The 1,048,332-nt window shown below is 40.4% G+C and overlaps 8 protein-coding genes and 3 pseudogenes across 18 annotated transcripts; 5 read left to right on the top strand and 6 right to left on the bottom strand.

The window, feature by feature from the left end:
• Positions 1–46,019: 46,019 nt before the first annotated feature.
• On the top strand, positions 46,020–47,203 carry LOC309799137 (very-long-chain (3R)-3-hydroxyacyl-CoA dehydratase 1-like; annotated as a pseudogene). The gene has a single exon. The product of its transcript is annotated as a very-long-chain (3R)-3-hydroxyacyl-CoA dehydratase 1-like (transcript).
• A 200,679-nt stretch (positions 47,204–247,882) lies between these two features.
• On the bottom strand, positions 247,883–296,395 carry UBE2U (ubiquitin conjugating enzyme E2 U; the record flags this gene model as incomplete). The annotated part of the gene is given in 10 exon segments (XM_082613676.1): positions 247,883–247,968; positions 255,363–255,408; positions 255,412–255,451; positions 262,775–262,823; positions 270,220–270,340; positions 275,343–275,366; positions 275,370–275,440; positions 293,634–293,726; positions 294,730–294,811; positions 296,330–296,395. Coding segments are annotated over 10 exon segments (678 nt in total).
• A 9,273-nt stretch (positions 296,396–305,668) lies between these two features.
• On the bottom strand, positions 305,669–731,292 carry ROR1 (receptor tyrosine kinase like orphan receptor 1; the record flags this gene model as incomplete). Of its 5 annotated transcripts, none has more annotated exons than XM_082613671.1 (9): positions 305,669–310,181; positions 325,062–325,273; positions 340,301–340,546; positions 341,828–342,145; positions 344,253–344,380; positions 436,471–436,501; positions 437,185–437,472; positions 495,202–495,273; positions 731,067–731,292. In XM_082613671.1, 9 exons carry the CDS (start codon positions 731,155–731,157, stop codon positions 308,754–308,756), a joined length of 2,814 nt encoding a protein of 937 aa, XP_082469797.1. In that variant the 3' UTR covers positions 305,669–308,753. The 5 variants fall into 5 exon arrangements, with proteins under 5 accessions (XP_082469797.1, XP_082469795.1, XP_082469796.1 ...); XM_082613669.1 differs by lacking the exon at positions 731,067–731,292 and adding an exon at positions 603,355–603,383; XM_082613670.1 differs by lacking the exon at positions 731,067–731,292 and adding an exon at positions 603,355–603,383 and having other exon boundaries at positions 495,217–495,273.
• On the top strand, positions 356,906–360,935 carry LOC309799942 (ESF1 homolog). 2 transcript variants are annotated; one of them, XM_082613675.1, is made up of 2 exons: positions 356,906–359,569; positions 360,113–360,935. In XM_082613675.1, the coding sequence occupies exon 1, from the start codon at positions 356,988–356,990 to the stop codon at positions 359,565–359,567; it is 2,580 nt and encodes an 859-aa protein (XP_082469801.1). In that variant the 5' UTR covers positions 356,906–356,987; the 3' UTR covers positions 359,568–359,569; positions 360,113–360,935. The 2 variants fall into 2 exon arrangements, with proteins under 2 accessions (XP_082469801.1, XP_082469800.1); XM_082613674.1 differs by having other exon boundaries at positions 360,086–360,935.
• A 96,389-nt stretch (positions 731,293–827,681) lies between the features above and the next one.
• On the bottom strand, positions 827,682–884,393 carry PGM1 (phosphoglucomutase 1). The gene is made up of 11 exons (XM_082614904.1): positions 883,936–884,393; positions 854,514–854,676; positions 854,023–854,169; positions 852,306–852,431; positions 849,754–849,944; positions 848,327–848,481; positions 845,789–845,904; positions 836,289–836,424; positions 833,311–833,494; positions 830,734–830,868; positions 827,682–828,359 (listed from the first exon to the last, which is right to left on the bottom strand). Exons 1-11 carry the CDS (start codon positions 884,179–884,181, stop codon positions 828,270–828,272), a joined length of 1,689 nt encoding a protein of 562 aa, XP_082471030.1. The 5' UTR covers positions 884,182–884,393; the 3' UTR covers positions 827,682–828,269.
• A 23,646-nt stretch (positions 884,394–908,039) lies between these two features.
• Positions 908,040–909,187, bottom strand: LOC309799136 (glycerophosphodiester phosphodiesterase 1-like; annotated as a pseudogene). The gene is made up of 2 exons: positions 909,184–909,187; positions 908,040–909,069 (listed from the first exon to the last, which is right to left on the bottom strand). The product of its transcript is annotated as a glycerophosphodiester phosphodiesterase 1-like (transcript).
• Positions 909,188–909,614: 427 nt separating this feature from the next.
• Positions 909,615–959,321, bottom strand: EFCAB7 (EF-hand calcium binding domain 7; the record flags this gene model as incomplete). 3 transcript variants are annotated; one of them, XM_082615153.1, is made up of 14 exons in its annotated part: positions 959,213–959,321; positions 957,121–957,308; positions 949,389–949,600; positions 948,662–948,748; positions 947,891–948,086; positions 947,359–947,477; positions 936,910–937,051; positions 933,102–933,211; positions 930,655–930,812; positions 929,655–929,788; positions 927,204–927,352; positions 913,113–913,322; positions 910,863–910,970; positions 909,615–909,838 (listed from the first exon to the last, which is right to left on the bottom strand). In XM_082615153.1, exons 2-14 carry the CDS (start codon positions 957,305–957,307, stop codon positions 909,764–909,766), a joined length of 1,887 nt encoding a protein of 628 aa, XP_082471279.1. In that variant the 5' UTR covers position 957,308; positions 959,213–959,321. The 3 variants fall into 3 exon arrangements, with proteins under 3 accessions (XP_082471279.1, XP_082471277.1, XP_082471278.1); XM_082615151.1 differs by lacking the exon at positions 909,615–909,838 and having other exon boundaries at positions 910,776–910,970; XM_082615152.1 differs by lacking the exons at positions 909,615–909,838; positions 959,213–959,321 and adding an exon at positions 959,013–959,195 and having other exon boundaries at positions 910,776–910,970.
• A 265-nt stretch (positions 959,322–959,586) lies between these two features.
• Positions 959,587–1,045,770, top strand: ITGB3BP (integrin subunit beta 3 binding protein). The gene is made up of 8 exons (XM_082614906.1): positions 959,587–959,724; positions 978,219–978,261; positions 992,529–992,664; positions 1,012,136–1,012,205; positions 1,032,663–1,032,741; positions 1,033,146–1,033,239; positions 1,033,572–1,033,631; positions 1,045,439–1,045,770. The coding sequence occupies exons 1-8, from the start codon at positions 959,720–959,722 to the stop codon at positions 1,045,444–1,045,446; spliced, it is 495 nt and encodes a 164-aa protein (XP_082471032.1). The 5' UTR covers positions 959,587–959,719; the 3' UTR covers positions 1,045,447–1,045,770.
• Positions 993,370–994,492, top strand: LOC309800658 (peroxiredoxin-1-like). Its single transcript, XM_082614905.1, has 2 exons — positions 993,370–993,467; positions 993,697–994,492. The coding sequence occupies exons 1-2, from the start codon at positions 993,386–993,388 to the stop codon at positions 994,212–994,214; spliced, it is 600 nt and encodes a 199-aa protein (XP_082471031.1). The 5' UTR covers positions 993,370–993,385; the 3' UTR covers positions 994,215–994,492.
• On the top strand, positions 995,994–996,555 carry LOC309800660 (heat shock factor-binding protein 1-like). The gene has a single exon (XM_082614907.1). It carries the CDS (start codon positions 996,028–996,030, stop codon positions 996,256–996,258), a length of 231 nt encoding a protein of 76 aa, XP_082471033.1. The 5' UTR covers positions 995,994–996,027; the 3' UTR covers positions 996,259–996,555.
• On the bottom strand, positions 1,002,697–1,004,502 carry LOC309800657 (keratin, type II cytoskeletal 8-like; annotated as a pseudogene). Its single transcript has one exon. The product of its transcript is annotated as a keratin, type II cytoskeletal 8-like (transcript).
• Positions 1,045,771–1,048,332: the final 2,562 nt, after the last annotated feature.

The following is a 1,048,332-nucleotide window of genomic DNA, read 5'->3' as shown; positions in this document are numbered from 1 at the left end:
CTCCCGGTCGCCCCTCCCCTCTCTCTCCCGCTCCCGCCTCAGAACCGGCCCCTCGAGACGCCACGGGCCCGAGAGCAGGCTCTCGGCTCGGGTACCAGCCCTGCCGGGGGTGGGGTCCCTGGGACCTTCTGGTTGCTGGGGACAGCTGCCCACCCCAGCTCTCACCGCCTCCGCCCTCGCTAGGGACTCCGGGGTCCCACCCATCGAAAGTCCCTTTAAGTTCTAGGACGCTGGCTTTCTGCCTGGCGGAGATTCGGGAGGGAGGGGACTGCTGTTTGTGCGTCCACTGCTCTCCTTCGATGTTATTAATAAAAATAGCTAGCATTCGTTGGATCAACGGATTCCTTTTTTTTTCTTTTTTTTTTTTTTTCGACCAACGACTGTGTGCCCGGCCCAGTGCTCTGGGGTTTGTATACATTATCCTTTAATCCCCACCACATCCCTGTGAGGTACTATCTTTATCCCAAAATTTTAGGTAACAAAGACCGCGGCTTAGAGAGGTGGAATGAATTGCCGAAGGTCACCCAGGGGATAAGAGGCAAATCCAGAATTTAAGCAGATCCGAGACTCTTGCTCTTAAATAGGACATAATTCTTTCTGCCTCTCTTTGGAAATGAACTATCTGATCCCGTCAAAAGCAATAAACAAAACAAAACAAACCCCACAAAACTACTGAGCGGGAATTCGCCCCACAACAACTAATTTCTCTGAAGCCTGGGGAGGCAGTGTGCTTCCTTCCTTCCTGCTGCTGACTCCTGGCTCAGGCCCTCTGAGAGATCACCTGTTGGAAGCACCTGGAACAAATGGATGAAGGTTGTGGTGGGGGCCGTTCTTAGAAGCCTCAGAAGGTTCCTGCTTGTAGGTTCCTAGAGGAGAGAGCCGTGCCCCGGAAGATGAAGGCTGCCTAGCAGAGGCGGTAGCAGGACTAGAACTCGGCGTTGGTGGTCTCTTCACTTTACAGCAAAACCTTATGTTTTACTTCTTTGACTATATTGTATTAAAACCCCATTTTGGGGCTTCCCTGGTGGCGCAGTGGTTAAGGATCCGCCTGCCAGTGCAGGGGACACGGGTTCGAGCCCTGGTCCGGGTAGATCCCACATGCCATGGAGCAACTAAGCCCGTGCACCACAACTACTGAGCCCGTGTGCCACAACTACTGAAGCCCGCGCGCCTAGAGGCCGTGCTCCGCAACAAGAGAAGCCACCGCAATGAGAAGCCCGCGCACCGCAACAAAGAGTAGCCCCTGCGAACCGCATCTAAAGAAAAGCCCACGCACAGCAACAAAGACCCAACGTAGACAAAAATTAAATAAATAAATAAATCCCATTTTGCCTCGCAGCTGTTTCTCAGTTCTGAATTCCCCAATCAGTGTTATCTCTGCTATACTCTATGTTTTCATTTTGTGACACTCCCCATTCTGTGCCCCCTTGAGAGAGGCACATGGGACTCTTGGAACACCATTATTTATTATGTGCGATGCTTGTTTTGCATAACACGTCCTGGAACTATGGTAATCTCATTGAGGGCAGGGACCAATCCATCTCTCCATCATCCACACTTAGCTCAGTACCAAGCACAAAGTAGATACTGTAAAAACGATTCTTGAATTAATGATGGGATTAAAAAAAAATCTGTTGTCTTTTATCCCCAAAGTTGACTTGACCTTTGGTAGCAAGATGATCTTATAACTTCCGTTTTTCATTGTTATACCATTGCATATGATTGGTAATCAGTGATACAAAACTGATGTCAGTCCCTGTGGTAAGTGGAAGAGAAAAATAATGATAAAGGGCAGCTAGCATTAATTTTTTTGTCTTAGATTCTTCAAGGTTACTGTCATCAAAATTGTCACACATCTCTAAACTACCCTTCTGAAACTCTTTCAAATGGCTTCTCCATCTTTTCCCAGCCTTTGTGTCTTGCTATTTCTTGGGGTCCTATTTCTTGAAGTTATAATACTATGTCCCCCTTTTTTTACTTTAAGTTTTTTTTTTGAGAACTCTCATGTTACACCCACACCTTCAATTACCACCAAGACAGCAGTGTTTTGCAAATTTCTAAACAAAGCTCAATCTCCCTTTTCAGTAGGATTTCCAAAATTCCGACTGTTTACTGGTGTCTCTACTAGATACACTTGAACTAAAACTCATTCCTGCTTTCTCCCACTCTCCACTTAAATCTATACCCTACTGCATATGTGGGTGGATATCACGCATGCTCCAAACCAGGTACCTCACTCGCCACATCCATCCCCTGCTCTCCATCTGTACCCCACTGGCTGCCTTCAGCTTCTCATCACAGCTCACCTGTGATCATGACCACAGTCTCCTCTCAGGTCTCCATGGAGTCCACCTCACCTCCATCCTTCTGTTCTCCACGGTAAAACCAAAATCACCTTTCTAAAAGTCAAATCCGGACTTGTCTCTCACTAACCTAATCATTTCTGGTGCCCCATCACAGAGAAAGAAACTTAACACAACAAACAAGACTTTCTGGGCTTCCATAAGCCACTCTGCCTCTCAAATCCTCACAAACCCCAGGAAACACTTTTGCTGGTGGTGTTGAAAGCCCTACCCTTTTCCCCACCTGACAAGCCCCTACTGAGCTGAGATGTCACCTCTGTGAAGTCTTCTCTGACACCAAACCCCACAGAACTGATTGCTCCTCCTTTGGGTCCCTCTAAGTCTTGTTTCTTCTCTTAGCACCGATTATCCATTGGACAGTCATGTTTTCTCCACCCTAATGCTTCTCATTAGGTCCACCAACCACCTGTAGCTTTAGGAGACAATAAACTGCAAATCCTGTGGTCCATCTCAGGTCCACTGAAGCAGAATCTCTGGAGGTGGGCTAGGTCCCGGAATATGCCTTTTACAGACCCCCCTTCCCCGCCCCACCATGAGTCTTATGAACTGCTGAGAGACTGCAAACAAGCTCCCCAGGATGGAAACTCACTCATCCGGGAGCTCTGGCGCTTCGTCCAGTGCCTACACTCTATAGGGTCTCAATACCGAGAAAGGACCACTAACAAGTAAAAGTCTCAGAAATAGTCAGTTGCCTAACAACTTTTAAACGGTGGTGGCAGCGTGCAAACCCGGGTCTTCAAATGGCAAGCTCTGAGCTACTAGTCTGGGGTTAGAGAAAAGGTTTACACACATATGTGCTGGCACGTGATAGACCAATAAAAGCCTGTTGCCCGATAAACTAGTAATCCTTAATGTCTCCAGCGCATTTAAGTAAAATTGCCCTACCATCAGCCCCTCTCATCAAGAGTGGATTGTTCTCTGAGGGGCAGCTGATTAGACCTGGGTGGGCTTATAACATCAAGTAGCCAATCTATCACACCCAAGGCCTGGCAAAAAATTAGCTGGGTCAAGCAACTTTTCATTCTCAAAAAGTTTAGGGAAAATAAGAGGAAAAAGCAATTAGAAGTGGCAGTTGAAACAAAAAAAAACATGATTAGAAGTCAGAGGGGACATGAGTCCCATAAGACATACTACAGGAAATGTATAGCTATAAATACATATACAGATATTTATATTTATATATAAATATGTTTACACATACATACAAAGATGTATATGTAACCATATATGTGTATGTGTGCATGTGTGCTTATACAGCTATATAGCATGGTAGCTAAGAGCAGGGTTTTTAGAATTAGAAAACCTGGGTTCAGATCCCAAGGTCAGTACTTATTAGTTGTGTCATCTCTGTAAACCTTAACTTCTCTTAGCTTCAGTTTCATCGTCTGTACTTTATAAACACTAACACCCAAAGTTTTTGAGAAAAGGCACATAAAACACTTCACATAGCACCTGGTACGTAGAAGCACCCAATAAATAGTGGGGATGGCTGCAAGCTGAAGTTATGAGGGAGCAAACATCACAAAGGAGCTAAGAAAGCCAAGCAGAGAGAAGAGAGAGTGGAGTACACACAACATGTGGCCTGAGAGACGCCATCCCCCAGACTCAGAACTAACTTGATTTCAGAACTTTCCAGTTATAGTCCAAGTCTACATGTTCTATTAATAACAGACTCTTCTTTTCTCCCCTCTGTCTTGATGTAATTCTAAGGATCAAGTTCAATCATCCATTCTTACAGAGAGGACACTATTGACTATGGAACTGTTTGAATACAAAATGAGGAAAAGACTGGTAAGTGGGCCACCATTGTCCAGAAGTCCAGAGACCACCATGAAAGCTGTCTGATAGATTAAGCTTCTCCCTAGAGTGTCCTGTACTCCTTGCTTGTGACCGAGTTGGACACCTGTTCATTATGTTTCCTCTTCATAAGCCCTAGCACTTAACATGCAGCCTTGTAAATGTCCATTTATAAGTCTGTTTTCTCCATCGTACTGTTTCTCAAACTGTGGCCTACAGGCTTCTACAGCAGAATCACCCATCAGGGACTGTAACTGTCTTATTCATTTGCCACATTGTCAAGCACAACTCTAGATCCAGAGTGGAAGCCCAGTAAATGTTGGACCAAAGAACTGGGGAAAAATTAAGAAAATCCATGAGTCATCAACTCTGTGCAAAGAGTAGCACTAACGATATTGTTCCTTGACTGCTAAAGAAGAATGGACCGAGATTCCTCATCAGACTGGCTGCTCTTCCCTATTTTGGAAGATGCAAAGCCCCTTCAGTGAGAGACAACCTCATGGTACTCACTGGCCAAGCTTCTCACCACAGAAAACCTGTAGGTCAAACGGTTTTGAGGAATTCTTGGTCAGATTTCCAAAAATGTGGTGTGGAGTTTCCAAGCCACCACGATTCCCCTTTGCATGCTCTGAGGTGGAAACAGGGCCAAGTTAACAACAAATCCTCAGCCTAATGTTGCTGGCAGGCTTCCCATTCAAAACAATAACTGGCTGCAAACTATATTGAATCTGTGAACTCAGGGAGCTCAGGAGAATAGAATCAGTAACTTCAAGGGCAGAAATTAGCATTTGCTCATTAACTTCTACAAGACTTCAGATCTCAGCAAGTGTGTTTCTTGTTAAATAGATGGAAAGAGCTACCGGTCTAGAGCATCTAGAACATAGAGCTTCCCTGGTTTCCATATCCCTCCTGCTGATTTTAAAAATCATCAGGTTTCCCACTTCCCTTCAGATTGGGAGCTAGCAATGATAGAAGAACAATAATTGATATAAGTAACCGAGACCCTACCAAGGGTAGGATAGCATCTATGGCACACAACTTATCATTTCTTGAACTCAGTGTGTTTCCTATGTTCTATCATTTAAGCATCAAAACAGAGAAGACAAGATTATTATTAAGATTTCATACACAGGGGAACTGAGGCTTGGAAAAGTTAAACAACTTGCCCAAGATTATAGGCTGGTAAGCAGCAAACCTGGGCTGGAAATCCAGGTTTGTATGACTCCAAACTCAATTCTTTTGCTGCTCTATTGTGTGCCTGTCTGAATGCAAAAAGAAAGGAAAAAGAAAGGAAATAATAATTATTGACACCCATAGATCTCTGCCTGAGAAACATCCTTATTTCTAAGGCAACAACTTTTTTTTCCTGTTAATTTCAACAAGCATCTATTGAGCATTTGCCATGAACCAATAATTTTACTGGGTCTTAGGGATACACAGATGAATAAGATTGGCTGTCCTTAAGAACTTTCCTGTTACTGGGAAAGTCAGAGAATTTTAAGACAGGTAATAACACACACAACAACTGCCTCAGGGCCTTTGCACTTGCCATTCCCTGTGTCTTGAATGCTCTTCTTCCAGATATCTGCATATCACTGTCAAGAACTGTGAAGTCTATGTCTTTACCCTACTTGCAAACCAACAAGTCAGCCTACCACAGCCTCACGGCTGCTGGCAGAAGACATGAGCCTCCAGGGTTAGAGACAAAGGACTTTATGACTCCATTACTCACATCAATAGTAGTAGCCTGAGTGTCAGCATTTGTGCCAGTTCTCTAAGCCCTAATTCTCACTGGCAACCTGAAGAGGGTCACTAACACCTGCACACATCAAGTACCATGGAAGAAGAGGAACCCCCAAGCTTAGATAACCCAAATCTTATTTATAATAAAATGCAAAAAAAAAAACACCTGCCCTTTGCTCCAGAGGGAGATATCTTTAATATACTGGGCAGAAAGCAAGTTTTCCCTAGGCTCTGAAGAAAGACACTGTCTCTACCTGCCAAGATTGTTCACTAAACAAACATCCTTGAAAATATAGTGTAGAACAATAGGGTAGATAGTACCTTGCTCACAAGACAGGTAAAAGTGCAAGAAACCCATGGAGAATTATCTCCCCACAATGCCTTTCTCTAGTCTGGACTCAAATATGAGGGGAGGCCTTCCCTCACCATTCCATTTAAGACTGTAACCCCTATAACCCCCTCTCTGGAAATTCCCTGTATCTTCTCTCTCTGTTGTACTTATACCATCTAGCAACATATATATTTACTTACTTATTTTGTTTATTGTAAACTCGATGGAGGCAATGATTTTGATGTGTTTTCTCAACATATCCTCAGTGTCTGAAATAGTACCTGGCACATAGTAAGTATTCGAGAAATAGTTGTTGAATGAATGGATATAATATGGAATGCTCTAGAGAAGGAGCTTATGCATCAGGTACAATGGGAGGGGCAGTTAATCTAAGCTAGGTCAGAGAAAGTTCCCTAGAGAAGATGTCACCTGAGGAGGGTCACCAAGGACAGGCAGGTGTCACTCAGGCATAAAAAAACAGCCTGGGTAGAGAAAAGCATTAAAATGTGCAAAGACCAAAACAAAACAATGTGAAGAAAGGAGCTGTAAGTTTGGGATTTCTACAGCCTTAAGTGGGAAGGGGCAGTGGACGAGGCTGTTGGTGAAAACAGAGGCCTTGGTCCTTAGCCAAGGGACTTGGAGTTTCTTCCATGATAGATGGGGAGCCACAGAGGGTTTTAAGCAGGAGAGTGACATTTTAGAAAGATCACACTATATATAGTTCTTTGGGGGATGGATTTAAGGCAGGGACTCTTGACACAGACCGGTTGACTGAACTAAATAGCAACTCAAAATATCTAAATATTTCCAATTAGGATGTTGAAATTTCTAAGGAAAAATTATGACATAGGATTTCAGTTTAAAAAACCAAAACAAGACAAAAATTGAAAATACTCAGGGCTTTAGCAAGATTCCTCATGATTTTTAATAAACATAATAGTAATAAGTTAAACATCGCTAGAGAGTCTTAGAAAGCAAACATAACTTAGGGAGTCTTAGAAAGCAAAGAGTTAGAATTAACCCTCAGCTAGTTATACTGAAATCAGATGACACTTTCTTTCCATGGGCTTGATTGGACATAATAAGCAGTATAGTTCTTTCCATCTTACCAGACGGTTAAAATTTTTCTAAAAACTATTTAAGAGTACTAGAATTATCAATAAACCAAATCAAACCAACTATAGGGTGAGCATTTGCTATGTGCAGGAAACTGTGCTGCTTGCTTTGAGTTTATACTTTGGCTAGGGAGGCAAGACTAGAAATATACAAAGTGAAATAGCAATGAGAGATTCAAACCACAGATCAAGGCTGCAATAGGAGAGATGGACAAAGCAAATGAAGTACACAAACAGTGGTTTGCATAGTGAAAAGATGACTATATATGGAAAAAATATTGATAGTCAATGCCTTCTGAGTGCTTACTAGGTTCTAGGCATGATGCTATGGGTTTTATATTGAATTATCTCCTTTAATCCCTAGAATTCTATGAGTCGCAATCACAATAATAGCTAACATTTGTTTAGCTCTCACTAGGTTCCAGACAGTATACTAAGTGTTTTAAATGGATTATGGATTATTTTATTTTATCCTTGCAAAGACCCTATTTAGTAGGTATAGTCATCTCCATTTACAGACCAGGAAACCATTGAGTTCTTTGCCCAAGTTTTCACAAGTAACATACTATGGTGTCATTATTTAAATCCACTCTTAATTACAGTGCTCGCCTGCTTTATACTAACAAGCAGGTATTATTATCAAGTCTATTTTCCAATGGAGAAAAGTAATGCTCAGAAAAGTGGGGTCATGAACACATGTCTGAGTGAAAGCCAAAACATAGGAACCTAACCACAAAACATCTTGACGCATCAGAAACAGAAATGGCATAGAGTTTATATTTTATCAGTGTCATCCAGCTGACTTGAACTGAGTTCAAGTTGACTATGAGGAACTTAGTGGGGCACACAGGATTCGGATTTTAAAATCTTCATCACTTACTTACACCAGGGACTTTGCCCTATGCTAGGGAGCACTGTTGTGCAGGCATACTGCACAGGCTTAGACAAGGACAGATACTGACCTAGTAACTGCAAACACACGTAATTGGAAGTGAGGAATTTTACAAAAGGCAGACACTTTCAGATCAGTGCTCTTTTTGTTCTGATGACTCCATGATGTCAGAGAATTCTAGAAGTCCTACTGCAGTGGATATGTGTGCCGAGCATTGTGATCTCACCCTACAGCTCCAGGGGTCAAGAAAAGGAAAAGGAAAGGAACATGCTTATTTGTGTTTCCTATTTGTACCTCCTACCCCCACCAACTCTTAAACGCCCAAGCAAACCTTGCTAGTGTTATACTAAAAACCTGCAACAAAGCCTCTAAAACAAATTAGAAGACCTCTTTTTCACCTGCCATTCATCACTCCAGATTTCCCTGGCCCACTAAGTTCACACTTAAACCCAGATTTTCACCTTCAGCGTCCCTGGGTTTGATGAGCCCCATTGGACCCACTACTTCAGTATGTCACCTCGGACACACTTGGATTATTCACTGTCTGGCACTAGGCATCTTAATGTTGGGTGTCCTTGCCCTGAACTCACAGCACAGACTGGGCAGAGTTGCTTCCTGCCTGACCTCAGGGGAGGGCATCACACAAGTGCAACCTGAGGGCGTCAAGATTGAAATTAGAGAGTCATTCTTGAAGTCCCATTTTTAAAAAATCTGGTTAAATAATTTCATTTCCCCAACATTTATTTATCAAGGAGCCCACATAAGCCTCAGGATGAAATGGAAATTCTTAGCACACAAGGACTTGCATGATCTGGACCCAAGCACATCTCTCCACTCCCCCGACTCCCCTCCCCCCCAGCACACACCTACATCACCAGCCAAAACCAGTCACTTGAATCTCTGACTACAGTCCTTCATTGCTCTACCTTGTTCCTTCCCTGTCTTTGCTCTTTGGATTTCATCTGCTTGGAATGTCTTCCCTCACCTTTCCACCTGGCTAAGGCATTCTTATTTTTGGAGATTCAGGTAGAATCACTTCCCTCTAGGAGACCTTTCCTGACCACTGCCCTCTCCCCCACGTAGAGGTAGAAGCCTCTTCTCCATGTTCCCTCAGCCTGTTCCAGGCATCACATTTATCACTCTGCATAGCAACCGTTACCTCTTGACTGTTTTTCTCAGAGGGCAGTCACTTCCTTTAGGAGAAAAGCAACTTGTTTTTGGCCTTTAAATATCTTACTTCTCCGCAGCAAATGACATATAGTGGAGACTTAATAAACATTCATTCAATTAATGAACCCTTGAATCTATTACTTCCTACTTAGCCTTCTTACTGATCTGGAGACTATTTGGTATTTGTAGAAATATCACATTCAAATGCTTACCAGGACCAGGCAGTAATGTAAAGGCATTAAACTGGCCATGTGGGACATTAGTCCTGTCTAGAGTGACCTCTGCTTTGGGCACATGATGTTCTTTGGAGATGAAGAAGGAACCTGGGAAAATCATCTACTTTGTCCTTCTGCCAGTAGATGAAGACTTATCTTTTTTTCCCCATACATAAAGAGGTTTCCAACTTTCCCTGAAAGTACTATGCCAATAAGATTAATATTAAAACATCAAATTCCCTTTCATCCTTCTCACTGAGTTTTCTGCCAAGTTTCTCTGCCCGTCACCATGAGAGCAGAAACACTATTGCTCACATGTTCTGATTACCACTTAGCACATGGTGGGTGTTTAATTCATGTTAAAAGAGTAACCATAATATGCAGAAGGTGAAAGAAAAAGTTAGGTATTTTTAATGAAAGAGTGTGACAATTATTTTCCTTTTGAAAATGTATTCAACCTAAACGTGATTTCTTGTTTATATGACCTGGTCTTTTTCCATGCTACATCAGCAACAGGAGAAAAAATTAGGTTTATATCATAGTCAACAAGCTAATTAGCTCACATCTTCTCTATTTTGGTCATTCACTCATTCAGTCATCCAACAAATAATCTAGGCCTACTATGTGCCAGGCACTGTGGTTATTACTCAGATTCTACTTGAACCCTGGGAGTTGCTTTTGGTTCACCCCTCATTTTTCTTCTGAGAGGAACGAATGATAGCTGTCTGCCAGAATGCTGCTCTGAGTAAGGAGGACAAACTTGGACAGTTGCAGAAACACAAGATCTGGATGAAGGGCTTCCCTAAACCAGGTCTTGAAGCCCTTCGTAGAGGATTCCAAGTACAAAAATTGGAGCCCCTTTTTGTAGGTAACAATCTGCTGCTGGTCAGTGACTAGCCCAAGGTCAAGTTCCAAGATCGTTCCGGATAGTTCTGATGTTCTGCACTGTTCCTCATTGCTGACTGATATCCCATTCCTGGCCCCAGTTCATCTGCTGCTATGAACCAAAGGTCATTTACCATGAATTTAGCAACTGCTTCAGAATCAACGTTGGCTGGAAACAGTGTCCCACCACACTGGTGCCCTCCCACATACTCTGCCTCTGGGCTCCAATGCTGATGTCTACACCCAACATTCCTGAGCTCTTTGTAGGCATCATGTGCTCTACTAAACAATTGACTTTCATCCTTATTCAATCCTTCCAAAAACTTGATGAGAGAGACATCAAGACTGCCAGACTGTGTGGGTTCTGGCACCAAATGGGTCATCACTGTTAAACTACAAAGAATCACCCTCGGAGTGAGACGGCTCTTTCAGTCAATAATAACATTCAACGGTAAAAAATAATAACGATGATTCTGTATGGGGTAGGGACTCCTAGTTGCCCTTGACTATTCTTTGTTTTATAGTAGTAAAATCCTTAGTTTAGCCAGGCAAATGGCTGCCTATAAAAAGAATACATTTCCCAGCCCTTCTTGAAATTCTCTATAGCCATGTGACTAAGGTCTGGCCAGTAGGATGATACAGAAGTGGAGCATTTCCAGGGACTTTATAACAATTGCTTTGAACTCTTTTGATAGCATCCTACATACGAAATGCATTTTATATTATGTTGCGTATATTAGAGGCCCATATATATTTCTGAAACAAAAGTTTTAAGTAGAAATACTTACCTTTACTGTGTGGTAAACACTCTGATATTGTCTATTCCATTCTATTTCATTTTTAAAAGTTCCCCATTCTATTGACTTTAGGACCCACTAGCGAGTCATGACCCACACTTCAAAAAGCATTGTTCTACCAGAAACATTATACGTACTCTTCTTTTTTTCTTTGTCCATGCTACCGTCTCAATGCCTGAAACAAATACCTTCACTTTGGACCATGAGATCAAGGCCACATACAAAGGAGTATCAAGATGGAAGCTACCTGGGTCTCTGATAATATAATACATCATAATAACTGTAAATTACCTACCTGGGCTTTTACATGAGAGAGATACAAGTTTCTATCTAATTTAAGCCGCTGTTATATTGAATTTTCTGTCCCTCATGGGCCAAACGAATACTAACTAATTGTGCTAATGAATTGTGTGTTTCCTTTCAGATCCATTTCTCTCTATTTTCCCGCTTTGCTTTTTATTGGGTTGGCCAAAAATTTCGTTTGGGTTTTTCCATAACAGCTTATGGAAAACCTGAACGACCTTTTTGGCCAACCCTATATTACAAAGGGGCTGAGCCCTGTGTTCTGACAGTGGGGGTAGTCGTAGGAGACAGGAGGGCAGAGGAAAAGGAAGCCAAGGTATTTCTCCTCGGCTCTCTGCCTTGGATGGTGGCTTCACCAACAGCAGCTGTGTCTCCTCCATGGCTCCAATCCCCGCTGGACATGGTTTCATCTTCTGTTGGGTGACCTCAGCTCTTGCTATCTGGTAACACTAGCCTCTCTCTTGATCTCTTTAGCACAGGAATGGTCATAGCTTCCTGTTAGGGCTGATCTCTGGATCTCCTCACCTTCCCTCTTTGGCTTTGAGTTCTTTGATCCCCCATTTAACCAAGTCCCCATATTACATTTCCTCTGTTCCAAATACTTAAAGTAGTTGCAGTTTTCCTGACCAGCCTCTGACTCACACTAAAATATCATAGAAAACACTTCAGGTAAAATTTCTTGTTTCCTCCTCATCCTATAAGATAGGCACTATTCTTTGCTGTCCCCCTCCCCTTACAAATGATGAAACTGAGGCCCAGAAACATTACATGACCAGCCCTGGTCACGTGGTAAGTGTAGGGGTGTCCAACTCCAAAGCTACTAACAACAGCCTAACTTTCAGAGAGCTTGACCTTCTTTTGGATTTTTCTGACTTTCAAAAAGTAATCATTTTTTATCATTAACATTTTTATCATTAACAGTAAATAACAATCATTTATTGTTATTTTGCAAAGGTCTAGACACAAAAACTGTTGGTATGACATCACTTCATGTAACCCAAGTAGGTGGTCTCCATCCTCTAAGTACCTCCCCGAAGCAGCCAATGTCCTTTAACCTCTGCCTTACAAAAAGTTTCCAGTCCCTTCCCACCCTGAGTGAGGAGGGTGCTTTCTGTCCCTTTACATCAAAGTCTTAATTATTCTTCCAGGGCTGCATTTACTCATTCATAAAATGTTTACTGAGTGCTTAGTATGTGCCCAAGGGCTAGGGTCTGGGGCCGAGCAAACATGAATGTGACTCAGCTCCTGCACTTAAAGAGCTCATTGTCTGGGAGGAGAGATTGGTATATAAAATAATGAAAGCACACAGAGAAGGCATTCTTTGGTGAAATCCAGCACAATAACAGCATAGTGAAAGTGTGGATCTTGAGCTGGTTCTTGAAGAATAAGTAGGAGTTGGGAGGCAAAGGGGATTGGAGGAACATTTCAAACTGAAGGAACCAAGATATGCAAAGGTTCAAAGGCATAAACCATTTCATTTGCATCAAATGTGGGTATGTAGCTTACACACCAATATGAACCTCAGTACTTTTATATTTACCCAAGAGTATGTATATCTGTACGTATGTATATGTATCTGTGTATTTATATGTATGTATACATAATGTTTATGTATATATATTTATTTTTACATGCGCTTCATACATATATACACACACACTTCTAAATACATACCTATATTTTATATAGACATTACATATACTATGCATTTGCATATAAATATACACATATATACATATAAAATTATATTTATATTATATATATAAATATAGACATACATATCTTCTTTGGTTCTTTATTTTCCTTTTTGACATTACATTGATCTAACTTACTGAATAAAAGAATAAAGATGAACAGAAGAATTAATGTATTATTAAAGTAAGAAAATCTAAATGCTGGGATCTGTGACTGTACTCACCACACTAACAAATACCCAGGGGAAAATTATTGAAACATAAGCCATAGACACATAGCTTTGTACAAGGACATTCCTTCATAGGGGAAAGCCTAAATGCTTCTTGCAGGCTCAAGTTCCCTTCTGGAAAACTATTAAAGAATATGCCCCGTCCTTGTTATGTTTCAGCTGAAAGTAAAATGTGAATAACAAAGGAGATTTTCCACTAGGCTGGAATTAGTTCACATTTATCAGTTTGCAAAATGATAGTTTGTCCAAAATTCCATTTGCTCAGGGCAGTATGACTCTGGGAGAAAAAAGGAATTAAAACTTGCTGCCCAGAGTTCTCTAAAGGCCTTTTGCTAACCTACTGAATCCCCACCCAATGTTCTCCGTGTCATCCATTATGTCAGTATTTAGGGAGGGGGGGCTTCCTAGGTTGCCCTCCACCTCAGCTCTACCAGCTGAACCCACCTCTGGATGGATTATAACATCTGCAACACCGGGGTAGCTTTTGCATTGCTTCACGTTTTACGTATTGTCTTACCTCTCCAATTAGCGTATAGAGTCCCTGAGGACAAACAACCTCTCATATGCTCAGTTCTTTGAAACAATTACACTGTTTTCTAAAAAAATATCTCCCAATGGGTTTCCCTTCTTGGTTTTCCAGTTTTCTTTTGCCATTCTGCCCTCAGAAAAGGGCACATATAAGTTGCCTTGGGGAGGAGGAGAAAATGATGTAGAGGAAGAAAAAGAAAAGATAGTCCTTTTGACACCAAGAAGTAGGGCCTCGGAGGAAAGGAGAGAAGACTAAGGCAGGGAGGGAAGACGTATACCAGGCTGTCTTCTCTGGCCTGAAACCCCAGTGGGTGAGGGGGAAGGAGAAACTTGAAAACAAGCAGATATGTTTGATACAGGTGGCCCTGCAGTGATCACAGTGCCACCACGCTGTGACTCAGAGATGGCAGAGAGGCATAGCAATGTAGAAGACAGATCTCCCCTGCTTTCTCAAGGAGCCCGGGTTGGCAAGGAGAGGATTCCTAGGTTTGCTGTCTCCCTAGAGAAGGCTGTGGAGGACGCAGGGGCATGAGCCATGTCCATCAGTCCCCCAAGAGGTTGTGGTAGGGACCTGCCACTAGGAATCAGAGGGCCCAAGTTTCTGCCTCTGTAGAATTCCTAAAACCTACAAGTTGGGGAGGAAAGTCCCAAAAGGGCACTAGAAAATGGGCCACCTGATAGAGCTGGCAGCAAGATGCCATCAGCACTGGAGACATGAACATATGAGGATATCAGCAGCTGGAGCCATCACTGAATAGACCAGATGTTTCTTTGGCTAAAAACTATAGCAGTGGGTGCCAGCTAGGGATGAGAGCAGGGCAGCCACACTGCATCAGAGGCTGACCAGGACCCAGAAGACAGGATGCGGGGCAGGCGCCCTTCTATCACTAGGAGAATAGGCAAGTTATCCTCCAATAAAACTAACCCTGGGAGAAGAGGGAAAGGAGGGCACCCTGAAAAGGGAGTTGTTACCCTAAAGAGAGCAAGTTTAAACTAAATAGACAAATTGAACTGAAAGAGATATTGTTGATGAATGCATTTAAGTATATTTTTCCTTTTACCAATGGGATGGAGCCTATTGAGGAACTTTAAATTCATCAGAAAAAAATTTTTAAAGTTACAAGTTTCTCCCATATTCTGAATTTTATGCTATGAAATATTTGACTGGTCTATATTTACTAGTAAGGATTGGCTCAGAGAAACTTACGTGTAGTAGGCATGAAATAATATTTTAGGAAATAGGAACCCATAATTCCCTTTGCCCACTTAATTGCTAGATGGATTATCAAATTCCCTATCCACAGCTAATGGAAGTTTCTATGACTTTATAATTAACCAAAATTTAATGTCTGAAGATTGTGATTATTGATTAAGTTTATACTTGAACCTACATATGTACAAATTCTGCATTTACTGATGCATCAGTTCCATTTCAAAGATCTGCCTGACTTGTGTTTACTGCACTTGTCAACCACTCTTAGCTACTTCCTAATAAGGCACAGAGACTTGGACCAGAGGGGGAAAAACAAATTGTTTTTGCAGCCTTAGTGTGTTCTTAAGATTTGCCTCTGTTACTGTCTGCCTGTCATCACCTGACTCTCTTTATCTACCACCCATTCACTTATCTATACCAACAAGTCTTAAGAATTAAGGTTAAGTACTTTTTACCCCAATGATAAGTTGTAACAAAATTCTCATATGTATGCCACTTTACAGTTCACAGAATTTTTCTAACATTTCATCTCTTAACTACCCCAGGTCTCTCTATAACCCATTCTAATCAAGCCTTTGTAGCTACTACTCCATTGATAGTGGCTCTTGTCAAGGTCATCAGTGACCTCCATCTTGCAAAATCCAGTGGTGAACATTGAGTCATTATCTTACTGACCTCTCAACACCACTCAAAACACTTTCTGAAAACATTTTCTTCACTTTGTTTTCAGTCATCTATTGCTTATATTTTTAAAACTTAGGGTCTTCTCCTATCCTTTTTTCTCTGAAAAGAAATGTTGAAGGGACCCACGTTTCAGTCCCTGGCTTCTCTATTTTCACGTTCTAGGGGATCTTAGTCAGCATTACACCTTCTGGTACTTTGCTAAGTCCTCAATTCATTTCTCCAGTTCCAGCCTCTTTAGTCTTGAATATTCAAGTCCACGTGGCTTTTCTGCTTGTGTGTTCTAGAGGCATCGCAAACCTAACATGTTCACCTCAGCCAGACTCCCCAAATGCATGTTTTTCCGGTCCCCACCTATCTTTCTAGTTTTTGGTCTAATGACTACCTTGACCCTACTTCTTTTATATGCCCTCATTGTGGCTTAACCACGTGTTTGACTCTAACCTTAAATTGCCCACATAGGGTCTTGTCCTCACTTCAACCTGCTCTAGACCTGTAGTTCTGCTTTCCCCATTGGCTTCCAGGTTCTGCCCCTATTTTCTCCTTTTTTCATGGTAAGTAGCTCCAGCTTTCCTCAACAACAGCAGCTCTTTGTCCTATATCCCAGATTCTGGTTGCCTGTGACTCTGGTGTTAATATCTACCTAACAGCTTACTTTAAACGAAAACCTAGTGCCTTTTAATAACCAGTAAATCCTGGTTCCTTGATACTTTCTTCTTTAACAAGGACTGTATAGAGTACACATCATCAGAGCATCATCAGACAAGGTTTATCAAGCATTCAATTGCATATTGCCTTGTTCTTGCCTTTTAGGTGATCATCACCACCATTGGCTGAGAGGTTCATCTCCATTACCACTTCCAGTTGATTGGTATTAGCTGCGTGGAGTGCATTTGGGAAGGATTTGAAGTCAGTAAACTCAGCAGAAAAGAATGCTATGATCAAAGGGTAATGCTTACCATCTACACTGCACAAGGGAAACTTATTCTATGCATTTGCCATCCATATATAATCTAAGATATTCTTTCTCAAATTCTTTTTCTGTCGTATACCAATAGAAAAATTCACTAACATAATTAATTCTTCATTAGTAATTATAAATAAAACAAATACTATTATTTAGTAGTAGCAATAGCACTGCTAATAATAGATACCATTTCTAGCATACTTCACCCTTTGCCTAACAATATACCAAGAATTTTGCTCAACTGACTCATTTAATCCTTACAGTTACCCTGTGTGAACAATACTATTATCTCTTCTCACACATAAGGAAACCAAGACTTAGAGATATAAAGTAATGGCTACAAGTTCTGTTCACTGGTAAGTGGTAGAATTATTCAAACCAAAATTTGTCTGGCTTCAAAGTCATGCTCCTAAAGACTTTGTTAGTCTGTCAATAAGAAGTTTGTTTAAAAAATTTTAAGAATTTGATGAGTAGTATACATGAAGTGCCCAAATCTTTTTTCCCCTGTATTATTGAGATATAATTGACATACATCACTGTATAGGTTTAAGGTATACAGCATAATGATTTGACTTACATATACTGTGAAATGATTACCACAATCAGTTTATTTAACATCTATCATCCATCATCTCCATCATTTCATTTGGATACAAAAAGAAGAAAGAGAAAAAATATTTTTTCCTTGTGATAAGAGCCCTTAGGATTTACTCTCCAAATAACTTTCATATAAATCATACAGCAGTGTTAACTATAATCATCATGTTGTACACTACATCCCTAGTACTTATTTATCTTATAACTGGAAGTTTGTACCTTTTGACCACCTTCATCCAATTTGCCTCTGGCAACTGTAAATTTGATCTCTTTTTCTATGTGGTTTGGTTTTGTTTTGTTTTGGTTTCCACATATAAGTGAGATCATGCAGTATTTGTCTTTCTCTGATTTATTTCACTTAGCATAAGGCCCTCAAGGTCTACCATGTTGTCACAAATGGCAGATTTCCTCCTTTATCATGGCTGAATAATATTCCACTGTGTACACATACCACAACTTCTTTATTCATCTGTCAATGGACGCTTAGGTTGTTTCCTTGTCTTAGCTATTGTAAATAATGTTGTTATGAACATGAGGGTGAGATATCTCTTTGACATAATCTGTTTGTTTCCTTTGGATATATTCCCAGAAGTGGAATTGCTGGATCATATGGTAGTTCTATCTTTAATTTTTTGAGGAACATCCATACAAAGTGCCCAAATCTTAAGTGTATAGCTCAATGAATTTTTACAAACACTAACACTCATGCACCCACCATTCAAGTCAAGATCTAAAACATTCCCAACACCCCAGAAGACTCCCTCATGTTCTTTCCCAGTTTCTACTCCTCCCTAGTAGTAGAAATTCTGACTTCTATCACATAACTTAGTTTTGCTTGCCTTTGAATTTCACATAAAGGGAATCATACTGTCTATGGTCTCTGTGGCTGTTTTCGATTGCTAATCATTATGCTCATGAGTGTCATCTGTGGTGCACAGATCCTAAGGTGACTCCCAGTAATTCCGACCTACATCCTGTGCCAAAGGGATTACTAAATGGCAGAGATCACCTCAGCTGACACCGTCAGAGAAGTGACACTGAAGTTCAGTCTTGAATACTAAGAAAGGTTTGGAGGTGCAGATCAGAGCAGGAGAACTGATTTGGGCAAGGCAGGCCAGCTGACCAAGCCACCAAACAGTCACAGTTCTGGCTGAGGTGCAGAAAGCAGCAGACAAACCTGGAGATGCATTCCCTCAGCCCTAGAGATGTGGCTAATGATATACTATAGGAAGCAGGACTGCTTAGTATTCCATAAAGAGCCTCTTCTCCTCCAGCTACTTCAGTGATTCCAGTGTCTGGTTTTCAGAACCCAGCCTATTTTTATCATTAATTTTTATTTGCGAGATTTTTAGGGTGATTTTGGTGAATGTCTTAATTGTATTTATTTTCTCCCTGTCCTTATACTCCAGAACACAATGTTTTCTTAGAAACTGTCATTATTCTAGTATCCACTAAAGAAGTATTCCAGTCACAGCCAGCCAAGAAGGAAGCAAATGTTCTCATAAGCATAATCTCTGCCTCTATTGTTTCCCTGTACTCTCAGCCTCCTGCCTTCACAAGTTTCCTCCTGAATTCATTTATTTCTGATGGATACGCACAGTTGTCAACAAATGTTGTATTAAAAATAGATTTCTGTATTTCCTAGGAGTGCCTTGGGACTAGAAAGGCAGCATCAAACAAATGTTTTCTACACAGTCTGCTACTGAGAGAACTATTATGCACACCAAGCTTTTCAGAAATCTGAAAAAAAAATTGTTTCCAATGGCAAAACTGACTTATAATAACAGAAATAATATAAAATGCTCTGAGTAGTAGTCTTGCATTCACCAACAGATTAACCAACTATCTTCTGATTTATCCTAGCCCTGAGGTTATCAGAATGCTCAAATCAGGTCAAATGGAGAACTGGATTGAGGTGGCAAATTCTAACTTTTGGGAGAAAGAAAATTTTAGAAAAAATAGCAACTAAGTTAGAAGGGGCTAGAACTAAGTTTTCTGGCCCAAATATGATGTATCAGACCCCATTCTCAGCATTTTTGTACATGTTCTGTGGCCTGACCTTTCCGTGCATTGTAGATATCTGCTGCCTTACTTGTGTACGTGTACCTGCAGTCATGTCCTAGCAAGTGGTTCACATATAGGCCTCTCCAGGCTATGGCTCCTTCCTGTTCTCCTGCCTACACCACTCCCTTCAGGGGTAGCTCCTTTACCCCTGACAGTCTGTCCTTGGATCTTAAATCCCTCCTCCCACAACCTGCCTCATGCAAGCTGTGTTCACTAATCCCTCCTTCCTTCCCTGCTTCCCTCCTGGCTTCATTTAACCGAAACCAGGCTCCTAGAAGGAATTTGCATATCTGTTAGCTTCAGTGTGCATTACCCGTTCTTGCTTCAGGCCAGGACTTATCTGGGTAGGGTAAGAGTTTAACTTGAAGGGGGAGTTTACTTTTCCTCTTGAAATGTAGACAGGCAGACTGACTTAAAGACCCATTTCCATCAGTTGTACTATCAGTTGGAGAAAGTTAAAAGAAAAATAATTAGGAAGAAAATAAATGTTAAAAAACAGCTAAAGCATGTAGATGGCATTCATCTTTGTATATTATAGCCCTAGTTGAATTGTCAGCAATCCACTGTCTTTAGGTCACCCCATCCCAACTTCCCAGCCATCCTAGGGTCCATATCGCATGGGCAGACTCTCAAGCTCTTTACCTCACTTTTTATAATGGAACGAAAAATATTTCTATCTTGTCATCAGTCTTCTGCTACAGCCACTGTCTCCTGAATAGTTGTGCATGTTCCAACTCTGTGTTTTTACTCACGGCTTCCTGGAATTCCCTTTCCCTCTTCTCCATCTCTCTAAATCCTTTCCATTTTAAGAAACTTGTTTGAATCCAAGTCCTCTACAAATTCAACCCTCACCACTCAGTGAAAATGAGCTCTTCCTCCACTCATACTGCTGGTGTCATTCGGCAATTAAAATTTTTCAGTGCAATAAATATTTATTGTTTACCATGTGCAAATTACCATCTAAGATACTCCAAGATAAATAAAACACTTTTAACCTAAGTAGAGTATAAAATAAGTACTCATAATTATAACCAAAAGCAAAACATGCTATGTACCAGGAGGCATGGTAGACAGAGCTGTAGGGGTTTGGAGAAGGAAGGGGAGAAAGGAGCTCACATTTATGGAATGGGCATTACAGGTTAGACTGAAAATGCTTGATACTTTATATTGTTATTTAACCCTCACAACAGCTTTTTTTTTTTTTTTTTTTTTGGCTGTGTTGGGTTTTCGTTTCTGTGCGTGGGCTTTCTCTAGTTGCGGCGAGCGAGGGCCACTCTTCATCGCGGTGCGCGGGCCTCTCACTGTCGCGGCCTCTCTTGTTGCGGAGCACAGGCTCCAGACGCGCAGGCTCAGTAGTTGTGGCTCACGGGCCCAGTCGCTCCGCGGCATGTGGGATCCTCCCAGACCACGGCTTGAACCCGTGTCCCCTGCATTGGCAGGCAGACTCTCAACCACTGCGCCACCAGGGAAGCCCCACAACAACTTATTTTATAAGGTTGGAAGTTAGGGTAAAAAAAAATGTTTAGAAAAAAAGGAACCAAGATTGCATACCTGATTAAGTGGTAGCATAGAATTTAAATCTAGCTCTGTTTGGCTTCAAAGTCCCATTCTTTCTGCTTCTCTTATCTAGTTATAAATTACAAAAAGTTTTCATGAAGAAGGAGGCATTTGAGATGAGGCTTGAATCATGAGTAAGATGAAATACATTAGAGAGAGAGAATACAGGCATGTCTCACTTTATTGCGCTTCGCAGATAATTGTGTTCTTTACAAGCTGAAGATTTGTGGCAACCCTGAGTCAAACAAGTCTATTGGCACCATTTTTTTCCAACAACATTTGCTCACTTCATGTCTCTGTGTCACGTTTTGGTAATTCTTGCAATATTTTAAACTTTTTCATTATTATTATCTTTGTTATGGTGATCTGTGATTAGTGATCTTTGATGTTAATACTATGACTTGCTGAAGGCTCGAATGATGTTTAGCATTTTTAGCAATAAGGTATTTTTATTATTTTTAATTGATATTTTTATTGAATAAAAGATTCTTTAAATTCTATAGTGCTTTGCAATTTTCAAAAGTTTCACACACATGATTTCACATAATCCCATAATGACCCTTTTTTCCCCTATCCCTATATTGGCCCTCCCCCTTCCCTATACTCACTGGCGGCAACTAGTTTGTTCTGTATATCTGTGAGTCTGCTTCTTTTTTGTTTTATTATTTTTAAAAATATTTATTTGGCTGCGCCAGGTCTTATTTGTGGCGCGTGGGCTCTTCGTTGCCACGTGCAGGATCTTCTTTTTTTTTAGTTGCGGCATGCGAGATCTTTAGCTGCCGCATACGGGATCTAGTTCCCTACCAGGGATGGAACCCGGCCCCCTGCATTGGGAGTGCAGAGTCTTAACTCCTGGACCACCAGGGAAGTCCCTTTTTTTTTGTTTTAGCAACAAAGTATTTTAAAATTTAGGTATGTACATTTTTTTTAGACGTAGTGATATTGCACACCTAATAGACTACAGTATAGCGAAAACATAACTATTATATGCACTGGGAAACAAAAAAATTCATGTGACTCACTTTATTGTGATATTCGCTTTATCGCAGTGGTCTAGAACCAAATTCACAATATCTGTGAAGTATGCCTGTACATTCCCCAGTGCTTAAAATTCATAAGTAAAGTACAGAGATAAGAAATAGGATGAGTTTAGGTAACAGTGGATAGTCAAGTTAGACTGGCCCATATACTATGTGGAATGGGCCAATAATAGAGTAATAACTGTCTTTTATTGTGTGAGACACCATTTCATGTGTAGAGTCTCATTCAACATTCCTAGCAACTCTATGAGATATCAGTTAACTTTTCTGCTTAACACACCACCCCAAAACACAGTGGTTTCAATTAGCTCACAGTTCTGTGGGTTGGCATTTTGGACTGGGCTCAACTGGGTGGAGGGGGGCGGGGTTCTTTGGCTAGTCTTGCCTGGACTCACTCCTGCAGCTTATAGTCAGCTGGTGGATGAGCTGGAGCTTGATGGTCCAAGACGGCCTCAATTACGTCTAGTGGTTGGCAGTCAGTTGGCAGTCAAGCTGGGGAGCTGCGGTTCTCCTCCACATGACTGCTCCAGAAGGCTACCTTGAGTTCATTCTCCAGAGAGTCTTTGGTTTTCAAGCTCAAAGAGTGGAGTCCTTAAGGCATCTTGAGGCTAAAGCTCATAAATATAGCAAAAGGTCTCTTCCACGTATTTATTTAGGGAATGTCAATGCCAGAATTTGAACCCAAGCCTGCCTCAGTGTAGAGCCTAAGCTGAAAAGGTATGTAGTAGCTATATAACACAGTCTAATGTGACTGACAAGGTGATGAGTTTTCATGTAATTTAAAAAGGTAATAAACTGCCATTGATAGGTTTTTAGTAGGAAAATGAAAAAAATAGTTATGCTTTAGGAGAGTTTCTTTGGAAAGGGATAGATTGATGAAGGAAAGTCTAGATGGGGGTGATGCCATGACAGGAACTCATATAACGGTAAAGTGAGACAAAAATGTGTGTCAGAAATAGAGTGGCTGCTACTCGAATGGTAAAGATGAGAATAAATGTGTCTCCTCCTGGTAAAGAGGGAATGAATTCAAGAGACACTGTGGAGTTAGAATTTACTGAATTTGGCAATTGATTGATATAATGGAGGAAGAAGTGTGAAGAGAAAAAGGTGCCTCCAAAGTTACAATCCTAAATGTCAGGGGGGAAAGTGATGCTATTAATAGAGTCAAGGAAGTCAGAAGAAAGAACGGGGTTGGGGATTATTGAAGAGTCTGGCCTGGGACTTGTTCAGGTAAAGTATCAGCAGAAAAGCCACATGAAAGTGCTTAACAGGAAACTGGTAGGGGGATAAGAGCTGGGAAGAGAGACTATTTCTGCAGGGCAAGTTTAGAAGCCATCTTCAAAGAGGTGAGATTAGGAGCTGTAAAAGTAGATGAATTTGCCATAGGGAGAGATGGTCAAGGGAAAAGATAGTTGGAGTAAAAAGATTTTAATGTTAGCTGCTTTCAGAGGCTATCCAGAGAAAACAAGACCAGATATAGAGATAGAAGAATGGTCAAAGAAGTAGATGGAGGATGAAAGTAAAGGAAAAAGAGAGTTTCAAGACATCAAGGAAAGACAGAATGTCAAATGGAACAGGTGATTGGCATACAGATACTACCAAAAACTCTGATTGATTACATTTCTGGGGCAAAGAACCTGTATTATGAAGATCAGAGCTGAAGGAATGGTGGGTTAGAGAAGTGATGGGTTATTGAATCTAGGGTAGAAATTCTTAATATTTTTGGCTTGGAGATACCTTTGAGAATCTGATTGAAGCTATCCTTCTCCCAAGGAAATATATTTCCAGAAAATACTGCACATTCAACTTCAGGAGGTTTATAAATTCACACACAATTTCAGGCAGTGTATAAAGTCAATGGGCTACAATGAGCAAGAAATGGATTTCAGATTTTGAACGCCTGTTCTAAGGGTAAACAGTGTTACTCATCAGAGGGAATAGAACACTAACTGGTTGATGTGAGGAAATACTGGAGATAAATATAGTGCCTATCTTTTCTATACACACACATTTCCAAGTTTAAAAAGGGCATAAGTGAGGAGAGACGGAGAGACAGAGAAAGAGAAGGAGGGAGGAAGGGGATTAATCATAGTCAAATTAAGAATACTAATAACTACAATTTATTAATGCTCTGTACATCAGGTATTTTATATATAATGTTTAGTTTAAAACTTACAAAAATCTTTTAAGGCGGGCATTATTATCCAGATGAAAAAATTGAGATTTAGATCAGCTAAATGACAAACTCAATGGGGTCATTGGCTGAAATAGGATTCAGTGTGAGATCTTTCTGGCTTCAAACCCATGCATTTCCTAATATGCCATACTACTTCTCAGGGACAGGAATTACAAGCAAACAAATAACAAATACTCCCAGCTAAAATGTTAGCAACAGAAAATAACTTATTTTAGGCATTATCTAATACAACCACATGGTGAAAGCAAGGTTAAAATACCAAAGGAAAACACTAGCCAATAGAATGTTAACTGAAACTACCCCAAGAATCAAATAAGAACTTCAACGTAGCTGAAAAGTCATCCAGTAAACTTTACTCTTTATTCTTGATGAAAACTTTTTAAAAGTTGGTTTGGAAAGTTAATTACAGAGGTTATGCAATCACTATGACGAACAACTCCCAAATGCAGTGGCTTAACACAACTTTATTGCTCGTTCACATCACACATGGCATAGTATGCATGTGGTGTGGTGGGAAGGGGAGTGGGCAGGGCTCTGTTCCACTTAGGCATTGGGAGGAGGGGGGAAACTTCTATCCAGTGGTACACTTTCCTTAGGGCCTCAGATTCCTCTGCTGGATCTTTTGTATCCAGCCAGCTGCCAAGCCGAGGGAGAGAACATGGAGGATCACACTAGACCTGTCCACATCCCATTGGCTGGAGTGAGTCACATGGGTCCACCCACCAGGAAGGTGCTGGGAAATGTAGTTTAGTCATGCACCAAGAAAAAGGAAACTGATTTAGAACGTCTGTGCCATTGAGTTTCTTATTATATTTAATAAGATATATGATATATATATTTAAAACTTTATATATATATATATATATATATTTGCATGATATATATTTAAAACTGAGGTCAACATTTATAGTTAATGGAGACCTGACAGAATTATTTCCTCAAGAATGGCAACAGGAACAAATTCTATTTCTAGTCCTAATCAACCTACAATGAGACACTGATAATCGTTTTTTGAGAAGAAAAAGAAATGAAAACAAACAAAAAAACATTTACATCTATGGATGCCATTTTAAAAATCCTTGGATATCAAATAAAATTATGGTAAATTAAAAATAATTCACAAATAATCTCAACATAATTTAGAGTATAAGCTACATATCTGTGTCAGATCAAATCTTGTGCACGTCCTCAGATGCCCTGGATGATTATGCCACCTGCTTCCCAGCCTGTGCCAACTTTGCTGAACTAAGTTTACTAGAATCAAGTTGTAGCTCTGACTTGCCTGTGCCATACATCCATACAATGTATTACTGCCTTTAGTCTCCACTTCCAGACTTGGATGTAACGCTCTGTAGTGTGCATTTTAATTTCCTGGGCTCCCATCACAGGGCTGGATGACGCAGTTCAGAAGTGCAGGAGAGTTACTTTCCTGTGGAGTAAACCTTGACCAATAGGGAATGGGAGACTGAAGAGATCTGTGCAAGTAACTTTCTCTTGTTATCCTCCTGGAGACCATCCAGAGGTATGGTTCCTTCTTGCCTTTCTGGAAAGATCCTGAGTAGTAAGCTACACCCTTTGTAGCCCATTGTGAAGTGGCTCATTGCATTGCATTACCTCTTCCTTTGCTTCATTTACCCTTTTCTTCTTTAGTTTTTGGACTTGTGCCTCCCCAAATTTCAGCATTTTATCCTTATCTAAGACTCTGCTTCCTATTGGATGGTGTCAAAGTTTATGTTTGCTCACAAATAAATTACATTACTATATGCTAGTGACCTAACTAAAAAACAGAATGAAAAATCAATTTCTTTCAAAATAATAATTAAATATTATTTTGGCTCAGGTAGATTTACTTAAAAGAAATTATGGGGATTTCCCTGGTGGTGCAGTGGTTAAGAATCTGCCTGCCAATGCAGGGGACATAGGTTCAATTCCTGGTCCAGAGAGATCCCACATGCCATGGAGCAACTAAGCCCGTGCACCACAACTACTGAGCCTGCGCTCTAGAGCCCACGCGTCACAACTACTGAGTCTGCGTGCCACAACTACTGAGTCCGTGTGCCACTACTACTGAAGCCCATGCACCTAGAGCCTGTGCTCTGCAACAAGAGAAGCCACAGCAATGAGAAGCCCTCACACAGCCACGAAGACCCAATGCAGCCAAAAAAAAAAAAAAAGTTAGGTAAAATTAAAAAAAAAATTATGAAAACATTCTGGGAGAAACAAATGAAAAAATAATAAATAGATATATAAGCTATGGCTCTTATTTGGGACCCTGGGAAAATGAAATATTATTAAGATAAGAATTCTTTCTAAAGTAATGTACATTTAATGAAACACCACTTCACAACTTCCTATGAGATACTTTATATAGCAAGATAAACTGATTGTGAAAATTCCTTTGGAAAAATGAAAAGTCAAGAATACATATTTATTTAAATGATGATAAAATCTATTAGATTAAAAACCACCATATCAGTATGATGATAAAATAATTTTTGGTACGTTACAGTTTATAATGTACTTTCACATACAATTTTCTCATTTATTCATCATCATAGCACTATTAGATTTATCAGAGATGAATTAGTGTTAACAGCACTTTAAAGATTATTTATTTATTTTTTGGATTTAGTTATAGATGGCCTCTTTCCAATAAAGGCTTGAGGTGCTTCATCTCACAGTTGAGAAATCTGAAGTTTGGAGAGCTCACAATTAAAGGGTTAGTAAAGGTATACCAGGACTCCTATACGAACATTTTACCTCCAGAGCCCATGTTTTTTCCCACTGTACTTTACTGTCTTCTCTTATGAAATGAAAATGAATCAAAATACATGGATTTAGTTTAAAGACAGAAGGTTTTTAATGGAATGGAGTAGATTCCAGAAAGAAACTGTTGTAAGAATTCAGAATAGTTATTTTCATGGTCCTATGTGTTCATGTCTTATAAAATTACTTCAAATTATTTTGAGAAGTGGGAAGGATATAAATGAAGAGTTTTAAAAATAAATGAATGGGGCTTCCCTGGTGGCGCAGTGGTTGAGAGTCCGCCTGCTGATGCAGGGGACATGGGTTCGTGCCCCGGTCCGGGAAGATCCCACATGCCACGGAACGACTAGGCCTGTGAGCCATGGCCGCTGAGCCTGCGCATCCGGAGTCTGTACTCCGCAACGGGAGAGGCTACAACAGTGAGAGGCCCGTGTACCACAAAAAAAAAAAAAGAAAAAAAAAAGAATGAATGAAGTAAATTAATTAATATATTCCAAACTTGAAACAATATAATAATTAGGGGAAAAATACTTAGATACATTTTGTTGGGATAATCAATCATAGTACAGTATTGAAAGTTAACTCAGTCACCCATATTTCACACTCAGTATTGCAGGCTTTTTCCAGGAAAGTTAAAGTATTATCTTGGCTCATAGTAGGCTCTCAAGAAATATTCATTAACTGAATGAAATCTAAAAATAATTTAGAGGCCCCAGATGGGTTCACAGGTGAATTCTACCAAACACTTAAGGAAGAAATTAAACTGATTCTCTAAAATCTTTTTCAGAAGACAGAGCAGAGGAAATACTTCCTAACTCATTCTGTAAGGCCAGCATTACCTTAATACTAAAACAGACAAAGACATTACAAGAAAAGAAAGCCACAAACCAATATCTATCATGAATATAGATGCAAAAATTCTCAAAAAAATATTAGTAAATCAAATCCAACAATATATAAAAAGAACTATATATCATAACCAAGTGAGATTTATCCCAGGGATGCAAGGCTGCTTCAACATTCAAAAATCAATTAATGTAATCCATCATATTAACAGGCTAAAGAAGAAAAACCATGTGATTATATCAATAGATACAGAAAAGACATTTGACAAAATCCAACATCCATTCATGATAAAAACTCTCAGTAAACTAGGAATAGAGGAGAATTTCCTCAATTTGATAACAAATAGCTACAAAAAACCTAATATCATACTTAATGGTGAGAAACTTGAAGCTTTCCCACTATGATCAGGAACAAGGAAAGGATGTTCCTTCTCACCATTACTTTTCAACATTGTACTGGCTAATGCAGTAAGACAAGAAAAGAAAATAAGAGCTATACCGATTGGGAAGGAAGAAATAGAATTGTCTTTGATCTCAAATAATATGATCATCTATGTAGAAAATCCAAAATAATTGACAAAAACACCTCCTGGAACTAAAAAGCAATTATAGCAAAGTTGCAGGATACAATGTTAACATATAAAAGTTAATTACTTTCCTATATATCAGCAATGAACAAGTGGAATTTGAAATTAAAAGCACAGGGGCTTCCCTGGTGGCGAAGTGGTTGAGAGTCCGCCTGCCAATGCAGGGGACACAGGTTCGTGCCCCAGTCTGGGAGGATCCCACATGCCGCGGAGCAGCTGGGCCCGTGAGCCATGGCCGCTAAGCCTGCGTGTCTGGAGCCTGTGCTCCGCAACGGGAGAGGCCACAACAGTGAGAGGCCCATGTACCGCAAAAAAAAAAAAAAAAATTAAAAGCACAAATTTACATTAGCAAAAATGAAATATTTAGGTACAAATCTAACAAAGTATGTACAAGACAAATATGAGGAAAACCACAAAACTCTGATGAGAGATATCAAGGAAGAACTAAATAAATGGAGAGACCGTCCATGTTTATGGATAGGAAGAGGATTTTTAAGGCAATGAAACTACTCTGTAAGATTCTATAATGGTGGATACAAATCATTATAAATTTTTCCAAACCCATAGAATGTGCAATACCAAGAGTCAATCCTAATATAAACTATGGACTTTGGGTGATAATAATGTGTTGATGTAGGTTCACCAACTATAACAAATATACCACTCTTGTAGGGGATATTGATAAAGGGGGAGGTTGTGGGTGTGAAGGCAGGGGGTATATAGGAAATCTGTGTACATTTGCTCAATTTTGCTGTAAACCTAAAAGTGCTCTAAAACATTCAAATTAAAATTTTAAAAATAATAGTTTTAAAAATTACAGGCTTAAAAAAAAAAAAGGGGCTTCCCTGGTGGCGCAGTGGTTGGGAGTCCGCCTGCCGATGCAGGGGACACGGGTTCGTGCCCCGGTCCGGGAGGATCCCACATGCCGCGAAGCGGCTAGGCCCGTGAGCCGTGGCCGCTGAAGCCTGTGCGTCCGGAGCCTGCACTCCGCAGCGGGAGAGGCCACAGCAGTGAGAGGCCCTCGTACCGCAAAAAAAAAAAAAAAAGATAATAAATAAAAAAATAAATAAAAATAAAAATTACAGGCTTCCCTGGTGGCGCAGTGGTTGAGAGTCCGCCTGCCGATGCACGGGACGCGGGTTCGTGCCCCGGTCCGGGAAGATCCCACGTGCCACGGAGCAGCTGGGCATGTGAGCCATGGCCGCTGAGCCTGCGCGTCCGGAGCCTGTGCTCCGCAACGGGAGAGGCCACAACAGTGAGAGGCCCACGTACTGCAAAAAAAAAAAATTACTAGAAGGGGGGCTTCCCTGATGGCACAGTGGTTAAGAATCCGCCTGCCAATGCAGGGACATGGGTTCAATCCCTGGTCTGGGAAGATCCCACATGCTGCGGAGCATCTAAGCCTGTGCATGACAACTACTAAGCCTGCACTCTAGAGCCTGAGAGCCTCAACTACTAAGCCTGCATGCCACAACTGCTGAAGCCTGTGCACCTAGAGCCCTTGCTCCATGATGAGAGAAGCCACCACAATGAGAAGCCTGCACACTGCAACCAAGAGTAGCCCCCACTTGCCGCAACCAGAGAAAGCCCATGTGCAGCAACAAAGAGCCAAAGCAGCCAAAAATAAATAAATAAATGCATAAAAAAAATACTAGAAGGAAAGGAAGCTATACATCAGAGGTCCCCAACTCCTGGGCCACAGACCGGTAATGGTCCGTGGCCTGTTAGGAACCAGGCTGAACAGCAGGAGGTGAGCAGCAGGAGAGCGAGTGAAGCTTCATCTGTATTTACAGCTGCTCCCCATCGCTGGCATTACCGCCTGAGCTCCGCCTCCTGTCAGATCAGTGGTGGCATTAGATTCTCACAGGGGCACGAACCCTAACGTGAGCTGCGCATGCGAGGGATCTAGGTTGCGCGCTCCTTATGAGAATCTAATGCCTGATGATCTGAGGTGGAGCTGAGGCCGTGATGCTAGCGCTGGGGAGCGGCTGTAAATACAGATTATCATCAGCAGAGAGGTTTGACTGCACAGAGATCATAATACATCTATTGCTTGCAGACTCTTATCAAAACCCTATCAGTGAGCGGCAAGTGAAAACAAGCTCAGGGCTCCCACTGATTCTGCATTATGGTGAGCTGTATAATTATTTCATTATATATTACAATGTAATAATAATAGAAATAAAGTGCACAATAAATGTAACGTGCTTGAATCATCCTGAAACCATCCTCCCACACACATCGTTGGAAAAATCGTCTTCCACGAAATTAGTCCCTGGTACCATAAAGGTTGGGGACTGCTGCTATACATAAATACCAAATGTGGAAGAGAGACTCATGGATGCTATCAGAGACAACATGGATTGAACATATGTGCATCTTAAACATTTGCGCAACAAAAAGTCCTCAGACTTTACCGCCACCACCACCATCTCCGCCCTTTACTACATCCTCTCCAATGGTGGAAGAGTTGCTACTCTGATTGGTTAGATTCCCGGATAGGCACTGGTCATGTTTACCATTACAGGAGGTTACTGTGTACACCAGCAGTCATACTTCCAGCACTTGCTTCCAACCCTCTTTTCCTCATTTTCTTTGAGATATATATATATATATATATTGTTGGTACGCGGGCTTCTCACTGTTGTGGCCTCTCCCGTTGCGGAGCACAAGCTCCGGGCGCTCAGGCCCAGCGGCCATGGCTCACGGGCCCAGCCGCTCCACGGCATGTGGGATCTTCCTGGACCAGGGCACGAACCCGTGTCCCCTGCATCGGCAGGCGGACTCTCAACCACTGCGCCACCAGGGAAGCCCTCTTTGATATATTTTTATGTTATAGGAGGGCCTATCTTTACTGGACACACCAGGAACTTCTCCTCCAGCTTGCTGTATCTATATGCTAAGCTTTCACTCTCATACTGCGCCCTTGTTTGAAACTCACTGTGGCAGAGCCTAGTCCTCAGTGACAGGACTAGCCATTTCCTTCTGTCACTTCCTGCTTTTAAGACTGTATAAGGTACATGGACTCTTTTTCCTTTTGTTGAGGAGCTGTGGCTACATCTCTTCTGCCTTCTCTTCTCCCAGGTGGAAGCTAAGGCTCGGCTCTGATTGTTATGCAGCTGTGCAGACACTTCTTCACAAATCGATGTAGGAAGACAGGTTCTTCTTGTAGAGACTGCCTCAGCAGCCTCATCTGTTCTACACAGGTACTCTGGCAACAGACCTTCTCCCTGGCCAATGGGGTGGGCACACAACTCACACTTGAACAATTATATGCACTGGGCACTGCTCTAGGTGCTTTACACAAATCAACTCATTCAATCTTCAAAATAACTCTATGAGATAACTACTCCTCTAAAGATAAGTGTACTGTGATATACAGAGATTAAGTATTTCCCCCATGTGACACAACTAGTAAGTGAATAAATGTTTTAGGGTTCAAACCCAGGCAGCTTGGTTCTCAACTCTTCCTGGCCTCAATGTTCCAAGCTGGACCATTCAGAGTTCTTTCCTAGGATTTTTCCAAGTTGTCATGAGGCAGGTAATACTGTCACATCCCCAAGATGTTAAGATGTGAATCTAAGGGCATCAGCAACCACATTCCTCACCATGTGTCTGCCATAGGGGAGAATGAATTTGACAGTTGGAGACAATCAGAATTGCTTGACTGGTTCCTAGAAACTTCAAGATACAGCTTCAATTGCCTTCAGCCTTTCTCAGTTTCATTAGTACATGAAGTACAACAATTCACTTTTTTGCTTGTGTTTTTTCAAACTGTGTTTCTGTCTGTTGCAACCAAAAGAGTTCTGACTATGAGAGAAATTGGCGCCCAGATTGGCTAAGCTCATATGGCAAAGTAAGCATGGTCATTAAAATAGGGAATAATGTGGGCTCAGTAGTCCCTGTTAGAGAGACTGCTAAAGGAATATCTCAGATAAGCTTAATTAATCATAGGTTCACAGAAATAATTTTAACAAGTGACCCACCAAAGTCTTGATTTGTATAACCCAAAACATATCAGGTCTGGTAAACAGAGACTTAATATGAGCCATTGTGCTATAGGGTCACGTGCTCTTATCCATTTGCAGACCTGAGTAATCTTCAAGACCTAGAACCCTTGAATGAAGAGAAGACAGAATAAGGTCAAGTAAGAGGAAACAGGTAAGGATCCTATTATAACACACCACGTGCCTACTATGCATCTCCTTTCCCCAAAGGAACTTACAGTCTATGTGACTATTCACTCAGGAAGAATATATCCAAATTAAGGAGTGGGAAGGAGCACTATCGGATCTGGGTTTCAAACCCATACTTGTTCATGGCTACCTACAAATACTACTTGGGTGTTATGGGAACAGATGGTCTGAAGCTGAGTTCCAATCTGAATTCATGTCATAGAAGGTTCAGTGGAACCTAAATCCATTTCTATGGTTATTTCCTTAGTCTTTGATCTCAAATGAATATCTCTGGCAATTCCCTGCCACACTGGATCCCTGTCCCATGAAATGACCACAATCATGGGAGGAAGAGCCAAGTGGAAGATATTGGAGGTCCTCCTCTTTATAAAAGTAGTTAATCAAAGCAGTGTGCTTCCCCTGGGGAGTTGCAAAGGATAGAGACATATTAAAAGAAAAAGTTGGCCCTTTGTCACTGGGCTGAAAGTTGATTACATGTTTTAGTTTCTCTACAGTCATTCACTCATTTTCTTACTTAGACCCTGAGTTTTGAAACCACACTAATTTCTCTTCACTTGTATTTTATGTTGTTTTAGTGTGTTACTTATGTCTGATATTTGTTTATGAGTTAAGGTTTTAAGATTTATTCCTCATTTAAACTATATTTAAAAGACTAAACATGCAAGATGAAATCTTCCTGCTCCAGCATATAAAGAGAAGCTGGCCAAAGAGAAAATGTTACCATCTCTGACTAAGGGAAAATGATTTTGGTAAATGTTTACTAACACAAGTCTATAGAGATAATGAGAACTGGCTCATGGGACTGAAGCAGCACAGATTTATTTCCTCAGTTGTATACTAGTGAACTCTGCCGGCTAGTCGTTTCCATTTTGAGGACTGTTTATAAACGAATTTTAGAAATAAGTGCTTAATAGAGAATTTGAAGAAGGAGGTAACATTGTGTCAAAGGTTTCAGGTTTTGGAAAATCTTACTCATGTACTTAGATTTCTCTCCTTGACAGATAAACTAAGCATTTCAGAGATGTCACTTATTTTTCCAAATGATCTTGTGGATTTTATAAAATTTTAACCAAAATTGTACTTCTTAAGAACTTACCCAAATAATTCTAGAAAATGTCTGGAAAAAGGAAGAGACAAGAATAACTAAGCAGTTACTGAGAAAGATCACTATTGGTGGAAAATTGTTCACTAACAATTAAATTGAGATAAGTAGTACTGATTCAAAATAGATAGAAAATCAATTAAATAGATTTAAAGCCCAGAAGCTGACACAGGTATATATAAAAACTTAATACATAAAGAGTAAGGAAACAAAGGTGTTATAGAAATTGGATACTCTGAAAAAATGAATTAACATTCTTACCACATGCTATTTATTAAAATAAATTAAACAAATTAATTTAATAATTTTAAAAACCATAGAGACAGAGAGAGTTCAAGATGGTGGTGTAGGAAGTTCCATCTTCCCTCCTCCCACAGACAGAATAAGTCTATAGCTACATATGGAATAATTCCCTCAGAAAGTGACCTGAAAGCTGGAGGAACAGAACCTCCCCAGCAAAGGGTAAAAGGACAGCATCCAGACAGGTAGAAGAGGCAGAGACAGTCTCAGCACGGGAGATACCACACTCCAGCCACAACAATCCACAAACAGGAAGGATCACAAAAGGTAGGGATCTTTTCCCTAATGAATGACGGATTTGAGCTCCGCATCAGACATATCAACTCCTTGATCCTGCACAGGAAAGATGAGCCCCCAAAACACTTGGCTTTGAAAACCAATGAGGAATATATCCAGTAAAGCTATAGAACTGCAGGAAATGAAAAACTCCTTCCTAAAGGGCTCATGCAGATTCACTTGACCTGAAAGCCAGTGCAAAAACACCAGATTGAAAAGTGCATGGACCATAGGTGAAGGGGACCCATTTATTAATCTTGAAGCATCTGGCAGAGAGGCAGAAACCAAGTGGGACGCTCCCCAGGGACTGATACACTGGCAGAAGACATTTTTGAGATCTCAGGCTACCATAATACTGGTGCTGGTGGGTGTCATTTTGGAATTCTCCCTCTAACCTATTAGTGCCTGTAGGTGTGCCCTACTGAGAGCCCCACCCATTCCTGATCCTTGACCAAGTATCACAGCCTGGAGCAATAGGCCAGCCACAGGTACACTGCAGTAGCCACAGGCAGGTCTCGAAGCTTAGCTGGGAGCCAGCCCCATCCACCAATGCCACACAGCAGCCATAGCCAGGACCTGCAGTTGATTTAGGAAATGGCCCCACCCACCGTTACACTGCAGCAGCTGTGGCCAGGTCCCATAGCCACTCCAGGGGCTAGCCTTGTCTACGAGTGAACTGCAGTAGTAGCTGCAGCCACCACAAAGGAAGGATGAATCCAGCCCACATAGGGGACACCTCGTGAGTACCTGGCTCTAATGGCCAGGCATAATTGAACTTCTGGGCCCCACAGGACATCTCCTTAATAAGGCCACTCCTTTAAGACTGGGAGAGATGGCTGATTTACTCAATACATAGAAACAAACACAGAGAATTAGGTAAAATGAGGAAACAGAGAATATGTTCCAATCAAGAGAATAAGACAAAACCTCAGAAAAAGAACTAAACAAAATGGAAATAAAAAATCAACCTGATAAAGAGTTCAAAGTAATTGTCATAAACATGTTCATAGAATTCCGGGGAACTTCAACAAAGAGATAGAAAATGTAAGAAAGTACCAAAGAGAAGTTACAACTCAACTGAAAAATACACTAGAGGGATTCAACAGCAGACTGGATGAGGTAGAAGGATGAGTAAGTGAGCTGAAAGACAAAATAATGAACTATCTTGGACACAGAAGCAAAGTGAAAAAAGAATTTTAAAAAATGAAGATACCTTATGAGACATTCGGGGCAACATCAAGCAGAATAACATTCACATTATAGGAGTCCCAGAAGGAGAAGAGAGAGAGAAAAGGCCAGAAAAATTACTTGGCCAAATAGTGGCTGAAAACATTCCAATTCTGGGGAAGAAAACAGGCATCCAGGGCCAGGAAGCCCAGAGAGTTCCATATAAGATGAACCCAAAAGGACACACAGCAAGACATATTATAGTTAAAATAGTAAAAGTTAAGGAAAAAGAGAGAATCCTAAAAGCAGTAAGAGAAAAACAACTTGTTATATACAAGGGAAACCGCATAAGGCTATCAGCAGATTTTTCAGCAGAAACTTTACAGGCCAGAAGGGAGTAGCATGACACATTCAAAGTGCTGAAAGGAAAAAACTTCCAACCAAGAATTCTCTACCCAGGAAGGTTATCATTCAGATTTAAAGAAGAGATCAAGAGTTTCCCAGGTAAGCAAGAGCTAAAGGAGTTCATCACCACTAAACTATCCCTACAAGAAATATTAAAGGCACTTCTTTAGAGCTGAAAAGAAATGGCACTAATTAATAATAAGAAAACATACAAAAGTAAAAAATTCACAGGAAAAGGTAAATATATAATAAAGGTAGTGTATCAATCACTTATAAAACAAGCATGAAGGTTAAGAGACAAAAGTAGTAAAATTAAAATTACAATAATTAGCTAAGATATGCATAAAATAAAAAGATGTGAAATGTATCATTTAAAGATAAAACATGGCCAACTTAAACTTTTACCAACTTAAAACAGGCTACTATTTACATAGAATGTTATATGTGAAACTCACGGTAGCCACAAGGAAAAAACTTATAGTAAATACACAAAAGAAAATAAGAAATATAAACATAACACTAAAGAAAACCACTAAAACTCAGGAAAGAGGAAAAGAGAAGAACAGAAACTGCCAGAAAATTATTAACAGAATGGCAATAAGTACATACCAGTCAATAATTACTTTAAACGAAAATGGGCTAAATTTGACAATCAAAAGACATAGAATGGGGCTTCCCTGGTGGTGCAGTGGTTGAGAGTCCGCCTGCCAATGCAGGGGACATGGGTTCGTGCCCCGGTCTGGGAAGATCCCACATGCCGCGGAGCGGCTGGGCCTGTGAGCCATGGCCGCTGAGCCTGTGCGTCCAGAGCCTGTGCTCCGCAATGAGAGAGGCCACAACAGTGAAAGGCCCGCATACCGCAAAAAAAAAAAAAAAAGACATAGAATGGTGGAATTAATTTTTTTTTTTAAAGACCTATCTATATGCTACCTACAAGAGGCTCACTACAGAAATGAAACACACAGACTGAAAGTTAAGGACTGGAAAAAGATATTCCATGCAATGGAAATGAAAAGAAAGATGGAGTAGCTATATTCATATCAGATAAAATACACTTTAAAGCAAAGACTAATAAACGACAAAGAAGGGCATTACATAATGATAAAGGGGTCAATCCAACAAGAAGATATAACATTTGTAAATGTATATGTACTCAACAAAGGAGCACCAAGATACATAAAGTGTATATTAACAGACTTAAAGAAGTTGAAAGCAGTACAATATAGTAGAGGGCTTTAATACCCCCTCTCACATTAATGGAAAAAATTATCCATACAGAAAATCCATAAGAAAATATTGCAGTTAAATGACATGTTAGACCAAATGGATTAATAGATAAATATAGAACATTCCATCCAAAAGTAGCAGATTACACATTCTTCTCAAGTGCACATGGAACATCCTCTAGGAAAGACTACATGTTAGGTCACAAAACAAGTCCTAATACATTCAAGAAGACTGAAATTATATCAAGCATTTTCTTGGACCACAGTGATATGAAACCAGAAATCAATCATAAGAAATAAATAAGAAAAACCACAAATATGTGGAGATTAAACAACATGCTACTGAACAATCAATGGATCATCAAAGAAATCAAAGGAGAAATTTAAAAATACCTAGGGACAAATGAAAACAGAAATACAACATACTAAAATCTATGGGATGCAGCAAAAGCAGTTTTAAGAAGGAAGTTCAGAGCAATATAGGTCTACCTCAAGAAGTAAGAGAAATCCCAAATAAACTATCTAAATTTACACCTAAAGGAACTAGAAAAAGATGCACAAATGAAGTCCAAAATTAGTAGAAGGAAGGAAATAATAAAGATCAGAGTGGGAATAAATGAAATGCAGCCTAAAAATGATTGAAAATATCAATGAAACTAAGAGCTGATTCTTTAAAAAGTTAAACAAAATTGACAAACTTTAAACTAGACAGATCAGAAGAATAAAGAGAGAGGACTCAAATAAATGACATTAGAAATGAAAAAAGAAATGCAAGTGATACCACAGAAATACAAAGGATTGTAAGAGACTACTACAAACACTCATATGCCAACAAATTGGACAACCTAGAAAGAAAGGATAAATTCCTAGGAACATACAATTTTCCAAAAATGAATTATGAAACATAAAAAAATTTGAACAGATTGAAACAGTATTGAAAAATCTCCCAGCAAACAAAAACCCAGGCCTAGATGACTTTGCTGGTAAATTCTACAAAATATTTAAGGAAGATTTAATACCTATCCTTGTGAAATTCTTTCAAAATATTGAAGAGGATGTAAACCTTAAAAACATACTGTATGAAGCCAGCATTATCCTGATACCAAAGCCAGACAAGGACAGCACAAATAAAAAAAAATTACAGGCCAATACCCTTGATGAACATAGATGAAAAAATCCTCAACAAAATATTAGCAAACCAAATCCAACAATACATTAAAAGGATCATACATCATGATCAAGCAGAATTTATTCCAGGGATAAAAGGATAGTAGTTCATCTGCAAATCAATCAACTTGATACATCACTTTAACCAAATGAAGAATAAAAATCATATGATCAACTCAATAGATGCAGAAAAAGCATTTGACAAAATTCAGTATCCATTTATGATAAAAACTCTCAACAGTGGCTGTAGAGAGAATGTAACTCAACATCAGAAAGCCCATATATGACAAGCCCACAGCTAATATCATAGTCAATGATGAAAAGCTGAAAGCATTTCCTCTAAGATCAGGAACAAGACAAGGATGCCCACTCCAGCCACTTTTATTCAATATAGTATTGGAAGTCCTAGCCACAGCTATTAGGTAGGAAAAAAATTAAAGGCATCCAAATTGAAAAGGAAGAAGTAAAAGTGCCATGATTTGCAGATGATATGATATTGTATATAGAGAATCCTAAAGACTCTACCAAGAAAGTGCTAATAAAGAATTCAGTAATGTTGAAGCATACAAAATCAATACACAAAACTCCATGGCATTCTATACACTAATAACCAACTATCTAAATGAGAAATTAAGAAAACAATCTCATTTACAATTGCATCAAAAAGAATATAATACCTAGGCATAAATTTAACCAAGGAATTTAAAGACCTATACACTGAAAACTACAAGAAATGATGAAAGAAATTGAAGAAGACACAAGTAAATTAAAAGATATTCCATGTTCACTGATTGGAAGAATTAATATTATTCAAATGTCCATATTACCCAAAGCAATTGACAGATTTAATGAAATCCCTATCAAAATTCCAATGCTGTATTTCACAAAAGTAAAAGAATTCTAAAATTTGTATGGGACCACAAAAGATCCTGAATAACCAAAACAATCCTGAGGAAAAAGAACAAAGCTGGAGGTATCACACGCCCTGATTTCAAACTACACTACAAAACAATAGTAATCAAACAGTATGGCACTGGCACAAAAACAGACATATAAATTAATGAAACAGAATTGAGAGCCTAGAAATATACACACACACATATGAACAATTAGTTTACTGCAAACAAGTAAAGAACATACAATGGAGAAACAACAGTTTCCTCAATAAATGTTGGGAAAACTGGAGATCCATATGAGAAAAATGAAACTATACCACTATTTTATACCACACACAAAAATTAACTGAAAGTGGATTAAAGACTTGAATGTAGGACCTGAAATCATAAAATTCCTAAAAGAAAACATCAGTGATAACCTTACTGACATTGGTTTTTGTGGTATTTTTGTACATCTGAATCCAAAGGGAATGGAAACAAAAGCAAAATTAAACCAATGGGACTACATCAAACTGAGAAGCCTCTGCACAGCAGAGGAAGCCACCTACAAAATTAAAAGGCCATCTACTGAATGAGTAAAGATATTTGCAAATCCTAACTCCAATAAAGGGTTAATATCCAAAATATATAAAGAACTCATGCAACTCAACAACAACAAAAACAAACAACCTGATTAAAAAATAGGAAAAAGTTCTGAACAGACGTTTTTTTTAAAGAAAGCATATGGTTGACCAACAAGCCCCTGAAAAGATGTTCAACATCACTAATTACTAGGGAAGCGTAAATCAAAAGCACAACAAGATATCTCTCACACCTGTTAGAATGGCTATTACTGAAAAGACAAGAAATAAATGTTGGAGAGTTTGTGGAGAAAAGGGAACACTTGTACACTGTTGGTGGGACTGTAAATTGATGCAGTCACTATGAAAAATACTATGGAGATTCCTCAAAATACTAAGAATAGAACTACCATATGACACAGGTATTCCACTTCTGGGTTTTTATTCAAAGAACATGAAAACACTAATTCAAAAAGTTATATTCATCCCTGTGTTCACTGCAGCATTATTTATGATAGCCAAGACATGGAAGCAACCTAAGTGTCCACTGATGGATGAATGGATAAAGAAAGATATATACAAAATGGAATATTATTCAGCCATAAAAAGGAAACAATCCTGTCATCATGACAACATGGATGTATCTAGACGGTATTACTCTAAGCGGAACAAATCAGATGGAGAAAGACAAATACAGTATGAGTTCACTCATATGCAGAACGCTAAAAAAACCAAAAGGAATTGTAAAATAAAATAAAACAAAAACAAACTCATAGACACAGAGATCAGATTAGTGTTTACCAGAGGGGAAGGGGGTTGGGGGGAGGTGAAATGGGTGAAGGGGTCAACTTTATGGTGATGGATGATAACTAGATATATGGTGCTGATCACTTTGTAGTGTATAAAGATATCAAATTATAATTTTGAACACTAGAAACTTATAAAAACCTACAAATAAAAACCTGTAGGCACATTTTAATATATAGTTTTTTGATCTCTGAAAAAAAATAGAATATACTCAACTTAAAAACAAGGAAGAATAAAAATTGCAAAGCAAAAGATTTGATATGATGTTTATATTGTAAACCAAAAGCAACCATAAAATTTAATTAAGAAACTAATAAAAGGGGGAGCAAATTTTCAAAAACATGACAAGTAAAAATCAATGTACATTGATATAGAGAGCTCATAGATGCTAATGAGAAAATGCATGAGTTCCCATTCGAAAGATGGGTCGGGAACTTCAATGGTAAGTTCATATACCTTTATACATACACACAAGGAAAAGAAAAAAGAAAAGACAATGGTTTACAGTATTAAAATATTTAATGCTATGAATTATGGCAGAGATGGCTAACAGACTTCCAAAATTTATGGTCCTTCTTTATAACAGGTTTTTATTTTATTTTATTTTATTTATTTTATTTATTTATTTTTGGCTGCATTGTGTCTTTGTAGCTGTGAGCGGGCTTTCTCTAGTTGCGGCGAGCTGGGGCTACTCTTCCTTGTGGTGTGTGTGCTTCTCACTGTGGTGGCTTCTCTTGTTGCGGAGCATGAGCTCTAGGTGTGTGGGCTCAGTAGTTGTGGCATGCAGGATCTAGAACACAGGCTCAGTAGTTGTGGCACATGGATTTAGTTGCTCCGCGGTATGTGGGATCTTCCCAGACCAAGGCTCAAACCTGTGTCCCCTGCATTAACAGGCAGATTCTTAACCACCACGCCACCTGGGAAGTCCCTATAGCAGCTTTTTAGTTAGAAACTGCCTTTCTCAGACACCCTTTCTCTAGGTGGTTCATATGACTGGTCTCTATCAATGGAATGTGAGTGAAAAGTGATGTCTATTTCTCTTAGAGCAAGGCTTTTAAGAATTGGGTTGTACCTTTTTTCACATTCTCTGTTCTTCCACCTTCTGTATGCAATTAACTATGATGTTCTAGCAAATGTTTATGACTTAGCTGCAATTATTTGGCATTTTCAGCTCTTATAAAATGAAGTGGTCTCTTTTCTCCTATGAAGATTAATAAAGTAGGAAATTCTCTAAACATAGAAAGGTTTAGAAAGTGGCTATAAAACAAATAATCAACGCTACAACAATATAGTGTAGGACTATACTCAGAAAAGCAAGGAAGAAGAAGACATAGGATTATGGAAACTGTGAATCCATATCAGATAGAATTAGGTTTGCTGCATGTAACAGACAAAATAAATGAGTAATTTAAACAGGATAGAGTTGTATTACTTTCTCACATAAAAGAAAGGCAATGTAGAACTGATGCGATATCTACCCATTATCATTTTGTATCTAGGGACTTATCTTTCTGTTCCACCACCTAAGCATTTTGCTCCTACATTCAGCATCATATAATGTTGAAAAATGGATAGTGGAATGCCAGCTGTCATAGTTATAGGCTTGAGAAAGAAGAAAATGCAGAAGGCAAAAAAACTGCAGAGTCAGGTTCCTTTAAAAGTATTGTGAGGAGTCCTACACTACACTTCTGTTTCCACCTCATTGGCCAGAACTGCCATACGGTCATACCAAACTGAGGAAGGCTGGGAAATGTGTTTTATATCAGGTGGCAATATGCCCAGTTAAAATTTGGAGTTTTTTCCAAAGAGAAATGATGAAGATGATAGGCAACTGGACCATAGGACCCCTCCTACATAGTGGTGAAGAGAAGTTCTAGGATGAGCATTGCCAGCCGCTGTAGGAAAAGCCACGCCACATTAAAGGAAGAAGGAGGTCTTTGGGACAAAGTTCCCTGGGGGAAAATTTGGGACTCCATGCTTTAGATGATATGACTGAGAGGGCAGGACAACTTGAATATCTGACAAGGACATTTTTTTTTAATGAAAGAGAAAATAATAGCAATTAAAACTCCAGGAAAAACAAAAGCTCTACAATAAAATCATGTTTGAGATATGTAACAAAATAAAATAATGGTGTAAGAAAATAGAGTTCATTAAATATTTTTAATAAGTATATTCTCTTTTAAGTGGCCAAGAGATCAGATAGTGACCACGTAAAGAAAGATGTAATCCTAGCGCACTTCTTGAACCAATGGGAGAAAAATATTTACATAGGTATAAATATGAAAATAGTATGTACTAGTTTTTAATGTTTAGAGTCAGCCTTCAGACAAGATATGGATTTGTTGTTGCTGAGAAACAACTAATGTGAAAGTGTAACTGACAGAAGATGGAAAGTGGGAGGCAGGGGAGGAACATAAAGAAAAGGGTAGAACTCACTTTTCATCTTACAGAGTTGAGTCAGGATACTAATATTGATAGAAAGAGAATTTTAAATATTATTTAAAGTTATACAGATAATCAGTAAAAGAAGTAAAAATAATATATTGGAGGCTTGGCCAAGATGGTGTAGTAAGAAGACCCTGAGCTCACCTCCTCTCTTGGGCATACCAAAATTACAACTATTTACAGAGCAACTATTGATGAGAAAGACTGGAATCTACCAGAATAGATCATCTACAACTAAAGATATAAAGAAGGAACCACAACAAGACAGGTGGGGGGGTGGAATCGCGGTATAGTAAAGACTTATACCCCCAGGTGGGCAACCTTTAATCAGGAGAATAATTACAATTGCAGAGGTTCTCCCCAAGGTACGAGGGGCCTAAGCTTCACATTGGGTTCCCCAGCATAGGGGTCCTACACCAGGAAGACAAGCCTCCAGAATGTTTAGCTTTGAAGTCCAGAGGGGCTTACTTTTGGTAGACACAGAGGACCGTGGGAAATAGAGACTCCACATTTAAAGAGCACACACAAAATCTCACATGCTCTGGGACTCAGGGCAGAAGCAATAATTTGAAAGGAGCTTGGGTCAGAGCCACCTGCTGATCTTGGAGAGTCTCCCAGAGAGGGAAGAGGCAACTAGACCTCATTCTGGGGACACAGACACCAGCAGCAGACATTTTGGAGCACTCATTCTACCATGTGGACACTGGTGCTGGCAAGCACCAATGTGGAATCCTTCCTTGAGCTCATCAGCCTTTGGACCCAGCCCAGCCCCTGCCCACCAGCCTGTAGGTTCCAGGAGTCGGATGTCTTAGGCCAAGCAACTAGCTGGGAAGGGACGCAGCCCCACCCACCAGCAGGCAGGCTGCTTTAAGACTCTGTGAGCTTAGAGCTGTCCCTGGACATGGCCCTGTCCACCAGAGGGCTCAAGACATGTGTGTGCAGGCACTAGAACTGAGACCCCCCCAGGGCCCTGCAGCCAGAGACACTGGGACCCAGCTCCACTCCCAATGGGAGGTATCAGCACCAGGACCACCTGGGCCCTGGCCCCACCAAGCAGCAGGCGGACACCAGCCCCAGGACTATTGCAGCCCCTCAGCCTGCCATGGCAGGAAACAGCTCACCCACCAGCAGGCTGGTACCAGCCCTGGGACATGATGGGCCCCAGCCCTGCCCACCAGCAGGCCAAAACCAGATCTGAAAAACCTTGGTCCCCTCCAGCCACCATGGGGTCAGGCCCCACTCAACAGCGGGACAACACAAGCTTCTTGACACCCTGGGCCCCTCAGCCACCTGTGTCAGGAACTGACCCCACACACCAGTGGTCTGATAATAGCTCTGGGTACCCTGGGCCCTGCAGACAGAGACACCAGGACTTGGCTCTGCCTGCCAGTGGGCTGGCACTAGCCCCAGGATATGGCTACAACTAGAAGCATGAAAATTACAAAAGGAAAAAACACATTGGTAAAGGCAAGTATTCAGTCAAGGTAGTAAATCATCTATATCTACAATAAGCAGTTAAGGGATACACAAAACAATTACATGTAAGATATGATGTCAAAACAGTAATTGTGAGGGAAGGAGAATAAAAGTGCAGTGTTGTTAAAATGTGTTTGAAATTAAGAAATCAGCAACTTAAATAATCATATATATGTGTATATATATATATATATATATATGTTTTTTTTGCTATATGTAAACCTCATGATAATCACAAACCAAAAATCTATAACAGATACATACCCAAAACCCAGAAAGGAATCCAAATATAACACTAATTACAATCATCAAATCACAAGAGAAGAGAACAAAAGACAAAGAAAGGAATAAAAAAGAACTACTAAAACAACTTGGAATAATTAACAAAATGGCAATAAGTACATGCCTATCAATAATTACTTTATATGTAAATGGTCTAAATGCTCCAATCAAAAGACAAAGAATGTCTAAATGGATACTAAAACTATATATATATATATATATATATATATATATGCTGCCACAAGACCTATATATATGCTGCCTATAAGAGACTGACTTCAGATCTAAAGACACACACAGACTAAAAGTGAGGGAGTGGAAAAAGATATTCCATGCAAATGGAAATTAAAAGGAAGCCAGATAGCAGTACTTATATCAGCCAAAATAGACTTTAAAATAAAGACTGTAACAAGAAACAAAGAAGGACATTACATAAAGATCAAGGGAATTAATCAAAGAAGAAGATATAACAATTGTAAATATATATGGACCCAACATGGGAGTTCCTAAATACATAAAGTTAAATACATATTAACAGACATAAAGGGAGAAATTGACAGTAACCCAATAACAGTAGGGCATGTGGACAGAAAATCAATAAAGAAACACAACCCTTAAACAACACGTTAGACCAGATAGTATATATATGTGTGTGTATGCACATGTGTGTGTGTATATACATATATACATACATACATACACACACATATATATGTATATATATATAATATTCCACTGAAAAGCAGCAGAATATGCATTCTTTTCAAATACACATGGAACATGTGCACATGGATGAACATGGAGCATGTGCACATGGATGCACATGGAACATACTAGGCTACCAAGCAGGTCTCAGTAAATTTACGAAAACTGAAATCATATCAACCATCATTTCTGACCACAATGCTATGAGACTAGAAATCAACTATAGAAAAAAAGACTTCAAAATACACAAACACATGGAGGCTAATCAATATGCTACTAAACAACGAAGAAATAAAAAAATCTGGAAACAAATGAACATGAAAACACAATAATTCAAAATCTATGGGGGCTGGGGGTGCCCGCTCCTCCCCCAGTGGGTGGCTGGGCTGGCAGTGCTGAGCTCCCTGTGTGTGGCACAGGGGGCGCCTGATGGATGCAGTGCCAGTGGGCGATGGCGCTTCAGCAGTGTGCTCAGCTGAGCCCCCTCCCACTCCCCTGCTCCTCTCATCCACGTCCCCCCAGCTGTGCGGCCACCATGGCGTCTGGTGAGGAGGACAGTACCAATGGCAGTGCCTCGGAGGCCATGGGCAAGAGGAGGTGCCTAGGCTTCTTGGCCACCGCCTGGCTCACCTTCTACAGCATCACCACGACTGCAGGGTGGCTGGTACTGGCTACTACATGTACTGTAGTAAAAATGTACTGGCTGGTACATTTTTATGTGGGAAAAGGAATACACAAAGGTTTATATAAAAGTATTTAGAAGACACTTAAATTTTTCCAGACATTTGCATTGCTTGCAGAATTGTACCTACTTCTGTGCTTGTGGCTGGGGTCCAAGTGAGTTCAAGAATCTTTATGGTGTGGCTCTTTACTCACATTATAAAACCAATATAATTTTTTTTATCATTTATATCCTGTCAGAGTTGCTGGTGAACTTCTTACGATATATGCTGCCTTATCATATGTGAAGAAAAAAGGAATGTTCTCAATAAGACTTCTGAATAAATACAATGCTTCTTTTGACTATTATTATTTTCTTCTTATAACCATGGCCTCATATATACCATTGTTTCCACAATCTACTTTCATATGTTACGTCAGAGAAGAAAGGTGCTTCATGGAGAGGTGATCGTTGAAAGGGATGGTGAAATGATCCCTACAACAAGGTGTTTTTTCCAGAATAACCAGGATTACTTGAGTCTAAGGGTTAATAACAGGAATAAACAGCTTCATGAAAAAAAAATCTATGGGATGTAGCAAAATCAGTTCTAAGAGGGAAGTTGAGTGAGTGATAAAGTCTACCTCTGGAAACAAGAAAAATCTCAAAATTTCAAACCTTACACCTAAAGGAATTAGAAAAAGAAGAACAAACAAAACCCCAGAAGAAGCAGAAGAAAAGAGATCATAAAGATCAGAGCAAAAATAATTGAAAAGAGATCATAAAGATCAGAAGTAGTAGTAGAAGAAATGAGATCATAAAGATCAGAGCAAAAATAAATGAAATAGAGACAAAAAAGAAAAAAGAAAAGATCAATGTAACTAAGAGCTTGTTCTTTGAAAAGATAAATAAAATTGATAAGGCTTTAACCAGACTCACCAAGAAAAATAGAGTGATGGCTCAAATCAATAAAATCAGAAATGAAAAAGGAGACTTTGCAATTGACATCACAGAAATACAAAGATTCATGAGAGTACTACAAGCAACTACATGCCACGGAAATGGACAATTCAGAAAAAATGGGCAAATTCTGAGAAATCTACAGTCTCCCATGACTGAACCAGGTTTAAATAGAAAATATGAACAGACCAATTACCAGCAATGAAATTGAATCAGTAATTTTAAAAACTTCACAAAAACAAATGTCCAGCACCAGATGGCTTCACAGGTGAATTCTACAAAACATTTAAAGAAGAGTTAACACCTATCATTTTCAAACTATTTCAAAAAATTGCAGGGTAAGGAGCACGTCCAAACTCATTCTACAAGGCCAGCATCACCATCACACCAAAACTAAACAAAAATACCATCACAAAAAAGAAAATTAGAGGCCAGGGTCACTGACAAACATATATGGAAAAATCCTCAAAAAATATTAGCAAACTGAATCTAACAATACATTAAAAGGATCATACACCATGATCAAGTGGGATTTATCCCAGGGATGCAAGGCTGGTTCAATATCTGCAAACCAATCAGTGTGATACATTACATTAACGATTTGAAGAATAAAAATCATATGATCTCCATACTGGCTGTATCAATTTACATTCCCACCAACAGTACAAGCAGTTTCCCTTTTCCCCACACCCTCCCAGCATTTATTGTCTATAGATTTTTTGATGATGGCCATTCTGACTGCTGTGAGGTGATACCTCACTGTAGTTTTGATTTGCATTTCTCTAATGATTAGTGATACTGAGCATCTTTTCATGTGTTTGTTGGCAATCTGTATATCTTCTTTGGAGAAATGTCTGCTTAGGCCTTCTGCCCATTTTTGGATTGGACTGTTTATTTTTTTGATATTGAGCTGCATGAGCTGCTTCTATATTTTGGAGATTAATCCTTTGTCAGTTGCTTCATTTGCAAATATTTTCTACCATTCTGAGGGTTGTCTCTTCATCTTTTTAACAGTTTCCTTTGCTGTGCAAATGCTTTTAAGTTTCATTAGGTCCCATTTGTTTATTTTTGTTTTTATTTCCATTTCTCTAGGAGGTGGGTCAAAAAGGATCTTGCTGTGATTTATGTCATAGAGTGTTCTGCCTATGTTTTCCCCTAAGAGTTTGATAGTGTCTGGTCTTACATTTAGGTCTTTAATCCATTTTGAGTTTATTTTTGTGTATGGTGTTAGGGAGTGTTCTAATTTCATTCTTTTACATGTAGCTGTCCAGTTTCCCCAGCACCACTTAATGAAGAGGCTGTCTTTTCTCCATTAGGTAGTCTTGCCTCCTTTATCAAAGATAAGGTGACCATATGTGCATGGGTCTCTCTCTGGGCTTTCTATCCTATTCCATTGATCTATATTTCTGTTTTTGTTCCAGTACCATACTGTCTTGATTACTGTAGCTTTGTAGTATAGTCTGAAGACAGGGACCCTGATTCCTCCACCTCCTCTTTTCTTTCTCAAGACTGCTTTGGTTATATGGGTTTTTCTGTGTTTCCATACAAATTGCGAAATTTTTTGTTCTAGTTCTGTGAAAAATGCCAGTGGTAGTTTGATAGGGATTGCATTGAATCTGTAGATTGCTTTGGGTAGTAGAGTCATTTTCACAATGTTGATTCTTCCAATCCAAGAATATGATACATCTCTCCATCTGTTTATATCATCTTTAATTTCTTTTATCAGTGTCTTACAGTTTTCTGCATACAGGTCTTTCGTCTCCTTAGGTAGGTTTATTCCTAGGTACTTTATTCTTTTTGTTGCCGTGGTAAATGAGAGTGTTTCCTGAATTTCCCTTTTAGATTTTTCATCATTAGTGTATAGAAATGCAAGAAATTTCTGTGCATTAATTTTGTATCCTGCTACTCTACTGAATTCATTGATTAGCTCTAGTAGTTTCCTGGTAGCATCTTTAGGATTCTCTGTGTGTAGTATCATGTCATCTGCAAATAGTGACAGTTTTACTTCTTCTTTTATGGTTTGGATTCCTTTTATTTCTTTTTCTTCTCTGATTGCTGTGGCTAAAACTTCCAAAACTATGTTGAATAATAGTGGTGAGAGTGGGCAACCTTGTCTTGTTCCTGACCTTAGAGGAAATGGTTTCAGTTTTTCACCATTGAGGACGATGTTGGCTGTGGGTTTGTCATATATGGACTTCATTATGTTGAGGTAAGTTCCCTCTATGCCTACGTTCTGGAGAGTTTTATCATAAATGGGTGTTGAATTTTGTCAAAAGCTTTTTCTGCATCAATTGAGATTATCACATGGTTTTTAGCCTTCAGTTTGTTAATATGGTGTATCACATTGTTTGATTTGTGTATATTGAAGAATGCTTGCATTCCTGGGATAAACCCCACTTGATCATGGTGTATGATCCTTTTAATGTGCTGTTGGATTCTGTTTGCTACTATTTTGTTGAGGATTTTTGCATCTATGTTCATCAGAGATATTGGCCTGTATGGAGGTTCCTTAAAAAATTAAAAATAGAACTACCATATGACCCAGCAATCCCACTACTGGGCACATACCCTGAGAAAACCATAATTCAAAAAGAGTCATGTACCACAATGTTCATTGCAGCACTCTTTTTTTTTTTTTTTTTTTTTTTTTTTTTTTTGCGGTACGCGGGCCTCTCACTGTTGTGGCCTCTCCCGTTGTGGAGCACAGGCTCCGGACGCGCAGGCTCAGCGGCCATGGCTCACGGGCCCAGCCGCTCCACAGGATGTGGGATCTTCCCGGACCGGGGCACGAACCCGTGTCCCCTGCATCGGCAGGCGGACTCTCAACCACTACGCCACCAGGGAAGCCCCATTGCAGCACTCTTTACAATAGTCAGGACGTGGAAGCAACCTAATTGTTCATCGACAGAGAATGGATAAAGAAGATGTGGCACATATATACAATGGAATATTACTCAGCCATAAAAAGAAATGAAATTGAGTTATTTGCAGTGAGGTGGATGGACCTAGAGTCTGTCATACAGAATGAAGTAAGTCAGAAAGAGAAAAACTAATATGCTAACCCATATATATGGAGTCTAAAAAAAAATGCTTCTGAAGAACCTAGGGGCAGGACAGGAATAAAGACACAGATGTAGAGAATGGATTGAGGACACGGGGAGGGGGAAGGATAAGCTGGGATGAAGTGCGAGAGTAAAATTGACATACATACACTACCAAATGTAAAATAGATAGCTAGTGGGAAGCAGCTGCATGGCACAGGGAGATCAGCTTGGTGCTTTGTGACCACCTAGAGGGGTGGGATAAGGAGGGTGGGAGGGAAATGCAAGAGGGAGGGGATATGAGGATATACATATACATATAGCTGATTCACTTTTTTATACAGAAGAAACTAACACAGCACTCTAAAGCAATTATACTCCAATAAAGATGTTAAAAAAATCATATGATCTTCTCAATAGAGCAGAAAAAGCTTTTGACAAAATTCAACATTAATTTATGTTGATAAACATGCTTATAACATACTTTGTAAAAAGTCTCCAGAAAGTGGGTATAGAAGGAACATACTTCAACATAATAAAGGCATGTGAGCCTTTAGGCACAGAGCTAACATCATACTCAATGGTGAAAAGCTGAAAGCATTTCCTCTAAGTTTAGGAATAAGACAAGGATGCCTACTCTAGCCACTTTTATTCAACATATTATGAGAAGTGCTAGCCACTCCAATCTGGCAAGAAAAAGAAGTAAAAAGAATCCGAATTGGAAAGGAAGAAGTTAAACTGTCACTGTTTGCTGATGACAATACTATACACAGAAAATATAAAGATGCCACCAAAAATCTACTAGAGCTCATCAATGAATTTAGTGAAGTTGCAGGATACAAAATTAATATACAGAAATCTGTTGCACTTCTATAACAACAAAGTATCAGAAAGAGAAATTAAGGAAACAATCCCTTTTGCAATCATATCAAAAGAATAAAATACCTAGGAATAAATCTAACATAGGTGGTTAAAGATCTGTACTTGGAAAACTATAAGACACTGATGAAAGACATTGAAGACAACACAAACAGATGGAAAGATATTCCATGTCATGATTTGGAAGAACTGATATTGTTAAAATGACCATACCACTGAACGCAACCTAAAGGTTCAATGCAATGCCTATCAATATACTAATGGCATTTTCCACAGAACTAGAACAAATAATTTTTAAATTTGTATCAAAACACAGAAGACCCTGAATAGCTAAAACAATCTTGAGAAAGAATAACAGAGCTGGAGGTATCATGTTCCATGACTTCATACTATACTACAAAGCTGCAGTAATCAAAACAGTATGGTACTGGCACAAAAAGAGATATGTAGATCAATGGAATAGAGAATCCAGAAACGAACTCACACTTATGTGGTCAATTTATAACAAAGGAGGCAAGAATATACAAAGGCAAAAAAGCCTCTTTGAGAAATGGTGTTGGGAAAACTGGACAGCTACATGCAAAAGAATCAAACTGTACTGCTTTCTCACACCATTACAAAAATAAACTCAAAATGGATTAATGGCTTACCATCAATAAATTCACACCATTACAAAAATAAACTCAAAATGGATTAATGGCTTAAATGTAAGTCATGAAGCCATAAAAATTCTAGAAGAAAACATAGGCAGAGCACTCTTTGACATAAATTGTAGCAATATTTTTTGTATCTGTCTCCTATGGCAAAGGGAACAAAGTAAAAATAAACAAAGCGGACCTAATTCAACTTAAAAGCTTTTGCATAGCAAAGGAAACCAATGGCAAAAAAAAAACCCAACCTACTGAATGGGAGAACATATTCTCAAATGATATGACCAATAAGGGGTTAATATCCAAAATCTATAAACATCTCATACAACTCAGAATCACAAAAACATACAACTTGATTAAAAAATCGGCAAGAGACCTGAAGAGACATTTTTTCAAAGAAGACATACAGATGGCCAACAGGTCCATGAAAATATATTCAACATTGCTAAACATCAGAGAAATGTAAATCAAAACCACAATGAGATATCACCTCACACCTGTCAGACTGTCTATCGTCAAAATGACCACAGATAACAAATGCTGGTGCAGATGTGGAGAAAAGGGAACACTTGTACACTGTTGGTGGGAATGTAAATTTTTGCAGCCACTATGGAAAACAATATGAAAGTTCCTCAAAAAACTAAAAATAGAGCTATCTGCAATTCCACCCCTGGGTATGTATTTGAAAAAACTGAAAATACTAATTCAAAAAATATACAAGCACCCTGATATTTATAACAGCATTATTTACAATAGCCAAGATATGGAAGTGTCCATCAGAAGATGAATGGATAAAGAAGAAGTGGTATATATATATACAGTGGAATACTACTCAGCCATAAAAAAGAATGAAATTTTGTTATTTGCAGCAATGTGGATGATCCTGGAGGGTATTATGCTTAGTGAAATAAGTCAGACAGAGAAAGACAACTACTATATGTTATCACTTATATATGAAATCTAAAAAATAAAGCAAATGAATATAAATAAACAGAAGCAGCTTCACAGATATAGAGAACAATCTAGTGGTTACCAGTGGGGAGAAAGAAGGTGGGGGCAAGATGGAGGTAGGAGATTAAGAGGTACAAACTACTATATATAAAATAAATAAGCTACAAGGATATATTGTACAGCAGAAGAAACATAACCAACATTTTATAATAACTTTAAATGGAGTATAATCTATAAAATTGTAAATCACTATGTTGTACGCCTGAAATTAATATAATATTGTAGCTATCTAGGAAAAGAGAGACCTTAAATAAAAAGTCATACAATTAATGTACAGTTATGAAATCGGCTTAGAGAGTTTTAGGTGAGAATTAAAGGGAATTCATCTCATGTCCGCAGGTTTGGAATTCTGGATCTAATCTTTATAGTTTAGAAAAGCCAGTTTAAAAAAAGCAGGATCGGGGACTTCCTTTGTGGGGCAGTGGTTAAGAATCCGCCTGCCAATGCAAGGGACATGGGTTCGAGCCCTGGTCCAGGAAGATCCTACATGCTGCGGAGCGACTAAGCCTATGTGCCACAACTACTGAGCCTGAGCTCTAGAGCTGACAAGCCACAACTACTGAGCCCGTGGGCCACAACTACTGAAGCCCACGTGCCTAGAACCCGTGCTCCACAACAAGAGAAGCCACCACAATGAGAAGCCTGTGCACCGCAAAGAAGAGTAGCACCCTCTCACCACAACTAGAGAAAGCCCGTGCGCAGCAACAAAGATTCAATGCAGCCAAAAATAAAATAAATAAATAAATAAATAAATAAATAAATAAATAAATAGCAGGTACACAGACTGGCTTTTTAAATTTTATTTTATTTTATTTTTTTGCTTTATAACAAATTTAATCAGTTATACATATATATATGTTTCCATATCCCCTCCCTTTTGCGTCTCCCTCCCACCCTCCCTATCCCACCCCTCCAGGCAGTTACAAAGTACCGAGCTGATCTCCCTGTGCTATGCGGCTGCTTCCCACTAGCTATCTACCTCACGTTTGGTAGTGTATATATGTCCATGCCGCTCTTTCACTTTGTCACAGCTTACCCTTCCCCCTCCCCATATCCTCAAGTCCATTCTCTAGTAGGTCTGTGTCTTTATTCCTGTCTTACCCCTATGTTCTTCATGACATTTTTTTTTCTTAAATTCCATATATATGTGTTAGCATACAGTATTTGTCTTTCTCTTTCTGACTTACTTCACTCTGTATGACAGACTCTAGGTCTATCCACCTCATTACAAATAGCTCAATTTCATTTCTTTTTATGGCTGAGTAATATTCCATTGTATATATGTGCCACATCTTCTTTATCCATTCATCCGATGATGGACACTTAGGTTGTTTCCACCTCCGGGCTATTGTAAATAGGGCTGCTATGAACATTTTGGTACATGACTCGTTTTGAATTATGGTTTTCTCAGGGTATATGCCCAGTAGTGGGATTGCTGGCAGACTGGCTTTTTAAAATAAAAGCATGATAGTGTTCAGGAGGTAACAGATACCGATTATCCACATGTTTTTTTCATCTTTTCTATATTAATTCTTCTATTTATACCCACTCAATATGTAAAATGCAGCTGCCTGTGCAGTTCTCCTAGTTGTAAATGACACAACAAAGTCTTAGCTTAATTAAAAGACTATAAACGGTTGGGGGGAAATCCCAGCTTCTTTCCCTTTTCTTCTGCTATCAATGGGATTAGGATAGCTCTTCATCCAACGTTGCCTTCTGATGCCTATCACAGGCATTCTCAGAACCACCAGATAATGAGAGGTATTACCAAGTCAGGGAGAGGGAGAAAGAGGCTTATTTTCCAATTATGAATGTACTGATTCATTAACACTGACTTGAGCATTCATTTTAGATTCAGGTTGTCATGGACTTGCATTTAAACAATAGTGGCATGTTGATCTCTGCTATCTTTCAACAATCTTGCACAGGATGCCATTTAAGAAACAGCAGAAAGAGGAGCTGAAAAGGAGTAAAATATTCATGGCCAAAGTCAAAATTATATAAGCTGGCTGAGGAACACATTCTTTTTACTCATCTTTGGCAAATCTCAAAATGTAGTACAATAATGGATTATTGTACAAACTTTAAACTAGACACTAAGAAATCCAAAGTAGAGAGCTCATTACCTCATCCAAAATCTACCTAAAGTCATAGAAAAGTTAATGGTAGTATTAGTTAAAGCATCAAGTTACAAGAGTTTAAATATTTACTGTTATATTTATTTTTCAATATTTATGAATGTACCCAATATTTCTATAAGACTATACCTCGTTAGTGATGCAGCACCAAAAATATAGTCAATTTCCATAGAAAGCATCATATTACTTTAATTAATATTTATTGTTCAAGTAACCATCTCAAACTATTTTTCTTAATCTAAATTTGCTTTGGATTTAGGAGAATATTTTATATCTTTGTCATATATCAGTGGCTTAGATACCACTTTCAAAATTTTTGTCCATCTCCAGGCATCAACTTTATTTTCTTCATATTTTTGTTTAAATTGACTAATTTTATTTTAATTAACTCGACAAGTAATAATATGATTAAAATCAAGGGATTGGTATGATAGCTGTAATTTTTCAAATAACCATTAAAATAAACCCAGAGTGTAGAGTCCATAATTGTTATTACTTGGACTGTTAGTTCAAGGCAAGCTATAACTCTTGTTGCTTTTAAGCTGCTGAAAACTGTGATTTTCTGCTTTTTATTACAGAATAACTTAGCCTATCCTGAATGATGAGGTAGAAAATTTTTATATTAATGGTTGTGCACCACCCCTCAAATTTTGCATTCAAAATTTCCTAAAATCCTTTAGTGGCTGCAAAAGTAAAAACTCACAAAGTGAGAACACAAGAAGGCCAGCAAAAAGTGGCTAGGAGGAAGAAATTTTAATAGCTGCATGGAGCTGGGGAGAAAGAGTTCAAAGTTCACATTCTGTCAAGTTAGAAGGGTTTGGTGAACATCTCAGACTTTTCACTAAAACCTCAGAAAAGCCATACCTTATAAGAAGCCCAGGACTACAGGCTCCAGTCTAGAATTAAATGCAAAATGAAAATAAACCCATTATAACAGAACTTAAAGCAAGCTTCCACTTATGATTAACGTGATTCATATGTGTGGTTAGTAGAGCCTGAGAGTGGGAGGAGGGAGAATTGGAGCAAGGTCGTCAAAAGGTACAAATTTCCACTAAAAAGACAAATAAGTAATAGAGGCACAATGTAGAACATGATGACTATATTTAACACTGCTTGATACACAGGAAAGTTGTTAAGCGTAAATCCTAAGAGTTCTCATCACAAGCAGAATTTCCCCCCTCCTTTTCCCCTTTCTTCTTTTCTTTATATTATATCTATATGAGATAATGGATTCTACCTTAACCTATTGTGATAATCATTTCACGATATATGTAAATCAAACTATCATGCTGTATGCCTTAAACTTATCTGGTGATGTATGCCAATTGTTTCTCAATAAAACTGAAAAAAAAAGATTAATGTGATCCACCAATAGCTTAACTCTCTGTTAGTACAAATTCAACTTTCTTTCAAAAATACGGTATCTCTATAATGTATCATCCATACTGTCCAGGATAAAATAAGGTATTACTAGAAATTTGGAGAAACAGGAACATATAAGCAAACAATCAAAGAGAAAACATAGTCAAGAGAAGCAAATCCATAGATGACTTTTATGTTAGCATTGAGACAGGAATTTAAAAATAGGTTTTATAAATATGTTAATGGATTAAAAAGAAAAGATGAGCTGGACTTCCCTGGTGTCGCAGTGGTTAAGAATCTGCCTGCCAATACAGGGGAGATGGGTTCGATCCCTGGTCCAGGAAGACCCCACATGCTGCGGAGCAACTAAGCCTGTGTGCCGCAACTACTGAGCTCACATGCTGCAACTAGTGAAGCCCATGGGCTCTAGGGCCCGTGTGTTGCAACTACAGAAGCCTGTGAGCCTAGAGCCTGTACTCCACAATAAGAGAAGCCACCACAATGAGAAGCCTGCAGGCTGCAATGAAGAGTAACCCCTGCTAGCCTCAAATAGGGAAAGCCTGTGTGCAGCAATGAAGAACCAATGCAGCCAAAAAAAAAAAAAAAAAAAAAAGATGAGCAAAATGGGTGAAAGACAGGGAATCCCAAAAACGAAATAAAAATTATAAAAGAACCAACTTGAAATTCTAGAGCTGAAAAAATACAATATCAAAAAAGAAAACATTGGGACTTCCCTGGTGGTGCAATGGTTAAGAATCCATCTGCCAATGCAGGGGACACAGGTTTGATCCCTGGTCTGGGAAGATCCCACATGCCGTGGAGCAACTAAGCCTGTGTGCCACAACTACTGAGCCTGAACGTCACAACTACTGAAGCCAGTGTGCTCTAGGGCCTGCATGCTGCAACTAATGAGCCCATATGCTGCAACTACTAAAGTCTGCACACCTATAACCTGTGCTCCGCAACAAGAGAAGCCACTGCAATGAGAAGCCTGCACAGTGCAATGAAGAGTAGCGCCAAATTGCTGCAACTAGAGAAAGCCCATGTGCAGCAACGAAGACCCAACACAGCCAAAAACAAAAAAAAAAGAAAAAGAAAAAATTAATCGATAGAATTTAAAAGATTGGATACTGCAGAAAAATGGACAAATCAATTTAAAGACAAGAGAACAGAAATTATACAAACTGAAGAATAGAGAGAAAATAATTGAAAAAGTTAGCCAAACTGCAGTGACTTGTGGGACAACAAACTGATTGACACATGGGTAATTGGAGTGCCAGAAAAAAAGGAGAGAGTATGGGGTAGAAATTTTGTTCGTAAGAAATAAGATAAAACATTTCCTTAACTTAGTGGAAATACATCAACCCACAAATCCAAATAGCTCAGAGAACTCCTAAAAGGATAAATATAAAGAACACCACATCCAAGCAAATGACAGTCCAACTGCTAAGACCCATAGATAAAAAGAAAAATTTTTAAACAGAAAAATATATAAGAATGATATCTTATTTTTTATCATAAAATAATGGAGTTAAACAAAATAGAATGACATCTTTAAAGTGTTGAAATGAAAAACTATCAACTTAGCATTCTATAGCAGTAAAAATATCTTTCAACAATGAAGAAGAATAGAGATTTTTCAGATAAAAGAATGGTGAGATGATTTATGTTCTGCAGAAATTCATGAAAAGAAATGTTAGAAGAAATTCTTGTGTCTGAAAGGAAATGATACCAGGTGGAAATCTGGATCTAGAGGAAGGATTCTGGAACAGCAAAATGGTAAATATGTGGCTACATATAGATTACTATTTTTTCTTCACTTAATTTCTCTTCGGATGATTAAACTTTTAAAGCAAAAATAATAACAGTGTATTATGGAAGTTTATAATATATAATAGCAAAATATATAACAATAATTGCACAAGCAATAATTACACAGGAGAGGAAGTGAATGAGTTCATACTGTTGTAAGGTACATTATACATAAAAAGGTCATAGGAAGAGTTATAGCTAAAAAACTAATAAATAAGATAAAATACAATAAAGATATTCAACCCAACAGAAGATAGAAAAGGAGGAAAAATAAAAACAGACAGGATGAATAGAAAACAAAAAGCAAAATATGTCAGAATATAAAGAAAAATAGATAAAAATCATAATCATAGCTGAAGATTTTAATACCCCCTTCTCAGTAATTGATAAAACAAGTAGTAGAAAAAATCAATAAGACTATGGTAAGACAACCAACATGACTTAACTGACCACTATACAGAGCATCTGCAGTGTATACATTCTTTTCAAGTGCACATTTACCAAGACAGACCATATATTAACCTGTAAAAAAAAAAAAAAACTCAATAGATTTCAAAAGTTAGATATCATAAAGAGTATGTTGTCTGACCTCAATAAAATTAAATCAGAATTTAATAATGCAAAATATCTAGAATATTATAAATATTTAGAAATTGGGTAAAACATTTCTAAATAAATTATGGGTCAAGAAAAAGTCACAAAGAAAATAGAAATTACTTGGAGCTAAATGCTAATGAGAACACTACTTTAAAAATTTGTGGGATACAGCTAAAGAAGTGATTAGAGAAACATTTATAGCTTTAAATGAATATATTGAAAAAGAAGACAGTTTTAGAAGCAATGATCTAAGATTTTCACATAAATGTTAGAAAAAGAACATCAAATTAAACACAAAGTACATAGAAGAAGGAAATAGAAAAGAGTGAAAATAAAAGAGAAAATAGACAAGCAAAAAAACTAACAGAGCCAATAGTTAATATTTTGAAAAGATTAACAAAATAAATAAATCCTACCAATACTAGTCAAAAGGAAAAAGAATAAAAACACAAATTATTAATATCAAGAATGAAAAAGATGGAATCACTTGAGATCCTACAGACATTAAAAGGAAATAAGAGAATACTATTAAGAATTTTATGCTAATAAATTCAACAACTGTTAAGAAATGGACAAATTTCTCAAAAATCACCACTTACCAAAACTTACAAAATAAGAAATAGAAAATCTGAAGGGTCCTACATCTATTCAGAAAATGAGTATGTAATAAAAACTTTCCTACAGAGAAAACTTTGGCCCACATGGCTGTACTCATGAACTCAGTCGTGCATTTAAGGAATAAATAATATCAGTTTCACACAAATTACTCCTGAAAATAGAGAATGGTAGAACTTTTTCCAACTTATTTTATGGGGCCAGTAAATCCTAATCCCAAAACCTGACAAAGAGAGTACTAAAATAGAAAATAAAATTAATATCCTTCATGTAGCGTAGATGTAAAAATCCTTCACAAGATATTAACAAATGAACTCTTGCAATATATAAAAAAGGTAATACATTATGAGCAAGGGAGTTGATCCCAAGGAATGCAAGGTTGGTTTCACACTTAAAAACCGGTTATTTTGATTCACCACATTACTTAAATAAAAGATGAAAATAATATAATCATCTTTCTGGATGCAGAAAAAACATTTGAAAAAATACATCTTTTTTTTTGACAACTTTATTGGAGTAAAATTGCTTTACAATGTTGTGTTACTTTCTGCTGTATAACAAAGTGAATCAGCTATATGTATACATATATCCCCATATCCCCTCCCCCTTGCATCTCCCTCCCAGCCTCCCTATCCCACCCCTCTTGGTGGACATAAAGGACAGAACTGATCTCCCTGTGCTATGCAGCTGCTTCCCACTAGCTAACTATATATCTCTCCATCTGTTTGTATCATCTTTAATTTGTTTCATCAGTGTCTTATAGTTTTCTGCATACAGGTCTTTTGCCTCCTAGGTAGGTTTATTCCTACCTATTTTATTCTTTTTGTTGCAATGGTAAATGGGAGTGTTTCCTTAATTTCTCTTTCAGATTTTTCATCATTAGCGTATAGAAATGCAAGAAATTTCTGTGCATTAATTTTGTATCCCGCTATTCTACCAAATTCATTGATTAGCTCTAGTAGTTTTCTGGTAGCATCTTTAGGATTCTCTGCGTATAGTATTATGTCATCTGCAAATAGTGACAATTTTACTTCTTCTTTTATGGTTTGGATTCCTTTTATTTCTTTTTCTTCTCTGATTGCTGTGGCTAAAACTTCCAAAACTATGTTGAATAATAGTGGTGAGAGTGGGCAACCTTGTCTTGTTCCTGACCTTAGAGGAAATGGTTTCAGTTTTTCACCATTGAGGACGATGTTGGCTGTGGGTTTGTCATATATGGACTTTATTATGTTGAGGTAAGTTCCCTCTATGCCTACGTTCTGGAGGGGTTTTATCATAAATGGGTGTTGAATTTTGTCAAAAGCTTTTTCTGCATCAATTGAGATTATCATATGGTTTTTATCCTTCAGTTTGTTAATATGGTGTATCACATTGATTGATTTGCATATATTGAAGAATCTTTGCATTCCTGGGATAAACCCCACTTGATCATGGTGTATAATCCTTTTAATGTGCTGTTGGATTCTGTTTGCTAGTATTTTGTTGAGGATTTTTACATCTATGTTCATCAGTGATATTGGCCTGTAGTTTTCTTTTTTTTGTGACATCTTTGTCTGGTTTTGGTATCAGGGTGATGGTGCCCTCGTAGAATGAGTTTGGGTGTGTTCCTACTTCTGCTATATTTTGGAAGAGTTTGAGAAGGATAGGTGTTAGCTCTTCTCTGAATGCTTGATAGAATTCTCCTGTGAAGCCAGCTGGTCCTGGGCTTTTGTTTGTTGGAAGATTTTTAATCACAGTTCCAATTTCAGTGCTTGTGATTGGTCTGTTTATATTTTCTATTTCTTCCTGGTTCAGTTTCAGAAGGTTGTGCTTTTCTAAGAATTTGTCCATTTCTTCCAGGTTGTTCATTTTATTGGCATAGAGTTGCTTGTAGTAATCTCTCATGATCCTTTGTATTTCTGCAGTGTCAGTTGTTACTTCTCCTTTTTCATTTCTAATTATGTTGATTTGTCTTTTCCCTTTTTTTCTTGATGAGCCTGGCTAATGGTTTATCAATTTTATTCATCTTAAAGAAGCAGCTTTTAGTTTTATTGATCTTTGCTACTGTTTCCTTCATTTCTTTTTCATTTATTTCTGATCTGATTTTTATGATTTGCTTCCTTCTGCTAACTGGGGTTTTTTGTTGTTCTCCTCTCTCTAATTGCTTCAGGTGTAAGGTTAGATTGTTTATTTGAGATTTTTCCTGTTTCTTGAGGTAGGATTGTATTGCTATAAACTTCCCTCTTAGAACTGCTTTTGCTGCATCTCATAGGTTTTGGGTCATCACGTTTTCTTTCTCATTTGTTTCTAGGTATTTTTTGATTGCCTCTTTGATTTCTTCAGTTATCTCTCGGCTATTTAGTAGTGCATTGTTTAGCCTCCATGTGTTTGTATTTTTTACAGTTTTTTTTTCCTGTAATTGATATCTAGTTTCATACCGTTGTGGTCAGAAAAGATACTTGATACAGTTTCAATTTTCTTAAATTTACCAAGGCTAGATTTATGACCCAAGACATGATCTATCCTGGAGAATGTTCTATGAGCACTTGAGAAGAAACTGCATTTTTTTTTTTTGGATGTAATGTCCTATAAATATCAGTTAAGTCCACCTTGTTTAATGTGTCATTTAAAGCTTGTGTTTCCTTATTTATTTTCATTTTGGATGATCTGTCCATTAGTGAAAGTGGGGTGTTATAGTTCCCTACTATGATTGTGTTACTGTCGATTTCCCCTTTTATGACTGTTAGCATTTGCCTTATGTATAGAGGTGTTCCTATGGTGGGTGCATAAATATTTACAATTTTATATCTTCTTCTTGGATTGATCCCTTGATCATTATGTAGTGTCCTTCTTTGTCCCTTGTAATAGTTTTTAAAGTCTATTTTGTCTGATATGAGAATTGATACTCCAGCTTTCTTTTGATTTCCATTTGCGTGGAATATCTTTTTCCATTCCCTCACTTTCCGTCTGTATGTGTCCCTAGGCCTTAAGTGGGTCTCTTGTAGACAGCAGATACATGGGTCTTGTTTTTGTATCCATTCAGCAAGCCTATGTCTTTTGGCTGGAGCATTTAATCCATTTACATTTAAGGCTGTTATCGATATGTATGTTCCTGTTACCATTTTCTTAATTGTTTTGGGTTTGTTATTGTAGGTCTTTCCCTTCTCTTATGTTTCCTGCCTAGAGAAGTTCCTTTAGCATTTGTTGTAAAGCTGGTTTGGTGATGCTGAATTCTCTTAGCTTTTGCTTCTCTGTAAAGGTTTTAATTTCTCCATCAAATCTGAATGAGATCCTTGCTGGGTAGAGTAATCTTGGTTGCAGGTTTTGCCCTTTCATCACTTTAAATATGTCCTGCCACTCCCTTTTGGCTTGCAGAGTTTCTGCTGAAAGATCAGCACTTAATCTTATAGGGATTCCCTTGTATGTTATTTGCTGCTTTTCCCTTGTTGTTTTTAATATTTTTTCTTTGCATTTAATTTTTGATACTTTGATTATTAGGTGTCTTGGTGTGTTTCTCCTTGGATTTATCCTGTATGGGACTCTCTGCACTTCCTGGACTTGATTGACTATTTCCTTTCCCATATCAGGGAAGTTTTCAACTATAATCTCTTCAAATATTTTCTCAGGGCTTCCCTGGTGGTGCAGTGGTTGAGAGTCCGCCTGCCGATGCAGGGGACACGGGTTCGTGCCCCAGTCTGGGAAGATTGCACATGCTGTGGAATGGCTGGATCCGTGAGCCATGGCCACTGAGCCTGCGTGTCCGGAGCCTGTGGTCCACAACACGAGTGGCCACAACAGTGAGAGGCCTGCATACTGAAAAAAAAAAAAAAAAAAAAAGATTCTCAGTCCCTTTCTTTTCCTCTTCTTCTTCTGGGACCCCTATAATTTGAATGTTGATGCATTTAATGTTGTCCCAGAGGCCTCAGGCTGTCCTCAAGTTTTTTCATTATTTTTTCTTTATTCTGCTCTGTGGTAGTTATTTCCACTATTTTATCTTTCAGGTCACTTATCCGTTTTTCTTCCTCAGTTATTCTGCTTTTGATTCCTTCTAGACAATTTTTAATTTCATCTATTGTGTTCTTCATCATTGCTTGTTTGCTCTTTAGTTCTTCTAGGTCCTTGTTAAACGTTTCTTTTATTTTCTCCATTCTATATCCAAGATTTTGGATCATCTTTACTATCATTACTCTGAATTCTTTTTCTGGTAGACTGCCTATATCCTCTTCACTTGTTTGGTCTGGTGGGTTTTTACTTCATTCCTTCATCTGTTGCATATCTCTCTGTCTTCTCATTTTGCTTACCTTACTGTGTTTGGAGTCTCCTTTTTGCAGGCTGCAGGTTCGTAGTTCCTGCTGTTTTTGGTGTCTGCCCCCAGTGGGTGAAGCTGGTTCAGTGGGTTGTGTAGGCTTCCTGGTGGAGGGGACTGGTGCCTGTGTTCTGGTGGATGAGGCTGGATCTTGTCTTTCTGGTAGGCAGGGCTGCATCCAGTGGTGAGCTTTGGGGTGTCTGTGAACTTATTATGATTTTAGGCAGCCTCTCTGCTAATGGGTGGGGTTGTGTTCCTGTCTTGCTAGTTTTTTGACATAGGGTATCCAGCACTAGAGCTTGCTGGTCGTTGAGTGGTGCTGGGTCTTAGCATTGAGATGAAGATCTCTGGGAGAATTCTTACCAATCGATATTACGTGGGGCCGGGAGGCCTCTGGTGGTCCAATGTCCTGAACTTGGCTCTCCCACCTCAGAGGCTGAGGCCGGACACCCAGCCAGAGCACCAAGACCCTGTTAGCCACACAGCTGCTAGTGTTGGAAGGTCTCCTGAAGAGGTAGGGTGTGACTATGGCTCACCACGGGGACAAGGACACTGGCGGCGGAAGTTCTGGGAAGTACCTCACCATATTTTCTTGTTAAGAGTCTCAGAAAAGTAGGACTATAAGGGAACTTCCTCAATCTAATAAAGTACGTCTCTAAAAGAGTTCAGAATTTCTAAGGAAGTCTTGAAAAACAATTCCATTAACAGATATCACTATCTATTAGAAAACTATAGCAAATAATTAAAGCAGTATGATATTGATGCAAGGATAGATAACTGACCAATAGAACAGAACAGATAGAGTCCACGTATGTCATACCTAGTTTATATAACAAACGCAATACTGCAGGGAAAATGTAGTTTTCTGTGTAAACAGTGTTGAGTGAATTGGAGATATACATGAATTTTTTTTCCCCTGATCTGTACCCAACACTATACATTGGGCTATGTTAAAATTAATAACATCTGGTCATCAAAATATCTTAAAAGAGTAAAAATGCAACCCAGATTGAGAGAAGATATTCACAATACATATATCTGACAAAGGACTCATACCAAACCTCTATAATGAACTCCTACAAAGTAATTTAAAAAAAGAGAAATAATCCATTTAGGGGAAAAAGGACAAAAACTCGAACAGTCACCTCATAAAGGAGGGTAGAAAAATGGTCAATAAACATATGAAAAAGTGCTCAATTTTATTAGTCTATAGGAAAAAGCAAACTAAAACCACCATGAAATACCACTGCTCCCATCTGAATGGATAAAGTAAAAAGGTAGGAAAATTCCAAGTGTTGATGTGACTGTGGAGTAATAGAACTCATATGTGCTGGTGGTGTGAGTGGAAATTGATACAACCATTTTTTTCAACATCTACTCAAGCTAAATATATGCATAGTCTATGGGCCAGCAATTCTACTTCTGGGTGTATAATCAGAAATAAAGACATACTAGAACATTTACAACAATGCTATTTAAATGCCCACTTGCAGAAGTATGGATAAATAAAGTTTGTTATAGTCATACAAAGGGATGCTACAGAGCAATGAAAATAAAAGATCTATGACAACAGAGAACAATGTGGATGAATCCCACAGACAGAATGTTGACAAAACAAGCCACAAAAGAGCACACAGCATCCTTACAGTGCATGATTCTATTTACCTCAAGTACAAAACAACCAAAACTCATCTAGGCTGTTAGAAGTCAGGACAGTGGTTACCCTGGGGGAGGAGTACTGATTGAAAGGGATCCCAAGGGGGTTTTCTGGGGTATTAGAGCTTGAGCTGGGTCCTGGGTACATTGATGTGCTCAACTTGTGAAAGTATATCAAGCTATAAACTTATGAGATGTACACTTTCTGTAAGTATATTTTAATAAAAACTTAAAAAATAATCTTTTCCTTCCCTCTTGTCCTCAGCTAGAAGAACTATAACTGCTTTTATCGAATGAACTGTCACTAGATAGATGCAACCAAACAGCAACATTTTTGTTTTTCTACTGTTGCTTGGTTTAAACCCTCCCTAGATGAAATATTGGGCAGGTCTCAATACTGGGATATATTGGGCAATATCCCAATATGGCTTTTCCAGTCACACTTAGGTAATGAATACATAGTCCCTTTGTTTTGGCATTAAAAAGCCCACTCTTGCCTCATAATCACATAACTTCAGCCTGGTCCAGGGTAACCATCAAAACTTTAAACTTTTATCCAATATAAAGCTTTTCCCTTCCTGCAGCAGGGTCCTGACCTGGGCCTGGAAGCCCACAGAGGAGGCAGAGTGTTCCTGTTTGTCTTCTTCCTTTGTTCCCAGCCCATCCTTCTGTTCACTCACTGCTGGCTTGTCTAAGCCCTTAGAGTTGGGCCAAGGCAGAGGGGATTAGGGGAAATGGCATCGGTTCATATGGCCAGAACAGCTGTGGTGATCTATCGGTTCCCCCTGGATGCTGGCTTTCATGAAGTGCTTTTGTGGGTTTTCTGGAGAGCCTCCCAGTGAGACCTCAGATGGCAGTCTCCCCAATGTACACAATGCTTGTCTCTGGCAGCTGTTGATGAGCAGATTCCAGGCCTGGGCTTTCAAACACCCTACACAGACCCTTTCTGTTGGGATCCTTTCACCCTGTTGGGGAATCATCTTGAGTATGTTCTATTTTGAGAAGACTCCAGATCAGCTCCTTCTCATGGAATCTACATCTTTCCTTCCAAGAACACGTGAATCTTTGTCCTGCTGTTTGTGGAGCTGCAGCTTGCTCCCAATACATTCTCCTCTCTTCAGCTGATGGTGGTTGTTCACCTTTAAACCACCAGAGTAGGTTAAGATACAAGTCCTCACATTCCCCAAGCTTCTGACATGCCCTTAGAAGCCCCTCACTTGGCTTGAGATGAAGGACAGCAACTCCTTTGTTCCCCAACTCCTTTTCTTCCACCCAGAGGACCAGTGAGAGGGGAATGCACAGCACACTGATCATTCTGTCCAAAGAAATCCCCCGGTCTGGCCTCTGGTACATCACCTCTTCCATGCCTTGAGGTGGGTCTCCCAGCATTCCATGGGTATACGGTCTGGCCCTTTGCTCTAGGGCAGTGGAGTCACTGTGAGGAACTTGGCACCTATCTGATTCTCAAAGTGAGACAGCAAAGTCTCATTGTAACATCCTCCTACATAATTAATCTCCTTCCTCTTCTCATCTATCAGAGTTTTTCTCTATTGGCTTTTGTCACTTTCAACCTTGTGTTCCAGTTATTGACATGCATATCAAATTCCACCTTCCAGACTATAGGTTTCTGGAGAATAGGAGTCTAGTCTGATTTATCTTTATCTCCCACAGAACCTAGCAGAGTGCTGGTACAGGGTTGGGGCTTAACATATGACAAGGGAATGAACAGGTGAATAATTAGAGCTGCCCTCTGCAGGAGTGGTCACTCAGGGCAGGCATCAACCTGACCTTTTGTTAAATACCCCAGGATTTCCTGATTCTGTAGCCCATGTTTAAAACTCAATCATTTGCTATTCACTCAAAATTATTTTTTGCGAAGTTATTATATGCCAGGCACTGCGTAAGTGATTGGAAAGAAAGGACATAGCCTCTACCCTTTTGGAGTTTAGAATTGAACTGTTGTGAGTTTGACACTGAGAGATGAGTAAGCTTTGGCTAAGTGTATAGGAAGAAGAAGAGCCAATCTCTGCAGGGAAATGACTGCCAAGTACTCTTGACTCAGAAGTGAGAATGTGTGGATATATCCAGAGAGAGAGGGTAGATGAGCCAAGTTGTAACAGAGCAGCCTGGAACAAGCACATGGTCCAGGCTTGAAGATTAGTGTTCTTGTGGAGGGTGAAGTGATTCTAAGGAACAGATACAGACAGGCTTGGGCAGACAAGAACAAGTGTCCTTGAGGGCAGCTTTGGAATCTGGTTTACTTCAGCATCGGAAGTCATATTATTTAAAAATATGATTTACAACATCCTCTAAATCTTTTGTAAACATACTCATCTCAGTTAATGAAAATAAGCACTGAGATATCTTTTTGAAGTTTGTGATGGTACCTGTCTCTCAATTACTAATCTTGTCAATTTTCTAAGACATTTAAATGTTCTTGCCCCATAATGTCACTGAAAGAGGGACTTGTAATCTCCTCTCAACTCTCCCCACCACATTCACACACACACACACACACACACACACACACACACACACACGTACATGCTCACATACACTTGCCCCAAGAAACTGACTCTGTTTGGCTACTCTGAAGTCAGGTACTTATTTACTTTTCATTAAACTGATTGACAAAGAATTTGAAAAGTGACCTTGGGGAAAGAATATGGGTTATCCCAACTGAACCTTTATAACGAAACCATGCCAAGTTTGCCTGAGGGAACAAAAGAGTTTTCAAAATAGGCTGAGTTGGGCACATTTTGTCACCATGAGAATATCATGCACCATCATCTCAGCAGCAAAACTCAAAGCCACATGAAGAACCAAGTGTGTGTGGTCTGGAATATTAACAATGCACTTTAATTTGAAGGCACTTCTGCCTGTAGGGCTTTGCGAGCTTAAACGGAAAATATAACTAAAAACAAAAGAAGATGAAGTAAAATGACAGGCCAATGATAATCTCTGGTCTATAAGCAGAGAGCCACCATGACTCCTAATAACATGTGAATAAGCAAAGTTTAAGGAGTGTTGTATAACAGATAAAAGATATTAAAAATATAGAAGGAACAAGTTGTCATAATGCCATTGCTTATTGGTACAAAATGACTGTGAGATATCCACTGACTAATGCTATATAACCTGCAAACCGCAGGGGACTCAAAAGGACCCACACACTAATATTGAGCCTTAGCACTCAAGGTGTACTCCTGTAGCGGGGTTGATCTTTTATGTGGCAAGAGAAATCCTTCCAATATTTTGTGGTCCTGATAAGCATCAGTAGTCAATGTTACCTCCTAGCTGTGGGCAATGCTACAGGTGAGGGTCAAGGACACGGCTAGAATAAGCTTCTACAGGGAAGCTGGAAGGGATGAATAAGGAAGTAGAAGCAAGAGGCCACTAGTAGCTGAGTGTAGGTGGATAAGAATAGGAGCATATTATTAGGGGGAGGAAGTGGAGTTCTCCCAAAACACAGTGCAGGATCCAAGTCTAACAGCCAGAAAGAGAATGGATTTTGGGAAATAACAGCAGCACCAAAGGCCAAAGTACAGAGTGCAATGGACATAGCAAATCATAAAGGTTGAAAGCCAAGGGAGGCAAGGGAAGACATGAAGGCTAAAGGCCAAGGAACAGGGCTGGGTTGGAGTTATCCTGGGAGAAAAAGTAGGGAAGAAGGCAGGGAGGTCTGTGATTGCTCAGAGTGGTCAGACAAAAGACTTTGTGGCAAGGAACATCTCTTTCAGATGTGACAGAGCTATTCCAACTGACTCATAAAAAATCAACACCAGATGGCTCCAAAAGAGATGCTTCTCTTGGATTTGCTGGGTTTTTCTACCTCAGGAGGAAGAAAATTGAGCAATAAAGCAATGTGTACTCTCCAACATGATTTACAAGTCTGTTTCATGGAACACTTCTTGTAAGATGCTTAACAAAAAGTACTCTGTGGTCAAATACATTTGAAAAAATGCTACATATTATCTTCTTCTTTATGATTTACAATGTACATTAGTATAGTGAAGGTTCTGAAAAGTCCTGCAGTAAAGAGGCCTGTTTAACTTTATTATCCTCATTTAATGCAGTGTTACTCAAAATTGCTGGACTATGGAACACTTTTCTTACATTACACCTCTTAATTTCCCGAGGTTCTTTTGTTCTGAGCAGTGTGCTTTGAGAAATGCTTTTCTAGAACTTCTGTTACATTTGTCCTGTGGACTCAGTTATAAAGACAAAATCCACCTCAACTCAATGCTAAGGAGATCAGACTTGCTTTCATAGTATAAGTGAATTAACACCAGGTGTGGACACAATATTACCCAGAGAAAGCCTTTGTTGTTTATTTTAAATATCTATTTCCAAAAAGGACTTGAAATGGTGTGTGTGTACTTGTGTGTGTGTTGTTGTTGTTTATTGTCATCGGAGCCTGGAGAGAGATGGCCAGGACAATTATTCAGTTACACTGACTTCTGTTTTTGAAGTGGGAATGACATGAGCAGTCATGATAAACCAGGCAATGGGTACAAAGTACTTTAAGGATAAACTGTGTCATTCTTCAAGTCTGCCCATTAGAAGTAGGGTAATGAAGCAACATGGTGGCTGCTCAAACAAAAGTAGGTAGATTTTCTGATGGCAAATCTATCAAATTCAGCATCTGAAAATGGAAATCATAATTTTGGTGTCCAGCCATCTCTGTATTGCAAACAATTCATTCAGAGCTTGATTGTTGTGACAGAAGCTAGGTATGGAACCAGCAGTTCTTAAAGAGTTTTGGAGATGGAACTGACCTCAACACACAATGTTTAAGTAAATCAAAGGAGTCAGTATGGGATCTTGGCTAGGCTTTGGGTAGCCTGGCATGTATTACATTCTTCTACAACTTTTCAATAAAAACATTCTCTGCTTGAAGCAGGTAATTCAGGCTGATATGGAGGACCACATGCCCCCTCCATCTCCCACCTCTTTAGAGAGAAGCTCTAATTGGTGAACAAAGAATAAGAACAATATGCTATTTTTGACTGACCTACCTCTTCCTCAAGATCAGGGTCATATCCTTTGTGTGGAGGACTAAGGGATTTTGTATGGGTGTGCCTTTTCCAGAGAGGTGCCAGGGTGGCCCTGAGGGCAAGACAGCTAATGAGCTTGCTCAGGTCTGACTGAAGATTGAGCTTTAGCCCTGTGATAGAATAAGGTTTTTTAACTTCCAACTCCCTTTCTGGAGCTTTGTATTTCCAATTATATTTAGATAGAAGTGGATTTTTTTAATGCTACTGCAGGTTGTAAAGGATACATTCTGTAGCATAAAAATAAGGGGAGAAAGGGATTAAGACATAGGGAAGAGAGAGAAGTTCTAACAGTTAGAAGTTCTAACTTCTCTAACATATGGAAAAGTTCTCTAATTGGAGTTTCAGGAGGATATAATAAAGAGAATGTGGAAGAAGCAATCATTTAGGAGATAATGGCCAAAAGTTTCTAGAACTTAAAAAAACCCACAACTGATCCTCAGATTTGGAACTCCAAAAAATCCTAGGCAAAGATAAATAAAAAGAAATTCTCATTTATATGTAAATCACAGTGAAACTACAAAGCATCAAAGGCAAGGAGAAGACTTGGAGAGCAACTAGAGAGTCAAGACTTTCTACAAGGCATTGCAAATAGCCTGATGGAGTAATTTTTGTACAATAATGAAAACTAGAAGACAATGAGTGGTATCCTTAAAGTGCTGAGTGAAAATAATTGTCAACCAACAATGAAATATGTGGTGAAATGATGGTTCAAGAGAGGAGGGAAAGAAAAACATATCCACGCTAGAAGAAAACAAGATAACAGAATTTACTACCAGCAGATTCAGGTAAAAGTACTACCAAATGGAAAGTCTCAGATACAGAAAGGAATTACCAGCAAAGACTTCTATATGTATGTAGGTAAATCTAAACAAATGCTGACTGTATAAAGTAATAATGTCTATTTTGTCAAATTAAAAAATATAAACCAAATACTGGACAACAATAGCATATAATTTGAGAAGTTTGATTAGATATGAAGCACTAGTGTCTTTGTTTTGGGAAAGAAATAGAAAGATATTGATTAACATTTGACTTTTTAAAGTGTGCATGTTAAAATACCTGGAGTAACTACTAAAAGAATGGATATGGAAAATATAACCTTAAAACTCATAGAAGACAAAAGACAAAAGGTGGGGAGGGGGAAAATAAGCTAGCAAGAGGTTAATCTCAGTATAAGAGGCATTTACATTTTAAAAAAAGATATTTCAAATAAAGCCCAGGTCATTATTAGGATTCTCTGTTGTCATTTCTTCAGATCTCCATTTCTTCATCTTCCTATATTCATCAGCAGCATCTGAAAGAGAAGATGACTCAGAGGCAGGACACTAGAGGAGGCAGGATTCTGGTGCAAAGGAGCAGGAATTGGGCTTCCCTGGTGGCGCAGTGGTTGAGAGTCCGCCTGCCGATGCAGGGGACACGGGTTCGTGCCCTGGTCCGGGATGACCCCACATGCCGTGGAGCGGCTGGGCCCGTGAGCCATGGCCGCTGAGCTTGCACATCCGGAGCCTGTGCTCCGCAACGGGAGAGGCCACAACAGTGAGAGTCCCGCGCACCGCAAAAAAAAAAAAAAAAAAAAAAAAAGGAGCAGGCATTAAAAGGACCAACCATAAAAAAGAATGAAGTAATGCCATTTGCAGCAACATGGATGGACCTAGAGACCGTCATAATGAGTGAAGTAAGTTAGACCAAGAAAGACCAATTATCATATGATATCGCTTACATGTGGAATCTAAAAATATGGTACAAATGAACTTATTTACAAAACAGAAATAGAGTCACAGATGTAGAAAACAAACTTATGGTTACCAAGGGGAAAAGGAGAGGGGAGGGATAAATTAAGAGATTGGGATTGACATATACACACTACTATACATAAAACAGATAACTAATAAGGACCTATTGTATAGCACAGGAAACTCTACTCGATACTCTGTAATGACCTATAGGGGAAAAGAATCTTAAAAAGAGTGGATATATGTATATGTATAACTGATTCACTTTGCTGTACAGCAGAAACTAACAGCATTGTAAATCAACTGTACTCCAATAAAAATTAATAAAAAATACAAAAAGGACCAAGGAACTATGGAAGGTCTAAGGGAGGGAGGCTGAGGGAAGGGATGCAGGGAGAAGGTCTATTCTGACTGACGGGTTGGCCACTTGCTGTGATCTAAGAACATATAGGTGTGATCAGCAGTTCAAAGACATGGGACAAAGAGGTTTCCTGATACTGAGACTGCCTGAGGAAAAGTGTTTTAAGGGAGTCTGGGATCTATGGCAGTGAAAGAATCAAGTCAATGCCAAAAATAGCTACCTAAGCCATTGAACAAGATAAATCCTAAGCATCGAAAGGAATCCAGGTCTGCAGGGAGGTGGCATGGGGTAGGTAGTTTTCTCTTTTATGTTTCCATTTAACACTTCTTTGCTGAGAGACAGCCTAGTCTGTATACAACCCCACACAAACACGACATCCCCATGATCATTTGACAGCCTCTGCTCTCTTGAGGTGAGAAGATTCAAGTACATAAAAGATAGAAGACAAGATAGTGAAGAAAAGGGTGTTTATAGAAAAGGAAGTGGAGGTGGAAGAATTGGTGGAATGGGTACTTGGGATGGACACAAGCACTGAGTGTGAGTTGCATGTGGAACGGATCAGCTACAAGTGTGCAAAGCTGACCACTGATGTTAGCATCATAATGGATATTTTTTTAGTTGTGCTCTAGCAAGTTTAGTGTCAACAATTGTAAAGATGCATTAAATACACACACACACACACACAAACACACACACATTACAAAGACACAGTTTTTTGTGGGGTCATGGAACTTCTTACTTCTGCGATAACAATGCAGTGGACATTTGTCATTCTTTTTGGCCTCCTAGTGTCACCTCCTTCTGATGTTTGGGAATTTCTTACATTATAAGTTATAGCCCATATGTCCCATAGACATTAAGATAGCAGACATTTTTTCCCCAGCCTCAATTGTAGCTAGGGCCTTGGTCACATGGCCTAGGCTCTGCCAAACAGATTATTGAATTGAAGGCTGATAATGTGAATAAGTGGTGTCTGCCCAGGATCCATTCAGGCAGCAGCAGTGGCCGTGGTGTAGTGGGAGTGGCCATGGCAGTGAGGACAGGGTCTAGGGATGCTAACTGGGCAGTGGAGTCTATGGAGGGAGTAATGATGATGTGGTGGAGGCAGTCATGCAGCAGGTACAGCTTTCTGGAGGCAGCAGGGACACTGGTTCTAGTAGCCCTAGTGCCTAGTGTCTAGTGATGCTGGCATTTGGTGGCATTGCCAGCTGTGGCATTGGGCGCCCAGAGGTAGCAGCAGTTTTGCACTGTGATTTGGGCATTGTGCTTGGCATTGTAACCTCCAGACCTGGTTCTCTGGTTTTCTGGAAGACACTGCAAGCTATTCAATATCTTTTTCTGCTTAAATTAGCTGAAATAAGTTTCTGTTGTTTACAAGTTATAATCCTGCCTGATACATAGAGCAAGGTCTGTGTTTTTAAAATATGTGAGTGTAATTCCACAAGATACCACTCCTGTGTACCAAGCCAATAATGCCTCTGAGTTAGTTTTTTACTCATTCACTGAATATTTATTGGCCTCTACTTTGTGCCAGACATTGTGGCAGACACTCTGGATACAGCAGTGACCAACATAGATACTGTCCTTGTCATTATGGAGCTTACAGCTTAGCAGAAAATACAGATATTACATAAATAATGAAAAGCTAGTGATGGAGTTCTATAAAATGGTAACTTGCAGTTATGTGCTATGGGAAGCCTGACAAATAGGGAAGCTTAACCTAGTTTCGGATCCCAGGAAAAGCAGACAGTGAGACATGAGTGATTTGTAGGAGTTAGCAAGGTAAAGGAAAGTAGAGTGAGAGAAGGCATTTCAGATCTGGGAACAAAGTTTTTGAAGACCCAGAGGTGAGAAACGCAGTGGGGTTTTGAGAATCTAAAAGAACTCTTGTATAACTAGAGGAGAGAAAGTGAAGTATGGGGAAAACTGAAAGAAGACATTGAAGAAATTAGTGAAAGTTTATGAAGGGCTTTATAAGCCATGAAAATTAGATTTCTAGATCCTTCACCCATTGCATAATTGCCATAATTTGTATTCATCTGCCCCAGAGAAAAGAGGATAAAAAGGAGCCTAAAGAAAACTTAGAAGTCAACTGAGTTTCTAAATAGATTATTTTGTATTGTGGGTTGAATTTTGTCTCCCTCCCCCACCATCCCCCTCCTCTGCCAAGTTCATATATTAACGTCCTAACCCCCAGTACATCAAAATGTGACTGTATTTGGAGATAGCACCTTTAAAGAGAATTCGGCTAAAATGAGGTCATATGGGTGGGCCTTAATCCAATATGACTAGTGTTTTTATAAGGAGAGGAGATTGGGACATAGAAAACACACAGACAAAGGGAGACCATGTGAGGACACAGCAAGAAGGTGGCTGTCTGCAAACCAAGGAGAGAGGCCTCAGGAAAAGCCAACCTTGCCAACACCATGATCTTAGACTTCTAGCATTCAGAACTGTGAGAAAATAAACTTTTGTTATTTAAGTCACCCAGTCTGTGGTATTTGATAGGGCAGCCCTAACTAAAATTAACACATTTTGAAACCTAAACAGAGGTAATAGTCTTGAAAATCAGAGCTTTTGATTTGTAAGATCTGGGATTCTTTAAAGAGAAAAGATTTTCCACATGCTCAGAGCCTGATTTTAAAAATCCAGAGACAAATGGTCTAAGAGTTGGTACATAAATTTAATACCATAAATAAAGAAGTTGGATTTTTAAAGGTAATAATAATTATCTCTAAGACGAAATAAATGTGTAGGAGGTAGTATAGAATAAACAGGAAATAGACATCAGAAACTGTCTCACAGAAGGGATCCTGTGCTCCTATTCTGCTCTGGGCCAGTGGAAACACCAGAGATATTTGATAGTAGCTCAAAAAACAGGGAACCTAGTCTTCATCTCCTAGCATGTGGTTTGGAAGAGTCAGGCTAAACACTAGAGCAGCAGTGGCCGATTGAAGTAACTCTGCAGATGGGTCTAAGGGCAATTTCATAAGCACACAGTGTGAAACATGGAACCAGCTCTTTGTTGATGAAAGGGGTGTGGATTTTCTAAAAGGAGCCAGTAGACTCAAAGGAGCCTTGAGATTGGGATAAGGAGTACAAGGACCTGTCAGGTGGAGGCCATGGTAAGACAAGGGTAATCTTACCAGATGCAGGTGGACATAAAGGACCAAAAAATGCTGGGGAAGAAATGCACCTTATCAGACACCAGCAGAAGACAAAGGATGACTATGGACCAGAAGCCTCCCCATATTAGAGCAACCAGACAAATGTAAGGCCTTCCAAACAGACAGAAAATAGAGGGATAAAACAGAAAAACAACACTGAATTTGACTGAGAAAAAAAAAATAATTTGATTCAGAGTAATAAATTACATTGAGATATGTAAAGTAAAGGAAGGGGACTTCCCTGGTTGTCCAGTGGTAAAGAATCCGCCTTACAATGCAGGGGACAAGTGTTCGATCCCTGGTCAGGGAACTAAGATCCCACGTGCCTCAGGACAACTGAGCCTGCGAGCCACAACTACTGAGTTCGTGGGCCTCAACTAGAGCCCACGTACTGCAAACTACAGAGCCCACATGCCCTGGAACCTGCGCACCACAACTAGAGAAGAGAAAAACCGCACGTCACAACTAGAGAGAAGCAGGCGCACCACAATGAAGAGCCCATGTGCTGCAACTAAGATCCAATGCAGCCAAAAATAAAATAATAAATACATCTTTAAAAAAAAATAAAATGAAATAAAATAAAATAAAGGAAGTTTGCACAGACTACAACCACTTATTCTAAGGACCTGTCTTAAGGGGGTGACTTCAACTCCACATAGTTCTTCTTCCATAGAGCCAATTAAATGACTCAGCAATAGCTCTTTGCCATGCAAGAAGAACATGGTATATATTAAATAGCCCTAGAAAGGTTTGAGAAACTGATTTGGTTGGATTAAACCATTATGTGTTACAAATACCTTGTGTTTAGAAGGACGGATACTAAAAATATTGATGCAATAGCCTTGAAAGGTCTCGGTAGCCCTGAATTCACATTTCAAGTTTTTTCCACGTGGATATCTGGCTGCAAAACAATCTGATTGTAGGAAGTTTTTCTGTAAGTTTACCTCTTATTGATTCCTAGAACACAATGTCCCAGAAACATAGAACTATACTGGGGAATCCAGAAACAAAAATCTCCTCAAAGCACTGAAAAATTCCAGTGTGATACAAACTAAGAACTAAAAAGGTGAGGAGGTATTTAGACATTGTGATGAGTCGTTAAGATTGGAATTTGCCAAATTTTGCAAAGCAAGTTCAGTAAGTTGCTGATTTGTAGCAAATACTAGAAAAAGTTCCATATTAATAGTTTTTCAGTGATTTCTCAGAAGTCTCATTTTGGTATTACAGAATTGGCATGATTTTGTTTAAAATATTATGAAGGTTTAAGCTCTACTTCTGTTGTTTTCTTTAGCATCAAAGGTACATTTCAGGCTTTCAAGTAAATTTGAATCCAGAAAAAGACACCCCTTTCTTCGGACAGACATAACCCTGCATTAGGGTGTAGGGCTCAGATCTCTCTACTGGGTTTATCGGTATGGCCAACAACCTGTACAACTTTCCATCATGACTGTGTCTGGGGGAATTTTGTTGATTTTTTGTGTGTGTGTGGTTTTGTAAACTAATGAGATGAAGACCTCAGACACTGATTCCTAATGGCGCGAATCACTTTCATCCTAGGAGGCTTGAGATAGACAGTCCCCAATGATTCCCAGTTCCTGGTATTTATGTGTTTACATAGTCCCTTCTTGCACTGAATAGGGCTGACTTTGTAACCAATAGAATATCACAGGAATAACAGACTTTTAAGCCTAGGCCATAAAAGACATCGCAACTTCTTTTTTGCTCTCCTGGATCACTTGTTCACTCTGAGGGAAATGAGTTGTCATGTCATGAAGCCTCTCAAGAAGCCCCCAAAAGGGCTCCTACCAAGAGCCGTGTGAGTCATCTGAAAGCAGATCCTCTAACCACAGTCAGGTCTCCAGATGGTTTCAGCCATGACCAACATTTTGATACACCCTCATGAGAGTTCCTAAGCCAGAGCCACCCACTTAAGCCACTTCCCAAAGGCCTGGCCCACAGAAGCTACGTGATTGATATATATTTATTGTAAGCTGCTAAGTTTTGGAGTAATTTATTGCACAGTAATAGATAAATAATACAGTGTTTGTACTATCTTATCTTTTACCTTTAGTGAAACTCTGAGACATTGACAAGCTTTTTGCTTGTGGTACTTTGGAGCAGCTGAGGAATTACAGTCATTTACAGTGTGGGTTGAAGTGGGCTTGTGAGAGAATGACAAAGGCAGTAATGGAGAATGTTAGGAGTGGTTAGTAGTGGGAAAGAGGGCTGTAGTACATATTGACAGGGAAATCACGAATGCCTTGAAAAATTCAGGTTAAGGAGAACTTTGCTTTTTATATAGAATGGGGACTTTTGCATCTTATTTAGATTTATAAGAGTACTGAAAATATTCTTTTTGTAAAAGAGAATAAATCAGTTATTTTTGGTATGTAAGAATTAACTCCAAAACTTAGTAGCTTAAAACAAAAATGAGTTATTGTGTCTCATAAGTCTGTGATTGACTAGGATGTTCTACTATTTCTGCTTGGGCTCACTCATGCAGCTGTAGTCATCTGGCAATTCAGGTGGGATGAATTGGTCTAACATGGCCTCACTCACAGGCCAAGGGCCTCATCTAGGATGGTTGGAACAGCTGGGATTGCTGGGACTGTATCTTCATGTGGTCTTACATCTTGGGCTTCTTTGCAGCATGCTTGTCTCAGGGTTCCAAGAGGATAAGCATGGAAATCTCAATATATTGCTTCTGTTGAGTCCCATTGGTCAATGCCAGCCACAAGTCAAGCTCAGGTACCAGGGGTGGGAGATAGACTTCATTTCCTGATGAGAAGACTGGCAAAGAATTTTAATCCACTCCAGTGATGATCGCTTCTTGAAAATTCAAGCAATACAGGAGTGAAAGAAGAAAGCTATATATCACCTAAAATTTCACCATCCATAAATAAGTAATGTTAACAGTTGTGGAACACCATTAAAAATATGTCTATATGTAAGATGATGGATGGATGGATGGAATGATGGATGACTGAATGGTGGATAGCCAGAAAGAAATAATCTCTAAGAGGTGAGAATCATTTATTTTTATACCTACATGTTAACTTTAAGAAAGATGAGGAAATCAGCTTTCTTATAATTCTTCTCACCTCTCCTCCTTTACTTACAGACTTATTTTGATTTGGTCAGTGTCTATAAATTTATTTATTTATTTTGTAGTCATAATCCTTTTGTTTGTTTAAACACAGTTCTACATTTAAATGGATGCAATGATCACAGGTGCTCCTTTTACTGTGGCTCCTTAACTTTGGCAGGTTGTTGAATAGTGTGCTATATTCCCTGAGGACTTTCATGTCATAGGTTGTCTGTCATTTGCATTTATCTTTGAATCATCATTTGAATGAGTATAATATTTTTCTTTCCCTCAGAACATTAGAGACACTGTTCCACTGTCTTCTGGCATTCAGTGTTTTTAACAGTGAATGAGGATAATAGCCTGATTTATTTTCCTCTTTTTTTTTTTTGTCTAGAATCCCAGAGAATTCTAGAATTTTAATGATTTCACTAGAAAATATTTTTACATAACTTGTTTTTATCAGTTTCTTGGAATTCAGTCTGTAAATTTAGTTCTTCCTTTAGAGCAAGAAACATTTCTTGCACTATATTCCTGCATATTTTAATGCTTTATTTGATTGGTTCTATCATATGATCCTAGTTATTCTTATGTTGGATCTTCTTTATCTTCCACACCTATCATCTTCTTTTAGTTACCTTAATCTCTTTGCCTTTTTCTTTTGCATTCATGTTGATTATCTGAAGCTTTTTACTATTACATTAATTTTCTTTTTACTGTTTCTACTGTTGGGTCTATAATGGTTGCTTTGATTTCCTAATCTGTTTACTTATCTTTGCATTCTCTCCATTCATTTTTTCTTATTGTATATTATATTGCCATTGATCTCTTCCTTTACTGAATTAAGAGCTTTATTAAATCCTTTACTGGCCTAAAGTGCTCACAGGACATATATATATATATATATATATATATATATATATATAGTTTGTGTTATGTGTTTTTATGAATGCTACATTATTTTTTCTTTTGCATGATATATTCTTTTCTTCTTACTTTAATCTTTTTTTTTGTAACATCCTATGTTGACATATTTACCATGCCCTTTCTTTCCATCTGTCATGTGTCACCCTTTCCATCTTCTCTGATGTCAGTTTGCTTTCATTTCTCTGAGCTATAGTTTGAGAACTAAGTGTTGCTTTCCATCCACTTTGCTAAGGCCTAAGGACTCAGGGGAGTAGGAGTAGTAGATTTTAGTGGAGACTAAAGCCTCTCTGTGGGATCTAAGCTCTCCTTTTTTCTGGAATCGCATTATTTATTCTGTAATAGGGCTCCCTTTTCTCTGCCAGAGATGTATCTCACTTCAGTGTCCTTTGGCTCAATTCCCCAAAGATAGCACAGTTTCTAAAAGATAAAATCCTGATGGAGTTGCCTAACCCATTAAAGACCCAATGTCATGTTAAGATGGTGAAAATAGAATAATATAAACCCTTGTTTTGAGAAGGAAAATGTTAAATCATAAATAAAATGTCTCTCTTCAAGAATAAAATCAGCTTTAACTGAAGGAAAGCTCTGTAGCAAATCTCTTATATGAAAAATACTTGTCAAAGTACTGTGCTATGAAATGTCTTTGCTGCACTGATAAGAAAGCTCAAAAATATAGAATATTTAATATCCAAGTTGCCAAACAAAACAACTCAAATGCTGACTAGTCAGATCAAGGTAAAGCTCTAAGTAAGATTAAAATTGACTGTGTCTTTACTTTCATCACAAGTAAAAAAGACTCTCCATTGATTTTCTTGATATTCAATATAAAGTGATAAGGCCTTTTTGTTGACAAGTTTTTTTTCCATTGATTTTCTCATTACTCATCTGACATGTAACCCTTTAGTCTCAATGTTTGAAGAGACTTTAATATTTTAAGAATGTTTTAATAACTGCATGAAGTCATAAAATATGGCTGGTGAAAAAGGTAATGACTGTTCACAAAATATACATATTATTAATAATTTCAGATGTAAATAAACTTGTAATGAATTCACTATACTTTGCTCCCCTTTCTCTTTTTTCGGTAGCTCTCATGGTCTTTGTTTTCAAACACTATAATAATCATAGAATATTTTCTTTTGTGGAGACATAATTTACTCAGCTGATTCTCTTGGAGTAGTGGTTTATAACAAGCTTGTTAAAAGTATTTTTGACAATTTCTAAACCTAACCCTAACATGAAGCCTAGATGGATTCAAACAGATGTAGTGTTTGAAAAGAGAAAGAATGTCACATAAAAGATAACTATGGGGACTTCCCTGGTGGTCCAGTGGTTAAGACTTCATCTTCCAATGCAGGGGATGTGGGTTTGATCCCTGGTGAGGGAGCTAAGATCCCACATGCCTTGGGGCCAAAAAACCAAAACATAAAGCAGAAGCAATATTGTAACAAATTCAATAAAGACTTTAAAAATGGTCCACATCAAAAAAATTTTTTTAAAAAGATAACTTTGATTTTTCTACAATTAAATGGTGCTATGGGTTGGGCTAAACACACACTATCCTACCACAGCTTAAACTCCAGTCTGAAACTGATCTGATCTCTTGTGCTGCAAAATCAGTCAGAACCTATTATTTGAAAAAAAGAAATACATAGATGGTATTGGTTAAGGAATAGCTAATTTTGTGTCAACAAATAAGCTCACCTATGCTTGAGATAATTAAGCCACGTAAAATTTGTTCTTCTCTCATAAAATGTGTGGGTATTCTCATAGAAATGGATTTTTAATCAGATTAAATTTTGTCTGAACAGGTACAGTCAATGTGTGAATTCCCTACCCCCACCCCTTTTTCTTCCGATAATGAAGATTTGGTGTCAGTCACTCAGGGTCTGTGTTCCTGCTAGGCAGTTATGAGTGGTATGATCTTGGACAAGCTACTTACCTCTTTTGAGTGTTGGTGTCCTCTATTGTAAAATGGGATGCAGTGTGAAATAAAAGGGAAAAATATTTAATAAAAATGCTAGAAATAATTTGTAATATGTGATTACTAATACTACCAAGTTTTTTATTTCTAGCATACTTTGAAGATATGGGTAATGATTAGAATTTGTCAAGGATGGGGCCTGCACAAATAAATAAGACATGGGCCCTGCTTCAGTAAGCATACCATCTGATAGGAGAGGGAACAGTGATGACTAACAGGTAAGAGAACATATGACTGTCAACTATAAATATGTCAAACTTGTCTACCTGAATCAATGGCCTTCTACCTTTGACTAAAATGTCTGCCTAAATAATAAGGATTCTCCTTTCTATGAATAATTTACATAATGATAAAAGATTGCTAGACGTGAGAGAATGGTAATAGAAGAGGGTGAGTACAAAGAACAAATATGGAGAGCCTAGTGTGTGGTAGAAAAAGCCAAATTATTGACATCAACTGAATGAATCTTGACTTCACTCTTTGCAGAGCATATTTGTGAGACTTTGGGCAAATGAAATTCTCTTTGGCCCTCAGCTTTCTAAAATAAAAAGCACTCAAGCTTTTATTAATGCTTATTTCATGCCAAGCACAGTGATAAGAGTTTTCCATACATTAAAAAAAAAATCCTCACAGCTGCTTTATTTGGAAAGTATTATTATTTTCTCTATTTTACAATTGAGAAAACTGAGGCTCAGGAAGTTTAAGTAACCTGCCTGAGATCACATAGCCACTAAATAGTTTCACTGTTATTTTCATGGAAGTGGCATGACTCCAGAATCTGTGCTCCTAATCCAAATAATGTAAACTTAAAAATTTCTTTCCCTCTAAATTTCATGTTTATGAATAAGCTTAAAATGCAATTGGCTCCAGAATTTTAAAAGCAAAACTATTGGGAAAGTTTTGTTGACTAAATTTAGGTCAACAACAGTTGGATCTGAACAGTGGAATGTTCCAATCAGAGCTCCCTCTCCTGGTTTCTGTCCTCTCTAAACTTGAAACCACATTATTACTATTTTCGTATTGAGTATTTATCTTGCCAGCCAGATACTGCATTAACAGTTTTACAGGTTTATGTTTTCTCATTTAATTCTAACAAAAGTTTTATAAAGGAGATCTTATGCCCCCCACCCCCCCCAACAGTATGGCAAGAAAACAGGATGTCTAGAGATGGAAGTGTTTCACCTAAAGCTACAGTGGTAAGAAGTGAATACAACTCATCCTCATTTCTGTGTGCTTGCACAGCATATGCACTTAACCACGACTGCATTTTATTCAGATCTGTTACCAATGTAGTCCACACACTATATATCGGTTACATTTATGCATAAACACAGGTAGGACATACTGAAAGAAAGATCTGTGTAAATTTTGAAATCATTCCCATTATTTTATAGTGGCGCCTCATATATTAGTGATAGATACATACTGAATCTCTAAATTTCTTTCTATTATTGGGGATATTTTCAAAGAGTTCAGGGAACAATTACAACAGCAAGATACATACAATATGGAGCAAAAATTTAGATACTTGATAACTAGGAAATAACTCAAATCTCCCAAGAATATGCCATCCATTTTCTTATAAGCAACAATTCACAGTGTAGCAAACTTATGAAAAAAGTGCTCATAATGTTTAAAGTGAAGAGATTCCTGGAGAAACAAGGCATGTATTTAGAATATCTATTCTAAAACATATTTAAGTTTTGTTTTGTCCTGCATATATTACTCTTTTGGGGAAAAAGAAAAGAAGCCATAGAGGATCACAGGGAAGGGAGAACAATGGGTGGGTGAGGGAAGCTTACGGGTGAGCAAGGGGAAAGTGGAAAAATACATTCTACATTCAAAGTCTCTGTTGAAACCACATTATTGCCAGGATGGGATCTCAGCATGGGGAACTTTGCCCTCAGGTACTTTAAACAATGAGATGTGGTAATTATGCTCATCTGTATTCTCCTAGGCACTAAATTACTCCCATAAGAAAAATGTACTTTCGTTTTAAGGTTATTGAATAACTCACTAGTTCCCTGGCACAAAAACTTACTGACTGATACCCAGGTGACTTTCTAGTCACATCTAATTATTTTGCTCACCATTAATAAAATGTTTTTTCCTAGACAGTATTTTGATAATCTTCAGAAGAGTCCCATTGAGGAAGGAAGTATTGTTAATATTGTCCTTATTTTCAAATGAGGGAACTGAGGCCCAGGGAAGCTGAGTAGCAAAGATGACTAAAGACAACTCATCCCCAAGGAAATTTACATTTCATGAAAATATTTAAGTATTGTCACTAGACTTTCAGTCAAGGTAACTACTTTATCTCACTCCTTCTACCATGAGCCCTCACTACTGCTGGCCGTATTCAGTGGTATTAGAAGTATAGTTATATCTGTGACATCCTATCTGATAGCTTTTCCATAAACGTGAAGGGAGTGTGTAAGTGATGCAAACTCCCACATACACCTACTCACAAAACAACAACAACAACAACAAAAAGGACATTTAGGTGAGGAAGTAGGGAAATTCAGTTAAGAATTTAATGAGGAAAAAAATTCAAACTATTCAACTCCCTAAAGGCCAAATAGAATAGGCAATGGGTTAAACTATTTTCACTTTCAATTGGTTGTTTGGACTTTTTATAGATAGCTAAAGTCTCATGAAAACATAAAATGAGTTTATTGCACTTTTTTTTAGTCTATCAGACTTCCTTCATGCTCTAGGCACATGCTAATGATTGGGATAAAACTGATTTTGAATGGAGTTCCTGCTAAACGAATGAATGGTGGAGACTGGAATGTTACATGAAAGACAGCCAACTCTTCTGGAAAACCGCACAGCAATACACAAAGCCACAATGGTAAAAATTGCATGCATCTGGGAGGAAGGTATAAACTAGTATGTTGTAGGGAAATCAAGGGGGCTGAAGAAAGGGAGGAGGGTCAGAGATTAAAAGAACTCAAAGGATGGAGACAGAACACTTAAAGAAACCAAAGAAAAAATAAAAGCAAATTCTAAACAGCTCCCCTTACAAATGACTTTCATATGCATGGTAAGAAGTGAACTGAAAGAAAACAAATACCAAGAGATATAATAGACACATTATGTAACAAGGATTACTAAGGAGAGGCTAAAACCAGAAACAGATTCGGAATAATTTTGAGATGGAAAGTTTATATAAGAGATAGACACAACAGGCGAGGGGGAATTATGCCAACATGGGTCAAGGAGGATATTGTGTCTGAAGGGGGAAAGAATGTCACATAATAAATAAGTTGGCAGTGGGACGAAATATATTTGGATGGAAATAAAAGATAAAAGGAATATAGAACTAATCATAGGCAATTATGGTAGACCATCTGGGTCAGATAAAAAGGCAGCTCAGAATGTTTATGCAGATAAGGATGCCCAAGGAAAACAAGAGTATGGTCTGGGATGGCTGTACTAGAATTGTATTACAGCAGAGTGATGTTCTGGTTACATCCCTGGAGAAGACAATGGATTCGATTAGAGCCCAGTTTTTGCATGTCATTTGGAAGCCAGAAACCTAGAAAATAGCTAATAGACAAGGATCCAGAACAATCTGGGGCAAGCTATCACCTGACGGACATCTATCCCTTCATTTGTAATATTCGTGGTGTCTGTGAAGACTTGGTGATCTCACCCTTCCTGTCACCCCACCACCCTGGTGACCTGCTATAATTTGACACTGTCTTTGTGAACCCTCTGCCCCATGAATCTCTTCACAGACTTCCTGCTGTGGCTACACTTGCCCCTAAGCCATTCAAGTCCAGCTCCTAAATTCATGCAGCTGGGTGCCCTGATAAAAATGTAACTGGCCTACCCCAGTAGCCTCTGACCATTTACCTGGTCAGAGGGCTTTGCCCTGGGGGTTGTAGCCAGGCAGCCTTGGAGAAGGGGAACACAAAAAAAAGAGCCAACAGCTGGGATTCCAGCCCACTTACGCTTGAACCCTCTAATTGCAGTAACAACAGCGTCAAAGAAACTCTGTTGCTTTGTGTGCAGTGATAACCCTGCTGACTTCCTGATAACATGGCTAGAATTTTGAGGACTTTAACAGCAGGGCTGAGAGATTTTCACTTCTTCATTTAACCTTCTCTTCTGGGCTCCAAGGCCTCTTCTCTGACAGCACGTATCATGCTGTATTATAAGTGAATAGAGCTGCTTTCCACAATAGACGTGAATTCCCCAAGGTCAGAGACTGAATCTCTCATCTCCCACTTGCCAGAGATTAGCAACCTGTCTAGTAATTCTGGATGCTCAGTTATCATGCAGAATGAATGGAATAATAAGGAGTGACTCAAAGGAATTAATTCGTAAGTAAAAGATTTTAAACAGTTACAGAGGCAGTAGGGAGGTAATTTGCCAAAGCGCTGGTTGGGTGGGAGAGGATAAGAAGGGATGGTACCTACCTGATGTCCTTAAGTTTGTTCCTCAACCTGGAATTCTCTCCTCTGCACACATAAAGGCCAGCCTTGGGTATCCCTTTCTGATCTAACAATTAAAAGTTCAGTTTTGGGCTTCCCTGGTGGCGCAGTGGTTGAGAGTCCGCCTGCCGATGCAGGGGACACGGGTTCGTGCCCCGGTCCGGGAACGTCCCACATGCCGCGGAGCGGCTGGGACCGTGAGCCATGGCCGCTGGGCCTGCGCGTCCGGAGCCTGTGCTCCACAACGGGAGAGGCCACAACAGTGAGAGGCCCGCGTACCGCAAAAAAAAAAAAAGTTCAGTTTTGAAAAGCTCAGCGATCCTAACGTAGATGCTCCTTATGTATTTTTCTCATCACTTCCACATGAATGTCAAGTTACTTATAAATCAACTCCTTTGGGTCCCCAGCAACACCCAATGGTCTTGCCTAGAATTCTGTAGAATATTTATGTCTTGTAGAAAATGAGTGTATATTTGCAATGATCTCAACCTTGTTAACAACATGTTTTAGCCTAGTAGCTCCCAAAAGGTTGTATCAGGGGCACCAAGGGAATTAAAAAAACCAAAAAGAGAAAAACCCCGGATTCCTGGTTCCAGGCCTGGCCTTACAGAGTCATACTCCCTGTATAAGGGTATAAAAGAATCTGCATTTTCAATCCCCAAGTGTTTATAAAGCACAGTTTGATTTAGGAATTATTGCTTTGACTAAATGCATTTATTAAACAAATAAAAAGCCACTTATTTGGTTTAAAAATATCCCTAGTTAACTTCTGTACCATTTTTAGAAACACCAAAAAAATCACCAATGATAGGTAGAATTAGTTTTAGTTTAGACCAAGGTGTAATAACCTCTGCTCAGTGGGACCGTTGAAGGAGTAATGAGCCTAATTAGTAACTACAGTTCTTTTAAATGATAATTTTGTCTCTTATGTGGGCAATTACTGAATAAAATTCATTAATATTTAGCTGCATCTTCAGTCATCCTGTATAATGCTAATGACCCATTAGTTCATTTTTCAATAGTGCCTATGGGTAGGGAGGAAGTGCATAGGACAGTATGCCGAACAAGTTACTCTCAATAGTAGTTGTCTATTCTTTATGCTGTCTGCTTAAGGGATCTCTGGATGTGACTGGGCTGTGACTGAGGAAAGCGAGAAATAAAGGGAACAGAGGAGCTGCATCAAGGTTTCAGGATATTCAGAGAGGAGAAGAATATGGCCAGTTTGGGAGGTGGCTCTGACTGAGACCAATTGCCTGCCATTGAGTGACCTTCACTATATTTTATGAGTAAATAATTGTAGTACAGAAAGGGGGGCATAAGAAAAAGAAGATTTAAATATATCCAACTTGAAGGAGCTTTTTGTTTCTTCAGGGGGATAGCTATGTAGCCATAATTTAAGGTAAAATATGGTTGGTGCTATAGCAGAGGTTAAAACCAAACGTATTCCAAAAAGGTGAAATTAGTTTAGAGCCATACAAAAAAGACTAATGACATAGACTTGCTCCACCAGATATTAAAACACATTATGAAATTATAGCAAATCAGTATATGTGGTACAGGTGCAAAAATTAGACAGAACAGAAAGAGAAAGCCCAGAAAAAGACTATCATATATCATCATTTAACAATGAAGGAGCTAAAGTAAATCAGTGGTAAAGGGAAAGTTTATTCAACAAATAGTTCTTAAAACATTGCAAAGCACATTTGGATCAAAAGGCATTAGATCCTTCTCTCATATCACCACTAAGATCAAATTATTAAAAGTGCTAGCAAGGCTGTGGTAAGATGGATACTGTTTTACACAGCTAGGAGGGGCACAAACTAGACCAACCTTTTTGGAAAGCATTTTGTAATATGAATTAACAGATTTTAAAATGTTCATAGTATTCTGATTCAGTAATTCTACTTCAAGATAAACATAGACACACACAGATATAGAAATATATATACACTCATCTTTAAGAATAAAACTTCAGTTAAAATTTATTTATAATGCTGGAGAGGGAGTTGAGAAAACGGAACCCTCGTGCACTATTGGTGGGAATGTAAATTGATACAGTCACTATGGAGAACAGTATGGAGGTTCCTTAAAAAACTAAAACTAGAATTACCATATGATGCAGCAATCCCACTACTGGGCATATACCCTGAGAAAACCATAATTCAAAAAGATACATGTGAGAAACTTCCGGGGAAGATGGCGGAAGAGTAAGACGCGGAGATCACCTTCCTCCCCACAGATACACCAGAAATACAGCTACACGTGGAACAACTCCTACAGAACACCTACTGAACGCTGGCAGAAGACCTCAGACCTCCCAAAAGGCAAGAAACTCCCCACGTACCTGGGTAGGGCAAAGCAGAGATTCCCACACAGGTGCCGACCGGCACTCACCAGCCCGAGAGGCTTGTCTGCTTGGCCGCCGGAGGGGGGTGGGGCTGGGAGCTGAGGCTCAGGCTTCGGTCACAGCGCAGAGAGAGGACTGGGGTTGGCGGCGTGAACACAGCCTGAAGGGGCTAATGCGCCACAGCTAGTCGGGAGGGAGTCCGGGGAAAAGTCTGGACCTGCCAAAGAGGCAAGAGACTTTTTCTTCCCTCTTTGTTTCCTGGTGTGCGAGGAGAGGGGATTAAGAGCGCTGCTTAAAGGAGCTCCAGAGATGGGCGCGAGCCGCGGCTAAAAGCGCGGACCCCAGAGATGGCGTGGGACACTGGGGCTACTGCTGCCACCGCCGCCAAGAGGCCTGTGTGCGAGCGCAGGTCACTGTCCACGCCCCCCTTCTGGGGAGCCTGTGCAGCCCGCCACTGCCAGGGTCCCGTGATCCAGGGACAACTTCCCCGGGAGAACGCACGGCGCGCCTCTGGCTGGTGCAACGTCACGCTGGCCTCTGCCGCCGCAGGCTCGCCCCGCACTCCGTACCCGTCCCTCCCCCCGGCCTGAGTGAGCCAGAGTCCCCTAAGCGGCTGCTCCTTTAACCCCGTCCTGTCTGAGCGAAGAACAGACGCCCTCTGGCGACCTACACGCAGAGGCGAGGCCACATCCAAAGCTGAGACCCGAGAGCTGTGAGAACAAAGAAGCTAAAGGGAAATCTCTCCCAGCAGCCTCAGAAGCAGCGGATTAAAGCTCCACAATCAACTTGATGTACCCTGCATCTGTGGAATACATGAATAGAAACGAATCATCCCAAATTGAGGAGGTGGACTTGGAGAGCAAGATTTATGATTTTTTCCCCTTTTCCACTTTTTGTGAGTGTGTCTGTGTATGCTTCTGTGTGAGATTTTGTCTGTACAGCTTTGCTTCCACCATTTGTCCTAGGGTTCTATCCGTCCGTTTATTTTTAATTTTTTTCCTTCATAATTATTTTTTATTTTAATAACTTTATTTTATTTTATCTTACTTTATTTTATTTTACTTTATCTTCTTTCTTTCGTTCTTTCTTTCTTTCCTTCCTTCCTTCCTTCCTTCTTTCCTTCCTTCCTTTCCTCCTTTAGACAACGAATCATCCCAAATTAAGGAGTTGGACTTTGAGAGCAAGATTTATGATTTTTTCCCCTTTTCCTCTTTTTGTGAGTGTGTATGTGTGTGCTCCTGTGTGAGATTTTGTCTGTATAGCTTTGCTTCCACCATTTGTCCTAGGGTTCTATCCATCTGTTTTTTTTTCTTTGTTTGTTTTTTCTTAATATTTTTATTTTAATAACTTTATTATATTTATCATACTTTATTTTATTTTACTTTATCTTCTTTCTTTCTTTCTTTCTTTCTTTTTACTTCTACTAATTCTTTCTTTCTACTTTTTCTCCCTTTAATTCTGAGCCGTGTGGATGAAAGGCTCTTGGTGCTGCAGCCAGGAGTCAGTGCTGTGACTCTGAGGTGGGAGAGCCAACTTCAGGACACTGGTCCACAAGAGAGCTCCCAGCTCCACATAATATCAAATGGCGAAAATCTCCCGGAGATCTCCATCTCAACACCAGCACCCAGCTTCACTCAATGACCAGCAAGCTACAGTGCAGGACACCCTATGCCAAACAACTAGCAAGGCAGGAACACAACCCCACCCATTAGCAGAGAGGCTTCCCAAAATTATAATAGGTCCACAGACACCCCAAAACACACCACCAGACTTGGACCTGCCCACCAGAAAGACAAGATCCAGCCTCATCCACCAGAACACAGGCACTAGTCCCCTCCACCAGGAAGCCTACACGACCCACTGAACCAACCTTAGCCACTGGGGACAGACACCAAAACAACGGGAACTACGAACCTGCAGCCTGCAAAAAGGAGACCCCAAACACAGTAAGATAAGCAAAATGAGAAGACAGAAAAACAGCAAGTGAAGGAGCGAGATAAAACCCCCCCAGACCTAACAAATGAAGAGGAAATAGGCAGTCTACCTGAAAAAGAATTCAGAATAATGATAGTAAAGAGAATACAAAATCTTGGAAATAGAATAGACAAAATGCAAGAAATATTTAACAAGGACCTAGAAGAACTAAAGAGAAAACAAGCAATGATGAACAACACAATAAATGAAATTAAAAATACTCTAGATGGGATCAATAGCAGAATAACTGAGGCAGATGAACGGATAAGTGACATGGAAGATAAAATAGTGGAAATAACTACTGCAGAGCAGAATAAAGAAAAAAGAATGAAAAGAACTGAGGACTGTCTCAGAGACCTCTGGGACATTAAACGCACCAACATTCTAATTATAGGGGTTCCAGAAGAAGAAGAGAAAAAGAAAGGGACTGAGAAAATATTTGAAGAGATTATAGTTGAAAACTTCCCTAATATGGGAAAGGAAATAGTTAATCAAGTCCAGGAGGCACAGAGAGTCCCATATAGAATAAAGCCAAGGAGAAATACACCAAGACACATATTAATCAAACTGTCAAAAATTAAATACAAAGAAAACATATTAAAAGCAGCAAGGGAAAAAAAACAAATAACACACAAGGGAATCCCCATAAGGTTAACAACTGATCTTTAAGCAGAAACTCTGCAAGCCAGAAGGGACTGGCAGGACATATTTAAAGTGATGAAGGAGAAAAACCTGCAACCAAGATTACTCTACCCAGCAAGGATCTCATTCAGATTTGATGGAGAAATTAAAACCTTTACAGACAAGCAAGAGCTGAGAGAGTTCAGCACCACCAAACCAGCTTTACAACTTCTCTAGGAAAGAAACACAACAGAAGGAAAAGATCTACAATAACGAACCCAAAACAATTAAGAAAATGGGAATAGGAACATACATATCGATAATTACCTTAAATGTAAATGGACTAAATGCTCCCACCAAAAGACACAGAGTGGCTGAATGGATACAAAACCAAGACCCATATATATGCTGTCTACAAGAGACCCACTTCAGACCTAGAGACACATACAGACTGAAAGTAAGAGGATGGAAAAAGATATTCCATGCAAATGGAAAGCAAAAGAAAGCTGGAGTAGCAATTCTCATATCAGACAAAATAGACTTTAAAATAAAGACTATTACAGGAGACAAAGAAGGACACTACATAATGATAAAGGGATTGATCCAAGAAAAAGATATAACAATTGTAAATATTTATGCACCCAACATAGTAGCACCTCAATACATAAGGCAAATACTAACAGCCATAAAAGGGGAAATCAACAGTAACACATTCATACTAGGGGACTTTAACACCCCACTTTCACCAATGGACAGATCATCCAAAATGAAAATAAATAAGGAAACACAAGCTTTAAATGATACATTAAACAAGATGGACTTACTTGATATTTATAGGACATTCCATCCAAAAACAACAGAATACACATTTTTCTCAAGTGCTCATGGAACATTCTCCAGGATAGATCATACCTTGGCTCACAAATCTAGCCTTGGTAAATTTAAGAAAATTGAAGTCGTACCAAGTATCTTTTCCAACCACAGCGCTATGAGATTAGATATCAATTTCAGGAAAAGATCTGTAAAAAATACAAACACATGGAGGCTAAACAATACACTACTTAATAACGAAGTGATCACTGAAGAAATCAAAGAGGAAATCAAAAAATACCTAGAAACAAGACAATGGAGACACGACAACCCAAAACCTATGGGATGCAGCAAAAGCAGTTCTAAGAGGGAAGTTTATAGCAATACAATCCCACCCTAAGAAACAGGAAACATCTCGAATAAACATCCTGACCTTGCACCTAAAGTAATTAGAGAAAGAAGAACAAAAAACCCCCAAAGTTATCAGAAGGAAAGAAATCATAAAAATCAGATTAGAAATAAATGAAAAAGAAATGAAGGAAACGATATCAAAGATCAATAAAACTAAAAGCTGGTTGTTTGAGAAGATAAACAAAATTGATAAACCATTAGCCAGACTCATCAACAAAAAAGGGGAGAAGAGTCAAATCAACAGAATTAGAAATGAGAAAGGAGAAGTAACAACTGACACTGCAGAAATACAAAAGATCATGAGAGATTACTACAAGCAACTCTATGCCAATAAAATGGACAACCTGGAAGAAATGGACAAATTCTTAGAAATGCACAAGCTTCCGAGACTGAACCAGGAAGAAATAGAAAATATGAACAGACCAATCACAAGCACTGAAATTGAAACTGTGATTTAAAATCTTCCAACAAACAAAAGCCCAGGACCAGATGGCTTCACAGGTGAATTCTATCAAACATTTAGAGAAGAGCTAATACTTATCCTTCTCAAACTCTTCCAAAATATAGCAAAGGGAGGAACACTCCCAAACTCATTCTACAAGGCCACCATCACCTTGATACCAAAGCCAGACAAGGATGTCACAAAGAAAACTACAGGCTAATATCACTGATGAACATAGATGCAAAAATCCTCAACAAAACACTAGCAAACAGAATCCAACAGCCCATTAAAAGGATCATACACTATGATCAAGTGGAGTTTATTCCAGGAATGCAAGGATTCTTCAATATACACAAATCAATCAACGTGATACACCATATTAACAAATCGAAGGATAAAAACCATATGATCATCTCAATAGATGCAGAGAAAGATTTTGACAAAATTCAACACCCATTTATGATAAAAACTCTGCAGAAAGTAGGCATAGAGGGAACTTTCCTCAACATAATAAAGGCCATATATGACAAACCCACAGCCAACATCATCCTCAATGGTGAAAAACTGAAACCATTTCCACTAAGATCAGGAACAAGACATGGTTGCCCACTCTCACCACTCTTATTCAACATAATTTTGGAAGTTTTAGCCACAGCGATCAGAGAAGAAAAGGAAATAAAAGGAATCCAAAATGGAAAAGAAGAAGTAAAGCTGTCACTGTTTGCAGATGACATGATACTATACATAGAGAATCCTAAAGATGCTACCAGAAAACTACTAGAGCTAATCAATGAATTTGGTAAAGGAGCAGGATACAAAATTAATGCACAGAAATCTCTGGCATTCCTATACACTAATGATGAAAAATCTGAAAGTGAAATCAAGAAAACACTCCCATTTACCATCGCAACAAAAAGAATAAAATATCTAGGAATAAACCTACCTAAGGAGACAAAAGACCTGTATGCAGAAAATTATAAGACACTGATGAAAGAAATGAAAGAAATTAAAGATGATACAAATAGATGGAGAGATGTACCATGTTCTTGGATTGGAAGAATCAACATTGTGAAAATGACTCTACTACCCAAAGCAATCTACAGATTCAATGCAATCCCTATCAAACTACCACTGGCATTTTTCACAGAACTAGAACAAAAAATTTCACAATTTGTATGGAAACACAAAAGACCCGAATAGCCAAAGCAATCTTGAGAACGAAAAATGGAGCTGGAGGAATCAGGCTCCCTGTCTTCAGACTATACTACAAAGCTACAGTAATCAAGACAGTATGGTACTGGCACAAAAACAGGAAGCTAGATCAATGGAACAGGATAGAAAGCCCAGAGCTAAACCCATGCATATATGGTCACCTTATCTTTGATAAAGGAGGCAGGAATGTACAGTGGAGAAAGGACAGTCTCTTCAATAAGTGGTGCTGGGAAAACTGGACAGGTACATGTAAAAGTATGAGATTAGATCACTCCCTAACACCATACACAAAAATAAGCTCAAAATGGATTAAAGACCTAAATGTAAGGCCAGACACTATCAAACTCTTAGAGGAAAACATAGGCAGAACACTCTATGACATAAATCACAGCAAGATCCTTTTTGACCCACCTCCTAGAGAAATGGAAACAAAAACAAAAATAAACAAATGAGACCTAATGAAACTTGAAAGCTTTTGCACAGCAAAGGAAACCATAAACAAGACCAAAAGACAACCCTCAGAATGGGAGAAAATATTTGCAAATGAAGCAACTGACAGAGGATTAATCTCCAAAATTTATAAGCAGCTCAATAACAAAAAAACAAACAACCCAATCCAAAAATGGGCAGAAGACCTAAATAGACATTTCTCTACAGAAGATATACAGACTGCCAACAAACACATGAAAGAATGCTCAACATCATTAATCATTAGAGAAATGCAAATCAAAACTACAATGAGATATCATCTCACACCAGTCAGACTGGCCATCATCAAAAAATCTAGAAACAATAAATGCTGGAGAGGGTGTGGAGAAAAGGGAACACTCTTTCACTGTTGGTGGGAATGTGAATTGGTACAGCCACTATGGAGAACAGTATGGAGGTTCCTTAAAAAACTACAAATAGAACTACCATATGACCCAGTAATCCCTCTACTGGGCATATACCCTGAGAAAACCATAATTCAAAAAGAGTCATGTACCAAATTTTTCATTGCAGCTCTATTTACAATAGCCCGGAGATGGAAACTACCTAGGTGTCCATCGACAGATGAATGGATAAAGAAGATGTGGCACATAGATACAATGGAATATTACTCAGCCATAAAAAGAAACAAAATTGAGCTATTTGTAATGAGGTGGATAGACCTAGAGTCTGTCATACAGAGTGAAGCAAGTCAGAAAGAGAAAGACAAATACCGTACGCTAACACATATATATGGAATTTAAGGGGGAAAAATGTCATGGAGAACCTAAGTGTAAAACAGGAATAAAGACACAGACCTACTTGAGAATGGACTTGAGGATATGGGGAGGGGGAAGGGTAAGCTGTGACAAAGCGAGAGAGAGGCATGGACATATATACACTACCAAACGTAAGGTAGACAGCTAGTAGGAAGCAGCCGCATAGCACAGGGAGATCAGATGGGTGCTTTGTGACCGCCTGGAGGGGTGGGATAGGGAGGGTGCGAGGAAGGGAGACACAAGAGGGAAGGGATATGGGAACAGATGTATATGTATAACTGATACACTTTGTTATAAAACAGAAACTAATACACCATTGTGAAGCAATTATACTCCAATAAAGTTATAAAAAAAAAGATACATGTACCACAATGTTCATTGCAGTACTATTTACAATAGCCAGGACATGGAAGCAACTTAAGTGTCCATCAACAGATGAATGGATAAAGAAGATATGGCACATATATACAATGGAATATTACTCAGCCATAAAAGGAAATAAAACTGAGTTATTTTAGTGAGGTGGATGGACCTAGAGTCTGTCATACAGGGTGAAGTAAGTCAAAAAGAGAAAAACAGATACGGTGTACTAACACATATATATGGAATCTAAAAACAAAATGCTTCTGATGAACCTATGGTCAGGACAGGAATAAAGATGCAGACATAGAGAATAGACTTGAGGACACGGGGAGGGGGAAGGTTAAGCTGGTACAAAGTGAGAGAGTAGCATTGACATATACACTACTAAATGTAAAATAGATAGCTAGTGGGAAGCAGCTGCATAGCACAGGGAGATCAGCTTGGTGCTTTGTGACCACCTAGAGGGTTGGAATAGGGAGGGTGGGAGGGAGACACAAGAGGGAGGGGATATGGGGATATATGTATACATATAGCTGATTCACTTTGTTGTACAGTAGAAACTAACACAACCTTGTAAAGCAATTATACTCCAATAAAGACGTTAAAAAATTTATTTATAAAACGTTCATGACAGTGTTTTTATAATAATAATGAAACTGGAAAAATAATGGATAATTAGGAGATTATTAAGTAAATTATGTTACAAAATTATGTTACTCTAATGTAATAGAATAGAATGCATTTGTTAAAATACGTTTATTGGAAGTTTTATTAATTGGTATGGGAACTTGCCTTCCAAATGTTAGAGGAAAAAGTAGGGCGCTGTTCATTTCAATTAGATTTAAAACACAGGAAAAGGACTGGAAATATATATTCTGAAATGTTAATTTTGTTATTTGGGGCTAATAAAAGTATGGATATGCTCCTCCCTGTTAGTGTATTTCCTTTTCAAATTTTCTACAATTGGTATAATTTAGAGTAGATTCTTGACATGCACAGGGGACATAACCTAAAACAGTTGCTAATCTTTAAAATGCAAAGACCTTCACTTTCTTAGACTTTAATTTCTCTTTATTGCCATCATTAGCACTATCAGTTGGATTTCTTCTCACAAAGAACAGTTTCTGTTATGTCCCCAGAGTTACTATATACTTGATAATGAGAAGAGAACAAAAAAGCCACATTGAGCTCTGGATTCTGGGTGGTCTGCTAGCAGTAATAGCAGCAAGGAGTAAACTCTCCCCTCTGCTTTCTAAAAATCCCCTTCCACGACACCTAATTAATAATAGTAATAATAATAGGGTTCTTTGATATGGACAATTGACATTCTCTGATTCTCATATAAAGAGTGAATAAATGCATCTTTAGAAAGTGTTGTTATTTTTCTTGATCAAAGTTAAGGTCATGTTGGCCAAGCAAGCTCTCCAAATAGATTGCAGCCCCTAAGCTCCTCCTAGAGTAAAATTTGGGAGCTACCACTTTGCAAAGCTTACTTACCAAGCCTTTTTTTTTTTTTTTTTTTTTTTTTTTTTTTGCCCGTTAGCGGGCCTCTCACTGTCGTGGCCTCTCCCATTGCGGAGCACAGGCTCCGGACGCGCAGGCTCAGCGGCCATGGCTCACGGGCCCAGCCACTCCACGGCATGTGGGATCTTCCCGGACTGGGGCACGAACCCGTGTCCCCTGCATCCGCAGGCGGACTCTCAACCGCTGCGCTACCAGGGAAGCCCCCTCACTAAGCCATTTTGATCTCACACCATCTTCAAAGCACTCATGATTAAAATTCACATCAGAGAAAAATGACCAACTACCAGGTTACAGAACTTGGGTATTTTTCTTGAGTGAATAAACCCAGGAACAATGAATTATCAAATGCCAAGACTATGTTAAAAATGGAGGGTGGGGAAAAGCCATAGAAACAAAGAGAAGGAAGAGATTAATTTGATGTGGAGTGGGGGAAGTATGATTTTCATTGAGTATTCACAGGTGCCAAATGTAATAGTCTTTATTTCTCTGTGACTGAAAATAACTATGTCCTCAGTCTCCCTCACCTCCGGCCCTACAAATTCCTTCATCTGATGATAAAACTCTCAATGTTACCAGCTGAAAGTGTGTGTTTTCTATAGCCATGTAAAAAATCACCACAAATTTATCAGCTTAAAACACCACACATTTATTAGCTCACAGTCTCTGTGGGTCAGGAGCCTGGGCATGGTTTAGCTAAGTCCTTAGTCGGGCTGCAGTCCAGGTGTTAGCCAGGGCTTGGTTCTCATCTGGAGGCTCAACTGGTGATGCGTCTACCTCCTAGTTTACTCTGGTTGTTGGCAGAATTAATTTTCTTGCAGTTGTAAGGCTGAGAACCCCAGCTTCCTGCTGGCTGTCACTCAGCTTGCAGAGGTCACCCACAGCCATGTGGCCCTCTCCATAAGCTTTCTTATAACTTAGCCACTTACTTCTTCAAAACCAGCAAGAGAGAAAGAGTGAGTCTACAAGCAAGACAGAGTCTTGTATAAATAACATAATCACAGAAGTAACATGCCATTGCCTTTGCTATATTCTGTTGGTTACAAGAAAGTCACAGATGATTTCCACACTCAAAGGGCAGACATTATACAAAGGCATGAATACCAGGATGTAGGGACCATGGGGGCCATGGTAAGACTTGTTTGACACATAAGGTAACTAAATTGTACCAGTTTTAACTCAGTCTCTTGGTTAACTTTTCAGTCAAATTCAGATTCTTTCTTCTATTCACCCAAGGGTTTATATAAATGGTACTATGGCTTGAATTGTGTCTCCCTCTTCCAAATCATATGTTGAAATCCTACCATCCAATACCTCAAAAGGTAATTTGGTTCTTTACAGAGGTAATCAAGTTAAAATGGTCATTAGGGTGGGCCCTAATCCAATGTGAATGGTGTCCTTATAAAAATTGGAAATTTGGAGATAGACATGTATGCAGAGAGAATTCCACGTGAAGGTGAACACAGAGGTATGGGGTGATGCTTCCAAAAGCCAAGGAATGCCAAAGATTGCCAGTAAGTCACCAGAAGTCAGGGAGGGAACACAGCTCTTGGAAGGAACCAACCATGCTAACACCGTGATCTAAGATATCTAGCTTCCCAAACTGTGAGACAAGAAATTTCTCTTGTTTAAGCCATTCAATTTGTGATACTTTGTTTTCATCCCTAGCAAACTAATATATAGAGCATTGGGAGAGGGGCATCTGGGGTCATATGACATTGCTGGACACCTCTGAGATCTAGGTTTCTTGTCTGGTCTTTGAATGTTGTCCTCTCTTGCATGTCCACTGTTACTGGTCTATGAGGTCCCACCAGGTTCCTTCAATCTGGATGATCCACATATAACCTATTGACTGGGTCACCAGTGGTGTCTGGGAAGCCCCTTTCCTCCTCTAGTCCTCTCTGCCTCTTAGGACATGGGACAATTTGGCTGCACATTGTACCACTCAGGAGTACCCTGGAATCTCTGAGAATGTCTACATCCATCCTATAGCCATTGCATGCTGGCTCAGGAACTTCTCCAAGAGGCTTGAGGCCTCTTTATGGAGGTGAGGTACAAGACCCCTGCTCTGATATCTCCCCAGAGTTATCTGTGGTTGGTGATACAGACACTGCAAAATTGATCCTCCAAAGGATAAGGGACCAGAGCCCTCTCTCACCACTAAGCTCACATCTGTCCCCCTACTTCTGCCTCCCAGCAGCACTCCCAATCCCTAGCCCAGAAAGCATTCTTATATCCTGTCTATGATCTTATGTCACCATACAATCTATTCATCTCTCAATTTATAATATAAACTATATCATCTGAATTCTTCAGGTTTACTTTTGATATTTTGGAACTCAAAGTCAAGATTTTAACTCTTTGTTCTTGCTCAGACAATAAATTTAGTCTAAAAGTAGAGTTTTAATAGTGGAAGTTCTGGAAGATGAAAAAAAATTACTGAGAGGACAAAAACTTGAGTCAATATATCAAGATATCATCTGGATATATGTAGTGGTTGACAATGACTTATTGAAGAATTACTGATTTTGTTGGTGTGAAAAAGATGGGCATGATTTCAACACATTATTTAAAACCCATCACAGTCACATTTTCTCTGCTTACTCTAACTTATTTTTCTTCATAGGATATATTGCTGCCTGAAACTGTATTGTTTCTTGATTGTCTCTCTCTCCTAATAAAGTGTAATATAAGAACCATCCTCCAATGCCTATAATAATGCCTGCCATATAAGTCCTCAATAAATGGATATTTAATGGATGAATAAGTGTGTAATGAAAGATAAGATATATTCAAAGGGCAAGAAACATTATAAATAAAGACAGATAAATAAAACCACGGGAAGACTGGTTTAGTTAGAACTGAGATAAGTGTAATTTCTCTCTCTGTGTTAAACAAAACATGAACCATGTGCACTTCTTAGCCCCTATGATAGACAATACTAAGATCAGTCAAAATAACTTAGCTACCTGCTCTGGAAAATACTTGCCTCTGGAAGATAACACTGTGAACTAACTAACGTAGTCACTTTAAGGCCCTCATCTCACTGTGGATTGGTATTCAAAGCTTTTATATTAAAAACTCTGCCCAATCCCAACTAGCTTCCTATATTAAAAGACTTCTTAAAATCACCTAATCCAGCTCTAAAAGCTTATATTGCTCCTTCTCTGACTTCCCCTCTGAGATGTTACTGGGACTCTAGCAAGTGTTCTCTCTTCTTGCAGTAAGCCTAATAAACTTAGATTTGCTTGGTCAAAGTTGCCCACTGATGGTCTTTTTCATATGACTTAGGTGAGGAGGGAGCAAATAGAGTGTGACTAGAGCATATGACATGTGAGTCAGGGTGAGAGGTAGTGTCTGATTCTAGTGGTAAGAAGGAGATAATACTGGAAAGGTTTGTTGGGGTCTGTATTAATCAGAGTCCAAGTCAAGAAAACAGAAACCTCTGTAGCTATTTCAAATAGGAGGAATTTAACACAGGGAATTGGTTACATGAGTAATGGAATGTCAGAGAAAGATAGAGAGAGAGAATGCAAAGGGGATGGCTACAGTTTAAGTAACTACATGAAGCAACTATAATCACTATGGCTGGTGACAAAAGGATGAAGATGATGTTACCAGAGTCCAGATGTGCAGAGTAGAAGGGCTCTGTGGTTATGCTGGAACCATGGCTAAGAGGCCTCCTGGCTGATGCTGCCACTATAGAGAAGGTAGGGATTGCAAGAGGGATGCAGCCACTTCCAAGATGGTGCTAGAAGCAGAGAAGGAGGAGGGAGAATAACTTCTCCATTTTCTTACTTTCTATGTCCTGTCAGTGACCCCTACTAGAAGAAAAATAACAGGAAGCCAGTTGTCAAGGAGTCCTGGGGAAAGTAGTATGCAGACCCTCAGGTTCAGAATTATAGAGCCAAATAGAGAAAAAAAGTTATGGGCTGAAAGGTGACAGGTAAACTGAGCACAGGACCAAACTGAGAAATGTAGACAAGGAACTTGGAATTTTAGAGAGGTTATAAGGACCTGTAATAAGTGGAATTATATGAACAAGGTCTTGGGAAAGAAGTAGGCTACCTGTCTCAGTTCTACATGAAACTACACCACGCCATCCCACCCAACCCCCCAAGCTATGAGCTTTCCTATTTCTCTACACACCTTTACTGGGGAGAACATAGCTTTCTGCTACCTACACCCATAACTCTCTCCATGGTTAGAGAAGAAATCTAGGGACTAGGAATAAGAAATTTTTATCATGGCACTATTCATTGTCAGTGAATGTTAGAAAGATTTGTAATGGAATCCAGGACGCAGGGGGAGTGGAGGGGAAATGCATCAATTTTAGCATAATAATAGCCAGGATTATTATTTCACAAGAAATAAGATCAGTATCCTTAATATTAGTAATATGAATTTCTCATGGTTGTTAGATTGTGTCATCAAAAAATAAAGAATATTTGTCATTGGGTATTGCACTGGTTTTAGCTTTTTTTTTTTTTTGGAGAAAATCAGTTGCAGCCTAATGAAAGCCTCATTGTTTTGCCATTCTTCCTATGGGTCGCGTTTCTGAGATTAATTGAATCTCTTTCCCTTTGTCCCTGAAAGGTCAGGAAGTTATTACAATGAATCACCTTGTTAACCCTTCTTGTTGCTACCTATGCTTTTTTCCCCAGAGAAATTACTTATTGTTTTTTAAATATGTATATGTATTCCAGGTGTATAGCATTATAACTTGACCTTTGTATACCTACAAAGTGATCATCACCACTAGTCTAGTTACCAGCCATCACCATACAGTTGACCCTCTTCACCCATTTTGCCCGTCCCTTATTGGATATATGACTTACAAATACCTTCTCCTATTCAGGCTGCCTTTAATTTTGATAATGGTTTCCTTCACTGTGCAGAAGCTTTTCAGTTGGATGTAGTACTGTTTGTTTAATTTTGCTTTTGTTTCCCTTGCCTTTTGATTCAAATCCAAAAAATATCACTAAGACCAATGTCAGTGAGGTTACTGCCTATGTTTTCTTCTAGGAATTTAATGGTGTCAGGTCTTACATTCAACTGTTTAATTCATTTTGAGTTAATTTTTTTGTATGATATAAGATAATGATCTAGTTTCATCCTTTTGTATGATGTTGTCCAGTTTTCCCAACACCATCTATTGAAGAGACTATCCTTTCTCATAAACAAGATTGAAAAACCTCTGGCCAGGCTCACCAAGAAGAAAAGAGAGAGAACACAAATAAATAAATAAGAAGTGGAAAAGGAGACATAACAACCGATATCACAGAAACACAAAAATCCATAAAGGAATACTGTGATCAATTATATGCCAACAAATTTGAAGAAATGGACAAGTTTCTAGAAACATACAGCCCAACAAAATCGAATCAAGAAGAAATAGATAATTTGAACAGACAAATCACTAGAAGTGAAATAGAATCTGTAATTTCAAAACTCCCTATAAACAAAAGTTCAGGACCAGATGGCTTCATAGTTGAAACCTACCAAACATACAAAGAAGAACTTATACCAGTCCTTCTCAAACTCTTCCCAAAAATTGAAGAGGAGGGAACGTTCCCAAAGACATTCTATGAAGCCACTATCACCCTGATACCAAAACCATACAAAGATACCACCAAAAATGAAAATTACAGGCCAATATCGTTGATGAATACTGATGCAAAAATTCTCAACAAATTATTAACAAAATGAATCCAACAACACATAAAAAGATCATACACCATGACTAAGTGGGATTCATCCCAATTCACAAGGATGGTTCAACATATGTAAATCAATCAATGTGATACACCACATCAACAACAAAAAAGACAAAAACCATATGATCATCTCAACAGATGCAGAAAAAGCATATGACAAAATTCAACATCCATTCATGACAAAAACTCTTACAAAAGTGGGTATAGAAGGAACATATCTCAAGATAATAAAAGCTATTTATGACAAACCCACAGCTAATATAATACTCAATGGGGAAAAGCTGAAATCCTTCCTGTTAAAATCTGGAACAAGAAAAGGACTCCCACTCTCACCTCTTCTATTCAACACAGTATTGGAAGTCCTAGCCACAACTATTAGACAAGAAAAAGAAATAAAATGTATCCAGATTGGAAGAGAAGAGGTAAAATTGTCATATATGCAGATGGTATGATACTATATATAGAAAACCCTAAAGACTCCATACGAAAACTACTAGAACTGATAAATGAATTTAGTAAGGTAGCAGGATACAAGATTAACATACAGAAATCAGTTGTATTTCTTTACACCAACAATAAAATATCAGAAAGGGAATGTAAAAAAAAATCCCGTTTAAAATTGCACCCCAAAAATAAAACACTTAGGAATAAATCTGACCAAGGATGTACAGCAATCCCACTCCAGGGCATATATTCAGACAAAACTGTAATTCAAAAAGATACACCCCTGGGCTTCCCTGGTGGCGCAGTGGTTGGGAGTCCGCCTGCCGATGCAGGGGACACGGGTTCGTGCCCCGGTCCCGGAAGATCCCGCATGCCGCGGAGCGGCTGGGCCCGCGAGCCATGGCCGCGGAGCCTGTGTGTCCGGAGCCTGTGCTCCGCAACGGGAGAGGCCACAGCAGTGAGAGGCCCGCGTACAGCAAAAAAAAAAAAAAAAAAAAAAAGATACACCCCTATGTACCTAGCAGCACTATTCACAATAGCCAAGACATGGAAATAACCTAAATGTTCATCAACAGATGAATGGATAAAGAAGATGTAGTATATATATATATATATACTGTATATATATATATATACTACATATACTGTATATATACTACATCTTCATATATATTTATATGAATACTACTCATCCATAAAAAAGGAGAAAATAATACCATTTGCAGCAACAAGGATGCAACTAGAGATTATCATACTCAGTGAAGTAAGAAAGAGAACAAGAAAGAGAATGAGAAATACCATCTAATATTACTTATATGTGGAACTAAAATATGACACAGATGAACCTATCTATGAAACAGAAACAGAATCATGGACATAGAGAACAGACTGGTGGTTGTCGAGGGGGAGGGGGTTGGGGGAGGTATGAAGTGGGAGTTTGGGGTTAGCAGATGTAAGCTTTCATATATAGAATGGATAAACAACAAGGTCTTACTGTATAGCACAGAGAACTATATTCAGTACCCTATGATCAACCATAATGGAAAAGGATATATCAAAAAAAAGAATGTATATATATGTATAACTGAATTACTTTGCTGTACAGCTGAAATTAACACAACATTGTAAATCAACTATACTTCAATTTAAAAAAAAGTGAAGGGATTATCCTTTCGCCATTGTATGTTCTTTGTTCTTTTTTCATAAATTGTCACTTTGCTGTACAGCAGAAATTAACACACCATAGTAAATCAACTATACTTCAATTAAAAAAAGTGAAGGGTCTATTGTTTCTCCATTGTATGTTCTTTGCTCTTTTTTCATAAATTAATAGTCCATATATGTATGGGATTATTTTGGGGCTCTCAGTTCTGTTTCACTGATCTGTGTCTGTTTTTGTACAGTACATATTTCAATTAGGTTTGATGTTTGAAATCAGGAAGTGTAATACCTCCAGTTTGTCTTCTTTCTTGAGATTATTTTAGATATTCAAGGTCTCTGTGTTTACATACAAATTTTAGAATTATTTCTTCTAGTTCTGTGAAATATGTCATTGGAATTTTGACAGGGATTGCATTAAATCTGTCAACTGCTTTAAGTCGTATGGACATTTTAACAATATTAATTCTTCCAATCCATGAACACAGAATATCTTTCCACTTATTTAAATCTTCTTCAATTTCTTTCAAGAGAGTCATAATTTTCAGTGTACAGGTCTTTACCTCCTTGGTTAAATTCATTCCAAGGTATTTTATTCTGTTTGTTTCTAAATGGTATTGTTTTCTTAATTTCTGTTTCTGTTAATTCATTATTGGTGTATAGAAATGACAGAGATTTCTGTGTGTTGATTTTGTAACCTACAAATATACTGAATTTACATATTAGTTCTAAGAGTTTTTTGATGGAGTCTTTAAATTTCTCTCTATATAGTATCATGTTACCTAAAAATAGTGGTGGTTTTACTTTTTTCTTTCTGATTTGGGTGCTTTATTTTTCCTGTCTGATTGCTGTGGCTAGGACTTCTGAGAGTATGTTGAAAAAAAGTGGCAAGAGTGGACATCCTTGTCTTGTTCCTGATCTTAGAGGAAAAGCTTTCATCTTTTCACCATTGACTATGATGTAAGCTGTGAGTTTGTCATACATATCCTTTATTATGTTGTTACATTCCCTCTAGAGCCACTCTGTTGAGTGTTGTTTTTTTTTTTGTTTGTCTCTTTTTTTTTTTTTTTTGCTTTTTTGGGGCAATGCTGCACTGCTTACAGGATCTTAGTTCCACAGCCAGGGATTGAACCTGCAACCCCTGCAGTGGAAGCGTGGAGTCAACCACTGGACTGGGAAGTTCTTACTGGGTGTTTTTTTTCATCATAGATGGATGTTGAATTTTGTCAGATGTTTTTTCTGCATCTATTGAGATGATAATATGATTTTTATCCTTCATTTGGTTAATGTGATATATCATGTTGATTTCTTTGCAGATAAACCATTCTTTTATCCTTGGAATAAATCCCACTTGATCATGATGTATGATCCTTTAATGTGTTGTTGGATTTGGTTTGAAAACATTTTTTTGAGGATTTTTGCATCTATGTTCATTAAAGATATTGGCCTTTAATTTTCTTTTCTTGTGGTGTCCTTGTCTGGTTTTGGTATCAGGATAATGTTGGTTTTGTAAAATGTGTTTGGAAGGTTTCCCTCCTCTTCAATTTTTTTGAAAAAAATTGACAAGAATAAGTATTAAGTCCTCTTTGAATGTTTTGTAGAATTTGTTAGTGAAGTCATCTGGTCTTGGGCTTTTGTTTGTTGGTAGATTTTGTATTACTGTTTCAATCTCCTTACGAGTAATCAGTCTATGAAGTCTCTTATGATCTTTTGTATTTCTATGACATCAGTTGTAACTTCTCCTCTTTCATTTCTGATTTTATTTATTTGAACCCTCTCTTTTTTTCTTGGTTAGTCTAGCTAAAGCTTTGTCAATTTTGTTTATCTTTGACAGAGATACACTTTTAGTTTCACTGATCTTTCTTTTCTTTTTTTGTCTCTATTTCATTTATTTCCACTCTGATCTTTACTATTTCCTTCCATCTACTAATTTGGGGCTTCATTTGTTCTTCTTTTTCTAGCTCCTTTAGGTGTAAATTTAGATTGTTTATTAGGGATTTTTCTTGTTTCTTGAGGTAGGCCTATATTGCTATGCACTTTCCTCTTAGAACTGCTTTTGCAGTATCCCATAAATTTTGGTATGTTGTATTGATTTTCATTTGTCTCTTCATACTTTTTGATTTCTTCTTCAATTTCTTTGATGACCCATTGGTTGTTCAATAGCATGTTATTTAATCTCTATATTTCCGTGTTCTTTTTCTTTTTTTTTCTTGTCATTGATTTCTAGTTTCATATCACTGTGGTCAGAGATGCTTAATATGATTTCAATCTTCTTAAATTTATTGAGGCTTGTTTTGTGCCCTAGTGTGTGATTTATCCTAGAGAATGTTCCATATGCACCTGAGATGAATGTGTATTCTGCTGCTGTCAATGAAATGTTCTGCATATATCTATTAAGTCTATGTGATCTAATGTGTCATTTAAGTCAAATCTTTCCTTATTGATTTTTTGTCTAGATGATCTATCCATTGATGTAAGTGGGGTTTTAAAGTCCCCTACTATTATTGTATTGTTTTCACTTTTTCCCTTTAAATCCATTAATATTTGCTTTATCTTGGTGCTCCTTTTTTGGATGTGTATACATTTATAAATATTATATTTTCTTGCTGGATTGATCCCTTTATCATTATGTAATACCCTTCTTTGTCTTTTACTAACATTTTTGATTAAAATATATTTTAAAATTATTTTTATTGAAATATAGTTGATGTACAACATTATGTTTGTTGCAGCTGTACAACATAGTGATTGAAAACTTATATACATTGTGAAATGTTCACCATGATAAGTCTAGTAAACACTTGTCCCCATAGAATGCTATTAGAGTACCACTGACACTATTTCCCATACTATACAACATCCCTGTAACTTTTAAATGTTGCATTTGGAAGTTTTAACCTCTTAATACCCTTCACCTATTTTGCCCATCCCCCCATTGCTCCCCTCCGGCAACTACCTATTTGTTCTCTCTATGAGTCTGTTTTTGTTTTGTTTTGTTTGTTGCATTTTTTAGATTCCACATATAAGTGAGATTATATGATATTTGTCTTTCTCTTTCTGACTTATTTCACTTAGTGTAATACCCTCTAAGTCCATCCATGTTGTTGCAAATGGCAAGATTTCATTCTTTTTTATGGCTGAATAACATTATCTTTTATATATATGTATATGCACGCACACACACACACACACACACACACACAATTCCTAAAAGAAAACACAGGGGAAAAGCTTAACAATATTGGACTTGGCAATGAGTTCTTGACTCTTACACCAAAAGCACAAGTAATAAAAGCAAAAATAGACATATGAGACTCCATCAAACTTAAAAACTTTTGTGCATCAAAGGACACAATCAACAGAGTGAAAAGGCAATCTACAGAATGGGAGAAAATATTTCAAATCATACATCTGATAAGAGGTTAATATTCAGAATACATGAAGAGCTCCTACAACTCAACAACAAAAATATCAAATAACCTCCAATTTAAAAATGGGGAAATGGGGCTGCCCTGGTGGCGCAGTGGTTGAGAGTTCGCCTGCCGATGCAGGGGACACGGGTTCGTGCCCTGTTCCGGGAAGATCCCACATGCCGTGGAGCAGCGGGGCCTGTGAGCCATGGCCGCTAAGCCTGCACGTCCAGAGTCTGTGCTCCGCAATGGGAGAGGCCACAACAGTGAGAGGCTTGCGTACTGCAAAAAAAAAAAAAACAAACAAAAAAACAAAAAGGGGAAATGGCTTGAATAGACATTTCTCCAAAGATGGTATACAAATGGCCAATAAACATATGAAAAGCTCAACATCACTAATCATCAGAGAAATACAACTCAAAACCACAATGAGATATCACCTCACATCCCTTAGGATGGCTAGTATTTAAAAAAAAAAACAGAAAATAACAAGTGTTGCTGAGGATGCAGAGAAATTGAAATACTTATACACCATTGGTGGGATTGCAAAGTGGTGCGACTGCTATGGAAACAGTATGGCAGTTTCTCAAAAAACAAAAAAATAGAACTATCATATGATCCAGCAATCCTACTCCTGTATATACCCAAAATAATTTAAAGCAGGATATTGAAGAAATATTTTCACATCCATGTTCATAGAAGCACTATTCACAACAGCCAAGAAGGGGAAGCAACTTAAATGTCCATCAATGGATGAATGGATAAAGAAAATATGGTATATACATAGAGTGGAATATTATTCAGCCTTAAAAAAGAAAGAGGTCCTCTCACATATTACATCATGCAGAAATCTTTGGGACATTATGCTAAGTGAAATAAACTTGATACAAAAAGACAAATACTGTATGATTCCACTTATATGAAGTATCTAAAGTAGTCACATTCGTGGTAACAGAAAGTAGAATGGTGGTTACCAGATAGGGGGAGGGGAAAAGGAGACTTGTTGAATGGGTATAGAGTTTCAGATTTGCAAGATGAAAAAATTCTAGAGATCTGTTTCACAACAATGTGAATATACTTAACACTTCTGAACTGTACACTCAAAATGATTAAGATGGTAAATTTTATGTATGTATTTTTTACCAAAATAATAATTTTTTTAAAAGTGCTTTTTCCTCCTCCCACACATTCAGAATAGACTGTTTTTCAAATCAGATTATAGCTAGAAATATTGTCAACTATGGGACTTCATACTAAAATCTTCCTTCTCCACCTCAGGGGCCATCAAATCCAGCCTACAGAAAAATCCCTTTTTATTACCGTGGGTTAAATAGGGACTACACATATACAAAGGCTACTCCTTCAGGGCTGGCATCTGTGGCTCCCATTTAAAAGCCCAAACTTCCAAACACATATATAGTAACTTTCCTTCAGGAGATAGATAGGGTTATATGGAGATTGAACCGGAAAAAAGTGATAGACCTCGTCTGGCCCATTCCCATCATTTTACAGACAATGAAATTTAAGAGGATGAATTATTGAGTTAAGGCCACATAACTAGAGAAAAAGCTGGTCTGGTGTTTAGGCATCCTGAGATAATATACTAGCCCATGAAGGAAGACAACTGAATTCTAGTCCTTGGTTTGATATGTAGGGAAGTTTACTTCTCTCTCTCAGCCTTGGTTTTCTCATCTGTTAACTGGGCAGTGAGGTGTTCAGGTGGGTAGACTAGATGATTGCTGTTCTTTCCAGGACTAAAAGTGGCTGGCACATAGTAGGTGCTTGAGTATTTGTTGAATGAATGAGACATAGATTTTGTGGTTCTATGGCATCTATCAATTTATTATTCATTTAGTATAAGCTCATTCTATCTCATTGTGAGATTTGTCCTGTCTGAATACTCATTTATCTGCTAATGGTCAAACCTGGAGGCAGTTAGTTATGAAATTACTTATTTGATTTACTAACCAAGTAACACCAAATATGCCTTTTAACAATCTGAAGATTAAGGAAAGGGAATGCAAACAAATTCAACTTGATATTGATGACCACTGAGGGCCATGTGACCTGGCACATATCTGTCCTCAAAAATGTATCTTCCTTCATCATCTCCCCATTAAGGAGTAGTTTTGATTACCCAGAGATTTAAAGGAGATTTCCTTCTAAGTCCAATCAATCAATCTGTCAGCAAGTGTTTATCAAACACCTACCCCATGTCTCTCTAGGTGGTCTAGGAGTGACAGAAAAGTTAACACAAGGTCCCTACTCTCTGGTAAGTCAGCTAGGACTGCTGGGCTTATGAAACCAGGGAATGATCTATGTGGTCTTTCTTCTTCAAGGAGGCTAGATTCAGTTTCTTCATATGGTGGTGGCAGAATTTCAAGAGGGCAAGTCCCACTATTTCCTCAATCTCTGCTAATGTCCCATTGGTCAAAGCAATACTCATGGTCAAGCCCAGAGTCTATACAAGGGCATGGATACTGGAGGCTTGATTCCTTGGGCGAAGGGGAGTCATTAAAGTAAGGGTCTAAGCTATTTAGAGAGACAGAAGAGTCTGACAACATTAATTAAGCTCTTGAATTTAGTCATAACTAAGGCCAAATCTACCCCTGGGCTTCCTAGTTATGTAAATCAATAAATTCTCCACCCCTCAGTCTGTTTATTTATTTTTTAAAATAAGGTAGTTACAGTCCTAACTCACATGAAAGTCTTACCTACTGCAAAAAGTTATAGAGAAACTAAATTAGGACCTAGGGGTCCTAATATCTGTGTAAATGAAATATTAGGTTGACTCCAACTTTTCATGCCTCTACTTTGAAACTAATTTGATGTCTGACAAAAATCATTGCTCATTAGTGTATATCCTCTGCCAGCAGCCACCTAAGGATTAATTGGTACAAGCCAATTACAATATAAAGAGAATGGTTTCCTAAGCTGAATTGTATAGCCCCAAATTTTCTTGCACATAAAACAGTTTCATTGCAGTCTAGTTACACTTCTAGATATCCACAAATAATGTGACAAACATAAGATGCTGCCATGCAGGTAAGTGTAAGGTGGCTGTCTTTCCTTGAGCTCTGCATAAGCAGACCGAGACTCAAAGATTTGTGTTTATTTGGGAGGTAATCTGAGGAAGTTTCATTAGAGGCACAAGAAAGTGAGACAGGGAAAAAAGGAAGCTAATACAGGGCACATTATAAAACCATTAACCACTGGGGGCAAATACCTTTGGAGAACCCTGGGAGACAATGTAGAACATGCTTCAGAGTTATCCATCTATTGATTTATTACTGCAGTAACCTAGTATGTTCTGACTAACACAGATAGAACAATATTTGCTGCTTTTTTTTTTTTTTTTTTTTTTTTGTGGTACGCGGGCCTCTCACTGCTGTGGCCTCTCCCGCTGCAGAGCACAGGCTCTGGACGCGCAGGCCCAGCAGTCATGGCTCGCGGGCCCAGTCACTCCGCGGCATGTGGGATCCTCCCAGACCGGGGCATGAACCCGTGTCCCCTGCATCGGCAGGCGGACTCTCAACCACTGCGCCACCAGGGAAGCCCAATATTTGCTGCTTTTAAAATGCAAGTTAACATGGCAAGAGTTCTACATGGGCTATGAAATATTCCTGAGATTCTAATTTTAAGTGGCAACAGGTCTCCATAGGCCTGCTTTAGATCAGCTGTTCCAAACTCCATTCTGCTACCAAAGTTAAGTTGGGAACTATGGGGGGGGCAGGTGGACAGCTATCTTCTACAAGTTCAAGGTCATCCCCTATCACGTGGTTTCAAGCAGTTTGGCACTAGTGAGTTAATCTGAAGGAAAATCTTGCCCTATAGGCAATATTTGGGGCCCGTCTAAACCTATATGCTGGGTAATAGGCTCTTGGCTGCAAATCACAAAACATTCCCAAAAGACTTTTTCCCCCTGAGACTATTTCCATTCCCTAACTTTTATTCTTTTGCTACTAATCTCAAACTTTCAAAGGAGGGAGATATACTAGACCAGAGACAAAAAGAAAAAAAAAAATTGTCCTATGAATCCCATCTGGATTGGTTGCCAACACTTAATTACTTATCAATATTTGATTAGTTGCCCATGACTCCCCCCTGAATTAGCTGTCAACATTTGAAAAGCATTTTTACCACCAAAAAAGAAAGAAAGAAATTCAACGTCTGCATTTTCTGCTTTTCTTGAAACACTGGATCTTGTAGGGCAGAGACTGATCAGAAGTAAACAGCAACCACCTCCTTTTGACAATTCTCACCCTCCCCCAGTCAGCAACACTCTCCACCTGACCATTACACTTATTTCTGTGACCAGAAAAGTCTCTGAAAAAATAAGAACACATTTCTGGGAGGCCATGTAGAGCATCAACATTGTGGAGTCTAATTAAAGAGAAGTTTGCACATAGTCTAGCCATGATGGCTTTAAAAGCCAGAGTTCAGGGACAGACATGGAGCAGATATAAACTTATTTTTCTATGCCAGGATTTGAATTGACAAGCAATATACCACCAATTCGCTGGGAAATAGACTATGAAGTTCAAGACCAGCTATAACTTTGGGGAAAGAAAATTATGCCAGTCACTCTCTGAGATTTGTTATTTAAAAACAAACAAATGCACAACAGCCTGAAAAGTCAGTAGGGACAAGGAAATAGCTTCAACAAGCTCAAGGAAGATTTTTTTTTGGTAAACAGCAATACCATATAACATTTATTGAGCATTTACTATGTACTAGGCATCGTTCTAAGTGATTCATGTGAATCTTCACATTTAACACACACAGCACTTAATGAGGTAGACAAAATTCTTGTTCCCAGTTTATACATGAAGAAACTGAAGCTCAGAGGGGTTAAGTAACTTGCCCAACCAAGGTCACCCAAATAGTGCGTGTGGAGTCAAGGTTTGAATCTAGACTAGTTGGGCTGCAGAGGCCACTACCACCCTGTAAATGCTCTACAGTTTTATAACCTATTTTGCAGCCCTAACCAGCTTGGTATAGTTTCTGAACTTACCTGGTGCTCTTAAATTCCCCAGTACATTGATGAGATTAGCTCTTAGAATGAAGGCAACTAGAATGTGGATAAAATGTGACTGATGTTCAATTTGGGGCTCACTGAACATTAAGATGTAGTGATCAGAACCAACCCCTGAGACAAAACACTTTACATGGCAGCATTGTGGGTAGGAGCCCAGCTCTGCCCTCACTAGCCACATCTCCTCAGGCAAGTCAGGCTCAGTTCCCTCGTCTGCAAAACAGGCATAATAATATTTGTCTTCCGAGGTCATTTTGAGGAATAAATGAGTTAACATTTGTGGGCACCTGGTAGGCTATGGACAGTCCAAAAATACTAACCCCTTGCACTGCCCTGACCTATTAAAAATTGTAATTTTGTCACTAAAAAATGTATTTGGTGGTATATATGCATTTTTCTCTTGGACAAACTGCCTGATGGGTTCTGGAAGCAATTGTCACCAAGTTTCAACCTGTTTGACATGAATGTTTAAGGATGCCTTATTTGGCTTCTAATAACCTCCCCTGGTACATTTCCAGTGGGTGGTGAAGATGGCAAATGATACTCCTTAATGCCTCTATTTGAGGGGCAATGCCTTGTCATGGCACATTGGACTTGACATGTGGGTACTTGGAGAGAGATTAGAGTGATTGAACTCGCTCTAAAAGTATAACATCATTTCACTCCCTAAGGAATAGGGGTCTTGTCTGATTTGGGGTTGAAGTCTGTTTTGTTCATCTGTGTTAAGAGAACAGAGTGATACACATCCATCAGTCTTCTCAGGCCCCAGGCTGCCTAATATTAAGTATGGGGTTTTTCTCAATGATACCAATTTGCCTGTAATTGTTTTTTTTTTTTAATTTTTCTGCAGGCCCAGCTCTGTAATTTCCTATGTTTTTTGTTTTTTTCTCTTGCAAGCAAAGATCAAGCTTAAAATGAACAGTAACCTAACTGTTCATTTGTCCTAAATCCACCTTCCACAGACAGTCTCATTAAATTGTAATTTTAGACTTAGGGAGGACTAATTCTGAGACCCAGCAGTTAACTGCTTTGCCTCTTATCTCTCCACTAACCTGGTCTCCTGTCTTCTGTCTAGTACTCTTTGCACTTCACCCACTACAAACAAAAAGTGTTGGGCTTCCCTGGTGGCACAGTGGTTGAGAGTCCGTTCGTGCCCTGGTCCGGGAAGATCCCACATGCCTCGGAGCAGCTAGGCCCATGAGCCATGGCCGCTGAGCCTGAACGTCCGGAGCCTGTGCTGGCCACAACAGTGAAAGGCCTGCATACCACAAAAAAAAAAAAAAAAAAAAAAGTGTTTTGAGGAAGCCCTGCTGATGAAGAGACTGATGCACCAGTGTCCTTCTCTGGAAAGTCAAGGAGGTTGACTTCTCATTACCGCCATTGGCAACCACCAGCACCCTCAACCCCAACATCTCTTAACTGGCCCTCCTGTGCCCAACCTTGCCTTTCCTACTAATCTTTTCTTCACACAGAAGCCAGAGGAACATATTAAAATATCAGTTACATCATGGCACTGCTGGGTTCAAAACCCTGTTATGACTCTCCACTTCCGAGTAAAAGCCCAAATTCCTGAAATGGCTGATGAACCCTACATCTTCTCCTCCCCATTCTCCACATACATTTTGTTCCACATATGATGGTGCCCTTGCTGTTCCTTGAACAGCATGCTCCCAGTGCACTGACACTCTTTCCCATATTTGCCGCCTCACTCCTGTACCTCCCATAAGCTTTACTCAGCTGTCACCTCTGTGAGGCCTACACTGACCACCCAGTTTAAAGCTGCAAACCCATTCCCAGCACTGCCCTGTTTTCTTTCTCTCCATGGCACTTATCACCATATATAAGTCATCTCAGGCCTGCCATAACAAAATACCACAGACTGGGCAGCTTAAACAACAGAAAGGTATTTTCTCACAGTTCTGGAGGCTAGAAGTCATGATCAAGGTGCCAACAAATTCTGTTTCTGTATCTAGTGAGGTCTCTCTTCCTGGCTGTAGACAGCTGCCTCTCCCTCTGTCCTCACATGGCTTTTCCTGGGTGCTTGTACACAGAGGGGGATGGAGGACAGAGAGTGCAAGGCTAATCCTATTGGATCAGGGCCCCACCATTTTCACCTCATTTAACCTTATTACTTCTTAGAGGCCCCATCTCCAAATTCAGCAACACTGGTGGTTAAGGATTCAACATGTGAATTTGGAGTGGGGCAGAACACCAGAACGAGGGCAGGAATTTTTGTCTGTTCTGTTTACTGCCTACAACAGTTCTTGGCGTATAGTAGGTCCTCAGTAAATAATTGTTAAATGAATGAATGAAATACCTAGCCCACATGAGGTAGGCAGCCTCTAAAATGATTCCTGATTCCTGGTATTCACACTCTTGTGTAATCCCCTCCCCTTGAGTATGGGTTATACCTAGCAACTTCCTTCTAGTGTATAACAATAGTGCAAAAAAAGTGAAAGGATGTCACTTCCAAGATCAGGTTATGAAAGGACTCTGGCTTCAGGCTTTGCCCTCTCTTGCTCTCTCACTTGCTGACTCTGGTGGAAGACAGCTGCCATGTTGTGAGCTGTCCCATGGAGAGGCCCACATGTCAAGGAACTGAGGGAGGCCTGTAAAAACCTCAGTCTTGCTGACAACCATGTGGTGAGCTTGGAAGAAGATCTTCCCTTGGTCAAACTTTCAGATGAGACCACAGCCCCAGGTGATATTTAGATTGCAGCCTTGTGAGAGACCTTGAAGCTGAGTCACCCAAAGCCAGGCCCAGATTCCTCACCCATAGAAACTATGAAATAACATTTGCCATTTTAAGCTATAAATTATGGGGTAAATTTTTAATGTAGCATTGCATAACGAATACACCTAATAACATAAGGATGATGACCATGTCTTAAGAAACAGAAATCTGAACACTTTATCTGGGAATGATCCTTTGAAAGTGGGGCTGTCCTTATAATTTGGGACCATTCAAGTCAATAGGCTTAGACTATGGCAATTCAGATGCTTTCTTTATTCAATGTTCTAAAGCAGGCATTAGCAAACTACAGCTCACAGGCCAGCTCGCTGTTTTTTGTGAATAAATTTTATGGAACACAGACACACTCATTTACTTAAAACATTGTCTATGGCTACTTTTGCAGAATTGAGTAGTGGTGATAGGGACCATCTGGCCAGCAAGCCTCAAGTTTTTACTATCTTGCCCTTTAAGAAAAAGTTTGTTACAACCCAATCCAAAAATGGGCGGAAGACCTAAATAGACGTTTCTCCAAAGAAGACATACAGATGGTCAACAAACACATGAAAAGATGCTCAACATCACTAATCATTAGAGAAATGCAAATCAAAATCACAATGAGGTTTCACCTCACACCAGTCAGAATGGCCATCATAAAAAAATCTAAAACAATAAATGCTGGAAAAAGTTTGGAGAAAAGGGAGCCCTCTTGCACTGTTGGTAGGAATGTAAATTGATACAGTCACTATGGAGAACAGTATGGAGGTTCCTTAACAAACTAAAAATAGAACTACCATACAACCCAGCAATCCCATTACTGGGCATATACCCTGAGAAAACCATAATTCAAAAAGATACATATACTACAATGTTCATTGCAGCACTATTTACAATAACCAGGACATGGAAGCAACCTAAATGTGCATCAACAGATGAATGGATAAAGAAGATGAGGCACATACATACAATGGAATATTGCTCAGCCATAAAAGGGAATGAAATTGAGTTATTTTTAGTGAGGTGGATGGACCTAGAATCTGTCATACAGAGTGAAGTAAGGCAGAAGGAGAAGAACAAATACCATATGCTAATGCATATGTATGGAATTTTAAAAAGCTGTACTGATGAACCTAGGGGCAGGACAGGAATAAAGACGCAGACATAGAGAATGGACTTGAGGGTATGGGAGGGAAGGGGAATCTGGGATGAAGTGAGAGAGTAACATTGACATATATACACTACCATATGTAAAATGGATGGCTAGTGGGAAGCTGCTGCATAGCACAGGGTGATCAGGTCAGCGCTTTGTGATGACCTAGAGGGATGGGATAGGGAGGATGGGAGGATGTTCAAGAGGGAGGGGATATGGGGATATATGTATACATATAGCTGATTCACTTTGCTATACAGCAGAAACTAACACAACACTGTAAAGCATATATACTCCGATAAAGATGTGGAAAAAAAAATAAAGCAAGTGGCCCACAAGAAAAAAAAAAGAAAAAATTTGTTGACTCAAGAGGCAAAAACTAATAAAGAGTTCTTGATATCTCTATCTTCAGTGCTGTCTAAGAGGTCCACCCTTTGCTCTCTCTCCACAAATCTTTAGAAGCCCAGTAAGAGGGTCGAACACCTCCCAACTACACATGGAGGCAGGATTACTGACTGGTTTAGAGCAGTGGTCTTTAAACTTTTCTGATGCTAATCCATAGTAAGAAATCAATTTTAGGGACTTCCCTGGTGGTCCAGTGGTTAAAACTCTGCCTTCCAATGCAGGGGATGCAGGTTCGATCCCTGGTGGGGGAACTAAGATTCCCACATGCTGTGGGGCAACTAAGTCCGTGTGCTGCAACTACTGAGCCCAGGCACCACAACTAGAGAGCCCACGTGCTGCAACTACAGAGCCCATGTGCCACGGTTAGAGAAGCCCGCACGCTGCAATGAAAGATCCTGAGAGCCACAACAAAGACCCAATGCAGACAAAAATAAATAAAAGAAATAATAAAATTTTTTAAAAAGAAATCAATTTTATATCACTACCAAGGACACCATGAATATATATGTAAAATTAAAACAAATGTAACACAAACCAATCCTTACCCTTTATATAAGATGTCCTCCGTTGTTTTCTATTTCATTTCATGTTACTACAAGGTGCTGGTTTCTCCCACTAAATTGATCTTCCTAATAGGACCGCTGAATGGATATGGCCTGCTGGGTGACCATCCCTGGTCAGGGGCTGGGTGTGGTGTCAGGCTGACCTGTCTTCTAATCTCGACTCTGACTCTCACCAGCTGTGGGATCTTGGGCAGGGGATCTGATCCTCTGAGCCTCTCTCTTCTCACTGGCAAGTGGGAGGATTACCTATCTTGGGGGTTGTTGTGTGGGTGATCATGAGAAGGTCCATGTAAAGCACCATGCACTTGGCATATGGTAATATTTTCATAAAAATAACAACAAATCAGCAAATGCCCTTGTCCCGGTTGCATATTAAATTAGTTTCTGGTCTTTCCAAACTTGTTGAGGGAAAGAGACAACCCCCAAAGTGACTCCTAACAGAGGACTGACAAAGTCTATGGAGTCATTGTTCCTTTTCTGAGATTCAGATGAGTTATGTTGGCAAACCAAAAGGCTGTGTATCAACTGGCATGAAATGCCCATAGGCCTGTAAACAACCATCTTTGCCAGTTGGATTTAAGGAAACTCCCTTCCTTTTATTCAATCTCACAGCCATTATATTTGCCAGTCATTGAATTCCGAGGGAAGGTGAGTACCATACGTAGACTATCGCAGCTAGAAACAGTATTTCTTCTTACCCACCCCCTTTTAGGAAGGAAAATCTGGTCTTACTGTTCAAAGTCTTTCACATCTTTCTCCCCAGTTGCTTCTAATTCTCTTTCAGTGCCTTAGACTGCTGCTTTGTTTACATCTTAAAGCTTATTTCTGTCAAGAGAGGTTCAGAGGCACTTTTTAGGAGGCAGGTAAGCCTGAATAAAAAAGAATTACGTTCAGTCTGCCTTTGCCCCATTGCTGCCTTTCCCCCCAGTCCTTTAAATGCACCCAAGGCCTTGGTTTCAAGTCCCCAGGGGCTCCCTGAGAGAGCTTCACCTTACCGTCGTGGGCCTCAATGTTCTCATAAAGTAAGATGATTAGATTAGTTTAAGTAGAGACTCATTGGCAACTCCAGTTACTTGGTAATGGCTGCTGGGGGACTTGTGTAGAAAACAACTGCTGGGCCACATTTAGGATGATAATTAATTAATGATGTTTGCTACAGATGGAAGGTGAGGGGCAGCTGTATCACCAATCATATCTGCCATCTTTAAGCTAAATGCTCTACTAATTATTCCCAATTTTAGATTCCTTTGATTCTAGAATCTTATACAACTGCTATCGAGATCTATCTCAATTTAATCTACATGTTTCAAGTATTTGCCTTTGTGCCAATGGGAATGAAGGGAAGGAACAGAAAAAAATTAGTCCTCCAAAAGATTGGTCCTCCTGCCCTTTGAGTAATGAAAACCCAGACAGAAATCTGGACTACTGCTTCTCTTTGAACCAAAACATTTTAATTAGCTGCAGAAACTGGAGAAGATGGATTCTTTTGTTAGACATAGCCTTTGTTTTCCTTGTCCTAAAATGTAGAAAATAATGCTTAGCTCCATTTCATGCACCAGGCCATTATGGACAAAATTCTGACTTAAAGAATGACCCTCAGGGCTTCCCTGGTGGCGCAGTGGTTGACAGTCCGCCTGCCGATGCAGGGGACACGGGTTCGTGCCCCGGTCTGGGAAGATCCCACATGCCGTGGAGCGGCTGGGCCCGTGAGCCATGGCCGCTGAGCCTGCGCGTCCGGAGACTGTGCTCCGCAACGGGAGAGGCCACAACAGTGAGAGGTCCGCATACCACACACACACACAAAAGAATGACCCTCAAATGTTAATTTAATAAAAATGAAATTAAAAAACGATCTAAAGATTCTCATTTTGAAATGAGTACAATGGAGAAACTAAAACTATGTAAACTTTTCAGGTCCTGTGCCTGAGGAGAGTGGTTGAGAGGGATGAACACCTAAATAGAAATAAAATAAACACCCACCTACCAAAAGTGGTAGAAAAAAGGGTAAATAGTTTAACTGATAGTTTACATGTCATGCATGAATTACTAATTTTCAAAAATTTGGAATATGAGAGTATAATTGACATGAAAACTATTCAGAATAAAATTTAATCTTGCTCTGGTGGTTTGAATACACTCCAAGATTTTACAGTGCCTCTGGGCTATTAAGTCAAACACCAGCAATCCCTACCCTCTAACAGAAGGTGTAGGTGGTCGGCCTGAATCTTTCCTGACTCCGTATCCCGATATACAATTGGAGAAATAAGGGACATTTTATTTGTCAGTTTTCAAAAAAGTAGCATGCAGGAAATAGAGATAGATTTGAAGCTTTTTAGATTCCTTATAACAAGTTTATTGTACCTTTTATTAACAGAATGCCCATATTTTCAATTCAATTTTTTCAGGGACTGTCCTTTATAAAAAATCTCCTATCATAGCAATTTAGAGGTGCATCACATCCAAACAATGAGTGCACATTACTTTGCCATCATGTGAACGAGGTATTTGCCCCATTTTGCCTCTCTAAAAATGACCCACAAAGGCATGAATGTTCTCTAGCTGTGTAATATAGGCTCAGAGACTGGAGCAGAATTAGCTTTTCAGGGCCTGGAAGATGGGAACTTTCCCTGAGGGACTCTTTGTCACATAATTCATTGCCTGCCTTTATTGACATCTTTAGCCTGGACGCTTCTCTGAGCTCTAGAACTTCCCATCTACTACGTGATGATTTAACATAATTTTATGTTATTCATATTTATGAGCCGGGCATATGTCAGAAATTAGGGGTGCCAAAATAAATAAGATAGTGAATGAGATGGACATATAATTGGACAATTAAACTAGTTGGTTAGAGAGAGGTAAACACACAGTATGGTAGGGAGCAGAGAGGAGGGGTAGCCAATCTGTAGACTTCAAGGACTGTAACTATGTCTCAACTGAACTCATTAACTCTGTCCCCACCCAAAGTCATACTTCAAGAAACTAAAAGCCGTTGATTTGCAAACTATGAGGACCTGACAAGATCTGTGAGAACCTAAGTTCCTTCAAGGCAATCCTATATTATATAGTCCCTGCAGGTCCCTCAGAAGGCCAGGTGAAGTGGGAAGGCTATGGAGAAGTTGAGAAAAACTATAATTTTAGTTTTGACTCTGCCTCTAATTGTATAACCTTAGGCAAGTCACTTCACCTGTTTTTCTGTAAAATGAGAACTTGGAAGGAAAAAAATGGGGGGTGGTCACCTAGGAAATAAAAGTAGAGTCTCTGAGGCAGATATTGGCAGTACTCAACCACTATTCAGAGAGGGGACCTTCACCAAAGGACATCTGCAAGATAGTCTCTAGACTTGTGATACATCAGCTTACACTACCCCAGTGGTTCACAGCCTGGGTTGTACATTAAAGTCACCTGAGCAGTTTTTGAAGCTACACCTATGTCCAGGGTGAAACCAGAACAATTAAACTCTCCCAGGCTTGGGAAACACTGAGGTAGCCTGAATGCCTGACTTCTGATTTCATGTTCACTAAGCAGTCTTCTCTGATTAATATTTGGCTACCTACAAATATTTAACAGGGAAGAAAATGTGCTGGTCAAAATGACTGGATATTTTTGGTCCTGTGGCATTTATAAATCTCACCGTGAATTCCTGAATTGGTCTGCTCTTTTCCCTATATCCATCCTGTGAATAGAGTTAATGTGAGTCAGCTCCTGAGAGCTGGCCTGCTGTCAGTGTGGGAACACATCACATGTCTAAGCTGGTAAGGCTGGGGCCAGAGGCTGGCTCTTTGAAGATCACACGAAGCTGATGAATGCCAAACAGTCAGGCCCCTTGGGAGGCTACCTGTTCCCACGAGAAAAGTGTGTGTGTCCATGAATTGCTTCATGTGTGGGCAAAGCTAGTGAATGTGCCCTGCCCTTCCCATACCTTCAGACAGGATTTCTCTTTTTATCCTTCTTCCTATATAAATAATCTTTTCTTTTAAAAAAGGAGGAGGGCTTCCCTGGTGGCGCAGTGGTTGAGAGTCTGCCTGCCGATGCAGGGGACACGGGTTCGTGCCCCGGTCCGGGAAGATCCCACATGCCACGGAGAGGCTAGGCCTGTGAGCCATGGCCACTGAGCCTGCGCGTCCGGAGCCTGTGCTCCGCAACGGGAGAGGCCACAACAGTGAGAGGCCCCAACAGTGAGAGGCCCGCATACCGCAAAAAATATAAAATAAAAATAAATAAAATAAAAATAAAAAAGGAGGACTTGGGCTATTTAATCTATTAGATTCCCCTCTGGCCATCATAATCTATGATTTGTTTTAGTATTTCTAAAGAGTATTCTCACCCACTCCTATAAAGAATCTGATTTTCTGCAGAATTTCCCTGTCACTTTACGATCTTGTTTAGTAAACACTATCTTTTTAAAAAGAAAATAAATATTCTACCTTGTTCTCAACCTGGGCACCCACTATCCTACCTAGTCACAATAGAACTCATTAAATGCAGTTAAATTAATTTTGCAAAGGCATAATTCACATAATTCTCAGGAACAGATATATCTGGGGAAATTGGGTCCCAAGGTAACACTCAAATTTCTCATTATTATCAGAATTTGTTCTTGTCCAGGAGTGGTGATAGCCTGAGCAGGTTTTCCTTTCCAGATGATAACGTTATCTTTCTAGAAAAAAACCATGGTAAAATAGACATACCATAAAATTTGCCATTTAAATTATTTTTAAATGTTCTGTTCAGTGGCATTAAGTACATTCACATTGTTGTGCAACCATCGCCACCATCCATCTCCAAATTTTTTCACCTTCCTAAACTGAAACTTTGTACCAAATAAATAATAACTGTCCATTCCCATCTTCCCACAGCCCCTGGCAATCACCATTCTACTTTCTGTCTTTATGAATTTTATTAATCTAGGTACCTCATATAAGAGAAATCATACACTATTTGCCCTTTTGTGACTGGCTTATTTCACTTTGCATAATGTCCTCAAGTTTCATCCATGTTGTATCATTTGTCAGAATTTCCCTCCTTTTTAGAGCCAAATGATATTCCACTGTGTGTGTGTGTGTGTGTGTGTGTGTGTGTGTGTGTGTGTGTGTACACTCACCCCACATTCTCTTTATCCATTCATCCAATGTTGGACTTTTGGGTTGTTTCCACCCAATTTGTTTACTGTGAGAAATTCTGTATGAACATGGGTGTACAAATATCTGTTCAAGTTCCTGCTATCAATAATTTTGGATATATATCCAGAAGTGGAATTACTGGACCATATAGTTATTATATGTTTAGATTTTTCAGGAACTCTCATACTGTTTTCCACAGTGGCTGCACCATTTTACATTCCCACCAGCAATGCACAGGGCTCCAATTTCTCCACATGCTTGGCAACAATTGTTATTTTATGTTTTCTGGTCATAGCCATTCTAAAAGGTGTGAAGTACTATCTATTATGGTTTTGATTTGCATTTTCCTTCCTGGTTATTGATGTTGAGCATCTTTTCATATGCTTATTGGCCCGTTGCATGTCTTCTTCAGAGAAATGTCTGTTCAAGTCCTTTGCCCATTTTTAAATCTATTTACTTGGTTTTCTTGATGTTAAGTTGTAGAAGTTCTTTGTATAGTTTGGATATTAATCCCTTACCAGATACATGCTTTGCAAATGTGTTTTTCCATTCTTGTGAGTAGCCTTTTCACTCTGTTGATAGTGTTCTTTGATGCATAATAATTTTTAATTTTGATGATATCCAATTTATCTATTTTTTCTTTTGCTGCCTGTTTTTGGCATCATATTTAAGAAATCATTGCCAAATCCGATGTTATGAAGATTTTCCCTTCTATCTTCTTCTTAGAATTTTATAGTTTTAGTTTTTATGTTGATCTTTAATCCATTTTGAGCTAATATTTGTATATGGCATAGGTATGGGTGCAACTTCATTTTTTTGCATGTGGATATTCAGTTTTCCCAACACAATTTGTTGAAAAGACTGTCCTTTCCCCACTGAATGATCTTGGCACCCTTGTTAAAAATCATTTGATCATATATGCAAGGGTGTATTTCTGGATGCTCTATTCTATTCAATTTGTCTATATGTCTGTCTTTATGCCAGTACACACTGTTTTGATTACTGTAGCTTTGCAGTTAGTATTGAAATCAGGGGTGTGAGACCACCAATATTCTTCTTTTTCAGGATTATTTTGGTTATTTGGAGTCACTTGAGAATCCATATGAATTTTAGGATGGATTTTTTATTTCTGTAAAAAAATGTCATTGGGATTTTGATATGACTTGCACTGAATCTTTACATCCCTTTGGGTAGTATGGACATCTTAAGAATATTAAGTCTTCCAATCCATGAACACAGCTGTCTTCATTTATTGGTGTCTCTTTCATTTCTTTTGGTAATGTTTTGTTGTTTTCAGTGTACAAGTCTCTCGCCTCCTTCATTAAGTTTATTCCTAAGTATTTTATTCTTAAAATATCTGCCTGGGTTAGGCCAAGAGAACAGTCTCAGAGTTGGAATGGAAGAGGGCAGCTACCATGATGCAAACCAGGGAAATAGGGAAGAGTAATAGTGTAAGCAGCAAAAAGGTGGAAGGTCTTATATCAAATGGAAATGGCTTGTTCCCAGAAAAGTCACTGGCTTCAGACTAAAATGCTCTTGACACAAAACATGATAGCAGCTGGGAGGCAAATGTGTTACTATTTGGCATCCCTAGTGATGAAGAAATAGATAGATAATTGATCTTGGCCAGGTTTCTAGATGGTTCTTTAACTGCAAGCTTTTATTTGATATTCATAACAATTGGTGTCCATGACTGTTAGGTAGGGTCCATCCTGGAATCCAGACTTTACTCCTACTAGATAGGAGATTACACAAGTTTTTCATGTCTGGATACCTTAGTGGTTTTGGTTTTAGTTTTGGATTTTTCTGCTATTACAATGCCAAGCCTTTCAAAGATGCCTGATTAGTTTTGCAGAGGGAAGAATCCACTGTTATTACCTTTTCATGTCCTGCATTTAATATGCTCCCTATAGCTCAAGCTTTCCTGTCACATATCACAGATCATAATGTGAGATATGAGTCCCCAGTTGAAAATTGTAGTGTGTAACTGCATCATGGTCCATTTCCAACCTGTAGACCCAATCTCTAAGGAGGCAACTGAAAAATGTCCTTATGGATTTCAGTATAATATAGTGTTGATATTTTTCCTCTTAGAGCTGACAGCAACTAAAGATTACATTGAAACTTTAAAGGAAAAGAGCAGTAAAAAGTGGGCAGACAGTTCCCCAGCAGGCTTCTGACAGCACTTGGAACTTCTGATTTATTTTCATAGTGACGGTGATGTAATGGGAGGAGGGGAGAGAGAAATCATTAAGTACAGACTCAAAGAAGACCTTGGGAAAGATACTGCATGTAGGTAGCTTTAAACTTGACTTATGTTTATCACTGCATTCCTTGGCAACATTGTTACCCATATTATAAATAATACCAAAGAAATGGTAATAAATACTGGAGGGCCAGCTCACCTGGCAGAAAGATGTCAGTTTAGTTTGGACTCATCTGCATAATGAAAACTGTAAAACGATTAACTCACATGATGTCTTTTCTGTTCTTACTGATAAAAAATGGTTTTATTAGGGCACTGACTATATTTTAAGGGGTAAGGAATGATGGATGGACTGATTAATACTGAATACTGGATTCTGTGACATAGCATCTACTGTTACAAAATGACAACTGCTTTGCGTACGTGTATGTGTCTTCCCTGGTAGGTTGTGAATTTGTTGAGTTTTGAACCCTTTTTCATTCATCTTTATATGGCAAGGACTTGCATTTAGTAAGCACAAAATATACTTATTTATTCAACAGGTTTTTTTTTTTTTTTTTTTTTTTTGAGGCCTGCTATATACCAGATGCTAATACAGAGCTCTTTATCCTGGAGAAGCTCTGAGTTAGTAGGGGAGACAAGCATCTATTATAAACTATAAGCCAACAATAAAAATACAGTTTCAGTCATAAATGCTAATAAAATAGAGAGCTGGTGTTGATGAATATAAGTAGAATGCACAGTGGCTAATGCAGCTTAGTTTACAATTCTTTGCGTTTGGAGGTGAGGATGCTGGGCAGAGGTCAGATCTGTGTCTTCCCACTGGCACACCTAGTTAGAAACCTCACCGTGCCCTCACTCTCCTTGAAAGAGTTCCAGGAGGAAAGAAAGGCCCAAGAAATAGTTCAGTTTTTTGCTATGTGAAAGCCCTACAAGCTGTGGAAAGTCTCATCTTGACCTCTCAGATCTCCCCACACTGGGCTGGAGGACTGTTACCAGGTCCCTGGCTCTAGGAGCTTGCTCTGAAAAGTTTTGCTCTCCACTCTCCTGCCAGCTTGCAAGGTAGAGATGTCTCCTGCTAAAAATAGGAGGAGAAAGAGGTTCGAAAGCAGCAGGCAGAAAGGGGCTAATGGAGCCAAGGGGGAAAGGAAGGGAGGGACGGAGCGGGGAGGGAGGGAGGAAAGCAACTCCCTTCTGTTTATGGTGTCCTTCCTCCCCTAGGAGTTTCCACGTGCTGTTACTTCGCTTAATCACCTCGACAACAGTGCGAGATATGCACTATTATTTCCTATTTTACATAGCCAATCATTCATTCATTCAATAAATATTCCTCCTCCTCTCTGTGAGGCCCTGTGGGGGGCCAGGAGACATTGCTGAGGTTCTGATGGGAAAACCGAGGCCCAGGGAGGCAGGCACTGGGCTCAAGGCTACTGCTTCCCAGTGGGTTTTCCACATGTGGTGTTGGACCCCATCCTCCCCTGGTTCAGGCTAGGGGACCCCATCCTCCCCCGGTTCAGATGGGGAAAGTGTCAGTGTAACGATGAGAATGCGTTCACTCTCGTCTCCGAGGCGGCTGGCCAGGGTGGGGAGGGCCAGGCTCCCTGGAAGGAAGAATTTCTCTCCAGCTTGTGAAATTGCTCTGATTGCAGCCACGGAGGAGATTTACAACCTACTGAGGTCTGACACTTGAATACCCATGGAGAGGCATATGAAAAGGAAAGGAAGTCGAACAGATTCTGTGAGATTTTATGATTTCATTAGCATTTCAAAGCTCTGTGAAGGGTTGGATGGGGGAGAGGGCAGCAGTCCCCAGGAAGGCCCCTCCCCCCTAGTCCACAGCGGGAAGTGAGTGCCTCAGTGGGGGGCGAGAGGGGGAGTTGGAGGGGGCGAGGAGCTGGACCCAGAGAGAGCTGGGGGGGGTGACTTCAGGATTTTCTTTTGGAAACTGAGTTGGAAAGACAAAACAAAAGTAAGCTAAGCCCAGCAAATCTCCCCACTGTATTGGGTATTAAAAATGAGTAGGGGGCTTCCCTGGTGGCGCAGTGGTTGAGAGTCCACCTGCCGATACAGGGCACACGGGTTCGTGACCCGGTCCGGGAAGATCCCACATGCCGCGGAGCAGCTGGGCCCGTGAGCCATGGCCGCTGAGCCTGCACATCCGGAGCCTGTGCTCCGCGACGGGAGAGGCCACAACAGTGAGAGGCCCGCGTATCGCAAAAAAAAAAAAAAAAAAAAAAAAAAATGAGTAGGTACAGGCATAGAAAGGGTGGTAAAAATGTGGTAAAAAGGAACTGATAAGAGTTTAGAGCTGTTGGTGACTATGCCAGTCTGGGCTCAAATATGAGACAGATCTGGCTCTGAGTTCCAGTTATGACACTTCTAGAAAAGTTTGGGTGACTCAATTCACTTCTCTGAGCCTGTTTCCTATGGCAACGAGCATAATAATACCTATCACAGAGGATGTTACATATATTTAAATGTCTCTCTTTTGCTTGCCATTCTTTAAAACTTAAATTAGATCATGACACCCATGCTTAAAGCCTCAAATGTTCCTTCACCACACTTGGGATAAAAAAATGTTAAAAAGTTTAACAAGACCCTGACCCTTCCAACACCAATACAGACCACCCCCATGCTCAATAGTCTGCACACCATACCCTGCTCTATCTCTTCATAGAATTTTCATTATTTGTGATTATACAGGTGTTTATTTGTTCTCTTAGTTATTGTTTGCCTCTCCTATAAAAGTGCAGTCTCTCGGAGAGCAGGGATTGCTACCAATTTTGTTCTTGATCCACTGTATACTCACATAATGCCTGGAACTTAGGTTCAAGCAATATTTTTCAAATGAATTAATGAATAAATGATGGATGAATGAAACGTATCTGGTACAGAGTAATCTGTCAATAAATGGCACCTTTTCTTATTCCTATTATTAGTAGCAATGAGGAGTGTTTATAATTTGTGGGGGAGGCAGACCCCCTGTACATGAAACAGCTGGAGTGCTGAGCAGCTTTACTGTTCAAAAAGTGCTTTTGCTAGTGGTATCTCATTGTCATCCTCACACCAGTCTTTTTTTTTTTTTTTTAATCTTTTTTTTTTTTTTTTTGCGGTACGCGGGCCTCTCACTGTTGTGGCCTCTCCCATTGCGGAGCACAGGCTCCGGACGTGCAAGCTCAGCGGCCTTGGCTCACGGGCCCAGCCGCTCCGCGGCACGTGGGATCTTCCCGGACCGGGGCATGAACCCATGTCCCCTGCATCGCCAGGCGGACTCTCAACCACTGCGCCACCAGGGAAGCCCTCACACCAGTCTTAAGAGGGAGGCAGGCCAGGTGTCCTAACCCACATTTTACCAACGAGGAAACTGAACTAGAATAATGGAAAATGCTCAGCTTCCAAGTCCCACAGCCAGCTAAGCAGGATCAAAGTGCAGATGCTCGAATGTTCCTGTTTGTGTGGCGGAGAGGAACAGCAGAGCTGTCTTCAGCACAATGCCAGGTGGAATAATCTCCCGCCTTCCTTCCAATTTGGGGGAAAGGAGAGGTGTGGTCTTCAAGGTGACAAGGGATACTTAGGACTTAAGGAAGTATCCTTCTAACCACCTTCTCTGTAAAAATGTAAAAAAAAAAAAAAAATTCAAAAACACTAAAGCAGGAACTGCCAAATGCTCTCCCACATTGTTCAAGCTCCAGAGCCTCTGCCTAGAGATGGCCCAGAAGCACACACAGACACATGTTGTCAGTGTAGGCAGCAGGTCAGCAGAGGCGGGTGAAGACACCCTGAGATGCGATTGGAGTCGTGAAGCGAAGCCCTCTGCCCTGCACCCTCAAATCTCCTCAGTCCACTGGCTCTGACCCTTTAGAGTCCTCCTCCTTTTGAAAGCAGCATCCTTTGGTGGTTCTATTACTGTCCTATGGCTGCTGTACCAAATGAACACAAGCTTGGTGACTTAAAACAACACATTTGTTCTTATACAGTTCTGGAGGGAAGAAGTCCAAAGTCAGTTGAGGTCTAAGTGTCGGCAGGTGTTGGCTTCCTCTGCAGGCTCTAGGAGATAAACCTCTTCCTTGCCTCTTCCAGCTTCTGGAGGCTGCCTGCATTCCTTGGCTTTTGGCCACCCCACTCCAATCTCTGCCTCTGTGATCACATTACCTTCTCCTTTTCTGCAGTCAAATCTCCCTTTGACTGTCCCTTATAAAGACACTTGACTGCATTTAGGGCCCACCTAGATAATCCAGGGTAATCGTCACATCTCAAGATCCTTAAGTTAATTACAGCAGCAAAGTCCCTTTTGCCATACAGGGTTGCATTCACAGGTTCTAGGAATTAGGGTTTTTTGATCTTTGGGGGGCATTATTCAGCCTTCCACAGTGATTAAGAACCTGGAGTCTGATGATCTGAGTCAAATCCTGGCTTTGCTCATGTCAGCCAGGGACAAGTCACTTTACATTCAATGACTCAGTTTCCTCATCTGTGAAATGGAAGTATGGATGATAAAGTCACTATCTCATGGGATTGCTGAGTGGGTTAAAAATTAATGCGTGTAGAACACTTGACCCACCTTAATACTCAATAAATATTAACTATTATTACTTGAACTGAATAAATATCTAGCTTCCTTCTTCTTTTCTTTTTTCCCTTCCCTTTGCAGTAGAAGTCCTTTTTCAACAACCTTTAACACAAAACCTAATATATAAAGCAGATCAAGGTTGAGCCGCCCTGGTTGAAGAAATGAGAAGAGAGGGGCTGGTCCTGTCACCCCAGGTCCTTGGCCATTGCTGAGGCACCACTGAGAATCTTGGGGTTCTTAGGACACAGATCAAGTTAGACAATCTGTCCAAATCAATTCATTCAGTTGAAATCTGTTTCCTGCTCTGTATCAGGCCTGGGGTATAGACGCTAAGAGCATGAGTGCCATTGGATTGCCTGAGAAAAAGCCTGGCTCCGCTCCTGCTTGTGTGGCTTTGCACAGGTTATTCTGTGCCTGGGACTTTCCCATCTGTAAAATGGTAATGAAAATAAGACCCGACTCCTGGAATTGCTGCAAAGAATAAATGAGTTTCGTCGTGCAAAGTCCTTAGAATAAGGTCTGGCATGTGGCACGTGGTAGCTATTTTTGTTATGTGCTGGGGACACTGAGAGCAGTGTCCTAGGGGGCCTAATAGGGTGCCAGGGATGGCAGGAGAGGGACCCTCCAAGGCAAGGCTTGTGTGTGAATGTAGGGGTGAGGGGCAGTGGTCAAGGGAAGGGAAGGGAATTGTGGATCAATGTTGAAGAAGAGAGGCGAAGCTGCAGAAGCCTGTTGGCTTTGATGGGGTGGGTGACTGTGGGGTGAGAGAAGTGCTCTCGGGAGCTGGAATCGAATCGGCGAAAGGCTTGCAGATGACTATGGCCGGTGGGCAGCTGTGGCTGAATGTAGGATTCGGGGGTGGGTGTGGGGGGCGTGCCTGGCATGAGCCAGAGGACGCAGGGACCAAGGGTCTTAGGTGATCCAGGGAAGAGTTTCCCCTTATACTGGAAATCATACAAGGTGGAGAGAGAGGAGGTGCAAGTGAAGGGAAGATCACTTCCTTTTCCCATCTCCCTTTTTCTTGAAGACCAAGGTTCTTGGGATTCTCTGGAGGGCTAAGAGCTCTTGCTGTCTCTGGAGTATTTTCCGCTGAAAACAGGCTCAGTGGGGGCCATTGGGAGGGATTGAGTCTTGTCCTCTTTTTTTTTTTCCCTCCTTTTGTTAAATTATGGTAGCTTTATTGACCTTTCACTGTTCAAATCTGGGGCAATATGAGCATGAGAACAGAAAATGATTGTGTTGACTGAAAAAAGCATACAACATGAGGGCTATGAGTTCAGTTTTATATGGGGACTCACTGAGGACTATCACCTGGGAGATAGCCTCTCACACAGCTCTGAGGAACTGCTGCAAAGGGCGGGGGGTGGCGGTCAGCGTATATATGATTTTGGTGAAGGGGGTCCATGCCATCAAGCATACATCTCGGTAGAAGGCTGCTCCTAGTCACAAGGTATAGATGTCTCTGTTAATGATTTTAGTGTTTTTCTAGGTATAAGATGCAAGAAATTGGGTTCATAAAATTTTCTTCTGAAAATAGCTAACTATCTGAAGGCCTGTTCTGCCAGTTTTTCCCAGAGCACAGAGTGCCTCATTCCTGATCTCCACCCTGAACTCCTTTCAGGGTGTGTTAAAGGTCGGCGACTGCAGTGGCTAATGACCTAACCTTTGTAGAGCCGGATGGCAAGTGTCATTCTTTAGATGACAATTGTATCAGAACGCATCCCATTGAACCATATAGGAATTTAGAAGAATATTTTTTTTGTTTTTTTGAGTCCTATCCTCTTGGGGCTTACCTGGGAAGTAAGACACAGGGATTCTGGGGCTGATCTCGCAGTTGCTGGGCCACCCCATGCAGGCCAAACTGACCTTGAGGTGCTCATGAGCTATGGGGACAAAGGTGGTAGAATTCTGGCTGTATGCAACTGTTGGATGAAAAGTGTGACCCTAATACAAAGAAATGTAATCATCTTTGGTTCATCAAACACAACCCAGCAGCCCATAGCTTATACGAGACCTAGAACCTTAGAGCCGGAAAAGCCCAAAGTTAGGTGGTTTTCAAACTGGTTCCTCAGGGTTTTAGGATTCTACACAGACAGCTTTGGAACTGTTTTTGGCCTAAGAGGAAGGCTAGGCAAGTGGGGCCTATGTCCCTCATTGCTCTTTAACTAGTGCTTTATTTTATTTACTGGAGTTCTGTACAAGATTTTGATAAGAATAAGAGTTTTAGGTTAAAACAAAACATTGGAAATCACTTTCTTAGCCAGCCTCCTTGTTTAACAGTTGAAAAAACAGTCCCAGAGAGGAGAAAGTCATAGGACAGATACAGAAAATGCTGCATTTAAGAAGTTGGGCTTTGATATCTATCTGTCTAGCTAGCTAGCTCTCTCTCTCTATCTATACAATGGAATATTATTCAGCCATAAAAAAGAATGAAATATTGCCATTTGCAGCAACATGGATGGAACTAGATAAGATCATACTAAGTGAAGTAAGTCAGACAGAGAAAGACAAATATTGTATGATATCACTTATATGTGGAACCTAAAAAACAATACAAATGAATCTATATACAAAACAGAAACAGACTCCCATAGAAAACAAACTTATGGTTATCAAAGGGGAAAGGGGTTGTCAGAGGGTTAAATTAGAAGTATGGGATTAACAGATACAAACTACTATATATAAAATAGATAAGCAACAAGGATTTTCTGTACAATACAGGAAACAGTATTCAATATTTTATAACAACATATAATGGAAAATAATCAGAAAAAATATATGTATATACACATAACTGAATCACTTTGCTGTACACCTAAAAGTAACACAATATTGTAAATCAGCTATACTAAAATTTTCTAAATAATTAAATAAAAAAGAAGCTGGGCTTTTCACTACACCATACAATTGTGATTCTAGAAAAGTCATTAAAAAGGGGAGGGCTGGGAGTAGGCTGATGATATATGCAACACATTATCAGTTCATTTGGAAATGTTTTATTTCTGAAGAGAGGTGGGGCAATCAACGACTTCCCCAGAATATTTTCTGGAATTTTCCAAAGACAGGAATATGTATTAACCTACTTTTCTCCCCCCATGGTGGGTAATTAGTTTGGGCTCTTGAAATCCTATACAGTGGTCTACTTTGGAGAAGCAGCTAAAAGCAGCTCTACCTCAAACCTATTCCCTGACATTCACATATGTACATGCACGCGCGCGCACACACACACACACACACACACACTCACACTCACACTACCAGCATGCCTGGGGACTGTCCTATGTTCCCTATAGTTTCCCTTCCTGTGAGCAGGAAGGTGAAGGCCTCACACCCGTTGGTCTGGGGGCTGCTGCAGAGCAGAGAGGAGGCCTGGCCATGGACTATTTCTGCTGTCTCTCATCTCAGGACCCAAAATGCATTGGTTTAGAGCCAGGGACAGAAGTCTTCCCATTTCATGTTTCTCTCCCTGTATCTGTGATACCACATCTCCCCCTTTCCGTTATTTATTTATTTATAATTTTTACTGGAGTATAGTTGATTTACAGTGTTGTCTTAGTTTCTGCTGTATAGTGAAGTGAATCAGTTATACATATATCCACTCTTTTTTAGATTCTTTTCCATATAGGTCATTCCCTTTTTATTTATTAAAGGTTTCTCTGACAAGTAGATGGAGCACTGCACCCTTCAAAGTCCCTATCCGTCTCCAGGGCCTCACTTTCTTGCTTCCTGAGGAAATGACTGAGTCACATAGAAAGGTGCTGCCGTGTGTGCAGACAGAGCCCACAGGGAGGTGGTCTACTTTCCCTCCCTCCTAGGAGGCAGCCAGGAGGGAGGGAAAGTGGACCACCTGCACACCCCCCCCTCCCAATACAACCACAGCCGCATACATATGCACAGCCCACAAAGCATGCCAGAAACACACTCCATACACGTAGGCTTGGTGGGAACTCCTAGTTCTAGAATTCAGTGGAAGAAAACGCACTGCAATGTCTGTCCTGTCTCTATCATTGTCCATGTTACTGCACCCCTCCCTGTCCTAGACTTTGCCCCCACTCCCCGCAGAGCTGTAGAGCCGGCCAGGTGAGCAGCCCCTGTTCCAGGCATTTTGCCCAAGACCACCTCCTCCTTTATTTATCCAGCCTGTCATCCCCATTTTCTTAATTTTGTATTTGGCCTCTTGATACACAGTTTTGGTCCTCCTTAGCTTATGTCTTTTTTTTTTTTTTTTGAGACATAATATATCACGTTGAAGTGTAATAATGTAAACATGATACAAGGTATATAGTATATGTAATACACAAAACATAATAAAATAAATGTATCCTATGCTACATTGTGGGCAAAAAGGCATAATCCATATTCAATATTTGAAATTCTTGTAATAGCATCCTTTTGTTGTTTCATTTTGCAGATTGCATTTATCTTATTCCCGGGGCGGTGGGGGGGGGGGGAGATGAGAACTCCCTGTGTTTGTCTAACAGATCATTTCCTCCAGCAGCTCTGCTTCTCCTTGTCGGTGAGGCTCTTGGAGTCCTCGGTTTCTTTTCGCCATTTTAAGGTATTCAACGAATGACTGCATGAACACTTTGTCTTCCACAGTTGTTTTGAAAATTGTTTTGTTGGCTTTGTAAAGTTGGAGGTGTTTGTGTTCACAGATTGAAGATTTGAATTGTTGCACACGCAGGTACAGGTACACATGCACACACGTGTGTGCACTCACACACACGGACATACGTTGATGGTAATCCTCTAGTCTTGGCTTATGTCTTAGTTTGAGTTTTTCCAGAAGCAGAGCCTGAGCTAGTAGTTTATGTGGGAGATGCAGGACCTTGGTAGGAAGGGAAGACAGACAGCAAAGTGCCTTATGTCACTCCAGAAGGCAACTGGATCACTGTCCTGTGGGGAAGCTCTGGGAAACAGTGCAAACCACATACCTCAGAATTATCCTCCCCAAGGAGCAAGGGAGCTGGAGATTTATACATCAATTCCAGATAGTCTTTGGTTGAGGACTATTTCTGGGGACTGAGAATTCCCCAGAGCTTCTGGCCTGCCACTCATGGACACAGAGCAGCTTTATGTGGTACTGGGAAATGAAGCCCTCAGGCACAGGGATGCAGATGCTGGCAGTTGGAAGGCGAAGGGTTTGAGAGATCCAGGTGGGCACTGATGGTGTCTGCCATAGGTTGCCACGTCTGGCTCCTTCCTCAGCTTTCCACACCTGACTCGAAACAGGCCAGTCGCACGCCTTCCTTGATATTCTAGAACTTGGAAATGAAGAGGCAGAGTGAGTGTCCGTTCTTCTCTGGTTATGAGGCGCACTGTCCCTCACTGTTTGAATAAATCCAGGCTGCTATGGGAGAAATTGAGGCCGACACACCAAGAGAAGTGAACATGAGTGGAGGAGAGCATTCTATTGGGTTCTAATCCACGATTCCAGCAGCCTTGAGATCCAGCTAAACCCCCACTCTGAGCCTTTAAGGAATTCTCTCCCCTCTGCTTAAGCTATTTGAGCTGGGTTTTATTCACCTGAACTCAAATGAGTTCTGACTAACGTACTCCTGTATGGTCTTGGGTTGCCTCTCCCCTGCCACTATCCATAAATAATAATAAAGATGGTGATAGTAATAAATATTGCACAGCTACAATGGGTCAGATATTTTCTAGACCCTTGGGGGTAAAGGGGAGAGTGATTATCTTATGAACAGAGTCTGCCTGCCCATGATCCTAGATATTCCTTCTTGGTTTTCTCTACGTTCTCTAACGGCCCTTATTTGAGCCCCAGTACTCCCCATTGGACAATGTGTTTCATATGCACATTTCCTACTCAGCCCTTGGGTCTTGCTTAATGCTATTTCTTTAAGATAGATTTCTTCTCTCAGCCAGTGTGAAATACCTGGTGGCCTCCCAGTATATATCTCCATTTTAAAAATAACTTCTATAGTCCCCCTAAAATTTAAATTTCTTTTGGTAAAGAGAATAGACCTCCATTAGAAAAAAGTTGAAAAAAATTTCATGTATGGTAGTCAGGAGGCTTTCAGTTGCAAAAGGAGGATTTATTGGCTCATACAGCAAAAATTTCAAGACTAATCAGCTTCAGGTACAGCTTGACCTAGGAGTTCAAGTAATGCCATTGTTACTTAGTGCTGGTGTATCTCGATCAGTTTTCCTTGGTGCTGGCTTCATTCTTCAAGTTAACTGTAGCCACAGGGTAACCACTCTCTTCATGCCCAGCAGCTTTAGGATGACATCCTATAAGCAAAAGTCCTAATGCTAATGTTCATTAGCTCTCATTGGCCAGGTTGGGTCTTGTACCAGCCCCTTGACTTATCACTGTGGCCAAAGCCATGTGGTACTCTTATTGGTCATGTCTGAGTAATGTGTCCACATTTGAATTCAGGGGGGTAAGTGAGGTTTCCCTGACCCATGTGGCCTGGGGTTGAGGAGAAGTGGGTCTCTAATGGAAAACAGGGAAATTCTTCCCAGAGAAGTCGAAGTGGATGCAGGGCCCACAGAAACACTAAGCCCCTATACCATCCAAACACCCAGCTGAGAGAACACCTGCATGCGGGTGAGTTTCAGGCGCATTTCCTGCCAGTCAATAACATACTGTAATGTTTAATTGCAAATCCTTCTCTGTTCTTCTGGAGAAAGAGGATGCAGACAGCAAGAAGATAGAAGGACCTGACGTGTGGTGAGGGTTTCCTTGTGTCATGGAGAAAGAAAGATTTAAAAAAAGGGGGCAAAGGATACTCAGATGTACTTCAAAGACAGAAGGATTCTGTCTAAGCTGGTTGTATTTTCCTTCAACTAGGTGGGTGATATGAGTGGTACTCAAGATGTGTGTGTGTGTGTGTGTGTGTGTGTGTGTGTGTCTGAGCGCACCCATGTCTCCTGACTTTGTATAAAGGAGCTTTTCCTTTGGGACCTTTTAACTGGAAGACTGCTCTACAAACACATTTGGCAAGATCCCATGGGATGAACAAGCTAAGTGAGGGGGAGTGGGGGAGCTCAGACAGGTACTGCATTAACCCACGCTGACCATCAGGAGACTTGAGGGGCATTGGACAACCACTATCATCCTGCATTTTCCAGAGCTCGAAAATTTCAGTATAGATTCTGGTTACTTGCCCAGAAGCACTGATACTATTGTATTCCCTTTCCCTCTAATAATTCAATTTAATCAAAGTATGGATTATTGTGGGAGGGAGACTAGCTCAGACTTCAAGCAAGTCATGATCCATTGAATCCTGGAGCAGGTCACTATGCAGATGTCAGATGACACTGTCTGCCTGAGACCAGAAGAGTCACTGTCCACAAAATAATGACTAGTATTTACTGAGGACTTAGTAAGAGCTTACTAAATGAGTATTAACTCATTTAATCATTATGACAATTCTGCATGCTGGGTTCTATTACTATCACAAATAAGGAGACTAAGGCTCCACAAGTAAAAAATTTTCCTAGGATTACAGAGCTAGTAAAGTGACAGAGTTGGGATTAGAACCCAACCTGCCTGCCTCCAAAGCCCATGATCTGACTGTTACCCTGTCCTCCAAAATCAACCTTGGCAGACTTTACCTTTGGAAGGCATATGAATCATACCTAGTCCCACCTTTCACGAGTGCAGAAATTTCTGATGGAGAAACTGCCATCCAACCTTACTAGTTGAATCCCTCCAGGGATGGGGGGCTCACTACCTATCAAGGGAATCACTTAGATAGTTGGTGAGCTATAATGATTATGGTTTTTTTTTCCCTTTACTGGGCTCCAACTACCCTCCTTGTAGCTCCCTGATATGAGTGATGGTGGCCCTGTACTGAACAAGTATTATGTGCCTAACTCTGTGCTAAGCATTCTCTTATTACCCTTGTTTCATCTTCAAACTCTTATTTAGAAGTTCAGGGGAAGAGACTCAGAGAGATTGGGTAATTTGCCCAGTATCACACAGAAGAGATCAGGATTAGAATTCTAGTCTGTCTGACTCCAAAATTATCCCAATAAGCAACAAATGTCTCCCAGAAGCAGAATCTTTGCTTTTGAAGTATTTCATTTCATTACTATTAGGCTTTGCTTACTAAGCCACTGCCATGGTTTTGGGGGTGGGGTGGGGGGAAGCTAGGCTTTGGGGACTCATGCAAAGATGTATATAAGACAGAGCGACGGTGCTTTGTGACTGACTGGAGGGGTGGGATAGTGAGGGTGGGAGGGAGGGAGACGAAAGAGGGAAGGGATATAGGAACAGATGTATATGTATAACTGATTCACTTTGTTATAAAGCAGAAACTAAAAAAAAAAAAAAAAAAAAAGACAGAGCGAGTACTTCCCAGGAGTTCCCTATCTAAAAAATACATAGAAGAATATGTCCATGGTCCAAGGCCCAGCCAGGATCTAACTTCACAGGGAGGAAGCCTTAGGCTGGGAGTCAGATGGAGCAGCTGGGGGAACACGGTCTACTGACCACCTCTTCTGTGGGTCTCATGGACTGATCATGGGTATCTTCAGCATCTTTCCTTCCACTTCCTCCAAAGTCTTTTTTTCAGAATGCTGGCACTTTGGGAAAAGGAGCTCTCCACTTAGACCTGCTCCCGGCCTCCATGCTGAACGGGAGAAAGAACTGAATGCACAAGCTGAAGCAAGCACTGGGTGGGGCAGCAACTAACGTTTGAAGATAGTTCTCGCTACTTTTCTAAAATACAATACTGTGTTCTCAAACAGAAAGCCAGTGAAATCTTCCCTAGTGCCCTTGAGCAGAGTTAGTCACTTAGCATCCTATGCACACCCTTCTCTCTGACTCATTTAAGCACATTGTATTATAATTGTGTTTATATTCCGTTTTCCTTCACTAGAATGCCAGCTCCCAGGACTACTGCATCCTACCTTACAAATCTCTCCACTCACCCCTTGGAACACCACCTAGAAAGTGCTTTGCCAGGCACTGATCACAAGCTACTATACTATACATTTCACTTATTTATTTTGTCCATTGTCTTTCTCCCCTCCGACTGAAATACAGACTCCTGAGTGCAGGTACTTTAACTGTTTTGTATAGAAATGTGTCCTCAGCACCTAGGACAGTGCCCAGCATGGTGTGGGCTCTTGGTAAGTATTTGTTAGTTGAAAGACCATCCCTGAGACTGAAGGTGGGTGGGGGGAGGACCAGAAAGGGGCTTGGTGCCAGATGCCGGATAGGAACTAGCAAGTGTCCTCTATCACAGTGGGTTAGAATGTGAGTCATCTTCATTCTTATTGTCATTTTTAAAGTATCTGTTTAACAGTGATCTCTCTTTGAAACAATAACCTACTATTTTGATGAAGCAATGAATTAGAAAAGAGACCATAAACGCAATGTTGAAAAAATTTAAATACCACTTATTAAAAAAAAAAAAAAACACTTCATTGTATATGTTAACAGGATGTTAAATGAGACTGCTCCTGCTTTCTTGGGAGTTAGAGAACCAAGAGGCCAAGAACACCCACACATCCTAAAGAAGTGTTAGAAAGCTGTGCCTGACTTGCTAAGAGGTTCTCCTAGCACTAGCTCATAACCGAGGTCATAGGAAGGACCATTTTGGAGAAAACTGTAGGTATACTAATTTTCTTCTTTCCCTTTACCTTGAACCATGTGAAGAGAGGGTTTTGAGAGAATCATTCAGAGAGACTGACATGTGTACCTGGAATTTTGAGGACCCAGCAACTCTCAAGGGAGAAATCTAAAGGCTGCTGCATGTGGCAGAGCAAACTGCAGAAAGCGCTGTCCCAGCGGCTGTACCACCACCTACGGCAAGCCAAGTGGGGTGTTTCTTGTGGACTAGATAAAGGCCTCATGGAAGGGCCAGTCTGGGGTCATCTTAAAAGGGAGCCTTCCCAAGAAAACTACCTGAAGTGGTGCTGTGACTCGACAGAGGGATGGACCACCCTATAGCCAGCTGGAAGAGGTGATGCCTGTCCCAGGAGAACTTTAGAAAGGAGGTCTAGCAAGGAATCTCCAAGGGACCCGTTAACGTGCTCACAGGAGAAAGAGCCAGCAATCGTGCCTCTGCCGTATAAAGAAAGCCCAAAGCCAGAGCACAACAGTAGTAGTAAAGTAAGACTCCTCGTATCCCTAAGTTCTTTCTTCCTTCTTTCTGAGCCTTCAGGGCCCAAAGCAGCCACCAACTAGAGGGGAAAGAAGTAGAGTGAGGAGAGAGGGAAGCAGCAGCCATGCCCCTGTCTCCTGTACAGGCCTCCACGTCTAGGGCAGGGGAGAAGTTTACAGGGGATGCGTCTGGAGTTTTGATTATATCCTGGACTAGATTGGGCTGGACTTTGTGTCACCTCAGAAAGAGCTGAAAAGCCATCAGATAAGATGGTGGTTTCATCCATTCCCCCTGAATCACAGCCCCACTGGACTGGTTGTCTTTGCACATGCTGTTCCTGAAGCCTGGAGTACTCTGTACCCCATCTGAGTGACTGTGTCCCACTTCTCCTTCAGGACACAGCTGGAGAGACACTTCTTCAGAGACTCCTTCCCTGGCACTCTCACACTGCGGAAGGCACCTTTCACCTGTGTTCCAGTGATATCCTCACGTATCTGGTGGAGACGGTTAGTTGCTCACAGCATCTCTTTTCTCCTTCCTCTATGACAGTAGGGCGGTATCTGGACATGTGGTACCTGACATCAGAAACTGCATGGCCCAGCCTTGCAGCAGTTAGGTGTGTTTATATGACTAAGTATATGTTAAGGTCATGTCATTGATATGTGCATGTCATTCTTGGGCTTTAAAATGTGTCACTCATGCTCCTTCCTAATCTTTTCCTCCCTGCTAGTGGGAGTACAGACGTGCTGCCACCCAGCTTCAGCCATGCACATGAGGACAATACCACAGGGGGGCTGTAGAATGATAGAATGGAAGGAACCTAGATCCTGAATGACAGTGTGGGGCAGAAAATAGCTTCCTTCCTGGGACTATTACATAAGAGAGAAACACACTTCTTTCTTCCTTAAGCCACTGTTTTGTTGGCTCTTTGTTTGAGATATTTAGACTTTCACCATAACTAATCCAATGTATGGTTCTAAACTATACTGTAACTTCCTGTTTACTTGTCCATCTTCCTCAGAAGACTCAGAGTTTCCTTGGGGAGTGGAACCAGGACCTACTGAATTTTGTTTCCCCAGAACCTAGGACAGGGTCTGTGCCTAGTAGATGTTCAATACATATCTACAAAATGAAAGAGAGCCAGTGAACTAAAAAAAACAAAACAAAACAAAACAAAACACAGTGTCCTGTGAAATACCAAAAGCATGGAACAGCTCTCAAATGGATTGCTTTTGACTACTGAAGCAAAATATTCTCCTACTGTCTCTGCTACCACTTCACCCTGATAGAGCCCTGATGGATGGGCATGTTTCAGTCACTGAGTGATTTTTAATGGACGTGTTTAAGTATGAAGGCTGAGGCTTCCATTTCTCTATTGTTAATGGTAGAGACATAGAGTGTTGAGTGGTCTGTGGATGGGTGATAAATGGTTTTCACTTGCCAAAATTATTCCCAGTTCTTCTTCCCTAAAAGCAAGTGCTTTGGCTCTCTGGGTGGCAAGGGTGTGGAGGAGGGAGATCTTCCAACAATAAAGTTCACAGTTAATTCTGCCTGCCTAGTAGAAACTCCTCATTTAGGAACATAAAAATTCCCACTTCCTACTGGAATTAACCATTTCTTTTCACCCAGAGTTGAAAAGCATAAAGAGCACCCACTGGATGCTTGTACAACTCTAAACCGTTAAAGTCAAATAACTAAGAACATGCAAGCATTCTGCACAGGCCAAAGTTCATTTGTAGATCATAGAAAGTTCTGGTAGAATACAATGTTTCTCTCTTCCATTCATTCATTCAGTTATTCATTGACAAGTATTTATTGAGCAGCTACTATATTTCTTGTGCTCTGTTGAGCATTAGGGATTCAGTAATGAGGAATGTTATTCACACATCCAAATTATCCCCTATTTTTCTCAGTTGCTTAGAGTCTAACAGGGAAGATCAGCAGACATCCAAAAGTAATTTGAATGTGAGGAGGGTGTTATGGACTAAATGTTTGTGTCCCCCCAAAATTCATACATTAAAGCCCTAATCCTTAATAATAATACCAATGTGATGGTTTTGGAGGTGGGGCCTTCGGAAGGTGATTAGGTTGAGATGAGGTCATGAGGGTGGGGCCCCCATGATGGGATTAGGGTCCTCTAAGAATTAAAAGAGAGACTAGAGCTTGCTTGCTTTCTCCCTCTCTCTCTGTCTCCTTCTTCCTCTCTCCCCCTTACTCTCCCTCTCTCTGTGTCTCGCCTCCTACTCCATGCCATGTGAGGATATAATAAGAAAGTGGCTGTCTGCAAGCCAGGAAGAGGACTTTCACCAGGAACTGGATGAGCCAGGACCTTGATCTTGCACTTCTCAGCCTCCAGAACTGTGAGAAATAATATCTGTTACTTAAGGCACCAGTGTACGGTATTTCTATTATGGTAGCCCAAGCAGACTAATACAGTCTGTTAAGAAAGGGATGTCAGGAGCTCTGGGGACATATAAAAGGGAGGCTGAATCTAGCCTCAGTCATGAACGCCCTCCCTGAGAAAATGACACTTCCGTTGACACAAGTGGCTCTGGTCCGGAAAAGAGTCCCTTTAAGCACTACAGGAATACGGGGTTTAATGTAGGAATTAGAGTTCTGTGAATGTGGAAGAAGCTGGGGGAGTGAAGGTCTGGAAGAGGACTCAGAGCACTGGAGGAGCAGGTACTAATCACTTTAGCCTGAAGCAATGGTGTGGGTGAAGAAGCTGCAGTTGGCAGGGAAATCTGAGTTGTGTCCATCTGGCTGCCAAAGTCAAACTGTGAGGCAGGAGATGTGACGAGGTCCGAGAAGCCTGTCCATCCACTGCCCTGACCTAGCTCTCTGTCTGACCATCGTTAAACTGCCATCACTTTTGGCTGCCATGACTTGGGGCGAATAAAGGAATGCTTCATCTCCACTTTCCCAATCTCACGTGAATTCCCCTCATTGCCAGTGGGAAAGGGAACTCTACGAGTGTAGTTCCTAATCTTAGCCAGACACGGCTGTACCATGTTGACCACAGATAACCTCGCTCAACAGTTGCTGGGGGAGAAGGTTCTAAGCTGATGACACAGCATGCACAGAGATGGGGAGGTTAGAGTGGGCATGGTGTGACTAAGGAAGTGAAAGGTAACTAAGAAACTCTCAGGGTGAGGTAGGAGTTCAGGTTGCAGAAAGCCCTGGGAGCTTTTTATGGATATTCAACATTTTTTTAAGAGCAATGGGAAGCCAGGAAAGGATTTCAAGCATGGAGGATTCAAACTTATTTCCATCTTGGAGAGGTCACTTCTCTCTTCTTGTGGAGAGTGGATTGGAGGGGACAGGAGTGGTGACAGGGGATGATTTAGGAGTTCATAGACACCATCCAGGTAGGAGATGGCATTGATATAGGCTAGGATGATGGTAATAAGGATGAAGAAAAGTGGAATGGTAGGAAACACATTTTGGAGGTAGAGCCAAGCTCCCTAGCTGTAGCTTTTAAAAAGCAGCTGCTTGTTGCTAATTGGTTGAGCCACATGAAATTGCCATTTCACAGGTCAAAAATGAGCAAATATTGGCAATTTCATATGATACAAGCTAATAATTTCTCTAACGTTCTATGCCAATCATGCTGCTGTGATTTTCCTTAATGGTCAGAATTGGGAGCCAGAAGGAACCTTCCACCTATATAAATGCTTGCAAAGCAATATTCAACCTAGGAGGCCTTCAACTGCAAGCAAGAGGAAATCTAATTCAAACCAATTTAACATTAAATGGTACTTATAGGCACACATAATTGAAAGATGTGGTGTGGAAGACTTTAGGTATGGTTTGTTCAGGGATTTGGTTTCATTTCGCTGTATCATTTCTCAACTCTGGACTGCTCTTCATCTTCAAGCTTCCCTTAAGGTATGAAGATGGCTGACAGCATCTCCTGGAGCTGCATGTTTCCTTGTTCATAGTCGGGGGAGAGAAACACTCTTCTAAATATTCAAAGAAAAACCCAAGCTTCTCTGGGCCAAGTTAGGTCACATGTCCACTCCTGAACCACAGTAGCAAGGGCCATGAGATGACTCTGGAGGCTTGGACCCCCAGAGCTGGATGGGGTTAAGTCCATCCAAATAGCATGGCTGCAACATCATGGGTGTGTGTTTGTGTGGAATGGATACTGTGGAGGCAAATACCTGTTCAGTATAGTAGGGGATTGAATCTGATCCTTCCCAGAGACAGGTCCCTTCTGATCCAGTAATATCAAGGGAAAATCCCCAGGGTCAAGTTTTGTAATCCCTTGTCAAGCTGGAGGTACCTGTTGAGAAAGACCAAGTATACTTCCCGGTGGTGGGTCCCTAAGGACATACAACCTCACGGGTTCATAAGAAAGCCTATTTCCTCCCAGACTACACAAGGAGTCAGGCAGCTTTTCCCCTAAAGCTTGCAGGTTTAAAAAAGAAGAGCCTCACTGAGGTCTAAAGAATCTCATCTGGTCATCACATCATCTAAAGGATTTCTTATGGCGAAAGCGAGCCTGGTACTGCTGACCACAGGGCACGTGCTCTTGGGTCCTGGCACTCTGTCACCCCAATGCTGAGGTGGCAGCAGGGAAGATTCCAGCTTGAACTCATTTCCTGAAATTTCTTTTGGCACACAATAAAGAAAAAGAGAGTCAGCTTTTCAACTTGGGGCAACAATCCATCTCCTATTAATTACATTAAGATGGTTCCTCAAATGCTCTGTCTCCACCATCTCTTTGAAATGCATTACAGGTATGGGACTAGAAGAAAGCTGAGTGCTGTCTGCAAAGAGCTTCTAAAAAGTTTCTGTTGGGGCTTCCCTGGTGGCGCAATGGTTAAGAATCTGCTTGCTGATACAGGGGACATGGGCTTGAGCCCTGGTCCAGGAAGATCCCACGTGCTGAGGAGCAACGAAGCCCGTGCGCCACAACTACTGAGCCTGTGTTCTAGAGCCACGAGCCACAACTACTGAGCCCACGTGTCACAACTACTGAAGCCCGCACGCCTAGAGCCCGTGCTCCCCAACAAGAGAAGCCACTGCAATGAGAAGCCCGTGCACCGCAACAAAGAGAAAGCCCGCACAGAGCAACGAAAGCCCAACGCAGCCAAAAATAAATAAATCAAATAAATTTATTTTTAAAAAAAGTTTCCATTGTTATACATGCAGAAAGGGAATATGCTAGACATTAGCTTTATGTGGCAGTCCAGCTCTTCTAAGAATGGTCTCCTTGTAAAGAACTCTCATTCATCATGGACGATACTTTTAAACATTTTGATTCTCTTAGAAGTTGCTACTGAACTCAATAATCGTATCTTAGGGTGATGACTTTCGCTGGAAAACATTGCTGTCCAAGGTCCATTCTTGATATTCCTAAAGTGACCATGCATCCAGGTTTCCCCAGGACAGGTCATCCCTGTTCTAGTTTAGCATTTATCTCAGACAAAACATCCTGATTTTGATAACAAATTATATGGTCATCCTAGTGGTTATCTACTTATTTTATGCTGCAAAGCATACTGGGAGATGGAGAAAAAGGTGGAAACAGATGGGGCCGACCTTAATATAGCACAGCAATTTCTAGTATTTACTGTATATCAGGCCCTGTACTAACTGCTTCATGTTCTGTATCTCCTTTAATCCTCATAACAATCCTTCAAGGGCAACAGTACTACTATGTTTACAGACGAGGAAACAGAAATAAAATTAAACAAATTGGGGCTTCCCTGGTGGTGCAGTGGTTGAGAGTCTGCCTGCCGATGCAGGGGACACGGGTTCGTGCCCCGGTCCAGGAAGATCCCACATGCCGTGGAGCAGCTGGGCCCGTGAGCCATGGCCGTTGAGCCTGCATGTCTGGAGCCTGTGCTCCACAACGGGAGAGGCCACAACAGTGAGAGGCCAGCGTACCGCAAAAAAAAAAAAAAAAAAAAAAAAAAATTAAGCAAATTGCTCAAGCAACTTTGCCTAGCTATTAAATGGAAGAGATGGAATCCAAACTCAGACTCCAGAACTAGAGATTTTAATTACTATATTATATTGATGCTGAGGTTACCAACCAGAAAACATAGTGGCCTTTATGCTAGACACAGTCTAGAGGCCAAATGACAGTGCACAACAACACCGGTATTAGTATCTGTATCACTGAAGATGCTTTTATCCTTGGGCAGCAGAAAATCCAACTCAAAATGGCTTAAACAGTGTTAGCTGACAGAGGAGGAGCCCTGAGGCAGGGAGGCTTCGGGTAGGGTGAGCAAGAGGTTCAGTGGCCTTGGCGAGGACCCAGTACATGCTCTTAGGTCCACAGTGTTGGCTTCATCCCAAGGATGGGGTCCCTCTTCCTTGTAGGGTTCCCGTCACTAGCAATCAAGGGTACATGCTTCCTTATTTTCACTCAGTATGAAAGAGAGAGGTTGGCTTCCTGTGATTTTCTCTTAAGACTGAAGACATGATTTTCCCAAAATCTCCCAGTGAATTTCTCCTCCTGTATCATTGGCTCAAAATGGCTTAGACCTGTCCCTCCCTGGACCAGTCAGTGGTAATGTGGTTACTCTTGCATGCTTGGAATGGAGCGGAATTGCCTCTGGGGCCTCAACTAGTGTCCACTCACACAACCAAGGCAGAACTTGCAATCTAGTGACAGGAGATTCTGGGCAGTATTAACATTTGGAGCCTTGGTTCTGGAGTTAGAGTGACATGGCCTTAACATTCCATTTTGTCACTTCCCAGCAAGGGACTTGGGTAAGTTTCTTAACCTGTCTAAACCTTTATTTTCTCCACTATAAAAAGAGGATTAATAATAGTATCTGCTACATGGGATTGCTCTGAGGATTACTTTAAACTATTTAAAATAGGTGAGAATAGGAAGCTCAATGCCTAATCCATAGTAGGCTCCTAAGAAACATAAATTCCTTCCCCCTTCATGTCAGACTAGTATAAAAGACCATCTCAACCCCTACCACAATGCAAACTCTATAGTGTATATGTGTAGTACAGCTTTTGTATAGCACTGATATTTCTGCATTTTATTTAGATGTGGTTTTTCTGTTTAGGGCCTAGGTAACACTACCCCCTGTGGGTGTATGAGGAGGCATATCTTATATAATTTTGGGGTAGAGACAGAGCATGGTACAGGAAATCAGAACTGAGAAGGTAGGCCTGTAAGCTGTTAGGAAGATAAGAAATGAGAATGGTTGATTCTCTTTGGTTCTTACTCTCAAAGATCTGGATGTCAAAGAGCTTAGAAGTGGTGAGGGAGAGGGTTTCTGCTCCAAGGAGCATGCTGAGAGCCAGGCAGAGGTGTGCTGTAGGGGTTCTTAACTGTGAAGAATGGACCACGTGTTGTAAGTCAGGCTATAAAGCTATATGCCAGGCTCTGTTTTGATTTCTCTTTTGTTCTTACCAGTCATAAGGAAAAGTGTCCTTGAATGTGCCAGCCTTGGCTAGTGAGACTTATGGGACAACTCCTGCTGGGGCCCACATTGGAGTTGCAGTATCAAAGGGGCAGCAATACCCAGTGTGATCAATGTGGTTATGGCAGTGGTATTTAATAGAAAATATCTCCAAAGGGAAGAAGATCAGCCAACAGTGATTAGCCTCCTTATTTGTGATTAACAGTCACTTGGTTGGAGCATGGCCCATGGCTGGAGAGTTCAGTATCCAACAGGAGATGGGCTAGAGAGCAGAGCTTGAGCAAATGGTCTAAAGGTCAGCATAGGACTCCAGTTCTAGGAAGCAGATGGCACACCAACCACAAATCAGAGGGGAGAGGCACAGATTGTTGGAAGTGGCAGAAAGGATGGGGGCAAGGTTTCAACTCAACAGCTTCATGCAGAACATTCTAGAAAATCATTTGCCAATTCTAGACTCTACCTTCTAGTGGGAACAAAGCTGACAGCTCCTCTTTACAGTCAGTGGAAGCTGCATAAGTTTCCTCCCTCCAACTCTTAGTGTTCTGAGAAGTTACATTCCAAAGGTGATGTGGGGCAGTAGTTTTCTGAGACATAGAGCCCCTGGGAATTATGAAGATATCTCAGGGATCAAGAACAGGTGGGGATGAAGATGAGAAGACAAATAAATAGGCAGGTTTCAGGGATTCATCACCTTGACTCCAAGAAGTTCCACTGTTATGATCAGTGCCTTGAAGAGAGTCTGGCAGAAATAGGCACTCAGTAAATAAATGAATTCATGTTTTAGATATCGCAGTTATCCATAAGTTTTAATTTGATTGAAGGATTCCACCAATAAAATTATAAGTATGAAAGCTACTGCTTTAGAATATTCTTAGAAGAAGATATCAATCCCATATAGATAGATGGGCTAGAACTAAGACTTGTTTGGGGGGGAGTGGTTTCCTCCACTTAGGCTTGAAAGCCAACTTGGTTTCGAGGTTTAAAAAAAGTCATCAGAGATACAGATGGCCAATAGGCACATGAAAAGATGCTCAACATCACTAATTATTAGAGAAATGCAAATCAAAACTACAGTGAGGGGCTTCCCTGATGGCACAGTGGTTAAGAATCTGCCTGCCAGTGCAGGGGACACAGGTTCAAGCCCTGGTCCGGGAAGATCCCACATGCCGCGGAGCAACTAAGCCCGTGTGCCACAACTACTGAGCCTGCACTCTAGTGCCCACGAGCCACATCTACTGAGCCTGCACCCCACAACTACTGAAGCCTGCTCACCTAGAGCCCGTGCTCCGCAACAAGAGAAGGCACCTCAATGAGAAGCCCACACAGCACAACGAAGAGTAGCCCCCCACTCGCTGCAACTAGAGAAAGACCACATGCAACAACGAAGACCCGATGCAGCCAAAAAAAAAAAAAAAAACTACAATGAGGTACCACCTCACACCAGTTAGAATGGCCATCATTAAAATGTCTACAGATAACAAATGCTGGAGAGGGTGTGGAGAGAAGGAAACCCTCCTATTCTGTTGGTAGGAATGTAAATTGGTGCAGTCACTATGGAAAACAGTATGGGGATTCCTCAAAAAACTAAAAATAGAGTTGCCATATCATCCAGCAATCCCACTCCTGGGCATATATCCAGAGAAAACTCTAATTCAAAAGATACAGGCACCTCAATGTTCATAGCAGCACTATTTACAATAGCCAAGGCATGGAAGCAACCTAAATGTCCATCAACAGATGAATGGATAAAGAAGATATATATATATATATATATATATATATATATATATATATATATATATATATATGAGTGGTATATATATACAATGGAATACTACTCAGCCATAAAAAAGAATAAAATAATGCCATGTGCAACAACGTGGATGGATTTAGAAATTATCATACTAAATGAAGTAAGTCAGAAAGAGAAAGACAAATACTGTATGATATCACTTATATGCAGAATCTCAAATATGACACAAATGAACCTATCTACAAAACAGAAACAGACTCAAAGACATAGAGAACAGACTTGTGCTTGACAAGGGGGAGAGGGGTGGGGGAGGGATGGATTGGGAGTTTGGGATTAGCAGATGCAAACTATTATATATAGAATGGGTAAGCAATAAGGTCCTGCTGTATAGCACAGGGAACTATATTCAATATCCTACAATAAACCATAATGGAAAAGAATATATCTATATATCTATATACCTATATATATAAAATAATTGGATCAGTTTGCTATATACCAGAAACTAACAAAAGATTGTAAATCAACCATATTTCCAAAAAAATTTTTTTTAAGTCATCAGAGGTGGCTACGTATTTTAACTCTCCCCTGTTGCCCTTTCCAGACTGTGATGACGGTCAGAGAATAGCATGTTATCAGAGAGATTGATTGGCATTCTTGGTGTATTTTTTTATTTTTTGGAGAAACAAAAGCTTCTGATTCCTCCATAGTAGTTCTATATTTCCACAAAGGACAAGAATAAAAATAACAACCTCCATGACTACACTTGAAGTGGCTGCTATGAGCCAGGTACTTTCACACATTATGCCATGCAATCATACTAGAACCTTCAGAGGTGGCTATTATTATTCTCTTTGTTTTTTAAGTGAGGCACAGAAAGATAAAGTACCTTACCAATGATCACACAAGGAGGTAAACACAGGACTTGCACTTGCATCTGCTTGACCCTAGCAGGCATGATCTTTTATATTGGCTTTCATTGCAGCAAGAGTGATTTTGGATATATATAAGAGTAAAATCATTTTGTAGGACTGCAGAGAACTGAGATCTATTACTAAAGTAGGTTACATAATCCCCTCCCCTAATACTTTTTCATTAAATAAGTGGGGCACTTAACTGCTTATAGTGCTTAAAGGTGAAGCAGGCCTGGAGATACAAGTGGGGATTGCTCATCTCTTGCCCCACCTATTCATTAGTAATTTTGTGGCAGCACACCTGGGTCCACACCCATGAGAAAACATCAGGCAAGATTCCAATGACTTTTTTGCAGAAGTAGAAAAACACTCCTAAAATTTATATGGAACCACAAAAGACCCTGAATAACAAAAGAAATCCTGAGAAAGGAGAACAAAGAAGGAGGTATCACACTTCCTAATTTCAAGCTATACTATAAAGCTGTATTCATCAACACAGTATGGTACTGGCATAAAAACAAACAAGTAGAACAATGGAACAGAATCAAGAGCCCAGAAATAAATTCAAGCACAGATGGTCAATTAATATTTGACAGGGGAGCCAAGAATACTCAGTGAAGAAATGACAATCTCTTCAATAAATAGTGCTGGGATAATTGGATATTCACATTTAAAAGAATGAAAACTGGGCCCCTATCTTACACCACTCACAAAAATTAAGTTGAAATTGACTAAAGACTTAAATGTAATATCTGAAGCCATAAAACTCCTAGAAGAAAATGTAGGAATAAATTTCTTTGACATGGGTCTTCATAACGAATTTTTTGAAAATCACACTTAAAGCTCAAGCAACAAAGCAAAAACTAAACAAGTGAAACAGCAAACTTAAAAGCTTTTGTACTGCAAAAGAAACCATTAACAAGGCCGGATACTGTAAAACTCTTAGAGGAAAACATAGGCAGAACACTTTGACATAAATCACAGCAAGATTTTTTTTGACCCATTGCCTAGAGTAATGAAAACAAAACCAAAAATAAACAAATGGGACCTAATTAAACTTAAAGCATTTGCACAGCAAAGGAAACCATAAACAAAATGAAAAGACAACCCTCAGGGCTTCCCTGGTGGCGCAGTGGTTGAGAGTCCGCCTGCCGATGCAGGGGACACGGGTTCGTGCCCCACTCCGTTAGGATCCCACGTGCCACAGAGCAGCTGGGCCCGTGAGCCATGGCCGCTGAGCCTGTGCATCCGGAGCCTGTGCTCCACAACGGAAGAGGCCACAACAGTGAGAGGCCTGTGTATTGCCCCCCCCCCAAAAAAAAGGACAGAAGATCTAAATAGATATTTCTCCAAAGAAGACATACATATGGCCAAAAAAAAACACATGAAAAGATGCTCAACATCACTAATTATTAGAGAAATGCAAATCAAAACTACAATGAGGTATCACCTCATACCATTCAGAATGGCCATCATCAAAAAACTACAAAGAATAAATGCTGGAGAGGGTGCAGAGAAAAGGGAACCCTCCTACACTGTTGGTGGGAATGTAAATTGGTACAACCACTACGGAGAACACTATGGAGGTTCCTTAAAAAACTAAAAGTAGATCTACCATATGATCCAGCAACCCCACTCCTGGGCATATATACAGAGAAAACCATAATTCGAAATGGTGTATGCACCCCAATGTTCATTGCAGCATTATTTACAATAGCCAGGACATGGAAGCAACTTAAATGTCCATCAGCAGAGGAATAGATAAGGAAGATGTGGTACATATTTACAATGGAATATTACTCAGCCATAAAAAGGGATGAAATAATGCCATTTGCAGTGACATGGATGGACCTAGGGATTGTCATACAGAGTGAAGTCCGAAAGAGAAAGACAAATATCATATAATATGGCTTATATGTGGAACTAGAAAAATGATACAGATGAACTTATTTGCAAAGCAGAAATAGAGTTACAGATAGAAAAGAAACTTATGGTTACCAAGCAGGGATGGGGGGAGGGATGAACTGAGAGATTGGGATTGACATATATACACTACTTTATATAAAATGGATAATGAGAACCTACTGTATAGCACAGGGAACTCTACTCACTGTTCTGTGGTGACATAAATGGGAAGGGAATCTAAAGAAAGAGTGGATATATGTATATGTATAGCTGATCACTTTGCTATACAGCAGAAACTAACACAACATTGTAAAGCAACTATACTCCAATAAAATTAATAATAAAAAAAGAAACCATTAATAAAGTGAAGATATATGCAAGCCATACATCTGATAAGGGGTTAATATCCAAATATATAAAGAACTCATATAACTCAATAGCAAAGAGTCAAATAACCCAATTTAAAAATGGTAAGGAGGGCTTCCCTGGTCGCACAGTGGTTGAGAGTGTGCCTGCCGATGCAGGGGACACAGGTTCGTGCCCCGGTCCGGGAAGATCCCACATGCCACGGAGCAGCTGGGCCCATGAGCCATGGCCACTGAGCCTGCGCATCCGGAGCCTGTGCTCCGCAATGGGAGAGGCCACAACAGTGAGAGGCCCGCGTACCGCAAAAAAAAAAAAAAAAAAAAAAAATGGCAAGGAACAGAATAGATATTTTTCCAGAGAAGATATACAAAAGGCTAACAGGTACACGAAAAGATGCTCAACATCACTAGTCATTAGGAAAATGCAAATTAAAACCACAATAAGATATCACCTCAGCCTGTTAGAATGGCCACCAACAAAAAGACAAGAGACAACAAATGCTGGAGTAGATGTAGAGAAAAGGGAACACTTGTGCACTGTTGGTGAAATTGTAAATTGGTGCAGCCACTATGGAAAACAATACAGAGGTTTCTCAAAAAGTTGAAAATAGAACTATCATATGATCCAGCAATTTCCCTTCTGGGAATATATCTGAAGGAAATGAAAACACTATGTTGAAGAGATACCGAACCCCCATGTACATAGCAGCATTATTTATAATAGCCAAGACATGGAAACAACCTAAGTGTCCATCAATGGATGAATGGATAAAGAATTTATATTATATATACAATGGAATATTATTCAGCCATAAAAAGGTGAGGAAATCCTACCATTTGCACCAACATGGATAGACCTTGAAGGCATTATGCTAAGTGTAGTAAGTCAGACAGAGAAAGACAAATACTGTATGAGCTCACTTATATATGGAAACAGGAAAAAAGTAAACTCATAAAAAAAGAGATCAGACATGTGGTTACCAGAGGTAGAGAGTGGGGGAAGAAGGAATTGAAAGAAGGCGGTCAAAAGGTACAAACTTCCAGCTATAAGACAAATAAGTCCTAGGGGTGTCGTGTACAACATGATAAAGATAATGAACATGGCTGTACATTATACATGAAAGTTGTTAAGAGGGGAAATCCTAAGAGTCCTCATCACAAGGAGAACATTTTTTTCCTTTCTTTTTATTGTATCTACGTTAAGATGATGGATGTTAGCTGAACCTATTGTGATAATCATTTCACAGCATATGTAAATCAAACCACTATACTGTACACCTTAATCTTATACAGTGATGTATGTCAACTATTTCTCAATAAAATTGGAATAAAAAATTACCTAGTTAGAGGAAACAGGATGTTCTTGGATACTCTGTTAAAAAAGTTTTCAACGAGAATTCCAGAGCAGACATGATGTTAAACAGATGTATTATTTTCTAGACTTAACATAAGAAGGAAAAGTCATTGTACATATATACAAAATACTTTATCTTAATATTGCCTTCCCCAGCAACATGGATGGACCTAAAGATTGTCATACTGAGTGAAGTAAGTCAAAGACAAATATCATATGATATCACTTATATGTGGAATCTAAAACATGGTACAAATGAACTTACATACAAAACAAACTTATGGTTACCAGGGAGGAAAGAGGGGGAGGGATAAATTGGGAGATTGGGATTGACACACTACCATATATAAAAGAGATAACTAATAAGGACCTACCGTATAGCACAGGGAATTCTGCTCAATACTCTGTAATGACCTATATGGGAAAAGAATCTAAAAAAGAGTTGATATATGTGTATGTATAACTGATTCACTTTGCTGTACACCTGAAACTGACACAACATTGTAAATCAACTATAATACAAATTTAAAAAAAAAGAATATATCACAAAATATTTATCCATTCTCTTAATAATTGACATTTGGGTTAGCTCAGGTGTGGGGTATTATGAATAAATATTTTTGAATATTTTTAAAAATATTGTTTTCCCAATAAAAATATAAATTTTTAAAAAAGAATAGGGAGATAAGGAAACCCATGGAACAGAAGGGTGAGAGCAAAGAGAATGGGGCACTGACTCTCTTCCTTTGTCAGGCAGGACCAGCCAGCAGGGGAAACGCTGGCTTTGAGGGGCAGGGAGAGAATCTTCTGCCTTCAGAGACTCTTGGTTTCCCATTGTTGAGTCAACTCCAGGGAGAGTAGAGTGGAGAAGACTGAGTTAAAATCCTAGCTCCCTTCAACCACGGATGTCCTTAGGCAAATTAGTTAATCTGTCCAAGCATCAGTTTTATCTTCTATAAAATGAGAACAACTTCTATTACAGTTATTGTGATTATTGTGAGGTTTACATAATAAATTAACATATATGGCATAAAATAGGTATTCTCTGAGTAGTTTTCTTTCTCTTTCCTTCCTTCCTTTGTCCCCCTAAGTACCCTTCTCCACCACAATCCCCCACCTCAAATACTGGCTATAAGGCTGCTTCTAGCTCTATAATTTCAGGGTTTTAATTTCTAGAAAGCTATCTGCGAGGGACCTTTCTGCTTGCCCTCAGTAGTGTTCAACTATATACAAAGGAAGTGGTGATGGAAATTTGAGTCAGCAAAATATGGCAGAGAATCAAACTTAGAACTCCTTTATATCAAAAAAGGAATTGTGATAGGGATGGGGCTGGGGAAGGTCTATCATAAATGACTGGTGGAAGAACTGAAAACATGACAGTAAGAATAGAGATTCATCTGGATCTCAATCAAATGCTGTCAGGACTCTTGTCCTCCATATTTTATTTCCATTTTTCTGCATATTGAGTCGTTACCTTTCACCACAGATGGGTTTTCTTTGCTTGGTGGAGATCCTGGCTATAGTTTCCAAGTTTCATAGCTTGTGGTTTCTTTTCACCACCTGAGAAAGACTGATCCACCCTCTCTCACTGGTGTCAAGAATAAAACCAGGGGACTCAGCTTGAGCGATTTGCTTGCCCTTGGTCTATTCAATTGTGACTTGAAATGGGGTTTGCAAGAACACGGTGATGTCCACTCAGAATAAGTGGATGGAGTTGGGATAAGAGGATTTCCCAGGAAAAAGGGAATTCTGTTTCTAGACTAAAACAGAAGGGTGCCAGACAGGTAAAGCAATAGATGTCTTCTATAGGAAGTATAAATTCCACCAACAGTATGCTAGACTGATCACACTCAAGCTAGGATTTCTCAAACCAGTCTACACTCTGCAGGTAAGATGTCCTATCTGAATATTCATGGACTATCCTATAGGTAAATCTAAATTCCTGTGGTGGAATGTTCTAGGGATGTGTGTTATTTCCCTGGAGAGTGCTAGTCTAATCTAAGTGATGACTGAAGTAGATATATGTGAGACAGCCTGCCCTTGTGAGCCACATGGTTTTTTCTCACCAAAGCTGAATGGACCAGGGGCGGTGAGCTGACCTGAGACTGGGCAACCTGTTATCTCATCAGTGGTCTGTGAATTCATTCATTCATCGATCTATCAATTCAACAAATACTTATCAAGTGACAGGCACTGTTCTAGGCACCAGGTATATAGTATCCCTGCCGTCATGGACCTGACATTCAAATGGGAAGAGAGATAATAAATAAATAGATGTTATGTCATAAGGAATGTAAAGCAAGGTAAGAGATGAAAGAGTGATTTGTATAACCAGACTCTGGAAGAAAAGATGAGTGATCAGATTTTTGGAATTGTGCACTGGGATGCTGAGTAAGTAAGCCGTGAAACCTTTGGTGGCCTTAAGATCTGAAGCCTCCAGCCTGGGCCACGTGTGTCAGAAGTAAACAGAAAAACTCTTTAGGGAAAGGATGTGGAGAAAAGCAGAAGTGAGAGGGACAGGCAGCTCCCCAGACATGGAGAGCTTCAGTTCCTGATTTCTCTGTCTCCAGCTCAGTTCCCAGGAAGCTGGCCGGATGTCCACCAGAAGTGGCTCTGTGCTGGCACTGGTTTGTGAGAGCTCTTGTGTGTATCTCTTCCCAACTCTGCATTCAGGGACATGACAATGTAGCTTGGAATTTACCACAGTGGGAATATTTACACCATGGAAATCGGCAAATGCTACAGAAGTGAGCTTCGTAGCTGCACTCCCATCACCCAGCACAGAGCCTGGCGCACAATAGCCTTGGCAAGTATTCATATTTAGAATGTGTATATTTAATTATTGAATGATTCAGTTGTTACCTGTAGATTGCTCATAGCTAACACCACAAGCTGTATGCTTATGTGCCAGGCATTGTGCTAAGCACAATGAAAATACATCTTCTCATTTAATCATATAACAACCCTGTGAGGTACAACTACTATGCTTGCTGTATAGATAAGGAAGCAGAGGCACAGAGAGGTCAAATAAGTTGCTGAAGGCCATGAGCTAGTAAGTGGCAGGACAGGGATGAATGAGTACTATGAACAGTACCTTGTAGGCAGTCAACAACCTGTCCCAGCAGTGAACGGTAAAGAAGGGGGTCATGGGGCATTATGTGGCTCCGGTTCTCTGTGTGTGTATGATTCTAGCTGGGTCTGAGTGTTCCTAAATTGGCAGCCCCAGGGGAGCCTGGCTACCGGCACCTCAGGCCTAACCTTGGGCTACCGGGTTTCTGAGGGTTCTGGGTCTCCTCCCACCCCTGAGCCCCATGATGTGGATGCTGCTCATCAAAGAGTTGTTCTTATTTGGATGCAGCTACAACTTCCAGAGGCATTTGCCGGGGCTGGTCTGAGGTCTGGCAAGGGATTGTATGTGGCCAGACTTGAAAGCTGAGCAAACCTCAAAAACCCAGTGGTTGGTAACCCCTTGGAACTGGGAGCAGGAAACCATCAGGCCTGGTCTGGCGTGGGGCTCTAACCCAGCAGAAGTCAGGAATGGAAGCTTTCACCTCCTTAATGTAGTGAGTTCTCTCTCAGCAACCTGAGGTGCCCACAGTCCTGACAAGCACCCACACACCTGTCTTGTTTTCCTAGCTCAGCAAGAAGGCAGGCTGAGCCCGACAAGACTGGCAATGCCCCCAGAGACCCAGACTGCTATGTGTGGACCCAGCCCATGCAGGGCCATATGGGAGGTGGTGGTGGGCAGGATGGAATTGTTCTGAGCCAGGGCAAGGGCTATGGCATCAGTCAGGCCTGAGTACAAATCTTGCTAGCTGTGGGGTTACAGCGCCGAACGTCAGGTCTCCACGCCTCAGTCTTACTTCCCCCCAGCCCTCGCAAAGTGGGGAGAAGCAAACTTACCTCCCAGAGTGACTCTGAGACTATGTGAGATAATACTCATATCAGAACCACACAAGTGTTATTATCATAACAGATCAGGTTCCATCACAGATTAAGGCGTGGACTCTAGGAAATCACAGACTCCTAGAGAGTTAGTATATGGTGGCACCTTAGAAATGGCTCAGCTCAGCTTTCACATTTTAGGGAGAAGGAAATTGAGGCCCAGAAAGGTTACACAGCTTATTAGACCAGTGTTGCAGCTGAAATCTAGCATCCCTGGGCTTTTTCACTCATCCAGGCATCATTCTCAGTTGGTGATAAGGCCTCAGCCGGGACTGAGCATTTACACACTTTGGAGACGGTTCTGTGTTGGGGCAGGGGGTAGGGGTGGGTCTAGTGACCAGAACATCACCAGAGATGGAGCTCTCCATCCCTCCACATTCCTGGTGACAGCAGGGGCTCAATTATATGTTGGTTTAATTGAATCAATAACTTTGTATGCCCCTAAGAAAAAGCACGGCTTTCAGCAGTAAACACAGCAATGCTTCAAACTGAGCCTTCCCTCTTTCTTTTTCATGGGCACGCCCCATGACTGAAGAATATATGCTCAGGCAGGCACTTAGGGTACAAAAGCACTTCTGCTGAAGGCAGCATGGAAAATTAGAAATGGCACTGGACTAGGCCCAGATGATCCAGGTTCAAAAAGTGGCTTTGTTACTGTCTAGCTGGTTGAAATCAACCAAGTCACTGACTTTCTCTGAGCACCAGTTTTCTAATCTGCAAAGTGAACAATAATCCCTGCCTTGCCTACTTTACAGGAAAGGTCTCAAGATTCCATGAGATTCCTTCCTTCCCTCCAACAACCAGCACGATTGGCAACCAGTGTGTAGTGGAGGCAAGCCTGAACTAGAGCCAGACCCCCTGGGTTCAAATCTAGTTCAAATGCTTACCTACTAGCTGCATGACCTTGGGCGTTACTTAGACTCTCTTGCCTCACTTTCCTCATCTGTAAAATGGGGATGATATTATTACCCCATAAGATGATGACTTAAGACTACAAGAATTCACGTGATATGTTTAGAACAGTGCCCAAGAGTAAGTGCTCAATCCAATGTCAGCCAGCTAGCTTAGAGAGTAAGTTTTTCCCAACTTAAATTCTCACATACACTTATTTGTTGTTTCCCTCATGGGTCCTTCCTAACCTGTGCTCTCCCACCTGACTCTCAGTCCATTGCCCAGTGAGCTCAGAATGTCTCCAGACCAGCTGCTTCCAAATGCCCAGCAGAGACAGTAAGCAAGAGAATCCGATCAGGCCTTAGTTGCTCATACTTCTCACCCTCACCTTGCTGCCTGGTCTTGCACTGTCACTCAGATGCTCATCCGCCCCAGGAATACCTTTGCCACTGGGACCCTTGCCAACACACCAGTAGTGCCCCTTCTTTTGGCTCCAAAATTTTACTCTCTTAGTTCACACTCGTAGCTTCTCAAATCAGAACCCCCTGTTGGGAGGCTGGGTCTAAAGTCCTCCAGCCTCAGGTCCAGGGGATGCAAGGTTGAGCCCTCCTGGTGAGAACCCTCGCTGTGCCCTTCTGCTGTGGTAACCTTGATCAGGCTCTAACTTCCATCCTTCACACCCTGGGACTCTCAGGGATACAGGTTTGGGTTCATAGCAGCTTCCTTCCCCTCAACCCAGCAGCCAAAGTCTGGCAGGGAGGGGTGGCCTTGCTGTGCATTTCCCCAAGGCAAGCAGTGCCGGCTCCCCTTACTTCTGCAAGTCCAAGAGGACCCAGTGGTTCCTGCCAGAGCAGAGGTAGCCTCCTCTGAGGCCATGCTTGGCATGGTGGGTGGAATGGTGACCCACCCAACAAATATGCCCACCCAACATATATGTCTACCTGGGACCTGTGAAAGTGTCCTTATTTGGAAAAAGGGTCTTTGTAGCTGTAATTAATTTAAGAATCTTGCAACAACATCGCCCTGGATTACCCAAGTAGACTCTAAATCCAATGACAAGTGTTTTATAGGAGACAGACAGGAAGAAGATGCAGACACACAGAGGCAGTGGTCATGTGAAGATGGATGCAGAGACTGAAGTGGTGCCGCCACAGCCAAGAAACACCTGGACCCCCAGAAGGTGGAAGAGGTGAGGAGGAGTCTCCTTTAGAGCCTCTGGAGAAATGGTGGCTGTGTGGACACCTTGATTTCAGACTTCTAGCCTCCAGACTCTGAGAGAATAATTTTTGTTGTTTTAAGCTACCCAGTTGGCAGTAATATTACAGCCAGCCTAGGACACTAATACCTGGTATCCACCCATACTAAGAAAAGGCCAGCAGGTTCCTGCATCCTGTTGTGGGGACATTTATTAAAAGTCTGTTCCCCAGTTCTGGACTAGGGATGCTGGAAAAGGACAAAGCATGCCTTGTGAAACACAGGGTGCTCCACGTACAAATGTACAGCATTCGCTGTTCTGATGATTGATTTTACAGAATCTGACTCTTAAAGTTGGGCTGGGATTTTAGAAGTTGTTGGAGCTTAACCCTGAATTTCCCAAGTTCAGGCAGTGATAATACTTAGCTTTAAATTGAGCCTTTTGTGTCAGGCCCTGGTGTCTCTATTTTACAATCGTTATTTCATGTAACCCTCATAACAACCAGAGGTACCTACCACTAAGATCCTTATGTAGGTGATGAGGAATTCAAGTGCAGAGAAATCAGATAACTTGCCCCAAATTCCACAGTGAGTAAGTGCAGGAACCAGGCATCAAATCTGGGCCCCCTTGCCTAACCATTTGGCCATCTGAACACAATACCTCACCAGTCATTTAGCAAGAGCTTAGATACTAATAGTGGAGCTAAGTGCTGGGGCCACAGGGATGAATACAATATAGTCCCTGTCCAGAAAACAGTGGGAGAGATTAAAATGTATACAAAGTTTAATAATAGGATTGTCCAAGTTCTACATGGATTAAAGGTAAGAAATGAATCTAGAAACTGGGAGAAACTGATGTGGGCAAGCATTAAAGAGTTAAAAAGTTTATTCCGTAGGCAAGCAGGGCCAGAGAAGTCTTTAGGTAGGGCTATAAGGTACCAGGGGGAGGTGCCTTCAAGGAGAGCTGGGAGGAAGGAGTCCAGAGAGAATCTTCTTTGACTCCGCCTGACTTGGTTCATCAGGATGGTCAGGGGTTAATAGTTCTTGGCTCAGGACATGGAAGCAACCTAAATGTCCATCAGCAGAGGAATAAAGAAGATGTGGTACATATATACAATGGAATATTAGCCATAAAAAGGAATGAAATAATGCTATTTGCAGCAACATGGATGGACCTAGAGACTGTCATACTGAATGAAGTAAGTCAGAGAGAGAAAGACAAATATCATATGATATCGCTTATATGTGGAATCTAAATAAAGGCTACAAATGAACTTACCTACAAAACAGAAATAGAGTTACAGATGTAGAAAATAAACTTATGGTCACAGGGGTGGGATAAGGGGGAGAAGGGATAAATTGGGAGATTGATATATATATACACACTACTGTATATAAAAGAGATAACTAATAAGGACCTACTGTATAGCACAGGGAACTCTACTCAATACTCTGTAGTGGCCTATATGGGAAAATAATCTAAAATAGAGTGGATATAGGTATATGTATAACTGATTCACTTTGCTGTACACCTGAAACTAACACAACATTGTAAATCAACTATACAGCAATAAAAATTAAAAAAAAAAAAAGAGTTCTTGGCTCTTCCTTCATGACCTGGTCGCTCACACTTCCTGCACTCTGGGCCTAGGGAACCCACTGGGCTTTCTCTCTAGGCTCCTCCCAGTGTCCCAGCAAGTCCATAACTCATCAGTTTTTCTTTTGGCCAGCCCCTTAATTCAACTCTTTTCTAATTGACCTGGTCTCTCAAATGGCATTCTCTTTGATGACTCGCTTTACAGTTCCTTCAACCTGGACCAAATGAGCATTCTTTCCAGTCTCCCATTTCCTATTCTCTTCTTTTTCTTGGTAACCAACTCTCAGCTGCTGTGCAGCTGCACTTAAGAAGTCATGAAATAGTTCACCGATTTTTATTGCCCACTCTTGATATGCAGGGCTCTGAGCTAGATACCATAGAGGAAGAGCAGATGTGGCTGTCTCCTCCATCTGACAAGGACCTTATCTTCTTCTTGTGTTAGCGCAGCACCTGGCTTTTGGAAGCTGCTCAGTATTTGTCAAATGAATGAGTAAATAGTTTCTACCTTTAACGAGCTTGTCATCTAGTCAGGCAGAGAGGTACAGCAATGTCTTTCTCATCTGACATCACTGGGGAATAAAAAATCCTAGATAAATAAATTTCCAGATAAATGAAGCACATGCCTTTGAATACAAAATTATACTTACCTTAAACATTTTAGATGAGAATATTTAACTTCTTCTGTTCTTCTTCTTTTTTAAAATTAATTATATTAATTAATTAATTTGTGGCTGCATTGGGTCTTCGTTGCTGCACGCGGGCTTTCTCTAGTTGCGGTGAACTGGGGCTACTCTTCTTTGTGGTGTGCAGGCTTCTCGTGGTAGCTTCTCTTGCTGTGGAGCACGGGCTCTAGGCATGCGGGTTTCAGTAGTGTGGCACGTGGTCTCAGTAGTTGTAGCTCGTGGGCTCTAGAGCCCATGCTCAGTAGTTGTGGCACACTGGCTTAGTTGCTCTGCAGCATGTGGGATCTTCCCGGATTAGGGCTTGAACCCGTGTCCCCTGCATTGGCAAGTGGATTCTTAACCACTGTGCCACCCTGGAAGTCCCTGTTCTTTTCTTCTTGTAGCAGGTAGGACTCTTTATGTTGCCAGTATTATAATTTAACTTGGCTTTAATAATAAAAAGTATTTTCCTATCTGAATACCAGGGGCTACACTTTTAGGTGTGGCTTGATCCAGGGTGCAGACAATGTGATCAAGACATAGGTTTTTTTCTTTTTTTTTTTACTCTCTCCATTTCTGGTCTCTGTCTCCTAAACATTTGTTTCATTCTCAGACAGATTTTCCCTTTGAAGTAAAAGAGGGTGCCAGCAGCCCCCAGGGGTACACTCTTCCTTATTCATTCATTCCTTATTCCTTATTCATATCAATCAGGAAGAGAGAAGTGTCTCTGGTACCTCTTACAGAAGGAGGCTTGTCTTTCCCTGAAGACTCAGAAAATGTCTCTGACTGGGTTATATACCCATATCTGAACCCATCTGTAGCCAGAGACTTGGAATACTGTGATTTCTTTGGGTCATTCAGGCCCACTCTTCAGGGTGGGGTCAATCACACCTTGACACCAGGACTGAGAACAGGGGAAGGTTATTCCCTCACAGGAAGTCAGAGAAGTGGGAAATGGATGCTGAGGACTGACCAATCAACATCTACTGCCTCTTTCCCTTCTTTCCCTTCTCTTTCTTTCTCATCTTCTTTCCTTCTCTCTTCTATGGCTGCAAACATGAGAACACATTCCCTGCCCTTGAGGCCCTTCAGGGTGGGCAGGGAGTGTCATGAGAGCAATAATTATAGCAATGGATGGATGCCAAAAAGAGGTTGAAGGGCACAGAGAAGAAGAAAGTAGTTGCCCCAGGGAGGACACAGAAGGCTTTCCAGAACAGTTACAACTTGAGCTGATTTCGTAGATTGAGTAAGAGGTCACCAAATATTTCAGAAGAGATATGGCATTCCTATCAGAGGGAACATAAAATGCTAATGCAAATAGAAGTGAAGGATTGAGGTGACCCCCAAGAGGATCTGTGTGGCTAGAAGAGAGGTGAAGTGGGGCATGAAGAGAAAGGAGGGAACTAAGATAGACTGGATGGTCATTTGTCATCCACTGAACTGGGCATTGTCATGTATCACCTTATTTAATTCATAACCCAATGCATTATGTGATGGGATAAACTTATTTACGGCCATCCCTTCTCTTTTGCTCACTTAGCATCTTTCTCCATTCCTCCTTCTCCTCATCTCTGAGAATAGAAAAGATAAACATGACAGAGACAGGTTTTTTAGGAGAAAAGGCAATGAGAACAGGAGAAAGATGACTCCTGAGAGGCTGTTTTCTGTGGCTGTCGTGAGGAGAAAGGGGGGTAGGTATAACTTGATGGAATAGGGAATGCTGGTGAGAAGTTTCTGTTAAAGTAGGGGGTAGGTATAACTTGATGGAATAGGGAATGCTGGTGAGAAGTTTCTGTTAAAGTAGGGGGTAGGTATAACTTGATGGAATAGGGAATGCTGGTGAGAAGTTTCTGTTAAAGTAGAGGGTAAGAGACTTCCAGGAGTCTGGAGTGCTAGAGGAGAGGAGAGGAGAGGGCAAGGGATTGATGCACTTCTGTGAGTGAATTTTTGAGCCCTGTATCGGTTATTGACTGCTGTGTAACTTAACAAACTTCCTCAAAACTTAGTGGCCTAAAACAACAAGAAACATTTATCTCACAGAATTTCAGTAGGTCAGGAATTTGGGAGTGGTTTAGCAGGGTGGCTCTGGCTCCAGGTCCATCATGAGGTGGCAGTCAAGGTGTTGGCTGGGCTGCATCCTCTGAAAGCATGAAGCCCAGAAGAGTCACTTTCATGATGACCCATTCACATGGCTATGGGCAGGAGCCCTCCGTTCCTCACCACATGGACTTTTCCACTGAGTCTGACATGGTAACTGGCTTCCCCGAGTGGGTGACCCCACAGAGAGAAGATGGACACTGCAGTGTCAGAAGTCACAGTCCTTTCAGCAGTATCCAATCAGTTACACAGGTCAGCCCTATTTGGTGTGGGGAGAACATATGCAAGGACATGAACACTAGGAAATGAGAATCACTGGGTCCATCTTGGGGGCCAGCTACCAAGAGACACTCTTAAATGTTGGAGGAAGACAGGAAGAAAGATTTTTTAAAAAGCCCACTCTGGGCTACATCCACTAAATGTTTTGCTTCTCAGGAAGGGAGAATTTTGAGTCCTGGTTTATGTGCTCGTTTTGGTACTTTAAAAACTCATTTTATGGATGGAAAATATTACCCTAGGTCAACAGCCATCAAGGATGGGCTACTCTTGGGAACCCTCCTATACTGTTGGTGGAAATGTAAATTAGTGCAGCCACTAAGGAGAACAGTATGGACGTTCCTTGAAAAACTAAAAACAGAACTACCATATGATCCTGCAATCTCACTCCTGGGCATATATCTGGAAAAAAACATGGTTCTAAAGGATACATGTGCCCCAATGTTCATAGCAGCACTATTTACAATAGCCAAGACCTGGAAGCAACCTAAATGTCCACTGACAGATGAATGGATAAAGAAGATGTGGTACAAATATACAATGGAATATTACTCAGCCAAAAAGATATGAAATAATGCCATTGTGGGCAACATGGATGGACCTGGAGATTATCATACTAAGTGAAGTAAGTCAGACAGAGAAAGACAAATATCATATGATATCACTTATATGATACAAATGAACTTATTTATAAAACAGAAACAGACTCACAGACTTAGAGAAGGAACTTATGGTTACCGGGGGAAGAGTCGGGGGGAGGGATAGATTTGGAGTTTGGGATTGACATGTATACACTGCCACATTTAAAATAGATAACCAATAAGGACCTACTGTATAGCACAGGGAACACTGCTCAATACTCTGTAATAACCTAAATGGGAAAATAATTTGAAAAAGAATAGATACATGTACATGTATAACTGAAACACTTTGCTGTACACCTGAAACTAACATAACATTGTTAATCAACTATACTCCAGTATAAAATAAAAAGTTTAAAAAAAAGGATTGGCTGCTCTTGGTCTACTCAAATCCCAAACCTATGTGGCTTCCACAGGGTGAAACTAAAATTAGGAAAATGTATTAAGAGGCTCTGCAATGATGGTTAACAATTAAACAGTAAGTGGATTGCAGAACCCAAGTGTATCTTGCCCTCAAGTCCAAACTCATTCTATTGTTCTGTCTATACTATTGTTTCTAAATTTCTATTTTTCTTGTTGTTTGTATTCATTCATTCAATGAATATTTACAAAATATAACAGCATAAATTTTTCAAGGGAAAGAATTATTTCTTATTTATGCTGTCCCAACATCAAAAAACAATGTCTTGAACATAGTAGGTAATCAATATGTATTTGTTTATTAATTGCTTTAATTTTATTAGTAACAGTTCATTACCTATTAAGGGTTACAAACAGGTTATGGTTAGTGGGAGGTATATCCTCAGTGTTCTGTCAGGAAAACAGAAGCTACTCTAGGTATTTCAGGGTGGAAAAGAATTTAATCTAGGGAGATAGAGGCTACAAAGCCATTGGAAGGGCTGGGGGCAAGGATAGGGGAGGCTGGTGCTCACTGTCAAGGAATCTGTAAGTAAGTGTAGGAATCCCAGTCAGTCAACACTTTCATGATCATGGCTGATCTTCAGGGAACTTGCATTTGCTTATTATCATGCAATATTCTTTGGAGGGCTAACAACTCAAGTGATAGATAGCTAAAGTCTGAAAAAGAATTATTAGTCTTCTCTTCAAAAATATTAACTATTTTTAGCAGTCATTGTTATTCATAATGATAGTAATAGCAGAGTCATTCTGATTATGGGTTTCAGAATTCTAAAAACCTAGGTGTGAATACCTGGTCTGTGACCTCAAGGAAGCTATTTAATTTCTCTACTTCTCAATTTCTCATCCGTAGGATGGGGATCATAGACTGGCCCTCACAGGCTTCTTGTGAAGATTAAATGAAGTCAAACATGTAAACTACTCAGCACAAGGCTGGGGACTCAATAAATACTTAAGAAGTGGAAACTACTGGTATCCAATATTGTGTTTGTGTGTGTGTGAAGTTGTGTATTTTATTCATCACCTGGGCAATTTGAAATTGCCATTTCCCTCACTACCCCCACCATTCATTTCAAGGTGACATGAAGACTGGTGATAAGTCTAAACTGTTTTACCTCTTAATTGCCACATTATAGACTACAGTTGCCAAATAGAAAATACCAAACCATCTGATAAAGAAAACGGAGGTCACATGATTTCAGATCACTTCTTCACCAGATAGTTGGTTCGTTGCCCTCATCATGGCAGGGGAGCCATATGGCAGGTGATTAAGTCATCCCATTTTAGACTCTTTTCTCAGGAATGCTCTCAGCCAGTACGGTCTGCATTTTGATCACCCCTTCTAGGTGCTCATGCCATTATCAGCTGTCAGATACTTTGAGTATCAACCTCTAATTCCTTCAAACCATGGCAGTACCAACACAGTGCCTTAACAATACAGTCCCCTCTGGTTATGGTTCATGGCATCATTTCTTTAAAAACTGCCCTTTCAGAGATAATTGTCTTAAATGATGGGGTTCTCAAAAGTACAGCACTCTTGCACAGCAAGGTTATAATCAGCATCCTTCCCATCTTAATAGGTACTGGCCACTATCATCAACCGGCCTCTCTTGCTCCATGGCTCACCCCATGAATTCTGGATAAGCCAGTAGTCAGTCTCAGTGCTGACACCCAACCCAGCCATGGAAATAATGTGGTTTATGTAGGGCTTGTCACACGACTGCCATTTACAAACACCTCAGCACACATGACCTCATATGACACGTCCAGCTAGGAAGGGACATGGGATAAAGAAGAGAAGGGGGAAGAGTGGGAGACATGAGTTTGGGAGAGGGTCCAAAAGGCAACAGGAAAACCCCAGAGGCAGGAACCACAATCAAGGACTGGGGTGGGATGTGGCCAGTTGGCTCCTGGGTGATCGCCCAGCCAGAGCTGGCACACCCACCGTCTTGTCAACAGTCTCCCTTTGGTGATTGTTTAAACCAGAGAATAGGAAACACAAACAAGCACTAAACATCTATAAAGACTCTGAATGCTCATATCTGAATGATGAGCATGGATTTAGATACTCTTTTTTGCCAAATATTAAAACAGAAAATGTAAACACTGAAACTTTTCTTCGGCCTCAGCTCTAGCTGCAGAGGGTTCTGGGGCGCCATTTTTTATAACTAACAGATGAAGAGCAGAGACTGTGGGCTTTGCTGGGTCCCTTAACTTAGTGTAATTATTTGGGGAATTTTTTAAATATTCCCATATATTAAACACAGATTAACTATTTCAACTGATTTTATGATGTTTCCCTTTGCTTATTCCGCAAGAAACAGGCTCAGACCTTCACTGTTCCTGTCTTTCCCTTTGGGGACAGCAGCTCCATCAGGCACATGTCAGGTAGGCATGGGACACTGTGCTGCCCCAAGGAGAGCAGGGATTCATGGCCACACTCCTGAAAGGGCTATATGTAGGTCATCAGCACCCCAAAGCCACCACCTTGCATGTCCTTAGTTTTTGATATGGGCACTTGATCTTTTCTCAATCTTCTATAAAAATTATGCATTTGTAGATTTTTTTTGCTATTTCTATTAATATGTAAAACAGTCTAACTTAAAGTAATGTGTTTGTTATGCAAACTTAAATTTAAATCAAGTTCACAAGCACCCTTTCATAGTCAGGCTGCAACCCCTAACCCTGAATAGAAGTTGCGGAGCTGGTACTATTAACCACAGCTTTGTCTCTTGTTAACTGTGTACTTGCGTTCTCTTCGACACTCTGTCAAGCTCAGTTTCTTCTTCTGTGGGCATAGAATAACCATCCCTACTTCCTGGAGTTCTTGTGAATATTAAATAGATCACATATAAAGCACATAATATGGTATTGGGTACATCATGAATGCTCAGTAAATAATTAGTCATTATCATGAACTAAAGGCAGAGTCAAGATTTGACCCCAGATAAACTTAAAAAGCCCTCTGCTTTTTCCACTCTAGAACTTTGCCTCCCAGCTGAGTATGAGATTCAGGATGTGGTTTTTCCCTGACAGGACAGGTAGGGAGACAAATGAAGCATCAAAGAGCAATGAAAGGAAGTATGGGCTAAGTGCCCAAATAAGAGTAGAAGAAGGAAGTACTAGAGGCACGTAGAGATGAGGGGAGGTGTCAGTTGGGCTTAAATTGAGATTTGACAAGCAGAGGAGGGAGAAGGGGCCTGCCTTCTTGTTTGCATTTATCTTCTTGGTTGACTGACAGCCTGGAGTCAGGTCTTCCTCTCAAATGAGGAGTTCAGATTCGGTTGAAGTCCTGGCTCTACACCCATCAGCTGTGTGAGCTTGGGGACATGACCGTGACCTGGGTCTCAGTCTCCAGTTCTGTGAAACGAGGGCATGAGACTGTAAGGCTCCCTCAATGCCACCTTGTCCTGGGAGAATGCTCTCTTCTCAGGTGCCCGGGACAGTACGTGCAGTGACCTTGTTTTACTTTGGCTTGTTGATTTTAAGTAAGAGAAACCCAATCAAAACTAATTTAGAAAGGAGAAGGGAAGGTAGGGAGGGGTATAATACAAGAATATTGTATTTTACCCAAGAGGACCTCACTTTTACCCACGAGTGGAATGTATTCAGGCCTCATACCTGGAGAGACCCAAAGGGGGTTCTCTCAATCTTTCTTTCACCTGCTCTTTTGTCTCTTTTTCTTGCTACGCATCTGCTCCCGTCTCTTATTTCTCTTTGCAGACAAGTTCTCTGCTTGCTCTTCAGCATACAAAGCCCCCCAATATGCAGCCCTCACCAAAATGCCTCCTTTGGCTCCCAAGTTTACGGATTTCACAGCACAGTTCCTAAAGCCCAGTAATTCAATTCGTGCCCAATTCCAAAATCTTGGGAAGGAAATCTGATTGTCCCACCTATGGTCACATGTCCTCCTTGGTCTTAGCAGCTGTGAGTAATGATCCTACAGTGGAGACCAGTCCCTTTCCTAGGCAGGGGTGTGGTAAGGGCAGGATGGGAAAGCCACTCTGGTACTCATCCTTTCTGGCATTTTGTCAAATTAGTTACATGTCTCCCACACCAGACTGGTAGTTCCTTGTCCATCTTTGCATCTCCTGTGCTGAACAAAGTATCTTAAGGATTCACAGTATTCATGGAACTGAGATGATACACAATAAAAACAACATCTAATGTCCATCTAGATCTTTATAGTTTACATTGTAGTTTTCCCACATGTGATCTCATTTGACCCTCAGGACAACTGTAAGCAAGAAGTATTATTATTTCTTCCATTTTATGGTTGAGGAAAATGAGGCTAGCCCAAGGTCATGTTGCTATTAAGTGGTGGAATCAGGATTCAAATTTAAATACCCTGGCTTGAAATTCCAGCATCCAACTGACTGATTGCTAAGGATCCTTCTGGTCCTAATATTAACCAGTCCAAGGAGATTAATATCTCTATGTTTTCAAAAACTCCCATATCCCTGTGCTTCCTGGTAATTATTTCCATCTCCTTCCCAATTTTAGCTTTGTATCACGATACGGCAAATAAGATGTTGCATTTTAAAAAGTCAGAACACATAGGGTCTCATTTTATTCATTGAAAATACATTTCATTTGAAAGCAGGAAGAGTGGAGAGGAGCTAGGAATTTCACAGTGAAAAGAGGAAGGCTCATAAAGTGCCGACTGGCTGTGTTTTTAATGAGAAGCATTAGATGCCGCTCTTGAGGCCATCTGGGATGGGGTCTGAGAATCTGGCTGAGGTTTCCAGTATAATTCTAGTTACAGGCTGCCGCAGGCACCTGCATGAGCCGCCCTCTGTTGTTGAAATGTCAGGAATGCCTTTTATTTCTTTTACTGGCATAGGACATTCTTTTGGTGGACTTGTTAGTGTTTGTGTACATCCCCACCTAGGCATTCAGCTTTCATCCCTGGGGAGCCAACTCCTGGGGAACGACATCTTTAGAGATGCCTTCTTGGAAGAACAATAAACATATTATCACTTATGGATTACCCTACCATGCATCAGGCAGGTAGTAAGCAGTTTACATAATAAGATTCATTTAATTCACCCAGAAACCCTATGAGATAAGTAATATAATCCCCATTTTATAGATACAGCTACTGAGGCTCAGAAAAGTAAAGAAAGATCCCACAGTTAATAAATAGCAGAACTGGCTTTTACCCCAGAGCTGGGTGGCTGCAAAGTGCCTGCTCTTAACCACTGGGTTCAGGGTCTTCTAAGCCTGGGTTGGATGCGGAGAGACAATATGCTAGACATGAGCTCAATTCTGCCTTATTCCAAAGCCTGTGCTTCAAAGAGAACACTCTGATTTTACATACTTTGTATATTTGGGTTCTAAGTAATATAGTATTTTTTAAAAATCTCCAGTACTAAAAATATAATAACAATCATGATAACTCTGATACTGTCTCAACTCCATTGTCATTCAGAACTTCCTCCAATTGCCTCTCACCTCCACACCCGCCCATTTCCCCTTCCTCCTGGGCACCCAGCTAGTTCACCTCCCCAGGCCCTCCATGCATGGCCGTGTGACTGAGTTCCGGCCAACATATATATTTTTCATTATTTCACACTTGGCTTCACCTTAAATATTTTGGAAGTCTCAGCAAAGAGTCTTATAGCCATATCTAGATTTGTTCTTCGCTCTGAGCCATTTCTTACTTTGAAACTCTTTGGCCCTCTGGAGAGACTAAAAATGTGAAACTTTTATTTTCCAACCTAGCAAGTCCTGGTTTCTCTAAATTTCCTTTGAATTCTGCTTGTGAACAGAACAGGTCTTTCTTCAGCTCATCTCTTTGTTACAGCTGAAAGCACCCAACTTACATTTTCACCATCTAGTTGGATGTCTCTTTAGCCAGACCCGCTGATTAGTAATTTTCTATCTTTCAGGTTACCGTAGGCAACAGTGTTTCAATGGTTTTGTTAGGGCATAACATGGGTCATCATTTTTCCAGCCTGCTGTACTAGTTCCCTCGATGGTTTTCCAGCCTCCGCTAATGATGTGCTCATCATTTTCCCAGTTTTTGCTAACAGCTTCCTCACCACATTTCCAGCTTCTCACTAGCCAGTCCCATTGCCAATGTCTTTGTTTTAGGTTTCTGTTATAGCTACATCCCACTTCCATAGGCATCAGTTATCTATTATTGTGTAACAAACCAGAAAACTTACTGGCTTTAAAAAAAATAATGCTTTTTAAAAAATTTCTTAAGATGCTATGGCTGGGCTGAGTGAGTTTTCTGACCTGGGGTGGCAGGACTGGGGCTGGAGGATCACTGATGCCCAGTCACATATCTGGTGATAAGCTAGAACAACAGGACATCTGCAGCATCCAGCATGCTAGCCCAGGCTTCTAAACATGTAGGCTGGGTTCCAAAAGCAGCAACATCAATGTCATTAATTATCAGAGAAATGCAAGTCAAAACTACAGTGAGGTATCACCTCACACCAGTCAGAATGGCCATCATCAAAAAGTCTACAAACAATAAATGCTGGAAAGGGTGTGGAGAAAACAGAACCCTCTTACACTGTTGGTGAGAATGTAAATTGGTACAACCACTATGGAGAACAGTATGGGGTTCCTTAAAAAAACTAAAAATAGAGCTACCATATGATCCAGCAATCCCAATCCTGGGCATATATCCGGAGAAAAACCATGATTAGAAAAGATACATGCACCCTAGTGTTCATTAAATTACTATTTACAATAGCCAAGGCATGGAAGCAACCTAAATGTCCATCAAGAGAGAATGGATAAGGAAGATGTGGTACATATACACAGTGGAATATTACTCAGCCATAAAAAAGAATGAAATAATGCCATTTGCAGCAACACAGATGGACCTAGAGATTATCATACTAAGTGAAGTAAGTCAGACAGAGAAAGATAAATATATGATATCACTGATATGTGGAATCTAATTTTTTAAATGATGCAAATGAACTTATTTACAAAACAGAAACAGACTTACAGATATCAAAAACAATCTTATGTTTACCAAAGGGAAAACATGGGGGGAAGGGATAAATCAGGAGCTTAGGATTAACATACACACTCTACTATATATAAGATAGATAACCAACAAGGACCTACATACAGCACAGGGAACTCTACTTAATATTCTGTGATAACCTGTATGAGAAAAGAATCTGAAAAAGAATGTATATGTATAACTGAATTTCTTTGCTGTACACCTAAAACTAACACAACATTGTAAATCAACTATACTCCAATAAAATTTAAAAAAAAAAAAAAGCAGCAACAGAGGGCAAGCACTTTTCCATTATCTGTTTGCAGTTCATTTGTTAATTCCCAAATGGCCAAAGCAAGTCATGTAACCAAACCCAGATTCAAGCAGTGGAGAAATGAACTTGATGGTAAGGTCTGCAAAATATGTGGCCATTCTAAAAATGTATAATATAAGGTAAGCATTGTTTTGTGGAACTTTTATTTCTTGCATGTTTGAGGGAATGCTGGTTGTCTACTATGACAGATAATTTTATGTGTGAGCTTGACTGGGCCACAGATTGGCCAGATATTTGGTCAAACATTATTCTGGACATGTCTGTGAGGTTGTATCTGGATGAGATTAACATTTGAATGGTAAACTGAGTAAAGCAGATTGCCTTCTGTGATGGGCCTCATCCCATCTACTGAAGATCTAAATAGAAAAAAAGGCTAAGAGGCCTTCTGCCTGATTGCCTTGAGACTAGAACTTACTCCATTGGCTCTCCTGGTTCTCAGGCCTTTGGATTCAGACTGGAACTACACTACCAGCTCTCCTTGGTCTCAAGCGTGCCAACTGTAGATTTGGGGACTTCTTAGCCTTCATAATTGCATGAGCCAATTCCTTACAATTAATCAATCTCCTTATAAATAAAAATGTATATATGTATCCTATTGGTTCAGTTCCTCTGGAGTACCCTGGCTAATGCACCTAGTATTCCTGGAGTAGTGGGCTGGGTAGAGGGAATCATCGCAACACAGATCAAGTTATTGTTATACCCCAGGCACTGTTCTAAGTGCTTCACTTCTACTAACTCACTTAATTAACATATCAATCCTATGAAGTAAGCATTTTAAATTATATCTGTTTATAAAAAATGAATTGGAGATACAGGTAAGGTAAGTAACTTACCCAAGGACACACAGCCAACAATGACAGAACTGGATTTGCACCCAGGGAGTCTGGCTATAGAACTGGTAATCTAATGACTACACTTTACTGACTTTCTAAGAAGAGGAGGAAGTCGTGGAAGAAGAAGCAAGAGACGGACAAGTGGCAAAAGGAAAGGAGTTAAGAGACAATGTAAGAAAGGTCAACAGGGCCCAGATCAGAATGAATCTTGTGTGCTGAAGTGGGCACTCTGGGGGGTGTCTGTACAGGTCACATAACCTCTTTAAGTGCTTCCTCCAACTATACGCTCTCAGGAGCTATGTATACACACTTTACCCCTTTCCCCTGATCCCCTTGGTTGAACTGGATCCAATCTGGGCCACTAATGGTCTTTCAGGAGTTTGGAATTGGGAGCGAGAGATTGCAGATTGGTCCAGACTGGAAGAAATAAACTCAGGAGCTGTGAGGGCCCAAGTCCTGCCCACCGTGTGGCCTTGAGAGACTGAGAAAAAGGATGTATAGATGCAAAGGAGAGCAGAGAAGATGGAAGGCAGGTCTCCAAGATGCTCTCTGTTCTCGGTCCCAGCAGCTCCCCAGATTCTTGCTCTTTGAGTCGATGAGTTTCCCCTGTTTCCACCATTTCCTGCTTATGTTAGGGCCCGTCAACTTGTGGTCCTTATAACCCAAAGTCTGAGGGATTCTGTACACCCAGAAAAAGAGTTTAAACTTGATATGAAGGTGATGGAAGCCCTCAGAACGATGAAAAAACAGGGAAGGTGAGTGGGGGGAGTTAAAACTGTTTTGTCTGGACCGAAGTGTGGAGGTTAGAGGGAGGCCGATTTGAGCTCAGACGAATGATGAACGTCCTAACACTATCCAAAAACAGAACCATTGGAACCCTAAATTGGGGGTCCCCTGGCCTGTGGGTGGCACACGCCCAGAATAATCAACCACATGACAGAGGGACTTCAAACTTCAGGAGGAGCAGGAGTTGGACGAGGTGATGACTTTCTGGGGATGCTTCCACCCTGCGGTTGTGTGAGTCTGTGACTCCGCATTGGGACCCCAGACATTTTTCAGGCAGGACTTTGTTTCTGGTGAGGAAACAAAGTACCGTCCACCTAGAGGAACGTTGGTTTCAGTGGGAGAGGCTCTGTGGGGAGACAGCTGGCTTCCTAGGCCTCTGCACTGTGAGGGCTGACACAGGAGCCAGGTCTTTCTTGTCTCAGTAAAAGAGATTTCTTCCCCCACTCCCCCCAGCCCCGACCTGCCATGATGGGCTAGCCAGTTCCCTGGACATGTTAATGAGCTTCTCGCCAGGCGTGATCCCCTCAAGGGCAACTAAGCCTCTGAAAGTCTGGGGACTGGCTGCTGCTCCACGTACATTTGTCTGCACCTCCTTCCTCTTCCCACCCCCTCCAGGAATAGAACTGGTGTTTCAGGTTCTGAAAATAGTAATTACTTATTAATAGTAATATTAATTATTACATTAATATAATATTATATTAATAATATATTAATTAATTATATCAATGTTATATTAATTAATATTAATATAATATTAATTATATTATTCTAATTAATATTATAATTATATCAATGTAATTAATTAATTAATTATGTCAATGTTATATTAATTATATCGATGTTATATTAATATTAATTATATTATTATAATTAATATTATAATTATATCAATGTAATTAATTAAATCAATGTTATATCAATGGTATCAGTTATATTAATATTAATTAATATAATATTAATTATATTGTTAATATCATTAAGCTAATATTAATATCATATTAACTTATTATTAATAGTAAAGAAATCCAGAAAGCCTAAAAAACCTAGAAATTATTTAAAATCCTACCACTCAGAAATAAACCCCACTCATTTTTTGGGTGAATGTCTCTCAAATCTCTCTCTCACACACACATGCTATAATTTAATAATCTCACCCTTGGAACTGTTCTGTAAGCTGCTTTTTCACTTAATCACATCTCCTGGACATGTTTTCATGTCGATCAACACAGACAGACCTGACTAGGCCCCCTCTTCTCCCTTCCTGATGGTTTTCCTGCTTCACTTGGATTGTGTCAGCCCTCCTAGCCCAGCCAGCCCACCGCTTCCCTCCCCAGACATCAATAATTGAACAAAAGCTTCTGCAGACTCGGGGCTGGGCGCCACAGCGGCTGTCCATGGCCCAGAGGCTGCTCTGCCCTCTTCATCCACAACCTCCCTGCTGAGGCTTTGGAAGGAGAAGTTGCTGGGGAAATCACAGTGAAGGAAAAGTGACAACAGAATTTTCTTTTTGCTCCTTGGCTGGCTTGTCTCTTTCCTTCTTTACGGAATTCTTGGTTTGTCCCTAATTATCTAGCACCCAGAGCTTCAGAGCAAAGCTGTGGCTGAGAGGATGCTATGCTTCACACAATTTGTCAAGGGAGTTTAGGATCTTTGGCACAAAAGACACTATAGAAAAAGGAATGAATGTGGCTTTGGACACACAGACTATTGCCAAATGAGAGTTGTGGCTTCTCAGGCAACAGGGATAATGCCTGATGGGTGGGCCTGCCATCGGCATCCCCACCGGAGTGTTTGTCCTGATGGGGGCCTGACCCCCTCCTCGGTGGCTTACACTAAAACAACAGTCAAAGCTTCCAAACCCATGCTTCATTTGGGGATTTTTGTTTTTCCACTAGTTGGAGACAATAAATATGGAACATGGCTTCTCAGCCTCTGCACTATTGACATTTGGGCTGGATAATGCTTTGTCGTGAGGGGCAGTTGCACACATGATAGGATACTTAGAAGCATCCCTGGTGTCTACACACTAGATGCTGGTAGCATTTCCCTCAGTTGTGACAGCCACAAATATTTCCAGATATTATCAGATGCTCCTGGAGGCAAAACTGCCCCAGATTGAGAATGACTGGTGCAGAGGTTAAAAGGGTAAGCATTGCAGCCCGGCCAACTGGGATTCAAGTCCTGGCATTGAACCCCATTTGTCACCTTATGAAAGTTATTTTTAACATTTTTGGTCCTCGGTTTTCTCATCTTTATAATGCAGAAAACAACAGTACCTACTACTAGGGGTTAGTGAGATGATTACCTAATATGAAGGAAATATACTGGTTAGCAAAGGGTTCCGTGAATTTTTCTTTTCCACAGTTATTCTTCAGAGTAGTTAATAACAGTAAACCCATTCTTCAGAAAAAATTGAGACTGAGGGATGTTGGGCAACGTCCTTGATTAGTAAGTGTCCTAGGCTGTTAATCCTAGAGCAAAGGAACTTCTCAGCCATGCCTGGAATAGGTTACTGATATGCTGAGATCCCAGTTCCCTTAAACCAGGGCAGCAGAGTCTGGGGTGCCCAAACTCATGAACTAGTTGTCTTGGTTTACCTCAATGTGCTTCAGAGATGCAATCATTTTCTCTGTGTGCCAGGTTGTACGTGAAGGCCCTTTTATAACTCCAAGCCATTATTCCAAGGAAAGTAGTTATTATTATACAGAACGTATCCCGGTGAGGATATAAATGTCCAAGGAAGAAGTTTATTTACTCTGTAGGAGTTGGACATTACTGACCTATAAAATCCCTTTCACTGCTGAAGATTTTATGGAACCCACAACTTATGAATACAGATGCTGAGAACTAGTGTTGATGGTGAGAAAAACAAGGAAGAATGTCCGAGAGCAGCTAGAACTGAGGAGCTGGGAAGGGAATAAGACCCCAGACAAACAAGTCATTGGGGCAGATTGCATTGCACAGTGAGACTAGAGGCTGCTTCCTCTCTGAGGCTAGCCCTCTCCTCTTCTCCATCCTGAACTTCCAGAATCAAGACTCAATCATGAGTGAATACAGGGATGAATAGATAACTGATAAGCAAGTATAGCAAAATGTTAATGATAAAATCTAGGTGGTGGGTGTATGCGTGTTCATTGTAAAATTATTTCACTTTGCTGCATATTTGAAATTTTTCATAATAAAAAGTACTTCATCTCTGAAAGAATGAATGATGGAGTAAACAAGAGATACATCCTAAGGCCAGAGATTCTGGCTGCAGGTACGGACGGGCTCAAGGCCTCCTCTTCTCATTCTGACCCATTGGAAACCTCAGTTGGGCAGATGTTACCGGGCTGTGGCCATTCCCACTTCAGCACAGTGTCTGTGGACCTGGGGCATGGGGGTGTTCTGGATAGGGGTAAGGGAAGGACAGAGGCATGACTCACTGGGTCACACTCCCAAAGGCTGCAATTTGATTTCTGTGCTGTCCCATTTCTCCTTCCCCTGTCTCATACATGCAGAAGTCCCCTGGAAGAAGCACCCGCCCTCACCATGATCCCCTGCTCTGGGGACCTTCCTTCACCTCCTACTTTATCTGTGGCCTCATGGGGCTCCAGGCCTTCAGCAGCCCCATCCCAGCTTCTGATGCTGATAGTGAGTTACCAGAATAGCCAGATGGTAGTAGTCTATTACGGTTTCTGCTGAGTGTACCTATTACCCATTTCCCAAATGTATTTATAGTTTTACTGGGAACACAGTAGAACAGATTTCTTTCCTTTTGAATTTTAAACTTAAAAATACGTTAAAATTTTTAAAAAGTTTTCCTAAGAAGCAAAACAGTTCCCATAATTCCTTCATTCTACCTGTTATTTTGTCAGAAGTAGTTACTGGTTGAGATCACAGTCTCAGGATAGCCATGGGTTTGAATCCCAGTTCTGCCAGCTATATGACCATGGCCAGTTCCACAGCCTCTCTAAGCCTCATTTTCCTCACATAAAAGGTAACAATTCTGCTTAATGTTATTTTGTTTTTTGTTTTTTTTTTTTAATTAAATAAATAAATAAATTTATTTATTTTTAAAAAATCACCCATAATTCTGCCATCCAAATAAATCACTGTCAACTTTCTGCTTGCATTTTCTCCAAGTATTCTGTTCCATGTAAATATAACACAATATTGGGATTGTATTTTATGACTCTTTGGTATCCTAATTTTCTAAAAACAGCATTATTTGATGGCATTAATATTCCCTGAAAAATATTTAATAATTACATAATAGTTCATGGTATATAGTCCCTATAGATCAGTATTTAGGCTGTTTCCAAATGTTTCCTTATAATTAAAAATTCAATAATTATTGAGCCTAGCACAGTGCATGGTACCTAATAGACATTTCTGTGTATTTTATGAATGAGCAAATCAATCTTTGCACATTTCTGATCGTTTCTTTTGAACAAATTTCCAAAAGTGAAAGTTATTAGATCAAGTTATGTAAATATTGCCAGACTCTTGATATATATTACCGAATTGTTTTCTAAAGGGGCAGTACCAATTTCCAGTATATGACAGGCACTCATAAATTCTGGAACCTGTTTTTTTTTAAAGGATAACTTAGTTACTAATATGTTTGTACTTATCTTCCTTACTGTCATATATTGAATTAAACATGGTTACCAAGACTCATTCCTGAGACATTCCCTGTTTAGTGGGGGAAAAAGAAAAGAAAAAAAATATATATATGCACGTGTGCACTTAATGTTATTTTGAAAGTGACAATATAATATGTGTAAAGGTGTTCATGTGATGCCTGGCACAGGGTACGTTTTCAGTTAATGGTAGCTATTAATGTCTTTGTTATTATTATATTCCCCTATTATCTTTTAGCTCTTGTTTATAGGCATCCAAATTTTTATATAGTTGAAGGAATAGTTTACTTACATATAGAATTTTTGACTGAACTTTTGATACCAGGAGGCACTGGCTGGCTGGCTGCCAAGTACCAGGTTTGTATTATCAGCCTCTCAGGAATTTATTCATATTAATCAAATTCATAGAAGGCTGAAATATAAATCCAAATACCAATCTGTTGATTTATTGAGAGAAATGTGACTGCCTCAATTGTTGAAAAAAAAAAAAAAGGAGAAAATTTAGACCAAGGGTCTAAGGTCTTTGTTAATGACTGGAAGAGCTTACCTGATTTATATACTGATGGGTTGGTTTAACAAAAGACTGGATGGTAGATTTGCAATTTAAGTGAACAAATTCTCATTCCTACAACAAACATGCTAGAGGTTAAATGAACAATAAGATATTTATAAGCTTTTGTGGTCAATCCATGTTCTACAGTTGGAGGTTACATTCCTGTGAGATTAAACAGAAAGCCTGAATTGAACAGTCCTGGAAGAATTTTTTAAAACCTTGACTATCACAAGAAGCTTCTTGCTACTTCTCAATAACATAATAAGATTTTAAAACATCTGTATTTATTTAAATGTATTATTTTTTATCTCTCTATTATTTATTATGTAGGTAGCAGAGGCAGATGGTTAAAAACTCAGAAAGCATAATGGTGTAATAGTGAAGAGACTTCCCACCCACATCTCACAATCTCCCACTTCCCTTCCTTAGGGAAATCCACTATTGTTAGTTTCTTATCCCATTCTTTCAGAGGTATTTTATGCATATGTGAGCAAATAGGATATGTTACAGTTCAATTGCCCTTTTCCCCCACCTGTCTAGACTCTTTGGTCCTTGTGCTTCTGAGGGCACAGAAATGTAAATGTTTCCAGCTTCCTTTCCTTATCTCATGAGGAAGGTAATGTGTAGCCCAGTGCTTTGAAATGTCAAAGGACATGTCAACAAGATTATTTCCTCTCAAAGACTTCTGATTAAATATTATTGTGCTTTAAGGTTTACATTTTAATTTAATTGTAATGAAGGCTGAAACAAAGTTTTTAGTTTATAATTTCTGTTTCCACACACTGAGCAATAACAACAAAAGCATATCAGTATGGTACTAACCATTAGAAATAAAATGCTGGAGAGTATGGATCAGAATGCTTCCAATGGACATGATGAGGTAATTTCTCTCTGTAGATAAACCAGTTAGGAATTCAAACCTATTCTAAAAGTTCTCAGTAAGAAAGCACAAAGAAATAATAAATAACTATGACTAGAGAAAGACATAAATTTCTCTATGTAAAAAACTAAAACCCAAAACAAAAAATCAGTAAGATCAAAAGGGAAAAGACAAACTTAGGAAAAGTCTTTGAAAAATATAAGGCAGAAAAATGATTAAGATCTTTATACTATATGATCCAGCAATTCCACTCCTAGATATATACCCAAGAGTAATGAAATCTATGTTCACACAAGTTGTTGTACATGAATGTTCATGTCAGCATTATTCATAATAGCCCCAATGTGGAAACAACAAATATGTCTACGAGATGATGAGTAAATAAACAAAATGTGGTATATCCATACAGTGGAATACTATTTGGTCACTAAAAGGAATGAAGTACTGATACATGCTACAACATGGATGAACATTGAAAACATTAGGCTAAATGAAAGAAGCCAGTTACAAAAGATCCATATTATACAATTCTATTTATATGAAATGTTCAGAATAGGCTAATCCATTGAGACAGAAAGTAGATCAGTGGTTGTCAGGGGCTGAGGGGAAGGAAAAATGGGGAGTGACTGCTAATGTGATGGGGCTTCTTTGGGGGTGATTAAAATGTTCCAAAACTAGATAGATGGCTACACAACTCAGTGTATATACTAAAAATCACTGAATTGTACACTTTAAGAGGGTGAATTTTATGGTGTGTGAATTACATCTCAATAAAAATGCTGTTTAAAAAAAAAAGATCTTAAGTCTATACAATGAACATCTGCATTCACAGTCATGGGTGCCATCATATTTTGAATAACTTTTTTACAATTCAGAATTCCTAAGTTATGAGTCCAGCCTCCCCAGTGTTGAAGTCAAACCTCAAATTCCCGGGTTTCCTTGTATTCAACAGCTAGACATCAGGTACAACAACATGAGACTCTGGTCCTGAAGAGAGCGAAGAAAAAAATCAGGCTTTCACAGAGCTTCCATTATACTGGTGCTAGGTCAAATTCCTAATAGAGAAGGGGCAGTGATGAAGATGTGCTGCCCTTACAGTCTAATTCTTAGAGGATATAAGTTTTTTTTTTTTAAGAGTATGGCTTAGTTAATTCCAAGTACTTCCTGTATGATTTTAATATATATATAATGGTTAATGTTTTAATCTTCTAACTTTTGAAATAGTTTATTTCATGCCAATAGTAACTTGGACAAGGAGCTTTGGGGAACATTACAATTTGACAAAATATTCAACTAATACCGTGTCTTCTATGGGTGAGGCACTGTATAAAGTTCTGGGGATTATAGCAAAGAGTCAACAAGATTCCTATTTTCAAGAAGTTTATAGATCACTTAATGGAAGCCAACGTGCAAATAAATATAAATACTACCAAGTGATTTGGGTACTGTGATAGCAGTAGGTGTGGAATAATGTTGGAGGCATAAAATAGAGATGGTAAATGGTTATGTTACTCATGATTCTAGAGATATTGCCACCTGCTCTTTCTTCTAACCCTTTGCCTTTGACCTGGTAATGCTGACTAAATAGGAATAACAGACATCCATGATTCATTCTTAATCTCAGAGTAAAAGCCTTAAATATTGTAGGGGGTAGTTTTCTCTTTGTTTTGCAAATACTACATCAGATTAAGGCAACTCCCTTCTATTCCTCTCTCTCTCTCTCTCTCTCTCTCTCTATATATATATATATATATATATATATATATACACACACACTTAATCTTGAATGGATATGAAATTTTGTCAAATGCTTTTTCTTTATTTATGGATATAATATGATTTTCCTCCTTTACTCTGTTAATATAATGAATTACAATGAATGATTTTCTATACTAAACTACCTTTGCAATCCTGGAATAAATCCAATTTGGTAATGATATATCATCTTTTAAACATATTACTAGATTTGATTTGCTAATACTTTTAAGATTTTTTGTATTTATGTTAATGGGAGAGATTGGCCTGAATTTTCATATCTTATAGTGCAATGTTCTTGTCAGTTTTTTATCTCAAACCTATGCTAGAATTAAAAATATATATACTGATATATATGGGAGAGTTTGTGCAAGATTGGTGTATTTCTTCCTAAAATGATTAGAGAATTTATCAGTGAAACCATGTGGGTCTGGAGATTTCCTTGTAGGAAGGTTTCTAATAACAAAATTAACTTCTTTATTAGGAAAAAGACTATTTGGATTTTTTATTTCCTCTTGTATCAGTTTGTTAAGCTGTGTGTTTCAAAGACTTTTGTCGTTTTACTTACAATTTCAAATTTATTGGCATCACATTACTTATAGTGTCTGTTCCTCAAGTCCTAGCATCTGAGTTGGGGTTGTTTTTCCACTTAGTAAAATTTTACCATGCCACATGTCTCCTAAGTTCTTTTCTGCATTTCCCACACTTTTTGCTCTCCATGCTTCAGTTTGAATATTTTCTATTGACCTATGTTCCAAGTCACTTAGCTTTCTTTAGCTCTGTCTAATCTGCTGTTAAGTCCATCCACTGAGTTTTTAATTTCACTTATTGTATTTACCTGAACTAGAAAAGCCTTTTTTTTTTTAAATCGAACATATTTTTTAAATGAAATTCTCTATCTTGATGTCAATTTCTTGGACCAAAATAATTAGCAATGTAAATATCTTTGTCTGTGAAGAAATTATGGCTGAAAACTTTCCAAACCTAAAGAAGGAAACAGATATCCAGATACAGGAAGCACAGAAGTTTCCAAACAAGATGAACCCAAACAGACCTACACCAAGACATATTTTAATTAAAATGGCAAAATTTAAAGAGAGGATTCTAAAGGTATCAAGAAAAAAAAACAAAGAGTTAATTATAAGGGAACCCCCATAAGGCTATATCAGCTGGTTTCTCTACAGAAATGTTGCAGGCCAGAAGGGAGTGGCAAGATATAGTTAAAGTCCTGAAAAGGAAAAACCTGCAACCTAGGATACTCTACCCAGCAAGATTATCATTTAGAATAGAAAGAGAGAGAATTTCTCAGACAAGCAAAAACTAAAAGAATACAGCAATACTAAACCTATCCTAAAATAAATATTGAAAGGTCTTCTCTAAAAGAAGCAAGAATGTATAGGAAAGAGAAAATCATAATTGGAAAGTAAATCACTTAAATAAGCCAGTACACAGATTAAAAAAAATATTAAAAAAAATTTTGTGAGAGTGATGATAACTACAAAGAACAGCAAAAAGATCAACATGAAGATATAAAAGAGGACATCTAAATCATAAAATGTTGGGGAAAAGAGTAAGAAAATGTAGATTTTTTTCAGAATGTGTTTGACCAGTCTAAAGCAAATAGATATAGTAATGGATTAACATACTTAAAAGCACGGTAACCATAAAGCAAAAACATACAATAGATTCACAAAAACCAAAAAGAAGAGAACACAAGCATAATACAAAAGAAAAGCATCAAGTCATAGAAGGAAAAACAGAAACAAAAAGAAAGAAAGAAGAAATACAAAATCAAGTGAAAAACAAGGTTTAAAATGACAATAAATACATATCTATCAGTAATTACCTTAAATGTCAATGGACTAAATGCTCCAATCAAAAGACACAGAGCAGCAGATTTGACCAAAAAGCAAGAGCCTACAATATGCTGCCTACAAGAGACTCACTTTAGGGTGAAGGACACACATAGATTGAAAGTGAGGGGATGGAAAAAGATGACCAGAAAGCAGGGTAACTATACTCATATCAGACAAAATAGACTTTAAAACAAAGGCCATAACGAAAGATAAAGAGGGACACTATATAATGATAAAAGGATTGATACAAGAAGAGGACATAACACTCATTAACATATATGCACCCAATATAGGAACACCTAAATACATAAAACAAATACTAACAGACATAAAGGGAGAAATTGATGAGAAAAAAATAATAGTATGAGACTTTAATACCCCACTCACATCAATGGACAGATCTTCCAGATGGAAAATCAGTGAGGCAACAGAGATCCTAAATGACACAACAGAAGAGTTAGATTTGATTGACATTTTCAGGAAAACACATCCCCAAAAAACCAGAATACACACATTTTAAAAATAAATAAATTTATTTATTTATTTATTTTTGGCTGTATTGGGTCTATCTTGCTGCGCACAGGCTTTTTCTAGCTGCAGCGAGCAGGTGCTACTCTTTATTGTGGTGTGCGGGCTTCTCATTGCAGTGACTTCTCTTGTTGTGGAGCATGGGCTCTAGGCATGCAACTTCAGTAGTTGTGACTTGTGGGCTCTAGAGCGCAGGCTCAGTAGTTGTGGCGCATGGGCTTAGTTGCTCTGTGGCATGTGGGATCTTCCTGAAGCAGGGCTCAAACCCATGTCAGCTGCATTGGCAGGCAGATTCTTAAACACTGCACCACCAGGGAAGTCCTCAGAATACACATTCTTTTCAAGCACACATGCAACAATCTCTAGGATTGACCACATACTAGGACACAAAAGAAGCCTCAACAAATTCAAGATGATAGAAATCATTTCAAGCATCTTTTCTGACTACAATGGCATGAAATTAGAAATCAACCACAGAAAAAGAAATGAGAAAAGAATGATTACATGGAGACTAAACAACAGGCTACTAAAAACCAATGGGTCAATGATAAAATCAAAGAGGAAATTTAAAAATATATTGAGACAAATGAAAATGAAAACACAACCACACAAAATCTATGGGATATAGCAAAGGCAGTTCTTAGAGGGAAGTTCATAGTGATACAAGCCTTCCTCAAATTGAGAAAAATCTCAAATAAACAACCTAACTTACCACCTAAAAGAATTAGAAAAAGAAGAATGAACAAAATCTAGAGTCAGAAGGAAGGAAATAATAAAGATCAGAGAGGAAGTAAATAAAATTGAGATTAAACAAACAATAGAAAAAAATCAATAAAACCAAGAGCTGTTTGTTGAATCCAGCAATAAACCAACTTTGTTCAAAAAAAAAAAAAAAAAAAAAACAACACCAAGAGCTGATTCTTTGAAAGGGTAAACAAAATAGACAAACCTCTGGCCAGGCTCACCAAGAAGAAAAGAGAGTGTACCCAAATAAACAAAATAAGAAAGATGAGAAATCAAAACTGATACTGCCTGAAGAGACTATAGGCAAAACATTCTCCGACATAAATCATACCAATGTTTTTAGGTCAGTCTGCCATGACAATAGAAATAAAAAAATAAATAAACAAATGGGACCTAATCAAAGTTATAAACTTTTGCACAGCAAAGGAAGCCATAAACAAAAATGAAAAGACAACCTATGGACTGGGAGAAAATATTTTCAAACAATGTGATTGAAAGGGGATTCATTTCTAAAAGATGCAATCAGCTAATACAACTCAATAACAAAAAAAAAAACAAACAACCCACTCAAAAAATGGGCAGGAGACCTAAATAGACATTTCTCCAAAGAAGAAATACAGATGGCCAATAGGCACATGCAAAGTTGCTCAACATCACTAATTATTAGAGAAATGCAAGTCAAAACTACAATGAGGTACCACTTCACACCAGGTAGAATGGCCATTATTAAAATGTTTACAGATAGCAAATGCTGGAGAGGGTGTGGAAAGAAGGAAACCCTCCCACATACTGTTGGTGGGAATATAAATTGGTGCAGTCACTGTGGAAAACAGTATGGAGGTTCCTTAAAAAACTAAAAATAGAGTTGCCATATGATCCAGCAATCCCACTCCTGGGCATATATCCAGAGAAAACTCTAACTTAAAAAGATACATGCACCCCAATGTTCATAGCAGCACTATTTACAATAGCCAAGGTGTGGAAGAAACCTAAATGTCCATCAACAGATGAATTGATAAATAAGATGTGGTATATATATACAATGGAATATTAGCCATAAAATGAATGAATTAATGCCATTTGCAGCAACACGGATGGACCTAGAGATTATCATACTAAGCAAAGTGAGTCAGAAAGAGAAAGACAAATATCATATGATATCACTTATATGTGGAATCTAAAATATGACACAAATGAACTTATTCATGAAACAGTAATGTTTCCTTCTCTCTAGAATCTTGATCCCTCACATCCTAGCTGCCTCTGTGTCTCTATAGTTTCCTGCAGATTTTTTTTTTTTTGCTTGTTTTTGTTTTTAATCTAGATTTCCTACTTATCTGGTTGGGGTTTTTTTTTGTTTGTTTTTTATCTAGCTTTTCTGCTTATTTGTTTGTTCTGCTACAAGTTACTCCATCATAGCCACTGTTAATTTAATTTTAAAAGTAGAAAAGATTCCACATACAGGAATCATACATTTTCTCATAAAGTCATATATTAGTTCTGCTTTACAATAAAACCTCAGTTATACATATAAAAAAATCTTAAATTCTTAGGTTATTATAATGAACTTGGACATAACCACAAAGGCTCAAAGAACTAAGCCCCATAAGTGGAAACTAAGATGGGAAGTCTACTGATGCTATAGTATCAAAAATGGCTCTATTTTAGTACAAATTCTTTAGAAATTCATAAGGAGTAAATTTTTACCCATGTAAATTAAATTTCTCACTTTGCAGAACAATAAGTGAAAGAAAGAGAATTAGCCCATTGCCTGACACATGTGCACCGGAAAATATTTATAAAATAAATAAAGGAAAATGGGTTGAAACTGACTAGGTTGTAAAGAGGATTCTGATATAGAAAAAAGCCTAATGCTTGAGCTCTGCCAAAATAAAAAAATAAAATGATAAAAACTGTGAAGATGATGACTCTTTTGACTGAAGGGACAAGCTACTTTGATCTTTCATACAATGAATAAATTCATAGAAAGATGGTCATATTACTTTTTTTAGGAGGTCACGCAACTGAAATTGTTTCTCTCTATTTTCATGAGAAAAAAGAAAAATGACTAGGTGGCAACCAGATGGTAAGGAAAACAGGTTTAAAACTTTCAGGTTAGCACTTAAATAACTTAGAATATAGGTTCAGTTGTTCGGACGGACCTAAAATAGCATGCTTTCAATTATATAAATCAGGAGTGAGAAAACCATGGCCTTGGGGCCAGATCTGGCCCACCACCTGTTTTTGTAAATAAAGTTTTATTAGAACATACCCACACCCATTTATTTATGAATCATCTATAGCTGCTTTTGTGCTATGACAGCAGAGTCAGTAGTCGCAACACCAATCATATGGCTTGCAAAGCTGAAAATATTTACCGCATGATCCTTTATAGAAAAAAATTGCCAACCCCTGGTATAGTCATTTTTCTTTTCTGTAAACATATAAGCACTCATGGTAACTCTGCTTTGTGAAGTCTTCTGGGGCTCAGAATCTTTCTATCTTGTCACTTGACCTTCCTTAAGATGTTGATCCTGTCCGTATGGTACAAAATGGCCCACCGTGGGGTCTGCATCACAGCCAATGGGGAAGGGGTCATGTAAGTTGCAGTCAACCTACACCTACAGCATAATAAGTGAATTATTATATAATAGTCCTTTATTTTTAAAAAAGGGTTAATCTACGTTCAGCATATCCTGATTTTTAAGGTAGCAAAACAACATATTCTAGAAACATTTCCATTTAAGATTTTCTGTGCCTAAGGGGAAAACTTTAGTTATCTTGTATACCTCTCCTCCCAAGCATGAGGGATAAAAGAGCTATTTCAGTATAAACGCTGTACGGTGAAGTGGATGTTTTTTGAAGTCAGACTGAGGTCAGACAGACTCTGTCCCTAACTAACTTGAGCAAGTTCTTTACCCCTCAGTTTCTTCATCTCAAAAACAGGTTGTTGAGCAAGTAGTTGTGAAGAGTGGGTTAGATGTAAATGCTGTGCTGACAACTAGTAGGTGCTCCATAGCTGTTGGCTTGTTTTCCTTTCCGTGGATTTTCTAGTTCTGTCAATAGGAACTTGATTCTTAGAAGAGTTAAGCAAACTGGAACCTCATTGTTTCCCTTCCATAGAAATTACCAGGCCCTACACACATTATTTGTCTCATAACAACTTTGTGTAGTTAAGTCCCATTTATGTTTAAATAATTTGTGAAGAGCCTAGTAGGAACCACATCTTCTTTCTGCAGATACTGACATTCAGGAGGCCTATGACCATTCTTGGGTAGTGGGGGCATTTGGTTTGAAGAGCATCTTTATATACTCTGCCTCTGAGGACTGTAACTGATGCCTTAAACTACAGTTTATAATTTAGGGCAACAACTTCTTTTGTATTAATAAGAAGTTACTCAGTAATTCATCTTCTAGTTCTCTCACTGTAAATTATGATAAACTAATGTGGTTTTAATGAGGTTGTAATATGTTTTTACAAGGGAATTCTGCAGTGCTGTAACAACGTACCATGATTTTAAGGCACCGTTGCCTCAAGAGTGGGCGCAGCTCAATACCAAAGAGATGCCAATATCAAGGGCCAGTGACAGGAAGTTCACCAAGACACTTTCCACACAGTTGTAGTGGAATATGGAGATTAAATTGATCAGCACTTGAAACAAAAAAATCTGAGGTGCTGGCATGTGAGATGAAACAATGGCTTTCTTCCCCTCCCTGAAAACTACTGTCCACTATGGAAAAAAGATGTAGACATAGAGAATGGACTTGAAGACACAGGGGTGAGGGGGAAGCTGGAGCAAAGTGAGAGTAGCATCAACACATATACACTACCAAGTGTAAAATGGATGGCTAGTGGGAAGAAGCAGCATAGCACAGGGAGATCAGCTCAGTGTTTTGCGATGACCTAGAGGGGTGGGATAGGGAGGGTGGGAGGGAGGCTCAAGAGGGAGGGGATATGGAGATATATGTATGCACATGGATGATTCACTTTGTTGTACAGCAGAAACTAATACAACATTGTAAAGCAATTATACTCCAATAAAGATCTATTAAAAAATAAAAAAACAGAAACACTGATGCTTTCAGCACTAATGGTCTTAAATGCAGTAACTAACCCATTCCATGTGCCTGATAATATTCCTCTACTCTTTGAATTCCTTTGTTCATTTTAATGTGATTAATTTTGTTTTTGATGTTCATCATCCCTTAACATTTTGTTTAATTGTGCAAGATGCCTCATACGTTTTTGATAGGAGGGAGAGAATTAATTCTAAACAGAAAGCCAAATGAACAAATGCATAAGACTTGTTTTCCCTGGAAACATCTGAGAACTGTTGTATATACTACTTAGACTCACTCTTCTATGCTCTAGGTGTTACGTTATAAAATTTAGCAACAAGGAAGATAAGTGACCACCAACATCAATTCAATTCAATAAACATTGTTTAAGCACCTACACAGTCAATATCAAACAAGATGCAACACATTATAAGGGCATACGGATGAATAAGTGCTTCTAGGCTCTTGTAGTATAATAAAGACAAATAGCATACACAAATAACATTGATATATGGGATTGCATGAAAACTGCTACTATAGAGTACTGTGTATTAAGGAAGTACAGTAACTTTCATTTGAATTGTACTTTTACCACTTACAAAAGGACTTTATGTGCATTATTGTTCATTTGGATCTCACAAAAATTCCATGAAGTATATGAAGATTATTATCCCAGTTTTACAGATGAGGAAATTGTGGTTCAGAGTTGTTGACTAGCCCAAGTTCACATGGCAAATAGGAAGAGGAATCAGGCTCCAAGTCCTTCAGTTGATCTGCAGTATTATTCTGCTTTGCTTATATAGTATGAAAGGGCAGAGCATTAGTGAGTTCTCTTTAAATAATGTTAAGTCCAATAATATTATATGTGCATTTGCCCTGTCTGGGGAAGGCTGACCTGCCCATGTCACTTAGGAGACAACTAAATAAAGACAGCCTGAAATGTTGAAAAAAGTGAATTACGCTTTTATTAAAAGAGAATAGTAATATTATAAAAAGTTTCACTCAAAGATGCTTTATTCCTAGAAGCAGATAATTAGAGGTAGATGGAACCCAAAAGATTGTCTTAAAGTTTGATGATCTCACACGTACCCACACTCACACACAGAGTTGAACTTCGCTACTTATGCAAATGATGCATATGACGAAGAGAGAAATCCCACTACTACATTTCTCTTCTCCAGTTACTCTTCCACTCTCCCAGATGGCCAGTTAGTATCGTCTCCTTTTATTGTTCCCTGCTTCCTTAAGAAAGTGGTGTTGTACTGATAGCATCTGGAACCCTGACCTTGCTGATGGGGGCACTGGGAGCCACCCATCCCAGCTAGCTCATCACCAGGCAACTCAGAGGGAACCTCTGGGGGTCATCTGGCTGGCCATCTAGTTGGTCTCTTCACAGACTCACCATGACCAAAACTAAACTCTTGATTTCTCCCCCAACCCCAAACCTGCTCTTCCCACAACTGCCCCTATCTCAGGAAATGGCAATTATATTTTTTTAGTTGCTCAGGCCAAAAACCCGGGGGGCATTCTTGACGTACCTATTTTTCCCACACCCTACATCCAAACCATCAGCAAATCCTGTAAACTCTACATTCAAAATTATCTGACCTTGCCTTCTCCTTGCCTTCCCTGTTACTACCGTGGGCTAAGCCACCACCACACTTCCCTTAGATTTTTGCATCATGTCCTCACTCATCTCATAGCCACCCCCTTTGCCTGGATGGTCTATTCACCACCCAGGAGCCAGGGCAATCCTTTAAAATGTGCCTTGCCTTGGCTCAAAACACTCCAAAAGTTTTCTTTTCATTTGGAGTTAAAACCAAAGACTTTTACATGACCCTTACCCTCACTCGGCCTGCTCACTTGACCCTAGCCATACTCCCTTTTCACCATTCTCAAAGAATCCAAGTGGGCTCTTGCCCCAGGGGCTTTGGTAGCGCTTTCTCTGCTCTGAGCCAGGAAGTTTCCTCCCTTTGGCAAAGGCTTGGCTCAGTCCCTTACTTCATTCTGGTGTCTGCTCAAGTGTCTCTGATGAGAGAGGGCTTCCCTGTGCACACTCTACTAAATTCTAACCCTCTCTCCCTCACTCCTTATCACCCTTACACAGTTGTATTTTTCTCCACAACACTTAACACCCCTTGACCTATTATGTACCCAGTATATATTTGTTATTACATTTATTACCCCTTTCACCTCTAAAACAGAGTTAATCTTTGTGTGGACAGAGACATTGTGTTTTACACTAAAGTATCTCCAGGAACTAGAATGGTATCTGGCATATGGTAGGCACTCAGTACATTTGTGTTGATGGAATGAATGAATGGAAGAGTCAGTGAATGAACACCTCACTTATCACACTGGAAAATTTAAAAAGATTAGTAATACTTTGTGGTGGTGAGGATATGAGGCAATAGCATCATACTCTGCTGGTGGAAGGATAAATTGAGACAAAGAGAGCTATTTAGAGAGCTATTTGGCACTTGGAAATATCCATCAAAATAAAAGATAAATATTCCTTTTGCTCCAGCAACTCAATTTCTAGGAAGTTCCCCCATAACAGTACTAGTTCACAAAGATATATGGCCCAAAATAAAGAAGTATTTTTTAAAGAACAAAATAAATCACAACACAATGATTAACCACTAATCTAAAAATTAAAATATACAAATGAACTTATTTACAAAACAGAAATAGAATCACAGACATAGAAGACAAACTGATGGTTACCAACGAGGAAGGGGGGGAGATAAATTAGGAGTTTGGGATGAACAGATACACACTACTATATATAAAACAGATAATCAACAAGGACCTACTGTATAGCACAGAGAATTATACTCAATATTTTGTAATAACCTATAAGGGAAAAGAATCTGAAAAAGAATATATATATGTGTATGTATCATTGAATCACTGTGCTGTACACCTGAAACTGACATGATATTGTAAATCAACTATACTTCAACTAAAGGAGGGTAAAAGAAATCAAAACAAGCTTCATGCTCATTAGTAAGGAATTGGTTAAATAGGTTTCAGTGCCTTGGAACATAACTTTAAAGGTCAGCAAGGCTGATCTATATGTTAAAGCTACCTGGGATGTGTTGTTGAGGGGAAAAATAGCAGGTTACAGAATTGTATGAATAGAATGAGCCTTCTTACTTTTTCAAAGAAGACATGATGCAGATTTACATGTGCAGATTTACATGTGTGCATGCTTATGTGCATTGGACGGTACCTGGTAGGATGTCATCATACTGGAGCAGTGATTATCTCTGAGGGGGAGTGGAGAGGTGACTTTGCTTCCTGATTCAAGCACTTCTGTGCTATTTGAATTTTTCCATCAACACCTACTTTATTTAAAAATTATTTTCAAGGGGCTTCCCTGGTGGCACAGTGGTTGGGAATCCACCTGCCAATGCAGGGGACATGGGTTCGAGCCCTGGTCCGGGAAGATCCCACATGCTGAGGAGCAACGAAGCCCGTGCACCACAACTACTGAGCCTGCGCTCTAGAGCCTGCGAGCCACAACTACTGAAGCCCACGTGCCTAGAGCCCACGCTCTAGGGCCATCGCAATGAGAAGCCCGCTCCCCTCAACCAGAGAAAGCCCACGCACATCAACGAAGACCCAACACAGCCAAAAATATAAATAAATAAAATTTATATTAAAAAAATTATTTTCAAGTGCCGTATTTCCCAGAAAAGCCTAAAAGAGCAATGAAGATAGATACGAAGACTTGTCTGAACATTGGCTCTGCAACTTACTAGCTTGTGACCTTCAGCAGTCAATGTAACCTCTCCAGAAATCAAATCCGTTCCTTGACAAGGAAGCAGACAGCGTATGACTCCCCCCTGGCTGTACGAAGGGGGACCTTCTTGGACAGTGAACCGCACTGAGGGGCATTAGATAACGGACTAGATGGGATTTGGGGAGAGGGTTAGCATAGTGCTGTTTCATGTCATTGGATATTGACATTAATAGGCTCCATAAAGCTCTTCCCCTTTTTACCCAGGATGTGAACCAGACGTCTTTAAGATTGCAGCAGTTAATTTTATCCATCTAGGCTTCCCAATCGATGCTTTTACTTGGAAGATATTTATGTTTAGGATGCTGAAAATCTTCCCCCTCCACAGTCAGGTCCCCAGGGCATTCTAATACCACTTTCTAGAGTTAAGTGCTGAGACCTTGGATCCTTGATGTGAGAAACAATAAATAATAATGACTGCAGCGCCTGGCAAATATAAAGCTTTGTGCAAAGTTGTAGAAAGAATGCTCAAGCACGTGGAATGAACACGAGAAACAGAATCTAATGCTCCCAGCTCTTGATCCTAGCAATTAGAAGTGAAAACAGCCTCTATAATTTTTGAATGTTGGACCGTCCGCTTCCAAGCATTTTGTGTATCAATTGTCACTGCTTATTAGGGTGTGTTTCCTTTTCTCTTCAGTCCCTGTCCCCCTGTTCTTCCTTTCCTCACCAATCTCCTTATGCTTAAGGTTCAGTTTACTCTTAAAATACTGCAGATGACTCAGCTTTCTCTCTCTCAGGGCCCCCAATTTCCCATCTTATCCAGAATATTCAACTTTTCATAACATATTTTCAACATGTCCATCTTCTGCTTAAATGCTTCCTACTACGTGCACGAGTCAGTCTAACTTTCTTAAAACTGGCACTCAGGGCTTCCCTGGTAGCGCAGTAGTTGAAAGTCCGCCTGCCGATGCAGGGGACATAGGTTCGTGCCCCGGTCTGGGAAGATCCCACATGCCGCGAAGTGGCTGGACCCGTGAGCCATGGCCGCTGAGCCTGCGCGTCCAGATCCTGTGCTCCGCAACAGGAGAGGCCACAACAGTGAGAGGCCCGCGTACCGCAAAACAAAAACAAAAACAAAAAACAACAACAACAAAAAACTGGCACTCAAGGACTCCTCTGTAACCTGAATACCTCAGTTTGCCATAAGAGAAAGAGTAGATTATGCCGTGTTAAGAGACTTGGGTTCAAGTTAAAGCCGATTAGGTTGTTTGGATTTCTTGACCTCTTTTAGCTTCAATTTTCTCATTTGTAAAGGGGGATTAATAATAATATCTACCTCTCAAGATTATTGTGAGGAGCAAATGAATTCGTGCTGGTGAAAGCACTCTGTAAGCAGCAAACATTGTAAAATATAATAATAGCAGTAATATTTATTGAGCACTTGAATGAAATGCTAGGTGGTGTACTTCCTTACTAAATCCCACAACAACCTAGGACGCCTATTACTGTTTCCACTTTGCCAGTAAGATAACCAGGTACACGCGGGTTCTAATGCATCCTAGGGACACAGCGACAGTGGCTGAGCTGAGGGTCCAGCACAGCCTCCAGTCCTCGAGCCCACGCTTTCGCCACTCTGCGGCTGTCACAAAGAGACAGCCATTCAGGTAGCGCTCCCTTCTCAGAGTTTCAGAACTTTGCCACACTCATCCCTACCTCTCGTCCATGTGACCTCTTCTTCCTTCCTTTCCACAGAGCCAAATCCTTCACAGCCCAGTTCAGCTCTCAGCCTTTTCAACAAATCTCCCTTGACCACAGTCCCTATTAAAACCTCCATTCATCCCTAGCCCAGCACTTCATTGCACTTACCTTGTATTTGTCTTCTCTGTGGGCTCCTGCAGGCCAGAAGGATTGAATTCCTCTGTTTTCCCAGCATTCAGCACAACAGAAGGTGCTCAATGAGCAGTTCTTGAATAAATAAGTATTAACTAACTTGGTATTCTTCAACTTTACACATTTATATAAATTAAATGGAGCAATCGTTAGAAACAACATTTCTGTGCCCTCAGCCAGGCCTGCTGAATCAGCAACTCTGGAGGTGGGTGGAGCCAGGGAATCTACGCTTAACAAGCAAAGCAGGTGATTCTCATGATCAGGTAAGACTGAGAAGGGCTGGTCTAATTCAATGGCTGTTAACCAGGGTACACACCTGAATGTCTTGGGAAGATTTTCACACCAGGCAAGCCCATTTTCAACTCCACCCATCTCAGAGATTCTGATTCATGAAATCTAGAATATGTTTTGAAGAAGCTTCTTAGATGATTTCTATGCTTTCCTTTCCAACTCATGCCTCAGTTAAGAACCCATTTCTTTTTTTTTTTTTTTTTTTTGCGGTACGCAGGCCTCCCACCGCTGTGGCCTCTCCCGTTGAGGAGCACAGGCTCCGGACGCACAGGCTCAGCGGCCATGGCTCACGGGCCCAGCCGCTCCACGGCATGTGGGATCTTCCCGGACTGGGGCACGAACCCGCGTCCCCTGCATCTGCAGGTGGACTCTCAACGACTGCGCCACCAGGGAAGCCCAAGAACCCATTTCTAATTGGGTTATGCACTATGATGTGCAATCCTTCACCCCCATCCCAAAAGAGACTAAAATATTGATGATAAGTATCATGACCCATAATTTTGAATCCAACACAATGCCAAGGGCATAATGGTGTTCCATAGGAAATTGTTTAGTTGAATTAGAAGTTCTATTCCATTCCCTTATCCATACTCCATTTCCCACCTAACTAGCTGTTGACCCTACCATGTATCCTAACCTATTTCTGGTTTAATTTACTTGTGTCTTTTCATTTGCCTGCTTAGCTATCTCTCTACACTGGAATCCATGGTAAGTGACTTCAAAACCTACCCTCATTAGAGTCCTACATCCTATCAATCAGTACATTCTGATCTATTCAGACTATTGACGTAAGCCCTGCATCACATTTGAAGCGTGCCCTGGCTGCCAGCAAACCTCTGCCCTGCCCTTGGTAATGATATATACCCAACAATTTCAATTCTACTGTAAATGAATCCTGGGTCTCCCTGTGATAGGACTGATTGGACATAGGAGGAGGACTGCTCACCAAGAAAAATTCTCCCCAACAGACCTGCCCGGGTGCCTAGAATTTCTAATAGAACAACTATACATTTTCTTACCTTCAGAACAATGTAAACATAACATGGAGCATATTAACATCCATAAACGCTCACTAGTTTCTCCAGTAATTTCAGAAGTAGGTCATGAGGATAGAACATGGGTCTGGTCAGCTTTGTTAGATGGCAGAAGAGAAGGCTGGTCTGTCCAGCACTGGAGGGCAGGGACTCAGACAAGACACCCTGAAATACTTGTATGTGTGACCACCCAAGACGGGTGTAGAAAAGGGCAGAGATATCTGATGAAGCTGGGAAAGGGAGCCCCAAAGCATAGCTCACGTGCAACACTTTTTCTGAGAACACAGGAATGAAATAGGACACTTTCTGACCATTCAGTTTATATAATTTCTAACTTCATGTTCTCCCTCAACCCAGTAATTTCAATATGCTGATACTTGTTATGCATCTGTGTTTTTCATCCTCTCCTTGGCCCTCTCAGACCCACTCTCCTTTCACTGCCTTGTCTCTAAGATCCTTTAAACATGCTACTGCCCCTCAGGCCTTGATTTTCACTCCTTCAACTCTCCTTGGATGTGAGATGTGTTGGTTAAGAAGAAAAAGACAGGAAAAAAGGCATCAACTTAGAATCCATCATTTGCCTGTTCTATAGGTGATGTGTGTGTGTGTGTGTGCGTGTGTGTGTGTGTGTGTGTGTGAGAGAGTGAGAGAGAGAGAGAGACAGGCTAATGATTCTGTATTTTCCTTAAAGAGAATTGGGACCTCACTGTATTATGAAATTATAAAAGAGGTTTGGATATTTTTCTTTCCTTTCACTTTTTTCTTTCTTTGCTTTCCCTCCCTCTCTTTTCCTTACGTTGCTCTGGATTATAATAAAGGCTAAACAATGTACCATTGTATACAGGGTGCCCACGAGCTGCCAAGCTGGCTGCCGGTTTTAGTCCTGATGTGATCAAGAATGGTTGAGTTACAAAGCCACTGAAAAAACCGGTTTTCTACAGGAAATAGAAATTTATTAAAATCAGGCCTCCTCAAATGCCCTGGCTGTTAGGCTGGCCGCCTGCCAGATAAGCCTGGCTGGGAGTGGAGGAGGAAGCCAGCAGATGTGATCCTCCTGCCAGGATGGGGGGCACTGCAGGGGCTGGAGAGGCAGCTGTCATCGTGCAGATAAAAGAATCTCCCTGCAGCTTCTCCTAGGACACCAGAATTACTCTTTTTAATTCCCAGGTTTTCTAGGGAGTGCCATTTGTGGATTGTGGCTATTGGTGGGCTCCCAACCTATATTTTAACTTATCTGTGATCTACTCGCAGCTTTTCCCCAACAGAATAAAATGTTACTAAGACCTTCGTGGAGTCTTGGGTTCTAATCCCAATAGAGTTCTTGAACTTCCAATACCCACCCCCCATGAATTGTGAACGGAAATGAAATAACACCTAATAACTGACAAGTATTGCTGTTGTTATCACCCCAGAAGCGGGGTACCCAGGACCACTGGCCTCTTTTATTACCCATGGGTTTGGACACTGCTCCGTTCAGGACCTAAGGACCTCAGGAGGCACTGGCCTGGCATGCTAGTCTTTCTGCTGGCCCTGTAATGATGGCTAACATTTTCTGAAGGTGTACTTGGACCAGCAATTGTTCTACCCACTTTGAATCCTCACAGATCCCCTCTGAGGTGATTACTACTCTCGTCTTTACCTTACAGGTTAGGAAGACAGGGCACAGCGGGGTTGTCACTTGACCAAAGCCAGTGTTGGATGGTAATCAGAAGGGGGTCCGGGTTGGGTTTCAGGGCCAGATGCATAAGGGCAGTGCCACAGGACCTGTGCTCTTTCTTGTCGAAGGAAGTTTTTAATATGTAATTTCAGAATATAAGCATCTATTGCGGTGCTGGGAATTTGGGAAACAGATGAAAGACAACTACTGAGGAACAATAAGGGGCAGAAAGAAGCAGGTCGGAATGTGTTTCTGGGGCAGGGAGCAAAGGCATCTATGGTCAGCCTCTCACTGGGATGAAGTGTGTCAACCGAGATTAAGACAATGGTCTAGGCCTGTGTCCACTACATTTCCTCAGACCCTGTGTTTCCTTCTCCTCCAGGCTCCTGCCTGGCTGACTCCTCCGGATTTTCTGAAGAGCCTCTGGGTCTAGATTTCTTCCTTTCTCTTTCTACCACTTCCAACACAAGAATTGTCGTTAGCGTTTACAGAACTCAACACTGTGTGAAGCACTGTGTATACGATTTATTATTTGACTGCAACTCTATGAAATATGCACTATTATTTTCTCCAGTATATGATGAGCGAGATGAGGCTCAAAGAGGTTAAGAGATTTGCCCAAGGTCACATCTGTAGCCCACAGGCAGGGGAGCACAGGTTTGAGTTGAGTCTGGCTTCCTTCAGAACCCAGTTTTATCCATTTGAGATCAGATTAAAATGGATATTAAGTTTGACCTTGGAAGGAAAAAACAAAGTGAGGAAACCTGTGGGGATTATTAGCAACATTCCAGCCCAAATTTCTTAATCCCCCATCTCAGTAAATGACCCCACTATGCCTCAGGCCATCCAGAAACCCTGAGCCCTCCATCCTCAAGTGTCATTCATCATCCACTCTTGTCAATTCAGCCTCCTATGTAACCCCTGAATCCACCCACTTCTTCATCTGCTCTCTGCTCTGGTCAGGTCATCAGCACTTCTCACCTGACCTGCTGCTTCCTGCATGACCTGGCCTCTGCCTCTTTCTCTTGCCTCTTTTCTTACCTCTTGCCCATCTACTCTATGAGACAGTTATACTGAACCACTTCGAGGTCTTCTCAGATGTTGTGTCCTGTCACCTGTCTCATGCAGGTCTCTAGATAAACTGTTCCCGCTGCCCATGCACTTTCTCACAGTTCTCCTTGTTGCCTGGCTAACCCCACTAATTTTTCAGGGCTCAGTTTAGATGTTACTTCCTCTGAGAAGCTTTTGCTTAGTCCCCCAAGTCTCAGTGAAGGGTTCCTGTAACACCCACCTAGTTTGAACTTCACCCATTGTTTATATTTGCCCTTAAATGAAAAGCTCAATGACGGCAGGGTTCATCACTATCCCCAGTACTTAACGCAATAGATATTTGTTGAATGAATGAATATATACATGTATTAGGATTCTCTAGAGAAACAGAACCAATAGGATGTATATAGAGAGAAATACATTTATTATGAGGAACTGGCTTACATGATTATGGAGGCTTTCATGTCCCTAAATCTACAGGGTGAGTCAGCAAGCTGGAAACCCAGAGAGCTGATGGTGTGGTTCCAGTTGAAGACCAGCAGGCTTAAGACCCAGGAAGAGCTGATATCTCAGTTCAAGTCCACAGATGGGAATAATTCTCTTAGTCAGGGGAAGGTCAGCCTTTTTGAGCTATTCAGGTCTTCAACTGATTGGGTAAGGCCCACCACATTAGGGATTTACTTTGCTTCACTCAGTCTACTGATTTATATATTAATCTCATCCAAAAACACCCTCACAGAAACATCCAGAATGTTTGACTAAATATATGGGCACCCTGTGACCCAGTCAAGTTGACACATAAAATTAACCATCACAATACATGAGTGAGTGAATGAATAAATGAATAAATAAAAGAATGAGCAAATGGTCCCAGTATTCTCTACTGGTCCCCAGCTAACTGTATGCAACTCCTTTGTTCTCTCCCTCCAAAGTCACTGCTATTGGTCAGCAGTGGGGAAGGTAAGATCTAGACTTTTAGTAGCTGAAGAATAAAAATGGAGTGTATGCTCTTCTGGTAGTTCTCTGCTTTGATTGCCCTATTCTCTTTCATCTGCAAACATGCTGATTCAAATTCCAAAAAAGTATGAGGTCAACCCCCAACTCCCATCTCAATCCCACTCCCCTTCCAACCATACCTGGGAATGATGATTACTGCACCAGTTGGCAACATCTACTCTACTACACTTCCCTCCTGTTAAATACCAAAAGAAAAGGTTAAATATGCAACAAAAAAACCCCAGAGATACCTATGTACACCAGTGAGAACACCCAGAGTGATTTTGTCCCCAGCACAAAAGCACCATTGTTATCTGCCTTCTTCTGTCCTTCTGTTCACATAGTTATATTACCAAGAGAGTTTATTTATTTTTTAACATCTTTATTGGGGTATAATTGCTTTACAATGGTGCGTTAGTTTCTGCTTTATAACAAAGTGAATCAGCTATACATATACATATATCCCCATTACCTCCTCCCCCTACCAAGAGACTTTAAATCAACATTCAAACACTTACTGAGCATCTACTATGTGGCAGGCACTGATCAAGGCCTGAGTGATACAGCAGGGAAGAACATAGACAAAATCCAAGTCTTTATGGAACATATAGGGAAGGTAAATCTCCAGATCTGATTATTCTGATTTTTTAAAAAATCAATCTATTTACATTATAGCATGCTAGTGCTTACTTTCTACCAAAGAAACTGCTCTTGGCATAAAAACTTGGGGCAAACAACTTCCACTTACCTAGCTCAGGCTTATCTTTCCATACTTCACATGGCATAGTATAACTACTAGATATCTCCTGCAAAATCTCTATTACACAGCACGATGCCTGGCACATGAATGAACAAATGAAGACTTCTTGTTCTAGTAGTAGAAAGGCTTGTATTGATTTATCTACCCTTTCTGTAGTAGATTGCACAAATGACCACAATTCCTCACTCCTCCCTGTATTCACGTCCTGTTCAGTGTGGCTTCACAGCCCTTCCCATTAAGAGATGGAGTCAATTTGTCCTCCCCTCAAATCTGGGCTGAACTTGTGACCTGTTTTGTCTAATAAAACTCAGTGGAAGTAATGGTGTGCCAGTTCGGAACCCAGGTGACAAGAGACCTTGAACATTTCCACTCTCTCTGGAAACCTGTCCAGCTGCTGTGTAAACAAGACTGTGCCAGTCAACTAAGGATGAAAGACCAAAAAGAACAAGACAAGCTATCCCAGCTGGGGTCCTGTAGATTAGACAGACCTCAGCTAAGCTGGATGCTGACTGCAGATACACATGAGTGAGCCCCAATGCTATGAGAAGAACTGAGAAGCTAAGCCCAACCCAAACTGCTATGAAGAATTGTGAGCTAAATAAATGGCTGTTGGTTTGAGCCACAGAGTTTTAAGGTAGTTTGTTACACAGCAGAAGCTAACTGATACACTATTTGGTTCCTTCCTCTTGTGAGCAACAAATCAACTACCATACTCTTACAGATGTTAGGATAACTACAATGGGGATACTATCTGTATGCAAAAATAGATAACCCTGGTCCATAGAAAGACTGTACTGATAACTTGACTTCAGAACAAATGGAACTAACAGATTTCGGCAAAATCACGAGCTGCTGTTTTAAAGTGCAGAAATTCATATTTTTCTTTAAATTCACATATCTCTTTTTAAATTGGAAGACAAATTGAATTTGGAAGACTGTATCTATTTGGATCCACATTTCCCAAGCTTCTTGATGAAATTCAGCCTTTTTATTCTCATTCCTAAATCCTTTACTTTAATAGTAATTGTGTTTACTTATTTATTTTTGCCAGAGATAGGATATCTTTTAAGTGCTCTGACCAAAACAAGATAGCACATTCCTTGAGTTTACTTCTTTGTAAGTTAAGCAAAAGTTCACTTCCATTTAGCTATCTGGAGAGTCTCAACATTCTTTAGATTTTTTTGATAAGATTCTCTTTTAATTTTTGGCCAAATTATATTCAATTCCAAGTTAAAGATAAAGAAGAATTCTTGAGCTCTTCTAGTTCTCTCTTTGTACAAATCAGACTTTTTTTTCTAATATGGAACAACGGCACTGGACTTATTTGCTCACTAAAGTAATCAACTGAAGGCCCAAAGCTGGAGGGGTTGGATATCTAAGTGTCAGAATGCTTTTATTTATAGAATGAAATCAGTTCTGCATGTCAATGTCTTAAGTGCTGAATCCTACTCTTCTCCACTCCTCCATCAATTCCCCAGCTCCAGGACATTGTAATTTACTGCTCTTAGATAACTATCTAAATTTCTCTTGATCACCAGTACGTTGTTCTCCCTGGGCCCTGTCTAGGTCTCTTGAATTCTAGACTGCAGTTTATAGTGGATGCTGATATAGTCACCTCTTTCTGGGGCCACCCTGGACCTGACCATTCCTAACTGCTGTTACATGTGTTGCAGTGTGCCAAGTTCTAAGCACACCCTAGTTTATGAGATGTCAATGGACTGTCTACATCATCGGAAATACAGAATGGGCCTAATCATCTCACGATCCCTTCATTCCAAGCTATTTTATGACTGAGAAGAAATTACTTCAAGGAGGACCCAGTATTAGGACTCTTTTTATATCTGCTGGTTTCACAGAAAATGTTAAAAGCTCCTGTCCTAGGCCACCCAGGGTATTTGGTTACCCAACCAAGATATAAACGCCTAGATTTTCTGCAGTGTCAATTGCCAGTCTCTCATCTGCTTCAAAGTGAGAAGGACATTTTTGCAAGTACAAAAATATAAAAATAAAAAATACAAATCAATATATAGAATCAACCATTTCCTTCCTTATCAATTTATGCATTTTAAAATGTGGCAAAAGATACTGTGAACTACCTATTGAATCAACCATGAATGAAAAAGGGAAGGTATAGATAAATTGTTTTATTAACAGAACTGACTGTAAACTTGCCAGCAGTTTTATTTTCTAGCATTGAAGACACTGAGTCATCTTGACGTAGCCCTTTGCTCTGGAACAGAGGTAGCAGCCAGCATCACTCCCCTTTCTTTTCCTCCCCTTCTTCCTCTCTTAAACACAGAGATGCAGTCTGGAGCTTTACCAGCCATCGTCTAATCATGAAACAAAAAGTTTGGAGACAAATGCCAACACTAAAAATGGCAGGGAGGGAATATAGAAAAAGCGTGGTCTTGGATGGCATCATTGCACAACTAACTGGACCACTGCCAGCAACTTCCCACCTCAGGATTCCTTGTTTTGTGAGAAAAATGAACTCTATTTCTTTAATCCTCTGTTAGGTCTTCTGTTATTTGCAGCTGAACATAGGGAAATTTTTACTTCTAGTGGTCACACAATGTTAGGAATCAGTTATAATTTGAACATTTTTGAACATTAAAGTGGTATTTTATTAATAACCCTCACTGGTGACATAGACTGAGGTTTATTTTAGACATATTATAAATTAATTATTATACATACACTTAACCAGAACAATACCTTAATTATGTAGCCTGACCTCAACATGTATAACAACTTTTGAACACATCTATTATATATGATTTTCTCCTCTACAGGAAACATTTTTCTCTATCAGTAATGCACTATTAACATGATCTAGTTGTTGAGACATGCAAAAAAGCCTCAAGAGATCAGATTGGATGTTGTCATTGTTTTTGTTGAAACGGAATTCAACTTGTAAATATAATTAGCCTTGGGTGTTAGAGCGATCACTTTTCATTTGAATTCTAGTCGTGTCTCTAGAACTTAAAAGGGAAATGAAGAGTCTGAGGCAGGGTTTGGACATTCAGGTCATGACAAAAAGCAAAAAGGGCTGGGGTTGGTTAGTACAGATAGTAGATGAGTGTGGAACACTTAAAATTAGCCTTCAGATCTATTAAGGGATATTGTTCAGAAAATGAGAGTCAGCTGTTCTCTGTCTTTTATGATGAAAACCCCCTATCAAGTGGGCTTATGTTTTTGCATCTGGAATTCAGAGTAGCCAAAAAGTACTCCCTCTTGGAAGGTGAATATTGAATATTCCTCTTGGAATTGAATATTTAGATAAGATTTGGATCTTACTCTCTGGAGATAGTGGCTTAAATTTAATTGATTCTCCAAAAAAAGAAAAAACCAATTAAATTCTGGGTCTCCTTATACCTTTTATTAATAAACAAGTAGGGCTTCCCTGGTGGCACAGTGGTTGAGAGTCCGCCTGCCGATGCAGGGGAAACGGGTTCGTGCCCCGGTCTGGGAAGATCCCACATGCCGCGGAGCAGCTGGGCCGGTGAGCCATGGCCGCTGAGCCTACGCGTCCGGAGCCTGTTCTCCACAATGGGAGAGGCCACAACAGTGAGAGGCCCGCGTATCGCAAAAAAAAAAAAAAAAAAGTAAACAGGGATTCACAGGATAGGGTCTCCCATGACCCCCGTCACATGCAAAAATGCTGAGCATTTATTCTTTAGGGACATCCAGGGTCTGTAAGTAAGAAGCAAGGAGGCAAAGGTCATCTAGGTGGGAGACAGGCCTTGAAGCCTCTTGGCTCTCTGCCAGCCCCTAGAGAACTGCCCCTTTCCTCAGGTAGGAGGTAAAGCAGCTCTCAGTGGATACACTGGTGTCTGAAGTCATTAAACAAAACCCTGAGCTTCTCTAGTTCTCCCTCTGCACTCACTCTCATCTCTGAGAGGGTGGTGTCTGTGTGGTCCTGCCTGAAGGCATTGGTCAGAACTGACTGATTTCTCCAGGATGGTTCTATGATTTTATCAACATGCATAATTTGTAAGCTCTGGGTTACTTTCCTCTTAGTAAACCTTTCCTAGTACTGAGTAAACATCTTCCTGGGGAGGGAAAGCAAAATATTCCCACTCTCAAATTATGTTCATGTGCTATGCAAATCTTTAAAGTCTCAAGGAAGGCTGGGTGCCTGACTTCCAGGGAAAATGTCAGTGCACCTTGACTTGAGTACATAAAATAGCAGTTAACTGGCGCCATCTGGAGGGAAAGAGGAGTCTAAACAATAAAGAAGATTTGAAAAACTTAACTAAAAATAGGACATAGAGACATACCTCGGAGATATTGCAGGTTCCAGACCACCGCAATAAAGCGAGTGATGCAATACAGCGAGTCACATGAATTTTTTGGTTTCTCAGTATATATAAAAGTTATGTTTACACTGTAGCCTATTAAGTGTGCAATAGCATTATGTCTGAGAAAGCAATGTACATAATTAATTAAAAATACTTTATATGGTAACTAGACTTATCATGATGATTATTTTGAAATGTACAGAAATACTGAATCACTATATTGTGTACTAGGAACTAACACAGTGTTGTAGGTCAATTATACCACAAAAAGAAACAAACACACTCATAAGAGATCAGATTTGTGGTTACCAGAGGTGGGGAGTCGGGGGAGGAGGAAGTGGATGAAGGTGATCAAATGGTACAAGCTTCTAGTTATAAGATAAATAAGTACTAGGGATATAATGTACAACACGATAAAGATAATTAACACTGCTGTACATTATATCTGAAAGTTAAGAGAGTAAATCTTGAGTTCTCATCGCAAGGAAAATTTTTTTTCTACTTCTTTAATTTTGTATCTGTATGATATGATGGATGTTCACTAAACTTATTATGGTAATCATTCATGATGTATGTTAATCAAATCATTATGCTGTACACCTTAAACTTATACAATGCTGTGTCAATTATATCTCAATAAAACTAGAAGAAAAAAATTTTTAATAAAGAAAGAACTGCCAGAGATTTAAAAAAAACTTTGTTGCTAAGAAGTACTAACCATCATCTGACAATGCAGGGTTGCCACAAACCTTCAGTTTGTTTTAAAAAAAATTATCTGTGAAGTGTAATAAAGCAAAGCACAATAAAATGATTCATGCTTGTAAGTCCAAACATTATAGGAAAAAAATTTTTTTTTTTAGGAAAACAAATTTTAAGAGAATTTCCTGCTTTTCTCCTTCCTTCTCTGAATGCACCTGTGCCAGTCACAAGGGGGCTAGGGGACCTCAACATTAAACTAGATATCTTTCTCCAAATCAGGCTCTGCACTCAGTCATGGGGCTTCATCACACACTGTGACACTCCCATTACCAACCGATACCACTTGTTATGCCCTGTTAGTCATATTTGAAATAAATCTTGGAATTATACTGTCTCAAAGTGTCATCCACTGATAATTTCCATCAGAATCACCTGGAGTATTTAATAAAATTGCAGATTCATGGGCTTCAGTTTAGGCCTTCTGAATATGAATTTCTTTCATACTTTATTAGAATGATCAGTGGAAGGAGTAAAGTTTGTTTTCTTATTTTATCAAACATTTATATAGAGAGCACTTGTTATGGGTTTGGCACTGTTCTGAGCACTTTACAAATATTGATGTATCAGTGCATGAGGTCTTCTCAACAACTGTAGGAATCTAGGTGCTATTATTATCCATCCCTGACTGATGGGAAAACCAAGATGCAGGAAGGTTAAGTAACTTCCCCAAGGTCACATGGCTAGTAAGCACATAGGGGATCCATTCAGGCATTCTGGCTCCAGAATATAAGCCCCTCACTACCATCCCAGGCTGCCTCACTTAGGCTAAATAGTAGGAAATATTCTCATTTGGATTTTTTTAAACACTTCTATTTTGGCCTTCACATATTTTTAGTATATTTTTTCTATTTGCATCTAAAAATAGAAAATATAAATACAACTGTAGCCAAGTAATGAAAACATACTGATATGTTAGGGACTGTTCTCATTGCCTTGAATATAGTGATGAGAAATAGCAATTGGTTATAGTAATTAACATACACTGAATATTCACCATGTTTTATGTTCTGTTGTAAGCAATTTATTTTTTAAAATTTTTATCCCCTCCCCTTGAGTGTGGGCTGGATCTAGTGACTTGCTTCTAACCAATAGAATATGGAGAAGGGAAAGGACATCTGTAAGTAATTTATTTAATTTTTTTTGAGTGTTCTAGAGATAGATACTATTGTAATAGATAGGTTAAAAGTAATAGAATAGAAAAAGATATACCATGTTAATACTAAACACAAGAAAACTGGAGTGGCTATGTGATTATCAGACAAAAGAGATTTCAAAGCAAAGGTCACTTCATAATGATAAATGGGCCCACTCATCAAGAAGACACAATAATCCTAAATGTTTACAAACCTAATAACAAAGCTACAAAACACATGAAGCAACAGCTGATAGAACTGATGGAAGAAATAGATTAACCCACAGTTATAGTCAGAGGGTTCAACATGTCTCTCAATAAATGATAAAACAAGCAGACAGAAAATCAGTGAAGATATAGAAAACTTGAACAACACAATCAACCAACTTGACCTAATTGACATTCGTAGAACTATCTACTCAACAGTAGCAGAATATACATGTTTTTCAAATGTACAGGGAACATTTGCCAAGATAGATCATACTATGAGCCATAAACAAGTATCAATAAATTTAAAGGGATTCATATCATACACAAGCATGTTCTCTTTCCACATGGAATTACAGTAGAAGTCAACAGGAGAAAGATCTCTGGAAAATCTCCAAATATATGGAAAGTAAATAAAATACTTTTAAATAATATATGGATCAAAGAAAAATCAAAAAGGAAGTTAGAAGTATTTTCAACTGAATGAAAATGAAAATGTAACACATAAAAACTAATGGGAAGCTGCCAAAGCAGTACTTAGAGGGAAATGCATGGTATGAAATTTCTATATTAGAAAAGAAGATCTCAAATCAATGACCTCCATTTCCATCTTAACAAATTAAAGGGGGAAAAAAGAGTAAATTAAACCCAAAGTAAGCAGAAGACAGGAAATAATAAATATTATAATGGAAATCAGTAAAATAGAAAACAGAAAACAATAGAGTACATAAATTAGACCAAAAGCTAGTTCTTTGAGATCAATAAAACTGATAACTCTCTAGCGAGACTGATAGGGAAAAAAGAGAGAAGATATAAGTGACATAATGACAGAGTTTACAGATATTAAAAGGACAATAAGGGAATATTATTAATTACTTTATGCTAAGAAAATTGGACCCCTTTGATGAAATGGATAAATTACATGAAAGATGCAAACTACCAAAGGTCACTCAAGAAGAAATGGATAACCTAAAGAGCCATAAAGCCATTAAAAAAATTAATTGTAATTAAATGACATCCCACAAAGAAAACTCCAGGCCCAAATGGCAACACTGGTGAATTATACCAAACATACAAGGAAGAAATAATACCAATTCTTCAAAAATGCTTCCAGAAAGTTAAAAAGAAGGGAATTCTCCCCAGTTCATTCTATGAGGCAAGCATTACTCTGATACCAAATCTAGACAAAGATATTTGAAGAAAACTACAGCTGATTCTCCTCATGAACATAGATATAAAAATTCTAAATGAAATGTTAACAAATCAAATTAACAACATATAAAAGGATAACATACCATGACCAAGTGGAGTTTACCCTAGAAATGCAAACTTGGTGCAATATTTTAAAAAATAAATCAATGTAATTTACCATACTAATAAAATAAAGAAAAATCATATGCTTATCTCAATAGACACAGGAAAATCGTCTTACAAAATCTAACTTCCATATTCAACACATTGACCCATAGAGTCACTTCAAACCCAATAAAAATCTTCACATGATTTTTTTGGTAGAAATTGATGGGTTTATTCTAAAAATAAGAATATTTTTATTCTTATCGAACATGAACTTATTTTAAGACAAGAAATTAAAACTATAGTATAATCAAGACAATACGGTATTGATGTAAAGATACACAGGTCAGTAGATCACAGAGTCCAGAAATAGACCCACATATATTTGATTAACTGATTTCTGACAAAGGTACTAAAATAATTCAGTGGAGAAAGGATAGTGTTTTGAACAAATGGTGAAAGAAACAAAGAAGAAAGAAAGAAAGAAAAAGAAAGAAAGAAAGAAAGAAAGGGAAAGAAAGGTAGAAGGGAAGGAGGGAAGGAAGGAAGGAAGGAAGGAAGAAAAGAGGTAGGGAGGAAGGAGGAAGGAACAGACACACAACATTGTACCTTGTACCTTGTACCATATACAAAAGTTAACTCAAAATGCATCATAGACCTAAACGTAAAACCTAAAACTGTAAAATTTCTACAAGAAATAATAAGAGAAAATCTTTGTGACCTTGGGTTAGGCAAGAGTTTTTTAGACACAACACCAAAAGCACAATCTATGAAAGAAAAAAAATATATGTTGGACTTTATCAAAATTAAAAACGTCTGCTGTTTGAAGACCCTGTTAAGATAATGAAAAAACAAGTGGCAGACTAGTTACTAGTTTGTTAATGATAAATCTGTAATTTATCTGATAAAGAATTTGTATGCAGAATACATAAAGGACTCCCAAAATGTAATAACAGGAAAAAAAAACAATAAAAAATGGGTAAAATATTTGAACAGATACTTCATCAGAGAAGATATAAGGATGGCAAATAAGCACACGAAAAGATACTTATCATCATAGTCTTTAGGGAAGTGCAAATTAAAACAACAATGAGATACCAATACACACCTTTTGGAATGACTAACATTCGAAAGACGGGGCATACCAAGAGTTGACCAGGATGTAGAGGAACTAGAACTCTCATACACTGCTGGTGAAAATGTAAAATAGTAAAATCCTTTTGAAAAATAGTTGGCCATTTCTCAAAAACTTATACACCATATGACCCAGCCATTTCAATTCGAGGTATTTACCCAAGAGAAAATAAAGCATGTGTCCATATAAGGATACATAAGTGTTTCTATAGGCTATATTAATCTTCTATTGCTGCATGACAAATGCCCACAAATTTTAGTAGCTTAAAAACAACATACACTTAACTCAGTTTCCATGAGTCAGGAGTCCAGTCATGGCTTAGCTGGATGCTCAGGATCTCACAAAGCTGCAAGCAAGGTGTTGGTCATGCTGCAGTCCTTTCTGGAACTCAGGTATTTTTCGTAACTCACATGGTTGTTGACAGATTCAATTTCTTGTGGTTATAAGGCCAAGGTCACTATTTTATTGCTGGCTGTCACCCAGAGGCTACTCTCAGCTCCTAGAAGCAGTGAGCAGTTCCTGGCCATGCAGCCTTCTTATTCTTACAACATGGCAGCTTACTTCCTCAAAGCCAGCAGGAGAATCTCTCTCCAGTCTGCTAAAATGGAGTCCTATATAATGTAACATAATTGACAAAGGTGACTATCCAATCACCTTTGTCATATTCTATTGGCTAGAAAAAAGTCACAGGTTCTGTTCACACTCAAGGAGAAGGGACTATACAAGAGCATGACTCACTGTGTCATTTTAGGGTGAAATTCCACAGCAGTTTTTATATTTGTAACAGTCTCCAGTTGGAAACAACTCAAATGTCCCTTAACAGGTGAATGGATAAACAAATTGTGGTATATCTATATAGTAGAATACTACTCAACAGTAAAGAAGAATGATATACACAAAACATGAATCAATCTCAAAATAATTGTGTTGAGTGAAAGAAGCTAGAAAAAAACAAGTATTTACAGTGTGATTCCATTTACATAAAAATCTGAAAAACACACACTAATCTATAATGACAGAAAGCAGATCAGGGATCATCCAGGAATGAGAATCAAGGGCAGGAAGTGCCCAGACAGGAGAGAGACATTACAAAGAGGAAGGGGGAAACTTTTGGGGGTGACAGATATATTCACAACCTGAAGAGTAGTGATGATTACATGGCTGTATCATATATCAAAACTTATCAAACTGTACACTTGATCCCGCATGCAGCAACTGAAATAAAAGATCCCACACACTGCTACTAAGCAAGCGGCAATGAAGATCCCAGGTGCCGCAGCTAAGACTCAGCTAGCCAAATAAATAAATATTAAATAGTTCAATTAATTGTATGTCAACCATACCTTACTGAAGCTGTTTAAAAAACAAAACAAAAAAAACTCTAACATCTTCTTCCAGAATCAATTCTCTCAAGATATTCCTGCTTGCTAATAAAAGCTTCCCTTTTTGTCACTTTTAAATTACCAATTTGCTAACTTTTCCAAATTTATTTTTTACAGCATATTCTAAGACAGTGAAACAGGAGCTTTTGTTTGAGGTGGAAAAATTGTGGCAACTGTTGCTATGTGGGTCTTATGAGATATCTGAAAATGGAGCCTATCTGGTTGGCTTACACTTTGAAGGTTTAGTGGGAGAGTCAGATGTGCAAATGGACAATTTCAATATAACTGCACACACCTACACACACTCTATGGAGAGCCTGGGGTGGGTATGTGGTGTGCAGAGAAGACTTTGTGGAGACAGCGTCTGAATTAAGTTTCAGGGGATGAATGGGAGTTGGCCAAGTGAAGAAGGGAAAAGGCATTCCATGTAGAGAAAATGGCATAAGCAACAGCAAGGAAGCAGGAAAGAGCATGTTACACGTGGGAAAGCAGAAGGCACAAGGTGGGGAGTTGTGGTGGATGAGGTTGGAGAGGGTGGGCGATGGCTGACATGACGGACATTATGATTTGGACATTACCTTTCAGGCAGAAAATTTCAGCACTCTGAAGAATTTTAGGCAGGTAAATGATATCACCAAAGAAAAGAATAATCTCATCTGTGGATGAAAAGGACTTCGTAATACACAGTGATTGTAAGGACCGGAATGAGAAGATGGATTTAAGACATCTAAAGGGCTTATAATATTTTGGATTTAAGACATCTAAAGGGCTTACATTTTGTAAGCCCTCGTGATCAACTGGCCATAAGTGAAGCAGAGAAGTCTATAGTGATCCCCAAGGTTTTATCTTGGGGTCCTTCCATTAACTGAAAAGAGGAGTACAAGAGGCAGAAGGAGGTCTTCTGGGGTGGGATGAAGAGAAAGAAATGAGTTTAAGCTGGGCTTATTGAGTTTCAGATGCGTCGGGAAGTTGAGGCAAAGATGCCTTTTAAGGCAGGTAGAAAAAGGTCAGAGAATGAGTACGCGTGGGTGGTACAACTCTCATGGTGGCGGGACTGTCCCAGAAAAATGTGTAGAGAAGAGCATTGGACTAGAGCCCAAAAAACCTTCCACTAAGGGCTAGGGGTAGCAGGGAAATCCCTACTGAAGACCCCCAATGAACAGCCAGAGATAGAGTGAAGGTAACTAAATTAACTATCCTGTTCTGTTAACTAATGTCTCCATTCCAAAGACTTGTTCTCTCCCTACCTCCCCCCACCACGCACTTTTGCTCCCAGTCTTCTGGTTGCAGGAAAAGTCAGCAACAAATGGAACTTCTTTGTCCTGAAAGAAAAGATTAAATAGACAAGACAAAATACAATATGAGGCAGCTGATATCACGGAAATATTTTTCGTTGACTGTTCTGGTCTTTTCGGGTTTGATTCCTCAGTGACTGCTGTTTATCTGTTGACATTCCGCATGCTTGTCCTCCTAGAAAACCACCAGAGGAGTCAGAGGCCCAGCCTCTCTTGTTGTGACCATCAGCAAGATGCATCTTTGAGCTACAGTCTATAGTTTCACTGAGGTACAAGACAGGCCATTCACAGTGGCTCTTTTATTGGATGTAGAAAGAACTGTAACTGTTACCGAGCTAGGTGGGGGTTGTGAAATTGGCTCTTGACTGTACTTTGACTCTGATAAAAGGAGGGGGAGATCCAAGATGGCGGCCGGAGTTTTGTGGTCCTGGTTGGGGAGGATAACAACTGTCTGGCACTACAACCTGCTAAGGCCTTATTTTCTGAACTACCACAGGCAGACTTGGAAATATCTACCGGCCAGGGAAGTGCCCAGACATCAAAGTACATATAACAGAGCTTTTTTTTTTTTTTTCATAAATACTAAAATCAGTTTCTCTAGAAATGAGGGACAGACCTATTTAATACCTAGATCCAAGGTTGGATGGATGGATAGATAGATAGATAAATTTGTGGTGTTTGTAGGGAGAACTGCGTGTGTAGGTAGGTAAGCCTCAAAAATAAGTCTCTCTTAAGGCAAGGCCATAAACATTAAAAAAGAGAGAGAAAAGTGATCAGTAATATCCAATATAGCCTAGAGGCCCAGTAAGATAAGGTATTAGTTGAACTGGGGCAATATGGAAGTTTTTGGTGATCATAGTGAATTTTAACCTAGTAGTATAAGCAGAAGATAGATTTTATTGTGCATTGGGTGCAAACATGAAGTGAACTACAGAAATAGAGAGCAAATGATAGATTACTATTAATCTGAGAAATTATGAATGATATAGTGTTGAAGGAAGTAGAAATGCAGGGTCAAAGGTAGAGACACAGTTTAGAATAGGAGAGAACCGAGTATATTTGCAGATTGGGGTTACACAGCAAAAAAGAGAGAGAGAAAATAAAGATATGAGAATTGGAGGCGATGGTTAGTTAAGGTCGAAGAGAAAATAGAGCATGGACTCTGGGAGAAAACAGAAGAGGAACACTGGTGGACTGGACAGGTGACATCTTGTCCCTTGAATACAGAGGAAACAAGACACTAAACCAGACACATGGAGATCAATGTATAGATCCCCTACTTGGGTTAATGTCCAGCCTCTGAAGCTCCTGAGTGCTCCCCTCCAATACCAGCCTCTTCCTCACCCAAGTTCTGCCTGCAAAAATGTGTGTCCAGTAGCCTAACAATGCTGGGTATAACACCACTGATTGGAAAACCACAATGAACACTGCTGCTTGGCTAACTTAGGGTCAAACAATGAAGGAGAGCTCAAAAAATCTAAAACAATATATTCGTTGATTTGCACTTATATTTCTAATTTGTTCTTGCAGTGATAGGATGAGACCAACTTGAAGAAAAAATGGAATCCAAGTTGTGAGAGCCTTCCAAAGTTGCTCCATGAAGTTGAGCTGTGGTTGAGGCTGTTAACTTTTTAAATCCTTGAGCATTAGGCTTAGTCTTCCAAAGCATCTGTATCAAGAGTGTTGGTCCAGGCAACCAGATCTTCCACTTCTTCTTCCCATGGCTCATTTGTGCTAACATCATCTGGTAAAACTTTTCTCTTCCATCGCTCCTTTGTTTCATCCATCTTTGTGATGATATCTGTTTCAGTTTGTGAATCAGGAAAAGTTTGAACTATAATGGGAAATACAAAAAACAGCAATTTAATAGACACGGCAGGAAAAACAATAAAAAGAAAGTGTCCCTGCATTTGTAGCATAATGCCTAAGATCATCTAAATGAATGCAAGTAACCTTTTTAAAGTTTCTAAATTTCACATTTTGCAATGAACTTATTTGTCATGAATCATTCTTTCCCTTTTGGTCAATCTTTCTATGCTCATACATGTACTGAGCCCCTGCTAAGTGCCAGTAGATGTATAAGGGAAAAGGTGTCCATGAGTGATTCCGCAGCATAAGGATGGAATCACCATGTCTAAGTGAAAACAGACTTGGACTTTGACAGGGAAGGAGAAATTTGCTAAACAGAGAGGGGCAGAGAAGGGAGATGGGAGCACTTTAGATAAAGGACACAGCACAGACCAAGGCACAAAGGCATGAGAGAACCTGACAGCTTTGGAAGTATACAGAGTTGACTCTTCAGTATTTATGCTCTGCCAGGTGCTGCGCTAAGCATGTGCTACATGTAAAATATAACTTAGACACAATGCTTATGATGGGCGGTATTATTTCCTTTATTTTAAAGATGAGGAAATTGATACTGAGTAGCCTGCAGTAACTTGCCCAAGGACGTCCAGCTAATAATAGTTAATTCTACATCCATTGGATCCAAAATCACTGTGTTATAGTGTGTGGACAGTTCAGTGGAGCTGGCTAGTCAGGCTGAGCCCAGGTTAGGAAAGCCTCATGTGTCACACAAAGAAGTTTTATCTTTCCTGCATGGGTCTTGTAAATAGGGAAATAAATTGATTATATTTTAAAAGAAGAATATAGATATAGTATTTATATTTCTCAATACTTCCACTCAGCGAGGGGAACTTGCTTTCTAGGGGTGAACCCTAGTTGGTGCTATTTATGTTCTGCTACCCCTAAAACCCCACTGTACTCTCCTCTCCCTGCATAGTTATTGCCACCTAATTCATTGCCCAGCATGCGGTCCAGGACAAATTCTGTTGGTTTCATATGTTTATTTCCCCAATTATGTACCAAATGAACCTTGTAATATCCATTGTCTTCCAGTTGTACTATAGACAAGGGTTATGAATGAATTGTTCTCTTTGGTTTATGGAAAGAGTTATAGACGGATTTGAGCTTAGACAGCTGCCATCATCCTATAAGAGGTCTGAGGTACCTAAAGATTGAGTTCTTATTTTTATATTTTAATATTAATATCTAGTTATTATTTTTTGTTAGTTTCTGCTTTATAACAAAGTGACTCAGTTATACATATACATATGTTCCCATATTTCTTCCCTCTTGTGTCTCCCTCCCTCCCACCCTCCCTATCCCACCCCTCTAGGTGGTCACAAACCACCTAGCTGATCTCCCTGTGCTATGCGGCTGTTTCCCACTAGCTATCTATTTTACATTTGGTAGTGTATATATGTCCATGCCACTCTCTCACTTTGTCATAGCTTACCCTTCCCCCGCCCCATACCCTCAACTCCATGCTCTAGTAGGTCTGTGTCTTTATTCCCGTCTTACCCCTCGGTTCTTCATGACTTTTTTTTTCTTAGATTCCATATATATGTGTTAGCATACGGTATTTGTTTTTCTCTTTCTGACTTACTTCACTCTGTATGACAGACTAGGTCTATCCACCTCACTACAAATAACTCAATTTCGTTTCTTTTTAGGGCTGAGTAATAGTCCATTGTATATATGTGCCACATCTTCTTTACCCATTCATCTGTTGATGGACACTTAGGTTGCTTCCATGTCCTGGCTATTGTAAATAGAGCTGCAATGAACATTTTGGTACATGACTCTTTTTGAATTATGGTTTTCTCAGGGTATATGCCCAGTAGCAGGATTGCTGGGTCGTATGGTAGTTCTATTTGTAGTTTTTAAAGGAACCTCCATAATGTTCTCCATAGTAAATGTATCAATTTACATTCCCACCAACAGTGCAAGAGGGTTCCCTTTTCTCCACACCCTCTCCAGCATTTATTGTTTCTAGATTTTTTGATGATGGCCATTCTAACTGGTGTGAGATGATATCTGATTGTAGTTTAGACTTGCATTTCTCTAATGATTAATGATGTTGAGCATTCTTTCATGTGTTTGTTGGCAATCTGTATATCTTCTTTGGAGAAATGTCTATTTAGGTCTTCTGCCCATTTTTGGATTGGGTTGTTTGTTTTTTTGTTATTGAGCTGCATGAGCTGCTTATAAATTTTGGAGATTAATCCTTTGTCAGTTGCTTCATTTGCAAATATTTTCTCCCATCCTGAGCTTTGTCTTTTGGTCTTCTTTATGGTTTCCTTTGCTGTGCAAAAGCTTTCAAGTTTCATTAGGTCCCATTTGTTTATTTTTATTTTTATTTCCATTTCTCTAGGAGGTGGGTCAAAAAGGATCTTGCTGTGATTTATGTCATACAGTGTTCTGCCTATGTTTTCCTCTAAGAGGTTGATAGTGTCTGGACTTACATTTAGGTCTTTAATCCATTTTGAGTTTATTTTTGTGTATGGTGTTTGGGAGTGTTCTAATTTCATACTTTTACATGTCCCTGTCCAGTTTTCCCAGCACCACTTATTGAAGAGGCTGTCTTTTCTCCACTGTATGTTCTTGCCTCCTTTATAAAAGATAAGGTGACCATATGTGCATGGGTTTATCGCTGGGCTTTCTATCCTGTTCCATTGATCTATCTTTCTGTTTTTGTGCCAGTACCATACTGTCTTGATTACTGTAGCTTTGTAGTATAGTCTGAAGTCAGGGAGCCTGATTCCTCCAGCTCCATTTTTCATTCTCAAGATTGCATTGGCTATTCGGGGTCTTTTGTGTTTCCATACAAATTGTGAAACTTTTTGCTCTAGTTCTGTGAAAAATGCCAGTGGTAGTTTGATAGGGATTGCATTGAATCTGTAGATTGCTTTGGGTAGTAGAGTCATTTTCACAATGTTGATTCTTCCAATCCAAGAACATGGTATATCTCTCCATCTATCTGTATCATCTTTAATTTCTTTCATCAGTCTTATAATTTTCTGCATACAGGTCTTTTGTCTCCTTAGGTAGGTTTATTCCTAGATATTTTATTCTTTTTGTTGCAATGGTAAATGGGAGTGTTTCCTTGATTTCACTTTCAGATTTTTCATCATTAGTATATAGGAATGCCAGAGATTTCTGTGCATTAATTTTGTATCCTGCTACTTTACCAAATTCATTGATTAGCTCTAGTAGTTTTCTGGTAGCATCTTTAGGATTCTCTATGTATAGTATCATGTCATCTGCAAACAGTGACAGCTTTACTTCTTCTTTTCCGATTTGGATTCCTTTTATTTCTTTTGCTTCTCTGATTGCTGTGGCTAGAACTTCCAAAACTAGGTTGAATAATAGTGGGGAGAGTGGGCCACCTTGTCTTGTTCCTGTTCTTAGTGGAAATGGTTTCAGTTTTTCACCATTGCGGATGATGTTGGCTGTGGGTTTGTCATGTATGGCCTTTATTATGTTGAGGAAAGTATGCTCTATGCCTACTTTCTGCAGGGTTTTTAGCATAAATGAGTGTTGACTTTTGTTGAAAGCTTTCTCTGCATCTATTGAGATGATCATATGGTTTTTCTCCTTCAATTTGTTAATATAGTGTATCACATTGATTGATTTATGAATATTGAAGAATCCTTGCATTCCTGGAATAAACCCCACTTGATCATTTTGTATGATCCTTTTAATGTGCTGTTGGATTCTGTTTGCTAGTATTTTGTTGAGGATTTTTGCATCTATGTTCGTCAGTGATATTGGCCTGTAGTTTTCTTTCTTTGTGACATCTTTGTCTGGTTTTGGTATCAGGGTGATGGTGGCCTCATAGAATGAGTTTGGGAGTGTTCCTCCCTCTGCTATATTTTGGAAGAGTTTGAGAAGGATAGGTGTTAGCTCTTCTCTAAATGTTTGATAGAATTCGCCTGTGAAGTCACCTGGTCCTGGGCTTTTGTTTGTTGGAAGATATTTAATCACAGTTTCAATTTCAGTGCTTGTGATTGGTCTGTTTATATTTTCTGTTTCTTCCTGATTCAGTCTCGGAAGGTTGTGCATTTCTAAGAATTTTTCCATTTCTTCCAGGTTGTCCATTTACTGGCATAGAGTTGCTTGTAGTAATCTCTCATGATCTTTTGCATTTCTGCAGTGTCTGTTGTTATTTCTCCTTTCTCATTTCTAATTCTGTTGATTTGAGTCTTCTCCCTTTTTTTCTTGATGAGTCTGGCTAAGGGTTTATCAATTTTGTTTACCTTCTCAAAGAACCAGTTTTTAGTTTTATTGATCTTTGCTATCATTTCCTTCACTTCTTTTTCATTTATTTCTGGTCTGATCTTTATAATTTCTTTCCTTCTGCTAAACTTGAGGGTTTTTTGTTCTTCTTTCTCTAATTGCTTTAGGTGCAAGGTTAAGTTGTTTATTTGAGATGTTTCCTGTTTCTTAAGGTAGGATTGTATTGCTATAAACTTCCCTCTTAGAACTGCTTTTGCTGTTCAAAATCCCATATAACAAAATCAAAATCCTATATAACATAATCAAAATCCCATAGGTTTTGGGTCGTCGTGTTTCCATAGTCACTTGTTTCTAGGTATTTTTTGATTTCCTCTTTGATTTCTTCAGTGATCACTTTGTTATTAAGTAGTGTATTGTTTAGCCTCCATGTGTTTGTATTTTTAACAGATCTTTTCCTGTAATTGATATCTAGTCTCATAGCGTTGTGGTCAGAAAAGATACTTGGTACGACTTCAATTTTCTTAAATTTACCAAGGCTAGATTTGTGACCCAAGATATGATCTATCCTGGAGAATGTTCCATAAGCACTTGAGAAAAATATGTATTCTGTTGTTTTTGGATGGAATGTCCTATAAATATCAGTTAAGTCCATCTTGTTTAATGCATCATTTAAAGCTTGTGTTTCCTAATTTATTTTCATTTTGGATGATCTGTCCATTGGTGAAAGTGGGGTGTTAAAGTCCCTTACTATGATTGCGTTACTGTTGATTTTCCCTTTTATGGCCGTTAGTATTTGCCTTATGTATTGAGGTGCTACTATGTTGGGTGCATAAATATTTACAATTGTTATACCTTCTTCTTGGATTGATCCCTTCATCATTATGTAGTGTCCTTCTTTGTCTCCTGTAATAGTCTTTATTTTAAAGTCTATTTTGTCTGATATGAGAATTGCTACTCCAGCTTTCTTTTGATTTCCATTTTCATGGAATATCTTTTTCCATCCCCTCACTTTCAGTCTGTATGTGTGCCTTCGTCTGAAGTGGGTTTCTTGTAGACAGCATATATAAAGGCCTTGTTTTTGTATCCATTCAGCCAGTCTGTGTCTTTTGGTGGGAGCGCTTAATCCATTTACATTTAAGGTAATTATCGATATGTATGTTCCTATTCCCATTTACTTAATTGTTTTGGATTTGTTATCGTAGGTCTTTTCCTTCTCTTGTGTTTCTTGTCTAGAGAAGTTCCTTTAGCATTTGTTGTAAAGCTGGTTTGGTGGTGCTGAACTCTCTCAGCTTTTGCTTGTCTGTAAAGGTTTTAATTTCTCCATCAAATCTGAATGAGATCCTTGCTGGCTAGAGTAATCTTGGTTCTAGGTTTTTCTCCTTCCTCACTTTAAATATGTCCTGCCACTCCCTTCTGGCTTGCAGAGTTTCTGCTGAAAGATCAGCTGTTAACCTTATGGGGATTCCCTTGTGCATTATTTGTTGTTTTTCCCTTGTTGCTTTTAATATGTTTTCTTTGTATTTAATTTTTGATAGTTTGATTAATATGTGTCTTGGCGTGTTTCTCCTTGGATTTATCCTGTATGGGACTCTCTGTGCTTCCTGGACTTGATTAACTATTTCCTTTCGCTTATTAGGGAAGTTTTCAACTATAATCTCTTCAAATATTTTCTCAGTCCCTTTCTTTTTCTCTTCTTCTTCTGGGACCCCCATAATTCGAATGTTGGTGCATTTAATGGTGTCCCAGAAGTCTCTGAGACTGTCCTCAGTTCTTTTCATTCTTTTTTCTTTATTCTGCTCTGCAGTAGTTATTTCCACTATTTTATCTTCCAGGTCATTTATCCCTTCTTCTGCTTCAGTTATTCTGCTATTGATCCCTTCTAGAGTATTTTTAATTTCATTTATTGTGTTGTTCATCATTGCTTGTTTCCTCTTTAGTCCTTCTAGGTCCTTGTTAAATGTTTCTTGTATTTTCTCTATTCTATTTCCAAGATTTTGGATCCTCTTTACTATCATTATTCTGAATTCTTTTTCAGGTAGACTGCCTATTACCTCCTCATTTGTTAGGTCTGGTGGGTTTTTACCTTGCTCCTTCCTCTGCTGTGTGTTTTTCTATCTTCCCATTTTGCTTATCTTATTGTGTTGGGGGTCTCCTTTTTGCAGGCTGCAGGTTCATAGTTCCCGTTGTTTTTGGTGTCTGTCCCCAGTGGCTAAGGTTGGTTCAGTGGGTTTTGTAGGTTTCCTGGTGGAGGGGACTACTGCCTGTGTTCTGGTGGATGAGGCTGGATCTTGTCTTTCTGGTGGGCCAGTCCACGTCTGGTGGTGTGTTTTGGGGTGTCTGTAGCCTTATTATGATTTTAGACAGCCTCTATGTTAATGGATGGGGCTGTGTTCCTGTCTTGCTAGTTGTTTGGCATAGGGTGTCTGGCACTGTAGCTTGCTGGTCGTTGAGTGAAGCTGGGTCTTGGTGTTGAGATGGAGATCTCTGGGAGATTTTCACCGTTTGATATTACGTGGAGCTGGGAAGTCTCTTGTGGACCAGTGTCCTGAAGTTGGCTCTCCCACCTCAGTGGCACAGCCCTGATGCCTGGCTGGAGCACCAAAAGCCTGTCCTCCACATGGCTCAGAATAAAAGGGAAAAAGGAAGGAAGGAAGGAAGGAAGGGAGGGAGGAAGGAAGGAAGGAAAGAAAGAGAAAGAAAGGAAGGAAGGAAGGAAGGAAGGAAGAGGATAATATAAAACAAAGTAAGATAAAATAAAATAAAGTTATTAAGATAAAAAATAATTATTAAGGAAAAAAAATTAAAAAGTAAAAAAAAAAGAAAAGAAAAAACCCGCAGACCATCAGAACCCTAGGACAAATGGTGAAAGCAAAGCTATACAGACAAAATCTCACACAGAAGCATATACATACACACTCACAAAAGGAGGAAAAGGGGAAAAAATAATATATCTTCTAGCTATTATTAATTTAAAATTAAATTTTGTCTTTCCCTTGATAAAATATTCTCTATGAACGTATCATTGATGGAATAATGGTACTTCTTTCTAACCATGTTTGAGCTGTTCTAAATTCATATGCTTTTGGTCACAAGAAATACAGAGCCCAATTCAAACCAGTTTAAACAAGAGAGAAATGTCTTATCTCACAGAAGAAGATCAGAGGTAGGGCAAGACTGAATAATACAGTGACTCAACAATGTCATTCAGGACAAGTTCTTTCCACTACTCTGCTTTACCATCTCTGGCATTGTCTTCATCTTCAGAGTCACAGCAAGAGGTATGTGGCCATTCTAGTACTCATATCAGACACAGCAACATCCAGAGGAATAAAGGGGTCTTTTCTCCAGGGTCTCATTTTTAAGAGTAGGAAAACTACCCCTGGAAGGACCTAGTATATTTCCTCTCAGGCTGGGTTGTGTCACACCCTACTCCTAAACCAGTCACTGGCAAGGGAAATGGGATTACCATGATTGGGTAGTCAGTTGTTGGAGTGGAATGAATGTTGGGAGTCAATGACCTTGACCATTGCCCTCTTAGTTTCTGTGCTTTTAAAAAAAACAAAACAAAACAACACTCCCAGGAAGCATAAAAAGAAATCCTAGCTAGATTAGCAGATCATAATGCAAAACAAACATAAAAATGTTTCCTCATGATACAGAAGAAGTAAACATTATTTTGAACCTTTTTCCTCCAGAAAATCTTAAGCATTACAAATCTCTCTGAGAAACCTTGGATTTACTGATTGGAATCAATAACAATAACTTTGTTACTATGTTAAAATAAGTTACAGAAACACAAATTCTAATTGCCTTACGGTTTGCATGCCTTTCTTGGGATGGATCCTCAAAACCCTGCTTCTTAAAATTTTTTCTAATCCTAAAATAATTTAGTTAGTGAAGGTGCTAAGTTCTGTTCTGATTGGTGGGCTCTGATTATTGCCCAATGGTTTATTTCCATTCACTTCTGTATCAGTTTGAGTTCAGTTAGAAAAACAAAGCCCTGGAGGGCAGAGTCAAGATGGTGGACTAGGAGGATGCGGAATTCGTGTCTCTGCACAACTAGGGCACCTACCAGTCACTGGTGGGGGACCACAGACACCTAAGGGGATGGGAGGAACCCCAAACAACCAGTTGTTTCAATTATATTTTTATTTTTCCTAATATATTTTTTATCTTTCTAATTTTATTTTGTTTTTTATTCTTTGTTATTGTACTGCTCCTTTTTTGCCTTTTTTTTTTTTTTTTTTTTTTTTTGCCTCACCACACGGCTTGCAGGATCTTGGTTCCCAGGCTGGAGGTCGGGCCTGAGCTCCTGTGGTGGGAGCTCTGAGTCCAAACTGCTGGACTAACAGAGAACCTCAGACCCCAGGGAATATTAATTGGAGTGAGGCCTCCCAGAGGTCCTCATCTTGGCACCAAGACCTGGCTCTGTCCAACTGTCTGCAAACACCACTGCTGGACTCCTCAGGCCAAACAACCAGTAAGACAGGAATATAGCACCACCCATCAAAAAAAAAAAAAAAAAAAAAAAAGAAATGCCAAAAAAGTACGTTACAGCTGAAGGAGCAAGGTAACAACCTACAAGACCAAATAAATGAAGAAGAAATAGACAACCTACTTGAAAAAGAATTCAGAGTAATGATAGTAAAAACGATCCAAAATCTCGGAAACAGAATGAAGAAAATACGACAACTATTTAACAAGGATCTAGAAGAACTAAAGAGCAAACAAACAGTGATGAACAACACAATAACTGAAATGAAAAATACTGTAGAAGGAATCAACAGCAGAATAACTGAGGCAGAAGAACGGATAAGTGACCTGGAAGATAAAATGGTGGAAATAACAGCCAGGGAGCAAAATAAAGACAAAAGAATGAAAAGAATTGAGGACAGTCTCAGAGACTTTGGGGACAACATTAAACACACCAACATTCGAATTATAGGGGTCCAGAAGAAGAAGAAAAAAGAAAAGGTGTGAGAAAATATTTGAAGAGATTATAGCCAAAAACTTCCCTAACATGGGAGAGGAAAGAGTCAATCAAGTCCAGGAAGTGCAGAGAGTCCCATACAGGATAAACCCAAAGAGAAACATGCCGAGACACATATTAATCAAACTATCAAAAATTAAATACAAAGAAAAAATATTAAAAGCAGCAAGGGAAAAGTAACAAATAACATACAAGGGAATCCCCATGAGGTTAACAGCTGATCTTTCAGCAGAAACTCTGCAAGCCAGAAGGGAGTGGCAGGACATATTTAAAGTGATGAAAGGGAAAAACCTAGAACCAAGATTACTCTTCCCAGCAAGGATCTCATTCAGATTGGATGGAAAAATAAAAAGTTTTACAGACAAGCAAATGCTACGAGAATTCAGCACCATCAAACCAGCTTTACAACAAATGCTAAAGGAACTTCTCTAAGTGGGAAACACAAGAGAAGAAAAAGACGCACAAAAACAAACCCAAATCAATTAAGAAAATGGTAATAGGAGCATACATATCGATAATCACCTTGAACATAAATGGATTAAATGCTCCAACCAAAAGACACAGACTGGCTGAATGGATACCAAAACAAGGCCTTTATATATGCTGTCTACAAGAAACCCACTTCAGACCTAGGCACACATACAGACTGAAAGTGAGGGGATGGAAAAAGCCATTCCATGCAAATGGAAATCACAAGAAAGCTGGAGTAGCAACACTCATATCAGATAAAATAGACTTTAAAATAAAGACTGTTACAAGAGATAAGGAAGGACACTACATAATGATCAAGGGATCAATCCAAGAAGAAAACATAACAATTATAAATATTTATGCACCCAACATAGAAGCACCTCAACACATAAGGCAAATGCTAACAGCCATAAAAGGAGAAGTCGACAGTAACACAGTAATAGTGAGGGACTTTAACACCCCACTTATACCAACAGAGAGATAATCCAGACAGAAAATAAATAAGGAAACACAAGCTTTAAATGACACAATAGATCTGATAGACTTAATTGATATTTTTAGGACAATCCACCCGAAAGTGGAAAAAAACACTTTCTTCTCAAGTGCACAAGGAACTTTCTCCAGAATAGAGCACATATTGGGTCACAGATCAAACCTTGGAAAATTTAAGAAAACTGAAATCGTATCAAGCATCTTTTCCAACTACAACGTTATGAGATTAGAAATCAATTACAGGGAAAAAAACAGTAAAAAACACAAATACATAAAGGCTAAACAGTGCTCTGCTAAATAATCAAGAGACCACTGAAGAACTCAAAGAGGAAATAAAAAAATACCTAGAAACAAATGACAACAAAAACACGATGATCCAAAGCCTACGGGATGCAGCAAAAGCAGTTCTAAGAGGGAAGTTCATAGCAATTAAGCTCACCTCAAGAAACAAGAAAAATCTCAAATAAACAAACTAACCTTACACCTAAAGCAACTAGAAAAAGAACAAAGAAAACCCAAAATTAGTAGAAGGAAAGAAATAAAAAAGATCGGAGCAGAAATAAATGAAATAGAAACAAAGAAAACAATAGCAAAGATCAATAAAACTAAAAGCTGGTTCTTTGAGAAGATAAACAAAACTGATAAACCTTTAGCCAGACTCATCAAGAAAAAAAGGGAAAGGACTCATATCAATAAAATTAGCAATGAAAAAGGAGAGAATACAACTGACACCATAGAAATACAAAAAGCCATAAGAGACTACTACAAGCAACTGTATGCCAATAAAATGGACAACCTGGAAGAAATGGACAAATTCTTGGAAAAGTACAAGCTTCCAAGATTAAACCAGGAAGAATTAGAAAATATAAACAAACAAATCACAGGCAATGAAATTGAAACTGTGATTAAAAATCTTCCAACAAACAAAAGTCCAGGACCAGATGGCCTCACAGGCGAATTCTATCAAACATTTAGAGAAGAGTTAACACCTAACCTTCTTAAACTCTTCCAAAAAACTGGTGGGAGGAACACTCCCAAACTCGTTCTATGAGGCCACAATCACCCTGATACCAAAGCCAGACAAAAATATCACAAAAAAAGAAAATTATAGACCAGTATCACTGATGAACATAGACACAAAAATCCTTAACAAAATACTAGCAAACAGAATCCAACAGCACATTAAAAGGATAATACACCATGATCAAGTGGGATTTATCCCAGGGATTCTTCAATATACACAAATCAATCAGTGTGATATACCATATTAACAAGTTAACAAATTTGTTTTACAATTATTATACAATTAACAAAGTGAAGAATTAAAACCACATGATCATCTCACTATATGCAGAAAAAGCCTTTGACAAAATTCAGCACCCATTTATGAAAAGAACCCTCCAGAAAGTGGGCAGAGAGGGAACCTACCTCAATATAATAAAAGCCATATGTGACAAACCACAGCAAACAACATTCTCAATGGTGAAAAGCTGAAAGCATTTCCTCTAAGATCAGGAACAACAGAAGGATGTCCACTCTCGCCACTATTATTCAACATAGTATTGGAAGTCCTAGCCATAGCAACCAGAGAAGAAAAAGAAAGGGAATACAAATTGGAAAAGAAGAAGTAAAACTGTCACTGTTTGCAGATGATATGATACTATACATAGAAAATCCTAAAGATGCCACCAGAAAGCTACTAGAGCTAATCAATGAATTTGGTAAGGTTGCAGGATACAAAATTAATGCACAGAAATCTCTTGCATTCCTATACACCAACAACGAAAGATCAGAAAGAGAAATTAAGGAAACACTCCCATTTACCATTGCAACAAAAAGAATAAAATACCTAGGAATAAACCTACCTAAGGAGGCAAAAGACCTGTATTCAGAAAACTATAAAACACTGATGAAAGAAATCAAAGGTAACATAAATAGATGGAGAGATATATCATGCTCCTGGATTGGAAGAATCAATATTGTGGAAATGACTATACTACCCAAAGCAATCTACAGGTTCAATGCAATCCCTATCAAATTACCAATGGCATTTTTCACAGAACTAGAACAAGAAATTTTACAATTTGTATGGAAACACAAAAGATCCCGAATAACCAAAGCAATCTTGAGAAAGAAAATCAGACCTGGAGGAATCAGACTCCCTGACTTCAGATTATACTACAAAGCTACAGTATGGTACTGGCATGAAAACAGAAATATAGATCAATGGAACAGGATAGAAAGCCCAGAGGTAAACCCACGCACCTATGGTCAACTAATGTATGACAAAGGTGGCAAGGATATACAATGGAGAAAGACAGTCTCTTCAATAAGTGGTGTGGGGAAAACTGGACAGCTACATGTAAAAGAATGAAATTAGAACACACCCTAACACCATATACAAAAATAAACTCAAAATGGATTAAAGACCTAAATGTAAGGCCAGACACTATAAAACTCTTAGAGGAAATCATAGTCAGAACACTCTATGACATAAATCACAGCAAGATCCTTTTTGACCCACCTCCTAGAGTAAGGGAAATAAAAACAAAAATAAACAAATGGGACCTAATGAAACTTCAAAGCTTTTGCACAGCAAAGGAAACCATAAACAAGACCAAAAGAATGGGAGAAAATATTTGCAAACGAAGCAATGGACAAAGGATTAATCACCAAAATATACAAGCAGCTCATGCAGCTCAATATCACAAAAACAAACAACCCTAACCAAAAATGGGCAGAAGACCTAAATAGACATTTCTCCAAAGAAGATATACAGATGGCCAACAAATGCATGAAAAGATGCTCAACATCACTAATTATTAGAGAAATGCAAATCAAAACCACAATGAGGTATCACCTCACATGGGTCAGAATGGCCATCATCAAAAAATCTACAGAGAATAAATGCTGGAGAAGGTGTGGAGAAAAGGGAACCCTCCTGCACTGTTGGTGGGAATATAAATTGATACAGCCACTATGGAGAACAGTATGGAGCTTTGCCATGTGACTTAAAAAACTAAAAATAGAACTACCATATGATCCAGCAATCCCACTACTGGGCATATACCCTGAGAAAACCATAATTCAAGAAGAGTCATGTACCACAGTGTTCACTGCAGCACTATTTACAATAGCCAGGACATGGAAGCAACCTAAGTGTCCATCGACAGATGAATGGATAAAGAAGATGTGGCACATATATACAATGGACTATTACTTGGCCATAAAAAGAAATGAAATTGAGTTATTTGTAGTGAGGTGGATGGACCTAGAATCTGTCACACAGAGTGAAGTAAGTCAGAAAGAGAAAAACAAATACCATATGCTAACGCATATATATGGAATGTTTAAAAGCGGTACTGATGAACCTAGTGGCGGGGCAGGAATAAAGTCACAGACGTAGAGAACAGACTTGAGGGCATGGGGGGGGGAAGGGGAAGCTGGGGTGAAGTGAGAGAGTAGCATTGATATATATACACTACCAAATGTAAAATGGATGGCTAGTGGGAAGCTGCTGCATAGCACAGGGAGATCAGCTCGGTGCTTTGTGATGACCTAGAGGGATGGGATAGGGAGCGTGGGAGGGAGGCTCAAGAGGGAGGGGATATGGGGATATATGTATACATATAGCTGATTCACTTTGTTGTACAGTAGAAACTAACACAGCATTTTAAGGCATTGATACTCCAATAAAGATGTGAAGAAAAAAAAAGAAAAAGAAAAAGAAAAACAGAGCCCTTACAAGTAATACAAGAATGAAGGGTTCAATATATGAAACAAGGATTATACAGGTGTGGGAAGACCTGGAGCAGTGAGGTCTGGAAGGCCATAGCTGGAGAACCAGAGGAATATGACTGCCTATGTTAGCCTGATGCACTGACATGAGTGGGAAAACCAGCACAAGATGCTGCACACATCTAACCATCCCAAGTGGGACAAACATTGTGAGCTCATGGAGATGTGAAGCCATCACATCTGTAAAGTGAGTTTGTGAAGAGTTGCATGAATCTGTTGTGTCTGAGGAAGCTGCCATGTATAATACACACTTCTCAAGAATGACAGCCTTTTCTCCACTCCCACTTCCAAAATCTCAGATGAATTTTTTCACATTGGCAAACTATGACATGCTAACCCTCTCTGCAAAAGGGAAGCACAGAGTTCATTCCTTTTCCAGCTGAGTCATATTTTCCTTTGGTATCCTGTACAAGTTCCCTCTTGCTATATAATAAACAATCACAAGATCTCAGTGACATCGGACAGCAAGCATTTGTTTAGGTCACGCACCTGCAGGTCAGCTGTGGGTTAGCTTCTGTGGGCTGGGGATGGCTGGGAAGCTTGGGTGGGAAGCTTGGTGACCAGAGGGCTAGTCCAGGCATATTCTTGTGATGATGGCAGGAGTGAAAAAGAGCAAGTCAAATTGCACAAACCCTTCCCAAACCCTGAGCACATCATACCCACTAATATTCCATAGGTCAAAACAGTCATATGGCAAAGCTCAAAGTCAAGGGTCAAGGGAGTACATTTTGCCCATGGTGGTGGAACAGGATAGGGAGTGAATATTTCTGAACACTAATCTAATTGGCCACAACCTCTTAGGTACAGTCTCTTCTCTCAGCAGTAAGATTAGACACAAAGGAGAGTCTATTCCAATTTCAAAGAGGACATGACTCAGAACTAGAAATCAAATGAGTTTCTGGACATTCCTTAAAATGTTCTCTCTTCCAGCTCACTTTTCTTACTTTTTCTCATTCATCATGAGTTTATCCCCCCTTTTTCCAAAACCACAGGGTTTCTGAAACAGTGACAACTCTACTCCATTCTATCATTCATTCACTCATTTGTTCATGAGCATTGAATGACTACTACATGCCAAGCACCATGCTGAGAGGTAAGCAGCCCCTTCCCTCAAGGAGGTCACGTTCTTTTAAAGGAGACTGGCAGTAAAGAGACCACTATAACATAGCACGTGTGGTGGACAGACTCTTAGCTGGCCTGTCATGATCCCCATATTCTGGTGTTCACACCTTTGTGTAATCTCCTCCCTTTTGAATGTGGGTAGGACTTGCTACTTGCTTCTAATCAATCGAATATGACAAAGGTAATGGAACCTCACTCCCATGATTATGTTATATCATATAAGTTTCTACCTTACTATCAGACTTGTTCTAAAGAATTTCCTTGCTGGCTGGCTGAAGTAGGAGGCTACGCTGGGAAAGCCCACAAGGCGATGAACTGCAGGAAGCCTTAAGAGCAGAGCGAGGCCTCCAGCATACAGCCAGCAAGAAGCTGGGCCCTCGGTCCTAAAGACAAAAGGAAGTGAATTTTGTCAGCAACTTCAGTGAGCTTAAAGCAAGCAAATTCTTCCCTGTTCCAGCCGCCAGATGAGAATGCAGCCCAACTGACGCCTTGATCACAGCCTTATGAGATCCCAAGCAGAGGATCCTGCTACATCGTGCCTTGACTGTGGGCACATATAAACTGTGAAATAACAAGTATGTGTTGTTTTAAGCCATTTAGTGTGTGGTAACTTATTACATAGCAATAGAAAACTAATAGAGCATGATAAGACATGATAGAGTGCTATGATGGCTCACAGGGAAAGTTTCCTAGAGAAGGTAATACCTGAGCTGAATCTCAGGATGAGTAGCTACTAGAAAGGAAGAAAAAGGAGGGAATGATGTTGGGAACTTGGGGGCGGGTATATGAGAAAACACAGAGCACCTCTCAAATTTTTTTGAAATGAAGGAGGGAATAAATAACCATGACCTACTAGGTCAGTGTGGTGTTTAGGGTGTAAATAGGGCAAAGAATTTTAGATTCGCTTAAAACATAAGCAGATTTGAGCTATAGAAAGCAGTCTGACAAAGCATGGACAGAAATTGTTGTAATCATCAACTTAATGAAATGATCTCTTCCACTGGTGAAAATGGGGGTGGGGAGATGTTGGAGGAGAGAACTGCAGAGAGGAGTAGAGAATTGATGGAGGAAGCAGAGAGTAAGGCTGGAGAAAGCAACATTTCTTACCAATTCTTCCAGGTACCTTGAATCTGGAATAAGGCACAGTTGAATGGAGAAGACTGAGGCTGGTAATTTAGAGGATGAATCTGCATGACACACCAAAACAAGTAGGAGCAAGAGAAGTAGATACTGAGCTGGGGAAAAGAAAGAGATGGGGGGCAGGACCTTGAACAATCATTGAATGAAGGTATTGCCTGTGTCTGGCATTTGTAGGCTGTTGTGTTTCAAGGACAGGCAACAGCAAAAGCAGCAGCGAATAGTTTAGAGGACTTCCCAGTTCACAAAGAATTTTTACCTCCATGGAGTCATTTAGTCACAAGAATCCTCTGACGTAGGGAAGGATATTAGAAACAAATATTTACTGAACATCTTCCATGTACCCAGTACTAGCTGAGGATGAAGAAACTGAAGCTCAGAGGTTAAGAGACTCTCCTATAATTACATAGATGTGGTATCTAAACCCAAGTTCTCTGACCCCGAATGTTTTGCTTTCCCTTCTATAGTAGCTGATTTCCATAAGTTACCAGCTCTCTCTTCCTGCTCAAGACCTACCCCCAATCTGTACCAAATGTTTCTTTGAAAAAATATTAATTCTAAAAATAGTACCTGAAACATCTCAACTAATATTATTCCTTTCTTTTCAACCATATTGCATGTATCTCTGAATTTAAAATGAGTTCTAGGAATCAGTTTATTTAGTGTTTTGCTTATTTTTGCTGCTTTTATACATTTGAAACTTAGCCTTAGATTTTCAAATTGTGTATTCACCTATCAAAGGCTACAAAACTTGAAAGTATAACCAATTCATTTTTTTCAAAGCTCCAATTCTTATGTAAGTAACTTACTGAATTTATTTTGTTAGAAAGAGTTAAAGCAGCTTTAAAAAGGGAACACAAGATTAGGCCTCACATATCTAAAACTTATTTGAAGTGAATAAAAATTTAAATTTATTATTATGACTAGTATTTCACTTCTAAAAACGAAGTAAAACAAATAGATTGAACTCAGTTTACCCGGAGTTGTACAGAGATAGCTACTTTCAGTTGGATAATTGGTTTTGTGAGGCTTTTTATTTTCTCTAGCAATCCGAGCCATGGCAGCAGCATACCTAGATTAACAAAAAGAAGAAATTATCACCTATGAATATAAATGGAAAGGCCAAACACAATTTTTAGAAAAATAATATAAAAAATCACATCATTGTTAAGTTTTGATGTCAATGTGTTGAATGAGTTAGTGAGCTTTTCTCCCTGTTTTCTCAAAGAGTATGTATAAGGTTTGAATGACCCATTGTTGAAAGTTAGGTAGAAAACACCTATTAAAAACATTTGTACTTAGTAAAGAAGAAGAAGAAGAAGAAGAAGAACAAGAGGAAGAGGAAGAAGAAGGAGGAGAAGGAGAAGCGGAAGAAGAAGAATGAATTTTGGGAAGTGTATATTACTTTTGAGAAAAATAAGACAAATCAAACAAAACAGACAAGCAGAGCAATGGGCTTTGACAATGGTGCCATGCTAAGTATTGACTAATGCAATGGTAAACTGAAATTATTCCAATATGTGTTTTCCAACACAATAGTACTTAGAAAAGTAAACAAATATGGTGTTAGATTAATATTTTAAGAGTAATAAAAACATCATTTGGTATAGCAAGGTATGTTAGCTTCCTGGGAGTGCCATAACAAATTACCACAAACATGGCGACTTAAAATAACAGAAATTTAATCTCTCCCAGTTTCGGAGGCTAAAGTCTAGACCCACGGCGTTGGCAGGACCATGCTTCCCCTGGAGGCTTTAGGGGAGAACCCTTCTTTGACTCTTCCTAGCTTCTACTGGCTCCCAGCAACCCTAGGTGCCCCTTGGTTTGCAGCTTCGTCACTCTATTCTTGGCCTCCATTGCCACATGGCCTTCTTCCTGGTGTCTCCCTGCCCTCCTCTTCTTAGAAGGACAGCAGTTACTGGACTTAGGGCCCAACTTAATCTGCTATAGATCATCTTAACTAATCACATCTCCAAAGATCCTATTTCAAAATAAGGTCATAATCTGAGGTTCTGGGTGGACATGAGTTTTGGGGGAACACTGCAACCCTTACACAAGGGAAAAATTCTACCAGAAAAATTCATGACATATCCTGGGAAAAAACCACCACCTGGTAGGAGATATCAAGGAGCCCAAGTCAAGCTACAAAAGCATTTCCTTAGAGAAGGAGTTCATATATGGAAATGAAAATTTTTACAAAAATTTCTTTTGGGGATGACTAAATTTTTTAATATATTATGACAAGAAAACTTTTGGTGAAACTATTGTTTATTGTAATTGAAATTAAGTGGAATAGAAATGCTTTTGTCTCACAGGTGTGCCTCACTTACACAATACTTCTGAAAAGTTCATTCATTTGAAAAATATTCATTGAGCACATACCTTGTGCCAGGCACTGTTCTAGGAGCTAATGATACGGGAAGAACAAGACAGACAAGGTCCCTGTCCCCATTGAGAGGAGAAAAAAATAAGCGAATGTGAAAATCAAGATTCATCAGTAGTGATATGCACTATGATGAAAATAAAACCTCCAATAACATGCTGTGTGGAGGTGCTGAAAGCAGACATCCTTGCATTGCTCCTGACATTAGGGTCAAAACATTCAGTCTTTTACTATTACGCGTGTTGGCTGTAGTATTTTCATAGATGTGCTTTAGAAGGTTGAGGAAGTTCTTTCCTATTCTTAATTTACTGAGAGTTTTTTTTTTTTTTAAATCAGGATTTGGTGTTGAAATTTTCTTCACCTACTGAGACAATCATAAGGTTCTTCTTTCTTATTCTATTTTACATTGCTTGAATTTTAAAAATATTAAACCAAGGTTACACTCCTAGCATAAACCTCACTTGGTCATGTATAATCATTATAATTATTTATTATAATTAATTGTGACCAAGTGGGCTTACACAAGGAATGTAACCTTGATTTAACATTTTTAAAAACTCAATATTTAAAATGTTTAAACCATGTTTAAAATGTATATATTTACATTCAGTTTGCTAAACTGTTTTCATCTATGTATAGAAGGTGTATTGATTTTTCAGTTTTCTTCATTTGTTTTTGCTTTTCTTATAGTGCCTTTGGTTTTGTTATTGAGGTAATGCTGACTTTATAACATGTATTAGGAAGTACTCCCTTCTCTTCCGTTTTCTGAAAGAGTTTGTGTACATTGGTATTATGTTTTCCTTAAATGTCTGGAAAATACTCCAGTGAAGCCATCTGGCCTTGGACTTGTCTTTGTGTGAAGGCTATTAGCTATCAATTCTATTTCCTTATTAGACACAGGATTATTTAGGTTATCTATTTCTTTTTAAGTGAGCATTGGTAGATGTCAAGAAATTTGTTCACCTATGTGGTTGAATTTATTGGTATGAAAAAGTCTTTATCTTTGTTTTAGAGACATTTTCACAGAGTATAAAACTCTAGGTTAACCATCTCTTTTATTTATTTATTTAACCATGGAAGAATGATGGCCTTTATTTTCTTCAGAAATAATTTCAAACTTACAAGCACGTTGCAAGAATACTACCAACTCCCATATGCCCTTCACCCAGATTCCCCAATTGTTCTTTCTTTTAAGCACTTTAAAGTTGCCATCCATTATCTCCTGGCTTCCAAGTTTTCTGACATGAAGTTATTGGTTGTTCTTATCTTTGTTCCTCTACATGCAATGTGTGTGTGTTTTTATCCTTTATTGCTTTTGAGATTTTTCTCTTTATCACTGAGTTACAGCAATTTGATTCCGATGTGCCTTGGAATGGTTTCTTTGTACTTCTGCTTCTTGGGACTTATTGAGCTTCTTGGTCTCTGAGTTTATATTTTTTATCAAATTTGGAAATTTTTCAACCATAATTATTTCTTCATATATTTTTTTCTGTAAGTTTCTTTGGAACACCAATTACAGGTATCTCACACCACTAAACTATGTCCCACAGCTCACTGAGGCTATTTTTCTTAGTCTTTTTTCTCTCTACGTTTATTTTCAAGAGTTTATATTGCTACATTATCAAGTTCATGAGTTATTTCTTCTTCAGTATCTAACTTACTGTTCTTTCCATACACTGTGTATTTAAAACATTTTTTATTTATTTTATCTCTAGATGTTCCATCGGTCCTTTGTATATCTTCCATTACTTTTCATCACATTCATGACTTTCTTTAGATCCTTGAGTATATTTTATAAGATGTATAAAAGCTGCATTAAGGTCCATATCTACTAATTCTATCATCTCTATTATTTATGAGTCTATTTATATTGATATATTTTCTTTTGGTTATGGATTATATTTTCCTGTTTTTTTGTATGACTTGTCATTTTTGATGGGGTGATGGACAATGTAAATTTTATGTTGCTGGGTGCTGAATTTTGTTATTTTCCTTTATATATAGTTGTCCATTGTTCTGGCATGAAGTTCAGTATCTTACAAATCAGTTTAGTACTGCAAGGTTTGTGTTTAGCCTTCCATATGGGTCTAAAATAGCCTTTATTTGGAGACAAATACAGCCCTACTCCTAAGGCATGACTCTTCTGAAGTCTCCATCCAATGCCCTTTGAATTAAGAGTTCTTGCTACTCTAACTAGCAGGAACACAAACTATTTCTAGCCTCTGTGAGCCTTGTGTGAATTCCAAAACAAACAAAATCATTAGAATCTTATTTTCCTCAAGGCAAACATGACTTTAGTTAGAAAACAATATTACTTGATCTATGCCTTTTCTCCAATGATAACTCTTTGTCCTCAAAAAACTACATACTATTGATATTTCCTTTTCATTCAAACATTTGCCTTTTTCTAACTGAAAACATAAATTATAAAAACAAAACTGTTTATTGTCACAATTTTTAAATTGCAATTAAAATGACTATAAGGGAAGGTGCCATAATTATTAAGTTAAAAAGTAAAAGAGAAAACCCTAATGCTTGTTCATATTAAATTCTCATATCATTTTGGTGGCTCTGTAAACTGCTACACGTTCTTGAGAAGTCATTCTATGAACATAACAAGAATCATAAAACTTATTGCATCTAGTAACCAGACTTTTGGTAACATGTTCTAAGGGAATTCTTGGCCTCCTTTTTATTCTTCCCTTCAGGTAAAATATAATCTAATATGCCTATAGGGAACCTTAGCTCTCCTCACTCTCAGCCCTGCTCAGACCAAGGCCTAAGCCGATCCATGTATCACATTTCTGTGGCCACGAGGAGTGGGAGGTATCAGGGGAAATGGGGGGAATGGGGTAGGTTGTTGCAGGGGTCGGCAAGGGGGAGAGGGAGAGAGAGCAAGAGACAGAGAGACCCCTCCCTCAAAAGAGTATTCTACGTGGGAGCAGAGCCAAAGAAGTGATTGCCTTGGTGGGGGAAGCCCAGTACGTGTTTTTGACTCAAAACCCCTCATTCTGAAGAGAGATGTAAGGGGACTCAGGCTTAAGCCATGCTGTTGGTAATAAAGGAGGATCCAGCAGATTCTGTACTGCAACCAGAAACCCATGGTGAAATGTGAGGGCAACATTCTGAGAGAAAAATTGATTAAATGAATCATATCCATAAGAGGGAAACAATAAAGAGTATTAAATTCATTGAAAAAAAATAGTTGAGAGAACTGGGTGTGTTTATTCCAAAAATAGAAAACTTACGAGCAGGTGGGAGAAAGACATGATGGCTATTTTCTGAGACTTAAAGGGCAAGTCCACAAAACAGAAGAGCCTTATTTGTGTTGTTTTCCAGGACAAGTGGCAGTACTTTCTTTTCTGCCACAGCAGCATCCCTTGAATCATGTCTTCTACCCATATCCAGAGCCAAGCCTGGATCCTCAGTGTCTGAGCTGATTCTGGATCTAATCAAACAAAGCATTCGTTGTAGCATCTGGTAGGCCTGGATTTGAATTTCAGCTCTGTCACTTGTTGAGTGTGTGACCTTAGGGAGTTTGTTTTTTAATTTTTTCTGTTAAAATATTCTTTATCAAATGGAGATAATTTCTCATTTTCTGGATGGTTTTGCAGACAAATGTAAAAGCACATGGTAGGTGTTCAAGAAATTCTGTTAAATGAATGAAAGAAATCTGGAATGGTTGAATATCACAAGGTGCTAGATTTAAGCTAGAAATAAGGAAGATTAGAGCTATTTGAATGTTCCTGAAGTACTGAGCTTCCTGTCTCTAAAAACATCTAAGCAGAGATTAAGCAAAATTATTTTTTAAAAGGAATTTTCCTCTTTGTCTAATTTTTTCCATGTCTTTTATTATTTATTTATTTATTTATATTTTTTTAACATCTTTGAGTATAATTGCTTTACAATGGTGTGTTAGTTTCTGCTTTATAACAAAGTGAATCAGCTATACATATACATATATCCCCATATCCCCTTCTTCTTGCATCTCCCTCCCACCCTCCCTATCCCCCCCCAGGTGGTACAAAGCACCAAGCTGATCTCCCTGTGCTATGCAGCTGCTTCCCACTAGCTACCTATTTTACATTTGGTAATGTATATATGTCCATGCCACTCTCTCACTTCGTCCCAGCTTACCTTTTCTACTTCCTGTGTCCTCAATTCCATTCTCTACGTCTGCGTCTTTATTCCTGTCCTGCCCCTAGGTTCTTCAGAACCTTTTTTTTCTTTAGATTCCATATATATGTATTAGCATACGGTATTTGTTTTTCTCTTTCTGACTTACTTCACTCTGTATGCATGTCTTTATTTTATTTTATTTATTTTTTTGTTGTTGTTGCTTTTTTTTTTAGCATTTTTTTTATTAAATCAGTTATACATATACATATGTTCCCATATCTCCTCCCTTTTGCGTCTCCCTCCCACCCTCCCTATCCCACCCCTCCAGGTGTTCACAAAGCACCGAGCTGATCTCCCTGTGCTATGCGGCTGCTTCCCACTAGCTATCTACCTTACGTTTGGTAGTGTATATATGTCCATGCCGCTCTTTCACTTTGTCACAGCTTACCCTTCCCCCTCCCCATATCCTCAAGTCCATTCTTTAGTAGGTCTGTGTCTTTATTCCTGTCTTACCCCATGTTCTTCATGACATTCTTTTTCTTAAATTCCATATATATGTGTCAGCATACAGTATTTGTCTTTCTCTTTCTGACTTACTTCACTCTGTATGACAGACTCTAGGTCCATCCACCTCATTACAAATAGCTCAATTTCGTTTCTTTTTATGGCTGAGTAATATTCCATTGTATATATGTGCCACATCTTCTTTACCCATTCATCCGATGATGGACACTTAGGTTGTTTCCATCTCCGGGCTACTGTAAATAGGGCTGCTATGAACATTTTGGTACATGTCTCTTTTTGAATTATGGTTTTCTCAGGGTATATGCCCAGTAGTGGGATTGCTGGGTCATATGGTAGTTCTATTTTTAGTTTTTTAAGGAACCTCCATACCGTTCTCCATAGTGGCTGTACCAATTCACATTCCCACCAGCAGTGCAAGAGTGTTCCCTTTTTTCCACACCCTCTCCAGCATTTATTGTTTCTAGATTTCTTGATGATGGCCATTCTGACTGGTGTGAGATGATATCTCATTGTAGTTTTGATTTGCATTTCTCTAATGAGTAAAGATGTTGAGCATCCTTTCATGTGTTTGTTGGCAGTCTGTATATCTTCTGTGGAGAAATGTCTATTTAGGTCTTCTGCCCATTTTTGGATTGGGTTGTTTGTTTTTTTGTTATTGAGCTGCATGAGCTGCTTATAAATTTTGGAGATTAATCCTTTGTCAGTTGCTTCATTGGCAAATATTTTCTCCCATTCTGAGGGTTGTCTTTTGGTCTTCATTATGGTTTCCTTTGCTGTGCAAAAGCTTTTAAGTTTCATTAGGTCCCATGTGTTTACTTTTGTCTTTATTTCCATTTCTCTAGGAGGTGGGTCAAAAAGGATCTTGCTGTGATTTATGTCATAGAGTGTTCTGCCTATGTTTTCCTCTAAGAGTTTGATAGTGTCTGGCCTTACATTTAGGTCTTTAATCCATTTTGAGCTTATTTTTGTGTATGGTGTTAGGGAGTGATCTAATCTCATACTTTTACATGTCCCTATCCAGTTTTCCCAGCACCACTTATTGAAGAGACTGTCCTTTCTCCACTGTACATTCCTGCCTCCTTTATCAAAGATAAGGTGACCATATGTCCGTGGGTTTATCTCTGGGCTTTCTATCCTGTTCCATTGATCTATCTTTCTGTTTTTATGCCAGTACCATACTGTCTTGATTACTGTAGCTTTGTAGTATAGTCTGAAGTCAGGGAACCTGATTCCTCCAGCTCCATTTTTCGTTCTCAAGATTGCTTTGGCTATTCTGGGTCTTTTGTGTTTCCATACAAATTGTGAAATTTTTTGCTCTAGTTCTGTGAAAAATGCCAGTGGTAGTTTGATAGGGATTGCATTGAATCTGTAGATTGCTTTGGGTAGTAGAGTCATTTTCACAATGTTGATTCTTCCAATCCAAGAACATGGTGTATCTCTCCATCTATTTGTATCATCTTTAATTTCTTTCATCAGTGTCTTATAATTTTCTGCATACAGGTCTTTTGTCTCCTTAGGTAGGTTTATTCCTAGATATTTTATTCTTTTTGTTGCAATGGTAAATGGGAGTGTTTCCTTGATTTCACTTTCAGATTTTTCATCATTAGTATATAGGAATGCCAGAGATTTCTGTGCATTAATTTTGTATCCTGCTACTTTACCAAATTCATTGATTAGCTCTAGTAGTTTTCTGGTAGCATCTTTAGGATTCTCTATGTATAGTATCATGTCATCTGCAAACAGTGACAGCTTTACTTCTTCTTTTCCGATTTGGATTCCTTTTATTTCCTTTTCTTCTCTGATTGCTGTGGCTAAAACTTCCAAAACTAGGTTGAATAAGAGTGGTGAGAGTGGGCAACCTTGTCTTGTTCCTGATCTTAGTGGAAATGGTTTCAGTTTTTCACCATTGAGGACAATGCTGGCTGTGGGTTTGTCATATATGGCCTTTATTATGTTGAGGAAAGTATGCTCTATGCCTACTTTCTGCAGGGTTTTTATCATAAATGGGTGTTGAATTTTGTCGAAAGCCTTCTCTGCATCTATTGAGATGATCATATGGTTTTTCTCCTTCAATTTGTTAATATGGTGTATCACGTTGATTGATTTGCGTATATTGAAGAATCCTTGCATTCCTGGAATAAACCCCACTTGATCATGGTGTATGATCCTTTTAATGTGCTGTTGGATTCTGTTTGCTAGTATTTTGTTGAGGATTTTTGCATCTATGTTCATCAGTGATATTGGCCTGTAGTTTTCTTTCTTTGTGACATCCATGTCTGGTTTTGGTATCAAGGTGATGGTGGCCTCGTAGAATGAGTTTGGGAGTGTTCCCCCCTCTGCTATATTTTGGAAGAGTTTGAGAAGGATAGGTGTTAGCTCTTCTCTAAATGCTTGATAGAATTCACCTGTGAAGCCATCTGGTCCTGGGCTTTTGTTTGTTGGCAGATTTTTTATCACAGTTTCAATTTCAGTGCTTGTGATTGGTCTGTTCATATTTTCTATTTCTTCCTGATTCAGTCTTGGCAGGTTGTGCATTTCTAAGAATTTGTCCATTTCTTCCAGGTTGTCCATTTTATTGGCATAGAGTTGCTTGTAGTAATCTCTCATGATCTTTTGTATTTCTGCAGTGTCAGTTGTTACTTCTCCTTTTTCATTTCTAATTCTATTGATTTGAGTCTTCTCCCTTTTTTTCTTGATGAGTCTGGCTAATGGTTTATCAATTTTGTTTATCTTCTCAAACAACCAGCTTTTAGTTTTATTGATCTTTGATATTGTTTCCTTCATTTCTTTTTCATTTATTTCTGATCTGATTTTTATGATTTCTTTCCTTCTGCTAACTTTGGGATGTTTTTGTTCTTCTTTCTCTAATTGCTTTAGGTGCAAGGTTAGGTTGTTTATTTGAGATGTTTCCTGTTTCTTAAGGTGGGATTGTATTGCTATAAACTTCCCTCTTAGAACTGCTTTTGCTGCATCCCATAGGTTTTGGGTCGTCGTGTCTCCATTGTCATTTGTTTCTAGGTATTTTTTAATTTCCTCTTTGATTTCTTCAGTGATCACTTCGTTATTAAGTAGTGTATTGTTTAGCCTCCATGTGTTTGTATTTTTTACAGCTCTTTTCCTGTAATTGATATCTAGTCTCATAGCACTGTGGTCAGAAAAGATACTTGATACAATTTCAATTTTCTTAAATTTACCAAGGCTTGATTTGTGACCCAAGATATGATCTATCCGGGAGAATGTTCCATGAGCACTTGAGAAAAATGTGTATTCTGTTGTTTTTGGATGGAATGTCCTATAAATATCAAGTAAGTCCATCTTGTTTAATGTATCATTTAAAGCTTGTGTTTCCTTATTTATTTTCATTTTGGATGATCTGTCCATTGGTGAAAGTGGGGTGTTAAAGTCCCCTACTATGATTGTGTTACTGTCGATTTCTCCTTTTATGGCTGTTAGTATTTGCCTTATGTATTGAGGTGCTCCTATGTTTGGTGCATAAATATTTACAATTGTTATATCTTCTTCTTGGATCGATCCCTTGATCATTAGGTAGTGTCCTTCTTTGTCTCTTCTAGTAGTCTTTATTTTAAAGTCTATTTTGTCTGATATGAGAATTGCTACTCCAGCTTTCTTTTGGTTTCCATTTCCATGGAGTATCTTTTTCCATCCCCTTACTTTCAGTCTGTATGTGTCTCTAGGTCTGAAGTGGGTCTCTTGTAGACAGCATATATATGGGTCTTGTTTTTGTATCCATTCAGCCAATCTGTGTCTTTTGGTGGGAGCATTTAGTCCATTTACATTTAAGGTAATTATCGATATGTATGTTCCTATTCCCATTTTCTTAATTGTTTTGGGTTCGTTATTGTAGGTCTTTTCCTTCTGTTGTGTTTCTTGCCTAGAGAAGTTCCTTTAGCATTTGTTGTAAAGCTGGTTTGGTGGTGCTGAACTCTCTCAGCTTTTGCTTGTCTGTAAACGTTTTAATTTCTCCATCAAATCTGAATGAGATCCTTGCTGGGTAGAGTAATCTTGGTTGCAGGTTTTTCTCCTTCATTAAAGGACACTTTAATTATGTCCTGCCACTCCCTTCTGGCTTGTAGAGTTTCTGCTGAGAGATCAGCTGTTATCCTGATGGGGATTCCCTTGTGTGTTATTTGTTGTTTTTGCCTTGCTGCTTTTAATAGGATTTCTTTGTGTTTAATTTTTGACAGTTTGATTAATATGTGTCTTGGCGTATTTCTCCTTGGATTTATTCTGTATGGGACTCTCTGTGCCTCCTGGACTTGATTAACTATTTCCTTTCCCATATTGGGGAAGTTTTCAACTATAATCTCTTCAAATATTTTCTCAGTCCCTTTCTTTTTCTCTTCTTCTTCTGGAACCCCTATAATTCGAATGTTGGTGCGTTTAATGTTGTCCCAGAGGTCTCTGAGACTGTCCTCTGTTCTTTTCATTCTTTTTTCTTTATTTTGCTCTGCATCAGTTATTTCCACTATTTTATCTTCCACCTCACTTATCCGTTCTTCTGCCTCAGTTATTCTGCTATTGATCCCATCTAGAGTATTTTTTATTTCATTTATTGTGTTTTTAATCGATGCTTGATTCATCTTTAGTTCTTCTAGGTCCTTGTTAACTGTTTCTTGCATTTTGTCTATTCTATTTCCAAGATTTTGGATCTGGGAAATAGAATCTTGGATCATCTTTACCATCATTATTCTGAATTCTTTTTCAGGTAGACTGCCTATTACCTCTTCATTTGTTAGGTCTGGTGGGTTTTTATCTTGCTCCTTCTCCTGCTGTGTGTTTTTCTGTCTTCTCATTTTGCTTATGTTACTGTGTTTGGGGTCTCCTTTTTGCAGGCTGCAGGTTCGTAGTTCCCGTTGTTTTTGGTGTCTGTCCCCAGTGGCTAAGGTTGGTTTAGTGGGTTGTGTAGGCTTCCAGGTGGAGGTGACTAGTGCCTGTGTTCTGGTGGATGAGGCTGGATCTTGTCTTTCTGGTGGGCAGGTCCACGTCTGGTGGTGTGTTTTGGGCTGTCTGCGGACTTTTTATGATTTTTGGCCACCTCTCTGCTAATGGGTGGCGTTGTGTTCCTGTCTTGTTAGTTGTTTGGCATAGGGTGTCCAGCACTGTAGCTTGCTGGTCGTTGAGTGAAACTGGGTGCTGGTGTTGAGATGGAGATCTCTGGAAGATTTTCGCCGTTTGATATTATGTGGAGCTGGGAGGTCTCTTGTGGACCAGTGTCCTGAAGTTGGCTCTCCCACCTCAGAGGCCCAGCACTGACTCCTGGCTCCTCAATTTGGGATGATTTGTTGTCTTTTCATGTATTCCACAGATGCAGGGTACATCAAGTTGATTGTGGAGCTTTAATCCGCTGCTTCTGAGGCTGCTGGGAGAGGTTTCCCTTTCTCTTCTTTGTTCTCACAGCTCCTGGGTCTCAGCTTTGGGTTTGGCCCCGCCTCTGCGTGTAGGTCGCCGGAGGGCGTCTGTTCTTCGCTCAGACAGGACAGGGTTAAAGGATCAGCCGCTTCGGGGACTCTGGCTCACTCAGGCCTTGGGGGAGGGAGGGGCACGGAGTGCGGGGCGAGCCTGCAGCGGCAGAGTTTGGCGTGACGTTGCACCAGCCCGAGGCGCGCCGTGCGTTCTCCCAGGGAAGCCGCCCCTGGATCCCGGGACCCCGGCAGTGGCGGGCTGCACAGGCTCCCGGCAGGGCGGTGTGGACAGTGACCTGTGCTCGCACACAGGCCTCCCGGCGGCGGCAGCAGCAGCAGCCCCAGCGTCCCACGCCCGTCACTGGGCTCCGCGCTTTCAGTCGCGACTCGCGCCCGTCTGTGGAGCCCCTTTAAGCAGCGCTCTTAATCCCCTCTCCTCGCGCACCAGGAAACCAAGAGGGAAGAAAAAGTCTCTTGCCTCTTCGGCAGCTCCAGAGTTTTCCCGGACTCCCTGCCGGCTAGCTGTGGCACACCAGCCCCCTTCAGTCTGAGTTCTCGCCGCCAGCCCCAGTCCTCTCCCTGCGCTCCGACCGAAGCCCGAGCCTCAGCTTCCAGCGCCGCCCGCCCTGGCGGGCGAGCAGACAAGCCTCTCGGGCTGGTGAGTGCCGCTCGGCACCGCTCCTCTGTGCGGGAATCTCTCCGCTTTGCCCTACCCAGGTATGTGGGGAGTTTCTTGCCTTTTGGGAGGTCTGGGGTCTTCTGCCAGCATTCAGTAGGTGTTCTGTAGGAGTTGTTCCACGTGTAGCTGTATTTCTGGTGTATCCGTGGGGAGGAAGGTGATCTCCGCGTCTTACTCTTCCGCCATCTTACCCGGAACTATCCATGTCTTTATTTTAAAAGGGACATTTCTTATGCTCATTCTAATGCCAATTCTCTCTTTAACCACTAGATGGCATTCAAGGTTTAATCTTTGGGGAATGAAAAACTAGCATTTCTCCTTAAAAATGCATTAAATATATAATTATGTAAACCTACAAAAACAATGTTTAACTTCAATATCCCTGAAAGGATAGCATAAGCATACATTAAGTTAATGTACTCAGCATAAATATTTTCTATATAATTGGAGAAATTGGAATCAAACATAGCTATGCTAGAGGAAGATCACATATTTTTGTGAGTTAAAACACACACTCAAAAATCAGACACTACAGGAACTTAGAAATAATATATATTAACTCCTTAATTTAAAACACAGTACAACTAAGAGTTTATTTTATAAATATAAGAATGTTTTATGTTGGTAGTTGATATAACACATGCTAATTATTTTATATAGAAGGAAAAAGGAACTAACATTGTTTAATAATAGAATTTAAGATTGACTGAAAAACTGCAAAACTTTTCCACAAAAGCAGACTTTGTGCTAGCAACTGGGTGGGCAATATTTTTACATTTACCTGAAAAACTTAAGCTTTTAATAAGCACATTTTAATGGCAGATAGGAAATAAAGTTTTAGTTTTCAAAAACAATATGTGTTTGTCAATAACTGGGCAAGTTGGTTAATCTCTTTGTGCCTCATGTTTCTCTCATTAGTAAACTACAGATAGAGCTACCTCTAGTTTTCCACGATTTCTGTACAGAAACCTAGGGGTGACAATCCAGTTGAAAAGGGAGTCTAGGAAACTTCTCTTGAAGCTATGTCTGTATAATAAGGGAAGTGGTCTGACTTGGAGTGTAGGTTGATTTGTTGTGTCTTTGAAGAAGGCTGATAGTCTCCTGGGTTACACTTAGAGGCATGTGCTTACACTTAGAAGTATAACTGTCCACTCCACGGTGTGGCCAGTATTACATTAGGAAATGAAGGGAGAATGCCTGGCACACAGTAGGTGCTTCGCCATATTAGTTCCGGTTTCCTTTGTATAGATATTTCAAAGTAGGGTCAAGGGCAATATTCTTTCCTGAAGCTACATAGAATGTAAAACTTCTCCAAATTGATAACTTTTATTTAGATAACTTGCTGCCTGACAAAGCTTAGACGACTGGCATTGTTCTTTCCATGATCATATTAGCAATAACTGGTTATAGAGTATGATGTAAAAGTAGTGTTATATGCACTTAAGTAAGGATAGTCAAAAGAATAGCTTCCACTGTTTTCTGACTTTGTATCTTTCACTTTCTCCTGAGAAAATAAATATGAACTATTGATTAGATTCTAGATTCATATTCTTTCCCATGTCTTGGTAGAAATAAAGTATTTGCATGAATAGCCAAAAGACCGGCAAGGCAATAGGAAAGAAAAAAAGGCCTTAGAAATGAACGCCAAACCAAATGATCAGTTAATGAATATTTATGAGTTGCTTATAATGCCAATGAGTTCCTATTAATACTAACTAAAAACATGTGTAAAACTTAAGAATTTGCATAAAATATTCATGACAGTCATTTATATTTCCAGTTTTCAATCACTGTTCTATGACTATACCCTTAGAATACCCAAAATATAACCATAATCTCTACATTAGAATGGGCACCTTCATTTTACTTTTCCTAAAAGTAACTACCTTCACTTTTAATCCTCCTATTAAGTGGGGAAACAGGGTTAAGTATGCATCATTCAAGAAACACTAATTGAGTGCCAGGTACCAGGTTAAGTGCAGAGAATACAAAGCTACAAGAACAGTCCTGCTCTGGTCACTCTGCATGAACAGATGAATCTCCCCACCACAGGTGCTGAAAGAGACAGGAACAGACTGTTACAGAAGGAGAGGATGGGGGGACATGGGAGCCTGAATCATGGACCATTCCACAAACACAATGGAGTTGGATCTTCATGCCATCCTTGTGGAGCACTTTGCCAGGCTGAAAAGATGACAGGACGGAGAAGGGAAAAGAACCAAGGGCATAATGGGGCTAAAATAAATGTGGTTATGATAGGTGTTGTTTTCTGGTTTCTAGACTGAGAAAATTTCACAATTTTTACATTTCTATTTTTATTCTCTGAAAACGTTGGGGGACATGGGCTTTTGTCACCCCCCTCCTTGGGAACTAATATTTATTGAATGTCCACGTGCCAACACTATGTGGTTTATATATATATATGATCTCATTCAAGAGATCAAATGCAAAACAAGTTTGCAAGGTAGGTAATACCTCCTTTGAACAGATAAGGAGACAAGTTCAGAGAGGGTAAGAATTTCTCCAAGATCTATCTGACACTACAGCCCATGCCCTTTCCCATGCTGCCTCCAAAGAAAGATTTTCCATGTGAGAACTGAAGGAAAAGCATGAATAATAGCGAACCTCGAGTACTGTGTATGTATTGGTGTATTTAATCCTCACAATCTCCTTGGGAGGTGGGTAGAGTTATTACTGCCATTTAACAGATAAGGAAACTGAGGGACAAAGCAGTCAGATAACATGCCCGAGGTCACAGAGTTGGTAATTGGCAGAGCCAGGATTCAGATGCAAAGAGTCTGGCTCCTGTGTCCCTGCATTTAAGCGCCCCATGTTCCACCTTTTAACTCAGACTGAATCCTAACTTGAGACCCTGCTGGGAAAGATATCCCAGACAGAAAGCACAAAGTGGTGAGAAGATCTTATGTTCCCAAACAATAGTGGAGGAAAAAAAAAAAAGAATTTAGGGTAGCTTAAGAATCGGGTCTTGATTGATGAGGGGATGGGAGGACAGTAGGAGGAGGGGTATGAGGTCAGAGAGATATGTCTCTCTTTTTCCTGAAGGCTCTGCAGATGAAAGGCTCTCAATTTGCATTTTCTGGGTTTTTTTAAAGGGGACATTTCAGCGCGAGGAAAGTTTTCTCTGTTTTCAAATATTAAAAACAGAGAGATGCAAAAGGTATTATATTGCATGTACACATAGACCAATTACTCACTTGCATAGATTCCCAAACATTTCCTACTTGAAACTCTGAATTGACCAATTTGCTATACCTCATGTATTTTGATGAACATGAGACTTTTAATAATTATTTAAAAAGAAGTTGATTTCACCATACTTTATATTTTTGCATGCTCAAATATTTATGCTGTAATAAAATTATGTAGATAAATGTAATATCTTTTAGACACTTTATTTAAATAATGTTTAAATTAATGTTTTGTTATAATCTGATCTAAATATATTCTCATCAACCACCAGATGGCATAAGGTGTGAGAGTTTTATTCTGACAGGGTCACCACGCACATGATAATTTGACCTATAACTTCAAAATAATGTATTTAGGAAAATGTTCTAGCATTCAAACAGTTCACAGTTATTTCAGCCATATGGAGAAGTGGGTGGATAAGTTGAAAATGACATGGTTCTACTTTTTCTACATTTTGGGGTTCTGTGGGATGCTGGCCTTACATAATGAATCAATAATCAAACAAATAAAACAAAGCAGTTCTGTTAAAGGAAATCAAAAAGGAAGTCATGTCACAGCAAAATTAACCTTATATTCTAAGTAGATTTCTTTAAACGAAACTTGAAACATGCCTTCAAGAAAAAAACCATGCTGACACTTCTTCAACTTCTCCTTCATAAAAACTTTTCTACTGCTTATAATTTACTCTGAAAGCAGAAAAGTTTCTAATGCAAAAGCTCTCCTCCCCTTTGGCTTGAAGGAAAGTTGCTGCAGAAATCAACTGAAAAAAGAATATCTAACCAAAAAACCCAATCTGAACTATGATATTAAAGGATAGGAAAGTCTATTTTAAGAGCCTTGATTTCTACACAAATTCAAAATACAGCACATTGTTTTTATTAATCCTATTATTTTCATCTAGAAAAGAGGTCACAATGCTAACAAGGAGCTAATAAAAATGATGTAAATACAAAAAACAGGAACTTTAATTCCCCTAGCTTTGTGGTAGCACATTCACTGAATGCTTTGTAATAAGCCCTCCAGAATAAATGACCACTGCAACACAGCCAGTACGACAGAGTTGAGATGGAATCTGTGCTCTAACATGATGAAGCAGAAAAACTGCCTTTAGGAGTCAAGAGACTGAAGATGAGATTAAGGTCCCTTCCTTAATGTGGTCCAAGAGTCAATCATTCCAAAAGATATTGTAATAATTTATCTTTGTATTTAATTACAGACTTCCTCACTAGATTTAATATATTTGGTTCCTGAGTGAGAAATCAATCTGTGAAGGAGGAAAAGGTGTTTGGAACCATGAGAAGAATGAAATACTAACTGGTGATATGTAAACAGGTTGGTTTTTCTTTTTTCCTGTTTCTAAGTTCTATTTTGATAAGGTTAAGAATGGAAATAAGAAGATTAATAGGAAAGGTATTGTGGGATTCCTTCACTGTGGTTCATGTTCTATCCGCACCTTTGGCAGCTGGTAGATAGCAAAGCTGTTTCCCACCTGGGTTCATGGGAAAGGACAAAATGATACTTCTTATTTTTGTTCTTATGTTTAAAAGAAATCCAATGGGTTTCTTCTGATAGTTCAGTTAGTAGAAAGTGAATAATAGATATTTCAAGTTCATAGGATAATATTCTAGACAGTTAAAATTACTTACTTTAAACCCCATTCTTTAGGTCGTCTTAGCTCATTTTTCTTCCATTTGTAATACTCTCCAATGAAATTTGGATCTTCAAGCACTGAAATTAGAATATTTTTAAAAGGAGCTATGCATACATTCTTTAATAATAGTTTAAAGTTTACAATAATTTATTTCTCCTTAAGTTAGTATGTGGCAATAACACATACTATTATCGTTCAAGTCACATTACGATCCTCAGACACTCTCCAAATTTCTTCTTTTAATTTAAACTTTGTGATACTGGATATTGCTTGAAACAGATTGTGACTTTGTAACTTATCATGATAATGATATTTGTTTATATATCATTTATAGAAACGAGGATAGTTTAAAAATAACCCATACAGAAACTGATACCATAGTTTAACAAAATTCTAATGCAGCACTTCAAGTGAAAAAATAAAATCCTGGAGTTTGAAACTGACATTACAGATCTTGATCTTCTACAAAGCAAGAATCTGCAACAGATGATCATCCAGCCTCTAAATGAATCCCTTGTCTCTCTCTCTCTCTCTCTCTTTTTTTTTTTTTTTTGCGGTACGCGGGCCTCTCACTGTTGTGGCCTCTCCCGCTGCAGAGCACAGGCTCCGGACGGCTCACGGGACCAGCCGCTCCGCGGCATGTGGGATCTTCCCAGACCGGGGCACGAACCCGTGTCCCCCGCATAGGCAGGCAGACTCTCAACCACTGCGCCACCAGGGAAGCCCCCTTGTCTCTTTGTTATTGGGAGACTGCCAGTTTCATTGACAGTTACTGAGGTCACAATGTCCTTCCTTAATCTGAGGGCTGTGAGATTCCACTGCTCCTCCTTCTGACCTCCTCAGCAATTCTGAGTAAATTTATCCCTCCCCTATGGAAAGGATCCCTCTAATATTTGAAGATAGCTCTCAGGGCAGCCTCAGTTCCTTCAACTTTTTCTTAAGTCATGATTTTCTAGAGACCTAACCATCCTCATCCTGGTGGTGAACCTTGTTGATATTCCTATTAAAGTTTTCATCCAGAACTGGCTCAGAATCTTGATTTTATATCAATAGCAAGATGCAGGTGGGATTGCTACCTCCCTCGATCTGTGTGCTGGACTTCTCTCAATTTAGCTCAGATATGCATTAGTATTTTCTGGAAATCACATTATACCACTGGCTCATATGTTTGTGGTTAATTATAAGCCTTATGCCTTCAATCAAATTCACATAAAATTTACAGAAAACCTACTATGCTTAAGCACTGGTAGTTTTTACACAAAATACTATCAATCCAGATCATTCACACACGCACATATATATCCTTCCTTTTCTCCCCGCTCCCTCCCCCTGCTCGCTTGTGTGCTTTCTCTCTCTCTTTCTTGCTCTCTCTTCTCCTTCTAATTGTCCTGGGTTTATAGTCCTGATCTATTTAACCAACCAGATGCTCCCCACCAGTCCTGTCCTTATCTGGAGCTTACTTCTTAACAATGATAAATTAACCCCTTCCAGCTTGATGAAAATTGTCATTGATAGAGAAAACATTTAAACTGAATAATTCTCCTTTTCTTCTATTAATATTACATGATTTTCACCAGCAATGTTCCAATCTATTCTTTATCTTCTTCAAACACACACAAACACACATACATACATATTCTTATAGACTTCATTAATACTCTTTACTGTTATTTGGAATATATTCCTTCCTTCCTTTAAGGAAGCAAATCTGTACTCCCCAGAGTTCTTAGTAGGATTCATTATTTCCTTTAGATGATTATAATAATATTAATAGAATTCTTACTATATATGGGGGTACTTGTAAAGTAGATATGCAGTGCTTACCATTATAATACCCACTTCACAGATGAACAGACAGACACAGAAAGGTTGAGTAATGTGTTCTCACATGTACTATTCATTACTACCTAAACAAAATTTAAAATTTATTTGATGTTAAGTTCCCTGACCAGGTATTGAACCCAGGCCATAGCAGTGAAAGAGCCAAATCCTAACCACTAGGCCACCAGGGAACTCCTGAAATTTACTTGATGTTTCTATTCAAGGATAGTCCATGTCTTTCCTTAATTTTTTGGAATTGCCTTTCCTACACTTTCTATTTGAATATGTATGGCAGTCTCTTCCTTATATATTATGAAACCCCAAATGGCATGATTATCTTTCCTGAATACAGTAAGTTCCCTACATACGAACCTTCAAGTTGGGAACTTTCAAAGATGCGAACATGCATTCGCATGTCCGATCACGTAAGTTAGTTCATGTGTCTGGTGTACACTGTCACATGCGTGCATACTCTACAAGTGGTTGTGCTTTTGTGTATTTTTTGTGTACTTTTGGCGTAGAGTACAGTAATACAGTATCTTTATTTCAAGCCCAGAATGTCTGGAGACAAGCATAAAACCAGCAGTATGTAGCTGATTGTGTTAGTTGGGTACCTAGGCTAAATTTGTTGGACTTATGAACAAATTGGACTTACGAACACGCTCTCAGAACGGAACTGGTTCATATGTAGGGGACTTACTGTATTCTCATTTCTTTTATATTATTGACTCATTTTCTCCAACGCTTTCTCTATTATCCAAGAGATGAAAGATGCCACGGTATCTGTACAAACTTTTAACACTTCCTATTTTATCCCCATAATTTTTTCACTCATCTGTCTCCTACCATCTGACTGTAAATGCCTCAAAAAGCTTATCATAATACTTATGTTCTTGTCTTCAACAAAGCCCATTGATAGACATAGAAGATGCTCAGTGGATGATGTTGATGGGAGGGAAATAATGAAGAAATGAGGACCAGTGAAATTTTGTCAGAACTTCTTGAAGTTAAAATCCCCCCATCACTATCATACCTTGCCCTTGTGGCAGTTTTGTAATCTGTGTAGAAAAGCATCCTCTACTGCCTCCGTAGTATATTTCTTCCTTCCTTTCCTTCTGAGGATTACTGGACATTGCTTCTACTCTGCTTTTTCTATGACACACCTATTGTCCAACATCTGTATAGGTTGATCTGAAAAATTTTTTTTCACTCTGGGACTGTTGTGTCCAAAGAAATATATAAGCACTAACTTACCTTGGCATGTTTTATTTTCACATATACTATCTTATGCTAACCATAGAGGAACTTAAAATAGAGTAGAATATTTTTGTCAATGAATAGAAATGAAAAATGAGGTACAGAGACTAACCTAAATTAGGTTAAATGACTAACCTAAATTCACTTAACTGTGTCTGCAAAACTAGTATAAGGCTAGGAGTCTCTAATTTCTGATATCAGGTTCTTCCCACTAGGGCTTTTCCATTGGCTTGCACACTGTAACCACCTGGGCAGCTGTAAAAACTACTACCCCCTGGTCCTGCTCCCAAAGATCCTACTGTAATTGGTCTGGGGGTACACCCTTTACACGGGAATGTGCATGAGCTCCTCTGGTGGCTCTAAGGAGCAGTCAAGACTGAGACCACTGCATTAGAAGTTGACGATACTGCTTCTTGCATCTAAATGCATTTCTGGAGACATTTGCCCTCACTGCTGGCTCAAAGACTCAAGGAATGAAAGTATCCTAAGGTGAAAGCAAACATTCCCATGATGCTTCAGGCTGTTTGGTCTGTCCTGATGACAGCAAACAAACAACAGGAAACCTCCGCTCACTATTACAGGGTACACTGGCCTGAAGGAATTCTTTTCGTATAACATAAACATTTCCTTATGGGGATCATATTCTGTCATTAAGGTGCTGTTGCCCACAGCCAGATGTATTGGTTTGTTCCCTGCCAAACTTTTAATTTGCCATCCTTTAGTGATGGACAGAGAATAGTGGATCATCAGTACATTTTCCCATATGATTGTCTATGATTATGAGCAAATCATTGTAATTACTGAAAACGTACTGCACATACTTCAGAGTTTGAATTTAAATCTCAAATTATACAGAAATTACAATTTTATATCATATTATGGAGGCAATATAATATAAAGGAAAGAACAAATATGGAGTCAGAGGACTTGGTTCAAGTCTTTGGGCCACAGCCCACTTGTACTAATAAATATTAGCCACACTTACTGAGCACTCACTATGCACTAGGCACTATTATAGTGCTTTAACGTTATGATGTATGTTCTGTGATTATTCTCATTTTACAGATGAGAGAACTGGGACATAGAGAGGTTAAGAAACTTATCCAAGGTCACACAGCTAGTAAATTGCAGAGCCAAGATTAAACCCTGGCAATATGCATCCAGAATTTACACTCTTACCAATATATGATATTCCATGTGTGACCTTAGGTAAATTACTTAGCTTCCTTTGGTCTTGGTTTTCTCATGTGTAAAACAGAGTAATAATAATGCCGAGCTCATTGGGTTGATATACAACTCTGCATGACATATACTAGGTGTTCAATAAATATTGGTTGATAAGTGAATAAAAGGACAATAAGATTGGGATGATTAAAAAATACAGATTAAGAGGTACAAACTACTATGCATAAAATAAATAAGCTACAAGGATATACTGTATAGCACAGGGAATATAGCCAATATTTTATAATAACTATAAATGGACCGTAACCTTTAAGAATTGTGTATCACTATGTTGTATGCCTGGAACCTACATAAGATTGTACATCAACTATACCTCAATTAAAAATAAACAAGAAAAACAATACGGAGTATACTCTGTAAACTGTGTTATACAAGAATAAACTTACTAGTATTATGGCATACATGACTATGTATAGATTTGTGGCACAAAGATATGCAATAGAGTTAATACTCAAAATCATAACATAATCTTACTCATCACTATTTGTAAAATAAAAAGCTTTTAAAAATATGCAAAAGAGGGCTTCCCTGGTGGCGCAGTCGTTGAGAGTCCACCTGCCGATGCAGGGGACACGGGTTCGTGCCCCGGTCCGGGAAGATCCCACATGCCGCGGAGTGGCTGGGCCCGTGAGCCATGGCCTCTGAGCCTGCGCGTCGGGGGCCTGTGCTCCGCAACGGGAGAGGCCACAGCAGTGAGAGGCCCGCGTACTGCAAAAACAAAAATAAAAATAAAAAATATGCAAAAGAGTTTAATAATCTTTCCAGTGATAAAAATATAACTGTAGAAAATGAAGTTATTAGAAGTTCCCCCTTTATTTCTGAGTAGTTAAAGACGCATTCTGTAATCTAACAGCTTCATCTTGCTTATTGCCAGGAAATTAAGCCATTAAAAAAGATAGTATTGGATCTCATCCAGCTGAACTATCCAAAGACAAAATGGCCAGCAGCACATGTAAGGTTTACATTTACTTTTTTTAAATTAAGTGCTGGTTATTATTGAAGGAAAGCTTTTGAAACATTCTTATGACAAATCTCTGTAGGAAAGAGAGGCAGAGTGATTGTGAAATCTTGCACCAAGGGCTAGAATCAAAGTCTCTGAAATTCTTCTGGGCTAGAGGTAACCATTTCCAGCTATTGCCTTCACAAAGAGAAATGAATTACATACTAGGTTAGTGACAGATGTAGAAACAAGAACCAACTTAAATATTTTGGTGTCAAACTCTTTTGAAGAAGAAATTACAGCCAGTGATACTTCATTATTACTTCCATTTTAAAATTATTCTTTATTATAAGACAATCATTTCTAAATTTCTTTGTTTGGGCATGTGCTTCTGTTTTTTTCCTAGCAGTGTGGAGTTTCCAAGAGCCTTCATATATTTACACGTTATTCCATAAAGCACCATCCTATAACAATCTGTTTGTTTTCTGGTTGAAGGAGTTGGACTCTGAATCATTCCCTGGAGCATGCCAACTGCCTCCTGACACCACATCTGTTAAGGGTTATCACCTCCTGGAACCCATCTGAGCTCCTCAGAGCCTCTTACATAGCAAGTACTCAAGATGTGTTTGCTGAATTGACTAAGAAGCACTCAATCAAAATCTTTTAAATGAAGTAAACTTTCATGTAATCTGGTATCAAAATCAATAAAACTCTTTTACACTGATAGTGTTGTTAAAGACTACTTCTTAAAGCACCTTGAACAAGTTATTTTTCTTAATCACTAATCTATGAGTCAGTGAGGAAGATAATGTGTAATCACAAAATAACTAATAACCAACATCCTGAAAGAACAAGTAATTTCTTAGAAATTATTGACCTCATATTTTTATATTTATTAAGCTTAGTACTCCTTTTTGCTCTAATTTGTGTCTTAAAACTAGGTATGATTTTTTTTTCTGGGTGATATTTTGTTCTCTTAAAACCAAGCAGTAGACTATCACAATGATGAGATGAAACACGATGAGACCACAAATTAAGGCAGTGGTCATGGAGGTGTAGTAGAGGGGAAACATTTGTAATGTTGCAGGAGATAAAATCAATAAGGCTTAATAAGGGAGATAAAGAGGACTAGGAAATGTCTATGATTCTGGCTTGGCAAGTAAATGCAAGAATGGTGATCTACACTAACCAAGAGAGGTAATGAAAGAGGGAGAATAGTAGGTTTTGGAGCAACATAATGAATTCACTTTGGGACAGCTTGGGTATGAGGTGCCTTATTACACAGTTGTAAATATGCATTCAGAATTCAGAAGAGAGCCTGGCTAGAGATGAGGCTTTAGGAATTACTGGCATGTGGGCTAATGAAAATCACAGTGATGGATGAGGTCTCTCAAAGAGAGCTGGGCAGAGAATACTGAATGAAGAAGTTATTGCTAAGGAAAGAGGCAGAGGAGTGCTTAGGAAGGTAAGAGGAAAACCATGGATACGTGGTGTCTTCTAACTCAAGGAGAGCATAGCCAATAGGATTTCAAGTAAGATAAGGACTAAAAAAATGTAATCACTGAATCTGGGAATTCAGAAGTCACTGATAACTTCAGAATGTACCATTTTGCAGGACAGCTGAAGCAAAGTCGTATTTCAGTAAATGTGTGCAGACTGGCTAACCTACTTTGATACAAATAATGAAACAGTACTCTAAAGATTAGATTAAATGGGACCAAAAAGTTGTCCAGCTCTCCTATTCCATCTTTCTAGTTCTTAATGTATGATGGTAACAGATGATTTTTCCTTCGACTGATATAATTGAGCATCCCCAGGTTTTCTTGCTGTCTTTCTATTTAATAATATCTCTGGCTTTGGGGATAATTGTGTTTAGAACCAAAAAGTTTCCTCCTGCTATGAAGGTTTCCTTCTGGGGTAAAGGGAGTAAAGTAAACCTCAAAAGACAGAGAACTTTGTCTTTTATTCGTCCAATTGCCTATCTTTCCTTTGGGCTTTTAATCAGACTTCAGTCCAGGACTCTTTACAAAAGAGGGACTAAATGAACAGTTGTTGAATGATTAGTATATAGAGCCAACAAAGAAGTTTATCACCCTTAGATTCCAAATATGTGTCAATTAGTCTTTGAAAGCAAGACAAGCTGAGAATGTTGAGATTAATATACCATCCCACTCCCCGCAAAAATAAGACAAGGTTAGATCACCTTACATGGAGTTCTGTAATATTCTGTGGCTTTTGATGTGGCTATTCCAGATCATGTCTTGTAGTAATCATTAAATGAGACTGATTTAATTGATCTGAAAATACAAAATAAGATCAGACAGTGAGTAGCATGAAAGTTTGCTTTTTAAAATTATTTTTATCAGAGTGGACTCTTTCAGATACCTTGTCTCAAGACATTAGGCTGATCTGCAAATTCTCACATAGTTATTTCTAACAAATGAATCTAACATAATTTTCCACTAATACATGCAAATCACAAAAAAAGGTCCGTCCAAACCAGTTTTCTATAATAAGTATAAATGTGCATCCATGTGTATATTATAAAAAGGAAAATATAGGTTTAAGATAACTGTGCCTTTCGTGACTAACATTGAAAAGAACTTTAAATAAAACATCATAGCTGTACATTTTCTCTTTCTACGGTAAACAACTTTCTTAAATTTCTATGCCAAATTTTAGTAAAATCACCTTTATTTTCTTTTTATTATGAGGAGAAATGAAACACCAGAATTGAGATTAGTTTAATTTTTACACAGAATCTGGCCACTTTCAATGAGGGAAAATAAACAACTCTTTTCTAATATTACTGCCAGCACATTTCCTCCCCTGTGCTAATATTACCAAATCCTAATGGGAGAGAAAAGACTGTTACAAAGTATTAAACGGGACCTATGAAACAGTCTCTTACTTTTAAATAACTGCATTTCCAATTTTTTTCTTACAATCTTCTTGGATGCAGAGATTCTCAACACTCCACAAACAAAACATTACTTTCAGATATTTTTCAGACATGGGAAATCATCTGTTAACTGACTTAAACAGATGCTTAAACATCAAATGTAAAAGACTTTATCTCTGTTTTAATTTTAAATTCCTAGCTCTTTGGAGGAAGAAGCACATTTTCAGTTATAATAGGTTATTAGCATTAATTTTTATAGGTAAATCATAGATGCCTTAATATCTGGCTCAATTTTGAAATTAATGGGGGCAATATCTAAATGGGTTAATGCATTCATTTATTTAAATGATAATTATGGACACCTAATTTTAAGACTAACATTTTTCAAGTGTGTTATTGCTTTTGTAATCACACTTAAGTAGAAATCTGAAACTTGGTAAAGATAAATTAATCACTACTATTATTGCTTCCAGAGCTACATGCGTGCTTTATACTACTAAATGATATACTAAACTAACATTAATTTGCCAATGAAATGTTTCAGCATTTGGCAACGGAGGTAACAAAATGAAAGGTTGCATTATATCTTCTGCATGAAAAAGCTTGTGATCAATTTGCTGTCACAGATCGTTTAGCAGACAACAATGACCCAAGAGGAAGGAAACTGTCAACATACTGTCTCGTGAAAAAAAAATACACCATCTTCAGGCACAATCGTCTCCATTGTTTTTTGTCTATTTGACGACGACCCATGACCCTCTCCCTTCCCAACAGTGTCCTGTTCAATTTCAAGCTGTTAGCCTTCAGGGGCTTTCTTTTTTTCCCCTAGAATAATTAAAAATATTACCCTAAAAGGTATAACTTTAGTATAGTTTGAATATACAAAACAGAATGCCTCAAACATTTGGGAATATCTGCACTTTCAATTCTATAAAGGAAATAGCCTCTTAAAATAAGAGAACAGTAACTATTATTCAGATAAACTATGAAGGGATGTATACAGCATAAAAAATACATGTGTTTATAGTTTCAACCAATAACAGGAATTTATTGAGTATTATTGTTGGCATTATGAATATGAAAAAGTAGAAGACATAATTTTAAACTGAACCTCACAGCTTATTATTATCCTGTTGGGAAAATAAGATATATATCTGAACTAGTAAATAGAATAGCTTTATATATTAACATAATAAACTTACATCATTTAACATAGACATTTAGAGACTACAATGACAGATACTTCTTCGGCAGTGGCAATAAGCAAAAAAAATTTGGAGGAGGGAGCTATAATTTTGTTTTGGAGCCATTAGGGAAAGAGTCCCTGGATATGGACCTGGGACAAAGGAAGGAGGCATTTTAGGCCAGGGAAGCAGTATTAGCAATAGCTTAGATGGCAAGGAGCATGGTGTGTGCAGGCCTACATACAGAGGATGTTGGGGGAAGAGGTGAGAGTAACAAGATAATTGACTAGAGTAGAGAGTTCCAATTTCAGAGGAATTGGAATTTGATAAAAATAGGTGAAACTAGGCAATGCTGGGTCTTCAAATTTAGGCAGAGAATGGATTAGAGTCGATTCAGTAACCCTGATATATTAGGTGATAGACAGTGATCAGAAGTTCTCAAGTAAGGCAAGTAAAGTATGAAATCAGTGATTGAGTAAGAGTTTTCTCTGGCATTAGCACGCAGAGAGGATTATATGAGAGATTAAATGTAGGGGGACCAGTTAGGAAATAAATTCAGTAACGCAGGCAAGAGATTCTGAGAGCTAATACTAGGGTGGGAGCAAAGATCAGGAAGGGGAGGAGATGAATCTACGAGAATGCTAAAGAACTGACTGAACCAGTTGCCTGATAGGGTGTGAAAAGTGAAGGAATTTGAGGGTCAAATATTCTCCTAAAACCCAGAAGACCACTTAGTTTTGCTATTAATAGAAAGCGCCTAGAGAAACCGAAGTAAAATATGAGTTTAATTTTAAACATGGGTTGTAGGTGGTGACCTTTAGGAGTGTGACTGAGAAATTGGGACTGGAAATAAGAAATTTAGGTCAAATCAACACAAAGGTTGATAGATGATGCCATTAGGGAAAACAAACTCCAAAAGAGTAAGTTAGTGTTTAGAAAAGAGTGAGCAGAAACCAATTCACAGTTAAGGGGGGCCTGTGAAAGAAACCAAAAGGATCATTAAGGGAAGAAGAGAATCATGGCAGTGCTAGTTCATGGAAGCAACATCCCAACCATCGCCAAAGCCTAATGACTAAATTCTTAAATATCTCTGGATATTTAGTCACGTATTCAACAGTATCATGACTAAGAGTACAGGCTCTGGAATCAGCTGGCCTGGGTTAAAACACTCTGGCACCATTTCTTATTAGCTGTGTAACTCTGGGCAAGTAGCCTAACCTCTCCACGTTTCCAGAGATAGAACTTTCTCCAGTGGTGGTTGTGAACATGCATAAAAACAGCCAAGGAATGGTTTAGCATCCCTCAGCACTCAGTGTCAGCTGGTCTCCTCAACTGCCTTAGATAAGTACCTCATCATTTTTCTCCTGTAAACTCTAAACAGCTTCCTAATTGTTCATCTACCTCAGTCTCTCCCTATTCCAGGTTATCATGCCTCTGTTTGAAGGCCACAGTTGGTAAATATTTCTATAGGATGACATATAAACAACTTTTAAATAGAACTTGAGGTTCTTCATCATCTGGCCATTTCCAATCTTTTCTTCCGTCATTCTTCTCCACATCCAGAGGCTCCATCACATGGAACTTCCTGGTGATCCTGACTGTACCACAATATTACATTTCCATGTCTGTGCAAGCAGTTCTATTAGAGAGTCTTTTGCCCTCTGTGCCTGTCAAAGTCTTTCTTATTAAGGTTCAGGTACAATAAAAATAATACAGACATGAAGGTTGTCACAGTGGATATTGTGGTTGCCTCCCCGACAGCTGTTCCATTCTTCTCCCATTCTGTACATGCCCTGTGGTCTGAAGGGACTGACCCCATCCCTGGCTCTAAGTCAGTTGAGTGATAACTAGTTTAGGGACAGGAATCTGGCCTAAATAGCTCCAATCAGAGTGAAACTTATTCTAGCTTTCTAATACATCTTGATCTCTGAGAGTGTTGATCCTCTTTGTTCTTCTTCAAGATTGCCTTGTTATTCTAAACCCTTTGCATTTCTAGATACATTTTAGACCACCTTGTCAGTTTTCAGAAAAAAATAAGGCTGCTGAGATTTTGACTGAGACTGAATTGAATCTATAATCTGGGAAGAGTTAACACTATAAGAATACTGAGTCTTTCCCAAGCCACAAACTTTGTATATCTCTATTTCTTTATGTCTTTTAAAATTTCTCTCAGATATATTTTGTGATTTTTCAGTATGGATGCCTTATTCATCTTTTGTTACATTTTGATGCTGTTGTAATGGTATTTTTAAAATTTCATTTTCTATGTGTTGATTGCTAGATATAAAAATATAGTTGATTTTTAAATATTCATCTTGTATCCAGGATCCTTGCTAAATTTACTTATTAATTTTCAAACTTTCAAGCTTTGTATATTCATTTGGATTTTACTATGTATATAGTTGTGTTGTCTGTGAATAAAGATGGTTTACTTTACCCTTTCCACATTTTATAACTTGTTTTTTTTCCTTCCCTCATTGCACTGGCTAGAACTCCAGTACAATGTCAGATAGAAATGGTGATAATTAGCATATTTGTATTGTTCCTAAACTCAGGAGAAAAGCACTCAACATTTCACATTTAAGTGTGAGGTTAGCTGTTGGATTTCTGTAGACTCCTTTTATTGAAATAAGGAAATTCTCTTCTATTCTTAGTTTGCTGAGAATTTTTATCATGAATGGGTATTAAATGTGTCTCCTGGATTCACCTAGATAAGTCTATGGTTTTTTTCCCTTTATTTGGTTAACTAGGTGAGTTACAAGGATTGATTTTCAAATTTTAAACCAACCTGGTTTTCCTGAAATAAAGCCCACTTAGTCATGATGTATTATCTCTTTTTATGTATCAGTGGGTTCAATTTGCTAACATTTTGGTTAGGATTTATACATTTCAGATTTAAGAGGTACTGACCTATAATTTTCCTTTCTTGTAATGATCTCTGATTATGGAATCAGAGTTTGGAAGTTTGGTAGCATACTCACTGTCTCTATTTACTGGAAGAGTTTGAATGCCTTTTTAAAAAAGATTTTATTTGAAGTAAATTTAGATTTCTAAAAGAGTTGTAAAGTTAGTTGGATACCTTCAAAAATCAACTTTGTTAATGTTTAATTTACATTCAATAAAATGCATAGATTGAGTACAGATTGATGAGTTTTAATAAAAGCAGACCCCTGCATAACCATAAGCCCAAACAAGATATAGAATATTTTCATAAGTCCTGAAAGTTCCCTACTGCCCCTTCCCAGTCAATCTCCCTTGACACTTTGGGTAATCACTGATCCAATCTCTATCACCATAGATTAGTTTTGCCTGTCCTAGAACTTCATATACATTGAATTGTACAGCACGTACTCTTTTATAACTCTGGGGTTTTTTTTCTCAACATAATGTCTGCATTATTATTCCATGTTGTTGCATGTATCAACAGTTCTGTTGCTGAGAGTATTCAATTTATAACTATAACACAATATATTTATATATTCGACTGTTGAATATATAATGTTGATTATTGATGGACATTTTTATTGTTTTCAGTTTGGGATATTATGAATAAAGCTCCTATGAACATTTGTGTGCAAGTCTTTTGGTGAATATATACTTTCATTTCTCTAAGATAAATGCTTTAGGAGTGGGTTAGAGGGCAGGCGAATGTTTGACATTATAAGAAACTGCTAAACTGTGTTCCAGACTGGCTGTGGGCATGTCAAATGGTACAACAATGTACACAGCAATGCAGGAGAGCTACAGTGCAATCACAGCCTCATCAATAACTGGGATTGTTAGTTTCAGCAAGTGGTGTGATCTTCCAATCTCTCCCATCTCAGTAAGTCACCGCAGTACCCATCCAGTTCAAACTACAATCTAGTAATAACCCTTGGTTCCACTTTCTCTCATTCCCCACATCAATCAAACTAAGCCTTGAATCCATCCAATTCATCCACTTATCTCCCTCTCCATATCTATGCCCTCAGCCCTAGCTCATACCACCCCACCTCTCCCCTGGTCTACTAAAATAACCCAATAATTCTTCTCCTTGCTTCCACCTTAGATCCTTCACAATTGATTCCCCACATCGAAGCTAAAGTAGTCCTTTTAAAATGTAAATCTGATTATGTCTTTCCCTTTCTTAAAAGCTGTCCAGCTGTGTCCCGATTCCCATTGCAAGGTTAATGAAATGCAAATTCCTTACCTGGTTTATAAAGCTCTAAGTGATCTGGCCCTGTCTACATCTCTTACTCTATCTCCTATCCATCTCTCCTTTCCCCCTTGCTGTGTTCCAGCTGCAGTGGCCTTCTTTCTGAGCCTCTAACACACCACTCTCACATCCAATTTAGGATCAATACCCTAGTTACTCCCTCTGCCCAGAATCTCACTGTACCTGTTAAGACATCACTCTCTCCCAACTTTTCACCCCCCTTTTTTTCCTTTCATTGTCACGAATCTTGATTTTTCAAGATAACACCATTTACAAGTTTATCTCACCATGGCTCTCGAGTTGTTTCTGACTAAAGTTATAGTTAAAGTCTTTCTCCCAGACCCCAGATTTTATAGGCCTGTGATCAGTGCTGGATCCTTATGGTGCCGTCTGGTTACCTTGCTGCCTGTCTGATGAGGGACTCATTGCCCCAAAGAACCAAAGGGCCAAAGTTTTCTCCCTGTAATGGGGTTTGCCCTTCCTCCTGATGCTGCCTGAGACAGACCCCACCACTGTTACTGGCTGGTCTTCATCTGAGTGCTAGGGGACAGACAAGGTCAACGTTCTTCCTGTCAGGTCCCAATTAATCATTCTGTCGGTTTTTCTGGGTCTTCTAATTCTGAGCTTCTAACACTTCCAGGCACAGAGCCCCTTGACATAACATTGTCTCACATTCTGGGACAGAGCCCCAATCTGAGGGCTCCTTTTGATTTCAGTCCTTTGGAAACATTTTACTATTATTAATCCACTAAGAGGATCCTTGTTTTGGAGCATGTATAGTATAAAACCAAGATAGATCAAGTATTATGTCAACAGTAGTAAGCTGGCTGTTTTCTGCATCTGATTAACTATCAAAATAAGGCTGATGGAAATGCCAGAGAAGCTGCAGAACCTACACCTTGTCCAGGTGTTCAAGGCTGAATTGATGTCACATTGTCAGGTGGTCTCCCAAGTGTACAATGGCTTTAGCCCTAACTCTCACCATTTTCCTCCAGGACTTTATCTTCTCCTAAATTGCTTGGATTTTTGTGATCTACGATGGTTGGATCTATAATGTAGACAACATTTTTTTTCCTTTTCAGAAATAAAAACTAAAAGAATAGGCAACTAACATAGTTACATCAATTTTAATTCAATAGACTAGAAAGAATTCAAAATTCTCCATATTCTTCCTGAAAACATCATTTTTAAAAGGTATTGGAAGGGAAAATATATTTAAATGAAAAATAATTTTTCTAAGTTAAAAAAATGAAGATACAATTATGATAGAAAAGACAGTTTAAATCAATAGTTCTTTTAGTGTATAAATTGGCAAAAAATTGTATAAAGAAAAACTTACCTGTTAAATTTATCTGGCTCTTTAGGTGACTCAGAACTGTCATCTTTTGCTGTAAAGAAAAATATGAAAAGATTCTAGTTTACTTGGAAGACTGAATATATGGCCTTATGTGCATTCTTTCCAAAGCCTCAAAAAGACGGTAAGAAAGGAATAAAAATAAGGTATAAAACCTCAAGGAGAGCAAAAGAAAGATGGCAAGAAAAATTTTCAAGATGGAAAGCAGATGTCAAGTGGTAACTATCTTAACAGGCCATAGAAATTTGAAACCTAACGACCTGATGAGGGGAGGCCAATAAAAAGCAATCAGATTTACACTTCAGAACTTGAGAAACACTCAGGAATTGGAGGTACCAGATACCTCTGAAAACTGACAGGTATAGCATGGACACCAAAGACATAGCCTTCATCCTATGCAACCAGAAGACCACCACTGCCCAGGCAGGAGGGAGTATGTCTAATTCTGGAGAAACTGAACCAGAGAGATTCAGGAGATAGCAGAACAAGAGTATGGTAAGGGACTGAAGGCAGGGAATAAATCAAATAAATCGTATTGGATAAGAAAGATTCCTTATTCTCGCTCTTTGTCCAGCTCCTAGAGTGTAAGTAGTTAACATCTCTCTCTTCAGGCATAAGACTGGAGGATCTGTCTCAGAAAAAATAGTCAAGCTTAGCAAAAGGTAAGGTCAGGTCCCCACTGAATAACCCTATAATGAAACAAAACCATCAACAAGTCCAATCTGTATCCAAAATTTCCAACCTTTTCAATGAATGATTTTCATTCATCGTGTGTCCATCATACAGATGCATAGTCAAAGATCAGTAGATATCTGAGTAAAGTCATTATCATGAATGATGACAACCAAAACAAATAAGCAGGAAGAAAACAGGAACTAGGAACATACTTTTCTGGACATTTTCCAGAATACAGAACAGAAAAACAAAGAGATGGATAATAGGAGAAAATAGATTTTAAAAAATCAGAGTAACAGATCAGTAGATCCCACGTCTAAATCTCTGGAGATTTAGAAGAGAGAACAGGGAAGCTGGATGGGGACAGGTATTATAAAAGAAATCATATAAGAAAAAAGTCCAGAACTAAAGAATTAGAGTTTGAGATTTAAAACAGCCTATGAAATGCCCTACATGATGAATGAGGAGGAAAAAAATTTTCAGACTAAAGTTTAACCAAATTATGAACATATGAGAGTGGAAAAAATACATTTTTAGTCATGTGAAGTAATAAAAGATTTAGCTCTCATGTACTTGGAAGCTCCTGGAGGAAGTTTTCCAACAAAATGAAGGAGCAAACCAACCAAGAGGAAAAGGAGGGATCAAGCAAGAGCTCCAGTCCAAGAGGCAGACCAAAAGGTCACCCCAGGATCCCTACGGGAGAACTGCCAATTCAGAAAAGGATGCCTCAGCAAAGACGTCTTCCAGGGGAAAAAATGAAACTGACTGAATAACTGGTGGTGTGTTTTGTTTGTTTGTCTTTACAGCTTTGTCAGAAAGTTAAGGGGAAAAATAAATGGTAGATATTTTTTAAAAATCCAAAAAACAAAAACAAGGGAATGAAAAAACAGGCCATTTGTACAAGAAAAATAATCATTTGTGGCTCACCTATGATGAATATTTACTAAGTCATATCAATGTAAACAAACAATACTAGGAGAATGGGGGAGAGAAAACATAAGTGGAAATGGCACATAAAAGCTAAATCTTTATCTTTCAGAAGAAGCCCATAAGTAATACCTAAACTGAAAATCCCAGAAATTTCGTACTGAATAAACTTAGAAATACAGTGGTGAATTCCAAAAGAAACAGATAAACGTGTTGAAAGCTGTTGGTACCTTGTTGGGGTGGGGACGGCTCTCAGCCATGGAAGGTGTGGCTTCCAAGGTCTGCTATATTTCCTTAAAAACTGATTGGTGTTATCTGTCCTTTAAAGCTATGCACAAATATTTCTTTGATAGAAAATAAATACTTAACATCTTTAGTTAAAACAACTTAGAGACTTTGCTGAAAAGTTCCTGGAACATCTGGTGCAGTGAAATACATAAAAGGACAAAAGAGGTCTGTAACTCCAGCAAACAGATCCATACAGGCCATCCTGTTAAAGTCAGGTTTCCACATCTCCTGACATCTGTAGATAGCAGAATATCTGGAGTAATACTGTAATCATCAACAACAAAACTGGCTCTGAATGATGGTGCTAAGGCTCATGTTCTTTAATGAGAAGCTACTGGACTAAATTTCTCTTTCTCCTGACATCAAGAAAGAATATTTTCCAAAGGAAAGGGTATTCCTATACCTAACAACCAGTACTCCCTTTAAGAGAAAAAAAACCCAACACCTGAAATCCTATGAGACATCACCTGCTTCAATTGCAGAAACAAGTTCCTCTAAAATTGTTCTATATTTAAGAGAACTTAAAAAAAAAGTGAACAAATTGAGAACTTAAATTGAAGAAGAATCAAATGCTTATCACAACATCTTCCTAATTGCAAGCAGGATGGGATGGATTTGCACAATCATCAGGGTTTTTTTTAAAGTACCTAATATGAATTAGTTGTATAATCTCCCTAATATTTTTAGAATTCTTCTCTATTCTTGTATTTTGACTGTCATAATATCTGTCAGTAATTATATTATAGTTTTATTTAGATAAGAATCTGAAACTTAGTAGAATGATTCTTCTTTAACAAAAGCTATAGGAATACACACATGGCTAAGAGAAAAATTATTATCTTAGGCTTGGCTACCATTATTCAGTTTCGTTATTTTTATATTCTTGTATTTTCTTTCAACCAAAGTTTTTAAAATTATGTGAATCCTATGTTTTAAATATCAAAACAAACATGATAAACAGAAAATAATATAATTTGACCATATAACCATATAGAAATAAAAATTCACTAGGACAAACTGGAAAAAAGAAAAGACGTATGAGTTTACAGTAGTTCCCCCAGCCTCCCAGTGGGTGCCTAAAACCACATAGAGTACCAAAGCCTACATATACTATGTTTTTTTTCCTATACGTATATACCTATGATGAAGTTTAATTTGTAACTTAGGCACAGTTAAGGGATTAACAACAATAACTAATAATAAAATAGAACAATTTTCACAACATACTGTCATAAAAGTTATGGGAATGTGGTCTCTTTCTCTCTCAAAACATCTTGTACAAATTCAATGTCTTTTCCATCTTAACTAAGCGCTTATGTATTGTGGCCATATCTTTTGCAGTTTGAGGTACAAAAGCAAAACTAGCACAAATTTCTTTTTCTTCACAGTTTCATGGATAGAAGATTCGTTCTTACAACCTCAGGTATTATTTTTTTCTTTCCTTATTTAGTTGAGAACTTTCACCTTTTCACTTAAAGGAAGAACTTGTGACTTCTCATTGGCATATCTGAACGGCCAGTGGCACCGCTCTTGTGCTTTGTGGTCATGATTAAGTAAGATAAGGGTCACTTGAACACAAGCACTGCAATACTTCAGATATCAGACAGTTTATTTGATAACCCAGATGGCTACTAAGTGACTAACAAGCAGGAGATGTTGGACAAAGAGATGATTCACACGCCGGGCAGGATGAAGCTGGATCGCAAGAGATTCTACCACACCACGCAGAATGGTGCACAACTTAAAACTCATGAATTGTTTATTTCTGGAATTTTCCACTTAATGCTTTCAGACCATGGTTGATCACAAGTAACTGAAAACTTGTAAAGTAAAACTGCAGTTAAGAGGGTACATGAAATCCCTTTGTAACAAATTAGGAAGTAGCAATACTCAGAATCTAGGAGGCAAAACAGTTGTTATGCACTGTCTCCTCCCAGACCTCCAAGTTTTCATAAACAGATTGAAGTATAACTTGGAAGGCACTTGAAAGATCCCCTTGTCCAACTCCCAACACTGGGCAAAAAGTTCTTTGACAACATCCCTGAACAAGTCATTAAGCTCTGCCAAATGAACACTAGTTATGAAAGCACACCTTTAGTGACAGGGTGTTTACTACCTGCCAATGTGGCCTTGCCCATTCTTAAGCGACTTGAATTGTTGGAAAATCCTTTCTCATGTTTGGTCAGCTGGGACCTTGATGGACTTTACCATTAGTGATGCTGCAACTACGGTGGCATTTGCTTCTAGAAAAGATCAGTTACCCCAACTGACTATATAATTTATTGTCCAAACTGGAACACAGAATGAACGGGAAATAATTGTATCAGGACTGTCCCAGGCAGTCTGGTATGTGTGAGCACCCAAACTATAAGTAAGGGAGTCAGGGTCCAGGCCACAAGGAGAAGAGGCTTGCAGGACATGGGAAGGTCATCAGGACCTCCACCAATCGTTTTTTTGGCTGTGTCGGGTCTTCACTGCTGCACACAGGGTTCCTCTAGTTGTGGTGAGCAGGGGCTTATTCTTTGTTGCAGTGCATGGGCTTCTCATTGTGGTGGCTTCTCTTGTTGTGGAGCATGGGCTCTAGGAGTGTGGGCTTCAGTAGTTGTGGCACGTGGGCTCAGTAGTTGTGGCTCGTGGGCTCTAGAGTGCAGGCTCAGTAGTTGTGGCACATGGGCTTAGCTGCTCTGCTGCATGTGGGATCTTCCTGAACCAGGGATCGAACCCATGTCCCCTGCATTGGCTGGTGGATTCTTAACCACCGTGCCACTAGGGAAGTCCCCACCAATCGGGATTGAACTCAGAGTTTGTGCATTCTTGTCAACACGCCAAGGAAAAGGCTGGTATTCCAGAGAAGGGCCCACCAAACCAGAGTCGGGCAAGTTATAATTTTGCACATGCTTGGTAGAAGGGCACTTGCTTTTCACATTAAGCTTGTGTTCAAATAGCTTCCTAAGAATTTTTCATAGACTAAAGGTCTGCTATGAAGTCAGGTCTCTTCTCTTCTGTACTTGGAAATTTTAATTCTTTGATCCCAAATGAATGACTTTATGTTCACCTCATTAAATTGGAGGCACGGGGCGGGGTGGGGGGGGGGAAGGGGGAATGCCCAGGGTGGATCTCTGGCCCTGCAGCTTGCTGTGTGTGACCTTGGGCTAATCCCTTCATCACTGATCCTCAGCTGCCTCAGGGGAAGAGGCTAAGGATCAGATGAATAAGTGTATGTGAAAGCATTTTGTAAACTATGAAGTAAAATCAGGATCTAAATTTATGTGTATTTTTTCATTCATTCAATCTACAAATTTTTATTCAATACTTATAGCCAGAGACTGCTACCTGGGCACTGAGGATATTGCTGTAGCTGAAAATTAATGCCTATGGATATGATACAATTACCTGCCTCTTGAGTTTCTCATGTATACAAGTAACTATCTGTTCCACTTTTGTGTTATCCAAAAATGGGATAATTTCTCCTTTGCATTTTCCAGACCTTTTTATTAATATATTAAATGTATATGAAAGCTGATTCTTGCAGCACTGTAGTGGAGACTTTTTTTTCAAAGTTGTTACAGGAAATTAATTATCATTGGATGCAGTTTTTCACAGAAAACCACATGGTACTATGCTACCATCTAATTTAGAGTGAACGCAGTTTTCTGCACTTCATTTCCCACCACAGCAGCTGCCTCTGCTGTATCACGGCACTCTTTCCCTATGAAGCTGCAGAAAATCATTTTCTTCCTGGCACTATAGGTACCACTCCAGTCCTGCTGTGATGGCAGGCAAGCTGAAAACTATTTGCTGTCTTGGATTCCCACATATTTCACCAACACAAATAAAGCATATAGTGAAAACCTACCAAAGCTTCTCTCTGCAGGGCAAAACCAAAGTCATTTACCATAGAAAATTCTTTAAAACCAGTTTTTAAATTTCCATTCACCAGAATATGGACAAAGCTTTGTACAGAATATTTCTGTGTAATGACAGTATTGTAGTGCATGACAAAAGGGATACGTATCATTCATTTGCTCATTCCACAAACACTTCCTGAGTGCAAAGGATACGGGGTGGGGGGGATGCTACAGTATTCTGGTTGGTCAGAAATATGATCAGAGTGAAGCGGTACCGTTCCTCTGTGGACAAACCAGCCTCAAAACTGTCAGGGAATTTTGAGGAACTCTGCGACGATCATGACATATTTGAAGATACTGGAAAAGATGCCTGATCAATATTACATCTGACCAGATGGCCTGTGGAGGAGGACTTGAACTTGGCCACAAATTGTACAGACCTGACTAATGGGCTGGCAGGTCCTAGAAGGGGATGGAAGAAGAGATCGTGGACATCTAATGGAGAGAAAAAGCACAAGAGACATCAGTTTGGCAGAGTGAGTCTGGACAGCAAGGCCTGCTGATTGGGGAGCTGATAATGCCAGTTACTGTGTGAGGCTGCTGTGCACTGCTGAAAGGAGGGGCAGGATGTAAAGGAAAGAGCTACGTCACTAGGATCCCAACCTTCACTTGGGTGTAAGGGACCAACAGCATTGCTCTGCTAACTGCAGAGAGAGCACAGGAGCAGTAGAGGCGATGGAATTGAGTCAAGAAAAGGTTGCTGGCAGGATGAGAGTGAGCAGACCAAGGGTATCAGGAAAACATTGGTCAATAGAGCAGAAAGACTGAAAAGGCTCAGATGTCATTTCCACATGGATTCTTTGAAGGAATACCTGGAGGAAGAACTCTCCAGAAAGAAAAATGCTGAAAGCTTTCCTAATCAAGGGGAAAGGAGTCCCAGATCAGTAAGATCTGGGGGACGCTAAAGGTGATGTCAGAGAAATATCCATTACAGATCAGAGAGTTAAAACTGATGTCATATCTTTATGATGGGTAGACTACTTTTGATCAGCACCATTCACCCATATGACCATTACTTTTAAAGATACTAAGCCTATGATTTTTGGTAATCTTTTAAAAAGGACCACACTAAACCAGCCAGAGAAAGACAAATATCTTATGATATTGCTTATATGTTGAATCTAAAAAAAATTATAGAAATGAACTTACATACAAAACAGAAATAGACCCACAGACATAGAAAACAAACTTATGGTTACCAAAGGGGAAAGGGGGCAGGCAGGGGTAAATTAGGAGTTTGGGATTAATATGTACACACTACTATATATAAAATAGACAACAAGGACCTACTGTATAGCACAGGGAACTCTACTCAATATTTTATAATAACCTATAAGGGAAAAGAATCTGAAAAAATAGATATATAAAATATATATATGTATGTATAACTGAATCACTTTGCTGTACACCTGAAACTAACACAACATTGTAAATCAACTATTCTTCAAGTAGGAAAAAAAAGGGATCACACTGATGGATTTGAAAAAGAGGTACAGTAGGAGAGAGCGTAGTATGATTTCATTACTGAAAATGGATACAGAAAATATTGCTGTATACAAGTTACTTGCTAGATCATTTACGTGCTATAAATAATTAATAACTGGCAAATAACAATAAGTAGGCACTTCTTACATTGTAATGGCTGGTGGAAAAGTCTTAGAATTATTTGCCTGTACAGAGTTTCATCTTTAATCAGTATATGGGCTGCTTCCAAATTCACTGGATTTTCTAGCACTGGATTGGAAAGCATAACCTATAGGAAAACATATAGAACATAGAGTTTTTAAAGTAACTTTTTTCTTAGAGCAAAAAGACAAACCAATACATAAAACATTCAAGAAGGATTCATTAAATGCCTACAATGTATCCACCTGGAGATAGAGACAAAGACAAAAGAGACATGGTCCCTACTCTCAGGAAACACTTGATCTATCTTGGTTTTATACTGTACATTCATGAGCCAAACATTAGGATCAAAGCAAGTTACAAGTTCCTTCCTGTAACTCATTTCTTCCTATCACATAAATTTAAACTGATTTTTTTGTGTAAAGGGAAGTAAACATTAGAAAACATTGAAACATTTCCATTAAAAAATACAGATCATATTTAGAACATGAATAAACAAACACATGTATTAAAAAGTTGTATGCAATTCAATATCCCTCCAGATCACTGAATGCTTAACTTGGTATCTGTAGTAGTTTTCTATTGCTGCTATAACAAATTACCACGCAAATTTAGCAACTAAATCAGCACAAATTTATTATCTCACATTTCTACAAGTAGGAAGTCAGGGTTTATTGAGCTGGTTTTTCTTTTCTAGACTGAACAAGACTGAAATCAAGTCATCAGTTGGCTGGGCTCTTACCAGAAGCTCTGGGAAGAACATGCCTCCCACTCATTCAGGCTGTCTGTTAGCTGAATTCAGTTCCTGACTTCAGTATTTGTAGGACTGAGTTTCCCGTTTCTTTCCTGGTGATTAACTGGGGGCTACCCTCAACCCTGAGATGTCTCTTGCCAGTCCTTACACTTGGACCCCTACATGTCAGTGGCAAAGGTGTGAAAAATCCTTCTCGTGTTTGCTCCCCTCCTGTCATATCCTTTCTCCGTCTTTACTGCATTTCTGAGTGACTCTTCTGTCTTCCTTTTCTGTTGTTAAGGGCTCATATGATTACTTTGGGCCCCCCTGCATATTGCAGGAATAACCTTTCTATTTTAAGGTGAGCTGATTAGTAACCATAGTTCCATCTACAAAGTTCCTTCACACCTAGATTAGTGTTTGATTGAGTAACCAGAGAATGGGAGTCTTGGGGGACATCTTCAAAATTCTGCCTACAATAGTATTTGCACATCTGGATGAAATAGGTGACCAGTAGTAACTAAAACTTAATAGTTCTGCTAGACCATGATGTTGTTTATCTGGCAACTCAAAATTAATATTAGCCCAAATTTGAAAAATTTATTCAATAATTCAGTATATTGAATCTTACATTATAACATACAAATTAGATAATAAAATATACCCAAAAGAGTAACTACCAGAATGTCTTAAGTGTAGATACAAGTCAGAGTGGATTACTGTGGCTTAAGAGTCATGGAAATGATAGCAATCTTTCACTAATAAAAGCAGTAATCTGACATCTGATATTTCAAAACCAACAAGAATTTTCTACTTTTTTTTTCCTATTTGGAAAACACATTGGGCTATATTTTCCAGAATATTATAATTGCTTAAATAAGGATTGCACTATATCTTTCAAAGTGGGTGGGAAGCAGATGAAACTTTTCTTCAAGAGCAAGCTTTTGCTCTTTGGCTGGAGAGATAATCTTACTCAGAGAGGCACATCTGGTAAAGTTTATTCAATAGTCTTTGCATTGACCACTGTGCCTAAGACCTTTTCATATAATATATACACAAGCTATTAAGTATATTTAATGATTTTTTTAAGAACTAGAATGTAAGGAATAATTAAAATATACAAATCAGACACCCTGCTAAAATAGTAAAAAAATAAAATAACAGTACAACTTTTAAAGTCACCATGTGTTAGTATGAAATAATATAAAAAGCCATCTGGAGGGTAAATACAAAAATCTGAAGCATCAATAAACAACTGTACCAGTGGGTACATTTTGTAATATCCAATTAGTTATAGCCCATGAAATTGGAATTTCTTCTGTGGATGAGTGTTGGTACTTACTTTTTCACTGTATATGGAAGTACAAGTTTTCAAAGAAATCAAGGTTATAAAAATTTTAGGAGGAGATGATTAGCATATTCAGACTTTAAAATATTTTAAACACCATTTCAAGTAACACCCCCTTGTATAACAATGTGATCATTATAAATGTGTCTCACCTGTTAGTCAAAAGGTAGTAGTCAGAAAGCAATCTAAATTTAAATTACTTAAATAAAATGAAAAACTCAGTTCCTCAGTTACAGTAGCCACATTTCAAGTGCTCAGTAGAACATGAGACTAGAGGCTACGATATCGGACAGTGCAGATATTGAACATTTCCATAAGCACGGAAAGTTCTATTGGGCAGCACTGACCTTCAAAGTACTATTAAATAGCCATTAAAATATTAATTGTAGCAATCTGGAAATTACTTGAGATAAAATGTTAAGTGAAAAAGAAATAGGCTATATAATTTGAACATATATACCATCTTGCAACGATGTAAAAATTCAGATTTGTTGCTTCAATCATGTTATGTAGTACCTATCACACAAATTAGACTTGTTTCCTGACCTCAGGGAGCTTATAGTCCAACAGGGGAAGACAGATAAGGAAACAGTATATGCATTAGAGCATTATAGTGTTCTTATAGAGATGTGCTTAGGGTACCACTTTGCAAAGAAAACCTCCTTCCCTCCAAAACCAAAGCCATCAATTTCACCTAGGAAAGGAAATCAGGAAAGGCATTGCAGAGGAGGGCTCTTTTGACCCAGCTCTTACAATATGAGCAGCTTCTTGCTGAACAGACTGAGAAAGAGGGAATAAAATGGGTTGCTAGTCAGATGGGGAACTGGACTGAACACTTTTTAAAGTGCAAGACTGATTTGGGTTTGTAACTTTAGAGTTTAGAACTCTATAAATGCTTTTTAACCTGAATTGAACAAAGCACTGTGAGTGAAAAAAAAAAAAAAAAAAAAAAAAAAGAAGAAGATATCAATAGGAGCAGGATCCCACAGTGTGTTTGGGAGAGTTAAAGCCGAGGTGTGAGAAGCAGATCATCATTGGTCAGGCAACAGAATTTGGGCTTGACCCTGCAGGAAATGTGGAACTGAAGATTTAAAACTGAAACACAGGAGACAAAATTAGAAGAAAATGCTAATAACAATAGGGTAAGGAATTTTCTTTATGATTACCAGTGATTTTCTTTTCCTTTCCACTATCTTAAAAATCTTCTCTAATGTGGACATTTTTTTTTTTTTTTTTTGCGGTACATGCACTTCTCACTGTCGTGGCCTCTCCCGTTGCAGAGCACAGGCTCCGGACGCGCAGGCTCAGTGGCCATGGCTCACGGGTCCAGCCACTCCGCAGCATGTGGGATCCTCCCACAGCAGGGCACGAACCTGTGTCCCCTGCATCAGCAGGTGGACTCTCAACCACTGAGCCACCAGGAAAGCCCTCTAATGTGGGCATATTTGTTTTATAAATCTATTTGAAAAATGAAAACAACTGTGTAATCTACTGACTTTCCATAATATATTTGGCAACATTTTGTTGTCATTTTGTATTACAGGTTAAAACTAAGAACAATCAAAATATTAACTAGGTTTTATTGAATTCTTTTTTTGGACAACTCATGGTTCTAAGTACTTTACATGTTATTTATTCATTTAGTCCTCACAAGTTATATGAGGTAGCTACTAACAGCCCCATTTTACTGATGAAGAAACTGAGGCAATGAGAAGTGAAGAAACTTGTCCAACAGTGCAAAGGTATTAAGTGGCAGAACCAAGATGTGAAGCCAAGCTATCTAAACTTACAGCCCCCAATGTACCTTTTATTAAATTATTCTGCTATTCAAAATTTTCACCATTTCACTCTGGTTTGCCCTCACTCATTACATTCCTGAGAACATTCATTTTTACTATTTTTAAGGCCAATCCTATTTAGGTGGAAGAGATAGGATGACTCAGTTTGAAGGAATCCAAAAGATCAACCACAAATCTCTGCACAACACGCTCACTTACTTCCTCAAAGTTTTTGCTCCAATCTCTCTCCCAGAACATGGCCTGGCACTGCTATATATGCTCAACACATACTTGTAGAATGAATGAATAAATAAACTGAACATTGAATTTTTTAAAATATTAAAGTTTACTCAGCATACTAAGATGCCTAGACAGAAAATTAATGATTAGTTTTATATTATTTTCAAAAACAAGAAATGGGAGAGATGAAATTTGTGTTGTAATTCTATATTACAGAGAAAATTCAATTAAGCCAGAATACTTTATTCTTCAGGTATTCCAGATGATCAAAATTTAATAGTTTATCTCCACATATTATCAATGATAAATAGACAGTATATCATGGACAGAATCTAGTGGATAGCATCTCGCTGAGCCAGATGTAAGTGGTCAAAGCAAGTGCCACTCAAATCATTTATCTTAGCATTTCAGGATGAGAAGGGAGGCTCTTTGAGGGTCGGGAATAACACAACACTGAAGCATGCTTCTAAAACCCATGGATCTAGGAGGTGAAGGGTGCATTCTAGAAATAGGCATCTACTAAGGAGAGGAGGAAATTCCTGGTTTAATTGTTCACTGGGTTTGATATGAAAGCTTATAAAAGCAGGTCTCTAGTACTGTCAGAAACAAAGGATAAAGCTGAACATTTTACATTGTAGTCACTTGATTCACCTCTCGGAGGAAGGCAAGGTTCATGAATGCGGAAGATCCAAAAGGCCTGTTCAACATTATAAAGTGAAGTTAGGAGCCAAAAGCAAACCTAAGGCTGTATTTCCAGAGTTGAAACCATCCAAACAGTTCTTTTCTTCTTTTATAAAATACATATTCTTTGGTTGGGAAGGGCTTAATCTATTCATTTCACTTTAAAAATAATAGTTTTTATAATTCAAGTTCCATTTTACAGTCTTGATGTAGAAATGTTATTGATTTATATAAGCTTACTCAAATCCTTTAAACATTTAACTATGCATTTTACATTTTATTCGTTATACTTTGAGTAATTGGGGTAATTAAAAGTATTAAAGACAGCATTATATTAATCTGTTCTTACCTGGAGGGTAAGTAAGATGCTGCTCTATGTATAGCTTCTATTCCACTTATGAGTGTTGTCCAAAAAATCTATACAGGGACGGCCAGTATGTGGGTCTACTGTATTAAAATAATACATTAATATTATTACATAAAATTATTATTTAAAACTTACGAACATCAACAGGTCATAGCAAAGTTAGAAAGCAAATGACAAAGCAGGAAAATTATTTGCATTGAATGTGACAGACACTTAATACAGAGCAGCTGTTAGAGCATGGACTTTGGTGTCAGACACACAGATCTGACAGTTGACCACTCCACTTATTTGCTGTGTGATGTTGAGCAATTAACTTTACCTCTCTAGGTCTCACTTGCTTAGTATATGAAATGGGGATATGATTGAAGTACCTACTTTCACTGAAAAGAATTTAAAAAATAAAGCCCTTAATAGAGTACCTGGCACACAGTGGATCCTCAAAAAATTATAGCTATCATTATTAATAATACTTTTATTAATGTATAAATAATTTTTGTAAATGAATAAGAAAAACATTTATATTCCAATAGAAAAACCTTGCAATAAAAAGGTAAGACCTGGGAAGAAAATTTTGAAAAGGTGAAAAGAGGGGTGTTTGATTTGGTACACTGTATTGTAAACTACAATAATAGTAACGGTGCAATGGACACAAGATTTCAGTGAATAATGTGATAAAAGAATTTAGAAACAAATCCTAGTTGGTATTAAAACTGTTATAAGTTACAAGTGAAATTATGACTCAGTGGTGAAAGAAAAGATGATGGTATAAAAAGTTTTGTGCACACTATTCATGGTCCTCCAGTATTTGCTCTTCCTTTCCTCCATTTCTTCTCTCTATAATAAGAAACTTGATGCCTGCCCCGTCCCCATTCCCCCATGCGGTTTTAGATGAATACATAGTTGCCCACATTTTCCCAGCCTTTCCTCTAACAAGATGTGGCCGTGTGACTAAGTCTTAATCATGAGGCATCGGCAGAAGTAAAGTGTGCACCTTCTGGATCATATTTTCTTAAGGAAGTTGTTCTGCCCTTTTCTCTTTTTCTCTCCCTTTACCACTGGCTGGAAATAGTGACAGAGTAAATGTCTTAGGTCCAGAAATGGAACCCACACACTGAGAATGGCAAAACCTCCCTGCCAGCTTTGTTCCATTATATCAGTATATAAATTGGAAAGATATATGAAAGGTTGGCCTATGCCCTAACACAGTTAGTTAACTAAGTCAGTATTTGGAAACACACACACACACACACACACACACACACACACACGTGTGTGTGTGTGTGTAGTTTTGGGTTTTTTTTATTAAATAGAATTATATTTTACATTTTATTCTTCAAAGTATTTTTTCATTTAATAGTAAATTGTCAACATATTTCTGGACATGTTTATTCAAAAAATATTTAAGCACTAACAATATGCCAGGTAGTGAAGATTCTAGGGCACAAGAATGACCAAAGAGTAAAGTCTTCATATGTCTTCCTTGATATGTTTAAAAGCAATGTATATAGCTGTAAGATATTTTACTTAAAAATTCCTATATTAATGGACATTGGAGTTATTTCTCTTTTCCTTATTTCCAACATTGTTACTGGAAACAAAATCTTTATTAATTAAATATTAATAAGAATATTAAGCATATTCTTTATATAGATCCCTAAAGTCTCCACCCCAAAACTATTAGAACTAGTAAATGAATTCGGCAAGGTTGCAGGATAAAAGATTATTATACAGAAATCTAGGGCTTCCCTGGTGGTGCAGTGGTTGAGAGTCCGCCTGCCAATGCAGGGGATGCGGGTTCGTGCCCCGGTCTGGGAAGATCCCACATGCCGCGGGGCGGCTGGCCCGTGAGCCATGGCCGCTGAGCCTGCGCCTCCGGAGCCTGTGCTCTGCAACGGGAGAGGGCACAACAGTGAGAGGCCCGCGTACTGAAAAAAAAAAAAGAAATCTATTGCATTTCTATACACTGATGATGAAATATCAGAAAGAGAAAGTAAAAAGGAAAAAAAATCCCATTTAAAATAGCAGCAAGAAAAACCCCTAGAAATAAATTTAACCAAAGAGGTGAAGGATCAATACCCTGAAAACTATGAAACATTGACGAAGGAAAATGAAGATGATTCAAAGAATTGGAACAATATCCTATGCCCTTGGATTGGAAGAATTAATATTGTTAAAATGGCCATACTACCCAAAGCAATCTACAGATTTAATGCAATCCCTATCAAAATACCCTGGACATTTTTCACAGAACTAGAACAAATAACCCTAAAATTCATATGGAGCCACAAAGCAATCTTGAGAAAAAAGAACAAAGCTGGAAGTATAACCCTCCCAGACTTTAGACCATACTAGAAAGCTACAGTAATCAAAACATCATGGTATTGACACAAAATCAGACACATAAATCAATGGAACAGAACAGACAGCCCAAAAATAAATCTGTGCACTATGGTCAGTTCATCTACAACAAAGGAGGCAAGAATATACAATGGAGAAAAGACAGTTTCTTCAACAAGTAGTGCTGGGAAAACTGGGTAGCCACATGCAAAACAATGAGATTAGAACATTCACTCACACCATATACAAATTAAATTCAAGATGGTTTAAAGAGCTAAATGTAAGACCAGAAACCATAAAACTCCTAGAAGAGAACATAGGTGGAATACTCTTTGAAATAAATTATAGCAATGTTTTCTTGGATTGGTCTCCTAAGGCAAAAGAAATAAGAGCAAAAATAAACAAATGGGGCCTAATTAAACTTAAAAGCTTTTGCATAGCAAAGGAAACCACTGACAAAATGAAAAGACAACCTACGGAATCAGAGAAAATATTTGCAAATGATGCTACCAACAAGGGGTCAATACCTACAATATACAAACAGTTCACACAGTTCAATATCAAAAACAAATAAACCAATCAAAACATGGGCAGAAGACCTGAACAGACATCTTTTCAAAGAAGACATACAAATGGCTAACAGGCACATGAAAAGATGTTCAAACCACTAATTATTAGAGAAATGCAAATCAAAACAACGAGATATCACCTCACATCTGTCAGAATGGTTATCATCAAGTCTAAAAATCACAAATGTTGGCAAGGATGTGGAGAAAAGGGAACCCTTATACACTGTTGGTGGGAATGTAAATTGGTACAGCCACTATGGAAAACAGTACGAAGGTTCGTCACAAAACTAAAAGCAGAGCTACCATATGATCCAGCAATTCTACTCCTGGGTATATATCCAGAAAAAATGAAAACACTAATTTAAAAAGATACACGCACCCCAATATTCACAGCAGCACTATTTACAATAGCCAAGATACAGAAGCAATCCAAGTGTCCATCAACAGCCTCACCCACCAGGGGGTGGACACCAGAAATGAGAAAACAATGATCCGGCAGCCTGCGGAACTAAGTCCACAAATGCAAGTCAGAAACTACCCTGGGACCAGCTGGTCCCTGGCCCTTGGAAGACAAGAGGGGAGTGTACTTCTGGGACACAGAGGACATCCCTTACAGAGGGCCACTTCTCCAAGGTTGAGAAACATAACCAACCTTCCACATACATAAAATTAGAAATAGAAATTTAGACAAAATGAGACAGCAGAGGAAGAGGTTCCAGATGAAAGCAAAAGATAAAATCCCAGAAGAAGAATTAAGTGACATGGAAATAGGCAATCTACACAAGGAAGAGTTCAGAGTAATGATCACAAAGATGATCCAAGAGCTCAGGAAAAGAATGGATGCACAGAGTGAGAAGTTACAGGAAGGTGTTAACAAAGAATTAGAAAATATAAAGAACAACCAAGAAGAATACAATGTTGTATTGAAGAATATAATAACTGAAATGGAAAATACACTAGAAGGAGTCAATAGCAGAATAAATAAGGCAGAAGAACAGATAAGTGAGCTGGAAGACAGAGTGGTGGAAATCACTGCCGCAGAACAGAATAAAGAAAAAAGAATGAAAAGAAATAAGGACAGTTTAAGAGACCTCTAGGACAATGTCAAATGCACCAACATTCACATTATAGGGGTCACAGAAGAAGAGAGAGAATAAGGGACTGAGAAAATATTTGAAGAGATAACAACTGAAAACTTCCCTAATATGGGAAAAGAAACAGCACCCAAGTCCAGGAAGCGCAGAGGCCCATACAGGATTAACTCAAGGAGAAATACACCAAGACACATAGTAATCAAACTGGCCAAAATTAAAGATAAAGAGAAAATATTAAAAGCAACAAGGGAATCCCCATAAGGTTATGAGCTGACTTTTCAGCAGAAACTCTGAAGGCCAGAAGGGAGTGGCATAATATATTTAAAGTGATGAAAGGGGAAAACCTACAACCAAGAATACTCTACCCAGCAAGGCTCTTGTTCAGATTTGACTGAGAAATCAAAAGCTTTACGGACAAGCAAAAGCTAAAAGAATTCAGTACCACCAAACCAGGTTTAAAACAAATCCTAAAGAAACTTCTCTAGGTGGAAAAGAAAAGACCACAACTAGAAATAAGAAAATTACAAAATGGGAAAGCTCACCCATAAAGGCAAACATACAGTAAAGATAGGAAATCATCCACACACAAATATGATATCTAAACTAGTAATCATGAGAGAAGAAGAGTACAAATGCAAGACATTTGAAATGCATCTGAAATTAGGAGATCAGCAACTTAAAATAATCATGTATACATATAGAATGCTATATCGAAACCTCATGGAACCACAAACCAAAAATCTGTAATATATATATATATGAAAAATAAGATAACCAAACATAACACTAAAGATAATCAAATCACAAGAGAAGAGAACAAAAGAAGAAAGAAAATAAAGAACAAGGTCCTATTGTATAGCACTGGGAACTACATTCAATATCCTGTGATAAACCATAAGAGAAAACAGTAAGCAAAAGAATATATAAATGCATAACTGAATAACTTTGCTGTACAGCAGAAATTAACAACATTTAAATCAACTATACTTCAATAAAATATTTTTAAAAAAGAGGAAAGGAAGAAGGAAGACCTATAAAAACAAATGCAAAACAATTAACAAAATGACAATAAGAACATACATACTGATAATTACCTTAAATGTAAATGGATTAAATGCTCCAGCCAAAAGACACAGACTGGCTGAATGGGTACAAAAACAAGACTCAAATATATGCTGTCTGTAAGAGACTCACTTCAGATCTAGAGACTCATACAGACTGAAAATGAGGGGATGGAAAAAGGTATTCCAGGCAAATGGAAATCAAAAGAAAGCTGGAGTTGCAATACTTACATCAGACAAAATAGACTTTAAAATAAAGACTGTTGGGGGCCCGGAGGAAGATGGCGGAAGAGTAAGACGCGGAGATCACCTTCCTCCCCACAGATACATCAGAAATTCATCTACACGTGGAACAACTCCTACAGAACACCTACTGGACGCTGACAGAAGACCTCAGACCCCCCAAAAGGCAAGAAACTCCCCACATACCTGGGTAGGGCAAAAGAAAAAAAAGAATAAACAGAGACAATAGGATAGGGACGGGACCTGCACCAGTGGGAGGGAGCCGTGAAGGAGGGAAGGTTTCTACACACTACAAGCCCCTTCGTGGGCGGAGACTGCAGGTGGCAGAGGGGGAAAGCTTCGGAGTAGCGGAGGAGAGCACAGCAACAGGGGTGTGGAGGGCAAAGCGGAGAGATTACGGCACAGAGGATCGGTGCCCTCAGGCACTCACCAGCCCAAGAGGCTTGTCTGCTCGGCCGCCCTGGCGGGGGGGCTGGGAGCTGAGGCTCGGGTATCGGCTTTCAGTCAGAGCGCAGGGAGAGGACTGGGGCTGGCAGCAAGAAGAGAGCCTGAAGGGGTTAGTGCACCACGGCTAGCCCGGAGGGAGTCCGGGGAAAGGGTCTGGAGCTGCTGAAGAGGCAAGAGACTTTTTTCCCTTTTGTTTCCTGGTGCGCGAGGAGAGGGCATTAAGAGGGCTGCTTGGGGAAGCGCCGGAGACAGGCGTGAGCCGCGGGTAAGGCGCGGACCTCGGAGACGGGCGTGGGCCACCGGCGCCGCCGCCACCCGCCGCCGCCTGCCGCCCAACGCCGCCGCCGCCGCCGCCACTGCCACCGCGGCCCGCCGCCGACGCCGCCGCCATCGCCGCGGCCCGCCGCCGCCGACGCCGCCCACCGCCGACGCCGCCGCCCGCCGCCGCCGCCGCCGCCGCCGCCGCCGCCGCGGGGCCTGTGTGCGAGCGCGGGTCACTGTCCGCCCCGCCTTCCGGGGGGCCTGTGCACCCCGCCACTGCCGGGGTCCCGAGACCCGGGGACGGCTTTCCCGGGAAAGCGCACGGAGCGCCACGGGCCGCTGCAACGTCACGCCAGCCTCTGCCGCTGCAGGCCCGCCCCACACTGCGCGCCCCTCCCTCCCCTCTGCCTGAGTGAGCCAGAGCCCCCGAATCAGCGGCTCCTTTAAACCCGTCCTGTCTGAGCGAAGAACGGACGCCCTCCGGCGACCTACGCGCAAAGGCGGGGCCAGGTCCAAGGCTGAGACCCGGGAGCTGTGAGAGCAGAGACAGGGAAATCTCTCTGTGCAGCCTCGGAGGCAGCGGATTAAAGCTCCACGGTCCATTTGATGTGCCCTGCGTCTGTGGAGTGCATGAATGAACAGCGAATCATCCCAAATTGAGGAAGTGGACTTTGAGGACAAGATTTAAGACTGTCCCCCCTTTTCCTCTTTATACAACGAATTATTCCAAATTAAGGAAGTGGACTTAGAGAGCAAGATTTCAGACTTCTCGCCCCTTTCCTCTTTTTACAACGAATTATCCCAAATTGAGGAGGTGGACTTGGAGAGCAAGATTTTTGATTTTTCCCCCTGCTCTCTTTTTGTGAATGTGTATGTGTAATCTTCTGTGTAAGATTCTCTCTGTATAGCTTTGCTTCCACCATATGTCCCAGGGTTCTATCGGTCCGTTTTTTTTTTTCCAATAATTACTTTCTAATTTTAATAACGCTACTATATTTCATACTTTATTCTATTTTACTTTACCTGCTCTTTCTTTTTTTCCTACCTTCCCTTCCTCCCTCCCTCCGCTCCTCCTTTCCTTCTTTTTCTTTCCTCCCTCCCTCCCACCCTTCTTCTTTCCACTTTCTTTTTCTTTCCTTCCTCCCTCCCTCCCTCCCTCCTGTCTTTCTTTCTTTCTTTCCTTCCTCCCTCCCTCCCTCCCTCCCTTCTTCCATTCACTCTTCCTTTTGCTTTTATTCCTCCCTCCCCCCCTCCTTTCTTTCCTTCTCTCTTTCCATCCTTCCTCGCTCCCTCCCTCCTTCCTTTCTTTCTTTCTTCCTTCCTTCCCCTCTTCCCTTCTTCCTTTCTTTCCCTCTCTCTTTCTTTCTTCTACTAATTCTTTCTTTCTGCTTTTTCTCCCTGTTATTCTGAGCCGGGTGGATGAAAGGCTCTTGGTGCTGCAGCCAGGAGTCAGTGCTGTGCCTCTGAAGTGGGAGAGCCAACTTCAGGACACGGGTCCACAAGAGACCTCCCAGCTCCACATAATATCAAGCAGCGAAAATTTCCCAGAGATCTCCATCTCAACACCAGCACCCAGCTTCAGTCAACGACCAGCAAGCTACAGTGCTGGGCACCCTATGCCAAGCAACTAGCAAGGCAGGAACACAACCCCACCCATTAGCAGAGAGGCTACCTAAAAACATAATAAGGCCATAGGCACCCCAAAACACACCACCAGACGTGGACCTGTCCACCAGAAAGACAAGATCGAGCCTCAACCACCAGAACACAGGCATTAGTCCCCCCCACCAGGAAGCCTACACAACCTACTGAAACAACCTTAGCCACTGGGGTCAGACACCAAAAACAACGGGAACTACGAATCTGCAGCCTGCAAAAAGGAGACCCCAAACACAGTAACATAAGCAAAATGAGAAGACAGAAAAACACACAGCAGGTGAAGGAGCAAGATAAAAACCTACCAGACCTAACAAATGAAGAGGTAATAGGCAGTCTACCTGAAAAAGAATTCAGAATAATGATAGTAAAGCTGATCCAAGATTCTATTTCCAAGATCCATAATCTTGGAAATAGAATAGACAAAATGCAAGAAACAGTTAACAAGGACCTAGAAGAACTAAAGATGAATCATGCATCGATTAAAAACACAATAAATGAAATGAAAAATACTCTAGATGGGATCAATAGCAGAATAACTGAGGCAGAAGAACGGATAAGTGAGGTGGAAGATAAAATAGTGGAAATGACTGATGCAGAGCAAAATAAAGAAAAAAGAATGAAAAGAACAGAGGACAGTCTCAGAGACCTCTGGGACAACATTAAACGCACCAACATTCGAATTATAGGGGTTCCAGAAGAAGAAGAGAAAAAGAAAGGGACTGAGAAAATATTTGAAGAGATTATAGTTGAAAACTTCCCCAATATGGGAAAGGAAATAGTTAATCAAGTCCAGGAGGCACAGAGAGTCCCATACAGAATAAATCCAAGGAGAAATACACCAAGATACATATTAATCAAACTGTCAAAAATTAAACACAAAGAAATCATATTAAAAGCAGCAAGGGAAAAACAACAAATAACACACAAGGGAATCCCCATCAGGTTAACAGCTGATCTCTCAGCAGAAACTCTACAAGCCAGAAGGGAGTGGCAGGACATAATTAAAGTGATGAAGGAGAGAAACCTGCAACCAAGATTACTCTACCCAGCAAGGATCTCATTCAGATTTGATGGAGAAATTAAAACGTTTACAGACAAGCAAAAGCTGAGAGAGTTCAGCACCACCAAACCAGCTTTACAACAAATGCTAAAGGAACTTCTCTAGGCAAGAAGCACAACAGAAGGAATATACCTACAATAACGAACCCAAAGCAATTAAGGAAATGGGAATAGGAACATACATATCAATAATTACCTTAAATGTAAATGGACTAAATGCTCCCACCAAAAGACACAGAGTGGCTGAATGGATACAAAAACAAGACCCATATATATGCTGTCTACAAGAGACCCACTTCAGACCTAGAGACACATACAGATTGAAAGTAAGGGGATGGAAAAAGATATTCCATGCAAATGGAAATCAAAAGAAAGCAGGAGTAGCAATTCTTATATCAGACAAAATAGACTTTAAAATAAAGACTATTAGAAGAGACAAAGAAGGACACTACATAATGATAAAGGGATCGACCCAAGAAGAAGATATAACAATTGTAAATATTTATGCACCCAACATAGGAGCACCTCAATACATAAGGCAAATACTAACAGCCATAAAAGGGGAAATAGACAGTAACACAATCATAGTAGGGGACTTTAACACCCCACTTTCACCAATGGACAGATCATCCAAAATGAAAATAAATAAGGAAACACAAGCTTTAAATGATACATTAAACAAGATGGACTTAGTTGATATTTATAGGACATTCCATCCAAAAACAACAGAATACACATTCTTCTCAAGTGCTCACGGAACATTCTCCAGGATAGATCATACCTTGGGTCACAAATCAAGCCTTGGTAAATTTAAGAAAATTGAAATTGTATCAAGTATCTTTTCCGACCACAATGCTACGAGACTAGACATCAATTACAGGAAAAGATCTGTAAAAAATACAAACACATGGAGGCTAAACAATACACTACTCAATAACGAAGTGATCACTGAAGAAATCAAAGAGGAAATTAAAAAATACCTAGAAACAAATGACAATGGAGACACGACGACCCAAAACCTATGGGACGCAGCAAAAGCAGTTCTAAGGGGGAAGTTTATAGCAATACAATCTCACCTTAAGAAACAGGAAACATTTCAAGTACACAACCTGACCCTGCACCTAAAGCAATTAGAGAAAGAAGGACAAAAAACCCCCAAAGCTAGCAGAAGGAAAGAAATCATAAAGATCAGATCAGAAATAAATGAAAAAGAAATGAAGGAAACGATAGCAAAGATCAACCAAACTAAAAGCTGGTTCTTTGAGAAGATAAACAAAATTGACAAACCATTAGCCAGACTCATCAAGAAAAGAAGGGAGAAGACTCAAATCAATAGAATTAGAAATGAAAAAGGAGAAGTAACAACTGACACTGCAGAAATACAAAAGATCATGAGAGATTACTATAAGCAACTCTATGCCAATAAAATGGACAACCTGGAAGAAATGGACAAATTCTTAGAAATGCACAACCTGCCAAGACTAACTCAGGAAGAAATAGAAAATATGAATAGACCAATCACAAGCACTGAAATTGAAACTGTGATTAAAAATCTTCCATCAAACAAAAGCCCAGGACCCGATGGCTTCACAGGCGAATTCTATCAAACATTTAGAGAAGAGCTAACACCCATCCTTCTCAAACTCTTCCAAACAATATCAGAGGAAGGAACACTCCCAAACTCATTCTACGAGGCCACCATCACCTTGATATCAAAACCAGGTAAGGATGTCCCAAAGAAAGAAAACTACAGGCCAATATCACTGATGAACATAGACGCAAAAATCCTCAACAAAATACTAGCAAACAGAATCCAACAGCACATTAAAAGGATCATACACCATGATCAAGTGGGGTTTATTCCAGGAATGCAAGGATTCTTCAATATACGCAAATCAATCAATGTGATACACCATATTAACAAGTTGAAGGAGAAAAACCATATGATCATCTCAATAGATGCAGAGAAAGCTTTCGACAAAATTCAACACCCATTTATGATAAAAACCCTGCAGAAAGTAGGCATAGAGGGATCTTTCCTCAACATAATAAAGGCCATATATGACAAACCCACAGCCAACATTGTCCTCAATGGTGAAAAACTGAAACCATTTCCACTAAGATCAGGAACAAGACAAGGATGTCCACTCTCACCACTCTTATTCAACATAGTTTTGGAAGTTTTAGCCACAGCAATCAGTGAAGAAAAGGAAATAAAAGGAATCCAAATCGGAAAAGAAGAAGTAAAGCTGTCACTCTTTGCAGATGACATGATACTATACATAGAGAATCCTAAAGATGCTACCAGAAAACTACTAGAGCTAATCAATGAATTTGGTAAAGTAGCAGGATACAAAATTAATGTACAGAAATCTCTGGCATTCCTGTACACTAATGATGAAAAATCTGAAAATGAAATCAAGAAAACAGTCCCATTTACCATTGCAACAAAAAGAATAAAATATCTAGGAATAAACCTACCAAAGGAGACAAAAGACCTGTATGCAGAAAATTATAAGACACTGATGAAAGAAATTAAAGACGATACAAATAGATGGAGAGATATACCATGCTCCTGGATTGGAAGAATCAATATTGTGAAAATGACTCTACTACCCAAAGCAATCTACAGATTCAATGCAATCCCTATCAAACTACCACTGGCATTTTTCACAGAACTAGAACAAAAAATTTCAAAATTTGTTTGGAAAAACAAAAGACCCCGAATAGCCAAAGCAATCTTGAGAACGAAAAACGGAGCTGGAGGAATCAGGCTCCCTGACTTCAGACTATACTACAAAGCTACAGTAATTAAGGCAGTGTGGTACTGGCATAAAAACAGAAAGATAGATCAGTGGATCAGGATAGAAAGCCCAGAGATAAACCCACGCACATATGGCCAACTTATCTTTGATAAAGGAGGCAGGAATGTACAGTGGAGAAAGGACAGCCTCTTCAATAAGTGGTGCTGGGAAAACTGGACAGGGACATGTAAAAGTTTGAGATTAGATCATTCCCTAACACCATACACAAAAATAAGCTCAAAATGGATTAAAGACTTAAATGTAAGGCCAGAAACTATCAAACTCTTAGAGGAAAACATAGGTAGAACACTCTATGACATAAATCACAGCAAGATCCTTTTGGACCCACCTCCTAGAGAAATGGAAATAAAAACACAGATAAACAAATGGGACCTAATGAAACTTCAAAGCTTTTGCACAGCAAAGGAAACCATAAACAAGACCAAAAGACAACCGTCAGAATGGGAGAAAATATTTGCAAATGAAGCAACTGACAAAGGATTAATCTCCAAAATTTATAAGCAGCTCATGCAGCTCAATAGCAAAAAAAGAAACAACCCAATCCAAAAATGGGCAGAAGACTTAAATAGGCATTTCTCTAAAGAAGATATACAGACTGCCAACAAACACATGAAAGAATGCTCAACATCATTAATCATTAGAGAAATGCAAATCAAAACTACAATGAGATATCATCTCACACCAGTCAGAATGGCCATCATCAAGAAATCTAGAAACAATAAATGCTGGAGAGGGTGTGGAAAAAAGGGAACACTCTTGCACTGCTGGTGGGAATGTGAATTGGTACAGCCACTATGGAGAACGGTATGGAGGTTCCTTAAAAAACTACAAATAGAACTACCATATGACCCAGCAATCCCACTACTGGGCATATACCCTGAGAAAACCATAATTCAAAAAGAGTCATGTACCAAAATGTTCATCGCAGCTCTATTCACAATAGCCCGGAGATGGAAACAACCTAAGTGTCCATCATCGGATGAATGGATAAAGAAGATGTGGCACATATATACAATGGAATATTACTCAGCCATAAAAAGAAATGAAACTGAGCTATTTGTAATGAGGTGGATAGACCTAGAGTCTGTCATACAGAGTGAAGTAAGTCAGAAAGAGAAAGACAAATACCGTATGCCAACACATATATACGGAATTAAAAAAAAAATGTCATGAAGAACCTAGGGGTAAAACGGGAATAAAGACACAGACCTACTTGAGAATTGACTTGAGGATATGGGGAGGGGGAAGGGTAAGCTGCGACAAAGCGAAAGAGAGGCACGGACATATATACACTACCAAACGTAAGGTAGATAGATAGTGGGAAGCAGCCGCAGAGCACAGGGAGATCAGCTCGGTGCTTTGTGACCGCCTGGAGGGGTGGGATGGGGAGGGTGGGAGGGAGGGAGATGCATGAGGGAAGGGATATGGGAACAGATGTATATGTATGACTGATTCACTTTGTTATAAAGCAGAAACTAATAAAAAAAAAAAAAAGAAAAAAAAATAAATCCTTGCACTGCCTCTAAATAACTGTGTGAAGGTGGGCAAGTGGCTTAAAAATAAAATAAAATAAAATAAAGACTGTTATAAGAGACAAAGAAGGACAGTACATAATGACCAAAGGAACAATCCAAGAAGAAGATATAACAATTGTATATATATATATGCATCCAACACAGGACCACCTCAATATATAACCAAATGTTAACAGACATAAAAGGAGAACTTGACAGTAACATAATAATAGTGGGAGAGCTTAACACCCCACTTACATAAATGGACAGATCATCCAGACAGAAAATCAATAAGGAAACACAGGTCTTAAATGACACATTAGACCGGATGGACTTAATTGGTATTTATAGAACATTCCATCTGAAAGCAGCAGAATACACAGTCTTTTCAAGTACACATGGAACCATCTCCAGGATAGACCACTTGCTGGGGCACAAAGCAAGTCTCTGTAAATTTAAGAAAACTGAAATCATATCAAGCATCTTTTTCAACCACAAGACTATGAGATTAGAAATCAACTACAAGAAAATAACTTCAAAAAAACATAAAAATGTGGAGGCTAAACAGTATTCTACTAAACAACCAATGGATCACTGAAGAAATCAAAGAGGAAATCAAAAAAGTACCTAGAGACAAATGAAAATGAAAACACAATGATCCAAAACCTACGGAATGTAGCAAAAACAGTGCTAAGAGGGAAATTTACAGTGATAAAACCTGAGCTCAGGAAACAAGAAAAATCTCAAATAAACAACCTAAACTTACACCTAGAGCAACTAAAGAAAGAAGAACAAACAAAACCTGAAGTTAGCAGAAGGAAAGAAATCATAAAGATCAGAGCAGAAATAAATGGAATAGTAACTACGAAAACAATAGAAAAGATCAATGAAACTAAAATCTGGTTCTTAGAAAAGATAAACAAAATGGATAAACCTTTAGTTAGACTCATCAAGAAAAAAGGGAGAGGGCCCAAATCAATAAAATCAGAAATGAAAAAGGAGAAGTTACAACCAACACCACAGCAATACAAAGGACCATAAGAGACTACTACAAGCAACAATACGCCAATAAAATGGGCAACCTAGAAGAAATGAACAAATCTTAGAAAGGTACAATCTCCCAAGACTGAACCAGGAAGAAATAGAAAATATTAACAGACCAATTACAAGTACTGAAATTGAAACTGTGACTTAAAAACTCCCAACAAACAAAAGTCCAGGACCAGAAGGCTTCACAGGCAAACTCTATTAAACAGTTACAGAAGAGTTAACACGTTTCCTTTTGAAACTATTCCAAAAATTGCAGAGGAAGGAACAGTTCCAAACTCATTCTATGAGGCCACCATCACTGTGACACAAAAACCAGGCAAAGATTTCACAAAAAAAGAAAATTACAGGCCAATATCACTGATGAACCTAGACGCAAAACTCCTTAACAAAATACTGGCAAATTGAATCCAACAATACATTAAAAAGATCATACACCAGATCAAGTGGGATTTATCCCAGGGATGCAAGGATTTTTCAATATCCACAAATCATTCAGTGTGATACACCACATCAACAAATTGAAGAATAAAAACCATATACTCATATCAATAGATACAGAAAAAGCTTTTGATAAAATTCAACATCGAATTATGATAAAAACTCTCCAGGGCTTCCCTGGTGGCGCAGTGGTTGAGAGTCCGCTTTCCGATGCAGGGGACACGGGTTCAGGCCCCGGTCCGGGAAGATCCCACACGCCGCGGAGCGGCTAGGCCCGTGAGCCATGGCCACTGAGCCTGCAAGTCCGGAGCCTGTGCTCTGCAATGGGAGAGGCCACAACAGTGAGAGGCCCGCGTACTGCAAAAAAAAAAAAAAAAAAAAAAAAACTCTCCATAAAGTGGGCATAGAGGGAACCTACCTCAACATAATAGTGGCCATATATAACAAACCCACAGCTAACATCATACTCAGCAGTGAAAAGCTGAAAGCATTTCCTCTGAGATCAGGAACAAGACAAAGATGTCCACTCTCGCCACTTTTATTCAACATAGTTTTGGAAGTTCTAGCCATGACAATCAGAGAAGAAAAGGAAATAAAAGGAATACAAATTGGATGGGCTTCCCTGGTGGTGCAGTGGTTGAGAGTCCACCTGCCTATGCAGGGGACACGGGTTCGTGCCCCAGTCCGGGAAGATCCCACATGCCGCGGAGTGGCTGGGCCTGTGAGCCATGGCCACTGAGCCTGCGCGTCCGGAGCCTGTGCTCCGCAATGGGAGAGGCCACAACAGTGAGAGGCCTGCGTACTGCAAAAAAAAAAAAAAAAAGGAATACAAATTGGAAAAGAAGTAAAACTTTCACTGTTTGCAGATGACATGATGCTATACATAAAAAATCCTAAAGACACTACCAGAAAACTACTAGAGCTCATCAATGAATTCAGTAAAGTTGCAGGATACAAAATGTATACACGGAAATATGTTGCATTTCTATTCACTAACAACGAAAAATCAGAGAGAAACTAAGGAAATAATCCCATTTACCATCACATCAAAAAGGATAAAATACCTAGGAATAAACCTATCTAAGGAAGCAAAAGACCTGTACTCTGAAAACTATAAGACGCTGATGAAAGAAATTGAAGATGACACAAACAGATGTGTTCTTGGACTGGAAGAATCAATACTGTCAAAATGACTATAGTACCCAAGGCAGTCTACAGATTTAATGCAATCCCTATCAAATTACTAATGGCATTTTTCACAGAACTAGAACAAAAAATTTTTAAATTTGTATGGAAACACAAGAGACCTGAAATAGCCAAAGCCATCTTGAGAAAGAAAAACAGAGGTGGAGGAATCAGACTCCCTGACTTCAGACTATACTACAAAACTACAATCAACAAAACAGTATCAGACTGGCACAAAAACAGAAATACAGATCAGTGGAACAGGATAGAAAGCCCAGAAATAAACCCACACACATATGGTCAATTAATCTATGACAAAGGAGTCAAGAATGTACAATGGAGTAAAGACAGTCTCTTCAATAAGTGGTGCTTGGAAAACTGGACAGCTACATGTAAAAGAATCAAATCAGAACACTCTCTAACACATACACAAAAATAAAGTCAAAATGGATTAAAGACCTAATATAAAATTGGATACTCTAAAACTCCTAGAGGAAAACATAAGGCAGAATAGTCTTTGACATAAATCACAGCAATATCTTTTTGGATCTGTCTTCTAGAGTAATGGAAATAAAAACAAAAATAAACAAATGGGACCTAATTAAACTTAAAGGCTTTTGTACAGCAAAGGAAACCATAAGCAAAACAAAAAAAGAACCTACAGAATGGGAGAAAATTTTGCAAATGATGTGAGCAAAAAGGGATTAATCGTACAAGTATACAAACAGCTCTACAGTTCAACATTAAAAAACAACAACCCAATCAAAAAATGGGCATGAGATCTAAATAGACAGTTCTCCAAAGAAGACTTATATATGGCCAACACACACATGAAAACTGCTCCACATTGCTAATTATTAGAGAAATGCAAATCAAAGCTACGTTGAGGTATCACCACACACCAGTCAGAATGACCATCATGAAAAAGCGTACAAACGATAAATGCTGGAGAAGGTGTGGAGAAAAAGGAACCCTCCTACACTGTTGTTGGGAATGTACATTGGTACAGCAACTATGGAGAAATGTATGCTGCTTCCTTAAAAAACTAAAAATAGAGCTACCATATGATCCTGTAATCCCACTCCTGGGCATATACCCAGAGAAAACTATAATTCAAAAAGATACATGTACCCCAATGTTCACTGCAGCACTATTTACAATAGCCAAGACATGGAAGTAACCTAAATGTCCATCAAGAGATGAATGGATAAAGAAGATGTGGCATACATATACAATAGAATACTACTCAGCCATTAAAAAAGAGTGAAATAATGCCATTTGCAGCAACATGGATGGACCTAGAGATTATCATACTAAGTGAAGTAAGCAAGACAGAGAAAGACAAATATCATATGATATCACTTATATGTGGAATCTTAAAAAAAATGGTACAAATGAGCTTATATTCAAAACAGAAATAGACCCATAGATATAGAAAACAAATTTACAGTTACTAAAAGGGAAAGCAGGGGGAGGGACAAATTAGGCATTTGGGTTTAACATATACACACTACTGTATTTAAAACAGATAACTAACAAGGACTTACCATATAGTGCAGAGAAATATACTCGATATTTTGTAATAACATATAAGGGAAAAGAATCTTGAAAAGACTACATATATAACAGAATCACTTTACGGTACACCTGAAACTAACACAACATTGTAAATCAACTATACTTCAATACAAAAAAAAAAACCACACTAAAAAAAAAAAAACGCTTGTTTATAACCTTTGCCCATTTTTCTGTTGCTCTCTGTTTTTTCTTACTGATCCATAAGTGGTCTTTACATATTATAAATATTCTGTTTTATGCATTGAAAATATTTTCCCTCAGTTTGCAAAAGTCAGTGTATTTTTATCTCTGTTTATAATGTCGTTAGCTATAGAGAAGTCTTAAGAAGTTTATGTAGTTTAATGTGTCATGCTTTTCTCATGGTTTCTAGGATTTGTTGTTTTTAGAAAAGCCTTTCTCACCACACCCATAAAAGTTCTATTAGATTTTCTTTTTAGCATTAAAATTTTTTGCATTTGTAATCGATCAAGAATTTACTTCACATATGACTTGAGGTAGCAATCTAACTTATTCCTTTCTAAAATGTTAATTTGTCCGTGCATTATTTTTATAGTAAAAAATTAGATCCAACTAAAATATTGAACAATACAGGAATTAAGTTTATTATTCAGTCATTAAAAATTATATTTTGAAGAATGTTTAATATTGCAGAAATAAATGTATTATGTCATTTTAAGTAAAAATATATAAAACTTTGTGTAATAACTCAACTATGTAGATAAAATGCATACATAGAAGAAGGAAATAAATTTGGTTAAATATAGAGAATAGTATCTCTCTGAATTAGGATTCAGGTGATAATTTTTTTCCGCCTTTTAATATTTTCCCCAATAAGCATGCTTACTTTTATAATCGTAACAAAGTGATTAAAAAGAAACATTATTAAACACTAACAAAGAACAAGGTTAATGGGGACAGAACCTGTGATGATAAAAATTTCATTTGTTCCTTACCATTTGGATGAAAAGGAATTGTTCTAAATTTCACAACCGGAGGGACAAAATTATACTCCAATGTAAAATTTATTCTCAGTTGGAAGAATGATCCTGTGATACAAAAAGAAACATTTTTACTAAAGTGTCATGTTGAACTGATTAACTGTAACCTAACACTGAAGTTTATTCCTACAGTTTAGCCTCCCCAAGGTCCCTAGAGTTTTATTATATTAATAAGTAAATTGGATTATAGGATGCCTAGACTCCTCTAGATGGTGTAATAGACTCCTCACAATCTAATTCCATGTTTTCAGCCACATTCCCACCAGTCCTTTCTACCCACTGACCCTGTCCCCCTAACACCCGGCCCCTTCACTGTGTAACTCATCTTTACTGAACTCACTGCTCCAGAACCCTCTCCTGCCACCTCATGTCAGGCTGTTTACTCTGCCTGGATTTCCTTCTGATTCTAAACCTGGTGAATTCTCACACATTCTTTAGGACCCAACTCAAGTGACACTTCCTTGGGAAGCCGTTCCTGACTCTACAAGGCAAAATTAACTAATCACTGTCTCCTCGGTTTTCCATTCAAAATCCATAATAGAACATGTTATATTTTATTGTAATTGTCCACTTACATGTTTTTCTCCCCCACCTCACTAAACAAATAATCTTGTTAATCTGCAACTGTAAGAGTGCATGGTCATTAAAGCTTATAGTGGTCTAGTTTGCTTGAGAATTTGATTTATGGAAATTTGTGGGAAAATCATAGAGGAAAAAAATGAGACATAATTGTGGGATTTTTCTGCCAATAGGCATTTTGTTAGCTATTCTCTGATTTCATGGAAGACTGTTAGATGATATTCTCAATTGATATGCTTTCCTGTGTGTGCTTCTTAAAAACATGATAACATTAAGATTGGGCATAAAGAAAAATTCAAACCTGAAATTTCCATCCATGTTGACAAATGGCAAAAAATTAAGCCATATAATGAAAAAAATAACATGTAAATACTTTAGGAATTCTAGAAAATTTATACAATGCAACCTTAAAGAAAATAGGCTAATAATACAAAGACTTTTAAAGAAGTAAATTAGTTTTGAAAGCACAAACCATGCCAAACTGTATTCTGTAGACCATCAATATCAACTTCCCATTGCATCATACCTTCACTTACAGGAAAGCCAGTAATACCCTTTAAGTAAGAAAAATTAAAGCAGAAAAAAGATTAAATATTTATTGCAGCTTGGAAAATCAGATATTAGATTACAATGAATTCCAAAAGCTCTACGTTTTCTTTCTCTGATAAATTTTTTTTTGATTTTGGGAAGGTGTTATATATCGCCTTATTACAGAGAAGTTAAGATAGATTCCAGGAAACACATGCAATAGCAAATTTTAAATAAATCAGTAGTGTAGTGTGCAAATCACAAGTGGGACAGTAAGGTCAAGACTAGAATGTGTGGCTTATGTAAGACAACAGATAATTTAAGACTCAAATTCAAAATGAAAGAAATAGTTGGAAAGCTTGCATTTCTTCAAAGATTTTAAAAAACATATGGATGCTATATAAGGCATGAAGTAAGAAAATTTTCATTAAGAAAAACACAACTCTAAAATTATGCTCATATATAAAAATAAAATTTTCCTACACTTGAGGTATTATTCCAATGGAGGGACAAAAATGTATTTCATAGAATAAGGTTATTGGTTATGCTGAGGAATACACTTAAATATAGTCAATAAATACTTCTGAGCAACCACATAGTTATTAGGTATGTTAAGTGCTAGTCTGGATAACCATTACATCTCTATTATCTACATTATCTATATTTACCTGACACTTCTCCCTTCAACAGATTTTCTTTCAACAGAAAGCCACAAAATTCAGGTGGAGCAGAAACAATATCAAATGTTACTTTCATACCTCTCAGATGTTTGTTGTTGAACTCAATAATTGTTCCCGACATCTCCTCTTAAGGCAATACTTCTATGGCAGGAGCGGAAAGACAGCAATGCCATTGAACTACACCCTATGCAGCTGTTGGTAAGCATGCTACACCCTCTTTCTATGCACGGCTTTCTATTCTTTCTAAGTACACCCTCGTCCCTTCCATTTTTAAATTCTCCATATTGTATGTGATGAAACAGCCTATGGCAACCACTGAACAGCCTATGAACACTGAAACCTCATTGGTGGCATTCGGGGCAAAGCCTTCCTCTGTGTTAAAATTATAAGGGAAAGGCGCTTCTGTGTTATATGTGACAGAAGTTGGCAAAAAGTGCACTAGACAGGAAGTAGTAGAAAACCCTGTGATGGAATCCTGCGGCCAAATATTTACTGACCCTTTCTGAGGCTTAGGTTTCTGGTAGGTAAAACAAAACACTACAAACTTATTTTGTAGTACTGTAATTAATGAGTGCAACCCTGGACCTACTAGTCACTTACTACCTGATAGACCCTGATATTCAGGGCTTAAATGCCCATAAATTACTCAGCATAGTGTGCTCAATATTGTTAACTATTATTATGAAGTACAAATAGTTGTTATTATTATGAAGTAGATTATTATACTGAAATAGGTTCATTAAACAAGTCTGTAGTGGCAAATTATGTTTAACTAAATTATACCTTATAGGATAAACACAGATTAAACTGCTTTTAAAAATTGGTACTCCAGTGAAACACACCCTCCAGGTCTCCAGTACTCACCTCATAATTGTTTTTCTTCAACTCTTGGAATTCTCTTTGCAGCAAGATGTAGGCTCTGCTGTACATGATAAGGCAGCAGAGTCTGGCACTTGTCCCCGCACTCCTAGGGTTCGCTCTGAGGCAGGTGTCTGAGGTTATGGGTCACCTTCCCGCACCTAGTTAACTGACATAAGTTACTTGCTTTCTCGACCGAGCCTCAGAACGCTGTGTGCTCCCAAGATAAGTGGCTCTAAGTTGGACATATAACAGTGACTTTTTTTGTCCTCTGACTCTTCTGAAGGAGGACTTCAGAAGGAAGACTTGAGCACTTTCTCAACTGCGGTGTGTCACTTCAGGGCCAGCCCACAGCCCATCTGAAGGCAAACTTGGACGAGCTTCTGGGACCACCCGTGTTGCTTGTGCGTGAAGCGGGCGTGAGAGGCGTAAGCGTAGGGCGGTCGTAGCCGGTTGTTGTCTCCGCTTTACAGGTGTAACTAACTGGGCGCCAGCTCTGCCGGAGGATGCCAATCGGTTGCCAAGCAACTGGACTGAGGGGGGACTAGAGTGAAGGAGGTGGGAGCTTCGCCGCTCCTCATCCAATCAGCGACGGGGGGCGGCCTCTGGAAACCTCCTCAGCCAATCATCCAACCAGTTCAGTTTGAAAGGCCAATGAGAGCCGTTGTTGAGGCCCCCTCCACCCCCGCGCCCCGTGAGCCCGCGAGATCCACCAACTTTGGATTCTACCCAGCTGGGGTGGCGGGGAGGAGGGGTGAAGTCAGAGGATCTAGCTAATAAGTCTTAAGTCAGAGAAGCCTTCACTCGAAATCCTTCTCCGAAATAATCTTTTCTTTTTCTTTGAATATCAGAAACCATCAGGTAATAAGTGACCAGTATTACAGGTCTGCGCTTATTTATAATAACTTATATGGCACGTTAGCGTTCACGATATGTTCGCATACCTTATTATGTCATCGAATCCTAGTTACTCTGGGAAAATGCTCCACAACAGGGAGCTACGTGAAATTCTCAGATTCCCATCTCTTGCCGGAGAGTTTTGCACCTGCTGTCCCTTCTGTCTAGACACTTACCACGTTCCTTCCATCCTTCCTCCCCACATTTTTCCTTCACTCATCCGTCAGATTTACCTTTGCCTATGATTCCTTATGGAATCCCCTAAGACAAGATTAGGCTCCTTTCTTGTGATCCTAGAGGACCCTGTTAGTATTTATCAGGCTGTATCACAATTGCCCATTGCATTCTCCATCCAGCCCACTGTGAGCTACTTAAAGGCTTTAATCTGACGGTGTCAACTACAGAAACTGGCATCCTTGCTCAGAGTGCTTTTTTTTCCTTACTATTTATTTACTAATTTTATGGAAACAGGGCATCAGGTCAATTAGTTCATTCATTCCACAAATATTTATTTAGCACTTCTCATGTGCTATGGAACAATAAAGATGAAGTGATGCCCTTTTGGCTCCAGTATTCAGTAAGTAAATATACAAAACCAAAACAAGTGTACAAAACAAAAATCATAATTTCAGATCACAAGTGTATATAGACAATAAAACAGTAATGTGATAGAGAGTAGGTAGTTAAGGGTTAGAAATGGTCAGGGAAGGCCTTGGTCAGGAGTGGACTTTGAGGTGACACATGAAAGATAAGATGAGAAGGAGCCAGCTATAAGAAATGTTGAGGGCAAAGAGTTCTGGGAAGAGGAAAACACAATAGTTCTCAGTCAGGGAAAAGCTAGGCTTCAAAAGGGAACCAGGGAGGGCCTGAGAGAACATGGCGGAGATGTGATTAGGATGGAGCCCTACACGGTGCGAAGTTTGGGTTTTATTTGAATAGAAATGGGAATCATTGAATGGCTTTAAGCATGAGAGTGTCATGCTCTGCTTTACATTTACAAAGTTACTCTGGCTGCCTTGTGGAGAATGGATTGTGCAGGAGACCATTTAGAAGGCTCCCATGGTCAATTTCATGTCCAGGTAGGGTAGCTTAGAAATTCCCAACAACATCTTAACTTTACTGACATTTGGCACAATAAAATGATTTGATTCTGTGTTTCATAGAACTGAATACAAAGGATTTTTTTCTATTAAAATATCAACTAGGACCTGAGATTGAATTTTGGGGGGCTCTCCTTCAGATGCCACCAGATTTTCACTTGGGTTTATGTAGGACTGGCAATGTATGGTGAAAGTGAAGAAAGGGCTGCTTCTGTGAGAAAGTAATGGACCCAATTTGGGGATATTAACTAGGTTTCTTGATGATACTGTGGTGGCCCTGTGGTCCTTCCTTCTACTCTGATAGGGGGAAACTGTGATAATAAATGCAGACCCCTTTGTTTTTTGTGTAAAATGTTACTCTAGGAGAAAATTATGTTAAAGTAAGAGAGAAAGATAAAATTAAAGCATTCTTTGTTCTGAAGTTTTAGAAATTGGTATACATATGGTACATTAGTGCAGTGAAAATCAAGCTGGTATATTCTCCTACGACCCCTCAAATCTATTGCTAGCCTTGCCCTCTCCTTGGGACTTCATAGTATACCCAGCTGCCTGGTTCTCACCAGGCTGTCTCAAGGACATTTCAAACTCAAAATATCCAAAAATAAACTCATTACCTTCCATCCTCTCAAGCAGCCTTCTATCCTGTTTGTTTTACCCAGTTTCTCAAGCTGGAAACTTGAAGTGTGCTCTGACTCCTCCTCTTCCTCATGACTTACATTTAATCACTTACCAAGACCTGCTGCTTTTCTAGCTTCTTCTCACACCTTATCACCAGTGCCCAAGCGCACAGCCTTGCGATCTCTTGCTAGAACACAGAACATCTTTATACTATATTCCCTGTCTCCACACTTTCCTGTCATAATACTTGACAGTAATTATTTAAACTAAACATGTGATCATGTAATTCTCTGCTTAAAATACTTCAAGGAATCCCCTTCATCTCTCCAGCTTATTCTGCCTCCATCTACAGAGTTTTAAATGTGGATTGACTTCTCGGGGTGTGGGTAGGGTGGCTGGAATTGTGGACAACTTTGTATGTGTCTGTATATCTATGTGTATGTGTGTGCACATAGACTTTTTTTTTTTTTTGGTAGAACAGGGGCCATGGAATTCATTAATTTTAATAATAGCCTGTGATGTAAAAAGCTTAAGAAACTATGCACTAACAGTACAAAGGATTGAAAAGAGAAATGTTGCATTATATTTCTTATGGTAGGCAGAATTCTAAGATGACCTCCAAGAGCTCCACCCCCTGCATAATCCTCAGCACTGTGAATAAGATAGATTTTTCTCCTGTGATTAAGTTGACTTATGTGGCATAGTTGACTTTAAGAAAGGGAGATTATCTTGGGTGAGCCTGACCTAATCTGGTGAGCCCTTAAATGGGACTGGGCTCTTCCTAAGGCGAGTAATTGAAAGCATGAGAGGGATTCCACGTGAGGGAGATCCTCTGTTGACACTTTTGAAAATGGAAGGGGCCAGGAGGCAAGGAATTTAGGCAGCCTCTAGGAGCTGAGAGTGGCTGCTGGCTGACAACCAGCAAGAGAATCAGGGCCCCAGTCCTACAACCATAGCAACTGAATTGTGGGACAAACACATGAGCTTGGAAGAGGACCTGAACTTCAAATTAGAACATAACCTGGCCAATACTTGTGAGACCCTGAGCAGACAATTCAGGCGTGCCATACCGAGATATGACCGAGAGAGCTGTGGGCTAATAAATGGTATTGTTTTAAGATATTAAGTCTGTGGTATTTTGTTATGCAGCAATAGCTAACTTATACTACTTCTTACCCAGAGTGCACAGCTACTGACCAAGACAAGCTTTGTGGCACAAGGTCAGTCACTTACTGAGCTGGATTTACCTGATTTAGTGTGGAAAGAACTTGGGACCAGTTGATAGACATTAACATATGGCTTTAGACAGGGTTAGGGGATAACATGGGTATGGCATCCTGAAAAATGAAGTGAACCAAGGCTCATGCACAAGTTTTCATCATCCTCGGTGAGCAAGGCACCTGACAGTCTATTTTATTAAACATTTGCAAAGTTACTGAGGCCATCTCCAGCTTTAACAACCAAGAATCCCCTCCCCCTCTTTTTAAAAACAATTCTTTCCCTCAGGAGTGGAACAGATGTTTTCGTTTTACTTAAACTAAAAGACTGTTTTTCTCATCCACCAGGAATATGTACCCGTACAAAGTGTTAACCTCATTTGGATTTGAACCCCCATCCTCAAGAGCAAAAGAAGGCTGAGGATCGCCAAATGTCAGCTCAGCTGTGAGAAGCGTTTTAAATCATATTTTGACGTATGTTACACTGTTAACTAGAAAATGAAGTGCAGCACACATGCTTCTAGTAACTCTGGTTTCAAATCATATGATCCCTTCTTTGTCTTGAAGACCTTTTGATGTGTGTTCCCAATATTGAGTTTCTCTGCTTTTAATAATCTTATATTCCTTCCTCAATATAAATGTCATGAAAAATACTGAATGCTAATCTTCAAAGATCAAACAGGAAGAAAGAGGTAGGCAGCATAGTTCAGTGACTTGAATTCCTGAAATTTCTCATTTAAAGATTTTATTTTAGCTTATAAAAGTCTAGGCTCAAAGAAACGCTTGGTTCCCCTTTGTAAGGTTGAAGTTGCAGACTCCCCCAAATTTCAGAATTGTGTTAGCTGTAAAATAATTTGGTCTCTCCCTGTCAGGTACCTGAGATGCAGGGGCCCCTTGATCACTATTTATATCTATATTTGTGTCTACCTAACAGAGGGGGACTCAAAATCAATACATGCTGGCTTTTATTTCACCTTCTTTGCTTTAGCTAGGGCGACCCAGAGTCCAGGTTTGCCTGGGACTGGGGGAACTCATAGGAAAAAGGACTTTGAGGGCTAAAACTGGCATAATCCCTGGTAAACTGGCATCACTGGCTATCCTAGCTTGGGCTTCAAGAACCTTTTTAGGGTGGTAGTTGTATAGACAATTTGGTAACAGCTGTTTGTTTTTGGAGTTGGTGTTTAAAGGTTTGTGTCTATTTGTTTTTCATGGCAGGCTGGTGCCCAGACCTCGTAATCATAGTTCTGAAACATCATGCCCAGAATTACATCAGGAGAGGATTTTAGCGATGCCTGTGATGAAGGAATGCTTTGCCTGCTTGGGTACTTTACTTGCGCTGAAGTGTTTTAGGAGAATCATGTCTCCTTTCACTTTGTTCCCAAAATGGGAACACCAATCACTGAGAGATAATGCATTTCATAATATCTAAGTACGACTGTGACTGTTAAGTGCGTGTGTGTGTGTGTGTGTGTGTGTGTGTGTGTTGGGGGCAGGGGGACTGGTTAAAGGATATAATTATTCTAGGCTTCTTTCACATATATATCTACAAAGGCGGACCAAGCTTTTAATATACCTTTGCATAGTGCTCTCATTTGCCCCCTGGGGAGTTCCAGAATTTCAACATGGGAGAAGCTTTGAGTTGGCAATCAGCTTGGAGGGGGTGTAAGGGATGACATATGGTTTACGGATAGCTTAGCGATGTGTCTTGAAGCTGTTTTTACTTAGTGTGTGTTTATTAGGGGTGGTTTGAAGGGAGATGATGAAACATTCATGGGTTAAGCCCACTCCCACTTCACTGGCACCAGTATGGAGTGTTCTACGTTATGGCATGTGCATGAATAATTAAGTAGGATATTTGTGCTCTAAATATTGTACCACATTAGAAAATAATGTATTGCTTTATAAAAATTGTTTAAAACACATTGAATAATGATAGCAACATTGTCACTTTTTGAGCACCTCCTTTGAGCCAGATACTTCTCATATATTTGTATATGTTCTCATTAAATGCTTATATCAACTCTGAAAGACAGGTATTAGAGAAAACTGATAAAATTGTATATACTATGTTTTTGAGAACTTTTGTGTCAGGCACTCTTCTCTGCAACTCATTTACGTTACTTAGCTTCAATTCTATGAAGTGGATACATTTTCAGATGAAGAAACAGCAGTTCAGTAACTTGTGTAAATTCACATGGTTACCAAAAGGTGAAGGCGAGATTTATACCCAGGCTGTCTGACATTAGAACCTTTACTCTCAACCTCTATGCTACATTTATACCATTTTACGGATAAGGAAGTAGAGATTGCTTTACTTACTCAAGGTCATCCGGATCACGGGCAGGAGCAGTTGAAAAGTACATGTGCCTGCGCCATTCTCCTCATCCAGGGTCCATGAAGGGGGGGCAGGCGGTGGACATATAGTGTCAGATGCTATGTCTGAGGAATTTATAGATTTTATGGTCACTTTTATGGCACATTCTGGGGTGGTCTTGAGAACTTAGAATTTTAAAAATCTCCCCAGACAATTGTGATAATGACCGGGTTTGGCAACTATTGCCCTATTGTAGGGCTGGCTAATAAGTTTCATCCCTGGTGCTATTCTTGACTGATTAGTAGGTTATCTAGAGCAATATGTTGAAACTGTTAAGGCTAAATCTGAGCTCAGCTGGGAAGAGCACCAGTTAGTGATTAGCCACAAACACAGGAAAGAAGGGCGCTGGTGCCCTGGGTTTGCTATACTGACTCTATGTACTCAGGGCTTCAGCTGGGCTGGGGATTGTGTTATTGTCCCCAACTATTCACCTCCTTCCCTGGAAGAAGGTTCTGCCTCCTTGCCCGTGACTGGGACGGTGTGGCTTGCAGTGCCTCTCAGTAGGTCAAGATTCATCCATGTCCTACGGTCAGCTTTGGCCTCAGAATTTGTGTTGACCAAGAGAACGTGAGAGGTGGACGTGATATACAGCATGTCTGAGTGCAGGTTTTATGAGTGACTGTTTCAGTTCTGCCTCTTGCTCTTTTCCCTGTGCCATGAGAACAGTGTGTCCTGCAGGGACCTGGGAGCAGCTACAGCAGCTGACCCACCTCTGCTGACTGACATGAGTGAGAAATGAACATTGGCTCCTGCAAGGCAAGCTGCTGAGATTTTGCAGTTATTACTGCAGCCAGGCTGACCAATACGACTAATACACTCCATTTCCAGAGTGACTGGAAGTACAATTCAGTCCTAAACTGTCATTTGCCTTAATATTAGTTTTAGTCTTATCAGGTTGACTCTTAGTAAACTACCGAGATCATGCCATTGGGGAGTTTCAGCTCCCTTCAAGTGATTCTAAGGGGCAGAGACTCAAAAGAAACCTTTCAGGGAACTGTGCTAGGATGGACCCCAATGATAACTGGAATTACATCCCTAATGCCCAAGGGCTGCAATGGCTGAGGAGCCCCGTCATAGAATGGAGCCTGATCTCCACCTATTTCTGATGCAAATTACATGTGCCTCTACGGCCATGGAGAGCTTGAGCATTAATCTATGTCTTTGTGCAGCCAGTTCTGTAGTTTCGTGTGTGTCTTTGAATTTACATCCAAGAACATAGGTCCATGAAGATTGACCTTTAGAACCACTTTTCTGCAAATTGAATATCCCCTTATTTCAGCATGTTGACCTCTTGAGATATTGACCTTTTAACAAGTGTAAGTACAGTAATGCCCTATCTGATCTTAGGAGTCGTTCTCCTAATTTAACCATTTGGGGATAAGAATAGCTACTAACCTGGTCAGTTGGGTGAGGATCAGTGTCACGTCGGGCCTGGTCAGCAAATGTCATAGTCCTCGTGTGAATAAGCAAGTCATAGGTGCCTAGGATTCAAGTAGTCATAAATAGGCAAGCAGACCTTCTCCCTGTACGTCTCTGTTGTGAAGCCTTCCCAGCCGAATTTCCCAGAGGATTACGCCGACCTTGGGTGCTTTGATGGTTTGTAAGGCTCTCCTTCCTCTGAGTTAACAGCTTCCTAACACTCTTGGCATTTACGGTAACAAACTTCAGGTGCAGGCATCTTGTAGCTGCAAAACTTTTCCTCTTATGTGTGTGCTCCCTCGTTCCTTCTGCTCCTCTAATATAGCATTTCCTCCTTGGCGTTTGAACTCTTGGTTGAAAAAAAGGCTCTATAAATGAAGAGTCTGAGCTTCACCTCTCGTACCTCCCCCAGAGCTTTCCGTCCTCCGGAGGCAGAGGGGAGCACAGTGGAGCACAGGAGCACCCAAGGCCAGCCAGTGGGGACTGACAGACTGCAGCTGGCAAAGGAACACAGTGGGACCAGCCACAGGTGACTGCATGCAGCCAACTGGGTCAGGTTGTCACAGGAAGCTTGGGAGAGGCGGGCAGCCTCTGCAGCTGCTTCTGCTTGATGCTTACTGGGAGCTGGGACTTCCCCCCTCCCAAGAAAGACTAGCCTATCCTTGACCTCAAGTTGCAAAGCAGAGGAGAGTTCCTTTAGTTGTGTTAATCAGCAATGCAAGGAGTCAAAAAAAAGGTACCCTAAGAGACCAACTCTTTTGTGCTTGTCCATATGAAAGAAAAAGCTTTTGGTCACCTTCCAAGAATGTGGTCTTGAGTGAACTAGACAAGGAGTATATTGTTGGCAAATCTAGGTGCTGTTACTTTTCTATCCAAGTGAACAACTACAGAAAATATAACCAATTGCCAAATGGTTAATGCAAAAGTTTTTAGTGTTGAATTTTTGATGAAGTAAAACTTGACTACCTTTAAGGGGACTAAAGTGGCTGAAATGTTCTTAAATGTTTATATACACATTGCTGAGGATGTAAATGACCATCCTCCCACTTTCCACCCCCAGGCCTTTAGGCTGGCCTGTAATTCTCACTTATTGCTGGATCCCACCCCAGAATTTCTGATTCACAGTACCTTGAAGTGAGGCCTGAGAACCTGCATGTCTAACAAGTTCCAAATCTGCTGGTCTGAGGACCATACTTTGAGAACCCCTGAGATAGGTAACCATCTTTGAAGGTGCGTAGATAATAGAGCCCGTCTTTAATCAGTATTGAGTGGTTTGTAGGAGGTATGATCCGAGGTGGTGCTGTGAGCCTGCAGATGTTGGTGATTAAGGAATTAAGGGTGAGGCCCCAATCACAGAGTTGAAGGAATTGGGGATGGTGGGAGGGGAAGAGCCTGGAGACATAAGAAGGAAATGGGAGTGAAGGGCAGATTGAGGAATTCAAGTGAGAGGGAGAACCCCAGCCTGACACGGATCTCACTGCCATGTGAAGCGATTGCTTTATTGAGTTTGATTGCTGAGGCGGTGACAAGAGCTGTACCTAAAACAGATGGATAAGGCCCTGAAGGTTTTATTGTATCCCCTTCTGTATTAAATAGCAGAAATGGACAAGTTCTTTGAACTTTCATAATGATACTCATTTTCCTTGACAGTGTGTATTAATCACCAGATGGGGAGCTCTTTCTTTTGGGCAAATAAGGTCATAAAGATAAGCTGTGACAATTAAATGGCCACATTTCTTTTATTTTATCAATATGGTTGGAGTCTAAGTTGAACATAAGATGTACACAGCTTTTTCTTCTTCAGAATTCTCAGATGATTTTTGATGTCTAAGTTCACATGGAAACATCAAGGCAGAAAAAGATGCAACTTTAAAAACCAGTTTTCACATTACATTTGATTGTCAAGTAATTATTCAATATATTATTTTGATTTTAAAAATTAGAATTTTGCCATATATAGGTGGGTGATATATGGTCATAAAGTCATAGGGATTCTGCCTTCCACCTATGGTCACTAGCAAAAGAATGTCCAAGTCTATTTTAAAAGCTTACTTAAAAATAATCATTTCAATGAAATAGCAGTAAATAGGAATTATGATTCCTCTTTCTTTGAAATGTCAAACATTAGGAGAGATAATATTAAAGTTCCCAAATACCTCCATGATATCAATATTCAGGAAATAATATTTTATGGTAAACATTTTTAATAAACAGCAGCATAAAATAATCAGTGTTTAATATCATCTCTGGTGTGTGAAATACAAATGCATATATCCCCAATATAAAATAAGCTTCTTGTCATTACAATTTCATGCTTGTCTATTTGAAATGCCCATAATAACAAATCAAACATTAAGTAATACAGTGATTAAATGCATGCAGTGAAAATAAGGAAAGATATGATAGGGCGAGATATCTGAATACTGCCATTATATATTTGAAGAAAATCTATACCGAGTTAAAAACAAACAAAGGAAACAAGGAAACAGACCAGATATAAAAATGCAGAGATATATTTCACTTCTGTGATACAAACAATAAACATAGTTTTGTGCAAAAAAGAAAAAAGATCTGAAAATAAAGTCATCTTACAAAACATTGCCCACAAAGCAAAAGGTATTTTTCAGTCTGTGAAAAAAATACTATTTTAATAGAAAAGGGACTGTGTTATGTAGTATCACAGTGCTATTATAAAATACATTATTACAAGTGGTTTTGAAAATTTAGTTTGCTCACCTTAATGACTTCAGTAATTATAAAATGTTTAAAATAAATGTTATAGTTCTTTATAAAAAACTAATTTGAATTTATTTTTTACCCATAGTAATGTTTTTCCAGAGTAGATATCTTACTGGCTCATGGAATGCTACTTTCCCTTTAAGGGACTCCTAGAAAAACTCAGGTTCACTGAAATTGTGTTTACTTAAAATAATAAATATTCTTGGAAAACAATTGATTGTCGTATGATATACAAAACTGTGGTTTGAATCTTCATCATTAAACAGTTGCATAGCAACAAAAGGATACAAATATTCTCCTCTACCTAAAGTTAAGAAATGTAACTTCTGAATCAGCTTATTTATGCCATAAAAATATGTCTTAATTTATTTCTGAATAAATCTGAATATAGCCAATTCTTTGTGTTCACAGTACCTATAAGTCCACATTTGTTGTCTGAAGATTCAGTGTTTGGGAAAATTGCAACACATTTTGGTAAACATATTTCTTTGATTTCTCATCCTAATTGAATTTTTTGTTTTACAAAATTGAAATGTCAACGTGCTTCTAAGTCTCTTACATTCTCCTCATGAAATATCATTTCCAGGAATTACTTTATATCCTGTAAGTCTCTTTATAAGTCTCTTCAGCTGTAAAATAAAAAAATGAGACTTTGAGACATTGCTCTTAGAATAAATGACTTATTCTCTGAACAAGAGAAAAATCAATCATAACATTCCTTTCTATATAGAACTTGAAACCCATAAGAATGCTAAACTTGGCAGAAGATGGCTAGCAGGTAAGGCATGAGATGCACATTTGATACCTTCCTTCCTCTAACTAAGGCAAAAATGATCACGTTGTTTCTAGTTACCAGCTTAAAAATTTCAGTTCATGGTTATCTTTGAAGTGAGAACTCAGTACTTGTTTTTTAAAAATACTATAATATTTTGCAAATAGAATTCAGTCTTTGGATTCCAACTAACACTATGAATACATTGTCATAACTCTTGGTGCTAGAATAAAATCTGTGAACATTTCCAGATCAGAAAAAAAAAAAAAAGTGAGAGAAACTTTAAATTAACTAGATATTGGTGTCAGAGAGTTTCCTCCTTCCCCAGAGTCCACTAATCATATGCACCCCCATACCTTAGACAGCTCATATGCAGGAGGATGCAAGCATGGATGGGCTGGTCTGTAGCCACGCCTCTATTCTTCAATGTTATTGGTCCAGGGAAGCTCCTGTGAGGCTGTCCCCATGGGAACCCTTGTTCCTTTCCCATGGATGCTGATCTAGGCCAAGGGACCATTTTCCTGACTGTGCTGCCTTTGGTGCCTCATTTCTAATGCAACACAGTGAACTATCAACCGGCGGTCAATTTCAGCATCCACATCTAGCCTTATGATCTGATGCCCTGTGTTATTTCAAGGGCTTGTGTAAACACACTGTGGAAAAAGCCTTCATGATCAACAGAGGAGACTCACAAAGAGGCACACTTTTCACGTTCCCAAAGAAGCCCCACTCTGTAGAAGGCTTCAGGGAAACTTACACTTATGGCTCGTTTCCATCTGGGATTTTAAATCTGGCCTAAAGTTTCCTCACTGATTCTGAACATCACTTCCATACAAACATGCATAGAGTCTAAACTGAATCAACATAATTCCTGAACATCTGTCCTGAAGAAAAGACAGCAGGTAGACAAATGCTATGGTATATACATTTTGGGGAGAGAACAGTCATGGCAGCCAAAGGTGAATACACAAAGCACCGTTTGACTTTCCTTTTTGGTTTGATACTTAGTCATAAGGTTCGTTTCCTCTTCACTGGTTTGCAGTTTTCAGTACTTGAAACCAGATGTACCAATCCCAGTGGCATGGCCTACACCCTGATGGAGTGTTAATCCCACAATGTTTTTTTTCTGGCTGGTGTTTGCCCTGGTTGGTAAGACACAGTTAAACTTCACAGAAGATACTTGTTGCAATGTCTGCTAAATGAGAACCTTACTTTAATAAAAACATTTGAATATAAATCTTTTCTACGACTTTCTAGTTTTTCCTGTATACCACATTTACAAAAGTTGTGCATTTTACAGTTCTGCAGAAATCATAGATTCGGTGTGTCCATGAATGTTGGAGTCTCCTAGCAAAGATGGTTGCTTTGAGTCTATTTTGTAGGGTTTTTGGGATTTGTTGCCAAAAACGGTGATACCCATTCCACCGGGATGATTCGGAATCGACATGTGTGGTAGTAAGGGAATATTTGCTTCCTGATTTGATCCTGATGAAGGCAGGCTGGTCACATGACCAGTACTAGTTGACCCACTGGCACTGCTCGGGGACCGACTCTTGGGAGGTGGGCAGTGCTGAATCACTCTGGGAGGACCTGTTGGCTGATAGTGGGCAGCTGGAAACGCTGCATATCCAGGAGGTATTGGGTATCCATTGATGGGGATGAATCGCTGGTTCTGAGGTATTGGTGGGCTGATGAAACCAGCAATCTGGCCCTGTGGTGTAATACCCTGGCTCGGGAACATGTAATTGGGATATCTGGGGTTACTGAGATTACTCACTGGGCTGGCACTAAGGGAGGTTGTCTGCGTGGTGGCATTTCCGCCGGAAGGAGTAGTAGAGCTGGTATGACTTGAGAGCCCCTCCCAGGACCGAAGCCGGACGTGAATATCTTTAAATCTTGGTCTCCTGGAAGGAATCTCATTCCAACACTCTGTCATGAGGCTGTACATTCTGGGGGGGCAGTCTTCGGAGCATGGTAACAGCTGTCGTTTTCTCACCATTTCGATCACTTCCTGGTTACTAAATCCATAATATGGCTGGAGTCCAAAACTGAAAATCTCCCACAAGACAACCCCAAAAGACCAGATATCTGAATCAGAAGAGAATTTGCCATACATGATGGCTTCAGGGGGCATCCAGCGAATGGGCAGCAAAGACTTACTCTGCACCCTGTAGTAATCAGCGGAGTATATTTCTCTGGAAAGCCCAAGGTCTGAAATCTTTACGTGAAGTTGCTCTCCGATTAAAATATTGCGAGCTGCAAGGTCCTTATGGACAAAGAAGTGACTAGACAGGTATTCCATGCCGGCTGCAATCTGAATTGCAATGTGTAGAAAATCTCCATGATCCAGGCTGGATTTTACAGTCCCATCTTCATCACTGCTACAGCCAACATCTGAATGTGGGGACCGCATGATGAGGAACTCATGGAGATCCCCCTGATTCATATACTCAAAAAGCATACACACAGGTTGTTCCTGAGTGACAGCCCCTAGAAGGCAGACAATATTGGGGTGGTGTAGTTCGGCCATCAGGGAGGCTTCCTGTTGAAATTCTGTCCATTGCTGGGGGTTGTTATAGTCTTTCAAGGTCTTTATAGCAACTAACTGAGCATGGTCCATGCCTGGGAGATAGAGATGGCCCTTATAGATCTTTCCAAAGGCACATTCACCCAATTCTTCCATAAAACGTACAGCAGAAAGAGGCAGCTCTTTAGCCTTGCTCTGTATGAGAGAAAGGGAAAGTGTGGTTTAAAACATTTTCTAAGGCAAGACATCCTGGCATCTGAAAGGAGGGGTGAGGCATATTGAGAAAGGTTCTGTACATCAAATTAATTACAACATTGTACATCTAGAAGTCTTTAGAATTGTTGGCTGCAACTCAGGCATAGGCAGATTTTTGTCCATCACTCCCCTATCCCTCCATCCACACCCCCTGCTCCAACAATGGTTTCCTGCTGTTACCTAGAATCTTGCTACTCAAAGAGTGGTCTTGGGAAGAGCAACATCAGCATCACTTGAAGCTCACTGCAAATGCAGACTCTTGGACCCACCTCGGACCTACGGAATGAGGATGTGCATTTAACAAGACCCCGGGTGATTCTGTTGAATGTTAGAGTGTGAGAAGCACTGCTGCTGAGGATACAGCCTTAATCCTTAGCCTGGCACTTAAGAGTATTTGTGATCTGGTCTTACCCTTGCTACACCTCTACATGATGGCATCACTTTAGTTGAATAGGTCTCCTCATAGTCCACATGCAAATGTCATGCATGTTCTTGCCTAATACCTTTGTTCTTCCAATGCTCTCCTATTTCTAAGGTATATATTGAGCTAAAAGCCAGAGAAACCAAAACAAAAGACTGTTCTGAGGTGCTCATAGTGGAGGTGGGGAGGTTTGGAATGTGCTTCTCTCTACTTATCGAATCCTTGCTGTCAAACTCTCCCCGACCACTCTGATCTTTGCCTCCTCTGGAATCCCTCTGGCTTTACCGTCTGAATGCCACTACGTGCAGGATGCAGTGAGGTGACTGGCTACACGCTGACCTCCGCAGCCACAGTTTGAATTGGAATTCTGCCCTCTCCACTTACGAGCTGTGTGACCCTGGGTACAATATTTAACCACTCTGTGCTTCAATTCCCTCATCTATAAAATGGGATGATAATCGTACTTATCTCGTAGGGTTCTTGTGAACTTTTAGTAAGCTAACATTTGTCAAGTGTTCAGCATGATGTCTGGCACATGGTAAGGGCTATTTAACTTTTAGCTATTATTACCTTGCTATTGCTGCTCTTTTTATGAATATACTTTGTCCTCTCAATCAGATTTCAAGTTTTTTTTTTTTTTTTTTTTTTTTTTGGCTGCACTGTGTGGCATGCGGTATCTCAGTTCCCCAACCAGGGATTGAACCCATGCCCCCTGCATTGGGAGCGTGAAGTCTTAACCACTGGACCTCCAGGAAGTCCCCCAGATTTCAGTTTTTTGAAGGGAGCTATTGACTTTCGAACCAACTGATTATCTCTATGGCTTTGCAAGCGGGTTATTTACTGATTGACCTGAAAACAGACAGGAGAAAGCATCTAGCTCACAATGAAAATAAATATTAAATTGTGACATTTGATCTTGACAGTAAATGTCTATTATGTCATGTGTTTTTACTATTTTTGAAATTCACCTCCGATCTATCCTGACATTTAATCTAATTTGTTAGGGAAAAAGTCATAAAAGCAATGCATTTGTACCTAAATGGATTTTTTAAATAATCCCTTTAAATGTACTTTAAATCCTTATTTTTTAGAAAAAAGTACTGCTGTGAGTATCCCAATTGAAGCTGATGATTTTGCAAATACATATGGAATTCAGAGCTCTCTGTACACAGTTTAAATCAACAGTTTAGAAAATTAACTAAAAATTTTCTCTAACCCAAACTCTACTAATCTAGAATTCATGATGATTAGCTCTGTTCTAGGCTAATTTTTGCAGGGCAAAATGCCCATTAACCTAATTATAAGTGTAAATAAACTTGCAGCAAAATACCCACTTAAGACGACAAAATAGAACTGAGAATTTTGAAACATTAATTCCTCCATGCAAATAATATTTCTTATCATCTATAGGTCTCACTAATTTGTTAAAGCAGATTTTATGGGGGTTGTATTTATAAATGTCTTACAGTAAAGTTACTTCTGCTGAAAGTAATGGCAACTTCTTGCTTTAAACATTTAGGCAATTGAAACTTATTAATACAGTCCTATTAATTATAGTATTGTTTGTAACAGATTAGAAATAACCTAAATGTCTACTTAATGGAAACATTAAATTAATTGTGGTGGAGCTAGTAAAAAGAATATTATACATTTGTGAGAATATTATACAGTTGTAAGAACAAATGAGGACACTTTCTATGTACTGATATCCAAAATCCTACTACTAAGTTAAAAATCAAAAGCAGAAGAACAGTTAATGCTGTATGCTGCTTTTGTGTGAAAGAGGAGGAGAAAAAGAATAAATATATTCATATTTCTGCCCACAGGCATAAAGAAACTCTGAAAGGATACTCAAGAAACAGCAGTGGTTATTGGCAGGATATAGAGGTGGGAACTAGGAGGAGGGGGGCAGAGGTGGGAGATTTTTCACTTTATGCTTTTTTATACTTTTTTTTTTTTGCGGTACGCGGGCCTCTCACTGTTGTGGCCTCTCCCGTTGCGGAGCACAGGCTCCGGACGCGCAGGCTCAGCGGCCATGGCTCACGGGCCCAGCCGCTCCGCGGCATGTGGGATCTTCCCAGACCGGGGCACGAACCCGTGTCCCCTGAATCGGCAGGCGGACTCTCAACCACTGTGCCACCAGGGAAGCCCTGCTTTTTTATACTTTTGAATTTATGAACCAGGTGAATGTATTATCAATTCAAAAAAGTGAATAATTTAAAAACATATGACCCATCTTTCTATCTGACTGAATCCAGGAAATTTATTCTGCAATCACAATTCCTTCACTGTTTTTCCTTTTGCTTCTGTGGTCAGGATTCTGTGGTTGCTATGGAGTTCCTTTGAGAGAACAGAATGTAGGTGGTGGGAAGAGTAACCAAGCCTACTTTTTAACTCTTGCAGCCCTCAGCTTGATTGTGCTTTCGTGGCCAGAGTAATCCAAAGTGAATTTTTCCCACATGACATTACGACAGGGATTTCCATCAGAACTTTACCTAATGATGTTATTGAATCCAATTTATGTGAAAGTCCCTTGAATGGCATGGTAGGTATTACTTACTTTTTGACCTAAACAGGATCCCCCATGCTTTTGGTGATAGAGAAGGGTATGGGACTGAGTAATAAACTATTTTTGAGGGAAAGTGGGAATGAGGAACTAAACCCAAGGAATATTAGACTGATCTAATGAGGCGTTAGGACTCTTCCCCCTTCCCCTGCTGAAGCTTAACCCACAGGCAGTGTGGGGTAATTCAAACCATGTAACCTTTGAACTCATACAAATCTGAATTTGCATCTTGGACCTGCCGCTTTCTATTATTAATAGTTAATATTTATATAGCACTTACTATGCGCCAGACACTGTTCTGAGCACCTGACAATTATCAACTCATTTACTATAAAAACCCCATGGGATAAGTCCTATATATTAGGTGGCTGACCTTGGGTGAGTTTCTTAACTTTTCTGAACCTCTTTTTCCATATCTATAAAATAATATAATATCCAGCTTCCATAATTACAGTAGGGATTAAATGCAACAATGTATGAAAGTAATTTCCACCTAATAAGTGCTCTTTAAATCAATTTTATTATCCTTCTTAGGGAAGTAATCCAGAAAGTGGAGTCAATGCAAATGATTTAGATCTATTTACAGTCTTAAATAGATCTAGATAGCCATCTATAATTCTATGTTTAAAAAACGAAAGTTTAAATTTCTTCTTGTTAATCTTTCTCTGTTCTCCTGTAGTTGCTGGTTTTTAAAAAAATTCTTTAAAAATGACAGAGACTCTGTTTTGGAACCCGAGGGCGGGTAAGAATTTGAGTGGTCTGTGGTCTGCTCCTCTGAGGATTCTGGAAGATGCGGATGGAGGTGGAGGGAGCAAAGACCCACGTGGAAGAGTGGATGGTGGCAGATGGGAAAGGAAGCAAGCAGGCCAAACTGGTGGGGACTGGAAGAGAAGAGGAGGTGGACGGGACCTTGGCGCTGGCCTGACACACGGCCCCTGGGGCTTCATGGCTAAGAAAGCCGGCTGCATTCCCATACACTGAGGTAAGAAAATTAGTCCTCTGGTATTCAGCTTTGGAAGAAGAACTCTTACTCTTGCCATTTTACAGATGGAGAAGGAGGCTTAGAAAAGTCTCAAGAATTTTTAGGAGGGCCAAAATTGCTGCCCTTGTGTGTACAAGGCCTTCTGTTTGAAACCAGAGAAGCTGGCTGGCCGGCAACCCCAGTTGGACACAGCATGTCTCTGGAGGCTCAGCCTGGGGCCTGACACCTTGCAGGGCTGTGAGGTCAGCCTTCAGTGTGTGGTCACTCTGTGGAACGATAATTGTTCTTCTTTCTCTCTGTTCAGACACGTGAAAAAGTATGTTTTGACCCAAAGTGGGTCTTGTCATAGCTCACCAAAACCTGGTGGGCCAGACGGCATAGAGTCCCACATCATCTCCAGCTGACAGAAGGAAGGAATAGATCATCAGAGCTAGTCAGAACCAAATTTGGGGATTTGCTTTGGGAAAAAAGCATGGAAAGTAACCAAAATGACCAATTTCACAAAACCGTTCCTTGGAACACCTGTGCAGCAGCCAGCATAGAAATACCCAGAAAAAAAACTGCTCAGGGCTTGGTTTCAGGGGAACACTTTACACAGTGATTTGCAGTTTTTAAATGCTCAAGTTATTTGGTACAAATGAGTCTTAACTATAGACTCATTTTCAAATTTTACATAAATCCTGACCTAGTTAAAAAATCATAAAAACCCTTAAAGAAGCAGTCAGTAGACTGTACGGTGACGGCAGGAAATTAGCTGTATTGTTGAGGAACAGATGGTTTACATTATACAGACCCTTTAGGCTAAACTTGTTTAGGTCTGGCATATTGTAAATTATATTTTGGTAATGAAAGTGAAATGACCTCTGCTTGACCTCAAGTGGAGTTTGTCTGCTTGAACCAATGTAGTGGAAAACTATGAAAGAAAATGAAGTCATAAAGTTTTGGCAGTTCAATTTTGGCTCATTTCAAGTTAAGGGGTTATAAATCTGTTTAGTTTTTGTTTGACAAGTATTTATCATACAGGGATGTACAAAATGTAAAGAAGTGTAAAATACACATGAGGCACGATGCCAAAGTAAACCAAGTACAAAGGAAAACTGGAATGAATAGGGTCCTGGGCTCCTATCTCTTTATCACTCCCTCCATTAGTTGAATGACAAGATGGGCTCCGTTTATTATATGCTGTAAGGCAATTAAGTACCTTAAAACTGAAACAGGCTTTCAGTTTAAATGTTAACATTTTTACTTCTCAAAGTAAACACACATCTGCCTCAGTGCGGTTTAAAAAATTATATAATTTTTCTGGGGGGAGAAAAATCAAAGTTGATGTAGAAGTTGATACATTATTCTAAAATCCAGTTGTGCTTCTTCCCCTAGAAATGTTTGAAGCACAACTGTATTCAGGTTTAAATGAGCTCTTCACGGAAGGAAAATGAAGGGAGAACATTTTAGATGTGAGTCCTTAGATGTGAGTCGATGTGAGTAGTGCAGTCCTGTCTAAACAGCTGCTAGAGAGGCCAGGCGGATGTTGGTGGCTTCTGTAACCTGAGTGATGAATACTAAGAGGGGCCGTGTGCCCCTTTTAGATCCATTAACTTTAGGTATGAAAGCAATGAACCATGGGTAGTTTAAAAAAATTGTAATTATGTAGATGGCAGATGGATTAGGTGGACAGACTCAGTGACTTTATCTCTTTTCACCTCTGGGAAGTTACACCTTAGGTGATGATATACTTGAAATGACTCCTCTGGAGGACACTGCTTGCGACTAAGCTGCCATTTCCTGCTCACTTTTCCTAAGTGACTACCACAAGAAGTGAGATGCGTATTCTGTGATGGCCATCAACATTGGCGTGCAGCACGGATCCCGCTCTGTGACCTTTCACCTCTAACCTGAACAGGGCATGACTGATGGCTCTACTTCTGAGTCCAATTTGAAGTAGACACACAGATGAAAAGCCGAGCCACATGAGGGTGGAGGGAACCAGAGCTCAGGGCGGTGCTCTGGGACAGGAAGGTGGCTCCAGCAGCAGGTGCTGGAAAAGGACTGAAGTTCATGTTCCTACAATGGACCCAAACCTCCTCCTATAGTCCTTGCAGCCCCTATACTTGTTCCTTTCCCATCCCTCACATCCCAAGACTGCTGCCCTTTTACAAATCTCTTTTGCTATACACATTTGCCGATTCTAGCTGTATACAAGTATCTGTAGGAGAAGAGTGGGTCCCACACAGTGACATCTGTCCTCACCGTATTAGAGGAATAATGAAGCAGGCCCTATTGAAGTTAGGGGGTAATTTTGGGTAATAGGAGGGCATGACCAGGTCTGTTTCTCTTTGAAAGCACAGTTTTCTCTGAGAACTGTATGCCTGATGGACTTACTCTCTGAATCTCAAGTTGATCAGCAGAGTCTACACCAGAGCAGGCACTGGAATCCCCCAGAGGGCCTGTTAAAACACAGATTGCTAGGCCTCACTCCTAGAGTTTCTAATTCTGTAAGTCAGATTCTGCAGTTCTGACAAGTTGCCAGGTGATGAGGATGCTCTGGGACTGGAATAAATGAGAGAACCACTGGAATAAATGAATATGACTTTCAAAAAAAAAGAGAAAAGAATACAACTTTCTGGATCAGACAGTTACTGAGTGTCTGGTCCCTGCTCCCGGCATGATGAATGACCACTGTGTGTCTGTAGAACCTGATTGAATGATTCTGACTTACACGAGACAGAGACTATACACCCTGCTTCGGAAGATGCTTTGGAAATGCCAGCTAGAGAAAAATGTAAGAGCCATCGACTGGTATTTCACTGGGCTATATTCTGCATGGCTACTGTCAGAGAGATTCAAGGTTTTGAAATAGAAATCACGTTATAGCTTGGGCCATGTCATCGGTTTATTATATTTTCATGTGCAGCCAATTGTGTGGGATATATTTTCATAGCTGGTTACCTCACTCAGTCAATTGATACTATATATACTATGTACCAAAGAGTATACACACAGAATAGTATATGAGAAACCATTTAAGAACCATGAGGAGAGAGGACACAACTCCTATCTTAGATGTTTGTAATCTGAGCTTAGTAATAACTACCATGTATTGAATACTTGCCATGTACCAGACTCTGAGATCATAATAATGGCTACGATTTGGGGAGGGGGGGCTGTTTATGTGTTGGGCTATAAGTGCTTTATACATATTAATTCTTTTCATCCTCACAATAATGCTATGAAATTGGTCACTATGACTATTATCCCCATTTTACAGATGGAGAACCTGAGGAGCAGTGGTTAAGTGATCCCACAACTAGTAGGTTGTAAATTCAGACTCCAGGGTCTGTCTTCCTCATGACTACACTACACTCCCTTGTGGGGTCTCTCAGTGTTCAATGCATCAACTCATTTAACCCTCATCACAAATCCGTGAGATTCATACTATGATTTCCCCACTCTATGGATCAAGAAATTAAGGCCTTCAATGAAATTAAAGCCTTCAAATTAAGGCCTAAGTAGCTTGCCTATGGAAGCACAACTATTAGGTAGTGATGTCAAGATTCAGCTCCAGCTGTGTCTGGCTCCAAAGATGAAGCACTTTTCTGGGAAGAAGAGGTAGTTTTCATTTGATCCTCAGAGGGCTCCACAATTTTAAAAGCATGAGGCCCACTGGTATAAAAGTGGAATGTCAAGGTGTAATTACTCTCTGGCCTCTGATGACCTAGACCTTACTCTGGCTGATCCTTTGTTGCTCCCATTAGTTGACTGGGGTAAGTGAACAAAACCATTCAACAGCAGGCTTTACCTGAGTTGGGCACAAGAGCCCTGGAGAGTATGTGAAATTGAGATTTTTTAGTATCTGGCCTTGGCTGTTGACAGGAATCTGCTTGACTCTAAAGCCTATTTTCCTTTCCTGTGCATTTTACTGGTTCTTAGGTAAACAGTGTTAGAATTGTGAAACAACTGACTCCACTCATAAATGGAAATGATTACATTCTAAAAGCTTAAAGGCCACAACCATTTGATTTTGGGAGATTATGGACATTTTCAAAGACTCCAGCTGAACTAAGTGCCTTCTGGTTTATGCAATCAAATTCTAGAGGGAGTTCCAACCAATAGTTTGCCATATTTGTTCAGAGTTCAGCTGCACTTCTCTGGAAGTGATTTAACTTCAGAAACAGTTCTTTTCTCTATAATGTTAACTTTCTGATAGTTAGTTTGAATGTTTGGTGGTGACCAGGATTGATTCTGTGGTGGAGTTACTTTATAATGTCAACAGGAGATGTTCTATTCTGCCTGGAAACAGGTAGAACAGATGCCAGTCATTTTAATGTCAGCGTGAGCTACCACGTGCTCATAACTTGGGCTTGTGTGCTTCAGTCAGCCTGAAAATTACGGCAGTAGAGTGAAATAGGGCAGGGGTCCCCAACCACCGGGCTGCGGACGGGTACTGGTCCGTGGCCTGTTAGGAAGGGGGCTGCACAGCAGGAGGTGAGCAGTGGGCAAGTGAGTGAAGCTTCATCTGCCGCTCCCCATGGCTCACATTAACGTCTGAACCATCCCCCCGCTCCCCGTTTGTGGAAAAATTGTCTTCCATGAAACCAGTCCCTGGTGCCCAAAAGGTTGGGTACTGCTGGAATAGGGAACACTTGGGCTCTGGACCTGGACAGACCTGGGTTTGAGTTTTGGCTCTGCCACTCACTAACTGTGTGACTTTGGGCAGACTCTTAATCTCAAGCTTCAGTTTTCTCACTGCCCCAAATCAGGCTCAAATTAGTACCAACTTCAGAGGGTTACTGTAAAGACTGTATTGAGATAATGCATGTGAAGTACTTCAGCTTATTCCTAATATCCATTCATAATACTCATTCTCCCTAGAAGTAAAACTTCTAAAGACATAGTTTGAAGCTGATCTCTGTACTGGACAGTCCCCCAGTCCGCACTGTCAGACCCTCTCTGCCCTGAGGGATTTTATCCAGGGTGTGAACAGGGTGTGAGGCAGAGGATTTATGCTCACTGGATGGGTACAGGAATACCAGAGCTATCTAAAGAGCTACCTCTATAATCTTTGCTCTAATTGCCTTGTCCTCACCCTAGTTAATGCTGTGGGTTGCTGAATCCTATAGCTTCCTCCCCAGCCCACAGTATCCTGTACACAGCATTTGGTGGTTGATTTAAAAGGTTTGTGATTGTTCATATCATCACTGTAACAAAAAAGTAATAGTAACTTCTAGCTGTTGAGGACCTGTGAGGTGCCAGACACGCTATCTTGAAGTGTCAGAAACAGCTTGTTTAGAATAGATTGGTGGCTGCTAGTGGCGGAGAGTGGGGAGGGAAGGGGTGGGCAAAACAGGTAAAGGAGTCAAAAGGTACAAACTTCCAGTTATAAAATAAGTAAGTTATGGGGATGTGCAGCATGGCCAATATAGTTCATAATACTGATTGTATATTTGAAAGTTGTTAAGAGAATAAATCTTAAACCTTCTCATCACAAGAAAAAAATTTTGTAACAATGTATGATGGCAGATGTTAGCTAGGCTTATCGTGATGATCATTTTGCACTATATAAAAATATTGAATCATTACGTTATACACCTGAAACTAATGTAATGTGTGTGAATTATACTGCAATAAAAATACATTTAAAAATCTCTTTTAAGTACTATTTGTATCCTTGTTTTATAAATGAGAAAACAAAGATCTCATGGCCAGTAAACAATGGAGGCAAGATTTGTAATCATATCTCTCGGCCTCTAAATCCTTGATCTTTGAAGTATATTATACTACCTCTTAGAAATAAACTAAGAACAAATGTGGCTGGAAAGGTAACTTAGGCCCAGAGACTGTGGACTCCTATGTACTGGGAGGAAGAATTTTATAACTGAGATTTGGTCCTTCCAGATTGGGGAATCATTATGTCAAGTGGGAGCTAAAGCAATGCCAGAGGATGAAATCAGCATGAGAGAGAGAAAGAGGAAAGAGAACAGACAAACATCAGAGGAGGCTCCCATTTGGGGAGTTAAAAAGAAGAAGAGCTAGTGAAGAAAAGAAGAGGAGATAGTAGGAGAGCCAAGAGAAAAAGTGTTTCAACATGGTGGTTAAGAATATCGAATGCTCCAGAGAAATTAAAGAGGATGAAGACTTGGGAAAGGCCATCGGATTAAATTACATCCCTGGTGATTCCCCATAGGCCATGTGAATAGAATGATGAGCTCAGAAGCCTTGGAGACAATGGCTTTAAGGAGTGAGTGGAAAAGTTATTGAGGACGTTTTAGCACTAAGTGTAGTGACAGTGGATAAGAACAGGGATTTCAAAGGGATGGCCCTACCACAGCAGGGATTTTTAGATGGAAGTATGTTGCTAGCAAAAGGGACAGGCCCAGGGAACATAATTAAGTGTCAGTACATTCAGCAATGGCTGAATACCTTGGCTGGAAAGGAAAAGGAGAGAGGAATAGCCTGGAAGTAGAGAAACAGAGAAGTGGGCAAGAGATGAGGGTTAGTTGAGAAATAAAATACAGCCACCAGTTTCAGAACTGACCTATAGGCCAATTTTGCTTTCCCCGCAATCTTCCTTATATCAGCCAGGAGCTGCAGGAGTTTGACCCGAAGGCTTATTTAGGTTTCCTGACCCTCATTCTCAAATTCCTCCACCCTTAACCTCTTTGAGGGTCTAAATCCCACATAGGTGGGTCACATAGGGAAGGACAGAACTGGCTCACCCTGTGCTTGACTGAGAGGCTCCGCTCCCCTTCTAAGTCCCCAGGAGGCAAGCTCCACAGCTTCCCTCCCTCAGCGAGACTGCTCAGTGTTTCCGATGTGACAGCTTGAGGGGAGGGGGAGGGGGGGAGGCAGAGGGAAAGAATCGGAGAGATGGCAAGTTAGAGTTTCCAGGCTTCTTGGAGAAGGTTCATTTTCCACAGTACTTAAAAAAAAAAACAAACCCTTACTCAGATTGTAAAATTTGTAATGCAAGATAGAAAAACCCTACGTAGTTCCTGCATCACCAGAGTACTGTCAGAAGATTTTAAAGATGGAAAAGATAGGAGATTAACTAATCCAACTGAATAGCTTGAAATCTTTTGCTGAGCAAAATAAAAGAAAAATAAACAAACCATCCTTTGCATGAACACAGTCGACCTCTTTCTCTGAACAGCCGAGAAAATTGAGACACAGAGAGGCTAAGTGGCTACTCAGGGTCACAGGGCAGTTAGAGGTGGAGCCAGGGGAGCATCTCCATTTCCTGACTGTTCAAGGCTCAGACGTAAGATGCCTGTCTGGTCCACTGGCTTCCTTTCCCCACAGATCAGAAGGAGACTCATGCCTCCTCAAAAGTTTTAACTTCCAACTGTACCGTTCACCTCTCTGGGGACTCAAGCCAGATCCCGTCAGCCAGTCTGTCTGCAGCTGCCTATTGTCACCTCTGAAGGGTATGGATTTCTAATCTCCCAGAGGAGCCTCTTCTTAATACAAACACTTGGGGTTGGTGGGGCAGCAGGGGGCGGGCACGGTGCGTAAGATCAGCTCAGCAAGTGGAGAGAGATGGACAGAGATAGTTTAAACCCTGAAGGGCACATTCATTTGGATAAATAAGAATGAGGCCAGGGCAGACCAGCTTCTACACTTCATTCCTTTTTCATCCCAACCTCCAAATATCCTTTTGATTTTACCCTGGTAGGGTGTTTTTTTCCCAAGACTTTTTTTGTTTTGTTTTTTTCTCTTTCTTTCTTATGTGTGTCCCTTCCTTTTAGATTTTATAGGTACGTGTAATATTTATGTGTCAGTGACCTCTCAAAGCAGTTTTAGAGATTGACTGTTTACATTTGGGAATTTTCTTTAAGGTCTACAAAGTTCTTTGTGCTTTTTCCAGGAAAGGCACTCAGTAAGAACCAAAACAAACAGCTGAATAAGTCAAATTTGATCGGAGCCAAATTTCTTAGGAGAGTAAGAAAAAAAAAGTTAGCATTTGTTTTTGTTGTTTCCTTTCCCCTCCTCGACCCAGTCACATATTCTTGAGCCATTCCTACTTCTAGTCTGATTCAGAATTGCTTGTGAGCTGTTTAAGGCTAAACTCTAAGCCTTGTGTTGGAGAAATCTTGACACTGGGAGATTTCGCAAGGCACATTTCGGAAACGGTCCAGAAATGATGAAAACAATGTTTTGATTCACCAAGTCTTAGGAAAAAGTTATCCCTGTATATTTTACATTTGTCTCCATGACCATGCAGGATGGAGGACTATTGTTGCTCTGGCCAAATTTCACATGTCCCTGGCAGGACTGGGGCTATGTACCTCAAGCTTACAACTGTTATCCAGGCCTCTTCAGGAGGTCTGCCAGAGCCAGGTGAATCCTGTGGTTAGTGTTCAGCCCAGACTGACAAATGGAGTGTCATATTTAATTATTTGCCTGCCCCCATAACCCCTTCCCAGCATGATCTGTCCTGTGGAAAAGTTATCATGGCATGGGCAAGTTCAAGGGCTTTCCCTAGAGTTGAAAAATCTCTATTCACATTTTATCTCTTCCAATTACTAGCTCTTTGACCTTAGGCAAGTTACTTAACTGGTTTGGAGTCTCAGTTACTCTGGTTGTATGAGAGTGATAATAATACCTACCTTATATAATAGGTGTGAGGATTAAATGAGATAATGAATGTAAAACTCCTGGAATAGTTCCTGATAATGTGTATCATTCAGTATATATTAGTTTTCTCTATTTGTGCCACGGAGCCCCCTGAGATCTTTATTTGAAAGACAACATAAATCCAAAACACCGTGCCTGTTGGACATATCATGTGTTGCAAAATAAACCTCCACTTAGAATGGAATTGAATTGCAGATTGAGGCTGACCTACAACACAGGTAATTTTTTCAAATGGAAATGATTCTTCCTATAATTCCTGCCACAGCAACGAGGAGCCCACCTTCCCAGGATGGTGGCTGCTGCACAGTGACTACTAGAACCAAACTGATCTGGCTCTCTCTCCCACCCAGAGCTCTAGCATTTGTAAGGCTTCTCAGAATTTAATAACAGAAATGACAGGGAAAGATTCTCACAGAACAAAGACTATTGCACTAGAAGTTTGAAGTCATGGAATATGTAAACGGTCAACTAGGTGTGACTACATGAATGTGCAATAATGTTAACCCTTCTATTTTCTCCTATTACATTTATAAGGATTAACCGTGCTATTATGTAACACGCTGTAATGTATGTAAGTTGGCTAGCTAGCAGCTAGGATATCACGAGTTAAACCTCCACTGCCACCCATTCCCCAAGCCACCAAGTGAACTCAGTGGTTAAGAATCCACCTGCCAATGCATGGGACACAGGTTTGAGCCCTGGTCCAGGAAGTTCCCATATGCCGTGGAGCAACGAAGCCCATGCATCACAACTACTGAGCCTGAGCTCTAGAGCCTGCGAGCCACAACTACTGAAGCCCGTGTGCCTAGAGCCCATGCTCCGCAACAAGAGAAGCCAACGCAATAGAAGCCTGCACACCACAACAAAGAGCAGCCCCTGCTCGCCACAATTAGAGAAAGCCCACACGCAGCAACGAAGACCCAACACAGCCAAAAATAAACAAATAAAATAAATAAATTAGAAAAAAAGAGAGAGAACAGTGGTTTTGCTTGGAACAGAATACTTAAAAAATGATTTCTTTTAGCATTTAAGAAACCCCAAAACCTTACCAACAAGTATGACTTTGCAATAGAAAAATATTTTAAGACTTTTTAAATTAAAAAAAAAATTCCACAGCAAAGCAAAATAAAATCAAATGAGGACTATGTGTCAGGCCCAATTATGCTACTTTTCTTATTGGGTAAAAGGATTGATTTGAGTGTGAAGGCAACTTTTTTCCTAAAATTGTATAAAAAGTGATGCATCTCCTCTTTATGAGGGTCAAAGGAATAATATGGTCACTAACCCACAGAGAAGATAAATATTTGTTGAATGAATGTTCCTATGGAGTTGGAACACAATGAAAAGGCAGGCTTCTGTGGATGCAAGGATCTTAAATTATTTAAATGAAATCTCTTTCTCGAGAGGCCTGGGATTGGGGTGCTGGCTTTCCAGAGAGAAAGCCTCTGTTGTATTTCAGCCTCAAGATGTGGTGTGTGCTCCATTTAAGGAAAGGGCCAGTGACCCTGGGTTCCTTGCCAGGACCCTGAGCAACCCAAATGTTGAAAGATGTTGAGGAAAAACTAAAAGGAAGTGGGTTGATTTAGCAAAGAGAGGAGAAGGCTAAGGTGGGCTATTATAAAACAGCATTCAAAGATTGTGGGAAGGACAACACTTCTCTTAAAATATGTTTAAACCAAAGAGAAAGGGATTAAGGTTAGGCATGAAAAGGATTTTTTAAATTGTGGTAAAAAACACATAACATAAAATTGACCATTTTAAGTGTACAGTACAGTAGTATTAATACCTGCACATTGTTGTGCAAGCAAAAGGATTTTTTGAAAGTGAAGTTAGTAAACAATGTCTGATCTCTCTCTCTCTGTTCATCTCTTTCAGTTTGATTGGGAGAGAATGGAATTTCCTTCTTTAAAATGTGGAAAAATAGTCCACATTCTGAGTCCCCCGGGACTGGAAGAGATGATCTCATAAGAATTCCTTCTAGCCCAAACTCTACGTAAGGTAGTGCTAGGACGGGCCCAGCACCGAATTGGTCACACTGATGAAAGTATACACAAGCTGCCTTGGACAAAGTTAGAAATGCATGGCTATGCTGAAAATGAACTCTAGCACTGATAAAATTTCTGATTCTATATCATTTGATTTCTAAGCTTGGGTAGGTTATAAGTGTTGCTTTAACTTGAAGTCTATAGAATAAGCGCAGCTCAGGACTGCTAGTTTTACCTTGGGTTTATATGCATTCAACATTGACATCTCCACATTTTGACCTCTGACGTGTTTTGGCTGCCTCTGGACAGGCGGTGACGATGACTTCTGGTTATTGCGACAGACACAAATGAAGAAGAAAAGCAAAGCAATGGCCAGGGGAATGGCAACACTAGGCACCAGTATGTACAGGATTTCCATTTTATTCTTCTCCTTGGAATCCTTTGAATCTGGGTGTAGAAAATGGAAAAGAGCAAAAGTTATACTAGTTCAAATAACATGGAATAATATTACATGGCAGAGCTTAAAATGTCCTCCTATTCCTCTATACACACAAATCTACTGTGAGAAAAAAGAACCCTTGCTTATTATAATTTGTTTCCATCAAACCTTCAGTGTAGTTTATCAAAGTTGAAAAGTTTAAAGTTCAAACGTTTAAAAATTGCAGAGGGACACTGTGAAGACTTCACGTGTGTGTGGGTCCCCCCTCTGATGTCCTCAGCAGCAGACCTGCATTTCTCCAACACTTTAAAAGTTAAACGCCACATGGATGGACTGTATACATCTAAGAGCATTAATGTGGACCCCAGGGGTCTCTTCTTCCATTGGCTGCCAGCCCAAATCAACCACCACAACATGGTGTTCCAGAAATCATGTCCTTGTCTTGGCTGGCTTGGACATATAGGGCCAGTCCTGTATCTTCCAGAAGCAATATCACCAAAGAATCCTGGCCCAGGGTCCACAAAGCCACTGGCCTGAGAATATGGGGACCTGAAGTCAGGGCCAGCTCAGTCCCTGATGAGCTGTATGACTTTGAACAAATCATCCACCTCTTTGTGTCTCACTTTTTCTCATCCACAAAAGTGAAGTATCTGTTTTGGATGGTGTCTACAATTCCCTCTTGCACAGCATCAGTGTATAACTTGACACTTTTTTGAAACCCAAGAATTCTTCTTAAATGGTTTCATATGAACTCAATAATTATGAGTGCTAACCCTCTGAAGTATATTTTTTTTTACGTGGGCCTCTCACTGTTGTGGCCTCTCCCATTGCGGAGCACAGTCTCTGGACGCGCAGGCTCAGCGGCCATGGCTCACGGGCCCAGCTGCTCCGCGTCATGTGGGATCTTCCCCGACCGGGGCACAAACCCGTGTCCCCTGCATCGGCAGGCAGACTCTCAAACACTGTGCCACCAGGGAAGCCCTGAAGTATATTTTTGAAATCTTATACATCCACTGTTACCATTGCTTGGAAAAGAATATAACATGTATAGAAGGACACAAGGACACATACTTTTCTTTTTTTGGTTTGAGTCTGACCATTAAACTAAATACCCTGGGCATATACTAAAATTAATGAATTATTTGACTGGTAAAACAATGCAAGCATTATGGGACAGTAATTAGAGGGGATGCATAATGACATGTCCTGATCACCAGTAACCTCATCAGCTATCTAGCCTTAAGAAAATCCAAAGTGTGAAAATTCAGATTGACACAAAATTCAGAGATGATTATTTACTTAAAAGAATTAACCATGCATCCATTCCCTCATCCCCCCATTTGTTTCAGTCAGTCAATAAACAAACAGCTACTACTGCCAAGCACTCCACTAGGTACTGGGAATATAAAATGAAATAAGACATGTCCCTTGCCCTTAAGGACCTCGTGATCTGCTAAGGAAAACAGAGAAAAGATAATTACAATATGCTATTGGAAATACTACAAGGGAAGTATGGATAGAGTGGTGAAGAGAGCCCAGAAGTCCCTCGAAACAGTCCCTCTTCCCTGACACAGCATACAAAGTGGGGAGTTCAAAAGCCGCATACCCAGCAAAGCTTGGTAAGTGAGAATATACTTGTACATAGTCTTTACTTGCACACACCTTCTTTGGGAACCTGTTCAGTGAGATATGGCAGTAATTAATCACACTCCCCACAGAAACAGACTCAACACAAGAAATTAGGAAGGGGCACAGAAACCTGGGTGTTGGGACTGTGATCTGTGGGTTAACCCTCAGACGGGCTGGGGAAGGGTAAAATCTGCTTACTGAGTATAATAAAAATGATAGTTTTAATATTTCTTGAGTGTTTTCTACCACCAGAAAATCATGTTAGCTGTTATTATTAATATGGGCTAAGTATTCTAGTATTCTAAGTAGAATATATTAGTATTCTAACTTAGATATACTAGTATTCTAGTATATCTAAGTATTAATATGGGCTAAGTATTCTAAGCACTTTTCAAAACTCATTCATTTTATCCTTACAAGCAACCCCATGAGGTAGGCGCCATCCTTGTCCCCATTTTTACCGGTGAGGAAGCTGAGGGGCAGAGTGGTTAATTTACTTGCCCAAGGACCTGCAGCTAGTAATTCAGCAGCTTGGATTCCTCTCCTGTTGGTCTTGCTTCACACCTCCTGTTCCAGCTACTACACTAGACCGCCAGTACTTTGAGAGTGGCTTTTGTTTTGCATCTATTTTCTCATGGTAGGATTTTTCGTTTCACACAGGTAGGAAGAATGAAGGAGGTCTGAAAGGTAGGGAATAACACAAAAGCTTTGCCAGGTACGCTGCTTTTGAACTCCCCACTTTGTACGCTGTGGCAGGTAGACATATAACCCAGGCATCTCTGGAGGCTACTCTAATCATCCTAGTCATTAGGAACTGGGTCTCGGGTGTTTTAGTAACAATTGTGTCTGCATGTCTGTGGGTGGGTGGACAGATAGAGAGAGAGAGATTGCTATATCTCTATATAGACAATGTAGCAGAATAAAGGAAGATTATGTTTTAGAGTGAGAAACCTCTGAAGACTGCCTTTGTCATTATCTTTGTAACCTTGAGTAGGCACTTGGCCACTCTGAGCAAACTCATCTGTAAAATGGGATTATTTCATAGAACTGTTGTAAACCATAAGTGAAGTAACATAGAAACTATTCTAGTACCTGTTACAACTCAATCACCCAAAGTTTACCCCCCACCCTTAGAGTAGGAAAAGATTCAGGAAATAAAAGTTTGGGGCAGGAAATTCTAAATAACCTTAAGCAAGAGTCACCTCACTGACCTCCATCTCCTCAGTTATTCAAGGAGGATAATGGTACCTGCTCTGCCCATCTTGTTTAGTCCACGTGAGAGAGGATGTTCACAAAAGAACCTCGGAAAATCTAAAACTGCTGCATAGTTGTTGGATGTTATGCTTAGTGTTAACATTATAAAATACTTTCAAATTTCTCAGGACCCTAGCTGGGTAAGTTCTTCTTGTTATTCTTGGATTTTCAGTGAAATCATTATGAGGGTAAGATTACAAAAGGAACGAAGCTAATTTAGTACGAATGTAATGCTAGTCATTTCTCTGGCCGACATTTTTAGCAACAAGAGAAAGTAGGGCTCTCACCTGTCTGGCAAACAAAGGAGTCTATTCTGTACTTAGTCCGTATCAGATTATTCACAGAATGCCTTTGACTGTAAACGGGAGGTCTGGGACAAATCCCCCTGTAGGTCTGCAGGAGAACAAACTTCAAGAAGCTAAATCCTTTAAACGTCGTCAAACTTGGCTCCTTCCGATTACAGTGAGGATATGCAAAACTAGCACAATGTCTTCTTGCCAAGTGAAATAATCAAGCAGAACACTATGTGGTCATGTTGGAAGTGACAGAAAACAAATTCAGGCCTATTGTAAGTCTTACTGATGACACGCTTCCTTTCCCACACAGCTCTCTGCATTTGGCCAGGAGGGGAGTCGGTGTCTGGCTCAAAAAACTTCATATAAAAACATTCCATAGGGGCTTCCCTGGTGGTGCTGTGGTTAAGAATCCACCTGCCAACACAGGGGACACGGGTTTGAGCCCTGGTCCGGGAAGATCCCACATGTTGCGGAGCAACTAAGCCTGTGTGCCACAACTACTGAGCCTGAGCTCTAGAGCCCGTGAGCCACAATTACTAAGCCCATGTGCCACAACTACTGAAGCCCGTGTGCCTAGAGCCCGTGCTCTGCAATGAGAGGCCACTGCAATGAGCAGCCTGTGCAGTGCAATGAAGAGTAGCCCCTGCTCACCGCAACTAAAGAAAGCCTGCGCTCAGCAACAAAGACCCAACGCAGCCATAAATAAATAAATAAATAAATTAAAAAAAATACTAAAACCCCCCCAAAAACAAAACATTCCACAGAACAACTAACCTTACTCATGGAAAATTAGAAAACTAACATTTGACCAACTCCTTTTTAATATCCTAGCATTTTTATTCTTCATTTTAACCCAGCACTTTGGGTTATCTTGAGTTCACAAACAGAGAAACTGAGGCTGAGAAAGGATAAATTTGCCAAAGCTAGGAAGTGGTGGAGTCAGGGCTGGAATGCGAGTCTGTCTTCGATGGCTCTGTGCTTTTTAAATTATACGGCTAATAAAAGTTAAAATACTATATGGAATTGTTTTTCATCATTCTCCTTAAGATTCCAAGATTCCTTCTCAGTAAGGACTAATATCTAGTGGGAACTATACTATTAAAAAGAATCACATAAGAACAATAGACATTATCCTTACTATTCACTTTAAAGGGTAATGGACACTTCCGAGGCACTGCAAAGAAAATTGGCTGAAAATTAGAATGGGGAAGATTTTTAATACTTTGGAATAACTGTTTAAAAGTTAAATGCACATATTTAGTTACATCAAGTTAAATACTTAGGATTTTTTGAAACCAACAATTTAGTCCAGACCACATGATTAATTTCCTTTTAAAAATCAACAATTTGGTATCACAGTTCACATCTGACATTCCTATTTTATTTTTACAATGATATTCAATACTTTGATTAGTAATTAAATATAATGGAGAAAAAATACTTCTTTCTTCTCCTGGGGCTTAAAGCAAGGTAAACACAATTTCTCATTCAAGAGGTACTCTTATGAAGTGAAACATATCTGGGATATTACTTTGAGTTAAAACACGAAAGTGCTCAGACCTTAAATCTGGCAAAGGTGGGAAGGAGTCTTACAGAACCTTAGAATTCAAATGAAATTAAACAAGTTGAATTATGATCTTGTCTGAAAAAAATTTTAAAACCATAGAAAACAAACAGGAATAGCCACCATTTATTATCTGAAAACTACAAAATAAGCAGGTCTGTGGCAGATAGGGGCCTGCATTGGTGATATTTAGGCGTATACCTGGAAGCCGAAGGAGAAAAGGTGGTAATTAGCCCTTCAGTTGGCATGCTGGGCCCAGCCATTCCCTCTCTTGACTTAATAATGGAAATACTAAGTAGATGATCTATTGCCTTATGTATTCTCAAACTTCTTTAAAAGACTCTGAATAGCCCATATACAGTGATTAACATTTTTCTCTTTGGAAAATGTTTTAACCACATTAAGTTAGGAGCAGTAACTCATTTGTGAGCTCTTGAGAAAAAACCTTAGCAACTAGAATCCACACGAGTTCACTAAAAGTTTCTTTAAATCTCAGGGCCTCAGTTTTCTCCTCTATAAAAGGAAAGAGTTGGGCTAAACTTTTCTTTTTAATCAAAAACAAATTTTTAATTATGGTAAAAAACACATAACAAAATTTAACATCCTAACCATTTTTAAGTGTACATTTCAGTAGTGTGAAGTATAGTCACACTGTTGTACAGATCTCCAGAAGTTTTTCATTTTGCAAAACTGAAACTCCATACTCATTGAACAGTAACTCTCCATTTCCCCCTCCACCAAGACCCTGGCAACCACCATTCTACTTTTTGGTTCTAGGAATTTGACTACTTTAGATACCTCATATAAGTGGAATCATAGTATTTGTCTTTTTGTTGGCTTGTTTCACTCAGTATAATCTCCTCAAGGTTCATCCATGTTGTTACATGTGACAAGACTTCCTTCTTTTTTAAGGCTGAATAATGCTCCATTGTACGTGTACACCACATTTTTTTTAATCCATTCGTCCACTGGTGGGCATGTGGCTTGCTTCCTACTCTCGGCTATTGTGAATAATGCTGCAATGAACGTGGGTGTGCAAATATCTTTTTGAGATCCTGCTTTCAATTCTTTTAGTTGTACACCCAGAAGTGGGATTGCTGGATCATATGGTAATTCTATTTTTTACTTTTTGAGAAATATCCATACTGTTTTCTATAGTAGCTACAACGTTTTGCCTTCCTACCTACAGTGCAAAATGGTTCTAATTTCTCCACATCTTTGCTAACATTTGCTATGTTCTATTTTTTGATAGTGGCCATCTTAATGGGTATGAGGTGAGATCTTATTGTAGCTTTGATTTCTTTAATTACTTTAATCTTTATAAGTGATGTTGAGCATATTCTTATATGCTTGTTGTCCATTTGTATATCATCTTTGGAGGAATGTCTATTTAAGTCCTTTGCCCACTTTTCAGTTGAGCTAATTTTTTAAGTTCCAAAATCCAATAAGTTTTATAAAATTAAATATCTTTCATCTTTGATAGGATTATTTTGGAGTGGTAGACCAAGCACAGTTAAACTTTAGCAAAGCATTTGACCAGGTGATGCATGATATCCTTATGGACAAAAGATGGAGGGCTAGATAATAATATCAATAGATGTTTGTACTTCACCACATGGCTGTACCCTAACAGTATTAATCAGCAAAACAACATCAAATTATAGAAGGCTATCCTTGAGAGAACCTGCCTGTTCAACATTGTCATCAACTACTTGATGGTGATATGTTTATCAAACTTGAAAATGGCCTGAACTAGGAAAGATACCTAATTGACTATAGAAATAAAATTTTAGAGATTCATACACAACAGGCTAAAATAATGACCCTTAAACCAACAGCTGAAATTTTACAAATAAATATGATAGCTTGGAGTTAGGTTAAAGACCTTGCTTAGAGAAGTCCATGATTCAGCAAATCTACTAAATAATTTTTGAGGTAACCAAATTAAAGACAAATGAACAAACAAAAGAAGACTAATAAGTTTTAGTGAAGACTTGAAGGCTCAGTTGGACCCAACAACAGCATGATGAAATTGCTCAAAAAATTTTCATAGATGGCATTATAGCAATGGAATACCCTTCATTGGCAGGACCGAGTCATGGTCAAGAACATCATGGTCCTCTTCTGGACAGTTCTGGTTAAAAGACATCAAAAGTTTTCTACTCTAAGAGTCATGTTTTTAAGAAGGACTTTGAAGGAGCAAGACACATCCAGAGGAGGAGGAGGAGGAGGAGGATGGGTAAGGAAAGGTGGGAAGAGCTACAAGCTCTTTAGACCAAAGAAAAAAATCGAATGAAGGATGCAACAGATGTCTTCAAATTTGGATGAGAAATGACACAAGAGGCTAAAAACCAGATCTAGTAAATACACTTGTTCCTTACTAGGCTTTTCCCCCGCAGTCTGAATTAGTGGCTCACATTAAAAAAAAAAATTCAGGAGATTTCACATACAAGTTTTAGTTTCTGGCATACAAAGGCAGATTTTGAGCGTGGGGAGCCACCCCATAATCACTTTGGTGTAGAGAGACATCCCTGTCTCTGGAGGTCTCTGGCATGTTCAAGCAGAGGCTGGTTGACTTCTACGTTCCTCTCAAGGTTCTCTGATCTTATAAACTGAATTGACTGACATACCTTATTTAGACCCCTACTGAACTTCGGACTCTCTTACGAAGCAATTGATTTAAAGCCAGTGATGAATATTTTCCCTGAGTGTCCTCAGCTCACCAGATCCAGTCTTAGTCCTTTTTTATCCAGCTCTATGCTGAGGCTGACCTCTATGTACAGGAGTAATGGACTCTGGCTTCCAGTTAGGTCCAGCTGATAGGAGGCATTGGTATGATAAGAAGAACCCCAGGACAAGAAGAGAGAGTAGGGTTGGTGTGTTCTGCATCCCTCCACCAAAGGTCACAGCACACACTGGGCAGCCCTCTCTTCAGCCTCAGCTGTACTCTATGGGGAGGGGTAACCGATCATTCCCTTGACTCTCCAGGCCTAGAATGGTAATGCTTCCCACTCCTGCTAGCCCCAGGTCCTGTACCTCATTGGTTTATCCCAACTCTGCCAACACCTTTAAAAACAATCTCTTTATAAAATTCTTAGTCTATTTGCCTGTGCCTTTTGTTTCCTGCCAGAATCTTCACTGATGCAAAGCCAGTAACAACAATCATTGTGGTGTTATAGCAGAATTCTGTCACCAAAAGTCCAAGATGACGAGGAGCACTTCCTATTGGCGTGGTAGTGGGCCCAAAGAGTTAAGGGCTTCCAAAAGCTTATTGCTAGAGTAGCTGACACACTGTGTAAATGACTCAATGCATACTGGGGACAATAAAAAAACTTTTGAGAGAAAATTATTTCATGGTGAAAAGTTTGTGGAACATGACTCAGTTATAAGTTTTTGGTAACTATTGTTCTTTACTTTGTCGAAAATACATAAAGACTGGAGACCAAAGTACATCTTGAAAATCTCTGTAGCACAAAAATAACTCTTTCGGAAAACTTCAGACTATACAAAGCAGTACTCTATTCCTTCCTCCTACCTCCTTCCCCCCTCCCCACCATCCAATTCACTGTAATGTTCAATTTTGGTTTGAAGAAATGGCTGAAAGACAAATTGCCTTACAACAGGTCTTCTGTGAAATATGGGAGAAGGCTGCTGACAGAGTGAGTTAAAAACTGCAATGTTCGCAATCTGGAAAACATCTGCCTTGCCCCAAACTGTAAACCACCACGTTAGAGAAAATGGTTTGTGACAAAGCAGAACCCAGGGCGGGTGTTTGTAAGGTTATGGGACAAGTCAGGGCTATTCAGGCACAGAACTGGGCAACGTGCCCTTTGGCAAACCGTTGCAAGGCAGGGACTTAAAAGGAAATACAAAAGCAACAGGCCAGGTATGAAAACTCCAAATTGAGCCAAATGGTTCACCACTTTCTTATCAATGGGTACTCTTCAGTGAAGCTGGTTTAGGTGTAAAAACAACACAGTAAGTCCCCTACATACGAACGTGTTCCGTTCTGAGAGCACGTTCTTAAGTCCAATTTGTACATAAGTCCAACCAAGTTAGCTTAGGTACCCAACCAACACAATTGGCTATATAGTACTGTACTGTAGTAGGTTTATAATACTTTTCACACAAATAATATATTAAAAACAAACACAGAAAATAAAGAAAACAGTTTTAATCTTACAGTACCTTGAAAAGTACAGTAGTACAGTTCAACAGCTGGCATCCAGGGGCTGGCATCGAGTGAACAGGCAAGAAGAGTTACTGACTGGAGGAGGGAGAGGAGGTGGGAGATGGTAGAGCTGAAGGATCGTCAGCGATAGGAGACGGAGGGCAAGCTGCAATTTCACTCACGCCTGACGCTGATGGAACGCGAGTTTGCATCTTTGAAAGTTCGCAACCTGAAGGTTCGTATGTAAGGGACTTACTCTACTGCTGTTTGGAAGATCTGGTTGTTTGGTAGATGGAGAAACCTTTAATTAGAGGTGAATCAGACATGCTGGCCTGGCTAGTGGAAGAACTGTGGCTCAGGACTTATCTAGAGTGAAATAAAGGGCCAAGGTTTGAATATGAAAACAGGAATGTAATCAAGGTTCCGCCTCCCCATACAATTCAAGAAAGAAACAAATAGGGCATCTCAATTAGTTGGGGAGACAGACAGAATATAAGCTATGTGGTAGAATACGGACAAGGGCAAATGGCTAGGTCATTGCAAAAGGAGCTCCCAAAGAAACAGATATTTTCCACGGTTCTCCACTCAGGGCTGCACAGAAAAGCAATGATAAGGGCTACAGTGAAGCTGTGAAGCTGGGAGGTGTGCCTAGGTGCCAGCTGGAAAGAAGACAGGCAAATGTTTCTTTTTCAACTTTGTTTCCACCCAGCCCAGCCCACAGTATTTGGCTTGGGAGGTGGCCACAGTGACTAGAGGTGACAGCATAGTGAATGAAGGTTTGCAGGCAGGATCTCAGAGAAGATGGCCAACTCTGAGGACTGGGGACCTGGGGCTGCCAGGAAGGGAGGAGAACTAGGACTTAATGGGAAAAGGACAAACGCTGTGAGGCCTGGGTGGAGCTGCCGGGGGACCTAGTCCCTAACAGGCTGAGGCTAAGTAGAGCACCCTGGGGTCTCAGAGTAGTTGTCTTGTGGCTGGGGGCTCCATTCCTGCATCTGTGCAGCTTCAGATAAGAAAATCAAAGACCTAGAGAGCTCATAAGGATCGAAGGGAAGAGGAAAATTATAAAGGAACGTTTATTCCTCTGAATAAGCTAGAATGTGTCCTTTAAGTAGTTGTAGCATGGTGGACAGAGGCCGGACCTTGAGTCCTGTGGATCTGATCTTGGCTTTAGTAAAAATAACATTGTCTCAGCTTCTCCATCAGTAAAATGGAGGAGATACCTTTAACATGTGGTTATTATGAGGGTTAGCTCAGCACATTTTAATGAGCATCAGCTAAGTCATAGGCCAGATGCTGCTGTAAAGAACTTAGCACTGTGTTCAACCAACAGCAGACATCATGGCACAAACAGAAAAGCACATAACAGCACATATTAACGCTGGGAACTGTAAGACAGTGCTTAATGTGATTTGTACTTTTTTCATCTGATTCTTCCACTAGATTGTAAGCTACACGAGGGCGTGGCTTGTTAGCAAAATCTAAAGTGTAGTAGAAGTTCAACACATATTGGTTTCAGTAAGTGAATGAATAAATAATAACCATTCTAATTGCTGGATGCCTGGGATAGGAAAGAAAAGACAGGGAATATGAGAGGTCAAGTCTGGCTCAAACTATCTTTTGTTCTTTAGCTTTTCCCAGGCACTGCCTGGGCACATGCACACAGCCCTCGCTGAGCCAATCCCCAGAATTCCCAGCAGACATATTTGGTTGTGTTTAATTTTATGTTCTGTCTTAGAGTAAAAGTTCACAGATAAAACAATCTGGGGCAGACTGTTCTCAAGTGCCTTTATTCTAGAAAGTACAACAAATGCTCACATTCTGCATTTAATTAGGTCTATACTTCTTTTAGCCTTACTTAGTTGAAATGAAAACAAAAGATATCAGTAGGAAAATGAGAAACCCCATGGAGATTTTGAAACCTCCTTAACTTTGACTTAACAAAGAATGCAGGAACATTCCCATGAGACTCCATCCCATTTGAGAGGAAGGAGGAAAAGAACTCATTTCAGACATGCCCCACAGCTTACACCTCATTATAAGATGCAAACTTATCCTCAGTATCTCTATCAATCTATTTATCATCTATCTATCCATCCATCTACCTACCTACCTATTTGTATATATAAACACACAAATACTCACACACATATATAAATCATAGAATTTACAAGACTGGCTATAGCTCTGAGTCCTGGGTCTACTTCTTATTAACCATGTGGCCTTGGACAAGTTCTTTAACCTATGTCTCCATTTTTCTCTTCTTGGGTAGGATAAAACTCAACTCATACAGTTATAGAACTATTATATATGAGATAATGCATAAAAAACTCTTTGCATAGTGGCTTTTTGTAAGCACTCAGCAAATGTTAACTGTGTTGAATATTGTTATTCTATAGTCTAAACTGTATAATTTATACAGTATATACAATATGCTATACTCTACAGTCTAAATTGTATAATTCTTATTCAGTCTCAGGGTTCCCCAAACCTGGCACTACTGGGGCTCTGGGCTGGATAATTCTTTGTGAGGGCTGTTCCGTGCACTCTGGGATGTTTAGCAGCATCCCTGGCCTCTACACAATAGATGCCAGTAGCATCCCCCAACCCCACCCAGCTGCGATGACCAAAATATCTCTAGATATTGCCAAATGCACCCTGGAAGGCAAAACTTTCCCTGTTTGAGAACCACTGGTACAGAACAAACAGCAGTGAGTGGCCCTAGGGATAGGAGACCTGGTTTCTGTTAAGTAATTTGTGTTCTCGGGTCAGTCCTACCACTTCCCTGGGCCTTGGTTGTCTCATATGTTAAAGCAGGGCAGGAAATTCCTGCTTTATCTTTTATGATTTTTGTAAGGATGAAATGAGAAAAAAAATCAAATGCTCTAATGAAATGTTATAAAAGTAGGATTCTAGTATGATTATTTTGTTAGAGATGGGCTATCAAGGGGCAATTACAAGAAGCCTTGCCTTGGAGCAACAGTTGATGCCGACCTGCCCTCTTCTTTATTTCATACCCTGGGGAGCCGCTGGCCTCTCAGCAGCTTCTTATTGATCACATGTCAAGGATTCCCTGTTCCTTTAATGGATGTACTTGTGGCTTGGCCTGAAGAATTCAAAAGGAACTGTTTTCTTTCCAAATGAAATGAAATTTTCTTTTTAAAAAAAGTATTATTGTAAGTGGTGAAAACTGGCTTGTTATCTGCAGATTTAACTTTCATCTAAACTTATCCCTCATATGACTAGAATTAACCAGTCCTCAGAATTATGCAGATTGATATTCAGAAAGAAATATCTTAGGGTTTCCAACATCACTGTACTGATTAATACTATAATAATATACTGAGCAATACTATGATGGAATTCTTCATCAGCAAGGGAACATATTTAGATGTCGTATCATGTTATGGGACTCAGTATACTGAAATCCAGAGGTTGAGCCTATTGTCACTCTTTTATTTATTTCTGAAAAATCTTTAAATGGGAAACAGCAGAGTGTCTGGGGAAAGAGTGCAAGCTTTGAGTTTGGTCAGAGCTATGTGCAAATAGACGAGGGTTCAAGGTCCAATCCCATGAGTTGTCTCATTTAGACTAGTCCTTTAACCCTTCTGAACCTTGGTGGAATATGTTAATAACATCTATCCCATAGCGTGGTGATGAGTTTTAAATGGAGACGAAGATGTAAAGCACAAAGCACCGTGCAGGCACATGGTAGGTAATATGGGTGGTCATTCTTTCTGTGTCCACAGTCCGAAAGACTGTTCAAGGGTTTCTTTCATCTTTTGGAGAGTGTGTTTGTCTGATTGCTTTAGGAACACCATTGAAATGGAAAGCAATACTTTTTTTAGGTATCATTTCGAATCTTGACTTAAACTCATTATAATAAAGCTTGAATCCGATTATCAACAAATCTTCCAGTTTATGAGCAAATTATCTCCCTACTTCTTTATTTTTTATTTAATTTTATTTTTAAAAATTGCTTTCAAGCATAGTTGATTTACAATGTTGTGTTAATTTCTGCTCTATAGCAAAGTGACTCAGATATACATATCTTGGTATACATTCTTTTTCATAGGGCATTGAATATAGTTCCCGGTGCTACAGAGTAGGACCTTGTTGTTTATCCAACCCTATGTATACTAGTTTGCATCTGCTAATCCCGAACTCCCAATTCTTCCCCCCCATTCCCCTCCTCCTTGGCAACCACAAGTCTGTTCTCTATGTCTGATTATCTCCCTACTTCTGATGAGGATTATAGTTGGAAATTAAGGGTCGGAAGTCACCTAAAGGACAACGGTGTTCACCCAGAGTCGAGTAAACAATGTGTTTCTTCCTTAAAATAATTCATTTGGTTTCCTTAAGGATACACATCAGTCTCCTGAGACAGCACAGTGAAGTAGCAGGAAGATGAGTTTGGAGTGACTAGCGGGGTGACTCTGTTGCTCTCTGAGCCTCTGTTTCTTCCCTGGCAGCATAGGGTTAAGAATACCTGTCACAACGTGAGGGTATTCTTAACCCTCTTAACCCCCTTATCATAAATAAAGCCTCTGAAACTCTAAGAATGATGCCTGGCACATGGGATATGCTCAGTAAGTATTGCTTTTATCCCTGGCTCTCTTGCAAATCTTCACACCTACCTGGTGTAGGAGAAGGGATGGGGCAACTAAGTAAATGATTATAAATCTACATTTTATTTTATTCCCTTCCTATTAATGTTGAATATAGCATGTGGGAAAAGTCATAAATTTTAAGTGCAAACCATTTAAAAAATACAGGATAATTTGCTTTGATGTTTCCAATGGTGGCTCTGGAAGAGTTAACTTCATAATTTGTTCTTTATGCTGCATATGAAGGCATTTTAAAGCCCAGCGACACAAAAAGGGTCTGTTTACCTCTTTCTCAAACTGAGTATGTTTAACCATCTATAAAACCATTTTGCAGGAAAAGATACCATGGTAACAGGTAACATGTAAGAATGAAACTGTAGTATAATAGTTTCCAAAATTTTTATCTCTAAGGGTTCTTTTAATATTTTTATTACTTTTTCCTAATGACCTCTGTAGTATGTTTTAGCTTCCTCTTCTTTACTCCACAGCATTTGTGCTAACTTCTACCATATCACACATACTGCATTGCGATTGTAACATGAATCGTATTTTCTTCCTTTTTCACCCTCCCGACTCCATAGTGGGCTCAAACAATATTTGCTAAACTGAGAGCAAGCATTCCTCTATATGTGAAGACTACATACTAATTATAATAAATTCCTCTTTATATATTGACTATATAATAATTACACTAGAAAATATTTATTAAACATTTATTATCTTCCAGACATTGTAGAGTTTTCCAGGTATCAACTCATTTATTCTCTCAAAAAACCCTGGATGTATATCATTATTAGCTCCATTTTACTTGGTGTGGCTTTCCTGTGACATCCTGACTCTCCCACTATGCCTGGGAAACTCAGGTGACATTATAGGTAGAACTAGGATCAGGAAGTTGAATCAGTTCCAGAATAGTCTGAAACTCCAGGTATCAGCAGCATGTGCATTCTCTTTCTCCTACCTTCCAAACATTTTCTAGAAAAAGGAACAAACTGATTCAGAAACTTCATTTTCTTTCTATACTTCTGCAGTATAAAAGGATGACACAAAGGACACAGTTTATCCACAGGTTGCCTTGGATCACTGAGTAATGGCTATAGATTCATCCTCCCTTGTGGGTGTTCTCAAGGACACAGGGAAAACAGTTCTCTTTCTGCTTCCAATACACCTGTTGTGCTAAAAAAGGCACCCTTGGACACGGACCATCTTGGGTAACACATTTCACTACATGAATGATGGTGATAAGCTATACTTCTGGAGAGACGGTGCCTGTTAGACTCACTAACACAATGGCTGCCGGGATAGAAGCAGTTTCCTCCTTGAGAGTGTGCTTTGGTACCCTAAAACGTGTTTTATGTCAATGCAGCAAGGTTTATCTATCCTAGAAACAGTTTGAGATCAAACAAACACTATCAATCTCCTTTGCCCCCTTACACGATTCTCCTAAGGGAAGGGGCATGGAGTGGGGATCTTTTAAAGTGACTGAACCCTTTAAAGGCAATGACGGTATTTACCACATGCTGGGATGTCGCACAGGTCAGACTTATAGTTTTCATCCAAGGTGAAGCACCAGGGAGCTTCCTTCTGATTCCCTGGGTTGCGGCAGTAGGAGTGCCCTCCGTTCAGCTCTGGGAAGCGGAGGGCGGTGAAGGTGTGTGTGTGTGGGTACTGGGAATTCCACGGCTGGCACTGGCGCCCTGATTTGGTCACACTGACAGTTCCCCGGTAGTCCACACCTGTGCTGTTATAGCACTTGTGATCTGAAATACACAGAAGAAGAGCCCAAACTGTGAGAGAGAAGCAGAGGAGGTGCTGGAGCTCCTGGCCAGCAGTTTCTGGAGGGAGGACGTGCGATTACCCTCACGGCCGAGGCTTCCCTGATGGGACACAGAGCCGGCCTTGCAGTGACACTCCTGGGAGGATTTACAGCTTATGCTTCAGGAAGAAAACCAGTCCTCCACAAGTATTTTTGATATTGAACACAGAAAAGAATCAGAACTGGGGTGGGACCTGGGGGCACAGGAGTCATTTCCTAGTGAATGGTGCAGGGACTGTTTTTTTCCATTTCTGCACATGAGTCCTGTAATAAAGAATCTAGTTCTCAGAAAATGTTAGTTAGCAGCAGGGCACTATGGATTTCTGACAGGGGTTAGGGCCATGGCCATGCCAGCGCACATGGGAAATGCACAGAAGAACGGTCTTTTGTTTCATGGAGGTGAGACAAAGGAGGATGGAGGTAAGCCTCCACATACATATTTTTTAAATTGTGGCACAATACACATATCATACAATTTACCATTAGTGCATTTAGAACATTCAAAATATTGTGCAACCTTCACCTCTATCTCATCCTAGAACACTTATGTTATCCCCCAAAGAAACTCTATGCTCCTTAAGCAGTCACTGCCCACTCTCCCCTTCCCCCTGCCCCTGGCAACCATTAATCTGCTTTCTATCTCTCTGGAGATGTCTACTCTGGATATTTCATATAAATGGACTCATACAATGGTGTCTGGCTTCTTTCTATGACAGTATTTTCAAGGTTCATGCCATGTTATAGCATGTAACAGGATTTTACTCCTTTTCATGGATGAATAATATTTCATTATGTGGATATACCACAATGTATTTATCTACTCACCTACTGATGGACATCTGGGCTGTTTCCACCTTTTAGCTGTGGTGAATAGAGCTGTTATGAACCTTTCTGTACAAGTTTTTGTTTGAACACCTGTTTTCAATTCTTTCAGGTATATAGTCAGGAGTGGCATTGCTGGGATGAAACTGTGGCAAACTATGGCAATTCTATTTTTAAGTTATTAAGGAACCAGAAACCATATTTTAAAATTATCATCGTCATGCAACTCCTTGAAGATAGGCACTGCATCTAATCCACCGCTGAATGCTCAGCCCCACACAGTATTTGGCCCATTGGAAGGTAATCTGACTATCAACACGAATCATTACCAGGGATCAAGATCCAGTTTTCATGGGGTTGCTGGCCCCCGAGGCAGCACAGAAGGTCAGGGGCTACCACTTACTTTTATTTATAGGATCCGCCATGGGAATTCCAATCCGGATACAATTTGCAGCTTCGGGGCTCTCTGGCTGGGGGAGATCTTCACAGTTTGGCAGTTTCAGCCTCATTAGAATCATGGGATTTGATCTCGCAAAAATGTATTCTGTTTGACACAGGACATTTTCCAGGATTTCACATTCATCGCGACACAAGTCCCGGGGCTTTGGGACAGATGAGGTTTCATCACAGTACGGGAAGGCGTAGTGGCACAGGGAAGGAATGGCGAACTGAGAACACTTATCAGACAAGTGACTGGAGGTGCCGATCATGGTGAAGGCAGCTGGAAAACAAACACAATTATTAACTCCCAGGGGCAGGGTTTATCTCTCCCGGTTATCGAGTCAACAGATATCAGATGTAAACACACACTGGAAAGAATCTGCTGTGCTCAAACAGACAAGGCCAAGAGAAGGAGATTCATTTCAGATGTCTAAGCAGCTTACTTTCACTGGCTTGAAAAAAATAATTTTGACTACAAAGTTAAAAAAACAGGATTAAGTTACATATGTACCGTTTCCTAATAAAAAGAATTAATTAGGTTAAAGTACAATATATTTTTCATTTTTACTACAAAGCAACAGAACTTTGTGTTTCATCCGGTACTTTTTATTAGTTTTGTGAGGCTTCTAAAACATTTGACAGCTGCAGGGCAGAACTTGCTTTATGCAGTGACTGAGCCCGATCACAGGATTTAGTTCTGTGTCTTGCCTCTGAGTTGCTGGATGACTTTGGGTAACTTGTTTAACTTCTTTGTGGCTTGAATACTTTCTATTCCATCTTCTGAAAATGAGGCAACTCATCTGGAAGTTCTCAAAGCGCACAACTCAGTTGTTCCAGTGTGTATTATAGAATATTAGTGGTCACTTAGCCTAACCACTTACCCCTGTACAAAAAGAGCACTAGCCTTTGCATAACTCTACTGACAAGGAGCTTATACTCACAAGGCAGCCTAAGAGGTTGTTAGTACACTGTTTCACAAAGTATGTTCCTCAGAACATTAATTCTGTAGGATGTTAAAAGTGTTTGAGAAGTTGGGGTTCCTTAACAAAACAAGTTTGGGAAATGCTGTGTTAAAAAAGTTAAATGGATTTTTAAAAAATGTTAATACTTTCCAGTAAGCTGATGTCCATTGAAAATGTCCAAGAGAGGATTAATATAATTGGGTGACCAAATATTTATATCAGAACTCCCAGTTATTTTTGTGAATACTTAGTAAAAAATATGTTCAAATGTTCTTTTACTAGGTTGAAATGTTTCTTCAATAGCCCCTCCCCAACAGTCCTGCTTCTGCTCTGGAATTTCACAGAGACTTTCATCTTGAAAGCCTGAAGCCTTTCGCAATGGGCAAATACATCTTCCTACAGTTGCTTCTTCGGGTTAAATAGCTCCCCTGGCCCTCTCTTAGCTCCTTCAAAGTCCTCACGGGACATAGTTTCTGGACTGTTGGCTGTTCTGTGTGCCTACCTTGGGTTTGTTCTTGCCTCTCTTAGATCCTAGAGTTGCCAGATAAACTACAAAGGACCCAGTTACACGTGAATTTCAGATAAACATTTGGGACATACTCATACTAAAAAATTATCAAATGTAACTGGGTGTCTTGTATTTTTCCGTGCTAAAGCTGGCAACCTTATTAGAATTTCAGAAAGGCCATTTTAATGTGTTGCCAGGGTACAGGGCACAGAGACATAATAACTACACTAATGGGAGAGGCACAGGCGGCCGCAACCACCAGAACTAGGTGTACGAAATCGTGCAAGGTGGCCGACACTATGTACCTCACGTGCGCTAGGTAGTGCTTCACTATTAGATTTCCATGAAAAAGATACTTTCAATTCAGGAAAGTGAAGGGTAAAATAGAGAAAGCTAGAGCAGGAATAGACCTATGATCATCCTGCCTCTTCGCTCACTTCACAGGGAAAGAAAGAGATTTCCATGGAGAGTAAGAGACTTTCCCCAAAGTCACAGTAATGGCGATATTGGGATTAGCATCCAGAATTCTGAACTCTAAATTCATCTGCTTTCAGTCGACACAACGTTGCTTCCAAACAGTAAGCTCTGTGAGGGCAGAAACGTACCTGGCTGATTCCCCACAGCCTCACATCCCCAGTGCCCAGCCCAGGTCCTGGTATGCCAAAGGCACCCAATAATATTTATTGAGTGTTTGAATGAATGTGAGACTTCTCAAAGCCTCCTTTTCCTCTAAGGGCAAACTTCAATAAATTATTCTAATGTAAATTCCAGAGCAGAGATTGCATCTCCTGCTTCTTTATGGCCCTGCTCCTAACCCCTATGCTTAGCCTAATCCTTTGTCAAGAGAAGAGCTCAATGAAACTTCTGGTGAGAAAAATTGTTATGCAAGGTATGAATATAATTTCATTGCTACCTACCTGTGATCTGATTTTCTATTTCCCCTTGCATATGCAGAGACTCCATATAGACAGTGCGGTTGCCAATAAATCTTGCACACGCAATCCCTCTGTACGGCTGACAGAATCCATCTTCTTCGTACTCATCTCTAAAAACAGAGCGCAGACATTAGAGGGTGCAGTACACACTTGCAGTTGGCTCTGACTGCGCAATGCCCCAGACAGTCACTAGGGGGCGCAGTCGGGCACAGTATCCTAAAGACTGGGCTAAGGAATCCGACTTCTTCCTCAGTTCTCTCCATCGTTTAAAACATCTGCTGGTCACGTCGGTCAAGTTTCCTTCACCCCGAGAAAAATCATCCTGAAGCACAAAATCATCCTTAAATATGGGAGAAAACACTTTTATTTTCGCAGCTGGTGGTGGGCTGGAAGATGATGTACTTGTAAGAGTAAAGAGGGAATGAGTTGGAAATCTGGGCACATGTTCTACAGTTTTTTGTTTTTTTAAGCACAGAGTATTTCCTCTTCATTTGCTACAAAGGCGTGGGCGCGTTATCCCCAGTCTACACTCGGACTGCTATGTCAGTTAGGAGACTCCATGGGGTGAGAAGCTGGGGGCAGCTGGAAAGAAACCAGAGGGCAGTCCAGTTATGTGGCTCCTGCTTGAGACCTATTCTCTCCACCGTGCAGAGAGAGGTCCATGGCAAACCATGGACCGGACAATTTCAAATGAGTCACTAAATCCCAGGAAATCCAGAGCAAATGCCAATGGATACTTGCTTTCATAATCCCCTAAAACTTAAAAAAATAATCTTTAAAAATTTTTTGCTGCCTCAAATGACAATAATAAAAGGGAGGGCAGAGATTTTATTCTGAAGACAAGGGGATACCAGAAAGTGATGTGATTAGTGACAGTCTGGCAAATGGCTGGAGATTAGGACCCAAAATGGCAGGTTCAGCTTGAAAGGACAGAGGCCAAAACCTCCCACAAGGGCCTATGATAAGCTCAAGACACCAGAGTACAGAATATCAATCCGCTTCTGAAAGGCAGACCACAGCCAAGCAGAAGGCTAGCTGCCAGGCTTATGGGCGGACTTCTAGCCTGGATGCTCCTCCTCCATTAACCTGGCTGCAATCAACACATCATCTGAACAAAGCATCACTTTTCTTCTTTGGTTTCTTCTAAGTTAAAGTACTTTAGAGCAAAAATCAGGAGAACAAAATTCTCCTTCTACATTTAACATTTGCATATCCTTAGGCAACCTCCCAAGTGCTCTGAGCTATGGTTTTCTTATCTATAAGATGAAGCTAATAAGTCACAGTCATGAGGATCCTATCAAGTTGTGTAAAACCTTTAAAAAATTGCTACACTGAGGTAACATACAATTATTATTAAAGTATTTACAGTTACCAAAGAAGACATTTATTGAAAGGAGAATTATTTACTAAGCGTCTACTTTGTAAAATCGACTGTGGTCAGTGCTGTGACCCTGGACTTCCACACCTGAGGGTTCAGTGAGGGAGTCTAGAAAGCCCACTAGAATAGGAAACCAGGTGAAAAAAATCTGACAGAGCTGATCCTTAAAAGACACTGGTTTTCAGTTGCTTTCTACTCCCTATTCACTAAAACAGTCATTTTGAAGGTGGAGATGGGAGCAGTATCTTCAGTGTAGTTCTCCAAATAGTTTGCAGTGCAAAGCTCTTAAAAACGTAACCTTTAAGTACACGTACAAACGAATATATCATATACCTGACATAAAGACACTGAAATTTTAATGTTGCAAAATCCTGCAAGCACTCTAAATGTTTACTTTCATAAATCCTAGAGTAATGTTGATGAAGCCTTTTTGGCTTAAATTTTACTTGGGTTGTAAAATTACCCCCACTTTTATTGGGTAGCTAATACCATAAACCTATGGGGAGAAAGAAGTTTCTTGATGACCCAGCCTTGGATCTTGGAGACTGAAGTCCGGAGACCAGAATGCACCTCCCTACTCCCACCCCCACTATTACAGACGATGCTTTTCTATCCCTAGGCATTAGTAGAGTTCTGGATTTTTAAGGTGTCATTATGAGAACACTTCTTCCTCCCCCGCATTAAACCCTCAAGGCCTCAATTTATATCTCTTGGGAGGACAAAATCCTGGAATTACCCCCAGATATAAATCCCTGACCTACTGGGAGTTTTCATATTTTATGTGTGAGGCTTAGGCTAAACTTCTTACCACCTTTCCAGTTCAAGATTCTAAAAAGACCCTTTGAATACTGTTTCTTGGAATAAAATGGAATGCAATTCCTTGGCTGCATATCTCTTATCAAGGGCTTAGAGCTGCAGGTGTATTAAATTTTTGACTGTGCCCAGAATTCTTGATATTCTGGCTAGTCTTTTGGGGACAGATATAAAAAACAAAACAAACAAAATAAAAAAAAACAGTATGTAATGTCACCTGCTAGGGAGTAGTTCTCAGTCCTGTTTGCTTATACAATCTCCTTAGGAAGCTTTTGAAAATACCAGTGCCCAAACCCCACCTCGGACCTATTAAGTCAGTCTCTGGGGATGCAGCTTAGGTATTCAAGCGTTTTAAAAAGGTCTCAGGTGATTTGAATGCGGTGGAGAACCACAGCACTAGAAAAATAAACATGTATTAAGTGTCTGCCACTCTTTGTGCTGAGTACTATGCTAAGTGCTTTCATCAAAGTAGCCCCTTATGCGGTGTTATTATCCTTATTTATCAGAGGGAGAAACTCAAGTTCAGAGAAGTTAAGTAACTGGCTCAGATTCACAAAGCCAGTAAGTTGTGGAGCTAGGATTTAAACTCAAAATTCAAACTGAAGCTTGAATACCAGGCTGTTGGATCTGTAATGATGTTCTACTTTTCAATACTACTTTAAATTAAATCAGCCTAATAATAAATAAGAGGCTTTGTAATGAGCCTTTACTCTGTGCCAGGCACTGTTAAATTTCATTTATGTATAAAATCAATATTAAGTCATTTAATCCTGACAACAGTCTTATACAGAAGGTGAAGGTGTAATTATTCTTATTTTACAGATGAGAAAACTATAGGGTCAGAAAGAGAAAAGAACTTGTCTAATGTGACACAGCAAGCAGAAGAACTAGATTTGCCCCAGACTGGCACTTGTGACCATGGTATACAGCTTCCTTCCAAAAGGTTGGTTATAGAAGTTTTTGCATTGCTTACAGGGGCCTTCCACTGTGAAGATGTTTTGGTATCTGCTGGGTGGCAAAAAGATTTTCTTTTAAACATCAAGTCGCAATCGCCTTTCATCCTTTCCATTTTCCCTGCTGGCTGTGGCTGGAGGGGAACAAACGCTCCTCCAACATTAATCAGCTTTACGCTTTTCTCCAGCTCACACTTCTTTCATCGTTGATGCCCTCCATGCTCAGCAAATTAAAAACATGAAGCAGCAAGGCAGAAAGAGTGCAAGGGCACTTGCTGCGAGCGTGCCCGAGGCTGCATTCTAGGGAGAAGAAAAGTGCACTAGGAGAGGGCAAACGGAATTCTGGCCATTCATCACAGCAGCTGGCACAAACATGTGCCAGCTACCTCATCGTGATGTCAGGATGCCCGGGCGCTTTGTGATAGGCACTCCTGTTTCTCATAAAGGTAATTTAGTTACTGTGTTACCAGCCCCTCAACCTTCCGAAGTCGCTGTCATATGATAGGGAAAAGCAAACACAGTTTTGCCCTCCACCTCTGGGGTCTCCCCCTTCCCCAGAGCAAGGAGCTTACAAGGGATGGTCACGCGAGCTGGCAGCAATGATGACCAACGTGGCAGCGGTAGGAGTATCCACTCAGGAAGCACCACGGATCGAGAATGGGGAAACACTGCCCACGGGAGTTTGACAGTGACAGTGGGAGTCAATAGCTACACATTCCTTGGCAAACCTCTCAGGTCTGGAACAAGGCTCTCGAGAGCTCTCCGAAAATGAAAACAACGCATTGTGTAGTGTGGGGTCTGGGAAGCCCACGATGTAGCTTTTTGAGAGTGGGGAGCAGGAAAGGAGGAGAAAGGATGGGTGGGTAGGTGGGGTATGGGGAGTAAAAGGACGCAGAATAGCCCAAATGGATGCCAAAATGGAGATGTGCCTAGTTTGGATCATCAGAGGTCTGTTGGCGCTCTCTTTAGTGTTTCCAGGGAGAACGGGGTTTCTGAAGCGTGCCTCAATTTAAGGCAGACAAGAGAGCAAACTCAACTGTTGTCTTAGACACACGATTTCCAAAGAAACCCTTAATATTCGTAGAAAAACTGGTGAAAATGGAATGAAGTCTGTAGATTAGTTAGTAGTGTTGTACCAATGTTCATTTCTTACTTTTGATAACAGTACGATGTTGATGCAAGACATTAACATTAGGGGTAATGGGATAAGAGCATATGGAAACTCTGTACTACTTGTGCCACCTTTCTTAAATATAAATATTTCAAAATAAAAAGAAAAGAAAAAAAAAAGAAAGTGTTACAGGATGGCGGGGGGTGGGGGTGGGAACCTTACTGTATACAGATGAGCAGGAGGGGCTATGGCGTGAGGGTATTGGGAAGGCCCTCAAATGACCTCATTTAATCTTCCAAACAACTTTATCAGAATCTATCTGGGCCTATCCCTGGGTGGCTGAATTCCCATCATGAACAGTTCACTCATTTGTTTGAGCTTGGCCTACTTCTAAATTCAAATACTTCCAGGAGAGATGACATACTTGGTCAGGAAGAGCTCAGTATAGATGGATTTTTTATTAACTGCTGTTGGCACTTTCATCTTTGTAGAAAGTTGTATGCAAGGAGGGTGGGACAATTGATGAGAGATCCGTGTGTGAAGAGGAAGGCAATCTTTCTGGCTTTGCACTTCAGTCCAGGGCCAGCCTACGGCCAGTGAGATGACAGAGAAGGCAGACCAGGAGGGAGGGTATGGGAGACTGGTTCATCAGTCACTTGTTACAAAGGGATCTTTTCAAAACACAGACTTGATCAGGTCATTTCCTGCCTAAAATTCATCCTAGTTTCTGACTCACCAGTTTCTTGACTGTAATACACAAGGCTTTTCCCTAGTTCCTGACCATTTTTCCAGCCTGGTTCCTGGCCTGATGAGCCTGTGAACTTAATGAGACTAGCCGTGCTGTTGACCTTGCTAGTCTCCAAACAAGGAATGCACTTTGCTGCTCTCCTGGCTTTGCCTGTTCTCTTCCTGAGACCCAGCGCTCCCTCCATCCTCTTTCTCACCTTGTGGTTGCCTTTATGTCTTTAAGAACCCAATGCTCCAACTCCCCCAGGAAAGTTAGTCACTGCCCACTCCACTCCCCCCCCGCCCCCTGTCCAGCACCTTTATCACACCACTCCTATGCATTTCTGACTTCATATTATGTTTGTCTGTTTAGTGCCCACTTCACCACTACTCTAAGGCAAGGACCATGTCTGATTTGGCTTTGTAACTCCAGGGCCCAGCATAGTGCACAGCTCAGTAAATAAGAGCTGAATGAGGGAGAGGGTGCTGCTGAGAGCTGTTTCTACCCCCACCCCACTGTGCACAGACTGACCAACAGAACTGTAATAGACATAACAGACATGGAGATGACCTAGGCTAGCTCTCAGACATGGACCCTCTCCAAACCAGAAGGACCCTCCAAACTGGAAACCACTTTCTTCTGCACCAGATTTTACACTGGGGCCTGACAGGCTTAGTCAAGTGCAAGTGATTCTTACTGATGAGTGAGGCCCTAACATGTTCCCCTTTGGGGTAATACGACTAGTTAAAATGCATGCTCCTTCTTACTAGGAAGAGAATGGACATAAAGGGACTTGGCTAACTATAAAATCTCACTCAAACAAAAGAATCTCAGAGACTCAAACAAATACTTGTACACAAATGTTCATAGCAGCACTATTCACGATAGTAGAAACCACCCCAAAGGCTCATCAACAGTTGAATGGATAGACAAAATGTGGTAGATCCATACGGTGGAATATTATTTGCCACGAAAAAGGGACAAAGTATTGAAACATGTTACACTGTGGAAGAATCTCCAAACCATTATGGTAAATGAAGTAAACCAGATGAGAAAGGCCACATAGTATATGCTTCCATTGACATGAATGAGTAAATCCATAAAGACAGGAAGCAGACTGGTGGTAACCAGGAGCTGTAGGAAGGGAGGAATAGGGAATAACGACTCAATGGGTATAGAGTTTTGTTTCGTTGTGATAAAAATGTTTTGGAACTAGAGAGAGAGGGTGGTTGCACAGCATTGTAAATGTATTAACTGCTATGGAATCGCTCACTTTTAAATAGTTAATTTTAAGTTATGTGAATTTCACCTCAATTTTTATGAAAAATCTCATTTATACACAAGGGGCAAGGTAGAGGGAGCAATAGAGAGGAGCAATAAGTGGGAATATTAAGCTTCAGAGCTGGGGAGAGATTTTGGGGGGTGTTTTCAAGCACACTCATGGGCCAAAAGCGCTGGCAATTTACACAGTCCCAGCAGGTTTTTTTGTTCTGATTCTCATGGTTCTTCAGCTGGAATGCTAGAGACAGTGCTCCGCAAGCCCACAACTTGGCAGCCTCGTGGGGGACTGACCGCCTTGAGTGGCATCTTCCAACACTTCTGAATTTACCCCACTCGGTGCCTCTTACAAGCCCCATTTTGAGCCATGGAGATGAAATCCCATCAAGATGCCTGTCCCCGAGCCCTGAATCTTGGTTTGAAGGAAATCCATCATGCAGTTCAAAGAGATGTAGTATCCCTAGGTGTGCTCCAGTTAGCAATTTAGCAAAGTTCGGGTTATTTCCTCTCATGTGGGAAGTAATTTCACTTAACCAATGCAAATATAACTTGTAAGTTACATTTGCTTCCCCAAAGACCATCATGGACATAAATGATGGAAGGTATCCCTTTTTAAATTTGTAAATCAGGCCACATATTACCCTGATCTGGTTAGAGCACAGCCACGGCAGATCCACACCCACGGTGCTTCCCAGGGCTGGCACTAGTAAGCTTGGGGCTGGGTGCAAAGCTTCCCACCTCATAGGCAGGTTCTCCCTTGGGAGGTGAAGTCAGATCTCTTAAAGGTGAAAATCAGCTCTGTCTTTTCATTAAAAAGGGGGATACATGATAAAATTAAGAATTTGCATAAAGGATGCAGAATTACCCAATATGGATAAACACTCAGAGACACAGAAATTTTAAGAACAGAATATAATCTGGTGTGGTCTAAAAAAGTTACCACCTCTCCAAAGCCACCACCTTCCTTTTCCTGAAACAGCTTTGAGCCTTGAAGCATCCTTGGTTAGCTGCCAACCAGGAGGAGGGAAAAGTTTAAGTCATACCAGCTTGGAAGAAAAGGCCCTTGGAGAAGAGGTATCAGGATAAACATAGGTGGAGACATGGAAAGAGCTGGCTGGAGTGAAAGAGAGAAGGTGGGCATCTTAGAAGGAGAGCTGTCGGGGGCACCGAAAGTATACTTTGCCTCAGGCTGCCTGCGGTGGAGAGATTACAGGTTTAATATGGGATCCCCACGTTATCGTCCAAACTCTGTTTTTAAAGACCAACCTGAAAGTGGGCATCAAAGAGGGTAACATGTAAACACACTTGACCTTTAAGATCAGCTTTCAGAGTGACCCAATCAAGGCACATCAACCCAGAGAGGTGATGACTCACAGAGAAGACTTCAATCTACAAGGCTGAGAAATCAGCCCATCCTAATAGCCCTTCTCTTCCTGGAATGCCTTTGTGAGCACTAGCAATTGTGAGGCAACTGTGTCAAGTATCATGTGCTGTTTCTCACCCCTGGACCCTGACAATTGTTAACATTTATTTCCTCAGCAAAAGAGTCCGCTCTCTCACACCACTTTTTTGCTTTGAAAAATCAAATTAAAATTTTAAAGTTTTTTTTTTCCCCTTGGCTGTGAACCATTAAAACAAACAGATGAATAACGTTCTGTCATAGTTTCCAGAGCAGCACGTAATAGTTACTTGTGTCTAACTTAGAAATGGGAAGGTACTGGCTTTACTTCATAGCAATGTTTAGGAACACAAGGGTTTTATTTCACTTTGGAAAAGGAGAATTACCTGGGCTTGTATCTCACAAATGTAATTTAAGGGGAAATTACGTGTGTGATAGATTTTATTCCTATTTAGACATGCGTTTGGAATGATAGGACTGTACACGACAATATTTGTAAGAATATGGAAGGTCACTAATAAAAAGGATGAGTGACTTTTGCCCCCTCCTATGTACTGAGGTTTTCGTGGTGGAGTAGCCTTGTACCTTCTAAGAAGCCCTGGGGCGTTTTGACTTTTCCTCCTATGAAGGGCCTACTTTGCTCCTAAGCTTAGGCTGGCACTGGGAATGCACAGATGGGTCTTGGAGCCCCCAAGTTTGGGGCCCCAAGTTCTCATTAGAAACCCTTTGGATGTTCTCCGGCAGTTCTTCAAATATCAGGCATTCAAATTACCCCCTAAATTTGCCCATTGAGAATAATGGAAGTTTAGAATAATATGACGTGCACACACACCAATCTGCTCAGAGTTTTTACCACAAGTGTTACCAGGATTGCTTTGATATGTTTTTCACTTTCCTTTTATGCCTATGGCCATGGATTGAAAAAAGAGGGGGTTTGTGGAAAGAGTGGTAAAGGGAACTTAGGGACCTCTTAGGAGGGTTTTGATTTCATCTTACTACTCAGAAATGGGGTGAAACCCAATCCCCCATTTTGCTTTTCTGTTTCATCTCAGCTTTGTTTCCCATTCCTTCTGCTGAGGGCAGTTAGGAAAGACTACTAGCCTCCATAAAAAGCAGTGGTGAGTATAATGCCTCCCCCAACCCCCAGCCCCAAATAAGGCAACAGAGAAGTGCCCATGTCAAACATAAAAAAAAGTACACATTAAAAAAGAAATGTAAAGAGGCAGAAATTCCCACTAAAATAAGGTTTGATTTGTGAAGCACCAAATGGGAAGATTGTAACTGGACAAGCAGTACCTGTTAGACAGGGGGTCTCTGGGACAGAGCTGTGAAATCCAGTGGACTCTTTACGGAGAAATGAGGGTGGATTTGTGGGGCTGCTTTAACTAGAATGGGAAAGTGCAGAGCAGAGAAAGGGGAGGCCTTATGTTCTTGGCATTGGGATACCAACGATATGATCCCTGTTCACTAGGACTTTACATTCTATGGGGGAGAAAGGTGAGTGTGATAAACATCACCTCTGTTACCCTTTCCCTCCTTCTCTCCTTCTCCCCATTCCTTTTTCTTTTCAACCAAGTTTGCTGAAGCCTTGTGCTGAGAATAAAAGAAAACACATCCAACTGAGGCTGGGAAGGCTTCTGGAGGAGGTGATAGCTTCAAAAAGGAATAAGTCAACAGATCATGGATTCAGTGGTATGCTACCAAGATACGTGGAGTTGAAGACAGAGTGAGGGTTCATGGAGTAATGGGGGGAGTGGGGCAGGACAGGCCCAAGGGGACTTCTCTGTGGACTCAAATCCTACTTTCATGTTCCTTTAAAGTCTTTTTAACATAGTCTTATTTCAATCTGCTACCTCAAAATTATAAGAGTAGGAAAAAATGGGGAGGGAAGGGATTTTATAGTGAAGACAAGGGGACACCAGAAAGTGATGTGATTAGTGACAGTCTGGCAAATGGCTGGAGAGCTAGGGCTGGGGATTAGAGCCCAAGATGGCAGGTTCAACTTGTCTACAACCTGGCACAAGGGCAATACATGCAAGACACAGAGTAGAGAACATCCAGCTGTTTCATGGAGACAGCTGAGTCTATGTCAGAGCTGGCAGAAAATGGTAAGGGGCCCACTAGCAGAACTGGTGTGTGTGGAAGGGGACTATGAACTCAGGGCAGGCACCTGGGTCTGTTTATTGTCTAATGGAGTCATTCCGTTGGAACGGGACTTTTCCGACCTCTGGTCCAACCCCTTCTAAGGCTGAAAGAACCAAGAGTGAGTGGCTATATGACTTGACCAAGTTCACCAAGTAGTTGGATGGTCAAAGTGCAGTGTCTGGGCAAGACCTGGGCTTTGGAGACCCACAGAACTGGGTGCAGTCCTGACAGCTGCCTTCCAGCTGTGCGTGGCCTTGGGCTAGGTGTGTAATCTCCTCATCTGTAAAACTAGTGTGTTAAATAAGATCATGTATACAAACTATTCAATCATGGTCGTTGTTTATGAAGTATAAGTTCCTTTTTTGCTCTATGTATTCTAGAAATAGGTGTACCGATTTACCAGGTACTATTGTAGGCACTGGAGAGAAGAAAGCAGACAAAAATCCCCACCCTTGTAGTGCTGACATTAGCTTAGACTTCTAGCTGGAAGCTCTTTCTCTCACTCCTTTTTTTTTTTTTTTTTTTTTTTTTTTTTTTTTTTTTGCTGTACGCGGGCCTCTCACTGTTGTGGCCTCTCCCGTTGCGGAGCACAGGCTCCGGACGCACAGGCTCAGCGGCCATGGCTCACGGGCCCAGCCGCTCCGCGGCATATGGGATCCTCCCAGACCGGGGCACGAACCCGTATCCCCTGCATCGGCAGGCGGACTCTCAACCACTGCGCCACCAGGGAGGCCCTCTCACTCCTTTTTTTATAATTTGCAGCTTGCAGTTCCTTCTCATTGGACCAAAGATAAGTCATACATAAAATCATGCATGTGTGTGAATTCTGAACATGCTGGGGACAGAAGTGGGTATGGCTTATGAATCAGAAAGGCCAAGACTTAGGGATTAGCCTTTAAGAAGAGAAGTTTGATTAAACCACCCCTCCTTGGTCTGCTCCATAGACTCTGCCTGCTTTCCCATTACTGTGGGTAGACGCTCTGTGCTCCACTTTAAGGCCCAACAACCATCAACTTGAGCACATGGACCCCACCCCCTCTCACCTATCCATGGATATTGCTCTGGCAATTGTCCCTTTTCTCTTCTATATTGCCATTTCCCCCCATCTCTACTGGATCATTCCCATCAATACATCAATGTACTATAATACCTCCCACCGTAAATTCTCTTCGGACTGTGTCCCCATTCAGCTACCTCCACGTTTCTGTACTCCCTTTTATAGGAATACTCCTCTCAAGGATGTCTGTACCTGCTTTCTCCAGTTCCCCCATTGGCTCTTGGACCCACCCCAATCAGGCCTTTGCCTTGCCATTCCACTGAAAGAGCTCATGTCAAGGTCAGTGGTCTCCATTACTAAATCCAACAGTGAATGTCCAGTCTTTATCGTTATTGACCTAGCAGCAGCATCTGACACAGCTCTTGAAATACTTTTTTCACTCAGCTTCCAGGACAGTGTTTCTCTCTTGGTTTTCCTTTTACTTCTTTGGCTGTGCTTTCTTATTCTCCTGCGCTAGTTCAAAATTTTAGTCATTGAGAGCCCTAAGTCTCAGTCCTCAGACCTCTTCCTTGTACTCTCTCTCCCTACCTGATCTTCCTGCCTCCTAAGCTTTAAATTACCATTTCTGTACTGAAGACTCCCACACTCTTATCCCCAGCTGAGACAACTCTGAACTTCAGCCTTCATATCTCCACTTGGGTATGTAAAAGGAATTCAAACTCAACATGTCTAAAATTGAAATCTTTCTTTCCCTCCAAGACCATTCTGGAACTCTTCCACCATCCCAGTAAATACCAATTCCTTCACCTGCTCACAACGAAAACTTTTGCGTTCTCCTTGATTTTACACTTTCTCTCACAACCATATGCAAACCAGCAGCCCATGCGTCCACCTCCTCCTTCAAAACCGATCCCAGACCTACTTTTACTGCTACCCTCTGGTTCAGGCCACCATTATCTCCTCATGATTTTTTTTTCCAGTAGCCTTACAACTGGTCTTCCCACTTCCACTCTTGGCCACCTTCCCCAGTCTATTCTCAGTGCAGCAGGTGGAGGAATCCCTGTAGGACCTAAATCAGTTTATGTCCCTCCCCGGCTCAAACTCCTCCAAAGACTTCCCTTCTTGTGTTAAGGAGATACTGGAGTCCTTACAACGTCCTTACATAGACTTCTGCTGCTCCCACCACCTCTTTGACCTCATGCCTACCACTGTTCCCTTGCCCTTATCTAACTGATTATTACCTATTCCATTTAGTATCATCAGATATACTCTGTATTGATACATTTAATTGTTTATTGCTTATATACAAACTTCATGGGGACAGGAACTTTGGTTTGGTCACAGCTGTGTCCCCATTGCCTAGAACAGTGCCTAGTGAGTATCAAGCTGTTGACACTTAGTACATACATATATACATACATGTTTAATGAGTGAATTAAATCTCTCCCACTTTTTACTTTAACTTCTGTGTGGTGGCAGCAAAGAGGGAACCTGAGTTCATCTCACAGCCTGAAATTTACAATTTCTCCCCTTGCCCAGACCAGACACTCAAGCTCCCCATGCACTTAGTTTGCTGAATGGAAGAAACGAAGATGGGAAGAAGAGAAGGGGCGACCTTTAAGAGGAGCAACAGCTTAACTTGAAAACTAAATTGGCTTCCAAAGCACTGCTTGAATTTGACCTCTCCTCCCTCCAGGCTCAGCCCATCACCGCCCCCCCCCCAGGTGACGACTCCCCTAACTGGGAGACCGGCCTTCAGTCTTCTTTTCTTTCAAACCCACCCTTCATGAAGCTGCCAAAGGGCCATCTAAAATGGAAATCTGGGATTGTGGGAGTCGGCGGCCTACGTGAGGCTTGGAGAGGTCTCGGAGTTGTGTTTGTTTTCTTCAAGCATTTGTCCAGTCAGACATTTAAAAATGGCATCCAAACAAGAAATAATGAGTGACCAGCGGTTTAGGCGGGTTGCAAAGGACCCGAGATTTTGGGAAATGCCAGAAAAGGATCGAAAAATCAAAATTGACAAGAGATTTCGAGCAATGTTTCATGACAAAAAGTTCAAGTTGAATTATGCTGTGGATAAAAGAGGACGCCCCATCAACCATAGCACTACAGAGGACTTGAAGCGTTTTTATGACCTTTCAGATTCTGATTCGGATCTCTCTGATGAAGATAATAAAGCATTGAACCAAAAGAAAATGAAGAAGAAAAAAACCCAGACTAAAACCGAAAAAGAATCAAAAAATCTTGTTGAGGAGAAAAAGAAAGAAACCAAAAAAATTAATCAAAAGGATTCTGGAAATAAGAATGATTTAGATAACTCCGAGAGAATTCAGAAAATGAAAACCTCGTGCAAATCTAAGAAGATAGAGTCAATAAGTCCCAAGAACGATAGCAAAGAATTTATACAAAAAAGTACAAAAGGGAAAAAAACCATTGTTCAACATAATACAGACTTGTTTCCCAAAGGAAAATTAAGAACAGTAGACTCAGGCACCTCTGAAACTGCACATTCTCCCAAACTCAAGTATTCTGAGACAGGAAGAGAAATGCAATCAGTGGTTCCATTCATAATGGCAAGAGACAGTGATGGTCGTGAAAACTCAGCAAGTGGTAAAATGTTTGACAAAGAAGCTCTGGAGGAAGATTCAGAAAGTGCTAATGAAATAGGAGGTGATGAAGAATCTGAAGATGAATTTACAGGCATTTGTAGAGCTGTTGCTGCTGATCTTCATGATGATGATGATGATGATGATGATGATGGAGGGAATGAAGATGATGAGGAGGAAGATGAAGATGAGGATAGTGAGGATGATGATGAAAGTGACAGTGGCCCCGATCTTGCAAGGGGCAAAGGAAATATAGAAAGTAGTTCCGAAGATGAAGAGGATATGGCATATTTACTTCCAGAGGAATCTGGATTTGAGCATGCTTGGAGAGAATTAGATAAAGATGCTCCTCGGGCTGATGAGATTACACATCGATTAGCAGTTTGCAACATGGACTGGGATAGATTGAAGGCAAAAGATTTGCTGGCTTTGTTCAATTCATTTAAACCTAAAGGAGGTGTTATATTTTCTGTAAAGATATATCCTTCAGAATTTGGAAAGGAGAGGATGAAGGAAGAGCAAGTTCAAGGACCAGTAGAGTTATTAAGCATTCCTGAAGATGCCCCTGAAAAGGACTGGACCTGTAGAGAAAAACTGAGAGATTACCAGTTCAAACGACTGAAGTACTATTATGCAGTAGTAGACTGCGATTCTCTTGAAACAGCTGCTAAAATTTATGAGGATTGTGATGGCCTGGAATTCGAAAGTAGTTGCTCGTTCGTCGATCTCCGGTTTATACCAGATGATATAACTTTTGATGATGAGCCCACGGATGTAGCCTCAGAAGTGGATTTAACAGCATATAAGCCAAGATATTTCACATCTGCTGCAATGGGAACATCAACGGTGGAGATCACTTGGGATGAGACAGATCATGAAAGAATTACAACACTCAACAGGAAATTTAAAAAGGAAGAGCTTTTGGACATGGATTTTCAAGCCTACTTAGCTTCCTCTAGTGAAGATGAAGAAGAGATAGAAGAGGAGCTACAAGGTGATGATGGAGTCAGTGTAGAAGAAGGTGGGAAAACAAAAAGAAGCCAGAAGGATGATGAAGAACAAATTGCTAAATATAGGCAGCTCTTGCAAGTTATTCAAGAAAAAGAAAAGAAAGGCAAAGAAAATGATATGGAAATGGAAATTAAGTGGGTTCCAGGCCTTAAAGAAAGTGCAGAAGAGATGGTCAAAAACAAATTGGAAGGAAAGGATAAACTGACCCCGTGGGAACAATTTTTAGAGAAGAAGAAAGAGAAAAAAAGACTGAAAAAGAAACAAAAGGCTCTTGCTGAAGAGGCCAGTGAAGATGAAGTTCCCTCTGATGTTGATATGAATGACCCATACTTTGCCGAAGAAGCTAAAAAAATAGGTATAAAAGAAAAGAAGAAATCAACAAAATCTGCAGAAGATGGCACATCTCCAGAGGAACAAGCTGAACTAGAAAGACAAAAGGCTGAAATGGCTTTGCTCGTGATGGATGAGGAGGAAGAGAGCAAGAAACACTTCAATTATAACAAGATTGTGGAGCACCAGAATCTGAGCAAAAAGAAGAAAAAACAGCTTATGAAGAAGAAGGAATTATTGGAGGATGACTTTGAGGTCAATGTTAAGGATGCACGGTTTCAGGCAATGTATACTTCCCACTTGTTCAATTTGGATCCTTCAGATCCTAATTTCAAGAAAACAAAAGCTATGGAAAAAATCCTTGAGGAGAAAGCCCGTCAGAGAAAACAAAAAGAACAAGAACTTACTCAGGCAATAAAGAAAAAAGAGAGTGAAGTTCAGAAGGAATCACACAAGAGATCCATTGATCCTGCCTTGTCAATGTTGATTAAATCTGTAAAAAACAAAACAGAGCAGTTTCAAGCAAGAAAAAAGCAAAAAGTCAAATAGGTGTAAGTTGTTTCTTTTTGGATTGAGAATGTATAAAGTATACAGAAGTGATGGAAGGAATACTTATTGGGAACAGTGCTGTACCTTTCAAGAATATGAATAAAAACTGACCGTTGTAAAATTTTTTTTCCGTATATAACAATTAGACCTAATTGTGTATGATTGATAGATTCGTACTGTGTATTTCCACAGATTAATCATAATCCAGATTATAGGATTTATAAAATTTTTATATTTATTACTCTTCTAGCTTTTTTTAAAGACTGTTTACAATTCTATTTAAAAAATAGAGGAGTGCCCTAGTCTTAAGTCTGAATAAGAGTTAGGAACAAGTTGAAAATATGTATATGCAATACATTAATTTATCTGGAAGCAGGAGGCAGATTTAGATACTTGTTTAAATAATTTATATTTCTAGCCATAATGAATAGAAGCCAATAACTTTCTTTGTTGTTTGGTCATGTTTTTTATAGTTTGTTTATTAATTTGTAAATAAAAATTTTTATTATTTTGTATAGCACTGAATTCATTTTATTCACCTCCAGTAAACTACTCTCTGGAAAAATATCTGAAAAACTGACTAACTCTTTAAGAGGACAACTCCATGGAAAGGCAATTCCAGGTTTGCATTGTTCATAATTATATTTGAAATGTTCATGAGCTCTGCAATGATTTTTATGTTTGTAGTAACAGAAAATTCTTCTGTCTGCCCTTCAGAGTTTTGGAATGCTTGGAAGGATGAGTATGCTGCTATAGAGTTTAAGGAATCTTAATTCTTTTTAAAATTAAAGTAAAACACACCTTCAAAGCCTTAGTACTCCTGGATTTCATCTGGTCTAGGTTTTGTAAACTCTTAACTGACCACTTAGAAGAATTAGGTGTGCTGTATAAATAAATGAAAATAAAAACCAAAATAGTCACTTGGAATGAATGATAAATATGGTAGCTTCTGAAAGGCAGTAGGAGTTTGGCCAGGTTTGTGGTTAATAGTAAACTTGACATTATTGGTACAAAAATTCAAGCGTGCCAACGTAGTATGTTTTCAAGAATAAAAGGATGTAAGACTCAGAATGATATCAAGATAATAAGGGCGTATAAACAGTCTATGTAAGGGGAAGGAAAAAAGAGGATATCTAAAATAGCTCATAATAACAGAAAAATGCAGAGTATTGTGCAGGGAATGGTGGTTTTTTTTTATTTTAACATCTTTATTGGAGTATAATAGCTTTACAATGGTGTGTTAGTTTCTGCTTTATAACAAAGTGAATCAGTTATACATATGTTCCCATATCTCTTCCCTCTTGCGTGTTCTTATCATAAAGTGCTAATAACATTGTTAGGTAATTCAGCCAAATAAAGCAGTATTTATGTACTTATCAAAAAAAAAAAAAAATAAAATGGAAATCTGTGTCATCCCTGTGGTTGGCGCAGTCCATAGACCATGCTGCCATCGTCAGGTACACAATAAATACTGGTTACTTCAATGTTTATAAGATGAGAAGGCCACAAACTTTTGTTAATTTAATTTTCAAGTTCAAGTGGTTTCCTCTTCTCTTCCTCATTTCTTCCACATACCTTCACAAGTTATCAAGATTGTACTCTTTCCTCAACAAGATTCTCAGCATTGAGGTAGATTAAAAAAAGAAGCATGCCCTTTGACTTTTAGCTATGGGTATCATTTGTAACCATACCAAGATGTTTATGAAAATAGTATATTGCCCCAGAAACAACCCCCAAAAAGGCAGGAAGGGAGGATGGATGCTTTCTGTACACTGACTATGTGCCAGGAACCGTCAAGGTAGTAGTATTACCTGCATTTCCTAGTTGAAGAAATTGAGGTTCAGAGACTGAGTCTCTTGCCCAAAACCTTGGGCCTCACTCCAAATTTCCTGCTGTTTCCACTATAAGAAATACTACAAAGCTAATATAAATATATGAAAATATGTACACACATGATTTAATGAAAAAGAAACACTGAAGAGTATTTGCACATATGACGCTGCTATGGGGTTAGGGTTATATAAAATGATGCTGCTATGTAAAATGGTTATATGTACATAGACAAGGAAGGAGTTTAGATGGAAATAGTCAGTCTTGATTTTATTGAACCACGTGCCCTCCAAATTGTCCCAGTGCTTAGCAGTGATATAGTAGTTAGAGGAACACTGAGAAAACAAGCTCGAGAAAAAGTGCTCAATTGTGTGTATACTTCTTAGACTTAGCAGAGGGGAGAGAATTTCATAAGGAGTATTTGGTTTTCTGGAGGAGGAGAGGAAGGAGGCAAATATTAAGGAGACGTCTAAAGCCAGAGAGGAGGAAGATGAACAGAAAAGATCCCTCCCAGGTGGTCTGGCTTGATACAGGTTCTCTCTATTCAGCAAGGACTGTTCCCACTTCCTAGAAATTGATAGGAAAAATGCTGGCCAAGTAAGTTTCAAATTTCTCTAGGGCATTACCTAACAAGCAGGATGCTGGGACTGATCTTGGCACTGCTGAATGGAAAAGTCACTGGGCTGGAAATCAGAGGACCAGGGTCCTTGGTGCTGATTTGGCTGCCAACAAGCTTATTTCTATGTAACTTGGAGAGGTCACTTACCCTCTTTTTTCCTCAATTATTCCATTTGTATAATATAGAAGTTGAACTATCTGATATGTTCTTTCCAATTCTAACCTTTTATGGTTGTTCTAGTCTTAGCTCTCATCCTGTCCCACCAAGACTATTGCAGTATCCTCCTAACTGGTCTCTTGACCTCCATCCTTGATGCTGTAAATTGATATTTCACACTGCTGCAGAATGAGCTATCTGATAGCTAGATCAGATCATCTCTTTCTTATAACTGCAGTTACTCTCCACTGCATAAAGTCCCCTGGTGACCGTCCTATCACATTAACAGAGGTCACAAGGCCCCTGAATGTCCAGCCCCATACATCTCTTCAGCCCCATCTCCTACCATTGCCCTTCTCGAACTCCAGGCCCTAGTAATAAAGAACAGCTCGTAGTTTCTGAACACACCACACTATTACTGACATTTATGCCTTGGCTATTTCCTTCCAAGAAATCCATTCTTACCTTTCTCCACCTGGCTCACTGTCCTTTATCCTTCCAGTTCTAGTTCATTCTTAGCTCTCTTAAGATACTTTCCTGAAACCCCCAGATTAGTCCACGAGTAGGTTTGCTCTCTCCACCCTCCTGCACTTACTTCATTAGTCTAGGATTCTTTATTGAGATATCTGTTCCTCTACCAGGCAGAAGGTTCCTAAAATGTAGCAGCTTTTCTTATTTTTCTTTGTAGTCTCTGAGTGAGGTCCCCAATCTGACTCCCAGCAGAGCCCAGTCCATTTAACCTGGTTTGCAGAAGGTGCCCAAGAAATGTTTACGGAATTGCACAGACTTCCTTCAGCCTTCAACCAGCAGCCTTCCACAAGCACTCCTTGGAATACAATCCCAAAGGTGGACCAAGGTTCCATCCCTAATTCTTAAGTGCACTTAGCTAGCTCCCCCAGAGCCTTGCCCAGATCTGTGAGTTTCAGAGTTGGCAGTCAAAGGCAGGATCACCCCCCCACCAATTTCTCTAAGCAGAAACAAAAAGACGTCCAGGTGCCAGGCATCCGGGTTGCTGTTCCACAGGGCTCGTAGGACAGAATCGTATCTGCTGCCATGAGGGTATTATTTTAAGCATTACTAAACACCCCTAACCTATCAACTCCTGGCTTTGTAGTCATTTCCAGTTGGAATGTCTTTAGGCTGAAAAAAGACAGGTTTGTGAGAAGACATAAACATCTTTGGTGAGAGGTGACATATGTTTTCTCCTAGTGAAAGCAAGCCACTCCCGTAGACTCTGCAGTTTTCTGGACACTGCATAAAATACATCTCTTAGGCAATTAATTTCCTGGCAGGCTTCGAGTGAAGCAATTACTCCCTGTTTTTCTTTGTCATTGTTCAAAAGTCTAACAGTGCATCTATCTACTTTATTCGTGTCTGGAAGGCCAAAGACTGCCTTGAAACCTCTGCGGCAAACATATGTAAAAACACTTAGTGTTCACACGTTTGATTTAAATATTGACAAATTTTTTCATTAGTACATTAAATCCTCAGCTTTATTCATGTTAAATGCTTTCCGGGAGAGTGACTCCCGCCATTAGCATGACTCCCAGTAACTCAACACAAACTTTGCAAGTGGGTGAACCATGGAACCTGGTAGACTACTGTGCTCCTATTCTGTGGTGAGGCAGCTGGAACTGGTTATGAACCAGTACTGGAAATAGTATTGGGAGATTTCTTGGCAGATTTCTTACATCGTTATTCAATATGAACTGCCAATCATATGTTCGTAGTTATGAAAATGTCAGGAAACTCCTAGTGTTCATGCTTTGCTTGACAAAGCTATTTTCGAGTCGTGTTGGAAGGCAGGGGCATCCAACATTTGGGATGGAGAAGAAAAGAGCAACCCTGCCCCCAACCTTCCCAGCAGTGTTTGAGAAGTTGGTAATTCAGTCCTAGATGACAAGAGCTCAACTCTGAACTGAGAGACATCCATTTCACACAGTCTCAATTAGTCCAGGATGTGTGTCAGGGCTACTAGAGTTCTGAAAGGAAATGCAAGAAACTTGTTCATTTCTTGCTCAGTTTGGATCAACTGAGCTTCAGATCAGGGTCAGCAAGTGTTTGACCCTTGCTCTTAGAGGCAGTGGAGCAATGCCCACGAGACAGGAAAGTAAGGCAGAGCCTAGAGAGAAGGGAGAGAGTGAAAGGGAAGGAAAGTAAAGGCTTTGGCAGAGAGATGGAGGGAGGACAAAAAAGAAGTGTGAAAGAAATGCAAAATAGGGGATTAATACAACATCTCATGATGATGAAATAAATTCATATGACCTTTCAACACACATATTATAACTTAAGTTTAGAGTCTTATCACGTTCTTGTAAGGTATGTAAGGGCATTCTTAATCTACCCTTGAAAAAGCAATGGTTGTTGTGGAAATTTTGAAAAATGGAAGCACAAAGAAGAAAATTAAAATCACCATACATCCAGGACCTACAGATAATCACTCTTAACAAATATTTGCCTGCATACCTATAAACACACGAATGAATTCTTTTTACAGCTTGGAATTATACTAGACTTAATTTCTTCTTTTGAATGGAATATGTATTTTCCCCATCATTATTCTTCTAAAACATGGTTTTTAGTGATTGCAGTGAAACATTCAGGTTGTATCCAACTTTTTGTTATTTATAAATTGTTGAGATGAATATCCTTGTGTATGAATCTTTATATACATCTATGATATTTCTCTAGGCTACAAACAATGAGAGGAATTATTTTCTAAGTCAAAGGTATGCAGCTCTTTAAGGCTTTTTACATATATTTCCAAATAGTCTTCTAAGCAAATTGTTCTAATTAATATTTCTACCATCAGTACAGAATGGTGTCTATTTCTCTGCACTTGCTGCTAACAAATACCTGCTAAGGTACCTACTAGGTATTATACCTTTTTAAGATCATATCTCATTTTTATCCATACTGAAGTTAAACATATTTTTCATATGCTCACATGTTTGTAAAACATTTGTACTAGTAATGTAAAACATTTGCATATTTTATGCATTTTCTCTGTCCATTCTACTGTTGGTATTAGTATTCTTATTAGATGAAGAGATTGAGATTTTGAGAGACAACTTGTTCAAGATCACATAGTTAAGTGGCAAATTTGGTTTTTAAGTTGGCTTCAAGTCATGCTAAACACGGTATTCTTTTATAAATCCCAAGGATAATAATATCCTAAGTCCAACACAGCAAAACAAAATCCACTGAAACCACAATAAATAAAATCAAGAAAATCCACAACGGTACAACAAGGTGCAGAGCCCCTCATGAGGAGTTATTGAATATCTCTTTGGTCTTTAATTACAGTCGCTGAGTTGTGTGCTTAGAATATTTGCAGAGAAATAGCAATAGCCTAAGAACCATGTTTATAATGTGTTTTATTTGAATGAACTCTTCCCTCCAGGTTGGTAGACTTAAAGTAAACCTGTAGGCAGAGATGTGAGGAGAGATGCTGAGGAAGGTGACAGTGTATTGGTGTGTATGGTGTATATGGGGATGGTGTATTGGTTGATGGTCTATTCCACTGGTCAGAGGGGGAGGGAAGGTAGCTACCAAAAAAGCTGGTTGATGGTAGGGGCACTTGTGACTAGGAGCATGCTCTCTGAAATCAGAGAGGGACGTGCAAGTGGCTGAGTGCAGGCTAGTGCAGCCCAGGGGGCAGCCTTCAATGAACGTTATTGGTTCCTTCAACCAACCAGCATCAGCTGAGCTCCTGGTCCAACTTCACCTGGAGCATCAGGCTTTACTCTGGGCACCAGAGTTCAAAAGGGAAGCATTCATGGGAAGCAAAGATACTAGATTGATGAAGAGAACTAAAATCATGTCACGAGAGCAATGGCTGAAGGAGCTAGAGTGGGGAGCCTGGAGAGGAGAAGACTTGAGGGAACACAAGAATAGTCTTCAAATGCTTCAAGGACACTCTACATCCTTTACTGGACACGTGTGTTCCTCAGCTTCCCTCTTCATTGCCTCATCTCCAGTGTCCTGGCACACGGTGCTCAGTCAGAAAACATATTTATTGACAGGTGCCAGGCACTGTCCCCACCCTTGGGGATCCAGCAGTGGACAGAGCCCCTGCCTTAAAGGAGCATACTTTCTCAAGGTATCCAGTACGTGGCTGCTGAGGATGAGCGGATACATAAGTGAATGCGTCAAAGATTGTACTCATCAAAATGGAGAGCAGAGGAGGAACATTTGGACAGAGATGGTAAATGAGGGATGACCTCTGAAGTGGCTGAAGATAACTAGGAAACGCCAGTGCCTGCAAAGCTGAAGTCAGAGGTCTGAGGAGTAAAGGCCAACTAGTTCCCTCTTCTCCATCCTCACATCACTAAATCACATCTCTACTTAAAGCCCCAACCGGTTAAACCACGTTGATGGTTCCCTATTGCTTTTAGGAAAAAGTGCAAATTCCATAACCGGATGCATAAGTTGGCTCACAGATGGGAGCCTGTCTCTCTTTCCAGTCTTATGCTCTGTTGTTCTGACAAAAGGAAGAGAATCGGATAGAAAACTCCTGCCTGGGGTTGGCTCAGTGCAGGCTAGGGGCAGCCCAGGGAGGCAACCTTCAATGAATGTCATTGGTTCCTTCAACCAACCAGCACCAGCTGAGTGCCAGCCACGGTGTGGGAGTGGGTGCAGGTTCTGGTGCTCGAGGAGTTCACAGTTTAAAGAAACTGTGGCGACATGTCATAAGGGCTATGACCTGGTGAGGAGGAAATGGCAGGAATGGAGGCAGCGGTACTTCCATTCATTCATTCTGCAGATACCGAGTGCCCGCTGCATGCCCGCCACTATTCTAGATGTCAGGGCTCGGTGCCGAACCAAGGGTAGGTCAGGGGAGCAGTCTACTCGGTGCGGCCAATACAGGGTGTAGGGTCTGCGGAGAATTTTAAAACAATCATGAAACCAACTCTCTGTTAGTCTGCTGTTATTACCATACTGTGTCTGCGATTCAAACAACGTCCTATGAAATACTCCTATCCACCAGGGAGATGCTCCCACTGCCCTGTCCTTCGTAAACCACTGCTGGGGCTACGATCGTGAACAAAACATCCCCCAGTCACTGCCCTCATGGAGCTGACATGCCAGTGGGGGAGGGTGGTGGCTCCTCTCTCCTTTAGTAATAGAGCTGCCTATATCAGCTGGCCACCGGCTCACTTAGCAGGAGACCTCAGCTAGAGGTGGCATGTGGCTATGTTCTGGCTAAAGAGATGTGAGCAGAAGTGAAGTGTACTACCGCTGGGTCAGACCCTGCAGAGAGAAAGAAAGGGACAGAGAGGGAGGGAGAGGGGACAGAGAGGGAGGGAGGGAGGGCAGAAGGAAGGAAGGAAGGAAGGAAGGAAGGAAGGGGGGAAAGGAGGAAGGAAGGGATGAAGAAAGGAAGAAGAGAGGGCTGTGTCCTTAGAAAAGAAAAGATAGAATGTGCTTGCTATATTTAAAAAGAATAACCAACAAGGACCTACTGTATAGCACAGGGAACTCTGCTCAATATTATGCAGCAGTTTGGATGGGAGGGGAGTCTGGGGGAGAATGGATACATGTATATGTATGGCTGAGTTGCTTTGCCGTGCACCTGAAACTATCACAAAATTGTTAATTGGCTATACTCCACTATAAAATAAAAAGTTAAAAAAAATAAAGATTGTTGTTTCTTCAGATGAAAAAAAAAAAAAGAAAGAATGTGTGCCTGACTGGAGTGTGGCCGTGAAGATGCTGAAGAAACCATCTAGAACAAGATAGATGACACATGTTGGGGCTGGCAGAAGAGTAATACAGACTGAGCTTGGGTCTCAGGGTGAGCATGGGGAACAGACCTACCTTTCCAGCTCTGAGCAGCCTCCTCAGGACTGAGGAGAAATCAATTTCTATCTTGTCTAAGCCACTGTATCTTCATCTATCTATCTATCTATCTATCTATGTATCTATCTATCTACGTAACTATCTATCTATGTATCTATCTATCTACTCACTTATTACACCAGCCTGCACTGTATCCTAAGGAATACCGAGAGATAGACTATAAACAAAGAAAGGAAATGCATAGTTTGTCCAGTGATAACTGGTATGCAGAAAAATAAAGCAGGGGGTGGGAGAGTGAGGGCTGGCAGGTGAGGGAGGCTGCAATGTCAGTGTTGCTGGTAGACCCCCATGCTCCAAGGCAGTTGTCACTAGCCACACGTGCTTGTTTTGAGCACTTGAATGCGGACAGCTGAGATGTGTAAAATACACTCTGGGTCTCAGTCTTAAAACAAACAAACAAAATACATGTAAAATATCTCATTAATATTTGTATATTGCTTACATGTCAAAATGATAATACTTTAGATCTACTGGGTTAAATAAAACATACCGTTAAAATATAATATACTAAAATGTAAACAGTTGAAATTAATTTCACTGTTCTTACTTTTTAAAATGTGGCCCCTAGAAAATTTAAAATTACACATGTGGCTCGTAGTCGTGGCTCACATGATATTTCTACTGGCTGGTGCTGCTTTACCGCCTACCAGTTACCCCTCATATTCCTCCCACCCAGGTCTCCCCTGAGCCTGCTGACTCTGCCGTGTCATTGCTTCCCCAGGACCTCCAGTCCCAGCTTTCCAGGGTCCTGTTCATGGGGCAGAGTCCTGCTCTCTGGGTGTTAGGATTTATCAAGAATTATCGTGATTATTCTGTGGGATCCTTTAAAGACTCAGGAATGGAGGCCCTTACATGTGGGCAGAGTACCCAGCGTCCTCTTTGGGGAGCATTCGAGAAGGCCCCAAAGGCTTTCTTTTGCCTTTCAAAAGAACACACCCTTTCCCAACTGGACCTCCACAGTACACAAACTTCCCCCATGAAAGGCTGGCCTTGAAGTTCAAAGTGTTTGTTTCTAGAAGGCCCTTGTTAAAGAAAGTGGCATTTGAAAAACTCTAAAGCTGTAATATACAAGAGCAAGGGCTTTGGAGTCAGATAAACCAGGTTCACATCCTAGCTCTGCCCTTGCCTAGCCATGTGGCCTTTGAATAATTATTGAACCATTTCACGCATCCATTTCTTCATCTCTGAAGCCAGGATACCATTACCCACACCTCACACCATGGTTCCACCTACAACACACGTGCCATAGATGCAGGCCAACTCATGGATGATAGACCCCAGGCCCCCAGCCATCCCTTTTAAGGAGCTGTTCAGAATTAGGAAGAAAGGTAAAAAAAATATGAATCACCTTTGCTTCATTGCCTCACGGAAAAATTCTGCCATTGGGGAGAGGGCTGGGAAAGGCAATAAAAGGAGAACCACGTTCCCACTGAGTGCACACAATATACGTCAAAATTCCCATCATGCACGTACAGAGTTCTACCTGGAGGCTAAGGGGTCAGGCCTATGCATGAAAAAAATTAATTGAAATAGTTCTTAAAGAAGAAAGAAAAACAAAGCAACCTGGTGTGTCCTTGGTGAAATGTCCTTTTCACATTGGCCCTCGGGTTACGTCAGCCAGAGATTGCCTGTCAAGGTGATGCTGCCTGATGCACGATGAAGTGTTTCATTAACACTGTCTAAGCATGACAGCATTTACGGGTTCAGATGCTGCGCCTTTCACGTGTTGCTCAGACATAAACCTGACCTTACTTCACAGAGCTGGGAGCAGTTGAAATCCCAGCAGCTTTCTTCCCTGAGCCACACAGGGGAGTAAGGGCTTTGTGTGCGTTCTCACCGCAACGCTGGGAGCTGGGTATTGTTAACCCGAATTCACCGAGGTCCAGAGAGGCTTCTCAATGTGCCCCTGATCCAGCGAGTATCAGAACGAGGGCTAGAATCAGCTCCAGCTAATTCTTAACAAGGCTGCCATGCTGCTACCAATACAGAAAGGCCAGGAACACGATGTTTACATTCATTATGCAATATCAAAGACTTATTAATTGGGTGGAATTTTAGCTTGAATGTCGTAATTATTTTGTTTTATTTATCTAGTTTTTTGGCTGCGTCGGGTCTTAGTTGCGGCACGCGGAATCTTCGTTGAGGCGTGCGGGATCCTTCACCGTGGTGTGGGCTCTTCATTGCGGCGCTTGGGTTTCTCTCTAGTTGTGGCACACGGGCTTAGTTGCCCCGCGGCATGTGGGATCCCAGCTCCCCCGACCAGGGATGGAACCTGCGTCCACTGCATTGGAAGGTGGATTCTTTACCACTGGACCACTGGGGAAGTCCCTTAATTATTTTTATGGAGACAAATGCTAGGGAACCAGTCTCCCTGGCTAGGATGCACATGTAACCATGCTGGTGATTGAAAAGGCCTTGGGTAGGATGTGTGCACTGCAGAGCCGAGGTGGTATCATGGGAAGAGGGCAGAACCGGGAGGAAGGCAAGCCTTCAAGACCCCTCCGGTGACGTGGGGGAATTTTGTAAGGCTCCTGGAGTCTCACTTTGCTTATTAAACGGGAAGACTTACCTCTGAATGGCCTGGATCACAGGATTTTTGTATGACAATGCATGTGAAAATGCTTTTGTGAGCTACAAAACCCTACATGAATGTACCAGGCTAATCAATGGACGCAGTGGGTGGCTTGGTGTGACAAAAGGGCAAAGATTAGGGAGATCTGACTTTTCTGTAAGACTTCTCTGTAATTTTGGAAAATGTGATTTTTATCACTTCTTGCCTCCCTCATTGGTTTGAGGAAAGAAAATTATCCATTTTAAAAAACCCAAACCAAATTGTAAATTGAATTAAAAAATAACATTGCAAAGTGGGTTCCTGCTTACAAAGCATTTTCCATGTATTGTCTCATTTGATCCTCCAAGTCACTCTATGAGGTGGATATTTTAAAGATGAGAAATATGAGATTGAAGAGATCGAGCAGCTTCTGTCTGATCCTTGGTTATTAACTAGCAAGATGGGACTTGATACCAGGTCTTGATGTTGAATCAAATGTCCTTTCTTCTTCATTCAGTATCCTCTGAGCCCAACCTCCATCCTACTGTTTCCCTCTATTCCCTGCCAAAAAATGTTTAGCAGAATAGAATTTAACCTCACTGATCAGTCACTGGTCTTGGTTAATCAGGTGTTAGCTGAGGAGAATATTTACTTTCCAGCACTGTCCTTTATCTCAGAGAGTTCAAAAGACGTGGTCTCTACCCCCAGGGAGCATGTAAACTTTCTAGACAGATAAGATATCAAATGTTGAAACAAGTACGGAGAAAGTGCATTAAATCTTATAGTACAGAATCTAAGTGTAATAGTTTCAGTGCAGGAGAATGCCCCTGGAAGCTGGGTGGTCAGGGAAGACTTCCTGGAGTAGGTAGAATTTGAGCTTCCTCTCGTAGTCATGGCAGAATGGAGGCCAGAGGCCAGACCCTGAGTCTCAGACAAGTATTCTTCTTACTATGAAGATTGGCACCAAAGGGAAGAGTAGATCTTATTGTTTTTTTTAGATCTTACATTAAAAATGCCCTTTGACTTTAAACACACACACATATGCAAACACACTCATGTGTTACTTGGTTGGGGGATATAAGCTGTGGCAAGCAGATAGTCTATTTGTGAATGTTTGTGGTCTAAGATGTTGATTCATCTGTTAGTCAACATGACCATCACAATATCAGTAAAATCAATTGAGGGCAGTGCTCAGAGTGGCATACTGCTTTTGTGAAAGAGCTATACCTTCTGAGGTAATACTCATTAAAAAAAAAAAAAAAAAAGAAAAAAAAAGGCATTCTTTCTTGTGGCTTTCCCAAAAATGCAGCCTGGCAATGTAAAAGCCCAAGTAGTAAAGCTGCCCTCTTTGAAACCTCCTTTATGTCTACCATGTGCAGATCCACCAGGCATGGCATTTAAAAAATTGTGACACAAAACACAAAATGGCTGCACTATCAAGTCTGATGTAGCCAGTTTAATATTAGACATCACTGTTCATAGAAATACTTTTTGATCTGAGGAGATATGAAACCCAGCCATCCCGTAGCTGGAATGTAAGGATTCTGCAGAAGAGCGTGGATTAATTTGAAAGTGCGAGGGAAATGGGATGGCCTTGTTTCCTTAGTGACCGAGAGTTCACGAGAAACTCCCTACTTGTTCCAACACATTGTAAATCTGTGTCCCCAGTGCCAAACTCTGTGTCTGGCACAGAGTAAGTACGTAAGAAGTAAATGGTGAATGGATGAAGAGATGCTTTCTTTGATGATTTTGTACTTTATAGCGCTTTGAGAGTCCTTGTTAAAAACATTGTAACATCGACAATTTGCAGGCACGTGGACGACTCAGCACTTTAGAAAGATGACCTTATTCACACCATATAACAAACAAGAGAGGCAGATATTACTACTCTCATTTGATAGACAGGAGACTGAGGCTTAGGGAAATGAAGCAGTTTGGCCAAGTTCATAGCCAGGCCCACATGATACCAGCCTCTGTTTACAAAGCCACTCAACCTTGATGTGTGTATCAGGTGGGAATAGAGAGATAGCAAAAGCAGAGAACAAAAGCAGTAGTATTAAAACTAGCTAATATTTATCAAGTATGTATACTTTGTAAGTGATCAGGCTCTATCTCTTCTAATCATCATTATAACTCTTAAGAGGTCAGTTCTATTTATCCCCTCATACAGATGAGTAAAATGAGACAGATTCAAGCATTTAAGAAACTTATCCAAGGTCACCTAGTTAGTAAGTAGTGGCGCAAAGCCCCAGACATGAAACTGTACATTACTTAAAATTACTTTTCTCAAAAAAAAAAAAAAAAAAATCCCAACCATCTTGTTTTTGCCTAATTTACCCTTCCTTAACAAAAGCTGGACCATAACAAAATAAAAGGCAAACAACTCTTTTTAAAAATTCATTTAGCTTTTTGCTGAAATGTTCCTGTGAATGGAGAATTTATCACTTATCTCATGATGTCTCACTCGTGCAAAGAGATGGATCTAAATAAAGATGGTTCATGGTCCCTGCCCGGAATTCCCTGGGATGACTCTCTGATCCCCTCATCGCTCATCTCTTCTCAATGGGACTGAAAGGCAGTTGATGCCTTTTTGAATCTTGTCAATCAGAAAAGTCAATGTGCCAGTGTTGTTAATGCCACCTTAAACCACTTCTCAGTTGATCTGTCAACACCGTTGATACCCTGGGCCCTTGTTGTACAGCAGAAAAGACTACCCAAGCTTGTCTCTCCCACCCTTTCTCTAAAGGAGCTTCAAGGCCATGGGGCCAGGCTTTCTTTCAGTACTAACCTCCCAAGGAAGCCAGCTTTGTGTTCACACCTGCCACAGGCACCTTTGCTCTCTCAATGGCCGGGCCCCTCCCCACTTCAGTCACTCCTCTGGAAACCATTCTCTCCCCTTTTGCTTCTCAATGTTTCATAGGCAGTATCCAATGGGTGCTAACTGTCTTAACAAGTGGCCTACTAGGCTGAGGAATTCTGCTGGTCTGACTCAGCTGTGTGTCAGTCATTTGCAAGTTGCAGATGGTCTTGAGCTGCTAAAACACTGTGACAAATGAGCGAGCAAGAAGCAGCTGACATTTCCCAGTTCCATCTTGTGCTTCAGTCCTTAGTTTGTTCTTTTCTTCTCTTTCCTCCCAGTAGGTGAGACTCATCTTGGGCCCAAGTTCACTGGGTAGGGTCGCACATGTAGAAAGAATTAAAGGCACAGAGGCATAATTCAGAGGATGAAGAAGAGGATGGGTTGGGTTCCCCATGCCAGGAGCCATGCCAAGCACTTTAAAACTTCCCCCTTTGAATCTGCACATGTCTCCATGAGCCAGAGTGTTATTATCTTCATTTTATAGATGGGTGGGGGAGGGTAAGGATGAAGAGAACGTTGTTAAATGTTCAAGCTGGATCTCCAATCCAGATCTGTCTGATTTCAAAAGAAAAATCCTTGGATATTTTTAACTTCATGCTTTTCTTATCAGAGACTAAATCCTGGAACTCCCCAGAATAACTGGTACTTGGGTCTCCTCTGAAGTGAGCTACTCTTAGGAGCTTTAAATGGGGGTTCTTGAAAGACATATGGAACTTGGGTAAGTGGCTGTGACATCTCAGGTACTAAGCTGGACAAATGTGTAAGTCCAAACTTGTCCGCAGTGCAAGTTTTCCCCCCAAACTTCTCTTTTCCTTGTCCCTCATTATTCCTGATTACATGGAGGAGAAGTCATGATGAGGGGTTAATCCGTCTTCCAATTTAGGCCAGCTTGGTGCCTTCTGACCAGTGAGATCCTGGACCAGTAATACTACATTGACCTTTAGCTTCTTCATCTGTAAAATGGGGCTTGTGACTCAACCACCTCCCTTCTTAACCTACTGTGGAATTTTCACAAAGGTATATGTGAAAGCCCTCTGTCAACTGCAAAGTGCTAGATCCACTTTTACTAACTGATTCATTCTTTCGATAAATATTAAGTGCTTCTTTGTGAAAAGCACATTGTCAGGCTATTTGGTGGATACAAATGAATAAAATATGATTTCTGTCCTTAAAGTATGTACATTCTTGAAAAGAAAAGATGTTTACATGAATAACTATAGCAGAATGTAGGGGAAAAAAATAGGCACCAGAACAAAGAGAAACATAAGAAGCTAGGGGCCTGAGAGAAGGATACTCGAGGGGGCTTTAGGAAAATGGAAGAAGCCAGCATATTAAGAGCAATCTGGAAGATAAAATCTATGAAACTCGTCTCATTAACTTATGCATTTATTCATCCACTAAACATTTAGCACATGCTTATCTTGTGCTGGTTACCGTGTAAGTTACTGGGGCAATGTAGACAGGCTGAATGAGAAATGCTGGCAGGCTGTCTATGGGGAAATGTCCAATGGGAAGTTGGAAATGCCGGTCTTCAGTTCATCAGAGTCGGGGTTGATTGACAAACTTCAGTCATCCTTCTAGAGCTGGCAACTGAAGCTATAGGAACTGGTGAGCTCATCCAGGTATACAGGTGAGATTAGATGGTGGAGGAAGGAGGAAGGGCAGGGAGAGAAACTTGGGTGGTGGTCCACAAATATGGGGTTGAAAGGAAAAGAGGAATTAGCAGAGCCGACTAAAAAGATAGTCTCAGAGAGTGGAGAGAAGGGTGAAAAAATACTAGAGAAGAAAGTGTAATCAGCCACAGCCACAGACCGTTCCACGAAGACGATGTACATTGGCAACTGAGATGGAACCACTGGACTTTTCAATTAGGAGATTTTTGGTGCTCCTGGGTCAGCACACAGGTCTCCCACATCCAGGACAAGTTACTGTAATCATCTGATTCCTGGCCACTAGTAACCACGATGGAGTGCCTGGATTTGAATCCCAGCTCTGACACTTATTAGCTGTGTGATTTGGACAACTTAATCTTTCTTTCTGTGCCTGGGTTGGGGCCAACACCTTTCCTCGATTGCTGTGATTATTATGAGGACTCAATAAACACAACAGCGTTTAGAACAATTCTTGCCACACGGTAAGCAATCAGTGGGTGTTTGTTATTACACACAGGCCAATCCGCCCATTTCTCAAAAGCTCATGGCTTCTGAACTGAGAGGCCACAGATCAGATCAACCTCTCCATCCCCCTGGTAGGCCCCCACTCATGCAGGACACCCATTGCTTTGTGATGGAACTCAAGGCTCTGGGGTGGAATTCTCGGGAAGGCACATTATGTGAACTATGCCGTTTTCTGGGACTGTTGCTGTCAAGCTGACCAGGGTTTGGAAATGTGAGGACTTTCTATTGATGAGCCTTGGGTAAACCACTGTAAACAAGTCTGAAAAACCATCACATTTGACTGGTTTGTAAGTTGCGGAAAGTGAACCCAGATCTAACACGTGGTAACAACGGAAAAAAAATAGGAAGATTTTGTTACTTTTAATCATAGGCTTTTATTACACAGGTTTCCTGTTAATGGGTTCAAAGAATGTGATCTGCTTTTTCCCTTCTATGTGGCACCTCATCTGTCACCAGTGTTTCACAGAAATGTGAAATGACTAGCCGAAAGCTATCGTCTCTCAGCCCACTCCCAGGCCCGCCCTGCAGTGTGTAATTGTGGGGTCATGGATGTGTGCCATGGCTGTGAGTGTCACCAGCTTAAAGAACATCTCCCCAAGGCTTTGCAATGGACCAGGAGACAGTGACCAGAACGTTGAGGACATGTGCTCCTGTGTGTTCTTGAGAAATGTGGGAAAACTACTAAAGTTGCCTTTGCAATCAGTTTAGATGGTGGAAATAGGAATCTGGGGAGGCTAAATTTAGTTATAAGCCAACTGGATTAGCACTAAAGTAATTTTCCTTGTGTAAACCCAATTTTAGGGTAATGCATGAGCTAAATTTGGAGCAGGGGGCCAAGACACAGATTTCCCGTGCTGTAGAGCTCTTGCAGATTTCAGCAGATAACAAAGCTATTATCCCGGCAGAGATGGAAGCATCCTCAAATCCTGTCAGATGGCAGCACTGACAAAAATTACAACCAAATGTATTTTTACACCGATTTGCTTTCTTAAGTCTGGCTCTTAAAAGCAAAGCATTCTCTTATAGGAGGAGTTTAGTAAGAACACAAGAATGCGGCTGTGAAGGAAATCTCCTGGGAATGCCAGGGACTAACAGCAGAGGATTTCTGATAGAAGAAAGAGACAAGGATTTGGAACAAGTTTCTGAATGGCATCATTGTCCTTTCTTCTCTTTCTCCCCGCTCCCCCTGAGTCCCCACCTCGAGTTTCCTAGCACTTATTTTGTGGAAAAGGATTTGGATCAGAGACTCAGATACTACCTGGGCTTATAATAAACATATGGTGTGAAAGTATATATATATATATATATATTTTTTTTTTTTTTTTTTTCTTTTTGCGGTATGCGGGCCTCTCACTGTTGTGGCCTCCCCCGTTGCGGAGCACAGGCTCCGGACGCGCAGGCCCAGCGGCCATGGCTCACGGGCCCAGCCGCTCCGCGGCATATGGGATCCTCCCAGACCGGGGCACGAACCCGTATCCCCTGCATCGGCAGGCGGACTCTCAACCACTTGCGCCACCAGGGAGGCCCAAGTATATATATTTTTAATGGTGTCAAGTTAAAGGTCTTTATCCCACTTCTCCTAACATATTCCCTTAATCCTTATCTACTCTTGGCCCCTCCAGTGCTACCCTGTATTCTGTTTTCAAGCTATATAAGCCTTCTGAGGAGCTTGTGAGAGTGTTAAACTTCCTTGCCTTCATTTCTCATCTGGTAAAATAAGAGAGACCAGAGCTTAACCCTTGCAAGGAGATGAAGGAATATGTAGCCAATGAGTACCATATGATTTTCCATTAAGATATCCTTGAACTATATTGAGTACTAACCTAGAAATTATTAAAACAAAAACAACCCTCAGTAGTTATTATTTTTTTTCATGCAGGAATCAAGTAGAATAAAGAGAATGGGAATCAGAAGACCTGAGTTCTAATCCCAGCTGTGATACTAGCTGTCTGTCCTTGGGGTGGTTTGAAATGAGACAGATTTGGATTCAAATCCCAGCTCTATACCTGATAGGCTGTGTGACCTTGGGAAAGTCACTTGCTGTCTCTGACCTTCAGTTTCCTCAATGTCAAATGCAGGAAGTAGAACTTGCCTCTAGTAGTCTCTCTTCCCACATTACCACGTATTTACGCACACAAAATCTGACAATATAGATAAGAGAAGGATGGTTGGATTTTAGAACAGGCATAGGAGGAAAGTGAGCTGCCTTCATGATTTTGGACATTAGAAGGATTTACCCACTGATTCTAATTCCACTTACTCAGTCATTCATTCATTCCACAAATACTTAGTTAAGTGTTTGTGGGTGCCTGTTGTATATATGGAGAATACTTAGCCTCAGAAGACAGTCAGACAGTCCCATATGGAGGCCATAAAGACAGGGAGCCTGGGGAGTACAGAGGAGGGCATGTGACCTTGGACTGGGGGCTGTAGGGAAGGCTCCCCAGAGGAAGTGATGTCTAAACAGAGCTGAAGGGAAAGAGCAGGAGTGAGAAAGTTCCACATGGAAAGAACAGCATATGCAAACACTGTTGAGCGAGAAAGAACTAGAGTAGTTCAGGATTAGTGTAGAGAGAGATTAGGGTTGGGGATTAGGGCAGAAGAGGCTAGAGTGGTGGAGAAGGACAGAACAGATTAGGAATGGCTTTCTAAATCAAGGAAAGGAGTCTGTACTTCATCCTGAGTGCAAAAGAAAAACACAGGAAGATTTTAAACACGATCATTTTGCAGATGAGAGTGACTTTAAGGTCTAGAGCTCATGGCAACTGGTTTGGTCTCTCCTCTTAACCCAAGGGCAACCCATAGAATGCAGGTCTGTAGTGATTATGATTCAATCTTATGATCCAATAACATGAGGGAAATAGGTGTCTTAGTACAGTATGGCTCAGACCTACAAGTGATAAGTAAGTGCTTACAATAATTACTTCCAGTGTTTAAAATTGAACAAATCCTTTTGACCCTTTGGCCCTGCCCAGCTCAAAGGCACTAATGATTTGCTAACTGCAGCTCATATTCTAAATGCTATTCAGAGATATTATTTAGTGGTAGCAAACGGAAACATGTTTCAAGTATGTACATGTGAGAGATCTGTTGGGTTATCTCTGGTCTGAGTTATATCTGCTCAAAGGCCAGAGTAAGACCCTTGGATGTCAGAAGCCCAAAAAAGACAATGTATTCCTTGCCCATCTCACCCCACTATAGAATGAATGAATGAATGAATGAAAGGGAGGGAGGAATAAAGGAAGGAAGGAAGGAAGGGAGGGAGGGAGGGAGAAATGCCAGCAAGTTCCACAAAGGTCTACTTTCTCCCATGATGATCACTGTAATGTTTTAAAAATATCACATTCTTTCCCAATGATTATCTTTAATGCTCCTCCTGTACTGCTATTTCCCTAAGGAAGTACTTTGTCTACTGGGAAGTCTGGGACCAGCTGCAGAGATTCTGGATGGGAAGAAGTTTCCCTCTTGCTCCGGACGCGCAGGCTCAGCGGCCAGGGCTCACGGGCCTAGCCGCTCCGTGGCATGTGGGATCTTCCCAGACCGGGGCATGAACCCGTGTCCCCTGCATCGGCAGGCGGACTCTCAACCACTGCGCCACCAGGGAAGCCCGAAGTTTCCCTCTTTAGAAATTACTTTCATTCAGTACCACACATCCCCAAAGCTTAAACAGTTGGTCTCTTCTTGGGTGTAGTGACAGTTCTAGTGACCTTTGTATGCCTGGGGTCTACTACAGTGCTTGGCACACAGGAGGTGTTGCAAACTATTGGTTGTCAACTGAATGGAATATTCTAGTTTATTATATTTTCTAGTAGGAAGTGAAAGTTATATTGAATCCTTTAGGTTGAATTTTTTCTAAAATGTTTAAGTCTACTTTCCATTTGACTGTGACCTCCTTGAGGACAGGAAATAATATCTTTTCATCAATGTTGGGACCCTTCCTGAACCTCTTCTTCCCACTGGGCTGTAGTACAATGAGTGGCATAAAGTGAAGAATGAAATTTGTTGCCCTATCCATGGGCTTTTCTTCTTGCTTTGGTAATAGGGTCATTGAATATAACAGAATCATCTTTGCTAGCTGTGGATCTTATACAACCTATGACTGTGTTTCTGCATGGGAAGTAAGCACCAGATGTCAGTGCCAATATCAGATTTATCAATGGTGCACCATACAACCCTGAATAAAGAACTTAATCTCTTAGTGATAGCACTTTACTATTTTAAGTGGAGATAATACCTGCGTAGCCTATCTTACAGGGATCTTCTATAGCTCAAAGGAGGTCTTGTGTGTGAAAGTACAGTTATAAGCACTGTGTACAAAATCATTAATGTAGGGAATGGAGTTTAGGACTTGAGTCAAAAAGATGTTTAGGGCCACTGCTCAGAGTGTGTGATGATGAGCCTGGAGAAGGCACTTATCTTCTCGGAACCTCATTTTCTTCGTATAATTCCAGGTACAGCAGCCTGTTCGGACTTTGAGTACCAAAAGAAATAGGAAATGTGCAAGTGCTGTGTAGACTGTAATAAAGGCTGTTTTCACATCAGTGTTGTTCATTGGAGCCGACCTACAAAGTGTAGGAGTTTAGGCTGCCCCTGTTCTGATAAAAGTCAGAACAATCCTTGGTGCAGTGCTACGAAAACTGGGGTGTCCATAAGATTCACCTAAGAGGGTACGCTAAAGATGCAGACGTCCAGGAGCCACCCCCAGAGGTCTGACTCAAAAGGGATCCAGGAATGTACACTTTTAACAAACTGCATGTGGACTGCCCACCAGACCTTGAGAAACATTAGGGAGGAAGGTGCCACCCTCCCAAACAGAGTTAAGGAAGAGAGGGACCCCGAGGTTCCTCTAAAGCAGGGGTTTATATCAGAACTATCTGTGCAGCTTCATCCACAGTTCTGTACCCTGGCCTCCGCCTTAGAGTCTGATTCAGTAGGTCTGGAGTGGGTCCCAGATTCCTGAGGCCCTTTAAAAAATTCATTTCCCCTAGTTCTTCTAGAGATTTGGATTTAGTATGACCCCTAAACATTATTTTTAACAGTTCCCCCAAGGGATACGAATGATCTTGTAATGGTGACCCGTATAACAGAAGCTTATTGAAACTAGTTGCCAAACAACTTCCTCCCATCCTTCTCTGTGCATAAACGCCGGGACACAGGACATCCCTGGGAGACTTCTTCTCCCTGATTCTTTCCTTCAAAACTGTCATTAGTGATCAGCATCACTAATATCACTAATATTCACTTTTTTATTTTAAAATGTTATATTGGGTGTGTGTGTGTGTGTGTGTGTGGTGGGTACAGTGGAGGCTCACACAACATAACTTGCCCAGGGTTCAGGAGCCCCATAGCAATTGCCATTGCCAGCTTCTGCCCACGTCGCTTACCTCTTTAGCTTAGAAGTGGAGAGCTGCAAACATGGGGTTATTTGAAAGTTCTGGTTATTTGAGATTTTGCTAGCCTGCAGTGACCTCATGTTTTATGACTTAGAACTAAAAAGTGGTTAAAAAAGAAAAACAGATGGCAAAAATGTGATGCTCAAATCAAACCCCCAATTTATACAACTGTATAATACAATGAAACATGTCACTTATTTGCCATTAAAATGATTATGATTTAGCACAGGGCCAAACTTTGGCCACCGATGCTGAATATTTATGGCTGGCTCCCTCAGGACACAGAGGGGGCTACAGAAATATGCTTTTTCTCTACCCGACCTCCACTTGATGAATGATTATTTTACTTAGTAATATAGTGAGTGAGACCAAATTTGAAAATACGTCAGAGGTGAGGCCCAGTACAATTACATTTATAAATAAGGGTTATTGTAATCAGCTCTAAGTGGAGGGCTTAAAATAGAAATCTAAAAAGTGAATTGATGAAAAAAAATTTGTACAAATCAAGAACAGCATTTAATTTGCTGGCACTTTAAAATGTGTTTTGAAAACTTATTAACAAAGCCAGATTTTTTTTTTTAAAAAAAGGCCCCTAGTTTCCCTATTTAAAGTTGGGAAAACACAAAAGTGAAATATAATAGGCCCCTTACAAAGGTCATCTCAGTGATAAAACTAGAAGAGGAATTGGTTGTGATTGCTCTGTGGAGAGCCTCTGGCATTCACAACGGCTTTCTAATCACCTCAACTAGCTATCATTACCCCTAATGGTTCTCACATCTGTGTAATCCTTGACAGAGGGCTTTGTGGTTAAGAGAGCCTGGGCCTTACAACTAGACATCCCAAGTTCAAATGCTGGCTGTGTTATTGACTCACAGTGTGTGCTCGAGCCAACTACATAACCTCTCTGTGCTTCAGCTCTGCTTGTAAAGGTTATTCTAAAAATTAAATGAGATGATACATGTAAAGCACTTAATATAATATCTAGTACATACACGCATGTAATAAATGGCTCCTCTATTATTATTCTCACATCATTTCAACGACCGCATGAGAAAAGTGTCATTGTCCCTGTTTCAAATGAGAAAACGGGAGTTCATTAGGCAGCATGATTTGTCACCTGCCTGCTCCACCTCCGTGGCAGGGGGGAGGCTCTGGGAAGATGGACTGATGGAGGGCAAAGCCTTCCAGACTCTTGGCACGTGCACAAAGGCGAGAGGCAGAACAAAAACGGCACATTTAGGAAACAGAAGAAAACAGAGTGGAACAAAGGACCACAACTGTGCACCAAGAACTGATTATCTGTGAGGGAATAAGACATATGGAGCTATGTTGCCTAGTACAGCACTGGCCACAAGCTCTGTGATTTTTCTTTTCTGACTTATCAGCATCCTCCTTGCAAAGCCCCATCACACGTGGCTTTAAGTAAAAATAATAACCATAATAAATTAAAACCTACCTTCAGGAGGGCAGCTGGCTATAGTAGAGATGACTGACCACAGGATCCAGGTGGAGATGAACCCTGACTCCCGCATTTACTAGTTTTAGGATCTTGAGCAAGTTATATCACCCCTCTGAGCCTCCGTTTCTTCATCTAGGTTAATGATTCAAAGGACGTCGTAAGGCATGTTAGAAGGATTATACGAGATAACATAGATAACTAGTCCAGGATTTCTCAATGTCAGTGCTATATTCTGGGCTGGATAATTCTTTGCTGTCGGGGGCTGCCCTGTGCATTGTGAGATGTTAAGTGGCATCCCTGGCCTCTGCCCACTGGATGCCTGCAGTACCCCTCCAGGTGTGATAACCAAAAATATCTCTAGACATTGACAAATGTCCCCTGGAGGGCAAAAATCGCCCCTGGTTGAGAACCACCGGCCTAGTCCAGTGCCTGGAATATAATAAATGTTAATTCTTTCCCTCCTTTTGGATAAAGCCTCATATTTTTTGGGTGAGATGAGACCCAACTAATTTGGAATCTGTGTTCATTTAAATAATGGCAGAACTGAAGCCCATAGTTTCAGTAACATGAAAAAAGTTAGCAGTGTCCATAATAATCCAGAGGACACTGAATTCACTCATGAAAACATACTGTTTATAAACACTCACGGGAAAGCCATTTACATTCAATTTCTATATTAAATACAAACAATGCTTAGACATTTATCAAAAAACCCCACATCTACTGCCAACAATTTTCAAGCAAATTTAAACTGATAACTACACTTAAAAGAACTGAAATGGGAATATTTTTTAAAACAACTTGTTTTCTGACTGTCCTCTAATGCAGATTAAGCTTCCCTTTTAATAAGCAGGTTAATGAGGTTTTGTTTCACTCACATACCTAAAGTCAAGGATATTTTATAACTATTACATTGAGGTTTCCTAAGTACTTACTGACTTTTAAAGCAGGGAATTCTTTTGCATAGCTAACCTAACGTCTTCCTGCTGCTTCTTTAAGGCTGTTTTCCATTGTTCAAGCTTCAGTGGAACATGAGACCAGCTGTTTATCAGAAGAGATTCATTCCTTTATACCTGGAGATTCTAAGTAACTTCAGGCCTGGCCTGGGACTTCCACTTCCGGACCAGTGTTTCTCAATAGGGGCCAAGTTTGCACCCCGGGGCACATCTGGCAATGTCTGGAGATATTTTTGGTTTTTGTTGCAACTGGGGGCTAAGGGGCTACTGGCATCTAGTGGACAGAGGCCAGAGTCACTGCTAAACATCCTATAATGTCCAGGGCAGCCAACCCGCAGCAAAGAACTATCCAGCCCCAAATGTCAGTAGTGTCGAGGCTGAGAAATCCCATTCTATACCACAGCTCTGAGATGGTTTTAGCAGATGAACAATGAATAAACTGTTAAAAAAAAAAAAAAAGAAACAAAGTCAATCAAATCCTGATTGTCTGGCTTTGAGATACATGTTGCCTTCTTCAGGGAGTCTTTTCTAATCTGATATTTGGAAGCCCCCCTCTGGACACCATGGGCCTGTGTACATCCCCCATCATAGCACTTAGCACAATGCTGGCCGATGGTGGACGTGAAATAAAAGACGGTTGCATAAATGCACAGCTATGGGATCCAACAATGGGTCCTTGAGTTCTTGGGGCTCTCAGAGTTCACCTGACGTCCCCTCTGGCACATCTACTGTAAGCTCTGAGAGCCTCTGAGGGGCTGCTCTTGGTAACATGAAGGCGGAGAGGGTGTGAAGGAGCTGGGTTTGCTTGTGTCACTCTTCCCTTGTCTACACCAGGAGTTGGGATTTATTTTCCTTCTCTGCCTCACACTGACAGGAATATAGATTTGGTTTCATTTAACATTTCACTTAATCGTCTGAAATGTAAAAACTGAACAAACAGATCTGATTCCACACTTTCCACACTCCTTGGTGTGGTGCTGCTAAGTAGAGCTGTTAAAACAAACAGGAGGAATGTGGGAGTCAGGGCTCTGCTACTTGAAGTCTCGTTAGCCATTTATGCCTCAGCCTCCCGTTCTCCCCAACCTCTCCCCAGCCCAACACTGCGCTTCTCGAGGCCACTGTCTTCTTCTCCTCATTGCCTGAATATCGGAGGTGCTACAGTTATTGATGGGCTCCAGCTTTTCATGTCTGACCGATAACTATGCAGCATATAGAAGTTTCCAAAAGGTTGATAAAAAGATGACAGTTGATCTTCAAGTTGTATTCAATCGACTTCTAAGGTTCTTTGCTACTTCTTGATTAGGCCAAGCACACTTCTGTCAAGAAGCCTTTACGCTGGCTGTCCCCTTTGTCTGGAATGCTCTTCGTTCAGATAGGCTAATGAAGGCTCACTCTTTCATTCAGGCATTTGCCCCAATTTGTCACCTGATTAGAAAGGCCTTCGCTAGCCAACCTAAGTAAGGTAGCAGCCCTCGACCACATCACTTGATTTCCTCTACTCTGCTTTCTATTTCTTCTTAAGCAGTCATCCCTTCCTCACATCGTTGGCTCCCCCGTCAAGAATGTAAGCAAGCTCCATAAGAGAAAGAGCAGAATCTCTGCCTATTTCTTCCGCTGTTTTATCCGTAGTTCTTAGAGCAGTCGCTGGCTCATACAGCTGCTCAGTGAATATCTGTGGAGTATGGGAAAGTCTACTGGCCAGTCTTGGTCAGGAACTTGTACCATGACCACTTCCACCTTTCCCCCACTCCACCAGCATGTGAAGGGTTATTTAGTGCATTAGTTAAACCCTCGTCTCTAAATCAATTCCACACACTCCAGCTGGTTATTATTTAGTGTTTATCAAAACAGCTTAACTAAGGGCTCCTGAAGACTCCTTAGGAAGGAGACAGGCTCACGGTGAGCAGAGACTCCCTATCCCCTGTCCCTCCCCACCCCCCATGGCACTGACACCCTCTCCACACCCTTAGGCACAGAGTCCCTTGAAGTCCTGGTTTCAAGGTCTTTATCATACTCTGGGCATAACTTAAAACTCTTTCCTACTTTACTTTTCATAAAGTTCAGCTGAACTGTTTTTCTCAGAACCACCATAGAAGGTAAAAATAAAGGAGACTTTCTACCCATAAAACTGTAAAACATCTCATGGTTTCATCTGTGACCCCAAACCTTTCTTTTTTTCAACCCCCTTTTATTTTTGTAAAAGAATGCACTATGTGCAGGCATCTGGCTTGTAAAAATAAATACAGCGACTGGTTTTCCCAAATAACTTGGCCTAATCACTGAGCGCCCCTGAAAAGACTTGTCTCTTGAGATGTGGCAATCTTATGAAGCGATCTATTCCACGGTCCAGGCACAGAGAGGGCACCTACCTAGGTTGAATTACAGGCCCCAGGGTGTCTGGATTTTGACTCTGGGCTAACTCTGGACTCCACAGAATTAGATGTTTTCTTGTGGAGGGTGGATCACTAGTGTTCATGATACCCTTAAAACAGATTTGTTTTGACTCAGATATGTGTAGCCTTGATCACTGGAGGGCATCCACCAGCAGGGGTTTTGATATTTGTCCAGCTTTATTTTACAACTGGACTTAAAAACAGAATGGATGTTTGGAGTATTTATTAAAATTAAGTAATGCTGATATGAAATCACTGGAAAGCAGCTATCTCTAAATCAAGGTATCGATGTTAGTATTTTGGGACATTACTGATAGACATTTTAAAAAATCACTTTAAATTATTTTTAAAAATCAAAAGATTCAGTTGAATTCAATTTAGTTCAAGATACAGTTATTAAGTATCTACTGTGGTAACATTTTAAAACATTTTTCAGAAATCTTTTTCCAATTTTTAAAATATTCGGTTCAGTAAACACCTAATTTATTTGCAACAATAAACCCGCAAACTTCTTTTAGCAAAAATGGGCATGTGTTGCTTGAAATTCTAATTATCTTAATTATTTAATTCAGGGAAAAAATATTAGCCTATATGCAAACTTTAAAACATTGGGTCAGGCAACTAATTTGTTTTTATCATTATTTCTCGATTTACGATCCACTAGAACATATAAACACTTTATTTCTGCTTTTACAGTTTTCGGTTAGAATGCAAATGCTCCAGAGCAGAATGTTCCTTCAGTGGCCTCTGATGAGTTCAGATGCTCAAATGAGTTTCCCCAACCTTCTCATGCTACAATAACAATTATAATGGCAACTGACATTGAGCACTTAGTAGCCATGAACATTTACAGAGAGCTTCCTAAGGGCCAAGCACTGTGCGTCACAACAAACCAATGCACTGAAAGGACCACTGGGGTTTAAGGCAGATCTAACACACAAATGTGTGGGGCTTTGGCAAGACTATTAACCACCCTGAGATTTAGTTTCTTCATCCTTGTGATGGATGTAAGACTCTGCCTGCCTCATGGAGTTAGAGCTTAGTGCTGGAGGTAGACTCTGATATTCAGGATCATAGGTCCATTCCTCAGCAAACTCACCGCATAATTCCAGAAGTGTATAAGTCTCCTGTGAGCATAAACTATGCCTCACTTCCTGATGTATCCATAGCACTGGGGCCCCACCCATAAACATTTCTTGAGTAAGTGGATAATATATGTGAAAGTGCTTTAGGAACGGTAAAACATGCAAGATTCCATTATTATTATTTATAACGTTAATTCTCTTCCGCAACCTATTTCACCCAGAGCCCTAATATTTATTTCTCATGGTTCTTGAGGAAATGATTTACTTACAACTAAGAGAAAACTATTCTAGGCTGATGAAATCCTGAAGTCAAACGGGGTCTGCTTTAGCTCTGTAACAACCTTACAAAACTTATTCTGCCCCACATACAGCTGGGATGAAAGAATCAGGCACACAGCACATTTGTGAACAGAGATCCCCTCTGGCTGGACCCTGCAGGAGGGGTGCTGAAGAATCACGGAACCTGAGATCGCATCGTCAAAAACACTGAGGGGCGATCGCTGGGAAGAAACCTGAACAAGTTACAGAGAGTGATGATAAAGCCAGGCCTGCACTAATAAAGTGTTTTCACTTCCAGTTGTGCTGTTTTTGTTTAGCCTGGAGTCCCAGTTTGTCCCACGGCTCAGCACACCTGAGAATACTGGCCTGAGGAGGAATGGTAGAGGTGAGCCAGCGGCATCACTGTAAGAGACCTCGAGCTAAGAGAAGGGCCAGGAACATCACTTTTCTATTTACCCCTGAGAGAGTGAAGACGTTGAGCTGCTTGAATTGCACAACCTGACCCCTTCTCCTACCATTTCAGAGGGGGTTTGGGGAATGAGCTCGCAGGGTGGCTGCCTCTGCACAGAAGCACAGCACATCTAAAAACCTAAATGCTTGTGATAAGAGTCTTTCTCCCTGACCACACTGTGTGGACTTCTCACCCACTGTGCATGCCTTTGGGTCCAGTCAATTGGCAGCTTTCACTCAATTTCAACACTGCCTTGGGGCCTCCCCCAATTACCTGGAACAAACCTGCAAGGGCTGAAGTTTCCCTAGAGCCAGAGAAATATTGCTTTGTGATCAGCACGTGACTTGGGCTGAGTTAAATATAAGAAACAGGGAGGCAGATGTTAAGCCTTGTAGATGAGTAGCAATTGTGTATAGATTGAATGAGAATGCCCTCTCTTTCCAAAAATTTGTCCATCAAGTAGCAATTACTATGCAGCCTTCACACCTCAAATGCTTCAAACTGTCCACCATGGCTCAAGAGGTTCTGGAGCTTGAAGGAACCAAGAGATGGATTCAGAGTACCACTTGTCACTGAATAAGGACACAAGTAATGAGTTTGGGAATCTGGCTTCTTCTAGTGCTGATTCTGCCTTAACCAGCTGCAGAAATGTAGGCAATTCACTTCGATTCTCTCTCTCTTTTTTTTCTTGGTAAAATCAGAATAATCGGGGACTTCCCTGGTGGTGCAGAGGTTAAGAATCCGCCTGCCAATGCAGGGGACACGGATTCAATCCCTGGTCCGGGAAGATCCCACATGCCGTGGAGCAACTAAGCCCGTGCGCCACAACTACTGAGCCTGCGTGCCATAACTACTGAGGCCTGTGCACCTAGAGCCCGTGCTCTGCAACAAGAGAAGCCACCGCAACGAGAAGCCCGCGCACCACAACGAAGAGTAGCCCCCGCTCACCGCAACTAGAGAGAGAAAAAAAAAAAGCCCCTGCACAGCAACGAAGACCCAACGCACCCAAAAATAAAGGGGAAGAAAAAGAGAATAATCGTACCCAGAGCAGAATAACTTGGTTTTAGGCAAGGCATCGTTTTGAGACTTAAAAAAGAAAAAAGATGCAAAAGTGTTTGGAAAATGCACAAATACAATCCTACCTGTGGTAGACAGAATAATGCCCTCCTCTCCCCCCAGCCCCGCCTTGCCAAATATTCATATCCTAATCCCCAGAACTTTGGAATACATTACAGTTACATGGCAAGGGGAAACTAAGGTTGCAGATGGAATTAAGATCAGTAATCAACTGACCTTAAAGAGATTATCCTGGATTATCTGGGTGGGTCCAATGTAATCAGAAGCATCCTTTAAATGTGTAAGAAGGAGGCAGAAAAGTCAGTGTTAGGGTAATGCAGTGTAAGAAAGATTCTACTGCCTATTGCTGGGTTTGGAGATACAAGGGACCAGGAGCCAGGGAAGGCAGGCACCCTCTAAAAGCTGGAAAAGGCAAAGAAATGCATTCTCCTTTAGAGCCTCTAGAAGGAACCTTGATTTTAGCCCAATGAGACTTACTTCAGACTTCTGACCTCCAGAACTGCAAGGTAATACATGTGTGCTGCTTTAAGCCAACAAGTTTGTGGTCATTTGTCAGAGCAGCAATTAGGAAAGTAAGTGAGCAAATTAGAAAACGGATCCATGTTGACATTGCCATCACCCTTGACATCGTCATCACCCTTGACATCATCTTCATTATCATCATCAAGGCTTTATTTCAAGTATGAGCCTGGGAATGAGATTTCTAGCAATATATAATTTTGGCAAAATTCTCAGAGACGAAACCAGATGGCTATCTCAAGAGGGGGTTGCAGAAGGATTTTATCTTTAGGAATGCTATCATATTGTTTCTATGCAAACACTGATAGCATTTTCCACATTATTTATTTATTTTACAAACCCTCTGTTGCCAATACAAAAGTACACTTCAGAGTGGATTGATTTTAGCATATTATTCTTTAAGAAGTTTATCTGGAATATCTTTGTTAACATAGCTAAAAGATCTAAGCCTTAAATTTAGCTCCGTGAATTATAAGCTGTAAAATTTATAGCCTATCACTTCACTTCTTTGGCCCTGGTCTCTCTTCTGGTAAAATACTTGATGAGTGAACTAGATAAGTCTTTCTTAGATCTCTGCCAGGTTTAAGAATGCTGAGTCTAACTTCTATTTTATATAATGTGAGACCAAGACCTAATAGAAGTAAGTTTTGTGCCCGAATTCTAATAATTCAGACTTTTGGGGGAATAAGCTTTTAAACTTGAAGTATAATATACATACAGAAATCTACACAAATCATAAATATAGAGCCTAGTGAATTTTCACAAAGTGAATACACCCACATAACTACCATCTAAGTAAGATATAGAACTTTACAGAACCCAGAAACTTCCCCTACGGCTCTCTTGGTCATTTCCCACAAAAGTAACCATTGTTCAGACTTCTATCACCTTATGTTAGTTTTTCATCTTTTTGAACTTTAGAGCAACTTAATTATATAATTTCTACTTCTTTGCACTCGACTTTCTTTCAACATGTCTGTGGGATTCATCCATGTTGTTGCCTGTAGCTATAACTCATTATTTCTTGCTGCTATGCAGTAATTTTCTTTTTGCTGTTATCCAACATGCTATGACTATATCACACCATACTTTATCTATTCTATTGTTCATGGAAATTTGGGCTATTTCCATTTGTACACTATAATAACTTTGATTTTGCTTCTCAAGTTAATCTGTTTGTAGAATAGAAAGCATTTTATTCTACTTTTAATTTATTTTGAACACACATATTTTCCATATTCTGTCCAGCAGAGAGACCTCTAAGAGACAAAGTCAGTTGGGCCAGAGCAAGATCAACTTTCTCTGGATATTGCACCTTACCTCTCTGAAAAGAGATTTTACAGACTCACTTGTTTCTCTGTAGACAAAGAGGAATGAAACAGCTGATTGCTGAGGCCTCTAATAATGCCAGCACTGGATGGTTTGTATGTACAATAAGCGTGACTACAATAGGAAGGTAGTCTGAACCCACCTGAAGAATTTTCAGACCCCTGGACTTGATATAGTCAATAGGACTGCTTTGTTTTGTGTAATAGAAACCACAGCTTCAGAAAGGAATGACAGACTCCATTACATGGTGAGAAGGGTGTCTCACTGAACTGAAGCACAGAAATAGAACCAAGATATAAGCCACCACAGGATGTCTTTCCATTTCTCTCTGGTTTTCTTTCCAACGTTCAATACACATGGCAAGTAAGCCTCTTGATTTTCCATGCTGACTCTCTCTTGGTCCTCGTTCCTAGCTTGGCCCACTCAAGACCTGACTTGAATCAAACATTAAAATTATGGCTTCTGGAAGCCCCAATTTCTGGATGGTGTGAGTTCGAGGAATGACAGGGAATGTTTCCTAGAGAAGGGGTGTTGTTGGCTAAGGTTTGGGAAAACACCCTCCAAGGTGCTTACAGTAGACACACAAACTTTGGAGAGGGGCAGCCAACAGTAGTTATTTAAGAAGAGCTACAGGGACTTCCCTGGAGGCCCAGTGGTTGGGACCTTCGCCTTCCAATGCAGGGGTTGTGGGTTGGATCCCTAGTAGGAGAGCTTAGGTCTCACATGCCTTAAGGGCAAAAAGCCAAAACGAAAAACAGAAGCAATATTGTAACAAATTCAATAAAAACTTTAAAAATGGTCCACATCAAAAAAAAAAAAAAAAAAAAAAAAAAAAGAAGAGCTACAAAGTAGCTCATGAAATTGAGTCCAGCTTTATTACCTAAACTTGCCATATTAAGAAAGGGCTTTATTCTGGCCAAGCCCTAGTCTGCATTCTTTATCCTGTGGTGTAGGAGAAAGAGCAGCTTTTGAAATCAGATAGGACTAGCTTCAGTCCAAGTTCACCACTTCTGGCTGAGTTTCATTGGATAAGTTACTTAACCTCTATTTGTCCATGTCCCCCATCGGTAAAATGGGAATAATAATAATGCCCACCTCATGAAGTTACTCTGAGAATTAAAGACAGATGTATAAGTATCAAGCACGCTGCCTGGTCCATAAATCTTTTTCCCTACTCTTTTCCAGTGTTAAAGGTGAGGTGGCATATAGTAAAGTCGAGGCAGTGGTAGGAATTGGGGCGGGGAGATTGAACTAGAATCAGAAGCACTGTAATCTGACCCTGGCATCTATAGCTGTGGGGTCTTAGACAAGTCATTAAAACTCACTGGGTCTCATTTTCTTGACAAATGAAAAAGGGGTTTAGGACAGGGCTGTATCAGTGAAGTTATAACTGCTTCTAGAAGTCGGAGGGTTCCCCAAGTGCTTAGGTGTTGCTGAGTGTGGGAGAGGGCAAATAGCAAGGGAAGTGCAGTTTGGTAGAACTCCCCTACTTCCATCCCCTTCTTTTATCTGTTTTATAAATTGAGGTTTTGCATCAGATTTGTTTGGGGGGGAAAAGTGAGCTGCTTAAAAAATTTAAAAGCATCTTGAAAAACACCAGATGACATGCCCTCTGGAGTCTTTCCTGTTCGAAAACATAGAAGCTCTGCTAAATGCCTTCCATTGTTGGAGCCCAGCTACCTCCAGAGCCAGAAGCAGCCTGGACATTTTCAGCAACCCATTAAGGTGTCTGTCTTGGGACAGCAGGAAAAACAAACCCTACAAAGGGCCATGGCTGAAATAGAGAGAGACTCATCCAACTTGTCCAGAAAACAAACCAAACACCCCCTCTCAAAACGCATTATTAATATAGTAAAGGAAATGTCAGCAGGACCATAAAGATGTCTCTTTCAAAGTGGATGAACAACCTGGGCTCTGCTTTGATGATGGCTTGTGACTTCCCAGCTAACAGAGGACAGCTCAAGAGTGCAAAGCCGTCCTACATGGTCATTCTTACCTAAACAGTTGGCCCCGTGTGGCAACTGTGAAAACACACAAGTATTTCACAAACCCGCCATTGACAGACGTGTCTACGTAGAAGGTATTCCACAGGGGATAATGGATCTAGCTTGTGCATTTTGTGCTGTATTGAGCCAGGTAGGAAGCAGGATGAAAAGGAGATTATTCTTGTGATAAGAAATTCATTCTTCGAGCAACAATCACAGGAGGAAAAGTCTCCATTCTTTCTGTAAATGAAGACCATAAGCAGATAATTTATATATTGAAATCAGATATTAATCTATGGCAGTAGTTTTCAAACTCTTTTGGAATAGATTTTCTAGCAGAAGCTCAAAAATGTGATGGGAGTTGAAAACAGTTTAACAAGAACATTTATTCTGATTGAAGTAGAGATGAGGGGTAGGGAGGGATAAGCCTGCCTATTCTCTACAACCTTCTGCTTCTCTATGCCAGTATCCCTCTTGAGTCAAACCCCAAGGCACCTCCCTGAATACCTGAGGGCTCCCAGGAACAGTTTGAAAAATCACTCACTAGTCCTACCTTCCCTATTTATAGATGACAAAACTAGGCACAGAGAGGCCAAGTGACTTGCTCAGAATTCAGGGCGTAATGAAAGGGAAGACTAGGGCTACATCTAGGCCTCTTGATATCCAGCCCAGTGTTCTTGCTATTATGTAACATGGAGTCATTCTAACAAGGTGTCTGAAACCATCTGCAGTTCACTCCATAGGAGTCACACAGTCAGATACAAACTGTTTAAATTCTCAATGAAGTTTTTTTTCTTCGCTTGTCTAAATGATACTTGGCAGGAAAGAAAGGAGAGAGGAAAAGAGGGAGGTAGGGAAAGAGAGAATTAAATTTCAACATTAAAAGCACCGGCAACTACCCTACCCTTCCTAGAGTCCCAATCAAAACTGTGGATAAGTAATTTGCAAGGGGAGAAAATATGATATCAAAATGATTCTTTACTTACTAAATTCAATGGCTTCAATGAGCCTTGAAGGAACTAAATGGTCCAAGGCCCCATTCCTCCATTGCCTCATCCATCCAACTCATAGACTCTTTACAGAGATATCACTTGCGGCTGGGATTTGGGGAGTGAATGACCCCAGACTTCAAGAAACTCAGTTTTGAGGAGAAGAGGCATGGCTTGATGCTAAATCTTGTGATGGGAATAGGATGGGGAAAAGAAAGAGACGGAGAGGAAGGGAGAGAGCGGCAGGGGAAGAGAGAAGAGGAGAGGCAAGAATATTATGGTGGTCAGTGGTTGGGGATGAGAAGGAAGAATCCCAGGTAGGCATTAATGTGGGAGGACGGAGCTTAAAAGAGAGTATTTCCGGGGCTTCCCTGGTGGCGCAGTGGTTGAGAGTCTGCCTGCCGATGCAGGGGACACGGGTTCGTGCCCCGGTCCGGGAAGATCCCACATGCCGCGGAGCGGCTGGGCCCGTGAGCCATGGCCGCTGAGCCTGCGCGTCCGGAGCCTGTGCTCCGCAACGGGAGAGGCCACAACAGTGAGAGGCCCGCGTACCACAAAAAAAAAAAAAAAAAAAAGAGAGAGAGTATTTCCAGGGTCCCACAGGCCCAGAGTGGGACGTGTGCCCTGGACTACCAAAGATCAGACTGGCAGCCAGCAGGCTGAGAGGATGCTCTTCCGGATCCCAGGACACAAAGGGATCAAAGTTTGTCATTTTCCTTTCCTCCCAGCGACCTCATCTATAAAATGCGATTACAAATACGCTGAAATTTAATACTTTATAAGGAGTTTATTGATCTCTTCACAGTCTATAATGCTAGTATTACGGTCTCTGGTCAGCTGTCTAGGTGTGCTAATGCAAAATGTGAAAGGAACATGTTTCCGGGTTTGTTCAGTGGCAGGGCCCAATCTGTATTTCATACTCTAGTCAGACCTTTCACAAACTTATACCACTATGCTAACGTGTGCCTGTCTGGGGTGTGGAGGAAGCACCCCCCAGCTCATCCTTGATAACTTCTGAAGCATTCATGAGTCAGAAGCAGCAACCCTGCATACATGGGAGTGAACTGCATGTTTCAATAGGTTTAGTGTTAAGACATGGGCTTCAGACTCAGACAGACGGGTATTCAAATCCTAGCTGCCTCTAACCATCTACAGGATCTCTGGACAAGTATTTAACTTTTCTGAGTCCCAGTGGGGATGAGAACAAATGTATCAAACTAATAGGGTTGCTCTGAAAATTACTTGAATTAATACATAAAATGGCCATTATTACAACAGGCCCATATAAGTGTGAGAAATTCATGTTAGAGCCCCTGGATAGAACTAAGCTATACAATCAGAAAAAGGATGTTCACCAGGGAAAAAAGGGAACTTTAATGATATTGGTGAGCTAAATAGCATGCCTTCTCCCACTCCCTCACCTTTTTCTAGGCCTGGGGGTAAGACTTCACGTTGATTTCCAGTGAGGAAAACCACCCAACTGTTTGCTTCTCACCAGGACAACATATTTTTTCCTTCCTCCTCTGTATAGTCAAGTGCAAATAAAATCCAGATTCTAGTCTGTAACAATCGCCATATGGGGTAGGAACTGATTTCCTCTTGGAAAGCAATTCTAGAACATCGAGCTTTTGGGTCATTTCCTTGCACTCTGATGACATCATATCCCAACTTGTTTATTTATTCATCTTTAATTATTGCTCTATGTACATTCAACAGCAATTGGAGGTACTTATGTACTAACTAAACAGAGCATCAGAGAGTTTTTACTAAGGCAGCTTAAGGTGCATGAGATATTTTACATAATTAATGTTTCAATGAATCAACTAAAGTTCATCCAAATGTGACTTCTGAGATCCTCTGCTCTTTTGAATAGATACTTATGAACATGGTTCTGTTTCTCCCCAAAGGCCTGTAATGTGACCCACCATGGGTGTTCCTTGAATGAGCCATGAGACATACCTAAACGTGGGATAAATGCAATTGATCTGGACGTGGAGAATACAACAGGCACTTTCTCTTCAATGTGCAGAAGAGTTGTACATTTCCCTTATTCCACTGTGAATATCAAATATTTTCCTGCCTCCAAAAACTATAAGTTGTGGCCAGATTTTCACATATTTTTTTCTCATTTATGAAAAGTATAGCTATAGACATAGAAATGTACCCCATTCATTGTTAACATTTTCAAAGAAGAAAAATGAGTTTGATGTGTACATTCCAGTCTGTTTATTCTCTGGTTAATATCCCTCAACAGAGTCTGTCCATACTCATACTTCTTAACCTACTGGTTTGATTATTTAGTTATTATTATCAAGGCCAGCTAAAATGGTAAGCATTAACTTGGGAAATAAAACAGTGTACCAAAGGTGAAATGTATCGTAATTTTGAGTACAATAATTTCTTTTCACTTTTGGAGTAATCCTCCTGAAAAATACCAATAACAGTATTTAGTCACAATGGAAATATATTTTAAAACATAGTAAAAAAAAATGTTCTTGAAAACCTGTATCCAGAACAAATGAGATCTGTCATTTTTAAGCTCTGTTCTCTCAGTTCTACAGAAAACATTGTAGAGATTGGTCCTCTTGACAAGATATATATTCTGCAGCCTGTATTTCTCCTCAAAGGTTTCAAACTAGCCCTTAATGTCTTAAAGTGTACTGTCTTTTGCATATGCATTCTCCTTATTTCATGTAATGTAAGGCTTGCCTGAATGCTTTTCCCAATTATCAGGTTACTAAAGATCATATTTCTCTGGGGCTGATCTTTCTAGTCATTTGTATCTCTCAGGACTCTTGGTTGAAAATGACAGAATCCCAACCTGATCTACTTTAAGCAATAAAAGAATATTTACTGGCTCACTAGCCAATGTCTAGGAAGAGCAGGGGTGGAGCTGGCTCAGGAAAGACTGGATCCAAGGAATCAGATACTCCTATCTGTCTCTCATCTTAACTTTCTGGTTTTATAGCCACAGGCAAATCCAAATTTATACTGCAATAACACATCTAGAAACACAAGAGAGCTTTTTTGTCTGCTCCATATTAGAAAAATTTTGTGGAAGGATGAGGATTGGCCTGGCTTGTGTCATCTGCCCATCCTTGGACCAGTCTCTGTGGTCTGAGTGTGAAGCACTCTGGCGGGCATGCCCATAAGACTCATATTGTTAGTAAGAAGAGACAGATTTCCTCCAAATTAAGAGGAGCAATTTTGGACATACAAAACAATACATGCCCATGATCATTTCATGTGAGGGCATAATACTAATAGATCACTCCTTTCTGGATCATTCCTTATATTATCTTATGCTCAATAATATTGAGAAGCAATAATTACTGTCACGTTCTTTTAAGGAGACTGAATTGAATTGTGTCTACATGAAAAAGACTGCGGATTTTCAGTTGGGGGCACAATTTAAAATCATTATCTCAAAACCACAACTAGCAAAAATGCAGCTTGGCAAGGTATCACTCTTCCAGCAAGCCCCAGTGAAAACAGTAGCCTTTCATTAAATAAACACAGCATTCACAGGAGACCCAGTCTCCTAGCCTGCCGATTTCTGACTGTCCTCACCAATGGAGTCATTATCCACATGCAGAAACCAAACAAAACCTAGTTACACATGTAACTCATTTGTTATCCAAATCTTCACATTCAGCAATTATCAGTTACTTGTTGACAGACTGATTGATAAAAGTTCCAAAAGGATTAGCATTCATTTCTTTCAGGTTGTTTTGTTTTGTTTTGTTTTTATTTTAATAAACTCTGTCATGCAGCAGAGCTCTCTCCTCACTGCATTTTTGTGTCTTTACGTCCAGATCCTGGAAACTGCAGGCAGTTTCAGGGAGCCCTGCTTTACATCATTACTGCTTATCACAAAACAATAACAAATACATTTCTGTGTAGATCAGAGAATGTAAATGAACATTAAGCCCACATTACTTAAGGTGGAAACTATGCCATCAAAACTGAAAAGAAAGGGTCAGCCTTCACGTAGTGTCCAGGATCCCAGTAGTATTAGCACAACGAATGGGGTCTGAACCACCATAGTACATTAGCAGTTGGCATCCATTCGGAGAAAAGATGATGGGACAAAGCCAGGGCATGAGCCAACTACTATGAAACAGAACCCAGCTGGAGCCACTGGGGATCCCAGCTCTGCTTCTTATTGATAATGAAATCTTGAGCAAGTTTCTTAGCCTTCATAAGCCACAATTTGCTCAGTTGAAAATGGTACTTATAGTTGGCTTGTTCCAGCATTAATATGACAATGTAAGTATCACATTTAGCAAAGTGCTCAATCACCGAAGTGGCAATAGTTAAGCCCTAAATAAAGCCCCAAATGATATTAAGATCAGAGTAATAAGGAATTTCTGCAGCAGAGAACAAGCCACATGCCCTTTATCTAATGGTCTGTACAGGATGGAGTGTGAAAAAGAGAAGCATTAGATAATAGCCCTGCCCTCAGAGGGTTTATTGTCTAGATGGGGGGGTCAAAGGGAATACACACACATGAAATAACAACAGAACAATACTCAACAGCAAAAAGTATAAAATTACAGATGCTGACTGTGCATATGAAAGTAGTTTAGAACAGAGGGTGGGTCTTGAAAGCTGGGATAATGGCTTCTAAAATATAGACACTGCAATGGCACAGATGCTGTCAGTTTTGTCCACTGTTCTATCCATAGCACCTAGACCAGTGCCTGGCTCTTAGTGGGCAGTCAGTAAATACCTATCTAGTGAATAGATGAATGAATTGTTTAAGTAATTAGTGGGAACGCTCTGGACTTGGAATACGAAGACCTGGTTGGGATCCCTGCTCAATAGCTCTGTATTACTGGAGAACTTCCTTAACCTCTCTGAACCTCAGTTGCCTTATCTGTAAAATGGCTAGCTAATCCCCATCCACTACGTGGGTTTGTCATACAAATAAATAACACATTTTCTGTGAAAGGCACTGATCCACAGTGGGCACTTGACAAATGGCAGTAAAAATGTAGTTGTAACGAGGAACTGGAACCTTAAGGATGGGGCACAAATTCGGATAAGTAGAAAGAAAGCAATTTTAATGCTGCTTTTACCCCTATGTCCCTTAACTTGGGCTCCAAAACCAGTAAGGGTGTCCACAGAATAACAGGATGGAAGACTGTTTTTCTTTCCCTCCATGGTAACCAACAGCACATGCTTCGTTGCTGTTAACAAGATCAATAAACTTGGCACATTCAGAAATCGACAATTAACCCTTTTTACAACAACACTTAAAGTCACAGGCCTCTCTATTTTATATGGCTAAGCAGGCTGCTGAGCACGTGGTTTTTATTATTGCCCTCCCCACCTTAAAAAGAAACAAAATGACTACTAATAATTTAACACCTAATAGAACCTGTCCCTCTCTTAATGATTTTGCAGGGAAGCCCTGTGCACTGCAGCTGTCTTTGCAAGGGCCACCTCCACGTCCATGCTGCTTGGGGGAACTATATTATCTTTGGTCCTGCTTACCTTTCTAAATGTTTTATGGTTTACAGCTGTGGTGAAAAGCATTCTGGGGTCAGCAGAGATTTATTCTCCTTTTTAATGTTTTTACTAGGCTGAATAAACACATTCTCGAGGAATGAAACCTCTGGCCATGTTGGGAATATGGAAACCTGGGCTCCACTCCATAATGGCAGCTCTTTTGTGACTGACACTTGCTTGTAACAACGGGTGCCACTGTCAGGTTTGAATGGGACGGCGGTCAGGAGCCCTCAGTGGGTTCCAGAGCACCCACCGCATGAGCGTCTGTGTCACAACCCTACCTGAAATCGCCTTCCTTTTTGCAGGATCCCATTAACACCTGTAGGAAAACGCTGCGCTTTAAGGGCTCTGGAGAGTCTGGAAGGTTGAGAATGCATAACTGATACTATTTCTTTGGCGATTTTATATCCAGCATGTGCTCATTTAAATATTTTTGGCAAATGAACCTAGATAAAGTGAGTCTTTTCCCCAAATTCAAACGAACCCTTAATTTTTATGAGGTTTGTAAAACTTTAGCAAAACAATTTCTTTAAAAGGAAAAAGGAAGTATTTCCTTAAGCTTGCTCATTCCATTGATTTTGGCTAAGACTGTTCACAGAATTACTCGTATGCTCTGAGAAAGATTATTCATATAGTGATTTGGAGCTGGGTGGAATCAGAAAGTATTATAAATCTCTTCACATGACATTCCTGCAAACTTTGCCAGGCTGACACTAAAATAGGCTTGGAAGCCAACAGGCAGCACCTGCACAGCCCACTACAAGGCAAACGCTGGCTTATCATTTGACCTTCTCAAGGTGTCTCCAACTTTGGCTTCAAAGTCAGACGAATAAAGAGCTTTGTCTTGTTGCAGGGCTTTGGGTGTAATTAGAAAGCATAAGTCATCCTTGCAGACATACCAGTTGGCAGCTTTGGAGAAACTGACATGCCTGGCTCATTTCTTTGTTTTGCATTGCTTTTCTCTTGGTAAGAACAGTGTAAAGGCCTCTCCATGAACTGGCTCTTAGAGCCACATCTGGCTCATACTAATGAGAGTTGCTGTGGATGCTGCCGCTCAGATGATTTCAGGCTACTGTTCTGGGCTCTGCTCTGCCCTAAATGTATAGTCATGTTCCTAAGATATCACAAGTTTGCAGATATTATGTTATTGAAACAATTATTTCAATAGAAAAAATACTTGGGAGTTAGGCACTTTCACACTTAACAACAGTGATTTTTTTCCTTGTAGGAATGTCAATAATAAAGGTTTCCTTTATAGCCCAAGGAGTTGAGGGACCAGGATACAGCTATAAAGGCTAAACACCATGCAAATCCAGGCTGATGATATAGAGCTTTTGCTCAGGAGACCAACATTTCTTCTTTGATCATACTAGGTCTCACATAGAGCACGGTGCTTCTCAGTCATTCTCATCATCTTTATCATCCATTGTTATGAATAATAAAGTACAATGCCACCCAAACAAAGCAAATGGGTATCTACGGACTAGTTCTTTTTCTACCCATGTCGATAATTACAATAGTAGATCTCATAGTGTGAGTCCCTTTCCCTGAACACTCAAGTTACATCTGAGTTGGGAACACTCAGACTCTAAGAGAAATGTCAGTACTTCTTTGTCCTTTCTTGCCAATTAGAGTCACAGCCCTTTGGTCCAGTACTTTTACAGAGACTGAGCTTCATGCATCTAAGGCAAAAATTTCCCTTGGGAATTCCCTGGCGGTCCAGGGTTAGGACTCCATGCTTTCACTGCCAAGGGCACAGGTTCCATCCCTGGTCAGGGAGCTAAGATTCTACAAGCCATGTGGGGCGGCCAAAAAACAAGAATTTTCTTCACCCCATCACATTTCTCGAGGGATAACTTAGTGAGTGTGCACATTAGCTGTTCCTGACTTCTCCCGCCTTTAAATAGTTTCCGCAACCGATTCCCTTAATTTCAGAGGCTTTCCTGGTCATTTCAGTTATTGGAAGACATAGTATGACGTTCCTCATTCTCACCCATTATTCTCCTCCATCTCTCTGTCATTCCAGCCATGTTCTCTTTCTTCCCTCCAGGTTCCAGAGAAGAAGTTTCTCTCTCCCTATTGACATCTAACCCCTCTACCTCTCCTGGGTAGCTTTTCTCTTCCCATTATCTCCAGGATTTTAACCCCACAGTGGTTGTTTTTGCCTCTTAGTGTCTTCAAAGACCTCTTCCAGAAATGGTCAGATCTTCCTAAAGACACACACAGTCTCTCCTGAGCCCAATTTTCCTCCTTTCACTCACAAACATTTTAAATGTGAGGTCTACTGTCATTACCTCCAGTAACTTCTCACTGTGTTTCTTTCTTTCCTTTTCTTTTTTAAAAAAGTTTTGGCCACATCACACAGTTTGCAGGATCTCAGCTCCCATCAGGGATTGAACCCGGGCCACGGCAGTGAAAGCGCTGAGTCCTAACCACTAGACCACCAGGGAACTCCCGGTGTTTCTTCTTGATTACTGTACATAAGGCACCATTCTTTCTCTGAAGCGATCTCTCGATGGCCAACCACAATTTCGGTTTCTAAATGCACAATCTTAGGCCCCACTCATTTTCCTTCGAAACACTCTGTTTATCCCCTACTCCCCAAAAGCTCTCTCTCTCCTCTATGGTTTCTATGATCTTGTACTTTCCTGGTTTTTCTTCTAAATCTCTAATAACTTTTCCCCTCCCATACTGATCTCCTATACCCCGTCCCAATGATGAGTGTCACTTAACGCTCAAACCTTGCTCTTCCATTCCTCCTTCTGGTCATGCTGTTGGGAAGGTCCTTGGAATTCACTTATCTCTCAATTTGATTGTCTTCAAGACCCATCCTATTTTCCCTCCAGCATAATTGCATTTGGATGTACAAACCATCACATGGGTCAGTTCCAGTCCTCAGGAAGCAGATGCTAAGATGGAGTTAAAAGTACAAGAGATTTATTGGGGGTGTTGTTTGTGGATGAAAAAGGGGAAAAGAGTAAAACACACAGAGAGAGGCTTCAGACTGTGATGCAGTCCTGACATCTTAGTAAAGAGAGGGGGAGGGAAGGAGGGTTTAGGAAGGAAGAGCATCAGACCAAGGTGCAGCTCTGAGTCTGGGCCAGCCCAGTGGAGAGCCCCAGAGCACTGACCGCCTATCAGAGGAGGCCAACGTGGGACAGAAAGGCTCAGCTCTATCACCCCTTCGGAGCTTAGTCACTGGTTGATTGTGAGCTGCCTGGGGAGAGTGTGACCTTGCTTGTGTGCTATGGCAGATGCCCAAGGCGCTGGAGCTGGAGGCTGTCAGCTAACTGCAATTCTTACAGCAGGCTCTCTCTCAAAAGGAGATCTCAAACACAATCCATGCAAAACTAAGCTTTTCCTTCCTCTTCTCCCACCTTATACGCTTTCAGATGATCTCATCTCTGCCTTTGGTATCAGCATTCTTCCATCTTCCAAACCAGATAACTTCAAGTGATCTTTGGTTTTTCCAATACCCTTATTGCTTATATCCAATTTGGAACTCTGAAATTCTTCTAAAATGCTTCTCAGCATTATCATTCCATCTTTCGTCTCAGTGCCACTATTCCGTAAAGACTGCATATTGCATATTGATTAAACTTGCTTATTGTTCTCCTTGGCTCATCTTTCTCACTCACTCCCTAAATGTTGTGGTTTCCCAGGATTCAGTCCTTAACGCTTGTCTCCTATCACACAACAGGCTCATCCTCGATGACTTTATCCATTAATCAACCTCTACTGAAATACCCATGACCCCAAAATTTTTTATCTCCAGGCCCAGTTCTGTCCAGAACTCTAAATCAATGTTTCTCAGACTCGAGTGTTATATGCTTGCTTTCAAAAGGAAAAAAAATTATTGTATACCCTAGCATTAAATTATTTTATTAAACGTGATATATGTGCTAACATAAAACTAAGTATAAACTTTTGGTAATAGTTTGGTTTCCTTCCAGACTTCTTTCTACACATATTTTACATAGTTGAGATCATATTATATGTGTGTATGTGTATGTTGTATCTTGTTTCTGATTCTTGACATTAGAGCACAAGCATTTTCTTAGTCAATAAAAGTCTTCATGCACATTATTTTTTCATTGGCACATTTCATTCTGTAGATGTGTCACAATTAATCTATTTTATAATGATGTCTAATGTTAAATAATAAAGCAATAAATCACTCTGTACGTAAAGTTTCATCCAAATTAAAGAGTATTTCCTCAGAATGGATTTCCAGAAATGGGAAAGTATATATCTTCATTTCAGTGATGAGAAAACCTAGGTTCTAGGAATTTGAATAATTTCCCCAAGGCCATCCAGCCTGTAAAAGGTAAGGGATGAAAAGGGAAATCTCAGCCCTAAGTTATTTGTATTGGGTCAGGTACCCCTGCAGGGTCATGAAGTGATGCTGTCCTAGGATTCTTTAGGGGGTAGAAGGCCTGGGAGCTACAAAGGGATAACTTGCAACCTAATTCCCTTAAAACTTCAGCGTGATCTGGGATTCAGATGTGTAGGTACAGGTAGCATGAGAATCAGAAGATTAGGAGTAACCTACTATTTTCTCAGGGTGTATTTGTGCTGTAGTTACATTTGCATCAGTATTACTGTCTTGGTCTTGTCCGGGCTTGGAAAGGCTGCAGGGGTCCTTATGACTGAGCTCTAATACCCAGTCTTTTAAAAAGGATATGAGCTCTTACTTAAAGTTAAACAAATGGTGCCATGCAACTGTATCTGTAGCTTGTCCTCCATCCGTACCCTTGGTCCAGAGCTGCTGCAGTTAGGAGATATCTGATGCTCTTACCCCAAAAGTCATGGCATCCCTGCCTTTATCCAGGGAGAGATCTGTTTCTTGTTTGGACCCTAACCAAGAAGTGACTTTTCTGGCCAAAGAGAGTTAAAAATGCCCCTCTTTTTGCTACAACATGAAGAAAGGAATGGGTGGGGTGTGCAGTTCACAGAGACAGAACATTCAGCCATGCAACAATTCTTAAATTAGAAAATAAAAGGAGGCATCTAGGGTTTTACAGAATGTGATGATAGCAAGTGATTTAGAAGAAAATTTAAAAATAAACCAGGGTTTCTCAGCCTCTGCACTACTGACATTTTGAGCTGGACAATTCTTTATTGTGGGGCTGTCCTGTGCATTGTAGTGGTTTAGCAGCATTCCTGCACTCTACCCACCAGATGCCACTAGCACCGCTCTCCAGTCATGACGATCAAAACTGTCTCCGGACAATGTCAATGTCTTCTGAGGGTTAAAATCACCCCTGCTGAGAATCACTGAAATAAACTAATAGTTTCCAAAAAAGAAAGCAGCCAATCCCAATGTGGGGGGCAAACAAAAAGTTATTTGACATGGAAGATGTACAAAACATCTTTTGAGCAGAGGACTTCAAATCAGATAAGAACAGAAGGCCCTCCTTTAGTCACCCCAGCTAAGGGTCTTCTCCAGAGCACGGCTTCTGCCAATCTTAACAAAAATCCTCCTGGAATTAACAAAAATCCAAGATTGTTTCTATAATTATTGAACTGCATAAACCCTATTGAACATCACAATCAAGATTCTCATGCTCAGAAAGTGAGACAATCTGCAAGGATGCTAGACTGGCTTCCCTCTATTTTAATACTTTACTTGCTACATTACCATAAAATCTTAGTATTGAAAGGATCTAAGAAGCTATTTAATTAAGCTTACCAAATTTCCTGCCCAAATCCTTGACAGATGATTGAAACCTTTCACAAGGTAGGTTATTCCATCATTGGACAGCACTACTTACTTACCAGTTTTCATGTTGGGGGTTACAATCTGCATCCGAGAAATGACAATTTGTTGGAATAAGTCCACTCCCTCATTGAGATGTCTGAAAGTAGACCCTGAAGTTACCTATTAGGTCTTTTCTTCAACGTCTCTTCTCCACTCCAGTCAACCATTCCCAGTACATTCAACTGTTTTTCACATGCCATCATCACCTGTCTCACCACCAGTCACTCTCTTCTTCCTCCTCTGACCACTGATTCCTTCCTCAGGATCCAAAGGGGTCTCACCAGCACCTCATAATCGCAGTCAACAATGATGCTAAACTCTCACTCCTGTCATCAAGGCCCTCTCGTTCCCCTCAGAAGACTTGTCTTTGGTCTCACAGACAGAACAGGCATCGTATAGATACAACTCTCAAGATCATACATCCTTTCCTTCTGCCTCCTACCTGGGTCCTCCCTCCCAGACTTATTCTTACCAACTTACCTATGTCTTTAGGTCTCTTCTTATTTCTCCTCCAACCTGAGGATAAAGATCTGTCTCCACCAATCATTCTTCCTATTCTGTGTTTTTAGTTTTTCCCTCTCATTCTCCCCTTCTCACAGCCTACCTATATGTGTAGGCTTTCCCTTTCAAAACCAACCAACAAACAAACATGGTCATTCCTCCCTGTAACTAGAGCACCACAGTACGGAGCCACCTTCCTCTACATCTGGGCTCTGCTAAGGGTCATCCATATCTGAAGCCTTATCTCATTTATTTCTTACTTCACTACAATTAGCATCCTCATATCAGAATACTCCCTTTGCTCCACACATACCAAGGGATCTGAAAACCATTTTGTTTTCTGTGCCTGGAATGATATCTCCCTTGTCCAGTTAGCAAACTCATTTTTTTTTTAAGACCCTCAGATGCCATCTCCTTTGCATGGCCTTCCCTAGAGAGGTAGAAAGATAATCAGACCACCACATAGTCAGTTTTATAGGTGTGTTTTAAGAATTAAATAAAATAGAGCTTCTCTCGTGGTGCAGTGGTTAAGAATCCGCCTGCCAACGCAGGGGACACGGGTTCGATCCCTGGTCCGGGAAGATCCCACGTGCCGCGGAGAAACTAAGCCCATGTGCCACAAATACTGAGCCTGTGCTCTAGAGCCCACGAGCCACAACTACTGAAGCCTGTGTGCCTAGAGCCCGTGCTCAGCAACAAGAGAAGCCACCGTAATAAGAAGCCCGCACACCACAACGAAGAGTAGCCCCCGCTGACCGCAACTAGAGAAAGCCCGTGCACAGCAACGAAGACCCAATGCAGCCAAAAATAAATAAATTTTTAAAAAAGAATGAAAATAATATATACCAAGTGCTTGGTGCAGTGATTGGCACAGGATAAATGCTCGATAAATTGCAGCTATTATTATTAGCCTCTTAGGCAGGTTCCGTTTCCTTTTCTCTAGGTATCCCTTATCTTCTCCAGGACATTACGTTGTATTTGTCTAAGCGCGTGACAAATTCTCCACCAGTCCGCAAATCTAAGGGCAGGGACACCATTTTTTCATCTATATGTACCTAACACTGAGCATAATGCTTAGTACCTGGTAGGAACTCAATATCTGATGGATGAGTGAATGACAATTCACTTGCATGAGTACAAGGCAATTATCATGTCTTATAATTAACAAGGGTATACTGGTTCTGGGCTAATGGTTCTGGCCTTTTCAGCAGTGATATCACATTTCAAAACTGCAATTTACGTCCATGAAGTTTGGAATGGATTTGAATGCCAAAGAGCGAGTTAGCGTTCCCTGAGACCGATTCCCTAGTGGGGGGAACCACCGTGCTGGATCTTGGGGGCCAAATGAACTCTTGGTCCTGGCTGGCGCTGTCTACCCTTGGAGAGTCAGGGTTGCCCTAACAGCCAGCTTCTCCAGGTTCAGCTGCGGGCAAAACACTGAAGGTGGAACAAAAGTGGCATTGCTGGGACAAAGTGAGAGAGTGGCATGGACATATATACACTACCAAATGTAAAATAGATACCTAGTGGGAAGCAGCCGCGTAGCACAGGCAGATCAGCTCGGTGTTTTGTGACCACCTAGAGGGGTGGGATAGGGAGGGTGGGAGGGAGACGTAAGAGGGAGGAGACATGGGGATATATGTATAGGTATAGCTGATTCACTTTGTTATACAGCAGAAACTAACACACCATTGTAGAGCAATTATACTCCAAAAAAGATGTTAAAAAAAAAATAGTGGCATTGTTGCCACCGCTCAAAGCGGGATCTTGGGCAACGATCAGAGGACTTGCTTGTCAGCTTCTCTCTTCCAGACACAGCACTCGGTTCCACCTCTGCCTTCAGGAACTGGGTAATGGCAGCCACCAAGTACAGGGAGAAAAGGTATGTTTATGCCAGGTGTGAAAGCACTTGAAGGAATGTTGCTTGGTGGCTACCAAGTGGAGATGAATTTTACTGGACGTTTCATTCTGGTCATGGTGAGGCTAGTTGTTTTATTTAAGTATACAACACTAGTCAGAGCCAAAGAGCTGTCCTCTTAATTTTTTCACCACCATAAGACTCCTTTTTAAATTTTACATCCGCCTGCCCCCAAAGACCTATGCTTTAAATATTTTTGTTGAATATAAAAATTTGCAGTTTTTATGGGGAAAATATTTATATATTGAACCCTTAGTGTGTGCCAGGTACTTTGCCTCTGTACTATGCACATATTGTCTTTTATTCCTTATAATAACCCTATGGGGAGAGTCTATTATTTCTATTTTATAAATGAGGAAACTGAGGCTCAGGTAGTTTAAGTAACTCGTTCAGGTCCACACACCTTATAAAAGATCTTATTTGTAGTCAGTTTGTCTAAGGACACAGTTTTTTAAACGATCTCAATTAACTAACAGCTAATTAAGTAAAAAAGTAACTGTTCCCCTTACTGTTACTAAAATAAGTATCTTTGTAAAATACAAAAATAATTAACCAAAATGTATTAAAATACAACATATAAATACAGTAAGTATATAAAAATACTACTTCCAATTAAAGCCTCTAATTAGCATGAGAATGCAAATGTTTTTTCATTTAATTGATCTAATTTGAGACGAATAAGCTTCTGGCTCTAGTTATCCTGTGCTGTTTAAAAAAGTAATAATAATAATATACAACAGTAGGACTTTTGAAATTTCACAAATAGTTCTTGGACTTTATGACTCACTCCAAGTGTCTGTGGGGTCTGCGACTTCTAGGATGGTGTCACTGCTCTAGGGTATTATTTTCTGCTGCTTGCCCTTTGAAAATGACTTCTCAATGTACTGCATAAATGCTGAATGCCATTTTTGTTCTTGGTGGCCTTTTCTAAACTTAGGCAAGATTCTGTCCAACGGGAAGGCATGCAAAGGTCTTTCCTTTGACCTGAATGCTTATCTGGAGAAAACACAATTTTAGGATTTCCTCAAGCTGTTTGCATGATCCCTGAAGGTACAGATCATAAAGATTTCAAAGGAATTTTAGGACCTGGGGAAGAAATGAAAAGCTCACCTTTGCCCTTAACTTTGTGTGTCCATCAGCCGGGGGATCTGGGGGCCAGGCTTACTGGTGACTCCAGGTGTAAGCAGGAGGGTCCGATTTCAAAGTCCTTAGGAAATTCTTACTCCAGGACCCAAATAAGGGGTTGAGGCTTTGATTTGCAACAGAAAGACAGCTTCGAATTGTTTTGCAGAGTCCATTCTACTCCAAGAAACAAGATTCAGAGAGACCAGGGTAATAACTTCCAGCTAAAAGATGTTGGGATTCCTTTTGCTCTGTCAGCAAGAAAGGCAGAGAGACTGAGCTGACACTCAGACCCATAATAAAACCTCCTTAAAGATGAGGCACAGAATATCACACTGCAGGGAATTCACTGATGGAAAAATAATGACAATTCTATCTTCTGGTGGCGGTCCATCAAACCAGCATAATCCACAATTTGTCAAAGGTCTTTGCTAACATGGGTGTGACTCTTACCACTTTCTGAAAACGTATGGACAGACTCATGGTCTGAGTTCAAAGAAACAGTGGTTTGAGACTTAAACCTTTACAAAGAGCCACTTGTGTAAGATGTGAGGTGCAGCATTATTTATAAATGTTTAAAAAAGGGGGAACAAGTTGACAAATGGCAGTGATTTTAGTCAGGAGAACATACACATTAGTGATGAGAGATAGGGAGATCAAGTCACTACGTGGAAAATATCTAAGGTACAATGTTAAGTGGGAAAAAAAAGATGGAAGCAATTGTCCATATATGGCTATTGCAATCATATGAAAGGCGTATGGGGAAAATGACCCAAAGGTACTGATAACATTTATTGAGTGTGTATTATGTGCCAGGGGCCCAATAAAGCATGAATAATCTCATTTCATCCTTACCAAAAAATTCTATGAGGAAGCTTCTATCAAGATGCTTCTTGATAGGATGAGAAAACAGGCTGAGGGAAGTTAAAATAACTCGCCTAAGATCGCGCTGCGGTTAATTGTTGGAAGCAGATACTCTTAACCTCTCTCTATTAGGAAATTACAGTTTTATTGTAGGTACGGGAGCTATGTATACATTTTTTTCTTTTAACCTATTTTCCAAATGTTCTGTAGTGTGATTATATTAAATTTAAAACATTTAAAAACGTGTATTAAATTAGAACTCATAACTTCCGAGAATGTTCAGATAATATACTCATTTCCCATTGGACAGTGAATTTGCACTCTGATAAGGCTTACTGTTTGATGAAGCACAGAAATGAAAATGTTACCCCAAATCAGATTCAGCAGACATTCTTTGAGCCCTGGCTATAGAGAGGAGTACATGAAATAAGGTAGGTCAGGTGCTTAACACAGTGTCAGGGGGACAATAGTAAACACTCAACAGATATTATCTGCTGTTATTATCATGTGCCAGGTACTGTCCTAAGTGCCCTTCACAAACTCCCTGAGTGTTTAGTTATTATTATCTTCATTTTGCAGATGAGGAAATTGAGATTCAGAAAGGTTAAGGAACTCACCCATTGTTCCTCAGTTACTAAGTGGTACAGCCAAGCCCAGTGGTGCTCCCCCTCCCCTGTACCAGCTTCTCTCCAGCACAGGTGAAATATACATGGTGCCATACACTTGCCTAAACCGGAAGCCCAAACCAGTGTGGATTTCCCCTACTTGTACATAAGCCCACAACAGAGAAATATCCAGGGATTCCAAGTCCTCTGGTATCTGCCCTGACTATGTGTCAAAATCCATTTCCATTTCTTATCCGCAAAGGAACTTCCTTCTGAGTTCTCCCAGCACCTCCTGCAGGGCACTGCATTCTCATGGTCTCACCTAATCCTCTCCATCCTTTAGGACCCAGTTCAGATTCAGCCTCTGCCAGGAAGCCCACATGCCCTCATCAATTTCTCCCTCTCTTGACTTCCCACAGAACATATTTTTTGGTCATTTAATTATATTCCACACTGTTCAATCCTTTAAATAGTTAATGTATCTAAGACTTGACTCTTTGAAGTTAGTGGTTCCTAAGAGTACGACAGTTTTTTTTTTTTTTTTTTTTTTTTTTGCGGTACGCGGGCCTCTCACTCTTGTGGCCTCTCCCGCTGCAGAGCACAGGCTCCGGACGTGCAGGCTCAGCGGCCATGGCTCACGGGCCCAGCCGCTCCGCGGCATGTGGGATCCTCCCGGACCGGGGCACGAACCCGTGTCCCCTGCATCGGCAGGCGGACTCTCAACCACTGCGCCACCAGGGAAGCCCAAGACAGTTTTATATATATTTCTTTTTCTGTCCCTTCAGAGCGCCTAGTACAGTACAAGTTCCTTTAGCATTTGTATTACTCAGGACTCTCAGTTGCAAATAACAGAAAACTTAACTCCACCTGGCAGAAGCTAAAAACAAAGTGAGGGTAGAGGGAAGAGGTGTTTATAGGTTCATGTAACTGACAAGTCCCATGGCTTGGTGCATGGTTGGATTCTCCAATATACCAATTGATCTGGCTCGGGCATGTGGTTACCCCACTTGGAGACTGGGCTAGCTCCATCCAGACTGATAGTGGACATGAGACAGTCTTCCCCAAAGGAAAAGCAAGCTGCTCTTGTCAAAAAGGATGAACGGATACTGGGCAGGCAAGAACAGCAGAGGTCCCTTACCTTATTGAATCAAATTCCTCGGCACTTTAATACCAATAATAATAACTGTTCTTCTCTGGTCAGGCACCAGACTGTAATCCCATTTGGAACTGGCAGGCAGCGACAGAGGTCTTATTAACCTGATCTCAACTGAAGTGAGCCAGGCCTAGGGGCAGAGCTACAAAGGAGAGCTTACAAATCTCTGACACAGCATTTTAATACCACAGGGGATTTTTTTCCTTTCCCACAAATTGTGTTAACCCTTCGGGGACAGGGGGAAACCCTGTGTAGAGCTCATTAGTGGCTTTCCTTTAGAGCTCTTCAAAGAGGCTCCGTCATTTGCCAACGTGATTTTTCTTAATATTGTGCAGACGGCAGGCTAATCCATCTTCAAATGATCTAATTGACTCTAACTTTCTCTTAAGAAACGCTGCATGGAGTTGCAAAGTCTTAATTGAGGGGTGTATGCTGAATGTCTCCAAGATTACAGAGCCAAGCACTCAAACCAAAGCTGGGGAATGTCCAGTGGAAACTTTCAGGGGAAGAAAATGGAAGGTACAGAGTGGCCAAGTGGGGAGCTTCAAGTCCACTTCTTGGGCCCTAGTGTTCCTAAAATTGAAGAGATTCCTCAACTGACAGCCTAAGAATTTCCACTCACGGAGGTTGCCCTTGTGGCGTCAAAGCCTCACGCTTCCATTTATGATGGAGGAAATGAGTAGAATAAAGGGGCAGGCAGAGCAGTAGCTGGCATCTTCCCACTGGCTGGGCAAGAATAAGGACCCCAAGTGGCCAATCTTTTCTTAGAGGTTTCCCTGGCCTTCTGCTTTCTTAGCCCAGCAACATTTATACATCTTGCAACGGGTCTGATGAAATAAAACAGATTTATGGAGAGGAGATAAGCTAAGCAGAGTGGGGGAAGGGTGGGGAGGGGGAGGCTGGAGACGGAGGCTGGAACTGCGATGCTTCCTGTGGTGGCGGGAGACGGGCACACGGGGCCCCGGTGAGGTTAATGCAAATACCAGAGGCTCTCTTTAATTTAGCATTTCTCTTAAACTTTGTGGACCTTATTTATCTTGTTTATTCATCACAACTACTCTGTGAGGGTTCAACCGTTTTCTGAATTTCTATCAGGGTGAACCGAGGCTCCCAGCTGAAGCCTTGGCTGTAGCTGGTGCCTAGCAGAGCTGGGATCCAGACTTCTGATTCCAAGGTGAGTACCATTTGCTGAGCCCCTGCCCCAGACGTGCCAAGAGGGTTGCTGGGGGGATGGGTCAGGGTCACATGCAGGTTGCCCCTCCCCCCCAAGGTTCCTGGCATGTGTAAGTACAGATAACCCAGCTCTCCCATTCCCTTGCAAGGCCTGGGGGAGCTATCATTTTTACTAGGATGAAGTCATATATTAACAATAACATGGTTTCTGTCAACATCAGGCCCTCAGGCCTTTGTTCTGCCCTCCCCCACAAATATATTTATATTGGCCCCAGCTAAAAATATCCCACTTTCCATTTGCATTTGCAATCCCTTATGTCTCATCTGGTAGACAACATGCAGGAAATCAGGCTGTAAAGGAACCGGCGGTAAACCTACGGCACTTTATTAATTCCACTTTCACGCCTCCCGGGGCCAGTGAGAATAGGAGAGCATGGTCAGGCTCCTGCACCAGAGCCCTGCTTTCCTAGAGACTGGCCCATATTCCCCACTTAATTCAGGGCCCCAAAGAGAGTCTCCATGGGCCATTTACATTCAACAACCCTAATGAAGAATCCACAGAAAGCAGACCCTTAATAACTGGGATAATAGCAAACTTCCATTGAGGGTTTGTTATGTGCCAGGCACTGTGTGCAATGAATCACACACATTGTCACACTTAATCTGCAAAATCCTTTGAGTAGATGCTATTACGATCCCCATTTTTATGGAAGAGAAAACCTCACAGGTTATTCTGCATCCCCAGAAGTTTCTCTGCTCTGAGCCAGGCAGTGTCGGAGTGTCTGTGACTCCCCAGTTGATTGTTTAGATATTCATCAAATGCCCTCTCTGTGCCAGTGGTAGAGGACATGAAGATGATTTTCCCGTGAAAGCCAGAGACACATCCATGTCGCTTTCCCTGCAGTCACCACTCATCCCTGATAGTGGAAAAATCCAGGTAAGGATGAGGCCCATAATATACTTCATCAAGGAGCCACCAAGTTTGGGTTTCCCTGGTGGCGCAGTGATTAAGAATCCGCCTGTCAATGCAGGGGACATGGGTTCAAGCCCTGGTCTGGGAAGATCCCACATGCCGTGTAGCAACTAAGCCCGTGCGCCACAACTACTGAGCCTGTGCTCTAGAGCCCGCAAGCCACAACTACTGAAGCCCGCGCACTTAGAGCCCGTGCTCCGCAACAAGAGAAGCCATTCCAATGAGAAGCCCATACACCTCAATGAAGAGTAGCCCCCGCTCGCCACAACTAGAGAAAGCCCTCACACAGCATCGAAGACTCAATGTAGCCCCCCACCCCCCCAAAAAAAAGAGCCACCAAAGTTTATGAGTATGTGCATGGGGGGTGTGAAGGTGGGGTGGGGTGGGGTGGGGAAGGGGGCATGAGTTAAATACCAGCACTGTCCTAGACACTGTTTGGCATTTTGCATGCATTTTCTCATTTGATTTCATTCAGTTTACTTTTATTTATTGAACTTAATCTTTTACACTTCCCTCTTCTCTAGGCCATCTCAGATCTTTTTAGTTCTTTACAACTTACCTACTTCCATCCTAGACCAAGTCACCAAACCACCTATTTTTCCCATAGGGACTAATACAGCAGCCTCCTTACTAGCCTTCTGGCTCCTGCTCGTACCTGCCTCAGCCTCCACACGGCTGCCAGGGTACTCCTCTGATTATAAGTTAGAACATGCCACTCCTTCAGCTAAAGCCTCCCATGGCTTCAATCACTCTTGGATTTAGATGTCCACGTCGCACTGCAAGACGCAGCTCCTAATACCTTTCCAACCTCACGTCACTCCTTCCACCCCTACTCACCCAATTTCAGTCACATTGACCTTCTTTCCATTCCATAATTGTGCCAAATCCTTTCCCACTCCAGGGCCTTTGCTCTTGCTGTGCTTTTGCTTAGGATAGTCTCTCTTTCCCCAACTCTTCTCAAGGCTGGCTCGTCCCAGTCATTAGATGTCAGCTCAAAAGCCAACTCCTTGGGGGAAAACTTTTGCTCACCAAGCTGTGAAAGCAGCCCCTTTCCTACCCCCAGAAAATTGCATATCACTCAATATTCTTCCTATTTAACTTATTTGTTTCTGTGTTTGTTGTCAGCCTCCCACTAGAACCAAGTTCCATTAGGACAAAGAACTTGCCTGGTACTGCTTGCCAATGCGCTCCCAAAGCCTTAGCCTGGCACACAGTAGTTGCTCCATTAATATTTGCTGAATTAGCAATATTAACAAACAAACCCTCCCAAGGACTCCCAAGGCGGACATCTCAGGACATTCTTATTCTGTAGCTCAAGAAACCGAAGCTCAGGGCAGGCCTGGGATTCAAACCCAGGTCTGCACAGCTCCCATGCCAGGCCTCTTGTAACTATGCCAGGTAGTCTCCCAAGGCCATTAAAATACAAGATGCAGGCTACACCATGGATGAACCTTGAAAACATGCTTAAATGAAAGAAGACAGACAGAAAAGGCTTCAGCCTGCATGATTCCATTTATATAAAATGTCCAGAAGAGGCAAACCCAGGGAGACAGAAAGCAGACTAGTGGTTGTCAGAGGCTAAGGACAGGGGGAGACGGAGAGTGACTGCTTAATGGGTACAGAGTACCCCTTTGGGGTGATGAAAATGTTCCGTAATTAGATAGCAGCAATGATCGCCCAACACTGTGAATATACTAAGTGCCACTGAACTGTACACTTAAAAATGGTTAAAATGGGGCTTCCCAAAATGGCGCAGTGGTTGAGAGTCCGCCGGCCGATGCAGGGGACATGGGTTCGTGTCCCGCTCTGGGAAGATCCCACATGCTGCGGAGCCTCTAGGCCCGTGTGCCATGGCCGCTGAGCCTGCGTGTCTGGAGCCTGTGCTCCGCAATGGGAGAGGCCACAACAGCGAGAGGCCCGTGTACGGCAAAAAAAAAAAAAAAGGGTTAAAATGGTAAATTTAGTGTTATATATATTTTGTAATAATAATAATAATAAAAGCAAGGAAGATTCCCCAGGAGAGCCAGGTACCCACAGCCATTTGGAAGTTGAGCCAGGAACCCACTCCAAGCCGTGGTCCCCTCGGCCCCCCCGTGGTGCTGGCTGCAGATGTCATTGTCCTGACCTTCTGCAGGATCTGCCTGCCAGCGAGGTGGGCTGTTTCACAATTAACCCTAATCTAAAAGAATAACATTTTACTTTGCGACTTCATAGTGCTTCTCTTTGTAATTTACCCTTTCTCTTTAATCACGATGATCACCCAAACAATCATATATATATATATAAATATATATATAAATATAATTTGTTTTTAATCCAAGAGACAATGTAGCCTGCGGAATGCTGATTTGAAATCCTGTCCGACTGTTGCTCTCAATATTTGAGTTTCTATTTTTAGCCCAAAACAGAAAACTGACTCAAACAAATATTACCCTGGAGAAGTGGTGAGTTCTGTAGTGTTTTTACCAAGGAAAGTCTCTCTCAAACAGAACTGAGAGGGGAAGGGGATGCAGTGGGGACTGGGGTGGTGCTCTGTGCTGGAAGATGCCTCAAACATCTTTCTAACCTCAAAGCTGGAACATTATCCAGTCCCCAAGTTTAACAGAACGCTTCTCATTTTGCTCCTAAATATCAAATCTCCTCATGCTCTAACCATCAGGGTGCTTTATCAGGGTTAGAAATACTGACTTCTTGATTTTTCCCCTGAATTCTATGAAATAGGCTGGACAACACTAGTAAGATGGTGTTTTCAGGACTGTTTGGAATGAGGCCACGGTATGATTGTTCACTGCCTTTTTGGGTCACCTGGGCAGAGTAGGCTTAGAGAGACTGCCTGGGTCCAGGTCACTGGTAAATGAATGAGTAAAGGGCGCATCCTTTATTCAATCAGCACTTCATCAAATGCCTACTAAGTGCCAGTCACTGTGCTAAACCCGTTATTTCATTTTAATGGAACAAGTTATTCCTCAACTCCTACTGTGCACTGGGAATAAAGAGTGAACAAGGTAAACAAGTTTGCTGCTGCCAGAGTTGATGATCTGTGTAGACTCTAGAGCGGCACTGTCCGATATGGTGGCCACAAAACACATGTGGTCATTGAACAGTTAAAATATGGTTAATGCAGTTGAGAAAATGGAATTTTAATTGTATTCAATTTTAATTAATTTTAATTAAAAACTGAAGCAGTGTAAAATATTTTTCTGTTAAACACAACTTTATTTGTTCTGGTAGGACTACATTTTACTTTAACTGCTGTATCACCTAAGATTTTATTCTTTTACTATGTTTCATGTGTCAAGCAAGTACATTGCTTCCAACATTACATATTAACACATCACCAATCTATAAGGTAAAAACAGAGTAATTTCAGATGATTTTTTTCTGTACCCTATGTAACAATGTAATTTGCTTGTTTTGAGTATTTTATGCAGAGAGCATGAATTATGGTGAGACCTATGTAAATCATAGTTGGTAACTAATTTCAAATACTATTATTTTCATTATAGTTAATTTATTTTTCTAGTTAAAAAATAACTATGGACAACTTTTGAAGTTTAAAATGAAGGCATTTTACTGATGCAGAATTGAGTAGTGATTTGGAAGATAGGACTAAGACCAGAACAGTAATGGGGAAAAGAGACTGGAATAAGGTATGTTGCAAATTTCATGATGAATGCCAACTGTGCAGAGCCAAACAAAAAAGTTGTTTATTGTGTTAAAAAATTAAAGATAATAAACTAGACGTTATTAATGAGGCATTTTCAGCAATTACACAGTGATTTTGATTTTAAAATAGGTCCCTCTCAACAGTCAAAAAAGAATCAATGAGGGCTTCCCTGGTGGCACAGTGGTTGGGAGTCCGCCTGCCGATGCAGGGGACGTGGGTTCGTGCCCTGGTCCGGGAGGATCCCGCATGCCGCGGAGCGGCTGGACCTGTGACGCTGGGCCCGTGAGCCATGGTCGCTGAGCCTGCGCGTCTGGAGCCTGTGCTCCGCAACGGGAGAGGCCACAACGGTGAGAGGCCCGCGTATCGCAAAAAAAAAAAAAAAAAAAGAAAAAGAATCAATGAAACTGGTCACCTGAAGTCAGAATTAAATGTTGTACAAACGTTTTTTTTACACAGTTTTAACAGAATCTGAGTTGTGACTTTGACCAAATTATGAAACCACTTTTGAGATGGAGAGAGTATAAAACCACTTTGTTTTAGTTATGGGTAGGCTATAGAATGTGAAACTTTTCTAACAAAGTCAAAAACAAATTGATTCATAACTTGAAAAATTGTAGGAACTTTTCTTTTGCTTTAGATGAGTCGAAAGTTATAAAACTGGCCAATTAATACTTCGGGTGCATTTTACTTTAAATGACTTCCATATTCACAAAGAAATATCAATTTGTAGCCCATAAAATGGAACTCCTGGAGTAGGTAGTTTTTAATCTTTTACATTTGTCAAAGAATTTTAGCTATGTATGAAGAAATTAGTTTCTCCCACGATGGATGGTATTCCAGCTGTTAGGTCAAAGATTTAGACTTAGTGGAATCTTAAAATGACTGATGGTTTCCTTATTGCTTAGTTCTGTATGAAACATATTGAAAATATCTGTGCTCAGTTTTATTAAGCAGACTCCATGAAAAGCATCATCATACAGTTGTTAAAATTGTTTCATATATACATGCAAATGGAATCATTGCCAGTTTACAGAAATGGTGAAAGAAATTAAAGGCAATCAATGTAATGATCTTGTGTTCATTGCCAGTGCTTGTTGATTGAATTTTGGAAGAATTTTACAAAGATTTACTTTGCTGTTAACTCCAATTCAAGACTTTCTTGAAATTTAAGGGATGCTTGCCAAATACTCAATAATCAAAGACAAGAAAATGGCAGAATGATTTACATTTTTTGCCGATGCCACATTGGATGTGAACAAGCTAAACTTGCATCTCCAAGGAAAGGAAAAGCTTATTGCAACCTAAGTAGTCAAGTATGAGAATGCATGTTGTAAATGAGACTTTTCATAATACAAATCAACAATCATGATTTTTATATATTTAACATGAATTGATATGCAGAAGATTTTAATTGTAATTGACAGTTTTATAAATTTACTGCAAAAACTACAAGAAAAATTTGAAGAATGCTTTGTTAGTATTGATAAATTTAGAGTTCCATAACTATACCTTTGAATTCAATATTATTAATACTGAGCTGATATAAGATTTAGTGAATTTACTTAATGTGGATAGACATAGTTTAGAAACTGATATCCTTATGGTTCAAAGTCAAATCACTTCTTCTAAAAATGATAAACCAGTTTTGTAATGTGGATGTGAATATTAAGGAAAAGTGATTTTTTTGGTTATTGGATTCGATTTGGTTATTGGTTATTAAATTTGGTTATTGGAAAACTGAGCATATTTGGAACAACTTGGGAATGTGAATCTATGATTTTAATTGTTAATTTTATAAAGCATAAACTTGCAGGATCTTAGTTCCTCAACCAGGGATTGAACCCATGCCCTTGGCAGTGAAAGCATGGAGTCTTAACCACTGGATGGCAGGGAATTCCCCAGATCAAGTATTTCTGATGAAAATTTAGTATCCAAATTAAGATAGGTTGCAAATATAAGTTACACACTAGATTTTGAAAATTTAGAAAAAAGAATGCAAAATATTTCATTAATGACTTTTATACTGATTTCATGTTGAAATTACAATATTTTGGACATGTTGGATGAGTAACATTTATTAAATTTAATTTCATTTGTTTCTTTTAAATGTTTTTTTAAATGTGGCTACTAGTAAGTTTAAAATTACATATATAACTTGCATTATGTTTCTGATGGGCAGCATTGCTCTAGAGACACAGATAAATATCACAGCACTCATCATATTATATTCTAATGGCCTTGAGACAAAGCTAGGGTTTCATTCAAGCACACAGAACGGCTACCTGGTACAGTCTTGGAATACTTAGCAAAGGGTAGGGACATTAGAAGTTGGCTACAGAAATACTAGGCCATCTGCTGAAGTAACAGATGTTTGTAAGAACTGACCAATGATGGCTTTTCCATTCTCTATAGAATAATTCCCATCCCAATGGCAAGCATTCACATTTAGGTTACTTCACCATTGTCCAAGTTGTAGGAGTAGGTTCCTGACTTATGCACTAAGCAAAGCCAAGAGGGTTGAAGAGCATGGGTTAATGTCAGCTGGTCTGAATTGATCTCGGCTAATCTTCTAAAGCTACCCACCACTGGCAATCACTATGGAATGTATTTACTAAAGATAAATGATGGTCTGTAACCATGAGTTCAACTTAGGGCAGGGTATATTGGCCTGTCAGCATCATTTAGTAAAAATAATTGGATTTATGATTTGCACCTGGTTTCAGTGGGGTCTTGGGGTTTCATCGGTTGAGTTGTGTCACGTGGCTGGAATGTGCCTATGTGACCAGCTCACTAAGAAAGGCCCTCCACGATGAGCTGATTTTGGGCTTCTTGGTACCCAGGTGCTTCACATGCAGGCCAGTAGAGGTTTGAGACCTTGAGACAAAGGGTGTCCTGTGCAACCAGTTGTAAGACAAAGCTTATGCCTGAGATCTCTGGACCCCCTGCATTGCATATCCACGTGCTGCTGTTGTTGTGCTGTATCCCTTGCCTGTAATAAGACTGTTTCATGAGGGTAAACTGAGTGCCAGGAGTCCTTTTAGCAGTCAGACATGTCAGGTAGCTAATGTGTGATTCATGTAAGAGTTCATCAACTGATTGTCTCCCCACAGAGGAGTCATACAGTTGACTGGCTAAAGCCTGAGCCCTGGGGTCCACTTGCCTGGGCTCAGAGTGAGGCTTCATCCTGTGCTAGCTGTGTCTCCTTGAGTGAGTGCATTGCCTAAATGTTTGCATCCTGGCAAAATTCGTGTGTTGGAATCTAACCTCCAAAGGAATGTTATTAGAAGGTAAGGCTTTGGGGAGGTAATTAAGCCATGAAAGTGAAGCCCTCATGAATAGAATTAGTGCCCTTACAAAAGGGACCCCAGAGAACTCTCTTGTTCTCTTTCCACCATAGGAGGGTACAACGAGAAGACAGAAGTCTTCAACCTGCAAAAGAGCTCTCAACGGAACCCGACCACGTTAGCAACTATCAATAGATCTCGGACTTCCAGCCTCCAGAGCTGTAAGAAATAGACTTCTGTTGCTTAAAGACCACCCAGTCTATGGTACTTTGTTACATCATCCTGGACTGACTAAGACACAGTGAGTTACTTAATCTGTATAATGGGGAACTAATAATGCCTACACCAAAGGATTTGATAAGCGCATCCTCATGCAAGGTTTTAGAAAGATGCCTGGCACAGAATAGCACTCTTTTTTTTGCTGTTGTTGGTTTTGTTTTGTTTTTGTTTAACTGAAAAAAATTCTTTATACCCTCTTCAGAGACCTAAGTGTCAATGTTCAGAAGTCAGTAAATCATGAGAAGGATGTTGTAAGTTCAGAAAAGTTTAGTCAGAGCAATAGTTTCTTCAACAGAATAGCACTCAGTACGTGTTTATCCCAGGTATTAGCAAATTCTGTCTGTAGAGTCCCAAGAAGCAAATTTCTAGAAGTTTTCTGTCTTTGTTTTTAGCCTCCAAGAGTTCATAAACATTGAGGTCTAGACTCTGAGCACCTCTCTACACAATTTAAAAGAATTTACTATGATAAGAAAAAGCACATACATGATCATTTTTCAATTTGTCTATATTTCTAGGCAGGAAAGGAGAGCACCAGGCTATGCTGTCAAAGCTACTGGATGGCTGTAAGGTCAAAAGACATAGGAAAAAAGGTTCTGAAAATTACAGTCATACAAATGTAAGGGGTCTTCTTATTCTTGTTCCTTTTTACAATCTCTCTTGGGAATTTCACCCCCTGCAAAGGCTTTGCCCATCAACTTAGGAAAAATGACTACCATGCCTACCCCATCAGTCCTGATTTCTATCCCAGGTCCCAGTTCCACAACCTGAAATGTCCACTGGATGGTTCCACCCAAAAATCAAGCAGGGACAGCAACTTTGAATATGCTATCTTTGACTCACAGTTGCCTCCCAGCCTGCCTCCACCCCAGCTTTCTATTGGCATGGAAATCAATCTGGGGTATTAATGTTGGTGCTATGTACCCTCAGATTCATTCCTCGCCCTTCCCCTGCTCAGCTCAGCATGCACAAGGGAGGCGACCTCTGCAGGCTGCAATTCTCAGGCTTCCTGTGTCAGCTGGCTTCTTGTAGAGTTCCCCTAATGGGAGGCACTGGAAGTGCCTGGAAGTGGGGAGGAAGGGAGAAGCCAAGTTGCCTTCCCCCTTCTTTCTGCCCTGGGAGATCAGGGGGAGCCCCAGTGCCCACGGGACAGGCTTGCCAATATCCCGACCTTCACAGATGACCCCATTCCTGGGCTCCGGTAAAACTGTCTCTACCCTTTGTCCTGCCAGTCTAGGCATGGCTGCAGCTTCTATCTGTTGCTGATCGTTGAGTAGCATCATCAACCTTTAGCAGAGTCAAGATTATTCATCACATTTCATTTATTGTGTTTGTTGTAAGATTTGGTTGTTTCTCTTGTAAAGCTCTATGAGTATATGAATCAGTAATGACCCTGTATTCACAAGTCACACATGCAAACCAGTGTCCTTATTTTCCTATGAGCCTTCAGGGCCTGCCAGTTAGGCAACAAGGTCATCTGATCAGTGCTTTAAAAATGCCCACCTGGGGCTTCCCTGGTGGCACAGTGGTTGAGAGTCCGCCTGCCGATGCAGGGGACACGGGTTCGTGCCCCAGTCCGGGAGGATCCCACATGCTGCGGAGTGGCTGGGCCCGTGAGCCATGGCCGCTGAGCCTGCGCGTCCGGAGCCTGTGCTCTGCAACAGGAGAGGCCGCAACAGTGAGAGGCCCGCGTACCGCAAAAAAAAAAAAATGCCCACGTGAAGACACCAGAGGGTTGTCTCCAATACTACATCACACTGTTTCCTGCTGTGATCCCCTTGCTTAACTTTAAGCAGAGGAACTCAGCCCTCAAGGCAGAAGCCTAGTGAAGAAATATGGCAGGAAAATGCTTCTCAATTTAACCGAGGTGAGCAGAGCCTGCTACTGACCAGCAGAACGAATAATTATTTCCTCTTCACCCAGAAGGGCACAATATCACACCACTGCAGAATCTGGTCTTGGTGATGGTGAGGGTTCCTATGTGGAAGTTCTCTGCAAAATCATTCTCACTGATTGATCTAACTATACACCATCATGATTGGAATGGGCAGGATGGATGTACATGACAGATAAAAAGAGGACAATTAACACCTCAAAGCAGAGAAAGAGAACGCAAGGGCAAATTGCATGAAATTCCGAACTCGAAGAGATCTTACTATAATAAAGGAAACAGCAAATTGAGTCAATGAGCCTTAAAATTAAGAGTTAGAAGAACTCTTGGGTCACATTGAACTCAGGTTCTTCAGTTTGCAAATAAAGAAACTGAGGCCCAAAGGAGGTAAGCATTCTGTCTAGGGTCACTGGTTAGTGAATGACACAGAAAGGACTAGAATCCAGACAGCTGCCTTTTCTCTAGACCCTTGCTTCTCAAAGTTTGTGGACCAGCAGCACCAGAACCTGTACCTGCTAGGAGCCTGCTAGCCATGCAGAAACTCAGGCCCCACCCCAGACCTACACCTTTTTTTTTTTTTTGGCGGTACACGGGCCTCTCACTGTTGTGGCCTCTCCTGTTGCGGAGCACAGGCTCCGGGCACGCAGGCTCAGTGGCCATGGCTCATGGGCCCAGCCGCTCCGCGGCCTGTGGGATCTTCCCAGACCGGGGCACGAACCCGTGTTCCCTGCATCGGCAGGCGGACTCTCAACCACTGAACCACCAGGGAAGCCCCTGTACCTACACCTTTTGAATCTGCATTTTAACAAGACCCCAGGTGACTTACATGTACATTACATTAATTTAAGAAGTAAATTAATTTAGGAATTTACATTAAATTAAAGTACATTAATTTAAGAAGTAGTGCTCAAAACCACACTCTGATTCCTCTGGGGCTTCTTGTTCACTCACAGCCAGAATTGGGGTAGAGATGTTTACTATTTCTTGAGAAAAGTACTGGCTCTGTAACTTATAGCAGAAGCTGACATCAGAGCTCATAAATACAGGAAAGGAAAGTATAAATCATGTTGAATGAGGACTTTTAGATTGGTTTTGTTGCCTGGCATCCACTTGTATGACTTAAAAACAGCTTCTAAGAATCAGAAGCCTGGAACATAGAAGGAACTAGATAAAAATGTGTCAAGCAGATTAATAAAACCTTGTCATATGTGGAGAAAGTATTTCACAACAGAGACTCTTAGATATTCAATTTAATACACATTTGTTGAGCACCTACTATGTGCTAGGTGCTGTGTTAGGTGTGCGGATACATTTATGACTAACCCATAGACTGAGAAGCTCATTTCAGAGCATGTGCTCCAAAAAGCAAGGACTTGTCTTCCCTCTTCTCCCGTTAAATGTGCCCTGCACACACAGATACACTTTGCCAATATTCACAAGTATCGTTCTAATTGGAAGCTTTCCACACCTTAGCCATACAGTGGGAATTGTTGAGTGATGGGGGTGGATTGGGATATAAGAGCTTGGCTTCTCAACCTCTGTACTTTTGGATCCATCCCCCAGTGGGATTGGTAAATCCTTCTTATCTAATCTCTCCACATTCCCTCTCTCTGCCCCTTCTCTGCAGGGCACTGTGTCTCAAGCGGTTTGATGAAGAGATGGAGGTTAGCTACTTCACTTGGAGCCGTGGCCCCCTGTGTCCTGGGCCAGCTGCTGAGGGACTTCCCTGTCTCCCCTCTGCAGGGCATTTCCACCCTTGAACTGCCTGAGTAACTGTGTTGAAAGTTAGCCTGAAGTTTATCTTGAATTGAAAATTACATTATCACTTCCTGGGCTGGGCCGGCACCCAGCTACACTTCTTCACTGTGGCTGAGATAAGAGAAGGAAAAAATTCATCAAAAGCTGGTCACTTTGTCCTTCTACAGAAAGGGACTTAAACCAAAGGCCCACGAGAGGAAAGGGAATAAAGGCTTCAAGGTCCCTGGTTGGTGTTCACAGCAGGATATATCATCCAGAAGGACTCTAGCTGGAAAGAAGGATAGCCTCTTTGCTAAAATAGCAGTGATGATGATGGTGACATCAGTCAATATTAGGAAGCTTCTAATATGTGCCAGGTACAGTGCTACCTACTTTACACGCATCATCTTTTTATTTAACCTTTACAAAAACTCTATGAGATACTTTTTTTAAAATCATGATCTTTCTACAGACTGATTCTGCAGGAGACCTGACAGGACTAAAGAAAAGAAATACAACTTAAATTCATTGCACTTTAATTATCTACCAGGCCCCATGCTGGGACTTTTCATGTGTCAGAAGATAGTGGAACAGTGTAGTCAGTCAGTCAACAAATATTATCTCACTCATTGGAGGAATACTTATTGAGTTCTACTAGGTGTTAAGTACTCCATAGTCATAGCCTCATTACTGCCAATGGCAATCCTATAGGATAGGTACTGTTATGCCATCTTGCAGAAAAGGATGCTTAAATGTTGTTTTTCTCCCCCTACCCCCCTTTTTTTTTTCAGTGACTATTTACTGAATGCTGGCTATGTTCTAGGACTGGGATAGACTGGTATATGAAGCAGCCAGTGCCCTGACCTCATGAAGCTTAGTTTGCAGACAAACAAATAAATAAAAAAAGAAAATGCTAGGTAGTGATAAAAACTCTGATATAAATGAAGCAGGGTTATATGATAGAAAGTGCCTGGGGCTACTTTAGATTCAGGGGTCATTTCTGAGGAGGTGACATTTTAGATGAGCACTGAATGACAAGAAGGAGTGAGTCATGCCAAGATCTTGGAACAAAGCCTTCCAGGTAGAGAGAAGGGGTAACACAGAAATCCTAGGGCCTGCAGAACAAGCTGGAGAGTCCAAGGAACAGAACCACAGCCAGCGTGGCTGGAGATGAATGTCAGAGGTGGGAGGCCACAGAGGGAGGCAGGGAGCCTTACACATCAGGGCAAGAAGTTGGGAATCAATCCAAATGGGAAGTCCTGTGGGGTGAGGGGCCTAACAGGGCAGAAGTTATTTTTAAAAGCTACTCTGGTTTCTGTGATGAGAAATCGCCTGTAGGAGACAAGGGTGGAAGAAGGTTAAGCGGCCTTAGTATGAATTTCAAATGGGATATGAGAGTGGCCGAGAGGAGGGTGGCAGGGGAGATGGCGAAGAGGGGCTGGAGGGGTCAGAAGCGCTTGCTGAGGCAGTGGGAGGCCCCAGCCCACTGGGTAAGCAGTTGTAGGGAAAAGCTTGGTCTTTGTAGTTTCCACAGAGCTTGGACAAGAGCCTGGCATTTTGTGGGTGACTGATAACTATTTGTTGGACTGAACTGATGCTTAGTGTTTGCTGTATTGGATCTGTTTGCCTGTTAGAAGCCTCAAGATATATACCAGGAGACCTTAGGCAAACATGAGTGATATAGTATTGGTGTTCCCCAGGTCTCACTGGGGTCAACTAATAAATTTAATGATCCCAAAAGATTAAAACTGAAGAAGTCGAATATGAACTAGGTCGAATTAAAGCCATTTAACTTTTGTGAGCCTTTTCAATAATATGGGGGTCAAACATCTTCCCTGGAGAGCTGTTTTGGAGCAGAGAGGTGATGTATGTTAAAAAAATCCCATCCGTTGACTTACTGGGGGAAGAAATTCAACAAAGGGAAGCTGTCATCAAATGGAACATACCCTGGGGCCTCACTGGCCTCCTAAGACAGCACCCACCCTGTATTGTCCGTGACATCAATAAGATGCCCAGGTGAAGGCAGGAAATATGGAATGACAGAGTAAGGACCTCCAAAAATCTGTTCCTCCATAAAAGCATCAATAGTAGCAAAAAAAAATTGTGAAAATCAACATTTTCATAACTCTGGAAATTAGCCAAAGGCTTGTAATACTCCGAGGAGCATTTATTCAAGAAAAAACACTTAAATTTGGTAAGATCAGAGTCCTATGGAATTTTAACTTGCCCTATTCTCATCTCCCTCTTCTGAGTTCCGCAGTAGCCTTGAAAAGCATCAGCTTACCCCCAACAGCAGCTGTGAATGCCCGCAGCCTAGCAATCACTGGAGGAGGCAGACGGGTTGGAGCGCCTCAAAAGCCATATCTCCAGAGAACCGGCATGACTTGCCCTGTCCAGCAGCATTCTGGAAAAGCCCCATTCACAGGGCTTGATTATTTCTTTTGACTGGACTCAGAGCTTCTCGGTGGAAAAGCCCTAGCTCCAGGACATTTGTTGAAAAAAACTCATAGTTGTCTGGGGTAACAATACCAGTTGAGGAAAAGAAGAGCCTGGCCAAAAAGCTCAAAGGGAGGATCTAAGGAATGAGATGTTTATAGGCAGGCTTTGAAAACCTCTGACATACTCCTGGGGATGTAGAACGATGCACTCATGTGAGGGGTTGTGTGCATGCCCAGGAAAGACCTGAGAAAGCCCTGGCTAACTTTGAGGCCATGCTCAAGCAGGAAATGAAAGCAAAGGCAGAATTATAAACTGCTGGAGTGCTAAGGGTAATCCCCCAAAACACACATGGAGCCCCTCGGCAAAGGATGGGAGACATTGGTTTAAAGAAATCTCTGTCCAATTGTTAGCTGATCACTGAGCTAACTGAGCAGAGACTTCAGTAGCCACACATGATGGGGTAATATAGACTATTCAGAATTATTGCAGGAAAGTCATTAAACAAACAGGAACAACAACAACACACAGCAACATCAGAAGGGAGGTGATCTGATTTCTAGAGTTGCCACATTACATTAGTTAAATGCTCAGCTTTCAACAAAAGGTAGTTTTTTGAAAAGATTGATAAAATTGACAAACCTTTAGCTAGACTAGCTAGTTCCACCGAGAAAAAAAAGAAAAAGAAAATACAAGTTACTAAAATTCGGTATGAAAGGAGCAAAATCACAACTGATATTACAGAAATTTTAAAAAACATAAGAGAAACTATAAACAACTATATGCCAACAACTTAGATAATCTAGATGAAATGGACAAATTCCTAGAAAGACACAAACCACTAAAACTGACTCATAAAGAAATAGAAAACCTGAACAGACCTATAACAAGTAAAGAAGTTGAATCAGTAATTTTGAAACTTCCCACAAAGAAAAGTTCAGGCCCAAATGGCTTTACTGGTGAATTTTAACCAAACACTTAAGGAAGAATTTTCATAAACTCTTCCTCAAAAATAGAAGAGAATAATTCTCATTCTAAGAGGTCAGTATTATCCTGACATCAAAATTAGACAAAGACATCATACAAAAAGAAAACTACAGACCAATACCTTTTATAAACATAGATGCAAATATTCTCAAAAACATTACTAGCAAACTGAATCCAGCAACATATAAAAAGGAATTATACATCATGACTAACTGGAAATTATTCCAGGAATGTAAGCTTGGTTTAACATTAAAAATTAATCAATGTAGTATACCACACTAATATATAATAAAGGACCAAAAAATTGTGATCATCTCAATAGACACAGAAAAAGCATTTGACAAAATCCAACACCCTTTCATAATAAAAAATACTCAACAAAATAGGAAAAGTACAGAACTTCCTCAGCCTGATAAAAGGTATCTACAAAAAACCCACTGCTAGCATCATGAAAGATTTTCCCTTAAGATCAGGGAAAAGACAATGTCTGTTCTCATGAATTCTATTTAACATCGTACAGGAGGCTCTAGTCACAGCAGTTAGACAAGAAAAAGAAATAAAAGGCATCTAGATTGAAAAGAAAGAACTAAAACAGTTTCTATTTGCAGATGACATGATCATATGATAGAAAATACTAAGGAAGCTACACACACACACATATACACAGAGAGCTAATAAATGAGTTTAGCAAGGGTATAAGATATAAAATCGACTTACAAAAATCAGTTGTACCTTTACAGAGTAGCAATGAATAATCTGAAAACTAAATTAAGAGAACAATTCCATATATAGCAAGAAAAATAATAAAATATTTAGGAATAAATTTAACATAAAAGAGTAAAACTTGTACACTGAAATCTACAAAACATTATTGAAAGAAATTAAGTAGAAAGACACCTCATGTTCATGCACTGGAAGATTCAATATTCTTTAGATGACAATACTCTCCGAATTGATCTATAGAGTCAATGCTATCCATATCAAAAACCCAACTGGCCTCTTGGCAGAAATTAACAAGCTGTCCCTAAAATTCATATGGAAATGCAAGGGAACTCAGAATAGGGGAAAAAAATCTTTAAAAAGAAGAACAATTTTAGAGGATGTGATGGTCAGTTTTATGTGTCAACTTGGCAAGGTATAGTTCCCAGTTATTCAAACACTAGTCTAGGTGTTGCTGTGAAGGTACTTGGTAGATGTGATTAACATCTACAGTCAGCTGACTAACTGTAGGAGATCACCCTCCATAAGTGAGTGAGCTCGAGCCAATCAGTTGAAAGACCTTTAGCACAGAAGTAAGGCTTCCTTGATGAAGAGGAAATTATATCCATGGATTGCAGCATGAGTACCTGGCGAGGAGAGTCTAGCCTGCTCCTCCTGACACCCTACCCTACCTTACGGATTTCAGACCTGGCTATCAAGCCCACACAATCACATAAGCCAACTCCTTGCAATAAATCTCTGGCTCTGTTTTTCCAGTAGAACACTGACTGAAAGAGAGGACTCACATTTCCTGATTTCAAAACTTACTACAAAACTGCAGTAATCAAGACTGTGTGGAACTGGCATAAAGAATACTGACATTGATCAATGGAGTAGAATTGAGAGTCCAGAAATAAAACATACATTTATGGTCAATTGATTCTTAACAGGGTGCCAAGACAACTCAATAGGTAAAGAATAGTCTTTTCCACAAATGGTGTTGAGAAGACTGGATTTCCATGTGCAAAAGAATGAATCTGGATTCCTACCTCATACCACAGACAAAATTTAACTCCAAATGAACCAAAAACCTAAATATAAGAACTAAAACTAAGAAGAAAAGATAGGAATAAATCTTTATGCTCTTTTATCAGGCAATGGTTTCTCAAAAGCACAAGCAACCAACTAAAAATAATAATAAATTGAACTTCATCAAAATTTAAAACTTTTTTGTTTCAAAGAACACTATTAAGAAAATGAAAAGATTTTCATTCCTTTTACCCATACAGTGGGAGAAAATACTGGCAAGTCATATATCTGATAAGTGTACAGTATCCAAAATATGTGAAGAACTCTTACAACTCAAGAATAAAAAGGCAAAAAACCCAATTTAAAAATGGGCAAAGACCTATTTACAATAGCCCAGAGATGGAAACAACCTAAGTGTCCATCATCGGATGAATGGATAAAGAAGATGTGGTTCATATATACAATGGAATATTACTCAGCCATAAAAAGAAATGAAATTGAGCTATTTGTAATGAGGTGGATGGGCCTAGAGTCTGTCATACAGAGTGAAGTAAGTCAGAAAGAGAAAGACAAATACTGTATGCTGACACATATATATGGAATTTAAGAAAAAAAATGTCATGAAGAACATAGGGGTAAGACAGGAATAAAGACACAGACCTACTAGAGAATGGACTTGAGGATATGGGGAGGGGGAAGGGTAAGCTGTGACAAAGCAAAAGAGCGGCATGGACATATATACACTACCAAACTTAAGGTAGATAGCTAGTGGGAAGCAGCCGCATAGCACAGGGAGATCAGCTCGGGGCTTTGTGACCACCTGGAGGGGTGGGATAGGGAGGGTGGGAGGGAGACGCAAAAGGGAGGGGATATGGGAACATATGTATATGTATAACTGATTAAATTTGTTATAAAGCAGAAAAATAAATAAATAAATAAAATGGGCAAAGAATCTGAACAGCCATTTCTCCAAAGAAGACATACAAATGGCTAATGAGCATATGAAAAGATGTTCAACATCATTAGGCATTAGAAAAATGCAAATCAAAATCACAATGAAAAAAATAACAGCTGCACATCCACTAGGATGGCTATAATAATTAAAAATAAATAGAAGGAAAATAGGAGAAATTGGAACCTTCAAACATTCTTTGTAGGAGTATAAAATGGTACATAAAATGGTACAGCCCTTTGGAAAAGAGTTTTGCAGTTCCTCAAAAAGTTAAACATAGAAATACCATATGCCCCTGGAATTCCATTCTTAGGTATACATTCAAGAGAACAGAAAACACACACCCCACGAAAACTTGTACATGAACATTGCAGCATTATTCAGAATAGGCAAAAGTGGCAGTAACCCAAAAGTCCACCAAGAGATGAATGGATAAACAAAACATAGAATACAATGGAACATTATTCAGCCATAAAAAAGGATGGAGTACTGACACAGGCTATAATGTGGATGAACCCTGAAACCAGTATGCTAGATAAAAGAAGCCAGACACAAAAGGACAAATATTGTATGATTCTACTTATATGAAATATCTAGACCAGGTAAATTCATAGAGACAGAAAGCAGACTAGAGGTTATCAGGGACTGGGAGGAGATTCTTTATGAGATGGTGAAAATATCCTAAAATAAGATAGTAGTAAAGGTTACACCACACTGTGAATATATTAGAAACACTGAATTTTATACTTCAAAATCGTGAATTTTATGGCATGTGAACTATATCTCAGTAAAATTGTTATTAAAAAGAAAAAGAAGAAGAATGCCCCTGTCCCAGGCCCACATACAAAAAGTACATAGAAAATAAATTGAATAAGTGTAGAGTACACATGGGACTCTCTGCCTCTTGGGATCTGGCACTTAGTGCTGGCACAGTGATCCAAGCCTTAAACATCCATTCCCGTGACCGACTAACACTGTTCTGGTCCTAGGGATCCCTTCTCTAACATCTCTTACCCTATGTCCTTGAAACAGAAGACAACCATGATTGAAAACTGTGAAGGTTTGTGAGTTGTGCCACTGCCAGTGGAAGTGATGGACAGTGTTTGGACAGCAGGGAGGATTGCAGTGGCAAAAGCACTTCAGGTCACCTTATCTTCGATAAAGGAGGCAAAAATATACAGTGGAGAAAAGACGGCCTCTTCAATAAGTGGTGCTGGGAAAACTGGACAGCTACATGTAAAAGTATGAAATTAGAACACTCCCTAACACCATACACAAAAATAAACTCAAAATGGATTAAAGACCTAAATGTAAGGCCAGACACTATCAAACTCTTAGAGGAAAACATAGGCAGAACACTCTATGACATAAATCACAGCAAGATCCTTTTTGACCCACCTCCTAGAGAAATGGATATAAAAACAAAAATAAACAAATGGGACCTAATGAAACTTAAAAGCTTTTGCACAGCAAAGGAAGCCATAAACAAGGCCAAAAGACAACCCTCAGAATGGGAGAAAATATTTGCAAATGAAGCAACTGACAAAGGATTAATCTCCAAAATTTACAAGCAGCTCATGCAGCTCAATATCAAAAAAACAAACAACCCAATCCAAAAATGGGCAGAAGACATAAATAGACATTTCTCCAAAGAAGATATACAGATTGCCAACAAACACATGAAAGAATGCTCAGCATCATTAATCATTAGAGAAATACAAATCAAAACTACAATGAGATATTATCTCACACCAGTCAGAATGACCATCATCAAAAAACTACAAACAATAAATGCTGGAGAGGGTGTGGAGAAAAGGGAACACTCTTGCACTGTTCGTGGGAATGTAAATTGATACAGCCACTATGGAGAACAGTATGGAGGTTCCTTAAAAAACTACAAATAGAACTACCATATGACCCAGCAATCCCACTACTGGGCATATACCCTGAGAAAACCATAATTCAAAAAGAGTCATGTACCAAAATGTTCACTGTAGCTCTATTTACAATAGCCAGGACATGGAAGCAACCTAAGTGTCCATCAACAGATGAATGGATAAAGAAGATGTGGTACATATATACAATGGAATATTACTCAGCCATAAAAAGAAATGAAATTGAGTTATTTGTAGTGAGGTGGATGGACCTAGAGTCTGTCATACAGAGTGAAGTAAGTCACAAAGAGAAAAACAAATACTGTATGCTAACACATATATATGGAATCTAAGAAAAAAAAAGGTCATGAAGAAACTAGGGGCAAGATGGGAATAAAGACACAGACCTACTAGAGAATGGACTTGAGGATATGGGAAGGGGGAAGGGGGAAGGGTAAGCTGGGACAAAGTGAGAGAGTGGCATGGACATATATACACTACCAAATGTAAAATAGATAGCTAGTGGGAAGCAGCCGCATAGCACAGGGAGATCAGCTTGGTGATTTGTGACCACCTAGAGGGGTGGGATAGGGAGGGTGGGAGGGAGGGAGACGCAAGAGGGAAGAGATATGGGAACATATGTATGTGTATAACTGATACACTTTGTTATAAAGCAGAAACTAATACAGCATTGTAAAGCAATTATACTCCAATAAAGATGTTAAAAAAAATTAGTAGCTTAAACGAAAAAAAAAGCACTTCAGTAAGAGAAAAGATAAATTAATCAACTTGTCCAATTCTTCTTCCCAGTCTGAATGCAATAGATTCTTGTACAACAAACTATCATTCCCAGTATAACCGAGCATCCATTTTCCTGTTTTGCTTTGTATTCCAATCAGTGCTTCTGAAAGTTCTCACAAATGAGAGTTTATCTGCAACAGTTTCACATGGCTAAGAAAAATTTTGTAATATTACATGTTATGAGTCAAATTGTGTGCCCTTAAATTCACACGTTGAAGTCATAATCCCCAACAGCTCAGAATGTGATCTTATTTGGAGACAGGGTACCTTGATTACAGAGGTAATCTGTTACCCCTGTAATCATGGTTAAAAGGGGTCACTGGGATGGGTCCAAATACAATATGACTGGTGTCCTTATGGAAAGAGGAAATTTGGAGACACACACAGGGAGAATGCCATGCGAGTATCAAAGCAGAAAATGGGGTGATGCACCTACAAGCCAAAGAATGTCAAAAGAATACACACTATGTGAAAATCTTGTTTAGAACATTAGGTATTCATTCTGCTGAAATGAAGGCAATAAAAAAAGTTTTAATGGAACTAATATATAACAATCTATGAATTACATATAATATCTCTGGCCCCATTTACAGAATATCCAGACATGAAGAAGAATGATTTAAGTAGTCATTTTTGATAGCACCTGGCTTCCAGTCATATACAAACCATAATTTTGCATGCATTTTTAACTTTTGTCATTATGAAGGTGTATGTGTCAATGTGAGAGGGCAGAACATATTTCACTGAGCAGTTTGCTAGCTTGATTTACAACACTTCAATATGTAGGTGTGTGGTATGTGGGCCTCCACTTGCGCTCATGCCCCAGGTCCGATAATTGTTAGAGGGGGGCAGGACCCAGCAATGACAGAAGAAAGCTAGCCTGCAGCTATGAACAGAAGCCAAACCAACAGCTCTAACTTGCTCCTACTACAAACTGAAATGCCATCCTGGAAGCTTCATGTGAGGACCTGATGCAGTCCCTAGAGGGAGTGGTGAGTGCCTCACATGCTTTGCCTTCCTGGGTCCTAGTCCCCAGGGCCCTACAAGCCCATCCCAGTCCAGGGGTATATAGCCCTGTGGCCTCAGTGGGCACTCAGCTCTCACCAGGTTTCATACACCTAATATATGTCACTGTTCCCAATGTCAGGGTGCATCATGAACTTGCATTTGGTTTCCTTGCAGTAACTCTTGCGGTGCCACCTTCAAGTAAACAGAGTAATCTTATAACTGCACTTCACTCCTGCATTGGGAAAGGACTGTGCAGTTTGACAAAAGGCCTTCAGAGCACTCCTCAAGGCGGTGATATTGCCCATGGCTATTATTTTTTTACATCCTGCCTGTCCCTGTGTAGGGAGGTTTGGCTGCTTGTTGAGGGCTATGAGGATAGAGAAGGGAACTAGCATTCCATATGGGGGTAAGTCTTAGGAAGAAAGGAACTCTTAGAGATAGGGTAAGTGGTGGCAGCTGAGAAAGGAGAAAAAAGCAGGATACATCGCCAGTTTCTAAGGGAATGAGAGAAAAGGGTATCAAAATGCCAAACTGAGGATAAAGATTGAGCTGCAGAAGGCCCTGTAGGATTTCCAACTTTGATTGTATATTTTTTGCAGCTCCCTCAAAGCAAACATGGCAACTGTACATTTCATGCTATTGCCGATTAACATGATGGATAAATGGACAGCTAACATAAAACAGAGTGCCTGACATCAAAGGATACTTTTTTGCTATGGTTGAGCATCCTTAAGGAACTTCAATACCCTTTCCATAGATAGCAGCTCAGAAAAGCAGAATACTATCTTTGTATGAAATTAAAAACCATGAAAGACAGACTGGGTTCATCAGAACGGTAGCAGCAAAGAATGAAAACTTCAAGTAAGGACATAAACGGGTTTAAAAATAATTTTGATACTAAAAAAAGGAAGGCTGATGCACATACAGCAGGTAGAAAGTCAACAGCCCAGTGCTTAATAGCAAAGGCAGACTAGTGAACCACATTAATCAACCTAGGATACAGATTATCAACAACGTTTGAAACTCAGATTAACAGGAACAAATAAGGTACCAGAGTGGGAAGCATTTTTACAGCCAGTAACAAAAGTTTTCATCTTTGCTTAAATAAGACTTCAAAAGGATTCCACATATCAACCAATAAGTGAGTTCATCAAAAAAAAAAAAAAAAAATATATATATATATATATTAACTTTAAGAAATGCAAGGCAGGGCTTCCCTGGTGGAGCAGTGGTTAGGAGTCTGCCTGCCAATGCAGGGGACACGGGTGCGTGCCCTGGTCCGGGAAGATCCCACATGCCGCGGAGAAACTGGGCCCTTGTGCCACGACTACGGAGTTTCCACTCTAGAGCCCACGAGCCACAACTACTGAGCCTACGTGCCACGACTACTGAAGCCCGCGAAACTAGAGCCTGTGCTCCGCAACAAGATAAGCCACCGTAATGAGAGGACTGTGCACCGCAACTAAGAGTAGCCCCCGCTCGCCACAACTAAAAAGAAAGCCCGCGCACAGCAACGAAGACCCAACACAGCCAAAAATAAATAAATAAATAAATAAATAAATAAATTTATTTTTTTAAAAAGAGAAAGAAATGCAAGGCACAGTGACCACACTTCTGATCTGTTTTAAGATGAATCAGCATTTTCTACCTGAGCAAGTAGAAGGCAGTTAGCACTTGGGTGATTTTAAAGACTCTTTAACAGTTGCCTTTAATTGGCTGATGAAATAGCAGAACAGTGTGGCTGAAAGCCAATGTTTATTTTTACCCATTACCTGTTTTATTAATGGCATTGTGGGCTACTGGGCCTCCAGGAACACACAAATATATTAAAATGTCCCACACTGTAATTAAGAGGCACAGAGAGGATTAGAGCAAATGAAGCGGCGGTTGTACTTGCCATTGGTTTAGTCAAGGCCAGGCATTTTGATGCTCTCATGGCAGAACCCGGCAAGTTTTACTTCAGAAATCTACAAAATATGGAATATATTTTCTTGCAGAGCAAGGGTTTTAATAAATGGGTCTCCCCCCCAAATAAAAATTATACATAAAGAAAAACATCCCAAGTGAATGATCCTACAATGAAAGAAGGGATTCCCTTAGCCAGAAAAGGAAAAATGTTATCAACAATAGCATCAGTTAAAGAAACTGGATCTTGAGACTCTATTAATAAGGGACTCAAAATGAATCAAACTTCCATGGAACTCTCATCCAGACACAGGGCTTTCTTCTCCTAGGTGAGTCAGAACTTCTGCCTGAGTTTTTAAAAGGGAATAAAAATAAAGTGATCACCCAACAGATGACCTGTTCAATAACTAAGGCATCAGAAATGTTTGCAGAAACGGAGAACAGATCCTTTTAAGCAAAGACTAGAGTATAGGTTCCTAAGCCAGCACTGTTTCATTTTTTTGGGTTGATTTTACCAAATCCATTGTAACTAAATGTTAGCTTAATTTTAAAATAGTACATGTAAGTAGGTTTTTTGCTTTGATTGCTCAGAATCAACATTACCATGCTTGAGATTACTGCCAGTGCTGGTCTCCTATGAATCTTCATATCAAAGAAAAAGCAACATGGAATGAGGGCAGGGCAAAATGGAATGAAATCTGGAAACACAGTGTTTTGACCTAAGCAGAGGACAACATTGCCTTTGCCCTAGCAACTCTGGAGAAGCGCTTAAAAAAGACAAGAAAGAAGATATAAGTACTTACGAGGACCCTGGACTTGCAGTGGGAGGAGGGCCTGAAGAAATGAAAGAAAAACAAAAGAAACAGTCAGTCTGGGTTATTGGAGGGTGAACATCAGGACAGTCAAACCATTACAGACTAAAGTTCTCAGCCACCCCTAAGTAATATTTATTTTTCTGGAATTTATTATTTTACTCCAGCTCCCCCAACCACCTCTATGAAAAAACATACCAGTGAGACTGTGTCTATATCCCACAGTTCAGAGCCTGAAAAATGCTAAGACAAGGGCTAAAAAATGAGTCAGAGTAGGCATCCTCACGAGATGCAGTGAGTTTCAGTGGGAGGCTGAATGAGCATGAGGACATTGATTGCAACAGCAGGCAGGGGTCTTTGATGGCAGCTGGACAGAAAAGAGGCCTGCGTGCTGGAAATCTTCCCAACTTCTCTGGACAAGGAACATTCTTGCTGAGAAGAGTTCACTGATGTGATGACTTAGAATTGGGGCTGAGGTCAGACCTATCTGGACTCTGCTCCTGCTCTGCAGTTTACTGGCTGGGTGACCCTGAGCACAGTACTTAACTGCTGGGCCTTGGTTTACTTATTTCTAAAATGGGTACAAGAGGACCAGCTTCTGTGTTGCTGGGCACACCCAGTACCTCCTCACCCCCGTGGAGGCCAAAGGCCATCCGAAAGGCCATCCAAAGGGCAAAAGGCCATCCCTGCTAGGAAGCTGCTTACCGAACTTGACAAACAAGACTCCAGTGGTAGAAACCACCTTCTTGCCGTTCGTCGCCACGCACTGGAAGTAGCCCGTGTCTGTGGTGTCGAGGTTTCTAATCCGCAGCCGAGAGCCATAGTTGGTTGCCCGAAAGGAGATCCTCCGGGGCTCCTGTACCACAGGTGCATCATTTTTGAACCAGCGGATAGTGGGAGGCGGATTCCCAGAGACTTTGCAGTGCAGTTCTGCTGTCTGCCCCAGGGACGTGGTGATATTATTCATCGGTTCATCGAGGGTCAGGTAAGACTCTGCAGAGGGAGAAGCAGGCGGGTGAGAGGGGCAGACTGCTGGAGAGTGCCTCCAAGCAACCCAAGCTCACTCTGTGTGACCCAGACCACAGAGAGACTGAACAGGAGCAGCATGGTGGAGACAGATAAGGGATGGTTGAAATCATCCCTTTACCGAGACCCTGTGACTACTAAACAATCACCCATAGAGTCTGCTGCTTGGAAGGAAATTTGTTACTAACCATGGTATAAAACCCAAAGTTTTCAAATGACTATGTGGTACCCATGGATAAATGTACTTTCTCGGCCAAGATAAGATGAGCTTTTGTGTTTCAGAGTATAAAAAAAAATACATGCTCCTTGTTACAAACTCAAACAATACAGTGAAAAAGAAAAAGAAGTAAAATTTAACTCATCCCGAAATGACATCCCTCTTAGCATTCTGGCAAAGATCCTACCAGTTTGTCCACTTTTGATAAGAGAGAAAGTATGAAAAACTGGAAAAGTAGGAGCAATATATTTATATCCACATGGCCCAAGATTGGGAAGGATGCTGAAAATCTTCCTGTCAGTGATGATATAATAAAGGTTATGGAGGCCAGGTTGCTGGCAGACAAAGTGGTGAGGCAATGAAATTATTTCCATAATGTTACTCATGTCAACCGCAACACATTACAATATATTATTCTATGCATTCAATTTTTAATTGAGATATAATTTATATTCTATGAAATGTATCAGTCTTAATTACACAGCCCCACGAGTCTTGACAAATGCATGTACCCATGTAACCAATGCCCCTATCAAGATATAGAACAACAGAACATCATCAATATCCCAGAAAGTACCCCCAAGATCCTTAGTAGTGAATCCCTGCTCCACCCCCTCTACCTGGCAAAACTGTGAGAGGATTAAAATTAAATCAGGCAAGGCATGGGAAGCATTTAAACTAGTATATGGCGAAAAGTAAGCACTCAAAAGTATTAATGTGTTCTATTATTTTTATAATAATAACAACTTCTGTGTAATGCCTTTTACTCTGTCTCCTGTTATCCTCTAATAACCCCGTGAGGTAGGAAAGGCACAGGAAGTATCATGATGCCCAGGTGCAGAGGAGATGTCTCAGAGATTAGCTGACTTGCCCTGTGGTCACACAGTAAGATGTACATTGTGCCCAAAGCTTCTAGCACTAACGACTTCGTGTCCTCAGGCCCAGCCAAGCACCTAAACAAAGTTCAACTGAGCCAAGCTGGTTAGTACAGTAGTAAGAACAGACAGACTCTAAGTCCTGCCATATGCCAGGGGCTTTACTTTAGTATTTACCTGCCCAATAACCCCACAAGGGAGGAGGAATTGTCATCGCTGCTCAACAATGAGGAGACCTAGGATCAGAGAGGTTAAGTGACTTGTCAAAGGCCACACAGCTGAGCCAAGGGCTGGTTCAGCTCCCTCTGGCTCCAAAACCTAGCTCTTTCCACCCCATCAGATTGCTTTGGTAGCCTGAGTCACACTGAGGAGTGGAGATAGAATTCAAACTTCTTCCTTAAGGAAGAGCTGGGGTTTACACATATCCACACACCCACAGGGCTGTGATCTTCCCCTAACTCCAGCCAGGACTGTCTGGTTAATGGGTCTAACCTTTAGCTATGTGTTCTGGCTGGTTTCCCTCCAGAAGCCAGGTACCTCACTGACCTGATATCCTCTGATAGGCCCTTCTCCTTGAGACTACATCCTGTTTCCTGTCCTTTCTGTAGCAGGGGTCCAGCTTTGAGTTGGAGGTGAAACAGGAGGGAAGGGGGCAGGGCACAACCTTTAAAAGAATGACATAGCCATAGGACATGACAAAAACTGGTTAGAAACAACTAGGTCCAAGATGGCAGAAGATTCGACTTCCAGTGGATCTTGAGCCTCATTATACACTCATTGTAATATATTAGCATCTAAATGACACACCCACCAGTGCCATGACAGTTCTGAGGCTAACCATAAAAGGCCAAAAAATGGGCAGTGGCCCAATTCCTGGAAATCCCTGCCCCTTCCCCGAAAATAGTTGGAATAATCCTCCCACTCAATAGCATATGAAATTACCCAGCCCATAAAAACTAACCGCCCCATGTATCGGGTCCTCTCACCTTCTGAGATGGCCCACACTCTGTCTGTGAAGTCTCTTTCTCTCTAAATAAATCCACTTCTCACCTATCACTTTGTCTCTCACTGAAGTCTTTCTGCGACAAGACATCAAAAACCTGAGCTTCATTAAGTCCTGGCACCAGGTGTGTGATCTCAATTAAAAGACTGTGGGTTTCAAGTCCCAACCTGGGTTTGGCCGGGTTCGAGTCCTGGTGCGTGGGTTCGAGTCCCAATATGCGTTTAGGCTGGGTTCGAGTCCCAATCTGAGTTGCACGGTTTCAGAGGGGTCTCCACAGTGGCAAGAGGTACCATCACCCAGGTACTCCCACAGCCTGGCTCCCTCTCCCAGATTTCTACCTTCTTTAAATATCAAAGCCAGCCAACATCAACCACACTCCCCAGAGGCCAGGACGACAGTGTCTAGGTGTGCATCTCAGGGGTTAACAAGACTGTTGAGTTTTAGTCAAGAAAACAAAAGTCAATTCTACTTTATTTCTTTGGTTCTTCCCCCATAGGAAGTTGCTACTGAAATCCCAGCAAGCTTTTTGGCCAAGCCCTCATAGCATAAAATATAAAAGGATGAGCTGGAACTTTAAACTGTTTCTTTTGCCTCCAAACCCCAGTTACTTTGCATGATACTACAATCACAGACACACAGTTCTTCAAATTTTTTCTTCTAGGAACATAAATTAGCCCAGAGACAGAGAGTTCTGTAACTGGGTGGAGTATTTCAAATATTCTCTGAAGGTGTACTTAAATTTATTGAAAACAAATTAGTACGGGTTGATCCACCAGATGAAATCAACCCTCACAAACTCTGAAGCTAGAATGTCTGAATTTGCATCCTGGTTCTGCTACTTATCAGCTGCGTGACCTTGGGCAAGTTATTTAACCTCTCTGTGTCTCAAATTTTGTTACCTGTGAAATTAGTACAATAATTATATCTTCCTCATAGGGCTACTGTGAGGATTATATTAATTAATACATGGAAAGTACTTTGAATAGGGTCTGGCACAGAGCAAACAGCATATGAAAGTTTCTGCTATTATATTAGCTATTTTTTAATTTTCTTTTTCTCACAAATAACTTATGGCTAAAAATGGGGAATGATTATCCATTGAACTGATTGGTTTCCTGGCCATGTCCAGTCCTGACTTTACAGAACAGATCTGAGGGATGAGGCCACCTGCCCAAGATCACAGAACTAACACACTGCAGGAGAGAGTAGTTAATTTGTCCGTGAAGTTCTATATCATATCTACCTAAAACAAAAACAAGGGTTACAGGGCATCTTGAAATCAGTGTAATAGCTGGCTCAAGCAGTATGCTTCCAGGGAGACCAAAGGAAATGTAAACAAATCTTTGTGTCTACTGAACAAAGGAGCCTTGCCATAAACACAGGGAATTTGGTTCTAACTTTTTAGTGATAAAGAATAATGTTCAATTTATTTGCCATCTGTAGCTGCTCACTTAATAAGTAAAACAAGCAAACGATCTGGTCCTCAGTTTGGCAAAGACTGGAAGCATCAGAAACACATTTGGCCTAAACAACACGAAAGCATTTTGTGACTGGAATAAAATAAAATAAAAACGCATGTCTGAATCATTGCTATCAGCCTTGTTGTTAACAAGCCTCTGGCCGTGATCCATTCTCTTCCCAGAACTATCTGGATCCTCCTGGAGCAGCCTCATGGGCCACACTAGGGGACCCACTCTCTGTTCTACACCCAGCACTTGGCGTGACCATTGCAGGTTATGGACTAGTCATTTCTTTCAGAGAACACCTGGACATCCTAGCGAAGCAGCCCAGGGCAGAGGAAATCTGTAAACTGGACCTGATACCAGTTTGCCACTACCTAGCTGCAAGTGTCAGGCAGTCACTTTGCCTCCCTGGGATTTGGAGTCATGATCTATTACATGGGCCTGTGCGGTCTGCACCTCCTGAAATAGTGTAAGTTTCCATATGGGCCTCAGCTACAGAAGCACTGGATGGCAGTGTGGACTAAGAATGCCACCTGCCATATCAGTAAACAAGATGTTGCGGTCATTGAGCCGTCAGCCACTACAGCTGAATTCCCTCTATCCACCCCCCCCCCAACCCCAGTGGTACACTCTGAAGGGATTCAGGATGGAGAAAAAAAAGAGATTACTGGCCCTAGATAGTTAAGCTGCATAGCAAAGGGATAATTTCATTAAGTCCAGGCTCTTGCATCTTCCCCTACAGAAAAGCACTAAATTCATTAACTTGAGATATCTGGTTTTTCTTTAATTAGCAGTAATCTTTTGAGGTTCCGACTACCTGGTTTTGTTGTTGTTGTTGTTCATTTGGTTTTTTGGGGCTTTTCTTTTTTTTTTTTTTTTTTTGGTAAAGCTCTTATATATCCTGGCTCCTCCCATACCTCTTTGAAACTGTCCCTGAGAGCTACTAAGAGGCTGTATCCCGGGCTTAAGTCTTCAGTAAGTCTACCAAATAAAACAATCATCAGATTTTAGGTTGTGCAGTTTTTTCAGTCGACAGCAGACAGCAGGTACTGACTGAGTCTGAATGCCAGAAAAAGCATTTTGGCCTGTACATGTAAACCTGGCTATTCATACTGTTAAAAAAGGCCCCAAGCGGAGTCACTTGTGCTAAGTCCACATCACCAAACCAATACTTAATACCTAACTTAATTACTCTTTCAACCTCTCCCAGGAATGGACTCTTAAACCAATCAATCTGGAATTACCTAGTCAGCACTAGTGAGGTGATCTGCCTGATAGACCCCTGCTGTGCCCTGAAAGTGACCTTGCCACAAACAATCTACTCTTTGCTAGGAACAACCCTGTTCTGCCCCTTTCTGCCTATAAAAGTCTTTCATTTTGTACAGCTCTTCAGAACTCCTTTCTATCTGCTACATGGGCTGCTGCCTGATTCATGAATTGTTGAATAAAACCAATAAGATTTTAAAAATTTGTTCACTTGAATTTTGTTTTTTAACAATATTTTTTTCAGTGGCTTGATTCAATACCTCTGACAATGTGTGCTTGAGCTGTGGAAGATTTCTCATCCTTCTTTCCCTGCTTTTGTGGACCACAAATGTTGAGATGGCAGACTGGTGAGTGGGAGGTGGGATATAATCTGGCTGGAGAGAGAAAAAATTCCAATTCTGTTGACTCCACCTCTAGCTCTGTGTCTCTGAATGAACTATGTCTCCCAGTGGTGGTACTAATACTAATGATGATGGTGACAATGACAATGATGATGATACAATATAATGATGATAATAGCTAACATCTAAAGGGTACTTATTACTATGGCAGGTGTTGTTACAAACCATTATTATTGTCCTCATTTTATACATAGATATCTAAGGCACAGGGATGGTAAAAAAGCCATCCGAGATCACATAGTAAGTAGAAGTGAGACAAAACAATTATTGATTCAGATTTAGATTGATTTAGATTTCAGTCTAAATCCCAGCAAGTTATTTTGTGGATATTGACACAAACTGATTCTAAAGTTTATATGAGAGGCAAAAGACCCAGAATAGCCAACATAATACTGAAGGAGAAGAACAAAGCTGGAGGACTGACACTACCCAACTTCAAAACTTGCTATAAAGCTACAGTAATCAAGACAGTGTGATACTGGTGAAAGAATAGACAAATAGACCCATGAAAGAGAATAGACAGCCCAGAAATAGAGTCCAGTTGACTACCTATATATAATCAACTGATCTTTGACAAAGAAGCAAAGTCACCACAAAGGAGCAAAGACAGTCTTTTCAACAAATAGTGCTGAAACAACTGTACATCCACATGCAAAAATGAATCTAGACACAGCCCTTACACCCTCCACAAAAATTAACTCAAAATGGATCACGGACCTAAACATAAGATGCAAAATTACACAATTCCTGGAAGATAACATAGGAGAAAACCCAGATGATCTTGGGTATGGAAATGACTTTTTAGATATGACAACAAAGACATGATCTATGAAATAAATAAATGATAAACTGGACTTTATTAAAATTAAAAATGCTGTTCTGCAAAAGACAATATCAACAGAACAAGAAGACAAGCCACAGACTGGGAGAAAACATTTGCAAAAGACACATCTGATAAAGTACCAAAATATACAAAGAACTCTTAAAACCCAACCATAAGAAAGCAACCCCAATAAAAAATGGGCCAATACTTTAACAGATACCTCACCAAAGAAGAAAAATGGCAAATAGACATATGAAAAGATGTTCCACATCATATGTCATCAGGGAAATGCAAATTGAAACAATGAGTTACACTAAACACCCATTAGAATAATCAAAATCCAGAACATTGACATTACCAAATGCTGATGAAGACATGGAGCAACAGGAACTCTCTCATTGCTGGTGGGAATGCAAAATGTTACAGCTACTTTGGAAGATAGTTTGGCAGTTTCTTACAAAAATAAAAATACTCTTACCATATAAACCAGCAATCTCACTCCTTGGTATTTACCCAAAGTAGTTGAAAACATGTCCACACAAAACCCTGCACGTGGATGTTTGTAGCTTTATTCACAGTTGCCAAAAGCTGGAAGCAAACAAGCTGTCCTTCAGTAGGTAAATGGATAAACTCTAGTACATCTAGACTATGGAATATTATTCAGTGCTAAAAGGAAATGAGCTATCAAGCCATGAAAACACATAAAGGAAGCATAAATACATATTAGTAAGTGAAAGAAGCCAATCTTAAAAGGCTACATATGGCATGATTCCAATTATAGGACATTCTGGAAAAGGTAAAACTTTAGACAGTAGAAATATCAATGGTTACCAGAGACTGGGGGGGGTGGGGGAGAATGAATGGGCAGAGCACAGAGGATTTTTAGGGCAGTGAAAATACTCTCTCTGATACTATAATGGTGGATACATGTCATTACACATTTGTCTAAATCCATGGAACGTACAACACAAGAGTGAGCTATAATGTAAACTATGAACTTTGGGTGATTATGATGTGTCAATGTAATTTCACCAGTTTTAACAGATGTATGACTCTGGTGGGGAATGTTGATAACGGGAGAGATTATGCATGTGAAGGGGCAGGGTGTATACAAAAAAATCTCTGTATCTTCCCTTCAATTTTGCTGTGAACCTAAAACTTCTCTAAAAGAAAGTCTTCAGGGCTTCCCTGGTGGCACAGTGGTTAAGAATCCATCTGCCAACACAGGGGACATGGTTTCGAGCCCTGGTCTGGGAAGATCCCACGTGCTGTGGAGCAACTAAGCCCGTGCACCACAACTACTGAGCGTGTGCTCTAGAGCCCGTGTGCCACAACTACTGAGTCCACATGCCACAACTACTGAAGCCCACACTCCTAGAGCCCGTGCTCCGCAACAAGAGAAGCCACCTCAATGAGAAGCCCGTGCACCGCAACGAAGAGTAGCCCCTGCTCAACGCAGCTAAAAGAAAGCCCGTGTGCAGCAACGAAAACCTAATGCAGCCAAAAATAAATTTTAATTACTTAATTAATTAATTTAAAAAACAGTAATTCTTAAAAAAAAAAAATCTTTAAAAAATTATTTTGGCTCCAGAGTCCTTGTTCCAGGACAGAAGTTCTCAAACCCCTTGGTTTCAGAACCCCCATACACTCTTTAAAATATTGAGGACCCCCAAGAGAAAATTTTAAAAAATTTGTTTACTAATTTATTTGAAAATAAAGATAACCTCATTACTTGTTAACAAATATTGTCATGAAAAATAACTATATTCCCCTCTGCACCCCCTGATACACATGCGAATAGTGAGAAGAGTGGCATTGTTTTCTATTGTTATTGATCTATCATTTTGCTTAAGAGCAGACAGCTGGACTCTCCTCTTTCTGCATTCAATCTTTTGAGATATGTTGTTTTGGTTGAAGTATACGAAGAAAATCTGGCTTCATACAGTTGGAAAAGAGAGGGGTATTTTTATAGCCTTCTCAGATAATTTAGGATAGTATTCTTGGATACTAAACCCAAATTTGACAAACGGTAGTTTCTTTTTTTTTGACACTTTAAAATTGAGGTATAGTTGATTTACAATGTTTCAGGTGTACAGCAAAGTGATTCAGTTATATATATATATATATGTATATATATATATATATATATATACACATATATATATATATATTCTTTTTCAGTTTTTTCCATTATAGGTTACTACAAAATACTGAATATAGTATGCTGTGTTATACAGTAAGTCCTTGCTGTTTATTTTATATACAGTAGTGTGTATATGTTAATCCCAAACTCCTAATTTATCCCTCCCCCCCTTCCCTTTTGGTAACCATAAGTTTGTTTTCTATGTCTGTGAGTCTATTTCTGTTTTGTAAATAAGTTCATTTGTATCATTTTTTTAGATTCCACATATAAGTGACATCATATGATATTTATCTTTTTCTGTCTTATTTACTTCACTTAGAATGATAATCTCTAGGTTCATCCATGTTGCTGCAGATGGCATTATTTCGTTCTTTTTTATGGCTGAGTAATATTCCATTGTACATATATTCCACATCTTTATCCATCATCTGTCAGTGGATATTTAGGTTGCTTCCACGTCTTGGCTATTGTAAACAGTGCTGCTATGAACATTGGGGTGCATGTATCTTTTCCGGATATAGGCCCAGGAGTGGGATTGCTGGATCATATGGTAACTCTAGTTTTTGTTTTTTAAGGAACCTCCACACTGTTTTCCATAGCGGCTGCTCCAATACATTCCCATCAACAGTGCAGGAGGGTTCCCTTTTCTCCACACCCTCTCCAGCAGACAAATGGTGGTTTCTTAAAGAATAGTTGTAATGTGAAATCTGAAACCATACCAGTGAATTTTTCATAATCTGTTATATTAAAATGGATTGATTTATCTTGAACGTTGAACAGATCTTTTATCCACGTATGATCTTTTTAACACCATGCCCTGTTCATTTAGAAAACACTGGTTCACTGAGTTACATAGTTCTTCCAGATATGAACACATTTAATCATGTAATATAGAAAAATCACATTCATTAGTATCACCATCTATCTCATTAGTAAAGATTGGGAAACTGCAAGCTCTTGGTGGTGGCTAAAATTTTTCCAAATTTTAAATTTTTGCTGGAAAGCTCAAATTTTATTATTGGCAACTAATATTATCTCCTGTTTCCTTCAAGTGTCAGGCTCGTTTTGTTTAGTTTCAAGAATAACTAACCATAGTTTGATTGTCAATCATTCTTTCAAGTAATAAAATGCTTTTCTTTGTGACAACCATAGTGTTTTACCAGTCAGCACGACTGCTTATGTATACTTCCCATTTTGCCATACAAAATATTAAAAAAGACATGTACCTCATGGGTCAAGATTTAGTTAATAATTTTTGCTGCTTCATCAAAGATATTCTTTTTTTTTTTCTTTTTTTTTTTTTTTGCGGTACACGGGCCTCTCACTGTTGTGGCCTCTCCTGTTGCGGAGCACAGGCTCCGGACGCGCAGGCTCAGCGGCCATGGCTCACGGGCCCAGCCGCTCCGCGGCATGTGGGATCCTCCTGGACCGGGGCACGAATCCGTGTCCCCTGCATCAGCAAGCGGACTCTTAACTACTGCACCACCAGGGAAGCCCCATCAAAGATATTCTTAAGTGCAATTGGCTTTTCTTTTTTTTAAATTGAAGTATAGTTGATGAACAACGTTATATAAGTTACAGGTGTACAATACAGTGATTCACAATTTTGGCTTTTTTTTTTTCTAAACTGTAAGTGTGTGGTGGTGGAGAATACAGTAACTTCTAGTACAGTTTAGTACAGTTTGTTACCATTGTTTTGACTCATGCTAAGGCCCCAGAATTTTTACCTACCATTGCTTTTACACAATCAGGATGGGTAAACTGCAGTTCAGAGACCTTAAAGACCTATCCTAGACCTGTCCCAACTAATAAAAGCTAAAGCCAGGATTTGGACTCCAAGCTCAATCCTCTTTCCATCACACTCCACAGCTGCCCTCTGCCACCCCTATGGGTCTTGGACCAGTGTGAGGTTCTCAGAACAAAATGATTTAGCTCAAGCCCTGAATACCATAAGCTAGGCTTGCATGGTCTGTTTTCTATTTCTGAATAAGCAACTTGGGATTTGGGGGCAATCCTCAGTGATTTTGGGAGATCTGGGAAAAAGTTTGGGACTCTGAATAAAAAAAAAGATATTTATGCTTTTTAAAATGTATGAAAAGAAAATGCCAGGATTCTTTCAGTACCACCATTTCCTCCATTACCCACAGAAAGTGATGATCATAGCTAACATTTTTCTCAGCATTTACAAGGTTCCAGGCACCATTCTAAGCACCTTGTACACATTAACTTATTTAATCTTGAAAACAATCCTGAGGTAGATACTATTCTTACCCTTTTTTCAGAGATAAGGAAATGAGACACAGAGAGGTTAAGTAATTGCCCAAAGTCATGCAGTTAGAAAGTGGCAGAGCCAGGACCCAAACCCAGACCTTTCGACACAAGAGACTGTAATATTAGCCAATGCACCATTTCCCAGTAGACCCACACTTTAGTCTTTCATTGTTTCCTATTACAATTGTAATAGGAAACATTGTTGCCCTTTTTATGAGTCCATCCAGCACAAGACAATACCCACTGGTACTGAGAACAACTAATCACTACCAGTTTCTTATGATGTAAGTGGAAGTCATCATGGAGAAGGAGCTTTTTAAAAACACCAGGGGGCGGGGGGCTTCCCTGGTGGCGCAAGTGGTTGGGAGTCCACCTGCCGATGCAGGGGACACGGGTTCGTGCCCTGGTCCGGGAAGATCCCACATGCCGCGGAGCGTCTGGGCCCGTGAGCCATGGCTGCTGAGCCTGCGCTCCGCAACGGGAGAGGCCACGGCAGTGAGAGGCCCGCGTACCGCAAAAAAAAAAAAAAAAAAAGATAAATACACCACAGGCATTGTTAATCCTGACGCTTAATCAACTTAAAAAGTGAACTGCGAGAAAAAAGAAGTTAGTTTATGAGCTCTCTGGGAATTGAGACTCTATTTCCTCCTTTTCGTAGTCCCCCCAGCACTCCATGTGTTATATGGTGAACTTCGTAGGCATTTAATAAATGCTGGTTGATTAAGTAAATGGAAGCCTCAAGTGTATTTCAGGCAAATGAGCTTTGGAGACACCCCATTTATTACTTACCCATTTGACAAGACGTCACATTCACAAATCCCTCCCAACATTTATTACTTAATTTTCAAAGCGCCCTCCCCTTCCCCCCCAGGGAGGGAGGCGGGGCCAAGAGTTATATTGCCATTCTGACAGGTGAGAGAAACCCGGATATAAAAAGTTGAACAGTCCTTCACTATGGCAACCCAGCCAGTCAGCCAGGGAGCCAGTCACAATTAGGCTCAGGGCCTGCATCTCAGTATCAAAGAGGCACATGCCGAATCCTAGTCCCCTTCAGGACCGATCCTATTCAGAAGAGGGAGGAGGTTCCCGACATGAAATAAAATGCTTAGCTAAACATAAAGGAAGGCTGCCAAACATGGTTAGGTCATCGCATTTGACTTTGAGAGAACATTCTGTTCATGCTATCAACCTGCATTCACTTTCAGCACACTTCACCATAAATATTTCTGACTCACTATCTCAGGAAATATTTTTTATCTTAATAAACTCAATGCAAAACATAATCTAAATCGGCTTGCACATTCTTGAGTCAGAGCCACAAGCTGCATTTAATAAAAATCAGTGGAAATAGCAGGGGACTTCTGAATAACCGCAGTTCGTTATCTGACATGAGGCTGCCGGGAAGTTCCGAACACACGGAGAGCAGGAGGTCGGTAAGCTGAAGGTATGGAGAGAGCCAGAGACCACTGGATGACCCCACTTTGTGGATCTTAATTTCCACTGATGAGTTTCACTAGAGGCGCTATTCGTGACAATGAAATGCAGCATGGTAATTAAGAACATGGCTCTGGAGTTGGACTGCTTGGCCCCACATCTGAGTACCACCTCTCACTTGCTGTTTTTTTAACCTCCCTTAGCCTCAGTTTCCTCAACTGTAAAATGGGGCTAATAACTCTAGTTACCCTAAAGTGTTGCTGTGGAGGTTAAATGGGATCATCCTTCTCTGAAACATCAAAAACGTTCACTACAGGGAGCTAGAGCCAGAGATTCTCAACCCTCATGGAACATCACTATCACCTAAGGAATAATAATAAAAAAAACCCCACTGACACCTGGGTCTCACCCCTCGAAATTCACATTTAGTTGATCCTGGGTGGAGTTCAGGTATAAGCATTTTTTTAGATGCTCCCCGAATGATTCTCCTCAGCAGGCAATGTAAATGTAGAACACTTGGCTAGAGCAATTATAGCTACCAGTTTCTGACCACTGATTCTTACTTGGCTTCCTGCTAAGCCCTGTTTTTACTGCTCAAAATCTCCAGGAAGATTCTCCACTACATTCCTCATTGTCCAGAAGAAGAAACCAGCGCTGAGACATTAAGCACATTGCCTAAGGTCACATGACTGATCAAGAGTGAAACCACATCTCCAACCAAGACTTTTGCCTTGAACTGGCCAGTCTTCAAGCCTATGTCTTCAGTCAGGGAAAGAGATGGCTCGATGAAGATAAACATTTTCTGGCTGAACAAAGCTGCTGTAGACCAGGAGGCATGATGGTTAAAAGTCAAAAAAAAAAAAAAAAAAAACCAGCAAAGCCAACACTCACATTTTCTTAAAAGTTCAAGTACTAATGCATCAAGCTGAGCTCAGCCTTGTGACCTCTGAGTAACAAGGGTAGGTTTAAAGAGTGTCCATAGCTACAGTGAACCAGGTACCTTTAAAAAGCAAAAGCAGTAGGTGGGGGCATTATCTCAGAATAAAGAAGAAGACTCTAAGTGGAATAAATTAAGCTTATGACAAACAAACAAACAAAAAGCATGTCCATAGCACCAAAGACAACAAATGGTCAACGAAGCAGCTCCTTTGGGGGAGGAAACTCACATACATCAGAAATGGTTCTGCAAATGTGCACTTAGAGCAAACCTCCTGTAAATCTGGACTAACGGAAAAGAGAGCCACCTTTATAGGTTCTTCCTTAGGAAGCACAGAAACTACACCTAGCGGATTCAAAAAAGTTTAAGAAAACTTTGCTACCATTTAGAGGCTTGTTTTAAAGAATAGGTCATTTTTACAAGTAGGCCAACTGTATGTAAATAGACCCTTAAAAGCTCAGGGAAACTACATTTTCCTCTTAAGTAGTTAAGATTTACAAAGAATGAGAGTGGCTGGCCTCCAGGCTTTAGATTACTTTGTGTCCCAGCTATAATTAATAAAGGTAGGAGGAGAGGGGAATAAACATGTGCTGAACACTGATTCTATCAGGCACTTTACATATATTACTCTATTTTATCCTTTCCAAAACCCTGTCATATCTGTAGGTTTTTCTAGCCTCACCTAAGGAAGACACCAAGGCTTATAGAGGTTTTAACATAACTAGGTCAGGGCTGGGATTGGACCCCGTTCTCCCCAGCATCCTCCTTCTGTTCCCACTCCCAACTTGTCCCATCTCAATTTACTGTTTTTTTTTATAACAAATTTAATCAGTTATACATATACATATGTTCCCATATCCCCTCCCTTTTGCGTCTCCCTCCCACCCTCCCTATCCCACCCCTCCAGGCGGTCACAAAGCACCGAGCTGATCTCCCTGTGCTATGCGGCTGCTTCCCACTAGCTATCTACCTTACGTTTGGTAGTGTATATATGTCCATGCCGCTCTTCCGCTTTGTCACAGCTTACCCTTCCCCCTCCCCATATCCTCAAGTCCATTCTCTAGTAGGTCTGTGTCTTTATTCCTGTCTTACCCCTATGTTCTTCATGACATTTTTTTTCTTAAATTCCATATATATGTGTCAGCATACAGTATTTGTCTTTCTCTTTCTGACTTACTTCACTCTGTATGACAGACTCTAGGCCCATCCACCTCATTACAAATAGCTCAATTTCATTTCTTTCTATGGCTGAGTAATATTCCATTGTATATATGTGCCACATCTTCTTTATCCATTCATCCGATGATGGACACTTAGGTTGTTTCCATCTCTGGGCTATTGTAAATAGGGCTGCTATGAATATTTTGGTACATGACTCTTTTTGAATTATGGTTTTCTCAGGGTATATGCCCAGTAGTGGGATTGCTGGGTCATATGGTAGTTCTATTTGTAGTTTTTTAAGGAACCTCCATACTGTTCTCCATAGTGGCTGTACCAATTCACATTCCCACCAGAAGTGCAAGAGTGTTCCCTTTTTTCCACACCCTCTCCAGCATTTATTGTTTCTAGATTTTTTGATGATGGCCATTCTGACTGGTGTGAGATGATATCTCACTGTAGTTTGGTTTGCATTTCTCTAATGAGTAAAGATGTTGAGCATGCTTTCATGTGTTTGTGGGCAGTCTGTATTTCTTCTGTGGAGAAATGTCTATTTAGGTCTTCTGCCCATTTTTGGATTGGGTTGTTTGTTTTTTTGTTATTGAGCTGCATGAGCTGCTTATAAATTTTGGAGATTAATCCTTTGTCTGTTGCTTCATTTGCAAATATTTTCTCCCATTCTGAGGGTTGTCTTTTGGTCTTGTTTATGGTTTCCTTTGCTGTGCAAAAGCTTTTAAAGTTCATTAGGTCCCATGTGTTTATTTTTGTCTTTATTTCCATTTCTCTAGGAGGTGGGTCAAAAAGGATCTTGCTGTGATTTATGTCATAGAGTGTTCTGCCTATGTTTTCCTCTAAGAGTTTGATAGTGTCTGGCCTTACATTTAGGTCTTTAATCCATTTTGAGCTTACTTTTGTGTATGGTGTTAGGGAGTGATCTAATCTCATACTTTTACATGTCCCTGTCCAGTTTTCCCAGTACCACTTATTGAAGAGACTGTCCTTTCTCCACTGTACATTCCTGCCTCCTTTATCAAAGATAAGGTGACCATATGTCCGTGGGTTTATCTCTGGGCTTTCTATCCTGTTCCATTGATCTATCTTTCTGTTTTTGTGCCAGTACCATACTGTCTTGATTACTGTAGCTTTGTAGTATAGTCTGAAGTCAGGGAGCCTGATTCCTTCAGCTCCATTTTTCGTTCTCAAGATTGCTTGGGCTATCGGGGTCTTTTGTGTTTCCATACAAATTGTGAAATTTTTTGTTCTAGTTCTGTGAAAAATGCCAGTGGTAGTTTGATAGGGATTGCATTGAATCTGTAGATTGCTTTGGGTAGTAGAGTCATTTTCACAATGTTGATTCTTCCAATCCAAGAGCATGGTACATCTCTCCATCTATTTGTATCATCTTTAATTTCTTTCATCAGTGTCTTATAATTTTCTGCATACAGGTCTTTTGTCTCCTTAGGTAGGTTTATTCCTAGATATTTTATTCTTTTTGTTGCAATGGTAAATGGGAGTGTTTCCTTGATTTCACTTTCAGATTTTTCATCATTAGTATATAGGAATGCCAGAGATTTCTGTGCATTAATTTTGTATCCTGCAACTTTACCAAATTCATTGATTAGCTCTAGTAGTTTTCTGGTAGCATCTTTAGGATTCTCTATGTATAGTATCATGTCATCTGCAAACAGTGACAGCTTTCCTTCTTCTTTTCCGATTTGGATTCCTTTTATTTCCTTTTCTTCTCTGATTGCTGTGGCTAAAACTTCCAAAACTATGTTGAATAAGAGTGGTGAGAGTGGGCGACCTTGTCTTGTTCCTGATCTTAGTGGAAATGGTTTCAGTTTTTCACCATTAAGGACGATGCTGGCTGTGGGTTTGTCATATATGGCCTTTATTATGTTGAGGAAAGTTCCCTTTATGCCTACTTTCTGCAGGGTTTTTATCATAAATGGGTGTTGAATTTTGTCGAAAGCTTTCTCTGCATCTATTGAGATGATCATATGGTTTTTCTCCTTCAATTTGTTAATATGGTGTATCACGTTGATTGATTTGCATATATTGAAGAATCCTTGCATTCCTGGAATAAACCCCACTTGATCATGGTGTATGATCCTTTTACTGTGCTGTTGGATTCTGTTTGCTAGTATTTTGTTGAGGATTTTTGCATCTATGTTCATTAGTGATATTGGCCTGTAGTTTTCTTTCTTTGTGACATCCTTGTCTGGTTTTGGTATCAAGGTGATGGTGGCCTCGTAGAATGAGTTTGGGAGTGTTCCTCCCTCTGCTATATTTTGGAAGAGTTTGAGAAGGATAGGTGTTAGCTCTTCTCTAAATGCTTGATAGAATTCGCCTGTGAAGCCATCTGGTCCTGGGCTTTTGTTTGTTGGAAGATTTTTTATCACAGTTTCAATTTCAGTGCTTGTGATTGGTCTGTTCATATTTTCTATTTCTTCCTGATTCAGTCTTGGCAGGTTGTGCATTTCTAAGAATTTGTCCATTTCTTCCAGGTTGTCCATTTTATTGGCATAGAGTTGCTTGTAGTAATCTCTCATGATCTTTTGTATTTCTGCAGTGTCAGTTGTTACTTCTCCTTTTTCATTTCTAATTCTATTGATTTGAGTCTTCTCCCTTTTTTTCTTGATGAATCTGGCTAATGGTTTATCAATTTTGTTTATCTTCTCAAACAACCAGCTTTTAGTTTTATTGATCTTTGCTATCATTTCCTTCATTTCTTTTTCATTTATTTCTGATCTGATTTTTATGATTTCTTTCCTTCCGCTAACTTTGGGATGTTTTTGTTCTTCTTTCTCTAATTGCTTTAGGTGCAAGGTTAGGTTGTTTATTCGAGATGTTTCCTGTTTCTTAAGGTAGGATTGTATTGCTGTAAACTTCCCTCTTAGAACTGCTTTTGCTGAATCCCATAGGTTTTCGGTTGTCGTGTCTCCATTGTCATTTGTTTCTAGGTATTTTTTAATTTCCTTTTTGATTTCTTCAGTGATCACTTCGTTATTAAGTAGTGTATTGTTTAGCCTCCATGTGTTTGTATTTTTTACAGCTCTTTTCCTGTAATTGATATCTAGTCTCATAGCATTGTGGTCAGAAAAGATACTTGATACAATTTCAATTTTCTTAAATTTACCAAGGATTGATTTGGGACCCAAGATATGATCTATCCTGGAGAATGTTCCATGAGCACTTGAGAAAAATGTGTATTCTGTTGTTTTTGGATGGAATGTCCTATAAATATCAACTAAGTCCATCTTGTTTAATGTATCATTTAAAGCTTGTGTTTCCTTATTTATTTTCATTTTGGATGATCTGTCCATTGGTGAAAGTGGGGTGTTAAAGTCCCCTACTATGATTGTGTTACTGTCGATTTCTCCTTTTATGGCTGTTAGTATTTGCCTTATGTATTGAGGTGCTCCTATGTTGGGTGCATAAATATTTACAATTGTTATATCTTCTTCTTGGATCGATCCCTTGATCATTATGTAGTGTCCTTCTTTGTCTCCTGTAATAGTCTTTATTTTAAAGTCTATTTTGTCTGATATGAGAATTGCTACTCCAGCTTTCTTTTGGTTTCCATTTGCATGAAATATCTTTTTCCATCCCCTTACTTTCAGTCTGTATGTGTCTCTAGGTCGGAAGTGGGTCTCTTGTAGACAGCATGTATATGGGTCTTGTTTTTGTATCCATTCAGCCAGTCTGTGTCTTTTGCTGGGAGCATTTAGTCATTTACATTTAAGGTAATTATCGATATGTATGTTCCTATTCCCATTTCCTTAATTGCTTTGGGTTCGTTATTGTAGGTCTTTTCCTTCTGTTGTGTTTCTTGCCTAGAGAAGTTCCTTTAGCATTTGTTGTAAAGCTGGTTTGGTGGTGCTGAACTCTCTCAGCTTTTGCTTGTCTGTAAATGTTTTAATTTATCCATCAAATCTGAATGAGATCCTTGCTGGGTAGAGTAATCTTGGTTGTAGGTTTTTCTCCTTCATTAAAGGACACTTTAATTATGTCCTGCCACTCCCTTCTGGCTTGTAGAGTTTCTGCTGAGAGATCAGCTGTTATCCTGATGGGGATTCCCTTGTGTGTTATTTGTTGTTTTTGCCTTGCTGCTTTTTTTTTTTTTTTTTTTTTCTTTTTGCGGTATGCGGGCCTCTCACTGTTGTGGCCTCCCCCGTTGCGGAGCACAGGCTCCGGATGCGCAGGCCCAGCGGCCATGGCTCACGGGCCCAGCCGCTCCGCGGCATATGGGATCCTCCCAGACCGGGGCACGAACCCGTATCCCCTGCATCGGCAGGCGGACTCTCAACCACTGCGCCACCAGGGAGGCCCCCTTGCTGCTTTTAATATCCTTTCTTTGTGTTTAATTTTTAACAGTTTGATTAATATGTGTCTTGGCGTATTTCTCCTTGGATTTATTCTGTATGGGACTCTCTGTGCCTCCTGGACTTGATTAACTATTTCCTTTCCCATATTAGGGAAGTTTTCAACTATAATCTCTTCAAATATTTTCTCAGTCCCTTTCTTTTTCTCTTCTTCTTCTGGAACCCCTATAATTCGAATGTTGGTGCGTTTAATGTTGTCCCAGAGGTCTCTGAGACTGTCCTCTGTTCTTTTCATTCTTTTTTATTTTGCTCTGCATCAGTTATTTCCACTATTTTATCTTCCACCTCACTTATCCGTTCTTCTGCCTCAGTTATTCTGCTATTGATCCCATCTAGAGTATTTTTATTTCATTTATTGTGTTTTTAATCGATGCTTGATTCATCTTTAGTTCTTCTAGGTCCTTGTTAACTGTTTCTTGCATTTTGTCTATTCTATTTCCAAGACTTTGGATCTTGGAAATAGAATCTTGGATCATCTTTACCATCATTATTCTGAATTCTTTTTCAGGTAGACTGCCTATTACCTCTTCATTTGTTAGGTCTGGTGGGTTTTTATCTTGCTCCTTCTCCTGCTGTGTGTTTTTCTGTCTTCTCATTTTGCTTATGTTACTGTGTTTGGGGTCTCCTTTTTGCAGGCTGCAGGTTCGTAGTTCCCGTTGTTTTTGGTGTCTGTCCCCAGTGGCTAAGGTTGGTTTAGTGGGTTGTGTAGGCTTCCAGGTGGAGGTGACTAGTGCCTGTGTTCTGGTGGATGAGGCTGGATCTTGTCTTTCTGGTGGGCAGGTCCACATCTGGTGGTGTGTTTTGGGGTGTCTGTGGACTTTTTATGATTTTAGGCAGCCTCTCTGCTAATGGGTGGCGTTGTGTTCCTGTCTTGCTAGTTGTTTGGCATCGGGTGGCCAGCACTGTAGCTTGCTGGTCGTTGAGTGAAGCTGGGTGCTGGTGTTGAGATGGAGATCTCTGGAAGATTTTCACCGTTTGATATTATGTGGAGCTGGGAGGTCTCTTGTGGACCAGTGTCCTGAAGTTGGCTCTCCCACCTCAGAGGCACAGCACTGACTCCTGGCTCCTCAATTTGGGATGATTTGTTGTCTATTCATGTATTCCACAGATGCAGGGTACATCTACTTGATTTTGGAGCTTTAATCCGCTGCTTCTGAGGCTGCTGGGAGAGATTTCCCTTTCTCTTCTTTGTTCTCACATCTCCCGGGCAATTTACTGTTTTATACTCTAGTATCATTAAGAACTTCTTCCACTATTAACTCACCTGAATCCATCTGGATGATACCTCCTTGTCATGCAAAGATGCTGTGATCATTACCTTCCCTCATTTTTACTCCTGGAGCAGGTTATCTGATGGGATCATTGGCAACTGCCAACGAAGTTACTCTAGCGACTTTTTTTTTTTTGGTTATAAATTTTTTATTATTATTTTTTTTTTTTTTGCAGTACCCGGGCCTCTCACTGCTGTGGCCTCTCCCGTTGTGGAGCACAGGTTCCAGATGCGCAGGCTTAGCGGCCATGGCTCCTGGGCCCAGCTGCTCTGCGGCATGTGGGACCTTCCCGGACCGGGGCACGAACCCGTGTCCCCTGCATCAGCAGGCAGACTCTCAACCACTGCGCCACCAGGGAAGCCCGGTCATTTTTTTTTTTTTAACTAACCCGCCTCTCCTGTCCCTCCTCCCCCGCCACCCATTTTCAGCTGAACGCCAGGATGGTAAGTAAATTCACAGGCCTAAGAATTCTTCAGGTACAGGGTAGATCTACATCCCAAGGCATCACTACAGCTTCTCTCAGCCCTCCAAAACCAAACTAAATAATACCAACAAAACCACCAGCTATTACCTCATTTCAGTATAACTTAGTAAGGCTCTAACTTAAAAACAACAAAAAGGAAAACTTTTGACTCTTGGGCTCGGGCCCATTGCAAAGGCAACGGATGCACTTTCAGCCCTGCTAGGGAGCCCTGTGTGAGGAAGAACCAAGCCACATTCAGGGCCTTGCGAGACCGAGTCACAGTGTATGTTCACTGTCATGCTGTGAAGAACAGCTTGGCCAGTCAGAACAAATTCTCAAGCATTCAATGGCTCTAAGTGGAGCCTGAGTGGTTTTCCAAAAAAAGGTTGCCATTCTGGCCAAGGAATTTCTCTTCCTATAGGGACCACACAGCTATACCCTCTCAGTTTCCTAAAGTCACATCTTGACTGAACAGGACCCGAGTCCCTTTGTGTGCCAGTCAGCCTTCCAACTCCATTCCACAAAGGCCAATATCCCAGTTTCAGGTTTCCCCAGAAAATAAACTTCAGGGAACATGAAAAGGCACACAAACCACTCTTTCCTCCCATCTCCATTCACTGTCCAGGATTTATGTTTCAAATTTTGAAAGCATCTGCTGACCTAACCACATCTCAGATCTCCTGTTAGCAGGGCAGTGCATCAGAGAAGTTCTTGTCACCCGAATGTCCTCTGCTCTGAATGGAGTGGTTTTCCCCTCAAATTTGGAACCAAATTCCTCAAACATTAGAGATTATTGGCTCTACCGCTTTTTCGAGAAACCAGAAAAGTACTAAGCCATCTGGAATGAAAACTGAAGTGGGTAATATTTTCTTAGCAGCAAGTGGCAACAATCAAACACACAAGACTGAACACTGGGGATCAGATCAAGCTTTTTTCATTGTTATAAGCACCTTAAATCGAGCACAGGTTTGCTCTGGATAGATGTAGAAAATGTTTGATGACTAAATGAACCAATGGATTTAAGTGCCTATGCTCAAAGATGTCTCCGCCTGGCTATAGAATCAAACAGTGAAAGTAACAATCATGATCCAGTGTAATCTGAGTACGTTTAGTGTGACAGAGGACCACAAAAGAAGGAAACTTAACCTGCTTTCTGGGACAGAGGTGTCAGAGAAGAGTTTCCAAAGGAGGTGATGCTTAGTAATAGGTAAGATTTTTTAAAAGGAAGAGATATGGTCCCTGTCCTTCAGGAGCCCCTTAAGATCCTGAAGGAAGGAAGAGGGATCTAATTTGAAAGTACAAGTCAGAGTGAGCATAAAAGCTAAGTGTGTGGTCAAGACAGTGGTGTTGAAGGTGTTCGGGAGAGAGGGGAAGTGAGATTAAAATGGGCTGGCTGTGGGAATTGTGTGACTGTGGCAGACGGGCACGATGGTCCCCTGCGTTTTGTCAGGCAGAACGGGCAAGAGCCAGAGCAGAGTGGATGGGGAGAGAAACCCCAGATTTCCTGTCCTCTTGCTGGGAATCTGCAAGCATTTGGGGGAGGGAAGGAGTCCAGAGAAGGGGAAAACAGAAGAAAAATAAGCAAATACTTATGAAACACCTGTGTAGGTACTAGGGAGGTACCTGTCCCATCTCTCCTGGACTTCACAGAGTATTGATGGCAAAGAGACTGATAAAAATAATTGGAACAAGGGAAGATGCCAGAAAAAAATGCTGTGGTCTGCTCCGGAGGGAGGTGAGCACATCCAACTGTAGAAATCACAATGAAAGGATTACCCCAAAAGATGAGTATTTAGCTCCCCCTTCTATTTCTTTGCTTTTAAAAAATAATGCTTCAGTGTACACATTTATGTTTAAATCTTTTTCCCCTTTGTACTATTTCCATAAGTTACACTTCTATAAATGTACATTCATTCTTGGCAAGGCCCAAATGTGAGCCTTTTGTCTATTCTTCCAGAGTGCCTAACATATGACCCAGCACATAAAAATTTCATGATAAAATGACACCCTGACCCTACCTGCTTGCTTAGACTAACTCCTAGGCCACCAGTCCATGATTATCAAACCTTGTGAGTGACTGTCGCTAGGAGTGGGAAAACAGTTGGAAAGGATGTGGCTGTCAGTGGGGTCAGAAACTAGCAGTTGCCAGAAAACCATGGCTCCAAACTCAAATGCAAGCTCCTTGAGGCCAGGGATAAAGCATCCTTTCACAACTCCAATATGTGAAGAAGTAGAAAGCAGAGATGCAGAAACGTCTGCAAATCCACTGACACTCCTCTCATCAAAAGGTAGAGTCTTGTGGCTCCATTCCTTGTCCCTGGTGGGGCCTCTGTGACTGTTTTGATGAATAGAATGTTGTAGACGTGACATGTGTGAGTGACTTCTGAGGCCAGGTTAGAAAAGGTTACATAGTTTCTGCTAGTCTCTCTTGGGGTAGTTCCTCTGGGAGCCTTCAGCTGCCATGTAAGAAGTCCAGTTACTCTGAGGCCACCATGTGGAGAGTCCATGGAGAGAGAGAAAGAGCCCCTTGGAGCCCCAGCTGTTCCAACCACCAGCTGTTTAAATCCTCTCAGTCCAGACACCAGACATGAGAATGAAAAAGCCTTCAAGGTAACCCCAGCCCCAGGTACCATCTGACTGCGACCACTAGAGAGACAATGAACAAGAACCAGCTACAGAGCCCAGTCAACTCCCAGAACCATGAGAGATATTAAAAATAAGTGATGGTGGGCTTCCCTGGTGGCGCAGTGGTTAAGAGTCCGCCTGCCGATGCAGGGGACATGGGTTCGTGCCCCGGTCCGGGGGGATCCCACATGCCGTGGAGCGGCTGGGCCCGTGAGCCATGGCTGCTGAGCCTGAGCGTCCAGAGCCTGTGCTCTGCAACGGGAGAGGCCACAACAGTGAGAGGCCCGCATACCGAAAAAAAAAAAAAAATTGATGGCTGTGGAAGGCATTAATTTTAGATTGTTTTTTTACCCAGCAATAGATAACTGATACACAGTCCCCACTTGAGATTCTAAGGAGTGAAATAAATTCTCCAGGATAGCAGATGTCTACTGTAGACATGTCTTGTGACAGAGTCCGGGCTAGGAAGTGAAGGTAATGATTCATACACAGCTCCTGCTTTCAAGGGGCTTCCAAGGGAGATAGGAGATGAACACAGATTATTACAGATATTTAAAAAGAGAGGCAGAGAATACATGACAGGAGTATACTCTGAGAGAGTCCTGGATGAATTTTCTCTGATGATAGGCTAGCAAAGGTAGTTAGGTGCCCTTCAGATGGGAAACCCCATGGAATGAAGTGAAAATAAGTGTGTAGAATTTTGATCCTACCACACAGTCAGTTCGTTGAACACAGAAAGCATGATCCCATGACCTGCCATATAGTAGGAGCTTGTGCATTATGTATTTGTTGGATGGATAGACGGATGGCACCAGGGGACCAGCCTAGAAAGAGCACTGGCCTATCTGAGAACTGGAGGTCCAGGCTCCAGTCTTGGCTGTGTGATCCTGGGTAAATCCCTTCACATCTATAGTTTTCAGTTTCCCCATCTGTCTAATGAGAGGATAGGACGGAGAGATCTCTGAGATTCATTTCCAATTCAAACCTTCAAGGTCATGAAAGAGAAAGTTGAACATTCGCCTATTTGTTCACTTGGCCATCTCTGTAATCAAACAAACACATGCTTGAGAGAGTCAAACCATCTTTGTTAAGACTCTGCATGTAGCAGAAGCTAGCTCAAGCTAGTTTAAGAGGGTGAGGAGGGACTGGTGAGGTGGACAGGGAATTTAACATAGGATGCAAGGGTTTTTTGTGGAATTATGACAAGGAGTCCAGAGGAACAGGAACCAAGACTGGAAAGCTGCTGGGAACCAGGTCAACACTCTCCCTCCCACCACCAGTCTCTGGTTTTCTCTATGAATCTGCTTAAATCTCCTCTCTTTTGCAAATCGGCTTTCTTGGCTTCTCTACACACAGAGCAGAAGGTCATTTCACGGCCCCCAAGTTAATCTCATGGCCCTACTACCAGCAACTCAAAAACACTGATTGGTTGTCTCTGAATCCAAATTCCAAACTCTCTGGAAAGAGACTCTGTTGGCCTAACCTGGGTCAAGTGTCTTCTCCCTGATCCAATCAACTCTCCCCAGAGAGGTGGGTTACATAATATAAACATGGCTGCCAAAGGCCCATCACAGTGGGTCCAGGGGGCAGTTTTCACACAATGGGGGTGTTATTGTAAAGCAGGCAGCCTCCTTCAGAGGTGTCTATTACAAAGTTCCAAAAAATGAAAGAACCATTGTATAGATTATCAATAAGGATGAAAATTCTCTAACTCAAGCTCCCTCTTCATATGCAGTGAAATCCTTTCCAAAGCCACTTCAGAAACTCTGACGAATTTCATGAAAAAACAGTTACTTTTCACCCTCACCTAGGCCCTGCATAATTATCATTATTTTCTAGCACCTTTAGGATGATCCTGTGAACATTATGGCAATGCCAGCTCATGAGACCTTCAGACTCGGGGTTGCCAGGGCCTCCTTCCTCACTACTTTATCAAAAGATGTGATTTGAACAACATAAACAAATATCTCCTCTGAACTTCCATGCCAATTACTGCAAGCTACTGAGGATCTGAGTATCACTTTAGGGGTGGAGTCAAGGTGGCAGAGTAGGAGGACAGGGAATTTGCACCTCCACACAACTAGTGCACCTATCAGGCACCAGTGGGGTACCACGGACACCTAAGGGATGGGAGGAACCCGCAGTGACTGGTAGGACATGGGGTGTGGGGGCAGTGAGGGGGGAGAAGTGGGGGCAGGACAGGACCGGCGCCCCTGAGGGGCAGCTGGGAGAGGGAAAGGGATCCTGCATCCTGAGGGGCAAAGGCGGGACCACTGGGAGGGCAGAGGATCAAAAGGGAGCGTGGCCAGGTTTCCCCTGCCCACTCGGGCCCCCAGGAGCTTGATGAGATCCCGGACCTGATCCTCTGCCCACCGAGGCCCCCTCTAGCTGCGCGGGGTGTCAGGGAGTGGGAGGGAGGGAAGGGGGAGCAAAAGTAAAGGCCGGACTTATGGGACTAGCACCCCTGAGGGGCGGCTGGGGGAGGGGAGGAGTTCCTACACCCAGCAGGACCCACCCACAGTTAGGGGCCCAGCAGCAAGGTGGGGAGACCCCTGGGGCGGGGTGTGCCGAGGAACAGAAGGGAACGCAGCCAGTGCTTTCCCTGCCCACTTGGGCACCAGGGAGCCTGTTGGGCTCCCGGGCCTAATCCTCTGCCCTCAGAGCCTCCCTCCTGCTGTGCAGAGCTCAAGCCCCGCCCCTACACCCCCACCCAGGGCCCTACCTCTACACTCGGAGACCCCATCTGAGAGCCCCTGCAACCGCGATGGGCCTAAACTCCACCCACACACCCTCACCCAGGGCCCTACTTCCAAACTCCTGTAACTCCACACCCTCAGAAGCTCCCCTCTGGACGTACTGCCTCTCCCCTTGCAGGTCCTAAGCCCAGGCTCTGCCCCACACTTGAACCTCACCCCGCCTAGACCTCACCCCCAAGGACTTTTCCGGCTGCCTAGGTCCTGCGCCTAGGCCCTGCCGAATGCTTAAACGTCACCCCTAGACCCCGCCCCACACTAAACCCCGCCCCTGCCTAAGTTCCACCCGCCCCAAGCTCTGCTCCCCATAGCCAAGGCCTTTTCTGGCCTTTTTTTTTTCCTTCTTTTAGGTTGGGGTTCTGTTTTACCTTGTTGTTGTTGATTCATTTATATTTTTACTTTTTCTAATAAATCTTTTATTTTTCTAATTTCATTTTATTCTTTATACTTTGTTATTGTTCTGCTCCTTTTGACTTTTTCCCCCCCACCCCTTTTTTTCTTTTTTCTGTTGTGGTTTTGTTTTACCTTGTTGCAATTGTTTCAATTATATTTTTATTTTTGCTAATATATTTTTTATCTTTCTAATTTTATTTTATTTTATTTTTTATTCTTTGTTATTGTACTGATCCTTTTTTTCTTGTTTTTACCACACTGCACAGCTTGCAAGATCTTGGTTCCCAGGCTGGAGGTCAGGACTGAGCTCCTGTAGTGGGAGCGCCGAGTCCAAACTGCTGGACTAACAGAGAACCTCAGACCCCCAGTGAGGCCCCCTGGAGGTCCTCATCTCGGCACCAAGACCCAGATCAACCCAACCACACGCAAATTCCAGTGGTATCAGGCCAAACAACCAGTAAGACAGGAATACAAATACTGCCCCACCCATCAAAAAAAAAAAAAGAAATGACAAAAAAATATGTTACAGATGAAGGAGCAAGGTAAAAACCTATAAGACCAAATAAATGAAGATGAAATAGGCAACCTACCTGAAAAAGAATTCAGAGTAATGATAGTAAAGATGAACCAAAATCTTGGAAATAGAATGGAGAAAATACAAGAAACATTTAACAAGGAGCTAGAAGAACTAAAGAGCAAACAAACAATGATGAACAACACAATAAATGAAATTAAAAATTCTCTAGAAGGAATCAATAGCAGAATAACTGAGGCAGAAGAATGGATAAGTGACCTGGAAGATAAAATAGTGGAAATAACTCCCGCAGAGCAGAATAAAGAAAAAAGAATGAAAAGAATTGAGGACAGTCTCAGAGACCTTTGGGACAACATTAAATGCACCAACATTCAACTTATAGGGGCCCCAGAAGAAGAAGAGAAAGAGAAAAGGTCTGAGAAAATATTTGAAGAGATTATAGTTGAAAAGTTCCCTAATATGGGAAAGGAAATAGCCACTCAAGTCCAGGAAGCACAGAGAGTCCCATACAGGATAAACCCTAGGAGAAACACTCCAAGACACATATTAATCAAACTATCAAAAATTAAATTCAAAGAAAAAATATTAAAAGCAGCAAGGGAAAAGCAAAAAATAACATGCAAGGGAATCCCCATCAGGATAACAGCTGATCTCTCAGCAGAAACTCTACAGGCCAGAAGGGAGTGGCAGGATATATTTAAAGTGATGAAAGGGAAAAACCTACAACCCAGAATACTCTACCCAGCAAGGATCTCATTCAGATTCCCAGAAAAATCAAAAGCTTTACAGACAAGCAAAAGCAAAGAGAATTCAGCACCACCAAACAAGCTTTACAACAAATGCTAAAGGAACTTCTCTAAGCAGGAAACACAAGAGAAGAAAAAGACCCACAAAAACAAACCCAAATCAATTAGGAAAATGGTAATAGGAACATACATATTGATAATCACCTTGAATGTAAATGGATTAAATGCTCCAACCAAAAGACACAGACTGGATGAATGGATACAAAACCAAGACCCTTATATATGCCGTCTACAAGAGACCCACTTCAGACCTAGCGACACATACAGACTGAAAGTGAGGGGATGGAAAAAGATATTCCATGCAAATGGAAATCACAAAAAAGCTGGAGTAGCAGTACTCAGAACAGATAAAATACACTTTAAAATAAAGAACGTTACAAGAGATAAGGAAGGACACTACATAATGATCAAGGGATCAATCAAAGAAGAAAACATAGCAATTATAAATATTTATGCACCCAACATAGGAGCAACTCAATACATAAGGCAAATGCTAACAGCCATAAAAGGAGAAATCGACAGTAATACAATAATAGTGGGGGACTGTAACACCCCACTTATACCACTTCCACCCAAAAGTGAAGAGTACACTTTCTTCTCAAGTGTACATGGAACATTCTCCAGAATAGATAACATCCTGTGTCACAAATCAAGCCTTGGAAAATTTAAGAAAATTGAAATCGTATCAAGCGTCTTTTCCGACCACAATGCTATGAGATTAGAAATCAGTTACAGGAAAAAAACCATAAAAAAACACAAATACATGGAGGCTAAACAGTGCGCTGCTAAATAACCAAGAAATCAAAGAAGAAATTTAAAAATACCTAGAGTATCACTTTAGAAGCCACTCTATTTGTGGACGGCCCAACAAGAGAATTAAGTCAAACCATTAGGGAGAGTCTACGGAAAGGTAGGTGCCTGAAGATTAATGCTACTGAAAAAAGGAAAAGCAGTTATTTTTGACATTTTGACAATCGCTTTCAGGTCTGGTTCTTATTAGCCCCATTTTTGCCTTTAAAAGGTTTTCTTCTCTTTTTTCTTTCTTTCTTTTTTCCTTACTGAAAATATCAGGAAATTTAGAACAGAAACTTACAATAAAACATGTCTCCTGGCCCCCTGATCTATCGATCTTTTATATAAACAAAAACACTTAGAGAAGCCTGGAAGAAGGCATTTCTTGGTAGTTACCTGATATTAGTCACTGTATTGGTCATAATCTCATAATTGCTTTGGGTGAAATGTAGAGTGGAGAGAACAGGAGAAGGCAGAGAATGAATGTCTGTGAGTGTATGTACGCGTGTGCGTGCGTGAGTGTGTGTGTGTGTGTGTGTGTGTGAAAGAGAGAAAAAGAGAACTCGATAACACATTTCAGCTATAAATGCTTTAAAATCTTACAAATGCCCACAGGACGCCCTCTTGCATAGTTTTTCTCCAATCCTTCCATTTTGCAAGCTACATTATTCACAAATGAGACATTCAAGAGACACCAACTCTGAAATAAAAACGTGCACACCACCAGTGGAAAAGCAAACAAAAGCAGCTAATGTACTGTGGCTAAAAAAATTTTCAAACAAAGTGGCAGTAATTTACTGCCCTTGCTCTTAGCTGGACCCCATGAATATAATCAGAACCTCCAGGACTGATGGGAAAGTGTGATTTACAGTAAGTCTCAGGATAATAATGGAAAATGAAAAAGCAAATTGTGCATGAACATGAAAGCTGTATTTCTTCCACTTTCAGGAACTGAATCAAATTTCCAGCCAGAATTTCAGGGTGAAACTTAGAAGTCCCTTAAGAAGCAAATGATGAGCCAGCCAGCATCCCCACTCAGACATTGCCCCAGCATGCCTGAGTGACATAATTAATATTTGGAGATGACAGTGATTGGAAAGATGCACACCACACCATGGGTTTGAGTAGCAGTAAAGAGGTAGGCAGACCTGGGTTTGAGTCCTGCTTGTGTCACTTGCTATCAAGTGCCCTCAGGCAAATTATTTAACACCTCCAGGCTCTAGTAATATCTGCTGCCTCAGATTGCTCTGTGGATTAAATGATATAAAGTATATAAAGCACTTGGGAGGGTGTTCAGCACAAGTTAGTCTCAATAAATTCTGTTATAAATTATAAATAATACACTTTGTTCCATGCATTTGTATAGTTAAAGCACTTAGAATAGTACCTGGTACATAGTAAAATCTATATACGTGTCAATATTATTAGTATACAGTAAAACCTCAATTAATCAGAATGTTTAGACAATGGGGTGACGAAGTTAATTTATTCTCACCTTAAAACCTTCCTCCAAACCACGTCAGTGTTCCAAGTTGTTGAAAATCCTTTTAAAATATATTAAGCTACCTTCCAGGGTTAGTAAGTATAATAAGTAAAGTATCAATTTAAAACTTTTTACACTGGATCTTGCGTGACTCCAGGAACACACATCAGAAGCCTTGGATTCTAATACCAACTCTTATGTCTGTCAGCTGTGTAACTCTGGGCCTCAGTTTACTCATCTGTAAATAAGGATGAGGATACCTGTCATGCTTTTCCCATGATAGTTTTGGTGACTATAAAATTTAATTATGTAAGTAAAATTACTTTGAAAACAAAAAATGCAAGGCAAATAAAGATAGTATAAATTTGTTATTACTGTTCTTTAGGACCTCATAGCCTGTTTCTGGGGATGCATACACACAGCGTATAAAGATTCTAGATTGGGGCTTCCCTGGTGGCGCAGTTGTTGAGAATCTGCCTGCCAATGCAGGGGACACGGGTTCGAGCCCTGGTCCGGGAAGATCCCACATGCCGCGGAGCAACTAGGCCCATGAGCCACAACTACTGAGCCTGCCCATCTGGAGCCTGTGCTCCGCAACAAGAGAGGCCGCGATAGTGAGAGGCCCGCGCACCGCGATGAAGAGTGGCCCCCTCTTGCCGCAACTAGAGAAAGCCCTCGCACAGAAACGTAGACCCAACACAGCCAAAAATAAGAATAAATAAATAAATTAATTAATTAAAAAAAGATTCTAGATTGTACTAAGGATGTTGTTGTTGCTGTTGTTTTAATTGTGGTAAAATATATGTAACATAAAATTGACCATTTTGACCTTTTTTGTGTGTGTGTGTGGTATGCGGGCCTCTCACTGCTGTGGCCTCTCCTGTTGCGGAGCACAGGCTCCGGACGCACAGGCTCAGCAGCCATGGCTCACGGGCCCAGCCGCTCTGCAGCATGTGGGATCTTCCCGGACCGGGGCACGAACCCGTGTCCCCTGCATTGGCAGGTGGACTCTCAACCACTGCGCCACCAGGGAAGCCCCATTTTGACCATTTTAAGTGTACATTTCAGTGACATTAAGTACATTCATAGTATGTGCAGCCATCACTCCCATCCACCCACAGAACTTTTTTCATATTCCCCAACTAAGAGTTAGTACCCATTATACAACAGTACCCCATTCTCCCTTCCTCTCAGTCCCTGGCAACCCCCATTCTACTTTCTGTTGCTATCAATTTGACTACTCAAGTTCCCTCATATAAGTGGAGACATAACAGGATATTGCCTTTTCAATAAATCCCTTACCTATTTTCTTACCTTTTCCATCTTTGTCTTTAAACGTTGCGTGCAGAAAATAATGGCAGTTAATTGAGGATTTCATTTTGTGGGTTCCAAATCCTTGAGATTTGCAACCCAACTGTGATTTAGAAACAAAGACACACTGCCCTGATAGCATCCTTCAAGCCTGATAGGGCTGATGACTCAGTCTGGTCTCAATTGCAATTTTGGGAGACTTCTTGGAAGCTATGATATTTTAAGGCTATGCAATGAGGACCAGGGAATGGGGTCTGGTCCCACTTCTACCACAAAAGTACTGTTTGATATTGATTAAATCATACTCCTCTCTGAGTCATATCTGTTAAACTTGAGGCTGACTGGGTTAAATGATTCCAAAGTAGTGTCAACCTCATATTCAAATGTTTTGATGACATTCTTGCCTTGCCAGTTACTACAAAATATCATTCTCTCTCTCCACCTCCATCAAGGAACACCATATTTTGTATAATAAAAGTGGAAGAAGAGGAGGATACCTGTGATATTTTTCCTGGGAAAATAAAGCAGGGGCAAAGAAAAACTAAAAAAAACAACAACAAAAAATTGAACTGCTTTTAGATGTTCCTGGCAGTTCATTCAGTGTTGTCATTGCTCCTCTGACCAGGGTGAGATGGAGGGGTTGGGAAAGAAAAACAGAGTAGAGAGGATTTTCATAGCACATGCCAAAATATTATTTAAAACATGCATACATACACATACACACACACACACAAACACATAGGAGCAAAGCCTTTGCTCAAATTCAAGACGATGACTTCATACAGGAAAGAGAAACACTGAGTTAAACCATCTGAATTGAGAAGATAGAGATATATGATCATTTAAAAATTATCTCTAACGTTACACCAAAATGTACACCATCACCAGGATTCTAAGGCCTAATATTGTTGAGTACAGAAAACAGTGTAGCCAAATATAAGATGTCATAGACCAAAAGAGCAACATATTTGGAGTGAACAACTATCCTTATCATTTGTAAACTTCCCAACTTGGATGTGTTTGTATGAGGAGACACTTTTGGTCTGATAAGAGCCTGGTTCTGGGAAGAAGAACAAGATGACCCAAATTCTTACAGAGGAGACACTTTCACACATGAATCACCCTGCAAAACTGGCAGCTGCTTCAGAACATTGGCTGCCTGCCCCAGAAGCTGACTATGGAGGGGTTCAGTCTACAGGAACCCACCTTCAGCATGGAATGTAATCAGGAGAGCAAAACTAAATACCTCATCCATCTGACTTCTAGAGTCAGGTGACAACTTATGTATAGTATTATTCTTTTCCTCAATGGAATAGACCTTGTTTGAAACTGTAGCCACTAATGGCTTGGATCAATTTTATTGGAATGGATATTTCCAAATATGTGTCCTCCAAACAGTTTCATAAATATGAACTAATGGGACCAATGACACATGCAATATTGAAATGATAATTTGTAATAATCTTAATAAGAGTTTTATAATGTACCTTTTCCAAAAAAGTATGACACAAGATAGGTTTTATGGGTCTATTCCCATTAAACCAATGTCAGAGACTGAGAATTCCTGAGTCATAGGATTTCAGAGATGGAAGAAAACTGAAATATTAATTATATCAATTCCCCCAGAGCATTTCTGATACAACATTCCTGAAAAAAATGGTCATAGAGTCTGCTTCAATACCTTTAGGGGGAGGGAGACCGATTCTTCATGAAGAATTGGTAAAGGAGATAGACTAACTACATGAAATTACACTAGGACTTTAGCCTATTGGAACTTTGGTTTTATCATGTATAAAAGAAGGGAACTATTTTATAAGGCTGTGGGGGAGGAGGAATAATGTGTGTAGAGCAACAGTTTAGCTCTTGGTTATCAGTTAATGTTAGCTTTCTTCTCCTTTCCATTTATTACTAAAAAGGTCTTCCATGTATTAGGCTGAAATCTGCTTCTTTGTAACTTTCACCTGGTAGCCTCAATTCAAACCTCTCAGGGAACATAAAACCATTTCCTCTCTCCACTGTAAGACATCACTCCAACATCTGAAGACAGTCATGAGGCTTCCTGCAGTCTTCTCTTCTCCAGCCTAAACCTACCTGATTGTCTCTGCCATTCCTTAGAACTGATGAATAACGTAAGTCATACCTTTAGGGAGTACCAATAGAATTAGGGGCAGGTCAATTGGGAGCATATCAGGTCAATTGGGAGCATATTAAGGCAGGGTCCCTGCTTTTAAGGAGCCTGTATATATAATATAATCTGGGTAAAACAGGGGCTAAATCAATGTATTATTATTATTGTGTAGAAGAAGAAGCAACTAAATTTAATGGGAAAACCAGAGAAGCCTTCATGGGAGGTGATATTTGAGTTGGATACTCAAAAACTAGAAGGATTTTGAAAGGCAGAAAGCTTATGCTGGGGAATAGCATAAACAAAAGCATGGAGAATTAAAAATGTATAAAATGTTTAAAGAAGGGTGCTATGGAATGACTTGGGTCCTCCTAAAATTCATATGTTGAAGCTTTAACTCCCAGTGTGACCGTATTTAGAGATAGGGCTTTTAGGAAGTAATTAAGATTAAATGAAGTCTTAAGGATGGGGCCTTCATCAAAAAGGACTGGCGAACTTATAAGAAGAGGAATCTCTGTCCTCTGTCTCCCTCCTCCTCCCTCTCCCTCTCTCTCATTCTCTTTCCCTCTCTCTGACATTTGATGGCAGGGTGAGAAGGCTACCATCTGCAAACCAAGAGGAGCGCTGTCACCAGGAGCTGATCCCTCCCGGACCTTACTCTTAGACTTTCCAGCCTCTAGAACTGTGAGGAAATAACTTTCTTTTGTTCAAGCCACACAGTCTATGGAATTTGTTATAGCAGCCCTATCGTAGACTTATACAAAGGGCAACTACTGAGGAGAAAAATCAATGAGTAAAGACCTAAGGGGAGAGTGGATGGGTATACTGACCAAATGACCAGAATGAGGAAATGTAAATGGTCAGGCTTTGGAGACAGAGAAACCAATGATCAAGTCTCAGTTTTGCTGCTTTATTAGTTGTGTGACCTTAGGCTAGTTACTCAACCTCTCTGAGCTTAAAACTCTTCTTTGTTAAAGGTAGGAAGAGATAATATATGTAAGTACCACCGAACATGCCTGGCATATGGCAGGTACTTTATAAATGTTAGCAATTATTATTATATTATTGTAATAATTGCTGATCATAACACTGGTACTGAGGTAAGACATTAGAGAGATATAGGATGTTCAATGATCTGAATACTTCTTAAAAGTATCCACTAGCTAAAAGATGGTACATATTCTCTATTCTTAGCAATCCTGGACAGCAGTTGCATCTCCTAGAATGCCAGTAATAGAAATCTAATTTTGAACAAGGAAATACTGTTTGCAGAAGAACAGCAGGAACCATGAGAGAAAATGAACATGCAGTTTTGGCATTCATGTGGTCTAAGGAAAGGGGATTTGGGGCATGGCCAGATATGTCCTTGATCTACTTTCTGCTATGCAAACTTCTATATATAGTGTAATACCCAGCTCAAATGTCACCACCTCCATATATCTTTATCTACAACTCCCCCATTTCTTCTATTATACACCCTCTCCTTTTAGTGTGTTTCTCCCATGAGACTGTGAGCATCTTGAAGACAGGCACATACTACTTGCCACAGTGTCTGGTACATAGTTCAACAAATGCTTTTGAAAGGCATTAATGGGACAAAATAGGAATGCTGACTTTAAAAAGTTCAGAGAAACAGAAAGATGCTAAAATAGGTCTGTAGACTCTCAAAAACAAGACCTGAATTATATACATTTGTAAGAGAGACAGTTCTCCATACTGGCAACAAGACAAGATATAATCATAATGGGGGCTCTGTCTATATCCTTTCCCAGCCAACGGTCATATCAATGTCCTAGATGAGGACCAAATTAATAAGATACAAAGTTGGAAGGTTTTAAGTATGTTAAATGATAGCATCAAATAATATGATAAATTAAACATGTTGAAATATAATAGGAATAGCTTATATTGAGTACTGGGATGTAAAATACTGACCATACAAGTATGAGAAAGGAGAGATGCAGGTAAATGGCAAAAATTATGAGAAACTCACAGGAGATTTAGCTAACTGCAAGTTTTTCAAAAGTCAACAACAAGATGATGCTGCCCAGAGACTTAGAACTTTGGTTGCAAGAATAAAAATGCAAAAAAGGAGGAGATGGTCCTGCTGAATCTTATGTGGTCCAGGTCTACCTGGAGTATTGTGTGCTCACTCCAGGAGGCTACCTCTTATGGGGGAAGGATCTAGAAAACAAGTTAGGAGGAAAAACAATGAAAAGAATGGTAACTGTTTATCCCAAGAAAGGGAAGATTCTGTGGTCAATAATATGATAATGATAATGTACTACCACAGTCATGTATGAACTCTCCTAATCCTTAAGATCATCTCATGAGGTCTAGGTGTCCATATGCCAGGTCCTCTATCTAAGAACAGAAAAGACTCCCAGAGGCTATCTGTCATTTTATTCCAAAGTTCAAAGCAATACTGAAACTAATGAAGACATCTATGTAACAATAAGTTTCATAACAGATTATTGGCATTAATATATTATGACATTGATTCTGACTCGCCTCTTTTCAATGTACTTACAAATTTATCTGGAGATGTATTTTGGCTTTCTTTATTAATCATAGGCTATAAAACACTGCTTCAAACACTGCATACGCATCTTAGAAGCTTAGAACTAAAGAAAATCTTGAGTCATAATCAAGTCTGAAATGATGGCACACAGCTGCTAAGCTTGTTAAGTGCTCCAGCATTTAACTCTGTCTGTCTCAAAGTTAGAATGTGTAATAATAGGAATTTTTGAATCCTCATTTTATAGATGATGAAACTGGGGCTCAAAGAGGTTAAGTAATTTACTGAAGACCATACAGCTACGGAACACCAGGGCAGGAACCAGGCCAATATGACTACGAAGTCCCAAGAACAGCTTTCATCCACTTTCTGAGAAGGAGGAGACATGGCAGAAAGAGTGAAAACAAAGACCAATTGGCTCAGCATAAGAAAGACCATCCTGACCTTAGGATTCTCAAAAGGAAGAGTAGGGTAGACTTCTATAACGTCACTAAAGAAAGTGTTCATGTAAAAGCTTTCTAACCAGAGAGAAACCATTCATACAGAAGGTTAGTGTAGAATGACATATGAGGCTTTTAGAAGGAGAGCGTCACGAATCAGCTAGAAGGTTGGATTATATTACCTTCTAAGGGTCATTCATCTGGGAGATACTCTGCGTATAGGTTGTGGAGATATAGCTGACTCTGGCACTTTATTAATTTGCTGCCCACTCTAGGGCTGGAAATACTGCTCAACTTGATCCAGATTTTGAAAAGGAAGTCTTTACTTATAATATCTTCAAGAAAATATAAGTGCTTCTATCATCCTGGGGAAGGGAAGGCTTTCCTAACCATGACACCAAAGTAAAAAACCATAAAGGAAAAGGATTAATAGATTTGATTTCATAAAATTAAAAGTTATCTATATGCAACTTTCCATAAGCAAAGTTAAAAGCTAAGCTAGTTTTAAAAATGCAGATTTCAAAGCAGTAAACAAAGATATATACACTAATAGAATGAGAATAAGGAATGAATATTCATCAGAGAAAAAAATGGCCACTGAACATCGAAAAATATTCAGCCTTACTTAGTTATCAAAGAAATGAAAGTTAAAATAAAAATGACATAGCATTTTTGCTTTTAAAATTGACAATGACTAAGAAAATGATAATACTTAGTACTAGTGAAAATAAGTAGAATGGTGCATTCTCCTACATTGTTGCTAGGGACTGTAAATATGCAGATGGATTTCTTTAAATTGAAGTATAGTTGATTTACAATGTTGAGTTAGTTTCAGGTGTACAGCAAAGTGATTCAGCTACACACAACACACACACACACACACACACACACACACATTCTTTTTCAGATTCTTTTCCCTTATAGGCTATTATAAAGTATTGAGTATAGTTCCTTGTGATATACAGTAGGTCCTTGTTCATTATCTATTTTATACATAGCAGTGTGTATATGTTAATCCCAAACTCCTAATTTATATCTCCCCCACCCCTTTCCCCTTTGGTAACCATAAATTTGTTTTCTATGTTTGTGAGTCTGTTTCTGCTTTGTATGTAAGCTCATTTATATCATTTTTTAAGATTCCACACATAAGTGATGTCATATAATTGCCTTTCCCTGTCTGACTTACTTCACTTAGTATGATAATCTCTAGGTCCACCCATGTTGCTGTGAATGGCATTATTTCATTCTTTTTTATGGCTGAGTAATATTCCATGGTATGTATGTACCACATCCTCTGTTGGTGGACGTTTAGGTTGCTTCCATGTCTTGGTTATTGTAAATAGTGATGCTATGAACACTGGGGTCCATGTATCTCATTATCCCAACCTATCCTCCACCCCATCCTCAGCCCAAACATCCTTTGTTATCAGAATAGACTTTGTTATAAAGGCAAAAACAAAACACCGACAAATAAAAAAAAAAAAATGTCAGCAACAACAAAAAGCATGGTCTTTGAATACACACATTACCAAGATTTCACCACTTACTTTCATGGTTCTTTTAACACACACTCTTAGTAAGCAGTTGGAGATGATTTCTGATTACTTAGTCGTTCTCGATATAAAAATAAAGACTGGACACGTGGAACAACTCCTACAGAACACCTACTGAACGCTGGCAGAAGACCCCAGACCTCCCAAAAGGCAAGAAACTCCCCACATACCTCGGTAGGGCAAAGCGGAGAGATGCCCGCACAGAGGAGCGGTGCCGAGCGGCACTCACCAGCCCGAGAGGCTTGTCTGCTCGCCCGCCAGGGCGGGCGGCGCTGGAAGCTGAGGCTCAGGCTTCGGTCAGAGCGCAGGGAGAGGACTGGGGCTGGCGGCGAGAACTCAGACTGAAGGGGGCTAATGTGCCACAGCTATCCGGGAGGGAGTCCGGGAAAACTCTGGAGCTGCCGAAGAGGCAAGAGACTTTTTCTTCCCTCTTGGTTTCCTGGTGCACCAGGAGAGGGGATTAAGAGCGCTGCTTAAAGGGGCTCCACAGACAGGCGCGAGTCACGGCTGAAAGCGCGGAGCCCAGAGACGGGCGTGGGACGCTGGGGCTGCTGCTGCCGCCGCCAAGAAGCCTGTGTGCGAGCGCAGGTCACTGTCCACACCGCCCTTCCGGGAGCCTGTGCAGCCCGCCACTGCCAGGGTCCCGGGATCCAGGGGCGGCTTCCCTAGGAGAACGCACGGCGCGCCTCGGGCTGGTGCAACGTCACACCGAACTCTGCCGCTGCAGGCTCGCCCCGCACTCCGTGCCCCTCCCTCCCGCCCGGCCTGAGTGAGCCAGAGTCCCTGAAGAGGCTGCTCCTTTAACCCGGTCCTGTCTGAGCGAAGAACAGACGCCCTCCGGCGACCTACACGCAGAGGCGGGGCCAAATCCAAAGCTGAGACCCAGGAGCTGTGAGAACAAAGAAGAGAAAGGGAAACCTCTCCCAGCAGCCTCAGAAGCAGTGGATTAAAGCTCCACAATCAACTTGATGTACCCTGCATCTGTGGAATACATGAATAGACAACAAATCATCCCAAATTGAGGAGCCAGGAGTCAGTGCTGTGCCTCTGAGGTGGGAGAGCCAACTTCAGGACACTGGTCCACAAGAGACCTCCCAGCTCCACATAATATCAAATGGTGAAAATCTTCCAGAGATCTCCATCTCAACACCAGCACCCAGCTTCACTCAACGACCAGCAAGCTACAGTGCTGGCCACCCAATGCCAAACAACTAGCAAGACAGGAACACAACGCCACCCATTAGCAGAGAGGCTGCCTAAAATCATAAAAAGTCCGCAGACAGCCCAAAACACACCACCAGACGTGGACCTGCCCACCAGAAAGACAAGATCCAGCCTCATCCACCAGAACACAGGCACTAGTCACCTCCACCTGGAAGCCTACACAACCCACTAAACCAACCTTAGCCACTGGGGACAGACACCAAAAACAACGGGAACTACGAACCTGCAGCCTGCAAAAAGGAGACCCCAAACACAGTAACATAAGCAAAATGAGAAGACAGAAAGACACACAGCAGGAGAAGGAGCAAGATAAAAACCCACCAGACCTAACAAATGAAGAGGTAATAGGCAATCTACCTGAAAAAGAATTCAGAATAATGATGGTAAAGATGATCCAAGATTCTATTTCCCAGACCCAAAATCTTGGAAATAGAATAGACAAAATGCAAGAAACAGTTAACAAGGACCTAGAAGAACTAAAGATGAATCAAGCATCGATTAAAAACACAATAAATGAAATAAAAAATACTCTAGATGGGATCAATAGCAGAATAACTGAGGCAGAAGAACGGATAAGTGAGGTGGAAGATAAAATAGTGGAAATAACTGATGCAGAGCAAAATAAAGAAAAAAGAATGAAAAGAACAGAGGACAGTCTCAGAGACCTCTGGGACAACATTAAACGCACCAACATTCGAATTATAGGAGTTCCAGAAGAAGAAGAGAAAAAGAAAGGGACTGAGAAAATATTTGAAGAGATTATAGTTGAAAACTTCCCTAATATGGGAAAGGAAATAGTTAATCAAGTCCAGGAGGCACAGAGAGTCCCATACAGAATAAACCCAAGGAGAAACAAGCCAAGACACATATTAATCAAACTGTCAAAAATTAAACACAAAGAAAGCATATTAAAAGCAGCAAGGCAAAACCAACAAATAACACACAAGGGAATCCCCATCAGGATAACAGCTGATCTCTCAGCAGAAACTCTACAAGCCAGAAGGGAGTGGCAGGACATAATTAAAGTGATGAAAGAGAAAAACCTGCAACCAAGATTACTCTACCCAGCAAGGATCTCATTCAGATTTGATGGAGAAATTAAAACGTTTACAGACAAGCAAAAGCTGAGAGTTCAGCACCACCAAATCAGCTTTACAACAAATGCTAAAGGAACTTCTCTAGGCAGGAAACACAACAGAAGGAAAAGACCTACAATAACGAACCCAAAACAATTAAGAAAATGGGAATAGAAACATACATATCGATAATTACCTTAAATGTAAATGGACTAAATGCTCCCAGCAAAAGACACAGACTGGCTGAATGGATACAAAAACAAGACCCATATATATGCTGTCTACAAGAGACCCACTTCAGACCTAGAGACACATACAGACTGAAAGTAAGGGGATGGAAAAAGATATTCCATGCAAATGGAAATCAAAAGAAAGCTGGAGTAGCAATTCTCATATCAGACAAAATAGACTTTAAAATAAAGACTACTAGAAGAGACAAAGAAGGACACTACATAATGATCAAGGGACCGATCCAAGAAGAAGATATAACAATTGTAAATATTTATGCACCCAACATAGGAGCACCTCAATACATAAGGCAAATACTAACAGCCATAAAAGGAGAAATCGACAGTAACACAATCATAGTAGGGGACTTTAACACCCCACTTTCACCAATGGACAGATCATCCAAAATGAAAATAAATAAGGAAGCACAAGCTTTAAATGATACATTAAACAAGATGGACTTAATTGATATTTATGGGACATTCCATCCAAAAACAACAGAATACACATTTTTCTCAAGTGCGCATGGGAAATTCTCCAGGATAGATCATATCTTGGGTCACAAATCAAGCCTTGGTAAATTTAAGAAAATTGAAATTGTATCAAGTATCTTTTCTGACCACAATGCTATTAGACTAGATATCAATTACAGGAAAAGAGCTGTAAAAAATACAAACACATGGAGGCTAAACAATACACTACTTAATAACGAAGTGATCACTGACAAAATCAAAGAGGAAATTAAAAAATACCTAGAAACAAATGACAATGGAGACACAACGACCCAAAACCTATGGGATACAGCAAAAACAGTTCTAAGAGGGAAGTTTATAGCAATACAATCCCACCTTAAGAAACAGGAAACATCTCGAATAAACAACATAACCTTGCACCTAAAGCAATTAGAGAAAGAAGAACAAAAACATCCCAAAGTTAGCAGAAGGAAGGAAATCATAAAAATCAGATCAGAAATAAATGAAAAAGAAATGAAGGAAATGATAGCAAAGATCAATAAAACTAAAAGCTGGTTGTTTGAGAAGATAAACAAAATTGATAAACCCTTAGCCAGACTCATCAAGAAAAAAAGGGAGAAGACTCAAATCAATAGAATTAGAAATGAAAAAGGAGAAGTAACAACTGACACTGCAGAAATACAAAAGGTCATGAGAGATTACTATAAGCAACTCTATGCCAATAAAATGAACAATCTGGAAGAAATGGACAAATTCTTAGAAATGCACAACCTGCCAAGACTGAATCAGGAAGAAATAGAAAATATGAACAGACCAATCACAAGCACTGAAATTGAAACTGTGATAAAACATCTGCCAACAAACAAAAGCCCAGGACCAGATGGCTTCACAGGTGAATTCTATCAAGCATTTAGAGAAGAGCTAACACCTATCCTTCTCAAACTCTTCCAAAATATAGCAGAGGGAGGAACACTCCCAAACTCATTCTACGAGGCCACCATCACCTTGATACCAAAACCAGACAAGGATGTCACAAAGAAAGAAAACTACAGGCCAATATCACTGATGAACATAGATGCAAAAATCCTCAACAAAATACTAGCAAACAGAATCCAACAGCACATTAAAAGGATCATACACCATGATCAAGTGGGGTTTATTCCAGGAATGCAAGGATTCTTCAATATATGCAAATCAATCAACGTGATACACCATATTAACAAATTGAAGGAGAAAAACCATATGATCATCTCAATAGATGCAGAGAAAGCTTTCGACAAAATTCAACACCCATTTATGATAAAAACCCTGCAGAAAGTAGGCATAGAGGGAACTTTCCTCAACATAATAAAGGCCATATATGACAAACCCACAGCCAGCATCGTCCTCAATGGTGAAAAACTGAAACCATTTCCACTAAGATCAGGAACAAGACAAGGTCGCCCACTCTCACCACTCTTATTCAATATAGTTTTGGAAGTTTTAGCCACAGCAATCAGAGAAGAAAAGGAAATAAAAGGAATCCAAATCGGAAAAGAAGGAAAGCTGTCACTGTTTGCAGATGACATGATACTATACATAGAGAATCCTAAAGATGCTACCAGAAAACTACTAGAGCTAATCAATGAATTTGGTAAAGTAGCAGGATACAAAATTAATGCACAGAAATCTCTGGCATTCCTATATACTAATGATGAAAAATCTGAAAGTGAAATCAAGGAAACACTCCCATTTACCATTGCAACAAAAAGAATAAAATATCTAGGAATAAACCTACCTAAGGAGACAAAAGACCTGTATGCAGAAAATTATAAGACACTGATGAAAGAAATTAAAGATGATACAAATAGATGGAGAGATGTACCATGCTCTTGGATTGGAAGAATCAACATTGTGAAAATGACTCTACTACCCAAAGCAATCTACAGATTCAATGCAATCCCTATCAAACTACCACTGGCATTTTTCACAGAACTAGAACAAAAAATTTCACAATTTGTATGGAAACACAAAAGACCCCGAATAGCCAAAGCAATCTTAAGAACGAAAAATGGAGCTGGAGGAATCAGGCTCCCTGACTTCAGACTATACTACAAAGCTACAGTAATCAAGACAGTATGGTACTGGCACAAAAACAGAAAGATAGATCAATGGAACAGGATAGAAAGCCCAGAGATAAACCCACGGACATATGGTCACCTTATCTTTGATAAAGGAGGCAGGAATGTACAGTGGAGAAAGGACAGTCTCTTCAATAAGTGGTGCTGGGAAAACTGGACAGGGACATGTAAAAGTATGAGATTAGATCACTCCCTAACACCATACACAAAAGTAAGCTCAAAATGGATTAAAGACCTAAATGTAAGGCCAGACACTATCAAACTCTTAGAGGAAAACATAGGCAGAACACTCTATGACATAAATCACAGCAAGATCCTTTTTGACCCACCTCCTAGAGAAATGGAAAGAAAGACAAAAATAAACAAATGGGACCTAATGAAACTTAAAAGCTTTTGCACAACAAAGGAAACCATAAACAAGACCAAAAGACAACCCTCAGAATGGGAGAAAATATTTGCAAATGAAGCAACTGACAAAGGATTAATCTCCAAAATTTATAAGCAGCTCATGCAGCTCAATAACAAAAAAACAAACAACCCAATCCAAAAATGGGCAGAAGACCTAAATAGACATTTCTCCACAGAAGATATACAGACTGCCAACAAACACATGAAAGGATGCTCAACACCTTTACTCATTAGAGAAATGCAAACCAAACTACAATGAGATATCATCTCACACCAGTCAGAATGGCCATCATCAAAAAATCTAGAAACAATAAATGCTGGAGAGGGTGTGGAAAAAAGGGAACACTCTTGCACTGCTGGTGGGAATGTGAATTGGTACAGCCACTATGGAGAACGGTATGGAGGTTCCTTAAAAAACTACAAATAGAACTACCATATGACCCAGCAATCCCACTACTAGGCATATACCCTGAGAAAACCACAAGTCAAAAAGAGACATGTACCAAAATGTTTATAGCAGCCCTATTTACAATAGCCCGGAAATGGAAACAACCTAAGTGTCCATCATTGGATGAATGGGTAAAGAAGATGTGGCACATATATACAATGGAATATTACTCAGCCATAGAAAGAAATGAAATTGAGCTATTTGTAATGAGGTGGATGGACCTAGAGTCTGTCATACAGAGTGAAGTAAGTCAGAAAGAGAAAGACAAATACTGTATGCTGACACATATATATGGAATTTAAGAAAAAAAAATGTCATGAAGAACATAGGGGTAAGACAGGAATAAAGTCACAGACCTACTAGAGAATGGACTTGAGGATATGGGGAGGGGGAAGGTAAGCTGTGACAAAGCAGAAGAGCGGCATGGACATATATACACTACCAAACATAAGGTAGATAGCTAGTGGGAAGCAGCCGCATAGCACAGGGAGATCAGCTCGGTGCTTTGTGACTGCCTGGAGGGGTGGGATAGGGAGGGTGGGAGGGAGACGCAAAAGGGAGGGGATATGGGAACATATGTATATGTATAACTGATTAAATTTGTTATAAAGCAAAAAAAAATTGTAATAAAAAAAAATAAAGACTGGAAAAATATATGCAAGTTACTTTACAGTTTCCAGAGCACCACATTATCATATTAGGATCTGATAATGACCTCAGTGGACATTATTAATTCTGTGAGACAGCTGAGAGCACTGAAGTTCTAAGACGTTAAGTGACCGGCCCAAGGTTATTTTAGTTAGTGGCCAGGCCAGGGCTCTTACTTGGGTTAGGGGTTGAGGCACTAAGTAAAAATAGTCCTGGTGTGGAGACGTCAAATCCATTTTTACAGCCCTCACATCACTAGCAGTAAAGAAGAGTAGCAGGATAAAAGCTTATCAATGTGTCTATTTTATTTATTTTGAGTTTTCTTACTTTTATTTAGGTAAAATTCACATACTGTGAAATGAACCATTTTAAAGTGAATTACAAAATTCAGTGTCATTTAGTACATTCACAATGGTACACAACCACCACTTCTATCTAGTTCCAAAATATGCACCGCATCCCAAAGAGAAACCCCAGACTCACTAAGCAGTTGCTCCTTATTCCCCTTCACCCCAGCCGCTGGCAATCACCTTCGCTTTCTATCTCTAGGCACTGAACTATTCTGGATTTTTTTACATGAATGGAACATGGAACATTTTGTATCTGACTTCTTTCACTTAGTATAACATTTTCGAGGTTCATCCACTTTGTCGCATGTATCAGTATTCCATTCCTTCTTACGGCTGAATAATATTCCACTGTATGTGTACACCACAATTTGTCAGTGTAGTCATCCACTAATGGACATTTGGGCTGTTTCCACCTTCTGGCTATCATAAATAGTGCTACTAAGAACATGCAAGTACATGTAAATATTTGTTTGAGTACGTGTTTTCAATTCTTTGGGGGTCTACATGGGTTTCCTTATTTTCTTACATATTTTACTTATATCTAACTATAAGAGTACAGGATATTTATTAAAGAAAATGTGGAAATTAAAGGAAAAACACAAATAAGAAAAATCGCCTAAGGGTAATTAAAAATATCCTCCTCCAGAAAGGATATTCTATAAACTTATAACCCAATTTTTTTTTCCTCCCAATAAACATGGATTATTAGTTTAGAACTAGGCAATAAGGCCTTCAGCAGGCAGTGAATATGGACTTTGAGAATCTGGACTTCGTAGTCAGAAAAATCTGGATCTGAATCCTAGTTCTGCCATTTACTAGCTGAGTCACTTTACGTCTCTAAGCTTGTTTCCATGGCTAGAAAATGGGCATAATAGTACCTACCTCACAGGGTTTTGATGGCACATTAAATGGGATGGCATTGTGAGTAAAATGTCTCATACAATGCCTAGAACAGAACAGGCATTTAGGAAGGATTAGCTGGAATAGTACTTCCCACACAGGGATTTGCTAATACCACCAGGAAGTGAGGTTCGTGAGAGAGGAACATTGTGTTTTCAACACTCTGTCTTTAGCACAGTGCCTGGTGCACAGTTGGTACTCTATAAGAACCTGTTGAATGAATAAGTGTATATAGGTGATGGGAAAAGGATTCGAGACCTGGGAAGGATCTCCAGGAAAACACAGCTTGCTGAGTTCAGAAGACAAGTAAAGGCCATGGATAGAGAGAATTCTTGCAAGTCAGCTGGAATTCTACACAACCATATTCCAATGACTGGAGTGGATCAGGACTGACTTAGGGCCCCCAAAATGAAATCATTTGCAGAAAATAAGTTAGTCTTAGTTGCAGCAACTGGGGTCAAAGCTAGGGGCCCTCTGAGGCATGTGGTGAGTTGAACTTCCTAAGCTGCTGGACCCAGCTAAGGCTCAGAGGACTTTTTCAAAGCAAATGAAGCATTTGATGGAATAAACCCAAGCAAAGAGATATTTAAGCATGGGGCCTTGACAGGAACTGCCCTGAAGTAATATCGCTTGGAACTAAGGAGATGATTAGTGAGCTTCTCAGGGCCCTGCAGGAAATCTTGCCTGGCACAGGAATGCACAAATTTCCAACCTTGTCTAAGAGCAGTTTCCCCACACTTCACTGCCTCAGAATGATGTTCGTAATGGGTTGCAGAGCTCACTGCCTGCTGAAGGCCTTATTGCCTTCCTCCTATTGTGGGTCCTTATCCCAAGCAAGGACTTGCCCTGTTTCTAGACTGACTTCTCCTAAAGTGCAGGAGGGCTAAAATGGAGTTGTAGACATGTAACCTCCCAAGAAACTGGCCAGAAAAAATGCAGTGCTGACCCCTACCTCAGGTGGCTATTAGCTGGGCCTAGTGAGGGAGGGTGTGAGAACCTGTTGCTCCAGGGTAACTGTCTGTTTTTATACAGCTATGTTTTCATACTTCTCCTTTAAAGCACCTATCACTGCTTCAATTAAATGATTTTTAGTATATGTGCATGTGTAAAATTAATTGTTAAAGTCTCTCTCTTCCACTGAATTTAGGGTATCTGAAGGCAGGACTGTTTCTGTTTTGTTCACTATTACATCTTCAGACCCTAGAAGAGACCTTGTCCACAGTAGGATGCAATATACATTTGTTGAGTAAATGAATCTAAGATATTTTATTACAAATTTCAATTCAGTTTGGAGGCAATCAACTATATTGGGTAAGGACATGTGTTTGAATTCTGGTTTCACAGCTTCGTGACTCTGGGCAAATTGTTGAAACTGCTTTTATTAGTTTCCTGGTGTTGCTGTAGCAAATTACTACTAACTCAGTGGCTTAAAACAACAGCAATTTATTTTGACCCAATTCTGGAGGCTACAGTCTAAAAGCAGGCAGAACCCTGCTCCCTCTGGGGACTCTAGGCAAGAATCCATTCCTTGCCTCCTCCACTTTCTGGGGGCTGCCCTGGCATTGCTGGGCTTGTGGCACCATCACTCCAGTCTCTGTCTCCATCTTCACATCACTGGCTCCTCTGTGGATCTGTATGAAATCTCCCTCTGCCACTGTCTTATAAGGATACCTGTAGACAGTTAGGGTCCACCCAGATATGTAAGGTGATCTCATCTCAAGATCCTTACCATCATTTAATTACACCTGCAAACAGCCTTTTCCTAAATAAGATAAAGTTCACATGATCTGGGGATTAGGACACGGACAGCCCATTACATTTGTCTAAGGCTTGGTCTTTTCATCCATAAAACAGATGTACTATCTCTTAGAATTGTTATGAGGATTAAATACAACAACACATGTAAATCACTGTATGTGTTCATGGCACATTAAAAAACTCTCAATATTTGGCAACTGGTAATAGCTGATATTACTTCATAAGGCAGGAAAGTATTACTCCTCATGGCCGCATAAAAAAAGTGATGGAGTTACACCAACTCATTCAGACATTTTCAGAAGTATGTCAAATCAGTATCAGTATCAATCTATCTATCTCTATATTTATTTAATCAGGGCTGGGACCTAGCTCAGCCCTCTTACCTATGTCATTACATTCGTACTCATGACAACCCTGGCAGATGAAAAAAAACCCAAAAAACCCCCCAAAAAAGTAAAGCTCAATTTTTGAGAACTTGAGTTAGCCACAGCACTCAAATATAAACCAAGGACTTCTCACTCCAACCCCTGTTCTTTTTTCTATATTACCTCAGAAAATTAAGGACAGAAATGGAGAAAGTTCCAACCATCTGTACCTGGATAAATCAGTTGTTAGAACACCACGGTAAGACTACAGGGTAGATTAACCTAGAACTCTGTAATAGTGGCTCTCAAACTTTGCTGCACATTAAAATCACCTGGAGAGCTTTAAAATCCCTCAAATCCCAGATTGTATAGAAGAACAGTGAAATAAGAATGGGGGGGCGGGGGCGGAATGGGGAATAGACCCAGGCATTAGTAATTTTTAAAATTCCACAGGTGATTCCAATCACAGCTGAGGTTAAGACCTACTGCTCTATCAGTGGGCCTCAAACTTTGGCGAGAATCAGAATCATCTGGGAAGTCAGTAAAAATACAGAGGCTTAGAGTCTAGTCTGCTTCAATGAGCCTGGGTCTCTTCAGGTGATTCTGAGACCAGCAGTGTTAGAGGACTGTGACTCTAAAGTACCTTTCAACTCTGATGTTCTGATTTTTCGCACTCACTCATTTATTTATTTATTCAAATACCTGTACTAGAGTTAGAGCTACAGGGATGCAGAAGAAAGACCTAATTCCTGATCTCAAGACGTTCACAGCCTGGCAAGCTGTTCTCGTGGCTATCAAAGCACTCTCCACAGTGCCCTTCCAGGTTGACCCTCCTGCTAGAATGGGTGAGCCGTGAGGGCTTTGCTTGACATGAAGAAGATGCTTAATGCATATTTCTTGCAAGAAAGAAGAAGAAGGGGTGAGAGAAAGAAAATATACACGGAAATCAGCATCCCCCAGCAGCGTGGTGGGCAGAACCACTTCCTCCACAGAGTAGATGTGATTTCCTGTAGGGGCAGGTGGGGTCAGGAAAGGTTTCTTCCAAGTGATGAATCTGTACAGGGTCTTTAAGGATGACAAAAGGGTGGGGAGGGTACTCTCATCATAGCAAACAGCAGAGTTTGCACAGCGGCCTGAAATAGGATGGGGAACAATAAGCCGTTGGTTCTCAAGCACAGCAAGCAAGAGTGGAGGGGGCGGAGTGCTGGAGGCTGAGGCAGGAGCCAGAGGGCACTTTGTATACAATCTCTTCTCCCTCCCTTGTCAAGAGGCCTCTAAGTCCAAAAGTCCCTGTGAGTCTTTGAGCAAGGGTTGACCAGAGCCAGAGCCATAGGCCCAGGACTACAAAGGCCTCCTATAATCCCTGTGAGCAGGACTTTAGTCCACAAGTTTCTAGAAGCACCTTGAGGCCAAACTCCAAAGCTATTTCTGAAGTGGGTACTCAGGGAGGTTCTCTCAGCAGGCAGCTTTAAATCCAAACTAAGATACCAGGCAAGGACAAAGCTTGCCTGGGAGCATCGAGAAATGCCCTTTCTGCTGCTTCCTGATTATTTATGAGTCCAAGATTGTGCCTTGTCTTTGCCAGGAATCACTGAAGATGGTACCAAGGGAGTAAGGAATCTGAGACCCATGATGGGAGGTAGATAAATCTCTATCCTGATTCTAAATGGTAAAAACAGGAGCATAAACATTTCCAAGCTTGTTCGATTGCCCCTCTATCTCAACTGGGTGGTGCTTGCCGGGAAGGGGGAGCTCTGTGCTCCCCACTCAGCTAAGCTTGGCCATTTGCAGAACACCCTTGGGCCCCAGGCCTCTACGTTGAAGGCCCCACTGACAACAGCACACAGGGGAGGGGAGGGAGGGCTGCTGGGAGGGACCGGTACCAAGGGCTGGAGCTAGAGCTGGAATGATGGGCTGGATGGAGTACTGAGTGGGGAGGCTGACCCTCTCTGCCCCAGTGGTGGCGCCCAATGGCCAACTCCTCCCCTTGGAGCAGGCTTTGAAGAATCAAGATTGACCATAAATGTTCGTTTCCCCTCCATTTTATGACAAAATTGCATAGTTCTCATCTTGGCGGTTCCCTTCCCTAAAGTGAATGGACTTGTCAAGTAAAGAGGATTAACAAGAGTCCTGGAGAGAGCAGCTTGGTTGAAGAGGAAATGATTTCCATGTCACGTGCTTCCATGCTGGGTTCCAGGCAAAGGGACTGAAAGCTTGTTGTGAGTTAGTGAGGGATAAAGTAGACACAGCAGAGCTGGCAAGAAGCTCCCCTGCTTTCTTATCAAGAAGGGATTTTTCTCACTGCTTCCAGACTTAGACCAGATTTTTTTCTTTCTTTTTAAAATCACTATAAAGGAAAAGGAAACTAACTTTGGATGATCAGGAAAAGCTTATCTGAGGAGATGACAATTACGTCAAGATCTGAAGGAGGGGAAAAGCAAGAGAAAGGGGATTCTGAGTAGTGCCCTTGGTCAAGAAAGCACTTGGCTTGCTAGAGGAACATAAAGGAAGCCAGTGTGGCTGGTGGAGCATAGCCAGCAGGAAAGAATAGTGCAAGGTGAAGTCTGAGAGATAGAGGCAACACTGGATCATCAGGGCCCTGTTTGAATATACCCAACTACTGCCCCGAAGCTGGGGTTTCCTGACTTGTTCTGGGGTCCCGTTGCTGTCGTTTATGTAATCATTATCTAAGTATAAATCTTTTGTGCTTTGGACTTCTAACCTACAAAGTTTTTCTGCACAGGAGGGAGATTACTTGAGATATTGCCTTTCTCTGAGAGTTAACAATCAGCTTAGAATCAATAATGCTTATCCCTTACACATAAAGTACTTGATATATTTTTAAGCATCACACACACAAAAAAAATCAGTTTTCAAAAAATTTCTTTTAATAAAAAGCAGTTCCTAGAATGTTAAACCTCGCATAGATATGAGAACATGTCCTCATGTTGCAAGTAGGAAACACAGGTTAGATTTATCTGAAGTTCTAGCTGTTGTTTCATTAGAGAAGTACCTTTTTTTTTTTTTTTTTTTTTTTTTTGCGGTACGTGGGCCTCTCACTGTTGTGGCCTCTCCCATTGCGGAGCACAGGCTCCGGACGCGCAGGCTCAGCGGCCCTGGCTCACGGGCCCAGCCGCTCCGCGGCATGTGGGATCTTCCTGGACCGGGGCACGAACCCATGTCCCCTGCATCGGCAGGCAGACTCTCAACCACTACACCACCAGGGAAGCCCAGAGAAGTACCTTTGAATAGAATTATAATGCAGGTGACATGTGTAATTTTTAATTGTTTAGTAGCCACATTAAAAGGATCAAGTAAAATTAATTTTAATAATATATTTCATTTAATTCAATATATGAAAAATTATCTTTTAACATATAATCAATATAAAAATTATTAATAAGATATTTTAAGTCCTTTTTCAATGGAATAAGCCACTGAAATCTGGTATGGGTTTTACAGTCACACTAATCTCATTTTGGACTGGCCACATTTTAAGTACTCAACAGCTACAGGTGGCTACCATAATGGACCTGCAGCACTGATGCCTCCCAGAACAAGAATTGATAACTCCCTTTTTACAGATGAGAACAATGAGGCCCAGAGCTTAAATGACAAGTCACTGACCTGGTTGTGCACTTGAGCTGGGACTAGAATCTAGGTTCTTTGTCAAGTGCTCATTCACTGGGTCATACTACCCTCCCCTTGGGAATAAGAAGGGGTGGGGGTAAGAGAACTGCCTGAAATGAGCAACTATCTGTTCTAGAGACTGTGGTGGGACTTTAGACTCTATTTTACGCTTTGGAGTGATACCACTTCTCCCATTTTCCATATAAGGTTACAGAGGCTCCAAGTGCTTTTGCGATTAATAGTGGCAGTATGATATCAGTCCTTTAAAGAAAACGATGCCATCAATATTAAGGAGACATTGCATAAGGCCAAAAGCTGCTGAACTTGGGCTGTTTTAAACACCACAAAGCTACCCCCAGCAATTCCCCCAGAAATTCCTCCAACCAGCTACCAGTCCCAGAAGGACTACTCTGTAGCTTGCCAAGTACCAAGTCTCTAGTCCATCCCTCTCTTAACCCTACACCTACTGTCCCTGCTCCTGAAACATACTATTAGGAGTACAAAGAAAGGACTCAGCTGTCCCATGAGGACTAGCTGTGAACAAAGCTCCAAGGTATAGACCAGTCAATGCTATTTAAATAGACTCTTTATGTACCAAAGACAAATCAAGTAACAGAGAGGGGGGGACAAGAGGAAGCAACCACTCCTGAACTAGAAAACCTGGTCACAACCCTTGATGGTGAGCTATGGGGTTGAGGCCAGCACGTATCTGTCTATTGCGACCATGCAAGCGGCTGTCCTAAGGCACAGCACACACGCAACCCACAGATGTGTTTGTTGGCCAGGAAAACAATCTTAGGTGATAGAGATGAAGGCCTCTGCTCCACAGGTGAGCAAAAGGAAGCTCAGAGTCATAGTAACTCCAGAGTTCATGCTCATAAGAACCTTTTACATGCTTCCCTACCATGTGTAAAGCTCTGAGCTGGTAGAGAAAGCCAGCTCTTAAAAAAGCAGAGCAGGACGAAAATACCCCCAAATCTAGTCTGTCAGCACAGAGAACTGTTTGCAGTTGGAAAGAGGCCTCAGTATTTTTTTAAGTTGTAGGCTCCCTCCCTTTCTGCTACCTACGGGTGCAATTTCCAGTGCTTTCTCCAAAAGAAACATTTGGCTTTCTATAGAGAACCTCAGAGACCTCATGTGACTGAAAGTGGAAGAGGGGGAAAGAGGCCCTCATCATGCCCCACCCCGAAACCTCCACAGGGAAGCTGAGGTTGGGCCCCTGTAGATCGATTTATTTTAGGAGGCACTTGCTTCTGAAGCATTTGTTTCAGAAATTACCCCCATGCCCCGTCAATAGTAGCTTTCAACGGCTCTTCCCCGGGTGGCCTTGTCTCTTTTAAATTTCATTTCCTGTTGGAAAGGATAAACAGGTAACTGTTTAATGCCACTGACTGGATTCATTTAACAGAAAACCAGGACCAGCGTGAGGCTGGGGAGCCAGAATGGGATTGATGGGTGGAACAGAGCAGGTCGGTGAAGAGAAAGGCATTAAAGAATACCAAGTGACGGACTTTTATTTTACTGCTTCTCCATGTGAGGGAAATTGTCCCACTGGAGGAGGGATATGAATGCAGGGGAGACAGTGCAATCAACTGCCATGTTGGACATGGATCCCTGGACTTGGTGTGGAGGCCTTGGTGGGAATCCTGGCACCACCACTCGCCAGCTATGCCCTTCAGCCGAGTCCTTTAACCCTCATGAGCCTCAGCTGCCTATCTGTTCTGCTGCCCACGGTGGTGTGAATTCAAATGATGCCTTCACATGCTCAGCAAGGGCCTCACACCTAGTAGGAATTCACACTAGTTGGCACAGATGGCACTGGAACCCCTACCATTTAACACATTTTCCACTACACACCAGGCACTTGGTTGGGCAATAAGAGCTGCCAATGCATAAGAGAGACCTGACTTTAAAGAGACGGGCACAGAATCGATGATGTCAGTACAGTCTGGTAAGGATTCTGAGCAAGACAGACATGGGGTCACATGGTACCCCACATATTAAATGTTTCGGGGTACTGTTGATGGCATGGTCAATGGGGTTGATGAAAGGATTCGTAATTATCTGCCTCTCCCTCTAGAATGAAAGGTCCATCAAAACGGGAACACTGGTGGTCTTATTCAGCACCATGCCCATTAGAAGCACTGCGGGGAGAAGGGGATGAGGCAATGTGTAAGGTGATGCTTAAATAAAGGAGTCAGCCAAGTGAAGAATAAGGTTAAGGACAATACAATCAAAAGGAACTGTATGAACAAAGGCAGAGAGACTGGAAGTAAAGAAGGATATACTTAGGGAATTAGAGAGGCGGGTTGTTGAAACAAAGAGTACAAAGTATGGAGTGTAGGGGTGAGGTGAGAGGACCTGGCAAGGGTAAGACCATAGAGAACCTTTATACCAAACTAAATATGGTGCTGGTGTGGGTGGACAGCCATGTGGGGGAGGCCAGAGTGGGTGGCTGCTGACATGGGCTGATTTTACAGGATCTGAAACATTCACTCCAACCCTAATATACGCTTTCCTTACAAGCCTGCCAAAATACCAATGATTTTTTTTTTTAACTACCAAGCCCAAAGTAATAACCATATTAACCAAAAACAGCTGTTACTTCTTAACTAATTAGTTTATCAGATTTGTTAGCCAGATCAATTTTCACAACCACCATGTGAGGTAGGTACTGTTATTATCTCACAAATGAGAAGACCAAAGCACTGAGAGGTGGAGTGGCTTGCCCAAAGTCACACAGCATGCAGGGAGCAGAGTCAGGATTCAAACTTAGTCACCTTGGCTCCAGGGCCCATTCTCTGAACTACCATATTATCTTCAATCTGTCTTCTGGTTCGCCATTTCTCTCTTCAGCTGAGTGCAGCCACTGTTTAACCCGCTTGATGAATTTTTAATTTCTATAACTCTATTTTTCAATTATAGAATTTCTATTTAGTTCTTGTAAAATGTCTACTTTTTGGTCATATTATCGTGTAGTTGGCCTATGGTTTCTATTTCCTCTTTCACCAGGAAACATTTTAAACATACCTACTCTCTCAAATCGGTCTATTGCTTTTAGTTCCTAAGATACGAACTTCTCCATGTGTTTTGTCTGACCCTCACTAATGGTGGCTTTTTTTCCCTCTCTTGAACACACTATAATATTGAAAATTACTTAACATCAGGAGTTCTGTTGTTTTGTGGTTTTGAGTTTTTAAATTTTGTTTTTGGTGGGAGACCCATACGTGCTGGGCTGTTGAGATGTTTTTTGACAATGATTTTTGGCTTTAGGCTGTCCCCTGTCAGGATCTCATAGTTTAATCAATTCCAGACCAAGTTTTTACATTATCTTCTTGGTTTGTGGCTTGTGCACTATAAGAGAAGTATACCAACCCCATACCCATGGAGAACACAGGTTGGGGTTTTGATTTCTTGTGGGTGATCCCAGTGGCCCAGGGTGGTTGATAGACTTCCATACCAGATCCTTGGCAGAATTTTCCTTATTTCATGCTCAGGTCTGTCATTCCTCATTGACAGCCTTGGAAAGGAGTTTGTTTCCTATGGCCTCAGCTCTCATCCCTATAGGATTCTGAAACTCCAGCCCCTAAGAACCATACATACTTCCCATGTTTTCACAGGACCTTTTGTTTCATTCCTTCCCACTGAACACTGCTTGTTCTTCAATTCTGGCACCTGGAGATTTCTCCTTTCTGCATACAAGCCTGGTGATGGATTTTTTTTTTCCCCTTGTGTATTTACACTAGCATCTCTCTGTGATTGGGAGGAATGTCCCTTGACAACTCAATCTGACCAGAAAGTTTTTCTTATGCCTTTAGATATCAGTCCTTCTCTCTTGGCTCTGAGTTCATGGAGGACAGAGACCTTGGTCTGACTCAGAATCATCTTTTTTTGTTTTGTTTTTTTGGGTGCGTTGGGTCTTCATTGCCGCACTCGGGCTTTCTCTCTAGTTGCAGCGAGCAGGGGCTACTCTTGGTTGCAGTGTGTGGGCTTCTCATTGCGGTGGCTTCTCTTGTTGCAGAGCATGGGCTCTAGGCGCATGGGCTTCAGTAGTTGTGGCACGTGGGCTCAGTAGTTGTGGCTCATGGGCTTAGTTGCTCTGCGGCATGTGGGATCTTCCCGGACCAGGGCTCGAACCCGCATCCCCTGCATTGGCAGGTGGATTACCACTGCGCCACCAGGGAAGTCCCTGATTCATCTTTTGATCCTGAGTCTTCAGACTGTGCCCAGATCAGAGTCAGAAGCAATAAAGAATTGATCAAAATGAGTGAATAAATGAATCCATCAGCTTTCGCTTTCATTCTAAATGGGAAGTAAAGACCACATACTAATTATCTTCTAGAGAAAGAAGACACCAAGAACCCCTGGAAAGCCATCCATGCTCTCTGGAAGGCCATGCTAAACAATCAAAGGAGTTTGGGGACTGCCTTAGTTCCACCCTTTGGCCAGTAGGTTCTACTACTTGACACTACATGACGCTACTTTCTTGAAGGGCAATAGCTTCTAATTACAGTGCTGGTCTGCTAGAAATTCAAAGTCTGGCAGGCTAGGTAGTTGACTGGTGGCTCTGCTGCCTTTTTAGCACATACTGATGTCCTTCTAGAGCCGTAACTGGAACTTGATCAGTAACAGGTAGTGTGCAATGATATAATTTTTTCTGTTGGTGCTATAAGGAGCTTGCCAAGTAAGTTCACATACTTGAAAGCCCCTGGCACACTGCATGGCACAGAGTAGGCACTGCTTTAACATTTAGTATGCTTTATTTCTTCTTTTCCATTAAAAAAAATCCACGAATATTTGTTGAAAAACTACTGCCTCCTAAGCATTGTGCTTGGTGCTGGAGATGGAGAGGCATAACATGCAGTCCCTGTTTTAATCCTTAATTAGAAAAAGAATGTCCAGATCAAATTTGACAATAAAAAATGATCCTAAATGTCCTTCGATTTAAGGTGAAAAGACGTCTCACCTCATCCTGCCACCCTAAAATGCCTAAAGAGCATAACCAGCAAAGTAAATTTGCCCATTACTGTTTTATAAAGTAACATTCTCTTTCCTCAGAGAGGAAATCTAACTCCCAGTGAATACATGAGCAGACAAAAGACAGCTGATCATAAAAAGGCAATTTTTTTTTTTTTTTTTTTTGGTGGTACGCGGGCCTCTCACTGTTGCGGCCTCTCCCGTTGTGGAGCACAGGCTCCGGACGCGCAGGCTCAGCGGCCATGGCTTACGGGCCCAGCCGCTCCACGGCATGTGGGATCTTCCCGGACCGGGGCACGAACCCGTGTCCCCTGCATCGGCAGGCAGACTCTCAACCACTGTGTCACCAGGGAAGCCCAAAAGGCAATTTTTGACAATGACTTTTGAGCTCCTTTTATCGCTATAATCCCAGAACATAAAATCATGCCTGAACTAAAGTAGAAACTCAGTAAGATTGTTGACTGTATCTGTATATATATATATATGGATGTGGCCCATCCATCTATATGACTACAGTGTGACTCACCTGTCATTCCATACATATTTATTGAGGATTTCCTATGAATGAGAGTCTCCACTAGATTCTTTAATAGAGACAGGAAAAAAAAAAAAAAAGAACAAAATAGATATCCTACCTACAAGGAATTTCCAGGTTTAAGGGCGAGATAGACAGGTATGTAAATCACCATGATATAACATAGAAAATGCTAAGAGAAGAACAGAGAAAAAGACTATGGGGGTTCCAAATACAGAAAGGCCACTTCCCGCTGAGGGATTAGATAAGACTGTGGCTAATATAGACTATATGCTCAGACTTAAAGGAGAAGTAATTTGTTGCCCTGTAGAGGGGAGAGAATGGGGACTGGCAAGGAAGGAAGGGCAATTCAGATGGAAAGAACAGCTTAGACAAAAGTAGAGAAGCAAAAAAGCACAGGACAGATAAGATGAAATAGAAACCGGGCTGGAGATGCATAAAAGGGCATAAAGGGGACTAAAGAGAAATATGCCTGAAGGGTAGGATGAGCCAATTTCAGGGATTCTGAATGTGTCCTGATTTATCTTCCAGGACATAGGATCTCTATAGAGTAGCCAGTGCTTAGCATATGGCAGGACTTAATTAATACTACAACAGACTCATAGCAGGAACCTGTTCTCCACGTGCACACAGGAAGCTGCCATCTGTATGCACAGGCAATTACAAACATTCCAAATACTCTGCCCTGAACCCTGCAAGCACATCAAATACTCACTGTAAAAGGTCACCCAGCAAACAGCTCTGATCAGTCCTGGCTCAGGCAGAATCAAATCCTCTAAATAAGATCCACTAGATGCAGTGTCAGGAAGGTCAGAAACTACCCTTTTTCACATCTTGAAGCATTTTTACCATGTGCAACATTTTAGGGGAAGAAGGAAAAGGAAAGAGAGAGAGAGAGAGAGAGAGGGAAAAAAAAAACCTTTCCAGAAATAATAGAATTCCAAGTAATTAAATGTTAAATGATCACAGTAAGCAGGGAATTTATTTTGGCCCCCGCCTCCTTCTAGTGATCTAAAAAGCAGTTGATTTCAAAGACAACCATGCCAGGAGTAAACCTGGCATTTCATGCCTCCCCTTCTCCACCTCCACCCCTACATGTCCCCACTGTGTACCTCTGTCGAGCTCACTTGAAATGTTCCATGATGAGGTAGGCACTAAGTCAGCAGTGACTGACAATTCTGTTTCTGAAAAGAAAAAGAAGGGAGGGGAAAAAGACAAGGGCAATATTAAATATAGTAACTTATGGGCTGTTAGAAGCATAACAGGAGATTTCCAAAGGCCCTGCCTTCCAAGAGAAGCCACACGGTCCCATAGCTTAGTACACTTGAATGTCTGCTCTACTTGCCAGGCAGAGGTGCCTGCATTATAGAGGCTATCCAGACAAACACACTGGAGGCCAGATTCCAAGTTTTTTTTTCTTTAAAGCACAGGCTTGAAAATTAAAATACAAATATTTCATTGAAGGAAAACCAAACCTACAGAAATAACCAAATACCATCAAACACAAACTCTTCCTTTTCTTGTGAGAAGACACATCTTAAATTAATATAGTCAATAGTCTTCCCATGAAACATGAGAACAGCATTGTTCCTGCTGCTGGCTTCATTTGTGTTTGTGAATTGATAGCATTTCTATTAATAGAGAAATCGATTTCTCTATATTGAAACCTTAAGTCAAGACAAATGAAAGCTAAATATTTGAATATGGAGAGTCATTCGTGGTAACCCAAATTCAAAGATAATTTTCAAAACCACTCTAAATTAAAGCAAACGTGCAAACCAATAGTCTAAGGGACATGATACACTATTAAAATTTTAAAACTCTTCAGTGATATACTGTAATATACAAATGATGTCTTTGTTTTTGAAAATTTAACCCATGACACCATCCTACTAGCACATTCTAATAGGATTGCACTAACCAATTGTTAGGTTACACACATACATGCATGCAGACACACATACACACTCACTGCATTACAGAACTTTAGTGCTAGGCAGGATCTCAGAGAGCCCAGAGCCTGGGTCGTTAGATCTGTGGCACCCATGCCATCACTTCCCCTTCCTTCAGACATCATTAGTCAATTATGGCCCTTTTTGCTTATTAAACCTGGGGTCTGCCTTACAGCCTTTTCAACACAGTGCTCTAGGTAGTCACTGAAAATGGATCTGTGTTGGAATGCAAGATAAACTTTAGTAAGTGGCAGAACTGGATCCACATCCAGGTCTGCTTGACTTCACCACACACATACCTCCTGGCAGCCCATGCTGCCCAGTCCTCAAGTCTATGAAACTGGACTTGTTTTTCACCATACCTCTCTCTGGCTTCACCTTTTCACCTAGATAAGCACACTCTCTACATTTCCTTATTTACTGATGGGGACCGTCTGCCACATGGCCATAGAAGCCACAACCCGTCATCAGTGAGCTTTGCCAAGGACAGGATGTTTACCCACTGAGACCTTGCAGAGGCCACTTCTAGCTTGTCTACTGGGTCTCCAATCAACCTGCCACGTACAGCAGAGACAAAAGGTTGTTTGGTTTGTGCAGGCCTCCTTGGCTTGTCTCTTCCCCTGTTCAGGTGGGAAAAGAAAGCAGGTGGGAAAGAAAGTACACAAACCACACGTACCCTTCCCACCCCAAACAGCCCCAGTCACCTGCTACATCCTGAGCCAACAACAGCATAGATTCTTTTAAGGGGAACTGAAGTCAGATGAGCAGTATGGCAGGGATCTTCCAGCACAGAGAATTCCAAAATATGAAGCCAAGAAGGAAAATCTGCCCAGGTAAGAAAGATACTTAGCACAAAACCACGATGGAAGACAGTGCTTCTGTTAGCAACCACTTGTCCTTGGAATGGGTATTTCATGCAGGTGATTTCACGAGGAAGTGCTAATTGTCTACATTTTGGAACCCTCCATGTGTGATTCCAGCTGCAACTCCACGCTGACCCCCATCCTGCTGCCACCCACTTTGGCTCTTTGAATAAAGCCCCCTTGTCGGCAGTATTTTGGACTGCTGTGGTTCCCCTTATAAAAAGGCCCATCAAGCACTCCGATACTCAGACTTCGGGGAGCTTGGGAATAGAAGCATGGCAGCCACGGCAGCAATTCAGGCAAGGAAGCAAAGAGTGGGAAGTGGTGGGATTAAGACAGATTTTGACAGCATTTACATTCAATATTTTCATAGCTTCATCTTACTGCTGCTCACAGCTAAATTGCCAGAAACATAGGTTTCACTTTACAGTGTTAATTTTATAGAAAGTTAGCTACATGTCACTTGGTTTTTCTAGCCTGAATTTGAATTGCTGATTGAATATAATTTGAGACTGATGACAAATGAATGGATTCTTGGCACTGCTAACAGTTGAAGTTGTTCCCCATGTGTCCCTGGACACTAATTACCACTGGGTTCTTAGGCTACAGCAAAGATAATTTCAATTCACAAGCTCATTAAGTGACTGTGATGATTCTGAGGAATTTTGTTCTCAGACTCCAGATCTATTCCTCGAGATAACCACAGGTTCAGCTTTTCAGATAAAATGATAATAAAAACAGATAAAATAGATAAAATATTTTAAAATATGAATAATCTCCCTGAAAAATATTGTCTTCTGAGGCCACATTTTTTTAAAAGAAAGGCTGATTATTTAACGTGAAAAGTTTAATGTTAGTAGTTTAATGTAGCCCCTCACAAAAATGATGTTTAATAAGGTTCCCCCCTCACCTCCCGAAAAGCAGGCTGAATTTTATGCAAGAAAAATTGAGCACATCTCAATTTGAGAGCCCTCGATTCCAGGGTCAGCTGCAGCTTTAGAGAGATGCGACCGCCAGTCTTGACCCTGCAGGATCTCCACTAAAGGATTCAGCTCCTCTCTTATTTTCTTCACTGTGGCAAAAGGATGAGATATTTAATACCAGACTAGCAGCCTCTCTGTGTGTAAAATTTATTGTGGTAATGGCAAATTTGTATGTGCCAACTGGGAGACAGTAGAATATTTAATGGAAATACACACCTACATTAAGATACTAATTTCTGCCACTTACTAATTTTGTGAACAGGACCAAGTTACTTAACATTCTTTGACCACTATTTTCCCATCTGTAAAATGGGGACAATAAAAGCCATCTCACAGGAATGTGGTAAGGACTAAATCACATTATGGACCAAAAGGGTCCTGCACCAAAAGAGTGCCCAGCATAGAGTGGACACTCAAGATCTTTCATGCCTCCCCTTCTGTCTAGCAAGGCAAATGGGTATACACCGTGTGGACATACTCCAGTTAGCGGCTATATCACTGTCTAGGTTTGAAATGATGCATTTGCTGTGCTTTTAGAAAGACCCTATTTTGCATGCCTTACTAATCCAAGCCAATCTTTTCATTTTGTGAGGTTTTCCTGAGTCGGTCACCAGTTCTCCTAGAACATCAGTGTTTTTATGTGGTTTTATCCAATTTAAGCAAATCCAGCATGTTTGAGAAAACTCCAGCCCTTATCTTTCCTGACCTCTGCAGGAGGGCAAGACATTCTTCTCCCAAGTTGATCAATAGGAGCTATTATCTTTGAGTTTCACTGATGAGTGACTTTTTGGCACTGATTCTGCAAACATAGGGTTTTGGTATTAAAGCCTGAACAGTGGGAGTGTTGCTTGGAGGGAGGGGGAAAAAATAGTAAGCCTTGAATCCTCCTCATTGATAAAAGCCTGTGCTCTCTACAAGGATCACTGGTTTGTCTCAGCAGTTGGCAGGGAACAACCCCATGTTCACAGGATGCAGAAGCTCTTCCAAGAAGCCCCTGGCCATGCCACATCCTGTATTCTGATCCAGTAACAAGCTGAGGTTACACAGGCACAAACCAGCATTCTCATGAGACTGGTGGCCAGCCCAGTGGTCACGAAAGCCAAGTGTGAGGGACAAGTGGCTGCCCCAATGCCCTTCGTGACCAGTGACTGAGTCCTGCAGTGTTATATCTGAGTGGGCCTTAGAGGCCCAGGACTTATTTAGCAAACTATGTTGTTTGTTAGTGGGTTTTTTTGCTGCTTGTGAGTCAAACTTCAATAACCACTGTGGGGCGTTTTCCCCACAGAGTTAACAAATTTATAACTTTTTAAAAAGGGGTGCATGTTTTAATGTGGCGATCGTATGTGGATCCTTCGCTCCTTAGATATAAAGTAGAAGTGTCATGTGATGTTATATGCAGTATTTTAATTTCTTACAAGTTCAAGTAGCTCATGACTCAGCCTAAGGATTTCTGGAGGTGTCCTTATAGGGGACCTTGGAGGATCTGGGGGTACAGAGGACAAGGGGCCCAGGCTACAGCTCCTCCTTCAACAGGAACAACTCTACATTTCTCTGTGTTACATATTCAGGTGTTGTGGAAAAATGCGCCGACGTTTTAAACAAAAAAATTTTAAGCCTCTTATCTGGTACAGTCTCCTCATCTGACAGATGAAGAAAGTGAGGCCCACAACAGTCAAGTGACTTGGCCAAAATCACAGTCCTAAGATAGAGCCAGGCCTTAGAGATGGCTTAGAAATAAATGCATGCTTCAATAAAATAAATTTAAAAGAAAAGAAATAAATGCATGCTGCCTTCCCATCGCCCTTAATCTTCCTCTCTCTGTGCCCGTAAGAGATGATATGTCTCCTTAGAAGCTGAGTTCAGAGAGACGCACAGGGAATATCCAAACAGCTGGCATCAGTCACACAAAAGGGGCGCACTTTCTTCTGTGGTAAAAGAAGGACTCTGCTCGTGATCATCTGGGGAAAGAGGGTGGGAGGGAGGTGAGGGTGCAATGGCTTCAAGTTCTCTGGTAGGCAGCGTTACTTTAGACACAAGGATCTCAGCCTTGGTTCCTTCCTCTCCCCAGCGCCTCAGTGGAGGAGAAGCCCATAGCCAGGTACACCACCTTCACCAAAGGCACCTGTTTGGGGAAGTCAGAGCCTGCTCTCCTTAGAAGGGCAGGCAGGCCACATTCCCCAACAGCACCAGGGGGTTAGTCAGCCTGGGCATTGGTCTCGCCCTGGGTTCACAATCACCCCACATCTAGGGTCCTGAATGAGGGGGCCCCTCCACTCTGGGACTCAGTTTATTTACTGAGGAGAGGGAAGTGAGAGCCTCCCCTACCCTCTGTGGGATAATCATGAGTGGAGAATTACTACGTTCAGTGTCTACAACGACCTAATCCTCAGTGACCTCAGATTTGGATGTCTGATATAATCTTCAAAGTAAGTTTTCAGTACAATCACCAAGAAAGAAGACAGCACAGTCCTGCAACCTTAAACTGTTCAAATACCCAATCACACCACCTACACCGCACTATGAAATGATATCTTTTTTATAAAACCTATAATGACTTCGTAAGTAGCACAATTACTGTTCATGTGACAAAGCCACTAATTTGTTGAAGAGAAATTTAAAATATACCAAAATTTGTGGTATTATTCATATTTTTATATAGAGAGAATTGCAAACAAAACAAAACAAAACAAAATTTGTCCAGGTTTTCTCAATGTCTGAGAGGATAACACTCAGAGATCTTCTCAACGATTCCATAAGGTAGGTATCATTATTAACTCCATTCTAAGATTGGACAGCCTGAGGCGGAGATATTAAGGCACTTGCCTACTCAGCTTGTTAGGGTGGGGATGGGAATTATGGTCAAACCCAGGAGGTCTGACAGCAGAGCCAGTGTCTCCAATTGTGCCAAAATGGGGGTGGGAGGGAGGCAATGCCAAAAGACGTACCCACTGCTCTCCAGCTTAAGCCCCCTTCAGCCCCAGAGGGCCCCAGTGAACCCTAAGTTCAGCAAAACATCGTTTGAGAACCAGTACCAGAGGCCACACTCCTCTCCCATCAATGCTTGGTTCCCTAATTCTAAAACCCCCAAAAGATGGTGAGAGACACAAAGGGAGGAGAGGAAATACTTCTTAAAACACACTTAAATGTCTTTTTTCCTTTGGAAATATTATTTCCTTCTTTAAATCTGTTGAATTAATATTATGGATCATACACAGTTCTTGTATTTAAAGGAATTATGTTACACAAAGCACCATAATGACACATATCTTCTTTAAAATGAATAGAAATATTCTTGAAAACTATCTTACTTAAAAGCCACCATAGTTGTGCTCTTTTCCATGGAACTCTGGAGATTCACTCACTCATTTACCCATTCATTCATTCAATACACGTGTATATTAGCACTTTCTATGCATAAAAACTGGGATGAAAAACCTTGACCTGGTCGCTAACATTTTTTGAGAACTTACAGTCTAGTGGGAGAGGAGTACAGGAACACAATTATAAACAGTGTCCCAGGGCAACTACAGAAATGGACAGAAATGGTCTCCCCTTCCCACAAGTCATTCCTCCCATCTTGCCCTAATCAGGCTACAAACACCAAGAGTATTGAATAAAGTACCACAAGAAAAGAGTATAATGCATAGCTGAGACTGAAAGAAAAGGACATTCTCAGGTGTCAGAAAGGAAGAGAACAGTAAGTAGAAGCTGATGCGGAAGATACCTGTAAATACAGGTCCTCCAGGCTGGGGGCTGCAGTAGCAATGCTCATTGGAAAACCAACACGTGGCCAGAGGGAGATCTGGGTTCTTGCCTAAAGTCTTTACGAGAGCCTGGGAGAGCTCCCCCATCTGTGGGAAGGGGCTGGAAATACTTCCCCCAAAGGCCAGAGAAGCTGCTAGAACCCTTGAGTCCACCCAGGACATGGGTAGGGTGGGGGGAAACGTCCCCACAAGAAATCAAAAGGGTATATAAAGACCAGAGAGGTCGCATGTACCCTTCACCCAGTTTCTCTCCAATTAAGCTTATGTAATTATGGTATTAAAACCTGGAATTCAACATTGTTATAATGTATGTGTACAGTTCTCTGTCATTTCATTACAGGTGTAGATTCGTATAACCATCACTGCAATCAAGATGAAGAACTATGTCATCACCACAAAGATATCCCTCATACTACCCCTTTAGAGTCACACCCATCCCTCTCCTCCAAACCGTTCCTAACCCCTGGCAACCACTAATCTGTTCTCCATCTCTATAATTTTGTTGTTTCAAGAATGTGATATAAATGGACTCATACAATGCCCTTGAGATGCACCCAATTTGTTGTGTGTATCAATGGCATATTCTTCTTTACTGCTGAGTAGTATTCCATAGTATAGATGTACTATCACACTGAAACCATTCACCTCAGACATTTGGTTGTTTCCATTTTCTGTGTATTAAAAATAAAACTGTTTTAAATGCACTCATAGCCTTTTGTGCTAAATAAATTCTTTATTTCAGTAAGAGGGAAGCTGGATCTGGAAGGAAGGGGCAATAATGCAAAGAAGCAACAATAATCAAACAAGTTAGAAAATATGTTAAATAAGCCTTGACTCTAAATATAAGTCTGTGATAAGAGGTACAACAGAAGTAAACAGAAGGTTCCAAGGCAGCACTGAGGAAGAGTACAACATCCAGTTTGGAGAGGGGAACCCCAAAGGATCAGAGGGTGGGAAAGACTGCTACAATCTGAGAGGAGGCCTGTGTATTAGAAATACTATGGTACACTAAGGGAAGTGCACATAAATCAATAATGGTCATACTCAACTATACAGGAGCAGCTTTTTCCAAGAGGGAAACTAATAGTAATTTCAAAATCCAGGGACTTCTAGTTTTTTTTATTCCCCCCCTTAAAGAGAAAAGGAAACACCTCAGCTAATTACTGGGGAGGCAGGATCTTCTTAGGGTCAGTACGAAGTCCTAAGAGAAATTTCCAGATGACTCTAACCTTGATCTTCCCCAAGGAGAAGTTCAAATGAATGGACCCAAAGTTAGCTCCCTCATTCACCCATGGTGCCACTAGACTCCATGGATGCTTAGTGCAACAAAACAACTAGTTTATTTCTGGCTTCAGAATAAGTTGGCAAAGACAGAGTAAAGAAAGGAGAAAGCCTGCTGAAAAATGCTTAGCCCAGAAATTGGTCTTATATCCCTACAGGGGTTTTATTTCACTTCCTTTTGGGTGTTGCAGACACTTCAGATTTCCAATGACATCAACAAACTTCCCTCTTTTCTTCTGGTTTCCACTTGACTGATCTTTCTTATATGATTTTCCCCTCAAAAGTGCCTCCTGGCAAATTTTCCTTCTTATTCATCCTGCTGCGCCGTTTGTCTTTGTGCTCTGGGGTTTGCCATTTAGTTTCCCCCTTTGTATGGCCCACGCACACTTTCATATTCTATAATCCATTTTGCAATAAAGGTCTATTACTCTGTAATTGCCCCTGGTCAATTCAAAGTCACCTGCCTCTCAAAAGAAACACGAGATCCAAAAAAGATGCTTTCCTTGCTGCAGTTCCATGACAGCTGAGAGTTTATTCTTGAGTCTTGCAAAACAAATGAAGTCTTGGTTAAGTCCTATATACAGCAGGAAGGAAGTTAAGGTGTGCTGGGTGCTTCCTAAAGCCATAGTGTATTAGTATACAGTTTGGAAAACTAGATGGCCAAAAAGGATTTCTTTAAAAACTCCTTACTTTCACCTGAATTTTAATGTGATCATATTCACTTGTTTGTTCATTAATTCATCCATCCATCCATTCATTCATTCAACAAATATTTATGAAGTACTTACTCTGTTCCAGACTAGCTAAGTGCTAGCGAGGTGCTGGGATATACTAGTGAACAAAAGACCATTCCTTACTTCATGGAACTCACTGTGTGGTAGGGACACAGAGAAGTAAATAAAGAATTAAAGTACAGTATGATAAATGCTGTGTATGGGGTGGAGGCTGAGGAGGTGGGGAGGTAAAGGGACTCAGCATAGTCTCGGAAGATCCTGTCCTGGCTGAACATTTTGGTGATGAAATTCATGTGGTTTATGGAGAGCCACATGCTTAGATAGACATGAGGAGCCCGAATAATCTATTTTTTTTCTTTGAATAGAACAGAATTTATTTCTGCAAAAAGTGAACAAAGACTGAGACCTCTACAGTGGGTATGTCTTCGCTCGTCGTAATCACATAACTGCCCTTACCTGCAGAGCTTGGCTACTAAAATGAGTCTTCTACTAGAAACAGAAAATGTCTCTCCCAGCTTGAGTGATTTAGCTCCAGCCCTGTATACTTCCTAAATCGATTCTTCGACCAGGACTGGGTCTTTTGTGCCTTTATCTCCTTAGCAACGTATATATCTGCTGGGAATGGAGGGTTAGTGTAACCTGTCTAAGAGTTTCTAAGTTCCTTTTATCTTTCTAATTTACACTTGGCTCTGGAATGAGAGAAAATAACTGTCCATTCAACACAATACTACTCATGAGCTAAATGACTTCTGCTCTAGCCAGATCAGTGAAAAAATGGAATATATCAAACAGAATATTTGATGCATAAATTTCATCTCCTTGAAATAGCATAATACTGACATCAATAAAAGTTTTCTGGTGCTCGAACCTCAAATAGGATACCTCTGTTTCCTACTTCAAGCTATGTTTAAATCACAGCAAAACAACTGCAGTTCAATAGGAAAATATAATAAATCTGCTAACTCAGTGATATTCCATTTTCTACTGAAAAGAGAGAAAGACTAGAATTACTCTAATTTTCTACTTTACAGTTTGCACTCAATGCTATGGTCCACATATTCTTCGGCCATCAGTGAGTAAGGGTTCTTCCTTTCACTCTGCTTGCATAGTAAGCTTCTTGAGGGAAAGGATCATGTCTTGTGCTTCCTTTGTGTCCTACCTGGTTCCTACACGATCCTGGAACATGCTAGATGAGAAGCAGCAGAGCAGAGGGATGAAAGGGTCAAACTGACTTTAGAATCAGACATGTTCAAATCCTAGGTCTGTCATGTACTAGCTTACGACCTTGGACAAATTACTTCCTACCTCTAAACCTCAGTTCCTCATTCATAAAATGGGAACAATAGTAATGAGCTTGCAGGACTGCAATGAGGATTACTAGAAAAATATTTGGAGATGAGTACAGTGCCCAGCAAAGTAGCAGCTATAACTAATTGGTAAAGACTTTTTTACTTACTATAGATACAACTTCAGGGGTACTTAATGCAGTGACTCCCAAACCCAGCTGAGGAGTATGTTAGACAAATACAGATCCTTGGAGGCCCTACCCCTAAACTACCAAATCTCCCGAGGTGGGTCTTACATAAACTAGCCTAGTACTGGTTCTCTACAACCCACTAGTTTAGGGAAACTCATATAATGATATGCCTGCCAAAAAACCCAAACAACACAAAAAGGTTTAAATGAACTGAGAAGTTTAATGTAATTTAAGAATCTAGGGGAGAGGGAGTTGGCAGACTAAAACTGAACTCTTGTTTTTGTCATAAAATCCCAAAGCAGTCAGCAATCTCAATATTGAGACAGCCCAGTGAATATTAACCAAGGGCAAAATTGATACCGCTTGAATATCTTTCAAAGCGAAGTATTTATGTCTAACTAGAAGGTCCTCTTAATTGGCTGACCAACAATTTAGTCAATTAGACTCTTAGGAGGAAAATTATCATCCTGTAAAGAGCAGGGCAGTTTTGTCTCCACCAGTATCTCCATTACCTAGGATCTCAATGGCTGGGAATTTTATGTTTGTGGAGCTCTCCACCCAATGGGCAAATTGGGCACACTCTAAAAATATGTAGTCCTCCTACTCTAGGCAGGACTCCCTACAAGGAGGGAGAAACAAAACCCTTTTCAGCTTTGAGTCTCAGCCACTTAGAGCATTTACAAAGAGAAGGCCACTTTGGATGCAGTTGAAAAAGCTATTAAGATTCCAAGCACCTCACAGTAATACAAGTACCTTGTATTTAGGTAGCACTTTTCCTCTCAAGAAAGCCTGTACACAGAACAGACATTAGCTCATGACTCCACATGTGAAGGATCAAGTCCTGAGATAATCATACCCTGGTTGGAAGTGAAGAAACCCAGATTCAGCCAGAGGACTTGCCTAAAGTCCCCTGGCGTGTCACGAAGTGCCAGGAGCACGTAAGCACCGTCTTCCCTCACCCAAACCTGGCTCCACACAGGCTCTCTGTTACAATGCTGGTGAAATCTCTTTTCCAGTATTAAGGTTTGTTTTTTTTCTAATCCCCTCTAGCACACTGTTAATTCAATCATTTCAAAGTTCCAAAGAGTGCGGAGCAAACATTTTTTTAAACTATTTTCAGAAAAAAAATCTATTGAAAGTATAATTTGTATTTTCTGCCTGTCCCTGGAAACCAAGTGTATAAGTTAATGAGATTGAGGGATGCCTGGGTTAGTGGAAATTATCTTAATCAGAGAGGTAAATTTAGGAGGATTACTATTATCCTGCAAGATAGTAAGATGGTTTTCCTCCAGCCATGTTAGCCTAGGCGTGTAGGATCCAGATGGCTGGCAATTTTCAAATACTTAATTTGCCTCAAATTGCTCCAGTTTAAAATGCTTTGCCCGTCTGGACTGGGTTTCCTGCACCATGTCATTATTGATAGCCTGGGAGATCAATAATTAAAATTAAATAGAGGGAAACATTAAGCAGAGCATAAGCTGGGGCCAGAATCCCTTCCCAGAGCCTCTTAGTTTAATCTCTCCCTCTTCTGAGATCCCATAGTGTTTTATCAATTCCTCTCTTACAACACTTTACAATTGTAAGGTGACCTACAATTGCTTCAGAGTCTTTGACTAAAATTGCACACTTCTCAAGGTTGGAGATGAGGTCCGACTTATCTCTACATTACACACAGCAGCAGCTGTTGAATTGTACACATAGTAGGCACTCAACAAATGTTTTCTGAATGTATAGGTGATATAATAGCTGCACTCACCATATTTTACCACACTTATTTGTATAAGGTAGTGGGGTAGATTGCAAAATGCCACAATTCATTCCTCCCTGTACCCACAACTTTTTGCAGCTTTTCCCATGAAGAGATGCAGTCTACTTCCCCAACTTGAATCTGGTCTGGACTTTGTGACTTGCTTTGGCTAACAGAATGTGCTGAGACCAGCTTGGCCTGGTCCAGACCAAAGAACCACACAGCCAACACACTGACTCATGAGGTAAATAAGTGTTTATTGTTTCTGGTCACCAAATTTTGGGGTGGTGTGTTATGTGCATTATTTGTGGGTAACAGATACCCATTTACAGATGAGAACACTAAGGCTTAATGAGGTTAGGAAGTAGCCTAATGCCATAGAGTGAAAAAGGCAGGATTTAAATCCAGTCTTTCCAAAGCCCACAGTCTTTCCACTAATTAAACTGACCAAATCTGAAATATTCTTGGGCATTCAGAAATAAGTTTGAGAAACTAAAGGCAAGAGACAAATGGGGGAGGAGCTTCCTTTCCCTGCTGTGAAGCAGGATGGAGAACCGCCCACCAGAGTGAGCTACCTCTGTCAGACAGGGTCCCATGTGCGCAGCTCATCTGATCAGATTAAAGAGATGCAAAAGTACAGGATCCTTTTACACAATGATCTGGAAGGAATGATATTCACGCATCCATAAACACAGACTCAACTTATAGCGATTGCTATTCAAAGTTGGTGATTTGGTCATTCCCTCTTGCAATATACTTTTTCTTCATCCTCTTATCAGAAAGAAAAGTAATTTTGCACGTAATTAATTTTGTGGCTATTCTCTTCCACCATCGATCTGCCATGTCTGTTTCGGTTTTCAAATCTGATGGAAACTGTTTGAGTTGGTTCCCAGGTGTCGACATCTGCATCTGAAATGTAGTTCTACCTGCAGCCTTTAAACAGCCTGGGTACCTGTGGCTGCAGGCATGGGAACTTTCCACAACAATGCAAGAGCATGCTTTGGATTTGCCAAAGAGCCTCTCTTAGGTGAAAAGGGAGGGTTCTTCCTTCTCCCAGAGCCGACAAGCAGCAGCATTTCAGGAGGCCTTTCTAATCACCGCCAATGAACAGGAACGACCAGTGCTACTGTGCACATGATGGATGGGGTGGCCTGTTCGCTCATGTGTGTCACCTACCACGATGGGCTCCTTGATCTCCGGGTGATAAGAGAACGTTCTTAACAGCTGCTTTGCTCAGAAAAGGTGTATACTTCCCCTGTATGGAATGTGGGCATCCATTTTCAGTCAGGGATGACCAAGGTATCTGGGAGAATTTGTTGCAGCTGGTGGAACAGCTTGGGAGAAGGAAGTAAGCTGACGGGTCCTGTTTCTTTCTTTCTTTTTTTTTTTTTTTTTTTTTTTTTTTTTGCAGTACGCAGGCCTCTCACTGTTGTGGCCTCTCCCGTTGTGGAGCACAGGCTCCGGACGCGCAGGCTCAGCGGCCATGGCTCACGGGCCCAGCCGCTCCGTGGCATGTGGGATCTTCCCAGACCGGGGCATGAACCCGTGTCCCCTGCATTGGCAGGCGGACTCTCAACCACTGCGCCACCAGGGAAGCCCTGATGGGTCCTGTTTCACTGCCTCTCCCTTGAGGTCACAGTTGAGGTTCCATGGCTGTGACATCAGCCACCAGAAGGCCTCCCTCTTCTGTAGGCCTTCCCCATAAGCCCTTCCTGCTGTCCTTGTTTGTCCTCACCTGCTGCCTCAAGGTCCCCATCAAGCAAGTGTAGCCTCGGCACACAGGATTATTTTATTTAGCAATCTTGGAGTAAAAAAGGCTTTTCAAAGTTTGACACAAAATCTAAAAGCCATAAAAAGAAAGATGATACATTTGATTGCATTAAAAATTCTACAAGGAAAAAAAGCAGAAACTGGGAAGAAAAAATTATTGCAACTCAAAAGGCAAAGGCTAACTGCCATAATATAGTAAGCAAAACCTCCTACAAATAAGCAAGGAAGAAAAACAAGAATGCAATAGATAAGTGGGCAAAGGGAATAAATAGACAATTTATAAATAAGGAAACGTGGTTCTTAAACACATGAAACCATACTAAGCTCACTGATAATATAAAAAATGCAAATTAAAATGTCAGTGTGATGTCATTTCCCTCCAATCAGATTAGGAATTTAAAAAGAGCTTGATATCTCTCTATATTAAGAGGGATATGAAGAAACAGGGACCCTTATATTGATAGGTATGAGCGTAAATTGGTACAACTTGGCAACATCTATGAAAAGTTTAAATACAAATACCTTGTCAATAGCAATTCCACTTTTAGGAATTTATCTTACAGATGTCCTCAAATATGTATGAAATGCTACTTACACAAGATTCTCAATGTAGTACTGTTTATAACAGAAAAAGATTGGAAACAACCTACTTGTCCAGCTACAGGGTTACTGGTAAAATAATTATGGCCTATCCAAAATTTGCAATGGAACACAATGCACCTGTTGAAAAGAATAAAGAAGCTCTGTATGTACTGATTTGGAAAGAAATCACCAAAATATATCCTTAAGTTATATGAAAAAAGCAAGGCACTGATTGTGTATATAGAAAAATATCATTTGTATAAAAAGAAAAAAATGCTTGTGTTTTTATATTTGTGGATATATGCAATATATATAAAAGTTACAACGTTAAAATACAAGGTCAGGGAAATTGGATCACACTGAGCAGACATCATCTTTTACATTCTCCTTTTCTATTGTCATACCATGCTCTCCACACTGGAATGGGAACTGTGAGAGGTAGAGTTAGTCAAGCGAGAAAAGTGATCCAGAGGAGAGAAGGGTCATCACATTTCATGACAACCGTGTTGATGATGGTGGACTGACTTCCTTAATATGCTTAGTTGTTAACAGCTACCAATAGGGTGTTCCTTTTACGTGCAAAGATACTTCTAAGTCTTCCTTTCTTTACCTTAAAGAAACTCAAAAGCATTAATTCGTGATGTCTGCCAACTTCTTCAGGTAGCAGATTTCAATGGATATAGCAACTAAATCACAAACAAAACAACAAAAGTAAAATCTGCTGCACCGGATACACAACCCAAATTAGATGTGGGAAAAAATGGTGACCAAAAGGGTGAGGAAGAGCTGTTTCTCCCTGCTGTTCACTGGTGATTGGCGGATACACTGCCAGGTGTGGAATGCCTGTGCTGGGGTGCTCATCACCAGGCATGGATGACATCATTCCAAATGCATATATGGCAAATAGGCTAACTAAGAAGTGACCATATGGATTTGACTTTGCAAAATAAGACCTTATTTAGCTGAATGTCAGCAATCTGGCAACCCCAAATATTTGAAAAATGGCCATAACTATAGATAAATATTTTTTTAATGTTCTGAGTGGTTAAAGTAGAATTTATAAAACCTATACCATAAAGCTCATGTATGTCCATTGTAAGTGAATCTACTAGTCCTATACTAAAGCCAGGGTTTTTAGATTACACATAGTTTTAACATGCCTTTCAACTGGAATAGTGCCTTATGTTGGGAATATTCCGGGTACTCTATTAAAATGCCAAGAAAATGAGTCGTTCTCCCTTCACCTTCACTGTTTTTGTTTTTATAGAAAGGAAGAGACTCTGGCTTTTACCTTTTTAAAATATAAACATATGGGCTTCCCTGGTGGCGCAGTGGTTGAGAGTCCACCTGCCGATGCAGGGTACACGGGTTCGTGCCCCGGTCCGGGAAGAGCCTGCGCGTCCAAAGCCTGTGCTCCGCAACGGGAGAGGCCACAACAGTGAGAGGCCCGCGTACCACAAATAAATAAATAAATAAATAAAATATAAACAAATGACATGTGCTTGGGAGGATGATACATAAGGAATTAGGTTTTCAAACACACAGCTGAGTTTCTGAGAGAGAATGCCATTCAACTGTTTTATCCTCTGTAAAAATACAATTTCCTTTCTCTTGAAAAGGGGTTTAGAATTTTGTCTGTAAGTGTACAAAGTTCGAAATAAAACTGAAAAGTCTTCTTGTATGGCAAAGAGCTCATAATGAATAGATATTTAGATGAGTTAGGCCTGCAAGTGAGAAATATGCAGGATATATCTGACTACTTGGGAACTTTCAAAACCGGCACCAGTATTTCCAAGGCACTCCATTCATCCTCCCAAGGGCAAATTTGGAAACTGGCAATTTAGCTTGGCATTGGAGAGTCAGTGCATTACAGAACACGGTGGGGTGGGGTAAGCAAGCCTCCCCTAGACTTCATGTTTGAAGACCCAAGTTCAAAGTGCTTCTTGGAGTTTCAGCCAAAATATCCTCCCACCCCAGACTTCTCTTCTTGAGCAAGTCTTTCGGTTTTCAGCTTAATAACGGAAAAGGTCTATACTTCAGTCAATGCCCTCAATGGATCCTGTGACTGTGTCAGAAGACACAGCTCCATATCTAAGAGTACAACTAAATTTTATTTCAAAAGTACAGCCCGAGTACCCTCTGGGTGCTGGTGTGACCATGAAGAAGGTATATGGAAGCAGGGACTACCTGCTCCCTCTTAAGGAGCTGACAGCCAGAAGAGGAAAAACAAATGGGGAATATGTGAAACGATGCAAGACTGATCCTAAACTGAATAAAAGCAAGTGCTACAGACCTCAGGCATTCTGAGCAATGAAGAAGAAACGCTGGGAAGGAATGAGGGGTAGCTTAATCTATTGAACTGATTCGCCAGTATCCACAGATCCATTCTTCCATATGGACATCACTGTTAGGGAATAAACTCAAAAGAATGGGGGGTGATGAAATTTCTAGTCATTCTATTCTACCAGATAAACTGTGGTCCAGAATTGTTTGAGACACATGATGAAAGATCTAGAAACCACATCACTTAAGAAACAGTAGAAGAAACCCAGAATGCTTGGCCAAACAGACTAGTGAATGACTGATGGCTGTTTTCAAATATCAGAGAAGTGATATATAAAGGAAGATATGATTTACTCTGTGAGACTATAAAGAGCAGAATCAGGACCAATGGATTGAAGGCAACCATTATCAAAGTTACAGAAGTTACACCAAAGCAGGTTTTAACTGAAAATAAAGAAGATAATCTAACAATCAGAGTGCCCCCAAAATAGAATGAACTAATCAACTGCCACCAAAAACCCAAAAGCAAACATTCACTGATAGTCTACTATTTTCAGACCCTGAAAAAGTTTTAAATGAATTGTCTCATTTTCTCCTCATAATTTTATAAGGTTATTATTATCATCAACATCTCCATTACTATTCATATTTCACAAAAAAATAGCCTGAATAAAAAAATAAATAAGAGAGATTAAATAATTTTTCCAAACTCACACAACAAGTATGTGGCTGAGGCAGGTTTCAAAGCCAGAGTCCAAGCTATTACAATTTTATTATATTGTTTAAAAAGGAGTTAAAAAATCAGAAAATAACAAGTGTTGGTGAGAATGTAGAGAAATTGGAACCCTTGTGCATTGTTAGTGGGAATGTAAAATGGTCCAGTTGTTGTAGAAAATGGTATGGCAGTTCCTCAAAAAATTAAACATAGAATTACCACATGATCCAGAAATTCTATTTCTGGGTATATATCTAAAAGAATTGAAAGCAAGAACTTAAACATATATTCTGGAAATAGATTGTGGTAATGGTTGCACAACATTATGAATGTACTTAATGTCACTGAATTGTACACTTAATGATTAATTTTATGTGATGTGTATTTTACCACAATAAAATAAAGAAAAAAGAAAAGAACTGAAACATGTATTTGTACACACATGTTCATAGCAGCATTATTCACAATAGCTAAAGGGTGGATGCTACCCAAGTGCCCATCTTCAGATGAATGGATAAATAAAATGTGGTACATATATACAATGGAATATTATTAAACCTTAAAAAGGGAGGAAATTCTGACACATACTCCAACATGGGTGAACTCTGAAGTCATTATGCTAAGTAAAACAAGCCAGACACAAAGGACAAATACTATATGATTCCAATTACATGAAGTACCTAGAGCAGTCAAATTCATGGAGACAGAAAGTAGAATGGTGGTTGCCAGAGGCTGAGGGGTGGAAGGAATGGAGCATTCTTGTTTAATGGGTACAGAGTTTCAGTTTGGAAAGATGGAAAAGTTCTGCAGATGGAGGGTGGTGATGGTCACCAAACAAGTGAATTTAGCGCCACTGAACTGTACACATAAGGATGGTTAAAATGGCTAATTTTGTGTTATGTATATTTAACCACAATATTTTTTAAAAGGAGTGAGATGTTCATGGCTAGAAGTGTTCTAGTGGAGACAAGATGTCCATATGTCAGAGATGCTGAGGAAGGGATTATTATTCCAGGAAGGCGCTGGGTTAAGAGAACTCTGAGATTCCTTCCAACTCTAAAATTCTCTGATAAGATAAGCACTTCATCAATGACAGAAGTAAAAACCTGTTTTATTTTTCCCCCAAAAGACAGACTACTTTTTATCCTAGAGCTTCCCAGCCTGGACCCTGAGACAGCTGGGTCCTAGAGTTGGTTTACAATCAGATTCTCTCATTTTCGTAAAGCATATTACCAGCAAAGCATTTCCAGCTCCATTTTAATGAGGACCAGTTTGTTATTTTTTTTGGAAACCCCTGACTTCCATTGTTATAGAAAAGATACAAGAAAAGAAAACCTAGGTCTTGCAGTTCAAGAATTAATGAAGGCCCTGAAACAATTACGCCTTAAATATACAAGGGTCTCCTTAATGTAAATAGACTGTATTTCACTGCAAATCTTTTTAGAACAAGGGATCCATTTCAGCATGACAGAGTGGGCGACATAGCAGGGCTATAGTGTGCACTCAGTTTTTGATTTTACTTCCGTTGCCGTTGAGTACTGTACAAATAGCCTGGATTAAAGGATCTGGGAAACACTAGGTCACAGTGTGAAATATATGCTAATACAGCACAATTTATATAAAAATAGAGGAATGTAAAGAGCTAACTGAAGCCAGAGGTAGTGGCTCCAGCCAAGTGGGGTCTGAGGAACATTGATAATGCAAAGAGAATGTTGTTCTCATTAAAACCTCCAGGAATACTACCCTCAGGTTTTCTTCCAGTTTAAATGCCGTGATAAATTAAAACTGAATTTCTGCTGCTCTCTGAAAGCAGGCGTATGTCTCTGCATTACTGAATAAGGGTATGACAGGTTAAATATAAATTAAAAGTCAGTATGACACAAAGATTAACATTTCCAGTCCCCACGGTTGAAGAGCTAATAGAATAGTGGGGAAAAGCTGAAAGTGTGTTAAATTGGCAGCCAGCATGAAAAGTGAAATAAGCATGGTTAAAAACAACTGCTGTTTAGTTACTGTTTATGGGTCAGACATGAGAATTTCACACTCATTGTCTCACTTAGTCCTCACGATGCAAGTTAAAAACCAGAATAACATTTATTTATGTAATAAATTCCGCTGAAATCATTCCACAGCAAACCCATGGTGGACTCATCTATTAGCTCATTTCCAGAGGCAGGCAGGCTCTCGGACCTCTGACAGGTTCTGATTACTTGGGTCTGTGTAACAGCATTCAAGGGGTAAAAAGAGCCAAGGCAGGAACAACAGAAAAGCCATTGATGGATTCTAGGTAACTGAGGCAGAAAACCCAGAATTTAAGGCCTAAAGGTGAAGTTCAAAATTATATATAATTTATTAGATGGTATGGGTTTGGTTCTCCTCTGCTACTGTCCATCTTCCATGCCATAATCCACGCACCATATGGCCATACTTTTCTAAGAACACCCTGGTTAGAACCTTCACTGGGCATGTATTTCACATGAGATGAAGTCTAAAGCCCTCAGCAGAGCATGCAAAGTCCTTTATAATCTAGTCTGCCATTATTCCAGCCATGCTAAACTACAGCTCACCATTCCAAAGACACTTCACCCTTTCATGCCCTGATTCTCTTTACTGGGATGCTCATTTCCATCCCTCTGCCCTCCCCCAATTCATTCTTTGATATTCAAATTAGGACAGGGATTATATCTTTCTTATTTACTACTGTAATCTCAGTGTAAATGTTTAAGTAAATGTTTATTGAATGTAAGAGTGAGGGAGATAAAGAAAGACATAAATAAAGGAGGGAGGTAGAGAGGGAGCAAATTGTCTCTTGTCTTTCATCCTTCCAAGCCATTCCCTCCTCTAAGCTATACAGAACCTAGTCATACATCCCTTTACACTGTTCTCCAAGCTTATCTATTGCTATGCTTTTTCCCCATCTAGACTCTCAGCATCCCAAAGGCAAGGACTGTGTTTTTCTAGATAGCCAATGCTTAACTCAGTGCCTGGCAGTAAATAAGAAATGACTGAATGAATCTTTTTGAAGTTCATATGAATCTCACTTAAAGGAATTACTTTAGCTGGTAGTAACATGGAAGTGTCAGGCAACATTTGGATCGGGTCCCTGTGATTCAAGTTTGGCAGACCGGGTAAACAAACATCTGACAAAATATGGTCCAAGTAAGGACTCTTTCTGTTTTCAAGAGCCAACCTAGATTTACACACTGAAGCTCTTCCTCCTTAGAAAGCTCTAAAGATCTTCCCTCAGAAGCTGTTTATACACACTTTTCGCAAGCTTAGTTATCAGATTTCCCAGTCCAGAGTTGACTAGACACAACGAATGGACAGCAGGAAAGGAGATGGAGGCAGATAAACTAGAAAGCACTCTGAGGAGAAAGAGAGGGGACCCAAGCACAGCTTGGAGCAATCAGTCTAAACTCCAACAGACCTTGGGTCTGTACTATATGGCAGCACCGTCCAATAGCTCACAATGGTGACCGTGCATTATTGTGAAAAGGTATCCCTTTTTACGAAGACAGAGGTGTATGGGCAATCCATTAAGGAAGATTTCCACTAAACAGCAAAGCATTTGGCATTCAATGGGAATGCTTTGATTAGTTGGAAAATTCACTTAGGTAGAACAGCTAATGAGCTGACAATGCCAGATATAAAATGTGCTCCTATAGAAACCAGAGACTTCATATCGTGTATTTGTCCATTTCCAGATACCCGACACATGGAAATGGACCAAGAGAAACATCAGCATGAAAATACACTTTAAGTTAGGATCCTAAATGCAATTCCAGGAGAGGCTGTATTCCCAGGCAATCCCAAACCAACTGCATGGCCTTAAATGGCCCTCTGCACAGAAACTCTTTCAGGAGCTCATGTTTGATACAAAGAAAGTCAACATGAAGTCAACAGGAGCAGCTAATTTGAACACCCTAATGACATTTACGGACTAGTAATGAATGCAGAATTAGCCGGGGACAATTCTCTGCACAAAGCAATCACTATGCACTGACTTTAACCCTATGCCATGCAGCACCCTTTCAAGGATGGACAAATAGCAAACTTTAAATGTGATGGGCTGTGGTCTGGCTTCGTGGAGGGGGGGGGGCAAATACTGTGGTGGATGGGGGAGTGGGCAGCAGTATACTGGTCCCACAGCTCTGTCTTTCATTGACCATTTCCCTTCCCCCACATTCCCCTCTCCCCCTTAGAGACTTCCCTCAGTTTGAGGTTCAGTCTGGGGACCCCTTGAAAGAAAATATCCCCAATACCCCTATTTCCTCCTATTCGGCCACCCTCATTCATTCCACCTTATTTAGAACCCACACCTTGCCCAGGCATTAAGCTAGGCATTTCCACATAAATGATCTCATTTATGTGACAAATTTGAAAATGACATGTTTCAACTTCATCTTCATGAACTATAGGGCACACAGAGAGAGAGTATATTAATTCATAGACTGAGGTCTGTTTAGAAAGGCTTACGGGTCCCTTGCTAAAAGAAAGAGCAGGAACTATTATTTAGTAATCACCTACAGTGAGCCACACGGGGTGGGGTACTTAGTATCCCTTTGTTTCTTATTTGATCTTTACAATAACCTGGCAAGGAAGCATTACGTAGTAAATGAGGAAAGTGTGGCTCTGAGAAATTAATCTCACCTCAACATCATGCAGCTAGTTGATGTCTCTAGCTAGAGCCAGGATTCAGACTTGGGTCTGTTGGACCTTGAAGGCCTAACTTACTCCACTATACCATTTTTATTAAAGAATCAGGACATTTGCCCTTTCAACAATGGGGAGCTAAAGGAAGTTTTAAAGCTGTGGTCTGATGGGATAATATCCTAAATCAACGCATTTGGAAATCCTGAGGGACTACAAGGTACCAGCCCCATATGCCTGCCTTACTGAATATTTCTAAAACCTTAAAAGCTGGTTCAAAGAAGCTTCAAGAACAGTCCTAACCGGGGAATGTAATCATAGTTCCAGAACCCTGAAAATGTGTGGAAAGGCCAACTTCAACTTTCTTAGCCATCACTTCTAGAGGGGTCTTCCTTCCCCTTGTTGCCCATTTCTCAGCAGTGTGGGCAGAGAGGTTAGGATACTGGACAGTCTTTCTCCCCAATCGCAGTATCAACCAATATCATCAATATCAAGCAGAGGACTTGCTACCAGCTACCAGGCTTTGGTAGTCTGGGAAGTAGTACAGAATAAAGAAATTTTAGAGAGCAATTCAGACTATCTCTGGACTTTAGTTTCGATATCTGTAAGATGGGGGAGGGTGGTAAAATTTCTTTCTGGTGGTTGTTATAGCAATCAAAGAGATAATGTATATAAAGTACAGAGCATAATGCCTGGCACACTGGATATAGCAATCAAAGAGATAATGTATATAAAGTACAGAACATAATGCCTGGCAAACTGGAGGCTCTTAATCATTAGTCAGCTGAATTTAGTATCTTTAACATTCTCTTCTTGTGTTGTTCATAGATACTTTGTGAGCTTAATAAATCACAATAATAGCATGAGGCAACATTTACTGAGTGCCTACTACGTGCCAGGCACTGTTTCAATTACTTATTTAATCATCACAATAATGTTAAAAGGTAGGTACTACTTTTATTCCCATTTTACCAGTAAGAACACTAAGGCACAGATTAATTTTCCCAGGTTATATATCAAGTTAACTAGGGAGTCTGGTTGGATGTCCCACTACTCCACTTGTTGTAACTACTTTTGCTATTATTTTGTATAATTATCATAGCTCCCTTTAGTCCTGAAGGAATTCTCATCTAACTCCTTGAAAGCAGTTCCTAGGAATACTCTAATTTATCAATAGCATATATCTTAAACTCCCAGAGTCTGAAAGGGCATTCAATTCTCTGACACTTAATGCAGTCTCTTCAGTTTAACTTTCTGGCTATTTAAAGATGTTTTGAGCTTGCTCCAAGTTTACTGAGTCTACCCAGAAAACAAAACCTTCTTAATGGCTTTGGTTTTGTAGACTTCATAAACATTCTTAGAATGATAAAAGGATCACATGTGGTGTTATCTTATTGAATAATGGTCTGGTGTGTCTTCTCCTAAATGAAATGTTGGAGCAGTGTTTTTGTAGGCCAGTGATACATTAGAATAATACCATATATTTATACAGCGCTTTGCAATTTTCGAAGTGCTTTCCCAATTACTGTCTCATTTGATCCTCACCGCAGGCTTGCAAAGCAAGCAGGACTACTATTATAACCAGCCCCATTTTATAGTCAATGTGGTCAAGCAGAAAGTATCTTGGGCTTTGAAGGAAAACAGAATAGGGTTCTGTTCCTTGCTCCTCAATATTCTAGCTGTGTGACCTTGAACTAGTTTCCTAACCTTTCCAAGCTTCAGTTTCCTCATCTGCCAATTGGGCAGAATAATCTACAAGGTTATGCAGAGGATCAAATGAGGTCGTCAGTGTAAAACAATTAGAACAGTGCCTGTCACCAATTATTTTATTATCATTATTATTAATTATTTAATTCTTTATTTTTAGTATTATTTGTTACTAGACAAAACATCATTCAAAAGAGAAAACCGAAAAGGAGGCAGCGAGCACAAAGTCCTGAAAACGAATTGAGCAAAGTGGGCTTTTATCCCCTTTCAGGCACTGGTTGCCAAGGAAGGGAGCATGTGACTTCAGTCACGTGATCCATGAAGAGGACCAGAGGAAGGGAAATGAACATGAGCTCCCTTTGACAGCCCAGAAACAGCCCAGGAGCCCTCACTTTGGTGCCAGGGACCTTTGCTTGCTCAGAGCAAACCTGAAGCCCTGGGCCAGGCCCACCCTCCCCTGCCTTCCACCCATTTTCCCAGTGGCCTGGACCAGGCTGAGCCTTCCAGCCCAGCCAGAGGATCCCAGGACCCCAGGCTCTCAAGACACCATGAGGGAGCCATGCATCAGCCCAGTCTGGCAGGTTCTATATCCTGATTGTGCCATTGGATGAACTCCCTTATTAGAGTGGTCCTTTCAGAAGGTAAAAAGGAATATTCTCTAGGTGGGGAGAGGAAAAACAACCCCAAGAATCAAACCCTGCCTTGAAGGCAAGCATCAATCCTAGCCTCTGGGAGGTCTCACTTAGCCCCACGTGGGAAGCTTTAACCTTCTCTGGGCTTCCAGCCCTAGGCCCACCCCAGCCTATCCCAGGACAGACTAGACTACTGGGGCTGGAGCTGAACCTCTGTGAGAAAGGAGCAGATACAGAGGAGCCTGTGGGAACTGAATCCTCTTCTGGCTCCATTCTGGGCTCAGGAGGCTACTTAACCTGTTTGACTTCGGTCTCCCTGTCAGTAAAAGACGATTGTCACGAGAATGAAATGTGACCATGGATGTCAGCCCTGAGCACCGTGCCTCCTATAGAGTAGATGAAAAACTAAAGGATGGTGGTCGATTTTATAATTACTGTCTCTGCTGTTATTGTTATTAATTACACTGAAGTGATGCAGGTTTCTCTGATCTGGCAACACGAGTGATCCAGACAAGTGTGTATTTTTTCTTCTAATAACTCCCAGAATCCAAAGCCTGTCTTTCCTCCTCTCACAATCTGCTGATGTGATCACTACAGCTTCCTGGGGCCATGCCCATGATTACCCTTTCCTGAAAACCCAGTCTGGGGAGCTCTCCAGTGGAGAGGATTTTGTTTGTGGGCAGATAGCACTCTGGCCCCTGCAACAAGCATCCTTTGAGGGGCAAGTGCTGGTTGGCCCCCTTAGACAGAGCCCCACGGTGGCTAAGACCATCCCCACCTCCTTCTCTCCCAGAGCCAGGTGGCTGAGGCCATCTATGCCTTCTGGCTAAACCCAAACCCCATTTTCTAAGCTTAACATAAACCAAGTGAGACACCTGTTGACAGATGGAAAAAGGCAAGAGATTGAAAGTGACCTTGTAGATAACAGCTGAGGTCTGTGTCTGCCCAGGCCCAACCTGACAATTACCTTGCCGCGAAAATGATGCCATTTACAGAAGATTTGGTTAATGACAGGTATAAGGCCAATGGTGGTACTTTTCTAAAGTAAGTTCTCAAACTCTGAAAGTGGGACCTTAGTATTTGGAGAAGTATTAGTATTCTTCGCTGGTTGCCAGGCAGGAACCCAAAAAAGGAACAGCAGCGATATGAGTTCACACAGGTCAATCACTGTATTACATGGATTAAATGTCTCACGAAGGTAGGGTCATGGCAGTGTAACTTAAGAGAAGGGTCTGCATCAAGGATGTTCCTGGCCTCTCGTTTCCTGGAGGGATCTCCCACCACCTTCACAACCTTGGGTTGTTTCATCAAAATCCTCAGGCCTGGGCCTCCCTGGTGGCGCAGTGGTTGAGAGTCCGCCTGCCAATGCAGGGGATACGGGTTCGTGCCCCGGTCTGGGAGGATCCCATATGCCGCGGAGCGGCTGGGCCCGTGAGCCATGGCCGCTGGGCCTGCGCATCCGGAGCCTGTGCTCCGCAACGGGAGAGGCCACAACAGTGAGAGGCCCGCATACCGCGAAAAAAAAAAAAAAAAAAAAAAAAAAAAATCCTCAGGCCTTAGCTGCCTCATTCTTATATCAGAGAAACTAGTACCAACTAGATTTTTTCTTTTTGTAAAAAAGTTGGACCTTTGATGCAAAGGGTTGAGTTAATTAATCTCTTTCCTCATTCATGGTTCATTATCAACAATGGTCCAGGAAAAAATCCCTCTTTTATTTATTTTTCTGTTTATTCCCTTTAATCCACATTCCTCTCCCCTACCATAGGTAGACACCCCACAGACTTCATGTGTATGCTTTTGTTCCCAAACATTCTTGCAAATGTGCATTGTCATTTTGTGTGTGTGTATTAATTTTTTAACTGGAACTGAGTTTTTTAGATCTCTTTCTGTTTCTTATCATTTTCACCCAGCATTGTACTTTCAGATTCATCCATGTCATTATCAGCATACCTACTTCATTACTTCTAACTGCTGCATCCTATTTATGCTGGTCTTTTGTCCTTGGTCCTTTCTGGGCTGTTTGGTCATTTTCCCCTAGCCCTGTGCCCCTGAGGCTGACCTCTTCTACCTTGAATTTCAGTGTCGGCTCTTCCCTGGTCTCCAGCCTGCCATCCCACTCTGCAGATCTGAGACTGGTCAGCCTCCAGAATCCCATAAGTCAATTTCTTAATTCCTTATATATATATTGATATATGTCCAATTGGTTGTTTCTCTGGAGAACGCTGACTAATAAAGATGTACACCCAAATTGTCTCCAGTTCCCAGCTACCACCAACAGTGCTGTGATGAAGACTCTTTACATGTTCCCTTACAGTAGTGTATGAGAATTTCTTTGGCTTATATACCCAGAGGTAAAATTTTGGGGTCATGGAATGATATCAACTGTATGGTGTTATAAAACATAATGCTATAACAAAATTAAAACATTTTCCAATTATTTAGAGAGTGTTTACCATGTGCCAGACACAATGTGTGGGAACTAGCAACAGAATAATCTACAAAATCATCCTTGCCCATACTGAACTTTCAGCAAAAAAGTATATAAATGACCTGGCACACTGTTGGTGCCTAAGAAATGTGTAATTATCACTGAGACTAAAATTATCTACACCACAGCTTTTTGTCCATATGACTTTGTTGTTCCATTAATCTTCATCAACTTGATTTTACTATTCCAGGAAATTCTTGGCCAGGAAGATAAAGGTTGCAAATAATTTCCTGAAAACTCCACTTAAAAAACATCAAATTGATCAACTTTTCCATAGATAGCATAAAATGACTGTTTATTCTCCAACATTCTCACTGATAGTTGTGTTCACTAATTCTAAACAATTAAATCTTGATCCTTACACAATCTGACCAAGTCCCTGCATTCAAAGAAATATCTTAACCCAAATCCCCAAACGTCATAAATATCACAGCTTTTCCCTTTCTCCTCTTTCAAGGTAGTGTTCTCCCTTATCACAATAATAACTGCAGCTTTGGGTTTTCAACAGGTCATTAGGGTGGTTCTTTCAGGAAGCCAACATCAACTATCTCTATAAAGCATGTCTTGTATTTCCTCTTCCCCTCCCTGAATGCAGAAATAAAAGCGGTGGTTTGGGATTAAAGTCAAGATCCCCCAATTCTAATCTTACTGGGCTGATCACAACCCCCAGTGTACATCCACCACAGATGGACATAACTTCTACAACATCTGTAAACGAGAGGGCAATGGTTGATGATTGCTAACACACTCCAACACAAACTGGTATGAAAATCTGTTTAGGGAAATTATCAGCAACAAAAATGTCAGTTTCTTAGGAGGTTGAACTTAAGCACTCTTGCTAAGATCTTAGATGGGGAAGAGAAGATATGAATATTTTCCTTCTACAAAAGAGGTGAACATTTTGGTACAGTGTGCATACCACAACGGTATAGCTTGCGGGGAGCATGTGTCAGAGGCAAGGACAAGCAAGGTAGAGTCACATAGGGATGATGGTAGAGATGATAATATAGTGGAGAGTGCCTCTGCCATGTTCTGGACACTGTTCTAAGTCATATGAACTCATTTGATTCTTAGAACAATTCTACGAGGTCAATGCTGTTACCATCTCCTTTACTGATGAGGAAATTCAGTGAAGACGGGCAATCTTCCAGAGCTTCAGAATGACAGCCAACTTACTAGGTTCATTTTCTTACATACCTTTGAAGGTGCTATTGAATAAAGCCAAATAGCTGATGGAAGGAAGAGGGGAAAAAAAAAGAAGACATTGAGAAACCAGGGATCTAGATCCTCCTTAGGCTGGAACTCTCTCCTAAATGGTGAAAAGTCAATGATGGTGTTACAGTACCACAGTTTGACAATAGTGTGTATCTAGTTAATGGCATGATGTTGCCATTGGTCTAGAGAGATATGTGTATCATATTAAATCAAATTGTATGTCTCTGTTACTTCCTGAAGTAATACTGGAAGTTTGATTTTCAAAGTGGGCCACTTTTCCCCCTCTGAGCATCTATAGCTTTCTGAAATCCCTAATTTCATGCTTACACAGTCTTAGAAGAGCAGAAAACAGAGTCAGAGGGCATTAGAAGATCTGCATTCAAGCCCCAATTCAATCCTTTCCTGGCTGTTTCCTAAGGGCTATATTTTTTACTTCTCTGCACTTCAGTTTCCTTATCAGGAACATAAAAGGATTAGACAAGGCCACCCAACCAGCATTCACATTCCATGACATTACCTTTTGTCAGCTCTACCAGGAGTGCATTGCAGGGGTATCTAGTTTTCCTATGTGTTGCTGTTTAACTTATGAATGCATGTCTTGGCTCTCCAAAGGACTGTTAATTCCTTGAGGGCAAAACCTCTACCATATACTTTGTTCTTGAAACCATATAAAATACATTTTTTTTCAAATTCCACAGCACTATTAGCCCAGTGGAAGATCAAAAATAGTTTCCAAATGAATGAATGCACCCTTACAAGTCAGGATTTATGCTTCAGCCAACTAAATGTTATCCTTTTTAGCAATCCTCAGCATGAATTTTGGAAGATGGCAAGCTGCTGCATGTGGCTGAAATGATGGAAGCCTCTTTCCCAATCCCATTCACAGGTCCCTAAGATGGACGAGGTATCACCCACCAAGGAAATGCCTAATGGAATACTGTCTCAGCAGATTACACAACATCAACCTCAGACAGGACTGTGGGATCTCAAAGCCAGGGAGAAATTATATAACGCTCAGAAATGTGCTTTGGCACAGAGTGGGGGCACTGTGGCACCGCTTCATGTGTGTTCAGCAATTTCAGCATCCCATGATTTTTCTGTTTCATACTTCCGGGCATGAAATAGAAAGAATTCTGTGTAACTGCTTAACTGGTAGATAGCTGATCCCAAAAGAGTTCATTCCAGAGAACTCACCCAGGCAGCTAATTATACCATCACAGCTAATTATTGATTCACTTTTTAAAGACTAACCTTCCACTTTAAAAATCCATATTATTGCTATTTCTAAGGCAGGAAGAAACAGAGAGACACAATTTAATGATGGGTCACTCACTAGTCGAATGCTAGCATGATTCGTTAACAAGCTATACAATATTGTCAAAATACAGTACTGTAAACTTATAATCAATTTTTATTCATTTGGGAGATATTTCTAGCTTGTGGGGAATCCAGAGTCCTTGCTCCAGTATCGTCTTTTTTCCTCTTCCTCTGCCAGCCATTTGATTTTAATGTTCATTAGCCCCTCCAAAAGAATGTGAGAAAAAAACCAGGAAGTCAGACCACTGGACAGCAGTTCTGGCCAATCACCTACTGGGCTAAAATGACATTTAATCTGTGCTTTGACTGTTCTTCCTTTGTTGCAGATAATAAAGAAACAGCTCTGATGCAAATAGAGTGTTGGTGCTGGGAGAAACTTTGGAAGGCTTCTACTGCAAACACGCTTTATAGATTATAAAACCGAGGTACAATGAGGCAAAATGTCTTGTTGGAGGTCACATAGGTAGCCAGAGGCAGAGCTGAAATAAGAACCCAAATCTTTAGACTCTCAGTTCAGTGCTTTCCCCTTAAATGTTTTAGTAAGTGTGGTAAAGACACAGGCTCAGAAAAAGACATGAGAAAATAAGAGTTTATGTATCTAACACATTCTTAGGAAGATTCAAGTAATGTCCACATGAAAGACATATTCAATTAGTATTTTAGGAAAATTCAAGTAATACTGATATTCAGTATTTCTTGAGCACCTATTATGTGCTCTTTTATTTTACGTTTTCTCATTTACTCTTCAGCACAGCCCAGTAAAGTTGATTTTAATATTTCCATTTTGCTGAGAAGGAAGCTAAGGCAAAGAGATTTGCTCAAGGGCACACGGCTAGTAAGGATTTAATTCTAGATTTAAATTCAAGTTTTCTGGCTCAGTACAGAGCTTTTTCACTCATTTCAGTGCTTCACAAACTTCAAATATTCATATCCACTTTCCCAGTATTTTGTTACCAAAACTATTGCTGACTTATATTTCCTCAGTTGATACACTGTTTTTAGTCAAATAAATTTAGCCTTCACTTAAGATGTAGTACCCATGATGTCATGAGTTTAGTGGGTTAAATACATGAGATATATACATAAGTTAAACATAAAACTTAAAAATTTTTTTAAAAAATTCATCTTTATGGCATCTGAAATTTCAACTGCAAACTGCCAACTACTTCACACTTTGAGAAACAGGGACCTCATAGGCATGTTGTAAGGAATAAATATATAGCACTTAGAACACTTAGGGCTCTGTGGCCATCGTTATATTATCATCATTAGTCAAAGCTTCCTAATCCTCGCTCCCATGAGAATCTCCTGAGATACCTTTTTTTTTTTAAAGTTTCTAATTTTTTAAATTTTAATTTATTTTTGGCTGCGTTTTGGGTCTTTGCAGGCTTTCTCTAGTTGCGGCAAGGCGGGGCTACTCTTTATTGCGGTGCGCGGGGTTCTCACTGCGGTGGCTTCTCTTGTTGTGGAGCACAGGCTCTAGGCGCGTGGGCTTCAGTAGTTGTGGCTCGCGGGCTCTAGAGCGCAGGCTCAGTAGTTGTGGCGCACGGGCTTAGTTGCTCTTAGTTCCCCGATCAGGGATCAAACCCATGTCCCCTGCATTGGCAGGCGGATTCTTAATCACTGCACCACCAGGGAAGTCCCCAGAGATACCTTTTAAAATGCATATTCTCAGACCCTGTTTCTGGATCTGGGATGAAGGCCAGGAACTGACTTTATAAACAAACATCCAGAATGTCTGCTTCTGATGCTTAAGTCATATTCCTAGAAACCCTGTGACACGATATTGGGGACTATACCATTTACTGAAGCAGGAGTCCCTTAGCATAATAACCTCCATCAACACTTTAAACAAGCCTTGATATTATTTTGGAGTCACCAGATCACAAAGCTGAAGTGACTCCACAGGTACCTTAATTTGGACCCTATTTCTATGAAGTGCTCCAGCCGCAAAAAATCCCAAACAGGTTGTCATCAGCTTTGTTTTAAGAGGTCCTCCTTTGTCAGCCCCTGTACGAATCTCTCTTTTCCCACTGGGACAGAGTAGAGGTATCTGGGGGGTAGAAGTTCACTCTCTTCAGGCCTCACATTTTCATGGGTGGAATATCCCAAAGCAGTGAAGTCATAAATATGCCCCAGGCAGCCCAGGGGGAGCGTTTGATCTTCTGCCCAGTGATCTCTGCTTGTCATCTGCTCTGCCTCATTCATCACAATAAAGACAAGGAGCTAAATTAGAGAGCAAGATCCAGTGTTGGGGATCTCTGCGGAGGAGACAGGACAGCCGTCCCCCTGGGACAGGCCAAGAGGGCAGGGGGCAAGGAGGTAGAGTGATTGTGGCAAAGCCAGGTGGGCCAGCAGGTGAGTGAGACCAGGAGAAGAGGAGAGACCCCGCCCATCCTCAGCACGGGCTCCCTGACTACGAATGCGGGCACTGTCGGCTGCACGGTTAGCTCAGTACTCAGCATTTCAAGGCAGAAAGTGGTAACAACCAGCTATGTGTTGTTTAGATCTTCAGTCTTTTTTTAAAAAAATTAATTAGCTGCCAACATTGAATAAAAGGAAATTGTACAAGTCTGGATTTCTGGGTTTTCTGAAAAAATGGAAAATCTCATAACACTAGGTCCATAATCCAACGTGTCAACAATTGGCTAGATTTACATAGTGACCATTTCCATTAGACAAAGTACTGATATCCAGTTGTGATGTCTACATCACTCTTCAATGGATTATATCCAACCTTCTTCACCCAAACACCTACCTGCCCTCTTGGCAATGGAGTTGGTAAACAACATGAAACCCAGTTTACTGAGAGAAATACAGATGCCACTACCACGTTATCTTCTTTCCTTTCCCAAACCTCTATATTTGTAAAATGCCAGGGCCCAAGACCTAACTAATACCTCATAGGCTCAATAAACATGAGTTGATGAATAAAGAAATTTATTGAGCCTAAAGCTGTGCTAGGCATCTCAGGGGATGATACAAAAGTGAGCAAGACATGCACAGGACTTCAAAGAGGGAGTCTGGGGCAGAAAGAAGAGCACCAGAGTTGGTCTGACTTGGCTTGTGTCTTTGGGCAAATCACTTAACCTCTCTGAGCCTTGGGTTCCTCATCAGGAAAGTAAGGATATTAGACCTCACAAGGTTGTTTGAAGGGTTAAATGAAAGAATGTATGTGAGAGCCCAGGCTAAAGGGAAATTCCCTGTAGGTACACCAAAGTTAGAAGGTGAAAATATGCAACAGAGAGGGAAGCATAGGGCAAAGAAGGAAACGTATACAGTAGGTTGAGGGGCTCAGAAAAAGCTCCAGGAAGGAAATGGGTTGTAATCTGGGCCTTGAGATACACACAGGATCAGGTCTTACTGAGAGATGAGTGAGAAAATTCTAGGCAGAAAAAAGGGTAAGAGTGGAAGGGTACAGAGTAGAAAGGTGGGTTTGATCAGGACATCGAGGGTAGCCCATGAATGCCATGCAAAGGACCGTGAACCCGAGTCACACAGTCTACTACCCACCAATTGTGGGCGTGAGCATGACTGAGAATAAGGTTTTATCATCTGCAGACTCTCCTTGCGCCTAAGCTAACTCCTCTTACTCACACCCATCAGGTAGATAAAAGGTCATGATTCCAGTGACCCCCCACACACACACACACACATGCACACACACACATGCACACATGTACTGCTAGTCAGGCCGTTCCAGATCCTCCTTTTATAAGCACTGCCATTAGAATGTTCACAATGAAGGGCTTTAAATCAATCTAAGCGGTGAACTTTAAACTTGGCCCAACTTTTACAAGATTTATGAAAACCTTTCATGTGAGGCTTTGCAGATGATTTATTTTTATCTTGCTGGGTGATATATATTTTTAAAGCCCCAAATGAGATGAAAGAACTGGTAGGTTTCTACATCTTGAACGGTAGTAGAACTACCCTGGTACTTAATAATCAAAGCATCCTACTACCAGTTGGAGTAAATATTAACAAGATTATTTCAATTATGAAACTGCTAATGCAAACGTATTGCTTATTATGTGCCAAGCCCTGTTCTAAGTGCATTACATATATTAACTCCCTTAATCTTTACAACAGCCTATAGGTTATGCAAGGTTATAATTATCCTCATTTTACAGATGAGGAAAGTAAGGCATAGAAGGGTTAAATAATTTGTCCAAGGTCATGTACCCAATAGACGACAGAGCTGTGGTTTGGGCCCAGAGTCTACTCCTTGACCAATATGCTACTCTGCCTCTCATGAAGAATATGAATATCTATGCAGGAAGTAAGGAAGGAGTCACAGAGGGCTTTGAGAGAAGGACTGACTCCATCTGGATTGTCTGCATCCAAGGGCAACAACAGATAGTGCTTGAGAGAGAAGAAGACCCCTAATAGTGAATGCCTTATTGCCCACAGACACAGAAGGTCAGAGCTAAAGTCCTTTAGACCTCAGCTAGGGAAGCAGTAAGTGCAGTGGCTAAGAGTGAGGGCCCTGGAATCATACTGCCCGGGGTGGTTCCATCACTCTCTGCTCTGTGCCCTGAGGCAGGTTACTTAACTTCTCTAGACCTCAGTTTTCTCATCTGTTCCATGGAAATAATCGTATTTACCTCATAGAGTTGTTGAGAAGATCAAAATAATTCATAAAAGCAGTTAGAATGGTGTCCGGCATATAAGAAGCTCTCGACCAAGCTTAGCTATTGTTCTTATTTCGGCATTCCCCTCTTTCTGATCAGAATCTAACAAAGCAGCTCCATGTAGGGCTAGTTTTATTCCAGTTTTAAGTGTGGCTGATCTTAGAGTTTAGTCAGCCCCAGGCAGGGCCTATGAGCTCATGGAGTGGACCACCTGGGGTCAGTTTGCCAGAGAGATTGGAGTACCTCTCAAGGGAAGAAAGAGTTAACAACCAGGGTTTGAGCCAAGGAAGGACCAAGAGAACAAAACAATCATTCTATTGTCATTATTACTTTGATCTTCTCTTTATGCCCATATTAATGTGATCTGAAGAAATAAAAAATGACTTATTTTTAATCAATTTATTAAGTACCTACCATTACCTATTATTGCACTACATTCTAGAAACACAAAAGGTAATGGTCCCTGCCCTCACAGAGCCCATGGTCTTCTGGTAAGAGAGGAGCCAAGCAATGTCCTAACAGCAATGAAGGGGAGCAATGGATGGGGGGCTATGGGAACAGGCAGCAGGAGTGCCCAACCCACACTTGGGAATTTGGGGAAGACTTCCTGGAGGAAGTAATATCTGACTCAAGATCTAAGGAATAAAATGGAGTGGTCCAAACAAGTGAGGGAAGGGGTGGCTGGCGCTTTAAGATTTAAGGAAAAAGGGGGCAGGCAATGAGACTGGAGAAGTCAGCAGGGCCATGGCAAAGAGACTAGATTTTATTCTGTATTCTAAGGGCAGGGGGGAGCCACGAAGGAGGTGCCATGCAGAGGAATGATGTAATCAGAGTTACACAAAGAAAGATTAATTGTCTGGAATGTGAAGAAGTGACTGGGGGCTGGAAAACCTGAGGAAAAGTAGCAGGGATTAGGGTAAAGAGAAGGGGACCGAAATGAACAATGTTTCCATAGGAGGGGTAATCAACAGACCTGGGTGGTTCAATAGATGTGGACTGGACAGCAGGAAAGGAAATGGAGGAAGACAGATTTCTGGCTCGGACACTGGGTGAACAAGAGGACTCTTCATGGAGAGAGAGGAAACACAGGAGAGAAGCTGGTTTGGGTGGGGATGGGGGGAGAAGATGACACCAAACTCAGTCTTGGACAAGCTGAGTTTTAGATGGCTCTTAGACTCCCAATGGGAGCTAACAATCGGCTCTGAGTCTGTAGCTCAGAAGAGCAATCCAGACTGGAAATACAGATGGGAAGCCATCACTCAACAATTATTGTCTAGAATGATGGGAGAGGATGAAACTCTCGTGAGACCATGGAATGTGAGAGAAGACCAAACCTGGTACCAAACCATGAGAAGCAGCAGAATTTAATGGAAACGTAAAGAAAGCAGGAGTTGCCAAAGAAGTGAAATAGCTTGTCTGTCTCTTCCTCCACCCCCGAGGGCATTAAACTTCATAAGGGCAGGTTCTCCATCTTGTTCAGTATTTTATTCCCGGCACCAGGCACGGAGCCTGGAGCAAAGCAACAACTCAGTAAATATTTCTTGAATGAATGAGTAAATTGTCTAAGTTCACACAACCAGAAAGCCAGAGTAGTTGGGATGACTCCAAACAGGATTTCTCCCACTGTGTGCTGAGAAAGTCCAGAATCTGGAGTAAAGAGAAAAGTGATATGTAAGGTTCCCCGAAAGCTCTGTAATTCTAGGATTCCAAGGATGTTCTTGTTTAATACCCCTTGTCACAAAACACTTAATGGGAAATTATTCATTCATTTTATTATTTCCCGGGTCTGCACCACCTTCTGTAAACACTGAACTTTGTGAGTGAATTCCTGCAGACTTGATGGCTATGCTGTCATGGTCACTGGCAGAACGGTTTACATGGGACCTTCTCTTTCTGCCTGTGCAACGGACATGGATCCCAGCCAGGCAGTTCACCGGATGCTACAGTCAGGACCTTTTAGAGAACTAGTGGATGTATACAATAAACTTGAGGGTGGGATAGTTTGATTTATCTCACTGTTTTCTGTTATGGTATTTCCCATACAGCAAAGAAACTGGCACTGTTATTTTTACTGTTCATTACAGAAATATCTATATTTTAGATAAGGTTCTATATTTAGAAGTTTATCTAAATATATAAACATTTAAATAAGGTTTATCTAAATATGTAAATATTTAAATACCTAGATAAATATATAAGTATCTAGATATTTAGACATTTGGATAGGTTTCTATATTTTAGAGTTCTCATAAGAAAAATAATAGGCATTGCTAAAAAAAAAAAACAGAAACAGAAATGTTAATGAGAGAATAAAAATATTTCATAATCCTACTATCCAGAAATAATCATTATTGTCATTTGGGGTTATTTCCACTCCTTTTCTATACACTGTTTTAAATAGTTGAGATTGAATAAAATAACTATGTACATTTCTTCTTAATATAATATTCTATTTTATGTATATACCACATATATAAAATTATTCTCTTATTGCTAAGCATTTATTTTGTATTTGTCTTTTCAGTACTGTAAGTTTGTTATTAATAACTTTGTCCATAAATTATCTACATTCTAGGCCATTTCTCTAGAACAGATTCCTAAAAATGAATTACTAGGTCAAATACAATGTAATTATCATATAACCTTCCTTGACAGAAAAACTTCTTACCATCTACCTATAAATTATTAACAGATGCAGAAGTATATTATACATAGACATACACTCATGCAGTCATACACACATATACCCTTACCAATTTCTAAAGGCCTAAAGAGTACAAAATGTAATAAGGAATTATGCATCAGTTGTAAGAGGAGCTTCCTAAACAGACTTTGGCCTAATTCATTTTCCAGGATTAAAAAAAAAAAACACTTGTGTTAAAAAACTTGTGTAGGGCTTCCCTGGTGGCGCAGTGGTTGAGAGTCCGCCTGCTGATGCAGGGGACACGGGTTCGTGCCCCGGTCCGGGAAGATCCCACATGCCGCGGAGCGGCTGGGCCTGTGAGCCATGGCCGCTGAGCCTGCGCGTCCGGAGCCTGTGCTCCGCAACGGGAGAGGCCACAACAGTGAGAGGTCCGCGTACCGCAAAACAAAACAAAACAAAACAAAAAACCCAAAAAACCTTGTGTAAAACGACCTCACCTTCACATGGATGTTCACTCATAACGTGTCATAGCACACCACCAGCCACAGGAACCTAAATGCCACAGAGTATCATGAAGTGTCAGGGTCAGGAGGGACCAGAACATCCTCTAGTCCAAACTCCCTCTCCCATTGTATGAATGAGGAAGCTGAGGACCAGAGAGAAAGGATGATTTCATCATCCACTTTAGTGATAAAGTCACACAAATAAAATAGTAAATGACAGAATTAGCATGAGGGCAGGTGGCTTTAGGTCGCTTCAATGCTTACTGAACTTCTTGCACATGCCAGGTACTGTATTAAGTGTGGAAATACAGAGATGACTACAGTAGGGTCGATAAAGATGGTAGAAGATAGAAAGAGGAGAACTAACAGGTGGAGTTATGAAAGGGAACTGTGTTTATTTTCCCCTGTAGGATATAGTGTCTTTACTACGTTATCTTCCATTTTATGCAGGTATTGTTTTTCCTCAACTTGGGTTCTAATGCTGTTATTTCTTAAGAAGGAATCGAAACTTATACTTATTCCAAAAATTGGAGACAGGACATAAATAATTATATCCACCAGGTTTTATAAAATATTAGACTAATAACAACCACCTCCACAATTGCTTTGTTTATTGAGTAGTTACTATGTGCCGAGCACTATTCTAAGCCCTTCACTTATAATACAGTTGACTGTCAAACCACGTGGGTGTTAGGGGCACCGACATTCCAAACAGTCGAAAATCCACTTACAATTTATAGTCAGCCAAGCCCTCTATGTTCACAGTTCCTCTGTATCTAAGGTTCCCCATCCTCAGATTCAACCAACCATGGATCATGTAGTACTGTACTATTTAATACTGACAAAGATCAGCGTCGAAGTGGACCCACACAGCTCAAACCCTTGTTCAAGGGTCAGCTGTAATTCATTTAGGCTGAGCCTCTACTAAATCATAGCAAGTCCCCTTAAGAACTCATTTGAGAAAATCCCAAACCTGATGAGGCCAAATAAATTAAATCCCATAGAGCTTAGAGAATCCCTTCTGATAAGGCAGCACCGAATCAAAGTGGAATGTCAGCAGGTAAGTGGGAAAACAAGGTCACTGAAAAACAAGGTGTGAAGACCTCCTGGAAAGCTGCTATCAGCTGGCCCAGGAATTGATCTGAAGTAAGAAGCTTTTAGACCAACTGGTTCAATGCTTGTTCATGCTCCAGTTAAGGAGATTAGCCCCACAGTATGTAATGCCAGTTCCCTCAGTCAAAGTGGAAACTAAAATTTGACTAACCTGAAACAATACTTAGTTCTCAATTACTGAGAGGTTTTCAGAGGCAGGAAAATAATTAGAAAAAGTAACTAATTACAAAAAAGAAAAAAAGAGGCTCTTAATCAGGACTGCTTGGTTGAGATGGGCAGGAAGTGTCACTTAGAGGGAAGAGTGCAAGGTGAGGGTATGGGGTTTGGGCAGGACACCAACAGAGACTCATTCAGCCTTTCCTTAGCTCACCTCAGACTAGGTAAGTTTTTGAAGTCTTCAGATAGATCACACCTCCATACAAGGTTACCCAGCAAGAAATTTTACAAGCCTAGGCATCTGTTTGTCCCTGTGCAAAACTCAAAGACTTCAGGCTAGAATGGACTGTTCTCATGAACAGCCAAGTGACTCTGTCAACACACTGAGCTCAGGCGTGTCCTGCAATCCATGAGGAAGCTACACACATGACACCCAGGAAGCATATCTTGACATGCACAGCTGACGTTCAATGAAGGGGATTCCAGCTGGCACGTTGACAGTTCTGAGTAACTGAACCAACAGAGCAGCGTCTCCAGTGTGCTTGATGGCTATTTACTTGTTTGGCAACTTCCAAAGAAGCTAACTGGCTTTTACCACACCTGAGACATTACATGACAGAGCATGAGGATCAGAATGATAACTGGCTGTGGGTGGCAGGTATCCAGCGTTTATCCTGTGTCAGGCACTGCACTCAAGCTTTACTGACAATATAGAATTTAGTCCCCCCAGCAATCCTGAGGGGGGTTACTGTCAGTAATGGTCATGTCCCCACTTTAAAGAGGAATAAACTGAGGCTGAGAAGTTGAGCGACTTGCCCAAGGTCACAGAGCTGGTTAATAAGGAAGATGGAATTAGAGTCCAGGTCTGTCTGTGGTATTCACTGGGGTGACCACTGCCTCCCATGCTTCGTTTAGGAGCACCTCAAGCTTAATTTAGCATTTTGTCAACTAATTTGAAACCCAAGTCTCCAAAAAGGACCTATCCTCTTAATATGCAAATGATATAATAAAAGCTTAGAACTCTCTGTGCTGTGGACTGGATATTTGTGTCCCCCCCAAATTCCTATGGTAAAACCTAATGTCCAATGTGATGGTATTAGGAGGGGGGGCCTTTGGGGGTGATTAGGTCATGAAGGTGGAATCCTCATGGTTGGAATCAGTGCCCTCATAAAGGAGACCCCAGAGAGCTAGCTAGCCCCTTCTGCAGTGAAAAGTTACAGAGAAAAGACGGTCACCTGTGAATCAGGAAGGAGGCCCTCCCAAACCTGCCAGTGCCTTGATCTTGGACTTTCAGTCCCCAGACACCCAGGTTATGGTATTTTGTTATAGCCACCCGAACAGACTAACACCGGGATTATACTGAATGAGGCAACAACAGCACATTAGTATAAAATAATCTCTCGAAACACTTGTGATTCTCAGCAGCTGTGACTTACAACTGTGCAAGCCCCTGGGGAAAGAGTCCTCGCATTGCCCTGATGGGCTTTTGGAAACTCAGGGTTCAGTTTTTCTTCTTTTAAAGAAAATATTACAAGCTGTGGTCAGTTTGCTCAGATAGGTTTAACACATTGGGTGTTTTCCTAAACAAATGAAATATCCGGGAAAATGTTATGTGGAGAAACACTGTTATTGAAGTTTCCAATGACAACACTATTTATGCTAATCAGCAGCTAATCACTGCTGCTGATTAGCACAAATAGTTTAGCATTATTTATGCTAATCACAATAATTATTCATGATAATCATAATAGATTAACATTATTTATGCTAATCACCAACCAGTGGCAAAGAGCAGCCACTCTTTCCATAAGCAAGTGCTGAGAAACCAGGTGGTCTAAGCCTTCCTGTCCAGCTTCACCAGGGAAAGAGTGTAAGTGTACACATCTAAAGTCACCAAGGGAGGCGGGAGAGTGCAGTGGGGAGCTCTGGACGCATATAGACCTGGGCTTTCTTAACTTCTCCAAACCTCAGCTTCTTTATCTGTAAAATACAGAGAATGATTCTTCTTCATGGAGTTGTTAGAATGAGATAACTGATGGTACATAAAGTGCATGGCACACTAAAATGTGCTCAATAAATAGTAGCAATTAATACTAGATAACTTTCGATTTCCTGGTACCTATGGGGGCAGAAAGACCATGGGGAAATTTGAACACAAAGTTAACCCCTAAGGGAACCCTTAATAAACCCATTCCCTAGGTTTTCAACTGTAAGCCTCTTCATGCCCAGCTGAGAAACTCATCTTGTTTTAAAAAGAGCTTCAGGTCATGCCTCTAGCCCATACATCCAGGTGCTCAGACTCAGGAGGTGAAGTGCACGACCACACATTCAGAAACCAGGAATCACAACCGAAATCAGACCACCATGTGTTACTGACACTGCATGGGTGAACAATCAAAAGTGCCCCACTGCTGAGGGTCCAAGCTTTCTGTGAATTAGCACAACTAATTTCACACAAACTGATGAAATCCACAAGTTGATTTACATCACCTCAGAAATTAGGAAGGGAAGGAAATGTTTCCTTCAGAACCCTCAAAGACCAACTGTAAGTTCCTTATGGGACAAGAAGTGTGATTTAATTATTTTATTCCCCTGCTCCTGGCATAGCACTGAACATCTAATAAAACTCAAATATTTGATAAAGAATGGGTGAAATGAAAAACTGAATTCAGGCTGTAATGTCAGTTTTTACAGAAGGGACCCAGATTCCATCCATCTTACTGCTCTACCATCCTTAGAAAGATGGATACTGGTACTCCAGGCACTGAATCTGCATTCTAGATAACTGGACGGAAAAAGCAGATAGTGGAAGGGAAGGAATCAAGGGTGCTTCCTCCTCTCAGAAGTCTTCCTTTAAGTTCCAAGTAGCACTTACACTTGGATCTCTTTGGCTAGGAATTAGTCACATGACCACACCTAGCTGTAAAGGCAACTGGGAAGTGTATATTTTTTTATCTGGGAGGCAACGTATGCAGTTACAAATCAGAGTTCTTTTTCTAAAAGAGGAAAAGATACTGGGAGGCAACTAGCACTCTTTGACACATATGGTATGTAGGTTACTATAATTAGATAATTAATTAATTAAAGCATTCATTACACAAACATTATTGAAATTTAAACTTTACTAGGTAACCAGATACTGATCTAGGTATTAAGGGTATAAAGATAATACGTGGCACCTATTATTAAGAAACTCACTGTCTAGTATGCAAGGCACTATTATCTAACCAGTCAACCAATGTGATTAGGCAACAAGTCCCAATATTTCTCAAATCCATCCTCTCCTTCTATCCTCTACCATATCCAAGTTTGGGCCTTCACCTGGTTTTTATTGAACCATCTTATCCTGGTCTAATGAACAACTTCTGAATTTTCTTTTTCTCCTCAAAGACACCCTTGAGCTTCCTGCTTTAAATCCGTCACATGTCCCATCACATCCAGACAGAACCTGCATTCTTTCACTTGCCATATATCGTGTGGCCCCACTGACCTCTCCAAGCACCACAACCCACCACCCCTGCCCTGGACCTGCCCACAGACAGCACAGAGATAGTTTGGGATCACAGCCTATGTCACGATACTCTCACCTCCACGTCTTTCCTCCTGCTTGGTCCTACCTAAGGCACTCTCTCCACGCACCTATCTGAACGTCACTTGATCATTATTCGAGACACAGTTAGGTCATCACCAACTCTAGGAGGCTCTTCTGCCCCCATCTCCTTCCTCCTTCCACAGCTAGGAGTGGATGCCGCACTCTCCTTCTGCTCCCTTAGCAGCCCCTGTGTGTACATCTCCATGTGCTTATGTCTCTACGTTGAAGTGAACTGTGTTACCTTTCCCTTCTCTTTTATGTCTTTCATTTGAGTGTTCGCAGTGCTTGGCACCTTTGAGCAGCCATTCCTTCCTTCCTTCATTCAAGAGGACCTCTATTAACAAGTGAGATCCATCTCCTACTCTCACAGACCTTAGAATCTTAAAGGCACCTAATAGGAACTGAATTCAGACTGTAATGTCAATGTTTTAAAAGAAAAGAAAGGAATGAAGAAAAGGAGGGAAAGATTGAAGGAAAGAGGGAGGGAGGAAGGAAAGTAAAGGAAGAAAGGAAAAGGAGAGAGGAGGAAAGATGAAAGGGAAGAAAGAAAAGAGGGAGGTAATTAAATGCTAACTCGGCGCTCTGGTGCATCAAATTGCTTTGCCTGCAGACAGTCACTAAAATATTTGAAAGCTGTAGTCACATTCACATTAATTCTTCTCTTTTCCTAACTTAAAAAAGTATTTTTAGACTTTTTTCCCCCAACACATTCTCTAATACCACTTTTAGGTTAACCTCTTCATTTTGAGATTGCCCCACTTTCCAAGCTTGCTTCTCCTAATAATAAACATTTCTCCTAGAAGATCTAATCCTTTTTTGTATTTTTTAGAAAAATGAAACTTAAGCATATCAGTAATTGGCAATAAACGGAAAGGCTAGAAGTTCAAAGGTTTAAACCAGTCTTTTGAGGGGCTCTCTAACACAAGCCCCTTTAAGGAGCCTTGACAGGAATGTTAATTACTTAAGCAAAGTCAAGCATGACAAACACTTACACCAAGTGTCTGGTCAAACTTTAACAACAAATGTAACTTGAGGTCTCCAGCTCATCTTTCTGCTAAACAGAGCCCCAGGATTCAAACAGGATTAGTGCTACAGACCTGTTCCTATTCAAAAATAAACCATTATAGAAAGCCCAACATTTTATTCAAGTGACTGATGGAGTTTCATGAATCCTTTCAGCTGCACAAACTAAGACCTTCTCCCTTGACAATCTTGACCACAGAGACACCACTAAGAAGTTTAATATCGCAGCAATTCCAGGCATGCTTTGTGCTTTGATGAAGCAGGAAGATGCCATCATCATGATATGGTTGTGTGACGATCTCCCATCAACAAAAGATCTCTCCATCAAGGAAATTCAGACTTACTCTCTCTCTGGATCAAAGCACTGAACGTTGTCCTTCATTCATTCGACAAACAGTAAAAAGGATCCTTCCAGACATAAGAGGTGAGTGGTAAATTCACTGCCCTGCCCTCAAGGAGCTCAGCATTTGGTGGGGGAAGGCACCCCATACATTAGCACTGATGACTCAGTGTGATAAACTCTGACAGCAGGGCACTTGAGGGACTCTGTGAGCTCAGACAGGAGGATATTAATGCCAAAGAATTAGAAAAGGCTTCTTGCAGGAGTGATGTTTGAATTGGGTCATTGAAAATGAGCAGTATATGCTAGGGACGGGGCTGGAGAAGGGATACAGGGATGAGGAGGACACTTCAGGCAGAAGAGGCTGTTGTGCAAATGTCCGGACTCATTAAAGGATACAAGGAAGGGGATTCAGCACCGTTGGAGGTTAAGAATTTGGAAATGTAAGGAGGGCATTGGGAACTGGAATTGGAATGTTAAACTACTGATTCCTAGCTCCTTAGTTCATATTGTTTCAGTTAGTAAACCGCTGCCTAACTGTGCTCAGCAAAGAGGAGACACAGAACATGTAAGTTTTGAAGGGAAGCTTGGGGAAAAGAAATTTTGAACGTGTGATATGCTTCACCAGAGTTCCCTGCTCATTCAGGAAGGAACAGTTTGTGATGAGATCCTTAGGAGGAACAAGGCAGAAACTCAGATGATGGGAAAGAGCAAAGAAATAAACTTAAGCTACTTCACATCTCTGCTGTGAGCAGCAACCACTATTCCATGTGTCAGCACTTGGTGAAATGAGAAATCCAAGCCATGGATCAAACCACATGAGACAGAGACAGCGAGCTGCCTATCCAGTATCAACTCTTTCCTTGTTCCTTACTAACAGAACCCCAGTGTGGCTAGGTATAGCCATATGACAAATTTTGGCCAATGAGATATAAATATAAGTGTTATGTGGGATGTAAAGGAAGCTCCTACAAAGGTAGACAACTGAAACATGCCTCATTTGTCCTTTACTTTCTACTTTTCCCTGCCTGGAACATGATGTGATGCAGGAAGCTCCAGCAGCCATCTTGTGAACCTGAGGACAGAAACTACCTGCTGTGGGTGTAACATACATAGATGGCGCAGAAAGTCCTGATAACTTCATGGAGCCACCATATAAGCCTTGGATCACCACCTACTTTCAGACCTTTTCTATATAAGAGAATAAAACTTCAAATTGTAAAAGCTACTGGGCTTCCCTGGTGGTGCAGCGGTTGAGAGTCCACCTGCCGATGCAGGGAACACGGGTTCGTGCCCCGGTCCAGGAAGATCCCATATGCCGCAGAGCGGCTGGGCCTGTGAGCCATGGCCACTGAGCCTGCGCATCCGGAGCCTGTGCTCTGCAGCGGGAGAGGCCGCGACAGTGAGAGGCCCGCATAACACACACACACACACACACACACACACAAAAAAAGCTACTATACTCAGGTTTATCCTAACTGATCAGCCATATAATTCTACTCTCCTCCCTTTTCTCTGGGCAAAGAAGAAGAAATGCTTATCCTTTCTGAAAATGTGCTTCTCTTACTTGGGACACCAAATATGCACTTACTGAAAAAATATGCACCTGGGGATTTGAACACTCATATGACATTGCTGCCGCTCCTTCCCCTGAAACCACAATCCCATGTTCCTGTTGTCAAAATAGTCAAGCAAAGGATAACAAGTACTATAAAGGAAGAATGGGCAGCAGCTAGCAGCTGGAGGACTCACAAGGAAAGAGAAGCTCTTGACCGGCAGACTGTTGCTTATGTACTAGGTGACAAGTAAAGGAATTTGCAAAGGAAGAGGAAAGAAAATGTGAGCAGAGAGCGTGAAGTGTTTTTCAGACATAGGTACACAATCATAAATAATCTATTCAATCATTAAGAAAATGAGTAAATAAATCTTGATAGAGCCATACAACAGAATTAGAAGGGATGAGGTAGATACTCTTGTAAGTGCTCCAATGGAAAGATTATCAAGGGCCATTGATCAGTGAAAACACAAGTTGCAAAACACTTCGTAAAGTTAAATGAATGAATGAGTGGCCAGAATGACTGACAGACAAACTGACTTATGCGGTGGATACAATGTTCTGAGAATATGCTTTCCATTTCCTTCCCGGCAGCCATTCCACTACTCTGACCTCAGGTGATGGGAAGGGTAGGGCATGAGGAGAAGGGGATGTAAGGGGAGCCCCACCCACCCTGCTGCCTTTGGGGAAGTACGAGAAGGAGAAAGAAGATGCTTGTTGGCATCATGGATTCTCATCCTCCACCCTGGGCTGAAATTCCACAAAGGTGAAGGCCGACAGAGTTCTGCACTTTAGGGGGAAAGCAAAAGCCACTCAGAGCAGGCACTACACTTCCCGCCAGGAACTCTTGGAGGGCAGGGGGACATCCACACCCAGAGGCTCTGTCGTGACCTGAAATTGCGACAGCACAGTAACACTGGCACACCTGAGCTGCAGGAGGGCACTCCAAGCTGTCCTTGACTCTCAGGAAGATGTTGCAAGAAGCAGTCATGACAGTAGACAGGCGTCAGTAGACGTGTGTCATGATTTATAATCTGGACCACGTTTCCACCAAGAGAACTGCCTACAAATTCACCAGTCACAGACTTCGTCAATAAACACCAGCCCACAACTGGCCCAGCCAAACCCAAAGCAGAGAACGTGAAGGAGCCAGGGCTTGAATCCAAGTCTATTTCCCCCTCCAGGAAGGAGGCAAGGTGGAACAAGACTAGCTAATTAACAAAAAAGACATTACATTTTCTAGCACATCTCAGAGGTAGTGTTTTCAACTCCATTACATTTGCATATGTATTTTTTAAAGTTCTGGAAGGATAGCCAAGAAAATGGTAACCATTTTGACCTTTAAGAAATGGGACTGGTGGGGCTTCCCTGGTGGCGCAGTGGTTGAGAGTCCACCTGCCGATGCAGGGGACACGGGTTCGTGCCCCGATCCGGGAAGATCCCACATGCCGCAGAACGGCTGGGCCCGTGAGCCATGGCCACTGAGCCTGCGCGTCCGGAGCGTGTGCTCTGCAACGGGAGAGGCCACAACAGTGAGAGGCCCGCGTATCAAAAAAGAAATGGGACTGGGAATTCGGGGGAGAGTGGGAGGAAGTCTTACTTCTTAGTACACTTTTCAGTCAGGTTTGAATTCTTTCACTACAGCCTTCTATTAATTTTTAAATGTTTGAAATTAGTTTTAAAACTATTTCTCAGTGGAGTGGGTTCCACAAGCTGTTCCCACAAAGTATCAGGATGTTGATGAGCGATTCATACAGTACATACAGTACATACTTGATGATGATACAGGACCCCTCAGATACACTGAATGGGTGGGAGTTAAGGGAACTGGGGTGGAATTTGGGCCATTGCCTTGGGCCCATCTAATAATAAATAGCAGCCAATGTTACTGAATCCTTACTAACGTGTTAAGCGCCACGTCAAGCATTTCACCTGGATTGATTCATCTACTCTATGAATTAGATTCAGGGACTCTGGGTAAAAACCTGGGACTCTTTGTTCTTGGGGACCCTGTTTACATCCACTTTCCTCTTCAGCTTTCTGAGAGCTATGCTCTGTTGATCAGTGATCCCCTGGCCTCTTTAGGAATGAGCTTTGCCTTTCTGATGCTGGCAGTGATCAAACTGGAGGACCAGCCATCCCGCCAGAGTGATGCAGAAAGAACTTATCCAGAGACAGGGACTGATTCTGTGCCTTGGTCAAGATGCCCTCTTCATGCCTTCAGAATATTGGTGACAGTTCCTTTTCCTAAGGTCCAGAGTATGCTAAAGCTTGAAGAGGCGCCAGATATCATCTCATCCAAGCTCTACACCACACATGCCCTAGGATGGCTGGCATCACCAGTACTAAAACCATCATGAGAAGCCACAGTGCCCATGGGGCCAGGACAGCAGAGCATTTCACAAGAATACTGGGACAGCTGGAGCCGCCCCTATGCCTTCTCTTACAGCACAAGTACTCAATGACCAAAGCACACAGGCCTAGGACTCAGATGGGCTTCAAGCCCAGGCTCAGCTGCCTTTCTAGCTGAGACAGCCTCTGAGCCACAGTTTCCTTATTGTTGAACTTGAGATAACAGCAAGAAGTGAGGCTGCTGTGAGGAAGTCCGTAAGCCCACAACACACTGTAATGCACATAGTAGCATGCAGGCAAGAGGAACTACAATTACTGTAGCTGTTAAAAGTATGTATGACCAGCTTATCTCAGAGTCTTGAACGCCAAGCTGTTCCTCTAAATCAGATATGGCAGAGGGAAGGGAGGTAGAGGTGGAGGAAAGAGCATGAGAAGACCACACCATTCCCCACTTTATTCCAGGTATGTTAAGGATGTAAGCTGTGTGAAGCTCTCTTCTAGTCCTGAGGGAAAGATGGAATTTTGGAGTTTTTACTTCCCCTCCAAAAAAAGAAAAAGAAACACAAAAACAGGAAGTCAGCTGAATTTATTCCTCCTCCTTTGATTTACGCCCCCTTTTAGCTCACAATCATTGTTTCTCAATTAATAATTTAACTGTCTCTCTCGAGAAAAAGGAGGGATAACTTATCTATTTTTAAAAAGAAAATAAGTCCAAAGAGTAAAGAATCTGCCCTCATTGAAATAATTCTCTTTAGAAAAGCTATAAATAAGATTTCTGACTCAAAATTGAGATAAGATTATCTGAGGGAGATGCGAGGAAGAAAAAAAAGAACTGCCAAAGAAAAAAATGTATGCCTACATTAGCAAACTCCCTAAAAGGGTTAGTCTTTTTCAGTTAAGAGAATTTTTTCTTTCTTTAAAAGGCCACTTCTCAATTCAAAAAAAAAAAAAAAAGAAAGAAAGTAAAAGTATATCTGTAAACTCTTTCAGACATGTGAACTTCATTTCACTTAACCTGACTGGCCCCTGGGGTTCCACCTTCTTCCGAGGTCCTTCTAGCTGCCTGCCAAACCTCTCCAGGGGGACCCACACCCACTGCCCCCACTCGTCCAAGCCTTACCCCTCTGCAGGCTGGCCTCTGCTTGCCCTCACTAAGAACCTTCCCTAGTGAGTTACTAATCACCAATCCAATTTCCTTGGACCCTGCAGGATCTGACACAGCTGTCCATTGTCCCATCCCTCAACCAACACCAGCCTCATTTGCCTGCTGGTCTAACCTCTATGGTTTTTTGTTAACTTCTTAAGCCCTCCCATTGCCATAACAGAGAGTCTTCCTAAAGTCCACCTCCTAACTCCCATCTCACCCCTTTCCTCCATGATCTCACCCATCCTCAGGTCTTTATTTAATACTGCTTTGGAAGAGATTGATAGCCACCCTGAACACCTCTTCCAAAATAAGAGAATTGTAGCTAGGAATCCGGATTCCCAGAAGAAGGCTGCATCTCCCAGCCTCCTTTGCAGCTAGGTGTGACTCTATGGCAAAGTTGGGCCAATGAAATGTGAGAAGTGGGTATGCCCACTTTTACCCCCATTTCTCCGTCCTTCTGGATGGAATGCAGGCATGCAGATAAGCCATCTTGGACCATAAGAATGAAGATGACAAATTAGTAAAAATGGAGCAACAAGATAAGAGACTGGAAAGCCCCGAATGACTTCTGCTCTGACTTCTCTCTTACACAAGCCACTGTTCCTTGGGGTCTTTGTTATAGCAACCCAATTTATATCCTGACTAGTACTTTGTCACAGCGATGATTATACTAAATGCATTTGCTTAGCTCAGGTCTCACTCTTGAAATCCACTCTAACTCCCCAAATTTAGAGACTATCTCTACTTGGCTACTACCACAGATTCAACCTAAACTGTGACTTCTTATCCAGTCCACTTTCTTCCCAGTTACCGCTCTGTGTATGTGTGTGTGTGTGTGTGTGCGTGTGTGTGTGTGTGTGTGTGTGTGTGTGTGTGTCTGTTGGGGATGCTGAAAACCTTCGCGTTATCTTTGAATGCACCCTGTCCTTCCGGTCCCAAGTTCTATTTAAAGTGGTCTTCGAAGCCTCTCAAAACTATCCCCTGCTCTACAGTCCCTACCCTCACCCTAATGGAGGCCCTTATGGCAAATCTCTGCTGCCATAGTAACTGCTTCCTGCCTCCCGTGTCCCCCATCTACTGCAAACCAGTAGGAGTTAACCATTTGTTGAACACATAATACTAGGTGCCAGGCTCTGGGGTGGGCAGTGTATACACATTATCTCTAATCACAAATCACAACAACTGCTAAGGTAGATATTGTTATTTTAATGATAAGGAAACTGAGGTTCTAGGAGACTAAATAAAAGCTGTCCAAAGTCACACAGCTAGTAAGTGGTAGAAATAGGATTTGAACTCAGGGATATCCAAGTTCCATTCTGCCACTTGGCCCATTAGAGCATTCAATAAATAACTGTCAAATGGATGGATGAATGAATGCCTCTCCACACTCACTCTTGTCAAACTTCCTAAGTCACAGGTTTCATCATGTAATTTTCATTCTCCTAAGACAGAACCAAGGGTTAGGCCCCCTACTTTTCATTGTCCCCCACCCCTTAATAGCCCCAAATAGAATGTCATCCAAGTAAGAACAGTGTGGTTGCTACACGATGTCGCTTTAGGGCAAGACCACAAATCTTTACCACCACCCCTACCCCAAAGCCACCCTCAAGTAAACATGCAATCTAAGTAAAAACTTTTATTTGCTAGCTCTAAGACACACCCTCAGCCCCTCTCCATCATTCCTATCTCTGACCAGGGAGCCATCCCCAAAACATTCCTAGACAGAAACTTTGGAGTCATCACTGTACTACTTGTGGCATCCAGGAATCCACATTATGAATATCAAATTCCTTGGCCTGGCTGCAAGGCTCTCCATGATTCAGGCAAATCTTGCCTGTCCTACCTCATCCCCAGCCCTCTCCCAGAGTAGAACTCCAGCTCAGTCAGTGCTCACCTGTCACCTGGCCAACAAAAAGGTCTCCTTTTACAGCTCCTTGCCTGGGCTCCTGCTGGGGCTCCTGCTAGGTCTTCTCTTTATGCTCTGCTCTGCCTATCCTATTGGATCCTTACAGGCCCACTTTGAAATCAGCTCTGAGACCTCTGATACCCAATGTTCTCTCCTTCCCTAGACTCCTAAAGCACTGGTCGTCCAAAGGCTGCCCACTGCTCTTAGAATGGAATCCAGATTCCTTACCAAGGGCCTCCATTACCTGGCCCTGCTCTCCTCTATCTCTAGGACCTTCCCCCAAAAGACCCAGCATGTTACTGCTTTGGGGTCTTTGTATTTGCTGTTCCACTACCTAAAATATTCTTCCCCCATATGGCCCACTCTCATACTTCCTCTAGATCTCAGTTCAAATGGGAACTGTGAGAGAGGCCTTCCTTCCTTACCCCTGATAAAACAGCAAGCCCTCCAACCTCCCCTCACCCCCACACACACACTCTGTTTCCCCCTTGGCTGGCTATTTTTCACCACTAGCACATTTTATATGTATTTATTTTCTGTTCCTTTCCACTAGAATGGAAACTCCATTAAGACAGGGACTCAACTTCTTTTTCTTTTTCTTTTTTTTTTTTTGGTTGTCAGTGTCCGTTACCCAATGAATTAATGTTGAATGAATGAATCTAGTACCACACTCCACCTTAAGTCTAGCTCTCCACACCAATTTTCTTTTTTCCTTTAGGTCCTTCAGAGTTCCTCCCTACTTCCGCACCTTTGTACTCCATGTTGCCAGGGACAGATCTTGGTTTTGTGGAGCCTGAAGCTTATATAACAGGGGTGGGTAGGTATGTGGGTTGTGTCTTAAAAAAAACTTTCACGTGCAAAATAGCTAAGGCCCCCTTCCAGGCAGAAATTTCATCAAAGCTATGAATTTAGTTGGGGGAGATCACCACTCATCATGGAAAGGATGATGAGAATACAGCCAAGAGCCCTTATCAAATAAGCAAACAATAAACATCATTAAATTTACCAGAAAGTCCTAGCATCTCCAAAGATAGTATGTGAAATAAAGCCCTAGGACAGAGCCCAGAGCGTCACCTTCAGTCACTTCCGGAGAGATCCTGAAACACATTCCCTTCGCCTGGATCACTCCAATCATCAGATGGCACTCGCCTTGCCAGCCAGGCCTCCCTTCAAAGTTATCCTCTCCTCAGAGAAGTGTTCTCTTCAGTTCCCTCCATCACCCTGTTATATTTTCATGTCCCTTCACATTCACTGATATGATCTTTTTTATATGATCTTTTCATATTTCTTCTACCTATTTCTTGTCTGTCTTTCCCACAAGAATGTCAGCACATGAGAGACTTGGTCTTGTTCAACAGCGCATGGGGCCTGGAACGATGTTTGCCACATAGCTGTGCTCTGAAAAGATCTGCTGCATGATAAAATGAGCCCAACAGCCATCTCCTACATTCTCTGAAAACCCAAATGATAAATGGGATCAGGGCAAGGAAACTGGGTGGTTAACTGTCCTCTTTTCCATGACTTGTGACCTCTGAGAAGATGGGCCATGACCATTTTATGGCTAATGACAGACAGCAAATCACTTCGTGCCTCTCACTGGGTCCCTTCTACTTCTAACCTAAAAAAGCTCGGCAGAATAACCCAGAGAGAACTTCTTGCTCAGAAAGGATGCAAAGTTTGGGGCTTTATTTTACATACTGTCTTTGGAGATGCTAGAACTTCCTAGTAAATTTAATGGTGTTTCTTGCTTCTTTATTTGTTCAATAAAGGCTCTTTGCTATATTTCCATCATCCTTCCCCATGATGAGTGGTCATCTCCCCCAACTCAGTTTAAGGGTTTGATGAAATTTCAGTGCCATTTTCTGCTTCCTTCAGTCTGGTTTCAAAATAGTTTAGCCCCTGTGGGGCATCCCTTATTATTTCCTTTGCAAGTGTAGGATAGCCTACTGGTTCCCATATCTGGCTATCTTCAAATTCACCTGCAATGCTTGTGACTATTATACATTTGAGGTCCTTGACCTAGATCTATTTAATCAGAATCTCCAGAAGATGGTAAGGCATTCTGTGTGTTTAACAAGTACCTCACAGTCTGAAAGCACCTCAGGCAGAAGCTGCGGAGGCTCCTCGAGCGACCGACCCAGCACCTCCTGAGGCGGTGAGAAGGACTCGGGCTCAGGGCTCAGCAGGATATCGAATCCCCAACAGGAGGGCTGACTGGTTCTAAGGGGGCTGATCCACCGAAAACAGGACTTCCGGGGAAGATGGCGGAAGAGTAAGATGCGGAGATCACCTTCCTCCCCACAGATACACCAGAAATACAGCTACACGTGGAACAACTCCTACAGAACACCTACTGAACGCTGGCAGAAGACCTCAGACCTCCCAAAAGGCAAGAAACTCCCCACGTACCTGGGTAGGGCAAAGCGGAGAGATTCCCGCACAGAGGATCGGTGCCGACCGGCACTCACCAGCCTGAGAGGCTTGTCTGCTCGCCCGCCGGGGCGGGCGGCGCTGGAAGCTGAGGCTCGGGCTTCGATCAGAGCGCAGGGAGAGGACTGGGGCTGGCGGCGAGAACTCAGACTGAAGGGGGCTAATGAACCACAGCTAGCCAGGAGGGAGTCCGGGAAAACTCTGGAGCTGCCGAAGAGGCAAGAGACTTTTTCTTCCCTCTTGGTTTCCTGGTGCGCAAGGAGAGGGGATTAAGAGCGCTGCTTAAAGGAGCTCCACAGACGGGTGCGAGTCGCGGCTGAAAGCGCGGAGCCCAGAGACGGGCGTGGGACGCTGGGGCTGCTGCTGTCGCCGCCAAGAGGCCTGGTGCAAGCGCAGGTCACTGTCCACGCCCCCTTTCCGGGGAGCCTGTGCAGCCCGTCACTGCCGGGGTCCCGGGATCCAGGGCCGGCTTCCCTGGGAGAATGCAAGGCGCGCCTCGGGCTGGTGCAACGTCACGCCGAACTCTGCCGCTGCAGGCTCGCCCCGCACTCCGTGCCCCTCCCTCCCCCCAGGCCTGAGTGAGCCAGAGTCCCCGAAGCGGCTGATCCTTTAACCCTGTCCTGTCTGAGCGAAGAACAGACGCCCTCCGGCGACCTACACGCAGAGGCAGGGCCAAATCCAAAGCTGAGACCCCGGAGCTGTGAGAACAAAGAAGAGAAAGGGAAATCTCTCCCAGCAGCCTCAGAAGCAGCGGATTAAAGCTCCACAATCAACTAGATGTACCCTGCATCTGTGGAATACATGAATAGACAACAAATCATCCCAAATTGAGGAGCCAGGAATCAGTGCTGTGCCTCTGAGGTGGGAGAGCCAACTTCAGGACACTGGACCACAAGAGACCTCCCAGCTCCACATAATATCAAACGGCGAAAATCTTCCAGAGATCTCCATCTCAACACCAGCACCCAGTTTCACTCAACGACCAGCAAGCTACAGTGCTGGACACCCGATGCCAAACAACTAGCAAGACAGGAACACAACGCCACCCATTAGCAGAGAGGCTGCCTAAAATCATAAAAAGTCCACAGACAGCCCAAAACACACCACCAGACGTGGACCTACCCACCAGAAAGACAAGATCCAGCCTCATCCACCAGAACACAGGCACTAGTCCCCTCCACCTGGAAGCCTACACAACCCACTAAACCAACCTTAGCCACTGGGGACAGACACCAAAAACAACGGGAACTACGAACCTGCAGCCTGCAAAAAGGAGACCCCAAACACAGTAACATAAGCAAAATGAGAAGACAGAAAAACACACAGCAGGAGAAGGAGCAAGATAAAAACCCACCAGACCTAACAAATGAAGAGGTAATAGGCAGTCTACCTGAAAAAGAATTCAGAATAATGATAGTAAAGATGATCCAAGATTCTATTTCCAAGATCCAAAATCTTGGAAATAGAATAGACAAACTGCAAGAAACAGTTAACAAGGACCTAGAAGAACTAAAGATGAATCAAGCATCGATTAAAAACACAATAAATGAAATGAAAAATACTCTACATGGGATCAATAGCAGAATAACTGAGGCAGAAGAACGGATAAGTGAGGTGGAAGATAAAATAGTGGAAATAACTGCTGCAGAGCAAAATAAAGAAAAAAGAATGAAAAGAACAGAGGACAGTCTCAGAGACCTCTGGGACAACATTAAACGCACCAACATTCGAATTATAGGGGTTCCAGAAGAAGAAGAGAAAAAGAAAGGGACTGAGAAAATATTTGAAGAGATTATAGTTGAAAACTTCCCTAATATGGGAAAGGAAATAGTTAATCAAGTCCAGGAGGCACAGAGAGTCCCATACAGAATAAATCCAAGGAGAAATACGCCAAGACACATATTAATCAAACTGTTAAAAATTAAACACAAAGAGAGCATATTAAAAGCAGCAAGGCAAAAACAACAAATAACACACAAGGGAATCCCCATCAGGATAACAGCTGATCTCTCAGCAGAAACCCTACAAGCCAGAAGGGAGTGGCAGGACATAATTAAAGTGATGAAGGAGAAAAACCTGCAACCAAGATTACTCTACCCAGCAAGGATCTCATTCAGATTTGATGGAGAAATTAAAACATTTACAGACAAGCAAAAGCTGAGAGAGTTCAGCACCACCAAACCAGCTTTACAACAAATGCTAAAGGAACTTCTCTAGGCAAGAAACACAACAGAAGGAAAAGACCTACAATAACAAACCCAAAACAATTAAGAAAATGGGAATAGGAACATACATATCGATAATTACCTTAAATGTAAATGGACTAAATGCTCCCAGCAAAAGACACAGACTGGCTGAATGGATACAAAAACAAGACCCATATATATGCTGTCTACAAGAGACCCACTTCAGACCTAGAGACACATACAGACTGAAAGTAAGGGGATGGAAAAAGATATTCCATGCAAATGGAAACCAAAAGAAAGCTGGAGTAGCAATTCTCATATCAGACAAAATAGACTTTAAAATAAAGACTACTAGAAGAGACAAAGAAGGACACTACATAATGATCAAGGGATCGATCCAAGAAGAAGATATAACAATTGTAAATATTTATGCACCCAACATAGGAGCACCTCAATACATAAGGCAAATACTAACAGCCATAAAAGGAGAAATCGACAGTAACACAATCATAGTAGGGGACTTTAACACCCCACTTTCACCAATGGACAGATCATCCAAAATGAAAATATATAAGGAAACACAAGCTTTAAATGATACATTAAACAAGATGGACTTAATTGATATTTATAGGACATTCCATCCAAAAACAACAGAATACACATTTTTCTCAAGTGCTCATGGAACATTCTCCAGGATAGATCATATCTTGGGTCACAAATCAAGCCTTGGTAAATTTAAGAAAATTGAAATTGTATCAAGTATCTTTTCTGACCACAATGCTATGAGACTAGATATCAATTACAGGAAAAGAGCTGTAAAAAATACAAACACATGGAGGCTAAACAATACACTACTTAATAACGAAGTGATCACTGAAGAAATCAAAAAGGAAATTAAAAAATACCTAGAAACAAATGACAATGGAGACACGACGACCCAAAACCTATGGGATGCAGCAAAAGCAGTTCTAAGAGGGAAGTTTATAGCAATACAATCCTACCTTAAGAAACAGGAAACATCTTGAATAAACAACCTAACCTTGCACCTAAAGCAATTAGAGAAAGAAGAACAAAAACATCCCAAAGTTAGCGGAAGGAAAGAAATCATAAAAATCAGATCAGAAATAAATGAAAAAGAAATGAAGGAAACGATAGCAAAGATCAATAAAACTAAAAGCTGGTTGTTTGAGAAGTTAAACAAAATTCATAAACCATTAGCCAGACTCATCAAGAAAAAAAGGGAGAAGACTCAAATCAATAGAATTAGAAATGAAAAAGGAGAAGTAACAACTGACACTGCAGAAATACAAAAGATCATGAGAGATTACTATAAGCAACTCTATGCCAATAAAATGGACAACCTGGAAGAAATGGACAAATTCTTAGAAATGCACAACCTGCCAAGACTGAATCAGGAAGAAGTAGAAAATATGAACAGACCAATCACAAGCACTGAAATTGAAACTGTGATAAAAAATCTTCCAACAAACAAAAGCCCAGGACCAGATGGCTTCACAGGCGAATTCTATCAAGCATTTAGAGAAGAGCTAACACCTATCCTTCTCAAACTCTTCCAAAATATAGCAGAGGGAGGAGCACTCCCAAACTCATTCTACGAGGCCACCATCACCTTGATACCAAAACCAGACAAGGATGTCACAAAGAAAGAAAACTACAGGCCAATATCACTGATGAACATAGATGCAAAAATCCTCAACAAAATACTAGCAAACAGAATCCAACAGCACATTAAAAGGATCATATACCATGATCAAGTGGGGTTTATTCCAGGAATGCAAGGATTCAATATACGCAAATCAATCGACGTAATACACCATATTAACAAATTGAAGGAAAAAAACCATATGATCATCTCAACAGATGCAGAGAAAGCTTTCGACAAAATTCAACACCCATTTATGATAAAAACCCTGCAGAAAGTAGGCATAGAGGGAACTTTCCTCAACATAATAAAGGCCAAATATGACAAACACACAGCCAGCATCATCCTCAATGGTGAAAAACTGAAACCATTTCCACTAAGATCAGGAACAAGACAAGGTCGCCCACTCTCACCACTCTTATTCAACATAGTTTTGGAAGTTTTAGCCACAGCAATCAGAGAAGAAAAGGAAATAAAAGGAATCCAAATCGGAAAAGAAGAAGGAAAGCTGTCACTGTTTGCAGATGACATGATACTATACATAGAGAATCCTAAAGATGCTACCAGAAAACTACTAGAGCTAATCAATGAATTTGGTAAAGTAGCAGGATACAAAATTAATGCACAGAAATCTCTGGCATTCCTATATACTAATGATGAAAAATCTGAAAGTGAAATCAAGGAAACACTCCCATTTACCATTGCAACAAAAAGAATAAAATATCTAGGAATAAACCTACCTAAGGAGACAAAAGACCTGTATGCAGAAAATTATAAGACACTGATGAAAGAAATTAAAGATGATACAAATAGATGGAGAGATGTACCATGTTCTTGGATTGGAAGAATCAACATTGTGAAAATGACTCTACTACCCAAAGCAATCTACAGATTCAATGCAATCCCTATCAAACTACCACTGGCATTTTTCACAGAACTAGAACAAAAAATTTCACAATTTGTATGGAAACACAAAAGACCCCGAATAGCCCAAGCAATCTTGAGAACGAAAAATGGAGCTGGAGGAATCAGGCTCCCTGACTTCAGACTATACTACAAAGCTACAGTAATCAAGACAGTATGGTACTGGCACAAAAACAGAAAGATAGATCAATGGAACAGGATAGGAAGCCCAGAGATAAACCCATGGACATATGGTCACCTTATCTTTGATAAAGGAGGCAGGAATGTACAGTGGAGAAAGGATAGTCTCTTCAATAAGTGGTGCTGGGAAAACTGGACAGGGACATGTAAAAGTATGAGATTAGATCACTCCCTAACACCATACACAAAAGTAAGCTCAAAATGGATTAAAGACCTAAATGTAAGGCCAGACACTATCAAACTCTTAGAGGAAAACATAGGCAGAACACTCTATGACATAAATCACAGCAAGATCCTTTTTGACCCACCTCCTAGAGAAATGGAAAGAAAGACAAAAATAAACACATGGGACCTAATGAACCTTAAAAGCTTTTGCACAGCAAAGGAAACCATAAAGAAGACCAAAAGACAACCCTCAGAATGGGAGAAAATATTTGCCAATGGAGCAACTGACAAAGGATTAATCTCCAAAATTTATAAGCAGCTCATGCAGCTCAATAACAAAAAAACAAACAACCCAATCCAAAAATGGGCAGAAGACCTAAATAGACATTTCTCCACAGAAGATATACAGACTGCCAACAAACACATGAAAGGATGCTCAACATCTTTACTCATTAGAGAAATGCAAATCAAAACTACAATGAGATATCATCTCACACCAGTCAGAATGGCCATCATCAAAAAATCTAGAAACAATAAATGCTGGAGAGGGTGTGGAAAAAAGGGAACACTCTTGCACTGCTGGTGGGAATGTGAATTGGTACAGCCACTATGGAGAATGGTATGGAGGTTCCTTAAAAAACTAAAAATAGAACTACCATATGACCCAGCAATCCCACTACTGGGCATATACCCTGAGAAAGCCATAATTCAAAAAGAGTCATGTACCAAAATGTTCATAGCAGCCCTATTTACAATAGCCCAGAGATGGAAACAACCTAAGTGTCCATCATCGGATGAATGGATAAAGAAGATGTGGCACATATATACAATGGAATATTACTCAGCCATAAAAAGAAACGAAATTGAGCTATTTGTAATGAGGTGGATGGACCTAGAGTCTGTCATACAGAGTGAAGTAAGTCAGAAAGAGAAAGACAAATACTGTATGCTGACACATATATATGGAATTTAAGAAAAAAATGTCATGAAGAACATAGGGGTAAGACAGGAATAAAGACACAGACCTACTAGAGAATGGACTTGAGGATATGGGGAGGGGGAAGGGTAAGCTGTGACAAAGCGGAAGAGCGGCATGGACATATATACACTACTAAACGTAAGGTAGATAGCTAGTGGGAAGCAGCTGCATATCACAGGGAGATCAGCTCGGTGCTTTGTGACCGCCTGGAGGGGTGGGATAGGGAGGGTGGGAGGGAGACGCAAAAGGGAGGGGATATGGGAACAGATGTATATGTATAACTGATTAAATTTGTTATAAAGCAAATAATAATAATAATAATAATAATAAAATTAAAAAATAAATTAAAAAAAAAACAAGTACCTCAGATGATTCTTATGGGCAGCCAAGTTTGGAAACCATTATGCAGATTCCCAGAGATTCAGCTAATGAAGGCATCTTCAAGATATCTACAGGTCAAAGGTCAAAACGACTGGACCAACTCAGGAAAAATAAGTACTTTTACAAATGTTGTCTAATGAAAAACAAAAACATCCACCACCAATGCCAACACACACACACACACACACACACACACACACACACAAACACAACCAATTTTCCTTGATCTGTACAAGTTAGGACACTGGCTGGACTGGGGTACTGAAGAAGGAGAAAATTACTAAGATCCTTAAATTCCCAGGTTATCCCCTTTAAGAAACTTAAGCACTTCTAGAAGTGATGTGAAATCTTTCCATTTTTAAGAGAAATAAACAGATAACTGAAGGAGTGAACCACTAAGCCCTTAGCACCTAGAAAAATTCTAGCATATCCTGTAAATGTTGTCTAGCCCATGGTGGAGCGTGGCAAGAAGAGAACAGCGCCATAATCAGAACATCTGCTGCGTGAACATGGCAAGCTGCTTCACCACTCTGAGCCTCAGTTTCTTCATTTATAAAATGGGTGTAAAACCAGGCTACATCACAGAAGGAAACAAGTTTGGATTTGTACACTAGACCAGGGGTCCCCGACCCCCGGGCCACAGACCGCTATCGGTCCGTGGCCTGTGAGGAGCTGGGCTGCACAGCAGGAGGTGAGCGGCGGGTGAGCGAGTGAAGCTTCATCTGTATTTACAGCCACTCCCCATCACTCACATTACCGCCTGAGCTCCACCTCCTGTCAGCATTATGGTGAGTTGTGTAATTATTTCATTATATATTATATAATCATTATATATTACAATGTAATAGTAGAAATAAAGTGCACAATAAATGTAATGTGCTTGAATCATCCCGAAACCATCACCCCCGCCCTCCAGTCTGTGCAAAAATGGTCTTCCACACAACTGGTCCCTGGTGCCAAAAAGGTTGGGGACTGCTGCACTAGACGCTATTCCAACATGTCTATTCCCCTCCCCAACGATCCAAAGCCAGGCTCAAATCTTACCTCCTCACTGGAACCTTCCCCCATTACCTCAGCTCAGCCAAAAGCCTTCTTTTCTCTGTGGGGATGTTGTGGGCAAAAAGAAAGCAGTGCCTCAGCAGGCAGGTAAAGAGCAACAGGTGATCCGTGAAAATCACTTCGTGAAACTGAGTTTGGATCTGATTTCATTTATTTTGGCTTTCCCTTCTCCTATGCTCCATGCTCCTGACTCATCATAAGCCCTTTCTCTACTAAAGCCCTCACTCCTGCCTTCATTATGTGGAAAGGCTCATGCTTGTGCAGGGATTGATGAAATCACACCACATTCCCTGCAGTTCTGCACAGAACCCTGGGTTCTGCATCGTTAGTGAAGGATGATTCATTCACACACCGTGCAATACCACTGAACATACCATGAGTTATAATGTGATAGCAATAACCTATTCATTGTGTGTGTTCATCTATGTTTCCAGACTTCATGGCCGCCTTCCATATTGAATGCCAATGAGGCATTAGGTCTGGTACTGAGAATATGGTGGTGAATAAATCAGACAAAAATGTCTGCCTTCAAGAAGCTTACATCCTCTGGAAATATCAGATTTCCCATGATATTATCAACATCAGCTACTTATCAGGAAAAGAAATTCTCTCAGTTGGACTTAGTGGTTAAATGCAGTGATCTCCAAATTTGTCTGAGCTACGAGTAAAAATATTTGACCATGATTCTCCATTAATATGCATATTAATTTATTCAGAACTTACATACATGTAGTTCTGTACTATAATGCTATATTTTATAAAACATATACATAAAACAGAAATGAGTAAAGGATGAGATAAAAACTAAGTATAAATATAAGTTCTAATATTTCTTTTTTGTTTGTTTTTTACTTTTGTTATCCCAGTGGACCATCTTGCACAGGTCTAGGGCATGATTTTCAAATTCCAGGTCAGCCATTAACTACCTGTGTGATCTTGGACAATTTCTGCACTTCAGTTTTCTCTGTAAAATTGAGAGTAACAGCAACACCTATCTTGCAGTGTTATTGAAAGGGTTAAAATGAGATCATTTCGTTAAGAGGACTTATTCCTGGCATATTATAAACACTCATAATAATAGCAAGTATTATCAACATATTATTATTATTATTTCTAGGTGGTCTCTGTTCACAAGCACAATTTTATTTTATTTCTGATAGTTATTAAGTATAAGAAAGTATTTTATTGGAAATGCAACTCAATGAGATTAGTGGAGCTTTATACAATTTTTATATATTCACGGATGAATATTTTTATTGTTATTTTAATTTTTTTTCCTCTTTTGCTATTTATTTTGTTTGCCAGTCCTTCTATTGGATATTCATCTATCTGATTCTTAGGAGCTCTTTGTATATATTTTTAAAAATTTTTTATTGGAGTATAGTTGCTTTACAATGTTGTGTTAGTTTCTACTGTACAGCAAAGTGAATCAGCTATATGTATATATATATTATATATATCCCCTATTTTTTGCATTTCCTTCCCATTTAGGTCAACACAGAGCATTGAGTAGAGTTTCCTGTGCTATACAGTAGATTCTCATTAGTTATCTATTTTATACACAGTATCAATAGTGTATATATGTCAATCGCAATCTCCCAATTCATCCCACACCCCTCCTTCCCCCTTGGTATCATACATTTGTTCTCTGCATCTGTGTCTCTATTTCTGCTTTGTAAATAAGATCATCTATACCAATTTTTTCAAATGTGTTAATATATGATATTTGTTTTTCTCTTTCTGACTTATTTCACTCTGTATGACAGTCTCTAAGTCCATCCACGTCTCTACAAATGACCCAATTTCGTTCCTTTTTACGGCTGAGTAATATTCCATTGTATATATGTGCCACATCTTCTTTATCCATTCCTCTGTTGATGGACATTTAGGTTGTTTCCATGTCCTGGCTATTGTAAATAGTTCTGCAATGAACACTGGGGTGCATGTGTCTTTGAATTATGGTTTTCTGAGGGTGTATGCCCAGGAGTGGGATTGCTGGGTCATATGGTAGTTCTACTTTTAGTTTTTTAAGGAACCTCCAAACTGTTCTCCATAGTGGCTATATCAATTTACATTCCCACCAACAGTGCAAGAGGGTTCCCTTTTCTCCACACCCTCTCCAGCATTTATTGTTTGTAGATTTTGTGATGATGGCCACTCTGACCAGTGTGAGGTGATACCTCATTGTAGTTTTGATTTGCATTTCTCTAATGATTAGTGATGTTGAGCATCTTTTCATGTGTTTGTTAGCCATCTGTTTGTCTTCTTTGGAGAGATGTCTATTTAGGTCTTCTGCCCATTTTTTAATTGGGTTGTTTGTTTTGTTGATATTGAGCTGCATGAACTGTTTGTATATTTTAGAGATTACTAAGGAAACACAAGCTCAATTTTAGAAGACAGACAGTGTGTCTCCTAATACAAGACTCTAGACGGTGGAGGTCATGCTTCTCAGCCATTGGCATCAGGTATCAGGAAGGCCAAGGGTTCAAGACCCAACTGGGAATCATATTCTCCATTGTAACAGATGCAGGTAAATCATTATGGTACATAGTATTTTTTCCCATTGTAAATCTTCTTGTCTTGACCTCCAGGAAGGATCTCTGGCTGATGCCAGTTCACACAGGTCTCAGCTGTCACCTCCAGCCTACTACCCCATCTCCTTCACAGGCCGCCTCGGTCCGTGGGGAGCCTGCAGTGGAGCTGGCTGGTATATGCATTACAACTTATTAAAGGACACGGAAAAGCGCTCAGGCCCCAGTGCAGATGCACGAGTCATTTTCAAATATCCCTGCATGGATGGGAACGCTTTAAAACTAGCCTATGTTTTCCTTGGCAGAGCTACCCCACATTGGATGCAATTTCTCCCTGACATTTCACAAATTGTTTTATGTCTGTGTTCCCTATAAAGACTGTCCATGGAGGTCAGAACGGAAATTACAGTTCTAAGAATGCTCACATTAGCATACAGGGTAACGCACAGGGCCCAAGCTAAATATCTCCATCCTGGCCAGCCTGCCAGTGCAATGATTAACAGGTTGGCCTGCCACGCAGGGGACTATACTGGGAGCGCTCCCGGGATTGCTGCTCCCTGGGCCAATGCGGGTAACGTGTGTTTAGTCTATCAGAGTATTTACTCAGGACGCCTATCACCGTGGAACCGAGACAGCCGTCTGAGAGAAGGCTGCCTGCGTCCCCTGAAGGGCACGGGTGAGGCGAGGTGGATCTCTTTTTTCACTAGATTCCTTTCCCAGCCTAACTCAGCCCCCTCTGCCAGGAAAGATTTGGTATGTTGGTCAGTCATGGCGGCCCCAGGCAAGCCTGACCCCCAAAAGTAAGTCTTCAGAAGGGTGACAGCTCTGGTGAAGGCTAACTGTCGACTCTGGGAACCAGGCATACTGCAGGGCTCACCACTTCAACCCTTGCCAAGCTCACGCCTGGCATTAGGGCACCCTTTCTACAAGTCTTTCTGTCTTGGGTCAGACATGCCTTGAGGAAGCAAGGACTGCCTGTCACAGATATATGGAGCCCTGATGTGGAAGACAGGGGCCATGACTTAGGCTCTAGACCTGGGTTCGAATCCCACGCTGACACTTAAGAGTCAAATAAGTCACCTCACCGCTCTGAGTCTGTTATCCCCTCTACACAGCAGAAACTGTAACACCTCTCGTCAGAGACTGCTTTAGACCTTAAGTAAGCATAACAGAAGTCAATATGTTCAATTATTATCTGTTGAAATTTGAGTACATTTGATTTTGTGCCATTGTCAAAGTTAGAGGCAATACAACACAAATTGAGCAGAGCCCCCCCCCCCCAAAAAAAAGTTAAACAGGCACTGGGAAACATTTTTAGAAATAGCTATATCTGGAAATGTTCTCTTCCTGCCCAAATCTCCCTTCCAGGGATAAAGCAGAGAGAAGGAACCAGTAGGCATCTGATTAGATTGTCTATTAGCGAATATGTCTTGGGAGAGAACTCTTGAGCTTTAAGTGCCTGACCAACACCACACAGCAGCAAAGAGATGCCATCACAAACCAGGGCTAAAGACATGTGATAGAGGCTGACTCTGGGCTGTGACAGCCAAACTGCTAATGAGCGCATAGACAGAAGCTGAGAATTCTCTGTAGCTGAAGCAAAGCTACTTAGAACAGCAGGATACACAGAGGAGGAGCAGGCATCATGGACAAAGAGGATCTGGGCAGAACAAGACGGAGATGGTTTTGTTCACCCCATGTGACCTAGGGGGCTCCCCGGTTCCCTAGAGAGATGGGAATTATCATCAGCACCACGTTGTAGCTAGAGCTACCCATTAACTGTAATTTCTTGTATTTGTGCTAAGGAACCTCTTTAGCAAACTACATATAATTCAAATGGCAATGTGGGTTGAGTTCGTTTCACAAATTCTGGGTGAGGTGTAAAGTGTAATTTTTAACGTAGAAGGTCTACCATTTCAGGGATTAAAACGTGGCAGAGAAAACAGGTCTCCAAGTCACCCAATTCAGGGCCAAATTTGTTTAGAACCAGGACAGCCCTGGTGGGTATGTTTGAAGCAGCAAGTAAAGGTGGAGGCGGGAGGGAGAGCAAGGAAGTGGATCTGAGCACCACTGAGACTCAACCTGAACTAGAGGGAACAAGCATCAAAGAGTGGGTGAGCCTTTTCCCCAGAAATACTCCGCTCTTTATTGCTGTTTTTCAAACTACAAGTCAGCACTCATTAGCAGATCATTAAATCAATTCTGTGGCTTTCCACCAGCATAAAAAGAAAAAAATGAAATAGAGTAGTGTACACTTCAATGGAATAGAAAAGAAGAAAACAATATTAGATTGACTCGCACATAGGAAGGGAAAGCACTGTTCCCTGAAAGTTGTGTTTACATGAGGCTGAGTATATTTATGTGTTACTTGACTGTGTTTACTGAGATGTGATTTTTTTTTTTTTTTTTAGGTTACACTCCAAAAAGTTTGAAATCCACTGTCTTACAATCCCTTAATAAGTCTCCAGGTGACAACCACTTGAAAACTGCCTAGCACCATACTGATGTGGATGGTTTCAATATTTTCTCGTGCCTTGCATTCTCAGGCCTTCCAATATATTATCTCCTTGATTTCAATGCCTTTCAACCCTGATTCCATAATAGAATCTCTGGGGATATAAAAAATTACCAGTGCCCAGGGTGCACGCCCATGGAGCCTGATCTAATTGGTCTGGGTGAGGTCTAGCCAAGTTTATTTCTCACAACCTCCCCAGGTAATTCTAACGTGCAACTGAGGTCGAGAGCCACTGGATTAGGTCATTTCACCCTTACAACATCCCTGAGGGAAAAGCAGAGAAAGGACGATTATGCCTGCTTTACAGATGAAGAAATTAAGATTCAAGGCCATTAGGAGATTTAGCCAAGACCGTATCCATATGTCAATGTCAGAACTGAGAAGCCAAGGCTCCTGACCCTGGGTCCAGAGTGCCCTCTTCCCTGTGTCCCACACTCACCACTTAACCCAACATCTTCTTTCAGTTTAAAACAAGTCTACCAATGAGAGGAGAGGCAAAAACAATTCAAATCTCAGAATTTCTTTGCACAATCATTCTCAGAAATGCGTCAACAAATACAAGTCCCTCCTTACTGGAATAACGAAATAGACCACTTAAGTAAATCAAGCCATTTGATGGAGGCCTAGAGAGCTATTGATACTAGTTTGCCTGTCTCCAAGGAACAAAACACTGAAAGGCAAGGGCTTAAAATGAATGAAAATGTATCCAATGCACAATCAAATGAAAATGTTGTGGGCCCATGGCCAGGGATTATCTGCCAATTGGATTTCTTTCAGTGCCCTAAATTTAACCAGCTGGGATTCTTTTTTTCTCCCTCTTTTTTTTTTTTTATAAGTATCATCTTTTTCAACCTTCTGAAAGGAAGAGATTTCCTTTTAATGGGAAATCTGTATTTCATCATAAAAATGGAACACAACATGCTTGGTTTAGCCCATCTCCTGGGAAGTAGGTTCTTTGGTTAGCGTATGCTTGGCATAAAAGAAAGGCTCACATTCCAGCAAGTTTATTTCAGGCACGATGGAACTTAAGGTATAAGCTCACCTCCATTCCTAACATATTAATAATACTTTACATTTGTAGATCACTTGGTTGCTTTAACAAATCAGTATAATCTCTAAATTTCCAACCTGTTCCAAAACATGATGAATAAATGGAGGTGAGGCTATGGTGTGTGTGTGTGTGTGTGTATCGGAGGAGAGAGAAAGAAAGAGAGGGAGAAAGAGTAACTCGGGTATTTACAGTGTTTATGGCTGAGTGGGGTTATGAGTATTTCTTTTCTTTTTGTTGGTCTGTATTATCATAGCTTTTCTGTAAGAAATGCTTTAGCACTTTGCTATCTTAAAAGTAAAGTATTTTAACTGAGAAAGAATAATCATAAATCACAAGTAAAAAGGAGAAATGACTACCTGTAATCACATGACGAGGTCAAGGTTCTCTCTGCAAACGTGACCTACCAGCTCGGGTCAATTAACCACAGGGCTCCAGCCTGCAGAGCAGAGCTCTCGCCTGGCATCCACACTGGCAGTGCTGGCAACTGCCCAAGTGAAGTTCTTTCCCTTCCTGCACTTGGAGATCACACTGGGGAAGCGAAGGGGAAACCTGTTCCTCTGTGCACATCTTAAAGACCAAAGCTGTGAAGCCCAGGGGCCAGCCCTGAGCTGCATCCATGCAGAGACCATCTGTTCTGACCCGGGAAGGGCAATTTGGGATTGGGTACTGGTGCTCCAACCTGGGTTTGGGCCTCCACTGGGCTTCTGCTCAAAGGCTGTGGTAGAGGAGCAACCATCTTCACAGTCAGACTAAGAATTTAAGGAAGGGAGAAATCCTGTGGCGGCATCATTACACGTGAAAAGTCTGACTAAGAAGATAATGGTTGGGCTCTGGGGTTGCGTATAAAGCAGCCATGGAATCACTTCTCTGGCTGAGTCATGGCTGAGAGGGGAAAGGAACCCAGGAAGGGATGTGTCACCTGTTTGTCTGTCCATTCGCTCATTCATTCAACAAACATTTTCTGAGTAGCCCATAGCCATGGCTGCTGCAGACAGTCATTACTTTGTGGACTGTACAAAGGGCTCAGGGGCAGGGAAGAGTGGGGAGTGAAATACAGCTCCACTTGCCAAGCTGTGCCTCCAGCAGAGGACTGTGGCCGGGGCCTTTTCTTCATGTGGAGACTGACCAAGCCTTATGCCTGCAGAGCTGCATCTGGCCAGAAGGCATGCCTTTTCTGTATTTCACAAAAGTGTGATAGGAGCTAGCAATGGCTCTGCTCTCAGGGCCATGCACGGTGCTGGGCAATGATGATATAAAGAAGAAAATAGGGGCTTCCCTGGTGGCGCAGTGGTTGAGAGTCCGCCTGCCGATGCAGGGGACACGGCTTCGTGTCTGGGTCCGGGAAGATCCCACGTGCCGCGGAGCGGCTGGGCCCGTGAGCCATGGCCGCTGAGCCTGCGCGTCCGGAGCCTGTGCTCCGCAACGGGAGAGGCCACAGCAGTGAGAGGCCCGCGTACCGCAAAAAAAAAAAAAAAAGGAAAAAAAAAAAAGAAAGAAAATAGCAAGAGTCTTTGTCCTCAAGAAAATCAATCTAAGTGAAGACAGAAAGCGAATAACTACAATTAAGGTATCACAGTTACCATAAAAAATGGTATGAAAAAATCATAATAGAAGCAAGGGAGAAAGACTGCCTGTTTAAAAGCAATATTAATGCTGTCCACAGTGAAAGGTTCAGAAAGAAAGATAAGAAGAAAAAGGCAAAGGAGAAGGAGGAGGAACAGAATCGTGACCATTTAGTGCATGCTCCCCATGTGCTAAGACTGTTCTTATCAAACACAGGACCTGAGGCTCAGAGAAGCTGAGTGTAGCTAGTAAAGGCAGAGTGAAGACTCTAAGTCAGGTCCTTCCATTTCCAAACCCTTGTACTTTCCAGAACACTCTGCTCCCCACTAGTCATTCCACAGACATGTATTGGTCTATGGCAGGAAGGATGCTGGGCACAGGAGAGGCAGATTCAGTAGAGGATCCTAGCTGAGAACATAAACTGAGGGTAGACTGCCTGGGTTTGAATCCCAGGGCCACTGCCAGCCCCTATCACACTTTTTAGAAAAAGGCACTCCCTTTGTTCAGGGGCAGCTCTGGGTTTGAATCCTAGTTCTGTTCTTCTTCTTGTCTCAGTTTCCTCCTCTGTAAAATGGGGATAACGGTACATACCTACTAGGGTATTGGTAAGGATTACATGAGATAATACATGCAAAGTAATTGGAAAGATGCCAGGCACACAGAAAGCACTATACAAGTTACAGAGAGCTCTGCAAGCATTAGATATTAGTAGTAGTCTTAGTGGTAGTGGTGATAGCGGTACCATTATCTCATAGTTTAGTGACAGGGGAGCTATGTTATAAACACGAGTAGCTGTTATGTAAAGCAGGATCCAAACACTTGAGATCGATCCAGAGCCCTGGAGGCAAGGAAGTGTGTAAATTAAAACGTCCCCAAATCTGTCTACAGCTCTTTGCAGTTAGAACGCCTTTCACACATACAACCCTAAAGCAAAAAAGACTGATATTATGTTATTCCCATTTGAAAGGCAAGGAAACTGAGGCTCAGAGATGATAAATGACTTGCCTAAACTAACACAGCTAAGCAGAGGCAGATGGCTGAGCTCCACTTCTTGACTGTATTGCAAATACTTTTTCTAGAGAATTCCCTGGTGCCCTTTTTTTACCCAGTGGGTCAATTTTCAGCATTTCACCACAGCTGCTCTATCGTGCGTGTACTTATCTATTTCTGAACTATTGAAGAGTATGTGCATACATCATGCCCCAGTATGTATTTTTTAAGAATAAGAATATTCCTGCGACTAGAAGATGAATAAGTTCTGGAGATCTAACGCACAGCATACTGATTACGGTCAACAATACTGTGTTATATACTTCAAAGTTGCTAAGAGACTAGATTTTAAATGTTCTCACCACATAAGAGAAATAATAATATGTGTGATGTGATAGAGGTGATAGCTACTGCTATGGTAGAAATCATATCACAATATATAAATGTGTCCAATCAACACCTTGTAGGCCTTAAACTTACACAATGTTATATGTCAATTATATCTCAATATTTAAAAATTCTAAAATAAGTGAACACATTCAGAAAATTTCATATTGATATATACTTTCATCTAATCCAGAGGCTATATTCCAATTTGTCAACTGTCTCAGTAATGTCCTTCATAGCATTTTTTCCCTCCAGTGCAAAACCCAGTCTAGGATCACTTACTGCAATTAATAGCTGTGTCTCTTCAGTCACCCTTAACTTGGACAGTTCCTTGTCCTTTGTCTGTCATAACACTGGCCTGTGAAGAAAACAGGCAAGTTCTTTTACAGAATGTCTCTTGCTTGCATTTGCCTATTTCCTCTTGGTTAGATTCAGGTAATGCACTGTTGGCCAGAATACCACCTAAGTGATGCTGTGCCCTCCTTGGTGTGTCACATACCTGGATCTGGATATCTGGATGCCTCATGATGTCTGCCTGCTACTCACTGGTGATATTAGACTAATCATCTGGCCAAGATGTTGTCCCTTTTTTTCCATAGTACAGTTACCATTTGCCCACTAATAACCAATAAGCTATATGTGGGCGATACTTCAGGACCATACAAATATCTGTTCCTTATCAAACCTCCCCCTGCCCCAGATTTAACATCCACCGATGATTCTTGCCCAAGTGATTCTAGGGTTGCAGAATGGTGACTTTTCCAATTCTACCACTTCTTCCACATCAGTTGGCATTACACTGCAAGGAAGAGCCCTTCCCTTTTCCCCACATACCTATCTATCTATCTATCTATCTATCTACCTATCTATCACAGAACTGACCCATGGATTCCTATTTCAATCAATGGTTTACAATCCATTACTGTCCTTATTTATTTTATCACTCAAATTGTCCTAGATTTGGCCAGCTGAAGCCCCTTCAAACTGGTTCTTGTATCTTCTTGACATCACCGATTAGTTTGCTTACTTTCTAGCACAACAAAATGTTCCTTCCTTGCCCCAGCAAGGGAATCAGCCTTTTTTCTCAAGGATCCCTTGAGAAAAGGATTCTTTGTAGGGGGGAATAGTATATAAGCTGACACTTCTATTTTTAGTCTGGTACGTAGTCATTGAATGAATGACTGAATGAATGGAAATCTGCCTTCCCTGCAGGGTTCATGAATCACTGCAGAGCCAGGAAATTGTCATCTGACTTTTCCTGAAAGATGGTTATATCAGAACGGAGCCTATAATCCACTCCTGCCTGCAGGACACAGAAGTCTAACTCTTAACCTCTTCCCTTCCCACTCATGCTTTCACCCTTTACAATAAAATGGGTGCAGAAACTCACTGAATCATCCTTGGTAATTCAGAAAGCACTTACATAAGTGACTCTCTCTAAACCTCAGGGATTCTTAGAGACCTGTTACAGGTGAAAAGTTTTAGGAAAGAGAGCTGAGTCCACTAACTCAAAACATACAGGAAAGTGAATGGGAAATGGAGTCAACATTTGGCACCAGAACTTCTATGGACATTATTTGTAATTTTTACAACTCTCCCCAATGCAAGGTATTTTCATCTCTGTTTTCGTATATGCAGCTCAGGGAGGTGTAATGTTCCCTGTTCAAGATCACAAAGCTGGTGAGCTGTAAAATCAGAACTCAAATCCAGGACCACCTGACTCCAAAGCATATGCTTCGAGATACAACACAGAAGCTCATTTGGTAGATTTTCCTCCCATTTGTATCTTTACTTTTAACCTACATTATTTTTTTTACAAATAACAATTTTCTGATATTCTGAATAATAACTTTACGTCTGGACATTTTCTCTTTCATTAGAGTAAAATGCAGGGCTTCCCTGGTGGCGAAGTGGTTGAGAGTCCGCCTGCCGATGCAGGGGATACGGGTTCGTGCCCCGGTCCGGGAAGATCCCACATGCCGCGGAGCAGCTGGGCCCGTGAGCCATGGCCGCTGAGCCTGCGCGTCCAGAGCCTGTGCTCCGCAACGGGAGAGGCCACAACAGTGAGAGGCCCGCGTACAGCAAAAAAAAAAAAAAAAAGTAAAATGCAGAATGTATTCCCCCAAATTGTTTATTTGATCTTTGTTTCTGTGGAAACCTAACTTTGAGACACATTGGGGTCTCCCAGGATCTTTAAAAATGCTGACATTGATGTCCCCAGGTGTCTGATTTAATTGGCTTGAAGCTGAGCTGGGCAGCGTGATTTTTAAAAGACCCCCAGATTACTCTAATATGCAGCAAAGTTAGAGAACCACTGCCAGACACAGTGAAAATAAAATGGGAAAGGCAATAACTTCTCTAAAGCATTCTGGAAATCAACCTGACCCTTTTCCCTAAGGCTATGATGATCCAGGATATTCTAGAAAATGAAATTAAGGCCAACATTTATTTCTTAATAAAATTATAAACTTCAAAAATAAAATGAAAATTAACAACATACAAAAACTTAAAACCTAGTTTAGTGAAAGAAGTGATTAAAATTATGGGCAAAATCGAGATTTCATGGAAAAACAATCCAAACAGTTTTTGTGGAGCAGCTCAGAACAAGGCATCAGCCAGGGCTCTGGGAATACAGTGGAAAGCAGGTGGACACACTCGGGGCCTCAAGTACCATTAATGGGGGTCACTGGGGAAAGTCACTAAGGGGAGTGCAGGGGGCTCTAGGAGGACCAAGGAAGGCATATGCCCTGTGGGATATCATGGAAGGCTTCCTTGAGCAGGTAAAATCCCAGCTGAGGCTGGGAAGAAAACAAGGAGTTAAGACCTGGGAGGAGAGATGAATAGAAGCTGCTGGTGGTTAGTATTTGAGCAGAAGAGCATTGCAGGAGACCAACTGTGAGCCTTCTGGGTGTTTGAGCCACACTCTCTCTACCTGTCTAAATGGGCTCTAAGGTAACAGAAACGACTTAATTACTAGAAGAAGCAACTAGTCAAAATTCAGACTTAACAGGTTCCTTTGTAATCTGTGTCACATGAACATTAAAAACACGCTAGGGCTTCCCTGGTGGCGCAGTGGTTGAGAGTCCGCCTGCCGATGCAGGGGACACGGGTTCGTGCCCTGGTCCAGAAAGATCCCACATGCCGCGGAGCGGCTGGGCCCGTGAGCCATGGCCGCTGAGCCTGCGCGTCCGGAGCCTGTGCTCCGCAACGGGAGAGGCCACAGCAGTGAGAGGCCCGCGTACCGCAAAACAAACAAACAAAAAAACACGCTAAAAGAATACTAGTTTCCTCCTCTGTCATATTTCTTGCCTCTAAGTTCAGGTATCTCCCACTTTCCAAGGACACCTTAGGACTCTGACTTACAACTGTACTGCCAATATGGCCTCTCCCTCTTCCTAGTCAGGATTAGGATTACTCCCTTCCCTGAGTAAGATGCCCAAGATGGCCATCTGAGGCAGCTTGCACTAGAAAGTGAGAAGTGATCACTGCACATGCGCAAGTGATTTAAAAAAAAATCTTTGGTAACATCTGCGGAAGTTAAAAGAATGGGCTCTTGAGTGAGCAATTAGTGATTATATAACAAACAGGGTGCAGCATGTGGAAGGGCCCACCTAGAACAGTGTTGGCACTTGATAGGATATTCCTGGAGTGGGAAAAGGGCATGACCACAAGCCTGCCAAGGTTCTGCATGAGCTTCAAATCCCAATCCAGAACAGGAAGTGGGAACAGGGCCGAGATGGCAGGAATGGATTGCCCAGGGCCATCAAAAATTCCATCCAGGAAATACTTCTTGCTCACTGACAAATGCAAAACATTGTGCTAAGCCTCAGTGGCTAAGAACTAGAAAGATGAATGACACCTGACCCTCGCTCTACAGGAGCATACAGTCAAGTGAAAGAAGCAGAAAATGAATAACATCCTCACTCATTTTCCTTGGCCAATTAAGAGACATCTCCTAACTCAGAGACCACATCATTTGCTCTAGATAAAACTATCAACTAAAGGTTCAGACAGGAAACACGCTGGGCATGTAATAAAAACTGTGCCATCAATGAGATAAAGCTGTCCAATGGCTGATTGCCTCATTTATTCAACAAAGGGCCCTGTGTTTGGTAACAGGGATATAAAGGGGCCTAAATCAGCTACAATCCTTGCCCTCAGAGAGTTTACTTTCATCACCATACATGCTTAGTACTTTACAAATGGGCAGAGAACTACACTTGATCCTGATAAGAACCTTAGTAAGGACCTAAAGTAGGTGCTTATCAGTCTCTGAGGCTCAGGAAGGTTATAGCACTGTCCCCAGACCTCTGGCTGGAAGTCGCATTGGCAGGATGTGTTATTCCAAGGCCAGTTCTCAGGTCGCTATCTCCCGTTGTATGTGGCATGCATGTACACCAACAGACAAAGAAGGAAAGAAGAAATATTTTGTACTAAATAGAGCTAATTACAATTTTTTTTCTTCCTAATTAATTTCTACTTTTCCAGCAGCCATACATGTGTAGAAAAACAATTCTTGACTTAGTCATGTATCCCCCAGAAGGCTAAAATTCCAGCATTTGAGGTAAGGGTATTTAAAATACAATCCTTATTTCCCCGCTAAGCATGTACTCTATTGCTAAATACAACAATGAACTCTCTGTAGGGGGGAAAAAAAAAAAAGACTTCAGAAAGCAGCTGAATCTGAGGTGTCTACTTTTTTTACTTTAGAGCACCCTCTTTCTTTCTTAGCTTTGATAAGTCAAGGCAGGAAACTAAGAGATTATAAGTGCTTTGTGATGATGTCTTTGGAACCAATTGATTTTTCTCACTTATTTCTAGACAATACTAGATCAGCTGGAAAACACCAGTAGACTTTTCCATAGTAACTCATGACACAAAAGACATCCAATCGGAAGGCTCAAGGCATTAATCTTTTCCCCATGATGGTCGCTTACATTTCTTTGGAGTGTCACTTTCTATCAGCAGGTAATGCCAATGGAATTCCAGCGAGTACTTAAATGGACTTTCCCATTTTATTCCTGGCAAATCTTGCTCTCCCACTCTCAGAAATGCCAGCAACATTCAACTGGGGTTTGTTACCAAAGTCTTCATAATTTACAGGACTTTTTTTTTTTCTTTTACATTTGAAACCTTAGCTACCTCATAAATAACTCCTTTTTATCACAAGTGTGGATGTTCCTGTAATGCTACCTGCAACTTGTCAAACATTTCAAAAGTTATCTCATGTGCTAGACAGAAACTGCTTCTGACCTCTGGGTTAACCGAAGTTAACCAACAAATCTGACTGCTTTCAAGGCTCCCTCCTGCTCCAGCTGCCGTTTCAAGCTGTAAATTACTTCCACTCTTGGCAGTGACAAGACAGGGTACCAGGACCTTTTCTGACACTGTACAGTTTGTGATTAAATATGGTCTTGGCTTCCTTTCTCAGTGATCAGGTATGTGAACATTATATATAATCCCGAGAAGAGGCCTTCTCACTAACCAAACCATAGCATGAAAAAACACACGTGGTAAATGATTAGAATGTTTTAACCACATTGGAGGTTTTAGTCAGAGAAACTTGATTTTCTCTAGGCCAGTACACGTGGGCCTGATTGTGTCTTCCTGTACAACGAAGCTGACCACTTCCCTGTGTTCCCCACCCCGCCCAGTGTGCCACAGCTTCCCACTAGCTGTGTCTCCTACTGGCAAAGCCTTCTTTCCCTTTCCTCAGCAGTGGAAACACCTACTCAACCACCCCCAGACCCAGCTCCAGTGGAGCCTCCTCTAGGAGACCATGCCCAGCATCCCAGGCAAAGGGGAATCTCTCTCATCCATTTTCCCAAAGCACCTGGGATACCTCTGCTTTAACGCACACCACAGTATATTCTAGTGATCTTCTGACACATCTGCTTTAATCCCTGCACAAGTGTAGCATCCTGGTTTCAAGCACAGTCTTTGAAAAGGCAGATCCAGGTCCGAAGACAAGCTGATCTACTTGTTCTCTTTGGAGACGACCAAGTTGCTTAATATCAGGGAAATTTCTTTACCATATCCATTAAATGAGGTTAAAAATAACCTCCTTCAAGCAGGCATTTGCTGTTATGAGATGATTAAATGAGAAAAGGTGCAGAAAGTGAGTGGCACAGATGCTGCGCGAAAGGCAGCTGCTGCGACTGCTGCTTCTCCTCCTCCATCATCATCAACATCATCATCAATATTATTAAGTTCTAACGCCCCATCAGGAACCATGTTACCACATCATTGTACTTTCATCCCCTAGAACTGTGAGAATATAGGTACTCAATTATTTGCACTGAATTTTGAAGACAAAGATGATTTTACTAGTGGCCAGCAGAGCCTGGACTTCAGAAGTTGCAGAATTACATATTTGCCCACCTGATGCTAGTAAATGATCTCCTGGACTGGTAAAGCTAAGTTATAAGCATGAAGTTCCTCCACTCTGTTTCTCTAACCAAAGGCTGAAAATTACCTTTTGCTGTCAAGGAACATGAGTTATTGGACTCAATGGGTCCGTCACTTGGGGTGCATAGCCAATGAACACACCAAAGTATTTTCAATCAAAGCAGAAGCATTTATTACCTATGACAAGTATGGAGACAGGGAACGTTGACGACTTGTGACGAGTAAGGAGACAGGGAGATAGCTCTCAAAGCCGTCTCCCCAAACTGCTGGACCGGGAAAGTCTTACGTATGCATATTCATGAGAGGGTTGGCATGATCATTATAACGAGGTGAAGGTTACTCTACGAAGTCAAAAAACTGCAAGGAAGTGGGTGTGCTTGGTTGTTTGTTTGCACTGTGGTATCTTGTTGACTGGAATGCTCTGTAACCTTTTCAAAACATCAAGTGTTTGGAACTTTTTGCCATTTAATGGTTAGTTTCTGTCAAACAAAGCACACTTTGTTGTAACCCCATCCCTTCCCTACTACAGTCTAGCTAACACATGGACAATAGTTTTGGTAGCGGTGGGGGGAGGGGGTTGGATGGATTACTGGATTATATTTTACATTTCAATGGAAAAACAAACAGGTTACTCTTAAACATTTGGATAATAGAAATTCTCCCAAATCACACAGAGCTGGAGAAGGATGGCAGATTGCTAAATTCTTACCCAGTCAAAATGTAAAAGAATCATGACAAATTGCTTCTTGGCTCCCTTGTTTTTCCTTTGAAAAAATAATTTACAATGTGGGATGGGTTAACTCCCCTTTACATCGTCTAAATCCTCAGAAAGTCTATGACAGGCTCTGTCTGAAAGGCCAATTTGACCCTGTGGGCCTGACTCTTACTAGATTTTCTCAGCCCCAGACATTAGACACAGTCTGTCTGTCACTCAAGACACTGACACCGCAAAAACAAAAATTTTTAAATAAACTTTTTAAAAGAGGAAACCCTACCAAGGCCAACCCAAATGTTTTCTTTCTGTGAAATTTAAATATGTGTTAAATTGGATTCTGCCCAGCAGTTCTTCTAAATCTAAGTCAGAGGGTAAGAATTCAGTAAATAGATTTATCTGTCAAAATTATCCCACAAGATCCATTCAGGAAATAAGTAAAGTTCAGGGTAGAATGTGGCCTTTTGGTCAATGATAATACCTAACATTTCTTTATATGCTTGCAAGAACTAGATACTGTGTTGAAAATTGTCAACTCTATGTGACAAGGCGATGAGGTTGATGCTATGCTATCATTAGCATAATGCCCATTATACAGATGAGCAGACTGAGCCTTGACCAAGGTCACCAGCGAGTGGCAGGGCTGGGTTCAGAGTAAGGACCCTCAATGCAAAGCTCCAGGGCCCCTTGCTCCATGGCAGACACCCAGTCCATACCACTGTAGGTCACCCACAGGCTCCTGAATTTGTCCTTATCATTGAATCCCTTACGTTTGCCATCACTGCCTCTTACTCTCTGTGACATAGCTCCTCACCAACAGCCTGAGCCCACACTGAGTCCTGTACCTGCAAAGCCACAGCTGCACAGAGGCCGGAGCTGAGATAAAGCCCGGCTCCCAAGCACTGAGGTTCCAAACAGCCCTCACCCTGCTTCTCTCCACTTCGTCACTCACGGCAGCTCATTGTACAGAAGCCACACCTACCCCATGTCCAGATATTGAAATGTGGAACTTGTTCTGGGTCTTATATGTTCAATTCAAGCAGATGGCCTGTCTCACCTGAGATACACAGGCTAATAAACACTCTCATGGGCTTGGTGGGTGGGAACACAGGATTTGGGATCAACTCTGGATACAGATTCCAGCCCCACCACTTAGGTTGGTGACTTTGGCTTTCTCACTGAACCTCTCAGAGCCATAATTTCTTCATTTAAAAATAAGCATAGGGCCTCCCTGGTGGCGCAGTGGTTGAGAGTCCGCCTGCCGATGCAGGGGATACGGGTTCGTGCCCCGGTCTGGGAGGATCCCATATGCCGCGGAGCGGCTGGGCCCGTGAGCCATGGCCGCTGGGCCTGCGCATCCGGAGCCTGTGCTCCGCAACGGGGGAGGCCACAACAGTGAGAGGCCCGCATACCGCAAAAACAAAAAAACAAAAAAACAAAAAAAAAAAAAAAATAAGCATAATAAAGTTATTCAAGATGGTTGTAATTAAATAACATGGAAAGCACATGGTGGTAGCTGGTGTCCAATAGACGTTACTATCTTTGCCCCTTAAAAGGTAGCACCTTTTAATGGCCTCCTAACCCTTCTGTGATCTAGCTAAAAGCCTGGAAAGAGAGCAAAGCAACCACATTCATCAGTCAACCAATACTGAGCACCTATGATGTGCCAGACATTTGAATGAAGGTTTGAAACCCACACTAGGCTATCAAGGCTCATTTCTGGGAATGTAAAGGAATACTGATTAAGTTCCTGCCTAACAGCAGGCACTTAAATGGAGAATCTCAGTGACCCTCACAACCATTGAGGCCAATGTTATCAACCCTGTTTTACACATAAAAAAAAAATGAGACTCACTTGGCCAAGGTCCAACAGCTATGAGAGGCAGCGCAAGACAACCACTACAATGACTCTCTCTCAGGATTCTTGATCATTTCCCGTCATCTCATCCTTCCACAGTGTTTAATTTAGGGAAAATTAAAGGGAAGAGCAGTTCCTGTAACTTTCAACACAAGTCAACTAAGTCTGGCACGATCCCTGGTCTTGCCACTGGGCAGGGGAAACGCATCTTTGGGGACTGCTGGTGATTACTGCTGAGATGCAGAGATAAAGGGCTTCAGGGCAGGTGGGCAAAGAAGGCTCTGAACAGCCCTGCCCACTCTACCAGTTCTTTCTGGCCCCAGAACCTGTTCTTCCACCACCCAGGTCCAGTCTTCAAGCTTCAGGTAAAAATCAGTGGATTGAATGCCCAGCAGATGGCCAGGTTTCCCCAAGGTGGCTGGGAAACACCCATGCACAGCACCCCTCCACAGCAAGAGCCATAGAGTCAGCTGGACAAGGGTTCAAATCCTGCCTGACCTCTAAGCCCACCTCTTTCCACTATTCTACACAATCTTTGAGCAAGGCTGTCACTTTATCAGTGATTTACTTCAAAGCCCTGCAGTACTGATGATGAGATGGACACGTATGTTTCTAAATTAAACTTAATCTACCTCTGAGGGATGGAGGGTTATTTACATAGCCTAAACAGAAGTCTATATTCTTGGGGGAGCAGTTATTAACATTTCAAGTACCCTAACTAGGAGTTCACACTGACAGCTGATTAGTTAGAATGTAAAAGATGCAACTGTAAGCACATCAAATATTGTCTAAATCTGCTTAGAGGAGTCATTAACGAACATTAATTAATAAGGGGCACTAGAAAAAAATTTTCATTGATAAAGTGAGCAACATTCAAGAAATGTGATTGGCTTGCAGCATTGTAAGGGCATCTCTACTCTAGCAAGAAGAGGACTTGGGAGTAGCACTTGGGTCCAGAATTCTGTAAGCCCTATGTGCCCGACACAGGGAGTCTATCACCCAATGCAGCTAGAAGACTGGCCAACTCTGACATTAGAATATTATAATGTGGTCTTAGCCTGAACTTTTTAGGCAATGATGGTTGGTTGACCTCCAGGACAGAGAGAAGGGATTTCATGGAGCCTAAAGGAAAGAGATTTATGAGTATTTGTATGCCTGCTCGCTAAAAAATGCTAATACTTGTGGAAGATTTAGCCTATGACTTGCTTTCATTGTAACATAGGTTATTGGGGAGGGGATATAGTTCCCAAACTAACCAAAAAAGAACCTGACCTCTACTGAACGGATAAATTGACTTAGCTCATTTGGCAACAGAGTCCAATAAGCCAGAATCCCTGCCTTCAAAGTGAGAGAGGGGAGGACCCATAAAAAATTCTAAAACTCTTTTTGAAGTCTCTGAAGGCAGTTTAGTGTAGCTGTTAAGAGGCCAGGTTCTGGGTCAGATCGCTGGGTATGAATTCCAGCATGAGTTCCCAAACTTCTACATGCCTCTGTCTCTTCACCTATAAAATGGCAACTAATTATACTTCCTCGTAAGGCAGTTAAGATGATCAAATAAGCTCCTGTAAGAAAACTGCGAAGAGCTAGAGGAAGCCCTCAGTAAATGTCAGTTACCATTGCAGTACAGAGGGACTAAGAACTGCTTTTCAAAACACACTCAGTAGGTGTTATTAGTTTATTATTTACCATTTACATTTGTTTACCATTTCGTTCGACATATACTGAGTGCCTAAGTACTAGAGGATACAAAGATATATAAGAACTACATAATATCCCTCTAGATTGCTTCTGTGGTCTCTTCTCTCAAGGGACGTCCAGTCTAATATATGAGTCAGACAAGCAGACAATCACAATCTTAATAAGGTTAAAGTCAAAGTTTTATGGAAGTAACCAAAAAAGAAAAAAAGAAAAGAAAGAAAATTGTTAACTGTGCAAGGAGAATTCTGGGAAGGCTTCCTAGAGGAGGTGATATTTGAGATGGGCTTTAAAGAATGAATGGGATCTGGACAGGGTAAATGTGCTCACACATAAAAGCATATATTTTGACATTGCAAAATTTCCCCAGGTTAGCAACCACGACTCTCTTATCACACCTGTAGTCCACAGGACAGATGCTCAATATTTAGTGCTTACTGACAGCCTAGGAAGCAAAAATTATATTAAACAAGAAAGAGGAAGAAAGAGAAAACATACAAGGGGTCAGGAGACTGGAAAGGGTCAGGTCACAACCCTGCATCCCAGATGCAGGAAGTGTCAATCCGCCTATTTGTACGTTTGCCTGTATAAATTGTAATGGGTCTTTTAAAACGTATCCTTTTCATCTGGGATGCCCAGCTGTGTTAAATTTCCAAACCCTTCCCTCTGACTTTTATGAGGTTTAGTCTATAACCGGGGCTGATCCCAGGGTACACTGTGTCCTTTCACTGTTAGGGCGAGGTAAAGAGTAGAGGGCCACATGGCTCAGATTCCCAAGGAGCCCCAAGGAATCACTTAAAGGCCTGAGAAGCTGAGAGGTGCAATATGGAGATTTAGCTGCAGCTTAATAACAATGAGAACCAATCATCACTGAGCACCCACTAAGTGCCAGACACTGTTCTAAGCACTTTACGTGTATTAACCTGCTTATTCCTTAAAACAACTAGGTAGATGCCATTAACATCCCAATTTTACAGGTGAGAACAGAGAGGTTAGGCATGCGATCATAAAATCACAGAGCTGATAAGTGGTAGAACTGGGATGCAAACACCACACCACGGAACCTAGGAGAGACTGACAGCAAGTCTTTCTAGAAGCAAGCCTCTACATCAAGTCTTCCCACCACATTAGTGGAAGGTGTGCTCTGCCTATTATAACTTGGGAATTCTGTGGGATGCTGGCTATATCTGCTCCTCTTACCCTCAAAGCTACATCTGCACATGAGGCACTTCTGCCTCGCCTGCTGTTTGAATCTTGAGTCTGCATATGAGGCACTTCTGCCTCGCCTGCTGTAAAATGACTAAGTTGCTAATAAAAGCAATGCTCTCACTGTGACTGGTGCCAACCCCAGTCTCTCAGTGCCAACAGCCTGTTGGCTTTTCCCACCGACTTTTCTGGATGGCTCTATGCAGACTAACCACCCAGACTGCAACAAATGTTACTTGGAGAAGAGCACGTGCCAGGAGCAACAGGAAAGAGGGGCCCACCCTTACTGCAGATGGAGCTTTCTTAAGTAAATCCATCCTCCAAAATAAGTTAATTATTCTTACCAGGAATTCTTATGAAGCTTGCAATTGCCAAGCACTTCAAGATCAATTTCATGAGCATTTCCACGACCGGCTCTATAAGACTGCATTGGCCACTTTACAGAGTTTTTGTGACTTGCAGAAGGGTGGGGATGCAGGTACTCAGAGGTAGCCCGAAGGTTCAAAACCACCCAGCTCCGGTGTGCCAAGTCATTAGGCTGGCTGGCAAAAAAATGACCTATTTCCATTTTGGTCTCTCACTTGCCAAGAGATCTCATAGGGCTGTGACTATTTAGACATTTTGTTAGGACTGAAACGAGCATCTGCCAACTTTTTAACTCTTAAAAATCCAGAACAGGCCAAATGGCTGGGAAAACAAAACCAATAAGATGGAATGTCCTGAGCCTTAAATTGCTCATGATCACAAAGAGGCAGATGAGCCTAAAGGTGTCTAAAGGAATGTAGGGCTTGGAAGTCATGAAAACATGGGCTTAATCTACTACTTACAAGGGGCATGGACTGGACAAATTCCCCTACTCCACAAATTCCCCTCCACTCTGCTGAGGAAGCCTCAGCTTCCTCAACTATAATGAAGATATCAACATCCCTCCAAGGCGGCTGCTAGTATTTACATACGGGCTACTTTATAAATAGAAGGGAGAAACAGGTGTCCTCTGGGTAAAGGAATTCCAAAAGAAGCATCCCCTTTGCTGGCCAACCTGCACAACTCTGTACCTTCCTCAAGGACTGATGATAAGAAATTCAAGAGAAAATGTGGGCCAAGTGAAGCATCCTCCAGATTTGGTTTAACCATCACTCACTTAGGGAGGCCTCCCTAAGTCTCCAGGACAGTCTCTCCTACAAAATGCTCCCTGGGCCCCCTGCACTGTTCTCCTTGCTAAATACTTGTTTCATCTGAAAATGCTTGCGCTTGGTGCCAGTCTCCCCTGCAGACTCTAAGCTTGGTGAAGGTGGAGCCTAGGTCTCTCATGGTTAGTTGCTTAAAGCCCAGAGTTCAGCACAGAGTCCAGCAGCAAGAGGCAGGTGGTCTCTTACCATAGCAATGCTCTGAGGATGGGCTGATCTGACCACTCACTTCTTCCCATTAGGTCCACCCATGACCACTGGATCTCAGGCCTCAGGATGAAGATAAATATTGAAAGCCTTCTTCTTATTTTTTTTAACTTGTTTGTATTTATTTTTAATTTACAATAAAGATCACGTTTATTCATTCAGTCAATAAATGTTTGCTGAGTGCCTCACATACGCCAGGCCCTTTTCTAGGAGCTAGACATGTAATCGTGAACAGAGTCAGGGAATTTACCTTCTAGCAGGAGATAAACTGCAAATTATTAAACAAATGAGCAAGAAAATTTCAGGCTGTGATGAGTACATGAAGAAAATTAAAACAGAGTAGCATGAGTGGCATGTTAGAAAGTAATTGGAGGAGGGGACCTGGTGACTTTCTATTGAGAAATTGGGACACTTCTCTAAATGATAAGACATTTCCAGCCATGCCAAGATCTTGAGGAACATCATTTCTGGCAGAGGAACAAACAGCAAGTGTAAAGGTCTGAAGGCCACTGGGCTTGGCCCATCCATGGAACAGAAAGAAGGTCACCATGACTGAAGCACAGTGAGCCTGGGGACAAGGGGCATGAGGTGAAGGTGGGGCCCTGGGCAGAGACCAGATCTGATAACAACTTGTAGGGTAAAGGGTACAGGTTGGTCCAACATGCAATGGGAAACCATCAGAAGGCTTTAAGAAAAGGAATGAATGATACTATTTATATTTTAATAAAATCACTCTGGATGTTCTGTCCAGCAGGAATATAAGCAGGGGACCAGATAGGAGGCTATTATAGTAATCCAGGCCAGAGCTGAGGCTGATCTGGACGACGGTGGTAGCTAGGCATGGAAAACAGATTCAAGGTATAACTTAGAGATAAAGTGACAGAATGTGCTGATGGATTGTAAATGAAAGGAGAGGGAAAGGGAAAAATCAAGGATGATGTGATCCAGGAGAAGGTAAGCTACCATGATCCTCTTTGTTGGAGCTACCAACAATCTAGCTCCACTGGTTCAATCACAACCCTCCCAACTCTGAGGGAGGTGCTACCATTATTCCCATTTACCAGATGAAAAAACTAGGGTTTGGAGAGATTAAGAAACTAGTTCAAACTAACAGGACTTTGTTCCTCCAATGATTTGCGCCTTTCAAGATTCCGCAGAGTCTGGGATCCTGTCCCAGTGGAAGCTGCAGAGTTACACTGCAGCTCTTTCAGGGATCCAAGCACTCAGCTGGTAAACTAACACTCTGTGAGCTAAGCGGGGCTGAAGCACCATGCTGGGAAATCCAAGGGCAGGTGTCACATGCCATCTGCTGTACATCAGTCACCCAGGGTTATTTCAGCCCTGTGATCTCATATGCCCTGTGACATAATGAGATGTGACAGGGCCAACAGAGGAGACCCTACCAGCAGCAGAGCAAGCTGGCAGTTTGTCATTAATATTGTTATTATTATTATTAGTTTCAAGTAGCTCTTTTCCACTGAGAGCCATTGCCAACTTCTAAACCTGGATGGTCAACAACAGTGGTTAATCCATTGGACGTGGTTGTATGAGTGTTGCAGTCCGAAAGACCAGGACTGAAGTCCTGGCTGACCTGCCTTGGGGGTACTAGGCCTTGCAAAAGTTTAACTCACTAAGTCTCCAGCTTCTTCTTCTCTAAAACATGGGTAACAAAACAGCCAACTTCATAGGGCTGTTGGGTGTTTAGCACAAAATTCTTGGCTTCACCCTAAATTCATCATATGGACCCTTGGAATAACAAGCCCAAGATGAACTGTTAACCAGACCCCAGAGCTTGCTAACTTTATAGTCTTGTGAAAGTGAAGTAATCACACCTTGAGAGCTACAAAGTTGAGAAGGATACTCTTTTACTGTGAGGGACAAAATGAAACAGGCAAATGAGCTCGGCTGAGCTTTAGGTGTCTCATCTGAGAAACTGCAATAATACCTTCCTCCGAGGAGTGCTGTGAGGATTAAGTAATATAACTCGCATAAATTGCCCAGTAAATGTTACCTTCCCTCCACCACTCAGGGTAGGGAAGGACAAGCAGTGATAGTCCAGAGGCTTCTATCGGTCAAGTAGAAGCTGAGATGCCTGTTCTCAAGTCAAAGCTAGCTTCCCAGAAGGTCTACATGTCTTGTGAATACAGAATAAGCTGAGAGTCATTAAATTAAAAAAAAAAAGAAAGAAGAAGAGATAGATAAACCAAAGTAGGAGCCCATGAGACACCCCCTCTTTCCTGCCTACTGCTGAGGACCCTGTAATTTTTAGTTGTGAAAATGCACATTTGGAGCACTCTTTGGCTTTTCCATGAGCTTTTGAACATCCTACCTCATCTACTAATGTCCACAGCCCTGGGGTGGGCGAGACAGATGTTATTAGTCTGTTTTACAGGTGAGGAAACCAAGACACAGAAAGGCTCTGTGACTTAACTAGGGTCACACAGCGAGTCTGTAAATGAACTCTGAAGAGAACACAGGATTCCTGGCTTCCAATCCACCACCTTCTCTGCCACACCTTACAAATTGTGTCCCTAAGAAGAAGAGCTCACACTGCTCCTTTAACTTTAATGTGTCTTAGGAGTTATAAACCGAGCCATTGGGCCTTGAGGGTCCAATCTCTTAGATTCTTTGCAGGTGCACAAGAATCTAATGGGAATGACAATGACAATAACAATCAAGCTAAGTCCTCTGCTGGGATCTGTGGCCAAACCCAGGTTTGCTGCCTCTTCTTGTGTGAAAGTGAAAATTTGTTCCTGTCTTTACTTTTCTTGTGTTTCCTTCTGCCATTTACTCAGGTCCCTAAAATCTTGCTACTTAAAGAGCAAGCAAGATGGGCAGCATCACTATCCCCTTAGGAGCTTGTTTGAAATGCAAACTCTCAGGTTCCACCACAGAGATTCCAAATCAGAATCTGTATTTGAACATGATTCCCAGGTGATTCATATGCACATTAAAATGTGAATAAGCACTGCTCTCAAAAACTCAAAATGCATTCAATAAACAGTCAATGCAGAATGTAGAATGCTGATAAAATACCCATACGGGCAGTTAGGATGCAATTACTAACTTACTTCAACCTTCAATTGTCTATTCATTCATTTCACCAGCATTGAATCATGGCACCTGGAACATAACAGACACTATGACAATATTTGTAGAACTAATTGATGATTAATTATTTAATCAGAGCATGTGTAACATCTGCCCATTTTCCTTTTCTCCTACTGCTCTCCAGTCTAGACAATTAAACGAATGAGTACACATGAAGGACTTAGAACAGTGCCTGGCACATAGTAAGTGCTCAATAAGTGTCAGACATTATTATTAACAGGCCATGGAGGTAGCTGCATTCATAACTTGTCCGCTTGGGCTTTGAGAAGAAATGCGTAGGAATACCACTTGAAGGAATACAAACTTATCTTAGGAAACAGACTCTCAGAAACATACTTTGTAATGCATAGAAAAATTATTCCAGTGGATTCCAGGAAAATGATTAACTGTCCAGGAGAGGTGAGCTGACAGATTATCAGTGTTGCTATGTAAACTATGTTTGGCACAGGAGTGAAAAGCAAAGTACTTCCTCATATCTGTATCTGTCTTACTTTTGATATGAAAATAAGATACCCCGAGGTAGTGAATCCTGGTGGTGGAGAACGGCTTGATGGACAGGTCTACTCAATCCAGTCAGACAGACACTTCAGGTTCAAAGGTAGCCTTAAATGTTGTGAGCCTTCACTTGCTAACCAGTCCCTTCCCTCATTCCTTGTCCTTTCCCACCTTACTGCCTTTGCTCTTGCCATAAACCAATACCTCTAAGAGGCTTTCTTGCTTCTACTTTCCATCCTGTAAAAATCAGCTCAAATCCATCCCCGCTTCATCGCCAATGCTTCGGCCTGGGGGGGGTCTTTCCTTCCTTACTTATTTGGGAGCTAGGTGATTTTTTATTTATTATTTTTTAACTTCCCAAGTTACACTAAAAATTCCACCAAGGCAGGGATTGCACCTTACATTTCTCTGCCCTATCTTATATGCCTAACACTGTCCCTTGCCCTGAACGGCTACTCAGTGTTTCTGGATCACCCCAGCTGTTTCTTTTGTTTGTTTGTTTTTTGCGGTACGCGGGCCTCTCACTGTTGTGGCCTCTCCCGTTGCGGAGCACAGGCTCCGGACGCACAGGCTCAGCGGCCATGGCTCACGGGCCCAGCCGCTCCGCGGCACGTGGGATCTTCCTGGACCGGGGCACGAACCCGTATCCCCTGCATCGGCAGGTGGACTCTCAACCACTACGCCACCAGGGAAGCCCCCCAGCTGTTTTTATAGATACAACAAGGACAGGAGATTTTGGATGGATTTCCTATCACTTTTAATAACATAACTGCAATTCTATAACATTTAAGAAGCAAAATCCGCTTTCAGCATTTTAAGCTACATTGATTTTGCCTGTGCTAAACTTACACTGGGTAGTTTTTCTAGATAGTCGAAACATCTTATTTTCTGCTCATTCCTATTGTTGTCAAATCATAAGAAGGCCTTCTACGAGGCAAAGTTTTAAGTTATATACAGCGGTGTATCACTAATATTTTGCAGACATCATTAAGGGTCAAGGCTGTGCTGAATGTTTAGGTGCATTAATCATCGCAACAATGTTATGATGCTAGCACTATTATGATCCCCAAATGAAAGAAGAAACAGGCTCTGGGATAGTAATTTACTCAAGGTCACAGAGCTAGGAACTAGTGGGGCCAGTGGAACCTACAACTCGTCTCCCATAAGAACCTATAATGCTTACCCATAATGCTCTGCTTAAGTTTCCTTTGTCTTTCAGAAACACTAAAAGGATTATCTAATAAATTGATATTGGTTTGTTATCTAATGTAAAAAAGCCAATTCAACGAAGGCTGCTCACAGGAAATCTCTACCTGTAGGGCAATTCAGCTCAGGCTAGAAAACACATTCTCTAGGCTGATTTTTGGCATAAAATGTCAAGGACAAAATAAATTTTTTGCTGATTAAAAGAAAAAACTCTCTGTGGCAGCTATTAAATTTTGTAGCTGAAGAAAGGGGGCATTCATCAGAGTTGGCTCTCTTTTGGTCTTTAATCATAATGCCTAAGCTCCTATTAGTTTTAGAAAAACAAAAAGTAATTTTTTTCTCAGTGTGTCGATAGAGTGCAATCCTTCCCAAAACAATATTAAATAAAACTGCGGCATTTTATTTTATTTTATTTTATTTATTCTTTTTTTTTTTTTGCGGTACGCGGGCCTCTCACTGTTGCGGCCTCTCCCGTTGCGGAGCACAGGCTCCGGACGCACAGGCTCAACGGCCATGGCTCATGGGCCTAGCCACTCCGCGGCATGTGGGATCTTCCTGGACCAGGGCACGAACCCGTGTCCCCTGCATCGGCAGGCGGACAAAAATGAGGCATTTAAAAAAATACCTGATGAGAACCAGTTCTATCCTTTGACCCTGTGCATTAACCATCATTTCAAAGATGTTTCAAAGCATTTTTGTCCTGTTATTTACTCTCTAGCTATTTCTGTCTTTTGTAGGAAGTGTCAGGGTTTTTTTTTCTAAATCAAGATACGTGTTGGCATTAGTTAATACTAATCTTTTGAGACTAACTGGTTTTATCTCCTTGGCAAACTTAACTGTTTTAACATCAACGGGGAAAGATATTTCCTCATTCTGGTCTTGGTCTCCTGGCCGGCTAGAGTCTGAGGCACCTACAGAACAAAGCCCACGGGGCCCCTGATGGCACTGTGTATCCACAGATCTGCAGACCAGGATGAGGCCTCAGGACACTCCATGGAGCCCCGGGATAACTGGGAAACTGTTCTGCACACGCAGCCTTGAGCCTCACTACTTGTGTGGGCAGCGCTTGGCCTGCTCTCTATTTACACAAACTCCCTAACGGTCTCTGGCACCACTGACGTCTCAGAGGGAGGCACAGTACATGGAGTGTTTCACATGAAAATCTTTAAACAAAAGGAATTAAAGAAAATCCCTGTTTAATAGTAAGTTTCTACCAAGCTCCTAAATTCTCGAGAGCATGTGGAATATTAACTTTCCCCAAATGGGAGCACAGAGCTTGCCTTGTTTCAATTCATACGGTTGGGTCACAAATGCTCTAGAGAGTAACATGCCTAGTGCTTCAGAACCTACTGAGATTCTTTAGAAGTAGGGGCTGGAAAAGCACAGGGTCTGGAGTCAAACCGACCTGCGTTCAAATTCTGTTTTGACTCTCTCCAAGTCTCAGGTACTTAGTCTACAAATGGGGGATAACTGCTGTAAGTACCTCACGAGATTGTGGTGAGATTTATGTAGTATGTCTACTCATGATAAGCATTCAATGTGTGGTGGGTGAAATACAGTCAGCCTTCTACTACCCTGACTCTCGGAGGGACGCTTCCACAGGAAGTGCAAAATGGTGAATCTTGAATACAAATTTCTGAAACCTCGTCCCATTGCAGTCACCCAAATCCAAGCTGCGTCTGGCTTGGTTTACCACAGGCACCAAGGCACCCTAGTCAGGGTTAACAACAGGGGCAGCCACTAGGGGCGCTAAACAAGAGTCAGAGAGAGCGGTGATGGTGCTGATTCCTGGCTTTGGAACAACAGTCCCTTCCCCAGGACCAGGTTTCTCATCCTCTTTTTACCCAGCAGTAGGCTAGGAAAGCAGCACTAAGGTATTCTCCACTCATCCTCAGTCACCACCCCTTCAGCCCTAGAAGCTCCCAGATAACCCCAAGGCAGCCATTTTGCTTGCCCGCATCATTGAGCCGGCAGAGATCCCACCATAGCACACTGTGGCTTCCCCACAGCGATGTGCCTTCCACCAGGAGCAGGTGGCGACTCCTAACAGACCCACCACTTTCCCCTCCACCAACCACAGCCATTTCCAGTGGTCAGGGCTCTCCCCATGCAGTCTAGAGTTCCATCTGCCATATGTCTCCATCTTCCCAGACAGCCAGTCCCAATTTCACATTATACACTCCTTTTGGATAAAGTAAAATGTTGATTGGTTGAGTAAACATGATATAATTGTTAAATTATTTTCCATCAGCTTCCAGGAAGCATAGATCATACCATCAAACTGGGGTCTAACAATAAGGAATTAATTAAATAAAATGATGGTAAACTAATTTCATGGACATTTCATCCTGTCTACAATATTATTAAGTTGAAAAATCATCATATTATTTTACAGATGAGAAAAAAATCAGAAAAGGTATATGTCAAAAAGTTGAAAGTGCTTTTTCTTTCTGTGATTACCACTGCTTTTTATATTTTTTCTTCCATTTTGCTTACTTGCATTTTTTAATTTATTTATACTACTGTCAAAAATTCCTTCATTAAACAAATACTGATTGAGTACATTCCACACATCAGGCTGGTGCTGGGTGCCAGAATTACTATGGAGAACATAGTAATTACCCTCACGGAACCCACATTCTGGTGCAAGAGGGAGATATTAATCAAGTAAACACACAAATGTATAATTATAAACTGGGACAAGAGCCACAAAGGAAAAGTATAGGGCACCACGACCAAATGTAAGAGGGGATCTGATCTCTTCTGTTGTGAAGGTGGGCTCAGGGAAAGCAGCCCTAAAGAAGAGCTATCTAATGCTGACTTATGGAAAGAAGAAGGGAAGGGGGAAAGGGAGGGCGTGGGGAGGGCAGTGCAGGGGGAGGGCCAGCAAAGGCCCTGAGGCTGGATGCTGCACATAAAAGTCCAGGAACTAAAAGCAGGTCTGATCACTGGGGCCGAGAAACTAAGGAGAGTATGGTGAGATTGGAGGCAAAAAGCAGGCAAGGGCTTTGTAGGAAAGATTGAGAGTTTCGGTCTTTATCCTTAACGCAGTGCGAAACTTTGGAGTAAAATGATCTGCTCTGGCAATGAGCACGTATGACTCCTGGCCGACTCTCTCCCTTCTCTCTGCTCTGTCAGCAGCTCAGGAGTCTAAGACGAAGGCCAGGCAGAAGCAGAGGTGACTGAGGGACAACAGCAGGAGGTGAGACCTTCAAGCTGGCCAGAGCAGTATTTTGTCTCTAGAGACTGTTTCGGAACAAAGTGTACAGTCAGTGCAGGGGCAAAATCAAATTACACTGGCACGGTGTTCAAAACTCTATTTTACCTTAAAACCTGTAACCAGCGGTTCAGAGAACAAATGGCAGGTGTATTTACATTAAACATGAAACTCATTCGATCCTGTATTTGTGAGGCACTGGGCTCTTTTATTCCCAGCTTCACTGGGGTTTTGTAGTCTGTTATCTCTTATTACCATGTTATTAGGGTTTTCCTCAATCCCTACCACTCCCCCACCCCTACTCCTTTCATAATTTCTCCACAGGTATGTGCCACTTGGCTTTCCACTTTGATGAGCCCTTGTTGAGAAGTGCCTGACCCAATGAATACTCTTTTCATCCTCTTCCCCACCACAATGGTAGCCAGATCGGATAGATCATTTTGCCATAATTGTTCACGCTAAGAGGAAGGCTATGAAAACCTACTAAGGCAGGCTTTTCCTTAAATGGTCTCAGCTGCAGAGGATACTGCAGGGGAAGAAGAACAGGGTAGGAATTTTTATTTTCAGTTATAAGCTGTGGAAGCAGCATAAATAGCAGGTCCTGGAGGTTAGGTATAGACTGGGGATAAAATTAGACCATGCTAGTGTATGTGATAGGGGAGGGATGCCAGGAACAGAATCAGGCTTCCCACAGAGACACTGCAGTGGCCAGGGGTGGGGGGAGAGTCTGCACATGTACTCTTAGAGAGAGATCGCCCACTGCTTCTCTGTGGGACATACTGGCCTTTGGGGTGGGAGGATTCTTCCTTGGGCAGGACTGATCCATTCACTGCAAGATATTTAGCATATCTGGTTCAGAGGGCACTGAGTAGTGACAGAAACACATTGATTCATACATAACCAACACACCCCACTCTGCCAATCATGTGACAATCAAAAAAGTGTTTCCAAGCGCAGGACAGTGGTACCCCCTCGGGTGAGAACTACTGGAAGAGCAGCTCTTCCTACATGCTGGCTAGCAACCATCTTCTATCTTGACAAAGGGAGGTGAGGGGTGGATGGGAAATGTTATGAGCCCTAAGTCCTCATAATAACACGTGACTAAGAGACACTCATTCTCATGCCCCCCATCCCATACACACACTCCCCCAAGCCTTTATTCATGCAATTTATTCCATTCCCTATTCTCTAACTCTACTGTAAAAACCCTACCCAATCGTCAAGGTGCAGGGGAAGTAAGCCCTCTCCACACAGCCTCTTTTACTCCCTGAAGAATAACTCAGATCACCTTTTCACATTCACCTTCCTAGAACCCTTGCCCCACCCTACACTGTCTCCCAGCTGGCAGTGACTGTCTTACTTCTCCACACAGACTTGGAAGCTTTGATGGCATACACACGTCTCCTTCCCATCTGAGTCCCCCACAGGCCCAGCAAGATGGTGTCGTGGGTCAAGACTATGGAGTCAGAACAGGGTTTACATTCCAACTTTGCACTTTCATTTACGTGGCCTTGGGCAGGCCACTTAACCTCTTTGAGACTGAGTTTCCTCATCTTTAAAAGGAAGGTGATCCTAATACCTACCTTCCAGTGATTATTGTGAGGATTTAATGAGAAAATGCCAAGCATGACCTACTCAATAAAGGGTAGTGATGACCACACTGGCATATTAGCGCTTTACGATTAACAAATAACCTGCGACATATTATCTCATGAGATCCGGTGCCAGTTCCCTGAGAGGTTCTCCCAGAACCCATCTGCTACCCTGTGCTGTGACTTTCAATTTGCACAGTGTTCATGAGCCAGGTCACATGGAAGCCACACAGAAGAGCAATTGATTCCGCCCTGGGGAATGAAGGAGCAGTGAAGAGAAAGAAGGGAGCAGATGTAAACCCATTTTTTAAAATGGCTCAGACTTCACTGATCACTTGAACTCAATGCTTGAAGGAGGATTTGGAGTTTGCCAAGAAGGGAAGAGGGGTCTGAGGGTCAGGTTATGCACAAATATTTCCTGCTATGACAGGTTAATAGAACAATCTGGAAAGGATCAGACTATTAGAAAGCCTTGAGAGTCATCAAAGCGATCTGGACTGTCTTCTAGCTCAGCTTACAGATTCTCAGCTCTGCCTAACAGTTAGACCTCTCTGTAAATCTCTTTCTCTCTCTCTCCCTTCTCCTGAAAAGTCTTCTGACCGTGGTAGGAACTGGGATGCTGGGGATGGCCACAGCCTGAATGCTGTGTGCCCCTTCCTCTCTCCCCCTGCCTACCCTCTCCCGAAGGAAGCAAAACCACACAAGAAACCAAGTAGGGCAGGTTTCTCCTTCTGACCACACTTGAACATGCTTGAAGCCATCACAGCCTTGTGGGTCTCTACCTGAAATTTCACATATAATTTGTCACAACCAAAAAGCCTGTTTCTAATAAAACATTTCCCTCTGTGCTTGACCTTCCTGAATACTCTGGTTCATTTCAGGGTTCTGATTATTCAGCTGGTGCTAGAAAAGAAAAATTGGCAGCTAGTGACGTCTAATCATTTTTTTTTTTTTAATCTTAGAGCTTTTTTCAAAATCCTGTTTTTAGAACTCCTAACACAGCTTCTAAAACTTAGCCATCATTTCTGCACACCTAACCTACAGCCCCAGACACAGGCAGGGAGACTTCTGATATTGATGTCTGCTCTCAGAAGAAAGAACCAGAGCCTTCCCTTGAACTTGAGGCTGCTAGGTTATGGAAGGCTCCCCAGCAGAGGCTGGCATTTACAGGGTGGCTGTGTGAGGACAGTGCTGTGAAGTGCTGACAAGAAAGAGCTCATCGTGTGTGAAAAAACATTAAAACTGGTCATTATGAACCACCTTGGCTGTGCCATCCTCCTGAGTTTATTATTGCCTTTTCTCTGCTCTTTTCGAAACAGCCTGGACAGCTTGTTTATGAAGGGCTCTGGAGTGGCCCCTTACAGCCCAAGAGGCAATGACAGAATCACAGTGCATTGTGGCCACGTGGAGCCCAGCTAAGAAAATCTCAGGGAGAGGCAGGGAGATAGGCCAGGGACTGGCCTTTGGTCTCAAAAATGCCTGCCCAGTAAGGTGTAGCTGGTTGCTGAGTAGCTGCTCAGTAAACACACATTGACTGAATAAGGAAAGAACCTTCGAAATCTTCACCAATAGCCCAGCAAAAGGTATCAACAAGAGAGGAGTCAAACTCTTTCCAAAACACACAGCCTACCCCTAGTTCTATCCTTCCTCCTCCCAAGAAATTTGTTTTTGTTTCTGAGGTTGAGTACAGGGATTACACTGAGAACTTCTGTTAAAAATATTTAAGATTTATTTGCTCTCTGAAAAAAAAGATGTGGAAAATACAGAAGAAAATTCTGTAACCCAAAGGGCAATTTATATTGTATATGCATATATAGTTTCTTTTATAAATCTGAGCTCAAGTCGGAGATATAGTCTTGTAACCTACATTTACACACTATGCTATCAAGCATAGAAAAATCCAGAACCGAAATTTCCTTCACTTCTTACCAGAAGTAAAACCACACTGCATTCCTTAAGATGGAGACTTTTATTTTTTTTATTTTTATTTTTTACTAGAAATACAACAGTTTTTAAAGAGAGGGGAGAAAACTAAAAATAAATGGCCCAGCCAAGTTAAAACAAGGAAGATTTGGTGTCGCTATCAGTGACTCCAGTAGAGTTTGCCCATTTCTTATCTGAAGGGCTTCTCCTCACACTGAGGTTAATTTGTTTTGTTAATCTCAACCAAGGTAGAGGATATCTGTGTCTCCCCAAGAATACCAGAAGATTTCTCCTCTTCTGCCCTTGAGTGGCAGCATTCCAACTCAAAAGACAGGGAGGAGAGAAGCATCAGATGAGAACTGCCCACATCATTTCCTTCCTTAAAAAGGTCCCTGGTCTCCCCCAAACTAAAAAGAAGCAACCCATCTTCTTAGACAGCAATGTCAAGGATACATCTTCGGCCTCATGTCCCACTAACCCTCCTCTCCCATCCCTAACATGTAATATGCCAGCACAACCAATGTCATATCCTTGTTCTTTTGTGTCTCTTTGCCTTTGTACATGTGAGCTATCCTTTCTAGAATGTTCTCCTCTTCTGCTGAACTCCAGTTCATTCTTCAAGACCCAGCCTAAATGGGTATGGCTTTCTCCATTTCCCTCAGATAGACCCCTGTGGTCCCTCAGCACTTTGTGAATACTGCATTTGAACAGTTTTCTCTGTGCATTATAATAATCTTTATCTTTCTCACTAGACGGTGAACTCCTGAGGGTACAGATCAAGACCATGTCTTAACTCACCTCTTGATACCCCCAAGGAACACCCATATACATGATACATGGTAGGAGTTCAAGAAATGTTTGCTGAATGAATTTAAAAATCCAGTCTCATCCTCATGGCCAAAACCTGATATTGACAGCTTGAGCAGGAAATCCTTACCCAGTTCCCTCAGCATATCTCTTGTATAGGTCAAAATGTTCCTTCTATTATGCTGAGGTACATTCCCTCTATACCCAGTTTGTTGAGTTTTTATCATAAATCGATGATGAATCTTGTCAAGTGTTTTTTCTGCATCTATTGAGATGATTATATGATTTTTATCCTTTGTTTTTTTAACATGATGTATCATGTTGATTGATTTGCAGATGTTGAACCATCTCTGCATCCCTAGAATAAATCCCACTCGATCGAGGTGTATGACCCTTTTAATATATTGTTGCTAATATTTTGTTGACGATTTTTGCATCTGTGTTCATCAGGGATACTGGCCTGGAATTTTCTTTTCTTGTGGTATCCTTGTCTGGTTTTGGTATCAGGCTAATGCTAGCCTCCTAAAATGAATTTAGAAGTGTTCCTTCCTCTTCTGTTTTCGGAGGAGTTTGAGAAGGATTGGTATTAATTCTTTGAATGTTTGTCAGAATTCACCAATGAAGCCAACTGGTCTTGGACTTTTTTGGGAAGGTATGGATTACTGAGTCAACCTCCTTATCAGTAGATTTTCTATTTCTTCATGATTCAGTCTTCGAAGGTTGTATGCTTCCAGGAACTTTCCATTTCTTCTAGGTTGTCAAACTTGTTGGCATATAATTGTTCATAGTACTTTCTTGTGATCCTTTGTATTTCTGCGGTACCAGTTGTAATGCCTCTTCTTTCATTTCTGATTTTATTTGAGCACCCTCTCTTTCTTTTCTTAGCAAGTCTAGCTAAAGGTTTGTCAATTTTGTTTATCCTTTCAAAGAACCAGCTTTTAGTTACATTGATCGTTTTTATTGTCTTTTTCATCTCTATTTCATTTATTTCAACTCCAATCTTTGTTACTTCCTTCTTTCTACTAACTTTGGACTTCATTTGTTCTTTTTCTAGTCCCTTGAGGTGAAATGCTAGGTTGTTTAAGATTTTTCTTGTTTCAAAGTATTCCTTTTAATGCTTTATGGCTTAAACTTTTCATGCATTCAGTTTTGTGTTTCCTCCTTTCAACCTCAGTGATTTCACTAGTTCAAACAAAATAAAGACACAACACTACAGCTAACAGTCTCTACTAATAGACACGATAGCATTCTAATGCCTATAACCACTGTGAACAGTTTGAGGTAATAACTTTCCAGAGTTTTTTTTCATATTTGTATGTTGATGTGTTTATGAATGTGTAGTCAAAAAAATGTCCTTAATTTACACATACTGTTTAAGAACTGATCTTTAGTAACAAAAAATGATATAGGTTGCCCAGCAATAGTTGCATAGAACCCAGGTTATGCATCTCCCCAGGGCCCTAGGGCCTGCCTCTTGGGCCCTAGGTTGCTTGCTCTGTGGAGAGCTGGTGTCATTACTACCACCTCATTCCCTGGGGCAAGCCTGCAACTCAGCCTCTGTAGCTCCTGCTGCAATGGAACAATGACTCTAGGTAGTACCTGTTACCTCCATTGCATGGATGAGAAAACTGAGGTTAGGCCACTCCACAGGAGTGTGCAACCAAGTCAAGGTTTAAACTCAAGTCTGTTTAACTCCAGAAGTTATGCCATGGGCTTCCTTGGTTAAAAAATTGAGGCCACAGTTTGAAACATCACAGCGAGGAAAAGGCTCGAAGTATCTCTCGTTCGATTTCTGTCCCCTCAGATATATGAAGGTAATAGTCCATGTAATGAGCAAATAATCCCCTTGGAGTCCCAAAGTTGTAGGTGCTGATAAATTTCTCACACACACACACACACACACACACACACACACACACACACACACACAATCATGAACAATGGCTTACACAAGAGCTTTATTTCCCTCTTACACAAAAATCCAGAAGCTTGCAGCCCAGGGCTGGTATACTGGCTCTGCTCCACACAGGGATGCTAGCCTTGCCCAAATCACTGCTCTCCATCCCCAGGGGGGGTTCCTGCTCTCATGGTCCAAAATGGTAGCTCCTCATTCCAGGCAGACAGAGGGAGAAACATGCAGGAGAAGGAATAAATGGCAACTACCAGCTGTCCTATAAGGAAGGCTCCCAGAAGCTACCTCATAACATTGCCACTTACAGCTTGCCAGAGCACAGGTGCACAGCCACACCCAGCTGCAAAAGGAGGCCAGTCAAAGAAAAGGAGAACAAACATTGGGAGATAACTAACAACCTCTGTCACAAATAGGAAATTAAGGAAGAGTGGAAGTGTGTTCTGGAACCACCTCTGCTCTTACTAGCAAAGAGGTAACCCTGGACAACAGGGGAGGAAGGAAGGGAAAGGGAATTAACATTTAATGAAGGCCTATGACATGTCTGTTGCTCCATTGGGCACTGGTGGCCCCACTGGGAACAAGAGAGAGTCCCTGCCCTTCAGGAGTTTACAGCTAGTTAGGGGTAGCATTGAAATTCTAGACAAATCCACATAATATTAGCTTCCTAGGGCTGCCATAACAAATAATCATAAATGTGGTAGCTTAAAACAACAGAAGTTTATTCTGTCTCAGTTCTGGGTGCCAGAAGCCTGAAAGCAAGGTGTCTGCTGGGCCACACTTCCTCCCGAGGTTCCAGAGGAGATTCCTTCCCTGCCTCTCCCAGCACTGGGTGGCTCGAGTCACTCCTTGGCCTGTGGCTGCAACACTCCAAGACCAAAATCATTGTCCGTTTGTGGTGTCAAGGTATTCAGCATCATCACTCATAATTTCCATTGATACTAAGTGTAATTAATTATTTCACTGTGAGCCATTCAAAATAAGCATCATTAAATCCATGATTATGCATTATAAGGATAAATGCCATAGAGAAAAAATCCAAAGGCACAAACCCTCAACTCACATTTGCAAGATCCTTTTTCTAAATAAGGTCACATTCATAGATTCCAGGATGTGGACATATCTTTTTAGGAGCCACTATTCAACCCACTACACGACTAAAGCCCTGCATGGGATGCAGGTCCTTTTCATTCTGAAACTTGGGGTCGGCAAGTCTGCTTCTACAAGCATTTGTGAAGTGGCCTGAGTGAAAGGCACTATGCTAAACACTCTGGGGGTCAAATGGATGAGTCAGAAAGAGTCCAGCCCTTATTTAGTAATCTAGTGGAAGGTATCACATAAGACCACAAATGGCCATCCAGAAGCAGAGCCAAGAGAAAGGTCCCAACAGAGGACTATGAGGTCACAGGAGGTTAGGTTAGATTCAAGGATCGGGAAAAGCTTCATGGAGGGGGCAGGCCCCAAAGGCTAGACCAGATTTCAAGAGGCAAGACTGGAACTCAGAATTCTGAGTCTGGAAGTCCACTGCCTCGTCCCCTTCCACCCCCACGAGATCCTGGCACGCAAGCCTTCCTTCACCATTCCTGACTTCACAGATCTTTCTCTCCATTTCTGCCTAAACCAGCCAAATGAGCCCTTTCTGTGAATACAGCCAATGAGCTCTGTCTGAAAATAGTGCATTGTGCAAACAAATACACTGTCTTGTTCACTAATTGTTCACATTAAATTATGTTTTTAACATTTGCTCTTTGAAACATGGGCATCTTGTGCAAATCACTATTATTTACTCATCCGATGGAAAAATTCGCTGTCCATCTCATGATTCAAGGAGTTTAGGCAGTGCCTATTAGGTGTCAGCATTGTTGGGGAACATGGAAACTTATAAGACAGAATCCCTGCCTTCAAGAAACAAAGGGGAACCCAGTGAATACTTCTTAATAGATTAAATGCACTGAATTATGTAATAGAGTAAGTGTCTTATTAAGAGAACTTGAGTCAGCACACGAGAGGCCCTGTCTCTTGAGATTAGTTTCCCCCTCACTCTCCCACACATTTCCAAACCAGGAAGCACAGTGTAAAAGTTATTTCCTATTAGAGAACAGACCATATTTTTTTTGCAGCATGCCAAACACTCTTCAAGATTGCTGAAACTCTTTGAATGCTTAAAAATAAGCCCAGGAAGTAAAACTGAGGAGAATAAACAACTGCAGATCACTTTCTAGTGTTTCCAACATATTTATTCCATTTTCTTCATGGTTTCATGTAGCAGTTACTCACACTGATTGACTTTAAAAAAAGAAAGAAAAGAAAACTGGAATAAAGTTGACCCAGATGTGTACAGCGCCTCGCTCTGGGAAAACGTGTGCAGGCCTCGAGACTTCACACACTTGAAAGGCAGCAGGGGAAGGTTGACGTTTATGGCTGAGAGTCTTCCACTGCAGCAAGAAGGTCAAGCGAAAGGTAAAATAGCTGTGATGACCTCTGTCTCACCTAAAATTCCAACCATGGCTTTCAGACCTTCTTGGGGACAAGAGGGTTGGGAGAGGCATGGAGTGGCTTCAAGGGGTCCTTTAATCCACCTATCACCATATGGTACCTGAAGACAACTTCAATATACTACTTTTCTTCAAGTCCATAAGATGCTATTGTCATTAATAAAATCCACATACACTAAAAGTGCTTGATTTGGGGGTATTTTTTCATATGCACTTACTGAACAGAGATATACTATAAATGTAATGACCATCATCTGTTCAGTTTTCTAGGTTAAAAAAAAAGGACCTGAGGAAAAGTATACATGCTAAAGCTTTATGAGGAGAGGACAGTATAATTCCAGAGTGGAAGGCAAGAGGGAATAAGAGAGGTGAGGTAGGAAAGGAGATAAAACAGATACAAGGCAACACATTAGGTAGTTACCAAGCTGTCACAACCTCACAAGAAACTGCTGGCTGCTGGCTCACCAGGACAAGGCTGTGTAGAACCCACCATGGCCCAGAACAGTCTCCCCATCTCCTGCCTCCCCTTGGCCAAGGTTCACCCGTGGGTCTTAAATCCCCTGCACTTCTTGGTCGTATCCAGTAGTCCCTAAGGAGAGTTCCCAGAGAAGCCAGTGCCCACAGAGCTTCAGGTGAGTCCTGGCATGGTAGGAGATGCCAGGGCTTCTGTGGTACAGGTTGAGCTAGGTCTGGGTGCCAATGCTGCCGGGCTCCATTGCAGCAGGAGCTACGGAGGCTGAGTTGCAGGCTTGCCCCAGGGAATGAGGTAGTTGTAATGACAAACAGCTCTCCACAGAACAAGTAACCTAGGGCCCAAGAGGCAGGTGGATGAGCCATCCTGGGGAGATGCATAATCTGGGTTCCATGCAACTATCGCTGGGCAACCTATAACATTTTTTGTTACTAAAGATCAGTTCTTAAACAGTATGTGTAAATTAAGGACATGTTTTTGAATACACATTCATAAACACATCAATATATAAATATGAAAAAAAAATCTCTGGAAAGTTATTACATCAAAATGTTAACAGTGGTTATCACTGGAGTATGAATGCTTTTTATTATCCTCTCTTTTGTTCATTTGTATTTTACCTATATAATAAAACAATAAACTTCTATTTACAAAAGAAAAATAGGTCCTCATGTAAAAAGATGTTGGGAGTCACAGGCCTAAACTCATGAGTCATGAAGGAATCAGCATTTCTATGTACTATTTCCAGTTGTGACCTCATCCTTTTCTTTGCCTCTTTTCTTCGTCTGTAAACAAAAGGCTCCAGCACTTTAGAAGGGAGTCTAGCTCAGTGTGAGAAACATGTGTTTCTGTGGTAAAAAGACCTGAGTATGTACTACATATCTGCAAATTCTTGGCTATGTGATCTCGGCAAATCCAGACCTCAGTTTCCTTATCTGTAAATTGGAGGTGATAATAGATCTACCCCCATGGAATTGTTCTGAGGAGCCAGTGTCAGAACATAAATCAAAACAGTCTGGAAGCAAAAGTGCACTACTTATGCATTATCTTAAAGTAATAAGGAAGATCAGGAGAGTCTGAGATGCAGGGGAATATAGATTTTGGATATGAGAGGATTTTTAGATTCATAAGCAGACTAAGGAGCAATTAGAACAGATTTCTTTCCCTTGCCTTGGTGCCAGGATGAGGAAAACTGCCTGACACTTAAGACAAGTTCTAGTTACCTGGCAAGAACTTAACTGTGAAATTTGGCAACTCTGTCCATGGCTAGGCACAGAAAATACTCTTAGAATTTACCAAGGTTCAAGAGGGGATTCAAAGACTCACCAAATTTTAGAACCAGAAGCATTGCAGCTTAAAATTTCACATTGTATAGATAAGAAAAGCAAAGCGCAGTCATCTGCCCAGGGTCACATATCTTTGTGGCAGAACTGCCTTTTGTAATCATAAAACAGTGGTCACGTGAATGTTTGTAACGTGCCTGGCATGCACTAAACACTTGACATAGTTGGTTTCATTTCATTTTTGAAAGAACTCGATGAGGGGAGCATCAATGGACCCTTTTTAGAGAGAGAAACTGAGACTCAGGAAGCTTAAGCAATTTGCCAGAGGTTGTACAACAGACCCAACAGTAGGCCACCAAAGTCTAAGTTCTTCTCCTGTAAGACTCCACATCCAGGGGCCTCCTCAAGTCCCTGTCCGACGTGCTGTTATTGCATCATGGTCCTGGGCAAGCCCACAACCACCCTCCACCTAGAACATCCCATGCCTGAGGTAAGACCTCATTTGCAGCATAAATGAGACCCAGGGCATCTGGAGAGAGCTGTTCATATCTGAGCAGTTTAACTTTTATTTTTTAAAAATAACTCTTATCTTCTCTTCTTCCAAAATCCAGCCAAGGAAAAAGAGCTAGATATCCATTTCTGGGCAAGTCATTTTGGTTTCCTCCTGGTCTTTCCTAAATTCAATTTTCACAAATTTTCTCTCCCGCCTTTGGCTCTGGATAAAGTGACATTGCAGTATTCACTTTTATTTTAACTTGGGAAAATGTATAGCTTTTCTTTTGACAAAAATAAAAATAAAAAATAAACTTTCATGTGTAACCAAAAGAGGGTTTTCTTCTTTGTGCCTATGCCTCCGTGGTGAGCAAAATGGAGAATGTCATTTCAGAACCTTAAAATCAAACTAAAGCACATATGCTCTATAAAAAGCATTGTTTGACAAGATCAAGTTACCTCAAGAGAGGGAAGCGATTTCACTAACCCTGCCTCTCTTGAACATTTGACTCTCCCCCGTGACTCTGGCAGGAGGGTGGGGATACAAGGGGTTAAACCCCACCCAGGTGCATCTGGGTAATTATGCTCTGGACACTCACTAAAGAGCTGCCTGCAACGCTTAACCTTGAGCAGGTACAGGACGGGTTAAGGGAACTGACACAGCTGGATTTGCATTTAAGAGAAATCCGTGGAACAGGTCTGAATATCCACAAGCTGTGCAATTCTTGGAAAGGTCACTCAAGGCATACATAAAATGTCTTTTACAAATACACACACATATACACACAAATCTTGATAGCACATGTGCTCCTGAGATGAAACCATATGTTCCCAAAATGGTCCTGGCTTTCTACAAAAGAGGACATCGGAGGCGTGATCACTCCTGTAATCACTGCCAAAGAGGAGGTCTCAGGGTGTCAGGACCTGTACCTATGAGGACGGGCGCATGTTCCAACAGGCAGTTTACTTGGAAGTGTGCACAGAGGTGGATGGATTTCCATCACAAGTTTGTTTTGCTTAGTGACCTAGAAAAAGGTCTCGAAGAAATCCCATTTGCTGAGATCTGTTCTTCCCCATATTATAAAGGTGTTGTATATTACCTGTGTTTGGCAAAGGTCTATAGGAAATGACAAGAATCCAGATTATTGAAGGGCATTTTAAATGGGAAGTAGAGGCTAGTAATCATTAATTATTATAATACTCTCTTATCTACATAGTCCCAGTATTCTCAAGGGAATTATTTTATTTTGATCATTAGTGACTTAAATAAAAAGCAGCTTAATTACTTGGGGAATTAGGCTATAAATGATGGTGAAATTTTCTCATTTTTATTATGAGACTAGTTGGCTATGTCTATAGCTTCTGAATCCCGTTCTATTTTCTAATTTTAAATTACACTCTCATCTTCACCATCTTCTTCCCAAGTACAATCGAGGCCAAGCCAAAATGTCAACAGAATGAGTTTTTCCATGATGGTGGGAGTCTATTATCACATATGCTTTGCCCTTACCCAATTAACAAATCATGAATAGACATCTCGTGACAGCTTTTTCCATCTTCAACTTGACTAATATTTTCATATTTTATTATTTTTAGATCTACATCTCCTTCTATACTCTATATGTCAATTAATATAAAATTGTATATGCCTTGTTTCTTTACCATTTGTGTTAGAAAGATTAGTTTTTCCACACACAGAGGAATTTTTAAAATATTAAATATTTGCAATGTCAAGAGTTGTATACACCCCTGCCCTACAACTATTTTCATTATCCATTCATTTAGAAATATGCTATCTTCTTTTGGAACTCCTTGAAATTAAGAAGATTTTTTTTTTATTCACCCATTATTTACTGTTGTTTGTCTCTAACACAGGATTAGAATTTTTTTCACCTTTATGACCCATACTTCCCCATAAAGCCACATACATTTATTAAAGAAAACTGAAAATATAGACAGGCTTGAAAAAGAATATTAAAACAACTCATAATCCTACCACCTTATTTTAAAATCTTAATATTCTTATGCATTAAAGTCTGTAGTAAGGCAAAGCATTTGAAAAAAAAAGGTTTTAATTAAAAACATATAATTAAAAAAATACCTTTAAATCCCTAAGTATGTCTTTAAAACCAACAAATAGTTTTTCTTTTCATATTGCTTATAGAATCTAGCAGTTGGAAATGGCTAGATTCCCACAACCGTGGAGCCCAGAAGGTTAAGAATTTGCTGGCCATGAACGGTTCCGTCAGGCTCCTGACCGGCCCTTTGCTCTTCTCTGCATTACAACAGACTCCCCTCCACCATTCCTTTGCCTTTGAAGCAAGGTAACTGAGTGGGTAACGTAAGATAGGGCCCAACGAGGGCTCTCAGCAACAAGAAGGAGCTACAACCACCAGGAGTGAAGACGCCACAGGCTGGCCATGAGACACCACCAGCCTCCCCAAAGAGCAGGTTAAGGCTGTGTCTCGGTTTGCTCAGGCTGCCCTAGCAAAGTACCACAGACTGGGGGGTTTAAACAACAGAAATGTATTTTCTCACACTTCTGGAGGCTTAGAAGGCCTAGATCAGGCCTGATCAGGTGTCTGTAGGGTTGGTTTCTGCTGAGGCCTCTCTCCTTGGCTGGCAGATGGCTGTCTTCTCCCTGTTATCTTCACTTGGTCCTTTCTCTGTGCACATCTGTGTCTGAATCTCCTCTTCTTATCAGGACACCAGTCATACTGGATTAGGACTTTCCCTTGTAACCTCATTTTAACTTAATTTCCTCTTTAAAAGCCCTATTCCCAAATACAGCCATATTCTGAGGTATGGGGGATTAGGACTTCAGTATATGAATTTTTAAAGGGGACACAACTCAGCCCATAACAGGTTGGTTTAAGTTTGCTGTTAGTCTGGTTGCATTCTGAGATTTGGGATTAAATGAACTGAAAGGTCCAAGCCAATCTGGCAAAGGAAATAATTACCAGCTCTGAGAGGTATAGGGCTGCCTCGTGTTCTTTCTGAAATCTTAGATCCTGAGGAAGAGATTATGGGGCTGTGAGTCAACAGCATGGCTATTTCCAACTATGCCACCACCTGGCTGTGAGACTTTAGGTAAGTCCCCTTATTTCCCTAGGCCTCAGTTTCCTCCTTTATAACAGATGGGCACCATGTCAGTTTAAAACGAATTGCTAGATGATCTCTAAAACCTCTATGAACCCTATAAATGAAAAAAGGCACACAGGGCTTCCCTGGTGGAGCAGTGGTTGAGAGTCCGCCTGCCGATGCAGGGGACACGGGTTCGTGACCCAGTCTGGGAAGGTCCCACATGCCGCGGAGCGGCTGGGCCCGTGAGCCATGGCCGCTGAGCCTGCGTGTCCGGAGGCTGTGCTCCACAACGGGAGAGGCCACAACAGTGAGAGGCCCGCGTACCGAAAAAAAAAAGGCACACAACACTTGGGTTTTGCTTCCTGCATAATCGCAAACCTATCACATTACCCACCCAAAGATTCACATTCTTCAGCTGGACATCCATGCACTCCACTGCAGGGCTCCGCTGAACTGATGCCCCTTGCCCTGGTACCCTTCTCTGCCATCCGACTAGTCTACTGGCTATTTTTCTCCTCTCCTTTATTGATGTCTAGAGAAATCCCTCCCTTCCCTGCTACATCACCCATTCTTAAGACCCTGCTTGAAGGCAGCCTCCTTCATAAAACCTTTCCTCTCCCTGTATGGTTTGGTTTCACCTCCCTCACTGTACAGCACCATTTATTCCAACAGCATTTGCTTACTTCATGTCTCTGTGTCACATTTTGGTAATTCTCAACATACTTCAAACTTTTTCATTTTTATTATATTCATTATGGTGATCTGTGATCAGTGACCTTTGATGTTACTACCACAACTCACCGAAGGCTCAGATGATACCACTGTTTAGGAATAAAGTATTTAATTAGGTATATACACTGGTTTTTAGACATATGCTATTGCACACTAAATATAGTATAATGTAAACATAAATTTTTTTAACATCTTTATTGAGGTACAATTGTTTTACATTGTTGTGTTAGTTGCTGCTGTATAACAAAGTGAATCAGCTATACGTATACATATATCCCCATATCCCCTCCCTCTTGCGCCTCCCTCCCACCCTCCCTATCCCACCCCTTTAGGTGGTCACAAAGCACCTAGCTGATCTCCCTGTGCTATGCGGCTGCTTCCAACTAGCTATCTATTTTATACTTGGTAGTATATATATGTCCATGTCACTCTCTCACTTTATCCCAGCTTAACCTTCCCTCTCCCTGTGTCCTCAAGTCCATTCTCTATGTCTGCATCTTTATTCCTGTCCTGCCCCTAGGTTCTTCAGAACCATTTTTTTTCTTTTTTAGATTCCGTATATATGTGTTAACATATGGTATTTGTTTTTCTCTTTCTGACTTACTTCACTCTGTAGGACAGACTCTAGGCCCATCAACCTCACTACAAATAACTCAATTTCGTTTCTTTTTATGGCTGAGTAATATTCCATTGTATATATGTGCTACATCTTCTTTATCCATTCATCTGTCGATGGACACTTAGGATGCTTCCATGTCCTGGCTATTGTAAATAGAGCTGCAATGAACATTGCGGTACATGACTCTTTTTGAATTATGGTTTTCTCAGGGTATTATGCCCAGTAGTGGGATTGCTGGGTCATATGGTAGTTCTATTTTTAGTTTTTTATGGAACCTCCATACTGTTCTCCACAGTGGCTGTATTAATTTACATTCCCACCAACAGTGCAAGAGGGTTCCCTTTTCTCCACACCCTCTCCAGCATTTATTGTTTGTAGATTTTTTGATGATGGCCATTCTGATTGCTGTGATATGATACCTCATTATAGTTTTGATTTGCATTTCTCTAATGATTAGTGATGTTGAGCATCCTTTCATGTGTTTGTTGGCAATCTGCACTGGGAAACCAAAAAATTCACTTGACTCATTTTATTGCAATATTCGCTTTATTGTGGTGGTCTGAAATCAAACCCACAATACCTCCAAGGTATGCTTGTAATTAATAAGCTTAATTGTGTGTCCTTCAGAAAAAAAATTAATAAAAAGAGTTTATTCTAAAATCAGGAAAGAGTATTTGGAGGCTTTTTTGGAATTAGAAAATTCATTTGGAATCAGATTCTGTTCACGGCTTAAGACAGTATCTTCTCACTGAAATATTTAAAGGTATTATTAAAATCTGAAAAGTGGGATTAATTTTTGCTGAGTCCATTTGGCTAGCTAGAAACCCCAAAACACATCAAGGAGTGCCGCAGGCCCTTAAGCCTACTGGCATTACATCCTCTATTACAGCTACTGACTGACTTAGTAAAGAAGTGTAAATTGGGGGTCAACAGGAGCCAGCCAACAACACCCAAGGCCAAATGTAAAGCTGCTGTTTTACAATTCTGCAGACCTGTAGGTAATCAGCTGCTGGTTCAGAATCCTTGCTGGCATTGAGCTCGGCTGTCATAGAACCATACAAAAGTAATTCACATGTCAACTATCTATCATCACCATTCCCAAAACCAAGACTCCCTATTCCCATTCATCAAGTCAGTCTTCTAATCACCAACACTTATTCAGCACTCAGGGTTGCTAGCTTACTGCAGGCCAGGAGCCAGTACTGAGTCCCAGGGGACAGAGGAGTCACACCCCATGGGTGCCTGTTCTGACTCTGCCCCTTCCTACCTGCATGACCCTGCAGGTTGTATAACCCCGCTGTGCCTCAGCATCCTCATCTGTAAAATGGGGGTAATAATACTACTACTACCTCATAGGGTTGTTGTAAGGATGAAATGAGTTTCTGTTTGTAAAGTATATTGAAGAGTGCCTGGCACACAGAGAGCCACGTCAAAGTGTCAGTTATTATCAATAGCGAATGAATGTAGAATGAAGAAATGATAACATGAGTAAATATTCATGATATATTCAAATTTTAAAATGACATTTCAAAACAGATGTATACAGTAAGATGTCAAATTAACATATAATGTGTATGAATAGAAAATACTCTGGTAGAAGATAAAAATTTTTTTTCAAAATGGATGCATTTTAATATATTTAAATCATACCTGGCCCCTAATTCATAAAGCAATCCTGGAAATTAATATAAAGCCCAACTAACTGATAGAATATTTGAAGATAAAAATATTAATAGTGATTTCCTCTTAGATGTGGGATTACAGGTTGTTTTGCTTTTATCTATTTTCTCTATAGTTTTCTATATAAATTTTACCATAAGAAAAGCAACAATTTCATTCATTTTAATAACACAGCCCTCAGTTTCCTGATCCCTGGGATGGAGGCAGCACGGCTCTCAGAATCCACAGCTTTGCCCTCTGATACATGGTTATCAGATGCTCAGCCAAAGAAAATGAAGTCACACACTGTTACTTTTCCTTTCCATAATGGTAAGAATGCCTCTTAGAATATCTTTCTTTAAACCAAATCAGAGTCAGTGGCAAGCAGGAAATTAGTATAAAGAGTAAACAGACTTGTTTTACAAAGTTAATTTCAGCAACGCCAGTCTCACTAAATCCTAAATCCCTCGATACTTCTCCTAGCCCTGGATTATGTGGTGACAGACAGTTACTGGAATCTAGAGGAAGGAAATAACACTCTCTCAAAAAAACAAAAAAAAACCTACCACATGGTGTCCGTTCTGCTATTTAAGTGATTTTCCCTTCTCCAACATTGAGAAGTTCCTTCATCCCTTCACCTGGTTTTATATTTAAAACCAAGAGTAACCATTTATGGCTTTAGCAATTTTACAGCAGTATCAAAAGCTCTGTCCAGTCCTACATAGAAATTAGAATTTTGTAAAACTCAAGTAAGCGGAAGAGAGTACCTGTACAGAGCACAAAGAACATTGCCCTTCCTCCTCTTGGAGTTAATTTCACTCTTAGACTCCAGTCATCCAAACACAGCTAGGTTTCCTGGTGCCAACGGAACCCATAGCCATGAGTGCCCTTCAGAACTCAGGACTACATCGGTGACAGCGGGAACATAGCATTGCTCATTATTAAAAAGAGGATGGGGTGAAGACTCTGAACAATGTGGCCTGATGCCAGGCACCATGGACAAGATGCTCAACCTTTCTGGGCCTCAATTCCCTCATCTATAAAACAGGCATATTAATATAACTTGAAAAATGCTGCCAAAGCGGGTGTGAAAGCACTTGATAAAATGTATCGCACTCCATAAATGTGCAAACTCAAGAGGCACAAAGAGGGAAAAACGTTAAAAGCACAAAAGGAAACAAAAGACAAACGCTTGCAGTGGGTGTACCCGCCAAGGCTGCAACTAACAACGCTGGGTCGGGGACTCTGCGAGGCATCTGAGCGCGGTACGCCCCCGCCTGTGTGTGCAGCTGCCATCAATCACATCCCGAAAAACTTCTCAATGTGGATCTTGTAGGGAAAACTCAATGAGCCAGAAGCGAGAGAGACTGATTAAAGAGGCAAAATAAACACTGTATTCCCGGGCTCTCGGAGACTAGCAGCCCCACACCCTAGACCTGCACCTTCCGACCTGTGGCCAAGGGGGAAGGGGAGTGTGCTGGGGGGGAGCCGGTCGCGTGTGAGGTCGCGTGTGACTGAGCGCTCTGCCCCTCCCGGTGCTTCTCCGTGGGTGGCGGGGGTACTTTATGTACCGTTTCCATAGAGAAGCACAAACTTGCCGGGAGATTTATGAACTTCGTTTCCCCATCAGAGGACAGGGAGATATTTCTGTCCTGGGTTAGGGTGGGCGGATCATAACGTCACATACGTCACGTTCTCCTTCTTTCTCTCCTCCTTCTTCGGTCCCTCTCCCTCTTTCTCTCCCTCTCTTTCTCCCTCTCTCACTTTTTCTGTCTCCCTCCTTCTCCCACTCACTCCAGGGCCCTTCCTCTCTCCTTCCCTCCCCTCTCACCCCTCCTTTCTTCTCTCTCCTTCCTTCTCCTCTCTTTTTCTCGTTTCCCTTTCTTTGTCCAATAATTCTTTACTGAATACCTACCATATTAGCACCAGGTACCAGACTTGGCGCACCTATATTGTAGCAAATGGCTTCTTAGTCCTTTATTTTTTCTTTTTATAAATTCTTTCAACCAAAAAATTGAAGCATCTATTATGGTGCCAGGTACCCAATAGAAAAACTATGTATTTCAATTCAGAAAATATGTTTGAACGATCATAGTATGCTGGGAACTAGGGATAGAGAATTGAATAAGAAGTAGCCTTTGCCACCAAGGAGCTCACAGGTTACGGGAGACCCACGTATGAACAGGAGACATATGTTATTTAGTCTATAAGGCAGGGATGGCCGGCTGTCCAAAGAATTGTGTGTGCCTTTCAAGATGCAGAGTTATTGCTGGGAAGTGGCCAGCAAGGATCTACACGTCTTGTCCCAGCCCCACCCCAGTTGTCTAAATGTGGTCAGGTAACAAAGTGAGCTGTGGCCAAAAATACCCTCCTTGTAACCCTTCACATTCTCCCTCTCCCGTCTGCTGGCTGGAGATTGACAGTATGTTAAGGTAACGGTAGAAGCTGCAAGTTGAGGGTGGCAGAACCTCCATCAGCCTGGGTCCCTGAATGACTGTGCAAAGCAGAGTCTCCCAATCCACTGCAAATTGGTCTTCAGATAGCAAGAAATATACTTTTATTGGATTAAGCCCCTGAATTTTCAAGGATTCAGTTATGACAGCTAGTACTATCTTAACTAATAGTGTGACAGTTCATTTGACAAATATTTATTAATACTATAATATTAATATAATATATATTATTTTTATATGTTATATGCCAGATATTAGTCTAGGGATATATCAGTGAACAAGAGAAACAAAGATCTCTGCCCTTCTGGAGCTGATATTCTATTGAGTACCCAGCATGATGGTAGGTGCTCAAAAAATATTTATTGAAGGTATAGCTCCAAGACTCACTGAGTTTGCATTTTAGAAAAGAGTGGGGGAACTGAGAAACAGGGAAACAAACCCCCAAAATAATCTAAAATAGCAAATGACTGAACAATCTAGAACAAGAATACTTTCAGAATGTAGCCTGAATTTCGCCAGGTAGAAAAGCCTCTCTCTCTCTTTGTCTGTTCATTCAATACTAACCCTGCCCTCTGCCCCCCAGCCCCAGATAGGGAGTTACTTCCTGACAGGGATGGTCTTATTTGTCTGGATATTTCCAGGACCTGGCACCATGTCAAGCATTTCATAAGCACTCAATAAATGTTGACTAAAACATGGTTTTATTCTCTAAAATTTATATATGTTAGGCATATGGCATATCCTTTTATTTTATCAAAGGATATTTTGTATTCCTAAAAATATTACAAAATTAATTTTAAAATATTAGAACTATAAGACTTGCCAGAGAGAGTAGTTCTACCCAGGGGATGGGTTAGCCAGCATCATGGATGGGTAGATAAAAGGGTCAAGGGGCAGTACCAATAGTGAGTACAGACAAAGGCAAAAGACTGAGAGCTGAAGTAAGTCAGGAAAATCTCACAGAAAATACCGTTAATAATAACAGCTTGCTTTTTTATGGCCTTGTAGAGCTTACGAAGCATTCCCACACCTATTACTTCATTTGACACATTTAATAGCTCTCTAGGGTAGCTATTATTAACCTCAAAGAGATTAAGGGATTTACCCAAGCTCAACGGCTAATAATTAATAGAGAGCCAGAATTCGAACTCTTGTCCTTTTATTCTGCATCTTGGAATAAGGCTCCAAGGTGAGGTGGGAATGTGTGAAGCAAATTTTAGGGGCTTTGCAGACAGCAGCTTGCTTGGAGCACAGGGTTAAATGTGCTTACATACCACTCAACATTTCCAGTGACTGGCTCACCTCTGCTTATAAGAAATTTCAAGCTGTCTCATAAAGGAACCAGGGACTAGCCAGTTTTTCCCCAGCATCCTGCCAATCAGTTCTGGTGCTTCGCTAACATCACCACCTTACCCTGATTTCATCATTAGGCAGCAAAATCCAGTTCCCTGATTAGATGAGGAAGGAACACTTAAGTTCAACAAGTCAATTTAAAATGAAGGGGAAGGGACTTCCCTGGTGGCACAGTGGTTAAGAATCCGCCTGCCAGTGCAGGGGACACGGGTTCAAGCCCTGGTCCGGGAAGATCCCACATGCCGCGGAGCAACTAAGCCTGTGTGTTACAACTACTGAGCCTGCGCTCTAGAGCCACGGAGCCACAACTACTGAAGCCCACGTGCCTACAGCCCGTGCTCTGCAACAAGAGAAGCCATTGCAATGAGAAGCCTGTGCACCGCAACAAAGAGTAGCCCCCGCTCGCCGCAACTAGAGAAAGCCTGTGCGCAGCAACAAAGACCCAATGCAGCCAAATAAATAAATAAATAAATGTGTAAAAAATAAAATAAAATGAAGGGGAAGGAGGAGGAAGCATTCTTTAGTGCCTACCAAGTGTTAAGAAAATCATTGAGTAAAAGAGGAACCAGTATATATTGGAGACGGTTTCAGATAGCATAGAGTTCAAGTTATTGAACATAAAACAACACTGGAGGGTTCCTGCTCATATTCCCAGAAATGCTACCATAGTTCAAGCAAAGCTCTGGTGATCCAGGTGCCAAAGAAGTCCTTTTAAAATTCTACTTGCTATCAAAACAACTTTAGAAAGTGCACACGTGTTATTTACTTGTATGTTTCTTTAACAGTATGGTAGAGGTTATTGAATGATTATGACATAATATGAAACCTGTTTAATAATAGGATTGGCTGTTTTGGTTAAGAGGAAGCATACCGTGAATGGAGGATCAAGGATTCACCTATCTAGGACACTGTGGATGGAAGCATGCATCATGCAGGAGGCTGGATGTCATTACCTCTAAAGTCCACCTAGAGACCCTGTGATCAACTGTATTGAACAGAGGTCATCCCAGACCCAGAGGAGTCATAGCTCTAATCTCATAAATGCCATCTCCATGACATCTCTGGGTATCACTTTCTGAGCAGAAAACATACCCAGTCTCAAAGGAAATAAGGAAAGTTATGATAAAATAGAAGGAAAATTATAATGTATCTAGGATCAAGATGAAAAGAAAAAAAGTCTAAAATTTTCCAACAATGTTCAAAAGAAAAAGTCTAATAGCTAAGTGTTCAGGACCAATGATTCCATCTTCCTGAGCCTTGGATCCCTTATGGTAAAATGAGAGGGGAAAGAGACTGACAGAGCACCTCAAAATTCTCTATTAGCTGAGGCAGTGACTCAGTGACTTCAGAAGAGGCTAATGGTACACTGGGTGCCTAACTGAAACAAGCAGATATCTATTCTTGGTTGTCACATTTTCTATATGGGAACCACATGTCAGAATCTCAGTCTGACTCCATCTGCCTCAACTTTAAACTCCAACTTGGTAAACCTAGATGGTCCTCTTTCCTTCTTTCTTTTTTTTTTTTTAAAGATGTTGAGGGTAGGAGTTTATTAATTTATTTATTTACTTTTGCTGTGTCAGGTCTTCGTTTCTGTGTGAGGGCTTTCTCTAGTTGTGGCAAGCGGGGGCCACTCTTCATCGCAGTGTGCGGGCCTCTATTGCAGCCTCTCTTGTTGCGGAGCACAGGCTCTAGACGCGCAGGCTCAGTAGTTGTGGCTCATGGGCCTAGTTGCTCCGTGGTATGTGGGATCCTCCCAGACCAGGGCTCGAACCCTTGTCCCCTTCATTAGCAGGCAGATTCTCAACCACTGCACCACCAGGGAAGCCCCAGATGGTTCTCTTTCTAAGGTCTAACCATCTTTTTAATGATACCAAGATACAGGGCTTATTTGTGGGTGGTGGGTGTTAGCCTTTACTCAAAGTGTCAAGTCCAGAAATGCAGCCAACTTAAAGACAAGATTATATCTACTACCTAACCAGAGATAATGAAGAAGAATATGGATAACTATTATTTATATTTCTAAATCTGAGTAATAGGCCTGTGTTCAAAGAACACGAATATATTATAAGAATGCAACACTGTTAATTCTGTCCAAGGATCTTCATCAGCCATCTAACATGCTGTTGGTTGTCATCTCTACCTTGAGGGATTATGAGATTTTATCTAAAATGCTTTATAACTTTTCCCAAACTCTGGTCAAATCACATGCTTACATATAAAATACAATCATTCCATAAGACTATCAATGTTATGTGTCCTTCAAATATGTTTTAATAAAGGTATTCAAAGCTGGCTTAAATAATGTGACCTAAAACCTCCCATAATTTATGTCTAAGAGTTTTTTGGACCAAGGGAAAACAAGTACTGTAGGATTTCCCACACTCCCTTCAAGGATTTGAAGGACTTGAGTCTACTTGGCAAATAAAGAAAATACATTTAAGATGTAATGCTCTTGCCAGAGAAAGGATTTTGACCTTCTAGCCAAACACATTCCAAGCTAATGGCCAACTCAAATGAAAACCAGCTTTTATTCTACAATTTGCAGAATATTTGTAACTACCATTTCCGTCTTCCCCACTTTGACGACTCACTAATCCATTGCCCTGAAGGAGGGATTATACACAGGGCAGTGGCAGTGGTTTCTATGTGTGAACAATGAAGAATCAGATCCTCTTTGCTCCTCTTTCCTGTTTTTTTTTTTTTTTTTTAACTCACCTAGCCCAGAAGTCTCCCCTGTGCTAAAGAAGCCCAAGCCTAAACATGATAGGAATGAACACCAGGCTCACAAAATTCATCATGCAAATGTAAGATGTGTGTAATGTGTTCAGGGGGTGGGGGGTTATACGTATATGAATGAATGAATGACAACGGTTACTTCAGAGAGCAGCACACTGGCATTACCATCACCATCAAAGTGCTTTCTCTTATAAACTTTTAGAACACGAATGTTGACTCACATGGGTTAGCACTACCAGAGATTACCAATACTTTTGATGTCATTAATTGAAAGACCACTGTTTCCCTTATTTCCTAGAAACATTGAAGCCTATAAATCTAGTGAAGAAGATGGAGGCGGGGGTTGGGGGGGGTGGAAGGCGGTAGAGGAAAGTCCCTACCCAGTCAGTAAAAAACAAAAGATGAGGGGGCTTCCCTGGTGGCGCAGTGGTTGAGAGTCCGCCTGCCGATGCAGGGGACACGGGTTCGTGCCCCGGTCCGGGAAGATCCCACGTGCCGCGGAGCGGCTGGGCCCGTGAGCCATGGCCGCTGAGCCTGCGCGTCCGGAGCCTGTGCTCCGCAACGGGAGAGGCCACAGCAGTGAGAGGCCCGCGTACCGCAAAAAAAAAAAAAAAAAAAAAAAAGATGAAACCTACACACACACACACAGAAAGAAAGAAAGAAAAAACCCAAAACTCTTTTACTTAGACATCATGGAGATATATTTGAAATAAAATAGCCAAAAATCAGCCTCTTTTCACCTGACATACAAGTCATCACAGACAAACAAGTGAATAATTATCTTTAAGGCCAAATTTAATGCATCCTTTTTTCCTTCTCTCAGCCCCACCTTTATGTGTACCCTCCTAGGAATTAGATTTTACCATGCCGCCTCTTCCGCTCGCCATACTGTGGAAGCAGAACTTGAGAAATCAGGACCAGATCTGGAAACTCTGAACAGCAAGACTATGACATCACTTTGGTAGCAGGAAGTACCACAGAAGTCTGAGGTTTCACGCCTCACTGCCCTCTCAATACAAAATCCTCCCAGTGACACTGTGCCCAGAAGATGTTTACTGCCTAAGCGCACAGCCAATCGCCCCTCAAAGAAACACTCTCCCCGCTGTACACTGTCCACCACTGTTGAGGCAGGGAAATCATACACTCTGCGGCTGACCCCATAGAAACCCATCCATCTTGAAATATGCCGTGCTGCTTTTTGCTTTCTTCTGCCAGTTGGTCCTTGGCAAAGGCAAGTGATGAACCAAACACAGTGGTTTCATAGCACCTGGCAGAGAGGGGCAGGGGGGAGGGACTGTGCATTTGGGAATCCAGGCTTGCCACAGAGCTAGTCTTTGTGACAGCAGCTGCTGGTCTCTCCTGTCACCCCCCACCCACCCACCCATCATACCCTTCCTGGTTCTATTTCTAGGAATCTCAGGCTGCATAGCTGGGGGAGGTGAGGGCAGGTACACTACAAGTCCTACTCTCTCCATTCTGCAGATGAGAAAACAAAAGTTTAGAGAACTTTGGCAACTTGTCCAAGTTCATGGTGCTCATTAGTGGTGGCAGAGCTGGGCCAAACCCAGGACTGCTGGTTCGAGTCCAATATAGACTTGCACAAGCGTGGGTTTTACAGTAAGAAAAAGAATGCTGGGTTTCAGTCCTAGAGTCACTGCTCACTGGTTGGTGACATTGGGGAAATAACATTTCCCCACCCATGCCTTCTCAGGCTTTCTCGTCTGTAAAATAAACAATAAATACAGCTACAGCTCACAAGGGAGATGTTCGTCTCTGAGAATATATTTAAAGGTTCTTATAGGAATATAAAATGTTACTGCTCTTGACAAATCATTCTTCATAAACCACAGCAAGTTTCTTTCTTGTGTTTAAAGATCCATTAGGCCTCTGGGTCAGATGGATTTTTCCTCATATTTTCCGACTCAACCTGCTCTCATCTTCTGCAGAGCCTCCTCTGTCCTTCCAGATGTAGAGAGGGGCGAAGCTCCCCCTGCACACATCTATTTTTGCCCTATATTATAATGATTCTTTGTGCTTTTTTCCCCATTAGGTTGTGAGAGTCTCAAGAAAATGGACCATGTCTTAATCATCTTTGCATCTTTAGCACCTAGCACAATTCTGGGCCCATAAAAAATGAAATTGTTTATTAATTTAAAAATAATAAAAAGAAAAAATCACTAATGGGCAAAGTGACTTGAAACAAACTAAAGGTGACCATACTTTCTTTGACTTGCAAATTCTGAAATGAAAGTCCTAGGCAACCACTCATACCTGCAAGTCTTCCTCTTGTGTTTTTACAGGTAACACACCTCCATCAGCTCTGAATGCCTCAGACAAAGGACTCCACACCACCACCCTCCAGTCACTTGATTTGTTATAATTATACCAAAGTATTTTTTACATGTATCACTCTTTGACAGTCTCTGAGGTATTTCTAACTTACCACAAAAAAGAGAAAGTTTTTTATGTTGCTATTTTTAACAGGGCCCTGAAGATGCAAAGAGATGGAAATAATGTTACAAATCAAACACAGAATTTCTTCCCAAACTGGAACCTCTGACTGTGCAACTCTGAGGAACATTGAGAGAATCAGCATTTGGTGGGTCTGATTAACAGGAAGCAGTGGGCTATGAGAGGCTCCCGTATTTGACTCATGGTAAGCCCAGATGTCTGTTCCCAAGGGCCATGATGAACACCAAGCACAAAATGCAGTTTTAAAATATCATCAGTCATGGTGATAGGAATAATAATAAAAGATGTCATCTTCTGTGTTCTTTACTATACACTGTATCCCTTGGGGTAAATGACACAATTGTATTTGGCACAGTTCTAGAGAAATACAACATTCTGATATCTCTGTGGAAGATAGAGTCATCAGCTAGGGTCCAGACAACTTGTTATTCCCAAGCGGGCCATTCTGTCTCTCACTTTTGTGTCTTTATGAATGATTCCCTCTACCTGGAATTCCTCCACCACCATCCTAATCTTCCACTTTCCCTCCATTGTTTCTTTTTAGCAAACTCCTCATCACCTGTGGGGAATCTTCTAGCATTTCCTATCCGGAATAAAGTACTCTTTCACCTATGATTTATAATAAATGAAAAATCCCCTTGCATTGTAACCATCTTTCTCTTTGTTTGAATCTCCCTTTGGACTGTGAGCACCTTGAAGGCAGGAAATTTACCTTTTTCACCTTTTTATTCCCAGTATCTATTATGGAATTTTATACCTATTACTTCTAGCACAGAGTAGGTATAAAATAAATATTAAATGAATGAATGAGTAGAATGAATAAAGAGTTTCCTTAAAATAGTAGGACAATTTGGCAAATCAAAAATAAAAAGAAGGAATTGGTGAACAAGATAAGAAAGGTGACATCTTCCTATTTCTGTAAAATATTCTGAGCTCTCCAAAGAAAAGGAGCTTGCGAAGTACGTGTAACTTTTATTATTTGCTTGGTATGGACATTAAAAAGTGAATAAATGTTTACATTTTTAATGGTCCAGCTAGAGACCATATAATCTCCCTGAATTCTTTCCCTAAAATGAAATTTCCTTAAGTAGGTCATGACAGGGAGATTTATCTCAGTGGTCAGGTCCTCTTGCAGAGGGGGCAACTATAAAAATGTCCTTTTCTGGATGTGGTAAGCCAGGGTGGCTTGGGATGGCCTGGGAAAACACCATCTACACACCAATCCTCTAGTATTTTAACAGGACTAGACTTTCATGTGGTTTATTAGTGTCCTCCACAGATCTCAAAATATGTTAAAATGGGACTTAGTACCACATTTACCCTAGAAGAGAAAAGCAAAATCTTCCCCTCATGGTAGCTTCATTCATATGCAATTAGAATACTACTGGAGTACTCCAATATCTGAACATTTACTTAAAAACCAAGATGGGTTAAAGACTTAAATGTAAGCCTTGAAACCATAAAACTTCTAGAAGAAAACATAGGCAGTACACTTTAACATCAGCCTTAGCAATATTTTTTGGGATGTGTCCACAGGCAAGGAAAACAAAAGCAAAAATAAACAGATGGGACTACATCAAACAAAAAAGCTCTTACACAGCAAAGGAAACTATCAACAAAATGAAAAGGTCGCCTACTGAATGGGAAAAGATTTGCAAATGATATATCCAATAAAGGGTTAATATTCAAAATACACAAAGAACTTACAACAACTCAACATCAAAAAAACAAACAACCTAATTGAAAAATGGGCAGAGGACCTGAATAGACATTTTTCCTAAAAGACATACAGATGGCCAACAGGCACATGAAAAGATGCTCAACATCACTAGTCATCAGGGAAATGCAAACCAAAACCACAATGAGATATCACCTCACACCTGTCTGAATGGCTATTATCAAAAAGACAAAAAATAATGAGCGTTGGTGAGGACGTAGGGAAAAGGTAACCCTCATTCACTGTTGGTGGGAATGTAAATTGGTGCAGCCACTGTGGAAAACAGTATAAAGATTCCTCAAAAAATTAAAAATAGAACCACCATATGATCCAGCAATTCCACGCCTGGGTATTTATCCAAAGAAAACAAAAACACTAATTTGAAAAGAAATATGCTCCCCTATGTTCACCATAGCATTATTTACAATAGCCAAGATATGGAAACAACCCTAAGTGCCTAAGTGTGTGCGTGCATGCATGTGTGTATGTGTGTGTGTGTGTGTGTGTGTGTGTGTACACAATGGAATATTACTCAGCCATAAAAAAGAATGAAATCTTGCCATTTGCAACAACATGGATGAACCTAGAGGGTATTATGCTAAGTGAAATAAATCAGACAGAGAAAGACAAATACCATATGATTTCACTTATATGTGGAATCTAAAAAACAAATGAACAAATGTAACTAAACAGAAACAGAGTCAAAGATACACGGAACAGGGAGGTGGGGGGGGGAAGGTGGGAGGTGGGTTGGGGAAGGAGGTGGGTGGGGGAAGGAGGTGGGTGGGAGAAGGAGAGAAATAGGTGAGGGAGATTACAAGGTACAAACTTCCAGTTACAAAATAAATGAGTCACAGGTATGAAATGTACACTATGGTGAATACAGTCAATAATTATGTAATATTTTGTGTGGTGACAGATGACAACTATACATATCATGGTGATCATTTTGAAATGTATAGAAATATTGAATCACTATGTTGTGTACCAGAAACTAACATAGTGTTGTAGGTAAATTATACTCCAAAAACAAACAAACAAACTCATAGAAAAAGAGATCAGATTTGTGATTACCAGAGGCAGGGGAGTGAGGGGATGGGGAATTGGATGAAGGCAGTCAAAAGGTACAAACTTCTAGTTACAAGATAAATAAGTACTGGGGATGTAATGTACAGCATAAGTATAATTAACACTACTGTACGTTATATATGAAAGCCTTTGAGAGTAAATCCTAAGAGTTCAAATCACAAGGAAAAAATTATCTTCTATTTGTTTAATATTGTATCTATATGAGATAATGAATGTTCACTAAACTTATGGTGGTAATCATTTCATGATGTATATAAGTCAAATCATTATGCTGTACACCTTAAATTTATATAGTACTGTATGTTAATTATATCTCAATAAAACTGGAAGACAAAACTAAAGAAAAGGAGAAATCAAGAAAGAAAAGAAAAACAATTACAAATTACCAACAGAGTGATAGAGATGATGTAAGCAAATGTCTTTTAAATATTGAAGTCACATAACACATTTTAAATAAAACTGAATTTGCCAGTCTTTGGTTTGTGCCCAGCTCTTCAGGGACATACTAACTCTATAAAGGTAGGTATCTATGAGCAAACAGCAATCTGAGGCACCCTCAGGGATGAGCTAGGATACCCACAGCCAGGTCTGCATGGGCTGTGTTTTCTCTTCAGTGTTCCTTGCATTGGGCATTCTGAAAAGCATACAGACAATGCCATCAACCAGATCAGTGTTCAAATGCCAGCTTACCCACTTCCTAGATACATAACTTGGGAGTTTATTGAACCTCTGTGAACATCCACTTCTCATCAGTAAAATAGGGTTAATGATGCCTACTATGGCAGCCAGCCTCCAAGATGGCCCCAAAGATTCCCACCTCCTGGTTTTCACACTCTGTGTAGCCCCCTCCCACCTTTTACCATTTTACCAGGGTGGACCTCTATGACCAATAGCATACAGCAGAAGGGATGGTATGTCACTTCTGAGATTAGGTTATAAAAGACTACGGCTTCCATCCTGGGCTTTCTCTCTCACTCACTCTGGGGGAAGCCACGTTGTGAGCAGCCATGTACAGATGACCATGTGCCACTGAGTGAGCCTGGAAGCAGAACTCCCAGCCCCAGTCAAGCCTTCAGGGGCTGCAGAACCAGCCAACAGCTTGACTGCAATCTCATGGATTGCACCACTAAGCTAATCCTCTCACAGATTCCTGAGCCTTGGAAACTGTGTGGGATAATAAACATTTGTTGTTTTAAACTGCTAAATTTGGGGGTTGTTTGTTATGCAGCAATAAATAACTAATACAATGCCTGTTGTGCAAAGTTATAGGGAGGATCAGAAATAATACACATCAAATGCTGAGCACATTCTTGGCATATATTAGGCACTCAAATGGTAGCTATAAAATTTTAAATTATATTAATAAATTTTACTATTAATAATTATTATTTTATTGTTAATAATTATAAGCGTAAAATAAAACAAGAAATATTTTATTATAGATTCATTGCAATGTTTTCCTGTGGGAAAGAAACTAGTAGAAGGGTCATCAATCCTAATGCTGGTTTGTTTTTTTTCATATTTCCTGTTGTTAACACAAGGTTTAATCTTAGCACCTACAGTTCTAAGTTACAGATGCCCATTGATGTTAACCATCCTTGAGGAGCTATGAAATTTTTTTAATGCAAATATTTAAATGAAAAAGAAAAAAGGAAGACTGTACTACCTGACCAATAGATACTGCCTTTAAATTAATAGTGTCCTCTGCTTAGCTGTTACATTAGTTAAGGAGAGTCCTTTATTCACAGATCTGCTGTGGGTTAAAGTCCCGGACACAGAGTCTCTTGACTTAGAATCATCACTAAGCAAGTTACTTCACATCTTCGAGCTTCAGTTTGTCATGTGTAAAATAGGAAAATCAGTACTTATCTCAGTGTGTTGTTTTGAGGATTAAATAAGATAATGAAGTGAAGTGTTTAGAAGAGAGTCTGGCACATAGTCAGTGGTTGATAAATGTGTGCTCTTTCCACTTTCTGCTATGTGGTAGGGATTATTATGATCATACTCACTTTAGAGATGAGGTCATCAAGGCCCAGCATGTCAAAGGATTTGCTCACGGAAAGGGGAAAGCTGCTCCTAACTCCACCTTCTGATTTTTTAAGGCACAGTCCTGAATAAAATGTAACCCTTCTTGGATTTATACAGGTTGCAGTGAATACATGTTTTCAAAAATGGTCCTGTGTGTAATCTCTGATGATAGAAGTCAGAAAGTGATGGCCTCTAGGTGGGAGGGTGGGAGTAGAGACAGGGAACAGGATTGACTGGAAGGGGTACAAGGGAACTCTCTGGAATGATGAAATGTTCTATCACTTGCTTCGTTAAAACAAATGGAGCTGAACACATAAAATTCATCTATGTTAATTATACTTCAACAAGAATGATAAAATAAACCCCCCAAAATCACCTTATGTATCCAAACAAAGCTTTGGTCCCCTGTCACGGGCTCAAGCCCACTCTCCTCTTCTTCCTTTTGTATATTACTTACAGAAGAAAGACCAGGACCTCGGAGTGGACGGGTATAGCCTGCCATGCACTCTCCCCCACAAAATAAAACCCAAACCAAACAGGAAACAATAGGGCAAAGGAAGATGTGGGCTCTCAGTGGGCCCTCAGACAACCTCCCCTTTCTCCCTCAGAGGTGGTCTGTGCCCATTCCCCAGAGACATGCTCTGAGCCACCCACCTGGGTCACTGCCTGACCTGCCCAAGTGGAGACAGAGGCCCTCAGTTTCCCTGGCTGTCAATCTAGCCCCTCAAACAAACAAGAAATTCAGTTGGGAGAAGGAGGCAGTGTGGAAGGTCAGGATCCCTCCATCCTTCTTTATACACAGTAGAAAAACATCATATAACCAGGTAACTGTAATAATTCAAAGCTGCTCAAACGTCAACTCTGGCTTCCAGCCCACCTGCCTGGTGGTGAGGCAGCAGGGCTTGGGTAGCTCAGGGCTCCACATCTCAGCAGGATCTGCGCTAGGGTAGAAGTGAGTGGTTGAGTATGTGAGGTTTTCCTCTAACGTTTAAAATACAAGTCTCTTTTGGAGAAGAGAGGCATATGAGCCCTAGGAGGAAGACATTTTCCTTCTCTAAATCCAAGGGGAAATGGTGAAGCAGCTGGCCTTCAATACTGTGCAGGAGAAGACCCAGAGCCCTCTTCACCCACAGTTTATGAGTGCCATGAACTGAAGTGTGGAGATTGGGTGATCAGCAAGGTTTACTCACCAGCTATGTGACCCATTCTTGTCAAACACTTGCCCCAGCAAAATTGCAGTGACCATGTGTTGTAAGCTTTCTCAGATTCCTGGTAGGTGGTGAAAACAATGTGTGTAAAATTCATAATGCGAAGGCCCAAGGACAAGATTGTTACAGCCAGAAGAAACTTTAGAAACCATCTACCTTGACCATCTTGTCTTCCAGAGGAGAATGCAGCCCATAACACATAGGAGGGTTCACACCCAGAAGAATCAAGTCCACTCTGTTGCGTTGATTCTGTATCCATGGGCGTCTCTGTGTAGCTATCAATGGAAGGGAAATGCTTTCAGGCAGCAAACAGTTTAGACAAGGAGCAGAAACTGGAACCAGATGACAACATACTAAGCTCCTGCTCTCCCTCCTCTCTCCCCCATTGCCCTGGGCAGCACCTCTCCAGGGCAGAGCACCTGTGGGCTCATTCGTCTCCACCTCTGGAAGGAAGCTCCTTCAAATCAAGGGTCATGCCCAGAACCATTGCTGGTCCCCCAAAGCCTCAGACACTGCCAATACCTCCTGTTTGTTCAACTGAATGATGCTCACCTCTCTGTGGCCACAACTTAGACAAAGCCATGAAGAAGGGAAATCCCAGCCTTCCAAATTCCTTCTCCTCTAAATCCCTTCTTGTTCACTGCCTCCACATGATACCTGGCATTTCCAACCCACGGGCCTGGTTCCCCTCTGAGCAGCCCCAGTGGCAACCACTATCTCTCTTTGGCATCTACGCCAACATTTCTGGATCTCTGGTCACCAACGAAACATGGGGTCTGTCCCATTTCTCAGCATACTATCACCTGAATACAGCTTTTTCTCAATAATAATAATAGCTAACATACTGGTTTTACTCTCTTCTAGTACACTTTCAAAGCACATTGCGAGTATTAATGCATTAATACTCCTGCAATAACCCTAAGAGATAAGTACTATTAATTTTCCCACTTTCCAGAGTGGCAAGTTGAGGCATAAAGTGATTAGGCAACTTAGCCAAGGTTACTCAATGGGTAAGTGGCAGAGCCTGGATTCAAGTGCAGGTAGTCTGGTTCTAGAGCCAGTCTCTTTGTCACCACTATACTATATAGCTCTCCAGATTACCTTGGTGCTTCTTCCTTCCCTCCCCCGCCCCCAAATTCAGTCAGGCATTTCCCTGTCTATGTTCTCAGAGCATTTTGTTCTTACCCTTATTTGCCAGCACTTTCCACACTGAATCAAAATTGTCTGTGTAAGTGCTTGTCTTCTCCACTCCACTACAAGTAGTTTATGGAGACGGACTTTATTCATCTCTGTCACAGTTCAGTAAATATTTGTGAATCTCTGAATAAATAAATGAATGAATATGTCCATTTCAAAGGGGTGATGCTTTAATCTGAGAGAGGATAAAGATCTTTGGATCAGAAATAAACCCAAGCATTTATGGTTAACTAATATTTGACAAAGGAGCCAAGAATATTCAATGGAGAAAAGAGAGTCTATTCAAAAAATGCTTCTGGGAAAACTGGATATTCACTAGAATATCCAGTTTATAAACTAAATATATTTACTAGATATTTATTCTAGTAAAAGAATGAAACTAGACCCCTATCTTACATCACTTACAAAAATTAGCCTGAAACCATGAGACTCTTAGAAGAAAACACAGGAAAAAAGCTCCTTGGCTTCAGACTTGGCAATGATTGGATATAACAACTAAAGCACAAGCAACAAAATAAAAAATAAACAAGTGGGACTCCATCAAAGGAAACCATTAATAAAGTGAAAAGACAACCTATGGAACAGGACAAATATTTGCAAACCATATATCTGATAAGGGGTTAATATAAAAAAATATAGAGAACTCAGACAGCTCAATAGTAAAAAAACAAAATAAAACAAAAAACAATCCAATTTAAAAATGAGCAAAGGCCCTGAATAAACATTTTTCCAAAGAAGATACACAAATGGTCACACGAAAAAAGATGCTCAACATCACTAGTCATTAGGGAAATGCAAATCAAAACCACAATGAGATATCCCCCCATGCCTGTTAGAATGGTTATTATCAAAAGGAGAAGAGATAACAAGTGCTGGCATGGATGTGCAGAAAAGTGAACCCTTGTGCCACTGTTGGTGAGACTGTAAATTGGTGCAGCCACTGTGGAAAACAGTATGGAGAATCCTCAAAAAATTACAAATAGAACTACCATCTGATCCAGCAATTCCACTTTGGGGAGTATACCCAAAGGTGACAAAAACCCTCACGTTCATAGCAGCATTATTTACAATAGCCAAGACACAGAAACAACCTAAGTGTGCATTGATGGATGAATAGATAAAGAAAATGTGATCTATCTATGTCTGAATATTATTCAGCCACTAAAAAGAAGGAGATCTTGTCATTCATGATAACATGGATGGACCCCACTGAGGGCATTCTACTAAGTGAAATAAGTCAGACAGAGAAAGACAAATACTATATGATCTCACTTACATGTGGAATCTTAAAATAAACACAAAGATAAAAAACAAACCAAATCCACAGGAAAAGAGATCAGACTTGTGGTTGCCAGAAGTGGAGCTTGGGGGGAAGGGGAATTGGAGGAAGGTGCTCAAAAGGTACAAACTTCTAGCTGTAAGATAAATAAGTACTAGGAATGTAATGTACAACATGATGACTATAGTTAACACTGCTGTACGGTATACAAGAAAGTTGTTAGGAAATTAAATCCTACGAGTTCTCGTCACAAGGAGAAAAAAAGTTTTTCTTTTACTTTTGCTTTTTTTATTGTATCTATATGAGATGATGGGTGTTAACTAAACTTACTGATGGGTGTTAACTAAACTAATAAATAATAAGTTTATTAGTTCACAATTTATGCAAACCATTATGCTGTATACCTTAAAATTATATAGTGATGTATGTCAATTATCACTCAATAAAACTGGGAAATATATATATTGTTTTCTTTACTGTTTCAATTGTATATATTACATATATGTTATATATATTATATATGTAAAGAAAATAATTTAATGTTAAAAAAAAATCCCTGGATTGTGAACCAAGAGACGGAAGTTTCAGGTCCCATTACCAACTAGCTGTGTGACCTTGAGCAACTTCCTTTACCTCTCTGGTTCTCAGTTTCCTCACTACCAAAGTGGATGGGTTGGGCTTAACGACCTCTGAGTTCCCCTTCAGCTGCAATATTTTAGGACTGCAGCATTGGGGCAGGCCATCGAGAGAAGAGACTAGAGACAAGCTAGTCTTTGTGAGTCCCTCACATCACAGGCAGAGGTGCAACTCCACCAGTCTGACTTTACAGACAGTCACCAGGACAGCAGGCAGGAATGCTAACTGAGAAGAGGTGAGGCAGAAGACAGCACCAAGCCCAGTAGCACCACTCCCCACGTGGAAACCAACACAGAGGGGGCAGCCAAGGGGTCAAAGAGTTCAGTTGCCTTCTGGGGGCGACTGGCCATTAGTGCAAAAAGCATAAGAGCAGCCACTCTGTCTGCATTAAAGTCACCAAAACACCAGGAACTCAGGAAGGGATTACTCCATCTGAGCAAGACCTGTGATGTTCCTTTCATTGCTTTCCCCCCTGTTATCGTTACCCAGTCAAGCATTCTTGGCAATGTAAACAGGTGATTAACGGGCAGGTTTTGGAGGAAACTGGGAGCGCAAGCTGGATGGGTGCACAGCATAGACATTTTTTGCTTTCCCCCCTCCTTCACCTCATCCATAATGGCTGCAGATTCCTTGGATGAATATTTCTCCTAGAGGAGGGGGAAGGAGTATCTTGATGGGGGGAACCTCGTTTATTCAGCAGCAAAATGAACCTGGCGTGAGAAATCAGACTCAGAACTGAAGCTGGCAAAACATCTGACGGGGTGTCGGCGACCAGAGACAACATGGGTTCTGTAGAGTTGCAGATGGCAGAGAATGCCCCCCAGTCATCAAAAGGACTCCCTCGTGTTGTCTGGCCTCCTCTCTGAGGCCAGCTCATTTCACCCAGTCATAACACCAGTTTTAACAAAAGCTCAGAGCTGGTAAATTGGGCGTTTTGCATCTTGTCCTCCAAGTTATAGGTATGTACTTTATTTTTTTTTAATTTTATTTATTTATTTTTGGCTGTGTTGGGTCTTCGTTTCTGTGCGAGGGCTTTCTCTAGTTGTGGCAAGCGGGGGCCACTCTTCATCGCGGTGCGCAGGCCTCTCACTATCGCGGCCTCTCTTGTTGCGGAGCACAGGCTCCAGACACGCAGGCTCAGTAGTCGTGGCTCACGGACCTAGTTGCCCCGTGGCATGTGGGATCTTCCCAGACCAGGGCTCAAACCCGTGTCCCCTGCATTGGCAGGCAGATTCTCAACCACTGCGCCACCAGGGAAGCCCTAGATACGTACTTTTATAGGAAGGTGCCTTCTTTTCCAGGCAAATATTTTATGGAGTGTCTTTGACATGAGTGGCCCCAAAAGCAAGGGAAAGAGAAGTTAAAAAAAAAAGAAAAAGAGTCTAAGAATGGAACCGGGAAGGACTGGATGAAGGGCAGAAAGGCTCTGCTGTCATCACAGCAGATCAAAAAAGCTTCCCCAACGAGAAGTCAGTTCCACCAAGAGATTCAACGTAAAGGTTGGGCTCAGATTTATGGGTTCTCATTTTCTAGCTTTAGCAAAGACAGTACAGTCTTGAGATATTTTTTTTTCTCTAGAATATAAAATATTTCAGATTTGGAAGGGTCAATGGGCCCAGTCCCCTATCTAACATAGAAATCCCTTCTATAGTATCCCCAGCAAGAGCTAACCCATTCTCTGCATCATCACCTCTGGGAGAGGGAACTATTTTCCCTTCCTACTTTGGAGATCTTAACATTGGAGGCTTCAAAGAGAAACTGAGCTGAAATTTGACCCAGTTGTTTATCATTCCATACGACATAAACCCAATTCTTATGCTATTAATAAAATTCAAAAAATTTTAGGACAGTTCTTGTGTTTTCTCTTTCCAGGTTTAGCAACCTCTAAGTTATCACCCAAAATACCTGTCCCCAGCTTGGTTGTTTTCCTCTAGACACAGGCCAGCTGACTTTTATCTTTAAATTCTTTACAAAAATGAACATTCCCTCTGTGGTCTGAACATGATAGAAGAGGACAGGGCTGTTATTCCTCTTTTGAACATTCTATGCCCATGTGTGGCCATATCACACTGTGGACTAGTAATGTTTGCAACCCAGATTTGACCCTTTTCTCATATATTATCTCCAGGCCAAGCATTCCTCCATCCTGTTCTTGTGCAATTGGTTGTTGGAACCAAAGTTCAGAATTTTCTATTTTTCCCTATTAAGTGTCCTCTGGTTAGAGTCATTCAAGCTGTTTGAGACATCTGGCTTCAGATTAAGTCATCCAGATTCACAGACCTTCCAAACATTGGGTCTTCTACTAATTTGATCAGCATGTATGTCATCCTTGTCTATTCAGCTCATTGATATAAAAGTTGAACAGAACAGGCTAGAGGCCAGAGCTCAAACGGGCGCCACTAGAGCTTTCTTTCCAGATTAATATTTATCAAGGAGTCAGTATTCCTTGGCGCTGTCTCATTGCCCTCCTGGCCTTGAACATCCAACCTACTCAGTGTGATCTGGCCTTTGCAAAGCTCTTCACTCTCCCTGTTACAGAGAACACTTTGCCTTTCCCCAAGGACATCTCCTATCCCTTGCCTCCAAGTTTTAGTTTTGCCTCCTTTGCCTAGGGTGCCCATTCCCTGCTTGTTCACCTGGTAAACTCCTATTGATTTTTCACGTCTTAGCTCCAAGTGTCACCTGCCTATGAAGCCATTCTCTGCTTCACAGGCAGAATTAGGTGTTCCCAGAGCATCCCATATAATCCTCAACTAAAGTACCCAACATACTAGTCTACAACTGCCTGTGTCTCCCAGAAGACCAGGGACAGCAAATGGGTGGCACATGTGCCATGATCCCTCTCCTACCTTCATGGAAGATTGTGTTAATCAATCACTGAGTCCAGATGGAGCCTCAGAATTCTCCCCAACACAACCCTCCAGGCAGCCACTACCAATTGATTGGATCTGAAACTCAAGTTGAAACCCTACACTATTTTCTAATTTCCTTAAGGGCAGAAACCATGCCTCATTCACCTTTGTATTGCTAGGCCTAGGGCAAGTAACTGGCTTAAATTAACTCAGTAAATGCCTGTTGAATAATGACTTTGTTTACCAGTGAGTTAGCACTTAAAAAATAAATTTTCTCGTGTTCATATAAGATCCTCATAAACAATATAATTCCGGTAGTGGCAAGAGCTGGTCAACTGCACGAATTGTGATTAACATTAGAGAATAATAATTGACCACTACTTAAGAACTTTCTCCTCCTGTTTCTGAACAGAGCTCCCTGAGGAGGCTGGCCTGATTGGTCTTGGTAGTCACAGCCCCCATTTGATACACATAACATGTATGGCCTTAGAGAACTGGAATCAATTTGACTGCCTTCCCAGTTTTATATCTCCTAAATACCCATTAGCTGATAGTAATTTTAGGAGGTCTAAATGCCAGGGTTGAAAACAGGTCTGCCAAAGTTTTATCTACAAGAAATCTGTATCATGAAGATTGCTTCCCCATGGAACACTCTTCAGAGACAGCCACTTGAGCCAAAAAGGAAAAATTCCTAAAGAGACTAATTTATTATCACACCCAAGGTTTGTTAAAGATAGCCCCTGGGACAAGTCTAGGGGCAGCTGCAGTTCTGTAAAGGTCAAATTAGGGCCGGCTTCCTCACTTAATTTTTTATTAATTAGCCCTTCTTTGTGTATCTCTATCAAACGGATATTTCAGATCTTAAACTTAATCAAATCTCTAATGTTACTCTTGCAGAGTCACAATGTGCATAGAACAGAACCTGCAGAGGATAAGAAAGTTAAGATAGAGTAAAGTCCCCTTTGTTTCCATAAGTAACTTTCAGAGGCCTCACCAGAATTCCTATATTCAAACCACATTCTGGGGCTTTGTGAAGGTGCTTTGTAAAATGGAAGTAGCTAGTAGTACTTGGCTGGAGGTAGGTGATCAATAAATGTTAACTGGATGGATGAATGTTTAGATGATTGGATGGATGGATGGATGGATGAATGGTTGGATGGATGGATGGATGGATGGATGGATGGGTGGATGGATGGATAGATGGCACGTAATTTTACCTATGGAGTAGTTAGAAAACAAGACATCCTATCTCTTGATTCAATTTCCTAGAAACCAAAAAGAACCTGGCAAAATCAACAAGAGAGCCAACACTTCAAACAGAACTCAAGTTAAGTAATAAGTAAACTTACTAGGCTCAAATTATTTTCCAGGGAAAGTATCCTTTGAATATATAATTCAAGAGATTACCAAGGAAGACTTAGATTCTGCCACCAGGGCTAATTATGATTACTGACTTGGATGTACTTGTATATAGCACGACTGCCATAGCAATACTGTAGGACCACATAATACAGTCCTCTATATTCATCATGGAGTGTAGGGTTTTCCCGGCTGGGAAACCAGTACCCCATCAGCTTCTAAAAATAGTTACTCACTCAAGCTAGAAAAGGCCCAGTGAGAAGAAAAAGTTGGCTATCAGAAGTTCCTAGATTTTGTTCTGAGTAAGGGGCTTATTAATTCCTTGGCTTCATTTAATCAGCAAGACTAATAACATAGCCAATATTTATTAAGCTCTTACTTTGAACCAGGTAGTGAACTCAGCATTACACAAGCATCATCACTTTTAACTCACAGAAGAACAGATGAGGAAGTAGGCATCCAGATGTTAGGTAACTTCTTGTGTTACCCACCTGAGACATGGTAGAGCCTGAATTCACACCAGCAACCTGTCTTCCTAACAATCAGAGCCCTCTATGAAATGAGTGTGCCCCCCACCATCTTCATAAAGGAAAGACCCTCACTCCCTAGCCCTTATTAGTTAGACATCTATACACCACCCACTACTGCAATTAAAAAAAAAATCTTTCTCTACAAAGTAGAAAATTTATCTCATCTCATATGCTGGTTCTTCTTTCTCCCCCTAACTCCTAAATTACATTTGCTGGGACTTCCCTGGTGGTCCAGTGGTTAAAGCTCTGCGCTTCCAATGCAGGGGGCATGGGCTCAATACCTGGTTGGGGAACTAAGATCCCACATGCCATGCAGTGCAGCCAAAAAAAAAAAAGAAAAGAAAAGAAAAGAAAAGAACATTTCCCCAGGTCTGTTCTGAGGGGAGTCCCATAATAATATTTTCTGTGGTCAAATAAGTTTGAAAAATAGTGGATTAAGCAGCTAAACAATACCTCCCTGCTGTAAGACTTCTCAAGGTCTTTATTTGTTGATGTGCACCAAACAGCTTCAAAAGGAGGCCAGGATATCATGTGTAGTATTTTATAAAGGTACCTGACTAGAGAACACTTTTTTTTTAAAGATTTTTTTTTTGATGTGGACCATTTTTATAGTCTTTATTGAATTTGTTACAATATTGCTTCTGTTTTATGTTTTGGTTTTTTGGCAGCGAGGCATTTCACCTATTTTGCTTTCACATTGCCCTCTCTTCTGGCAACCACCAATTTGTTCTCTGTATCTTGAGTCTGTTTTCATTTTGGTTTGTTTGCTTGTTTTGTTTTCTAGATTCCACATATAAGTGAGATTATATGGTATTGGTCTTTCTCAGTCTGACTCATTTCACTAGGCATAATACCCTCTAGATCCATCCATGTTGTCGCAAATGGCAAGATTTCCATTTCTTATGGCTGAGTAATATTCCATTCCACATATGGCCTGTGTGTGTGTGTGTGTGTGTGTGACCTCTTCTTTATCCGTTCATCTGTCAGTGGACACTTACATTGCCTCCATGTCTGGCTACTGTAAAACAGCTACAGTGAACTTTGGGGTGCATGTATCTTTTTGAATTAGTGTTCTTGTTTTCTTCGGGTAAACACCCAAAAGAGAAATTGCTGGATCATATGGTAGTTCTATATTTAAATTTTTGAGGAACCTCCATACTGTTCCATAGTGGCTGCACCAATTTACAATCCCACCAACAGTACATAAGCTTTCTCTTTTCTTCACATCCTCACCAACACTTGTAACTTTTTTCTGTTTGAGTTTATAACCTTATAGGAGATACTAATAAGAAACAAACACACGACTGTACAATAGTAATGAATTGTGACAAATGCTTAATAGTGCTTAAGAAAAGAGAGAATGATATGAGTGAGAATAACCAGGAGAGGACTGGGGGGTGGACAGGGCTCCACCTTTAGATGAGGTGTTCCGGAAGAGGGAAGGATGAAGGATGAAAAAGGCTAATGCTGACAAGCAAAGTAGGCAGAGGCCAGACCCACAGAGTACAGTTAGCCAAGCCACAGTAAGGATTTCAGCCCTTAGCCTACAAAGAAATGGCAACCATTAAAGAGTTTTAAACAAGGAAGGCTCACGATCAGATTTCTGTTTTTGAAAAGAAAAAGTCTTTCCAGCTACCATGTGGAGAATAGATTAGAAGGGCACAGAGAAAATGTACAGAGACAGGAGGCTGCTACAAGCTGCATGGCCTGAAACGGTTAAGTAAGTAACAATTAGGTTTATTTCCAATCTTTGCTCTTTGCCAAGGAATGGTAATGGTGTTTCCAAAGCAAAAGGGAAATGCAAGAACCTAATGCTTGAGAAAGCTTAGGTACATTTGGAAATCAAGCCTTCGCAAGCATTCCGCATGAGTCCTATAAAGAGAAAGTCCTGTAAAGACCCCTTCCTCTCCCTGATTCCCCACAGGTGGACCCTGCTACATAGTCCTTGTTGGCAGAGAAGGGCAGCAAGGGCGTTCTGGAGTGCCCGGGGCCACACCATCTGCCCACCCTCTCTCTGGCTGTGTGCCAAAGCGAGGCAAGGACGCAGATGCAAAGAAAAAAGGGTGGTATGAAATTCAGCAAGATGTCAGAGAGGTCCTTCGATGCAAGCACTCGGGAAACACTCTGCATCTCGGAAGAGAAGTTTCCACCGTGAGAATCCAGGCTCCAGGGTGAGAAAGACTTTCCGCACACCCCAAAGCAGGCTGGAAATCCGCACCTGCGCACAGCCCTCCTGAATCTCGACAAGGAGTCTGTCTTATGTGACATGTTCGTACTAAATTCACCAGATAGTTTATCAACTTTGACAGCACATAGCAAAGGGTCCCCGTCTCATTCTTTTAATGGTTCCCTGCCACCACCCCACAAAAATTCTAATAAATCGTTTCTCCTAAATATAGGAGCTGATAAATTTTCCTCTTTAAATTGGAAGTCTAAATCTTCCCTAAAAATCAATATCCCCTAAATGTTCTCTAGAAATAGGAGAGAAAAATATAGAAATCTCCCCTGACCTGCAGTAAGAGGAAAGGCTACTACGTACCAAGTCTCCAGCCACAGTATATCAGGAATTTTCTCTTCTCTTCCTCACACTCCCACCCCACCCTTCCACAAACCGCTCCTCACCTTACTCCCTCCAAGGCCAGTCTTCTCAGCATAACCACAAATGAAGGAAGAATAAAAGTTTTACGTTACTATGCCTTTTCTTTCCTCTTTCCAGGTGCCAGATTCTACACTCCTGACTTAACATACACTGTCACTAACTCATGGCTATAACATCAGGTGGTGTGCACTATTATACCCATCCTAGAGATGAGAAAACTGAGACTTAGATTAAGCAATCTGCCCTACTCGCACACTGAGTGGCAGAGCCAGAACTGAACTCCATGTCGATCTAGCCCCAAAGGCCAAATTTTTAACCACTCTAGCTTTCCACCCAGGGAAATTTAACTGTCCTCCTAGGGGAATTTTTCTTTCAACTTTGGGCAAACCTATTAGCTCTTTAGATCTTGATGGCTGAATAAGAACAGAACTGGACGTCACTGCTCTTTCCACTACATCAAGCATCCAAAGGGAAATGACCCGGCTTTACTAGAAAATCAAAAGCTGGACGTCCAAACTAGACAAGTCAGCACTAATCCTTGCATACTCTCATTTTCTAAGAAAAACTTCAGAAGGAAAAAAAGTGCTATTTTCATTGCAGAAAAGAGCCACTGCTCTCTTAGCCAAAGCTAGCTATTTTCTTTTTTCTGGCAACCTCACTGACAAGTAACAGTGCAGTACACAAGATTCTCATTGGATGAGTTATGCAGTCTTCCACTTGGTATATTTTGGTTTAGAGGGTGAGTCTGTGCAGCACAACCTCATTTCTTACAGCCAACCTAAAATATAGCCTTGAGACTGCAAAAAAAAAAAAAAGAGGAAGAGAGAGAAACAGAGAGAGAGAGAATGAAAGAAAGAGCTCATAGAAACACATTTCTGTTTCTCTCTCTCTTTTTCTCTTTCATGGAAACAGTTTCTAATTTGTTTCATAATTGCACTGAGTCATCTGGGCTAACAATCAGACCCTTTCTCAAATTCATCATGTTCCTTGCATGCAGGAAGATGAGGCATTTAAGAAAAATTTCCCCCACATAATCTCTTTCTCTTTGGGTAGTTGGATGGAGGTGGCTTGAGAGAGATGGGGCAGAAATCTGGGAAATCACAGTTGATGAATTGCAAACATGTACAAGTGATGCACAGGGTGGGAGGGAGTGAAAAATGAAATTCCTGTGAAAATAATACACATGTCCCAGGGAAATGAGCCACACATTTTTTATGAATCAAGAGACCAGAGCTTTCTTTATATGTGCGCCAAACAGCATTCCTGGGTAACGGTTCCATATCTCACGAGGTGTAAGCCACTTCACTCTATCTTATTAGAAACATTCAAAACAAGGCAAGTATTTTGAAACCCATAAAATTTATGGAATTTTAAGCACACTAAAGACAGAATGGTCGAGGGACTCCTCTGTTTAACTGGTTTTAATTTATATTCACTTTAGCAGTTTAACCTGCCTTTAAAATCCAACCAAGGTTTGAAAACTTTAATAACTATAAACCATTAATAACTAAAAACTCTATCTCCCACTTTCTCAACAACCGTAAAAGTCACTTGCTTAAAACTTCAAGGACACAAGAAAAATGGATCCCAGAGTCCCTAGAAAATTGCCTATAACCTTTGTCACTCATCTGATTACTTACCCACCTCATGGGCCATTTGAAAGGCAAGAGAGGCCTCCAGCTGGTAGGCAGTGCAGCTACCAGCCTAAATATTCCCTAGAAATTCTAGACAGCAGTTAATGAGGAGAGAAGTGATCAAGCAAGTCTATTTATACTGAGGCCCAAGAAAATGAGACTGTGCATGGCGGCAAAGAAAGTACACTCTTCAGAACAACCAGGCGAAACACCACCATGAACTGAGAGCACAGTTTTAAGTAGCTTGGAAGACTTTCATTTTTCCACTTACCCAAGGGAAGACCCAAAGGGAAAACTCGATTTCAATATGTATTCTTTTACTTCAGCGGTGCTTCTACACGTGTAGAGTTAAAAAAAAAAAAAAAAAAAAGCAAGCAAAGAAGTGTAAACCATGGCCACTGCCCTCAAGAATCTTAATTAGGGCTCAAAAGTTCAGACGATAATATTAGCAAATCTTTCCAGGGCACTTACAATGTGTCAAGCACTATGCATGCTATCTCATTTCATCTTCCCAACAATCCTACATGGGAGATACTATGTTTATCCTTGTATATGCCCCGTTTGCAGATGAGGAAACAGAAGCTTAGAAAGGTGAAGTAACTTACCCAAGGACACACAGAGAGTAACAGAGTTAGAATTTAAACATAGCCTGTCTAATTCTAAAGCCTCATTGAGAAAGTTAACTGCACTTCAGATAGAAAGACCTGGAGGCTTCCCATGGTTAGTTCAGTAAAAGCCAAAATAGCTTATTTTGTTCCAGGAACTGTTACAAGCACTTGGCATAAATTAATTCATTTGCTTTTTATAATAACCCTCTGAAGGAAGTACTATGATTATCCCCAACTTTATACAATAGATGAGGAAACTGAGGCACAGAGAGGCTGAGCAACTTGACCGGGGTCACACCTTTCATAAGTAGTAGAGTCTAAATTCAAACCCAGGCAGCTGGTTCCAGGCTGTTCTCTTTGACACTGTACTATCCATCTGTCAAAGCGTGGTGACCCCAAGAGGTCCAGGAGGTTCTGGCTCCGTTAATAAGAATAACAGAGTCCAGGGCTTCCCTGGTGGCGCAGCGGTTGAGAGTCCGCGTGCCGATGCAGGGGACGCAGGTTCGTGCCCTGGTCCGGGAAGATCCCACATGCCGCGGAGCGGCTGGGCCCGTGAGCCATGGCTGCTGAGGCTGTGCGTCCGGAGCCTGTGCTCCGCAACGGGAGAGGCCACAACAGCGAGAGGCCTGCGTACCGCAAAAAAAAAAAAAGAATAACAGAGTTCAGAACCAAAAAAGAAATGTTCCACTTATACTCTGTGCTCTTCTGACTTTACGTGGGGCATTTCATTCAGGTGTTTTCACAATATTTTAAGAAACACATTGACAAATTGGAACTTTCCAGCAGAGAGCAAGAAGGGGAGAAAATAAGGAAACAATGTCTTAAAACTATGGAGTAATTGGGGCTGTTTGGCCTGGATGGGAAATTCTAAGAGTACACATACGTACCATTTTCCCAAAATGTCAAGAGGGCGCTGACTATCCTAAGAAGATGTGGGAAGCAGCCTTAGGACCTAACTGTTCATCATTCATTTGTTCACCAATTTTTACTGAGTAGTCAACAAGTATCAGATAAAGGAAATGTTCCCTAGCTTAATCTATTACTCTTGCATTTCAGAAGTGGTAGATCTGTGCTCTGATCAGTGAGATCCACCAGAGGTGGGAAGAACTATGGGCAGAGATGATTCTTGCACTGCGTGGAACACTGGACAGGTGACCTGTGAGCCTCTGCTCTGGTCCATTTATCCCGTCTTGCACTACCACTATCAAAAACTGCCATAGAAATCCTCACAAATTACAACCTTGAATCATCTTTAAGAGGCCAAAAGAAGCAGTGCCACACCCTTCCCCTGCAAAAAAGAAGAAAAAAAATGTTTTCAGTGGGCTTTACATTGAGAATCTGACAAGTTTGAACAAAGGTAAAACATACCACACTTAGAAAATAAGCCAAACAACTATTGCGTTCTAAAGCAAGAGAGTAAATATTTTTTTTAAAAAATGCGATTTCTGGGCTTCCCTGGTGGCGCAGTGGTTGAGAGTCTGCCTGCCGATGCAGGGGACACAGGTTCGTGCCCCGGTCCGGGAAGATCCCACATGCCGCGGAGCGGCTGGGCCCGTGAGCCATGGCCGCTAAGCCTGCGCATCCGGAGCCTGTGCTCCGCAATGGGAGAGGCCACAACAGTGAGAGACCCGTGTACCGCAAAAAAAAAAAAAAAAAAAAAATGCGATTTCTCTCCTCAAATTCCTCTTTGGTTAATGAATTTATTAGCCTATCTCACAGAGTTATCTTTTTCCTAGGGTGTGTCTTGTTCGTTTTTCGTGTTTTTACACTGAGTAAGAAACTGTGGCATCAGCCTCCTGGGTCTCCCTGGACCACGTCAGCCCTGGGCCCAGTTTATAGCAGCGGAGGCCATTCGCTGTTGGTCCCTCCAACAAAATGTTTTCCAGTTTCTGAGTCAGGAGAAACATCTGAGGTCAAGATCTATAAACACATTCCAGAATATGAGCCCTTCTCAGTGAAAAAAACAATCAGAACCACGGCAATGGTTTTAAATTTAAGTCAGACAATACTTCCCATGAACTACTGCATTCCTTGTTAAAACGAAGATGCATATGTATTTTCAGTACTACTATTAGTATGATTTTTTTAAAGCTTTTTTCTTTTTTTTTGAACAATGTATTATTTGGTAAAAGATATAAAAGGCCTAAAAATCTTATGCTCTTTCAAGGCATTCTTCTAGACAGGATAATGAATTTTCCATAGGTAAAGAATATTTTTCCTGAACCAATTCTGAGAGTTTTTAATGATGCCTTTTTTCTTTTTGTCTCCATCAATGTGACTGAGAGATTGGCATGAATCAGTCTAAAACAATTGAAATTAGCCAATCAAAAGGACGGTAACGGGATTCTACCATGTATCAGGAAAAGGCTTTGACCTAGGCTGCTCACTCTTTCAGGATGTTTTCTCAATATAGGCTTTCGTTTGTTTTGTTTTGTTTTTTAAAGAATGGTTTGGAGGAGTGAAAGTGGAGAATACACTAAGAAAAGAAACAAGATCTCCCAGCAAAAAAATATCTTACTCCAAATTTTATACTGTTTGAAACAGAAACACCATTTAGCAGGAGCTAGAATCACTCAAACAGAAGCATCCAACTCCACCCTGAATCTAGGAGCAAACGTCAGTGGAGGGCAAGTCTCCATGGAGCACCAATGACCTCAGAACTAAGTGCAAAGAGAAATCATAGCAGGATTTGATGAAAGCGGTTCAGAGTGTATATCTCCCATCACTTACCATTAACTCCAATTCCAGTTGGGAGAGAGAGAGTCAGAGAGAATAGTTCTCTATAGGAATATGGTCTTCATAAAAAAAAAATCATAAATATACCCTGATAACCTTGGGAATGGAAACCTCTCAGGTCATCATCCCTCTCCAGCTTTCTTTGGGTTTGGGAAGCCAAAAGAGATCATAAAAAGACAACGTATTTCCACTATTGTGGGATTTGAAGAGACCAAGAGATTCTGACTAACAAAGTAAGATGATAATTATGTCTCCATTAGCACCACTAATGAAGGGAAGAAGTGAAAGAGAAATAACGGGCAGTCTGAAAACCATTTGTATTTGATCCTGAAGCAAGATAGATAGGTTCCCTTGCAGTAGGCTTGCCTTCCTAATTATTTTCCTCCCGCCAAACCAATGACGAAATCAGCCTGCCTTCAAGAATATACATTAACTGATAATGGGAGAGAAGGCCAAGAAAGTCTGGGTGGCCTTGGACAGATCTGGGAAGAACTCCATTGGGTAATGTGTGTGTGTTTAAACTGACCTTTAAGTGAGCACCAACTATATGTGAGGTGCTGCATTGTCTACTTGGAATCTCCTCTACTAAACCTTTCAACAGCAGTGCCCTATAAATATCACCACCACGAAGAAAAATCAAGGCAAAAGGAGGTTAAGAAATTTATGTGGCCACACAATTGGAAAAGAAGAGACCTGGGACTTGGGCCTACATGTGTTTGGCTCCAACACCTATGTTCTTTCTATTCTGTCTTGCTGTCTGCTGCTTCCCTTTTTTAAGAGACACTTCTCATAGTGGATGATCCACAGACAAGATCATCAAAAGCTGATGGGAAAAGCATTTCACAGCAGACTCGTAAGTATGCAAATTGAGGGAAGGGTGATATTTAGCTGTTTACTGATGGGACCCTACTGTAGACCACCCTGTTATAATATAAAACATATTTACCATGAATTTCTTCCCAGATGTGTATGTTGACAGTTTCTGTTGAAACCAGGCGGTTTGTTTGTTTCTATTTCTCCACAAGTTTAATACAAAGGATTTTGCAAAGCCACATCTCAGGTTAGATCTTACGCTTTGGCAAACACCGTATAAGATTGGTGTTTAATCTTGACAGCATCTCATTAGTGTAAATTAGTGACTCAATATTAAAACTAGAAAACAAGTGGTTAAGAGACCTCAGCTAAGACAAGTTTCATTAAAACAATAATGACTTAATGCATGCTGTGCCCAGTTTCAAAAAGCTTCAAGCTCCCTAACCATTTTCTGGATGGTTTCTATTCCAACCAGTTTCCATTTTGGTGTAAATCCATCAGTCTCCAGTGAGGATGTGCATGGGAAAATGAACATAACGTTGTCTACAGAGACCTTATTGCAATGTCAAAATCAAGTGATGGCAGTTTAAATTACAGCTTTAAAAAAAGGCACTATAGAGACAAACGTCTCCCGGAGCCTGTCTGGTTGCCTAGAGCAAATGCTCTACCAAGTTGGATAGAGAAACCGGTTTCCATTTGCCTAGCAGTTTTCTCAGTGGTTCCAGTTTCCAAGAACACACTTGGCAGTGATAGCATGTTCAACAAGCCAGTTAACACAGCTGAGCACTGGGGATTCCAGAGACTTGTGATGTTCCACAGGGGATGATCGTTTGTACCAATCAATCCAGGTCTTTGTGCAAGTCATCCTCTATTTACTCCCATTAGTACTAGAAAACCACAAGCTTTATTAAAGAACTTGCTAACTTCCTGAGTCAGAAGCCTCAACATTTTCAACACCAAGGACCCCTTCCAGTATTCTTCCCCAATGGAGGCCATGTTTCAAAAAACTCTCCCATGTGCTTATTACAATGAGCAGAACTGTGTACTTTTCTCAGACTTTGAAATACCAAAAATGATTTACAAACCCCATTACTACCTTAGTCCAGAGATACCAGTTTGGAAAGCTATAAGATTGTAACGTGAAACAGGAAATAACAATAGTGATAATGCTTCCCATACACTGAGTGCCTACTATTTATGTCAGGCATTGTACATTATTTACATGATCCAATTTAATCCTCACCCCAACCTTGTGAGGTGGCCACAGTAATTAGCTTCCTCTTAGAAGGATTTAGAAACATTAAGAAATTTGCCCCAGGCCACCAAACTAGTGCCAGAGCAAAGATTTGAACTCTACCCACTGTCTGACTTCAAAGCCACTTCTCTTCTCCACTCCACTGGTTCCCCTCTCTGTCACCCCCAACTGCATTTCTAGCTCCTTCCCACTCCCTTTGGAAAATATCATATGTACTGTGGTCACCTTGGGAACTTTTGGAAAGTCTCAAGTTATCATCTTATTCCCCTGACATCCCTATCAACAGTCTCTAAAGTGATGCTGCACATCCTTAGGGGAGAGAGAGAGAGAGAACACCTACAGCATCAATACAAGTCTTGAGACCCAAGCGCAAAAGCCAAACAAGCGAAGGTACTGGTTCTCTTAGTCACCATTTACCTGCACCTAACCTCCTCCACTCAGAGTAATAATGTAGGAACCTATCTCCTGAATGTCCCAGAGCCCCTCAAATAGTCCCTTCTAAAGTCTGTTCTTTGACTATGAAAGGCAAAGAGGTTTCACTCTGACAGAGGATGCCTCTAGGTTTCTGATGAAAGCACCAAAGACGGCCGTGGACAATGAACTCTGGGTAGTTCCCTCTTGCCACTGCCCCTAATTCCTCTTCTCACTACAAAGAGAAAAGAAAATACCTGGGTGCGGTCGTGGTGGGAGCCTCCTCTAGATGTTCAGAATTTAAACCACAGGTTCTATAAGAGACCTAAATGTCTGCATGTAGATATACTTATTTTTGAAAGCATATGTGAATAATATAATGATGTGTGTGGAGGGGGAAGCTGGGGAGAGTAAAACACCCTGGGATATCAACAGTATGGTTCCAACCATACTGTTATGGACATGTGGACAGGGACTAGTAAGGAAACCAGACATTATATAAAAAGTTTGATTTCTACAAATGATGAACCTCCACACATTTTCCTTGTGTTTTCAGTTTCTGTTATAATATTTGTGTGAAATAAATAATCATTCAAGAGTATATTATAAACAGAGTATATAATTATGCGATACAAGTATAAACAAATTAGCTTTATAACATATCAGCCAAGCATCAGTCATTTAGAAAATTCTGAGTTAGGATGTCTATCTGGGGTTACTCACTTACCTCTCTCCACCTCAAAAGGAACTATGTCCAGTGGCAAGGTTCCTTTTGACCATGCCTCTAGGCCCAAATCTTATGGACAGCACACTACCTCTTTTGGGAGCTTGACAAGTGTTCTAAAATAATAGAATGAGGTATTCCACAAGTACTGCTTTCCTACTCTGAGGAGAACAGCAAAATTACAATTACGGTGAACAAACATTGGATTCCTAACAACCCAGCACCACAAAGCTAAGCTGTGTACCGGAAAAAAAGTTATTATTATTATTAAAAATATGTGGAGAAGAGCAAGATGTAGTTCACAGCATGCAAAGAGGAGAGAACACTGTGAATCAGATTTGCAGTGAAGACCTTCTTTCTATGCTTTTCTGTAGGGCACAAGTCCCTCTCTTAGCAGGCCTGACAAGAGATAGTAAAGCGCAGTTTATCTCAAGGACTTGGCAGGATGGCACAGAGGCCAGGCACACAGGCACACAGACACACAGACACACAGACACACAGCTTTGCGCAGAAAGGCCAAAGCTGGCCTAGTCAAAATGTGTTGCAGGCCGGTGTGGGAGAACACTGGGCTGAGGGCAGCGTATTCAGATTCACCGAGGAGTGAGGTGTCCTTGACAAATTAAAATTCTGGATTATTAGAAGTTCCAAATCATTAATAATAACCACAACCATCATTATCATAGTCGAGGCTTTGCCCTGCATGAGCTCACAGGTTATGATCCTGCTCTAATACCTCTAGGCTTTCACTGTTCTAAGAAACAACCAGAATTTAGGAGCTGAGCATCTTTTCCAAAACACCTCTGTTGGTACAGTGGATTCAGAGGGACATTCCCACTAATGAAGAGATTTCAAAACAGCCAGGTCGTGAACCTCTGCAGTCATTCAGTAGATGCTGTTTATAGAGGGCTCTAGGGGACCACAAAAGAAAACAGAAGAAATACACAATTCTTAGCACTGGGATTCATGGTAAGGTTTCAGTAACATGATGATTTGATTCACATACTGCAAATAAAAGTGATGCAGAATGAGTGCCTATTTGCTTAAAACAAACAAAAATGTGTAAAAATACATAACAAGTCTTAAATTCTGTTTCTTCTCTGTTCCCCTCACCACATGCCCAAATCCTACTCATCTTCCCAAGCTCAGCTCAGACACCTGTGCCCCCTGAAACTCCTGGCCCGCCCTCTGATACTCTCACTTCTCTCCCCGCCATCTAGTGGGTGGTGACCGTCTCCTCTAAGCTCACATATTTGTCTCTGGCCTATTATAATAAGATAATGAGAGCTGCCATTCATCGAGGGCCTGCTCTGAACCAAGCCCTCGGCATAGCTTTTTCAAATCCTAAAGCAACCATTCCAGGAATGGAATGTATTAGTCACAACTTAAAGGTTGAGAAACCAAACTTGAATCAGACTGAATAACTTGCCCAAAGCCAAAAGAGCTAAACAGTGGTAGATCCTGAACTTGAATGCAAGTCTTTTAGATTCCAAAGCCCTTGGTTCTGCATCCTGTCATACTTCATGGCCTGGTTACTCTCTACTTCATATTTATCTCTCTTCCTAGGTGACAAGATCCTGGAGGACCAGACCCATGTCTGAGTCATCACACACTCATTTATGAGCCATTTAAGTAATCCCTGAAATATATGGCAAACAGAATACAGAGTATGTATTGAACGAATCCTTGTTGAATGAATGATAAAATGACAGAAAACCCATGGGGACAGGTAGAAAGGGCAATTGTCCTAGTAACATAAGATACCACTAATATTTTTCTGGACCTTTAATTACAGAATGTCTTCCTTTTCACACAGCCCACCTTGATTCGTCCTGACGGGCCACAGCTACTCTCCCATCCGCAGCCTCACCTCAACCCAACCTGGGGCCTCCTGTGTGCATGAGATGCAACAACTTGTACCTGTAAAGAGAACTAACTACATTACCATTCCCTGCAGCAGCCTTCACCCCACAAGCTTTGATACACCCCCCAACAGCCCGAAGCAGGAAAAGATAGGCAAACCAAGAAAGGTGGAATATTTGGCCCCTGACCACCATTTACATGGTCCAACAGTAACCTATGAATCTTAATCTAGATTTATTTTTTCCTTTAAAGCGTAAAGGACAAGTGGTCAAGAGCAGGTTCATAAATTCGCTCTGACTTTTATTAGAAGGGGAATATTTTCATCTGAGAGGCCAGCATAACTTGGAGGAAAAGACAAAAAGCTCTCTGAAAGCAAACGACCATGTTGTCCCTGACATAACACAGGACTGCTGTCTACTGACAAGGGAGCTGCTTGCTAGTTAGAACTCCTTAAAAGTCATCAGAATAGGTTAATTTTTCCCATTTGACGTTATCGTTTCATGTATTTCACATCTCAAACAGATTCTTTGGGGAAAGGAACATGACTGGGACTATTAAGTAATGTAGCTGAATTCCTTAATGATGAAAGAAAACCAGACTCGCTACATAAACCATCTAGTAGAAGGAATCAAAGCATAGATAGAAGCTGAAAATGAGGTTGAATACATAAGAGGAAGTCCCATAAACTGACTCTAATGCTTTATTTTGTCCAACCACCTGGTTGAACATTCAAGTTTTATAAAAATATCTTATTCATTCATTCATTTTTAAAAAGCATTAATTGTGTGTCTAATGTGGTGCTGTGAACTAGGAATACAATGATGAATAAGGCTTTGTCTCTGTTCTCCAGAAGTTTCCAGTATAGCAGGAGTGAGAGTGCCTAAGAAAAGAATTCCCATCAGTCTGATAAGTGCAGAAGCAGAACAGTTTACCAGCTTCAACATCACACCATTCAAAACCGGCTGTACAACAGAGTGTAACTAAAATTCATTACCGTAATGGTTTTCACTATGCATACCCGGTGATTTCACCTATGTTATCTGATTTCATCCTCAATTAATCCATCACAAGAAAATATTCTTCTTAGGAAAAAACCCTGAACTGACTATCAACTCTATTCCTTTCAAGTCTATGCAAAAGAACACCTGGAATTTCACAGAAAATAAACTTCGGTACAGAAAGGAAACAGTCAGTATATGACAAACTCAGATATTTCATGAGATAAACCATAGCTTCTCCATAAAGGTTTCTAAATAAAATAGTTTCCAGCCACTGACCAGGCCAAGTCTTAAAAAGTAGACTCTGTAGCTAACGATACTCTCTGATTTTGGAAGGAAACTTGAAAGAATTAGAAAAAAAAAAAAAAAAAAAAAAACTAATCCAAAAACAAAAACTGAGGTCTCTAGAACTTCAAGGGAAGGAGAAAGCTTCCCTGTCCTATATTTGACTGACAAGAAATTCAACCAGTTCTCATCCGTACTTGATGTAGGAAACGTGGCGCTCTGATTTTCAAAAGAAACCTCTGGTTTGAGCTAATCAAGTGGAAGTAACAGTCTCAGTCACTGGGGGAGCTGTCGTAGACACCTCGGTGTGTTCTGCACGGAGCTGCCACATTCTCCGTGCCCAGATTTCTTCATGTTTGATACTTGGATTACCCCAGCAGGAAACGAGCAGTTTTTGAATGGAGGGTTTTGTTCAGAATTCTAATAGCTTCCAGCATTTGCCCTAGACCACACGGAGTACACTAAATTCGCTTAGACATCCAGGCCAGACGTGAAGCATTTCTCTGTCACATCTAGTCAGCTCTACCCATTTAACATTTTGGCTTCTTGTGGGCAAAGAGAAGACCGCCAAACAGCACTGGTGCCGGGGGGCGATCTGGTGACACGTGGCAGTTCTGGAAAGAAAATTAATGAACACGACCAGTAACCTTTCTACCCCACTCCACTTTCCTCGTTCAAGGGAGAGAAGCAAAATGTCAGCAATTGGGGTGATAGACAACTGCTGCTCCTTGAAATAGCCTCAAGGTAGTTGTTGGTTTTTTTTTTTTTTTAAGATTTATTATTTATTTATTTATTTTATTTATTCTTGGCTGCATTCGGTCTTAGTTGTGGCAAGTGGGATATTTATTGAGGCACGCGGGATCTTTTGTTGTGGTGCACGAGCTCCAGGGCGCGTGGGCTCTGTAGTTTGTGGCACGTGGGCTCGCTCATTGAGGCGCACGAACTCAGTAGTTGTGGCGTGCGGGCTTAGTTGCTCCGTGGCTTGTGGGATCTTAGTTCCCCAACCATGGATCGAACCCACGTCCCCTGCATTGTAAGGCAGTTTCTTTACCACTGGACCACCAGGGAAGTCCCAGTTGTTTCTTTTCTCCACCAGACTTGCAACGTTTCATTGTTTGCTGTCAAGATCACCTCGCTATGAAGTTCGGGGACTTAAAGGTAGAGCCATCATTCATTCCATTCAACAATTTCATCCTAGCTAATCTAATAAATAAAACGGGACCACTGGTCACCTCTGATTCAGTCACCAAAGCTCGCTATGTCCAGTCAAAGCCAATAAGATATTTGTTTGGTGCCTACTATGTGCCAGGCAGTATACCAGGCATATTATATATATAGTATGATGATGATGATAACAATAATGATTATATTATATTACGATATATTGCTATAATGACCACAACAACACCAAGAATAATAACAGTCAATCAATCAACAAAATCATCCAGCAAATGCTTACTGTGTGAAAAGCCTATGGTAAATGCATAGGCTGATATTACTCCTCACAACCCTTTAAGCAACATACAAGTATTACTTTCCCCTTTTATAGATGCAGAAAAGAGGATTCTAAGAGATTAAATAAACTTGCCCAAAGTAATACAGCTTGTAAATGACAGAGCTGGGATCTGAACCCCAGCCTGTCTGCAAAGGCAAAGCCTTAACATGATTAAAGGAAATCACACTGAAACAACATTAGAAGTTTGTTGTAGTGCAAAAGAATGAGACAGATGGTAAAGTTTTCCAGATTACAGCAAAAGAAACAGGCTAGTTGTATTACTCATCCGAACCAAAAACATAACAAAACTAGTATATAGTAGTATGTAGTACGTAGTATTCTACTATTCTGTAGTAGAATGTTGTCATCTCTCGAATATCCAGACCAGCATAATATGTGTGACCCATTTTCACCCCTGAAAAGAACTTCATAATCAACTATAATCAGAGACTAGGACAGAATAGGGAATACAGATTAACACAACTATCAAAATGATAACATCTTTAAATTTTTTCCTTAATAGGTAAACTCAATTTCTGTGAACTGAAGCTAAATTGCCTATGGGGATGCTCGCGTCTGTGTGTGTTTCCTGCTGGATTTTCTAGTTTTACCACTCCATTCTTATGTTAGTATGTGGTAAAACATTCTTTACAAGGTTTTGAAAGGACCCATCTTGACAAAGAAAACATTCATAAAAGTTAAATGGGAAACGGAACTCATGGATTGGATAAGTAATAAAAAGCTTATCAACATCTGATTTCTGAATAAAGCCAGTAAGGAAGAGATAAAATGAAACAAAACAAAAAATCTCAAAACCTTGAGCTTCCAAAATTCTGAGAGGAAAAAAATGATTGAAAATTTTGGAAGGCTTCAAGGAGAGAAAAGGGCATTGTCCAACTGCACCTAGGCAACACAGCTCTGAGGGGCAGAGGGACTTTTGGAAAGTCTGGTCCTCCTAGGTTCCTACAGCCACTCAATCGTTCAATGGGTAGTTACGCTCAAACTTCCAGTCCCAGAACATTAATCCAGATTTAGGGCTGAGGAGGACCTGCACAGCTAGAATTCTGCCAGAAACAGGTTAGGGAGCCCCCTCTGTAATGTGCAGGAAACCAACAAGCAGCCTACTCCCCAACTCACACCATAACAACACACAGGGACACATAAATACAATTAACACAAGTTCCCAAACGTTCATGAGTCACCTGAGACACAGAATCCAGACTGAGAACCCTGGCACATAGTAAGAGATGTTACACTTGAGGATCTGGCCAAGTTTACAGCTGCACATAAGACGATTCAACTGCTTTCTTATTTTGTAGCTTCTTAACAGGTGAGTCTCTCCAGCTTCTCTGACATGAGCTGAGGGCAAGCAGCTTTCATGTAGGCAATGGTCCAGCCATGAAAACAGTAGCTGCTAGAGGCTGACCACCCAAGTTCCAATCCTGCCTCTGTCTCTTCATTGTGGTGTAATCTTGGAACAGGTTTTACTTATTCCTCTGTACCTCAGTTCCCTTATCTATAAGACAGGGATTGATAATAACACCTGCTTCAAAATGTGGTAAAGATTAAATGAGTCTTTATAAGGAAAGCACTTAGAGCAACATCTACCTAGTACGTAGGCGAACACAAAATAAATGTTAGCTATAATTATTCTATGGTCCTTTTTAGGAAAAAAGGAAGATGACTTAATATAATAAAAGTTCATGTTAGAAAAGCACTAGAGAACTGCAGAAATAGTAGTGAATGCTGGCATTAATTAATTAATGTCCTTTATTAAATCATCATCAGATGTTCATGTCTGCTATCTTTGCAAAGTTGACATTTGGTTAACTGAACAAGTATCACCACCTGTATCTCAATATAATGGTAGTGTTGGGTGTTAGAAAATGTAGTCAGCCTGAGAACTTTATCACAAATAATAATTAAGAAAAATATGCAATCAGATTAATAGCTTTCCTTTATTTCAGCTTGTGAAGACTTGGCCAGAACAAAGCTTTGCACTCTCATAGACCACAGATGGTGACAAATTAGAAGAGGCCTTAATGAGCAAGGCCATCCTGTACATCTAGTCCAGTACTCTTGCTGGGCAGCTGGGAAACCTGAACCCAGAGACGTGCATGACTTGCCCAGATAGACCCTGCAAGTAAGTAGCAGAGCCAAGAACTCAGATTCTTGGAGGTTTATTTGTTCGTCGGCCTCCTTCCACTAGATTGGCAACCCCTGGAGCCCAGAACCTAGTCATTAACATCTTTCTACCTTCATGACAGCCCAGGATATGTAGACAAAGAAGGCAACAAAAAATGAGGGTTAAAAAGAACCAAAGTGATGCAGTACTCTTTGCTACTTCTAAGGTACTATTTTAACCCTCCAAAAGAGGTAGGTATCCTCATTCACTGAAAAGATGACACAAATAATAAAGCAAAGCAGAAATCAAATCTAAGCATTCTGCTTGTCTGTGAGTCAGGAGACCTGAGCTCTTGTGCTACCTTGCTTTGTGAAATTCAATAAGCATTTAACTTTTCTAAAAGAAGATGATGTGGGACTTCCCTGGTGGCACAGTGGTTAAGAATCCACCTGCCAATCACAACTAGCTGCTGAACAATCATCAACAGGAAGACACTGGATCTCACCAAAAAAGATAGCCCACATCCAAAGACAAAGGAGAAGCTGCAGTGAGACGTTAGAAGGGCACAATCACAATAAAATCAAATCCCATAACTTCTGGGTGGATGACTTACAAACTGAAGAACACTTATACCACAGAAGTCCACCCACTGGAGTGAAGGTTCTGAGCCCCACATCAGGCTTCCCAACCTTGGGGGTCCAGAAAGGGAGGAGGAATTCCTAGAGAATCAGACCTAGCAGGCTACCAGGATTTCATTGCAGGACTTCAACAGGACTGGGGGAAACAGAGACTCCACTCTTGGAGGGCACACACAAAGTAGTGTGCACATAGGACCCAGGAGAAGGAGCAGTGACCCCATAGGAGACTGAACCAGACCTACCTGCTAGTATTGGAGGGTCTCCTGCAGAGGTGGGGGGTGGCTGTGGCTAACTGTGAGGACAAGGACACTGGCAGCAGAAGTTCTGGGACATACACCTTCGTGTGAGCCCTCCTAGAGTCTGCCATTAGCCCCACCAAAGAGCGGGGTAGGCTCCAATGTTGGGTCACCTCAGGCCAAATAACCAAGAGAGAGTGAAGTCAGCCCCACCCATTAGCAGACAAGCAGATTACAGTTTTACTGAGCTCTGTCCACCTGAGCAACAGTCAGCTCTACCCACCACCAGTCCCTCCCATCAGGAAACCTGCACAAGCCTCTTAGTTAGCCTAATCCACCAGAGGGCAGACAGCAGAAGCAGGAAGAAATACAATACTGCAGCCCATAGAACAAAAACCACATTCACAGAAAGACAGACAAGATGTAAAGGCAGAGGGCCATGTGCCAGATGAAGGAACAAGATAAAACCCCAGAAAAACAACTGAATGAAATGGAGATAGGCAACCTACCAGAAACAGAATTCAGAATAATGATAGTGGAGATGATCCAGGGGCTTCCCAGGTGGCGCAGTGGTTGAGAGTCCACCTGCCAATGCAGGGGACATGGGTTCGTGCCCCGGTCCGGGAAGATCCCACATGCCACGGAGCAGCTGGGCCCGTGAGCCATGGCTGCTGAGCCTGCGTGTCCAGAGCCTGTGCTCCACAACGGGAGAGGCCACAACAGTGAGCGGCGTGCGTACCGCAAAAAAAAAAAAAGATGATCCAGGACCTCAGAAAAAGAATGGAGGCAAAGATCGAGAAGATGCAAGAAATGTTTAACAAAGACCTAGAAAAATTAAACAACAAACAAACAGAGATGAACAATACAATAACTGAAATGAAAAATATACTAGAAGGAATCAATAGCAGAATAACTGAGGCAGAAGAAAGGATAAGTGACCTGGAAGACAGAATGGTGGGATTCACTGTTGTGGAACAGAACAAAGAAAAAAGAATGAAAAGAAATGAAGACAGGCTAAGAGACCTCTGGGACAACATTAAATGCAACAACATTCACATTATAGGGGTCCCAGAAAGAGAAGAGAGAGAGAAAGGACCTGAGAAAATATGTGAAAAGATTATAGTCGAAAACTTCCCTAACATGGGAAAGCAAATAGCCACACAAGTCCAGGAAGTGCAGAGAGTCCCATACAGGATAAACCCAAGGAAAAACACGCCAAGACACATAGTAACCAAATTGGCAAAAATTAAAGACAAAGAAAAATTGAAAGCAGCAAGGGAAAAATGATAAATAACATACAAGGGAACCCCCATAAGGTTAACAGATGATTTCTCAGCAGAAACTCTACAAGCCAGAAGGGAGTGGCATGACATATTTAAAGTGATGAAAGGGAAGAAACAACAACCAAGATTACTCTACCCGGCAAGGATCTCATTCAGATTCTACGGAGAAATCAAAAGCTTTACAGACAAGCAAAAGCTAAGAGAATTCAGCACCACCAAACCAGCTCTACAACAAATGTTAAAGGAACTTCTCTAAGTGGGAAACACAAGAGAAGAAAAGGACCTACAAAAACAAACCCAAAACAATTAGGAAAATGGTTATAGGAACATACATATCGATAATTACCTTAAACGTGAAAGGATTAAATGCTCCAACCACAGGACAGAGGCTTGCTGAATGGATACAAAAACAAGACCCATATATATGCTGTCTATAAGAGACTCACTTCAGACCTAGGGACACATATAGACTGAAAGTGAGGGGATGGAAAAAGATATTCCATGCAAATGGAAATCAAAAGAAAGCTCATATTTTACCTGATATGAGTAGCAATACTCATATCAGATAAAATAGACTTTAAAATAAAAAATGTTACAAGAGACAAGGAAGGACACTATATAATGATCAAGGGACTAATCCAAGAAGAAGATATAACAATTATAAATATATATGCACCCAACAAAGGGGCACCTCAATACATAAGGCAACTGCTAGCAGCTATAAAGGAGGAAATCAACAGTAACACAATAATAGTGGGGGACTTTAACACTTCACTTACACCAATGGACAGATCATCCAAACAGAAAATTAATAAGGAAACACAAGCTTTAAATGACACAATAGACCAGATAGATTTAACTGATATTTATAGGACATTCAATCCAAAAACAGCAGATTACACATTCTTTTCAAGTGTGCATGGAACATTCTCCAGGACAAATCACATCTTGGGTTACAAATCAAGCCTCAGTAAATTTAAGAAAATTGAAATTGTATCAAGCATCTTTTCTGACCACAACACTATGAGATTAGAAATGAATTACAGGGAAAAAAACGTAAAAAACACAAACACATGGAGGCTAAACAATACGATATTAAATAACCAAGAGATCACTGAAGAAGTCAAACAGGAAATCAAAAAATTCCTAGAGACAAATGACAAGGAAAACATGATGATCCAAAACCTATGGGATACAGCAAAAGCAGTTCTTAGAGGGAAATTTATATCAATACAAGCCTACCTCAAGAAACAAGAAAAATCTCAAATAAAAAATCTAACCTTACACCTAAAGGAACTAGAGAAAGAAGAACAAACAAAAACCAAAGTTTGCAGAAGGAAAGAAATCATAAAGATCAGAGCAGAAATAAATGAAATAGAAACAAAGAAAACAATAGCAAAGATCAATAAAACTAAAAGCTGGTTCTTTCAGAAGATAAATAAAATTGATAAACCACTAGCCAGACTCATCAAGAAAAAGAGGGAGAGGACTGAAATCAATAAAATTAGAAATGAAAAAGGAGAAGTTACAACACATACCGCAGAAATACAAAGCATCCAAAGAGACTACTACAAGCAACTCTATGCCAATAAAATGGACAACCTGGAAGAAATGGACAAATTTTTAGAAAGGTATAACCTTCCAAAACTGAACCAGGAAGAAATAGAAAATATGAACAGACCAATCACAAGCACTGAAATTGAAACTGTGATTAAAAATCTTCCAACAGGGCTTCCCTGGTGGCGCAGTGGTTGAGAGTCCGCCTGCCGATGCAGGGGACACGGGTTCGTGCCCCGGTCCGGGAAGATCCCACATGCCGCGGAGCAGCTGGGCCCGTGAGCCATGGCCGCTGAGCCTGCGCGTCCGGAACCTGTGCTCTGCAATGGGAGAGGCCACAACAGTGAGAGGCCCGTGTACCGCAAAAACAAAAAAACAAACAAACAAAAAATCTTCCAACAAACAAAAGTCCAGGACCAGAATGCTTCACAGGTGAATTCTATCAAACATTTAGAGAAGAGCTAACACCCATCCTTCTCAAACTCTTCCAAAAAACTGCAGAGGAAGGAACACTCCCAAACTCATCCTATGAGGCCACCATCACCTTGATATCAAAACCAGAGAAAGATACTACAAAAAAAGAAAATTACAGACCAGTATCACTGATGAATATAGATGAAAAAATCCTCAACAAAATACTAGCAAACAGAATCCAACAGCACATTAAAAGGATCATACACCATAATCAAGTGGGATTTATCCCAGGGATGCAAGGATTCTTCAATATATGTAAATCAATCAATGTGACACACCATATTAACAAATTGAAGAAGAAAAACCGTATGATCATCTCAATAGATGCAGAAAAAGCTTTTGACAAAATTCAATACCCATTTATGATAAAAACTCTCCAGAAAGTGGGCATAGAGGGAACCTACCTCAACATAATAAAGTCCATATACGAGAAACCCACAGCAAACATCATTCTCAATGGTGAAAAACTGAAAGCATTTCCTCTAAGATCAGGAACAAGACAAAGATGTCCAGTCTCGCCACTATTATTCAACATAGTATTGGAAGTCCTAGCCACGGCATCAGGGAAGAAAAAGAAATAAGAGGAATACAAATTGGAAAAGAAGAAGTAAAACTGTCACTGTTTGCAAATGACATATACTATACATAGAGAATCCTAAAGATGCAACCAGAAAACTACTAGAGCTAATCAATGAATTTGGTAAAGTTGCAGGATACAAAATTAATGCACAGAAATCTCTTGCATTCCTATACAGTAATGATGAAAAATATGAAAGAGAAATTAAGGAAACACTCCCATTTGCCACTGCAACAAAAAGAATAAAATACCTAGGAATAAACCTACCTAGGGAGACAAAAGACCTGTATGCAGAAAATTATAAGACACTGATGAAAGAAATTAAAGATGATACCAACAGATGGAGAGAGATACCACGTACTTGGATTGGAATAATCAATATTGTGAAAATGACTATACTACCCAAAGCAATCTACAGATTCAATGCAATCCCTCTCAAATTACTAATGGCAGTTTTTACAGAGCTAGAACAAAAACATCTTAAAATCTGTATGGAGACACAAAAGACCCTGAATAGCCAAAGCAGTCCTGAAGGAAAATAATGGAGCTGGAGGAATCAGACTCCCTGACTTCAGACTATACTACAAAGCTACAGTAATCAAGACAATATGGTACTGGCACAAAAACAGAAATACAGATCAGTGGAACAGGATAGAAAGCCCAGAGATAAACCCATGCACCTATGGTCAACTGATCTATGACAAAGGAGGCAAGGATATACAATGGAGTAAAGACAGTCTCTTCAATAAGTGGTGCTGGGAAAACTGGACAGCTACATGTAAAGAATGAAATTAGAACACACCCTAACACCATACGCAAAAATAAACTCAAAATGGATTAGAGACCTAAATGTAAGACCAGATGCTATAAAACTCTTAGAGGAAAACATAGGAAGAACACCCTTTGACATAAATCACAGCAAGATCTTTTTTGATCCACCTCCTAGAGTAATGGAAATAAAAACAAAAATAAACAGATGGGACCTAATGAAACTTAAAAGCTTTTGCACAGCAAAGGAAACTACAAACAAGACGAAAAGACAACCCTCAGAATGGGAGAAAATATTTGCAAATGAATCAACAGACCAAGGATTAATCTCCAAAATATATAAACAGCTCATGCAGCTCAATATTAGAGAAACAAACAACCCAATGCAAAAATGGGCAGAAGACCTAAACAGACATTTCTCCAAAGAAGACATACAGATGGCCAAGAAGCACATGAAAAGCTGCTCAACATCACTAATTATTAGAGAAATGCAAATCAAAACTACAATGAGGTAACATCTCACACCAGTTCGAATGGGCATCATCAGAAAATCTACAAACAGAAAATGCTGGAGAGGGTGTGGAGAAAAGGGAACCCTCTTGCACTGTTGGTGGGAATGTAAATTGATACAGCCACTATGGAGAACAGTATGGAGGTTCCTTAAAAATCTAAAAATAGAATTACCATATGACCCAGCAATCCCACTACTGGGCATATATCCAGAGAAAACCATAATTCAAAAAGACACATGCACCCCAATGTTCCCTGCAGCACTATTTACAATAGCCAGGTGATGGAAGCAACCTAAATGCCCATCGACAGATGAATGGATAAAGAAGATGTGGTACATATATACAATGGAATATTACTCAGCCATTAAAAGGAATGAAATTGGTTCATTTGTAGAGACGTGGATGAATCTAGAGACTGTCATACAGAGTGAAGTAAGTCAGAAAAAGAGAAACAAATATCACATATTAACACATATATGTGGAACCTACAAAAATGGTATAGATTAACCAGTTTGCAGGGCAGAAATTGAGACACAAATGTAGAGAACAAATGTATGGACGCCAAGGGGGGAAGCGGCAGGGGTGGTGGTGGTGGTGTGATGACTTGGGAGATTGGGATTGACGTATATACACTAATATGTATAAAATGGATAACTAATAAGAACCTGCTGTATAAAAAAATAAATAAAATTAAATTTTATAAAAAAGAAATACAACTTCCACTTATAAGTCATAAGGATATAATACACAGCATAGAGAATATACTCAATATTATTGGAATATCTCTGTATGGTAACAGATGGTAACTACACTTATTGTGGTGATTATTTTATAATGTATAGAAATATTGAATCATTATGTTGTACACCTGAAACTAATATAATATTGTAAGTCAGTTATAAAAAAAAAAAAGAATCCGCCTGCCAATGCAGGGGACACGGGTTCGAACCCTGGTCCGGGAAGATCCCACATGTCGCGGAGCAACTAAGCCCGTGTGCCACAGCTACTGAGCCTGTGCTCTAGAGCCTGTGAGCCACAACTACTGAGCCAACTTGCTGCAACTACTGAAGCCTGCATGCCTAGAGTCCGTGCTCTGCAGTAAGGGATGCCACCGCGATGAGAAGCCCGTGCACCACAACAAGGAGTAGCCTCCGCTCGCTGCAACTAGAGAAAGCCCACAGGCAGCAGTGCAGACCCAATGCAGCCAAAAATAAATAAATAAATCTATTTTTAAAAATAAAAGAAAAGAAGATGACGAGACAGCGTTGATAGAGCTGAAAGGAGCCCAATTTGATGAAGTCACAAAATAGAATGAAATCATAAAGCCTGTAATTAACTGTATGTCACTTTATGTTTATATTACACTTAATAATTCTTAAAAGGCTTCTTTGTATGCTACCACTCAAGCTTTATGGTAACCATGAGGAAGGTCAGGAAATATGCTATAGCCCCATTTTACAGATAATGACACTGAGGCACAGAGGGGCTACATGTTTGTATCAGAGTTAAATGACAAATACCATCTACACCAAGGGACAGAATCCACACTAAGAAAGAAAAAGGTATGCTCGGTGGCAGATCAAGGGGCCTAAGAAGTGACGGCATGTAGATTCCAGCTAGAATTAACAAGGAGCCAAAGAGCCTAGCCATCAACCCCTAACTGCTAGCTTTCTTTACTCGAAATTCTACTTTCAAAGATATGTCTCTCCCGCAACCACAGAAAGATCAAATGGGTCATGGGAAATATAAAGTCAAGACATTTGGCAAGTGGATCAGACACAGAGGTGAAGAAAGCCTCTTGAAACGTATCCTGCCTACAACAAAGCAAAATGTATTTCTAAGCGTTTTATTGAAACTTCACAGGAAGAAAGATCCTGAAATGTGAAAAATGATAATAAATAGAAATTATATGATACCAATTATGTATTACTTCAGCTGAATTAAAATGTCATTAACATTCACTTTCTTTACAAAATATGCCATTTAGAATTTTTATTTTAGCAAATACAGAGAATCAACCCTAGACTTGTCAGAAAGGGCTGCTCCACCCCCAAGTCCCATGTTATCACGGAAACCCCAGGACTGACCTCCTGGCTGACTGGAGTGGACACTCGTATTTCAAGATTCCCCCAAGTCTTTTGAACACCTTCTCAACATCCTGATAGTTTCCGACCTTATTGATGAAGGCCATTAAGTCAAAGTAGAATCAAAAAAAACTGTATTTCCCAGGGGTCCTATGGCAAAGCAATCATAAGCCCCTCTGCAAAACACGGGTGCTGGAAAAGGAGTCAAGGGAAGTGGAAACTGCTTCCTGGAAGGTAATCTTCCAGCAAGCCTGTCGGTGCAGTGTGGGCTCTGGTGGGGCTTCTGGTATCTTCTTCCTGAGCACAGTCAGCCCAAGATGCTGGACAGCAGGGCAGTGGTATGCTCTCTAGAGCTGTCTCAGAATGTAACTAGGCATTGTTGCAGAATGTTCTTGGCTATCTAGGATCCAAACTTGGCTTTCAGGCCCTCCTGAAGATTCAGTACTCATGCAGGCTGGGACAGAGCAATACCCACAACAGGAGAGAGAAACGGCTGAAATCCAAAAGAAAACCAAAGGACTGACTGGTACCAAAGTGGAAAATGTTGCTCTCAATTTGCATACGTAGCAGCATTCATTTCACTCCCAAACTCAAGAGAACCATAAAGATAAACGTGCTGACAGCCACGTCTCAGTGTGTGGCTTTGTCTCATCACAAAGCTTTAATAATGTCCTCATTCTGCTAGTGAAACACTGGGAGGAGGTGGGGGAAGGATGGGAGTTCCTGGTCTCTATCGTCCCAGATTCCTCCTGGACGGCTTGTGCTCTTCCCGGGAGTAAAGCTCCTCTCCAGAGAGAGAAAATCTTTTATTTTCTGGTCCAGCCATCTTCAAGAAAACCTAACCTAATTCCCTCAAAACCTCATGAGACAGAACAGAATCTTTTGGCCATGACCAGCTTCGTGTCAAGGTAAGGGAAGAGATAGCAGAAGGACAAATCCTTTTTTAAACTTGAAAGACTGTGCCCCACCTCCTCTCTGTCACTATTGTAAGGGACAACCATGTAACTGACTCATCTCTATTTCTTTTGCTCAAAACACTGTCTGCTGGTCAGAGTACTTTCAAATGTTGTCAACCACCAGATTGTACCCTTCATTTCTTTTTAGCTTCTTTCCAACTTTCCAATACAAAATCCCATTAACTGGTTTGCTTCTCTGGCTGCTATATTGTGTGGTTAACTTTCCCCATTTTAAGATATTTTCCTATTAAGAATTTCTTTAGAGATGGCAGTTACCCACCTCCCCACACACAAAATCCACAACTAATTAAATCGAATTAAGTTTTATTGGACCGCTATGATGTACATTACTTGGTGCGGTGAAGAAAGGCCTGAATTTTAGAATTATAATAGTAATAATATTAATAATAAGAGCTATTTACTCTGACCTTGTGTGCCTGGGTTCTTAACACATGACATAGCATGATGCTACATGATGATGAGAATGTGGCTTCAGCTCTCTGACAGACCTGGGTTCAGCTCAAAGCTCTACCATGCAAGCCATTTTCTTAACCCTTCTGTGTCCCGGGTTCCTCATCTGTAAAATAAGCACATTAACAGGATATATCTCATAGGGATATTTTGAGAATGCCATTAAATCACAAACATAAAGCACTTAACCCAGGGCCTAGTTCATAATGATATGTGGCACGTACCCTGTTCTCCCTATTTTAAGAGATGGAGACTGAAGGTCATAGTTAGTACATCCACCTAGTGTGAACCCATTATTTCTATTGCCTCATGCTGACCAGAACATTGGAGGAAGTCATGTTAGAAGTCTAGAGTATGACGATTGGGAGAGCCTTGAAGACACTGTCCCACCTTCTATGACAGCATCTCTCTCCAGGGAGCTGGAGGCCATCACCCCTGCTTTTGCACACAAGCTCCAGGTCTTACACATTTCTGAATCCCCAGACCTGGAGCAGCACCTGCAGGGGGAATGTCTGTTTGTTGAATGAATGAGTGAATGAATGGCTAAAGTGATTCAATCAGAGTATAACAATAGCTAAATACTGAGCATAAACTATGTACAGGGCCTCGATCTAAGGAGTTAATATCCACTAACATTGATTATATATTTAATGTTTAATATTTAGTTTAAAAAATCAAGTAGCCTTTGTAGAATGATTCAAGGGGCCAAGGAGAAGGAATGGTATATCCTCATCAAAGAACAGCTACCTAAAGTGGGCTTAAAAGAACGCAAAGGATTCTACAGAATGTTTAGGGGCAGAAGAGGGCGTCCAGACAAAGGGAACCACGTGGGCCATGGCCACAGGTGTGAATGGTAAGCCCGTTGCCATCAATGGCTTGAGAAGAAGTGTCTGAAGAAGAACAGAAAGAAATGTGATTTGATGGCTAGAGTAAGGCCAGGACAAGTGGGACCAGCATGGGCGATTGGCCTTGATTCCACCAAAATGGGAGAAACTAATGAAGCCGCAGGTAGCAGGAAGGCACGTTGACAACAGCATTCTGCTCCAAGTCTTCAATAGAACAGACAAACGTCACAGAGAAACTGATTTGGAAGATGAGGAGGCAGACAGAAGCATCACAAAAGAGTCCCAAAGACAGAACGGAGAGGTGGGGTCGGGGGGAGCCATCTTCATCTTCCTGGGACCTGCTCTTCAAGGAAACGTTGACTAGGATAAGGGTAACTGCCCTCCTGAAGACCACTTGACACCAACGCCCTTACTGAGACAAAAATCAGAAGGTCCTCATACAACTGTGCTGGCTGGGCCCCGCAGTAGGGCACCCAACCCAGGGAGCAGGTGAGGACAAAAATCCATCCAGCCCTCCTCCAGCCACACTGAGAATCCTGACATGGGATGGCAGACATGCACTGGAAGGGGCACCTTTTCTAATCTGTACATAGGCACCCTAAGGCCCGTGGCCATCCTAACAAACAGTCTCATTTCTTGTTCTATCATCACACCCCCCATCCTAAGACTGTATATATTTGATCCAGTAACCCGGAGGCTTTTAAACCAGTAACAATATAAACATATTGATTTATTCGCTCACACACTCACACATTCAAACATTTCTTTGTGTACAGAGAGCCACGCTCATTATAGTGGGAGATAACAGAGCTTACCATCTAATAGACATAATTACAAGGTTCATAAACAGTAGGACAAAAGAGAATAACTATCTTAATTAGCATTCTTGACAGCATCAAGAAACATGCCGTCTAGGTCACGGTCAGGGCAGCTGTACCGGCCCAGTAAAGAAAAGAATCCAAGACCCTCATCTAAATAAGACAAATGGAAAACAAGACTATCATAAGATTTAAATACAAAGTACACTTGAAAGGTAAACTCAACTGGCAGTTTTGGAGGCAACACAGCTTCTTTAAAGCAAAAAGTCAGATTTTTTAGAACTAGCAAGGTCTAATCTTGGTTTAGCCACAGATTCACTGTGCCATTATAGGAAAATATGCAAAATACATCCAGTCTTCATTTGTGCATCAGCAAGAGATTTAATCAATATCTGAGAGGTAGAATGAGAAATTGCTTAGCTAATACAGAGTGTTCCTGTTAATTAAAGCCACCCCCTGCCTTGGCCATGGATTAGAAGGAGGAAGGACAAAGATGGCTTTAAACAATTTGATCACCAGGCAAGAGCAATAAAAACAAAAAAAAAGCAGAAGACTGTGCTTAAAGTCAAGAAAACACTGTTTTAGGAAAATCAGCATTTGGCCTGAAAGCAAAGGAACACACAATAAACCTAAAAGGAAAAGCTGGTAACTGAGAGATACAGATAGAATAACTCCATGTGTCTGTATGTTAGTAGCCAGTCAGTATAGTTCAACTTCAGGGGCAGATAGCTACCTTTTAAATTAGGTTGGGGAGAAGTGGGAGGGGGGTCCTATGTGCCCAGAACTGTGATAGGCAACTTACATTTATTACTTCATTTAATCCTCAAAGCAGCCTGCCTTAAATTTCATTATCCCTAATGCACAGAAAAAAAAAAAAAAAAAAACAAAACACTGAGTCTAGAAGAACACAAGGCTTCAAGCTACTTCCATCATGTCAACTGTGGAATGGTGATAAAAGAATAGGGAGACTCCGAAGGTGCCTTTGGTAACCAAGAGGTGCTAAGGAAACAAAACAAGATAGTCTTAAGAGGCTTACCAAATATAGTTCACTCTACCGACTCTAAAAGACCCAAATATAGTATGGACTTGCACTTGACCATGGCACATATCCACTGTCAATTGTCTCCAGTTGATAAGAATGCACAGACTCACAGCTATTTGCAGACCAGCTGTAGTCTACTTGGATAACAGATATCCAAGTACATCAAACATGGAAAAGGCACTTGAGATAAGAACACCACCTCAGTAAATTTCAGACTTGGGATACACCACAACCATAAAGTGGGTTACCGAAAAGTTAGTCTTCATTGTGTTTATCTACAAAATATAGTTATTCTATTCTTAGTTCCTTTATTTTCCACATTTTATTTCAAGCATTAATTAGGGTGACTTTCATTATCCACCTTTTAATGAGAGGCTACAGAAAATAAACATATAAAAACCAGGTCTAAGCCATCATAAACAATTGATAATCTAGAAATTTTAAAGTCTTAAACTGCATACATGAAAACACACCATTAATCTCATTCTTGTTTTGTGGTTTTTGTTTTTAAAAAAAGCTTCTGAAAGTTGTTCATAAACTGATACTTTGTAAGTAGAATCTTATTTGTTCATTCATTCATTCATTCATTCACTCATTCCACAAATGCTTAGGAGCAACTGTTAAATGCCTGGGACTACATTAGGTGTTGAAAATCCATATGTAAAAGATATTCCCTGCCTTCAAGAAAATAAAATATAATAAAGAAAGAGAGAGTAAAGACTGCCATAACAATACAGAGAGCCGAGTGTTGTGCTAAGCTATTGTAAGCACAGGTATAATGGGGACACAATGGAAGGGCTCCTTACCCAATCTCATGGGGTGGGGGATGGTGAGCTTTGGAAGCTGGGGATGGAGGATAATTCTAGGTAGAAAGAATAAAATGGATCACTTCCACTTTTGGCCAAGATGGAGTAACAGGGACAGTTGTCCAGACGTGGATAACAGGCTACCAAGGGCAATGATCTCTGAGAGAAGGGAAACAAAATAAGTGAGTCCTATGAGTCCCCCAGCTTACTACCTGAGGGAGTCTCCAGGCCGAGGTGTGTGGGGGCAGGGAAAACTCGAGTGGACCTCCTGAGGTGAGTAAATGGAGCTAACAGTCCGGGGAGACCAAGGCAACTAGAATCCATAAGACAGAGGACTTGAACCAAATATTTGGAGAGACTGTGTTGATTTAAGAGACCCGGATTTTTATATTTTACCAATAAATAAAAGTATTAATTGTTTAAAAAAAAAACAAAAGAGACAGAATACCAGATAGGGGAGAGAGCTTCACAGAGACTCACAGGGAGTCAATTTTGAGTGGAATATTGATCAGTGAATGTGTGTGAGGCAATCACTCAAGGCTGGGGGAACAAATCCAAAAGGATGTTTCTAACTAGAAAACTTCATGATTCCTTAGGCATTGGGAGAGCACATAGAAAGGTCTCTCCTCTGACATGGGGAATAACTGGCCCTAGACTGAGTACTATTCCAGTCCTGCCTAACAAATCTTAGTAGCAAGACCCAAAAGAATCAAACTGTTTCTAAGCAACTTAACTACATCCTAAAACAAGTAAAGAATATTTACAGGAATACAAAAATATGCAGCATCCAACAAGGTAAAATTCACAATGTCTGGCATTCAAAAATTACACAGCATGGGGCTTCCCTGGTGGTGCAGTGGTTGAGAATCTGCCTGCTAATGCAGGGGACACGGGTTCGAGCCCTGGTCTGGGAAGATCCCACATGTCGCGGAGCAACTGGGCCCGTGAGCCACAACTACTGAGCCTGCGCATCTGGAGCCTGTGCTCCGCAACAAGAGAGGCCACGACAGGGAGAGGCCTGCGCACCGTGATGAAGAGTGGCCCCCGCTTGCCACAACAAGAGAAAGCCCTTGAACAGAAACGAAGATCCAACACAGACAAAAATAAAAATAAGTAAATTAAAAGGAGGCTCAACATTTAAGAAAAAAAAAAATTACACAGCATGCAAAAAGCAGGAAAATATGACCCCTGATGAGGAGAAAAATCAATCAAAGCTGACCCAGAACTGACACAGATGTTAGAATTAGCAGAAAAGAACATTAAAACAGCTCTTATAACTATATTCCATAAGTTCAAAAATTAAGTGGAGACATTGAAGACATAAAAAAAGATCTAAATCAAACTTATAGAGTTGAAATCTACAATGTATGAGATGAAAAATACACTTGATCAGATTAACATCAGATTAGATATCATAGAAGATAAAGACTAGTGAACTTGAAAACACAAATATCAGGACTATTCAAAATGAAACACAGAGAAAATAGAATTTTAAAAATCAACAGAGAAATATTATATTTAATTATATTATTAAATATAATTATCTAGATGATTAATACATTATTATATTAATTAATATTTATCCCTATCTTCAAATAATTTACAACCTTTATGTGGAAACAAATTTTGATAAAAAAAGAAAATAAGGTCATAAAATATTTGAAAACCACAAATATTATAAGAACAGAAAAAAATGTCCTGAGGCACTACATAGTTACTTACCAAACAAATGGAACACAAAATTCTTTAGAGGAGAGGAACAAATTATTTCATGCTCGGGATGAAAGATCAGGTTAAGAATGGTCAAAGAGGAAACATTTGAACTGTCTGTTTCATAAATGGATATTTTCATGTAACTTAAAGCATTGCTCATTAGTATATATTTAGAAATGCAACTCTTTCTGCCTTATTCATTCATTCACCTTTTATTGAGCAGCATCTATATGTCAGATACTAGCTAAGCACAGACATGTTCTGTCTCTACTTCTGATGGGTTTATAATGCAGAGGAGGCAAAAGAGAGAAAAGACTACTGGCCACCCTGCAAGATATACTCTACAGGAAGTGTGTTCAAGTGGTTTTTTTTTGTTTTTTTGGGTTTTTTTTTGCGGTACGCGGGCCTCTCACTGCTGTGGCCTCTCCCATTGCGGAGCACAGGCTCAGGACGCGCAGGCTCAGCGGCCATGGCCCACGGACCCGGCCGCTCCGTGGCATGTGGGATCTTCCCGGACCGGGGCACGAACCCGTATCCCCTGCATCGGCAGGCGGACTCTCAACCACTGCGCCACCAGGGAAGCCCTCAAGTGTTTTGAGAAGGGAGTAACTCACTCAGCAAGAGAAAAGGAACAAATAGAAAAGAAATTCATGAGACAGACAACTGTCACCTATGTCTAATATCTCCATCCCGTCCTGCTTCCAGATTTGGCTTCCAAAAACTGCTGCTGGAAAGTAAGTAGCAAAGTCCTCAAGAGAAAGAAGAGGGAAGCCAGTTTTTCACTGGTTTTCACTGCACTAATCCATGTAAGAAAGAAGTCAGGAAACTTCTCCTTCCAGGCAATCAACCACACCTAAACGGTGCTAAGATTCAGATAAGCCCTGACAAGTTTGTTGGAGAATGACTTAAATAGATGGGCAGCAGGATAGCAATATGTCACATATTTTCAGAATAAAGCCTTAGTGAGTAAAAAGTTCAAAGCAATTGGCTTGAGGTTGGCTATTTGATATTTTCATTAAAGAAGAAAGGCATTTTATTTTTCCTGAAGTTAGCAGTCATTATACACTATGCATTATGCAAAGCTAAGAGGAAGTTTCACAATCAGAGCACAACACACATTTTGCAGACGGGAACACTGAGACCCAGACTGAGTATGAGGCTGGACCAAGGCCCCAGAGAGGGTTAGTGGCAGCACTAGTTAAAATTCATGTCATTTCACCTCTGGGAAGCTGGTGATCTTTACATCAAATCACGTTGCATTTATCCATCTCTTCGAGTGATCTAATTTGTGCTGTGGTTTTAATAGAGAATTATACTAATATAGGAAAGGTATATTTGGATGTGGAAATGGATGCTTTACAATAAACCTTGGTTTAATTTTAGTTTTACTAAGAATGAGTGTCTCACTGAGAAAACCTCATAATGGGAAAATTTTCATTCGTGTTCCACTTACAGTGAAAGACTCCTTAATGTGTCCCCAGTGCATTGTTTAATGTTCAATTTATAGTCTATGTGGCAGAGAACAGAAGGTATAGAAGTAAAGCATAGGCTAGGACTCTCGCTCTGCTACACACGAGATATATGAACTTGGGGAGGATATTTAAGCTCTCTGTTTTCTCATCTGTAAAATGAGACTAACAATAGTACCGACGTCCTAAGTTCTGAGAATTCAATGAGATAACTAATGCAAAGCACACTGCCAGGCACATCACAGGAGTTCAAAAAATATTAGAAGCAGCTGTTGCTATAGTTGGTGACTATGATGGTGGGGGACTCATGATTATTATTAAGATCTTGAGACTCATCCACACTGGACATATTTTTTTCATTCTGGATCATGAAGAGAACTCAGGTGCATATATGACAACATTACAACATTTTATTCTTAGAATTCCTCTCCTTAAAAGTTTGTACTTTTCCATAAATTTAAACCTTACTCAACACTGTCACAATTATCTTATAATAATAATAGTTACTCTGTTAAGTCTGAGAGGTGCTAATTTCTTTGCCACCAGGATGTAAACACTGGGCCATAGAGTTTGGTAATAAAATATGAGAATATCACACTTTCTCCATCACTGCAATGTCTTCACGTAAAAGCTGGGCTCTATTACAAGTGTCAGCCCGAGTTTCCCATGGTTAAAATATGTGGTAATACTGAACTGCCACGCTACACATTTGTCCTAAACGTAGGATGTGAATTCAATGACTACATTCTCTCAATGGAAATGATCTGGTTCATTTTTAAACTTTTTTCCCTTCCCAAAGGAACTGGTTTGAATTAGTGAGTAAGTGCCTACAAAGGTTTCTTCCTCTTCTGAACAATTAATTTATATCATATAAGACAAATATTGGCACATCTGGACAAACTCAGCATGAGTCTAAAAACCATGAAATTTCCCAAGGCATCTGTGAATAAAAGCACCTCTCCAAGCTTCTCAGAAATGACAGACTGAGGTAAGGGGTCGGGGGACAGCGGGGGTGATAGGAAAATGGACACGATAACGCTCTTCAATGATCTGAAGTCCTGTCAGGTGAAAGAGGGAGCGGACTTCTGATGTTGAGCGCTCAGGAAGACAGAATGAGAAGCAATGTGTGGAAAAGTTGCAGGGGGGCAGCTTTCATCTCTATATAAGGAGAACCTCCCAGGGCAAGGGTGCACACACATGCATGCCTCCACAGAGTCAAACAGACTGGGGCAAATCCAGGCTGCACCACTGATTAGCTCCTCACATGGGGCAGTTTTCTTAAGCTATCTGAGCCCTCAACTATCAATCAGAACAGCTATTCCTACATTCCGGGGTCGCCCCAGAATTGAAAGAAAACACACATATTTGACACTCAATATGTAGTTGGCATGATTATTTTCACTCTTATTTTTACCTCTGATAAACAGCGTGGATTTGTTAGACACCTTTGAAACAGGATAATCTACATGACCTAATGGTTAAAATCTCTCTAGTTCTGCAATCCACTTTCTCTTTCGGTCTTAAAACCAACTGAGAGAAGCTCAAATTGTTCTACACTCAGCTTTGCCGCTGCTCTTACGTTAAGATGCCAGTCTAGTTGTTTTCCATCTTCCCTGGATCCTTCCAACAGCAATACATAAAGAAAGACACCTATCATCCACCAACTTTAACCCAGGAAAGGATTACAGGAATTACCTAAGAAATTGCAAATCGTTTTTCATACACAGGTGTTCCCCCCCTTTTCCCAACACATGTTTTGTGTAAATCACATTCTTTTTTCCTACCAAATGAGCTTATAATTATTTGCATATGTTTATTATTTTATTCCAAGAATATTACTCTATGACCATTAAAGAAAATTTGGAAAACAGGAAAATGGGGCAGTGAGGGGAATAATCACTCACAGTCTATATATTATTATTTCTTCCCTATCGCCTTCATGCATGTCTTTTTCTACATAATTTTAATTTAGATTGTAATTTCAAAGGGGACTTCTTAGCAATTTTAACTGCTCTTCCCTGAGTGATGGTTCCTGCATCAAATTCCTCTGTTCTCAAGAAAAATTGAGTAGCAGTGATTCAAAAACATTTTAAAGTACCAAGGGACATTACTATTGAGAAATATGGAATTTTGGAACCAAAAAAAAAAAAAAATCAGCACTTGAAGAAAGAATGAGTAATGCAACCCCTCATTTTATGGATGAGGATGCATAAGCTAGTGACGAGCTGGCAGCAGCTCTGCTAGAGCAGAAACCAGGGCCCTTTCCATTAAATCCACTGTAGATAAGGCCATAGCGACCACTGCTTCCCACCCAACACAGTTTCTGTGAGTTTGGATTGTATATCTTCACTCTCCTTAGAAAGATATATAAGGATATGCTCTGTGTACAATGGGTGGCATAGCAAGATGATTAAGGCCCAAATAGGCTTTGATGAGGACGACGCTCCTCAACCAGAAACTCAAACCTGCCCTACAATAGAGCTCGAACAGGAGGGAAGGGAAAAATCTCCAGTCTTTGCTTGACGCCTTTTTTTTTTTTTTTTTTTTTTTTGCGGTACGCGGGCCTCTCACTGCTGTGGGCTCTCCCGTTGCGGAGCACAGGTTCCGGATGCGCAGGCTCAGAGGCCATGGCTCACGGGCCCCGCCACTCCGCGGCATGTGGGATCCTCCCGGACCGGGGCACGAACCTGTGTCCCCTGAATCGGCAGGCGGACTCTCAACCGCTGCGCCACCAGGGAAGCCCTGCTTGACATCTTTACTCAAATTTTGTCATATCTTTATACATCCAGATTAAGAGAGTTTATTTCATACCCATCAAATAACCGAAAACTAAAAATACTTTCAATACCAAGAGCTGAAAAAGGTGAGAAGCAACAGGAACTCATATATCGTAGGCAGGAGTTCACACTGGCCCAAGGCATTTGGGGTGCAATTCAGCAATATCTAGGTAAGATGAAGACATGTACACCATACCGTATTCCTAGGTATAAAGCCTAAAGAAATTTCCCCACATGTTCACCAAAAAAAAGGTTAAAATTCTTCACAGCAGCATTGCTTATAATACAGAAAAAAAGGAAAACAGGAGAATGAGTACTTTAGTTGTGAAATGGTCACATAGTAGAATAGCTACTGCACAACAGCTAAAATAACTTCCTAGATTAACATGCAATTCCTATATTAACAAGGCTAAATAACAAAAGCATAATATTGAGCTAAAAAGAGCAAGCTGTGGAAGGTCAGGTACAATAAGTTACTATTTACATAAGTTTTAAAAATCGGCAAAGTAATAACATGCATCATTAGTGGATCTATACATCCATAACAAAAGCATAGAAACATGCATAGGAACGAAAAAACATTTAGTTGAGAGATTATCTCTGGAGAAGAAAAGAAAGAGGATTTAGGAAAGGAGGTTCAACTGCTTTATTTCTTTAAAAAATCTGAAGCAAGTATGGTAAAATGTTTGAAAAGGAATTTGTCAATTTTTTTTCTATTTTTTCTGTATACTTAAGATATTTCAAAATTAAAAAAAGAAAATTAAGCATGATGGATTGGCCATGTATTGGTATCTGGGTATCCAGGAGTCTGAGAAGGTAGAAATAACAATGGTCCATCCACAATTTGGGGCACTTTAACAAGTCTAATGGCCATCACAAACTCCTCTGTATCCCCACGTCCAAGCACAGTGCTTAGTCAAAAGTAAATACAGACTAAACGTTAATGAGTGAATGAACCAACAAGTGAACAAATAAATGACCAAATGAACTGAATGGGTTGTTACACATGCCTTTGATTAATAAAAATGGAAAAAAATAATTATTGCTAATAATTTGAAATTCAGACTATTTCTACATATGGGTCAATGTGGGGCTCTTCTTAAAGGTATCATTAGTAGAAAAAAAAAACTGAAAACAAGTGGACAAAGTAACCTTTGAAGATTTTGCTATCCCTAGAATTCAGTGCTTTTTCCGTATCTCAGAGGCACCCACTGAACACTCATCACATTCTATTCATCTAAAGGAGTGGAAGTTCATTGTCATAACAGACCCCAGGATATGACCAACAGTCTGAAATATATATAAGATGTAGAGTAAATGCATTGATTAAAGCACTCTTCTGAGCCTTCTGTAAAGAATTCTCCACATTTCTCTGCCCTGTTTACCAGGTGCATTAGGATTCTAAGTCATGCTGTCTTCATGACTGGAAGTTGTTCCCAACCTGTCCTCAAAATGCTAGAATGTAACAAAAAGCTGCCAGTGTGATCACTGTGATTTCAAAATTCCTGACCATTATAGGGGAATATACAGACTTGGTGAAACCAAGCAGAAATTCACTACCATACATTTTCGCCATTATTTTTTTCACAAAAATTCAGTTGAATTTTAAAAGAGCCAAAATAAGATACATGATATATTCACCCAAACCCAGTAATTAAATCCGAAAAAGCAGTTTAAAATAATGTAAGCAAAGAGAATAATTTCAGAAACTACCACAGACCTCCACTCTCTGAAATGAGGTGGATGTTTTCTACTTTCTTCTTTACGTTATTAAAATATTAATTTACTTTTAAATATAATCCTGGAGCTTCCTTCAAAATACCTTTTCCATGAAGCAGGGGCATGTATTCATAGTGTCTCTTTAAAGTTTAACAAAAGAAGGATTCAAATGGAGTTACCTCCACTCTACAAAAGTCTTTTTTCAAATGTGTAACAGGATCTTACTGCAGTCACTAGGTCTGCTCTCCACACAAAGAAAGGCTGGAAAACATTTGTGTTATGCTTCTGGAGTTAAAAATGAAGAAGCCTTTTCCTTTCCATCAGTTCTTTTTTATTAATAAGGTGGCCACACTAAGCCAGAAATTATAACCATCTGCTTTAGCCATTAAATGCAGATTCAAAGGCCTAATGATAAAGTGACCTCTTTATTAATAGCAGAAAGCGACAAGTGGCCATTTTCTCAGAGCATGCAAGGAAATAAATCAATCCATAAGTTCAGGCTGATGGTCCACCTCGGCAAGACTGCCTCTTATTTCTCTTCTCTTTGGCCTTCATATTTGTAATCGCCAGGAAGACAAAAGAGGAGCTCCGAAAGTACCTTTCCCGTGAGTTTTGTTTACCTCGGCTGTTGAGATGCCACCTATTTGAAGACACTCTCTTTTATTTCTCCCCATCACAAAAGCATCATTGCACACATTGCCGAACCATTGGCTAGACACATGGGACTTATTTCCTGAGGCGATTAAGCCTGAATCAAGGCTTGAAACAAAGAAGGTGTGTGGGAAAGCCACAGATCTGCAGGAGGAACAACAGTAGAGTCACTGTGGCTGTATTTTAGTGTTTCAGTAATGTAGCCCTATGTTTTGTATAATTCATATATTAGAATTTTAATTATCAAGTTGCAAAATTATGGTGGCTTTCATTTGAAGTGGGTTTTACCGACCTAACCTTGTAGGGCAGACAGAAGTTCTTTGTTGCACTGCCAGAGGCATGGAGACGCCAGCATGGCAGCATCCATGCCCTCCGCCTCAGATCCTTCTGGCAGGAAGCCTCCAACACCACCACCTAGACTCTGGGGGATGAATCTCCCTGGCCCTTATCCAAGGGGCTTTAGTACTGGAAGGACCAGAAAGACCTCTTTGTAAACCTCATCTTTCTCCTAACTCAATCCATAGGCTTGAACCCTGAAAAACAGCAAAAGAGTGAACCGGGGGCTTCCCTGGTGGCACAGTGGTTGAGAGTCCACCTGCCGATTCAGGGGACATGGGTTCGTGCCCCGGTCCGGGAAGATCCCACATGCCGCGGAGCGGCTGGGCCCGTGAGCCATGGCCGCTGAGTCTGCGCGTCCGGAGCCTGTGCTCCACAACGGGAGAGGCCACAACAGTGAGAGGCCCGCGTACCGCAAAAAAAAAAAAAAAAAAAAAAAAGTGAACCGGAGTAACTGAGCTGGGTCATGAAGGATGAGTAGGAGTTCTTGGGTGGGATGCTTTGTACACGATGTGAAAAATACTCCTCTCCCACCATGGAGGGGATTCTGCAAGTACTGTCTTCACTGCAAAGGTGAAAGCCTCCAAAAACCCATAACCCCACAGCAAGCAACCAGCACCTCTGAACTGCCGGCACCTCCTGCCCCACTCCCTGGCTTCTTCTCTCCTGGGTTTCCCCTCACTGATTCCCTCACTCCTGGCATACTGGAGAAGGCAGTTCCAACTGTCCAGGTAGAAAAAGACCTCCGTGGGGCTGCGGGGGCGAGGCAAGAACACTGGACTGAGAGTTCAACCAGAGACCCTTGGGAGTCAGCTTGAAGGGAACATCAGGGAACTCCACCCACCTGTACCCTCACTAAAAGGAACTTCTGTCTCACCAACCAGCACTCAAAGTGCACCACTGCACAAGGAACGTGAGAGAGAGAAGGCTCCTGTACCAGCCAAAAACCACAGATCCACCCTAGAAACTGATGGACGGCGGCTTTGCCTCCAGGTCACCCCTCCTGGGCCTGAGGTCAGGAAGGCAAGAGAGTCCTTGCTCCACAGTAACAAGCTGTGACCTGAGGGGTGTAACTGAACTTCTCAAGGCCTCACTAGCCTTCCCCAAAGAATAAGAGAGCAAGGCTCAGTCGTGTCAGAAGTCCTTCACAGCCTTGGCCTTCCGTAATGTTCAACCACTTCCTTTATCTGTTGCCTCAGTTTCCTCAAGTATAAAATCATGCTGTTGCAGTGGATGGTTTCAACGTCCTCTCCAGCACTGAGGCTCTATGATTCAGCCGATGGATCTGGATCACAAGCAAGGATTATTCTACTAATCTCAGTGGCCCTTTCTCTGCCAAATAATGATAGGAATGTGCTTCAGCTGAATGCCGCCACCCGAGCTACCAGTCCAGCTGGTTGGGAAACATACAAGGACTTCTATCTGCCCTCTTGCCAACATGGAAATCTTCAAACAGATATGGGATGATTAATAACATCTTTAATAGGGGCCCCGCCTTGACATTAAATCTTGGGCTGAGGTTATCAAAAACAGCAAATACACAAAGAACTTACAGCCTTGAGAGCAAGCCAGAGAGAGAGAGACAGAGACTGTGCAGGTGGCTGGGAGGAAAACTGACATGAATTACAAAGAAAAGGTGCATCGAGTTAATAAAATATAATTGTGGTACTGGGGCTGGGGGTTGAAAACAGATGTGAGGGGCAGTCCACCTCAGCACCATGAGGGATGAAAGCAAGAGCCACAACATTTCTCAAACACACACACACGCACATATTCTTTCACATAAAGCCTATGAAATTCACTGCGTTGGCCCAGGGGTGTGGGTTGTAGGAGGGAGACTGTAAAGCCAAAAGCTGATCAGACACAGCCCCTAAAATCCAGTTTTCCAGAAGGAATTTGAAGCTAAGTAAGTAGTGTGAAGGGTGTGTATGTGTGTGTGGCAATTTTCATACTGGAGAGAGTGCTGGACATAAAGACTGTAAGATTAAGGTCCACCTTCATGATCTTTTACAGTTATTAACTCCCTAAACCAAATGCCTCATCTATAAAATGGACATTACTAATATTCAGTCTATCGGAAAACAGATTTTTAAAGTGTGTACAACACACACAGTATTTGGGATGACACAGCAGACACTCCAAAAAGCAGGAACTTATTACCAAGATGCATGTAGGTGTCAAAGAGCAGAACGCAATAGCTGGTCAATCCAGAGAGATAAAAAGAAATCCAAAAAGGACAGGCAACATGGTGGGTCAAGGGCTGGAACAGTAGCTACAAGAAAGTGTTCAGCACCATCACTTCTAATAAATGTCTATTGAAGTTAGGAGGAAATAAGCAGATTGCCAGTTGAGTGGTAAAATATGACCCAATGTATGTTGAGAGAGAAAGACACAATAACGTAAAGCAAAGGAAGAGAGACATATTAAATACTGAAAGTCATTATCACTAGGTTTGGATACTGGGCTATTTCAAGGGTTTTTGTTTGTTTATCAATATTTTCTAAATAGCTTTTTATAGATATCTGTTTTTCTTATTTCAAAATTAATAAAAGTTGTAAATTAAACATTTATAACATGCTTTGAGAAGTAGCTATGGCGGGGAACCTGAAGTCCTGGAGAAGATGGCTGACATTCTGAGATTAGGACTGTGTTCTAACTATTCAAAAGTTGTTATCACATATACGGAGAATCCCAGTCAGTCAATAAATGTATGTGGAGGGCCTTCTTAATTCAAAAGCATGACATTAAATAGTTCAGGAAAAATAAATAAATTCCCAAAATCTCCAGTCTCATCAGGGAACTAGACATGCCCACATAAAATTATAACTCACAATGCAAGGTGCACCAATGGGACAGTAAATTCAAGGAGGGTGATTTGAGCCAGGCCTTGAAGACCCGGGAGACTTCAGAAGGAAGGATAAGGTCACACACTTTCTGCTGCAGAGACGAGTTAATTAAAAATAAGTTCCATTCTACCCACTCCACCAGGTAACAGAGAATGCATTGTATTCTGAGGAACTGAAAATCTTACAAGAAGGCAGATGGCATGACCTTCCATTTGCAATAGCTTCTTTCAGGAAAGGGAATAATTAGAATCACATAGAATGGGCCGCTTTCTTTCATTTAACAGATAACTTTAAACAGGCTTCCAAATCCCACGAACAAGCAAACTTCCTGCACTGGACTCCTACAGGGCCTAATTTTCACCTCAGCCCAATACTTCCTCAGATCCCCGGCACTGTTATCAAGCTACTTAACTGCCTTCCATCCCTCATTCCCAGCCCCCAAACACACCAGTAGAATGTGAACTCCTTTTATTCTTTCATTTATTTATTCAACGATTTTCTAACACAGGCTATGTACAAGCAACGCAAAGATAAATAAGACAGCCCCAATCTCACAAAGTTCATAGTCCAGTGGCAATAACTGACTCATTAACAGATACCTCCAGCTCAATGGCTGGGACATGCACAATGTATCCAGGAGAAAGGAGAGAGGCTGTGTCTAACCAGCCAAACCCAGGCATTAAGGACTGGGGGAAGGTGAAGGCAAAGGCCCTCCCTGTGGTGAAAAGCAACACAGAGCGAACAGAAAGCCATGGCCAGACCTTAAAGTGTGAGGCAGGGTGGGAAAACACAATCATAACAGGCAACACTGACTGAGGGCTTACTGCATGTGAGGCTGACTTAATCCTCCCAATAACCCCATGAGGGAGGTCCCATCACCCTAATGTTACTGATGAGGAAACTGGGGCCACAAAGGTAAAGCAACTTGAGCAGTAAGGGTGGTAACTCCTCTGATATGCTGCCTATTCCTGAGGCTACAAGGGTCAGCAGGGGCTGCTCTGAGAACCCCATTAGTGTCATGCTAAGGAGCTTGGGCTTTTCCCATAGACAATGAGGAGGCAGTGAATAGTTCTAAGCAAGAGGGTGACACAGTCAAATTGGGTGCAGAAGGCTGCTCCAGCAAGGTGTGGGGGACTGATTTGAAGGGCTGGGGAGACCAGATAAGAAGCTGTTGCAATATTCCCATGAGTGATGGGGTGACCTGACCTAACGGTGTAAGGAAAGAGCAGAGGGAACAGATGCAAAATGCATTTGTTGGGAGACAATTCTCCATGGGTCTCTTGAGTTTCTATACAAATCATGAGCAAAGCACCGGCTGCCTTTGGTCCCAGATTATCCTTTCAAAGATGTTTATATGGATGACAGACTTGGAAGATATAGTCTTCCTCTGGAGCAAAGGGAAAGCATGTTTATTGCCCAATATAAAAGATTTGGGTTCCCTAAGCTCAGGGTTCCTGCATATATAGGTGTCATCTGGCCCTCTTCATGTTACCCTATGGGAATTGTCACCCCAAGATGCTGACACTCTGGCTACTGGTATTGTTATGAACAATAAATTCCTTTGTCTCTAACCCAGGAGTCTCATGCCTTCTGCCAGTATCCATGAAACTGGCAGATATGTATTTACAAATAGGGTAAAAATCTCAAATCCCTCACAGCTGAGGATTTATTTAGGCAGGAAAATTGGTGATGGGCTAAATGCAGAAGGTGAGGGAGAAAAAGGAATCAAAGATTCCTTCAGGTGTTTTAATTTGGATGAAGTGGAGGACAATGGTGTCACCAACTAAGATAAAATATATAACAAGTACAAGGTTGGGGCACAGGGGGCCTGGGGATTCGAGGATAAATTCAGTTTGGTGGCCTCTGAGACCTCTATGTGGACATATCCAGCAAACAGCTGATTGATTGAGTCAAAAGGGGAGGGGCTATGTTAAAGATATAGGTATAGGGGCCATTAGCATTGGGGATAGCTGAAACCATGAGCATGCATAAAATCCTCTATCCAACATATAAAAAGACTGCTGGACCCTCCGTGTGCCCAGGCAGAGCATTCAAAGGAGCCATCCTATTCATGCTATTCATCCTTACACTCCTTAGTGCTCAGCAGAGGGCTTGACACAGTGCACATGCTAAATAAATGCCTGTTCAAAAAACGGCCAAACCAGACCTAGAATTAGCTTTAAAGTTGCTTCAACAACTATCTCTGAAATGCTAATCTAGATTTTCTCATATCAGGATCTCAGAGTGTCTAAATTTGTTTCACATGAAATACAGCCAGTTTCATATGCAAATAATTACAAATCTACTATTCTCTCATGTGCAATGTTCTGTTCGGAAGCAGAACACAATTCTAAGACTCAGTTTCATGGTCATTAAAAAGCAGTTCTGTTGGTTTTCTTACTAGAGAAAAGTTCCAAGTTCTCTCAGCCGCGATATCAGTTCTTTCCTCGTTCGTTTAAAAAAATACTTACTGAGGACCTACTACATTTGTTCAAGGAACTGCACTAAAAGCTGTAAGGGATTTTAAAAGTATAAAATTTCCCTCCTTAAAGGAATTTACAAAAGCAGAGTGGCAGCAAATAAGCCAGACCAGAATTTAGTTCCTAGACCCACATTTAGCAATTTTATGACCTTGAGCAAGTTACTTAACGTTTATAACCTTTCACTTCCTCACGTGTGAAAAGGGGATAATAAAAAATGTGTATTTCATAAACGGTGATGAGAATTACACTTGATAATACATGTAGAACACCTGGCGTACAGTACTCCTTCAAAGTGGTAGCTAGAATTATTACCATTATCATAAGCCAGTTGGGGAAGAAGTACTCAGAGAAAAGCCACTCCCTGAGGGATCTTGAAGAACATTAAAAATGCACTGAAGTGGCCTAAAGCACTAGAAATGCACAACTTTAGGAGCCTGGGGAAAACAATAATAGTTAACACTACTGAGTGCCTACTGTCTTTTAACTAATATAAACCATTCCAACACACCTATGAATGAGTAGTATTAGTCCCATTTTCCAGATGAGAAAATGGACACCTACACAAGTCAGATAACTTGCCCATGGTCACCCAGCAGACAGTGGTAGAGCAGGAAGTCAATCCAGGCTGTCTGGCTCCAGAGTCAAGGCCAAATTGCCTCATCAGGGAGAAAAGGAATGCACCTTTTACGACTTATACTTTAAAAGAAAAGAACAGGGATCTTTGGAAGCATGTACCTTCAGTCTACAACTACTAATAGTCTTCTACTCAGTATTGAAAGATTATTCATAAATATCTAAACAGACAAGTAGACTTTTGCAGGCTGGCTGCAGTCCTATTTCATAGATTCTGAAAACTGAGTAAGGAAGAGTTAATGTCTCACACTGAATACCATGTAAGGCAAAATCACAGTGCGTTAGTGTACTGACCCATGAAATCTAAACTGACTCAGAATTGAGGGGTGTGGGGCTTAAAGCTCTGAGGTACCTTTATGAAATAAAATGACTCCATTTACCAACCCTCATTTCTTACTGATCTGTTGGCTGTTCATAAACACTTCCTTGATTAGTTTAATATACCCTTCTCAAAGATGCAGAGGGTTTTCCCCCTCATTTTCATGTGAATAATGTAGCAGACGGCTAAGATTACAGCCATGGTGTTGGGCCACCCTGGACTTCAACCAAGTTTGTTGTTGTTACTGTCGTTTCATTTTCGAAGACAGTGGAGGTGGAATACCCAGTAACCAACCATCAAGAGATGGCTCAATAAACTATGTAGACTATGCCCATTGTGTGTAACATCACACAGACATAAAAGACAACATTTATAAAGCCTTGGAAAAAATAATATTTCCATGTTAAGTGAGAAAACTTGATACAGAATAGTGTATACAAGATGATCACATTTATGGAATTTTTAAATATCAATATGTATGCATACGGCAAAAGAGGCTGGAAGGAAATATATGAAAATGTTAAAAGTGATTATTTATGTTTGTAATATGAGCCTAAGGGAGATCGAATAGTTTTTCACTTTCTCAGTATTCTTCTATTTTCTTTAATGGACATAACGTTATTTGCACACTTTTAATTGCAGTAAGCAAATTAAAAAAGAAGAAGAAGAAGGAGAAGAAGAAGAATGGAGAGATGGAAGAGACCAGACAGCTAATACTCTGTCTCTACTTGTCCTTTTCTTTGCTGAAAGTATTAATCTCTTTCAAGATCTATACTACTTCTTATATTTCTTAAATGTATTGAATGTTTGTTTTACAGAGAGATTAATGGATAGATGATTGATAGGTAGATAGATGGATAGATAGATAGATAGATAGATAGATAGATAAAGATAGATAGATGGGTAAATGATATAGAGACAGACATTATTTTACCAAAAGCATTCCAGAATGGCTCCTCTTAGAAATATCGTCAAGACCTGGCTTCCCTGTCCACCTAGGCTGTCTCCCTCTTCTCTAAACTAACCAACTGACTTTTTAAGGTAAGAGAAACTTACAAACATCCTAGATATATAGATTCAACCTTTGAAATTCTGAATGGATGGTACAGGTAACTGATTATGTACAAACTAGTCACCATACAAACACGACAAGAAGAGTAACTTGGTCCACCCACAATTAGATACACCCTTTCTTCTGGCAGCCACAAGCAATTAATTATCAATATAAATATCAGTATGACAAAACTAATGCTGCTTTTTAGAAAAGCTTATGCAAACTTAACTTTGCTGAAGGAAGAAAACCTACTCTGCTAGCCGGATATTACTAAAATTGAGTCTGGTGAAATGAGTAGAGTAGTTATACAAACTAGATAATGATCTTAATGGCTGTTTACATCTGGGAACATGCAGCATGCTCACACTACCCCATATGAAACCAGTGATCCTCTAAACACTTTCAAAACACCAGTCATAACGCAACCCCAAAAAAGAATAATAGTATGCACATTTTTTAAAAGCACACAATTATTGAAAGAGCTTTGGGAAATTAACATAGCCCTACTGTGGAGGTCAAATTCACATGCAGTTTAAAAGGAAAACAAATCTGACATACTGAACATTTGTCATATGGCTCTCACTGACAGAGCTAAAAGGATTTCAAAGCAGAATGGAAATTGGAGTTCAGTGGGAAGTACAGATGCTTGACTACCTTTCTTTAAGGGGAGCAGAAACATTCTATTAGATCCCTGCTGCTTTGGCCAAGTGAAGCCTGGTCTCCTCTGCCACTCATCCAGGACAGAGCTTCAGTGTCTTTGATGCTGGTTAACAGAAAATTCAAACATGCTCACACATTTCATCGCTGTAAGATGTACCTCTGTGTGGTTGTCAGCCTTTACCATTATCAACTCAACAGGCCCATAAATTTTTTATAAAATAAACATGAGTTAATTGGAAGACAAGGAGGAGGAGGGGCGGGGGACATTCTTACAAGGTGGAAAGTCAATTGCATTAGCAGTCACAAAGGAACCAGGGGGTGTTTTTGTTTGGCTGTGGAGCAGCCATCTTCAGAATTTTAAGCTCTTTAAATAAGGCATCAGTGATTTTAAGAAATTAACTTCAGGTTTGATCTGTGCCAAAAGCAGAAATTCTGCAATAAGACATTGTGGAGGAGAGGAAAATCTCCAGTGCCTGTTCCTCTTTCCTAATTATGATCTCTGGACTTGGGCATCATCTCTTGGACTACCTGCAGAGGTCTTTTTATACTCATTTGCCCAAAATTACCCCTCTGATTATGAAATCTTAAGAAACTGGGTATAGGAGAACTTTTTTGATGATAGCTTTTTTTCCTGCTTACATCCGGCCCCACTTGGCATGCAAACACCTATAGACTCTTTTTATTTTTCATAAATTTAGGTTTCCCACTGGTTCAGATAAGCAAGGCCTAAGAAATGATTCATGGTGTTGTCTTTTCTACACAGTGTCCGGAAAAAATAGCCTTCAGATACTTCAATGTGGATGAATCATCAATAGGGTATGGGATAGAGGTTAAGGGCTAGGATTCTGGAATCAGATAAACCTGAGTTCAAATCCTGACTTTGTATGTCAAGTTGTGTGACCTTGAGCAAGTTCCTTAAGCCCATCATGATCCTGATACCAGTGGAGCTGTTGGAAGGATGGAATGGGATTGTTTACAAAAGGCAAATGGCAGATCTGCTACTGATAACAATAGGATTAAGAAAAAAGAGTGGGTTCACCTTCAGTCACTACACAGATAAAAGATTCTGGAGGCTGGTCTCAGCTTTACTTTTACTTGAAATTTGTGATGTAGTAACCATTCCTGGGCTGTTTCCCCAGCTGTGAAATGAGCGCTTACTGCCTCAGTGAAGCCCTAAGTTTCAAGATCTGAATATTTGGGAAAAATGCAACTTATATTGCTGTGTGCAGCCTGTATTACTCAGCAAAGCAAGTGCCTTTTAACAGCCAGATCATATTCTCTTTCTCTCTGCTTTTCCCACCATTAGGTATATCTTACTGCACTGTGAGCTTCTCAAAGGAAGGGGCTGTCATACATGCTTTTTCTACCCCTAGTGTTTGTAACAGTATCTGGCACACAACAGACAACCTATAAAGGTGGAATAAATCCGTCACTGAGTTATCTTAGCATCTTCCCCAAGGGTACAGGGTTTTGCACACATTACGTGTCAAAATATGTTTGTTGAATGAATGGATGTGAGTAAAGCTGGGAGTGCCTCTTCCTAGACACTCCCGCTTTCTTACTCATCTCTGAAGCCCCTGGGCCTAGGACTGAGCCTGGCACAAAGAAGAAAGCAGGATCAATGAATCTTTTTGCTCTGGAGGCATGTCAACTGGGATTAAAGCAATTAGCCTACTCATAAAAAAGTAATTGGTAAAGTCTGAGTGGATTCCAGTTCCGGAGGGCCTTCTGTGTGCCTGGCACTGTGTTGGACACTTTACATATTTTCCAACAGCCCTGGGAGGGAGGGATGATTGATACCATTCTTTAAATGAGTAAGCAAAGGCTTAGAGAGATTAAGTCACTTGCCCAAAATTGCAAAGCCAAAAAATAACAGAGCTTGGATTTAAACCCACACTTCTGGAGCCCATGCACTTTCTATTATGTAAGACTAAGGAAGAGGGAAAAGCACCAAAATAGATGGGACCAACTTATTTGAAGTTATCTGGCTTTAGGGGAGGAAGGAGGTGAAAACAACTGGTGAGTCAGTCTTAAGGAGGGAGGTTGACCAGATGGGGCCACCTGCCCCAGCCAATGATTGACTTATATGTTTGCCACTGAAACCATGTCCAGCAAGGCTAGAAATGTTGATTAGAGTCATCTGCCAAGCAGGATCATTTATCTAGGCTCGTGGCTGGGGAAAATGGCAATGCTAGCCCAATTCCTTCTGGTCATTATCTACAAGTCCAGGCCAGCCCATCAGAATACCTCAGCCTTGGATCTCAGACAGAGCAGTCCATTTCCCGTGTATTCTTAGAGCCAATAAGCATAGCTCAAAAACTCCCATGTGGAAAGACCGTCCACATTTTTCAGAGAGCTAGAAAGGGAGGAGAACAGATTTCAGAGGAAAAAATTTAATAACTGTTAGTTTTGGAAAAATCAATTTAAGAGCAAGCCTAAATCCCATGTACTCTTCATAGAAACAAACAAAAAAAAAGATAACATTATTTTTAAAGCATCAGAGCAAGAGCAATGCCATAAAAAATAAGGCATTTTAAGTTTTTTTATGGCTTTGTTAAGCTTTGGCATGTGCATAGTAGTACCCCTTCTATGATTAGAGGGAAAACTAACTGAACAAAATCAAGTATGTTTGAAACATCTTCTATTCTTAATAAAGTAACATCAAATAGAAACCTAGAATCTTATATATCAGTATATAGACAGAATGCTCAATATAATTAAATTTTAATTCATCTGGAAGTCCAAAAATAATTCTCCTAGAGATATTACCCTAAGGCCTCTAGTTTGAAGGCTCAAAGTATCCCATTTGAAGTACCTGAGGCGGACTCTGCCAACTCTCAACTCAAATGCCCTGGTGCTTCTCCCTCGTAGCTTGGCTGAGAGCATCGAAGACTAGGGTAACATCTTACTATTACAAGAGTTTAACAGCCTGGCCAGAGTGGGCAGGGCCAAAGCTAAACAGGATGTTAGAGAGAAATTAAATCCAGATCAGCCACTAGTTGCACTTTCTCCCTAAGTTGAAAAAAACAACAAAAACAAACAAAAGCCAAAAAATTTTAAAAAAAGAAGAGGGAAAACAGAGCTCTGGATGGAAAAAGCACTGATGTGATTTCACTATTCCTAAGCATGCCAGGAGCATAAATATAGGTAAAGCAGAGTCTTTATGTTGCCAGTTCAAGAGCATAGCTAAAGAAATCAGTGTGTAAATATGTCAATGTGTGAACTAATTTTTTAGACCACTAAAACAAGGCAAGCAAAAGTCCAAGTATTGCTGGAAAACTTTGGGTTGTTTTTGTGTAAAATTTATTCTGGTAAGCCTTGCAGTTATCTGTCTTTGCACATTGTTTTTTTTTTAAAAAGGAACTTTAACGGTAGAACCTCCAAACCCATGCCTGACTTCTCTTGACTCGTCACCTGTCTCATAGTAGCCACCACTTCGCTGGGCAAAGCAGAACCTCTGGGAGCTTCTGCTCACAGGACCTGGAACCCTATAAAATAAAGCAACCCTTCTTCCCCAGGGCAGCACTCTACATTGTTTAAAGACCATTTTCATGCCTTCTCTCTTCCCGGCTTGCTCTTTTCTGGACATACTTGGTTTGTCACCAATCTGTCCACCACATACTCAGAAAAAACAGAAGCACCAAAACCTTTCCACCCAGCCATTCCATTTCACTTATGCTCACAATCAAACAATTATTGTAAATGCTCTAACTACTTATCCCTGCCCCAATCCAACACTGTATTTAGGTGGATTAATATTGATCATGAAAGTACTATCTTTTCCTAAGTGCCCATTGTCTGCCAGGAGTTGCATTAGCTATAACAGAAAATAGATATAGATGGTTCTGCTATAACAGAAAATACTAGCTCTAAAAAATCACCACACTATGCAAAATCATGAAATAAAAACCACACAGCTTATGGGAAAATAGGATTGGGGCACACCATTCAAAAACTTTATTAGTGACACAGAATAAAAGATAGGAATCAAATAGACACAGTAGCATAGTATTGCATGTTAAATGGTTAAGACATACATTAAGAATGAATACGACACTTTATCTTGGGAAAGATCTGAAGTTTGCTTGTGGAAGTGGGCGCTGGAAGGGTTGCCACTTGTGAGCTATTGAGAAGTGGTGGAAGGAGGGTTATTGGAAATCAGACAGAAAGTTGTAACACCAGATGTGGAGGGGTGTGGCTGGGAACACACGTGGTGAACTGTGTTCACCGTGGAGTCGGTAGGTGTCTGAGGTGTGGTTCTGCATATTCCTACACAGCTCACTTCTGCTGGACACAGTTTTCTGAGTTCACCTGGCAGTTCTCATGGATAAAATCCATCACAAACAAACGTGAAATCTGTATTATCCTCAAATTTTTCCCTAATATATCAATCGGGTTGGAACAAAGTTGTGTTTTTAAAACAAGTGTTACAGCAGAACTGACTGTACTTTATCTCACTGAATCCTAACAACCTTGAAAGCAGGTAGCATTAACTCCATTTTCCGGAAAAAGAAACCGAGGCTCAGAGAGGTTACGTGGTTCCCAAAGCCACATCATTCGTGATACGTAAGTTGCAAGGATGGGACCAAGATCTGCCAGCTGTCTCCTCTACCACTTTATCCCCTAAAGGTGCCACCTTTTCTTTTTTTTTTCATTTGGCAACTAGTGCTGAGTAGGAGGTACCCTCACTCCTCTGGGTCAAAATACTAAGATTAGAACCTTCTCTGCTTCCTCCACTCTTGCTGTATTTGTCAGCCCCACAGTGAAGTGAAGTTCAATGGCAGTATCTATGTCTGCAGCAACACCCTAACTTAAGCTATGAGCTATTCACCCAAAGATAATTAAGCTTCTTAAGCATTTGTGTGTGTGTCGGTTGGGGGGAGGCATCTCTAAACTTATTGCTGTGAAACTCACCAGTCAGATTCAACAGAATTTCAGCAGATTTCATGGAGGCTAAAGATTCACTTTCTGGCTTTTTTATTTTCACAATCTCTCTTCTAGGGAGCTTGTACTCAAGTTCCTCATCGAGGGAGAAAAAACCGTCTTACTCCATAAAATGACTGTTGCGTCTGACAAGACACTCCTGTCCTTGGAACCCTTCCATGGATCCACACTGCCCTTAGGATCAAATCCAAGCTCCCTGGCATGGCCTGCTAGGCTCTCCCTGATCTGTCCCCAGACTATATCTCAAACCACACCTCTGTCCACTTGCCACCTCCACACTGCCTGCTCCAGACAGACTGGATGACTTTCAGTTCTCCCCATACTTCATGGTTCCTCACTTCCAGGCTCTACACATTATTCTTCCTGCCTGGAATACTTTTCACACCACCCATCACATCACCCTGACTCTGCCTGTTCAACGCCTATTCCATCTCCAGATCTCAGCTTCAATGCCCCTTCCTTCTGGAAGCCTTCCCTGGTCCTAACGGGGTTAGGAGTCCCTCACAGGTACTCCCATAGCTCATCACACCTTCCCTATCATGGCTGCTAGCCCACTTTACTAGAATTACTCATCTATTTGTCCAGTTCCCTCATAAGACTAAGCTCTGTGAAGGCAAGATTGGTGTCTGGCTTGTTAAATGAAAAACACTAATGAATGCATGTGCATGACATAGCATGAATGAGCATTCATGTGACCCACACGTGCCATTTTATGGAACAAATGGGGAATCAAGCAAAGGATCCAAGAGAACAAATGCACCTGCCATTGCCACATAACTAGCAAAGAGTGGAACATTCATTCATTCATTCAAGTTGTAGCAACTCCTATGTTCCAGGCACTGGGTGCACAGCAATGACCAAATCAGACAGAAACCCTTGCCCGGGAGCTCACATTCTAGTGGTGGAAGGACAAACAATACACCAAATAAATAAATAGGATATACAATCCATTAGCATATCAGTTTATCAGATGGTGATGATACTATGAAAAAAATAAAGCAAAGAAAGGAGAGAGGTAGGGCCTCCCTGAGATGGTGTCCTTTGAACAAAGACCTGGAAGAGGTGAGGGAGTGGTCCAGGCTGGTATCTGGCCTTCGGGAAGAGGAAATAGAAAATGCTAAGGTACTGAAGCAGGAGTAGGTCTGGCAAGTTCAAGGAGAAGCACGGAGGATGGTGCAGCTGGGAGGAGTGAAAACTGCATCTCGAATCTGGAGGGTAAGACTACTAAGAGCTATTATTGCCTGAGCACCATCAGGAAAACATAGCATCCCTGTCCTTGAAGACTTCACAATCTGGTCACACAGGTTTAAATATGCTAGAATCAAATCACACCCTCTGAAATATGACAACACCAATACACAGGTCAGTTCACTCCTTCACCGAGCAGGAGGATGCTGATCCCTTGAAAACTGCTTTGTCAGACCTTCTACTGAATGAAGAAACAGGTGAACATTGCCCCCATCAGTGCTTTTAGTGTCGGCTGCCTAGGGATGAACAAGAAACCTGTACATAAACAGTGCCAGCAGCCACATCACAGGGTTATGAACTGTGGCTTTCTGATCAAACAGATGAAATTAACTCAAAAATGTTTTAAAACTTATTAGTGCTACGGAAATTACGTAATAAAGACAAAAGCTTCCCTATTACTTAAGGTAATGAAAACAAAAATAAGGATTTATAAGCTTCCCAGCTCTGACCTAAATTTGCTGTGCATTATTTTTCTACATCTCTTTCTACTTTAGGAAAACCACTACTAATTGCATTCACATTACACAGTATCAACCAAACCTGGATTTGGGTTTGGTTCCAAGACCACCAACAGGCTCAAGTTACAGCAAGTTTATTAAATGGTTTGGGTTTTTTTTCTCTTTTAAGCAAAAACTTAGAGTGCTGTTTTACCTTTTGGAAGGACTAAACAGATAAATGGTTGATAAGTAACATTTTAAGAAAACCCCAAGCCCATGAGCAAGGGGGAAAAAAACACGGTTGTTTTTTTTCTTTTTAACTCACAAAATAATAAAGGATTTTTAAAAGCATAGAGTTTATTGGTGGCTGGGAGCCTGGAGCTAATGAAAAAAACATTTATAAGTTAGGTTTCCACAGCTTTTCTTTTGTGTTCTCTGGTACAGATGCTGCTGGCTATACTCTAGGAAAACCTGGGATTCGGCTGGCGACAGAGCACACAAGGAGTCAGAGACCAGTTCAATCTCAACCAGTTTAATCTCTCCCTTGGAAAGCAAACACGATGACCTGTTATTTCATGGCGACATTTCTAAACTCTTGACTCCAAAAGTATTTCTAACCTTGGTCTTCCTATAATGAGCTCTACACTCCTACCTGGGAGCACAAAACCTAGATAGTTCCCAGTGACTGAATCACCCAAACAGTGCTCCATCACCGTGGCACGGGCCGAGGCCAAACAGAACATTCCAGTTGACAGAGCAGATCCCACCCAACTCCTTTTTATCACTGCAGTCTCTCCAGAGTCTCCTCCAATTTCTTATGTTCTCCTTGGTAATGATCACCTACCTCAGAACCCTGCACACAGTTCCCACTGACTTCCTCCCAGCACAAGAAAGCATGGGGGGAGGGGAGGTGGAAACACTGGGGTCAGTAATCAGTCTCTGGCCTCAGACTTCTGGGGAAATCAGTCTTTTTTTATTACCACCACTTCTATGTTTTCTATTTCATTCCTCTATCCTCTTAGGGCCCAGTATTTCCTTATGCCCACTTCTCTTCTAGATTTTACAGATGAGGAGACTGAGGTCCATTCAGGAGGAGGCAGAGTTGAGACCATACTAGGTTCCTTGCCCATTGGATTAGGAGTCATTCCACTAAATCATTCTTATTTACAGCTAATGGCTCAAATCTAACCTACTGATTATAGATTTTGGCTAAAAAGGAAATAAACCCTGACCATTTCTCCCAAGTCACACAGGATAAAGAAATGGAACATTCACACCATGGAATGATGCCCTTAAAAACTGAGTTTCCAAAGAATACTTTTAACAGTTTTATTGAGGTATAATGTACCTGCCATATAATTTGTGCATCGTAAGCGTGCAGCTCAGTGGTTTCTAGTAAATGCTCCTAGTTGAGGAATCCTCACCACATTCCACTTTTAGAACATGTGCATCACCCCAAAAGAGTTCTGCTGTCTCTGTGAGCTTCCCCTCCCACCCGACCCTCAGGCAAAAACTAACCTGCTTTCTGTCTAATTTTTTGCCTTTTCTGGAAATATCATATAATCATATAATATATGTTCTTTTGTGTCTGGCTTCTTTCACCTAGCATAATGTTTCTGAGGTTTATCCATGTTGTAATCTATATCAGTATCTTGCTCTTTTTTGTCGTTAGTATTCTATTATATGGATATACCATATTTTGTCTATCCACCAGTTGATGAACATTTGGGTTGTTTCCACTTTTTGGCTATTATAAATAATGCTTTTTCAAACGTTTGCATACATGTCTTCGTGTAGACACATAGTTTCATTTCTCTTGGATAAGTTATCAATAATTTGGGGTTTTTTATATTATTATTATAGCCATTCTGTGTGTAGCGGTGCATAGAGTGTAGTGGTATCTTATAGCAGTTTTAGTTTACATTAAAATATTTAACAGCACTGAAAAATATTACCATCTAATATGAAAAGAAAAAAAGCAGGATTTAAAAGTGTTTATATAGAATGACGTCACACATATGTGAGCCCTACACATTTATGAAGAGCTGAAAGACATCAAAAACACATCTCCTAGGGCTTCCCTGGTGGTGCAGTGGTTGAGAGCCCGCCTGCCGATGCAGGGGACATGGGTTCGTGCCCTGGTCTGGGAAGATCCCACAGGTCGCGGAGCAGCTGGGCCCGCCATGGCCGCTGAGCCTGCGCGTCTGGAGCCTGTGCTCCGCAACGGGAGAGGCCACAGCGGTGACAGGCCCGTGTACCGCAAAAAAAATAATAATTATTATTAAAAACACATCTCCTATCTTCCTTGACAAAGGATATGAGAGCATTTTTTCTTTACACTTAACTGTGAATTTTTTGTATGAGTAAATACATAATTAAAATACATTTTAAAAATTTAAATATTGCTAAAACACTAAAAACTACACATTGCACATCATTAAGAGTCAGGATATTCCCCAGCCCCAGCTAAAGTCAACTCTGTTCTCCCTTCATGAATTATGGGGGTGTTTGTAGCAAATTTGCAAAACCAGGATGGCTCCTCTCTGCCTTAAAGCATTCTACTCCAGGGGTTGGCAAACTACAAACCAGACCAAATCCAGCTCACTGCCTATTTTCATAGGACATACAGGCTAAGAAAGGTTTTTACATTTTTAAATAATTGAAAAATGTTAAAGAAGAATAATATTTTGTGACATGTGAAAGTTATACGCAATTCAAATTTCAGTGGCTATAAACTTTTATTGGAACACAGCCAGGCTCATCTGTCTGTCTATGACTGCTTTTGCACTCTCAGAGCAGAACTGAGTAGTTGCCACAGAGACTACTTGGCCTAAAATATTTACTATCTGGCCCATTACAGAAAAAGTTTGTTGGCCTCTGTCTACCTACCCCTGATAGGTGCTTAGAAAAGCCAAACTCAGTTCTATTATCCTAAAGAAAACTCATTAGGGAAAAAACTTTTGGATTAGTCATTCATTGCATTAATTTATATTAAGGTCTTTCCTAAAAATATAGGATTTGTAGCTGAGAGCAACAATATCAAAAACTTTCAAAGCACTATTTTCAATTATAAGGCTGTATTTCTCTGCCTGGCACCTACTTAGTCTTCAATACTTGTTGAATAAATCAACAAATAAATAGATGGGTAGATGAATGATGGATGGGTGGATGGGTAGATGGGTGAATGAAGTCAACAGTTCTTGAGGTCTAACTGTGGCATAAGTGCCATAGCAAGTCCCATTTGGGTCAGGAGGGTCCAAGAAAAGAAGATCTATCCTCATGAATTTCTGAGTAAGACACTGGTAACTCACAAAAGAATAAATACAAATGACCCAAAAACATATGAAAAAGATGTTTAACATCACTAGCAAATCAAAAGTACCTGGACATCAACAATAATAATGTTCACTTTTTTAACCTAGAAGACAGTCAAGTATTTTAAAATGACAATACACAGTGTCAATAAAGGTAAAGGAAAAAACTCTTTCAATAGAGAGGGGTATGCATTTTCCCAGTCTTTATGGTGAGCAATGTGATTACATGTATCAAAAGCCTTTGACCTTTGACACAGCAATTCCACTTCTAAGAATTATTGCCAAGAAAATCATCATGGATATGTGGAAAAGTTTACAGACAATCAGAGCATTGTTTAAACTAGAAAGAGAGAGAAAGGGGAAAAAAACCTAATGTCTAACAATAGGGCTTAAGAAAACTGTGATATAATCACACATAATATTAAATTTTGCAATGATTAAAAACTGATTATTTGAGTGTTAAGTATTCTGATATAGAAAGTTGCTCACAGTAACACTGATAAGTAAGGGAAAAAGCAGGTCATAAAATCAACTTGCAAGGGGATGAGCCCATTTTTGTAAAAAAAATGTTTGTTTACATAGAAAAAGTTTTGAAGGATATAAGCTTAAATGAAAATAATTATTAATTCATTATTTTTCTGTTTACTTATCTGCTCTTTTCTCATTTTCTACAATAAACACAACACTGGTTTAATTTTTAAACAAAATTAAAATAATAAAAGGAATTAAAGATCCAATAAGACTGAGGACTCCAGGATACTCACATGAGTAGAATAAAGGAATTAAATTACTCATTGATATTAATTAATTAATTATAATGCAAACAAACTAGGTTACAAGCACTACTTAATTAATTAATGGTGTAAGCTCTTAGAGGCAGAAACCTATACTCATTCATTCAACAAATATGGAGTTAGCAGCCACTATGTGCCAGACACTCTTCCAAATACCAAGATTTCATTAATAAACAAAATAGATCCCTGCTTTCGTGGAGCTTCCATTCTAGTGTTTTACATGTCTCATCTGTCTGTATCTGCCACATCAGCAAGCACAGTGCTGGACACATGTGAAAGCCCTCATTTAGAAATCAGTGTTACTTAATTTTTTTTTTAACTGTTTAGGGCCTGCAGCAAAGGCATGCCCTGTTTTTACTTTAACATTTTTTAAATTTTATTTATTTTATTTATTTATTTTCATTTTTATTTCTTTGGTTGTGTTGGGTCTTCGTTACTGTGCGCGGGCTTTCTCTAGTTGCGGCCAGCGGGGGGCTACTCTTCATTGCGGTGCACGGGCTTCTCACTGCGATGGCTTCTCTTGTTCCAGAGCACAGGCGTTAGGTGCACGGGCTCAGTAGTTGTGGTGCACCAGCTTAGCTGCTCTGCAGTACGTGGGATCTTCCTGGACCAGGGCTCGAACACGTGTCCCCTGCATTGGCAGGCGGATTCTTAACCACTGTGTCACCAGGGAAGCCCAGTGTTGGTTCATTTCTTAATAAAAGGATTCATCACAGCAAGCCTCCCAGTACGTTTATTAAATGCTTTTATGTTCACAGAAAAAGAAAAAAAGGTTTGATCTAAATACAGCTTTTCTCAAAACTAGTGCGGAAAGTGGGTAAACCTATAACGCCAAAATGAGAACACAGGTTCCTGGAGCAATTCTGACTCAGTCCCCTGCCACTTGGGGAGGGGGAGGCTGTCAGATAATATTTCATGAATAGCTAGGCTTAAGTTACTTGAACCAGCTGGGGCTTTTCTTAAGCTACATTTTCCTCTGGCCAGAGTATCCTCATGGCTGAAGCTGCCTGTTCAATATCACTCCACAGAGAAATGGGTCTTTCTGTTTTCCTCATAACTGCAGGCGCTGCTTCTTTTTCAGGCTAGGGAAACCCACGGACCTGGTATTCAGCTTATGTAATAACTGGCTCCCTGCTGGGGTAAGCCACTAAGAGACATGCATTCAATTTCAGAAGACAGATATCTCTCCTTTTGGGCCAGAGTCGTTAGCAACGTATTGACTCAAAACAAGTATACACGGGCGTTTTCAGTTTCCCAGAAGTCCTGAATCACGAACACGTCAACTCACGGCCACTTTCTTCCAAATGTAGCAGTGAAAAGTTTCGGCAGTTTCCGATACCAAATATTTCAACCATGCAACAATCTAAAAGGTCTTTGAAATTAAAGCCACAATCACCATCATGTGATTGTCAGGCAGAGGTCATTAAAAACTGGATAGGGAGGCAAGATGGTGTACTCAACACCTGTATTCAAATCTTTTTTTAATAGAAATTTATTTATTTATTTATTTATTTATTTATTTATGGCTGCATTGGGTCTTTGTTGCTGCATTCGGGCTTTCTCTAGTTGCGGCGAGCTAGGGCTACTCTTCGTTGGGGTGTGCGGGCTTCTCACTGCGGTGGCTTCTCTTGCTGCAGAGCACGGGCTCTAGGTGCACAGGCTTTAGTAGCTGTGGTTCACAGGCTTCAGTAGTTATGGCTTGTGGGCTCTAGAGCACAGGCTCAGTAGTTGTGGTGCATGGGCTTAGTTGCTCCGTGGCATGTGGGATCTTCCCGGACCAGGGCTTGAACCAGTGTTCCCTGCATTGGCAGTCAGATTCTTAACCACTGCGCCATCAGGGAAGTCCTGTATTCAAATCTTAACACCAGCATGTCCTCCCGGGATGAAGGTACTTGTCTTTTTTTTTTTTTTTTTTTGAAGCTCATCAATAAAATAAGGATAATGATATCCTGGTTCAAGGTGAGAGTTATGCAAAGCACCTTGCTCTGATCCAGGCACAAAAAGAGTACTTAACACATGGTAGTTCTGATGCTTCTTTCCTCATTATAATCTTGAGCATAAAAAGGCTTAGTTGGATGAAAAGTGAATACAAAGAAGTCCTCTCTCCCCTTCCTCTGCTCCCAGGGGCTCCTTACAAAGCACAAGCAAGCATTACTTACTACAGAAGAGAGGAAAGAGTGTATTCCACTGAGATTCAGAGGAAGGGTTTGGAGTCAGAGACCTGGGTTCAAATCCCAGCTACTTCCTAGCTGCATCACCTCACACAAATTATTCCCTCATCTGCGTCCCCTCTGTCCCCATCTGTACAATAGTAATAAAAACAATACCTATCAAGAAATGAACAAATGACTTAATAACACTGAACAATAATACCTATTTTATAACAAAGCATTCTTAGAAAGATTACATGAGAAAATGTTTATAAAGTTCTAATACTACCACTACAGAACCACTCCAAGAAAGTGACATATTTAGAACCTCATTTGATCTTTGAACTTTACTGTCAACCCCTGGTGTGCTTTAAGTTCTTTATCCATACACTCCTCAAGGCCATAAAAGAACTAATTCCAGCTAAACTCAAAATTCACATCAAACCTTAATCTGCAGACAGTGGAAATGACCACAATGTAGGACAGAAGAAATAGAGGAAAAAATGTACTCTCTCAAAGTGCTAGACCAGAATTTCGATTCTTCTGGGGCAATTTTCCTCCCTCTGACCTCTCAACTAAAAACAAAGCAAAAGAAAAAAATTTTCAATAGTGCAATTACAGCCTCAATTTCCAACGTGATTCTTACTCAACACTGGTTCTTTGTACCTGCGGCAGTACAGAGGCATAGATTTCATTAAATAACCAAACAGGTGTGTAGAAAAATACAGCAGATTGCAGGGTACGGGCGGCAGAGGGAAGAACTCCCAACTGTCCGACATTTTGACATCTTACCAATGGCATTTTACCAAACAAGTAAACATATTTAAGTAAACAAATTTGCCTTATTAAGAGAAGGAAGAGTTTGGGGTTTCAGCCATGCTTCTTGATAGTACAGTAATTTGTAAGATACTTTCAGAACTGAGTCATTTCACATATCCAAATCCTATTCAGGTGTCAAGACCTACCTCAGTTTTCCCATTTCCTACTCCTAAAAGATATCTCAATTGCCAACTGCTATGAACTAATATGTTAGGAGCTCTACCTATGTTACATAAGCTTAATCCTCACAATGGTACTATGATACAGGTATTATTAACTCCATTTTATGATGAAAACTTGAGGACCAAAGAGTCTAAAATTATGCACCTAATGAGTGACAGCGCTGTGATTTGAACCCAACTTTAAGCCCCAGGCACTTTCTCTTCCTCCCCTCAACTATGCCAACCAATAGTTATTTCGTCTCGCTCCTGCCTTTCTAGAGCAATTCCTGTCTATGCTATGCCCTACCTCTTCAGCAGCATCTTTTTCATGGATATGTGTCTTGACTCCTTAAGAAGATTAAATTTTCTGATGGAAGGAACTCTACCTGTACATTTTCTCTATCCTACTGACAGTAATTGCTGTTGCAGGGAGGCCCAGAATTTAAGAAGGTTATGTGACTTGCTCAAGGGCACATCCAATCAGCAATGAAGCAGGTTCAAGCATAAATATGCCCAAAGCACCAATTACCTTTCAAACTTGGTCCCCTACAAAAGGCACATACACAGTTTTACTTGCTCCCATGACTCAGTGCCTACAAATGCCATCTTCTACCCCAGGAAAGAAAGATGTCTTGTCTGTAGGTCTGAGGAGGCCATAGATAATCCCACCATTAAAAAATTAACTGACCTATGACCCAAGGTGAGAGTTTGGATTTTTTTTAAAGGGTGAAAGGAAGATGTGAGTCAATCATAAAAAACTCCAAAGGCCTCTCTGGGGGGAGCAGAACTTCTGCCCCTTCCCTGGAGGAAGTCTGGTGAAGATTCTCAGAGGAACTAGGTCTTGCCCCCCAAAGGCTCTTGGAAGCTTCTGGAAGCCTTCAGTTTATGGGGCTTTAGCAAGTTTGCCTTATTAGTAACCTTCTAGGACACCCCATCTAGACTCTGATTTTCTATATAACATGATATTGAAGAAGAATAGAAACACCGAGAAGAATACAGTGACATGCAAAGAAATCACACCACTGTCTCCACGCACCAGTTTCAAATCCCAGCTATACAATTTACTAACTACAGAAACTCAGGAACTTAACCTCTCTAAGGCTCAGTTTGCTCATCTATAAATTGGGAATGCTGAAAGAATAACTGAGATAAGGTGAAAAAGCAGTTAGCATGGTGTCTGCCACAGAGAAGAGAAGAAGAATTAGTAGAATTTAAATATTCACCATTATCAACCTTTCAATGTTTGACATTTTTCATGATACAATGTTTGGAGGGGAAAAAATATGTCTCTGTGCTGAGTCTACCAAGGAGCCAACACTGAAGGATCCCTGCTAATGAAAGACAGAGCTAACATTGTAAGAAGCATCTAGTAATAATCCTCCAAGCTCCATTTTAAATTTGCTCCAGGCAAATTTTCAAACTTCTCACCCTTCCCTCCAAAAACCCAAACCTCTTCTTTCCCCAGAACCCTACTAGGATATAGATACAGCATATGGAAAGAGGAAGAACCTTTCAAAGAGATAAAACTGGGTTCGAACCCCAGCTCAGATACTCACTGGCTGCAGGTAACTTAATCTCTTGCACCTCAACAATCTCATCCTCAATGCATCAATAATAATTCATATCTCACAAGGTTATTATGAAGATTGGAAAGAACATATGTAAAGTGCCTCACCCATTTCAAAGCCTCAATGAATACCAACGAATACTGGCTCTACCACATTTCAGTTATTACAATGGGCTCTATGGAGACACTCCATGTTTCTTCCCTGGGCCTTCTGGAGGTGGGTGGCCCCAGGAGCAGTACAGCCAAAAGAGAGGAGGGGGTCAGGAAGAAGCACAAGGCCTTCATGAGGACATGGCACAAACCTGGCCAGCCTCAGCCTCCCAAACTCTCCCAGGGTCTAGAGAAAAATAACCCAAACAAATGAAATTGAGACAAGAAAACAGAGTTCTGCCCTCCTCCTAACCCTTCTCTTGAGTGAGTCCCACTTACTACACTTTAGTTTTGATTAGAAAGCTCGGTTATGCTTCCCCATGCCCTTGCACCCCCCGAAGCCCCATCCTAAACAGGGATGGCCTCTTATTAAAGACAATCGTGCTTTAATCTATACACCAGAGCACGCTAATGATACTGTACTGGGTTTTGGTCCTTTGCCAAAGAGTGAACAGTGCCAACATTTGTAGACTTCCAACAGGAAATTAAATAACTGCCCTGCTGGAAATATGAACCAATTTACAGTGGCCAAACCTGAATCTTCCAAAACATTGGCATGGTTTATGTGTATCAAGCACTAGGAACTTTTGAGGAAGGAGATGGGGAGAAATTCAAGTTAAAACTCAACAAAGCTCTTCAAGAGAGACCTTGAAAATGGTCCTTTCCTCCTACTCTGCCCTGGGTATATCCTTCTAGTACGTACAGACCACGGAGCATTTACATCATGCTGCCCTGGGAAATATTAACTGCCGAAACCTCAGGCAGGGGAGCATTACAGCCACAAATTCAAAAGCACAAGCAGGCAGGAAATGCAAAATTCCAGTTTCCTCCCAGTAGACACGTTCCACACTCTACCCACTATGTTATGAAATACACATTTAGAAGCCATCCTATCACATTAAAGCTTTCCTCTTATACACACAGAGAACAGTAATGCTTTGAAAACTTTCTCTTTAGGGCCTTCTTGTTGTTAAGCTCAATGACGTAGGAACCATGTCCATCTTTTTCTCCCCATTGTATGCCCAATGCCCAGCACAGTGCCTGGTACTCAATAAAAGCACTCAGTAAAAGGGAGCTCTTTCTACTGTTATTATGACCATCATTTGCTTCACAACTGTCAGGAGTGCAGGGCATTAGGCAGAACTTTTCAGGATGACAGCTGTGCAAAACACACGCCTGCCATCCTCATGGACCTCTAATACAAAGCAGCAAGGAAGATACCTGCCATGAATTAAACATCTGCCATGTACCAAGCAGAATGCAAGTTGCTTCTCTTACTGTACCACATGCAGCCCTCACGGCAAGCCCATACGGTACGCATTCTTAGCCTCATCCTGCAAATGAAGATAAGGATATTCAGGGAGGCTAAGTAAGGTTTGCATGGAACAGAGGCAGCACCTGAGCCCATCACTCTTACTTCTTCCCCAGTCCGGTAAGGCGCAGAGCATTAGCCCCATACCATGGACAAAGAAACTGAGGTTCAAGAAACCCCTGTTGGTGAAAATCCATTAAATCACTCTCCTCAGACCACACCTCCTGAATCGAGCTAAAAGCTCATTTTCTTTCAAGGGGCTGCTAACACATTTCTCTGGTGATAGAACTGGTTTAAATGGTTACATGAGATAGTATATGCAAGGACTCTCTATGGAAAGTCACTGGGCACAATACAAATATTCAATGGTTAGAACAGTTAATAAAGTTCTGGCTGTGGCCAGCTTCCAAGAGTGACTGTCATTGTGGATTCTACGTAATCCCCAGATTAGTAATCACTCTCCTTGGCTTCCAGTCACAGATGGCATGGCATCCCCACCCCCTACCCACGACAGATGACCACAACTCCCGGAGGGGTCCAGTAGAGGGAGTGGACTGATGCAGTGGCCCTTAATCACCCAGGAAGCTTTTTCCAAATGAGCAGGTCTCCCCTCCCTCTGGACTGTCGCGTCTGTAGGTCCTGGGTAGGATCTGTGCATGGATAATTTATAGGGCCCCCAGGTGATTCTGTACTCCCCCCTGATTAAGAACCACAGGGATGGAGTCTCTCAAACTCACTTGAACAGTCAGATAAGCTCCCACAGACCTATCATCACGTAGGGAAAGTAGCTGAAATCACCTTGACTGATAAAATAAGTTCATAAAAGGAATTATGCTTTGAAAGTTAAAAGCCTTCCACCCCTGACAAAACTATTATTATTATTATTAGTTTCATCTTCATACACAAAGTAGTATATTATTAGACCCACATATCCTCCTAGCTTCCTTTCATGAACACTCCAAACACACACACACACACACACACACACACACACAAAAGAAAACAACAAAGAAGCCAGTCCTATTTCCACAGCAAGCCAACATAGAAGGATTAGGCATTTTTCCTTAATACAAAATTACAGGCCACCACCCAAGAAACAAAAAGACAACCACGCTTCAAAAACAACAGAATTACTTATCCAAAAATGCATAATATTTGAAGATTTAATGCTCTCAGATTAGCATAATTACTGGTATTCCCTTGGCTCTGCTTTTTTCCATATCCGAAGAGTCATCATCACTTGGAGACTCTCACCAACATCAGTGAAAAAAATGGGTAAAACTAATTTTTCTCCCACAGAATGCCCTGGAGGAACGAGGGCTGCTGAGGGTCAGGTGGTATCAGGCTGGCCAAAAGACCAACCACCAATTATAGTACATTTGTAAAAATAAACAGAGGCCAGTAATACTATTCCAGTGCCCTGGTGCTTTTTTTCCAAAGAGATCAAAGCTGTAGGCGGAAACAAATTAAGTGAGAGGAAAAAGGTTGGTGGAGAGGGGGGAACTGGGCAAAGTAGATCCAAACTCCTAGCTGAGGGGAATAGAGACATTCCAGTAAAATACAGAAGTAGTAAGAGGCTGCAAAAAGGCACTGGCCCCTGCCCTGATCCTTTAAGCAACCTGAATAGCTGCATTTGTGTTTTAAAGGAGTTGCATAAAATCACAGGTAAGCTCAACAAGCAAAAAAAAAGAGTATGTGAAAAAGCTGGGGAACGTGTTTTTAAGGGGTCACCCCAGGCTAAGGTTGTGCTGCATGACTTTGCCCGCTTGTTGTGTTTGTTGAAGGGCATAGAAGATACCTGTGTCTCTCCAGAGCTCCAGGACAACTTCTTCCATGGAAACAGAAGCAGATGAGCATTTCTGACCCTGACCTGACAGTCCCAGGGCAGCTGCCTGACTCCCCAAAGCTAAAATGGTCACGGGAACTGTTTCAGGTGCTGCTGCTTCAGCAATCCAAAACAGCACACGAAATAATGGGTCGTATGTAAATCACAAAAGAGATAAACGAGCAACAGAAGGGGCAGATGGGGAAAAAATCCTGACTCAGGACCACATGTATTACGAAAGTTTCATTTAAAAGTTAAGTATATGCGTTAAACCCACAAACTGGCAGCTAAGTAGGGGAAAAAAGCGCAAGCTCAATGACCTTTCATAAATATATTTTCCAGAATAAAAGAAACAAATATGATTTCTATCTAAAGCAACAAATACTTTTTGCCTTTGTTTATTGGACTTTTCACCCTCAATATAATTGTGGGTTTAAATCATTCCTCTGATACAGAGAGAAGTCCATCTGATTTTCACACTAGTTTCTGACATGTCATTCACTAAGTCCCCAAAGCTTTGGGGGCACAGACTGCCCATCACTTTAATGCCACAAATGTTTATTAAGCATCGGTTTAGTGCCAGGCACTGTGGTAGGTAGGTTCTGTAGGGGTACAAGGATGTGGTGAGGGCACTGGTGCTTACTCTGTAATAAGTAAGGACACACACACGCATCCAATTATATTGGAAGGCAGTACGTATGAAGTGCTGGAATGCATTCATTCATTCATTCATTCATTCATTCAACCAACATTTACTGAATGTCTGCTGTGTGCTGGGCACAGGGTTCTGAGGGAGGTCCTTTCAAATGCGGCAAAAGGTTTCTAGAACAAGGCATCATTTAAATGCATATTACCACTACATACAACATTGCTAAACAAATGAAAATTTTCCAAATTCCTAAAACTTAGCAAAATTTGCCTTTCCAAGGGAGAAACATGATCTTTTACTTAGCTTTCTCCATATAACTGAGCTGAATTTTAAGGAGGAGAGTCTTCTAAAGTGTGCTTTTAATGATGATCAACCTCATTGTTTTCTAAATTATTTAAAAGGTTAAAAAATTTGAAAACCACTTTTTGAGAAACCGCCATACTGCTTTCCACAGTGGCTGCACCAATTTATATTCCCACCAACACTGTACTAGAGTTCCCTTTTCTCCACACCCTCGCCAACATTTGTTATTTCTTGTCTTTTTGACGATAGCCATTCTGACAGGTGTGAGGTGATATCTCATTGTGGTTTCCATTTTCATTTTCCTGATAGTGGTGTTGAGCATCTTTTCATGTGCCTGTTGGCCATCTGCATGTCCTCTTTGGGAAAATATCTATTCAGGTCTTCTGCCATTTGTAAATCAGGTTGTTTGTTTTTTTGATGTTGAGTTGTATGAGCTATTTATATATGTTGGATATTAACCCCTTGTTGGTCATATCATTTGCAAATATTTTCTCCCATTTGGTAGGTTATTTTTTCATTCTGTCAATGGTTTCCTTTGCTATGCAAAAGCTTTTAAGTTTAATTAGTTTCCATCTGTTTAGTTTTGCTTTTATTTTCTTTGCTTTAGGAGACAGATCAAAAAAATATATTGCTGCAATTTATGTCAAAGAGTGTTCTGCCTATGTTTTCTTCTAGGAGTTTTATGGTTTCTGATCTTACAGTTAGGTCTTTAGTCCATTTTGAGTTTATTTTTGTATATGATGTTAGAGAATGTTCTAAGTTCATTCTTTTACATGTAGCTGCCCAGTTTTCCCAGCACCACTTACTAATGAGACTGTCTTTTCTCCGTTGTATATTCTTGCTGCCTTTGTCATAGATTAATCAGCCATAAGTGCATGGGTTAATTTCTGGGCTCTCTATTCTGTTCCACTGATCTATGAGTCTGTTTTTGTGCCAGTACATACTGTTTTGATGACTGTAGCTTTGTAGTATAATCTGATGTCAGGGAATGTGATTCCTCAACAGGTGAATGGATAAAGAAGATGTGGTGTGCGTACACACACACACACACACACACACACACACAATGAAATACTACTCAGCCATAAAAAAGAATGAAATGTTGCCACTCATAACAACATGGATGGACTTGGAGGGTATTATGCTGAGTGAAATATGTCAGACAGAGAAAAACAAATAGTGTATGATATCATTTATATGAGGAATCCAAAAAAATACAACAAACTAGTGAATGTAACAAAAAAGAAACAGACTTGCAGATATAGAGAAAAAACTAGTGGTCACCAGTGGGGAGAGGGAAGCAGGGAGGAGCAATATAGGGGAAAGGAATTAAGAGGTACAAACTATTATGTATAAGATAAGCCACAAGGAGATATTGTACAACACAGGGAATATAGCCAATATTTTATAATAACTAGAAATGGAATATAACCTCTAAAAATTGTGAATCACTATACGGTACACCTGTAACTTATACAATATTGTACATCAACTAAACTTCAATTAAAAAAAAAGAAAAAAATGTGAAAACCAATCTTTTTCTTTTTCATTTTACTATCTCATATCTTGAAACGCCCTCAAGACCAATATCTGCTTCTCTTATTTACGAAGGGGGCGGGAGCACATAACAGCACTCAGAGGCAGTGGGGCACGGTGGAAAGGCTTTGGAACCAGTCACACTGGAGTTGGACTCAGCTCAATCCCTTCCCAGCTGTGTGACCTTGGCAAATGACTTAGCCTCTCTGGGCTGAATTCCTACATTTATAAATCGGGGCCAGTAATTCCTCCCTCTTAGTAAGCGGTCATGAGAATTAAATGAGGTAATAAAAATAAAGCCCTTCATAGAGTGCTCAACACATATAAAGTTTAATAGATGGTAGTTATATTTTTAATAGCATTTAAACACTCAAAGTTGTATTATGGGAAATAATCCTCCTAAGTACTGCCTATTTCATAAGTATTCCTGTTCTTATTTTATTTAAAGGGAAACTGGGACCTGAAGTGTGTCACAAAAAGTTGATTGTAAAGTTACGTACTTAATAAATTCAGATTTTTCTCTCCATTTATCCATCCACTCACTCATTCACTCAGCCAAAACATACTGAGTGCTTGCTATGTCCCCAGCCCTCCTAGAGCTTATGATCTAAATAGGAATTAGCAAAATGCTTCTATAAACGACCACATAGTAAATATTTTAGGCTTTTCAGGCCATACAGTCTTTGTTGCAACTACTCAGCTCTGGCATTGTAGCACAGAAACCCCCATAGACAATGTGTAAATGAATGTGTGTGGGTGTGTTCCAATAAAACTTTATTTATAAAAACAAGCCACAGGCCACATTTGGCCAGGAGGCCTTAGTCTGCCAGCTCCTAATCTAAAAGAGTCTGGTTTTACTTCCTGAAAGCCTTCTTTATTTACTGAAATTGATTCCAACTTGGACCTGAGGAGGCAGAGCCAAAGGTAAGGCAGTTCTTCCCAGGCCAACTGCCTGAGCCTTCCAGACCCTTCTAGATCATTGCCACTCGGTGAGCGCAGGGAACCCAAAACAGGCCATGAAGGCAGGCACAATTTTAACTTGTCAGAGTCATGACAAACCTTGCATTTCCAGTGCCCTCACCTCACAGATGAAGAAACTGAGGGCCAGAGAAAAGAAGTGCCATTGTGTGTCCCCAGTCATTAGGCAACCAGCATAACTAGAGTTAGAACCCAGCCTCCAGTCCCAAAGACCAGGGTCCTTCCTATTACACCTCAGTGTTCTTTTCCAGATGATGGAGGATGGAGGGGTTCCCCTGTAAAGTCTACCAAAAGTAGCTGCTCACAGAAGCCTGCGGGATTTTAGCAAAAAGGACAGGCCACAAGGCTCTCCTTGGCCAAAGGGGGTTTCATGACAACTGATTCTCTGAGGAGACACAAAATCTTGATTTAAAAAGTAACCTCAACACCTGGACCAATTTCTCACAATCAATTACCTATCTGACAGTTTTAGGAGCGCTGATCATTAACTTCTGTCCTTTCAGGGGGTTTCCAGCAACAGGCAGCTCAGCTCCTGGCCGGTCCTCATCCAGATTTCTCAGGCACTGCCCTGTTGAAGGCATGTTCATCCCTTTCCATGCCCAACCCATTTTAAAGGAAGAGGTGCTCAAGTCACACAATTATAATCAGACGAGCATGAATTTATCTTCCTGCCACTCTCCCCAACCTACATTCAGCCAAGTTAAAACAAATTATATATTAACCTCAATCCCACAGCCTTGTATAGTCAGTTGGTTCTGTAGCCTCTCAGCACTTGCCGTCTCTCTTAGGGTCAGTTTTCAGGCACAATTCAGGTTTCTGACAACACATTGGAACCAAGAAGAAACCAGACAGTACCTGTGAGTCCTGAAGTCCTGGCTTTTTTTAGCAAACATAATGTATAACTATCACTTACAGTTATTTTCCTACAAAGAAGTTACTTACCTCCTAAAAGTTTAAGTTTAGATTTCCTAGGCTAGGGTATCAAGCCATTTGTAGTCTGGCATTACCTCCCAAAGCACCCTCCATGGGCCTCCCCAAACCCTTCCTCCAGCTAAATGAACCACCAGCTACTCCCCCAGGGGTGCCATCTGTCTCACGCCTCTATGCCTTTGCACAGGCTGATCACTCCACGTGGTCTGTCCTTTCCTCATCTTCTTCCTGGAAATCACCTTCGAGACTCTTCAGCAGCAAACTTAAATCCATCTTCTCTATGATGTCCTCAAGGTAATTAACTGTCCTCCAAACCCACAACACTACATACCATTTATTGTGCTACATTACATTATTTACATGATATGGATGGGTCTTCACCCCCACTTTTGAGTTCTTTAAAGGTTGGAACTGTGTCTTTTCATCTCCAGAACTCAGCACTGGTTCTGGATACATAGTCAAGTAAAGAAATGAAGTACACCTTGTACTTCTACGTGATTTCCTAACTCACAGAAGAGATTCAGGGCTAGACAACTGGGAAGGCATCAACAAAAAGGAGAATAGAGAATGTTCCCAAAATATCTCTTGACTCCTCTGGACGCTTCCCAAGAAGCAACATTCTTCTTCCAAATCAACCCAAAGACTTTGTGACCAAATCCATTCACCTGCTGATAATTTCCCAACACACCTATAAAATGAACATATGCACTACGTTCTCAAAATGGGCTTCTCTTGTCTTAACTGAATACATTTTTCCTGAAAAAATTTTGAATGTTTTTCCTCCCCTACACAAACACCCGGCTTTAAACTCCGCAGAACCTGGGCAAGTTGCCTGCATCCAGTCTGTTTGTAGCATTGGAATCCAAGTGTTGGTGAGTTAAACTGCTGATGAGTTTTCTTTGTTTTCTGAAATTTCCCCTGGTAAGATGCGTTAACCAGCATTGAATTCTGTGTACCTCCTTTGTCAGCATCTCAGAGCACCTTCTTTGATCTTTTTGTGTGCCTTGCTTTAAGAATATCTGAAGTCTAAAAAGCTAAATGTCCAATGTATTCTTGCCTTTGGAAAGGTACAAGCAGATGATTTTAGTTTACCAAGATTTTCTTACCCAGATATTTTCCAGATTCCATACCCACTGCCTGAAGTGAAGGATACTCATGAGCAACTTTCTCTCTTTAGTTAAAAGATGAAAAACTCATTTGATGAAACTTGGCCCTTCCATGGGAGGAAGGGCCCAGGAGTCAGACGGGGAATAGTCTCAGATTTTCTGAAGTGCCTATCCTAGCCACAGAGGGGGACAGTGCCTCAATTCAAGACTGCTTTGAAACATTCCCCACAGAGTAACAAGCACAATGCATATGTGACACACAAGATACTAATTCAGACACAATTTGGAAGCAGACCAGGTATTTGAGATCCACTGTTTTGGAGTCTCTTTTGCACTGAAATAGAGAAATTTCAGCTCCAGGTACCTCCTGCTGCTCTTCCTGGAAGACCTTCTGTCTTGTTTTCTCCTTTGCTTGCAATATGTATAGACATTCTATACATGGCCTTCATTACACTGTAATCATCCGTTTTGCCTCTCATCTCCCTCTAGATGGCAGAGAGCTTGTTTCTGGGTACCCAGAGCCCAGTTTGGCTGGTACAGGGAAGTGTTTAGTAAGTATCTGCTGAACGTTTCTGACCACTCTGACACTACCTTTTCCAGCTTACCTGCAGACTCGGAGATGGCCAGGCCTTACCTGGGACTGGCTATGGCCCCAAAGAAAGCATTTAAAACACTGAATACAGCAGGTGGCCTCACATCAATATCCCTTTGTAGTCAGTTCCAGGTGGCCATGGATCAAGTTGTATGACAAGATGACCACATCTAGCCCCAGGGTCCCTACTGATAATTATCTGTATTCTTTTGAAGATGTCTTATCTTCCTAGAATCCGGTTCATCTGGGATAAGAACTATATCTCTTCCTGGCAATACTCAAATTAGGTGGCTTATATTCTTCTTTTAATTAAAAAAATTTTTTTTAAGTCCTGTAGTTCTAAACAACATAAGTCAAAGTTAATTTTCCCATATGTGACTGAGAGGCAATATAGATTGGTTCATTCATTCCTCCCCTTTCCTACCCCCTTTTTTGCCTTCTTCAAATATAGAGACTAGAGAATGAAACTCAAATGTACAGCCCCCTCTGCAGCTAGAGACACATCTGACACAGTTCTGGCCAATGAAATGTGGATGAAAGTCACTTGAAAAACTCCTTCCCAATATAAATATGTGCACTGACTGCTGCTAAAATTATAATGTAATAAAGCTAAGGCAGATAGTCATTCATTCATTCAACAGACATTTACTAAACACTGAATTACTGAATTAATTAGAATACAAACTAGACTGCTATACCAAGAAACCCAAAGTTACAAAAACTTAAACAAGATAGAAGTTTGTCTCTCACATACACATTCTTTTTGAGACTAAAAAGTCCAGTTATTCAGTCCACAGCTAGGATGACAGCTCAGGGGTGACGAGGACCCAGGATCCTTCCATCTCATTGCTCTGCCATTCTGAAAGTGTCACCTTTATTCATATAGTTGAAGATGGCCTGCATACATTCCAGCCCAAGGAGGAGAAAAGAGGGTAAGAGATGGCCCACTCGTCTACTTCTAAGAGCACAACTCAGAAGTTAAACCATATTACCTCTGTTCACACTCCTTTGGCCAAAACCTGGTCACATGACCATATTCAGCTGCAAGGAAAGCCGGGAAACATGTCCAGAGAAAGCTCCTATTACTATAGAAGGAGGAAGTGGAGGAACAGCCACAAACATTAGAAGGAACAAGTAGCAGCCTCTGCACACTTCCATATGCCAGACACTGTGCTAGGTACTGGAGGCATAGATGAATAAATCCTAGCCCTTCCCCTCAAAGAGCTCAGAGTTATTACTACAACCTGAAAAGTGTCCCTGTACCTTTGTATCACCAGAGGCCAGCTAGGAGCCCTGCACTCTACTGATGTTTAGCAACTGTGTGTTGATGTCAATCAGTAGGAAGAGTAAATACCCCACCCAGGACCAATATGCCCTGGGACTTGGGAAACAACTGTGGCTATGGCATCATCCCTGCCCTCAGGAGCGTCCAGTCTAGTCAAGGTGTCCAGAGGGCACTAATGCATGGAAAGATGATGCAGCAAGGAATTGCAAAGCCGGGTGGCAAATGAGGAAAAGCTCTCTGAAGCCTAGGATGGCCAGAAATGGCTCTGGAGGAGGAAGGATGGCATCAGTTGACTCATGCCCACAGGACACATCTTGAATGAGATGTTGGGCTACATGAAGGCAGGGGAACTAGCAGACCAATGCTGGCACCAGCTCAGCATGTGAGAGAGCCCTGCAAAGCAAAGCTGGGTGGAGGAAGACATTGCCCCCTTCTTTCATCAGGGAGAAAGTGTCCTAGATAATCCCAGCACACAGCTGCTGCTTCCCCCAGAGAGACAGGCGTTGAATCTCCATATTCCAAACACAAGCCACCCAAACCCCACCTTGCCTGTCATTAATGATTTCATGGTCCCAGTTAAAACAGCATTTCCCTAAAGCAATTTTCCCAGAAGTGGCAGGAGGGCAGAGATTAGCTGCAGGTTGCCATGGAGAGTCTCAGAAGACCATCTGTCCTGGATGGTTAGACTTTCACCTCCCTCAGGGTTATTGCTTAAGGTTGGAGGCTCTCAAAAGTCCCTCCTAGTTGTAAGATTCTGAGAATCTAAATTGGAATCCTGAGATCTGAAACTTCCTAGGATAAAAGTAAGGAACACCTCGATCAAATGAAGAAGAAATCATTTATGCCAACGACCCAGTACAGTGCCTGACAAATAACAGTGCTTCAGTAAAGACTTGTTAGCATCTTTTTTAGATTATTTATATTACTATTAGTTTGTTGTTTCTTTATCTGTATTCATAGCCCACTTCAACCCAGAGAAAATGTGAAGTGGCTGACAATACACAAATAAGATAATAACAAGTATTTAACTCAGAGTCTGTAAATATATCAATAAGACAAGGCAAGAAAACCAGGAAAATATAGTACAAAAATTGGAAGGTCACAATATTCTAAAAACAGAAGCTAACGCTGAGTTATGAATTTCCTCTGAGTTTCCTTGAAGCCAAAGTAGAGAAAGAAAAACTAAATTATTTACAAAATTTATAACGTATGAAAGGCACAAACAAGCTAACCCCTCAAGAACTCAGTTCAAAGTTTTGCTGAGCTGAATACTCGTTCCAGGGTACTTAACACAGCTATGTAAAAAGTTAAGAAAAAGTCGGGGCGGGGGGGCTTCCCTGGTGGTGCAGTGGTTGAGAGTCCACCTGCCAATGCAGGGGACACGGGTTCATGCCCCGGTCCGGGAAGATCCCACATGCCGCGGAGCGGCTAGGCCCGTGAGCCATGGCCGCTGAGCCTGCGCATCCGGAGCCTGTGCTCCGCAACAGGAGAGGCCACAACAGTGAGAGGCCGGCGTACCGCAAAAATAAACAAAAACAAAAACAAAAAAAACTCAGGGGGCAGGCATGGATTCTATGGATAATAAACTGAGGAATTACTGGACTAAACAAAAGTCAAACAGATTTCTTTGTTGCAGGACCTTTTAATATGTTCATCATAAATCTCCAAAGAGCAGCACAACATGCCTTACTTATAAGCTAAGGAGCACGTATTTTAAAGGAGCATCTTGCACTTTGAGAAATGCCCCTATAGAGGAATGGACAACCACTACTATAATTTTATTATTATCATTATAAGAAAAGACAGACTACTACTCTTTACCAAGAGATCATCTTTTTTGCTTTTTTTTTTTTTAAGAAACATGAACAAGTATCCTCTCACCTTTCCTCTCTTAAATTGGCTTGGTAGTTTCATTCTAGGTAATGCATTATTAGCAATCATAAATGATTGCACTGTAGGGCATTTTCAACTTTGCAGTGGACTTTCCCCTTTCCTCTTTCTGTTGTCTACACATTTCTGGAGGTAGGAAGGATCTATATTCTCATCCCCATTTTTAAACGATGAAAAAAAAGAATCCCCCAGAAACTGAGCTTCAAGGTCACACTTAGTCAATGATCAGGCTGATTGGAGCACAGGCTTCCCAACTCTGGGCTGCAGCCCTCTCCCTCCTGTCCTTCCCCTCCCTGATCAGGGGCTGCCTTTATCTTATTGTGTGTCTGCAGGTGGATGGCAATGCTGCTGACTCCCTTCTGGCTCCGTTTGGGCCCTTTTCTTTCATCCATTAATTAAATCATACACTTTTCTTATAGGGGAACAGAATTTTCAAAAGAGGAACAAGAACCCTCCTTTTCGGAGCATTCAGGGATTAAAGTTCATCTGGCTATGGAATGTTCCCCAGGGACTAACCGCATTACTGAGAGGCAACTGCTGAAAGCCAGTGACTCATTAATACGAAAACGTGAAGCGTGAGCTCAGCCAGGAGGGACGAGGTCTCAGACTGCCAGGACTGTGTCTCCAGCATTCCCGCATTCCCAAGGCGGGGTCAGCTCAGGGGACAATCAGGTCTAGGGGCCTGCTCAGGATGCCTTCGGATGAGCACTCAGTGCTAGCCCTGTCCACTGCTGTGAGCTCAAGAGACAGCCAGAACAAGAATGCCCTTGGGAGTGATCAATAGAGGGGCGCCTCCTTGCAGGGGAGAGTGTGCAGCTGGGCCATGACCACAGCCCCCTGCACAGAGGTGAGTCCAGCCCCGAAGGCATGAAAAAGGGAGTCCTGAGCAAAGGTCTGTGTGCTTCATTTATTCAGCTTCACTAGGGCCCATCACTAGGAGTTCAGGGCAGGATGCTTTCCAAATACAGGCATACCTTGGGGACACCGCATGTTGGTTCCAGACTTCCACAATAAAGCGAATATCGCAATAAAACGAGTCACAGGAATTTTTCAGTTGCCCAGTGTATATAAAAGTTATGTTTACGTTATACTGTAGTCTATTTGGTGTGCAATAGCCTTATGTCTAAAAAAAAAAAAACCAATGTGTGTACCTTAATTGAAAAATAGTTTATGGTAAAAAAAATGCTAACCATCATCTGAGCCTTCAGCAAGTCATAGTTTTTTGAAACAGTAATATCAAAGATCCTGATCACAAATCACCATAACAAATGATAAAGAAAAAGTTTGAAACATTGCAAGAATTACCAAAATGTGACACTGACAGGAAGTAAACAAATGCTGTTGGAAAAATGATGTTGATACACACCACTGTAAAGCAATTATACCTCAATAAAGATGTAAAAAAAAAAAAAAATGACGTTGATAGACTTGCTCAACACAGGGTTGCCTCAAACCTTCAATTTGAAAAAACACACCTGCAAAGAGCAATAAAGCACAATAAAATGAGGTATGCCTTAAACATTCATTCAAGCGCCAAACTTTTTTTATTTAAAATAATCGTAGATTCAGAGGAAGCTGAAAAAATAGAACAGAGAGGTCTCATGTCGCCTCCCACAAGTTTCCACAGTGGTGACATCCTACATAACTATAACATAAGAGAAAAATCAGGAAATTGACTTTGGTACATCCCTAGGCTTTACTCAGATTTTACCAGTTTTACGTGTGCTAGTTGTGAGTGTGCATGTATAATCCATGCAGTTTCATCACACGTAGATTCGCGTAACCACCATCGCAATCAAGATACATACAGAACAACGTTCTCATGCTACCATTTTATCATCATAGTCCTCCTCCCAGTATCCCCAACCCAGTCCCTAACACCTGGCAACCATTAATCTGTTTGCCGTCTCCATAATTTTGTTATTTTCAGAATGCTATATAAACATATTTTTAAGATTAGTTTTTGTTCATTCAGCATAACTCCCTTGACATCTCTCCAAATTGTTGCATGTAACAACCATTCATTTCTTCTTACTGCTGAGTAGTGTTTCATGATACAGAGGTACCACACTTTATTTAACCATTCACCCATTGAAGGACATATGAATTGTTTCCAAACTTTGACTATTACAAATAATGCTGTTGTGGACATAAGTTTTCATATATCTGGGACAAAGGTACAAGAGTACAATTGCTGAGTCATATGTAAAACCTTTATTTCAAAAAATTTTCAATGGAGTTTTCTAAAACCATGTATTTCACATGCGACTCTGTCCTCTTAATTATGGTATGACGTAAATCATTTAATCTTATTTTTAATTATTTGGAGCCATTATTATGAGCCACTGAAATTTATAGAACTATTTGTAAACTGAATGGCCCCAAAGTATTGGATTGGCCAAAAAGTTTGTTCGGGTTTTTCATAGCATCTTATGGAAAATGCTGAATGAACTTTTTGGCCAGCCCAATATTATAAGTTTTTATCTCAAAGTGCTCCCATTCCTGTATTTGTTACAATCACTTTCCCCAAAGTTTAAGGGTGTGCTACTCATATATGTGGCTACAGAGCACCTGAAATGTGGAAAATCCAAATTGAACCATGCTGGAAATGTAAAATATTCATACCTGATTTTGAAGACTTAGTACAAAAAGAATGTGAAATATCTCAATAATTTTTATACTGATTACATATTGAAATGATGATTATTTTAGACATACTAGGATAAAGAAAGTATACTATAAAATTAATTTCATTTGTTTCTTCTTACTTTTTAAATGTGGCTACTAGAAAGTTTTAAATTACATATGTGGCTCACATTATAATTTTATTGGACAGCACTGGTCCAGAGGGGTTTTGCTTATCTTTCTGTTTATTTGTGTATATCTAGGTTGCTAGAGGTGATTATTGTCTAACATTGCCATACACGGTATATTACTATTACTGACAGGCCCTATAGTATGAACATAATGCTGGAAGAAAGTGGTAATTATCTGAAGAAAGCCGAAGTCTCATCACTGCTTTCAAAATTGCATAAAAAGAGGCAATAGAGAAGAACAGATAGAGATCTGGTTGACGACTCCAAAAAATCAGAATTCTATTCCTAACTCATCCTCAATGAAGTGATTTACTCCCATTCACAGAATTCAACTTCAATGAACCTCCATTTCCTCACCTCTAAATTCTTGCTTTGCCTATTTCACAAGAGTATTGTGAAAATTAAATGGGATAATCCATTTGGAAGTGCTCTGACAATTGTAAAGCAGCATGCACATAAATAGAAATGCAGAAGTTTTTTTTAACCAACCTCACACGACTGACTCACTGGGTTAGTCACTTCTCTCCATCCCCACTATGAAGTATCTGCCTGCAGTCCACGGGTGCTCCTGGACAAGCCATGTGCTGCGCCCACTTCTTGAGTTTTATTCTAACGAGAATCAATAGAGTTTGGTCCCAAAGCTTATTACACACTTATATATTTTTTTTAGTAATTATGACTTTGTACAGGATGTAAGTTGATGAAACAAGAGTATGAAAAGAGAGCTGTTACTTTTATGAAAACTAGGTCAAATTCTTTGGAAAAGTAAAATAAAAATAACTCCCCCTTAAGGAAAAATAACCCACTGTATTAACTGTAAGATAAGGATAAAAGGAGAAGGGGGTAAATATGTACAAGAATTCTCCATTTGAATTGTTTTACATGTCTTTACATTTCTAATCCACTTTAGAGAAATCCAAACTGGATATCATAAAAGATGTTTTTTTTGTTTGTTTGTTTGTTTGTTTGTTTTGCGGTATGCGGGCCTCTCACTGTTGTGGCCTCTCCCGTTGCGGAGCACAGGCTCCAGACGCGCAGGCTCAGTGGCCATGGCTCACGGGCCCAGCCGCTCCGCGGCATGTGGGATCTTCCCGGACCGGGGCACGAACCCGTGTCCGCTGCATCGGCAGGCGGACTCTCAACCACTGCACCACCAGGGAAGCCCGTAGAAGATGTATTTTAAGTAAGGTGCGGACATGAAAGGACCTCCAAATATCAGACCCAGGCTCAAAGGAAAAGCCTTGGCCCTAAACCATGATATTAAAAGAATGGACATCTAGGCATTAAAGTAAAATAAAATGGTTGCTTTTTTTTCTTCACTCCCTGCTTTAACTGACCTTTTTCATTAACTGTCTAACTACTGCGGATAAAAAGACTTCTGCTTAATTATTATCATCAGAATGAAGCGGGGAAGGAACCTCAAAAAGAAAATATAAGTGATTCAGTCATATTTCAAAACTAGATGATGGCCATAAACAGAGTTACATAACACATGTCCATGTTAAGAGTAGAAAAATACAAAAACAGGTTAAAAAAAGTGAGGAGGTGCTTTGTGACCACCCAGAGGGGTGGGATAGGGAGGGTGGGAGGGAGGGAGACGCAAGAGGGAAGAGATATGGGAACATATGTATATGTATAACTGATTCACTTTGTTATAAAGCAGAAATTAACACACCATTGTAAAGCAATTATACTCCAATAAAGATGTAAAAAAAAAAAAAGTGAGGACTCAGAAGCTATTGATTCTTTAACCACTGATTAATTCATGCAAAAGACAAAGTTAATACAAAATTACAACATTTTAGTAATGATAGCGCAGCAATTCTCCCCTCATAATAAATAGTTGAACTGTTTGCATTAGGGTTCAGATAAAATAATCTGTTAAAAATATATAAAAAATAAAACCAGATTTAAAAAGTAGTATCGGCAACAAGTAATATCAATATTTATTAAGTTCCTACTATATGCTGAGCATTACATTATTTCATTTAACACACACACAAACTAGCAAAACACACAACATATACATATTACGGATGAAAACAATCTAAGATTAAAAAGGGTCAAGTAATACCTCCATGGTGGCAGTTCTGGGATTTAAGGCAGCTCTGGGATCAAGGATCATGCTACACCCTAGAATTACAAAAATCCAGACAATTAAACCTCAAGGATGAGAAAGATGTTCTCAGCAGGGCAGTGCTTCTAAAATGTTAATGTGCATATGAATCACCTGGGAATCCTGGTAAAATGCAGAGTCTGATTTAATGAGTGAGGGGTGTCTGAGATTCTGCCTTTCTACCAAGCTCCCAGGTGATGCTGATGCTACTGGTCCTTAGACCACACTGAGTAGCAAGGCCCTATCCTAGAGCACGTCCGCTCACCGTTCTCCTCCAGGTGGCAGAGGTCATTCAGAACATCATCGCCCTCCCTGCCTCCATAAATCCTGGTCCTCAACAGCTTCTTACACCCAGGACAGGGCCAACCCTGCAGATGCTGTGTGAGTAAGAGCTTCAGGCATCCCATTTATTAAGGGCCAGGACCAGGAGCACCAAGAAGAACAAGAAAAAAGACACCTCTTAGGCCTTTTAACCTCAAATTCAGAACATACTCCTGAAAAACATGCCATTATAAGTTCACAAACAAGTGGTAATTTCATAGGTAACAGAACAAAACATCCTAAGGAGTTGACAATGTCTTCCGAGTATCTTAAAGGAGTTAATGCCTTTCAAATTTTCAACATCCCTGAGGAGAAACACTGAAGCAAAGATGGACCCAGGGTAATCCCAGGACCCAGCCCTCCTAATGTCAAATCTTCTTATCTGTCTGCACAGCATCCCTGTCTTTGAGCCTGGCTGCCTGCCCATCTGGGCTGAGGAAAAGAAAATATTCACGATTCTGCCTTCATTACAAGGAGAAATGTTAGCCTTTGCTTTTAATTAAGCATTTTATACTGATTTTCTTCTTTGACTGTAAAAGATATCCAACTGCATATTTTCTAAATGATCCATTCAGATCTAATAAACAATGATTTTCCAGTAAAAAGAAGGCTCCCAATGTCTCCCTTGTCTGCCATAAAAATTTGAGCTTTCCAATATTCATTGATTTGACAAATATTTAATGAATGTCTTTTTTTATTTGTGCCAGTCATTAAAAGTATAAAAGAGAATTAAATACCATTCCTCCCTACACAGAGCTCACAGTTCAGAAGGGGAGACAAACATGTAAACAAACAATCCCAATAGACAGTGACAGCGGCTGTTTAAAAAAAAACAAAAACAAAAACAGGAGATGAAGGGTGTTCTTTCCACCTCCTGATTCAAATGCAAAATTATAATCCATTTCCAATTTGAAGGAGCCAAGAGGTATAAACAGATGGAAAACAAGCAATGTTACAGTACATTCCTGAAATACATTGTGGTCAGCTATCAACAACCACACAGACACTGTATGCCCACCACTCTCCTGGGCACTAGAGAGATGACATAGAATTCTACTGCCAAGGAGTTCCCAATGCCCTTAAGAAACAATATAGAAAGAGTAAAAACAACAACCATAACTAGTATTCTAGAAGTACTTAAAACACTAATGGGGGAAGTCAGGCAATGTAGACTGCAGCTAAATTATGCAGAGCCTTGACCCTCCATGGCAATAGGGAGCCATTTTTTGAGGCAGGGAAGTAACATGATGAAAGCTATTTGTATATCATTCATACATCATATATAATCATATATAATCTTAAAATCTTGTAATTTTATAATAAGAAATACTACTTTATTGACCATGTATTATGTGCCAGTCACTATTATTCCTTGGGCTTTACATGTATTATCTTCGAACTTCCTGACAGCCCTTCAAGGTAAACATGATCATCTCTTTTCCAGAGATGAGGGGACTGAGACTTAGAAACATGAAGGAAGTGCTAAGGTCACATGGCTAGTTAGTAATGGATCTGGGAAAGTTCATCCAGCTAGTTGGATTAATATAAGGAAGAGATTACCAGCAGGGAAATTAATGTAAGGCCCCTGGATCATCCAGAGATGAAGTATGGTGATGACACTGAAAATAGAAAAATTTATAATGCAACTCACAGAAAGAGCTTCATCTATTTTTTTTCAAAGTTACCTATGGATGGTGCACTGCAGGGCAGCAATAATGTAAACAATGTTATTTGTCACAATGTGTCAGGACCTACTATTTGCGGTGCTCGGGCTTCTCACTGTGGTGGCTTCCCTTGTTGCGGAGCACGGGCTCCAGGCGTGCAGGCTTCAGTAGTTGTGGCTCGCAGGCCCTACAGCGCAGGTTCAGTAGTTGCGGCGCAGGGGCTTAGCTGCTCCATGGCATTGTGGGATCTTCCCGGACCAGGAATTGAATTTGTGTCCCCTGCACTGGCAGGTGGATTCTTAACCACTGCACCACGAGGGAAGTCCAGGCTGCCTGTTTTAAGCACGCAATCTTGGACACCACCACAAGGGGTCAGACCTCCTCCTCCTCCCCCCTCCCCCTCCCCCTCTTACTCCTCCACCACCTCCCCTTCCCCCTCAGCTTCCCCCAAAAGGCTGCAGTCCACGCTGACTTGCTCCTCAGGGGCTCTTGGTCCCGATTCTGGATTATTCTAACCAAGACCAGCTATATAATTTGCAAGGCCTAGTGCAAAATAAAACAGCACGTCCCTTGTTCAAAATAATATTAAGACTTTCGGGACTGCAACAGCAGAGCATTAAACCCACCGTGGAGGCAGGGGGCAGGGGCCCTATTCAGTTGCACAGGTTGCATACCCACAAAGCCGATCCTGATTCTAACCTAGCTTCTACTTCCCTAGATCAGTAACAATTATACAAGACACAGAAAGGTGCTTGACAGCTTGCTGGACAATGATTCTTCTATTCTTATTTTCTAAGGATCAGGAGACCTACTGCTTAGGAGACAGCTTCTCTGTTTAATAAGAGTCAGTAAGTTGTGGGCTCGTAAGATGGATGAAGCTGCCCCAGTAGCCAATGCTGACTTTCTCCCTTTCTGTTAAATGATTTCCAATGATTACATGGTACTGTTTTCAGCAAAAAAGATTTTGGTAGTCTGCCCTCCCAAAGGTCACTGTTAAGACAGAGAACATGGTGAGATAAAGTCAAGGCTATAATCAGCCCAACTTCACAAAAAAAAAAAACCTGCTACTAAATTTAACATACAAAGCTTGTTCGAAAAACAATAAGAACAATAACAAACTAAAATTATTATTATGTAAGTACCAGAACTATCAGCGACTACTCTAAATCCTTTACAAAGATTTATAAATCTTCACAAAAACCTTAGATGCAATATTAGAAACCACGCTCACTTGCTTTCACAGAAGGGCTTGTTTCACTCACCCATCTCTCTTGTGAAAAAGTTTATCTATAAAGAGCTGAGTTTCAGGTGGAGGGAGACCCATACAAGCAAACAAACCCAACTACTTGTTTGACCTTGAACAAGTCCCTTTCCCTTGCTGGGCCAGGTGTGCTCACCTGTAAATACAGTGAGTGGCCCAGATGCCCAGAGGTCCTCCTGACTCTGCCAGTCTCTGACTCCTACAGCAGGAATGCAGGAGAATGTCCTCCTCTCCACTCAACATTCCTGCATGTGCTACCCCAGCGCATTAGATGGACAAGCCACAAAGTCTAGCACAGCAGATATAAACCTGGCCGACAGCCCAGACACCTGAGGTCTAGTCCTAGGTCTACCCATCACTCCCTCAAGGTATGACTTGAAACAAATCATCACACCACTCTGAGCTGCAGTTTCCTTATCCATAAATTTATTAGCAGATAACTAAGGTCCTTCTTTGTAAGGCACAATGCCTGGTATCTAGAAAGTTCTCAATGTTTGTTAGTTATTTTCATCATATTGTTATCAATTATTATCCCCTATTCCAGTAGTTGCCAACAGTTTCAAGTAAGAAGACTCCTTTTAATGCAAAAAATCATGGAGACTCCCCCTCCCATCTAATCGGTTTAACATTTAGTATCAATTAATTAGGAAAATATGGAATATCAAAAGTCACTACAAATTTTTATTCAGTTCATCAGAGCACCATTCATATGCGGTGCTTGAAAACTATGAAATATTATTTTGCAATCATTGATGATTCTTGATTCTCAGAACCCTTAGGATGATTCTGAGGACCTGAGCTGAGTGCTATGTGCCACCTGCCAGCTCAGAAGGTCCAATCCATTGCCAACCCAAACCCCACCTTCAATCACCTTGACTTCCCAGCTCCTCTTCCCCTCTCCCACTGCTCTGACCATGCTACCAAGACGTAAAATACAAGGCAAAAAGAGAAATATGTATATACAGCTTTGGGAGCTGAATAGATAACTATTTGCCCATGTTTCTGCCTTTAAATCTTTTTTTCTCACAGAGTACACTTTTGCAGGGTAAAAATGCTTGGCCCAGTCCTGAGTAAACTCTTCATAATTGGATTTTACTATATATTAGGAAAAAATACAAAATACTAGAATATTAGAACAGGAATCGTTCTTTAAAGCAATGCTTATTCAATTTTAATTTGCATACAAATCACCTGGGGATCTTATTAAAATACAGATTCTGATCCAATACTTCTGGAGAAGAGACTTAGGCTCTCCATTCCTACCTAACAAGCTCCCAGGTGACACAGATGCTGCTGGTCCACAGAGGAGGGTCCAGTCCCACTGCTTTGAGAAGAGAACTTGAGGATCAGAGAAGGCAAATGTCTTATCTGCAGTCACACAGCTAGTTAAAGGCAGGGCTAGGAGAGGAATTCAAGTTTGTTGACTTTTAGGCCAGAGCTCTTTCTGCTATGCCCTAATGTCATCCTTTCTCCCTCCCCAAAAAACAAGTTTCTAAAAAAATCTCATTTTCTTACACCACACACACACATATAAATAAATAGACACACACACGCGTGCACACACACACACACATTCCCTAGAGGACAGAGGCTAAATCATAGTCTCTCCCTCAGTTTCCAGCTCAGAGTCATACAAACGAAAGATACTCAAAATAATCTGTGTCAGTGGGTTAATCTGTTGGGGTGGAGAGCCACATTCTAATTAATGTCTTTACCTTTTTCCCCTTTTTTGATTTCTTTAAAGACACACTTCTGATCAGCTAACCCATGTCTCTAAAATTGTCTGTACCTATATACTCTCTAAGTTTTCCCTAGAGGTACTTTTCTAAATTAAAAATTAATTTACTGGGAGACAGTTCAAAACAAGCTATTATTCTAAATCAACATTTAGGGAGGAGTTAAGGGGTTTTTATCCCAATACCAGCAGCGATTTTTTTTTCCGGTACGCGGGCCTCTCACTGCTGTGGCTTCTCCCATTGCGGAGCATAGGCTCCGGATGCGCAGGCTCAGCGGCCATGGCTCACGGGCCCAGCCACTCCGCGGCATGTGGGATCTTCCCGGACCAGGGCATGAACCCGTGTCCCCTGCATCGGCAGGCGGACTCTCAACCACTGCGCCACCAGGGAAGCCCCCAGCAGGGATTTTATGTCCCTGAATATCCTTTGCACTGGACCATTTAAGGCACATGAAGTGTTTGAAGAGTTGCACTTAGCAGCCTAAGTGTTCAAACAGGATGGCTTTAAAGCCTCCCCCGCCCTCCCACCATTCAGAAATCACTCACAAGCCTCCTGGGGCTTTCAACTGTATTTTAACAATCTGAAGAGTTCGAGAAATCTTGCTCCATGAAATTACTTAGCACAGGCCCAAGTACATAGTAGGTCCATGAAAGTGTCGCATCCACCACCTAGAGTCACACGTTCGCCAGGTTTTCAACAGAACTTTGTTTAAAAGGACAGAAAACATAACCTCAAAGGGAAGAAAAATTGGCAGCATTTCGGCTGTCTCACATTCTGATTATATTCTACCACTTGGTTAAAATTAACAAGTTTAGTGCAAATACTTTGGGTTTGGGTCTTGCCACACTTAGGAAACCAAGAGGACAGAAAGGCAACACTTAAAGGTAAAACTAATTTTCCCCCTTAAAAGAAGAAACAGCAGCAAAGCTCCAAAGCCAGGAGCCGCAAGAGCTCCTCTCAGTGGGGCTTCTGATGGTTTCTCACTGGAGGAATGTAATCCATCAGCCCCATGGAGCTCTGGCCTGGCTGCCAACCCTCCCACTCAACCTTCCTGAACCTGCCCTTTCAACCACAAACTCCCCTTCCTGGCACGAAGGGCTCTGGCTCCCCTTCACTGTACACCATCGGGGCCAGTGTTCTGACGGTACTGCACATGTACAGGCAGCCTCATGACAGCAAATGACAGCCTCGTCTGGGGGCCACCACTCACCGTTCATATATATATATATATATTTTTTTTTTTTTTTTTTTTTTTGCGGTACGCGGGCCTCTCACTGTTGTAGCCTCTCCCGTTGTGGAGCACAGGCTCCGGACGCGCAGGCTCAGCGGCCATGGCTCACGGGCCCAGCCACTCCGCGGCATGTGGGATCTTCCCGGGCCGGGACACGAACCCGTGTCCCCTGCATCGGCAGGCGGACTGTCAACCACTGCGCCACCAGGGAAGCCCGCACCGTTCATATTTGTCTTAAGGCATAAACCAAGACGGATTCTAATTCCTCTGGTTAGTCGTCTCTCCGCATCCCCTCTGCCCACCGCCACAGGTTCGACGTCCAGGAGCCCCTAGAAAATGGATCATGTTTTGCTCCTGATGTATCCCCGGCGCCCAGCACAATCCCTGGCGAGTAGTCAGGATTTAGAAAATGCTAGCTCTTTTATCAGATAATATTGGTATGTTTCCTCCACTTCTCCCTTCTGGCTCTCTGCTTCTTCCAGTAGGCATCTTAAAAAGGTTTTAGAGCTGGAAGGGGCAGTCAAGCCATCTTATTTTACAGATGAGGAAATTCAGCTCAACCTTCAAGGGATGCGGTGTCCCAGTTAGCGGTCCAGCTGGACAGAGCCTCTCCAGCCTCTGCCGTCCGTGGCAGACCTACCCCAGTCCCTCCTCATTCCCTGCCTCCAGGCCAGGGAGCAGGGCTGGTGGGCCACCACCCCACCGGGCAGAGAAGGAGATTTGTTCGTTCATGGCCCAGTGCTGGAGGGCAGGAAAGCTGAGTTCCACTCCAGACTCCAGCACTGAGGAATTTTAGGGAGTTAATTCTGACCAACGTCAGCGTTGGCTGACGTAGGCTTCTCACCTATAACATGGCAATCCGACCTCAGAGCTATTGATGTTTACTGTGTGGGCTCAGTACTTGCCAGGCATCCGGGAGCAGTGTGTTAGCTCATCCTCACCGAAGGCCATGAGGTAGATATGATTAGCACCTGTTTTATAGATGGGGAAACTGGGGCTTTGAGGTTTGCCCAAGGTCACGGTGAGCTGAATGGGTTTACCTGACTCCCAGGCCAGTATTTTGACTTTTGTCTCATTTCACTTTCTCAGGGGCCCCTTTAACTATAAGAAGCTATGACAGTGAGGAAGGCCTTCATGGGGCAAACAGGAGGCTCACCCCCCATGCTTCCTGTCCCCGCAATCAGTCCTCGCCCTTACCTAATTGCATTAGCGGCAGCTCTGCCTAATCCTAGGTGCACACAGTGAGAGACAGCATTCTTTCCCTGGGGCTCCGTTTCTCCTGAGATTAGCCACCATCCCCAGGAGGCTGTTATCCCAACCCCAGGGAAGGACGCATCACAGCCAAGATAGAGCTTATCACAGGAAGCCACTGCCACGCTGGGGGAAATAAAACGCAGACTGCACAACTCGGGTGTGATCACAGGCACTATCAGATGTGATGCCAACTGGATGGGTGCACACCTACCAGTCGTCAGCAGGTGACAGTGAAGCAACCACCACCTCTGCATTGTCTGGAGGTACCAAGGAGGACAGCAGCAAGCACTCAAGTTAGAGATCATATCCTGAGCATGTCCTAAGAGCATTCCCGAGAGCAAATTCCCAACATCTGGCACTGTGCCTGGACCAGAGCAGGTGTTCAATCAGTTGACAAACAAATGAACTTACTGGCCCACCGCCATAGTTGTGGAAGCAAAGCAATCCTCACCAGAAATAAAAGTGGGTACCCAGGCTCACCAGCAATTATTCGATTTGAGATAAGTTCCTTCTCCTCAGCTTTCCCATTCTACAGCCCCAAATAATAATACTCATCTCTCCAAATCCCCCGGGGATTTACCCATTCATCCCACAGGACTCTCTAACAAAGGCACAGAATAATTTTTAAAGGTACAGTTATTTAGGGTCACTTACTTAAAAGTTATTGAGCACCTACTATCAACACAATGCAAAATTAGAGAAAACTGCCATAAAATTCTAGGTTTGGGGATGACAAGAAGCCTGGGATTATGGAAGACAGTGGACTGGAAGTTCTAGGACCTCAAGTGATTTCTTTAGGTATGTGAGAAGCCTCGCCACCAACTTCACCTCATCGTTCCTTAGTCTTTCAGGAAAAATGCCTGCCAATTCTATTGGATACTGTAATTGATTCACCATCGAAGACATCAGCAGAAAATGAAAATTCAGAGAAAGAACAGAGGAAATTATATAAGTTGCAAGCTTCTATTTCTCTCTCATTCACTCTCTTTTCAAGAGGCTAGGAAGGAGAATTGGTACACTAGTGTAGTAGTAGTAATAATAATAATAATAATAATGGAACATTTTCATGGTGTTATGCATGGTGATATGCAGTTCGCAACATCATTTCACCATATACAATATATGTAACAATATACGTATTTCTCAATATACATAGCAATCCTGAGATTTTATCAGCCCATTTTACAAATCAGGAAACTGAGGCCCAGAGAGGTTAAGCACCTTGCCCAAAATTGCACAGCAGATGAGTGGCAGGCCAGGCCCAAATCCAGATTTCTTTTCTCTCCAAACCATGCAGTCTTTCCTCTGTGCAGGGCTGCCTCATACACGCTCATATAAATGAGAGCTACTTCTTCTTCCCCAGTTATCTGAATGCTTGACTTGTTGCTGAGGATGCCTTAGTTTCCTCATCTAAGAAATGCATATAATAATAGGGGGTACCTAATGGCGTCATTGTTAAGTGATGCTTGAATATTGCCTGGCACACAAATGTTACTAGTGGTAATAGAAGCAATTGCTGTTGGATTGTTCATTGAGAACACACTGCCACTCCAAGGCTTTTGTACACGCTTGTCCCCTCCTGGATGTCATCCCTCCCCCACCAAACACACACACAGCCACCGTGCTCATTCCTTCCCCTCCTGCAGGTCTCTGCTCAAGAGACGCTTTATTATAGAGCCTTCCCTACCACCCTATACAACAGTGCCCACCCCACCCCATCACTCACCCCATCACAAGTTCTTTTACTCTGTTTCATTTTTCTTAGCACTTTCTCTCACCTGATAAAGCATTTATTTCTTTATTGTCAGACTCCCTCCTGAATAGGGTCTTTGTTTTACTCACTGCTTCACCCCTGGCATCTAAAACAACGCCAGCCACATAAATATTTGTTGAGTGAATAAAGGAAACCTCCTGGATCCATTCACCAAGGAATGGAGACAAAGTCTTGCTTGCTATCTGACCCTTCAATCTCAGATAAGACTTTAAAGTTTACAATATATTTTTACTTTCTTCATCTCCTTTAGTCTTCCATAATCTTCAGGGATGGAGTTATAATCCCCACTGCAGAGATGAAGAAACTGAGACCCCAGACCTCAGAGCAGAGCAACTTTCCAGAGAGGCAGAGGCCTGGGCTGGCTCCTGAGCTCTATCTCCATCCGGCACTTAAATGTGGTGGGTCTCAGCCTCCCTCTGAGTTGTTCTGGCCATGATGGAGCAACTGAGGTTCCTGAGAAGGGCTGGCTTACAGAGAGGGGCCCGGGAAATGGCTTTTATCACCTAGTCGAGCACCAGATATCACAGAAGGTAGACTTTTGTAAACACATTTGTCAAAATAAACCCATCTATTATTATCAATAATATAAAAAATGCATTATGGGTTATTGTTTTAGGGCCTCCCAGACACGTTTTCTAGCGGAGCACTGCCCCCCCACCAAGACACCTTTCCTGACTCCCTCCTCTGCCAATCCAACCCAGCGCCTTGCTTAGCTGCTCTATCCCCCACACTTCCAGGACCTGTGCCCCTGCCTTACTTCACAGCCATCAGCTTTCAAGGCCAGCCACAAGACAAGCTCCCAGGAGAAGTGCCTGGAGCCCCAGGCCCCGACCAAGTTCCTGACTCCCAGCAGACCTCCGTGTGCATGTGGACCAACTAACCCCCTGAAAGCCACCCAGCAGGGCAAGAAATAAAACAGCCAGGCCTTTCTCCTTCACTACCGCCCCCCGCCCCAAGAAACCCAACTGAAGTTTTTTGTTAAGCTCTCTTTTCTCTCTCGTGCTTGAAGGAAAGGAGGCCTGGCCTGAAGCAGATGGTTCTAGGGATTTAAGATGAGGTGCTGTGGGAAATGCAAAGACACGCAGGCCTTTCTGGCCATATTTGCATCCAAATTACTTGCGAGTTCAAAATTTAGAGAATTTTTCCCCTCTGCTTACTAAGAGAAAGAAGAGAAAGTAAGAGCTCCCCAGGGGATATTTCCCTAGGAATGAGAACTTTCAAATTTCCTGGAGAAAGAAAGGGGAGGGGAGAGCAGAAGGACAAGAAAGGGGACCAGGGGAGGGAGAAGAAGGATGCTCAGTCAGGGAAGAATCCCTGGCCGCCCCCACCCTCAGGCGGCCCTCACAGCCCTGACCTGCCTGTGGCCTCAGGCACTGTGCTCTCTCCCCTGTGGCAGGCTGCCAGTATTTCCCACATCTTCTCTCAATCAGAGCATACTTGAAAGAAGAGAAAGAGGAGGACCTTAAGGGAGAATTTTAATTTGTTGCCAATTAAGGACAGAGTGACCCTAATTTATGGCAGCGGAACCCAGAGTTATCACAGATCTTCCATCTTGGGAAAACAGCTCAGCTCTCGGCTGCCCACTTCTCCCCTGCAAAATAGAGCCCACAGCAGGTTTGATTGAGTCCAGAGTGGCTTTTTATGGGGTTAGATTCCTCATCATTTGGAAGAGATAGCCTTGAGATTTTCAGCTGTTCAAAGATGCCTTTTCAAATTGCTAGATAGTAATAGCAAAGCCCATTGGAATGTTCCCAGTCTCTAGGAAGTAAGGACAAAGCTTAGTAAAAGTAAGTAGAGTTGATTCAGGTGGCCCCTAGGCACTGTGCTGGCTGTGATGCAGACTCAAACCCGACCCTAAGGGGCACCTACCTGATCCAGTGATAGAGGAGATACCACAAAAATAATAACTGCACAAATAAATACCTAATTAAAACTCATTATGATGAATATTTTTAAATACAGGGTACTATGAAAGCAAGTAGGGTGGGAACCCAATCTAGTCTGGTCAGTCAGGGAAGTGACGTTTAAGCCAGAGCCGAAGGACTGATGGGCTGGGGAAGGATGTTTCTGTGGGAGGGGACAGCCCATAGAGAAGCCACTGTGTTGCAAAGGGGTCCCATGACACCCGAGAGGGGGCGGCAGACAGACTGGGAGGGCCCGCCTGAAAGCCCTGTCAGAGGCTCCTTGATAATATGTTTGGGGATACCCTCACCCTTTCCCTCCCCCACTTAATTTCTTTAGGACAAAGTCTTTAGGTTTTCATTTCTTATTGCACCAACCACTATGAATTTCCTTCTGGATACTATACCTCTCTTCCTCTTTGCCATGGACACATTTTCATTTTGACCTTTTGCATTTTCAGAACAGCTCAAATGTAATCAGTATGTCTTGGGCAGTGCCCAACCCTAGCAGTGGGAAGTGCTCAGGTGTCCCCGCTTGCTGGCTTGGACCACTCAGGACACTGCATATTGGAGAAAAGCAAATTAATATCGGCTCTCCATGTCAAGCTCCACCTCCTTCAGAAACCCTCCCACTAATTCTGAACAATGCACACCTCTCTCCTCCTTGATCTACAAAACTTACCGTGTGCACCTTCCTCGTGGCACTTAATTACATTGATTTTAGCATTCCCTCAACCCATATTTGGTGATTTCCTATCAAGTAAAATATGCTCAACTAGACAGTTGTTAACTAACAAAGATCTGATCCCTGCTCATGAAGAAGTGGGTAGAAAGGAAAGTGGCTGGTTCTATGACACTCGGGAAGTTACGTAATATCTCTGAGCCTCAGTTTCTCTGGGGAATAAAAGTGTGACCTCCTCTTATAAACACATGTGTATTCAAAACACTATCAGAGGTTATCTCTGAGGGATAGGATTGTGGCGAATTTTGTTTTTGCATTACATTTCTGATTTTGTTTTTAGTGGACATATATTTTCTCATGAGAAAAAAAGCATTCAAATTGTTTTCTTTTAGGTTAAAAAAAACAATACCTCTTCATTTTCTTGTGAGGATTAGCAAGGTATGATGTGTGCATGGTCAGGACACAATAACCTCACCCATAGCAGAGTCTGTGGGCTCTGAGCAGAAATTCTGGAAGAGACGGAAGAGAGACTGGACCCCAGCCACACCTCTCAGTAGCGCCTGCTCTGAATATCAAAGTCATTCTCTCCTACACGCCGGCTTCGTTCTGGGGTAGAGACATGGCTGAGGGCATCTCTCAGCTTCCCCACCCTAAAGGGGTTACCCCTAAGTCCCAGGGATGGACTATGTTTAGCCCATCATAGTGAGGCTGGTGGGCAGGGGTTATGATTGGCAGTCTCCCCATAACAAGGCTGGAGTGTGGACAAAAGCAGCTGCTTTTCCCAGTTGACAAAGGGGAAGAAGGAGGAAGTAAGGGGAGGGAAGTTTAATTCAGGGCAATAATTTTGGAAAGACAAAATAATAGGATTCCACCGCAAAATACAGAATGCCTTGCTAGATCTGTTGCCTGTAGTAGACGCTCAATAAATGATGGTGATTATTATGACACCACTAACATTGAGGTTTGGGCTAAATCAGCATAAATGAGTGTGACCTAGGAGGCTTGTGTGGGAATGTTGGCTGAATGTGAGGGCACCGGGGAAAAAAGGGCAGAAGGGTGGACTCCTGAATGTGGGAGCACTGGGGGTTGAAGAACAAGATTTCAGGGAGGGGCTTCCCTGGTGGCGGAGTGGTTGAGAGTCCGCCTGCCGATGCAGGGGACACGGGTTCGTGCCCCGGTCCGGGAACATCCCACATGCCGCGGAGCGGCTGGGCCCGTGAGCCATGACCGCTGAGCCTGTGCATCCGGAGCCTGTGCTCCGCAACGGGAGAGGCCACAACAGTGAGAGGTACCCGTGTACCGCAAAAAAAAAAAAAAAAAAAAAAAAAGATTTCAGGGAGGAGAGATGGACAGGAAAGAGCTTGAGCCAGATGTGTGGAGGGGGGAGGGAGGGTGCTAAGTACACAGATTCTAGAGGCTGCATGATAGAGAAAGGGGCCTAAACGAAGGCCAGAACAGTAAGTTTGATTCAATGAGTTATTCTCATGCCATATGGGGATATCAATCTTGTCTCCCTGACAAAAACAGTAAACTTCCTACAGAAGGGAATCTAGCCATATATTTCTCCTGCATCCACTTTAGTTGCTAAACAAATATTTAACCAAGTGGAATCGCCAGTGACTTCCTGGGAGTTTACACAGGACATGTCACTCGGCGGGTAAGGAGCTGTGCCTCCCAGGTCCCTTCTTTCCTTCTCTCCTCTACACCAACACTCAGCAGACAGAGCCACTGGCCTGTTGATTTGATTCCGTGAGTCTGAGGGAAGCCACCTTCACCAGCATCCTGGACTGGTCAAGAAACTTTCTAAACCTGAGCCCTGAGGCGGAGAGTTAGGAGAGTTATTTATAAAACGTTCTGACTAACGTATATATAGTTTTAATCCCAACACATCCGTAAAATCTGACAATTACTCCTTTAAGAAAAAATCAAGTTGCAGCCAGTGTAAGGGAGCAATGCATTACTTTCATCTTGGGGAGGGAAACCAATCAATGCTGGAAGTGCTGGACTCTCTCTGCCCCTTGACTTAACTACTCCTTGCAAGGCACAGTCGGATATGGTGACTTGCCGACAGCTGGTAGAACAAACTGGGCATGCTCAGCTCAGATCCTCCCTTGCTCACTGGGGAGGAGAGATGCCTTTTACCAGGTGGCCCCTGGGAGGCCCCCATTGCAGGTTCTGACCATCTGAAGACTACCTGGCCACAAGCAAAGCACTCGATTCCTTAGCTTAGGGACACCAGATGTGAGTGGGCAGAGAGTGCTATGAGCAGCATAGAGAAAGAGAAGGTAACTCACCAGTAGATTAAGAACATCGTCAAAAATTGTTACTGCCTGTTGTCAGCAGTCTACACAGCTAATCTCAAATAGGCAATATTTTGCGACTGAAAGTTCCTATACGACACACGGCAATTCTCTGAAGGAAGGAGGTAAATAGCCACCACGGAACTAAGCTCTACTTTCTTCAGGCACGCCTTTCAGGGGAGCCCATATGGAGAAGCACTAACTTTCATCACACTGAACATTCAGGTAGGGAAAAGAAAAACAACAAATCCTCTGCAGGAAATGTGAAAATTATGTAAAAACTATGACATACCAGATCGGAGTGACATCTAAGAGGTGAGGATATAATCTCTCTCGTGGAGAAAAAGTGAAATAAGTTGCTTTGATGGATGCCTAACCCCATCAGGAAATGGTGTCAATTTCCCTGGCAGAACAGATAGGAGCCTTCCAGGAAATGTAGGATTTCAGGCAGCAGGATCTGTTCTTACCTTAGGATGTTCAATCTTCACAAAGCTTAAGAAAGGTCCCCATCCTGGAGAAATATTAATATAATTATAACCTAAAAGCTCTAGGTGCTAGGAAGGTCTGCCCCAGGGATGATTATATTATAAAAGAAAGGTTCTGAGGTTTAGAAATGTTGCTCCATCATGTCCTGGGAAAATCTCAAAGGAAGCAGTGCACTCTTGCTGCTCTCCATTTAATTCACAGGAGTAGCTGCAAGCACATACTGAACACCACCCAGGCACTGTACGTGCACTTCCCATGGTCCTCCCCACCCTGTGCAGGTGGGCACCGTTATGCTTCCTGTTTTACAGGTGAGAAAAGTGAGTCTCAGGGAGGTCAAGTCATTTGCTGACCTGGCCAGAAATGGTGAGCCCAGTTTCACAGCAAGACCTTCTGATGCCAAAGCCCTTCTATTACTGGCTCCACTGCAAGCTGCAGTCACCAACCACTTAGGAAACTCCTTGTTTTTAAGTAACTTCTCTCAGTCTATTTGCAAGTGAACTTTCTTAGATTTCAGGAACCCTAGCTCCAGGTTCCACCCACAAATGCCTCACAACTATTTCCAAAAACCATAGCTGATTTGAGGAGAATCAGGCAAATTCATTTACTGGTAAAACTGCAGTGACAAGACATAGAGTCACAAATTCCAGTTTCTTAATTTTTTTTTTTGGCCACGCAGCTTGCAGGTTCCCTGCCCAGGGATCGAACTCGCACTCTTGGTAGTGAAAGCACAGAGTCCTAACCACTGGACCATCAGGGAATTCCCCCAGTTGCTTACAGCAGAAAGCACTAAAGGCCTGAAGTCAAAAAACCTTGGTGGGCTTCCCTGGTGGCGTAGTGATTGAGAGTCCGCCTCCCGATGCAAAGAACACGGGTTTGTGCCCCGATCCGGGAGGATCCCACATGCCGCGGAGCGGCGAGGCCCGTGAGCCATGGCCCGCTGAGCCTGCGCGTCCGTAGCCGGGAGAGGCCACGACAGTGAGAGGCCCACGTACGGCAAAAAAAAAAAAAAAAAAAAGAGGCTGGGTTTCCGACAGGCTCCACCAGCTGCAGTGACTTTAGGTGAACTGCCAACCTCACAGGCCTAATTGTAAAAGGGAGAAAGAAAGAAATTCTATTGCATTGGAAGATTTGAAAAGTTAATGGTAATATACATGAAATAATTTTGTAAGCTGCAAAGCCCTGTACAAATGGAGGCTTCAATTATAATTATTTTGACTCAGCTATTTGACTGGGATCTTACAGAGAATCTGAATCATCAGGTAGCATTTTTTTTTTTTTTTCCGGTATGCGGGCCTCTCACTGTTGTGGCTTCTCCCGTTGCGGAGCACAGGCTCCGGACGCGCAGGCTCAGCGGCCATGGCTCACGGGCCCAGCCGCTCCGCGGCATGTGGGATCTTCTCGGACTGGGGCACGAACCCGTGTCCCCTTCATCGGCAGGCAGACTCTCAACCACTGCGGCACCAGGGAAGCCCGCATTTTTTTTTTTTTTTAATGAGATGTAAAATAGCCTAATGATCAAGGACAAAGCCCCGGACTCGGGACAACTAGGTTCAAATCCTGGCTCTCCCACTTAACTTGCTGTTTGATACTGATCAAGTTACCTACCTTCTCTGTACCTCAGTTTTCTTATCTGGAAAATGGAGCTAATAATTAGTGCCTACCTCATAGGGTTTCCCCGAAGACAATTCAACTTAAAATAGTTAAAGAACTTAAAATATTTCTTGGCACACAGGATTCTTGATGTGTATTACTCAACTATTATGATGTTCTTCACGCAGGCAAAAGGTGGACTGAGATTTAGTAACCTTCACTACAAAACAAAACTGCTGCAGCAGAGGGAATAAGATACATGATACCTTTGACAAGCAGCCCTGAAATGTACTGGATTTTTAAGTCTCTGGGACACTCTTTTGGAGAGAAAAATAAGTTATCAGGCTTCCAGTAAAACCCTGCTTCTTCCTCCCTTCCCCTGCTCCTTTCATATGCAAAAAAAAAAAAAAAAAAAAAAAAAACATGAAGGCACCACTCAAAGCCCTCTTTCCTCTTCATTACTCTCCCATCCCCAAAGATCAGCTTCATCCCAGGGTGAAGACCCAGTTGAAGAAGCCTGGACAGCCTGGGCAAGTCCCTGGAGACCAGGGCAGGGGCATAATGTCCAGCTCCTCTCCTCTCTCCATCTCAATCCTTCCCATCTTTTCCGGCTCGTATCATATCCCACTTCCTCCGGAAAGACTGCTCTCTTCTAGGCATTCTGCATCTGTAATTGCCAACTGTGCACTCTCTGGCTGCAAAGTTATTTCACAAGTGTCTATTTTATTGCCCCTAAAAGGTAAACTCTACAAGGGCTAGTCATAGTTCTTCTAGAACCCCCACAGTGCTGAGCACAGCGCTACAGACACCGTTTGTGTGCCATAAATAATTGGGGAAGGGGTTGAATTCACTGGAAGGAGCCCAGACTCCCTGCAAAGTGGTCAGATGCAAGCTAGGTCTGAGCCTCTACTCATCCTTTCAAGCCCATGGCAGATGCTGTTATCAGATCACAGCATTCCCTCCCAGAGACCCTGGAAGAAACCTCAGAATCCTTTTCAACACTGCACCACAGGCAGCCAATACAAATTGACTGGAAAGATGAACCCCTTTTGCCATTTCTGCTTCCTAGGCACTCGTTAACTGAGTCTCTATAGCACTGGGACTCTACCACTATTATCATAACTACCACACTCTGCTGTACAGAGCTGTTGACTTGTATGCCTTCAGAAAAACAGTGACTTTCAAACTTTTGATCATGAGAGCTCAATAATAACCCAAATCAGCACATACCAAACTGAAGCTAAAGTTTCCCAAAATACTCACCAGATTAATGTAATGCACTCTGATATTTCCTATTCTATTCTATCTAAAAATAGTGATTCAGACCCACAAAATTCATCTCATGGTGCACTATGGTTTACAACTATATGATAGATAGATAGATAGACAGATATAAAATGTTAGTTATATAAATAATGTTAAGATAACATTAGCAGCTGTAACTGATAAGCCCTGAAATCTCAGCCTTCACTACAACAGAAGTTCATTTCTTACTCACATAAAACCTAAACAAGTGGGGACTGGCAGGTGGCTTCCACCGGGCAGTCATTAAGGGTGGGTTCCAAGCTGTTTCCATTTTGTGGTGTCTTCAACACGTGACTTCTAGAGTTCCCACATACAGGATCATAGCAATCCTGCGTGGGAAGTTTTTTATGGATCAGGTGTACAGGTGACACTCATTGCTTTCAACCTCATTCCATTGGCTAATATTTAGTCACATGGCCTCAGTTTAACTGCAAGGGACCTGGGAAATGTAGTCTAGCCATGTGCCCAGGAAGAGATGAAACAGATCTGATGATCAGCTAGCAATCTCTGCCACAGGCCTGCCATTTGAAAAACCCTCCAAGGGAAGGACCTAGCCTTATTCACCTTTATGTCTCTAGTGACTAGGAAAATATTTGGCTCAGAATAAGTGCACAGAAAAATGTATGATCAGAGAATGAATGAGGAACATGGCAGGTCCTGGCTAGAGTTCCAGAAGTGTTATGGTTTATGATTAGGCTTCATGATTCTCTCCAAACTCACGCCTGTGCAGATCCACCCTCCCCACCCTGCCCAAAGCAGAGCTGAATCCAAAAATCTAGATTAGGGCAGGTGGGGAAGATACCAGAGAAACTGTGTTCCCTTTTATTTGGGGGCTGCATAGCCACTTACTATTCCTACAAACCACACACCTGTTGAAAAGGAGCACATCAGAACAATTAAGAGCACACAGGCTTTCGAGGCAGATAAATCCTGACCAGGCCTCTCTCTGGCTACAGAACTACAGCTGAGCACTCAGGATGCTGAGCATCTTCCATGCATTATCTCATTGCATCCTCACAATAAGCCGCTGAAGGACATGGATTTCTCCCTCTGACCCTCCAATTCCCTGAGTGAGAATTAATGTCTTCTACCCCTGTGTTCCCAAAGTCCTTTTTTCACGACCCTTTCCTATAATTCACTTATGGGAGAGCCAGTTGGCATGTGGAGGTACATATCTGTTCATCTTGCCTCTCCAATTACACGTCAAGGACAGTGGAAATAGCATACACTTGAGAGTCCAAATACCTAGGTTCAAATGCCAAACCCAACTTAATAGTTTTGTGAGGTTGGCTAAGACGCTTACCTCAATACTTGAGCCTCGATTTCCTTATCTGACAAATGGGGTCAGAAGTCCAACCTCAAGGGGATGCTGGGACATATAAACCTAATACCTATAAAGAACTATGCCTGGCACATAGTATGTTCTTTAAAAAGTAAGAATGTCCCTCCTCCATCTCTCCTTGAGGGCAGTGATCACGTTTTACTCCTGGGTACTAACACCATATCTTGCATATAATAAATATAAATCAAATGTAAGTTGAAATGCATTAAATGACAAGCTTTACTGTTGAAAAATAAAAATAAAACCACAAACCCGGTCTTGGTCTTTAGACCGGGTTCGTTTTTATCTCCCCTCCCCCTTCCCACACACTTCTTTACTCTTCTCTCTTTGGGTAACGTGAACTTTTTTTTTTTGTACTCAGAAATTTTAAATGGCTAACAGAGCACCTCAGGATTCTTTCCTCCGGCCATTATCCTTCTCTTTCAAGTTGTGCTCAGCAAGATTATTTGGATATTGGAGCTAAAAACGGTCAGATTACAAGTGGAGGTCCCTGAAATGTAACATTCCCCATTGCAGGATTCTGGAATTACACCAAGCACCAGGGAGGGGTTGCTCTTCCCCAAAGAGTTCACTGTTCTGAAAAAAGCCTTTGTTTTAAGGCTTTGCAAAATTGCCCTGTGGAATCTTCTCCAGTCCAGGTCCCCAGCACTAGCCTGGGCCTGCTCACATCTAGAGTATCTATATGCTCCCTGTAAAAAAGAACACTGAAGGGTCCTACCATCTTGAAAAAAATTGCTGCTCTCTGAGTCTTGGTTTGTATCTCACAGCACAATGCTCATTGTTTTGGAACCACTTGTTCTGATTTCTCCAGCAAACCCTGCTGATGATAGCAGCTACTAGGTCTGTGGTACTGTGTTAGGTGCTTTATGTCAATTATCTCCTCTAATTCTCACAAAAACCCTGTGAGTCAGATATTACTGTTATCCCCATTTTGCAGAGAAGGAAACTGAGGCTCTGAAGGTCAAAGAACTTTGCCTAAGGTCACACAGCCAGCAAGCAGCAAAGCCCCAATTCAAACTCTAGTCTATCAGGTTCAAATCCCATTCCATTTCTGTTACTCCATACCGCCTCTTTAAACGGTTATAAAAGAAGGTCCTTTCTGTACAGAAATACTTGAGAAAATAAACAGTTTGGACTGCTTGATCTTTAGGTCCCTTCCCCCTCTTAAAAAAAAATCTATGGTGCTATGAGAGAAGAAAAAAAAAAAGGAAATGTAAGCAGGCCAAACATTATGAGGGTTGGCTTATCAGTATTTAATAACAGCTTTTGGATCAAAACTCTACAGAACCTTATTTATGGACAGACAGTGACTGTTAAGCAGAACCGTTTTATACAACCTTTTCATCTGAGGATATTGTAGCCTTCTACTGCCTTTCTATTAGTGAGAGATGGGGTGTGAAATTTGCTGGCCCTGCCAACATTATCCCATTAAATTATCTACCCTCTTTCAATGTAATTCACTCAGAGGCAACAGTTTGAGACTCAGGCCCTGTGGCTGTTCATGCCTGGGCGTTCTGAGGGGGGAGGCGTGAAGGAAAAAGTTCAGGTGGTGGTAGCATCCCAATGACAGAACATCAATCCACGTTTCACTGCCTTTACCAAAATAAAGTGGATGCCACAATGATCCCATTCCTAAACAAACTGAAAACCCCAACCGAGCTTACTGCAACAAAGAGAGAGCCTTTTTACTGCTGTTTATTTTTATTTTGTATTCGTTAGCTTTTTAGATATTCCTGGCATGCAAGTCAGGCTCCGTGTAACAAGCAGCTGCATTTAGTTAAGGATCTCGAAGAGTTCCCCCAACCCAAAGCCCCCACCCCATCATCCCCCCCCCTTCAACTCCAGAGAACTTTCTCAGAATCATAGAAGACTATTCCTTTCTGTCTGTCTACAGAACAGACTCTCCTGACGCACCTTGGGGATTAGGTAAGGCCAAGCTGAGGCTCTTCTGTTTGAGAAAGAGGCCTCGGAGACTTGAGTGTTTCCCAGACGGGGCTGGATTTGCGAGGGTCTGACCCACATCAGGAACTTGGAGTTGGCAAGCCAGCTCTCCCACTAGAGAACACTCTAATAAATCACCCCTTTTCAGCCTACACCCCAAGTTGTACACCAAGATGCAAATACAGAGGCACTTCATCAAAATACATCTCATCGCTGGTTGGAAGGAATTGCCAGACACACTCCTCAAACCGCATCCAAGGTGCAGTTCATTACAACAATATAATTCCTCCTGATCACAAGTGCAGACTATAGAGGCCATTCCGGTCTATCTCTGAGTTACAGCAGGTCTTGCTCAGGCAACTCCAGCACGGGAAGGAAAACTGAAATTAGCTGTCTCCAATCATTTATTATAACCCCTAGATATGGCTAAGAGAACATCCCTTTGCTGCTCCTAGAAAACCTGGGGAAAAGGCACCTTTGGCTTCTACATAACATAAAAATAGTGTAAATTTTAAGACTTAAACCAGGAGAGACTGTCTAGGGCAACAGTTAGATAAGAGCGTGAACTCAGCCTCTGTAAGGCCAGCAACGCCACTTCCTAGCCATGTGACCTTGAGAAAGTCATTTAACCTCTCTGTGCCTAAATCAAAATGAGCTAATTATGCCACCGCCCTCATAGGGTTGTTGTGAGGATTCAGTGAGTTAATACTTGCAAAATGCTTAGAACGGTGACTGGCCTATTGTAAGGATTATGCAAGTGTCTGTTTAATAAATTGTGCAAACACCAGCATCTCAGAATGCTTGGGTTCACGGAAATACATTCCTGGTAGAGGTCAAAGGATTTGACACCATTCTTCAGCTTCTCTCAGGCCCAATAACAGCGGCCTGGTGGGAGAGAAAGCAGAAAGTGAGGAGAGATAGAGGCCCCATGGATTGTGCAGATCTGGGCTAAGGCCCAGGACCCCCCGCAACCAACCCTCAACCTTTTGCAACCTACCCAGGAAGGCAACTCACTGCCCCAAGCACCAAACACTCCAAATCAATGGTTCCTATTTTGGGGGGATTGCAGTTTCCTTAAAAAATCAGATTATAGCTAGAAACATACAAACACAAATATGCACATTAAATTTCGTGTATTATTTCTGGGGGGTTTCCTAGCCTTAATTTCAGGTACCCCAAGTTAAGACCCTCTAGGCTGCGTGCTCTTCCCCAGTACTTGCCATACATGGTTTCACTGAGATCTCATAACACTCAGGTAAGGCTGAGAAAAACTAATCACCATACCCAGTATGTGGCAGAGAAAAGATTCAAACCCATGTCTGTTAACTCCAACACCTGTGCTCATAACCATTAAGCTCTACTGTTCAGTTCTACTATACTCCCTTCATACTAGAAGATGAGACAAGAAAAGGAAAAAAATCCTTGAAAATACGCCATGTTGAGTTTTTAACTAGGAAAAGCAAATAACACAACAATTTTACATACAACCAAAAAAGTTATTCTCCATTCATTCAACAAAAATCTATGGCCCACTTACTATATACGTGTATAAACATATGCCATTTATATAGATATATACGTACATTTTATATACATATATAGTCTACAGAGCATTCCTTTCTCCATAGGATGCTGGGTAAAATTTTCAAAAATATTTGAAATGGGGTATGTGGTACCACCAAACCACAGCCAAATTGAACACTAATGAATGCAAGTAACACACCATTTAGAAACTTTCAAGTCTCATTTGAGGCCTATGCTCACCATGCAGGAGATGGAGAGAGGAAAATACAGACCAAAGTTAAGTTTGTAAAAGGACTCCTAACTAAATACCAGAAAGATAATCCCAGGTATCTGAATAGCAATACAGCCATCAGGTATACTGAATCAATATTAAAAATTAAATATTCCCAACACACTGCCAGAGGCAGTTGGACCACACCCCTTGTCAATTAGGCCTCTCTGTGTGGCTCCCCCAGGCAGGATTTTCAGGTGTCTCTAATAAAGATGCAGCTGGATGACTTGGTCTCCAGTGTTTTCACCAGGAAAGCTAACAGTCCTGTTGCCCTCAAGAGATTCTGATTCTAGAAGCCGACAGGACAGGCACCTATTAAAACATCATTGGAAAGTTTACAAAATGACAGCAAACAGTAGCAGGCCACCCCCCTCTGACTCCAAGCAGCCAAACCACAGAATCTACAGGATTCTGAGAGGCCTAGTTGGGTTCTAAAGGCCCTGAGCTCTGGGTACAGTTATCATGGCTTCAGCTTCTTAGAGAGGTTTAGCTCCGGGTTGGTAAGAGGAAGATGGGGAGAAAACAATGAACAGACCAGAAAAAGCAAATGTAAAGGTTTGCTCCTCCTGGCTAACAAAATAGAGAAATGATGGGAGAAATGCTGAGCACTTTTAAAATAAATAAATAAATGAAACATATCTCCCCTTAGTCTGATTTCCTGAGCCTCTGGCTGAGTTACCTTAAGAATCTTGGATCAGACAAGAAGGTAAATCTGAGTTCCACTAGAAGACTTCTCCCCAGAGAAAATATCAAGCATTCACAGAAATGGAAAGGGATTTATTAGACAATAAATAAGACAGTAATAACTGATTTTAGCTCAATATTGAAGAGCTCAGAATAGGCAATACTCTTTCTTTAAAAAAAAATTTTCATGGGAGAAAAAGAAACAATTTTAATTCATACGCATGGAGGTCCCACAGAAATGCGACCTAAGAAGTGGCCAAAGCTGGCAGCTTTTATACTTTTTAGACAAAGAAACAATAAATTTGTGAGGAATTTTTTTAAAGTTTTTTTAAGCCTGTAGACAATTAAACAAGACACAATTTGGGTGACTGCTGATAACAAAATTGTCTTACATTCAGCAAAATCATTGCCTGTACATTTATTTAAAGGCAGATAACCAAGGAAAGGTGCACTGTACCCTCCCTCCCCCATGATCTAAAAGCAACCACCGTTGAAAGCTTATGTAGAAGTAGAGTGAACAGAGGATATAACCGAAGTAATCAAGGCCCCACGCTAGGAGCCTTCCTTGCCTTAGCTAGAATCACCCTGGTTATCTCCACCTCAATTCACCGGGCAACCTGACATCAGAAGGATGTTTACAATGTTTTAGGCAGCATGGCCCCTTCTTTACTTTTCACCCAGGTGTGTGGCATGGAACCAGATGTTTGGCATCAACGAAGCAAACATCCATGTGACCAAGCTGTTTACATTTCATTAGGATTTTTCATCAAGAAGGTGCACTCCCTGCTGATGTACATCTTAATTACAATTAGGAGCTGTATTTACCCCGAGGAGCCTCCAGATTAGCCCAACCACACTACAGGATCAATTTCAGAATCATCCTCGGAAAATGTGGTTCCCACCTCCCCAAAGTCATCTCTAAGAAATCAAAATTCACCCACAACTTCCTTCCAGAGGGTGTTTTCTACTACGAAAAATATTAGCTAGATTTTAGTCTAAACTAATTCTGCAGTCATAGACCATGTAGCGAATAGATTTTTTCCCCTCAACTGCTAAATAGCCCAGAGCCTTTTTTTCCTAAAGCACAGCGTTAACTTAAAAATGAAAGATGCATGATAAAAGGGCATGGGTTGGGGCTGCGAGTGGGGGAGGGAAGAATCCAGGGGCTGCAGCACCCCCTCAAGGGATGCATGTTAAAAGTGAGGCCCAAGACCCTGGAGACTTTAATCAACTTTCCCCCTCCAACCTCCAAAGAATGAATCGGCTGTCTCCACAGGCGCAGCCGGGCTCTTCCCTCTCATTGTGTACCGGCTTAGACGCAGCAAGGATCCCAGCTTCCCGCAGCGAGCTAAGACGCTCTGGCTTTCGGTGAAGTCTTTCTCTAACTGTTGCGATTGTCTTTGGAGATTACCAAAATCAAGTATGCATTAGCTGTCTTTTCCCCCCTTGTTTGTAACACACACACACACACGCACACACACACGCACTCTGGAGCAGCAGGCCTCCTCTGACAGCACATTTTGCACAAAGTGGCGGCGGCGGCAGCGCACATGTTGTGGCCTCCATCGTGACCCTACAGAAGGCCGGCGAGCCGGGGATGGTGGAGATGCGAGGCCGCCCGAGCCTCAGGAGGACAGGGCTTTTGTTTGGGTCGGTCTGCGGACAGCCTGGGCTCTCGCAGGCACCCCTGAAAATACAAACTCCCTTCTGGACCACGCTCTCCAAGGCGTCTGCGATTTGGGAGCAGGATGGACTTGCCTGAACACCGGTTGGAGTGCGTTAGGGGTCCGGCGTGAGATGGGGGGGACGAAAAGCATCCCATCGCCCCACGACCCCCAACCCCTCCACGCTTCCTGTCAGCGCCGACAACTGCGGCTGGGCGCCGAGGAAGAAGTCCCCGGGCGCACCCCCGGCCCACAGCGGGGCTCCCGGGTGAATCCCCTCGCCTGCCTCCCCGGCGCCTGGAGTCGCGCTGGCAAGACCCCCGACGGGGCGCCGGCCGCCCCCCGAGGCGGGCGCGACGCTTCCTGTCTGCCCAGCGCAGGGCGGGCCGGCGGGAGGGTGGCCGGGGCCGAGCGGGCCCGCGAGCCGGCTGATGCTCCTCTTACCTTGGGCAGCGGCCCCACGCGCCGCCAGCAGCAGCGCGGCCAGAAGCGCCAGGAGCGGCGGGCGCGCCCCGCGGCGGCGCGGCCGGTGCATTCCTCCTCTCGCGGCGGCGGCGGCGGCGGCGGCTCCCAGGCCGCGCGCAGAACATCCACGGGCTCTGCCCGGGGTCCCGGCCACCTCGTCCCGGCCGCTCTCCCCACAGGATGCCGGGGGCGTCTGAGAAGTTCTTTGTTCCCTCTAACCTGCTCCTTCGCCTCCGCCCGGCCGCTCAGGACCCCGTAAACTCGGTCCCTCCCCAGCCCTCTGGCTGCAGCCTCGCCGCGTCCCGGACGGCCAGTTCAGTCCCGGGCTGTCGGGGTCGCACTCGCGGACTGCGAGTCTCGCCGGCTCGGGCTCTGAGAAGAGCGCGCCCTGCGCCCGGTGGCTGCCGTCCCGGGGCTCCCTCCGTGGCGGCCGCGGCGTCTCCGCCTGCTCTGCGCGCTCGCTCTCTTGCTCTCAGCCTCCCTCAACTTGTCACTTTCCACCAACTCTCCAGCCCAGCGCCCGGGCCCCGACCAATGGCAGAGGCGAGCCCAGGCCGGCGACCCAGCGCCCTCTGCTGCTGCCTCTCAACACCCGCACCCTCCCAGACGTCCCAAAAGTCGTTGCTCCCGCGCCTCCCCTGCCCCACGACAGCTCAAACCTGCAGTGGGACTTGAGCCCAGCGTGCCCTTGGGGCCATTTGACAGAAAGGGAAACCGAGGCTCAGGGACACTTGTCGGGCTTCGCAAACCGGTTTGTGGCTGAATAACTTAGGAGACCCAGATTCTAACGGCCTCAGCTCTACCACTGTTAGCTGTGTGACCCCGGGTAATAGAACGTTTAGTGATATCATGCAATTTCCCTTCTGAGTTTCTCTTTGACCCAAGTGGTTTATGTTTTCCCATTTTGTCTTCAATTTCTAGTTTCACTACATCGAAATCAATGTCATCTGCACTGTTTCCTTATGAAGATGTATTGAGGATTTCTCTGTGGTCAGTTTTTGTCAATGTCCCCTTGGTCTCTTGAAAGGTGTTTTTCTGTCTTCAGAATGTGGAGATAGGTGACTATCTCAATTTGACCTTTATATTATGTTTCTTAGGCCTTCTGTGTCTTTGCATATTTTTTTGTCTGGTTGCTCGGCCAAAGGGGTCATTAAAGTCTCCTACTAACATTATGTTTTTGTCCATTTCTCCTGGTTAAGCGTTATGAATTTTGTGAAACACAAATACTCATGACCTTGTGGAGAGGGCCTTTGATCATATGGAATGGTGAGCACCTGCTGGGTTCCAGGCCCTTCTTTAGGCTATGAGGATGCAAGAGCAAAAAGAGACACCCGTCAGTCTTGGCCTAGAGGAACACCAAGAAGCCCACAGTATAGATAATCATTTATTGAATACCTCCTGTTTGCCTAGTGCTTTGTGTACATTTAGCTCCTGAATCTTCCATTGACAGTTTAAAAAAAAAAAGTCATTACAAATTTTTACATCTCTTTGCACTTTTACATAGATTATCCTCATAATACAGTTCGAGAGATTGAAATGCAAAAAAGAGTAAGTGACTTGCCCACAGTCACACAGACAATGGATGGCCGAGCCAAGACTCAGTCTCTGCCATGATGGGCCTCAAAGTTCTTGGCCAGAGCCTAGCATATAACAAGCACTCGATGAGTGGCAGTGGTTATTATTGCTGCAGCAATAGCCTCTAAGAACCTAGCTTTAGGATTTTATAATGAGCAGTCACCTCATTGAAGGCAAGGACTTTGTAGCCCAGATTCTGTCCCAGCAGGTCCTAGACTCTAGGCTCGTGGCCCTCTGCCTTCAGGCAGGTGAATGACTAACCCATGTGGGACAAACAGTCACTTATTCTTCTCAGGACTTCAGAGCAGGAGTGTCCCCAGCTGCCTTGATAGCTTTTCCCCTTTCTATCACTCTGACCTGAGGTCAAGGAATGATGGACAGAGAGGCCTTGGGTCAACCAGTTTATCGCCCAAATAGGTCTGTCCTCAAGTTTCTCTGCCTGAGACCCATTCAATCCTGTCTCAATTATCTCCTGTCACTTGCCTGAGGAACTTACTGCACAAGGTTCTCTTGTTAGAAAACTGTCTTTGATGGTCGGCCTCAATACACCATGGTCCAGAAATCAGAGGAATCTCAGGACACTGCACATTGCTGAACAGTCTTCCGTCGTCTACAGAACAACAGTTAGTTGCCAGACAAGGAGCCTTTTCTGTTCTACCCACCCTGCCCCCAAACCCCACCCCATAACGGCTTGGCCCAGGTATCTTAGGTAACAGACGGCTGCCAGTGCTGAGTATACAGAACTTAATGGCACTTTTATCAGTACTTAAACCTTCCAGGAACTTAATCACAGAATCATAGACGTGAGGAATGTGACAGCTGGAAAGGGCCCTGGAAATTACCCCCCTTAACATTTTATAGATGAGAAACATGGGAGTCAGAGAGGTGAAACTTCCTGGCCCAATGTCCCACAGCTGGCCAGAGCCAAAAGTGGAACCTGCATCAACCAGTCCAGACCCAGGTAAGCACTCCCTCAGTCATCCCAGATCCCTGGAAGTTTAGCTGTAACATACTACTTCCCAAAGGATAGGCTAGAAAAAGGCTCTTCCTGTTTAAAAAAAAGACAAAGGAAATATTTATGCAAGTTCAGTAAATGCCAGTGCTGATGAGTACAGGCTGCCTGGGTGCATGCTCCAGCTTTTCTTGTCTCTGCTGAGTGACCGTGGACAAATATCATAGTCCCTCTGTGCTTCAGGTTCTCGTCTTCAACGTGGTGATGATAATAATAGTACCTATTCCATACTGCTATGAATGTTAAATGAGTTAACTCACATAAGGTGCTTTTATGAGAATGTGGAACAGAGTAGGCACTTAAAAAATGTTATCGATATAATAACACTATCATTATTATTATTATTATTATTTACATACACGAGCTTACTTAGGCCATCAAAATTCCCATGAGGTCTGTGTCATCTTTATTTTACACAGACGAAGAAATTAATCTAAAATGAGGTTAAGAAACTTGCCCCAAAGTTGCTTAACCTCTTTCATTAGTTAAAAGAAAATACAAATATATACTTCACAGAATGGGAAATTTTAATTAAATAAAAAATGTGACGTGCTTAGCACAGGGCCTGATACTGAGCTTCTGCTTAATAAATGTTTTTATCACTCTCAAAAAAAAAAAAAAAGGAAACAAACTTGCCCAAAGCCATAAAATTAAGGCAAAAAGGTAGGAGTCAAGCCTAAGTCAAATCTCTCTACATTATACCCAAGTGATGGGATGTGTGAAAAGCTGTAAGACCATCTTAGCCACAGGTGACTGCATACAAGCCACACTGGGGCTTTGGTTTCCATGCTGAGAAGGCTATGAGAAAGATTATCACCAGGCCAAGGCTAGAAGGTGGCAGAGAGACAGAGTTCTGGGCCCACGCTGGGAACTGCAAGAAGCCTCTTCCTCCTGCAATGTCCCTCCAGACCTGGCTATGGAAAAAGCTCACTTTAAACGGCAAACACTTAAAGAAATTCTATTATTTAGTATATAGCATATATTGAAGGGTGCACTCAGAACTGAGAACAATAAGTTGATAACTGACATGCTCATCAAATTGTACACTTTAACAGTTCATGCAACTCAATATCAAAAAGCCAAACAACACAATCAAAAAGTGGGCAGAAGACCTAAATAGACATTTCTCCAAGGAAGACATACAGATGGCCAACAGGTACATGAAAATATGCTCCAACATCGCTAATTACTAGAGAAATGCAAATCAAAACGAGAATGAGATATCACCTCACACCAGTAAGAATGGCCATCATCAAAAAGTCTATAGGGGCTTCCCTCGTGGTACAGTGGTTAAGAATCCACCTGCCAATACAGGGGACACGGGTTCTAGCCCTGGTCCGGGAAGATCCCACATGCCGCAGAGCAACTAAGCCTATGCACCACAACTACTGAGGCTGCGCTCTAGAGCCCACGAGCCACAACTACTGAGCCCGCACTCCCAGAGCCCATGCTCCGCAACAAGAGAAGCCACCACAATGAGAAGCCCGCGCACCGCAACGAAGAGTAGCCCCCGCTTGCTGCAACTAGAGAAAGCCCACTCACTGCAACTAGAGAAAGCCCACGCGCAGCAATGAAGACCCAGTGCAGCCAAAAATAAATAAAAACTTTTAAAAAAGTCTATAAATAATCAAATGTTGGAGAGGGTATGGAGAAATGAGAACCCTTCTGTACTGTTGGTGGGAATGTAAACTGGTACAGCCACTATGGAAAACAATCTGGAGGTTCCTTAAAAAACTAAAAATAGAGTTACCATATGATCCAGCAATCTCACTCCTGGGAATATACAAAAACTCTAATTCAGAAAGATATATGCACCCCATTGTTCATAGCAGCACTATTTACAATAGGCAAGACATGGAAGCAACCTAAGTGTCCATCAACAGATGAATGGATAAAGAAGATATGGCATACATGTACAATGGAATATTACACAGCCATAAAAAAGAACGAAATATTGCCATTTGCAGCAACATGGATGGACCTACAGATGATTATACTAAGTGAAGTAAGTCAGAGAAAGATAAATATTATATGATATCACTTATATGTGGAATCTAAAGAATAATGCAAATCAACTTATTTACCAAATAGAAACAGACTCACAGCATAGAAAACAAACTTATGGTTACAAAAGGGGGAATGAGGGAGGAATAAATTAGGAGTATGAGATTAATAGATATACACCACTTATATAAAACAGATAAACAACTAGGATTTACTGTATAGCACATGGAACTATATTCAGCATCTTGTAATAACCAATAATGGAAAAGAATCTGATGTGGTACACCTAAAACCAACACAATATTGTAAATCAATTACAATTTAATAAATTAAAAATGTTTTAAAGTGTACACTTTAAATATTTTCAATTTAAAGTATGTATGTCAGTTACACCTCAATAAACTTTCAAAGTAAATAATACATGCTGACAGCCAAAGAATACCATTTGGAGAAAGGTTCTAAACATAAGAGAGAAAAATAAATAAGAAAAAATACCTTGGAAGAAATAGACTATTTAGATAGAAGAAAACTTATACACACACACACACACACACACACACACACATTCTATCATTCACACTTTCAGAAGGATAAGTGAAGAGATTGTTCTTATAGAATAAGAACAGTTTGCAGGGGATGAGGAGGGGAAGGAAGATATAGTGAACAATAGTCCTGGAAATTAAAAATAATTATTATGTCTGAAATAAAAAGGAAAGACTTGGAGAAATTCTTTCAAAATTCTGAAGGAAAATTATTTGTTACTTAGAATTCTATACTCAGCTAAACTATCATTTGGAGTGAGAGAAGAACATCTGCTGACATGCAAATCCTCAGAAGTGTCTTCCATGTACCCTGTGTTAGTTTCTTATGGTCTCTGTAACAAATTACCACAAACTTGGTGATTTAAAACAATACCAATCTATTCTCTTAGTTTGGTAGGCCCGAAGTCCCAAATCAGTTTTACAGGGCTAAAGTCAAGGTATCAGCAGGGCTGGTTCCTTCTGGAGGCTCTAGGGGAGAATATGGTTTTTCCAGCTTCTAGAGCTGCATTCCTTGGCTCATGGCCCCTTTCTCCATCTTCAAAGCCAGCAGTATAGCATCTTCAAATCTCTCTCCACTTCATCTTCATATCTTCTCTCTTATAAGGACCTTTGTGATTACACAGGACCCACTTGGATAATCCAGGATAATCTCCTCATCACAAAATTCTTAAATTAATCACATCTGCAAAGTCTCTTTTGCTATGTAAAGAAATGAATTCACAGGTTCTGGGGATTAGGATATGGGGTCTTTGGGAAGCCATTACTCAGCCTACCACATACCCTCTCCAAGGACACTATCAGAGAATATATGGCAGCTATTCAGAAAGTAAACCAAAAAAAAAAAAAAAAGAAAGAAAGAAAAAAATGGACACTTGGAATCTAGGAAAAAGGGGAGAGGAATTTTCAGGATGTTAATGAAAGTGTCTTCCAGAAGCGAAACTGAATAATTGAACAGGGAGAATTAGCCAAGATTGGAACAGGTCTGAAGACTCTAGGAGAAAAATCACCATCTGATAGAATCTCAGGTGGATTTAGGTCTAAGAAAAACTTTTGCTTTTGAGGAAAAGTTTTGGGATGAATTGATGAGAAGCATATAGAAAACCAAACAAACAAATACAAACAATGATTAACTCCATGAAATACAAAAAAAGTTGTACAAAAAAGAAAAAATAAACATAGTATGTTAATGGTTTAGCTGTAGCTAGAGATTACACAGACATAATTCCACAAACACTGAATCTAACCAAAATTACAATCAATTATGAGAGAGTGGGAGGATGGGAAGTATAGAGTTGGGGGGGCAGTGATTATGAAAGAGAGGTCATATTTCATAGTGGAATTTAATAGATAATGACTAACCACAAGGTCCTACTGTATAGCACAGAAAACTATATTCAATATCTTATGATATGGTGCTTTGTGACCGCCTGGAGGGGTGGGATGGGGAGGGTGGGAGGGAGGGAGATGCATGGGGGAGGGGATGTGGGAACAGATGTATATGTATGACTAATTCACTTTGTTATAAAGCAGAAACTAATAAAAAAATTAAAAAAATAAAAAAATATATCTTATGATAACCATAATATAAAAGAATATTTTAAAAAACAAACAGCCCTGGCTTCCCTGGTGGCTCGGTGGTTGAGAGTCCGCCTGCCTATGCAGGGGACACAGGTTCATGCCCTGGTCTGGGAAGAGCCCACATGCCATGGAGCTGCTGGGCCCGTGAGCCATGGCTGCTGAGCCTGCACATCCGAAGCCTGTGCTCTGCAATGGGAGAGGCCACAACAGTGAGAGGCCCGCGTACCGCAAAAAAGGAAAAAAAAAAAAAAAAAAGCCCAATAAAAAATGCGCAGAAGACCAAAATAGACAGTTCTCCAAAGAAGACATACAGATGACCAAGAGGCACATGAAAAGCTGCTGGACATCACTAATCATTAGAGAAATGCAAATCAAAACTACAATGAGTTATCACCTCACACCAGTCAGAATGGCCATCATCAAAAAATCTACAAACAATAAGTGCTGGAGAGGGTGTGGAGAAAGGGAACGCTCTTGCACTGTTGGTGGGAATGTAAGTTGATATAGCCACTATGGAGAACAGTTTGGAGGTTCCTTAAAATACTAAAACTAGAACTACTATATGATCCTACAATCCCACTAGTGGGCATATACCCAGAGAAAACCATAATTCAAAAGGACACATGCAGGGCTTCCCTGGTTGCACAGTGGTTGAGAGTCTGCCTGCCAATGCAGGGGACGCGGGTTTGTGCCCCGGTCCGGGAAGATCCCACATGCCACGGAGCGGCTAGGCCCGTGAGCCATGGCCGCTGAGCCTGCGCGTCCGGAGCCTGTGCTCCGCAACGGGAGAGGCCACAGCAGTGAGAGGCCCACGTACCGAAAAAAAAAAAAAAGACACATGCAGACATAGCAAGAGAAAGGCATGGACATATATACACTACCAAACGTAAGGTAGATAGCTAGTGGGAGGCAGCCGCATAGCACAGGGAGATCAGCTCGGTACTTTGTGACCGCCTGGAGGGGTGGGATAGGGAGGATGGGAGGGAGGGAGACGCAAGAGGGAAGAGATATGGGAACATATGTATATGTATAACTGATTCACTTTGTTATAAAGCAGAAACTAACACACCATTGTAAAGCAATTATACTCCGATAAAGATGTAAAAATAAATAAATAAATAAATAAATATCAAAAAAAAAAAAAGAAGGGGGCTTCCCTGGTGGCGCAGTGGTTGAGAGTCCGCCTGCTGATGCAGGGGACACGGGTTCGTGCCCCGATCCCGGAAGATCCCACATGCCGCGGAGCGGCTGGGCCCGCGAGCCATGGCCGCGGGGCCTGTGTGTCCGGAGCCTGTGCTCCGCAACGGGAGAGGCCACAGCAGTGAGAGGCCCGCGTACAGCAAAAAAAAAAAAAAAAAAAAAAAAAAAAAAAAGAAGACACATGCACCCCAATGTTCATTGCAGCACTATTTACTATAGCCAGGACATGGAAGCAACTTAAATGTCCATCAACAGATGAATGGATAAAGAAGATGTGGTACCTATATGCAATGGAATATTACTCAGCCATAAAAAGGAACAAAATTGGGTCATTTGTAGAGGCGTGGATGGACCTAGAGTCTGTCATACAGTGAAGTAAGTCAGAAAAAGAAAAACAAATATCATATATTAACTCATATATGTGGAATCTAGAAAAATGGTACAGATGAACCTATTTGCAGGGCAGGAATAGAGACACAGACATGGAGAACAGATGTGTGAACACAGGGGTGGGAAGGGGGAGTGGGATGAATTGGGAGATTGGGATTGACATATATACACTACTGTGTGTAAAACAGATAGCTAGTGGGAACCTGCTGTGTAGTGCAAGGAGCTCAGCTCAGTGCTCTGTGATGACCTAGATGGGTGGGATGGGGCGGGAGGTAGGAGAGAGGTCCAAGAGGGAGGGGATATATGTATACATATAGCTCATTCACTTCATTGTACAGCAGAAACTAACACAACATTGTAAAACAACTATACCCCAGTAAGAAAAAAGAATGTGTGTGTGTGTGTATGTGTGTGTGTGTGTATATGTATATATGTATATGTAAAACTGAATCACTTTGCTGCACAGCAGAAATGAACACAACTTTGTAAATCAACTATACTTCAATTAAAAAATTAAAAATGGGGCTTCCCTGGTGGCGCAGTGGTTGAGAGTCCGCCTGCCGATGCAGGGGACGCAGGTTCGTGCCCCGGTCCGGGAAGATCCCACATGCCGTGGAGCAGCTGGGCCCGTGAGCCATGGTCGCTGAGCCTGTGCGTCCAGAGCCTGTGCTCCGCAACAGGAGAGGCCACAACAGTGAGAGGCCCGTGTACCACAAAAAAATAAATAAATAAATAAATAAATAATAAAAAATAAATAGATAATGACTAAAACTGAAATATCAAGATGCAGCTATATGCTATTTAAGATCATGAAGAGAAATACTGAAAGAATGGATTGAAAGAATTGAAATCAAGAAGTAGGTGTGGGCAAGGGGGGTGGATGACGGGAGGACACCAGAATCAATGAGACGCTCAGCAGTAGTGGCCCTCCTCTGCAAGGCCAGAGCAGATATTAAGAGATGCTGTTAGAAAATGAATTGTTGATGGTAATAGGGATGATAATATCCCAAAATAAAGGCCAGGTGGAAGTGCTTAGCCAAAGACGCAACATGGACACAATTATTGTGATGAGTAGTGAGGCTGGAGGGGCAGCCAGGGAAGCCTGGCTCACAGAGTTATGGAGATGTTTAAAAGAACACAGCATTGCTAGGAGCAAATTATGTGGGCAGGCAACAAGGGCATTGTTCAAACCATTCAGCCAAAATTAATCAAGGATGGATGATCAGGAGGTGGAAGGCAGCTTCCCGAGTAAAAAATAAAAATCATGGTACTTTACTAGGTTCCAGGCCAGGACCAGTTTTCTGACCAGAACTCAGTTGACTAAAGGAGAGGTAGATCCTCAGGAAGAAAGTCCCTACAACAGTACAGCAATTATAAAAGAAAGAGCTCTTGCCCAAGTAGGGTACAAGTGGCCCTGCTGCTTGGGCCCATATGACTCAGCAGATCCTGTATTATTTGAAGGTGTCTGTAGTGGGAAAAATTGTATGGAATTAATAGCAACCTTCAGTAGAAGAATCACAGGATAGACTTCTAGGGTTCTGTGTTGCCCTGCCATGTGTAGAAAAGTGTTACACACTATTCAAAAAACAGCATCCTTATGATAATCTCTAGGTCCATCCATGTTGCTGTAAATGGTATTATTTCATTCTTTTTTATGGCTGAGTAATATTCCATTGTATGTACCACCTCTTCTTTATTCATTCCTCTATCAATGGACATTTAGGTTGCTTCCCTGTCTTGACTATTAGATTATCATACTAAGTAAAGTAAGTCAGACAGAGAAAGACAAATATCATATGATATCATTTACATGTGAAATCTTTTAAAAATGATACAGATGAATTATTTAGAAAACAGAAACAGACTCACAGACTTCGAAAACAAACGTATAGTTACAAAAGGAGAAAGGTGGGGGGAGGGATAAATTAAGAGTTTGAGATTAACATATACATTCTACTATATATAAAGTAGATAATCAACAGGGACCTACTGTATAGCACAGGGCACTCTACTCAATATTCTGTAATACCCTATATGGGAAAAGAATCTGAAAAAATGGATGTATATGTATGTATAACTGAATCACTTTGCTGTATACCGGAAACTAACACAATATTATAAATCAACTATACTCCAATATAAAATAAAAATTAAATTAAATTAAACAGCATCCTTTTCCTGATGATCAGGGCCAATTACTCCTGCCAGGATGATAATTCCTTTACTTTCCTACTGGACCTTCAGTACGAGGAACCCAAAGTAACTGGACAGTAGCTTAAAATTTAATGGGACTCTTATTGTGAGCTTAGTGGAAGAGTTCCTTCTATGGGAGCAAAGTCCAAGGTTATGAGGAAGGGAAACGTGAATTTCATATTTGCAATATTCAAGAGATACACACAGTTGAAATATAAAAATACAGGTTAAAAGCAAAAGCATTAAAAAAGAAAGGTACACCACACCAATAGTAATTATAAGAAAATTGGTGTGGCTTTAATATCGTCAGACAAAATAGTCTTCAAAACAAAGAGTATTGCTAGAGATAAAACGGGATGTTTCATAATGCTAAGAATCAATTCATCAAGAGCACATAAAAATTCTAAATTTTTTTGTGTTTATGCATATATGCTCCTAAATGTGTATGCTCCTAATAATAGAGCTTAAAAGTATGTGGGAAGCAAAAATTGATAAAACTAAAGATAGAATAGAAAATGAACAATCATAATTGGAGACGAATACTTCTTAGTAATCGATAGAAAAAATATAATTGGTAAGGATATAAAAAACTTGAACACTATTAACCAACTTGATGTAGTAGATGTTTATGGAACCCTATATCCAAAAACTAAAGAATACATATTCTTTTCAAGCATTTACAGAACATTCATCAAGAAGGACTATATGCTAAGCAATAAAATAAATCGCAATAAATTTCAAAAGACCAAAATCATACAGAGTATATTCTCTAACCACAAGTCAAATAAATTAGAAACCAATAATCAAATGCATGTAGACATTCCATAGAGATTTGAGAATTAATTAACATTTTTTAATAACTCTGAAATCAAAGAACAATTCACAAGGAAAATTAGAGAATATGTTGAACTAAATGACAAGGAAAACACAACATATTAAAATTTAGGGGAGGGCTTCCCTGGTGGCGCAGTGGTTGAGAGTCCGCCTGCTGATGCAGGGGACACAGGTTCGTGCCCCGGTCCGGGAAGATCCCACATGCCGCGGAGTGGCTGGGCCCGTGAGCCACAGCTGCTGAGCCTGCGCGTCCAGAGCCTGTGCTCCGCAACGGGAGAGGCCACAACAGTGAGAGGCCCACGTACTGAAAAAAAAAAAAAAAAATTTAGGGGATATAGCTACAGTGGTATAAAGAGGAAATTCATAACTTTAAATGTTTATATAAGGAAACAAGCTCTAAAATTATGATCTAAGCTTCCCTATTAGCAAGCTGGAAAAGAAAGAGCAAAATAAGCCCAAAGTTAGCAGAAGAAATGAGGATAAGAAAAAATAAATTAATGAAATAGAAAACAAATAATAGAGAAAAATCAACAAAGCCAAATTTAGTTCTTTGAAAACATTAATATAGTTGATAAACCCCTAGTAATATTGATTAATAAAAATAAGAGGAAAAACCCCACAAATTACCAACATCAAGAATGAAAGAGAAGGAATTCCCTGGCAGTCCAGTGGTTAGGAGTCAGCACTCTCACTGTCAGTGGCCTGGGTTCTATTCAATCGATCCATGGTGGGGGAACTAAGATCCCACAAGCTGCAGTGTGGCAAAAAACAACAACAACAATGAAAGACAGACTATAACCATAGGTCCTTTCAACACATTAAACAATGTAGATGAAATAGACAAATTCCTTGAAAAACACAACTTACAACTGATAGAAGACTTAAATAGCTGTGTAACTATGAAAGAAAATTGAATTCCTAATTTTTTTTTTTTTTTTTTTTTTTTGCGTGGTACGCGGGCCTCTCATTGCTGCGGCCTCTCCCGTTGCGGAGCACAGGCTCCGGACGCGCAGGCTCAGTGGCCATGGCTCACGGGCCCAGCCGCTCCTCAGCATGTGGGCTCTTCCCAGACCGGGGCACGAACCCATGTCCCCTGCATCGGCAGGCCGACTCTCAACCACTGCGCCACCAGGGAAGCCCTGAATTCTTAATTTAAAACCCCTCCACAAAGAAAACCCCTAGTTCAGATGACTTCACAGGGGAATTCTATTAAACACTTAAGGAAGAAATAACACCAATATTACACAAACTCTTTTTAAAAACAGAGGAGAAAACACTTTCTAAGTCATTTTATAAGCTACGATGACCCTAATACCAAAACCTGATAAAAGATATTTCAAGAAAAAAAATATTCAAACCAATATCTCTCATGAATTATATACAAAACTCTTTAACAAAATATTGGCAAAATAAATTCAGGAATAGAAAAAGAATAATATATTGTGACTGAGTTGTGTTTATCCCAGTAATATAAATTATTTTGACATTCTAAAACAATGTAATTCAGAAATCTAATCAACATAATTAACAGGTTTGAAGATAAAATCATCTAATGAGCTCAATAGTTAAGAAAAAGCACTTGAAAAAATTACCATACGACCCAGCAATCCCACTACTGGGCATATACCCTGAGAAAACCATAATTCAAAAAGAGTCATGTACCAAAATGTTCATGGCAGCTCTATTTACAATAGCCAGGACATGGAAGCAACCTGCAGATGAATGGATAAAGAAGACGTGGCACATATATACAATGGAATATTACTCAGCCATAAAAAGAAGTGAAATTGAGTTATTTGTAGTGAAGTGGATGGACGTAGAGTCTGTCATACAGAGTGAAGTAAGTCAGAAAGAGAAAAACAAATACCGTATGCTAACACATATATATGGAATCTAAGAAAAAAAAAAAAGGTCATGAAGAACCTAGGGTTAAGATGGGAATAAAGACACAGACCTACTAGAGAATGGACTTGAGGATATGGGGAAGGGGAAGGGTAATCTGTGACAAAGTGAGAGGGTGGCATGGACATATATACACTACCAAACGTAAAATAGATAGCTAGTGGGAAGCAGCCGCATAGCACAGGGAGATCAGCTAGGTGGTTTGTGACCACCTAGAGGGGTGGGATAGGGAGGGTGGGAGGGAGGGAGACGCAAGAGGGAAGAGATATGGGAACATATGTATATGTATAACTGACTCACTTTGTTATAAAGCAGAAACTAACACACCATTGTAAAGCACTTATACTCCAATAAAGATGTTAAAAAAAAAATCCAACATCTATTTATGATTGTAAAAGAAAGATCTCATAAAACTAGAAATGAAAGAGAACTTCCTCAATCTATAAAAGGTATCTAAGAAAAATATCATGATTAATAATGGAATATTAAACGTGTTCCCCTTAATGTGAGGGATAAGGCAAGGATATGCACTCTCACCATTTCTATTTAATATCACATTAAAGTACTTGCCAATGATGACAAGAAAGGGAAATAAAAGGCATAAATATTGGGAAAAAAGAAAATAAAATTGTTTTTATTTGGAGATAACATGATGGTGGATGTAGAAAACCCAAAAGAGTTAACAACAACAATTTTAAGATCCTACAAATAAATGTGATAAGTTAATTTAGCAAGGTATACATGACCATATACAAAAATCAGTTGAATGTCTATGTATTAGTAACAAACAACTGGGAATAAAATTTAAAAATAAATTCCATTGATAATAGCACCAAAATACATACCTATGAATAAATTTAATGAAGGAAATAAAAAGACCTCTACACTAAAAAACTACAAAATATTATTGAGAGAAATTACAGAAAACCTAAATAGATAGAGAGGTATATCATGCTCATGAACTAAAAAACTCAATACTATAAATAGGTCATAAAGGCAGAAAAATATACTAATGGAACAGAATAGAGAATCCAGAAATAGGCTCTCTCACAAATACCAATAATTGATTTTTTTCCCTTTTTATAAAGGCATTGATATAATTCAATGAAAAAAAGGAGGTCTATCAAATGGTGCTGTACCAACTGGAGAAAAAGTGAACCTTAATCTGCATTTTATACCATAAAGAAAAAATAATTTGAGATGAATTAAGGCTTATATGTAAATTAAAACTGTAAAGCTCCTAGAATAAAATATACACGAGTATCTTTGTGAATAGAGGCTAGCAAAGATTACTTAGGACACTGAAAGCAGTAATTGTAAAAGAGTAAATTAATAAATTAGAATTTAAAGCATCTGCTCATCAAAAAAACACCTTTAACAGAATGGTCAATAAACTCACAGAAAAAATGTTCAGCTTCATTACTCATCAGGGAAATGCAAATTAAAATCACAATGAGAGGGCTTCCCTGGTGCCGCGTGGCTAAGAATCCGCCTGCCAATGCAGAGGACATGGGTTCGAGCCCTGGTCCGGGGAGATCCCACATGCCACGGAGCAACTAAGCCCGTGCACCACAACTACTGAGCCTGCACTCTAGAGCCTGCAAGCCACAACTACTGAGCCCACGTGCCACAACTACTGAAGCCTGCATGCCTAGAGCCTGCGCACCACAATGAAGAGTAGCCCCTGCTCACCGCAACTAGAGAAAGCCCGTGCACAGCAACGAAGACCCAACGCAGCCAAAATTTAATTAATTAATTTAAAAAATCACAATTAGCTACCATTTCATATCTATGAGAATGGCTAAAATTAAAGAGACAAAAATACCAAATATTGAGAAGATGGAGAGCCACTGGGCTTCTCATACATTGCTGGTGAGAGTAGAAAATGTTACAACCACTGTGGTAACTTTTTTAAAGTTTCTTAGGAAGGTAAAAATACCCCTACCTTATGACCCAACAATTTCACTCTGAGATATTTACCCAAAAGGAAATAAAAATCTATGTACAAAATCTGTACAACAATGTTCTTTGCAGCTTTATTCATAAAAGCAAAACACTGGAAACAACCAATGTTTACCAACAGGAGAATGAATAAATAAAATGTGGCATATTTGTTTTATGGAATATGACTCACTAATACAAAGGAACAAACTACTGGTGGATGTAATGACATGGATGAATCTCAAAAATACTATGCTCAGAGGAAGAAGCCAGACACAAAAGAGTACTTACTCTACGGTTCAGTTTTTATGAATTTCAAGAACAGAGAAGATTCAGCTGCAGTAGATATTATATTAGTGGCGGACTCTAGAGGGGGAACTTGCATCCCTCTCTCTCCCCCATGGATAGACTGGAGAGGGACAGAAAGGAAATTCTCAGTGATGAGAATGCTGTATATCATAATTGGAGTGGTAGTTATAGTTTTGAAAATTCATCAAACTGTACATATTAAGATATGTGTATTTTATATTATATACTTACCATATATAAATTGTTTTAATATACAGCAGAAAGCAAATGAGAAAGACAAATGTAGGAGTAGGCAAATGTCCAAAGCTGAGTCAAATTACAGCTTTCAGATTTAACTTATTTTTAAAATTTCCCCAGATTGTTAAAGACAGCAACTGCTGTGATTCTTCCAGAATCTCCAAGTTGATTCCAGATCCATTGCAGGGTAGCTCAGTCTCTTAGCCTATGGAAGGAGGCTCATATGTAATAATAAAAGGAAGATTTGTAGAATCACCAGAGCTTAAAACTGCAAAGGGTCTTAGAGGGCACCTAGCCATGGGATGGTAGGTCTGTGCACACAGAGTAGCAAGGTTGGGAACATAAAGGAGTGAGGTCAGTGCAATGGTACCTTGGTAGACTGGATCATTTAGGTCCAGTGGAGCATCATCCTGCAGGAATGCAGGCCAGTATACCCAGCTCTTCCCTTTCTAAGAGAAACTGGAAATTCAAATTTCTTACATAAAACCTTCCAGCTTTTAAATGTTGGCAAATAATTTTCAATTTATATAAAATTAAGTAGAAAAATCATGTAGAAAATATAGGAGAAAATCTTTTGATCTTGGAGTAGGTAAATATTTTTAAATTAATGACCAAAAGCACAATCCATAAAAGAATAAATAAATATGATGTTATCAAAATTAAAAACTCTTGCTCTTCAAAGGACACTGTTGAGAGAATGCAAAGACAGCCCACAGACTGAGAGAGAGAATATTTGCAAGTCATATATCTGATAAAGGACTTATATCCAGAGTATATAAAGGACACTCAAAACTCAATAATAAGAAAACAAACAACACAATAAAAATGAACAAAAGACTCAGACACATCACCAAAGAAGATATGAGGTTGACAAATAAGCACATGAAAAGATGTTCAACATCATTAGTCATTAAGGAACTTCAAATTAAAACCAAATTAAAATACCACTACCTACATATTAGAATAAAAATTTTAAAGATTGCTTATTCAAGTGTTGACAAGGATGAGGAGAAACTGGAACTCTCATACACTGCTGGTGGGCGTGTAAAATGATACAACTTTGGAAAGCAATTTGGCAGTTTCTTAAAAAGTTAAACATACACTACATAGGACGTAGCCACACCACTCCTAGGCTTTTAACCCAGAGAAATGAAAGCATATGTTCATACAAAGACTTATACATGGATAGTCAGGGCAGGTATATTTGTAGTAGCCCCAATCTAGAACAGCCCAAATGTCTATCAACAGGTGAGTAACAAAACAAACCATGGTATATCCATATAATGGAAGGAATGAAAGAAGACAGATGCCCTCCACAAAAGTATATTCTTTATAATTCCATTTATATAAAATTCTAGGAAATGCAAACAAATGTATAGTAAAAGAAAGCAGATCAAGTTTTTACCTGGGGCAAGGAGTGGATAGATTACAATGGGGCATGAGGAAAGTTTCAGGGGTTATGGATATGCTCATTATCTTGATTTTTGTGATGGTTTTCATGGTTGTGTTCATATGTCAAAATTTATCAAATCATACACTTTAATATATGTATTCTTTATTTTATGTCAGTTGTATTACCTCAATAACAAGGTTTTTTTAAAAACAGAAAAAATTATTTAGGCCCAACCAAAGACATCTCTGAGCTAAATACAGCCCTTGAAATACCAATTTGCCCCTCTTCTCAAGTCTTACTTCCCCCGCTTAAGAGGTAAGAAAACTGAGACCTAGAGAGATGAAGCAACTTGCCCAGGTAAGATTCTATTTGTAAACCCTGTGTCTAGGGGCTAGATAAGAAAACATCATAATAATGTTGTTGATGAAAATGATGATTTAAATGGATTATGGGGCTTCCCTGGTGGCGCAGTGGTTATGAATCTGCCTACCAATGCAGGGGACACGGGTTCGAGCCCTGATCCGGGAAGATCCCACATGCCACGGAGCAACTAAGCCCGTGAGCCACAGCTACTGAACCTGCGTGTCTGGAGCCTGTGCTCCGCCATGGGAGAGGCCGCAGCAGTGAGAGGCCCGCACACCGCGATGAAGAGTGGCCCCCTCTCGCCGCAACTGGAGAAAGCCCTTGCACAGAAACGAAGAACCAACACAGCCAAAAATAAATATAAATAAATTAATTAATTTTTAAAAAAAATGGTCCACATCAAAAAAATCTTTAAATGGATTATGGCTCCTTATCTATTTTAAGATTTGCTCTCCCAGTGGAAAGTAGAGTTTAATATGAGAAGATCTGGTCTCAATCTCCACTCAATCACTAATTAGCTCCATGACCTTGAGCAGTTTCCTTAAAATTTGTGGAATCTCAGTTTCTTCATCTCTACATTCATGTTAAGAATATCTACCTCATAAGGTCTTCTTGAGGAGTAAATAAAACAGGATATGCTCAAGTAAATTTTCAATAAATATTAGTTAGGTTAATAAATTTAATCTGTGAGATAGATGGGTGGGACATGTATTATGAATTGATATAAAGCTGAAGATGAGTGAAGTTAAGGGTTTGCCCCTGATCATGCAGTTAGGAAAGACAGAGTTGGCTTACCCAGTCTCCCAATGTCCAGTCCAGTGTTCTTTTGTAAAAACGGACACCCCCGAGGTTACCGGAAAAAGTCTATAGATGGAGAGTAGGGAGGTTCTTCTCAAAGAATCACTTAATTCAAAGATCTCAAAATAGTAGCCTGGTGGCCATACCCAGCCTTCTGAGGTATTTAGAATCTGAATGGATAGTGTTTTAAGAAATTTAAGTCAACATTTAAAGTTTGAGAGATTTCACATAAAAAACCTGAATTTCCTACTTGGCTTGAAAAATGTTAGCAGATCTGGCAACACTGAGCCTCCACTGAGGGAGGGCAGTGGAGAGCCTTCAGATGGGGTGGGTGCCCTCAGGTCTCCATGGTCCCTACCATCTCTCACACCCTAACACCAGGCCTGCCTCACTTATTATGTTAATAACATAAACCTGGACCCACAGGCATTTACATGTGCAACCTGTGTTTTCCACCATTCCACCTCACACAGTTAACCACCCTTTCCAGAGGGCCAACGATGTTTATGATTTGTCATCTAGAAATGACGATGAGCTGTGTTGACATTCAGACAGTCATTCAACAGAACTGACTCCCTGGCGGCCGCATGTGTCAGCAGTTTCCACACACACCAACTGAAGCAGAGATCTGGCAACCTTCCAGCATATTTGAGCAGTGTAGATATTCAATTTGGACTTTTTTGGACACCCAAGTGGATATACTTTGGGGGTCCTGAGTCTCAAATGATCCAATTTGACATCCTACCTTGATCAAACTGACCTGGAACTTCCCTGTTCCCACAGACCTGTGTTCCAATAGCCACAACTTTAACTGATTCCATAACCACATTCAGTCTCCTAAGGAAACCGATGGGTGTCAAAACCAGTGCTGCCCAGGTCATGGTGACAGCTCCGCATTAAACCTAAAAGGAGCCCATGAAGTAAACACACAAAACATATTCAGGATGAGAAAGGGGAAAACCAACAGATAACCCACAAAAGCATTATTTTTATGTGCAAAAACGACCAAATTGCCTACAATTGGTGAATACAAATCACTTTTTGGCTCTGAGACAGTTCCTCACAGCACGCAAACGTGAGTTAAAACCTATGCTTGAGACATTGACATACATCTGCTCTTGATCTTCGGTCAGCCCAAAATATTTTTCCTCTTTCAACCTAAACACTGAATCAGGAAGCCTGTAATGAACTAAATAGTACTAGTCCACCTAAAACACATTTTTGAAAACCGAAGTCTGGAAATAGATACATCTTCTCATTTGTCTCTCCTAATTACAAAGTATAAAGAATACCTTGAAGTTTTCAGTATTCTGATTATATCTGGTGCTGCCACTATGAAACACAGGTCATCATGAGGATAATTGCCTTAGACAGTTAGATACAGCTATGGAAGAGCCACCCATGGGAGGAGAATCGGCTGACTCTCTGTGTGTCTATGGTTTGTTTTGTTTTGCTTTTTCACACAGTGAAAACGCCGGTGGTTAATACTTTTGCGGATTTCATTCCCCTAGAGAAAATGCATGACAAGCAACCCGTTTTTTATTACTGTTTTTTAATAATAGAATTAAAGATCTGTTGCCTGGTGTAATTTGTAAACACCATCAACCAAGAGGAGAGCACTCCAAAAACTAGTAATCATTTTAAGGGAATATGTTCAAAATTCTAAATAATAAACCCGGGTGCCCCCAGACCCAAGTTAGAAGTTAGTATCATGGTACAGAAATGTTTCTGTGTTCTTGTCTTACTCCGAGAATACTCTTTACTCCGGACTTCCTTATCTCTCTAATAAATGCCAGATTTTATTGACACATTTCATCTGTTTCTTGCCATACACACCAAAAGCTCTGGAATGTGAGCTCTCTTTTCGAGCCCCCATTATCTCCACACATTTGCAGAGACGGCACCATTTTAATTCTCCCAGGCTCTTTTTTTTTTTTTTTTTTTTTGTGGTACGCAGGCCTCTCACTGTTGTGGCCTCTCCTGTTGCGGAGCACAGGCTCTGGATGCACAGGCTCAGCGACCATGGCTCACGGGCCCAGCCGCTCCACGGCATGTGGGATCTTCCCGGACCGGGGCACGAACCTGCGTCCCCTGCATCGGCAGGCGGACTCTCAACCACTGCGCCACCAGGGAAGCCCTCTCCCAGGCTCTTGACTTTGTTTTTTAAACGCAGTCCCATTACACACACAGTGCATCTGTTTCCCTCTCAGAAGAGAAGCATGCATGATTACTCCGCCTTTTCCTCTCAGAGAAATGTGCTACACACAGATGACACAAATCTTTTGAGCAACAAGCTTCCAAAGAGATACAGATTTGTTCTCCACAATCAGCAAGGAAGCTGCAGTCAATCTTCTTCCTTTACTAGAGTTAAAAGAGAAGTAAGGAGGTGGGGAATCCTAAAACTATGACAGAGAGGGCTTTCTTTAGGGAAAAGAGTAGAAAAACATTTGCAAAGTCACCCCAGGAAGTTGCACAGAAATTGATCCCCAAAAGTTATGCACAAAATACCCCTGTTTGAGCAGAGAGCACTTTGGGGTTTTCCTCATGGATGTTGGATCTTTTCTTTTTTTTTTTAATCTCATTGAGCTCTGAGCTCTAGACTCATAACAACGTTAGGCGTGTATTGTCACTACAGGGTTTTTCATCTCTGTGTAATTTTACAGACTAGCTCAGAGAATCCCTGGGCTAGAGGGAATTATTTGGATTCCTGTTTTACAGCTGAAGAAACTGAAGAAGAGAAGCAAAGAGTTTCCCACTGAGACACAGAAAGAGTCTGTTTGAGGGGCTCAGTCTTCAAGGTTTCAGAGTTCAAACGCATACTCGGAACACTACAACAGGGGAACGAGACAGCCTTCTAAATCTAGCATGAAATGCTGGATTTTGTTATTCTCTCTATATAATGCACTAGAGCATATTTGTGTGGGCAGGGATGGCAGCAACAGAAAAAATATGATCAAATGGCAGCTATAGCCAATATAGTCTTATTCTACATAACTGGATGTGACTTAAAAAATACAGTCATTCTTTCCTACCACAAACATCAGTTAAACCCTTGATGCCAGATACATCTAAATCCTTCCATTTTATTGCGTATTTGATAATAGCTTATTCTCACAATCTGAAAAAGAAATCGTTAGGGTACAGTTGAACCACATTCCAAAATTCCTCTTGGAAGATGTAACTTTTGGTATAGAAAGCAAAAGCTTTTTGTTCACTAAAAAGAACTATGCTTCCCGTGCACCTAAATTTACCAAAATTTCCAGTCATAATATGGAGACTTTATTTCATGTGTAGAAAAGCCCCTCATGGCGATCTGTGAATCTTGCTGGAGGGAACCAAGAGTCCTAGAATGAGAGGTGGGTAAAAAGCCAGGATAACCTGTTTCTAGTCTTCGTAAGTAATAATAATAGCATCTGCCATTAAGTGAGCACTTTACATGCATTTTCTGATTTAATCCACAAATTTTTGAGTCTGGTATTATTGCTTCCATTTTACAGATGAGAAAATTGAAGCTTGGAGGAGCAAAGTGCCTCACTCATGATTACATTCAGTGCCAGTGTGGTTAAACACACAGCCTTTTGAAGTCAGACAGCCTTGGGAGTCTCAAAGACATTTATTTACCAGTTGTAGAGTCACCCACTGTCCTAGTTGGCTTGGGGCTTCCTGGAAAGTGGGAATTTCAGTGCACACCAGGATGGTTGCTCATCCTACAAGTTGTATAACCTTAAAGAAAGTTACCTCCCCTCTCTGGACCACAGAAGAATTTGGACCAGAAAGATCCCTAAAGATTCAGTGGAATGCCAAAGTCTGACTTCCCTCTCTGCATAGGGACATGGGTCATCTCTCTAACTATAACTCAAGGAGTCTGTAGGGTCGCTGTCTTTACTCTTCCGTTCTTTATGACTGAGTCCTCCTGTCTTATTCTGGAACGCACCCTGCAACTGGATCTACACAGCTAGTGAGAACTCGTAACAACAGCTTTCCATTGAACAGGGCTGGGCATGATGACCTCCACCAGCATCTGCCTTAACATTTTCAAGGATACTTTACACTTATCACATTCACTCAACCTCTCTCAGCCTATTTCCCCATCAAAATGGGAATAATACAAATATTATATAGTATCTCACAGGGCTAGTGGGAATCAAGCGAGATAAAAGATATGAAAGTGCTTCTGTAAACCACAGAGAAATATATGTATGTATCTCATGCTGCCTCTTTTCAGAGGGTGGCTACACAATTCACAAACCCATCTGCATCTAGCTCAGGGTCTGTGCTTACCCCCATGTTCTTGTCCCACATAGCACCATACAGATAAGCTGTTGAAGGTGGAATATTTTATATCCCAAAGGCTCTGGATCCCTTCTTTTTTTTTTTTTTTTCCAGCCACACCATGCAGCTTGTGGAATCTTAGTTACCTGACCAGGGATTGAACCTGGGCCCTCAGCAGTGAAAGCATGGAGTCCTAACCATTGGACCACCAAGGAATGCCCTCTGGATCCCTTCTTATTTTAGTCACAATTCCAGCCATTTCCTGGTTATAACCTACTTTTCAGAGAATCAAGAAATAGGAAACCTGTTCTGTACATCAGGACTGGAGATGGAGAACAGGAGAATACAGATGGGAATCACTCAAACTCCAGGACAGCATTGGTTAAAATGTTTAGAAGAGAAAGAAGGAAACTAAGTTTTTATGGTGAAGAATTGTCTAATCTCTTAAACGGGCAAAGTTGTCTGTACCCAGTATAATTCACAGAGGTACTTTGAGGATCAAATCAAACATGGATGTGAAGGGTCTTTCAAAAGCAGGTAAAGGAGTCTACACATTTAAGTGCTAGGTATGCTTATGGATATGAATATAGATGATACACATATATATTTTATCTAATCCAATGCTCTTGTTTTACCAGCATGCAGCATGAAATGACCAGAGCATGCCCTTAGGCATAGACTCACAGATTTGGCAATTGGAGGTGGAGCTAGCATGCCCAGCAGTGGTACAAGCTGAGAGAACAGTGGCAGGCACAGACAGCATCTATGACTGGCATCTTGGGGGTCCACTATTATGATGTACCAGAGAATGTTACAATTCCCTCTACCACTGTACAGTATTCCATTGCTATATAAACCCCATGAAGATGAGAATTTTTTTATTGGTCTGGTTCGTTCATTGCTGAACCCCCAAGTCCTAAACTAGTGATGACACATCATGGCTACTCATTAAATATTGCCTGACTGAATGAATAGCATCCCTGACCATTGCCCAATCTGCTTCTCCTTGAATGCTCCTCTAGTGAGGAGGCACTCGGGATGAGTTAAAGCAGCTGGGTCCTTTGTTGAGCCATCCTCTAATAGAAAGTTCTCCCTGACATCAACTTCCATGTAACACTTCCCTGTAACACTCATCTTCTGGCTCTAGTTATCCCTGCGACCAGGAGGAATAAATCTAATTCCCTGTTCCACTTGAAAAGTCCTTCAAATATTTTGGATAGTTGTGTGTGCCTGATTTCTACAGCTGTCCTCTTATGATATGGTTTTTAGGACTTTCACTACTTTTAAGCTGAAAAGGACATAGTGTTAGGAGAAAGCCCTGCCACCTGCAAGAGGAGTGATCGTGAGCACGTTTCTTCCTCTAAGAAATATGAGATTAATAAACCTACATTTCAGGTTTGGTGTGAAGATTAACTGAAACTATGTAGATAAAGCCCTAGTGTCTAGTACACGGATGGCCCCCACAAAGGTGAGTCCCTTTCCAGTGCCCAGTCATCAGCTTCTCGTTGTGCTCCAGCCTGTCAGTACCAAGTTTAGAAGTGATGTCCACAAATGGGCCTTCCTATGCATCTCTACTTAAATATAGAATACAGAGGGACTGTAACAGTCCTCACTCTGAAACATTTAATAAACTTAAAAAACTGAGTCTCCCAGTCTGTTTGTGACAGGTCAGGACTACAAGTCAACTCTATTCAAAATGCACCCTAGGAGTGCAGTCACATTTTAGGCTACCCATAGCGATATTGCTTCCTATTGCGCTTACACAGCTAAACTCCAAAGCCATTTTTCTGTGGCTTATTCTACTATAGCCTGCATTGGGTACAGCTGACTTTTTGAACCTAAGTGTAGGGGCCTGTGTTGATCCCTATTGGATCTCTTCTTTAGTGATTCCCTCTTCCCACAGCTCCACACCTGCCTTTGCAGCAGACAAGACTACCCTAAAGAACTCTACCATGTCTTCCCTGTCTCCCATTCACATCATCATTAGGTGACACATTCTCCAAAGATGAGCAGGAGACGGGGGAGATGGAAACTCCTCTACCAATTTTACTACTTTTCAGCTGCTCTTTTAAAACTCCTACATGAGGAAGGAAATGGAAGCTGTTAACCAATTAGATGGTTGTAGAGAATGTGTATCTGCATTATCCAAACTCTCTTTGACCTCTAATTCCACAAATACAAGTGAGATAAGTGGTAGTTTAGCAAATGACTGCAAGGAAATGAGAGGGGAATCCTAAAACGCAAGCTCTAGAGAATGTCAGAAAATCAGCCCATCAAAGTAGCAAAAGTGCTGGACGGGAGGTTAAAGATTTGCTTTCGAGTCCTGACTCTGTCACAAACCAGCTGGGGCACTTGAGTGTGTTTTTTGTTTGTTTGTTTGTTTATATTATTTTATTTATTTTTGGCTGCGTTGGGTCTTCGTTGCTGCTCACGGGCTTTCTCTAGTTGCAGCGAGCGGGGGCTACTCTTCATTTTGGTGCACAGGTTTCTCATTGTGGTGGTTTCTCTTGTTGTGGAGCACGGGCTCTAGGCACGCAGCCTTCAGTAGTCGTGGCACGCAGGCTTCAGTAGTTGTGGATCGCGGGCTCCAGAGCGCAGGCTCAGTAGTTGTGGCACACGGGCTTAGTAGCTCCGCGGCATGTGGGATCTTCCCGGACCAGGGCTCGAACCCGTGTCTCCTGCATTGGCAGGCAGATTCTTAACCACAGCGCCACCAGGGAAGCCCTAGCGTGTTTTTATAACCTCTCTAGGATTCAGTTTTCTCATCTATAATAGGAAGAGATTTGGGCTAAAAATAATAACCCCTGAATAAACTGTGGCAAGCCAGACAATGGGATATTACTCAGCACTGAAAAAAAAGTGAGCTATCAAGCCATTAAAAGACATGGAGGAAACTTAAACGCATATTACTAAGTGAGAGAAGCCAATCTGAAAAGGCTACATACTGTATGATTCCAACCATATGACATTCTGGAAAAGGCAAAACTATGGAGACAGTAAGAAGATCAGTGGTTGCAAGGGTTGGGGGAGGGAGGGATAAGTAGGCAAAACACTGGATTTTTAGGGAAACTAGTCTTTATGATACTATCGATATAATGGTGGGTATGTGTCATTATATATTTGTCAAAATCCTTAGAATGTATAACTCCAAGAGTGAACACTAATGTAAAAAACAAAAACAAACCCACCTTTCATGTGTTAAATAACAACAGTACCACGTGTCTTATCACTCAAGTCCCACGTGCAGGTCTTGCCGTGACCTCCGTTTTACAAATGAGGAAAATGAGCAGCACCGGGATGTGGGAACCAAAGATGGGACTTGAACCTGGATCTGCTAACCACAAGCTCGGGGTTCTTTGCTTTTCACCATATTGCCTGACTCCCAGATCTCAAATCCTGTACAGTTTTCTTGGAAGTGAATTTGTACCTATTTCGTGTTCCGGAATACAAAGGAGTTTCTCTGCAAAACTCTTTCATTTGTTTTGTGCTATTTACAGTTTATGCAGTTTACAGGGAAGGCAGCCAAACAGAATGGGCTTTCAAGTCATGTCTTAGCAAGTTCACATCTCTGAGCCTCAGATTCCTCAATTAGAAAATGGAAGTAATGACAGCACTTTCTCTCCAGGAACACTGTAAGGATAGTGGAGGACAGTGCAAGTCAGGAAGCATTCAGCAAGTGCCTGCCATAAAGGGGACTAAAGAAGATTCTGTTACTCTTACTCTTGGGTACATTGTGCAGGTAGTGAGAGGCAGCACAGCATATGGTGGTTAAAAGTGTGGCTTCAAGGGCTTCCCTGGTGGCACAGTTGTTGAGAGTCTGCCTGCTGATGCAGGGGACACGGGTTCGTGCCCCGGTCTGGGAAGATCCCACATGCCGCAAAGCGGCTGGGCCCGTGAGCCATGGTCACTGAGCCTGCGCGTCCGGAGCCTGTGCTCCACAACGGGAGAGGCCACAACAGTGAGAGGCCCGCATACTGCAAAAAAAAAAAAAAAAAAAAGTGTGGCTTCAAATCCCAGCTCTGCCACACACTAGCTGTTAATCCCAGGCAAGTTGCTTACCCCCTCTCTGCCTCAGTGTCTACCTGTGAAAGGGGGTGAGCACAAGAGCACCTACCTTGGAGGACTGTGGTGAGAAGACACTGAGTTCATGCAGTGACGACGCATGGATCTGTGCTTGGCCCATAGGAAGCTCTCGTACGTGCTGGCTGTTGAGATCATGTTCCCTCTCTTTCCTTCAGTAAATCTCAACTCCATGGTTGCAACCAATTGCAAGAGCACTTTGAATATTTTCCTATTTGTTTCAAACCCACACCAAAGGAGCCAGCTCTCAGGATGGTTTCCCCACCTCTGACTCGGGGTCGCATCCCATTTGCTCTGACGAGTGCGCTGAAATCGTCCTGCCACCTGTACCAATTGCCAGTCCCTAGAGGCTTCTCTGGAGCAAACAGTCCACTAGCAAGGGCTCTGGGATGGGCAGCAAGGGTTGACAAGGCTAGCTGGAGCTATGGATTCCCTTTGGAATTGGAGTTCTGATCTAGGGATCCTTGGCCTCCCACATGGAGTGGAGAGGAAAGTACTCCTGGGTGACAGTGGGACTCTTCTTCAAGGCTCAGCCAAGAGAGAGTTGCCAGGAGGGGGAGGTAAGGTACTGCAGAGAGTGACAAGTCTGAGAACCTAAAGTTTGGGTTCAGGCCCTTCAGCTGAGCCCCCCACAGTTAGTCCCTTGGCTCTGCTTGCTCCCCGCTCTGGGTTCCTGCCTAGGGCGTGTGTTTTCTGCTCTGCAATGCACTCAGTGCATCTGGGAATGCCAGAAAGCTCACTCCTTCAGCCTCTCAGACACTAAACATACCTTACAAACATGTGTCTTTCCACTGTCAAAGAATGCAGGATGGAATGTTTGGGGCAGATGGTTTAAACGAAGCCCCAGTCAACAATGCTCATTAAAAAAATGACATTCTGGGCTTTCCTGGTGGCGCAGTGGTTGAGAGTCCGCCTGCTGATGCAGGGGACACGGGTTCGTGCCCCGGTCCGGGAGGATCCCACATGCCGTGCAGCGGCTGGGCCCGTGAGCCATGGCCGCTGAGCCTGTGTGTCCGGAGCCTGTGCTCCACAACGGGAGAGGCCACAACAGTGAGAGGTCTGCGTACCACACACACACACAAAAAAAGACATTCTTCCTGAGATAGGGGCTAAAATTAAGCATTTCTTCGGGTGGCTGCCATGGTCGTATGCATGTGTGTTACACACTCGTCTGGCACTCTGGTTGGAAGCATCTAGAACCTGGTGCCACAAATCCCTAAAGTTATCAGGGGTTAAGCAAAGCCATCTTCCTAAAATATCTATTTTATCTGAAGAAAGCTAAAACAAAACCTTACTTTTACATTAAGAATATAAGATCTATTTAATATAAATGACATAATTTATCAGAATTCATATTTTGAGTGAATGTTTTCTGGACAAAACACAGGACCTGGTAGTAATTTTGTTCGTTCCCTCTGTCATAAGGGATGTTTCTCTGGGAAATTTATACCAATGTTGGGCCTCAGTCGTGGTGTGAAATGCGAAAGAGAAGACAGTCTCACGCAAAGGATGGAACACTGGGTGTGCGGTCCTCAGACCAGTGTGCAGGCCGGGACTCTGTCACCTACTCACTGTGTGATCTCATGGTCAAACAGGGATGTTAATCATTGTCCTGTCTGCCTCCCAGGGCTGCTGCGAGAATCCAATGAGACAATGCGTGTGAAACAGCTTTGGAAACTACAGTGTCCCACAAATGTAAGTTATTATGATTCAGCCTTGTTGTTTTTGGAAAGCTTGTTTCATTTTATGTATCACATGTATCCTCCACCCTACACCCTTCCTCCACAGGCAGATCAAACAAAAGGAACCTATGAGTTGACAAAAAGAAAGGAAGTCACCGGGCTTGCTCCTCTCACCCGGTTTTGCGTCAAAGCCATGGGAGAAGCAAGCTCCCTGCAAAGCGGGGAGCCCCGGCCTCGTCACCCCGTTTGGAAGGGCAGTCAGACAGAACGCAGCATTCACTGCTGTCTGACTTTCATTATGCGGGTCTCTAGACGAGCAGAGGGGAAGAGTGCAGAGGAGTGGGTCAGCGTCTGAAATGTGAGAGGGGCAGCAGGCTCTGAAGTGTATGGGAATGGGAGGAAACTTAATACTGCTGCTGAGTGGAGAGGGAGCATTGCATCATGTGAAAATCATCGAAAGCGGTCAGCAGAGCTTGAGGGCCGGGGAGGCGGGCTTGTCCACTGACCCACGGGCAAAAGGGCCTGGACTCCATTCTGTCCCACTCCACAGTGAAGCTGCAGTGGGCATGCTAGGCCATCCATCTGGGTGCCCACAGGGACCAGAGACTGGACTCTCAGCTCCTCAGAGAGTCCATGAAAGTACTGGTTCCACGGAAGTACTGCTGGGGGTGGAGGAGGCAGTATGAACCCAAACCGGAGTTAGGAAATGGAGAGAATGGGGTTGGATTATCAACGAAAGAGTCAAAACTACTATTTAATGGACATTTAACATGTCATTCAATCCTCACAATAACTCTATAGGCAGATTAGTACTCCTATTTTATGGACAAAGAAACTGAGGCTCAAAGAGTTAAGGGACTTTTTAAGGGTACACAGCTGGTAAGTAGCAAAGCCAGAGTTTGAATCCAGATCTGTGCAACCCCAGGTTTCTTGATTCTAAACTCTGTTGTGCCCCTCTCTAAATGGGAAGTGGAGCCATGGTTGGGAATTAAATGGAGATGGATCAAATACAAGCATGATGGGAACAAGGGAGGAAGGACTGGATGTCTTCCATGTTGGTGACTTGGTTTTGTAGGCAGGGGAGCATGTGTGTGTACATTTGTAATCTAAGTTGGCCACCTTTCCCAAGTAGGTAACTCATGGCCTGACTTCAGATTTTATATGGGTTTGGGTGAGGGTGGGGCTGCAACCACTACTGGAAGCAAATGCCAAACAAGCCAGCAGGGACATAGGAAAGACGGCATGATGGAGGGGAACAGACATCCTGCCACTGATAAGATTTGCCTTTGGTGTTTTTATCAATTATCTGTTGCCATAATAATGCTGCATAACAAACAAGGCCAGGATTAAAGTGATTTAAAACCACAACAAGTTATTATTTCTCATGCATTTAGGGGCTGGCAGAGTAACTATGCTGATCTGGGATGGGCTCAGATGATGTTAGCTGGGCTTGCTCATGTGTCTGCCACTGGGTGGAAGGTCTTCTGGGGATGGCTAATCTAGGATGACTCATCTCTGCTCCACACGATATCTCATCACCCAGCAGGCCAGTTCAGGATCGTTCTCATGGTGAAGGCAGAGGAACAAGAGAGAGTAGATGTGTGCAAGACCTTAGACATACCATCTCTTCTGCCACATTTCACTGGCAAGTCAGAAGACAGCCCCCAGATTCAAGAGGTGGGGAAATAGACTCTATCTCCTGATGGCTGGCAGAGTCACACTGCAAAGTGCTTAGAGAACTGCAGACATTTTTTTGCAGTCAGTCTACTACAAGATTCAGCCCCATTCCCAAAAGCAGTTGAGGGGCAGTGGCATTTTCTTATATTCTGAACCGTGCCCACTTCCCTGCCTTTTCTCTGCTAAATGCCACTTCCTTGCACAGTCTTTCTGCATCTTATTGGCTAGGGAGATACAATGGCTCTAGAATTAGGCAGATAAAAGAATGCCTTCTTTTTTGGGGGGGTACTAAAATTCAGACTGCTTGTCCACTGACTTCATCTCTAAAGATTTTATAACTAGGCAGCTTGCACTAGAAAATAAACTTTTTCAGTGAGCCATCCCAACCTAGCCATACGTGTATGGGAATGCTGTCAAATTCCAGGAAACAGATGTTCATTTAATAAGATGAATTTTTACTAGTACTTCTACCATACTGCTAATCCTAGGTCTGTGATCTGAATTTAAGATAGTAAACTCCAGCGATTTATTTCCTACAATGTGGCTGAGATCATAGATTTCCCAGAGGTACACCTTTGAAATCCTTACATATGAAATTATTGGCCAGATATCTGACATTTGTATGCCAAGAACTGACTGTTACACTGCATTAGAAAGAGCAGTGGGCTTGAAATCAGAAGACCTGGCTGGTGCTGAACTCAAAGGAGCATTGTGGTCAGGCACCTGCTCTGATGTCAGACTGCCTGGAATTGAAGTCCAGCACAATCATATAGGCTTTGTAACCTTAAACAGGTTACTTGAACTCTCTGTATCTCAGTTTCCTTATCTGTAAAATACAAGTTCCAACATCACAGGGATGACATAATTCAAAAAAGATGATGAGAACAAGGAAATGAAATCCACACCCCCACTTTCACAGCAACACTATTAACAACAGCCAAGACATGGAAACAACCTAAGTGTCCATCAACAGAGGAATGGATAAAGAAGATGTGGTATTTGTATACAGTGGAATATTATTCAGCCATAAAAGAAGGAAATCCTGCCATTTGTGACAACATGGATAGACCTTGAGATCATTATGCTAAGTGAAATAAGTCAGACAGAGAAAGACACATACTGTATGATCTTACTTATATGTGGACTCTAAAAAAACTAAACCCCATAGATAAAGAGAATAGACTGGTGGTTGCCAGAGTCGGGGGAGGAAGGGTGATGGTTGAAGGTGGTCAAAAGGTATAAACTTCTAGTCATAAGATAACAAGTCCTGGGGAGGTAATGTACAGCACAGTGGCTATACTTAACGATATTGTAGATCTGAAAGTTGCTGAGAGTAGATCTTAAAAGTTCTTATCACAAGAAAACCAACTTATAACTATATACAGATATCAAATCATTATGCTTTATACCTTGGAGTAATATGATGTTATATGCCAATTATATATATGCCAATAAAACTGGAAAGGAAAAAAAAAAGATGCTGAGAACAACGCCTGCACAGGGTATCCACCACCAAAATACTACCTATCATGATTGGCTCTGACCCTTGTTGCCTGAAGAACCGTAACCTCTCTGGCCTGAATATCATCATCTGTAAAATGAGAGCAATATTACCTTATGGATCCTCCAACTTCAGACCTCAGATGGGCTTTCCTGCCCCTGAGAGCCCCTGAAACCAAGGCTTGGCTCAGGCTGTCCCACAAAGATAGGGCACCTACAAGAGTGAGAGAGGGATTTAGTCATTCTTCTGCTAGTTTTACTTCCTCATCCATCTCACTGATTCAGTGCCAGCAGTACCCTTCCATGTTCATGCTAGGTGCTATTGCAGCTCATTGCTCTGTTCCAGGGAAGCTGGTAGAGGGCATGGAGGGACCACTCCCTGCTCCCTCAGCCACCATCTGAAAGACAGGACATCTGCCCCAGTTGACCTGTGGCCACAATGCTCCTGAACATGTAAGAAAAAGCCAAGTTGTACACGGCTTCCCTGCCCTTGGAGTCTTTCCCTCCTGGTGCCCTCACTTCTTTGAACCTGGGCCTGGGAGAAACAACTTCTTTTTTGTCCTCAAGACAAGGTGTGGGAGTGAGGCCCTCAAAATACAGCAATGCACATTCTGGTTTGAGGACTGGAAAGCAATAATGGGCCTAGTTGCCCAAACTAGAAATTTTTTTTAATTAATTTTTATTGGAGTATAGTTGCTTTACAGTGTTGTTAGTTTCTGCTGTACAGTAAAGTGAATCAGCTATACATATACATATTATATCCCCTCTTTTTTGGATTTCCTTCCCATTTAGGTCCTTCCCCCTTACCACAGATCATTGAGTAAAGTTTCCTGTGCTGCACAATAGGTTTTCATTAGTTATCTACTTTATACATAGTAGTGTATATATGTCAGTCCCAATCTCCCAATTCATCCCACCTCCCCCCTTTCCCCCTTGGTATCCATACATTTGCTCTCTAAATCTGTGTCTCTTTGCAAATAAGTTCATCTGTACATTTTTCTAGATTCCACATATAAGCAATACTATATGATATTTGTTTTCTCCTTCTGACTCACTTCACTCTGTATGACAGTCTCTAGGTCCATCCATGTCTCTGCAAATGGCACAATTTCGTTCCTTTTTATGGCTGAGTAATATTCCATTGTATATATGTGCCACATCTTCTTTATCCATTCCTCTGTTGATGGACGTTTAGGTTGCTTCCATCTCCTGGTTATTGTAAATAGTGCTTCAGTGAACATTGGGGTGCATGTGTCTTTTTGAATTACGGTTTTCTCAGGGTATGTGCCCAGGAGTGGGATTGCTGGGTCGTATGGTAGTTCTATTTTTAGTTTTCTAAGGAACCTCCATACTGTTCTCCATAGTGGCTACGTCAATTTACATTCCCACCCACAGTATAAGAGGGTTCCCTTTTCTCCACACCCTCTCCAGCATTTGTTGTTTGTAGATGTTTTGATGACCAAACTAGAAATTTTGATTTAGCTGTGACTCATCCCTTATAAGTCCACCTACCAAGTTCTGGCAACCCTAATTAACAGACATCTGCTCATAGCAGCACAGTCTCCCCCATTGCTACTGCTCTTACCTTAGTTCTGGTCTCATCCTGAGTCACCTGGAGCCTGGCAAATGTTTCCTCCCTGCTCCATCCTCTTCCTCAATGCCAGAGAAAGCTTGCGAATAACTTAGTCATTTTTCAGTGGTTCCCCGGCCCCTACAGGATAGTCAAAACCTTGCACTTAAGACCCTTAAAACTTCAGCTGTGGCTTTCCTCCATCCCCATGCCATGCCACTTCCCTGTACACAAGCCTTGCAGCAACCAAATTGAACTCCTCTCCATGCTCCTAACACACAATGCCCTCTTCCATGAAATGTCTCTTCCTCATCTCTCTTCTAACCAACCTTAGCCTTTAATAGCATCTTAAATGTCACCTCCTCCAGGAAGCCTCCCCAGCTCTCCCAAGCAGGGTTAGTTGTTGGACTCCACAGCACGTTGTACCTACTTTCATCAGTGCACTCACTATATTACAGTGCAGTTGTGTGTCTATATAGGCAATCCAGATCCTAGTCCCCCAGAGCTGGAAAAGACCCATTGAGTTCCAATTCTATGACGTGTGGAAGTCCAAAGCCTTTCCTATGGCGTTTGTGAATTCCCAGGGGATCTATATTTCCCTTGTCCCCTGTCTGCAGCTCCTGGTTCTACACTTGCTGCTTCTAGTCTACAATGTTGACCCAGGTGTGACCAAGGCCATCACGTAGGGCTATATAGATTGTGCTCTGCTGAAGGGCATCAAACTATGGGGGCAGGGAGGTCTGAAAACCAGCCTGTGCTGTGCTCACCTTCAACATCCACCAATAAGAGGTTCCATTTACTAATTTACGAAAATGTACAACATGGGATAGTGGTGGTCCTGTGCCCCTCCTTATAACAAAGGTTTGTGATACAGATGACTACTTGAATCCAGGCGGTGGGGGAGGCGGGGGACAGGGGAGATGGAGGCGGTGGCATTTCTATTCTTAAACTGTGGTTCAGTAACCTCTTTACCAGACAAATTTTAGTGCCATTTCTTCTTACATAATCCCCAACTTCATTCACATCAGCTCATTGGATCCTCTCATCCTTCCATCTCCCCTCCCCTCCTCTTCCCTCCTCCTCCAACTTCTTATACTTCCTCTCCCTCTCTTTCTCTCCCCTCCTTCTCTCATTTTTCCATGAACAGTTTAACCACTTTATTTGGTCTTTATTTTTCTGCCAATACACAAAGTTTCATCATATCCTCAGTAATTTATTAAGACATTTTTGTAAATAAAGAATGTTCATTCCCTAAAAGGATGTCAATTGAGATCCACTGTTAAGATAACACACAAGTCATCTTCCTACGCATACATCTGTTTCCCTTCCCCCCTTTGTCTGTCAGTTCCTTAAGAGTAGATGTTGTATTTCCATAGTGCCCATTATAGAAGATATCCCGTCACTATTCAGTAAATGAAGACCTGAAATCACCTGGGGCTGACCAAGACCAGGCTCAGTTTCTCACTCTGCCCCTTATTAGCTGAGGACCTCAGACAATTAACCTCTTAGAGCCTCAGTTCCTTCATCTATAAAAGCGTCAGGACTAAGGTGAGGCAAGTGAGGCACTCACTTGTAGGCTTGGCAAAATTTAAGGAGCCTGAGAGTGCCTCCTTAACTTTGTACTCTGGGAAGTGGACTTGCCTCACCCTAGCCCTGACCCAGATCTAGAAAATAGGGATAATAATGATATCTATCTCATGATAATAATGATTATAGTAGAGATGATTTGAAATGAAGCATGCAGTACTAAGCATGCCATCTAGCATATTTCTGAGTATTAGGGAGGGTTTTAACTTAACAACTGTAGCCCTTATTATCATTTCAAGCTGTATTATATGAAACTGATCAGGAGCATCACTGTTTAATAGAAGCTATTTGAAAATTAATGTTTAGAGTTGTAATAATTCAAACAGGTCTTTAATAATTTTCAACTTGGTAAAAAACAATGTTTTCATACACACAGTTGTTGTCCTATGGATTGGGATATATAGGAACACATCTTCGTCTCTCTTCCTGAATCATCCTTAATGTGGAGTTGCCAAGTGAGAGGCAGCTTCATTGTTCTATCTTAGAGTATCCGCCCACAGGCAACTTAGGGTTAAGCTTCATATTTGAAACCACTGTTGGTTTTATATCCATAGCAGCTTAACCCAATGGCCTGTCTCTCCCAATTGGCATCACAGGTACTTCTCTGTGTACCTCAGTTTCATTGCTCTGAAGGATGAGCACCTATCAACATAGGTGTTTCAACATCCCCGGGTTGGACTTCTGCCCCAGGTGCCCTTGGACAACTGCCATGAGACATCTCATTGCATCTCTCCTCTTTGGATTTCAAACATCTATCCCGTTCTGACTGATGTTCTAGATTCTTTTAAAGTTCTCTTTAAAAAAAATTCTTCCTGACAGTGAATTAATGCCTTTAGAGGGCATTAGGTCAGGTATAATTTCTTATATGTACTTGTATGCACAGGGAAAAAACCGTGACTATTTTGAAATACATTGAACCCATCCATAAAATCATGGAAAGATTTTTAAAATGTAAATGTCTAAACTTGACTCTGTGAAATTTTCGAAATGAAGTGTCACAGTACTCCCTCTGGGTAGAAACAAAAAAGCTGAGCGCCACCCCCCTTCACCCTATGGTGAAAATTTTATGTCATGTAGCCCATATTTGAAGTAAGACCATCCTCAAATGAAGACCATCCTCACCTTCAAACTGAGTGAAACTTCATCCAGCTGTTTTCACGCACTGTGATGCCAAAGAGACAGACAGGAACTTAACCATGTTTATGTAGCTGATGGCAATGATGGACACGTGAGAACGTCAGGCTGGCTTAGAGATACTGAGCAGTGGCACACAGTACCTGGCGCAGAGCAAGGTTTCCATAAATGCTATTATCTGTTAAGTGAAAGACAGAGTGCAAAAGCATACACACCCCATCATTATATCTATGAGAAACAAATGAAGAAACATATGCTAGAAAGGATGTGAAAATGTCAGTAATAGTTGTGTTTGGACAGCCAGGAATTCTTTCCCTTTCTTCTTTGCAATATTTTCTCATTTTTCTTTAATGAACATGTATTATGTTTACCACAGAAATAGCATACAGTCTTATTAAATTTAAAAAAATGTTTTTGGGAAGCTCTATTTTGTCTACTCTCACCCTTTACAAATCAAATACTTTCCAGACCTCTGAAATGTTACGAGAGAAAGGACGTGAGGAAGACTTTATGGGAACTGACAGGGAGTCATCCTCTGGCAAGAAGGCTAATCGCTCTTTTTCTTTTTCTCTTCCCTTTTTCCTTCCCTCTTTCCCTCTAAGTGGAGCTGAATCAATGATTTGCAGCTGTGAGAGCTGCCACATTTATTTCTTTAATGATTTTTTTTTCTACCAAACCTCCCCATTGCCAAAGCTGCCTGGGCAAAATGAAAACATATAAACATTTAGAAGTCTGTTGTAATTTTTTAAGCAAAACAAAAATGAATGTGCCCTAAAAACAATTAGACTGTGTAGGTCAACCATTATTTTTTTAGTTTCTTTTTTTAAACCAGCAGATTTAGTAGTCAGAAAACTGCTGGAGTCTCTTTGCTGAATCCAAGCAACGTAAAATCACTGACCTTGGTTAAACTCCTGACCAGCCCAGCTAGTGAATAAAGTAAACAAAAATCCCACCACTAAAGCTTGGTTTTATGCCCCAGCTGTGGGACAGGATGTGGATATTTTAAATCAAACAAACTAACAACGAAATGCAACCACCGCCACCAACTTCCAAGCACCGGGGTGTAGCCCCCCATCGCCCAGAGCAGCACAAGCCCTTCCCAAAGTGCTCCTGCAATAATTCCTTGATGAAGCTTGACTCAGAGCTCCTGAACTGTTAGAGCCGACCCGGATTTCACCTGGCATTAATTTAAAGCTCTGACTCAGGTGGTATATGCAGAGGGACTCAGCATAGGTTGCTGCAACTGTTGACAAACTTGAGTACACTAGGCATGGTCCTGATTCTTTGTAGAGAAAGAAAAAAGGAAGGGAATTAAAATAATTGAACCTCCTCTACCAGTCAGGTGCTCTCACCTACCATATCTGATTTCATCGGCACAACAGACTTATGAGGTGAGGATTATTGTTCCCATTTTACAGCTGAAGAAATGGAGGCCCAAAGAAGCAAAGTGGCTTGAGGAACTTCACCCAATAAGTCAATGGCAGAGCCAGGAATAGAACTCAGATCCCCATGGCAACTGCCCAATAAGGATGGAATGGGAATCCCCTGGCATGGAGAATGCATTCCAGGAATCTCCTATATTAGGAATTCTCAGACCTAGTCCTTACCCCGAAGTTCAAATACTTCAACCTGGCCCTGTGACTAAGAGGGTTTCCGGGTAGTTTAAGGAAAAGTGGTAGAGTTCTTTTGTAAATGCCTCTGTGCTCGTGGTGTGCCTGTGTCAGCCAGAGCGATCATATCTCCTTTGTGACCAGGTCTTAGGAGATGAAGAGGACAATCTCATCTGGTCTCTGAATCTTGTCACCCGATAGCACAGGAGCCAGTCTCTTCTGGCCTAATCCTAAAACTGCCATATCTCCTTTGGCAGGCTTTATTTTAGCCTAGAGGGCTATGGGGTTAGAAGATAATGGGTAAATATTTTAGGACCAACTCCTCATAAAAGAACAGGGAGGCCTGGGAGAGGATTTCCCCAAATCTAATCTATCCCTGGTTGGACAACAGTCAATCTGTGTCCTGTGGACTGTGCCAGTTCATAGTAAAAGGGCTAACTGTTTACTGCAAATTTTATATAGTTCTCAACCCAGTGTTAAAATCGGGAGAAAATGCTTTTTGAAAAACTACATACCATGAGATTTTTTTTTTTTTTTTTTTTAAGAATTAACAGTAGAATTTAAGGCACTCAAATTATTTGTCTCCTCTAAAGCCGCATGTCTTAACGACTACAAAATCTTGCCTCTGGAACCCTGGCAGGATTTTAGATTGGGTGTTAATTCATTTGGGGGAGAAGGGGATTGGCATGCATTCACTTGGAGTAGGGAGAGATTTCATACTTCTTGAGGAGAAAGAGCAGAGGTGAAATAGATGTAAAACTGTATCCCTCCTCAGCAGGACTTGGTTCCCACAGCTGAACTGATGATTCTACAAGCCGCCTTCTGCTTCATATGAAAATGACCCCTTAGTTTTGCTCTGATTTCCTTTTGGTTATAATTACCTGTTATTATAATATTCTCATTACCACAATATAAAACTGTAGAGGATCGAGAAAATATAAAAATCACCACTAATCCTATCACCAACCAATAACAGTTTCCAGGGTTTTTTTTTTTCCCGCTGCAAGTTCTTTTGCCCTCTGTATGAGCTTTATTCATCCATTCAACAAATATTTATTGAGCAACTACTATGTGTCGAACGCTGTTCTTTTCCATTGTCGTCGTCATCGCGGTAAACACCATCTTTTCCCTTGTTTTCACTGAATAATACAGACGGCTTATATTTCTAGCAACAGAAAAGAAAAAGGCAACATAAAACCCGTCAAAATTAAACTCCATTCTTGAAGTCTGAGGTGATGTCCTGGGAGTATCTTGGGATTTACTCTGTGTGGGAAGTAACTCAGGGTCCATAGTCTAGTTGTTTCTCGTTCATTTGTGCCCAGGGGAGGGGGCTGTCTTAGCTGCTCCAAGAGCACTGGTGGTCACTTACTTCTAGGCAGACCTATCCGCCCTGTCACATCTGGGCCCTTGACAGGGAAGGAGAATTGTCCTCCCTGAGAGGAGGAGGACTTTCCACTCCACACCTCCTGCATCTTCTCACCTCTGCTGAACGGAGGCCTTGAACTCTTTGTCCCAAGGAAAGAGCACAAAATCTCTAGACAGTCTGTTCCGTCCCTCGGGCCCCTAGAAGAAACAAGATGGCAGCCCCCAGCTGGTCACTCTGGCCTTTTGTGATGGTCAGCCTGGAGCTTCACTCCCTCTAAGCCCCCTGGCCTCCCACACTGGAATGTAAATATAGAAGCCACCAACCTTCTTGGGATCCAACAAGCAGTGTGGGGGCCTCCGTCTTCTCCACCTGCAGCCACCCCGAACTCTCCTCCCTCCTCCCCCCAATCCACTTCAGGGCCCTGAGCTGCTCGCCTCACCGTTCATCAGCTTCTTCACCCAAACCACGTGAGAGAACTTGAGCCGATAGAAAATGAGGAAGCGGCGGATCCAGCTGACTTCTGGGAGGCCTCCTTGTTATACAGATGGGTTTACTGAATGTGAGGGGCCCCGAGCAAGTGGGGGTTTCACCTTCTTCCCCATTCGTTACTCACCACAACTCCCATCACCATCCTTGCTCTTGGAGCAAAAGAGCAGCACACATGAGGACTGAAAAAATAACCATAGTAATAATAACAGTCAAAATTTCTTGATGATGACAATGAACCAGGTCCTTTATGCTGTGCTAGGTCCTTTATGAGGATCATCTCATTTAATCCTTGGAACAAGTTAATTATTATCCCCATTTTATACATGAGGAAATTTGGGCTTAGAGAGGTTATGTGACGTGTCCAAGGTCACACAGTTACTAAGCGGAGGAGGTGGGATTTGGACTAGAACAGGATTCCTAAGCATCATCCTACACTACCTCCTGTGCCATTTACTCATACCTACTATGTGCCAGGCATTATGGTGGGGCCTTTATACAGGTTTCTTTAATCCCAAAACAACCTGTGAAGGAGGCTGTATCCCATAGTACTAAGTAACCTTCTGGAGTCAAGCAGACTTTGCCTGTTGTCTCTTAAACTCAATTAAGGCAATCGCCTGGGCTTGTGCCTTACCCCCTCCGCTTTAAAGTGCCATATTGCAGAGAACATGGATTTTAGAGTGCAGTAGACTATCTGAATCACAGCTCTTCCACATGGCAGCTATAGCAGCTTTGTTATCTCAAGTCTCAGTTTCTTCATACATAAAATGGAGAGAAACACAACCTCCCTAATGGGGTTATTGGGGGTGGTTAGTTAAGGGACATAATGCAGGTAAAGCACACCTGACATCAGTGTCCAATAAATGGCAATGCTTATTAGAATAAATGGTAAGCATCAGAACCACAATACAAACTCAGGGATTATTGGCTCCAAATAACAGGAACATTGCACTTCCAGGGTCATGATAAATGTCCCAGCAATGTAATCAGAGTTCCTGCCTGAGTGACAGAAAATCGTGTGCTTTTGGAAACACTTGTTTGCTTTTATAGGGCATGCTTGCAATGCTGAGAAATGTACACCTTTTTTCATTTTTCTTTAAAAAAATGAGTGTACCACACTCAAACTTTTTTGGAGGCCCCTCATCACAACTTCACTACAAAGGTTCAGCAAGTTAGGCACATGTTAGAAGAGAATTTAGCAATATTTGCCTCCAACATCCCTGATTTACAAGGCAAACGTGATATGATGGATTTGCTCCCTGCCAGCAGCTACTCTGAACACTTTGAGTCATACTGCTGATTCATAAAATGAGGATAATAATATACTTGTTCAATTATCTGAACAACATGCTTCCCAGTACTCCTCCATTTCCTCCCTTCCTAATTCCCACAAAACAAAAAATGCCATTTTCTCTGTGGAGGTACTCTTCACGCAAATCTCAGGGATATCTGTATTAAAAATAAGTGTAAAATTTTGGAAAGTTTGGGCATAGTGGGCATATTTTGAATCGTAGATGATGGTAATGGGAAAAAACACAACTTTTTTTTTTTTTTTGCAGTACGCAGGCGTCTCACTGTTGTGGCCTCTCCTGTTGCGGAGCACAGGCTCTGCATGCGCAGGCTCAGCAGCCATGGCTCACGGGCCCAGCTGCTCCACGGCATGTGGAATCTTACCAGACCGGGGCACAAACCCGCATCCCCTGCATTGGCAGGTGGACTCTCAACCACTGTGCCACCAGGGAAGCCCAAAACACAACCTTTTTTTTCACTCCATCTGACCCTACTTATGTATCAGGTTGGCCCTAGAAGTAGCTCTGAATTGTAGCACAAAGAGAAGAATACCAGCAAATCTGCCTTTGAGATTGAGCCTTGTCCACTACTGGCTCTTTGACTCTGGGCGAGTCCGAGCCTCAGTTTTCCTACCTGTAAAACGAGTTGTGGGGGGAGGGTAACACCCAACTGCTAGAGCTGTTGTGAGGACTAAATAAAATAAAGGACATGAAAGCACTTTGAAAACCCTGGGTATCCACAGAGACGTGAGATCTTATTGTGGATTGTAATAATTAAAATCGGAGTTGTCATTGTTAACTGTAAATCTAACAGTAACCTCAATTTGTGTTTAATTCCTGGCGAAAAGCACTTTCCAGAATGTCATCCAGCTTTGGTCTGCGATCATAGAGTTTACTAGTAAATACTTGTGCATGGGTGGCAAGCGATGTCCCCAGATGTGTCTAAGCCAACAGTAACACCCGATAGCCATCATTCCAGTCTGGTTCCTTCTCTCTGAAACACTTTGTCCTGTTTGCAGAACTGGCCCACACTCGGCACATTTGATGAGTGGTGAGGAAGCCAGTGGCTAGAGCAGAGTGAGTAGGGGCAAGGGCGGTGAGCAATGAGCTCAGAGAAGCAGTGAGAGACAGGACCTGTGTGAGCAAAGGAGGCTGTGATCGAACTCAGGTTCTAACTGGATCATTTCAGGGCGAGAGTGGAAGTGGGGAGGCCAGCAAGGAGACCTTAACCCTCACGAGGGGCCTGGTGGGTTGGACCAGGGAGTTAGTGATGGAGGTGGTGAGTAGTGACTTGGTGCTGGACATAGAAAGGACGTGTAGGAGAACGTGATGTCCAGGAGGATCCAAGATTTGGGCCCGAGCATCTGCAAAGAAGACAGTGCAGCAGATGTTGGGGAGCCCAGAAGTTCTGCTTTAAGAACTACTTTGAAGAATTACATTTAGGGGACTTCCCTGATCGCACAGTGGTTAAGAATCCGCCTGCCAATGCAGGGGACACGGGTTCGAGCCTTGGTCCGGAAAGATCCCACATGCCGCGGAGCAACTAAGCCCCTGCGCCACAGCTACTGAGCCTGTGCACCTAGAGCCCGTGAGCCACAACAAGAGAAGCCACTGCAATGAGAAGCCTGTGCGCTGCAACGAAGAGTAGCCCTCGCTCGCCGCAACTAGAGAAAGCCCACGTGCAGCAATGAAGACCCAACACAGCCAAAAATAAATAAGTAAATAAATTTTAAAAATATATATTAAAAAAAGAAAAGAATTACATCTGGGAGTTTTAGTAAAACATTTATCCACATGTGAGTTTTTGAAAAGGCACACACATCCATAACACACATTATAATTTTCAAAGAAATTGCTTGTCCGTTATCTCATTTGATCCTTAAAGCAGCCTTGTGAGGTTGTTGCTACTTTCCCCACTGCAACATGATTTGATTGGACAAGTGGAATCACTATGGTTTGATATAGAATAAGGGGTTTACCATAGAAATTAGACCTTCTGCCATGGGTAAGCTCATGGAGAAGGGTCTGTGTCTACAGTTGTGCCTACAGTTGATACTGGAAGTCGGGAGGGAAAGCTGGACATGAAGTGATGGAGAGCAAGGACGTGCTAGAATCCCTGTGGAAAATAGGGACCCCATGAACATGAACCAGAGCCTGTGTCCATCTCCCATCACCTCCAACCTCAATGTCACAGACGACCTACAGGAGAAGCCGTGCCCTTTACGTGCAACTGCACGCACTCTGACCCAGGACTTGAAAGGGCTACAGGAGGATGTAATAGGAGCTGAAGGTCCAGGTGCAGCGCTACAGCAATGAGCTGAGCTAGCAGATCAGCAACAGTGTGAGAGTGCGTGTGTGTGTGTGTGTGTGTGTTGCCACAGTGTCTGCTATAGCATAAAAATAGTTCCTGCTTCGCTGCCACCTTCGAAATCTAGCACAGACTTGTCTTGTAGCCAACTCGAAATGAGATCCACACAGGGAAGGGAATTCTGGGAAAAATGATTCCAGCGTAGTTAAATTGACATGGTATAAAGCCACCACACCCAGTTTACAGATGAAGAAAATTAAGGCTCAGAGAAATGACCTGACTTACCCAATGCCTCGCAGTACCTTTGTAGCAGATGTTCTTTTCCACAGCCAGTTTTGCTGACCCCTAGCCCTCTGGCTTTAGTTCACAGTTTTTGAATGCTTGCTATGTGCCAGACACTGAACAATCACATCCAATGCTCACCACCACTTTGGGGAGTAGGTATTATATTCCCCAGTTTATAGATGAATATACCGAGGCTCAAATAGGCCAAGTCAAGTAATACAACTACGGAAAGGGAAAGCCGAGATTCAAACGCACGTTGGTCAGACCACAAGCCCCACACTCTCAGCCTCCTAGTGTGTGGTCTCTCCTCCACTGACCTCATGTCCCACCCTGCTTCCCAGGGTGGAGCATCAGAAGCTGGCTCACGCTAAGAGAGGTCCTGGCACCCCAATTTCTCCTCCGTGGTGCTGGCCTGGGGCCAGTTCCCTCCCACCCCATGGACAGTATAAAAACATGGTAGGAAATGCTTTGGTTAGTACAAGTAGGAGCTGCACTGAAGGGAGCACGTACTCCAAACACAACAGGGCAAAAGCACCGGAGCACGGGCTCTGATGGGGATGAAGCCCACCAGCTCTCGGCCGCAGGAACCAGAAGCATAAAAATCAAGCAAGTGCCCCCCTGATGCTGAGAAATTTCCCACAGTTCCAAAGAGGCCAGAAAATAGATCTGGGTGGGGACAGGAGAAGGCCTATTGCTTTAGAAATAAAACCTAAGATGTGTGGCTTTAGAGTTACCAAACAACTCTACATTCATTTAATTCTCTTGGTAATAGTAATAATAATAATAATGTAATAACTATTATTATGTATTGCAGTGGACTGCTTATTTTGTGCCAGGCACTCTTCTAAGCACTTCACGTAAATTAACCCAGTTAATCCTCACAATAAGCATATAGGGTAGGAAGTACTGTTGTCCCTATTGGGAAATTGAGATATGGAAAGATTATAACTTGTCCAGGGAGCTCAGGGCGTCTGCCACCAGAGCCTAATTATTCAACCTTTATGCAATACTAATCTGCCTCTCAACAACCCTGTAAGGAAAGGAGACAGGAAAGGAAGGTGACAGGATTATGGTCTCCATTTTGCAGATGAGGAAACTGAGGCTCAGAGAGTGGAATAAGGTGCCTAAAGCCTCCCTGCCAAACCCAAATTTGAAGCCAGAGCTAGTGAAGCTCATTCCCTTTCCACTCTGCCGCTCAGTCCTGTTCAGTTAGTGAATGGCACATTCAGGACTTGAAACCAAGTCTTCCAATGTCTGACTCAAGCCCAGCACCAGTTGCTTACGGTTTGCCAGAAAGACTCATTGCTTTGAATACTCAAGTGGGTAATTTGGCTTCCAAAGTCAGCCTGGAGGCCAAAAGCCATCTACCTGGTGAACAGAAGGGTCCTCTCACATTTTCAGTCAGGAAAGGACCAATGTTGACTTTCCCACCTTGGAAATGTTGCCTCACACCCTGAAAACAGAACAAAAATAATTTGAGTTTTAGAGGTTGGGCAACCCCAACCCTGATCTATGGCCATAACTGTGGTCGCCCTAGCATTTAGCCCCCTGGAGGCAATAGTGTAATCACGCCTCTGTAATTCAACAAAACTCACTCACCCAGCATCGGCTTACTAGGCATCCCCTCCAGAGACACACCCTAGGGGAAGGGGAGGCATGTACATGAGGGAGCTCACACACAGTCCCTGCCTTCGGTGACTTTACTGAGTAGCTGGGTAAACTCCAGTTCCCCTCCCACCCATCCGCACGACCACATACCTAAATAATATCAAGAAACATGGCCACAGGAACCAGTGGAAGCTAGCAGGAAAATGGCTGATAAAAATGTCTTTCATCATTCACTCAACTATACACAAATATGCGTAGTTTCCTCTTATTTGTCAAGTACTGTGCTAGGCACTTTGGATGTGAATCACATTTAATCTTCCTAACACCCCCGTATGGTACGTACTAGTATCTTTATTTTACAGATAAAGGGAAGCACATGGTGGGAAGATGACTTGCTCAAGATCAGCCTATGAGATAGTGTTTGTAATTCTAGAACCCAGATCATCTGACATCCAGTTCACAGTTCTTTTAATTCCATCATACTAGAAAGGGAATTATAAAATCCTGGAGTAAAACACAGGAGCAAAGCAAGCAGAGAAAAAAGAGTGAGACAGGCAAATCAATGGGCAGGTCATTACAGATTTTTTACCTACCCATGGAAGGCAGAAATAACTAAGACAGCTAGTTGTCCAGCAAAGCATGGTGTTCCCCTTCCATAGTGGAGCCATGTTGCTAGGAAATGACTGCCAAGCCAAGGCCTCCCTTTGTCCTTGCATCTCGATGTGGCTGTGGAACCTGTTCTCACCAATGGGATGAGAACAGAAGTCGTGTATGTCACTTTTGGGCAGTGTGTTTAAGAAGTGGTTATGCCTTCTTTATTCCCACTTTTCCCATCCACTGGTAGAAAACAGAGGGTCTCACCACAGACACTCCAGACATCCCTGCTGGGAGAAGAGCAGTTGGGTAAACAGAATCTCACATTTGGGCTGGATGTGAGCAAGAAATGAACTTCTCTTCTATTGGTCCATCATACATTTGGGGGTTTACTTGTTATAGCATCTAGTATTAGGCTAACTAAATATGGCAGATGAGTGCTAGGCTTTGGGTTGTTGTAGAACATAATTCACTCTACCTCTCAGGTAGGCAATAAATCAATAAGGTACATATAGGTTAACCAGCCTTTCTGAGGACAAGGAGGGCCCTTGGCCAGAGGTGTGGCTTTCACTAGACTGAGCTCCTTGGGCTGAGGCCTGTCTCACTGCTCTCTGCTTCCTGGGTCTAGCACAGCTCCTGGCTCATGGGACACATCCAGTAGGTGCTCTATGAACGGATCACTTCCCAGGTCCTTGCCATCAGAACACAGTGAGTGGCCGCAAGACTGAAACTTGATGCAAATATCTTGAAACCAGAAAAAAAGGGAGTATTTCTAAAATGTCTAGGAGAGAATCTGAACTAAGCCTTGAGCTTCTCTCAGCCAGACAGAGCTGACAAACAAACACTACAGCAGATGTAATAAGGAAATATTTTGGACTTTAACAACATTACACATATAACAAAACAAAAGAAGAAATCCCTCAATAAAATACCCTTGTGAAGGACCCCCCCGCCAACCCTTACCCCAAGGAAGGTTTCCTAAGTGATGAACTGGAGTGTTCCCATCCTTCTCCTGATGCATAACCATCACTTGTATTCCCAAATAACTTTTCTGCTTAGGAAGTTTTATGGGGAGGGCCTTGAAATACCCTGGGGGAGAGCCTATGGTAAAGAGATGAGGGAAATACCCTGGGGCTTGGGGGTAGACTTCCTCTACCACTGTATCCCAAACAGCAACGCCCTCTATCTCTCTCTAGCCTTTTACTCTCTTTTATTTTCCTTCATAGCACATATAACCCTCTGAGAGTGTATATACCTATTTGTATATCTCTCTGCATTAGAATATAAGCTCATAATGTCAGAAACTTTGTTTTACTCACTACTGTGCCCCAGTACCTAGAACAATGCTTAACACCTAGGAGGTGCTCAATAAATAATTGTTGAATGAATATTAAATAAATGAATATATGTATCAAAACAAGAACAACAAATTATGGTAGTTTTCCCACTTTTAATTTGAGCTGTCCTATATTTCAGCTTGGTAGGTATGATTAGTACCCACCAATATCCAGTTCGCCCCTCCTTCCTGGGCACACAGAAGACCACTCATCCCAATAACCATGTGGTTAAGTGTGGCCATGGGAGTAGATCTAGCCCCAGGGCTCTGAGGGAAAGTGATGCTAGCATATCTGGGCTGAAGCACAGCTGAGAGGGTGTGTGTTCTCCACGAGCCCCTGCCCTGCCTGGGCTGAGATGATGGAGACACCAAATCACAGGAGTCTGGGATTGCTGAGCCGCTGGATGGAGAGCAGCTGCTCTGGAGAGCTGCCCAGAACCACAGGGGACTTTGCATGAGTCAGAAATTAACTTGTGTTAAGTCACTGAGATTTGAGAGTGGGCTGTTACTGCAACCTAGCCTAGCCCAACCTGATCCCCAAAAGCCTGTTTGCTTCAAATTCCTTTACATCTGAGAAATAGATGAGGCAAATGTGCAGAAAAGAGGGAAAGAATAAAGTGTTTCCGTCACCTAAATACTAATCTACAATTTCAAAGTACAAAAGTGTCCGCCATGAACCAAGCATGGTGCCAGGTCCCAAGCTGGGCCCTGAGGGAATTGGAATGAATCTGAATCAATCCCTCTCCGCACAGAGTTCACAGACCAGTGAGAGAGACAGGCGTGTTATTAAAATATGATGGGATGCTGCAATGGCTATAGTTCTACTACGTACAAAGTGCTCAGGGCACACATAGGGTGGAACACTGCATTCTGCCTGTCCCTATGTTAAGGTCACTCTGGGCTCAGCCAAACAGGAGCCGCTCCTAGAACACTCACAGGAGCCAGACTAGGTCAGACTGTCTCTAGTAGTTAAAGAGGGCAAACAAGGCAAGGGGCAAAGTTTCCCTTCCCTCCTTATCATGCCTCCTCTTGGCTCTTTCCTGCAGGCTCCTCTTTCCCGGTGTGGAAGGCCTCCCCTGGCTCTGCAGGACCTCCCCTTGGCCTGTCCTCTAAATCAGAGCCCTAAGTGGTGTATTAGTCAGGATTCTCCAGAGAAACAGAACCAGATACGTGTTTGTTTGTTTATTTGCTTATTAATTATAAGGAATTGGCTCACACAGTTATGGAGGCTGAGCAGTCCCAAGATCAGCAATCAAGAAGTCTGAGATGCAGGATTGCCCATGATGTGGTTCTAGTCCAAGTCCAAAGGCCTGAGAATCAGGACAGATAATGGTATAAATTCCAGTCTGAAAGCCTGAAGGCCTGAGACCCAAGAAGAGTCCAAAGGAAGGAGAAGACTGATGTCCCAGTTCAAGCCAGTCAAACAGCAGGCATTCCCTCTTACCCAGTCAGTTTTGTTCTATTTAGGTCTTCAGTTGATTGGATGAGGCCCACCCACATCAGGGAGGACATCTGCTTTACTCAGTCTACTGGTTTGTTGTACACCTGAAACTAACACAACATTGTTAATCAACTGTACTCCAATATAAAATAAAAAGTTAAAAAAAAAAAAAGCAAATGTTAATCTTCATCCAGAAACAGTCTCACAGGCACACCCAGAATAATGTCTGACCAAGTGTCTGGGCATCCCTGGCCCAGTCAACTTGACACATAACATTAACCATCGTGGTTGGTGACACTTGTCCTGACTGCTTTCCCATTGATTCACAGCCAGTTCAGCTTGGGAAGCAAAAAGGAGAGGAAGGGAATCCAACAGACTAATGTATGTCAATGATGGAAGTAACTCTCATTCATTTAGTGGCTACTGCTAGACAGGCATATTAGACACATTCTCTCTAACCTTTATACAACTCTACAACATGGGAGAATGAGCCCCATTGTACAGATAAGGAACCTCAAGATCAGAGAGATGACGTATACTGAGAGTAAGTCATTGTATCAGCTGGTGGCTCTGAGATGTCTGTACATCACGGCCTCATCTTCTAATTCCTGCCCTGTAACCAAGCTCCTGACTTTAATATCTGAGCTATTCTGTCTGCTCCTTGGCCTTACAGCTATTGTTTCCTTCCTACGTGTTTGCAATAGCAAAGTAAAAAATCCCAACCATCTGCCACTTAATAAAAAGAAAACTATTATTGATATTTTTACCTCAAAGGATATGGTCATGGCAGCAGGAAGCAAGCAGGGCAGGTAGATCAGCTGATTGCAAGGCTCTCACAAACCCATGTCCCTTGTCTTCTCCCACCACCTCATCTTGCTACTCCAAAGCCATTAAAGAAGTAACCCCTGGCTCTGAACAGCACCCAAGAAAGGCAATTCGAAGCTGGTACTCTGATGGCAAGGTGTCTTCTAGGTCTATTGCCCTTGAGCTTGGAGACCTCTACCATTTCTCTGCCTGGCTTGCTTTTACAGTTTCTTTAGGACCAGGAGGTTGCTACCTCAAAATGGTCCCTTGCCTTTTATTCATTGGTCAGTTCATGCATGGGATCCAACTGCTTCTCCAATCAGGAGCATTTAAGAAGGAGGTGGTGAAGTCATCCAGCTCAGCTGCAGGGGCAGGGTGGCCTTAGGAAGAGTCCAAAGGACTGCTGTCATTGCAGCTTTAATTGACAGGTACGCTAGGGGAGGACAAGGAGTAAAACCACAAGCATCAGCCAATGTCTTAGTTTGTTCCGGCTGCTGTAATAAGTACCAAAGACTGGGTAGCTTATAACAACAGAATTTTATTTCTCAAAGTTCTAGAGGATGGGACTTCCAGGATCATGGTGCTGGCAGATTCAGTGTCTGGTGAGAGCCCACTTCTTGGTTCATAGATGACTGTCTTCTCACTAAGTCCTCCTATGGCTGAAGGAGAGGAAGGAGCTCTCTGGAGTCTCTTTTACAAGGACACTAATCCCATTCAGGAGAGCTCTGCCCTTATCACCTAACTGCCTCTCAAAGGCCCTACCTCCAAATACCATCATGTTGGGGATCAGGTTTCAACACATGAATTCTGAGGGGACAGAAGAAATACTTAATCTATAGCAGCCAAGAAACAAAAGACCTTTAGGAACAAAGTATTTCTAATCCTTATCTTTTGCTGAGACATCTTTAGCCCAAGAACCAGGACATTTCCTTGGTTACAACATTCAACTTTATTAGAGTAAAGAGCAAGATAAACATGCAGTTCTAAGAGTTTCTAAAGACAAGCCAAGGCAGTGTGTGTGTGTGTGTGTGTGTGTGTGTGTGTGTGTGTGTGTGTGTGTTTAAAATAGGTCTTACTTACAATTATAGCTGGGTCAAGACTTGAACCCAAATCAGCCCTACTCCCAAATCCACACAAACACCAGTGTACCCTTCGTTTAATACAATGTCACCTGCATGGGTGATATGTTTAAAATAAGAAAATGCTTATTCCTCTCATCTGAGACACAAGCTCCTGGGGTTTCACAGGACCCTTTGGAAGGCAATGCTTTAACCAGTGATTTTTAGTCTGTCTTTTTTTGCTCCAAACAAATAAAAAATAAATATTCATGCTTCCACTGGGAGCAGTAGCTCACTATGGCATAGACATAGAGTTTCAATGCAGGGTTGGGGGCAGAGAGAAGAGGGCATGTGTGGGCTGGACAAGCCCTCAGGTGATTTGGATACATCGTGGGGAGATAAATAGTATGGGCTTCTACTCTACAAGGATCCTAATGTTCAGGCCTGGTCTTCATGGGACAGATCTCATCTTAGTCCTTTGTTTTCTTCTCACTTAAATTTACACAATTTTTCATTAATAAGACAATTAAAAATAAACTCTAGTCTCCTTGGAGCTCTATGTTTCCTTTATATCATTGCCAGAAAATTAGACACAGCTGGGAGCTGCATTTACAGGAGGACATGGACTTTGGAATCAGAGAGACCCAGGCTCGAATTCCAGGTCCTCTCTAGGAAGGGCACTAAACCCCTTGACTCAGTTTCCCCCACCCCTTGAGCCTCAGTTTCCTCATCCTCAGAACCAGATGATCCTATCACCTTTCCGGATTTGGAGGGTCTTACATGCTACAGACAATAAATATTTTCCAGTCTGCTGCCTCTCACTGAATGTTGCTTCAGAAGTCCATTTCCAAGAATTGGCCTAGTGTGTATATTTGTCATTTGAAATAGCTATACAGTATTCTATTGTGATAATGTGTCACAATTTGCTCTGCCATTTCCCCAATGGTGGTAGTGGGGATTGTTTCTAGTTTTCTTTTCTTATGAATTGGATTGCTATGAACATCTTTACACAGATGACTTTCTCCCCCCTTATGGGATTTCCTTGGAGTAAATTCCCAGAAGTAGAATTACTGGATTGAAGAGTAGAATCTTCTTTGTAGCCCTTGTTATCTGTTGCCAGATGAATTCTCATTTTCTAAGAAGGCTTTCAGCTGGGAGCGCCCAGCATTTGTGGTAGATATTATGGGTGGTTTCTGTCTGCCACTGCTGTTCCTGTCAAAAGCCTTACTGGAGAAATCATTCTCAGACTGTCATCCTGCAATTGGCACAAAGTGGTAGGAAATATGGACTAAATATAGAAGAAAGTGGAATGTGTAGAGATGCAGGGCTGGGAGAGTGACGCTCTCTGCATTTAGGAATTAGGATCTGATTTGACTATGCACTTTGGTCTAGAGGTAAAGGCTGCTGGAAGAAAACACTTCAAATAAGCTAATATTTAATGTTTTCATTCTACATACATTTATTAGCCCTTACCCAACATGTGCCAACATTTATTTGGTGTCTGAACATAGCCTCCCCAACTCACTTTGTAATATGAGGAAGGCAAGTGGTCAAAGTCTGGTCCTGCCCACCAGAGGCCTTTCCCAGCTCAGATACTAGAAGAGAGAGCCTGCTTAAGAAGCCAAATGAGGGTATGAGTAGAGCCTCAAATCAGAGGCAAATAACAAACTGAGGCACGGAACAACGAATCAAGAGCTTCCCTGAAATGAGCAAATGCAAAAGTCCAGAGCAAGAGTAATGGGAGTATATTTGGAGTAAAGGAGAAAACTGCAGGGAGGGAGGGCGATGTAAACCAGTATAATTTCCTAAAAGTTTTTTAATTGTGCTATTCAAATCTTAAATATCTTTGCCAATGTTGTTTTCTGCTTGATCTATCAATAACCAAGAAAGCTGTATTAAAATAGTGAAGGATCTGTTAATAATTCTTTGTAGATCTAACAATATATGTAATATATAATTTTGAAGCTATGCTATTAGGTGAATATGTTTTATACTGTTACCTTCCTGATAAATTGAACCCTTAGCATGATGCAGTGATTCTCTTTATTTTTCTTAAAGCTTTTCCCCTCAAACTCTATTTTGTTTTGCATTGATTTAACTATAGCTGCCTTTTTTGGTTAATATTTTCCTGCTTTATTTTTTCTAGCCTTTGACTTTAAAATTTTCTATATTCATACATTATAGTTGAAAATCCCATAGAAATCATATAGTTAAATTGGTTTCTATATAGCCTAAGAATCTTTGTGTTTTAACAGGAGAGTTTTATCCATTTACATATATTGTGGTCGCTGATTGATTTGGATTATTTCTGCCCTCTTATTTCTATTTCTCTTTTCAATTCTTACTGTCTTTACTGTTTTACACCCACTCTTATTACCTTCTTTGAACTGACTGCATTTTTCCTCTTCCTCATCCTACTTCTCCCTGTACTTGTTTGGAAATTAAATGCTCCAAGTCTATTCTTTTCAACAAAGTATAAATAGCATTTTTACTTTTTCTCAGAAAATACCATGACCTTAGAATGCCTTAAATCTGATCACCTCCTCCTCCAAACTCACATACTATTTTTGTCCATATTTCAGTTCTTGGCTTTTTGCCCCAGACACTAGATATTATCATTATTTTAGTTTTCTTAGTTTTGTCTACAAATTTACCAAAATCCCCACTCACCATATCTCCTTAAACATTTCATCCATTTTCCTTAATAATTATCTGTTGTTAGTAAACTTTCTCAGTTTTTGTTTTTCTGCAAATTTCTGTATTTTACCCTTATTCTCGATTGGTAGTTTTCCTGGGTATGGAATTGTGGGTTATTTTATTTCAGCACATTGAAGATATCAATTCACCATTTTCTGGCTTCCATATTTTCTCTAGAGAAATGCAAAACAAAACTACAATGAGCTACCATTTCACACTGGTCAGATGGCCATCATTAAAAAGTCTACAAATGACAAATGTTGGAGAGGGTGTGGAGAAAAGAGAACCCTACTACACTGTTGGTGGGAATGTAAGTTGGTGCAGCCACTATGGAGAACAGTATGGAGGTTCCTCAAAAAACTAAAAATAGAGTTGCCATAGGACCCTGTAATCCCACTCTTGGGTATATATCCAGAGAAAGCTGTAATTTGAAAAGATCCATGCACCCCTATGTTCATAACAGCACTATTCACAATAGCCAAGACACTGAAGCAACCTAAATGTCCGTTGACAGATGAATGGATAAAGAAGATGTGGCACATATATACAATGGAATACTACTCAGCCATAGAAAAGAATGAAATAATGCCATTTGCAGCAACATGGAGGGACCCAGAGATGATCATACTAAGTGCAGTAAGTCAAAGAGAAAGACAAATACCATATGATATCACTCATATGTAGAATCTAAAATATGACACAAATGAGCCTATCTACAAAACAGAAACCGACTCACAGACATAGAGAACAGGCTTGTTGCCAAGAGGGAGAGGAGTAGGGGAGGAGATGGATTGGGAATTTGGGATTAGCAGATGCAATCTATTATATATAGAATGGGTAAACAACAAGGTCTTACTGTATAGCACAGGGAACTATATTTAGTATCCTGTGACAAACCATAATGGAAACATATGAAAAAGAACATATACTCAATACTCTGTAATGGCCTGTATGGGAAAAAAATCTAAAAAAGAGTTGATATACATATATGTATAACTGATTCACTTTGCTGTACACCTGAAACTAACACATTGTAAATCAACTATAATCCAATAAAAAAAATTTTTTAAAAGAAAGGAAAAGAATGTATATATGAATATACATATATGCATAACTGAATCACTTTGCTGTACAGCAGAAATTAACACAACATTGTAAATCAACTATACTCCAATTTAAAAAAGAAAAAGAAGAAGAAGAAAAAGAGACACCAGATTGCTTGTCCTTTCTCTCTGTCATGTGAAGACATGGCCAGAAGGTGGCTGTCGGCAAGCCAGGGAGAGAGCCCTCACCAGAACCCAACCATGCTCGCTCCCTGATCTTAGACTTCCTGTCTCCAGAACTGAGAAAAAAATTTTCTGTTGTTTAAGTCACCCAGTCTGTGTTACTTTGTTATGGCAGCCCAAGGAGACTCCGCACAAAAACTGAGATAATATAGTAAAAAATATATATATATTTTCTCTAGAGAAGTCAGCCATCAGACACATTGCTGATCTTTTGAGAAAAGTCTTATCTTTTCTTTCCAACTTATCTTCTCTTTCATCCCACCTCCAAATACCTCTTTTGATTTTCTGGAGTTTGCCATTATTTGTATTTGTGTGTGTGTGTGTGTAATTTGTTGTTATTTTGGATCTGAGAATTGGTTTCTGTTGTATGCCTTATTCTCTGGAAAATAGACTCTGAGTAAACCATTGGCATGCAGAAAGCTTTTTGAAGAGAGTTCTCAGGATCAAGGTCCGTAAAGTAAAGGAATAGGATTGGAACAGGATGAAATTGGGTTGTGATGTAGTCACAAAAATGGCATCATCAGCCCATCCTATGGGGGACTCTGGCACTTAGATGGCCAGAGTCAGAAGCATTGTCTCAAACTGGGCCAATGTAGCTGAGCCTTTATAATTTCACAGCAATGACTCATTGGACTGAGGCGGCCCTCAAGAGAGGTGTGTGACATTGGGCAAGGCAACTCTCTTCAGCTGTACCTTGTCAATTGCCAACACTCTTAGTAGCTGGTCCTGATGGGGGTAGGAAACAGAATTGGGCTGGAACACTAGAGCATCCACTACAGTCCACCCCTCATGATATTTAGATCTACTTGTTGGAATACATCCTGGAAGCATACCTTTCAGGAATTTACTGGACTCTTTTTCTGGAAAAACTTAAAAATAAGGTTAATGATATAAACTACTGAACTGACTGCTGCAGGACAAAGCAGATACTCATCATCTCCTTCCTTTACTCTCCAGACCCCTCATCCTCCGCTAGTGCCTCTAAAGGTTTAAACAGCTTACCTGGAGTGGTGACCCAGACTCTCATCTCTGAAGGATCTGAACTCTTGGTCATCCTAGCCTTCTCAGGGAATGACTTTTGCACTTATCTATTTACCATCAAAATTAGGTGAAGAAGTACCAAGAAACACTCAAATAAATCACCTGGGTGCCAAACATATTCTTCCCTGCCCCCACTGTGTAACATCAGCTCTACCTCTTCCTGCTAATCAGAATCAATTACCCCTTCCAAGAGCCTGAAGGAATGAGAGAGCAAGAGGTAGCTGAAAAGTTAGTGGAATTCTTTCCAGAAGCATTTCCCTTTCTGTAAATAAACCTATGTAGAGCCCAGAGTCGTGGGGATGAAGCACAAATTCCCCAAGTGGGAAATTGGGAATGATGGCAAGGAGGCTACTCCTACATAAACCCCTTGGTTTCCAGATCCATGTATTCAGCCTACTGGGGACAGCACATCACCTCCATAGCTTTCTTCAAATCAGGCTCACTCTTCTGTCTTGGCGCTCATTAAGATAATTGCAACTACTATGATTTTGACAATTAAATGCTGAAATCTCACCTCTGTTTTGGGGATCATGTAATCTCCATTGTTATTAGTATCCCAATTCTCCTACCATGAGCTCTGGTCTATAGGGAACAGCCATCACTGAGCTTCTTGGTGATGCTGATCTTCCTCTGGTCAGTGTGTTCCTTATTGCTTTGGCAAGTGGTGTGTTTTTTGGGCCCACCTGTGCAACATAGTTTTCTGGTGGATTTCCCAGCCTTATATAGTTTATTTATTCTAGTTTGCACATTTCTCTGAGCCATTTTATCTCCTCTTCCAACATCTTCCATAGCAACTATGGTATTTCAGCTTCACTGACTGTGGGCTACACGCATTCTCCAAACATTTAAGAGTCATCCTGAAAGTGTGTTAGCACTGTCTCCCAGGGTCCTAGTCAGGGAGAGTCCTAGTCAGGGAGAGTGCTGCCATATCTTTAAACTTTTCCTTATCCAGTTTTATGGTCTGTACCCCATCTTGGTTCAGCACTCTCAGAATCTAGGTCTATACACACTCTCCCAGCTTCTGTTGGTACATGCTGGCTCTGTCCTGCAGTTCCTCTGGATTATAGTTCCCTTCTTCCTTTACCAGGCCTGGCACTACCCTAGCTAGAATATGTTGCGATTTAATCCTATATTTTTCTGGTGGCTAAAAGGAGGGCAAATAGGGGTGTCATGTGTTAGCTCACAAGGCAAAGGCCTCTGCATTGTCTTCAAGTGGGGGGGAAGCACTAGCCTTTAACGGGGAGTGGTAGGCTACTGCTGCAGACCCAGAAAATTCAGAGCAATCTGGAGACTCAAGATATTCAAGTACATCAACCCAGATGTCCTTCTGCCACATCTCAGGGTCCCCTTCTTTTCCAATCAGGGCTCAACATTGGTAGACTAACCCTGCCTGAGTTTAGAATCTCTGTTACTCTTATGCTTAAATCCTTAAATCAGCTGAGCTCTTTCTGTTCCAGAGTTTAGGAGATGGGAATCTCCATAGAAGCTGCTGAATATTTACCCTCAGTCTTTCATTATCTTTCTCTGGAGCACCAATTGCTCCCTGCCACACTCATCCAATTCCATCCTCCTTATAGAGCATTTCCTCCATATTACCCAAACATCTGACCCACCACTGTATGGAAATACACTTGTACACCTTCCCAGTTTACCACAGTGAAAATTTTAGCCATTTCACTGCTACCTTGTGCCAAGAATCATCCGTGTTCCATCCACCACCAGTGATAACATTCTTACTGCCTGCAGCCAGATCAAAAATTTTATATTAACATCTGCATTCTTGGACACTCCAGGAACCAACTACTGCAGGTCAGATTTCCTGGGAAGCAGATTCTGGGATGGATATTTGCATATTGGAAACTATTTGGAGAATATTCTCAGAATAAGCACCTTGAAGGACATGAAGGAACAGAACTGAACAAAAGGAGAAGGTAGGGTATTGAAGCACCCACAGCAGTTCTCAGCTAATCCCAGGTGGACCACTGGAGCTTGGACAGACTTGAAGAATAATCCTGAATCTAGGCAAGGAGGCTGGCTTGATTCCTATGCATTCACCACTCACTGGAGGCTGACTGCCCTCAGAAAGGTGTGTGGGGGTGACCCTGGATGAAAGCAACTGTTCACAAAAGTTTCAAGTCAAAGAGAAAGAGCAATGGAGCCACAGCATGAGGACATGTTATGGTCAAGGAAAGAGTTCCTTAAATGAAAAAAGATGTTAGCGCTTTTTAGGCTAAAGGGAAGGAACTAGAGGAAAGGGATTTTTTCAGCCATCAGGAGGTCTGTGGCCTGGTGGTGGGTAGGATGCAGGGAAGATTAGAAGGAAGATTCTCCCTTTGCTGAGTACCACTGACACCGTAAGAGAAGCAGCCCCGAAAGCTATGGACCATTTGGGATAAAAGTTCTGTGTATGAGAATAGATGTGTGTGTTTAAAAGTTATTCATTAAACAATCATGAGAATGGAGAGGTACGCCTAAAACTCATCCAGATGGGGAGAGCTTGAAGGGAACCAGACCTGGAAGAGAATCTGTGCTTGGAGAAAATTTTCAATCAAAAAACTCTGTTGACCCTATTGAATCAGTATTTTCCAAATTTGTATGACCATGGAAGTTTTAATTTTTTGGAATATCTTTTGATGTGTCTCAGAACACTCCTCAAAACACAGTTTAGGAAATGTGGAGCCAAGTAATAACTTGAACACTTTAATCAGTCTTCTAATGGCCGATTCATCATCAGGAGAGAAATGGAATGAAATAGAAGGATGGTTGAACTTTCTTATTCAATGATGTTTCACTTTGGAAGACATTTACAGAGCATGTACCGTGCACTAAACCCTGTTCTGGTCCCTAAGAACACAGAGATGACCAAGGCAAAGGCCCTGCACTCAAGGAGCTGGCAGCCTGTGAGGAGACTGAGACAGGTCTTTAAGTAGATATTATACTGAGTCCCTTGGGAAGGGAGATCCTTGGTGACCAGCCAGGAGTCTGTGCTTGTCCAGACATGGCCTGGACACCTTTCCTTCATGAGAATGGACGTGAAGAAGGAGGAAGACAGGAGCTGGGCTTGAGTGAGGGGACTCTTGGGGAGACCAAGAAGGGCAGGGGGAGGCCAGCATTTGGAGTGAGGACCTACCTGGCCTGACTCTGCCATTACCTGGTCATGTAATCTTGGGCCAGGCCCATCCTTTAATCTCCTGGAGCTTCTGTCTCACTTGCAAAGTGGAGATAGTAATAATCCACACCTCACAGGGTCTCCGTAAGGATCAAATAGGAAAAAAGGGATGTGAAAAAAATTACGTATACCATAAAGCACTCCACAAAGAGGGATCTTATGACTTACTTATTCCTTCACAAAGTGCATTTCAAAGAAAGCTAAACAAACTCCCCCAAACTTTCCACTCTCAGGGCTATTTTTATTTTGTGATTTTCCAAGCCTCAAAATGAAATTGAAAAAAAAGAACCTTCAGCGGCTGCTTTTTATATGGTAGTTTATAAGAGTCAGGGTGAAATAGAAATCATGATAGCACAAGGCCCCAAGTTTACATTCTCCGAGGGAGGCCATGCGCTGGGAGCAACGAGGACTTTAGGGAGGGCAGCTGAAATCACTAACGCCAGCCGGGCTCTAACTAGCCTGTGTAGTTTTAAGTGGTCTAATCAGCCCTGCTTTTCACAAACACAAATAAATAAAAATTGACATTACATCGGGCAACAATATGGCATGCCCTGTGCAATTAGAACCAGCTGAGTTTATGCACCCCACAGTTTACGGAGAAGGCAGCCGTGCTCTGCGCTCTGGGGACAGATGGCTATGTGGCTTCTTAACACACATGTTCCAGGACAGCGGTTCCCAACCCCTCGGGGGGGATGCAGCCTTCTTTCAGATGGTTCTAGAGGTTCATCTGTTACGGCAGCCATGTCAATAGGCTGGATAAATACTGGCTCCCACATATATGTAGGCATAATTTTCAAGTGTGCATGCATCTACAGAAGCTTTGTTCTTTAGGTATTTTCTCAATTAACAGGTACTAAGAGCACAATGACTGTGCCACACGGGTGAGGCCTTTTATGTTAACAAAGGGTCCTCTTTCTCGAAAGGGTTGGATTCCACTGCTCTAATGTGACAGAAGTACCAGAATTCATTAGAATTAAATTGTAGAATGCTGTGGTACATGGAGAAAAGGAACCACAGGGGTCTGAGAAAAGACAGGAGTCAAAACTTGTTCTAGGAATTCCAAAGCCTGGACCTGCTCTTGGAGGCAAGAGATTCTTCTGCATTCTTACTGTTCTTACTTGGTCGCCCAGTGTCTGGTGCTCTGGCCTTGCCACCCTCACGAGGGGGCTCCACACTGCAGTTGGAGTGAGTGTTCCAAAATGCAAATCGGAACTTCATGCTACCCAACTCCAGAAACCTACCCCCCCAACCCCCCACACACTGCCCTGGGCACAAAATCCAAACTCTTTCCAGAGGCTCACAGAGCTCTAGGCAAGACGTCCCCCATCTCCTTTCTTCTCGGACCTCATCTCCTGCCCCTTCCCCTCACTCTCTACTCCAGCCCCTGGACTTCCTGCCTTATTTAGAAACAATCCCAACACCCACTGACCCCCACTCTGGCCTCTGCATTTACACACATTTACACTCTCAGCCTCAGACGCTTCCTCCCTCCTCACCCTTGCCTGAATAACTTCTTCTCTCCCAGTTTCACATCTTGGTTTACATGTCATTTACTTTGGGAAGGTTTGCTAGAATCTTCCCCCTCAAGACAGGTCTGAGTTAATTAGCCCTCCTATGGATACAGCTCCCTGTAGCTGTGTCACGGGAGCATGAGGTGTGCCTCGTTCCTCAACCATCTCTCCATCACCAGGCCTGAAGCTTCGTGAGCTTTGTTCCCTAGCATGTCCCAGTGGCAGAAGGTCAATAAATAGGCTCTGAATGTGTGCAGATGTGCAATGAACGTCTTTCCCCTTGTGAGATTGGACAAGTAATGCTTTCAGACAGAGGAGCTACGCAGCCCCCGTCCCATCGCCCTGCATAGCCAACCACTTACTACAAGCCAGACGGGCCTGGGCACAGGTACTAGCTCTTGTTCAAGAGCAAAGCAGAAACCCACAGAAGGTTCTGGCATTGGTTGCAAGCTCTTGGGAAGAGAGATGCTTGTGCTGGGGAAAAAATGAAGAAAAAGTTGACTCAGTGGAAAAACAGAAGACAGAGACAGCTAAAGTACACAGAACTCTCTCCCCCCCTCCCTCCCCCCCTCCCTCTCTGTCATCTCAGTAATTTGCTGAGCAGAAAACTATTGATATTTCCTCTAGAAGTCAGAGGATTCTGCTAAGGGCAAAAGGGTCCAGAAAGGGTACCACGTGGCCCGAATTTACCAAACAAGAGAGGGGCAGACCTCAAACGAGAACCCAGGTCCCCTGATGCCAGGTTGCCTCCTCTTCTCAGATCACCATGGTGCTTAGGCCTGTGTGCACACTTCTCTGGAGAAACTGCCAAATCCCAGAAGCAGCATATGTGCCCTCGGCCGGAGATGGCCTCAGTAAATACATAGTGCTTCTTGGCTTGCAAAGCAAATGTTTACTCAAAACCCACATAGCATGGCACGTAAGTTCCTGACGGCCCTGGGCAGTTTCTAACTCACTTATCATTTATTTTTAATTTGGTTTTTAGTGCTTATATTTTCTGCATTAGACCTGGAATAAACAGAGTTCCGAGTAGAGGCTGGGTGAACTGAAAAGTGGTTTTTACTAAAAAACCCTAGTCTCTGCTTATTATCTCTAGATTCCAATTTCTGACCAGTCCATGAGCAAAATCAGTCAAGCTTAAATGGAGGCAGTGTTCCATTCAGGGGTGGTCTTTAAGGCAAGACAACATGCCCTGCTTTAGGAAATGGGCTGAAGAGTTAAGGAGACACGTGGCTCTCAGCACGTGCCTCAGATTGAGACTCAGGATATCTGGGTTCTGGTCCTGAGCTTGCCTCCAACGAGTTGGTGACCTTGAGCAAGTCACTTAACCTCTCTGAACTTCAGTCTCCTAATCTGTATAGTGTGACTAATGATATCATTTTACCTAATTCACTATACTGACCACAGACCAAATTAAAGGTCATGTCCAATATCTCTCCATCAAGTATTTATTAAAGGCCTACCAGGGGCCTGGCTATTCCAGGAACTGAAAAGACAGCAGTGAACAGAATGAAATCCTGTCTTCATGGAGCTTGCATTCCAGTGGGGAGCAGACATGATAAATAAAACATAAGTAATAGGTCTGATGCTAAGTTCTAAGGAGAAAAATTATCATGATAAGAAAACAGAGGATGATGGGAGTGGGTCACCTTTTTCTAAAGGGTGGTCAGTAAGAGGCTCTCTGATATGGTGAGTCTTGGAGGAGGTAAGGGAAGAGAGTCCCAGGCAGGAGGAAGAGTGGTAACAAGGCCACAGGTGGTAAAGCTTGGAGTGTTCAAGCAGGAACAGTAGGGTGACTGGAGCACAGTGAAAGAGTGGAGAGGGACAGGAGACAGGATCAGGAGGAAGGATGGGGCTCCCCAAGTTTAGTGTGCATAAGCATCCCTGGAGGTGCCAGGAAATGTGATCCAGAGATGCTCCTGTGTAGTAAGCACTAGCCTGGAGTCGAGCATGTGCAAAGAGCTCCCTGGACCACAGTAAACACCATCCCAACCTGATTCAAGAATGCACACGAGGGCTTCCCTGGTGGTGCAGTGGTGAAGAATCCACCTGCCAATGCAGGGGACACAGGTTCGAGCCCCGGTCTGGGAAGATCCCACATGCCGCGGAGCAACTAAGCCTGTGAGCCACAGCTACTGAGCCTGCGCTCTAGAGCCTACGAGCCACAACTACTGAGCCCTCGTGCCACAACTACAGAAGCCCACAAGCCTAGAGCCCATGCTCTGTGACAAGAGAAGCCACCGCAATGAGAAGCCCGCGCACCGCATTGAAGAGTAGCCCACCCTTGCTGCAACTAGAGAAAGCCCGCACACAGCAACGAAGACCCAACGCAGCCAAAAATAAATAAATAAATTTATTTTAAAAAAATTAAAAAAGAATGCATATGACCTCTGGTTGCCCATGAACATGTTCCCATTTATACCAGCTCAGCTCATGTGAATTACATGGTTTAAATGTGCCTGACTTTCAGCCCTCCTTTAGGTCAAGCCACTGTGTTTTAGAAAATTTCACCCGCAGAACTGGACATTAGTGTGAACATTGTTAGATACAGACATGAGGGCCTGGGCAGCCCAGCCACTGCTGCCTTTATTCATGAGGCAGACTGTGGTTTGTTATGTGAGGTCTGACAGAGGTTCTCAGCCTTGAGCCCTTGCCTACCAGACTCTTGCCTACTATTTTCCAAGAATCAGAGAAATATAAGTATGTGGGGTCTGGATCTTGATCGCAGCCTGGGAGCCATTGGAACCGCTAGCCCATGGGCTGGAGCCATTAGCAGGCCCGCGTGGGCCAGGGCAGGCCGGTCAGTGTGGACACTGTAGGAAGGATACGATGGGCTGGTCTAGGGCTGCACTGTGGCAAGGCTTAAGCCTGGCCCAGAGAGCACTGAGTAGGGCTTGGAGAGAAGGGAGGGAACATTATTAAGCACCTCGTGTTTTCTAGGCAGCAGGTTAGGCTCTTTTCATGCACAATCACATTAAATCCTCACTAACCTGAAAAATAGAATTACTGTTCTATAGAAAAGGAAACTGGGGTCCAGAGAGGCTGAATAAACTGCCCAATGCTACATTGCTATTGAGAGGTAACTGGAAGCATTAGAACTCACTGACCACCAAGGGGGGAACAGGGTGGTGGGTGGGATGAATTGGGAGATTGGGATTGACGTATAGACACTATTGATACTATGTATAAAATAACTAATGAGAACGTACTGTATAGCTCAGGAAACTCTACTCAGTGCTCTGTGGTGACCTAAATGGGAAGGAAATCCAAAAAAAGAGGGGATATACATATACTTATAGCTGATTCACTTTGCTGTACAGTATAAACTAACACAACATTGTAAAGCAACTCTACACCAATAAAAATCAATTAAAAAAAAAAACTCACTGACCCAAAGACTGGCATCCTTCGGTGACACCATGACTGTTATTTTATAATGAGTTACTTTATCATGAGCAGCTCAATGCGGTCCTGTTGAGTCAGGTAGTTGAGACTAGTCATCCTTCCTGTCATCTCAGGAGTCTGGAGAGACGACCAGATTCTCCAGACAGATTTGGGATTCCAGTGGGGAAGAAGAGTCCATGTTCCCCAAGGGCTCCACTGATCTGGCCCTTTCAAGAAGATGCCCATCTCCTCGCCATTGGGACCCTCGTGTTTCAGTCTGGGAAGGGCCTCTGGCACTGGGCACCCTACCCCCCTTCACATGACCCTGCACCCAGCCACCCAGACCCACCTCTGCTGCCCCGGGCTGGGCTGGCTGAGGCAGAGATGTCGGTACTGACCTCTGTGTCTCCCCAAGTCTGAAACACTGACTTGTTTTATAACCACCTGCTTCTGCTTCCTTCCTCTTTCTTGGGCTTGTTGGCACTGACTCTCATTCGAGGGCACCCTTGCTCATGATATCTCATCTGCAAATATGGGAACCTATGCACCAGTCCCACATTGTTGACATCTCTAGAGTTGTTTGTAAAAATATCCCTGGAATTCCCTGCCCTGTGCAGCTCCGTGTCACGCTCCACTTGCAGGTGAGCTTTACCAGCCCTATAAGCAGTCCTTTACTTGCCCTTTGGGGAAGTTATGACTCACATCACCAGCTTTCCTTCCCTTTCTAGATCTTGTGTTATCCATAAAAAGGGCCATTATAAAGGTCATGGAGAAGACTAATCCCAGTCCTGGGCTTTAAACATTTTCTCCAGGACACAGCTGAACCAGTGATAACTTGTGACCAATTAGTTTGAAAAGGAACTAGTTAGCTTAACTGGAGGATGGTTATCTCAGTGACTTGTCTATTCATCTTGGGACTGGCTAGTTCATGTAGGATCTGGCCAGCAAAACCATGGGCTGGGTAGTTCATATTTGGATTGGAAATTGTAGCTCAGGGATTGATTAATATGTTTTTCTGGCTGATGAGCTCAACTTGTTATAGCAGCGGGCTTTGGAAGAAAGACCTTGATCTTTATCTCTCTGAAAGCAAGTCAGCATCACTCTGCCAGGTTCACCTAACTCCAGGTAGCCAACGTACAGGTGCAGAGAGTATTAATGGATCTCTGCAGCACGGCAGCATCACAGGACCGAGCCCAACCTTTCGCTCATATCTAGGACACTAGGTCTCTGCCCAGATAGAATAGTCACGAGGAGAAAGAAGACAATGGTCATCTACGCATTTATTCAGTGATGCTTACTGAGCACCCACTCTACTCTGGCACTGCCAGGCACTGGGCATGCAGTCAGGACAGGATGCTACACGTGCTTTGATGATATTTCCCAGCCTCCTTTGTGGTTAGGAGTAGCCATGGGACTGAGGTTTGGCCAGTGGAACACTAGCAAAAGTGATGTGCAACACTTCCAGATGTGGCCTTTAAAGTCTCCTACACAATCCTCCACAGTCTTTCTCTTTTCCTGTGTTTGCCAGTAGAGCAGACGATCCAGAAAAAGACTCTGAGATCCTCGAGGAGCCATAAAATGTATGGAGCCTGAGTCCCTGATCACTGCACACAACAGAGGTCTCTCTGAACCCCATGCTGACTGGAATTAATGGGAAGAGAAATACACTTTCATTGTGTGAAGCCACTAAAACTCAGGGATTGTTTGTCACAGCACTTAACCTATCCTGACTAATGCACAGCCCTTCACCTTTTACTCATAGCACTCTTGGCAGGCATTGCCACTTTCTGTTCCAAGAAAGACAAACCATCCAGAGAGTCCTCCAACTTCCTTCTGCTAGATCCCTGACTTGTCTGTGTGTCTTCACCCTTTCTTTGTCCATCCCCACCACCCCCCAGGGTGAATCCATCCACCAGGTGCTTGTTCACATCCCCCTATCTGTTTTGCACCTGCATTCTGTTGACTGTCCTTTGCCAAAAAAAAAATAATAATAATACATTGAACTCTCCTCTTTCCTTAAATGAAAGAGAGTCCCATCTAGAAGCTGGGTACTTGAGACAAGTCACCCTCCTGGTCATCCCAGGAGTCTGGAGAGATTGTCAGATTTTCCAAACAGATTTAGGTGCAGGCAGAGGGTCCACATTTCCTGAGAGCTCCATTGATCTGGCCCTTTGAAGGGGACGCCTATCTCCTGAAATAAAGTCTGTGAAAGCGAGCTGCTTATCCATCCTGCATCCCCCTAAAGCAACCAACCTATTTGTCTCTGACCCTTTACTACCTAATTCCTGATGAATAAGCCAGTTACTATTTCTACCTTATCACTCATTGATTCCTTAACCCACAGAAACCTAGTTTCCTCTCCCACTGCTATCCTGATACTTTTCATTCAAAGGTCACTGATGACCTCTAACTGTCAAGTCCAGGGGATTTTTCTCAGCCTCTTCCAGCTTAATTTCTCAGAAGCACTTGACACTTGCTCAACTTCTCCTCTAACTCACTCTTGCTTAATGTTTGCAGCCCTCCTCCCTCCTAGTTCCTTCTGATGCCCCTAAATGGACAAAGGCCCCCATGTTCTGCTCTCTGCCAACTCTTTTTTCTTGAAATTCTCTTGTTTGGCACATAAGGCTACTTAATAATAATAACAATAACTAACATATATTGAATACAAGTGTCAGACAAGTGCCACGCATATCACATACGTTATCCCACCTCACCCTAACAAGAGCCCTCTGAGGCTGCTGGTGCTATAGCCCCATTCTACAGATGAGAAAGTCTAGGCAAAAAGCATAGGTAAGGAACTTGTGCCAGGCCACCACTGGCAAGGGGTAGAGACAGACGAGGCTAGTGCTTGCCTGCAGGATGCCTTTTATTTACTTTTGGACAAGTCAGATGCAGCCCCATTCCAGAGTGCGTGTTTTGGCAAGTGGAAGGAGCAGCTGGCCACACTTGCCCCTTAGGCAAGCCCCTCATGCAGAGTACAAAGTGCAGGAGTGTGCAGGCACTCAGAGAGCCAGAATTCAAACCCTGGCCTCTCTGACTCCAGAGATGCAGTGCCCCTCACCTCACAGGGCATTGTGAGGATTAAAACTAAACAGAGCACACATGGATGTAAAGCTCTGGGCTCAGCGTTCAGCATATAAGAAATATACAACGTAGTTACTATCATTGTCATTATTATTCATCTCACCATTCTCATCCACTTCCAATGTTTCAACAAGTGAATTCATCAAATGTTTAATCATCTCTCACGTGTCGAGCGGTAGGCTAGATTCTGAGGTTACCAAGATGAATAAAACACTGTTCCTGCCTCATTAAATTAAAAATCGAGCAGGAGAGAAAGCCATGCAAACAATGTACTAAAATTAAAAAGCAGCAGGCGCAGTAACAGAGCTGGTGCAAAGTGCTGTGTGAGCACAGAGGGGAGAGCATTATGCCGGCGTAAGGCAGGGAAGGGAACCAAGGTATGTTTGGTGGCAGCTTCAGAGAGGAAGGGATATTTCAAAGCATCTGGACCATGAGGTGGGATAATCCAGAGAGGGAAACTGCATGAACAGAAGCATGCAGGTGGGCAAGTACATGGTGTATGTGGCCTGGAGTTTGCACTTGGCAATGGGAAGTCATTGAAAGCAGTGAGGCTGTGACATGGTCAGATCTTGGTTTTAGAAAGAAAGCCCTGACATCTAGAGCAGTGTTTTGCACATAGTAGGTGCTCAGGAAACATCTGATGGACGTTAGTTGAAAGGAGAAATGGAAGAATGAATGAAGAACTTGAAGGAAACTTTTTTCCTGGGTAAGCACTGAGACCCTGCACGTGAATGTCAACGTCCTCTGGAGCTGTGTAAACATGTATGCTCACATATTTATTAGACTTCACTGTGGAACAAACTTGGACTTAGAGCACATTAGCACTGGAAGAATCCCTGATGGGGAAATGTTCCTGTCCAACCCAACCAGCCCAGAAGCTGAGGCCCAGGGAGGGAAGTGGCTTGTTGAAGGGCTTTGTCTCAGGGGCCAGCGAGTTTTGGCTGCTGCAGTGTGGCTCTCCTTGAGTCTAGTGGCCTAAGTTTCTGATTTGATCAGGTGCTCCATTCAGGAACTCTATCTCCTACTGAGCACACCTTTCATATTTCCACCTCCGCTCCTTGCTTATATGTCGGTGGCCCTGCCTGAACGCCCCATCCTGTGTTCTTTCCAAAGAGAATCCACCCTTCAAGGCTCTTTTCCTCCAGGAAGCCTCCTCTGACTACCCTGGCATAAAGTGATCTTCTCTTACACTTGTAGTAGTTCTTGAATACGTCTTACGTGCCGAGAACTGTGCTGGGTAACTTACAACCTCTACTATACTTAATCCTCACAACAGCCCTATGAAATATGCATCATTGTGATGCCTCATTTTCAGAAAAGGAAAGAGGCACCATCAACATACTAAAAGCTAACAGTACACCGGACAGTCGACTAAATACTTTTCATGGATTACCTAGATTATCCACACAACAACCCCATTAAGTGGTACTGTTACTATAATTCCTACTTGACTGATGAGAAAAGTGAGGCTCAGAAAGCTGAACTTGTCCAAGTTCGCGCAGAGGTGAGGGGCTGGTTCCAGAATCGAACCCAGCATTCTATCTCTGGAGTCCCACTGGCTTCCCAGTGAGGTGAGGACTTGCTTAGGGTCACCCCAGCAAAGGCAGAGCCAGGGTACCAGCTGACCGGAAACCCACACTTCATCCCCTGTGCTGGATAGTCCTCTGTTGCCCTGACTGTCCATCCAAATCACCCATTTGTCTCTTTCCATTGCTATTAAACAGCATGTTTGTTCCCGTGTTTTACTTCTCTAACTGGATTGCAAGTGCCTTCTGGACAGAGAATATGCCTTTGAGATCTCGGTATCCCCCAGGACCCCAACAAAGTGCCACCAACTCATGGGTGTTTATGACGGATTAATTGATTGATCAGTAAGACAACTCAACGATGGAAGTCATGTTGTATTTTCTCAAGTATGGAGAGGTTTGTGGAAGCCAGTAGCCCAAAGTTATTACAGAAGCAGTGACTACAGATTCCATTTACTTTTTAAACCTTATAAAGTAGATCCCAGAACAAAAATGTTAAGCATATTGTCATGTGCTCAATTTAAAAAATATTGAAATTTATATTTCTCTTGAAGGCAGGTTGCCTTCTTTGAATGCCACTCTTGTCCCTAGGACCACCACTATAAATACTTCTGATCAACTGGTCCATAAAGACACATTATATCTTAATACTGAGGACAATTTTGTTAGATTTTTTGGTTCCCTAGACTCTTGTAATATAACCTAAATCGCATTGATTTTATACTGGACCTGATTATGTGAATTTCTTCTCTCACTGACCTAAAGACCTACTCCCTGAGAACAGACTATAAAGTTTTAAAACAGCTTTCTACAAAAAAAAAAAAAAAAAAAAAAAAAGTAGATCTTTTTTTTTTTACACTCCCAGACTTTATTTTCCCAGCTCCTATATGAGGAGGTTACATGTTTTCTGTAGGTTTCCTCCTCTAAACTCCAGCTTTAATCCATTGTGTTGCTGCCCCCTACTGGTGACAAATGGAGGGTGACTTGCTCTGTTGGGTTAGGGCTGGAAGCTTCTTGCCTTGAAAACACCCCCATGCCTTTGCAGCTAAGAATGTTTTGTTTTCAATAATAAATCTGCCAGCCAGAGGTAGACGTGTTACACTTACCTAAATAAAAAGCTTTTCCCAATTCTCAGAGCCCTCCAGGACTAACTGTACAATTAACACTTACTTTCATTTTTTTCATACCCATACCCTACAACCTCATTCTCTCAGGGCTGCTCCTGAGGAATTCTGTTTTGCTCATCTTTGTTTCCTCTGCACTTAGCACAGGTTTTGAGACATAGTAGGTACTCAATAAAAGTTCATTAAAAACCGGTGTGCTTAATAATGAATGCATGAGAGGATGGGAGAGAGGGAGAGAGGGAGAGAGAGGGAGAGAGGGAGAGAGGGAGAGAGGGTGGGAGGGAGGGAGGGAGAGAGGGAGGGAGGGAGGAAAGACATTTTCTACAAGCCCCTCAGCTCATGGTGAACTACAGAGAGCCACACTGGGTTTACAGAATCATTTAGTCAACAAGAAGGGCTTCAGCACTTTCACCAGCAGATTCTAAAAACAGGATAAAAACTTCTTTCCTTTCTCCCTTTCTCCTATACAGACAAAATCCTGGTATTGTTTGAATTGTGGCCATTAGGCTCTCGACTCACAGGCTGTACTTCTCACTTTTTTCTTGAGGTTCTCAGTAATTACAGGGAAGCTGAGGTATTTTCCCTTTTCTAGAAGGGAGAGTAAAGGAGACTAGCCCTGCATAGCTGCGGTGAACATCTGCAGGTTGGGCTATCCAGTGTCAGTTCCCCTTTCTATTAGGGGAATGCCTGCTGGGAGTAGCCTGGGAGGGGTAGGGCCCTGTCTCCGCCTGGTCCCCTGGCAGCCATGGTCCTGGCATGGAACCCAAGATCAGCCAATGGAACACTTTTGCCCTGTGCTTGGACTCCTGTAGGGGTGGTGGGAAAATGGAAAGTCATTAAAATTCTTTTATAGTAGTCGTTATGGTGGTTGGCAGAAGGGCATCTATGGCTGGGGTGGCCATGTCTACATCAGGAGGCAGTGTCTCAGCCACAGCTCCCTCTAGACAGTGGGGATCAGGGGCTGACTTCTTGGACCTCTGGAGCTGTCTCAGTTCTAGCCTCTGTTCCAAGCGTGGTCCTCCAGACTTTCTGGAAATTCCATGAGCCCACATAGTCTTCCAATCAAATCCTTTTTGACTCAGTGAAACCAGAGTCAGTTTCTATCACTTGCACCTGAAAAAAATTTAACTAATACAATAGGAATCAAAGGGAAAAGCGAAGACAAAAGAGAGAGAAGGAAGGAAGGAAGGAAGGGAGGAAGGGAGGGAGGGAGGGAGGGAAGGTGAAGAAAGGGAGAGGGGAGTCCTTTTCTGGTTGTCAAAATGGGTGCCTAGCCGCTGCTCAATGCATAGTGGGCAGTCAACAATGTTGAATGCAAGGAAAGTTCCTTTACAAAATTTAATATGGTGTAAGATGCTTGTCTGGTAGTCTCCTTACCTGATCCCCACCTCAGCTCTAGGGGTCCTGTAGGGATCAGGTAAACTCAAGTCAGCTATTAAATTGTCCTCACGACTCAAAGTCTGTGGTCCACAGACCAGCAGCAATCACCTGGGAACTTGGAGAATGCAGACTCTCAGACCTACTGAGTCAGAATCTGCACTTTAACGAGGTCCCCAGTGATTGGTTTGCACAATACAGTTTGAGAAGCACAGGTCTTTGAGACCGTGGTTAAGTTACTTACTCTTCCAAGTCTCAGATTTTTCATCTGTACAATGAGAATAACAATAATAAGACCTAATGCACGTATAGGACACAGGCACATGAAATTGTCCATATTTAACCATTTTGACTTAACGGAAATGACAATTCCATGTGGTTCAATGGAATACTTGTACAGGATTGAATAAAATTATCCACAGAAAGTGCTTACCGCAGTGTCTGGCACAAGGTAAGATCGGTAAATCTGTCCCCAACCTAAGTTCTAGCAGAATTTTTTCAATTCAAGTTTCACACTCTCAGGACATTGGAAGTAAACTCCGACAAGCCTTGGATAGAAGGGGGAAAGGTGATGAATTAGCAGACACAGGGAGAATGCAAGTGATTATTTCAATTAACATTATTTCTTATGTGCCAGTCACTCGGCTAGCTGCTGCGGATCCTGAAGAGAGCCTGACAGACAGGAGCCTGGGAGAGAAACATCAGCCATGTATTCAGCACCGTTACCTGCAGGAGGAAAGTCACTTGCCCGTGTTCTCTCATTTTATTCTCAAAGAATCACGAGATGGGGATTAACTCTACATGTACATGAGAGAACTAGGCTGAGAGTCTAGCAATTGTCCAAAGTCAATGGCTAGTAGACGACGAAACTAGGTTTGGAATCCAGATAAGCTAACCAGCATGCTCAGCTGTCACAATATGTCAGCATATTGTGGGCTGGAAGCTTTCCTCAGGGCCACCCGAGCTTTAAGGCCTCCTTCCCAACCGCCTGGCTTCTGCCGGCCCCACCACAACCTCACCTCTTTCATCATCTAACTCTGATTTGATAAAACATTGCCTACCACACCAAACAGTCTGGTTCCTAAATCAGAGAACTCCTTGTAATTCCGGGTCTAGGATGCAGCACAGCATTGGTCTGGCAGCATTTCCTAGAGATCCGTGGGAAGTGTTTTGGCCCTAGGTATTATTCTGTCTCTCCAGCTTGAGCTGGTTTTAGAATTTTCAAGTCCTCGCTTCATCCCCAGCCCGGTGGAGGGCCAAGTCTTCCAGACGATGTCGTCTTACGGTTATATCCGAACGCCTGAGGTGTGGAGAAGTTACCGCACCTGGGTGCCCTACTCTTGCCTGCTGCACCAGTGGGTTACCTCTTCAGCCTTCACTGTGGCCTTGCTAAAATGGGTGCAGCTGTGGATTCATCAATTTAGTGGGAAAACACTGAGCGTCAGCTGTGGCCAGGCACTGCCTGGGGTCTGGCAATACCTTAGGGTAACAGATGTTGCTGGTGCCCACATTTTTTTTCCAGGTAGGGGTGACTTTTATTTGAAACCAGAAAACACCCTATTTTGGGGTTCATCTGTAACAGTTAAAAAAAAAAAAGAAGAGAGAGAAAGAAAAACCAGTACTCAAAGGTCTTCCCATCTCAGGGTGAGCTGGCCCACAGACAACATCTGCACCTCTTTGCCTTAGGGATTTTTCTTTGTTTTTCTGTTTTTTTGTTTTTCAATGGAGGAAAATGGCTCTGCCTGCTACAAGGAAGGACTGACAAGTCCTAGAATCCATACTCCAGAGGGGCAGGACTCTGGTGAATTCTGGCAGTTGGTATATAAATACTCCAGCTCCTGGGCTCCCGTGGGCAGGATAACCCAAAGGCAGGTATTCTACATTGGCTCCCACAGTCCCCTGTGGGGTCAGGTTCCAGTTTCCCACAATGGTAAGGTGATTGAAAACACGTTCCCCCTTTGCTTTCTTTTCTTCTCTGCCTCACCTCCACAACCCCCTGCTGGTGCTGGGCACCTCCTAAATAAACTGTCTACACTTTCCCAGTCTTGGAGTCAGCCTTTGAGGAAACCCCAATCAGGGCCAGCTGTACACAAAGCTCACATCCTGCCCTCGGGGACACACTCAGGCAGCAGTCACTTGCTGTGCCTTCAAATCACTCTTCTCTGATTATTTATTCAATAGTTATTAAGTGAAGGTTGCAATTTCCTATGGATAAATGCTATGAATAAACACCGATTTCCTATGAATAAATACTATTTACAGAAACAATTACTAGTTCTTGTCTACTGGCTGAAGCAGAATCAATGTTCAGGAAAATCTGACAAAACTTCCTACCTTTCAGAATTCTGATTCTGTCTTCAGTTTTCTTTGCTGACTTCCTGAAGTGGACTTCTTAAGGAGGCACTTCAGAGGATTTTTAAATTTAGATGATAAAATGAGTCTTAAGTTCCCAGGAAAGAACACTAACCATGCATTCATTCTATGGTTTTCAGAATTTCATCAGAGTGTGACCATTGTGAGTTTCACAAAAACTCAACAGAGATTGGCCAGGGCTAGCCAGGAGCATTTTTCATTCCCAATGACAGATGCCATCTCCCTCAAGGGGAACAGGACCAATTTATGTTTTGCCAATTTTGTCCAGTGACGTCCTAGTGCCCTGTATAGATGAGCATCCTGGCTGGCTGCTGCCTGGCCTGCACCTTCATTCACCTCCGTCCACCTCCACAGTGCTCAGTCTGCACTGACTTCCTTTTGGTGCCCTTACTTCTTGGCATTAAGAGACCCTAACTGGCAAAAGTTTGTGGGCTCCACGGCCAGAAGCTAAGGTGAGCTCTACTGCATGTCACTGAGACTTAGGACATGGCTTCTGCGGCTGCTTTCCTCTCCACCCTGTCCATACCCCTTCCCCAGACCTTGGGTGGGAGCTATCCTGCTGCCAGAACAATCTGGAAGTCACAGGGATGGAGAGAACCCCAAGATGTGAAAAGTCTTGCTGGGGCTTCAGAGCAAGTAGGCACACGGGAGCCCCAGCCTGCGGCAGGTTCTTGAGGACTTCCTGAGCGCTCCTCTTTTTTTTTCTTGACAACTGAGAGAAGTGGGTGAAACACTAACTCAATTTGACCTGACAATTATTTATGGAGCATCTACTATGCCCCTAGCACCATATGAAAGCCCATGGAGGGAAAGGATGCTAAAGATGTCCAAGGTGTGGTCTATGAATTGAAGGAATTTATAGCCCTCTTATCAAGGAAATGATTAATGTGAATTAAACAATTAATTTTAACTAATTAAGTCAGTTAAAATTTAATCAAATTGATTCAATTAGAATTTAATTAGATTAATTAACAGCATGAATCCGATGGCTATAGTACATACCATTGGTCCAATTTTTGGAGAAGGAGGGGCAATGCGGAGAGGAGAAGAAATAACTTCTATTAAGCACCTACTACCTACTATATAATTTAAATTCAGTTTCTCAGTTAATCATCCAACCACCTTATAAGGTAGATATTATCATTATTACTATTCCCATTATCATTATTTCCATTTCACAAATGAGGAAGCCAGAGGCTCAAAAAGAACAATTTGGTTACATAGTTATGGAGAGGGCAGAGCTGGGATTTGAGCCCATGTCTGTCACATTCTAAGCCTTGTGTTCTTTAATATGACATTCCATCCAGAGTTAGACTGAGTTCATTTGGATGAACATAGTGAGAGAAGTCTTTAAGGGAGATGAAGGATTTTAATTGGGTACGAGAGCAGGGGAGGATTTGGATGGGCAGAGAGGAAGAGGAAAGTCGCTTTGAGTGTGGGAAATAATATGAAGGTGATGTGTCATGGGGTGTTCAGCACCTAGAATAGAGTCTGTTACATGGAAAGCTGTAGGATGGATGGATGGATTCATGGGTGGATGGAGGAATGGATAGATGGGTGGGTGGACAGATAGATGGAGGGGTAAGTGGACGAGTAGGTGGGTAGGTGGATGAGTGGATGAATAGGTAGGTTGGAAGGTGAATGGTTGAAGGAGGAAATAGATGGAAGAGTGGGCAGATGGGCAGGGGCAGGAATGGATGGATGGATGCCACTACATATAAGACATGATAGTCACTTATAAAACAGGACTACAGAAATAGGAATGATTTTTAATATGCATATCAAGATTTCAATTTGAAAACCACTGTTATCTCTCAAATGGGTCAGCTCAGAGAGCCTGTAAACATATCACCAGGAGGAGTTCACCTGCCTTAAGAATTAAGAGAGTTAAGATGAAAGGTAGTTAAGGTGGTTAAGATTTCAATTTGTATTTCACTATTTCCTAGCTGTGTGACTTTGGGAAAGTTCCTTAACTTCTCTGGGCCTTGGTTTCTTCATTTATATAATAAGAATAGTACCTTACAGCATTCTTCAAAGGGATAAATGAACCAGTCCATGTAAAGCTCTTAACATAATACCTGACATTCAATAAAAGGTAAAGAAACTTTCAAAATAAGTAAATACCATGGGGTTGATTAACCTGGGGCTTTTTGTGGCCAGGAGCCTACCTAACAAGCAAGACTTATTATTTATTAAAAGCATTTTCAGGGAGACAGAAGTGGTCTAGTCTGAAGAATGCTAATTAGAGTTTCTAAACAAACACATGACAGACCAGAGACCAGATTTGGGAGCCAAGCTCCTAAAATCTAGAAGATTATTCAACAGCACAGGGACTTCAAACCCAGAGACTTCAGAGGTAGAGTCATTTTGAAATCTGAAAACAGCTGTTGTTTACTTAATGGAAAATCAGTGGGTTGCGAATGGGAAAGAATCGCATCTATCCACCTGGACCCCATGGGCTGCGGTCGTTGCAACCAGGGTGTGACCGCAGTGCGGAGGCACAAGGGGATTTACTCAGAGCAGAGGATGCAGGCAGTAACTGAGCCCCTCAGACTCCCCTGCAGTCTCCATGGTGCGAGATCAGAGTAGGGGCTCCCTCAAAGTGACCCACAGTGCTGGGAGGGCTGGCTGCCCCCTGGGTTCTCTTTTCCCACTGGAGGACCTGGAGGCTCAGGGGAGAGCTCTCTGCGTGCTGGGGGAGGGGCAACGCGGCCAACGTGTACCGGCTTCTATTACCTTCTAATGCGGTCTGTCTTGGTCTCTGAGGTACAGGGGGGTGCTTCAGCCTCACCCCACGCTCTAGGATTCTCTTGTTCTTGAATAGACGTTACTTCTTCTTGTGAGGGGGAGCGAGGTCAGGATCGACCTATGTCAACATCATGGTGACGTCACTCCTCCCGCCATGCCTTTCTTCTCCCCCGGCCCCAGGCCTTCTTCATTGAACTATAATTGTCCTTCTTTCTCCCTCAGCAAACCGAGCTTCCTTAAGGACAGAGACCACGTCCTTCCTTGCTCACCATTGCATCCCAACTGGCACATAAATATTTGATGATATATAAGAGGAAGGAAGGAAAGGAGGAAAGAAGGAGAGAAGGAAGGGAGTTAATTTCTCAGTGAACTTTGAGAAAGGATTATCTCGAAAAAAAGGGATATGCTGGCCTGCGTTCAATGGCCTGCGTGCATTTCACAGGATCCCAAATACAGCAAGGAGCATACAGCAGCCACTCAATAATTGCTCGTTACTTCACCTGGCCAGTTACGATCATTAGAATGCCTAGGTCCCCATGTAAGACCAAGACTTAAGATTCCAAAAAAAGATGGTTTTAGAATCAGCCATTGTGATGCTCCTTTCGGCAGCATCTCTGCATCAGCCTGTGGGGAAATGAGTCGTGGAAGATGTTCAAGCGGGTCCAGGAGAGCGCCTGGAGCCAAACCCACAGAGGCATATCCTCAAGCTCCCTAACAAGAGTGACCTGAAGTGGGTGTCAGGAGCTGGGGTCTCTGGAAACACGGGGGTCAGAAAGGCAGGAAGAGCGAACAAGTGATGGGGGGGGGCTGTCTATATAAGGCAGGGGAGGAGGTCTGAATGGATCCTGGACTGCTCCCAGCAGGGCCTGCAGGGGCTTCTGGCAGTACAACAGCTGGATATGCCGGAAGCATGCAAAGGTCAGAGTGAAAGTCTGGCAATGCTGGGGTATAGGCTCTCCTCTCTTCACGTGGTTCTTCTCTGCTCCATGAGTGGTCTCATCCTCTCCCCACCAGATTCCCTTTGTTCCCTGCTGCAGACCGTTCTCAAGGAAGAAAAGAGCTGGTGCCCTCACCCACATGAGTATCTAGGGCTTTGAGCCATACACTTGCCTGCTGGCTCTCTGATCCATCCCCACCCTTCTCCTGCTCTACCCCGAATCTCATGACCATGCTTGCCAATGATCCTTAAGCTCCTTTGTCCGCAGGATTCTGGCCAGGTTCAGCCAATGGGAGGCACTAGTGGGCGATGGAGGGCTTGGGCTGGGAAGAAGCCAGGGTGTTTCGCTCCCTTTCTCTCAGCTCCAGGCAGCATCTTTAGCAGTGGTCACATCTCTGTGGTTCCACTTCCCACTAAGCACCCTTCTCTCGGTGGTCTCAGCTCTTGTCAAGCAACCCCTGCTGTGGACTCTTACCTGGTGACCCAGGCCACGGGGCCCCTCACACAGCCCTTCCTCCAAGGTTCCAACTCCCACAAGGCAACTCTGGTCCTAGTCTCTGGTGATACATCTCCTCTTCCTAAACTCATTCATTTCTGGGTCACCTCACCTTCCTCTGGTTGTCCTTTCAGCCCTTTCGACACCTCTGTAACAAGTTCCCTAAATTAAACTCACTCTATTGAGTTCTATTTCCTGACTGGACTCTGGCAAGTATAGGGTTAATCTGTTATCTTTCCCAGGCGTCTGATCATTTTAAAAGAAAAATATAGGCTGAGGGCACTGTATATCACAGAGGAATGAAATACCAGGATTTTACTTTACAAGAGAGGGGAGATTTAGGACTGTTGGCTTCTCATAACACATCATTTAAGTAGGTGTGTGAGTCTTCTGGGTCAGCTGGTCTCTTAGATCACAAAGAGCAGGCACTTGCTCCAAGTGAGCCCCAAGTCGAAACACTAGAATAAAATAAGAAGAGCTGACCCCAGGATCCAGCACAGTCAGACATCAGAAAGCCATTGTAGACCCAAGGCTAGGATCCTAGGCTTGAGGTATGCGGTGGGCTGGATAATGACCCCCAGAGACATCAGGTGTGTAACCTGTAACTGTTACCATTAGTCAGCTCAGGCTGCCATTACAAAATACCATACACTGGCTGGCTTAAACAGTAGAAATGTATTTCCTACATTTCTGGAGGCTGTGGAGTTCAAGATCAAGGTGCTGATCAATTTGATTCCTGGTCAGAGCTGTCTTCTTCCAATCCGGCTTGCAGATGACACCTTCTCTCTGTGTTCTCTCGTGGGCTTTTCTCAGCATGTGCACGTGGAGAGAGAGAGAGATTTCTCTTCTTCTTATGAGGCCACCAGTCCTATTGATTAGGACCCCACCCTTATGACCTCATTTAATCTTAATTGCCTCCTAAAAGCCCAATCTCCAAATATAATCACATTAAGAGTTGAGGCATCAACATAGGAATGGGCCCCCCTTTCGCCCACACAAAAGCAGTTCATAGCAGTTACCTTATTTGGCAAAAGGACTTTGCAGATATGACTAAACTAAGGATCTCAAGATGGGGAGATTACTCGGGGTCACCCAAGTGGGTCCAAAATGCAATTACAAGTATCTTTATAAGAGAGAACCAGAAGGATATTTGACACAGAAGAGAAGGCAATATAGCCACAGAGGCAGAGATTGGCATGGTGCAGCCACAAGCCAAGGAAAGCTAGCAGCCACCGGAAGATAGGAGAGGCAAGGAAGGATTCTCCCCCAGAGCCTCGAGAGAGAACACAGCCGTCAGACATCTTTATTCCAGATTTCTGCCCTTCAGAACTATGAGAGAATAAATCTCTGTTGTTTTAAACTGCCAAGTTTTCAGCCATTTGTTATAGCAGCCGCAGGAGACCAACACAAGGTGTGGTTCACTGCCTGCTGCTCTGCCTGGAGCAGGCCGCAGCTCTGCACGCATCTGCTGTACTCTCTCACCCTTGTTCCCACCCTCTGCTGTATCTTTTCTCCACCTCAGAGTCCCTGCTTCCTCACCGTTTCCGCTCTCTCATAGGGTTGGCTTACGCTAGCCTGTCCCTGTCTTCTCTGGCTCCTGTCTGTATTAGAACCTTTCAGCTTTGGGACCCATTGCTCTTTTCACTGCCTCCTATAGTTCACATTCTGCCCCAGGGCACACAGTTTGCTGGACAGCATATAGGTTGGCTGCCCTTAAGCCAAGTGCCCATCTGTGGTCCAGTGGCCCCTCGTCCAACAGAGATGTAGGACAATCACACCGTATGTCGCTGGAGCACATAGGACTGTGTCTTCCTCGGTGGCTATGGGGAGAACCCCTTCACTTGGGCAGGGCTGTGAATGTGGCAGATGGTGGGGCTGCCAGATATGGCTCCGCTCAAATGTCTAGAAATTTTTAAGCAAAATGATAGGATCTTGGTTCTGAGGCAGCATGGATGAAAAGAAGGAGAAAACGATCATTCATAGAGTTAATTCTTCCTAATGAGGAATTACCAAAATCTTATAGGTGGGCCAGGGCCCTAGTTAACTATGGCATTCTTACTCCATGTCCTATTTATGTTTAGTCGGGGGGCTGGGGCTGATGGGACAAAGAAGAAACTGGGCTTTCTTTCCAATCTGGTTTTCCAAATAGCACTCATGTTGCCATCTTTCAAAACTTGGGTGGCCGAATGAGACCTGTCTACTCAGTGAGCTTCTTGGTCCAGTAACAGTAGTTTGGCTGTACTCTAACCTAGAGCAGGGCTTCCCAGGAGTTAATGCTGTGAAGTCACCAGAGGATTCAGTGGGGTATGGCCTGAGATTCGGCATTTCCAGCGAGCTCACAGGTGATGCTGCTATGCTATGCTGCTATGCTGGTCTGAGCACAGTGCTTTCAGTAGCAGGGCTCTGGAGCAGAAGTTTCTGAGAACTCAGTTCCATGGATGTTTCTAGGTGTGCCCTTTTTTCTTTAATTTTTATTGGAGTGTAGTTGATTTACAATCTTGTGTTAGTTTCAGGTGTACAGTAAAGTGAGTCAGTTATACATATACATAGATCCACTCTTTTTACCTTCTATTCCCATATAGGTCATTACAGAGCATTGAGTAGAGTTCTCTGTGCTATACAGTGTCTTTATTGGCTACCTATTTTATATACAGTAGAGTGTATATGTCAACCCCAATCTCCCAATTTATCCCTCCCGCCCCCTTCGCCCCGGTAACCATAAGTTTGTTTTCTACATCCGTCTCTCTATTTCTGTTTTATATATAAGTTCATGACTACCATTTTTTTTAGATTCCCCATATAAATTATATCATATGATATTTGTCTTTCTCTGTCTGACTTAACTTCACTCAGTATAACAATCTCTAGGTCCATCCATGTTGCTGCAAATGGCATTATTTCATTCTATTTTTATGGCTGAGTAACATTCCATTGTATATATGTACTACATCTTCTTTATCCTTTCATCTGTCAATGGACACTTAGGTTACTTCCCTGTCCTGGCTATTGTAAATAGTGCTGCAATGAACATCAGGGTGCATGTATCTTTTCAAATTATGGTTTTCTCCAGATATATGCCCAGGAGTGGGATTGCTAGATGATATGGTAGTTCTATATTTAGTTTTTTAAGGAACCTCCATACTGTTCTCCATAGAGGCTGTACCAATTTACGTTCCCACCAACAGTATAAGAGGGTTCCCTTTTTGCCACACCCTCTCCAGCATTTATTGTTTGTAAATAGATTTTTTTGATGATGGCCATTCAGACTGGTGTGAGGTGATACCTCACTGTAGTTTTGATTTGCATTTCTCTAATAATTAGTGATGTTGAGCATCTTTTCAAGTACTTTTTGGTCATCTGTATGTCTTCTTTCTAGGTGTGACTTGAAAAACATAACTGGGCCAAATACTTTGGGGAAAGAGTGAGCACAGCAAAGTCCTTCAGGTTCCCTTACTTTCAGGACTTCTTGCCTTGCTCACATGCCTTGTGACTCTTGGAGACTGATATAAGTAGTGGTTCCCAAATTATCTGACCACAGGATTTGTGTTCCCATATACATCAAAGACTAGGATTTTATAAAGTATACCTCAGGGAATGCTTCTCTGGGAACCCAATCCTTACCCCTTGCTTTCTGCCCAAGACTCCAGGGAGAGTTTTTAACAATGAGAAAGAACAGGAAACTGTGTTCTTGGCTTCAGAGCTGGACTCTCCCTTCAGGTAAAGACATACAGCAAGAGAGATTAGCAGCTGTTAAGACTAAAGAGTGTGTAAAGTGTAATGGTTGGAATAACACAAACCTAAGTTTGTGTCCTTGCTCCAAAATTTACTAACCGTATGACTTTAAGTCAGTCATCCTCTCTAAACCTTGGTTTCTTAATCTGTAAAATGGGGATACTCCACACTGCTGGCTCCATCACCAGCACAAGGCTGAGAAGGAGACATTATTATTCTCTCATAGAGAGAAGGTAAGGCGTTTATCCTGGGTCACCCAGTAAGTGACAGAGCCAGACTCTGAGCAGAGGACTGTCCACCATAACCCTATTTCGGAGGCTTATGGTGAGAAATAAATGAGTTGAATGCATGTAGAGGACGTGGTATGTTGCCTAGTACATAGTAAATGCCCAGTGGAGGCTCTTATTATTACAATGAGGCAAAAATGTCACAACATTTCATTTGCACCCCATTTTTTACTCCAGTTTTTTTTTTATTTTAAGAGAGAGGGAGGAGACAGGGAGAGAGAGAGAGAAAGCGCAAACATTCTGACTTGGAAGGCAACTTGTGCTTTGAAGCTGACAAGTATAATTTGTCTTGAGACTGCCAAGCTCTTGGGCTGAGCCTTCATATTGGAAAAAAAGAGACAAGTGAGATTAATCTGGGGCCTTCATTACTTACTCCATCTGGCCTGGCTTTGGCACGGCCCCTTCCCTCTACAGACCGATTACTCCTTCAAAAGCCTCAGCAGAGTGGCCGCTAATGGGTTCTGACATGGCTGGAATGGCGCTCACACAGCACAGAGATAAGGGCTCCAGCATCAGGGCCAAAACACTTCCAGTGCCATGGCCCAGCTGCTCCACCACAAAAGAAAGAAATGAACTGAAAAGGAGCCAAGGCCTCTGGGTCAGGGTAGCTCTCAGGATTCCCGGGAACACCTGGTTCCCCACAGTGGGGAACGGCAGAAGCAAGGCTCACGTGGATGAGACCGGTGACATGGGTTATCTGACTGGGGTGTGTGCCAGCATCCACGGGAACTTTTTAACCTGGCTTCACAGTCACACTGGGGATAGGTAGGTGCTTCCGGGAAGTGAAAAAGGTTGTTGTTTTTAGGCCTTTGCCAGTAAAAACCTGCTGAGGAGGACTTCTCACCTTTTCTCCCTATGCACATGGCTGCCGCATGGTGGTGGGAGGGGGAGAAGGAAGGGAACCGATGTTCACTGAGCACCTACTGTGCTCCAGGCAGGGCGCCAGGCAGTCTACATACAGCTGGCTCCATCACCAGCACAAGCCTGAGAAGGAGATATGACTATTCTCTCATTGGGAGGAGGTAAGGCATTTATCCTGGGTCATCCAGTAAGTGACAGAGCCAGGATCTGAGCAGAGGACTGTCCATCTGTGGGTCTACATTGGTAGTTGGGCTATTTTGCACCCTCCGTAGCAGCCTCTGGATTTGAGAGAAATTATGAATAGGGAGAATCTTCCACAGCCTCAGGAGGTACCAACTCTGTGACTTGAAGTCTTCTCTCCTGGGAGATTGTAGAGCATAAGGGAAGCCTTTGGGCTACCCTGAGAAAGATGGAGTTCTTGAACAGAGGAACCAAACCAGAGCAATCAGTCGATCAATCAGGGAGTGTTTATCTTGGACTGGGGGACAGCCAGGCTCTGAAACAAAGGCTCTGCTACTGAGCTGCTTTGAACATGCAGCTCTTTGAAAGGGCCATGAACTTTGGCTTCTGGGGCACTGGGTGTCAAGGCCAAGCCCAGTAGCTCCCAGGGCCTGAGAAGTGAGTTTGAGAGGCTTGACCGAGTCAAAGACTGTACAACACTGCCCTCTCCTGGGAACAAGGTCCATCTGGTCTGGCCAGGCAGAAATCTAGCTCAGAAAGAATACCTGACTAAATTACATGTTAGTTTCTCTGCTTCCCCCAGGGAGCCTTCAGTGATCCCATTATGAATCTGGACTGCTGGTGTTTATTTATTAGTTAACAAAACCCACAGAGATGGAAAGTATGGGCTTCCAAGTCAAACACTGACCTATTCATTTCACTTTTTTTCATTCAACAAATATTTACAGGGTAACTATTTTGTGCCAAACACTGTGCTAGGCACTGAATGCACAGTGATGATCAAGGCATATGGTCCCTAACTTCATGAATTTTCTAGTCCCGTGGAAAGGATGGGCTAGAACCAAGGAATTGTCTTATTGTAAACAAGGAATTTGTGCATTATTACTGCGACAAGTGTTTAGAGGGAAAAGCACAGGATGCTGTAGGAGTACATAATGTGGAAGGGGAGAGGAGGACCCTGGCCTGGTCAGTCAGTCAGGAAAGCCTTCCCTGAGGACATGCTCTATATGCAGACACCTGAAGGATGTGTAGGAATTAGCAAAGCAAAATGATTTAGGAGAACAACATGTGTGAAGGCCCTGATACAGGAAGGAGCCTGGTGCATTTGAAGAACTAAAAGAAGTTCTGTATTGAGAGAAAAAGAGTGGTGTGAGGTGAGGTTGTAGAAATAGGCAGCAACCAGATCACACAGGGCCTTAGAAGGACATGTTAAGGATTTGGCCCTTTATCGGTCAAGTCTCTTTTTGTTACATATGACAAGACTTAATGCAAACTAGTTTAAGTTGAAAGGGCAATTTATTGGTTCATATAATTGGAAAATCTGGCATTAAAGCTTCAGGTATGGCTGAATCCAGGAGTTCAGACAGTATCATCAAGACTTCCTTTTCAATGAATTAGTTATCTTTGTTTCTGCATTTCTTATTAGTTCTAATTTTCTCTTGCACTGACATATTCTGTCAGTCTGGTAGGAAAATAGGCTGATATTCCAGGCCTATATCTTTACAACCTATAATCCAAAAGGAAGAGAAAGTTACCCCTCTATCTCCATTTTGAAAAGAAAAATCAGGGAAAGACTCTAACTGGCTCAGCTTTGGTCACATGCTGGAACCATTAGACTCACTGGACCCATCACTATGTACACAGGGAGGCAGTACAATGATCAGCCTAACCTGGGCCATGTTCCTACCACTGTAGCTAGAATGAGGGTGGAGGGTGAATAAAGGAAAAGGGGAGGCACCATGGCTGACAGACGTAGGGCCATATGGAATATGGGAGATTTCCCCCAAAGAAAAGTGGTGCTGATTATAGAAGGGAAATGGGAAAAAATGTGGGATATGCAAAACCATTGACAAAACAACATCATAATTAACAAAAAGCTATGAGAAACGACTGAAAGCTTGCATGCAAGTGAAAAACAAGATAAGGTTTTTTTTTTTGAAAGATCACACTGGCTCTTGTAAGACTGGAATGGAAGGAAAAGGGTAGAAGCAGAAAGGACTTCAGATTCTAGGCAAACTGAAACACCTCCCAGCCACCTAGAAATTATCTAGAAATGCTCAATAAATCATAGCAAAGATGCTTTTAAATGCACAGTAGTACTTGCAGGAAAGTATGAGAAATCCTCTTGGGGGCAAAGACCAGGAGGAAACTGAAAAATAAGTGTTAAGTGAGTACCTGACTCTACTTTCCCTTGGAAGTTCTTCCAGTCTTAGATAACCAAGAGACTTATGTTTTAACAGCCGCATGGGGAAAGGAGAGAGGGTCTCAGGCCTAAATGAGATGGGCATTAGATCTGAGAACCTTCCTACTCCTGCCCATACCCCACCTAAAGCTGGGAATTTCAGTGAATGGTGAAATAATGAACCAGGGCAAAAAATGCACCCATCATCAAGGAGAGAGAATAAGAAAGTATTTGCATCTTGGCCTGGCCTCTGGGTAGAAAAAAAGCCATCCCCTTTGAGAGTGTATATATCTGAGTCTTCTCATGGGTTTGGGGTTGAAATTTATTCTGCTGGCATGGTCCTGAAATCTTCAACTTTAAAGGGATTCCAAACAAGTCAAACCCAGAAGGGTACTTGGAAGAAACAAACACAAATTTCTCTAGAGACCCTCAATCTAGGATGCACCCAGAGAAATTCCACTGAACATGTGCTCACAATCCCATGCTGAGGTTTTCAGCCATCTTTTTTCCCCTGTGATGACCCCACATGGACCGTTAGCTGGCCAGTGGCCACTGGAGCATCCTGACCCCTTCCCAATCTGCTTCTGGCCTTCCTAGTGTCTGTCCTCATGATTCCTCTTCCTGCCTATGGCTGAACTGAACCCACTATAGCCCTGATATTTGCATCATTTCTCTGGCTTGGAACTTCTGTCTTCTTCTCAACCTAGTCTGGGGTTTCCTTTAGTTATGAAGCCCCTGGCTGCCCCCAGTGACAGTTTTTCTCCACCTCTTAGGCCCAGCCTGGCTTTGGGATCTTACACACTGGCATGGCTCCATGTGCACTATTTCCCTCTCAGTTTGTCCTGACCCTGCTTGCTGGACCAAGACAGAGGGAACAGGAGAAAAGGAGAAATGAACCAGGGCAGGCTCTGGGTTGGTCTTCATCCCAGTCTGGGGCATCTCGTGGAGGTGGTGTGGCCTGGGCTCCTCCTGACACAGAGCCCCTTTGCCCTCTTGCTGACCAGGCCCGAGTCAGGCGGTGGGTGTGGGAGTCTCTCCTGACTCCACCCCCCAACTGAGGAGTGCCCAGACGGTGCTCCAGAACCTGAATTCCTTCCCACACCATGGCCTGTGGCAGTGAGGCTGGCAACACAGAACACTGGCACAGAGTTCTGAGGTGGAAATCAAATAACTATCTGACTCAAAACAGATCCAACACAGCAGTCTTTGTGAGAAGAGAAAAGCCACCAGCAGGCCAGAAACATTAAGGGAGGGGGTTGCCAGCTGCACCCTGTCCTGAAGCCCCGAAGTGAGGAGGAAAGGTCAGCCCACCTGCTGTCCTGAGAGACAAGGGCCTTGACAGCCCCGACAGGCCAGGAGAATAAGCACATCCAGGCACCCTTCCCAGGCAGCCCTCAAGGTGTGGAGGAGGGTGACAATGGGCCCCATGAGCTCATGCATGGGGATGTGCTTTGCTAACAGCACTGGGTAGAAGCTGGCTCAGGCCCTGGGATGTGCGCCCACGCAGGCACCTTGGACCCACCATTCCCGCAGCTCTCCGTGCACACAAACCTCTACCTAGTGCCCGTTGCAGGGAATTGCTGTTGTTGGTTTAATTACCTTTGCTCTTGACTAGCACGTGGTCTCCAATGTAATGTGGTGGCTGGTACATAGCATGGGCTCAAGGAATGTTAGGTGCCCTGCATATGAACAAATTCTATTCTGAGAGTCCGTTTGTAAGTGCAATTTGTTTGTAAGTCCAACAAAGTTAGCCTAGGTACCAACTATCACAATCGACTATATAGTACTGTACTGTAATAGGTTTACAGTACTTTTCACACAAATAATACATAAACATCAAACAAACACGGAAAATAAAGAAAACATTTTTAATCTTACAGTACAGTACCCTGGAAAGTACAGTAGTACAGTACAACAGCTGGCATCCAGGGGCTGGCATCGAGTGAACAGGCAAGAAGAGTTACTGACTGGAGGAGGGAGAGGAGGTGGGAGATGGTAGAGCTGAAGGATCGTCAGCGATAGGAGACGGAAGGCAAGCTGCACTTTCACTTACAGCTTATGTGATTGGACATGCGAACACATGTTCACATCTTTGAAAGTTCACAACTTGAAGGTTTGTATGTAGGGGACTTGCTGTAAATGCATTATAGATCTCCATTTTCTTGCTGCAGACAGAGGAGGTTAGACCCTATCTCTAAAGGACTTTCCTTTGCATACAATTTAGAAGTGCAGACTCAGAGACCGAGGACATGAGTGCAGTCTGGCTCCACCACCCACTGTCTTGGACTTGCAGCAAGTTTTTTAACCTCCTTGTCTTCCATCTGTAAAATGGGCATGTTACAGTAATCATCTCGTGGGGGTGTTATGAAGGTGAAGTGAGGTCACTTTTGCAAAGCACTTAGCACCCTGCCAGGTCCATAGTGGGCACTCAGCAAACGTCAGACTCTGAGCTTATTTAGTGTCTACATATATTTATTTCATAATTCATTTGCACGTTCAGCCATTCATTTAATCATCACAGTGGATTCAGGGCATTGTGAACACAAAAATGAACAGAAAGTTTTCACACTGGAGGAATTCATAGTTTAGGGGCATTTGCTTTATGTTAAAATAAGAGCTCTACAGACACAAAAGGCCATATATTATACAATTCCACGTCTATGAAATGTCCAGATGGGGCAAATCCATAGAAACAGAAAGTAGATTTGTGGTTGCCAGGGGCTGAAGGGAGGGGAGAATTGGGGGTAGCACTAGTGGGTACCAGTTTTTTTAGGGGCAAAGAAGATGTTTTAGAATTGAATAGTGATGATGGTTACACAACCTGCACAACCTTGTGAATACACAGAAACCAATGTACACTTTAAAAGGGAGAATTTCATGTATGTGAGTTATAACAATTTTTTAAAGGGCTCTAGAGTCTAACTGCTTGCCACTTATAGCTACTGGACCTTGGACAAGTTACACAACGTCTCTGGGCCTCAGTTTACTCATCAGTAAAATGGGGATAATAATCACCATCTGGTGGAATACTGGGGAAAACAGCTCACTCACCACGCTGACTTTACCAGTGTTATTTTAATTTATAGGATCACACAATAATTCCAAATTGCCAACCAGACAAGAGTAAGATCCGTTAAAAAAATAAATTAAATAAAAAATAAACTTTTATAAACATACTGCTTGGTTTTTGTCACATCACATATCACATGATCTGCAGAAAACTTCCAGAGTATTTGGAACCTATACCATTCCATGACTTAAGCTTTTCCAAAGGAAAGCAAACAAGGGCTTGACTTGAGGATCTGAAACTTTTTACTCTAAAGTTCAAATTTTCAACAGGAAAGCATCTGGGCATTAAAAAAGAATCCCTTCTTGAACTAACAGCAACTTGAATTAATATTTCAAGACAAATAATTTTCAGCCATATTTAATCAACTTTTCCTCCACATTCCCTGGAACGGTACCTGGCATAAAGCAAGTACTCATTGTTAGCTCTGATTATTACACTACGGGAATTTCTCTGCAAAGGATGTGAATAAATTAAATATGAATGAAATAAATGCTGAAGAAACATGAAAAAAAGAGGGACCAACTAATGGTGGAAAAGAGCTGTAGGTCAGAGCATCTTATTCGTTCATTCATTGGTGAGTAGCAATGCTGGCTAAGATGAAATCTGATGCAAACTATCATATATAGGATGGATATACAACAAGGTCCTACTGTACAGCACAGGGAACTATATTCAATATCCTGTGATAAACCATAATGGAAAAGAATATGAAAAATAATGTATATATATATATATGTATAACTGAATCACTTTGCTATATAGCAGAAGTTAACACAACATTGTAAATGAACTATACTTCAATAAAATTTTTTTTAAAAAAGATGAAATCTGATTAAGAGTGAGGACTTGACTGTGTTTTATCTGAGACCTGTCACTTATTAGCACTGTGACCTCGAGCAAGTTACCTAAACATTCTGCACCTTTGCTTTTTCATGTAGAAAATGGTAATAAAAATCTTCTATTGCTGTGAGCATTACATGAGTAACATAAAGTGTCCAATTAAAAAAAAAATCCTGACAGCCTAGTGGAATGGGGGTCACAGCCAGATTTAAATTGCCTTGAGATAATAAGAAATGTGAATTTTTCTTGCCCATCTGAGTTTATGGACTCACTACACATTTACTGAGCCCCTACAATGGGCCAGACATTGAACTAGACCCTGTGGATACAATGCAAGACATCATTTTTCTCCTTCAGAGACTATTGTAAGGAGTATGAAGTGTTGTGTTCATCTGAAGGAGAGGGTCTGTCTTACTCCTGGCTAGGTAGATTGAGCAAATTTGTTCTTGTCTTACCTCAGATTCCCAAGAGAGCCTGATCATTCCAGCTCATCTTTTGGAACCAAGCCGTAGGTCAGAGGTGATAATTTGTTAACAGGCCAGTGGATTGGCTGCCCTTGAGTCAGGTGCTCACCCCTGGTCTAATCAGCTGTGGCCAGGAAATCTGAGGGTGGATCATGTTCAAGGCATGGCCATATCCTCCTCCCCAGCAGAAGCTAGTTTCCCTTAGAAGGGGAATTGGGTGGAGCAGACAGTATGACATTAGCACAACAGGGAAAATTTTTCCAACAAGTGTAACAGCACATGCAAAGTCAGACCAGTGTGGAAAAGTATGAGATATTTGGGGAACTGTGAGGCTGGAGGGTGGAGAAGTTGGATTGTGACTGGAGATAAAACTGGAAAGGGAGGCTGGGGAAGAGCAGCTGGGGTGAACATCGTCCCCTTTCTCTGGAAGTCAGGACATTCTTTCACTGCAGGGCAGGAGTGACGGTGGTAAACATCATTATCCCATAAACGCTCACTGTGGTCCCAGTCTGGGTCAGAGATCATAGTGGGCACTAGAGTGGGAACCCCTGCCACTGTTGTCAGAGGTCCCCTCCCCACCCACCCCCCAAAAAGACATTTTGAAGGCAACCCTTCATTTGCTGGAAATTGCTATATAACAGGACATAAATGTGCCTTGAGCGTGGAGGTGGGAGCATAAACATGAACGTAGGGGCCCTGAGAGGAACTGCTCTTATGATGCCAAGCACTTCCCTAGCACAACAACCAGGCTAGACTGGTTCAGGGAGACTGCACAGATGGCGGCAGACCCCCAGATCTTTCCTGCCTTCTGTAATCAGCCACATTGCAACGGGCTCTCTCCTAACACTTGGGACCCCTGAACTTGGGTTTCTATTCAGACTAGACTTGACTTCTACCCAAGTATCAGTTGTGTAAATATCTCCCTACCACCACCACCCATCTGTCAGAAATATATTATCAAATTATACATCAAGTTTTATCATCAGTTCATCTTGCTAAAATCATCATTTAAAAAATTAGATCTGAATAAAATTTTATTTCCCAAAGGAAGTAACTGAGGCCTTGTTTCTTATTCTAGGTTTTACTTGACTGTCATAATCTGATCAACTCTGGTTTAAATCTCTGTTCCACCACTGGCTAACTTTAACCTCAGGCAAATTACTTAATCTCTTGGCCTCCACTGCCTCATCTGTAAAATGGAACTAATAATACCCACCTTTAGGGTTATGATAAGGATTCAATGACATGGCGTATATAAAGTGATTAAATGGTATCTGGTACCAAAAAGGTGATCAATACATATTAGTAGTAGTAGTGACTTGTATGATTTGGGGCAAATAATCTGATTGCAAAATGTCATATTTACTTCAAATCTACCTATTTGACAGCACTGTTGTGAAGATTAAATTAAAGAATGCGAGTTGAGTGCTTTGAAAAGTGCTGTACAGCTTTAGGAATCATGAAGTCAGACACGGGGGACTGTTACAGGTGAGGCTGCAAAGTGGAAGATGGAAAAAGCCAAAGTGTAGAAAAAAGCTGGGCCATGAACTTAAACTACTGAAATCAATCTTTAATTCACTTCTGAGTTTAAAAATATCTGTACAGCTATTTTATTAATATGTTTTGTACTATTTCTGAAATCAACTGTGATTTATCTCATTTAATAGTAAATACTAATTTTCTGTATATTGGGTACATATTTTTTTATCAATTTACAGATTGGCTGGTCTATTTTCAAATAGGCTTTCACACCCACAAACGTTAATTAAACATTTGTGAAAGAAAGTAGGAATATTCCTCAGAAGTAGCAAATAAGTTTTCATTGACATTCTCACTACCATTGATTAATATATCTTGTCCAGTGCATTGTATTGAGGTGTCTGGGGCCCTATCTGGACCTAGTAGAAATAGTGCTGCAATTGATTAGTTACGTCTGTCACGGGCATGGGAATGTGAAATAGCACGTCTATACTTAGAAAATTGACAAATGGATGCTCTTGGTGAAAATAATTTCAAGATTAAATTGATTCTCCTGCCCACCTGACTCAGAATGGTATATTTAGTGGGGGGAGGGGGTGGAATATTCGAGCATTATGACAGATTGTGTTTTCCATAAGATGGCTACAGAGCTTCCAGCTCACGTGCTCTTCTGCAATGTGACCTTGCCACTCCTCCAAGAGGTAGAGTGTAATACCCCGTCCTTTCAACCTTGGCTGGCCTGAGTGGGTCATAACCAATTGGATATAGCAGAAGTGAGGCTGCCTGACTCCTGAAGCTAGGTAGGAAAGGAATCCCAGCTTCTGCCTGGCTCTCTTGGCATACCTGCTCTTGGGAAGCTTCCTCTGGGAAGCCAGCACCGTGCTGTAAGAAAAGCAAGCTACACAGAGAGATCATGTGCAGGCCAAGCTGTCGACATTCCCAGCTGAACCCAGCCTTCAGTTCTGAGAGGCTCCAGATGATTCATGCCCCTGGCCTTTGAGTCATTCCCAGCTGTTCTGGCCTTCCCAGGTAAGGGCTCAGAAGTCGTGGAGCAGAGACAAGCTATCTCCTCGGTGTCTGCTTTCCTGACCCACAGAATCTGTGAGCATAAAAATATCATGCAAAAGTTTAACACCACTAGATTTGGGGTGCTTTGTTACACAGCAATGGTAAACCAGAAGAAGCATCCCAAACACCAAGGGTGGGTGCTGGTGGCGGGTCTGCTTTTTCCTTCATCTTGATTGTGAGAATCTGCACAGGACAGGAAAACTCTCAAAGTTTCCATTCCTTTATCTGGGATAATAATAGCCTTCCTATCACAGTACAAAAATGAAGTCAGAAACCAATAGAGACTGAGCTTTTACGAGACAGAGTGTTTATGAAACAACACTGTCATGAAAAGCAAATAATTGCTACTCTTGACCAGCCTTTCCGTCGACTGGAGAGTGGCACTCTGAATCACGAAAGATGTGCCTTTGGGAAAATAGTTATTACCCCACATCCACAAATCCAACTTAATGGATCTAGGTAGAACTTGCACATTTGGTAAAAACCAAACCAAGCCCTCAAAAATTCCCACATGACAAGCAGACATGAGACATACTCTTGCTGGCAGTGACCTCACTTCTCTTAGATAATGACACGCCAAGTTTGTGGGACTGCTTCTTGCCTCTGATAATAAGAATGGAGAAGAGCCTCTCAGCCTCCCAGAAGTACATGCTGTGTGCCCTTCCAGTGCGAGCCCAGGGCCAGCCTGCCCACCTAGTTCCATCATGACTGCCCTTCCGAGAACCTGCTTGAGGCGGGGCTTTGGGGCTTGGGTCAGCCTTTGTTGAGTCTACTCCTCAAAGAAAAAAACTCCTTTTGGATTCAGGCTAAGTTGGTAGAACCCTCCTCCAGCTACACCCCCAATTAACTTTTGTAGCAATGGGAGATAAGATATTTTTCAACATGTAAATCTAGTTTTATTCAAAGTGACCATGATACATATCTCCCATCTCCTGCCAGCATCTCCCCCCGACCCTCTGTCCTGGGTGCTTCTCCCCTTCAGCCTCTAAAGCTTTAGGAAAGAGTTCTTGGCTAGCCAGTCACTAGCTACAAAAGTTGGTCAACTCACTGGTCACCTGTAAAATGAAGCTAATCATACCTCACAGGTTGGGGAGGTCACAGCATAAGGAAACACTCTGCCATGCAACAAACAGATTTCATTCACTCTTCTCTTCTTTTTTTTTTTTTTGTATTTTTTAACATGTTTATTGGAGTATAATTGCTTTACAATGGTGTGTTAGTTTCTGCTGTATAACAAAGTGAATCAGTTATACATATGTTCCCATATATCTTCCCTCCTGTGTCTCCCTCCCTCCCACCCTCCCTATCCCACCCCTCTAGGTGGTCACAAACCACCTAGCTGATCTCCCTGTGCTATGTGGCTGCTTCCCACTAGCTATCTATTTTACGTTTGGTAGTGTATATGTGTCCATGCCACTCTCTCACTTTGTCACAGCTTACCCTTCCCCTCCCCATATCCTCAAGTCCATGCTCTAGTAGGTGTGTGTCTTTACTCCCGTCTTGCCCCTAGGTTCTTCATGACCATTTTTTTCCCTTAGTTTCCATATATATGTGTTAGCATATGGTATTTGTTTTTCTCTTTCTTACTTCACTCTGTATGACAGACTCTAGGTCCATCCACCTCACTACAAATAATTCAGTTTCATTTCTTTTTATGGCTGAGTAATATTCCTTTGTATATATGTGCCACATCTTCTTTATTCATTCATCTGTTGATGGACACTTAGGTTGCTTCCATGTCCTGGCTATTGTAAACAGTGCTGCCATGAACATTTTGGTACATGACTCTTTTTGAATTATGGTTTTCTCAGGGTATATGCCCAGTAGTGGGATTGCTGGGTCGTATGGTAGTTCTATTTTTAGTTTTTTAAGGAACCTCCATACTGTTCTCCATAGTGGATGTATCAATTTACATTCCCACCAACAGTGCAGGAGGGTTCCCTTTTCTCCACACCCTCTCCAGCATTTATTGTTTGTAGATCTTTTGATGATGGCCATTCTGACCGGTGTGAGATGCACTCTTTAAAAAAAAACATTTATTGAACTTTTACGATGTGGCAGACATGGGGCTAGACCCTGGGTAAACATGGGTGAACAAGGCAGTCTGCCTTCTGGGAGTTCCAGGGCAGCAGGAGAAACGGAAAATGAACAAGTAGCGTGCGATAAGTGCTGTGAAGAGGATGCTGCTACGGGAACACTAGAAAAAGCTCCCAAGCCAGAGATGGGAAGGTCAGAAGCTTCTGAGGCCTGAGGAAGGAGTAGGAGTTGGGGAATATGGGGGACGGTGGGGCGGAGGAGAAGGGTGATGCAAGCAGAGAGAAGAGCAGGTCCGAAGACCCGGAGACGAGGGAGCACGGTATTTCCAGAGAACTGCAGGTGGTTTCACGTGGCTGAAGCATCCAACATAAAGCAGAAGGTAGAAGAAGAGGAGCGGGGGGTGGGATGGGAAGCGGCAGGCAAGTTTGCATGGGTCTTGTAGGCTACACAAGGCATTGGGGAAAGAGCACTTGAAAGAGTCAGCGTTGGAAACAGCACTTAGCCAGTGATGAGAATAGCGGATGAGAGGGGACAAGAATGAAGGCCAGGGGCCACGAGGAGGCCTCTGCGGTAACCCAGGTGGGATGCAATGATTCTGTGCATGATGGCTGCTGCTACTCATTTCCAACTCCTTTTGCTGGGGGTTCAGAACATAGAAATATGAAGGGTGTGTCTTTTACATATTATGTTTTCTGGAAGATTCTAACACAGTAAGGCCACTTTCTGTCCGATGAGCCAACAGGAAATGCAGCAGAAGCAGCGTGGGATAAGCTCTGAGGCAGAGTGGGCAGAAGGCCCCAGGCCCCAGAGCTGGCCCCCCAGGCACTGCAGGGAGCTCGGCCTTTGCTGTCATTCTCCATGAGGCAGGGCCCACCCCTTGGAAGCCCGGCCATTCCCTGGGCCTGAGGAACATCCCTGAACAGGAACCTCCTTCTCTGAAATCAGAGCTGAATGTCAAGAGGGAAGGGAAAAGTTGAAATTTCAGAGTTGGGCCCCAGACAGTTGAAACCCAATTTTCTCACTGTAATCCTCACCACACCCTAAAGAAAACAGGCCTGACTCACGGACCACATCAATCCTGGGAGGCGGGGAAGCTTGGCTGTGTGCTGCTGGCCGGCCTCTCAGGGTTCCGTCTCCCTGCACGCCTGGGGGCACGTGTTGGGGTGTCTCTCTGGAAGCCACAGAGGGAGGGAGGGCCGCCCATACCCCAGCCCAGCCCACTGCTCCACGGCCCCAGACACCTCCCTCTTCCTCCTTTGAGCTAACAGCTCCCAAACCTACAGCCAAGTGGATCAGGGAAAGCAGCTCAATTATGATCAGGGATGAGGAGGAAATTCTTGAAGCCGCTCCAGGGGCCATAGACCCGGGACTGTGTGCAGCTGATTCAACAGATGGGGCGCGCAGCAAAGGGTCGTGGAAAATGAGCGAGATTCGGGGTCAAAATTCCACTTCTACCACATGGTAGCTGAAAACCTGGGGCAAATTACTTAAGCTTCTGTTGAGTTTCAGTTGCCTCAGCTCTAAAACAGGCACAAGAATGTCATGCTTGGAGGGTTACGGGAAGCCATCTTCTGAAACAGAAGAGGCGCTTGGAAAATCTGGATTCTAACAGCATGTGTTGCCTACACAACTCCTAAGGCACTTATCCTACACAGCCTTTCTTTCTTTTTTTTTTTTTTATTGAAGTATAGTTGATTTACAGTGCTCTGTCAGTCTCTGCTGTACAGCAAAGTGTCTCAGATATACACATCTATCTATCTATCTATCTATCATCTATCTATCTATCTATATATTTTTTTTGCAGTACGCGGGCCCCTCACTGCTGTGGCCTCTCCCGTTGCGGAGCACAGGCTCCGGACACGCAGGCTCAGTGGCCATGGCTCAAGGGCGTAGCCGCTCCACGGCATGTGAGATCTTCCCGGACCGGGGCGCGAACCCGTGTCCCCTGCATCGGCAGGCAGACTCTCAACCACTGCGCCACCAGGGAAGCCCTATATTCTTTTTTTTATATTCTTTTCCATTATGGTTTATCCCAGGATATTGAATATAGTTCCCTGTGCTATACAGTAGGACGTTGTTGTTTAGCCATTCTAAATGTAGTAGTTTGCATCTACCAACCCCAAACTCCCAGTCCATCCCTCTCCCTCCCCCCACTCCTCCTTGGCAACCACAAGTCTGTTCTCTATGTCTGTGAGTCCTACACAGCCTTCTATTTGTGTGGGACTCCTTTCCTCTAGCTAGTCTCACAGGCAGCTGGAGGGCAGTAACTGTGTGTTACACATCCTTTCCTTCCCAAGGCATCTCACGCTTAAGGTGGTCAGTACATGTTTCCTGGCTGACTGATACACCCAGGTATCCAAATCCCCAGGGTAGGGGTTGGACAACAATGCCAAAATTAATAGAGTCTCTGGCACCCAAGGCATCACCCTTTAATCACCAAAATACAGGGGCATTTGCACGCCTTTCTTCCACCTGTTAGAAGTAGTTGAGAAGTAGCCAGTTAGTACTAGAGGCAATACAAAGCATTGGTAAACCATGCAGGACTAGGGCTGCCCTGCCGGGGTACATGCCACCACCCTCCTGAGGTGCGAGCTTGGATGATGAGCTGAACCTCATCTCTAAAGTGGGGATATTCAGAGTACTTACCTCATAGTTATTGGGAGCATTTACAGAGTATATGGAAAGCACTCAGCACAGTGCCTGGCATAGGATTAATGTTCAGTAAGTATTCATCTTCACCTCATCATTGTCAAAGCTCAGTTCTGTCTGCTGGGCTGGACTCCCTTGTTAAATGGCAACACTGGAAATCTCACCCCAGATAAAGACCCTGCCACCTGGAATGGGGATTCCACCCTGGGTCGGGGAGGGGTGCAAAGCTGGGCTGTCTCTCTGGAACCGTCTATACGGCAGGTGACTATGGGAAGTGACTTCCAAACCATAAAATGCATTTCAAATATTCGTTTTATAGTTTTTGTTTTTCCGATTCTTTAAAATCTAGAAACAATATTGTAAACATAATCCTAGTTCCCATTTATTTGATAACCTACCATGAATGAGATACTGTGCCCATGGCTTTTCACAGACTTACTTGCTTTATATTCTGAATGATCCTACAAAGTTAGAACTATTTTTCAAGCCCATTTTAAAGATAAGGAGAATGACATTCCAAGATCACTCAAGGTCTCATGTGGTATTCAAACTCAGGTCTGTTGGCTCCCAAGACTATGTTTTAACTACTAAGTTACGCTCGTGGGCTGAATATAGTCTAAGATGAATAAGATGCCAACGGGCTCAAGATTTCCAGCCAAATGCCAGAAATCCTGCTCTCAGATTCCGAGAGTTCTGTTTCTGTCCCCTCAACAGGCAGGGTGGCATCTCAGCACCACAAGGCACAAGACAGTGCTTTGCTATTTAAGATCTCCTGAAAACTATCTTCCTTTTCCTTGTTCCAAGTTAACCATGTCGAGCTTAATTTATCCACCTCAGAAGGAGCCAGGGTTCAGCTGACCCTGCTAAGATTTGAAATTATAGTTCTTGAGTCTAATTTTAAACCAAACACAGAGAACATTTTTTTTCTAGCTAGGACATCCAAACAAAATACAATACCACCCACCCCCTCTAAAAAAATCTGGTTTCTTTCTGAAATCAAAAGAGCGTTTTGTAAGAAAGAAAAAAGACATATAGAAATGGTAGCTTATTTTGCTTTAATATCCCAAAATATTTGTGTGAATGGGACTACGCTGCAGAACAAGCCAGAACTCTGTAGACAAGCACATCTCACTCTGAGGAAAGAACTGATTGGAGAGAAGGCACCAGAAACTGCATTTTGCTGGATTATATGTAAACAGTAAATGGGGGGGCAGGGAAAGGCTCACAAAGGAGAAAGGAACTTGCACTGTCATTTCACGGGTGGATCCTAAGGATGGAAATTAGCCTCATGAGCTGATGCTCAACCTCCATCTTCCATGGTAATGTAAACAGGACCTGGTGCTAAGGAGACAAACACCCACACACCAGTGGTGCACGAGGACACGAAAAGGAACTGACAGTAGTATAAGCCCCTGGGTCCTTTTTTTTCTCTTTCCCGCATGGCTCCTATGGGCCTGTCTATTGGCAATGCCTTGGAATTGTACCATTTGTCAATGACTGGTTAGTGGAAAAACCGAATCCTAAAAAGCCTGGGTGAATACACTTTGTTTCTGTTCATGCTCTTCAATCAGATGACTCGGAAGGCCTGGGGTGGAGGGATGTACCGCATCTGGCCTGTCTTCTTAGGTGATAACAGTGGGTGCAGTGCGTCCCGTCCTCTCCTGGAGTTGAGACAACTTCAGGGCAATAGAAATAAGGGGGGCCAACATGACCTGAGGGAGACACAAAGAGAAAAACCTTTGCCATCACTTTCTCTAGACACGGATCCATAGCTCCAGCCCTGAGTAGGCCTCGAGCTCCAGACCCATGTCTGATTGCCTACTCCAATAACCCAAAGGCTCCTCCAACTCTGTAAGTCTAAAAACAAAGACATGTTCTTTCTTCACAAAAAAACCTAGTTCCAGCATTCCCTATTTTAGTCAATGATCTATTACATAGAGCAAATGAATGATTAGGAGTCATTCTTGACACCTTCCTCCCTCACATTCCTGTTGTCCAAGCCACCAGCAGCCTAAGTGACTTATCTTCTACCACTGTCACCCAGTTCTCTCCATCCCAGTGCCACAGCTCTCACTAAACCAAGTCCTCCCTCTTACCTGGAACAACTGTGCTTCAACATCCGCTTCTGCATCCTCCTATTTGTTTCCCACACTCTACCCAAAGAAGTCTTTTCAAAATACACCACCCTCCCATCTACCTCTCACTTAAGGGAAAAAAAGAATTCTGCTGTTGCTTAAATAAATAAATATTTTAATATGAAAAAAAGAAAACTATGTATCTAGTTGAACTGCCCATCTTATAGATGAGGAAACTGATACTCAAAGAAGTGAAGTGATTTGACCAAGTGATTCAAGGGCAGAGCCAAGAGTAGTACATTTTCTATTGACCACTGTTGCTTTCCCTCATCTAAATCTCTACCAACTCATTACACCTGGAAGAAAGTTGGAGAACCACTGCACACACTGACATACCACTTGCCAATCCCCTTGGGGCTCCAACAGTCCCAAAGAAGTGCTGAGGCCCAGCAGCTCTAGAGTAGGGAAAGGCACGTCCCCAGATAGAATGGTGGTACACCTGGGCATGTGGGCACCTTGCATCCTTCAGGGCCCTCCCACTTCCTGAGGACTATGGTTCAGACGAAACTTAACTCTCACTCATTCTTTGTATTTACCATGTGTCAGGTATTAAGACAGCGAAACACAACTTCCTTCCTCTTTTGCTCTTGCTCTATTATTCTGTGGATCTACAATGTAGACACCATCGCCTTTGATTTTAGTTTTAGGGATGCCTCAACACCACAGCAATCTGGCAATAACTGGAGCTAATGCCTGGTCACTGGAAAAACTGTAAAAGTGAAGGATCCTCTCATTTCTCTCTTTTTGTAATAAAAACAATTGTAAGAGCCACTTTTCCTCAAAAGCTAATTCCATATGTCAGGCACAGTGTTCAGAATTTTGCCTTCATCATCTCCTTAAATCCCTATAACAACTCTGTGAGGTAAGTAGCATTCTGCCATTTTACAGACAAAGAAACCAAAGCTCAGAACATTGAAAAGACTTACGCAGGGACACACAGTTATTAAGGAACTGAATTTAAAACAAGATCTAACTCCAAAATGGGTTAGAGATCAAAATCACTATGCCAGGGGTTTCCAAACGAGTTTCACAGGATTCTAATTAGGTGTTAGAAGGAAAAAGGCTTTGTGGGAGAATAGACATGGTGAACATTATTTAAACAGGCATACGTACTGCAAGTCTGCTCCGAGCTTTAAGGTGAGGTGTGTGTTGTGAGCTGCTAAGACGGGGCTAACGTACCCCAGCACTTCCTAAACTGTTTTTGGCTCTGGAGCTCTGGTTGGGGAGCAGTTCCCAAAACAAGGAACACACGTGGGGAAACTCTCCCCTGTGCGTCCCTGCTTCCCCATTTGGGTGGCTGTCCTCCAAGTTCTCTGTTCCACCTCTGGCTCCTAGGGCCCCTCCTCACTCTAACATACTTCTGGAGACACTCTGGGTGGGGCTGGGACCCCAAAACACAGGTTGCAAGTCTGAAGACTCTCCCATAAAGACCTTTCTTTCTGGGCCATGAAACAGTCTCTTCCTGCCTACCCCCTAGCCCTGACCAAATCTAGAGCCAGTGTATGTTCTGCCAGGGCAGGTGATGAGACCAAGCAAAGTGGCAAATAATCAGTGACAGACCAGAACACCAGATCAGGGGCTGATTTTAAGGATTAGTTCTCTTGAATCTGCCACTTAACCAGGCGTGTGAACCTATTAACTATTATTTAACCTTTCTGAGGCTCCAGTTTCCTTATCTGTAGAAGGAGTATTAATAGATAAGAATATCAGATTTGAGAATGAAATGAGTATATCCATTTGGGTAATGGGTTTAGAACAGAGCTTGGTGAATAGAAAATGCTCAGATAATTGTTAGCTGTTATTGTTTTCTGATGCACCGAAGGAGACGTGGAGGAAAGTGAGCCCACCTGTCTGATCATTTGAGAAACGGGTTGTGATGACAGGCGCAATGGAGCCACTACCCTTCCCTCCAACAGAAAGAACTAGCCGGGGCACAGGGCCTGGGCATTACCTGGGGGTCCTGGTAGATCTTGGCGATGTCCTTCTCATAGCTGTCGATGTACAGTCGAATGGTGGCGCCTGCACTCCCGGTGCCACTCAGTCGAAAGATGATGCGAGAACCATCGGCAAAAATGAGCCGCAAGCCCTGGGAAAGGTAACAGAGTTTCTTTTTTCCTCACATGCTGGAAGAAAGACTGAAGGCTGACAAATTATGAGGGGTCTATTTGGAGATCCGTACTTGATCAATCGGAGGATTAGATCCTTGAGAAACGGCCACAGTTGAGCCCCGTGAGTCTGCCCTCGGTCAGCCTGTCACTGCATCCAGCCAATGGGGGTTGGGCTCATGGGGGAGAAACATCCCCAGGGTCGGGCGGGAAACAGGATCCTGGGGAGGCTGGCTGACACAAGCCCTGCCCTCTCCATCCCGCTTCCCTGTGATTTATGGACTAACCATTCCAGTTTGAAGCCTAATAAATAAGTTAATAAATAAATAAGCTGCTAGATACGGAAATCCGATTTCCAGATCAGGAGGGAAACACGGACAGAATGGGCTGAAACCAGAGCAGAGGAGGTTTCAGGTGAAACAGAGGAAGAACTCTTTGCAAAACACTGATGGAGAGCCTCAAAATAGAACAGGGGGCCATGTGCCCCAAATGGCAGAGGCCAGCTATTCCGACCTATTGAGCCAGATCCAGCGGTCGGTCTCCACCAATGCCTGATGACTCAAAGCAGGGCCCATGTGGGTGCAATGCCAAGCCCCGCCCCTCTATCTCCTGCCCTCCCCCTTCCCTCTCTGGCCGCATCTCTTGTCCTCAATAATCTTGATTCAGGGAGTAAAGGCTGGGGACTCTTGAGGTAAGAAGGCTGAGCAAGACAGTTATCTGAAGACCCTTCAGTCTTGATGAGTCTGTCAGTTCTTCCATAAAAAGAACTTTGCATAAAGCTGATAGCCTACCAAAAGGAAAGATACTACCTCTCATCTACTATTTGTCACCAGATCCAATCCAGGGTTTAATCATGCCACTCAGCACTGAAGACAGCAGATGAAATACACAGAGTACATTCCCACTTAGTCAACATGGGGAGGATACAGTTAATACCCGTTTACCATTTCCTGCTTTCTAGACACATACCAGGGTTAGCCTCCTTCTCCCACGACTTTCAACTTGAAGCCTCTAAATTTTTTTCACTTGATTGCAGATGCTATATCTACTTCAGAAGATTTTCCCTCCTCCCTGGTCTTCCATCTAAATGCTTCAGACTTTCTGATTATAAAACGTGGAGCTGCTGACTTCTTCCTCTGAGCACAGGGCTGTGCTCATGCCAACGCCCCTCCCATGCATACCTCAGCATCCCCCCTCTCTCCTGGTACATGCCGGATGGGGCGCAGAGTCGGGGTTTACTTTGCCTAAGGGTCTGTTCTCTCTGAAGCCTCACCACAAAATCTTCTGCTCTGCCCTGCGCCGCCCCCCCCAGCCCCGGGCCCCACCCTCCCCTTTCCTACAGCCACCCTCTCCTCCACCCCAGGCCTCTCTTTTTCTAATTATCTCAGACATCATTTACGATCATCCATACTAGACCCAAAGTTCTCACAGATGGTGAAAAAGCATAAGGAAGAAAAGCCACGGGGCCAGAATTTTGACAAAGGGAGCCTCCAGGCATGCTCCATCCACTCGTCCACTACCTGCTCTCCAGAGAGAGACTTTAAATAAGTCCTGCAACCCAACTCCTTCAAAGCCTGCTGGATGCCTTGAGAAGGACCCAGCCAAAAATCTGGGTCTGGATCAGAAAAAAAGCTAACTGGACAGCTACAGCATAATCTTACCTCCCTCTTTATTATCTCTGTTTCTAAGTTATGAGTCCATTCTGTAACAACAACAACAGAACCAGAGGAGAGAGGAGGCTGGGCCCGGGTGTTAGTGAGAAGCCTGGAGAAGGGCTGACCCAGCCTGCACCCTGGGTGCCTGGAGCCCAGTGAGGGAAACGCTAACCGTTCTGTACATATCCAGACACGGTCCAGGGTCTCAACTGTGATGTCCTCCTACACGCTGCTGTGTTAGGGTCAGCTGCAAGTCACGTGCTATAGGTAATAACAGTGAATGTTTCTAAGTCTGCAAATGGCTTGTCTATTTTTTTCTTCTTTTTTAGAAATCAGAACATACCACAGAAATGTCTATGAAGAGGCTACTCTCATGCCACGCCGGCGTTCTGCTACAAGCTCTTGAGAGAGAAGAAGGAGGTTGAGGTCTAAGGCAGCAGTTCTCCATCTTTTTAAGATTCTAGGGCTCTTTTCTGTGCACACATTCAACGTGACCTCTTGCATAGAATTCTGGAGAACGTAAAAGTCTTTCTGGAGTCTAGACTAAGAATCCCAGAACGAGGGCATAGGAGTGTGCATACAATCAGGGCAAAAACCATTTTCCCTACAAGTACCTGTGCAAATCATGTGTGACTCAGCAGAAAGCCACTTGAGAAAACAGGGCAGCAAAGGACAAATGACCGAGAAGTCTTTGTCTTTTCTCTCTTGAGATTTCAGAGATGAAGCTCCGAGGCTTCTCTCCCACATTGCACATACGTCTGTTCCTACCTGATTTCTTGAAACACTTCCATCCACCGGATCACTGTATTCAAAGTTATCAATTTTCACCACAGTGTAAACTTTATCTCCCACTGGGAACTGTTTCCCCACGAAGGAGTGATCAGAGATCAGGGCCTCCAAGTCCTTCATCATTTTGTTTGCGCCCTCGGCTTCCACCTCCTCGTAATCATACCTGGAAGAAATCACAAAGTTGAGGCCTGCGGGCTGACTTCAGATCACACCAACTTATATCACCACTTTCTACAGCATTTGTTTGGCCCTCCCCCAAACCATCTAACTTCAGAAGAAGCTGGCAAAAATATGAGCGTGTCATTCTCTGGGGATAGAGCAGACGAGGGATGAAAAGAAGGGTTTGGAAGGTTTCAGGAAAGGGTTAGGAGCTTCTGAATAAGCAGAAAACTCCCATCTTGGCTCTTCTACAGAATAAAGCTCTTAGAAGCTTCAAAGGCTTTTGAGAGATGTTATCTAACATTTAATCACCACATCCTGAGGATGTAGAAACAAAAGCAATGTTATCTGCATAAAGGCACACGTGACTCAGGTACTGCTCTTCCAAACTGCTGGAGCTTCTTTGGGATAAATGCTGGGAAGGCTCCCAGTCTGGGACCTGCCGGAGGCTGCTAAGATTTTGGATAAGGAGAGTTCCAGTCTCCACAGGAGCTTCCTCAAGTCAGGCCAATTCTTCACTGACCAAATGAAGGAGCCAAGCCTTAACTCTTTTTTTTTTTTTTTTTTTTTTTTAAAGCCCTAACTCTTTACACCTGAAATGCCTTCCTCCTCTCAGTGAGAGTGGATTCCGGTCCACAGCATTCACCCTGACAGAGGTGGCCTGGTGTGGCTGCAAAAGGGCCAAGAAAAAAAAAAAGTACATCACAAATGAAATTCTATGACTGTTACTTTTCCTCCAAGAATTGTTCTTGACTTCTTCCTTATGAGGTTAAAGACTCTTACAGGTGGCTTTTCTTGTCCTAGTGGCACACACCCTCTTGAGAGAGTTCTTTTTTAGAGGCTCAAGATAGCAGAGTCTGTGTTTATTTGCAATAGTGAAACAAATATGATATGTGCAAGCAGACACCTCTGAGACATGAGAAATAACAGGGAATTAAGGCCAACTATTCTGGCTCCAGGATTCTATGAATCAAGGACAGCAGTTCCCTTAATCCTGAAGTCAGCTCTTTCCCCCAGTTAAAATGATAAACAGCAAAAAATTACAACCAGGTGTTTGTGCTTTACATCTGTGACCTTTGGGTGTTTGAGGGAAATGTTCTATAAATCCTAGGCACAGAGGGGTATAATGGAAAGAATCTGGGCTTTGGAATCAGACAGAACGAGCTATGAACCCAGCCTTTATTGGTTACTAACTGTGCAACTATGGGAAAGCTGCTTCATGTCTTAGAATCTCAGTTGCCTTATCAATAACTGTTTTCGAAGCTGATGTGAAACAATGCATGCAAAAAGCACTTTTGTTAAATAAATGGAGGGTATAACGGAGTCTTAACTAACCATAAATTCAGGTTCTGAGGACTTTGTAATACTTGCTTAGCAGTTATTTGAAGTTAATAAAAACATGTTAAGATAGTTTTTAGATGGAAACTCCTAACTGATTCAAGAGTGACCCTCTCTGAACAAACCCTCCTAACCGTATTCCATTCTGGTTGCTTTTCATTTGTTAACTCATTCATTTATCTATTCAAAGCATATTTGGTAATACCATGGATTACAAAAACAGATATGGTCCTGCCTTCATGATCCTTTAGGCTCTAGAGAGTTCATGACTGCTGTTCTAAATTACCAGATTTTTCTGGTTCTTAGAAAGTAGAGATTCTTGCATTGGTTACCAGGGCTACTGTGTGGTACCATGTGGCAGATACTACTTATACCTTCCACAAAAGAATAACCTGAGGGAGAAAGATAGCAATATACTTGTCCAAAGACAAAAAAAGGATTCTGATTAAGGAGACCAAGTTCCTGAAGGCTGAATTCTTTTCCTGACTATCCAAAGATCATGGACAATTAAATCTGTGACATATTTTTAAAATTCTCTAGTCTAACTCACCTATTTTATAGAGAAGGCAACTGAGGCTCAGAGAAATAATACCTTTGTATTTCTTACATAAATAATTTATTTAATATGCTTTTCCTCATATTTATTTTCCATAATTAGAACAGTGAGGTTCAAGAAAAAAATTATTAGATTTTTACACTTACTGGGGGAAAGGCAAATTGAAATCAGTGAAAAGTACAACTGGAAAAAAATGTTAATGCTTCTTAAAAATAGAAGTATGTATGGTAAAGAAGACTTACTAACTAGTCTAAGTATTTTGTCCACTGATGAATCCCCAGTGCTTGGCAGAAAGTAGGTACACAGTCAATATATATTGAATCAATGAATGAAGTATTGATAACTACACAGCCTTTGGGGACCTATTTTAATGAGTCAGAAAAGTTGATTTAGACTAAGCATAATTGTTTCCATAATTTCAGAAAAAGTTTCCATACTTTCAGTGTCCCAGAGCTTATAGAACACTTTCAGACTCATATTTCATTTAATCCACTCAATAGCTAGACTGTTATTTCCATTTCTACAAATGAGAAAACTGAGTACAGAAAGAGGTTAAATGACTTCCCAGTCTACTAGGGGGCAGAAATAAAATTCGAATCCATTCTTCTGAGTCCAAATCCAATGTTATTATCATGTCCACCTGATAGGTACATTTAAAAGGCTGACAAAACATTCATTCTTTTGAATATGTTAACTAAAAATTTTAAGCCTCGTTCTTTACGGCTAACATAAAAGTTGACTTCATCTCGACCCTGACTGAATTACATTAAAAATCCCCAATTGATAGAGGCTGAAGGGACTGAGGTTTTATTATCACTTAAGACAGGAAAGAATTTGTATGCATGAGAATTCTCTCTGTCCACTTCCCCATGCTACCTCTGTACCCAGCCAGGCTGTGGCTTACCTGGTGAAGAAATTCCGGCCATACTTTTGCCAGTGATCTTTGAGGATGTCCTCCACACTCTGTTTGCGGGTGGCTAGGATGGAGAGCCAAGCAAGGACAGCCCAGAGTCCATCTTTCTCACGGATGTGGTCAGAACCTGGTCAGGGGGACAGCATGCGGCTGTGAGAAACGTGATTTCTCCAAAATACTTGGGAATAAACTCCTCAACAGTATATGACCCAACCGAAAAAGTCATAAAACTTTACTGAGGAACTTGAATACATGGAAGAAACCGCATATTGAATAAAGCCACATACTATTGAAAAGAAGGTGATGCTTCCCAAAGTAATTTAGAAATTTAAGGCAAATGCCAATGAAAATGTCAGCAGAATAATTTGGTGGAACTTGATGTATCAATTATGAAGTATGAATGTGAGTGGAAAAAACAAAAGAACATGACCACTGTGAATTTTTAATAACTAAAATAGTCTGGTAGCTTAACGGAACAAAAGAGAGCACCCAGAAAGAGACCCAAACACATATGAGACTTGAATAAATGATAAAGGTGTCACTTTAAGGCTATAGGAAAGAATGGATTACTTTTTAAGTAGTATTTGTCTAAATAGCTAAACAGTTGGGAAAAAATCAGTTTTTTCCCTATAAAACACCATACAAAAAGAATTCCAGATGAATTATACATTCAACTATAAAAACTGAAAACCTTTAAATATTAGAAGATATATATAATTTTTTTAAATCTTAGAGATGGAAAATACATATAAATTCAGAATTCATAAAGAAAAATATCTGTATTTTTCTACTTAAAAATTAGCATTTCTATCAGCAAAACTACTATAGATAAAATTAAAAGGCCATTGGTAAACTAAAAAAAAAAAAAACCTACACATTTGCAATATAAAGTAGATATTTAAAACACTCAATATAGAAAAAGTTCTTATATATTCATAAGAAAAAAGTAAAATCTCGATAGAAAAACAGGCCAAGGATATAAATAGGCAATTCATCGAAGAATAAATATAGGTCCTCAATTTACATAATTAAAAGCTGTATTATTTTTAAGAAGACAAATTAAAGTTAAAACCACAATAAGAAACTGCTGCTTGTTTGACAAATGGCCATAGATTTAAAAATGAGAACACCTAGCATCAGGGGAGGTATAAGGGAAATGGGATTCCAACATGCTGCTGCTGGGAGGGGTACAATCCTTCCAGAGAGCAATTTGGCAAAAAGTATGAAAGGCTTAAAAATGGATCTACTTAAAAAAAAAAAATGGACCTACTTGTGGATCCAGGAGCTCCAATTCTAGGATATCTTTCTTAAACCAAAAGGGGTTTCGTTAAATAAACTATGGCACATCTGTCTCCTGCTAAAGTCCTTGGTAAACTCTTTATCAAAAATAACAGGGCTTCCCTGGTGGCGCAGTTGTTAAGAGTCCGCCTGCCGATGCAGGGGACACGGGTTCGTGCCCCAGTCCAGGAAGATCCCACATGCCGTGGAGCGGCTGGGCCCGTGAGCCATGGCCGCTGAGCCTGCGCATCCGGAGCCTGTGCTCCACAACGGGAGAAGCCACAGCAGTGAGAGGCCCGCGTACCGCAAACAAACAAACAAAAAACAAATTGGCTCCTTTGGATGTGCTTATATGCATGGAGACCCTTTCCCAAGAGCCTGATGGGGAACAGAACTCTCATTTTTTTGCCTTTGACTTCCTTATTCTAAAAAGAGCAGACGATATTGAGCTTTACTTTCTGATTTCTAAATAGGACTCGATACAATCCCTCTAATAATGTTTTGCATGTTATCGTGCCTTGAATTTTTTTATGTACCTCTCTGTCCTTCTTGACTTCCCACTGGGTCTTATTCTCCTTAAAACTGTGAGAGTATCTAGCACAATGCTGGCGATGAGGCATGAGGTAAGTTTGTTTCCTTCCTCTCTTCATCCTTTTTGACCCAGCTCAAATATCCTCTCCTATCTGAGACTAGCTCCCAGCTTCCCTGGACAGTGATGAGCTACTTGTTCTTCTTGTATAGCAACTGTTCAAAACATGTGGTGTGGCGCCATACTCCTTGAGCCTCAGCCATCTATTTATGAGCCTTTTACCCCACTATCCATGTATGTCTTGGCGGCATCTCTTATATCCTTGTAATTTAGTCTGGTGGCTAGCATAGCACATGGAATATATTAAATAACTAATTGTGAAGGAGTTCATAAATGAATTAATCAATTAATAATCTATTCCAACATCTTCTCTTTCTCTTTTTGGTTCATAAAAATATACAACTTTTTCCCCCAAAAGAGTCCCTCTTCAGTAAGACACTACTTTTAGAAACAGCAGTTCTCAAAACCTGGATGCTGGCAAACTAGAAATATCAGGCAATACTTTTAGCACTTTATATAACAAATTGAAGAAATGTGAACCTAATTTTATTTGCTATGGACCTTTATTTGTCTTTAGTGCTATTTCAAGGAACAGAAAGTTAGCTCTCTGGTTCCTACAGCTTTTTTTTTTTTTTTTCTGTTGTACGTGGTCCTCTCACTGTTGTGGCCTCTCCTGTTGCAGAGCACAGGCTCTGGATGCGCAGTCTCAGCGGCCATGGCTCATGGGCTTAGCCGCTCCGCGGCACGTGGGATCTTCCTGGACCAGGGCACAAACCCGTGTCCCCTGCATCGGCAGGCGGACTCTCAACCACTGCAGCTTTTGCAAATGATGATATGTTTTGGCAATAGTTTACCCTGAGCAGGAAGATCCTGGCAGCTTCCCCAGTATACTGAGAATTCATGACCGAAGTGTACAGCTTGGAATTATTCATCTGTGAGCCCCTAGGTTTGGTTTTTTTTCTGTCCTTCCTTCCTTTTTCTTTTCTTTTTTCTTGGGGGTGGGGTGCAGAGAGGCGGAAGGGAGGTGGCTAGACTGAAAGCATAGGGGGCAGTGTTCCTTTGTGCTTTTCCTATTCTAAGTAATGAACTGGCTTTTTCCTTTATGTAGAAATGACAATAAAATCTAAAAATCTCACCCAACTCTGACCAAGTTACTTGGAGATAACTAAATCGCACACCTAATATTATAAACAAATCATCTGCCTTGGATAATCTAAATAAATATTCTATTCCATTTACAGAATCTCCAGTCTCTTTGAAAATTCTCATTAATTTCACTAATCACCTTGGATGTATCAAAACTCTAGGTAACTCTGACTAATACTCAGGAGGTCTGGGTAAATTTCATTGTCTTTAGGGTTCTAATGAATGATGACAAGTTAGAGTGAAAACAGGCAATGGTGTGTGTATGTGTTTCTCAAGCTACTGTTGTTTTTGCAGTTGTGGCAGTTGTTGTTCAATGGAAAATGTTTTATGCTTAAGAGTCAGAAAACCTGAATCTGAAACTTACTTATCAGCTGCTTGAATTTGGACACGTCACTTAACTTTTCCAAGCCTCAGTTTCTTCAACTGTAAAATGGGGATAATGCCACCTTTCTCACACAATTTTAAGACTTTACCGCGATAGAGAGTGGAAATAGTTTATAAATTGTTAAGTATAATATAAATGCAAGATACCATTATTAATAAGGGAAAATAAAAAAACTTTTAGGGAAAATTAACATTTTCTACTACCTCATTAAGCTTTCAAAAATAACGTCTCCTAACTCTACATAATGGGAAAGAAAATGGAATATAACCCAATATGTTCTTTTTTTCTGGGCAGTGTGATTACAGTGCTTTTCTCTTCTTCCTTATCTAATTTTTTCCAGTTATGAATGTGAATTACTGGTATCATTTTTTTAATTAAAAAAAAAAAGCCAATCCCACTGAAGTGTAAGGAAAGGGAAAACTATCAGCAAGCACCACTGATCCTAGCTGACAGGAGTTTTGCCTCAGGTCTTTTCATATTTAGTCCAGGTCAGGGACCAACTAAGTCTATGGGGATTCTGCCCTTTCAGCATCTTCAAACACCTGTCACTTGACTTTGGCTTAATCAGCACCTTGTGATATGTATAAACTCTGCTCAGTCAGGGCACACTCTGGTCTCAGCCAAGAAAAATGTCAACCTTTGTTTAGGGAGCCAAGAGCCAATAGTTTCGGGATTAGGTTTCATTTACCAGTACGAGCGTTTCAGGAGTGCCTGGACTCCTGCCTCTGCCAGGCCAAGGCCTGTGGATGGACTACGGCAGCAGAAAAAGAGCTCCACAGAGTTCTCTGAAAACCCTAGCATCCATCTGTCTGCCTCTGTCTCTCTGCCTCTCTTTCTCTGACCACCTCTATCTCTCCTTCAATCTCCTAAACATGCCTGGAAATGTCCACCCCACATATACCTATTAGCTTGGCTAACATCTCCTGCAACTACTTTCAACTTCCTCCTTATCTAGGATGCCTTACTTGTTACCCTCTGTCCTTACCCCTATTCTATCACACCCTGTCTGCTCTTACCCCAACCTACACCAAGAATTGTATCCCCAGCTTGTGCCTGGCATGCAGTCAGCTCTCAATACAAGTTTGCCCAGAGAATGCCCAGACCTCAACTGACTGGCTGGGAGGTCCAGCAGACCTGCTCTGTCCACAGTGCTGTCCTCTTTGGCTTCCACTGCACAAATGACTTCCCTGTGAAAGGGCAGATAAGCCCTTCAGGAAGCCTTTTCCAGACCACTCCGGCCTTCAAGGGGGCTCCTCCTCAGCAACCCCCAAACTTTCCATTTATCAATTCATCCTGCGCTGCTTCATGACTGCCCCTGGAACTTTGTTTCCTTTGGAGGAAATTGGTAAGCGCCTGACAGGCAGGAAACGTGTCTTAACCCAAACTCCATTTGATACTCAACAAATTTGAATCAGTGCCTACCATGTTCCAAGTATATGAGAAAATACTAAGATGAATAAGGTATGTTCCCTGCCCTCACAGATGAGCACAGATGTACAGATGAGGGAGACAGACATGCAGGTAACAGTTTAACTGAGTTAGTTATAATTAGGGTATCAGCCTGAGAAATTTCCAGAGACGGGATGCTCTAACCTTCCTGCGGGGGCTTTACCTACAGGAAAATGTACTCAGTAGGTATGCAAATCAGAGCAGGCAGAGAAGTAGATAGGACATCTAATCCCCTACACCACAGAACCAGGGTAGGCGCCCTGACTATACAGTTCCCAGAGCATACTGTACTTCAGTTTCTATCACTTTTGATTACACTTGTAATAGCCTGGCCGGGGTCCGATTTCCTTCCCCAAATGTGGCCTCCACGGAGTCCTCCACGGAGAGGTTATACTTAACACTGTGTTCCCAGAACCTAATTCAGTATCTGGGATACAGTCGAAGCTCAATAAACATTGGAGGAATGAGCTGATGAAAAGAAATATGAAGGACTTTTCATAAGAAATTAAAATTAAAAGAAACCTGCAAAGCATGAATGCTGTACTTCTTCAGGATATCACTCCTATATAATATATCATCACTAGGACCTTTTCAAGATGGGATGGGGGAAAAATATTGCTAACCTTTGGACCCAACCAGATCAGAATTTACTGGCATATTTCCACATGATACCAAGTTAATCCTCAACCTGGTTTCCTATCCCTCTTTCCCAAGACCCCCCACTTTTCCCAAGGAAGAGTTTCAAAAGCAGTGACATTCTATTCTATTCAGTGACTTCACTTTCTATTTCCTTCCCAATTTCCCAAGAATTCAAGTTTCCCTCCACCCTTGTGCATGAACACATGCATCAGCATCCACAATTAGGGGGGCAAATAACTGCTCCATGAGATCAACCGAAAACAGCAGGTTCACCCTGTCTAGTTCTGGTGCCCTAACAAAAATACCTTTATCCCTGGCATTTGTAATGCTGATGTCTGAGGAAGTGTCATAGCCTTGGTGGCTACAGTAATCATGTAAGACAGTTGCTGTTTCTCCACCATGAACAGACTAACATATACTTGGTAAGAGTCATATTATGGCTTGTGCTTTTAAATGCTAGTGGTTTGTTTTATTTGGTGAGCCAGTTCTGAAGTCTGACTCCTATGCACCTCTTTGCCAGTAAACTTCTCCTTTTCTTTCATGAAAGGTCATCTCATCTCACAAAGTCCTTGGATCCTCAGCTCTGGACTATGGAGAGGGAATGATGCTGAGTCCCCCACAAGAGTCCCAGACTGCAGCCAGAGGTGAGGTGGGCATTCTCCACAGAGGTGGGTGTTTAAGCAGAAGAGCACTGACTGGTTATTTATGACTCCAGCAACACACAGAAAATTATGTCGGATAACGTTTAAAGTTCTTTCCTTTCCAACATCAGGATTCTGTTAGTCTGAATGGAGGATGCCAAGTGAAGAGTGTGTTCTCCCATTCATTCAACAAGTGTTTGCTGAGCACCTGGTCCATTTTGGGATTTATAGGAGGCTCCGGGGATATGACGGAGAACAAGACAGATGTGACTCCTGTCCTCATGGAGCTTACAATCTAGTGGAACCAACAGACGTTATTCAAGTAATCATAAGTAATTGTAAAGTTACAGCTGTAATACGTGCAAGGAAGAAGTATGTGGTGCCATGAAGTCCAATAATAAGGGGATTGGACCCACTCTGGAAGGTTAGGGAGGCTTTCCTGAGAAAATTGCCTCTGCTCTCGCCTAGAAAAATACACAAATAAATGACCCTGTACTCAATTAAGCTACAGAATTTAAATATTTCAAAGCTTGTAGAATCACTTCTCCTTTAAGAGAAGCTCTGTAAAGGAACCGTTGGAAGCATCTGCGAACAACGGACATAGTAGGTGGAAATTAACTCCTCTATAAATAAGGAGATCAGAAGTTCAGTTAAGTAAGTTCAGCTGCACTCACTCAGCAGTGGAGACCCATGGCTATGCAGCCTGGTTTTTTAAATGCTTATCTCAGAAATATTGCACAACAATTGTCTTTTTTTCAGAGAGAGAGAGAATGAGTTTGTGGATTGTTCTTATGATGAATTCTCTCTTTTGATATAAAAGATATCAAAGGGAAGACAAAACCATGGTTGGTACTAAGTATTTGATGAGTGGGTTAATAAGTAAACAAATAAGAACAAGCTTTAACAAGAAATAATTTAAAATCTAATACTTGGGTTCAAAGAAATCAGTTCCACAAACGTAACATGGGGACTTTTCTGGGCAAATGTTCCTAAGTAAAAGCTTAAGGGGGTTTAATTATCTACATTACATGGGCTAAACAGTATTATGAAATGTCCTAAAAGCTAACATAAATGAAAGTTACATCAAGAAAACTACAGGGTCCAGTTTTCTAGAAATAGTCATCCCATCTACTCTTTTTTTTTTTTTTTGCGGTACGCGGGCCTCTCACTGTTGTGGCCTCTCCCATTGCGGAGCACAGGCTCTGGACACGCAGGCTCAGCGGCCATGGCTCACGGGCCCAGCCGCTCCACGGCATGTGGGATCTTCCCGGACCGGGGCACGAACCCGTGTCCCCTGCATCGGCAGGCGGACTCTCAACCACTGCGCCACCTGGGAAGCCCCCATCTGCTCTTTGTCAGGTCAACCCTGGAGGATTTGGGCTCAGTTCTAGATATGATCTTCTTCAAAGGGCATTGGTGAACAGGGAAGCATCAAGAAACTCATGCTGGGTATATAACCAACGTGAAGTGGGGGATGACTGGAGGACTAGGGATGGGTGGCCAGAGAAGAGAGGACCTGAGAACTGCCCTCTGGCATCTGAAGGCCTGTCATGCGAGGGAGGAGCAGCTTGTGCCGTCCTGTCTTCAGGCCTGTTCCCAGCCAGTCAACACCTGGTTGGCTACTTGGCTCTAAGACTCTGACCCACCTTGACCAATGCTACCCACATGGGTCTGTGGGGCAATATGTTACTAGATATACCACAAAAAAGAGATATTGCAGTTAACTATACTTAGGTAAAACTGTACAAACAGGATTCCTTATAGCAGAATGTTTTGGAATATTCAAATGATAACATCATCACGAATATCCAAGATAGAAAGGTATATTCCAAGATTCCCAATCTGTATTGAACTCAGAACTCTTTCATGGAACTAGTATCTTTCCACACATCCAAACACCCTGGAAAGACCTGTTCTAGACTTTTCTCTTTTCGCTAGGCTCAGCACTGAAATAGGTACATGGGGTCAGGAAACCAAAAGTTTAGACATGGTGCCTGCCTTCAAAAACAGCTTCATCCATAGGGGAGAAATATTGACACCAAGTCTGCACTGGATAACACTGAGGAGATTTCATGGGAGAAGACCACCTCACAGGTCCATTGGGTATTCATCTAGTATCCCATGGAGTAACATGGTACCATCCATACTTTATGAGGTAGGAAAGGACTAAGCAGTAGACTTGTTACCTCTTACCAAAGACCTAGAACCTTGGGAAATCATGTAGCCTTTTTTGTAGACATTGTTCAACCCCCCAGACTCATCCATCTTTCTTAATACTCTCCAATTCCATCAAGCCAATTCATTACCAAGAAGTACTGCCACTCCCTCAAGGATATTAAACTGCTTAGAATTTTGTCAATGGGTGTCTCAAATTTACCAGCTCATTCTACCCACCCTGCCCTAGGACCTGTAGGAAAAGAAATCAGCATTCTATTCTGTTTAACTAGCATGACTTGCAGCTTAATGGCAAGGCTGATAGAATGCTAGATTTTGATCTTTTCTTTGCTAAAGGATGGAAGAATAGTACTGAAGGACCCAGAAGACTGGTCCTTTTACTTCAAAGTATTGGGTAGAGGAAATAGGGCCACTGAAGTACCTTGTAATCTGGCTGCTGGAGACAACACGAGGGAAAGGGCCACACGCCTGAATGAATGTTTAGAAAAGAAAGAGACTGATGTAGGATGGGTTACAGGAAAGGTCATGGAGGTGGGAATTCAGGTCGATATTGGACAGACATAGAAGAGGAGAGAGAGCATAGAAAGTGGGATCTAGGGGTCTTGGGACATCTCCCAAAGCGTACCATGTTCTACACTTTCATCATACCACAATTTACATATAGGTCCTTGTCGTCAACTTCTTGATCACCTAGCAACTTAGCTCCACCCTAATGGTCTCCCTCCACTTAACCGTAAGAAATCACAACCTGTTGCTATGGAAAACGTGTGCCTATTAAAGAGGAAGATGTAATGCTGTGGTGAAACCTTCTCTTAAATAAAAACAAGAAACTGACTCGCTCCACCAGATTTCTTCCTAGAAATGAAAACATTTATAAAGGTTTCCTTGACCACTGAGGGAAGAAAAATGTGTTTATCACTCTGTTTAATCCCCACAGACTCAAGGATCAAACTTCCTGCCTCAGTAGATGTGATCCTCTGAAAGTAAAATTAGCCTTCCCTGGCAGAACATGCTCATTGCTTTTCAAATGTGTACACTCCATCAGGGTTGTTATAAATAAGCTGTATCTTGATTTAGGACACATCAGCTACTGTTGCTATTTCAGTGCTGCCTTTAGCAGTCTAAGCTTTCTTTCCCTGCAAGTAGCATTTACAGGAAAGAAATCGGTGGCTCAGGACTGCACACTTACCGGTCCCGAAGCTCTCCTCCCCACAAAGGGACAGTTTGCTTGCATCCATCAGATTCCCAAAAAACTTCCAGCCAGTTGGGGTTTCATACAAAGTGATCTTTGTAGCATTAGCCACCCTTCAAAGGCATGAAATCAAAGTTACATCACAGCAGGACTGCTAGCATAGCCATGTGAGGGATGGAAAACAGCAACCATTATTGTATCAAGGGTCTCATTTAGTATTCCTCAGAGGTACACATAATTCTAAGAGTGAGAAAGCTTGCACACAATGTGCTATTATATGTGGAGTCAGCGGAGGGGGGAAAGAGGACGAAGAAAGAATTAATTCAGGTCGCTGAGTTTAACAGTTTAGAAGAAGCAACAGTGGCAAAATGGGCAAGGCTGTTTGGGGGGCCATTTAAACCCACATGTTTTGGATACAGACAGTATTTATAACCATTCCATAGTGAATAAAAGAGTGATGTTTTGATGCACCTATAGTCACAGAGACATAGAATACTGGGTCTGGGAGGTCAGTATTTTACTGAGAAGGAAACAGGACCCAGAATGTTATGTGATCAGCCCGAGGTCACACGGCCAGGATGACCAATGCCTGCTGTTCAGCTGCCCAGTCAGTGCTCCTTTCATTTCCCTGGAAGGCCCCCCAAGGACAGTGCCCAGTGCGGTCTCCCGTGTGCACCAGCTGCATACACATTGATGTATGGTCCCCTGTCCCCTCCAACATATCTTTTACCTCTCCCTATATTATCCTTAGCCTATTTGAAACCTTTGAGTGACTGTTTTCTTAAACCCTTGTCCTTTGAACAGGAAAAGTTACCTACATTTCATTTACTCTTTTAGTGAGATTTGCTTTCCAAAATGCTTGTCTTATCACTAGCAACACAATATCATATTTCAATTCTAATATTTGAGGAAAATTAGATCTACGATTTTGAAACCTGTGAAAGTACAATGAACTTTTTTCTGGGTAATGAGGTATTTTCCATTGTGATGCTATATGTGGATTATCAATTTTTTCAGAACTTGGAATTAAACTGTTTTGGATTACACAGAAGGTATTTCAGGACCTGATCAGTCTAATGTACAAGAGCGTGGCCACACACCAGCTCACGACTTTGGATGGAGGATGTGAAGGCAGAAGTACCAGATTCTAATTCTAGCTCTGATGTAGCTGTGGGGTCCCGGGCAAGACTGCTAACTACTCTTTTGGTTTCCTCCTCTTTAAAATAAGGACTGCTACGAGGATCAATTGAGATGGTGAATGTAAGTAAGAAGGCGCTGTGTCAACTACAAACTACTATATGAATATTAGCCATTACTTTGTTAGCTGAAGTCAGCACTAGTTCTATAACACACACACACACACACACACAAAATAGAAAACTACTGTATAGCTCAGTGGTTGGGAGCAAAGGTTCTGGGTTCAAATTATGCTCCATCATTTACTAGCTGGGTGACCTTGGGCAAATTAGTTAATTTCTTTGTTCTTTTGTTTTCCCACCTGTAAAGAGGAGTTAAATATAGCATTTACTTCATGGGGTCGGTCTGAGAATTAAATGACCTAAAACATATCTAGTGTCTAGCATAAGGTAATGTTCAATTAATATTAATTATGATTGTAAGCGCCTAGATACATACATTCTGCTTTTCTCCCTGACCTCGACCTTTTATTCATTCACTTGTTCTTTATCTATTCATTCAGGAAACATTTATTGGACACCTAACATGGTCTAGTTAATACTCTCCCTGGTTGGTCCTCATTTATAACTTATATTTTTCAGACGTTTTAGATGTGATCCCGTAAGCTACCCTAAAGCCTTTGCAAGTGAGATGAAATACAATCAATCAATAAATAAGCAAGTCAGAGATATCGGCTGTTTACTGTCACTGGTACCGCCTTTCTCAAAAACTGAATGCATTTGTTTTTAACTATTTTAGCTTTACGTTTACTCAGATTTTAGATAAATGAACATTTACTATGCTTGTGTGTGTATGGGCATCTGATGGGGGCTGGATGAGGAATGTTTTTTGAAAGTTCTGCTGAAACACTGATCTTACATCAAACTGCTCTTTCACCCAAACTCTGTGTACACTGCAAAGGGAAAGTGAGTCTCTAGAATGATGTCTTGACTACAACAAAGTGCTATCCATTCATTTATTCATTAACATTCAATCATTCATTTTTAAAAATGATGTGTGTGTGTGTGTGTGTGTGAGGCACACCATGATCAGGAAGAGTTTAGGACAGTGAATAAGATATTCTTTTCTCTGTAGAAGTTTCTAGTCTAACAGGGCAGATAGTCAAGTAAACAGGTTATCAGGACACCGTGTGATAAGGGCCAGGATGGAAGAAATGCAGGGTGCTAAGGGAACACAGAGTGGGGACAACCAATCCAGAAAAAAGTTCATCCATTCCTTCATAAAATAAACACTTCCATAGCACATACTATGCATCAGATGCCCTAGCTGAAAAGGGAAGAAGGATGTTCCCAGCACTGTGAAGGGCCTGGCGGGAGCCAAGGGAATGGAGAGACGTACCGGTCCAGGGCACCACTGGTGGGCATGCTGCGTGCAAAGCCGCGGACCCCGGTTTGCTGGAAATATGGAATGCTGAAGATGTTGGCAGCAATGACAGCCACAGAGTCTGAAGGGTTCACAAAGAACCCATGCTTGCCCAGAATCATGTTTCGATCCTTTGGGAGAAGGGGAATTCAAAGGAAGATCTTTTAATCAAAGTGCTGAAGAAACCAAACTATCTTACATGGAGGTTTTATAAAAGTTAAAACTATGATACATTTATTCATACTGGCTTCTAAACACTGGATTTTATTCCTAATGGATCTGTACAGTACCACTGGGCCAATGGCACCTCCGTGCCAAAGAGCTAAAACTGTTCTAAATTAAAGTGCAAGCACAAACTCCTTCTGGGCCGAATCCTCTGTTCTCCCTCCAGAGGCCAGCTGACTGTAACCTCCCTGACCTTTTCCAAACTCTGGAACTAATCACCTCTCTTCTCTCCCAAAAGAGAGGAGAGATCACAATGAGAGGAAATATGGGCTCTTTAGGGTCTGGTAGGTCTACCAGGCATCCTTCAAGGAACAAAGCAGATTTCCTCAAGGAAAGGCTTCTAAATCTTGGGCCCTCCGTGTGGTGCAGGACCCAACAGAACATGCTGCCACCTCACTGCTCTCCTGGTGCCTGACATACCGGAAGTACTCAAGTAACTGAGAGTATGGAGGGAAAAAATCCCATCATGCACTGCCACAGAAAGATGCATTGCAAATGATGTCTGCTAGGGACTCTTTCAATTTCCCCAAATTTTGATATTGGAAAATCTATTTTTAGGAAACAATGAATTCTAGATGATGTTAAAGAATAATAGCAACCACCAAAATATATTTTCGACTAAGTAAATATGTGTAGTGTTTCCTATCTCTGAGATATCAAGTATACAAACCTAAGACAGTTTCCCTCCTCGTCTGTCATATACTCACCAATGTAAATAAAAGTACGTGTTCATTTAAAATATTAATTGTAGCTAAAGAATAAAATGTTAATTATCTCATAGTTTCATCTTTCAGCTAATGTGAATGAACAGGTGGGTATATTATAAGGCCAAGACCCTTTCCAGAGATTAAGTAGCTAGCTGCTCATTTAGAGCAAAAACCTACCTCAGGACAGGTACCTAGAACCCAACTAGTTCATGAAGCACCAGTCATGACATCATAACCAGGCCCCAATTACCCTGCCCCTCTTAGCAGACATTAAACACATGGGTTCCATTTCAAGGACTCATTCTGTTCAAGAGGGTCTTCTAATAATTGAGCCCTGACTCCAGGTGCAATGAAGGAGGTTGACTGGCAATCCTAGGCCCACAGGGCCTGGTAGAAGCAGTCTGCTTTTTCCCCGTCTTTAGGATCAGGCCTGACCTGCATCAGAGTTCACTTAAAAACACTTGTACCCACCCCATCTCCATCAAAGGCAGCCCCAAAATCATGCTCTCCTGTCTTCATAGTCTCCACCAGGTCAGCTGCATAGGTGAGGTTGGGGTCAGGGTGGTGGCCTCCAAAGTCCTCCAGGGGAACACAGTTAACTGCTGAGTTTGCGGGGGCTCCGAGTTCTTCACAGAGGATCTTCTTCACATACGGTCCCACAACTATGCAGAGCGTGAAATAAAGAACCAGAAAATAAAACTTACTACAGGAGGTGAGGACTTACTACATAAGGTGGAGGTGTTCTAGGGAGAATGGCAAAGAGAACATGCAAACTGTATTCAAGGGCTTGTGGGGAGACAAGTCTGGAGTAGAAAGTTCTACAAACAGGAATATTGAGAGATTAGGTTGGAAAGGGTGAGGCCATTTATTGAAGGAAAGAATGGGGGAAGGGAAGGGAGAGAACCATTATGAGGGCCCTGCTACACACCTGGGCCAGGTGCTTCTCAACTGTTTTCTCACTCAGTCCTTCAAAAAAGGCCCATGAGGTGGTACAGCTTAGTGCTTGAGAACCTGGACTCTGGAACCACAGTGTCTGGGTTCAAATCTCAGCTCTGCCAATTATTGGCTGTGCCATTTGGGGAAAGCTATTTAATCTCTTTGCTGTGCCTCCGTCTACCCCACCTGCAAAACGAGGATAATAATAGTAGCTACCTAACAGGGTTGATGTGAGAATTAAATGAGTTAATAGATATGAGGCACTGAGAACAGTACCAGCACACATTTTACAAATTTTGTATGACGATTATTTCCTCCAATTTACAGATAAGAAAACTGAGGTTCCGAGAGGAAGCTATTTGCCCAGACTTACACAGCTAGTAGGAGGGGGAGCTAGGATTCACAGCCCTGATCCTTCTCCTCTATCAAGCTATCCGAAAAACGGATCAAAAGAATACAGACAAACGAACAAAAAACAGTAACAATGAACAACAGGAAAAACCAGTCACATACTTTACGGTGATACTTAGTGTAACGATCAAGAATGTTCATCTCTAAAATGCTGAGAATGTTTTTTCACCAAGGAAGGTACCGACACCAGTATATGCCACAGAGGTCAGAACAGTATAGAATACGTGTCTCCCATTAGGGGCCTCCCGTTAAGGAGGCTACTGACACACCGCAGAATGAGGCCGAGGCAGCCAGGGCTGTGAGGGGTATAGCAACTGAGGCTTTCGAGGAACAACTTAAAGGCCTGGAGAAAGAAGTCAGCTTCGTGACCAGTAGCGACTAGCAAATACCCCATCACAGGCTCCATTCTCAAGCCAGCCCAGGCTTCTGCTCATTCCCCTAACGTGACTTCTATCTTTAAGCTTTCATGCATTTGCTACAGCCAACTGCCTCAGCTGGGAATGACCATCACTTGACTCTCCACCACCCTACGTCTTTCTTTCATAAAAGATGAGTTGGTTGCCACTTTTTCCAGGAAACCTTTCTTGATACCTTTGATCAAACTGTGCCTTCTTCCACACCCCAAGGAGAATACTTGAAATTCTACCTAACCCTCATTTTGCTGGCCCAGCAATGGTTGGTTTCTTACCTACCTCATCTCTCCAAGCATCGCAAAGCTCTTTGAAGAGAGTCTCTACTGAACCCCTGCCTACCCCCAAGCATACATGTAGTAGCTACTCAATACCTGTCTGTTGAATGCTTTGAAAAGTCAGAATAGCCTTTGTCTGAATCAAGAAGGACACCCATTCTATGCGACTCCAGAGGCAAGTTAGGACCCAATGGGAGAAGTTCCCGAGACAGAAGATTTCAGTCTACCAGGAGAAGTTTTCTAACTGTGGTTTTGCAGTGTAACAGAAGGCCCTGACGGCACCATGGAAAGGGTTCAAGCACAGGCAGAGAGTCTTCCACAACCAGGCAGGCAGATGGATTCCAACACCAGGGAAAATCCCTGTGACTCAAAGAGTCTAAAATAGTAAATTATTACAAAACAAATAAACTCAAGTGCTCAGGAATTCCCTACATGCAAGAGAACCTCATGGTTCTGGTTCGGTGACAGCTGCTCTCTCTACTGACCTGGCCACACAACCCACAGAGGAAGAAGAGGGAGAGACATACATCCTGTTGTTCCTGAATTTAATTCTCAGCCTGCTCTGGTCATCTTCTAAGTAAAGGCGTATGTGGGAGCAGGCAAGTGGGGTGTGGGGCTCAGGAGGACGTTTATCGCATCTAGCCAACCACAGGCTCCCTCGGAAATAGATGGGGGCATTTAGGAAGAATGTAAGGCATCTTCTGAGGGGGAGGGAGAGTACACAAAAATAGTTGCCTGTTACTCAAAACCTGATGCTTAATGTGGAAACGCTGACCTTCACACTACCTCACCACGAGGAATTTTTCCTGCATACAATTAGATTTTTATCTGCGTGAATATTACTCTGAAATTTTTGCAACGTAACTGTTTAAAAACTGTCAAACAGAGAGAGTCTTAAGAAAAGGTTTATTAAAGCATCATAATACACAAAGTCGAGAGCTGCTTCATGTCTTTGAGGAAAGGGAACAGAAAACAAATGGCTCCATACCTCCATGCATGGCGTCTATACGGATCTTTAATCGGTTTGGACCAGAAAGCAGTTCTTTCAGTGCATTGAAATCAAAGATGCTTCTCAGCATCGTAGCATAAGCTTCCACCGAATCCACAATTTCCACTGTGAGAACAAGCAACATTAAAGATGGAGGAACTAAACACATTTAGAAATATTCTCCTCTGAAATGATCATATTGCTGTAAACGTGCAATTGCTATTTTAAAAAGACATTTATGGAGCAGCTCCAATGTGCCAGGGCCGTTACGTGATCTCTTATTCAATACTAACAAATTTCCTGAGAGGTAAATGTTATCAGTTCTATTTTATAGACGAGCAAGTTCAAGTTCTGAAAGATTAAGTAACTTGCCCACACAGCTGGGATGGGGCACAGAGGGAATTTTGACAGAGTTTTGCCTGATGCTAAACTCTGTTCTGCTGCCGCGTTGATTCCCTATCAGTCTCCATGAGAAGTGTATTTTGGTGTCAAAAAATAACAGAAAATGTAACACCTACTTTATTTTACTTTTTCTAGGCCCCTTGCCATCAAGACATATTAGTGAAAAGCAGAGAAAATAATTTTTAATGAATCACTTTTCACATGCACTGCTAAAGGAATAAAACAAATGTAAGAACTAAGTATTGTTCTTGTTGTTGAATTTTCACGGGTCTGAACATTTTCAAAACATGAAGTGTTTAAGAAATTCTCTACTGGTGTTTTCTAAACCCTAAGAATGTCTTCAAAATGTACCAAAGCACCCCTTCCTCTTTGTTGGGATGCAACTGTCAGCTCCTTATGGGTGGGTTCAAACAAAAAATGCCTCCCATAAACTTGCAGCCCAGAGGAAAGAATACATGTTAGAGCAAAGCTGAAATGCAAGTCACATTGCTAGCCCATCTCATCCTTGTTTATTAATATGAATAATTTTGTAAACATTTATTCCATCAATTATTGTCAAAAAAAAATGCCTCCCATAAACTTGCAGCCCAGAGGAAAGAATACATGTTAGAGCAAAGCTGAAATGCAAGTCACATTGCTAGCCCATCTCATCCTTGTTTATTAATATGAATAATTTTGTAAACATTTATTCCGTCAATTATTGTCAAAACCTGGCATTCGACAACAAAATGTTTACTACAGCTGCTACGCAGGGAGTTTCAATTTAGCCCCCAAAATGGTCTAAGTTGATTTTACTGAAAAGGAAATCAAAGCCCAGGCTTTGGAATCATTCACACCTGTGTCTGAATCCTGGCTTACCACTCACTGACTATGTGACCTGGAGCCCGTTACTTAAGCTCTCTCAGCCTTTGTTTCCTCATCTGGAAAAAGTGAATACTGACAGTGCTGCCCTCACAGGGCTACTGTAAGAATAAAATGAGATAATGCATGTGAAGAGCTTGGCACATAATAAAAGCTCAATAAAAGATAGCTATAAACATGACCTTACAGGTCTTCTCCTCAAGGCCGTTCGTTTTATAGGTATGGAAACTGAAGCCGAGAGATTTGGAAACAACTCACCCAAGGTCACACAGCTGATCCCCAGCAGGGCCCAGAGAGCCCAGGTCTCTAGACTTCCAGACCTGCTAATTAATGCATGCAAAGCTTGGTGACCACAATCTTTCCAAAGATAAAGACCCATGTTATTAAAACCTTGAAAGGCAAATCCCTCAAGTTGGAACTAGGAGTGGGCAAGAGAGGAGAAGAGTAAACATGCCTGTGAAGGGTTTGAACTTGTTTTCCAGGTCAAACTGCTGCTTTCCCAGAACCCCAAGGTCTACATGCAGGTCAGGACAAATTGCATAGTCTTGGATTGTCTTGCTGATTTGGAAAATTTTATCAGTTATTGCTTCCGGGGCAGGACCTGGAAATCAAACAGCAAACAGTGGGTCATTTTGTACAGTTGACATGGAAATACAAAGAACACAAAGCTCATCAATTCCTCTTTACTAGCACATCTGCCATGCCACCATTCAAGCAGCAAAGTATCGGAATTTTCTAAAAGGAAATATTATGTTAATGATCATTCAAGCACGGCTCCTCATACTCAGGTACAGCAAAATGAGAAGCATCTCATTTTCACCAAAAGGAAACAAAAAGCTCCCTTGCTAAGGATCAGAACCGGAACCCTGACCGCCCAAGGCCTTGGTTATCAGTTTGTCCTACAGAACATAAAATTGGCTATACTCAAAATGACAGCAAACTCACCTCCATTGGAAATATTGAATTTGATTCCAAAATCTCCATTGGGTCCTCCTGGGTTGTGGCTGGCTGTCAGAATGATCCCACCAATGGCTTTGATCTTTCTAATGATGCAGGATACAGCAGGGGTGGAGAGGATTCCATTCTGTCCAATAACCAAGCGACCAATCTAGGAGAAGAAATCCAGAACACACACTTTAACGTTAATAAATCCAGAGCTACTGCACAGAAATGCCAGAACAGCCAGATGGACAAAGAAATATTCTACTGGACAAGAAAAGATGTCCTTTAATGAACATCTAACAGCTTGGGTTAATAGTATTATTATATCGAAGTAGAGTATTTTATTGCTGTTTTTGAGTAATATTATTATTGAAGTAGAATCAGCATTGCTGAACAAAGCCATTCCTTCAGATAGCTTTTTGGGACTTTGTAGTGTATGATCCAGGGATACTATAAGGCTTTGGCAAGAAAACAAAACACAGCCTTTCCAGACTAGGTTCATAATTTGGATACATTAAAAATTTGTGAGAAAACCCACATTTTTATCCACTGTAATCATACTTTCAATCCACATTGGGAAAGAGAATATAAATTTAACTACTTAAAGGAATTCTAACCCAAACAGAAGGCTTCTGTAAACTAAAATATCTGACAAAGTAAAAAGGGCAAACTTTACATGAAGAGATGCTACAAAATGTATCTCATAAATTTATGTTTCCACCCAAGCTTGGATTTGGGGGTTCCTCAAAGCAGGACACACCTACCCATGCTAGGGTATACCTGAGCTACCTCCTGGGCCTAAGGCAGGGAATGCTGGGAGTGTTACTGGGTAAACCAGCCAGAACACCTACATGAAAGAGCTACAGGTGGTACTTCTGTTGCGTTCTTAACTCACCTTCCCATATCTCTCACAGATGGTATCAGGACAGCTCCTTTGCTAAAATGAGAGTAATTTATATCTGTTTCAACACGACGCAAGTTGGAAAAGAAGGAAGAAGTTCTGTTCGTTCCTCTGACTAGAGAAGATGTGACTGCTACATGAAAAGATTTAAAAAACAAGGAGTTTGTGCCCTTCCTCCATTCTCCCCGCTGAAAGAAGGAAGGGACGAGGATGTTCTTAAGTTTTCCAGTTGTTATTTCTTCTTGCCCCACCCAACATAAACATGGCTGAAGAAATGACTTGATGGTGGAAGATGCGTTTCTAATGTTGAAAATGCCAATGAGATACCTGGATTCCCTGAGGAAGTTTTTCTGGGACTGTTAGCTTTGCCACCTTCCCGCAGGTCACTAACAGCTTGACTGCCTTATAATTAACTCTCTCCACTACCAACCACCTCTCAGGAGGCAGCCACTTCATTGCAGGCACATCTTGGCTCTCATGTGTCTCTCTCTGAACAATTTCTGTTATCCTAATATATTTCTTACGTTCTGCCTCCCTGAGGAAGTGGTAGCTCCCTGACTCAATACAGTGGTAATGGTAACATCTCACCCTTCCAGCAGCTTCCGGGTGTGGTTCTGATGAAAATAAAAGCCTATGGCTGAGCAGTTCCATAATTTCGTTGAGAGGAGCTTACAGATGGCAATTTAATTAGCCAGAGTGGCTGGTGGAGTTATCTGAAAACAGTGTTTGCCCATCAAGCACGCTGACTTTTACTTGGATTCTGTATGTTCTTAATGTGGAAGGGGAAACTGATCAATGAATATTAAGCTATGCCACCCAAGTCACCCCTTAATTCTACCACTCCTTATGGAGAAATCAGCAGTCAGGAATGGTCCAAGACTGAGAGGACTATATCAGAAGGTAAGAGTAAGAGAGAAAGTCAAGAGAAGCAAGGGAAGTCCATGGTAGGTTCCTTCTCCTGAGCCCAGGAATAGGTACAGCTGGCCAAAATATTCCCTTCCAGAGCAGACTCTTTTCCACGAATTATTCTCAGCAATATTAATCCTCAACGTGATATTGGGGAGATATTACTCTATTATCTTCCTCCCCTTAAGGATGTCTGGAGCATTGTAACAGCTCCTGACTCAACCTTCCCTGCCTCTCTCCCACCTGTACCTCCCTTGCCCTACCCTGGCTGAATCTATCTGACCTACTCAGGCCCACCTAGTTCATCTTTCTAAACCATAGTTCTAACTGTGTCCCTCCCCTACTCAAAAACCTTCCCTGTACCATATGATCCAGAAATTCCACTTCTAGGTATAGACACAAAAAGAAAGCAGGGGGCTTCCCTGGTGGCGCGGCGGTTGAGAGTCCTCCTGCCGATGCAGGGGACACGGGTTCGTGCCCTGGTCTGGGAAGATCCCACATGCCGCGGAGCGGCTGGGCCCGTGAGCCATGGCCACTGAGCCTGCGTGTCCGGAGCCTGTGCTCCACAACGGGAGAGGCCACAGCAGTGAGAGGCCCGCGTACTGAAAAAACAACAACAACAACAAAAAAACAACAACAACAAAAAGAAGAAAGCAGGGACTCAAACAGATATTTGCACACCCATGTTCACAGCAGCATTATACACAACAGCCAAAAGTGGAAACAACCCAAATGTCCATTAAAAGATGAATGGATAAACAAAATGTGGTATACACATACAATGGAATATTATTCAGCCTCAGAAAGGAAGGAAATTCTGATACATGCTACAATATGGATGGACCTTGAAAACATTATACTAAGTAAAATAAGCCAGACACAAAAGGACAAGTATTGTATGGTTCCACTTATATGAAGGACACAGAACAGGCAAATTCACAGAAAGTAAAACCAAAGTTGCCAGGGGCTGGGGGTGGGGGGAAGAGAATGGGGACTTCTTGTTTAGTGGGTACAGAGTTTTGGATGAGATGATGAAAAGGTTCTGGAACTAGATAGTGGTGATGGTTGCAGAACATTGTGAATGTAATGAATACCACTGAATTGTACACTTAAAAATGGTTAAAACAGGGCTTCCCTGGTGGCACAGTGGTTGAGAATCTGCCTGCCAATGCAGGGGACACGGGTTCGAGCCCTTGTCTGGGAAGATCCCACATGCCGCGGAGCAACTAGGCCCGTGAGCCACAACTATTGAGCCTGCACGTCTGGAGCCTGTGCTCTGCAACAAGAGAGGCCGTGATAGTGAGAGGCCCGCGCACCGCGATGAAGAGTGGCCCCTGCTCGCCGCAACTAGAGAAAGCCCTCGCACAGAAACGAAGACCCAACACAGCCAAAACAATAAATAAATAAACAAATGCGGGGTTTTAAAAAAAAAAAAAGAAAAGAATTTAAAATTTAAAAAAAAATGGCTAAAACAGCAAATTTTGGGGCTTCCCTGGTGGCGCAGTGGTTGAGAGTCCGCCTGCCGATGCAGGGGACACGGGTTCGTGCCCCGGTCCGGGAAGATCCCACATGCCGCAGAGCGGCTGGGCCCGTGAGCCATGGCCGCTGAGCCTGCACATCCGGAGCCTGTGCTCCACAACAGTGAGAGGCCCACGTAACGCAAAAAAAAAAACAAAAAAAAAAAAACCAGCAAATTTTGTTAGGTATACTCTACCACAAAAAAGAAAATTAAAAAAAAAACAAAAACCCTTCCCTGGGTCCCAAGTGTCTACCAACTTAGAGATACCCCTTGATCCTGCACTGGGAGTCCTTCACCAAGCAGCCTTTCCTGCCCTTCCTCCTGGCCCTCCACTCCCTTCTGTAAGACTCACATCCTGCTGCCAAGCTGGATACCTCACTCTCCCCGCAACCCCACATTTGATAGTTAACCATGACAGGGAGCAAACTTTAAAGTATTCCTTTTAATTGAAAATAGGGCCTGGTGTTTTCTTATGTTTCACACAAAAACAAACAAAAAAACAAGTTCCATTTTCTTTGCTCTGCCAGTCATACACACAGGTTCTATTCTCATTTCTAAAATTATCTCTAGGTTTAAAGCTCGGGGGACTGAATGAGATACCCGTACTATAAACGGGGCTCCACCAATGTTTTATTTTGTACATTAAAATTGCCTGTAAATGCAGACAGCTCTGTGCAAATAAAAACAAAGGCAGAGTGTATTCCATTATCCATAAATGTACCAGATAAAACTGTACTAAAGGGGAGAAATGAAATGATCTCCATGTAGCTCACTAGGCTGAGAAGCTCTCCTAGAATCGGCTCATGGGTGGAGTGGGTATTGACAAAGCTGAGGAAGGAACACTGACTTCTACCAAAATCTGTGGCAATAAATTTTCTTTCCTTTAGATTGCCTCCCTAAAGTTCTGCCCACAAAGGGATGTTAAAATCGTCAGAATTTAGGATATGTTAGAAAAAGAATTCAAACTATATAGGATTTGATAGGTTTTATCAGATGAAAGTGCTTTATGAGTCCACTAAACGTTTTATGTAAGTCAGCTGGGTAGTGTGACTGTTTTAAATGCAACACTATTTTTAATGAGGAATGTCCTTGAAAAGACTTGAAAATATTGCTGGGGCTGTCACAGCTCTAACAAATAGGCAGTTACCATATTTAGTCAATTATTATCACTTAATTGCATAATTTAGCAAACCTTCAGATGGTAAATCTGAGAAAGTCTATAGCGTCTGCCTCAATTACACATTCCTACCACGTCTTCCACATCCTTCCGCTTTGCACAAAAATGAAATGAAGCCAAATATATCACAGCAAAGGGGACAGTGTACCAGATCCACTCAACAATCTAGATATATTCGGAGAAATAATGTTCCATTCGTTCTCCCCCAAAAGATTAAAAGCATCTTAATACCGTTCGTTCCCTTTGCAGCTCTCCTCAAAGGTGAAATTGATAGCATGTCACATTTTATCTTAAAAATGTGTATGTGTCATAATTTCATATTTGAGTACTTTATCAGCAAATTTTACATGAGAGGCATTCACACTCTGAAACTGGGTATAAAGGAAACCTCACATAAACAATAGGATCTACAAACTCTTCTAAATTTGATAACGTATGCTTTTTTTAAATTTGGCTTTTGCAATCACACCTTCTTAGTGTGTTGTTAAAACAGACTGAAAATGAATGCCCAACACATTTGGCTACAATGCTAAATTTTTATGTTCTCAGAATCAGAATTGCTTCCAGAAAGGAAATAAAACAGATTTTTAAAATTTATAAGTACTGAAGGACTGTGTGCTCCAAATTATTGCTAAGTGTAATCTAAAATCTAAAAATATATTTTTGGTCCCAGAGAGGAATTTGCAGAGCAAAAACAGCAATGTCCTGATGCCTGCCTTCCTGGATATCAGTAAGGCTGTGCAAATTGTTAGATTATCAAGATCAATGCTTCCTGGTGCAAGATTCCTTCTGATTTGGTTAATTCAGTCAACACAGTTTTTCATGATGCCGAGCTTTAGCAGAGCCTCCATACATTATAATCTTACAGGAGTTATTATCTCTACCCTGCTGCACAAATTCACCACACACAGGGCTTCTTTGTGTTCAAGGTCATTATAAGTGAGTTCCCCTGTAACAGGTCCTCTTGGAAAGCTCACACCTAACATTTTCCAATTCCCTCCTAGCATTTCTGCACAACTACCAGGATCTACAAATAACAGCGTGCCCTGGCTTTTGTTTTCCTGTTTGACAAGTGACTGAACTTCAACAAGGAAGCCATTGAAAGAAAACAAAATCTTCTTCTCTCCGCTGCTCATTAGAGCCTCATACACAGGACAGAGTGTCCCTCAAAACTAGTTAGAATGTAGATAAGACAGCTTAAGGCTGGGGTATGCTTTGAATGTCTAAAAGCAACAGGTACTTTTTCAAGCAACAGGCACAGAGCACAACATAAGAAATTAAGCTTACATTCCCATATCCCAATGTTACTAATGTAATTTCAGGGATAATATCACAATATACAATCTCTGAAGTCACAAGGAAACTTAATTGGATGTTAGTAGCATTGAGGTGTTTACAATATACAAATCTTTGTACTTGTGTATATTTCTGCAAAATTAAGAGGTTATGTGGAGAGCCAGAAGCATAGCAATACTTATCGTATACCAACCCCATTGGCAGCTGCCATCTGCACTATTGTCTCTATTGCTGATTTATTAAAATACCGCCCATCTCCACCAACCACAAGTGAGGATCCCTGGCGATCTTTTAGGTCTATGGAAAAGAATACACTCTGGATGAAATTCTCCAGATAGCATGGCTTTGCCTCGAAATAATAGGTTTTCTTCCGTAATCCACTAGTTCCTGGTTTCTGGTCGTAGTAGGGAGCTGTAGCAAAAGTCAACAGAGGGAGGGGACCTTCTTCCATTTTTCTGTATTTCCCAGAAATCCATTCATCAGAATCACTCATCTTTCACCTCCAGCAGTTGGCTCAGCGAGGGTTCCCAGAAAGCAGTCAAGGGTCCCCCAAATAGTCTGTCCAAACTGAAGCTGCAACAGTGTTGGCCGAGTAAGTAAAATAGAGGTCTTGCCTGGAAGATCACTCTCAATGAGGAAGCAGAGTTAATTCCTGTTGTCGTCACCCCTTGTGAAAAAGTTAAGGACCAAACACCCACCCACATCCACAGATCTTCAAAGTTGTTTTGCTGAGGACAGTCTGCCCACATAACCAAGCCAAATACCCTTCAATTATTTTTGCCTCGTTTCCCTGTTAGGGTGGAGATGGGTCCAGAGGGTGTTGCATGCAGCAGACTTCAGTTACAAACACCAGGTGGCCTCCAGACTCCACTCTCAGAGCCAGACAAAGACGGAGCAAGTGCAGTCCTAAGATGCAGGATCATTAACAAGACACCCTGGTGTGGCTCTCACTGATACTGACACCCCTTAAAACAGAGCCTCTCTGGGCAGTCATCACTGAGAAGGCCATCTGCAGCTAAAGTTGTTCCAGGCCATCTCACAAGTTAAAGGTCAATCTTAAAATGGAAGTGAAGGATCTCAGTTACCTCTGGTTTCCTTTCATCAATGTCATTTTGATACTTAAGTATTTGATACTCAAGTGATTTTTTTTTACTTCCCACATGCAACCCCAGTTAGAAGGAAAAAAAGAATCTAACAGAACAGATTTATTCACTGGCCACCAAAGATTTAACAAAAAAGTATTCAGTTCTAGAAGAACAGAGATTCACAAATATGCCCTGAATGACCAACAGCTTGGTCATTCCCTTGATCTTATAGAAAGGTAGGGATGAAGATGCACCAAATCCTTGAAAACATAAGCAGAATAGTGTGTGTGTGGTAGGGGGAGAGGGAAGTAAGTTTTTCTGAATGCATGAGGCTTGATCAAGTTATTATTTGGAAAAATAATATGAACATAAGATTAAAATTTGTATATTCATATTCTCAGTTTTAAGTAGACTTGACTTTTAAGAAAACATTTTTAGTGAAGCAGTTTAAGTCCTTTGCATTTGAAGAACCTAAGATGTTTAAAAATGTTCTACCTCATCCCATTTGATCCCTGAGATTTTATTAATAATCTATTTCAGTACATACATGTTGTGTTCTTTATCTGGCTCAGCAAATGTTGTCAATTATGAAGCTCCATTGTCAAGGTTTTGGTGAGCTTGTTAACAAGGCTTAAAAAGTAAATCAGGACTAGTTACACCACATGTTTGGGGAGTTTGATGTGCACATAAAAGTCAGGTTTTCAAGGGAAAAGTAGTAATCTCTTGAGAAACAATATCTGAGTATTTTTCTACTAATTTGTCAAGCCAGGTCCAAAAGCAGACAGGCCCTGAGATCAGCCTCTGTGAGGCAAGAATGTATCTGTGCTCCAGGGGCTACGCATACTGGACCAGGAGAGCTAACGGGCTCATGAGCAGAAAGCAGGCCACTACCAAGGAAGCCTAGTCTCCTTCAAATGGCAAACGGGGCTGGCCCACCTGAAAAGAGGACCTCGAGACATAACATTATAACAATTCACAGGACATATCTATTAAGCTGAAAACCAGTCAGCCAAAAGACAATTGCTTTTTATAGCTTATTTTTCCCTTTTATTTCAATTTTAAAACTAAAACTCTTATGAAGTAAGCTTCCTTTATGAACAATAGTTTACACACCCAATGTTTTTCAACTTACTACAAATGCATTTTTTTAATTCACATTTTTTAAGTTCCATGGCCAGTTTTCTCTGGTTTTAGATAGGCTTGCAAATTATGCCAGTCTATATGTCTTGACATATTTAATAATAGATCCGCATTCATGAAATATCAACTCAACAGTCTTTTCACTGGGAATAACAGAGCAACCAACCATGTAATTGGTAGTGTCCTTAACAGGGTCTTGAAAGTCCAGCATAGATTCAGGGACACTTCGTTGCAAAGGGGCTCCAATATCCCCACTAAAGTGTCTCTGCCCACACATTCCAGCATGTTCTCTGCTGGTGATCGACTGCTCTCTCTCGAAGCTCCTTCTGAAGCCAGAACTAGAAGGGTAATGTTTTGTTGGGGGCTTTTCCCACACATTCACTTATTTTATTTACAGTTTATGGTCAATGCAAATCAATTCCATAAAATGAGAAATGATGAAGAATCAAGGCATAACTATGAAAATTCAAAATTGATAGATGTTCAACACAAAAAATCCCACAAGCATCAAAATGGGTTTGTTTGCAGCATAAGATCCAACAGGTGTTATTTCAAAGGATGGCAAATGCTTTTTTTTTTTTTTTAAAGACAGTGGCCACATCATATACTAGAACACCTCAGCTTAGCAGTGTGTTTTCATATGAACTAAAATTTGTTTCTAAAAATATTTTTCACATTGAAACTTCTCCAGGATTAAGCCTGTTCCTAGGCCTAGTACCAGTTTCTAACCACCTAAAAACTGACTGATACAGAAAGTATTCCAAACGTAAGTATTCTGATTCTTAAAGGTTAAAAAACATATATTCTAAAGTAGTTTAGAAGAATCACTGCAAACAATAATGCTGGTGCTCTTCCACTCCTAACTCTCCAAATAGCTGATGTGCCACTTTGGGGTTCATTATTTGATGGCCTCTCACTTCCAAGGTTTTTAAATATACCTCCCCAGTGGAACATCTTCATATTTAAAACATTATTGAACACAAATGGAAATAGACAGCAGTGTTTGAGCATTGAGAAGTCCTACCTGTGAAACCTGGGGAATCAGGTCACTAGGTGAACCCAGCGCCCCCTTCCTGGATGGGAACGTCTGTGTGGGCACATACACTTTTTAACTTCACTGTATGTGAGCCAGCTTTACGGCGAGGTATGGACTGGAAAAGACCCCATCTCTCATGGCCCTTGCACATGCCAATGCATATCCAGCAATTTAAGTGCACATCAAATCTAAGGCTCCGAAGGAGAGAGTTCTGTACCCCAAAATGAAGAGCAATGTTTTCACCAACTACATGTGTCAGCATGGTGTTTGTCAACATGCAAAAAAACTAAACCAAAAAGGTATAATCCTTGCCCTAGAAAAGCTTCTGTTCTAAAGATGGGCCTGAGTCATAATTTTATGGACACTATAGAATTCAACCCCACATAAAAATATTACCAGAAGCAGCAATGTTAGATGGACTGTGAAGTGTGGTCAAAAAGAAGAAGCATTAGGGCCTCCCTGGTGGCGCAGTGGTTGAGAGTCCGCCTGCCGATGCAGGGGATACGGGTTCGTGCCCCGGTCTGGGAGGATCCCATATGCCGCGGAGCGGCTGGGCCCGTGAGCCATGGCCGATGGGCCTGCGCGTCCGGAGCCTGTGCTCCGCAACGGGAGAGGCCGCAACAGTGAGAGGCCCGCATACCGCAAAAAGAAAAAAAAAAAAAAAAAGAAGAAGCATTAAAAACATTAAGCTTCCGAAGACGCTCAGACTAAGTGGGCTGGCTATTAAGAAACTCATTTGTCTGAGCTCTCCAGCAAAGGTTGAACTTCATCTTCGGAAACGTTACTGTCGAGCATAGCGAACCCAATTTGGCCTAATGAATTCGCCTGCCTTGCCAGTACTCCTTCACAATGACACAAATTACATTTAAACCATGCAGGGGATTTAAGGATTATTCCCTTCAGACAAGGAACTTTCATACTGGTCTTGGGTCCAATCAATTTCACAATGGCAGAGTTATGAACCCCTTCGCTCTCAGCCTCGCAAAGACTCCAGCTCCCACTCTGATCAGCAATGATGCCTTCCTAGTAGAACACAGCAGAAACTGAAGACTTGCCAATCCTTTATTCATTCTATCTTTCTTTCTTTTTTGCCATTCACAAAAATTTACTGGGTTACTAAGTGCTGTGCCCCAGGGCCAGTGGGAGGGCTGGACCCAGGGCCTGAAAAGGTTCGCCTCTTCATACCAAGAATCATTCTTTAGAAAATGCCACAGGTGTGGGCATAGTGGATAGAACTGGTAACCCTTTCTCTCAGCACAAGCACTAGAAAGAAAGCTACTAACTGGGCTAAAAGCAGCAGGGGTCATTAGACCCCCAGCCCAAAGCCCTGCGCCCAAAAAGCTGCAGGGGCCTGCCTGAGTGCTTGGGGTGTTTGACCCCAGTGACAGGAAACAAAAAAGCTAGGAAAAGTCATTCATTTCTCCAACCAATAGTAAGTAGGCATGTAGTGAATGCCAGCCCCAGGAGAGGCACTGCAGGATAATGCAAAAACCACAGGTTCGGGAGCCAGACACAACCAGGTCTCATATCTTGCACTCTAAAATGTATGAGGAGGTATAATCTTGAGCAAGTCAACGGACTTGAGCCTGTAAGATAGGGATAGCTGTCAAGGTTGTTCTGAGAACTGAATCAGGCAACAGGTGTGAAAACACTTAGTACCTGTGTCTGGCATACAGCAGATTATAAGTAAATGTCAGCCCCTCACCCTTCCATCCTTAATGTCCTCATCTCTAAAATGGGATAATGATACCTGCCTCACAAGGTTTGGGGGACGATGACTTCCCCGAATGTCTGTGAAACCCTTCGTGAACTAGAAAATGATGTAAAGACATAATTTTTTTTTCACATTCTGAGGGGTGATAGGGATAGGAAAAAACGGCGAACGGACTTTTGTTCTTAAGAAGTTCATTTTGGAGGAGCCATCACAGCCTGGTGGCCTCGGTGCTGTCCTAGAGGTACATGGACAGAGCCATGGCTCGCAAGAGGTTGCAGTGATGGGGTGAGGCTGAAAAGTAGTTGGGGCAAGAGGATAGAGTCTCATGAATCACAATGAAGTTCATTCTGCAGGCACCAAAAGCTATGGAAATGTTTAAGCCGGAGGAATACAAACTGCTATTTTTTGGAAAGTTGAATGGCTGCCAGTGGTGCGTCAAATAGCTTGGAGGAGAGACTGGAAAAAGATGAACCAAGGCTTGCAAAAAAAGGATTCCCTCTGCAGCTGAGGTGGCTCTGAGGATCCTGGTCTCTGTGATCTTGTCAAGAGCTGCTCCTCTTACATAGGACTTCAACTTTGAGTCTTGGCCAGTTTGGGCCCTGTTAAGTTATTTTCCTCCAATATGAAGACACCACCCGAATAAGCTCTCTTTCCTCTGACCCCTTCAGTTCACTCTCTCTCTTCTCTGATAACTGCCCCCTACCCCACCCCACAAGAGTGGATACCTAGGGCCAAGTTTCTACTGCAGGACCCTGATGGCAAGCCATGATCACCAAGGGCAGACACCTGACCAAAGCTGGATCACTCATATTTTTTCTCCTAGGAATCTAGAATTAGGACTCAAAAGTGTGCCAGTCAGATTCAGTTAGTTCTTGAACTGGGAATACAGGTAAACTCAGGAGCTGTGGGGCAGGGATGTCGTGTCATGAGAATATCTATAGAATTGTAACTGGCAGCCAGGTGATACACGAGAATATGAGATGATATTATGCAGGATCCAACACTGGGTCACCCAGGCATCCCTAAGAGCTGGGGGCCTGATGTATAGGAAGAACTGGAAAAGAATTCAGAGTAGATTCAGGCAGAATATAGGTTAGATGAATCTTCTCAAGTGGGTAAGGGTTGTAGACTTGTGAGACATGAGAGTTGGGGATTGTGGTCTTTGAACACAAGCCACTTGAGACTCCCCTGGTGGCACTGGCATTCTGGACTGGGGTGCTTCCATAGCCAGATTTCTGGTCAGTGTCATCCCCAATTCCATTGGAAAGGTAACTCCTAATTGCTTGGGATAAGATAATTTTTTTAATAGATCTTTATTGGAGTGTAATTGTTTCACAATACTGTGTTAGTTTCTGTTGTACACCAAGGTGAATCAGCCATATGCATACATATGCCTCCATATCTCCTCCCTCTTGCATCTCCCTCCCACCCTCCCTATCCCCCACCTCTAGGTGGTCACAAAGCACAGAGCTGATCTCCCTGTGCTATGCTGCTGCTTACCACTAGCTATCTATTTTACATTTGGTAGCATATATATGTCCATGCTACTCTCACTTCGCCCCAGCTTCCCCCTCCCACCCCGGGTCCTCAAGTCCATTCTCTATGTCTATATCTTTATTCCTGCCCTGCAATTAGGTTCCTCGGTACCAATTTTTTTTTTTTTAGATTCCATATATGTATTAGCATATGGTATTTGTTTTTCTCTTTCTGACTTACTTCACTCTGTATGACAGACTCTAGGTCCATCCACCTCACTACAAATAACTCAATTTTGTTTCTTTTTATGGCTAAGTAATATTCCATTGTATATATGTACCACATCTTCTTTATCCATTCATCTGTTGATGGACATTTAGGTTGCTTCCATGTCCTGGCTATTGTAAACAGAGCTGCAATGAACATTGTGGTACACGTCTCTTTTTGAATTATGGTTTTCTCGGGGTATATGCCCAGTAGTGGGATTGCTTGGTCATATTTTAGTTCTATTTGTAGTTTTTTAAGGAAACTCCATACTGTTTTCCATAGTGGTTGTATCTATTTACATTCCCACCAACAGTGCAGGAGGGTTCCATTTTCACCACACCCTTTCCAGCATTTTTTGTTTCTAGATTTTTTGATAATAGCCATTCTGACTGGCAAGAGGTGATACCTTATTGTAGTTTTGATTTGCATTTCTCTAATAATTAGTGATGGTGAGCATCTTTTCATATGCCTCTTGGCCACCTATATGTCTTCCTTGGTGAAATGCCCATTTAGTTCTTCTGCCCATTTTTTAATTGGATTGTTTGTTTTTTTGATATTGAGCTCCATGAGCTGTTTGTATATTTTGGAGATTAATCCTTTGTCTGTTGTTTCATTTGCAAATATTTTCTCCCATTCTGAGGGTTGTCTTTTTCTCTTGTTTATGGTTTCCTTTGCTGTGCAAAAGCTTTTAAGTTTCATTAGGTCCCATTTGTTTACTTTTGTTTTCATTTCCCTTTCTCTAGGAGGTGGGTCAAAAAAGATATTGCTGTAGTTTATGTCAGAGTGTTTTTCCTATGTTTTCCTCTAAGAGTTTTATAGTGTCTGGTCTTATATTTAGGTCTTTAATCCATTTGGAGTTTATTTTTGTGTATGATGTTAGGTAGCATTCTAATTTCATTCTTTTACATGGAGCTGTCCAGTTTTCCCAGCACCACTTACTGAAGAGGCTGTCCTTTCTCCACTGTATGTTCTTGCCTCCCTTGTCATAAATTAGGTGACCATATGTGCGTGGGTTTATCTCTGGGCATTCTATCCTGTACCATTGATCTATATTTCTGTTTTTGTACCAGTACCATACTGTCTTGATTACTGTAGCTTTGTGATATAGTTTGAAGTCAGGGATTGGGCACTTCTTAACATAAAAAGATTTAGAATTAAGTGTAGACACGAAGTAAATCAAACTCATAGTAGAGAGATAATAAATCATAGTATTAATATTTTTGCAATAAGCTTGGGAGAAAACCTATACTTTAAGTACTTTAAGAAACTCTGGGATATTGGTTTATCTAATAGATCGGCTCTGTGATTCCAATTTATAAGGTATAGGTGAGTAACTTATTTTGACTTATGATTTCAAGTAAGAGAATTTTATAAAAGTTATAAACATTATTGGATCATTCAAGAAAACTTGGAATGTACCATACTTATATGTTTAAATCATCAGATGTAGAGAGTTTACTGCAATATTTCAGGGAATGGATTCTAAGGCCAGACTGACAAGAGTTGGAACCCAGTTCTGCCAGTCATTGGCTGTGTGACCTCAGACAAGTTACTTAACCTCTTTGGCTTCCATTGGCCCATCTGTAAAAATAGGGAGAACAACAGTCCCCCATCTCACTTATTGTTTCAGTAATGACTGAATGAAGTAATATACAGAAAATTCTAAAACCACTGCTGGCATAGGGTACCCTACACAAGTATCTGCTATTATCATTATTAGATTATATGAGAATAATGGGAATATTTTCAAAGTTTTGCTTGTTAGACAAAGGCTGTAAAAAGTAAATAAACATTTGATTTATAAACTTGAAATATTCATAGGAGTTTGAGTAAATGAGTATATAGCCAAGATCTCTCTCTCTCACACACACACACACACACACACACACACCCCGCACCAACTTACACTGACAATGCAGTCAGCAGAGAGAGGAAAATGAAGCAGATGTGCTGAGATAAACAGAGAGGAGGGACAGAAGCTAGCTGCCTGGGTTCCTCTTACCTCAGGCTCTTGTGAGGCCCAAGTGCCCCCCCCCCCGCCCTTGGCTTTCAGGAGACCCTCTGGCCTTTTGATACAGTCCTCTTAGAGGCTCACTGTGTCAGACTGCGTTTCTATTACTTGCCACACCTGCACACTTCAGTGTGTTGAGCAGGGGCTCTGTAGTGCATGGCTCCCATTTGCCAGCTCTGAGGCAGGCTCCACCTGCTGTCCCATCCAGGCAAGAAGAGGAAAAAAAGAAACCTCCTGCCTTCACACTTTGAGCAACCTCAGCCAATAGCAAGGAGACCCTGGGCAAAGTATTTAACCTCTCGATGCCCCCATTTTCTCATCTTTGAAATGGGGACTGATAATAGCACCACCTTAGACTTACTGTGGTGATCATTTCATAGTATTGCAATCTAGAATCATTAGCTTGTACACCTGAAACTAACACAATGTTATATGTTGATTATACCTCAATTAAAAAAAATGCATCTCTTAAAGAGAGTTAAAAAAAGAAAGATATAGTACCTACTGCACAGGTTTGTTGTATAAAGGTACACTGAGTTAATAAATATAAAGAGCTTAGCACTGGCTGGTTCTAGTGCCCTGTGAGTCCTACATAAGAGTTATCTTTTATGACTACCCTGAACCATCTGAAAATATGTAGCTGCGTTTAATAGCTATCTATGAGTATATATGTTTTAATAGAGTTAGGAAGTGTCCTTTAAAGAAAAGGAGAAACTACATTAAACTATAAAGGTACAAGGCCAGAAGAATTACAAGGACGAAATGGTTTGCTTAGAGTTGTACAGAATCCCAGGTTCAAAAAATACTCCTGAAGCATATTTTGAAGTTAAGAACAAACAAAACTGCTGCCTAGGAGCGTGTACATCCTTTAGCATCTGCCAGTCTGTTGTTCCTCTGCTTACACCCATATGTCCAACAGTTACTATGTAAACTGACTTTTTCCATTCAGATCATCAGGCACTGTGCACCACGGGAAGATGACAGACTCAAGTTGTCAAACTCCTGATCTAAAAGGAGAGATTAATAAGTCAATAAATCATTTTAAAAGGAGTAAAATTTGGGAGCTTGCAAGGGTGCTCTGAGTGTTCAGAGGAGAGAGAAATTTTTTGGAAGGCATTCCCCACTCCACAAATACCATTCTTAATTTGTGTGGTTAAATCTATAAACAGTCTCTCCAACTTGAAGATGCTCAAGGCTTAGGAATTACTTTCATACAAAATGCACATGTCAAGAAGACTCCTGTTTAATAAGAAATCACCAATATTCAATCATTCTGACCTAAAAAAACAAACAATGAATATGGTTCATATAAAATTTTTATATGTATTTTTATCTTATTTCCTTTTTGGAGCATCCTTAAAATTTTTTTCATTTAAATCCCTGAAGAACATTCATTTGGAGCTAGCAGAATATTTTCCCATATTCTGGCTATTACCAGGAACTATGTATTAAAATCCTTTGGTAAAAAAAGGGCTATCTATAAAGAATTGCTTTATTTCAAATCATTCATGGTTGTATGCTTCCCTCTTGTGTTAGAAAATGGAAACACAAGCAAGATTTCCTACAGCCTCCGAATGGGTGGGCTACCTGCCTGGAGCAGCATTACACAACTCTCGGGGGTACCATTCACCTGGAATACAATGAGAATCAAGTCCCCTGGAATTCTGGGGCAGACAGTGATTGGCCCCCTGTCAAATAATTAAAATGTGGCAGATTTCTTGACTTTTAAGAAGAGATGTTACATTATTCTGTCTCCTCACTAAGGATTTTTCCAATTGCACGGTCTGGCCAAACTAGGATGTCCAGCTGTAAAGAAACTGAATGAAGGTGGCCACAAAGAGGGGACATCTTTTTCTATGGGGTCTTTGTGAGTCTGAGTTAATATAAAATGGGGATAGTAAAACTTCCTTTAAAGGTTCTGACAACAAATGAGGAAAGGCATGTAAAGTGCTTATCAAATGCCGGGCTGTAGAGTAGCCACTCAGTAAATGTTATATAAACTACCAAAATAGAGATACTGAGAAGGACTGATCCCATCCTTCTAACACAACCCCTGATCTCTAAAGCACGTGGGCCCAGGCAGGAGAGAATCAATGCTCTGGGTCAGCCTGTGGGATAGATTAAACACCTACGATGGGCCAGGGAAAAGGAGGAGGGGAATCTACAGTCCCTGCTCTAACCAGAGGACTTCAGACAGGCCTGGGTCTGAATCCTGCCTTTGCCAGCTTCTGGCTGTGTATGGCCTTTCTGGTCTCATTTTTCTTATTTGTAAAACAGGGACAATGACACTGCTTTAAAAGCTGTTGTAAAGTAGGAGATAATTGCAGTAGGTCACGATGTGCTGGGCAGTGTTCCAAGAGCTTTACAAGCATTAACTCACTTAATCTTTACAACAACCCTATGAGATCAATACTATTATTCTCAGCCCCTATCTTAGGTATAAGAACACTGGTTATGTCATCTGCCCAAGGTCAAATAGCTGGGAAATTGTGGAGATGGGTTTTGAACCCAAGGAATCTGGCTCCAGAACCCACCCTCTTAACCATCATGCCATGTTGCCTCTTATTGTATTATGTGGCAAATATACAATATGCAATAGCTTTTAAAACAGCGATCGAAAGAGATGTGGTCATTTTCCCACTCTACACCATTTATGGGAATTCCTGGGATAAACAGTAGCCCAAGTGGGCAGAGGCAGGACACTCTCGCTGGGTTTTAAGATTTAAGTGAGAACAAGGCTTCAGGAAAATCAAAAGTTGCACCACAACACAAAAGATTTGGGAACCCCCTAGACTACAGCTCTAGATAACTCTATTAAAAATGTCTACCTTGAGGAATTCAGCATAGTGGAAATCTAAGTTTGCATTCCTACTCTTGATAATTTTTAGTAACTTGGTGATCTTGGGCAAATCACTTACCCTCTATTTCCTCATCAGTAAAACAGAGGTCTAAATACCAACTCCTTAAGAGTTGTTGACAGGATAAAAGGAGATGATGTAAAGGGCTTATCATGGTACACAGGATTACATGTAGGTTCTCAGGCAGGTTTATTTAATAACAAACCTGCGATGTAGGTATCCTCACAATCCCCATTTTACAGACGAGGAAACTGAGGCTTAGGGAATAAATGACTTGCTCAAAGTCTCACAACTAATAAACTGGAAGGCAGGCTTCGACACCAGTTTTAATGCCAAAGCTGGTGCTTAGGCTGTATGGCTCCTTTGGATGATCAAGTGCATTTGAACTTGGAAAAAATTAAGAGGAAATAGATTCCAGGTGACTCTCATCGGGATATTGGGCAAGTGCAAAGTATATGAGTTTTGGTGCCTGTACAACCCACTGCACTTGGTAGACAGAGCACAGGTGTTGTGTGTTGAACTGTGCATCCCACCAAAAAAAAAAAAAAAGATATGTTAACTTCTGAACCCCAGATACCTGTGAATGTGACCTTATTTGGAAAATGGGTCTTTGCAGATGCGATCAAATTAAGATGAGGTCATACTGGATTAGAATGGGCCATAAATCCAATCACTGGTGTCTTTATAAGGAGAGGGAGATTCAGAGACAGACACATAGGGAAGAAAGCCAGTGAAGACAGAGACGGAGATTGGAGTTCTCTGCACCAGTGACTGCACCTTAGACTCCTCCAAACCTTTGTATGCCCATTATTTAAATTAATTCTCATAAAACTCTCCAATAGGGCAGATACTAGAATTGATTCCATTTTACAAGTGTGAAAACTAAGCTTTAGATCAGTTAAGCAGAATACATGATATTGCACAGTAAATTGTACAACTGAGATTTGAACCAACACCTTCAATTCCAACCCATCACTATGAACTAAAGTTATCTGGTAAGATTCAAGGAGCCACCAAGTGGCCTGTCTTCCGTTTGACATTATGTCAGAAGTCTACAGAAGCAGTGCGGATTATGGAGCACTGGAATCTTCTTGTCAATTATTACCATTAGTATAGTTGTAAATAGGACAACAACGGTATTAGGTATATGCATTAAAGCAGCGACTGTGCCTTGCCTCCACCCTCACTTCACTCTCGGCTAAGGTCTCCCTGATTCCTCTTCATCATCCTGAACTTGCCTCAAAAATCACCTTGTCTGGGCAGAGAAAACATCCTCATTCTTCCCTTCCCCTTCAAGGTGCGGTTGAGTGACTCTGTGATCCTTTGATTCCCTGAACTTCTCCCCTGGAGATTCAGAGGGAGTGCAACCCTGCCAACACCTTGATTTCAGACTTCTCGTCTCCAGAACAGTAAGAAAATAAATTCTGTAGTTTTAAGCCACCCAGTTTGGAGTCATTCATCACAGCAGCAACAGGAAACTAATACACTAGTATTCACATATTTTTGTAACTACTTATGGATTCTCCTCTACCAGCATGAATCCTGAGAATGAAGATTTTGTCTTATTTATCTTTGTACCTGCAACCATCTCACACAGTGCCTGGCACTTAAAGAGTGCTCAGCAATGCTTGTTGAATGAGAAAATACATGTGGTCCAGGAGGTGCACAGTAATGCCAGCACACATTTCGTGCAGCTTCCCATCTGTAGAATGACATTGGCCTGGGCCAGGTAACCATGCCACAGATCCATCCCAAAATACCCATCTTCAGCTACGCAATGCTAGCTCATGACTCCAGTAAGGTGAAGGCCTCAAATCAATGGCCTTGTGGCTGACACTTACAGCAACTGTGAACCTCTGTCTCACAGATCAAATTCAAGGGATAATGTATAGGACAGAGACAGGATAGGACATGTAGGCAGTGGAGGTGATGACAGACACAGAAGACCTTCCCCTCTGCCCCTCCACTGGCTTCAGGGTTTGGAATAATCATAATAATCATTAGAATCATCAGAATCTTCTGTTTGCTACATACTTCCAATGTCAGGCACCATGGTGAGTGCTTCACAAATTTTACTTTGTTCTCACATTAATCGTTAAGGCAGATATTTTCACTCTCTTTATACCAAATCTACTTACAGGGTAAAAGGCTATGGTGAACTGTGTGTAAGCACGTTTCTCGTGAATTTGACCTCAGAGGGCTTGGCGCCAACTGCATGGCCCAACCCAGAGAGGCAGCTGTCTTTTGTGACAGGAGCCAACCTCACTCCCAATTCCATCTGAGTTTCCTACGCTTATTTCCCTTTTGCTTCATTTTTAAATGGATTTCATTTGGCTCCACAGAATGCATTTCTTTCAAAGTCCCCATGGGGCAGCATAACATAATAGTTTTATTACCGAAGCAAAAGGTCTTTCCCCATCCCCACCCAGTTATGCCAACCCAGCTCCATTTTCTGGCCTCTTTGCAATCATGGGATGATCTCTCAGAGTTGAGGTGGACACCTAGGCTGAGGCTTAACACCTAGGTTTCTGGTTTTCGTGGCTTTGAGCTGATAGTACTCCCTTCCAAGGTCAGGGTCATTTTGTCTACTTGAGCTTTCACAAAACTTCCTACTGTGTACAGTTTCTAAATGCACCAAAGCATGTTGAGATGTTTACCAGGATGGACCCCCAGACCACTGCGGTAAACTGCAGGAGGAAAGCAGAACGCCAGAATCTCCCTCAGCGTGAACTGTCTTCTAAGACCTTCTCGACAGGGCAGTGTGCTTGAACAGTATAAAATGTAACTCATTTTCAACAGTTATACCAGAGTATTTTCATCTAAATTAATATTATCTCCTTCAAAACAAGCACCCTGGGTAGCAACGTATGTATTCAAACAATGCTGACATTGCACTAACATTTCTGGAACTCTTTTTCGGGCAACTGTCTTTACAGTCTGTGGTACTTTCTTTGAAAGTCTTCAGTCTTAACAAATTTCATCCTTTGAGAATAGATGTGAACTTTGGAAAGAGAAGAAAATTGGTTGGAGCCATGTCTAATGAATAAAGTGGGTGATCAAATCTTGTTACATCGTTTTAGGTGAAAAATGAGGCATGACTATAAAATAATGTGACTGGTTTCCCTAGGTGACCCATAAACCCATTAGCTGAAAAATAATTCCCGTAGAGGAGTTTCAAAATGCTTTGAGCACTAGATGCATCATTGGAATAAGTGTATGGTTCCCAGAGTGGTGATTTGGCAGGGTACAATACTAATTTGGATATATAAGTTCAAATATGTTTGTAAAAAAAAAGAAATCTGATTGCTTACACTCAAGAAAATGAAGAAGCTATTCTCCTGGAGAAATTTCTCCTCCTTTTTTTGACAGCCTGGTTGGCTTTGGACAAGGAGTGTGCTGAGAAAAATAGACTCATTTCCTGCAGAAAGGCTTCGTTGGACACACTACCCCCTCCCACACATAACCCCTGCCTCAAGCTGGGGCAGGCATCCCGGCTCTGAGCGTCCACAGCCAGCTCTTTCCCCTCAGGTATTAGCACTTATAAAACTTAGTGGTGATTGTCTGTCTTTGTGTCAATCTACCTCCTTCAACTAGAGGCTCCTTGAGAATGAGGACATTATTTTGATCCTGTATCTCCAATGCTCGGACAATGTGTACAGAAGCACAGGACACTAATCCCTGTTCTGGAGGTGGACCCTTTGCCTTTGCTTCTCACGTTCCCAGGGCTTCGCCTGCCAAATATAATTTCTTCTGCCTGGCAAGCAAAACTGGACATTCAGTCTGTGTAAAATCCACCCATGCACATTTATAGAGGCCTAAGGTAGAGTTAGTGGTTGCTTAGGGCTGAAGGTGTAGGGGAGCAAGAAGGATTGACTGTGAATGCACAGGGCTTCTTTCAGGGTGATGGAAATATTTTAAAATCAGATTGTGGTGATGGTTGCATAACTCTGTAACTACACTAAAAAATACTGAGTTGTACACTTTACATGGATAAATTGTGTGGTGTGTGAATTATATCTCAATAAAGTAGTTTTATTTTAAAAGTCCTCCACAATGAGAATGATTGTTGCCTAGGTTCCTTTCTAAGCCTGTAGTTGGAATAAATGATAATCAAGGTCTTTTAAAAAAATCTAGGTACCGATATAAAATTAGGTCTCTATGTTCCCTCTGTAACTCTATCACTTGAAAATGACTGAGTGGTTTTCACTAAATTTGGAAAGCATGTTTATGATAATGAGGACTGTGGGGTATTCCCCAAGATTAATACTCCCTTTCATTTAGACTGACACCCACAATATTTAGCCTAACACATAGTACCCAGAATAACATCGATATAGGCATACCTCAGAGATATTGCAGGTTCAGTTCTCAGACAACTGCAATAAAGTGAATATCACAATAAAGCAAGTCATACGAATTTTTTGGCTTCTCAGTGCATATAAAAGTTATGTTTACATTATTCTGCAGTCTGTTTAGTGTGCAATAGCATCATGTCTAAAAAAATTGTATATACCTTAATTTTAAAATATTTTATTGGTAAAAAAATGTTAAGCATCATCTGAGCCTTCAGTGAGTTATCATCTTTTTGCACTAGCAACTTCAAAGATCATTGATCACATAACAAATAATGATGAAAAATTTGGAAATATTGAGAGAATTACCAAAATTTGACACAAAGACACGAAATGAGCAAATGTTGCTGGAAAAAAACTCATCACAGAGTTGCCACAAATCTTCAATTTGCAAAAAATACAGTATCCGTGAAGTGCAAAAAAGCAAAGTGCAATAAAATGAGGTATACCTGTATTTCCCAGCCTCCCTTGCTGCGTGAGGAGGCCTTAGCCTAAGTTTCAGCCAATGGAACAGGAGTGAAATCGATTACATGCAGCCTCTGAGAAAGGTGTGCCTTCCTCCCTCTTTCTCCCCTTCCTGTTGGCTGGAATGACCATATGGTGGTAGGCAGCCACGTTGGACTATGCAGATAAGGGCAATTCACTGGGGAAGGCTGAGCAACAAAAGAAAAGAAACATGCATCCTCTGACACAGTGGAGCCATCACCCCAGCCCTGGACTGCCCACATCCAGTCTATTACAGAAAGGGTAATACTCTTGAACCTATTACTATGAACTTTTATTTTAAGTAACTTATTTTAGAACTCTGCTATAGCAGCCAAAACCTACGTTTTAACTAACGATAAAATTTGGTGTTCTGTACCAAAACAGAATCTAAAATATGCAGCATTGGCATACTTTTTATGGCCATGGCAAAATTTTTACCACCACTACCCTGGAAGGCAGACCACGGGCCAACCAAACCTGTAGCTCTAGGCAAATGGTTAGGAGAATTCAGAACAGGAGTGTTTGTTGGCTGCTTCTTGCCACAACACAGAGAGGAGCTCAGGCAAGGACTAGGCATCCTGCAAGCAGAAATGGAGGTGATGGTTCTGCTAAGGAAAGTTTTCTTTGTGCCTTGTACACCATGTTGCCCAAGTCCAGTAATTTGTACACTGCAGAGTTGAGATGAAGACCATTTGTGTACCTACGCTAAAGCAGCTACCCGTGAAGCAGCAGGTGTAGCAGAAAAGGCTTAAATCTTTCCTGGGATTCTCTGCCACACAGTGGGAACTAGCCTACCAGCAAATAACCCATTAAGGATACTGTTTACCCAGCCTAGCTTTTCCTATTGCCTTAAAGTGACCATCAGTGACAGAGAAATCAGGGGAGGGACAAAGCATAGAGGCCAAAAAATAAAAGCTAATGTTTTCAGGCTTCAAAACTCTATCTAGTGAGAACTTTCACTGTGGTTATCAGTGTTGGAGAAACAAAGGACTTTTAGGAAAGATAAATGGGGCCTTAAAGGAATGGGTAGGGGATATTATAATTTTGTGATAATGTCTGTTTAGGTGTGGTGCTGAGTCAATTTTCCTTGGTTTCCAAAAACTCTCTCCCAGGGATGGGACTTATGACAACTGAGGCGGCTCTGCTTTTAGGCAGAGAAAGGGGTTCAGAAAAATGCCTATTCTCAAAGGCCTTCAGCTCGAAATAGTTTTTATGCCACAGTGATGTATTCTGGACCCCTTCAGACTTCAGAAAAGCTTTCAGAAGAATGATTTGAGTGGGCTACACCTCTAAGAAAGTTAAGCAGGCAAGTTTCTATGATCCATTCATTTTCCCTTAAATTTCCTTGAAGTTGACACAGACATACCCAGTCATTCTGTGGCCATTGGAGCTGTGGTTAAAGTGGGGAATCACACTTTAAAAATGGCTACTGAAGCACTGACGTATATACGCTACCAGATGTAAAGTGGATGGCTAGTGGGAAGCAGCCGCATAGCACAGGGAGATCAGCTCGGTGCTTTGTGACCCCCTAGAGGGATGGGATAGGGAGGGTGGGAGGGAGATTCAAGAGGGAGGAGATATGGGGATATACATATGCAAATAGCTGATTCACTCTGTTATACAGCAGAAACTAACACGACATTGTAAAGCATTTATACTCCAATAAAGATGTGAAAAAACACACACACACACACACACACACACACACACAAATTAAAAAATAAAAAAAATTTTTAAAATGGCTCCTGAGTGCGCCAAGTAATCGAGGGCTTACCTTCAGTTGGGAGAATTTGGAGAAGACTTTTCTTACCTGGTGTCCTCAAATGGGACGGACCACAAACAGGGTAGCCCTAGGGGTGGGGGGGATGTTTGGAAAGGGTGAAAAGGGGTTGCTTTTGCCTCAGGGTTTGGTTGCTTTTTTAACTTCAACTGTTGGAAGTCTCCCTTCCCAATGCTTATCCCAATCACCACTCAGATGAGTTCCTGAGGCACAAGATAGAAAAGGTGAATGAAGCCCTGAATAAATACAGTGAGGAATGTCAATCAGGTCAGGCCAATGAGTCTGAAACACTTTGAACACTATGTTTTCATACTGGAAACAATTTCTTCCTTTTTCTTCTTCATGAGTGCCCCAAAGTGTTTCTGAAAAGAAGAAATGTAACAGGTAGGTGGTGGTACAGAAAGACTTGGTTGACTTGTCCAACCTGCTAGAAATGGTAGAGTTGGAATCAGGACTCTGGTCTTCTGACATTTCATCCAGTTGATCTTTACCATAAATAAGTATATCCCAGAGCAAGCAGTTACAGGGATTGTTATATCTTACTTAAAAGCTTGGGAAAACCGGATTGGGCAATGTTAAGTAGAACTTTCAGAGCTTTTAATATACAAAAGAGTCATGTGAGATTGCAAGAGGGCCCCAGAAAGATATTGGGAAATATCAATTTCCACCACCCCAGGGTTGATATGACTATCCATACATTATAAAAATCTTCCCAGGGTTAAGTTTGAACTCTTCCTTTTAAACTGTTGTTAGCGGCATACAGGGAGGGTGAGATCCTGTTTTCCTATAGATTATACCATACGGCTTATTTTGGCAACTGATACATGAATTTGTTTTTGCCTGCTGTTGAGTGTGAATGATTCTGCCCAAGGAGTACTTTCCTCCTGGGTCACACTACCTGGTAGGATTTGGGGATAAGGATTTGGGGGTAGGAGTTGATTCTGAATAAATATCAGTCTCTTATACTGAACTCTAATATGCTTACAAACACCTGTGTTGCTAAAGAGTGAGCTGAAATGGTCACTACATTGTGTGAGTCCCATGGGCTTAATCAGCGGGGTGAGTAGCCATTCTGGGGCCAAACCAACCAGTGTGAGGACCACAAACACTGGCGGGGAGCTCAAGATAACTCGCAGTTAATCTGAATGGTCTCCTGGGATAAAGCAGAGAACAAGACAAGCCCAGGCTGCATCCACTTGAGACCTACAGTCAAGAAGGTTTGTGTTGGAGGCCAGGTGGGTTACAGACAAGCAACCCAACAACCACTATAAGATGCAGTCAGCGCTGTTATGGAGGTGAGCAAGACAGGTTATGAGAGCAGAAGAGTGGTGCACCTGATTCAGGGATTGGGAGCAGAGGGGTGCCAACTAAACCCAGACCTGAAGGTGAAGGGGCGAGAAGAACGCTCCAGGTGGAAGCAGATGTGAGAGCAGAGCATGTTGAAGAAGCAGGTTGAAGAGGCTGGTTGGAGAGAGCCCCACCCTCCAACTCCGTTGTTTCACACACTGCAGGAAGCAACCACACGAAAAACGCCTCACGTTTTATATTTTACAAGATACTTCCACACATATTGCTTTATTTTCTCACTACAGCAAACATTTCAGGTGTCCCTGGCCCACAGTCACAGAGTCAGGAAAAGAGACTGGGAATTGCCCCCTCTGTTCCTGGAATGCAAGAGATGTTAAACAGTAGCAAACACAGATACGCCAGGACTGTGTTCCAAATACTAGATTCCCGCAGGGAGTGGCTGAGGACACTGTCAGTCTGGGTAAAGTTTGGTTTTTTTTTTTTAACATCTTTATTGGAGTATAATTGCTTTACATTGTTGTGTTAGTTTCTGCTTTATAACAACGTGAATCAGTTATACGTATACATATGTTCCCATATCTCCTCCCTCTTGAGCCTCCCTCCCACCCTTCCTATCCCATCCCTCTAGGTGGTCACAAAGCAGATCTCCCTGTGCTATGCTACTGCTCCCCACTATCTACCTATTTTACATTTGCTAGTGTATATATGTCAGTGCCATTCTCTCACTTCGTCCCAGCTTACCCTTCCCCCTCTGCAGTCTGGGTAAAGCTTTAAGCAGTAAATGAGCATTTGGAAGGTATCCCAAATTCCCTCCTTTTTCGCTTGGGCTAATCTAAGTTTTTGTCACTTGTACCCAATTGGGTTCTGACTAACAAGGTATTCCTCTATTTTGGTTGGGGCCATTGAGGGTAAGAGGAAGGTAGGAGACAACGCTGAGATCTATGGGGTATGGGCATTAATATGTGCCTCAGGCTGGGTATGATTAACTTAGTGTCCCCATATTAGGAGAACATTGATAACAGAAAGTCCTGCCCTCAGACTCATCCTGAGGTTTCCCTACAAGTGCCATTCAAACAGTTTCCAGGTGAAAAGGGGCTGCCAGGCACTTTTAAATATGTTGTTTCATTTAATCCTCACAAGAGCCTCACTGCATACCTATTACCATTTCCAGTCTTCACAGACAAGGGGGAAAAAGGATCAGAAATTGAATAACTTGCCCAAGAGAACTGTCCCCAACTCCTATGATTTTTATTCTTTCTGCCTAGAATTCCTCCCCCAACAAATCCACCTTAGAAACTCCAACTCATCCTGTAAGCCTCAATTCCACTACCACCCCTCTGAGAAAACTTTTTCGCTTCCCCTTCCGCGCCCAAGTACAGCCTGCCATGCTCTTGACCCTTCAGCATCTGGCACATAACTCCCTCACAACACCTAACACACTGTGCTGTCTGCTTATTCCTGTCTACCTCCCCTTCTAGACTATGTATTTACTGAGGGCAGGAATGTATTATATCCCAAGTACTAAGCACAATGACTGATAAGAAGTAAGCACATAATAAATGTTTAATGAGAATAAATGTATGGGTCATAAACTATATGCTGGCTTTAAGTGCTGGAATATACTTGAAGTATTTTCCATATACTTCATAATTCATAATTCAGGGCAACAGAACAAGGATTCACTGAATGCTGCATTGCCTTAGGTACGAGGGAGTGTCACACGTAAACTGACAATTTCATCTATTCTAGAGGTATCTATGGGGAAAGGTCAGTTAAGGGAGAAGAGTGGCAGACAGGGGCTGCTGGGAAAGGCTTTCTGAAGATGCTACCTGGACTGCACCAGAAGAGAAAGAGCAGCATATTTAAATCCCTGGTGAGGGATGAGAGAGAGAGAGAATAAAATCAGAGAACAGTGAGCTGAGGATGGAAACCTAGGGAATAGCTAGGATGTGGGTAGAGTAAGCAGTCCATGAAGGAACTCTCAGAAAGTGTGAGTAGAATCAGGAGACAGTGATCAAGGCAAGGGAATGAGAATTTTTAAAGAGTACCAAGTCAGCAGTGCCAAATGCAACAGGCAGGTCACATAAGATAAGGCCTAAACAGTGTGCAATGGACTTAGCAACCAGAAAGTCATCAGTAACCTTGGCAAGAGCAATGTCAGTGGAGTGGTGGAAGAAACAGAAGCCAGACTGCATTAAGGTGGTGAGTGAACGGGAGTTAAGAAATCTGTGATGGTGAATGCAGACAATCTTTACAAAGATTGGCTAAAAGGGGGCAGGGAAAGCAACAGGGTAGAAGCAAAAGGGTGAAGAGGTTTTAAGAACACATATTTTTAGCCTTAACTAATTCTTTTCTTCCACCCCACGCTACTCTCAAATGGACAGTTTTCCAGTTGGACCCCTTAAATTCCCACTATGCTGTAAGCCCCTTAAGGACAAATCTTGCTTCTAAATCATCTTTTTATTCCACCCATTTCTCTGACATAGTATAGGCTCAGTATTTGCTGAAGAAGTGCAAATTCAGCACATGTGATAACAGGGAAATGAACAAGAGCTGTACTGGGATACAGGTCTTGTTCATTCTTCATTCTTCTTTCAAGGGAATGTGAGGTTGTCTGAAAACTCAGGAGCATAAAGAAAACAAATCCAGACAATCTTCTCTCACTGATGTTTATAAATGTTTGATCCAGAGAGGCAGATGTAGATTGTTCCCAGTTTAGATTTGAGAGACAGCTGGAAAATACATCTTTAGACTCAAGGGTCTCTTCATTCCCAGAAACTGTTCAAGTCCTTGGAACTAGCAGGTCTATACTAGATTCTCAGTGCTGCCATTAGAGTTCCTGTTGAACCTACCTAAGCTTCAGTTTTCTCACTGGCATCTTGAAGATGCCCATAATAGCATCTACCTCATAAGGCTACAGGAGGATAAATGAGATACTGCAGGGAAGTACTTTTCACAGGGCTTGGCAAAATGGCACTCAGTATGTTAATAAGAGAAATAAAGTACTGCTAAAATGGATAAAAATATTACTAAATATTACTGAGTTCCAGAAGAGGCGAGTGTAAGTCAAATCTTATGTTAAATATAGAAAGAAAAAAGAAAACTTAAAAAAAAACTCGTTAGAAAACTTTTTTATAAGAGTAAACAATCACCCCAATTTACCTACTTTATAAAGCCGCCTTTTCGCAAACGTACCAGGTTGACTGAAAAGTCTACTTCAAGGTTTCACCTGAGTAGACCTGCCCCATTAACTCATTTAACGTTCCTTAGCTGTGGTGGCGGAACCAAGGTATTGCGTTAATTTCCTGGCCTGCCACGACTGCTTACACAAGAGCGCCCTTGGGTAGATGGTTTCGGTTCTAATGGAAATTCAGCTCCAGCCCCCTCGGTGGAACAGATCCAGAAGCAACACCGAGCAAAGACTACCCTTTTCAAAAGCCTGCCCCCCAGCAACCAGGCCGCGCCAGGGCAGAGGCAGAAGCTCCGTCCCAGCAAACTTTGGGGACGGGGAAAGCGACTTTGCGACCGCCTCCTCAGAACTGAGCGCTTGACCACCAGCGGGGCGGGTGCCCAAAGCCTTGAGCTCGCAGCCAGCGGGAAGCGCCAGTCCCGGACGAGAATAGCAGGCAACCCGGCGGGATGCAAGGGGGTTCTGAGCAAGGCGGCGGCCTCTAACCTTTCCCGGCTAAGGCGACTGCACTCTGCTCGGTAACTGGATCTTCACCGGCAGAAAAGGTTAACGTAAATGTCAGAGGCCTGGAAGGCGGCGGGGGGACGGGAGGGGGGAGGAGGAGAAAGAAGGGAGGCGCAGGAGGCGGAGGGGCGGGCCTCCCAAGGTCAAGCCCTGCCCTTCGCCTCAGGCCTCCCCGCCCGCGGGGTTGAGGGGGGGGACGACGAGGGATGGGAGGAGCTGGCAGAAGAGCAGCTCTGCGGCGCTCCGTGGCCACTGTCCGGCCCTGGACCACCTCCGCCCGGCCCGCTAGGCCAGGAAGAGCGAGCGCAGAGAATTGTGGGGGTGAAGACTGAAGCGGCGAGCGCGGAAGTGGCCCCGCAAGAGTGAGGCAGAAGGCGGGCGGGCGACGGGGGCGACCGAGGAGCGGGCGCGTCCCTTACCCCGTTGGCGGCGGCGATGCGGACGATGAGCTGGATGGCCTCCTTCATGTAGAACCTGCCGTCCCCGCCCACCACCAGGGTGGCCTCCTGCCGCTGCGCTGTCTCCACGGTGGAGATGATACTCTGGATGAAATTCTCGGCATAGTTGGCGCTGCTCTGAAACACCTTCACCCGCTTCCGCAGCCCGCTCGTGCCCGGCTTCTGGTCTTGGTACGCCTTGGTCTTAACGGTCACGATCTTCACCATGGTGGCGACTAGCTTCCTGGGGCCGGAGCGGACTCTGCTAAGCGAGGGGCGACCGGAGCTGTGGCTGCAGCTGCTGTGTGGTGAGGCCGCGGACGAGTCGGGGCAATGCAGGCTCTCTCAGCGGTGCTCGTCCCTCCTCCTTAAAGGGACAGGGGACAGGGCCCTCCCTTCGCGGCCAGCCCACCTCCTTGCAGGTCCGAGAGGGGAGGGGAATGGGGAGCGCCCACCCCTAGGCCTCCAGTGTGATGGGTGGAGCCTCTCTGATTTACACTCCCCTCTGATTTACCCTGCCCTCTGATTTACCCTCCCCTCGTAAACCCATCCGCTGTAAAATGAAATCCGCAACTCCTCCCATAAGTGGAAGAGCAGAGCTTGGGGTAGGGACCGGGTCACAGGGCGAGGACTTGAGGCAGAGTGGGAAAAATAGAGTAGGGACCGCCGGACTTAGAAGACTTGGGAAGGTTCCAGTTTAGGATTTTTCCGCTTTATGATGGTGTGAAAGTAATAAGCATTCAGTAGAAGCCGTGTTTCTAATTTTGATTTTTGATCTTTTCCCAGGCTAGCAATATGCAGTAGGTACTCTGTACACTGGAGATGCTGAGCTGTGACAGCAAACCCAGCCCCAGCTCCCAGTCAGCCACTTGATCAGGAGGGTAAACAAGCAATACACGTGGAACCACTCTGTATCCATACAACCATTCTGTTTTTCACTTTCAGTACAGTATTCAATAAATTGCATGAGACATTCAACACTTTATTATAAAATAGGCTTTGTGTTAGACGAATTTGCCCAACTGCAGGGTAAAGTAAGTACTCTTTTAGGTAAGCTAAGCTGAGCTACAGTGTTTGCTAGGTTAGGTGTATTAAATGCGTTTTCCCCTTATGATAGTTTCACCTAACAGTGGGTTTATCAGGAGGTAACCCTAAGTGGAAGAAGATCTGTACAACATTTCCTGTGGTTAAGCTGGAGTTTCATGTGTAAATAACTTTCCGGAAACGCGTTCTGAGGGATGGAAGTGTCAGCCTTAGCTAGATTTTGACTCATTTTTTTCTATTCTCTAAATATTAGGGTATTTGTGTCTAATTCAAAGGTCTAATTCAACCTACTACTTTCCACCTGTTTACTGATGGGCCACACTTCATTTGGTTAGGGTGGGTGTACTAATCGGTAAGATTTATTGAATATAATGTTTATTGAGTATAATGTTTCTAAAGTACAGGTTTTATTTTTCCCCCTATTTCATGCTCACAAAACTGAGATTCAAAAAATAAAATGGGGGCTTCCCTGGTGGCGCAGTGGTTGAGAGTCTACCTGCCGATGCAGGGGACACGGGTTCGTGCCCCGGTCCGGGAAGATCCCACATGCCGGAGCGGCTGGGCCCGTGAGCCATGGCCGCTGAGCCTGCGCGTCTGGAGCCTGTGCTTCGCAACGGGAGAGGCCACAACAGTGAGAGGCCCGCGTACTGCAAACAAACAAACAAATAACTAAATAAAATAAAATGACTAGTCAAGGCCACAGAGATAAGTATACACAGGAGGCCAACTCAGGTGGATGTGGCTCCGAAGCCAGGGCTCTTACCATGATTTGCCTGCATGTCACCACGTTTGAGAACTAGGAAATGTATGGGGAAGCCTTGATAAACATATGTACAAATACACGGTAAGGCTGAGTGTTACTATCACCAGTTATTCGTGTAGTACAAAATTGGTGAAGAGATCAAAAAGAACTGAGGTGGCCACAAAGGGTTGGAGGATACAGAGTCAATGAAAGAGGCTCGATTGTTAAGTAGGAATCTTCTGTCTTTTAGGTTCAACATTTCCCTTGATTTGGTGAGAGTGGTTGTCTCCTCTGCTTGAGAAATGTATCATTTACAAGATGTGTTAACCAGGGAAAGCTAGTTAATATCTGTGGGCATATGTTTCTTTACTATAAAATGGACACAAAACCTATCTTAGAGAATTTCTGCAAGAATTAATGGGGTTTTGTATGTCCCTGGTTCTCAATCATGCATACACAGTAGACTCACCTGAGACCCTTTAGAAACTAGCCATGTTCTGATCCAAACAGATTCAATCATAATCAGCTGATGTAAGTAAAGCAGCATGATGCTTATAGAGTAGTATCATCTTGTGAATTAAGTAGTATAATCAAACTCATTTTATAGACTAGAGGATTGAGAATAGAATGGTGAATGTAATCAAGGTTACCTGACTCCACAAAATGAAAATATAGCATAGGATCACTGAGTCTTAGAAATACGAACCTCTCAGAGTTGTATGGATTCAATGACATTGAATATAGAGCTCCTCGCACAGTACTGAGAGCTCCTCAGTAAATGGTAACTCATTATTATAAAGTGGTGGGCTCAACTTCAGGTCTCATGCTCTTTCTCTATTCTTCCCTATCTTTGGAACTAGGATGGGGCTTTTCATTTAAGAGGACTTGTTCCATACTTCTCTCACCTCAGAAGTTGTAACAATTAGCTTTAGCTATATAACAAACCACTCTTAAACTTAGACAATCACCATTTATTATTATTGCCCATGATTTTATGAGGTAACTGGGTGGTTCTGCGGATCTTGACTGGGCTCCTGTAGATGGTGGTCCCCACGATCCTCTCCTCCTGGTAACCATGCTTTTATGTAATCCCCTTATATTATTTTTCTTGCTGTGTAACACATTACCACAGAGTCAGCAACTTAACACCCATTTATTATCACAGTTCTGTAGGTCAGATGTCTGGGCGGGTTTGGCTGGGTTGAATGTTCGTACTACATGTACAACAAGGCTGAAATCGAGGTATTGGCTAGGCTGGGCTCTTACCTGGAGGCTCTGGGAAGAATCTGCTTCCAAGTTCATTCAAATTGTTGCAGGATCCATTTCCCTGCAGTTGTATGTCTGAGGTCCTTGTTTCTTTGGTGGCTGTCAGCCAGGCTCCACTCTCTGCTCCTAGAGGCCACCTACAGTGAGTCCTTCTCATGGCTTCAATCTCTGACTCCCTCTTCCACCATCAGCCAGAGAAAACTACTGCTTTGTAAAGGGCTGTGTGATTAGATCAGACATACCTGGATAACGTCCATTTTGCCACATAATGGAACAATCATGGAAGTTATATCCCATCATGTTCGAATATTCTACCTGCACTCAAAAACTGACTTACAGATTTCCAAGTTGTAGTATTGAGAAAAGCAGCAGAATGATTCCTGTTCCCTCCTGGGTGGCAAGTAAAGTGGGAAAAGAAGCCATTGGACCTGAAGTGCCCATACAAATAGAAATGAGAATTCTTGGCAGTGTGGACCAATAGTCAAGAATTCGACAGGATGATTGTGTGCCTCCAGAGACATTTGGTATCAGAGGCCAGGTATTCTTCCCCAATGTTTGGTGCTATATAAGCTAACTGTACCTAATGATAGTCCCAGATGGATTATCTCAGGCAAATGAAATAGAAATCAAGATGAATTCTAGAGAAATAAATATTATTTCCCGAACACCTAACTCTGTGGACTAAGATTTGTATCTACTCAGAAATCTAAGTCTCTGCCACCTGAGCAGAATGAAGTTTAGAAAACATTAAGTTGTTATAGAAAAAGTAATTTGTCTTCTTTTCAGTTAGATTATACTGAGATATGTGCCCCTTTCATCTTTTTTCTGATTCATATTTTTTTATGTTCATACAATATATCTACTTTCACTAATTAATCCTAATAAAAACCCAAGATGCTGTCAAAGATTTATCAAAAGATATTCTAACTCAGGATTACTTATATTATGGGCTTAAGTAAATAGTGTAACATAAAAGAAACAAAATTGTGTATATAGTATTATCCTACTTGAGTGTTTTGATTTCTTTCTTTTAGAGACACATACATGCAAAGGACTAAAAGGAAATAGATCAACATATATAACAATGATTACTTCTGGGTTGTGGGATAGGGTAATTCTTATATATTCCTTTATGCTTTATCTGGATCTTCCATGCTTTCTATAGGGAATTTGTATTGTTTTTATAATAATAAAAACACATTTTTTTCTTTTTATTACCTCTTTTAAGTGGTAATTCTCATGTTATTTCATTAATGAGTTATCCTTTGTCCTTTAGATGGCATTCATTCATTCATGTATTGGTTCTTTCATTCTACAAATACGTTTTGAACTGCTACTAAGCACCAGCTCTTTAAAAGGTGTTAGGTGAACAAGTCAAAATGGTCCCTGATCCCACAGAGTTTTACTGAATAACAAATCATAATTGTGATAAGTGCTACAAATACATAGTGGTGCTTTAAAATGTAAATAGGAGGATCTATCATTGGAGCCAGTCAGGGAAAATACCCTGGAGGAGCTGATGTACAAGCTGAGGGCTGGAAGGATGAGCAGTAGTTGGCCAGGTGAAAAGGGAGGAAAGAACATTTCATTCCATGAGAAGGAATGTTAAGGGGGCAGGTTTGAAGTAAGAAGGAAAATTTGTGCCATCGAGGATTTAAAGAGCAATCAGTGTAACTGTAGCATAGAAACTGAGGGGTAGAGGGCCTAATCATGTCAGGCCTTCTGGTTGGTGTCAAACATTAGGATCTTGTATCACAATAGCAATGAGCAACCAAAAGGTTTTTTTTTTTTTTTTTTTTTTTTTACTAGATTTTGTGACTGTATTTGTTGCTCTGCTTTCTGAAAGCTGTGTTTTTCTCACACTTTTCATAGGATTTCACATCTCTGGAGATTCTCATTTTTTCTTCTGCCTGAAACATCATTAGTGTGCATTCTCCAAGTCTTATTTGGGTCTCAGATCTTCTTGAAACCAATTTCATGCTCTTTTTTTTTTTTTATTGAAGTATAGTTGATTAACAAGTTGTATATTTTTTTTCTGCTTTATAAAAAATTTAATCAGTTATACATATACATATGTTCCCATATCCCCTCCCTTTTGCGTCTCCCTCCCACCCTCCCTATCCCACCCCTCCAGGCGGTCACAAAGCACCCGAGCTGATCTCCCTGTGCTATGCGGCTGCTTCCCACTAGCTATCTACCTTACATTTGGTAGTGTATATATGTCCATGCCTCTCTTTCGCTTTGTCACAGCTTACCCTTCCCCCTCCCCATATCCTCAAGTCCATTCTCTAGTAGGTCTGTGTCTTTATTCCTGTCTTACTCCTATGTTCTTCATGATATTTTTTTTTCTTAAATTCCATATATATGTGTCAGCATACAGTATTTGTCTTTCTCTTTCTGACTTCACTCTGTATGACAGAGTCTAGGTCCATCCACCTCATTACAAATAGCTCAATTTCGTTTCTTTTTATGGCTGAGTAATATTCCACTGTATATATGTGCCACATCGTCTTTATCCATTCATCCAATGATGGACACTTAGGTTGCTTCCATCTCCGGGCTATTGTAAATAGGGCTGCTATGAACATTTTGGTACATGTCTCTTTTTGAATTATGGTTTTCTCAGGGTATATGCCCAGTAGTGGGATTGCTGGGTCATATGGTAGTTCTATTTGTAGTTTTTTAAGGAACCTCTATACTGTTCTCCATAGTGGCTGTACCAATTCACATTCCCACCAGCAGTGCAAGAGTGTTCCCTTTTTTCCACACCCTCTCCAGCATTTATTGTTTGTAGATTTTTTGATGATGGCCATTCTGACTGGTGTGAGATGATATCTCATTGTAGTTTTGATTTGCATTTCTCTAATGAGTAAAGATGTTGAGCATCCTTTCATGTGTTTGTTGGCAGTCTGTATATCTGCTTTGGAGAAATGTCTATTTAGGTCTTCTGCCCATTTTTGGATTGGGTTGTTTGTTTTTTTGTTATTGAGCTGCATGAGCTGCTTATAAGTTTTGGAGATTAATCTTTTGTCACTTGCTTCATTTGCAAATATTTTCTCCCATTCTGAGGGTTGTCTTTTTGTCTTGTTTATGGTTTCCTTTGCTGTGCAAAAGCTTTTAAGTTTCATTAGGTCCCATGTGTTTATTTTTGTCTTTATTTCCATTTCTCTAGGAGGTGGGTCAAAAAGGATCTTGCTGTGATTTATGTCATAGATTTATGTCATGATTTATGTCAAAAGGTTTTTTAAATTGTGGTAGAATATACATAATATAAAAGTTACCACTTTAACCATTTTTAAGTACATTCAGTGGCATTTAATACATTCATTGTGCAACCATTACCACTATCTCCAGAACCTTTTCATCACCCCAAACTGAACCACTGTACCCATTAAATAATAGCCTCTCATTCCTCCCTCTCTCAGCACTTGGGAACCACCATTCTACTTTGTCTCTATGAATTTAACTATTCTATTCTCATATAAGTGGAATCATACAACACTTGTCCTTTTGTGTCTGGCTTATTTCACTTAGTATAATGTCTTCAAGGTTCATCCTGTTGTAACATGCCAAAAGGGTTTTTTTTTTTTCCAAAAGGGTTTTAAGCAGAGGAATACTATGATCATAATAGCATTTTATAGAGATCACTCTGACTTCTGTGTGTATGAATGAAAGAAAGTGGATGAAGTGAAACCAAATAGGCAAGTGGAAAACTATATTGGATTGTACTAGGTTGAAGTCAAAGGAGATATATAGGAGTGAATAGACTCAAGATATTTTCAGAAAGTAGAGTCAACAGAACTTGCTGATAGACTGTATGTATAGGGTAAGTGAAAAGGAGTGGTATCTCCTGGCAATCTGGGACTGGGACTATTATAAGAAATGTGGGGTTGGAGGGTAGTGCAGTATAATCATGAATTCTGTTTTAGATATGTAAGGTCTGAGGTGCCTGTCATGCATCCAAGAGGAGTTATAGAATAATGTGTTAGATATAGAGGTCTAGAGCTTAGAAAAGAGACTTGGCCAAGTGATATGAACTTATAACCCATTAGCATATAGATGGCATTTGAAAACATGAGAGTGAATGAGATCACCCAGGGAGAGAATATAGAGTACAGAAAAAAAACAGAGAGTGCAATACCAAGCTCTGAGAAACCCCAACATTTAAAGGCCAAGAACTGCAGTGTGAAAAAGTTAGGCTTTTCTACCTTTGAAAAACAACTTCTTTAGGAACATCGACCTAACAGGAAGATTTAGATGTGTTTCTTCTGTATGTTATCCAGCCTTCCATAAACCTGAGTTCAAACCTATTAGGTTACATTCAAAGGCAAGGAAGATTTGCTTTTTAAGTAAGTTATTAATATGCCATTTAGGAGCCTTCCTATAAACCAAATTATCCAGAATTTTGTTAAGTTTGATCTAGGTCAAGGAACAAGCAGTGGGCAATTTTGTGAAAGAGTTGAATGATTTCTCTGTCTACATATACAAGTGTGTATAAATGGAAGTTAGGTTAAATCGTTGATAGATAAGTATATAATGCTTGGTCAAATCCCATTTCCAAATACAGTGTTCATTAAAGCAGCTTTACCTTCACCCTTCACAAATCATCATTTGCATTCCAACTATAATGATTTAAAGAAATGTGTTTACCATAGGATATCAATCTTTGATGACTTCAACAAATTGCAGATGGTATGCATTTTATAATGAAAAAGACATGTATGGAATTTATAATGGAAACACTGGGTGGTGAAGTGGGTGATCTAGTGGCATTAGCCATTTAACACTGGTTATATGGCTTATACAGAAACTGATTATCAAAATAAAAAACACTGAAAAGTAATTAACAACATGTAGACAAGGCCTTAGAAAGACCCTATATGGCACACAATAAAAATGTGTATCATATTGTAGTTAAAAACAAAACATAGCTCATTATTTTTGTACACTCAACTTCCTATCTGGTGGTGTCAAGTGATAGCAGAACAGTATATATTGAGGAATATCGGAATGGTCTCCAGTTTAGGCCTAGAATGGTCACCCAAATCTCTCTCCTACCCAAGTGTTCTACTAGGCCTGTAAGGAGGTCTCTCAATTATGAGAAATCTGATGGAATACGTAAGTCGTAGATAATCTTCTACAAGAATTTTAAATTATTTGTAGCTGTCAAATAACTAATTGATGATTACACATCCCCATACAAATTAATACTGAACAACACTGCAAATGTCATTTTTGTTCTTTTGTTAAACCTAAATCATAGGTTCTTTGTGGCTGTAGATTTAGTTCATTATGTTAAATTTTGATCTATTTATAATTTGCTGAAATGACTTGTTCATACATGTGTAAGTAATATAAAACCATTCAATATCTATTCTATCTGCACCTGTAAGTTATTCAGGTGCTTAAAACTTATTTGAATAAAACTTAATGGATATCTGTAGTCAGCAATTCTGAAATTGTTTGTTCCTTGCCAAAATAATAATAGTTTCTGCACTCATGTTTCAGTGTCAAATGGTTATTCATGAAGTTTTATGTGAAAAAGATGGATATATGATAAATTGGACTTTTCCCTTAGAATTCATTTTTGGAATCTACTATAAAGGATATTAGTCTGAATTAATTTATATGAATATTTGATATGCAAATGTTAATAATATAAATGACAAAAAGATAAGCTTTTTAAAATACAGATTATGAAAGACATTTTTAAAGAGATAATGAATGTCTTCTGTTATCCCATTTCATCAGTGTTCTTGACTAAGAAATCAAGATGCTATGGTAGGCTAAATAATGCCCCCCAAAAAGATACCCGTGAATGTTATCTTTTTTGGCAAAAAAAGGACTTTGCAGATATAATTAAGAATCTTGAGATGGGAGATTATCTTAGATTAATCAGGTAGGCTCTAAATGCAATCACAAGTGTCCTTACAAGTGGGAGAAAGAGGGAGATTTTGACTACAGAAGAGGAGAAACCATATGACCATAAAGGCAGAACTTGGAGTGATGCAGCCACACACCAAGGAATGCCAGCAGCCACCAAAAGCTGGAAAAGGCAAGAAATACTTTCTCCTCTAGAACCTCTGGAAAGAGCACAGCCTAATGATAACTTGATTTTGCTCAGTGTTACTGATTTTGGACTTCTGGCCTCCAAAACTGTGGGAGAAAATTTATGTTGTATTAAGCCACCAAATTTGTGGTAATTTGTTATAGCAACCATAGGAAACTAACACAGATGCTTTAACTTTATGGAGAAGTCTAGAAAAGAAACTCATGGCCTGATTCTCTAGAGGCCTAAAGTGTGACTTCAGGTGGTCAGCAAGAGACAGAATAAGAAAAGAAGGCTATCCTGAGGCTCTGACAATGAATTAACAACACAGGAAAGTATCTCAGGTATATCACAAATAAAAAAGGAATTGAGAAAATCATGGATGTAACTATTTCCAAATTATTGTTTTGCTTAAATTATCTAACAAATTAAAATATTTTGTTGAATTGTCTAGGAAACAGAGTCTCTGTTTCACCCACTCTGTAGAATTGAACATAACATACTATGACAGTTCTGTATACCACACTGAGATTCTGAATACTCCCTATCAGAAGTAGCTTAGATTGGCTTTAGCAATTTTTCCTCAGAGTGAATTGTTTTGTTTCCTTCCCTTGACACTCCTGACTCCTGTAGCTCCTGCTGTATATTTTCTTAATATCGAAGATATCTTTGAAATAATTTATATTCATTGTCTTCACTAACTCTCCTTTCATCCATCCATCCTTCCATTCAAGCCTTCTATGAAATACTTACTAAACATATAGTACAAGATGCTTAGGTAGGCCCAGATTTGTCACGTAAGATAAGATCCTTGTACTCAAGGAGTTTAAAATAGGAGAGTACAGACATGTATACAAATTAATAAAATACAAGAAACAAGCATGAGCCACAAAAAAAGGTATTGATTTTTAAAGCTAGTATTAGAATAAAAAGGTCCCAAATCAATAACCTAAGCTTTTACCTTAACAAACTAGAAAAAGAACAAATAAACCCAAGGTAAGCAGAAAGAAGAAAATGATAAAGATAAGAACAGATTTCAATGAAATTGAAAACATAAAAATAGGGAAAAATTAATGAAACTAAAAGTTGGCTCTTTGAAAAGATCAATAAAATCAATAAACCTGCAGCCAGTGGCAAAGAAAAGAAGACACATTTTACTAATATTAGGAATTAAAAAGGGGATATCACCACAGACCCCATAAACAATTTTTAAAAACTTTTTGTGCATAAATTTGACAACTTAGATAAAATGGACCAATTCCTCAAAACCCACAAACTACCAACTACCCCCACCCGAGATGAAATAGATAAACAGAATGGTCCCATAACTGTTAAAAAAAATTGAATTAATACTTAAAAACCTCCAAAAATCTCCACATCCAGATTGTTTTAATGGCAAATTCAAATATTTAAAGAAGAAATAACACCAGTTCCATACAATCTCTCCCAGAAAATAAGAGGAGTGAACATTCCAGACTCATTTTATGAAGCCAGCATAGCTCTGATACCCAAACCAGACAAAGACATTACAAATCAAGAAAACTACAGACTAATATCCCTCATATACATAGTCACAAAAATGCTCAATAATATACTAGTCAATTGAATCCACAATATATAAAAAGAATAACGTATCACAACCAAGTGGAGTTTATCCTGAGAATGAAAGGGTGATTCAATATCTGAAAATCAATCAGTGTAATCCACTATATTAACAGTCTAAAGAAGAAAAACCATAGGATGATGCAGAAAAAAATATTTCACCGAATTCAGGATCCTGTAAAAACTCTCAGCAAACTAGGAATAGAAGGAAACTTCCCAAACCTAATAAAGGGCTTCTATAAAAACATTTTCAGCTAACATCGCATTAATGGTGAAGGAATAAACGCTTTATTCCCTAAGACTGGGAGCAAGGTAAGGATATCCACTTTCATCATACTTATTCAACATAACTATGGAAGTCTTAGCCAATGCAATAAAGAAAGAAAAGAGAAAAGGCATACAGATTGAAAAGAAAGAAATGAAACTGTCCTTATTGCAGATGACATGTTTTTCTATGAAAAAGATCCTAAGAAATCTACAAACAAAAAACTCCTAGGGGGCTTCCCTGGTGGTGCAGTGGTTGAGAGTCCGCCTGCTGATGCAGGGGACACGGGTTCATGCCCCAGTCTGGGAGGATCCCACATGCCATGGAGAGGCTGGGCCTGTGAGCTATGGCCGCTGAGCCTGTGCGTCCAGAGCCTGTGCTCCACAATGGGAGAGGCCACAACAGTGAGAGGCCCGTGTACAGCAAAAAAAACCACAAAAAACTCCTAGGACTAATATATTAGTTTAGAAAGAGCCTCAGGATATAAGACCAATACACAAAAATCAATCATATTTTTATATACTAGCAATGTACAACTATTTCAACTGAAATTTTAAAAAATAGATTTACAATAGCTCATAAAAATAAAATACTTAGATACAAATCTAATAAAGAATGTATAGGATTTGTATGCTAAAAAATATAAAATGCTTATGAAATAAATAAAAGAAAGCCTAAATAAACGAAGAGCTATACCATGTTCATGGATTGGAAGCATCAACATAATAAACATATCAATTGCCTCCAAGTGATCAATACATTTAACACAAAATCAATCAAAATTCCAGCAAAACTTTTTGTAGATATATAAACTTTTTGTAGACTAGTCCTAAAATTTCCTTAGAAAGGGAAAGAAACTAGATGACTTTGGAAAAGCACAATAAAATTGGAGGAATCACATTATCTGATTAAAAGGCTTACTATATATAAAGCTACACTAACAAGACAGTGTAGTATTGGTTAGGGGAACTACAGACAGATCAATGGAACAGAATAGAGTCCAGAAATAAAAGAGCGATTTAACGGAGAAAGAATAATCTTTTCAGCTAATGGTGCCAGGATAATTGAAATCCATATGGAAAAAAAGAAAAATGAACCTCAACCTAAACATCACAGCTCACACAAAAATTAATTCAAAATAGACCACAGTGTTAAAAAAATAAAGAGCTAAGTCAAATATTTAATTAAAATGGGGGAAAAAAGATCATAGATACAAATGTACAAAGTAAAACTATAAAAATTTTAGAAGAAAACGAGGAAATCTTTGTGACCTGGGGTTAGGCAACAAATTCTTAGATTTGACACCAAATGCATGACCCATTAAAGGAAAAACTGATGAATTGGAGTTCATCAAAGTTAAACACTTGCTCTCCATATGACACAATTGAGAGAATGAAAAGACAAACTATAGGCTAGGAGACAATATTTTCAAATCACATCTCCAACAAAAGATGTACCAGAATTTATAAAGAATCCCAACACTTGGCCTACCCAGGCTCTTTGAAAGGGCTAATGGCAGACCCTGGTAGGGCTCACACCAAGGAGTACTTCCCAGAACTTCTGCTGCCAGTGTCCGTGTCCTCATGGTAAGACACAGCCATGCCCCGCCCCTGCAGGAGACCCTCCAACACTAGCAGACCAGAGGGAAGAGAGAAGAAGCAAGAAGAATTACAATCCTGCAGCCTGTGGAACAAAAACCACATTCACAGAAAGATAGACAAGATGAAAAGGCAGAGGGCTATGTACCAGATGAAGGAACAAGATAAAACCCCAGAAAAACAACTAAATGAAGTGGAGATAGGCAACCTTCCAGAAAAGGATTTCAGAATAATGATAGTGAAGATGATCCAGGACCTCAGAAAAAGAATGGAGGCAAAGATCGAGAAGATGCAAGAAATGTTTAAAAAATATATAGAAAAATTAAAGAACAAACAAACAGAGATGAACAACACAATAACTGAAATGAAAACTACACGAGAAGGAATCAATAGCAGAATAACTGAGGCAGAAGAACGGATAAGTGACCTGGAAGACAGAATGGTGGGATTCACTGCTGTGGAACAGAATAAAGAAAAAAGAATGAAAAGAAATGAAGACAGTCTAAGAGACCTCTGGGACAACATTAAATGCAACAACATTGGCATTATAGAGGTCCCAGAAGGAGAAGAGAGAGAGAAAGGACCCAAGAAAATATTTAAAGAGATTATAGTTGAAAACTTCCCTAACATGGGGAAGGAAATAGCGACCCAAGTCCAGGAAGTGCAGAGAGTCCCATACAGGATAAACCCAAGGACAAACACACGGAGACACATAGTAATCAAATTGCTAAAAATTAGAGACAAAGAAAAATTATTGAAAGCAGCCAGGGAAAAATGACAAATAACATACAAGGGAACCCCCATAAGGTTAACAGATGACTTCTCAGCAGAAACTCTACAAGCCAAAAGGGAGTGACATGATATACTTAAAGTGATGAAAGGGAAGAAACTACAACCAAGATTACTCTACCCAGCAAGGATCTCATTCAGATTCAATGGAGAAATCAAAAGCTTTACAGACAAGCAAAAGCTAAGAGAATTCAGCACCACCAAACCAGCTCTACAACAAATGCTAAAGGAACTTCTCTAAGTGGGAAACACAAGAGAAGAAAAGGACCTACAAAAACAAACCCAAAACAATTAAGAAAATGGTCATAGGAACATACATATCAATAATTACCTTAAATGTGAATGGATTAAATGCTCCAACCAAAAGACACAGGCTTGCTGAATGGACACAAAAACAAGACCCATATATATGCTGTCTACAAGAGACCCACTTCAGACCTAGGGACACATACAGACTGAAAGTGAGGGGATGGAAAAAGATATTCCATGCAAATGGAAATCAAAAGAAAGCTGGAGTAGCAATACTCATAACAGATAAAATAGACTTTAAAATAAAGAATGTTACAAGAGACAAGGAAGGACACTACATAATGATCAAGGGGTCAATCCAAGAAGAAGATATAATAATTATAAATATATATGCACCCGACATAGGAGCACCTCAATATATAAGGCAACTGCTAACAGCTCTAAAAGAGGAAATCGACAGTAACACAATAATAGTGGGGGACTTTTACACCTCACTTACACCAATGAACAAATCATCCAAACAGAAAATTAATAAGGAAACACACGCTTTAAATGACACAATAGACCAGATAGATTTAATTGATATTTATAGGACATTCCATCCAAAAACAGCAGATTACACTTTCTTCTCAAGTGCACATGGAACATTCTCCAGGATAGATCACATCTTGGGTCACAAATCAAGACTCAGTAAATTTAAGAAAATTGAAATCATATCAAGCATCTTTTCTGACCACCACGCTATGAGATTAGAAATCAATTACAGGGAAAAAAACGTAAAAAGCACAAACACATGGAGGCTAAACAATACGTTACTAAATAACCAAGAGATCACTGAAGAAATCAAAGAGTAAATCAGAAAAAACCTAGAGAAAAATGACAATGAAAACACGACTATCCAAAACCTATGGGATGCCGCAAAAGCAGTTCTAAGAGGGAAGTTTATAGCTACACAAGCCTACCTCAAGAAACAAGAAAAATCTCAAATTAACAATCTAACATTACACCTAAAGGAACTAGAGTAAGAAGAACAAACAAAACCCAAAGTTAGCAGAAGAAAGAAATCATAAAGATCAGAGCAGAAATAAATGAAATAGAAACAAAGAAAACAATAGCAAAGATCAATAAAACTAAAAGCTGGTTCTTTGCGAAGATAAACAAAATTGATAAACCATTAGCCAGACTCATCAAGAAAAAGAGGGAGAGGACTCAAACCACTAAAATTAGAAATGAAAAAGGAGAAATCACAACTGACACTGCAGAAATACAAAGGATTATAAGAGATTACTACAAACAACTATATGCCAATAAAATGGACAACCTGGAAGAAATGGACAAATTTTTAGAAAGGTATAACCTTCCAAGACTGAACCAGTAAGAAACAGAAAATATGAACAGACCAATCACAAATAATGAAAATGAAACTGTGATTAAAAATCTTCCAACAAACAGAAGTCCAGGACCAGATGGCCTCACAGGTGAATTCTATCAAACATTTAGAGAAGAACTAACACCCATCCTTCTCAAACTCTTCCAAAAAATTGCAAGGAAGGAACACTCCCAAACTCATTCTTTGAGGCCACCATCACCCTGACACCAAAACCAGACAAAGATACTACAAAAAAAGAAAATTACAGACCAATATCACTGATGAATATAGATGCAAAAATCCTCAACAAAATACTAGCAAACAGAATCCAACAACACATTAAAAGGATCATACACCATGATCAAGTGGGATTTATCCCAGGGATGCAAGGATTCTTCAATATACATAAATCAATCAATGTGATACACCATATTAACAAATTGAAGGATAAAAACCACATGATCATCTCAATAGATGCAGAAAAAGCTTCTGACAAAATTCAACACCGATTTATGATAAAAGTGCTCCAGAAAGTGGGCACAGAGGGAACCTACCTCAAAATAGTAAAGGCCATATACAACAAACCCACAGCAAACATCATTCTGAATAGTGAAAAACTGAAAGCATTTCCTCTAAGATCAGGAACAAGACAACGATGTCCACTCTCGCCACTGTTATTCAACATAGTTTTGGAAGTCCTAGCCACGGCAATCAGAGAAGAAAAAGAAATAAAAGGAATACACATTGGAAAAGAAGAAGTAAAACTGTCACTGTTTGCAGATGACATGATACTATACATAGAGAATCCTAAAAATGCCACCAGAAGACTACTAGAGCTAATCAATGAATTTGGTAAAGTTGCAAGATACAAAGTTAATGCACAGAAATCTCTTGCATTCCTATACACTAATGATCAAAAATTTGAAGAAGAAATTAAGGAAACACTGCTATTTACCATTGCAACAAAAAGAATAAAATACCTAGGAATAAACCTACCTAGGGAGACAAAAGACCTTATGCAGAAAACTATAAGACACTGTTGAGGGCTTCCCTGGTGGCGCAGTGGTTGAGAGTCCGCCTGCTGTTGCAGGGCACACGGGTTCGTGCCCCGGACCGGGAGGATCCCACATGCCGCGGAGCGGCTGGGCCCGTGAGCCATGGCCGCTGGGCCTGCGCGTCCGGAGACTGTGCTCCGCAACGGGAGAGGCCGCAGCAGTGAGAAGCCCGCGTACCGCAAAAAGGAAAAAAAAAAAAAAAGACACTGTTGAAAGAAATTAAAGATGATACCAACAGATGGAGAGATAGTCCATGTTCTTTGGTTGGAAGAATCCATATTGTGAAAATGACTATACTACCCAAAGCAATCTACAGGTACAATGCAATCCCTTTCAAATTACTGATGGCATTTTTTACAGAACTAGAACAAAAAATCTTAAAATCTGTATGGAGACACAAAAGACCCCGAATAGCCAAAGCAGTCTTGAGGGAAAAAAATGGAGCTGGAGGAATCAGACTCCCTGACTTCAGACTATACTACAAAGCTACAGTAATCAAGACAATATGGTACTGGCACAAAAACAGAAATATAGATCACTGGTACAGGATAGAAAGCCCAGAGATAAACCCACACACTTATGGTCAACTGATCTATGACAAAGGAGGCAAGGATATACAATGGAGAAAAGACAGTCTCTTCAATAAGTGGTGCTGGGAAAACTGTACAGCTACATGTAAAAGAATGAAATTAGAGCACTCCCTAACACCATACACAAAAATAAACTCAAAAATGGATTCGAGACCTAAATGTAAGACCGGACACTATAAAACTCTTAGAGGAAAACATAGGAAGAACACCGTTTGACATAAATCACAGCAAGATCTTTTTTGACCCACCTCCTAGAGTAATGGAAATAAAAACAAAAATAAACAAATGGGGCCTAATGAAACTTAAAAGCTTTTGCAAAGCAAAGGAAACTACAAACAAGATGAAAAGACAACCCTCAGAATGGGAAAAAATATTTGCAAAAGAATCAATAGACAAAGGATTAATCTCCAAAATATATAAACAGCTCATGCAACTCACTATTAAAAAAACAAACAACCCAATCAAAAAATGGGCAGAAGACCTAAATAGACATTTCTCCAAAGAGGACATACAGATGGCCAAGAAGCATATGAAAACATCACTAACTATTAGAGAACTGCAAATCAAAGGTACAATGAGGTATCACCTCATACCAGTTAGAATGGGCATCATCTGAAAATCTACAAACAACAAATTCTGGAGAGGGCATGGAGCAAAGGGAACCCTCTTGCACTGTTGGTGGGAATGTAAATTGATACAGCCACTATGGAGAACAGTATGGAGGTTCCTTAAAAAACTAAAAATAGAATTACCATATGACCCAGCAATCCCACTACTAGGCATATACCCAGAGAAAACCATAATTCAAAAAGACACATACACCCCAATGTTCATTGCAGCACTATTTACAATAGCCAGGTCATGGAAGCAACCTAAATGCCCATCAACAAATGAATGGATGAAGAAGATGTGGTACATATATACAATGGAATATTACTCAGCCATAAAAAAGGAACGAAATTGGGTCATTTGTAGAGACGTGGATGGATCTAGAGACTGTCATACAGAGTGAAGTAAGTCAGAAAGAGAAAAACAAATACCGTATATTAACGCATATATGTGGAACCTACAAAAATGGTACAGATGAACCAGTTTTCAGGGCAGAAATTGAGACACAGATGTAGAGAACAAACGTATGGACACCAAGGGGGGAAAGCCCCAGGGGTGGTGGTAGGGTGGTGGTGGTGGTGTGATGAATTGGGAGATTGGGATTGACGTGTATACACTGATGTGTATAAAACTGATGACTAATAAGAACCTGCTGTATAAAAAAATAAATAAAATTCAAAAAAAATTTACATAATTACAAAAAAAATCCCAAAACTCAACAGTAAGAAAACAACCCAATTTAAAATAAGCAAAAGACTTGAAGAGATACCTCACTGAAGAGGATATATACAGATAGTAAAGGAGCATACAAAAAGTTGCTCAGTATCATTGGCCATTAGGGGAATGCAAATTAAAACCACTGAGATAACACTGCATATCTATTAGAATGACTAAAATAAAAAATACTGACAAACTAAGTGCTAACAAGGATGCAGAACAACTGGAACTTTCATATATTGCAGGTAGAAATGCAAACTGGTACAGCCACTCTGGAAAACACTGAAACAGTTTCTTAAAAAGTCAAACATACACTTAAACATATGATCCAGTAATCTCACATTCGGGTATGTACCCTACAGAAATGAAAACTTATGTTCAAGTAGGAACCTATACTTGAATGTTTACAGCAGCTCTGTTAATATTGCCAAAAACTGGAAACAACCTAGCAGATGAATGAATAAACAAATTGTGTAAATCTTTATGATGAAAAACTACTCAGCAGTAAAAGGAACAAACTGTTGATACACCAATTTGGATAATTCTCAAAGGCATTATGCTGAGTGAAAAAATTCAGTCTCAAAAGGTTGATACATGATCCCATTTACATGACATTCTCAAAAAGAGAAAACCATAGTGATGGAAAACAGATCAGTGATTGCCAGGAGCTGGGAGTTTGGAGCGAGGAGGAGAGGAGGATGTGAAAAGGGAGTTTATTGGTGATGGAACTGCTCTGGATCCTGATTGTGGTGGTAGTCAAATGAATCTATACATGTCAATAGAAATACATAACCTCACCTCCTCCCCTCCAAAAGGTCAAATTTATTGTATAATAATTATTTTAATATGGAATTAAAACCATACAGAGGGATTCCCTGGTGGTGCAGTGGTTAAGAATCCGCTTGCCAATGCAGGGCACACAGGCTTGAGCCCTGGTCCGGGAAGATCCCACATGCCATGGAGCTACTAAGTCCATGCGCCACAACTACTGAGCCTGTGCTCTAGCGACCTCGAGCCACAACTACTGAAGCCCACGTGCCTAGAGCCTGTGCTCCGCAACAAGAGAAGCCACCGCAATGAGAAGCCCGCACACTGCCGTGAAGAGTATTCCCCACTCGCTGAAACTAGAGAAAGCCCGCATGCAGCAACGAAGACCCAACGCAGCCAAAAATAAATAAATAAAATATATTTATTAAAAAAAAACTCACAGAGAAAAAAGTATTAGATTTAAAATAGAAGCCCAAGAAGAGAATAGTTTCTTCTGCATTGGGGAAAGGTTTAAAGGCTTCATGAAGAATGAAGCATTTAAAAAATATATGTTAAAGGCCCAGTGTGCAATACTTGTTCACAATCTATCTTCTCTGATAGACTATATATAATGAGAGCAGGAACAATGTCTAGCTTGATCACCTGTGTACATTCAGTAAATAAAGCTGTGCTCTATACATATTCAGCAATCAATAAATATACGATTATTGACTTATTGCCTATGATATTAATAGGCAGAGATACAATACAGGAAATTGTAGGAAAAGTGAAAAACATGAGAAAATGTCTGAAATTTCCTCCTCCCCCTTCTAAATCCCTTTTATCCCTTCAAGTTCACTTAAAGTTCTAGCTCATCTCCCTGACTCTTCCAGCCACACTAATCTTTCCAACTTGTCCAAACTGGTTCTACCAAACATGGTCTAATATTTTAGTGTAGTACTTCTCAATATTTTAAAGCCTATGACTCATTTCCTTTAATAGATATTAAAATGTGACTTTTTCCATTATTTAAATTTTAAAATACATTGTATTGCATGACTAAAAACAAATCAAAGCACTTGTCGGCTTCAAACCACACTTCTTTCATTCCTTCAGTCCTCCAAGAGAATCTTATCACCCTCTCCCCTCAAACTGGGCAAGTCTTCCCTTCCTTTACTGTTCCTGTACCCTAACTCATCCCTAGTTTATGCTTAATGATCAGTGTTTACTACTGTAATTTAAGACTTAATATCATTCCTTAGTAGGATAACATGTAACTCATTTCCTCAGCTCTTTCTTCTCCCGAGGACAGAGATCATGTCTACTACTTCGGCCTTGTAACTAATGCCATGTGTTCTAGATACTTGCTAATTTTATTCCCTTGTATACCATTCACCAGTCTACTTGTCTTCCAAAATTGTTACTGCTCTGCAAGGAAGAAAACAAGTCTTTCTGAAGAAGCTAAATACAAACAATTTTTACAACAGATATTTAGAAATGGCACAGAGAAATGTACTTTTTAGTAATGCTTCATATTCATATCTATAATTTCCAGAAAGGTTACAATGCTGGCATTCTGTAACTGGCACTATTGCATTGATATTATATGTTGACATTAGCCTCATAAGGATGATTGAACTTAAGCTGGCCTTCAATTTTAATTTAGATGATCTTGTGTTAAATTGTAGAGGAAAGAATAAAGTTAAGAATATGTATAAAATGTTGGATGTTTACCAACTGTATCTAAAAGAAATTCTAAAATAATGTTTTTAAATTTGGGGGGAATGGAACCATACTTCTAACCACTTTATGTTGGTTTTCTTTTTAACATTCATATATACCTTTAAATCAACTGTGGTCAAATATTGCAAATATATGCAGCTTGTGAATTATTCATAAGAATTGAGAATGCCTATTCTTCATCTTCCTTAGACAAGAATTAGCCATAGCTAATAAGTACAGACACTTCAATCAAAATCCTTTACCTCTTAGATTTTCAGCAACAATTCCTAGTCCCTGGCCCCTAAATTGTGTCTCCACATGAATCGCATCTACTTTCCCTAAATCAATTCCATTATTTGCCTTATTTTTCCTCAAATCTTTATGTAGTTCTTATTTTTTCCAGAAATTAAGCAAGGCTGAGTAGCAAAGATAGGCTTTATAATCCTATGTAAAGCTAGCAGGGCTATCTCTATATCTCCTTATATAATACTTGTAACTTCATGAATAAGTGAAGAGTCTTTTAAGAGCTGAAGATTTAGTATCCACTTTACAAGTTAGAAATAATTTTTATATATTCTCTAATAAGAATGGGTGTATATGCCTGTGTATGGATGTATCCACAATATACAATATATTTTCCCAAAGCAGTCTTAGAAGTCATAAAGGACTTAATCCACTGCTGAGAAATATTATCAGTCTCTCTCTCTGGGGCATATGTGTGCACTGATGAATAATGAAATAATATGCTCACCCTCTGGTGGTCAAAACCAGAAATACATTTCCATTTTCCTGGATTATATCCAAAATATGATCACTGTGATATATTAAGTTTCTGCTTCCTATTTAACTTACACCAAAAATAGATCTAAAAGAAGGCCACTGGCTTAAAAAAAAACACAAAAAACCACAGGTCTACTAAATATGTAATGGAAAAATCAACAAACTTATTAAATATAGCAATTTAAGAATTACTTATGACAGCATTTGATAATTAACACTAATTTGGCTTTAAAATATCGGAACTGTAGAATTTTAGAGTAGGAAGGAATTACAGCGATCATTTAGCCATTTCCCCTCCCATTTAAAACTTAGATAATGAAAAAATATTTCATTTTGTTTTAGTTGTTTAATCTGTTTCATGTAATTAATTACATGAAAACCAAAATCTGTATAAGTGGAATTGGATAGTAATGAGACCTTGTGTTTCTTTTCTTATGTTTCTATTTTTAACTTACAAATAGCCCAAGAACTAGGAAAAAAATTATACCACATGTAAGTTTAAATTTTCTGCCCACTTTATTCAATCATCCAAAAAATATTTATTGTATATTATGGTTCCAGTGGTATATGCTGGAATTGTAACTATCCCTGCTTTCAGCCTAGTGAAGGGTACAGATAAAACAGTAATTCCCGTATAGGATGCTGAGTGTGACCACAAAGAGTGAGCACAAAGTAATAGGGCCATCAAAGTGGTCTTGGTGGGGGGGGGGGAGAAATCAAGAAAGGATTCTAGGCAAAACTGACATACTTGGTGAGACCTGAAGGAAGAAGAGGAAAAGGGGAAGGAAGACTTAATTCTATGGGCAAGAAGGAAATATTACATCCAAATGGCCTGAGGTGAGAGAGAACGCAGAAACTGAGAGAAGGTACAGAAGTATGGTTGGAAGAAGCCTGAAAAGGAATGGTCAGAGGTTGGAAGAAAATCTGGAGAATATGGTGTCAGAGAGATCAACAATATCTAACACTGGAGAGAAGACTTCAAAATATCTACTGTGTTTAATGATAAGGAAGTTATTTATGTCCCTGGAAAAACCACTAGTTGAATTAACTGGAAAGAATGAATGGGAGTCAAAAAAGTAGGTATAGCAAACAATTCTTTCATGTCTTTTTGGTGTGAAGGGGAGGACAGAATAATGATAGAGATAGATGGGGAATGAGAGGTTTCTTAAAGAAGAAAAGTCTAGAACACATATAAATAATAATGAAAAAAAGCTAGTTTTGAGGAAGTGTTTGTAGATAAAATTTATACTTGGGGAGCTTTAATGTAGATACCATGAAGATAGGAAGGGCACAGGAGAGACGGGGCATTTAGATGTCTTTTTCGTAAGTTGAATCCTTGTGCTTTTAAAATTAAACAACATGAAAAGTTACCTTTGAAAATGTAATAGTCAATCTGCACAAAACTACCCTGAAAAAGGGTAGCACCTCTTGAATTTAAAGAAAACATTCTTACATGTTAATCAACTTTATTTTAGTTGAATAAAGAATCATTATCAACCTATGAGTCTGGTATTTCAGGACTTTAATTAATTTTTTCTGGATATTCTAGTACCACAGTACTGAAGTAATCCTTAAAAAATCATTTACTTAAAGGTCCAAAAATGGGACCCAGCTTATTATAATCATTAACTAGCTGATTTCCTTCGATTTTCATTTGCTTGGAAGAAAGTTTAACTTGAAACAAAATATCTTTCTTTTCTACTGAGTAATTGAAAATGGGACCATAAGATAGCTGGGTTTTTTCCCCTCTAATAAGTGAGTAATGGGAAGAAGAAAAAAGGCTTGGTATGTCTAAGTGGTGACAGTGGTGGAAGATAAGGCTTAAGTGCTCACTATTCTTTCTTGAGTCTCCATGTTCCAATGATACCACTTTATGTCACCTATCATTCTATTATAAAAAGCCTTTTTACAACTTGTGGCAAAGATAGCAACTTTATCATACGCTTTTGGTAACAGAGCCAGATAATTTATTTCCTGCAACTCAATACTTTGTGAAACAGAATATAGGGCCACATTTATTTGACTTACAAAGCATCTGGCAATTAATAAAATGCTTTCACATTGCATTACTTTTTAAGACATCATCTAAAGAATTCAAACTGCTAGAGAATGACAACCCATTTTACAGACATCTAATCAAGGGCCAAAAATCCAAGTGACATTTAAACTATGTGCTAGCATGTGCTGGGTAAAAATAATATACTGCTATACTGGTATTCATATTTCAAAAGCTGACATTTACTAGCCAAGTATTCTGTTACTGATATGGTTACACAGTTCTTAATTGCTTAATATAGTACTTCATGCACTGTACTACTTCATTAATTGCTATTTGATTTAATTTCTATTATTTCAAAATACATTTAATTAAAAATACTCCACAAGTAAATCCATTAAACAATTTACTGTCAGAACAAAATATTCCTACTGTTGTGATTAGAATTTGGCTTCTTTAATACAAAAATTAATTTCTCCAAATTTTGCTTAATTATATTTCCTCATGGGAAAACTAAATACAGTATATAATTAAATGGCTGTTTCTGCATTCACTTTTTTATTCCTTTTAATGATTTTTAGTGTGGTCACAAGTTTGACAGCCACAATACCTTGATAACATAGCTGAATACAGTATTTGAAATAAATGTTACAAAAGCATGGCAAGTTTTAAAATGTCAACTCTGAGTGATGGTGCATTTCCCATGTATTTGCATCTGTACTCCCAAATTTCACAACTCAGTCTGTGCTTATCCTCACCAGGTTAAGGTGTATGCCTCACTTAGGTCAGGGGAGGAGCTGTTGTGCCTTTTTGCAGACCCAGATTTTCAAGAGCAAGTGTTGAACTCAGGCATTCCATGGAGCATGTTGGCAACACCAGACTTTGCTTTGGTTCCTATTACTTGTGTGAGCTACCTGATCTCCCAGGGTTTGGGCTAGCACAAGGGATATTTTGATATCCCTGCATGAGACCAGCAGGCAGTTTCTGTACATGTTTCCTTGGGGAGGGGGTTGGGGGAGGTTCTAGAACTGATGTGCAGTCTTCCAACACACTGTCTGACAGAGCTGGAACCAAGATGGGATTCATAGTAACTTTTTTTCATCAAAGGTATTAACCGTCCAAGCAACAACCTGAATGCCTTTAGTTGACCACTTCTTCAAGTAGTTTGGGGATACAAAATCCTTTTGCATGAGGAAAACTGAAATTCCACACAGGTACCGTAAGATATTATATTGCTTGTATGCTACAAGCAAATGAAACATCTATTACCACAAACATGGATTGTATCCAGAGAATATCATAGTCCCATCTGCTGTATGGCTAAGGTTCCAAGGTCTGTGAGTTAAAGCCATTACTACACTGTGACTTGTTTGTCTCATAGATAACTTCTGGCAAGAAAGAGCAAATAATACTACTATTGTATAGTAGAGGAAATTCCATACACATTTTCGTTAGAACATCAGGAGCCATATTTTCATGGCCTTTGACATCAAAGAAGACTGTGACGTTATGGTTCAGGCACTCTGCTCCAGCTTCACTCAGGGCAGGGATCTTCTCATCAGGGAAGTTATTCCTGAATCTGTGATCTGCTGCAGGATTAAACTTTCTAATTTGTTCAAGTGTCAAATCACACATCGACCAGTCCCATCAGTCCTTGTATCTACTTGTGCTATTGTGCATTAAGATAGCAATCTCATCAGAAGTAAACGCAACATCCAACTGTTCTCTGACTCATTGTGACTGCCACTGCCAATGGCAGAAACTCGGTCCTGGGGCTTGAGCACCAGCAGAGCCCTGTGGAAGGGTACATGCTCAAGGATGAAGAGGCACAGCAGGAGATAGAGGCTGCTGGTGAAGAAATAAGCAGTGAAGGGGCTGCACGTCACCAGCTTCAGCAGCAGCAGCAGGAAGGAGGACTCCTGGTCCTCTCACAGCCACATGCCTGTGACTATACCGGTGAGGATAGGAACCCTGGATCCACTGGGCTCCTTGGATAGGCCAGAGCACAGGGATAAAGCACAAGGCACTCACTGCAGCTTGCCCATTTACATTTTATTCCAGGATTTTTTTGATAAATAAAAGTGTATAGGATTTTATAGAATTCATTGAGTATTACTTTTTTTTTTTTTTTTTTTTTTTTTTTGTGGTACCCGGGCCTCTCACCGTTGTGGCCTCTCCCGTTGCGGAGCACAGGCTCCAGACGCGCAGGCTCAGCGGCCATGGCTCACGGGCCCAGCCGCTCAGCGGGATGTGAGATCTTCCTGAACCCGTGTCCCCTGCATCAGCAGGCGGACTCTCAACCACTGCGCCACCAGGGAAGCCCGAGTATTACTTTTTAAAAGCTTACCTGTACTTTGATTTCAATTTACTAGTCATAAATGAAATATGCCCAGATTTCCCATTAAATTAATAAGAAGGCCACACATTAAAAAATTATTTCTATTTTAATAATAAAGTATATAATATGGACATGAAATGTAAATGCATACAAATTAAATAGATTATTATGTACATCAGTTAAATTGATTAGCATTTTGTTGATCAACAAATAAGAGACTAAACTTGAAGTAATTATTCTTAGTTTGATAGTCTCAAGCAAAATTATTTCCTAAAAACAGTGTTTAAGATATAAGGGAATATACACAATAATATATCCATTCTTGTCGTTCATTCAGAGGCATTACATGTTGACAAACCTGCATATAAAAATAGAAAGCCTTTACCTTCCTTTTATATACTGTAATTTTGGGCTAATTTTTCAATAGGACAACATTTCTAGAACCTATATAAAAAATATCTCTGTGCAGATAAAATTCTTTAATATTTGTCCTTAGCAGGGACCTGCAATCTACGATCTGATGTCTAACAGGATAATCCAGCCTAAATTCTACGTAATATAGTATTTGGTAGTTGGTATTTGTGAATGTGGGTAAAGAGGAGTGGTAGAAAGGGAAGTAAATATTCTTTCCTCACTAAGCCTAGAACATTTAAAAAAAAACATGATTGGGATAACAGAAAAGATAAACTCTTCTTATCCTGTTTTAGCATGTTTTAGGATTTCACTGACAGTATGGAGAAAAAAAGGGAAAGAATAGAAAGTTTTTTCCTTTTTCCCTTGACTAAACTGGTTTCAGGGTCTACTGATCTCTCCCTGCCTTTGAACTCCTGGCTAAATCAGAAACCCAGAGTTCTGCTAACACCAGAACTTCAGGTATTCCTAGCTCTTGACTTAGTTGGTTATCTAAAACTCACAGGCATTTTCTCTTTTAGGTTACCTCAGAAAATTTTAATAATGTGGATAAAAATATTTTGAGTTATCAAAAGTCCTATTACTATTAACACTACTTTGTATTTCTATATAATATTCAATAGTGTTTTTACATATATCATTTTATTTTTATCTTTACATTAATTTTGTGAAGTACCTAAAACTGGTGACATTACATTAATTTTACACTTAAAGAGACTGAAACAAACAAAAAGGAGACTGAAACAGAGAAATTAAGTGAATGTCCCATAATCACTGAACCAAATAGTGAGAACTGGATTAGAACCAGTCTCCTCTATCTCGTAGTACAGGATGGTACTAATACAAATATCATACTTAAAATAATTTTCTACTTTATTTCATATCTACATATTTATCCATAATATTAATAGCAAAAATATTTTTTTCAAATTGATAAAACAAAAGGCTTTAATTAGAAAACAATGCATTACCATTGTAGATTTTGGTGCCACTTCTACTGCAAATATGTCAAGTCCTCTGTTGTTTACACAATTTTTACTCAGCTCGTTGTTGATGTGAATAATCACTTTATTATCTGACTGTAAAAGAAAGATTTTATAAGTTGCTATTCCTTTCTTTACTAAATACACACAAACAAAATGATAATTGCAAAACACTTTGCAAGTCTTGTGATAGAGATATTCACAGGGCTCTATAGAAACAAAGAAGACATTATAGAAACACAGAAACATTAGCTCAGACTGGGGTATCACGGAAGACCTTAAGGAAGAAGTGATACTGGAGATAATATATCATTGATAACGATAGCCTCTAGGATGGATAGCAAACAAGAGAAAGCAGAATGAAGCTGATAAATAAGAGCAATGTAGGAGTCAAAGTATTCCCCTGCTAAAGAACCTGTAATCACTCTCTAATGACTACAAAGGGGCAATATAACATTAGACTACTTGGATTCATCTCTCATCTCTTCTACTACTTAGCTCTGTGACCTTTTGTAAGTTATTTAACATCCCTGTGCTTCAGTTTCCTTGTGTGTAAAACAGGTATAGTATAATACTTACCTCATTGGGTTGTTGTGAGAAGTAAGAGCATTAAAGTGCCTGGCACATGGTAAGCTCTAAAATATTATTATTACCTCATTTTGGTGAAGGGAAATTTAATTTTCCTTGAGGGAAAAGGAGATGGAGGGTTGAGAAATGAAGGTAATAGAGCAGAGGAATTGGGGTAAGGTAGTGGTTCGCTTCCACCCTTTTAATTCTAATAAAATGTAGAGGGCTCACACACACACACAACCAAAACCAAACAAACAAGAAAACATAGAGGGCAGCAACAGAAACATGCTGGATCTTACGAACCACTCTCCAAAGTGTTATGATCCATTTGAAGACTGCAATCTACTGGCTGGGGAACCTATCTTATTTCATCAAGTCTAAACTCTTCTATCTTGTTTTCAAGATAACATATATAATCTGGACCCATTCAACCTATGTTATTTACCTTTCAAATACTTCTCCAAATAAAGCTCTCTGTTTCTGCAAAGGAGATATTCTCACTTTTTCATCTATAGTTCACATTAACTCTTACTCATATTTCTCCTTACACTGTTTCTCCTGCTTCTAAAGGCTGCCTCTCTGTGTATCTAAATTCTAGTTATCCTTCAAATCCTATACACATGTTTAAATCCCAATCAGTTCCCATCCCCCTAATCACAAACCCTTCCCCTACTTCTATAGTTCAAACTAACATGAAGTACAAGAGACACAAATACAGTTGAATTCCTATTGCACATACAAACAGTACTATGTAATTTAACATTTAACTGTTGTTTCGAGAGTATTAATTTTGCCTTTACAACTAGCCCATAAACTCCTTGACAGCAGAAACCATGTTATACTTTCTAGTGGCCCCTATGGTGACTATGAGAGTTACATAATATATATTCACATTGACTCAATACTCAGCCAAATCTTAAGCACTTTAAAAAATTTATGATGTAAATTTCACCCAGGAACTAAAAGAAATAAGCCAACAGTTCTAAAAACCTAGCCATCTTGAGTAAGATTTTATAAAAATTTATAATTTCTAGAAAACTCAGTATATCTGACTTTAAGAATTTATGTGTGTATTCTCTTGACCTGCAATATCGACAGTAGCAGAGAAGATGGCCAAAGCCAGAAATAATTGGCTTGATAAAAACAGGTCCTGGACAGTAGAATATATTTAATCAGATAAAATGATGATAATCTGTAGGATTTCTGATACTGCAAAGTTTGTATAAAACAGTTGGGCTAAATTCTTTTCTTTACTTTGTTTATATTTCTTTAAAACATGATGTCCATTGTTTAAAATAGCTATGTATGTGTGAAGACTTTTAGTAACAAACTAAATAAAATACTTTGTGCCCAGATTATGCTCTATCTTAATAGATCTCTAACTATTTAATTTTCATAATATTTTAATAGAAAAACAATTGTCTCATAAAGAAACACAAAAAATAAATATCTAATGAATAAAGTAAATATTATATACCTTAAAAAATATAAAAATTATCATGCCCAGTTTGAGTTATAAACTCAAAAAGAAAAAAGAATAAATTGACTATTATAGATATTATTAATGTAATGGGGTATTTAATTACTATGCAAGAATAGGGTGAGAAAGAAGATGGAACATAGTAGCAAACATTGCTGTTATGAGGAGAACCACCTTATAACTGATACCTTGTTTTCAATAACTGATGTTATCCAAGTGTCACACTTATAATTATGTACAATTATATTTTCATAGCCATCCATTGATTTGGCATCGCCTTTCTTAAGAACAAATTTACAAATGGCCTTCTCAAGTTGCCCACTGCATGCCTCCATATGGACAGCTTTAATTCTTGGCTTGCATTTGTCTGCATAGATATCGATGACAAATGGGCATGCCTGAAATGAAAAATAAATCAAACCTTGTTTTAGCCTTTTGATAGAATTTAAATTATTTATTATTAATATGTATATCATATGACTTAAGAACATACTTTCTAGCTTGTCCTTCTGATACACATTTATGAGGAAAATTTTAGTACTATGAATTGATTAATAAAAAAGCATGAAATTCTGATTTTTTGGCTGCACATTAACTGATAATGTTCATAGAAAAGGAAAGAAACCTCCTTTACGCCAACCCCTCCATTTGCTCTAAAGCTAACTCATGTCATGTTAGTTACTTAATTTCCTTTCCTAACTACAGAAAGACTACAGAAAGAATTCATCAACAGGCTCTAAAGAAATTACGTGAAACTCAATACACGAATATACAGCACCAAAAATAACTAAGTGTAGAAAAATTAATTCACACAGTTTATAGTTAGTGTAAAAGCACCTTTAAAAATCTGAGATCTAAAGAGATTTTCTGCACTTGGAAATAGATTTTTCTAATGTCTACTCTTTAGTCTCTACCATAGCCTACAAGATACTGCACACGGTAGCCTCTCTATACAGCCCAGTCTCCTGCCTTGCAGGAGATGTTCCAGTTACTCTGCTTTTTCATATCCTAGAACAAATAAAGCTCTTTCCTGTGTCAGGGATTTCGTATGTAGTATTCTCCCTGCTTAGAAGATTCATACCTTTTCACATATATATCTCATCCTCCTCTTTCAGGTTTAAGCTTAAGTGTCACTTCTGCAGAGACAGAGGCTCTGGTCCCCCAATCTCCTTCACTCCCCCACTGTTCTCTACTTTGGCTACTGGCTTGTTCCCTTCAAAACACTTTTGAAATGATTTTATTAATTTTGCATTTAATTAGTCATCCTCCTTCATGGAATGTCCATGAGGGCAGAATTTTTGACTATTGTATTCATCACTGTGCCTCTTTATTACAAGCTTACTTTATGTAGGCATTAAAGTGTATTTATTGAGTAAATGAATGAATTCACACACATTGATGATCAACTTGTTATTATGGGGACAAAAGATAAAAGTCTGAACTTAGTAGAATAATATACATTTTAATTTTTTAAAAAAAAGTTTAAAAATATTTAATGACTCCAACCTTTGGCAATAATAAAGTCACCTTTTTAAGAGATAGTAGTCTGAAAAATCATTGGAAAAGAAAGCAGAAGATATGAGTTTGTAATTGGGTTTTGCCATTTACTAGCTTCGTGATCTGGGGAAGTCAGTTCACTTCTATGAGGCTCAGTTTCTTCATTGAGAAGGTGGGGATAAACAGTATATATCCTGCCAAGAGTTGCTAGAAATACCTAATAGGTAATATGTGTCAAAATATTTCACAATATAGAATTCTAAAAAAAATTGTAATAATTATGATTATGGCATTTTAAAGATTTAATTTATTTTTTCAGTACTGAATAGATTCTGGTATTATTCTACCATTTTTCAAGTCTTGCTTATATGTTTTATTTGACCAAAGAGTATCAATATTATATTCAGATATCACTGACCGTAAACATCTTAAAGTCTTTGTTAAAGACGTATTCCCTAAAATTTTTAAATAAAATCTTATCTACTCTAAAAACGGTGCCCTTTAACCGTATTACTTTTTTCTGTTCATGGACTTGATCTTTTATTTACTTATCTTTTTTATCCTACTAAGTTAATATAGGAAGCATACAATAAGGAAGAAAACAATTCATTGTAAATTGGTAATTGTAAAAATATTAACAATATATAATAAGGAAGACGGGGAAGACTGTAATAAAAAAAACCTAGATTAAGGCATGCTACTAAAATTTTGCACAAAGTGTGGCTCTTAGCTACCTGTTAGCCAACATAAAAGTGAAAGAGAGTGTATTACATAGCTCCCAATATCTAAAAAAAGAAGGAACTTTTTCCCAGTTCTGAATCCAAAAGGAATTTATACCATGAAATTCTTTTTTAAAAAAGAAGAGAAGGGGGCTTCCCTGGTGGCACAGTGGTTGAGAGTCCACCTGCCGATGCAGGGGGCACGGGTTCGTGCCCCGGTCCGGGAGGATCCCACATGCCGCGGAGCGGCTGGGCCCGTGAGCCATGGCTGCTGAGCCTGCGCGTCCGGAGCCTGTGCTCCACAACGGGAGAGGCCACAACAGTGAGAGGCCCGCGTACCGCAAAAAAACAAAAAAACAAACAAACAAAAAGAAGAGAAGGAAAAAAAGGAAAAAAACTAGGCATACGTTTTGCTTATCAATGTCCAATAAAGAACAAATTATTGTTATGGTGACATAGGGGCAATGCTCTTGCAGAAGGAACAATAAAGAAGTTATGCTGCTCTTTGAAAGAGGATCTGCCTTTATAAGTTGATAGAGTGAGTGGATAACCTATAATTCTAAAACTGAATTAGGGGGTTTAATAAGAAAAAATAAAGTAAAAGTGACTGGCTGTGCCTGATTGTAGAGGAAAATAATAAGACAAACTGAGAGTATATAGTAACTTATAGAATGCTTAAAATAAACTTTGGTTTACTAAAACCATTCAGTTAATGAGATTTCAAACAAACCTAAGCCCTTTCCTAAATCCTAACCTGTAACTGATACTTCGGTTGGTCTTTGTGACACAATACCTACTAATTTAATAGGTGGGATCAAAATATAGCTCATTTAGACGTTAGATTACTTACATAATATATGACTCAAGAAATTGCCAAAAAAAACGGTTCCTGAATCCTTATGGGCAAAAGACTCTACAGACATATTCAAACCAATTAGAACACAGCTCATAAGATTTTAAATGGATTCTTCCTAAATTATCATAAAACTTTTTTTTTTTTACAAACATGAAAATGTTAGGTCATGCTCTAGGTATATTAACTCAGTAACATAGCACACATCAAAGAACTATTGCCTATCAAAGCCAATACCTTAATTGAAGAGGCTCATTGTCTCAGAGTACTTACAGGTATCAGTCAAAACTAAATGAGTCCAAATACCTTCAGATTTTGTATGAATTCTTTAAATAAAATGTTATCACATGTGTATATCCCTATCATTAATGGAAGCATTCAATATTTTTATACCAATTAATTAATTATGAATTATTACTTTCTCCCTGTATTACCATCTGCTGATTTAATACTTTCAATCCAACAACTCTATAATCCTTACTGAATGAGGAGAATCTCCTCATTATGATTCTGTAAATCAAGAAGTATCCATGCCCAGAAAAAAATTTTGGATGCTTCAATACCAAATCCTGACTTAATATTGTTTGTTGATGGGGTTATATTAAAAAAATAAAAAGGACAATACCAGGCTTGACATATAATAAGTAGCCTAGTCTCTTTTGTAAAATCTATTTCCTTACCATGAAATAGTTTAGCTCAAATGATTAAATTATGGCTCTCTCTAAGGCATATCAAATCACTAGAAGAAGAGAGTAAAATACATATAAGCTAACAGCTAGTATGCTTTTAGAATAATTGACTTTTAAAAAATGTTATAGGAAAAAAACAAGGTTTTTTTTGCGCTTTCTCAAGTACTCTTTAAAAATGAACAACAAATATATTATTTGATACCTAAAATAATTGCTATCATAAAGGAAGAGACAGTAAAAGAAGTTCTATAGAAGCTAATATCTATACTATAGATACCACAGAAATACTTTAGAAGTACTATACAAATACTTTTAACAGACCATTATATTAAACAGACTACTCTGACTAAAGTCCTTATGTAAAAGCATTGTAAGAATAATAAAATAAAATCCATGGAAAAGTTCAAGGATTCCATTGTAGATATACAAATTTTGGCCTCCCAAATTCTGAAAAGAAACAATGGGTACAATCAGGTTATAAGAACCACAAGGATTAAGATCTGACAAAACCAAAATAGCCACCTGGACTACAAAAATAAAGGATAAAATCCTCTGTGAAACAATTCATTCCAACAGGGACAAACTGGCTATAATATCAAACACTAAGGAAAAAACCTTCCGAGGATGATGAAGGATAAAGTCGGTCCATGCTTTATTTGTAACTAAATTAACCTAAAAAAATTGAGGGACATGAACTGAGACTATGCTCTAAAAGACTCTGGGCATGTCCAAATTGAATTTATACAGTTGCCTCTCCTGCCATGGTTTCTGAATATGTTGTACTAATAATAGCACATTTCTTTTCAGAATGGATCAAAATATTTCCCTGTTGAAAGGTCACAACCATGACTGCCTAGGACATTCCAAATTACTGATCCCATGACAAGGGACACATTTAACTGGAACAATTATTCATAAATTTGGATTATGTAAGGCTTTGCTTTGCTCCTTACTCAAAAACATTTTTGTCTTTATCATTCCCAAATCTCTGGGAAAACGATAAGGGCCTTAACAGAATTAGAAAGATACATCCTTTAAAGATCCTAAAGTGAGGTTTTCCAGAGAACCTCCAGAAGCCAGCAGTACACAAAATTAACTGCTAACCCAGAAACCTTTCAATAAGCACATGACCATATGAAGTAAGAAGCTTCCTCTCAAGACCACTGGAGCAAGATTCTTCTATAGGTTACAGTCTTCTTTGAACACTCTTGTTTATACATAGCTTTCCTCTTTACTGATTTAAGGGTATACATGTCTGACTTAGCCTATCATGTTCTCCTTATTAGTAATACTGACTTTCCTAAGTCTAGGCTTTAAGGAAAATATGTTTGAACTATGAGAAATAAAAATGCAATATTTATTATTAGTCACAGCACCAAGAAACAATATACCTACAATCCCACAAAGGATGATTACATGACATGTGCAGCTTCTATGTGGAAATCAGACTATTTAATGCCAACCCAGAACGAAGGTAAGCTATTTTGTACAGCTATTAGTTAGGTCATTCCAAGGGCATGACTCTCCAATACCCTCAGTGGGTTATATTTCCTGACATACACCCCAAAAGAATAAAACTCTTTCTGCAAAAGACTCCTGAAGATAGTAAGCCAATTCACAGCAGTTATGCCACTCCACATGATCACCAAAACATTGCTCCTTCATTTTGGTTGACACAGTAATTAATATAGCCTAAGCCCTGGGGGCACAACAAGCCAGTTCTGTTAAATTCTTTAACACAAACAGGTATAGATAATAAAAAAGCCTCAACTTTCTTTTGAACAATCAGGGAGGAGTCTGCACTAATGCTAATACTTCAGGTTGTACCTGGATTAACACTAGAAGTAAAACTAACTAAAACTACAAAAGGCTATAAAAAATAGACTTAAGGAGTCCTTGGGACTTTTCTTGGCCAAGTCTGGAAACTCTAGGGTCATGATTCTGGAGTGCCCTTCAGTCCTTTCTTATAATACTTCTAGTTGTACTTGTCTCAGAGTTTAACTGTTGTCCAGAATCTTAAAATGCTTCAGTAACTTAAAAAGTTACTTTCCCAACAGATGACTTAAAGGCAAAAACAGGATGAAATCATGATACATGCACAAACTGAAAATTAGATCTCCACAGAGGAAACCTCTTCAAAGAGAATCAACATCAGTGGTTGAGTGAATCTTTGATGGTTTCTTCTGCAGCCTTAGCTGGATGAAAATCAAAAGGAAAGACTGGGAATAAAAAAGTGTCCAAAAACTTATGAAAAAACTGATTATTCTGTCGTGATGGTAATGAGCAGTCATCAGAACCTGTTTTTTTCTTTAATATATATTTAATTTTTATAAGTAAAATAGTTAATTTACAATGTTGTGCTAGTTTCTGGTGTACAGCAAAGTGATTCAGTTATATATGTATGTATATATATAAACACACAGATATGTACATATATATTATATACATATATATTTTTTCATATTCTTTTCCATTATAGTTTATTACAAGATATTGAATTCTTTGTTCTATACAGTAGGACTTTGCTGTTTATCTATTTTATTTTTTTAAATTTTATTTATTTTTTATCTATTTTATATGCAGTGGTTTATCTATTTTATATATATAGTAGTTTGCTAATCCCAAACTCCTAATAAGTTATCCCTACCCCCTTTCCCCTTTGGTAACCATAAGTTTTTGTTCTATGTCTGTGAGTCTGTTTCTGTTTTGTAAATAAGTTCATTTGCATCATATTTTAGATTCCACATATAAGTGATATCATATAATATTTGTCTTTCTCTGTCTGACTTACTACACTTACTATGGTAATCTATATGTCCATCCACGTTGCTGCAAATGGCATTATTTCATTCTTTTTTATGGCTGAGTAGTATTCCATTGTGTGTGTGTGTGTGTGTGTGTGTGTGTGTGTGTATTCCATTGTGTGTATCTATGTATATACCACATCTTCTTCATTCATTCCTCTGTTGATGGATTTTTAGGTTTGCTTCCATGTCTTGGCTATTATAAATAGCACTGTTATGAACACTGGGGTGCATGTATCTTTTTGAATTAGAGTTTTCTCTGGATATGTGCCCAGGAGCAGGATTGCTGGATCATATGGTAACTCTATTTTTAGTTTTTTAAGGAACCTCCACACTGTTCTCCATAGTGTAAGCACCAATTTACATTCCCACCAACAGTGTAGGAGGGTCCCTTTTCTCCACACGCTCTCCAGCGTTTATTATTTGTAGACTTTCTGATGATGGCCATTCTGACCAGTGTGAGGTGGTACCTCATTGTAGTTTTGATTTGAATTTCTCTAATAAGTGATGTGGAGCGTCTTTTCATGTGTGTGTTGGCCATCTTCTTTGGAGAAATGTCTATTTAGGTCTCCTGGAGGTTTTTTTTTTTTTTTTTTTTTTTTTTTTTTTTTTTTTTTTTTTGCGGTACGCGGGCCTCTCACCGTTGTGGCCTCTCCCGTTGCAGAGCACAGGCTCCGGACGCACAGGCTCTGGACGCACAGGCTCAGCAGCCATGGTTCACGGGCCCAGCCGCTCCACGGCATGCGGGATCTTCCCGGACCGGGGCACGAACCCGTGTCCCCCGCATCGGCAGGCAGACTCTCAACCACTGCGCCACCAGGGAAACCCTCCTGGCGGTTTTTTGATTGCATTGTTTTTTTTTTTTTTGATATTGAGCTATATTAGCTGTTTGATATTTTGGAGATTAATCCCCTGTTGGTCACATCATTTGCAAATGTTTTATCCCAGTCCATAGGCTGCCTTTTCACTTTGTTTATGGCTTCCTTTGCTGTGCAAAGCTTTTAAGTTTAATTATGTCCCATTTATTAATTTTTGCTTTTGTCTCCATTACTCTAAGAGACTAATCAAAAAAATATTGCTTCAATTTATGTCAAAGACTGTTCTGCCTATGTTTTCCTCTAGGAGTTTTATGGTGTCATGTCTTATATTTAAGTCTTTAAGCCATTTGAGTTTATTTTTGTGTATGGTGTGAGGGAGTGTTCTAACTTCACTGATTTACATGCAGCTGTCCAGCTTTCCCAACACCACTTGCTGAAGAGACTGTCTTTTCTCCATTGTATATTCTTGTCTCCTTTGTCAAAGATTAATAGTCTGTAGGTGTGTTTGTTTATTTCTGGGCTTTCTATTCTGTTCCATTGATCCATATGTCTGTTTCTGTGCCAACACCATACTCTTTTGATTACTGTAGCCTTGTAGTATTGTCAGAAGTCTGGGAGGATTATGCTTCCAGCTTTGTTTTTTCCTCAGGATTGCTTTGGCAATTTTAGTTCTTTGTGATTCCATATAAATTTTAGGGTTATTTGTTCTATTTCTGTGAAAAATGTCATGAAAGGGATTTCATTAAGTCTACAGATTGTTTTGGGAAGTATGGCCATTTAAACAATATTAATTCTTCCAATCCAAGAGCATGGAATATCTTTCCATTTCTTTGAATCATCTTCAGTTTCCTTTACCAATGTTTTACAGTTCTCAGCATATAAGTCTTTTACCTCCTTGGTCAGGTTCATTTCTAGGTATTTAATTTTTTGATGTGATTTTAAAAGGGATTTTTTTCACTTTCCTTTCTTATATTTCATTGTCAGTGTAAAGAAATGCAACAGATTTCTGTATGTTAATCTTTTATCCTGATACCTTGCTGAATTTGTTTATCAGTTCTAGTAGTTTTTGCATGGAGTCTTTAGGATTTTCTAAATATAGTATCATGTCATCTGCATATAATGACAATTTTACCTCTTCCCTTCCAATTTGGGTACCTTTTATTTCATTTTCTTGTCTGATTGCTGTGGCTAGGACTTCCAATACTATGCTGAAGAGATGTGGTGAGAGTGGGCATCCTTGTCTTGTTCCAGATTTTAGTGGGAAGGCTTTCAGCTTTTATCATTGAATATTATGTTGGCTGTGGGTTTGTCATAAATAGCTTTTATAATGTTGAGATATGTTCCCTCTAACCACATTTTGGTAAGAATTTTTATCATGAATGGATGTTGAATTTTATCAAATGCTTTTTCTGCATCTATTATAATGATCATGTGCTTTGTCTTTGCTTTTGTTGATGTGGTGTACCACATTGATTGATTTGCGTACGTTGAGCCATCCCTGTCACCCTGGGATGAATACATTTGATCACAGTGTATGATCTTTTTTATGTGTTGTTAGAATTTTTGCCTCTATATTCATCAAAGATATTGGCCTATAATTTTCTTTCTTGGTAGTGTCTGGTTTTGGTATCAGGGTGATGGTGGCTTCATAGAATGACTTTGGGAGTGTCCCCTCCTCTTCAAGTTTTTGGAAGAGTTTGAGAAGGTTTGGTATAAGTTCTTCTTTGAATGTTTGGTAGAATTCCCCAGTGAAGCCATTGATTCTGGACTTTCATTTGCAGGGAGTTGTTGTTTTTTTTTTTTATATATAGATTCTATTTCACTTCTAGTGATTGGTCTGTTCAAATTACTTATTTCTTTTTGATTCAGTTTTGGTGGGCTTTATGCTTCTAAAAACTTGTCCATTTCTTCTTGGTTGCCCAATTTGTTGGCAAGTAATTGTTCATAGTATACTCATGGTTTTTTGTATTTCTGCAGTATCAGCTGTTATTTCTCCTTTTTCATTTCTTATTTTATTTGGGTCCTCTCTCTTTTCTTCTTGGTTAGCCTGGCCAGAGGTTTGTTGATTTTGCTTACCCTTGCAAAAAGCCAGCTCTTCGTTTTATTGATTTTTCCTAATGTGTTTTATCTCTATTTTATTTATTTACTCTCTGATCTTTATTATTTCCTTCCTTGTGCTGACCTTAATTTTTGTTTGTTCTTTTTTTTCTAAGAAGGTGGTAGGTGGTAGGTTAAGTTGTTTATTTAATTCATTGTTGACCCATTGGTTTTTTGGTAGCATATTGTTTAGTCTCCATGTAGTCATTTTTTTCTCATTTCTCTTTCTGTGGTTGATTTCCAGTTTCATGCCATTGTGGTCAGAATAGATGCTTGAAATAATTTCTGGCCTCTTAAATTTGTTGAGGCTTATTTTGTGTCCTAGTATGCGGTCTATCCTAAAGAATGTTCCATGTGCACTTGAAAAGAATGTGTATTCTGTTTTTTGGATGTAATGTCCTGAAAACAGCAATTAAGTCTAACTGGTCTATTATATCATTTAGGATCTCTGTTGCCTTATTGATTTTCTGTCTGGATGATCTGTCCATTGATGTCAGTGGGGTGTTAAAGTCTCCTACAATTATTGTATTCCCATCAATTTCTCTCTTTATGTCTGTTTGTATTTGTTTTATGTATTTAGGTGCTCCTATATTGGGTGCATATATGTTAATGGGTGTTATGTCCTCTTCTTGTATTGATCCTTTTATCATTATATAGTGTCCTTCTTTATCTTTCTTTATGGCCTTTATTTTACAGTCTATTTTGTCTGAGTATTGCTATCTATCCCTGCTTTCTTGTCATTTCAGTTTGCATGAAATATCTTTTTCCATCCCCTCACTTTCAATCTGTGTGTGTACTTCACCCTAAAGTGGGTCTCTTGTAGGCAGCATATTGTAGCCTCTTGTTTTATTAACCAACCTGCCACTCTATGTCTTTTGACTGGTGCATTTAGTCCATTGATATTTAGGGTAATTATTGATAGATATGCATTTACTGCCATTTTAAACCTTGTTTTCCAGTAGATTTTCAATTTCTTCTTTGTTCCTTTCTTTCTCTTTTTGTTTTTCCTTTGGTGGTTTGATGGTTTTCTTTTATGTTATGCTTGAGTTCTTTTGTTTTTGTTTTTTGTGAATCTATTATATGTTTTTTGATTTGTGGTTACCCTGTTTTTCAAGTATGTTAACCCATTAGTATATCTACTTGCTTTAGACTGGTAGTCATATAGGCTCAAACACATTCTTTAAAAAAAACCCCTACATTTTCTTACTCCTCTCCACCATATTTTATTTTGATGTCCTCTTTTACATCTTCATGTTTATGCTTTTGCTGTTCATTGTAGTTATCACTGCTTTCACAAATAAATTGTTTTTCTGTGTAATGCCTGATTTGACTGTGATTTTCTCTTTCCTATAGATTCTTGTTTCTTTTCTATTTAGAGAAGACCATTCAATATTTCTTTTAGGATAGGTTTAGTATTGCTGTATTCTTTTAGTTTTTGCTTATCTGAAAAATTCATTATCTCTCCTTCTATTCTAAATGATAATTTTTCTGGGTAGAGTATCCTAGGTTGCAGGTTTTTCCCTTTCAGGACTTGGAATATGTCTTGCCACTCCCTTCTGGCCTGCAATGTTTCTGTAGAGAAATCAGCCTTATGGGGCTTCCCTTGTAACTAACTCTTTGTTTTTATCTTGCTGTCTTTAGAATCTGCTCTTTATCTTTGATGTTTGCCATTTTAATTACATAATATGTCTTGATATAGTTCTGTTTGGGTTCATCCTGTTTGGGACCCTCTGTGCTTCCTGTACCTGGATATGTTTCTTTCTTTAGGTTTGGGAAGTTTTCAGCCAAAATTTCCTCAAATACATTTTCAATCTCTTTTTCTCTTTCCTTTTCTCCTGGGATCCCTATTATGCATAGATTGGCTTGCTTTATATTATCCTATAGGTCTCATATATTGCTTTCTTTTCTTTTTCTTTTTTGCTGTTTATCTTTCTGTCTGCTGTTCTGATTGGGTGATTTCCATTATTCTATCTTCCAGATAACTTATTCATTCTTCTTAGAATGAATTACTTAGTTTTACTAAGTAATTTTCATTGGGAGTAATTAGCTGTGGTGTGGGGTAGGTGGGGTTGAAGTACCTCTGCTGGGAGAGCCACTGAGTATTCCTCTGTGGGAGCTGTCCACAAGGTAGTGTGCTCTGGTGTCGTGTGTCACCTGTTGTGTGCTCACAAAGTACACTGTTGTTGGCACTGCCCTCCGCCCCACCTCAGCCATGGGATTGCAGGCAATCAACCCGGATGTCCCTCAGGCACTGTGTTCATAGGCACCAGGACCCACAGTAGTCACATATAGTCGTGCCTCTGAACCCACTGTGGGGACTAGGGAATCAGCGCAGACCCTGGCCCTGCCTTCGCATGTGCGTGCCTGCAAAGCCCACAGCTGCTAACTCCAGACCTGCCCCAGCCATGGGAGCACCAGTAATCCGCACAGATGTCCCACAGGTGCTGAGCTTATAAAGGTGATGGCAGCATACATCCACCAAAGTTGCAAAGCCTCTGGACAAGGCTCAGATTTCAGCCCGGCTTCTGAAGTTGAGCAGCCCCTGGGGATTGGCTCAGATTTCAGCTCTGCCTCTGCACGTGGGCAACTGCAGCTTGGTGCTCCCAGAGTTCATGGAGGTGGAGCTGTGCCTGCTGTGAGGTCACTGGAGAATGAGGCTGCTAGTGTGGGGCCCTGCCCCTCCCTTTGCATGCATTAACAATAGGGTTTCTATGGTGGACCTAGGCTTCATCCCATGCACACCCCCATTTGTGGCCCAGGCCACACTCCAGCCCCTTTGGGCTGTCTCCATGCAGCCAACCCCAGTCCCCTTCCCAGGTCTGTCCACTGAAGCCCGAGTTTCAGCACCCAGTCACTGTGCACACCAACAGATGCGCATCTCAGGCTGGAGTGTTCAGCAAGGTGGCCAGGACCATCTGTGCTGGTCTCTTTCTGCTCTGCCTGTTGCAAGCCTATTGCTGCACTCTCCTCTGAGCCTCTGAATCTCCCTTTCTGTCCTGGCTGATCTCCCAGCTGGTGAAGGGGGTTCCCAGGGTGAGGGAACCTTTTCTCTTTCACAGCTCCCTCCCAGGGGTACAGGTCCCATCCTGACTCCTTTTTTGTTTTTTTCTTTCATCTTATCCAGTTATGTGGTGATCTTTCTTGTAGTTTTGGTTGTATGAGATCTACCAGTATCCAGTAGGTATTCTGTGAGAATTGTCCCACATGTAAATGTATTTTTGATGTATTTGTGGGAGGAGGTGAGATCCACATCCTTCTATTCTGCCATCTTGATCTCTCTCCCCAGAAACTTGTTTTAAAACTGTTCAGTTGATCTGCAACAACTCACTTCAATAAACACACTTTTGTAAGTCAGCCAGTGTTGGCTCCTCACTTTTGAAAGTCAAGCAATCACAGACAGACTCATGTAAATAAATATACCACTGAGTGCCAACCAGTCAACAGTCTCACCTGAGTAACCATGCTTCCCCAAAACACTTTATAAATAAGATGGACATTCTGCTTTGCATAGAGAAACTACACCTGACCAAATAGCTCTCCCTTGTAGTAAGCAATCAATTCATTTTTGTCTTTTTATTTCAGCTACTGAGTGGTGGTCTCATCATCCTTTGACATTTTCACTGTATAAATTTTTTTCTTTTTTTACCTTTGGAACATTCAATGATATGAATATATTACCTAGTCAATAAAAAATAAAATTTAAATAAAAAGATCTTTGTCTCAGAAATCCTTCTTGCCTATGACTTCAGAAGTCAATGATACCAGCAAATGTTATAAAATGTCTTAATTTGCTCTTAACTAATTCCTTTGTTAAGTGAAAGCATGTGTAGCAGACACAATATTATTCACAGATTAGATGCTGATTTTGCACCATGCTTAAAAATGTGAGATTCACTAAATGTTAGGTTAAAGTAGGATGTAAAAAGTTACTGGAACTATTCACCTCTTATTAATAAAAATGGCAAAAAAAATTATAGAGAACTTCTCAGAAAACAAATTTATGAGGAATGTTAAATGATGTCAAAACTAGGAACTAAACCAAAGACTCAATACACCCAAAACTTAAAATTTGTTGGTGGTAGTGTTACCCTCTGAGGTTGATTTATTTATAGAAAGGACAGATACTATTTTTAATTTATAAACAAATGTATTGTTACCTAATTGTGTGGTCTAAAACTATTAAATCCTTTATTCTAAACTTTATTAAAGGACACAAAAATATAAAATTTAAGAAATAGGCCTAATTTTTATTATTCCTCTGGTTTATTGTCTTATTCAACTTTTATACCTTATCATGTTAATAAATAATAATAATGATAGCTAATACATACACAGTGCTTTCTATGAGCCAAGTGCTGTTCCAAGTGTTTTACAAATATTAACCCAAGGAGTACCTCTGTAAAAAGATCAGAATGCCAGTTCTCATCCAGACATATCCTCCTTATTATATGAGAGCCTTTATTCTATTAGGACAAAGAGTCTCTGAATAGAAATGAAATTTTAGCAACTCAAATAGCCATCGCCAGTTAATAAATATAATTTTTTATTTTACCAATCTCTTTCCTGCATATCATATGCTCAAACTCCTTTTGTTCCTAAATTACTTAAATGCTGGCAGTAACTAAATTTCAGGTAAGAACTTGTATAAACTAGCAGAAACATACTGTTGTGCCCAGGATTCATTCATGTACTGAAGTTCAAGGATTTTAGAGCCCAATTCAAAAGTCCTGTGTCAGGAAAATGCTCATGGGGTAAAATATTATGTTCATTAAACCCACTGCAAAACTTCAAGATTGTTTTACCTCTGTCAGTTCCAGAGCTTTATTGTAGCCCATTGAGTGTAGAGTTACCCAAAGGTCACGAGGATCTCCTTCTCCATCATTGGCTTCCATTAGATTCAGATCCATAAAGCCCTGTCTTGTTAGTTCATTCTTCTTTGTATTGAAATTCTCTGTCAAAACAACCAAAAGTTTCTTTGTTACATAATTTTAAAATTCATACACTTATTAAAATGTCTATTATATATTAGTATTCACAAATGTTTATTTTAAAGGAGGCCTTAGGAATCTGTGATCATTACAAAAGTGAAATAAGAATGACTCAAAACATGTTTGAGAGATACTGTTCTAATTTTCCACAACCCAGCATAAGCACTGTCACAGTGCATGATTTAGTTTTTCAACAAGATCTGAAGTCAAAAATCATGCAAAATCAAAATCAGAGGAAACTTTTTTTTCTGGGTAAATTCCAACCTGCCTGCTTATCTAAAGTATATACTGACATATATTTCAAAAATTAGTATATGTGCTGCCAAAGCCAGCACTGTATTTCAAAAATTAAAATGCTTCTTATGCCACTTAAACCCAAATGAATTTGATGTAATACCCCCCAAACTACTGGTGTTTCAAAAGGGAAATGTGGATGGTGCCAGGTTTAAGGAGACTGCTATATTCTTAATTGCTTTAATTTTAACTGAATTGTCCACTGGTCCCTAAAAAACTGTTAGATAATGAGGAACACTTTGGAGTCCATGAATGTCCCAGACAAATCTAAGTACCCATTTTAACATTGTTTATAAGCATAAATTCATGAAGAAATATCTAGATATATATAATTCCTGAATGTTTCTATAATATAGATAATAAACAGCTACTCATTTTGGATAACATTCTGTTAATTGTCCTACAACAAAGAAAGATCTTATTTTCCAACTCCCATCTGTAATATACCCAAGGAAAATGGGTACTCTTCTTTGAGATATCTCTTTTGCACACATTACTGTGAGAAAAGAGGCAGAGACATAACTGTTTAAAACTGGTTGACTGATTAATAGTTTAAAATGTTTAGAGTTTGGAAAGTGACTCATAACTTTTGTAAGGAACAAAAGTAAATGTAGATTAAATTAGATCATAGAAAGACATGGTAGCCACTAAAATGGAAGCTGGAGCTACTAAGTAGAAAAGCAAGATGTAAAAAATTAATATTTGATATATAATACAAAGAAATTATTACTTTCAAAAAAAATGTACCTAGATACTATGCTATAGAGACTATCAATAACTAATGTACTTTTAAAACTTAAAATGATCAATTCTCCATTAAGTTTTTAAAATTTATTAATACCCAACTTCAAGACTTACTTTAAAGCTACAGTAATCAAGACAGTGTGGTACTGGTGACAGATGAGACAAACAGATCAGTGGAATAGAGAACTCAGAAAATACTCATACAAATATATTCAACTGATATATGACAAGGGAACAAAGAAAATCAAAATATTGTATCATTAAAGTTACAGGATGATTACATCCTCCTAAAAATAATATTCTATTATGTGTGTTATCAATCTTGTTAATTGAAGTTTACTATTATAAATCAATATACATTTGTTACTGATTACAGTATATAAACTTTCAGTTAAAAAGAGATGTATTTTTAAAAACCTTTATATTAATAATATTTCTACCTTACTTGCTGTTTAGATAAACAGACTTATCAGACTCCTCTCTGGCTCACTGACTGCCAAGCTTAGACCATTTCAAGAACCAGAGGATTAGGACACATTACTACCCCAGTGACAGCAACATGTGAGTTAATCTCTCTCCTGACTGCATTCTAGCCTCCTCAACTTCTTGTTCTGTGATCTATAGTTGGCTGCGGCTTTCTGGCTTTCCCCTTTGACCTTTTAGTCCTTGGCTTAAATATACAAGCTTTACCCTCTTCCCAGACTCCTCGCAAGTGACAACTGACTTCGCCTTGCTCTCAGTATTTCTCTTTGCCTATCTTAGCATTTTTGGCTTTGGACTTTCTTAATTCAACTCAAATACAAAAAACAAAAGAATTCTTAACATATATAAACAACTTCCTGGAAACCTCTTAATTTTTAGTAAAACTCTAGCCTATTAGCTCTTTGCTGCCCTCTCCTGGGCGTAGTTTGGGTCTCTCAACCACGTCAGTCCCTTTGCTATCAGAGCTAAGACAAAGTTTTTTACATTCTAAGCTCCAAAGAACATAGAAATTATGATTAAGTAATTCACATTTTCTTTTAACTTGAGTACTACACCAACTACCAATTTAAGGAAAATAAATGTTTAATTTTTTATGGTCTACAAACAATGCTACTACTTTTAAACTGTCCTAATTGCTATAATATTCCATGGAGAAATTTGACATTTCACTTAAGGATGAAAGGATGTGTGCATGTATATATATATATGTTTTACATATCCATTAAGAAAAAGAAAAGTGCTTACCTCTGCAGACAGCCCAAGCATCTTCATCACATTTCTCACCACTTGTTCTCAGTTCAAAAAAATTATATTCTTCAAGGCTGAGAAGACCATTTCCATCTAAATCAATTACTTCAAATATATCTGATAAAGTTGACCTAAAATTACAAAAAATAGCAAATTATTTGTCTCTAAGGCAACTAGACTGAAAAAGGTTTCTATGAGGATAACTTTCAAAAGGAAGTAATATAAAGGCATTAAACAATATTTGTAATGATCTTATCTACGAAACAGAAACAGATTCACAGACACAGAGAACAGACTTATGGTTGTCAAGGGGGAGGGAGAGTGGTGGAGGGTTGAATTGGGAGTTTGGGACTAGCAGATGCAAACTATTATATATAGAATGGATAAACAACAAGGTCCTATTGTATAGCACAGGGAACTATATTCAATATCCTATAATAAACCATAATGGAAAAGAATAAAATAAAAAACAATATTTGTGAATGATAAAATTAATGTATCCAAATATATATTTTACTCAGTCTAGTATTACATGACATAAACAAGTTTCCAAAGCAACCACAGCATGTCAACATGTAGTAGGAATTCAAACAGAAGTTCCCTTCTTCTTTTCTCCTTTCTCCATCTACTTTCTTCTTCCTCTCTACCTGCAGCCAGATCTTACTGTGTATATGTATGGTATGGGAGAACTACCCTATTTGGATTTCATATTTGATAGCTATCTAAGTCAATAGTGCAACTAGCAGGACCTATTTCTAGTGGATGAGAAATCAGTAGATATGCAACTAAAGTTGACTTGCCAAATGTATGGAACCCAGAAATGAATGGCAATCCCAGACCTATGAGTAGAAGGTCACTTTCAGATGCCTAGTGGATGAGTTGAGCTATTGATTAGGATCTGGGGTTGGGATTTGCAGCTAGCCAAAGGAAAGGATGGAAGACAGGCTACTGATATATATCCAGTCTAGATGTTATAGCTCTATAGCTCTTAACTTACCTAAATTCCTTTGTGAGAAATAATTCCCCTGTTTCATCTCTATATACAAGTTGGGCTTCTTCTGTTATTGGTTTTATTTCTTTCTTTAGCCTGCAGCCAGTTGTGGAAGGAATTAACCAGTAAATTCCAGGTCCTAGTTCACCAGTCCATCCAAACATCTTTTCCAAAAGAATTTTAAAAACAAACAAACAACCACCATGAGTCTTAATGACTTTTAAAGCATTAGAAATAGTTTCTTTTTTTACCAATATTCACCAATTCTATTATGGTTCTATCAATGTTTTATAGGCTTCAAAATCTTTTTGTTAATGGTAAGGCTAATAATATTAGATGTAGTTCTTTATATATTTTTAAAACAAATGCCTAAAACTGTAACAGGTTAGAAGTTATATAACTTCTAAATCTTCCCAATAATCTTCAAAAATGTTTGTTATGCAAATATTTCAACAGGAAGCAAAGAGAAAAATCTTAATTTTTCTGGGTTATAGTTGCCCAATTTGATTCAAATATAAATATATGATTTGTAATTCAGATTTCTATGACACAACATAAAAATTAAATATATTTTAAAAGAGTTCACTATTTGTATGAATTAGCCATATTTGTAAAAATACAATTATGTGGACAAAAGCACTGGAATTTTACTACTATTTATGTAATATGGACTATAAAACAAGAAGGCAGAGTCCCAGATAAACCTACCTTATACAAAATTCTTTTCCATCACAGGATATTTATGAGTGCCAAGACATTTGTATAGGAAAACATTTTATTCTCCTGTTCTATAAGAAAAAGCAAAATGGCATCCCTCTATGAACCTTCTAGGTGCTTTCTGGAGTCCAGTGGCTTCCTATAAAACCTAGGGATTGTCTCTGTCAAATATATTAAACCTAAGCATTTCTTAGTCGTGTATAATATCTAAGCAAGTAGCCATTTGCCCTTCAGCACAGAATAACCCTAGGGAATTCTGTCTGGTATTGTGTCTAAAACTCATTTCAAATCCCAGGTTTATTTTAGGTCATCCTGGGGACTCATATACAAAACAAAGTTGCTCATCCAAATTCTGGGTTCGGCCCTATTTCTACCCTCACAAGTCAGAGGAACCATAATCATCCTAAAGTGACCATGTCCTATTTTGATAAAAGAAGCAATCCAATAAAAGTGAGGACCATTTTGAAAACTAAAGATTGACCAAACCCATCTTTTGGAAATCATAATCTTTTAGATTGGCCAGATGTTGACTGATATCCAGGAGTGAAAGGCAGTTCTTGCTGTTTCCTAATATATGTTATCCCTTGAACCTCCCTTATCTCTACATATAAACTTGAACTGCCACAGTGGTTGGCAAATGGAAAGTCTTTCATGGGCACAAAACTCTTCTTAAAGAAAATAATTGTGAAACTAAAACTAAAAATCCTTTGTAAATATGACATATTAAAGATAAACAGAGACCTATAGTAAAGAGGTAAATAGAAACTCATTCAAATTTTATTATAGGCTTGCTATGTACTAACATTTTTATACATGTAATCTCGTAAGAAAGTAATTTTAACCGAAACAAAGTGGGAAAGCTATTGTTTTAGACAATGCTTTATCTTGAATTTAACTTTGTAGTCAGTTTTGAAGAAGAGTTTAATCAAAACATTAACTGCTGTCATTTTATTTGTTTCTTGCCTATAACTATTCTTGTCTGTTGGAAGCCAACAATAAAGACTTTTATATAACATTCCATCAGGGAAATGTTTGTCTGTCGTTGGGCCTATATAAAGATTAAATATGATATTGCAGTAAGCCCTTGAATAGTATTATTCCTGTTGTTGTGTAGCAGATGTATTTTGTAGTCCTCATAAAACAAATAGCCACATTTATGTATCTGCCTCACATATTTGGCCTCTGAGTAAATATATAATTAGAAAAGATCAGAACAACCCCATGGGCAACATATAAAATCATTTGAAAGCATTTCTTCAGATCAATCTATTTTTGGACCCTATGAGTCAAGCCTGAGGATAGTAATCTTGAAGTTTTTCTTTTTTGCAATAGTAGTATAAGTAAGACAAACATCTAGAGGAACTTTTTCAAAGCCTTGAATTACTTGCCTTTAGGGGAAAAAAATCCACTGGCATCAATCATTTTTATTGAGTATAACAAAAAAATATTCACATGTGGGGTATCAGGGCATTAGAAAAGAGGAAAGTGAAGTACAATGTCACACAACTTACAGTTATGAAGCCAAAATGGCCAATCAATCCTCAATTTTTAAATCTCAGCAAATAAGAAAAAGTCCTTCACAATTAATAAAACATATGTAATATGAAATGATTACTGTATATACCTTAATTGGAAGGGAAGATAAAAAGTTTTAAAATATAAAAAAATGATTATTTTCCTCAAACTTGAGGTCATACTATATTTTTAACTAAACATTAGAAAATAAATATGTATACCTCTCTATTTCGTAGTTCAGTAAAACATATGAGCTGTAGATTTGCTTGACTCTCATTTTCCTTAAGAATATACAAGGCAGTATCAACTGATAACCAAGGGGATGGTTTTCCTATAAACAAAAAAAACCCAAACATCTTAAAATAAGCAATCACTACTTACTCTTTCCTATTTAAAAAAGTAGTGGTTTATTTCCCATTTGGATTTCTTTTTTAGAAATACACATCCATTTTTATAAACATCATAGCATTTGCAATAAGGCATATATCTCTACACAATGAAATTGTTGGAAACATTCTCTATATACACACTTTCTAAAAATCATAACTTTTCTTAAACTATCAGAAAGCTAAGGTTGCAAGGCAACCAAGTAGGCTGAAATCCAAGGACCAACAAACCCTTTCAAGAAGAGAGAAGATGCAAGCACTGGCTTACCTGTAAAGGAGCACAGGAAGAAGAGATGTGACATCATCTATATGCTGTTAACTCCAAAATTTGTATCTCCTGCTAGGACCTTTCCTCTGAACATTAGACCCATATACCCAACTGCCTATTTGACATTTCCACTTGAATTTCTATGTCTAAAACTGGCTTTCCCAAACATCTGAAAAAAAAAACTGTATATCTATACTCTTTTCTATCTCAGATAAGAGTAACTCATTCCTTCCAGTTGCTAAAACCCAAAATTTTGGAATCATCTTTAACTTTTCCCTTCTCTCACGTATCATAACGAAGCCTCAGGAAATGCTATGATTTGACCTTCAAAATATATCCAGAATCTCTACTTCTTATCCCCTCTACACCCCAGTTCAAAGCAACACCAGTGTCCTCTTAGAATTCTGCAATAGAGTCCTAGCTGGACCCCTTGTTTTCTGTACCTTCAGTCTGTTTTCAATACAGCAACCTGACTGCTCTTGTTAAAAATATGTCAGATTATGTTCCATCTCTACTTAAAAATCCTCTAATGCAGTTGAAAGTTGGAAGAATGTTGCTTCCACCCTAACAATGAGAAAAAATGCATGAAATACAAAATCATAATATTTCTTGAACCTGTCAGAGCTGAGGTCACAGGACAACCAAGCAGCCTGAAATCCAAGGAAAGACAGACCCTTCCAAGGAGAGATGAGATGCAAGCACTGGCTTATCAGTGGTGGCGCACAGGAGAATGAGATGTCAGGTGTGTAAGTGGAAGAAAAGAGAGAGCAGAAGAGATAAAGATGGAAAATTATCTAAAAGTAATGAGACAAGCCATAAATCTAAGAAACTCAGAGAGCCCTTAGTAGGATAAACACCAAAAAGATAAACAAACAAACAAACAAACAAAAAACCTCCCCCAAACTCAAAAACAGCATCAACAACAAAAAAACCCCAAGACACATATTCAAACTATTGAAAATCAAAGATGAAGAGAAAATCTTGATGGCAGCCTCCTAAGGGTTCCTCTTTTCTCTCAGAGTAAAAGTCCAAGTTCTCATTATGGCAAAAAACAAAACAAAACTCTACCTGATTTTTGTCCTTGTTTCTCCCTGTCTTCATCCCCTACACTCTCTCCTTACTTACTTCAATATACCGACTCTAGCCACCTTGTTGTTCTTCTAACACCAAGCACACTCTCACCTCAGAGCCTCTGAACAGAGGATTCCCTCTACCTGTCACTTCCTCCACTCTTCACCCATCCCCTTCCACCAGCCCTACATCCACAAAACTTACTCCCTTGCCTCCTGTGGAAGACAGCAAAAATGGCCATCCCTCTCTGTATCCACAACCCCTTGCAATGTGACTTCGTAGCTCTTCCATCAAGATATCAAATCTATTTCTCCACCTTGTAAATCTGTACTTGCCTCTTGACTTGCTGTGCACAACAGAATGTAACAGAAGTAACGTGCTGGTTCTGAGCCCAGACCTATGGTGCTTCTGCTTTCTCTCTTAGATTCCTGTCATACCATAAGAACAAGTCCAGGCTAACTTACTAGAGGGTAAGAGACTATAAAACGCTGAATCAAGTTGTCTCAGCTGAAACTCATACAAAGGAAAGCCCAGGCAAGATCAGTTAAAGCCAGCCACCAGCTAACCTGCAGCTGGTCAAAGATGCATGAGTAAGCCCTACAGAGAAAAGCCAAGCCCAGCTCAGACCAAAAGAACTGCTCATAAGCAAACAAATGTTTAATTGTTTTAAGCCACTGAGTTTTGGGGTAGTTTGTTACACAGCAGTTGATAATTAATACACCTCCTTCAAAGTTTGCTCATATGTCAACCTCTAATGAAGCATACACTAATACTCCCTTTCAATGGCAACTCATATTCCCTCGTATTCACAATGCCCCTTTTCCTCTATGTTTTTCCCATAGCACTTAGCACCTTCTAACACACCATGCCATTTACTGTTTATTATGTTTATTATTTATTGTTTATTTCCTCCACTAGAATGTAAGTTCATAAGGGCAGGGATTTTGTATTTTTTGTACTCTGATGTATCTGTATCTTAAGCACCTAAAATGATACTTGGTTTATAAGGTCTTCAATAAATATTTGATAAATAAATGAAAAAAAACTTCTTCATAAGAATACAGAGAATAAACAACTACATTGAATTTGCAGACCTATCTTGATACTTTTATCTGAAAAATGACTACTGTAATTGTCTTTTAGAAGTATCAATTACCAGGGCTTCCCTGGTGGTGCAGTGGTTAAGAATCCGCCTGCCAATGCAGGGGACATGGGTTCGAGCCCTGGTCCAGGAAGATCCCACATGCAGCAGAGTGATTAAGCCTGGGCGCCACAACTACTGAGCCTGCGCTCTAGAGCCCATGAGCCACAACTACTGAGCCCACGTGCCACATCTAATGAAGCCCGCGCACCTAAAGCTCATGCTCGGCAACAAGAGAAGCCACCACAATAAGCCCACGCACCTCAACAAAGAGTAGCTCCCGCTCGCCACAACTAGAGAAAGCCCGCGTGCAGTAACAAAGACCCAATGCAGCCAAAAATAAATAAATAAATTTATAAAAAATAAAAATAAAAAAAATTAAAAGTATCATTTACCAAATGTTGTAAGTGTACTACAAGATATACAGTGAAAACTTTCAGAATCTCTACTTTAGGAGGGAAAAGTAATGTAAGTGGGGAAGAATCCTCTAGTAAGTAGATGTTTATATGTAAACATAATAAAAGAAAAATAAAGGTTGATACTTAGAACAATAACATTAAAAGGATATCTAGGGAAAGCACCCATATAGCCATTTTTCACTAAAATTTTCATTAAAAATTATGTAATAACCACTGTAGACACTAGGAAATTATTCATTTTTATCTAGCATTGATGTATAGAAAAAGAATGTTACCATGGATATGAAAATTATTAATAAGGATTATCTAAGTCATATGACATGGCACTTTGAAGGTATTCAAAAATACCTGCAGTTCATATTTGTCCCAAATTACGCTCCTATAGAAGTCGTCTCATGCATATTAATTTAAAAAATTGATAAATGGAAAAAGCTAAGGATTTATTAGCAGATAAAAAGTTAATTCTATGTCAGAAGGAAACCAGGTAACATTTTGTTCTCATTTTTAAATAAATTAAAAGAAAAATACTTTAAACATGTACAAAAACAATTTACTTTCTTTGCATAATATGACAGCACAGTCAATGTACAAACAACTTTCTTTAAGTGTATTGCAATATGTAACCACATGTTTCTTAGGCAGATCATTTTCTTCATTAACTAGAACCATCAAATACTTACATAAGTATTTTCAAAGTGGGCATAAATTGATATTTTTTAAAAAATACAGAAAATTTAAACTTGCCTTCAGCTTGACTCAGGTTTAATGGCTTAATTGTTAGATAAACCAGGGATCTCTGAGCTATTTGCATCCTATATTGATGACTAATGATTTCACCATCTTCTTCTAAGAAAAAGCAACCTTTTGATTGTACACATTGCCACTCCTGAAATGAAGGAAAAGTTTTTTCAAACAATATTTATTACAAGTTTCCAGCATGCAGAGCAATGAGAAAAAACCTAGGGAACATATAAAAGAAATGTCAACTAGAGCCAGCGCCCTCCAGGAATTTGCAACATCATTAAGAGGCAGCAGTTAGATAACAAAAAGTTAGAAAAAGAGATAATGGAGAGGAGAAATATGAAAAATACAGTTCATGAGAGCTGGAGAAGTACTGAAACAAAGTAATAAATGAACATGCTGCTGCAATAATCAGAGTGAGATTAGTGCTTAGAGCATACTAAGAATGAAGAAGTAAGGATTGTTAAAACTGATACGTTGAAAGAAAAAGTGAAAGGACTTTATATTTAAAAGATAAAGTATAATAAGCCAAAATAATTGTTTCAAGTCTAGGTAACTAAAAGACTGAATTCATTTCACAGGTATAGCAAAATGCTGATAAATACCAGTTTTGAGAAAGACCTTTCTATAAAATTAGCTCTACTATCTATTGGTCTCAAATTCCTTCTCCTAGTTCCAAACCAACATGCTTACATGTGATCTCATAACTAGAACTTCATAACAGGTTTTACTTGAAGATGGCACTTTCTGCAGAAAGTAAAGGATTCTTTGTTGAAGGTATGAGAAATTGTTCCATTACCATAAATGTGAGCAAAAATGCTTTCCACTTTATCGTTAGTAGGCTTGCCTACATATAAGACATATTTCTGTTCCACTCCTAATGGCTTCCAAAAATAGAATATTAATGAGGTTTTGAAGTGACTTTATAAAGGATGATTTTGAAAAATTATCTGTTAGTATATTTAGATAATAAGCTCAAGGCTTTAATAATATTAAGATAACAACTGAAAAGTCATGCATTAGCTATGTAACAATAATATCAAAAATATTATTAATCCTGGGACTTCCCTGGTGGTGCAGTGATTAAGACTCCATGCTCCCAATGCAGGGCACCTGGGTTCGATCCTTGGCCAGGGAACTGGATCCCACATGCATGCCACAACTAAGAGTTCACATGCCACAACTAAGGAGCCCACATGCCGCAACTAAGGAGCCAGTGAGCTGCAACTAAGGAGTCGGTGAGCTGCAACTAAAAGGAGCCCACCTGCTGCAACTAAGAGCCGGCACGACCAAATAAATAAATATTTTAAAAATATATATTATTAATCCATTTTGGAAGGATTTACTATGGCACTGAAGAGTCAAGAACAAACATTATTTACATTGATATTGATAACTTACATTTTTAAAGGCTAAACTACCTTAACATATACTTACACACCATTTTTCTACTATGTAAGTTATAATTACATTTGTATTTTATATTATTTTCTTGGTATCAAAATATATTTAAAATTAGAAATTTAAAAATAAGGAAAAAAAGTCCCCATAGTTCTACCACCCTAGTTTGATTCTTATGTAATCATTCCTAATACTGACTTTATATAAAAACCTATTTTTTTACATTCTAATTAATATTATTTTATGTCCTGCCTTTTTCATTTAATGTTATATCTGAAACATTGTGCTATTGAAAAGGAACAAAGTTGAAGAACTCACATTTCCTGATTTTACTGCAAAGCTACATTAATCAACACAGTGTGATACTGGCATAAAGACAAACATATAGACAAATGGAACAGAAAAGATAAACCAGAAATAAACTCTCACAAATATGGTCAAATAATTTTCAACAAAGGTTCCAAGACAATTCAAATTTCAACAAACGGGGCTGGGAAAACTGTATATCCCTGTGCAAAATAATCAATTTGAACCCTTACCTTATACCATATACTAAAATTAACACAAAATGGATCTAAGACTTAAATGTAAGTACTAAAATTACAAAACTCTGAGAAGAAAAGAGGGGGAAAGCTTCATGACATTAGATTTGGCAATGATTTCTTGGATATGACACTCCAAAAGCATAGGCAACAACAAAAAAATATAGATAAACTGAATTCATCAAAATTAAAAACCCTTTGTGCATCAAAGGACACTATCAACACAGTGAAAAGGCAACCCGCACAGTGGGAGAAAATATCTGCAAATCATATATCTGAAATGGAGTATTATCCAGATTATACTAAAAACTCCTACAACTGAACAACAAAAAAACCAAAAAAAAAAGAAACCAATTAAAAAAATGGCCATAGGGCTTGAATAGATATTTATCCAAAGAAGATACACAGATGGCCAATAAGCATATGAAAAGATGCTCAGCATTATCATTAGAGAAATGCAAATCAGAACCACAATGAGGTACCACCTCATACCCACTAGGATGGCTATTAAAAAAAAACAACAACAGACAATAACAAGTGCTGACAAGGACGTGGAGAAATTGGAACACTTATTCATTGCTCATAGGAACGTAAAGTGAAGAAGCCACTGTGGAAAAGGTTTGACAGTTCCTTCCCCAAAATTAAACATAGAATTACCATATGATGTAGCAATTCTACTTCTGGGTACATATCCAAAAGAACTGAAAGCAAAGACTCAAATATATAAATTGTCCATTGACAAATGAATGGATAAACAAAATATGGTATATACCTACAATGGGATATCATTCAGCTTTAAAAAGGAATGAAATTCTGACACATGCTACACATGGATGAACCTTGAGGACATATGCTAAGTGAAGCCAGAACAAAAGCAAAAGGAAAATTATTGTATGCTTTCACTGATATGAGGTAGCTAGGATGGTTAAATTCAGAGACAGAAAGTAGAACGGCAGTTGCCAGGAGGAAATGAGGAGTTATTGTTTAATGGGTACAGTTTCAAGTGGAGATGATGAAAAAGTTCTGGAGATGGATGGTGGTAATGGTCTTACAACAACACAAATGTATTTAAGGCCACAGACTCATATATTTAAAAATGGTTAAAATGGTAAATTTTATGTTATGTGAATTTTAGCACAATAAAAAAATTTTGCTAAGCAATATTCAAATTTTCAATTTAACTGGTTCTTTTATTACCCACTGAGTTTGTATACCATTACTTACTTAACTATTTCTAAACTGTTGGACATGTAGGTTATCAGTATAGATAATGCTAAAATGAATACTATTTTGTCTAAATGTTTTTCTTCTGATGAATATCCTTTAGAAGAATTTCTAAGCAAAAAGTATGTGGGGACTTCCCTGGTGGTGCAGTGGTTGGGAATCCGCCTGCCAATGCAGGGGGCACGGGTTCAAGCCCTGGTCTGGGAAGATCCCACATGCCGTGGAGCAACTAAGCCCGTGCGCCACAATTACTGAGCCTGAGCTCTGGAGCCCACGAGCCACAGCTGCTGAGCCCATGTGCCACAACTACTGAGGCCCACATGCCTAGAGCCTGTGCTCCACAACGGGAGAGACCAGCGCAATGAGAGGCCTGCGCACCCCAGGGAAAAGTAGCCCCCACTCGCCACAACTAGAGGAAGTCCATGTGCAGTAATGAAGACCCAACACAGCCAAAAATAAAAAAAATAAAAATAAACAAAATTAAAAAAAAATATGTGTATTTTTAAGGCTAATGACATATGTTCATACTGCTTTATAAAACAGTGATGCAACTTTACAGTACCACCAATGGTGTCTAATGTGATAATGTGTTCTTACCATAACTTGGTCAGTAGTGTTACCATTAAAAAATTGGTTAGTGGTTGGGGATGCTTTCTTAAGCTAGGTGTGAGTACATAAAATATTCATTATAGTATTCCATATATTTTTGTATATGGTATTGTTAATGATTTTTTACAATAATTTATATTAATGTAATAAAATATAATAAATTAAAATGGTATTGTAATGATTTTTGCATTAATTTTCCTAATTACTAGCAAGGTTGAACATTTCCCCATGTGTTTATAATTTTGTCTCCTTCTGTGTGAACTGCCTATTTATCCCCTATTGTCATAGATCTATTGTGGACTTGGTATTTTTCTTACATATTTTAATAAGTTATTTTGATTATTTTAGATATTAATCACCTTTGTAAACTTTGATGCATGTATTTTCTCTATTTCCTTTAATTTTAGTTTTGGTTATTTTTCAATTATGTAAGTTTTTCATTTTTATATTCATCTTTTCTTTGGAGATTTCTTCTTAAACTGAATTTTAAGAAATTATCATTATTGCTAAACTATTACTCAAGCTTTTAGTCAGTCATTAGACACATGCACTGTCACACCTTTGGGGTATAAAAGATATGTATACTGGGCTTCCCTGGTGGCGCAGTGGTTGAGAGTCCGCCTGCCGATGCAGGGGACACGGGTTCGTGCCCCAGTCCGGGAAGATCCCACATGCTGCGGAGCAGCTGGGCCCGTGAGCCATGGCCGCTGAGCCTGCGTGTCCAGAGCCTGTACTCCGCAATGGGAGAGGCCGCAACAGTGAGAGGCCCACGTACCGCATTTAAAAAAAAAAAAAAAAAAAAAAGATATGTGTACTTTTAATTCTGAGAAATTAAAATGTGACCTTAAATTGTTGGAATTCATCTTCACAAGTATACTGCCCATGAGAGAAACAAGTCATTATACATGACATTTCAACAACATCCCTATAAGACAATATGGGGTAGATATAAATTAGTCATTTTAATAAACAGACAAATTGAGATACCCATAGATTATATGGGTTCAGAGTTACACAAGGAGTTCATAGAAATATTAGGTGTAGAGTCTAAGACTTCTGGATCAAAGCTTTACCATTAAATCATGTTTCTAAAAGAAAATATACTCAGTGTACTAAATTCAAAATTTTTATAACACAATGAGGTTCAAAGTTGGGCTTCAGTCAAAAGTTCAAGTTCAACTGTTAATGATGAGTAAGAGTATGTACAGACTTTCATTTAGCCTCCCTGTAAATCTCTTGGATGGGAATGTATTATTGACTAACAGATGCTGACATTATTTCAAAGCCAATTGTCCTGAACATAATCAACATGACCTTGGACGATGATGACTGCCACAGATAAGAAAGGAAAGATACAATCATATGGAATTTTGAGACAGTTTTAACTAAGATTCTGACATCAAATGGAAAACAAACTGTTTTCCCTTCAATCAATTTTTTTAAATTAATTAATTAATTTTAGGCTGTGTTGGGTCTTCATTTCTGTATGAGGACTTTCTCTAGTTGTGGCAAGAGGGGGCCACTCTTCATCGCGATGCGCAGGCCTCTCACTATCGTGGCCTCTCTTGTTGTGGAGCACAGGCTCCAGACGTGCAGGCTCAGTAGTTGTGGCTCACGGGCCCAGTTGCTCCACGGCATGTGGGATCTTCCCAGACCAGGGCTCGAACCCGTGTCCCCTGCATTGGCAGGCAGATTCTCAACCACTGCGCCACCAGGGAAGCCCTCAATCAATTTTTTAAAAATGTGTATTTATTTATTTATTTGGTTGCACCAGGTATCAGTTGCAGCAGGCAGGCTCCTTAGTTGCAGCACGTGTGGAATTTAATCTAATATAACTTATAAATATAGTTTTTACATTTACCCAACTGGAATGGTAAAGGATACTAGTTTAGAATTACAGAATATTAAAGGTAGAAGTCTAAAAAGCAATCCAGTCAGACTTCTCTTTTGACTGATGAAACTCTGAAAAATAAAGTGATATGTTTAATTCACAATTCTCGTTGATTGCAGAACCAGACCTGAACCTAATTATCCTTACTTTCTCTCCAAACTACCAGCAATATTCAAAATTCTTTTTTCCCCACATTTAAATATCTGCCATGATTTTTCTAAAGCTAATATTTTTAAAACTTCATGTTTATGAAATTATCATAAGTATGATAACTCATTATCATTCAGAATTATACATATACTGAAGTGTTGAGATAAACATAATTATTTGGTTTTCTTACTAAAAAAATGTAGATTTTAGTAGCTAAAAAATTTCTTAAATTTGTATTGGAACCATGGGTATAGCAGCCTCCTACTCTCTGGTTAAAAAATGTTTAAATTAAACTAAAAAACAATGCACTTTGCCTGGTACACATAGTGAAAAGTACTTGTGGCATTTGGGAAACTCAAAAATAGAAGAGTTTTTCCATGTGCTTATGGTATCTCTGGCTGATAGGAGATGCTTTATAAAATTTAGCTGGGGAGCGAATTAAGTATTTTTATTAGACGTCTTTCCTAAGTTCCAATTTTAGAAAAGGTACAGGTAGAAGGGAATTTACAAGTTTCTTTGAAAGACAATCACTCTGAATACAACACATGGTTAATAAGGCTGGAAAACGGTAAGAAAACAGCTATTATTAAATAGAAGAAAGCCTATATATTATATATATCAACCAAACTTCAATGTGATAATCAGTTTACTTTGAATACTAAATAACACCACTAGAAGAATTTGTAGCTCTCTTGTTTGAAAGGAAGAATTAAAATTCTTAAGATCTGTCTGAGTTATTAAACACACAATGCTTATTCAACCCCGAATTTCCTTTGAAACAAATAGACTTTCAATCACAGAGAGCCTTTTCTCTAGGATCTAGATTAAAATGTTATGAATTAAAAGGAAAAAAGTACTGACAAATTGGCTGGCTCATTCAAATAAATCAACTTGAAAGGATTATAGATTAAGTTGACAGTTTGAGTATTATGAGAAAAAGGGAAGAAGGTTGAGTTTTTAAAAAATTCTTAGAATGATAGAGTAAGAAATTCCATGTATGATATAATTTTTGACAATATAAAGCAGAAAAAAAATAGTAGCTTGTAATTCTTATATAGGGCATAAGGTGGTGCTATATTCTACCAATTCAAATAAATTCATATAAAAGGAAAAAGAACTGTTAATTCATTTGTCATATACAAATATTATTTATTTTCATTCACAATGCATAAGGAAATGCTTAAAAGCATAAATTAAAAATAGTAAAGTTGAAAATTCTAGCTCTCAAAAACTTAAATATATCAGTAAAGTTACATTTTTCTTGGAACACTGTAGAGAACATGATTTGTTTGACACACAATTCTGTATTATTAAAGTTTTAGTGAGGTAGCATTATTAAGCAGTAGATCTTCCATAGACTTAGTCAAAGGAGGAACTTATATGTCATCATTACCATCATCATCATCACTGTTGTTTTCTATAAAGATACCCTATGTCACACTTTTAGAAGGCTATTTACTTTTTGTTAAGTAGGTAGACTGCTATTGAACTTTTTGTTATTAAAGAATTATAAACTGTACATACTTAAAAACTGTACATACTTAAAAACAAGAGGTTAAATAGATGATTTATAAGGGGAAAATTTGATATAGATTGCTCACCTAATTGACAAGTTGATCAACATTTTGAAAATGAGAGACTTTTATAAGAAAATTATTCTTTGAAGCCTTCACAAAAATTAAGTTAGACAACCATTTCAAGTCTAAAATGTTTATATTTGTATTGTTTTACATATATAGACATATATAACCTACATGTTACACAACATATTCACATACAACACATGTTGTATTATATATATGTTACACAACACATATACATGTAAAATATATGTAGACATAGTCTAACTAGGAATCTGGATATAGTATTGCATCTCTGGAGCTTACAACTCATGGCTTTCTTTAATTTTAGTCATGACTGGCAACTGAAGCTATATGTCTCTCAAAGAAAAATTTCTGACACTCCTTGTACATTATAAACCTAAGTAAATGGATAGAATTCAGGATTAAAAAAAGAATAGTGATACAGTACCTACATATGGTACACAGAAAGTAACACATGTATAGACCATAATTCAGGTCTTTTACCATTTGTGTAGATTTATGATTTAAAATCTGGCTTATGTGTATCCCATTACAATAATTTTCTAATTTCTGAAAAGACCTTTCTTTTCTGTCCCAATTCTATACTTCTCCACTCCACATGAAACTGAGGTACCCAAACTTGTTTAAAATAGATTTAAAGTATTTGAAGAAAATTAATACTTCTTTTAGTAACTTATTCTATCAATCTCAATTAAAACAAATTATACAATAATTGTATTCCTAACCAAGTACTTCTTAGAGTTGTTGTGAAACTCAAGAAATATATAAAATTTAAGAAATTAAAAAAATAACTTCAAGGTAAAATGCAAACAAAGAACTGAATCCTGCTGAATAGCAAAAGGATCACAGACTTTTTTAAAAGATGATTTCAGCTCATCTAAGAAATATCAGAGAGTACAAACAGTGGGCAATATCAAGATCAGAAAAAGGACATAAAAAGTCAGGTAAGTAATATGAAAGCTATGAAGTATTTCTAAAAGACATTAAATTTTATATGAAAGTCACAGAATTTATGAGTTGACAGTACACCATCTTCTTTTAAACATTAAATTCTCCTACTATCTTTTACCTAATTCCTAATTATCATCAGTACCTTTCCTTGCTCTTGATGTCTTAGATGCAAAACTTTAGTCTTTTGTTATACAATCACTATGGCCTACAGATTAATTTTGGTGTTGTCTATTAGAGTTGTCCCTTCTTTACTATGTTCAGGTACTACCCTTGGCCTAGCTGTACTTACTTTATATCTGGATAACTCTATCAGTCTCTCTATAGTCTCCCTAATTTGAAGTCTCCATATACAATATACAACAGTATAATAACTTTTCTTAAAGTATACTTTCGTCATGTTATTCCCACATAAAGACCTACAGTAATTTCTTAGTTCTGTAATAATATTAATAATAATATTATTTATTAAAGTAAAACTATGTCTCTGGCATTGTGCTAAATTGTTTATATATGTTAGATGATTTAAATCTTTCAAAAACGCACTAAATATAATTATTCCCAATTTATAGATAAGGAAACTAAAACTCAGAGGGGCTGCTGACTAACTTACCAAAGGTCACACAGTTATTAAGTGATAAAGCTAAAAGTTAAACACAGGTCTGTCTATTCAAAGGTTTTAATCACCACCTTAGAACAGTGCTTTGCACAAAGTAGTCATTCAATAAATATTTGTTGTTGTGGGAATTCCCTGGTGGTCCAGTGGTTAGGACTTCACGTTTTCACTGCTGAGGGCCCGAGTTCAATCCCTGGTTGGGGAACTAAGTTCCCACAAGCCACACTGCTTGGTGTGGCCTAAATAAATAAATAAATATTTGTTGAATAAATGAAATGCTATACTAACTTGGTATATTGTTAATAATGAAATGAAATTTTTTATTTTTTTAATTCAGGGCTCATTACACTAAGCAAAATAGCTCGCATATGTTACCTTTTTAATGAATATTTGTTGAGCTGAACTAAATTAAAGGAACTGTATTGGTATGTACCCAATTAATAAGAGCATGAAACAGAGAAAAGTTTTATTATGGCTTTAATATAACCCATATTAATATTCATTCATATTTTATAAAATTATATTTATTTACATTTTTGAATCAGGTAAGCAACAATTATTTAAGTTGATTTTATTAGTTAGCATTTAATTTAGTTGCAAAATACAGAAAGTTTCCACTGGTGGAAAATAATATTGTTGGAACACTAAATATTGTGTGTGAACATGTTGGACATGCACACCAAATTGCTTAGGGTGTATAGATTCCTAAACAGTCTGAACAAAATTCCTTGGAGATAATGTTTTAAAATTTTAATATAGAACAAATGTCACTGTCTAGCAATTTAAAGATATAAGGGACATCAGAGTTCAATAACAAATATAGGGTTGTTATTTGAAACAAAAATGTAGCTCTTGAGAACAATCAGTTCAGTTTTCTAACAGCAGTTATAGTATGTGGTCATAACCATTTTTCCCCCTTTTTACAGAGGTCCCTAGGTACACATTTTTAATGTATCCTAGCAGTTTCCAGTTAATGTTTTATATGTCTGTAGCTTATTTTCTGTTGAAGGAAAACTAGTAAAGGTTGAGTCTAGAAAGGGAAAACAAAGGAAGATCAATATTAACACTCTACAAATATTGACTTAGCAAAGTGGCTTTGTTGTCCTTCTCTCAAAGGAACTGATATTGAATGAATGATTTATAGAAACACCTATGAAAAGTATTTGTTAAACAAAACCAAAAAAATTGCTTGGGAAAGTACATAATTGCATAATCTATTCATCAAGTTCAAAAATTGAAGTCATCATTTTTAAACTGAAGACCATTTAATAATATTCTTATCCATCATTTTCACTTTAAATTTATTAAAACTGGCTTATAGGTAGAAATACTACAATCCACAAAAAACCTCAAAGAATTACTTCATAAACTTTACTTGTTCTCTGTAAACACCAAAAAGTTATTAATAAACTTAATGTCAAATTTGTTTTCAGAAAAAGTCATACCTATTCATTTAAAATACTATACCTTTATTGAGTTTGGCTCAGTTAACTTTGAATTTTGTTTACTATTAGCGCCCATGGTAATTGTGAAAGAAACAGATGTTCTGAATTCTCTAGTTGTCAGTAAAGAACTCCTGGTGTCTCCTGTAACAAGTAATAGTTATTCAGTCTCACATTATGAAAAGTCATTAAGAAGTCTGTTTCTAAACACAGTGTAGTATGAAAGGACTATGTATTCATTTCATTCTCTTTGTTCTTCCTATTGAAATAAACTCAAAAGTTTTACATTTATCAGACTTTAATGGCTCCTAATTTCTGATCTACTAATAAGATTCTTTATTTCAATCTGTCATCTTTTAGCCTGAAATTTTAGTTTTAATAAAATATAATGAGCAAAGCCAAGTTCCATAATAAAATTTTACTTCAATAGATTTTTATAGCTAAGTGAGTCTAGAAACAGTAGCTCACAAAAATTTGTTTTATCACTGATAAGCTAAGATGGAAAGAAAAAGTTATCCGAATACGATCCTTAATTCTTAAACAAGAAAAGTAAATACCTTTATTTGAGAATGATTCCTGATCAGTTTTTCTTATGATTCTGGGTGATGGTTTTGGTCCTGGTGATGGGTCCCTTTCAGGGGACCCTTCCATGTGGCTTCCAAACTGTTGACACCTCAGTTTACTGTCAACCTCCAATTTTTCTAGCGTAGTTTTGAGACATTGTTCATTGGTTGTCATATATAATTTACAAAACTACAGGAAACAAGTACTCCAGTGGGTAAAACATTCAATCATACATTTGGGAGGAGAAAGAAAATGCACATTAGTAGGCAAGGGATAGACTGAGAGATGGAATATATTTCCTATTGAACTAGGTTACTCATTTTATTTTCTTGAATCAGATTGACCACCCTCAAGTGACCTAGTGAAATGCAGCCATGATTCAATAAGGAGGCCATACCCTGAGTGAAAATAAAATGTTACACAAAGAAAAGTGATTTATTATTATTTTTTTATAAGACATGTGCAGACTTGCGTTTGTTCTAAATAATTTTTAGGATTCTTCTACTCAAGAAGAGGCATATTTCAAAGAAGAGTGTGTGTGTGCTTGTGTGTGTGTGTGTGAGCACATGCATGTATTTTAACTTGGTTACATTATTTTTCAGGTAGTCATTCAGATTACAGTTGTGGGACTGGAGAGATTAAATTTCAAGTACAATTAGTACATAATATATAAATATATCATTGTCAATATTTAAAAGATGTGTGCCTTTAAAAATACTTCTCCTATACAGTAAGCAAATTTACATCAGTATGAGCTTATGTACCTTGATGTAGTCAAATTTGCCATCAGCATTTATGTCAGCCAAATTTATTATGGCATTTACCTCTTCTTGAGTCATCTTCTCACCTCTCTGGAAAAAAAAGATTTATTTTAAAGCAACATGCCTATCACTTTGTTATGCATGGGGAGAGTGGAAATTAATTTTAATCTTTTCTACAAGTAAATTTGAATATATGGTTTCATTAAAAATCTCAGAATGAGTATTATGTCAAGCAAAAATGAACCTATTATATGAAATAAAATTTCACAATTTTCACAATTAAATTGTATAAAAGTGTGCTGAATTTCAGTTTACTAAATTTCAACAATATATATCATAGATTCAGTAATAACTACTATTAAATTCAGAGTAACAATACTTTCTCATGCTGTACCAAGAAACAGAATAGTTTCTGAATCTCATTTATACTTTAGTTCTCTTTTACTTATCACATATGAACCTATCACTGATTTACAAAGAGTTCTGGCAGGAAAGAATTGCAAAGGAGCACAAGAGGATTACAACACAGGCTCAATTTTATACTTTATCTTTTATTCATAAAGCACCTTTCATCCAAAAGGATCCTTAAGTACTTTACAAACAACATATATGTGATTCATTTCACCTGCCAGTGAAATAGTTATTTCTGATGTGGACTTTGGTAGCCAAAGCTAGATTCCAAGTTGTTCTGCAAGACATGCATATTACAAAACTGCTTCACAGATCTTACCTTTGTTAGAAGTTTATAAAGATCAGTGTGTAAAATAGAGCCATCATCATTTACATCTAATTGCTTAAATGATTTTAGCAATTCTGCTTTTGAAATAGGTTTTTCCTTTCTTAAAATTAAACAAAAATCGTCAAAATTCAGTTTGGCAGTTTGAGGAGTCCAATACTGATTAATGGTCTTTTGGGATGGATTTCTTCCTGCATGCTGAAGAGCTGCCCAATAAAACAAGTATTATTTGTTACAATAACATTTGGAATTGGTATTTAAGTGTATTTTAAAAAAATCATTATATACTACAATATTATACAAAAGTACGCACATACCAATACATTACCTTTGATGTTGATAATCTAGTGCTATCAATGTATGCCTGACTTTCAAAAATGACAATATACATATATGTTACCAGCTAAAGATTCTCAAATATATTAAAATGCCAGAATTAAATAGATTTTTCCTATTCTGATAGTTGGTTCTCAAATTACATAGTTTAATTAACTGACAATATCTGAGTTACTTCATAAGAATGCCTGGAGAAAAAAAAAAGATTTAAAAACAACCATTCACTTAATTGTTTTGAGGACATAGGAATAAAAAAAAAGCACACATTATTACTTTTTCTGGCTCAACAAATATCTTAACGAAATGAGTAAATCATTAGTTTGAGAATATCGCTGACAACAAGTCATGATATCTAAAATGTTCATCACTGCCAGCTATTAGTTTCAAGAACATGAATCATGTCCCAAATGCCAAATACATGCACAAAATGTATCCTACTTGCAGTTACAGCCCTGCTAAAAATCAAGAATGTCAACAAACTTTGAGAGAACTCTATTATAGAGATGCAATGGTCAAATTACTTTCCATTTTTAACCAGAACATTTAAAAATATAGGACTATTTAAAAATAGTCCTATAACCAGTTATTCATAAGACATTCCTATTTTAAAAGCTATGCCCTTATAACTATGAGAGGCAAAGAATTACAATGTGAGAAAGGCTTTGTGTATTTGCAGGTCATAACACACTAAAATATAATGGTTTTAAACAATTGTAGATATTTTGTACAGTTGAATAGGAGTAACTTGGTAATTTGCAAATAGACTAACCTCTTCATATTAAGGCTTTAATATCTTAACACTATCTAAAATGATTCAATAGTAAGTTTCCTAAGCACCACAGACAAAATTAACAGAATTTTAAAAGGTGTAACTGTCCTGAATTATACTACAAACTTCTTTATAAAACTTTATATTGGATATTCCCAACTATCTTAGGTGAGATTTCACAAGATCTATGCATTGTCAATCACCATTAAAAATTGATAATCTAAAAAAAATTGATAATCTAGATATTCTACAATTTAATGTAATAAGGAATAATATATAAAAAATAATTTAAATAAAGAAATATCCTCAAGGAAATAGAAACCAGATCAAGGCAATAAAATGCAGACATTTGTGAGTCCATTATATTGAACATTCATTGTACACAAGAATAATATGAGGTGATTTTTTTATTTTTAAAGATATAAGCTTCTTGGTTCCTAAGAAGTTTTATAATCTAAATAGTAAGTCCACACCTTAAGTGTAAAGTTGCTACTTGTGGTCAAGATTTATGGTTAATAACATATTAGAAGTTAATGGACTAAGATAAATGTTCCCATCTTCCAGATTATGCCAGTGCATTGTACCTAGATAACATATAAACTGTGGCAAAGAAACAGAAACAAGATCATCAACTAGAGGTGACTCTCAGAGTTACCAAAAGTTACAGCTATACCAATTGCCATCTTCCATTCACCTAGAAAGCATTTGTGGAAATTTGTAACAGTGGAGATAACATGTTTTTTTAAATTTCCACACGTTTATTTTGGAAGTAGACAAAAGCCCTAATACCATGTTGCCCAGGAATAAAAGTACTCTGCCTAGTGTATAAGTGGACAATTCCTTAGTTCATCTATCAAGATAATCACAAAAAGGGCATATGTGTTTTAGGATTCCATCCCCAGTCAGCCTCCTCCCTTTAAAATCTGGGAATACAAGTAGGACCTAAATGAAGTTGTGATTTAAAGTCAAAAGTCCATGTGAAAAAAATGGTATTTTCTGTCCAGCTGTGGAAAAATAGATGTGTAACTCTTTCCCACAAGTGGCAGCTCAAATGCTTGTTGCTATCTTCAATAACAAAATATTTTAAAAATATTTTTAAAATTACTGTTGTCTAAAAGAACAACTTTCTCAGAATAAAATTATTTTTCCCAAAACATGTATTAACTAAACATTCCCATATCTAAGAAATAGGTACAATACTAACCTAACTTTAATCTTTAGTTTTAGAATTAGTTGGAGCTCATTATTAAGTCCAATAACAGTGAAAACACAATGTAATTGTAGATGTTTAAAGGTTTACACCAAAATACTGATCTTCTGCCAGGGTTTACTTTAAGCTTTGACATGAGTTTATAATACCTGTATTATTTGTAAGCTGGGAAAAAAAGGAACTCTAAAGTTCTCTTTGACTTTCCATTTCCAAATAAGATAAAGTACTGCTTTATCCTATTTCAAAATGGAATGTCAAAGCACATGTATGTGCATAAGTGGCAGAAGGTTATAGACGGAAGGCATAAAAGCTTAAGAAAGAGACATCACTGGTTCACACAACCAGTTTTTTAAAATCTAGATTATCTGAAATCAATCATTACAATTTAACAAAGAATATCCCACCATAAAATCAAAAGTTGAAGAGATGAACACTTCATTATTATCCTCCCAGATAATTCTATATGACTGATAACACCTTAGTAATACATACTCATTGATTTAAACTAAATGCCATAGTAGCAGAAAGCATGTTAAACTTTTAAACTTAGTAGATTCATGATCTCAGCCAATATTCAAAAGAATAGAGAGAAAAAACTGAACTTATAGTTTATAATAAAATATAAATTTTAATCTTTTCAATTTTTATATTTCCCAAAATGGGTTTCCTCAAATAGATACCTTATTGCATATAAATCCAAGACACTGTTGCAAGAATATGTCAGATTTTTTATTTCAGGAAACTGCTTCTAAAGTTGGCAAAAAAACTCAGTTTTTCTACTCATAAAGTTATTAGCCTTGATGAAACCAACATGAGTATAGTATTATCTGGTATTGTTGTTTCCCACTTTCTTAAGACTAAAGACCTCCAAGTCATTTGACACACCTAGTAAGGACCAAACTCACTGGTTTGGGGGATATTTGCACCAGAAGATTTAAAATATAATGGAGGGCCTCCCTGGTGGCGCAGTGGTTGAGAGTCCGCCTGCCGATGCAGGGGATACGGGTTCGTGCCCCGGTCTGGGAGGATCCCATATGCCGCGGAGCGGCTGGGCCCGTGAGCCATGGCCACTGGGCCTGCGCATCCGGAGCCTGTGCTCCGCAACGGGGGAGGCCACAACAGTGAGAGGCCCGCATACCGAAAAAAAAAAAAAAAAAAAAATAATGGAAAACACAACCATACAAAATCTATGAGATGCAGAAAAAGCAGTTATTAGAGTAAAGTTCATAGCGATACAGGCCTTCCTCAAAAAACAAGAAAAATCTCAAATAAACAACCTAAAGTACCACTTAAAAGAATTAGAAAAAGAACAAACAAAACCTAAAGTCAGCAGAAGGAAGGAAGAAAGATCAGACAGGAAATAAATAAAACAGAGCTTAAAAAAAAAACAATAGAAAAAGTCAATAAAACCAAAAGCTGGTTCTTTGAAAGGATAAACAAGACTGACAAACCTCTGGCCAGGCTCACCAAGAAGAAGAGAGAACACAAATAAACAAAATAAGAAATGAAAAAGGAGACATAAGAACTGATACTACAGAAAAACAAAAATACCACACGGGAATAGTATGAACAATCATATGCCAACAAATTTGACAATCTAGAAGAAATGGACAAGTTTCTAGAAACATACAGCCCACCAAAATTAAATCAAGAAGAAATAGATAATTTGAACAGATGGATCACTAGAACTGAAATAGAATCTGTAATTTAAAAACTCCCTACCCACAAAAGTCCAGGACCAGATGGCTTTACAGGCAAATTCTACTAAACATACAAAGAAGAACTTATACCAATCCTTCTCAAACTCTTTCAAAAAGTTGAAGAGGAGGGAACACTCCCAAGGTCATTCAATGAAGCCACCATCACCCTGATACCAAAACCAGACAGACACCACCAAAAAAGAAAATTGCAGGCCAATATCTTTGATGAATATAGATGCAAAAATTCTCAACAAAATATTAGCAAGCCAAATCCAACAACGCATAAAAAAGATCATACACCACGACCAAGTGGGATTCATTCCAAGTTCACAAGGATGGCTCAACATATGCAAATCAATCAATTTTGTTTATGATACACCACATAAACAAAAGAAAACTCAAAAACCACATCATCATCTAATAGATGCAAAAAAAGCACTTGACAAAATCCAACATCCATTCATGATAAAAACTCTTACCAAAGTGGGTATAGAGGGAACATATCTCAAAATAGTAAAAGCTATATATGACAAACCCACAGTCAATATAATACTCAATGGTGAAAAATTAAAAGCCTTTCTGTTAAAATCTGGAACAAGACAAGGATGCCCACTCTCACCATTTCTCTTCAACATAGTATTGGGAGTCCTAGCCACAGCAATCAGACAAGAAAAAGAAACAAAAGGTATCCAAGTTGGAAGGGAAGAGGTAAAATTGTCATTATATGCAGATGATATGATACTATAGATAGAACACCCTAAAGACTCCACACAAAAACTACTAGAACTGATAAACAAATTCAGTAAGATAGCAGGATACAAGTTTAACATACAAAAACTGGTTGCATTTCTTTACACCAACAATGAAATATCAGAAAGGAACTGTAAAAAACAATACCTTTTAAAATCACAACCCCAAAAATAAAACATTAGGAATAAACCTCACCAAGGAGGTGAAAGATTTATATGTTGATAACTATAAAGCATTAATGAAGGAAACTGAAGATGATTCAAAGAAATGGAGATATCCCATGCTCTCGGATTGGAAGAATTGATATTGTTAAAATGGCTATACTACCCAAAGCAATCTACAGATTTAATGTGATCCCTATCAAATTCCCAGGACCTTTTCCACAGAACTAGAACAAAGAATCCTAAAATTCATATGGAACCATAAAAGACCCATAATTGCCAAAGCAATGCTGAAGAAAAAAAACAAAGCAGGAGACATAGCCATCCCAGACCTCAGACAGTACTACAAAGCGACAGTAATCAAAACAGTGTGGTACTGGTACAGAAACAGACATATGGACCAATGGAACAGAATGGAGAGCCCAGAAATAAACCCACACACCTATGGTCAATGTATCTTTGGCAAAGGAGGCAAGAATACACAGTGGGAAAAAGACAGTCTCTTCAGCAAGTGGTGTTGCGAAAGTTGGACAGTTGCATGTAAATCAATGAAGTTAACACACTCTTTCACCATACACAAAAATAAACTCAAAATGGCTTAAAGACTTAAACATAAGACATGACTCCATAAAACTCCTAGAAGAGAACACAGGCAAAACATTCTCTGACATAAATTGTACCGATGTTTTCTTAGGTCAGTCTCCCAAGGCAATAGAAATAAAAACAAAAATAAACAAATGGGACCTAATCAAATTTACAAGCTTTTGCACAGCAAAGGAAACCACAAACAAAATGAAAAGACAACTCACAGAATAGGAAAAAATATTTGCAAATGATGCGACTGACAAGGGCTTAATTTCCAAAATATACAAACAGCTCATACAACTAAACAATGAAAAAACAAACCACCCAACTGAAAAATGGGAAGAAGACCTAAAGAGACATTTCTCCAAAGAAGAAATACAAATGGCCAATAGGCACATGAAAAGATGATTCACATCACTAATTATTAGAGAACTTCAAATCAAAACTACAATGAGGTACCACCTCACGCTGGTCAGAATGGCCATCATTAAACAAATAATAAATGTTGGAGAGGGTGTGGAGAAAAGGGAACCCTCCTACACTGTTGGTGGGAACGTAAAGTTTGTGCAGCCACTGTGGAAAACACTACGGAGGTTCCTCAGAGAACTAAAAATAGGGCTTCTCTGGTGGTGCAGTGGTTAAGAATCAACCTGCCAATGCAGGGGACATGGGTTCAAGCCCTGGTCCGGGAAGATCCCACATGCCGCACAGCAACTAAGCCCATGCACCTAACTACTGGGCCTGAACTCTAGAGCCTGCAAGCCACAACTACTGAGCCCACGTGCCACAACTACTGAAGCCTGTGCACCTAGAGCCCATAATCCGCAACAAGAGAAGCCACCGCAATGAGATGCACGCACACTGCAACGAAGAGTAGCTCCCGCTCACTGCAGCTAGACAAAGCCTGCGTACAGCAACAAAGACCCGACGCAGCCAAAAATAAATAAATAAAATAAATAAATTTATTTAAAAAAAAGGAAACTAAAAATAGAATTACCATGTGATCTAGTAATCTCACTTCTGGACATATATCTAGACAAAAACTATAATTCAAAAAGATACATGCACCCTTATGTTCATAGCAGCACTATTCACAGCAGCCAAGATATGAAACAACCTAAATGTCCATCAAAAGGTGAATGGATAAAGAAGATGTGGTACATATAAACAATGGAATACTACTTAACCATAAAAAGAACAAAATAATGCCATTTGCAGCAACATGGATGCAACTAGAGATTATCATACTAAATGAGAAAGAGAAAGACAAATACCATATTATGTCACTTATATGTGGAATCTAAAATATGATACAAATGAACCTACTTATGAAACAGAAACAGAATCACAGACTTAGAGAATACACTGGTGCTTGCTAAGGGGGAGGAGGGTGGGAGAGGGTTGGATTGGGAGTTTGAAATTAGCAGTTGCAAACTGGTATATATAGACTAGATAGAAAACAAGGTCCTACTGTATAGGACAGGGAACTACATTCAATATCCTGTGATAAACCATAATGGAAAATATGAAAAATAATGTATATATATAACTGAGTCACTTAGCTGTACAGCAGTAATAAACACAACATTGTAATTCAACTCTACTTCAATAAAAAATAAACTAAAAAAATATAATGGAAAGAAGCAAAAAAAGATCAACTCTCTCAAACCCTCACCCCTAAAGAACAGGACAAAACCCAGAATTCTTAATTTTCTTTTAAAATTTCACTTATTTTCTAATACTACTCTTTTACAATCATTCAACCATATATATATATATATACATATATATATATATATATATATATATATATATATATATATATTCTCTTTACATTTTCCCCAGTGTAGGTCAAATTCAGACGAGTAATTCAGTTGCCAGAAGTGTTTTAATTCTATCATTATAAATCTTAAAGTACCAACATAAGAATTTATGAATCTTAAAGTACCAATATAAGAATTTTTAAAATATTTTTAAGCAAGTAATTGATGGAAGCTTTAAAAATACTAATCTAGTCTATTTGAACACTGAAAGTTTTATTTTGAACCTCTTAGACTATGTAGCTATATAAAATGGCACAATAGCATAAGGTAGTTCCACTACTCAAGCTTAACTAAGAAATTGGAATGATTCAACAATGTAATTCTAATTGCAGTCTTTCTGATCTATTAACTTTCAACAAATAAGGCAAGCTACTTAAGTTAAAAAAAATTACCTAAGCAAAGTTGATCTTTAGAAATAATGTTATCTAAGCTGCTTTTGAAAACAGTTAAGTAGGCAGCTCTACAATTCATATAAAATATCTCCTCTTCAGTTAGTGGAAATTTCTTTGAGCGAGGACTCTCTGAAAGCGTTGATCTCTGACTGGAGAAAGCTGCATCACTTCCTGGACTGATGGCCATTCTATTAGAAAATAATTTAAAATTTTATTTTAGTCGGTGTTAATCCTAAAATTCAAGTGTCACTTTACCTTTCAAACTGGGGCGGGGGGGAATCAAGACATCAAGGTTTTTATATGTGGAAAAAAGATGTACATTATAATATGCATACAGTTATATTATCATATGTTAAGCTAGAATAAGCCTTTGGCAGTTGCTTTCTAAATATATATATATATAAGAGACAAAAGAACAAAGCCAAAACAAAGGTGTAACATAAATACAAAAGAAGAATCACAGGGCAAAGGAAAAGCATACATCTATTCTCTCAGAATTAGAGGACAGTCAATTGAGACTCTTCATAGGGTTGTAATGAGGATTAAGTAAATTAACACATGTGAAGCATATAGAACAGTGCCTGGCACATAATAAGCGCTAAATAAACTGTAGATAGAGTGAATCGCCACCATAATGAGAATTTGACTATAATGTGATTGGCAGTTGGCATCCATCTCCACAGCAGCATCAACCAGGTCATTTCACTAACATCTCAGTAATTCAGCCCCACATTTTAAATGACTGAATTTTAAAAATCCAGTCATTTATAGCATTATCCTGAGGTTTTACTGTGTTCCATTACTACCAATAATGTTAATAATAATAATTTTGGGGGTTTATATAGCACCTCTGCTCATAAGAGCTTAAAGAACTGTCATACATCTTGATTTATACCTACTACAGTGGTCAGATATTTTTTGCCCGTTTTACAGATAAGGAAATTGAGAGACAGAGATGTCATCCAGCTAATAGTAAGTAGCAAAAGGCAGTAAATTTCGATAACAGTTGCTTCTTTTTTTAATGTGAATGAAGGCTTCTTGTACAACAGTTACTATGAGGCCCTAAATTGTGCTGGAGGTCTAACAGCTTCCAACCTTATTTTACCAAGCTCTGACTTCTAAAAATACATTCCAACCTAATAAACTGAATATTTCAAGTTTAACAATAAGACGACACAGGTAGGGTCCCCTTCAGGACTCACTGGATTCTTACTCAGGAGGCCTAAATCACTTGCACCTTCTTGAAATATATAGGTCTTTTACACTTGGGAAAGAAAGATAATAATCGCTTATCATGGATAAAGTACCCTATTTATAATACACAGACCGCCTGCCTGACACTTTCATCTTACACCAGATTTAGAAGGACCCCACAGGGATGTGGTGTCACAGTCTGGTTACTGAAAATTGGTATCGCTATAATTAAGCATCACAGTTTTAAACACATATGCATGCACGCATCTCCTCACAAATGTGAAAGAAAACTATTCCAATAAGGAAGGGAGAATGAACGTTCGTTTTGCAGTCAGCAATTTAAAAATGTAAATATATTTTTAAGAGTGTCCTCAAATGTTCTTTCCAAATAAGGTGACTCCCTCACGTGGAAATCCCATGGCTGAAATGTTCCAAAATGCTATTTTTTCCCTCCCTGTAACGAGAGACTAAACTGAAGCTTAAATATATAATTGCGCCCCTCAGGCTTGGAAACCTCCTGCATCTAAAACTCCAGCCCAAGACCAAGACAAGGGCCTAGAGAGTACATTGCAGCGAACTGCTCCATAAATAAGCAGCCACACAATAGCAAGAAAAATAAACTGTGAACAAGCGCCTAAGGCTTCTAAAGGGCCAAGGGAAAACAGCCATCCAGTCACCGTCCCTACATAGTCAAATACCTTCACAGCTGATCTCCGGCAACATTTCTCTATTTTTTGTATTCCTCTGGGAATAAAACTGCATTTATATGTACATTTTTAAGTACAGACATGGAGCAAGGGTACATATGACAGAGAGGTAAAAGATGCAGGTGGAGAAAGGGAAGCCGAACAGCGACGAACGGAGCGGGCGAAGAGACAGATAGCGAGCTGCTTGCTACCTAACTGCAGGTCACAAACGAGGAAGCGCAGCCAATTCTCCTCACAGATTCCGCAATCCTCTCACAGGGGCCGGAAGGTCCTTGGCCTTCTTTTAATTACCATGGCAACTGCACCTCTCCGCTACCGGAAACAAGATACGGAGTAGCTACCCAAATGGTCCGGCTAGAAATCTAGGGAGAGTTACTCCAGAGTTAACGGAGATGGCTCTGCCTCTCATCTATCGGGGGCCTTCTGGTCGGAGTCGTGAGAGAGGGTCCTGCGTTGCCCTGGCAGGGACTGAGAGCTGTCCTAGGAGTAGACTTTCCTCCCCCTTTCCCGGCATACACTGGGATCCCTTCTCGCTGGGGGAGTGTTTCCGGCGGGCCGCGTGGAGTGTTGCACAGCGTCGAGTAACCGTACGCCCGCGCTTTTCAGGCTTCAGTGTTTCCCTCCGAAGGTTCTCTGTTTTCGTAAGAGGTTGCTCAGTGGTTTTATCCAGCGACGGGGGTGCGTCCCTGAATGTCGAAATGCCGTAAGTATCTCCTCCCCGGGTGTTGCTGTGTTTGGGCCCCTCTGTGAGCAAAAAGAATAGATATTATGTAGCCCAATAACCTTTTCTCTTTTCCTACTTTATCTTTTCCTCCGACAGTTCGTAGTGCTTGGTTCCCTCCACCTACGTCTGCTTCCCTTCCAGCCTTACTTTCCGGTAGTATTTCTCCACTTTAATTCTGATTCCACAAGGTTTCTGACAGATTTTATAGACTGTGGGTTATATTTAGTGATGTACTGCTTGAAATAATTTCAAATATGGTTAACATACCGAGAATAGGACAGGGTAGACTGCATCACGCCGTATAATTTGATAAAGCCATTTACTGCCTAGATTAGTGTCGTGAGCTCATATAAACTTGTGGCAGAACTCGTGGACCGGATCCTAAGAGACCTGAACTCGAGCTCTCAAATGAGGAAGCATAGCCAATTCTGTAAAGAGCTGTCCAATGTTGAGCGAGTCGCGTAATCACCTCCGGGCTTCAGTTTTCTTGCTTACCACTGCCCAACAGAGACTTCTTTTTTTTTTTTTGAGCTCCGTAAAGAACGTTTTCTTTGGGGTGGGGGTGGGGATAATATATAACACATGAAATTCTCTGGCTGCCTCTTGTCCCCAGGCTGATTTAGGTACCCTCTCTTGCGTGCTTCTAGAGTAACTTATTTCTCCGTTACATTCAGGTTTGAGCAAATACAAAGTAACACAGGGTGGGAGGAGGGATATCTGTATAAAATAGGAATTGACATGAAAGTGGAAAGATTTGCAGAAATAATAACCTACATTTGTTGAATGTTTAATTATGATTTGGGTACTGTGTTTAGCAATTTCCTTACATTTTCTCATTGAATCTTAAAAAGGACTTTGGGAGGTAGGCGCTGCTGTTATCTCTACTTTCCAGATTAGGGAACTCAGCACCTAATAAGGTGTCCTACACACAGGTATCAATAAATATGTGTTTCACTTATACCCTTAAAAGGTATGGATTATTAAAGAGGTTTTCCTTTCCCCAAAATGAAGCAAAAAGACTTGCCTTACTACTCTTGCACTAGAAAAATAACCCAGTTAGCACTTATACAAAGCTGTGAGGAAAGTGTAACAAAGTCCCTGCCAAATAGGAATACAATGGAAACTCGTGTGTGTTTGCTTAACAAGTAGTGATACTTTCTGAACTATGCCCCTGTTCTGCTGTAGATAGTAGGGAACCCCAAAAAAACTGTTAAATGGGGACCTTTTGGACAACTGTTTTCTTAACATATTAACAGACACATGTTATATTAGGAGTGTCTGCAGTAATTATATTTTGGCAATAAATACATAACCTTAAAGTTGAGGTTGACATCTTAAATATATAGCAACTTCACTGAGTTTATTTTGGCAAAGTGATATAAGACCAAATTAATGGTTAAATAATGCAAAAGTATTTTAGTAGAGGATCTCCACAATTGTTAGTAAACTTTTATTTTTCAATGTGGTTAAACTGCAGGGTCACAAATAGTGGTGCAAAAAGTCATCTTGGCAAGTTACATGTGAAAGTGGTATGGTTTTTAAGTGATGTTGAGATGTTGACTTTTTGGTACTTGGTATTTTGGGTATTGGATTGTGTGATATACCTCTTTTCTAATTTCTTTAAACCTTGACAGGAAAAAAATATAATGAGTAACTGTGGAAATATACATGGCCTAAATTAATCTAAAATGAATAATAAACAACACATGTACAATACCAATAGAGTGGATGGATGAATCTTAAAAATATACTGGGTGAAAGAACCAATTTGTAGAAAACTACATATAGCATATTATCTTTATAAAGCTTAAGAACAAGCATAAAAACTTTAATTTGGGATTCTGTATGTATATGATAAGATTATTAAGGGAAGAAAAACAGAGAAATGATAAATACAAAATTTAGTTTAATGGTTGCCTTCTCGGGAAAGCAGACATAATAGAGAAGGAGCATACAGGTGTACCCATCCATATTGGTAATGATCTAGTTCTTAAATTGTGTGGTGAGTTTATGGGTGTTTATTTTCTTATTATGCTTCATAACTTGATCATTATACATGTATTCTTTAGTATGCACCAAATACTACTTAAAATGTTTTTAAAGGATTTAGAGATTACTTTCTTGAATTAAATTCTCAATAAGTATAGTTTTCTCTGCCTTCTCTTTGGTTCTATAAGGCAGATGCTATCTTGGAACTGGGAAAACAAATGAATTGGATAAATGCTATTCCTGGTTTCATTAGGCTAATCATCATCCCTTGCAAATTTGCTCCTCCTCTGTGTACATTATAAAATTAGTGGCATCATCATTTCTCTATCTAGGTTGAAACCTTAATTAAAAATTTATTTTTATTTTTATTTTTTGGATTTGAAGACTTTGAAATGAGACAAACCAGGGTTTGAATCTTGGTTCTGCTACTTTACCAGCTGTGTGACCCTTAGATTGTTACTCAGTGAGTTCATGGATTAGTATAGTTACTCATTAAATTGTAATTGAATTATAAAGCTGCTGCTTGTAAGAGATTTCATCTTTATAGACAAATTTCACACCCTGTTTATATTTGCATAATACTAAAGTCAAACATACTTTTGTAATAGCTCTTTCTGTAAATAATCAAATCCCCTTCTAGTGCTTTTTCCCCCCTTATATTTTTTCCTTTATAAAGATTCCTAGTATCACTTGCTTAATCTTTCTAATTAGTGTGAATTATCATGCTAATTCAGCCAAGGACATTCCATCTATTCCTGTAAGAGTTAATTTTATTCTGTTCCAAGCTATAGACTGAATTAAGGTTATAAAGTTGGAATAGCTTTAGTGTTGGAGGAAACGGTTAACAGTATTTCTATGGGGTCCATTCTGATGATGTATTCATAAAAATCTGAGAGTTTTCTGAGAGAACTTTAAAATACGCTTTATTTTCCTTGATAAAGGAAAATGAATATAAGAATATTCTGGGTCTGATAAGCTATTTTATTGCACCTATTTGGGTTTGTAGTCATGCTGGTGATAGCGCCAGGTACAATGATTTTTATTGTTGTGGAGTGTGAAATGATGTGTCAGGTTAAGTAAAAGTTAACCATTTAATATACACCCTTTGAATCATAGTAGATATTCAAAGTTCTATTAATTCATTTACTTTAAAAGTATAAGTACATTTTAAAAGAAGATTGAAGTTGTTAGTACTTGCTATAAGTATGAAAAACATGAATTTTAAATACAATTCTTTCCTGCTTGTGAAAGTCAGCCAAAAAAGTAAGGACAGAAATGAGGAAGCTACAATACAGCCTTGTAACAGTGACATGAAGGACTCCCCTCATATGGCAGACAACAATCTCTCAGACTCTATTAGTCAAAAGCAACTTGACCCTGCATAAATCATATTTTTTATTGCATCCTTGAACTTGGAGGAAGTTAAATCTCAAGGGGTGAAACAAAAATGGCCAAAACCAGATCTGTAATCAGTAAGCACAGATGAAAGGCAGATTACCCTGAATATAAATACTGATATCCATGTTGTGCTTGATAGACTAAGCCTTGGGCTATAGGCAAGGTAAGGAAGTTAAACTTGAGACTACATTTAAGCTGGGAAGGGAGTTAAAATGATCCCTAATTGATATGGATCCCTTGGCTAGTAATGAAATTAAATGTACATCTTTGGAAGAAGCATCCTCAGTTTAGGCCCCTACTTTTTTCACAGGTTAAGATCAACCAAATATCCAAAATCTAGATAAACAAACATAAAAGGAAACAAACTACCATGAGTGAAAGTTAAAACACATAGTAATCAATGGATTTAGATCCCAAAGACTTTACAAAATGGAATTATCTGAGATGCAATATGAAATAATTGAACAGAATACTTAAATAAAAAGTTGAATCACAAAAATTAGCAAGTAATGAGACTACCCAAAATGACCAGGCAAATTTTAAACTAGGATGATTAAAATGTTTAGAAACAAAAAATATATAATTGTTGAAATAAAAGCTCAGTAGATGGACTTCCATGTTACAGTAGATTGTGTTGAACTGAACCTTCCGTAGATAACAATTTTAAACTCTGGACAAAATATTAAAAGTAACTTCTTGAAGGCACTGGAAAGCAACCATACTAGGCAGAAATTGGAGGGGAGTTGACCCTTGAAAGAAGGGAACTACAATGTGCAAAGTTTGCATTTATATTGTTTTATCCAAGGGCAGTCCATATGATGTAGTACAGCTAGAACTCAACGAGAAAGTTCCAGTTTTACTTCTTTGGAGAGCTGGGTTAAGAGCTTGAGATTACCAGAATTGCTGGCAAGTAAAGGGAAAATCCTAAAAAGAGGGTAGCCCCAAAATCTGGTTATAAACTGCCAGAATCCTTGATGGATCCCTTAACTGCACATGGATTAGGGATTCTCCATGAAGCCTGGCAGGAAGCAACAGCTGGGATGCTGAAAGAATTGAACAGTGATTTCAGCTGCTGTCCATCACTGGGGAGACAGATTTTAGAGTCTGAGTTTATTCAAGTTAAATGCCTGCTAGAACAAATCAACACTGTTAAGAGTAAGAAAGCAGGGGCTTCCCTGGTGGCGCAGTGGTTGAGAGTCCGCCTGCCGATGCAGGGGACACAGGTTTGTGCCCCGGTCTGGGAAGATCCCACATGCTGCGGAGTGGCTGGGCCCGTGAGCCATGGCCACTGAGCCTGCGCGTGCGGAGCCTGTGCTCCGCAATGGGAGAGGCCACAACAGTGAGAGGCCCGGGTACCACACACACACAAAAAAAATCCTAAGGAAGCTGCAAAACAATTATTAGAACTATTTAGCAAAGATGCAGAGCACAAAGTCAGTGTACAAAAATCAATTCTATTTCTACGTGTTAGCAGTAAACACCTGGAAAATGAAGGTTAAGTTTTTCCATTTATAATTATGTAAAAAAATATATAATAAGTTTAACAGATTAACTGTTATTAATTATTAATGGAAGATTTCTACTGTGAAAATTACAAAATGTTGCTTAGAGAACATAAAGATTTAAATAAATAGGGGCATGTATGGATTGGAAGACTATATTAAAAGGTTGGTTCTCTCCAATTGATCTTTATTTATTTTTTTAATAAATTTATTTATTTTATTTATTTATTTTTGGCTGCATTGGGTCTTTGTTGCTGCTTGTGGGCCTTCTCTACTTGCCGCGAGTGGGGGCTACTCTTTGTTGCGGTGCGCGGGCTTCTCATTGCAATGGCTTCTCTTGTTGCAGAGCATGGGCTCTAGGCACATGGGTTTTAGTAACTGTGGAACGTGGGCTCAGTAGTTGTGGCTCGCGAGCTCTAGAACGCAGGCTCAGTAGTTGTAATGCATGGGCTTAGTTGCTCTGCAGCATGTGGGCTCTTCCTGGACCAGGGCTTGAACCTGTGTCCCCTGCAATGGCAGGCAGATTCTTAACCACTGCGCCACCAGGGAAGCCCTCCAATTGATCTTTAGATTCAATGCAATTCCTGTCAATCCTGGCAAACGTTTTAAAGAAATAGAAAAACTGATTTCAAAAATTTTATAAAAAGGCTGAGGACTTACAGTAGTCCAAACAATCTTAAAAAAGAAGAATGAAGTTGGAGTACATAGGCTAACTAGACTTAGTGTATGTACAAAGTATGTACACTACCTAGACTTAACTATACTATATAAAGTGGCAGTGAATGAAATCAATGTAGTTTGGGCATAGTGGCAAATAGATAAAATGGAAAAGAATAAAAAGCCCAGAAGTAGAACCAAACCAAGTACCAAAGTAATTCAGTTGGGGAAAGAGAAATCTTTCCAACTGGTTCTGGAACACCATGTGGAAAAACAAACCAAACAACCTTGACTTCCACCTTACACCATATACAAAACTTAATTTGAGATGTAGCATAGCCTTAAATGTAACCAGTAAAGTTTCTGGAAGGAAATACATGAGAATATTGTTACAACATGGGGTAGATAAAATTTCAGGCGAGGTACATAAAGCAACCGTAAAGGAATAAAATTGATAAATCACACTACATCTAATTTATATATTCTGAATATAAGTTTAGAATATATAAAGAACTCTTGGGGCTTCCCTGGTGGTCCAGTGATTAAGACTCTGCGCTTCCACTGCATGGGGCACAGGTTCGATCCCTGGTCAGGGAACTAAGATCCCACATGCTGCGTGGAGTAGCCAAAAAAAAAAAAAAAAAAAAAAAAAAGAATATATGAAGAACTCTTACAACTCAACAGTAAAAAGATTAAAACCTTATTAAAATAATGGTCCAAAGACTTGATCCAATTCTTAATAAAAGCAGTTACGTGGGCTTCCCTGGTGGCGCAGTGGTTGAGAGTCTGCCTGCCGATGCAGGGGACACGGGTTCGTGCCTCGGTCCGGGAAGATCCCACATGCCATGGAGCGGCTAGGCCCGTGAGCCATGACTGCTGAGCCTGTGCATCCAGAGCCCGTGCTCCGCAATGGGAGAGGCCACAGCAGTGAGAGATCCGCGTACCGCAAAAAAAAAAAAAAAAAAAAAAAAAAAAAAAAGGAGTTAACGTGAATGGCAAATAAGCATTTTGTTAGACATCAGGGAAATACAAGTTGTAATTAAATTGAAATACTATATAACACCCAATAAATTAGCTCTACAGTTGACCCTTGAACAACGTGGATTTGAACTGTGAGGGTCCACTTACATGCCCATTCTTTTCAATAAATCTGTACTACAGTACTGCATAATCTGTGGTTGGTTGAATCTGTGGCTATGGAACCAAAGATATAGAAGACCAAGTATAAAGTTGTACATGGATTTTTTTTTTGATGTGGACCATTTTTAAAGTCTTTATTGAATTTGTTACAATATTGCTTCTGTTTTATGTTTTGGCCTTTTGGCCACGAGGCATGTGGGATCCTAGCTTCCCAACCAGGGATTGAACCTGCCCCGCTGCCCTCCGCACCCCCCCCCCCGCCCCGGCCCCACACCGGAAGGTGAAGTCCTAACCACCTGACCGCCAGGGAAGTCCCTATACATGGATTTTTGACTGCAGGGGGTTCAGCACCCCTAACCCCCAACATTGTTCAAGAGTCAACTGTGTATTCATTATACATTTTGAGAATACTAGGTAAATAATGAATCTTAGTGAATAGATTTGCTTTGCACAGAAGTATGGGTTAGCACTTCTTCAACTAGTTTCTGTGTGCTCTAGGCTTGAGAGAATAAATTTATTGCAGATAATGTGAGCTAGGGTTTCACTGTAGGCTGAGGAATTTAAAATATGTTGCCTTTGCATTGGAGGTATCAATATGAAATCATGGATTTTTAAATATATGTATAAAGATCCAGGTAGATAGAAAAGTATGTGTGTGTGTTTTCTGTTCTAGCTCTGTCCCTTGCCTTTAAGCAATGACATAAGTATCAATGAACACACCTAGTGCCGAGATTTTGATTTATAAATGCCATTGTCCACTAAAAAGAACCAAGTTTCTTTAAAGGAAACACTAATTCCAGTGCTGGAGCAGAGAACATTTTGTGTGAGTGAGTGTGCATGTGCAAATAAGGAAATATAATGAAGTGCTCAAAAAATTACAGGTACATAAGGTACATTGGAGGCAGTGTGAAAGGGGAATGATCCAATTGCCAAATCTGGGACAATTAAGCATCAACATAAATGGTAGGAATTGATTATAATCCATTGGATTAAATAAAATTCCATGATTCTATAGTGATATAAATAAATGAATAAAGAGGAGAGAAAGGAAAGCTATTCCTTGGAATGGAATGCTAATTAATAAATATAAATGGTAAAATTAGAAAATTATCAATGGTTCTTTAAAAGTATTAGGACAAAGTTTGATAGGAAACAAGATATTTACATATAAGATTTCTTATGTATTACACTGGAGAAAACTGGCAGATAACATCTTAATCAATGATCAAAATACATATCACTGATATTGTGAGAAACCAACATCATGTGCCTCAAGTTACCATGCTCTCAAAAGGACACAGCATCATTTTTGTAGTACTTATGGCAAAAAACCCACATAGCCTCATCATGAGAAAATGTCAGATAAACCCAAATTGGCAGATATTCTACAAAGATAACTAGCCTGTGCTCTTGAAAAATGTCAAGGTCAAACAAAAGAAAGGTTGAGGAGGAGCTGTTCTAGGTAAGGGAGACTAAAGAGATGGGACAATAAAATGCAATGAGTGATCCAGGATTGGATCCTAGACTTGGCAGCAGGGGGTGGGGCGGATTGGCTATAAGGGGCATTTTTGGAGCAAGTTGTAAAATTTGAATATGGACTCTTGAAAGTAGTATTGTATCAATGATAAATTTCCTGATTTCAATCAATATGCAAAAATCAGTTGCATTTCTCTACACTAGTAAACAACTACCAGAAAAACAAATTAAGAAAACAATTCTGTTTACAATTGCATCAAAAAAGAATAACATTCCTAGGAATAAATTTAATCAAGGAGGTAAAAGACCTGTACACTGAAGACTATAAGACAGTGATAAAAGAACATGAAGAAGACAGAAATAAACACAAAGATATTCCATTCTTATGGATTGGAAGGATTAACATTGTTAAAATGTCCATACTACCCAAAGCAGTCTACAGATTCAATGCAGTCCTTATCAAAATTCCAATGGTATTTTTCACAGAAATAGAACAAACAATCCTAAAATTTGTATGGAACCACAAAAGACCCTGAATAGCCAAAGCAGTCTTGAGAAAGAGCAAAGCAAAGTTTGAAAGCATCATGCTGATTTCAAACTATATTTCAAAGTATAAAAATCAAAACAGTATGGTATTGGCATAAAAACAGGCACATAGATCAATGGAACAGAATAGTGACTCCAAAAGTAAACCCACACATATTTTGTCAATTAATTTACAACAAAGGAGCCAAGAATATACAATACAATATGAAAGACAGTCTCTTCAATATATGGTGTTGGGAAAACTGACAGGCCGATGTAAAAGAATGAAACTGGACCCCTATCTTACACCATACACAAAAAATCAACTCAAAATGGATTAAAGACTTAAAGGTAATACCTAAGATCATAAACCTCTTGAAGAAAACATAAGCCATAAGCTCCTTAACACTAGTCTCGGCAATGATTTTTTGGATCTGACACCAGAAGCAAAGGCAATAACAGCAAAAATAAGTGAGACTACATCAAAGCAAAAAGCTTCTGCACAGCAAAGGAAGTCAACAAAATGAAAAGGCAGTCTACAGAATGGGAGAAAGTAATTGCAAATCGTGTATCTGATAAGGGATTAATACACAAAGAACTCATACGACTCAATAGCAAAAAGCCCCCCAAACAATCCAATTTAAAAACTGGGCAGAACTGCTTGTAAATTTTGGAGATTAATCCTTTGTCAATTTAATCTGCAAAATTTACAAGCAGCTCATGCAGTTCAATATCAAAAAAACAAACAACCCAATCCAAAAATGGGCAGAAGACATAAATAGACATTTCTCCAAAGAAGATATACAGATTGCCAACAAACACATGAAAGAATGCTCAGCATCATTAATCATTAGAGAAATGCAAATCAAAACTACAATGAGATATCATCTCACACCGGTCAGAATGGCCATCATCAAAAAATCTACAAACAATAAATGCTGGAGAGGGTGTGGAAAGGGAACCGTCTTGCACTGTTGGTGGGAATGTAAATTGATACAGCCACTATGGAGAGCAGTATGGAGGTTCCTTTAAAAACTAAAAATAGAACTACCATACGACCCAGCAATCCCACTACTGGGCATATACCCTGAGAAAACCATAATTCAAAAAGAGTCATGTACCACAATGTTCATTGCAGCTCTATTTACAATAATCAGGACATGGAAGCAACCTAAGTGTCCATCGACAGATGAATGGATAAAGAAGATGTGGCACATATATACAATGGAATATTACTCATCCATAAAAAGAAACAAAACTGAGTTATTTGTAGTGAGGTGGATGGACCTAGAGTCTGTCATACAGAGTGAAGTAAGTCAGAAAGAGGAAAACAAATACCGTATGCTAATGCATATATATGGAATCTAAAAAAACATAGTCATGAAGAACCTAGGGGCAAGACAGGAATAAAGACGCAGAGAGTGGCATGGACATGTATACACTACCAAATGTAAAATAGCTAGCTAGTGGAAAGCAGCTGCATAGCACAGGGAGATCAGCTCGGTGCTTTGTGACCACCTAGAGGGGTGGGATAGGGAGGGTGGGAGGGAGGGAGATGCAAGAGGGAAGAGATATGGGGATATATGTATATGTATATGTGTAGCTGATTCAGTTTGTTATAAAGCAGAAACTAACACACCATTGTAAAGCAATTACACTCCAATAAAGATGTTAAAAATAAAACCAAAAAAACTGGGCAGAGGACCTGAATAGACATTTTTTCCAGAGAAGACATACAGATGGCTAACAGGTACGTGAAAAGGTGCTCAACGTCACTAATCAGCAATGAAATGCAAATCAAAACCACAATGAGATGTCACCTCACACCTGTTAGAATGGCTCTTATCAAAAAGACAAGAGATAGCAAGTTCTGGTAAGGATGTGGAGAAAGGGGAACCCTGTGCACTGTTGGTGGGAATGTAAACGGGTGCAGCCACTATGGAAAACAATAAGGAGGTTCCTCAAAATGCAGAACTTCTATATGATCCAGCAACTCCACTTCTGGGTGTTTATCTGAAGGAAATCAAAACATTAACTACATAAGATACATGCACTCCCATGTTCATTACAGTATTATTTACAATAGCCAAATATTCACCAATGGATGAATGGATAAAGAAAATGTGATATATATATACAATGGAATATTATTCAGCTATAACAAAGAAGAAAATCCTTCCGTTTGCAATATGGATGGACCTTGAGGGTATTATGCTAAATGAAATAAGTCAGAAAGAAAAAGGTGAATACCATATGATCTCACTTATATTTGGAATCTTTAAAAAGAACAAACTCAGAAAAGATCAGACTTGTGTTTACTAGAGGTGGGGGATAGGGAGGGAGGAATTGGAGGAAGGTGGTCAAAAGGTACAAACTTCTAGTTATGAAATAAGTCCTGGGGATGTAATGTACAGCAGGGTTACTATAGTTAATAATACTATATTGTATGTTTGAAAGTTGCTAAGAGATTAGATCTCAAAAGTTCTTATCACAAGAGAAAAAGTCGTAACTATCTGTGGTGATGGATTTTAACTAGACTTACTATGATGATCATTTTACAATATAAACATATATTGAATCATGTTGTACATCTGAAATTAATGTTATATTTCAATTATATTTCAAAAAATTTTCCTGATTTTGATGATTGTATTGTGAATATGTAAGAGAATATCCTTGTTCTTAGAAAAACACACAGAAATATTTATGGATAAAGGTATGCAGTGTCTCCAACTTATTTTCAATGGATCATAAAAAAGATTTTGCACTGTATATGTATGTGTGTGTGTATGTTTCTATAGAGAATGATAAAGCAACTGGGACAAAATGTAAACAAGTATTAAGTCTGGGTAAAGGATATCAAAAACTGTTATTCCTAGAATATTTTTTAACTTTAAAAATATATAAAAATTAAAAGTTCCCAAAAAATACCCATCAAATTGTTTTAAAAAATGCTAATGGATGGATTAAACAGTAAATTAGACACAATTAAAGAAAGAATTACACAACTAAAGATAAACCTGAAGAAATTGCCTGACAGCATAGAGATCAATGATAAGAAATAGATGTTTAGAGATATGGAAAATGGAATAGAAAATCTAAAATTTCTTCTAGAGGGAGTCTCAGAAAGGTAGAATCAAGGAGAGCCAATATTTGGAGAAATTATGGCTTATATTTTTCCAGAACTGATAAAACACAAATCCATATGAGACTGCCTTAGAGATAAGGCAGTGTTAATATGACATCCTTTGGGAACCTGCATTTAAAGCACCTTAAATAGAATTGAAGGATTATAAAAAATGTAAGGAATTAAATATATTCTTGCATTTAAGGCTGACGTTTTAAGTAAAAAAAAATTAAATAAATTATTAATTTATATAACACCTTTGTGCCAATCACTGTGTCAGGCTTTGGGGATTCAAATATGAACAGATGTTACACTCTCTAGTTTGCATTTTAGTGGGAGAGGTAGTTCAACAAGTATTTTTAGAACTCATAATTTACCAGTTAACAGACAAGATGCTAATGATATAAATACGTTAGTCTAGGGAGGAAATAGACTATTTCAACTTGATAAGTTTAATGAGAAGGACATGCACAAGTATTATAGGTATGGAATGGAAAGATCCTTAGTGCAATCTGGACAGTGTCAGGGAAAAATTAAATATGCCTGTGCTGGAATCTCAAAGAAAAGGTAGACATCAATGTTAGTTTATTGTTAATTTTTATGTTGTAAAATATTATGCATACAAAAAGGTATATAAAATATCACCAGTCTACCACATTTAATTCTGATAAACTTGTTTAGCCCCTTTTAGTAGAATCTTTTAAAAGACTTATTCATGTCCTTTATATATGTATGTGTGATGATACACATATGTATATGTTTCTCACAGAAGGTAATAGTAATGAATGTTTTATTAATGTTCATTTTTGAGAGTACTCATTTAAGAATGAAATGATCTTATGGCATTTCTCATTTTATTCAACCCAAAGAACTTCTCACCTCCATCCATGTATCTTCTGGGTTCAGTATTCCCCAATATATCCCTTTTATGTCTGTAAAAATTCTTTAGCTAATTCTTTATTAATCTTTTGAGAGAGCAGCTTTTGACACCATAAACATGTTGCCCAATAACTGGTTAAGGTTTTGGCTAGTTTTATCATGAAGAATAACAAGATTAATCATTTATTTAGTTGCTTTCACGTGGTGACCATATTTCTCCATGCAGTGGAGTGATAATCCCACTTACCCATGCTGTGATGGTGAATTATTATGTGACCTCTGTCAATGTTGAACATGAAAAAGCATAGGCTTGAATGAAAGGGAGAATGCAAAAGGATATAGGAGATTCTTCTCCCTTCTTTGCTTATTCCCTTACATGGAATGGAAAAGGTATCATTTTAGATTTCTCAATTTGTACCTAAAGAGTCACATGGGATGTGAATTTGGCCATTGCCTTTCATCAAAGGATTTCTAAGCATCTCATAAGCATATTCCATAATCCTCTAAACACTGTTTGTGTAGTCGTAGCTGGCAATATTATTGTCTCCATTATAGAGAGAAGTAAATGGAAGCACTGATATACTAAGTGATATTTTTATCTTCCATTCAGAAATTTACCACTGGTTTACAGGCCAGTATTATTTATCACCTTTATGAAGCTTAGTGAGATTATGTGATTTGCCCAACCTTAGGGGGAAAATTTGGCATAACATCAAGGCTCCTGAGTCTTATATGCCTTACTAATTTTATCTCCTCCCCACACACATACACTCTTACCTTCAGCTCTATTGAAAATCATATTTAATCCAATGTTTTAAAAGTCCTGTAAGGGACGAGGGGTTACTGTTAGTCATGATTGTGGTTACTTATGTGAGAGAAAGGAGGGGTGAACAAGATGGGACAAATGGAGGGTTTTGGGGGAGAGCTGGCAAACTTCTATTTCTTGATCCTGGGTGATGGTTACAAGGGTGGTTGCCTTATAATAATCCATTAAGCAATATATTTTTTAATGTAAAAAAAAAAGTCCTGTAAGGGAACCTCAAATCATGTTGCTTCATGAGTCTTTGAGGTGTTATTCCTGGTTCTTAATTAGGAATCAAATGATAGCTTATTTTTTCTAGAATAGTTTTTTTAAATATTGTAACTGCTGTTAGTAATGTTACATACTAAAACTCATGCACTTGTTCTGTTCTGATGAGTTAGAGAATCCTATTCAGTATACTACCATGTGGTAAGCTAAATAAAATAGTGGAAGATGGTGTTAGAGAGTAATATGGCTAATTCTACATGGTTGCTTTCTTTTCTTTTCCTGTTGATATAAAACTACATATCTTTATCTTTCTTAAATTCTCACCAGCAGTAATGCTGGTAGCAACCAGAATTTTGATCCCAGTGAACCTAAACCTAGTACACCTAAGTGTACTAGGGGTACTGTAGTATTCAAATTGTGGGCATTGGTGTAAATTTGGGTAAAGTTGAAAGTGAGAAGTAATCTGTAGAGCAGCGGTCCCCAACCTTTTTGGCACCAGGAACCGGTTTCGTGGAAGACAGTTTTTCCACGGACCAGGGTGGGGGTGTGGGGGGGTGATATGATGGTTCAGGCAGTAATGCAAGCAATGGGGAGTGGCCGATGAAGCTTCACTCACTCGCCCGCCACTGCCCACTGTGCAGCCCAGTTCCTAACAGGCCGCAGACTGGTACCGGTCCACGGCCTGGGGGTTGGAGACCTCTGCCATAGAGATTATAAGTTTACCCATAAGAGGGAGGTAATTAGAATATAATAGGTAGGTGCCCATTTAAACTTTATTTATTTATTTTTAATTGTGAAATATACATAGCATAAAATTTACCATTTTAACCATTTTAAAGTATACAGTTCTGTGGCACTTAAGTCCAGGTAACCCTTGAGTAAATTGGGGATTTACTCTAGTTATAGTCCACTTATAACTATAGGTAGACTAGTTATAGTCCACCTATAACTTTACAGTCAGCATTCTCTATCCCTGGTACTGCATCCACGGATTCAACCAACTGCAGATTGTGTAGTACTGTAGTATGTATTTCTTGAAAAAAAAAACTCGAGAATAGGTGGACCCTTGCAGTTCAAATTCGTGTTGTTCAGGGGTCAACTGTACATTCACATCGTTGTACAACTATTACCATCATCCAACTCCAAAACTTTTTTCATCTTGCAAAACTGAAATTTCCTATCCATTGAACAGTAATTCCCTATTTACCCCTCCTCCTAGCCCCTGGCAACTACCTTTCTATTTTCTTTTTTTTTCTATAATATATATATACTTTTAATTTTTATTGGAGTATAGTTACTTTACAATGTTGTATTAGTTTATACTGTACAGCAAAGTGAATCAGCTATACGTATACATATATCCCCTCGTTTTTGGATTTCCTTCTCATTTAGGTCACCACAGAGCACTGAGTAGAGTTCCCTGTGCTATACAGTAGGTTCTCATTAGTTATCTATTTTATACTTAGTATCAGTAGTGTATATATTGTCAGTCCCAATCTCCCAATTCATCCCACCCCCCTGCTTCCCCCTTGGTATCCATACATAAATGTCTGTGTCTCTATTTCTGCTTTGTAAATAAGATTGTCTATACCAGTTTATTCAGATTCCACGTATACGCATTAATATACGATATTTGTTTTTCCCTTTCTGACTTACTTCACTCTGTATGACAGTCCCTAGGTCCATCCGTGTCTCTACAAATGACCCAATTTCGTTCCTTTTTATGGCTGAGTAATATTCCACTGTATATATGTACCAATCTTCTTTATCCATTCCTTTGTTGATGGACATTTAGGTTGCTTCCATGTCCTGGCTATTGTAAATAGTACTGCAATGAACACTGGGGTGCATGACTGCTTTAAGCACCTCATTTGAGTGGAATTATATAGTATTTGTCCTTTTTTGCTTGGCTTATTTCACTTAGCACAATGTCTTCAAGGTTTATCCATGTTGTAGCATGTGGACTTTCTTTCCTTTGAAGGCTGAATAATATTCCCTTGTATATGTATGTACCAAATTTATTACTTATTCCTCTGTCCACAGACACTTGCATTGCTTTCACCTTTTGGCTATTGTGAATGGGTGTACAAATATCTGTGTCCCTACTTTCAGTTCTTTTGGGTATATATTCATAAGTGGGATTACTGGATTATATGTTCATTCTAGGTTTAATTTTTTGAGGAACTGCCAAACTATTTCCATAGCAGCTGTACCGTTTTACAGCCCCACCAGCACAAGAGTTCCAGTTTCTCTATCCTGGCCAACACTTATTTTCTGGGTTTTTTTGATAGTAGCCATCCTGATGGTTGTAAAGTGGTATCTTGTGGTTCTGATTTGTGTGTCTGTGGTTCTGATTTGCATTTCCCTAATACTAGCGATGTTGAGCATCGTTTCTTCTGTTTACCAGCCATTTGTATATCTTCTTTGGAGAACTGTCAATCTGAGTTCTTTGCCTATTTGGGGGTGCCCATTTTTTTTAAATCAAGGTAGTAACCACAAGAGCTGCTTATTACTTTACAGAACTATCAGAGATATATCACTTTTAATTGCTAACTAATACTGGTAGGAAATGAGTAAGAACTTTAGGAAAATATTTGTCCCACATATCTAATCAAGTTTTGCCTGTCCTTCCTTTGTGTGTTTCATCCATCTCTTCCTCTCTGTTTCTGTTAACATCATCCTAATCCACTTAGCATCATCTATGCTACAGTTGTTTGTGAGTTTTTTAAAAAGGGTAAAAGCATTTAGTAGGTGCTTAATTTAATAACTGATATCTTGACACTGGGCCCAGTTCTACCAGAATGGTAAGAATAGATGGTCATAAATTCCTCTAGTAGGTTTGTTTTTCTTTACCTCTTTAGCTCCTCCCCCTCAATTCAAAAAGGATTTATTATGAACAGGGTGTAAAATCTGAGTTTCTCTCCCTCAAACTGTGTGATAGGGGGCAAATCACACCAACTGTTCCCTATTGAATGACCTAAGTAATCTCTTAGGTTTCTCCTAGTCTTGTCTAGTAAATGTCTTTATGATTCTTGTAACTGTTACCAGCTTTTGGATATTAGATGCCTGAATTATCTGAGAACCGCGTTACCCACAATAAATCATGTTTTTAGATTCTCACTAAACTGTTAGAGTGAGAGATAACAGTCTAACTCAGATCACTTTCTTATTTACTTTTACATATCTCCTTGGGCTTCTTAGATCAACCCAGGACCTAAAGTGGAAACCTTTTAAATACAAATATTTAGTTTCTCTAAGAATTAGCCATCACTAATAAAGCAAGAATATTTTGAATGGTTAATATCGGGGGTGGGGATGTTTACTTCTAAAAAGTAGTATTGTATCTTAACAGCATTTAAAAACAAAGGCTGAAAAATGCTGTACTGTGTACTTTTAGTTTTTGATTTCTACTTTTGAAGTTTTATAAATACAAAAACATCTCACACACCTGAATAGGGTAATATATATTCCAAAGCTAAATATGAGTACTTTTTTTTGATTAGCTGCCATTTTTGTTCATAACCTCTGTTCTCTTCTTGCTTCATTGAGAATTCACATTAAGTTGATTTCAAGTGGACTTCTAAAAGATATGAGCAATTCTTTAAACCAATTTAGTTAATTTTAAGAAATAATGTTATGTGATAGGCTAATGTAGGTATAATAGCAAAATTAAGTGAACTATTTTAGATAGATTAAATTTTTGTATTTAATATTTATTGCTGAGTAATTTTTATAAATTGTCCATCTCTTCTATTCCTGCTTCTGTCACTTGTTTGAAAGTCAGTAGTCACTTATTTATGAATAGTCATTTTCTAGGGTCTATAAATTTTGTTTGGTTTTCTGTAGTACAACCTTTATAATAAAATTTGTTTGCTTTATGCTCAAATTCTCTAATATTTTAAATAACTTAATTTCTTTTTCTCAGAAATCGAGAAAGTACTTTTAACGTCGCATTTGTCACTAGGAAAACTAGTTTTAATTTATATTGACCTTTTTCTCCTTTGAGCATTTAGTCTGTGTTCAATAAAATGTTGATGACTGCTTTTTAGAAGACATCTGTATGAAATAAAGTATTATAAATATTCAGCTTTCCTTTCTAAGCATTGTCACCAACAGCTGGGCATCCAGTTTAGCAGAACAGATTTTGCACAGAGAGAGCCTGGCATGTTCCTGAATCAGTTTAGTGAAGGAGACAAAAAATAGTTTCTTATGGATTGGGGACTTATAAAGACATAGAGCATCTGTTCCTCAGTTAAGTCATAGTCTGGTAGCACTGAATCATGTTTAAAGCTAGAATAATGTGCAAAACTTTTTCACCTTGCCCATACTTTTATTTTAATAGCTAGTGTATTATTTCTGCAAATAATATACTTTCAACATCTCCATTGAAGGTATGTAAATTATTTTCCTTTTATGTATAATTTTTGTTAGTGGTATTTTAAAACACACAAATATATGAATTTTTTACTAAGATTATTTTATAATATAACTTTAGTGTTTGAATTGTATAATGGTGCATATATATAAAACTACATATATAAAAATCCATTTAAATATTTAATTATGATTTCATCTTGATATATGCTATCAAAAAAAACAGTTTCATCATTGTGAAAATTGCTTTCTTCATAGGTATTCTACTTTAGTTGGTGAAAGTAACTTAGAATCTTTGTTTATATAGATTACTCTTAAATACTTGGCTACTTAAAGCATATTAAATCTAAGATGTCTTTAACTATTTTGTTTGCAGTGTTAAAAGATCACTGAAATTGGATGATCTGTTAAAAGCAAATGTAAGTATTTACTTATGAGTTTGTAATTGTGTAATAAGATTGTGTTTTTAATTTTTTAACAGCTAATTTACCCTTATACTAAATGTAAAAAGTATCAAAAAAAACACCACTGAGACATAATTGTTATTGGTACACCATTTTCTACATATAAAATTTGTAATCTAATATATGGAAATTCCTGGCCAGCTTGAGGTTTTTATTTAAAGGGCAAATTATTTGAAGCCTTAATGAAATAATTTAGTAGAAATTAATTCACTATTTGTAGAAAAAAATGCTCTGCCACTTAAATGCAGATAAATAAAGATGGAACAATGGCAGTGCTTTAATCTGCATTCTCTAATCTGCTAAATTGAAATAAAAGCATTAACATTTTTATATCAAAAAGATAATTACCCCCTCAGCTACGCTGGCATGAATAAACAATTAAATACTAACACTGTAATAAATTTCACTGTAGTTGTCACAATAAGAATAAAATTGTACTGTTGCTATTACTTTTTGTAAATCTCATCATAGCACATTACCAATACCAGCATATCATGACATATGCTAGTTTATTATCTTTTCATTAACAGTATTGGATCTAGATACAAACACTAATACTGGGATACTTATGGCCTTAGTAATCTTAAATGCAAGTAAATTGGTGAGAAAGTAAATTAAAACAAATAGCTAGTCAGTAAATGTGCTCCTACGTGAGATCCCATTTGAGAATGCCATTTCAAGAAATGGGTTTTATATGGAATTTCTCTTCAGAAGACTCACTGATATTTAACAATTTACCATTTTTAAAACTTCCTAGATGGTTTTTTAAAAAATTTAAACAAAGTGGCAAAATACTGCAATGCCACTAAAAAAATCATTAACGGTGTAATTAGCAATTTAGAACACCATTATCCAACTTGTTCTGGACAGAATGCAGCTGTGACTGTAATTTTGCATCTGTTTCCTTGGTCAGAATGGTATTTTGGTAGATGAGTAGTCCAGCTTGAAATGAAATACTGTTCTTTCCTTCCCCAAAACTGTTCTTTGGGAGGTGGTAACATCATTTGAATGGAAGAGAATGGCCATTTAGGAATTCATCCTTTTCATAAAGTACAGTTGTCGTCATGGCAAGCCTTCTATCCATTTTTTCTCCAGATTAGGATGTGTCAAGGTAGCCAGTGACACAGCTAATATCCTGTATTAGAAAAATGTATTGTTATGTTTGGCCCAATTCTGTACCTTTAAACCAGTTGACTTAGCTTGGTACCACATGGCCACCAACTGCTAAATGCAAGTTCCTAGCATCCTAGCCTGGGCCTTCAACATTCCTGTTTTCTAACCTATTTCTAATATTTATTATTATTTCTGATATTTCCAGCTTTTGTATCTTGCCTCATAATTTGTTTGCAGCTCTATCTTAGATCTGACAGCTTAGGCTCTGGTGCTAAGTCTAGGCGTCTCTCTTTAGGTACATTTATGTTTCTATCCATTCCAGTAACAGCTAAGCCCTGAAGCAGCCTGGTTCCCAAGAATCTGCCTACATGCCAGTGATCCCATTGAGGCTGCCTTAGTCCGTGTGAAGGAAAATCAGACATTTACTTATAATTCTAAGAGCACCTAATTGCTGTGAAGCTACAGAGGAACTAGTAGTAACTTTGTGGTCATTTTGCCTTACCCATATGATGCTGAAGGAAGAAGGCTCTGGTGTCCAAGGAAAGGAGATGGCTCTTATATGCCAGTTGGTTGAAGTGGAGCCTGTTCATTCTAAACAACTGTTGTTTCCTCTCCCAGCAATAATTAGAACTACCAAATCCCAGTGTTCCCAATGTGGCTACAGACCTTCATGGAGATTAATGCTCCATGATGTTAGGGCAAGTCTGCAAAAGTAATTTTCCTTATGATTACCCTAATAGGGAAAACAGAGGTATGGATCATTCCCTGTTATCTTCCTTTAATATATATAGAGTATATACTACGAGTACCACTACTTGCTGAACCTCTCAAATTGTTGAGTGATGAAGGTTTTGATTTATCATTACCTGCAACATTGGGGTTGCTGGAGTTATTGCCCTCCAAGCACTGTTTCTAGATGAATTTTCAGAAACAAAGTTGAGTTATTTATTACAGACTGTTGCCAATGGCAGTCCAGATGAATTTATAGGGACAGCTAGCTACCTGGTCACATACCTAGCCAGCTTGACCTAATCTCTTTCAGGCTACTTCAGAGAAGGAATGGGAGAAGCAGATGCTGCAGATTGGGAAGGGAAGGAGCATACTTCCTACCAAGGCCAACTCAATAGGCATGCTGCTAGAAGGAATGCAGTGCAGGTTTGGGGGAGGTTTGCTGATTTGGGCATACATACCCAGTCGAAATACCGTTAGTAGGATACTTCTAAGTCTGATTATTCCCATGGCCTAACCTTATCTCTCTGAGATAAGGCTTTTACTGACTCCTGAAATTAGAAAGAACTTGGGACTTCAGGGCATTAGGAAATATTATAGCTCATATTCTGTAGGCTTACTTATTGATTTGTAGGCGCGTCTGCTCCTTTTTCTCCCCCTCCCTCCCTCTTCTTCCTTCCTTACCTTTTTATTATGGAAATTTTCAAATATACACAAAAGTAGAGACAATAATACAGTGAACTACCATGTAACCATCACCCAGCTTCAAATATTATTAACATTTTGCTTCATCTATTTATATATATATGTACACATATATTAATGTATATATGTGTATATGTATCTGTATATTTTTTCCTGGAATTTTACAAATCCCAGATGTGTTATTTCACCAGAATATTCTTCAGTATGCATTTCTAACAGATAATGACTTCTTTCATAACTATAGTGCCATTATCATACCTTACAAAATAAGAAGTAATTCCTTAATAATATCTTTTTAAAATTATTATTTATTTATTTGGTTGTGCCAGGTCTTAGTTGTGGCTTATGGGCTCCTTAGTTGTGGCATGCAAACTCTTAGTTGCGACACACATGTGGGATCTAGTTCCCCGGCCAGGGATCAAACCCGGGCTCCCTGCATTGGGAGTGCGGAGTCTTTACCACTGCACCAGGCAAGTCCCAATAATATCTTTCACCCAGTTTATGTTCACATTTCTGTAGTTGTTTCAAAATGTCCTTTTACAGTTGGCTTATTAAAATCAGGATCCAAACAAGGTTTACACATTGTAGTGGTTCTTATGAACCTTGAGATTTTTTTCCACCCAACTCCTTTTAAATCTTTTAAAATCTCACTCTTTTTCTTGTAAGTTATTTTTTGGAAAAAACTGAAATATTTTTTCCATATTTCACATTCTAGATTTGGTTGATTGTTTTCTTGTGGTGTCCTTTAAGTGATTTCTCTAATCTTCATATTTCCTATAAAACTTGTAGTTAAAACTAGAGGCTTGATTAGATTCTGGTTCATATTTTGATAAGAATGCCTCATATGTAGTCTGTGTAGTTCCTGTCTCATCACCTCAGGAGGCACAAAATGGTCTTGGTTTCAGGTGTTAGCAGCCTGATCCACCCATAATAAAATTCTCCGTCAGTCTTTCTCCTAATGTTTTTTTTTTTTAATTCATTGATGATTATTTTATAGATTCCTTATTTCACTACAGTTACCAAATATTGATTCCTTTTTTTTTTTTTACCTTTTGATTATGGAGAATGCCCTGCCCATTACCCAGCTTCAGTAATTATCAACACAAGGCTAATCTTGTTTCATTTATATTCCCACGCATACTTCAGTATCCCCATACCAGATGATTTGAAGCAAATCTCAAACATCATCCATATCATCATAAATACTTCAGTAATTATTTCTAAAAGATAGACTTTAAAAAAACTATAATAGTATTATCAGGGCTTCCCTGGTGGCGCAGTGATTGAGAATCTGCCTGCCAGTGCAGGGGACATGGGTTCGAGCCCTGGTCTGGGAAGATCCCACATGCTGCGGAACAACTAGGCCCGTGAGCCACAACTGCTGAGCCTGCGCATCTGGAGCTTGTGCTCCTCAACAAGAGAGACCACAACAGTGAGAGGCCCGCACACCGCAATGAAGAGTGGCCCCCGCTCACCGCAACTAGAGAAAGCCCACACACAGAAACGAAGACCCAACACAGCCATAAACAAACAAACAAACAAACAAACAAACAAAATTTAAAAAAATAGTATTATCATATCTCTCTGAATTAATTCCTTAATCATCAAATGGACATCTTTGTTCAAATTCTCCAATTATCTCATATACTTTTTGACAGGTCAGTTCTCTTTTTTTAATTTTAGCATTTTTTATTGAGATATAATTCATATAATATAAAATTCATAATTTTAAAGTATACACCAGTGGTTTATTATATACTCATTATATTGTACAGCCATCACCACTATCTGATTTTAGAACATTTCCATCACCCCAAAAAGAAATCCATACCTATTAACAGTTAGTCTCAATTTCCTCCTCCCCACCCCCCCAGTCCCTGGCAACTACTGATTTATTTGCTGTCTCTATGGATTTGCCTATTCTGGACATATTATATAAATGGAATCATACAATATGTGACTGGCTTCTTTCATTTAGCATAACATTTTCAGGGTTTATCCATGTTGTCACATGTAACAGTACTTTATTCCTTTTTGTGGCTGAATCATATTCTTTTGTATGGGTATATCACCTTTTGTTTATCCATTCCTCAGCTGAAGGACATTTGGGTTATTTCCACTTTTTGACTATTATGAATAATGTTGTATATAACATTCTTGTACAATGTTTTGTATGAACATGTTTTCAGTTTTCTTGATTACATACCTAGGGGTGGAATTGGTGGGTCATACGGTAATTCTGTCTAACTTTTTGCAAAATTGCCAAACTCTTCTCTACAGCAGCTGTACCATTTTACATTCCCACTATCAGTGTATGAGGGTTCCATTTTCTCCACATCTCATCAACACTTGTTATTTTCTGAATTTTTGATTCTAGCCACCCTACTGGGTGTGAAGTGCTATCTCATTGTGGTTTTAATTTGCATTTCCCTGATGATGTTGAACATCTTCCCGTGTACTTATTGGCCATCTGTATATTTTCTTTGGAGAAATAATCTGTTCACATCTTTTGCCCATTTTTTAATTGGGTTGTCTTTTTACTGTTGAATTGTAAGAATTCTTTATGAATTCTGAATACTGTTACCTTGTCAGATATATGATTTGCACATACTTTCATCGATTCTGTGTGTTGTCTTTTCACTTTCTTGATAGTATCCTTTGATACACAAAAGTTTTAAATTTTGATGAAGTCCAATTTACTTTTTCTTTGGTTGCTTGTGCTTTTGGTGTCATATCTAAGAAACTATGTGCAGTCTATGGTAATGCAAACTTTCACTATGTTTCTTTCTAAGAGTTTTATAGTTTTAGCACTTATGTTACATTAAGACCTTATTGAGTTCATTTTTGTACATGGTATGAGGTTAGGGGCATGTGGATATTCATTTGTCCTAGCACTGTTTGTTGAAAAGCTATTATTTCCCCCATTGAATGGCCTTAGAACCCTTGTTGAAGATCAGTTGACTATAAATTCATGGATTTATTTCTGGACTCTCAAATCTATTCCATTTGGTTGTAGATCTGAACTTATGCCACTAGCATTCTGTGTTGATTACTACAAGTTTTCAAAATAAAAATTTTTAATTACTATAAATTTGAAATTAGGAAGTGTGAGTCCTCCAACTTTGTTGTTCTTTTTCAAGATTGATTCTGTTGTTCCATATGCCTTGCAATTCCCTGTGAATTTTAGGATCACCTTCTCATTTCTGAAAAAGAAAAATTTGTACTTTTGATAGGAATTACACTGAATCTGTCATTTTAAAATTAGTAGTTCTTCTAAACCATGAACACAGGATCTATTTCTGTTTATTATGATTTTCTTTAATTTTTTTCAACAATGTTTTGTAGTTTTCAGTATACAAGTCTTATACTTTGGGGTTATATTTATTCCTCAGTGTTTTATTCTTTTTGGTACTAATGTAAATGTTTTTATAATTTCACTTTAGATCGGTCATTGCTAGTGTATAGATACACAGCTAATTTTTGTATATTGATCATGTATTGTGTAACTTTGCTGAACTCGTGTATTAGCTCTAATACTTTCTTTTAGATTTTTTAGGATATTCTATATATCAGATCATGTCATTTTTCTTTCCCATCGGATGCCTTTTTTTCCTATTCTTGCTTATTGCCCTGGCTAGAACCTCCAGAACAATGTTGAGTAGAGTGGCAAGAACAGATATCATTGCCTTGTTCCTGATCTTAGGGGGAAAGCATCCAGTCTTTTACCATTAAATATGATGTTAGCTGTGAGTTTTTCCTAAATGCCCTCTGTCAGATTGAGACACTTCCCTTCTATTCCTAGTTTGATGATTATTTTTTATTATGAAAGAATTGCATTTTTGTCAAATTCTTTTTTGCATCTATTGAGATGATCGTGTGAGGTTTTTTTCCTTTATTCTATTAATATGATGTATTATACTGATTGGTTTTTGTATATTGAACCAACCTTGCTTTCACAGGATAAATCCCACTTGGTCGCAATATATAAGTCTTATTTTTCTCTGGTTTCAGTTTGCAGGAATGTTGAGGATTTTTGCATCTGTATTCATAAGGGAGATTAGTCTGTACTTTTCTTTTAAGGTATTTGTCTGGTTCTAGTATCAGAGTAATGTGGTCTCATAGAATGCGTTAGGAAGTGTTCCCTGTTTTTGATAGAGTTTGAGAAGAATTGGTGTCAGTTCTTCTTTAAGTGTTGGTAGGATTCACCAGTGAAGCTCTCCAGTCCCACGCTTTTCTTTTTGACAAGTTTTCTGAATTGATCTAATCTCTTTACTTGCTATTGATGCATTCCAATTTTCCATTTCTTCATGATTCAGTCCTGGTAGGCTGTGTATTTTGGGGAATTTGTCCATTTCATCTAGATTATCTAATTTGTTGGCATACAATTGTTCATAGTATCCCCTTATAATACCTTTTATTTCTCCAAAGTCAGTGGTAATATCCACCCCCATTCCTGATTTTAGTAATTTGATTCTCATTTCTTTCTTAGTCTAGATAAAGGTTTGTCAATTTTCTTTTCAAAGAACCAACTTTTAGATTCATTGATCTTCTCTATTTTCTTATTTTCCATTTCATTTCTTTTCTCTTTAATATTAGTATTTATTATTTCTTTCCTTCTGCTTCCTTTGGTTTTAGTTTGCACTTTCTTGTTTCTTAAGGTGGAAGGATAAGTTATTGATTTGAGAGCTTTCTTCTTTCTTAATGTAAGTGTTTAACTTTCTCTCTGAGTACTGCTTTCTCTTCATCCCGTAAGTTTTTACATGTGTTGTGTTTCATTTTCATTCTCCTCAATGTATTTTCTAATTTCCCTTTTGATTGGTTATCTAGGAGTTTGTTAATTTCCATGTATTTTTGTATTTTCCAAATGTCCTTCTTTCTTTAATTTCTGATTTTATTCTGTTGTGATTAGAAAACATTCTTTACATGATCCAAATCTTTTTAAATTTACTGAGATTTGTTTTATGACCTAACATATCTTCTATCCTGGCTAATGTTACGTATGCACTTGAGAAGAATGCGTATTCTGCTTTCATTGGGTGGAGGGTTCGATAGATGTCTGTTAGGTCTTATTGGTATATAGTGTTGTTCAAGTCTTCTGTTTCCTTGCTGATTTTCTGTCTAGTTGGTCTATCCATTGTTGAAAGTGGGACACTGAAGTTTCCAACTATTATGGTTGAATTTTCTATTTCTTCCCTCAATTCTGCCAGTTTTTGCTCCTGGTATTTTGGGGCTGTCTTGTTAGATGTGTATGTGTGTGTATATTTATAATTGTTATATCTTCTTTTTTTCAGTATCAGTAAGTCTTTATTCATTGTGTTTTCTTGGAGAAAAGAAGAGGAAGGGGAAAGGATCAGCATATAGCAGAAGTATATAGCAGAAGTATATAGCAAAAGTATAGCAGAAAGGAAAGAAAGCATCCATTAAAACCATAAACACACACTGGTGATAGATTCACCAAAGCCCAAGGGAGCTCAGTCTTCTCTAGTTCAGGAATGAGAGGAAGGTATCAGGGAAAGAACAAACAGGTTCATGCTATCCTTCCCTCCTCATAAATTCAACAGTTAGCACAAAGCTTTGGTTTCTAGTAGTAAACATGGAGTTACATTTGTCCATCTCCTATTAAACATAAGTTTTGACTTAAATTTTTTGCATCTGCATAAAAGTTCCCGAGTGACTTGGATATATACATTCATCTTCCCTCTCTTGGTTTCCACCCCCTCTTTCTACATGAAAGCCCCCCATTGCTTATCTCAATCCTATAATAGGAGATTAAGTAGGTTTGGTCCATCCATATGCCAGTGTTAAGTGTTTTGCATGAATCTTATCAAGGAATAGTCTTGACTCACAAGGTTTGGCACAAGGGATGACGTATTCCTAACTTCTTCAGGTTTTTTTATACAAATCATTCAGGAGTTATGGAGACACTCAAGAATCTAATGAGTATGTCTGTGTAGTGTAGGAGTCAAGTTTTTAGGACAGAAGATCTGGTCTAAAATAGGAAATAGGGAAAGGAGAACCAAAAAAAAGGATGATCTAAGGCTTTCCCTTTTTTTCAGCTTTATTGAGATATAATTGACCAAAATATAAGATATTTAAAGTGTACAATGTGATGATTTGATGTATATATTGTGAATATATATACACATTGTGTGTGTGTATATACACACACACACACACATTGTGAAAGGATTCCTCCCATCAAATTAATTAATGCATCCACTTCAATTTTTCTTTTTTTCTTTTTCTTTTTTGGTGAGAACGTTTAAGTTCTACCCTTTTAGCAAATTTCAGTTACTGTACGATACAATGTTATCAGTTATAGTTACCATGTTATACATTAGATTCTCAGATGTATTCATCTTATAACTGAAAGTTTATACCCTTTATCAACCTCTTTTTATTTCCCCCATCCCCCAGCCACTAACAACCACTTTTTTACTCTCTGTTTCTGTGAGTTGGACTTTATTTTTTTCCCCTATTAAGTGATACCGTGCAGTGTTTGTCTTTCTGTCTCTGTCTTATTTCACTCAGCATAATGTCCTCCAGATTCATCCATGATGTCACTAATAACAGGATTTCCCACTTTAAGAAGAGTGGCCCTAAGATGGTATTCCAGATCCTTTTGGCTGGTACACAGTCCTCTGAAAGATACTTTGTCTTTTTTGCTTTCAATACAAAAAGAAATTTGTAAACAATTAAAAACCCAGCAGAACATTTAGAAAGATCAATACATTATATTTACATAGTCTGAGTGACCTAACAGTCACCAAATCAGCAACTGTCCAGCTTTATAAATCTAAGACAAATAAAATGTTTAAATGGAAAATTAGCACATGAAAAAATGTTCAACATCATTAGTCATTGGAAATACAAATTAAAACCACAAAGGAATACCATTCCCACTCACTTGAATAGCTAAATAAGAACAACAAAACAATGGCTTTAAAAATCAACACTGGAATGTCTAAAACAACCTAAAGGTTGGTGAGGATGTGCAGCATTTGGAACTCTCATTTACTGATGGTAATTTAAGATGATACAAACACTTTAGAGAACTATTTAGCCTTTATTTTATATATAGAAAATAAATCTATATCCATCTTATAGTCTGGCAATTCCATTCCTGGGCTTCCCAAATAAATAAAATCATATATCTACAAAAGACATGTACAAAAATATTCTTTAGCACCTTAATTCATAATAGCCCCAAACTGGAAATAACCCAAATGGCCTTCGACAGGAGATTAGAAAAACAAATTCTGGTACATTTATACAAAGGAATAGTAAAATTAAAAGGAACACGATCTTACCACTCACAACAACATAGATGATCTCAAGAACACATTGGAAAGAAGAAGCCAAACACAAGAGATGTAATTTATATGAAGTTCAAGAATAGGCAAAAATAGCTATGGTTATAGGAATTAGAAAGTGGTTGCTTCTGGGCTGCAGAGCGGGAATTGAGTGGAAATGGGTACAAGGGAATCTTCTGGGATGACAGAAATGTTCTTCATCTTTGGTGGTGGTCGCATCAGTGTATTACAGTTATCAGAACTCAGCAAGCCAGACAACTTAAGATCTGTGCATTTTATTGTAAGTAAATCATACTTCAATAAACAAAAATATATTTGAGGTAGGATTCACTTTCTATTCTGAAAAACTAGGAGGACATATGAAGGAATGATAATAGCCATGAAAATATATCTTTTAAAACTTATTGAAGACTACAGTGCAAGAGAGTAACAAAATGGTCATGTCTTTAATATTAAAATTAATATTTTAATGTCTTAAAATTGTGGAACAGTAGTGAGCACAAATAGAAACACCAGTGTATCAACTTTTTAGCCAATGTTTTATCTTTCCTGTTAAAACATTTTTATCAAAGTAAAATTTATAGATTGTGAAATTCACAGATCTTGAGTGTACAGTTCAATGAGTTTTAACAAATGTATATCCCTGGGTATCAAACACCCAATCAAGAAATAGAACATTGTCATCAGCACAGATCTAATAATATTGGTTATATCCTTTCCTTGCTGTCCCTGTAAGATCACTGGGTAAGTGCAAAATGCTTTTGTTCTCCATAACTTCCATTAGAAATAACAAAACCTAAACATTATTAGAGTCATTAAGGGTGATAATTGTGGCAACTGATAAAAAGTTAGTTGATATTTAGGACTCTTCTAGGAACCCTAGGCCCAAATCGTGAAAAATCCCTGAGACAGCTAGTATTTAAAGTTTTCTAATGTAAATTCTATAATAAGTACTAGTGATGTATAATACTGCCTTAGGTGAAACATTCCAATAACCTAATTAACCAGTATAAGATTATAAAGAATTGTCTCCCTTTAGCTACCCTAATTTTTCTTTTGCTTCTGGTTGTCCAAATACCTACAGTATCTGTATTTTTAAATATTTCAGTGATAGCATAGTCTAGTAGTTCATAATAATAATAGCAGATCCATTATATCCCACATTTCATCCTGAAAGAACCCTTAGTTAGTACTTTCTAGACTGTTTATAATAGGTAAAAATCAATAAAATACAGGCACCTTTTTGGTAGAATATGCTTTAAACAAGGTGATGAAGCAAGCTACAATTTGTGAAAGATATTGAAGGAGAATGTCATATATATTTGAAATTATGGAGAGAACATTCATTTCTTTTTTTCTGGGCAGAAAAATCAATGCCCAAATTTTAGTTTTGCTAATGTACAAGGTTTGACCTTACAAAAAGTACAGTGACATTTGGACTGATCCTAGACAGAATCTTTTTTTTTTTTTTTTAGTGTGGTGGTAAACATCTTTGTCAATAAATATTACAAGCAGTTGTAAATTATTATAGAAAGTAGTTGTGACTTATCTGATTTCTATATCCTTATATTTTGTTTGCATCCTGAATTCTTTCCCTTCTCTAGCCAAATCTGTTCTTCTCACTTTTTCTACCTCTATTTTTCTCAAGGGCCTGGTAGGTAGCAATCATCATTGCTGAATGGGAAGACTTCCAGACTTCTCAATTAGTAGCTCAGTCTTCTCTCAAATCCCAGTCTTCTTAACTCTTCCTTTTGTAGGAGACTAATGAGAAGATCAAGTCCTTCAACGTTTGGGCGTTGGCAGAATGGAAATTCTTAGGATTCTAGGATCACTTTTAAGCATCTTCAGAGTTTAAAAATTAGAGGACCTTGGTTAAACTTTGAGAGAAAAAGAACTTAAAGAAGTAAGACTATGCATTTGTGTATATCAGTAGGCAGACATATAAAAATGCATTATTTACTGAAGAATATTTGTTTAGTGGGATAGTAGGGAAAGGTAGATTTTCTTTTTTCCCTCTAAGTACATTATGATTGTAGACAGATATTTTCCTTTTTAATCAACACAGATCAAAAAAAAAAAGAAAGAAAGCAAAAGAGAAGACAGTATTTTTAAGGTGAGGGGGTATATATATATATATATATATATATATATATATATATATATATATATATATATATACATATACACACACACACACACGTGTGCACACACACACAAAGACTTATTTTACGAAAGCTAGAAAATTGTTTTCAAGGAGAAGTGTATGATCTACAGTTGCAATGTTTAGATATTTGGCAATTGGAAAAGCAATTTTTGGTGAAAATAGGAAAACAGATTGACGTAAATGTACATTAGGGTAGTGACTTTCATTTCTTGTACATACACAGTGAAATATTTCTGGGCAATAAATTCTTAGAAAAGTGGGGTTGGATTAGATAAATGTCATAGTTTATGACTGAATACTTATAAACAGCTGAAAACTCAAGATGGAGAGGTAATAATAACCACCTGTTAAAGAGACTTAAAAAAACCCTTTCACCTTACAAAAAAGATTACTTTAGAGCTATAACTTGATATTATAGTTTGATTTTTTTTTAATATTGGTTACATTTGTGGCTACTGTGGATACATAAAATAAAAAATATTATGCCTTTTTTCCCCCAATACAAAGAAGTATCTATCATTTAAAATCTTACCTGTAAAAAAAAAAAATTGATGCCATAGATTCTGGAACTAATACCAAGATTATTGAAAAAGGTGACCTAGCTGCTATTTCTGCCATGGTGTCTTGAAAATAAAGAATAGGTGACAATAGAGAATTATATAACTATTTCAAGTCAGCAACCAAGCTAAAGTTTAATTCTACAGTGTTGGCAACATATCATGAACCTTCAGACCTTTCCTTTATCCCTAAATCTACCCTGTGCTGTCTGTTTCACCTCTAGATTTCAGGTTTTTCATACCTATTATTTTCACTTAGCTAAGCCTCATCCTTCCTCTTCACAAGAATCCTTCTGTGAGATTACTGCAGCCCACTTTGGTTTTCCCTCTTCTCTGAATTTCTGTAGCAAGCATACTACCTTTAGACCTCTCCTCTGCTGTTTATGAGGCCAGAACAATTTGTTCTCTTCCTATATGCACATTAGTTGGCAAATGCTGGGTGATTAGTAAGCATTATAGAAAATATGTTTATAAAGAATTCAGGGGCTTCCCTGGTGGCGCAGTGGTTGAGAGTCCACCTGCCGATGCAGGGGACACGGGTTCGTGCCCCGGTCCGGGAAGATCCCACATGCTGCAGAGCGGCTGGGCCCATGAGCCATGGCCGCTGAGCCTGCACGTCCGGAGCTTGTGCTCCGCAACGGGAGAGGCCACAACAGTGAGAGGCCCGTGTACTGAAAAAAAAAAAAAAAAAAAAAAAAGAATTCAGAAGAGCAAGCAATTAATAGTGTGATAATGGGTGTTTGGAGGAAGTGGATTGTGAATGAGGCCCCAAACCAAAGAAAGACTAGCTGAGACCCAAATATGCATAACCTAAGTGACTGGAACTACAGGCGTCAGTTAATAATAGATGAACGAACCAGTGAACAAATGAGTATATTCTGAGTAGAGTGGCCTGGCTAATTTTACTGGGCTGTTTCTTTTAAATCATTCATTCGTCATACATTTTTGAGTTCTATAGTACAAGGGTGAAATAATATTTATTTTCAGAAACTTAAATTCTAATGGGGTATACAGAAATGTAATAAATTATTAGAATTTACTAACTCCAGTAAGAGGTATGAACAAGGTCTATGGGAACACAGAGGAGGAACTGCAGAGAAGATTTGTGTAGAATAGATCAAATTCTCAAAGGCCTTAAATGCCACACTCAATTGTTTGAACATTATTTTTGTCTTATCATTAAGATACTGTGTCAGAGCAACTTTGTGAAGGTTAAGGACACCACTAATCCTTCCTAGGATTTCCCTGTAGGTCTTACTAAGAGACACTTCTGAGAGTTTCTCTGGTCTAGGCCCATAATTATACTTCACGTTCAGCTAACAACAAATGTCAGGATGTATTTGGGAGAGTCAGCCATCTCTACTTGTTTGGAAATACCATCTCAGAAGGTAGTAACCATTTAATGTTAAAATTTCATAAAATCAAGTTGAGATGCCCTAATCAGTATGGAGACCAGAAAAATGTACATACCTTGAAATAACAGTGTTCACTTTGAAGATAATAATTGTGTGTATTTAAAATCCGAAAAGAAAGATCAAGGAAAAGAGTATTAGTTTGAATTTTGCGAGTTTTTCAAATGTATTTCCAAAGATCTGTAACTAAACATAAGTATTTTTGTCCCAAATTAATATTTATTTCTAGTCATTTGATTCTTCAAAAATCACAAGGAAGATAAGTGTTACAGCCTATTCTCCAACAACTGGAACCTGTCAAATGAGCCCATTTGCTTCTCCCACAAGCTCTAAAGAACAAGAGAACAAAAATGAACCATCAAGTGGTTAGTTGAAAATTCTTTTCCACTTATTGTGAGATTTTTCTAGTTATTGGTTAAATCAGAATTTTGATTTAATAATATGTGGATCTTGCAGCTGATTTTTCTCTTTTTTCTTAAAGAATTCAACATAGAAAAGACTAGAATATAGGTAACACTTTGGACATAAATGTAAACTTTCTAGGTAAATGTAAACTTTCTAGGCAGTTATTTTAAAATGCTACTGCAGACTTTGTTCCCTTACTATCCCATCCATTAAATAGAAATTATGGCCTGACTGCCTTCAGCCACTATCAATTATAATGGTATAGCCCCTTAGCAAGCTATCCATCATGTGCATAAATTAAAGGGCACATAATTCAGGTAATGCTACACTACAGTTTAAGAGTGATACTTCTGAATGTTATTTTTATCCATGTTGTCCGTTTAGTTTTTTCCACATTTCCTGTGTCTTTATAGCTTGCTTTTATTTATTATATTTCATCCTCTTCCTTTACTATTTTAAATGCATTTGCAAAAGGTTTTTAGAATTTTCCATTAGAGAGTAACCTAATTTTAATATGAAATTCTTTATTTTAAAATATTGTTAGTTTAATTTTGACCACACATATTTCTTGTTCTCTGGTAGCTTATTGCTAAAATATTATTTTAAAAGATATAGAAATCTAGGCGTGTCTCCTTCCTGACTGTCCTCTGTAGTTTGTCTGTGAGAACTGCTGATAGCAATATGTCTTCAGGAAATGCCAAAATTGGGCACTGTGCCCCGCAGTTCAAAGCAACTGCTGTAATGCCAGATGGTCAGTTCAAAGGTATCAGCCTCGGGCTTCCCTGGTGGCGCAGTGGTTGAGAGTCTGCCTACCAATGCAGGGGACACGGGTTCGTGCCCCGGTCCGGGAAGATCCCACATGCTGTGGAGCGGCTGGGCCCGTGAGCCATGGCCGCTGAGCCTGTGCATCCGGAGCCTGTGCTCTGCAACGGGAGAGGCCCCAACAGTGAGAGGCCCGCGTACCGCAAAAAAAACCAAAAAACAAAACAAAGGTATCAGCCTATTTGACTACAAAGGAAAATATGTTGTGTTCTTCTTTTACCCTCTTGACTTCACCTTTGTGTGCCCCACGGAGATCATTGCTTTCAATGATAGGGCAGAAGAATTTAAGAAACTCAACTGCCAAGTGATTTGTGCTTCTGTGGATTCGCACTTCTGTCACCTGGCATGGATCAACACACCCAAGAAACAAGGAGGACTAGGACCCATGAACATTCCCTTGATACCAGACCCCAAGCGCACCATTGCTCAGGAGTATGGGGTCTTAAAGGCCGATGAAGGCATCTCATTCAGGGGCCTTTTTATTATTGATGATAAAGGTATCCTTCAACAGATCACCATAAATGACCTTCCTGTTGGCCGTTCTGTGGATGAGACACTGAGACTAGTTCAGGCTTTCCAGTTTACTGACAAACATGGGAAAGTGTGCCCAGCTGGCTGGAAGCCTGGCAGTGATACCATCAAGCCTGATGTCCAGAAAAGCAAAGAATATTTCTCTAAGCAGAAGTGAGCACTGGGCCATTTTAGGGCCAGGCTGCAGTAGGTGGCCATGAGAACAAAACCTCTTTTGTACTATTGTCATGCTTAAAACACAGGATCTTACACTCAGCCCAGATGTGGTGTGGGACAGGACAGGCATTTCCTGCAGGGGTTGGGGAGGCCAGCCTTTCTTCCTCTGGAGGGAATGGCCTGAGCTGTATTATGGGGCAGGCAAACTGATGTGTATAGTAGTAGGGTATCACTTTTGGTCTTCTGTAGTTTTATTAAACTTGAGCTGAGAAAAAAAAATATATATATATAGAAATCTAGATTTCATAAGTTTAATTTTTAATATTGTAAAAGGTCATGAATCAGTGACATGTCAAGTTTTTATAATATAAAATATTAAGTAGGTTTAAATTTAATAAAATATATTTTAGATATGCTGTGATTAGCCTGATTCATATTTACTATTTAATATTTGAGTGCTAAGCATGTACTAGAAACTACAGAGAAACAAAGAAGTCTCCTCATTTTACCTAATTTGTTGTAATGAAACCTATAATGAGATTTTAAACTTTTGAATGACTTTTATTTTACTTTAATCAGGTGCTTTTTATCTTAAAGCTATCACTACTAGGTTTGCTTTCACAAAAATATATGAAGATGTATGTGTTTTCTTCAAGCTCTATATAGTTCTGGGTTTTTTTCATTCACTTGATATATCTTTTGTTTAAAATTAAAAATTAATGCCTTAGAGAAAGAACATCTCTATCCTGAAATATGAATAGATTTTAAGTGGATATGTACTCAATTTCCATATTGAAATTAAATATGGACTTAAGGGAACATTTCTTTTGCCCATAAAAAGATTGGTCACATGATCTCGGTTGACATTTAAGTGGATAATTATCACAGATTATAGTACTAGGTAAGCTCTTTTTTAAAAAGTCATATAGCAAGGGTTCCTGGGGTGCTGGTAATATTCTATTTCTATGTGATGGTTGTGCGAGTTCACGCTATAAGTATTCATTAAACTGCACATACGTGTTTTACGTACTCTGATATATAGATCACACATACGGAAGTCTCAAAATAGGAGAATTCTGTCTAGGATCTTATATCGGATTATGTCATTTGTAATCATTACATTGCTTTTCCTAATATGTCATCTTATATGTGTTTTAGAAATAGGAAAGCCTGGGTCTTATAAAGTAATTTAAGTTCCAAATGAAGTCATAACTTCTGTTAACAATTCTCACTTTTTGAATATTGTACAAAACATAAGGTACAATTTAAATAAGCACTTTTACTTAAATAGCATTTTCAAGGACATTTTAGGTGCTACTCACTTCCCATCACACTTAGGATATATAAGTCAAAACGTTATCATGACTTTCAGGGCTATATGTCATCTAATACCTGACTACCTCACCTGCCTCATTTTCTGCTGCCCTTCCGATGTTTACAGTACTTTAGCCACTCTTACTTTCTGGCTATTTGTCAATCGTGCTGAGCCTGTTGCCTCCACAAGAACTACACTTGCACTTTTCTCAATCTCGAATATTCTTCCTCCAGGTATTTATATGTACTTTCTATATTCATTTGAATCACATACTATGTGAACAGGTGACAATATTAACTTAAAATCTATTTATAGTTATAAAAGGAAGAAAAATGTGGTTCTAAGTCTTCCCTCTACTTAGACTCTACATGGCCCACAAATGGGGTGCATGCTTCCAGTTTATACATTTAAGATACACACATACGGGGCGTCTGCGTGACAAATGGAAGTGTAGGTGACGACGGTCTGAGACAGCACCGCCAAGCTGGGAACCGGGGAGATGGCAGAGGCTGAACCCAAGACCGTGCAGGATCTCACCTCGATGGTGCAGACACTCCTGCAACAGATGAAAGATAAATTTCAGACCATGTCTGACCAGATCATTGGAAGAATTGATGACATGAGCAGTCGCATTGATAGCCTGGAGAAAAACATCACAGACCTTATGACACAGGCCGGGGTGGAAGAGCTGGATGGGGAAAGAAGGATCCCTGCCACACAGAAGAGTTGAAGGTTGCTCATCTGCACTGGAATCTGGAACACCCTTTTTACAAGCCAAGAGAAGCCGGATGGCTTTTTGCAACTAACTACTCTGTGTAGACAGGTTTTATATTATAAAGTGTGCATTCTTCTTACCACATACTATAGAGTTAGTTTATAGAATGATTTCCCTCCCCTGCCCCCCATGTTTCCTGAACATGGTAACTTCACGTCTTGGACCTTGGTCAGTTGTGCCATTAAACACTAAAACTTTGGCGGTTCCTGCATACAATTGTCAAATTTTTTAGTGTATTTTTGTGAAGTGATTTTTCTTCTATCATTCCCTTTGTAGTAGTTGCTGTTTGATAAAAGTTGCTATGTAATTTGTTTTATTAGACATAGGGTAGATCCTTGGTTATAATAAGATTTTGTGAAGTAAGGCATTGATAGTTAAGGTTCTTTGATCCTCAGAGTGACTGTTGAGTGAACACCAAATAGTGTGTTGGAGATACTTTCCAAGTGGTTAAAAACATTTAAAATTGTGTATTCAGAAATATCTGGCACTACTCTGTCGCCAAAACTCGGAATGGAACCACGATTTTATGTCTGAGTCCCTGAGGTCAGATGCTACAGTAACAAAGAGTGACCACAAGCCACTTTACTGTTAGCGTTTTAAAATACGGACAATGACAGAGTTGCCTGATGTGATGAGGTTTTCAGCAGTTAGAGTTTTGCATGAGGTTTGAACCTTCAGTAGGACCCTACCTTGTCCATCTACAGCAGTTACCATAGGAAATCTGGCAGGACTTTACAACTAAGCTACTCCATCTTTTGAGCTACTGGCTGGGAAAAGAAACAGAAAAGGAATACAGACCATGTTAAATCCATGCCTACTAAATAACTAGCAGTAGGCTTGAGTTTTTAAGAAATACTGTTTCTTTAAACTGTTTCTTACCTAAATTCGAGGAGAGTAGTGGCTTTATTATTGATGATGGAAAACAGGGAAAATGACTCCTGCGGCTCAGCCGTACAGTGTCAGGAGTGCTGAGCCCAGAGGCAGTGTTGATGGGAAGGAGACCCATGCAACTGTCACAGCAGGATGATTTTGTATAGAGAATATGGAAGAAATTGAGGAATGGAACAGTGCTTTGGAGAGGGAAACCCGTAGTCAACACAGCATGATTTTTTTAAAGTTTCCTATGTCACTAGTCTTAATTGTTTGTATTGCAAATATATAATAATATTAAGGAATAATTTGTCCTATTTATAAATTATATGGGGAACACAGAGGAGTCTGTTTCTTCTGGGATAAAATGAATTCCCCACTGTTATCACCGAGCTGCAGAAACTTCCTCACTGGGCCAGTAGGTTGTGCTGCAAGGTGTGGCCCTGAAAGCCCAGAGCTGGACTCAGGGACTGGGTGGAACTGCGTGCAAGATGCTTCCAAGCCTGGGAAATGGCAAGTGGGCCATCAGGATGTAAGCAGTTGGCTTCCTTAAGTAACAGGAAGGTTTCAGAGGAAGCTCCCCTGACCAAAAATACCTGCCGTGAATAAAGATGCCTGAAATCCTGCTTAAAAAAAAAAAAAAAAAAAAGATATACACACACACACACTTATTTATCATCATATATATTAATTACATTTATGTATGTTTGTGTGTGTGTATCATTATATTGCTATCCCCTCCCCTACCCCTTAGCAAATTTTTCCAAACTAGTATCCTTTTCAGAGGAGAGGAAAGATGGTAGAATTTTCTGTTCCTTTACTCCCAAGATTGCATCAGACTTATTTTTTAATAGTTGGGGTAGGGCTTCCCTAGTGGTGCAGTGGTTGGGAGTCCGCCTGCCGATGCGGGGGACATGGGTCCGTGCCCTGGTCCGGGAGGATCCCACGTGCCGCGGAGCAGCTGGGCCCGTAGGCCATGGCCACTGAGCCTGCGCGTCCGGAGCCTGTGCTCCGCAACGGGAGAGGCCACAACAGTGAGAGGCCCGCGTACCGCAAAAAAAAAAAAATAGTTGGGGTAGAAGGCTAAACAACAAATTTGCATAGTCAAAGAGAGTACTTGTAAATTAGACAATAGATCTGTAGAGATCACCCAGACTGTAGCAATGTAACAGCACAGAGAGATAAAGAGATGGAGTATATGATAAAACAGTAAGGACAAATAATGGATAGAACAAGCTCCAACATATGTCAAATAGGAGTTGTACAAGGAGGAAATAGAATGGAGCAGAGGCAATATCTAAGATATATGGACTATCGGTTTTTTCATAATTGAGGAAAGATAGGAATTTCCAGATCAGACTAGCATGCTTCATCTGAGCAAGATGAAATAAAACAAATTAAAACAAATTCACACCTAATCATATGGTAAAAACGCAGAACATCAAAGACAGAGAAAGTTTTAATGACAGCTTGACAGTAGACTTCTCATCAGTATCTATAGGCTGCAGCAGGAAATGGAGTAATAATACCAACTGAAAGTCACAGCTGAACTTTTTATTCAGGAAGTAAGAATGAAGTAAAGGTATTTTCAGACAGTCTGAGAGAATTTACCATTCACAGATGTTCCCTGAAAGGATTACTAAAGAATGTACTTCTGTAAGTATGTGCTCATAATTGAGCCTCAAATAAAGGAATGAAATGCAAAGAGCAATGGTAAAAAAAATAAATTAGCAAACACGTTGGTAGATCTATAAATCTAGTTATAAAACTGTGATTACAAATCTTGCTGACTATAAAGCAAAACAAAAACAACTTGATAGGGGGTTGAAAACAAATACTAATAGACCATAATAGCATGGGCGATATATGAGGAAGCAGAAAGGAATTAAAAATTTTAAGGTCCTTGTAATTTTCAGGGAGCAGATGGAATATCTGTCACTTGACTTTTTAATTGTATTTTTGTTTACTTGCCTGTAAAATGGGGAAAATAATAATATCTACCTCAGGATTGTTGTGAGAATTACAAGAATTAATGTACAAAAAGGACTTAGAATAGTGCTTGGCATATAGTAAGTGTTCAATACATATTTTAGCTATACTTTAAAATATTATTATACTTTAAGAAAAGACGTCAGATGATTTAATGTAAAAGTATAAAAAAAAACAGTGAATATTAGCTTTTTTAAAAAGCTAAGAGTTGGTATAAGAATATTAATATTAATATAGGCCAAAATAGACTTTAAGACAAAAAGGCTTTATTGAAGATAATACAAATTTTTACATAATGAGAGAAGGAAAGATTCACTACCAGAAAAAGGATCCTGACCTTTGTGCATCAAAAATAAAAACTCAAAACATGACGAAATAGGACAGGATTGCAAGGAGAAACTCACAAATCCCTAATCATCATAGGAGATTTTAAACTACCTCTTTTAGAAACTGATAAAATGGATTAAAAAAAATTAGGAAAAATATAGACAGTTTGTTTTTATTGTCATTCAACCAATTTTTTTCTTCCAGTTTTATTGAGCTATAATTGACATATAGCACTGTTTAAGTTTAAGGTGTGCAGCATAATGATTTGACTTACATACATCATGAAATGATTACCACAATAAGTTTAGTGAACATCCATCATTTCATATGGAAGCAAAATAAAAGAAAAAGGAAAAAATTTTTTCCCTGTGATGGGAACTCTTAGGATTTCTCTCTTAACAATTTTCATATATAACATATTACAGTATTAATTATATTTATTGTGTTGTACATTACATCCCTAGCACTTATTTATCTTATAACTGAAGTTTGTACCTTTTGACTACCTTCATCTCATTCCTCCTTCCCGCCACCCTGTGCCTCTAGTAACCACAAATCTGATCTCTTTTTCTGTGTGTTTGTTTGGTTTGGAGGTATAATTGACATACAACACTATGTTAGTTCCTGGTGTACAGCATAGCGATTCGATATTTCTATACATCACATAATTATCACCACCATGAGTCTAGTTACGATCTATCACCATAAAAAAATATCACATTACTATTGATTATATTCCCCAAATGTACATTTCATGCCTGGGACTTAATTATTTTATAACTGAAAGTTTGTACTCCTAATCTCCCTCACCAATTTCTCTCATCCCTCCATTTCCCTCCCCTCTGGCAACCCACCTGTTTGTTCTCTGTATCTATGACAGTTTCTGTTTTCTTACATTTGTTCATTTATTTGGTTTTTTAGATCCCACATATAAAAGAAATCATGATACTTGTCTTTCTTTCTCTGACTTATTTCACTTAACATAATACCCTGTAGGTCCATTAATGTTGTCACAAATGGCAGTTTCATTCTTTTTTAATGGCTGAGTAATATTCCATTGTATATTCCATTGTATATATATACCACATTTTCTTTATCTGTTGATGAGCACTTAAGTTGCTTTTCATATCTTGGCTATCATAAATAATGCTGCAATGAACATAGGGATGCATATCCTTTCTAATTAGTGTTTTCATTTTCTTTGGATAAATACCCAGGAGTGGAATTGCTGGGTCATATGGTAGTTCTATTTTTACATTTTTGAGGAACCTTCACACTGTATTCCATAGTGGCTGCACCAATTTACATTCCTAGTAACAGTGCACAAGGATTCTCTTTTCTCTACATCCTTGCCAACACTTGTTATTTCTTGTCTTTTTGATAATAGCCATTCTGACATGTATGAGGTGATTTTGATTTGCATTTCCCTGATGATTAGTCATGTTGAGCATCTTTTCATGTGCCTGCTGGCCATCTGTGTGTCTTCTTTGGAAAAATGTCTGTTGAGATCCTCTGCCCATTTTTTAATCAGGTTGTTTGGTTTTTTGATGTTGAGTTGTATAAGTTCTTTATATATTTTGGATATTAACTCCTTACCAGACATATCATTTATAAATATCTTCTCCCATTCAGTAGGTGGCCTTTTTGTTTTGTTGATAGTTTGCTTCGCTATGCAGAACTTTTTTGGTTTGATGTAGTACTGTTTATTTATTTTTGCTTTTGTTTTCCTTGCCTGAGGAGATAATATCAAAAAAAATTACTTTTTGTTTGTTTGTTTTGTTTTGCATATTCATTCATTTGTACTATTTTTTTATTTTTTGGGGGGGGTGTGTTTTGCGGTACACGGGCCTCTCACTGTTGTGGCCTCTCCCGTTGCGGAGCACAGGCTCCGGACACGCAGGTTCAGTGGCCATGGCTCACGGGCCCAGCCGCTCCGTGGCATGTGGGATCTTCCCGGACCGGGGCACAAACCCGTGTCCCCTGCATCAGCAGGCGGACTCTCAACCACTGCGCCACCAGGGAAGCCCTGTATTATTTTTTTTAGATTCGACTTATAAATGATACCATACAGTATTTGAAATATTTTCATAGGCACTAAAGATCTTTCCAAGAATTTACTAAATCAATATGCATTTAAACAGTCAGGTACTTTTACCTCTAAAATCGTATTTACTGTGATATCCTGAGGAACTCACTATTTTCTAGATATTAGTATCAACAATCCCTTGTTGTTAACTCTGAGACAAAAAAATAGGGGTTAAATAATACAAGCTGGAAACTTTAATATATTTTTGATTAAAAAAATATATATATATATTTTTAAGGAACCAGTTGGTTGTTCTCGTGAAATCCCTTTTTTTTAAAACATCTTTATTGGAGTATAATTGCTTTACATCGTTGTGTTAGTTTCTGCTGTATAACAAATTAAATCAGCTATACGTATACATATATCCCCATATCCCCTCCCTCTTGCGTCTCCCTCCCACCCTCCCTATCCCAGCCCACTAGGTGGTCACAAAGCACTGAGCTGATCTCCCTGTGTGATGCAGCTGCTTCCCACTAGCTATCTATTTTACATTTGGTAGTGTATATATGTCCATGCCACTCTCTCACTTCGTCCCAGCTTACCCTTCCCCCTCCCCATGTCCTCAAGTCCATTCTCTATGTCTGCATCTTTATTCCTGTCCTGCCCCAGGTTCGTTAGAACCTTTTTTTTTTTTTTAGATTCCATATATATGTGTTAGCATACGATATTTGTTTTTCTCTTTCTGACTTTCTTCACTGTATGACAGACTCTAGGTCCATCCACCCCACTACAGATAACTCAATTTTCTTTCTTTTTATGACTGAGTAATATTCCATTGTGTATATGTGCCACATCTTTATCCATTCATCTGTCAATGGACACTTACCTTGCTTCCGTGTCCTGGCTATTGTAAATAGTGCTACAATATACATTGTGGTACATGACTCTTTTGTGTGTGTGTGTGTTGGCAGAGCCAGCAGAAGCTTTACTCTGAAAAAGACACTTGGATTGGCTTTTAGTTGGGGGCGTGAGCAAGAGAGGGAGCCCCAGGCAGTTGACTCCCCCCAGGATGGGCTAAGGACGGGACTGAGCCTCAGGTCTCTGGTTCTGACACTCCCCAGCACAACTCCTTCTTGCAGGAGCAAGTGAGTGGGGAAGCTGGGAGGGATCGCAGGAGCCTTTCACTTGGTCCGGACGTCAGAGGACTCAGACACCAGCTTCCCATCATGGGTCTCAATCTTCTTCACAACCACAGTCTTGGAACTGGTATGGCTGAAGGAGCCAGAGCCCCCTCCAGAGCCCAAGCTGGACTGGTAGGAGCTCAGGCTGTAGTTGAGGCGAGGGGTCCCGTAGGCTGAGGTCAGCCCACCTGAATGCCCGCTGGTGGTCTTGGTGTGGATACTCATGTTCTGCATCCCAGACTCCAGCTGGCTCTCCTTGCCCTCCAGCTGCTTGAGGTAGGTGGCAATCTCCACGTCCAGGGCCAGCTTGACGTTCATCAGCTCCTGGTACTCACACAACTGCTGTGCCATGTCCTGCATGGCAGTTCTCAGAGCGGCCTCCAGCTCAGCCAGCTTGGCCTGAGCATCCTTGATGGCCGGCTCACCACACTGCTCAGCATCAGCAATGGCGGCCTCCAGGGAAGCCCTCTGGCCTTTGAGGCCCTCAGTCTCAGCCTGGAGTCGGTTGATGTTCCGGTTCATCTTAGAAATCTCTGTCTTCGTGTGACGGAGGTCATCCCCGTGCTTCCCAGCCAATGTCTGCAGCTCCTCATACTTGATCTGGTACATGGTCTCAGCCTCGGCCCGGCTGCGGTTGGTGATCTCCTCATACTGGGTCTTGACCCCAGCGATGATGCCGTCCAGGTCCAGAGAGCGGCTGTTGTCCATGGACAGGACCACGGAGGTGTCAGAAATCTGCGACTGCATCTCACGGATCTCCTCTCCATACAGTTGCCTGTAGAAGTTGATCTATTCAGTCAGCCCTTCCAGGTGGGACTCCAGCTCTGCCTTGTTCATGTAAGCTTCATCCACATCCTTCTTGATGATGACACATTCATTCTCCATGTCTGTGTGCTTTTAGATCTCTTCCTCGTACTTGGTCTTGAAGTCCTCCACCAGCCTCTGCATGTTGCCAAGCTCCACCTCCAGCTTCAGCTTCTCCTGGGCCACGGTTTCCAACTGACGCTAGAGGTTGTTGATGTAGCTTTCAAACATGTTGTCTGTGTTGCTCTGGGCTGTCTTCTGCTGCTTCAGGAGGTTCCATTTGGTCTCCAAAACCTTATTCTGCTGCTCCAGGTGTCGCACCTTGTCGACGAAGGAGGCAGATTTGTTGTTCAGAGTCTTGATCTCTTCCTTCTCCTGGGTGCGCATGGCCTAGATGTTGGGGTCCACCTCCAGATTGAGGGGGCTCAGCGGGCTCTGGTTCACTCTGACAGCTGTGATGCACCCCAAACCGAGGGCCCCGCCATAACCTCGAGCCAGACTCATGCTGGTGCCCAGGCCGCCCCGGAAGTTGCTGCTGTTGCCCACCCGGGAGAAGGCCGAGGAGCCGATGTGGGAACCGACCCACTGGTATAGGAGCAGCTGCTGAAGGACTGGGGGCTGGAGGTGGACACCTTGTAGGACTTCTGGATCACCCTGACGGACATGGTGGAGGCTGGAGAGGAGGCGAGGAGGCCGAAGCAGACAGAGACTCGAGGAGTTGAGAAGCTGCTTCTCCCATGACTTTTTTTTTTTTTTTTTTTTTCGGTACACGGGCCTCTCACTGTTGTGGCCTCTCCCGTTGTGGAGCACAGGCTCCGGATGCACAGGCTCAGCGGCCATGGCTCACAGGCCCAGCCACTCTGCGCATGTGGGATCTTCCCGGACCGGGGCACGAACCCATGTCCCCTGCATCGGCAGGCGGACTCTCAACCACTGTGCCACCAGGGAAGCCCCATGACTCTTTTTGAATTATGGTTTTCTCTGGGTATATGCCCAGTAGTGGGATTGCTGGGTCATATGGTAGTTCTATTTTTAGTTTCTTAAGGAACCTCCATACTGTTCTCCATAGTGACTGTATCAATTTACATTCCCACCAACAGTGCAAGAGGGTTCCCTTTTCTCCACACCCTCTCCAGCATTTATTGTTTGTAGATTTTTTGATGACAGCCATTCTGACTAGTGTGAGGTAATACCTCATTGTAGTTTTAATTTGCATTTCTCTAATGATTAGTGATGTTGAGCATCTTTTCATGTGTTTGTTGGCAATCTGATACCTTCTTTGGAGTAATGTCTGTTTAGTTCTTCTGCCCATTTTTGGATTGGGTTGTTTGTTTTTTTGATATTGAGCTGCATGAGCTGCTTGTATATTTTGGAGATTAAACCTTTGTCAGTTGCTTCATTTGCAAATATTTTCTCCCATTCTGAGGGTTGTCTTTTCATCTTGTTTATGGTTTCCTTTGCTGTGCAAAAGCTTTGAAGTTTCATTAGGTCGCATTTGTTTATTTTTGTTTTTATTTCCATTTCTCTAGGAGTTGGGTCAAATAGGATGTTGCTGTGATTTATGTCATAGAGTGTTCTGCCTATGTTTTCCTCTAAGAGTTTTATAGTGTCTAGCCTTACATTTAGGTCTTTAATCCATTTTGAGTTTATTTTTGTGTATGGTGTTAGGGAGTGTTCTAATTTTATTCTTTTACATGTACCTGTCCAGTTTTCCCAGCACCACTTATTGAAGAGGCTGTCCTTTCTCCACTGTACATTCCTGCCTCCTTTATCAAAGATAAGGTGACCATGTGTGCGTCGGTTTATCTCTGGGCTTTCTATCCTGTTCCATTGATCTATATTTCTGTTTTTGTGCCAGTACCATACTGTCTTGATTACTCTAGCTTTGTAGTATAGTCTGAAGTCAGGGAGCCTGATTCCTCCAGCTCCATTTTTCTTTCTCAAGATTGCTTTGGCTTTTCGGGGTCTTTTGTGTTTCCATACAAATTGTGAATTTTTTAATTCTAGTTCTGTGAAAAATGCTGTTGGTAGTTTGATAAGGATTGCATTGAAACTGTAGATTGCTTTGGGTAGTATAGTCATTTTCACAATGTTGATTCTTCCAATCAAGTGGTATATCTCTTCATCTGTTTGTATCATCTTTAACTTTTTTCATCAGTGTCTTACAGTTTTCTGAGTATAGGTCTTTTACCTTCTTAGGTAGGTTTATTCCTAGGTATTTTATTCTTTCTGTTGCAGTGGTAAGTGGGAGTGTTTCCTTAATTTCTCTTTCAGATTTTTCATCATTAGTGTATAGGAATGTAAGAGATTTCTGTGCATTAATTTTGTATCCTGCTCCTTTACCAAATTCATTGATTAGCTCTAGTAGTTTTCTGGTAGCATCTTAAGGATTCTCCATGTATAGTATCATGTCATCTGCAAACAGTGACAGTTTTACTTCTTCCTTTCCAATTTGGATTCTTTTTATTTCTTTTTCTTCTCTGATTGCTGTGGCTAAAACTTCCAAAACTGTGTTGAATAATAGTGATAAGATTGGGCAACCTTATCTTGTTCCTGATCTTAGTGGAAGTGGTTTCAATTTTACACCACTGAGAATGATGTTGGCCATGGGTTTGTCATATATGGCCTTTGTTATGTTGAGGTAAGTTCCCTCTATGCTTACTTTCTGGAGAGTTTTTATCATAAATGGGTGATGAATTTTGTCGAAAGCTTTTTCTGTCTCTATTGAGATGATCATATGGTTTTTATCCTTCAATTTGTTAATATTGTGTATCACACTGATTGATTGGCATACATTTAAGAATCCTTGCATTCCTGGGATAAACCCCACTTGATCATGGTGTATGATCCTTATAATGTGCTGTTGGATTCTCTTTGCTAATATTTTGTTGAGGATCTTTGCATCTATGTTCATCAGTGATGTTGGCCTGTAGTTTTCTTTGTTTGTGACATCTTTGTCTGGTTTTGGTATCAGGGTGATGGTGGCCTCGTAGAATGAGTTTGGGAGTGTTCCTCCCTCTGCTATATTTTGGAAGAGTTTGAGAAAGATAGGTGTTAGCTCTTCTCTAAATGTTTGATAGAATTTGCCTGTGAAGCCATCTGGTCCTGGGCTTTTGTTTGTTGGAAGATTTTTAATCACAGTTTCAATTTCAGTGATTGTGACTGGTCTGTTTATACTTTCTGTTTCTTCCTGATTCAGTCTCAGAAGGTTGTGCTTTTGTAAGAAATTGTCCATTTCTTCCAGGTCGTCCCTTTTACTGGCATATAGTTGCTTGTAGTAATCTCTCATGATCCTTTGTATTTCTGCAGTGTCAGTTGTTACTTCTCCTTTTTCATTTCTCATTCTGTTGATTTGAGTCTTCACACTTTTCTTTTTGATGAGTCTGGCTAATGGTTTATCAATTTTGCTTATCTTCTCAAAGAACCAGCTTTTAGTTTTATTGACCTTTGCCATTGTTTCCTTCATTTCTTTTTCATTTATTTCAGATCTGATCTTTATGATTTCGTTCCTTCTTCTAACTTTGGGGTTTTATTGTTCTTGTTTCTCTCATTGCTTTAGGTGTAAGTTTATATTGTTTAGTTGAGATTTTTCTTATTTCTTGAGGGAGGATTGTGCTGCTCTAAACTTCCCTCTTAGAACTGCTTTTGCTGCATCCCATAGGTTTTGGGTCATTGTGTTTTCATTGTCATTTGTTTCTAGGTTTTTTTCCTTTTAGAACTTCATGTTTTTTAAAAGCTTTTTAAAAAAAATTTATTTTATTTATTTATTTTAGGCTGTGTTGGGTCTTTGTTGCTATGCGCGGGCTTTCTGTGGTTGCGGTGAGCAGGATCTACTGTTCATTGTGGTATATGGGCTTCTCACTGCGGTGGCTTCCCTTGTTGCAGAGCATAGGCTCTAGGTGCACAAGCTTCAGTAGCTGTGGCTCATGGGCTCAGTAGTTGTGGCTCGTGGGCTCTAGAGCACAGGCTCAGTAGTTGTGGCACACAGGCTTAGTTGCGCCACAGCATGTGGGATCTTCCCAGACCAGGGCTTGAACCCATGTCCCCTGCATTGGCAGGTGGATTCTTTTTTTTTTTTTTTTTTTGCGGTATGTGGGCCTCTCACTGTTGTGGCCTCTCCCATTGCGGAGCACAGGCTCCGGACACGCAGGCTCAATGGCCATGGCTCACGGGCCCAGCCGCTCCGCGGCATGTGGGATCTTCCCAGACCGGGGCACGAACCCGTGTCCCCTGCATCGGCAGGCGGACTCTCAACCACTGCGCCACCAGGGAAGCCCTGGCAGGTGGATTCTTAACCACTGCGCCACCAGGGAAGCCCTGTTTCTGGGTATTTTTTGATTTCCTCTTTGATTTCTTCAGTGATCTCTTGGTTATTTACTAGCGTATTGTTTAGCCTCCATGTGTTTGTAGTTTTTACCGTTTTTTTCCTGTACTTGATATCTAGTCTCATAACATTGTGGTTGGAAAAGATACTTGATATGATTTCAATTTTCTTAAATTTACCAAGGCTTGATTTGGGACCCATGATATCATCTATCCTGGAGAATGTTCCATGAGCACTTGAGAAGAAAGTGTATTCTGTTGGTTTTGGATGGAATGTCCTATAAATATAAATGAAGTCCATCTTGTTTACTGTGTCATTTAAAGCTTGTGTTTCCTTATTTATTTTCATTTTGGATGATCTGTCCATTGGTGAAAGTGGGGTGTTAAAGTCCCCTACTATGATTGTGTTACTGTCGATTTCCCCTTCTATGGCTGTTAGCATTTGCCTTATGTATTGAGGTGCTCCTATGTTGGGTGCATAAATATTTACAATTGTTATATCTTCTTCTTGGATTGATCCCTTGATCATTATGTAGTGTCTGTCCTTCTTTGTCTCTGGTAATAGTCTTTATTTTAAAGTCTATTTTGTCTGATATGAGAATTGCTACTCCAGCTTTCTTTTGATTTCCATTTGCATGGAATATCTTTTTCCATTCCCTCACTTTCAGTCTGTATGTGTCCCTAGGTCTGAAGTGGGTCTCTTGTAGACAGCATGTATACAGGTCTTGTTTTTATATCCATTCAGCCAGTCTTTGTCTTTTGGTTGGAGCATTTAATCCATATACATTTATGGTAATTATCAATAAGTATGTTCCTATTACCATTTTCTTAATTGTTTTGGGTTTGTTATTGTAGGTGTTTTCCTTCTCTTGTGTTTCCTGCCTAGAGAAGTTCTTTTAGCATTTGCTGTAAAGCTGGTTTGCTGGTGCTGAATTCTCTTAGCTTTTGCTTGTGTGTAAAGTTTTAATTCCTCTGTCATATCTGAGATCTTTACTGGGAAGAGTAATCTTGGTTTTAGGTTTTTCCCTTCCTTCACTTTAAATATGTCCTGCCACTCCCTTCTGGCTTGTAGAGTTTCTGCTGGAAGATCAGCTGTTAACCTTATGGGGATTCCCTTGTATGTTATCTGTTGCTTTTCCCTTGCTGCTTTTAATAGTTTTTCTTTGTATTTAATTTTTGTTTTGTTTTGTTTTGTTTTTGCGGTACGCAGGCCTCTCACTGTTGTGGCCTCTCCTGTTGCGGAGCACAGGCTCCAGACACACAGCCTCAGCGGCCATGGCTCACAGGCCTAGCCACTCCGCGGCATGTGGGATCTTCCTGGACCGGGGCACGAACCCGCATCCCCTGCATCGGCAGGCGGACTATGAACTACTGCGCCACCAGGGAAGCCCTGTATTTAATTTTTGATAGCTTGATTAATAGGTGTCTTGGTGTGTTTCTCCTTGGATTTATCCTGTATGGGACTCTCTGTGCTTCGTGGACTTGATTGACTATTTCCTTTCCCATATTAGGGAAGTTTTCAACTATAATCTCTTGAAGTATTTTCTCAGTCCCTTTCTTTTTCTCTTCTTCTTCTGGGACCCCTAGAATTCGAATGTTGGTGCGTTTAATGTTGTCCCAGAGATCTTTGACACTGTCCTCAATTCTTTTCATTTTTTTTTCTTTATTCTGCTCTGCAGTAGTTATTTCCGCTATTTTATCTTCCAGGTCACTTATCCATTCTTCTGCCTCCGTTATTCTGCTATTGATTCCTTCTAGAGAATTTTAAATTTCATTTATTATGTTGTTCATCATTGTTTGTTTGCTCTTTAGTTCTTCTAGGTCATTGTTAAACGTTTCTTGTATTTTCTCCATTCTAGTTCCAAGATTTTGGATCATCTTTACTATCATTACTCTGGATTCTTTTTCAGGTAGACTGCCTATTTCCTCTTCATTTGTTTGGTCTGGTGGGTTTTTACCTTGCTCCTTCATCTGCTGTGTATTTATTTCTCTGTCTTCTCATCTTGCTTAACTTACTGTGTTTTGGGTCTCCTTTTTGCAGGCTTCAGGTTCTTAGTTCCCATTGTTTTTGGTGTCTGCCCCCAGTGGGTAAGGTTGGTTCAGTGGGTTGTGGAGGCTTCCTGGTGGAGGGGACTGGTGCCTGTGTTCTGGTGGATGAGGCTGGATCTTGTCTTTCTGGTGAGCAGGACTGCATCCAGTGGTATGTTTTGGAGTATCTGTGAACTTATTATGAGTTTAGACAACCTCTCTGCTAATGGGTGGGGTTGTGTTCCTGTTTTGTTAGTTGTTTGGCATGGGGTGTCCAGCACTGGAGCTTGCTGGTCGTTGAGTGGAGCTGGGTCTTAGTATTGAGATGGAGATCTCTGGGAGAGCTCTCGCTGATTGATATCATGTGTCTCTGTGAGGTCTCTGATGGTCCAATGTCCTGAACTTGGCTCTCCCACCTCAGGGCTCAGGCCTGACACCCAGCCGGAGCACCAAGACCCTGTCAGCTACATAGCTCAGAAGAAAAGGGAGGAAAAAAAAGAAAGTAAGAAAAAATAATTTTTTTTAGTAAAATAAAATAAAGTTATTAAAATTAAAAATTATTAAAATAGGAAAGGTAATAAAAAAAGAGCAGAGCAGCAAAACCAATAAACAAATCTACCAAAGATAACAAGTGCTAAAAACTAAGATAAACATAAAAATCAGAAACTAGTCAGTCACATACAGCAAACCCCAAGTCTGTAGTTGCTTCCAAAGTCCACCGCCTCAATTTTGGGATGATTTGTTGTCTATTCAGGTATTCCACAGATGCAGGGTACATCAAGTTGATTGTGGAGATTTAATCCGCTGCTCCTGAGGCTGCACAAAGAAATTTCCCTTTCTCTTCTTTGTTGGTGCAGCTCCTAGGGTTCAGCTTTGGATTTGGCCCTGCCTCTGCATGTATGTCGCCCTCTGGCATCTGTTCTTCGCCCAGAAAGGACAGGGTTAAAGGAGCAGCTGATTCGGGGGCTCTGGCTCACTCAGGCTGTGGGGAGGTAAGGGTACAGAATGTGTGGTGAGCCTGCGGTGGCAGAGGCCAGCATAACGCTGCAACAGCCTGAGGCATGCCGTGTGTTCTCCTGGGGAAGTTGTCCCTGGATCACGGGACCCTGGCTGTGGCGGACTGCACAGGCTCCCCGGGGCATGGGTGTGGTCATTGACCTGTGCTTGCACACAGGATTCTTGGTGACTGGAGCAGCAGCGTTAGTGTTTCATGCCTGTCCCTGGTGTCCGGGCTGATAGCCGTGGCTTGCACCCGTCTCTGAAGTTCCTTTAGTTGGTGCTCTGAATCTCCTCTCCTCGCGCACCCCAAAACAATGGTCTTTTGACTCTTAGGCAGTTCCAGACTTTTCTTGCACTCCCAGCTAGCTGTGGTGCACTAGCCCCCTTCAGGCTGTGTTCACACAGCCAACCCCAGTCCTCTCCCTGGGATCTGACCTCTGTAGCTGAAGCCGAAGCTCCTAGCCCCCACCTGCCCTGGCGGGTGGGCAGACAAGCCTCTTGGGCTGGTGAGTGCTGGTCGTCATTGATCCTCTGTGCAGGAGTCTCTCTGCTTTGCCCTCTGCACCCCTGTTGCTGTGCTCTCCTCTGTGGCTCCGAAGCTTTACCCCCGGCACGCCCCGTCTCCGCCAGTGAAGGGGCTTCCTAGTGTGTGGAAACTTTTCCTCCTTCACTGCTCCCTCCCAGAGGCACAGGTCCTGTCCCTGTTCTTTTGTCTCTGTTTTTTCTTTTTTCTTTTGCCCTACCCAGGTACATAGGGAATTTCTTGCCTTTTGGGAAGCTTGAGGTCTTCTGCCAGCGTTCAGTAGGTGTTCTGTAGGGGTTGTTCCACGTGTAGATGTATTTCTGATGTATTTGTGGGGAGGAAGATAATCTCCATGTCTTATTCCTCCACCATCTTGAAGGTCCCTCCTCGTTAAAATATTTGATGAAAAACTAATGTATTTTAAACTAATTATATTATCAAAGTGGGTTTATCTAGTTTTTCTTTTTAATATACCAAGCCCCAATGGAAATTTTATTCAAAAGATTATTTCTTCTATATAATGTAATCATGAATAAAAAATTAGGAGACTGGTAAATTAAAAATAATAACTACCTATTGAAAAGTTATCCACAATAGTGAAAAAATTTTCCCATAGCAAATTTCAGGATACTTATTCTTTACCTACTCTTCTTTCATTTGTCTACCCTTTTATTTTCTTTTGAAAAGTTGGTGATTTAAATTCTATTTAAAATTTGACAGTTTTTGCCTTAACTTTACGTTCTTTTTATTGCACACGTATAGGAAAGAGGAAAAACTGGAATCACCTCAGTATAACCGAAAGAAAGGAATCTACTACACAAGACAATGATGAGTAAGTGTGTTGTTGCTGAAATAATATACTCGTGTGTCTTAAAAGAAAAAGGTCATATTTGTTAAAGTGATGATTTAAGATAAATCATTTCTTTGCAGAAATGAATAGTTTATACCTGAGTAGAAGTATTTTTTCTTAAAGAAGTAAAATACTTTATTTATTATGTGTTTTGCCATGTTCATATGATGGTGATATATGATACCTTTATTTTAATACCCATTTAGCCCAGTTTCCCCAGCCTATGCATAAGAGACTAGCTTAGGGTAAAACTGAGGGAAACACCCTCTTTGGATTTACATGGATGGACAAGTAATACATTGTCTTGGAACATAATTGCTGGTTCAAAAGCTAGGAACACAGTGAAGCCAGCAGAGTAAGGAATCTAGAGGAACCTAGAAGGCTTATCGGCCATCAATTATTTTCATATTGGCCTGTCAAGGGTGCCTTGAATGAAGTCATTATGTGTAAAAAGTTACTGCCTATGTATTCTGGGAAGAATATTTACATCTATCCACTGAGGCTGGAAAAATTGAAATAGGCAGAACAGGGGGTTAAAGTTTTAAAGTACTTCATATGTTCAGCTCATTTACCTTTCCAGCTGTATCTTCTGTGTGCCATACAATATGATGGATGGGTAAAGATGAGGAAAATGAAACATCTACCCATTGGGAGCTTATGGTCTCATTTTGTAAGTTAATATATCTACTCTAACTTAGAAATGGGTTATGGGTTATGTTTCGAAATGTTATTTATTTATTTATTTAAATAGAAGTATAGTTGATTTACAATGTTGTGTTAGATTCAGGTGTACAGCAAAGCAATTCAGTTTTATATACACATATATATATGTGTGTGTGTATATATATATATATATGTTATTACAACCTATAGGTTATTATAAGATATTGAATATAGTTCCCTGTGCTATACAGTAGGCCCTTGTTTATCTATTTTATATTGAGTAATGTGAATCTGTTAATCCCAAACTGCTAATTTATCCCTCCCTTCCCCCCACTTTTCCCTTGGTAACTATAAGTTTGTTTTCTATGTCTGTGAGTCTGTTTCTGTTTTGTAAGCAAGTTCATTTGTATTATGTTTTTTTAGATTCCACATATAAGTGATATCATATGATATTTGTATTTCTCTGTCTGACTTACTTTACTTAGTATCATCTCTAGGTCCTTTCATGCTGCTGCAAATGGCATTATTTCATTCTTTTTATGGCTAAGTAATATCCCATTGTGTATATACACCACACCCTGTTTATCCATTCATCTGTCAGTGGACATTTAGGTTGCTTTGGTGTCTTGGCTATTGTAAATAGCACGGCAATGAACATTGGGGTGCATGTATCCTTTCAAACCATGTTTTTATCTGTATATATGCCCAGGAGTGGGATTGCTAGATCATATGGTAGCTCTATTTTTAGTTTTTTAAGGAACCTCCGTACTGTTCTCCATAGCAGCTGTACCACTTTACATTCCCATCAACAGTGTAGGAAGGTTCCCTTTTCTCCACACCCTATTCAGCATTTATTATTTGTAGACTTTCTGAGGATGGCCATTCTGACTGGTGTGAGGTGCTTTCTCATTGTAGTTTTGATGTGCATTTCTCTAGTAATTAGCAATGTTGAGCATCTTTTCATGTGTCTCTTCATCATCTGTATGTCTTCTTTGGAGAAATGTCTATTTAAGTCTTCTGCCCATTTTTTGATTGGGTTGTTTGTTTTTTTGTTATTGAGCCACATGAGCTCTTTGCAAATTTTGGAGACTAATCCCTTATTGGTTGCATTGTTTGCAAATATTTTCTCCCATTCTGTGGGTTGTCTTTTCGTATTGTTTATGGTTTCCTTTGCTGTGCAAAAGCTTTTAGGTTTAATTAGGTCCCATTTGTTTAATTTAGTTTTTATTACCATTACGCTAGGAGTCAGCTCAAAAAAGATATTGCTGCGATTTATGTCAAAGAGTGTTCTGCCTATGTTTTCCTCTGTGAGTTTTATAGTATCCAGTCTTACATTTAGATCTTTAATACATTTTAGTTTTGTATATGGTGTTAGAGAATGTCCTAATTTCATCTTTTTACATGTAGTTGTTTGGTTTTCTCATCACCACTCATTGAAGAGACTGTCTTTTCTCCATTGTATATTCTTGCCTCCTTTGAACAAGTAGATTAATTGATCATAAGTGCGTGGGTTTATTTCTGGTCTCTCCTGTTCCATTGATCTATGTGTCTGTTTTTGTGCCAGTACTATACTGTTTTGATGACTGTAGCTTTGCAGTATAGCCTGAAGTCAGGGAGCCTGATTCCTCCAGCTCCATTCTTTCTCAGGATTGTTTTGGCTCTTCAGGATCTTTTGTGTTTCCATACAAATTTTTAAATTACTTGTTCTAGTTCTGTGAAAAATGCTATTGGTAATTTGATAGGGATTGCTCTGAATCTGTAGATTTCCTTGGGTAGTATGGTCATTTTAGCAATATTGAGTCTTCCAATCCAGGTGTATGGTATGTGTTTCTGTTTGTGTCATCTTCAGTTTCTTTCATCAGGGCCTTATTGTTTTTGGAGTACAGGTCTTTTTCCTCCTTTGGTAGGTTTATTCCTAGGTATTTTATTCTGTTGGATATGCTGGTAAGTGGGATTGTTTAATTTCTCTTTCATTGTTAGTGTATAGAAATGCAACAGATTTCTGTATATTAATTTTGTATCCTGCAACTTTACCAATTTATTGATGAGCTCTAGTAGTTTTATGGTGGCATCTCTAGGATTTTCTAGGTATAGTATCATGTCATCTGTAAACAGTGACAGTTTTACTTCTTTTACTTCATTTCCAATTTGGATTACTTTTATTTGTTTTTCTTCTCTGATTGCTGTGGCTAAGACTTCCAAAACTATGTTGAATAAAAGTGGCAAGAGAGGGCATCCTTGTCTTGTTCCTGATCTTAGAGGAAATGCTTCTAGCTTTTCACTGTTGAGTATGATATTAGCTGTGGGTTTGTCATATATGGCCTGTATTATGTTGAGGTATATTCCCTCTACACCCACTTTCTGGAGAGTTTTTATCATAAATGGATGTTGAATTTTATCAGAAGCTTTTTCTGCATCTATTGAGATGATCACGTGCTTTTTATTATTCATTTGTTAATGTGGTGTTTCATGTTGATTGATTTGCTGATATTGAAAAATCCTTGCATCCCTGGGATAAATTCCACTTGATCATGATGTATGATCCTTTTAATGTATCATTGGATTCGGTTTGCTCATATTTTGTTGAAGACTTTTACATGTGTGTATGGGCATGTAATTTTCTTTTTTTGTGATATGTTTGTCTGGTTTTGGTATCAGAGTTACATTGACTTCATAGAATGAGTTCAGAAGTGTTCCTTCCTCTGCAAGTTTTTGAATGGTTTCAAAAGGGTCAGTTTTAACTCTTGTCCAGATGTTTGGTAGAATTTGCCTGTGAAGCCATCTGATCCTGGGCTTTTGTTTTTTGGTAGTTTTTAAATTACTGTTTCAATTTCAGTAGTTGTGATTGGTCTGTTCATATTTTCTATTTCTTTCTGGTTCAATCTTGGGTCTGAGTGTTTTTTAAATCATTTGAGTGAACCTTAGAATGCATTTTCCATACAAATTGTGTTGTTATTTGTGGTTATAACCTCAAGTTAGGGCTACAAGTCTATTTTTTTCATAATGTAGGTGAAGTATAGTATTAAGCAGTAGTAGTCTAGATAAAAAGATATGGAGAGTGCCACTTAGAGTACAGTAGGGACAAAGGGAAGAGTTTTCTCAAAGAGGTCTCCTTCTTTGACAGCTTCATCTATCACCTGTACCCCTTTATCTGTTTTTATAGCTGCTTTCCCTAGCCATACTCCCCCCAGTTCCAAATATTTTCATGTGCCCTATTCCACAGATATTTTTGTTGTTAATTACCATTCCTCCTTCCTGTAACCAAAGTTCCAATTTCCTTGGTGAAACCAATCTCAACTAGATATTAAGTGAGAAGCATTATTTTTTTGTTTAACTCATTTAATATATTTTAAAAGAGACAGTAGATGTACATAATAAAAAGTCAAGCTATACAAAGGGATATATAGAAAGCAAGTGGCAAGTAACAATTTTTGAATCACATATAATCTTGTATTTGAAAGCAATTACCTGTTAAACCAGATTAATCTCTGATACAGTTGTATGAAGTATAACAAATTTAGAAGTAAAAGTAGACAGGCAATGAGAAAATATTTTTGGACAGTAGTGATACCATGTAAGCAAACCAGACTTAACTGTTGCTTTCCCCTGAATCAGCTCCACTTAAGCTATCCTAAGTTTTCATAGTGTTTTTCCTTTTTTCTTCTTCTGAACCCATCAATCTGCTTACAGCTTGACCTTTTTCTTTAACTTTTTATTTTATATTGGAGTATAGTTGATTAACAATGTTGTGTTAGTACAACAAAGTGATTCAGTTATACATACACATAGTAGCTCCCATAGCAGTGAGCTTTCAAGTAGCAAGGGAGGAGCAAGAACCTTTGTTATGGGTCACTTAGGAATTTGCCAATATTTATTTAATTTCCCTCAATATTTGTTTCTGAAGATCCCTGTTATTTATGTATATAACTCCATGACTTGGTGTGAGAATTAATGAATTTAAGTACAAGCCAAGATATCTTACAATGTATAAAAATTATGTTTCTGATTGTTTTTTTCCACCCATCATAAAATTACTCAGACCTAGTCAATAGAGCTGTTTTATTAGCTTTAGTAATAAGCTCTTTATTTATTCCATTTGTTTAGATTTGTTTTATTATTTTGTAAAACCATTCCAAAGACTTGGATTTTTTAAGACCTGAAATTAAACCGAACATTTTCTATTTTTAGATCAATTTTAAATGATTATAATATTTTATGTTTTGTTTTGGCAATTGTATTAGGTTGTGGTTTTCCAGAGAAGCAGAACCAATAGCAAATGTACATACATATAATAATATAATAATAACAATAAAGATTTATTATTGATGTAATAATTATTAATTAATAATAGATTAATAATGAATTATATATACAATTACCTATATAGATAGATTTATTATGAGGAATTGACTCATGCAATTATGGAGGCTAAGTCCTACATGTACCATCAGCAAGCTGGAGATCCAGGAAAGCCAGTGGTATAATTTCAGTCCAAGAGTAAAGGCCTGACGACCAGGGAAGCCAATGTGTAAATCTCAGTTCAAGGGCAGAAGAGCAATATCCCAGCTAAAGTAGGCAGGCAGAGAACCCATCCTCCCTTCCTCTGCTTTTTCTTCTATTCAGACCCTCAGTGGATTGGATGATGCCCACCCCCATTGGGGAAGGCAATTTATTGAGCCAGTATTACTAAGACGGTTGCATAGCAGTGATTTTCTAACCCCATCATTCTTTCTGTTAGCTGGCCTTTTTGAAAGTCATGAGTTCATAGTGATATAGTGTCTTTCCTTGCCTTCCCCCTTTCCATATTTGCACTCCTTTTCAAACAGTAGATCTCTGGCTCCTATTAGCAGCAGTCCATTTGCACACTTGCTTACTCCTACAGTATACACAAAATGGTTTCAAAATTCCTGCACTGCTAAAAACAAACCTGCAAAAGCATTTTTGTTTGCATTCTTTTTTGTCTTTAGTTTGAAGGTATATAGTCAAATTACTGTGTTCAGAACTACTTGGATTAGTTCTCCATATGAAGAATTAGTCAGTCATATGAAGTAGTTAGGTTAGCTTGTTGATGTTTATATGCAATTTTGATATTTTTTTCTCATCCTTTTTTATTTTTGTTTTTTGACTATGTAAAACAACTGATATGGTTCCAAAAGTCAAAACTTTACAAAAAAGTATACATAGAGGTGTGTTACTATTCCCTGCTGCATTCCCTCTGTGTAGTCCCTATAAGTAACCAAATTAATTAGTTTCTGGTTTACCTTTCATATGTTTATTTTTATAAAATTAAGCCATTTCATTTATTTTATCTCATTTCTCTTCTTATACAAAGATGGCATACAATTTATACTCTTTCATACTTCGCTCTTTCCACTTACGAATATGTCCTGAAATCACTACCTGTTAATCGACTTGGCAAGTTGTAAATGTAAGAATTCTCCAGCAGGAAAATATAGTTCCATGTTTTAGGTAAATTTTTTTTCCCAGAAAACAAGCAATTAGTGACATGTCAATAAAGCTCAATATGTCAATAAAGTTTGTTTATAAATTAAACACCTATACATTAATATTTCATGTGAACGTCCATACTCTTTATTCTCTAAAAGGAAAAAATATAATTCACTGCCATTGGTTTTTCTTCCTCTTTGCAGTTTTTTGCTGCTGCTGGCGCTGCTACAAAAAATGCAGTAATGGTGACTGTCCTTCTATAAAGTTTATTTTCATATAATTGTAGGTTTGTCATTTTGAGAAGTAAAACATAGATCATGTGTACCCTTTTCCCACTTTCCTGACATGATAACATCTTCCAAAGCTGCAGTACAATATCAGAACCAGGAAATTGACATTGACACAATGCACCAATCTTTATTCAGTTTTCTAAATTTTACAATACATATTCATTTGTATATGTGTGAATATGTTCTATGCAATTTTATCACATATGTATGTTCATGTATCCACCACCACAGTCAAGATACAGAATAGTCCTGTCACCACAAGGATCCCTCCTGCTGTATAAAGTGTATTTTCAATCACTGGTTTATTCTCTTATAGGCAGAAGAGTAACTTTTATTTCTATACTAATCCAAATAAGACCTTTTTAAAAGTAATGTTATGCCAGAAATGGGTTTTGTTTTTTGTTTTTTATCTATACAATTTAATTGTGACAAGTAACCACATTTCAGAATTCTGATTTTCTCTTTACTGTATTTTAAGTATTTAATCAAAGAACAAGAATACTGACTTATGGATCATTTTCTTCTTAAATGAGGGTCTCTGGGGGTAAGTTAGTTGAAAATGTTTATCAGAAGCTTAGGATGAAGATATGGTTATGCCTATATTCTGTAGGTGATCAAAGACTAAGAGGGAAACCAGTATTTACTTTTATTTTCAACTGTTTAAAATTCTTGAAAGGAAAGAATGAAAACTTTCCTCCAAACATCAGTAACAAGACAAGCATGCTCACTTTCACCACTGGTATTCAATATTTTACTGAAAATTCTAGCCAGAGCAATTAGATAAGAAAAAGAATGAAAAGGCATCCAACTGGAAAAGAAGAAATAAAACTATCTCTATTTGCAGATGACATGATCCTATAGAGAGAGACTCCCGAAGAATGCACAAGAAACTGCTAGTACTAATAAACAAATTCAGCAAAATTACAGGGTATATGATCAATACACAAAAATCAATTGCGTTTCTATACACCTGCAGTAAACAATTTGAAAAGGAAATGAAGGAGGCAATTCTATTTACAGTAGCATTTAAAAGAATAAAATACCTAGGAATAAATTTAACCAAAGAGGTGAAAGACTTGTACACTGGAAACTGCAAAGTATTGCTGAGAGAAATTAAAGAAGACCTAAATAAATGGAAAGACAGCCTGTGTTCATGGGCAGAAGATTTAATTTGTTAAGATGTCAATACCTCTACCCAAAGTGATCTACAGATTCAGTGTAATGCCTATCAAAATTCCACACCATGTACAAAAATTATTCAGTCATAAAAAGCAACGAGGTTCTGATACATGCTACAAACACAATGAACCTTGAAAGCATATGGTAAGTGAAATAAGCCAAATGCAAAAGGACAAACATTATACAATTCCAATTATATGCAATATCTAGAAGAGACAACTTCACAGAGACAGAAAGTAGATCAGAGATTACCAGAGGCTAAGGGTTATTGCTTAATGTTACAGAGTTTCTGTTTGTGGTAATAGAATAGTTTTGAAAATAGATAGTGATGGTTGTACGATGTTGTGAATGTAACTAGTACCACTGAATTGTACACTTTAAAATGGTGAAAATGGCAAATCTTATATATACTTTGCCACAATAAGAAAAAAATTTTTCAATTAAAAACCAGCTACAGAGACTACTTGAATATGCGTTTTCTGGCAAGAAAGCAGAGTAGAAGGATGTGAACTCATGCCTTCTTACAAAAACATCAAAATCACAACTAACTGCTGAACAACCATCAGCAAAAAATGCTGGAACCTACCAAAAAAGATACTGTACATCCAAAGACAAAGAATATGCCACAACAAGATGGTAGGAAGGGCACAATCATGATAAAATCAAATTCTAAACCTTCCTGGTGGGCGACCCACAAACTGGAAAATAATTATACCACAGAAGTTCTCCCACGGGAGTGGAAGTCCTGAGCCCCACGTCAGGCTTCTCAGCCTGGGGGTCTGGTAACGGGAGGAGAATCTGGCTTTGAAGACCAGTGGGGTTTGATCGCAGGAATTCCACAGGACTGGGGGAAACAGAAATTCCACTCTTGGCACACACAAGGTCTCATGCACCAAAAGCCAGGGAAAAAAAGCAGTAACCTCATAAGAGACTGGGCCAGACCTACCTACTAGTGTTGGAGTGTCTCCTGCCAAGGCGGGGGTGTGGCTGTAGCTCACTGCGGGGACAAAGACACCTGCAGCAGCAGTTCTGGCAAGTACTTATTAGCATGCCCCCTCCTGGAGGTTGCCGTTTCCTCCCCAAGACCTAGCCCCGCCCAACAGCCCATAGGCTCTAGTGCTGGGACACATCAGGCCAAACAACCAACAGGGCAGAAATGTAGCCCCACCCATCAGCAGTCAGGCTGCTTAAAGTCTTCCTGAGCATGGCGCTGCCCACAAGAGGGCAAGAACCAATAAACCTACTTAAGTAGACAAAAGACATGTAGTCTGAAAGCTATAAGAAGCTGATGGAAGAAATCAAAGGTGACATAAACAGATGGAAATATATACAATGTACTTGGATTGGAAGAATTGATATTGTCAAAATGATTATACTAACCAAGGCAATCTACAGATTCAGTGCAATCCCTATCAAATTACCAAGAGCATTTTTCACAGAACTAGAACAAAAAAATCTTAAAATTTGTATGGAGACACAAAAGACCCTGAATAGCCAAAGCAATCTTGAGAAAGAAAAACAGAGCTGGAGGAATCAGTCTCCCTGACTTCAGACTATACTACAAAGCTACAGTCATCAAAGCAGTATACTACTAGCACAAAACAGAAATATAGGTCAATGGAACAGGATAGAAAGCCCAGAAATAAATCCACACACCTATAGTCAATTAATCTATGACAGAGGAGGCAAAACTATACAATGGAGGAAAGATAGTCTCTTCAATAAATGGTGCTGGGAAAACTGGACAGCAACATATAAAAAAATGAAATTAGGACATTCTCCAACACCATATACAAAAATAAACTCAAAATGGATTAAAGAACTAAATGTAAGACTGGGTACTATAAAACTCCTAGAGGAAAACATAGGCAGAACACTCTTTGATGTAAATCGCAGCAGTATCTTTTTTGAGCTGACTGCTAGCATAATGGAAATAAAAACTAAAATAAACAAATGGGACCTAATTAAACCTAAAAGCTTTTGCACAGCAAAGGAAACCATAAACAATACGAAAAGACAACCCACAGAATGGGAGAAAATATTTGCAAACAATGCGACCAACAAGGGATTAGTCTCCAAAATTTACAAAGAGCTCATGTGGCTCAATCACAAAAAAACAAACAACCCAATCAAAAAATGGGCAGAAGACTTAAATAGACATTTCTTCAAAGAAGACATACAGATGACCAAGAGACACATGAAAAGATGCTCAACATCGCTAATTACTAGAGAAATGCACATCAAAACTACAATGAGAAATCACCTCACACTGGTCAGAATGGCCATCCTCAGAAAGTCTACAAATAATAAATGCTGGAGAGGGTGTGGAGAAAAGGGAACCCTCCTACACTGTTGATGGGAATGTAAAGTGGTACAGCTGCTATGGAGAACAGTATAGAGGTTCCTTAAAAAACTAAAAATAGAGCTACCATATGATCTAGCAATCCCACTCCTGGGCGTATATCCAGAGAAAAACATTGCTTGAAAGGATACATGCGCCCCAGTGTTCATTGCAGTGCTATTTACAATAGCCAAGACATGGAAGCAACCTAAATGTCCATTGACAGATGAATGGATAAAGTAGGTGTGGTACATATATACAATGGAATATTACTCAGCCATTAAAAAGAATGAAATATACACTACCAAACGTAAGGTAGATAGATAGTGGAAAGCAGCCGCAGAGCACAGGGAGATCAGCTCGGTGCTTTGTGACCGCCTGGAGGGGTGGGATGGGAAGGGTGCGAGGGAGGGAGATGCATGAGGGAAGGGATGTGGGAACAGATGTATATGTATGACTGATTCACTTTGTTATAAAGCAGAAACTAAAAAAAAAAAAAAAAAAAAAAGAATGAAATAATGCCATTTGCAGCAACATGGATGGACCTGGAGATTATCATACTAAGTGAGGTAAGTTAGAGAAAGACAAGTATCATATGAAATTGCTGATATGCAGAAACTAAAAAAAAATGATACAAATGAACTTACTTATAAAACAGAAACAGACTCACAGACCTAGAGAGAGAACTTATGGTTACCAGGGTGGAAGGGTAGGAGGGAGGGATAGACTGGGAATTTGAGATTGACATGTACACACTGCTATATTTAAAATGGATAACCTTGGTCAGCTGATCTATTACAGAGAAGGCAAGGATATACAATGGAGAAAAGACAGTCTCTTCAGTAAGTGGTGCTGGGAAAACTGGACGGCTACATGTAAAAGAATGAAATTAGAACACTCCCTAACACCATACACAAAAATAAACTCAAAATGGATTAGAGACCTAAATGTAAGACCGGGCACTATAAAACTCTTGGAGGAAAATATAGGAAGAACACTCTTTGACATAAATCACAGCAAGATCTTTTTGGATCCACCTCCTAGAGTAATGGAAATAAAAACAAAAATAAACAAATGGGACCTAATGAAACTTCAAAGCTTTTGCACAGCAAAGGAAACCATAAGCAATACAAAAAGACAACCCTCAGAATGGGAGAAAATATTTGCAATCAAATCAACGGACAAAGGATTAATCTCCAAAATATATAAACAGCTCATGCAGCTCAATATTAAAAAAACAAACAACCCAATCCAAAAATGGGCAGAAGACCTAACAGACATTTCTCCAAAGAAGACAGCACATGAAAAGCTGCTCAACATCACTAATTATTAGAGAAATGCAAATCAAAACTACAGTGAGGTAGGCTTCCCTGGTAGTGCAATGGTTAAGAATCCGCCTGCCAATGCAGGGGACATGGGTTCGAGCCCTAGTCCGGGAAGATCCCACATGCCGCAGAGCAACTAAGCCCAGGCACCACAACTCCTGAGCCTGCACTCTAGAGCCCACAAGCCACAACTACTGAAGCCCACACGCCAAGAGCCTGTGCTCCGCAACAAGAGAAGCCACCACAATGAGAAGCCCGTGCACTGCAACAAAGAGTAGCTCCCGCTCGCCGCAACTAGAGAAAACGCACGCACAGCAACAAAGACCCAAAGCAGCCAAAAATAAATTAAATAAATAAGTAAATTTATAAAAAACAAACAAAACTACAATGAGGTATCACCTCACACCAGTTAGAATGGGCATCATCAGAAAATCTACAAACAACAAATGCTGGAGAGGGTGTGGAGAAAAGGGAACCCTCTTGCGCTGTTGGTGGGAATGTAAATTGATACAGCCACTATGAAGAACAGTATGGAGGTTCCTTAAAAAACTAAAAATAGAACTACCACATGATCCAGCAATCCCACTACTGGGCATATACCCAGAGAAAGCCATAATTAAAAAAGACACATGCACCCCAATGTTCATTGCAGCACTGTTTACAATAGCCAGGTCATGGAAGCAACCTAAATGCCAATTGACAGACAAATGGATAAAGATGATGTGGTACATATATACAATGGAATATTACTCAGCCATTAAAAGGAACGAAATTGGGTAATTTGTTGAGACGTGGATGGATCTAGAGACCGTCATATGGAGTGAAGTAAGTCAGAAAGAGAAAAAAATATATTGTATATTAGCGCATATATGTGGAACCTAGAAAAATGGTACAGATGAATCGGTTTGCAGGGCAGAAATTCAAGCACAGATGTAGAGAACAAACGTATGGACACCAGGGGGGTAAAGCGGCAGGGGTGGTGGTGGTGGTGTGATGAATTGGGCCATTGGGATTGACATGTATACACTGATGTGTATAAAATGGATGACTAATAAGAACCTGCTGTATAAAAAAAATAAATAAAATTAAATTTAAAAATTTAAAAAAATAAAATAAAATAGTAACCAACCAGGACCTACTGTATAGCACAGGGAACTCTGCTCAGTATTCTGTAATAACCTAAATGGGAAAAGAATTTTAAAAAGAATAGATACATGTGGATGTATAACTGAATCACTTTGCTGTAAACCTGAAACTAACACAACATTGTTAATCAAGTATACTCCAAAATAAAATTTAAAAAGAGAAAAACAGCTACAGGAACAGCTAAAGAAAACCTCCCTGAGAAAGCTTTTGTGAATATAATGGAATAAATAGACCTAAATACAGAAAAAAAATTCTTTTGACAAGAAATGTCCAATTTTTTATATTGTCCAGATTTTTTATTTAACCAGTCTTTCTTCAGAGAAAAATGCCATTAATTAACTTTGATGTGCATAAGAATCTCCTGGAAAAACGTACTTCTAGGCCCCATCTAGTGATATTTTTAATTAGTAGATCTTGAATGCAGCCTAGTTTTTAAAAAGTTGTATCTTTACCAGTCTCAACAAGGAATTTTGATGCCAGTGGTGAGTTACGCTTTGGGAAATATTATTATAAACATAGGTCAGAAACACCTCAGTTCAGCATCTTTTCATGTGCCAGTTGGACATCTGTGTCTTCTTTGAAAAAATGTCTATTCAGCTTCTCTGCTCATTTTTTAATCATTTTTCTGTTGTTGAGCTATATGCGTTTTTTATATATTTTGGATATTAACCCCCTATTGAATATATGATTTGCAAATATCTTCTCCCATTCAGTAGGTTGCATATTCATTTTGTTGATGGTTTTCTTTGCTGTGCAGAAGCTTTTTAGTTTGATGTAGTCCCATTGATGTATTTTTGCTTTTGTTTCCCTTGCCGGAGAAGATATATCTAGAAAGATATTGCTAAGACTGATGTCAAAAGAGTATACTGTCTAATACACGGTTGGTGGGAATGTAAATTGGTGTAGCCACTTTGGAAAACAGTATGGCGATTCCTCAAAAAATTAAGAATAGGACTACCATGTGATCCAGTTATCCCATTTCTGAGTATTTAACCAAAGAATACAAAAATACTAATTCAAAAAGATATATCCACCCTTATGTTCATTACAGCATTATTTTACAGTAGCCAAGTTATAGAAATAACTTAAGTGCCCATCAATGGATGAATGAATAAAGAAGATGTGGCATAGCATATATATACAATGGAATACTACTCAGCCATACAATAAAAAGATGAAGCCTTGCCATTTGTGATAACATGGATGGACCTTGAGGGTATATGCTAAGTGAAATAAGTCAGAGGAAAACAAATACAACATGATTTCACTCATATGTGGAATATAAAAAACAGAGAAACAAAAAACCAGAATAAATGAACTAAACAAAACAAGCATGTAGATACAGAGAACAGAGTAGTGGTTACCAGAAGGGAGGGGACAGAGGGAGGGCAAAATGGATAAAGGGGATCAACTGTATGGTGACAGGTGGAAACTACATTTTTGGTGGTAAGCACACTGTAGTGTGTACAGAAGTGGAAGTATAAGGTTGTACACATGAGACATATAATTTTATAAACCAATATTACCTCAAAATAAAGAGAAAAAAAAACACCTGGGTTCAAGTCCTGACTGTGCTCCTTATTGTGTACCCTTGAATAATTAAATAATTTATTTGTGCTTCAGTTTCCGTACCAATAAAATGGAGATAATAGTTACCACAGAGAGTTGTTTTGTTGTTGTTGTTGTTTTTGGTTTAATTTATTTACTTTTATTTATTTATTTTTGGCTGTGTTGGGTCTTCGTTGCTACGCGTGGGCTTCCTCTAGTTACCGTGAACAGGGGCTACTCTTTGTTGCAGTTTGCGGGCTTCTCATTGTGGTGGCTTCTCTTGTTGCGGAGCATGGGTTCTAGGCGTGCCGGCTTCAGTAGTTGTGGCTTGTGGACTCTATAGTTGTGGCTCGTGGGCTCTAGAGCACAGGCTCAGTAGTTGTGGCACACGGGCTTAGTTGCTCCGCGGCATGTGGGATCTTCCCAGACCAGAGTTCGAACCCGTGTCCCCTGCATTGGCAGGCGGATTCTTAACCACTGCACCACCAGGGAAGTCCCCAGAGAGTTGTTTTAAAGATTAAACAGGATACAGCTTGTAAAGTAATAAATACAATGCCTTGTATTTGGAAAGAGCTCAAAAAATGTTAACAATATATTTCATTTTTATAATCCAGCTATCATCATCCAAAATAATTTAGATTAATAGAGTTAGGTAAATAGAGGTTCAGTGATGGATTAACCTTTTTCTGTATAAGACTTTTTTTTTAAACATCTTTATTGGAGTATAATTGCTTTACAATGGTGTGTTGGTTTCTGCTTTATAACAAAGTGAATCAGCTATACATATACATATATCCCCACATCTCCTCCCTCTTGCGTCTCCCTCCCACCCTCCCTATCCCACCCCTCTAGGTGGTCACAAAGCACCCACCTGATCTCCCTGTGCTATGCGGCTGCTTCCCACTAGCTATCTATTTTACATTTGGTAGTGTATACATAATATTGTGAGAATAAAGAAAAACTTGTTCATTAAACTTATTGTGGTAATCATTTCATTATGTAGGAAGGTCAAATCATTATGCTGTACACCTTAAACTTATATAGTGCTGCATGTCAATTATATCTCAATAAAACTGAAAGAAAAATTTAAATAAATTTAAAAAAAAGAAAATCTTGGGCTTCCCTGGTGGCGCAGTGGTTGAGAGTCCGCCTGCCGATGCAGGGGACACGGGTTTGTGCCCCGGTCCAGGAAGATCCCACATGCCGCGGAGCGGCTGGGTCCGTGAGCTATGGCCGCTGAGCCTGCGCGTTCGGAGCCTGTGCTCCGCAACGGGAGAGGCCACAACAGTGAGAGGCCTGCGTACCGCAAAAAAAAAAAAAAAAAGAAAAAGAAAATCTTGAGGATTTTATCCCTGTTATGTACATGCAGCTCTCAGGTTTCTTGAGATTTTATAAAAATACAGTCTCTATGGCTAGTGACTTTCAGATAAGTTTTTAGTAATGGAATTAATTAAGAGTTCATTTGTGGCCTTTGAGAGTATAATGTTAGTAGAGGAGTAAGGCAGAAATCTGAATATTTGAATTTAATTTCAGGATGGAGGAAGTGGAGATTGATCTAGACCGTTATTTTGAGCAATGGTTTGTAACAGAGAATATTCATTCAGTAAAAGGAGAGTTAAACAGCATCAGGGGCCCAGCAAAATCACGTAGGTACTTGTAATGTGGACCATCAGTAGTGCTGTAAGTTTTCTCTAGCACTCACAGCTTGGGCCAGGAATGAAGAAAACAAATAGGTAGGAAATCCAGGATTACGTATTAGACACCCATGTGCGTGGCAGAAGGTTAAGGGACTGAGAAAATTAAGTTTCTTTTTCTTCAAGTTTTTTCCAGCTTAATTGAAGTATAATTGACAAATAAAATATATATATTTAAAGTGTATAACGTGATGATTTGATATATATATACACTGTGAAATAATTATGACAGTAAGGTTAATTAACATATTTACCATCTCACATAGTTACCTTGTTTTCTTGGTGGTGAGAATGTTTAAGATCTACTCTCTTATCAATTTGAAGTATACAATACAGTATTTTTAACTATAGCTACCATGCTGTACATGAGATCCCCAGAACTTATTCATCTTATAAATGAAGCCTTGTACCCTTTGACCAGCATCTCCGTTTCCCCCACCCAGCTTTCTCAGTGATGTAACAAACATGAACTATGAAGTCTATGATTAGAAGGACGTAAAAGAAAGAAAAAAATAAAAGATGAGCATATTTTACTTGGATCTAGGAATGTTTACTGGACTAGGTCTTTTTTATTTTATTCATTGATCCATCACATAATATCTACCATACTACAGACACCATGCTAGGTAACTTGGTTTATAACGTAAACAAGTAGAGACTGTCCTTGCCTTCATGGAACTTACAATCTGGTGAGGAATACAGATGCCAAACAATTGGAAGTTACAGAAAGGGGGAAATCAGGATCTTTAAAGACCATTATGGCTTTTAGACGTTTCTCCTCTTCTCTCACTACACCCACAGTGCCTGCACAGTTAATACAGTAGGCACCATGGGTCACATGCTAGGGAATCTTGAAGACATTAGTGGGCTCCTTTCCAATCTCCTTTGCCTCCCTTCTTCCACATCTAGAATGGCACAGCAACAGCTGAGTTAATGCTTGCTAATCACCTGTACCAGCAATTTTTAGTCAGACCCACCAATTTAATGATAGTTTCTCCTTATTCTTTTAGTTCTCCCCTCAGAATATATCTGAGGAACTTTATGGAGAAAAGGAAAATGATGAAGCTAAATTTGAAGGTAAGAATGGAAAATAATTGAAAGCAGTCAAGATGGGAAAAAAGACAATTGGAGCAGAATGATAGTTTTGAAAGTTACGTTACATATGACTTGCTTGAAACTGGAGAAATTTCTGTGGAAGAAATTTAAAGTATAATTAATGGATACATCCCTCCATGGATTTTATGTGGTCGAAGCATCTAATTTCAGTTGTTCTTCAGAATAATAAGACTTCCTCTTTGGGGAAAATGAGAGAACTCTGAATTTCACAGTGAGACTTTCTAGGCAAATTGGAAAAGGCACCGAAAACCCAGAATTTTTGGCATGTGGCTTTCTCAAGAGAAAAAGAGATATTCATAGTGAACATACCGTAAGAATCTGCCCTGACATAAGGCAGTCTGGCAAAAACATGTCAAAACGTGAACAACTTTCAGTTGTGCCGGAGCAACTGGATCATAGTTTCTTTTTTAAAGTATCTTAGAGGACTAACCCAGACACTTTGAAAATACTGGTTGGTAAAAAAAGATGATGCTGGACTTTTACTCTATTGACAAACAAAAAAAGATTCATTCAAGGAGGACCAAGATTTCAGATTTCTCAAGTTGTACTACAGTGGTCTTTGGGTGTAATATAGGATGTGATCAAATCTTATAAGGATGCCATGAAGCTGGCAGCAGTCACTGGATATCGGGATGCAGTACCCATCAACATCTGCATAGCTTGCATTGGTCATTATAAGATGAAGGATTTGATTCAATTTAGTCCAGCCAGAGGCAAATCTGTTTAAGAAAGGAGTAGTGTTCTATAAAATATGAATGGCACCTACTGATGACACTTTCACTCACCAACTTGAAAGAGGGAGCAACAATAACTTGGAAATTTTGTAACAAATGGATTCTGCAGGCAGGAATAAAAGATTGTTGGTTTTCAGAAATAAGTAAATTAGTGAAGGGACATCGAGATGATATTAAAGCAGACAGTGATGCTGTCTTAAGGCAACAAAGTACAGTTTGAACCATCCATTGAAAATATAGAAAATGCTATTAGTAGCAATAAAAATCCAGTCTCCAGCACAAATGGGATTAAATATAAAAATTGCCATTTTGTTTAGGATGAAGACAGCGGCAACCATTCTTCTCCCAGAAGCTGCTCAGCAAGTAGTTTATCTCCAAAGATTATGAAGCCTTGTCCACTGAGTCAGAAGATGTAGAAATGGAGAACACACTTCCTGAATTTCTCAAAATTTAACAGTTGGATGACAGTTTTAAAACCATTCTGTGAATTTGGTTGCCACCGGGATGGGAAAAGGAGTTGATTTCACCTAGGAAGAAGTAAAAGGAGGAGGAGGAAGAAAGGAAAGGAAATTAAAATAAAAATTACAAGAGTGATGGAGTGTCCACTACTCTACTTGGTCCTGCAGTGGAGGCAAGTTTCCCTGCAAAAGTAGCTTAGGCATGTGAAGAATATCTTGATACTCAGAGAATTGATACTCAGTCCAAAAACTCCAAGGTTACAAACAGTTTGCTTAGCGGCTGGATAACTATCTTAACTTGGGAGAGAGATTTACTAATAGGATTGTTGGGGATGCTACATAGCACAGCTCCTGGGGGCACCATTCACATCTTACTCTATCTGAACAGAGCTCCTTTGAGTCATTCAAGATGGCAATTCTGCAGGAACCCAACCCTTCCCACACAGTTCCCTGAGGGTAGACAGGGAACAGCATCAGTTCCTTAAGGTATGATAAGACTGTGGAGAGGCTCTGCCCCTCCAATCCTCCCAGGAAAGGGATACAAGGAAAAGAGCCCTAGGACTCCTTCTCATAGCAGAGTAGCTTAATTGCCTCAGCTTTGCACTTCTGAAGCCCTTAGTAGGCTTACATATAATATGGGGGAAGCTGGAGGTTCCCAGCCCTGGGTGGGAGTCACTTAAGTTGTCTTGCTCCTTCAGGCTTTTGGAGCTCAATTGGAGGAGCTGGAATCCTTTTATGATACTTTGTCACAAACTGAGGTTCCAGTGGTGAGCAGTTGAGGCCTCAGACAGATAGATGACTTCTAATTTAAAATGCATAATAATAAAGGAAAATTTTTAAAGAAAGAATATGACCTGTAATTCCACTGTCCTCACATAATTTTTAGCTTTTGCATAATGCTTTCTCTCCATTCCTTGTTGCATACTTAGATATATATTTTACTTAGTTGCAACATACTGTTCAGGGACTACCCTCGTGGCACAGTGGTTAAGAATCCGCCTGCCAATGCAAGGGACACGGGTTTGAGCCCTGGGCCAGGAAGATCCCACATGCCACGGAGCAACTAAGCCCGTGCACCACAACTACTGAGCCTGCGTTCTAGAGCCTGCGAGCCACAACTACTGAGCCCTCATGCCACAACTACTGAAGCCCGTGCACCTAGAGCCCATGCTCCGCAACGAGAGAAGCCACTGCAATGAGAAGCCCGCGCACCGCAACGAAGAGCAGCCCCTGCTCACCGCAACTAGAGAAAGCCCACGTGCAGCAACGAAGACCCAATGCAGCAAAAAATTAATTAATTAAAAAAGAAAAACATACTGTTCATATTCATTGTGTATGTACATTTAACATCACATTTGTCTTATTTTTTAATAGCACACAAATGTTAATGGATAACACTGATGTGATTTTGAAAAGCATTTAAAGAGAATATCTAGTTTCTCTCATAAAATCGATAGCATAGATTTGTGCTCTCCGAAACAGTAGTCACTAGCCAGCCACACATGGCTAATGAGCATTTGAAATGTGACTATTCTGAAATGAGATGTGCTATGCGTGTAAAGTATACACTGAATTTTGAAAAAAAAAGTAAGTATAAAATATCTCGAATAATTTTTATACCGACTACATGTTGAAATGGTAATACTTTGGATATATTGGGTTAAATATATCATTAAAATTAAGTTCACCTATTTCTTTTTACTTCTTTTAATGTGGCTACTAGAAATTTTTAATTACATATGTGGCTTGCATTATATTTTTGTTAGACTGCACTGGTATAGATTATCATACACAGCTATGAGATCTTAAAATTGAAAAAGAAACTAAAATTGCAGCCATAAGGAAATGGTTAAATCATCTTTGGTGTATTCACTAGGTACAATATTGTGCAGCTTTTTAAATTATAGACACATGAATATGTGTGTGTGTGTGTGTAATGTTATATTAAGGCAAGATAGTGTGATAATAAAGTTATAAAAATATTTTAAAAACCTAAGATTTTTCCAGAATGCTAATATGCTAACTAGAGATATGTTTAGAAGGAAGGTAGAATTACAAAGTGAAGTTTTCTTTGTTTTCAAATTTAAAAGAGTGCCTTTGTGTCTTTGTCACATTGAAATATATTAAAGCTAAAAAACTTGGTTTTTTATTAAAGAAGATCACTGGGTAACACTGATTCATAGGCTTAGATCTAGGTAAATAAGGAGATGATGATGTATTAGTTTTCTCAAAGTGGTATGGGGGAGAAAGGGCAAGCCAGCTATATCTTCTCTCCCACTGCAAAGTGGGAATGAGAAAGTGAAACACCAAGGGATAGGATGGTTGGTAAAATATACTGTTTGTAAAGGAATGAAAGCATGAAGGAGGAGCATTTCATCTTTTACCACTTTGAAAAATATAAAGAAAAGGATTAGAAAACTGAATCAAAGATGCTTTCAAAAGAATTAAAGCTCTGAAAGTGCCTGATCTTGCTGAATATTTTTTTCTTCATTCATAGATTCATGGTGTTGCTATCTAAAGTTGAGGAATCATCAGACGAATTTATGGAAATAATGCAAAATTTAAGTAATATACAGGTTTGCTTTTTTTGGCATATAATTTTTCATATTCTATTACCCTATTTGAAAAAGAATAGGAGAATCCAATCCCAGAAAGAACTTACAGGGTATATGTTTGATCTACTTTTCATGGGAACTTCTTTTCATATATGAACATTAATTAACCATAATATTTTAGTAATATCTGGCTTCTTCACATTTAAAAGTAAATTTATTAATTATGTTTAGTCTTTTTAATTAATAAATTGTTTTTATTCAGGTATTTTAAGGCTTGCAATAGTTAACCTAACAGAAAAAGTTAAATTTCATTATCATAGAGTTTAAGTTTTTCATATGAAGGAAGCAGTATACTGTATTTTCACTAGACTTGTCAGTATTATATTTGTAGAGAACTTAACTCATTTAAGATGACTTTCTTTTAGGCTTTGGAGGGCAGTAGAGAGCTTGAAAATCTCATTGGTATCTCCCATGCATCATGTGTCTTAAAAAGAGAAATGCAGAAAACAAAAGACCTAAGTAAGAGAAATTTATGAGTTTTTGATTGTGTCTCTCTATTACTTGTTTGCAAACTTAGAACAGGAAGCCACATATCTTTTGCCAGGATATACTATTTTAGGGATTCTTCTTGAATGTGAAGGGAAAGAATGTACCTTGGTAACTGGTATTAGGCTTTTTTTTAACGCAGTTCTCATTCTTTAAAAAAGATATAAGGTATTGCATTTTATACTTGATATTTATAAGTATGTATTGCTTGAAATTATTGTTTCTTATGAAGTTGTTTCTTCCAAAATGAGAAATTATTTAATATTCCGTATTAATTCTTAATGTGAGATTTTTTTTTCCTTTAGTGACAAAAGTAACAAAACAAAAACTATTTGAAAAGAAGAATTCAGGACTTCCCAACAAAGGTAAAGAGTTGTGTTTTAATTTATTACATAAAGAGATCCTTTCATCTCATTTTACCATTTCAACCAATTATCATGGGCCCTTTTTTTAAAAGACCACGAATCTCATTTGAAAAACATTATATTGCATTTAGCAAAAGACCGTGTCTGGTAAGATCAGCTTCCCTGATGACTGAACTTTTGGAATACAATTTTCGGTTCAAGAGTTAAATTTTTTCTTCTATTAAAAGTTCTTTTTGAGAATACAGACAAATGGGGGCAACAGTGCATTAATATATGGCAGCTTTTAATGGTGAATTAGAAAGATCCACAAAACATAAAAAGTTACTTTGTAACCAGTGTTCTGAAAACTTTCAGATTATTAATGACATTTGATCTACTGTGAACTCATACCTTGGAGCATTTCACAGTATGGGAAACTAAATTAGCAGATTTTAAGTTCTCATAACACATGCACATTCATACCTCAGTAAGCAAAATGCTATAAAATATTAAAACCATTAGACCAACTTAAGAGGGATGATTTTAATATTACTGACATGAATGCCATTTGGCAATCTCTGCAGATGGAGGTAGCCCTTGAAGTGGATAGCCATGTTTTAGTCTACCGTTTTTGAGTACCAATGACTACCATTTGTTGAGGACTAATAATTACTGTGTTCCCAATGCTAGGATCAGCAGATCATTACAACAACCCTGCAAGATAGCTATTATTGTCATTATAGATAAGGAACAAAGAAACAGAAAAATATTAAGTAACTTGCCCAAAGACAATGCTACTTAAGTGTCAGAGCAGGGATTCCAACTAAAGACAAGTCTTACCTCAAAAAGTATGGTCTTTGCATTTTTCCATGTTGTCTCTTCCTAAAACAAATGAAATCATCCAGTCATCCCTGCTCTCAGATTCAAACACAAAGCATAACTGAAACTGGTTCAACCAATCTAGTATGTTAGTCTGTGTTTAGGATCTTTAACAAAGCCAGTGATGAGTTTGCAGTGGAAAGAGCTGGATTCCCTGCTGGTCAGTTCCAAAGGCCAACTGGGTCATGGCAGGGCAGCAGCCATGGAAAAACTCCTCCAAAACTCATGTGGGAAGGGAACTGAGCAGGCTTCCTGAGCCATTCAGTTGGGCAGCTAACTCCCATTAGGGTCCATAGAATTTAAGAGCATGAAGGCAGCTCTTTCCTAGAGAAGGCTTGAGATCTCTTCTGATGCTGTGTAACTTGATTATAATGTGTAACTGGTTTTCAGTGGTTTTAATCTCTACTAACTTGACAAGTTTTAGAAGATCATAATGGGAAATTGGAATATTTATTATTTCGCAACTAGAGGAAATCTTTCTTCTTTATATTCTGTGGCAGTGGTGTAATTTTTTTTTAATCTGTAATTTCCTAGAACTAATTAGAATTAGGCTTTACATTAGGCTTGTGCCAACAGTGAGGAAGGGAAAATTGTAGAACAAATAGGTGAACTGTCACTGCTAATAATTAATGCGAAAAAAATTTCCCAAAAGTATTGTTTCCTTCCCTAAACATTTATTAAGACATTAAAGTTATTTCCACATGTTAAAACAGTCATCTCCTTTCAGTTATCCAGTACATACTGATTCTTTGTGTGTGTCTGCGTGCCTTAAAACCATTTTCTAGTATTTTAGGCATTAAAACTGACTTGCCCATTACCAGGTGTTCCCTAAGAACTGAGTGTTTGTTCATGCATAGAGGAGATTGTATCACTAAATCATGCTTTAAAGTTTCTAATAAGCATTGATTATTTGTTGTGGTTTAAATGAAAACTGAGCTAAGATATATTAAATATATAATATTTATATAAATTACATAGAAATATGTATATGAAAATATGTCATTTTCCATTTCTGTTTCTTGGCAAGAGCTATATTAGCTCTTAATATTTACTGAGGTATTCAAATCTTCATTAGTGTATCAACTTATTTTTTAAAGTAATATTGCCTGAAAAATAGATTGAATTTTTTAATTTGAATTTGAGCTAAATATTTTTACAGAATACTTTTCCCTGTTTTTTCTCTGGTTCCTAATATGTGTATTTTTTAATATTAGTGGGATTTTTTTTTTTTTTCGGTTAAAGGTGATGGACACCAAACACATGCATGTTATATGTAATTTTCTTTGCTAAGTTAACTTTCACCCCCTTCTATTCGTACATTCATTTTAAGAGGGCTTTGTTAGTTTTTTTGACAGTTCAAACTAATTTGCTTTATATATTCCTTATTTGGGGATCTAGCCTTCAGCTTTTTATAAAAATTTCTAATTTACTCTTTTCTTTTACTATGCTGTTACCCAGAATTAAATTTTAAAATGTTTTGAGAATCTCCATAATGTTATAAATTATATAGTCACAAATTACATAATATAAAAATCAGCCCTATGTTTTAGATTTGTTTTATTAGGTAATTATGAAAATGAAAATAAACAGATTACTTGTTTCACTATCAAAAGAATGTCCTTCAGGGCTTCCCTGGTGGCGCAGTGGTTGAGAGTCCACCTGCCCATGCAGGGGACACGGGTTTGTGCCCCGTTCCGGGAAGATCCCACATGCCGCGGAGCAGCTGGGCCCGTGAGCCATGGCCGCTGGGCCTGCGCGTCCGGAGCCTGTGCTCCGCAGCGGGAGAGGCCACGCAGTGAGAGGCCCGGGTACCGCAAAAAAAAAAAAAAAAAAGTGTCCTTCAGATTTTTTTTTCCTTCAGATTCTTATCAAATTTTCCCAGAATAGTTAAAATAAACAATAACAGAAGAATTCCAACATTTATGCTGTCATTGCACCTTTGAATTGTTCCTTTAGTTCTGTTTATTTTTTTTCATTTCAGTGCTTGTTTGTTTAGCATCAGTTGCAGTCTTTATTACAGGCAGAGAAGTATAACTGTAAAGATAAAACTCTAGTGTTTTAATTAAATAGACATCTGACACACATTCTAAGGCTTTATATAACCTATTCCAGGGAAATTTAAAACATATACAGTAACATGAAAAGGTACACTGAGATTTTCATAGTTTTCAGAACTGGACCTTGCACATTAGGGAATGCCTTGATAGAGCATATGAATAAAGAGGACCTCCTTTGCTAACTACAAATTTCTTAAACAAAGGAAGGCTTCTTTCTTTTTCCAGTTACTTAGGAAGTAAGCCTAACTTCACTTTCCTTAATAATATTGGCTTTATGACTATTAGAAAAATAATGAAATGAAAGGTTCTTTTTCTGTTATATTTGGATGTGAATTTTCAAAATTATTTTTAATTTGTTATGCTGAAGATTTAAAACATATGACCATTCAATGGGTTGATACAGATGGAATGTCACATTATCATCACATGGGAAGGCATGAAATTTATTTACTTTGCATAATCAACCCCTACATAAAACAACTTGATACAAATATTCCTGAGACAATAGATGGCATTATACTGTACTTGGTATTTTCATTTTTTCTGGAGATATTAGAAAATACCAGCATTGTTTGTCTATGACTAGTACTTCCAGTAAACAAAATGTTTTTTAAAAGAATGTAAGCAAATTGTAGAGCAGTTGCCAAGATATGAAATCTAGACACTTAAGATATGAAATCTAGACACTTAGCTTCAGTCCAAAACATATTTTATCTGTTTTGAGAATAATTGTGTAGGTTGAAGTATGCATAATTTAAATGAAATGTAACCATCTGAACTTTACATTGTTCAAAAAAGTTGATTGTTTCAGCTGTTTATAATACAAAATATTTCAGAATTTCTAGCTCTGGCTTTAAAAAGAAAAAAGCACAAACTATCATGTTCTGGCTTTCTTTCGCTAACTTACTGTCTTCTTGCATTGTAAAATTCATCTTGGTTATAGGATTTTGAAGTTTTCAAATTCTTGGACCACAGGACAAATTTTAAACTCCTTCTGTTCTAAGTCTATAAAATAGTTTGGTATTGCCTTTTCATTCTAACCACCCACTGAAGTATTTTTTAGCTTAAAAATATGTTGTTCTTTCCCCCACTCAGTCTTGAAAAAGTATTCATCATATCAGCTAAATAATTTTACTCCTAGAAAACTACTACCCCCCCTTTTTTTTTCTGTTATAGCACTGAGGTTTAGACATGATGAATTTTAGGAGAAACAACAAAAATTCCCGTATGCTTTAACATTCTTATGTTTATGTTAACATTTTTATGTTTATCTCCAGATAAACATTAGTTTATCTGGAGATAAAAAATAGAGATGTTAGTTTTGGTGACACAAATACACATTAATGTACAACTGTAGTCCTCAGCTCTTTATAAGGATTCAGTTGTCACATATGCTGTATGTGGGTCATACCTTTTCCTATTAATAAATGTTCATGCTTTTGCTTTACACTATTCATCACTTTTAGGGCTACATTTCGACTGCTTACTTGAGATTTGTCTAGGATTTAAGGAAAAACAAACTGGTTTATTACTTTTCAAAGCCTTTTAAATAATTTCTTCCAAGATTTAAATTTTTTTATACTTTACTAGAAGTATTATGCTTTTATCTTTTAAATAATTAGGTAAAAAAATTTAAACCATAGATTTTAACTCATTTAATAGCAATTATGTGTTTAAGAGGTGTAAATATAGTAAATAACTTGCTATCAGACATTACAAATATCCAGGTGCTCTGTATGTGCTGATGACAACAAAATTGAAACGAAAGACTGTAATAATTCTGACTGGTTTTCTCTGCAGAAGATATTGATTATTTGTGTGTGGTGAGAGATTTGGAAAATTCAATTAAAGGAGTTGTGCAAAGGTTTCATAAATTCTCCTTCTACAGCGTGTACACAGACATTGTTGCGTATTAAATCAATGCAGCACTTCACAATATATTTTCTTTGAAACATAAAAATAAATAACATTTAAACAGTTCTGCTTACTACAGAAACAAATTTTATTTTCTGTGAAGCATTTAGTCATGTGCTATCACTGACTCATACACATTTGCCAGCTGTAACAAATTTTATAGACATTTTCTCCAGAGACATATTTCATATACTATGAATTTTTAAATGAGCAAATGGTGAAGAAGGGATGTCAGCAATATAAAAATTGATCAGTTAAAAGATAAAAGCATAAGTAAAGAGATTTGTATGGTAGTCTTAATAGGTTTTATTAAATAAAAATACTATAAAAAGACAGTAATGAACAGGCTGAAGACTAACTGTTCTTGAGGTGGAGAAAAATTATTCTGGCACATTTAGTAGGAATTGGTTTTATGTCACCTGACAGGTGAACTTTTTTTTTCCATTTTAACTCTTAGTCAGAAAAGCTCCTCAAAGTGTTAGATAAATTCTCTAAGTGGTTTTTGTATTTTAAACACATGTATATAATAATAAAGCAGATATTTATAGTGTTATATAACTAATTATATAGTTAAAAGCAGGACTTGGGCAATCAGTACATATTAGGTGTTTTTCTTCCTCCAGCTCAGACCTCACATAGGCAGAAAGTAGTCTTTTTCATTCACACTGTTCATACCATATGCTTCAGTCCTCTGGAATCTCTCTCTCTCTCAGGACACCAGGCATTTCTACTACTTCTCTCTCTGCCTGGATTGTACTTGCTTCCTTCTTTGTCTAGCAAACTCCTGCTCATTCCTTAAGGTCAGCCTTCAGTGTCACATCATTTGAAACTCTCCCCAGCTCGCCTAGGTAAAAGGCTAAATTGCTTCGTCTTCTAGGCTTCTACAACACTTGTTTGAATGATTATAAATGTATCATGTGGTAGTGTATTGTAATTGTCTGGTTACAGGGCTCTCTCTGGGCTTCTCCTTGGCAAACAAACAAAAGTCTTATCTCTATACTGTAGTCCCAGAGTTTAGTATAGAACCTGGTTAGAAGGTCCATAATGCATATTCAGTGAATGAATAAAAACAAATGGCCACTCTAAGAATTTTTTAAAGGAATTATTTAGATATTTTCAAATACTTATAAATTGCTATTTCCTTACATGCCTCATTCATTTAAGATTTATTGAATGCCTACTAGGAGCCAGGCACAATTCTAGCATTGGGGATACACTAATAAACAAGACAGACGTAGTCCTGCCCTCAGGATTATAGAACCTAGCACAAAAGATGAATAATTATAATAAAACATAAGCACACATTATAATAATAAGTTTCTTGGCAGTTTTCATCCTAAATTTTTAAATGTACGTTCTGAAACAGAATCAGGCAAATCTGTAGGCTGTTGAAACAAGAATTTATAGCCCCAAAGCTGTTATTTATAATGTAAAATAAAACTTTATGTGTAGGTTCTTTATTTTAATTTCATTTTGATTAAGCATTTATTCTGCATCATTACTATGACAACTTACTTTGCACTGTTTTCTGAAAAAAAAGTCTTTTTTCTTTCATATAGAATTAATTATATGATCTTGATAGCTATGAATTCCTTAAAATCATTTTAAACCGAGGTACTGTTTCACCTTTATAATTAAGTTTAGCCTTGTTAGATTTCACTGTTTATTTTTCAGGTGGAAACATTTTAATTATCAAACTTGATATTGTCTGTCTGTAAAGAAAATAGGGACATTAGTTGAAATTATATTTTATCTATTCTTATAAATAATAGGAAGGCAGTCTAACAAGATCTGTGAGTTAGAGGCTGTTGAAAGAGAACACTGTTGAGCTTACCAGGCTAGCTTTCAGAGAGGGCATATTTTTTAGTGAATATAAAGAGGGCCCTTAATTGAGTACCTTTAGTAAAACTAGCTAACTCAATAGTGAGAGGTAGGTTATGTGACGTTTCTGTAGGGCACACTGACTGAACAAAGACATAACAAGTCAGTGAATTTGGAAATGTGCTGAATTAAGTAAATAATTACATATTAACTAGTTGTACCTTTCCTTCAAAACAATTCCTGTGGATTCAGCAATACAAGTAAAAATGATATATTTATAAATAGCTTACTATAACATATTAGCTAGAAGCATTATGAGTCATGATGTAACATTAGTGTTTAGTGTACCTGCAAGTGAAGGTTCACAGTAAAATCTAGCATTATCCCAGACTTAGTGGCATCAATATTAAGATTCTTAGAAGCTAACCAGATGTTGCCTGTTTTCTCTCAGAAAATAATTAATGCAAAAAAAGAATTCTATTCTATATTGAAAATACGTTTCTTTGGAAATGGTATCTCAAGTGATTAATATTATCTTCTTAACTAGCTGTTTTTAAAATATTTGCAAAGCATCTTCTACAGAAAATTGTATCACTTTCACTCCTTAAAATGTTCATTCTGTAGTATACAATAAATAATAGCTTATAATAATAGCTAACATTTGAGCACTTTCAATGTGCCAGACACTGTTATAAGCACTTTATACGCATCCCGTTTAACCTTCACAACAACTTATGTGAAGTAGATAGTTATTATCTTTATTTTACAGGTAAGGAAACTGAGGCACAAAGAGGTTAAGTACCTTGTACCAGAATCACTTAAGAGACAGAGCCAGTATACTAACCAGAGTGGTCTGGAGCCAGAACCTGTGCTCTTGCCCACTACATGGTAGTAATCAGTGAATGTCAGGTTTCATGACGGCTCAAAGATTTTAGATCCTATTAAGTTTTAAGTATACAATATATATACAAATACATACATTCATTCATTATAGGGTAAAATGTTTTATACAATTGTATACAATGACCTATGGAAATCCAACAGCAAACTATTAGATGGTTGTCATAAATACAGTTACATACACACATAAATATTCACAGTTATACCTTTGGCAAATGAATATACACATTTAATATATGACAGTCTCATTAATGAACTTCTGGGAAACTTAAGAATACTGAGAATAGCTTTGTGTTCGTGGATTCTAGTAAACATCATCACATGTTCAGGATGTTTTTCTGAGTCATTCTTTTGAGTAGTACTTTCAAAAAACTTGAAAGAATTAAGGTTGACCTACTAGTTAACTTCCCTTTTAGTGGGAAGCAACAGAGAGAAATAACAGTGAAATGTACTTGACTACCTTTGAGGCATTTCCCTGGGTTCTTTTGATCATGTTTTCTTCTCACCTTGGGTGCTTTCTTCATGATCTTATCCATTCCTTGACTTTAGTTCTCACCTTAGTGTATAAGTTACCCTCCTCCTGAGCTGTAAACAATCTCAGCTCCCATACATTATTGCCCTAATATGCTGATTTCATCCCCCCCTCATATTATCCCTCATTGTATCTTTCTAGGGATTACATTCATCCAGTGATAAGGCTGAAAACCTTACAATTCTGTCTCATCCAGTTGTCCCCACGTCCAAACTGCTGCCAAGTCATATCACTTCCCAAAACATTTACTTCTCCTTTCCATGTCCACTGCACTGGTTTACTCCTTCATTACCTCTCATCTAGATTATCTGCATCCTCATTGTAACCTGCCTCTCTTGCTCTTTGATCTCGTTTCCCTACAGCCTGTCCTGCTACTGAACAAATTATGCTTTCGAAGGTATCACTCCACCATATTCGTAGTAAAATCCAAATTTATACCATCATTCAGAACTCTTCCCTGATGTGACCCCAGCTTACCTTTCTAATTTGTCTTTGTGCCTCAGTCACTCCAGATTATTTGCCATTCATACTTAGACACATTCCTCAGAAAGCACCTTTCTCATTTCCTTATCTTTGTTCTTCTCTCCTCTACTTGGCATACCTTTTCCCCCATCATCAAAATTTTACCTATCTTTCAAAACCTGCTTATAACTTACCTTACACAAGGCTTCCTTAGATCCCTCTCTTCCATGTTCTTTTATGCATTTGTCACAGCTGCCTAACTGGTATGACTAAGGGAGGATATTAAACTCCCTGATCTTGTCCTATGCCCTAGAAACCTCTGACAGTCACAGTGCCCCTGACACCACTGTGGCCAGATTCCCTGTCTGCACATCAGCTTCTGCCCTCTGTCACACTTCAGTTATTATTCCTCCCGACCTATATTATTCAGTGGGGGTAAGCACCCCATAGGCATTCGCTCCCAGAGCCTTTAGAAAGTGGAGCCTTTATAAAATAACGTTACAGTAAGAGAGACTGTGCGTAAGGGAGGGAGACAGTATGAAGACCAGCAAAAGAGGCGGAGAAAGCATGATTTGGGCTAATGTCGACAAGCGATGCTGAGATACATTTCCTAGAAACAGTGTAAATAAATCACTTGGTTAACAAAAGTGTGAGGGTTAGTATAAACAAAGCACTTTGCTTAATGCCAACCTAATATTCAAGCTAAGGATATAAGATTCATATTATATACATGAAATAATAATATAAGACAAGCTATGATAAGTGATACAAGTTCAGACCCTTCTTCTTTCTAGGATTCTGGCGAATAGCAAGTACAAAAAAAGATTATGAATCCAACGAGGATCAAAGTATCAACTTGATTAGCGGAGGAATTAACCTCCAACATGGCAGGCCCTTTGGTAGAAGGTTGGGGTAACTAATGTGGACTAAGGCAGAAGTGGAACCTCGTCTCCCATACTGAATCTAGATCTTGAATCCCATGTGCTCTCCTGAACCTGAGGAGAAAGCTGGATCCTTGAAATAGACCCAAGTCCACGTGTGTCTATAACAGTAAAGACCACAAACCTACCTTACATGCTTGGTTGCAGAAGAGAGAGAGAGAATGGGCTGGTCTCCGTACAACATGAAATTACGAAGCATGAAGGCCAGCTGGACTTGAGAGTAGACAGATGGTGAAAGGGAAGCTGAATAGTGGGGAAGAAGAGTGTTGTGTAAGAATAGTGGCCGAATATGACTGGTAAAATGTGGACTACTGTTCGGGACTTCAGTCAGTCAAATTTGTCACTTTTCCATGGGCTGTAGGGAGCAGAAGAGTTGACAGAAATTTCTTCCTCTTCAGGCTGAGGAGAGTAAACATTCTTTCCTACTCTAAGTACAAAATGAAGAATAAGCAGTAGTATAGGAATACACAACGTAGATCGCCTTTAGGATAGAGTGATTAGATCATTATTTAAGGGTTCATGATTTTAAAACCAGTTTTAGTTATTCTACTGTATATAATCTCTAACAGAGGGCCATCCAAGACCCTAGTAATGGAAATGTTTGTATTTTACTGGGAAGCTGGAATTTGAAAAATGGGTAATGTTGATGGGCTGTGTAAACATACTAGGCAGAGATAACAGCATGAACAAAAAAGGCAGAGAAGCAGAATGACTGAACAGTAGATTCCAGATATATCATTGACAGTTATGATCACCAGGCTAATAAATTAGCTCAGACTTTATTCATTAGGCAGAAATGGACCAGTGAAGATTATTAAGGAAGTAAATCCAAAGTATGTTTTAGAAAGAATATAATTGTTATATAAAGGATGAATTCTGTCAAAATACTGCTCATGAACTGCATCGCTGTATGTAAATTTCTTTTCATTTGTGTTCTGAGATCTTCATCTCCAGAACCAGTAAGACAGTGTAGAGAAAACAAACATGCTGCTGTTCCTTACTCTTGTGCTATGATATACATCACATTGATCGAAGTATTGATTTTTGCTGGATCCTAAATTTGGCCTCAGAATCTTTCTCAACACAACTGTCCTGGCAGCCATGATCAACAAAGATGAGACTTCTTTGCAGGGCCTGGCATTGTAACAGAGAATGGGATTTGGATTAGATGTCCAGCACCAGCTCTACTACCTACTTTAGCTAGTGGCCTTAAACAAGGCACTCGGTTCCCAAAACCTTAATTATAAAATGGGACTGATGCTATTTACCTTGTGGATTATATAAAATAGCTTAGGGAATTCCCTGATGGTCCAGTGGTTAGGACTTGGCACTTTCACTGCCAGGGTCCCGGTTCAATCCCTGGTCAGGGAACTAAGATCCTGCAAGCTGTGCGGTGTGGCCAAAAAAACAAAAATAAAATAAAAAGCAAATTAATTAAATTAAATAATTAGCTTAATTAATACCTTTCCCACAGTAACTTTTTAATAAATGGCAGTCTTCCTTTCCTCCACAGTATTATCATTAGTTCTGATAACTGTGTATCAATAACCTCTAAGGATATTAAGTGAACCCTAGCATGCTTAAAATCTTCTACTAGTATTCAGATCAAACTCAGCTCCTGAGTTGGCAAAAGTTGGTTGTCAAGTTGGCAACCTATCTACTTGTAGGACAAGAAGAATATAGGTGGACTGTCATGAATAGGGAAATATAGGGGCCCACCATGTATTACTTATTCATAGCTGCCAATATAAGCAAGGAAGGGATATTTCAGGAAGTAAAGGGTCCACATGCCCTATGGGAATATACGCCATCAGTTGCCATTGGGTGCTTTTTTCAAAGGCTTCCTCTCACATGTGTCCTAAGGCCAAATAGACAAGAACTTCTATCACCACTAGGAGTCCCCAGAGAGACATACTCTGAATAGGAATGTCAGTAAAGACTCTCTTTTTTGCGGGGGCAGCTGTTGGAGGAAACACCTGCTGAAAGGCCCTGAAGGCTTACAGACAAAAGGCGTGTAAGATTTGGTGTTTTCATTAGGTCATGTTGGAGTTTTAGAACCCTCCCGAAGTATCTCAAATCCATCTTCACATAAAGTGAAGAGTGCTATGTCAGAGTAGTCATATTGACAATTATTTCTGAAGGTGAATCTTGCTTTGAAGACTCAAAAATAAGCAAATGAGAGATGACCAGTACCTAACTAAACTAGGTACCAAATTACATAGTAAACAGGTGTTTAAATCATTTCTTAAATCATGTATGAGATGCATGTTAATTTGGAAACTAATTCTTGATGATTTAATAAGCATCTTTTTTATCCTGCAGGCATTTAGAAGAAATGCACTCACTATGAAAACGCCAACTTCTGTATCTGCCTGATCATATTTAAAGGAACAGAAGAAATGTAATTAATCTGCCCAGTAAATACCAGATCATAGCGCAGGCAGGTGCATGTCTAGATAAAATTTCTTGCAGCTAATTTAAACTTTCTACACGCACAAGTAGATAATCTCAATGTAAATAATACATTTCTTCTTGACCCTTTAAAGTAAGCCAACATGTAGAAGAGGATCTTGACTTATATTTTGTATCTCATATGCTTCTATATACTTTGAGCATTTGTGGATGGACTTAATAAAGCATTAATAAAAATGGCACCTTTGGTAGAGCTATATATTTTAAAACTCAGATTAAATCTAATAGTGAGTGGTATTAGGTACCAGTTTTCCCACTTAAAGCTCCAGATGTGTATTTATTAGATTCTTTTGAAAGCTTTTAAAATTTGTAAGTTTATTTTAGCTACTATCTCAGGGATGAGTCTTTATTATATTCTAGTTATTCTTATGCTTGTAGAGAAAAAGTATTTTCAAACTTTTAAAATTTCCACATCTCCTTTTATAAAATATTGGAATGTATTTTTCAGTATAGACTTTTAAATATGAAGTTGTTTTTAAACTGAACTACACAGACTCTACTGAATTTAAAGAAAAGACCTATCTCATGGAGCAATATGAGATCCCCTCCAAATTATTTTGAAGCATTATTTTAAATTTTTAATTTTCTAGTTTTTTTGTATCATCATCTTGCTGTCACAAAATAAAGGGGAAGAGAGAATCACAGAACTGATAGCACGTTTTTTTAAACCTTATATACTTTGACCATTTCCACAGGGAAAAAAATGCTATTCCCTTGCATAGTATCTTACACAAATTGTCTTGACAAAATTTGTGTAAGATATTACCATGTCATTGAATTCACTGTATCATGAAAATAAAAATACTATGAAAAATTTGAAACAAAATTTAACAAATTAAGGTTGAAAATAACTAATTTTCCATTTACAGAAATTTCAGATTCGCCTCTTAAAATGAAAATGAGTTATTTTTTACAAACTATTCATTGAAATGATACTAAACAGTAACTCAATTAATAAAACTAATTGCCTTCACTAGTGATTTTATTGGTACTACTTAAATAAGGTTTTTAGAGAATCTGCTAAATATTAAGGATGCTTTGTCATACAGTGCTCATAATAGGACATTGCCTAAAATATACCAAAAAGGATAATTCCTTTGTGTTCTACCATTGAAAACTTACCTTAGAATGTAAGCCAAAACATATAAAGAAATCTACATTAGTTAGGAAATGAAGGGTTAAGAAGTAGATTGGTTTCATATGTAATCCAAGTTATGTAGCTATGTGCATAATGCTATTAAATCAGTTAGTTACTGTATGTTTGACCTCTTGATATACTAAGCTTTTGCCTTTCAGAACAGCTGGGTCGGCTAAGAATCCCTTCCCAGTTCTATTCATTGTAGATCAGATGACTCTCGCTTTATCACCCTTGGAGGCCACATGAAGGACAAAGCAGAAAGATCCACACACAAAACTAATGTTTATATGGGCGGGGGGGGGGGCAAAAGGCGGGGGATACACTTGGCCCTGATCTTCCAATGAACATAACAGAAGAGAGAGACCAATTGAGACTTGAAACCATTGTGTTACTCCAACCATTATTTAGTTACATCCTATCCATCTCTTACTCTCTTTCCCTTGAACAGAGAGGATCCTTTGGCTGCCTTGACTTTTGTAAATGTTTCACTCACTTAGTTGTGGTTTATCATTTGGACAGAGTGCTACATCGGGGATTTTTCTCCCCTCCCTAAGGCTTCAAGACAAAATGACTTCTGTTGCCTCATATTTGATATATGAACATACACCCTGTTCTCTTCATTTTAAGACGCATACCTAAGTTTATTGGCAACAAAGAAAACTGCATTTTTCAGAAACAGCCCTTCCCTCTAAAATGAACTGGAAAATAACTTAGATCATTTTTTGACAGGTATATCAGTGAATAAAGTGAGAAGTCTTTAATTTTTTTGTATAAGCTAAATATCTCTATATTAAAATATCCCTGTAATCCTGAATATAGCTGAGAGAAATGCTTTGGAATTGCCTATTTCTGATCTTAATTCATCATCACTGGACATTTTTGTTATTTTGGTACTTAATCCCTCAAAGTTCAAAGTGGACTGTTCTTAAACTGGTTTCTAATAGATATGAGATACTTGACTTATGAGATAATTGCTACAAGTCTCCATTAAAGCTAAAGTGTAACTCCATATGACTAGATTAAATCATCTGGAAATGTATTTTTATTTAGAATTCACCTATAAGATACCTTGAATATGGGTGCATTCTATTTTACTGTTTAAATAATACTTTCATTTTCAAATAATGTCTCTCTATTCCAACTATTTAGAAGTTGTCAGAACTTCCTCATCATTGAATTAAATCAACATCCTGTATTAAATGCAAGTTTTCTATTACAAAAAATAAAAAAGACTACACCAGCCAGCCAAGATGCTGACATTTGGGCACAGTGATTACAGATGGTGACCATGGACAGCGATGTTCCTGCTGATTCGGCAGCAATTCAAGGCTGCTTTTCTGTGCTGACCTGCCCTTTGAGTCTTTATGCACATTTGCTTTGAGAAGGAAATACTTCTTGATTTTTTGCTTTGTCTAAACCTACTTCCTCTATCAGACTTAAAAACATATACCTTGTTGCATCAGCCTGTAGGTGTCCGTGTCTAGAACCAAATTTTCTTTGTGTATACGTGTTTGGCTTGCACTGTTTTAAAATATACCACCACTTAGTTATTATGCTTTAATGGCTTATTAAAGAAATATATTCATTAAAAACATAGGTTGATGGG

Source organism: Mesoplodon mirus (assembly GCF_964341445.2).
Source record: "Mesoplodon mirus genome assembly, chromosome: 3".
Lineage (NCBI taxonomy): Eukaryota > Metazoa > Chordata > Mammalia > Artiodactyla > Ziphiidae > Mesoplodon > Mesoplodon mirus.
Note: the sequence above shows the minus strand (reverse complement) of the source record. Positions and strands in the feature narration are given on the sequence as shown.

Excerpts from the sequence above, each read along its gene's own strand:
- LOC309800658 (XM_082614905.1), top strand. The coding sequence starts at position 993,386 with ATGTCTTCAGGAAATGCCAAAATTGGGCACTGTGCCCCGCAGTTCAAA. Across the intron at positions 993,468-993,696 it reads GCCAGATGGTCAGTTCAAAG|GTATCAGCCTATTTGACTAC; the intron begins GTATCAGCCTCG and ends AACAAAACAAAG.
- LOC309799942 (XM_082613675.1), top strand. The coding sequence starts at position 356,988 with ATGGCATCCAAACAAGAAATAATGAGTGACCAGCGGTTTAGGCGGGTT.
- PGM1 (XM_082614904.1), bottom strand. The coding sequence starts at position 884,181 with ATGGTGAAGATCGTGACCGTTAAGACCAAGGCGTACCAAGACCAGAAG. Across the intron at positions 845,905-848,326 it reads ACCAGTGGTGCCCTGGACCG|GGTGGCTAATGCTACAAAGA; the intron begins GTACGTCTCTCC and ends ATGCCTTTGAAG. Across the intron at positions 836,425-845,788 it reads GGAGGAGAGCTTCGGGACCG|GTTCTGACCACATCCGTGAG; the intron begins GTAAGTGTGCAG and ends CCCCCTGACCAG.
- LOC309800660 (XM_082614907.1), top strand. The coding sequence starts at position 996,028 with ATGGCAGAGGCTGAACCCAAGACCGTGCAGGATCTCACCTCGATGGTG.
- ITGB3BP (XM_082614906.1), top strand. Across the intron at positions 978,262-992,528 it reads ATGATCTGTTAAAAGCAAAT|TCATTTGATTCTTCAAAAAT; the intron begins GTAAGTATTTAC and ends ATTTATTTCTAG. Across the intron at positions 1,012,206-1,032,662 it reads ACTACACAAGACAATGATGA|ATTCATGGTGTTGCTATCTA; the intron begins GTAAGTGTGTTG and ends CTTCATTCATAG.